Source organism: Lutra lutra, chromosome 9, assembly GCF_902655055.1.
Source record: "Lutra lutra chromosome 9, mLutLut1.2, whole genome shotgun sequence".
NCBI classification, from domain to species: Eukaryota; Metazoa; Chordata; class Mammalia; order Carnivora; family Mustelidae; genus Lutra; species Lutra lutra.
In genome coordinates, this window is record NC_062286.1 from 38,147,886 (window position 1) to 39,301,318 (window position 1,153,433).

At 43.7% G+C, this 1,153,433-nt stretch overlaps 5 protein-coding genes, 4 long non-coding RNA genes, 1 other non-coding gene, 6 pseudogenes and 8 gene segments (V, D, J or C); 10 read left to right on the forward strand and 14 right to left on the reverse strand.

The window, feature by feature from the left end:
- Positions 1–1,181: 1,181 nt before the first annotated feature.
- PAX8 (paired box 8) lies at positions 1,182–58,108 on the reverse strand. 11 transcript variants are annotated; one of them, XM_047744634.1, is made up of 13 exons: positions 58,012–58,108; positions 57,558–57,665; positions 37,625–37,690; positions 26,731–26,896; positions 24,581–24,778; positions 23,143–23,231; positions 22,745–22,870; positions 22,306–22,481; positions 18,088–18,211; positions 17,417–17,544; positions 10,654–10,755; positions 3,879–3,965; positions 1,182–2,384 (listed from the first exon to the last, which is right to left on the reverse strand). In XM_047744634.1, the coding sequence occupies exons 2-12, from the start codon at positions 57,580–57,582 to the stop codon at positions 3,879–3,881; spliced, it is 1,287 nt and encodes a 428-aa protein (XP_047600590.1). In that variant the 5' UTR covers positions 57,583–57,665; positions 58,012–58,108; the 3' UTR covers positions 1,182–2,384. The 11 variants fall into 11 exon arrangements, with proteins under 11 accessions (XP_047600590.1, XP_047600586.1, XP_047600585.1 ...); XM_047744630.1 differs by having other exon boundaries at positions 17,417–17,623; XM_047744629.1 differs by having other exon boundaries at positions 17,417–17,623; positions 24,581–24,781.
- A 13,575-nt stretch (positions 58,109–71,683) lies between these two features.
- Positions 71,684–71,789, reverse strand: LOC125110174 (uncharacterized; annotated as a pseudogene).
- Positions 71,790–116,925: 45,136 nt separating this feature from the next.
- Positions 116,926–122,415, forward strand: LOC125109275 (uncharacterized). The gene is made up of 3 exons (XR_007130171.1): positions 116,926–117,039; positions 117,556–117,644; positions 121,032–122,415. It is a non-coding gene; the product is annotated as an uncharacterized LOC125109275 (long non-coding RNA).
- Positions 122,416–213,890: 91,475 nt separating this feature from the next.
- Positions 213,891–877,906, forward strand: LOC125109330 (immunoglobulin kappa variable 2D-29-like). The segment is given in 4 exon segments: positions 213,891–213,954; positions 214,368–214,679; positions 873,123–873,158; positions 877,384–877,906. Coding segments are annotated over 4 exon segments (723 nt in total).
- On the reverse strand, positions 280,240–281,770 carry LOC125109335 (immunoglobulin kappa variable 3-11-like). The segment is given in 2 exon segments: positions 280,240–280,797; positions 281,494–281,770. Coding segments are annotated over 2 exon segments (384 nt in total).
- On the forward strand, positions 353,024–353,715 carry LOC125109341 (immunoglobulin kappa variable 1D-12-like). The segment is given in 2 exon segments: positions 353,024–353,105; positions 353,304–353,715. Coding segments are annotated over 2 exon segments (372 nt in total).
- LOC125109343 (uncharacterized) lies at positions 395,314–410,157 on the reverse strand. Its single transcript, XR_007130196.1, has 3 exons — positions 410,116–410,157; positions 409,813–409,912; positions 395,314–395,323 (listed from the first exon to the last, which is right to left on the reverse strand). It is a non-coding gene; the product is annotated as an uncharacterized LOC125109343 (long non-coding RNA).
- LOC125109333 (immunoglobulin kappa variable 3-15-like) lies at positions 477,324–490,901 on the reverse strand. The segment is given in 5 exon segments: positions 477,324–477,393; positions 480,276–480,281; positions 482,428–482,438; positions 490,121–490,422; positions 490,839–490,901. Coding segments are annotated over 5 exon segments (423 nt in total).
- LOC125109329 (tubulin beta chain-like) lies at positions 495,683–497,386 on the reverse strand (annotated as a pseudogene).
- On the forward strand, positions 497,888–498,524 carry LOC125109338 (immunoglobulin kappa variable 3-11-like; annotated as a pseudogene).
- LOC125109337 (immunoglobulin kappa variable 3-15-like) lies at positions 549,452–550,090 on the reverse strand. The segment is given in 2 exon segments: positions 549,452–549,795; positions 550,002–550,090. Coding segments are annotated over 2 exon segments (381 nt in total).
- LOC125109344 (uncharacterized) lies at positions 576,852–582,107 on the forward strand. Its single transcript, XR_007130197.1, has 3 exons — positions 576,852–576,862; positions 581,439–581,444; positions 581,996–582,107. It is a non-coding gene; the product is annotated as an uncharacterized LOC125109344 (long non-coding RNA).
- On the reverse strand, positions 592,384–598,395 carry LOC125109340 (immunoglobulin kappa variable 4-1-like). The segment is given in 3 exon segments: positions 592,384–592,417; positions 597,844–598,120; positions 598,326–598,395. Coding segments are annotated over 3 exon segments (333 nt in total).
- Positions 709,904–712,572, forward strand: LOC125109334 (immunoglobulin kappa variable 1D-12-like; annotated as a pseudogene).
- Positions 754,374–822,201, reverse strand: LOC125109339 (immunoglobulin kappa variable 3-20-like). The segment is given in 4 exon segments: positions 754,374–754,408; positions 761,141–761,146; positions 784,778–785,076; positions 822,121–822,201. Coding segments are annotated over 4 exon segments (375 nt in total).
- On the reverse strand, positions 810,283–816,371 carry LOC125109342 (uncharacterized). Its single transcript, XR_007130195.1, has 3 exons — positions 815,529–816,371; positions 813,464–814,252; positions 810,283–810,560 (listed from the first exon to the last, which is right to left on the reverse strand). It is a non-coding gene; the product is annotated as an uncharacterized LOC125109342 (long non-coding RNA).
- On the reverse strand, positions 820,562–844,934 carry LOC125109332 (immunoglobulin kappa variable 3-15-like). The segment is given in 5 exon segments: positions 820,562–820,685; positions 825,065–825,067; positions 826,585–826,594; positions 844,374–844,661; positions 844,868–844,934. Coding segments are annotated over 5 exon segments (444 nt in total).
- Positions 877,907–916,022: 38,116 nt separating the features above from the next.
- Positions 916,023–955,572, reverse strand: RPIA (ribose 5-phosphate isomerase A). The gene is given in 10 exon segments (XM_047745888.1): positions 916,023–916,918; positions 930,157–930,256; positions 931,962–932,047; positions 932,050–932,102; positions 932,832–932,900; positions 934,087–934,151; positions 936,265–936,324; positions 946,174–946,229; positions 948,049–948,105; positions 955,227–955,572. Coding segments are annotated over 10 exon segments (933 nt in total). The 5' UTR covers positions 955,516–955,572; the 3' UTR covers positions 916,023–916,820.
- Positions 955,573–987,061: 31,489 nt separating this feature from the next.
- LOC125109178 (eukaryotic translation initiation factor 4B-like) lies at positions 987,062–988,907 on the reverse strand (annotated as a pseudogene).
- Positions 988,908–998,454: 9,547 nt separating this feature from the next.
- Positions 998,455–1,062,056, forward strand: EIF2AK3 (eukaryotic translation initiation factor 2 alpha kinase 3). Its single transcript, XM_047745473.1, has 17 exons — positions 998,455–998,966; positions 1,010,452–1,010,581; positions 1,032,841–1,033,035; positions 1,034,521–1,034,651; positions 1,036,226–1,036,460; positions 1,037,814–1,037,976; positions 1,038,962–1,039,102; positions 1,040,340–1,040,462; positions 1,041,910–1,042,130; positions 1,042,473–1,042,585; positions 1,045,837–1,045,959; positions 1,048,043–1,048,192; positions 1,049,747–1,050,524; positions 1,054,115–1,054,282; positions 1,056,800–1,056,901; positions 1,059,514–1,059,576; positions 1,061,066–1,062,056. The coding sequence occupies exons 1-17, from the start codon at positions 998,656–998,658 to the stop codon at positions 1,061,243–1,061,245; spliced, it is 3,327 nt and encodes a 1,108-aa protein (XP_047601429.1). The 5' UTR covers positions 998,455–998,655; the 3' UTR covers positions 1,061,246–1,062,056.
- On the forward strand, positions 1,041,764–1,041,879 carry LOC125110104 (uncharacterized; annotated as a pseudogene).
- Positions 1,062,057–1,083,025: 20,969 nt separating the features above from the next.
- On the reverse strand, positions 1,083,026–1,087,322 carry TEX37 (testis expressed 37). Its single transcript, XM_047746609.1, has 4 exons — positions 1,087,218–1,087,322; positions 1,086,386–1,086,422; positions 1,085,538–1,085,630; positions 1,083,026–1,083,563 (listed from the first exon to the last, which is right to left on the reverse strand). Exons 2-4 carry the CDS (start codon positions 1,086,410–1,086,412, stop codon positions 1,083,135–1,083,137), a joined length of 549 nt encoding a protein of 182 aa, XP_047602565.1. The 5' UTR covers positions 1,086,413–1,086,422; positions 1,087,218–1,087,322; the 3' UTR covers positions 1,083,026–1,083,134.
- Positions 1,087,323–1,117,325: 30,003 nt separating this feature from the next.
- LOC125110129 (U6 spliceosomal RNA) lies at positions 1,117,326–1,117,432 on the forward strand. The gene has a single exon (XR_007130461.1). It is a non-coding gene; the product is annotated as a U6 spliceosomal RNA (small nuclear RNA).
- A 30,290-nt stretch (positions 1,117,433–1,147,722) lies between these two features.
- Positions 1,147,723–1,152,980, forward strand: FOXI3 (forkhead box I3). Its single transcript, XM_047745721.1, has 2 exons — positions 1,147,723–1,148,496; positions 1,151,238–1,152,980. The coding sequence occupies exons 1-2, from the start codon at positions 1,147,767–1,147,769 to the stop codon at positions 1,151,861–1,151,863; spliced, it is 1,356 nt and encodes a 451-aa protein (XP_047601677.1). The 5' UTR covers positions 1,147,723–1,147,766; the 3' UTR covers positions 1,151,864–1,152,980.
- Positions 1,152,981–1,153,433: the final 453 nt, after the last annotated feature.

Below are 1,153,433 nucleotides of genomic sequence, written 5' to 3' on the forward strand. Positions count from 1 at the left end.
TCCGTTGCTCCTCAGAACCAGGTGGGGGGCTGCCTTAGGGCACTCAGGGACTCAGAGGTTTGAGATGATGAGGAGCCTCACGTAGGATGGGATTCAGTCCTGTGGCTAAGCTTGTTGTAGAGGGAAGGGCTGTTACTGGAAAATGAGCCTCAATTCGGGTCCTTTCAGAGACGAGGCTGGTTTTCTCTGTGGGATGGTCCCACAGCTCTACTCTCACGCCATCCTTGGTGAGCATCCCCGACTTCTCTTTAGGGAACTGGAATGGGGGGAGCAGTAAGAACCCTATGTCTCTTCCTCAGCCCTCCTAGTCTTGGAGTCTGTGGTGGGTGAGGAGTTCTCTCTTCATCTGACTCAACCTGAGTTGTCTGCCCTGCTGTCAGCATTCAACAGGGCGCGTTGCCCCTCATTGCTGCTGCATCCCACATGGAGAAGGTGCCCGCAGGCCAAGCGTCCTGGTGGGGGCAGAGCCCTCACAGCCACCATTTTATATTGACCAGTGTTCTCCTGCATTTCTCAGACAGGGATTGTCTGAAGTCCCCACAGGCTCCCTCGGCCCTGCATGGCCCTGCACACCCAGGGCCTCCCATCACCCAGTCCTTCCAAGAGGACTTGATTGAACCCACCATTTCCCACCTTGAGCAAGTTATTTCATTTTGTCTGAGCTTCAGTTTCCTCAAATGTAAAATGGGGCTAATCCCAACTTATCTACTGGACGCCCTTCGCGCCGAGTCTGGCACACAGCACTGCCCAGGAGACGTCTTCTCCCCTCCTCATCTCCCGCTCCAGGAGGCGCAGGAGCTGTTATGTAGGCCCCAGGTTATTGTGTTTCCAGAACCTTCTCCAGTCCTCCCTGCAGCTTCTCTGGCTTCCTGTGAATAACAAGAGCGACTACCTGTGGGAAGTCTACGACTGGCCCCGGGCACCATGCCGTGTGCTCATTTTATCCTGGCGTTCACTCACAGTGGAAATCAAAGCTGAGGAGAAGTGGCTGCCCGGAGTTCAACGTCTAGCAACAGAGGGAGAGGGGGAATGCGAAGTCAGGGCTTCTGGGCAGCCCACGGTCCTTCAACTTCCCACCCCCCCACCCCACAGTGAGCTCATGGTCCATGGGGGCTCTGAGGTTCTCTGGAGAAAGCCCAGACCCAGGCTGCTTCCTTCCCCAGCCAACCCCAAAGCCTGAGACGAAGAGTAATGGTTTATTGAGTTATGTGGTAATGATGGGTTGTCTTTAAAAAAAAAAAAAAAGGAAAAAGAAAAGAAGCATCAAGGAGAGAAGCCCAACATGGCAGGGAGACAATTCACTGAGAGGCCGAAGTCTGGGGGTGGAAAGAGGGAAGCTTGACCCAAACAGAGCTTCATTTATAGTATTTACAGTCAGGCTTTGGCGGGGGCAAGGGCTGCGGTGGTGGGGGGGCGGAGAGGGCACCTCCATGCTGGCTTGGGGGGGTCGCCAGGGGGACTCTTGAGTTGCTGTGGGCTGCGGCTGCAGGGGGCGCACCTGGCGGGGCAGGGGCTGTCGGGAGAGGGAAGCGGGTCCCCAGCAGTTGGGCCTCGCTCTACCCCAGGGCTGCAGGTGACTCCCCAGGAGCCAGGGTTGGGGGTGGGGTGCCTTTGGGAATGGTTGTCTCCAGCTGGAGTGGGCTGATCTGGCTGCGAGGGGGTGATCCACTGGAGAACTGGGGCGTGCTCACAGGTTCTCAGCAGCAGGCGACAGGAAGGTCCCGGTGACCATCAGGAGGAGCTTCCAGCTTTGACCCAGCCCTCAGCCCCGGCCAGGAGGGAGGTGCGGAAATGCCAAGCAAGCTGAGCGGAGAAGGTGGACAGCTGGAGCCTCAGCTGTGGGGCAGGCGGGAGGCAGCTCTCCGAGGGGCCGTGACGGGAGCCTGGCTGCGCCTGGCTGCGGGGTGTGGGCCCCGCCTCCGAGAGCCTGTTGATGGAGGAGCCAGGGGGCCCCTGTGGAACCCTAAGCCCATCGTGGGCCCCTGCGCCGTCCACCTCAAGCTCCTCAACTGTTCCTTCTTCTCTCCACATTTCTCCTCCAATAGTGTCTCTTTTGGAACGGAACAGTTCTTACTTTCCCTGGGACCCCTGCCCCTTCTTATGGAGTCTTAGAGGACAGTGTGGCCTTCTCCAAAGTCATCCTGTCTTTCATGGTTCATTAAAACAACCACACAGGGAGTGCGCCGCCGTGCTGGACTTGCGGTTATTTTTCGTGTAATAAATAAAGTTTCCTTTGTGTGACTCTCTGAGGCCTGTCCCAGGCCAAGTCCTCCTGGTGCTCAGTTGCTCCCACTGTCCCCATAGCAACTACAGATGGTCAAAGGCCGTGGCGGTGGTGGGTGGCGCACTTGGCCTTGATGTGGAACTGTAATAATACGGGGAACCTGGACATGTTAAAAACAAAACAAAACAAAACAAAACAACAGCCACACCGCTGGTCAGAGGGGAACTTGCACCACACAGCCTCTCCTGCATCTGCTAACCTTGAAGACAACACAAGTTAATCATCTACTCCTCAGGCCTATCTGATCATCAAAGATTAACTCCTCTCCAGCCCTATTTCCTCCTTCTCCGGCCTCACCTCCAGGTTTCTGGCCAGAATGAGAACTGTGGCTTCTTGCCCCTGGGCCTCCCAGGATCGCCTTGACCTTCAACACCCTTGTTTCAGGGAAAGGGCAATTGGGAGCAGTTACATCTGGAACCCCGAAGAACCAAGCACACTGGGGGATTCCTGAGGCCGTCCCAATCCTTGCCCAAACAGTGAGAGGTCAGAGAATCTTCCTCCTAGGGCCCAGAAGGACTAGAATCCTGAGTGCCCAGGGGAAATGTGCCTTTGAGGGCCTCCCTGGGGAGACTCTTGTCCACCTGCAGGATGGGCAGCCCAGGTGGGGCTGGCAGGGAGGTGCCCTGCCCCCTGGCTCAGCTCAGCAGCCTCATCCTTTCTGGTAAAATCGAACAGAAAGGTGGCTTAGAGTTGAACCCATCTGGCAAACAGAGCCCAGGTGAGCCATCCTTCTGGTCGCTTCTGGAATGCCAGGAGGTCACGGCAGGAGAGGGGGCCTTGGCGATGGATGGTCCTGCCAGGCCGGTGACGGTGCCCATGGGGTGGGCCACACTGGCCTCATCGCTTTTCCTGGGCTCAGGTTTGCTCGGAGACCCTCAAGGTCATCGCTCGGGGAGACTCTAGCAGAATTCCTTGAGTTTCCATTTATGGGGCCTGGTTTCCTAAAAAGCTTCTGTATCCAGCCCATGGCCCCGGGGCAAGAGACGGGTGAAGGGGAACCCACGGCTCACTCTCTGGACCTTCCACAGAAGGGGGCATCTGCATGTCAAGCCCAATACTGGGAATGTGAACAAAGGATCCCGTGTAAGGGTTGTGGTCGGGGTTCGTGAGCCCCCTTGCGACACTGAGATGGTTTATGTGTACAGCGGGATGGCCTCGTTTGCCAACAGCGCGCTCCCAGGGGCCAGAGGGCAGCTGGCATCCTGCTGGGCGCCCGTGTCTCAGTGTCACCGTGGCTGGACGCAGGCTGCACTCTGAGCCCCTGAAGACGGGACGTCCACTCTGAGACTTTTTTTGAGTCCACCCTTGCCCTCCCAAGGCCTGAGCCCTGAATCTTACACCCGACACATGGCCTCAGGCGGCAGGAGGGAGCATGACAGGGAGAAAAAAGTCTCCCTCTTCTGTGCTTTCCCTCCAGATAACCAGGGGCTCTGGCTTCCCTCCACCTGCTTGGCCTGCCAAGAACACCTGTCTCCCCAGACCCTCCATCTCATCTGGGCCTCCCGGCTGCCTTTCAGATGGATTTTTGGCCCAGCCTTGTACCCCGACCCTACCCCATGCAGCAGAGGGCCTGGGTGGCCCCCAGCGGACTTACTCAGCAAGCTGGAGTTGGGGAAGCGCCAGGCCTCGCCGTAGGAGGAGTACGGGGTGTGGCTGTAGGCATTGCCAGAGTATTCACTTCCTGTTGGAGGCACACAGGTGAGAGGCCTGTGAGGTGGACACACCAACGTAGGCTTGGGGGTGGGGAGAAGGGTCTGCAGGGCTGCCATTGGGTGAGCCCTGGGGCACAGGGGGAGCGGAGCAGGACAAGGTGAGCTCAGAGGACCCAACTTTGGGGCCCCTAGTCTGCATCATTTTGGACAGAGCCCTTTATTGCCAGGTACCAGAGGCACTGCCCTGACAAGCTCAGTCCTCCCGGCTACCCCAGGAGGGAGGTGATATTTTAAGGCCCATTTTTCAGGTAAAAAAGCTGAGGCTTGGAGATCTGCAGAAGCACACGCGGCTGAAGGGCTTAGTGGTGTTTGGAAGCTGTGCTGGGACTCTAGGGCCCAGGTTGTAGCCGATTTTTCTGCTGCGTGGACCTCCGGCAGAAGGCCATTCCAGGAGGGGCCGAAAGGAGTGAGAGGGGTCAGAAAGAGCCACAGAAAGAATCCGCAGGTACACTTGTTAGCCTCCCTAGGTCTGAGTTTGTTAGGGGCGGGGGTGAGGCGGTGGCGGGGAGCAGAGGGGGGTCCTGAGTGAGGATTAGAGGAAAGAGCAGAGGGAGGAGCCCTGTAGGGAAATCTGTCCTGGAACTTGCTCTGAGGACCTCCCTGTCCCATTCCAAGTCTGTCCCTTGAAGCAAACTCAGTGCATGAATTGAAACAAAGTTAATCAGATCACCTCCTTCGGTGAGTGGATTCTTGGCTTTACCAAAGGACTGACTGACCAGAGAAATCGCAGAAGGATTCCCTTAGACAGCAGCAACAGACCCAAGCAGCCCTCTCCAATACCATCCATACTCCGCAGGGAGCTTAAAGACTGCAAAACGCTTTCCTACTCACTTGTCCCCTTTATCCTCACCAGCTAGCTCTGAAGCACCCGTTAATACCGCCAATTTATAGGGGAAGACGTTGGAGTGCCCCAGGATTAAGCAGTTTGCCTCAAATCCCACGTTGGCAAATGGCAGAGCAGAACTTGACTTTAGGGCTCTAACTCTGAATTCCAGATAATCCCTTTATGTGCTTCGGAGCCGATGCAACGCCAGGTTCCTGCCAACCCCGCCATCCCCTGTCAGTCCACACAGCCTTTCAAAACCTCACCTGCTGTTGGGATCTGAGGACCTTCTGTGGCTTCCCGTCTCTTTCACAGACTCTGGAAGGGAAGCTTGAAAGTGCAAGCTTTCCAGCTCCAGCTCCCCACCACCAGATCCGGAGCTGGCCTGCCTGGAGTCAAACCTCTGCTCCCCACTCCTCAGCTGTGTACCCTGGGCCAGTCACAGATGAGGCCTTGATTTCCTCATCTGTAACATGGGGTGAATTACTGTCCCTATCTCATGGGGTTTAGGGACGATTAAATTAGATAACATCCATTAAATGGTGAGCCCCACACTTGCTATATAAAAAGCACTCAAGACATGCTAACTTTGATTATTTTCCCATTAAGCAGGTGCTAGAATAAAGCTCAACAGAGGATCACGAATGAAGAAACCGCTCCCCAGAGAGGGAGAGACATTTACCCCAGGTCCCGTGTTCAGTTAGAGCCTGCACTAGAATCCCGGCCCCTCGCTCCTACTCCAGGGGTCTTCCTTGTGTCCCACAATGCTAACTTTTTTTACCCATTTACTGCTGGTGGACCCCAGAATGGCCTGGTATCAGAGCACCCTAGGGGGAAGCCAGGAGCCCAGTGCCTTTTCTTCCACCTGGTGCCAAACACTGCTGGCTCCGAAGCATGAGGAAGACATTGGTGGAAAATACATTGCTTCCTCTCTCATTTTGTCACTTACCCATGCGTTTCACTCACTCACACACTTACTTACTGAATACGTGTTCACCAAGTACCTATGTGCTTCGGTTACACGGAAGCTGGTGTAGGGCTGGGGGCTCAGGATGGGGTACACGCCTGGGAGCAGCTTCTCCCCGCCACCAGATCCGTCCACCTGCCCCAGCCACATGGATGAAATGCCACTACACCCACGAAAGGCCCACCTGTCCCCTTTGCTCTGCATCCCACCCCACTCACCCTTCCAAGGTCTTGGTCTTACAATCTATCCCTTCTTTTCTGCTCTATCAATCTCTCCTTCCTAATTACCACTTCCTCCAGCCAGCAAACACGCCCTGCCATCTTCTGCATCGTTTTTTTCTGCCCCAACACTGGCTACCAGCCCCTTTCTGTGCTTCCTTCCTGGTTTCTGCCCTTACCTCTCATTCCCGGCGGGAGTGCTGATCCCCGAAAAATCCCACAACTTCCACCCCGATCATTGCAATGGTCACTTCCCTGTCCTCTCCCAATCCCCTCCCCCAACCTCCTAGCTGACGTGATTCAGGTCATCGCTCCTTCTAATGCCTTTGGGTTTTGTGATGCCTCTGCTGCCGGATCCACTGTCCTCCCCCACTCACTCTCTTTGCTGGTTTCTTCTCTCCTCGAGCTCTAAATGCTGAAGGCCTGGTTTGTGAGCCTTCTGTGATTTTCCATCCACATTCTCTTTCTAGTGATCTTGTCTAATCCCTTGGCATTAAATAACAGCTCAGTACTATGGCTGAAATTTATGCCCTAGCCAGAATTCTTTCCTGACTTGAGACATATATCATGTGCTACTACCTTATTAAACTGGGTATTTGGAGGTGTCTCAATCCTCTTGGGGCCAATAGAACTCTTGATTTCCACGTGCCACACGCTCTACCTCCTTCTCTCCTGGTCTCCCACATTTTTACTTGCCACCACCACCAGTCATGCATTTTCCCAAGCCCCAAGCCTAGGAGTCATCCTTGTAGCCTCTGTTTGGGAACCCCTACAGCCAAATCACCAGTAAGTATTGTTGGCTGTACCACTAACATAGCCTCAGTGTCTCTTTTCTCCTCCTTCATTGCTACCTCCCCAGCCCAAGCCCCATCTGTCTTTTTTTTTTTAAAGATTTTATTTATTTATTTGAGAGAGAGAGAGAAAGAAAGCATGAACAGGGGCAGAGGGAGAGGGAGAAGCCACTCCCCGTTGAGCAGGGTGCCCCATGCGGGACTTGATCCCAGGACCCTGGGATCATGACCTGAACCGAAGGCAGATGCTTAATTGACTGAGCCACCCAGGTGCCTACGGTCATGTCTTGAGTGAACTATTGCAATTGTCCCTCCCCTAACTGGTCTCTGTGTTTCTGCTTTTGACTAGATACTGTTTTCCCAGCAGCCCGAGTAGTCTTAAAATTTGACCCAGCCACTCCCCAAATTCCCTCCTTTTGTAATGCTTTCCCCATTCACTTGCTGTTCTTAGATATACTCACCCCCTTTTCATGTGTGATCGCGCTAAACTGGTTCTTGCCTCGGGGCCTTTGCACTTGCTGTTCTTTTGGGCTGGGGATGGCCTGCTCCAGTTCATCACTTGGCTGACCACTTTGAACACCTTCTCAGAGAGGTCTCCCCTGTTCACCCAATCTAAAGTAGTTATCTCCTCTCCCTGTGGCTCTTTGTGACATCATTCTACTTTATTATCTTCACGGCACTTATCACTATCTGAAATTATCTTCTTTATTCATTCATTGACTTGTTTACTGTACTTTTCCCTCCACTATTAGGTCCTAAGCTCCATGAATAGAGGGACCTGCCTTGTTCACTGCTATAACCCCCCAGCATCCTATGCCATAGAGATTCAACCAGCATTTGTTAGGTGAAAAGGTGGTGAATGAATGGAAGGATGCAAGAATGGTTGAAAGGCTGGGTAATGGAGGATGGATGATAGGAAGATGGATAGATGAAGGGATGGATGTATGGAAGGATATATGGATGGATGGATGGATGGATGGGTGGATAGAAGGATGGATGGCTCACTGAAAGGATGAATGTAAGAAAGGATGGATAGATGAGTGCATAGAAGGAACAATGGATGGAAGGAAAGATGAATGGAAAGATGGAGGATGGAAGGATGGATGAATGAGGGTAAGAAGAAGCACGGATAGGTGGAAAATGTGTACAAAGACACACGGTGGAAAGCTGAGTGGATGGATGAATGGATCAATCTGTCTGGAGTTGCCAGTCAGCTCTAGAGCTGGTGTGAGGGTCATCAACTCTGTTAATGGGGCAGGAACAACAACAACCATGAGAAGGCAAAACAGAAGATGAATGGATAAGAGAAGTCTGTCCTGGTCCTGTTCTTGTGTTGCTTTCTTAGAATTTGTGTTGTTATTTCTGGTATTGTAGGAGGCAGTGCCATATAGTAGGAAGAACCCTAGATTTGAAATCAGAAGACCTGTGTTTGAACAACTCAACCACGTAGTGCGGTTCATGGAGACCCTGAGCACACTAAGCTTGTTTCCTTATCTATATTAAACTAGAATAATACCAGCCTCCTAGTCCTATGGTGAGGATTAAGCAAGAAAGTTGTATCTATGAATGACCAGGCACACAGATGTGCATAATAAATGATCTTCACCTTCCTTCCACAAGTGATTGAAGAAAGTCACTGGCATGCCTTGCATTAAGCACATGTTCTGCATCTAGCACACAGTAGATGCTTAGTGAAGGTTTATTTATTTTTTTTTTAAGATTTTATTTATTTATTTGACAGACAGAGATCGCAAGTAGGCAGAGAGGCAGGCAGAGAGAGAGAGAGCGGAGGATCAGTGAAGGTTTATTAATTTTAATGGAAAGCATCACCATTCAGCCTATTGGAAGGTTGTGGCTACTGGTAAGAGATGGACAAATAATATTTTATGGGGAAAAAAGCACAACCTTCCTTAAGAATTCATTTGTACAGGGAGCCTGGGTGGCTCAGTCCATTGAGTGTCTGCCTTCCGCTCAGGTCATGATTCCAGGGTTCTGGGATGGAGCCCCACATTGGGCTCTCTGCTCAGCAGGGAGCCTGCTTCTCCCTCTCCCTATACTGCTCCCCCTGCTTGTGCTCTCTCCTTCTCGATCAAATAAATTAAAAAAAAAAAAAGACTTCATTTGTACCGTGGCATTCCTAGGACCCAGATGATGCATTAAATAGTATTCCATTTTCTGGAAACTTATTTACACACAACTGATTGGGGAGCCCGTGCACCGTGCAAGACAAGGCCCACCCTTTTGCAATTCAATGGCAGTTCATCAACTGTATTGTGTTTTTTTCTTTTTTTTTCTTTTTTCTTTTTTCCCACCACACTCACTCAGGATGAGATCTTTCTTGAAACACCTGGGGGCCTTTGATGAGAGGCCCAAACCTTCCAGCTACCTCCCAGGTCAGACTCCAGGCTCCTGGACCCCCTTGCCCTGGGCCTGGCCCTGGGGAATGATTCATAATTAAGAGAAAAGCCCTGTGCTTTCTGTTCCCTCCTCCTCCTCTAAGCAGGCGGCCTGGAAGGTGGAGAGGTTGGGAGGGGGATGGGGGAGCCGACTGGAGCCTGGGATTTTGATTGAGAGGCCCCATTATCCACACTCTTAAAAAAATAACCGAATCTTTTCCTTTTTTATCTTGACCAATCTCATTTCACGCTCCAGAAGAGGAAGGGAGGGAGGGAGGGAGTCCAGGGCCAGGAGGGAGAGAGGAGTCAGTATTCTGTATTTTCAACGCTGCATTAAGCACATCGCCACGGTAACCAGGCCGGCAACAAGTGCCAGCTCAGCAGGTTCCCAGGGAGCTTGGAGCCTCCTTCCCTCCCTCGAGTCTCCCTCCCCGCCCTCGGCCCAGGAGATCCCAGCCCACCTGCCTCAGCAATGGGCACCCAGAGTGGGTGGCTGGCAAAGAACAGTCCCTGCCAGGGAGGGAGGGAGGGAAGCAGGCCTGGGTGTATCTGCTAAGAGTCTGGGGTCAGAGCCACAGAGGCTGGCATGGGGGTCACAGATGCCCTGATTCACAGCCTGTTCCAGAAGCTCCAGGTCCTAGGGCCTCTTGAGGCAGTAGAAATGGCTTGATTCTGCCCTATTCACCCTTGGGTCCCTCCCATAACTTCCCATAACTCCCTAACAGAGGGAGTGCGACTCGCTCCTTGTCTTCCTCCCTCGCCTAGACCCTGACACCCCGGGTCACTTTTGGGCAATGATCATGCTGGTAGATAAAGAAACCCAAAGGACTGGCAGACAGGAATCCAGGATGGTCCAAATGATGGTGGAGAAATCCTCCCAGCAAGTCTCCTGGCGTACCTTGGGAGTCCCTAGAACATAGGTCCCACCCATACAGGGTTGAGTGGGGGTGGGGTGTAAAGGAAGGTATATGTCAACCATCATCATCATCATCATCACCAACACCATTCACACTCAGACTGCAGAAAGGGCATATAGATTCACCGGAGGGAAATGCCTGCAAGACCATGGATGGTTCAAGGGCCAGGCTGGTGTTCAGCTCACATCGTTCTGTGGACCCCTAGAGCACTCTCCATCAGGGCTCTCCGTCAAGGCTCACTGAGTCAATGGAGGAAGTGGCAGAGCTTGGATTTGATCACTGGTCTGTCTCTGCCCTGCCCATTTCATCATGGGGAATCTGGGAGCATGTGGGAAGGAGGTGGTTGAGAAGGGGAGAGTTAAGGAGCCAGAACTAACATCTTGCCTCCAGGCATTTACAACATGTGCCCTTTGGTGGGTCCTTCCATGCCCTTTGGGAAGTCTGTGCATGAGACACACCCTCCCTCCTGTCCCCTTGTGCTCCGCCTCTGGCCCACACCTCCTGTTTGTAGAACTCCCCTCCTGCCCAGCCCCCTGCCTCCTTACCTGCCACCATGCCCGCGATGGCAGAAGAGGCATAGCTGCCCTGTCCACTGGTGGGGATGTGGGGTGGGTATCCGGGCAGTGTGGGTCCCACCATCTCTCTCCCTGGAAAAATACAGCGAGGAATCGTTAGCTTAGCTACTGTGGGCTCCGGCACTTCCTGTCTTGCTTCCCTGAGGCTCAGCAAGTCTTTCCTAGTGCCAAGGCCAGCTCTATCTAAAGCCACTCTCCAAACCTGCTTCCTCCTCCTCCCTTCTCCGAGTTCAGGCTTTCCCCGTTTGCCCAGGCCTCAGGGCACAGGCCGCACCGTGCAGGGAGCACCGGCCTAGTGCAGTCCTGTATTATCCAGTGATTTCACTTGTGTGAATCTTAATTCACCCACAAAAATCTCATGGTGTTGGAGGGAGGCTGGAGGCTATGTCTTCTGGGTCCTTGTTATCCCGCCAGCGTCAAGAACAGCAGTGGGTGCAGCCGTAAGTAATAGGTTAGAGGCCACTGGACTCAGACTCATGGTCTCCCAGCCCCAGCTCTGAGGCTCAGGAGCAAGGGATGGCACATGTGTGGCCTTTGGGCCACTACCTTCCACCACCCTTTTTCTGGACCCGAGGCAGACACTGCTAACAATCGTTGTACTGTTTTCCAGGGGGCCAGAGAGGGTCTTCTTGTCAGAGCTGTGAGGGACACAAAACCTACTGGTGATCCCTGACCTAGAAAGGAGATATGGGCTGGGAAATACTTAGCGTTTACATGTGAACATGAACTAGACAACTAGTAACCCCATTTCTGAGGGAGGGAAAACCCCACATTTTCAGTAAAACAGACACCCCCCTCTGTTTATAATGCCCTTGCCTCAGTGGCACTGGAGACCTGTCTGATTGCCCTGGCTTTACTTCTTCCTTATACCCAGAAGTCAAGCCTTCCCATTTTGGAGGCCCCCATCTGACTGGCTGTGTTTCTTCCTCAGCCACCATGTCCCACAGGCCTGGATCGAACTCTTCCCTCACCCAGGGATTCTTGGTAGCACATCCTGGCTTGCCCACTTCTGCCCAGGTTAGGACCCCCATGCCAGCATATGTATTAATAATGCCCATTTCACTCTCAAATGCCCAGTATGAGTGATGAATTATTTAGTCAACCCAGTTCTTGGTGATGGTTACAGGATTTCCTCAACTCCAGCACTCTTGACATTTGGTGCCATCTTTGTGTGGGGGCTGTTCCTTACATTGCAGGACGTTCAGCAGCACCCGTGGTATCTAACCAGAAGGTGTCGGTAGCAGCCCCGCCCCCTCCCCCGCCCCTGCAGTGTGACAACCCTAAATATCTCTAAATATTGCCCTATGTCCCCAGGGGGCAAAATCGTCCTGGGTTGAGAACCACTATGTTCGATTATGACCATTTCCCCCAAATGCCTCTGCCTCTTCCGCAAAGGGGCTGCTGCTTCTCCTAGGACTTGCATGGACTCCCTGTGAGTCTGTCAACCAACTTGCCAAGGTCATTCTCTCTATATCCCTGCTTGTCCAACTTTTTTTCCCCCCAAAGTTCCCCCCTCGCCCCAGGTCCTGCATGCTTCAAACTCTTCAACGGGTGGCCAGGAATGATGAGAGGGAAGGTACGTCCCATGGAACCTTATGAGTCATCGATACCAGAGGGACTAACTCTTACCTTGATTTCTAGGGATTTCCTGAAGACCGTTTGTGCATTCAGTAAAGATTTTTTGAGTAAGTATGATGTCTTAGGCACTTTTCTTAGTACTGGGGATATAGCAGTGAATAAGAATGCTAAATTAGCAGGGCCGCCATTAACTCAAGATGGGGCACAAGATTGGATGGGTGTGTGGAGGTAAGCCTGGGGGTCAGCAGACAAGACCCAGCCTTCTGGGCTTCTGCCCTTTCTCTGGAGGGAACGGTGTAGGAACCAGAGGACCTCAGTCCTTAGTCTGCTGCTACAGCTAATTTTCCAAGTGCCCTTAGACGAGCCACCTATGTGCCCAAGCTTGTGTCTTTGTGTGCAAAGTGGGAGGAAAACAGGAAGAGTAGTCTTATGCACCTTATTACTACTGCTACAGTATGACCAGCATAGCTCAGAGCCAGCATTCCATGCTACAGGTGGACACTGAGCAGGGCAATGGACACATTCAATAAATTGCTACATGTCATGGGAACCATTACAGAACAAATCTTATTTGAATGAGCCATCAGTGTTTATTATTTAAAGCTATGTGAATGTTTTCATACACCACCTCCTAATTTGTTTGACTTTAGTACAATGTCCTGCTGTGGTTGATGCTGGACCAAACAGGGAAGAATCTACTCAAATTCTACAGGTGGGTTCAGTTCACTTGACCCAGGGTCCAGACAGATGAGGGACTGGAAACCCAGGTGAGGCAAGGAAATTTCAGTATATTCAGAAGTAGAGGGAGAAATACGCAGGAGATATACCAAGGTAAAATCTGATCTCTCTTCCAAGAAGTGTGCAATACAATCAGCTATCAGACTCAGCCCTTTCAGCCCTCAGATGAAGCACCTGGCCAGGTATTGGAGCCTATGAGAGAAAGGGGTGACAAGAAGCCTGTGGGGGTGGCAGGGGTACAGAGGGTAGACAGGTGCATGCAAAGGAGAGTGATGGAAAAGGGTAGTGGCTAATTCAAGCCTGATGCCTTCTCTCTTTCCTCCTCCTGCTTCTAGATCCAAGCCAGACTGTGGGTGAGCGACAAACCCCTTAATTGCTCTGAATTACATCTTCCTGTCTGTCTCGTGAAGAGCTAGGTTAAATAAGAGATTGCAAATTAGGTTCAGCTTACCCCTAAATTCTTTGGTAGGGGCTCCCTGGTACACTGTGTTGAGCAGGATTCTGAGGCTATTTCTGTGTCTACCAACACCGTGGCTGGAGGTGAGGAGGTCAGTCTTGGCTCTTAGGCTACCTCTTTGCTGGTGCTGGCCTAGGTACTCTCCAGACCTCTTGTGGTCCCACATTCCCCTTTTTCCCACCCTCATCCAACCTGTCCCATCACCTGATCCTACTGCTTCTTGAGCTTTGCAGCTCCGTGACCCAGCCCTGGGGCACGGGCTCCCCTGAAGCCACAATTTAATTTAGCCGCAGTTGCCCTGTGGGACCCCATCCCATGAAACCAGCCCTTAGACTGCTCTTAGAAATACATTCATCAGCCTCACTCCCTTAAATTCTGAGATTTCATCTTCACCTCTTCTCAGTCCCCAAGTTTTCTCCCGGTGGGACAGAAGTTTCTGAATCAAATGCCAGAGCACATCCCAAAGGCTTCCAGGAAACTTGGCCCTCCTCGAAAGCCTAGCAAGACTTTCTATAGGATGGCTCTCACCCAGGCTGTGGCCCCTTTAACTTCCTTGTCAATCCCTCAAAACTCTGCTTCCGTTCCTTACATAAGTGCTTTCTTCCAAAAAGCCGCGAACCTTGCAAACTTCTCAGAAATGAAACCACAGAAACCATGAGTACATGAGTTCCAACGTGGCCTAACCATGAGCTTTAACTGACTTACTTATTTTTAAGGCTCTTCCTCATGAGTTTTTTTGATCTGTAAATCAGCACTCAAATATACTTCCAACACTGCCCTGTTTTTCAAAAGGTGATGTAGACACAGGCCCATGTCAGCTGGCTATGAAGTAGGGTTCTATAAGAAAACGCTAGCGCCCCAGAAATACTGGTAAAAGTTCTAAATATTGGTAGCATTCCTCCGAGGAATTCAGAGGGTAGAGGTGATTGCAGACAATATTATTTGTCCACTTTGATGTCTGCCCTCTATGTGACCCCTTTTCAATTCCTTATCTTGTTCTGATAGCAAAGAAAATTTATAGCAATCCAGAAATCTCTTTGGCAGGACTAAATATAATTTCGCACAAAAGAATGGAGGCGGGTAATGGACTCTTTGATGATAAAACCAAACTCAGAGCTTTCTGATCAGCTGAGCTGGAATCAGCCCCAGGACAGGCGGGACGGGGATGGCCTTGATATCACTCCTGCAAGTGTGTTGGGACCCAGACTGTGGCATCTGAAGGGAAACAACAGGAATATTAGGGGCAATCCTATTGTTCCCCAAACCCTGATGCTACTTTTTTGGCTAATTAGGGAGAAGCTGAGACCCAGAAGGACAGTCACCCTGGAAATCACACATTCAGAGCCACTGAGCGAGGAGAGGAGGTAAACCCAGGGGGAGATGGAGATGCAGCTGGGAGGATCCATAGGAAGCCACTCAGAGGAGGGGAGCCGGGCGGGCCACGCTGAATCTGGAAGGAAAACTCAGCTGGTCCTGCCCCTTCCTCCGGTCTGCAGCACTACCTCAGAATAATTCAGTCTGGGCTACCTTCCCTTCCTTTCAAGATCACCTCTTCCTCCCTTGGGTCAATTTCTAGGCCCCTGGACTCTTGAGATCGTTCCTCCTAGCCTTCCTTCTCCCTGGATCTCCTCACAGCCCGATCACCACGGCTCAGCCACAGGGTAGGCATTTAGGCCCATTCTTGACCAGAGGCCGCAGGTGGATGGTCTTCAAGAAGCTGAGGGTCAACACCCTGGGCTCTGCATGAACACGCTGATCCCTAGCTACAGAGCTGGCCCAACTCTGTGAACCGCAGCCCTGACTTGCTTCCTGCTCTTAGCAACCTGCCTGGACCCAGTCCCTCCAAATCTGGGCACCTCTTGCTTTTCTGAGCCCCTGCCTCTGGTGCCACGTCTTCTGGGCCTTGCAGCCCCCCACTGGCTCTCGCAGTGGCCACGCTCGGCACCCTGGCATCTTCCTTACCCCATGCGGTGGATAACCTTCCATTCCTGCAGTCGGTCTGGAGAGTGGGCATGGGCACTAGTCTAAGAACTGGCAAAGAGTGGAAGCGGCACCGGGTTTGACTGCATGTCGACAGGGGGTGCTTGAAGCCCTCACAGGGTGACGGGGAGGGGAGAAAGTGGGGGGGGGTCTGTGGGGGGAGCACTTTTCCCCGGGTTGTTCCAACTATACTTCATACGACTATCCAAGACCGCTTCCCGTGGCCACCTGCCCTTCCCTCTCCACTCAACCGGGCCTGCCAAGTCTCTGGGCGACTCACACAGTAACCAAAGTCCCGTTCCCCAGCATCACACGCTTCACCCACACCTCACCCCTTGCTGCCTTACCGCAGCCCTCCTGCTCTGGGCCTGCCACTCACAGGAAGCGGGTAGCCTCACCCACGATCGATCGGGCCTCTCCACCCTGCAGGGGATGTGAGTCCTTTTACTCCCTGGCTCGCCTCCCACCCTCCCTATCCCATTTTATCTGGCTGACATCATCCCACTCAGCTCATGGATTTTTCTCCTTTAATCACTTTGGTCAAAACAAATGACCCATCTCCGCTGACTTCACCCGCTTTTGAAATTTTGAACTCTGAGTCAACATTCGCTTCCTTGCTCCATACCCCAAAACACTGTCTCTCAGCCCACACACTGGACTTCCTTTGTTAACCCTTTACCTCTGTGCCCACTACTTCCAAGGGGACCTCCCACATCAGACGTGGGCATGCACAGAGAATAAAAATCCCGGGTGCCTGCCAGACAGAATATAGAGGCAGCTATCTGACAGGGTCTGTGAACGTGAATAAGACGAACTTGTGGTCCCGCTGGGCAGGCAGAGGTCTTGGTTTTCTAGTTTGGTGGTCCAAGGGCTTTCAGGGGCAGAGTCCCTGCTTCAAACAGAGTAGCTCTTCATTTGTCTGGTTTGGATACCTGGCTTCTGTAAAAGCTGTCACTTCGAGAGAGTGTTTTGAGGCCCAGAAAGTTGAAAACCACTGGCCCAGAAGGGCTGCTTCACTTCTGGCTTCCTCCATGGGTTCTAGTTCAATGCCTTGAGCCCATATCTTAAATAGTCCCATTGCTGGGGAAGCCCATCCGATATCTGGAGATGATAATGGGTCTCTGCTCCCTTTGCTTATTCCACTCCAGGCCTCCTGCCCAAGCCAGACACCCCAACTCTTTCAGCTACTGCCCAGGCCCTGGGTGGATGGGCTGATGTCCTTCTGCTGGGGAGACCCAGTTTGATTTATAACTTGGGGTGAATGCAGGTTGAGCCCTCACTCTGCCAGCTACCACATGCCTATTCAGGGACCTTAACCAGGCCCTTCTCCTTCCTGGGTCTGTTTCCCATCAGTGTAAGGAGAGATTTGTTGTAGATGCCCCTAAGTGCTTCCAGCTTTAAATGTTTTGAGCCAGTGAAGTTTCTGAAGGGAGGTCCCCCTGTTCTCCCATCTCTCAAGCTGGTGAGTAACTCTGCTTCAGTATTCTCCAAGGGTGACACTGCTAAGCTGGGTATAAGAAGAGATACACTATGGAGACCCAATGGGGACAGACCCTGTTGTCTTTAGAAATTTGGTCCATTCATTGGCTACAAAAGCCAATGACTTTTTCCCCTCCAAAGTTCTTTTTTCCTTCTTTTTTATTTCTCACCCTAACCAAGCGTTCACTGCTTTATACTGCCCAGCTCCTGACCTTAACGTCCCTGCTTGTCCATGGGGCTTTGGAGCAAGTTTCTAGAAATCAGCCAGGCACCCCTCTTCCTGGCATCGACTGCCCCTCCGGCCTCCTGATGTTGCCAGCACAGAGCACCGCATATGGGCATGTCCAAAAGTTGTGGGAAGATTTAGGGAATAGAGTGATGGCGGACAGAACTGAGGGCCAGAGAGGGGGCTGGACCCCAAAGCAGGGGACTGGTGGCCGGCCCTGAGATCCCCCCCGCTCCCACCCCCCGCGAGAGCTGCCCGGGACCTCCCTGCCGTACCTGAGAGGAGGGCCTGGCCCGTGAACTGCCCGTACACGGAGGCAGCATGGGGAAAGGCATTGAAGGGCGGGACCGAGGCACCGGCTGGGACCCCGGAGCCGACTTGCTGCAGATCCAAAAAGGCGGAGCTAGATAAAGAGGAAGGGGTGGAGCTAGAACTGGACACCTCGGGGGTTTCCTGCTTTATGGCGAAGGGTGAATGAGGATCTGCCGGAGGGAGGGAGACAACAAGGAGAGAGGGGTGTGAGATGATGGGGTGGGCACATGCACAAACCCAGCCATGAGATGTGGGGTTGGGGGAGAGCGGGCGGGGCGCTGGGGCAGGCGGCTCCTCTCTGAGTCTGGGGGTGACGGGAGGGGCTACGCGTGTTCCTCTGGGTGAGTGGGGGCTGGGGAGACAGAAGCTCTGCCTCCGTTGCTGTGCCTCTGAGGTGCGGAAGGACTTTGTGCGCCCCCCTCCCCTCCCCCACTGCGGTGGGGGAGCGCGGAGGAGGCGGTGGCCACCCGGAGGCCGGACCCTCTGTACCCACGGAGGCCCAGCCGGCACAGCCCACCTCTCCTCGGCAGGCCCAGGGCCCTAGCCCCCTCCGCCTCAGGGCCGTCCACGCTCTGCCTTCCAGCCCCTCTGCGCAGCTGGGCCCACGTGGCCCAGGACATTCCAGGCATCGTACCTGCCACCACCGGGTAGGTCTGGTGAGTTGAGAGGTTGCGCCCCAAGGGTGTGTTGGAAGGGGTCAGAGTGGCCTTGCCATCATCCAGGGCGGCGCTGTTGAGCAAGGGCAGCGGGTAGAGGCCCTGGGGAACAAAGAGAAGTCAGAGTGTGGGGGTCCCCTGGCGTCAGTCCTCACTAGGGGACCCTGAGACCTGATCTGCGCAGAAAGGCTCCTTTCCTTTCTTCCTTCTTTGCACTCCAGCTGGACTCCACTTAGCCTGTTCAATGGGTTCTTGGGTTTCTTATTCTCCCATTGGACTCGCGGCCCCACTGTTCTCCCAATCCCCGGCTCCCAGCTTCTGCTCCTGCAGCCCCGGGATTCAAAGACGCCTGGTGGCTCCACGGCTTGGCTGACCCCACAGGGCCTGGACCCTCAGAGAACAGGCTGCAGGGCAGGAGCTGTCTCTCTGTGGCGGGGTTCAGAGTGCTTCACCCATTTATTGGTTTATGCCTCTCCAGATGGGAAACACAGCCGCGGAGGCCACGAAACCCAGCAGGTTCCCCTATGGGGCAGAGGCAGGATGGAAACCTAGGGGTCCAGCTCTCCCGTCCGTGCTCCCCAACCTTGCACTCAACTGGATGACGTCATAACCACAGCCGTTTGCCAAGGGCGAGCATTAGAGCTTTGCCCACGTTATCCTGTCCGCCCACCCCCACAGCCCTGTGACGTGGGCAGGCAATAATGTGTCTGTTTTATAAGTGGAGAGCCTGAAGCCCAGAGAGGCAAGTCCCCAGGCAAGAGTGACGCAGGTGCTAAGCTGCCGCAGGTGCTCTTCCCTTCAGGGAAGCGGCAGATATAACACCCCCCCCAACCCCGCCGGCCACCCCCCCCCAACAGGTGGCTGTCTTCTTCCTCTCCTCTATATCCAAGTCAATTTAATTTGCTGCTTCCACTGGAAGGTGATCCTTGGGGTTAATTTTGTTTAAACAAAATAAAACAAACAAAAAACCTCTTTATTAAGTACCTGTGGGGTTTTCTTTCTCCCTTGTTCAGTTACAAGCAAGCGTGCACTACAAGGGGGGGGGGAACAGGACAGCACACACAAGCACACACCTGTCCTCCGCGTGTGGGTCACACACATCACAAACACACTCTGCGTGCAACGGTAAAAGCAAGGAACGCTCCGTGGTTACATAATGGGTCCACTTGAACGATTTCTGTGGAGCTGGGTTCTCCAAAGGGCCACGGCGCTTTCGGGTTGCCTGCCAGGCACTTCTGGAAGCTGCAGGCAATTCTAGAGGCCACCAGGGCACCATTGTCATGTGGCCATGATTACTGACTGAATGGTTCTCTGGTTCCATGGTTTTCTGAGGGGGGCCTGCTTCGAGGTAGGGGGAAGCTGCTTAGAGCCAGGCTTAATGAAATTGAGCAAAATACCTAATTTCTAGAGATTCTAAGAAAAGTTTAAAATGCCTTATGGTTGTGTTGATTTGATAACAAATACAAACTCAAAATCCCCAGCATTCCCAAATCCAGACAGTTCAGTGGGGAAATAAAATGTCCCCCAGTTCTCCCCAAAGTCCTCAGTCATCCCAGTGATGGCCGGATTTCTTCCTGGGATTGAACTTGAATCCGGGTGCACAGGGACATAATGCTCTAGCACGTGGGCCAGCTTGAGGCCTGGGTCTGCCGTGATCAGCCACTCATCCCTTTAACAGGGAAAATTGAATCTGCGTCACCAGGCGGATGTAAGGACTATATGAGATTTTTTTTATACCTACATTAAATGCTTAGCACAGAATGCCCAGGACATTGCTCTAAAAGGTATTATTATTTCTGAATGCTGTGCAGACTCATAAGCTGCAAAGTTCTCGGTCGCTGTCATAATATTCACATTCGGCTGATGTGTTCTTGTTGCACTCATAAAAGAGAGGACAAAGAACCGCTCCTCACTGTGACTCCTGGGTGTGCCCAGTGGTGAAACAGCAACCAGAACCAGGGGTGAGGCCACGCGGCGTTTCCGCTGAATGCTTTTCCCCTTGTCGATCTGATAGGGAAGATGGCTGTGCCTTCCCCCCATCCTGAGGTCGGGTGTGAGGACCTGTGCTTCTCTCTCTCAGCTCCCCAGGCCAGAGGGCCTTCCTGGGGCCAGGTGAGAGCGCACAGTGTCCTTGGATGACATAGTCCGAGTCACCAAGGGCAGCAGAGGCAGGGGCTCAGACACAGGGAGCCCTCGGCACAGGCGGGGCGCTCCCTGCCCCTTACCCCCCAGCCGGGTGAATTAATGAACGAGCAGATTGGCTGAGGGAGGAATGAATCGTGGATGGACACTGCCGAGCCTCCCACTTCCTTATCTATAGGACAAGAGGTTGGAGCAGTTCCATGGTTTTCAAACTCTTTCTCTAGCCTTCGAGTGAGAACTGATGTGGAAGCATTGTATCTAAAACAGGGAGCCGGCAGGCCAGTCAGAAGGAAACCAGGGCCGGCAGACCTGAGCTCCACAACTGTTCACTCGCCCAGGCTCTGTCTACCCTCCCCAGCCCTGGGTTATCGCCACACAAATGGAAGACTGGGCTCCGTGGACCCCAAGGTCCCTGTGGCTCCAGGACTCTCTAAGACCCTGATTCCCTACGTGCATGGGCCAGCTTGGTGCTGGTCTCGGTCTCCCTGTCATCATCAGGCGGGGCCCTCTGGGGGCTCAGCCGTGGAGCCAGGAGGTGGCTCTGGGACCCAGCAGGTGCCCAGTGTCTAGGCAGCAGGATTTCTGCAGGAAAACTGGTGCTTGCACTCAGAGTGAGCTCCCTGTGAGGGAGCCTAGAGCTGCAGCTCCTCGTCCCTCGGGGAGCCGTGTGCTGACTCTCAGATGAGCACTCGGGCCCTCTCCCCAGGTCTGCTGACGGCCAACTTTCTCTGCACCCCCTCGTGGTGGCCACAGCCCAGGCTGATAAAAATCGCTGACGCAGATTGCCTAGCCAGCTGCGGTGCTGGCATGGGCCCAATAGCCCAGACGGTCACTGGCCGTGGTTCAGCCCCTTATTGGCCTCGTCCACATTGTCCTGCTCAGACTTTCAAGGCGTAAGGCTTGCCTCACTCCCGGATCAAATGACAGCATGAGCAAAGTGGGGTGAGCAGACCCACCCTAAGGGAATTCCTCAGCTGGCTGACCTGGGGAAGGGGTATGGGGGTGGGGATGGGAGCCACTGCTACTGTGGACAGATACACGTGAACGGAGGGGCCAGTGGTCCTAGAAGTTCTGTCGGAGCTGTGGAGTCTCTGCTGGCATCAGCGGGGAGACCAGGGACATCTCTGTTAGCTTTTCCCAGAAGTGGACCCACTGTAAACCATTTTACCTGTCCTGAGCACTAGACATCAAAACTCCCCCGCAACCTGCAATTCATTGTTCTGGATTTCTCAGCTCACTCACTAATACCGCTTTACTGAGTGTCTCTTCTAAGAGGGGCACCACGTTGGAGCTGGAGATTAAAATAAAAAAAAAAAAATGCTTCCAGATGCTGCCCTGCCTTAGGAAACCCTCTGTCTACACCTCTGCCCCCTGGGCAATTAGAGTAGGCTGTGAGAAGTTACTAGGGTGGTGTGCTGGATGGACAGAAGCATGGACCAGGGAGACATGGAGCATGGCTGTGGGGCAGGGCTCGAATCGTGGGTAAGGAGTGCTTGAGCTGACTCGTGATGACAGCCAAGCAGTACTTTTCCAGGCAGGAAGGTGGAAGGCAAGGCGCTCCGCGGGGTGGGCATGCTGTGTGCCAGGGCAGAGAGGTGTGAACGGGAAGGACATGCTCGGGAGCGTGAGTAAAGCAGATCTTATGGTGTGCAGGTGTGAGTGGCCGGGGGTAGGCTGGCGGTGCTGGTCAAGGTCATGGTGTAGGGCTTTTAGCTGCCGCTTCCGAGCTGTGGGACCTGACCCTGCGCTCTGGGAAAGCCGCAGAGGACAGAGGGAAGGCGAAGCCTGGGTGTGTCGCTCTTTGGGAAAGGGCAGAGCTCGGAGGCTAAGAGTGAGGGAAGGTGAGGGGGCTGGGGGCAGAAGGAGGAAGGTAGCAGCATCTGGTAAAATAAAGGCTGACTCAGCAAGGAGCCGCAGGAAGCACGTGCCCTGGGCCCACTGGTGCAACTTCTGGTTGATCTGGTGACAAGTAGCAAGCAGATTAGGAGTCTTCCCGAGACCGTGCTGGGGAGGCCCCTGCCTGCCACTGCACCACCACTCACCTGGCTGCTCACCTGCTCGCCTTTGGTGTGGCTGGGGGAGGCATAGGCCTCTGGGTAGTGCTGCCGCTCGAAGGGGCACTCGAGAGGCTCCAGGTGGTGCTGGCTGAAGGCGTCCGTGCGCAGGTGCTTTCGGGGCCCGCTGCTGCTGCTCTGGGAGTCGATGCTCAGCCGGCAGCTGTCCTGGTCACCTGGCGTCCCCAGGCAGGGAGAAAGCACTCAGGGGACCCACATACCCATGCCCCAGGTGGGACTGGAGGGGCAGACTCTGGGCTGCAGAGGGATGGGGAGGACCCGGCTCCAGGCCGGGGGACTGTGGCCAGCTTAGGGACAGGCCATGTGCTGTAGGCGGGAGTCACCGGCCTCTGCAAAGTCTGGAGCTACCAGTCCCCTTGGAGCCTGAGCAGACCACCCTCCTGCACCCCAAGCTGCCCTCTGGTTCCCTGACACTCACTGTCATCCATTTTCCTCTTGCTGTCGCTGCCTGGCTGAGCGATCCCCAGGAGCCCGTTGATGGAGTAGGTGGAGCCCAGAGAGTCTGACTGGGGTGACTCTGGAGGGGTTACAGCCGAGCTGGGGACTGCAGTGGGATGAGAGGGAGAGGGTTAGCACATGGAGGGGGGACACCCCTCAGGGTCCCCTGTAGGAGGGGTTCTTGGAATGGAGGCTGCCTGAAATGTTGCCGCCCCTAAGTGTGTCAGTGCATCTTTCCCGGGACCCAGCGAAGCTTTGTCCTTGCAGAAGGGCTCAGTCCACGCCAGTGGGTGTGTCTGTGTGGGCGTGTGTGTGACTATGTGTTTGCACATGGGTGTGTGTGTGCAAGGTTGAGCGTGCCAGCACATCAGCACTCACTGAGCGTATGTCCTGGGCTCAGGGACTTGGTGGCCACGCAGCTGTCCATGGGGAGGTTGAACGGTTGCTGCACTTTGGTCCGGATGATTCTGTAAGGAAGACCAGAAAGGCCATTAGAGAGAAGAGGAGGAAACAGAACTCACAAGGCCTGGGATCCCGTGCCTTTCTGAGTTTTCTTGGGTATCTTAGAGATGCCTTAAGGACAGCATGTCTAAAACCAACCCCCTGACCTCACTCCTCACATCTGGTCCTTCCCAGTGTTCCTGTTTCATGATCAGTTCCACTGGGCACTCAAGATAGAAATACTGGTGGGGCTTCACCTCTGCCTCCCTCCCTCCTCTATCAAAGCCATCATGAAGTTCTTGGGTTCGACCTTCTAAACCTCTCCAGCTTTGACTCCTCTCTGCATGTCACTGTCAGCAAGTTAATTCAGGCCACCACCAGCTCTTTCCCTCAGGGATCCCTCACTGGCTCATCCCTACCTGCTCTTGACTTTTTCTGATCTGTTCTCCCTATTGTACCCAGAGTGGACATTTTGAAATGCAACTCAGCCTCCTGCTGACAGTCTGTCCCATTTCTTATGGATCACAGGCAAGAATATGTGGCATGGCCACCAGCCTCTAAAAGGCAGTCTTTGCTGATATTTCCACCTCAGCCTACCTTGTGCTCCCCTTCTGTCTGCTGGCTTCCCTTCAGCTTCTTGTCTAAGATCTGTGAACCACAGGGCCTTTGCGTGTGTTGTCTCAGAGCATCTCTGGCTTCCCTTTTTACCTAGTTAACTCTTACTCATTGTTTCTTTCTCAGGGACATCTTTTCTTTCCTTCCTAAACCAAGCACCCCATGCTACCTCACGTACCTCATGTTCCTCTTCCTAGGAGGACTGAGAGCTGCATTTTTACAATTGTGTGTGGGGGCACTCAGTACTTGATAGTATCTGTCTTCTCACTAGACTATAAGCTCCACAAGGACAAGGATTGTGTGTTCCCGGGGGCCTAGCACATAATGAGTGAATTACGTATATGGGAATGAATGAGTGAGTAAATGATTGATTGAGGCTATGAGTGAATAATTGAATGACCAAACAATTGAGTGAATGCTTGAATGAGGGCCAGGTTAGGGGTCGTGTGGCCCAGGAAAGGGTCACTTCAGGATTCTTTTATCGAATGAAAGAGGATATAGCATGTGAGGAAGGAAACTGGCAAAGTACAACTAGGGGTGGGGTGGGGTGGGGACAGGAGTGTCGCAGAGCAGTGGAGAGGTGTGGATCCTGCCCTGTAGCACCTGGGGTGCTTCCTGCTTAGTTTTTCAGCAGGAGGGCCCTTCCTAGGCTCTCTTCCACCCAAGCCAGCCCTCCTTTGGGTCTCTATCATGGTTCCCCCAAAGCCCAGGTGCCCTGACTCCTCCCTTCCCCTCAACCCGGCGGCTGTGTCCTTCTCACCTATTGATGGAGCTGACACTGGGCACAGTGTCATTGTCACAGACACCCTCCGCCAGGAGCCGGTCTCGGATCTCCCAGGCAAACATGGTGGGGTTCTGCCGCTTGTAGTCTCCAATCTTCTCCACCACCTTGGGGGTGGCCACCTTGGGCTTGGAGCCCCCTATCACTCCAGGCCGGATGCTGCCAGTCTCGTAGTACCTACTCCAATAGAGAACCCCAAAGAATTACCCAATAAGCAGGTGGGGTCTCCGGGCTGGGACTTAGCCAGAGACTCTTGTTCCTCCCCAAGGCTTCTGGGGGTAAGATGTACCCCCAGGGCTGGGCTCAGACACTTAATGTTCCTGGCACTGTCTGTTTCCCTTGCATGAGTAGGTTTATGCTACTGCCAAACCAGAGCCCCCAGCTCAAGACTTCGCCCTGGACACCTGGCTTCTCCCTTTTTCCCTCCTGCCAGTATCCCGCATCTGAGCTCCCACAAGAGCCTCCTATGGCATACAAACAATCTCCCTTCTGAGAAAGGAAGTTTTGCTGTGTATGTCTGTGCGTCCATAAAAGTTCACAGTAGTGGGTTTCTCTACGCAGCTTTCTGGGGTTAAAGCTTGACTGACCATTCTTGGCCATATCCTGGCTTTATGCCTCCCCAGGAGGCCAGCTTGGATCGTTGGGCCCTCGGCTCTGTCTTACTGGTTTACCTTTGCTCCCCTACCTTCTCCCCCCACCCCCACCACCACCCTGGTTGGCCACTGGCTTTCTACCAGATTACATAGTTCAGGTGGAAGCTGTTCTTCCCGGACTCTGGAATGCCGGCCTGGCCTGGATCTCCAACCACGTCCAGCCCCTCAAGCCAAGCCTGCTCTCCCAGGCTGTCCACTTTTCCTCTCCTTCGAGCCCCCAGACAGCTGCTTTGGTAGATCCGTGACTTAGATCAGGATAACTTTCCCCTCTTTGTGGTGGAAACTCTCTGGACTCTTCTGTCAGAGAATAAAGCTTGGTTCTTTAAGCTTGTCCACCATAGCCATTCCAGACTCATCTCTTGAGGATATTGCAGTCCATCCTAGGAGCCCCTCTTCTGACCTGAGCCGGAGGGGGTGGGGCAGTGCCCTTGTCCTTGGCAACTTCATTCAGGAAGCCAGAGCTCTCCACAGTTCAGCTACAGTCAGGTCCCTTTGGCTTTTTAAACCAGGACTGTTGCTGAATCCACCTATGAGCTGGGTGAGGGAGACAGGTACACCAAGCTGATGCAAAGCCTCAAGTCCCCCAGGGCAGGGGCATTTTGGGAGTGGCTCTCCAGGCTATGCTGTGTCAGCCCAGAAGCAGGGCTTTGCTGCTCCTGGTCCCTCCTGAAATTTTGGGCCAGTGGTCCTCAACTCTGGCTATCGAAAACTGGAATCCCTTGAAGGAGCCTTAACACCATACAAACACTTGGGCCTGTTCTCCTAAAGTTTTGCTTTAATAATGAGTGTGGGCTGGGGCCTAGACACACATACCTATTTTTTAATTAGGTTTCCCCAGGTGACTCCATCGTGCAGCCCTGGCAAGGAACCACTGCTCTGGCATGAGTGTTCCTAACTGGTCCCTGGTCATCCCCTAAAAATCACAACACCCAGGCCTGGCTCCTGGAGAAGATGCTGTGATTTATAAGTCGGTGTGGACCAGGCTTAGGGCTGTGCAGCTCATCAAGGAACCCTGGTGCTCCTTTGCAGATGCTCTGGGACTTAAGAGTTTGAGAAGCACACTCAAATATCCCTCATGCAGGGAGTGAGACCGCAGGAGCCACCTCTCCTCCTGTGTGTCCCCTTCCTGGCTGCTCCATTTCCCTTGGTCTCAGCCAGGGTGGGGGTGGGGTGCTTTGGGGAAAAGTCTCCAGCTTTAGGAGTGGGGAAGTCCCTAAAAATGAGAGCTGGGGCAAAGGAGCAAAGGGGGAGGGAGAAATGAAAGGAAGGAGAAATGGACAAAGAAAGAAGCAAGGACAAGAAAATTACAGAAGAGCAGTCGGTGGGGAGGCACCACCGGGAGGGAAGCTGGACGTGGGAGCTGACCTAGTGCCCCCAGAGGAAGGGGCGTGGCCGCGAGGTGGGCCTCCCAAGGCAAACCCTGCTCCGAAGGTGGCTTGTGGTGAATTTCGTGCTCATGGTGAATTTCGTGCTTACCTGCCGAGGATCTTGCTGACACAGCCATGGCTGACTCGGAGCTGGCGGGAGATGTCACAGGGCCGCACGCCCTGGTGGGCCAGGTCCACGATGCGTTGACGCACCACTTCCGGCAGGGGTCGGCCGTTCACAAAGGCCCCTCCCAGCTGGTTCAGCCCTCCGTGGCCTAAGAAGACAGTAGTCCCAGGAACAGCTGTCAAGGCCAGGCAGGGCAGGGCGGTGGGAATTAGCCCTTGAGTGTGGGTGCTGTGTGCACGTGCAAACTCCCACCATCATGCCCTCCAGTGCTCCCGCTAACGCCTCCTCTCTCCCGTTGCAGGGGGAGGCTAGTTCCCTTTGGGGAGGGTGGTGTATGCTGCAGGAGGGACACACGCCATCTGGGGACCTACTGGGCCTACTCAGTCTCCTCTCAGACCCTCAGCCCTTCACTCTGAATAACACCACCCCCCTTCCCTCCTTCTGACAAGTATCTACAGATTGGAGATGCCGGGTCTTCCTACTCTGATGCTGAGCTGTGTGATGCTGGAGAATGTTCCCTCTCCTCTCTGGCTCCCCTTTCTTTATCTGTACAATGAGGGCATAGACTAAATCAGTGGTCTTTACGTTTGTCTTTGTCTTTTTTCTTTTTAACACAGAGCCAGATTTTATCAGCACAAGTGCATCAAGAAACAGGAATGAACAAAAGCAGAGATTCTGTGGTCGAGCTGGGGCAGAGCGGTCCAGGCCTCATCTGTGGGCTCCTGGCCCTAGTGATCCCATGGCTTCTTCTCCCTCTAATGGGCCAGAGAGCTACAAGGCTGGGCAGAGATCTCCACAGCACGTGTTCGTGGGGGCTCCAGGGTCATGACATGCCGGGCTGCAGGCCATGATGCAGAATGTGGATGTGTGTATGTGTTTCCTTGGCTGTCTTGCTAACTTGCCCTCGGCCCTCTGGCCCCAGCCTGTGTTTCATTCTGAGCCCATCTACCTAGTCAAGCACATATGTATTGAGTGCCTACCATGTTCTGGGCACTGTACCAGGCCCTGCAGGTGCCTAGGTGAGTAAGCAGATGCGATCTCTGCTCTTGTTTCATGGCGTTTACTAAAGTGAGGGCCCAGACCAACAAACAGCCAATCACCAGACCACGTGACCACTGCTGGGACCAGGACCAGGCAGGGGGTTATGGGAACTACTGGAGGGAACCAAGCCCAGGTTTAGGGGACTCTAGAAGGGTTCCTGGAGAAGTCTACACTATAACTGAAGGTAAAGAGTTATTCGTCAAGGGAAGGAGAGAGGGAGAAAACTGTTCCAGGCAGTGCGAACAGCATGTGCAAAGGCTTAGAGGCAAGAAGGTGCTTGTCTGTTAGATTTACCAAACTTCTCAACTCTTGAAAATGCCAAGACCCACACTGGGCTCATTCTGGGGCTGAGATTACCCTTTCGCTGATGAAGACTGGGGCTTGGAGAGTGTGAGTAACCTGCTTTCCATGACTTATGTGATTCAGCGTATATGAGGAGCGCCCAGGCTCTAGCCAAGGATTAAGGCTCCCCTCAGTTCTTGGGTTGAGCCCTGTCCTATGGCCAGAACCAACCCTGGCAGCTTGGCATTGGTCCTGCAGTCTGTGCTGAAGGTGCCATGATCTGGGCATATAGGACATCATTTCACGCCAGGGGATGACTTGGTGATCTGGCTGGGATGGTAGAGCTCCAGGGGTAGGAGTCAGGGGAGGGGGAGCAGGCAGGCGAAGAGGAAGAGCCCACCCCAAGCCTTCTGTGGGAGCCCGTTAAGGACTATTTATGGGGAAGGGTGGGAAGTGCCTCCACTGGGCACACAGTGCCCATTACCACCCACTGACTTAGCACATTCAGAACTGCCTTGCAATGTCTCCTCAGGGGCCCAAGCTGGCTTCAGCAGAACAGTCAATTTCTCTTAAATGAAAAAAAAAAAGAGGCTATAAGTCTCTGGCCTGGGCGCTAAGTCAGGAGGAACAGGCCTGCTGGCCAAATACCCAGCAGGAGGGACACAGCGATCCATTTCCCCGGTAGAGGCAATTGGGTGAGCTTGGACACAATTTTCCACTGTACCCATACTAGGCAGCTTGTACCAGAGAGTGTTTTTCCACCAGGGCTGGGAGAACATCCCAGATGGCCCACTTCTGAACCCCTTCCACTGACTTTTCATGGCCACAGGCCGTCCTTGGACAATGGCTTAGTGCTTTGACCCACCCTCCATCCCTGTGGTCTTTTGGCTCTTTGGGTGCAGACACTGAACACAAGGGGGCGCCAGACAGCCACCCAAAGGCACACAAGACCTTGAGACAGTGCAGCTTTGTCCCCATTTTCCAGAACTTAGGCTTCTACCTCATCCACCAAGGCTCAGGTGTTTGTCCTAGGACTGCTCTGTCTGGAAGCAAGGTTTCCTACACGTGGAGTTCTTCACCAGTAGAAAGGTAACAGGTTTAAAAAACCAATTGCCATTTTTAAGGCACAATACCCAATACCTAAATTGGGTATTGTGACTTAAAAAAAAAAAAAACAAAAAACAAAACAACAAACCAAAAAAACCAAACCAAACAAAAAACTCCTGTCTGTCTCTCTATTGAAGAAACTATGTGGTCTATTGTCCTAAATCTTCCTGAAGGACTTATCAGGATCCTTAGAGACCCAAGCCCTCAGGAGCTCTCCTTGAAAGCTTATTTATTAGATCATCCAACATCAGTGTGAAGAGGAAGTTGTTCTCATACTTCTGGTCCTTAAATTATAAATTCTCAAGTGCTTTCTCTTATTTTACTGGCTTTTGAATGACTTTGTGTTGCTGTACAAAGAGCACTGGGCCAGATTCCTGCACGGACTCTGTCTGTTTTAATTTTATCATTTGAGAAAGTAGATTTCTTTTTTCCCAGCCTTACTGTTCTCATCCATTGAATGGGACTTCATGCTGTGTCTGCTGTTGACCTATAACAACAGTTATTAGAAGACGGGGAAACGAGGATGTAGGAGTGTTTGGTTTGCTGAAAATCTTGATTTTGTGCAAAATTTTTCTAATTTTTAATATTTACATGGTTGAATGTTATGACCCCAAGCTCGGCCTTAGGGTTGGAACAGTGGTTCTCAAATCTGAGCATGCATCAGAATCACTTGGGGGGGCTCTTTAAATCACAGGCTGATGAACCCAATGCCCTGAGTTTCTGAATTAGCAGTTCTGGGATGGAACCAAGTATTTGTTTCTAAGAAGTTCCCAGACACTGCTTGTCTGGGGCCACACGTTGCAAACCACTGGTTTAGGCTGGGTGATGGCTGGGAAAGAAAATCAAGAGAGGAACTAAATACTTGTACAGCTACCACCTTGTCCCCACCAGCTTCAAAGAATAATAATTCATACTGTTTGTATATCATAGTTTTCACTTCTTCATGTACGAGGTGCCTACCATGAAGGTGGAAACTATCTTGAAAAGGTCAAGAAATTGGCCCTCAAGGAATTTCAATCTTTGGGAGACGCAATCACACATATTAGGAATCACTGTGCTAAGGGAGAAGTTTCTGGAGAGAGGTTAAGTTCAGGTACTAGGGGAGGCCATAAGTGGTCAGTTGGAGGTTGCTGGGAGGGATGACTAGGAGATAACCAGGTAAAGAAGTTTCCACAGGAAAATAAATCCCTGCACAAGGTGTTGGTGCTCTCAAGACATTGGAAGACCTTTACTGTGGTGTAGGACAGGTGGAGTCTGGAAAGAGCCTGCTGGCGGAAGATGGAGATGGCCACTATGGTTTGAGGTTTTGAGCTGAGTCTTTGTAATGGAAGGACTTTTGTCCTTCCTGTGTCCGGTGTGGGGGAGTGGGCTCCTTTGGGTGAGTCACCACCAACTGCCCAGAGGTGGGTGCAGACTTCCTTCCTGCCCTGGGAAGGGCTGGGCCACCCACTGTGCTGACCACCTTTCCATGACGCTGTGGACGGGGTGGGCTTTGAGGCCGGAAGCCAGGAATGAGTGGGAGCCCCTGGTTGGGCTGGGGGGAAGGTGTGAACCAGAAAGAGGTTTGAAGCTTCCTAAGCAAACGTCCTCTGCGTGGTCTGGAGCATCGTGGGTGGGGAGGGGTGGGTAAGGAAGAGGAAGACAAGCCTGTCTGGCTGGACACGAGCAGGTTCTAAGTGTGAAGGCCCTCAGATAAAGGGATGCCAACTTTCCCAGGACCAGAGAGGACTGTTCTATAGTGAGGGGTCTGGAAGCCTGCAAAACCCACTGTCCAGCAAGGTATACTTTGAAGAAGTGACCATTTAGGGAAGCATTAGAACTTTCTTTGGTCATTTCTTTACCCCTTATACAGCTCTGAGGAGCAGGAACCGTGGAAGGAAAAGAGAGCGGCTCATCATGCAAAACTCCTGTTACAGGCACATCCTAATACCACATCCTTAAGGCCCACACAGAACTTTCCCGGGCTCCCCATAGTCCTCTATACAAGTCATCATCCTGGCACCGATTACAGTGATCAGTCTCTTTGTTTCTTCTCCTCAAGGGCAGAGGCCCTGTCTTTGTCCACCCGGCACCTGCCACAAAAGTCTAATTAATGCTTCCGTGTGCACATGCAACAGAAAAATGCTTTTCCAATGTGAGGGGCGGGTGGGCGGCCATTGTGATGGTTACTGCGCAGACTCCCTGCCGTAGGATTCCTAAATGGCGGACTCTACAACCGTCCCCATTCTTTCTGTCCGGTTCCTCACGCCTCTGCCCAGTTCCAGAGTGACACTGATTCAATGGGTTGTTTTGGGAAAATTTCCCCTTAACTACCTGGGGGTTTTGCTTTAGTTCCAAAGGGAGTCAAGGGGGCAGGCAGTGGCTGTTTGGGGATGTCCTTTAGACCCCGAGGTGCCTGCTCGCCTTCCACAAGGGAATGGCCTTGCTGATGCAGAGCAGGCCGTTCCCCAGCTCCCTCGCTTGCAGGCCCGTGGTATCCCCGGCAACCTTCCAGCGGCTCCCCTTGGCCCGGCGCCTTTCTGGAATAAAGGCCAGGGCCTGTGCCTCACTCCCGCTCCTAGAGAAGATGTTCCAGGACCACGCAAAACCTCGCGTTCCAACCTCCAGGACCACGGAAAACCTCGCGTTCTAACCTCTCGGCCCATCTACCCTCGCAAGTGCGCACCGCGGATGGTACCGGTGTCCGGCATCCGTGCGTCTCGCTCTAACACAAAAGACGCGTGCGCGCGGAGAAGCAGGTTTCCGCATCGGCTTCAGCCTGCTGCATGGCCTTGGCCTCTGTGCCTCGCACTTTACCCCCGCCCCCCCGCCCCCCAGGCTAACTAACTGGAGTGGCAGAGTCAGGAGCTGGCTAAAGCTGTGGCTTATACTTCCTTTCACGTTAACCCCCTCACCCTTCTACTGTTCTGGAATGCTACTCCATAAATGATCCTATTTCTTTTATGTTGTTTACGTCTTCCTTTCTACGCAGTCTTTCCCCTGGACCTACAAGGAAATTCATCTATGCTGCTTCCTCACCCCCTCCCCCTCTCCCCAATATTCTCCTCCTGACCATAAACTTTTTTCTTAGTATTGTTTTTGACGAGATCTCTCAAGAAGTAGTCCTACTTGCTGTTCCTATTTCTTTCCTTTCCCTCCTGGCTGCTCTGTTGCTTATCCTGCCATGGGCGTCAGGCTGAGTGGGTACTCAGACACTAAGTACTGGATGGAAGGGGGGTGGTGCTGGTACTACGTTCTCCTCCTTGAGGGTAGTTCTGTGATGTGCTGTCTCCTGGCTCCTCAGAACTTCAGACCTGCTATTGTTTCTCCCTACTGGGGTTCTCCTTCCTCCTTTGTTCCATTATAGGGGTATTTTTTTAAAAAGATTTTTATTTATTTATTTATTTGACAGACAGAGATCACAAGTAGGCAGAGAGAGAGAGAGAGAGAGAGAGAGAGGAGGAAGCAGGCTCCCTGCGGAGCAGAGAGCCCGATACGGGGCTTGATCCCAGGACCCCGGGACAATGACCTGAGCTGAAGGCAGAGGCTTTAACCCACTGAGCCACCCAGGCGCCCCTATATGTGTGTATTTTTCAGGCTTTTCTCAAACCCCAGGGCTCTGCCCACTCTAGACGGTCATCCTTGGTGATCATCCCCGCTCCCGCCGTTTTACCTACTACCCATGCCCTGGTGGTCCTGAGGGCTTCCCCGGGACCTCCAGAGCTTTCCCCCTTCTTCTACATTCAGTTTCCTGTTGGAAATCTCGTGTTGGGTCACAAAGAAGCTTCTCACTAGTGTCATCTTGGTTGGGAGCAAAGGAGCTGTGGTGCAAGCAGAGGACCTGCCCTTTGGCATCACCTAGGGCCCCCTTCACCACTCCACCCTGCACCCTAGTGGGCCTTCTGCATGACCCCAGAGCCAGCAGCGCGTCCTTCTCCCTTGAGGCTTTTGCATGTGCTGTTCCCTCTGCCTGAACTCTTGTCTTCACCTCTTTTTTTTTTCCCCATTACACAGAAATTTTTTTTAAATTAACATATAATGTATTATTTGTTTCAGGGGTACAGGTCTGTGATTCATCAGTCTTACACAATTCACAGCGTTCACTGTAGCACATACCCTCCCCAGTGTCCATCCCCCAGCCACCCCATTCCTCCCAACCCTCTCCACTCCTGCAACCCTCAGTTTGTTTCCTGAGATTAAGGGTCTCTTAGGGTTTGTCTCCCTCTCCGGTTTTGTCCCGTTCCATTTTTCCTCTCTTCCCACCATGATCTTCTGCCTTGTTTCTCAAATTCCACATATCAGCGTGATCGTATGATAATTTTCTTTCTCTGATTGACTTATTTCATTGTCTTCCCCTCTTATCTCATTAACTCGGACCTGTTCCTTACAGTTTAGTGCAAAGCCACTTGGGCCGGGTGGCTTTGCTGTCTCCTACAGAGAAGGTTAGGGCCTATGTTTAGATGTTCTCCACCAACTACCAAGGAGTAGCTTACCTTTCCTTTCCTGCCTGGCATTCATTCAAATTTTAATTTTATACTCATTGGCATGAATATACACCCGAGTAGCGACTGTCTTTGCTCACTAGGTTGAAAGCTCCATGAAGGGGACAGGACCATGTCTGTTTTGTTCGTTATTAAATTGGATTAGGTATTCAATTAATATATGCCCCGTGAATTAACTGAGCGCCTTTAGCTTCTTCCATTCTCCCCAGATGGAGGACTCACCAAACTACGGCATTTTTACCCCCTAAATGTTTACCTAACCGGTACCTTCCTAGCCATCCCTGTATTCACGCATCTGTGTATTTATGGATCCATCCAGTGTACATGTGCTGAGTACCCACCATGTGCGAAGCACTTTACTGGAACTGATCACAGAGAATGGACGCCTGACCTCAGGGAGCCTCCAGTCTAGAAATGGGTAGATATTTACAAAGTGAATACACAAATAATGTGTGAGTCCTGCTTGGATGGTGCTAAGGACACAGAAGGGTACAGTACTAAAGCATAATGGGGGGGGGGTGAGAGATAGAATTAGTTCCAGGTGACCCAAGAAAATCTCCTTAAGTGATGTATAATCTGGGACAAAGGTGTGTAGGAATTAACGAGGCACATGGACTCACCGGTCCCCGCACTCAGCGTGCACAAGTTACTTTTTCCTGCGGAGCTACACATCTAAAACCCAAGTATGGCCGTGTCCCTATTGAAGGAGACTGCTGGGGCACAGCCCCATCTCCTGCCTGGTGAGGTCAAAGCTACTAAACCTGGAGGACAGGATCCCCACGAGCTGAGCCAGTCTTACCTCTCCAGCCTCCATCCCTACCTGTCCGAGCCTTATTTCTGATGACTGAGCAAATCAGAATTGTTTGTTGGCCTTTCACAGTATCTGAATTCTCACCTGTAGCTTTGTTTCTGCTGCCCTCCATGCCCGCAGTGACCTTTCTTAACTAGCTCGGGGTAAATTTGTACTCATACCTTGAGTCACTTCGGGAAGCTACCTCCTACCGGAAGTCTTCCCTGCCCTTCCTTCCTGCTGTTTCTGGTCCTTTCTTTGAAACATGCCAGGACACAGTGTCTGCCACTACATGTATTAGAGAACGTGTCTGTTTATACTGGCTATGTCCCATGGCATCGACTATGGGCCCCTTGAGCATTGATGGGGCTTTTTTTTTTTTTTTTAAATCTCTTAAAAGCCTTGATATCTAGTATAATGCTTGGTGCATAGTAGGTATCCAATAAATGTTGGGTAATTATTGGAAGAAAGGAAGGAAGGAGAGATGGAAGGGAGGGAGGGAAGGGAGGGACAGAGAGAGAGAGGGAGGAAAGAAAGTAAACAGGCTTAAAACAAGCCTAGTGAAGCCCACACATTCTTTGCCCTATGCAGAATTGTGTCTTCCAAAGTCACATTCTCTTAGACATGAGCTTTTTAAAAAGGGTCCGGGAAAAGAGAAGTTTGTCCTCCTCCAGGAGCCATGGGATAAAGGCGGAGGCCTTCCTTTACATCCAGCCTTTGTCATCAGCATGAGATGTCTGAGCGCTTGTCATGAACTTACAGCCTGTTTGGTTCTGCAGGAGCTCTCTGTGGGAAAAGAGCTACTGTGCCATGTCACCGGCGTGAGGAAACTGTCATCAAGGTGGGTCTGCAGATTCTGAGGTGAGAAGCCTTTTCCTTCTAATCCTGGCCCGAGAGGGTCTTATGGAGAAAGACGAGGGGTGACCTATACAAGTTGACCCCCCCCCGGGGTTTATGGCTCTTTGGGGGAGACTTAAGTGTGTATCAAGGGAAAGAGCCACAAGAGACAGCTTGAATTAGGGATGACCATGGTGTAGTGTCAAAAGCTGCCCTTCCAGGGACTTGGACATCCCAGGGCCAGGGGCTCCCTTGAGGAGAAGTTTCTGACTTGGGGCTGTGGGGCAGGGCTGCCCTTTTATGTCTAACAGGATCCAGCTGGTCAAAATGAAACTGGTTTCCCAGGTCTCGCTGCCAAGAAGCTCAGCATTGTGCTCTGTGTTCAAGGCCGAGGGCACAGCCAAGCCAGTCCTGGAGTCCTGTTTCCTCAGACCTCCTCTGACATTAAGTGGCATGTCTGTCGGAGTCCAGTCAGAAACAAGAAGCCTGTTCTAGGCACTTCAGCAGGAGGCTTTGGTGTAGAAACTTGTTTCTCTGGGTGCTGGAGGGCTGTAAGAGCACAAAGGAGCCCTGAGGTACCCTGAGGTATCCTGAGATGGAGACTGCAGGAAGAAGCCACTGGTCCTAGTGGGGAGCAAAAGGAAGAGGCCCATTCCTGCCTGTTCATTGTCTTGCTCTTGTAAGGTTCTGGAATGCCCTGGAGCCCCTATCTAGGTGGTTCTTCGTTGATTCCTGGCCTTGTTCTTCTTGGTTTTTCCTCCTGGTCTGTTGGGCTCTGTTCCTCTTATGGGGCCTCCCTACACTTTAATGCAGCCTGAGGGGTCTCCAGGTTGAGGCCATGAGGTCAGGCTCAGCTCCCAACCTCTCTTACCTGGAGTTCTGGCAAATCCGAGGGTCCCTGGAGGCCCCTGGAACTATCGATAAGAAGTTCGGCTCCCTTGGAAGCTCTGCCTTCCTCTTTGCTCCTCAACAGGGAGAGAGGGCTGGGAGAGGCAGAGGGCGACAAAGGGTGGATAAAGAGATTTCTTCTGGATTAGTCTTTAGCTGGGAGAGAACCACATTTGGCGGGTCATTTTCCAATGTTGGACTTAAAGAAGAGGAAAGAGGGGAAGGAGGCAAGGAGCAAAGGCTATTTTCAGGATTCAGCCTCCTTCCCCCATGAGTCGATGCTTAGGGATACCATCGAAAGCCAGCATGGCAGGAGGTACTGGTTTCTGAGCCAGGCCGAACACTCTAAAAGCATCCTTTCGTTAGTCCTCCTGACAGCCCTCTGAGGTAGGTACCCTGTTGTCCCCATTTTACAGATGAGGAGCTGAGGAGCAGAGGCCATATGTAACTCGCCCAAGGCCATACCATTACAAAGGGGCAGAAGTGAGAGGTGGGCTTAGGGCCTTCAAGGTACTGCTCGGGTCCATGTCCTCACCAGGCACGGCTCCTGGCAGCAGGATAGTCGGCCCCTTCTCTTGGAGCAACTGTGCCTTTCTGTCACCTACCAAAGCCACTTCGGGGTCCTCCCCAGGTTTTCCTTTTCTTGAGGCCTAATCTTGCCTTTTCTATGGTTTTCTTTAGAGGACTCACTGAATTCAGTTCTCTTATACCTTCTTCCCCTGAATATTGGTTCATTCTCCTGCATTCTATTCCTCTCTGTTGCCTCCAACCCTCCTTTGTGCCCGGTCTGTCTCCAGTCCGGGTTTCATTCCTCTGCCCTCTCATCCCTTGTCCCTCCCCTCTTTGATTGCCTCCCTTGTCTCTATTTCCAGCCTTCACTCAGGGCTCCTGAGTCTCCCTGTTCTCAGTCCTCCCAGCCCCTTCTCTGCCCCAGTCCCTGGGTCCTGTCCAAGATGGCAGAGCCCGCCCATCTGGCCCACCTCTCGCCTACCTTCACCCCCAGCATTCTCTTCTCTCTGCCTCCCCGTGCCTTTGGCCGCCCCCCTCTCCACACCATCTTTATTGCCTGCATGACTGCTCAGGTTCTTTATCCCATCTTCCCCTCAAAGGCATTCGCAGCTCGGCTGTTATTCTTGTATTAGCATTGAACCCATTAAAGCTAATTTGTTTGCCCTAATCTCCATTTATTTTTCCCTAGTTGATATTAGATTTCCCTTTCTATTGCTCCAGCATGATTTTCTCTTTGTCTTCCTAATGGTCTACCCCCCTCTCTCTTCCTCTATTAATCTGGTTGGCTTCCCTGTGTGTTTCAAGGCCTTTCTCCGCCTCCCCCAGCCCTTAGATTAACCCTGTCACCTCCTTCCCAGGAAGGGCCCCAGTGCGTGGATTTCCAGGGATGGAGCTGCTGTAAATGGCAAAAAACCTCCAAGCTTCCTGGGAAATGTCCTACTGGATGTGAGGCGCGGCCCTGTCCTGAAGCCAGTCTGGACACCTGGAGAGACCAGGGGCTGGTGAGCTGGAGGCGAGGGGGAGAACATGGGCTCTTCTGAGTCCTGGAGGGCCGGCAAGCGCAAGGGTTCCATGGCTAGGTTCCCCTCTGGGGCTGCCTCACAGACTTCTGGAGGCCTCTGCAAGCTTCCTCAGGTCTATAAATGATATCAGTAAGCCAAACAGTTGGATGGGCCACTTTCTTCCTGTGATTAAGCTTGGGCACCGTTTCCCTTCCTTCCTTCATTCTCCGACTCAAGATACACTGCCTCTTCTTCCTGAAGGGGCACAGCCTTGGAGTGGCTAATCTGCACCTCACACTCTGGCCTTCGTGTTCCCCAAAATAGAAGCCCCCCTGGGCCAGCTCTCAGAGACATTTACTATCCCCTCCCCTATTGTCCCGTCCCTAGCCCTCCACCTGAGGCTCATTATTAAGGCCTTTCTCAGGGTCCATGCTTTGCCTGCCCCCTAGCTGCCTAGCTCCTGGAAGGCATCCTACCTGGCCACATAAGCTTGCTTTGCAGGGGGACAGCCGTGCTCCTGCCCTGACTGCATGCTGGGATCACCTGGGACCTTTGGAACTTTCTACCTCCAGTCAGTTCAACCAGAGTTTCTTGGCAAGGTGTCCCTGAATCTGTATTTTTTAACAGTTCCTCTGCAATTGCCCAGAGTTTATATCCACTCAGTAGATGGTCAATAGATATTTATTGAAAGCATTAATTAATTGATTAAAAAACTTCTGGTCAGAGGCTTTGGTGGATATTTCCAGGGCTGGTTGGAGGTTTCCCAGAGGACATTCTTCTCGGCTCCTTCCCACTGAGCTCAGAGACCTCTAGACTCCCGACACCACACCCCATGGGGGACGTGAGGGGGGTGATGCGGCAGAAAAGGCTTGAGCCTCTATCTCTCAGAGGAGGGAGGTGTGCGAGGTGGCGGCAAGGCCAGCAGCCCCTGGCCACATACTTAGAATCCCAGAAGCCCCACAAATCACTGTGCTACACCTTCCAGCACCCTCCCTGGGGTCAGAGGCTTTGCAGATATTAATGCTGTTTTTTAAAATATGGGTCTATATTAAAGCAATTTTCAGTTCGTTAGATTTCAATTCCATGAGTACCCGCTCTATGTCTAATAATATTCCAGGCTGGGTGTGTGTGGGGAGATGGTTTCTGAGCAGAAGACACAGTTCTTGCCCTTGAGAAACTTACAAGTTAATAATCCCTGACACATTATAGAACCTTAAAATTTTAAAATCCATTCCCATGTGCTGTCTCCTTCAGTTCTTTCGATGAGCCTGTGGAATACTTATGGTGATGGGGGGGTGGGGTGTGTGTGTGTGTGTGTGTGTGTGTTGGGGAATGAGGGTGAGTCATCAGAATTTGCGTCCTGATGTCGTATGTTATGGAACGTTCTGCCAGGTTCTATAGCTGAAAGTTATAATGTTATAAATGTGGGTTTTGGGGACGTTGATTTAAAAGTCACCCAGAGATGGGGAGGGGAGAGAGTGGGGAGGTAGCTGGAAGGGCCCCTCGAGGGGAAGGGAGAACAAGGAGGGGGAGAGGGAAGGAAGAAGCAGTCTGCCGTCCCTGAGAGGACACAGGCACTAGGCATCCTGAAGAGACGTGAAATCATGTGATGAAGAGAAGAGGGAAATCTTGCCTCACCTAGAAGGCTGAACTCAATGACCTCTGCTCAGAGATTCTCTCTAATTGGGATTCTGTGCTTCTGGATCTTAACTGAGATAAGAGGTGACTGACTAGCTCAGCACGGAGGTGGCTGCAAAGGGTGAGCTTTGGCCTGAACTTGAAGGTGAGCTTTGGCCTGAACTTAGAAAGGTTTTGTGTCTATGTGTATGTGTGAGTGTGTGTCTGTGTGTCTGTGTGTATGTGTGTGTGGGTGGGGGGGGGCAGAACCCTCGGGGCTGGGGTGGGAGGGGAAGAAAGGAGGTCTGGCCTTTCTGAGGAGTGAAACAGGTAGGAACAAATGAAGAGGAACCGCTTTTTTGAGCCTGACGCACCGAGCCAAATCTGTGACAAAATGGCATGTCTGTGGTTTCCACACCTGACAATGGCTGGTTCCTCAGAACCCGGCACTGTGGCTGAGTGGATTACATACTCTAGAAGCCGCACTTGCTGCTGCATAAGGAACCACCAGCAAGGCACAGATGGGGATAGACTCAGCCCGCAGGTTATGGTTTCAGGGGTGGGAACGGGGGTGCTGAGACCCAGGTTCCACCCACTCTGTGACCTTGCCTTTTTGTGCCTCAGCATCTTCATCTGGTCTGAAAGGACCGATGATCTTTACTGTCCTCCCGGTCCAATCGCCACAACTCCAGGACTGCCCTCAGACCCTCGGGTGCAGAGAGAGCTCTGTGGGGGGACCTTGGGCAACTTTTCCACACAGGAGACCTACCAGGGGTGGCCCTGAGGCCATTTGTAGGAATGAAGGAAAGTGGCCCCCTGGGGCGCCATGTGACCTGCATGATGGCAGAGTGAGACACTGTGGCTAAGTGAGTATGGAGGGGGCCATGTGCTGTATCCTGTTCAGCGACCGAGTGGTGGGCCCTTCTAGAGTGTCCTTGACCAGGAAGGGGGAGGCAACCTGCCTAGTGTCACCAACTCACTTCATGACCTCACCAAGGCTCACATTTTCTCACATAATTTTCTCACATTTTCTGACCTAATCCCTGTTCATTCCACATTCCAGGAGACCCTTTGGGACCTGATGGCTAGCGCCATCTTAGCGGACACGGGAGGAAGAAAATTGTAGGGATTGGGCAGAATGTGTTTTGAACCAAGGCACACTCTAAAGAGATTTCTGCTCCCCTTACCAGCTTGTTTGCTTGTCATTCTTATTTACTTACACCATGAACCCAGACAGGAGGCTCTGTTCTGTGGGTTCTGGGCTTGGGAAGCAGATTCCTTTCCTGTGTGGGAACACTGGGGTGGGCAAACAAGAAAGGCTCTACAGAACCCAGATTGGCTTCTCCTCCTCTTCTGTCAGTCCCAACAGAGGTTTCTACACTTGGTGCCATTTGGACCTAAAGCAGCTAAAGGTCCATTCAGAGCTGGGTGGGGGACTGACCCAGACTAACCACCCACAACACTCAGATTGTTATGCATCCAATCATGTCCCCTCAAAACTCGGACATTGAGTCCCAACCCACAAGACCTCAGAATGTGACCTTATTTGGAAATAGGGTCTTCATAAATGATCAAGATGAAGTCATTAGGGTGGGCCCTAATCCAACGTGACTGCGTCCTTAAGAAAAGGGAAATGTGGACACAGAGGGATGACACAGGGAGAATGTGATGCAAAGATTGGAGTTATGTTGCCACAAGCCAAGGAACATCAAAGATGGCCAGCAAACCACCAGAAGTTGGAGGAGGGGCATGGGAAACAGATTTCCCCTAAGAGCCCTCAGAAAGAACCAATCCTGCCAACACCTTAATCTCAGACTTCCAGCCTCCAGAGCTGTGAGACAGTAACTTTCTGTTATTTCAGCCTCCTGTACCCCTGCCCAGTTCGTGGTGCTTTGGTAGGGCAGCCCCAGCAAGTTAATGCACAGATCCATGGGGTTCTAGCTCTGAACTGGATCCAGAAGACTTGGGAGGACCCTGGGGGCTACTCTTCTGGGATATTCGGCTGTCCCTCCAAGTACTTTTCAGTCTAAGGCAGTCTCAGTCAAGCAGAGAGCGCTTTCTAACATCTGACCCTCTCTACGTGCACCTGCTCTCTTGACATCGCTGTCATTCCCATCTTGGTCTCCATTCCTGATACTTCTAACACGTGGCAAATTCTTCTTTAATGCAAGAATGTCAACACACACAGCAGTATAGCAAAGCCTTGTGTAGGTGCCAATCACTCTTGCCCGGCCAGGCGGGGTTCCCCCCAAGTTAACCAGGAGTTCCAGGCTTCTCCTCCTTTCAAGAACTTTCTAAATTTTCCTAAAGGTTGGTTATGGACTCACTTAACATTTGCAGAGCCCTTTTAAAGTGCTGGCAGGTAAGTGATTCTTGCATTTAAATAAATTCAACAAATATCAATGGGACCTTGATTGTACCAGGGATGGGTTTTCATAATTCTATGAGAGGTGGGGCTGGCATGTCAAGCCCATTTTCTAGATGAAGACACCGACTAGGAAGGTTAACTGACTTATGCACAACCAGTTAAGAGAAGACTTGAGACTGCATGAGCGTGAGATCCACTCTCGCCCACAGCCAGAGGGGAAATCTCTGAGAGGCGGGGGTTCCATACAGAAAGAAAGGTTGTCTCCCCAGCAAGTGTGGCGTGCGAGTCTCCACGTGTGAGAGACCCCTGGCGGGGCTTTGATTGGCAGACCCTAGATCTGGGGTTCTCAAATGCTAATCCACAGCAGAATCACTGGGCACTTGTGATGGGGACAGGCTCCAGGGCCTTACAACTGTTCGCAGAGCCCTGGAAGCTTCTGAAGCTGGAACAAAGCCTACACTTGAGAAACACTTGTATAAAGCAAATTTCAAAGTGGTGATTTCATTTAGCAAATATTTATTAAGCATCTAGCCTATATCTACAATGTGCCAGATGAGTTTGGGGAATTCAGATCTTGGGAAGCACTGGTCCTCACAGATAGCCCTGAATCTGGCCACCCACCCTGCCCAGCTGATGCCCAGCAACCATGAGGAAGGACACTGTTGGGTCAGTCTTGCCCAGCCTGCCAGTGTTTGCTAATCCCAGTGGTCTCTGCTGCCCAAACTCAACACCCCACATCTGGGCTTAGGCCAGCAAGGTGCTTTAGGACTGAGGAGGGGTCCCTGAGACCCAGAGGTCTCAGGCCTCCTCAGTGGCCGCATCAGGTTTCCCAAAAAAGCTACAATTCCTGGTCTCCTCAGTCCCATAGCGCCCCCTTATTATAAAGAAAATCAGACAGTGATTATAGCAATATCGTGTGAAAGGGCCAAGTGGGCTTCACGTGGGGAAGACCTCACTCGAAAAGCTCAAATGGACAAGTTAAGTCAACTAGCAAAACAATAAAACGTGCTATTGGAGATTTATGTCAAAAATCCCATCATGGGCCTTTGTGGAGCCCTCATCTGGTATAGGATTCTATGTTCCAGTGCTGGGGAGGTAGAGAGAACGAAGAGTTCTCCCTCTTGCCTAGCTCAGCAGGATTCAGATGGGGAATCAGACGGGGACGGTCGCAAAAGCTGAGGGGAGCGGAAAGGGCCTGATTAGGGAAATGGAACATGGGCAGGACTCTGCCAAAAGAGTGGGAGTAGGGATGACGGCCCCGGCTGCTGCCATTGCATGGGCAAAGGTGCAGAGGTGGGGCTGTACACAGTGTGTTTTGGAAACAGAGACCAGTTGGCTGGAACACAGGTTTGCATATGGAAGTGGTGGGAAACAGCGTCAGGGAGGTGGGATAGAATGTTCTCGAACTGTACACCAGCGGTTTGCCCACAAATGCCTGTTAATGATTGGACTAAAAGGAAGTGCAAACGGGACTCTGAGATGATTTTGGAAAATCACCAGGCTAAGATTCTCTGGAACAGGGCTGGGAAAGGAGAGAAATCAGAACATTTGAATAATGTGAGTCATCTAGCCATCCCGGATTACTGCCAAGCTGTTCCCCTTAATAAAAATACCACAAAGCTCAAAGAGGATAAAATAGGTATGTGGCTCTAGCTAGAGAGCGAAAGGGAAGATGAAGATCAACAAGGGAAGTGCGAAGTCAAGCCAGGCGAGGATGGAAGTTTTCATGCACAGTGAGTGAAACACTCCCAAACGCGTACATTGAGTGCACTTGACCCAGCCTTCCTGATGGCAGGGTTGGTATTGAAGCCTTCGTCTGGCCTCTCTGGTCAAAGACCCCTGTCGTTTGTGGGAGTCCCAACCTGACGTTCCATTGCTGCACCCTTTGCCTGGAGCCGACTCTGGTCCTAGGACCCCACATTTCTGCTCCCATTGGTCCCTCCTCCAGACCCTGCTAGAATCCTGCCCCTCCATCAGGGTAGGGTCCCACCCCTGCCCCTCCCATCATAGCCCTGTCCCCCTCCCTCTCCCACCAGCTCTGCATTTTATGTCTGTCTGAAAGGAATCTTTCCTTTCTCTCTTCGCTTGTGGCTAAAAGTCCAACTTGTTTCCATTCTCTCTAGAATGTTAGCGTGTCTCCTGAGTTCTGCAATCTGAGTCTAGCTCCACACCTGTCATGCTGAGGGGTTCTGTAGATGTTTACTTATTAAACTGAATGTTAGAATACGAATGTCCTTTGAAACAATTTGGAGTTAGAGCTCAAGGCATGTGTGGCCCGGGGAGGTGTGATTGGGTGAGAGAGTGAGAGTGTGTCCTAGGACCCTAGAGTAACTAAGCATGGGTGAGGGTGGGGTGAAGTCGGGTATGTGGAGAGTCAGGCAGAGAGCAGAGGGACCCCAGATGCTTCTTGAGGAGCTGGAGTAAAACCTCAGGGGATCCAGGCACAGGGACCCGGTGGGGTACCCATTTAGGAGAGAAATAGGTCAGAAAGAGAGGAGACAGGTCCGTCTCAGGACCGTAGAGGGCTGGGAACAGAAGCACCACTGGGTTAGCGGACCCAGTGGTCTGTGCACCTGAGGAGAAAAAGAAATGATATTTCTGTGGCTGGTGTCATGGGCTAGATGCTGGTGTCCCCCCAAATTCATATGTTGAAGCCCTAATACCCAGTATGATGGTATATGGGGGGGGGGGCTTTGGGAGGTAATTAGGGTTAGATGAGGTCATGAGGATGAGCCCTCATGATGGGGACAGTGCTTATCATTTGAGCTTATAATAATGCTATTCTTATAAGAAGAGACACCAGTTCTCTCTCCTCAGGCACCTGCATCAAGGAAAGGCCACGTGAGGACACAATGTGTAGGCCCCGCCTACAAGCCAGGAAGGGCACCCTCACCAGACTTGACCATGCTGGTACTCTGATCTCAGACTCTGACTCCAGAACAGTGAGGAATAAATGTCTGTGGTTTAAGCCACTGGTCGTGTGCCATTGTGGTTTTTTTTTTTTTTTTTTTAAGATTTTATTTGAGAGAGAGAGTGAGCGCGTGTAGGATGGGGAAAGGGGAGGGGGACAAGCAGACTCCGCACTGAGTGCAGAGCCCACTGCAGGGCTCGATCCCATGACCCTGAGATCATGACCGAGCCAAAGTCAAGAGTCAGAGGCTTAATGAATGGAGCCCCCAGGCACCCCTGGCATTGTGTTTTAATAGCCTGAGCTGAATAAGACAGGTGGCTGGGACAGAGAGTGTGGGGGGGTGCAGGCTCTTTGGAGGAAAGCTCCAGGAGAGGTGTCTTGGCCCTGAGTCTGCTCCAGAGCAGCTGAGAGCGAGACAGGGGAGCAACCTGCACAAGTCGTGTGGGCGAGTGTCCTTACTTGGCCACGATCACTGGTTCCCTTACATGACCGACACACGCATGCTAGGTACCACTTGCCTGGAAAGCAGGGGGCTTTTTGAGAAGGGAAAGGTGAGAGAGGTGGAGGCTTGGGAACGGGGCTCCTTCCTGGATGGTGGCAAATGCAAATTCTCCATGGTACCTTCTGATGCAGGCCTGCGCAGCTCATCATTTCACAGAATGGGGGTGCTACGCCCGCCAGGCAGACATCAGGCAGCCCTAGCCTCACATCAACACTATTATGACACTCCTCAGGAAGGCCACACATGCTTCCACCAAGAAGGCGACTGAACAGCAAGCTCCACATAGCGAAAAGTATAACGTGCTGCTCAATTGATCCTAGATCCTAAGGAATATATGAGGTAGTGGCCATTAAATAGAAAAAAAATTACACCTTGAACTCGAAGGTGGTTTGTCCACAAATGCACTTTCTCCTGCCACTGTCGCTCAGTTTCATTATTATCAATGAGCACCTCTGCCTGTTCTGCAGGGACACGTGGTTTGAGAATCACTGATTTATGAAGGTGATACAAATATTTGTGGATCCAATGTACAAAGCATTCATGATGCCACCGCATTGTTGGTAATAATCGGTCCGTGCAGGCGCTGCAGAACCCTCGTGCCTCCATGAGATTGCGGGGCACACTCCCGTGGTCCCTGAACGTTTCTATAATCAGGGGCCTGTACGCTCACATAGCCGCAAGCTGAGGACAGAGGGGCTCGCAGGGAGAGCTGCCAGGGAATTCTGAGCAGGGATGATAGATCGGACAGGATATTCTCATGGTCTGAGTGGAGGAAGGAGCCCACTGGTGACAACCCTCAGCCACCTGCCTTCAGTGTTGCCATTCTCAGGGCACCAAGAGGCCAGATTCTAGAATAAACAGGTCCCGCTGCTGTTGCTGCCTGCTTGGTAACAGTGTCCTCTTCTGGGAAGAGCCAGTATGAACCCCAGAGACAGAGTATTGCTAGTGATTCTGACACTGGTCTCATGAGTGGCCCAAGTGAATGGCCGTCTTTTGGTCTCATTTGAAACCCAGGTCTCTGCAGGGCCCTCATGATTCCTCTGTCCTAGAACTTAAATGGGATCCCCGGGAAGGAAGGCATGGCTAGACACTGAAGGTCCTCTGCCCACACCTCAAACCATAGGCTGCAAGAAAGGGGAGGTCACACGCCAGGGACCTCATGCTTGCATTGATCCGAATTGACCCACAACACACAGCAGATTCCCCGGATACCTTGGGCCTCTCTTCGTCTACCGTGTCTGTTACTGGTGCTTCTCAGCAATGTGGACTAGATTGGGACTTCGCAATGGCACCTGGGTTTTCCTGGCTGGATCTCTGGGGGTCTCTGAGAGCAGGGGATTCTTTGGCCTTTTTTTTTTTTTTTTTAATCACCCACAGACCTAGGACAGTGTTCCGCACCATAAAGGCTTCTTCCTAGTGTTTACACTTCCTAGTGAGACAGGGTAAGCATTGTCCATATGTGTGTGAGCATTTGTCACCCACATGTATATGAGTGTGGGTGTAACTGGCTATGTGAACATGTGTATCATGTCCAGGGAACTAGGGCAGGACACCCTGCACCCAGGGTACAGAATTTAAGGAGGCCCTCACTCTCGGGGCCAGCCTTCCCCTTGCATGAGCCTGAGAGTGAGCGCGTCCTTAAATCTTGCCCTCCTGGTGCCTCGCCCTAGTCCTAACTCTGGCTGGCTGTACCAGTGAGTGCGTAGGTGTATGGTTCTGTACGTTTGTGTGTATGAGAGTGTGCGTGTTGTGGATATGTGTGTCTGTGTGTGTTGGTGCCTCTGCCTAGGCTTCAGCAGTCCCTGTCAGCAGATATGGGAGGCCTCCCTCCTCGGTTCCCCGGGTCAGTGTTCACTTAGAACAGGCCGCAGCCAGCACTCCCTGGACTTGAGCCTGCCCTCACTCTACCCCAGCACATTCTGAAGGCAGCCCGGTGTCCCTGACCTGGCCCTGGTTGTAAGCATGGAGCCTCTGCTGTGCCACTAGGCCTGTGAGGTCTGGACCCAACTCTGGGTCCAGGTAGATATTTGGTGTCACATAACCCTAGGGAGCTCCTGGGTGAGGCCCACAGCCTCAAAGGTGTTCAGGTAGCCCAGATCTAGAAGGGCAAGAGCCACAGATAGAAATATTCCTTCACACAGTGGACTGCAAAACATGCCATAAAAATAAAATGCTAGGGGGCCCTGGGGAGTTGGAGAGGAGGGAAGGCTTTAGGGGAAGGTTGTATCTGAGCTGGGCCGGTGGGGGATCGCTGGATGGGGGAAGCACCCGACTAAGCTCTCCCCAAGCCTGAGGTCATCTAGTCCTCACAGCCACGCTGAGGCAGGAGCCGTGTGTCTATTTTTCTGCAGGTGTAAGTGGTTGAATTTACAAGACCCCCGAAGCCAGCCCCTTTGGCACTCCCTTTTGTCCTCCAGCCAGGGGAAAGAGAGGCTCGCCTGGCCTCAACAAGGGCACTATCTACATGAAGTGGATTGGCAAATGCACACCAGATTGTCTGCAAACAATAGAAGGCTGTGCACAATTGCGTCCTTGCTGTGGTACGGACAGTGACTTACAGGGGGTGGGGGCAGAGAGCAGTGTGGGCAGCGGCACGATGCGCTCCTGGCCTCAGATCTCCCGGGGAGATGGATGCCTTCCAGCCAACAGGAGCCAGCCAGCCAAGGACGAAGCTGTGAGAAAACCATCAGGACAGCCACCGTGTCACTGCCAGCAGGATTCTCGAGAGCAGGTCTCACCTGCAGAAGGGTGAGCCCCGAGGTCTGGGCCCACCTGTCACAGTTAGGGGCAGCTGTCCAGACAGCTCTGTGGCCAGCAGGAGAGGGGAAGCTCGTGGGGCATGAGGATATTCCCGGTGTGGGGCACTGTCATGTCATCACAGAATATGGGGACCGGAAGGACCTGCTCCTTGTCACACTGTCAAGGAGATGGGGGGGGCGGTCCAGAAGGGAAATCCTATGAAGTCTGCACGTCCCTGAAGGTGGGGGGAGGAGGGACGTGCATCAGAGGTGTCTGGCTAGGGTTTGATTTAGCAGATGTGGGCAGATCTCCATGGCATTTGTACCTACAGATTGGCAACATCTTGCCATGAGCCGGCCAGTCACCCCACTCCGGGGTCCCTGGTGTAGACCCCCACGGAGCCGGCTGAACCCACACAGGCTCCAATGCTGTCTCTCTAGAACAAGTGCTCCAAGGACCAACTAGACTCACGAAGGCCAGATGAGCTTTACATGTTGTCAGCAACGACGCGGTTGGGCCAGGGTGACTGATGGAGATAAATGAATGACCTTTGGTGTTCCCACTACCCAGGTTGTTAGTTTTCAGTCCTTGACTCGCCACTGAATTGTATGGTCTGATTATTTCCCTCCTCATCAAGGGGTCTGTCCCCTTGACAGGGAATCACAAGACTCCAGTGGCCCTGAGAAAGTGCCTCTCACCCTTGTCACCGGGTCAGCAAGTACCACCTCGCTGGCATGGCGCCCTGCACATGGTGAGTGGCCCACCATGAAGGCTTGTTACATTGAAGTAAACAGCTGATTCTCAGGGTCCTATCTTGACTCCAGTACCTCTCTTGCCCATCCTAACACTCTCCCTCCTGTCCTCATTCCTCGCTCCCACTTCCCACCTCCTGAGTCACAGCCAGATGTCCAAGGACCATTTTGACAGAACGATCTCAGGGTTGAGGTAGAAGACCAAAACAGAGCTGGGGTCAGTGATTTGGGGCTCAGCTCATTCTAAATGTCACCCAGGATTTTTGGCCAAGACAAAGCTGGATTATTATTATGCAAAGTAGGAAAATGTAAGAAGGGGCAGGGTGGAGGGAGGGAGAGGGAGAGAGAGATTAGTGAATTTTTAAAAACATAACCATATGGTTTTGTGTCAATTAAGAACAAGTACCAAGACGTGTCTTACTACACGCCCAGCAGAGCTCTACACCCACTTCCACACACCTCTCCTCTAAGACACTACATTTTACCAAAGCCCTAGAATGTTCTGGATTCCAACATAAAGCCCATGGATAGCCCATTCTAGTGTCTCCCCTATGACTGGCTTTTCTGGTAAAATGAAATAAGGACTCACTTTGCAGAGTGTGCTGCCATAGCAGCTGATAGTGGCCACGGGGGTCCGAGCCAGCCCTTCCCAAGAGTGCTTTCACTTAATCCAACACTCCTAGGCAGTACGCCTGAATTTTAACTGGGACAAAGTTTGGATGCTGGGTTGTAAGTTACTCCTGCAGAGTTTCACAGGAAATGCTGAGACGATGTAATTTTCTCTAGGGCATCTGCCCTAGAGAATTTTTGAAGACTCTCCTCCTTGTGACCAGTGGATGGAGCAGGACAAAACAAACAAACAAACAAACAAAAAACGAAAAAACCCAAACTCTTGAGTAGCAGCTATGTGCCAGGCGGCGATACTGGTCGTACTTCCAGTACTTCTAGAAGCCCTGCAACATTTTCGTATTCTACACACACACACGAGGAAATTCAAGCCCAGAGAGACAACTGACTTGCCCTAGGTCACACAGGGAGAAAACAGCAAGGTCAGCACAGGCAGAGCCTCCAAGGCAAAGCCCCTCCTGCTGCCTGTGGGGGTGGGGAGGCTCCCATGGCCCTGGCTTCCCAGGGGCTGCAAAATCCCTCGCCTCCTGACACCTCCTGGCCCCGGAGTTTATTCTAGGAATAATAGTTCTGCTGTCCTCCTAGAGAGGCTGAGGGATAAAAAATGCAACGCACACAGAGGACCCTGGGTGTGCAAACATGCAGTTCACACGATGACAGCAGATTAAGCTGTTTCTTAGATGCGTCACCCAACCAGCTCCCCGACCTCTCTGCTGTGCTGGTCTGACAGCGACAATATGTCCCAGGGGACTAATTAGCACTAACTACTCAGGTCACTCCAAGGCCACTTAGGAGAACAAGTGCAAAAGAAAAACTGATGAGCATTGTGGCTAAAGACAGGAGAAGAAAGACCAGAGTTAAAAGAAGTGAGAGAAAAAGAAATATATAAAATATTTAGGGTTTTTTTTCCTCTCTCTCTCTCACCCAGTCTCTCCGCTTAAACTACAGAAGGGTTTTCATCCGAGAAATGCAGCCAGCTACTCTAACAGCAAAGAGAGCAAACATTACCAGCTAATGTTATAAGTTGGACCACGGAGGTGTCTCTGAAGGAGGAGACGATTTGGTTTTGAAGCCCTGAGTGAGAGGAACTCTGCGGAAGCAGCAGAAGGAATGAGCCTAAACTCAGGGAAATGAGACTGGGCACCGGCGATGGCCCCTGACATCGTGGATGGGTCTTCCCAGTAACTCGGAAACTTCCATCATCCCCACTAACTCATTAGTCTCTGAACTGGATGCACGTAGGTAGGCCAAGGGCAGTTTGGAGCTGCCAAGGGACTGAGTTCCTTGCTGGCTTATGACAAATCAAGGTACCAGAGAATAGCTGTCCCCCTTTTTTGATGCAGGTGGAAGCATGGCAGCCTTGGGGGCAAGCATTAAAAGAAAGTACCCTAACTCTGCCTTTCCCAGTGGCTGATCACCTCTTTCTTCCTCACAGTGACCTCCAGGAGGGACATTGTCATGGGTGCCACTTCTCCCATTATGCAGACGGGAAGACCAAGGACTGCACTGAAAAGGGGTCTATTCTAAGGAGTGGGAGTGTTAGGGACCCTGATGAGGAGAACGAGCTGACAGACAGAAGGCCCTGCCTGTTGCTGTCACGACTGCTGTCCCTAGAGGCCCTCACACCCTCTCTCATTGAGGGTTCTGGCCCGAATTCCCAGCAAGAGTTGCAGGCGTGAACCATCCAGTGGTACAGGGAGTTTGCATGAGCTGGACTTTGGGAAAGAGCGGGAGTGGAAGAAAGAGGGGTTGGAGTCACATCAGCCTCTCTTAGCATCCATTGCCTTCTCTTCTGCAAAAATGTCAGAAAGAGTAGCTGTCTGGTTAGAGTCCTGGGAATTAAATTAGAAGCTGATGTGCCGTCTCCCAAGGAAAACCATCCCAAGAAGAGCCCGCCGAGATACTAAGCCAGCTTTCATTTACTGAGGGCTCACTAAGTGCCAAGGTGTGCTGAGCTCTTTCTTAACTCTAAAAGTGGCATCGGGAAAGCCAGCGTAGTGTGGGGCTGGCCGTGCCAAGCCTTAGCAAGACTTGGCATCTTGTTTGGCATTCGGGACTAGGGAGGGATCCTGAGGAATGAGCACAGAAACAGAACCCACCCCTCCCTGGGGGACCTCCTTAACCTCCCTGCCCTTGACCTTCGACTGGCCTCAAGGAAGGAGATGCTGGTTTCTCCCCAGCCCCATTCCTGGGGAAGGAGCCCCAGTCAGGGCAAAGCCTAGACTCAGTGACATGAATTGTGGGTTTAAAATAGAAAACTTCCTGGGAAGATTTTTCTGGCCCATGACCCATGGAAGAGACATTTGCTCACCGTGTCCCCACCTGGCCGAGGGAGAGACCTAGAGGGGCTTTCAAAAAATCCAAACAGGATTGTCAACCTTAACTCTGGACTTAAGGAAATAGTTATGACCCTCAAAGGTCCACTTACAAGTGCGCTGACCACAGGTAAATGAGGAAGAGTGGATGCCTCTGCCCATCCACCCTACCCAGAGACTCCATCATGGAGTCACTGATCACTGACTGAATGAACTGGGATTGGCCTGGGATAGTAGAGCTTTCAGGAACCAAGAGACCCCTGGATGGCTCTTCGCTCTTCCTTCCCCCAAAGAAGCAGGTGCAGTCCCTGCACATACTTCCTAGGAAGAATGTCTTCTAGCTCTTTCTCCAAAAGAACTCGGACTATAAAGTGTTCCATTCTGAACCCAGAAAAGAATCACTCCCCCAAGAACTCTGAGTATGGGGGTGCATTCTCCTCTTTTTATATGATGTTTTATATCCCCGTGTCCTATCTCCAAAGGGAGCGGGGGCTTGTGGGGGCCAGTGATTCAGCCGGTCCCCAAGTTTCAACTAAAACAAAAGCCAATTGGATAGGGGTGCATTCTCCTGTCCTCTCCTTTTAAAGCCATCTTTTTTTTTTTCTTAAACTAAATTGTTTCTTTTATCTTTTGGCTCCTTGTGTCCTCAGAACCCCAGAGCTCAAAGCTTTCTGAGCGCAACTGAGAGCTCGGCCCCTCTTGGACTGATAAATAGAGCAGCTTTAAAATGCTTAGAACTGAAGACAGACCAACTGTGGCGAGAGAAAGTAAACACATCCATGCACCAGTCAACCCTAGCAAGCTCCTCGCTGAGATTACAAACTGCAGTTCCTGCCTGAGCTGGCGAGGATGCTACAGCGGGCTGGCTGCGGAGGGTGGGGTGGGGAGGGGGGGAGGTGGGGGTGGGCAGAGCCACAAAGCAGGCTTCTCTGCCTCAGTTAGTCGTGCCCCAGAGGAGACAGGTCACCTGGGAGTCTGCTCAGTACCAGGCTTGGATGTTTCTGAGCATAACAGACCCTGCCAATGGGTTTCCCATTGGTTTCATACTTGGAAATGTCCCAAGAGAAGAGGGGACCAGCTTCATTCTGATTTAAAAGGACTCCTCTCCCTCAACCCGCATTCTTTATGGGCAGGTGAAATTCACCGGTGAGAAAACTGGGATTTTTCACAAAACACAATATGATCACTCCATAATTTGATAGGAATATTTGAGGCACTTTTCCTATGAAAAATAAATACTTTAAATATCCCCTCCCCGAAACACACACACAAATTGTTTTTTATGAGAACCAATTAATAAATGCTAATTCATTCAGGCATATCTCTACTAAATTACTGTTTCATTTAATTGCAGGGGAATTTTCCATTACTAAACTCTCCCTTGCTGATTTTTTTTTGCATTATTTATATATTTTTTCAGTTTCACTAATAGTGAGATTGGTATGTGATATTATCTGCTGTTTGTACGTCTTAAATTTCTTTTTTCATTTAGAATGTTTCCTCATTCTTGCAGTTCCACGTAATCTGGGAGAAACATCATTAAAAGCAGACAAGATTTTATACATAAATGAGAAAGGCACTGGCTGAAATTAACCTGGCAAGAGCGCATCTTGTCTGATCGTGCTTCTCTCATTTCAGGCACGCATGAGTGTGTGCAAGTATGTGTCTCCACTCTGGGTTTGTGTGCAAACGTTTTCCTGTCAGTGAGTTGCAAGTCTATCTGTGGAAAGATTGTGGGTGTACAGCTAGGAATGAAGATCCCAGGGGCTTTAATAATAAAAATAAACAGCACTCAAATCTCTTTACAAGTCCCCAGAGCACAATGCGTATTTTCTTGCTTCCTTTTTAGGGACACCACCAAATCAAGACCTTGATATCTAGACACCCAAGAGCCAGACCAGCTGGCTCCTGAAAATCCTGCCTCTTGTCATGCATAGAAAAGTGGGGAAGTTGCCTGTGGTGTTTAGGGGTTGCTTAGGGCTGTGGTAGAGATCTGTGTTCAAAAGGATGTGTTTTGAAGTAGAATTCCCATTTTAATATATTGAATGACAAAGGTCCTGTGCACCTGGCTACCTTTGCTTCTGCGATAAGTTCTTTCATTTTGATTCTCTCCAGCCACCTTCTCCCTCTCTCTCTCCCCTCCCCCTCCCCCATTGCCTCCTTTCAGGGTCTTTCTTTTGCTCTTTATTCTGTCCCTTCTTTCTCTTTCACAGTAACATATTCTGGAGGGTGTGAATGATTAAACTGTTTACTCCAAGGTTTAAGTATGAAAAGGCATGTCACCGAAGTAAAGTTTCACCTTCATACCCAACTCTATCAATAATTACAGAACAGGGATGATGATTAGTAAGTCTTTCTTACAATTAGCTCTTATGAAAATGATGCCATTTATTCTGAGCATATGGAGTTCTATCGATTTTACTTTTCCAAAAATTAATTACAAATTGTAGTAACCTCCAAAATGAAGTCAGCATATGAAGGGGTTGTGAGTAGATCCATCGAAAATATATACCCAATAAACAGGTACCCCCTTAAATTAGAGATTTGAAACCATAAATAGAAAGTTTTGATATATTATCGTATTAGCAGATGATCTCCTTTCAATAAAAATATAGCAATAATTAAAATTTCATGAGACTGATTTTTTGTTTTGTTTTTTTTTTTCTCCATTTCCTTTGTCCTCTTGAGCAAAATTAGGCAGAGTCTTTTTGGGTAGAGACTGATGAAATTAATTAACTTTCCTTCCACACCAAAAAAGTCCCAAATAAATGCTTCCAGTGGACATCAAAAAAGTGTCAATTAGAAATAATTACTTCTTATCAATCAGTGGGGCAATTAAAGTGACAAAGCTTGAAAAGATACTTATCTTAAAACTAATTCACAAGGTAGCTAAATTATCTCCTAATTAACTTGCATTGAGGAGGGTGGGAGGATGGACCCTCTTGAAACAAAGATGAATTGAGGAGCCCCGATACCTCTTTATGTTCCTTGAGACTGTTTCCCATCCAGAGACCTTGTTTTCAACCCAGGCAAGAAAACTGGGAAGAAAATAGATCTCTCCCAAATGCATTTGGTCCCCTTTCCTCCTTTCATAGACCAAGAGGAGGGAACAGGGCTTTGCATCTCAGATTTAGGAAGTTAGAGGCATGTTCCTTCTCCATCTTAAGTCTCATTTGACCCCTTGAATAATCTATTTTCAGTAGCTGGGGAAGAAGGTTGCCGGCAAGTTCTGGCACATAACTTTTAATGACAACCTGCTTGCTTTTACTAAACTCTCTCCCTTGCTGATACAGAATTATTTTCATTTTAATATTTATGTGGCATTTATCTTTAAACATTAAAAAAAGTGGTCTTGTGCTTTAAAGGATCTTTGTTCCCCGATGCTACAAAATTCCCAGCAGATTTTACAGAATGTTCAGCACATTGCTGACCAGCACAATCAAAATAATTCCCCGTGTGCTCTCCGCAGCCCTTCAGAATAAAGCTTGTAGGGAAAAATATATGTATAAGACCTTTCTTCAAAGCAAGATCAAACGACAGTGAGAGTGAACCAGACCAGGGTGAGCTGCTTCGGCTGGTCCGGTGGGCAGGGCCGCGCAGGAAACTTTTCTCGGGCTTCTTGGGTTTTTGGAAACGGTGGCTGCGCTCGGCGGCCTCGGTCCCGCGAAAAGCCCCGTGACCGCCTAGCCTGCGCACCCCGGGATTCTGCTCCAGAGGAAACTTACATGGAAGCTCTCCTGGCAAAAGAAAACTCAAGAATGGAAGGGCCTGGGGAAAAGAGGGAAGCGGCTAAAACCTGATAGAAATGGGCTTATAAAAACGGGAGTCAGTTTATGAGTTTATCTTTAAATATAGGCAACGGTGTTAAGAAAACTGATTAGATAGAGGGAGGTCTCTGGCTCAAGTTTTCGTTAAGAGAATTTAGAAAAGAAATGGGATAGCCTTGAAATGTTTGAGCTGTGTTTTACAGTTTTCTTCTGTTTTATTAGCATTAAATTAAACGAAAGGAGAAAGGCTCATTTTCCCTTCTTGCAGTTTTATTTCTTTATTTGTTGTAGGGGAAGGTTTAGAAGTAGACCCTCTGCCTTCCTTAAACGGAAAAATACCTCTGTCCTGGCCCTGCAGGGAGTGGACGGCTCTCTCCCCAAACCCAAGGACAATTTGCGTCTGAGCCAGTGGGGAATGACCTCTCATCTTCTGGGCCAGTTGCTGATTAAAAATAAAGTAAAAATAAATGGTGTCCCCCCCCCTTTCTTCTTTTATCCCCATTTATTCTGAGTGCTTCTAGAATGAAAATAGGTAGCGAAAACAAAATCAAGCCAACCCAAGAGATCGTGACCTCGTCTTATTTCTAGCAGAACAGAGGGAAAGGGGTCTGGTGCAGCACGGTAAATTCGAGGTCCCAGGACACCCAATCCTACCATCGCCTGAAAGGTCAGGGGAAGGTCGGGCTGCGGGCTGGGGGAGATGGAATAGGGAACCCAGAGGAATTGGCCGGAAGCAGGGGCACTAAGCTCGTCCTCGGAGACCATTCCGATCCCGAGGCAGGGACGACGTCCGGTATTGTACCCCTGTTTGGCTACTGACCGAGGGGCGAAAACCTGGTCCCGGCCTCAGAAAGTGGTCAAGGAGCGTGCGCGGCGCCGGAGTGCGGCGGGTAAGGGGAGCCAGGGAGATCCGCTCAATTCCCTGGCTCTCCGACCCCGCGGCTCCCGGGAAGGGCCGCGAGGTCTCTACTCCGCGCGCCCGAAAGCGGCCCCGCGCCCGCAGAGGCGGCCGGGACGGCTCGGGCCACGCTCTTCTAGGGGCACGGAGGTGGCGAGGCAGAGTACTGCTGACTCCATCTCCCACCTTAGAGCAAGCCAGAATGAGCAACCTTCCGGAGCCTCGCGGGGTTCCCCGCACCCCTCGTTGTGGAGCCTCGGCCCCCGGACCCGAGGCTGCGCGGCGAAGCTCGGACTCGTGGCGCTCTCGGCTAAATAGAGATCTCAGCCTCGCGCCTTGCCCGATGCGACCCTGCTTATTATAACAAATGTCCCGTTTGCCGAGCGGGACTTCATATTCGCCGAGAATTCATCTGAAATATTGATTTCCTCTCACTTCGCCGGCCCAAATCGATAGCATTGCGCCCTGGCCCCATAAATCGCTTTCTCCGCGGACCGCCCGGCTCCATCCATCACATGGGGCCGGGCAGTGTCTCTGCCCGCTGTCCACACTTGCTGCGCGCCGGGGCGGCCGTGCCCACCGCGCCCACCGTGCCCACCGCGCCCACCGCGCCCGCCGGCCCAGACCCTGGGGCTCTGTCTCCGTAACACCTCCCCACCCCCCTCCCCGCCCCCAACAAACCTGGCCTGGGCCAGGAGGCGGGGAAGAGCAGGCGCCACGGCCAGGGAGGGACCCCGAGCGCTTTGGGAGGCTCGGGGCCGGGTCACCGCTGGGGAGGGGGTTTTGGCTCCGCGGGCAGCCCGGTGCTCGCAGGCCGAACGCCCCGCGCGCCTCTCTCCGCCTGCCCCAGGCACGGCAAGGAGGAGTCCGAGAGCAGCTGAGGGCACTCAGAGGCCCCCCAGGCCCCGGACCACGGGCTTCTTTCCCGCCCGCTTGAGGGGTGCGCGGGGCTCACCTCCCACCAGGGCAGCCAGGAGCAAGAGCTGCGCGCACCCGCGCTCGAGGGCTTAGAGGTCGGGGGCGGCCCAGGGCCTGAGAGACGCAGGATGTCCTCCCCCATGGGACATGCAAGACGGGGGTGCGGCGCGAGGAACACCCCTCTGACCCGCACGGAGAGCTCCTCACCGCTCCGTGTGGACCGCAGAAACCAAGGCCTGGGGAGGGCGGCTCGCCGGGCCGAGATGGGGACCTCGGGGCCTGAGAACGGCGAGACGGCCGAAGCGGAAAGCTAGGCCAGCGGCGCCCCCGGCTGCGTCCCGGCGCAGGTGGGTCCCACGAGCCCGGAGCGTAAGCTCCCCAGCCCCACCGACCCGAGCGCACGCACGGACGCACGGCGACGCGGGGGCTCTGGGGTCCCGGCAGCGCCGCGTCCTTACCGGATCTGATGGAGTTGTGAGGCATCGCCGGGGAGTCACTCGCAGCCCGCCGAGGGCTCAGGGCTTCCTCACGCAGGTCCCCGCCGCGCCCGCCGCCACGCCACTGCCCTGCACAGACCCAGGGGAAGGGGCATGAGATTCGATGTCCCTGTCTTATGCCTTCTCCCTGGGCCCTATCCCTCAGGCTCTCATCACGTGGCTGGAGTCAGAGGATTTTTTAGGCGAAGGGTGGCCCACCTCGGCCTGGCTAACACACGTTTGCCGGGAGGATCAGGGATTGGGGGTCCTCTGAGGGAGCCCCAAACTCCAGCCCGGGGCCCTCTTCCTCTGTTGCCCCAGCCTTATCCAGTTTAACTTAGGAGGGGGAAACGCTGCCAGGCTCCCTGGGCCCCTCTCCCTTCTCGAATCACCGCTGTCCCCCAGTCACCTTTCAGCCAACCCCTGGGCAGCATACCTGGCCAGCCGGCCGCCGCAGGCCCTCACTGCCCGGGTCAGCCCGTGAGGGTGCCCTGGGCCCTGCGTCTCTCCTCGTTCTGAAGTTTGTTCCCATCCACCCGGCATCGCCTACCGGTTTTATCCCGCCAGGGCCCTGAGAGATGGGTCTGAAGAGACTCGCAGGCCGCGGATTGGCTGGCTGGGTGCAGGGGGGTGCGGGAAGGGGAGGATTTTGCAAGGGGGACATGGCTGAGTGGACTCAGGAGTTAGAAACATTCGCTGGAGCTTCTGTTTCCAGCGGAGAGAGGAGAGGGAGGCAGCTGAGCCTACCTCATCAGGCCTGGATATATTGGAGGAGTGGGAGATGGAGGCCTCAGAGCCTGAGGATGAGGGTTTCTGGGTCCTCCTGGGGTCACTGACTACCAGAAGTGAGAGACACAGTTTCTCTGTGACACCTTGCATCCCTTCTCTCACCTCCCCCCCCAACCCTGGGGAAGCTGTCTTTTCTTCTAGAGGAGGGAACTTTTGTTTTTAAGCCTGTTTCTTAAGGTAGAAGCCTGCAAATAGGGCTGGAGACAGGAAGGCAGGAAGGTCCGACCTTCTCACCACTGGTGTGGACTTCTTCCAAGGCAGAACCCTGAATAGCCCCAGAACCCATTGCATCCATCTCACTCAGACAAGAGCCACAAACTCACATTATTAGATTAATGAAAATGGTCCCATAACCTCATCAACAGGGCTTCTCCTCCTCCCAAACACACGCAGTCACCAACCCGCCCTCATTCTTGCCCTTTGTGGGTTTTGAACTTGGAAGAACAGCTCAGACGGCGGGCAGTAAGGGTCTAGATCTCACTTTAGCACGGAAGGGTGTCAGATGGGGACAGGACTGAGCTGACCTCTGGCCTAGTCTGGGGGAATCAGCAGCCTTGGGAGTTGGGGGTCCTAGGTGGGGAGAAGATGGGGTGTCTTGGGTAGGAATGAGCTGCCTTCTCTTTGATCATAGATTTTTCTCTTCTGTCCAGGAGGCTGGGTCCAGGGAAGATTGTGCGTGCGAACAAATATGTTGGAGCACCTTGCAGGCTGGAGGCAAGGGGTGGGGGGTGGGGGGGTGGGGCAGGGCTTGGATGCTCCCCAGTCTCAGACCAGATGGCCAAGCTCAGGAGCACAACTCCTTGGCCTGAAGGGACTGCTGCGGGATACAGAGGCCAGAGATAGCAGAGTGAGAGGGGAGTGAAGGGGCAAAGGGAATGGCTTATTCAGGAGGATGTGCATGTGTGTACACGTGTGTGTGCCTGTGTGTGTAAAAACACACAGTTTTTCTTAATGAAAAAACAAAGTTTTGGGGCACTTGGGTGGCTCAGTCATTAAGCATCTGCCTTTAGCTCACGTCATGGTCCCGGGATCCTAGGATCAAGCCCCACGTCAGGCTCCCTGCTCAGCGGGGAGCCTGCTTCTCCCTCTCCCACTCTGCCTGCTTGTATTCCCTCTCCCTCTGTCAAATAAATAAATAAAATATTTTTTAAAAAGAAGTTTTATCTTTCAGGTTAATCCACTTCTTCCTCTCTCCCAGGCTTTCTTGATTTCATAGAAATTAATCATTTTGTGAAAAGAAAGAGCAGAGAATATGCGTGTCCCCAAGTGGATCTTCCACATTTGTAACAATGGCCCTAAACAAAAACAATAGGGACCTTACTGTGTGAAAAGTTTCCCCAAAATTGTTATTTAAAATTGCTCTGTGGTTTTCAAATGTCCAGATCCTGTACTTCTCTGGTAAGACCACTGGAGAGGGAAGATCAAAGGGTGTTGGGATGGAAGTGGACCTCAGTGCAGGTCTGATGGATACCGCCATGGGCCAGCTGATCACTCTGGTGCCCACCCTGCTTCTGTTGGGGAGCTTTGGGGCAGTAGACATGAAGGCTGACTGTCCACTCAGGCTCGCTTCCACCAAGGAGGCAGTGCCCATGTGAGCCCGCCAAGCTCTGACCCAAACAGTTCTGCAAACCTCAAGTTCTTCCCAAGCCAAGGGACTGATAGGTACCAATCACCATGGAAACTCAGGCATCCATTCTTCCTTTTCTCCCACTCGACAAAATAAATCCACTCCCGCTCCCTTTTCTGGCAAACTATTCTCAAAGGACAAAAACAGCCACTTGTCAAAATATTCCTGTCTCATTTGTGAGCTCATTAAAAAAAAATCATTTAAATATGAAAACGAAAGGTGCAAAAAGCCCATTCACATGTCATGAGAGCACCCCTTTCCTGGACTACAGATGATAGCAGACGGCCAGGAGGAGACCTAGCAGAGTTCTAGAGCTAGCGAACAGTAAGAATATAGTAAGCCCTACTGAGGAGATAAACCCAGGCCTCGTGGTACTTTTTAATTACAGTCAGAAATCGGGCATGGGTAACTTACTGCTTCCTATTTTCCCACTACCAACGTCTGGAAAATGGAATTTTTAGAATTTTATTTTTAAAGATTTTTATTTAATTTTTTGACAGAGAGAGAGAGAGAGAGAAAGAGAGCACAAGCAGGGGGAGTGGCAGGCAGAGGGAGAGGGAGAAGCCATCTCCCTACTGAGCAAAGGAGACTGACTTGGGGCTGGATCCCAGCACCCAGGAATTATGACCTGGGCCAAAGGCAGATGAAAATAATTATTAATCAGGACTCCAACTCAGTCTCTTTGACATCACTCTCCGTCTCTGCAAAATGAGAGTTTGAAATACATATATTTCAATATTTAAGCTAAATACATTAAAATATATTTATATTATGTCTATTTAAATAAAAAATACGTGTTTGAAAAACTCATATCCATGAACATTTTAGTTACACATAAAAATCTTAAGCCTTCTTCTGATGTTACTTAATATTTCAAGATAATCTAGCATCACGAATGAGAGACTCCTGGATCAATGGGACATTTAGAACATACTTTTTAAAACCAACACCTCCTTCTCCAGCTTTTCTTAGATTTGGGGCCTATAAGGTTTTCATGCTGAGATGATCAACTGGAAACCTGTGGTTGAAACCCAGTTACAACTTTTTTGAACTCAGTGTTTTTCCAAGAAAATGTGATTAATTGCCGATATGAAATTAGAGAAGAAAGAGTAGCTCTGGCTTGCCTTTAAAAATTGGACAGATCTGGCCACAGATCTGAGTGTTTCTTTGTGGAAATGAATGTTCTTTCACGTTTAACATTCAAAGAGTCTGAAATACATGTCAGGTGTAGTTGCCTAAGTCCCAGGAGTATTCTGTGAATTTTTTTTTTTTTTTATTCTAAGTTGACCCGCTGAGCCTTCAAAACATGGTCTTTTTTCCCCCCAGGATTCAGCGGACATTGGCAGAGCCGGTGGTTGGGTTTGCCTAAGATGAGACAGAAAGCATTCCCTAGATGTGGGATTTTCGGTGCTAAAACCAAGCTGCCCTAGGCATACCAGGAGGAGTTGGCCCTCATAGCTGACAGCATTAGGAAGGATGGTGGTTTGGGGTTTCTATAAGCAGCTCAGAGTTTACACGGGCTCAGTAGCACAGGTGGAATCCTATCACCTTGTGGCTCAGGCTCCTTGGTCCCTTGGACTCCAGCATGGACCATGGGCCTTACTTCTTAATGGCAGGACAGGGAGGGAATCTGGGACCCCTCTCTCCCATTTTGACATGAAGCCTTGGAAGTTCCTCTGTGCAGACCACCCAGAGGCCAGCCTTGGGGGAAGATATCTGCCCCCCAAATGCTCCTTGCTTACCTGCCAATGCCCCCTTTGCCTGCATGGGAAACAATTCTGGGACTGAAATGCATTCCCTGGGAAGAAACCGGCAGCCCTCTGCTAAGAGGTAGAAGGTGGGCATTTCCGCCCTGGCTATGGGAAATAGGACCATCTCCTTTCTCTGAGCCTCACTTGCTTATTCAGTGGGATGTGGGTGCAGGTGGGGAGTGTGGAGGGTGAGACCGGCCTCATAGATTTGCTGCAGGGATGAAGGGAATTACGAACGTGGAAGCCCTTTGGAAACCACAGCTCTGCACAGAAGTTAATTATTGTTAGGCAACAGAGGCCGGCCAATACTTTCAAGAAGGGTAGAATTATAACTCCTCTGAAATTTTGCTGGAGAAGCCCATTCCTTTAATCCCCTTCCCAAAGTTTGCAACATGAGTTTTTCTAACAGCCCTGTGAACCACAGAGTAATGGACAGGTGAGCCGTGGGACAGGAAAGGGCCAGTGAGTCCGTGTGCTGTGTGTGTGGGGTGGGCTGCCGTGGGGGCGGAGGTGTCTGTGAGGGGAACAGTGCATGGTTTGACCCACCAAAAGGGGAGCAAAGCCAATGGCAGAAGGGGAGGGCCAGCACTAGGGCAGAGCCTCCAGACTCGCCGACTTCCCCTTCACAGAGGGCAGAAGTGTTGAGGGCACCTGCAGGTTGTGCTCTGCCTTTCCCCCTCCTAGGCTTGCCCCGTGAGGCTCCAGCCCTGTGGGATCTCTACCCTGTCCCCACACCTCAGGAAATGGCTGACAGCCCGCCCAGAGGCCTCCTGGTGGCCCTGCCAGAGAATCAATCATTAATGAGCCTCTGTTCCACCCCTCCCCCTCAGGCTGTCCAAACACAGAAACAGAAATACAGGTCCTGGCAGGTGAGAGGAAAGGCCCGTGTGTGCAAGGCAGTTTGGAAAAAGCCACCAACGGTGTGTTTGTCTGGTTGGTTTTGGGTTGGAGATACGTCCTGGGCATGTGTCTTTCAAGTTCTTTGCCTACTTGCAGCCTTTTGGTGACTGCACCCGGGGTATCTGGAGGACCCCTGTGTAGGAAAGAACATCACTGGGGAAGTGGAGTGGAAGGTGACAGAAGGAAAGGACAGGAATGAGGTATACAGGGATAACACTTCTACTTTTTTCTAGTTTTAATAGTTTTTTATTTCCAAAGCTACAAATAATTAGCAAGGTCCTTTTGCAACCCATTTTACAGATGAGAATACTGAGCCCCAGAGAAGGTAAGTAGAATATCCAAGGTTACCCAGCTGGTAGGTGGATGACTCAGTGACCAAATAAACACTAGCGATCCAAGTCCTGCCTTAAGTGTTGGAAATTCTGCTCACCCCATCCTACTTCCTCCCACTCCCTAGCACCTACCCACCCTCCACTCGGGAAGGAAGGTTCTGGAACCCAAGGAGTGGCCAGAGTGAGGTCAGACCCTCATGGCCCGAAAACTTTCCTGCCACAAGAGAGGAGAGCAGCTCACTCAGCAGGAATGCCCTCCCCTTGGCCAGGCTCCTGGTTCAGCCCTAAGCAGCAGGAGTCAGGGCCCAAGAATCTTCTCAGGCCAATGCCAAGGCACTGGAGTGGGCTGCCTTCCTGACAGCTGCTTTTGGGGAGGTGCCAAGGAAAAAACCCAGACCCAGGGCTCTTCGTCAGGCTCCAGGCTGGCTTTGTTCTCTGTGGCCTTGGACTGCCAGAGGTTCCTGCTGTTCATACAAACCACAGACCAGGGTATGGCCTCCCCTACCCCTTGGCAGTGCCCGGGGCCCTGATGAAAAGACCAAGGGACCTTGCTGGGTGGGAAGAAGGGTCAGGGTTGGGGGAGGTTGAGGGATAGAGAAAGTTCTGGAGATCTCAGATGCCTTTTGCCCCTAGCTTTCACTGCCTGGCCCCTGGAAGGCTGTCCATATTCTGAACAGAGCAATCCTGGGCGCTTTACCACACTTTGGGCTTTGGCTGGACTCAAGACTACTTGCATTCTGCTGTAAGCCCCTGGATTCCTTGCTTTTGGAGGAGGAGCTCTGAGGGTTTACCACTTTGGACCCTGATTTTTGTATCTCTCCTCCAGTGCCCCAGCAATATGTCCATCCTTGTTCTGTGGCCCCCACAAAAGGATAGACACACTCTCACCTTGAAGGGATGTGAAGCATAGGATTTCTTTCTAATAACAACCACCACTACTATTATTTACAAGGTATCATTAAATGCTAGGGGCTATTAAGTGCCTTACACACACCCAGTGAAGCTGAGTTTTGAGGTAGCTGGGGCATACAGGTTGCTCTGGGTCACCCCATTGCTGAGCAGCAGAGTCAGGATCTGAACCGAGGCTCATCGGAATTGAAAACCTGAGCCCGCATTCTCTCCGCCACCCCATGGAATGTTTCAAGGGCATAGACAGCTATGTAGCTTCCAGAAGGCTGTTGGACCAAACTTGAGAACAAACTGGAAAATGATTTTCGTTTGTCAGTTTCAGGGGCCCCCTATGGCCGATGGGCTTGACCCCCAGTGATGAGACAGAGGCTTCCTTGGCCCTCAGAGAGGCCAGGTAAATGGAAGAATAAAAAACAAAGCAAAGGTTGGGGTCACAATGCATTCCACCTCTCCCTCAAGGAATTCTCACACATTTGACAAAACACAGACACAGAACTCATTTGTGGCAAGAACGAGGGAATCATCCACCTATCCATTTTTCTTTTTTTTTTTTCCAGCTTTCTTGAGGTATAATTCACAAATAAAATTGTAGGACATTTCAGGTGAACATCATGGTGAATGTATGTATATATTGTGCAAGGGTCCCTACTATCTAGTTAATGAACACATCCATCACCCCTCATGTTCCTCTCTCTCTCTCTCTCTCCCTATCTCTTTTGGTGAGAACATTTACATTCTATTCCCTTAGCAAATGTTAACAATGCGTTCTCTAAGTAAGTGTTAACAATGGCAGTCTCAATGTTTTATGTTAGATCCGCAGACCTTAAACCTATGCAAGTTTCAAAACTGTTTTAAATTTCTTTTTTTTTTCTTTTTTAGGCATATCATCTTCATATAAGGTAACATTTCCTTTTATTTGTCTTAAGCTCTTCTCCTTTGAACCTCATATATTATGTGCTGTGGTCTTGCTGATTTCTGTTTATTTCCTCCCCATTCCCTGTCAGTTATAGACTTCAATCTTGTCTGCTGGGAGAGACTTCAGTCTTTCAAGTAGAATCACTTCCCCCGGGGCTCACTCCAGCACAGAGAGCCCAGAGTCTGGGAAGGGATCTTTTCCCACTTGGATCCTGATGCTGCCCTCCACAGTGCAGATGGTGTAGGAGTCATGACGGCAGGGCTGGGAGTCTGGCAGCCGAAGCTGAACCCTGGCACACTCCTGTAGGGGCTGTGTGATGGGTGCCAGTCACCCAATCAAATTTCTCTGAGCCCAAGTTTCCGAATCTGAGAAGCGGAACTATTAATGGTCCTTCTCTTTTATTATATTGCAGTGATTAAGTCAGATAAAGTGCTTGGAGCACAGTGGGTGCTCTGTGAATGTTGGCCACAGTGAAGATGATAGAGGCCACTGTTTCTGAGAATGGTATCACTGCCACGATACTCAACACCAGAAGACACGATACTCAACACCAAAGGTGGTCATCGAAGGAGGGGAGCGCAGAGAAGGAGGATGGAACATTCTGGGTCCTAGGACAGCTGGTCCTCCTGTGGCATACGTGAGCTCTTTCCTTTTCCCGGCCATCTGCAGATGTTCACTCACCCAGCATCCTGGCCCCTATCTTCTGAGTGTCCAGGACCACACTCATGGATCAGAACCCGCTCCATTGCCTGAGGAGCCTGCCAAGTTCTTCAGCCTGAGAACTCTCCTCCCAGAAAGTGTTCCTGGGGATCCAGAGAGTGGAATCTGGAATAGAAGAAAACACCATTCCTGGGAGGGCTGGCATGTGGCTTCCAGAGCTCTGCCTCTCCAGGCTGAGCTTCGTGGTGGGTGCCCGTCTGACCTAACTGCCACTTTCTTGAAAAGCTAGAGTCTTAGCTAGTTTCCTTCCTTCCTTCCTTCCTTCCTTCCTTCCTTCCTTCCTTCCTTTCTTCCTTCCTTCCTTCCATGCATAATATATCAAAAACAATTCAAACAGTAATGACAAATGGCTCCCATCCTCCAGTCCTTAGCCAGCGGTAACCCTGTTATCTATTTGATGTTTGTCCTTCCAGAACCTCGCTATTCATTCCTTATGTCTGTTATGGTAGAAATTATGACCTTTGTTTTAGGAGCGTGTGTTTCAGCAGACAGAGTAGCTGACTGTCTGTGAATTTTGCTCCGCAAGTTGCTTTTATTCACTTAGCCATGTCTTGAACATTTCTACATGTCAGTACATAGCTCTACCTTTGAACTTCTCAATCATAGTCCACAATATGGATTGACAGCAATCTAATTGTCCCCCTTTCCATGTATTTTTGCCTTCCACCTTTTTTCTTATCAAAATTGGTTTGCAACAAACTCTTTGTGCATGTGTGTGAATATTTTCCCGGCAAGATGGGAGACGAGAAATGGAATCGTGGGGGCACAGTCTGGGCACCTTTAAAATAGGCAGGACTAATTGGCTTCCTAGCAGTCTGGTTTGGCTTCTCTCTTCATTGCTCTTGAACATTCCTCTAAAGATGGAAGGTAAGCAGGTCAGGCAGAGTAAGAAGAGAGGTACTTGTGAGGGTTCCTAATCCAGGGTCATTGTCATCCTCCTGGCAGGGACGAAGGTGTACAGAAGTCAGGGTGGGCGTCCTGACCGGGAAATGCTCTTCTCCCTGAGAACATTCCTGACTGCTCAGAACTAATTAGGGAATGAAGAGAGGGTTCACTGCAACCTCTGGGATCCCAAGGCCACCTTCACAAATCAGACTGGGTGACTGAATTCACTATTATGGTCTTTCCTTCAGGAACTAAGAGGGAGCTAGCCCCTCATGCTTGAGACTCAGTCTCTCCATTCCAGAGCCTGACAAGTTGTGAGCTCAGAATCAGAGACGACTGGGTTTGTGAAACAGCCTTGCCCTGAGCTATGTGATCTTGGGAAAGTCACTTACTTACTCTGATTCTCAGGTTCCTCATACTTAGTAAAAAAAGAAAAAAAATGCATATCATATTCACATCCTGTCAGTAAGGTTCTGTGAAAGTGGTTTGTAAACTGTTAAGAAATGATGAATTTGAAGCAGTTATGATGATGAGTGTAATGTGAGGGTTACCTCACCAGGAAAGCCTTTCTCTTTCCTTCCCTCTCTCCTTCCCTTCCTTTCCATGAATTTAGTTGCACAGATGTTTATTGAGCCTCTACTTAGTGCTGGGCACTCTGCTAGGACCTGGGAACACAGTAATGACCCAAACAAGAATCATATCTTTATGGAACAAAGAGGCAGGCTCTTGCAGGGAGGTGTGCTAGGTACCGTGATGGGGCTGGAGTGGGGAGTGGGAGGTGTGGGGAGCACAGAGCAGGGCACCTCACAGAGCCGTAGCTGTTCAGAAGGGACCTCTAAGCAGACATTTGAAGAAAGAGGTGCAATCAACCAGGCAAATAGAGGAATGGGAGGAAATGGAGGTCGAATATTCTTGTATGGGCAGAAAGAAATCCACAATATGAAGGTCCAGAGGCCAGGGGGTGCCAGGCACATTTAGGGAACAGAACTCACTGTAGTGGGAAATAAAATACAATTACAGTGTGTGTGTGTGCATGTGTAGTATGGGCTGAGAGATGTGACTGAGAATTTGCGCAGGGTTAGCTCACTAATGTCCTGTAGGCATATTAAGGAATTTAGATTATTCTAAATATATTCTAAATGTTTAAATATATTTAAATGTATTTAAATTGCATATTTAGAATATTAAATATATTCTATTTAATATATATTTTGAATATTAAATATATTCTAAATTATATTCTAAATGTTTTAGAAAGTTCTTTCTCACTGCAACTTTAGAAAATTCTTCCTCACAGTGGGTTGGAGGCAGACAGGGGGCAGGCTGGAAGAGACTGTGTTCCCATGATTTCCCTTGGGGGCGGCGATGGGAACATTGGGACTGGAGAGAAGCAATGCTGGAGATGGGGTGGTGGAGATACTGTCATAGTCAGCTCTTGACTTTCAATTTCATCCTTGGTCTGGTGGTGACAGGCTATAGCCCTACAAAGACCAGACTGAATATAAGTGCTAGTCCTGGCTTATCTTCCTACGTCCTCTGGAGAGCTCCGATCTTGGGTCCCCCAAAATTGTAACTGCTGTAGGCAGATCTAGCTCTTCTCACCTCAAAACCTCCTAATGGCCAAGGGAAATCTCTGTCTGATGACAGATCAGACAAGAGAGGATGGAGATGTGGGTCCAGGACTCAGACTGTTATAGACTGCCTGACAGATGAGATAGGGAGGGGGCATGTGCCTCAAATTGCCCAGGGTTTTGGATTTCAAACCCCATCCGGACCAGTAGCCCCCCTATGGCTGAATGATATGGGATGAAGGAGGGGGTGGAAAGGTATACAAGGTGTGGGTGCCAGGCTTCGGACTGAAGCAGCAGGACCTCGGGAAGGTCATGCAGCTTCTTGGGCCTTCACGTCTCCATCTCCGTAAAGAATGTAGAAGCTGGAACATGTACCAGCTCCCAAGTAATAGCACAGGGAAGCATTTCCTAGAGTTGTGTCCTGAGCGAAAAACACTCACTGTCCCTACACCCCAGTTCTCTTGTTTTCAATACAAAGTGCTTTTAATCTCATTGGGTTGGCTCTTGGGAGCCACTGTGTGTTCAAGCATCTTGAAAACCCTTAGGTAGTAATAATACTGTAGCCTGATACACTATAGTGAATAAATGCTGTCATATCCATGATTTCATTTAATATGTTTGTCTATTCGTATGTCTATTACTATGTATTATTATGTATATCGGCTATATAATAATGGAGAATACTACATGTAATATATATCAAATATATTTATAATTTGTCACTATATATAATACTAGTATATGTGTCTATATACTATATTATGTATATATGCTGGCGTGAGATTCTAATATGTTCCAATGCATACTCAGCGGCTCCTTTGATCACTCAGAAAAAATGACAAAGCTCCCAAGTCCTCCTCCATCAGTGCACGCCACCCCATCACTTTCCTCGTACGTCTCCTTGCTTCTCCTATTTTATTCTGCTCCAGCTGCACTGGCCTCTTGACCTTCCTCAGACATGCTAGGCTTGTTCTCACTCACTGAGTCTGATGTTTGCCTCATCTCCAAGTCCTGGCCCCAATCACCTTCTCATGGAACCCCTCTCCAGTCCCCCTTATTGCAACCTTCTCCCTGACTCTTTATCTCTGTTCCTCTGCTTTATTTCTCTCTGCCACTGACATATTATATTGATCATGTATTTATTTGTTCGTCACCTTCCCCCTCTCCCCATCAGTAACAGATAAGTGGCATGAGGGCAGGGAGTGCTCGTCGGTCTCACTCACTTTTGTGTTCTCCATGCCTAGAAGAGTGCTTGGTGCATAGGAGGAGCTCAGTAAACATTTGGGCTTGCATGAGGGTTTGATGAAATGAATGGTAACAGCAAGGATAACAATGACTTTATTGTAACCGAGTGGTGCTAGGCACTGGACACACAGCAGTTAACAAGACAAACACTGGGCCAAAGTCTCAGCTATGAATACCCCTCATTGGTTCCTGGCAGCTGGTGGTAGAAGCAAAAACTTCATAGCCCTTCACTTTTTACCTGAGAAGCCTGTCTGCCCAAATCCTTCTTTGTTCCAGGCATCTGAGGATGCTTGGAGGAAAATCTAGGTGGAAGTTGGGCTCAGGTCCTGGCCATGGTCAATGAGAGGTGTATAGGGAGCTGTCTCTGCTAGGTTGCAAGGGCAGAGGGGGACAGCCAGGCCAACCTCCTCCTCTTTGGCATTCAGCCCTGACACCAAGGGCTCCAAATCTTTGGGCAAAGGTCACAGCACCTGCTGCCCACGGGACATGTGACCAGAGCGCTGCTGAGTTGGAACAAGCCACACAATCAGGTCATTGTGCTAAACATGCAGGTCCCCTTGCCAAGACACACCCCATTCCATCCCTGCCAGGCCTTTCTGGGGCCCTGAATTACAGGGGCTCCAAACTGGGGAGGGTGTTGTCTCAAAGGTCTTAGGGAAGGAGAGTCTCTTCTGGGAGACCCATTTGCTCTGGTCTGGTCCGAGAGCCAGGAAGAAGTATTTAAGTGAGAAGCATGCAGTGAGCCCATTTGGGTTTTAGACCCCACGAAGAATGGCAGACACTGGCAACATCACTACTGTTTGACTCTTGGCGACACTTTGACTTTAACCATTGTCTTCCAACATTTGCTTTGGGTGGTGAAGACTGCTGATCACTAACTTTGATATTTTAGAAATCCCCAAAGGTTTTCCTCCTGTCATGACTGGGTCCAGGGAGTCCCATGAAGTCCTCTCTTAGAAGGAGATCTTCTTTTGCAGAACCTGAGCACTCCACAAGACAAGGATTTGGGGCTATTGAACTGTGGGTGAACCTGCCAGACTAAAAAATATGGTGGGGAAAGTTTCTGGAGAGCCAGACCAAGCTGTCAGAGAGTACATCCCAGTTTCTCTGCTTTTAAGCTGCATGGTCTTAGGCAAGATACTTAACCTCCCTGAGACTTAGGTTCCTCACTTATAAAATGGGGATGATAATGCTTGTCATATATGATTGTAGATGATCTTAAGCAAAATGAGGTCTGTAAAATTTTGGCCTGTACCACAAGAATGTGTTTGTTACTATCGCTGGAGTAGTGAGGAGTTGGACAGGGCTTAGCACCTTTTGCGCACTCAGTCAAAGCTTACAGGTAGGTGTCACTCCACAGGCCATTCAGTAACTATAGGAGAGTCCCACCAAGCGTGGGTCGTTTACTTTTTTCCTTACAGGTGACCCTAATGGAGATAACACGATGTGGTAGCTTTCAGCTGGGTTGACACAAAAGCCTTGATTTTTAACAGACAGGAGAATAAGGAATTTCCTTACTACACTGCAAGATTCTTGAGCACCCAGTGTGTAGAGAGTAAAACAGAGGTGAATTTGCATTTGATCTTAGCCAAAAGTCTAAGAAGGGATAAGAGGTGAATTGGAGTCAGGGAGCTTGAGGTAAACCAGGACGACCGTGGGTCCGAGGTACTCCCTATGGGTTCAGAGGTGCCAGTTCTGCTTTGCTCCAGTTATCAGCACACCTTTCTATGAAGAAAGAGGGAAAGACAATAAACAGGACTCACCCTTTGCCATGTTACTTTGTGGGAAGATATTGTTCTATGAGCTGGGGTCCAGGCACCTGAGGGGCCCTTGGCCATAACCCTAGCTCTTGAGGCCCAGCAGGTGATTTTTGCATTCCAAATTTTATCTCTCCAGAGTCATTCTCCAGAGGAACTCTCCTCTTTCCTCACCGCCCCCCCCCCCCAAATATGAAGGAAGGTCTGGGCCAGGGAGGAGGAGCATTACAATTATTAGAGGTAATTTTTTTGGCATATGTGTGTCCATTCTCCCACATCATTTGAAGAATAGACTCCCTTTTGCCCCACTGAACTACTTTTGCCCTTTTGTCAAAAATCCACTGGACATACTTGTATGACTCCATTTTTTATTTCTCAAGACCCACTAATCCGTGTATCTCTCCATCTACCAATACTATACTGTCTTCATTACTGTAGCTTCATAGTAATTCTTAAAATCAAGTAATGGGAATCCTACAACATTTTTCTTTATACAAAATTATTTTGACTACTCAAGTTTTCTTTGCCTTCCCATATAAATCTTACTTTTAGTTTTACGATTCATTTAACAGCAAGTGGTAATCATCAAACTGGTCATGGTTATCCTCAAGTTATTACCCTAGCTGTGTTGTCATTTCTCAGGGTTGATCAGATAACCTAGGGTCAGACTTTGCTCACATAAGATGAATCATATGAATCAGAATCGGTTTGTCACCAGCATTTATAAAACCAGAGGTAGAAAAAGAACTAGGTCTGGGAGCACGTGCATGGTCTTAATATAGGAAATCTTTAGCCTGGAAGGAGCATTACAATTATTGAGCACCTACTTTGCAAGCACCAAGAAGGTGGTAGACGCTGTCCAAGGTGCTGCCCGTATGCCATGTCCGCCATTCTGGGAGCTCTTATTCCAAAAGAAAAGGGTCCCGAGACCTTGAATTTTGGAGTTGGATAGGCTTGGAGTCTCTGCTTTACCAATCAGTGGAGGGCCTTAACAAGTGACTTGGCCTCAATGACCTCCCCTGTGAGATGGGGCTAATTAGAACACCTGAGTTTTGAGGGTTGTTGAAGATTAACTGAGATGAGAGAAGTAAAGCACATGACACAAGGCTTGCTAAGCGCTTTGAAGCTTTTGGGGGTGATGATGATAATAAAATAGCACGCGCTCTGAAAGGCTCCCCCAGATGTTATCCTTGGCCTCAGGGCTACCTGGAATTTCCGGCTACGCAACAGAGAGGTCCTGAGGCTGGCAGTTCTGGGAGTACAACTCTATTTCCCACTTGCCTGGTCCTTTGGGGCCATTTATTTCCTCGAGACAATTTTGATTCTGGGGTCTGAGAGTTGGTCCCAGGGCGCTGGGCCAGCGGCGCAATGTCAGAGCTATTCCAAAGGACCGAAAGGCACCTCTTCTCCAGGCGCCCTCCTCTGCGCGGGGAGGTGGGCGGGGGCCCGGATGAGGGCGAGTCCGCGTAGGCCGACTCCCTCCCTGCCCTGCGGCGGTCGACTTGCTCTATTTAGTTCCCTCCTCCCACAGGCTGGGTCTCCAGGTGCCTTCCTTTAATTAAAAGTCTTTAGCCTTCCGCGACACCGGCCCTCATTTGCATGGGATCCCTCCCTTTATGCAGCCTCGGTATCAGAGCGAGTCAGGAGGTTGACGAAGCGTCCTCGCGCCGCGTCCCGGGACAGCCGGCTGAGCCGAGCGCCCCGTCCCCGCCGCGGCCCCCGGGGACTCCGCACGCCGCGGGGTGGGGAGCTGCGGGCTTTCCAGCGGCTCTGGCTCGCCTGGCTGGACGCAGGCGGGAGCGGAGACGCCCGAGGCTTCCCGGAGCCGGCCCGGGACCTGGCCCGGCCTCCCGCCTCTTCGTGCTTACAGCCCGCGTCCCCTTCGGTCCTCGCAGCCTGGGCGGGGTCCTCTGCGTCTCCGCAGCCTTCGGAGCTGCTCTGTACGCCTCTGAATCCGAGCGGAAGGCGGGTGTTTTCCAATCATCTGTGTTTGCCAGACACTGGTTCATGGGGTACTTGCAGGGCAAGTCATGATTCACGCCCCAAGGAGCCAAGAGCGGATCAGAAAATTGTATTGGAGATTACGCAAAGAACGGTGATATCAAGGCAGAAGGTGGTTAGAAACTGTAGGAAGGCTTCACCTCAAGGGGCACTGGAGCTCAGAGGAAAGCAGGAAGTGAACTGCTGGTTACTGCCAGCACCTTACATTTTAGGAGAAGGGGGAGGGTGGAAAGGAGGAAGAGGAGGAGGAGATTCTGATGTTTAGAAAAATCAGGCAAATTCACCAAGGTGGTATAGATGGTTTAAGCCCAGGCCAGCCCTCCTTCGGGGCCCATCTTTTCCCACTCAGAAGGAAAGGAGGCGTCCACCCTGGAGTGACCAGACTCCTTCCCCTCCAGGTGCTTGTGGACCTGGGAAACTCTAGGTCAAGGTCTTTGCTTCTGATCCCATAGTGGGCTCTACCTCATGGTTCTGGTTTCCTCAGCAGACTTAGAATTTTCTGTAGAACGTTCTCCAGTCTGTTCAGCGCCCCATCCACTGGAGTCACTCCATCACCAGCACCCCCGATGTCTCAAGACCAGGGAGGTAAAAGCAGTCAGCCCTTTTTGCGTAGCAGGCCCAATTCTTAGAGATAAGAGGAAGTGCAGTGAGTGCGGCTCTGTCTTTGCTTCTGTTTTTACTCCGTTTCTCACACTGATTCTGAAGACCTCCCTTCTCCCATTCTGTGAACGAGTATAAATCTTCCTTTTTAGGAATCCCATTTCCCTTTTTCATTGGACTTGGCAGACACCATGGGGTCCTGGAGTTACTGTGACTCTCTCCAAGCAGAGTGCCTGATACAGACCAGACAACCACGAAGGAGTGGATGAATGGGTTCAGGATCCGACACAGCCTTCCGTGTTCAAGACAGAGGAGGCAAGAGACATGGACCAGTGTGGGGCTGGTCAGAGCCCCTCATTCACTGGCTTGTTCCCCAACCACCCCGTAGTCATCTGGGGTATAGACACCAGGCTGTTGTGCCATCGACCCCTCCTACAATACTTCAGGAAAAGGTAGGCAGCATTCCCTCTCACTTGACCATGGGAAGCCTCTGGAACTGGGAGTCTGAAGGAGCCCTTTGCCTCCTGGAGCCAGCCCAGCCCAGCCCAGCCCAGCCCAGAAGATGGTCAGCTGACAGTACTCCAGGTCCAGGAGAGGGCAGGGTGAGCTCAAGACTTACTTTAGAGGTGTGTTTTTAAGGCATTTTCAGGAGGGCATTCCCCTTCCCTACTAGCTGGGGGAGCACATGATACAGAAGTCTTCCATTAGCATTTCTCAGCCCTCCACCCCAAAGAGCGGTGGGCTCTCCCTTCTCCCTTGCCGTGGGTGCTTAGGCAGATTGGGGGAGGTGGGAAGACTGCCGTGAGCAATGGCAGCAGTGAATACCTCCAGAACACCTTTCAAAAGCATTACGTCATATCATCCTGGTGAGCCATGGCTGATGTTGGTGTTGATCTGCCTCATGGGTGAGCCATATCCACGGTTGCCTAACTCCTGAGTGTTGGGGCCAGGATATGACCAGAGACTAGAGCGGTTGGGAAAAGCCATCTAGAAAGCAAGTGGGGCCTGGAAAGGACCCTCACCTCTCCAGGCTCTCCCGGGAAAGTGGAATCTTCTTGAACAGGACACTTGAAAGAACACCTTCCTTGAAATGGCCTCCAGGAGGTCTCTCCTCTAATTTGGACACTGCGACTGCAAAGATGTGTTAAAACACAAACATTTGTGATGAGAAGAGTGTGAAGTATGAATTGTAAGGCCCAACAGACTCCAGCAAGCACTGGGTCATTTGATAAGCTTGCTGTCACCTGGAAAGCAGAAAGCATGAACCTCAGGGGATGGCCCCACAACTTGAAAGAGCTGTGGGAGGACTGGAGATGAGGAGGGAAGGAAGACAAGGGTCTGAGCAGTGAGGCTTGTGCTCTGAAGCATTAAGGGAGGGGAGGTGAGGGCTGGAAAAAAGACCTCCATGGGCCAGATCCCGAGACTGCCTTGCTCCCTCTGTGTCCTCATTGCCTTGCATGACTTTGGGTACATGTAGGTTCTCAACAAATATTGCAAGTAGTAAGTATTGGGGCACCTGGATGTCTCAGTCAGTTGGGCACCTGCCTTTGGCTTGGGTCATGATCCCAGGGTGCTGGGATTGAGCCCCACATTGGGTTCCTTGCTTGGTGGGGAGCCTGCTTCTCCCTCTCCCTCTGTCTGGTGCTCCCCCTGCTTGTGCTCTCTCTCTCTGTCAAATAAATAAATAAAAATTATTTTTTAAAAAGAAGAAGTATTAAGTATTAAATGAGGATGGAGTCTATTTTCAGATTGGATCCTTGTGAGAGAGGATGTGGGGTGGGGTGTATGCTTGCCAATGTGCCTGGAAGCCCTCCTTTTCTCATAGTGCCTTGGCCACATGAAAAAGACATTTCCTAAAAGGTTTAAGAAAGTGTCATTGATTTTAATGGTGACTATACAATTAGGCTTGGCCTGAGTGTGGGTTCTGTGTGACTGGGTGCTGGCTTGGTAGAACATAGACAGTTCTTCACTGAGGAGGTGAAAGGAAAGGTCTGGGCAGGTCTAGAAGCTCAAGGAATGTTCTTCCTATAGGAGGGAGGCTTGTCTCCACCTAGTGAAGACCTAATAACATCAGCAGGGCCAACCCACGGTTTTCCTGGGTGATGTATCCATTAAACTCTTTAGTTGCAAGTAAAGGCAACTAATTTGGATCAGTTAGAAAGAATATTTTCACTGCCAAAGCAAGTAGAATTTCTTCTCCCTCCTTTCCCCCTCCTTTTTCCCCTCCCCCTTCTTCTCCCTCCTCTGTCCTACTGTCCTCCTTCTCCTTCCCCTTCCCTCCTCCTCCTCTCCCTCCCTACTTCTCCTCCTCTTCCCCCCTCCATAGTCCTCCTTCTTCTTTCTTGTAAATTGACTTCTTTGGGCTTTAAACCTGCCTCTAGCCCTAATATGTGGATTTGGTGATTTAACACATGAATTCATTCTTGGCATTTTAGGAGCAGCTGTGATCAAATCCTCAGAGGTGATGCTCCCAGCAGCTAGCATGGAGACATCTGGGATGCTCCTTTGAGTCCAGTAGATTCTTTATTCTGTTCTGGCTAGGCATTCCGGCTGAGAAAGGGGTCACATGGCCTTTTCTAGAGACAAGTCAGGAAAAATGGTGGAGGCGGTGGACAGTGGTTGAGGTTGGTGAGACTTACTTTTTGGAGTCAAAGAGAAAGAGAGAGAAGGCTTCCTCAGGCATGGAGTCTCTCTCCCTGCATTTCATATCTGCGTGTGCATGTACACGGGTGTTCTTTCCATTTGCCATCTTTGAAGTCTGCAAAGGGTTAGAGGTTGGCAGGACCAGCACTGGTCAAATTCACAAGTTTTGTTCCACTTTTAGCTCCTATTTCCTTCTGGGGAGTGGGGTGGGATACAGAACAGGCTGGGGGAGGGAGATGGGCAGCAAGCAGGACAAATCCCTGAGGACTAAGGCAAAGGGAAAAACAAGTCCATGAGAAGCTGGTCTGGATCTGTGAAGGTCTGAGCACTTCACATGTCCTTTTGGGATTCCCAGCCAGTGTCCTTGGTGGTTTCTTTCCATTGAGTAGACTGCCTGTAAATCAGGTAGGGGCCACCAGGTGGGGAAGTGTCTGGATTACAACCTTGGACTCACATGATTTCCCATGAGTGTGGGTAACTGAGAAGGTAACAGGGTTTAACTATCATGATTAAAACTGTTCCTAAACACACACACACATACACATACACCAAAATATTAATTATTGAGATAGGACTCCTCCATCAGCAAGTGTTGTAAATTTATGAAAGTTACTTAGTTACCACTAATCTTTGCGGGGACTTTGTTGCTAAGTCCCCTCTGAAATTCTAGGAGACCATAATACAAATTTCAAGATGGTTTATTGTACTTATCTTTGATTTTTCCTAGCTCTTTAGAAATGTGGGATCTCACTCCCCATTCCCCATCTCTTTCTTTCTCTCCCTCGCTTTCTTCCTTCTTTCCTTCCACTCTCTCTTCCTTCCATCTTTCCTTCCTTCCTTCCTTTCTTTTTCTTTCTTCCTTTCTTCCTTCCTCCTTCCCTTCCTTCTTTCCTTCCTTCCTTCCTTCCTTCCTTCCTTCCTTCCTTCCTTTTTAAGTCTTATTGATTTATTTGAGAAAGAGAGAGGAGGGAGGGGCAGAGGGAGAGGGAGAGAATCTCAAGCAGACTCCATGCTGAGCATGAAGCCCAACTTGGGGCTCGATCCCAGGGCCCTGAGATCACGACCTTAACTGACTGAGCCACCCAGGCACCCCTTCATCTCTTTCTTTCTTACAGGTTCCTTTGGCTCTGTCTCTTTTAGCATCGATAACCATTCCACATCAATTTCCTCAACTTCTTTCTGCTCTATTTAAAAGGTGTCTCTATCTCTCCACTCATCCATTCTCCCCTTTTCTCTGGTGTATTAGACACAAACTTGGTGTACTTTCTTGGATTCCTTCAACTGCCTCCTTTCTCTTGTTTGGAGCACATTCCATCCTCCTACTTCAAGACTTGATTACACTGTGAGATTTGTCATGTTGGTGGACGAAGATTGAATGTTGACAATCCAGATGTTCAGGGACATTTGTTTGCTATTGGGTAAGTCTTGATTGGTGGGAAATGAAACACTGGAGGAGGATGGTCACATGAATTCTCCCATCTCCTTTTAGTGGATACTCTACTGAAGGTATGGTTTAGTTCTTGCAACCCTTGCAACCAGCATGCTAAGTGAATGTGTTTGTGAGTGAGCTGCTGTGTGTCTTCCCAGTTTGTTGTCAAGTTTCCAGCAACACAGTCATGCATTTCAGCACAGTGCTTCACCCCTTCTCCTGCCTTACTTTCATCTCTTAATCCACACAGTCCTGGCCTTGCACCTTTCTGCCAGGTAAAGGATCACATCTTCAATCCTTGCCTCAGGCTCTGCTTTCTATAGGATCGAGGCTGAGATAGTTGGCGTTAGAAGACAGTGCCCCCCTTCCTTCTCAGGACAGTTCTCTCACTTGGGTTCTCATTTCAAATCTCTTTCTGCCTTCTCTGTGCTTCATTAACCATTCTTCAATTTCTTTTTTGAGATACAATCAACATATATATTTTTCCATTGTTTTGAGTTTCCTACTTCTTCCTCTTTATGGATTCCTTTCTCTTAGTCTCCAAATGTATTCAAGTATTTCCATGAAAGATAAACATTCCCTTTACTAAAAGTGCTTAATTGCATCTCTTCACGAACAGATTTCTTATGAAGTTGTACTTACTGCCTTTATTAGTTTTCTAGGGCTGCTATAACAATGTAGCACAAATTGGGTGGGCTTAAGGCAATAGAAAGGTGCTTTCTAATGGTCCTGGAAGCTAGAAGCCTGAAATCAAAGTGCTGGCAGGGCTATGCTTCCTCTGAAGCCTGGAGAGGAGGATTCTGCTTTGCCTCTTCCAGGTTCCTGTAGCTCCAGGCGATCCTTGGCTTATGGCAAAGTCACTCCAACATCTGCCTTAATCTGCAGGGGCTTGGGGCCCTGTGTGTTTCTTTGTCTTCACAGGGTGTTCTCCTCTCTCTTGTAAGGACATCAGTCATATGGGATTAAAGGCCTGTCCTAACGACCTCAACCTAATTACTTTCACAAATACCTTATTTCTTTAATAAGGACACATTCACAGATGCCAGGATCAGGATTTCAATATCTCTTGGGGGGGGGGGGGGGACACAATTGAACCCATAACACGGCCGGAAGGTCCTTACTACCAACACATTCCTTGGCTTCTATAACTGGGTTCCTCTCCATACTTTGTTACTTGTAAACCTTCCGGTAAAGGTCACCAGTGTCACATTCAATGGCTTTTCTCAGTCCCAATCCTTGTGACAGGCTTGTGGTTTTTTGTCTGGTTACCTTTTCCCTCCTCCCTGAAGCCCTCAGCTCACCTGACTTCTGGGTCGTTGTGCACATCTGGGGCTCCTTCTGTCTTCCATATTGTTCTGCATGCACCTTCTTCTCTGGTTTTTCCTTCTCACCCCCTCTCCTGTTCATGATGCATTTTAATGTTGGGGCCCTGGTCATATTCTCTTCTTTCAACACACTCTCTCCTCTGGCCTACTCCCAACCTTCACGCTTCAGTGCTCTCTTCTAAGTAGATAACAAATATATCTCTCTCGTCCAACTGTCTCCTGAGCTCAGGGTGAGCATTGCCGCTTGGAAATCATGGAAGGGCCTCAAAGGTAATATATCCCAAGCACAGCAGATTGCCTTTACACACACACACACACACACACACACACACACACACACACACCCCGATCAAAGAAACAACTCGTTTCTCTTCTTGGCTTCCCTTTTGCTCATAACACCGCCACACCCTCCCATTCTTTGTTTTCAGGTACCCATGTCCGTCTTTGTGAAATTGTTCTGAGACATCAAGGAAGACCATGACATTTTGAATGTGGACAGGCTCCCGCCTAAGTGGGCGGGAACTGTCCAGTGAGATGTGCCTTATTGCCACTACTGTGGACCCGGATTTAGACACAGGCTGTGGAGGCCTGGGGAGGTCTTGTGTGTACCTGATTCTGTAGGCTAAGATGCTCATGGCAACAATAGCTCAAGTATATGGAGCAGCTGGCTTGGGAATATGGATACTTCTGGGCCTGGTTTCAGACGTAGCCAGGCCCAGGGGCGCCTTCTCACTCATATGCTGTTGGTTTTGGAATGTATGACTTTCACATGAATTCTCCCTTTTTTCAGAGCCACTGGCGGGGAGTCTTACACATAGCTAGCTTCTCATAAATGTGGTTGAATAATGGAACTTGCCTGGTGCTTATCTCTGACACATCGAGGGACTTCCCCAGGGCCCCCTGTGTGGTCCCCTTGCAGGCCATCTGCATGATTTACTCTCTCCATAGGGCAGTGGCAGGCCGAAGGGTCTTCTCCCAGCTCACCTGCTTGCAGTGTGTTGGTGGGAGTGCAGTCCCCTGGCACATTTTTACCCAGCGACATCCACCCGCAGTACCGTGGAATGCTGCCTGGCAGCAGAGCATCTTGGGATAACTTAGGGATATTGTCCTGATGTGGGTGGATCCTTGGGTCTGGAAGGCTCAGCAGAGGGAGGAGAGAAGAGAAGGAGTGTTCAGAGGTAGTCCAAGTGCACGTTCTATTCTTCACCTGTTGGGACCTTATAGCCTCTTTCGATAAAGGAAGCCTTGCTGGTTAGCCGAGGACCGGTATCAGTCATGTATTTAATATCTCACTAGAGAGAGCCTGTTACTGTGCCTTGTCTTAATGTAGTAGTTTATACATTATAGGGCAGAACAGGAATGCAGGTTTTATCTTATGCTGACATTTAATTTAACTTATTTTACTCATAAGTGTGTGTGCGTTGGGGCGGCAGGGAGTGAGGATGTGGTGGGAGCCCGGACATGGCCTGAGGTCCAGGCTAGGTCCAGGCTAGGTCCAGGTTGCTGACGGCTCCAGAAGACACTGCATGGTTTGGGAAGGCCTTTGGAATCTGAGCTGTTTGTTTACAGAGCCCATGAAGGGGCTCCAGGCTGCAGGTCATGTCTAGGCAAGGGGGAGGCAGGTTGCAGACATTGCGGGGGGCTGGGGACCCCCATTTCCCTAACATTCAGGTCTCCCATGTCACACAAAGTCTTCTCAGCCTAGGTGTCCTGTTCTCTGACACTTGATACCACTGCAAACGGGCTCACTGGGCAATGGTCACTCAGGCTCTGGGGTCAGACAACAGAAGGAAATGGAGGTTTAGTGAGGAGTCAGCCACACAAAGTCCCAGGAGGATTGTAGTCACAGCAGAGGCAAGATAAACACAAGACTCCCTGAGCCCATGTCTGCCCAGTGGCTGCCTTGTCATTCCCCTTAGCCCACTGTTTCCCCATCCCGGAGAGCAGTGCCCATCTGCTGATCAGGCCCATTTCCTCTAGCTCTGTGCTGGAGATAAAGTAAGCAGTGAGTCTGCTCTATGCCAGACACCTGCTGGGCACTAACTCCTCTGATATCAAGGAGCCTTAGTTCAGTGAAGCTGCAGAGTGTCCTCGAGTCACCCAGCTACTTGCTGGCTGCTGGAGGACCCAAGGAGGGCCTCCCTGAGCACTGCCCCCCAACCCCCACCCTCTGCAACCCATCCCGAGCTAAGAGCTCCCTCCGTGCCAGCCCCTCCACCCTGACCAGCTCACCTGGGCAAGCGAGTGGGAACTGCACGGCTGGCGAGTGATACATGGCAATCGTGGCCTCCTGCCTGACAGGCAGAAGATAAACAGCTCCCCGTTAAATCTCACTTAATGCTGATATTTATAAATTTATTCAGCTTGTGTTTACTGAATCGAGAGAATGCCTAATAACATAACGTGCTTCATCTCACATGTTCCTACTAATGAGAATGCAAGTATTGCTTAATTTTTTTTTTAACATTTCATTTGCTTTCCATTCCCCCCCTCCCCACCCCCCTGCCTCCTCTTGTTGTTGTTGGTTCAGATTTTAAGCTGTTGCCAAACTCTGGAAAGTTCCGGCTTCTTGGATGCGAGTGAGGAGAGGGGCAAAGTAGGCCTGGGTCTGTAGTGGGAGCGAACTCTGTCCCCACCTGCACTTGGCCCAACAACATTGGTGTCCAGGGATTTTGGCGGGGGGGGGGGGTTGGTTGGGCAAAAGCAGGGGCCCCGTGGAGGACGAATGAACCTGCTGCAGTTTGGGGAGCTGAGTGCTTTGGGTCAGAATTGGTGGTGTTTTGAAGTTTCAGGACAGGGAGGTTAGGGCAGCGAGCAGTGGGTTAGTGCCCTTGGCTTTAGAGAGACAAGGAGGATGGCCAGAATGATCAGAGGAACATAGACAACATCTGTGGGATTGTGGTGCCGCTGTTGTGAATGTCTACATGTGGGCGAGTGTGTATGTGTAAGATGTATGTGCGTGTGAATATTGCGTGTACGGATGAGCCTGTGTGAATAGGAGAGAGGGAGAGAGGGAGACTCTGCGGTTACCTCGGACTGGTCTGCTCACTGTGGGTTTGTTAAGATGAAGGCCTTCCCGTGGCTGTTTATGACCCTCAGGTGAGCTGTGCTGGCCATTAGGGAGGGTGCCCAGGGCAGGGTAGGAGATGTGACAGGATAAGCAAAGGGTATTCAGAAATGCATTCTGCAGTCAAATGCATTCTGGCAGGGGGCCCAGGGTAACGAGAACTGGGCTGGGCTGGGCTTCCTTGGGGAGGGGCGGGTGGGAGAAAGGTGTGGGGTGGCAAGCTGCCAGGCCTGGGTGGCCTGGTAGACAGGGAGTCGAGAGGAGGGAGAACACCATGGAAAAGTCTGGAATCAGGGTGGGGTGTACTGAGAGCTGGAGCTGGGGAGGAGGAAGGTGAAGCTGTCCCCGGTGGGGGTGGGGGGAGGCCTGGAAGGGGCTATGGCTTATGTACAGAGACAGGGAGAGGGAGATGAGCCTGTTTCAGAGGAACAGAGACAAGATCTGGGATGAGGAAGTGGGGAATGGGGATGGGTGCAGGCCCCCCAGGGACCCCCGGCCCCTGTCATTCCCAACAGGTGGCTGCTGTCTTCTCCCAGCCCTGCGTGGAATCCTCACGCTGTCCAAACATGCTCCTTGTCTGTATAGAGTTTTCCTTCTCCTTCTCTTTTCTAAGCAACCATCCCTACCATGGAACTAAAACATCATTTCTAGTTTGAAAAATGTATCACCTTAAATATAAAAGTTGAGTGGCATAATTTATACTTTCCTTTCCAGACCCAGTTATAGATAACTGAAGACAATCTCTTATTCACCTAATGGCCCCCTGCCCCATCCCTGGGCACTAGCTGGAGGAGAGGCTGTCATGAAGGAGACCAGCACTCTGGCTCTGACCCTTGTGACCTTGGAGAAGCCACAGGCCTTCTTGAGCCTCATGACCTGAAGCTCCAGGCCCTCTGGTCCTATTCTGGGTGGCAGATTCTGGTCCGGCATCACGTTCTGCTGGGCCAGCAGAGCAGGAGATGGGCCTGCTATGGCCTGTAGCAGCTCTAGGAGAGTGTTTTCTGCTTTTTTGTTATTTGAGAGGCAGGACAAGGCTGTCTTCCCTGAGGCCTGGCCTCTTAGGGGTTCTCATGCCTTTGGGCATTATCCAGGAAGGGGGGACCACCACGGGAACCCATGGAAACCTGGGGTGAGGATGGAAGCCTCAGCTAAATGCCAAAAACCATTTCTCCCAGGGCAGGGCGTAGATAACACACCACGTTCCAGCTCTGCCCATCGCTGGCTTTGTACCCCACCCAGAGTCCTCTCCCATCTGTGTGTCAGTTTCCCCCTCCAATTAAAAGTAGGTTGTCATCAGATGACCAAGAAAATCTTTCCAGCTCTATCTGTGGCCTAATTCCACAGCCACCAGCCCTAAGCCACGGTGTCCTCACCTCTACCACCCAGACCCGCCGGCTGGGGACGGAGCAGCACATTCTCCACCTAGGTGACTTCCCTGAGGGTTGGGGGATGGGCAGGTGGCATGGCCATCAGAGGTCTTGGGTAGCACTATTTTTCGAGTGAGTGGAGAAGCCCCACGCCAGCCTATATCACTCCCTTCTGCTGCCGGTCCCCAATTCAATCCTTTCCACATGCAGCCTGTGTCCCTGTCTATGTCTACGCTCATATCTCTGAGGCCCCTACGGACAGTCAGCCATCCCAGGCTCCTCTCTGCTCCGCAACAACAGCGGGAACTTCCTCCTGAACCCCCACCCCCAATGCCTCCCTCTGGGCCCAGCTCTGTTTGGGGTTCCTTCAGGAGGAGGGGGAGGGGGACAGGGGCTCATCCCTCTCTTTTGTGCTGCCTCTCCCTCCCACTTCCGCTCCCCTTGCTGCCCCGGGTGACCTTTCACCCCTCCCTTGGATGTCCCTCAAAGGCAGCTCCTGTGGTTAATAACTTCGGCTGGCAGCCCCACACAAAGCCAGGGCCGGAAACCATTGTCCTGGGGACAATGGCCGAGCAGCCCAATAATGAGGCGGCCACAGTGTTGTCTGACATCCTACGTTGCCCTGGCAAAGGAGGAGGGGCAGTGGGGTTCGCCATGTCCACGCCTCCTGGAGTTGAATTATTCCCCTTTCGCATGGAGGTTCCTTTCTCTGAGGAGACACCAGGCACCTGTAGGCTCCAATCCGCAGCGTTTCCTGTGATTGCATGCTGGGTACTTGTCATCCAGAGACACCCCTCCCAGCCAATACACACAATCCCTGCTCTGGCTCTCTTTTCCACTCCCAAGTCCAGAGTCAGAACATCACATGGTTTAGCAATGGATTAGTTCTGGCAAATACATCAGGGAGCAAAGATGACAGCCCACGGCCTGATGGGGAGCATGGGGTACGATGTAGAGAGTGTGTGCTCTGGAGCCCATGCGGCTGTGGGTTCAAGGTTTCCCTCCTCCTGTGCTAGCTGTGTGACCTTTGGGAAGAGGTTTGACCTCTCTGAGTCTCTGCTCATTCATTTGCGAAAGCAGTGGTGGGATGGGAGCCAAGAGGAGGGCCCTGGAAAGTCAGCTCAGAGGTGAGTATGTGTGACCTCTGGCAGTAGCCTTGCCCTTGCTACTCTTGCGGGGGTGTGGTGGGGGTGGTTTGGAAGGGTTTGGACACCCCTACCCCCCACCCCTGCTGTGGGAGTAGCCCTGCCTCAGTTACAATTGTACTTCTTTTCATGTGATCCCCCATCTTGTGTTCCAAACCAGATTGTAAATTACTTGGGGATATAATGTGTCACATGCTGTTCCTCTGTCTCTCCCCCTTCGGCCCTCAGTGCAGGGCTGGGCACTGGGGTGAGGGTGGGGTGGCAGGGGTCCTGGTGAAGCCATGAGTATTGATTGCTGATACTTGCAGAAGGGGCTCAAGTGCTGGTCGGCTCAGCTGCCCACTACACTTACCTGGACAGGTAAGTGTACAAACTACCCAGGGATTCTGACCTAATTAGAGGGGATTATGGGGGGTTGTGTGCATGGCAGGTGGGAGAGGATTACCATACAGATACAGAAACACTGATTTGTATCCTCAGAGAACATGTCATCTCATGTTTACGACAGAGTACAATCTTTCTCTAAGGGGAGAAATTCTCTATGTTGGAAGACATTCTGGAATGCAGTGTTCTTTACTATGGCTTTACAGTAAGCAAATATGGATTAGAGCAAGGGATAGTTTTCTTTTTAATCAACTTTATTGGGATATAATTTGAATATACTAAAAGGCACCCACTGGAAGGGGACAGTTCCTGTGTTTTGACCAGTATGCACATCTTTCTAACCACCACCCCAGTCGAGATACAGAATAACCTGTCATCCCAGAAAGGTTCATCGAAGACTCAAGATTTTAAAGGCTTCCCAGGTGATTTTGTGGCTCAACAGCGTGTGAGAACTGTGGAGGCCTTCTTATACTTCTGCACACATGGCATCATCCGGGGACTGGCTAAAGGCTGACTCAGTCCCAGGGTTGGGCCTGGGACTCTGCATTGCTAACACGCTTCACCCACACTTTGAGACTCTGGCTCTAAGTCCCCCGTTTTGCAGATGGGGAACTGAGGCTCAGAAAATGCATGTGAGTGAGTTGCAAACCCCAGTTTTGAAGCTCCTGGCCTCGTGACTGTCATTCCCTATGGCCTCCAATCTTTCTCGTTTTTAGCTCAGCCCAAACCCTGAATCCCAGACAAGAGGCCTGAGCGTGATGACTTGCCCCTTCTCTTCTCCTCTGGGTGTGGTCTGTCCCTTGTCCTCTCCCACCTGCCCTGGGCCCACTTGTGTCACTCTCCCGGGAAAGACCTCCTTTGCTGCTTGCTTCTTCTGAATGGTCGACCCATTCCCAGCAACTCCGACCTTTCCCAGTCCATTCTCTTCCTCACGGTGCATCAATCCGACTTAATGAGCAAGTGTTTGTTAAGTAATAATAGCACTGGACCAGGCCTGATCATGCCCTTGAGGTGGAAGAGGAAAGCAGACGCTATGATTAAGTTAACCAAGAAGGCAATTGAATATCAGAATTATTCAACTCAGCTGGGAGAGCCTTACCGATCCCCTGTATTTCACAAAGAATGTTTACAGGAAGCCATCATGGAGGCTCCCAGAGTAGACCTGGCAGGTGAGGAGGGATTTGAGAAAGATCCTGGAGTTAGTGTTGCTGGGGCTGTGGGAAGTCAAGGCAGGGCATCCTGACTGAGGTCAGGAAGGAGATACCCTGATGGAGGGGTCCCCAGTTCTTAAGAGATTGGGAAGAGATCCTATGCCCAGGCTGCTAGGAACGTCATCGCTGCTGGGACATGAGTGGTGACAGTTGGGTTCCACTCTATCCAGGTCCCTTCTGAGCACCCTGTGGCCTCCCCCCCCCCACCTCCCCCAGTACAAATGAGGTGTGTTCCTGGGGTGGCCTGAGGATTAGGTCCTGTAAGCACTGGGACCTGGAAGTGTTTGGTCTGGGGGGCTTGGGGGCCATGTTTAAACATTAACCAGGCTTTAACACCAATGTCATTAGTGCTGTGGAATTTGAAAAGAGGTAGGATTCAGTTCACCCTTTGGAAGAGCTAGGTTCTAACATGAATCCCCCAAGACAGACTGTGTCATCTGAAGAGGAAGGGATTTTCAGGCCCTGAATGTAGACAGCTGAGAATGGGTAGGGACAGAGATGTCTGGCTTCTAAGCTTCCTCGTCTGCTCCCAGAAAGCCTATCTGGGAAGACAATCATCCTGGTGATTGACCATCTTTGTGTCTGGGGGGCAGCCTCCACTGCAATTCCCCTGTGACTACCTGGCTGAGACATATTTCTTCCCAGAGGGTGGTAGCCGTTTGCCTCCCAGTACATATCCCCACCCAGAATTGAATGTTTACAGGCAAGAGCACAGATGGCAGTGTGGGTTTAGGAAAGAGGGAGGCACTGGGGTTTTCCCAAGTTGCCTCTGAGGGAGCTTTAGCTATCTGAAAAAAAAAAGACCTGGAATTTAAATAAAAGGTTGGTATGCATGTGTAGAAATGAGGGTTAAAATAACAGAGTGAGGCTTGTCTAGGAATATCAGGAGGCTCCAGATGGCTATGGATTGGATGTCTTGTAGGGTTTTGGGGAGGAGAAAATGTGAGTGGAATTCGGCCGTGACCAGCTCTGGGAGTGGGTTCAGCCCTGCCCCGGCCAGCTGTGTGTCCTTGGGCATCCTGTGGGCAAGTTTCTCCTTCTGCATGAGAGTGAGATTGTCATCAAAAGATTTATGATTTCTTCCAGCTTAGATGCACTAGAATTCAGTGATTTTAAGATTTCATTCAGCTTTCCTGTCTAGGAGGGGAAATCAGGGGCCATGCTGGAGGGCCTCAAATGAATGGCAGGGTCAGGGTCCAGTAGGGCCAGCCAGGGTTACACTGGGAGGGTCTGGAGGGAGAGGGGCAGAGGTGGATGATAAGGACGATTTGAGATGGGAAAGGAACACTTGGCTGTCCTTGGTCCCCTCGGTCAAGCATTGCAGAAGCCGGCTTGCCTGCCAACTGTCTGCCAATCAGACTTGGAACGTCCCCACAGGACCTCACAGGGGTTGCCTGGTCCATGTTCCACAAAGCAGGAACAACTGCTGGTTAATTATGCAGATGGGAGGTGAGGAAGGCAGTTGTCTTTAGGGACGACTGATAAGAAGCTGTAACTTCTGCAATCGGCTCCTGGCCAAACGGAAGGGACAGGCTTCTCGAGTCCCTGAGGAATGGCTCCATGGGGTTGGTCCATCTCACGCCATGCCTGACCCTTGCTCTCTGCTGGGAGGGAGGTGCTCACTCCCTTGGCTAGCTCCACTCAAGCGGGAGGGAAGTGGCAGACGGTGTGGGCTCCCGAGCTTTGGTTCTCTGCTCAGATTGTGTGGTTCATCTCTCCAGCTTAGACCTGCACTCTGGAAAAAGAGCCCAGACCTCAGCATGAATGCAATCTTAGGAGGCCACGAACAGCGGGAGAATGCTTCTGATCAGTAGACCCAAAGGATGCTGGGATACAGCCTTCAAAATGGCAAAGCCAGGGTATCAAATACCCCTCTCTCTCTGGGATCCCAAGACAGTCTTTCCCACTGGTCCACGCTGACCTCAGAATATGTCTTAACCCAGTACTGCCATCAATGGGGTTGCCAAATTTGATGAACTCTTGACCTTCTCTAGACTAGAGGCTGAGTTCCAACACTAGATAATGCCTTTGATTGCCTTACAGGACCTCTGTCCTCTGGAAACTGCGGAGAATCATCTATAAATACCACCTTTGCTGGTGGACAGGGACAGGGCAGCTAACACAAAATCCCCGATGGTCCCCTTGTTATAATACCCACACCAAGGTAAAGCAACAAACCACTCTTTAGAAATTGATTATAAAAAGTTACTCATTATCACTTTTCTACTTAATTTCCTACACGAGCCATTCAAAATCACATAGGCATTCATACAGTTTTGGTTGACAGGCAAGGAAATTGCATGTAGTGGGTACTTAGACCAGGCACTTTTGAGGGAATGAGTACATGAATGAATAATGAATGAAATTAGAGCCCTTCTAGTTTTTGTTAACATCGTCAATATTCTGCATTTTTTCCTGAAAACTGGTTTTCATTTTTTGAAAAGCAGTGTCAAGGGGACGTGCTGGTGATGAGCTCTTAAGAGAAAAATTGTCCATCCCAGCCAGTTGCCCACCCTTTTTTTTCTGGAAAGTGTATGTCTCTCGGGGAGGGGTTTTGCAAGAAGGCTGTGCCTTCGTCTCAGGTCATGATCTCGGGCTCCTGGGATTGAGGCCCGCATTGGGCTCTCTGCTCTCTGCCTGCCTCTCTGCCTACTTGTGATCTCTCTCTGTCAAATAAATAAATAAAATCTTAAAAAAAAAAAAAAAAAGAAGAAGGCTGTGCCATACCCCGCTGCCCCCCACCCCCTGAAGTAGGAGGAAGAGGACAGCTGCTCCACATTCCTGTTGCCCCACATACCCTGAGTGAAATGTACTGGTCATTAACTTTGTAAACTGACTTTCTGAACAACTATGGTCTATTGGGTTTTGGTGTGCATTCACACAACTCTTTCCTGGTACGTTTTCTTTCCTTTGTGTTTGCTTTGACTTATTGTAAGATCAAGGTGCAGCTCCTGAGATGTTCTGTGGCAAAACAATCGGGTGTGTTGTGAGGTTTGAGGTCAGTGATTCACCAGCCGGCATGGGTGTGTGCTCTGACTGCTGGGTAGAGGTTTGGCATTAGGGGAGTAGCGTTCATATACCCAGTCAAAGAGAGCCACCGGCACTGGCTCATGGTTGCCCATGGCTTGCCTGTGACCCTGGTTTTAGTGGCAGGCTTCTCCCTCCCTTTCCTGCCATTCCTGGCTCCCAACTTGGGCCTCGAGGACATCATCCCCACCCCCAGGGTGGAAGGGTAGGGGAGACAGGCTGGTAGTCATGAGGGTGGGGTGGAGCGGGAAGAACTCTCCTTCTAGAAAGCACTAGATATCATAGAGTCTACAAGGCTGGGCTGGAAGCTGTACTATGGAGCATTGGGCCCAATATCCTAACTTCCAAAAAGAGAAGATTGGACCCTGAGGTGGAAGGGGCATGTCACATTGATAAAGCTCAGTTTTGAGAAAACCAGGACTGCCGTCCAGGTGTCCTGACACCCAAGCCCCTGCTTGTTCCAGCGTCCCACGCTGCCCTAGGAAGGAAGGCGAACGCCAGCTGGAGGTCCCCTGAGAGCATCACTGTCCCTTCTGAACCCCTGGAGTCTTGAGATGGGCTGCACAAACTGTGAAGAGGTTGAATTAGCCCTGGGGTTCTGGGAAAATCCCTTTTTATCATCCCATTTTTAAGGTTCTGGGTTCCAACGGAACTGGAAAATTTTGTGTGTTCAAAATAGTGTAAATATATTGATCATATTATTTAAGCCTTGAAAACAATCTTGGGGGCAGGGCTCTTATTTCCAATGTATAGTTGATAAAACCGAGGGCCAAAGGTGGTGAGTAACTTGTCAATGTCACACAGAGAGTAAGTGGCCAGGGGCGGGGTGGGTTGTACCGGCACTTGGAGCCATCACTTGTGCACTTGCCAGTTACATGAGACCTCCTACACAGATGGTCAGGGACAACTTCTCAGTGGGGGAAGAGAGTAAGAGTTATGGTCTGTTTTAAACCTGAAGACCTGATCTCATTTGGGCTTCTCATGGCCTGAAGTGGACATTCTGCTTTTTTCTGGGAGCTTTAGAGTTCAAGGACTGATGAGGGATGGGGTTCTTCTTATGTATTGAAAATAGTAGCGTTTTATGGTCATACTAAGTTGGGTCTGAGGCCACTCCTGTCACTTAAAGGCTGTGTGACCTGGGGAAAGTTACTTAGCCTCTCTGAGCCTCTATTTCTTCATATAGAGATGAGTGTGTGGAAAGGTTATTGTGGTATGCTTCTGGGCTCAGTGCCTGTGGAGGAAGGGAAGGAAGCAGGTTTGGGCAGAGGCAGAAGCCAAACTGGGATGTAGTACCTGCAGAGCTCTGGAGGTAGGATAGCCCTGCAGAGTTGTCCCAGGTTGACCACCCCTTTAAAGCCCCAGATTGACCACTCACTAGATGTGGGCTTTGACCTTGGGTGAGTTGACTCTTTTCAGCCAAGCGCAGTTCTGGAGAGGTCTGACAGCTGGCAGCTAAGTCCTTCAGTCTCAAAAGGGAGACGAGGGCAGCACAGGATAGTATCCACCACAGCCCTCTGTGTGTGTTCCCGGATTAAATGAAACGTCTGGAGTGTACACACAACGTCAGAACTAGAACAGAGACAGTGCCCACTGAAATCAGTTCCTTCCCCTGCCACCCCTCGTCATCCCAACTCTTGCTCTTGGTGAAGGAACCTTTCAGGTAGATCTACAGGGGGCAGAATCCATAGACCCCATGGACAGCTCCAAGCACCAGAGAGGAAAGACCTCCCTGGAGAACCTGCTTGCATTCTGGCTGACCGGTTGCAGGGCAGTGGGAGGGTGTTCGGGTCCCTGGATGTCTCTGCCAAATAACCAGGAAGCGCCCCAGGATAGGATCCACACCTGCTATTCCATTCTCACTTCCCGAATTGTTCCTTTGCTTGGTGTTGTAGGTCACCGTGAGTGTTGGCTTCAGCACATGCCATACATCATACGTGTTTGAGATAATGAAATTAACATATAGGGTGTGATAAGTAACCACAGTTATTATAAGCTTCAGTGCAACCAGACCTAGGTTAGAACCGTACAAACTGGGGACCTGAGTGGAGCCCCCCCATACACAGCCTCCGACTATCATGCAGCTTCTAGATCATTCTAGCATGGGGAGGCAGAAGGAAGAGCGTAGCGTGTAGAGGGGGACGGAGGCTTACACAGTGATAGTCACAGATACCTCATGCTAGCTACAATATGCTTGATTTTCTTCAATCCTGAGAGCCCCAGTGGTGGGTGCTGTTCTTATCTATCTCATACAGATTAGGGACTTGGGGGTCAGAGTGGGCAAGCCACAGACTAAGCTGACCCAGCTCCTCAGTGGCAGAGCTGCTCCCCCCAACTCCCACATCCAGGAGTCTGCCTCGGGCCAGCACTTGCTCCAATGCCTTGCTCTTCAGTGAGAGGTCTCCATATTGGGGGGAAAAGAAGGGGGATCTGGGCAACCTGGGCAAAAGGAAAAGCAGGATTGCAAAGAGGAAAAATGGCTTGCCGACCCAAAGAAGGACTCCAGGGGATGGCGACCCTCTCCTGAAGTGGGGGTGTAGGATGGGGGGCAGATGAGAAGTCTCAGACTCAGGTAACTTCAGGAGTTGAAATGAGTTTGTGAAGAAGGTTGTGGATCTTTTTCCCCAGAGACCCCTACAAATAGGCCACAGCAGCCATCAGAGGCGATAAGCAGTGGTTCGCTGCTCATCAGAAACCAGGGTGGACTCAGAAAATACAAGCCAGGGTCAGCTCAGCTGTCCCACTTCTGGAAGGCCTGCTCTGCCAGACACAGGCTTAGGAAGAGGGGGAGCGGGGGTGGCTGGTTATTGAGGCATCTCACACTGCTCTTTTCTTCGTCTTAGGGAACTGTAAAGAGGGAATCTCCCCAGGGCATTAAAAACCAGCCTCAGATCATTTACATAACGTCTTAGAGCCCCACCTACTGTACGCAGGCAGGTGTGGGCCTCCGCGCTCAGGAAGGGGCTGCTTCTTTTCTGGCAGGGTCTGTGTTATGTGGAGTCCCTGTTGCCCAGAATCTGTGACAAGCCTGGGTAGGTGTGGACCACCGGAACTCCGGCCTCTTTTTAGTCCATCCTGATTCTTCCACCTGGAGAGGCCTGTTCTTTACTCTCACTTTTTCCTGACTTGTGGCTCCAGGCCCACAACTCTGCTCCTTGGTTATGGCCTGTTACCCCTCTGACTGGACCCTGGGTACCTAGGACTCACCTTGGTTTTCCCTCTGTATGCATGCCAGACTTACCAGTTGGGGCTTGCCCACTCTGGACTCTGTGTGCAGTATGCCCTCAGATAAAGAATCCAGGCATGCACATGTCAGCCCCTGGACTGGGCTGGACAGCAGGTACAGGGGCTTAGAAGGAAGAAGGCTGCTGGCCATGCTCAGACCTCAGATACCTTACCCCCTCTCTGTTGTTCAGCTTGACTCTTCTCATATGCAAAGTGGCAATAGCCATTTCTACTTTTTTTAAAATTTAAATTCAATTAGCCAACATATCATTGGTTTGTACAGTTCAATAATTCATCAGTTGTGTATAACACTGAGTGCTCATCACATCGTGTGCCCTCTTTAATGCCCATCACCCAATTACTCCATCCCCCCTACCCATCTCCTCTCCAACAACCCTCAGTTCATTTCCTAGAGTTATGGTTTTTCTCCTTCTCTAATCAGATACTGAATACTTCCCATTTAGTTTTCCCTCCCTTCCCCTATGATCCTTATGATTCTTACGTTCCACATACGAAACCATATGATAATTGTCTTTTTTTGATTGACTTATTTCTCTCAGCATAATCCCTTCCAGTTCCATCCACATCAACATAAATGGTAAGTAGTCATCCTTTCTGATGGCTGAGTAATATTCCATTGTGTGTCTATATGGGCCCCATCTTCTTTATCCAGTCTTCTGTTGACGGACATCTGGGCTCTTTCCATAGTTTGCCTATTATGGACATTGCTGCTATAAAAATTGGGGTGCAGATGCCCCTTCAGGTCACTACATCTGTATCTTTGGGGTAAATACCCAGTAGTGAGATTGGTCGTAGGGTAGCTCTATTTTCAACTTTTTGAGAAACCTCCATACTGTTTTCTAGAGTGGTTGCGCCAGCTTGCATTCCCACCGACAGTGTAGGAGGGTTCCCCTTTCTCCGAATCCTCGCCAGCATCTGTCATTTCCTGACTTGTTAGTTTTAGCCATTCTGACTGGCGTGAGGTAGTAGCTCATTGTGGTTTTGGTCTGTATTTCCCTGATGCCGAGTGATGTTGATCATTTTTTCTTGGGTCTGTTGGCCATTTGGATGTCTCCTTTGGAGAAATGTCTGTTCATGTCTTCTGCCCATTTCTTGGCTGGATTATTTGTTTTTGGGGTGTTGAGTTTGATATCTTCTTTTTAGATCTTAGATACCAGCCCTTTGTTGGATTTGTCATTTGCAAATATCTTCTCTCAATCCATAGGTTGTCTTTTAGTTTTGCTGACTATTCCCTTTGCTGTTCAGGAGCTTTTTATCTGGATGGAGTCCCAGTAGTTCATTGTCATTTCTACCTTGTTATGGCTCTGTTTGTCAAGGGCGTGGCTCATGCTGTGGATATCCTCAGTGGAAAATGGCTTCCATAGTTGCATTGCACTGTGATTTCTATGAAGCTCTGACTGCATGCTCCTTTGAGAGCTGGATGATAAGGAGAGGTGGTGAGACAGGGAAAGCCAGCTGTCCCAGAGACAGGCAGACATGTGACCCAGGGACAGAGGTGGAAACAAGTTCTGGGACATACCACTACAGTTGCAGGCTTTGCAGACACTTCATTAGTCATCATGGGCCCCTGGGGCTTTGCTGCTGGGAGTTCACTCCAGGTCAGTTTGGGAGCTCCTTGTAGACTCCAGGCCAAAGAAAGACCTGATATTACCTTTTAAAATCTGAGGGGTCTTACCACCACCAAATCTCCATGATTACCAGTTTGTTTCCAACTTCTCTCAGAAGGGAGGACGAAAGTCAAAAAAGAGCCCTGTAGTGGGAACATTTTGCATAGAAATAATCTATAAATCCTTAGAATTCCCTCATCAGCCACTCCCAGTGTAGCTAAGATCCCGCACAACTACAACAAAAGGAACCATCATATCATACTGTTGCTATGTTAGTCATTAAACAATGCACCTAACAGTTGGATGTCCTGTGTTTGCATTTTCCCTGAATGTTGACCTCTTGAAGAAATAGAAATCGAGGGAAGCTGAAGGTGTAGACTTGTGGGGACTCTGGAGAAGGATGTGTGAATGTTCAAGGACTTTTGAGGTTGGAGGCTCTGTTTCTTTATGACATCTAATTCCACTCTCCCTCTCATTGATTCAGACGAATCACTTGAGCACTGCTCTTGCATTTATCAGTCATGGTTAAGGTCAATTTTTGGCTCACAAATAAAATTACTACAGGGAGAAGGAGGTAAGAGAGGGATGTATGATAAGGGAGAAAAGCAGATGTGAGGGGGAAGGGGAGCATACAGTTTTCTTTAAAGACCAAACAATAGCTGTCACCATAAATAAAACAATGATCTGAGCCTGGCAGTAAGGGACACTCTCATGGATAGGCCAGTGGTGGGCAGTGGGCAGCTGGCAGATGGAATGGAATATTGGTAAGGCCAGAATTTTATAATTTGAGATTATATGTTCCCAAAGGTAAGAGTCGTGTGCTGGGGGGTCGGGGGGAAGGCCTAGTGATGGAAGGAGTATGCTGTTCTTCTCTTAATCACTATTATTAGTAATAGCTGGGCATTATCTCACTTCATATCAATTGATTGATTAGTTTATTTCTTGGTCCAACACCTAGTAATTGAGCTCTCACTGTGTTCTAGGTCCTGGGGTACGGTGATGAGTTTAAACAGTCTCTCCTCTCAGGAGCGTATAGTCCAGTGGAGGAAATAAACACGAGTGAAATCATCACATGAATGCATGCAAATCTGCATTGGTGATAAATGTGGTGAAACATGGTCTATAATGGAAGGATCTGACCCAGTGGTTTCTGCAGTGAGACTTCTTAAGGAAATGATGCTTGAACCAAGATCCAAAGGACGACAGGAGCCAAGTGGGCTGAGAATTAAGAAAAAGTGAGCAGGGTAGAGTGGGTAGCAGGTGCAGAAGCCCAGAGGTGGGAGGGAGCCTGGTAGGGACGAGGCTCCCCAGAAGGTCAGTGCTGCTGGAACGAAGTGGAGAGAGACCAGGAGGAGGGAGGGGCTTGGGAGGTGGGCCCCGTTCAGGACTTACAGATGAGTAAAGTGAGACTCAGAGAGGGTAAGTGGTTTGAATGGTGTCACACAGCTCAAAAGAACAGTCCTCACAGCATGGGAAGCCTGTGACCCTTTAATGTTTCTCACATACTAGGTAGTTTGTTCAACATGAGTACTTGGGGAAGACCATCTCATTATCACTCATTAAACCACTAACAATATTATGTATTGCTAATCAAGCATCTAGAATACACATCTAACACTGTTACAGTGTCTTACACGAATATGAACCTTAATTACATATGTACACCATAACCAGTCATGACCTGGCTTAACTTCCAAATGTGTTTCTGGAATCTTTCCGGTTAACGATACCACAAGAGCAAAACCTGGAAGTCCTCTGTTAAGTTGAAAGCAGCCTGGCAGATTCTCACAGTGCAATCACCTGCAATGCTTTTTGTAGGTCATCATCACTCTACACAACAGACATGTTCTAGAAAACTCATCTCTAAGTTGGAATCGGGCAATGCAGACCTATAGGTAACCTAAAGAATCCCTTCTTCGAGAGCAAAGCTTGATGCGTTTACACATTTGTATAATGGGTTTCCCTAAAGCAGGTCTGCCTGTAATATTTGAGGGCTGACTTCTGAACGTTGCAGTAAGGGTCTGCTGCCTTCATGTGACAAGACGGTAGGTATATGGAATGTAGATCGACATGCATATATTTTTTCCCTTAACTTAATAGGGTCTCTCTCTGAAGTTTTATATATGTGTATGTATATATATACATACACATACACACACATACACACACACACATACTTTGGCTCTCTGTACTAGGCTGGAAGGCTTCTTGGCAGAGATGACACAAGATGATGGAAGCAGGACGGCTGACCTTTGAGACGTCCTCCTGTCCAGCTATGTGCATCATCCATAATGAACTTCCCTTTCCTTGGCAGGCTGTACCTTGTGATATAAGACTTCCTCCTGTCCAGCTATGTGCATCATCCATAATGAACTTCCCTTTCCTTGGCAGGCTGTACCTTGTGCTATAAGACTTCTCTTACTACAGGCCCCAGTGTCCTGCATTTGGTCTCTTGAGGTGCTTGCTCTCACCTGCGCTGCCTCTGGACCCTGACCTCCATGACCTCTAAACTCCTTGCCTGTCCCCTGTGGTTTCTGTCTGGGCCCTTTAGCTCATCCCTCAAATGCTTCTCGCAGCTTTTGAATTTGTTCTCATTACCATTTTGCCTCTCCTCTCAGACAAGGCAAAGTCATTGATAAAATACAATGCGAGTATCTCATCCTTTTTTGAGGGAGGGTGTCAAGGTAGACTGGGCCAGGCCACTAAGTGGGTGGAGGTCTCCATGATGGTGGAAGAGTTTTGGAAGCCAGCAGATCCAGGTTCGAATCCTGGCTCCACCAATGACCTGTATATGACCTTGGCAAGTTAATTTCAACTCTCTGAGCCTCAGTTTCCATAACTAAAAAATGGCAAGGAAAATTCTGATCTCAGAGGGTTGTAGTGAGGATTTACTACACAATCATCTAGTACACGGAAGGTGGTAACAAGAACACTCATTTTATTATGAACATGGTGGCACATAGTAGGAAAATCTTGAGGTTGAACTTAGGAGATCAGAAGATTTCTGTCAAGTCCAAGGGACAAGTGGGTAGACAGTGAGTCCCCAGTTGTAAGAAGTAAGGAGATACTGAGCAGATGAAGCTACTCGAGGAAGGGTGGGAGGTAGTTGTCAGATGAGGCTGGAAGGCAGACCCAGACCCTATTCACTGACCACAGGCTGCCTGGCCCCTGGTGGTTATGGCTGTGGTCTTATAAGGATGCAGAAACAGACGGGGACCTGTTCCTCTGACTGAGCAAGGCCTCTGGCTTCCTCTTCTGGTACCAGTCCCTGTGCCAGAAAGCCCCCTCCCCTCCATCTGATTGATCTGTGTTCTTCCAGTCCTGAGACCGTTTTATACGTCACTCTGTTTCTCCATGAGTGGTTCTTATTTTAGCCAAAATAACTTTGAGTCTATGTGACTTTGACTAATACGACTCTAGCGGTCACCAGCCAGCTCTTTTCGTTTCTAAGGCTGAGCTTCCACATGACACGGTAGTACTGGTCTCAGCAGGCCCCAAGTTTCATGCTATAAAACTGTGATGGTTTTATTGACCAATTAACATAGGTTAATGATGATTGTTTTTATGAAAGTTGGCGGGTGACCCTCTGGACAGCAGGTTGAGCAATGTCATCTGAGTCTTAATCATAGATCATAAAATGTTAGAGCTGGAAGGGTCTCCAAAGTCATGTAGTCCAGCCCTCTCATTTAACAGAGGAAGGAGCTAAGGCCTGGAGAGGTTAAGCTCTGGATTAAAAAGGCCAAGAGGATAGAGACAGGCGAGCACAAGGAAGGGCAGACATTTCTTCTAGATGGTGCGATAAACAGGCTCTGATCTCTTGCTTACAACCGTAGAATTTATGCCTTCCCAATGCTAGGCACAAGACGATGTTGGCATTGGATTTGTAAGGCCAGTATACGAAGATATTTGAACAGCTAGATGACCACTTGGATTTTGATGGACTCTGACATCCTAGGGCATTATTTTGTATGGAATGCACACCCTGTACACACAGTAATTTACCTGTTTGCTTACATTCTTTCTCCCATAAAGGAGCTTCTTAAAAGCACAGCGGTGCTGTTCATCTTTTTTTTTCTCCTGTAGCCTTTCTAATAGTATGTGCACAGTAGAAGATCTGTTGAATGAGTGAATGGGTGAAAATGCCTTCAAAGGGTGGGGCAAAAAATAGGTCTTGACACAGAGGGCAGAGTGAGTTTTACAGCAAACTAAATTCTCACATGGTGGGCAACCCTTGAGGAAAGTCCAGAAGCATATGGAGTGGGAGAGGAGGAATTAGTCTTGAATTGAAATAATGAAAGCTACAGCCTACAGTTTTTCTGAAAAAAGGAGATTTTTTCAAATCCCACTGAAGCTTCTTTGCTCAAGAAGAGAGTCTATAAAGACCAAAAAACGGAATACGAGGCCACCTTGACAGGGAAAATGTTTCAGAAATGAGGATCGGGTGGGAGGAACCAATGGTCCAAGGCCATGTCACCAGCTTGAGGCAGCTCTGGCACTAGAGTCCAGGACCTTTCCTGGGCTGGCCTGACCTTTGCATTCTGTGGCAAATTCCTCCTCTGCTAGGAAGAACCGAAATGGGAACTGTAGGTCCCGCATGTCTCAGAAAAAGAAAGAGAAATGCGGGAATACACTTTTGTTCGGGTCACCCTTCAGCAGACTCCATTTTTCCTCCACCGCCCCCCCACCTCCCGTTTTGGGCTCTAAGCCCCGGATGTTCCAGCCGTCACCACATGCCTGCCATCTGGAGGCCGTGTTCTCACCTGGAAGTTCCACATATATCTCAGCCAGATGACCCTGGCTGGCTGCTGGCTGTCCTGCTCTGCTTCAGCGACCTCCTGTTCCTAAAGGAGGGGCGGTGCTGATGGATTTCTTGTATCTTACTGGATCCAGCTCAAGGTTGTTGATCTGAGCAATCTTAATCATCCAAATGAGTTTGCAACTGTTTCTTCTCATCAGAAACACATACTTAGCGCTATCCATGAAGTGTTGGCTTCCACTCTGGGTGCTGAGGAGACAGGGGCCCTATCCCCAGGGCAGCAATAGAAAATTAAATCTGCTCCCCGGGCCCCTTTGTTGGGCCCTGGGAAGGAGAGGAACCCCACGTAGAGATGTGGAAGAGCCTCTGTGCATCATTTATAGTGTTTCCACCTGAGAGCATTTCCTTACCCTTCCCTTTCCTCCTCCTTCCCTCCACCCCTTCCTTCCTCCTCTCTCTTTCTCCCCCACTTCCCCTCTCCTCTCTCTTCTTTCTTCCTTTCTCTTGTTCCCTCTTCCTTTCTTTCCTTCAACGAGCACTAATTGAGTAACCTACTAAGTACCAGTATGAAGCTGGGGGTCGGGGGAATGTCGTGGAGGGGAGGAATATAAATGTTACTAGAGCCTGGCCTCTCTTTGGGAAGAATTTACACAGCCCAACTGCAGACAGGAGGCAAAGCTGTGCACAGATGTAATGGTCCACAACTTCCACGCAGAACCCACGAAGTGTCACAAGGCGGGCCCATGCAGAGTGGTATGTTTCCTTAGGGGAATGAGTTCAAACACATTTGGGGATCAGAGCAGCTCTGTTTTGGAGCATGGAGCTTGAGCTGATCCTCGAAGTGGGTGTTTTGAAGGTGAGCAGAATGGAAGATGATTTCTCCCTGAGTTCTCCTGGTCTTTTCCTTCTCTGATGTCCACAGTGCTCTATCTCCTCTCTCTGATGGTACCTGAGAAGCTCGACTCAGCTCCCTGGGTGCCTTTCCCTTCCTCAATGAGGCCGGCCTGGCCGCCCCCTCCCACTGGTGGCTTTCTGGCCTGATTCCCTGAGAATCACAGAGAACTGGGGTCTCTGCCTCCAGGGGTTCAAAATGGAATCAGACAGCGGTGTGGACTTCTATCTTCAGGAAAGAGACAAGACAGTATAGTTTTTAAAGCTGATTTAAAAGTGTTAGCCATATATATTATATCAACAAAGAGAGAAGTCCAATTTTAAAAAAGAGATAAAAGTGCCTCATGCATATAGAGTTTCCAGAGAGGAACAGTGCCATTTGCGAGGCTTTAGGAAGCAGCCTTCCATCAGTCTGTCAATCTTGGAGAGCTTTGTGGAGGAGGGTGGGCTTCAGCTTGAGCAGGAAGGCTGGGGTGGGAGACTGAATGGGTGTATAGGCACTCAGGATACTAGGGTTCCTTGAGGCAGAGACTGTGTTCAGAAGCTCCTGGGTCCTTGGTAGTGAATGTAAAGCCCAGCACAGGCACGGCTGAGCCAGCAGAGGAAGCTAAGAGCTGGGGTGAGTGATAAGGGCTGAGAAGGTGGGCTGGGACAAATCGGGGCCTCATGGGCAGCTTGTGGGCTTTGAGGAGGAGGGTGCTGCCAGTGGGAAGGCAGTCCTGGGCTGTGAGGCACTCAATGCCCCATCAGGGCTTTGGGTGGGGTTGATCCAAAGGAACAGCCCCAGGAGTCCAGGAGCCTGGAAGTCACACTGTTGGTAGCATCCCTATGACCTTGGACAAGTCATGTCTCCTCTCCCACCTTGCTCACCATCCCATGATTTTAAAGGGCTTCCATATTCACCTCCTCCTCTGTTGTCTGGCACTCTGGAAACCCAAGGTAGCTTTTCACCTTGGTCATGAGGCCAGACTAGAGCTGAGTGGGCAGTTCGGGGGCTGGGAGGAGAGGCTGGACCATTCACTGAAGGAGGGGACGGTAAGGATTCCAACCAGATTCTGGCCCTAGAAAAATTGAGAAAGAGGCGAGAAGCTACCAAGTTTGGCAACTGATTTCTTGTTTAGGAGTGGAGACAAAAATAAGGGGGCAAGAACAAAAGTAGCTATTTATTGGTAGTAATATGGGGCTATTGCTACGTACACATTATCTACCTTAGAAGATGGCTAGTGTCATTACTCTGCCATTTTATAGATGGGGAAGCTGTGGCTCAGAGAGGTAGCGTGCTCGTTCAAGGTTAACAGTGTTAATACATGGGAATGCTAGAATTTGAAAATCTGGCTTTTTAACTTTGCCAGAACACACAACTCTATTCTGCCTCCCCTGATTCACCCATGAGAGCTTCTCTGGGATTTTAAATGGTTTCTCACTGTGGTTCTTCATGAAGGGAAGACTGGGAGGCATCTGCAGGCCTTGGGGGGTCAGACCCTGGACTGATGATGATCACATGCACATCAGGCCAGGAAAGCAGGGACAGGAGGAGATAGAGTTGGGGATGTGGCCTCAGAAAAAGGCAGAGAATAGGAGAAAGTGGAGAATTTGTAAAGTGTTTCCCAGCTTTTGCCTTAATTGATCCTTGTGACAGCCCTGGGAGTTAGGCATGGATTTTTTTCAATCCCCATTTTCCAGTTGAAGAACCTGAGGTCTGGGGAGGCGAAAATAATTGCCCAGGGTCATATAACTGGTACATGGCAGGAGAGCAGAAACTGGCTCTCTCTCCCTGGGCTTTGCTCCTTCTTGGGTCAGACTTGGGATTCCTGCAGGATGCCCGCCTTGCCAGCGGGTCAGAGGGCAGGGGAGCAGAGCCAGTGGAGGGTCCTGATAGCTGAGGGGAGGCAGGTCCAAGGATGTGACCTCATCCTCAAAGCCCCAAGCAGGACAGAGGCCTAGGGGCTGAAGTTCTGCCTAAAGGTGGCATAGCCTAAAGTCCAGGGCTAGAAGGCAATGCCAGTGGCACAGAGCCCAGAAATGGAGAAGCTACCCCAAGTCCAGAGAGGAAGGAGAAGACAGGGCAGGAACTGTATTCACCTAGCCAGTTCCCTGCCTTGGACTTCAGGAGTCCCTAGAACAACACAGAGGATTGCGGAGGGATGCTGAAGGGCAAGGTGCTCAGCCCTGGGGTGCAGGGGGAGGGATGATTGCTCTGGATTTAAATCCCAGTCTTGCCACTTCCTGGCTGGGCGATTTTGTGTCTTAGTTGCCCTTTCTATAAAACAGAATAACAACAGCTTCTTTATATTTGTAAAGCATGAATGAGTGAATGCATATTCCTGACATTAAATGAATTTCACTCATGTTATGTGTCTGCTATGCGCCAGGGTTGTGCTATGTGCTGGGGATAGTTCTGTGCCCCCACACAACCTGGGTCCCCAAAAGTACTACTTCCTTCCTTCAACCTGGAAGTGACAGCGGGCTCCCTCCCAGCACTCAGGGACAAGGAGGGAGTGAATGGGAAGAAAGCAGAAACTCTGTCTTGTTTGGAGCCCACAGCCCTGCAGGAGCCAGAGGTCCTGAAGGTAGACCTGGGGGAGGGGATGAAGCAGAGGGTGGTACTGCGGTGCGCCTTATCAGGCTGACCTTGCACCAGAAGCTCAGAGAGCTTGACAATGATGACCTCAGTAGTGTTCCCTACTTCCTGGGGGAGACCAAAGGCAAAGCAGAAAGCACTGGAGTGTGCTTGCGTTGACAGCTGAAGGATCCGAGATCCTGGCTGGGGATCACAGGCTGCGGGGGTGGCCAAGCAGTGCACAGATTCTGAAGGCTCCTGGCCTGGGCCCCCAGGCCAAGTTCGCTGACCACAGACCCTCAAGGGAGGCCCCTTCTCCTGATCAACAGTCTGCCCTGTGCGCTAGATGCTTTTCCATATAGGTCACCCTTTTCAGGCTTTCTGGGTCTGGACACAGGGATTGTTGTTCTCATTCTCTAGTTTAGGAAACCAAGGCACACAGGAGTGCAGTGGCTTGCTTAAAGCCACACAGCTTCATCATAAAAGTTGGTAGGCAGCTTCCCCCTCTCCTGCTCTGTAACTGGCAACACCAAGAGCAGTCTCTGGAGACTTTCTAGGCTGGCAAACAGAGGGGACCATGATGACTGTTTGAGCTCCATCCTGCACAGGGGCAGAGGTGGGGACAAAGAGGACAAGATGTCAGGCCACAGGTCCCCCAACAACTGAGGGCCCAGAAGGTGGCAGCCGAGGAGGGCAGGGTGTGTCTCTGCCCACCATCAGCCCTGCCTCTTGACCAGACACATCTGTCTCCTCCTTCTGTTAGCACATTCGGATTCAATTTCTCTCTCCTTTCCCCTCAGGTCTCTCTGCGTCAGGATTCATCCCTGGCTATCTGTTTCATATTCCTTCTTCCCTATCTCCCCTTGTCACCACCAACCCCCGCCACCCCGCCCCTCTCTTCCCTTCCTCACTCCTCCCTTTCTCATACTCCCTCCTTTCTTCTTTGTCTCTGCGATCTCCTTCCCTCCTTTTCCTCCGGTTTCCTTCCCTGGCGCCCTCCCCGGCCTCCCCCTCCCCGCCTGGGCCTCCATCTGCGCCCGCAGCCTCCCCGCGCCGCGCGCCCCGCCCTGCCCGCTCCCTGCCTCTCCCCCTTCCCGCTCCGCTCTCGCTCTCGGTGATTTATTACTTGCCCTGCTGCTTCTGACAAACTATTTGTAGGAAAATGAGATTTGGTCCGCGCTGGATGGCTCCTCTGGGAGGCGGGCGTGGGGGTCGGGTGTCGGAGCCCCCGTGCGGGCCCCCCCCACAGGAGCCCACGGCGCTTACGGAGCTCTTTAAGATAAATGAGCAAAATTAAGAGACTCACTGGGGGGAGAAAACACTGGATGGCAGCGAGCGACAGCGGATGGTACATGGTTTCCTCCCAGAAATTCATCCACGTGCGCCCCACTGGGGCCTCCCCCATCTGCCGCCTACCGCCGGAACTCCGCCCCCGGGGAGAGGGGCTGCCAGCTCCGGGGCGCCTTTCTTTCTGTCCTGGGAACAGGAGCTGCAGAGGCCGGGGACCTTTCTGAGAGACACAAGCAACAGATTGGGAGTGGAAGGGCAGGTCCCTCTGGAGATGGCCAGGAAGGGGAGGGGACAGAAGAGCGCGAGTGGGTGGGTGTCTCACCCAGGGCAGCGGGACTGGCCGTGGTGGGTGGGCAGGTGTGTGCGAGCCGCTGGCCCCGGGGCCCCCTCGAAGTCCAGGTCTCTTCTGCCATCTCCAGAGCTCAGGGTGCTTCAACTAGTCAGGGGAAGCTCTTGGCAGGGGTTTAATCCCTCGGGGAGTCTGGGTAGCAGGCTGTAAGCGCCCTGAGAGCAGGCGGTGGGTCTGCAGTGTCTCAGGGAGAGTGCACCACGGGCCCTCGGGAGCCTTTGTGCAGGGAGTGAGGGCATGAACACAGAGGTGTCTTGCAAGCTCAGCGCTCCATTTAGAAACTCCAATGGGATGTGGATTGAAACCAGTTTTTCAGTCTATTTTTTACCCTCTATTTTAAAAGCAATACATTTATTTTTCTGTCAAACATTAAGGAAACTGTTTGCACAAACGAGAAAATAAAAATCAACTGTTATTCTATAGTTTGGTATTTGTCCTAATTTTTAATATATGTATATTTAAAAAAAAACCATTTTCCTGACCTTTTTTTTTCCAGTCAACATTATATTGTGCATACTTTTTAATGATATTAAGTATTCTTCTAAGATTTCATTTTATTATTTTTTTAAGATTTTATTTACTTATTTGAGAGAGAGAAAGAGAGCGTGAGCATGTGCAGGGAAGGGGGAGAGGGAGAAGCAGACTCACTGCTGAGCAGGGAGCCTAACTCTGGTTAGATTGCAGGATCCCAGGATCATGACCTGAGCCAAAGGCAGAAGTTTAGCGGACTGAGACACCCAGGCACCCTTATTTTATTTTATCTTATTTTATTTTATGACAGAGAGAGAGAGCATGAGCAGAGAGGGAAAGAGGAAGAAGGAGAGAGAATCTTAAGTAAGCTCTATGCCCAACCCAGATCCCCATCTCTGGGTTTGATCTTACCACCCTGAGATAGTGATCTGAGCTGAAATCAAGAGTCAGGTGCTCAACTGACTGAGCCACCAAGGCACTCCTAAGATATAATTGTAAATGGATACTGCGTTTTATTGAATGTTTGTATGTTCTGTGTATGATTTTTTTTAAAGCAAGGTACCTATTTTTGTTTATTTTGATTATTCCTAAATTTTTGTTATTATAAAGATGTGCTAACCTTATATTATCCAAATCATGCCTTTTTTTTTTTTTTTTTTAAATCCTAGTCAGTGATAAAAGCAGTGATTTCTGTTCCTTCCAGGCTAATTAAGAATAAAGTGTGATGGGGCGCCTGGGTGGCTCAGTGGGTTGAGCCTCTGCCTTCAGCTCAGATCATGATCTTGGGGTCCTGGGATCGAGTTCTGCATCAGGCTCTCTGCTGGGCATGGAGCCTTCTTCCTCCTCTCTCTCTCTGCCTGCCTCTCTGCCTACTTGTGATCTCTCTGTGCCAAATAAATAAATAAAATCGTTAAAAAAAAGAATAAAGTGTGATGTATTTTAAAAGCCGATACCTCCAAGGGCCTGGCCTCAGATCCCAGCCTGGATCAACCCTTCTAGGAACTTCACAGATTTTCAAAGACAACCTGACTCCGCAAACCAAGGTGATCTGAGAAAGTTCTGGAAACAAGAGAGGTAGATAAGACTTCAGCTTCTATAAGAACCCCGAAAGACACAGTATTTGAAGAAAAAGATTATTCAGCTTGAATGTTTATAAGACATTTTCAAATAAAATGTGAGCCAAATGATTATAACTATAGGAACGGGCCACGTTACCTCGATGGATGTTAAGTGTGTTATATGAGCATACTGATTTCAAAGAATACTAAAATGTAAAACTTGAAATTGGTTAGTCTAGTATGAAAAGTACCTACTAGCATATGAGTGATGGAGGAAGAAGAGATTTGAGGTATAAAGATGTCCGAGAAAAAAAATTCAATATTTAAGGACCCCGCATAGGTAACCCAAGTGACTGGACACTTCTGAGGTGGAGGGTCACCTCTCTCCTTTGAAAAATAAGGCTTTGCCCATCTGTATGTCTGTCTGTCTGTCAGTCTGGAGGGTTTGGGTCTCAGGAAGGCTGTAAGATAATGTGAAGAAATTTGATTACCTGCTGTTTGGGTTCGTGTTGTCCTCAACACTGTAACTACAAACAAATGCGAATGTCCGCATGTTGTACTGAGATCTCTCTGCGTGAGATCCTTCCACTCAATCTAGTACTTGGGACATTTGAGGATACCTTACACCACTTGTTATAAACTTCATGTCCTGAGTGTCTCTCTGAGGCAGCAATGGAAGAAGAGAGGAGTCCATGAACTATTTCCAATATTTGGAAAATACTCAGGTTACCTGCTAGAAAGTGTCTTGGGCTGATAAAATGTCAAGGGTTTTTTTTTGTTGTTGTTGTTGTTGCTTTCAGTTAATTTATACCAACTCGATTCGGGGGTATTTATTATCTCAAACAGATTGCCTTGATTGACATTTTCCTAGGTCTTTGATTCATCAATGAAAGAGAGAGCCAATTGTTTAATAAACACAGTCTGTTTTTTTCTAATCACGTAGGAGTTTATGGCTGGATGGGTAGGAAGGAAGGTTTTTGATGGAACGAGCTGGGGAAGTAGTGTATAATGTCTTCATAGTTCTCTACTGTCCAGCTGCCACTGAGGCAAACCCTGCACAAACTGGAGGGCTCTCTTGATTCTGAACTTGACACTATGGTGGAGACTGTCTAGGAAAATCCATCCAAATCTCCTTCTCACTCAGATCATGAAGAAGAGAGGTAACGTATTGAAGGTGGGGTGGGCGGAAGGCATCCAGTGATGACTGGGGCAGAGGCATGAATGTGACAAAAACAGGGATCTTGGCCAAAAAAGATGATTCATGGCTGAGCCAATCTGGAGCCCCCTCCCCCTTTCCTTTTATTAGTAAGAAAAGATTCAGTGGGGGGCGTGGGGTGGAGAGAAAAGAAATTAAAACACCATGATCCCTTTAATGCGATCCAAGATTTACTCTGCATAATCCAGCCATATTTTTGATAAGAAATTCATGGCTTCTCTGTCCCCAGTAACAGAACGGTGATCTTTATGGGGCCGGTGTGAGGAAGCTGGCGGGCACGGCCCCCGTCCCATTAAACTGTCTCAGTGAAGAGGCAATTTGTTTGATATTAAGAGTTATAAAAATATCAGCACAGAGCAGTTATGCTGGGGATATTGCACAAGCCAATCTGAATTTTAATGTAGTGTGAGCAATAAGCACCGCATTCCCCGTGCCCGTGCCACACTCCCTCTCTGCAAATATTTGAAGAGAAAAAAATAGAGGTTTAGAGTGTCTTGCTCTTTTTCACTTCTGCCTCATGCAAGCTCATTCGTCACTGGATGTGTGGGAGCAGGCAGGGGTTTCTGGGTGTCTGGGAGCCCAGAGCATCCTTGGCATGGTTAGGGAGAGAATTGGAAATGTGACTGCATGGGCGGGCTCCCTATCACCCTTGTTCGTGCCACTCACTCACTCACTCACTTACTCACTCACTCACTCACACAGGCAGCCGTCCTGATGCCACGCAGGACTCAGCCTCTCTGCCAACCAGTGTCTCTGGATTTTCATCTCAAGTGTCCTTTAGTTTCTTAATCCCCTTTAGTTTCTTAATCCCATGCAATGTCATTTCCCAAGCGTCTATACCCTCCCCCCCCAATCTCCCCTAGAATGCCCTTCTTATCTTCTTACCACACCCTGATCACAGCCCATCCCTTTATCTCTCTTTTGTGACCTATAGGTGCATACTCTGACCTCTGCTCTCCATCTCTTCTATCAGTTTTCTCTTTATTCCCACGTACCATCATTCCTCTTCCTTCACCTCCCAGTCACCTCTTCCTAGACTCTTCCCCCATAAATATCCATTCAACCTTACAGATAGATCTTCCTGAAATATGCTAACCAATTAATTTCACTTCCACAGGGTGTCTACTCTGTGTCAGGCATATGGCTGGTAGTGGAAGGAGACACAAACATGAATGAGCCCAGGGGTCGCTGCCTTCCAGGGACTCACCATGGTTGGGAGGGTCAGGGAGGGAGGGCGGTGCAAATGGCTGGGGTTGGAAGACAAGCACTCTCGTCATCCTCACTCAGGGTGGGGTAACAGATCCCCAAGAGAGGTACAGACAAAGGCAGCAAGAGCCCAAGGAGGAGTGATGAGCTTGTCTGAGGGGCACTCAGACATATATCAGAGAAGGGATGGCTTCAAGAAGGGATGAACCTGACAGGTGGCAGTTGGAGGACTGGGCAGAGACGAGTAGCTTGGTAGGAAGGACTCATGGGAAAAGTTTTAAGAAATAGTGAGTCACCCGACTTGGCTGAAAAGGCTCAGAGAAGTTCGGGATGTACCCAAGCTACTGAATGGTAGAGTCTGAGCTCGTACCTGGGTTGTCTGTTTCCCAGTCTGGGACACTTTTTATTAGCCGGAGTTCTCCAAGTGTAGTCCAGGACCCCCATACCCCTTGAGACCCTTAAAAGGGTCTGTGAAGTCATTTGCCTTTGCGTCTCTCATTCGCTCCTGAGTATAGAGTGGGGTTTTCTATCGTACGTTTGGAAGCTCTGCATACCACAAACATGAGCCAGCATTTTCCAAATAACCAATGCATGATGTTACAGACCGTACATGGGCAAAGCATCCACTCAGGGTGCAAGGCAGAGCAATGCATTTAAAGTAAGAGGGTCCCAAAACTTCACTGATAAGATTTCCTTTCCACATGTGGTGCCTGCGTGGCTCAGTGGGTTAAACCTCTGCCTTCGGTTCAGGTCATGATCTCGGGGTCCTGGGATCGAACCCTGCATCGGGTTCTCTGCTCAACGGGGAGCCTGCTTCCCCCTCTCTCTCTCTGCCTGCCTCTCTGCCTACTTGTGATCTCTCTCTATCAAATAGATAAATAAAATCTTAAAAAGATTTTCTTTCCACAGTGCAGCTCACCTTGAAGAAGCAACCATTTGTTGGGGGCACCTAGCTGGATTGGTTGGTGGAGTGCCCCACTCTTGATCTCAGGGTTGGGAGATTGAGCCCCATGTTGGGCATAGAGACTACTTAAAAATAAAATCTTTAAAGAAAGTAAAAAAGAAACTACCATTTGTTGAATTGTGAGGTAGTGTCAAAGAAGGATTCCCACAATGATCTGTAAAGGTGATTAATACACTTGTCCCTCTTCCAGCTACTTATTCGATTAAGTCCCAAGTTTGTCCTATAAACCTTCACCAGAACAACATATCACAATACTCTGAATGCAAAAGCAGGTACGGAATCCAACTGTCTTCTATTAAGCCAGACATTAAGGAGATGTGCAAATATATATAATAATGACACCCAGCTCACTATTTTTAAAAAATATAGCTATTTTCCATGAAAATACATGATCTATATTAACACCAGTGATTTTATTATTGTTACCTTAAAATGAATTAATAAATACAGGTTTTTAAAATGTCTCACTCTTGATCTATAATACAGCAAATATTATTACCTATAACCCACATAAATAAAGGCTCTTAGGCTGCTCACATTTTTTTAGAGAGTAAAAAGGTCCTGAGATCAAAATTCTGGAATGTGGAGAAATAATGATCCCACTGCTTGCCTCTGCCTCCCTCTGTCTCTGCCTCTCTGTCTCTGTCTTAGTCTCTGTCTCTCTTGCTTTCATATAGCCTCTGCCCCCCATTTACACCAACCTTATCCTTGAACCCCTGCCCTCCATCTGGAAGCTTCCTTCCTCTCCCTTCTACCCAACTTCCCTTTCATAACACCTTCAACCTTAATACCTCACTCCCTCGCTTTCCACAGATTCTAGATTCAAACCATGAAGTACATTCCTCCAGACGGCCTCCCTTTCTCCATCCACTCTTATCGGCCTCACCTCAAACTCCCTTTCTAATCTCCCATAATTCTTTCATGGACAAGCTGTCTGTTGCTTCTAGCATTTATGGGGCCACACATGCTCCTCATCTTTGCTCAACAACTTCTCAAAAAGTCTTTATTTGCCGCTACAATGAGACATGACTGTGTCTGTGCCCAGAATTGTGCTTCTTATTTTCCAAGGCATTCGAGGCTCTTCCAGACCCTCCTGACCCGGCCGAGGAGCCAGCCTCACCCAAGGGAGGAGGAAGTCATGGGTGCAATGGAACGAGCTTGGGCTCGGAGACAGGCACCTCTGGGTCAGATCCCAGCTTTGCCACACATTAACTAAAAGGCTGCTTCGAGCAGTGCACTCCATCTCTCTGAACTGCAGATCCCTCCTGTATAAAGCTCATGAGGATAATACTACTAACCCTATGGAGTTCTTATGGAAATTAAATCAGAATATGCATATATAGCAGAGAGTAAGCGCCCATGAAGATTCGCTGTTATCAGAGAGAAATAGAGGGCAATCAATAAATGTGAGTTTTTCCAAACCAGTTGATTATTGTCTCGAACATTATAAGTTAAGGTAAATGATAACCTAGATCATGAGTTCTCAGACTTTTCACATACAGTAGAATCACTAGGGCGGCTTATCAAATATAGGGAGGCCCCCAGAAATTCCTGCGTAGTAGTTTATGGGTGGGGTTTGCACACACATATTTTTAACTAACTCCGAAGCACACTAAACACTGGCTCAGATAGTTCCTGAATTTTCCTGACTCTCACAACATCCTATTAGTTTACGAGATTTCCCGGTTCTCAAAAACCTGCCCAATTTGTACTTGGCAATACTTAATATCACATATTTTCTTAAAAAAAAAAAGATTTTATTTATATATTTGAGAGGGAGAGAGTGAGTGAGTGGGTGGGGGATGAGCAGGGAGCCTGACATGGGGCTCAATCCCGGGACCTCAGGATCATGACCTGAGCCATAGGCAGCCCCTTAAGTGGCTGAGCCACCCAGGCGCCCCAATATCACACATTTCATATATATTATACGTATCAAGTGGCTGGCTTGCAGTGTTTTGCCAAGATGTCCCTGAGCTCCCCCCAACCTCCTTCCCGTTTAGCAGAGTGAGGAGTGCAGGGCTGCTGAGATAACTTGGGTCCGATGTAATGTTGCAGAACCTTTCCTTCTTTCTTTTTAAAGTGTGGACAGCCACGCTTCACGAGGCTGCTGTGGGACTCATGCAGGCTAATGTGTGTGAGAAACCGTCCAAATGCTACTTTTAATTATTTGCTTTTGTGAAAAGCCCAGTTGCCTATCCAAGAAAAAAAAGTCTCTCCTCTCCAAGGCTTCCTGTGTTTTGGAGGTAACTGTCCCAACTCTGAGGACACAGCTGGCTTAGGGTGGGCTGAGGGGACGCTAGTGACTGGCTTTCTGCCCCATGTTCCCTCTCATATCCAGCCTTGACCAAACTTAGCCTCTGCACAGGCACGGTCCCTACGCAGCCTTCTCAAATGTGCTCAGGGCTTTGGAAGCCAATCGTCTTGTTTTTCTTTTCTCTCTAGTTCATCCCCTGGACTTGCTTGATGTACCTTGACCTGGAGGATTCCTTATGTAATCTGGATGCTCCTTCACTTTGCCTCCCGTGGGTACAACGAGGTCACTGTGATCTGTGTGTCTGGTTCCTGGTACCGGAGGGATAGCTCGCTGCTGGGAACTTGAGGCCACTGTCCCCCTTCCTCCCTCCCCTTACCCGCATCGTGGGTCCTCCCATCCATCTCAGGCACTGCTTGGGGCTTGCAATGCTCTCAGGAATCTCTTTGCTTCTCTCATCTGCTGATGCTGCTTGCCTCTTGGCTGTGCCCCCATCATCTCTCTGCTCAGGCTGCCTCTCGGAGGGTGGCCTTCGTGGCTCGCTGGGCATGGGCAAGGCCATTAGCCGAGTATCTGCAAAATGGGAGAGGACAAGCCTCCTCTTCCTCTGTGACACCTGTACCCAGCTGCTTGAACCCCTAGCTCTTTAAATGGTGCATGTACATGGCCTTTTCTTTGCAGAAGCATCTAGGCCACTAAGAAGACTGGACCAAGGGAACCTCGTGTTAGCCTTGTTCTGTGCTGAACCATCTCTGCTGTGGCTCAACTCCTGTGTCTAGACTGATTCCAAAGGGTGCTGCATTTTCCCTTTGGGATCTAGACCCTGAAGTTTTACCACTGCAATCTGACCTCCTTGAAGACCCCATTAATGTCACCAGCTATGCCCATGTTTGTCCAAATCCCAACCTGTTTTCTCAGGAAGCTTCATAACGCTGCATAAACCAGTTGACACAGTTAGACTTTGAGCAGTAGGGGGTGCGGGGAACCCAAAGGCTCATCCCAGACATATGGTTATACCTAGAAAGCGGGCTATGTGGCAAGATCCTCTGTCCTACTCTTCGTGTGAGGAGCACATTTTGGTAGCTTCAAGGGTCGGAGTCGGCAGTGGGGGGTGGGTGGTAAGGAAAGTGATTTGGCCTTGCCTATGTGAGAAAAATTTATTCTTTCTTTCCTTCTTTGTTCTTTTCTTCCTTTCTTGTTATTTATCTATTTCTTTGGAAGATAGCCTCATAGGGTAAATGTTGAAGAGAGAGGGAAGCTTTGAAGCGTTCTCTAGACAGAGGTGAAGAAGGAAGCTGGGGGTGCATAGAAGCAGGAGAAGCCCCCTTACTGAGTGGATGGGCCCGGACCTTTTGTTCCCACAGGCAGGGTGTGAGCTGACCAACGATGGCCCGTCATGGCGCCTTCCCCAGATGTCATGTGGTGCCACTGAAGAGCAGTGGTCCAGGGGCAGGAGAAAGGGAGAGAGCGTGCATGGCGTGAGGGTGAAGAGAGGGAACCTGTTTCCAGATTGGTTTTGAGGATGAAACAAAGGAAGAATTAAGAAGAGCCTCCAGCCAGTCCTCAGAATTACTGTGTTAACCTCGGGCAGCTAGAACACAGGTGACCCTTCTCTGCGAGGAGAAGCCAGCAGAGGGCCATCCGTTCATTCCCTCATCCCACATAGGCCTCCAACACTCACTTGCCAGCCCATCTCTATCAAGGCACCGGCAATGGATATGCCCGGTTGGTGTCTGGGGTCAGTGCAAAGCTCGAAGGAAAAACCTCCCATCCCTCCCAGCACAGAGTATGTGTCTGGATCAGGAGCGGGCCATCAGATGGGAGGACAAGGGTCTGGGAGCCCATGCTGAGAAAAAACAGGTGGGAGCCAAAGAAGGAGGAGATGCCAAGAAAGGAGGGAAATGAAGAGCAATGACTGTGCGGTCCTGAGGCTAATTGCACAGCTAACAATGATCGGGACGGTGGGAAGGGGCCCTGGTTTGGAAGGAAAGATAACAAGCTCTGCTCTAGACAAGTTTGTGGCAGGGGTGGGAAGGTCAACCAAATAGAGATCTTCTGGACAGTAAGAAATATGAGCTAGGAGAGGGCCAAAGGGTCAGGGTTGGGGTTGGGGTTGGGTAGCCCCAGGATAATGGGAGCAAAGCGGGGCTGGGAAGATGGTTCATTCATTGAGTGCGTCCCACGTGCCAGGCAGAGCTGAGACCTGAAGATATTTACTGTGATGAATCTGGCAGAGAAGGCGTCCTGAGTGATTTGTGTGGAGGGAGAGAGTAAATGTCAAGTTAGGAGCTGGATCAGGGGAAGAGTGTGTGTGGGACTGTGGGGTCAGCCTGGGATCCAGGAGGCCAGGAGGGGGATGGATAGCATGAGCGATCGGGGAGGGCCTGAGCTAACCTGCATGGAACAGGGAATCCAAACAGCAGTGGCCCTCATCAAGCCGGGGTTTGTTAGGGTCTCACACAGTGAGGACCAAGGTTGCGACCGCCCAACCCTGGTGCGGGGGCTCTACCGAGTCACAGGATACCCAGGCAACCTGCCCTTCAGGCCACATTGGCAACTGCTGGAGTCATGCGAGCCAAGGGTCAAGCACAGTCCTCTGCCACCCAGTTCTGAACCCTGTGTCTCTTCCTCCTCTGGTTTAAAAGCTGTTTTTCAAAGAACATTCTGTGGAGCCCTAAGGAACCGTGGAAGTACCTCAGGGCCAGCTGAGGAGGTCACGGGGCAGGCCAAGGGGTCTGGTCCTCAGGGCACTTGGCCATATGTTAAACAAGGCATACGTTTTTATATATTATATATGACGATATATGTTTTAAACATCTCCTGAGAAAGCACCTGGAAAACAGGTGGTCCGAATAGCTCTTTCTTAGCACGAGCAGGGGTCATATGCTGAGACTGTCACTGTCAGATGGTGCTCTACCCAGGCTCCTAGCTGGTGTGTGTGTGTGTACATGTACACACGCGATAGCAAGCGTGTGACACACGTGTGAGTGTGAGCACTCACTCACCTGCCTGTCTCTTAGGACTAGGAACCTTTGTCCCCAAGTGACCAGAGCCCATCCCTCTTTAAAAGCTCAGCATCCTGTCACCCCCAAAGCATCCCCTCCCCATTTCAAATCTGGGGTCTTCTTTTAGATTTTCGGCCTGCAATGCGGTATCTGTTGAAAGTTCATTTAGGAACTGTAGCTGCAGGGGATGTGAGGTGGAGAGGGAGGGGGAGAAAGTAGCCCAGAGGAGAGGCTCAGCGTGCCAAGAAGGGCTTGCTTGCAGGGAAGAAAGCTGGTGGGACTGAGTGGGGTGGGAAGTTGGGGGTGAGGGGGTGGGAGGAGGTTCCACGTGTAAGACTGCGGTCCCCGCTGCTCATTAGTGCTGTCCCTTGGGAGAGAGAGGGGCAGGGCCCTCACGTTGTTGTTTAAAGAGTAATTTCTGTGTCTGATGCTGTTCCAGGGGCTTTTCTGTAACATTTGATCTCATTTTGCAGAGCCGGAGATCGTGCTCTGTTCACATATGAAGTCTGCGGCCAGAGCCAACAGAGAGCACCTGTAAGGTGCCTTACACACCGGAAGATGTTGTCCACGTGCATGGGTGGTTGTCCCTGGCTAGCTTTGGCTGACCAACGTCGAGCCCAAGAAAACTAGCTCACCTTCCTTCCGCACCCAGCATGCTGAGGAGAATGAGGGGGAGAAGGCCCAGCACCAAGTCTACCTTCCAAGCGAGTGATAAGATGCCCGGGTTGCAAAGGGAGCCTCCGGACAAGCAGTACAGAGAAATAAACAGACTTGGATTTAAATCTTGGAGGTGCTGTTGGACCTCAGGCTGGTTACTTAGTCTCTCCAAGCCTTAGTTTGTTCATCTGAATAATGGGTTCTATAACAGGACCCACCTCACGGGGTTGTCTTGAGGAGTAAGTAGGTGAATGGATGCAGAGAACTTGGCACTGTTTGTCTCATAGAATAGGCCTGGTAGCTCTTAGCTTTGGTTATTATGGTTTACAAGCAGGGAAACTGAGGCCCACTTCCCCAAATCCCCACCTGGGAGAGAAAATGAGAGTGAGCCTTTATGACCAGAGGAAGGTTTGGGATAGAGTTTCCCATCCCAGGTTTCACTTCCCAGTCAGGCAAGGTGGATTCAGCTTCCCTTTCCTCAGTGCCCCCTGCCATCCTCCCTTGGTGAAGGGCCTGTTTTCACTTTGGGCTGTGAGAATAGCAGCTAACAAACCCTTTCCATCCCAAATTTCCAATTTTAGTCATTTGTAATCATCTCAGAGTTTACCCCATAGGGATGAGGTTTCCCTTATTTTGTCACAGCTCGAACATATGATCTTTTAAAGTCTTTTTATCCTTAACTTTGAAAAAAAACCATCATATTATTTTTGCGGCAGGTCAGCCCAAATGAGTGGATATGGGGGGCACGTAAGTAGGTTTCTTTGCTGGTCGATGTACCTGGAACACTTAGACACTGGGTTTAAGACAATGTCCTGTGGCACTGGTGGCTGGTCCCAGTGTGGAGACACCCCCAACCCCCACTGGGGCAGTGAGCCTGACAGACGTACCAGGATAGAGTATGAGAGGTGTGGGGTAGGTGGGGTGCTGTCACTTAGGGGCATAGGTCTTTCAGCAGCATGATTATGGTACTTTCCACAGGACTGAAATATGGGGGGGGGGGGTCTCTGGAACCTTCCTAAGAGGATGGATTTGAGTGAAAAAAATCTCTTGCCATGTGACTTCAAAAGGCCCCAGGGAAATGTAACTTATTGACTCGCATTAATCATTAACATTCAGACCCAGAAGAGTTTATAGGACCCGTGGTGTTGGATTCTGGGATGGGCAGGAGGTGGTGGGGCCGAGGGAAGAGCTGGGCCTGAGCCTGGCAGGCCACGTTTGGGCCCACTGACACCCCGTTAATTTGGGGGAGAGGAACACCTAACAGAGGGGCATAGAAGCCATTGGATGGGCAGACTGTGTGTGGGCTTCACTTTCTCCTTGGCCCTGTCTAGTGTTTTCTAGGGGGAGGGCCTGGAGACAGAGGTAGGTTATATTGTGGAAGGGAGGAGAAGGGAGAGAAATTAGGATATTATATAAAGGGCCGTAGGTTAAAGGGAAAAATCTAGAAGACATAATCTGAAAGAATTTGATGGAAAAAACCAAGGGTTTCAGAAAATAGCACAAAGACAAGCAAGTACTGAGTGTGCTCAAGACGCAGGGAGAGGCACTAACCAGAGCTCTGGACAGGAGCGGCTGGGGACCAGGTGACTGCCTTCCTAGAGGTCCCTTGACATCTGTGTCTGATGTGGCTGAGGAGCTCCTAGGGGCCGGAAGAACCTTTCAGACGCACTTGAGGCCGGCTTTGAGCTCTGTCTCCCACACTCACCATCTCATCCCCAGGGCACTCGACTCCCAGGACGAAGGCCAGGACTTCCATGTGGAACATCTCATCTTTGGGGCGGGTGGGTGGGTCCCTGCCCCACACCCAGAGCCTGAACGCAGAGAACAAAGGGATGCTGTAGGCATCCTGGCTTGGATCAGCCAGGGTTCTTTCCTCTCTTCTCGGGTCTCCAACCATCACCCTCTGTATTTAAATAAGCTGACAAGGTAAAGCCACATGGACAGCAGCAACTAAATGCTTTAATCTCGGTGGCTTGAGTCTTACTAACGTGTGGGTTCAGGTGACGACTCCTTAATAATAGTTTAGATGTTGCCACTTTCCGGCTCCCCTCAACTCAGCCACTGACGCTCTTGGGAAGTGAGCCATTGTGGGCTCTGCACTCAGTGGAGGGAGATCTCAAAGCCAAGTCGCCTGTACTGCTGAAAGATCAGAATTTACCAGAATCCTTCTCTCAGTTTCCAAACACACAGACCATTTTTTTTTTCTCCTTGTATCCTCCGGAGAGCTAAGTTGGGACAAGTCCCCAAAGTAACAAAACTGCCACATAACCACACCACCGTGAACTCACTAACCCTTGGTACTGCCACTGAGTCTGACTCCCTTTGACTTTCTTCCCAAGGTGAATTATCTCATGAGGGCGCTGTCATTCTTTCTCACATACGGGCCTCCGTAAAGAACTACCAAACAGCTCACTAGACATGTCTGTTTATGTATAAACTCTTACAGACTCAGTTCAACATTTTTCTGAGGAGTATAGCACTCGGCTCTGAGAAAGGATCTGGATAGCTTCCTGGGAGACGGGTTATTTCTCAAGTCCAGCTACCAGATTATACCCGAGCATCTGCTCTGGCCCCGCTAGAACACCCTGCTGTTCCCATTAGCAGCATCAAAACTGGGCAGGAAGCCCAGGGCCGGAGCTTTCCTGAGGATCAACTCTGCTGAGAATGGGCATCAAGAAGAGTCATTCAGACTTATCTCGGTGCCCCTGTGAGGACCAGACCCTCTTCCTACTCCACAGCTGAGTAAACCAGTTCTGGGACAGCACATACTCCTAAGTCCCCACACCATGTTACCCTAGCCCATCACTCAGGATCTCCTGGCTTTGTGGAAACTCTCTCTTCTCGATTCTGCACAGGGGAATATCAGGGTCCTAGAAGGGAGGCAGATTTGCTTTAATGCAAGAAAGCTGTAACCACAGACCAACATGGGTGTTCCAGAGAAAAGGTAAACATCTTTTTTCAGATCCCTGAAGTCTCACAAAGTCTTTTCTTCCTTGATCGCTTCTTACCTGTGGGTCAGGCCTATGTCCCTCATTGGATCCTTGTCATCACACCTCTAATGGCTCATGCTTTTTCCTCTCTTTTCTTTCTTTCTTTCCCTCTACCCCTTCCTCCATCCTTCCCTCTCCTTCTGTCCCTTCCCTCTCTTTCCTTATTAATTAAATACTTACTATATGCCTCACACTCTGCTGGGTTCCAGAGGGATGAGAGATGGGTAAGACATTGTCCTTGCCCTTGAAGGGCAAGCACATCATACAGTGGGGAAGGCAGATGTGTACACAATTAACTATAATAAAATATGGTGAGCAGTATAATGGAGATCTGCCCAAAGTGTCATGGGAGCACAGAGGAGGGAGCGAAGGAGCTGCCTCAGAGGTCATGAGGAGAAGCTTCGCTGAGAAGGTGATTTCTGAGTTCCCTTTTGGAGAGCGAATAGGAATTTTCCAGATGAACAAAGATGGGAAGGGCACATTCCCAGCAGGGAATAATGGGAGTCTGATGGGGTCAGAGTGAAATTGTGGGTTGTTGTAAGGGATGCAGGAGGATTTTGAAAGGTGGCTCATGATCAGGATGCAATGGGACCTGAGTGTCAAACTCAGGGGCTGATATTTTATTCCCTATGTGTTGAAGAACCACACACAAAATCTTTCTTTAGATGACTTTTTTTGGGGGGGAGGGCGTCTGGCAAGGCTAACAAAGCGAGGCTTAAGGTGAGCAGGGTAAATATCTATGAAATAGTGTTTAATCGAAATCAACTGATCAAGGACTTGTTGACAGCTAGCGTGTGTGTGCCAAGGTCAGTGTTAGATGCTGAGACACTGAAGGAACATGGCGATTCTTTACAGGAGGCTGGGGTGATTCACACTTGGAGAACTTTGAGCGGGGGAGAGGGAGTACAGTACAGGATCATGTGTTTGGGTGGCTGTGAATCAAAGATGGGAGAGAGCAGAGGAAGCTGGCAGGCTTCCTGTAGGAGGCGGGTCTGAAGGATCAGTGAGAGCCCATTCTTTGTCGGGAAGCCACATGAGCAAAGAATTGCATTGAGCATGCGGGGACAGTGGAGATTCTGACCCACCTGGACAGAGCCTGGGATGCCGGGAAAGAAGGTGGATACAGAGGTGGGGCCAGATGAAGGAGGGCCTCTGAGGGTGGGGGAAGGTGGTATGGAAGAGAAATCTTAAAGCCCTTCTAGGAAAGCTCTTCCTCTGTAGCCCTTAGTGTGGATGTCTTTTATAACATCCTCACACATGACCATCAATCTTCGTTGGAACACATACAGAGACAGGAGCAGGTAATTTCATCTTCAAATGTCTCTGACCGTGCAAAGTTCTACCAAAATCTGGCTGATTATGTCTCGTGTCCACTGGTTCCAAAGTCCTCCTCTGTGTCCGTTAGTATTTCTCCTTTGGCTATAGAGTAGAGCACTTCAGATTTTCAAATTGAGCTTAAACTTTTAGCCTCCCTTCCTCCCTGTTGGAAACTCTCAATTTCTTCCACTGTCCTCCCACAGGAGGCTTTGCCTGGAGATTCCTGCCGGTTTTGACGGGTGCTAAATGGTACTCCCCTCAGCCTTGACTTTCCTTAGAAGTGGGGTCTGCTTAGTGTGAGGCCCTCTGGACACAACAGAGTGGGGGTGACCGGCTCCTGTGAAATGACTTAGTGGCAATGGGGTTTTGTGGAGATGAGTCAGACCTCCGGGTTCAGGATGGATGGGGATGGTTAGACTTGTGGCAGGTTAAACTTGACTCCTTGGCAAGACTCCAGGCACAAGAGCTAGATCACAGTGAAGTCAGGACAAGGGATGAGTAGGAAAGAGAGAATCCAGGGGACACGTGAAAACTTTGATAATGAAAAAAGAGACAATGATGACTCTTGTTTTCTGATCCAGGAAGCCTGAGCAAATGGCAGTTGCATGGGCAGAAATGGGTGCTAGGAAGGGCAGCTGACAAAAGGCAGTGATACTGAATGGGCCACAAGAGCAGGGTACCTATGCCGAGGTGCCCTGGAAGTGGCTTCAAATGTGCCCTCAGAGCCCAGGAGAGTGGTTAGACTAGAGAGATCGGCTTGGAGTCTCGAAAGCCAGGAACCTTTGTAGGGAGTGAAAATACACAGGGAAAGAATGAGCCATCAAGAAAGACACCCATGGAAAGTCTACTGTGTGCAGAGTGGAGGAACGAAAGGTACCCATGAGGGATACAGAGCAGTGAGCTGTCAGAAGTAGAGCAGTGTTGACGAAGCCAAAGGAGCAGAGGGTTTCCAGAAAGAGGGAGTGGTCAGTGACAGCAAATGCTCAGGAGAACGAAGAAAATGAGGCCACCCAGTTTGCCCACAGGGAGAGGGGGATCAGCTTTAGTGGGGTGGTGGGGGGCCAAAGAAACTTGGAGGAGATTCAGAAAGGACCGCGTGTCTGGTGACCCTCCCCACTGCCCATCCTGGAAGAGCCGAATTGCCCCCACTCCCCTCCACCCACCACTGGCCCCACCGGCTACCTTCCTACCTTGTTTCCCCATTGCCGGTGGCCGAGCCAGCCAGCCAGAGCCAGTGGTCTCTTCGAGTGGCATGGCTGGGTCACTTCCCCAGGGCAGGAGGCCAGGCAGGCTCACGGCAGGGTGCTGTCCCTCAGGGGAAGCCAGGCCGCCTCAGACCACCCAGCTCTCCTGGGAGAGCAGCAGGAGCCGACAAACACCAGCACAAGGGAAGGGTGAAGGTGTTGCTCTGGCAGTGACAGCCTCACAGGCCCCGGGGACACCGCTGAACGGCCCCCCATCTATTTTCCTTGACATCTGAATGCTGTGGTTTCCAGAGGGCAGAGGGCGAGCTCAGAGAAGCACCACCTCTTCCTGGTCAGCCCTTTCCTTACCAGGGCTCTTTGACTTGGCCCTGCCCCCTCCCACCTCCCCCCACGCCCCACACCCCCCACACCCCACACCTGGTGCCTCCCATGAATGCCCTACTCCTGCTCTCCTCAGCACTGAGTAGCCATGTCTCCCCTTGTCTGTCAGCTTCTCCCTTCCCAGGAGCTCATTCCGGGCTCCACCAGGGGCACACGCATCTGCTGAGGATAAGGGGCTCTTGTTGAGCTTTCTCAGCAGAGACCCCAGAGTTCTAGCAGCCGGGGAGGCAGGTTATGCCAACCCTGCTTCTCCCAAGATGCACCGGGAGCCTGGGAACCAGGAGGGAGGGAGGAGGCTCAGCTGAGGAGCTCAGGATTTAATTCTATGCATCATTAAGTAGTCCTCTGAAAGTAGTGTCCCTCTATACATCATCCATGCTTAGTAAACAGCACGCTGACATTACATTAGCGGCTGGAAATGAATTTTCTCTTTTATAGGGAAATTGAGAATCCGCCAAGAAGAAAGAAAGAAAGAAGAAAAAAAAAACCTCAAAACCAATTATCTAGGCATTTATGAGTTCCACCCTGGTCCCTCTCTCTCTCCTCTCTCACTCAGATGCAAAGAAGCATTTAATATTTAATATATTAAGAAAAGAAAGAAACTTTGATAAATTATGTGGAATCTGGCATTAATTCCGTCTGCCCCTCCTTACTTCCTCATTCTCCCCTCCTGAAAACCCACGCTTGGTTCTAGCTGACATTTAAATGGATTAAGGTGTTCAGGTTTCCTTAATAGTGTTGACATTTTGGAAATATTTCTGGCTTTTTTTCCCCCTCTCCTCGAAATAATAATAATAAATAAATATTGGAATGGATCTTCGCCTCTGCTCGACAGGCAGGCTCTGGCTCTGTCCTGCTCTCCAGCACAGACACAATTTATATCTTCCATTCCTGTTTACAAGATTAAGGACAGAGAGAAGTCAAAGTCTTCCTTGGAAGACAAGGGGCCAAGTGTGGGAGTGGGGGGATGGTGACAGGCCAGGGAGGAATTTTGCCGATCACTAAGTTACTTCCTGGGGCCTCCAACCCCTTCCCTTCTTCCTGGAACTTGGGGAGACTGTCTGCCTCTCTCCTGGCCCCTCTCTTTCCACCCCTGGCTCAATGGTCCTTCCTTTGTGTGGTCTTACTGTTCTTCCTCTAGGTAATGTGTGGCTTGCTTCATCTGTAGACCCGTCCTCGCATGCCAGACAGATGCACCTGAGAATGCTCTCCCATTTGAAAACATAGCCCTGTGGTCTGTTTGGAACACAGAGAGAAGGGATGGGATTCACTTCTGTCTTTCTACTCTTCTTTGGAATTATTTGAGCAGCCTCTCTTGCACTGTGCTGCCATTGTTCCCATGTCTAGACACCACCGTCCCTGAGTGTGGATCTTTGTCTGCCTTATCTCTGTATCCCACCTCCTAGCACAAAGCACATACATAGTAGGTATTTGGAAATGTTTATTTAGTAGAAAGCAGACAGAAAGGAAAGGGAGGAAAAGTGGAAGGGAAGGAAGAGGAAAAGTAAAGAAGAAGACTACCAGCATTTGGAAATCTTCCTTGGTTGACATCCTCAAAGCCCTGATGTTCTGTGTGGTCTCCAGATTAACTCAATCAGCAGACATATGGACCTGCGTGACACCCATCTCTGTGATCATTTTTGCCCACAGGTTTCCCACGGTCTAATGGCGGTTGTTTTTTGCCCTCATAGAAGGTAGAAATATTTGTAAAGAACCCAGTGTTCCTCAGAGATGTCTTTATGACTAGCAACTAGAAGGAGATTAAATCAGATGGCCCTAGAGATTAACCTCTGTATTAATAGTACAGGCTACTTTATCTCCCAAGACTCAGTTTTCTCATATAGAAAATGGGGCGATAATCCCCATCTGAGGGCACAATTATGACCATTATGAGCATACAAAGGCTCACGGATTAAGGCAGTGTTAGCATACAGTGAGTGGTCCACAAGTCTTAACTCCTGGGTTGTTGCTGCTGTTGCTACGCATTCATCCAGCAGCTGAAAACGGAGCGCTTTCACCAACCAGGATGAACTAGCCAAGATTTGAGACCAACCCAAAAAGGGAGATAGCATCAGAACCTGTTGTGAATTCTAGCCTGGTCTCTTCCCCAAGTTTTGCTTTCACTTTCGACTGCAAACAAGTATTTGACCTATAAACAAAATAAAACAATTTGAATGGATTTTTAGAAAAAGAGTTTCCGGCAGTAACTGTTAGAAGGATTTTAACTGAGTTCTGACCACTGCGTCGGAATTAACATAGGATCGATGCAGACAGGGCCCTGAGTGATGAGAAGCACGGTTAATTCCACCCAAGGTTCACACTTCCCCATGGATGACTTCCCCACCCTCCTCTTTCATCTCTCTGCATTTCTGTACCTCTTCCTGGCCGCGTCCTGCCTGTCTCTTCCATGAAGCATTGATGTATTTTCCAGGGATAAAGACCAGAGAAGAAAATGTCTTCTCGAATGTCCTATTTCCACAAAGCTGACTTTTATTTAATCTTCCAAAGATATCCCAGCCCAAAGTTTATGGAGCTGATTTCTCCCCCTGGGAGGCCCTCTAGGGGGCCTCAGCAAGGCTTCAGGCTCCGTTTCAATTGCTTTTTTACATCTTCACCATAGTCAGCCTAGAGCCTACTTTGTATTTTTGCCCTTTCTTCTGATTTTGAGATCCCTACTCTGCCAATCTATTCATACTCGAGTTTTGAAGTTGTTGACTTTAGATTCACTACTTTTAATAGTCTGCCTCTCAGTGTCTGTTTCAAAAGTGTGTGTCCAGCACCTGTGATCTACTAGCTGCTCTAGTAGGTGTAGGACGAACAGAAGAATAAAACACATTTCCCTTCATCAAAGGGCCCAGAGGGCATCAAGCTTGCAAATCAGCAAACAATATCCATAATCCAAGTGCCTCCTGGAGATTGAATCAGCTTTGACTGGGGAGGTGGGATCAGGGCAAGGCATAGGGGAATTGAGAAAGAAGAGATGATTCTCCAAGCTGATGGGGGGCAGGAGGGTTGTGTTGAATTAGTATACTCATAGTCCTCTTTCTTTATTTTTTTTCTTTTTAAACATTTATTTATTTATTTGAGAGAGAAAGAGAAAAAGAGAGCTTCTGAGAGGGGAAGGGGCAGAGGGAGAGGGAGAAAGAGAATCTCAGTCAGACGTTGCATTAAGTGTGGAGCCCAACACAGTGCTTGGTCCCATGACCTTGAGATCATGAGCTGAGTCCAATGCTTAACTGACTGAGCCATCCAGGCGCCCCAGTCCTCTTTCCTTTTTTAATAAAGAGAGGTTCAATTAGGTTTATGTTAAATCAGAGGATCCTAATTTCATCTGATTGAGTGCATTCAGGAGATAAGAGAAAGAAGGTTCTGGTTGCAGATCCCTTGTTTGCCTTCTGCTTCTTCCCTTAAATTGCCCCAGAGTCTTTATTACATTCCTTCGTCTTATGTAGGCTTTGAGTTGCCCACCTCATTCCATCATCCATCTGTCCAGCTACCCATCCCCCCAGTCGGTCCTACTCTATCCGTTCCCTCACCATGTTACTCTCATGCACCTGGAGGGTTCCAGCTGCTCTGCCAGGTGCTGGCCATACAGATATCAAGAAGAGGAGCTTAGAGCTAGTACTTAAAGCTGTGACCCAGAGAGCTCAAAGACTGGTCACTCTGAGCTGTAACTGTTACTTTTCCTTGTCTGGTTCCTCTACCAAACTCATACAACACAGCCTAGATGGCACTGGTAAGGTGTAAAGACTGATATCATGAACAGCAATAGAAAGACCACAATATCAGAGAGATAGAACCCACCCCCCAGCCCCCACACCTGTAGAACCATTAAAGGCCCAGGTGTCTTGCTCCCACCATAAACAACACCATCCCAAATCCTGGCCTCCATAGATCTTTTACTTTTCTTTACAGTTGGCCTCAAATTTATGTTCTGAACAATACATTGTCCATTATCTCATATTTTTGGATTTTATAGAAATGGTATCATGAAATACGTGTATCCTTGTGCAGTTTAGCTTTTTCTCATTTTGTTCAAGAATATGTTTGTGAGGTTCCCATGTGTTGATGTTCGCATCTCTACTTTCTTTCCATGGTTATATGCTATTCTAGTGTAGGACTCTACCAAGAGTTATTTATCCATTTTCCTGTTAATGAACATTTGTTTTATTGATTTGTTTCCGGTATATTTTTCTAGGGTAGTTGTTCCGCTATGGATATTCTTTCCAATATCTCTTGCTGCACAGGCCAAGAGTTTTTTCTTGTTTTTTTTTTTTTTTTTTTTTTTTCTGTGTGTGTGTGTGTGTGTGTGTTATAGTTTTGTTTATTTGTTTTGTGGTACATACTTAGGAGTATAACTTCAGGCTTGCAGGGTATGCATATCTTCAAATGTACTAGATGATGCTGAATGGTTTTCCAATGTGGCCATGTCAATTTACACTCCCACCAGCAGCGAGAGTTTACTTGGCCACTTCTTCACCAACACTTGGTATTATCAGACTTTTAAATGCTGGGGTGTAAAATTATTTCTCATTGTGATTTTAATTTTAATATTCCAATTACCTGTGACATCGAGTGAATTTTGTATGTTTATTGGCAACTTGTATTTTCCTTTCTGGGAAATGAGGACTCATGATTTCTTTGGACTATTTCTGTTAAATTGTCTTTTTCTCACTGATTTTCAGAAATTCTATTCTGAAAATCTATTGTTGATTGTGTGTTGCAAATATTTTCTCCCAGTTTGTGGCTTTTTTTTTTTCATTTTCTTTATAGTGTATTTTGATGAACCCTTGTTCCTAATTTCAAGAGAGTCAAAATTAACCATCTTTTCTTTATGAGCTTTATTTTTTATGTTGTGTTTTAAAATAAAAGTATTTCTTAGCCTGAGATCATAAAGGTATTCCCTCCAATTTTCTTCTAAAGTTTTACAGTTTACTCTTCACATTTAAATTATTAAGCAATTTTCAATTGATTTTGTGTATGCTGTGAAATAGAATTCCAATTTATTTTTTCTTTATGGTTGACCAGCTGTCCCAGCAAGATTTGTTGAATAGTCTATTATTTCCTTGTTGATCCGTAATGCTGGTTGTGTTCTAAATTAAGTGGTGTCCATATACATGTGGATCTGCCTCTGGGTTCCATAGTCCATTTCATGGGATAATTTGTCGTTCTCAGCCTTGCTGATGGACTAGAGGATTCTGTGAAGCTCTTGCATCAAAATACTGTGAGAAGGAGTCCTAAATAATTCATTTAGTTTACAGAGATTTTTTCCTTATAGGAGATTTGAAAAGAATGCAAAAATTGAAGAAAAGGGTTAAAATCCTCCCTCTGACTCTTATTTGTATGACTTTGGGCACATTCTTAATCTTTTCCTCTTGTCAGTTTCTTCATCTGTTAAGTGGGTATAGTCATTTCAACCCAGAAGCTGCATTGAGGATTGGATTACATTTTGTATTTGAAAGCATGGGAAAGTACCTGGCATTTAGAATGGGCCCAAGGGATGTGTTTTGTAGCTCTCCCAGATTAAGGCCACATGGATATTTTCTGATAGCTCCTGTCCCAAGTGAGTCAAGTCTTAGAATTACTTCATAAGAAAATGAGACATCGGCCCCCAAATGAATTATTAGCTTCAGTTCACCAAACACTCCTCTCCAAACCTACTGACTTAGTTCCAAATTTATTTCAGAGGGCATGGGGCTGTGAAGTTTCACTGCTAAAAATGATTGAGGATAACTGGCAAATGGAGACTTGCTATGTATTTTTTTTTAAAGATTTTATTTATTTATTGGACAGAGAGAGAAATCACAAGTAGGCAGAGAGGCAGGCAGAGAGAGAGGAGGAAGCAGTCTCCCCGCTGAGCAGAGAGCCCAATTCGGGGCTCAATCCTAGCACCCTGGGATCATGACCTGAGCTGAAGTCAGAGGCTTAACCCACTGAGCCACCCAGGTGCCCTGAGACTTGCTATGTATTACTGAGTTCAGAATGGTAGATGAAAAAGAATCTCAAGCAGAGAAAGTCATTGTCAAATGTTTAAACTCTAGGCTCTGAGTCTAACTTGAAGAAAGACTTCATTACCATTTCTTGGCATCATCATCATCATCATCACCATCATCATCATCATCATCATCATAAATATAGCACTTCATAATATGTAATGCTTTTATACCATATTGTCCATTTTAGTAGATTGGTTCATCTTATTCTTATAATACCATGAGGTGGTCTGGGATTGGAAGTTGACTCTGAAAGTCTGAAAGAGGCTCAAGTTCACAGAGCAAGTAAGTGAGGTTGCTGGGACTCAAACCCATGTTGGTCAACTCAAACTCTTTTATTACCACACAAATGGGACTCTAGCTGTATGTGCAGGAACAGTTTCAAAAATGTTGTCCTATTATCCTCATATGTACATTTGTAGGTCAGATCACATAGTTCAGTTGGGGTTCAAAGAACATTGTCACTGTCTGAGCCCAGATTTTTAGCAGAACTGGGTTGGGTATTCTTCCAAACAACTGTTAAACTCTCTCAACTCGTAAAAATGCAAGAGCTTTAAGTATTATTTGTACGCAGATGGAAATATGTTCTAATGGGTTTCCTCTCATACATTTGCTATAAAGTTCTAGTTAGAGCCACGGTCCTCCAGTGGCATACTGATTTGGGGACGATGGTGAAGCTAGTTAGATACCTGCTCGGAGGCGAAGGTTCAGTTTTTAGCAGCCTCAGAGTTATAGCCTGGGCCTCCAGGCACTTGGTCTTACCAAGTGTAGCACCTTGAGAGCAGTATTTTGAGAGCAAAGGGAGTTTGACAGATGTCTGAAAGAATTCCGAGTTTCTGAGGCTCTTCTTATTTTCTCTTAATGAATCTTAAGTAGCAACTTTAAGGGTTTTCTGAATCTTTATAATTTTTTTTTAGATTTTTATTTATTTATTTGACAGACAGATCACAAGTAGGCAGAGAAGCAGGCAGAGAGAGAGAGGAGGAAGCAGGCTCCCCACTGAGCAGAGAGCCCAATGCGGGGCTCGATCCCAGGACCCTGGGATCATGACCTGAGCCAAAGGCAAAGGCTTTAACCCCCTGAGCCACCCAGGTGCCCCTCTTTATAATTCCTTTAAGGAAAAGTATTCTCTGCTAGAAAAATTCAGAGTCCTTCCTCTTTTGGACTTCCTCTCCAACTCTAGACCTATCTTTCCTAGGCCATCCTTTGGACACACAGATATTACTCTCCCTGTCCCTAATCCCAGGTACTAACCCCAAGAACATGAGGGACCTCTGTATCTACGTTTTGATGTCTTCAGCCCCTTTCTCCAACAACTCCTATTATTATCACCCCCCTTTTAACTGAAATGCTTCTTCTGACACTCTAGAAGATAGCTCTGTGGCTCGTCATGCTCTCTTTGGTGTGACCTAAAACTCAGACCATGACTTCTCTTCTTCCCTCCCTTATAGTCCATACTCAAGCAGTCACAGAGTCACATGCCTCTTCCATGTAGATGAAATCTTCCTCACTTAGGCTCAACCATGGTCTGGAACTTCACTCTGCAACTCTAGATACCTATAAAAGGCTTCACTGTGATATCCCTGTGCTCTTTTAAGCTCCCTTCTCCTCATAAATTGTGACCCTTCCCATTTTTCTTTATTTAACAATTTAACAATTGCTACCATTTTACAACAATCAAGAGTCATCTTTGACCTCTTCTTTCTTCTTCATTCTTTCTTACTCAGTAATCAAATCTTATCCATTCTTCCTTTCATAACCTCTCTTCCCATAACCTCTTCTTTCTTCTTCATTCTTTCTTACTCAGTAATCAAATCTTATCCATTCTTCCTTTCATAACCTCTCTTCCCATCTTTATTGTCAGGATTCTGCTCTAGGCTTCCAGAATCATGTTCCAGTAGCCTCCTGACTTGATTTCTCATAGACAATTCCATTGCTCTGTTGACTGATCATGTCCCTTCTCCAAGTCAAAATGCTTCCTTTTGTAAGGAGATTGAAACAGTCATCAAAAATCTCCAAACAAACAAAAGCCCAGGGCCAGATGGCTTCCCGGGGGAATTCTACCAAACATTTAAAGAAGAACTAATTCCTATTCTCCTGAAACTGTTCCAAAAAATAGAAACAGAAGGAAAACTTCCAAACTCATTTTATGAGGCCAGCATCACCTTGATCCCAAAACCAGACAAAGATCCCATCAAAAAAGAGAACTACAGACCAATATCCTTGATGAACACAGATGCAAAAATTCTCGCCAAAATACTAGCCAATAGGATTCAACAGTACATTAAAAGGATTATTCACCACGACCAAGTGGGATTTATTACAGGGCTGCAACGTTGGTTCAACATCCGCAAATCAACCAATGTGATACAACACATTAATAAAAGAAAGAACAAGAATCATATGATACTCTCCATAGATGCTGAAAAAGCATTTGACAAAGTACAGCATCCCTTCCTGATCAAAACTCTTCAAAGTGTAGGGATAGACGGCACATACCTCAATATTATCAAAGCCATCTATGAAAAACCCACCGCAAATATCATTCTCAATGGAGAAAAACTGAAAGCTTTTCCGCTAAGGTCAGGAACACGGCAGGGATGTCCATTATCACCCCTGCTATTCAACATAGTACTAGAAGTCCTAGCCTCAGCAATCAGACAACAAAAGGAAATTAAAGGCATCCAAATTGGCAAAGAAGAAGTCAAACTATCACTCTTTGCAGATGATATGATACTGTATGTGGAAAACCCAAAAGACTCCACTCCAAAACTGCTAGAACTTGTACAGGAATTCAGTAAAGTGTCAGGATATAAAATCAATGCACAGAAATCAGTTGCATTTCTCTACACCAACAACAAGACAGAAGAAAGAGAAATTAAGGATTCCATCCCATTTACAATTGCACCCAAAACTATAAGATAGATACCTAGGAATAAACCTAACCAAAGAGACTAAGAATCTATACTCAGAAAACTATAAAGTACTCATGAAAGAAATTGAGGAAGACACAAAGAAATGGAAAAATGTTCCATGCTCCTGGATTGGAAGAATAAATATTGTGAAAATATCTAAGCTACCTAAAGCAATCTACACATTTAATGCAATTCCTATCAAAGTACCATCCATTTTTTTCAAAGAAATGGAACAAATAATCCTAAAATTCATATGGAACCAGAAAAGACCTCGAATAGCCAAAGGAATATTGAAAAAGAAAGCCAAAGTTGGTGGCATCACAATTCCGGACTTCAAGCTCTATTACAAAGCTGTCATCATCAAGACAGCATGGTACTGGCACAAAAACAGACACATAGATCAATGGAACAGAATAGAGAGCCCAGAAATAGACCCTCGACTCTATGGTCAACTCATCTTTGACAAAGCAGGAAAGAATGTCCAATGGAAAAAAGACAGCCTCTTCAATAAATGGTGTTGGGAAAATTGGACAGCCACATGCAGAAAAATGAAACTGGATCATTTCCTTACACCACACACGAAAATAGACTCAAAATGGATGAAGGATCTCAATGTGAGAAAGGAATCCATCAAAATCCTTGAGGAGAACACAGGCAGCAACCTCTTTGACCTCAGCCACAGCAACATCTTCCTAGGAACATCACCAAAGGCAAGGAAGCAAGGGCAAAAATGAACTATTGGGATTTTATCAAGATCAAAAGCTTTTGCACAGCAAAGGAAACAGTGAACAAAACCAAAAGACAACTGACAGAATGGGAGAAGATATTTGCAAATGACATATCAGATAAAGGGCTAGTGTCCAAAATCTATAAAGAACTTAGCAAACTCAACACCCAAAGAACAAATAATCCAATCAAGAAATGGGCAGAGGCCATGAACAGACATTTCTGCAAAGAAGACATCCAGATGGCCAACAGACACATGAAAAAGTGCTCCATATCACTCGGCATCAGGGAAATACAAATCAAAACCACCATGAGATATCACCTCACACCAGTCAGAATGGCTAAAATTAACAAGTCAGGAAATGACAGATGCTGGCGAGGATGCGGAGAAAGGGGAACCCTCCTACACTGTTGGTGGGAATGCAAGCTGGTGCAACCACTCTGGAAAACAGCATGGAGGTTCCTCAAAATGTTGAAAATAGAACTACCCTATGACCCAGCAATTGCACTGCTGGGTATTTACCCTAAAGATACAAACGTAGTGATCCGAAGGGGCACGTGCACCCGAATGTTTATAGCAGCAATGTCTACAATAGCCAAACTATGGAAAGAACCTAGATGTCCATCAACAGACGAATGGATAAAGAAGAGGTGGTATATATACACAATGGAATACTATGCAGCCATCAAAAGAAATGAAATCTTGCCATTTGCGACGACGTGGATGGAACTAGAGGGTATCATGCTTAGCGAAATAAGTCAATCGGAGAAAGACAACTATCATATGATCTCCCTGATATGAGGGAGAGGAGATGCAACATGGGGGGTTGAGGGGGTAGGAGAAGAATAAATGTAACAAGATGGGATTGGGAGGGAGACAAACCATAAGTGACTCTTAATCTCACAAAACAAACTGAGGGTTGATGGGGGGAGGGGGGTTGGGAGAGGGGTGTGGGGTTATGGACATTGGGGAGGGTATGTGCTATGGTGAGTGCTGTGAAGTGTGTAAACCTGGTGACTCGCAGACCTGTACCCCTGGGGATAAAAATACATGTTTATTAAAAATAAAATTAAAAAAAAAATGCTTCCTTTTCCAGCCCTTTTGTGGGGGAGGGTTCAGACCTAGTAAGAAGACTTGACTTTATCCAAAACATTCAACCTTAGTGTTTCTTAGTTCTGTAGCTACTTTCACCACCGGGTTTGCACGTGTATATATTTCTGGGTTCAACACTCTGCAGGGAACTGCTCAGACTACCCACTTCCATGGAGCCCCTTTTACCTGCAGGTTTCTATACATGCTCTTCACTCTTTGGTTGCTCATTCTGCCATGCATGGTCACTGGCCACTGTCCTGATTCATCATGTACATCTTGTACATTCTACCCATTCTCTGGCCATGCAAAATGTCCGCTCTGAGTCACCTCCTGCTTCTTTAACACAATGGCACTCAACTAGCTTAGAGAAGTTAACGCATGGATTATTGTTCTCAGACTATAAGAGAAAATTGGGCTCCCTTGGACCAGTATAAACTTAGACTGTCTTCCTTGATGCTTTGGATACTGCCAGATAAACTGTTTCTTCATTTCACATTGATTCCTTTTCTACAGTTGTGTGTTCAGTCTTCTCAGTCTCCTTATCCTTGAACTCTTCCCAACAACTCACTTCTCTTACTTCCCTTTTAGGGCACAGACTTGGTTTACACCTTGCTGAACTCCTTGGTGCACAGTGCAAAAGGCTGCAGGCAAAAGGTCGGGAAAAAGAGTCTAGAAGTCAGAAAACTTTATGCTTTTTTCAGCCTTGGGAAAGCTGTTTACCTTATCTGAACCTCTGTCGTCTTACATGTAAACTAGAAATAGTAGCATCTCCCTCCCAGGATTGGTAGGCAATGTAGCTAAATGATGAACATGGAAAACGCTGACACACCATGAAGCACCAAGAGTGGGTTCTCAGCCCCCTTCTCTGTACCTTCAGATTTTCTGACAGTTCTATCTCTACCCCCAAGTTGCTCTTGTACCTTCCACCTGGGTGGCTCCCTTCATCTTAAACTGTCTCCAACAACTTCAGTCTTGAGCTTCTCATTCACTCTTTCCTCTCTTTTGAAACACACCCCTGTCCCCATCTCCTGGGCATATAAACAATCTTCTCATTAACCTTGTTGCCTGCTCCACCTCCTGAGAGCCACTGTCCTCTTCCCTTTCCTTATGTAACAGGAAAGGGACAGTGTGCAATCACCCTACTTGCCCACCGCCTACTCCTCCATAACTCCCACATTTCTTCTCACCTGCTCTTGCACGCACGTCCCCAGATTCATCCATCTTTTAAGTTCTCATTCTCCTTAGCCCCTCTGCACAATCTCACCTTGCGAGCCACCTTCTTGCTTCTTCAAACTTCTTCTTCTCTTAGTTTTCGTGGTGCATCAAGCCTTTACTAGAATGTACCTTCCTAAGGCTTTACAAACTTCCTGTTTCCGGTCTCCTTCTCTGACTCAGTATCGCTCTTGTCTCCCTTTAACTGAATTTTCTGCAGGCTTAGTCGGCCTGTGGCTCCATCTCCACCAGGGAGCTATAACTTCCTTTTACTGTATTCTGGTTGAACCACACCTGAAAGATTGTGTTTACTTCTATGTTTCACTTTCTATGAGAATTATTGCAAACTTAAGGATGTTCAGTAGAGGGAGACCAAGTTGGTGAGGGAGCTAGATACAGCCCATCTTATGGAACTCTTGAGAGAATAGGTATATTTAACCTACAGAAAAGAAAATTCAGAGGAAAACATAATCATCACTGTCTTAATACATTTTAAAGGACATAAAAACAAAAAAAGAGATTCCATCTACTGACTTAGATTCCTCTTCATAATAGAATTATACAGAATTTACAAACCAGCAGGTATGTTATCACTAGCAAGAAACATCTTCCAGTCTTGGGAAGGCTTTAAGAGCACTGGTTCTGCAGTCAGATGACATGGGTTCAAATCTCAGTTTTGCCACTTTTTTTGCTATATGACCCTGAGCAAACTATTTCATTTTTCTGTGCTTTCATTTCACCATCTGTAAAATGAGAGTAGAGAATGGTAGGCATTTTAATAAAGATTCATTATTCCCTCTGCTGGATATTGTATAGGGTTATAGACACAATCATGCCTAATGATGACCCACAATGTGGTGGGAGAGTTAGATGCACACATGGGTAACTCGTGTACAAAGTAGATCATGGAGATAGAGGAACCAAATATGATGGGAGAGAGAAAGAGAAATGTGCCTGGGGGCACCAGGAAGGATTGCTCAGAGGAGGAAAAGCAATGTGAGTAAAGACCTGAGATAAGAGGAGGAAGGGCATGTTTGAAAATTGGCAAATGCCCCCCATCAAATTCTACCTCACTTGGAAGTCTTTGTTGTGAAGCCAACCTACAGTGCTTGTCCTTCTCTAAACTTCTACAGTGTATACTTCATGCTGGTTATCCTCTTTCTGTGTTAGGGGAGGGAATTTTTCAGCCTGCTCTGCAAATGAAGACATAACCCGAAAGGATCTGAGCCCAAGAGCCAAACATTTGATCCAAGGAGCAAAAGGTAGAAGCCCAGATTGTGGCCCAAAGAAAGGATGTTCAAGAATATGTCTACTGACCGGAAGTGAGCCAGAGGGAGGAGCAGGTCCAGAGGGGGGCAGGGGTGGTCTTACACCTGGGCAGCTGGAGTGTATGTTCACAGGTGTCCCCCTTCATATTCTTTGTCTAGGGCAGAGCCACATAGACAGTGGGGTCCAATGAATGAGTGAATGAATGAATAGATGAAAATATGGCACAAAATAGGTTGTCATGTATGTTACAGTATATTTTTATATATAATCTGAATCAATACAACGTACAGACATTTAAACAACCTGCGGTTCTCACTTGCTGTCTTCTGGTGAAGAGCTCAGCAATCCACATGCATTGTCAAATGTCTGAGAAAATAATTTCTTTGCATTCTGATGCTGTAAAATATTGTTTGGATTAAAAGGGCAGGAACAAATTGATGGATCTGAAATTTTTTTTCTTTTGGCTTGGAGATGACAGGGCAATCCATCAGACAACTTCCTTGATCCCTGTGACATTTCAAGCTCAAATGTTATAGCTTTCTTATTTTTTCTTTTCTCTCTTTTTTTTTTCACCCCCCTGGCTCTCTATTGAACTGTGCCTGTAGGAAATGCACCCTGTAGATGTGGCTTTTTTGACACTTGTCATATGGCGGGCACTCAGTTGAGGTCTGTTGACTGGTGGCTGGGAATACTGGGTCTAGCTTAGCAGCTTGTGCTAAAGTTGAGGAGATCCACCTGTGATGCTGCCTCCAGGTGTGTCCTAGAACATCTGACAAGGAGTTCTTGCAAAACAGAGCAGGCCCCGGAAAATGGATAAGAAGGCAGATATCCATATAATGTGATCTCAGTGGCTGGACTGTGGGCAAAGAGAAAATAGTAGCAGTAAGAATTTTGCTTGGTTTCTTCACCTGTTTCGGCTATCATGCAATAATGTGAACTTGGAAAAGCTACTTACACTTTCCCACCTGAAACTTCTCTACCTTTGAAGCAGAGAAATGAACCAAGTATCAGAACAAGATGAGTTAATGACTGTGGATACATTGTGAAAAGACAGAATAGGGGGCGCCTGGGTGGCTCAGTGGGTTAAGCCGCTGCCTTCGGCTTGGGTCATGATCTCAGGGTCCTGGGATCGAGCCCCGCATCGGGCTCTCTGCTCAGCGGGGAGCCTGCTTCCTCCTCTCTCTCTACCTGCCTCTCTGCCTGCTTGTGATCTCTCTCTGTCAAATAAATAAATAAAATCTTAAAAAAAAAAAAAGACAGAATAGGATTTGATGATACGTACCATCTGTATTAGTTATCCATTGCCATATAACAAATAAGCCCCACGCTTAGTGAATTCAGGTATCACCTATTTATTATCTCACTGTTTTTGCAGGTCGGGAGTGTGGGAGTGGCATCACTGGGAGGCTCTGACTCACAGCCTTCAACACATCGGCTGGGGCTACGTTATCTGAAGGCTTTACTGGGGCTGGAGGGCCTGCTTCCAAGATGGTTCATTCACATGGTTCTTGACATCTGTTCTTTGCTGGCTGTTGGCAGGAGGCTGCGATTCTTCACCACGTGGGTTTCTCCATTGGACCCCTTGAGTGTCCTTATGCCACAGAAGCTAGCTTTCTGCAGAGGGAGTGATCCAAGACAGGACATGTGCTTTATGACCTCAGTCACAGACTGCCATTTCCTCAACATCCTATTGGTTACACAGGTCAGCCCTCGTCTGTCTGGGAGGGGGACAATGCACGGGCAAGAATTCCAGGAGACCATCTTGCAGGCAGACATCCACATCTTCCCCCAGGTTATGTGGTTCCTGTGGGAAAGGAGGAATACAGCTGATTATCTCTAAGGTCTCTGGTCTGGAACCACATCACTGCTTGCTCCAGATCTCTCTCTGGCATGAATGCTAGGCCCTCTCCTCTCCCATCTAGCTTGAAATTCATGTTATCATCATTAACCCCTCGTTCCCTCCTAAAGATTCAGTTTCTGTCTCTCTGGGGTTGTGTGGAAACGGCTGTGTGTTGCCTCTGAGGGACATTTCTGGAGCTCTTCATGCTGGGTTGCACTGGTTTGTCACTTACAGATGTCAGCCACTGCAGTTCACTTAGTGTCACTGCATCCTCATTTGTGCAAGATGGAGCCCTCGCTCTGAGAGCCAGCGAGGAAGTGAGTGATGTGGGTGGGGAGGGAGAGGAGGGCCAAGGTCTCCAGCTCTGACGATCAACCCCCCATTTTATATTTTGCAAAATGTGTCTGTTTCTGGGCTCTCTCTTTGAGTCTGTCAACTCAGAGAGAGAGTGAGAGAGAGAATGGTAGTCACTGCAATCAAGATTCATTATTCCCTGTGCTAGATACTGTGTAGGGAGATAGACACAATCATGCCTACTGATGACTCACAATGTAGAGGAAGAGTAAGATGCACACATGGGTAATTCAAATACAAAGCAGATCACGGAACTGGAGGAACCAAAAAAGATGGGAGAGAGAAAGAAAAACGTGGCTGGGGGCATCAGGAAAGATTGCTCAGAGGAGGCAGAACCAGTGTGAGTAAAGACCTGAGGATCAGAGGAGGAAGGACGTGTTTCCGCCATTTTGTGGATTGAACAACAAGGCTCAGAAAGTCCAAACAGAGCCATTTGTTAGAATAAGGAACACAGGAGGGTAAGATACTGGGTGGTTAAAATGTGGAGTCTGGCTTGAAATGTCTTGAGCCTCAGGTGTCCGGGGCCTATTAAGTGAGATTAATATATGACTTTGAATAGAGCTTCCAAGATGATTAACTGGTCATGGAATAAGATCTAATATCCTGATTATTATAGTTTATCTGCATGTTTTTCCACTCTTTCCAGCTGTTGGGCTGTTTTCTGTGTTCTTGGTCCCAGATGCCCTGGGACCATCAAGGGCCTCAATATCTCAAGACCCTCCTCCTCAACCTCGACACCATGGCCGGGTTGCATGCAGCTTTAAGGCCCCAGGAGCTGACTGGAGTTCTGGAGTAGGGAGAGTTCTGACTGAGGGTTCCATGAGTCCCTGAGAAAAGAGAGAGAGGAGCTGCAACAGCGTGGGTTTTGCCAGCTTTTGACAGAAGCAGAGTAAAGCGTGGTCCATCCATCCAGATAGACCTCCATGTTCTATTTCTCTAACATCCCAGGGCCTCAATCTGCCTTTGCCCCTAGTTAGCTCTGAAGTAAGAATTATCAGTAAAGGCAGCTTGGGACTAACTCTCCCAGCTTTTTTTTGGAACCCCCCCCACCCCTCCAGCTTGTCCCATGGACCCAGGGGAACTCTCTTCCCCTCTCCATGTACTCCAAAGGATCATTAGGAGTGAGGTTCCCCAAGTCTGGGGCACCCCACAAACCCTCGGAGCAGCTGCTTCTCCAACCTTATCTTCCCTCTGCCTCCATAGAAACCTGAGAAAGACAGAAAGGGGGAAGTGGCTTGGTTTCCCAACACAAATAACCCCACAGAGCTTTCTCAGCAGTGACCCTTAGCCTGTTGTGTCAGCCTTAGGCTGAAGGAGGAAGGAAATAGACCTTCTATTGAGTATTTTTCTTCCCCTGTCAAGAAGATCAGAGGAGCTGAGACGAGAAAAGAAAAGGAGTCAAAAGCACCTTGTTGCCTCCTTCTGCAGGATTTGTGTTGCTTTTCCCCTCCCCTCCTGAGCTCTAAGTAAACAGACTCCCCAGCCGAGGAAGGCCCCAGGCCCAACTCGAGCAGGCCATAAATAAGGGCCCTTCAGCCTTTGGTTCTCAGTGAGTAGAGAGGGCACTTGTGAGTGGAACATTTGATCGCGGGGGAGCAGCGGGGGGAGGGTGCTCGTGTTAATTGAATCCCAATTTCCTTCTCCCAGGCCTGCTCTTATCTTTTTAATTATACAAGGCCTTTAATCTTCCTGAGGACTTGTCTCTGTCATTAATGCGTGATCCCTATTAGAGATAGGGGTCTGCTGGGGTAATGGGAGCCGCCAGCCGGGGCCTTTGGAAACTTTTTTTTGCTTTTTAAAACACTCGAGAGTTACCCAGGGCAAAGCCAGGTTGAGGCGGAGAGAGGTTCCCGGCTCCTCTCAGTCCTCACATGATGTTCTTTGGGCTGTCTGTACTTGAGGTGGGAGGCTCCGAGATGAGGGACACGGGCCTCAGCTGGCCAACACCTGTCGTTGTCACCCTCGAAGCCGAGGGGCAGACCAGCAACTTGCAAGGACATCCCCAGGTAATTTTCAGAGGAATATCAGGTCAACTATGCTCATAGGATGCTGGGCACCAATGTAGAAGCCCAGAAAGAATGGGATGTTCTGCATTTCCTAAAGGTTGGTGTACATCTTTGGTGTTGGTGAGCAGAGACATGTTCTCACGGGCTTTCCTCAGCCTCCTTGCAGAGATGCCAAACCTCCCGGTGACATCGCATGGGACACTCCCGGGTTACATTTCTCTTCCACTCCTGCCCTCCCAGCTGCCCTGTCAAATGGCTAATGAGTTGTAAACCAATACTTAGGGGTGCAAAGGACATGCCTTGGTGAAGGGAGTTGGCTCATTTTAAATGTTCCACAAAGGTTTGCTAAATAACGTTTTAAACATGGGCTCTGAAGTCCCTTCCGCTTAAAATGTGAATCCACAAGTACTTCTCAGGCAATGAAAGCTCCTCCTTCACGGATTTAAATTCTAGTGGAATTGATTTTTCTGAGCTGCTTGGTGGCCTTCAGGGTTCTGCTCCTGCCACACTCGCCCCTCAGCATCTGAAAAGGGTGAGGCCGAGTCCCCACAAGGTGCCTAGAGCTCAGCTGGGAGACAAGGTATATTTTATTAATCTGAAGAATATTTCCAAATATTTACAAATAAATATATGCGTAGATATAAGGCAATATATAGTATATATTCATACACTGTATATATACCTATACACTGTGTATTTGCACATGTAACACAACTACACATATGTGTATTTATATGATTCTGTGTATTTATATGTGTATGTATGTTTGTATATATATAGAGAGAGACTTATCTTCTGAGAAATCAGTTGTGATTTCAACTCAATCTATCTACCTACCTAGCTGCCTATTTACCTATCCACACAGGTGACTTTTTGGAAGACAGAAGTCAGCAGCTAACTCTGGATCCTGGGTGTGCCTTCATGAGCCTCTGTATGTGGCCCCATGTCTCCCCAGCTCCCACAACCACCTTCAAGGATTTGGAAGTGGCCTGGCTGTTCCCGACAAAGTCCACATCCCTAGAAGAATCAACAGGCAGGATTTCAGCGATGTTGTCCACGGGGCTTGACCTTCTACCTCTGAGCCCTGCAGCCAAAACTTCCCTCTTTGCTTAAAACCACAGTTTGCTCCCGAAAGTGGGTAGTTCTGGCCATTGGCTCCCATGGAACATAATGAACCTGGACATGGTCCAGAGAAGAGCAATTAAAACACTCCAGGGGAAGGAGAGGCTTCTGTTTAAGGCCAGGCTTTAAAAAAAAAAAAAAAAAAAAACCCAGAGGAAAGTCTGGAAAGAGGAAGGGTGAGCAGAGATGTGGTGGAAAGCTATGGTATAGTGGAAGGATGGAGAGGGAGGAGGCAAACGTACCTGCCAAGGGGCACTCACTGAAGCTTAGCAGCAGCAGCTTTAGGACAATGACAAGAAAGTTCTATTTAACACGTTCCATAAGTTTGCTGCCTGCTGAGTGATCCCAGTGGGTGGCACAGCCTGAAAATATAAATAGATTCCTGGCCTATGGAAGTATTGCTGTGAGCTCCCTACAGAATCCCCAGTTTCGCATTGTCTTACTCAACCTACCTCAGTTTCTAATGGTCTAGACCAGGAGTTGGCAAACCCTTCCTGTAAAAAAGCAAGTAGCAAACATTTTTGGTTTTGTGGACAACTCTGTCACAATTATTTGACTTTGCCATGGTAGATCAAAAGCAGCCCTAGATAAGACGTACAAACAGGAGTGACGATGTTCTTAATTTACAAAGATAGGCAGGAAGCTGAATTTGACCAGGACTTTGTAGTTTGCCAACGCTGGGTGCAGATCAATTCATTGTCAAGTTGAATTACACAACTTAAAACTGGAAGGTATTTGGCGATGATATCCTCACCCTATAAAGCAGGAAGGGAGACACCCAGAGATGCCAAATAAACTCCTCAAGACCATAAGATGAAGCCCTAAAGTGGGCAATGTATTAGGGTTGTTTGGCTATTCTGGGGGGAATAGTTCCACCCTCTGGAGGTGACATGATGGAAATTGGCAATGACATATTCTCCTGTTAGAGCAAATGGTCCAACTTAGCATTTCTGACTCACATAAATATGAACTGATGGTCAAAGACGGCCTTTTCTTAGAAAATGTTTCTGGTGTAGGAGGATTTGGAAATACAACTTACTTTAAGAAAACTAAAGCCTACTTTTCAATTGCCAGAGATCAGAAAACAAGGAATGTACTGCTCTGTCTACGCTCCCTCCCCACCCCCAGTTCTGAAATGGGAGAACATTTTATTTCTTGGTAGACTGTGCAAGTGACATAGACCCTCAGAGCTGAATCTCTTGACAGATTGGTGTCTGCAGAAGGAGATTGTACCTCTCCCTCCCTTGGGTCAACAGGGGTGCTCTCAGTGGGGCCTGGGCCCTGAGGGGACTCACTGATCATTTTCAGGCAAGACTTTCCTGAAAATAATCCCTGTTTTCTATACTCTGTTGGGTAGAGCCAGGAACTTCCCAAATTACTTGGCACTCAAAGACTTTATGGGGAGGATGCATGTATGTGAGTGTGTGTGTGTTCCTGTGTTCATGTGTGTAGCTGTTGCAAGGAGGATAACTCCGGATAAATCAGGAATGCTTCAGTGCTCAAAAAGGTCTAATAACTCTTAGCTTTGTGGCTTTTTTGTTTGTGAGACCCAATGAAGTTCCTTCAGGAAAATAAGAACTCACTTGCTCAAGTAACCTTCTATAAGCCCAAAGACTTATTGGTGGGAGATGGGCATATGATGGTTCCAGGTTTGGTGTCTGGACTTCTTGATGGTATCACAGTTCATCACGGGCCTCTCAGTCCCCTGACTCAGAATTGTCCCTCTGGGAAAGGGAGCTGGCTTAGATAATCTTTGACACCTTAACAAAATGGCATTAGATGAGCAAGATGGCAGGAGTGAGGGGGAGAAAACAGGATATTTTATACTTAGATGGCTGGTTTGCTTCTGAGGGTAGCATCAGCTTTAGGGAAAGAAAGGGACTCTGTTCTACAGACTGAGAAAAGGAGTCTATCAGCAGGATTTTTGATCCATAAAATAAGTGGCTCCCTAACATGTTTGGTGATGAGGGGACACTGGAGTCTGAGAAAACAGCTGTGTTCTAGCCGCTTCTTGGGTACCTCCACTCCTGGAAAGCTCTCCACCCTAATTCTTCACAAATCTGTCAGGAGACAAGTCTCTAACAAAATGCAAGGTTTCCTTCTTGTTCCTTGATCCCATGAAGTGACACAGGCTGGATAGTTGGGCCAAAGCGGGCCTGGCTCCTGCCAAGGGAGAAGGTTCTTCCAAACATGGGGTGAAGAGGCAGAAAGTCCTGACTTCAGATCCCAGCTCTGACTTAGCAACCCTAGGTCATTACAGGAGTTATGTCGACTCCAAGTCTCAGATCTGGAGCACACAGACTGAGCTACAGCAGGTCTTTGGTAAATGTTACTTCCCCTTTGTTCTACTGATTCTCACATGCAGTGCCTTTTTGTTCAACCTCCCCCCTGATGCAGGCTGGACCCCCAGTGTCAGGGCCCTCTGCCTCACTGGGAAGCTATCACTGAGCAGGTCCCCCTGTGGGTTCATCCCAGAATCTATCAGCTATCCCACACTCAACTGCTCTTCAAATATTTTTAGTGTTTCTTTTCTGATTATAAAAAGGATACCTAGGTATTGCAGAAAATTTGAAAAACATGCAAAAGTGAATGTAAAATAAATCATTGATAAATATAGACAAGTGGTGAGGAATGCTGTCAGCATTTTAGAGGCATTTCTTCCTGTTTGTGTACATGTGGCCATGTGCGTGTTTTACAAAATTAGAATCCTGTTGACGATAAGTGTTGAGCCCGGATCGTTGTTTTCACTGACATTGTGAACATTTCTCATATCACTAAATAGCCTTTGGAGCCATATTTTTAATGGTTGCCATATTTCCCGTAGTGCTGTATCACAACGTGTGGAACCATACCTTTACTTTTGGACACTTAGGTTGCCTCTCACTCTTCTGTATTGTAAATAACACAACAGTCAAAATCACTGTAGGGAAATCTTTACCACATTCTGAAGACTTCTTTGACATAAATGCCCAGCGGTAGAAGTCCTGGACCAAATCCACAGTGTGAGGAGTTTTAAAGGCCTTGATGTGGAAGAACATGGTGTCCCCCAGAAAGGCTGCCTCAATTTCTATGGTCCGTGTGTTTCTCAGCACGTCGATGTGACCCCCAGGTGGGAGCAAGTGTTCTCACATACAATCCCTCGATGCAACTCTGCATTCCTGCCTCCTTTTGGCCAAAGAGCCATTTCCATAAAAACTCTTCCAAGGCTACCTTCCAAGCTCCTCGCCATAACATTCTACTCTTTCAAGAATATTCTAATTTGGAATTATAGTCTTAAACATGTGCTACCAAAAATGGAACACAATACACCAAATATGGCTGGACTCGTTCCTGCCTCTTTTTCTTTGGGTCCTAAACTTCTGTTAACACAATTTCAGATCGCAGCAGTTTTTTGTTTTTGTTTTAGCCGTCTCTTGGCCCATTTCATTTTGTGGCACGCGGACCCTCTGAGGTCTCAATGATATGGTTCGTCGGGATCTCTCCCAACTGACACTTGTTCAGCTGATTTTTTGAACCCAAATCTAACACGTATATTGGATCCATAGTAGTTCAGTGTCCCAGCTTCTTAAGTTCTAGTGATGCCCACAGAAGACAGGTCCTTGGTGCCTCAGGCATGTTTCCACACCATATTGCGTAGTGGGCTCACCTGGGGGCATCTGTCTGGCCTGTCCTCATGCAGAGGTCACCAGAAGGTCATGAGGTTGTTGAGGCCTGGGCTGCCTGGCGCCGTCTTGGCCGGCAGGCCACTTATAAGCGTCCTCAAGAGTAACTGGGATCTTGGCTTGAAACAACTCTGGTGGAGAGTGTGGCTGGCCCCTCTGAGAAGGGCTCTTGAGTAACACTGGACAATTCCACCAGCAGGCGAGGGGCCTCCTCAGGGGCCACGGGGCTCTGCAAGCCTTGTACCCACTGGGCCAGGCACCTCTGGCCAGACCCAGGGGCAGGCCCTAAGATTTTGCCAGGACCCGAGCCTGCTTTGCTCTTTCTAGGCTCTTTCCCAACACAAATAGGATGTAATTCCTTTGTGAAGACAGAACTTAGCTCAGTTTATAGGTGAGTCGGAGGCCTGCCCTTCCTCCCAGCCCTGGCTTTGACCTGAACCTTGAGGGACGTGGCTCACAGATGTGTGGGCATCTGGGTGCCATTACAGCCCTCCCACAGCAGGCCCCCCAAGCTTTAGCATGGGCCCCAGGTCATGGTTAGCCTGCCAGCCTAGGCCCTCAGACTCCTCCCCTCATGGTTTAGGAGCCCAGGGCAAGGCCTTTGGTGTCATGCAGCCTTGGGCAGGGACCTTGGCTGTCCCAGGGTCTCAAGTGCTATTGCTCCTGGGCAAACCTCGTTCAGTCAGCCTTGCAGTCCCCATGGATCTCTGTGCTTTGGTGCATGGAAGGGCGCTGGGGTGGGGGATGGCTGGAAAGAGCTGCTGAACATGTGTAGACGGAAAACCAAAATGAGAGGAGCTCCGATCCGCATTTGAGGTGGTCTGCTGTATTCGTAAGGAAGAAACTTCCAGAATGCGGAACCAGTAGAGATGGTGGGGGAGACTTTGGCAGGGGGTCAGGGAGCCTGAGCTCTTTCTGGGACCTGGCCGCTGAATGTGTGGACCACAGGCCCCATTTTGGTCAGCTAGAGGTCAGGGTCGCAGGTATGGGAGACCAAGTGTCCATGTGGCCCCAGGTCCTCTCTCTGAGGCCCCTGAGCCCCTCCACGCTGGGCATGCCCACTGCCTGTCTATTTTGCACTCCTGGGGAGTGCTCCCTAGAGCTGCCCAGCCTTCCCTCAGGCACTCAGTCGGTGCTTGGTTACTCTGAGTGGAAATAATGCAACTCTTATTTAATTCAGATCAGTTCAATTCCACCTCATTCAACCCTCTCCCATAAACCGCACTCTTTTATCGCCACCGTAATTTGCTGTTTTGAAGGAGATAAAGCAGAAAATACGAACATACGCTAAAAATACCCCCCCCACCTTAGACTTCCTATTTTCAAAATGCTTTCCCATAAACTATTTCATTACAGACTCAAGCAGCTGGCGTCATAAAATATGGTGTCAGATGTAGAATTCAGTGAAAAGCAAATGAAAGAAACCCGAGAGCAGAAGGAAGGAGAGCGCAGGCTCCATCGGGCCGCTGCCCCATCCCAGCTGGGCCTGGGGGAGAACATGGCGCTGGTCCTGTCACAGCCAGGCCAGGTGTCTGGAAACTTCTCTGCTTCCTTCTTCTGAAATGCTCCATTATTTTAAAATCATTTCTTACCATGTACTTCCTTCCTGGAAACCAAATCCTAAGATCTCGGGACTGGAGGAGAAACTAGTGAACCTCACGTAGGCCATTGGTCCTCCAGGTGTGGCCCTGGTCCGGCAGCATCAACCCCTCGGAGAGCACCTGTTAGATATGTGGACTCAGGCCCCACCTTTGACCTGCTGAATCCCAAACTTGGAGTGTGTGTTTGTGTGTGTGTGCATGTGAGCACATAAGGGGCACTAGCCATCTGCTTAATAAGCCCTCTGAGTGACAATTCCAAGTTGGAGGCCGCTGATTGGGTCCAACTTCTAAGTTTCACACCAAGGCCCTGTGGGCGGAAGGTCCTGTTCCCTGTCTCGAAGGCTGTCACTTGGGGAGCCCAAATGAGAAGCCACTTCCCAGGCGTGGTGCTCCACACCTTCTCCTGCCCCCACACCCTCTGCTGACCCCTGGGTCACCACCTCCATGAGCAGTTCTGCCAGCCTGCTTCTCACACTGCCTCAGAGGGCACAGAAGAAGAGCCAGGCTGGTGCCAGAGGACCCAGGACAACAGACATTCATGCTTGTGGCCAGGATCTCAGCCTGCAACCCAATTGTCCTGGACAGCATGACTCGGGGGGTCCCAAGCTCTGAGGACACCTGATCGCTGACCCTCAGAATGTACCCTCCCACCTGCCTTGTCCCTCCATCGATCTTTTTTCTTCACTGTAAATCCTGGGGAATGAACCTGACCAGAATCCCGTGCACTCCTCCAGGAGGCTCCCGCTGTCACTGGCATATTATTATGGGGGTTGTGTAAGTCGGTGTCCCCTCTTCCACTCCTGCCCAGACACAGCTTCCAAAAGATGGCAGAGAGGTGAGCACGTGGGTTCTGGACACCAGCATTCTTGGGGTGGTTTTGAAAGCAATACAAAATATTTATTAAATGTCCACACAGGGCCCAAGTGAATTTACTGATGCTAGGCCTTGCTGCCCCCCTCAGGCCTCCTGGCCAGTCAGCAGGTGGGCACCGAGGCCCCCTTCTACCTGCACTGTGCCTCACATCCCTCCTCGCCTCCCTCTCCCTGTGTCTTCCCCCTCCTCCTCCATTGCTCTGCAGCTGGGCCATGTGGCCCATGACTTCTCCTCCTTGGCACAAAGAAAGGCACTCATCTCAGGGCACTTGACTTGCCAGACTACTCGAGAAGGAAGGCCGGGGTAGAATCAGGCCCTCCAGAAGCCTGAAGGAATTTTTTGATGGCTCAGGTGGGGAAAGTGCTCAGAATGGACACGAGATGATTAAAACTTTGCCCAACTGAGGACAGAGACATAAAAGCCATGATGGGACCCTTCAGCATAACCCAGAGTTCTGCCAGATGGACTTGATGTCCATCTGTGAGGCAAGAGGCTCCGGCAAGTCAGTGAGGACAGCTGTGGTGGAGCCAGGCTGGGGTCTGAGGATACGACTCAGGCCCAGAGGGCTGGGAGACAGGAGGCCCAGAGCAGGCAGGGAGACTGGGGAGGGTGGAGAGCAGTTGGGTGTCGTCAGTGAGCAGGGGAGGAGGAAGGCAAGGTGGCCAGAGATGGGGAGGTCCTGGTGTGAGGACATTGGACAGATGTCATTCCAGGGACAGAGTTGGAATGCACATTCCCATAAGAGATAAGAAGTGCAGCAGCAACGTGCACAGACCCCAGGGGCCGTGGTAACGCCTTGGCATGAATTTTCGCATGAAGGCTTTGTGGCCATTTTTTGGCACCTGTCACGCGCCAGGTGCTGCCGGAACTCCTTCCATGTTCCTACTGGCATTCGCCCCGTCTCATCCACCCCAGGAGCTGGGCGTGGAGACCCAGGCACAGAAATAACTCGTGACTTGCCAGCCACCCATGGCTAGCAGAGAGCTGGGCTGTTCTTAGACCCAGGGGTCTTCCCACTGAACAGCCACAGCTCTCTGATGGGGTCTCACCTGGCTCTTCTGTTCAGAGAAACTTGTGAGAGGGACAGAGAAACCTTAGGCAGGGTGCCCATGAGGGCCCAAATTTCTGATTTCCCTGAAGCCCATGAAGGAGGGAGGAGAAGGGAGCAAAGGGCTGACGCTTGCCCCGGGATGCACCAGGCAGCATTCTTCCCCCTTCTCCTGCACCCCTCCACCCCCTGGCATCATGGAAGGCTCCAGAATTTGTGCTCAGAAGCCCTCATGCTGCTGCTTACTCGCTAGATGTCTCCAGATGAGCCCAATGTGTGAACCGTGTGTGCCAAGGGACCGTCTCAAGCTGCCGTGAGGACGAAAGGAGAGAGGGGCCACCAGAGGGTGTGGCCAAGGTCAATTCTGGTGATGGCAACTTCCACAGGCTCACTGGACAGATATTCATGAGGTACCTGTCATGCCGTCGTATGGGAGCAGGGGTCAGGAAGACAAGTCAGAGGCAAGCCCCCAGTGACATTACAAGAACCAAAGAGTGGCGAGTGCCACAGCTCATGGCTTCTTAGGGACATTTTTACTCTAGCAGTCACCCCCTCCTCTTAGTCTAAGGCCCAGTTGCAGTTCCTGACCCCTGGCCCCTGAGGAAGTTTCTTGACAAATACTTCCTCGATGCTCTCAGTGAGCAGATCTCACGAAGGGTTGAAAAGAGGCCTGTAGGTAGGGGTCCCAGGGAGGTGCTCTTTTTCTGAAGCTCAGACCCTCCTGAGATGGTCCTTGGGCCAAGTCCTGGGGGCCCCCTGCCTTTGCTGCTGACACCCACAGACTCTAACCTCCTTCTAGAAGAAACTGCACATCTGCCCCCGTGTAATAAGACTTCCCAAAATTTAGATGACCCCAGAAGTACAAATCCAGCAGGGGGACATGTTTAAATCTTGCACAAGTTGACACCTTGAGGCAAATGGAGGAGACCTTGGCAGACATGCTCCTACCTAGTTCAAGGTAATGGTTCGGAGTGTTTTAATGTTTACCTAGCTGTTAGGCTCAGCTGGTTCTTGGTTTGGTTCTCATTCATCCTCTGATTTCCCAAGAAGAGTGCCCATTCCTGTCCCAGGTCCTCCTCCTCCTCAGGACATCTGGATCACTCGCTGGGATCCTGGGCAGAAGAGGAGCCGAACTTGATTAAAAGGATACACTGTGTACTGACCATGTGACCTTGAGCAAGACACTTAACTTCTCGAGCCCGAGTTTATTCAGCTGGGAAACAGGAATAAATATATTCACTGAGTCTGTGTTGGGACCAAATTACCATCCTCACCAAGCCTCCTACCCAAGTGAGCTCCTACAGTGTGCGATGTGGCGTGCGACGTGTTGTGCAACGTGGCATGCAACATGGCGTGTGTGGGAGCCGCTCTCTTTGCCTGATCTCCTTCACTCCTCGCCACCATTCATGGACATATGTGAGCTCACAGCTAGCGGGACTTTGACTTTACAGGTGAGGAAATGAATTACAAAACGCTTAAATAACTTGCCCAAAGCTACGCAGCTGGGAGTGAAGGGGCAGAAAATTGAATACACGCCAGGCTCTCTGCCCCTGAACTCTTGAGTCTCTACCTTTTTCAAGGTCTCTCTGCTGACTCCCAGTCGCCCTGAACCTTCTCTTTTTCTCTTACCGTTTTCCTCCTTCCATTTGATTGACTGCATTCCCCTCTGGTTAATACTTCCAGGGAGGAAGAGGAGTGGGGAGGCGTCTCTTCCACGCGCTGACGCTCACCCTTTCTCAGCAACTTGCTTTCATCTCCCGGGGCCCCCAGACACCCCCGGGCTCGCGTGCAACGTGGCCGATACCTGCCGTTTTGAGTATCAAATAGCTAGTGAGGGTCATGGCTGGGCCTGAGAACAGGAGAGAGAGGCTCATGAAATGAACTCAATTTGTGCACTTTCCCAGGGCACGGGGGAGGAAATGACAGTGACTTGTTGCTTGGGAAATGCTGATGGGTGGCCTGGTATCCTGGGAATGTGCTCGGATGATCAGGGGCTGCTTTTGCAGCCTCTCCCTCTCCTCCCCATTCTTGGGATGGTACTTTGGACTCATCGCCACAATTCCCAGGCCCCAAAGAGAAATCGGAGTCTGCTGTTTTCCCCATGCTCTGGGTGCTCCTTTAATAATAACCAAGCTCTATCTGTATATCCGCATGTGCCCGGTTTGATGCAAGGTATTTGATGCTAATTTATCCTCTACGGTTCTACGAGGTTTTAAGTGAAGAAACTGATTCAGAGATGTCAAGAAACTTCCCCAGGATCGTACAAGCAGAAATCATGAAACCAGGACCCAGATACAGGGTCTGGATTCTTTAATCACTGTGTAACCTTATTTTGACTCAGACTCACCTCAGGCGGTTCCCCTCCACAGAGTGGACCCACCCTTGCTGCTTTTGCATTGAACTTGACTACCTACGGTTCCACCACTTGGTTGGTCTGGAGCAGACCCTCCCTTTGCCCATGTGTGGTGCCACGGTATTTATAATGAGGCACTCATCTCACAGGGCGAAGGCGAGGACACATCAGAGGCAGGCGATGATATACACCTGCAACTCACCAGACATTTTACTCAGCTCCAACTACTTCCTGCTGCTTGAGTGGGAGGGACGCAGGTATAGACCCTGACCTTCAAGGATTGTAGAGTCGAGGGAACTAATAGCGTGAACTTAGTAGCTCAAACCCAAGGTGGGCTATCCTGCATGCAAACAAAATCCCTTGGAGATGAGGACGAGGAAAGAATTCCAACAGTGGGAAATATTTGGAGGAGGTGGTTTGAGCCAGGGCTCTGAGGTTCTTTGAGTCAGATGGAAGGATGGTAGGTGATTCCGGACAGGCTGAGAGACTGAGTACAGACAGCAACGGGGACACGAGGCATGGACGCATGGTATGTGTGCAGGCACAGCGAGTCTTTCTGTCTGAGGGTTGAGGAGGATAAAGTGGTGGCCAGTCTATGCAGGTTTTCCAGCTGTGATGAAGACCTCCACATATACTCTGTATGAAAGGAGAAACTCCTGCAGCCTTCGAACAGGGGCATGACATAATAGCCCCTCCCTGGGGAAGACCCTTTTGGGGGTGCTCAAGAGGGACTGGGGGTGTTGGAATAATCCAGGTACAAGGTAGTGAGGATCTGAGCAAGGGCTGTTACAGAGGCCATGGTGGGGAAAGGCAAATGCACTAAGCTTGGGCAGGGAGGAGGAAGGAAGGGATTTCTCGGACCATGGTATGGTTACCCTCTACCCCTGCTCCATGCACCCTGCTTCCCCGGAAGCCTGAAGGGAGCCTGGGAGGAAAGCCCTTGCTACTTCTCTGTGTTTGCTGGCCTTGTGACTGTGCTCAGAGCCATAGGTCCCTTCCTTCCTCTGCTTTTCTGCATTTGGATGATTTTCTTTATAATGATTGTCATAGTCATAACTATAATAATTATAGAGGCAACAATATGATTCTGAATGGATGGAGAGTCTTTCTTCTGAGGATGCTAATGTGTGTGAAGTGGGGGCGGAGAGGGTCCTACCAGAAATATGATTGGATCCAATTGGTAGAAAACAACTCTCAGCAGCGTGGAGAAGACCTAGTCACGAGGGGCGTGTTTCCGGTTTCTGATCCTGAATTAGGACACATGTTCCCTCTTAGTAAGGGCAAAATCTGCCTTGCTCCCTGGTGTGCACCTCCTGGATGCCCATTTGCTGGAAGTGGTGGAGACGTTGCTTTGGAAATTCATCTCGCCTCCCTATCTGGGACCAGCCTTCCCTGGGATCCACGGTGTGTACAGGGACCCCTCCATCCCTGCTTTAGCCTGTCTCATTGTTCGGCCATACATTTAGCTTTTAATAACAATACACAATATGTCATGGCATTTTATGAATTACAAAGCCTGTTTGAATTCATGTTCTCATTTAATCCCTGCTGTCACAGAGACTAGCATTATTTTATCGTTCCCACTTTACAAATGCATTCATTTATTCCGCAAGCCTGCGTGGGGCACCGGTCATGTGTGGGGCCCTGTGCTGGGCAATGAAACCCTAAGATTAAGTGACTGACACAAACCCAAACAGGATCTGAACTCAGGTCATCCTTCCCCAAGCCATGTCCTCTTTCCCCCTTCCATGCCACTGTGTTAATTTTTAACTCCATGAATTACTAAAGTTTAGCACTTTATCACATGAAACATGCATTCATTTTGTTTTTCCAAACACACGGGAACATTTTATCAAAAAAACAAAATAAAGGAACTTTCAATTGCAAATAATAATAACTATTAAAACCTATTTGTGGCAAGGAATGTGCAAGTTTGTTTTATATCCTCAGTTATGCTTGGCAAGACAGTTAGGCACGTAGGAGTTTTTCCATAAATATGAGTAAACTAGAAGGTCCTAAAACTCCAACCTTAGCTCACGTCCTCCGCAAACACTGGTCTCCTTCCTCAACTCCAAAAGTCTTCCCAACACTTTATTTCTGAAGCATTTGGAATCCTTCCTTTTAAGTTATTTTGCAGCCAGTTTTTAAATAATGTTACATATTTTAGAAGAATATTAATATGTTCATTATAAAGATAGAACAATTGAGGCTAAGTGCAGACAGTTTAAAGTCCCAGACTCCCTTTCAACGATTTGACAGCTGGTCTTCACTGCCTGTAGGTTCTTTATACAGATAGAGAAGGATGGAAAGTCAGAAGTGCTTAGGGGCTGACAATTTCCCCACACTCTGCATAGTCTCCGCGGGTAAGTAAACCTTCAGTTGACCGGGTGGGTGCTGCCACCGTGTGGTGGCACTTGATATCTGCTGCTCTTCCTCCATGTGCGCCTCCCGCTGGGGGGAAATGCTTCCTTCCACTGGGTACCTACCTACCTACCCAGCTGTTTGTTGAGCGAACCTCGGGCTCAAGGAGATATGGAGGGGAAAGAAAAGAAGGAATTATGGTCTTCTTGGGGCTTACGTTCTGGGGTGTGTATTGTGTCTAGGGGGAGATGGGCAATAAATACAGAGAAAAACAAGACAACGTTAGATGGTGCTAAGTGCTATGCTCGAAAACAAGGCAATGTGATGACATGACTGCAGAGGGGACCTACTTCCCCGGGTTGGGGGACAAGGAAGGCCCCTGGGAAGAAGAAATGTTTATTCCCAGAGCTGAAGGATGAGCGGGAGTCAGGCACGAGAAGGGACATTCCCAGACAGAGAGAGCAGGATGACATCAGTGGGCCGACTGGCAAGTGTGTGAGAGAAGTCCTCCCCGATGAGGTCAAGAGGCAAGAGGTCAAATCTCACAGAGCCTTCTAGACCATCCCATGTGCAATGGGAACCACCAAAGGCTTCTAGAAAAGGGGTGATGTGGTCTGTGATGCCATGTGAGTCTCTTTGTGTTTATGTCTGAACCAGGCATTCTTCCGAAGCCGGTAAAAAGAGCCACGCTGGGAGTCTTGCCAGAAACTGTGAGCAGACCCATACTATAGGGCTGCACCTTTAAGCTATCTGCTGAATTTTATGAACTCCTGATGCCTGGGTACAACACAGGGGCAATCCAATTGGAGGAGCTGAGGATGGGCCCAGGCTGGGTTCTCACCCAGCCCTTCCCAGGGCTCCTGTGCATCACTGGAGTTAACAACTGTCATGTGTTGGGGAACCTTGGTGAAGGGGGAGCCCTTAAAGTGAGGGCTCAGGAGGGTCTGTGGGAGTCCAGGGACCCTGCACTTGGCTGTGGGCTGACTCTCACTCTCATGGGCTGTGAAAAGAGAAGGAAAGGGGGAAGAAAACAGATGGCAGAGGCTTGGGTATTGATGAGAACGAGCTGGAGTGAGTCATGGCTGTGGGACTGAATTTATTACAGTGGGAGAAGAAGCAGCACAAAAAAGCACGGATTGGAGGGTGGTCAGAGCCAAGGCCTGGGCATGGGGGCCCTTGGCATGTTTGGAGGCACACTCTGGCTGCCACTTGTAAAGCCCCTCCTGTCCTCAGACAATCCACCCTGCCCTGTCTCCTAGATGCCCCTCCTCTCCCTGGAGACTTCCAGGAAGAGCAGCTGCTCCCAGAGCTGAGGCTGGGGACCAGACTCCCACATTCCTGGCAGCTGGCTTCACCTGGGTGTACTCTCTTGGGCACCAGTCTCCGATGGATGAATCATCAGTGCTCTTTTGGTGGCAAGTGACAGCAAACCCAACCCAGAGCTGCTAAAGCAAAGTGCGAATTTATAGGTTCAGGTGGCAGAGAGTTTAAGGATAGAACTTCAAAAGTAGCTTCGCCAATCCACGGCCAGGGAAGTGAAAGGCTCTGATTGATCTGGTGTGGGTCATGGTCCCATCCTGGGAGCAGGGGTGGACTCACTACCACCATCTGAAGAAAAGGGCTGGGAGTCAGGAGAGAACCATCCACTAGCAGAAAACCGTCAGGGGCTGTCACACCAGGCAACGGATGCTCTCATGCACCAAACCAGCCCATGTTCCCTGCAGAGGTCCACATGACGGGGGAAGAACGTGGAGTTTATAATCTGCCTTATCCCGTTGATCAGTTTGGGTAACTGCGGGCTGAGCTTGAAGACTTTGAGAAGTCCTGAGGATGTAACCTCATGATTACATGAGGTTACATGAGGATGGTTGAAGGATGGTAAAGTGTACTTGTCATTGAATGTAGCAGATGATTTCATTACTCTCCAGTAACAGACCCAGTGGATACTGAAGAATGATGGCTGTCTTGCTTGCTTTTCCCCATCCAAGCCCCAGATAGAGTAACTCCTTGGGGGAAAGATATGCCCATCCACGGTGACAAGGAGAAGGAGAAAAGGGACTCCCCTCCCCCAGGGTGGCCAGGTCATTTACTGGTACTTGTTATGTCATCCAACTAATGCCTAGTTGTAAACAGTAGTGGGTAGATGCTGCAGACATGGGGGCTCAACCCAGCCTGAGATCTCAGAGGCAGGACTGGGTGGTGGTGGTGGTGATAATCAGATAATCAGAGGAAGCAAGGCTCAGTTCGACACCAGCAAGTGGACTCATCAGACCGAAAGAACTAGCACAGGGCTATGTGCAAGGTGGCAGCAGTGGGGTCCCCACTGGGTGGGGTCTGAGTTAAGAAGGCAAGAACCATAGACATAGAGGTTAACACGCAGTCAGCACTCAAGCCTTCAGTACTGACACGTTTCTTATTCCTGGAATCCCTCTGAAATGCTCTTGATCCTGACCTGGTTGGAAGGGAAGTGCCTAAATTTCTCCTGCTGCTATCTATGCATCCAGAACTGTGATTCGAGATCAAGAAAGAAATTAACACTGAAAGATTTCCACTTGGACCTTGTGATGGTCCAAAGGAGCAGCCGAATCGCACAGCTTGGAAAACTCGCAGTTTTCCAGCTGAGTGTAATAGACAGAGTTAAAAAAAAAAAAAAAAAAAGACCGAGAGGGAGGGAGGAAAAGGAAGAATGAAAGGAGGGGGCAGGAAATCAAGCAAACAAGAAAGAAAGAAAGTGTCTTGGCACGATTCACAGTAGAAGAAGGTAGGAGGGCTCAGAAGGAAGCTTAGAGGACCCACATCCTCACTGTCGCATGCCCGCTTAGGGTCAAGCCTCCCATCCACCTGCTTGCCTGGGGAAGGACGAGATGCACAGGGAGGGGGCATCTCATCCCTAGCTACTCAGGGCATTTGCACTCTCACTTTTTTTGCCTAGAACCTCTAAAGAATTACTTTCTTGGTCGTGAAGGACGTGATCCAATTAAAACATCAGACACAAACTGAAAGTCATTAACAGCTGAATAAAGGTAACAGGGAACAGACTTACAGAATTAGGGAAAGAGACCAAGCAGAAAGCAGATAACTTAATTTCCATAATTCAGACAGCAGCGCAATTTAACAACCCTATTGACAGCCTCGAAAGTCCGTCAAGGAGAAATAACCCTCACGTTGCAAGAACTCCTAAAGAAAAGGAAAAGGGAAAGGACAACAAAATTATTTTGTTCTTGATACAAAAAGCCAATACGTTTTTCGAGATAATCAGATTTGTAAAGCCATTTGTCCTAGCCAGTTTGTCCCATGTGGCAGAGGAGTCCGATCATGCAGAGCCCCAGGAGTGGGACAGATGGATGCCAGTGCTTGGTTGGAAGCCTCCCTACACCACTCTTCCGGGTCATCCAGTGGGTCCTCTGGGGCTGCATTTTCCCACTCTCCTGCCACTGGCACCAACTGTGCCTGCCCCTCAGTCCCAGGTGTCAGAAAAGATCCCCCCTGCAGTTATAACTCCTGAGCCAACTTTGGATAGCCTGGCCAGGTGGCTCCCAGGACTCCCAGGGTTGCAAGGGACAGCAAAATGGGAGCTGGCCCCACCTCCAGAGATGGGACAAGGAACAGCCCCCTTACCACCTATTGAGAGTCCCTGCTGAGAATTCCTGCCAGCAGCAGCCTGGGGCAGTGTTTTTGCTGGTCTGCTTGTAGGTCTCAGATGTGGGCAGAGTTAAGTATCAGTTTTCAGGACAAAAAATAGGCAGACAAACAAGGAAAATGCACACTCCATAACTCCATAGTCACAAACAAAAAAGAATGAGACATTAAACAACCATCTGGAGATGATGAATGTAGCAGAGGTAAAGCCAGTGACCATACAGCACACAGGGAAAACAGTAGCAAGTGTAAAATATGTAGCAATAATCCGGACCTTAAAAAAATCCTTCTTAGAACACCTCAGCAAGTAATTAAAATAGTTAGAAATCAACAAATCAGTCAGCCCTTACAAAAAACTAATTGTAACAGTGAAAAAAAAAGTCAGAAAAAAAAAATGAAACCAAAGTACTATTAACCCAAGAATGGAAACCAAGATTTGATTCTTTATTTAAGAGTACGACTAGAATAGTCTGGCTTGACCAGCCAACAAAGAAGAGAAGGAATATTATGAGAATATTAACTCGTTTTAAAAAGGCAATTATCATCATTTAAAAAGGAAATTATCATCCTAGAAAAATCGTATTTTTCCCTAATGTGATATATCAGTTCATGTAACTGTAACTGCTGTGAACTACTATGCATATAGAATTATACTGCCTGAGAATATGATTTTCTAGATGAAAATCTAGAGCTCAGGTCCTAAGGGTCATTTGAGGTCTAAACTCAGATCCCTGGAGGAGCAAGGGACACCAGCGCCTGGTGGTGCTGGGGCTAACTACCCCCATCACTGCCATGCCCTCCCCTGCCACAGAGGGCGCTGTAGATCCCTGGCTCTCCTGTCTGCCCACTGCTGGGCTAAGACCCAGGACTGGCCAGGGGACATCTCTGGAGGGTAGGGCAGTGGTGACACCATTCCCACAGCATTAGTTTCCATCTGTGCTCTTCTCTAGGCTTCTGAAGGCTCGACTCCTCACACGCAGTCCTCCCTGACGTTCACCCACACTCCCTCCCACTTACCCCAATGCTGTGCCAACACTGTCCTCTTATTCTAACCCCCCAGAACCCCCCAGGCATTGTCCTTGTTCTTATTCTCCTTGTGTTCTCCACTCCCGAGCACCATGCTGAAGTTTTCCAAGCTGTTTCCAAGTTTCCTTCCTGAAGGGTGGCTGCTTAGTCACCATTTGTCTTAACCAGTTTGTGTTCAAGGGGTGTTCACCCACTGGTTTTTCATCCCCCTGACCCTTCCACACTAAGTTCATTAGTGAACTTAAGATGGAGTTTAAAAACACAAGTGACTTGTTCACTGACCCTTTGTTTATTGATCCTTTCATGGATATGGATTCCTTTGCCCGAGAGTAGACAGGATGACTCCATTTTCTTCTCCAATCGAATATAAGAACAGCAGGAAACACATGAAGTCCACTATCCTCAGCTTGGGAAGGGGGACTGTGTTTGTAGCATCTAGGATCCCCGGTTTCTGGCAGTTCACAGTATTGAAGAGGGTGTAAAATGTGTATGCAAACTACGACCATGCAAATGTAAGTCAAGGTAGCAGTCAGAACACAAGTTCCTTGGAAGTTCTAGGAAGATACTGGCGAGAGAAATCAATGAAGGACCCATGAAGGAAGGAACAGTTAGGCAGGGTCTTAGACCCAATTTTAGGATATGATGAAAATTTTGTAGAATTTATTTTTTTTCAAGATTTTATTTGTTTATTTGACAGAGAGCGATTACAAGTAGGCAGAGAGGCAGGCAGATAGAGAGAGAGAGAGAGAGAGTGAGAGAGAGAGAAGCAGGCTCCCTGCTGAGCAGAGAGCCTGACACGGGGCTTGATCCCAGGACCCCGAGATCATGACCTGAGCCGAAGGCAGAGGCTTAACCCACTGAGCCACCCAGGTGCCCCCAAAACTTTGTAGAATTTAAAGGAAAATGTAAACAGTTGGGGTTTCAGACGGATGCACAGGCAGGAGGCAGTTGTGCTAACAAGAGAGTACTGTAACTCTCCATATATATTTTCTAAAAGTGCCATTTCCCCCATTATCTTTAAAAAGTAACATGCTGGGGCAGCTGGGTGGCTTAGTCGGTTGAGTATCTGGCTTTGGCTCAGGTCATGATCCCAGGGTCTTGGGATAGAGCTCCGTGTCAGGTTCCCTGCTCAGCGGGGAGTTTGCTTCTCCCTCTTCCTCTGCCTGCTGCTCCCCCTGCTCGTTCTCTCTCCCTCAAGTAAATAAATAAAATCTTTGAAAAAAAAAAAGTAACATGCTGTGGTGAGGGTTTTTAATAATACAATAGAAGATGTTAGAGGAGACAGTACATCTATGTGTATATATATATATATATATATATATATATATATTTAAATATTTATTTATTTATTTACAAGAGAGAGCACCTGTGAGTAGGGGGAGGGGCAGAGGGAGAGAATCTACAGCAGACTCCCTGCTGAGATGAGCTTGGAGCCCAGCTTGGGGCTTGATCTCATGACCCGTGAGATCATGACCTGAGCCAAAACTAAGAGCCACCCAAGCATCCCAGCTTGGAGGCCGTATAAAACCAGTATTGTTTGACCTGTAGAGAATTCAGTCCAAGGGTAGCACATGTCTGGGCTCTTGTTCCATTACCGGTCAATGGTGCAGACTTGGTCTCCTGGCAGGGACCTTCCAGGTAACTTTTCTGTTCTCAGATCCTGATGCAGATGAGAAGGTGTGTGAGCAAACAAGTGGAAACTGAAAATGTGTGGAGTGTTTCTGAGGAATAGGGAGTAAGTAACTTTCTCTTTTTTAAAAATTGAGGTGTAATTGACATACCCTGTTCTATTAGTTTCCAGCATACAACACTGTGCCCCCTCTACCACTTTTTCCCATCCACGTGCCAGGGTCCCAGGTTTTCCCAACTTGCTTCTGACTGTAGCATAGCAGCCTTGTCTCCACTGAGCATTCAGTCTTTTTAGGATTTTAATTCCTGAGTTTGGTCTTCGGCAGCTTTTTCTGCTTTCCCACAAAGGGGGAAAAGGCCTTTTTCTAAACTGCTAAGGATGTCCTTGGGCCTTCATGCCTGCTTTTCCCCCCCCCCCCTAATTAATTTATTTGAAAGAGAGTGAGTGAGAGATAGAACATGAGCTGGGGAAGGGGGACAAGCAGCCTCCCCTGCTGAGCAGAGAGCCCAACGCAGGGGCTTGACCCCAGGACCCTGGGATCATGACCTGAGCCAAAGGCAGATGCTTAACCGATTGAGCACCCAGGTGCCCCTTCACACCTGCTTTTCAACTATTTAACTGTCCTCAGGCCCCTTTGGAGCCAATGCAGCCTGCCAGCCAGATGCTGATGTCACTTCCCTTGAATGCCTTACCCTTCCTCCCCAGATCCCTGAATCATTGCACCCACCAGCATCTCCCCTCCCCTGGCGTTTTCCCCCAAGTAACCTTCAGCACACTTTTAGCAACTGAGCCCCCATGGCCATGGATGGGCATCCTCATTACCTTCTGGGTACTGAGTGATCCTGTCCCCAAAACCCATCTTTACTGCCTGCTTTCCCAGCTCCTCCCTGGTACGAACTATATCCATTTGGATCCTTCAGGAAGCACGTGGTGACATGCAGTTGAGAGGGTAGGAGGTCCATTAGATGGGCGTATGTGTGAAAGATACAGGAAGAGGAAGGAGAACTGGATAAGGAGAACCCGGGCTGTGACAGAGTTTGGACAGTCTTAGTCAAGCCCATGGGAACCGCCACTCCCCACCCCCACCTGAGAGAAGGGCCCCTTCACCACCATTGCACAGAATTGGCCAGACCTAGCCCCTCTGCCATGCTCAGTCACTGGTTGGGAGGAACGTGGATTTGATTCCATGCTGTGGCAGGTCCTGAGGGGCGACCCCTGGAGACTGGCAGCCTAAGTATATCTCACAACTGAACAATTCTTTCCTACAGGGAGATTCACAAAATGCATCTCCATGACTGCCATGGAAACTTCTGGAAGCTGGGTCAGAGAGAGAAACTGCCTCATTCCAGGGCTTGCAGACTGCAGAGTTAGGGAAGCTTAGCTGGCTTGTTCCCTGGGCTGGGAGGCACCAAGAGGTTTTTGGGTCCAAGCTACCAGTTGTATTTTGAAAGTCTTTTTCTCGACAGAGGTCAATGAGCCTTTTTATTCAAAACCATTTGAATGTGATGTGAAGTTTAGACACGTGTAGGGGAAAGAAGATATCTGGGGAGTGGAAGCTAGAAGGAGGTCATGGAAAAGAGGGAGCATTTCAATAACTTTCTTTCTGTCTTTTTTTTTTTTTATTTTCAGCATAACAGTATTCATTGTTTTTGTACCACACCCAGTGCTCCATGCAGTCCGTGCCCTCTCTAATACCCACCACCTGGTTCCCCCAACCTCCCACCCCCCCCACCTCAAATGAGAGACTATGGACTCTGAAAAACAATCTGAAGGGAATAACTTTCTTTCATAAGTCCTATCTCTTAGTCCCTAGGGAACACAGGAACGGTATTTGCGGATCAAAGACTCTCTGTCCACTATGCATCTCGAATCTATCAGAGGGGCTGATCCTGTTTAACACCATTATCTAATCAGGACATTCCCAACAAACCATTAAGTATTGATTTAAAAGGAACGTTTTTTTTTTTTTTTTTTTTTTCCTCTCTAGTACAAACCCAACCAGTCCCATAAGAATGAGACTGCTGAGGGTTTTCTCACTGGAAAGGTAAAATTAATTACAACATTTTTCAAGCCCCTTGGCCTGGGTCACGCCCATGAGACAGGATGCATCCTCTGTTCAGAAGCTGGAAGCCCAGATCTGCACTCATCATTGCTTTGCGTGTTCCCCAAGCATGCACCCCCCAGCCCACGCCACTCAAGCCCTTATCAGTGGTTGGTGAGGACAGGATCCATGTCAGGCAGGGGCAGCCCATGGACACAGGGCTCTAGCCTCCTGGGTCGAGTGTTCAGGCTTGAGCTGAGAAAGGGAACGAGGAGCCATGGTGTGAAGGGTGTACATGTTCTGTGGGACTGGGATAGAGAGCACTGCTCAGCGGGCGAGGCCCTCCCAGTCCCCTTTGATCACCAGCGCCACTTTGCTGGCAAGACCATGGGGTGGGACATTGTCGATACTGGAAAATGTTTGTGTTTTGTTTCCATCTCCTATTCTAGTGGTGACACCGTGGGCAACCTTCCTCTTTGTGTCTCCAGGAGAGATAGTTTCTACCATCTGCCGGGAAGCAGCAGAAACCAGGGAAGCTTCCAAAGATCCACTGTGTGTTTCATCCATCTAGGTCCCAACTGCACCCCAACCCCTAGCTTGGCGCAGCTGCCACGGGGGCAGGCTCTGTGCTCAACAGTGATCAGTTGGTTGTCTTGCTGATGGTGCTGGTTATTCCTGTCAAAAATGATACTGTTCCCATGGCAAATGTCAGCTACAGCTATATAAACTTAAATTAGAATTAATTCAAATGAAAACTTAGTTACTTACTGTACTAAAAGATTAAGGGCTCAGTAGCCACATGTGGCTGATGGCCACCCCGTTGGATGGCACAAACACACACAATTTCAGCATCATCAGAAGTGCTGTTGGTTAGTCAAGGTCACTCATGGTGTCACAACGTCCTTGCTGGTGCCCCTCTTGTGGTCCTCAGAGCTGCTCTGGTGGGGCATCTGGTTAGGAGGAGGGAGGCTGGGGTGACTGAGCTAGACCAGAAGCCCTCTGCGCCCAACCCCACCCCCTGCAATTCTGCCTGCAGGTTCCCTCCCCACCCACCTGTCTTTTCCAAAACCCCATCTCTGGCATCTTGTGTGGATCACAGGACCTAGCCCTTAACCGTCTGGGAACCAGTGTCTTCTCTCAATTCCTGGTTACCTGTTAGTCTTATGTTCCCATCCCGTCAGATGGTTAATGGAGGAGAAGCATCATTTTGTGTTCCCTACTGAGTCTGGCCTAGGGATGGATGGAACAGTGTCAGCTTCATGAGTGTGAGAGAAAAGTCTCACTGTCAAGCTTCGCAGGAATTCAACCTCTGAATTCCTATAAGTTGCTATACCACAAAACAGCCACTAGATGGCAAACAAACTCCATAAAGAGAGTGCAGGGAGCTTAAAAACACGGGGACCGGTACAGAAGGACCGTGGCCCATTATCCATAGGGAAGCCCCGAAGGCTTGAACGAATTCTCCGGGTGTGAGTGGAAACACCTGGAAGGAGCCCCCTGTGCGCTGACCTGTTTTGCTGTGTGACTGGAAGCCTGGTCCTGCCCATTGGCTGGGGACTGAACTGTGTCCCCCTCAACTTTCCTGTGTTGAAGTTGCCTAATTCCCACTGAGGCTGTTCGTGGAGACAAGGCCTAGACTGAAGGTTAAATTAGGTCATAGGGTGGGTCCCCGTGTTGGTAGGGTTACTGTCCTTGTAAGGAGAGACACAATAGTGCTCACTTTCTTCCTCTGCAAGTGCCAAAAAAGGCCATTTGGGGACCTGTTGAGAAGGTGGCCTTGTGCTAAACAGGAAGAAGATGGTCACCAGAAAGTAAATCTTACTGGACCTTGATCTTGGACTTTCAAGCCTCTTGAACCGTATAAGCCACCCAACCTCTGGGATTTGGGTGGGGCAGCACGAGCAGACTAGTATCCCATCCCTGCCCTCTCTGGGCGGGAGACAATCAGAAGGCACTTTGCAAACATGGGGAGCTCTGCTCCTTTTCCTCCTGCTGTTCTGACTCTGGTAAGGAAGGAGGGCTCAGGCTTCATCCTCTGTTGTTTGCATTAAAGTCATTCATTTCCCTGAAGATGAAACTGTTAGCTTGGTTTCTGAGCAGAAATATATCAAGCTCAATGAGCTACGGGCTTGCTACTAATGTTTGGAGATGTCCATGGTGGCTTTCCCACTTAGATGCCAGTGGGGACACTGTGTGGGCAATATCCCTGTGTCCCTGGGGAGAGAGAGGGTCACCATCCCTTGTGGGGCCAGCCAGAGCATTAACATCCCTGTAGCCTGAAGTCAGCAGAAGGCAGGACAAGCTCCCAGGCTCCTGCTCATGCACACGGCCCCCAGACATGATGCGCCCGCCCGGTCAGGGGCAGCGGATCTGGACAGATGTTGCCCTCACCATCCAGCACCAAGATGCTTTCAGGAGCACAGGCCCCCTCCTCCTGTTACCTCTCCGGACACAAACCTCACCCCACCACTGTCCCTGTTCTGGGAGCCTTCCACGTGTTTGCACAGAATAAACTGACGGATTCTCCCTGACTTCACACGCAGGCCCTAGGTGCCTTCAGAGGGCGAGCCTTGTTCCCTCTTCCGGCCCCTGTTAAGCTGTGATTCTGACTCCGCTTCTGGGTCCTTTGGAAGGGTTGCTGTTGGTAAGTGGTGGTTCTTGGAAACCAGAGAGGAAACTATAAATGCTCAGAAGCCTGCCTGCGGGGACAGATACCCGCAACTGGGAACCCAGCCTGGAGACCACAAGTGGCAGTGAGAGCTGACCAGGTGGGTCACATCCCGCGGTGAGGCAGAGGGCAGATGTGAGGCTGGAATCAGGCCATAGAGTGGTTTTCTCCATGAACACACCCGCCCCTGAGGCCACCTGTGCTGTTTCTACTGCCGGGAGCGTGGGTGGAGCGTGGGTGTTGGGGGGAAAACGCAGACACACTGCCACCTACTGGACACTGGAGGGAAAATACCTCTTCTTCTCAAGGCCCAGACCCACTGCAAGTCTCCTCCAGCACCTGCTGCGTCATGGGGTCCCCAGACCCCCACTTTCCAGGTCACTCAGAGCCCTCAGCAATGGACAGGTCCGTGCTGAGCCTGGCAGGTCATGAAGGTGGAGTCCTGGGCTTCATAGTGCTCCTGCTCTGTAGTGGGGAAGGGGCCATGGGGCTGAGAACTCATGGCTGATTTTAAATGTTCATGCTCACATCCAAGTCTAAAATCATACATTATACCAACAATTAAAGTTGTGTCTATTAATACATAAGTATGCACATTATTTTTATAGTATGGATAAATATTACATTTAAATATGATTTATATAAAACATTTAATTTCAGATATAAAGTTTAAACATAGCATTTGCATATATCATATAAATGATACAATTGTTTGTTTATTTAACATATATTCCTAACATATATTTCTAACATATAACATAACATATATTTCTAACCAGAACAGAATCTGGCTGAATAAAGACTTGAGGGTGGGGACATTTGCTGGCCTCCCTCTTTGGGCTCCAGAGGGGTCAGAGCCACTGAGGACCAGGGAGAGCAGCTCTGAGAACAGCGAACCCCACACATTCCAGGCCTGGCTCTGAGGTCCAGGTCCCTCGCTGTCACCCCGGTTGCTGGGCTCTCAGTTGGTTCAGCACATCAATTTTAATAACTCCAAACTTTGGACTTCTTGTTATTGCTTGACTTACTGCTAACGTTTCTTTCATTTGCTTTTATAGTCATTCTGACCTATGCAGAAATGACAGGTAAGGGGAAGGGCTTGGCGAGGCCTTCCACCGGCCTTTCAATCCTCCTTTTGTGTGTGTGTTTGAGGGAGTCAGAGGCATAAAGACAGGAAGCCATAAATAGTGATGCCCTCCCTGGTGTCTTAATCACGCTGTGCTCATGGTTAGGGAAACCCAAACACTTAGAAGAGTTCACAAATTCTACTCTCTTCCTGTCTACGAGTCTCTTTCCATATTTTAAGCACCAAAGTAGCCTCATGTCCTCGATTTCACTGACCCAAGGGTTCTTAAAATAGAATTGTGGTCAAGAAAAGTCAGATACAACACAGAGAGTGGGATCCCATGGGTGTGTGTTTGCAGATTTCCTTCCTTCGTCAGGTGTTTTTGAAGGGGAGGGGCTCACTCAGCCAGCGGGCCTTCCCTCAGAGTGTGCATTTTGAGGATTTACGAAGAAATCCTTCCAGGCAGTTAGTGCTGGATTCCTGCGTTGCAAAGCAGGACGGTGGTTCTAGACCACCAGCATGGATGAGGCCAGAGGGTGTCCTGAGAGGCTGTGCATGTGAGAAGCTAGAACTTGACCCTCACATCTAGGACCACAGCCCTGGAGCCTGAGGGTGGGGACCTCTTATCAAAGAGCCATAGGCACCTGACTTGGGTTCTCATCAGGATGCCTGAGTTTACCCCCTCTTGGCATGCAGGTAGGGACCCACCTTCTCTGATGCCTCCACAAGGCCCCCAAAAGCAAGGGCTGTCAGGTCCCTCAGTGGAAGTGAGATGGACCCCACTGGAAGAAGCAGGCTTCATCCTGGGACATGTTGGGGGGTAGCCTACAGCAGAGACACCCTAGTCCCCATTCAGAAGGCAGATAGGCCCTGGAGGTGGGAAAGAAGCTTCTCCTAAAACTTGAGGCCCCTCCCACTTACTGACAGAAGTTCCCCTCTGCAGCTGTGGAAGTCTAGCCTCTGGAGTGGGTCGAGGCAGGCCATCAAGAAGAGTTTCATGGAGAGCTGTTTCTTGCTTTGACTCAAGGCAGGATCTTTTTCTTTTGTTCACTGTCAAGGGTAGAAGAGTTCCCTTCTTAAAATTTCTGATTTCTTAACAAGGATGTCTGCCCCCATCTCCGGTTAGAAAACCTTTAGGCCCATAAGACTACCCAGATTATTTCCCTGGAGCCTGTTTTTTGCATTCTCCCCCCAACCCCCTCTCATCTCCACCACACCACCCCCATGTGCCCACCCCCACCTCTCTCACTCCCTGGACTCTGAACATTCCCTGGCAGCATGTTCCTGGGGACTCAGGGGCAGGACCTCTGGAGCCTGGCTTTCTGGAGAGCAGGTCAGTGGGGACACCAGTTAGTAAATCCTCTCTCCCAAGTGGGGGTGGCTGCCATGCATGCAAGACCCCTGTTGTGCTCCATAAATGTCACTTTCCTCTTTTAGTCTTGAGCAGGGAGTGGAGCCATCATCCTGACCCAGAAGCCAGCCTCCCTGTCTGTGTCTCCAGGAAAGAGTCACCATTTCCTATCAAGCCACAGCCAATGGGCATGGAGAAACACCTTGGATCTGGATAAAACCTGGACAAAGACTTGAACTCCTTCTATCTCACAACCCTACATTGGCCCCCACCATCCCAGCCTGGCACAGCAGCAGGAGATGTGGAACGGACTAAACCTTCAGCATCAGCCCAGAACTGGGGTGTGCACTGCCTACTGGGTTTCTAGGGAAGCTGCTGGCTGCCAGCTAGCCAGGATCATGTTCCAGAGAGATGCAGGACATGTGGAGCCCCTGACTGAAAAGACATTTTTTTTTCTCTATGGATACTGGCAGCCTTCTACTTCAGTGCACCTCTGCTGACTTCCAGAGGCCCCTTCTGGGCCTCTCTGCTCTCCCTGCAGCTGGGGAAGGCAGCTCTGCCTGCCTGCAAGGGCCTCCAGTGGCCTGGAATGAGCACCCCCTAAGATGGCCCTTAATTGTGACTGATGGGAGCAAGTGGATAAAACACCCCAACTCCCTACCTCCCAGCTGGAATCACACAGACACATTTTCCCCTTGTCTCCATGTGGGGTTGAGATCCAGGCACCCTCACTCACAGCTGCCGTGCTGATGGGTAGTTTACTATCCATCTTCTCCCTGTCTTACTCCCCTCTTCCCTTCCAGCATCTCTTGTACCTCTGTAATATACTGCCTGCACAGGATGCCTGAGCATCTTAGAGAAGGTTCTGTATATGTCTGTTAGGTCCATTTGGTCTATAGCGTTGTTCAAATCAGCTGTATTGATTTTCTTTTTTTAAAACTGTTTATTAATTTTCTATATGGATGTTTTATCTACTATTGAAAGTGGGGGTGTGGAAGTCTCTTCTTTTGTTTCACTCAGTTTTTCCCTTTGTATCTGTTAATATTTGCTTTTCATGTTTATGTCTCTGATGTTATGTGCATATAAAGGCATTACTGTTATCTTCCTGTTGAATTGATCTTTCATCATAACAATTACCTTCTTTTCCTCTAGAGACAGTCTTTGGCTTAAAATCTATATTGTTCCATATAAGCATAGTCATCCCTGTTTTCTTTTGGTCACCTTTTGTATGGAATACCTCTTCCCATCCCTTTGCTTTCAGCCTGTGTGTGTCTTCAAGTGTAAAGTGAGTTTTTATAGACAGCATATCTCTGAATCTTGTTTTTAAAATTCCATTTGGCTACTCTATGCCTTTTGAGTGGGGGAGTTTAATCCATTTACATTTATAGTAATTACTGATAGATGAGAGCTTACTATTGCCATCCTGTTAATTGTTCTGTTGGTTTTGTATTTGCTTTGTTACTTTTCTGTCTTCCTTTGTTACTTGATTTTTTTTTTTTTGTAGTGATTTCCTTTGATTCTTTCCTCTTTTGTCTTTTGGATATCTATCACAAGTTTTTCTTTGTGATTGCATCAAGGTTTATATGAAATACTTGCAGTTATAACTATTATATGGATGATAACTACAATCACATATAAAAACCTTCCCTTGTACTACCCCCATATTTTATTCTCTTACTCTGAGTTTACTTTTTTAATATGAAGTTTAAACAATAGAAAGTTTTTTAAAATCTTTTTTAAGGTTCATTTTTATATTAGGGTTAAGGATATTTTATATACCACCAGCACACTGTTATGTTTTTGCCTATATATTGGCCATTTTCCAGTGAGATGTATGTTTTCATATGATTCACATTTCTGTTAGTTTCCTTTCATCCCTGGGGGGCTGGGGCCCAGGGTGTGGTATGGAGGCTCTGGCTGGGGTTCAGGCTCTGAGGCAGGCTCTGGGCAGCTCCATCAGACGCCATCCATACTGAGAAAGGTTGTGGGAGTCCTCAGCTATGAAGGCTGTGACATCCACAGTGGTGCTGATGGCCCCCCGCCACTGGGGAACGTTGCTGGTGTGCTCCACTCCTTTTCCTCCAAGAGGAGAAGTCATACTCAAAGGGGTTCCTCTTGGTGCTAAGTTGTGGTGGTCTGGAGGATGGGGTGACACAGGTAAAATGCTTCCCACACCTTCTAAGCAGCCATCCTCCATGTTTGTGCTCCCCTGGGTTCTTCCAGCTTCTTAATTGCATTGTGGAGCTCTCTCAGAGCAATTTTTGTCCCTGAGTGGCCATTAAATCATTGTTTATGCAAGAGGACAAAGGGTGGGACCTCCTCATCTACCATCTTGCTAATATCACATTCCATCATAAAAATAGTTCTCCAATTCATTTAGGGACAGCTTTAGAAAGTTAGCCAGGGAGGTTACAAACAACAATGCCTTTAGTATGGAGCTTCTTTGAGCCCCATTTGTATTCATTTCTTATGGCTACTGTAACAAGTTATCTAAATGGGGTGGCTTAAATAACAGTAATGTATTTTTTCACTGCTCTGCAGGCCAGAATTCTGGGCCAAGGTCAGGGTACGGCAGAGTCATGCTGAAGTCAGAAGTTGTAGGGGAGAATCCATGCCTTACCTCTTGTAGGTTCTTATGGCTGCTGGTATCCCCCAATCCCCACCCCATCTTCACTAGCCCTCTCCTCTGCTGTCTGTGTTTAACTCCCTCTGCCTCTCTCTTAATAGGTCGCTTGTAATTGCACTTAGGTTAATTAAACTTTTTCATATCAGGTAATGTTTTGGATTGCAGGATTAAGATCTGATACCTTTTGGGGGCCAAGACTGTAGCCTGTTCTACTGTTGCTGTATGAATTCTCTGTGAACACACACCTCTCTCTCTCCGTCTCTCTCTCATGTTCACAAGGCATTTCTCTAAGTATATCCAGCGCCAAGTATGTCCAGGCTCAGAGGGGCACACAAAGGAAGACCTTTCTCAGGATTTTTTAAAATGACCTGCTATGTCTTCCATTATCTTGCAGAAAAAAGACATTACCAGAGACAGCCTTTAACCATCTGAGGAGAAGCTGTCTCTACAGAGAAGGTCATGGGCTACTACCCTTTGGACATCTGATTGTATGTAGATGCTGTAGACCTCAGCTCTCATGGAGGGTATTTGTGGCCACGGTCTCAAATATGATCCATGTTTGTCTCCCTTTTTAATCCTTTTTTACTTACTGGGAACAGTGTACTTGATATTGGCTGAGTGACACACCTAAATCGCCCAAAGTATAGAAATGACTATAATCTGGCTATATTTTTCTTAAGCTCATGAGACATTTTGAAACCTTTTGCAAAGTCTGGGGTAAGAATCATTTTTCTGGACATATCTTGGCTCAAGAGATGGGAGAAAGCCCTCAATTAGGAATATAATATCTTACTGTTCCTCTGATTTGTGACACATAAATCAAGTTCTTACCTACCTGCCCCTTACCTGATCTCAGCTACTGATGAAAGCTATTAGTTAGAATGATCCACTTTCCCACCAAATTCATACATCTCTCCCATCCAGGACAGGCTGCAGGGATTTGGGGAAATGTCTTGTTATTGTATTACAGTGATGAATCAGGCCAGCGGTGGCCCATGGAGGCTCCATGTGACCCAGCCTCTCAAGTGCCTAGCCAAGAACTCAGGGCTCCTTGTAAAACATCATCTCTAAATCAGCTGATGCCCTGGGATCACATTGCCATGAGAGTACAGCCCCTCCAGGCTACACTCTCATGGAAGAGTTGGAAGAACCCCTTGCACCTGAGTGTCTTCCTCACCCTCACTCCTGCTCCAGGACCGGGGAAGAGAGGCACTGGAGAAAGATAGGAGCTTCTGGTGGGGACTTCCTTATGCAGGGCAGGGCTATTGGTCCTTGGCCCTAGAGATATGAATATTGAAATCTTTTGTTCCTACTTTCAAGGAAGCCACTGTCTATTAGAGAAGATGGACCCCTAGATACATAAATAATTATGTACTCATGAATACATACATGCTACAGCTTAACTGAGATGTGCCGTGGTTATAGTGAAGATGAGATGAGGGTGTGGAGGAAAGAGGGGCGCTGAATGGGGGAGTCAGGGAAACTGCACAGAGAGGAGAGATTTTTAAAGTGGAAGAGGGATTTTCAGGGGGACAAGGATGGGAGGAGAGGACTATCTTCTCCAGGCATAGGGTGAGGCAACACTCACTGCTGATGTTCTTTTTACCTTAGGGCACCACGGGACCTTTCTCCCCCTCCCCAAGAGCCAGGGGTGAGGGAGACTTACTTTTCTCTCCCAAGAACCATGGTGCTCTCCAAAGATCAGACCGAGATCCTTTCTGGATGCCTGACTTTTTTAGACTTTGCCCAACTATGGGGAAAGACTCACTCTTCTTTGGATGCTGAGGAGTTTCTAAATTTAGATGGCTAAGAATCTGTTTCCAGTGGACAGGGTATCTCCCATGAAGAAGAGGATGACTTTTCTTTCCTTTTCCTTTCCTTTCTTTTCTCTTTTTTTTCTTAAAGATTTTATTTATTTATTTGACAGAGAGAGAGAGATCACAAGGAGGCAGAGAGGCAGGCAGAGAGAGAGGGGGAAGCAGGCTCTCCGCTGAGATCAGGACCCTGAGATCATGACCTGAGCTGAAGGCAGAGGCTTAACCCACTGAGCCACTCAGGTGCCCCTCTTTTCTTTTCTTTTACTTTATTTAAGTAGGCTCCACACCCAGCATGGAGTTCAACATGGGGCTTAAACTCATGATCCTGAGATCAAGACCTGAACTGAGATCAAGAGTTGGACCCTTACTGACTAAGCCAGCCAGGCACCGCAAATAGGATGATTATTGAAGAGCTTTCATTAGGCCAGGGACACTCTGTGCAAATCCATCCTTCACCTTCCACTCCTGTCTCCCTCAGAGGCTGTCCCACTTGCCTGCGGGGCCAATGCTCTTAGAGCGGTGAGCTTGGACCTATCACATGTTAGCACAACACCCACACCCAGGTCCCACCAGCCCACATCAGCAGCTCTGGGTCTGGAGCTGGTCTCCTGCTGCCTCTAGCAGGTCTGCAGTAGGGGAAGGTGCATGCTCTCCCTGAGGGCAGTTTGCTGATGTCTCTCTCCACTCTGAGTCTTTGGCGCCTACACAGGGCTGCCATCTAGAAACCAGGGGGATATCCAGTGGTCACACAGCCCCATCTTCATCTCTAACCACATCAGTTTCCTTGCTCACATTCAATGCTCCTCAATATGTAGATTCTTCCCTGGTCACGAAAGATTCTTTTGTAGAGCCAACAAAAGTCTTTACTTCCAGTGAGGAGATAATAAGCTATTCCTGAATGTCTCCTTAAATTCCTGAGGGATTCTAAATGCCAGTAGCAGGATTGTTCATTCCTTTTGTTTTCCCAGAACTCAAATTTTCTAAACAGTGGTAGGTTCTAGAAGCAAAACAGTCAAGGTGACCACAGGGGACTTGCCTATTACCTCATTTCCCTGTGTTTTGTTTTCTTTAGCTAATTAGGTCTCCCTTAGGGAGGCTAATGACAAAGAGACAACCAGATAGACAAAAAGAAAGGGACCAGGTTGAACCATACCAGCATGTTCTGGGGAGGCGGCTAGAAGGACACTGAAAATATCTTCCCAACATCTCAGGAGGTCCCCTGGAAACTTCATCCCCATTGTTCTTTCTGGGTCCTGTCCATGAGACCTTGGAGTTACAACCTTGCCTTGGCAGGCTGAAGAAGTGTCCAGAAGATCCAACCTGAGATCCTGGGGTTTCTCCAGCTTCCAACACACAGGAGAGAAGGCAAAGGCCACCGGTGCGGTCTCCAGGGACAGGAGACACCATCCCTTCCCCTGACACATGGGTTAGACACAGTGTTTCATTGTTGGGTCAGCAACGTGTACCCAAATTCTCTCTGTGGGCATCTGGCTTCTCATATTAACTATTTTCTTCAATCCCAACTTACCTTTAATTTTAAGTACCAGTCTTTGTTGTGGTGTCTATTCAGAAATATACTCTCAGTGATAAAGCAATTTGGCTTGACTATTTTGTGTTATCTGTCTGGTCTGTGTTTCAATCAATGGTTAACTTGGCATCTAGTTAGAACTTGAAGCAGAACAAGCCCCATGTCTGTAACAGTAGATCCTGGAGTGATCACTCTGTAGGCAGCTGGCTGTCTCAGGAGAGGAGCCCTGTGAATGCCCAGCCTCCCTGGTCGCCCTCAGTCCAGCCTCAGCTCCTATGGGACCAGAGGCCCCTCCATCACCTCTACCACCTCCTATAGCTGCAGGAGAAGTGAGCCTGACAGCCCGGAGAGGCAGGACAGAAGAGCCCTGTCAGGCCTTCAGACATGCAAATTGACTCCATGCAGACCTGTGCTTCTTTTTTTTTTTTTAATTTAATTTTATTTTTTATAAACATATAATATATTTTTATCCCCAGGGGTACAGGTCTGTGAATCGCCAGGTTTACATACTTCACAGCACTCACCATAGCACATACCCTCCACAATGTCCATAACTCCACCCCCCCTCACCCAATCCCCTCCCCCCAGCAACCCTCAGTTTGTTTTGTGAGATTAAGAGTCACTTATGGTTTGTCTCCCTCCCAATCCCATCTTGTTTCACTTACTCTTCTCCTACCCCGTTAACCCCCCATGTTGCAGCTCCTCTCCCTCATATCAGGGAGATCATATGATCGTGGTCTTTCTCCGATTGACTTATTTCGCTAAGCATGATACCCTCTAGTTCCATCCACATCGTCACAAATGGCAAGATTTCATTTCTTTTGATGGCTGCATAGTATTCCATTGTGTATATACACCACATCTTCTTTATCCATTCATCTGTTGATGGACATCTAGGTTCTTTCCAAAGTTTGGCTATTGTAGACATTGCTGCTATAAACATTCAGGTGCACGTGCCCCTTTGGATCACTACGTTTGTATCTTTAGGGTAAATGCCCAGTAGTTCTGCAAAGAAGACATCCAGATGGCCAACAGACACATGAAAAAGCGCTCCATATCACTCGGCATCAGGGAAATACAAATCAAAACCACAATGAGATATCACCTCACACCAGTCAGAATGGCTAAAATTATCAAGTCAGGAAATGACAGATGCTGGCGAGGATGCGGAGAAAGGGGAACCCTCCTACATTGTTGGTGGGAATGCAAGCTGGTGCAACCACTCTGGAAAACAGCATGGAGGTTCCTCAAAATGCTGAAAACAGACCTGTGCTTCTTTAACCCTGAGGCAGGGGCCAATCCAGAGCAGCCCTAACCACTATCTACCTGCCCGGCCTCATCCTTCTTGCCCTTTGGTCCAGAAGCAGCAGATTCAGGGCACTTTCCAAGATGAGCCTCCAGGCCCAGCTCCTCTGTCTCCTGGTGATGGGCTTTCAGGGTAAGCATGTTTCCCACTGCTGAGGGGGAACTGGACCTTTAGCCTTTGACACAGAGACCATGTGCTCAAAAGGGGCTTTGGCAATTACAGTGGGTTATTTAGTGTGGTTTTGACTTAACTCTTAGTGGGAAATCCAGGCACAGAGCCCAAGGCTGACAATGAGGAAGGGGCATAAACAGCCTTGAATCTGCCCTTGGTCCCCTGAGGACCAAGGAGCACTCTGTCCATGTTCCCACCCCATGTCCACCCTGCCATTGGAGGCTCACTGTGGACCAGTTTAGGCTATAAGAGAGGGACATCCATCGGCCCCTTATGGAGGGGAGGGGCTGTGACCTGCTGGGTCACTTTTCACAGGTTGCCCTGGCCCAGAGGACACATTGACAGAGAACTGGGTGAATTCTTGGACACAGGCAAAGGTGGGGAGGCCCAGGGGCACTTGACTTTTAATTTCTATCAGGTTTAAGCCTGGCATGGTTCTTCTGAGGAATGATGTTTCCTTGAAGCCTTTGACTGAAGTAATACACTGGGTTGCCCAAATGGGGTGTCTTTGCAGGCTGCGGGGGGTGGCTCCTCCTGACTCAGATCCCAGAGACCCTGGCTGCAGCTCAGGACAGCTTCATCTCAATCACCTGTAGAAGTAGTGTGGAGGTAGGAACCTCCATGGCCTGGTACCAACAGAAACCCAAAGAGGCCCCTAGGCTGCTCATCTTTGAGGCTTCTCCCCGGGCGGCTGGAACCCCATCCCGGTTCCGGGGAAGTGGCTCTGGCTCTGACTTCTCCCTCAACATCCACGGAGTGGAGGCTGAAGATGTGGGAGGGTATTACTGCCAGCAGCACTTCCACTGGCCTCTTCTAGTGATAGGTCCCCAGACAAAAATACCCTTCTGGGCTGTGGATGCCAGTTGTTGAACCAAGACACCTGCTCCCTGCAGGTGGCCACAGCTTGAGAGGAGTGATGTACCCAGGTTTTAGATTCCAGCCTCTCAGAGTCTATGTCTTCTGACCTTGTGCAGCAGGGGCAGGTTGGAGAGTTACTGTCTCCCATTTAAACCAGATCTACATAGAGGAAAATGTGCATGTTGAGAGAGCCAAGCGGCCATCTAGACGGAAGCTTCAGATGGATTCATTTATTACTGTCCTGCTATCTATTACAGCCTAAAAGAGCACCCCAAAACTTAAAAACTTCAAAGAACAACAACTCATTACTTCTCATGATGCTGTGGATTGGTAGGGTGATTTCTCTGCTGGTTTGCCGGCCCTCACTCATGCATCTGCTGTCCGTTGGAAGATCAGCTAGACTGAAAGACTTCAGTTTGTCTCACCCCATGTCTGCCAGCTGGTGCTGTGGGCAGGGAGCCTCGGGTCTCCTCTGAGTCACAACAAGGGAAGGGGTGGTTAGAGACCTCCACCCCCAGGTGCAGGCTCTCAAGGGCTGAACGGACCATAGAAATTTATAAATTAATAATAATGCAAGTTTTATTATCACCCTCCTCTGGCAATTGTGAGTACTTCTCCCCACCTCGCATCCCCTGTCACACCACTGAATGCTCCGGCCAGCTCCCCATGATAAGGAACTTTCACGTTTACAACGGACAGCTATGTACTGTCATTACCCAGAGCCCATCTTGGTGCTATTTTTTGTCATGCATTTTACTTTTACATATGTTTTAAAACGCACGATATATTTTTCTTTTTTAAAGATTTTATTTATTTATTTATTTGATAGAGAGAGACACAGCCAGAGAGGGAATACAAGCAGGGGGAGTGGGAGAGGGAGAAGCAGGCTTCTGGCCATGCAGCGAGCCCAATGTGGGGCTTGATCCCAGGACCCTGGGTTCATGACCTGAGCTGACAGCAGACGCTTAACTATTGAACCACCCAGGCACCCCAAACTATGATAAATTCTTATTCATATTGCTTTCAAGAGTCGATTGTCTTTCAGGAAACTGCAGATCAGAAGACAAGTCTTTTATGTGGACCTATCATTTACCAGTTCTGGTGTTCTTCATTTCTTTTGTGTTTCCATCTGGTGAAATTTGTCTTCTGCCAGAACTTCCCTTTGTCTTTCTGTGGAGCAGGTCTGATGGTGACAAATTATCTGTTTTTCTTTCATCTTTATATGGCTTTATTTCACCTTTATTTTTGAAGGTTATATTTACCGGAAATATAATTCTAAATTAACATATTTTTCCTTCAGTTCTTCAAGATGCTGTCCTGTGGTCAGCTATGCCTGAGGTGGGCAGTCCTTTTTCTTGTTCCCCAATACCTTTTCCCTACCCTCTGTCCGGATTCTTTTAAGGTTTTCTCCTTATGCTCAGTTTTCATCAGTTTGACTAGGATGTGCCTAAGTGTGATTTTCTCTGTGTTCATCCTGTTCATGGGTTCTTGAACTTCTGGGATCTATGGGATGACTTTTTCATCTGCTTTGGAGAATATTCAGCCATTATTCAGCTCATAGTTCTATGGACTGTTGAGGGCTGGCTGGCTGTAGGCTGCTCTTAAATTGCTTTATCTTTGGCGGCTGGACTCTTGTCCACATGGTCTTTAATCTCCCAGCAGCCCTGTCAGGCCCTGTTCACAGGGAAGTTGTAGGGCTAAGAAAGTAAGGAGGAATTATGCAAGATCTCTTGAGCCTAGCCTTGGAGCTAGGACAACATCCTGTCTGCCACATTCTATTGACCAATGAAAGTCACAGGCTAGCCCAGAATCAAAGGCTGAGCATACAGCCTTTACCTCCTGATGGATGGAGCTGCAAAGGGCTGTGAAATCACAGGCGGAGAAATCACTGGGAGGAAGAATCCTTGAGGGCCCAAGACAACAGCACAGTAGCCACACTGTAGCCTGAAGAACCAGATTCACTCTGCGGGGAATGCAGTGGCTTCAGTATGGAGAACAGTCATGTTTACTCTCTGGGGCTAGAGGGGGTATCAAGCTGACCAAGTGTCCAGCCTCTGAGTCCATGACTCCAGGAGACATACTCACCATCATAGCCAGCCAGTGACTTGAGTTTACAAACCACAAAAAATGAGGAGAGGCTCCTATGTTTTTCATTTATGAAGTGATTGATCAATGTTCTGGAACCCTAGGCTAGTTCTGTAAAAGTCATAGATTCTGTGTAAAAACAGCAACTCGATGCCTTTGTGATACTGGAGATTTTGTCAAATACACAACTTGCTTTCACAACTTGACATCTGTGAACACAAACCTAATGAGCTCATGCTAGTCACCCAGGGACTGTGGTTCTAGCTGTTTCCTATTAGGCAAGGGGACTTCTTGGTGTCTCAACAGCTGATGAGCAGAAGGGGTTGCTGAGCTCATAGTAAAGGTGATCACTCTTTCTTTGATAAAATAATAATCTACAACCTTCAAGAGTAGTTAGTGTACAAGATGGTGGGCTTGTGGCTTCCTTCCTGCCTTATTTATTTTTTTTCATTCTTTTGGTTTTTTTTCCCCCTTTGTACATCTATTTTGATAACATTATTTTGAATGTTTAGAGCCTCTCAGAATAAGTTGAATTGTGATATTTTATAATTTATGTATCCAATTTCATGTACCATTTTGCCAAGTTTATAATTAGAAATGGTACCTTTAGATGCATCAATTAATTTTTATGTGAATTTTTGAGCCATTTAATTTCTATTAAACCAAAAGCATGTTTTATGTTTATTAAACATACAGACTCTATTTTTAAATTAAGAACATTATACATTATAAATTTACACAAGGATTTCCGAGTAATAGCAGATAAGCATGGGAGTTAAGGACTCCTTTTTTCCTATGGGACTAGAATGAGGAAAAAACACTTTGTGCCTTGAATGCTTGCCATGGTCAGGAGGAATGTGATAGGATGAAGGGAGTGGTTAACGGGCATCTTAAGACTTTAAATAAGAGAACTTATTTCAAAGATTAAAAAATCTGTACTAAAAGAGAGATGGAGTTGGGCTTTTCTCAGGAAAACAGATGCCCTCCTAGAATTTCCAAATAATTTGGTTTTAGTCCAGGGTATTATAGGGTTGAACACTGGGGAGTCTGAGGAGTAAAGGTCAAGGAAACCACTTCCAGAGTTCCTCAAATCAAGAAATTCCTGCATCATGGAAAATCTGCTACAAATAATTTCAGTAGCAGCTCCAAAGAAGATGAGTCCCCGAAGATATCTCAGAAGCCATGATAAACCTCAAGAGTTTCAAGAAACCCATCTGTGACCTGCATATGCTTTGGTCCACGATACTACTGGAGAAGAAATTTTTCCCATGCTATTGCAATTTTTAGATCTTACACAAGGACCTTCTATTAACCAAACAAAATCTTGAGTCATAGGGGAAAGAGATTGTGGGAAGTGATGATTGTGGGACTGTAGAAGGGCAAAGCAGTGATGCTAAGCAGTCATATAGGCAATCTGGTCCACTTCCTTGTCCTCCAACGTCTAGAACACTTATTTACCTGTGTTTGTGTTTCCAATTAAAGTCCACTGCCACTATGCATCTAGCTAATATGATGCCCTGATTCCAGTAAAACTCAAGACATGTTCTCCTTCTTCCCTGGAAGGAGATGCTTCTAGGTCAGTCACAGTCACTTTTATATTAGGCAATTTAAAGAATGAATTACCAGGTTGATCACTACAAATACCCCTTATTTAAAAAGTAAGGGAAAAAGAAGGGGATATAGCCACCAGGTGACTAGCTAGAACCCCCAGGCCCTGAAGCCATAGTGAGAGATCAGGTATCAGTATTGATCTCTTCCTTTGTCTTGCTGGACAGTTACCAAATGACAAAAAGCTGGATAAGTCTTGGTTAGGGGAAGTTCATATTGCAAAGCCCATGTATAGCCTTCATCCTTGACACCATGGCCACTTTATGCCTGAGCTCAATTAGCAGGAACTGGGGAGCCTGGGTAAGAGGCTATCTAATATCCCCAGAGTTGGTCATCTACTCTGCCTGATGACTGAGTGCTCCTTGTGCAGGTCATGTGTTGAAATGAGCATTTGCATAGGACATAAATATTCTGACAGCATGTGCCCAAGCCAGAGGTCTATTCATAAACTCTACTTTTGAGCTCATCATCAATCTCCCAGTTTTGTTTAATCCAGTGTTCTGATCATGTGATCACACTGTTAATCGCTGCCCCTGAATGAGTGAAGACTGACTTAGGTTATCTCTATGAGAGGTAAAGTGGATTGGAGAACCCAACTCTGAGTTCTGCCCACTAGATGAATTTCTCCCTCCATTTGCTTCCCTGACTATTCCTACTGTGGTCTTTAAACCTATAAAACTCTACTTTGGATTTTAATGTATGCATATCTTGCATACATTGCATCTGAATGGTTATTATTTTTCTTGGTCAACTGTCTACAGAGAACCCACATTAGGATTAGGATGAAGGAAAGGGCACACTTCAGCAAGTGTAGGTGCCGTGAGAGTATGAACAACTTACCTGTGTGCCTCGGGGACTACATTAAGGCCTAGACTGTATATCCCTCTTCTACGTGATGGCAGGGCATGCATATGTTATGGCTTATTGGATGTTACTACTCAGTTCATACAGATTCGGTCACATGGCTACTTGAGGATCTGTATACAATATGGAGTCTCTCTAGGACTTAACAGTAAGCCAGGACCTTATCTCAAAAAAAGAATTGTTCTCTGTGAAGAGATCATAGTACTATTCTAATACTCTAGATGTCCGTACTGTGCTTCTCCTGTTGGGGCTTTCTGGAGCCTCCAAATGCTCTCCCTATGTGTCCCAGACACTTTAAGCATCACTGTTCTGCTGGATCATAAAGTCCTCTATAGGTTGTCCTTGCTGCAGAGTGTTGTTCTTTTCTGGGTCTCACTCAAAGTAGAGAACCTTATAGGTTACTAAATAAATGCATATATACATGTTTCAAATCTAAAGAGGGCTTCATGGTGTGGAGTCTGTTTCTCAGTTACAGAAAATGTGGTTTTCTTTTTTTAAGTTTATTTATTTATATTAGTAACTTCTACACCCAACATTGGCCTGAAACTCACAACTCCAAAATCAAGAGTCATATGCTTTTCTAACTGAGCCAGCCAGACACCCCTGAAAATGTGTTTTCATTTTGGAGACAATTTTTTTTTTTACATTTCCCAGACAACTCAACTTCTAGAAACTTCTTTGCAATTACATCATGACTGTGGAGGAAGTTCTATGTGATCTGCCTTGCACTTCTATATTTAACCACCAAGTACTTGGTTTCAAGCAGACTCTGGATTTTTAATCGTGCAGTTCCTGATAATGATTTTTTTTTTAAAGATTTCTTAAATTTATTTATTCGACAGACAGAGATCAGAAGCAGGCAGAGAGAGAGAGAGGAAGGGAAGCAGGCTCCCCACTGAGCAGAGAGCCCGACGCGGGGGCTCGATCCCAGGACCCTGAGACCATGACCTGAGCCGAAGGCAGAGGTTTTAACCCACTGAGCCACCCAGGCACCCTTCTGATAATGATTTCTTAAAACTGAAAAAAAAAATGAGCCAATATTTTTTCCAAATGTTTCTTATACTTCCTCACTTTCTCATCTCAAGATTCCAATTACTCACATAACTGACTGCTTGAAGTTGTCACACAGTTCGCTGATTCACTCTCTGTTCATGTTTTTTAAGTATTTTTTTTTATCACAATACTACATTTTTGACAATTTCTAAAGCTAAAGCTGCTTATCTTTTTTTTTTTTTTCTGAAATATCAAATCTTGCCACTTGAATCTATCTGATGCACTCGGGTCTTGCTTTTAAGCTTTGTTAGGGGGGACTGGGACTCGGGTCTTGCTTTTAAGCTTTGTTAGGTGGGACTGGGTTAACATTTTATCCAGGGGTAATTTGCCTCACTCCCAAACTTCTTGAGTTCTCAACTGGATGCCCTGTGAACCATGAGGTTTTCTATTCTTACTGGTGCACACAGTAACTCTTTCTGGCGCTGTGTGAGCTCTGGCAAATTTTCCCTGTAAGACTCTCATGCAGTTATTTTCCTCAGCCTCAGTACATTCTTGACATGCATGTGTTGATCAGTACACTCTTGAATATTGAGAAGAACCATCTGTAGACATCCTGGGTTCTCTCTTATGCTGATAATTTATCACATCAAGGGCATCAGGACATCAGAGCAAAGAAGAAGATTCTCTGTCTTAAAAGATGTGTAAGCACCAAATGCAAAGACCTTGTAGAATTTCTTTGGATTTCTGGGCCTTTTTCATTCTGATTGTGTCCTGTGGCCATCACAGGTAGACATGTTCTCTGCAGACAATTTTGTGCAGGTCTGGCCTGGGACTCCTGGAGGACACTGCACTTGGATGTTGCTATTGTAAAAAGTTAGTCCTGCAGAGAAGCCCAGTCTTGACAGGAGCAAAGAAGATTATATCAATATTTATCTTGTGGTAAGTACTCAGAATTCTACCAATTCTTGATTTCTAGAATAAAAATATTTATGTAGGCAACAACCTTTGGCTGCCAAAACTGGTGTTAGAAGTTGTTTTATTTCTTTTTTCCATTTTTAAAAATGTAATAATCCCCCAGTGTTCAGCTTTGATCAGAGCAGCACAAATTTGCCTACAGAGGAGGTGTTTCTCCCTGGAGGCCATGGGACAGAACCTGTCTGTTGTTTTGTGGATAGAGAGTTCTTTTGGTCTCTTCAGGATTCATTACACACTTTTCTTACTGTGTCTCTAAGACAGTATCCATTAGATATTATACAATCCCAGACAATCTAAGATCTTGTACAGGTTCCTTTTATTTGGAGCTTGTGAATATTATCAATATGTGAATATTTCCTGCTATTCTTGGCATAATAAATCATCATCACTCCCATCCAGAGATGCAATGAGGTGGAAGAGTGATAAAGAAGTGTGGGTGTCATGGTGTGTAAGTGCCAAGATACTGAGAATCTGCCATTGTTAATCTGTTGTCTCCAGCTACTCCATTCTGAGTGCTCTGTCCCACTAGGCAACACAAGCGAAAAGCTTCCTGAGTGTGCTAAGTCTTCTAATACCAACCCGTAACCAGCAAGGAAACTGAAGTAGTAATCAAAAATCTCCCAACAAACAAGAGTTCAGGGCGGGATGGCTTCCCAGGGGGAATTCTACCAAATATTTAAAGAAGAATTAATATCTATTCTTCTGAAGCGGTTTCCAAAAACAGAAATGGGAGGGAACTTCCAAACTCCTTCTGTGAGGCCAGGATTACCATGATCCCAAAACCAGATAAAGACTCCCCCCGCAAAAAAAGGAGAATTGCAGACCAGTATCCCTGATGAACATGAATGCAAAAATTCTCACCAAAATACTAGCCAATAGGGTCCAACAGTACATTGAAAAGATTATTCACCACAACCAAGTGGGATTTATTCCTGGACTGCAAGAATGATTTAACATCACAAATCAATCAATGTGATACACTTAATAAACAAAAGAAAGAACAAGAACCATATGATCCTCTCAATAGATGCAGAAAAAGCTTTTGACAATGTACAGCATCCTTTCTTGATTAAAATTCTTCACAGGGATGGAGGGAACAAACCTCAATATCATAAAAGCCATCTTTGAAAAGCCCACAGCGAATATCATTCTCAATGGGGAGAAACTGAGAGCTTTTCCCCTAAGGTCAGGAACATGACAGGGCTGTCCACTGTCACCACTGCTATTCCACATAGTACTAGAAATCGTAGCCTCAGCAATGAGACAACAAAAAGAAATATAAGGCATCTGAATCAGCAAAGAAGAAGTCGAACTCTCATTCTTTGCAGATGACAGGATAGTCTATGTGGAAAACCCAGAAGACTCCACCCCCAAATTACTAGAACTCATACCGGAATTCAGCAAAGTGGCAGGATAGAAAATCAATGCACAGAAATCAGTTGTGTTTCTATACACTGACAGTGAGACAGGAGTAAGAGAAATTAAGAAGTCGATTCCATTTACAACTGCAACCAAAACCGTAAGATACCTAGGAATAAACCTAACCAAAGAGGTAAAGGATGTACTCTAGAAACTACAGAACACTGATGAAAGAAATTGAAGAGGACACAAAGAAAAGGAAAACCATTCCATGCCCATGGATTGCAAGAATAAACATTGTTAAAATGTCTCTGCTGCCCAGAGCAGAAGGGTTATTGCATCTGTACCATTACTGAGATAACTCAACCGTATGGCTGTGCCCAGTTATGCTCCATCCCCTGCTGATTTGCATATCACTGGAGCACAGCCCACTTCCCTGAACGCTGATTAACAGACTGGTCACACTGCATGCAGGACGCAGTCCCAGTCAGGAGATAGCGTGGACATGAAGGCCCCCACTCAGCTCCTGGGTCTCCTGCTGCTCTGGCTCCCAGGTAGGGAAGGAGAACCCTGGGCCAGCCTGGCCTTCCAGGGAAGACCTCTTATAACATGATTCATAGTGTGGCTATTTGTTTCTATGTTTCCAATCTCAGGAGCCAGTTCTGAAATCCAGATGACCCAGACCCCATCCTCGCTGTCTGCATCTCCAGGAGACAGAGTCACCATCACCTGCCGGGCCAGTCAGAATGCTAACAAGTGGTTAGTCTGGTATCAGCAGAAGCCAGGGAGAGCTCCTAAGCTCCTGATCTATGAAGCATCCAAGTTGGGAACTGGGGTCCCATCACGGTTCAGCGGTAGTGGGTCTGGGACAGACTTCACCCTCACTATCAGCAGCCTGGAGCCTGAAGATGCTGGGACCTATTACTGCCAACAGTACAACAGCTACCCGACCACAGCGTTACAGGTCAGAACATAAACCACCAGGGAAGCAGATGTGAGGGGCTGGGCTGTCCCCGCTGCTCCTCTGATGCCTGCACCTGCTCAGACAGTTTCTCAGAGGCAGCACCCCTTCGGAGGTCACTGGAGGCTTTGGGAGAAGGGCAAAGAGGCTCCTTGGCCCCCTGACTGACTCCTTTTCCCCCAGATCATTGCACCTGAGGATTGTGGGTGATGGCATCAGCCAGGGTCCTCAGAGCAAAAGAGAAGCCTCTCTAGGTATTCCAAGCAGGAATGTTTCAAATTCATAGAATTCCATCCTGAACCATAACCTTTTAAAATGCTTCAAAGTCTAGGGAGTATGACAATTAGGAAAACAGATGATAGAAATGGGCGACTCCCTGGTGCTCCCCCAGCAGCCAGAGCACATCGCCACTGAGAGTACAGGCTGCCGAACCATGTGGTCCTCGGGCCTGTCTGGAAAGCCCGAGAATGCTCTAGCCTCTGCAGCTCTCACCCGGTGGTTCTCCCGTCCTCACCTTGTTCACTTTGCCTGTAGCTGCTGACAGGGAGTATCAAATCCTCCTTTTCCAACCTCCAAATTCCAGTGAAGCTGCCTTATTGAACACCTCGAAAGAAGCTATAGAGAAAAAAAAAGGAAAGAGGTGCTTCCAGAAGGGATGGCAATGATGGATAGCTGACAGCAGGCAGCCCAGGATGGTCAGGACTTCACGACTCTCAGAGCCCTTCTGGCTAGAGGATGGACCCACAATACACTTGAATGTGCTTCCATGTATTATCAGCAAGTCTGGGATCGTAGCCTGAAATTTTATTGAGTTATGTGGTAAACAGAAAAGGAGGAAATACATTAAATATATAGTAATCCTTTGACAAATAAACGAAAAAGCGTTTTTGACACACAGAAACATTAAACATTAATGCCACATTCTTTCTCCTTAATATGAAAATGACTTGCCCCTCAACATTTTCCCACAAGCCTGCAGCATCATCTGCATCACTGAGAACTTATAAACACAGAAATGCAGGTCACCTTAGACCTTCAGATGGGGCTCTGCAGTTCAGCAGGTTACCAGGTTTAGAGGATATTTACTTCAACTAAAAAGATTTTCCCCAGAGCCCATTTCTGGTCTTCAGCATCCTCATGAAGAGGCTGCTCAGACATTCAGGGCAAAAGAGCCTCAGGCTGGGCCTCAGATGGAACATGGGAGTCCTGACCCAACTCCTCTGCCTTCTGCTGGCCTGCCTCCCAGGTGAGGAAGGGAGTGCAGGCGACATCCCCGAGATGGTGGGAGTCCTCTCCTCCTGACTGTGGGATCTCCCCAGGGATCCTCCCTGTGGATCCCTGACCCGAGGTCTCCCTTCCCCTCGAAACCCAGGTGCTCTCAGATTCTGGGACCAGGGCCGCCAGAATCTTCTGGGAGGAATGTGGAGTGGGACGTGGTAAACAATGGTGACTTTGTGTTTTGTTCTCTACCGAGCTGCCTGCGGGCACGTGGGGCTGACCCAGCCTCTGGCCTTCCTCTAGGTGTCCCTGAGAGAGGGCGTGTCCATCACCTGGGGTCAACGAGAGCGTCAGTGATTACTTGAGCTGGTATCAGCAGAAACCAGGTCAGGCTCCTCAGCTTCTCATCTATGATGCTACTAACCTCAAGTCTGGTGTCCCAGACCAGTTCTCTGCAATTCAATCGGACAGAGAATTCATTCTCAAAATCAGCGCAGTAGAGGCTGAGGATGCTGCCAGTTATTACTGCCAGCAGGATTATATCCTTCCTTCCACAGTGCTACAGCCCCAAGCAGAAACCGTCCTGGGCTGGGGTAGGGGGCACGGGGGTGGGGGTGCGGAAGACGGGGCTTGCGGTGGGTCCAGCAGCTGCTTTCAAAGTTTCCTTTGAAATCTTCCTTTCTGAACAACATAAAACAACCAAACCTTCAGTGAATCCTACCAAGGAGGCTTCTAGGTCAGGCTTGCAAAGGAATTTGTCTGCAGTATGGTCTTCGAATCCCTTCTCTGAGAAACACTCTGCGAGGTTTTTGCTTTGTTTTAAAACAGAGCACTAGGCAGAAAAAGGAGCCTATATCCAAGAAAATATTCCTACTAATATTATTAATAACAATAATAACAATAGTAATAATAACAATAATACTACTGATGACAGTAAACAACGATAGTAATGACCCTGCCAGTTGCCTTTGCTGAAGTCTTGGAGACATGCTCTGTGTTCAGTGCTGCACCAGGGCCTTACTCAGCCAGAGCAAATAGTCACACAATCATCCTCTAAAGATGAAAAATCAGGGGTTCTCAGAGCTCAGAGCTCAGGTTACTCAAGGCACCAGTGCTTCAGGGAAGAAGATGGGGGGGGTCTGGTTTTCAGACTCTGTAAGTCCTATTCATTAATTCATTCATTCATTTAAAAAGTAGATAATACTAAATGCAGCAAGGTGAATTTCCTGTATATAAAGTGAATTTAAATATGCACCTAGATCAACATATACATACACGTATCTTCCTCTAAATGCTACCGAGTCCAGAGAGCCGCTGTCTCCAACATACCAAAAGCTTCCCCACACTCCTTGCAGTCACAGCCACACTCCATGTTCCCCCAGAACCTGCAGCCACCAGGGCTCCATTTCCTGGTCTTAAACATCACACAAATGACATCATGCAGTATGTACTTTTCGGCTTCCTTTGACAACATGGTTTTTGAACTTCACTTGTGTTATTGATGTGGCCATAATTTATTCCTTTTTACCTCAGTAAAGTTCTCTAGTATATGAATCTATCACAATTCCCTTTTCAATCTATGAGTTCCTTCTAGATTGGAGACTGTTATTGATGAAGATTTTAGGAACATTTTTGCAAGGTCATTTGTGGACTTAGGCACTTCCTTTCCTTGGGTATCTTCCTCAGATTGCAAGTGCTGAATCCCCAGGTTTGGTTTCAGTAAACACTGCCGCTTTCTATTTCTGCGCCAGCAGCTGGGAGTTCAAGTTCCAGCGGCTGCAAATCCTGGCAATACTTGGTGTTGTCACACTTTATTGGTCGACCTTGAGGTGGTATTGTGGTTAAAATGTAGATTTTCTTGATGAGTAACGATGTTGAGTAACTTCTCATATGTTTTTCATTAACTATCTGGATATCTTGGGCAATATCTGTTTGGAACAGATATAGATAGATAGATAGATACAATGGTGAGAGAGAGAGAGGGATTATCTTTTGTTATATGTTCTGAAATGGAATCTTTTGTCAAAAACATGTATTGGAAAATCTTCCCTCATGTTTAGGAATGTCTATTAACTTTCTTGATGATATATTTGAAAATAAGCTTCCAGTCTTGATGCGGTCTAGTTTATCCATTTTTTTCTCCCTTAACTTAGTGTGTGTATTTGTGTGTTCTGTGTAATAAATATTTGCCCTACCTTTAGAGCCTGAAGTTATCCTCTTGGGCTTTGTTCTAGAAGCTTCATTATTTTAGCTCTCACATGTAGACTGTAATCCTCTAGGAGTTCTTCAGGGTTTTTCTTTCCACCACCCATTTCATTGCATTTCCATCTCCAGTGGCTCCTCACTGTTTATTGGAAAAGAAACACAATCCACTCCATTGTATGGAAAATGGCCATCTCAGGATCCCTTTTCATGTAGGCTGAAGTAAATTCCTTTCACAAAGTCCTTTATGACACAGCAGTTTGAAACAGAACCAACATCTGAAAAAAATAAGTAAAGGCAGTCTTTGGAAGTAAAGAGACTAGCAGTAAGCTAGAAACAGAATAATTTCTTCAATTTATATGAAAATTCAAGGGCAGAGAAACCCAAACAACTATGAAGGAAGTCAGAAGGACAGTTAGGGTGGTTGGGAACAGAGATGGACAGAAAAATACATGTGAGAGGCTTCTGGAAGATTTGCAATATTCGGTATTTTCATCGCAATAGTGACCATTTGTCACTGTTCACTTGTGCCCTGAAAATATGTGCCCTTTATTCTGTATGCATTTTATCTCATTTGAAATTAAAAAGGACAAAACCCAGAGCCTTTTGAACAAACATAAGAAAGAAACAAAAATCACCAAATATTTGTGGCAACTCAACTACACTAAAATGTAAATATGACTAGGAAATTTCTGGAAACCCAGAAAACTGGGATAGAAAATAAAAGGGGACACGTAACTGTGAACATCTACCCTTTAGGCAGCATAGATTTTATCTCTGTTGGTTTTCCTTCAAATGTAGAGACATTTGCTATTACTTTGCTCCAGGAGAGCTTCCCCAAGCCCTTTGCACTGGTTCTCTCCACACAGAGGATTTGCATGTTGTTCTCTAGGGAGGCCCTTCCCTTGCAAGTCTGAGATAAAAGGTCAGTTCTCATTTTGCTTATCAGGGCTCATCAGTTCAACCTCCCAAAATGACTTTCCCTGCTCAGCTCCTGGGGCTATTGATTCTTTGGATCACTGGTAAGGACAGAGGGAGGTTGAGAAAGGAATAGAGAGTGGGGACTGTGAGTGCTGGGGACACAACTGGTTATGATGTCCACATGTCAGAGGTACACAGCTTGCTTTCTAGGATAGGGCATGTTTAGATCCATGAGCCTGAGGAAAATTCGAGAAGGAACCAGGAAGGTTCTGTGCTCTGATGAAGACTGTGATACAGAAGGAGAGGGAAGGTGTAGGTGACTTCTTGAGGCCCCTTAGTTTGTTGCAAACTGTGGATTCTTTTTTGAAATTGGATATTTTAGGGTAGAAATCAAACATTTTAAAATGATTTAGCCTGAAAGAAATAACAAGAGAAAAATTCTGAAATGGCTCATAAAGTTTGTGTATAATCTTGCATTTCTCTCCCCTTACTTTAGGATCCAGTGGGGAAATCGTGATGACACAGACCCCGCTGTCACTGTCCCTCACCCCCCGGAGAGTTGGCCTCCATCTCCTGCAGGGCCAGTCAGAGCCTCCTACAGAGTGATGGAAACACCTATTTACATTGGTACCTGCAGAAGCCAGGCCAGTCCCCACAGCTCCTCATCTACTTGGTTTCCAACCGTTTCACTGGGGTCCCAGACAGGTTCAGTGGCACCGGGTCAGGGACAGATTTCATGCCGAGGATCAGCAGGGTGGAGGCTGATGATATGGGAGTTTATTACTGTGGGCAAAATCTACAGCCTCCTCCCACAGTGGTTCAGGCCCAAACACAAACCTCCTGCCTGGGATCCCGGCTGTCCCAGGGAGGAGCTTCTCTGGGGAACTCACAGGACGTTCTCTGAGTTTGTGTGAGAGGAAGGAGCTGGAGGCCACGGGGGAGCGGCTCGCAACTGGGCATCAGGCTTCACATGTGGAGGCCCCGACAGCATCCCAGCCTGGGATGGCAGAAGCAGCAGGGAATTTAGGGGGTCCTGTCCCATGAGGTGAAAGGAAGAGCTAACGAGGCCTCCTCCACCTTTTCCTCAGGCTGTGCTTGTGTTTCTCCCATAAGCATAGCCACTCTAGTAACCAGACAGGCGACATGGATCTGTGGCAGAAACTGAATGCCTATTGGAACGAACAATGTGGGCTGTATCTTCCACAGGATCATATTTGCTAATATGGGTAATATTGGTATTTTCTCACTTTACTTTTTTCTACTTCTCTACTACTTACACTGTCCTTTCCAGTAACATGTCCAAGGGAGCGATTTACACAAGCTGCCCTCAGGGAGAGTCTGGGTGAGAAAAATGAGTAGAAATTTTAATTCTGATCAATAAAAGAAACATTTACCAGTTTTTAGTAATTGTAAGATCCAATGCCAAGTGTCTTTGATTTCCCTCAATTATATCTTCCTGAGTGAAAAGGGGTTCTTGGAACTTCAAAAGTGGCTTGAATTTAAACAGCCAAAAATAAAGATTGGGACAAAAGTTACCTTTCTAGGTGACAAGAAAATCCTAAATATATGAGGTTTTCCTTTCTCTCCGAAATGGGAAGGATGTTAAGCATATGGAACCCAAACATTGCTTTAGGTGTGATGAATTTGGTGCTCTACCGCTGTTAGAAAAGGTTTTGAACAGTAAGTAGAAGCATTGTTTTCACAGAATGTGGTCATTAACTGAAAATGACTCTGAATAGGATATCTTTTGGAAATGTTAGAGAATTTACGTATTGACTAGATTCCATTGAAAAGAATGCTTCAGAGTGACACTTGACCTAGACGTTACTCATGTCTTAGGTCATCACACATATGATACAAATAAGACGGAATGAATTCACCAAATGCCCAACTTTGTTTGTAGACAACAAAATAAAATGTATTGTGGATGAGTGCCTGTTCCAAGGAGATGAATAGAATGGCAAGTACAGGTAAGTCTATTATGTCAGTAGCTTTGATAGTGTGTGGAAAAATGTATCCAGAAATCCAGCAGACTGAAGCCCACCAATCATGGAACTTATGATGCTAATCAATTATTCTATATAATTATTTTATATAATTAATAATTAAATGTATGATGAGATGGAAAGAGATTATGAAAGCGGTAGAAGGAAATGCAATGAGAGCAGGAAGACCCGAGCCTCAGCAAGGCCATAGTCATCTTGCTCCAACATGATTGACAGCGCGCTGTGATCAGGAAATTCTGCTTTGATGTCAGACAGGAGAGAAAGCCAAACTCCCTCATCATGTTGAGATAAGTAGTGGAATCCTACATGATGCTTCTATCCCAAAGATGTTTTACTCAACACAAAATAGTAAAAAATAAAAATGATGTCATAAAACTGAGAGGACACCAAGGAGAATGAGAAGATAATCAAATTGGTTGTACACAGAAATATCAAAATACGATTGATTGAATATGACAGGATTTCTCTGTCTCTCAGGTAACAGTCTTGAGGGTGGTAGGCTCCCCTGGTAAGGGAAGTAGTTCTGCTGCATCAAGTCACTCGGGTTCTCCCCAGCTGGTCACTGTGGGTAGAGATTAGCGACCTTGCTCCTAATTTCAGCAGTTGCTTTCAAATCCTATTTATTTATTTATGTATTTATGTATTTACAGATTTTTTTGTTTTTAAGTACTATCCACACCCATTGGGGGACTTAAGCTATAACCCCGAGATCAAGAGTCACATACTCTACTGATTGAGCCAGAAAGGTGCCCCAAAACCTTTTCCTTCTTGTGCTCATGGTCATGATATCAAAATATATAGCATGTCTGAAGGAGAGTCTCCAAAAGCTCCAGGATTTCATACCTAAGCAGATTATTTTGTGGGATGTAATATATCATAGGACTGATGAATGTCATAGTCATGAGTTTATTGTTATAGAGCTTCATGACAAAACAGGGTCCTTGTCCCGACCAATGCTTTTATTGATAAACTAAAACTCTGTAAATTCTTGGATGGTGATGGCAGCTGAGCCTCACTGGGTCAGGAAGGCTCAACTGTATCTGGAACACAACTAAACCCAGGTTTGATGCATCACACCTTCTCCAGGGGAACTGATGAGATGTACAAAATTAGGAATAAGTGGATGTTAGTATTAGTCCCTGCAGGTGGGAGCTCAGATACCCAGAGAAGATAATAAATATGTCTACCCCAGGGGAGATGGTGGTGGTGGGCGCATGCCATTGGATATGCATGGCCTCCACTCATGTGTCCATGGCTGTGTCCCTCATGAACATAGTGAGGAAATCCCACAGAACTTCAGACAAGGGCTGAGGACAGCTCATCTGCTCAGAGGTATAAGCTTGTTTCTTCAGCATCTCATCTGAGGTGATGCTCTGTTGAATTTTGACAAAACTCTGAGTTCCACTTCCAAAGACTATTTTCTGCTGTACATCCTCAGTCTTTTCTCCAGATCTCATAATCGGTGATCTTGCAATTTTTTCCTCCCGTGCCCTTGATTAATCAGACATCCGGAATCCATGCCAACCCTTATTTCGGGCCAGCTCCCTATCTGAGTTCTAAGTTCTATGTTTGTGTGTGTTTGTGTGAGTCAGAGGCATAAAGACGGGAACCCACAGTAAGTGATGCCCTAGGCATGTTAGTCATGCTGTGCCCTTGGCTACAGAAAGCCAAAGATTTGGAAGAGTCACAAATTCTACTTTCTTCCTGTCTTCATGTCTCTTTTCATATCCTAAGCATCAAAGCAGCCTCATGTTCTCCTAGATATGGTTAACCTCCAAGTTTCCCAAAAATAGAATTGTGGTCAAGAAAAGTCAGATACAACATAGAGGATGAGACTTGGGTCTCCTCACCCCAATGTGAGTTTGCAGGATTCCCTCCTTCTCAGGCAACGAAATTATTGTATGTCACTTTGTCTAGTCAGTCTAAGGGTGATTTCAAAGCAGCAGAAAGTTTCATGTTGCCAGAGAGTCAACCTTCATCTAGCACGATTCCCCACTTATTTTTATGGATCAGGTGTGATCTGTATCCAATATTTATATTTATACCAAGAAAGGAAACAAAAGTGAGTCAGACATTTGGATGCTGATTCATGTGAAGCAGAAGGGGAATGTGGCCTCGAAGGTCCAGAGCAGTCAGACAGGTAAGCACACCTGTTTCTCCCAGTGTTTCCAGAGACCATGCACACTCAGAGGGTAAACGTGTTCATAGAGTCTTTCCCGAGCTCCCTGCAACCAGAAAGCTTGTCCATGAGGTTCACCTTTTGTGCATGACCATTCTCAGTTATGTGTCCAAAGGAACTAGCCTCGGCCATAGGTGATTCAGGGCTCTGCAATCCACTCCAGCCCTCCTGCAGCTGGCGGAGCTTCTCTGCTGGGCTGGTTGATCTCACTCAAGAACGAATTCTCCTTTAATCAGAGAGGAACCTCTGTTTGGATCCAGGAGGTGAGCAGTCCTCCATGTGTCTAATCTCATCCAAAGCAGTGTGGGCCTGGCTGTGTGGGTTGACAAAGTCTAGAGAACACAGTGCCCAGAATTGGGGGATAGAGCACAGTTTCTGTCCCCCATAAAGGGGTTGCAGGATACCAGACTCAGACCCAAGGAGACAATCACAAGTCACACAGTCACACAGTCACACAGTGGCTTCCAGCTTTATGGAGCTCAAACCAACATCATCTGACAATAGAGACAAAGTACAATGAGACCACTTGCCTAAGTCCTTCCTCATTCACTGAATGATGGTCAAGTTTGGAGATTGCCAGCAGCTGATGTTCAGCTGGACTTCATGTTCCTTGTTCTTCCAACCTGTACAAAGTCTTATTTCAGGAGCAGTGGTAGCTTGCTGGTCATTTTTGTTCTTCAGGCCCCAGTATCCTCTGTTTATCTGTAAGAGACAGAAATTCTTCTTTAAAATTAGGAATTTGTGTCCTTTCTGCCTTCCTGAGATCATATTTATGAAAGGCCCAACACAATAAGACCACATCAAAATTAGCTATATGTCTCTCCAATGACTCTTTTAAAAATAACATCACATTCTGAAGTACTAGGGAATAAACTTAACATCATTTTTGTGGGACACAATTCAACCAATAATACTGAATAGAAACAATTCTTAGTATGTTTGAAAATAGTCTTACACAGGGGCGCCTGGGTGGCTCAGTGGGTTAAGCCGCTGCCTTCGGCTCGGGTCATGATCTCAGAGTCCTGGGATCGAGTCCCGCATCGGGCTCTCTGCTCAGCAGGGAGCCTGCTTCCTCCTGTCTCTCTGCCTGCCTCTCTGCCTGCTTGTGATCTCTCTCTGTCAAATAAATAAATAAAATCTTTAAAAAAAAAAAAAAGAAAATAGTCTTACACAATTAGCTTTACAATTTGTAGAGTCCCCTTTTTCTCCCTTTCTTCCCTTTCCTTCTCTTTTCTTTCCTTCCTTCCTTCCTTCCTTCCTTCTTTCCTTCCCTGACTTCCTTCCTTCTCTTTCTTTCTCTTTTTCTCTTTCTTTCTTTTCTCCTTCCTTCCTTCCTTCCCTCCTCCTTTTCTTCCTTTCCTTCCTCCTTCCTTCCCTCTTTCCTTCCCTCCTCTTTCCTTCCTTCCTTCCTTCCTTCCTTCCTTCCTTCCTTCCTTCCTTCCTTCTTTTGCTGCTTAATTTTCTGACATCTTACCTTGACATATTTAATTAGAAGTGCTGGAACTCTTTGGACACAAACAGCTACCTGCTAATAGAAACACGTATTTGTATAGATGTCATCAGAAGCCAGAAGTAAGACCTAGAGTCAGTCTCCTTGGAATCCTAAGAAAGGATCAGGCCAAGGAAACTGAAAACCTAAACTAATGTAGCAGAACTAAGAAAGCATACTGTCACTAGTGCAATGTAGAACATATGTATTCCAATCCACCCCACACCACAGTCTCTCTCAGCAACAAGGATTCTTGCCCCAGAGTTCAGAATTGAAAGCTCAACAAAATTCTGCTCAAGTAAGTTCTCAGCATTGTGAAAATGTTATTCTTAAGGGTTTCCCAGAATATATTCAGGGAAAATAGTCTTGAAGAATCTTACATATTACTGTCAGATGATACAATCTATTTTTTCATTTGCTTCCAAATATGACTTGCAGATAAAAGCAATTTGACCTAAGTACCATTTTCCAGGAGCTGTTCAATTCAACAGGACCCACACTAGGCTCACACGAGAAATAAAATCAGGTTATTTCCTTATTTGATAAAGGCTGGTGTGGGCAACCAACATCCCAGAGCATCTCTGACCCAGCACACTACTCCACAATGACTGTATTTAAACAAAACCCCAGGAATTTGTCGGTGATGGGTCCCACTTTCTGTACCTGTTTGGGACCCCAGAGTAAGAGTTGGAAACCTTATAGATCAGGCCCTGTGGAGACTGGCCTGGCTTCTGCTGGAACCAATTCAAATAGGGGGAAGAATGTGAGCAACATGGCATTCCCCATCCAGAGACGGACCCGGGACACACACGCCTGATCAGCTCTCTGACACTTGCTCAGAGTGGAGGAACAACACACACCGAGTCCTGGCTGAGATCACACGTTCACAGGGGCATTGCTCTTCCCACTTGCTGCAGGTAGCATGGACTTGACTTCATTCGGTTTCTCCCAAACACAGAAGACCTTTTATGTCACTTTGCTCAAAGCTAGGCCCTCCCACCTCCTCCCTGCCCCTTCTGCAGGGCTGCACCCAGCAGGGGATTTGCATAGTGTCCCCAAGGGAGCACCTTCCCTTGCAAGTCTGACATAAAAGGCCAGCTTGAATCTTGCTTTGACTTACCAGGACCCCTCAGTTCAGCTTCTCAGAATGAGGTTCCCTGCTCAGCTCCTTGGGCTGCTAATGCTTTGGATCCCTGGTAAGAACAGAGGGGTGAAGAAAGAAAACTAGTTTGAGTGCGGGGTAAGCTGGGGCACAGCTGCTTTCCAAGTGTATTCTGTGTGCCTGTAAGAGGTGTGTGACTTATTCTCCAGGGTGGGGCAGGAGATGTGTAGATCTGGGAGAATGAGGAAGATTCCAGAAGGAACAAGGACCTATGCTTTAGTGGGGACTGAGAAGTGGACAGAGAAGATGACCGAGAAGATGGAGATGGTGTGGGCAATATTCAGAGGAGTCTCATTACTTCAGGAATGTCTGGTTCATTCCTCAATATGCATATTTGAGCCTTTTTGAAGTCTGAAATAATGACAGTAATTTTTAAAAGGCAGTATTTTAGCTAAAAAAAGTAACAGAATGGAAACAATGAAAATATCTAAATATATTTGTATTGATCATGGCACTTTTCTCTCCTTACTTAGGATCCAGTGGGGAAATCGTGATGACACAGACCCCACTGTCCCTGCCCATCACCCCCGGAGAGTCAGCCTCCATCTCCTGCAGGGCCAGTCAGAGCCTCCTGCATAGTAATGGAAACACCTATTTGTATTGGTTCCGGCAGAAGCCAGGCCAGTCCCCACAGGACCTGATCTATAAGGTTTCGAACCGGTATTCCTGGGTCCCAGACAGGTTCAGTGGCAGTGGGTCAGGGACAGATTTTACCCTGAGAATCAGCAGGGTGGAGGCTGACGATGTGGGAGTTTATTACTGTGGACAAAATCTACAGTCTCCTCCCACAGTGGTTCAGGCCCAAACACAAACCTCCTGCCTGGGGTCCTGGCTGCCCCAGTGGGCAGTTTCTCTGGGGAACTGACAGGACGTTCTCTAAGTCTGTGTGACAGGAAGGAGCTGGAGGTGCCTGGTGCGCAGCTTGCAGCTTGGTGTCAGGCTTCACATGTTGAGGTCCCGACAGCATCCCAGCCTGGTGTGGCAGAAGCTTCAGGGAAGAGTGAGAGGCAAGATGGCGGAGGAGTAGCAGACTGAAATGACATCAGATCCCAGGATTTCAGCTAGATGGTTATCAAACCATTCCGAACACCTACAAACTCAACAGGACATAGAAGAGCAGAAGAGCAGCAATTCTAGGAACAGAAAATTGACCACTTTCTGGAAGGTAGGATGTGCTGAGAAGTGAATCTGAAGCAACTGGAAGATAGACCTTGGGGGGTAGGACCGGCTCCTGGCAAGTGGTTTTAGATTGGGGTTACCTTAAACTGTGATCCAAGGCACAGTTGGGCCACTGTTCTTCGAGCTGGGACCCCACAAGAGGAAAATCCAGAGAGATTCACCTTGTTTCCCTGGGAGGAGTGGCATGGGAGTGCATGGCAGGAATCCGGCTGGGTTTGAAGACTCCAAACAGGGCCATGCCTCAGAGATAGAAACTCTTGGTGACAGGCTGGGTGAGCTCAGAGTGTGTCCAGAGACCAGGGAGATGGGAGGGATTAACTACTTATCTCTGAGGTACACTGAGGAGTGGGACCCTGAGCTCTCAGCTCCTCTGGGCTGGAGATTGGGAAGCTGCCATTTTCATTCCCATCCTCCAAACTGGTATAGAAAGTGATCAGGGAACAAAAGGTCCTGAGAGTGAATCCAAGCAGATTACTTAGCTTGGTCCCTGGCAAGGGCAGTGCAATTCCACCTTGGGCAAAGACATTTGAGAATCACAGCAGCAGGCCCCTCCCAAAGAAGATCAGCAAGAACATCTAGCCAAGACCAAGCTCACCGGTCAAGGAGAACAGCAGAATTCCAGAGCTCGGGGAAAGCAATGCATGGAATTCATGGCCTTTTCCCCATGATCCTTTAGTCTTGCAAAATTAAATTTTTTTAAATTTTATTTTTTTCTTCTATTTTTTTAAACTTTTCCTCTTTCCTCTTCTAAGTTTTTTTAACTAGTTTATCTTAGCAATACCTTTCTAAAAAAATCTTTTTAAACCTTCATTGTTATAGTCATATTTCATCCCTTCACAGTATTTAACCTTATTTTTTGTATACATGTAGGTTTGTTTTTTCCTAAAAAATTTTGGGATAGAATTTCTTCTAATAGATGAAAATATACCCTAATCTAGCACATGGCTTTGTTTTATTCTCCACCCTGACCACATTCCCTCCTCTGTTTTTTTTTTTCTTTTTCCAACCAACTTATCAATTCCTTTTTTAGATTTTTAAAATTTTTTTCATCTTTACAGTCATATTCCACCCCTTCATCATGTTTACCCTTAATTTTGTATATATATATATATATATATAAATTTTTCTTTCTTTAAAATTTTGGGAGGTAGAGACCAAAATACACCCAAAATCAAGTGGGGTGGCTCTGTTCTATTCATCAGTCTAATATATATATACATATATGTATATATATATATTTAATTTTAATTTTTATTTCTTTTTTCCCCCCTTTCTGCTCCCCCCCAGTTTTGGATCTCTTCTGATTTGGTTAGCGTACATTTTTCTGGGGTCTTTGCCACACTTTTAGTATTTTATTCTCTCGTTAATATATTCTTATCTGGATAAAATGACAAGGCAGAAAAACTCACCACAAAAAAAGAACAAGAGGCAGTACTGATGGCTAGGGATCTAATCAATATGGACATTGGTAATATGTCAGAACTAGAGTTCAGAACAACAATTCTCAAGGTGCTAGCTGCGCTCTAAAAAAGCATGGAAGATATTAGAGAAAGCCTTTCTGGAGAAATAAAATCCCTTTCTGGAGAAATAAAAGAACTAAAATCTAACCAAGTTGAAATTAAAAAAGCTATTAAAGAGGTGCAATAAGAAAATGGAGGCTCTTACTGCTAGGATAAATGAGAAAGAAGAGAGAATTAGGAATATAGAAGACCAAATGATGGAGGATAAAGAAGCTGAGCTAAAGAGAGACATACAACTACTGGACAACGAGGGGAGAATTGAAGAGATAAGTGATACCATAAGATGAAACAATATTAGAATAATTGGGATTCCAGAAGAAGAAGAAACAGATAGAGGGGCAGAAGAAGACTCAAAATGGAGGAAAGACTTCAATGTGGGACAGGAATCCATCACAATTCTTGAGGAGAACACAGGCAGTGACCTCTTCCACCTCAGCCACAGCAACTTCTTCCTAGAAACATTGCCAAAGGCAAGGCAAGCAAGGGCAAAAATGAACTATTGGGATTTCATCAAGATCAAAAGCTTTTGCACAGCAAAGGAAACAGTCAACAAAACCAAAGACAACTGACAGAATGGGAGAAGATATTCACAAATGACATATCAGATAAAGGGCTAATATCCAAAATCTATAAAAAACTTATCAAACTCAACACCCAAAGGACAAATAATCCAATCAAGAAATGGGCAGAGTACATGACCAGACATTTCTGCAAAGAAGACATCCAGATGGCCAACAGACACATGAAAAAGTGCTCCACATCACTCAGCATCATGGAAATACAAATCAAAACCACAGTGAGATACCACACCTCACACCAGTCAGAATGGCTAAAATTAACAAGTCAGGAAACGACAGATGTTGGAGAGGATGCGGAGCAAGAGGAACCCTCTTACACTGTTGGTGGGAATGCAAGCTCTTGCAGCCACTCTGGAAAACAGCACGGAGGTTCCTCAAAAAGTTGAAAATAAAGCTACCCTATGACCCAGCAATCACACTACTGGGTATTTAACCTAATGATACAAATATAGTGATCTGAAGGGTCATGTGCACCTGAATGTTTATAACATCAATGTCCACAACAGCCAAACTATGAAAAGAACCTAGATGTCCATCAACAAATGAATGCATAAAGAAGATGTGGTATATATATATGGAATACTATGCAGCCTCAAAAGAAATGAAATCTTGCCACTTGCAACAATGTGAATGGAACTAGAGGGTATTATGCTGAGTGAAATAAGTCAATCAGAGAAAGACAATTATCATATATGATCTTCCTGATATGAGGAATTTGAGAGGCAGATGGGGGGTTTGGGGGGGTAGGGAAGAAAAAAAGAAAAAAGATGGGATTGGGAGGGAGACAAACCATAAGAGACTCTCAGTCTTACAAAACAAACTGAGGGTTACTGGCAGGAGGGAGCATATGGAAAGGGTGGTTGGGTTATGGACATTGGGGAGGGTATGTGATATGGTGAGTGCTGTGAAGTGTGTAAGCCTGACGATTCACAAACCTGTATCCTGGGGCAAATAATACATTATATGTTAATAAAAATAATTAATAAAAAATAAAAAATAAAAAGTAATTTCAAAAAAGAAGCAGCAAGGAATTTAGGGAGTCCTGTCCCATGAGGAATGGGTTAAGGTGAATGGAAGAGCTCCTGAGGGCTCCCCTTAATCCTCCTTGCTGTGCCTGTGTGTCTCAAATAAAAGTAGTCACTCTAGTAACTAGACAAGAGACATTGATCTGTGGCAGAAATTGAAAGCCTATTGGAATGAACAGTGTGGGCTGTATCTTCCACAGGATCATATTTGCTAATATGGGTAATATTGGTATTTTCTCACTTTACCTTTTTCTACTTCTCTACTACTTACACGTCCTCTCCAGTAACATGTTCAAGAGAGCGATTTACACAAGCTGCCCTCTTGTCTGGGTGAGAAAAATCGTTAGTAATTTTAATTCTGATCAATAAAAGAAACATTTACCAGTTTTTAGTAATTATAAGATTCCAATACCAAGTGTCTTTGATTTCCCTCAATTACATCTTCCTGAGTGAAAGGGGGTTCTCAGAACTTCAAAAGTGGCTTGAACTCAAATAGCCAAAAATAAAGATCAAGACAAAAGTTACCTTTCTAGGTGACAGGAAAATCCTAAATATATGAGGTTTTCCTTTCTCTCCGAAACGGGAAGGATGTTAAGCATATGGAACCCAAACACTGCTTTAGGTGTGATGAATTTGGTGCTCTACTGCTGTTAGAAAAGGTTTTGAACAATAAGTCGAAGCATTATTTTCACAGGATGTGGTCGTTAACTGAAAATAACTCTGAGTAGGATATCTTCCGGAAATGTTAGAAAATTTACATATTGACTAGATTCCATTGAAAAGAATGCTTCAGAGTGACCCTTGACCTAGAAATTGCTCATGCATTACATCATCACACATATGATACAAATTCACCAAATGCCTAACCTTGTTTGTAGACAGCAAGATAAAATGTATTGTGGATGAGTGCCTGTTCCAAGGAAATGAATAGAATGGCAAGTACAGGTAAGTCTATTATGTCAGTAGCTTTGATAGTGTGTGGAAAAATGTATCCAGAAATCCAGCAGACTGAAGCCCACCAATCATGGAACTTATGACACTTATCAATTATTTTAGAATAAATGCATGGTGAGATGGAAAGAGATTATGAAAGCGGTGGAAGGAAATGCAATGAGAGCAGGAAGACCCGAGGCTCAGCAGGGCCATAGTCATCTTGCTCCCACATGATTGACAGTGCTCTGTGATCTGGAAATTCTGCTTTGATGTCAAACAGGAGAGAAAGCCAAACTCCCTCATCATGTTGAGATAGGTAGAGGAATCCTCCATGATGCTTTTATCCCAAGGTGCTGCACTCAAAACAAAATAGTAAAAAACAAGTGATGTCATAAAATTTAGAGTAGACACCAAGGAGAATCAGAAGACAATCTAATTGGCTGTGACACAGAATTCTCAAAATACTTAAAAAGTTGAACGTATATAACAAGATTTCTCTGTCTCTAAGGTAACAGTCCTGAGGTGGGCAGGCTCCCTTGGTAAGGGAAGTGGTTCTGCTGCATTAGGTCCCTTGAATTTTCCCTAGTTTGTCACTGTCAGCAGTGATTAGAGTCCTTGCTCCTAATTTCAGCCATTGGTTTCAAATCCCCTTTGTCCCTCCCTCCCTTCCTCCCTCCCTCCCTCCCTCTCTCTTTCTCTCTCTCTCTCTTTCTTTCTTTCCTTCTTTGCAGATTTTTTTTTGTTTGTTTTTAGAAATGTCCACACCTATTGTGGGACTTAAATTATAACCCAAAGCTCAAGAGTCACATGCTCTAGTGAAAAAGCCAGCAAGGTGTCCCAAAACCCATTCTTTCTTGTGCTCACAGTCATGATATCAAAATACGTAGCATGTCTGAAGGAGAGTCTCTCAAGCCTACAGGATTTTATACCCAACAAGACCACTTTGACCACTTTGTGTGATGTCATGTATGATAGGATTAATGGATGCTGCAGTCATGAATCTATTGTTACATGAGTTTTATGGCAAAGTAGTTTCCTTGTCCCAACCAATATTCCAATTGGTAAATCAGAGACTCTGTGAACTGTTGGATGGTGACAACAGCTGAGCCTCACTGGTTCAGGAAGGCTTAACTGTATCTAGAACACACCTAATCCTAGGACTGATGTATCACATCCTCTCCAGGGGAACTGATAAGATGTACAAAATTAGTACTAGGTTGTTGGGGGAGTTATTCCCTGCTGGTGGCAGCTAAGATGCCCAGAGGTGACAATAATTATCTCTACCCCAGTGGAGATGGTGGACTCATGCCATTGGATATGCATGGCCTTCACCCATGTCACTGTGAATTTATTTCTCATGAACATAGTGAGCCAGTCCCATGGAACTTGAGACAAAGGTTGAGGACAGCTCATCTTCTCAGAGGTACAAGCTTGTTTGTTTGGTGTCTTACCTGTGGTGGGCACTCTGCTGAACTTTGACAAAATTCTGAGTTCCACTGACAAAGTCTACTGCCTCTTATATATCCACAGCCCTTTTCCCAGATCTTAAAATGGATGATCTTGTAATTTTCTCCTCACATGCCCTTGATTATTCAGATATCCAGGAATCCATGTCAACCTTATCTCAGGCCAGTTCCCTATCTGAGTTCTTTTTTTTTTTTTTTTCTATCTGAGTTCTAAGTTCTATATTTGTGTGTGTTTGTAGGAGTCAGAGGCATAAAGATGGGAACCCATAGTAAGTGATGCCCTGGTTGTCTTAGTCACACTGTGCCCTTGGCTAGAGAAAGCTGAAGAGTTGGTAGAGTCATGAATTCTACTCTCTGTCTTCACTTCTCTTTTCATGTCTTAAGCACCAAAGCAGCCTCATGTTCTCCTAGATATGGTTAACCTCCAAGTTTCCTTAAAATAGAAGTTGGCCAAGAAAATTGAGATACAACATAGAAGATGGGACTTGGGTCTCCTCATCCCAATGTGAGTTTGTAGGTTTCCCTCCCCAGGCAATGGAATTGTTGTGTATCAGTTTGCCTAGTTAGTCTGTGGGTGACTTCATATCAGCAGAGTTTCATGTTTATAGACAAGGAGCCTTCATCCAGCACCTGATCCCCACACATATCTTTATGGATCAGGTATGATCTCTATCTGATATTTATAGTTATAGCAAGAAAGGAAACAAAAGTGAGTCAGACATTTGGATGCTGATTCATGTGAAGAAGGGGAATGTAGCCTTGAGGGTCCAGAGCAGTCAGACAGGTAAATATACGTTTCTCCCAGTTTTTCCAGGGACCATGCACACTCAGAGGGTAAATGTGTTCATGGAGTCTTTCCTGAGCTCCCTGCAACCAGAAAGCTTGTCCATGTAGTTCACGTTTTGTGGGTGACTATTTGCTGTTATTTGTTCAAAGCAACCAGCTTCAGTCACAGGTGACTTAGGGCTCAGTGATCCACTCCAGCCCACCTGCAGCTGGGGGAGCTTCCCTACTGGGCGGGTTGATCTCACTCAAGAACAAACTCCCTTTTAATCAGAAAGAAGGACCTCCTTTTTGTTCAGGGAAGTGACCTGGCATCCATGTCTCTAATCTCATCCAAAGCAGTGTGGGCCTGGCTGCGTGGATTGACAAAGTTGAGAGAACACAGTGCGAGTCTCTATGCCACCAAAATTGACAGAATGATACCAGACTCAGACCCAACAAGACAGTCTTCCCAGGTCACACAGTCATATGCTGGCTTCAGCTTTATGCAGCTCAAATCAACAGCATCTGACAACAGAGACAAAGTACAGTGAGACCCACCTGCCCAAGTCCTTCCTCATTCAGTGGACAATGGTTGAGATTGGAGACTCCCAGAGACTGGTGCTGAGCTGGACCTCATGTTCCTTGTTCTTTCAACCTGTACAGAGTCTTGTTATTTCTAGGTGCAGTGGAGTGACTGGTGTTGGATGCTGGTTGGTTTTGTTGCCCAAGCCATAATGTACTTCATAAGTCTATGAAAGACAGAAGTTCTTTTTAGAATTAGGAGTATTGTACTTCCTGTTTATGAATAGTATCAGAACATTCCATAGCCCTTTTCTGACAAAGAGAGAATTTTAAAATATTTTATATTTTCTACATATTTTAGGATAACAAATTATGACATGAAATAACCAATAAAAATTGGAGACCTTTATGCCTGGAAGCCTGGATGTCTTGACCACCTTGGTCTAATTCCCTTACCCTCTGGTCCCTATCTCCAGTAACCACAAAACTGATTTTTTGGAGTTAATTTTGTTTTTGTTTGTTTCTTTAATTTAGAATCCACTTGTAAGTGAGATCATACACTATTTGTCTTTTTCTGTCTGATTTATTTCTCTTAGCATAAGGTCCTGGAGGTCCATTTAAGTTGTCACAAATGGTAGGTTTTCCTTCCTTTTTTTACGGCTGAATAATATTCCATTATATATATGATGTGGGAAAGAAAGGCAGAAGGAAATGTAGATAACATTAATATAACCTGCAGCCCACTGACAAATACTTGAGGGAGGCAGAGTACAATGTTCTTCCAGGACGTTCCCAACTGTCTTCATGTTAATGCTTTGCTAGAGGCAAAAATCCAGGCCTCCTGTTTCCTAGATGTCTTCTTTAGCATATAAATATCATTTTGAAACCTCCCTTATCTTTACTTCCCCCAATCCTAAAGTATGTAATCAGTTGCTACTCACAACCCCAGGGCAGTAAGTCTTTCTGTCCATAGGTCCTGTCCCCAGGCTTTAATAAAATCATCTTTTTGCACCAAAGATGTCTCAAGAATTCTTTCTTGGCCATCAACTGGGGACCTCACCAACATTCCAAAACTACAACAATTTCACAATAGCAGTAAGTTAAGTCACTGTGTTGTACAGCTTCAACTTACAAAGTGCTGGATGTCATTTCTATCTCATTAAAACTGAAAGTAAAAAAAAAAAAAGAATTTGGAGAACTTGAAAGGTTTTGTGCTAATTTCATCAAAATAGGCAATACTTCCTAACTCACGCATCTTTAAGACTTTTGTAAAAAGGAGTTTCTGAAAACTGGACCTGTCATAAAATCCAACCCAACAGGATTCTCACTATTACTCAATTTCCCCTAATCTACATTTTCATGTCAGATAGTGGGCACATCATTTCCTAGGACTTCCTTAACAAAGTACTGCAAACCTGGTGGCCTCAAACAACAGAAGCGTATTCTCTCACAGGTCTGGTAGCATGAAATCTGAAATCAAGGTGTTGGCCAGACCCTGCCTCTCTGAGCCCTGTGGGAGAGGATCCTCACTTGTTTCTTTACAGCCCTAGTGGCCACAGGCATTCCTTGACTTGGGGCAGCATAGGTCTGATGTCTGCCTCTGGCTTCACGTGGTCTGCTCTCTCTGTAGCTCTGTGCCTCTGTGTTCTTTCTCCTGCTCTTTTGATAACGCAACCTAGGAGCTATGTGCAGGCTACTGAAAATGTGCCACTTTGGTATATTAGTATTTTAAATAATCATTCCTTGAGGGACAGCCTGTGCAAGGAGGACACACTGTGTTCCCCTGAAAGCAGAAGATAAACCTCCCACATGGAAGGATTCTTCCCTGGACCAGTAGCTAAAAAGACATCCTTATTGTCATAGATAGGGAATGTAGAATCCAGAGGGCTGTAGAAACAGCCCTTGTTACTTTTCACTAAGTCACTACTACAGTCCAAATCTTGTTTAGAATTCCTTACTAACAGGAGCTCTCAAAGTTAACTTTTCTTTGGGATGTCAGTTCTTCATAGATTTGTTTCCTTTGTCTAAAAGGTATGAAAGCTCTCTGCCTTGGTCATTTCCTAGGGTCTGAGTGTTATTACTGGGCTCCTGCACACATGTGACAAAATGTTTTCTCCTGCTTTGTCCTGTTGTTTTTTTTTTCTCCTGTAAATCTGTGTCATGTAAATTTCTTTTTATTTTAAATTTTTTATTATGGTATGTTAGTCACCATACAGTACATCATTAGTTTTTGATGAGTGTTCCAAAATTCATTGTTTACATACAACACCCAGTGCTCCATGCCATACATGTCCTCCTCATGTAAATTTCTTAGTCTAGCTAGAAGAATCTTGGGCAGAGGAAAATTTCTTCTTCCCCTCTGCTACCAATCACATTCATGGAAGACCCAGCATACTACAGTATGATGCATCTAAATTAATTATACCTATAAGGCTTTTTTTTTCCCCCAATAATGCCACATTCTGGAGTACTAGGGGCTAAACCTTCAACATAGTTTTTGAGGGGACACAATTCAACCAATAACTGTGTGTAAATATAATTTTTAATTTAATACATTTTAAAAGAGTCCTATAAAACTTCCTTTAACATTTTTGATAAAAACTGCTTTTTGTTCGTTACTCTTTTTTTTCCTCTTTAGGTGCTTATCTTTCTGAGTTCTTTCATGGCACGATTAATTAAGAGATCTGGAATTTTTTTAGGACAGCAACCTGTTACTGATAAGTGTAATAGAGACACTTATTAATATTGGTATCTTCCCAAGGCAGGAGTACGACCCAGAATTGCGTTGTTCAACATCATAAGAGATGACCGGGTCAAAGAAACCAAAAAAGTTTATAATGGGAATAAAAAAAAACTGTAATTATCTTTTTAACTGGCAGAATATGGGACATGTAGAATTTTACATCTAACTCTTCAGCCAGGATTTATTTCAGCAAATGAGATTGATACCATAGAGTTCACATTTTAAAGGTCAACATAATTGTTGCTTCATTATCTTTTTCAGCATGTGTTTAAAACTTCTTTTTGTGGATCTCCCAGAAGACAGTGTCAACTTAAATAATGAGGTAAACTGAAGCAAGTTTGAAGGACTGGAAATTGAGTTGAAGTACAAGCTGTAGCGAGTCACAGGTGCGTCCGTTAAGGGTTTGGGGCAAGCTGTACTTATGGGCAAGGAATGCAAGGAAGGGAGGGTCCAGCCAGAGTCCAAGCAGTGAATTCACTGGCTTGAGGATGGGAAGTTATTCGTGGCAGATGTTCATTGGTCAGGAAAGAAATCTCCATCTTCTGTAAATCAGGCATTTAATGGAAATTAGTCTCTAGTTCTCAATTTCCATTCTTGCAAGGGTCCATATGTGAGATTTTCCATTTCGTATTTACTGGTTCTATTTTAAATGGAAATCCTTTCACAATATTCTGACCACATATTCTTGTAGAATCTTACCTGGACTTGTATTTGTTAATTTGTTTCCTTGGTCGTTCAGCCTGACTCTGAATTTAAATTACCCCAAATATAATAAGAAGCCCAAATATGCTTTTTTAATTGCTCCAGAATTTTGTTTGTCTGACAGAAGCAATTTGACACAGGCAGTGTTTGTCAGGAGGTGTTCCATTCAACATGACCTGCATCAGGCTGGCACATGAGGAGAAATTAGGTGAGTTCCCTCTTTCGTGAAGTCTGGTGAGATAGATGGTCACTCCAGGGTAGCTCTGACACATGGCCTTATTCCACAGTGCCCGTATTTAGTGAAAACCGAGGACTAGCTCAGTGATGGGCCCAGGGTGCCTTGAGATATTAAAATAATGGATGCAGTCATTGCTCTTCTCACACATGGACTCTGCTCGTGGATTGTAGGATCATAGCTATGGCTTCCCCACAGACAGGCCAGGTAGGAGCTTTAGGTTCTCACACAGTACTAATGAGAACCCAGAATATCCTGATAGAACCTTCTTCTGTTTGATGAAAAAGAGGCAGTATGGAAAGAGATTTCCAAGCACCTGTTAGAAAAAATTTATACATAAAATCGTTCCTTTCTTAATTAGTCCTATCATCCCAAGGGAATTATTCCCTTCAAAACCCTTTGATTGACCTGCTATGTACCTACATATGTGTGTGTACCCCAGATTATAGCACCTATAGTAGTTTCTAGGATGCATATTCACAGCCAGAAACATGGAAATCATTCACCTTTACTATGGTCTATGCTTGGCTCTAGGTTCTCTCTACCACAGACACATTATTTTTTCCTTGTCAACTTCTTCTGTCTTGGTTTCTGTATAAAATTTAATTCCATGAGCCTGAGGAAAAGACCATTTATACCTTGTGATTCTAACATTCCTAAAAGATTAACCTATAATGGTAGATACCAGAAAATTCTTGAAATAGCTCAACTCTATGCTGTTATTAGAAAATTCTGATGACCAGAACTTGTGGAGTGGGAGCCGTTTCCTTGTGCAGATGAGGTGGAAGAATGTGAACAAGCTGGCCATTCATCTCAGGAAGACTGACCCTGGACACACGAGTCTACATTTCAGGGTCTCAGATTCCTTCAGAGAGGGCAGAAGCACGTGGGCTGTGTCCTCACAGCAGATCCACGCTTTCACAGTGGGATTCCTCTTCCCACTGCTGCATGTAGGATGGACTTGAGTTTTGTTTTTTTCCCAACACAGAAGACCTTTTATGTCACTTTACTGAAAGCTAAGCCCCTCCCACCTCTTCCCTGCCCCTTCCCCACTGCTGCACCCAGCAGGGGATTTGCATAGTGTCCCCTAGGGAGGACCTTCCCTTGCAAGTGTGACATAAAAGGCCAGCTTGAATCTTGCTTGGACTTACCAGGACTCCTCAATCAACTTCTCAAAATGAGGTTCCCTGCTCAGCTCCTTGGGCTGCTTATGCTTTGGTTCCCTGGTAAGGACAGAGTGGGGTAAGGACGAGAATTAGTGGAGGTGGACAGGGAGCTGAGAGGGCACACTGCCCTCAAAATGTATTCTGTGTGCTGGTAGCAGGTGTGTGACTAGTCCTCCAGGGTGGGGCAGGGCATGTGTAGACCTGGGAGAGTGAGGAAGATTCCAGAAGGAACAAGGACTTGTGCTCTGATTGGGATTGTGACAGGGAAGGGGTGGATGTTGTTAGCAATGATGAGAGGCCTCTCTCCAATCTCAGGTTGATTAGTGTGATTGTGCATTTTCGGTGCACGCTTGGAGCCCCAAGTAATGGGAATAAAACAAAGTAGTGTTTTAGCTAAACTAAAAGAGATAGAAGCAATGGAAATCATTAAAAATGTTTGTATGTAACTTGGCACTTGTCTCTCTTCACTTTAGGATCCAGCGGGGAAATCGTGATGACACAGACCCCACTCTCCCTGCCCGTCACCCCCGGAGAGCCGGCCTCCATCTCCTGCAGGGCCAGTCAGAGCCTCCTGCACAGTGATGGAAAAACCTATTTGGGTTGGCTCCGGCAGAAGCCAGGCCAGTCTCCACAGGGCCTGATCTACTTGGTTTCCAACCGTTACTCCTGGGTCCCAGACAGGTTTAGTGGCAGCGGGTCAGGGACAGATTTCACCCTGACCATCAGCAGGGTGGAAGCTGACGATGTGGGAGTTTATTACTGTGCACAAAGCCTACAGTCTCCGCCCACAGTGGTTCAGGCCCGAACACAAACCTCCTGCCTGTGGTCCTGGCTGCCCCAGTGAGCAGCTTCTCTGGGGAACTCACAGGACGTTCTCGGAGTCTGTGTGACAGGAAGGAGCTGGAGGCCCTGGGGGAGCAGCTCGCAGCTCGTAGCTAGGCATCAGGCTCCACATGTGGAGTCTCTGACAATTGCCCACCTGGCGTGGCAGATGCAGCAGTGAATTTGGGGGTCCTGTCCCATGAGGACCCAGTTAGGGTGATTGGAGGAGCTCCTGAGGACTCCCCTAATCTTCTGTGCTGTGCCTGTGTTGCCAAATAAACTCAGCGGGCCTAGTGATCCAGGCATCTCCCCACAAGGATCCCGGTCCAGGGCCACAGCCTGAGCCCGTGCTCCTTGCATTGTCATACTTCTCTTCAGGAAAGACCCTGGTGTTTTAGTCCCCTATACTCCTCTGTCATAGGTGTGTCACAGGGGCACCTCAGGTGATTGATCAGGAATTTCTTTGGCAACGTGCATGTTTGTTGTTACCAATTCAGACCTATAAATTCAGCACAGTCCTGACTCCCAGAAAGTTTGCTATAAGGTATTTTCTTTCACCTCAAAAAACGTTCTAATTTTCCTTTTTTTCCCCTTTCTGACTGTACTTTTCTTTAATAATTTCTTACTTAATTTCCAAATATCTGGGCTTTTTGATATTGCTTTTGAATACAATTACTCTGTTTTCATAGAATACACTTTATGATTTGTATCCATTTAATTTTACTGACATACTTTGGGGCCCACAACATGCAACCTATCCTTGCAAATGTTTCAAGGGGAATATGTGTTTTATGATTCTTCAAAGAGGGGCCTAGGAGTGTCAATTATGTCCCAAGGGTTGATGTCATCGTTCCAGTCCTCTGTGTCTTCACTGGCCCCAAGGGCCTGGCCGCCCTCTCCTTGTCAGGACCTGCTGCAGCACCCTCTGCTGCTCTGGGCTCCACTCACAGCTACTGACTCCCCTGCTACCTGGTCCCAGGGCCAACCCAGCACTCCTAGAGCTGGATTGTCTGGTCCCAGAAGTCAGTGATGCCTGTCACCTGATTCCTTCTTTAAGGAAAAATCAACCATTAGCACAATGGAAGGAATGCACCCTCCCTCCACTCTTCATCCTGATGTAACTCTGTTAACATTGGGGGAATAGTATTTCCCATGATTTGGAATCATCTGTAGAGCAGAGTCCCCAGAAATATCATCAGGACCCCAATAGCCATTAGAGGAAATTAGCAACCAGACCACAACCAGAACGACACCAGCATGCCCAGAACGAGTTCCCAGAACATTTATAGAGAATACTGTTTCTCTTGACACAATTTCTGCTTCGTGGCTCTGCTCAGGAGGGTGTATAATGTGCAATTAGTATCTGTCCTTAAAATCCTGCTTTCATCTGGTCCTTACACCAATGGAACACCAGAGGGCGGCCAAGTCAAGTGTTGAATTCCTGTTGTTCTCTTGTGGTAGGTCCTGGTCCACAGCCCTTGGGATTGTCAGTGACTGGCAAATATTTGCTTTAACTTTTGGCGTAAAATCAGTAGGCTTCTCCTGTTTATTTTGCTTAAATAAATGATTTTGGTGCAGATTTCCCATTACAATAGATTAATATATGTTCTCATAATTGCTTTCACATCTCCCCCAGGGCTGCTGAATGTCCAGCATATAAGAGAGCACTCTCTGGGTTGAGGTTGTTCCTGATTTCCTAGGTGAAACATGGAAGATAGGAGGGAGCTGTGCCCATGGGAGTTTCTAACAAGTTGTCGTAACCTAGAGCTTCTTGTTCAGTTTTGTGATTTCCTCCTGTGTCCACTCCATGGGCTCGGAAACCAGTTTTTCCAGATTATTTTAATGTATTAACGATCCTTGCTCTCTACTTGGCCTTGTACATTCTCTAGAAAGGTCAACATACACATTTCTGGAAGCATAGAAAGCCTTGACAGGGGATGCTTCCAAGAATATTTGACCTTTGGGTTATCCTCGGCTCCTGGTCAACAGAGACTGAGGAGATGGGATGATCACCACCATGTGGCTCCTGCTCTCCTAAGGCAGAAAATCACCATTTCCTTTAAAGATGCGGAGACTGTATTTTTATTAACAAGACCAGGAATGGCCACTAACTCCCTCATTTGGCCCTGAGCTCTCTGCTGTTCTAAATATTCCATCTGTGTCAAGGGGCGATGTAAAGAAGTGGTGAAGGAGCCTTTCCATGGATTTCAGGAATCGGTTGGAGCCATTGAGTTTGATACGGATGGTAGAGGGTCTTAACACTTCCCTAGTGGAAATTCAAAGAAGAATTGTGTAGGTTCCTGAAGCTGATGAATAAGGAAAAAGCAGCATTGAACTTGAGAGTTCTCAGCTTATAATCTCCATTTTTACTCAGGTAGACTGTCTCTTATAATGAAAAATAAAAGTAATTCTTTTCTGGGGTCTTGGTGAAAAATTGGTGCTAATTCTCCTTCCACGGGCAGCTTCAACTAAAACTTAACTAGCTAGAATCCCTGAGTTGGCTTGAGAATGTTCCTGTCTTTTCCCATTCCCATTTCTGAGTCAGCCAGAACTTCATACAAGTTCAAAAGACAAGCCTCACCTGCAAAGAGAAGGAAAATATTATTAATTTCCAGACAGGCTGTGGTTTTGGAGAAAAAACTTCTTTTGAGGACAGATGCCCATTCCTTCAGAATTAATCCTTAAGTGGAATGCTGGAAATGAAGGACTCAGGAGGCAGAGGATGCTCAGGCAGACCATGGGCTTGTTGTGTTACTCTCTCTGGTTAGTCTATGGGTGACCTCGGATTACCAGGGAGTTTCGTGTTCACAGATAAGGAGCCTCCATCCAGCTCATGATCCCCACATGTATCTTTATGGATCAAGTGTGATCTCTATCCGATATTTATACTTACACCAAGAAAAGAAAGAAAAATGAGTCAGACATTTGGATGCTGATTCATGTGAAGCAGAAGGGGAATGTGACCTGGAGGGTCCAGAGCCGTCAGGCAGGTAAACACACTTATTTCTCCAGGTGTTTCCAGAAACCATGCACACTCAGAGGGTAAACGTGTTCATGGAGTCTTTCCTGAGTTCCCTGCCACCAGAAGCTTGTCCATGAAGTTCACTTTTTGTGGGTGACCATTCTCAGTTATTTGTCCAAAGCAACAAGCCTCAGTCACAAGTGACGCAGGGCTCTGCAATCCACTCCAGCCCCCCTGCAGCTGGGGGAGTTCCCCTGCTGGGCCTGTTGATCTCCCTCAAGGACAAACCAACTCCCATTTAATCAGAGAAAGGAACCTCCCTTTGGATCCAGGATGTGACCAGGCCTCCATGTCTGTAATCTCAGCCAAAGCAGTGGCTAACTTCCTTAAGCAGACTCCATAAGGGGGCTGTAGGATACCAGACTCAGACCCAATGAGGCAGTCCTCCCAAGTCACACAGTCACTCACTGGCTTCCAGCTTTATGGAGCTCAGACCAACAGCATCTGACAATAGAGACAAAGTACAATGAGACCCACCTGTCTAAGTCCTTCCTCATTCAGTGGACAATGGTTGAGACTGGAGATTCCCAGGGGCTGCTGAGCTGGACCTCATGTTCCTTGTTCTTTCAACCTGTACAAAGTCTTATTATTTCTAGGTGCTGTGGAGTGACTGGTGTTGGACACTGCTTCGTTTTGTTGTCCAGGCTATAGTACACTTTATAAGTCTGCGAGAGACAGAGGTTCTTTATAGAATTAGGGAGTATTGTACTTTCTGTCTATCAATAGTATAGAAACATTTCATAGCCTTTTTCTGACAGAGAATTTTATTTTATTTTATTTTTTTTTTAAAGATTTTATTTATTCATTTGACAGACAGAGATCACAAGTAGACAGAGAGGTAGGCAGAGACAGAGAGGGAAGCAGGCTCCCTGCTGAGCAGAGAGCCCGACACGGGACTCGATCCCAGGACCCTGAGATCACGACCTGAGCCGAAGGCAGCGGCTTAACCCACTGAGCCACCCAGGCGCCCCCTGACAGAGAATTTTAAAATATTTTACATTTTCTACATATCTTAGGATAACAGATTATGATATGAAACAACCAATAAGAATTAGAGACATTTATGTCTTGAAGTCTGGACATCTTGACCACCTTTGTCTAATTTCCCTACCTTCCATCCCCTATCTCCAGTAACCACAAATCTGATTTTTTTGGAGTTAATTTTGTTTTTATTTGTTTCTTTCATTTAGAATCCACTTGTAAGTGAGATCATACACTATTTGTCTTTTTCTGTCTGATTTATTTCTCTTAGCATAAGGTCCTGGGGGTCCATTTAAGTTGTCACAAATGGTAGGTTCTATCCTTTTTTATGGCTGAATAATATTCCATTATATATAGGATGTGGGACAGGAAGGCAGAAAGAAATGTGAATAACATTAACATAACCTGTAGTCCACTGACAAATACTTGAGAGAGGCAGAGCACAATGCTCTTCCAGGAAGTTCCCAACTGTCTTCATGTTAATGCCTTGCTAGAGGCAAAAACAAACTTGGTTTGACAAAGCGAGGCCTCCAGGTTCCTGTGAGTCTTCTGTTAAGCGTATAAATGTCCTTTGAAACCTCCCTTATCATTTCTTGCCCCAACCCCAAAGTATATAATCAGTTGCTCCTCACAACCCCAGGGCAGCAGGTCATTCTGCCCATGGTTCCTGTCCCCAGGCTTTAGTAAAATCACCTTTTTGCACCAAAGATGTCTCAAGCATTCTTTCTTGGCCATCAGCTGGGGACCTCACCAATATTCCAAAATTGCATAAATTGCTCAATAGTAGGAGGTCAAGTCACTATATTGTACACCTTCATCTTACAGAGTGCTGGATGTCATTTCTACCTCGTTAAAACTGAAAGGAAAAAAAGAATTTGGAGCACTTAAAGGTTTTGTGCTAATTTCACCAAAATAGCAATACGTCCTAATACACGCATCTTAAAGATTTTTGTAAAAAAGAGTTTCTGAAAACGGGGCCTGTTATAAAATCCAACCCAACAGGATTCTCACTATTACTCAATTTCCCCTAATCTGCGTTTCCATGTCAGATAGTGGGTGCCTCATTTCCTAGGACTGCCTTAACAAAGTACTGAAAACCTGGTGGCCTCATACAACAGAAGTGTACTCTTTCACAGGTCTGGAGGCTTGAAGTCTGAAATTAAGGTGTTGGGCAGACCTTGCCCTCTCTGAACCCTGTGGGACAGGATCCTTACTTGTTTCTTTCCAGCTGAGGCAAACTTAAAGGATCGGACATTGAGTAGAAGTGCATGCTATAGTAAGCCACAGGTGTGTCCATTGAGGGTTTGGGGCAAGCTGTACTTACGGGCAAGGAATGCAAAGAAGGGGAAGTCCAGCCAGAGTCCAAGCAGTGATTCACTGGCTTGAGGATGGGAAGTTATTCGTGGTAGATGTTCACTGGTCAGGACAGAAATCTCCATCTTCCATAAATCAGGCATTTAATGGAAATCAGTCTCCAGTTCTCAGTTACCATTCTTGCAAGGGTTCACATGTGAGATTTTCCATTTCGTATTTACTGGTTCTATTTTAAATTGAAATCCCTTTACAATATTCTGACCAGACATTCTTGTGGAATCTTACCTAGACTAGTATTTGTTAATTTGTTTCCTTGGTCAGTTCAGCCTGACTCTGAATTTAAATTAACCAAAATATAATAAAAAGGCAAAATATGGTATTTCAATTGCTCCAGAATTCTGTTTGTTGAACAGAAGCAATTTGACACAGGCACTGTTTGTCAGGAGGTGTTCCATTCAACGTGACCTGCATCAGGCTGGCACATGAGGAAAAACTGGGTGAGTTCCCTCTTTAGTGAAGGCTGGGGAGGTAGACGGTCACCCCAGGGCAGCTCTGACCCAGGTCCTTATTCCACAGTGCCCATATTTAAATGAAAACCCAGGACTAGATGAGTGATGGGCCCAGGGTGCCTTGAGATATTAAAATAATGGATGCAGCCATTGCTCTTCTCACACATGGACTCTGCTTGTGGATTGTAGGATCATAGCTATGGCTTCCCCACAGATGGCCAGGCAGGAACTTTAACGTCTCACAAAGTGGTAATAAAGAATATCCTGCTAGAACCTTCTATTTGTTGAAAAAGAGGCAGTATGGAAAGAGTTTTCCAAGCACCTCTTAGAAAAAAATTATATATAAAATCATTCTTTTCTTATGTAGTCCTATTATCCCAAGGGATTATACCCTTCAAAACCCTTTGATTGACCTTCTATGTACCTATATATGTGTGTGTGTACCCCAGATTATAACAAGTATAGTAGTTTCTAGGACTTTCATATTTACAGCCACAAACATGGAATTTGTTCACCCTTTACTATGGTTGGCTCTAGACTCTCTCTCTCGAGACACATTATTTTTTCCTTGTCAACTTCTTTTGTCTTGGTTGCTCTATAAAATTTAATTCCATGAGCCTGAGGAAAAGACCATTTACTCCTTGTGATTCTGACATTCTTTATTTTTTTTTAAACTTTATTTATTTGACAGACAGAGATCACAAGTAGGCAGAGAGGCAGGCAGAGAGAGGGAAGGGGAAGCAGGCTCCCGGTTGAGCAGAGAGCCCGATGGGGGGCTCGATCCCAGGACCCGGAGATCATGACCTGAGCCGAAGGCAGGGGCTTAACCCACTGAGCCACCCAGGCACCCAAAATTTGTCTATTTCCCAATCTGCTTCCTCTCTCATTTTGCTGACTTGTTCCATTCTCAACAGCATAACTATTTTTTTAAAGATTTTATTTATTTATTTGACAGAAAGAGATCACAAGTAGGCAGAGAGGCAGGCAGAGGGGGAAGGGGGAAGCAGGCCCCCTGCTGAGCATAGAGCCAGATTCGGGACTAGACGCCAGGATCCTGGGATCATGACCTGAGCTGAAGGCAGAGGCTTAACCCACTGAGCCACCCAGGCACCCCACTCTAACATTCTTAAATGATTAACTATAATAGTAGATACCTGAAAATTCTTGAAATAGCTCAACTCTATGCTGTTATTGGGGGAAAATTCTGATAACCAGAACTTGTGGAATGGGAGCTGTTTCTTTGTGTAGATGAGGTGGAAGAATGTGAGCAATCTGGCAGTTCGTCTCAGGAAGACTGACCCTGGACACACAAGTCTACATGTCAGGGACTCAGATTCCTTCAGAGAGGGCAGAAGCATGTGGGCTGTGTCCTTCCAGCAGATCCACGCTTTCACAGTGGGACTCCTCTTCCCACTGCTGTATGTAGGATGGACATGAGTTTTGTGATTTTTTTCCCAACACAGAAGACCTTTTATGTCACTTTGCTGAAAGCTAGGCCACTCCCAGCTCCTCCCTTTCCCTTCCCCACTGCTGTACCTAGCAGGGGATTTGCATAGTGTCCCCTAGGGAGGACCTTCCCTTGCAAGTGTGACATAAAAGGCCAGCTTGAATCTTGCTTGGACTTACCAAGACTCCTCAGTTCAACTTCTCAAAATGAGGTTCCCTGCTCAGCTCCTTGGGCTGCTTATGCTTTGGTTCCCTGGTAAGGACAGAATGGGGTGAGGAAGAGAATTATTGGAGGTGGAGGGGGAGCTGTGAGGGCACAGCTGCTTCCAAGTGTATTCCCTGTGCCTGTAGCAGGTGTGTGACTAGTCCTCCAGGGTTGGGCAGGGCATGTGTAGACCTGGGAGAGTGAGGAAGATTCGAGAAGGAACAAGGACATGTGTTCTGGTGGGGACTGTGACAGGGAAGGGGTGGATGTTGTTAGCAATGATGAGAGGCCTCTCTCCAATCTCAGGTTAATTAGTGTGATTGTGCATTTTTGGTGCACGCTTGGAGCCCCAAGTAATGGGAATAAAACAAAGTAGTGTTTTAGCTAAACTAAAAGAGACAGAAACAATGGAAATCATTAAAAATGTTTGTATGTAACTTGGCACTTGTCTCTCTTCACTTTAGGATCCAGTGGGGAAATCGTGATGACACAGACCCCACTCTCCCTGCCCGTCACCCCCGGAGAGCCGGCCTCCATCTCCTGCAGGGCCAGTCAGAGCCTCCTGCACAGTGATGGAAAAACCTATTTGAATTGGTTCCGGCAGAAGCCGGGCCAGTCTCCACAGTGCCTGATCTACTTGGTTTCCAACCGTCTCTCTGGGGTCCCAGACAGATTCAGTGGCAGCGGGTCAGGGACAGATTTCACCCTGACCATCAGCAGGGTGGAGGCTGATGATGTGGGAGTTTATTACTGTGCACAAAGTCTACAGTCTCCTCCCACAGTGGTTCAGGCCCGAACACAAACCTCCTGCCTGGGGTCCCGGCTGCCCCAGTGAGCAGCTTCTCTGGGGAACTCACAGGACGTTCTCGGAGTCTGTGTGAGAGGAAGGAGCTGGAGGCCCTGGGGGAGCAGCTCGCAGCTGGGCGTCAGGCTCCTCGTGTTGAGCTCCCACAGCCTCCCAGCCTGGCATGGTAGAAGTTGCACAGAAGTAAGGGGGTCCTGTCCCGTGAGGAGCCTGTTATGGTGAAGGGAGGAGCTCCCGTGGGCTCCTCTAATCCTCTGTGCTGTGCCCGTGTGTCTCAAATAAATGTAACCACTCCAGTAACCAGACAGGTGACATTGATCTGGGACATAACAGTGAACACTTATGGAACAAACAGCATATGTTCTATTTACCACAGGATCATTTGCTAATATTGGTAATATTGGTATTTTCTCACCATCTCCTTCCCTACTTCTCTACTACTTGCACTGTCTGTCTTTTAATATGTCCAGAGAACGATCTGCACAAGCTGCTCTCAAGGAGAGTCTGGATGGGAAAACTCAGTAGAAATATCTAATTCTGATAAAATCAAAATAAGCATTTCAAATCATTGGTTATTATAACATTCCAGTGCCAATTGTCTTTGATTTCCTTCAATTACATTTGTCTGAGTGAAAAGGGGGTTCTTCCAATTTCAAAATCAGGCTTTGAAAATAAACAGTAAACAGTTATAATAGAGACAAATATTACCTTTTCACAGGAAAAGCCAGAGTATATGGGATTTTTCCTTCTCTCCTAAATGGTAAGGGTGTTAAATACATTGAAGTTAAATGCTGCTGTAGATATGATGAATCTGATTCTCTAGTACAGTAAAAGAAGATTTTGAACAAAAAATAAATAAATTATTTTCAAATGATGTGAACACTAATCAAAAATGACCCCGAATGATAAATGTTTTAGAAATTTATAGAACATTTATGCATGGAATAGATTCCATTCAAGAGTGCAGCAATGTCATCCCTGACCTCACAATTGGTCATGTCGTTATGTCATCACACATATGATGGAAGTAAAGTCATGAAATTGAGAGAACAATGGATCCTAGTTCTAGTTGAGAAAATAAAGTGTATTAGAGATGATCATGTCTCCCAAGATAATGAATATCATGGCAAGGACAACTGAATGCAATGGTTCAATTCTGGAAGCTTTGATGGTGTGTGGAAAAATGCATCTACAAATCCAGCATTCTGGAGCCCACAGATCTTGGAGTTTATGACAGTTAATAAAGTAGACAATGAATTTCAGATCATTGATAAAAATTATATGAATTAAATTAGAAAACAAAATGTTATTTAGAATATTGATAAATGCATGATGAGATGGAGAGAGATTATGGAAGCACTGGGAGCAAACACAGTAAAGTAGGAAGACCTGAGGCTCAGCAGGGCCATAGTCATCTTGCTCCCACATGATTGATGGAACATTGTGATCTGGAATTTCTGCTTCGATGTCAGACAGGAGAGAAAGTCCAGCTCCCTCAGCATGTTGAGGTAGATAAAGGAATCCTACACGATGCTCGTATCTCAAAGGTGATGTACTCAAAACAAAATAGTAAAAAGTGATGTTATAAATGACATAAATGATGTCATAAAAGTGAGAGAGGACACCAAGGAGAATGAGAACACAATCAAATTGGCTGTGACACAAAAATCTCAAAATAGAGTTGACTGAATAGGACAAGATTTCTCTGTGTCTAAGGTAACAGTCCTGAGGTGGGAAGGCTCCCTTGGTTAGGGAAGTGGTTTTGCTGCATCAGGTCCTTTGGGTTTTCCTCAGCTGGTCACCGTGTGTAGAGATTTGAGACCCTGCTCTTAATTCCTGCCCTTGGTTTAAAAACTCATTCCTTCTTTTTTTTAATCATTTTTTAAAAATTTATTTTCAGCATAACAGTATTCATTGTTTTTGTACCACACCCAGTGCTCCATGCAATCCGTGTCCTCTCTAATACCCACCACCTGGTTCCCCCAACCTCCCCCCCCCCCCCCCCCCCCCCCCCCCCCGCCTCTTCAAACCCTTCAGATTCTCATTCCTTTTTTTATTTTGACAGATATTTAAACATTTTCTCCACACCCATCAAATTTACAGCCCCAAGATCAAGAGTCATATGCTCTCCTCACCAAGCCTGCAAGTGCCCCCAAACCCATTTATCTTGTGCTTATGGTCACTATATCAAAATGCATAGCACATTTGCAGGAGAGTCTCCAGAAGCTTCAGGATTTCATACCCCAGCAGACTCCCTTGAGTGATGTCATATATGGTAGGATTAATGGTTGCCATCATCATGAGTCTGTTATTACATGACCTTCTTCCCAACGTAGACTCCTCGTCCCAACCAGTACTCCCGTCAAAACTCTATGAAGTCTTGGGTGGTGATGGCAGCTGAGCCTCACTGGTCAGGAAGGCTTAACTTATCTTGAACACAATGTATCTCTGTCCTTCTGGGGCAGACTTGAGCTGTCCTCAGGGGAATCCTCCAGGAATACTATTCATTTTCTCCTTGTTTGCATAGTCATCATGAAATTTGTCACATGTTGCAGGAGTACAACATAGTCAGTCAACAATTCTACACATTATTCAATGCTAACCACATAAGTGTAGTCCCTGGGGGGCAGCGTTATTCCGTTATTACTGATTATATTTCCTACGCTGTACTTTTCATATCTCTGACTTTTTATTTTATAAGTGAAACCTTGTACCTCGTGACTCCCTTCACCTCTTTCACCCTTCCCCTCACCCCTCTTCCCCTGGCAACCATCAGTGGGTTCTCTGGAGTCGAGTGTGTTTCTGCTTCTTTGCTTATTGATTTGCTTTGTTTCTAGATTCCACAAGAAGTGAAATCCTGTAGTATTTGGTTCTGTCTTATTTCACTGAGCATAATACTCTCTAGCTCCATCCCTGTTGCTACAGATGGCAAGATCTCATTCTCTCTTATGACCGAGGATGATTGCATTGTGTACATATAGCACATCTTCATCAATTTCTCTGTGGTCGTACACGTGGGTGGCTTGCACATCTTGGCTATTGCCAATAATGCAGCAATGCACACAGGGCCACATGTATCTCTTGAATTAGTGTTTTGTGTTCTTTTTGTGTAAATACCTAGCAGTGGAATTACTGGATCCCATGGTCCTTCTATGTTTAGGTTGTTGAAGAACCTCCACAATGTTTCCACAGTGGCTGCACCAGTTTTCACTCCTACCAACAGAGCACAGGGTCTGTTTTCTCCTCATCCTTGCCAACATTTGGTATTCCTTGTCATTCTGATACTAGCCATTCTGACAGGTGTGAGATGTTATCTCATCATCGTCTTGATGTATTTCCCTGATGATGAATGATGTGGAGCATCTTTCCTGTGTGTCTTGGGATCTGTATGGAGTAATATCTGTTCATGTCTTCTGGAATACGGCATATAATTTTAGGTGCTCTCGTTCTTCTGGACTCGCTTCTTTATTTTTAAAATCCAGGTTTGGAAGTCAGAAAACTCTCCTTTGGTTTTAACATGCAGTGACAGAGACTGCTAGAAGATTTTGGCTCTAGGCAAAGCTCTACACCCAAACCAGCTCCTCTGTAACAGCAGCTGTAAGGTTTTACAGGTGAGATACACAGGATACCAGGCGAGATGGACACAAGGCAGGGTTTATTAAAGGCTCCCTTGGGCGAGGTTCTGTGACTCAAGAGAGGTGAATCGGAGAAGTCGCGCCTGGGAGGGGGTCAAGTGGGTCTTTTATTTGGATTAAGAGGGGGCATAGGTTTACAGCCATATAAGGTAAGGTTTTTGGTGATTGGAGGGTAGGGGGCAGTCCTGATGTTCCTGTTTCCTGCATAGGTATTGGTTTACTCATGGTGACATGTCCTTGGCATATGTCCTTCTGGCAAGAGAGTCATGGGTATAGGAAGAGGGTGGCCTGGAAGATGACGGCCCAGCGGCCATTTTTATTGTTCCTCCTACATTCCTGGGGCCGCCAACCTAACAGTGGCCACAATACACACAATTGAAACACTCATGTTGTCCCCAGGGTACAAGGAACCTGTGGGCACCCTGGTGCCACAAGGAGCTGTATCTTCTCTGCCCTCCTGTCTGTGAACATGGAAATGAGCCCTACTTGGAGGTTACATTTTTTCCACTTTCAAATGGCGCTCTAAGGATAAATGAGAGCAGCATCCAGGGGATAGCAGTGTGGGCTCTGGAGCTGGAATGCCCGAGTATAAACTCTGACTCTGAATGCTCCTGGGAGCTAGCAGTACGGCCTCAGACAACTGTGTCCATTTTCTCATCCATTAAGGAGGACATTAATCATCCTAATCATAGGATTGCTCTGAAGAGTAAATTAATTACTACAATACTTCCATCTGGATTTACCACATAATGCACCTACAAAAAATGTTCAAAAATGAAATTCTGTTTCTTCTTTCAGAAAGAAACTCAGGGAACAGAGAGAACCTAGACAGGATGTTCACCAGTTGCCCAAAGGTCTTTGTTCAAGTGTGTGGTAATCTCCTATAAACAATCAAACAGAAAATCTTCCTGCAAAAAAGGGGAAAGTGGTTTCTTTTAGCAAAGGGAACAGTCCACAAAAGAATGAGGCAGCCCATGAAAAGGGAGAAGATATTTGCAAATGACACTACAGATAAAGGATTGCTATCCAAGATCTATGAAGAATTTCTCAAACTCAACACCAAAAAAACCAAGTAATCAAGTCAAAGAATGGGCAGAAGACATGAACAGACACTTCTCCAAAGGAGATATATGAATGGCTGACAGACACATGAAAAAATGTTCAGCATCATTAGCTATCAGGGAAATTCAAATGAAAACCACATTGAATACCACTTTACAATGGTTAGAATGGCAAAAATCCTCAAGGCAAGAAACAGCAAATGTTGGAAAAGTTGTGGAGAAAGGGGAACCGCCTTACGATGGTGGTGGGAATGCAAGTTGGTACAGCCACTTTGGAAAACATCATAGAGTTTCCTCAAAAAGTTAAAAATAGAGCTACCCTATGACCCAGCAATTATACTACTGCTAAGATATAGATGTAGTGACAAGAAGGGGCACATGTACACCAATGTTCATAGCAGCAATACCCATGATAGCCCAACTGTGGAAAGAACTGAGATGCCCTTCAATAGACGAATGGATATAGAAGATGCAGTTCATAATTGACAGTGGAATATTATTCAGCCATCAGAAAGGATGAATACCCATCATTTACATTGACTTGGATGGAACTGGAGGGGACTATGTTAAGTGAAATAAGCCAAGCGGAGAAAGATAATTATCATGTGGTTTCAAGCATATGTAGAACATGAAGAATAGCACGGAAGACGTTAGGAGAGAGAAGGGAAAATGAAGGGGGGAAATTGGAGGAAGAGATGAAGTAAGAGAGACATGGACTCTGGGAAACAATCTGAGGTTTTTAGAGGGGAAGAGAGTGCGTTAACCTGTGATGGGAATTACGGAGGGCACGTATTGCAATGAGCATTTGGGTGTTATAAGCAATGAATCATGGAACCCTACATTGAAAACTAGTGAAGTACTGTATGGCGACTAACATATCATAATAAAAAAATTTTTTAAACAGTGGTTTCATTGAATTATCTGAATTATAGTTTCATAAGCTGTAAGGTCCTCCATTACGGGTTGAGCAGAGCACTCATTCAGTTTCAGACCAAACACTGGGAGACCTGCTGGACTAGCGGGAGTACTGGGATAGCACTGGGGTCGGGGACCAGCTGAGAGGTGAAGGGACACATGCAGAGGACACCCACAAGGCCCTAAACATGGCAGGCCCATCACCTTTGTGGAACTGGGGAGCAAAGCAGCAAATAAAGAGGCTACTCTCGGCCTTCAGACTCTATTCAATATAGATTCGGGAAAACATGTTGTGATTTCTGCATATATTGGTTTACACCTCCTTAAAATTGCCAGATATGATCAGTGTAAGACACAGAAGAGGGTGTCCCCTCCCTCTACAATCATTGGGCGGTCACCACCCTGCCCCCATTAAGATCGCTGAAAGGCGTGAAGGCGAGATCCACTCAGACTGAGAACTTGAAGACCAGTTTTCCTGTGCGGCCATCACTCTGTTTTCGCGGTACTTCCCAGGGGAGTGAGACAGCCAGCGGGAGTGTCTGGAGTCAGTCCCAGACAGCACACTGAGAGATCAAAATGAAATGCAATATATGCACAGAGGGACTGATTCTCGTGACTCTGCAGTCACTCCTTTCCTAAGCTGTGGAGCAGCCAAATCTGGGGTGGCCTCAGAGCTCTTTGGATCCCAAACATGATGGGGAAATCACAATTCAGAACTTAAAACTATGCATCACTACCTCATGTTGCCACACTCTTCCACAGAACCTCGAAAGCAATTATCATATGTTACAGGCCTCATAAATAATATATGTTTGAAAATGCACAAGAAAGAAGTTCACTTTATCCTAAGAAATGATATTGTCCAAGAACAGGAAAAAAAACCCCTCAGAATTAATCCCTCCACGTGGCCACGAGAGGGCGCACGGGTACCACGGCGAATCCCTGACTGACTTTGGCTGTGCCTGGCATTAACCACCAAGAGCCCAGTCTGATGTTAGAATGTTATTATTATTTCTTGTTACCACTTATGATTACATCTCAGAGATTCCCCTTTTCACCCAGGGATAATGTCACACCTCCTCCTGCCGCCCATGTTTCCATCAGATTCCATGGAGACAGGGAAAATAGCACTTACTGAAGGTTCCAAAATGTCATATTTGATTCAGCAGAAAACAAGTTCCCTCCATCAAATACTGTCCCGGGCAGAGTGTAACTCTGGGGAGATGACCCACACAGGAAACACATATGAGAAAGACTTGTGGTGAGAGGTCCCTCTGGCAAAGGAAAAGAGTGTGGAGTAGTCCCTGATGGGCCATCAGGACACCATGCAAGGTGCTCCTCCTAACCCAGGTCTGAGAAAGTGGGAAGCCTACAGGCTCTCACAGGCCCATGACCATGGCTTTGGGAACAGATTGACGAGACTCACACTTGTTTGCATCCGCAGTCACCACTGGTGTCAGAGAGAGAACTGGTGTAGACTGGTTTCCCCACACTTCAGAACTATGCACACAGCCTCTCAGTGAACAACAGGGTGACTGATGAAACAGTGGCTTTGGTTAGATTTAGACCAGTAGCTGCAACCAGCATGGAAAACTGGGCAGAATGGACATCTCTTAAGACCAAATCAAAAATCACCTTGTGACTTTTTCTCTTTTAATATTGATCCTCCATGACATGTGGGAACCCTCAGAGTGAGAAGGGAGACTCATATTATTCACCCCCAAAATGGGTCTGGCCAACTGACCCCACAGTTGGACTATCCCAGGCATCTGTATATTCTCTTTAGATAACCAGTGTTCAGGACAGCGTGGCTGAGGCTGCTCACAGATGGTTCCATGCTGACTCTCTTCCCCTTGGATCAGGCAGTGCTGATCCCTGAAGGAATGACCCCTGCTCTCCTTGGCACCAAGAGCACAGGTCTGCTCTGCCCTGATCTCACTGCCAAACTCCCAGCCTCATTGCACATTCACTGTGTTATAGGCAGTGCTGGGGCCCCAGGGAGAGTATTTTTTCCCAAAAGCCCAAGTCAGACTCACTATATCCAGTAAGTCTGATTGGCCCTGCTCTGCCATCCTCCTTGCCGTACACAACATCTGCAGCCTCTCCTCATTTCTACCTTGCACAACCATCAAAAGACACAATCTCACTGATCAGATCAGAAATGAAAGGTTGGAAAATCATCTCTTTATTGAAAAAAGTGCAGTAGAGGTATGATTACATAGTCTTCAGGGGAGATTGTCAGAACAGTGTCCTAACTCTGTAAATCCTGGTAGGGCACCAATCCTACCATGCAATTTGTGTCTCTATCTCCCTAGTAGGGAGTAGCTCAGTGAATTATGTAACTAGATTTTTTATTTTTTATTTCTGCAGCACATTAGGTGGTAGAAAACTCTTTTCACTTATATGAACAACACAATAACAGTCATACATTGGTGGGTATTTTAATAAGTCACCTTTTCATAAGTCCCATGTTTTCATCCATCCTATTCCTCTTTTCCTTTCTCCAAGCTATTAACATCCAAGTTGTCATTGACCATCAGAGAAACATTTGACATTTAAGAGTTAACGTAATTTATTTCTTCAATATTGTCTATTGGGTTGCATGTATAAATATGACTAAATCTGGAAAACAAATACACAGGTAGACTCAGACAGAAATAGACTCTTCCCAATAAATTCAACATATGACCAAATAAGGAGAATGTTTAATGTAGCTCCTTTGAATGTGTTTGTCCAGGGCTTCTTTACAAAAAGGTTTTCAATAGTCATCTTTATTTATTGTCCAGGTAATCAGAAATGTTGGCACAGATAACTCCTGGTTTGATGCACTGAGGCTATATTCCTTCTGCAATACTCTTGCAAAACTGAAAATCTTATTCCAACCAATAGAAAGCATCACACAAACCTGATGAGCAGGACAAACCAAAAAGAACTGTCCAGTACACTGCAAAGGTTTCAAGGTCATGAATACACAAAAAGGAGATAATCATCACAGATTGGAGGAAAGTAAGGAGACATGGAACTACATGTAGTGTGGCTCTTGGATTTTATCCTAGGACATAAAAAGGGCTTTAGTGGAAAAGTTAGTGAAACCAAAGAAGGACTATTAATTAATTAAACAATAGCATTGTATCAATGTTAATTTCTTGGCTAAGATAATTATAGTAAGGTTATGTAAGCTGTTCACATTAGGGAAAGCTGGAGAGAGAGCGGATGGAAACAATCTTAATAATTTTGAAATTTCTTTTAAGTGTAAAATGATGTCAAAATAAATGGAAATATGTAATAAAAAGTATTTACATAAGAGTACTAGTTCTTATTCCACTAGTCCATGACGTCAGTCTCTTTTCTCTCCTTTCTTATTTATGATTCCTCTTTATTTTCTTTTATTTACTTATGTTTTGAAGTCCAGTTGACATGCAATGTTACATCAGCATCAGGTGCCCACCACAGTCATTCAAGAACCTGTACATTACACTCTGCTCACCGCAGTGCAGTTCCCATATGTCATCAGAGGACACTATTGTAATACCATTGACCCTATTGCCTGGGCTGTACTTTCTTCCCCGTGACTTATTCTTTCCATTGCTGGAAGCTTGTATCTCCCTCACCCCTCATTCATCTTTCCTGTCTCCCCACCTCCTGCCTCTCTAGCAGCCATTAGTTTGTTCTCTGTATTTATCAGTCTGGGTTCTACATTTTGTTATTTTACCATTTTTTTTCTAGATTTGACATACAAATAAATCATATGGCATTTGGCTTTCTCTGTCTGACTTATTTCACTTTGCACACTATCCTCTAGGTCCATCTATGTGGTCACAGATGGCAAAATTTCATTGTCCCTTATGACTGAGTAATATTTTATTGTATGTATATACCACCTCTTCTTTATCCATTCATTTATTGATGGACACTTATGTTGTTTCCATATTAAGCTATTGTAAATAATACCACAATAAACATATAGTTGCATATTATCTTTTCAAACTAGTGTTTTCATTGTCTCTGGATAAATAGCAAGTAGTGGAATTACTGGATTGTATGGTATTCATATTTTTAATTTCTGGAGAATTTTAATTTCTGGTTCTGGAGGAAACTCCGTACTGTTTAAACTCCATACTGTTTTCCACAGTGGCTTCACCAATGTCCATTCCCACCAACATTGCACAGGGTTCCTTTTTCTCCACATCCCCACCAACACTTGTTAATTCTTTTCTTTTTGATACTAGCCATTCTGACAGGTGTAAGGGGATATCTCATTGTGGTTTTGATGTGCATTTCCCCGATGTGATGTTGAGGATCTGTCTGTTGGCCAACCCCAATCTTCATTGGAAAAATGTATATTCAGATTCTTTGTTTATTTTTAATCAGATTATTTGGGGATTTTTGGTGGTGAGTTGTAAAAGTACTTTATATATTTTGGATATTAGTACCTTACTGGACGTATCATTTGCAAATATCCTCTCCCATTTAGTAAGTTGCCTTTTCGTTTTGTTGATGGCTCCCTCTGCTGTGCAAAAGTTTTTCATTTGGTGAAGTCACAATATTTTATTTTTGCTTTTATTCTCTTTGTCTAAAAATATGTATTTAGAAAAATGTTACTAAGGCTTATGGTAAAGAGATTACTGCCTATGTTTTCTTGAAGGAATTTTATGGTTTCAAATCTTACACTTAGGTCTTCAATCCATTTTAAGTTTATTTTGGCCTATGGTGTAAGGGAGTGATCCAATTTCATTCCTTCGCATGTAGCTGTCATGTTTTCCCAACACCATTTATTGAACAGATGTCCTCATTGTGTACTCTTGCCTCCATTGTCATAGATTAATTCACTATATAAGCACAGGTTTATTTCTGGGCTCTCTATTCTGTTCTATTGACCTTTATTACTATTTTAATGCCAATACTATACTGATTTGTTTACTATAGCATTGTAGTATTGTTTGCAGGCTAAGATTGTGATACCTCCAGCTTTGTTCTTCTTTCTCAAGATTGCTGTGGCTACTCAGGGTTGGCCTTTTAAAATAGAAATGTAAAATGGGCCTGGAAAAAGCTGAAGAACTAGAAATGTAACAGGGAAACAGAAAGAAACATTTAAATATGTCCCTCCTACTGCTTAGGTAGCATAGATTACATCTCTATTAGTTTTGTTCCAAGCAAAGACAATCTTTTATGTCACTTTGCTCACATGAGAGGTCATACCCCTCTCTGGCTGGCTCTTTCCATTTGGCTGCACCCACAGGGGATTTGCATGTTGTCCCCTAGGGAGGACCCTCCATTGCCAGTCTAAGATAAAAGATCAACTCTCAACTTGTCTTGACCTACCAGGACTCATCCCTTTAACTTGCCAAAATGAGGTTCCCTGCTCAGCTCCTGGGGTTCCTCATGCTCTGGTTTCCAGGTAAGGACAGGTGCCCAAGGAGGAAGGAAAATGGGAGGGCAGGATGAACCCTGAGGGCACCGCTCTTTCCCACATTAATTCTGTTTCCATGTGAGATGGATATCTTCCTACTGGGATGGGGCTTGTGACTTTTAGATCTGTGGGAGATCAAGAGTCCTGAGGGAAAAGGACCCGTATGTACTCTGGTGACTTCATGGCACTGAAGACGGGGAGGGCTTAGGTGACTTCTAAGCTCCTGCTATGTCTTGCCAATCTCTGGTTCTTTTTTGATATTGGAAAGTTTTGAGTTCTGAATCAAGATCTCTTAAAAGGCCTTTTAGTCTGAAATAAAGAGCAAAAGGGAAATTATGGAAATTACCCACAATGTTTGAACTTAACCTTGCACTTCTCTCTTCTTACTTTAGGGTTCAGTGGGGAGGTTGTGATGACACAGACCCCACTCTTCCTGCCCGTCACCCCCGGAGAACCAGCCTCCATCTCCCGCAGGGCCAGTCAGAGCCTACTACACAGTGATGGAAACACTTATTTGTATTGGTACCTGCAAAAGCCAGGCCAGTCTCCACAGCTTCTGATCTATGGGGTTTCCTACCGTTTCCTTCGGGTTCCGGGCAGGTTCAGTGGCAGTGGGTCAGGGACAGATTTCACCCTGAGAATCAGCAGGGTGGAGGCTGACGATGTGGGAGTTTATTACTGCATGCAAGGTACACATGATCCTCTCACAGTGATTCAGCCCCAAACACAAACTCCCTGCTTGTTGTGGCCAGCTACCCACATGTGTTTGTCTGAGGAGCAGGCACAGCAGATTCTCTCAGTCAGTACAAGAAGACATTGGAGACCCCAGGGGACTGGGTTGAGGCTGCAGGCTCTGGACCATGAAGAAGGCTGCATTGCAGCACCATCCTTTATGGGTGTCACCTGAAACAACCTTGACATGACATGCTTGTCAGGGAGAATGGGTGAGCTCTAAGCCACCAGCCAGGACAGAAGGAGGAGCTGAATGAAAGTTCATCTGATCCTCCCTGCCTTGTGTCAGGCTAGAAGTTAAACTCAGTGGGAAAGCCAGAGAAGAGAGGCCATTCCTGGAAATGAAAGTGGAATTCTGTTGGTATTTGACAATTTTCATATTTGATTACTGAGTCATTCTCCAGCCAGTTATAGGTCTTTGCCTTTTTTCTATTTCTTCATTGTCAGTTCTTGTCAGCTTGTATATTTCTAGGAATTCGTTCATTTCATATGGAAAATTCAATGTGTAGATGTACAATGGTTCGTAATACCACCTTACTGTCCATTTATTTCTGTAAAATGTAGTAATGTCTGCACTTTCAAATTTGATTTCAGTAATTTGAGTCTTCCCTCTTCTTTCTTCAGCAAGCTAAATATTTGCCAATCTTACTTTTTAAAAAAATTTATTTATTTATTTATTTATTTATTTATTTATTTATTTATTTCACAGAGAGAGAGAGAGAGAGAGAGAGATCACAAGTAGGCAGAGAGGCAGGCAGAGAGAGAGGGGAAAGCAGGCTCCCTGCTGAGCAGAGAGCCCAATGCGAGGCTTGATCCCAGGACTCTGAGACCATGACCTGAGCTGAAGGCAGAGGCTTAACCCACTAAGCCACCCAGGTGCCCCCATCTTATTGTTTTTAAAGAACCAAACTGTAGTATGTTTTCTCCATATTTTAATTTTATTTTATTAATATATTTTCTAATATCTGTAATCTCCTCTCTCTGCTAACATTGGGTTTAGTTTGCTCTTCTTTCTCTAATTCCTTATAGTATACAACTACATGGTTGATCTTATAAAGAAATTTCAAAAATTGAATTCATTATATATTTACTAGAGAATAGTCAACTCCCTTTAGGGTTTTCATAAGATATTTTCAGTTAGAAAACAGTTGTGAACCTTTTGGCTTCCTTCCTTCATTTAAAAACCAGTGTCCACATTCTGCTAACTCTGTCCCCAGCTTTCATCTCTGCACCTTCAAGAGAAAATGTCATCATGCTGTGCTAGCTGAGGGACACCCTTCCACACTGCAATGAACACACAACCACAGGTGACTCCAGCAGCAACCAGAGCAACCTCCTCAACTCCTCTTCCATGAAATTGCAACCTGGACTCCTGGGATCCAGCCCATTTCAGTGATTATGGGTTTGGGACAGTTTCTTCTCCATAATCACTGGAATGGAAGCTTGAAATGCTCACACATACTCTTGTGAGTAAGACACCAAAGGACCCTGCAGTGTAAGAGGCTTGAACACAAACTTCCCAAGGAGGTTCAGCCTCTTAAGTTGGCAGGAGAATTGATGGACCATCTATCTGAAGGCAGGGTCAGGTGGAAATGGCTGTGGAGCCTTTGAGGTAGTGGTCATGGAGGCATCTGTCACAACCAGTAGGTCTCCTTTTGGTAAACAGGGGCCAGGACAATGGCAGGAGAGCCTCCCAGAGCCTCTTCCTCCCTCCCCACTGAGGGCAATTAGGCCCCACAGACCTTGAAGGTACTGACCACGATGACCTTCCTGGAGCATCCACTCTGGTTCCCTCTGACCTTATGCTGCTCAGACCCTAGTATGTCTGCACATCACCTACTGTCACTTATTCATTTCGAGGCACTGCTTAGTGCCTTTGTCCCATGATCATCATCCTCACTAATCATCAGAGAATGGAAAGCTGTCTGCACTGTGTCAGTTTTGGCTTTTGAGCAAGTCAGAGCTCACAGGAGACTCACATATGTACAGTGCCATAAGGATATTCTGTGATAACCCTATCATGACTTCCCTATCACTGAATTGTCTCTGAGCAGTTATAGAGTTTATCTCTTGACTCAGCCTTCTTCCTTTTGAAGCCTCTAATGAATGACTTTACTTCCAGATTGATAGGAGTTCAATGCTGCTAACCCAGACATGTTACACATTAAATCCCACATTTCTATAATGTAAATTTCCTATAGCAAAGGTCTCTTTGTTGTTGTTGTTTTCATTTCTGCTTCTTTGACTTGTGTCAAGGTAGAAACAGAGGTGAACAATAAATAAGTTTTGTAGATAACATAGCATTATAAATTCAGGACAAATTCTCACTCTTGTACTCACCAATTTTGATCTGCTATGCTTTCTTTATTTTTTTTATTTTTATTTTTTTTAAAGATTTTATTTATTTATTTGTCAGAGAGAGAGAGAGGGAGAGAGAGCAAGCACAGGCAGACAGAATGGCAGGCAGAGGCAGAGGGAGAAGCAGGCTCCCTGATGAGCAAGGAGCCCGATGTGGGACTCAATCCCAGGACGCTGGGATCATGACCTGAGCCGAAGGCAGCTGCTTAACCAACTGAGCCACCCAGGCGTCCCTGCTTTCTTTATTTTAAAATACTATCTGATTACCATTTTCATTTCTGCTTTGACCCAGGTTTTATTTTGTAGGGTGTCATTTTAGTTCCCATGTATTTGAAGATTTTTCTGTAGCTTCCTATTACTAATTTTTAGTACAAATCCCTTGGATTTAGAGAATATAGTTTGTATGATTTGAATTTATTTAAGCTTATTGAGTTATCTGATGCCCCAAGTATGATTTATCTCAGCAAATGTTTTGAAAAGAGTATGTATTCTCTTATTGCTTGGTGGAGTTTATCTTAAATGGTAAAGATATGAAAATGGTGGATAGTGTTGTTCAAGTCTTCTGTGTCCTCGTGGTCCAGGTGTCCCGGCTATTTGTACTGCAGGCTTGACCTACTGCAGAGCCCAGCCCAGGGCTTCTCTGGGCCACTCAAAGCTGCCTGTCACCTGGCCTGAGGACTACATCAGTATTCCTTGACTATGTCTTAGAAAATGTTGCCTCCAGAAGTTGAATGAACCTGTCAGTGTTTCTTCCTTTCAAGAAAAAGACACCTTTTAAACACAGGGGAATGCAATGGACAGTCTTCCCCCATCCTGTTTATTGAGCATTAATGAGAGGTTCCTCAAAAGTTAAAAACAAACTATCATACAATCCAGCAATTGTACTACTAGGTATTTAATCAAAGAATACAAATTACTAATTCAAAGGGATACATGAAACCCAATTTTTATAGCAGCATTATTTACAATAGCTAAGTTATGGAAATAGCCAAAGTGTCCATCAACTGATGAATGGATAAAGAAGTGGTGGTGGTATACATTTATATACAATGGAATATTTATACATATATATATAAATATATGTTGGAATATATACATATATAATCTATATATATAATGGAATATTATTGATCTATAAAGAAAAATAAATCGTGCCATTTGCAACAACAGGGATGAAGCTAGAGCGTATTATGCTAAGCAAAATAAGTCAGTCAGAGAAAGACAAATACCATATGATTTCACTTATATGTGGAATTGAAGAAACAAAACAAATGAACAAAGGGGAAAAAGAGAGAGAGGTGAAACAAGAAACAGACTCGAAATTATAAAGAACAATATGATGGTTATCAAAGGGCAGAGGGGTGGAGGGATGGGTGAAATAGTGATGGGGATCAAGGAGTACACTTGCTGTGATGAGCACCTGTTATTGTATGGATGTGTTGAATCACTATATTGTACACCTGAAACTAATATTACTATACTATATTGTACACCTGAAACTAATATTACTATACTATATTGTACACCTGAAACTAATATTACACTGTATGTTAACTGGAATTTAAAGAAAAACTTAAAAAAAAACATAAAATCTAATAGCGCTGAAAGGAAAAAAAATATTTTGATGAGAGGATATTTTCACACAGGAATTTTATCCCCTGCTTTTAAAAAAATGAAGAAAGATCCCTCCCTTCTCCAGGCAGGCAGCAACACATGAACCACAGCTTGCTGCCAGTGGGACTCTTGTTCTTCCCCATCGATCTTTTGGCCAAAATAGCCCTCCTCAATATCCTCTTAAACTGTAATTTAAAGTGATCTTCTCTTTGTCTCTTTGCACTTGCCTAGGATTTGTCATAGATTTCTTGTCCTCTCCTATTCCTGAATAATCTCATTATGTTGATAAAATAATTGGCAGTTCTACTTTTAAGTTTGCCATACCCCTAAGCCACATCTCCCCAAGTTTCCCACCTTACTCCTCCAGCACCTGACACATCATTTCACTCTGTTTTTTGAGTTTAGCTCCTTTAGATTCTACACATAGGCGATATCATTGAATAGTTGTCTTTCTCTGACTTCTCTCACTCATCATATGACCTCAAGGTCCATCCAATTTGTTGCAATGGCAGAACGTCATTCTTTCTCATGGCTGATAAGTACTGTGTACATATACCACAACCTCCTTATCCATTCATCCACTGATGGGCAATCATGTTGTTTCGTTTCCATATTTTTGGTAATGTGAAAAATGTTGCAATAAACATGGGAGTAAAGATATCTCTGGTAATCTGATTTCTTGTCTTTGGAGATACAGGCAGGCTTGTAATTGTTGGATCATATGGTAGTTCTCTTTTCAGTTTCTTGAGTAACCTTATATGCTTTCCTATAGTAGCTTCACCAATGTACATTCCTACCAACAAAGTACAAGTGTTCCCTTTTCTCCACATCCTCTCCAACACTTGTTATCTTTTGTCTTCTTGAAGATAACCATTCCAACAGGGGTAAGGTGGTATCTCATTGTGCTTTTCACTTATATTTTCTTGATGATTAGTAACACTGAGCATCTTTTCAGGTACTTGCTGACCATTGTAGTTCTTTTTTGAAAAATATCTATTCAGTTCCTCAGCCCATTTTTAAAATCAAAAGTTTTGTTTTTATTGTTCCTATTGAGTTTTTTATTTTTGAGTATTTGCTATTGAGAATTTTGTTTTTATTGTTGCTACTTATTGTATGATTTTTTAAATATATTTTGGGTATTCACATCTTACCTAATATATGCTTTGCAAATGTTTTCTCTCATTCTGTGGATTGCCTTTTCATTTTGTTGAATGTTTCTTTTGCTGTGCAGAAGATTTTAGACTAACGGAACCCACTTGTTGATTTTTCCATTGGTTTCTTTTGGCATCATATTCAAAAAACCATTTCCTAGACCGTGTTAAGAGTTTTTACATATGTGTTTTTTAATGAATTTTATGGTCTTTTGAAATTTAGGTCTTATCATAAATTCTTATTCAATCCAGAAGAGTATGGGTGAGCTTCCAAAATTTGATTCTACCCCCAGTGTATACCTGGTATTATTTGAGAAAAACGATCATTGACAAACCATGTAGACAAAGAGGACGGTGACCAGAGACAGAGCAAGGACTGGGAAGGTTGACAGGGGATGCCGTGGCAGGGGCCAAGGTTCATGTCGGAGACATAGGGACAATCAGTGCAGCATTATAGGGGGAAAATGTAGGGAACTGTGGAAGGTTTACTCTGTCTTTCTGACCTGGAGGCCCAGCCACATTTCTCATCTCAGACTCCAGCAGATATTCCCAGGAGAAATCCACCCTGGGGGTAAAATCTCAGTTCCTGGTTTATCTTTTAAAGCAGCTTCCTGCAGCTGCCCAAGCTCAGCTGTGTTCTCTTCCCCAGCAGAGCCCCCTGCCTGGGCCAAGCCACAGGTTATGCCCACATTCAGATTTTGCAAATTCCACGAGGGTATAAAATGACAGGAGAACACCTCACCATCTACAACACACTTTCTCTCTCTGGAATTGTAAATCATCTGGTCCTTATTTCTTCTATGGCTCTCTAATGTCATCATAAACATGACTTTTTTTTAAAATTTATTTATTTTCAGCCTAACAGTATTCATTGTTTTTGCACCATACCCAGTGCTCCATGCAATCTGTGTCCTCTCTAATACCCACCACCTGGTTCCCCCAACCTCCCACACCCCGCCGCTTCAAACCCCTCATGACTTTAACATTTTTTTTTTTGTTCTCCCCTGCATTTGTTGTAATGGTAGTGTAGTTCCTGTAAGATCTACTCCATCCTGGGGCGCCTGGGTGGCTCAGTGGGTTAAGCCGCTGCCTTCGGCTCAGGTCATGATCTCAGGGTCCTGGGATCAAGTCCCACATCGGGCTCTCTGCTCAGCAGGGAGCCTGCTTCCCTCTCTCTCTCTCTGCCTGCCTCTCCGTCTACTTCTAATCTCTCTCTGTCAAATAAATTAAAAAAAAAAAAAAGGATCTACTCCATCCTAACTGAACCTGGAAATGCCTTTTATTTCAAATTCAGGTATAATATGTGGGTAAAACTTTGTACATTGCAAAACACTGAAGCTAGATTAATCCATTAATGCACATGGCATGATCACACAAATGCTTCAAGGAAAGGGAAAAGAAATCCCTGAAGAAATGTTGGTCCTACCATCATCAAAATGACAATTGATGATTAATTTATTTCCAAATTCCAGGCACATTGCCTAGGTATATATGCCTTACAGATGGCCCATTGACTATAGTGCTCTAATATTTTTTTGATTAAATGGTATATTAGTTATAGAGTTATGGGGGATTTAAATGAAGGTTTGAATTCAAAAAATAAAACAATCCCATCTCTGCTTAAGGAAGTGAACGACATTGGAGGTGATTGCCTGCTTCCAGATACTAGATCCCATGGAACATGTGTTCTATGGATCCACCAGTTCCCTGGGCCTCAGGCACTCCCTGAGGACTGAACGCTTCTGCCTGTTGCCTCAGGCCTTCCTCTGCATCCCATTCCCACCTAGCATCTGGCTCAAACAGCACTTCATTGTGAAAGACATACTGAGTAGCATGAACACAATTTCCCTGCGGGAGTCAGCAGGGCATGGACCATCATCTGTCCATCCCATGAGTGAGCTGTGAGTATGCTGACACTACCTGCAATCCTCCAGCTGCTTTCTTGCCTTGCCCTTGAACTCCCTCACATTGCCACTATAGGACGGGCCTCCACAGCTTCCAATATGCTCACCTCAGTATTCGTTCTCTGACTTCACTCAAGCAGCTTGATGTTTGCAGAGTCACAGGAGTAATGCAGAAGCATTTTGTTCCTGCCAGGAAAAGTAGGGTGGCTACAGTGCGATGCAGCCTTTCCCTAAGTCTGCTCCCCTCCTGGACCTCAGGGTAGGTGTTTCTCCACCCCCGACAAATGCTTGTTACTTATTTGTGTTGTGTGCAGTGACCAGCTTTGATGGGGTCAGTTTTGTTGTCCAGGATGCAGTGTGCTTTGGAGACATGAGGGAGACAGGGATTCCAGCAAAGCATTTGGGAGCCTTCAGTGTACAGTTGGTATAGGAAAATTTCAAAGTCCTTCTCTGACCATAAAATAATTTCTGTGAGACTTTTCATTTCCTGGACATTTTAGGGCAAGAGATGATGAGATACACAACTAAGCACAGTGGAGACTTCTGAAGTTCTAATGTTGTGTTTCATAGGAAACGTAATACAAGACCCCATTATACATGTCCAAAATGATTCTGTAAAAGAAGAGATATTCTAAACGCCAGTCAAAAATACTAGAAAATTATTCCTTGTTTATTCTGCTCTATCCTCCCAAGGAAGTTCTTCCCTTAAGAAATGTTTTGAATTCACCCAGTACATATATAGTGAGGTAAGTATGATGGGATTTTCACCAGATGATAACAACTGGTTACCAGGAACTTCAGATTCATTGCCGAAGTATAAAATTCTTTCTCTTTTCCTCTTGTCTTAAACAGATTCTTTGCTCTGTCTCTGTTGGAATTTTTTCTCCTCCTTGTCTCCCTCTTTTAACTTGAATGGTTTCATGCAGTTTAATTCACTAGATCTCAAGGAAAGCCTGTGCCTAACACTTTCATCCAACATTCTTTAACTGTTAACCTGGTAAGAAGAGATACTGAACTACTTTGCAACCATTTCATTTCATTTCCATCCTGTGTTTGCAGACTCTGCCCATCAATACCAAAGTGGTGGAAGCTGTATCCTCCCCAAGATGAGCCTGGAAGGATCTAAGCAAGATGGTCATTCATACCGATCTGGATATTCAGAATCTGATCCTGATACCATTTGGCAACATGATGACTGCGTTCTTGGTTTTCAGCCAAAGAAAGAAGATATTTTATTTCACACTGCTCACAGGAGAGTCTCACCTTTCTCATGGCTCTGTCCACATGGTTCCACCCACCTGGGAATTTGCATACTTTCCCTTAGGGAGGATCCTTCATTGCAGGTCTGAGATAAAAAGTCAGCTCAAATATTGCTTGGACTTACCAAGCCTCATCTGTTCAACTGCTCAGAGTGAGGTTCCTGCTCAGCTTCTGGGACTGCACATGCTCTGGGTCCCAGGTCAGAGCAGAAGAGAGATGAGAAAGGAGAATGGGGTGGGAAAGAGGAGCTCTGGGAGCTCCATTGTTCTCCATGTTTAGATGGAAAGTACTGCTTGTTAGATATGATGTCTTTCCCTCAAGGATGGGGCATATAGTATTGAGATGTGTCAACGTAGAAAGAATCTGAAAGGAGCAAGAAGCTTGCTCTGGTGACCACCACAGTAAAGAAATGAGAGGATGGTCTAGGTGACTCCCAGAGGCCCTTTTGCACCTTACAAAATCTGTTCCTTCATAAAATTGAATAGTTGTGGGGATATTCTCAAATACACACACACACACACACACACACACACACACACACCACTGATCTCACATAAAGTAAATAACAGAAGGGCAAAATGAAAATGGCTCAGAATGTTTGAACTTTGTACTTCTTTTTTTTTAAATACTTTATTTTTTTAGAGCAGTTTTAGGTTTACAACAAAATTGAGAGGAAGGTACAGACATTTCCCATATACCAACATGTCCACACATGCATAGCCTCCCCATTATCAACATTACTCAAAACACACACACACCAGAATGGTACTTTTTTTGTTTTTGTTTTTGTCCACAATTTTTCTTAGGGTTCACTATTGGAGTTATATAACCATTAACATATCATTACAAAACCAAACAGATTATTTCCACTGCCCTAAAAGTCCTCTGTATTCCACCTATTAATTTTCTCTCTCTCTCTCCCCACTCTCACCTCTAGAAAGCACTGATCTCTTTACCATCACCATAGTTTTGCCTTTCCTGCAGTATCAGATAGCTGGAATTTTACAGTGTGTAGTCTTTTCATATAGGCTTCTTTCACTTAATATTACACATTTAAGGTTCCATTATGACTTTTCATAGCTTGTTAGCTTTTTTTTTTTTTTTTTTTGTACTTCTCTCTCCTTACCCTAGGATCCATGGGTTTATCGTGATGACGCTATACCTTCCATGTATAACACCCAGTATGAATAAAACTCTTTCAAAGCAATGGATATAAAGTTTCAGATATGAATAATTACAGGAATATGTAAGATTCTTCAGGACTGTTTGGATTGAAAGTCTTCTGGGAAATCCTTAAGGATAACATTTTCAAATGACGCTGAGAACTTATTTGAGCAAGAATTTTGTTGAGTTTTTGACTCTGAACTCTGGGGAAAGAATCATGGTTGCTGAGAGAAGCTGTGGTGTGGGGTGGATGGTCCCACATTTCACTAGTGACAGTATGTTTTATCCCTTCATTCTGCTACAGTAGTTTAGGTTTTTGGTTTCCTTGTCCTGATCATTTCTTTTTTTTTTTTTTTTAAGAGTTTATTTATCTATTGGACAGACAGAGATCACAAGTAGGCAGAGAGGTGGTGTGGAGGCAGCCTCCCCACTGAGCAGAAAGCCTGATGTGGAGCTTGATCCCTTAACCCAATGAGCCACCCAGGCACCCTGCCCTGATCATTTCTTATCATTATAAGAAGAATGACTCTAGGTCTCCCTTCTAGCTTCTGATGACACCTATACAAATACGTGTTTCTTTCTTTTCTTCCTTTAGGGTCAAGTTTACATGCATCTTTTTTTTTTCTCAATGTTCCAAGATTCGTTGTTTATACACCACACCCAGTGCTGCATGCAATACATACCCTCCTTAATACCCAACACCATGCTCACCCAACCCCCGACCCCCTTCACCTTCAAAACCCTCAGTTTGTTTCTCAGAGTCCACAGTCTCTCATGGTTTGTCTCCCCCTCCAATTTCCCCCAATTCACTTCTCCTTTCCATCTCAAATACTTGTTTCTATTAGCAGGTAGGAGTCTGTGTCCTTACAGTTCCAGCCTTCCTAATAAAATACACTGACAGTAGAAGTCAGAAAATGAACACCCAAAAGAAAAGAAGAGAAAAGAAATCTCTTATAAATTGAATTTATGAGTTCTGTAAAACTATTTTAAATGCATTAAGGATTGAGTTGGTTGAATTCTGGTTGAACCTGACAAGATATGTCCATTTGTGTTCTTCACAAATGAAGTCTGACCTTGGGGTGAACACTAACATATAATAGGATTAACATATAATAGGATGGCAAAATGTGTTTTTTGAATTGCTCCCAAATTTGATTTGCAGGACAAAAGCAACTAATTTGACATGAGTAGTAATGTTCTGGAGGTTTCTGTTCAACCTGACCTGCATCATGCAATATGCTTACATCAGAAATAAAATCAGGTTATTTCCCTATTTGATAAAAGCTGGTATGGTAGATAGACACCCCAGAGCAGCTTTGACCCAGCAGCCCATTCCATAGTGACCTTATTGAAACAAATTCCAGGAATTTGTCAGAGATGGGTCCATGTTCCCTGAGGTATTAAAATAATGGATGTAGTCTTTGCTCTTCTCACAAATGCAATCTCCCTTTGAACTGCAGACTCATGGCGGTGAATCCCCAACCTACAGGCCAAGTGAGAGCCTCAGGATCTCACACAGAGCTAACAAGAACTGGGGATATCCTCACAGGCCCTGGTTCTATTTGATAACAGAGTCAGTATGGGCAGAGTTCTTCTAAGCACCACTCAAATACAATTAATATAAAATCAGTTCTTCTTCCTTATTTCCCATCATCTCAAGGGGATTATTTCTCTGAGAAAACTTTTTGGATTAATTTTATCTCTGTATCTAGATGTGTATATGGAGTGAGATAAGCATGGCAGACCATGCACCATATTGTAACAGTTGGTTTCCCAGAATATCATGTTCTCATATTCACAGACTGAGATAGAATATTCTTTTACTTTTTCTCTTATCCCACACTAGGCTAGTGGGTTTCTGTGCAATAGACACACCATTTCCTCATTGTCAAGTTCCTTTTAGTGCATTTAGGAAATTTAATTCATAATTTTCAGGAAAAGATCATTTCTAACACCCAATTCTATCATTCTTAACACTTGACCAGATGACAGAGATTATGAGAAAACTCTTGAAGTAGCTCAATTCCGAACTTTTGGGGGAAATGCTACTGACCAGAACTAGTGGAGTGGGAGCTGTTTCTTTACCCAGATTAGGTGGAAGAATGTGGACAACATGGCATTCACTGTCCAGAGATGGACCCAGGACACACACGTTTGATCAGATCTCTGACACTTGCTCAGAGCAGAGGAACAATACACACGGAGTCCTGGCTGAGATCACACGTTCACAGGGGGATTTCTCTTCCCACTGCTGCAGGTAGCATGGACTTGACTTTACTGGATTTCTCCCAAACACAGAAGAACTTTTATTTCACTTTGCTCAAGGGTAGGCCCTTCTCTCCTCCTCCCTGTCCCTTCCCCACTGCTGTACCCAGCAGGGGATTTGCATAGTGTCCCCTAGGGAGGACCTCTGCTTGTAAGTCTGACATAAAAGACCAGCTTGAATCTTGCTTGGATTTAGCGGGACCCCTCAGTTCAGCTTCTCCGAATGAGGTTCCCTGCTCAGCTCCTTGGGTTGCTAATGCTTTGGATCCCTGGTAAGGACAGAGGGATAATGAGAAAGAGGTTGAGGTGAGGACAGTGAGCTGTGGGGGCACATACTCTGTGTGCCTATAGGAGGTGTGTGACTTGATTTCCAGGGTGGGGCGGGTGATGTGTAGATCTGGGAGAGTGAAGGACCTGTGCTCTAGTGAAGACTGTGATAGAGAAGGTGAGGGTGGGGTGGGCAGTGTTTAGAGGCTTCTCTCTATTTTAAGAATCTCAGGTTCATTATTGAATGTTTTGTTTTGTTTTTAACAGATTTTTTTTGTTTATTTTATTTATTTATAAGCAATGTCCACACCCAGCATGGGCTAACTTACAACCCAAAGAATAAGAGTCGCATACTCTACTGACTGAGCCAGCAAGGTGCCCCAACCTATTAATTCTTTCACTCATGGTCACTATAACAAAATACATTAACATGTCTGAAGGAGAGTGTGAGCCTACAGGATTTCATATCCGAACAGACCCCTTTGTGTGATGTCATATATGGTAGAAATAATGGATGCTGTAGTCACTAGTCTATTGTTACATGATCTTCTTCACAAAGTAGGTTCCTTTTCCAAACCAATTTTCTCACGGGTAAACCAGAAACTCTGTGAACTGTTGGATGATGATGGCAGCTAAGCCTCATTGGGTCAGGAAGGCTTAATTGTATCTGGAACACAACTAATCTCAGGATTGATGCATCACACCCTCTCCAGAGGAACTGAAAAGATGTACAAAATTAGTTCACTAATTCCCACTACAGAAAACCTCATGGAATAAGTGGATGGTGGTATTAGTCCCTGTTGCCGGGAGCTCAGATACCCAGAGGTGATAATAATTATGTCTACCCCATGGAGATGGTGGAAGTGGGCTCATGCCATTGGGCATATGCATGACCTCCACCCATGTCACTATGGCTGTGTCACTCATCAACATAGTGAGCAAATTTCATGGAACTTGAGACAAGTGTGGAGGTATAAGTTTGTGTGTGTGTGTGTATATATATGTCGGGGGGGGTTTCTTGTATTTTGTTTCTGTTTTTGTTTTTTTGGTGTCTTACCTGTGGTGGATGCTGTGCTGAAATTTGACAAAACATTGAGTTCTGCTGACAAAATGCCCTTCCTTCTGTACATCTACAGTACTTTTTTCCAGATCTCATAATTGGTGATCTTGCAATTTTCTCCTCTCAGACCCTTGATTAATCAGACATCCAGAATCCATATCTCAGGCTAGTTCCTTATCTAAGTTCTAAGTTCTACGTTTGTGTGTGTTTGTGGGAGTTGGAGGCATAAAGATGGGAAACCATAGTAAGTGATGCTCCCAGCATGTTAGTCACACGTGTCCATGGCCAGAGAAAGCTAAAGAGTTGGAAGAGTAAAGAATTCTACTCTCTTCCTGTCTTCACTTCTTTTTTCATATCCTAAGCACCAAAGCAGCCTCATGTCCTCTTATATATTGTTAACCTCCTAGTTTTCTTAAAATAGAATGTTGGTCAAGAAAAGTCAGATATAACATGGATCTCCTCACCCCAGTTTGTTGGTTTTTCTCCTTCTTGGATATTTTTGAGGGGAGGTGCTGACTCATCCACTTGGGTTATCTTCAGAGGGTACATGTTGAGGATTTACAAAGAAAGCCTTCTAAGCAGTTAATGCTGTATTTCTGCAGTGGAAAGCAGGACAATGGCTCTGGACCACCAGCATGGAGGAGGTGAGAGGGAGTCCTGAGAGGCTGTGTATGTGGGAAGCAAGAACTTGACCCTCAGACTGAAAGTCATAGCCTTGGAGCCTGAAAGTTGGGACCTCTCATCAGAGAGCCATAGTCCCCTGAGTTGGTTCTCATCAAGTTGCCCAGAGTTTATCATGGCCACCCCTGCCTGGCATACGGGGGGTACCCATCTTCAGTGATGTCTCTTCAGGGCCCCCAAAAGCAAGGGCTGTCAGTGTAGGTGAGATGGACCCCACTGGAAGAAGCAGGCTTCATCCTGGAATGTGCATGAGGGAGCCTGTAGGTGAGATACTATGATCCCTATTCAGAAGGCAGGGGCTTCTAGGAGACCTTTAGAGTAGGGACTCCCCTTTCTGCAAGGGCGAGCATGGAACAGGGTCTTGGAGGAGGTGAAAAACTTATCAGGCAAACAATGCCCAGGCTGGCAATGGAATTATTATCTTACTATGTCCAGGTAGTCTGTACACAGCAGAACTAACATTTAGAGACAAATGCCTTCATTTCCAGCACATAATTCTCTCATCTAATGGGTGAGTTGTATAACTCTATAAAATTTTTATATTTACCTCCAAAAAAGGGAAACAAAAATAAGTCAAATAGGGATGAAGATTTATATGAAGCAGATGAAAAATAAAGTCTTGAAAATTCAGAAAAAGCAGGGATGTAAACACACCTGTTTCTCCCTATGCTTTGAGACAATCTAGACACTGGGGAAAAGCACATTCATTGAGCTTTCCCAGACCTCCCTGGACTCTAGGAGTTGTCCTCTAATGAGTAAACAATTGTAGTTATTCTGAAAAGACAGAAAAATTTAGTCCCAGGGGCCTTGGGCACAGGAATCCCCTCTGGCTCACCCACTTGTCGGAGCTCCTCTGTTGGGTGGTTTGATCTCAGTTCTCTGACAAAGATGTAATGGGATCTTTAATCACAAAGAAACTCATTCCTGTCTGAGGCGGATGGAGACTCAGGGCTGCAGCCAGTTTCTGTCCCTGGCTTCCTTTGCTCCTGCTAAGGCCAAGAAAAGACCAAATAGCCATCCCATTTGACTAAGAAAAGATAATAAGTCATTGTTCCTGCTAAGGCAGAAGAAAAAGACCAGATGCTCCCTCCTGTTTGAACAAGAAAAGAAAGAGAAACAGTCCCCTAGGTTATTTAGCACTCTCCTGAGATACCTCCACATAGATTATACTTTGACATGAAAGGGCCTTTTGGCCTTGGGGAAGTGGGAAAGTGTCCTGACCTTAAGAGACCAAGAAAACACTCCGCTACCATCCCCTATTGCCTGTAACCATAAAAACTCACTCTTAGCCCTGTCAGGTGCTGTCTTTGGGTAGGATCCCACTGAGCTCACTGGCATTAATAAAGCTGTGTTCTCCCATCTCTCTGTGTGCTGTTTGGGTTTCCTCGGTCACCTCAGATTTTCCACAACATGTCCATTGAGGGAACAGGATGTTTTGTGTGTCTGAGCTTGTACAAAACAGTGTGGGTTTAGACTGTTTGGACTCACAAAGTCTACAGAACTCAGTGCCCAGAGTGTGTAAGAGTATCACACTCTCCTCTTGGCACACTCTGACTACAGAACAGACACCAAAGTTCCATCCTCAAGACTGGGGCACCTGGGTGGCTCAGTGGGTTAAAGCCTCTGCCTTTAGCTCAGGTCATGATCTCAGGGTCCTGGGATTGAGCCCCACATTGGGCTCTCTGCTCAGTGGGGAACCTGCTCCCTCCTCTCTCTCTCTGCCTGCCTCTCCATCTACTTGTGATCTCTCTCAAATAAATAAATAAAATCTTAAAAAAAAAAAAAAGGACTATCTCCCCCCTCACACAGACTTCGCACCAGCTTCCAGGTTCACTGAACCCAAACTAATATCCTCTGAAAACAGAGACAAAACTAGATCATTTTATTTGTGTCCAGGGAGGAGGGACTAATTAGGCTAGTGGGCAATTTTGCCATCCAGAGCCCAGACCAGGTTGTTAGAGCTGGGAGTATTACCCTTTCTGTCTGTAGGTAGTATCGGAAAAACACAAAGCCTGTTTGACCATTTCTATAAGATTTTACATGTGGTGTATATTTCAGGGCAACAGGTGAAGAGATAGATAAACTACCAGCCAGAATGGGAGACTCTTAAAGATTTTACATTAATTTCACGAAAAATAGCAAAACTCTCTGAAACTGAAACATCTTAAAGGCTGCTGTGTGAAAGCAGCCGTTTTAAAGACCTGATTGGTTAGCAAAAAAAAATCACATGTTTTTCACTGTTACTCTTTTTTCTCACAATTCAAGTCTCCATTTTGGGTGATGAGGTTCCCCTTAACAAAGTACCCCAAATTTGGTGGCCAAACACAACACACGTGTTGTCTAACAGCTGTGGAGGCAGGAAACCTGACAGAAATGTTCCTGAGCAGCTCAGACTCAGCACCCAATTCCACAGTGACCATCTGTGCTAAGAGCCCAGGAAAGCATACAGGAGACACTGAAGGGAAAAGGAGTAAATCCCGTTTCTCTTGTTCTAACACACAGACTCTCTTTTCAAGTTGGGTGCTAAGGGCTGTGGTTGCTTTTGACACATGAGAAGAAAGAGTACATGGGGGAAGGATTTTTCTATAATTATTCAGAAAAATAATTGAATACTATTTCTCGTTCATTTTGTTCTATCATATTTACTACTAGAGCCATAAAATTCTTTTGCCTTTCCTCTCATCTTAAACAGAACTATCAGCTTTCTAAACCAAATAGAGAGATTTAATTTTCTCTCCTGGTCACCTTCTTTGGAACTGAGTGCTGTAGGGAATTGGATTCAAAAGGTTTAGCACTTGGATCTACCATTCTTCAACAGTTAGGAGACACCAAACACTTTTGAACTGCTTTCAGTGGTCACACTCTGCCAAAGAACCAGGAAAGCAATTGTGATTTGCACAGGCATCAGAAAGAAATCGTGTTTGAAAATGTACAAGAAGGTTCACTTTAACGGAGAAAAGACATCAGAAAGACGAAAAAATAACACCCTCAGGTGTCTCCCTTGACGTGGCCACAAGAGGGCGCACAGGTACCACCAAGATCCCAGGAGGGGGCTCTGGCTGCCAAGAGCCCAGACTGATCTTAGATGTCATTATTATTTCTTCTAACCACTTAGGATTACATCTCAGAGATTCCCCTTTTCACCCAGGGTTAATGTCACATCTCCTCCTGCCGCCCATGTTTCCATCAGATTCCATGGAGACAGGGAAAATAGCACTTACTGAAGGTTCCAAAATGACATATTTGATTCAGCAGAAAACAAGTTCCCTCCATCAAATACTTTCCCCGGGCAGAGTGTAACTCTGGGGAAATGACCCACACAGGAAACACACGTGAGAAAGACTTGTGGTGAGAGGTCCCTCTGGCAAAGGAAAGGAGCATGGAGTAGTCACTGACGGGCCATCAGGACACCATGCAAGGTGCTCCTCACCCAGGTCTGAAAAAGTGGGACGCCTGCAGCCTTTCACGGGCCCATGGCCATGGCTTTGGGGACCTGTCGACCAGACCAGACTCACTTGCCCACATCCGCAGTCACCACTGGTGTCAGAGAGAGAACTGGTGTAGTCTGGTTTCCCCACACTTCAGAACTATGCACACAGCCTCTCAGTGCCAACAGGGTGACTGATGAAACAGGCAGATTTAGACCAGTAGCGGCAGTCAGCATGGAAAACTGGGCAGAAGGGACATCTCTCAAGACCAAATCAAAAATCACCTCATGACTTTTTTCTCTTCCAATACTGATCCTCCATGACATGTGGGAAACCTCAGGGTGGGAAGGGAGCCTCCTGTTACTCACCCCCAAACTGGGTCTGGCCAACTGACCCCACAGTTGGACCATCCCAGGCATCTGTAGATCTACTTTAGATTACTGGTGTCCAGGACAGTATGGCTGAGGCTGTTCGCAGATGGTTCCATGCTGACTCTCTTCCCCTCAGATCAGGCAATGCTGATCCCTGAAGGAATGACCGCTGCTCTCCTTGGCACCAAGAGCACAGATCTGCTCTGCCCTGATCTCACTGCCACACTCTCAGCCTCAGTGCATGTTCCACTAGGTCATAGATAGTGATGGGGTCCCAGGGAGAGTATTTTTTCCCAAAAGCCCAAGTCAGATTCACTATATCCAGTAAGTCTGAATAACCCTGCTCTGCCATCCTCCCTGGTGTACACAATGTCTGCACCCTTCCCTCATTTTTACCTTGCACAATCATCAAATGACACAATCTCATGATTAGATCAGAAATAAAATCCTGGGAAAATCATCTCATTATAGAAATAAGTGCAGGGTTACCTGGGTGGCTCAGTGGGTTAAAGCCTCTGCCTTCGGCTCAGGTCATGATCCCAGGGTCCTGGGATCGAGCCCCACATTGGGCTCTCTGCTCTGCAGGGAGCCTGCTTCCTCCTCTCTCTCTCTCTGCCTGCCTCTCTGCCTACTTGTGATCTCTGTCTGTCAAATAAATAAATAAAATATTAAAAAAAAAGAAATAAGTGCAATAGAGGTATGGTTACATAGTTTTCAGGTGAGATTGTCAGAATAATGTCCTAACTGTGAATCCTGATAGGGCATCAATCCTACCATGGGATTTGTGTCTCAATCTCCCTAACTGGGAGTAGCTCAGTGAATTATGTACCTGAATTTTTAATCTTTTATTTCTCCAGCATGTTAAGTGGTACAAAATTCTATTCATTAATCCAAATAATTGACACAATTGCAGCCATGCTCTGGTGCATGTTTTGATAAATCACGTTTTCCATAAGTCCTGTGTTTTCATCAATCCTGTTCCTCTTTTCCATTCTCTAGGCTGTTAATATCCATGTTGTAATTGACCATCAGAGAAACATTTGTCATCTAAGAGCGAACATAATTTATTTCTTCAATATTCTCTATTGGGTTGCAAGCTATAAAAATAACTAAAATCTTAAAAACAAGCACAAACACTGGTAAACTCAGGCAGAAATAGACTATCCCCAATAAATTTGGCATATGACCAAATAAGGAGAATGTTTAAATGAGCTCCTCTGAATATGGTTGTCCAGGAGTTTGTTACAAAAAAATATTTCATAGTCATATTTATTTATTGTTCCAGGAAATCAGAAATGTTGGCATAGATAACCCCTGGTATGATTCACTGAGGTTATATTCCTTCTGCAATATTCTTGCCAAAACTGAAAATCTTCTTCCAATCAACAGAAAACATCAAACAAATCTGATAAGCAGGACAAATTCCCAAAGAACTGTCCAGCACACTGAGAAAGTTTCAAGGTCATGAAGAATACGTAAAACTGAGATAATCGTCACAGATTGGAAGAAAGTAAGGAGACATGGCAACACATGCAATGTAGATTCTTGGATCTTAACCTAGGACATAAAGAGGACCTTAAGAGAAAAATAAGTGAATCCAATTATGGATTATTAATTAGTTAACAGCATTGTATCAATGTTAATTTCCTGGCTAAGATAACTACAGTAAGGTTATGTAAGCTGTTCACATTAGGGTAAGCAGGAGAGAGAGTGTAGGGAACTAACTTAATACTTTTGAGATTTTTTTTTACTTTTAGGTCTAAAGTGATTTAAAAATAAATTGAAATATGGAATCAGTATTTAAAATAAGAAAACAGTATGAGTTCTTATTGTGCTGCTCCACGGTGTCAATCTCTCTTCCTGCCTTTACCTATTTGGAATTCCTTTTTCTTTTCTTTTACTTACCCACGCTTTGAAGTCTAGTTGACATGCAGTGTTCCATCAGCTTCAGGTACACACAGAGTGATTCAAGAACCTGTATGTTACACTCTACTCACCACAGTGTCACTCCCATCTGTCACCATAGGACGCTGTTGTGATACCATTGACCCTGTTTCCTGGGCTGTACTTTTTTCCCCGTGATTTATTCATTCCACAACTGGAAGCCTGTACCTCCCATCCCTTCACCCATCTTTCCCATCTCCCCACCTCCTTCCTCTCGGGCAGACACTTATTTGTTCTCTGTATTTATCGGTCTGGGTTCTACATTTTGTTGCTTGTCTATTTGTTTTGTTTTCTAGATTTGAAATACAAGTAAATCATATGCCATTGGGCTTTCTCTCTCTAACTTATTTCACTTTGCAGACTATCCTTTAGGTCCATCCATGTGGTCACAGATGGCAAGATTCCATTGTTGCTTATGGCTGAATAATACTCCATTGTACGTACATAGGACCTCTCCTTTATGCATTCATTTATCAATGGACACTTAGGTTGCTTCCATATTTGGCTATCATAAATACTGCCGCAGTAAACATAGGATTGCATATTATCTTTTGAAACTGGTGTTTTTATTGTCTTTGGATAAATACCCAGCAGTGGAATTACTGGAGTGTACGATATTCCCATTTTTAATTTTTTGAGGAAACTCCATGATGTTTAAACACCATACTGTTTTCCACAGTGGTTGAACCAAAGTACATTCCCACCAACAGTGCATGGGACTCCTTTTTCTCCACATCCTCACCAACACGTATTCTTTCTTATCTTTTTGATACTAGACATTCTGATAGGTGGAAGGGGATATCTCATTGTGGTTTTGAATTGCATTTCCCTGATGATTCATGGTGTTGAGCATCTTTTCATGTGTCTGTTGCCCATCCCCAATCTTCTTTTGAAAAATGTGTATTCAGGTTTTCATCCACTTTCAATCCGATTATTTGGCTTTTGGTTGTAGAGTTATAATAGTACTTTATATATTTTGGATTTTAGCTCCTTATTGGATGTATCTTTTGCAAATATCTTCTCCCATTTAGTAGGTTGCCTTTTTGTTTTGTTGATGGTTCCCTCTGCTGTGCAAGTTTTTTAGTTGGTGTAGTCCCAACGGTTTATTTTTGATTTTATTTCCCTTGTCTAAAAAGACATATCTAGAAAAAGTTTCTAAGGCTAATGTCAAAGAGATTGCTGTTGACCTTTATGTCTATTTTCGTGCCCATACCTTATCAATTTGTTTACTCTAGCTGCCCAATACAGGTTGCAGTCTAGGATCGTGATACCTCCAGCTTTGTTCTTCTTTCTCAAGATTGCTATGGATACTCAGGATCAACCTTTTTTTTTTTTTAAGATTTTATTTATTTATTTGACAGACGGAGATCACAAGTAGGCAGAGGCAGGCAGAGAGAGAGAAGAGGAAGCAGGGTCCCTGCTGAGCAGAGAGCCCGATGTGGGGCTCGATCCCAGGACCCCAGGATCATGACCTGAGCCGAAGGCAGAAGCTTTAACCCACTGAGCCATCCAGGCACCCCAGGATCAACCTTTTAAAACAGAAAGTAAATGTGTCTGGAAAAGCTAAAGATATAGAAATCTAGCAGGAAAATAGAAGGAACATTTATTTAAATATGTCCCTCCTACTGCTTAGGCAGCATATATTGTATCTCTATTAGTTTTATTCAATCTTTTTTTTTTTTTTTATTTTTTTTTATTTTTTTTTTAAAGATTTTATTTATTTATTTGACAGAGAGAGATCACAAGTAGACGGAGAGGCAGGCAGAGAGAGAGAGAGAGAGGGAAGCAGGCTTCTTGCTGAGCAGAGAGCCTGATGCGGGACTCGATCCCAGGACCCTGAGATCATGACCTGAGCCGAAGGCAGCGGCTTAACCCACTGAGCCACCCAGGCGCCCCTGTTTTATTCAATCTTTAATGTCACTTTGCTCGCATGAGAGATCACACCCTTCTCCGGCTGGCTCTTTCCATTTGGCTGCACCCACAGGGGGTTTGCATGTTGTCCCCCATGGAGGACCTTCCCTTGCCAATCTGAGATAAAAGACCAAATCTCAACTGGTTTTGACCTATCAGGACTCGTCCTTTTAACTTGTCAAAGCTCAGCTCCTGGGGATCCTCATGCTCTGGTTTCCAGGTAAGGACAGAGTGCCCAAAGGGGAAGGGAAATGGGAGGGCAGGATGAACTCTGAGGACACCACAGTTTCCCACATAAATTCTGTTTGCCTGTGAGATGGATATGTCTTGCCCTCTGGGACGTGACATGTGACCTTTAGATCTGTGACAGAGGAAGAGTCCCAAAGGAAAAGGCACTCTGCGTACCCTGGTGACTACTGTAACACTGAAGATGGGGAGGGCTTAAATGACCTCCAGAGATGCCTTTATGTCTGCCAATATCTGGTTCATTTTTGAAATTGGAAAGTTTTGAGTTCTGAATCAAAATCCCTTAAATCCTCTGAATCAAAATCCCTAAAATGCTTAAAAAGCATTTTAGTCTGAAATAAAAAACAAATGGGAAATTGTGAAAATTTCTCACAATATTTGCACATGACCTTGCTTTCTCTCTTCCTACTTTAGGATCCAATGGGGATGTCATGATGATGTAGAACCCACTCTCACTTTAGGTCACCCCTGAATAGACAGCCTCCATCTCCTGCAGACCCATTCAGAGAGTCTCACAAAGTAATGGAAATGCCTATTTGCATTGGTTCCGGCAGAAGCCAGGTTAGTCTCCACAGAGCCTGATCAATTCAGTTTCCAACCATCACTCTGGGGTCCCAGACAGGTTCAGTGGCAGAAGATCAGGGACAGATTTCACCCTGGGTCAGGGACAGATTTCACCCTGACAATCAGCAATGTGGAGGCTGACGATGTGGGAGTTTATTACTGTGAGCAACATACATATGTTCCTCCCACAGTGGTTCAGCCCCAAACACAAACTCCCTGCTTGTCATGGCCCAGCTGCCCACACGTGTTGCTTGTCTGGGGAGCAGGCATAGCAAATTCTCCCTGTCAGTGTAAGAGGAAGATGATGGGGAGCTCAAGGAATAGTTGCTGTGGGTTCTGGACCCTGAGGACCTCAGCTGCATCCCAGCACCATCCTTTATGGACTTGTCAGCTAAAAAGTCTTGGGCATGACATGTCTGTCAGGAAGAATGGGTGATCTCTGAGCCACCAGCCAGGACAGAGGGAAGAGCTAAAGGAAAGTTCATCTGAACCTCCTGCCTTGTATACAGTTGGAAGTTAAACTCAGGAGGAAAGCCAGACAAGTGAGGCCATTCTTGGAATACAAGTGGAATCCATATTGCTGTTTGACAGTTTTGAGCACCTGGTATTGTATGGAAATGTGGAATTGCCATTTTGTACATCTGAAACCAATATTACACAGAATGTTGACTGGAACTTAAATGAAATATTTTAAAAAACAGTAAAATATGGGGTGCCTGGGTGGCTCAGTGGGTTGAGCCTCTGCCTTTGGTTCAGGTCATGATCTCAGGGTCAAGGGATCGAGCCCCTCATGGGGCTTCCTGCTCAGCAGGGAGCCTGCTTCCCTCTCTCTCTCTCTCTGCCTGGCTCTCTGCCTATTTGTGATTGATCTCTCTCTCTCTTTCTGTGTCAAATAAATGAATAAATAAAATCTTTAAAAAAAAACCCCAATATCCAAAAAAAAAGAAATAGAAGGAAAACTTCCAAACTCATTTTATGAGGCCAGCATCACCTTGATCCCAAAACCCGACAAGGATCCCAACAAAAGAGAGAACTACAGACCAATATCCTTGATGAACACAGATGCAAAAATTCTCGCCAAAATACTAGCCAATAGGATTCAACAGTACATTAAAAGGATTATTCACCACGACCAAGTGGGATTTATTCCAGGGCTGCAAGGTTGGTTCAACATCCGCAAATCAATCAATGTGATACAACACATTAATAAAAGAAAGAACAAGAACCATATGATACTCTCCATAGATGCTGAAAAAGCATTTGACAAAGTACAGCATCCCTTCCTGATCAAAACTCTTCAAAGTGTAGGGATAGACGGCACATACCTCAATATTATCAAAGCCGTCTATGAAAAACCCACCGCAAATATCATTCTCAATGGAGAAAAACTGAAAGCTTTTCCGCTAAGGTCAGGAACACGGCAGGGATGTCCGTTATCACCACTGCTATTCAACATAGTACTAGAAGTCCTAGCCTCAGCAATCAGAAAACAAAAGGAAATTAAAGGCATCCAAATCGGCAAAGAAGAAGTCAAACTATCACTCTTTGCAGATGATATGATACTATATGTGGAAAACCCAAAAGACTCCACTCTAAAACTGCTAGAACTTGTACAGGAATTCAGTAAAGTGTCAGGATATAAAATCAATGCACAGAAATCAGTTGCATTTCACTACACCAACAACAAGACAGAAGAAAGAGAAATTAAAGAGTCCATCCCATTTACAATTGCACCCAAAACTACAAGATACCTAGGAATAAACCTAACCAAAGAGACTAAGAATCTATACTCAGAAAACTATAAAGTACTCATGAAAGAAATTGAGGAAGACACAAAGAAATGGAAAAATGTTCCATGCTACTGGATTGGAAGAATAAATATTGTGAAAATGTCTATGCTACCTAAAGCAATCTACACATTTAATGCAATTCCTATCAAAGTACCATCCATTCTTTTCAAAGAAATGGAACAAATAATCCTAAAATTTATATGGAACCAGAAAAGACCTCGAATAGCCAAAGGAATATTGAAAAAGAAAGCCAAAGTTGGTGGCATCACAATTCCGGACTTCAAGCTCTATTACAAAGCTGTCTTCATCAAAACAGCATGGTACTGGCACAAAAACAGACACATAGATCAATGGAACAGAATAGAGAGCCCAGAAATGGACCCTCAACTCTATGGCCAACTCATATTCGACAAAGCAGGAAAGAATGTCCAATGGAAAAAAGACAGCCTCTTCAATAAATGGTGTTGGGAAAATTGGACAGCCACATGCAGAAAAATGAAATTGGATCATTTCCTTACACCACACACGAAAATAGACTCAAAATGGATGAAGGATCTCAATGTGAGAAAGGAATCCATCAAAATCCTCGAGGAGAACACAGGCAACAACCTCTTCGACCTCAGCCGCAGCAACATCTTCCTAGGAACATCACCAAAGGCAAGGGAAGCAAGGGCAAAAATGAACTATTGGGATTTTATCAAGATCAAAAGCTTTTGCACAGCAAAGGAAATAGTTAACAAAACCAAAAGACAACTGACAGAATGGGAGAAGAGATTTGCAAATGACATATCAGATAAAGGGCTCGTGTCCAAAATCTATAAAGAACTTAGCAAACTCAACACCCAAAGAACAAATAATCCAATCAAGAAATGGGCAGAGGACATGAACAGACATTTCTGCAAAGAAGACATCCAGATGGCCAACAGACACATGAAAAAGTGCTCCATATCACTCGGCATCAGGGAAATAGAAATCAAAACCACCATGAGATATCACCTCACACCAGTCAGAATGGCTAAAATTAACAAGTCAGGAAATGACAGATTCTGGCGAGGATGCGGAGATAGGGGGACCCTCCTACACTGTTGGTGGGAATGCAAGCTGGTGCAACCACTCTGGAAAACAGCATGGAGGTTCCTCAAAATGTTGAAAATAGAACTACCCTATGACCCAGCAATTGCACTGCTGGGTATTTACCCTAAAGATACAAACGTAGTGATCCGAAGGGGCACATGCACCCGAATGTTTATAGCAGCAATGTCTACAATAGCCAAACTATGGAAAGAACCTAGATGTCCATCTACAGACGAATGGATAAAGAAGAGGTGGTATATATACACAATGGAATACTATGCAGCCATCAAAAGAAATGAAATCTTGCCATTTGCAACGATGTGGATGGAACTAGAGGGTATCATGCTTAGCGAAATAAGTCAATCAGAGAAAGACAACTATCATATGATCTCCCTGATATGAGGGAGAGGAGATGCAACATGGGGGGTTGAGGGGGTAGGAGAAGAGTAATGAAACAAGATGGGATTGGGAGGGAGACAAACCATAAGTGACTTTTAATCTCACAAAACAAACTGAGGGTTGATGGGGGGAGGGGGTTGGGAGAGGGGGGAGGGGTTATGGATATTGGGGAGGGTATGTGCTATGGTGAGTGCTGTGAAGTGTGTAAACCTGGCGATTCACAGACCTGTACCCCTGGGGATAAAAATATATGTTTATAAAGCTGTAAAAAAATAAAAAAGAAAAAAGAAAGGATGAATACCCAGTTTTGTAGCAACATGGACGGGACTGGAAGAGATGATGCTGAGTGAAATAAGTCAAGCAGAGAGAGTCAATTATCATATGGTTTCACTTATTTGTGGAGCATAACAAATAGCATGGAGGACAAGGGGAGATGGAGAGGAGAAGGGAGTTGGGGGAAATTGGAAGGGGAGGTGAACCATGAGAGACTATGGACTCTGAAAAACGATCTGAGAATTTTGAAGGGGTGGGGGGTGGGAGGTTGGGGGCACCAGGTGGTGGGTATTGTAGAGGGCACGGATTGCATGGAGCACTGGGTGTGGTGCAAAAATAATGAATACTGTTATGCTGAAAAAATAAAAAAATTAAAAAAAAACCAATAAAATCTAATACAGCTGAAAGGAAATAAAAAGAATTATTTTGACAAGATAGAAAAATTTCACACAGGAATTTTATCCCCTGCTTTTAAAAAAAATGAAGGAAGGGGGAGGAGTCAAGATGGCGGAGAAGTAGCAGGCTGAGACTACTTCAGGTAGCAGGAGATCAGCTAGATAGCTTATCTAAAGATTGCAAACACCTACAAATCCAACGGGAGATTGAAGAGAAGAAGAACAGCAACTCTAGAAACAGAAAATCAACCACTTTCTGAAAGGTAGGTCTGGCGGAGAAGTGAATCCAAAGCGACGGGAAGATAGACCACGGGGGGAGGGGGCGGCTCCCGGCAAGCGGCCGAGCAACGGAGCACAAGAGCAGGACTTTTAAAAGTCTGTTCTGCTGAGGGATATTGCTCCAGAGGCTTAACTGGGGTGAAGCCCATGCGGGGTCAGCGTGGCCTCAGGTCCCGCAGGGTCACAGAAGGATCGGGGGTGTTTGAGTGTCACAGAGCTTACAGGTATTCGAACGGGGAAGCCGAGTACAGAGACAGAGCTGAGGAGTAAGCTCTAAGCTCAGGGTTACCTTGAACCGGTCACAGGCTCGGTCAGCTCGGAGCGCGGCTGGAGGCCAGAGTGACAGGAGTAATTGGGCGCTGTTCTCTAAGGGCCCACTGAGGAGTGGGGCCCCAGGCTCTCAGCTCCTCCGGGCTGGAGACAGGGAGGCCGCCATCTTCATTCCCGCCCTCCGGAACTCTACGGAAAGTGCTCAGGGAACAAAAGCTCCCGACAGCAAACCCGAGCGGATTACTCAGGCTGGCCCCTGGTAAGGGCGGTGCAACTCCACCTGGGGCAAAGACACTTGAGAATCACTACAACAGGCCCCTCCCCCAGAAGATCAACAAGAAACCCAGCCAGGACCAAGTTCACTTACCAAGGAGTGCAGTTTCAATACCAAGGAGAGCAGCAGAATTCCAGAGGAGGAGAAAGCAAAGCACGGAACTCATGGCTTTCTCCCCATGATTCTTTAGCCTTGCAGTTAATTTAATTTATTTTTTTTCTTTTTCAATTTTTTTTCTTCTGCTGCTAAATTTTTTTAACTTTTACCCTTTTCTTTTTTAACATTTTTTAACTAGTTTATCTAATATATATATATATTTTTCCTTTTTATACTTTTTCTTTATTGGTTTTCTTTTTTTAATTTTTTTTCTTTCTTTCTGAACCTCTTTTTATCCCCTTTCTCACCCCTCATGATTTGGGATCTCTTCTGATTTGGCTAAAGCATATTTTCCTGGGGTTGTTGCCACGCTTTTAGTATTTTACTTGCTCCTTCATATACTCTTATCTGGACAAAATGACAAGGCGGAAAAATTCACCACAAAAAAAAGAACAAGAGGCAGTACCAAAGGCTAGGGACCTAATCAATACAGACATTGGTAATATATCAGATCCAGAGTTCAGAATGACGATTCTCAAGGTTCTAGCCGGGCTCGAAAAAGGCATGGAAGATATTAGAGAAACCCTCTCAGGAGATATAAAAGCCCTTTCTGGAGAAATAAAAGAACTAAAATCTAACCAAGTTGAAATCAAAAAAGCTATTAATGAGGTGCAATCAAAAATGGAGGCTCTCACTGCTAGGATAAATGAGGCAGAAGAAAGAATTAGCGATATAGAAGACCAAATGACAGAGAATAAAGAAGCTGAGCAAAAGAGGGACAAACAGCTACTGGACCACGAGGGGAGAATTCGAGAGATAAGTGACACCATAAGACGAAACAAGATTAGAATAACTGGGATTCTAGAAGAAGAGGAAACAGAAAGGGGAGCAGAAGGTATATTGGAGAGAATTATTGGAGAGAATTTCCCCAATATGGCAAAGGGAACAAGCATCAAAATCCAGGAGGTTCAGAGAACCCCCCTCAAAATCAATAAGAATAGGTCGACACCCCGTCACCTAATAGTAAAATTGACAAGTCTTAGTGACAAAGAGAAGATCCTGAAAGCAGCCCGGGGAAAGAAGTCTGTAACGTACAATGGTAAAAATATTAGATTGGCAGCAGACTTATCCACAGAGACCTGGCAGGCCAGAAAGAGCTGGCATGATATATTCAGAGCACTAAACGAGAAAAACATGCAGCCAAGAATACTATATCCAGCTAGGCTATCATTGAAAATAGAAGGAGAGATTAAAAGCTTCCAGGACAAACAAAAACTGAAAGAATTTGCAAACACCAAACAGGAAATATTGAAAGGGGTCCTCTAAGCAAAGAGAGACCCTAAAAGTAGTAGATCAGAAGGAAACAGAGACAATATACAATAACAGTCACCTTACAGGCACAACAATGGCACCAAATTCATATCTCTCAATACTTACCCTGAATGTTAATGGGCTAAATGCCCCAATCAAAAGACACAGGGTATCAGAATGGATAAAAAAACAAAACCCATCTATATGTTGCCTACAAGAATCTCATCTTAAACCCGAAGACACCTCCAGGTTTAAAGTGAGGGGGTGGAAAAGAATTTACCATGCTAATGGACATCAGAAGAAAGCAGGAGTGGCAATCCTTATATCAGATCTATTAGATTTTAAGCCAAAGACTATAATAAGAGATGAAGAAGGACACTATATCATACTCAAAGGGTCTGTCCAACAAGAAGATCTAACGATTTTAAATATCTATGCCCCTAACGTGGGAGCAGCCAACAATATATACCAATTAGTAACAAAATCAAAGAAACACATTGACATTAATACAATAATAGTAGGGGACTTTAACACTCCCCTCACTGAAATGGACAGATCATCCAAGCAAAAGATCAACAAGGAAATAAAGGCCTTAAATGACACACTGGACCAGATGGACATCACAGATATATTCAGAACATTTCATCCCAAAGCAACAGAATACACATTCTTCTCGAGTGCACATGGAACATTCTCCAGAATAGATCACATTCTTGGTCCTAAATCAGGTCTCAACCATTATCAAAAGATTGGAATCATTCCCTGCATATTTTCAGACCACAATGCTCTGAAGCTAGAACTCAATAACAAGAGGAAATTTGGAAAGAACCCAAATACATGGAGACTAAACAGCATCCTTCTAAAGAATGAATGGGTTAACCAGGTAATTAAAGAAGAATTGAAAAAATTCATGGAAACAATGATAATGAAAACACAACGGTTCAGAATCTGTGGGACACAACAAAGGCAGTCCTGAGAGGAAAATATATAGCGGTACAAGCCTTTCTCAAGAAACAAGAAAGGTCTCAGGTACACAACCTCACCCTACACCTAAAGGAGCTGGAGAAAGAACAAGAAAGAAACCCTAAACCCAGCAGGAGAAGAGAAATCATAAAGATCAGAGCAGAAATCAATGAAATAGAAACCAAAAAAACAATAGAACAAATCGATGAAACTAGGAGCTGGTTCTCTGAAAGAATTAATAAGATTGATAAACCCCTGGCCAGACTTATCAAAAAGAAAAGAGAAAGGACCCAAATAAATAAAATCATGAATGAAAGAGGAGAGATCACAACGAACACCAAAGAAATACAGACAATTATAAGAACATATGATGAGCAACTCTACGCCAACAAATTTGACAATCTGGAAGAAATGGATGCATTCCTAGAAACATATAAACTACCACAACGGAACCAGGAAGAAATAGAAAGCCTGAACAGACCCATAACCAGTAAGGAGATTGAAACAGTCATCAAAAATCTCCAAACAAACAAAAGCCCAGGGCCAGATGGCTTCCCGGGGGAATTCTACCAAACATTTAAAGAAGAACTAATTCCTATTCTCCTGAAACTGTTCCAAAAAATAGCAATAGAAGGAAAACTTCCAAACTCATTTTATGAGGCCAGCATCACCTTGATCCCAAAACCCGACAAGGATCCCAACAAAAAAGAGAACTACAGACCAATATCCTTGATGAACACAGATGCAAAAATTCTCGCCAAAATACTAGCCAATAGGATTCAACAGTACATTAAAAGGATTATTCACCACGACCAAGTGGGATTTATTCCAGGGCTGCAAGGTTGGTTCATCCTCCGCAAATCAATCAATGTGATACAACACATTAATAAAAGAAAGAACAAGAACCATATGATACTCTCCATAGATGCTGAAAAAGCATTTGACAAAGTACAGCATCCCTTCCTGATCAAAACTCTTCAAAGTGTAGGGATAGACGGCACATACCTCAATATTATCAAAGCCGTCTATGAAAAACCCACCGCAAATATCATTCTCAATGGAGAAAAACTGAAAGCTTTTCCGCTAAGGTCAGGAACACGGCAGGGATGTCCGTTATCACCACTGCTATTCAACATAGTACTAGAAGTCCTAGCTTCAGCAATCAGACAACAAAAGGAAATTAAAGGCATCCAAATCGGCAAAGAAGAAGTCAAACTATCACTCTTTGCAGATGATATGATACTATATGTGGAAAACCCAAAAGACTCCACTCCAAAACTGCTAGAACTTGTACAGGAATTCAGTAAAGTGTCAGGATATAAAATCAATGCACAGAAATCAGTTGCATTTCTCTACACCAACAACAAGACAGAAGAAAGAGAAATTAAGGAGTCAATCCCATTTACAATTGCACCCAAATCTATAAGATACCTAGGAATAAACCTAACCAAAGAGACTAAGAATCTATACACAGAAAACTATAAAGTACTCATGAAAGAAATTGAGGAAGACACAAAGAAATGGAAAAATGTTCCATGCTCCTGGATTGGAAGAATAAATATTGTGAAAATGTCTATGCTACCTAAAGCGATCTACACCTTTAATGCTATTCCTATCAAAGTACCATCCATTTTTTTCAAAGAAATGGAACAAATAATCCTAAAATTTATATGGAACCAGAAAAGACCTCGAATAGCCAAAGGAATATTGAAAAAGATAGCCAAAGTTGGTGGCATCACAATTCCGGACTTCAAGCTCTATTACAAACTGTCATCATCAAGACAGCATGGTACTGGCACAAAAACAGACACATAGATCAATGGAACAGAATAGAGAGCCCAGAAATAGACCCTCAACTCTATGGCCAACTCATCTTCGACAAAGCAGGAAAGAATGTCCAATGGAAAAAAGACAGCCTCTTCAATAAATGGTGTTGGGAAAATTGGACAGCCACATGCAGAAAAATGAAATTGGATCATTTCCTTACACCACACACGAAAATAGACTCAAAATGGATGAAGGATCTCAATGTGAGAAAGGAATCCATCAAAATCCTTGAGGAGAACACAGGCAACAACCTCTTCGACCTCAGTCGCAGCAACATCTTCCTACACCATCATCAAAAGCAAGGGAAGCAAGGGCAAAAATGAACTATTGGGATTTTATCAAGATCAAAAGCTTTTGCAAGGCAAAGGAAACAGTTAACAAAACCAAAAGACAACTGACAGAATGGGAGAAGATATTTGCAAATGACATATCAGATAAAGGGCTCGTGTCCAAAATCTATAAAGAACTTAGCAAACTCAACACCCAAAGAACAAATAATCCAATCAAGAAATGGGCAGAGGACATGAACAGACATTTCTGCAAAGAAGACATCCAGATGGCCAACAGACACATGAAAAAGTGCTCCATATCACTCGGCATCAGGGAAATAGAAATCAAAACCACCATGAGATATCACCTCACACCAGTCAGAATGGCGAAAATTAACAAGTCAGGAAATGACAGATTCTGGCGAGGATGCGGAGATAGGGGGACCCTCCTACACTGTTGGTGGGATTGCAAGCTGGTGCAACCACTCTGGAAAACAGCATGGAAGTTTCCTCAAAATGTTGAAAATAGAACTACCCTATGACCCAGCAATTGCACTGCTGGGTATTTACCCTAAAGATACAAACGTAGTGATCCGAAGGGGCACGTGCATCCAAATGTTTATAGCAGCAATGTCTACAATAGCCAAATTATGGAAAGAACCTAGATGTCCATCAACAGACGAATGGGTAAAGAAGAGGTGGTATATATACACAATGGAATACTATGCAGCCATCAAAAGAAATGAAATCTTGCCATTTGCGACGATGTGGATGGAAATAGAGGGTATCATGCTTAGCGAAATAAGTGAATTGGAGAAAGACAACTATCACATGATCTCCCTGATATGAGGGAGAGGAGATGCAACATGGGGGGTCAAGGGGGTAGGAGAAGAGTAAATGAAACAAGATGGGATTGGGAGGGAGACAAACCATAAATGACTCTTAATCTCACAAAACAAACTGAGGGTTGATGGGGGGAGGGGGGTTGTGAGGGGGGGGGTGGGATTATGGACATTGGGGAGGGTATGTGCTATGGTGAGTGCTGTGAAGTGTGTAAACCTGGCAATTCACAGACCTGTACCCCTGGGGATAAAAATATATGTTTATAAAAAATAAAAATAAAAATAAAATTGCCTTTTCTATGAAAAAAAAAAAAAAAGAAGAAGGAAGATCCCTCCCTTCCTCCGGGTGGGCAACTGCATAGGAGGAACCACTGCTTGTAGCCAATGGGACTCTTGTTCTTCCCCAATGAGATTTTGGTCAAGAGAACCCTCCCCCACTTCCCCCTAAACCCTAATTAAAAATGACCTCTTTTCTCCTTTAACTTGCCTAATATTTGTCATAGGATTCTTATCGTCTCCTATTCCTGAGTAAATTCCTGAGTTGATAAAACCACTCGCCATTTTACTTTTAACTTGGTCATACTCTTAAACAACATTTCCCCAAGTTTCCCACCTTACTTTCCCAGTACCTGGACACACCATTCCACTCTGTTTTTTGAGTTCAGTTCTTTTAGTTTCTACATATAAGTGATATCATAGAATAGTTGTCTTACTCTTACTTCTCTCCCTTAGCATAATGACCTCAAGATCCATCCAATTGCTTGCAAATAGCAGGATGTCATTCTTTGTCATGGCTATATAATATTTCATATACCACAACTTCCTTATCCATTCATTCACTGATGGTTGTTTGAGTTGTTTCCATATCTTTGTTAGTATGAATAATGTTTCAGTAAACATGAGAGCGTAGATATCTATGACAACCGATTTCCTTCAGGGAACTTGGGAAGATAAGGTTTATTACTCACAGTACCTTGAGGGGCAGGTCTTGTATTTATCAGAGAATTATAATTATGATGGTCTTGTATTTATCAGATAATTATGATAATTATGATGGCCTGATGTCACATCACTGCTGTAGTCAAGGACATCTGGAAAGAATGGAAATCAATGCAGTAAGTGAACTCCAAGCATTACATGTGGTGTTCACTATTCAAAGGCAAGCAATTCAATTTCAGGGTTTCAGGGCTCCAGGAACAGGCCTGCAAGTCTTGTAAAAGACAAGTCTCTTTAGTCTTGTAAAAACTTTCTTGGCAACATGAAACCTGCCATTTGTTCTAAAATGAGATTCCTAGGTAGAGCCTGAAAAAGGTTTATCATTAGCATGGTCTTTGAATAGCTTCTATAGAGGAGGTGCTTATTAAAGGCTAAGAACTGGGTTAGAAAAAAAAAGACTCTGTAGTCAATGAAATAAAAACAACAGAACACCAATTATACTGCCATTTGCAATTTACAGAAATCTTGCGGACTTTACGATGTGTTAATAGTGTATTAAGGACTTAACCATTTAGTGCCACTATTCTCACAATTCTCCTGTAGAGATGAGAAATCAAAGGTTCTCAGAGCTCAGGTTGCTCAAGGGACCAGTGCCAACAGGGAAGAAGGTGGGAGAAGAATTGGATACTTTGACTCTCTAATTCCTACTCATTAACTAATCCATTCATATAAAACAAGTAGATAGATATAGACACAGTAATGTGTGTGGAAAGTGACTATGAAGTGTGTAAGTAGATAAACATAAACACAGACAGCTCCCCTATAGTCACTACGCACATGCAGATGGAGACTGTCTCCAACATCCCAGTCTCCTCATGCTTCTTCTGTCAAGTCTACATTTCTTCCACCACCACCAGAGGCCCCCACTGTTCTGTTTTCAACCAAAATGGATCTGATTTTCCTAGTTCTTGAACTTCATCACAAGTGGCCACACACTGTGTACTGTTTGTTGTCCCGCTTCTCTCCAGCAACACATTTTTGTGTGTCATCTACATCATTAGTGTGGCAGTAGTTTGTTCCTTTTTATTGCAGAATGATTCTTTTATACAAATAGATCACAATTTATTTGTTTTTAATTAAGACTTTGTTCTGTTTTTATCTTGTTGTTGTTTTTTAAAGATTAATTTATTTGAGAAAGAGAGAGAGAAAGTGAGTGCCCACGCACGTGCACGCACAGGTGGCAGGTAGGGGAGAAACAGAGGGACAGAACGAGAGAAACCTTAGTAGACTCTGCCTGAGCCAGGATCCCAAAATGGGGCTCAATCCCAGGACCCTGAGATCATGACCCGAGCCAAAACCAGGAGTCCAGCACTTAACCAACTCTGCCTCCCAGATGCCCCATCAGTTTTTATTAATAAAGTTTTATTGGAACGTTTGTGTATCTGTCAGTTGTGGATTTATGCACCTACCTCCCTTGGGTATATTCCTAGAAATGGAAGTCCTGAGTCACAGGGTTGGCATAGGCTTGGCTTTACTAAATACCTCTTTATCGAAATGGTGAACATGTATACATTCAACCAGCCATGTAATAAAAGTTTCAGTAGCTGTAAATCCTGTCCACTTACTGTCAGACTTTTTTTTTTTAAAGATTTTGTTTATTTATTTGACAAAGAGAGATCACAAGTAGGCAGAGAGGCAGGCAGAGAGAGAGAGGAGGAGGCAGGCTCCTTGCTGAGCAGGGAGCCCTATGTGGGGCTTGATCCCAGGACCCTGGGATCATGACCTGAGCTGAAGGCAGAGGCTTTAACCCACTGAGCCACCCAGGTACCCCTTATTGTCAGACTTAAAAAAAAAAAACTGTATTGATAGACACTTCTCCAAAGAAGACATACAAATAACTAACAGACACATTAAAAAATGTTCATCATCATCATTAGCCATCAGGGAAATTCAAATCAAAACCACATTGTGATACCACCTTAACACCAGTTAGAATGGAGAATGGCAAAAGTGGACAAGACAGGAAACAACAAGGGTTGGAGAGGATGTGGAGAAAGGGGAACCCTCTTACATGGTTGGTGGGAATGCAAGTTGAAGCAGACTCTTAAGAAAACAGTGTGGAGATTCCTTAATAAATTAAAAATAGAGCTTCCCTATGACCCTGCAATTGCACTACTGGGTATTTACCACAAAGATACAGACATAGTGAAAAGAAGGGGGACATGCACCCCAATGCTCATAGCAGCAATGTCCAAAATAGCCAAAATGTGGAAGGAGCTGAGATGCCATTCCACAGACGAATGGTCCATATATATGATGGTGTCTATTACTCAGTTATCAGAAAGGATGAATACTCACCATTTGCTTCAACATGGATGGAACTGGAGGGGATTATGCTAAGTGAAATAAGTCAAGCAGAGAAAGACAATTATCATAGAGTTTCACTTATATGTGGAACATAAGGAATAGCATGGAGGACCAAAGAGGAAGGAAGGGAAAAATGAAGGGGAGAGACCAGAAGGGGAGATGAACTGTGAGAGATTATGGACTCTGGGAAACAAGCTGAGAGTTTTAGAGGGGAGGGCATGGGAGGATGGGTGAGCCTGGTGATGGGTATTAAGGAGGACATGTATTGCAATGAGTACTGGGTGTTACAGGCAAACGATGAATCATGGAACCCTACATCAAAAACTGATGACGTACTGTATGGTGACTAACATAACATATAAAAATAATAAATAAATAAATAAAAGTTGATTTGTTATGTGAACTTCATCTCAATAATAAAAAAGGAAAGAAAAATTAAAAAATAAAACTATATTTTAGTGGTATCATCTTTCAAATTAGTATTTCCCTGTTGACCAATGCTATGGAGTAAGCTTTCCTGTGTTTACATATACATGTCCACATGTCCACATACATACATATGATTTGGAATTCTTGATTATAGAGTAGATTGATCAAATGTTAGTTTTCTATATTTATGTGTGTCCCATTCAATAAGTTTCTGCCTCTCTTTAGAGCCTAACAATATTCTTCTATAGTTTCGTCAGGCATCATTATTTTTATCTCTTGCTCATAGACAGTGGTCTACCTATAATTCATAATTTTGCCTGGTGTTAGATGGGTCAACACTTTTTTTGATTTCTCAGTTTATTCTTATTTCAATATCCAATAGCACCTTACCATTGTTTGCAACAACAACAATAAACAAACAAAACACAAAAAGCAAATTATACCTCACTTGAATGCCTATGTTAGAAATCAAGTCATTATGTATATGGAGTCTTTCTCTGGACTTTTTGTTCTCTTCCATATTTCTATTTGTCTATCTTTGTAACTACAGTAACTGTCTTAATCACTGTAGCTTTATAAGAAGTCTGGAAATCTGGTACTGTAAGTCTTCAGACTTTATTTTTCTCCTTTAAGATCTTTTTGACCATTCTAGGTCCTTTGAATTTCCATGTAAATTCTGGAATTGCCTTTTTCACTTTCTAGGAGATTTTAATTGGATTGCATTGAGTCTATATGTCAAATTGGGGGAGACGGAAATCTTAAAAATATCAAGTTTTCCATTCTTTGAGCATGGAAAAACTCTATTTAATTAAATCTCCTTTAATCCATAATAGATATTTATGTATTGACATTGTATGTGGACACCTGGTTAAATTATTTCTAGTGGTTTATTTGAAGGTTCTCCAAGAATTTATGTATGCATTTTGTTATCAACAAATAAAGATATTTTGCTTCTTCCTTTCTGTATTTTGTAACTTTGCCTTTCTTCTTCCTGTTTTATTTTTCCTTATTGCACTGTCTAGGACCTGTAGTATAATTTTGAACAGAAGTGATGAGAGTGGACATTTCAGTCTTTTTCACAATACAAGGAATAAAATGTTCAATAATTTTGCCACTGAGTATGATGTTTGTATAGGATATTATTGAATATTGAATATTGAATGTTGAATATATTGAATAGACACTTTATGAGAATAAGGTGTTTTTCCATTATTTGTGACTTGCTGAGAATATTGTTCAAAAACAGCCGTTGACTTATTTTCAAATGAATTTTCACTACTATTGAGATCACTTAGGAACAAAGAAAAGGTCCCTCTGCAAGATAAATATCTTTCTTTTTTAAGATTTTATTTATTTGTTTGAGAGAGAGAGAGCAAGCACAGCCTATGTAAGGCTCCATCCCAGAATCCTGGGATCACGACCTGAGCCAGAGGCAGATGCATAACCAACTGAGCCACCCAGGCATTCCTGGAAGATAAATTTCTGATCACCCCCTCAATCCAATCCAATCCAGTGATGCACTAAGACGTCCATGCACACTGAGAATGGAAAGAACATAGTAAGACCACCAGCCACTCTTTCGCTTTCGACATTCTTGCACCAAACACCATCTCGCTGAATCTAGGTGAATAATGGGCTGGGAGGACATAGGAATCAATGTTGTGAGCACAGGTCAGAAATTCTTCCCTTGGGCTGAGCTCTAGGCATCTTCTGTCATAACCACCTGGGGATGGGTGTTCAACTTCAGGGAAGAGGAAGTGAATGGTCTCTGCAGCTGGAAGCCCAGATGCCCCTCCCCACTTGCTTTGCAAAGATGGTGTAATAAGACAACAACATGGACAACAAAGGATTGGAAGGGAAGGATGAAAACTATCATAATTCAAAGATGAAAAGATTGTATGCTGACAAAATTCAAAATAATTTACAAAGAAACTACTAGAAACAATAGGAGAAATAAGTTATCACTGAATTCAAAGACAACATGCAAAGGACCATGTGATTTCTGTATAAAGGAAACAAATGCTTAAAATAAAATTAGAAAACCCATCATTTAGAGGTGCCTCAAAAACATCTAATATATTTAGGAAAAACAACAAAATAATTAGTAATAATTACTAACAGAATATTATTCAAAGAAAAAAAAATCTGGGTAAATAGAAAACCATATTATGTCCAAGGATTAAAAGTCTTGGTATTGGGAACATGTCCATTTTATCTTCCCTTCAGCCCAAATCTGTGTATTTGCTGGAAAATTTCATGCCCCAGCAAGGAAGCTTTCCCCCATCCCAGTCCCTAGCAATGATAAACACTCAGCATTCTGTCTCATGGAAGGTAACTTGCATAGCCTGCTCTCCCCAGGAGCCCCTTGTATGAGTAAAAACACCCTCTTGATTATTTTGGTACATGGAATCCGTCAGCCTCAAATTAATGCTTCTTAACTGGAAAAGGGGTCCGTCTCACCTCCATGGAAAAACCATAAAACATAATACTGAAGAAAACAAGAAAAGAAGGAAAGCCCATAAAGTTGAGGCCCACTTTTGCTCTTCCTTGACTCATGAGCAGAGTCGGGATTAGGAACAGGTCATTAGAAGCAGAGAGTCTGGGATAAAGGAAAGGCTGAGAAGTCTCAGTGCTGAACAAAGTTTCCAACAATATCACATGGTCAGAGATGAAAATTAATCCTTAAGGACAAAAGAGAAGGAAAGATTCTGGCAAAGTCTGAAGACTTCAGTTGGAATTGCAGCAGGGCTACACACTGGGGGGCTGGAAGAACTGGGAAGAACCAACAGGACATCACCAATGGTAACCCCAGACTCAGGGACAGTGCAATCCTGGATTGGATAGAGATCACACAGCATCCAGTAGCACTTCAGGCTGCCAGAATCAAATGTCATTTCTTTCTGCATGATAAAAATCATTCTTTTATTTTTATTTTTAAATTTATTTATTTGACACAAAGAGTGAGAGAGCGAGCGAGCACGCAGCAGGGAGAGTGGCAGGCATAGGGAGAGGGAGAAACAGGCTCCCCTCTGAGCAGGGAGCCCAATGCGAGACTTGATCCCAGGAGCCTGGGATCATGACTTGAGCCAAAGACAGATGCTTAACCAACTGAGCCACCCAAGTGTCCTGGTAAGAATCATTCTAGAGCCTAAAATCACCATTAAAATGTTTCTCAGCAAATATGTGTATGATTCTACATAAGTAGTCAGTGCATAGAACACCATCTGGTTTTCCATCAGTAAGTCCAGGAGGAAAATAAACAGGTAAGAGGAATAGACCTCACCCACAAAGTTGCAACTATTAGGTAAGAGGATGTTAGAGGCTTAATGCATTCACTGAAAGATTGAGAATTCTAACAGACAGCCTGAAATGTTAAAAATAACCAAACAGAAATTCAAAAATAATAATCCAAGTCGAGAACACAACAGAAGAGTTTAACAGTAGATTTATCAGAGCTGAAAAGAGAAACAGGAAGATGATACAGTGTAAGGTTGGAATATCAAATCAGTGGAAGACATACAAAAGGTCATAAAAGGCAAAATGGATACACCAGGGGGAAAAAGTCCAATGTATTTATAACTGAAGTTCACAACATAGAGAGGAGAGTATAGGCAGAGGCAAGATTCAAAGAGGTAGTGACTGAGGAACTTCTAAAACTGATCACAGATTGAAGGAATTCTGTGAACTCTTAATAAGGTAAATGTCCCTCCAAAATGATACCAAGGCCCATCTTATTACCGGTGTTGAGAAAATACATACAAGATGGGGGAAGAGATGAAAAACAGAGAGGGTAAATGTAATTCTTAGAAAATAAGGTAAATTATCTTTAAAAAAGGAACAATAAGAAAACCATATAGCTCTTAACATTAGATGGCAGGAGACAAAATAAAATAAAATAAATTTTGAAGGTGTAGGAAGAAAGTATCTGCCAATTTAGGATTCTATACAGGAATATACAATGGAAGACAAAATAAATACATTTTACAAAAACAAAAACATACAAATTGAATCATCAGAAGACCAACATGAATAGAAATCCTACAAGGACTTTTAGAGAGAAGAAAACAAAGTCCAGACATAAGTTCAGAGATTGAAAAGGAGCGAAGAATAGTACAAGGGGTAAATATGTGGATAAGTCTACAGTAATTTTGACTGTCTACAATAATAATATCTTGTGGTATTTACAATGATGTAGAATTAATTTATACATCCAAATGAAACATGGACACAAATGCTCAGAAGGTACCAGGTTTTGTACCTTTGTACTTCTAACTAATTTAAGTTAGAGTTTTGAAGATGCATGCATTTTCTGGAATGTGTTCAGGTACAAAGGCATATAAAGACAGGACAAGCCAAAAGCACATGCCGTTACTCTCTAGAATACTCACAGTGTACGAAAATAATAGAAAATTTAAAAATGTACTTAGGAAAAGAATGAACCAGTCCTGCAACCACACACCAAATCAAAGGCTACATGAATTGGTATGGAAAAGATTATATAATCAAAATTGCATGGCAAAATATTACACATTAAACCAAATGAAAAGACAACTGAAGACTACAGCAAACTATTTTTAATGTATTATATATAAATAAACATCAATATTCTCAACTATAAGAAATTTAAAAAATAATTATGGCAAAGAATCAAAACCTATGTAGAAACATGAAAAAAAAAGAACAGAGAATTCCAAAAAAGACATAAAAATAACCTTTAAGTATACATAGTATGTTCAATCTCACTGATTATTAGAAAATGAAAATCATAACTATTTTGAGATGGTTTTTCTCATCTATCAGATCTGAGAAAATTAAGAACACATGAAGCACATATTTAGACAAAGTTGTGGGGAAACACACACCTCATTTATAACTCCTGGGGATGGAAGCAAATATTGTATCTTCAGAGAAGAATATGACAATATTAACAAAATTACCTGTGTGTTAACCATTTGACCTATAATTCCATTTCTAGGAATTTCTGGAGATACACTTACAAATACGATGTACAAGGTTATTCCCTGCAGCACTGCTTGTAATTGTTTGCAAAAATACTGTCAAGAAACTAATCTCCCTCACATAAAAGTGTGGTTGAAAAAACTATGACCCATCCACACAATGGGGTACGTTTTATCTGTGAAAAAGAGGATTTCTATGAACTGATATGGAGTGACTTCCAGGATTTATTTTTAAATAAAAAAAGCAAAGTACAAACAATTCTCTGTATTATCCTACATTCCTTATAAGGTGAAAGAAAAGAAAAACAAAACAAACAACAAACAAAAAAAAATGTGTGAGGATAAACCAGAGTGAGATTGTTGCCTACAGGCATGGTATGGCAATGAAATAGAAGGGACTGGGACGTGACCTATCTCAGAACATAACCTTTCCTTTTGTGTATCTCTCACTTTGGGAATCACATTAACTTTACACACATTCAAAAACATAAATATATGTTATCAAACAGGATGAGGAATGTGCTGTCGTTTTCCTTGTTTTAGAGAGAAATTCAGAGATCAGAGAGAATGTGTGTGAGCATTGAGCTGCTCTAGCAAGTGATCTGGTGGAAGTTTCAACAAGCCAGGTGGAAATCTGTTATAAACAAGGAAAGAAAATCTTTCTAAGAAAAGAGTTGGATGGGCACTGATTTAAAAATACCAGATTGTTACTTCACGAATTGCAGGGAACATGATCATCAGATGGAAAGTAAGAGCACTCGTTCATTTTCAGGCATGCAGACTTCTTGCCTTTTGTGGAACCAGGGAGCAAATGAAGGCACAAAGGCGCGGTTCCCAGGCTTCCAAATGTATTACATTCAATACAGTTTGAAGAAATCATTTGACTCTCCCCATACTTTTTTACTTAATCCGCTACCAAAACCAGGATGTACTCAGTTTAGAGAAGATAGAGGAAGTTGTCCTCCACTCCATGACATCCCTGGGCACCATCTCCCATGAGATGACTAAACAAAGTGAAGCTAAGATCTAATCCAAACTGAGAACTTGAAGATGGGTTTTGTGGGTAGCCATCATTCTGTGCTCCCAGTACATCCCAGGTGTGTGAGTGAGGGGAGGCCAGTGGGACTGATAAGAAGGAAACCACAGAAGGAAAGGAAGGAAAGGAAGGAAACCAGAGAATATAACAGAAGTGTGATATAAGCTCAGACTGGCTGAGTCGCTGGGAACCCCAAACCTGATCACACCATAGTGACTCCATTGCTAATTAGAGAGTCTTGAGCACCGAAATATTGAATGGCCTTGAGTCCCAGACGTGGTGAGGAAAGACCAGTTCATAGAGCATTGACATCTAACTGAAAACTACATCTCAGTATATAATGCTCCCACTCTCTGGTATGGTACCTGGAAACTAATTATGATTTGTCACAGGCATCAGAAATAAAGCATGTTTGAAATTGTATAAGAAAAAGTACACTGTACCCTGGAAATGACACTCAATTAAACAGAAGTACCCCAGAGTGTCTCTCCACACATGGCCACAAGAGGGGACACCTGCACAACAGTGACCCCAGAGAGGAATCTGGTTTATCTGGTACTAATGGCAGAGAGTCCAGACTAATTTCGGTCACCGTCATCATCATCATCATCATCATCACTTTTTCATTCCATTTCAGAGTTTAGCCTTTTAATGAAACAATAGTTTTATAGTTCCTCCTATTGCCCATTATCCAGCTGACTCTATCTATGGCCCTATAGCTATTTCATATTTAGAAAGACTCAGAATGATCTAATCAAAGGGTAATTGGCACTAAAACTGGTTCCTTTTATGACAAAATGTTTCAAGCACAATGAAAGTCTGGAGAATTGACCCTCAAGAAATTAAAAATAGAGCTTCCCTATGACCCTGCAATTGCACTACTGGGTATTTACCCCAAAGATACAAATGTAGTGAAAAGAAGGGCCATCTGTACCCCAATGTTTATAGCAGCAATGGCCACGGTCGCCAAACTGTGGAAAGAACCAAGATGCCCTTCAACGGATGAATGGATAAGGAAGATGTGGCCCATATACACTATGGAGTATTATGCCTCCATCAGAAAGGATGAATACCCAATTTTTGTAGCAACATGGACGGGACTGGAAGAGATTATGCTGAGTGAAATAAGTCAAGCAGAGAGAGTCAATTATCATATGGTTTCACTTATTTGTGGAGCATTACAAATAACATGGAGGACAAGGGGAGTTAGAGAGGAGAAGGGAGTTGGGGGAAATTGGAAGGGGAGGTGAACCATGAGAGACTATGGACTCTGAAAAACAATCTGAGGGTTTTGAAGGGGCGGGGGGGGGGGGTGGGAGGTTGGGGGAACCAGATGGTGGGTATTAGAGAGGGCACGGATTGCATGGAGCACTGGGCATGGTGCAAAAACAATGAATACTGTTATGCTGAAAACTAAAAAAAAAAAAAAAAAGGAAATATGTATGAGGGGGAATAGTGAGTGGGAAGGTTTCTCCAATAAAAGAAAGAAGACTAGATCTCTGGAGTGTGGTCCAGTCAGTGATGAGCTTCCAGAGGACATAAATCAAGGCACCCCATTCAGGCAAGCATGACAAAGGTGCAAACCTGCAGCTGCTTCCCAGGCTGGTGCTCAAGGTTTTGGAGACCATTAGATCACACTCACATTTGCTCACATTGGCAGTCACCTCCTGAATGCAGACACAGAACGGGCGTGGTCTTGGCATCTCAGTTTCTCTGGAACTGTGGACCCAGACTGCCAATGACTAAAACAATGAGGAAGAATATTTTTGGTTAGATGTATAATGATAACTACACCTAGGAAATAAAAATGGGGAGAAGAAACATCTCTCCATACCTAATTAAAAAATCACAATCTTGTGACTCTTTTCCCTTCTCATACTAATCCTTAAGATTGTATCTGAAATTTCACAAAGTGAGCTTAGTCTCATCTATTTATCCCCAGTCCTTGGCTCTGCCCCACTTGAGCCCATGGTTGGACCATCTCCAGGCTTTTGGGAACAACCAGCCCCTGAGCCACGAGTTTTCTCTTGCAGGGGCCTTCAGCTCAAGTTTAGACTGCTGCCCGCATTGCGGAGTCCTTTGCAGAGAGACACACATGTGATCCTTAACAGCCTCTAAGATACAGACATGAATCTTTGTTCTGCTCCTGCTCACCCAGGCTGAAGACGTGCCTTCATGCGGTTCCCTGATCCAGGTCTTTCTGGGACAGACCTTCTACCCCTGGGGATCTGCATTCACTGTAGGGGATAATTTTTACAGTAAGTGATATTCAGGAAGAAACAGTCATGGCTATTCTCATCCAGTGCAGGAAACAATTAAGAACAAAGACTAACTGTGTTATTTCAGTCATTGATTCTGGGGAGGTGTTCAAAATTTTGACTAAAGACTATAAAATTATCTAACATTTGTGAAAAAATATGATTTTGGCACATCATTCCTTACTTCAAAATTATTACCTCATATTTGCATTTCCATGACAAGTTTCTTTCTTCTTCCAGTTTCCCATGGGCAGCTGTGCTACTCAGGCTCCATCCGTCTTGTCTGTGGCAATGGAAGGGGTGTCTGCGTTGCCTGAAAAGCAAGTCTCAGTCCCATCCCTGCATTGGACACACCCACCTGGACTGGTTCCTCAACTTGCACCAATCTCCTCAACCTGCAGGGTGTCCCACAGGGCTCCTAGGGACCCAGACCGTTTAGTGGTGGTGGGTCAGGGATAGAGTCCACACTCATAATCACCAGCATGGAGACTGGAGGCACTGCTCACACCTGGGTGAACAGCACACTCGCTGGGACCCTGCACATTGTAATGGCCCTAAACACAACCCTCCCATGTGGGGTCAGCCCTTCTGCTCAGCTGAATAGCTGCTTCCTCTGGGGAATCAGTCAGAGCAGCTGCTTCTCTCAGAGAACCAAGCTGGGGTGCAGTTAAAAGGGTGGGGGACCCTTGAAGGAGGTCAGGAAGATCCTCATGGTCTAGTCCCAAGTCCTGACCAGAGTTGCTTTCAGTGGATAAACAGTGTCCAGAACAATGTGGCTGAGGTGGCTCACTGATGGTTCCACACTGACTCTCCCCCTCAGCTCTTAGCCTGGCTGATCCCTAAGGAACGACCATCCGCCTCTTCCCCATCACACCAGGAACAGACCTCCCCTGGATTAGTGTAAAATTCAGAAATATCCAAATATAACTTTAGATTTGTTAATATCATAGTATTATCATTCATTTTGGGTTTGGAAAATTGTGCCATGGTTATGTGCAGTGATACTGTTAGGGAAAGCTAGGGCAAGAGCACACAGGAACTATCTGTTATAGTTGAGACTTTAGGTAAGTCTAAAATTATTTCAAAATAAATATGGCTAGAATGGAGGACAAGGGGAGATGGAGAGGAGAAGGGAGTTGAGGGAAATTGGAAGGGGAGGTGAACCATGAGAGACTATGGACTCTGAAAAACGATCTGAGAATTTTGAAGGGGTGGGGGGTGGGAGGTTGGGGGCACCAGGTGGTGGGTATTGTAGAGGGCACGGATTGCATGGAGCACTGGGTGTGGTGCAAAAATAATGAATACAGTTATGCTGAAAAAAAAATTAAAAAAAAATAAATAAATATGGCTAGAAATAAAAATAAAAATAATAAAAGAGCATAAGTGCTTACTTAAGGCTTCCACAAGTGTTACTCTATTTTTGCTTTATTCTCTGGGTGTAATTCCAGTGCCTCGTGGCGCCAACCTGGACTCTGATTGTCTACAGTGTGTTGACTTATTTGTCCATCCTGGAATACGCATAAGCTGTTAAAAAAATGGCTAGTGCCTACTTCTGAGCATAAGAATTCCAAGTGTTAGAATTCAATTTCTCTTAATTTCAGAGCTCGGGGTCCAAGTTTTCTATTTAAAAATTACTTCATTAGTTAGAGTTAACCCTTGAAGACCATGGGTTTGCCCACTCAAGTCCACTTACACATGGATGTTTTGTTTTGTTTTGTTTTGTTTTATAAACACAGTCCAGTACGATAGTGCATTTCCTCTTCCTTATGATATTCTTCATAACATATTCTCTTCTCTAGCTTTCTTTATTGTTTTAATGCTGTATATAATACATGTAACATACAAAGTAATTGTTAATCTACTGTCTATGTTATTGGTAAGGCTCCTGCTCAATACCAGGCTATCAGGAGTTACGTTTGGGGGGAGTCAAAAGTTAGACATGCTTTTTCAATGGCATGGGACAGGGGGTCAGCACCATTAACCCCTGGGTTGTTCAAGGGGCAAGTAGTTAGTCCACACCCTCATTCCCTCTTTCAGGGTGGCTGTGATAACTCTTTAAATCCAATTCTGAAGTCACTCCCAATTACACAATAATAAACCATTGAGTGAGTCCTTTCTGCAAAAACAAACAAGAAACAAGCACTGTACACAGCTGGAAAAATCATCAAAATCTATTTCAGTTCTTTATTTTAGGAAATTACCAAAGGAACAAAATAAATGGAGCAGTGCTCATTCTTGAAAAAGAACTAGAGCTTCAAGTAAGGACAGGAGAGTTTGTGTCTTTTTACCCATGAATGCTCACTTCTGTCCCCAGTTCAGTTGATCTGTCACTTAACAACATAAGGATGGAGACAAAAACAAACAGGTTACTGCCAGGAAAAACTGGACTTCAGGTGGGGTGTGGATTGGAGCAAGATCCTTCAGCAAATCCAGTAATTTAAACATAAAATATTAAAACACTGGCAGAATAGGAATGCCTGTGTGACTCAGTCGGTTAAGCAGCTGCCTTTAGCTCAGACCCTGAGGTTCTGGGATCCAGCCCCTCATCCATACTCAGCAACCTGCTTATTAGGGAGTCTGCTTCTCCATCCCCTTCTGCACCTCCCCCTGCTTGTGCTCTGTCTCTCTCTCCCTCTCTCAAATAAATAAACACAATATTTTTTAAAATATTGGCAGAATAATGGGGAAAACGTCACACATAATGGAACATATTAATCTATAGAACAAAGAAACTCAAGGAAATCTGTTCAAGAGAAACACAATGAGATTCACATTACACACAATAGAGTAAAAATGATCAAAGACAAAGAGAAAATCTTGAAAGTGACAAGAAAAAAAACACAACTCATTTTTTAAGGGAAACAATAATACATTGGCTATCTTTTCACCGGAACTGGTAGGGACTACAAACAGGGACAGATTTAAAGTGCTTCAAGAGAAAAGAGAAGTCCACAAAGAGTTTTATAACCACAAAACTATCCTTCAGAAATAAAGGAAAAGTAAAGATATCCCCTGAGAAGCAAAAATGAAGAGAAGTCATTACTGGCAGATATGCGAACAAGAACCATAAAAGGAAATCCTTCAGACTCAAAGAAGTGACAGAAGGAGCTAACTCAAATCCACAAGAAGGGGGAAGCACTCAAAAATAGTAAGGAAACTAGAAAGAGGATGGAAACAAAAGGATGTTATATGTAACTAATGAACCATTGAACAGTACATCAAAAACTAATTATTACTATACAGTGGCTAACTGAACATAATACATACATACATACATATGATAAAAATAAACTGAAAAAGAATAAAAAAAAAACCAAAATGATGCTTGCTGTGACTTATATGAAGTTGAAGTCCAAGAAAGTCCAAAGTATTGTGAAACATGTCAAAATAATAGTTACCTCAGTTGGGTTAGGGGGGAGTTGGTATGGACTCGGAGGAGAGAGGCATCTGGAGAATTTGAAATATTCTACACTTCAATATGGACTGTGAATTTATGTAAAACTTACTCAGATGCACAATTAAGATTTCTGCCCTTTCCTTGGCACTACTTTTACCACAATTTAAAACAAAAAGACAAACCTAGATTCATTTAAATAAATGTGAGAAAGATTAAGAGTCACCAACTATTTATGGAACTCAACCTTATTAAGAAGTATAAATGTGACTGGGAATATTCTAGAGACATAGAACACTGGTTGAGGAAAAGAAGGAAACATTGAACTGTGTGCCTTTACTCTTCAGGCAGCATAGATCTTAGCTCTCTGGGTTTTCCTTTGAACACAGACATTTTATATTACTCTGCTCCCCTGGGGGCCCCCACCCTCCCATTGGCTCTTACCCAGTGGCTGTAGTCACCAGGAGATTTGCATATTGTTCCCTAAGGGAGGACTAAGATACAAAGGCTCAGATAAAACCTTTGCAACTGAGGTAAAAGACCAGCTGTCATCTTGGTCAGGACTCATCAAACAAACTTCCCAAAATGAGGTTCCCTTGACAGCTCCTGGGGCTGCTGATGCTCTGGGTCCCAGGTAAGGACAGAGGGGAGATGAGAAAGCAGAGTGGGTCAGGGAGGTTCCCACTGCGGACACCCCTGCTCTCCATGTCTATTATGGCCAAGAACTAGAAGCCTACGTCTTACCTCTGGGAAGGGGCATGTGATTTTTAGATCCTGGAGAGCAAGGAACATTTCAGAAAGAACAAAGATCCGTTGTGGTAAGACTATGACATAGAGAAAAGGGGGTGAGGAAGGCAAATTTTAGACACGACTTGGTATGCTGCAAATCTTAGGTTCTTTTTTGAAATTGGATATTTGGGGTTATTAATAAATATCACAAAGTATGGTGTACCTGCATGGCGCAGTCAGTTAAGCTTCTGCCTTTGGCTCAGGTCATGATCTCAGGGTCCTGGGATGGAGCCCCAAATCAGGCTCTCTGTTCAGAGCTGAGTCTGCTGCTCCCTCTCCCTCTGCCACTGACCCCCACTCATGCTCTCTGTCATATAAATAAATAAAACCTTTTTAAAAAAGTTACAAGAAAGTGATGTAGCCTGAAATAATTACCAAGTAAAATTTTGAAAATGACTCATAATATTGGCATGTAATCTTACAATTCTCTCTTTACTTTAGGATCCAGCGGGGAGGTCATGCTGACTCAGACCCCACTCTTGCTGCTGGTCACCCCCGGAGAGCTGGCCTCCATCTCCTGCAGGGCCAGTCAGAGCCTCCTGCACAGCAATAGAAAATCCTATTTGAATTGGTTCCTGCAGAAGCCAAGGCCAGTCCCCACAGCCCCTGATCTATGAGGCTTCCAACCGTTTCACTGGGGTCCCAGACAGGTTCAGTGGCAGCGGGTCGGGGACAGATTTCACCCTGAGAATCAGCAGGGTGGAGGCTGACGATGTGGGGCTTTATTACTGCAGGCAAAGTATGTATGTTCCTTATCCTCTAGTGAGTACAGTTATTTAGGAAGGTTGACCAACTTGGGTCACAGGGGTCTCAGAGCTCAGGAAATTACTCCAGTGACCTGCAGTTGGGGAAGCTCATTCTGGCTGGATGGCTTGATCTCAGTACTCATGCAAGGAGAAAGTCTTCCTTCTAATTAGAGATAAGTTCCAGGTGGGCCCATCAAGGAACAGGCCTCTGTGTGTCTCCAGGATTGGCGGAAACAGTGTGGGTTAGATTCTGTGTGCTGATAAAGTCTACGGGTCAAAGTATAAGAGTATCACATTGTTGGGGCACCTCGGTGGCCCAGTCTGTTAAGCATCAGCTCTTGGTTCAGCTTAGTCATGATCTCAGGATTGTGATCTCAGGGTCATGACCTCAGGGTCATGAGGTCGAGCCCCACATAGAGCCTCTCTGCCCCTTCCACCCCACTCTCTCTGTCTCTCCCTCTCATAAACTCTGATTCCAGGAGAACAGATCAAATAGTTTCACCAAGACTATCTGGATCTCAGACAAATTACACACTAGCCTTCCATTTTACTGAACACAAACTAACATCCTCTGACAACTGAGGCAAATCTTCAGTAAAACCAACCTGCATAAGTCCTTCCTCATTCAGTGATGATGGTCAAATATAGAGACTCACAGAGACTGCTCTGTGACTTTTGCTCAGTCAGCACAATCATAAAAGCTCATTAAAGGGGCACCCGGGTGGCTCAGTCAGTTAAGCATCTGCCTTCATCTCAGGTCATGATCCCTGGACCCTGGGAGAGAGACCCAATTTGGGTTCCCTACTCAACGGAGAGCCTACTTGTTCCTCTCCCTCTCTCTCAGCCTTTCTCATCCACTCATGCTCTCTGTCTCAAATACAAAAGTAAAATCTTAAAAAAAAACTCAATATAGAACAATCATCCTAGCACTGTCAGGAAGATAACAGTTAAGATCCAGATTATAGGCATACCTTTCATGTTTCATTTCCAATCTCAGATACCACCAAAGAAATCATGAGGATGTAGTCTCCAGCTTCCCTTTCATTGTCTGCAGGTGAGAGGATAGCCCTTACCTGTAGAGTGAGTCAGTGTTGGTAACTAACTAGCCTGGTACCAATAGAAACCTGGGCAGACTTCCAGGGTCCTCATCCTTGGTGCAACCAGCCGGGCCATTGGCATCCCAGCCCAATTCAGTACCAGTGGATCTAAATAGACTTTACTCTTTCCATAGGCAGCCTGGAATGGAGGATGCTCCAGTTTGCTCTGGTCAGCAAGACTCCAGTGAGAACCACGGTGATCCAGTCTCCACCACAGACCTCACCGGCTTCATCTGCCTTCACTCAGAGAACAGCTGCTTCCTTCAGAAGCATGGACACCCATCTTTTGCAGCTTTCTCTGTTCCATTTACCACCTGAAAAAGGCGCTTGTTAGGATTAGCACCTTACTTCATTCAGGTCCTAGAGAATTGAGTGGGCTCTCAGACTCTCTTTTGCCTCCCCCCATGAAATGTCAGATATTAAAGAGAAGTGGAGGACACCATATACACTTGCATACAATTTACTAGGACGAAGCTGAGGCTCAGAAAGGGTCATAAATATCCCAAGTTCATGCAGAGAGTTAGTGGTGACTATATTGAGAGGAACCTCCTCTCCCAGGTTCCCCAGGTACTTCCCATTTGACCTGAACAAGTGATGGCCTCTTCTGTGAAGGCCCAGTCCCTGATAAGAAAGTTCCCGAAATTTTCTCCAGGTCCCCTCAGAAGATATTTTCTCTCAATCACAGGAACGAGGTCTGGAGCCTGAAAATCTATTTTTGGCTGAGTTCTTTCATAGGATAAACACACATTTCTCCTGAGAACACTTCTTAAAAACAATTCTGAGAATTTTGTGGTTTCAGAGCAAAAGAGATGCAAATCGTCTGAGTGTAGGTGAGGAGGTCCTATCTTATAAGTCCATATATGCCATCCACTTCTTTGTATAAGTCAAGTGGGTATAGGAAAGAGGAGATTCTCTGAGCTTTTACAAAGTATGCATACACCTGGCTCAAATATATGTCCCTGTCCAGACAGGCTTACTTTGAACTTGTTAGCAAGGAAAGCTCCATGGACCCGTTATGTGAAGTGAATTTCCTTAGCAATAAGAATATGTTAAGGAAGGAGTCACCTAATTTCTATCCGAAAATCCAAAACCCACAGATCCCCCTCCTCTTTTCTTGGCAGTTGCTCAACTGAGACCTTGCCCATCCAGTGAGCTCTCTTCAAACACCTCTGAACCCTCAAGACACTGGGAAAACTAGCTTCCCAGTGGGTGACCTGGAATCCAGATATCCTCAGTGTGGCTTTCCACATAAGACAGGCACTGGTTCCATCCAGAGAAGAGAACCCACCAGGAAGGTTCGACAAAATAGACCTTTCTCTCTGGTACTGAAGGACGCTTAGCTATTGGGTTATTAGCATAGCAAGTTATCCAGCCCTTAAACTCATTCTCTTTTTAAAAAGATCCTGGCACTGAGAAGCAAGAATGGGGCTCATTAAATAACTACAGATTAAGTAATGATCTTTTTAGTCACAAGATGAACAATATTCTACTGCTGGGATATTTAGCTAGAAGTCACATTTTTATCTGTGACTGTTAGAGAATAGTTTTCAAAAAGTTATATATCAATTATGAAAGAGTAAGTGAGAATACCAGAAGCAAGAGATTTTATGCAAGGATTTGGTCAAGGAAAAGTGCTGAAAGGTATTCTTTAGTCTCATAACAAAATTGAATCTATCCCTGTGTGCAGTGAGGAGATACCATGAAAGGACCATGAGGAACCATGGGTGGAAATATCTTCCCTGCTCCCCAAGGATGAGTAACAGCCTCACTGCTTGTCTCCTGAAACAATTCTCCCATTGTTGGTCATCGATTCATAAAGATCAGTAATAAAAATTCCTTAAGGTATTGGTGAATAAAGGTCCCGTGTCTAGAATGGGAGAAGATATTTGCAAATGACATATCAGATAAAGGGCTAGTGTCCAAAATCTATAAAGAACTTAGCAAACTCAACACCCAAAGAACAAATAATCCAATCAAGAAATGGGCAGAGGACATGAACAGACATTTCTGCAAAGAAGACATCCAGATGGCCAACAGACACATGAAAAAGTGCTCCATATCACTCGGCATCAGGGAAATACAAATCAAAACCACCATGAGATATCACCTCACACCAGTCAGAATGGCTAAAATTAACAAGTCAGGAAATGACAGATGCTGGCGAGGATGCGGAGAAAGGGGAACCCTCCTACACTGTTGGTGGGAATGCAAGCTGGTGCAACCACTCTGGAAAACAGCATGGAGGTTCCTCAAAATGTTGAAAATAGAACTACCCTATGACCCTGCAATTGCACTGCTGGGTATTTACCCTAAAGATACAAACATAGTGATCCGAAGGGGCACGTGCACCCGAATGTTTATAGCAGCAATGTCTACAATAGCCAAACTATGGAAAGAACCTAGATGTCCATCTACAGACGAATGGATAAAGAAGAGGTGGTATATATACACAATGGAATACTATGCAGCCATCAAAAGAAATGAAATCTTGCCATTTGCAACGACGTGGATGGAACTAGAGGGTATCATGCTTAGCGAAATAAGTCAATCGGAGAAAGACAACTATCATATGATCTCCCTGATATGAGGGAGAGGAGATGCAACATGGGGGGTTGAGGGGGTAGGAGAAGAGTAAATGAAACAAGATGGGATTGGGAGGGAGACAAACCATAAGTGACTCTTAATCTCACAAAACAAACTGAGGGTTGATGGGGGGAGGGGGTTGGGAGAGGGGGTGGCGTTATGGATATCGGGGAGGGTATGTGCTATGGTGAGTGTTGTGAAGTGTGTAAACCTGGCGATTCGCAGACCTGTACCCCTGGGGATAAAAATATATGTTTATAAAGCTGTAAAAAAAAAAAAAAAAAAAAAAAAAAAAAAAAGAAAGAAAGGATGAATCCCCAAGTTTTGTAGCAACATGGACGGGACTGGAAGAGATTATGCTGAGTGAAATAAGTCAAGCAGAGACAGTCAATTATCATATGGTTTCACTTATTTGTGGAGCATAACAAATAGCATGGAGGACAAGGGGAGATGGAGAGGAGAAGGGAGTTGAGGGAAATTGGAAGGGGAGGTGAACCATGAGAGACTATGGACTCTGAAAAACGATCTGAGAATTTTGAAGGGGTGGGGGGGTGGGAGGTTGGGGGCACCAGGTGGTGGGTATTGTAGAGGGCACGGATTGCATGGAGCACTGGGTGTGGTGCAAAAATAATGAATACTGTTATGCTGAAAAAAAATAAAAAAATTTAAAAAAAAAAAAAAAAAAAAGGTCCCGTGTCTAGAGATATGGATTTCCAAATGGTCTTGACTTTACATTAACTCTGGGAGGAGTTAATGCAAAGCTTTGCTGAGAAGTGAACTCTAGGTACGTGACTTCTTTTTTAGTCATTTCGAAGTTGTCCCATTGTCATTTCTTCCCCTTGTTTATGTTGAGGCTTTAACTAACCCTTCCTATTCCTGTTCCTTCAAAATGAGAGGATTTTCTTTAAAAAAAAAAAAGACACAAAGATAGAAAAATCTTCATCAAAAAATGAAAAGTAACTACATCACAATTCTTAAGTTGCTGAACAACTACAGAGATCTTTGGGTGAGCTCAAGCAAATAGGAGAAGTTAAAAATCCAAATTAGTGTGAGAAGATCAGGCTGTATCTGAAAGATAGAGAGCTGACAGTTCTGGCAGTTGAAGGCTGGTTTTTTTTTCATTGAAATGACTGAGCAGCCGCCTGGGGAGGTTTTTGTTTAGACCCAGAGCACCGTGGGAGGCATCTCCTTACTCTGCTGGCAGTAATAGTTGGCAGCATCGCCATCCTCCACGGGATCAATCGTGAGACTGAATTCAGTCCCAGACCCACCACCACTGAACCGGGCCGGGACCCCAGACGCTTGACTGGATGCTTTATAAATCAGCATTCTCGGACGCTGTCCTGATTTTTGTTGATACCATGTAATATAGTGGGTAATGCCCAAAATGTCACCGACTTTCTGACTGGTCTTGCAAGAGATGGTGGCCCTCTGCCCTGGAGACACGGTCAAAGAGGCTGGAGACTGGGTCAGCACAATGTCCCCAGTGCAGCCTGGAATGAGAAACACAACAAATTTTTTTTTCTCTATTTTTAATTTTTTATTGTGTTATGTTAGTCACCATACAATACATCATTAGTTTTTGATGTAGTGTCCCAAGATTCATTGTTTACATATAATACCTAGTACTCCGTGCAATATGTGCCCTCCTTAATACCCACCAGGCTCACCCATTCCCCCATCCCCTCCCCTCTAAAACCATCAGTTTGTTTCTTGGAGTCCACAGTCTCTTGTGGTTCATCTCTCCCTCCAATTTCTCCCCCTTCACTTTTCCTTTTCTTCTCCTACTGTCCTCCATGTTGTTCCTTATGTTCCACAAATAAGTGAAACCACATGATAATTGACTTTCTCTGCTTGACTTATTTCACTCAGCATAATCTCCTCCAGTCCTATCCATGTTGATGCAAAAGTTGGGTATTCATCCTTTCTGATGGCTGAGTAATATTCCATTGGAAACACAACAAATTTAACAAAGATACTGAGAGCATCCTAGTGGAGGCCCACAGCACTGATGACCTTGTAGTCAAAGTCATGGACAACACTCTGAGGAACCAGAAAACGGAAGGGAACTGGGCAACTGGAACCCCATGCCAAATGCTTGAATTCCAGCCACCAAAAACCCAGACACACTGAAAGCATCGAGGCCACATTGAGTTTAACCACCATTTCTCCGTGTGCCCCCCTCTCACCTGGAGCCCAGAGCAGCAGAATCCACAGGAGGGGAGTCCCGGACCCCATCTCAGAAAGCTGGACTAGAGGCTGCTCCTCGGGGGCCCTGACCAGCTGCCTTTAAGGATGTCGAGAGCAGCCTGGGGTTTTGTCTAATGACACAACATGCAAATCAGCTCAGAAGAGCTTGAGGTTGTGCCCAAAGCGGACACCTACTCTCAGAACACCCTGTGGGACTTTGGGTCACCAGAAATTTCCAAGTATAGCTCAAGCATGTCCCAAGGGATTTGGGGACCAGTTTCTTGAATCCTTGCCTTCTAGTCTGTCTGAGATGCCATGTGGGGGAGTGCCCTGGGCTCTTCTACTGTGAGGATATAGGTTATTTCAGGAACACTCTTAATCCCTAGAATTACCACAATAATGTATTTCAAGTTGTGATTATTGTCAGGAAGAGAAAGCTGCAGGATTATAAAAGAGTGAACCTGGGTGGCCTGGTTCCATGGGGAGAGGAAGTCGGCCCCACTGAGTAAAAGACCTTCATATGAAGTCCTGACATGTCCTTAGGACCTGGAAAGGGTGAGAGGTCTGGCACGGACCCTTGGTGAAGGCTGGGAACAGACACTAATCAAGGAACTTGCCTCAGTGTGGATAACCCCGGGACTCTATCTTCTCAGTCCTGGAAACCAATGTCATGTCCCCCTCAAAGCCCTCCCAGGTGGAGGGGTCACTCCACTGGCTCCCATTCACAGTGAACAGCCAGCATCTCACTTGCCACCATTAAAACTTTGTCACTGAAATCTCAAACTGAGGAACCTCTTGTTCTACTACAGCAAAAGTATCATGTCCCAAAGACACTGGGCAGGGTAATAGCATTGATATTAGATTTAGTCTACCTAGGAAGGGAAAAAAATGACCAATATCTCAAAATATTTCTTAGAGGTTAAAAGGGTACAAGAAATCAACTGAGAATAAACTGGTAAGATATTCTATTCTGAATAGTCAAGAACAAAAACTAATAACAGTCTTTTTAGGATTGTTTAAATATTGTATCCAGGAAAATTGTCCTTTGGGTTCAGTTGAAAAGACTTAATGGATTTATTGCCATATCCTTTTATTTAACTTATTTTCTTCATTCAAGATGATATTTCCTTTGCTGAGAAAACAAAACCTTTGACAGGATCTCTACATAGAGAAAGCCATCACCAACTCCAACAACAACAAAAGGGAAATTGACCACTTAACTTTGGAACTAACAGGAGCCAGGACTTGATTCAGGACACCTGTCAAGTAGCCTCCAATCCAGGGCCCCGTCCCAGGTGTGCACAGAGAATTGGAGGTCCTACACTGTCTACACACCAGCCATCAGTAATAGGCAGGTTAGCTCTGTTATTCTTTAGTGCTCTCTATAAAGTCACAGCCACTTCCCACACGGTCATAGCCCTGGACACAATCCCACAGACCAGCTGGGCAGGGAGGCTCTTTTGTGACAACTGATCCACTTTTCCATTGCATCTACACTGAAGGGAGCCACATTGGCTTACTTTAGTGAAAGTTGTGTAGAATACAAAGGAAGTTCACACATCTAAGCTTGCAGCTGTTTGTCTGCGAGAAAGGTCGTTGGCCCTGGTGCCCAACACAACATTAGTTACAACACGAAGGGCTGAGTAGGGGCAGTGCCATGCTTCACTCAAGCTACTGGGCTGCCACTTTCCCTCTAGCTCAGGGAGAGAGCTGCTCTAGTGTTTGGAAGATACAATAATGCATGATAAGACACACTTCAGTTGATGTTTGTGAGGTAACGTGCAATCAACCAAAATAGAGCAAGGGGACCTGTTTACCTAGAATCTACTGCCCCATGGAGGTTACTTAATAATAGAGAACCAAAGTTTAAATATCACATAGAATGTCAGTACAAGTAACAGGGTCAGAGAAATGGTAGATTTCAGAGTCTACTGAGTCAATGACTTAAAGTAAGATCAAACTGTTTCCACATCAGCTCTGCTGTCCTCGGTCTGTCAGTGATTTTCTTCATGATGGGTTGATGAGCCACTTTCTGTACAACCAACAGGAGAAAAATGCTATCTTTTCACTGAAACATCAAATGCAATTTTTGAGTCTTCTATTGAAGTCTTATTGAGTAATCTAGAACAACAATAATTGTACACACAGTTTCTTTTTATTCAATAGATTGGAGTTAAGCCAGTTTGCCATGAGGCCCAAGGAAAGGTTGAAGCTGAAGGCCTCAGATATTGAGATGTTTAAGAATGAAGCATGTCTGCATGCTCAGTAAGCATCCAATTCATCTTCCACACTTATGGATGGTTGAGATCTGTGTAGTGGGAATAGTTAAGTCTTCATAGCAGAGCCCAGGTTGTTGGGGAGGGGAGAAACATTCCAGATAATCTAGAAGAATATGCAAGTGTTTTCATAGTGCAGAAACAGGAAATGTAGGGTTATCCTCAAAGTCCCAGAACCTAAATCCAGTCCTACTCTCATAGACAGAACCATGAATTCTTCTCCACTGTGAGGTCTACACAGCTTCTATGACAACTCACATAACCGTGCCCCTTCTCAGTTGACCTCAAATGTTTTTGCAAGCCTTCAACTGGGATCCAGTGAGATATTATCTTTCTATTTACATTTTCCCTTTCTAATTGCCTCTGGCAATTAGAAAGAGGAGAAGCTGAGCAAAGGGCAGTCTTAAGAACACCACTGAGTAATCATGTCTTGAGGTGGCAAGTTATGCAGCTGACCAAAGGGTTACAGGGAATGCTGAAGTGTTATGTTACAGGGGAGCATTCTGCTCTGAAGCCCACTGATCCCTTCTCCGCAAGATGCGGCAAAAGCCATGATCATGTCAGTAATATAAACCCATCTATATGGACAATTCAGATTCAGGTGATCCAAAATATCTTGAACGGTGTAGACAAGAGCCCATGGCAAGTCATTACAGTCTTCACAGAATGACCTCCTGTTACAAGAGACATAGAAGAGGCTTATCCACTCAATCTTCCCTTAAGATTCATACATTCTTCTATGATTCACTCAAAGGCTTCTCCTACAACTTAGGGAGAAACAAGGCTGAGTGGGGAGGAAGCAGCTGGTTCAACAAAGCCTCCCTGACCCCATGGCCCTGGGGAGCAGGTTTGTGTTCGAGGCTGAAGCACTGTGGGCAGAGAGTTATAATACTGCTGGCAGTAATAGTCCCCCACATCTTCGGCCTGGAGGTTGCTGATGGTGAGGGTGAAGTCTGTCCCAGACCCACTGCCGATGAACCGGTCGGGGACCCCAGATGCCCGGGTGGATGCCCAGATGATGAGCAGCTTAGGAGCCTGCCCTGGTTTCTGCTGGTACCAAGCTAAGTAGTTCTTCTGGTTGGAGCTGTATAGAAGACTCTGGCTAGACTTGCAGTTCATGGCAATGCGCTCTCCTGGAGATCCGTTCAGGGAGGCTGGAGACTGGGTCATCACGATGTCCCCAGACACACCTGCAATCACAAATGGACAGTGGCCATACACTGTCTCACTAGTATACTAAAATATGTATCTAAAAATGTAGGTTTCCTTATTTTTCATAAGTACTCAAACTGTTTCAATGAAATGTTTATTCATACCACCTGGTAAAGTCATTTGCCAATTTTATAAAGATCTTTCTCCTCTCAGCCTCTCACCTGAGATGCCCAGCGCCAGGAGGAGGAGGAATTGGAGCTGTGACACCATCATGCTGCTGGTCACCCGTTTGATGCCCCTGGACCCCACCCCCAAGAAACCCTATTAATAGAGCTCTCAGCAGCCAACCCAAGACCCGAGAAGCCTATGCAAAGCATCAGAGAGCATGAAAGTGCCTGCTCAGTGAGCTGTGAATCAGAGAATGGAAAGAAAGAGACAAAAATATCAACACCCCAGGAAATGTGATTGTATGCTACAAGAGGCCCAGAAATCACCTTAAAACTATGATTCTCAGCAATATATAGCAAAATCCCCAAATGTAAACTCTTGTTAATATCCATTAACAAACAAACAGTTAATAAACTCTTGTTAACTGTCCAATTTCAAACCAGCTAAAGTCAACCTGAAAGCATAAATCACTTTTGTAGTAAAATATATGTATTTATGAGTATATAATTTCAGAACCTAACTGAAATGATATAAATATAGCGTGAGTGCATGGAATGTACTCATGTCACCAGAATGAGCATAGAGGGTACACATTTACATCTCTATCTCAGACTTTCCTCTGAATTTTAAACACATACTTGAAGTTGCTCTTGGGTAACTCAAAGGCGCCTCTATATGTCCAAAGCAGACCTCTGGTAGCTCCCTGTGCACAAACTCGATTTCAGAAAATGTGTCACCACATACTTAGGAATCACCCTTGTCCCTGCTCTTTAGGTCAACCAGGGTCTGAAGCAATAGCTCAAATCCTTCCCGCCTGTAGCATCACAGCTCCCCCTGGGGGCAGGAGGTGAAATAGCTTCAGCTCCAGGCCCTGCAGGGCAGTTCTTCATTTATCTTGACTCCAAATCAACAATCCTTTTAGAATTCCACAAAGAACAGCTTCGTAAACTCTCCTAGGCATAGAGAATTTAAAACAAATCAAACAGGGGTTCCTGGGTGGTTCAGTTGACTAAGTGTCTGACTCTTGATTTTGGCTCAGGTCATGATCTCAGGGTTGGGAGATGGAACACCGTATCAGGTTCTGTGCTGGGCTCAGAGCCTGTTTAAGATTTTCTTTTGGCCACCTGGGTAGCTCAGTGGGTTAAACCTCTGCCTTTGGCTCAGATCATGATCTCAGGGTCTTGGGATCAAGTCCTGCGTCAGGCTCCCTGCTGAGCAGGGAGGCTGCTTCCCCCTCTTCCTCTCCTGTTCCCCCTGCTTGTGCTCTCTCTCCTTCTCTCACTCTCTGTCTATCAAATACATAAATTCTTTAAAAAAAAAAAAAAGACTGTCTCGTTTCCAGAAACAAAACAAAAGCAAGAACAAAACAAAAATAAAAACAAACAAAAATGTTTTCTCTCTCCCTCTCCCTCTGCCTCTCCTCCCTCCACTTGCTCTCTAAAATAATTAATAAAACAAATCAAACAAAACCTCATAGCACTCTTCTTTCAGTGGGAAGGATGGATAAGAAAGAAACAAATAACATCTCTGCTGCTGTCACTCCTGTTCTCTGAGGTCCCCTCCCTGGGCGGTGTCACTCAGCATGAATGGGGCAGTGGATGTCCAGGTCCATTTAGTGTATCCTCATCCTTCAGCATGGACAGACAGAGGAAGAGAGAACATGTCTGTGTGGGTTTACACTTTTGTACTGGAAAAATAAAATCAACTGTAGTCTCATATATTGTCAAGTGTCCAAATCATCTCTTGATCACAGACAGTAGTCGTGCCATTCCTCACTTCCCTGCAGCATGAAACTGCCCAAGATGAAGATTGGTGACAAAAATCAATACTCTAACACTATATATAAAGATGAACTGGGCCCAATTTTATCAGAGCATTTTTGTATGTTTAATATTCCTTTCTGGTGAGGAAAACCATCTTTCATTTTACCTTTTTCCATTTTTTCTTGGAAAAAAAAAGAAGTTTATCAAATAAAAAAGGTAAGCACTGATTCTTCATGTGCCTCAGATTATAGTGACTTGTCCTTGAATCATTTACTATTTCCTCCTATAATCCTTAACTCAGAGCATCAGATACAGATGGAAGAGAGGATATATATATTATTTCCTCCAAACTATCCCATTTTTCCTTCCAAGGCTCTCAGTTACTGTTTGGTCAATTTGCTTTGGGTGCTCTGCTTCCAGCTTAATTCCAGGGATGAAATGCAGGACCCTGGATTCTCCATTCACCAAATTCCCCTCCTTGACTGGAGTGGCCTGTAGAAATATGTCAAGAATGGTCATTACTGAAGCTGGACCACATGGAGAGAATCTCAGAATTCCTGATAGAATGTGAGGAATGAATACCATGTATATGGAACATATATAATACAGGATCTGTTGGCATCCACGCTAAAGCTTCCCTTCATATGGAGCTAGTGCAATGGAAGTCAAAATGTAAGGTAGAAACTAGATCTTCGTGATATAATAGGTGACAGGATCCCTTTTCTTTAAACCTTTTTTTCATTATGTTAAGCAACCAGATTCCCTTTACTATTTAATGCAGTGCAAGCTGAGGTTTCTGGTAATTGCAACTAAAAATTTGCCAAAAGATTTTGTACCCTCTTACACTGTTGGTGGGAATGCAAGCTGGTGCAGCCACTCTGGAAAACAGGATGGAGGTTCCTAAAGACATTAAAAATAGAGCTACTCTTCAACTCAGCAATTGAACTACTGGTATTTACCACAAAGACACAGATGTAGTAAAAAGAAAGGGCAGGTGCACCTTATTGTTTGTTGTAGCAATGTCCATGATAGCCAGACTGTAGAAGGAGATGAGATGTCCTTCAACAGAAAAATGGATAAAGAAGATGTGGTTCATTTTTACAACAGAATATTACTCAGCCACCAGAAAGGATGAATACCTACCACTTGTATGAACATGGATAGAAATGGAAGGGATTATGCTAAGTGAAATAAGTTGAGCAAGAAAGACAATTATCATGTTTCACTTATATGCGGAGTATAAAGAATAGCACAGAGGACCGTAGAGGAAGGGAGGGAAAACTGAATGGGAAGTCATCAGAGAGGGAGAAAAACCATGAGACACTCTGGACTCTGGGAACAGAACTGAGGGGTACAGAAGGGAAGGGGGTCGGAGGTTGGGGTAACTGGGTGATGGGTATTAAGGAGGACATGTGTCATGATGAGCATCAGGTGTTATAAGCAACTAATGAATCATTGAACACTACATCAAAAACTAATGATGATGATGATGATAATGACAATGATAATAATAATAATAATAATAATAATAATAAATGAAAAGAAAACTCTTAGAATTGAAAAAAAAAAAGATTTTGTACTCGTTACCAACCTAACAAGTTCAACAAAATTGAAAATAACCCCATTTTATTTTTTGGCCTGCAGAGTCTCATCATAGAAAATATAAAAGAACCATTATTTAAAATGTTCTGTTTCTTACATGGAGAACCATGAAAAATGCAAGCCAATATGGTAATATCAACCTTTACCCAGGGAAAAGTTCACTATTTTCTTAAGATTGTCAAAAGCATTTTCTTAAATTTTAAGCCATTAAAAATCATATACTTCACATAAAGTAAAGGATTTCAATTCAATTATTTTTCAATTCAATTATTTTTTCAATTCAATTGCAATTTCAATTCAATTATTTTTCACTTCATTACTATCCTGAGAGAGAACATGATCTTCTTCAGGAATGAGTGCAGAAAATGGGAAGGATCACTAGGCACATACATATGCACACATACTACAAAAACATATCCACAAACCGTAATAAAAATATTTGTAGCCACTTGATTGCAGTGATGGTTTATACATCTGAACTAGCTGTATATGTTCACATGCCTTCCATAAACCATTCCTCATCATAAATTATACCATCTTTAAATCCGTAATCAAAAAACCTCCCCCAAACAAAAGTCCAGGACCAGACAGATCCACTGGTAAATTCTACCAAGTATTCAGAGATTTAATTTATCTATACATCTCAAACTTCCAAAAAAATTGAAGAGCAGAAATGCTTAAATTCATTTTAGAAGGCCAGCATCACCCTGATACCAAAGCCAAAAAGTGGTAACAAGAAAAATATTTACAGGCTGATATCCCGGATGAACATAGATGCAAAAATCCTCCACAAAATATTAGCAAACCAAATACAACAATACATTAAAAGGATCATACACCATGAGAAGTAGGATTTATTCCAGAGAAGCAGGGATGGTTCAATATCCATAAATCAATTAACATGATATATCACATTAACAAAATTAAGGGTAAAAATCATAATCGTTGTCTCAACAGATGAGAAAAAGTATTGATAAAATTCAGTATCTATTTATCAAAAAAAAACCCACAAACAAACAGAAATGCCAAGGGTTATAGAGGATATGGAGAAAGAGGATATGGAGAGGATAAGGTGAAACGCCCTCAGGTGTTGTCGTTGAGGATATAAATTGGTGCAGCCACTATGGAAAACAGTATGGCGTTTCCTCAGAAACAAAAAAATAGAACTACCCTTTATTCTAGCTCTTCCACTTCTGGGTATTTGAAAATATATATGCACCACTGCGTCCATTGCAACTTTATTTAAAACAGCCACGATATGGAAACAACCTAAGTGTCCATTGATGGATAAATGGATAAAGAAGCTGTGTTATACATGTGTACGCACACAATGAAATACTACTCAGCCATGGAAGGGAAGGGAATCTTGCCATTTGGGACAACATGGATGAAACTTGAAAGTAATATGCTAAGTGAAATAAGGAAGACAGAGAAAGATATTATGTATAATATCACTTCCATGTGGAATCTGAAAAAGCCAAATACATAGAAACAGAGAATAGATTGGTGGTTGCCAGGGGCTGGGTGGTGAGATAAATAGGGAAGATGTTGATCACAGGGTACAAACTTCTGCATATAAAATAATTTCTGGGGGTGCTTGGGTGGCTCAGTAGGTTAAAGCCTCCGCCTTTGGTTTGGGTCATGATCTCAGGGTCCTGGGATCAAGCCCCACATCAGGCTCTCTGCTCAGCAGGGAGCCTGCTTCCCCCTCTCTCTCTCTGCCTACTTGTGATCTCTGTCAGTCAAATAAATAAATAAATTCTTTAAAAAAAAATTAAATAATTTCTGATGGTCTCATGTATAGCATAGTGACTGTAATTAACAGTATTATATTGTACTGGGAGGTTACTAAGAGACTAGAACTTCAAAGTTCTCACCACAAAAAAGTAAATAAGTACAACAAAAAGGATAATTATGTGCAGTAAAGGTTAACTATCCTTATGTTGGTAACCATTTCACAATATAAACGTGGATCAAATTATCACATCGTTTAAAATGTAAACTTGCACAATGTTATATGTCATTTATATCTAGAAAACAAAAATGTTGACATCATTTCCTTCTGGCCCCATGGTTTCTGAATAGAAATCCTCTGTCATTCGAGGTGTTTTCCTCTCTGGGTAAGTGTGATTTTTCTCTTTCAGCCTATGATATTTTTTTCTTTTTTTTTTTTTTTTAGTGCTCAGAAATTTTAATACGATGGGTCTTGACATATATTCTTCAAGATTATGCTATTGGGGGTCTGCTAAATGTGAAAATTTTTGAGCAATTACTTGTTCAAAATATTTTTCATCTCCGTCCTCTCTCTGCACTCTTTCTAGGATTCCAGTGGCACAAATGTTAGATCTTTGGTTTGGTCCCATGTATCCCAGATACTGTGGGGTTTTGTTGTTGCTTTGTTTTGGGGGTTTTGCTTTGTTTTCTTTTTAACTAATTTTCTCATTTTGGTTTAGATTGGGTAATTTCTTGCCTCTGATCTTTCCTTCTTTATCCTTCCACTGTCCTCCTTCCAGACCTTTCCTAGCCAGCCACCCCATAGGGCATCCATGTCCTTACTTCAGGCCACTTCCCCAGCCACATTAAGTCAATGACCATTTGTGCTCTCTGAGTGTCTACTAACTAAACATCTTATTTCATTATGGTATGATATGGGAGCTGTCTAGTTTAACTTACAGCAACATAAGCTGTGAAACTGGGCAGAACCTGGAGTCCTTTCTCTGCTATTTGCTGGTTGGGAGTCCCTGTGTCTTTAATCAGATGTGGTAAGAAACAAAGACAGGAAAGCTTTATAATGCAGTGAGAGGTTTTTATTATATGCATAGTCCCCTGGGAACAGAACACACAGCATGCCACATGGCATGCCACAAAGGCAGTACTGAAGTGAGAAGAGCAGACAGAGGGAAGTACTGCTGGTCTGTATTTTTTTACTGTGTATTTCATGAGAAGTAATGGAGAAGCAAAGTCAACAAGCTACTTAGACATAAGATTGGAGAGTTTGAAAATTTCAGCAGGCTGCAGACTATAAGTGTGCCCCTTGTCCTCTGGTACCCAGGGGGTATTTGGGTAGAAGGAAATGTCACAGATTGCTGGTCTCACTGAAAGGAAGAGAGTAAGGATTTGGACTCAGGATTGTCTGGATTGCATCTCAAATGTATGCCTTTGGGCAAGTCTTTTACTGCCTCTGGGAATTAGCTAATTTTGGGAGAGGTGGTCCCTTCAGGGCTGGAGCAGCAAGAATGCAGAAACAAGAAAATGCATTAAATATAAAGCCTCATGAGACTGAAAATAGGAGATTGTGAAATGGTTTCTGGCAAGAGTGGTAATTATTGTGGAGATTTGAAACTCTTGTCCCATAAATTAAGAGTGCCTGCTGAATCTGCTTGGGTCCAATATTAAGAAAATACTTTCTCCTTCCTGAGTTGACTGATGCTGGGCTCTACCCAATTTTACAATCTGGTGTGTCTGACATTTCTGGTTTAGGATGAACAGCTCTGTCACACAGTTAATTGATGTGCTGTGGACAGGTCAACCAGGGCCTGTGCTATGCTGGGAACTACTCATTGAACACTGAATAGGTTGTTTTTGAGAAGGGCCAAGTCTTGCTGAAGAACCTGGAAGTCTATGCTATGAGTCTTCCTCTGGGCTTGCCATCGTGTCCACACCATCCTTCCCGGACACAGATGCACGTGCCACCCAACGACAGGAGAGGTCATAAGGCCCACATGATAGGACCACTTGCATCATGACCTAAACCTGACACAGGGTCTCTCCTGGCATCCAGCCATTGTAAACTAGTGACTCAAAATTCGCTGATAAACAGAATGGTGTAGCTTACCCCAGTGTGGAATGTGTTGTCTCAACACTCAACAAGGTAGTGTGCTTCAACCTTAGTGGTCGGAGGTACAAGATACAAGTATTTGTCCTTTACCTCGACAAGGATGTGCCTGCATTCCTCAGATATCTGGACCCCTGACATAGCCACCAGGGAGTGGGAGCTGCATGAAGTTTTGTGTGGTTTGCATCCCACTTTTTGAGCACATATATTTTTGTAAATTAGTGAAGTCCTCACCATTTCTTGCTCATCGTGTGCAATTAAAAGGATGTAATTGATAGAATATGACCTGGCTGGATGCTCTGGGGGATGTTTATACAACACACTGCAGCAGAGAGCAGGGAGTTAACGTAGCCCTGGGCTAAGACTGAAGATGTGACCCCCTCTTCACTGCAGCGAAAGGGAATTCCACCAGAGGACTGCATTAGATCATATGCCATGCCCCCTGCTGGCAGACCTTTTAGTTGGCCCAACATGGGGTAAGCACTTTCAAAACCTCCACCTGGACAGAAGAAGGAGACTGAACACACCCAGAGAAGAATATGTCTGGGTGGGAAGATTCTTCTAACAAACTTAATTTTTGAGTATTTAAGCAATATGAATGCCCCATAATTTGCATATCTTCTTCCTCTTAGATTTGAAGTGTTTCTGCCTTTCAGAGTCTTATACCGGAGTCTCTGGGTGTGTGGCATGAACATACTGAACCCATCGAAAGCAGCAAGATAGTGACTCCATCATAGCTTTTTGGCCTTCTGCTCCTCTGGGTTCCAGGTGAGAATATTTAGACAAAGGAGGTTAAAGTGGGGGTATGATTTTCCATCCCTGATTTTCTTTCTTCATTGGGAATTCATCCGCAGATGAAGTTGGCTTATTTTATAATAAGTAGTATTCTCTGTCCTACCTAAGTAGATACTAGTGACTTCCATGTACATATCCTGAGACTCTGCTGATGTTTCCTGTGTGGTTTCAGCCTCCCATGGCGAGATTGTCCTGACCCAGTCTCCTGCTGTCCTGTCCAAGGCTCTAAAAGAAGGATTCACCATCACCTGCCGGGCCAGTCAGAATATTAACAAGTGGTTAGCCTCCTATCAGCAGGAGCTAGGGAGAGCTCTTAAGCTCCTCATCTATGAAGCATCCAAGTTGGAAACTTGATCTAAAGTTCATTCATATATATTCATTCATATATATATGTGAATGTATGTCCATATGTATATATATGTATATATGTATAATATGCAAACATGTAGATACATATTTTTGATTTGTTTATACAATTATCTTATGAATTAAATGGATTAATATGACTTTAGTAATTCCCCATAAAAAACTGGTGTCCAGGACCAGATATGATATAGTACTAAGCTGGCTTGAGGAATTTTCTTTACAATCTTTGTTTCTATATCATAAACCAATTGGTATACTTATCTGAATATATGTTTTCTCACTAAGTGGAGGTCCAAAGGGTTTGAATGGAGTTATTTTTTCCTACAAACCATTACATCCCATGAAAGCCCCATTATCTCTATGTCCACATTCATGTGATGAATTCCAGGTATGAGATATTATCCAATCTTTTTTTTTCATTTTATGGTGAAATCTATTAATACTCTTATGACATAGGTCACAGTTCTTGTAATTTACAGAGAAAATAACAGCTAAATGAAACTACTAATTAACAAACATAAAACAGAATGATTGAGAAATGAATTCATGGGTAATACCATTTGTACTCAAGTGGATCATAAGGGACAGTACTCAACCTTCTGAAAGGAAGCATATCAGAATCTTGTTATCAAGATTTGATCATTTAACAATATGTGCTAAAATCTCAATTTCGTCCTATAAATATTAACATTTGTTTTATCAACAGTTGGCATGTCTCTAAAATATCAGTTGAATGATATCTCTGGCCTTGTTGGTGAATTAGAGGATAAAATTATAATTTAGAGATGCATAGTCAATGTGTTAAATATTTTAGACTGTTCCTTAGGTAACACCCCCCCATATTTTATACATAATTAACCCTGAAGAAACTTGGATGAAACGGGAACAATTTAACATGTTGTTCTGTAGCCAAAAGAAACCAAGGGTGAAACAAGTCAACCTATGTCCTAAGAACTTTTAACAGAGAACCCTAGTGCACAGACCACTGGGGTATATACGAACTACCTCATTTCCCACGTTCCCAGATAAGGTAAGCAACATGGAGACTTAGAAAGACACATTTATTACCAAGAATGATATATTGACTAGTCAGTTACCTAGAGATACAAAAACAAGAGCTTTCAATTCCAGATGAACCCAGATATTTCCATATTTTTATCAATTATCTCTGGAATTGAGGACAAATTTATGTCTGAATTTGGTCAGAGAATTTTACTGGTATGATGCCACTTTGCTGCTCTTCTCAAGGATGATTTTGAGAAAAGGGAATGAAAACAGTACATAAAATTCAAGGGTTATATATGATGAAAGTAGAAATAGTCAATTCACTGGCATAGACTACTGGTTTTGACAAACTATCAGACCTAGAAAAAAATAAGATCAAACGATTGGAGTCAAAGTCATTTTGGAAAGAGCTGAAAAATGGGACAAGATTGAAAATAATAGCTTCCCAGGGGATGCTGATCAAAGGGCCATTATCAAACAGAAGGGACATTATCAAACAGAAGGTTGTCCATAATTACATGGTCCTATAGGTAGATGTTGGTTCCTGGTATGGTCTGATGATCTGTTCCCCACAGATTCATATGTTGAAATCTTAATCCCCAAGGTGATCATATTATGCAGTTGGGCCTTTGGTAGGTGATTAGATCATGAGGATGGAGAACACATGAGGGGACTAGTGCTTTAAAAAAGACTCCACTGTGATCCCTGGTCCCTTCAACCTTGACCAGACACAGCAGGAAGGCACCATCTGGGAAGCAGAATGTGAGTCCTCACCACATACTGAATTGGTCAGCAAACTGATCATGGACTCCACAGTTTCCAGAACTGTGAGAAATATATTTCTGTTGTTTATAAGCTGCCCAGGCTAAGGTTCTTTCTGGTGTAACAACCCAAACAGATAAGGACAGTCATCTTTCCCAGCTTTCCCAGGAAGACTATTGAACAAACGTCATGACATCAGAGATGGAAGTCCTTGTGTAGGCTCAAGGATGTGGATTCATCTAACTGAAGGTGTTGGGATTACTAGCACATGTTCTGTGATTGAGTCATTTGATAAAAGAAGACATTATGGCTACTCAAGCAGAAAGGTATTTATTATCAAGAACTGGGTAAATCAAAAATGTGCAGAAAGACCAGATAAGCAGGCTCAGGCAACTCCCTGTTTCAGTCCCTCAAATACCCTAGTATTTTCTATGATCAGAAAAGCTATTGCTCTGGCAAAGGCCATCAGGCGAATCAGAGAGCTATGTGCTTCAGACTGTGCTGTCTGGACCCCATTCCAGAGAAGTGAGCCCCTCTGGCTGTATGTTTCTCCTACCCTCTCTCTGTGCCGAGAACCACTCTATAGGATCGCACTGGATAGTCAGAGTCCTAATGGCACCTGCAGGAAAGAGTGTCAAGGCAATGTAGTTTAGCCTTTCCAGAACCTTCCACACAAAGAGCCTTGAGGGAGCCCTGAGGACAGAAATACTAAAGATGCTTTTTCACAATAACTGCATAAATCAGGTGTACATTTATGATTGTTAAATAATTTCCCTTTCTCTACTCTTTCTTTTTAAAAAAATTGTTAAGCAAAAAAAAATTGTTTGTGACCAAAATGATGTCACTATGTTAAGGCTGTGTGTTAGCAAACCAAGACTTAACACCTCACCTAAATGCAATTCCACCCCCAGGAATGCGATCTTTAACCAGCGGAACTGGAATTTCCTGGTCAGAACTAGTAGCCAATCCACTGATAGACCCCTTTCATTCCTTTACAGAGGGCAACTTTCCCTAAAACAATGCATTCTTTGGTAGTAATTTTCTTTTTTCTGCTCTCTCTCTGCTTTTTATTTTTTATTTTTTTTTAAAGATTTTATTTATTTATTTGAGAGAGAGACAGTGAGAGAGAGCATGAGCGAGGAGAAGGTCAGAGAGAGAAGCAGACTCCCTGCGGAGCCGGGAGCCCGATGCGGGACTCAATCCTGGGACTCCAGGATCATGACCTGAGCCGAAGGCAGTTGTCCAACCAACTGAGCCACCCAGGCGTCCCTCTCTCTGCTTTTTAAAACCTTTCTTTTTCTGCAGAGCTCCCCTCTACCTGCTGGAGGAGATGCTGTACGATTCATGGATTGTTTAACAATGCCATTTAGATCTTCACATTTACCAGACTGAATTTCATTTTTTAACAAAATTTTTAAAGAATCTATTGGGGGGATTGTCATCTTTATAATTGAGACAATAGTTGGAATGACATTCAAATGGGTTTGTGACTCTTCCAGAAAGATCATGAATCCCTAGGAGGGGAGATAAACTGAAAGGAGTTGGATTCCCCCATCTTTTGGGTAGAGGTCAATGTGCTGTTATGTATAAAGGAAACACTTCCATTATATGAGATGATCATTTATGATGGAAAGCCCCAGGGAGGCCTGGGCCAGAAATAGCCCAGCAACCATGGAGCTGGGTGAGACAAACCAGAGGTCATAAATAGCAGGGAGATGGTTGCACATCAAAAGGCCAGATCTCCCAATCCCTGGTGGCAGTGCCCCAGTTCCTCTGAGACCCATAGTGAGACGGGGCTCTATCCAAGTTGTATCTGTATTTTGATTCTTGCATTATTTCTAGAGACTTTGCTTGGAGCCATTTCCTTCTCAACAGTTTGTGAACAATTCAGTACTGATAATAAATCCCTCTCTGCTTAGTGGCCTTGACATTTGCAACCATGAACAGTCATCAATCCCCACTGAATGGTTGTCATAGCCTCCCTGTCCCTGTGGCTGGAAGTGCAAGAAAATGAGCCCAAGGGAGCCATTCGACTTCTTACATCGCTGCACTGTTTCATGTACAAAAGGGAGGATGGTAACACTCCTAGGTCCACCAGGAAAGATGGATAAGAGGCACTTTCCACAATAGTTTTTCACCATAAGCCCTTTTAGAACCGAGCACATGATGGCAAGGAGACAGCTATGCAGAGCCGGCTATTATCCCTGCTGCGTTTACCAAGAGAAGCCAAACACAGAAGATCACTCACTCTGTAGAATGTCATCTTCTATGCAGGAAATAGAAGGCATTTTTAAGTTGACAGCTTTTTGTTGTTAAAAAAAAATTCAACTGAGTAAATTTGAAGACCTCACGGTCTTTATTAAAAGAATAGAGTATTTTCATCCAAATGTGTGTAGGAAAGTTGTTTCTGATTATCTACAAATGAATATACACCACCCCGGGACTCAGTACTTTTTTACTCTGATACACCCAACAGAACTGAGAGTGTACGTGCTCAAGGAATGTCACGACAGCATTGCTTATGACAACCCCAAACTGGAAACAACCAGTTACTGATCTAGAATGGAATGGCTGCTTAAATTATGGTATTTGCAAACATCTTTATCCCTTCTGTGCTTTATATCTTTTAACTGACAACTAAGCGGTAGGAATTCATGAAAACTCCTCAGGACAGAAGTTCCATCCCTCACAGGATACACTTTAGGGCTGGGGATGCAAATTGCTACATAGAGTGAAATATTTATTAAATAGAGGGATTAGAGGGGAGGAGTCAAGATGGCGGAGAAGTAGCAGGCTGAGACTACTTCGGGTAGCAGGAGATCAGCTAAATAGCTTATCTAAAGATTGCAAGCACCTACACATCCAACGGGAGATTGAAGAGAAGAAGAACAGCAATTCTAGAAACAGAAAATCAACCACTATCTGAAAGGTAGGACTGGCGGAAAAGTGAATCCAAAGCAACGGGAAGATAGACCACGGGGGGAGGGGCCGGCTCCCGGCGAGCGGTGGAGCAATGGAGCAAAATCAGGACTTTTAAAAGTCTGTTCCGCTGAGGGACATCGCTCCAGAGGCTTAACTGGAAGCCCAGGAGGGGTCAGCGCATCCTCAGGTCCCGCAGGGTCGCAGAAGGATCGGGGGTGTCTGAGTGTCGCAGAGCTTACCGGTATTAGAACGGGGAAGCCGGCTACAGAGACAGAGCCGAGGAGTGACTCTCAGCTTGGAGTTGCCTTGAACCGGTCGCAGGCTCGGTCAGCTCGGAGTGCAGCCGGAGGCCAGGGTGACGGGAGTCATTGGGTGCTGTTCTCTGAGGGCGCACTGAGGAGTGGGGCCCCGGGCTCTCGGCTCTGGGGCTGCGAGGACTAGTGCTCCATGTTCTGCGGGTGACATTCGTACATGAGTCAGATGCTGTATCATGCTCAACCTTCCCAAGAATTTCCTGCACAAATGCCAATGCTCTGTTAACTATTTTCATGTGATTTAAAATCAGAGAAAAAGAAAACCACCATTTTATTTATATCAACTTCCTAATGTTGAAGTATTTTTACATTTTTGCTAATTCCTAATAGTCTTGAAATTTACTATATACTACTATATTTTTATAATATAAGGGGAAGAAAATATTAAAATGTTATCTACATTTATGCATTTATGTTTATAGGTGACATTGATCTATTTATTCTTTTTCATGTTATCTTTTCATATGTTCATATCAACATTAACTTTTTGTAAAAAATGTAGAAAGATTATTCTCCATATGATCTAATCTAAAAGAAATTTTTCTTGGTATTCAAACATATTTGTGAAGCCTATGTATACCATAAGAAACATTTTTATTCATACTGTGATGCACTTAAGGGGAAAAAACTGTTTCAAAGAATAGGTAATACTTCCAGTTCTAAAATAAATAATTCATGGGGATGTAAGGTACAGCATAGAGAATATAGCCAATAATATTTAATAACCTTGTATGGTGACAGATGGTAACTCTTATCGTGATGAGCATTGCATAAGGTATAGAAAGATTCAATCACTACGTTGTATACCTGAAACTAATGTTGTATGTTAATCAGAAATAAATTATAAATAAATAAAATAGGTAATAGATTTTCGGCTGTTTTCCCAGAGACCGGGAGGCCGCCATCTTCATTCCCGTCCTCCGGAACTCTACGGAAAGTGCTCAGGGAAAAAAAGCTCCCGAAAGCAAACCCAAGCGGATTACTCAGCCGGGCCCCGGGTAAGGGCGGTGCAACTCCGCCTGGGGCAAAGACGCTTGAGAATCACTACAACAGGCCCCTCCCCCAGAAGATCAACGGGAAACCCAGCCAGGACCAAGTTCACCTACCAAGGAGAATGGCGGAATTCCAGAGGAGAAGAAAGCAAAGCACGGAACTCATGGCTTTCTCCCCATGATTTTTTAGCCTTGCAGTTAATTTAATTTTTTTTTCTTTTTCAATTTTTTTTTCTTTTTCTCTTCTTCTGCTAAATTTTTTTAACTTTTACCGTTTTCTTTTTTTAACGTTTTTTAAATAGTTTATCTAATATATATATATTTTTTCCTCTTTTTATATTTTTTCTTTATCGGCTTTCTTTTTAAAAATAGTTTCTTTTTCTTTTTTTTCTTTTTGAACCCCTTTTTATCCCCTTTCTCCCCCCTCACAATTTGGGATCTCTTCTGATTTAGCTAAAGCATATATTCCTGGGGTTGTTGCCACCCTTTTAGTATTTTACTTGCTCCTTCATAAACTCTTATCTGGACAAAATGACAAGGTGGAAAAATTCACAACAAAAAAAAGAACAAGAGGCAGTACCAAAGGCTAGGGACCTAATCAATACAGACATTGGTAATATGTCAGATCTAGAGTTCAGAATGACGATTCTCAAGGTTCTAGCCGGGCTTGAAAGAGGCATGGAAGATATTAAAGCAACCCTCTCGGGAGATATAAAAGCCCTTTCTGGAGAAATAAAAGAACTAAAATCTAACCAAGTTGAAATCAAAAAAGCTATTAATGAGGTGCAATCAAAAATGGAGGCTCTCACTGCTAGGATAAATGAGGCAGAAGAAAGAATTAGCGATATAGAAGACCAAATGACAGAGAATAAAGAAGCTGAGCAAAAGAGGGACAAACAGCTACTGGACCACGAGGGGAGAATTCGAGAGATAAGTGACACCATAAGACGAAACAACATTAGAATAATTGGGATTCCAGAAGAAGAGGAGATAGAGAGGGGAACAGAAGGTATGTTGGAGAGAATTATTGGAGAGAATTTCCCCAATATGGCAAAGGGAACAAGCATCAAAATTCAAGAGGTGCAGAGAACCCCCCTCAAAATCAATAAGAATAGGTCCACACCCCGTCACCTAATAGTAAAATTGACAAGTCTTAGTGACAAAGAAAAGATCCTGAAAGCAGCCCGGGAAAAGAAGTCTGTAACGTACAATGGTAAAAATATTAGATTGGCAGCAGACTTATCCACAGAGACCTGGCAGGCCAGAAAGAGCTGGCATGATATATTCAGAGTACTAAATGAGAAAAACATACAGCCAAGAATACTATATCCAGCTAGGCTATCATTGAAAATAGAAGGAGAGATTAAAAGCTTCCAGGACAAACAAAAACTGGAAGAATTTGCAAATACCAAACAGCTCTACAGGAAATATTGAAAGGGGTCCTCTAAGCAAAGAGAGACCCTAAAAGTAGTAGATCAGAAAGAAACAGAGACAATATACAATAACAGTCACCTTACAGGCAATACAATGGCACTAAATTCATATCTCTCAATACTTACCCTGAATGTTAATGGGCTAAATGCCCCAATCAAAAGACACAGGGTATCAGAATGGATAAAAAAACAAAAACCATCTATATGTTGCCTACAAGAAACTCATCTTACACCTGAAGACACCTCCAGGTTTAAAGTGAGGGGGTGGAAAAGAATTTACCATGCTAATGGACATCAGAAGAAAGCAGGAGTGGCAATCCTTATATCAGATCAATTAGATTTTAAGCCAAAGACTATAATAAGAGATGAGGAAGGACACTATATCATACTCAAAGGAACTGTCCAACAAGAAGATCTAACAATTTTAAATATCTATGCCCCTAACGTGGGAGCAGCCAACTATATAAACCAATTAATAACAAAATCAAAGAAACACATCGACAAGAATACAATAATAGTAGGGGATTTTAACACTCCCCTCACTGAAATGGACAGATCATCCAAGCAAAAGATCAACAAGGAAATCAAGGCCTTAAATGACACACTGGACCAGATGGACATCACAGATATATTCAGAACATTTCATCCCAAAGCAACAGAATACACATTCTTCTCTAGTGCACATGAACGTTCTCCAGAATAGATCACATTCTTGGTCCTAAATCAAGTCTCAACCGGTATCAAAAGATTGGGATCATTCCCTGCATATTTTCAGACCACAATGCTCTAAAGCTAGAACTCAATAACAAGAGGAAATTTGGAAAGAACCCAAATACATGGAGACTAAACAGCATCCTTCTAAAGAATGAATGGGTCAACCAGGAAATCAAAGAAGAATTGAAAAAATTTATGGAAACAAATGATAATGAAAACACAACGGTTCAGAATCTGTGGGACACAGCAAAGGCAGTCCTGAGAGGAAAATATATAGTGGTACAAGCCTTTCTCAAGAAACAAGAAAGGTCTCAGGTACACAACCTAACCCTACACCTAAAGGAGCTGGAGAAAGAACAAGAAAGAAACCCTAAACCCAGCAGGAGAAGAGAAATCATAAAGATTAGAGCAGAAATCAATGAAATAGAAACCAAAAAAACAATAGAACAAATCAACGAAACTAGGAGCTGGTTCTTTGAAAGAATTAATAAGATTGATAAACCCCTGGCCAGACTTATCAAAAAGAAAAGAGAGAGGACCCAAATAAATAAAATCATGAATGAAAGAGGAGAGATCACAACGAACACCAAAGAAATACAGACAATTATAAGAACATACTATGAGCAACTCTACGCCAACAAATTTGACAATCTGGAAGAAATGGATGCATTCCTAGAGACATATAAACTACCACAACTGAACCAGAAAGAAATAGAAAGCCTGAACAGACCCATAACCAGTAAGGAGATTGAAACAGTCATCAAAAATCTCCAAACAAACAAAAGCCCAGGGCCAGACGGCTTCCCGGGGGAATTCTACCAAACATTTAAAGAAGAACTAATTCCTATTCTCCTGAAACTGTTCCAAAAAATAGCAATAGAAGGAAAACTTCCAAACTCATTTTATGAGGCCAGCATCACCTTGATCCCAAAACCAGACAAGGATCCCAACAAAAAAGAGAACTACAGACCAATATCCTTGATGAACACGGATGCAAAAATTCTCACCAAAATACTAGCCAATAGGATTCAACAGTACGTTAAAAGGATTATTAACCACGACCAAGTGGGATTTATTCCAGGGCTGCAAGGCTGGTTCAACATCCGCAAATCAATCAATGTGATACAACACATTAATAAAAGAAAGAACAAGAACCATATGATACTCTCCATAGATGCTGAAAAAGCATTTGACAAAGTACAGCATCCCTTCCTGATCAAAACTCTTCAAAGTGTAGGGATAGACGGCACATACCTCAATATTATCAAAGCCATCTATGAAAAACCCACCGCAAATATCATTCTCAATGGAGAAAAACTGAAAGCTTTTCTGCTAAGGTCAGGAACACGGCAGGGATGTCCGTTATCACCACTGCTATTCAACATAGTACTAGAAGTCCTAGCCTCAGCAATCAGACAACAAAAGGAAATTAAAGGCATCCAAATCGGCAAAGAAGAAGTCAAACTATCACTCTTCGCAGATGATATGATACTCTATGTGGAAAACCCAAAAGACTCCACTCCAAAACTGCTAGAACTTGTACAGGAATTCAGTAAAGTGTCAGGATATAAAATCAATGCACAGAAATCAGTTGCACTTCTCTACACCAACAACAAGACAGAAGAAAGAGAAATTAAGGAGTCCATCCCATTTACAATTGCACCCAAAACTATAAGATACCTAGGAATAAACCTAACCAAAGAGACTAAGAATCTATACTCAGAAAACTATAAAGTACTCATGAAAGAAATTGAGGAAGACACAAAGAAATGGAAAAATGTTCCATGCTCCTGGATTGGAAGAATAAATATTCTGAAAATGTCTATGCTACCTAAAGCAATCTACACATTTAATGCAATTCCTATCAAAGTACCATCCATTTTTTTCAAAGAAATGGAACAAATAATCCTAAAATTTATATGGAACCAGAAAAGACCTCGAATAGCCAAAGGAATATTGAAAAAGAAAGCCAAAGTAGGTGGCATCACAATTCCGGACTTCAAGCTCTATTACAAAGCTGTCATCATCAAGACAGCATGGTACTGGCACAAAAACAGACACATAGATCAATGGAACAGAATAGAGAGCCCAGAAATGGACCCTCAACTCTATGGTCAACTCATCTTCGACAAAGCAGGAAAGAATGTCCAATGGAACAAAGACAGCCTCTTCAATAAATGGTGTTGGGAAAATTGGACAGCCACATGCAGAAAAATGAAATTGGATCATTTCCTTACACCACACACGAAAATAGACTCAAAATGGATGAAGGATCTCAACGTGAGAAAGGAATCCATCAAAATCCTCGAGGAGAACACAGGCAGCAACCTCTTCGACGTCAGTCGCAGCAACATCTTCCTAGGAACATCACCAAAGGCAAGGGAAGCAAGGGCAAAAATGAACTATTGGGATTTTATCAAGATCAAAAGCTTTTGCACAGCAAAGGAAACAGTGAACAAAACCAAAAGACAACTGACAGAATGGGAGAAGATATTTGCAAATGACATATCAGATAAAGGGCTAGTGTCCAAAATCTATAAAGAACTTAGCTAACTCAACACCCAAAGAACAAATAATCCAATCAAGAAATGGGCAGAGGACATGAACAGACATTTCTGCAAAGAAGACATCCAGATGGCCAACAGACACATGAAAAAGTGCTCCATATCACTCGGCATCAGGGAAATACAAATCAAAACCACCATGAGATATCACCTCACACCAGTCAGAATGGCTAAAATTAACAAGTCAGGAAATGACAGATGCTGGCGAGGATGCGGAGAAAGGGGAACCCTCCTACACTGTTGGTGGGAATGCAAGCTGGTGCAACCACTCTGGAAAACAGCATGGAGGTTCCTCAAAATGTTGAAAATAGAACTACCCTATGACCCTGCAATTGCACTGCTGGGTATTTACCCTAAAGATACAAACATAGTGATCCGAAGGGGCACATGCACCCGAATGTTTATAGCAGCAATGTCGACAATAGCCAAACTATGGAAAGAACCTAGATGTCCATCTACAGACGAATGGATAAAGAAGATGTGGTATATATACACAATGGAATACTATGCAGCCATCAAAAGAAATGAAATCTTGCCATTTGCGACGACGTGGATGGAACTAGAGGGTATCATGCTTAGCGAAATAAGTCAATCGGAGAAAGACAACTATCATATGATCTCCCTGATATGAGGGAGAGGAGATGCAACATGGGGGGTCGAGGGGGTAGGAGAAGAGTAAAGAAACTCATCTTAAACCCGAAGACACCTCCAGGTTTAAAGTGAGGGGGTGGAAAAGAATTTACCATGCTAATGGACATCAGAAGAAAGCAGGAGTGGCAATCCTTATAGCAGATCAATTAGATTTTAAGCCAAAGACTATAATAAGAGATGAGGAAGGACACTATATCATACTCAAAGGAACTGTCCAACAAGAATATCTAACAATTTTAAATATCTATGCCCCTAACGTGGGAGCAGCCAACTATGTAAACCAATTAATAACAAAATCAAAGAAACACATTGACAAGAATACAATAATAGTAGGGGATTTTAACACTGAAATGGACAGATCATCCAAGCAAAAGATCAACAAGGAAATCAAGGCCTTAAATGACACACTGGACCAGATGGACATCACAGATATATTCAGAACATTTCATCCCAAAGCAACAGAATACACATTCTTCTCTAGTGCACATGGAACATTCTCCAGAATAGATCACATTCTTGTTCCTAAATCAAGTCTCAACCGGTATCAAAAGATTGGGATCATTCCCTGCATATTTTCAGACTACAATGCTCTAAAGCTAGAACTCAATCACAAGAGGAAATTTGGAAAGAACCCAAATACATGGAGACTAAACAGCATCCTTCTAAAGAATGAATGGGTCAACCAGAAAATTAAAGAAGAATTGAAAAAATTTATGGAAACAAATGATAATGAAAACACAATGGTTCAGAATCTGTGGGACACAACAAAGGCAGTCCTGAGAGGAAAATATATAGCGGTACAAGCCTTTCTCAAGAAACAAGAAAGGTCTCAGGTACACAACCTAACTCTACACCTAAAGGAGCTGGAGAAAGAACAGGAAAGAAACCCTAAACCCAGCAGGAGAAGAGAAATCATAAAGATTAGAGCAGAAATCAATGAAATAGAAACCAAAAAAATAATAGAACAAATCAACGAAACTAGGAGCTGGTTCTTTGAAAGAATTAATAAGATTGATAAACCCCTGGCCAGACTTATCAAAAAGAAAAGAGAAAGGACCCAAATAAATAAAATCATGAATGAAAGAGGAGAGATCACAACGAACACCAAAGAAATACAGACAATTATAAGAACATACGATGAGCAACTCTACGCCAACAAATTTGACAATCTGGAAGAAATGGATGCATTCCTAGAGACATATAAACTACCACAACTGAACCAGGAAGAAATGGAAAGCCTGAACAGACCCATAACCAGTAAGGAGATTGAAACAGTCATCAAAAATCTCCAAACAAACAAAAGCCCAGGGCCAGACGGCATCCCGGGGGAATTCTACCAAACATTTAAAGAAGAACTAATGCCTATTCTCCTGAAACTGTTCCAAAAAATAGAAATAGAAGGAAAACTTCCAAACTCATTTTATGAGGCCAGCATCACCTTGATCCCAAAACCAGACAAGGATCCCAACAAAAAAGAGAACTACAGACCAATATCCTTGATGAACACAGATGCAAAAATTCTCGCCAAAATACTAGCCAATAGGATTCAACAGTACATTAAAAGGATTATTCACCACGACCAAGTGGGATTTATTCCAAGCCAGCAAGTTTGGTTCAACATCCGCAAATCAATCAATGTGATATAACACATTAATAAAAGAAAGAACAAGAACCATATGATACTCTCCATAGATGCTGAAAAAGCATTTGACAAAGTACAGCATCCCTTCCTGATCAAAACTCTTCAAAGTGTAGGGATAGAGGGCACATACCTCAATATTATCAAAGCCATCTATGAAAAACCCACCGTAAATATCATTCTCAATGGAGAAAAACTGAAAGCTTTTCCGCTAAGGTCAGGAACACGGCAGGGATGTCCGTTATCACCACTGCTATTCAACATAGTACTAGAAGTCCTAGCCTCAGCAATCAGAAAACAAAAGGAAATTAAAGGCATCCAAATCGGCAAAGAAGAAGTCAAACTATCACTCTTTGCAGATGATATGATACTCTATGTGGAAAACCCAAAAGACTCCACTCCAAAACTGCTAGAACTTGTACAGGAATTCAGTAAAGTGTCAGGATATAAAATCAATGCACAGAAATCGGTTGCATTTCTCTAACACCAACAACAAGACAGAAGAAAGAGAAATTAAGGAGTCCATCCCATTTACAATTGCACCCAAAACTATAAGATACCTAGGAATAAACCTAACCAAAGAGACTAAGAATCTATACACAGAAAACTATAAAGTACTCATGAAAGAAATTGAGGAAGACACAAAGAAATGGAAAAATGTTCCATGCTCCTGGATTGGAAGAATAAATATTGTGAAAATGTCTATGTTACCTAAAGCAATCTACACATTTAATGCAATTCCTATCAAAGTACCATCCATTTTTTTTCAAAGAAATGGAACAAATAATCCTAAAATTCATATGGAACCAGAAAAGACCTCGGAGCCAAAACAATATTGAAAAAGAAAGCCAAAGTTGGTGGCATCACAATTCCGGACTTCAAGCACTATTACAAAGCTGTCATCATCAAGACAGCATGGTACTGGCACAAAAACAGACACATAGATCAATGGAACAGAATAGAGAGCCCAGAAATAGACCCTCAACTCTATGGTCAACTCATCTTCGACAAAGCAGGAAAGAATGTCCAATGGAACAAAGACACCCTCTTCAATAAATGGTGTTGGGAAAATTGGACAGCCACATGCAGAAAAATGAAATTGGATCATTTCCTTACACCACACACGAAAATAGACTCAAAATGGATGAAGGATCTCAATGTGAGAAAGGAATCCATCAAAATCCTCGAGGAGAACACAGGCAGCAACCTCTTCGACGTCAGCCGCAGCAACATCTTCCTAGGAACATCACCAAAGGCAAGGGAAGCTAGGGCAAAAATGAACTATTGGGATTTTTTTTTTTTTTTTTCTAAAGATTTTATTTATTTATTTGACAGAGAGATCACAAGCAGGCAGAGAGGCAGGCAGAGAGAGGAGGAAGCAGGCTCCCTGCTGAGCAGAGAGCCCGATGCGGGGCTCGATCCCAGGACTCCGAGATCATGACCCGAGCCGAAGGCAGCGGCTTAACCCACTGAGCCACCCAGGTGCCCCAAACTATTGGGATTTTATCAAGATCAAAAGCTTTTGCACAGCAAAGGAAACAGTGAACAAAACCAAAAGACAACTGACAGAATGGGAGAAGATATTTGCAAATGACATATCAGATAAAGGGCTAGTGTCCAAAATCTATAGAGAACTTAGCAAACTCAACACCCAAAGAACAAATAATCCAATCAAGAAATGGGCAGAGGACATGAACAGACATTTCTGCAAAGAAGACATCCAGATGGCCAACAGACACATGAAAAAGTGCTCCATATCACTCGGCATCAGGGAAATACAAATCAAAACCACCATGAGATATCACCTCACACCAGTCAGAATGGCTAAAATTAACAAGTCAGGAAATGACAGATGCTGGCGAGGATGCGGAGAAAGGGGAACCCTCCTACACTGTTGGTGGGAATGCAAGCTGGTGCAACCACTCTGGAAAACAGCATGGAGGTTCCTCAAAATGTTGATAATAGAACAACCCTATGACCCAGCAATTGCACTGCTGGGTATTTACCCTAAAGATACAAACGTAGTGATCTGAAGGGGCACGTGCACCCGAATGTTTATAGCAGCAATGTCTACAATAGCCAAACTATGGAAAGAACCTAGATGTCCATCTACAGACGAATGGATAAAGAAGAGGTGGTATAGGGGGGAGGAGTCAAGATGGCGGAGAAGTAGCAGGCTGAGACTACTTCGGGTAGCGGGAGATCAGCTAAATAGCTTATCTAAAGATTGCAAACACCTACAAATCCAACGGGAGATTGAAGAGAAGAAGAACAGCAATTCCAGAAACAGAAAATCAACCACTTTCTGCAAGGTAGGACTGGCGGAGAAGTGAATCCAAAGCGATGGGAAGATAGACCGCGGGGGGAGGGGCCGGCTCCCGGCGAGTGGCGGAGCAACGGAGCAAAATCAGGACTTTTAAAAGTCTGTTCTGCTGAGGGACATCGCTCCAGAGGCTTAACTGGGGTGAAGCCCAGGCGGGGTAAGCGCGGCCTCAGGTCCCGCAGGGTCGCAGAAGGATCGGGGGTGTCTCAGTGTCGCAGAGCTTACCGGTATTAGAACGGGGAAGCCAGCTGCAGAGATAGAGCCGAGGAGTGACTCTCAGCTCAGGGTTGCCTTGAACCGGTCGCAGGCTCGGTCAGCTCGGAGCGCGGCCAGAGGCCAGGGTGACGAGAGTCATTTGGCACCGTTCTCTGAGGGCGCACTGAGGAGTGGGGCCCCGGGCTCTCGGCTCCTCCGGGCCGGAGACCGGGAGGCCGCCATCTTTATTCCTGTCCTCCGGACTCTACGGAAAGCGCTCAGGGAACAAAAGCTCCCGAAAGCGAACCCGAGCGGATGACTCAGTGCGGCCCCGGGTAAGGGCGGTGCAACTCCGCCTGGGGCAAAGACGCTTGAGAATCACTACAACGGGCCCCTCCCCCAGAAGATCTAAGGGAAACCCAGCCAGGACCAAGTTCACCTACCAAGGAGAATGGCGGAATTCCAGAGGAGAAGAAAGCAAAGCACGGAACTCATGGCTTTCTCCCCATGATTTTTTAGCCTTGCAGTTAATTTAATTTTTTTTTCTTTTTCAATTTTTTTTTCTTTTTCTCTTCTTCTGCTAAATTTTTTTTAACTTTTACCATTTTCTTTTTTTTAACGTTTATTAATAGTTTATCTAATATATATATATTTTTTCCTCTTTTTATATTTTTTTCTTTATCGGCTTTCTTTTTTTTAATAGTTTTTTTTTTCTTTCTTTCTTTCTGAACCCCTTTTTATCCCCTTTCTCCCCCCTCACAATTCAGGATCTCTTCTGATTTGGCTAAAGCATATTTTCCGGGGGTTGTTGCCACCCTTTTAGTATTTTACTTGCTCCTTCATAAACTCTTATCTGGACAAAATGACAAGGCGGAAAAATTCACAACAAAAAAAAGAACAAGAGGCAATACCAAAGGCTAGGGACCTAATCAATACAGACATTGGTAATATGTCAGATATAGAGTTCAGAATGATGATTCTCAAGGTTCTAGCCGGGCTTGAAAGAGGCATGGAAGATATTAAAGCAACCCTCTCGGGAGATATAAAAGCCCTTTCTGGAGAAATAAAAGAACTAAAATCTAACCAAGTTGAAATCAAAAAAGCTATTAATGAGGTGCAATCAAAAATGGAGGCTCTCACTGCTAGGATAAATGAGGCAGAAGAAAGAATTAGCGATATAGAAGACCAAATGACAGAGAATAAAGAAGCTGAGCAAAAGAGGGACAAACAGCTACTGGACCACGAGGGGAGAATTCGAGAGATAAGTCACACCATAAGACGAAACAACATTAGAATAATTGGGATTCCAGAAGAAGAGGAAACAGAGAGGGGAGCAGAAGGTATATTGGAGAGAATTATTGGAGAGAATTTCCCCAATATGGCAAAGGGAACAAGCATCAAAATCCAGGAGGTTCAGAGAACCCCCCTCAAAATCAATAAGAATAGGTCCACACCCCGTCACCTAATAGTAAAATTGACAAGTCTTAGTGACAAAGAAAAGATCCTGAAAGCAGCCCGGGAAAAGAAGTCTGTAACGTACAATGGTAAAAATATTAGATTGGCAGCAGACTTATCCACAGAGACCTGGCAGGCCAGAAAGAGCTGGCATGATATATTCAGAGTACTAAATGAGAAAAACATGCAGCCAAGAATACTATATCCAGCTAGGCTATCATTGAAAATAGAAGGAGAGATTAAAGCTTCCAGGACAAACAAAAACTGGAAGAATTTGCAAATACCAAACCAGCTCTACAGGAAATATTGAAAGGGGTCCTCTAAGCAAAGAGAGACCCTAAAAGTAATAGATCAGAAAGAAACAGAGACAATATACAATAACAGTCACCTTACAGGCAATACAATGGCACTAAATTCATATCTCTCAATACTTACCCTGAATGTTAATGGGCTAAATGCCCCAATCAAAAGACACAGGGTATCAGAATGGATAAAAAAACAAAACCCATCTATATGTTGCCTACAAGAAACTCATCTTACACCCGAAGACACCTCCAGGTTTAAAGTGAGGGGGTGGAAAAGAATTTACCATGCTAATGGACATCAGAAGAAAGCAGGAGTGGCAATCCTTATATCAGATCAATTAGATTTTAAGCCAAAGATTATAATAAGAGATGAGGAAGGACACTATATCATACTCAAAGGAACTGTCCAACAAGAAGATCTAACAATTTTAAATATCTATGCCCCTAAAGTGGGAGCAGCCAACTATATAAACCAATTAATAACAAAATCAAAGAAACACATCGACAAGAATACAATAATAGTAGGGGATTTTAACACTCCCCTCACTGAAATGGACAGATCATCCAAGCAAAAGATCAACAAGGAAATCAAGGCCTTAAATGACACACTGGACCAGATGGACATCACAGATATATTCAGAACATTTCATCCCAAAGCAACAGAATACACATTCTTCTCTAGTGCACATGGAACGTTCTCCAGAATAGATCACATTCTTGGTCCTAAATCAAGTCTCAACCGGTATCAAAAGATTGGGATCATTCCCTGCATATTTTCAGACCACAATGCTCTAAAGCTAGAACTCAATAACAAGAGGAAATTTGGAAAGAACCCAAATACATGGAGACTAAACAGCATCCTTCTAAAGAATGAATGGGTCAACCAGGAAATCAAAGAAGAATTGAAAAAAATTATGGAAACAAATGATAATGAAAACACAACGGTTCAGAATCTGTGGGACACAGCAAAGGCAGTCCTGAGAGGAAAATATATAGCGGTACAAGCCTTTCTCAAGAAACAAGAAAGGTCTCAGGTACACAACCTAACCCTACACCTAAAGGAGCTGGAGAAAGAACAAGAAAGAAACCCTAAACCCAGCAGGAGAAGAGAAATCATAAAGATCAGAGCAGAAATCAATGAAATAGAAACCAAAAAAACAATAGAACAAATCAACGAAACTAGGAGCTGGTTCTTTGAAAGAATTAATAAGATTGATAAACCCCTGGCCAGACTTATCAAAAAGAAAAGAGAGAGGACCCAAATAAATAAAATCATGAATGAAAGAGGAGAGATCACAACGAACACCAAAGAAATACAGACAATTATAAGAACATACTATGAGCAACTCTACGCCAACAAATTTGACAATCTGGAAGAAATGGATGCATTCCTAGAGACATATAAACTACCACAACTGAACCAGGAAGAAATAGAAAGCCTGAACAGACCCATAACCAGTAAGGAGATTGAAACAGTCATCAAAAATCTCCAAACAAACAAAAGCCCGGGGCAGACCGCTTCCCGGGGGAATTCTACCAAACATTTAAAGAAGAACTAATTCCTATTCTCCTGAAACTGTTCCAAAAAATAGCAATAGAAGGAAAACTTCCAAACTCATTTTATGAGGCCAGCATCACCTTGATCCCAAAACCAGACAAAGATCCCAACAAAAAAGAGAACTACAGACCAATATCCTTGATGAACCCAGATGCAAAAATTCTCGCCAAAATACTAGCCAATAGGATTCAACAGTACGTTAAAAGGATTATTCACCACGACCAAGTGGGATTTATTCCATGGCTGCAAGGCTGGTTCAACATCCGCAAATCAATCAATGTGATACAACACATTAATAAAAGAAAGAACAAGAACCATATGATACTCTCCATAGATGCTGAAAAAGCATTTGACAAAGTACAGCATCCCTTCCTGATCAAAACTCTTCAAAGTGTAGGGATAGACGGCACATACCTCAATATTATCAAAGCCATCTATGAAAATCCCACCGCAAATATCATTCTCAATGGAGAAAAACTGAAAGCTTTTCCGCTAAGGTCAGGAACACGGCAGGGATGTCCGTTATCACCACTGCTATTCAACATAGTACTAGAAGTCCTAGCCTCAGCAATCAGACAACAAAAGGAAATTAAAGGCATCCAAATCGGCAAAGAAGAAGTCAAACTATCACTCTTCGCAGATGATATGATACTCTATGTGGAAAACCCAAAAGACTCCACTCCAAAACTGCTAGATCTTGTACAGGAATTCAGTAAAGTGTCAGGATATAAAATCAATGCACAGAAATCAGTTGCATTTCTCTACACCAACAACAAGACAGAAGAAAGAGAAATTAAGGAGTCCATCCCATTTACAATTGCACCCAAAACTATAAGATACCTAGGAATAAACCTAACCAAAGAGACTAAGAATCTATACTCAGAAAACTATAAAGTACTCATGAAAGAAATTGAGGAAGACACAAAGAAATGGAAAAATGTTCCATGCTCCTGGATTGGAAGAATAAATATTGTGAAAATGTCTATGCTACCTAAAGCAATCTACACATTTAATGCAATTCCTATCAAAGTAACATCCATTTTTTTCAAAGAAATGGAACAAATAATCCTAAAATTTATATGGAACCAGAAAAGACCTCGAATAGCCAAAGGAATATTGAAAAAGAAAGCCAAATTTGGTGGCATCACAATTCCGGACTTCAAGCTCTATTACAAAGCTGTCATCATCAAGACAGCATGGTACTGGCACAAAAACAGACACATAGATCAATGGAACAGAATAGAGAGCCCAGAAATGGACCCTCAACTCTATGGTCAACTCATCTTCGACAAAGCAGGAAAGAATGTCCAATGGAAAAAAGACAGCCTCTTCAATAAATGGTGTTGGGAAAATTGGACAGCCACATGCAGAAAAATGAAATTGGATCATTTCCTTACACCACACACGAAAATAGACTCAAAATGGATGAAGGATCTCAATGTGAGAAAGGAATCCATCAAAATCCTCGAGGAGAACACAGGCAGCAACCTCTTCGACGTCAGCCGCAGCAACATCTTCCTAGGAACATCACCAAAGGCAAGGGAAGCAAGGGCAAAAATGAACTTTTGGGATTTTATCAAGATCAAAAGCTTTTGCACAGCAAAGGAAACAGTGAACAAAACCAAAAGACAACTGACAGAATGGGAGAAGATATTTGCAAATGACATATCAGATAAAGGGCTAGTGTCCAAAATCTATAAAGAACTTAGCAAACTCAACACCCAAAGAACAAATAATCCAATCAAGAAATGGGCAGAGGACATGAACAGACATTTCTGCAAAGAAGACATCCAGATGGCCAACAGACACATGAAAAAGTGCTCCATATCACTCGGCATCAGGGAAATACAAATCAAAACCACCATGAGATATCACCTCACACCAGTCAGAATGGCGAAAATTAACAAGTCAGGAAATGACAGATGCTGGCGAGGATGCGGAGAAAGGGGAACCCTCCTACACTGTTGGTGGGAATGCAAGCTGGTGCAACCACTCTGGAAAACAGCATGGAGGTTCCTCAAAATGTTGAAAATAGAACTACCCTATGACCCAGCAATTGCACTGCTGGGTATTTACCCTAAAGATACAAACATAGTGATCCGAAGGGGCACGTGCACCCGAATGTTTATAGCAGCAATGTCTACAATAGCCAAACTATGGAAAGAACCTAGATGTCCATCTACAGACGAATGGATAAAGAAGATGTGGTATATATACACAATGGAATACTATGCAGCCATCAAAAGAAATGAAATCTTGCCATTTGCGACGACGTGGATGGAACTAGAGGGTATCATGCTTAGCGAAATAAGTCAATCGGAGAAAGACAACTATCATATGATCTCCCTGATATGAGGGAGAGGAGATCTAACGTGGGGGGTCGAGGGGGTAGGAGAAGAGTAAATGAAACAAGATGGGATTGGGAGGGAGACAAACCATAAGTGACTCTTAATCTCACAAAACAAACTGAGGGTTGATGGGGGGAGGGGGTTGGGAGAGGGGGTGGGGTTATGGATATTGGGGAGGGTATGTGCTATGGTGAGTGTTGTGAAGTGTGTAAACCTGGCGATTCGCAGACCTGTACCCCTGGGGATAAAAATATATGTTTATAAAGCTGTAAAAAAAAAAAAAAAAAAAAAAAAAAAAAAAAAAAAAAAAAAGAAAGAAAGGATGAATCCCCAAGTTTTGTAGCAACATGGACGGGACTGGAAGAGATTATGCTGAGTGAAATAAGTCAAGCAGAGAGAGTCAATTATCATATGGTTTCACTTATTTGTGGAGCATAACAAATAGCATGGAGGACAAGGGGAGATATTGAGGAGAAGGGAGTTGAGGGAAATTGGAAGGGGATGTGAACCATGAGAGACTATGGACTCTGAAAAACGATCTGAGAATTTTGAAGGGGTGGGGGGTGGGAGGTTGGGGGCACCAGGTGGTGGGCATTGTAGAGGGCACGGATTGCATGGAGCACTGGGTGTGGTGCAAAAATAATGAATACTGTTATGCTGAAAAAAATAAAAAAATTAAAAAAAAATTAAAAAAAAAAAAAGAAGAGGTGGTATATATTCACAATGGAATACTATGCAGCCATCAAAAGAAATGAAATCTTGCCATTTGCGACGACGTGGATGGAACTAGAGGGTATCATGCTTAGCGAAATAAGTCAATCGGAGAAAGACAACTATCATATGATCTCCCTGATATGAGGGAGAGGAGATGCAACATGGGGGGTTGAGGGGGTAGGAGAAGAGTAAATGAAACAAGATGGGATTGGGAGGGAGATAAACCATAAGTGACTCTTAATCTCACAAAACAAACTGAGGGTTGATGGGGGGAGGGGGTTGGGAGAGGGAGGTGGGGTTATGGATATTGGGGAGGGTATGTGCTATGGTGATTGCTGTGAAGTGTGTAAACCTGGCGATTCGCAGACCTGTACCCCTGGGGATAAAAATATATGTTTATAAAGCTGTAAAAAAAAAAAAAAAAGAAAGAAAAAAAGAAAAAAGAAAGGATGAATACCTAAGTTTTGTAGCAACATGGACGGGACTGGAAGAGATTATGCTGAGTGAAATAAGTCAAGCAGAGAGAGTCAAGTATCATATGGTTTCACTTATTTGTGGAGCATAACAAATAGCATGGAGGACAAGGGGAGATGGAGAGGAGAAGGGAGTTGAGGGAAATTGGAAGGGGAGGTGAACCATGAGAGACTATGGACTCTGAAAAATGATCTGAGAATTTTGAAGGGGTGGGGGGTGGGAGGTTGGGGGCACCAGGTGGTGGGTATTGTAGAGGGTACGGATTGCATGGAGCACTGGGTGTGGTGCAAAAATAATGAATACTGTTATGCTGAAAAAATAAAAAATTAAAAAAAAAATAGAGGGATTATGAGGTAGCCTGTGGTCAAAGGGAACTTCTATCTCACTTTCCCAATTAGACTTGGGTTACTGGGGGCCATGCTGAAGGATTAGCATTAATACAGGAATAACCTACCCACACAACATAAGATATTGCTGCCATTTCCTCAAGGACTCACATGAATCTTAGCTCTAGAAAATTTATTTACTTATTCCAAAAAGTGCAAAGAAAAGAAATAACAATATTGGGAAGGAATTCAGATTACGAATATGGAGATCAAGGCTTGGAAATATCTAGATCTTTGAATCTTATAAATGACCTCCTCACATGGCCCTCTGAGGAATTAGGAACAGTCTTTCTTCAGTCTACAGGTAGCAGAGGAAAATATCAAAGCCTCCTCTGTCAAGAAAGAACTTTTAAGAGAAGGTTTTTCATTTTTTAGGTATTTCAAGGCAAGAAATTATGAGATAAACAACCAAACACAAAAGGAGACTTTTAACATTTTCATGTTAAGGTTTGTAGGAAATAGTAATATTTTTGAAGTCAAATGTTCTTAGGAATACATTATACAAAAAATAGTTTCAGAACCGATACACAGTAAATAAACACGATGGATGAATAATTTTCAGCCAAATTTGCACATATTGAGGTTTCACATATGATAATGGATAATGTGATTCTTATTTTTTAAATATATTTGACACAAAGTGTTAGATATTATGATTTTAATTTAACATGTGTAATGAATAGTTTCCAAACTCATCTTAAGATTTATAATATTATCTTATATTTTCCTTTTTGTTTTTTTCCTGTTCTCTCATTTCCAGTGGTTTAACTTTCTGAATCATTCACCAGCAGGATTCATTAGGAGGGCTGGGTGTTCAACTGTAAGATTCAGGATTGCATTGGCTAGCAATCTAAGAAAAGATCAAGGGAGAAAACACATGAAAGGGTAAATAAAATGACAGTTAGTAACATATGGAACATGGGCTATCAATCCTAGTTCTATCACAACTTGTCATCAGCACCCAAGTCCCTCCATAGAGTTCAGGGTTTACTTTCAACACCATTGTTACCTAATAATTCTTCCAACTCTGGTACAAAATTGCACTCTAGGAGGAGTTCCTAGAAGATATTCAGACCCAGATTTGTTGTGTAATCTTGCCTGGACTTGCATGTATTCAGTGACTCTTCAGTTCAGTATGACCTTGGATTTGAATTCCCTGAGATCTAACAGAACTACAAATTCTATTCCTTCAGTTTCTCCAGGATTTTGTTTGCCCGACAGTGACTTGAGTTGTCAGGTAATTTAAGGCTGACACAAATCGCACCAACAACTAACACCTACATCAGGCTGACACAGGCAGAATCATCAGGTTATGTCCCAACTTTAATGAAGGATGGTTGGCAAACTGATGTCCCAAGCAGCTCTGACCCTGTGCCCTCTTCCACGGTAACTGTGGTTCATGGAAGGCCCCAGAAAATGTCTGTCATGGGTACAGGTGACCTCAAATTATTAGAAGTTTTATCCCAGTCCTTGCTATTCTCACCTACAGAATCTCAATGTGAATTATAGACTCAGAGCTGCGGATGCTGAACAGAAAAGTCAAGTGAGAGACAACAACTTCTCACACAGAACTAACAAGGAACCAGACTCCCTGACAGAAACTGCTTACACGTGATGAGGAAGCCTCTGTATGGGAAGAGAAACATTGTTTTCTGGGAAATGGGAAACATTACTCATTTTGTCCATCCTCTTAGAACATGTTGACTTAAGAAATTTCTTTGTTTGATATGGGGTATGTGTGTGTGTTTACCCTATCTAATATGCACCATATGGTGTGTATGTGTCTATCAACTGTCTGTCTTGTCTGTCTATCTATCTATCCATCTATCTGTCTCTCTGGGAAGAGAGGGAGAAGTATGGCAGGATACACACCAGGTTGTAACAAACTGTTACCACAAACTTCATATTCACTGTCTGAAGAATAACATTTTGTCTTCTCCTATTCTCTGCCGCAGGACTAGGAGTTCTCCTCCTGTAAGTTTGAGATTCTTCTTTACCTGTCATGTTCTTTTCACGTTCATCTTCTCAAAGAGTAGATAATTCATGAGGTCCCAAGATGAGTTTAATTCATTAATAAATCACTAATTGTCTAAATCCATTAACCTGGAAACAGCAGATCCCAGAGACTCCTGAACCATCTCTAGTTCATTCTGGGATCTGGAGATCGCCGGCCAATCAGCTAGAGTAGGAGCGGGACCTGTTGTCTTCTGGACACTAGCTGACAGGAATCCAGGCAGGATGGCCATTCACCTGCCAGAAATGAACTCCGGACACTCATGCGTGTATCATCAGGGTCTCTGGAGTTTTCTCAGAAAGCAGGCTATGAGCACCGTGTCCTGAAACAGATCCCAGTTATCACAGGGAGATCCTGCATCCCACCCAGGCAGTAAGGAATTTGTCTCTGTTAGTTTCCCTGCAAACACAGAAAACATTTTAAGTTACTGCACTCCCAGGAGAGGGACCTGATCCCTGTCTTTGGCTCTTTTCACTCTGCCACACCCACAACAGGATTTGCATATTGTCCCTGGGGAGGACCTTCCCTTGGAAGTCTGACATAAAGGTTAGCTCTGAGCTTGTGTTTACTTACTAGGACTCATCAGTTCAGCTTCTCAAACTGAGGTTCCCTTCTCAGCTCCTGGGGCTGCTGATGCTCTGGGTACCAGGTAAGAGCAGAGGGAGAATGAGGAAGGAGATTGGGGGTGTGGAAGGTGAGCTGTCTAGGTGCTGTTAGTCCCTATGTGTGCTCTGTCTTGGGGTGAGATTGCCCTCAAATTGGGAAATTTAGTTTTGAGATAGTGAAAGCTATGAGGAAACTTAAGGGAATGAAGAACGGTGCTTTAGTGAGATGCTGAAAGTAAAAATGTGGCCACTCTGTGCCCTGCAATTCTTGGGTTATCCATGGATATTGGATATATTTAGAGCAAGAATCAAATCACGAAATATGATTTAGCCTAACATAAATGAAACCTAAAATCATAAAAATGGCTTATAATGTTTCTCCACAATCTGTCCTTATCTCTCATTAATTTAGGATCCAGGGGAGAGGATGTGATGACACAGACCCCACTCTTGCTGCCTGTCACCCCCAGAGAGCCAGCCTCCATCTCCTGCAGGGCCAGTCAGAGCCTCATAGACAGTAATGGAAACACCTATTTGAGTTGGTTCCAACAGAAACCAGGCCAGTTCCCATAGCTCCTGATCTTCAAGGTTTCCAACCTTTTCACTGGGGTCCCAGACAGATTCAGTGGCAGTGGGTCAGGGACAGATTTGACCCTGACAATCAGCAGGGTGGAGGCTGATGAGGTGGGAGTTTATTACTGCGGGCAATTTACAAAGATTCATCCCACAGTGGTTCAGGCCTGAACACAAACCTCTCTGTCTGCGGTCCCCACTGTGCACATGTGCTGCCTGAGAGGGGAGCGGGCACAGCAGAAGCTCTGAGCTGGTATCAGAGACTGGTGCTTGGGAGCCCAGGGCAGTAACATGCAGCTGAGTGCTCTGAACTGAGTCCTGGGCCCTTGGAGGCAACATCCTCAGCGGGGTATAACCAGCTCTGGAATGGATGTGATCAGCCTGTGGGCTGAGTGGTGAGCTGCCAGGGAGAGCCACCCTGAACCTCACCCTGTCCCTCCCGGCCTGAGTGCATGTGTCAGGGACAATTACTCAGTCTGAGTGTCAGAAACCTGAGCCATTTATGTGAAAGCACAACTACATACATTTGGAGCTAAACACGTTTGCCATATTGTTAGTAAGAGACTATTCAGTGTTGTTCGGAATTTATGATTTTTTATTTTCCCACTTTATGAGCCTCTAGATTCCCCATTAGACTAATGGCTCTGTTACAATGTTATCTAGATAGTATTCTATACACGCTATCCCCACAGGAATTTATACGTGAGAAAAATTAATAAAATTGTATGGTGGTCAAGCACCCAAATAGACTGTTGTAGTAAATTCATAGCAAATATAAGCTCCTCCTTCTGTTGAGAAGTAGGTGGCATATACATACATACATTGAAATACTACTCAGCCAAGGAAATGGTATTTTGTTATTTGCAACAACATGGCTGGACCTAGAAAGTGTAATGCTAAGCAAAACAGGTCAGATAGAGAAAGACAAATACCATATGTCTTCATTTATATGTAGAATCTACAAACAAAACAAAAAACTCACAAACACAAACTGACCCATGAATAAAGAGAACCTTGACAGGATACATTAACATTGTTCAATTGTGCACTCAATCAACTGTTACCTCTCTTATGCACAGAACAGACAATTTCAATAAGAATCAAAGATATTAGTGTTCCCTTTAGTTTTCTTTCCGCTCCATCTCTTAAGCGCATTAAACTTTCCACAGAGAGAAAGCAAACATATAAATAAATAATCAAGCTATCTCACATTTAAGCAGTGGAAGGATATTTTAACTGATAAGAAAGCTGTAGGAATTCATGAAAACTACTCAGGACAGAATTTCCATCCCTCACAGGAGACATTTTGGGGTTGGGGATGCAAATTTCTACACAAAATAGAGTTCATTACAATGGAGGCATTATGGGGCACCTGGGTGACTCAGTGGGTAAAGCCTCTGCCTTCAGCTCAGGTCATGATCTCAGGGTCCTGGGATCGAGCCCTACATCGGGATCTCTGCTAAGCAGGGAGCCTGCTTCCCCCTCTCTCTGCCTGCCTCTCTGTCTACTTGTGATCACTCTCTCTGTCTGTCAAATAAATAAATAAAACCTTAAAAAAAGTGGAGGGATTAAGAGGTGGCCTGTGGTCAAAGGGAACTTCTGTCTCACTTTTCCCAATCAGAATGGGATGACCCCAGCCCAAGGATTACAACTGATACAAGAATACCCTTCACAGTCAACAAAAGACATTGCTCCCATTTCTCCACAGGACTCAGCAGAATCTCAGACAGCTCTACAAAATATATTTACATGTATATTTATTCCAAGGAAAAACAAAGAAAAGAAATGGTGATATTGGGAAGGAATTCAGGTTAAACATATGGAGATCAGGGCTTTGAAGGATATAGATCATTGAAATTCAGAAACAACAGGTTCACATGGTTGAGAAGTAACTTAAAAAGTAAGAAGATCAACACATTCATATGTATTTGAGAGATGCCTGGCGCTGAAATTATTCTTTGTGAGTTCATCCTCTAGAGGGTGATAATCTGCAGTTCTTTAGAAAAGGGGACCCATTGGGGATCCTGGGTGGCTCAGTGGGTTAAGCCTCTGCCTTGACTCAGGGCATGATCTCAGGGACCTGGGATTGAGCCCCACGTTGGGCTCTCTGCTCAGCAGGGAGCCTGCTTCCCCTTTCTCTCTGCCTGCTTCTCTGCCTACATGTGATATCTGTCAAATAAATGAAATAAAAATATTAAAAAAAAAGTCAGAAGATCAACAAATTCATATGTATATGTGAGCCCCCGGCGCCAAAATTATTCTCTGTGAGTTCATCCTCTAGAGGGTGATAATTTGCAGTTGTTTGGAAAAGGGTACCCATTTCAGTCACAGGTCCCAAGAAGCTGCTCAAGAGACATCCCATTGGGCAAGCTCCCCCTGCTGGATGGCTTCATCTCAGTTCTCAGCAAAGGATAAGCTTATCTTTTTCCAGAGAGAACTTCCATTTGGGCTCAGTCAGGATACAGCTTTGTTGTCCATCAACTTGGCCAAAGCACTATGAGTTCGAGTTGTTTGGCTTGAGGAAATTTATAGATCAAGTCCTACAGAACATAAAACAGGATCACACTCCCCACCCACACACCCTGACCCCAGAATAATGGACTCACACAATAGAAGCATCAAGAGAACCGCCCCAAGGGACACATCTCACACCCTGGCTTACAGTTTTATGGATTCCAAATGGATGTCCCCCTGGCAAAGAGACAAAAGTGCAATAAAACCCACCTGTGTGAGTCCTTCCTCATTCAGGTGTCGGTGGTCAAGATTAGAGACTCCAGAGTCCTTTTCCCCACCTGGACCTCATGGATGTTCTTCTTACACCCCTTACAGATGCTGGTGATTTCTGTGTGGTGTACCCCGACCTGCTCAATAGAGTCCATTTTACTGTCCAGGATACAACCTAGTTTGTAAACATGAAGGACACAAACACTCCTGGTCAGAATTAGGAATGCTCTTCCCTCAGTCTACAGGGAGTACAGGAAAACTTCAAAGCCTTTAGACGAGAAAGAAATCTTTATAAGATTTTGCATTTTCTGGATATTTTAAGGCAAGGCATTATGAGATACATAACCAAACAGAAAAGGAGACTTATAAAATTTTCATGCCGTTTTGTAGGAAATAGTAATATTTTTGAAATTCAAGAATTCTTAGAAATACTTTTTTAAAAAAAGAAGAAGAAAACTTTCAACTGATACGCAGTAAATAAACATGACAGATGAATAATTTCTGGCCATATATTCACACATTGAGGTTTCACATACGATAAGGGGTAATGGGATTCTGATCCTTTTTTTTTTTTGTTTTTAGTGCACTTAACACACAGTGTTAGATAATGGAATTCTTACTTTAACATCTGTAATGAATAGTTTTTCAAACTCACCTTAAGATTTACAGTACTGTCTTGTATTTTCCATTTGTTTTTGTCCTGATTTTTTTCTTTTTCACTGGCTTATCTTTCTGAATTTACTCACCAGCAGGATTCATTAGGAAGGCTGGCATTCAGTTACTTAAAGTTGCTGTCCCTGGAAATTCTTCCCATTGGGGCCTCAAAGGGATCTTAAAAACTACCAAATTCATTCTAACCATTTCTCAGGATCCTCCCAGTCCCTGCCCTGTGTATCCCTTCATCTACCTCTTCGACTGGATCCTTTCTCATATCCCTTAGTAAACTGCTAAACACAAGTAGGTTATTCTCTGAGTTCTGTGAGCTGCTTTAGGAACCTAATCACACCTGAGGAAGGAATCATGGAACCCCGTGTCTACAGCTGGTCGAGGACAGGGGCTCCTTCTCTGCGCCCTTCACTCCCATTAGATGATGATACCCTTGATGGGCTAGTCCTTCTCAAGCTAAGGTCTCCATGCTGCCCTTTAGAGCCAGAGGCAGCTGCTCTGGAGGATGAAGTGTGGACATGAAGCCACTGAGAGCAGACCCAGAGTCAGGAGGCTGTGCCCCTGAGGAAACTGCATCTTGAAAGTGCTTGGTGTCCTCCACACAGCTGTTCAGGGACCACCACTTGGCTACTGTGCACTGGAGCTTCTCCATCCCTGGGTGGTTCCTTGTGCCCCGTGTCTGGGACAGTGGGGACACCTCCTCACAATGTGCAAGGACAGCAGTCTCCTTCCGAAACATACATATGGGATGGATATAGACCCAGATTGGAGGTCTTCCCTTAAGAAAGCTAAAGTCATTTTTCTTTCCTGTCACAAACTTTAAAAATTCCTTCAATAAAAATCAAAAGTCCCAGAGTGATGACAAAAATAATGTGATAGACACTCTATACATTCCATAAAGAATGTATGTGAAAATAAAAATAAAAATAAAATAAAAGTGAAAGTGAGGGAATCTGAGGAGAAAGGAGGAACCACTATGAAAAGACTGGCATCTCTGGCAGGTGCATCATGGGTTCATGATGGTACAGCAGGAGAAGAAGTGCTGATATCCTCGGGAAGGATCTAACCTGTGTGTTCCCAGTCAGGTCCACTCTGGAGGGCAACCACAGGGCTGCACCCCCCCCAGAGAGCTGGCATAGGCTTTTGTTCTACTGCATCCAAGTTCCACTCCACCTCTGCCCAATCCTGCCTTCTCTTTCCGGAGGTGGTGATGTCAGCAACATTCCCCAGCCAGTGTTGCACATGCTATATTCGATGTGAGTCTGCTTTCCAGGGAACAATGAGTGTGACCAGTGATGTCAGAGAGTAGCACAGACCACATGGTCAGAATAACCTGCATAGGCAGAAGCTGTCCATTTTCCAAAATGTACAGGGACAGAATGATGTCAGAAAGAGAGAATGTGGCAGTAGATAATTGAGCACATGTTATGAGAAATTAAGTCAATGTGCTGACCCTCAGAGTATTTTGTCTCTTGAACTGGCTAACTCTACTTAAGGGATGTTGAAGCCTAAAGTCACAGCTTCTGACTCAGTTCCTAGACCCAAGTCAGTTCCTACTCTCAAGCACATTGGCTCAGGGGAAGGCCAGTACTCAAAGGAAAGACCTTAAGGTTTTGCCATAGATGTATTGAAAATATCTGGCTTCCTTATTTTCCCTAAGGAACTCGGGACTCAGAATGTGTCCTCTCTGCCCCAATGAGAGAGCTCTCTGTTAGAAGGACACATGGAGGAAAGCAGTGCTCTGGTGGAGGAGACAAGGGAGCAAACCTTCCACAGGGAAAAAGCAAGTACACAAACAAAGAAACAATCCATCTCAAATTAAAGTAGTGGAAGAGTATTTGTTAACTGACAAGAAAGCTATAGGAGTCCATGAGAACTCCTCAGGACAGAAGTTCCATCCCTCACAGGAGACACTTTGGGGTTGGGGATGCAAATTACTACACAGAGTTAAAAGTTTATTAAGTAGAAGGATTATGAAGTGGCCTGTGATCAAAGGGAACTTCTGTCTCACTTTCCCTGATTAGAGGGTGGTGACTGGGGGCCCTGACCAAGGATTAGCATTGATACAAGTATAACCTTCACATCCGACATAAGACATTGCTCCCATTTCTTCAAAGGACTCACATGAATTTTGGTCCTACAAAAGTCATTTAGTTATTTACTTCTTCCAAAAGAACAAGGAAGATAAATGACAATATTGGGAAGGAATTCAGATTATGTATATGGAGACCAGGGCTTTGAAATATCTTGATCATTGAATCTCATAAATGACCTGCTTCACAAGGTTCAGAAATAACTTATAAAGTCAGAGATCAACACATTCACATATATATGTGAGCTGCCTGGAGCCAAAATTATTCTCTGTGCATTCATACTCTAGTGGGTATTTACAGTTATTTAGAAAATGTGACCCATTTCAGTCATAGGTTCCAAGAATCTACCCAACAGACCTCCTGTTGGAGACCCTCCCTCTGCTGGGTGGCAGAGAGAACCTCTGTTTAGGCTCAGTCAGGACACAGGTCTGTTGTCCATCAACTTGGCCAAAGCAATATAAGTTTGTGCTGTTTGGCTTGAGAAAATTTATAGATCAAGTTCTACAGAATGTATAACAGCATCACACTCTCCACCCACACACCCTGACCCCAGAAAAATGGACTCACATAAACAAAGTAGCAAGAGAATCGTCCCAAGGGACACAAATGACACATTGGCTTTCAGTTTTATGGATTCTAAAGGGACATCCCCTGGCAAAGAGACAAAAGTGCAACGAAACCCACCTGTGTAAGTCCTTGCTCACTGAGGTGATGGTGGTCAATATTAAAGACTCCTAGAGTCCTGTTCCCCACCTGGACCTCATGGAGGTTCTTCTTACATCCCTTACAAATGCCAATGATTTCTGTGTGGTGTGCAGTGACCAATGTTGATGAACTCGCTTTTATTGTCCAGGGTACAACAAATTTCCTACATACGCAGGGGATAAAGACTCCTTTTAGGAAATAGGAACAGTCTTTCTTCAGTCTACAGGTAGAAGAGGAAAGTTTCAAAGCCTTCTCTGTCAAGAAAGAAGCTGTAGAAGATTTTTGCATTTTTTAGGTATTTCAGGGCAAGAAATTATGAAATAAACAATCAATCACAAAAGGAGACTTTTAAAGTTTCATGTTAAGTTTTATAGGAAAAATTTTTGAAGTTCAAGCATTCTTAGGAATACTTTGTACAAAAAATAGTTTCAAAACTGATACACAGTAAATAAATATGATGGATGAATAATTTTCAGCCAAATTTGCACATATTGAGGTTTCACATATGGTAATGGGTAATTTGATTCTGATTTTTTTAGTATATTTGACACACAGTGTTAGATATTGTGTTTCTTAAATTAACATTTGTAATGAATAGTTTTCAAACTCATCTTAAGATTTATGATATTATCTTATATTTTTCTTTTTATTTTTTTCCTGATTTTATTCATTTCCACTGGTTTAACCTCCTGAATCATTCACCAGCAGGATTCATTAGGAGGGCTGGGTGTTCAAGAGTAAGATCAGGATTGCTTGGCTAGCAATCTCAGAAAAGATCAAGGGAGAAAACACATGAAAGGGTAAATAAAATGACAATTAGTTACATACGGGACATGGGCTATTAGTCCTACTTCTATCACAACTTGTCATCAGCACCCAAGTCCCTCCATAGAGTTCAGGGTTTACTTACAGTACCATTGTTACATAATAATTCCTCCAGCTCTGGTACAAAATCGCACTCTAGGCAGAGTTCCAAGAAGATATTCAGATGGAGATTTGTTGTGGAATCTTGCCTGGACTTGCATGTATTCAGTAACTCTTCAGTTCAGTATGACCTTGGATTTGAATTCCCTGAGATCTAACAGAACTACAAATTCTATTCCTTCAGTTTCTCCAGGATTTTGTTTGCCCGACAGTGACTTGAGTTGTCAGGTAATTTAAGGCTGACACAAATCGCACCAACAACTGACTAACACTTACATCAGGCTGACACAGGCAGAATCATCAGGTTATGTCCCAACTTTAATGAAGGATGGTTGGTAAACTGATGTCCCAAGCAGCGCTGACCCTGCACCCTATTCCACAGCGACTGTGGTTCACCAAAGACCTCAGAAAATGTCCATCAAAGGTAAGGGTGATGCCAAATTATTAGAAGTTTTATCCAAGTCCTTGCTATTCTCACCTACAGAATCTCAATGTGAACTATAGACTCAGAGCTGCGGATGCTGAACATAAAATCAAGTGAGAGACAATAACTTCTCACACAGAACTAACAAGGAACCAGACCCCCTAACAGAAATTGGTTACACATGATGAGGAAGCCTCTGTATGGGAAGGGGAAATATTATTTTCTCGGAAATGGGAAATATTTTTTATTCTGTCCATCTACTTAGACAATGTTGACTTAAGAAATCACTCTGTTTGATATGGTGTGTGTTTGTCTACCTTATCTAATAAGTACCATATGGTATGTATGCTCTATCATCTGTCTGTCTTGCCTACTATCCACCTATCCAACTATCAGTCTCTCTGGGTAGGGAGACAGAATTAGGACAGGATACACACCACATTGTAACAATTGGTTACCACAAACATCATACACTGCCTGAAGCATATAATTCTGTCTTCTTTCCTATTCTCTTCTGCAGGACTATGAGTTCTCCTTGTGTAAGTGAGAGATTCTTTTCTACCTGTCAAGTTCCTCTCACTTTCATCTTCTCAAAGAGTAGATAATTCACGAGGTCCTAGGGTGAGTTTAATTCATTAATAACTCATTAATAAATTGCCTAAACCATTAACCTGGAAACAGCAGATCCCAGAGACTCCTGATCTCTCTCCAGTTTATCCTGGGATCTGGAGATCGCCAGCCAATGAGCTGGAGTGGGACCTGTTGTCTCTTGGACATTAGCTGACAGGAATCCAGGCAGGATGGCCATTCACCTGCCAGAAATGGGCACTGGACACGCGTGCCTGTATCGTCAGGGTCTCTGGAGCTTTCTCAGAAGGCAGGTCTATGAGCACTGTGTCTTGCCACAGATCCTGATTATCACAGGGATTTCCTGCTTCCTACACAAGCAGTAGGGAATTTGTCTCTTTTAGTTTCCCTGCAAACACAGAAAACATTTTAAGTTACTGCACTCCCAGGAGAGGGCCCTGCACCCTGCCTTTGGCTCTTTCCACTCTGCCACAGAAACCACAGGATTTGCATATTGTTCCCTGGGGAGGACCTTGCCTTGGAAGTCTGACATAAAGGTTAGCTCTGAGCTTGTGTTTACTTACTAGGACTCAACAGTTCAGCTTCTCAAAATGAGGTTCCCTTCTCAGCTCCTGGGGCTGCTGATGCTCTGGGTCCCAGGTAAGAGCAGAGCTGGGAGGAGATCAGAGATTGGGGTGTGGAGGGTGAGCTGTCTGGGTGCTGTTAGTCTCTATGTGCACTCTGTCCAGGGGTGAGATTGCCCTCCAAGAGGGGAATTTAATTTTGAAATCCGAAAAAATTACGAGAAATTAAAGGGAACAAAGAACAGTGTTTTAGTGAGATGCTGGGAAAAAAAAAATGTGGCCACTCTGTGCCCTGCAATTTTGGATTATCCATGGAAACGGTATATATTTACAGTAGGAATCCAATTACAAAATAAGATTTAGCCTAATATAAATGAAATTTAAATTCATAATAATGGCTCATAATGTTTCTCCATAACCTGTACTTATCTCTCATTGTTATAGGATCCAGTGGGGAGGTCATGCTGACACAGACTCCACTCTCACTGTCAGTCACCCCCGGAGAGCCAGCCTCCATCTCCTGCAGGGCCAGTCAGAGTCTTGTACACAGTAATGGAAACACCTATCTGGACTGGTACCGGCAGAAACCAGGCCAGTCCCCACAGCTCCTGATCTATGAGGTTTCCAACCGTTTCACTGGGGTCCCAGACAGGTTCAGTGGCAGCGGGTCAGGGACAGATTTCACCCTGAGAATCAGCAGGGTAGAGGCTGACGATGTAGGAGTTTATTACTGTTATCAAGATACACATTCTCCTCCCACAGTGGTTCAAGCCCGAACACAAACCTCTATGTTCAGGGGTCCCCACTGGGCACATGTGTTGCCTGAGGGGGGAGCAGGCACAGCAGAGGCTCTGAGCTGGTGTCAGAGGCAGGTGCTGGGGAGCTCAGGGCAGTAACATGCAGCTGAGTGCTCTGGACCGAGTCCTGACCCCTGGGTGCCAACAGCCTCAGTGGGGCACAACCAGTTCTGGAAGGAACATGATCAGCCTGCGGTCTGAGGGGTGAGCTGCCAGGGAGGGCTGCCCTGAACCTCACTCTGACCCTTCCAGCCTATATGCTTGGGTCAGGGACAGATACCCAGCCTGAGCATCAGAAACCTGAGCCATTCATGGCACAATGAGAAGTTCCATACATTTTTGAGCTAACTAATTTTGAGATATTTTCAACAGGATAATATTTGGTATCATTCACAAATTAGTATGTTTTCTATTTCCACTCTCTCACCTTCTTCCTTTCCCAGTTACACTAACTGCTCATGTACAGTGTTCCCTATGCAAAAAGAATATCCATTTTCATACAACATACATAAGAAACATCATTCAAATAGGCTCCACTTTTAAACATAAAACTCCAAATCTTTAACCCTATACAAGAAAATACATAGCAGAATATATTGACATAGCAGTACGGGGTAGGAAGATCAGATCCAGGAAAGCATATCTGGTTTCCATTCCTAATTCTTCTTATCAAGAAAAGGGTCCTGAAAGCAGTAACTCTGAATCTCATCAATTATAGAGCTATTTGGGCACCATAAAATGAAACCAAAACCCATAGTCTTGAGGCCCCCACACTAGGACCTTACCAGTACCTTACTAGAGTAACCCCAGGGAAGGAGGTTCAGCAGCACCGGGCACATGTCTACCCCACACATGGCACCTTGGCCTCTCAAGGCTGACCCCAGTGTTCTTGTCTCAACACATGGAGGGGCTTGATGCTCATAATAACCTGTCTTTGTCCATTAAGGTAGGTCAACTGTACAAAAATTATAGCGTTCAAAGCAACATAACAAGATATTCTGTGGCTTTGGGGTGGGAGGGGGTAAGAAGGAAATAAATCTCAACCACAGATAATTCCATAAAAAATGGAGGAGAATTTGGGGATTGGGAAACAGTACTTAACTACAGTACTTCAGTTACTTAAAGTTGCTGTCCCTGGAAATTCTTCCCATTGGGGCCTCAAAGGGATCCTAAAAACTATCAAATTCATTCTCACCATTTCTCAGGATTCTCCCAGTCCTCGCCTTGTGTATCCCTTCATCTAGCTCTTCAACTGGATCCTTTCTCATATCCCTTAGTAAACTGCTAAACACAAGTAGGTGATTCTCTGAGTTCGGTGAGCTGCTTTAGGAACCTAATCACACCTGAGGAGGGAATCATGGAACCCTGTGTCTGCAGCTGGTCAATGACAGGGGCTCCTTCTCTGCACCCTTCACTCCCATTAGATGATGACACTCCTGATGGGCTAGACGTTCTCAAACTAGGGTCTCCATGCTACCCTGTAGAGCCACAGGCAGAGGCTCTGGAAGATGAAGTGTGGACATGAAACCACTGAGAGCAGACCCAGAGCCAGGAGGCTGTGCCCCTGAGAAAACTCCAACTTGAAAGTGCTTGGTGTCCTCTAAACAGCTGGTCAGGGACCACCACTTGGCTACTGTGCACTGGATCTTCTCCATCCCCGGGTGGTTCTTTGTGCCCACTGTCTGGGACAGTGGGGACACCTCCTCCACCATGTGCAAGGACAGCAGTCTCCTCCCTAAACATACACATGGGATGGATATAGACCCAGATTGGAGGTCTTCCCTTTAACAAAGATAAAGTCATTTTTCTTTCCTGTCACAAACTTTAAAAATTCCTTCAATAAAAATCCAAAGTCCCAGAGTGATGACAAAAATAATGTGATAGACTCTCTATACATTCCATAAAGAATGTATGTGAAAATAAAAATAAAAATAAAATAAAAGTGAAAGTGAGGGAATCCAAGGAGAAAGGAGGAACCACTATGAAAAGGCCTGTGCCTCTGGCAGGACAATCATGCGTGCATGATGGTACAGCAGGAGAGGAAGCGATGATATCCTCGGGAAGGACCTAACATGTGTGTCCCCAGTCAGGTCTCTCTAGTGGGCAAGCACAGGGCTGCACCCCGCCAAGGAGCTAGCTTAGGCTTTTGTTCTACTGCATCCAAGATCCACTTCGCCTCTGCCTAATCCTGCCTTCTCTTTCCGGAGGTGGTGATGTCAGGAACATTCCCCAGCCAGTGTCGCACATGCTATAGTCAATGCGAGTCTGCTCTCTGGGGAACAAGGCCTGTGAACACTGACATCAGAGTGTAGCACAGACCACATGGTCAGAATAACCTGCACTGGCTGAAGCTGTCCATTTTCCAAAATGCACAGGGACAGAATGATGTCAGAAAGAGAGAATGTGGCAGTAGATAATTGAGGACATCTTATTAGTAATTAAGTCAATGTGCTAACCCTCAGAGTATTTTGTCTCTCTAACTGGCAAACTCTAGTTCAGGGTTGCTGAAGCCTAGTCACAGCTTCTGACTCAGTTCCTAGACCCAAGTCAGTTCCTACTCTCAAGCACATTGACTCAGGGGAAGGCCAGTTCTCAAAGGAAAGACCTTAAGGTTTCGCCATAGATGTATTGAGAAAATCTTGCTTCTTTATTTTCCCTAAGGGACTTGGGACTCAGAATGTGTCCTCTCTGCCCTGATGATAGAGCTCTCTGTTAGAAGGACACATTGAGGAAAGCAGTGCTCTGGTGGAGGAGACAAGGGAGCAAACCTTCTACAGGGAAAAAGCAAACACACAACAAACAAACAGTCCATCTCAAATTAAAGCAGTGGAAGAGTATTTGTTAACTGACAAGAAAGCTGTAGGAGTCCATGAGAACTCCTCAGGACAGAAGTTCCATCCCTCACAGGAGACACTTTGGGGTTGGGGATGCAAATTGCTACACAGAGTTAAGAGTTTATTAAAATGAGGGATTATGAGGTGGCCTGTGGTCAAAGGGAACTTCTGTCTCACTTTCCCCAATTAGAGTGTGGTGACTGGGGGCCCTGCCCAAGGATTAGCATCAGTACAATGTGAATAACCTTCACATCCGACATAAGACATTGCTCCCATTTCTTCAAAGGACTCACATGAATTTCGGTCCTACAAAAGTCCTCTAGTTATTTACTTCTTCCAAAAGAACAAAAAAGAGAAATGAGAATATTGGGAAGGAATTCAGATGATATATATGGAGACCAGGGCTTTGAAATGTCTTGATCATTGAATCTCATAAGTGACCTGCTTCACAAGGTTCAGAAATAACTTAAAAAGTCAGAAGATCAATACATTCACATATATATGTGAGCTGTCTGGAGCCAAAATTATTCTCTGTGCGTTCATGCTCTAGTGGGTATTTGCAGTTATTTAGAAAAGGTGACCCATTTCAATTACAGGTCCCAAGAATCTACCCAACAGACCTCTTGTTGGAGACCCTCCCTCTGCTGTATGGCAGAGAGAACTTCCATTTGGGCTCAATCAGGACACAGGTCTGTTATCTCTCAACTTCAACAAAGCATTATAAGTTTCTGCTGTTTGGCTGAGAAAATGTATAGATTGAGTCCTACAGAATGTATAACAGCATCACACTCTCCACCCACACACCCTGACCCCAGAATAATGGACTCACATAAACAAAGTAGCAAGAGAATCGTCCCATGGGACACAAATGACATATTGGCTTCCAGTTTTATGAATTCCAAAGGGGTGTCCCCTGGCAAAGAGACAAAACTGCAACAAAACCCACCTGTGTAAGTCCTTGCTCCTTGAGGTGACATTGGTCAAGATTAGAGACTCCTAGAGTCCTGGACTCCACCTGGACCTCATGGGGGTTCTTCTTACAATCTTTACAGATGCCGATGATTTCTGTGTGGTGTGCAGTGACCAACGTTGATGAACTTGCTTTTATTGTCCAGGGTACAACAAAGTTCCTACATACGCAGGAGATAAAGACTCCTCTTAGGAAATAGGAACAGTCTTTCTTTAGTCTACAGGTAGCAGAGGAAAGTTTCAAAGCCTCCTCTGTCAAGAAAGAAGCTGTAGAAGGTTTTTGCATTTTTTAGGTATTTCAGGGCAAGAAATTATGAGATAAACAACCAAACACAGAAGGAGACTTTTAAAGTTTTCATGTTAAGTTTTGTAGGAAATATTTTTGAAGTTCAAGCATTTGTAGGAATAGATTGTATAGAAAATAGTTTCAAAACTGATACACAGTAAATAATCATGGTGGATGAATAATTTTCAGCCAAATTTCCACACACTGAGGTTTCACATATGGTGATGGGTAATGTGATTCTGACTTCCTTAGTATATTTGACACACAGTGTTAGATATTGTGATTCTTAATTTAGCATGTGTAATGAATAGTTTCCAAACTCATCTTAAGATTTATGATATTATCTTTTATTGTCCGTTTTGTTTTTTTCCTGACTTTATTCATTTCCACTGGTTTAACTTTCTGAATCATTCACCAGCAGGATTCATTAGGAGGGCTGGAATGTTCAAGAGTAAGATTCAGGATTGCTTGACTAGCACTCTAAGAAAAGATCAAGAGAGAAAACACGTGAAAGAGTAAACAACATGACAACTAGTAACATACAGGACGTGGGCTATTAGTCCTAGTTCTATCACAACCTGTCATCAGCACCCAAGTACCTCCATAGAGTTCAGGGTTTACTTAAAGAACCATTGTTACATAATTCTTCTAACTATGGTACAAAATCACACTCTAGGAGGATTTCCTAGAAGATATTCAGACCGAGATTTGTTGTGTAATCTTGCCTGGACTTGCATGTATTCAGTAACTCTTCAATTCAGTCTGACCTTGGATTTGAATTCCCTGAGATCTAACAGAACTACAAATTCTATTCCTTCAGTTTCTCCAGGATTTTATTTGCCAGACAGTGACTTGAGTTGTCAGGTAATTTGAGGTTGACACAACACTCACCAACACTTGACTAACAATTACATCAGGCTGACACACACAGAAACATCAGGTTATGTCCCAGCCTTAATGAAGGATGGTTGGCAAACTGATGCCCCAAGCAGCTTAGACAATGCATCCTGTTCCACAGTGAATGTGGTTCACCAAAGACCTCAGAAAATATCCATCATAGGTAAGGGTGACGCCAAATTATTAGAAGTTTTATCCCAGTCCTTGCTATTCTCACCTACAGAATCTCATTTTCAACTATAGACTCAGAGCTGTGGATGCTGAACATAAAATCAAGTGAGAGACAACAGCTCCTCACACAGAACTAACAAGGAACGAGACCCCCTAACAGAAATTGGTTACACATGATGAGGAAGCCTCTGTATGAGAAGGGGAAACATTATTTTCTGGGAAATGGGAAACATTGTTCATTCTGTCCATCCACTTAGACAATGTTGACTTAAGAAATCACTCCAGAGGAGGAGTCAAGATGGCGGAGAAGTAGCAGGCTGAGACTACTTCAGGTAGCGGGAGATCAGCTAAAGAGCCGATCTAAAGATTGCAAACACCTACAAATCCAATGGGAGATTGAAGAGAAGAAGAACAGCAATTCCAGAAACAGAAAATCAACCACTTTCTGCAAGGTAGGACTGGCGGAGAAGTGAATCCAAAGCGACGGGAAGATAGACCGTGGGGGGAGGGGCCGGCTCCCGGCGAGCGGCAGAGCAACGGAGCACAAAATCAGGACTTTTAAAAGTCTGTTCCGCTAAGGGACATCGCTTCAGAAGCTTAACTGGGGTGAAGCCCAAGAGGGGTCAGCGCGGCCTCAGGTCCCACAGGGTCACAGAAGGATCGGGGGAGTCGGAGTGTCGCAGAGCTTACAGGTTATAGAACAGGGAAGCTGGCTACAGAGACAGAGCCGAGGAGTGAGCTCTAAACTCGGGGTTACCTTGAACCGGTCGCAGGCTCGGTCAGCTCGGAGCGCAGCCGGAGGCCAGGGTGGCGGGAGTCATTCGGCGTGTTCTCAGAGAGCACACTGAGGAGTGGGGCCCCGGGCTCTCGGCTCCTCCGGTCCGGAGACCGGGAGGCCGCCATCTTCATCCCCGCCCTCCGGAACTCTATGGAAAGCGCTCAGGGAACAAAAGCTCCCGAAAGCAAACCCAGCAAACCCGAGCGGATTACTCAGCGCGCGGCCCTGGGGCCAGCGGTGCAACTCCGCCTGGGGCAAAGACGCTTGAGAATCACTACAACAGGCCCCTTCCCTAGAAGATCAACAAGAAACCCAGCCAGGACCAAGTTCACCTACCAAGGAGTGCAGTTTCAATACCAAGAAGAGCGGCAGAATTCCAGAGGAGAAGAAAGCAAAGCATGGAACTCATGGCTTTCTCCCCATGATTCTTTAGCCTTGCAGTTAATTTAATTTTTTTTTCTCTTTTTCCATTTTTTTTTCTCTTCTTCTGCTAAATTTTTTAAACTTTTATCGTTTTCTTTTTTTAACGTTTTAAAAATAGTTTATCGAATATATATATATATATATTTTTTTCCTTTTTATATTTTTTATCGGCTTTCTTTTTTTAATAGTTTTTTTTTTTCTTCTTCTGAACCCCTTTTTATCCCCTTTCTCTCCCTCACGATTTGGGATCTCTTCTGATTTGGCTAAAGCATATTTTCCTGGGGTTGTTGCCACCCTTTTAGTATTTTACTTGCTCCTTCATATACTCTTAACTGGACAAAATGACAAGACAGAAAAATTCACAACAAAAAAAAGAACAAGAAGCAGTACAAAAGGCTAAGGACCTAATCAATACAGACATTGGTAATATGTCAGATATAGAATTCAGAATGATGATGCTCAAGGTTCTAGCCGGGCTTGAAAAAGGCATGGAAGATATTAAAGCAACCCTCTGGGAGATATAAAAGCCCTTCTGGAGAAATAAAAGAACTAAAATCTAACCAAGTTGAAGTCAAAAAAGCTATTAATGAGGTGTAATCAAAAATGGAGGCTCTCACTGCTAGGATAAATGAGGCAGAAGAAAGAATTAGCGATATAGAAGACCAAATGACAGAGAATAAAGAAGCTGAGCAAAAGAGGGACAAACAGCTACTGGACCACGAGGGGAGAATTCGAGAGATAAGTGACACCATAAGACGAAACAACATTAGAATAATTGGGATTCCAGAAGAAGAGGAAACAGAGAGGGGAGCAGAAGGTATATTGGAGAGAATTATTGGAGAGAATTTCCCCAATATGGCAAAGGGAACAAGCATCAAAATCCAGGAGGTTCAGAGAACCCCCCTCAAAATCAATAAGAATAGGTCCACACCCCGTCACCTAATAGTAAAATTGACAAGTCTTAGTGACAAAGAAAAGATCCTGAAAGCAACCCGGGAAAAGAAGTCTGTAACGTACAATGGTAAAAATATTAGATTGGCAGCAGACTTATCCACAGAGACCTGGCAGGCCAGAAAGAGCTGGCATGATATATTCAGAGTACTAAATGAGAAAAACATGCAGCCAAGAATACTATATCCAGCTAGGCTATCATTGAAAATAGAAGGAGAGATTAAAAGCTTCCAGGACAAACAAAAACTGAAAGAATTTGCAAATACCAAACCAGCTCTACAGGAAATATTGAAAGGGGTCCTCTAAGCAAAGAGAGACCCTAAAAGTAGTAGATCAGAAAGAAACAGAGACAATATACAATAACAGTCACCTTACAGGCAATACAATGGCACTAAATTCATATCTCTCAATACTTACCCTGAATGTGAATGGGCTAAATGCCCCAATCAAAAGACACAGGGTATCAGAATGGATAAAAAAACAAAACCCATCTATATGTTGCCTACAAGAAACTCATCTTAAACCCAAAGACACCTCCAGGGTTAAAGTGAGGGGTGGAAAAGAATTTACCATGCTAATGGACATCAGAAGAAAGCAGGAGTGGCAATCCTTATAGCAGATCAATTAGATTTTAAGCCAAAGACTATAATAAGAGATGAGGAAGGACACTATATCATACTCAAAGGAACTGTCCAACAAGAATATCTAACAATTTTAAATATCTATGCCCCTAACGTGGGAGCAGCCAACTATGTAAACCAATTAATAACAAAATCAAAGAAACACATTGACAAGAATACAATAATAGTAGGGGATTTTAACACTGAAATGGACAGATCATCCAAGCAAAAGATCAACAAGGAAATCAAGGCCTTAAATGACACACGGGACCAGATGGACATCACAGATATATTCAGAACATTTCATCCCAAAGCAACAGAATACACATTCTTCTCTAGTGCACATGGAACATTCTCCAGAATAGATCACATTCTAGGTCCTAAGTCAAGTCTCAACCGTTATCAAAAGATTGGGATCATTCCCTGCATATTTTCAGACCACAATGCTCTAAAGCTAGAACTCAATAACAAGAGGAAATTTGGAAAGAACCCAAATACATGGAGACTAAACAGCATCCTTCTAAAGAATGAATGGGTCAATCAGGAAATTAAAGAAGAATTGAAAAAATTTATGGAAACAAATGATAATGAAAACACAATGGTTCAGAATCTGTGGGACACAACAAAGGCAGTCCTGAGAGGAAAATATATAGCGGTACAAGCCTTTCTCAAGAAACAAGAAAGGTCTCAGGTACACAACCTAACCCTACACCTAAAGGAGCTGAGAAAGAACAGGAAAGAAACCCTAAACCCAGCAGGAGAAGAGAAATCATAAAGATCAGAGCAGAAATCAATGAAATAGAAACCAAAAAAACAATAGAACAAATCAACGAAACTAGGAGCTGGTTCTCTGAAAGAATTAATAAGATTGATAAACCCCTGGCCAGACTTATCAAAAAGAAAAGAGAAAGGACCCAAATAAATAAAATCATGAATGAAAGAGGAGAGATCACAACGAACACCAAAGAAATACAGACAATTATAAGAACATACGATGAGCAACTCTACGCCAACAAATTTGACAATCTGGAAGAAATGGATGCATTCCTAGAGACATATAAACTACCACAACTGAACCAGGAAGAAATGGAAAGCCTGAACAGACCCATAACCAGTAAGGAGATTGAAACAGTCATCCAAAATCTCCAAACAAACAAAAGCCCAGGGCCAGATGGCTTCCCGGGGGAATTCTACCAAACATTTAAAGAAGAACTAATACCTATTCTCCTGAAACTGTTCCAAAAAATAGAAATAGAAGGAAAACTTCCAAACTCCTTTTATGAGGCCAGCATCACCTTGATCCCAAAACCAGACAAAGATCCCATCAAAAAAGAGAACTACAGACCAATATCCTTGATGAACACAGATGCAAAAATTCTCGCCAAAATACTAGCCAATAGGATTCAACAGTACATTAAGAGGATTATTCACCACGACCAAGTGGGATTTATTCCAGGGCTGCAAGGTTGGTTCAACATCTGCAAATCAATCAATGTGATACAACACATTAATAAAAGAAAGAACAAGAACCATATGATACTCTCCATAGATGCTGAAAAAGCATTTGACAAAGTACAGCATCCCTTCCTGATCAAAACTCTTCAAAGTGTAGGGATAGACGGCACATACCTCAATATTATCAAAGCCATCTATGAAAATCCCACCGCAAATATCATTCTCAATGGAGAAAAACTGAAAGCTTTTCCGCTAAGGTCAGGAACACGGCAGGGATGTCCGTTATCACCCCTGCTATTCAACATAGTACTAGAAGTCCTAGCCTCAGCAATCAGACAACAAAAGGAAATTAAAGGCATCCAAATCGGCAAAGAAGAAGTCAAACTATCACTCTTCGCAGATGATATGATACTCTATGTGGAAAACCCAAAAGACTCCACTCCAAAACTGCTAGAACTTGTACAGGAATTCAGTAAAGTGTCAGGATATAAAATCAATGCACAGAAATCAGTTGCATTTCTCCACACCAACAACAAGACAGAAGAAAGAGAAATTAAGGAGTCCATCCCATTTACAATTGCACCCAAAACTATAAGATACCTAGGAATAAACCTAACCAAAGAGACTAAGAATCTATACACAGAAAACTATAAAGTACTCATGAAAGAAATTGAGGAAGACACAAAGAAATGGAAAAATGTTCCATGCTCCTGGATTGGAAGAATAAATATTGTGAAAATGTCTATTCTAGCTAAAGCAATCTACACATTTAATGCAATTCCTATCAAAGTACCATCCATTTTTTTCAAAGAAATGGAACAAATAATCCTAAAATTCATATGGAACTAGAAAAGACCTCGAATAGCCAAAGGAATATTGAAAAAGAAAGCCAAAGTTGGTGGCATCACAATTCTGGACTTCAAGCTCTATTACAAAGCTGTCATCATCAAGACAGCATGGTACTGGCACAAAAACAGACACATAGATCAATGGAACAGAATAGAGAGCCCAGAAATAGACCCTCAACTCTATGGTCAACTCATCTTCGACAAAGCAGGAAAGAATGTCCAATGGAAAAAAGACAGCCTCTTCAATAAATGGTGTTGGGAAAATTGGACAGCCACATGCAGAAAAATGAAATTGGATCATTTCCTTACACCACACACGAAAATAGACTCAAAATGGATGAAGGATCTCAATGTGAGAAAGGAATCCATCAAAATCCTCGAGGAGAACACAGGCAGCAACCTCTTCGACGTCAGCCGCAGCAACATCTTCCTAGGAACATCACCAAAGGCAAGGGAAGCAAGGGCAAAAATGAACTTTTGGGATTTTATCAAGATCAAAAGCTTTTGCACAGCAAAGGAAACAGTGAACAAAACCAAAAGACAACTGACAGAATGGGAGAAGATATTTGCAAATGACATATCAGATAAAGGGCTAGTGTCCAAAATCTATAAAGAACTTAGCTAACTCAACACCCAAAGAACAAATAATCCAATCAAGAAATGGGTAGAGGACATGAACAGACATTTCTGCAAAGAAGACATCCAGATGGCCAACAGACACATGAAAAAGTGCTCCATATCACTCGGCATCAGGGAAATACAAATCAAAACCACCATGAGATATCACCTCACACCAGTCAGAATGGCTAAAATTAACAAGTCAGGAAATGACAGATGCTGGCGAGGATGCGGAGAAAGGGGAACCCTCCTACACTGTTGGTGGGAATGCAAGCTGGTGCAACCACTCTGGAAAACAGCATGGAGGTTCCTCAAAATGTTGAAAATAGAACTACCCTATGACCCAGCAATTGCACTGCTGGGTATTTACCCTAAAGATACAAACGTAGTGATCCGAAGGGGCACGTGCACCCGAATGTTTATAGCAGCAATGTCTACAATGGCCAACCTATGGAAAGAACCTAGATGTCCATTTACAGACGAATGGATAAAGAAGATGTGGTATATATACACAATGGAATACTATGCAGCCATCAAAAGAAGTGAAATCTTGCCATTTGCGACGACGTGGATGGAACTAGAGGGTATCATGCTTAGCGAAATAAGTCAATCGGAGAAGGACAACTATCATATGATCTCCCTGATATGAGGGAGAGGAGATGCAACATGGGGGGTTAAGTGGGTAGGAGAAGAATAAATGTAACAAGATGGGATTGGGAGGGAGACAAACCATAAGTGACTCTTAATCTTACAAAACAAACTGAAGGTTGATGGGGGGAGGGGGTATGGGAGGGGGGGTGGGGTTATGGATATTGGGGAGGGTATTGCTATGGTGAGTGCTGTGAAGTGTGTAAACCTGGCGATTCACAAACCTGTACCCCTGGGGATAAAAATATATGTTTATTAAAAAAAAAAAAATAGAAATCACTCCAATTGATATGGTGTGTGTTTGAGTGTGTCTACCTTATCTAATATGCACCAAATGGTATATATGTGTCTATCATCTGTCTGTTTTGCCTACTATCCACCTACCCATCTATCAGTCTCTCTGCGGAGGGAGACAGAATTATGACAGGATACACACCACATTGAAACAATCAGTTACGACAGACTTCATACACTGCCTGAAGCATATAATTCTGTCATCTTTCCTATTCTCTTCTGCAGGACTTGAGTTCTCCTTGTGTAAGTGAGAGATTCTTTTCTACCTGTCAAGTTTCTCTCACTTTCATCTTCTCAAAGATTAGATAATTCACGAGGTCCCAGGGTGAGTAATTCATTAATAACTCATTAATAAATTGCCTAAACCATTAACCTGGAAACAGCAGGTCCCAGAGACTCCTGATCTCTCTCCAGTTTATCCTGGAATCTGGAGATTGCTGGTCAATCAGTTGGAGTGGGATCTGTTTCCTCCTGGACATTAGCCAACAGGAATCCAGGCAGGATGGCCATTCACCTGCCAGAAATGGGCTCTGGACACATGTGCCTGTATTATCAGGGTCTCTGAAGCTTTCTCAGAAGGCAGGTCTATGAGCACTGTGTCTTGCCACAGAACCTGATTATCCCAGGGAGATCCTGCTTCCCACACAGGCAGTAAGGAATTTGTCGTTAGTTTCCCTGCAAACACAGAAGACATTTTAAGTTACTGCTCTCCCAGGAGAGGGATCTGAGCCCTGCCTTTGGTTCTTTCCTCTCTGCCACACCCACCACGAGATTTGCATGGTGGAGGACCTGGGGAGGACTTTCCCTTGGAAGTCTGACATGAAGGTCAGCTCTGAGCTTGTGTTTACTTACTAGAACTCATCAGTTCACCTTCTCAAAATGAGGTTCCCTTCTCAGCTCCTGGGGCTGCTAATGCTCTGGGTCCAAGGTAAGAGCAGAGGGGGGAGAAGATGGGAGATTGGGGTGGGGAGGGTGAGCTGTCTGGGTGCTGTTAGTCCCTATGTGTGCTCTGTCCAGGGGTGAGATTGCCCTCCAAAAGGGGAATTTAATTTTGAAATCCGTGAAAATTATGAGAAATTAAAGGGAACAAAGAACAGTGTTTTAGTGAGATGCTGAAAAAAAGTTGTGGCCACTCTGTGCCTTGCAATTCTTGGGTTATCCTTGGAAACTGGATATATTTACAGTAAGAATCCAATCACAAATATGATTTAGCCCAATATAAATGAAATTTTAATTCATAATGATGACTCATAATGTTTCTCCATAATCTGTACTTATCTCTCATTGTTATAGGATCCAGTGCGGAGGTTGTGATGACACAGACCCCACTCTCACTGTCCATCACCCCCAAAGTTGGCCTCCTTCTCTTGCAGGGCCAGTCAGAGCCTCATACACAGTATGGAAACACCTATTTGAGTTGGTTCTGGCAGAAGCCAGGCCAGTCCCCAAGGGCCTGATCTACAAGGTTTCCAACCGTTTCACTGGGGTCCCAGACAGGTTCAGTGGCAGCGGGTCAGGGACAAATTTCACACTGAGAATCAGCAGGCTAGATGCTGACGATGTGGGAGTTTATTACTATTATCAAGGTACACATGATCCTCCTACAGTGGTTCAGGCCCAAACACAAACCTCTCTGTCTGGTGGTCCCCACTGGGCATGTGTGTTGCCTGAGCGGGGAATAGGCACAGCAGAGGTCTGAGCTGGCGTCAGAGGCAGGTGCTGGGGAACTCAGGGCAGTAACATGCAGCTGAGTGCTCTGGACCAAGTCCTGGCCCCTTGGCAACAACAGCCTCAGTGGGGCACAACCAGCTCCAGAAGGGACATGACCAGCCTGTGGGCTGAGTAATGAGCTGACAGGCAGAGCTGCCATGAAACTCAACCTGACCCTCCTGGCCTCTGTGCTTGGGTCAGGGACAATTACTCAGCCTGAGCATCAGAAACCTGAGGCATATCTGTGGCAACACAATTACATACATTTTTGAGCTAAGAAGTTTTGTGATATTTTCAGTAGGATAATATTTTATATCGTTCCGTTCATAATTTATTATTGCTTATTTTCCCACTCTCTGAATCTCTTCTTTCCCAGTTAGACTGTCTTTGTGCTGTATTCTCTAGACAACATTCTATGCACATTACCTCACAGGAAATATGGCTGAGAAGGATTAGAAAAACTTTTTCTTCAAGCTCCCGAACAGACTTGTAAACCCATAGCAGATATAAGCTCCTAATCCTGGAAAGACAATGTCCATATATACAATGAAATTTTACTCAGCCATAAAAAAGAATGAAATCTAGCCATTTGGCACAACATGCATGGGCCAATAGGGTATTGTGAGGTGAAGTAAGTCCAGATGAAGGCAAACATCATATGATTTCATTTATATGTAGAACTATGTAGAAATCAGGTTCTAGATCGAGGTCCTGACTTTGCCATTCAAATTTTAATCCAGAGAAAAAAATCTCACGAAGGAGAAAACACTAGATCTCGGTCTATCCTTGTGCTGGAACCAATGTACATCATTTTTTTCCCAACATATTTTTAACATTAAAAAAAAAGACTTCTAGTACAAAACCAGGAGCAAAGAGCAGCCTGCTTTTGTCACTAGAAAACATTTTAAATTTGGAAAGAACAGCAAAACAGATTATAAGAGGGAGGCAAACAAAAAATATGGAAGACAGGAGAGATAAAGACTCACCACCTGGACACCTTCTCCCTCAACACTCGCACTCCAAACCACAGAGATACGCAGTAGCCTGCCTCTCTTCTAAAAGTGCCCTGAGTTTCTGTGTTTCCCTGGCAGCCTGTTCACAGACCTTCTGTTGCCCCCTTCTGCCTCTTCTAAACTTCTAAGCCTGCGTAGAAAGTAGAAGAACAGTGTTTGAAATCAAGATAGGTAGACTACACCACTCTAGGATCACTCCTTATTGCAGACAAACACCAGCCCCAAAGTCTCTCCTGGTTCCTGGAATATTTTAGCTCCCGCCTCCTAGAGCCTCTCACAGCCTGTCATAATTTCCGGTCGTTTCAGTGTACTCCAGTATATGACCTTCCATTACCTGCTCTCTCAGTTGTTTGGCTGATCGTCCTCCAATTGTCTCTTACCCACCCAGTCTTGATCAGTCACTCTCATGGCCATGCCTTAGGTGCACCATCAGAAAATCATGACCAGATCTCCAACATTACAATGCTGAGCATCTCGGGGTGCCTGGGTGGCTCAGTCGGTTGAGCCTCTGCCTTCAGCTCAGGCCATGATCCTGGGGTCCTGGGATGGAGCCCTGCTCAGTGGGGAGTCTGCTTCTCCTTCTCCTTTTACCACTCCCCTGCTCATGCCCTCAGGTGTTCTCCCTCCCCCTCTCTCTCAATAAATAAATAAATAAATGTTTTTTAAAAATGTTGAGTATCTCAGCCTTGACCCAATCTAAGAACTCTGCAGCTCAATCCACTGGGTATGCCACCGCCAATAATTTCTGGCTTTCATTACAGTAAGACCTGAAATCTATAGGAAAAATATATGTTGTGTTTCCATGGAAAATTTGGCATCTCTGTAATGTACTTTTCCAGGTTATCAGGGTCTAACCCTGGTCATTATCTTTGAGCTATCTTGCAACTCTTTATAAACTGTTGATAACTGATAGATGGATGATTCTGTACTGTCTGGTAGTGACTTAACTGATGTCTTAGCTCACCATGGAGAATCAGCTTGCCTCTCTCTGCAGATCATTCCTTTTGACTTTTCCTTTGACCCACTTACATCTTCCTAGTTCCCTCACAGCATGTGAGTAAAATAATTCAACACGTGTTCGTCATTACTATCTCTCAATGAGAGTCATAATTTTACTGTTTTCTGAAAATTAGCTTTTAGTAAATCTATTGACCTTCCTATATTTTCTTCTCTTTAATCCCTTCATAGTCTCATTTCCCTCCTTCCTCAGCTGAATTCCATGATCCTTCTTTATAACAACTCCCTATACAAAAGATCTTCCTCAGCCTTCTATTGTTTCATTTCATGTACAAAGCCCCAACCCTCCACCTGCCTGCTGGAGGAAAACACACAGCAATCCTGACTGCTCCAACTTTGATTCATGACCTCTCACCTCCTGAGGCCCTTCACCCTGCCGCATAGTCATACTTCACTTCCCTGGTCTCGTCAGTCTTCACTCTTTCTCTTTCTTCAGGTTCTAACAGCTCCTCCTCCATCCTCACTTAAAGCCAAGTATGCCATTTCCTATTTCCTAGGTCAAGATGGTCAGCAACCTTCCCAACAGAAATGTGAAAGAGAGGAAAGAAATGTGAGCCTTTCCATATCAGGAATATCCATTAACCTTCCTGGTTCAGCTAGCATTAAGCACACGAGCAAGCCAGCCAAGATCAAGCCTAGGCCCATATTAACAAAACTGCCCAGCCAACCAATAAACAACACAGCCACAAACATGCTACCATTTTAAGCCACTGTATTTTGTGGGTGATTTATCACATGACACTAGTAACTAATACATCATCTGATTTTAAGTTTCTGCTCACTCTTACTTGGCAAGCTTTTATTCCCTTCCTTCCATTACTTTTCTTTATAGCCCCTCCAACAAAATGTAGTAAATGTTTACTGATGTCATTGATTATCGCCTGGCTCTCCCAGCTGGGGCGAAAGCAGATGTCTTTGCTCTGAACACAGAGGAAGCCCTCAGAAAACATACCCATACCTTGGGTGAGAGAAATGGAGCCCTTAATAGCAATCCTTGAAGTAGGTTTCTAATTATTAAGAGAAGCTCTTTTGTAGGTAAAGACATTTGGAGCACACTGAGCAGGTTTGCTTCAGTCTTTCCCGAAGCTAAACTGCATCAACCCATGTATTTCAGAAGGAGTTGAGGAAATAATACTAAGATGCTCAGAATGTCTCCGTTTTCACACAGAATTGGACATGCTCATGAAATGTTCTCCAAGGGACTCAAGTTATGGCACACTTAGAGCCGTGATTTCCTTCAGTCACAAGATTAGACCTGAATGCCCAAGGTACGACTTTAAAGAAAAAGGTGACAAAGGTGAAAAAAGGTGCTGAGGCACAGCATCCCATGTTCCTAAAGTGACAGGGTTGAAGAGTGAGGGAATCAGAGTGCCTGGGTGGCTCAGTCTGTTGAGTGTCTGACTCATGGTTTCGGCTCAGGTCATGATCTCAGGCATGTGAGATGGAGCAGGCGACAGGTTCCCCACTCAGCATGGTGTCTGGGTGAGTCTCACCATCTCCCTCGGCCACTACCCCCCAGCAATAAATAGATAGATAAAATCTAAAAAAAAAAAAGAGAGAATTGCCTTTGTGAAAATGAGTAAGGCTGGGAGAAATGGAGAAGAGAGAGAAGGGAGATAGGAAAGGAGCTAGAGCAGAAATGAATGTCCAGGACACTGCCCAGGAAGGCTGGGAAACAGAGCCCATGGAAGGAAAAAGCAAGAGGGACACTACCTTCCACATGGGAGATTCTGAATAGGAGAGCTCAAAGGTTTCATCCTAGGAAGGTTCAGAGCGGGGGGCAGGGGTGGTAGAGGGTGAAGAAAAGAGAATGAGGAAATAAAAGAGAAATGTCCCAGAGTCCAAGAGGAGCAGGAAGGGAGAACTGATCCACAGGGTGTAACGTTCATGGCCCTTTGTCAGAGGCTAAAGACAGAACTTCCTGACTCACTCCTGCTGTGGTACCCTGGGATACATGCAACTTCTTGGGGCACAAAAACTCCCAAGAGCATCCCTAAGACATCTTCACAGCATTTGTCTTCACTAACCTCCCACAAAAAGGGAAGCAAGAGGGATGCCTGGGTGGCTAAGTTGGTTAAATGGCTGCTTTTAGTTCAGGTCATGATCCCAGCATCTTGATGGAGTCCTGCCTTGAGCTCCCTGCTCAGTGGGGAGCCTTCTTCTCCCTCTGTCTCCTTCTTCCCTTGCTTGTGCTCTCTCTCTCTCTCTGGCAAATTAATAATAAAATCTTTTTAATAAAAGGAGTGGGGGATGCAGAAAAGTCAGCTCTCTTCATTTTTGCTGTGCCTTACAAGCCCTCCAAGGAGTATGTCAGGAGACGTGACTTCTCGGGCAGATAGGGGAACGCACATGTTCAGGGCTGAGTAAAGAGGAAGCAGTGGTGCAGCAAAGCCTCCCTAACCGGAGGCCCTGGGGAGCAGGTTTTTGTTCAAGGCTGAAGCACTATGGATGGAGAGCTATAAACCTGCTGGCAGTAGTAGTTTCCCACATCTTCAGCCTGGAGGTTGCTGATGGTAGGGTGAAGTCTGTCCCAGACCCACTGCCGCTGAACCACTCTGGGATGCCCGTGGCCCTGTTGGATGCACCATAGATGAGGAGCCTGGGAGCCTGCCCACGTTTCTGCTGGTACCAGGCTAAGTAGTACCTAACACTCTGACTGGCTCTGCAGTTCATGGTGACCCGTTGACCTGGAGACTGAGTCATTGTGATGTCCCCATGGGCACCTGCAATCAGAAAATTGGTGTTACAGACACACTTTATGCCAGTCACACTGAAATATTTCATTACAAATGTGCTTCCTAATGGTACCACATGGCAGTACATCATTGGGTCTCTTTTGGAAAAAACAGTGTTTCATTATATATCTTAAAAAGTTGTTTAAAATGACACTACTCCAGAAGAATTGTGGCACTTTCAGCTTCTCACCTGAGACCCACAGCAACAAGGCTAGTAGGACCTGCCTCTGTGACGCCATCTTGCTGCCCCTGCCTGCCTGACACAGCTCAGCTCATGTAGCAAAGGCCCCTTTTATACAGCCTGAGCCTCTGGTCTGGGCCTGGAGGGGCCTATGCAAAGCAGTCAGGGAGAGCAGAAGGAAATCTCATAAGTAGTGGCTTGTGAAAGTACCCAGTGGAAATGTAAGGAGCCAAAAATAACTCCAAATAGAGCTGTATGACAGAAGCACACAGAAGTCAACTAAGAAGCTCTGAGAACAGTTTAGAAGTTCTAAAATGACAAACTGCTACAAGACTGAATGAAGAGCTTCCATTTTCAATTTAAAAATGCCTTTAAATGTGTTCAGTTTCCAGAAATGATGAGCTTGGCTCTTTATATCAATAACCCTGGTAAAATAACAAAATATGCTAGAAAACAAATAATGGAAGGCAGAGAGGGACAAAAGAATTGGAAGGCACAAAAAGAAAGTGGAGAACTTTGGGCCCAGCTTCTTATAAAACTTCTGACTGGAAAACATCAAGTTCTGAAGCCATTTATCTCCTGCAGATGGGTAAGGATGTGGCAAACACTTGAGCATGGGTCCCGGGGCTGTGCAAGATCCTGAGAGATAAGAGATGGAAGACAGGCCCAAAATTTCCTCACTTGGGGAGACATGTGGAACCCTCATTGGACCTAGGGGAAGACTGAATCCTGAAGTTTACTTATTCTATCTTTTCAGTTCAATATTTCTGTTTTGTGTTGATTTAACCAATGAATGAAATCTAGGTGCCTTCAAGAAAATTCAGTCCCCTCCAGGGGTTTGAGAAGTCAGCACAGGGTTTCTTGGGCACCATATAAACTTCCCTGCACTTGTTCCTCATCCTGCTGTTCCTTCTTAAGCAGAGGGAACAGAGTAAAGGTGGGATTCCCTTATGACACCAAGCAGGCCATCCCGGTGAGTAGGGCAGAGGCTGTGCAGGATTCAGGCACACTGCAAGTCCAACCACAACACTTCTGCCATCTTTCCTCTGAGTGGGGCAGATGCCTGAGTCTTCCTCTGTCAGGTGGCACCCTGGCTGTTCCATGGAACTCCCATGGCCGCTGCACTGCTTCGTTACATGAGCAATGTCTTAAACCCAGACAGAGCCTGTATCAAGTAGACTCTGCCTGGAGATCCATACCTCACTCTCACAAAGGGTCGATTCTCCCATCACTCTGCTCCTGAATTTGCTCTAAATGATGGTTAAATTTAGGGGTTAACAGAAGTAGGCTAGGGTGCCTAGTGGGGTGGTCAATGCCAGTTTAGATGTTGCTGCCAAGGTATTTTTAGTGTGATAAACATCTACAGCAGTAGCCCTTATCACAATTCAGGGTCCCCTCCCGTGCTGCACAGAAGATTCACCACAGCCTTGTTTCGCTTCATAAAGGAAAGAAAACTTTATTATTATTACAGAAACACTAATAGAAACAGAAGAGGAAAGGAATCTACATATACAGAAAGGGAATAGTAGGCAAGAAAAGAGAATAAAGCCACTTTACCTCATATCAGGTACTTACAACATCCCACCTCACCAGCTGGGGAAGCCCCATGGAGACAGACATGCTGGAGTCCCGACTGAGAGACCTGGGCAGAGCATTCTCCCCTCAGGGGGAACTTCCAGTGGACCATCCCCACAAGGGCCACATTTATAGGGCAAATAATAGGGTTTGAAATTAAACATTTTTTCACCTACGTGCAGTTTGGAACAAGCTACACATCCACATTGTCAAGTTTCTTTGTTTTCAAGGATCCCAAGCTATTTGTTTCTACCTCCCCTCCTGGATCCCATTCTGGGGGACCAGCCCTGCCTGGAGCAGGAGGGGATGGGAGACAAGGCTGTAGCTCTTGGCATCCAGAACAGAAGGGCCAGACCTGGAAGCCTGATATCGATTGATGAACATCAATGCAAAAATCCTCCACAAAATGCTAGCAAACCAAATTCAACAATACAGTAAAAGGATCATACACCATGATCAAGTAAGATTTACTCTAGAGACGCAAGGATGTTTCAATATCCATAAAACAATCAGCATGATATATCACATTAACAAAATTAAGGGTAAAAATCATAAGATTGTCTCAACAGATGAAGAAAAACTATTTGATAAAATTCAGTATCTAGTTACAAAAAAAAAAAAGGCAAGAAATACCAAGGGTTATAGAGGATATGGAGGAAAAGGATATGGAAAAGATAAGGAGAAATGCTCTCAGGTGGTGGTGTTAGGGATGGAAATTGGTGCAGCCACTATGGAAAACAGTACGGTGTTTCCTCAAAAACTTAACAATAGAACTACACTATGATCCAGCCATTCCACTTCTGGGTATTTGAAAATATATATGCACCACTGGGTCCATTACAGCATTATTAAGACATCCATGATACGGAAACAACCTAAGTGTCCACTGATGGATAAATGGATAAAGAAGCTTTGTTATACATGTGTACGCACACAATGAAATACTACTCAGCCATGAAAGGGAAGGGAATCTTGCCATTTGGGACAACATGGATGAAACTTGAAGGTAATATGCTAAGTGAGATAAGGAAGACAGAGAAAGATATTATGTATAATATCACTTCCATGTGGAATCTAAAAAAGCCAAATACATAGAAACAGAGAGAAGATTGGTGGTTGCCAGGGGCTGGGTGGTGAGATAAATAGGGGAGATGTTGATCACACGGTACAAACTACTGTATATAAAACAATTTCTGATGGTCTCATGTACAGCAAGGTGACTCTAGTTAACAGTATTATATTGTACTTGAAAGTTACTAAGAGACTAGACCTTTAGTGTTCTCACCACAAAAATGTAAATAAGTAAAACAAGAAGGATAATTATGTGAAAGGAAGGTTGCATTAACTATCCTTATGTTGGTAACCCTTCACAATATAAACATAGATCAAATTATCACATTGTTTAAAACTTAAACTTACACAATGTTATATGTCAATTATATCCAGAAAAAAAAATGTTGACATCATTTCCTTCTGGCCCCCATGGTTTCTGAATAGAAATCCTCTGTCATTCGAGGTGTTTTCCTCTCTGAGTAGGTGTGATTTTTCTCTTTCATCCTATGATATTTTTCCTTTTTCTTTAGTGCTCAGAAATGTTAATTCGATGTGTCTTGACATATATTTCTTTAGGATTATGTTGTTGGGGGTCTGTTAAATGTGGAAATTTTTGAGCAATTACTTGTTCAAAATATTTTTCATCTCCATCCTCTCTCCCCACTCTTTCTAGGATTCCAAGTAGCACAAATGTTAGATCTTCTGTTTGGTCCCATATATCTCAGACATGGTAGGGTTTTGCTGTTGTTGGTTTTGACTTTGGGGTTTTGTTTTGCTTTGATTTGTTTTTAGCTAAGTTTCTCATTTTGGTTTAGATTGGGTAATTTCTTGCTTCTGATCTTTCCTCCTTTATCCTTTCACTCTCCTCCTAACAGACCCTTCCCAGCCAGCCACCCCATAGAGCATCCATATCCTTACTTCAGGCCACTTTCCCGGCCACATTAAGTCAATGACCATTTGTGCTCTTTGAGCGTCTACTAAAAAAACATCCTATTTCATTACAGAATGGTATGGGAGCTGTCCAGTTTAACTTACATCAACATATCATGCAAACCTGGGCAGAACCTGGAGTCCTTTCTCTGCTATTAGCTGGTTGGCAGGCCCTGCATCTTTAATCAGATGTGGTAAGAAACAAAGACAGGAAAGCTATTACAATGCAGTATAAAGTTTTTTTTTAATGCATAGTGCCCTGGAAACAGAACACACAGCATGCCACACGGTGACACAGGAAGTACCAAGGTGAGAGGCACACGCGGAGAGAAGTACTGCTGGCCTGTATTTTTACTGTGTATTTCATGAGGAGTAATGGAGAAGCAAAGTCAATAAACTACTTAGACATAAGATTGGAGAGTTTGAAAATTTCAGCAGGCTGCAGACTATAGCTGTGCCCCTTGTCCTCTGGTACCCAGGGGGTATTGGGTAGAGGGAAATGTCACAGATTGCTGGTCTCATTAACAAAAAGGGAGTAAGGATTTGGACTCAGGATTGTCTGGCTTGCATATCAATCCTATGCCCCTGGGCAAGTCTTTTACTGCCTCTTGAGAATTAGCTAATGTTGGGAGAGGCAGTCCCTTCCTGGCTGGAGCAGCAGGAATGCAGAAATAAGAAAATGCATTAAATATAAAGCCTCATGAGGCTGAAAATAGGAGCTCGTGCAGTGGTGTTTGGGCAAGAGTAGGAAGTATTGTGGTGATCTGAAACTCTTGTCCCATAAATCGTGTGCCCACTGAATCTGCTTGGATCCAATACTAAAGAAAATACTATCTCCTTTCTGAGATTGTCTGCTGCTGGGCTCCACCCAATCTTAAAATCTGGTGTGTCAGGGACGCCTGGGTGGCTCAGTTGGTTGTCGACTGCCTTCGGCTCAGGTCATGATCCCGGAGTCCCAGGATTGAGTCCTGCATCAGGCTCCCAGATCCACGGGGAGTCTGCTTCTCTCTCTGACCTTCTCCTCACTCATGCTCTCTCTCACTGTCTCTCTCTCTCAAATAAATAAATAAAATCTTTTAAAAAAATCTGGTGTGTCAGACATTTCTGGTTTAGGATGAACAGCTCTGTCACACAGTTAATTGATGTGCTGTGGACAGGTCTACTGGGGCCTGTGCTATGCTGGGAACTACTTGTTGAACAGTGAATAGGTTATTTGTGAGAAGGACCAAGTCTTGCTGAAGAACCGGGAAGTCTATACTATGAGTATTCCTCTGGGCTTTCCAGAGTGTCCACAATGTCCTTCCTAGACACAGATGCATGTACCACCAAATGATAGGAGAGGTCATAGGGCCCACTCGCATTGAGACCTAAACCTGATACAGTCCCTCCTGGCTCTGCACCCACTCTACAATAGTGACTTCAAAATTAGCTCATAACCAAATGGTATAGCTTATCCAAGTGTGGAATGTGTTGTCCCAACACTCAACAAGGTAGTGTGCTTCAACCTCAGTGGTCAGAGGTACAAGATGCAAGCACTTGTCCTTTACTCCGGAGAGGATGTCCCCATATTCCTCAGATATCTGGACCCCTGACATAGCCACCAGGGTGGGGCCCCAGTGAATTTTTGTAGGGTTTGATTGCACTGTTGGAGCACATGTGTTTTTGCAAGTAGGTGAAGTCCTCACCACTTCTCGCTCATGGTGTGCAATTAACAGGATGTAATTGACAGAGTATGGCCTGGCGGGATGCTCTGGGGGATGTTTATACAACGCACTGCAGCAGAGAGCAGGGAGTTATCTTAGTCATGGGCCAAGACTGAAGATGTGACTAACTCTTCACTGCAGGTGACAGCAATGTCCACCTGAGGACTGCATTAGATCATATGCCATGCCCCCTGCTGGTAGACCTTGTATTTGGCCAAGCATGGGGTAAGCACTTTCAAAACCTCCACATGCCCAGAAGAGGGAGATAACATACCCAGAGGAGAATGGGTCCTGGTGGGGGGATTCTTCTGATAAATTTATTATTGAGTATTTTAAGCAATACAAATGCCCATAATTTGCATATATTCTTCCTCTTAGATCTGAAGTGTTTCTGCCTCTCAGAGTCTTATAACAGAATCTCTGGGGGGTGTGGCAGGAACACATTGGACCCATTGAAAGCAGCAAGATGGTGACTCCATCACAGCTTCTTGGCCTTCTGCTCCTCTGGGTTCCAGGTGAGAATATTTACACAAAGCAGATTAAAGTGGGGGTATGATTTTCATGCCTGATTTTCTTTCTTCATTGGGAATCCTTCCATAGATGAATTAGCATATTTTAAAAATAAGTAGTATCCTATGTCCCACCTAACTAGATACTGGTGACTTCCATGTACATATCCTGAAGCTCTGCCAATGTTCCCTGTGTGGTTTCAGCCTCTCATGGCAAGATTGTGGTGACCCAGTCTCCTGCCATCCTGTCCATGGCTCCAAAATAAGGAGTCACCATCACCTGCGGGGCCAGTCAAAACATTAACAAGTGGTTAGTCTGGTATCAGCAGGAGCCAGGGAGAGCTCCTAAGCTCCTGATCTATGCAACATCCAAGCTGGAAACTGGGGTCCTGTCGTGGATTAGCGGCAGTGGGTCTGGGACAGACTTCACCCTAAGAATCAGCAGCCTGGAGCCTGAAGATGCTGGGACCTACTATTGCCAACAGTCTAACAGCTACCCGCCCACAGTGTTACAGGTCAGAGCATAAACCACCAGGGAAGCAGATGTGAGGGGCTGGGCTGCCCCCGCTTCTCCTCTGATGCCTGCAACTGCTCAGACAGTTTCTCAGAGGCAGCCACAATTTGGAGATTATGGGAGCTTTGGGAGAATGGCAAGGAGGATCTCTGGTCTCCTGACTGACTCCCTTTCCCCCAGATCATTATACTTGAGGAGTGTGGGTGATGGCATCCTCCGGGGTTTGTACAGCAAAAGAGAAGCCACTCTAGGTATTCCAAGTAGGAATTGCTTCCTGTAGGGAAGCAATGTCTAAATATCACTCTTCAAAGGCCTGGGGATATAGTAATAAGGGAAGCAGACACTAGAAAACGGTGATTCATCAGTGATACCCCATAAGTCAGAGAATTTATACCATTGGAGATACAGGCTGCCTAGCCACGTGGTCCTCAGACCTAAGAGGGCCAGGGATGGAAGGGATGATGCCCTAACCTCAGCAGCCCCTCCCCAGGTGATTCTCCAGTCCCTCACTTATCACTCATCTGCCTGCAGGTACTGATTAAACGCATTGTTTTCTCCTCTTCTGACCTCCAGATCTAGGGTAAGGTGCCTCGTGAGCAACTCTCTAGGGAACCATAGAGGAAAGGAAGCTCAGGAAAATGTGCTTCCAGAAGTGACGGTGGTGATGGGGAGTTGACAGAAGTCAGCCTGGGATGGTCACTGTTTTTACATCTCTCAGAAGTTGGCCCATTAGGGGAAGGCCCCAGAATATGTTGAATATGCTTCTAGCTATCACATTAGGTCATAACAAGAAGATATTGTTAAGTGACTGAGGGAACAGATGGTTGAGGAAATTGTGTCATGTATATAGAAATAACCTGACAATGAAGGACTTTTGTGATTGAAAAAAAAAAAAAAACAACTAAATGTGGGTGAAGCAGTGTTTTTTCTTAATATAAGAATACCTTGTTGCTTAAAGTTCTCTATAAATGGGAGCATCATCAACAACCCTGAAAGTCTGTGACAAATGCGAAATAGCTGTCTCCACTTGATACCTACTCACATGGCTCTCCATTTTCACAAGATGGCAGGAGAGCTGTGTAAGGTTTAAGATGCTCTGTTATAGAGCAATTTTACTTCCCATAAACTTGTCTTTCTTTAATTTTCTATTTTCGTTTAAGACATTTCTATTAAAAGCAACCTGTTAAATTAAAGCCACATCTCAAAAATCCCTCCAAATTTACTTTCTAATTCATACAAAATTAAATTACAAGCCTCTTTAGACTGTATACTTGGAAAATATAATTATTTGGAAACAACATGATCACATAACCTAAACAATAAATATAATAATGATTTGTAGAAATTTAAAAGTTACAAAGACCAAATTATATACAATTCTGTCAGAATAACTGGACTTGGATTTGCTTGTTTTGTGGTTTCTGTACCCTCCTACAGCTTGCCATGAGAATGATGTGTCATGGGAGTCACCACACTCTGTCTTGGCCCCAGATCAACCACAATCCGTAGGCTAGAGAACCATTCATCTCCCTGCAGAAGAACCACATAGATGAGCCCTGTGTGCATTATTCAAATTATTGTCAACATGAACATCCATGACTATAGACACAAATGCTTAGTATGAGAAGCCACTGAATTTTTGAATGGTTTGTTAAAATTGTGTGTAAAATCTGACTAGTACAATTTTTATACATCTCCACATAGAAATTGACAGGTTTTATTAAACACGATGGCATAAAAAGGAATACTTGGAAATCCATTCATAAGAAGATACAAAACAAAGAAATGTTTTTAAAAATATTTGATTTAAAAGTGTAAATTTGCCCCACTGTAGAAACATCTAACTGAGATTACTTTGAGTAATAGTGACAAATTGTGTAGATCATTCAGACTTATTAAATGTGATTAAATCTAAAGTTCATTCATATATATTCATTCATATATATGTGAATGTATGTCCATATGCATATATATGTATAATATGCATACATGTAGATACAATTCTCCACAATCAACTGACTAACAACTCCACCAGGCTGACACACGCAGAATCATCAGGTTATGTCCCTGCACTTGGTAAAACTGATGCCCCAAGCAGCTCTGACCCTGCACTCTCTTCTACAGTGATTGTGGTTCGCTGAAAACCGCAGGAAAATGTCTGTCATAGGTGACCGTTAGACATTCAAACAGTTACCCAGTTCCTGCTATTCTCACCTACAGAATCTCTTCTTGAACTGCAGAGAGTCATGGCTGTGGATGCCAAGCATAAAACCAAGGGAGAGGACACAACTTCTCACACAGAGCTAACAAGGAACCCAGAACCCTGATAGCAACTGTTTACACATCATGAGGAAGCCTCTATATGAGAAGGGGTCTCTGAGCATCACAGGAAAAAGATAATGTAGAAGCAAACATTACAAAATGAAACATTATTGTTCTGTCCCATCCTCTTAGGAAGTGCTTCTTTAAGAAATTTCTTTATTGTTATGGAGTATGTATGTGTATCTATTCATCTGAATGTCTGTCTGTGTGTCTTTCTGGGAGAGAGAGAGAGAAGTATGACTGATACTCACCAAACTGTAACAAATGGTTACCACAAATGGCATCCTCACTTCGAGAAGCATAAATTCTGTCTTTGTCCCTATTCTCTTACCCAGGAATATGATTCTCTACTTGCGAGTGAGAGATTCGTTCCTACCCCTGTAGGTTTTTTACATTCATCTCACATAGAGTATAATACAGGAGGACCCAGGATAAGTTTCATTCATTTTAAATCATTACTGAATTATTTTAAACCATTAACCTAAAAGGCCAAACCCCAGAGACTCCTGAACCATCTCCAGATCATCCTGGGAACCGGAGATCGCTGGCCAGTCAGCTGGTGTGGGAGTGGGACCTGTTTCCTCCTGGACATTAGCTGACAGGAATCCAAACAGGATGACCATTCACCACCCATAAATGGAACCCTGGACATTCGTGTCTGTATCGTCAGGTTTCTGGAGCTTTCTCAGAAGGCAGGGCTATGGGCACTGTGTCCTGCCACAGATCCTGATTATCACAGGGAGGTCCTGCTTCCCACAAGGCAGTAGGGAATTTGTTTTCTGTTAGTTTTTCTCCAAACACAGAAGACATTTAAGTTACTGCTCTCCCAGGAGAGGGACCCGCACCCTGCCTTTTGCTCCTTCCACTCTGCCACACCCACCATGGGATTTGCATATTGTCCCCTGGGGAGGACCTTGCCTTGGAAGTCTGACATAAAGGTCAGCTCTGAGCTTGTGTTTACATTACTAGGACTCAACAGTTCAGCTTCTCAAAATGAGGTTCCCATCTCAGCTCCTGGGGCCACTGATGCTCATCCTCTAGAGGTGATAATTTGCAGTTCTTTAGAAAAGGGGACCCATTTCAATCACAGGTCCCAAGAAGCTACTCAACAGACCTCCTGTTGGAGAAACTCCCTCTGCTGGGGGGCTTCATCTCAGTTTTCATGCAAGGATAAACTCATCTCTTCTCAGAAAACTTCCATTTGGGCTCAGTCAGGACACAGGTCTGTTGTCCATCAACTTGGCCAAAGTGCTATGAGTTGAGCTGTTTTGCTTGAGAAAATTTATAGATCAAGTTCTACAGAATGTATAACAGAATCACACTCCCCACCGACACACCTGACCCCAGAATAATGGACTCACATAACCAAAGCAGCAAAAGCATCACCCCAAGGGACACAAATCACACCCTGGCTTCCAGTTTTATGGAATCCAATTAGACATCCCCTGGTAAAGAGACAAAAGTGCAATAAAACCCACCTGTATAAGTCCTTGCTCATTCAGGTGACAGTGGTCAAGATTAGTGAATCTAGAGTCCTTTTCCCCACCTGGACCTCATGGAGGTTCTTGTTACACTCCTTACAAACGCCGGTCATTTCTGTGTGGTGTGCCACGACCTGCTCAGTGGGGTCCATTTTACTGTAAAGGATACAACCTAGTTTGTAAACACGAAGGATACAAACACTCCTGTTTAGAATTAGGAATGCTCTTCCTTCAGTCTACGGGGAGTACAGGAAAACTTCAAAGCCTTTAGACAAGAAAGAAAGCTTACAAGATTTTAGATTTTCTACTTATTTTAAGGCAAGACATTATGAGATATGTAACTAAACAGAAAAGGAGACATGTAAAGTTTTCATGTAAAGTTTTGTAGGAAATAGTATAATTTTTGAAATTCAAGCATTCTTAGGAATACTTTGTAAAAAAAAAAAAGAAAGAAAAGAAAAGAAAACTTAAACTGATACACAGTAAATAAACATGACAGATGTATAATTTCCAACCATATATCCACATACTGAGGTTTCACATATCGTAATGGGTAATGCGATTCTGATCCTTTTTTTTAGTTACTTGACACACAGTGTTAGCTAATGTAATTATTAATTTAACATCTGTAATGAATAGTTTTTCAAACTCGCCTTATGATTTGCAATACTGTCTTGTATTTTCCATTTGTTTTTGTCCTGATTTTTTTCTTTTTCACTGGCTTATCTTCCTGAATTCCCTCACTAGCAGGATTCGTTAGGATGCTGCCATTTTCAAGAGTAAGATCCAGGATTGCACTGGCTAGCACAGAAATCACAGAAAAGGACAAATAAAATGCTAGCTAGTCCACTGTGGGACAAGGGCTCTACTACTTCTACTTCTTCCATGGTTTGTCTTCAACACCCAAGTCTCCATGCTGAGATCAGGCTTTGCTTTTGATACCATTTTTACACTAACTCTGTTAGATTTACACAAAATCTAACTCTTGGAGGATTTCCTAGAAGATATTCAGACTGAACTTTTCTGCTTATCATGCCTGAAATTTCAGTTATTTTTCAATTCAGTATGACTTTGGATTTAAATTACTGGAGATCCGATAGAAGTACAAACTCCATTCTTCTACACGATTTTGTTTGCAGAACAGTGACTTGAGTTGTGAGGTAATTTGAAGTTGACACAATTCTCACAAATGATTCGATATGACATAATGTCAACCTGACACGTGAAGAACCATCAGTATATGTCCCTTTTTTAGTGAAGGGTCTCACATATGTCATATGGTTTGTGTGCCACTAACTATCTGCTTACCTCTCTCTATCTCTGGGGACAGAGAGAGAAACATGACAGGATACCACCAGATTATAACAAATGGTTACCACAATCTTCATATGCACTAGCTGAAGCATAAAATTCTGTCTTCTTTCCAATCTCTTCTGCAAGACTATGAGTTCTCCTCCTGTAAGTGAGAGATTCCTTTCTACCTGTCAAGTTCTTCCTGCTTTCATCTTCTACTAGAGTAATATTCACAAAGCCCCAGGGTGAGTTTAATTCTTCATTAATCATTACTAAATTGTCTAAAACCATTAACCTGGAAACAGCAGATCCCAGAGACTCCTGAACCATCTCCAGTTCATCCTGGGATCAGGAGATCTCTGGTCAATCAGCTGGAGTGGGGAGTGGGACCTGTTGTCTCCTGGACATTAGCTGACAGGAATCCAGGAGGATGGCTATCACCTGCCAGACATGGACTCTGGACACTCATGCCTGTATCGTCAGGTTTCTGGAGCTTTCTCAGAAGGCAGGGCTATGGGCACTGTGTCCTGCCACAGATCCTGATTATCACAGGGAGGTCCTGCTTCCCACAAGCAGTAGGGAATTGTTTCTGTTAGTTTTTCTCCAAACACAGAAGACATTTTAAGTTACTGCTCTACCAGGAGAGGGACCCGCACCCTGCCTTTTGCTCCTTCCACTCTGCCACACCCACCATGGGATTGCATATTGTCCCCTGGGGAGGACCTTGCCTTGGAAGTCTGACATAAAGGTCAGCTCTGAGCTTGTGTTTACTTACTAGGACTCAACAGTTCAGCTTCTCACCAAAATGAGGTTCCCATCTCAGCTCCTGGGGCTTCTGATGCTCTGGGTCCCAGGTAAGAGCAGAGCCGGGAGGAGATGGGAGATTACAGTGAGGAGGGTGAGCTGTCTGGGTGCTGTTAGTCCCTATGTGTGTTCTCTCCAGGGGTGAGATTGCCCTCCAAAAAGGGGTATTAAATATTGAGGTCTGTGAAAATTATGAAGACGCTGCAAGGACCAAAGAACAGTGCTTTAGTGAGATGCTGAAGGAAAAAAATGTGGCCACTCTGTGCCCTGCAATTCTTGGGTTATCCATGGAATTCAGATATATTTAGAATAGGAATCTAATCACAAAATAATGATTTGGCCTAATATAATTGAAATTTAAATCATAAAAATGGATTACACTGTTATTCCATAATCTGTACTTAACTCTCATTGTTTTAGGATCCAGTGGGGAGGTCGTGCTGACTCAGACCCCACTCTTCCTGTCCGTCACCCCGGGAGAGCCGGCCTCCATATCCTGCAGGGCCAGTCAGAGCCTCGTACACAGTAATGGAAACACCTATTTGAGTTGGTACCTGCAGAAGCCAGGCCAGTCCCCACAGCTCCTGATCTATAAAGTTTCCTACCGTTTCACTGGAGTCCCAGACAGGTTCAGTGGCAGCGGGTCAGGGACAGATTTCACCCTGAGAATCAGCAGGGTAGAGGCTGACGATGTAGGAGTTTATTACTGTTATCAAGATACACATTCTCCTCCCACAGTGGTTCAGGCCCGAACACAAACCTCTATGTTCAGCGGTCCCCACTGGCACATGTGTTGCCTGAGGGGGGAGCAGGCACAGCAGAGGCTCTGAGCTGGTGTCAGAGGCAGGTGCTGGGGAGCTCAGGGCAGTAACATGCAGCTGAGTGCTCTGGACCGAGTCCCGACCCCTGGGTGCCAACAGCCTCAGTGGGGCACAACCAGTTCTGGAAGGAACATGATCAGCCTGCGGTCTGAGGGGTGAGCTGCCAGGGAGGGCTGCCCTGAACCTCACTCTGACCCTTCCAGCCTATATGCTTGGGTCAGGGACAGATACCCAGCCTGAGCATCAGAAACCTGAGCCATTCGTGGCACAATGAGAAGTTCCATACATTTTTGAGCTAACTAATTTTGAGATATTTTCAGCAGGATAATATTTGGTATCATTCACAAATTAGTATGTTTTCTATTTCCACTCTCTCACCTTCTTCCTTTCCCAGTTACACTAACTGCTCACGTACAGTGTTCCCTATGCAAAAAGAATATCCATTTCATACAAAATACATAAGAAACATCATTCAAATAGGCTCCACTTTTAAACATAAAACTCCAAATCTTAACCCTATACAAGAAAATACATAGCAGAATATATTGACATAGCAGTACGGGGTAGGAAGATCAGATCCAGGAAAGCATATCTGGTTTCCATTCCTAATTCTTCTTATCAGAAAAGGGTCCTGAAGCAGTAACTCTGAATCTCATCAATTATAGAGCTATTTGGGCACCATAAAATGAAGCCAAAACCCATAGTCTTGAGGCCCCCACACTAGGACCTTACCAGTACCTTACTAGAGTAACCCCAGGAAGGAGGTTCAGCAGCACCGGGCACATGTCTACCCCACACATGGCACCTTGGCCTCTCAAGGCTGACCCCAGTGTTCTTGTCTCAACACATGGAGGGGCTTGATGCTCATAATAACCTGTCTTTGTCCATTAAGGTAGGTCAACTGTACAAAAATTATAGCGTTCAAAGCAACATAACAAGATATTCTGTGGCTTTGGGGTGGGAGGGGGTAAGAAGGAAATAAATCTCAACCACAGATAATTCCATAAAAAAATGGAGGAGAATTTGGGGATGGGAAACAGTACTTAACTACAGTACTTCAGTTACTTAAAGTTGCTGTCCCTGAAATTCTTCCCATTGGGGCCTCAAAGGGATCCTAAAAACTATCAAATTCATTCTCACCATTTCTCAGGATTCTCCCAGTCCTCGCCTTGTGTATCCCTTCATCTAGCTCTTCAACTGGATCCTTTTCTCATATCCCTTAGTAAACTGCTAAACACAAGTAGGTGATTCTCTGAGTTTGGTGAGCTGCTTTAGGAACCTAATCACACCTGAGGAGGGAATCATGGAACCCGGTGTCTGCAGCTGGTCAATGACAGGGGCTCCTTCTCTGCACCCTTCACTCCCATTAGATGATGACACTCCTGAGGGGCTAGATGTTCTCAAACTAGGGTCTCCATGCTACCCTGTAGAGCCACAGGCAGAGGCTCTGGAAGATGAAGTGTGGACATGAAACCACTGAGAGCAGACCTCCAGAGCCAGGAGGCTGTGCCCCTGAGAAAACTCCAACTTGAAAGTGCTTGGTGTCCTCTAAACAGCTGGTCAGGGACCACCACTTGGCTACTGTGCACTGATCTTCTCCATCCCCGGGTGGTTCTTTGTGCCCACTGTCTGGGACAGTGGGGACACCTCCTCCACCATGTGCAAGGACAGCAGTCTCCTCCCTAAACATACACATAGGATGGATATAGACCAGATTGGAGGTCTTCCCTTAACAAAGATAAGTCATTTTTCTTTCCTGTCACAAACTTTAAAAATTCCTTCAATAAAAATCCAAAGTCCCAGAGTGATGACAAAAATAATGTGATAGACTCTCTATACATTCCATAAGAATGTATGTGAAAATAAAAATAAAATAAAATAAAAGTGAAAGTGAGGGAATCCGAGGAGAAGGAGGAACCACTATGAAAAGGCCTGTGCCTCTGGCAGGAGCATCATGCGTGCATGATGGTACAGCAGGAGAGGAAGCGATGATATCCTCGGGAAGGACCTAACATGTGGTGTCCCCAGTCAAGGTCTCTCTAGTGGGCAGCACAGGGCTGCACCCCGCCAAGGAGCTAGCTTAGGCTTTTGTTCTACTGCATCCAAGATCCACTTCGCCTCTGCCTAATCCTGCCTTCTCTTTCCGGAGGTGGTGATGTCAGGAACATTCCCCAGCCAGTGTCGCACATGCTATAGTCAATGCGAGTCTGCTCTCTGGGGAACAAGGCCTGTGAACACTGACATCAGAGTGTAGCACAGACCACATGGTCAGAATAACCTGCACTGGCTGAAGCTGTCCATTTTCCAAAATGCACAGGGACAGAATGATGTCAGAAAGAGAGAATGTGGCAGTAGATAATTGAGGACATCTTATTAGTAATTAAGTCAATGTGCTAACCCTCAGAGTATTTTGTCTCTCTAACTGGCAAACTCTAGTTCAGGGTTGCTGAAGCCTAGTCACAGCTTCTGACTCAGTTCCTAGACCCAAGTCAGTTCCTACTCTCAAGCACATTGACTCAGGGGAAGGCCAGTTCTCAAAGGAAAGACCTTAAGGTTTCGCCATAGATGTATTGAGAAAATCTTGCTTCTTATTTTCCCTAAGGGACTTGGGACTCAGAATGTGTCCTCTCTGCCCTGATGAGAGAGCTCTCTGTTAGAAGGACACATTGAGGAAAGCAGTGCTCTGGTGGAGGAGACAAGGGAGCAAACCTTCTACAGGGAAAAGCAAAACACACAACAAACAGTCCATCTCAAATTAAGCAGCGGAAGAGTATTTGTTAACTGACAAGAAAAGCTGTAGGAGTCCATGAGAACTCCTCAGAACAGAAGTTCCATCCCTCACAGGAGACACTTTGGGGTTGGGGATGCAAATTGCTACACAGAGTTAAGAGTTTATTAAAATGAGGGATTATGAGGTGGCCTGTGGTCAAAGGAACTTCTGTCTCACTTTCCCCAATTAGAGTGTGGTGACTGGGGCCCTGCCCAAGGATTAGCATCAGTACAATGTGAATAACCTTCACATCCGACATAAGACATTGCTCCCATTTCTTCAAAGGACTCACATGAATTTCGTCCTACAAAAGTCCTCTAGTTATTTACTTCTTCCAAAAGAACAAAAAAGAGAAATGAGAATATTGGGAAGGAATTCAGATGATATATATGGAGACCAGGGCTTTGAAATGTCTTGATCATTGAATCTCATAAGTGACCTGCTTCACAAGGTTCAGAAATAACTTAAAAAGTCAGAAAGATCAATACATTCACATATATGTGAGCTGTCTGGAGCCAAAATTATTCTCTGTGCGTTCATGCTCTAGTGGGTATTTGCAGTTATTAGAAAGGTGACCCATTTCAATTACAGGTCCCAAGAATCTACCCAACAGACCTCTGTTGGAGACCCTCCCTCTGCTGTATGGCAGAGAGAACTTCCATTTGGGCTCAATCAGGACACAGGTCTGTTATCTCTCAACTTCAACAAAGCATTATAAGTTTCTGCTGTTTGGCTGAGAAATGTATAGATTGAGTCCTACAGAATGTATAACAGCATCACACTCTCCACCCACACACCTGACCCCAGAATAATGGACTCACATAAACAAAGTAGCAAGAGAATCGTCCCATGGGACACAAATGACATATTGGCTTCCAGTTTTATGAATTCCCAAAGGGGTGTCCCCTGGCAAAGAGACAAAACTGCAACAAAACCCACCTGTGTAAGTCCTTGCTCCTTGAGGTGACATTGGTCAAGATTAGAGACTCCTAGAGTCCTGGACTCCACCTGGACCTCATGGGGGTTCTTCTTACAATCTTTACAGATGCGATGATTTCTGTGTGGTGTGCAGTGACCAACGTTGATGAACTTGCTTTTATTGTCCAGGGTACAACAAAGTTCCTACATACGCAGGAGATAAAGACTCCTCTTAGGAAATAGGAACAGTCTTCTTTAGTCTACAGGTAGCAGAGGAAAGTTTCAAAGCCTCCTCTGTCAAGAAAGAAGCTGTAGAAGGTTTTTGCATTTTTAGGTATTTCAGGGCAAGAAATTATGAGATAAACAACCAAACACAGAAGGAGACTTTTAAAGTTTTCATGTTAAGTTTTGTAGGAAATATTTTTGAAGTTCAAGCATTTGTAGGAATAGATTGTATAGAAAATAGTTTCAAAACTGATACACAGTAAATAATCATGGTGGATGAATAATTTTCAGCCAAATTTCCACACACTGAGGTTTCACATATGGTGATGGGTAATGTGATTCTGACTTCCTTAGTATATTTGACACACAGTGTTAGATATTGTGATTCTTAATTTAGCATGTGTAATGAATAGTTTCCAAACTCATCTTAAGATTTATGATATTATCTTTTATTGTCCGTTTTGTTTTTTTTTCCTGACTTTATTCATTTCCACTGGTTTTAACTTTCGGAATCATTCACCAGCAGGATTCATTAGGAGGGCCGGCATGTTCAAGAGTAAGATTCAGGATTGCTTGACTAGCACTCTAAGAAAAGATCAAGAGAGAAAACACGTGAAAGAGGTAAACAACATGACAACTAGTAACATACAGGACGTGGGCTATTAGTCCTAGTTCTATCACAACCTGTCATCAGCACCCAAGTACCTCCATAGAGTTCAGGGTTTACTTAAAGTAACCATTGTTACATAATTCTTCTAACTATGGTACAAAATCACACTCTAGGAGGATTTCCTAGAAGATATTCAGACCGAGATTTGTTGTGGAATCTTGCCTGGACTTGCATGTATTCAGTAACTCTCAATTCAGTCTGACCTTGGATTTGAATTCCCTGAGATCTAACAGAACTACAAATTCTATTCCTTCAGTTTCTCCAGGATTTTATTTGCCAGACAGTGACTTGAGTTGTCAGGTAATTTGAGGTTGACACAACACTCACCAACTTGACTAACAATTACATCAGGCTGACACACACAGAAACATCAGGTTATGTCCCAGCCTTAATGAAGGATGGTTGGCAAACTGATGCCCCAAGCAGCTTAGACAATGCATCCTGTTCCACAGTGAATGTGGTTCACCAAAGACCTCAGAAAATATCCATCATAGGTAAGGGTGACGCCAAATTATTAGAAGTTTTATCCCAGTCCTTGCTATTCTCACCTACAGAATCTCATTTTCAACTATAGACTCAGAGCTGTGGATGCTGAACATAAAATCAAGTGAGAGACAACAGCTCCTCACACAGAACTAACAAGGAACGAGACCCCCTAACAGAAATTGGTTACACATGATGAGGAAGCCTCTGTATGAGAAGGGGAAACATTATTTTCTGGGAAATGGGAAACATTGTTCATTCTGTCCATCCACTTAGACAATGTTGACTTAAGAAATCACTCCAGGAGGAGTCAAGATGGCGGAGAAGTAGCAGGCTGAGACTACTTCAGGTAGCGGGATCAGCTAAAGAGCCGATCTAAAGATTGCAAACACCTACAAATCCAATGGGAGATTGAAGAGAAGAAGAGCAATTCCAGAAACAGAAAATCAACCACTTTCTGCAAGGTAGGACTGGCGGAGAAGTGAATCCAAAGCGACGGGAAGATAGACCGTGGGGGGAGGGCCGGCTCCCGGCGAGCGGCAGAGCAACGGAGCACCAAATCAGGACTTTTAAAAGTCTGTTCCGCTAGGACATCGCTCAGAAGCTTAACTGGGGTGAAGCCCAGAGGGGTCAGCGCGGCCTCAGGTCCCCAGGGTCACAGAAGGACGGGGGAGTCGGAGTGTCGCAGAGCTTACAGGTATAATAGAACAGGGGAAGCTGGCTACAGAGACAGAGCCGAGGAGTGAGCTCTAAACTCGGGGTTACCTTGAACCGGTCGCAGGCTCGGTCAGCTCGGAGCGGCAGCCGGAGGCCAGGGTGGCGGGAGTCATTCGTGCGTGTTCTCAGGAGAGCCAACTGAGGAGTGGGCCCCGGGCTCTCGGCTACTCCGGTCCGGAGACCGGGAGGCCGCCATCTTCATCCCGCCCTCCGGAACTCTATGGAAAGCGCTCAGTAGAACAAAAGCTCCCGAAAGCAAACCCAGCAAACCGAGCGGATTACTCAGCCCGAGCCCTGGGGCCAGCGGTGCAACTCCGCCTGGGGCAAAGACGCTTGAGAATCACTACAACAGGCCCCTTCCCTAGAAGATCAACAAGAAACCCAGCCAGGACCAAGTTCACCTACCAAGGAGTGCAGTTTCAATACCAAGAAGAGCGGCAGAATTCCAGAGGAGAAGAAAGCAAGCATGGAACTCATGGCTTTCTCCCCATGATTCTTTAGCCTTGCAGTTAATTTAATTTTTTTTTCTCTTTTTCATTTTTTTTTCTCTTCTTCTGCTAAATTTTTTTAAACTTTTATCGTTTTCTTTTTTTAAACGTTTTAAAAATAGTTTATCGAATATATATATATATATTTTTTTTCCTTTTATATTTTTTATCGGCTTTCTTTTTTTAATAGTTTTTTTTTTTCTTCTTCTGAACCCCTTTTTATCCCCTTTCTCTCCCTCACGATTTGGGATCTCTTCTGATTTGGCTAAAGCATATTTTCCTGGGGTTGTTGCCACCCTTTTAGTATTTTACTTGCTCCTTCATATACTCTTACTGGACAAAATGACAAGACAGAAAAATTCACAACAAAAAAAAGAACAAGAAGCAGTACAAAAGGCTAAGGACCTAATCAATACAGACATTGGTAATATGTCAGATATAGAATTCAGAATGATGATGCTCAAGGTTCTAGCGGGCTTGAAAAAGGCATGGAAGATATTAAAGCACCCTCTGGGAGATATAAAAGCCCTTCTGGAGAAATAAAAGAACTAAAATCTAACCAAGTTGAAGTCAAAAAAGCTATTAATGAGGTGTAATCAAAAATGGAGGCTCTCACTGCTAGGATAAATGAGGCAGAAGAAAGAATTAGCGATATAGAAGACCAATGACAGAGAATAAAGAAGCTGAGCAAAAGAGGGACAAACAGCTACTGGACCACGAGGGGAGAATTCGAGAGATAAGTGACACCATAAGACGAAACAACATTAGAATAATTGGGATTCCAGAAGAAGAGGAAACAGAGAGGGGAGCAGAAGGTATATTGGAGAGAATTATTGGAGAGAATTTCCCCAATATGGCAAAGGGAACAAGCATCAAAATCCAGGAGGTTCAGAGAACCCCCCTCAAAATCAATAAGAATAGGTCCACACCCCGTCACCTACTAGTAAAATTGACAAGTCTTAGTGACAAAGAAAAGATCCTGAAAGCAACCCGGGAAAAGAAGTCTGTAACGTACAATGGTAAAAATATTAGATTGGCAGCAGACTTATCCACAGAGACCTGGCAGGCCAGAAAGAGCTGGCATGATATATTCAGAGTACTAAATGAGAAAAACATGCAGCCAAGAATACTATATCCAGCTAGGCTATCATTGAAAATAGAAGGAGAGATTAAAAGCTTCCAGGACAAACAAAACTGAAAGATTTGCAAATACCAAACCAGCTCTACAGGAATATTGAAAGGGGTCCTCTAAGCAAAGAGAGACCCTAAAAGTAGTAGATCAGAAGAAACAGAGACAATATACAATAACAGTCACCTTACAGGCAATACAATGGCACTAAATTCATATCTCTCAATACTTACCGCTGAATGTGAATGGGCTAAATGCCCCAATCAAAAGACACAGGGTATCAGAATGGATAAAAAACAAAACCCATCTATATGTTGCCTACAAGAAACTCATCTTAAACCCAAGACACCTCCAGGGTTAAAGTGAGGGGTGGAAAAGAATTTACCATGCTAATGGACATCAGAAGAAAGCAGGAGTGGCAATCCTTATAGCAGATCAATTAGATTTTAAGCCAAAGACTATAATAAGAGATGAGGAAGGACACTATATCATACTCAAAGGAACTGTCCAACAAGAATATCTAACAATTTTAAATATCTATGCCCCTAACGTGGGAGCAGCCAACTATGTAAACCAATTAATAACAAAATCAAAGAAACACATTGACAAGAATACAATAATAGTAGGGGATTTTAACACTGAAATGGACAGATCATCCAAGCAAAAGATCAACAAGGAAATCAAGGCCTTAAATGACACACGGGACCAGATGGACATCACAGATATATTCAGAACATTTCATCCCAAAGCAACAGAATACACATTCTTCTCTAGTGCACATGGAACATTCTCCAGAATAGATCACATTCTAGGTCCTAAGTCAAGTCTCAACCGTTATCAAAAGATTGGGATCATTCCCTGCATATTTTCAGACCACAATGCTCTAAAGCTAGAACTCAATACAAGAGGAAATTTGGAAAGAACCCAAATACATGGAGACTAAACAGCATCCTTCTAAAGAATGAATGGGTCAATCAGGAAATTAAAGAAGAATTGAAAAAATTTATGGAAACAAATGATAATGAAAACACAATGGTTCAGAATCTGTGGGACACAACAAAGGCAGTCCTGAGAGGAAAATATAGCGGTACAAGCCTTTCTCAAGAAACAAGAAAGGTCTCAGGTACACAACCTAACCCTACACCTAAAGGAGCTGAGAAAGAACAGAAAGAAACCCTAAACCCAGCAGGAGAAGAGAAATCATAAAGATCAGAGCAGAAATCAATGAAATAGAAACCAAAAAAACAATAGAACAAATCAACAAACTAGGAGCTGGTTCTCTGAAAGAATTAATAAGATTGATAAACCATGGCCAGACTTATCAAAAAGAAAAGAGAAAGGACCCAAATAAATAAAATCATGAATGAAAGAGGAGAGATCACAACGAACACCAAAGAAATACAGACAATTATAAGAACATACGATGAGCAACACTACGCCAACAAATTTGACAATCTGGAAGAAATGGATGCATTCCTAGAGACATATAAACTACCACAACTGAACCAGGAAGAAATAGAAAGCCTGAACAGACCCATAACCAGTAAGGAGATTGAAACAGTCATCCAAAATCTCCAAACAAACAAAAGCCCAGGGCCAGATGGCTTCCCGGGGGAATTCTACCAAACATTTAAAGAAGAACTAATACCTATTCTCCTGAAACTGTTCCAAAAAATAGAAATAGAAGGAAACTTCCAAACTCCTTTTATGAGGCCAGCATCACCTTGATCCCAAAACCAGACAAAGATCCCATCAAAAAGAGAACTACAGACCAATATCCTTGATGAACACAGATGCAAAAATTCTCGCCAAAACTAGCCAATAGGATTCAACAGTACATTAAGAGGATTATTCACCACGACCAAGTGGGATTTATTCCAGGGCTGCAAGGTTGGTTCAACATCTGCAAATCAATCAATGTGATACACATTAATAAAAGAAAGAACAAGAACCATATGATACTCTCCATAGATGCTGAAAAAGCATTTGACAAAGTACAGCATCCCTTCCTGATCAAAACTCTTCAAAGTGTAGGGATAGACGGCACATACCTCAATATTATCAAAGCCATCTATGAAAATCCCACCGCAAATATCATTCTCAATGGAGAAAAACTGAAAGCTTTTCCGCTAAGGTCAGGAACACGGCAGGGATGTCCGTTATCACCCCTGCTATTCAACATAGTACTAGAAGTCCTAGCCTCAGCAATCAGACAACAAAAGGAAATTAAAGGCATCCAAATCGGCAAAGAAGAAGTCAAACTATCACTCTTCGCAGATGATATGATACTCTATGTGGAAAACCCAAAAGACTCCACTCCAAAACTGCTAGAACTTGTACAGGAATTCAGTAAAGTGTCAGGATATAAAATCAATGCACAGAAATCAGTTGCATTTCTCCACACCAACAACAAGACAGAAGAAAGAGAAATTAAGGAGTCCATCATTTACAATTGCACCCAAAACTATAAGATACCTAGGAATAAACCTAACCAAAGAGACTAAGAATCTATACACAGAAAACTATAAAGTACTCATGAAAGAAATTGAGGAAGACACAAAGAAATGGAAAAATGTTCCATGCTCCTGGATTGGAAGAATAAATATTGTGAAAATGTCTATGCTAGCTAAAGCAATCTACACATTTAATGCAATTCCTATCAAAGTACCATCCATTTTTTTCAAAGAAATGGAACAATAATCTAAAATTCATATGGAACTAGAAAAGACCTCGAATAGCCAAAGGAATATTGAAAAAGAAAGCCAAAGTTGGTGGCATCACAATTCTGGACTTCAAGCTCTATTACAAAGCTGTCATCATCAGACAGCATGGTACTGGCACAAAAAACAGACACATAGATCAATGGAACAGAATAGAGAGCCCAGAAATAGACCCTCAACTCTATGGTCAACTCATCTTCGACAAAGCAGGAAAGAATGTCCAATGGAAAAAAGACAGCCTCTTCAATAAATGGTGTTGGGAAAATTGGACAGCCACATGCAGAAAAAATGAAATTGGATCATTTCCTTACACCACACACGAAAATAGACTCAAAATGGATGAAGGATCTCAATGTGAGAAAGGAATCCATCAAAATCCTCGAGGAGAACACAGGCAGCAACCTCTTCGACGTCAGCCGCAGCAACATCTTCCTAGGAACATCACCAAAGGCAAGGGAAGCAAGGGCAAAAATGAACTTTTGGGATTTTATCAAGATCAAAAGCTTTTGCACAGCAAAGGAAACAGTGAACAAAACCAAAAGACAACTGACAGAATGGGAGAAGATATTTGCAAATGACATATCAGATAAAGGGCTAGTGTCCAAAATCTATAAAGAACTTAGCTAACTCAACACCCAAAGAACAAATAATCCAATCAAGAAATGGGTAGAGGACATGAACAGACATTTCTGCAAAGAAGACATCCAGATGGCCAACAGACACATGAAAAAGTGCTCCATATCACTCGGCATCAGGGAAATACAATCAAAACCACCATGAGATATCACCTCACACCAGTCAGAATGGCTAAAATTAACAAGTCAGGAATGACAGATGCTGGCGAGGATGCGGAGAAAGGGGAACCCTCCTACACTGTTGGTGGGAATGCAAGCTGGTGCAACCACTCTGGAAAACAGCATGGAGGTTCCTCAAAATGTTGAAAATAGAACTACCCTATGACCCAGCAATTGCACTGCTGGGTATTTACCCTAAAGATACAAACGTAGTGATCCGAAGGGGCACGTGCACCCGAATGTTTATAGCAGCAATGTCTACAATGGCCAACCTATGGAAAGAACCTAGATGTCCATTTACAGACGAATGGATAAAGAAGATGTGGTATATATACACAATGGAATACTATGCAGCCATCAAAGAAGTGAAATCTTGCCATTTGCGACGACGTGGATGGAACTAGAGGGTATCATGCTTAGCGAAATAAGTCAATCGGAGAAGGACAACTATCATATGATCTCCCTGATATGAGGAGAGGAGATGCAACATGGGGGGTTAAGTGGGTAGGAGAAGAATAAATGTAACAAGATGGGATTGGGAGGGAGACAAACCATAAGTGACTCTTAATCTTACAAAACAAACTGAAGGTTGATGGGGGGAGGGGTATGGGAGGGGGGGTGGGGTTATGGATATTGGGGAGGGTATTGCTATGGTGAGTGCTGTGAAGTGTGTAAACCTGGCGATTCACAAACCTGTACCCCTGGGGATAAAAATATATGTTTATTAAAAAAAAAAATAGAAATCACTCCAATTGATATGGTGTGTGTTTGAGTGTGTCTACCTTATCTAATATGCACCAATGGTATATATGTGTCTATCATCTGTCTGTTTTGCCTACTATCCACCTACCCATCTATCAGTCTCTCTGCGGAGGGAGACAGAATTATGACAGGATACACACCACATTGAAACAATCAGTTACGACAGACTCATACACTGCCTGAAGCATATAATTCTGTCATCTTTCCTATTCTCTTCTGCAGGACTGAGTTTCTCCTTGTGTAAGTGAGAGATTCTTTTCTACCTGTCAAGTTTCTCTCACTTTCATCTTCTCAAGATTAGATAATTCACGAGGTCCCAGGGTGAGTAATTCATTAATAACTCATTAATAAATTGCCTAAACCATTAACCTGGAAACAGCAGGTCCCAGAGACTCCTGATCTCTCTCCAGTTTATCCTGGAATCTGGAGATTGTGGTCAATCAGTTGGAGTGGGATCTGTTCCTCCTGGACATTAGCCAACAGGACATCCAGGCAGGATGGCCATTCCACCTGCCAGAAATGGGCTCTGGACACATGTGCCTGTATTATCAGGGTCTCTGAAGCTTTCTCAGAAGGCAGGTCTATGAGCACTGTGTCTTGCCACAGAACTGATTATCCCAGGGAGACTCCTGCTTCCCCACACAGGCAGTAAGGAATTTGTCGTTAGTTTCCCTGCAAACACAGAAGACATTTTAAGTTACTGCTCTCCCAGGAGAGGGATCTGAGCCCTGCCTTTGGTTCTTTCCTCTCTGCCACACCCACCACGAGATTTGCATGGTGGAGGACCTGGGGAGGACTTTCCCTTGGAAGTCTGACATGAAGGTCAGCTCTGAGCTTGTGTTTACTTACTAGAACTCATCAGTTCACCTTCTCAAAATGAGGTTCCCTTCTCAGCTCCTGGGGCTGCTAATGCTCTGGGTCCAAGGTAAGAGCAGAGGGGGGAGAAGATGGGAGATTGGGTGGGGAGGGTGAGCTGTCTGGGTGCTGTTAGTCCCTATGTGTGCTCTGTCCAGGGGTGAGATTGCCCTCCAAAGGGGAATTTAATTTGAAATCCGTGAAAATTATGAGAATTAAAGGGAACAAAGAACAGTGTTTTAGTGAGATGCTGAAAAAAGTTGTGGCCACTCTGTGCCTTGCAATTCTTGGGTTATCCTTGGAAACTGGATATATTTACAGTAAGAATCCAATCACAAATATGATTAGCCCAATATAAATGAAATTTTAATTCATAATGATGACTCATAATGTTTCTCCATAATCTGTACTTATCTCTCATTGTTATAGGATCCAGTGCGGAGGTTGTGATGACACAGACCCCACTCTCACTGTCCATCACCCCCAAAGTTGGCCTCCTTCTCTTGCAGGGCCAGTCAGAGCCTCATACACAGTATGGAAACACCTATTTGAGTTGGTTCTGGCAGAAGCCAGGCCAGTCCCCAAGGGCCTGATCTACAAGGTTTCCAACCGTTTCACTGGGGTCCCAGACAGGTTCAGTGGCAGCGGGTCAGGGACAATTTCACACTGAGAATCAGCAGGCTAGATGCTGACGATGTGGGAGTTTATTACTATTATCAAGGTACACATGATCCTCCTACAGTGGTTCAGGCCCAAACACAAACCTCTCTGTCTGGTGGTCCCCACTGGGCATGTGTGTTGCCTGAGCGGGGAATAGGCACAGCAGAGGTCTGAGCTGGCGTCAGAGGCAGGTGCTGGGGAACTCAGGGCAGTAACATGCAGCTGAGTGCTCTGGACCAAGTCCTGGCCCCTTGGCAACAACAGCCTCAGTGGGGCACAACCAGCTCCAGAAGGGACATGACCAGCCTGTGGGCTGAGTAATGAGCTGACAGGCAGAGCTGCCATGAAACTCAACCTGACCCTCCTGGCCTCTGTGCTTGGGTCAGGGACAATTACTCAGCCTGAGCATCAGAAACCTGAGGCATATCTGTGGCAACACAATTACATACATTTTTGAGCTAAGAAGTTTTGTGATATTTTCAGTAGGATAATATTTTATATCGTTCCGTTCATAATTATTATTGCTTATTTTCCCACTCTCTGAATCTCTTCTTTCCCAGTTAGACTGTCTTTGTGCTGTATTCTCTAGACAACATTCTATGCACATTACCTCACAGGAAATATGGCTGAGAAGGATTAGAAAAACTTTTTCTTCAAGCTCCCGAACAGACTTGTAAACCCATAGCAGATATAAGCTCCTAATCCTGGAAAGACAATGTCCATATATACAATGAAATTTTACTCAGCCATAAAAAAGAATGAAATCTAGCCATTTGGCACAACATGCATGGGCCAATAGGGTATTGTGAGGTGAAGTAAGTCCAGATGAAGGCAAACATCATATGATTTCATTTATATGTAGAACTATGTAGAAATCAGGTTCTAGATCGAGGTCCTGACTTTGCCATTCAAATTTTAATCCAGAGAAAAAAATCTCACGAAGGAGAAAACACTAGATCTCGGTCTATCCTTGTGCTGGAACCAATGTACATCATTTTTTTCCCAACATATTTTAACATTAAAAAAAAGACTTCTAGTACAAAACCAGGAGCAAAGAGCAGCCTGCTTTGTCACTAGAAAACATTTTAAATTTGGAAAGAACAGCAAAACAGATTATAAGAGGGAGGCAAACAAAAAATATGGAAGACAGGAGAGATAAAGACTCACCACCTGGACACCTTCTCCCTCAACACTCGCACTCCAAACCACAGAGATACGCAGTAGCCTGCCTCTCTTCTAAAAGTGCCCTGAGTTTCTGTGTTTCCCTGGCAGCCTGTTCACAGACCTTCTGTTGCCCCCTTCTGCCTCTTCTAAACTTCTAAGCCTGCGTAGAAAGTAGAAGAACAGTGTTTGAAATCAAGATAGGTAGACTACACCACTCTAGGATCACTCCTTATTGCAGACAAACACCAGCCCCAAAGTCTCTCCTGGTTCCTGGAATATTTTAGCTCCCGCCTCCTAGAGCCTCTCACAGCCTGTCATAATTTCCGGTCGTTTCAGTGTACTCCAGTATATGACCTTCCATTACCTGCTCTCTCAGTTGTTTGGCTGATCGTCCTCCAATTGTCTCTTACCCACCCAGTCTTGATCAGTCACTCTCATGGCCATGCCTTAGGTGCACCATCAGAAAATCATGACCAGATCTCCAACATTACAATGCTGAGCATCTCGGGGTGCCTGGGTGGCTCAGTCGGTTGAGCCTCTGCCTTCAGCTCAGGCCATGATCCTGGGGTCCTGGGATGGAGCCCTGCTCAGTGGGGAGTCTGCTTCTCCTTCTCCTTTTACCACTCCCCTGCTCATGCCCTCAGGTGTTCTCCCTCCCCCTCTCTCTCAATAAATAAATAAATAAATGTTTTTTAAAATGTTGAGTATCTCAGCCTTGACCCAATCTAAGAACTCTGCAGCTCAATCCACTGGGTATGCCACCGCCAATAATTTCTGGCTTTCATTACAGTAAGACCTGAAATCTATAGGAAAAATATATGTTGTGTTTCCATGGAAAATTTGGCATCTCTGTAATGTACTTTTCCAGGTTATCAGGGTCTAACCTGGTCATTATCTTTGAGCTATCTTGCAACTCTTTATAAACTGTGATAACTGATAGATGGATGATTCTGTACTGTCTGGTAGTGACTTAACTGATGTCTTAGCTCACCATGGAGAATCAGCTTGCCTCTCTCTGCAGATCATTCCTTTTGACTTTTCCTTTGACCACTTACATCTTCCTAGTTCCCTCACAGCATGTGAGTAAAATAATTCAACACGTGTTCGTCATTACTATCTCTCAATGAGAGTCATAATTTTACTGTTTTCTGAAAATTAGCTTTTAGTAAATCTATTGACCTTCCTATATTTTCTTCTCTTTAATCCCTTCATAGTCTCATTTCCCTCCTTCCTCAGCTGAATTCCATGATCCTTCTTTATAACAACTCCCTATACAAAAGATCTTCCTCAGCCTTCTATTGTTTCATTTCATGTACAAAGCCCCAACCCTCCACCTGCCTGCTGGAGGAAAACACACAGCAATCCTGACTGCTCCAACTTTGATTCATGACCTCTCACCTCCTGAGGCCCTTCACCCTGCCGCATAGTCATACTTCACTTCCCTGGTCTCGTCAGTCTTCACTCTTTCTCTTTCTTCAGGTTCTAACAGCTCCTCCTCCATCCTCACTTAAAGCCAAGTATGCCATTTCCTATTTCCTAGGTCAAGATGGTCAGCAACCTTCCCAACAGAAATGTGAAAGAGAGGAAAGAAATGTGAGCCTTTCCATATCAGGAATATCCATTAACCTTCCTGGTTCAGCTAGCATTAAGCACACGAGCAAGCCAGCCAAGATCAAGCCTAGGCCCATATTAACAAAACTGCCCAGCCAACCAATAAACAACACAGCCACAAACATGCTACCATTTTAAGCCACTGTATTTTGTGGGTGATTTATCACATGACACTAGTAACTAATACATCATCTGATTTTAAGTTTCTGCTCACTCTTACTTGGCAAGCTTTTATTCCCTTCCTTCCATTACTTTTCTTTATAGCCCCTCCAACAAAATGTAGTAAATGTTTACTGATGTCATTGATTATCGCCTGGCTCTCCCAGCTGGGGCGAAAGCAGATGTCTTTGCTCTGAACACAGAGGAAGCCCTCAGAAAACATACCCATACCTTGGGTGAGAGAAATGGAGCCCTTAATAGCAATCCTTGAAGTAGGTTTCTAATTATTAAGAGAAGCTCTTTTGTAGGTAAAGACATTTGGAGCACACTGAGCAGGTTTGCTTCAGTCTTTCCCGAAGCTAAACTGCATCAACCATGTATTTCAGAAGGAGTTGAGGAAATAATACTAAGATGCTCAGAATGTCTCCGTTTTCACACAGAATTGGACATGCTCATGAAATGTTCTCCAAGGGACTCAAGTTATGGCACACTTAGAGCCGTGATTTCCTTCAGTCACAAGATTAGACCTGAATGCCCAAGGTACGACTTTAAAGAAAAAGGTGACAAAGGTGAAAAAAGGTGCTGAGGCACAGCATCCCATGTTCCTAAAGTGACAGGGTTGAAGAGTGAGGGAATCAGAGTGCCTGGGTGGCTCAGTCTGTTGAGTGTCTGACTCATGGTTTCGGCTCAGGTCATGATCTCAGGCATGTGAGATGGAGCAGGCGACAGGTTCCCCACTCAGCATGGTGTCTGGGTGAGTCTCACCATCTCCCTCGGCCACTACCCCCCAGCAATAAATAGATAGATAAAATCTAAAAAAAAAAAAGAGAGAATTGCCTTTGTGAAAATGAGTAAGGCTGGGAGAAATGGAGAAGAGAGAGAAGGGAGATAGGAAAGGAGCTAGAGCAGAAATGAATGTCCAGGACACTGCCCAGGAAGGCTGGGAAACAGAGCCCATGGAAGGAAAAAGCAAGAGGGACACTACCTTCCACATGGGAGATTCTGAATAGGAGAGCTCAAAGGTTTCATCCTAGGAAGGTTCAGAGCGGGGGGGCAGGGGTGGTAGAGGGTGAAGAAAAGAGAATGAGGAAATAAAAGAGAAATGTCCCAGAGTCCAAGAGGAGCAGGAAGGGAGAACTGATCCACAGGGTGTAACGTTCATGGCCCTTTGTCAGAGGCTAAAGACAGAACTTCCTGACTCACTCCTGCTGTGGTACCCTGGGATACATGCAACTTCTTGGGGCACAAAAACTCCCAAGAGCATCCCTAAGACATCTTCACAGCATTTGTCTTCACTAACCTCCCACAAAAAGGGAAGCAAGAGGGATGCCTGGGTGGCTAAGTTGGTTAAATGGCTGCTTTTAGTTCAGGTCATGATCCCAGCATCTTGATGGAGTCCTGCCTTGAGCTCCCTGCTCAGTGGGGAGCCTTCTTCTCCCTCTGTCTCCTTCTTCCCTTGCTTGTGCTCTCTCTCTCTCTCTGGCAAATTAATAATAAAATCTTTTTAATAAAAGGAGTGGGGGATGCAGAAAAGTCAGCTCTCTTCATTTTTGCTGTGCCTTACAAGCCCTCCAAGGAGTATGTCAGGAGACGTGACTTCTCGGGCAGATAGGGGAACGCACATGTTCAGGGCTGAGTAAAGAGGAAGCAGTGGTGCAGCAAAGCCTCCCTAACCGGAGGCCCTGGGGAGCAGGTTTTTGTTCAAGGCTGAAGCACTATGGATGGAGAGCTATAAACCTGCTGGCAGTAGTAGTTTCCCACATCTTCAGCCTGGAGGTTGCTGATGGTAGGGTGAAGTCTGTCCCAGACCCACTGCCGCTGAACCACTCTGGGATGCCCGTGGCCCTGTTGGATGCACCATAGATGAGGAGCCTGGGAGCCTGCCCACGTTTCTGCTGGTACCAGGCTAAGTAGTACCTAACACTCTGACTGGCTCTGCAGTTCATGGTGACCCGTTGACCTGGAGACTGAGTCATTGTGATGTCCCCATGGGCACCTGCAATCAGAAAATTGGTGTTACAGACACACTTTATGCCAGTCACACTGAAATATTTCATTACAAATGTGCTTCCTAATGGTACCACATGGCAGTACATCATTGGGTCTCTTTTGGAAAAAAACAGTGTTTCATTATATATCTTAAAAAGTTGTTTAAAATGACACTACTCCAGAAGAATTGTGGCACTTTCAGCTTCTCACCTGAGACCCACAGCAACAAGGCTAGTAGGACCTGCCTCTGTGACGCCATCTTGCTGCCCCTGCCTGCCTGACACAGCTCAGCTCATGTAGCAAAGGCCCCTTTTATACAGCCTGAGCCTCTGGTCTGGGCCTGGAGGGGCCTATGCAAAGCAGTCAGGGAGAGCAGAAGGAAATCTCATAAGTAGTGGCTTGTGAAAGTACCCAGTGGAAATGTAAGGAGCCAAAAATAACTCCAAATAGAGCTGTATGACAGAAGCACACAGAAGTCAACTAAGAAGCTCTGAGAACAGTTTAGAAGTTCTAAAATGACAAACTGCTACAAGACTGAATGAAGAGCTTCCATTTTCAATTTAAAAATGCCTTTAAATGTGTTCAGTTTCCAGAAATGATGAGCTTGGCTCTTTATATCAATAACCCTGGTAAAATAACAAAATATGCTAGAAAACAAATAATGGAAGGCAGAGAGGGACAAAAGAATTGGAAGGCACAAAAAGAAAGTGGAGAACTTTGGGCCCAGCTTCTTATAAAACTTCTGACTGGAAAACATCAAGTTCTGAAGCCATTTATCTCCTGCAGATGGGTAAGGATGTGGCAAACACTTGAGCATGGGTCCCGGGGCTGTGCAAGATCCTGAGAGATAAGAGATGGAAGACAGGCCCAAAATTTCCTCACTTGGGGAGACATGTGGAACCCTCATTGGACCTAGGGGAAGACTGAATCCTGAAGTTTACTTATTCTATCTTTTCAGTTCAATATTTCTGTTTTGTGTTGATTTAACCAATGAATGAAATCTAGGTGCCTTCAAGAAAATTCAGTCCCCTCCAGGGGTTTGAGAAGTCAGCACAGGGTTTCTTGGGCACCATATAAACTTCCCTGCACTTGTTCCTCATCCTGCTGTTCCTTCTTAAGCAGAGGGAACAGAGTAAAGGTGGGATTCCCTTATGACACCAAGCAGGCCATCCCGGTGAGTAGGGCAGAGGCTGTGCAGGATTCAGGCACACTGCAAGTCCAACCACAACACTTCTGCCATCTTTCCTCTGAGTGGGGCAGATGCCTGAGTCTTCCTCTGTCAGGTGGCACCCTGGCTGTTCCATGGAACTCCCATGGCCGCTGCACTGCTTCGTTACATGAGCAATGTCTTAAACCCAGACAGAGCCTGTATCAAGTAGACTCTGCCTGGAGATCCATACCTCACTCTCACAAAGGGTCGATTCTCCCATCACTCTGCTCCTGAATTTGCTCTAAATGATGGTTAAATTTAGGGGTTAACAGAAGTAGGCTAGGGTGCCTAGTGGGGTGGTCAATGCCAGTTTAGATGTTGCTGCCAAGGTATTTTTTAGTGTGATAAACATCTACAGCAGTAGCCCTTATCACAATTCAGGGTCCCCTCCCGTGCTGCACAGAAGATTCACCACAGCCTTGTTTCGCTTCATAAAGGAAAGAAAACTTTATTATTATTACAGAAACACTAATAGAAACAGAAGAGGAAAGGAATCTACATATACAGAAAGGGAATAGTAGGCAAGAAAAGAGAATAAAGCCACTTTACCTCATATCAGGTACTTACAACATCCCACCTCACCAGCTGGGGAAGCCCCATGGAGACAGACATGCTGGAGTCCCGACTGAGAGACCTGGGCAGAGCATTCTCCCCTCAGGGGGAACTTCCAGTGGACCATCCCCACAAGGGCCACATTTATAGGGCAAATAATAGGGTTTGAAATTAAACATTTTTTCACCTACGTGCAGTTTGGAACAAGCTACACATCCACATTGTCAAGTTTCTTTGTTTTCAAGGATCCCAAGCTATTTGTTTCTACCTCCCCTCCTGGATCCCATTCTGGGGGACCAGCCCTGCCTGGAGCAGGAGGGGATGGGAGACAAGGCTGTAGCTCTTGGCATCCAGAACAGAAGGGCCAGACCTGGAAGCTGATATCGATTGATGAACATCAATGCAAAAATCCTCCACAAAATGCTAGCAAACCAAATTCAACAATACAGTAAAAGGATCATACACCATGATCAAGTAAGATTTACTCTAGAGACGCAAGGATGTTTCAATATCCATAAAACAATCAGCATGATATATCACATTAACAAAATTAAGGGTAAAAATCATAAGATTGTCTCAACAGATGAAGAAAAACTATTTGATAAATTCAGTATCTAGTTACAAAAAAAAAAAAGGCAAGAAATACCAAGGGTTATAGAGGATATGGAGGAAAAGGATATGGAAAAGATAAGGAGAAATGCTCTCAGGTGGTGGTGTTAGGGATGGAAATTGGTGCAGCCACTATGGAAAACAGTACGGTGTTTCCTCAAAAACTTAACAATAGAACTACACTATGATCCAGCCATTCCACTTCTGGGTATTTGAAAATATATATGCACCACTGGGTCCATTACAGCATTATTAAGACATCCATGATACGGAAACAACCTAAGTGTCCACTGATGGATAAATGGATAAAGAAGCTTTGTTATACATGTGTACGCACACAATGAAATACTACTCAGCCATGAAAGGGAAGGGAATCTTGCCATTTGGGACAACATGGATGAAACTTGAAGGTAATATGCTAAGTGAGATAAGGAAGACAGAGAAAGATATTATGTATAATATCACTTCCATGTGGAATCTAAAAAAGCCAAATACATAGAAACAGAGAGAAGATTGGTGGTTGCCAGGGGCTGGGTGGTGAGATAAATAGGGGAGATGTTGATCACACGGTACAAACTACTGTATATAAAACAATTTCTGATGGTCTCATGTACAGCAAGGTGACTCTAGTTAACAGTATTATATTGTACTTGAAAGTTACTAAGAGACTAGACCTTTAGTGTTCTCACCACAAAAATGTAAATAAGTAAAACAAGAAGGATAATTATGTGAAAGGAAGGTTGCATTAACTATCCTTATGTTGGTAACCCTTCACAATATAAACATAGATCAAATTATCACATTGTTTAAAACTTAAACTTACACAATGTTATATGTCAATTATATCCAGAAAAAAAAATGTTGACATCATTTCCTTCTGGCCCCCATGGTTTCTGAATAGAAATCCTCTGTCATTCGAGGTGTTTTCCTCTCTGAGTAGGTGTGATTTTTCTCTTTCATCCTATGATATTTTTCCTTTTTCTTTAGTGCTCAGAAATGTTAATTCGATGTGTCTTGACATATATTTCTTTAGGATTATGTTGTTGGGGGTCTGTTAAATGTGGAAATTTTTGAGCAATTACTTGTTCAAAATATTTTTCATCTCCATCCTCTCTCCCCACTCTTTCTAGGATTCCAAGTAGCACAAATGTTAGATCTTCTGTTTGGTCCCATATATCTCAGACATGGTAGGGTTTTGCTGTTGTTGGTTTTGACTTTGGGGTTTTGTTTTGCTTTGATTTGTTTTTAGCTAAGTTTCTCATTTTGGTTTAGATTGGGTAATTTCTTGCTTCTGATCTTTCCTCCTTTATCCTTTCACTCTCCTCCTAACAGACCCTTCCCAGCCAGCCACCCCATAGAGCATCCATATCCTTACTTCAGGCCACTTTCCCGGCCACATTAAGTCAATGACCATTTGTGCTCTTTGAGCGTCTACTAAAAAAACATCCTATTTCATTACAGAATGGTATGGGAGCTGTCCAGTTTAACTTACATCAACATATCATGCAAACCTGGGCAGAACCTGGAGTCCTTTCTCTGCTATTAGCTGGTTGGCAGGCCCTGCATCTTTAATCAGATGTGGTAAGAAACAAAGACAGGAAAGCTATTACAATGCAGTATAAAGTTTTTTTTTAATGCATAGTGCCCTGGAAACAGAACACACAGCATGCCACACGGTGACACAGGAAGTACCAAGGTGAGAGGCACACGCGGAGAGAAGTACTGCTGGCCTGTATTTTTACTGTGTATTTCATGAGGAGTAATGGAGAAGCAAAGTCAATAAACTACTTAGACATAAGATTGGAGAGTTTGAAAATTTCAGCAGGCTGCAGACTATAGCTGTGCCCCTTGTCCTCTGGTACCCAGGGGGTATTTGGGTAGAGGGAAATGTCACAGATTGCTGGTCTCATTAACAAAAAGGGAGTAAGGATTTGGACTCAGGATTGTCTGGCTTGCATATCAATCCTATGCCCCTGGGCAAGTCTTTTACTGCCTCTTGAGAATTAGCTAATGTTGGGAGAGGCAGTCCCTTCCTGGCTGGAGCAGCAGGAATGCAGAAATAAGAAAATGCATTAAATATAAAGCCTCATGAGGCTGAAAATAGGAGCTCGTGCAGTGGTGTTTGGGCAAGAGTAGGAAGTATTGTGGTGATCTGAAACTCTTGTCCCATAAATCGTGTGCCCACTGAATCTGCTTGGATCCAATACTAAAGAAAATACTATCTCCTTTCTGAGATTGTCTGCTGCTGGGCTCCACCCAATCTTAAAATCTGGTGTGTCAGGGACGCCTGGGTGGCTCAGTTGGTTGTCGACTGCCTTCGGCTCAGGTCATGATCCCGGAGTCCCAGGATTGAGTCCTGCATCAGGCTCCCAGATCCACGGGGAGTCTGCTTCTCTCTCTGACCTTCTCCTCACTCATGCTCTCTCTCACTGTCTCTCTCTCTCAAATAAATAAATAAAATCTTTTAAAAAAATCTGGTGTGTCAGACATTTCTGGTTTAGGATGAACAGCTCTGTCACACAGTTAATTGATGTGCTGTGGACAGGTCTACTGGGGCCTGTGCTATGCTGGGAACTACTTGTTGAACAGTGAATAGGTTATTTGTGAGAAGGACCAAGTCTTGCTGAAGAACCGGGAAGTCTATACTATGAGTATTCCTCTGGGCTTTCCAGAGTGTCCACAATGTCCTTCCTAGACACAGATGCATGTACCACCAAATGATAGGAGAGGTCATAGGGCCCACTCGCATTGAGACCTAAACCTGATACAGTCCCTCCTGGCTCTGCACCCACTCTACAATAGTGACTTCAAAATTAGCTCATAACCAAAATGGTATAGCTTATCCAAGTGTGGAATGTGTTGTCCCAACACTCAACAAGGTAGTGTGCTTCAACCTCAGTGGTCAGAGGTACAAGATGCAAGCACTTGTCCTTTACTCCGGAGAGGATGTCCCCATATTCCTCAGATATCTGGACCCCTGACATAGCCACCAGGGTGGGGCCCCAGTGAATTTTTGTAGGGTTTGATTGCACTGTTGGAGCACATGTGTTTTTGCAAGTAGGTGAAGTCCTCACCACTTCTCGCTCATGGTGTGCAATTAACAGGATGTAATTGACAGAGTATGGCCTGGCGGGATGCTCTGGGGGATGTTTATACAACGCACTGCAGCAGAGAGCAGGGAGTTATCTTAGTCATGGGCCAAGACTGAAGATGTGACTAACTCTTCACTGCAGGTGACAGCAATGTCCACCTGAGGACTGCATTAGATCATATGCCATGCCCCCTGCTGGTAGACCTTGTATTTGGCCAAGCATGGGGTAAGCACTTTCAAAACCTCCACATGCCCAGAAGAGGGAGATAACATACCCAGAGGAGAATGGGTCCTGGTGGGGGGATTCTTCTGATAAATTTATTATTGAGTATTTTAAGCAATACAAATGCCCCATAATTTGCATATATTCTTCCTCTTAGATCTGAAGTGTTTCTGCCTCTCAGAGTCTTATAACAGAATCTCTGGGGGGTGTGGCAGGAACACATTGGACCCATTGAAAGCAGCAAGATGGTGACTCCATCACAGCTTCTTGGCCTTCTGCTCCTCTGGGTTCCAGGTGAGAATATTTACACAAAGCAGATTAAAGTGGGGGTATGATTTTCATGCCTGATTTTCTTTCTTCATTGGGAATCCTTCCATAGATGAATTTAGCATATTTTAAAAATAAGTAGTATCCTATGTCCCACCTAACTAGATACTGGTGACTTCCATGTACATATCCTGAAGCTCTGCCAATGTTCCCTGTGTGGTTTCAGCCTCTCATGGCAAGATTGTGGTGACCCAGTCTCCTGCCATCCTGTCCATGGCTCCAAAATAAGGAGTCACCATCACCTGCGGGGCCAGTCAAAACATTAACAAGTGGTTAGTCTGGTATCAGCAGGAGCCAGGGAGAGCTCCTAAGCTCCTGATCTATGCAACATCCAAGCTGGAAACTGGGGTCCTGTCGTGGATTAGCGGCAGTGGGTCTGGGACAGACTTCACCCTAAGAATCAGCAGCCTGGAGCCTGAAGATGCTGGGACCTACTATTGCCAACAGTCTAACAGCTACCCGCCCACAGTGTTACAGGTCAGAGCATAAACCACCAGGGAAGCAGATGTGAGGGGCTGGGCTGCCCCCGCTTCTCCTCTGATGCCTGCAACTGCTCAGACAGTTTCTCAGAGGCAGCCACAATTTGGAGATTATGGGAGCTTTGGGAGAATGGCAAGGAGGATCTCTGGTCTCCTGACTGACTCCCTTTCCCCCAGATCATTATACTTGAGGAGTGTGGGTGATGGCATCCTCCGGGGTTTGTACAGCAAAAGAGAAGCCACTCTAGGTATTCCAAGTAGGAATTGCTTCCTGTAGGGAAGCAATGTCTAAATATCACTCTTCAAAGGCCTGGGGATATAGTAATAAGGGAAGCAGACACTAGAAACGGTGATTCATCAGTGATACCCCATAAGTCAGAGAATTTATACCATTGGAGATACAGGCTGCCTAGCCACGTGGTCCTCAGACCTAAGAGGGCCAGGGATGGAAGGGATGATGCCCTAACCTCAGCAGCCCCTCCCCAGGTGATTCTCCAGTCCCTCACTTATCACTCATCTGCCTGCAGGTACTGATTAAACGCATTGTTTTCTCCTCTTCTGACCTCCAGATCTAGGGTAAGGTGCCTCGTGAGCAACTCTCTAGGGAACCATAGAGGAAAGGAAGCTCAGGAAAATGTGCTTCCAGAAGTGACGGTGGTGATGGGGAGTTGACAGAAGTCAGCCTGGGATGGTCACTGTTTTTACATCTCTCAGAAGTTGGCCCATTAGGGGAAGGCCCCAGAATATGTTTGAATATGCTTCTAGCTATCAACATTAGGTCATAACAAGAAGATATTGTTAAGTGACTGAGGGAACAGATGGTTGAGGAAATTGTGTCATGTATATAGAAATAACCTGACAATGAAGGACTTTTGTGATTGAAAAAAAAAAAAAACAACTAAATGTGGGTGAAGCAGTGTTTTTTCTTAATATAAGAATACCTTGTTGCTTAAAGTTCTCTATAAATGGGAGCATCATCAACAACCCTGAAAGTCTGTGACAAATGCGAAATAGCTGTCTCCACTTGATACCTACTCACATGGCTCTCCATTTTCACAAGATGGCAGGAGAGCTGTGTAAGGTTTAAGATGCTCTGTTATAGAGCAATTTTACTTCCCATAAACTTGTCTTTCTTTAATTTTCTATTTTCGTTTAAGACATTTCTATTAAAAGCAACCTGTTAAATTAAAGCCACATCTCAAAAATCCCTCCAAATTTACTTTCTAATTCATACAAAATTAAATTACAAGCCTCTTTAGACTGTATACTTGGAAAATATAATTATTTGGAAACAACATGATCACATAACCTAAACAATAAATATAATAATGATTTGTAGAAATTTAAAAGTTACAAAGACCAAATTATATACAATTCTGTCAGAATAACTGGACTTGGATTTGCTTGTTTTGTGGTTTCTGTACCCTCCTACAGCTTGCCATGAGAATGATGTGTCATGGGAGTCACCACACTCTGTCTTGGCCCCAGATCAACCACAATCCGTAGGCTAGAGAACCATTCATCTCCCTGCAGAAGAACCACATAGATGAGCCCTGTGTGCATTATTCAAATTATTGTCAACATGAACATCCATGACTATAGACACAAATGCTTAGTATGAGAAGCCACTGAATTTTTGAATGGTTTGTTAAAATTGTGTGTAAAATCTGACTAGTACAATTTTTATACATCTCCACATAGAAATTGACAGGTTTTATTAAACACGATGGCATAAAAAGGAATACTTGGAAATCCATTCATAAGAAGATACAAAACAAAGAAATGTTTTTAAAAATATTTGATTTAAAAGTGTAAAATTTGCCCCACTGTAGAAACATCTAACTGAGATTACTTTGAGTAATAGTGACAAATTGTGTAGATCATTCAGACTTATTAAATGTGATTAAATCTAAAGTTCATTCATATATATTCATTCATATATATGTGAATGTATGTCCATATGCATATATATGTATAATATGCATACATGTAGATACAATTCTCACAATCAACTGACTAACACCTCCACCAGGCTGACACACGCAGAATCATCAGGTTATGTCCCTGCACTTGGTAAACTGATGCCCCAAGCAGCTCTGACCCTGCACTCTCTTCTACAGTGATTGTGGTTCGCTGAAAACCGCAGAAAATGTCTGTCATAGGTGACCGTTAGACATTCAAACAGTTACCCAGTTCCTGCTATTCTCACCTACAGAATCTCTTCTTGAACTGCAGAGTCATGGCTGTGGATGCCAAGCATAAAACCCAAGGGAGAGACACAACTTCTCACACAGAGCTAACAAGGACCCAGAACCCCTGATAGCAACTGTTTACACATCATGAGGAAGCCTCTATATGAGAAGGGGTCTTCTGAGCATCACAGGAAAAAGATAATGTAGAAGCAAACATTACAAAATGAAACATTATTGTTCTGTCCCATCCTCTTAGGAAGTGCTTCTTTAAGAAATTTCTTTATTGTTATGGAGTATGTATGTGTATCTATTCATCTGAATGTCTGTCTGTGTGTCTTTCTGGGAGAGAGAGAGAGAAGTATGACTGATACTCACCAAACTGTAACAAATGGTTACCACAAATGGCATCCTCACTTCGAGAAGCATAAATTCTGTCTTTGTCCCTATTCTCTTACCCAGGAATATGATTCTCTACTTGCGAGTGAGAGATTCGTTCCTACCCCTGTAGGTTTTTTACATTCATCTTCACATAGAGTATAATACAGGAGGACCCAGGATAAGTTTCATTCATTTTAAATCATTACTGAATTATTTTAAACCATTAACCTAAAAGGCCAAACCCCAGAGACTCCTGAACCATCTCCAGATCATCCTGGGAACCGGAGATCGCTGGCCAGTCAGCTGGTGTGGGAGTGGGACCTGTTTCCTCCTGGACATTAGCTGACAGGAATCCAAACAGGATGACCATTCACCACCCATAAATGGACCCTGGACATTCGTGTCTGTATCGTCAGGTTTCTGGAGCTTTCTCAGAAGGCAGGGCTATGGGCACTGTGTCCTGCCACAGATCCTGATTATCACAGGGAGGTCCTGCTTCCCACAAGGCAGTAGGGAATTTGTTTCTGTTAGTTTTTCTCCAAACACAGAAGACATTTTAAGTTACTGCTCTCCCAGGAGAGGGACCCGCACCCTGCCTTTTGCTCCTTCCACTCTGCCACACCCACCATGGGATTTGCATATTGTCCCCTGGGGAGGACCTTGCCTTGGAAGTCTGACATAAAGGTCAGCTCTGAGCTTGTGTTTACTTACTAGGACTCAACAGTTCAGCTTCTCAAAATGAGGTTCCCATCTCAGCTCCTGGGGCCACTGATGCTCATCCTCTAGAGGGTGATAATTTGCAGTTCTTTAGAAAAGGGGACCCATTTCAATCACAGGTCCCAAGAAGCTACTCAACAGACCTCCTGTTGGAGAAACTCCCTCTGCTGGGGGGCTTCATCTCAGTTTTCATGCAAGGATAAACTCATCTCTTCTCAGAAAAACTTCCATTTGGGCTCAGTCAGGACACAGGTCTGTTGTCCATCAACTTGGCCAAAGTGCTATGAGTTTGAGCTGTTTTGCTTGAGAAAATTTATAGATCAAGTTCTACAGAATGTATAACAGAATCACACTCCCCACCGACACACCCTGACCCCAGAATAATGGACTCACATAACCAAAGCAGCAAAAGCATCACCCCAAGGGACACAAATCACACCCTGGCTTCCAGTTTTATGGAATCCAATTAGACATCCCCTGGTAAAGAGACAAAAGTGCAATAAAACCCACCTGTATAAGTCCTTGCTCATTCAGGTGACAGTGGTCAAGATTAGTGAATCTAGAGTCCTTTTCCCCACCTGGACCTCATGGAGGTTCTTGTTACACTCCTTACAAACGCCGGTCATTTCTGTGTGGTGTGCCACGACCTGCTCAGTGGGGTCCATTTTACTGTAAAGGATACAACCTAGTTTGTAAACACGAAGGATACAAACACTCCTGTTTAGAATTAGGAATGCTCTTCCTTCAGTCTACGGGGAGTACAGGAAAACTTCAAAGCCTTTAGACAAGAAAGAAAGCTTACAAGATTTTAGATTTTCTACTTATTTTAAGGCAAGACATTATGAGATATGTAACTAAACAGAAAAGGAGACATGTAAAGTTTTCATGTAAAGTTTTGTAGGAAATAGTATAATTTTTGAAATTCAAGCATTCTTAGGAATACTTTGTAAAAAAAAAAAAGAAAGAAAAGAAAAGAAAACTTTAAACTGATACACAGTAAATAAACATGACAGATGTATAATTTCCAACCATATATCCACATACTGAGGTTTCACATATCGTAATGGGTAATGCGATTCTGATCCTTTTTTTTAGTTACTTGACACACAGTGTTAGCTAATGTAATTATTAATTTAACATCTGTAATGAATAGTTTTTCAAACTCGCCTTATGATTTGCAATACTGTCTTGTATTTTCCATTTGTTTTTGTCCTGATTTTTTTCTTTTTCACTGGCTTATCTTCCTGAATTCCCTCACTAGCAGGATTCGTTAGGATGCTGCCATTTTCAAGAGTAAGATCCAGGATTGCACTGGCTAGCACAGAAATCACAGAAAAGGACAAATAAAATGCTAGCTAGTCCACTGTGGGACAAGGGCTCTACTACTTCTACTTCTTCCATGGTTTGTCTTCAACACCCAAGTCTCCATGCTGAGATCAGGCTTTGCTTTTGATACCATTTTTACACTAACTCTGTTAGATTTTACACAAAATCTAACTCTTGGAGGATTTCCTAGAAGATATTCAGACTGAACTTTTCTGCTTATCATGCCTGAAATTTCAGTTATTTTTCAATTCAGTATGACTTTGGATTTAAATTACTGGAGATCCGATAGAAGTACAAACTCCATTCTTCTACACGATTTTGTTTGCAGAACAGTGACTTGAGTTGTGAGGTAATTTGAAGTTGACACAATTCTCACAAATGATTCGATATGACATAATGTCAACCTGACACGTGAAGAACCATCAGTATATGTCCCTTTTTTAGTGAAGGGTCTCACATATGTCATATGGTTTGTGTGCCACTAACTATCTGCTTACCTCTCTCTATCTCTGGGGACAGAGAGAGAAACATGACAGGATACCACCAGATTATAACAAATGGTTACCACAATCTTCATATGCACTAGCTGAAGCATAAAATTCTGTCTTCTTTCCAATCTCTTCTGCAAGACTATGAGTTCTCCTCCTGTAAGTGAGAGATTCCTTTCTACCTGTCAAGTTCTTCCTGCTTTCATCTTCTACTAGAGTAATATTCACAAAGCCCCAGGGTGAGTTTAATTCTTCATTAATCATTACTAAATTGTCTAAAACCATTAACCTGGAAACAGCAGATCCCAGAGACTCCTGAACCATCTCCAGTTCATCCTGGGATCAGGAGATCTCTGGTCAATCAGCTGGAGTGGGAGTGGGACCTGTTGTCTCCTGGACATTAGCTGACAGGAATCCAGGAGGATGGCTATTCACCTGCCAGACATGGACTCTGGACACTCATGCCTGTATCGTCAGGTTTCTGGAGCTTTCTCAGAAGGCAGGGCTATGGGCACTGTGTCCTGCCACAGATCCTGATTATCACAGGGAGGTCCTGCTTCCCACAAGCAGTAGGGAATTTGTTTCTGTTAGTTTTTCTCCAAACACAGAAGACATTTTAAGTTACTGCTCTACCAGGAGAGGGACCCGCACCCTGCCTTTTGCTCCTTCCACTCTGCCACACCCACCATGGGATTTGCATATTGTCCCCTGGGGAGGACCTTGCCTTGGAAGTCTGACATAAAGGTCAGCTCTGAGCTTGTGTTTACTTACTAGGACTCAACAGTTCAGCTTCTCACCAAAATGAGGTTCCCATCTCAGCTCCTGGGGCTTCTGATGCTCTGGGTCCCAGGTAAGAGCAGAGCCGGGAGGAGATGGGAGATTACAGTGAGGAGGGTGAGCTGTCTGGGTGCTGTTAGTCCCTATGTGTGTTCTCTCCAGGGGTGAGATTGCCCTCCAAAAAGGGGTATTAAATATTGAGGTCTGTGAAAATTATGAAGACGCTGCAAGGACCAAAGAACAGTGCTTTAGTGAGATGCTGAAGGAAAAAAATGTGGCCACTCTGTGCCCTGCAATTCTTGGGTTATCCATGGAATTCAGATATATTTAGAATAGGAATCTAATCACAAAATAATGATTTGGCCTAATATAATTGAAATTTAAAATCATAAAAATGGATTACACTGTTATTCCATAATCTGTACTTAACTCTCATTGTTTTAGGATCCAGTGGGGAGGTCGTGCTGACTCAGACCCCACTCTTCCTGTCCGTCACCCCGGGAGAGCCGGCCTCCATATCCTGCAGGGCCAGTCAGAGCCTCGTACACAGTAATGGAAACACCTATTTGAGTTGGTACCTGCAGAAGCCAGGCCAGTCCCCACAGCTCCTGATCTATAAAGTTTCCTACCGTTTCACTGGAGTCCCAGACAGGTTCAGTGGCAGCGGGTCAGGGACAGATTTCACCCTGAGAATCAGCAGGGTAGAGGCTGACGATGTAGGAGTTTATTACTGTTATCAAGATACACATTCTCCTCCCACAGTGGTTCAGGCCCGAACACAAACCTCTATGTTCAGCGGTCCCCACTGGGCACATGTGTTGCCTGAGGGGGGAGCAGGCACAGCAGAGGCTCTGAGCTGGTGTCAGAGGCAGGTGCTGGGGAGCTCAGGGCAGTAACATGCAGCTGAGTGCTCTGGACCGAGTCCCGACCCCTGGGTGCCAACAGCCTCAGTGGGGCACAACCAGTTCTGGAAGGAACATGATCAGCCTGCGGTCTGAGGGGTGAGCTGCCAGGGAGGGCTGCCCTGAACCTCACTCTGACCCTTCCAGCCTATATGCTTGGGTCAGGGACAGATACCCAGCCTGAGCATCAGAAACCTGAGCCATTCGTGGCACAATGAGAAGTTCCATACATTTTTGAGCTAACTAATTTTGAGATATTTTCAGCAGGATAATATTTGGTATCATTCACAAATTAGTATGTTTTCTATTTCCACTCTCTCACCTTCTTCCTTTCCCAGTTACACTAACTGCTCACGTACAGTGTTCCCTATGCAAAAAGAATATCCATTTTCATACAAAATACATAAGAAACATCATTCAAATAGGCTCCACTTTTAAACATAAAACTCCAAATCTTTAACCCTATACAAGAAAATACATAGCAGAATATATTGACATAGCAGTACGGGGTAGGAAGATCAGATCCAGGAAAGCATATCTGGTTTCCATTCCTAATTCTTCTTATCAAGAAAAGGGTCCTGAAAGCAGTAACTCTGAATCTCATCAATTATAGAGCTATTTGGGCACCATAAAATGAAGCCAAAACCCATAGTCTTGAGGCCCCCACACTAGGACCTTACCAGTACCTTACTAGAGTAACCCCAGGGAAGGAGGTTCAGCAGCACCGGGCACATGTCTACCCCACACATGGCACCTTGGCCTCTCAAGGCTGACCCCAGTGTTCTTGTCTCAACACATGGAGGGGCTTGATGCTCATAATAACCTGTCTTTGTCCATTAAGGTAGGTCAACTGTACAAAAATTATAGCGTTCAAAGCAACATAACAAGATATTCTGTGGCTTTGGGGTGGGAGGGGGTAAGAAGGAAATAAATCTCAACCACAGATAATTCCATAAAAAAATGGAGGAGAATTTGGGGATTGGGAAACAGTACTTAACTACAGTACTTCAGTTACTTAAAGTTGCTGTCCCTGGAAATTCTTCCCATTGGGGCCTCAAAGGGATCCTAAAAACTATCAAATTCATTCTCACCATTTCTCAGGATTCTCCCAGTCCTCGCCTTGTGTATCCCTTCATCTAGCTCTTCAACTGGATCCTTTCTCATATCCCTTAGTAAACTGCTAAACACAAGTAGGTGATTCTCTGAGTTTGGTGAGCTGCTTTAGGAACCTAATCACACCTGAGGAGGGAATCATGGAACCCTGTGTCTGCAGCTGGTCAATGACAGGGGCTCCTTCTCTGCACCCTTCACTCCCATTAGATGATGACACTCCTGATGGGCTAGATGTTCTCAAACTAGGGTCTCCATGCTACCCTGTAGAGCCACAGGCAGAGGCTCTGGAAGATGAAGTGTGGACATGAAACCACTGAGAGCAGACCCAGAGCCAGGAGGCTGTGCCCCTGAGAAAACTCCAACTTGAAAGTGCTTGGTGTCCTCTAAACAGCTGGTCAGGGACCACCACTTGGCTACTGTGCACTGGATCTTCTCCATCCCCGGGTGGTTCTTTGTGCCCACTGTCTGGGACAGTGGGGACACCTCCTCCACCATGTGCAAGGACAGCAGTCTCCTCCCTAAACATACACATAGGATGGATATAGACCCAGATTGGAGGTCTTCCCTTTAACAAAGATAAAGTCATTTTTCTTTCCTGTCACAAACTTTAAAAATTCCTTCAATAAAAATCCAAAGTCCCAGAGTGATGACAAAAATAATGTGATAGACTCTCTATACATTCCATAAAGAATGTATGTGAAAATAAAAATAAAAATAAAATAAAAGTGAAAGTGAGGGAATCCGAGGAGAAAGGAGGAACCACTATGAAAAGGCCTGTGCCTCTGGCAGGAGCATCATGCGTGCATGATGGTACAGCAGGAGAGGAAGCGATGATATCCTCGGGAAGGACCTAACATGTGTGTCCCCAGTCAGGTCTCTCTAGTGGGCAAGCACAGGGCTGCACCCCGCCAAGGAGCTAGCTTAGGCTTTTGTTCTACTGCATCCAAGATCCACTTCGCCTCTGCCTAATCCTGCCTTCTCTTTCCGGAGGTGGTGATGTCAGGAACATTCCCCAGCCAGTGTCGCACATGCTATAGTCAATGCGAGTCTGCTCTCTGGGGAACAAGGCCTGTGAACACTGACATCAGAGTGTAGCACAGACCACATGGTCAGAATAACCTGCACTGGCTGAAGCTGTCCATTTTCCAAAATGCACAGGGACAGAATGATGTCAGAAAGAGAGAATGTGGCAGTAGATAATTGAGGACATCTTATTAGTAATTAAGTCAATGTGCTAACCCTCAGAGTATTTTGTCTCTCTAACTGGCAAACTCTAGTTCAGGGTTGCTGAAGCCTAGTCACAGCTTCTGACTCAGTTCCTAGACCCAAGTCAGTTCCTACTCTCAAGCACATTGACTCAGGGGAAGGCCAGTTCTCAAAGGAAAGACCTTAAGGTTTCGCCATAGATGTATTGAGAAAATCTTGCTTCTTTATTTTCCCTAAGGGACTTGGGACTCAGAATGTGTCCTCTCTGCCCTGATGAGAGAGCTCTCTGTTAGAAGGACACATTGAGGAAAGCAGTGCTCTGGTGGAGGAGACAAGGGAGCAAACCTTCTACAGGGAAAAAGCAAACACACAACAAACAGTCCATCTCAAATTAAAGCAGCGGAAGAGTATTTGTTAACTGACAAGAAAGCTGTAGGAGTCCATGAGAACTCCTCAGAACAGAAGTTCCATCCCTCACAGGAGACACTTTGGGGTTGGGGATGCAAATTGCTACACAGAGTTAAGAGTTTATTAAAATGAGGGATTATGAGGTGGCCTGTGGTCAAAGGGAACTTCTGTCTCACTTTCCCCAATTAGAGTGTGGTGACTGGGGGCCCTGCCCAAGGATTAGCATCAGTACAATGTGAATAACCTTCACATCCGACATAAGACATTGCTCCCATTTCTTCAAAGGACTCACATGAATTTCGGTCCTACAAAAGTCCTCTAGTTATTTACTTCTTCCAAAAGAACAAAAAAGAGAAATGAGAATATTGGGAAGGAATTCAGATGATATATGGAGACCAGGGCTTTGAAATGTCTTGATCATTGAATCTCATAAGTGACCTGCTTCACAAGGTTCAGAAATAACTTAAAAAGTCAGAAGATCAATACATTCACATATATATGTGAGCTGTCTGGAGCCAAAATTATTCTCTGTGCGTTCATGCTCTAGTGGGTATTTGCAGTTATTTAGAAAAGGTGACCCATTTCAATTACAGGTCCCAAGAATCTACCCAACAGACCTCTTGTTGGAGACCCTCCCTCTGCTGTATGGCAGAGAGAACTTCCATTTGGGCTCAATCAGGACACAGGTCTGTTATCTCTCAACTTCAACAAAGCATTATAAGTTTCTGCTGTTTGGCTGAGAAAATGTATAGATTGAGTCCTACAGAATGTATAACAGCATCACACTCTCCACCCACACACCCTGACCCCAGAATAATGGACTCACATAAACAAAGTAGCAAGAGAATCGTCCCATGGGACACAAATGACATATTGGCTTCCAGTTTTATGAATTCCAAAGGGGTGTCCCCTGGCAAAGAGACAAAACTGCAACAAAACCCACCTGTGTAAGTCCTTGCTCCTTGAGGTGACATTGGTCAAGATTAGAGACTCCTAGAGTCCTGGACTCCACCTGGACCTCATGGGGGTTCTTCTTACAATCTTTACAGATGCCGATGATTTCTGTGTGGTGTGCAGTGACCAACGTTGATGAACTTGCTTTTATTGTCCAGGGTACAACAAAGTTCCTACATACGCAGGAGATAAAGACTCCTCTTAGGAAATAGGAACAGTCTTTCTTTAGTCTACAGGTAGCAGAGGAAAGTTTCAAAGCCTCCTCTGTCAAGAAAGAAGCTGTAGAAGGTTTTTGCATTTTTTAGGTATTTCAGGGCAAGAAATTATGAGATAAACAACCAAACACAGAAGGAGACTTTTAAAGTTTTCATGTTAAGTTTTGTAGGAAATATTTTTGAAGTTCAAGCATTTGTAGGAATAGATTGTATAGAAAATAGTTTCAAAACTGATACACAGTAAATAATCATGGTGGATGAATAATTTTCAGCCAAATTTCCACACACTGAGGTTTCACATATGGTGATGGGTAATGTGATTCTGACTTCCTTAGTATATTTGACACACAGTGTTAGATATTGTGATTCTTAATTTAGCATGTGTAATGAATAGTTTCCAAACTCATCTTAAGATTTATGATATTATCTTTTATTGTCCGTTTTGTTTTTTTCCTGACTTTATTCATTTCCACTGGTTTAACTTTCTGAATCATTCACCAGCAGGATTCATTAGGAGGGCCGGCATGTTCAAGAGTAAGATTCAGGATTGCTTGACTAGCACTCTAAGAAAAGATCAAGAGAGAAAACACGTGAAAGAGTAAACAACATGACAACTAGTAACATACAGGACGTGGGCTATTAGTCCTAGTTCTATCACAACCTGTCATCAGCACCCAAGTACCTCCATAGAGTTCAGGGTTTACTTAAAGTACCATTGTTACATAATTCTTCTAACTATGGTACAAAATCACACTCTAGGAGGATTTCCTAGAAGATATTCAGACCGAGATTTGTTGTGGAATCTTGCCTGGACTTGCATGTATTCAGTAACTCTTCAATTCAGTCTGACCTTGGATTTGAATTCCCTGAGATCTAACAGAACTACAAATTCTATTCCTTCAGTTTCTCCAGGATTTTATTTGCCAGACAGTGACTTGAGTTGTCAGGTAATTTGAGGTTGACACAACACTCACCAACACTTGACTAACAATTACATCAGGCTGACACACACAGAAACATCAGGTTATGTCCCAGCCTTAATGAAGGATGGTTGGCAAACTGATGCCCCAAGCAGCTTAGACAATGCATCCTGTTCCACAGTGAATGTGGTTCACCAAAGACCTCAGAAAATATCCATCATAGGTAAGGGTGACGCCAAATTATTAGAAGTTTTATCCCAGTCCTTGCTATTCTCACCTACAGAATCTCATTTTCAACTATAGACTCAGAGCTGTGGATGCTGAACATAAAATCAAGTGAGAGACAACAGCTCCTCACACAGAACTAACAAGGAACGAGACCCCCTAACAGAAATTGGTTACACATGATGAGGAAGCCTCTGTATGAGAAGGGGAAACATTATTTTCTGGGAAATGGGAAACATTGTTCATTCTGTCCATCCACTTAGACAATGTTGACTTAAGAAATCACTCCAGAGGAGGAGTCAAGATGGCGGAGAAGTAGCAGGCTGAGACTACTTCAGGTAGCGGGAGATCAGCTAAAGAGCCGATCTAAAGATTGCAAACACCTACAAATCCAATGGGAGATTGAAGAGAAGAAGAACAGCAATTCCAGAAACAGAAAATCAACCACTTTCTGCAAGGTAGGACTGGCGGAGAAGTGAATCCAAAGCGACGGGAAGATAGACCGCGGGGGGAGGGGCCGGCTCCCGGCGAGCGGCGGAGCAACAGAGCACAAAATCAGGACTTTTAAAAGTCTGTTCCGCTGAGGGACATCGCTCCAGAAGCTTAAGTGGGGTGAAGCCCAGGCGGGGTCAGCGCGGCCTCAGGTCCCACAGGGTCACAGAAGGATCAGGGGAGTCGGAGTGTCACAGAGCTTACAGGTATTAGAATGGGGAAGCCGGCTACAGAGACAGAGCCGAGGAGTGAGCTCTAAACTCCGGGTTACCTTGAACCGGACGCAGGCTCGGTCAGTTCGGAGGGCGGCCGGAAGCCAGGGTGGCGGGAGTCATTCGGCGCTGTTCTCAGAGAGCACACTGAGGAGTGGGTCCCCAGGCTCTCGGCTCCTCCGGTCCGGAGACCGGGAGGCCGCCATCTTCATCCCCACCCTCCGGAACACTATGGAAAGCGCTCAGGGAACAAAAGCTCCCGAAAGCAAACCCAGCAAACCCGAGCGGATTACTCAGCCCAGCCCGGGTAAGGGCGGTGCAACTCCGCCTGGGGCAAAGACGCTTGAGAATCACTACAACAGGCCCCTCCCCCAGAAGATCAACGAGAAACCCAGCCAGGACCAAGTTCACCTACCAAGGAGTGCAGTTTCAATACCAAGGAGAGCGGCAGAATTCCAGAGGAGAAGAAAGCAAAGCATGGAACTCATGGCTTTCTCCCCATGATTCTTTAGCCTTGCAGTTAATTTAATTTTTTTTTCTCTTTTTCAATTTTTTTTCTCTTCTTCTGCTAAATTTTTTAAACTTTTACCGTTTTCTTTTTTTAACGTTTTTTAAATAGTTTATCTAATATATATATATATATATATTTTTCCTTTTTATATTTTTTATCGGCTTTCTTTTTTTAATAGTTTTTTTTTCTTCTTCTGAACCCCTTTTTATCCCCTTTCTCTCCCTCATGATTTGGGATCTCTTCTGATTTGGCTAAAGCATATTTTCCTGGGGTTGTTGCCACCCTTTTAGTATTTTACTTGCTCCTTCATATACTCTTATCTGGACAAAATGACGAGGCAGAAAAATTCACAACAAAAAAAAGAACAAGAAGCAGTACCAAAGGCTAAGGACCTAATCAATACAGACATTGGTAATATGTCAGATATAGAATTCAGAATGATGATTCTCAAGGTTCTAGTCGGGCTTGAAAAAGGCATGGAAGATATTAAAGCAACCCTCTCGGGAGATATAAAAACCCTTTCTGGAGAAATAAAAGAACTAAAATCTAACCAAGTTGAAATCAAAAAAGCTATTAATGAGGTGCAATCAAAAATGGAGGCTCTCACTGCTAGGATAAATGAGGCAGAAGAAAGAATTAGCGATATAGAAGACCAAATGACAGAGAATAAAGAAGCTGAGCAAAAGAGGGACAAACAGCTACTGGACCACGAGGGGAGAATTCGAGAGATAAGTGACACCATAAGACGAAACAACATTAGAATAATTGGGATTCCAGAAGAAGAGGAAACGGAGAGGGGAGCAGAAGGTATATTGGAGAGAATTATTGGAGAGAATTTCCCCAATATGGCAAAGGGAACAAGCATCAAAATCCAGGAGGTTCAGAGAACCCCCCTCAAAATCAATAAGAATAGGTCCACACCCCGTCACCTAATAGTAAAATTGACAAGTCTTAGTGACAAAGAAAAGATCCTGAAAGCAGCCCGGGAAAAGAAGTCTGTAACGTACAATGGTAAAATATTAGATTGGCAGCAGACTTATCCACAGAGACCTGGCAGGCCAGAAAGAGCTGGCATGATATATTCAGAGTACTAAATGAGAAAAACATGCAGCCAAGAATACTATATCCAGCTAGGCTATCATTGAAAATAGAAGGAGAGATTAAAAGCTTCCAGGACAAACAAACACTGAAAGAATTTGCAAATACCAAACCAGCTCTACAGGAAATATTGAAAGGGGTCCTCTAAGCAAAGAGAGACCCTAAAAGTAGTAGATCAGAAAGAAACAGAGACAATATACAATAACAGTCACCTTACAGGCAATACAATGGCACTAAATTCATATCTCTCAATACTTACCCTGAATGTGAATGGGCTAAATGCCCCAATCAAAAGACACAGGGTATCAGAATGGATAAAAAAACAAAACCCATCTATATGTTGCCTACAAGAAACTCATCTTAAACCCAAAGACACCTCCAGGGTTAAAGTGAGGGGTGGAAAAGAATTTACCATGCTAATGGACATCAGAAGAATGAAGGAGTGGCAATCCTTATAGCAGATCAATTAGATTTTAAGCCAAAGACTATAATAAGAGATGAGGAAGGACACTATATCATACTCAAAGGAACTGTCCAACAAGAAGATCTAACAATTTTAAATATCTATGCCCCTAACGTGGGAGCAGCCAACTATATAAACCAATTAATAACAAAATCAAAGAAACACATCGACAAGGATACAATAATAGTAGGGGATTTTAACACTCCCCTCACTGAAATGGACAGATCATCCAAGCAAAAGATCAACAAGGAAATCAAGGCCTTAAATGACACACTGGACCAGATGGACATCACAGATATATTCAGAACATTTCATCCCAAAGCAACAGAATACACATTCTTCTCTAGTGCACATGGAACATTCTCCAGAATAGATCACATTCTTGGTCCTAAATCAAGTCTCAACCAGTATCAAAAGATTGGGATCATTCCCTGCATATTTTCAGACCACAATGCTCTAAAGCTAGAACTCAATCACAAGAGGAAATTTGGAAAGAACCCAAATACATGGAGACTAAACAGCATCCTTCTAAAGAATGAATGGGTCAACCAGGAAATTAAAGAAGAATTGAAAAAATTTATGGAAACAAATGATAATGAAAACACAACGGTTCAGAATCTGTGGGACACAACAAAGGCAGTCCTGAGAGGAAAATATATAGCGGTACAAGCCTTTCTCAAGAAACAAGAAAGGTCTCAGGTACACAACCTAACCCTACACCTAAAGGAGCTGGAGAAAGAACAAGAAAGAAACCCTAAGCCCAGCAGGAGAAGAGAAATCATAAAGATCAGAGCAGAAATCAATAGAATAGAAACCAAAAAAAAAAAAAACAATAGAACAAATCAACAAAACTAGGAGCTGATTCTTTGAAAGAATTAATAAGATTGATAAACCCTGGCCAGACTTATCAAAAAGAAAAGAGAAAGGACCCAAATAAATAAAATCATGAATGAAAGAGGAGAGATCACAACGAACACCAAAGAAATATAGACAATTATAAGAACATACGATGAGCAACTCTATGCCAACAAATTTGACAATCTGGAAGAAATGGATGCATTCCTAGAGACATATAAACTACCACAACTGAACCAGGAAGAAATAGAAAGCCTGAACAGACCCATAACCAGTAAGGAGATTGAAACAGTCATCAAAAATCTCGAAACAAACAAAAGCCCAGGGCCAGATGGCTTCCTGGGGCAATTCTACCAAACATTTAAAGAAGAACTAATTCCTATTCTCCTGAAACTGTTCCAAAAAATAGAAACGGAAGGGAAACTTCCAAACTCATTTTATGAGGCTAGCATCACCTTGATCCCAAAACCAGACAAAGATCCCACCAAAAAAGAGAACTACAGACAAATATCCTTGATGAACACAGATGCAAAAATTCTTGCCAAATACTAGCCAATAGGATTCAACAGTACATTAAGAGGATTATTCACCACGACCAAGTGGGATTTATTCCAGGGCTGCAAGGTTGGTTCAACATCCGCAAATCAATCAATGTGATACAATACATTAATAAAAGAAAGAACAAGAATCATATGATACTCTCCATAGATGCTGAAAAAGCATTTGACAAAGTACAGCATCCCTTCCTGATCAAAACTCTTCAAAGTGTAGGGATAGAGGGCACATACCTCAATATTATCAAAGCCATCTATGAAAAACCCACCGCAAATATCATTCTCAATGGAGAAAAACTGAAAGCTTTTCCGCTAAGGTCAGGAACATGGCAGGGATGTCCGTTATCACCCCTGCTATTCAACATAGTACTAGAAGTCCTAGCTTCAGCAATCAGACAACAAAAGGAAATTAAAGGCATCCAAATCGGCAAAGAAGAAGTCAAACTATCACTCTTCGCAGATGATATGATACTATATGTGGAAAACCCAAAAGACTCCACTCCAAAACTGCTAGATCTTGTACAGGAATTCAGTAAAGTGTCAGGATATAAAATCAATGCACAAAAATCAGTTGCATTTCTCTACACCAACAACAAGACAGAAGAAAGAGAAATTAAGGAGTCCATCATTTACAACTACACCCAAAACTATAAGATACCTAGGAATAAACCTAACCAAAGAGACTAAGAATCTATACTCAGAAAACTATAAAGTACTCATGAAAGAAATTGAGGAAGACACAAAGAAATGGAAAAATGTTCCATGCTCCTGGATTGGAAGAATAAATATTGTGAAAATGTCTATGCTACCTAAAGCAATCTACACATTTAATGCAATTCCTATCAAAGTACCATCCATTTTTTTCAAAGAAATGGAACAAATAATCCTAAAATTTATATGGAACCAGAAAAGACCTCGAATAGCTAAAGTGATATTGAAAAAGAAAGCCAAAGTTGGTGGCATCACAACTCCGGACTTCAAGCTCTATTACAAAGCTGTCATCATCAAGACAGCATGGTACTGGCACAAAAACAGACACATAGATCAATGGAACAGAATAGAGAGCCCAGAAATGGACCCTCAACTCTATGGTCAACTCATCTTCGACAAAGCAGGAAAGAATGTCCAATGGAACAAAGACAGCCTCTTCAATAAATGGTGTTGGGAAAATTGGACAGCCACATGCAGAAAAATGAAATTGGATCATTTCCTTACACCACACACGAAAATAGACTCAAAATGGATGAAGGATCTCAATGTGAGAAAGGAATCCATCAAAATCCTTGAGGAGAAAACAGGCAGCTACCTCTTCGACCTCAGCCGCAGCAACATCTTCCTAGGAACATCACCAAAGGCAAGGGAAGCAAGGGCAAAAATGAACTATTGGGATTTTATCAAGATCAAAAGCTTTTGCACAGCAAAGGAAACAGTTAAAAAAACCAAAAGACAACTGACAGAATGGGAGAAGATATTTGCAAATGACATATCAGATAAAGGGCTAGTGTCCAAAATCTATAAAGAACTTAGCAAACTCAACACCCAAAGAACAAATAATCCAATCAAGAAATGGGCAGAGGACATGAACAGACATTTCTGCAAAGAAGACATCCAGATGGCCAACAGACACATGAAAAAGTGCTCCATATCACTCGGCATCAGGGAAATACAAATCAAAACCACCATGAGATATCACCTCACACCAGTCAGAATGGCTAAAATTAACAAGTCAGGAAATGACAGATGCTGGCGAGGATGCGGAGAAAGGGGAACCCTCCTACACTGTTGGTGGGAATGCAAGCTGGTGCAACCACTCTGGAAAACAGCATGGAGGTTCCTCAAAATGTTGAAAATAGAACTACCCTATGACCCTGCAATTGCACTGCTGGGTATTTACCCTAAAGATACAAACGTAGTGATCTGAAGGGGCACGTGCACCCGAATGTTTATAGCAGCAATGTCTACAATAGCCAAACTATGGAAAGAACCTAGATGTCCATCAAAAGACGAATGGATAAAGAAGAGGTGGTATATATACACAATGGAATTCTATGCAGCCATCAAAAGAAATGAAATCTTGCCATTTGCGACGACGTGGATGGAACTAGAGGGTATCATGCTTAGCGAAATAAGTCAATCGGAGAAAGACAACTATCATATGATCTCCCTGATATGAGGGAGAGGAGATGCAACATGGGGAGTTAAGTGGGTAGGAGAAGAATAAATGTAACAAGATGGGATTGGGAGGGAGATAAACCATAAGTGACTCTTAATCTCACAAAACAAACTGAGGGTTGATGGGGGGAGGGGGTATGGGAGGGGGGGTGGGGTTATGGATATTGGGGAGGGTATTGCTATGGTGAGTGCTGTGAAGTGTGTAAACCTGGCGATTCACAAACCTGTACCCCTGGGGATAAAAATATATGTTTATTAAAAATAAAAAAAAAAAGAAATCACTCCAATTGATATGGTGTGTGTTTGAGTGTGTCTACCTTATCTAATATGCACCAAATGGTATATATGTGTCTATCATCTGTCTGTTTTGCCTACTATCCACCTACCCATCTATCAGTCTCTCTGGGGAGGGAGACAGAATTAGGACAGGATACACACCACATTGAAACAATCAGTTACGACAAACTTCATACACTGCCTGAAGCATATAATTCTGTCTTCTTTCATATTCTCTTCTGCAGGACTATGAGTTCTCCTTGTGTAAGTGAGAGATTCTTTTCTACCTGTCAAGTTTCTCTCACTTTCATCTTCTCAAAGATTAGATAATTCACGAGGTCCCAGGGTGAATTTAATTCATTAATAACTCATTAATAAATTGCCTAAACCATTAACCTGGAAACAGCAGATCCCAGAGACTCCTGATCTCTCTCCAGTTTATCCTGGAATCTGGAGATTGCTGGTCAATCAGTTGGAGTGGGATCTGTTTCCTCCTGGACATTAGCTGACAGGAATCCAGGCAGGATGGCCATTCACCTGCCAGAAATGGGCTCTGGACACCTGTGCCTGTATTATCAGGGTCTCTGAAGCTTTCTCAGAAGGCAGGTCTATGAGCACTGTGTCTTGCCACAGAACCTGATTATCCCAGGGAGATCCTGCTTCCCACACAGGCAGTAAGGAATTTGTCGTTAGTTTCCCTGCAAACACAGAAGACATTTTAAGTTACTGCTCTCCCAGGAGAGGGATCTGAGCCCTGCCTTTGGTTCTTTCCTCTCTGCCACACCCACCACGAGATTTGCATGGTGGAGGACCTGGGGAGGACTTTCCCTTGGAAGTCTGACATGAAGGTCAGCTCTGAGCTTGTGTTTACTTACTAGAACTCATCAGTTCACCTTCTCAAAATGAGGTTCCCTTCTCAGCTCCTGGGGCTGCTAATGCTCTGGGTCCAAGGTAAGAGCAGAGGGGGGAGAAGATGGGAGATTGGGGTGGGGAGGGTGAGCTGTCTGGGTGCTGTTAGTCCCTATGTGTGCTCTGTCCAGGGGTGAGATTGCCCTCCAAGAGGGGAATTTAATTTTGAAATCCGTGAAAATTATGAGAAATTAAAGGGAACAAAGAACAGTGTTTTAGTGAGATGCTGAAAAAAAAGAAGTTGTGGCCACTCTGTGCCCTGCAATTCTTGGGTTATCCATGGAAACTGGATATATTTACAGTAAGAATCCAATCACAAATATGATTTAGCCCAATGTAAATGAAATTTTAATTCATAATGATGACTCATAATGTTTCTCCATAACCTGTACTTATCTCTCATTGTTATAGGATCCAGTGCGGAGGTTGTGATGACACAGACCCCACTCTCACTGTCCATCACCCGCAAAGTTGGCCTCCTTCTCTTGCAGGGCCAGTCAGAGCCTCATACACAGTATGGAAACACCTATTTGAGTTGGTTCTGGCAGAAGCCAGGCCAGTCCCCACAGGGCCTGTTCTACAAGGTTTCCAACCGTTTCACTGGGGTCCCAGACAGGTTCAGTGGCAGCGGGTCAGGGACAAATTTCACACTGAGAATCAGCAGGCTAGATGCTGACGATGTGGGAGTTTATTACTATTATCAAGGTACACATGATCCTCCTACAGTGGTTCAGGCCCAAACACAAACCTCTCTGTCTGGTGGTCCCCACTGGGCATGTGTGTTGCCTGAGCGGGGAATAGGCACAGCAGAGGCTCTGAGCTGGCGTCAGAGGCAGGTGCTGGGGAACTCAGGGCAGTAACATGCGGCTGAGTGCTCTGGACCAAGTCCTGGCCCCTTGGCAACAACAGCCTCAGTGGGGCACAACCAGCTCCAGAAGGGACATGACCAGCCTGTGGGCTAAGCAATGAGCTGACAGGCAGAGCTGCCATGAAACTCAACCTGACCCTCCTGGCCTCTGTGCTTGGGTCAGGGACAATTACTCAGCCTGAGCATCAGAAACCTGAGGCATATCTGTGGCAACACAATTACATACATTTTTGAGCTAAGAAGTTTTGTGATATTTTCAGTAGGATAATATTTTATATCGTTCCGTTCATAATTTATTATTGCTTATTTTCCCACTCTCTGAATCTCTTCTTTCCCAGTTACACTGTCTTTGTGCTGTATTCTCTAGACAACATTCTATGCACATTAACCTCACAGGAAATATGGCTGAGAAGGATTAGAAAAACTTTTTCTTCAAGCTCCCGAACAGACTTGTAAACCCATAGCAGATATAAGCTCCTAATCCTGGAAAGACAATGTCCATATATACAATGAAATTTTACTCAGCCATAAAAAAGAATGAAATCTAGCCATTTGGCACAACAGGCATGGGCCAATAGGGTATTGTGAGGTGAAGTAAGTCCAGATGAAGGCAAACATCATATGATTTCATTTATATGTAGAACTATGTAGAAATCAGGTTCTAGATCGAGGTCCTGACTTTGCCATTCAAATTTTAATCCAGAGAAAAAAATCTCACGAAGGAGAAAACACTAGATCTCGGTCTATCCTTGTGCTGGAACCAATGTACATCATTTTTTTCCCAACATATTTTTAACATTAAAAAAAAAGACTTCTAGTACAAAACCAGGAGCAAAGAGCAGCCTGCTTTTGTCACTAGAAAACATTTTAAATTTGGAAAGAACAGCAAAACAGATTATAAGAGGGAGGCAAACAAAAAATATGGAAGACAGGAGAGATAAAGACTCACCACCTGGACACCTTCTCCCTCAACACTCGCACTCCAAACCACAGAGATACGCAGTAGCCTGCCTCTCTTCTAAAAGTGCCCTGAGTTTCTGTGTTTCCCTGGCAGCCTGTTCACAGACCTTCTGTTGCCCCCTTCTGCCTCTTCTAAACTTCTAAGCCTGCGTAGAAAGTAGAAGAACAGTGTTTGAAATCAAGATAGGTAGACTACACCACTCTAGGATCACTCCTTATTGCAGACAAACACCAGCCCCAAAGTCTCTCCTGGTTCCTGGAATATTTTAGCTCCCGCCTCCTAGAGCCTCTCACAGCCTGTCATAATTTCCGGTGGTTTCAGTGTATCCAGTATATGACCTTCCATTACCTGCTCTCTCAGTTGTTTGGCTGATCGTCCTCCAATTGTCTCTTACCCACCCAGTCTTGATCAGTCACTCTCATGGCCATGCCTTAGGTGCACCATCAGAAAATCATGACCAGATCTCCAACATTACAATGCTGAGCATCTCGGGGTGCCTGGGTGGCTCAGTCGGTTGAGCCACTGCCTTCAGCTCAGGCCATGATCCTGGGGTCCTGGGATGGAGCCCTGCTCAGTGGGGAGTCTGCTTCTCCTTCTCCTTTTACCACTCCCCTGCTCATGCCCTCAGGTGTTCTCCCTCCCTCTCTCTCTCAATAAATAAATAAATAAATGTTTTTTAAAAATGTTGAGTATCTCAGCCTTGACCCAATCTAAGAACTCTGCAGCTCAATCCACTGGGTATGCCACCGCCAATAATTTCTGGCTTTCATTACAGTAAGACCTGAAATCTATAGGAAAAATATATGTAGTGTTTCCATGGAAAATTTGGCATCTCTGTAATGTACTTTTCCAGGTTATTAGGGTCTAACCCTGGTCATTATCTTTGAGCTATCTTGCAACTCTTTATAAACTGTTGATAACTGATAGATGGATGATTCTGTACTGTCTGGTAGTGACTTAACTGATGTCTTAGCTCACCATGGAGAATCAGCTTGCCTCTCTCTGCAGATCATTCCTTTTGACTTTTCCTTTGACCCACTTACATCTTCCTAGTTCCCTCACAGCATGTGAGTAAAATAATTCAACACGTGTTCGTCATTACTATCTCTCAATGAGAGTCATAATTTTACTGTTTTCTGAAAATTAGCTTTTAGTAAATCTATTGACCTTCCTATATTTTCTTCTCTTTAATCCCTTCATAGTCTCATTTCCCTCCTTCCTCAGCTGAATTCCATGATCCTTCTTTATAACAACTCCCTATACAAAAGATCTTCCTCAGCCTTCTATTGTTTCATTTCATGTACAAAGCCCCAACCCTCCACCTGCCTGCTGGAGGAAAACACACAGCAATCCTGACTGCTCCAACTTTGATTCATGACCTCTCACCTCCTGAGGCCCTTCATCCTGCCCCATAGTCATACTTCACTTCCCTGGTCTCATCAGTCTTCACTCTTTCTCTTTCTTTCTTCAGGTTCTAACAGCTCCTCCTCCATCCTCACTTAAAGCCAAGTATGCCATTTCCTATTTCCTAGGTCAAGATGGTCAGCAACCTTCCCAACAGAAATGTGAAAGAGAGGAAAGAAATGTGAGCCTTTCCATATCAGGAATATCCATTAACCTTCCTGATTCAGCTAGCATTAAGCACATGAGCAAGCCAGCCAAGATCAAGCGTAGGCCCATATTAACAAAACTGCCCAGCCAACCAATAAACAAGACAGCCACAAACATGCTACCATTTTAAGCCACTGTATTTTGTGGGTGATTTATCACATGACACTAGTAACTAATACATCATCTGATTTTAAGTTTCTGCTCACTCTTACTTGGCAAGCTTTTATTCCCTTCCTTCCATTACTTTTCTTTATAGCCCCTCCAACAAAATGTAGTAAATGTTTACTGATGTCATTGATTATCGCCTGGCTTTCCCAGCTGGGGCGAAAGCAGATGTCTTTGCTCTGAACACAGAGGAAGCCCTCAGAAAACATACCTTGGGTGAGAGAAATGGAGCCCTTAATAGCAATCCTTGAAGTAGGTTTCTAATTATTAAGAGAAGCTCTTTTGTAGGTAAAGACATTTGGAGCACACTGAGCAGGTTTGCTTCAGTCTTTCCCGAAGCTAAACTGCATCAACCCATGTATTTCAGAAGGAGTTGAGGAAATAATACTAAGATGCTCAGAATGTCTCCGTTTTCACACAGAATTGGACATGCTCATGAAATGTTCTCCAAGGGACTCAAGTTATGGCACACTTAGAGCCGTAATTTCCTTCAGTCACAAGATTAGACCTGAATGCCCAAGGTACAACTTTAAAGAAAAAGGTGACAAAGGTGAAAAAAGGTGCTGAGGCACAGCATCCCATTTTCCTAAAGTGACAGGGTTGAAGAGTGAGGGAATCAGAGTGCCTGGGTGGCTCAGTCTGTTGAGTGTCTGACTCATGGTTTCGGCTCAGGTCATGATCTCAGGCATGTGAGATGGAGCAGGCGACAGGTTCCCCACTCAGCATGGTGTCTGGGTGAGTCTCACCATCTCCCTCAGCCACTACCCCCCAGCAATAAATAGATAGATAAAATCTTAAAAAAAAAAAAAAAAGAGAGAGAATTGCCTTTGTGAAAATGAGTAAGGCTGGGAGAAATGGAGAAGAGAGAAAAGGGAGGTAGGAAAGGAGCTAGAGCAGAAATGAATGTCCAGGACACTGCCCAGGAAGGCTGGGAAACAGGGCCCATGGAAGGAAAAAGCAAGAGGGACACTACCTTCCACATGGGAGATTCTGAATAGGAGAGCTCAAAGGTTTCATCCTGGGAAGGTTCAGAGCGGGGGGCGGGGGTGGTAGAGGGTGAAGAAAAGAGAATGAGGAAATAAAAGAGAAATGTCCCAGAGTCCAAGAGGAGCAGGAAGGGAGAACTGATCCACAGGGTGTAACGTTCATGGCCCTTTGTCAGAGGCTAAAGACAGAACTTCCTGACTCACTCCTGCTGTGGTACCCTGGGATACATGCAACTTCTTGGGGCACAAAAACTCCCAAGAGCATCCCTAAGACATCTTCACAGCATTTGTCTTCACTAACCTCCCACAAAAAGGGAAGCAAGAGGGATGCCTGGGTGGCTAAGTTGGTTAAATGGCTGCTTTCAGTTCAGGTCATGATCCCAGCATCTTGATGGAGTCCTGCCTTGAGCTCCCTGCTCAGTGGGGAGCCTTCTTCTCCCTCTGTCTCCTTCTTCCCTTGCTTGTGCTCTCTCTCTCTCTCTGGAAAATTAATAATAAAATCTTTTTAATAAAAGGGGTGGGGGATGCAGAAAAGTCAGCTCTCTTCATTTTTGCTGTGCCTTACAAGCCCTCCAAGGAGTATGTCAGGAGACGTGACTTCTCGGGCAGATAGGGGAACGCACATGTTCAGGGCTGAGTAAAGAGGAAGCAGTGGTGCAGCAAAGCCTCCCTAACCCGAGGCCCTGGGGAGCAGGTTTTTGTTCAAGGCTGAAGCACTGTGGATGGAGAGCTATAAACCTGCTGGCAGTAGTAGTTTCCCACATCTTCAGCCTGGAGGTTGCTGATGGTGAGGGTGAAGTCTGTCCCATACCCACTGCTGCTGAACCGCTCTGGGATGCCCGTGGCCCTGTTGGATGCACCATAGATGAGGAGCCTGGGAGCCTGCCCACGTTTCTGCTGGTACCAGGCTAAGTAGTACCTAACACTCTGACTGGCTCTGCAGTTCATGGTGACCCGTTGACCTGGAGACACAGCCAGGGAGCCTGGAGACTGAGTCATCGTGATGTCCCCATGGGCACCTGCAATCAGAAAATTGGTGTTACAGACACACTTTATGCCAGTCACACTGAAATATTTCATTACAAATGTGCTTCCTAATGGTACCACATGGCAGTACATCATTGGGTCTCTTTTGGAAAAAAACAGTGTTTCATTATATATCTTAAAAAGTTGTTTAAAATGACACTACTCCAGAAGAATTGTGGCACTTTCAGCTTCTCACCTGAGACCCACAGCAACAAGGCTAGTAGGACCTGCCTCTGTGATGCCATCTTGCTGCCCCTGCCTGCCTGACACAGCTCAGCTCATGTAGCAAAGGCCCCTTTTATACAGCCTGAGCCGCTGGTCTGGGCCTGGAGGGGCCTATGCAAAGCAGTCAGGGAGAGCAGAAGGAAATCTCATAAGTAGTGGCTTGTGAAAGTACCCAGTGGAAATGTAAGGAGCCAAAAATAACTCCAAATAGAGCTGTATGACAGAAGCACACAGAAGTCAACTAAGAAGCTCTGAGAACAGTTTAGAAGTTCTAAAATGACAAACTCCTACAAGACTGAATGAAGAGCTTCCATTTTCAATTTAAAAATGCCTTTAAATGTGTTCAGTTTCCGGAAATGATGAGCTTGGCTCTTCATATCAACAACCCTAGTAAAATAACAAAATATGCTAGAAAACAAATAATGGAAGGCAGAGAGGGACAAAAGAATTGGAAAGCACAAAAAGAAAGTGGAGAACTTTGGGCCCAGCTTCTTATAAAACTTCTGACTGGAAAACATCAAGTTCTGAAGCCATTTATCTCCTGCAGATGGGTAAGGATGTGACAAACACTTGAGCATGGGTCCGGGGCTGTGCAAGATCCTGAGAGATGAGAGATGGAAGACAGGCCCAAAATTTCCTCACTTGGGGAGACATGTGGAACCCTCATTGGACCTAGGGGAAGACTGAATCCTGAAGTTTACTTATTCTATCTTTTCAGTTCAATATTTCTGTTTTGTGTTGATTTAACCAATGAATGAAATCTAGGTGCCTTCAAGAAAATTCAGTCCCCTCCAGGGGTTTGAGAAGTCAGCGCAGGGTTTCTTGGGCACCATATAAACTTCCCTGCACTTGTTCCTCATCCTGCTGTTCCTTCTTAAGCAGAGGGAACAGAGTAAAGGTGGGATTCCCTTATGACACCAAGCAGGCCATCCCCGTGAGTAGGGCAGAGGCTGTGCAGGATTCAGGCACACTGCAAGTCCAACCACAACACTTCTGCCATCTTTCCTCTGAGTGGGGCAGATGCCTGAGTCTTCCTCTGTCAGGTGGCACCCTGGCTGTTCCATGGACTCCCATGGCCGCTGCACTGCTTCGTTACATGAGCAATGTCTTAAACCCAGACAGAGCCTGTATCAAGTAGACTCTGCCTGGGGATCCATACCTCACCCTCACAAAGGGTCGATTCTCCCATCACTCTGCTCCTGAATTTGCTCTAAATGATGGTTAATTTTAGGGGTTAACAGAAGTAGGCTAGGGTGCCTAGTGGGGTGGTCAATGCCAGTTTAGATGTTGCTGCCAAGGTATTTTTTAGTGTGATAAACATCTACAGCAGTAGCCCTTATCACAATTCAGGGTCCCCTCCCGTGCTGCACAGAAGATTCACCACAGCCTTGTTTCGCTTCATAAAGGAAAGAAAACTTTATTATTATTACAGAAACACTAATAGAAACAGAAGAGGAAAGGAATCTACATATACAGAAAGGGAATAGTAGGCAAGAAAAGAGAATAAAGCCACTTTACCTCATATCAGGTACTTACAACATCCCACCTCACCAGCTGGGGAAGCCCCATGGAGACAGACATGCTGGAGTCCCGACTGAGAGACCTGGGCAGAGCATTCTCCCCTCAGGGGGAACTTCCAGTGGACCATCCCCACAAGGGCCACATTTATAGGGCAAATAATAGGGTTTGAAATTAAACATTTTTTCACCTATGTGCAGTTTGGAATAAGCTACACATCCACATTGTCAAGTTTCTTTGTTTTCAAGGATCCCAAGCTATTTGTTTCTACCTCCCCTCCTGGATCCCATTCTGGGGGACCAGCCCTGCCTGGAGCAGGAGGGGATGGGAGACAAGGCTGTAGCTCTTGGCATCCAGAACAGAAGGGCCAGACCTGGAAGCCCATATCGATTGATGAACATCAATGCAAAAATCCTCCACAAAATGCTAGCAAACCAAATTCAACAATACAGTAAAAGGATCATACACCATGATCAAGTAAGATTTACTCTAGAGATGCAAGGATGTTTCAATATCCATAAAACAATCAGCATGATATATCACATTAACAAAATTAAGGGTAAAAATCATAAGATTGTCTCAACAGATGAAGAAAAACTATTTGATAAAATTCAGTATCTAGTTAAAAAAAAAAAAGCAAGAAATACCAAGGGTTATAGAGGATATGGAGGAAAAGGATATGGAAAAGATAAGGAGAAATCCTCTCAGGTGGTGGTGTTAGGGATGGAAATTGGTGCAGCCACTATGGAAAACAGTACGGTGTTTCCTCAAAAACTTAACAATAGAACTACACTATGATCCAGCCATTCCACTTCTGGGTATTTGAAAATATATATGCACCACTGGGTCCATTACAGCATTATTAAGACAGCCATGATATGGAAACAACCTAAGTGTCCACTGATGGATAAATGGATAAAGAAGCTGTGTTATACATGTGTACGCACACAATGAAAACTACTCAGCCATGAAAGGGAAGGGAATCTTGCCATTTGGGACAACATGGATGAAACTTGAATGTAATATGCTAAGTGAGATAAGGAAGACAGAGAAAGATATTATGTATAATATCACTTCCATGTGGATCTAAAAAAGCCAAATACATAGAAACAGAGAGAAGATTGGTGGTTGCCAGGGGCTGGGTGGTGAGATAAATAGGGGAGATGTTGATCACACGGTACAAACTACTGTATATAAAACAATTTCTGATGGTCTCATGTACAGCAAGGTGACTCTAGTTAACAGTATTATATTGTACTTGAAAGTTACTAAGAGACTAGACCTTCAGTGTTCTCACCACAAAAATGTAAATAAGTAAAACAAGAAGGATAATTATGTGAAGGGAAGGTTGCATTAACTATCCTTATGTTGGTAACCCTTTCACAATATAAACATAGATCAAATTATCACATTGTTTAAAACTTAAACTTACACAATGTTATATGTCAATTATATCCAGAAAAAAGAAATGTTGACATCATTTCCTTCTGGCCCCCATGGTTTCTGAATAGAAATCCTCTGTCATTCGAGGTGTTTTCCTCTCTGAGTAGGTGTGATTTTTCTCTTTCATCCTATGATATTTTTCCTTTTTCTTTAGTGCTCAGAAATGTTAATTCGATGTGTCTTGACATATATTTCTTTAGGATTATGTTGTTGGGGGTCTGTTAAATGTGGAAATTTTTGAGCAATTACTTGTTCAAAATATTTTTCATCTCCATCCTCTCTCCCCACTCTTTCTAGGATTCCAAGTAGCACAAATGTTAGATCTTCTGTTTGGTCCCATATATCTCAGACATGGTAGGGTTTTGCTGTTGTTGGTTTTGACTTTGGGGTTTTGTTTTGCTTTGATTTGTTTTTAGCTAAGTTTCTCATTTTGGTTTAGATTGGGTAATTTCTTGCTTCTGATCTTTCCTCCTTTATCCTTTCACTCTCCTCCTAACAGACCCTTCCCAGCCAGCCACCCCATAGAGCATCCATATCCTTACTTCAGGCCACTTTCCTGGCCACATTAAGTCAATGACCATTTGTGCTCTTTGAGCGTCTACTAAAAAAACATCCTATTTCATTACAGAATGGTATGGGAGTTGTCCAGTTTAACTTACATCAACATATCATGCAAACCTGGGCAGAACATGGAGTGCTTATTCTGCTATTAGCTGGTTGGCAGGCCCTGTTGTTTTTAATCAGATGTGGTAAGAAACAAAGACAGGAAAGCTATTACAATGCAGTATAAAGTTTTTTTTTTAATGCATAGTGCCCTGGAAACAGAACACACAGCATGCCACACGGTGACACAGGAAGTACCGAGGTGAGAGGCACACGCGGAGAGAAGTACTGCTGGCCTGTATTTTTACTGTGTATTTCATGAGGAGTAATGGAGAAGCAAGGTCAATAAACTACTTAGACATAAGATTGGAGAGTTTGAAAATTTCAGCAGGCTGCAGACTATAGCTGTGCCCCTTGTCCTCTGGTACCCAGGGGGATTTGGGTAGAGGGAAATGTCACAGATTGCTGGCCTCATTGACAGAAAGAGGGTAAGGATTTGGACTCAGGATTGTCTGTCTTGCATATCAATCCTATGCCCTTGGGCAAGTCTTTTACTGCCTCTGAGAATTAGCTAATTTTGGGAGAGGCGGTCCCTTCCTGGCTGGAGCAGCAGGAATGCAGAAATAAGAAAATACATTAAATATAAATTCTCTTGAGGCTGAAAACAGGAGCTCGTGCAGGGGTGTTTGGGCAAGAGTGGTAAGTATTGTGGTGATCTGAAACTCTTGTCCCATAAATCCTGTGCCCACTGAATCTGCTTGGATCCAATACTAAAGAAAATACTATCTCCTTTCTGAGATTGTCTGCTGCTGGGCTCCACCCAATCTTAAAATTTGATATGTCTGACATTTCTTGTTTAAGACGAACAGCTCTGTCACACGGTTAATTGATGTGCTGTGGACAGGTCTACTGGGGCCTTTGCTATGCTGGGAACTACTTGCTGAACAGTGAATAAGTTGTTTTTCAGAAGAGCCAAGTCTTGCTGAAGAACCGGGAAGTCTGTGCTATCGATGAGTCTTCATCTGGGCTTGCCAGAGTGTCCACAACATCCTTCCTGGACACAGATGCATGTACCACCAAATGATAGGAGAGGTCATAGGGCCTACTTGCATCAAGACCTAAACCTGATACAGAGTCCCTCTTGGCTCTGCACCCACTCTACACTAGTGACTTCAAAATAAGCTGATAACAGGAATGGTGTAGCTTATCCAAATGTGGAATGTGTTGTACCAACACTCAACACTCAACAAGGTAGTGTGCTTCAACCTCAGTGATGGGAGATACAAGATGCAAGCACTTGTCCTCTACCTTGGAGAAGATGTGCCCACATTCCTTGAATATCTGGACCCCTGACATAGCCACCAGGGAGGGTGCCCAAGTGAATTTTTGTAGGGTTTGATCCCATTGTTGGAGCATGTGTGTTTTTGCAAGTAGGTGAAGTCCTCACCACTTCTCACTCATGGTGTGCAATTAACAGGATGTAATTGACAGAGTATGGCCTGGCAGGATGTTCTGGGGGATGTTTATACAATGCACTGTAGCAGAGAGGAGTGAGTTAACATAGCCATGGGCCAAGACTGAAGATGTGACCAGCTATTCATTGCAGGTGAAAGCAATGTCCACCAGAGGACTGCATTAGATCATATGCCATGCCCCCTACTGGTAGTCCTTGTATTTGGCTAAGCATGGGGTAAGACTTTCAAAACCTCCACATGGCCAGAAAAGGGAGATAACACACCCAGAGGAGAATGGGGCCTGGTGGGGGATTCTTCTGATAAACTTAATTATTGAGTATTTTAAACAATACAATTGCCCCATAATGTGCATATCTTCTTCTTCTTAGATCTGAAGTGTTTCTGCCTCTTAGAGTCTTATAACAGAGTCTCTGGGAATGTGGCAGGAACCACACTGGATCCATTGAAAGCAGCAAGATGGTGACTCCATCACAGCTTCCTGGCCTTCTGCTCCTCTGGGTTCCAGGTGAGACTATTTACACAAAGCAGATTAAAATGGTGGTATGATTTTCTGTGCCTGATTTTCTTTCTTCATTGTGACTCCTTCCACAGATGAATTTAGCATATTTTAAAAATAAGTAGTATCCTCTGTCCCACTGAACTAGATACTGGTGACTTCCAAGTACATATCTTGAGGTTCTGCTAATGTTTCCTGTGTGGTTTCAGCCTCCCATGGAGAGATTGTGGTGACCCAGTCTCCTGCCGTCCTGTCCATGGTTCCATAAGAAGGAGTCACCATCACCTGTTGGACCAGTCAGAACATTAACCGGTGGTTAGCCTGATATCAGCAGGAGCCAGGGAGAGCTTCTAAGCTCCTGATCTATGAAGCATCCAAACTAGAAACTGGGGTCCCAACGCGGATTAGCGGCAGTGGGTCTGGGACAGACTTCACCCTCACCATCAGCAGCCTGGAGCCTGAAGATGCTGGGACCTACTACTGCCGACACTATAGTAGCTACCCGTCCACAGTGTTACAGGTCAGAGCATAAACCACCAGGGAAGCAGGAGTGAGGGGCTGGGCTTCCCTGCCTTTCCTCTGATGCCTGCACCTGCTCAGACAGTTTCTCAGAGGCAGCCACAATTTGGAGGTCATGGGTACGTTGGGAGAATGGCAAGGAGGATCCCCGGTCTCCTGTCTTACTCCCTTTCCCCCAGATCATTACACCTGAGGAGTGTCCGTGATGGCATCTGCTGGGGTTTGTACAGCAAAAGAGAAGCCACTCTAGGTATTCCAAGCAGGAATTGCTTCCTCTAGGGAGGAATTGTCTAAATGTCACTCATTCAAAGGCCTGGGGATATAGTAATAAGGGAAGCAGACACTAGAAACAGTGATTCCTCAATGATCCCCCATAAGTCAGAGAATTTATACCACTGGAGATGCAGGCTGCCTAACCACGTGGTCCTCAGGCCTGTCTAGGAGGGCCAGGAATGGAGGTGCTGATGCTCAAGCCACCGCAGACCCTCCCCAGGTGATTCTCTGGTCCCTCACTTATCACTCATCTGCCTCTAGGTGCTGATGGAAGGCATTGAATCCTCCTCTTCTGACCTCCAGATCTAGGGTAAGGTGCCTTGTGAGCACCTCTGTAGGAATCATAGAGGAAAGGGGGCTCTGGGAAATGTGCTTCCAGAAGTGACAGTGGTGATGGGGAGTTGACAGAAGTCAGCCTGGGACGGTCACTGTTTTTACATCTCTCAGAAGTTGGCCCATTAGGGGAAGGCCCCAGAATATGTTTGAATATGCTTCTAGCTATCAACATTAGGTCAACACAAGAAGATATTGTTAAGTGACTGAGGGAACAGATGGTTGAGGAAATTGTGTCATGTATATAGAAATAACTTGACAATGAAGGACTTTTGTGATTAAAAAAAACAAATGTGGATGAAGCAGTGTTTTTTCTTAATATAGGAATACCTTGTTGCTTAAAATTCTCTATAAAGGAGAGCATCATCAACAACCCTGAAAGTTTGTGCCAAATTCGAAATAGCTGTCTCCACCTGATAACTACTCACATGGCTCTCCATTTTAACAAGATGGCAGGAGAGCTGTATAAGGTTTAAGATGCTCTGTTATAGAGCATTTTAAATTCCCCTAGTCTTTCTTTAATTTTTTATTTTCATTTAAGACATTTCTATTAAAAGCCACCTGTTGAATTAAAGCCACATGTCGAAAAACCCTCCAAATTTACTTTCAAATTCATACAAAATTAAATTACAAACCTCTTTAGACTGTATATTTGGAAAAATATAATTATTTGGAAACAACAGCATCACATAACCTAAAATAATAAATAGAGTAATGATTTGTAGAAATTTAAAGAATTACAAAGACCACAGTAATAATGAATCAAGATTATATGCAATTCTGTCAGGATAACTGGAGTTAGATTTGTTTGTTTCATGGCTTCTGTACCCTCCTACAGCTTGCCATGACAATGATGTGCCATAGGTAGTCACCACACTCTCACTTGGCCCCAGGTCAACCACTGTCCACAGGTTGGAGAACCATTCATCTCCCTGCAGAAGAACCACACAGCTGAGCCCTGAGTGCACTATCCAAATTATTGTCAACATGAACATCCATGACTATAGACAAAAATGCTTAGTATGACAAGCCACTGAGTATTTGAGTGGTTTCTTGAAATGCTGTGTAAAATCTGAGTAATACAGTTTTTACACATCTTTGCATAGAAATTGATAGGTTTTATTAAACAAAATGGCATAAAAAGGAATACTTGGAAATCCATTCATAAGAAGATACAAAACAAAAAAAAGTTTTTAAAAATATTTGAATTAAAAGTGTAAAATTCACCCCATTGTAGAAACATCTAACTATGATTACTTAGAGTAATGGTAACAAATTCTGTAGATAATTCAGACTAAGTAAATGTCATTAAATCTGAAGTAAATAAATAGAATTATATATGTGAATGTATGTCCATATGCATATATATGTATATATGTATAATATGCATACATGTAGATATATTTTGTGATGTGTTTTTACAATTCTTATGAATTAAATGGATTAATAGGACTCCAGTAACTCCCCATAAAAAACTAGATTCCAGGACCAGCTATAGTACTAACCTGGCTTGAGGAATTTTCTTTACAATCTTTGTTTCTAAATCAGACACCAATTGGTAAACTGATCTGAATGTACATTTTCTCATTCAGTGGAGGTCCTAAGGGTTTGAATGGAGTTATTTCTTCCTACAAACCATTACATCCCATGAAAGTCCCATTATCTCTATGCCCACATTCATGTCATGAATTCCAGGTATAAGATATTATCCAATTGGTTTTTTTTTTCATTTTATGGTGAAATCTATTAATACTCTCATGACATAGGTCACAGCTCTTTTAATTTCCAGAGAAAATAACAACTAAATGAAACTACCAATCAACAAACATAAAACAGACTGACTGAAAAATGAATTCATGGGTAATACCCTTGTCCTCAAGTGGGACATAAAGGACAATACTCAGCCTTCTGAGAGGAAGCATATCATTTCAGCCCTATTAATTCCCTTAGCTGGGCACATTTGTGCAGTGCACAAACTGTGCTACTCTACAGAGCACTGCTGAGTCCCTAGCCTCTGCTTCTTAACAAATATCTCTTGATTTTATCCCTATTGCTCCAAGCCCTCAAATATGAGCCCTGCTCATGATCTCCATTGAAGATTAACTTCAAACAAAAAAAGGGAGAGAGAAATATGATATCTCCTAATCATGACAAAGACGATATTCTATATTCAGGTTTTCCATGTGACTCTGTAAAGAGGTGACATGGCAACAAGGACAGGGCAATGAGAACGGTAATGCCCTGATGCCATTGAGAAGAACACAGCTATTATGTGCTTGTTAACAGGAGGGTGCTACCAACAGTAGTCATAGATGCACCTGCCCTGTCGTTACTCTCCTTGACAAACAATACTGACTTTGTTGGATAAAAAAGAGTAAAGGAAACCTCATCTAAGCTGGGAAGTTTTCCTACACATACCATTCAATGGATAGAGTCTGCATAACCAATGGGAAGAAGAAATGTAAGAATTATCTCGACAAGGGAGGACGTTTTTCACGTAGGAATTCACTTCTTGGTTTTAAGAAAAAAGAAGGATGAACTCTCCCTGCAAGCAACAACCACCGCTAGCAGCCAATGAGAAACCACCACAAACTCAAACTGTCCTTCTCCAGTGATCATTTTTTCAAAACAATCCTGCCCGATCTCTTCCTAATGCATAATAAAAGCGGACCTTCCTTTTGCCTCTTCAGACTCAGCAGTGGTTTGCCATAGTCTGCTTTGATCAGAAATGTAATTCTTCTCCTTTTTTCAAGTGAGCTTATTTTGCTAGTAAAATAACTGGCTAATTTTTTGTTTAAGGTTGACAAGTGCACTAGTAGAATTATTAATTCAGAATAATGATAAAATTAAAAATTCTTGGTGGGGGGGTCAAAGAGAAGGGCAGAGGGAGAGGGGGAGAGAGAATCTCAAGCAGTCTCTGAACTCCACGCAGAGCCCTATGCAGAGCTTGAAATCACGTGCCTGAGATTCTGACCTGAGCTGAAATCAAGAGTCTGATGTTGAACTGACTGAGCCACCCAGGTGCCCCATCACTGCTGATTTTTAATGTCAACACATCAGTAAAGCAAACTCCCCAGGGCCCTGGTCAAGGATATGAATCTACCATTGTATGACATCTATAAGGAAGGGGGCCTGGTTTAGCTCCTTGGTTCCTAAAGCCCTGTACAATTTCATAGATAATCAGTATCATAGAAAACAAAGAGAAAGACAAAAAACTGTCTTTGATGGAGACATATCATTCATTTTTTTAAATTTTCTTAACCTATTAGGAACAAGTTGATTTTAAAACTTTTATGGAAGTTTAATGGACAAATAAAAGTAAAGACAACATTTAAGAACAAAGTTGTAGAACTACAGCAGCCACAGAATAAGCAAAAATCTATTACCTAATTTATTTATTTATTATTTATTTATGGTTAACATACAACATTAGTTTCAGGTATACGACGTAGTGATTGAACATTCTATACCTTATGCAATGCTCACCATGATAAGAGTTACCATCTGTCACCATACAAAGTTATTAAATATCATTGGCTATATCCTCTATGCTGTACCTTACATCCCCATGAATTATTTATTTTAGAACCGGAAGTATTACCTATTGTTTGATATAGTTTTTTTCCCCATAAGTGCATCACAGTATGAATAAAAATGTTTCTGTAAGGTAAACATTGGCTTTACAAATATGTTTGGATCCCCCAAACTCTTTCTTTTAGGTTAGATCATATGGAGAATAATCTTTCAGCATTTTTTATAAAAACTTAAGGTTGATATGAAAAGATAACATAAAAAAGAATAAATAGATCAATGTCACCTATAAACATAAATGCATGAATGTAGATAAAATTTTAATATTTTCTTCCCCTTATAAGAATATGGTGGCAGGATATAGTAAATTTTAAGAATATTAGGAATTAGAAGAAGGTAAAAATACTTCAACATTAAGTAGTTTATATGAATAAAATGAAGTTTTCTTTTTGTCTGATTTTAAATCACATGGAAATAGTTAAAGGAGCTTGGCATTTGTACAGGGAATTCTTGGGAAGGTTGAACATGATACAGCCTCTGACTCATGTGCGAAATGCACCCGCAGAACAGAGAGCACTGTTCCTCTCGGTCCCAGAGCCGCTGAGAGGGAGGACAGATTTCCCTGACGTTCTGAGGTCAGGAGTGTAAAGGTTCATCTCCAAGGTTGAGTGCTATGATGGAAATTCACCTTCAGGGCTGTGGCTGGACACAGGGACATGGACCGCCAACCTCTAAGCAACTGTATGGCAGCAACTGTGGGTCCTGAGAGTGGGAGAGGGGACATATGAGATGCTGTGGAACTTCACCTAAAAAAAATCGGACAAACAGACCCCTCTCACTCCAAAGAATCCTGCAGGCTTACAATGTAAAGCTCAAATAAAAAATCACAAGGTACTCGGGATTGAAGGTGATTCACAATAGCCCGCTTCCCACCTGGGCAACCCTGTAGAAGTCTTCTGGGAAGAGCAGCTCTGGGACATTTTATGTTGAACCAAGCGGGTGATGATCCTGGGAACCACAGTGAGCCCTGATGATCTACTGATGTAATCATAATATAATGGGTTCCGAATAAAACCTTTTCAATCACAAAGGTAGATGAGATGAAGGTAGTAACACACTTTTACACACATTTCTAATTTTCAAGTAAGAACAGTTAATAGACTAAGAATGGAGTCAGCATATAGGTTTCACCAATACATTTCACCCAAACTTATGAGAATTTCACCCAAATTTATGAGAATTTAAAAAAAATGGTATTAAGGATAACACTGGATCTGTATGAGGGTGAGGGGGTTGCTTCCCAGGCATCAGGTCTTTCCCGCTTCTCCCGTAGGGCTCACGGCATCTATTCGAGGTAAGGTATGAAGATGGAGCCTTACAGGCCTTTCTAGAGCATGATGTCCCAGAAAACCCACAGTCAAAAGTGTGTATTCATAGGAAAGGTTAGGTCTTAGGGAGTCATCTTCTTTTCATTTCTCATTCTTAGGAGGAACACTCCCTGTTCTAATCACAAACTCTTAGACTCTGAGGACAAACAGGGTCACAAAATACAGAGATGTTTTTTTTCTGACAAACACAGCTCGGAGAAGCTCCTCTAGGACAGGACATGAACCCTGCGTCTGTGTGATCCCCCAAGAGGCACTGGTTCTGCACCTGCCGCGGACCTGCCCAACCCTTCAGTGATTTGCATGTTTCCCCCAGAGCCCATTTCTGCTCTTCAGCATCTTCATGAAGAGGCTGCTCAGACATTCGGGGCAAAAAAGAGCCTCAGGGTGGGTCTTGGATCGAACATGGGAGTCCTGACCCAACTCCTCTGCCTTCTGCTGGCCTGCCTCCCAGGTGAGGAGGGGAGTGCAGGGGACATCCCCGAGATGGTGGGCGTCCTCTCCTCCTGACTGTGGGTTCTCCCCAGGGATCCTCCCTTTGAATCCCTGACCTGGGGTCCCCCCTCCCCTCGGAACTCCAGTATCTCAGATTAGGGGACCAGGGCAACCAGAATCTTCTGGGAGGAACATGGAGTGGGACCAGGTAAACAATGGTGACTTTGTGTTTTGCTCTCTACTGAGCTGCCCGTGGGCACACGGAGCTGACTCAGTCTCTGGCCTTCCTCTCCGCATCCCCAAGAGAGGGCGTGTCCATCACCTGCAGGGCCAACAATAGCTTCAGCAATTATGTGAGCTGGTATCAGCAGAATCCAGGTCAGTCTCCTCAGCTTCTCATCTATGATGCTGATAACCTCAAGTCTGGTGTCCCAGACCAGTTCTCTGCAATTCAGTTGGACAGAGAATTCATCCTCAAAATCAGTGCAGCAGAGGCTGAGGATGCTGCCAGTTATTACTGCCAACAGGATTATATCCTTCCTCCCAAGGTGCTACCAACCCAAACCCTGGGCTGGGTGGGGACGGTGGAGGGAGCAGTGGGCTGTGCTCAGGATGGTTCCAGCAGCTGCGTTTTCTCTGTGGTCTCTACATCCGAGCAGGAGCTGCTTTGGGGAAGGGCTAGCAGGGCTCAAGGATCAAGGTATTTTGTCCATTGAAAATTTCCTTTCTTGATGACACAAATCCCAAACCTCAGGAATTCTAAAATGAAATTTCTCTTGCAGGCCTGCGACAGAATTCATCCACGGGATGGACCTTGAATCCTATCTCTGATAAATACTCTGTGAAGCAGGCAAAAATTGGGAACCCACATTCAAGCAAACACTACTAATACTACTAATACTGCTATGACTAACACTAGTATCGCAAATACTAGTACTACGAACGTTAGTACTAATACTTCAGGCACTACTACTGTAATGCTACTACCACTAATAAAACTAATAAACATCAACAACTAAACTCTCAGCTGCCATTGAGTGAAATCTTGAGAACTTACTATGTATTGAATACTGTACGAAGGACTCATTCATCTAGCACAATTCATCCCACAATTAACCTCTAGAGATGAAACATCACGGGTTCTCAGAGTTTACGTTACTCAACATGCCAGTGCTTGTAAAGGAAGAAGACGGAAAAAGAATCTATTGTTTTGACTCCTTAATTTCTACTCATTATTTAAGAACATTCATTAAAAAAAATTAGTACAACTAAAAACAGGTCAAGACAGACACTGTCTCTAGCATCCCAAAAGCTCCTCAGTCTCCTTCCCTATCAATTCCATGCCTACCCCCCATACACATACCACGAGAGGACACCCGTCTTCTGTTTTCTATCCACATTGAGCAGATATTCTCTGTTTTTGAACTTCATATAAGTGGAATTATACAGTATATACTTTTTTGATGTCTTGCTTCTTTGGATCAACGTGTTCTTTGAACTTCATCTCTGTTGTTGGTGTGGCCATAATTAATTCTTTTCCTGCTGAATAGTTCACTATTACATAAATACATCACAACTAATTATTTCACTCATAGGGATAGTACGGAAGTCTCGTGACATAATAGGAAAAGTGGGCAAGCCTCAGTGTATTTCAGGCATTTCTTAAGACAGTGTCCCTTTTATTTTTGGATCATCTTTGCACACATTACACAATATGTGTCTAATAGAGAAAATATCCATGAAGCTATTCTTATCATCAATGCATACAACTTACTTTTGTTTTGTATGTTATTATATTATACTCTGTTTTAATCTATTAGTTTAGCTTTTATTATTAAAACATACAATCATGATACTAATTCCTTAGCCCATGAACAGATAAAAATCTTCATTTTATAAAATATTGCCCTGGGAGATATTTCTCAGTGTGACATTTTATAAAGGCCTGAGACCCAGAAACCTGAGAGTATCCTACAGCAGGTCCCCCAATGTGATGCGGGTAATTTTTCCTTCCTGTGAGTCATGGGTCAAGTATTAAAGAACTACAGAAAAGAAGAAAAAGACAATATAAGGATTATGAAAGAAAGAAGAACAACCCATGATGTTTTAACCTTTTTTGGGTGAGGTTTTGATACTGGGTGGTAAAAAGAAACACAATGAACAGGTCTGGTAGGATTGATGGAACTCCTGAGCAATTAATGTAGATCAAGACAAAATAATTCTATGTTAGGAATTGTGAGTTGGTTGCTGAAAAACAGTCCTAGATCTTAATGTGGCTGTGGATGAGACATACTTGGATTAGTTCTAAGTTTGTCTTCCGTGTGTCTCTCTACGAGTACACCTATGATGACCATGATTATGGGAACACCGAACACAGTAGTGATAATAATAAAATAAAAAATAAAATATGTTATGTATTTGATAGAGTGCCAAATACCTTACTTCATTCAAACTGCAAACAGAACCATTGTTGTCACAGTTTCAAAGACCTGGAAACTGAGACAAAGGGAAGTTAAGTGAATGGGATCAATATCACACTTCCATAAGCAATGCAGCTTTGTCCCCAGCCCAAATAGGGTGACTTCAGGGACTTCTGTGATAATATCAGTACCTTTGGATGAATAATGTCTGACTGTCAGTAAGCTCTAACTCCTGATGTGATGACCATTTATGTGGAAGTTGGAGTAGCAATGATAAAACTGCTTCCTTGAAATGTACAAGAAGGTTGGGAAAGAGAGAGTTGAATGGCTTCCATTTTCTGCTCAACGGGCTTGTGCCGAACACCATCTGGAGGAGTTTAAGTGATAGGTAAGGCAGGAGGACACAGGAGAGAAACCCTTTCCTCAGGCTGAGCCCTCGGCATCTTCTGCCATGACCACCTGGGGATGGGTTGCTCAAGGGCAGAGAAGAGGAAGTGAATGGTGTCAGGAGCTGGAAGACCAGATGGCCCTTTGCAGCCCACCCTGCTGTCCAGAGCCCATGTCAATGCCTGAGCCAGTGCTCTGGAGGGAGATCTGCCTCAGTTAGGACACAGAACGAATCATGGAAGCCCCAGATACCTGCAACACATACAATAATCAAATAGCTTCTAATAAGCCTAGAAAAATAACTAGTACAAGTAAGGGGGGAAAAAGAACCACAATGAGCAATTCTTTGTGCAAAGATGCTAAGTAATTACATACAAAGGGGGTAAATTTGATCAGTAATGCAGGAACTGCCCATGAAAATCTCACTGTGTTGTTGCTATGGCACAACCAAATGGGCTAATGTTAAGCAAACTGCCAAGATTAAGTTGTGGTGAGGCTGAAGAGCCAGTGAACATTAAACATGCTGTTGCTGAAATGTGTATTGGCACATTCGTGTCAGAAAGTTGTTTGTGATTATCTACAAATGAGGAATATACGCACACCCCAGGACTCAGGTTTTGCCATAGATGTGTTGAGAAAATCTTGCTTCCTTATTTTCCCTGAGGAACTCAGGGCTTAAGGCTTGAGCTCAGAATGTGTTCTCTCTGCCCTGTTGAGAAAGCTCTCTGTTAGAAGGACACATGGGGGAAGGCAGTGCTCTAGTGGAGGAGACAAGGAACAAGCTGTCCACAGAGAAAAAGCAAACAAACAAGGAAACAATCCATCTCAAATTAAAGCAGTGGAAGAATATTTTTTAACTGACAAGAAAGCTGTAGGACTTCTTGAGAATCCTCAGAAGTTCTATTCCCTCACAGGAGACATTTTGGGGTTGGGGATGCAAACTGCTACAAGGAGTTAAGAGTTTATTAAAATGAGGTATTATGAGGTGGCCTGTGGTCAAAGGGAACTTCTCTCTCACTTTCCCCGATTAGAGTGTGGTGACTCGGCCCTGCCCAAGGATTAGCATTGATATAGGAATAACCTTCACAGTCGACATCAGACATTGCTCCCATTTCTTCACAGGACTCACATGAATCTCAGCTCTAGAAAATTTATTTCCCTCTTAATTATTCCAAAAAGTGCAAAGAAAAGAAATGACAATATTGGGAAGGAATTCAGATTACGTATACAGAGATCAGGGCTTTCAAATAACTTATAAAGTCAGAAGATTAACATATCCACATATATATGGGAGCCACCTGGAGCCAAAATTATTCTCTCTCAGTTCATCCTCTAGTGGGTGAATATTTGCAGTTATTTAGAAAAGGTGACCCATTTCAGTCACAGGTTCCAAAAATCTACTCAGCAAACTCTTGGGGGCACTCCCTCTGCTGGGTGTCAGAGAGAACTTCCATTTGGGCTCAGGACACAGGTCTGTTGTCTCTCAACTTCACCACAGCATTATAAGTTTGAGCTGCTTGCCTTGAGAAAATTTATAGATCAAGTTCTACAGAATGTATAACAGCATCACACTCCCCACCCACAAACCCTGACCCCAGAGTAATGGACTCACATAACCAAAGCAGCAAAAGAATCATCCCAAGGGACACAAATGACACATTGGCTTCCCGTTTTATGGATTCCAAAGCGACGTCCCCTGGCAAAGAGAAAAAAAGTGCAATGAAACCCACCTCTGTAAGTCCTTCCTCCTTGAGGTGATGGTGGTCAAGATTAAAGACTCCTAGAGTCCTGTTCCCTACCTGGACCTCATAAAGGTTATTTTTACATCCCTTACAGACGCCAGTGATTTCTGTGTGGTGTGCAGTGACCAACGCTGATGAAGTCACTTTTATTGTCCAGGGTACAACAAAGTTCCTACAGACACAGGAGATAACGACTCCTCTGAGGAATGAGGAAGTCTTTCTTCAGTCTACAGGTAGCAGAGGAAAATTTCAAAGCCTTTTTTATCAAGAAAGAACTTTCAAAAAGTTTTACATTTTTTAGGTATTTCAGGGCAAGAAATGAGATAAACAACCAAACTCAAAAGGAGACTTTTAAAATTTTCATGTTATGCTTTGTAAGAAATAGCAATATTTTTGAAGTTCAAGCATTCTTAGAAATACATTATAAAAAACATAGTTTCAAAACTGATGCACAGTAAATAAACATGATGGATGAATAAATTTCATCCAAATTTCCACACATTGAGGTTTCGCATATGATATTGGGTAATGTGATTCTGATTTTCTTTAGTATATTTGACACACAGAGTTAGATATTGTGATTCTTAATTTAAATGTGTAATGAATAGTTTTCAAACTCATTTTTAGATTTATAATATCATCTTATATTTTTCCTTTTTGTTTTTTTCCTGATTTTTTTTCATTTCCAATGGTTTAACTTTCTGAATCACTCCAGCATTTTCAAGAGTAAGATTCAGGATTTCTTGGCTAGTACTCTAAGAAAAGATAAAGAGATAAAACACATGGGGACACCTGGGTGGCTCAGTGGGTTAAAGCCTCTGCCTTCGGCTCAGGTCATGATCCCAGGACCCTGGGATCGAGCCCCACATTGGGCTCTCTGCTCAGCAGGGAGCCTGCTTCCTCCTCTCTCTCTCTTGCCTGCCTTTCTGCCTCCTTGTGATTTCTGTCTGTCAAATAAATAAATAAAATCTTTTAAAAAAGAGAGAGATAAAACACATGAAAGATTAAATAAAATGACAACTAGTACCATATAGGACATGGGCTATTAGTCCTAGTTCTATCACAACTTGTCATCAGCACCCAAGTCCCTCCATAGAGTTCAGGGTTTACTAACGCTACCATTGTTACATAATCATTCTTCCAACTATGGTACAAAATTGCACTCTAGGAAGATATCCTGGAAGATATTCAGACCGAGATTTGTTGTGTAATCTTGCCTTGCCTTGCATGTATTCAGTAATTCTTCAATTCAGTATGAACTTAGACTTGAATTACCTGAGATCTAACAGAACTACAAATTCTATTCCTTCAGTTTCTCCAGGATTTTGTTTGCCTGATAGTGACTTGAGTTGTCATGTACTTTGAGGTTGACACAATTCTCACCAACCATTGACTAAATCCTACATCAGACTGACACAGGCAGAATCATCAGGTTATGTCCCAACCTTAAAGAAGGATGGTTGGTAAACTGATGCCCCAAGCAACTCTGACCCCGGACCCCCTTCCACAGTGACTGTGGTTCACCTGAGACATCAGAAAATGTCTGTCATAGGTACAGGTGACCTCAAATTAATAGAAGTTTTATCCCAGTCCTTGCTATTCTCACCTACAGAATCTCATTGTGAACTATGGACTCAGAGCTGCGCATGCTGAACATAAAAGCCAAGTGAGAGACAACAACTTCTCACATAGAACTAACAAGGAACCGGACCCCTGACAGAAACTGCTTACACATGATGAGGAAGCCTCTGAATGGGAAGGGGAAACATTGCTTTCTGGGATATGGAAACATTATTTATTCTGTCCTTCCTCTTAGAACATGTTGACTTAAGAAATCTCTTTTTTGATATGGGGTGTGTGTGTGTGTGTCTACCTTATCTAATATGCACCAAATGGTAGGTATGTGTCTATCATCTGTCGGTCTTGTTTATCTATCTATCCATCTATCTGTCTCTCTGGGAAGAGAGAGAGAAGTATGGCAGGATACACACCAGGTTGTAACAAACTGTTAACACAAACTTCATACTTACTGCCTGAAGCATAACATTTTGTCTTCTCTCCTATGCTCTGCTGCAGGACTAGGAGTTCTCCTCCTGTAAGTTTGAGATTATTCTCTACCTGTCACGTTCTTCTCAGCTTCAGCTTCTCAAAGAGTAGATAAGTCACAAGGTCCCAGGGTGAGTTTATTTCATTTTAAATCATTCTTAAATTGTCTTAAACCATTAACCTGGAAATAGCAGATCCCAGAGACTCTAGTTCATCCTGGAATTTGGAGATTGCTGGCCAATCAGCTGGAGTTTGAATGGGACCAGTTTCCTCCTGGACATTAGCTGACAGGAATCCAAACAGGATGGCCATTCACCTACCAGAAATGGACTCTGGACACACATGCCTCTATCATCAGGGTCTCTGGAGCTTTCTCAGAAGGCAGGGCTATGAGCACTGTGTCCTGTCACAGATCCTGATTACCACAGGGAGATCTTGCTTCCCACACAGGCTGTAGGGAATTTGTCTCTGTTAGTTTTCCTCCAAACACAGAAGCCATTTTAAGTTACCGCACTCCCAAGTGAGGTACCTGCACCCTGCCTTTGGCTCTTTCCACTCTGCCACAGACACCATGGGATTTGCATATTGTCCCCTGGGGAGGACCTTGCCTTAGAATTCTGACATAAAGGTCAGCTCTGAGCCTGTCTTTACTTACTAGGATTCAGCAGTTCAGCTTCTCAAAATGAGGTTCCCTTCTCAGCTCCTGGGGCTGCTGATGCTCTGGATCCCAGGTAATAGCATAGAGGGGAGAGGAGATGGGATATTGGGGTGGGGAGGGTGAGCTATCTGGGTGCTCTTCCTTCCTATGTGTGATCTGGCTAGCAGTGAGATTGCCCTCCATGAGGGGAATTTAATTTTGAGATCTGTGAAAATTATGAGGAAATTAAAAAGAACAAAAAACAATGTTTTAGTGAGATACTGAAAAAAAAAATGTGGTTACTCTGTGCTCTGCAGTTCTTGGGTTATCCATGGAAATTGGATATATTTAGAGTAGGAATCCAATCACAAAATATGATTTAGCCTAATGTAAATGAAACTTAAAATCATAAAAATGGCTTATAATGTGTCAAAGTAACCTGTACTTATCTCTCATTATTTTAGGATCCACTGCGGATATTGTGCTGACACAGACCCCACTGTCCCTGTCCGTTGCCCCCAGAGAGCCGGCCTCCATCTCCTGTAGGGCCAGTAAAAGCCTCCTATACAGAGATGGAAACACCTATTTGTATTGGTACCTGCAGAAACAAGGCCAGTCCCCACAGCTCCTCATCTATGAGGTTTCCATCTGTAAATCTGGGGTCCCGGACAGGTTCAGTGGCAGTGGGTCAGGGACAGATTTCACCTTGAGAATCAGCAGGGTGTAGGCTGATGATGTGGGAGTTTATTACTGCCAGCAAGGTACACATGTTCCTCCCCCAGTGGTTCAGGCCCGGACACAAACCTCTCTGTTTGGTGGTCCCCACTGGGCATGTGTGTTGCCTGAGCAGGGAGCCAGCACAGCAGAGGCTCTGAGCTGGCGTCAGAGGCAGGTGCTGGGAAACTCAGGGCAGTAACATGCAGCTGAGTACTTTGGACTGAGTACCCGCCCTTGGACAGCAACAGCCTCAGCGGGGCACAACCAGTTCCAGAAGGGACATGATCACATAAGGGTTCAGCAGTGAACTACCAGGGACAAACACCCTGAACCTCACCCTGACCCTCCTGCCCTGTGTATGGCTCAGGGATGGTGACTCAGCCTGAGCGTCAGAAACCTGAGCCATTTATGTGAAAACACAATTACATACATTTGGAGCTAAATATGTTTCCTATATTTTCATTAAGAGGCTATCTGGTATCATTCAGAATTTATATTTTTTATCTTCCCACTTTATGACATCTGCTTTCCCAGTTAAACTAACGGCTCTGTTACAATATGGTCTGGATGTCATTCTATACATGCTTTCCCCATAAGAAAAACACGTGAGAAAAATTAGTAAAATTGTTTGGTGGTCAAGCACCCAAATAAACTGTTGTAAATTCATAGCAAATATAAGCTCCGAATTCTTTAAAGAATAGGTGGCATATACATATATATATATTGAAATACTACTCAACCAAGGAAATTATATCTTGTTATTTGCAACAATATGGATGGACCTAGAAACTATAATGCTAAGCAAAACAATTCAGACAGAGAAAGACAAATACTATATGTCTTCATTTTTATGTAGAATCTACAAACAAAACAAACAAATAAAAACCCCACAAACATGAACTGACCCATGAATAAATAGAACATGGACACGATATATTAACATTGTGCAAATGTGCACCTAACTCATACCTCTCTTATGTACAGAACAGACAAAAGGATCATACATTTTCATGTCCCCTTTAGTCTTCTTTCCTCTCCATCTCTCACGTGCATCAAAGTTCCACAGAGAAAAAGCAAACACATAAATAAATAATCAAGCTATCTCACATTTAAGCAGTGGAAGGATATTTTAACTGATGAGAAAGCTGTAGGACTTCATGAGAAATCCTCAGGACAGAAGTTCCATCTCTCACAGGAGACACTTTGGGGTTGGGGATGCAAATTGCTACACAAAGGAAAGAGTTCATTACAATGGAGGGATTATGAGGTGGCCTGTGGTCAGAGGGAACTTCTGTCTCACTTTCCATGATTAGACAGGGGTGATTAGGGGTCCTTCCCAAGGATTACAACTGCTACAAGAATACCCTTCACAGTCAACATAAGACATTGCTCCCATTTCTCCACAGGACTCAGCAGAATCACAGACAGCTCTACAAAATGTATTTTACATATACATTTATTCAAGGAAAAACAAAGAAAAGAAATGATGATATTGGGAAGGAATTCAAATTACACATATGAAGATCAGGACTTTGAAGGACCTAGATCATTGAAGCTCAGAAATGACCTGCTTCATATGGTTGAGAAATAACTTTTAAAGTCAGAAGATCAACCCATTCATATGTATACGTGAGCCGCCTGGCACCAAAATTATTCTCTGTGAGACCATCCTCTAGAGGGTGATCATTTGCAGTGCTTTAGAAAAGGGGACCCATTTCAGTCACAGGTCCCAAGAAGCTACTCAACAGACCTCATGTTGGGGAAGCTCCCTCTGCTGGATGGCTTCATCTCAATTCTCAGGCAAGGATAAGCTCATCTTTTCTCAGAAAGAACCTCATTTGGGCTCAGTCAGGATACAGGTCAGTTGTTCATCAACTTGGCCAAAGCACTATGAGTTTGAGTGGTTTGGCTTGAGGAAATTTATAGATCAAGTTCTACAGAACGTATAAGAGGATCACACACCACACCCACACACCCTGACCCATGAATAATGGACTCACATAACGGAAGAAGAAAGAGAACCACCCAAGGGATACCAATCACACACTGGCTTCCACTCTGATGAATTCCAAAGAGACATCCCCTGGCACAGAGACAGAAGTGCAATAAAACCCACCTGTATAATTTCTTGCTCATTCAGTTGACCGTGGTCAAGATTAGAGACTCTAGAGTCCTTTTTCCCACGTAGACCTCATGGAGGATCTTCTTACACTCCTTACAGATGCTGGTGATTTCTGTGTGGTGTGCCATGACCTGCTTGATGGGGTCTGTTTTACTGTCCAGGTTACAACATAGTTTGTAAACATGAAGGACTTAAACACTACTGGTTAGAATTAGGAATGCTCTTCCTTCAGCCTACAGGGAGTACAGAAAAACTCCAAAGCCTTTAGATGAGAAAGAATTCTTCATAAGATTTTGCATTTTCTAGATATTTTAGGGTAAGACAGTATGAGATACGTAACCAAACAGAAAAAGAGACTTGTAAAGTTTTCATGCCATGTTTTGTAGGAAATAGTTATATGTTTGAAATTTAAGCATTCTTAAGAATACTTTGTAGGAAAAAAAAAACTTTCAACAGATATACAGAAAATAAACATGACAGATGAATAATTTCTGGCCATATATCCACATATTGAGGTTTTACATACCATAATGGGTAATGTGATTCTGATTCTTTTTTTAGTGTACTTGATACACAGTGGTAGATAATGTAATTATTTTTTTTAAAGTTTTATTTATTTATTTGACAGATAGAGATCACAAGTAGGCAGAGAGTCAGGCAGAGAGAGAGAGAGAGGAGGAAGCAGGCTCCCTGCTGAGCAGAGAGCCGATGTGGGGCTCGATCCCAGGGTCCTGGGATCATGACCTGAGCCGAAGGCAGAGGCTTTAACCCACTGAGCCACCCAGGCACCCCAATAATGTAATTCTTAACTTAACATCTGTAATGAATAGTTTTCCAAACTCACCTTAAGATTTAAGTACTGTCTTGTATTTCCCATTTGCTTTTGTCGTGCCTTTTTCATTTTCACTGGCTTATCTTTCTGAATTCATTCACTAGCAGGATTCATTAGGAAGGCTGGCATTTTCAAGAGTAGGATTCAGGATTGCACTGGCTAGCACAGAAATCACAAAAAAGGCAAATAAAATGCTAGCTAGTCAACTATGAGACATGGGCTCTTCTACTTCTACTTCTTCCATGGTTTGTCTTCAACACCCAAGTCTCCTTGCTGAGATCAGGCTTTGCTTTCGATACCATTTTTACACAACAGCTCATTTAGATTTTACACAAAATCTAACTCTTGGTGGATTTCCTAGAAAATATTCAGACTGAGCTTTATTGTTAATCAAGCCTGAAACTGTATGTATTCAGTTATTTTTCAGTTCAGTATGACTTCGGATTTAAATTACGGTTGATCTAATAGAAGTACAAACTGTATTCTTTAGTTTCTCTAGGATTTTGTTTGCAGAACAGTGACTTGAGTCTGAGGTAATTTGAACTTGATGCGATTCTCACAAATGATTCAATATGACATAACGTCAAGCTGTCACCAAAAAAACCATCAGTTTATGTCCCTATTTTAGTGAAGGGTCTCACATATGCCATATGGTGTGTATGTCCCTAACTATCTGCCTACTTCTCTATCTATCTCTCTCTCTCTTTAGGGAGAGAGAGAAACATGAAAGGATACAAACCAGGTTGTAACAAATGGTTACCACACTCCTACTCACTGCCTGAAGCATAAAATTTTGTCTGCTTTCCTACTCTTTTCTGCTGGACTATGAGTTCTCCTGTGAGAGATTCTTTTGATCCTCATTTTCTTCTCACATTCATCTTCTAATAGAGTATAATTCACAAAGCCCCAGGGTGAGATTAATTCTTTATTAAATCATTACTAAATTGTGTAAAACCAAAACCTGGAAACAGCTGATCCCAGAGACTCCTGATCTATTTCAAGTTCATCCTGAGATCTGGAGATCGCCGGTCAATCATCTGGAGTGGAAGTGGAACCTGTTTCCTTCTGGACATTAGCTGACAGGAATCCAGGCAGGATGGCCATTCACCTGCCAGTAATGGATTCTGGACATGCATGTCTTTATCGTCAGGGTCTCTGGAGGTTTCTCAGAAGGCAGGGCTCTGAACACTGTGTCCTGCCATAGATCCTGATTACCACAGGGAGATCCTGCTTCCCACACAGGCAGAAAGAAATTTGTCTCTGTTAGTATCCCTCCAAACACAGAAAACATTTTAAGTTACTGCTCTCCTAGGAGAGGGACCTGCACCCTGCCTTTGGCTTTTTCCTCTCTGCCACACCCACCATGGGATTTGCATATTGTCCCCTGGGGAGGACCTTGCCTTGGAAGTCTGACATAAAGGTCAGCTCTGAGCTTGTGTTTACTTACTAGGACTCATCAGTTCAGCTTCTCAAAATGAGGTTCCCTTCTCAGCCCCTGGGGCTGCTGATGCTCTGGGTCCCAGGTAAGAGCAGAGGGAGGTGGAGATGAGAGATTGGGGTGGGGAGGGTGAGCTGTCCGGATGCTGTTACTCCCTATGTGTGCTCTGTCCAGGGGTGAGATTCCCCTCCAGCAAGAAGTATTTAATTTTGAGATCTGTGAAAACCATGAAGAAACTGCTAGGAACAAAGAACTGTGCTTTAGTGAGATGCTGAAAAAAAAAATGAGGTCACTCTGCAATTCATAGGTTATCCATGGAAATTGGGTATGTTTAGAGTAGGAATCCAAACATGAAATATGATTTAGCCTAATACAATTGAAATATGAAATCATAAAAATGGCTTATTCTTTTGCTCTATAACCTGTACTTATTTCTCATTATTTTAGGATCCAGTGGGGAGGCCGTGCTGACACAATACCCACTCACCCTGTCTGTCTCCCCCAGAGACTCGGCCTCCATCTCCTGCAGGGCCAGTCAGAGCCTCGTACACAGTAATGGAAACACCTATCTGCATTGGTACCTGCAGAAGCCAGACCAGTCCCCACAGGGCCTGATCTACAGGGTTTCCAACCGTTTCATTGGGATCCCAGACAGGTTCACTGGCAGCTAATCAGGGACAGATTTCACCCTGAGAATCAGCAGGGTGGAGGCTGATGATATGGGAGTTTATTACTGTGGGCAAGGTACTACATAAAATTCTCCCACAGTGGTTCATCCCTAAACACGAACCTCTCTGTTTGGTGGTCCCCACTGGGCATATGTGTTGCCTGAGTGGGGAGCTGGCCCAGCAGAGGCTCTGAGCTGGTGTCAGAGGGAGGTGCTGGGGAACTCAGGGCAGTAACATGCAGCTGAGTGCTCTGGACCGAGTCCAGGCCCCTGGGCACCAACAGCCTCAGTAGGGCACAACCAACCAAAAGGGACATAATCAGCCTGTGGGCTCAGCAGTGAGCTGCCAGGGAGAGCAGCCCTGAACCTCACCCTGCCCCTCCTGGCCTGTGTGTGGGGATCAGGGACAGTTACTCAGCCTGAGAGTCAGAACCCTGAGGCATACTGGTGAAAATGCAAATGAAATGCAATTTGGAACAAAATTTTGCTGTATTTTCAATAAGAGAATATTTGGTATCATTCAGAATTTATTATTTGCTATTGTCCCACTTTCTGAACCTCCTTTCCAAGTTAGACTAATTGTTCTGTTATCATGTTCCTTGGATAGCATTCTATATTTCCTCTCACCACAGGAAATATGACTGAGAATGATTAATAAAATTGTTTGGTGGTCAAACACCCAAACAGACCTTTGCAAATTCTTAGAACATATAAACTCCTAATTCCATAAAGAAATAAAATAGTGTACATTCAGTATACATAGATATACACACATACTGAATTATTATACTGACAAAGAAATGAGGATATCTTATTTTTTACAAAAATGTGGATGGACCTAGAAACTATAATGCTAAGTGAAATAAATCACACAGAGCAAGACAAATATGCAGTGATATCATGTATATGTGGAATCTACAAACAAAACAAACAATCACAAAAGAAAACAGAAACAAAGAGATCCATGAATACAGAAAATACACAAGTGATGGCTGAAGGGGAAGGGGACAGGGAAGAATGGGAAAATGGGGGAAGAGAGTGGGAAGTACAGGGTTTCAGGTATAGAATGAATAAATCACAGGGTTGAAATGTCCAGTGGAGGGAAGATTGTCAATGGTATTGTAATAGTTACATGAGCACAGATGTAGCTACACTTGGTGAGAGCAGGCATAACATATACACATGGCAAATTTCCAGGTTGCACACTTGAAGCCAATGTTACATTATGTACTAACTATACTTCAAAAAAGCAACAGCAACAACACACACAGAGAGACACATGAAAGAAGGTAATCCTAAAAGTTTTATGTTTGCCTCCATTACCTTTTTCTACAAGAGGAAGGCAGTTCTTGGAATGTCGAAGTGGGTTCTGAGAAGACAACACAATCTGAAAGCTGTAGAGCATAGTATGCTCTTCACACACCACAGCTAGACACCGATGGTATGAACTTCTTCACAAAGGTAACCTCTTATACCATTTGGCTTAAATATATTTGGGAGATGACAATTCTGGTACTACATTGCCAAAAAGCTTTCAAGGTTCAATAGACAAATTCGTTATTGTTACAGAACATGATCTTGCCTGAAAAGGAAGCCAAATTGTACATTCCGTTGAAATGCATAGAAATTATAGGCTTTGAGGACATCTCAATTCAAATAGTGACCCCAAATTACAGATGGCTTAATTGGAGTCATGTCAATTACCTGTCATAGCATGGTGTGAAAGAAGTAAAAGAGTGATTGAATCCACACAACAATGTGATCCTGTTTCTGGCTGAGTAAATAAGTTTATTTATAGCCTATACGTGCCTAGTCCAAGATATTGGATTCCATGGTACATGTTATCAAAATTCAGATAATTCCATATACCCCCACCTCCTCATATGCACAGCCCCCGCCATCATCAACATCCCTTTCCAGAGTGATACATTTGTCCCAATTAGTGAACCCACACTGACCCATCATTTCCACCCCAAATGTACAGTTTACAGGACAGTTCACTCCTGCTGTGGATACATCTGTGGGTTTGGACAAACCTACCAAGTGCAACCATGAGAGTATCATACAGAATACTCTCACTGTCCAAAACACCGCAGTGCTCTGCCTATTCACCCCTCCCTCCTCTCTAACCCCTAGCAACCATTCAACTTTTTACCATCTCCATGGACAGTGGATTATGCCTTTTTGAGCTAAATAATATATCATAGTCTGGATGCACCACAGTTTATTTAGCCATTTACCTTGGGAAGGGCATCGGTTAAATACAAGTTTTGCAATGTATGAGTCAATCTCCTACATACTTTGCTGCGTAGGTTTTCCTGTGGACATAAGTTTTCAACTCCTTTGAGCAAATACCAAAAAGTATGATCACTGAATGAGATGGTAAGATTTAGCTTAGTTCCATACGAAACTGCCAAAAATGTTTCCCAAAACGGCTACTCCCTTTTTTCATCTCTACCTGCAGTGAATGCTAGTTCTGTTCCTCCGCATCCTCGCCAGCATTTGGCACTGTCTGTGTTCTAGATTTTGGCCACAACAATGGGTATGTAGTGTCATTTCTGATTTGCATTTCCTTAATGAACTATAATGTTGAACATCTTTCCGATGCCTGTTTGATACCTGTCTTATCTTTGTTGATGAGGTGTCGGTTCAGATCATTTGCCCATTTTTTAATTGCATCGTTTCCTGCTGTTAAGTTTGAAATGTTCTTTGTTAGACTTGTTTTTGCAAATATTTTCTCCTGGTCTGTGATTTGTCTCCTTGTACGCCGGATAATGTCTGCCACAGAGTACTTTTATTTTTTTGCCACTGCATCTTGTTATTTCATATATTAATAAAGAGTATATTACTGTATCACTGTATCACTGATTTTTAAAATACATTGATATATGTATATAAATATAATTAAGTTCCTTATTATGCTTATGTTTCTTCATTTTTTGTTTTAAAAAACCTTTTTGTGAAAAGGCACCATAGATTCATTGGACCACCCAGAGGTCTGAGCATAAAGAGATTAGAAACCCTTAGTTGGAGTAAGGACCTGGGAAACTTCCCCACCACACCTCCACCTCCCATTTCCCTACCCCACCGACCCTGAAAGATGTCATTTGTGATATAAATTCTTTCTGTCTGTCTGACAGAGGGAGATCCAACCAGTCCCTTTCCTTCCAGGTTTGGGGTTCAGGTTGTGGGGGCACACAGAGGGTTCTGCTGTCAGTTTACACAGTGAGATCTTACACCATATTAACTCTAAAGCCTGCACAGGAGACTATCTGCCAAAATGGTGGGGAGACATGAAAAATCAGGGGCATTTGATCTTTTGTTTTTTATGTGTTTGATCAACTAAGTCTTTTATTTGCAAAAACATTGTATAGTTGACTTCCTCATCATTTCTCCCATCCTTTCTTGGTACATTTTTATCATTATCCTCCCTTAGGACCACCCCACAGTCAAGCCTGAGTAGCTCAGAGCATGTGATCGATGGATCTCTGAGAACTTAGTTGCTGAGATAAGAATGGAAGAGAGAGCTTGGACTGTGAATGGTCTAAGATGTTCAAATTTGTCTCCATGTTCTTTACTAGAATCCACCCAAGGATCAGTCACCTAGATTGCCTAATAAAAAGCAAATTCTTTCCCCCAGTCACCTGCCCTCTGCCTCCCATCTCTGCTTATTTGCCTCCCTCATCCAGCCTTGGAGAACAGAGCAAAGCTTAGGCACTCTTCCAGCCTGGTCTTGACCACAAAGAACTAGAGCTTCAGGTGGGAATGTACCAGCACTTTTCCCCTGGCCTCTCTGCTCCTCTGAAATCTTTTTTCTTTAGAACCAGCTTGAATTCTTAGAGCTGTCTCCTCCCATAGGGATGCATTAATAGCCACTCAGCAAGATGAGAACTCTGTGGAAAGCAGATTCACTTAGAGCAGAAACTGCATGGTCAGTGGGCTGACGTGTTCTTTCTGCTTCTTCCATATCAGCCATAGCATTGGATATGGTTAAAGACATGTGTAGTCATTCCCTGCACGGTGACAACCTTGGCCATGTTGACCAGGACATGGACAGGATGGCCCCTCCCCGCACCATTCTAGCTGCTCCAAATGAATCCAGGGCTGTCCCAGGGGGGAGACTGGAATAATCCTGGAGAAATGAGAACACGATATACCAGAAATGTATGAAAAGAGGTGTCAGAATTGAAGATGCAAGCAGCAATCTGGTGCCCTGTTCCTCATTTTCATGAAACTAGAGTGTAAAGCATGAGTGAAAGAGTGTGAGTCTCACACTGCTGGGTTCTTTCTTTGCTACATGTCTTGGAGGGCTCTGAGGGGATGGGGGGAGGCTGTATTTCTCTGAGGCACACTAGAGCCGGTTTGTGGTCCCAAATTCTTTCACCATCCAAGGTTATCTCAGTTATGGGTCTTCTGTTGAACTATATATTCTAATGATTTTGCATTCAGAACTCTCTCTCATTCCCTCCTTTCTGATTTTGTCAATAAATGACCTACGCTTGTATCACGAAAGGGAGTCCACACTGACCACGTCTGATTCCAAATTGAAAACAGGACACTGGGATCCTTTTCAACTCTGTTGGATTACAGCTCCCTCATTAATAAAAGGAAATTCACATTGACCTTTTGATACTGTGGACATGCTAAATACCGAGAGTTATTAGGAAATTCGTCCAATCTGCCCTCAGTTAGAAATACTGCATGAAATACTGGACCATCAGAAAAACATGGATCTAGGCATTTCTCATAAAGAAGCTAAGTCACTACAGGGGTAGCTAGATTTTCTCATGACTAGCAAAACCACAAACAATAAACAAACAAAAAACAACACAAAATCAACCAACCATAAATTTACAAATATAACTGCTGGGGTCCCTCTTTCACAAACTGGATTCACAGAGTTTTCTGAGCTCCAGGCATGAATCTATGACACTCACCTCTCTTTTCTGTGTCAGCAGTGCAGGGAAGGGTGCATTCCTGCACACACACAGCACATCTCCCTGCTGAGGCTACTCCTAGTGTCCTTGTCTCAGCACAAGGTAGAGCCTTGAGACTCACAACAACCCCTCCTTGTCCTTAAATGTAGGTCAAAGGTAGACAATTTGAAGATGTCAAAACAAGGTGACAAGACGTTCTGTGGTCCTGTGGTGGGAGTGGGAAAGAAGGAGGACATAGCCATCACACACTAATCGAGAAATTGGAGAAAAATTTTGGGCTGGGATATAGGACTTTAGTACAGTATTAAGGTACCTAAAGTGCTGTCCCTTGAAATTCATGGTCTCCCCATGGGGGGCTCAAAGCGACCCTAGAAACTACCAACATCATTGTCCTTACTTAAGCAGGGAAAAATATATCTAGGGTTCAGAAAGTAGACTGTCATGGGTCACTTGGGAAGGCAACAGAAATTGTACTACAAGAGACAAAATTTTCTAAATGATTCTTGCTGTTTTCACCTGATGCCTATAAAATGAAAACTCCATGTAAAGTTTCTCTGCTTTCTCACAGAAGATGACATATAAATGATATTGATCATCCCTTTTCTTTTTCTTTACTGCACTTTGGAAGCAGAAGTCTATTTCAAAGGAAAAAGGGATTTGAGCAGGTTTCTCATCCAAGAAAAACTTCCTTATTTCCTACAAAACCCTGTATAATCCAATTAATAATCTTCACTTAGATGTAATCTTCATATTCTCTACTTTATCTTCTCTTAGTAAGTAAATCCATTATATGGCCAAAAAGCACTAAGAATGAGGAGGGGCCTAGGATATCCCTGTCCCTCCCAGACAGCCCGAAAGGAAGGAGGGCTACAGATGCCAAAGTCCTGCTCTCTGTTCTAAAAACTTCCCCCAATAGCTTGCACATCAGTTCAGCTGAGTGTCCTTTAAAACAGGCACTGCTTGGAGCTCTGGAGTCTGTGGGTAGAGGATGGGCTCCCTCCCAGCATGAACACCAGAACCCCCGCCTCTATAAGGATGCTGGTTGCCAGAATTCCTGATTTATGCCTGTGAGATAATAGAAAATATATATATTCATCTCAGTCCAAAGTTCCTGGCCCAGGGCCAAAACCCTTGTCATCTCCTAGGACATAAAAGCACTAGGAGCATCTTTTATTCTGTGAAGAGGACCCCAAGTGGGCTCTTGGATGGCCACTGGGTCCCAGAAAGACAAAGCCATGATTACAAGGCTGGAACTTGCAGCCACATCACCTATTTTCTAGAGAAAGTAAAGGGGCTAAAACAGAGGTAATAATTGATCATGTCTACATGACGAAGTCTCCACTATATCCCTACAGAGCAGGGTTCAGACAGCTCCCATATTGGTGAGCACATCCAGCTGGGAATGACACAACCCAACACCATGGGGACAGAAACCATTGATCCTCCCAGTCTTGGCCCTGTGAATCTCTCCATCTAGCTCTTATCTGATCCTTTCTCATATCCCTTAGTAAACTAGTAAACACAAGTAGGTGATTCTCTGAGTTCTGTGAGCTACTCTGGAAAATTTTTCACACCTGAGGACAGGCTCATGGGTACCACCCACCACCACAACTGCTCAAGGGCAGGGGATCCTTCTTGAGCCCTTCACTCCCATTAGATGATGTGACTCTTGATGGGCTAGTCCTTCTCTGGCTGGGGCCTCGACATCACCCTTAGAGCCATGGCCAGCTGATCTGGAGGATGAAGTGTGGGCCTGAAGCCACTGAGAGCAGACCCAAAGCCAGGAGGCTGTGCCTCTAAGGAAACTCCATCTTGAAAGTGCTTGGTGTCCTCCACAAAACTGGTCAGGGTCTGCCACCTGCCAAAAATATTCAGATCAAGCATTTTGTGTGATCATGACTAGAATTGCATATATTCAGGGATTTTTTTTCAATTCCATGCAATATCAGGTTTAAATTACCCGAGATGTAATAAAGCTACAAACTCTATTGTTTTAGTTTCTCCAACATTTCATTGCCTGACAGTGACTTGAGTTGTGAGGTAATATGAGGTTGACACAATTCATACCAACACCTGACTGACACCTACATCAGGCTGACACATGCAGAATCATCAGGTTATGTCCGTACTTTAATGCATGATGATTGGTAAACTCATGCTCTGAGCATCTCTGACCCTACACCCTGTTCCACAGTGACTATGTGTCACCGAAGACCCAGGAAAATGTCTGTCATAGGTACAAGTGGTCACTACACATTCAAATGGTTACCCAGTTCTTGCTATTCTCACCTACAGAATCTCTTCTTGAACTGCAGAGTCATGGCTGTGGATGCCAAGCATAAACCCATGGGAGACACAACTTCTCACACAGAGCTAACAAGGAACCAGAACCCCTGATAGCAACTGTTTACACATCATGAGGAAGCCTCTATATGGGAAGGAGTCTTCTGAGCATCCTAAGAAAAAGATAATGTAGAAGGAAACATTACAAAATGAAACAGTATTCTTCTGCCCCATCCTCATAGGAAGTGCTTCTCTTAAGAGATTTCTTTACTGTTATGGGGTGGGTGTGTATCCATCTGTCTGTCTCTGTGTGTGTCTATCTATCTGGGGAGAGAGAGAGAAGTATGACCTGCACTCACCAGGTTGTAACAAATCGTTACCACAAATGGCATCCTCACTGCCTGAAGCATAAATTCTGTCTTTGTCCTTATTCTCTTCCCCAGGACTATGACTTCTCTACTTGCGAGTGAGAGATTCTTTCCTACCCCTGTAGGTGTTTTACATTCATCTTCACATAGAGTATAATACACGAGGTCCCAGCTTGAATTTAATCCATTATTAAATTATTATTAAATTATCTAAAACTATTAACCTGGAAATAGCAGATCCCAGAGACTCCTGAACCATCTCCAGTTCATCCTGGGATCTGGACATTGCTGGCCAATCAGCTGGAGTGGGAATGGGACCTGTTTCCTCCTGGACATTAGCTGGCAGGAATCCAAGCAGGATGGCCTTTCACCTGACAGATATGGACTCTGGACACTCATGTCTGTATTGTCAGGGTCTCTGGAGCTTTCTCAGAAAGCAGGTCTATGAGCACTGCTTCCTGCCACAGATCCTGATTACCACAGGGAGATCCTGCTTCCCATGCAGGCAGTACGGAATTTGTCTCTGTTATGTTTCCTCCAAACACAGAAGACATTTTAAGTTACTACACTCCCAGGAGAACTACCTGCACCCTGCTTTTGGCTATTTCCACTCTGCCACACCCACCATGGGATTTGCATATTGTCCCCTGGGGAGGACCTTGCCTTGGAAGTCTGAGATAAAGGTCAGCTCTAAGCTTGTGCTTACTTACTAGCACTCATCAGGTCAGCTTCTCAAAATGAGGTTCCCTTCTCAGCTCCTGGGGCTGCTGATGCTCTGGGTCCCAGGTAAGTGTAGAGGGGGGATGATATAAGAGATTGGGGTAGGGTGGGTAAGCTCACCAGGTGCTAATGCTTCCCATGTGTATTCTGTCCAGGGGTTGGAATGTCCCTCATCTAGGGGAATTTAATTTTTAGACCTAATAAGAAACTGAAAGAAACTGAGAAAAGTGATCTAGTGAGATCCTAAAAAAAGAAACAAACAAAAAAAGGCCACTCTGTGCCCTCCAATGTTGGGTTATTTGTGAATATTAGATATTTTTGGAGTATGAATCAAATCAAGAATAATACTATAAAAGCTTAAAATAATAAAAATCCCTCATAATATTTCTAATTAACCTGTACTTATTTCTCATTATTTTAGGATCCAGTGGGGAGGCCATGCTGACACAGTCCCCACTCACCCTGTCTGTCATCCCCCGGAGAGTCGGCCTCCATCTCCTGCAGGGCCAGTCAGAGCCTCGTACACAGTAATGGAAACACCTATTTAAATTGTTACCTGCAGAAGCCAGGTCAGTCACCACAGATCCTGATCTATAAGGTGTCCACCCGTGTCTCTGGAGTCCCAGACACGTTCAGTGGTAGTGGGTCAGGGACAGATTTCACCCTATCAGCAGGGTCGAGGCTGACGATGTGGGAGTTATTACTGTCAGCAAGATACACATGATCCTCCCACAGTGTTTCAACGCCGAGCACAAACCTCTCTGGTGGTCTCCACTGGGCATGCATGTTGCCTGAGCAGGGAGAGGGCATAGTAGAAGCTCTGAGCTGGCATCAGAGGCAGGTGCTTGGGAACTCAGGGCAATAATGCGCAGCTGAGTGCTCTGGACCAAGGCCTGGCTGCTGGGTGCAAACAGCCTCAGTGGGACACAACCAGCTCCATAAGGGACATGATTAGCTTGTGGGATGATCGGTGAGCTGCCAGAGACAACTGCCCTGAACCTCACCCTGACCCTCCTGGCATATGTGTAGAGGTCAGGAACTGACTCGGCCTGAGTGTCAGAAACCTGAGCCACTTATGGGACAACTACAAGTTCCATACATTTTGGAGCTAACAGATTTTGCTATATTTTCAATAGGATAATATTTAGTATCATACAGAAATTATATGTTTTCTATTTCCACTCTCTCACCTTCTTCTTTCCCAGTTACACTAACTGCTCATGTACGATATTCTCTATGGAAAAAAGGATATCCTTTTTCTTACAACAGACATAAAAACCATTGTTCAAATAGGTTCCACTTTTAAACATAAAACCCCAAATCTTTAACCCTATGCAAGAAAATACATAGCAGAATATATTGAGATAGGAGTACAGGGTAGGAAGATCAGATCCAGGAAAGTATGTCTGGTTCTCATTCCCATTTCTTCTGGTCAAGGAAAGGGTCCTGAAAGCAGTAACTTCCAATCTCATCAATTATAGTTATTTAGGCACCAGAAAACGGAACCAAAACTCACAGTCTTGAGACCCCACACTCGAACCTTATAATGACCAGAGAGTAAGCCCAGGGAAGGAGGCTCAGCAGCACCAGGCACATTCCTACACCATACACAGCACCTTGGTCTCTCAAGGCTGACCCCAGTGTTCTTGTCTCAACACAAGGAGGGGCATGATGCTCATAATAACTTCTCCTTGTCCTTTAAGGTAGGTCAACTGTACAAAAATTATAGCTATCAAAGCAATGCGACAAGATATTCTGTGGTCTTAGGGTACGAGTGGGTAAGAAGGACATAAATCTCAACCATAGAAAAGAGGAAATGGAGGGGAATTTGGGGATTGGGATACAGTACCTAACTACAGTACTTCAGTTACATAAAGTTGCTGTCCATGGAAATTCATGTTTTCCCATTGGGGCCTCAAAGGGATCCTAGAAACTAGAAAATTCCTTCTCACCATTTCTCAAGGGAAAAAGATCTCCAGGGTTCAGAAGGTGCCTTACCAGGGGTCATTCAGTAAAGCAATGAGAATTGTAGTTTGAGAGACAAAATCTAAACGATTCCACTTTGCACTTGATTCCTATAAAATTAAAACCTTCATGTAACGTTTCTCTACTTTCTCCCAGAAGACAACATACAAGTGACTTTGATCATTTTTTATCTTAATTGAACTTTATAAGCAGAAGTTTATTTTGAGAGAAAAGGGGACATAGCTCGGTTCGCTTCCAAGCAGAACTCACTCATTTTCCAGAAGAACCTATAGAGTTTACTTAATATTCTTTAATTTAGATATAATGGTCATATTCCCTGTTTTATTTTTCTTAAGTAGGCAAATATGTTAATACTACCACAGAGTCCTCAGAGTGAGGAAGGGGCCTAGGACAGCCTTGTTTCTCCTAGGCAGTCAGAAAGGAAGGATGGCTACAGATGCCAAAGTCCAGTTCTCTTCTCTAAAAACTTCTCCAACAGCTCCCTCTTCCGCTCAGCTGAGTGTCCTTTACAAAATGCACATTTTGTGGAGGGTAGTGCCTGGTGGCTCAGTTGGCTAAGCCTCTGCCTTTGGCTGAGGACATGATCTTGGGTCCTGGGTTCAGGCTTCCTGCTCAGTCAGAGTCTACATCTCTGTCTCTCCTTCTGCCCCTTCCCCTTCACGTGCACACTCATGCTCACCCACCCTCTATCCTTCTCTCAAATAAATAAATTCTTAAGATCAAAGAAACAAACTAATTAATTAATTAAAAAAAAACAGGCACTGCTTGGAGCCCTAGAGTCTGTGGTAGAGGACGGGCTCCCTTCCAGCAGGAACACCAGGCCCTCCAGCCTGTATAAGGATGCTGGTTCCCAGAATTCCTGATTTATGCCGGTGAGATAATAGAAAATATATATATTCATCTCTGTCCAAAGTTCCTGGCCCACGGCTCCCAAAAACCTTGTCATCTCCTAGGACATAAAAGCACTAGGAGCTTCTTTCATTCTGTGATGAGGACCCTGAGTGGGCTCCTGGGTGGGCACTGGGCACCAGAAAGACCAAGCTGTGATTACAAGATTGGAACTTGCAGCCACATCACTCATCCTCTAGAGAAAGAAGAGGGTCTAAACCGGAGTTAATAATTGATCATGTCTATGTGAGGAAGACTCCATTATAACCCCACAGAGCAGGATTCAGACAGCTCCCATATTGGTGAGCACTTCCAGCTGGGGGGTGACACAGCCCAACGCCATAGGGACAGAAACCATTGATCCTCCCAGTCTTGGCCCTGTGAATCTCTCCATCTAGCTCTTCATCTGATCCTTTCTCATATCCCTTAGTAAACTAGTAAACACAAGTAGGTGATTCTCTGAGTTCTGTGAGCTGCTCTGGAAAATGTATCACACCTGAGAACTCATTCATGGGAACCCTGACCCACCACTGGTCAAGGGCAGGGGCTCCTTCTCTGCACCCTTCACTCCCATTAGATGATGAGACTCCTGATGGGCTAGTCCTTCTCAGGCGGGGCCTCCACACTGCCCTGTAGAGCCATGGGCAGCTGCTGTGGAAGATGAAGTGTGGACATGAAACCACTGAGAGCAGACCCAGAGCCAGGAGACTGTGGCCCTAAGGAAACTCCATCATGAAAGTGCTTGGTGTCCTCCCCACAGCTGGTCAGGGACCGCCACCTGCAAAAGATATTCAGATCAAGCATTTTGTGAATCATGCCTAAAATTGCATATATTCAGGTTTTTTTTTAAAAATTATGTGTGATCTGATTTAAATTACCTAAGATCTAACAGAACTACAATCTCTATTCATTCAGTTTCTCCAGGGTTTTGATTGCCTGACAGTGACTTGAGTTGTGAAGTAATTTGAGGTTGACATAATTCTCACCAACAACTAACACCTGCATCAGGCTGACACATGCAGAAGCATCAGGTTATGTCCCTACTTTAATACAGGATGGTTGGTAAACTGATGCTCCAAGCAGCTCTGACCCCACACCCCCTTCCATGGTGACTGTGGTTCACCGAAGACCTCTGAAATTGTCCGTCATAGGTACAGGTGACACCAAATTATTAAAAGTTTTATCTCAGTCCTTGCTATTCTCACCTACAGAATCTCATTTTCAACTATAGACTCAGATATATGGATGCTGAACATAAAAGCCAAGTGAAAGACACAGCTTCTCACATAGAGCTAACAAGGAACCAGTCCCCCTAACAGAAATTGGTTACTCATGATGAGGAAGCCTCTGTGTGGGAAGGGAAAACATTGTTTTCTGGGAAATGGGAAACATTATTCACTCTGTCCATCCTCTTAGACACTGTTGACTTGAGAAATCTCTTTGTTTGATATGGTGTGTGTGTGTGTGAGTGTGTACCTTATCTAATATGCACCATATGGTATGTATGTGTCTATCATCGGTCTGTCTTGCCTACTATCCACCTATCCATCTAACAGTCTCTCTGGGGAGAGAGACAGATGTATGACAGGATACACACCACATTGTAACAATCAGTTGCCACACACATCATACTCACTGTCTGAAGCATACAATTCTGTCTTCTCTCCTATTCTCTTCTCCAGGATTATGAGTTCTCTTTGTGTAAGAGATTCTTTTCTATCTGCCAAGTTCCTCTCGCTTTCATCTTTCCAAAGAGTAGATAATTCACAAGGTTCTAGCATGAGTTTAATTCATTTTAAATCATTATTAAATTGTCTAAAACCATTAACCTGGAAACAGCAGATCCCAGAGACTTTAGTTCATCCTGGGATCTGGAAATCGCTGGACAATCAGCTGGAGAGGGAGTGGGACCTGTTTCCTCCTGGACATTAGCTGACAGGAATCCAGGCAGGATGGCCTTTCGCCTGCCAAAAATGGACTCTGGAAACGTGTGCCTGTATCTTCAGGGTCTCTGGAGCTTTCTCAGAAGGTAGGCCTAGGAGCACTGTGTCCTGCCACAGATCCTGATTATCACAGGGAGATCCTGCTTCCCATGCACGCAGTAAGGAATTTGTCTCTGTTAGTTTCCCTCCAAACACAGAAGACATTTTAAGTTACTGCACTCCCAGGAGAGGGACCTGCACCCTGCCTTTGGCCCTTTCCACTCTGCCACACCCACCAAGGGATTTGCATATTGTCCCCTGGGGAGGACCTTGCCTTGGAAGTCTGATATAAAGGTCAGTTCTGAGCTTGTGTTTACTTACTAGGACTCATCAGGTCAGCTTCTCAAAATGAGGTTCCCTTCTCAGCTCCTGGGGCTGCTGATGCTCTGGGTCCCAGGTAAGAGCAGAAGGAGGATGAGGAAGGAGATTGTAGTGGGGAGGGTGAGCTGTCTGGGTGCTGTTAGTCCCTATGTGTGCTCTGTCCAGGAGTGAGGTTGACCTCCAATAGGGGAATTTAATTTTGAGATCAGTGAAAATTATGAGGAAACTAAAGGGAATAAAGAACTGTGCTTTAGTGAGAAACTGAAAAAAAAAAAAAGGGTCACTCTGTGTCCAGCAAATATTGGGTTATCCATGGAGATTGGAAATATTTAGAGTAGGAATCAACTCACAGAATATTATTTAGCCTATCATCAATGAAATTTAAAATCATAAAAAAGGCTTATAAAGTTTTCCACAACCTATACTTATCTCTCAATATTTTAGGATCCAGCGGGGTTATCATGCTGACACAGACCCCACTGTCCCTGTCCGTCACCCCCGGAGAGCTGGCCTCCATCTCCTGCAGGGCCAGTCAGAGCCTCGTACACGATAATGGAAACACCTGTTTGCATTGGTTCCAGCAGAAGCCAGGCCAGTCCCCACAGCTCCTCATCTATAAGGTTTCCAACCATTTCACTGGGTCCCAGACAGGTTCAGTGGCAGTGGGTCAGGGACAGATTTCACCCTGACAATCAGCAGGGTGGGAGCTGACGATGTGGGAGTTTATTACTGTCAGCAAAGTATACAGTATCCTCTCACAGTGGTTCAGGCCCAAACACAAACCTCTCAGTTTGGCGGTCCCCACTGGGCATGTGTGTTGCCTGAGCAGGGAGCCCAGCAGAGGCTCTGAGCTGGCATCAGAGGCAGGTGCTGGGGAACTCAGGGCAGTAACGTGCAGCTGAGTGCTCTGCACTGAGTCCGGACCCCTGGGAGAAAACTGCCTCAGCGGGGCACAACCAGCTCCAGAAGGGACATGATCAGCCCGTCCGCTGAGCGGTGAGCTGCCAGCGACAGCCACCGGAAAACTTACCCTGACCCTCCTGGCTTGTGTGCATGGGTTAGGGACAATTACTCAGCCTGAGGGTCAGAAACCGGAGGCATATTTGTGGCAACACAATTACATACATTTTAAAAATTTTTTTTTAATTTATTTTCAGCGTAACAGTATTCATTGTTTTTTGGACCACACCCAGTGCTCCATTTTTGAGCTAAGAAATTCTGTGATATTTTCAGTAGGATAACATTTGATATCATTCAAAATTTATTATTGCTTATTTTCCCACTCTCTGAATTTCTTCTTTCCCCGTTACAGTGTTTTTGTGCTATATTCTCTAAATAACATTCTATACACACTAATCCCACAGGAAATATGGCTGAGAACCATTAGTATACCTTTTTCTTCAAGCTCCCAAACAGACTTGTAAACCCACAGCACGTATAAGCTCCTAATCCTGTACAGACGATGTCCATATATACAATGAAATTTTACTCAGCCATAAAAAGAATGAAATCTAGCCATTTGGGACAACATGGACGGACCAGTAGGGTATGATGTGAGGTGAAGTAAGTCCAGAGAAAGGCAAACATCATATGATTTCATTTATATATGGAATCTAATACAGAAAGCAAAACAAACAAACAAACAAAAAAGCATAAAGACCCATGAATACAGAGACCAAACTGGTGGTTGCCTGAGGGGAAGGGAACAGGCAGGAGGGGAAGAATGTATGAAGGAGATTGGGAGGAATGCGTTTCCAGTTATGGAATGAGTAAGTCACAGGGATGAAAAGTACAAGAAAGGGAATATAGTCTATGAGATTGCTACAGTGTTGTGTGGAGAGAGACGGTAGCTACACTTGAAATGAGCAGAGCATAGCATACCGATGTGTCAAAAAAGAATTAGGAGAAGTCTTCAGGGAATTTAGGATCTCGTTTTGAAAACTGCTACAGCTATGTAAGCTAAGTAGCCACAGTCCTAGCAGTAAATGTTAAATTTAAATATTGTCACATTTGATGAAGAGCACTATTTTATATGAAGCTTTGTACTAAACAATCTTTAATAAGACAATTTTAAGATTAGTTGTAATTGAAGAGACAGGTAGAATGTAATAAACAGGTGTTTTGAAGTATATGAAATTATGGAGCTACTGTCAGTTTCGTGTTATTTATCTAAATACTGTGAGAAATGTCAGAAGAAATATTAAGATATCATTGTATAGATTTTATGAAGTTCAGGAATGTTCCCTCTATCCCTATACTTTGAAGAGTTTTAATCAGGAATGGATGCTGGATTTTTTCAAATGCTTTTTCTGCATCAATTGAGAGGACCATGTGGTTCTTCTCTCTTCTCTTATTGGTTTGTTCTATCACATTGATTCATTTGCGAAGATATGGACCTTCAACTCTATGGTCAAATAATCTTCGACGAAGCAGGAAAAAATATACAGTGGAAAAAAGACAGTCTCTTTAATAAATGGTGCTGGGAAAATTGGACAGCTATATGTAGAAGAATGAAACTCGACCATTCTCTTACAAAGTACACAAAGATAAACTTGAAATAGATAAAAGACCTCAACGTGAGACAAGAATCCATCAGAATCCTAGAGGAGAACATAGGCAGTAACCTCTTTGATATCAGTCACAGCAACTTCTTTCAAGATATGTCTCCAAAGGCAAAGGAAACAAAAGCAAAAATGAACTTTTGGGACTTCAGCAAGATCAAAAGCTTCTGCACAGCAAAGGAAACAGTCAACAAAACAAAGAGGCAACCCACGGAATGGGAGAAGATATTTGCAAATGACAGTGCAGACAAAAGGCTGATATCCAGGATCTATAAAGAACTTCTCAAACTCAACACACACAAAACAGATAATCATGTCAAAAAAATGGGCAGAAGACATGAACAGACACTTCCCCAATGAAGACATACAAATGGCTACTAGACACATGAAAAAATGTTCATCATCACTAGCCATCAGGGAGATTCAAATTAAAACCACATTGAGATACAACCTAACACCAGTTAGAATGGCAAAAATTAGCAAGACAGGAAACAACACGTGTTAGAGAGGATGTGGAGAAAGGGGAACCCTCTTACACTGTTGGTGGGAATGCAAGTTGGTGCAGCCACTTTGGAGAGCAGTGTGGAGATTCCTTAAGAAATTAAAAATAGAGCTTCCCTATGACCTTGCAATTGCACTACTGGGTATTTACCCCAAAGATACAGATGTAGTGAAAAGAAGGGCCATCTGTACCCCAATGTTCATAGCAGCAATGGCCATGGTCACCAAACTGTAGAAGGAACCAAAATGCCCTTCAACGGACAAATGCATAAGGAAGTTGTGGTCCATATACACTATGGAGTATTATGCCTCCATCAGAAAGGATGAATACCCAACTTTTGTAGCAACATGGACAGGACTGGAAGAGATTATGCTGAAGTCAAGCAGAGAGAGTCAATTATCATATGGTTTCACTTTTTTGTGGAGCATAAGAAATAACAGGGAGGACATGGGGAGATGGAGAGGAGTAGGGCGTTGAGGGAAATTGGAGGGGGAGATGAACCATGAGAGACTATGGACTCTGAAAAATAATCCGAGGGTTTTGAAGGGGCAGGGGTGAGAGTTTGGGGGAGCCAGGTGGTGGGTATTATGGAGGGCATGTATTCCATGGAGCACTGAGTGTCGAGCATAAACAATGAGTTCTGTTACACTGAAAAGAAGTTAAATAAAATTTTAAAAAAGATATCATTATATACATTTGTATCTAACATTAAATCAGATTTACACAAAACTACTTTTGCGAAGAGTTAAGTCATTTTTTTTTAGAAATGGTCCATCATGTTTAGATACTTTAAAATTTATAGTTTAATTACTTAATCAGAAAGGCATTATAATGTTGTCACAGACTATAAAATATTCCAAACAATTCAAGGATTTTTTTTCTTTTCCATCAGAAAAAACGTTTTCAAAATTAAAAATTATAGAAAAATATTTGAGATCTTGTATTTGCCAAAAGACAGTGTTATTTTCAAATACATATGGAAATTGAGTTTGCTAAAAGTACAAATTTTGATGCCATAAGAAATGAAATTGCCAGAAAGCAATCCAGAAAAATCTTATATTCAGTCAAAATATCAAATTAATAAAGTCTTACCATCTATTATACATATTTATTGTATTATTTAAAATTATAATACACAAATACTATTCTTGCAAGTTCATCTGTTTGTAAGCTTATCGCAAGCTTATTGTAATATTTGCAAGTTTATTGCCAGTATTACTTTGCCAGTTCTAACACACAAATATTATTTCTGCAAATAGTTATTTGTCTCTATTTGCTCAGCCCTGTGGGTCCGAGAACTTTTTTTTTTAATCTCTGACAGATAAATAAATAAAAATCTTAAACAAACAAACAAAAACAAAAACAAGAGTAATGTTCTGAAAGAATGGCATCACATGTGCACCTTTTCCTTCACGACCCAGGCTGCTGCCAAAACGGAGCCCACTGAGAACCAACTCATTCTCCAGACCCTGTTCTCCTCTCCCCTCTGAAAGCCAAGTGTCTTCAAGAGTCAGCCAAGCCCAGGTACCACAGAGGGCAATGATGAGGTCTCCCAGACTCAGAAGCAGAGACCATGACCTTCAGGGTATCCAAGGGAGCACAGCTGGGGCCACAGCTGGAATTTTTGAAGCTGTCTCTAACACTGTAGGTGGGTGGCTGCCCCCTGCTGGCAACAGTAGTGGGCTGCACCTTTGGCCTCCAGGCCACTGATGGTGAGACAGTTAAGAGTTCCCACCCATAGGTCCCCACTCAACAGGGTGTCTGCCTGAGAGTCTCGCCATCTCCCTCGGCCACTACCCCCAGCAATAAATAGATAGATAAAATCTTTAAAAAAAAATGAGAGAATTGCCTTTGTGAGAATGAGTACGCCTCAGAGAAATGGAGAGTAGAGAGAAGGGTGGAAGGAAAGGAGCTGGAGCAAAAATGAATGTCCAGGACACTGCCCAGGAAGGCTGGGAAACAGGGCCCATGGAAGGAAAAAGCTAGAGGGACACTACCTTCCACGTGGGAGATTCTGAATAGGAGAGCTCAAAGGTTTCATCCTGGGAAGGTTCAGATGGGAGGGTGATGGAGGGTGAAGAAAAGAGAATAAGGAAATAAAAGAGAAATGTCCCAGAGTCCAAGAGGAGCAGGAAGGGAGAACTGACCCGCAGGGTGTAAAGTTCACAGCCCTTTGTCATAGGCTAAAGACAGACCTTCCTGGCTCACTCCTGTCATGGGACCCTGGGAATCACGCAGCTTCCTGGGGCACAAAAACTCCCAATAGCATCCCTAAGACATCTTCACAGCATTTGTCTTCATTAACCTCCTACAAGAAGGATGCAGGTGGGATGCTTGGGTGGCTCAGTCGGTTAAGTGGCTGCCTTCAGCTCAGGTCATGATCCCAACATCCTGGGATGGAGTCCCGCATTGGTCTCCCTGCTCAGAAGGGAGCCTGCTTCTCCCTCTGCCTCCTGCTACCCCCGCTGTGCTCTCTCTCTCTCTCTGGCAAATGAATAAATAAAATCTTTTTTTAAAAAGGGATGGGGGATGCAGGAAAAGTCCGACCCCTTCATTGTCTGCTGGGCCTTACAAGCCCTTCAAGGAGTAAGTCAGGAGAAGTGACTTCTCAGGCAGATAGCGGAACACACATGTTCAGGGCTGAGCGAAGAGGAAGCAGCTGGTGCAGCAAAGCCTCCCTGACCCTCAGCCCCGGGGAGCAGGTTTGTGTTCGAGGCTGAAGCACTGTGGGTGGATAGCTACCATACTGCTGACAGTAATAGTTTCCCACATCTTCGGCCTGGAGGTTGCTGATGCTGAGGCTGAAGTCTGTCCCAGACCCACTGCCGCTGAACCGCTCTGGGATGCCTGTGGCCCTGCTGGATGCACCATAGATGAGGAGCCTGGGAGCCTGCCCAGGTTTCTGCTGGTACCAGGCTACATAGTTGCTAACACTCTGACTGGCTCTGCAGTTCATGGTGACCCGTTGACCTGGAGACACAGCCAGGGAGCCTGGAGACTGAGTCATCGTGATGTCCCCATGGGCACCTGCAATCAGAAAAATGGTGATACAGACACAATTTATCCCAGTCACGCTGAAATATGTCATTGTAAACGTGCTTCCTAATGGTACCACATGGTAGTACATCATTGGGTCTATTTTGGAAATAACCAGTGTTTCTTATTATGTATCCTAAAAAGTTGTTTAAAATGACACTACTCCAGAAGGACTATGGCACTTTTCAGCTTCTCACCTGAGACCCACAGCAACAAGGATAGGAGGACCTGCCTCTGTGACGCCATCTTGCTGCCCCTGCCTGCCCGACGCAGCTCAGCTCAAGTAGCAAAGGCCCCTTTTATACAGCCTGAGCCGCTGGTCTGAGCCTGAAGGGGCCTATGCAAAGCAGTCAGGGAGAACAGAAGCAAATCTCACAAGCAGTGGGTTGTGAAAGTACCGGTGGAAATTTAAGGAGCCAAAAATAACTCCAAAATAGAGTTGTATGAAGGAACACACAAAAGACTACTTAGAAGCTCTGAAAACAACTAAGAAGTTCTAAAATGACAAACTGCTACAAGGTCAAATGAAGAGCTTCCATTTTCTATTTAAAAATGTCTTTAGGGGCGCCTGGGTGGCTCAGTGGGTTAAGCTGCTGCCTTCGGCTCAGGTCATGATCCCAGGTCCTGGGTTCAAGCCCCGCATCGGGCTTTCTGCTCAGCGGGGAGCCTGCTTCCTCCTCTCTCTCTGCCTGCCTCTCTGCCTGCTTGTGATTTCTCTCTCAAATAAATAAATAAAATCTTAAAAAAAAAAAAAAAAAGAGCTGTCAAACCTTATAAAAAAAATAAAAAAAAATAAAAATGTCTTTAAATTGGTTTAGTTTCCAGAAATGATGAGGTTCACCGTTCATACCAATAACCCTGGTAAAATAACAAAACATGCTGGGAAACAAATAAAAGGGAGGCAGGGAAGGGCAAAAGAATTGGAAGCCACAAAAATAAAGTGGAGAACTTTGGGCCCAACTTTTTATAAAACCTTTGACTGGAAAACATTAAGCTCTGAAGCCATTTTTCTCCTGCATATGGGTAAGGATGAGGCAAACACTTGACCTCAGGTCCCGGGCCTGTGCAAGGACCAGAGAAATGAGAGATGGAAGACAGGCACAGAATTTCCTCACTTGGGGAGATAAGTGGGACCTTATTGGACCTAAGGGAAGACTGAATCTTGAATTTTCGTTATTCCATCTTTACAGCTCAATATTTCTGTTTTGTGTTGAATTAACCAATGAATGAAATCTAGGTGCTTTCAAGAAAATTCAGTTCCCTCCATTGGTTTGAGAAGTCAGCACAGTGTTGCTTGGGCACCATATAAACATCCCTGCACTTGTTCCTCATCCTGCTGTTCCTTCTTAAACAGAGGGAAGGGGGCAGGGGTGGGATTCCTTTAAGACAACAAGCACACAGTCCCAGTGAGGAGGACAGAGGTTGTGGAGGCCTCCGGAGCACTGCAAGTCCAACCACAACACTTCTGCCATCTTTCCTCTGAGTGGGGTAGATGCCTGAGTCTTCTTCTGGCAGGTGGCACCCTGGCTGTTCCATGGCTTGCCATGGCCGCTGCACCGTTTCGTGACATGAGCCATTTCCTAAACCCAGATAGAACCTGCATCAAGTAGACCCTACCTGGGGATCCACACCTCACTCTCAGAAAGTGTCGATTTGCCCATCGTTCCACCCCTCAATTTGCCTCTGATAATGGTTAATTTTTATGTGTCAACTTAAGTAGGCTAGGGCGCCCAGTGGAGTGGTCAATGCCCATTTAGATGTTGACGCCAAGGTATTTTTTTTAGTGTGATGAGCATCTACATCAGTAGCCCTTATCACAACACAGAGTCCCCTCCCATGCTACACAAAAAAATTCACCACAGCCCTATTTTGGCTTCAAAAAGGAAAGAAAACTTTATTATTATTATAGAAAAACCAATGGAAACAGAAGAGGAAAGGAATCTACACATACAGGAAGGGAATACTAGGCAAGCAATGAGACTAAGGCCACTTTACCTCATAATGGGTACTTACAACACCTCACCTCAGCAGCTGGGAAGCCATGTGAAGACAGCCAGGCTGGAGTCCCGAGTGAGAGACCTGGGTAGAGCATCCTCCCCTCAGGGGACACTTCCAGTGGACCATCCCCACAAGGGCCATATTTATAGGGCAAATAATAGGGTTTGAAATTAAACATTGTTCACCTACGTGCAGTTTGGAGCAAGCCGCATGTCCACATTGGCATTTTCTGTATTTTCAAGGACCCGAGCTATGTGCGCCTGCCTCCCCTTCTGGATCCCATTCCAGGGGGCCAGCCTCGCCTGGAGAAGGAGGGGATGGGAGACAAGGCTGTAGCTCTTGGCGTCCAGAACAGAAGGGCCATATTCCTGATGAACATAGATGCAAAAATCCTCCACAAAATATTGGCAAACCAAATTCAACAATACGTTAAAAGGATCAGATACCATGATCAAGTAGGATTTATTCCAGAGATGCAAGGATTGTTCAATATCCATAAATCAATCAGCATGATATATCACATTAACAAAATTAAGGGTAAAAATCATAAGATTTTCTTAACAGATGCAGAAAAACTATTTGATAAAATTCAGTATGTATTGACCAAAAAAAAAAAAAAAACCCAAGAAATACAAAGTATTATAGAGGATAAGAGAAAGAGGATATGGAGAGGATAAGGAGAAATACCCTCAGGTATTGTTGGGGATGAAAATTGGTGCAGTCACTATGGAAAACAGTATGGATTTTCCTCAGAAACTTAACAATAGAACTACCCTATGATCCAGCTATTCCACTTCTTGGTATTTGAAAATATATATGCACTACTGAGTCCATTGCAGCATTATTAAAATAGTCACGATATGGAAACAAACTAAATGTTCACTGATAGATAAATAGATAAAGAAGATGTGTTATACATGTGTCCCACACAATGAAATACTACTCAGCCATGAAAGGGAAGGGAATCTTGCCATTTGGGATGACATGGATGAAACTTGAATGTAATATGCTAAGTGAAATAATGAAGACAGAGAAAGATACTTTGTATAATATCACTTCCATGTGGAATCTAAAAAAGCCAAATATATAGAAACAGAGAATAGATTGGGTGGTTGCCAGGGGCTGGGTGGTGAGATAAATAGGGGAGAAGTTGATCACAGGGTACAAACTCTGCATATAAAATAATTTCTGATGGTCTCATGTACAGCATGGTGACTGTAGTTAACAGTATTATATTGTACTTGAAGGTTACTAAGAGACTAGACATTCAGTGTTCTCACCACTAAAAAGTAAATAAGTAAAACAAGAAGGATAATTATGTGAAAGTGAAGGTTGCATTAACTATCCTTATGTTGGTAATCATTTCACAATATAAACGTAGATCAAATTATCACATTGTATAAAACTTAAACTTACACAATGTTATACCTCAATTCTATCTAGAAAAAAAATGTTGACATCATTTTCTTCTGGCCCCCATGGTTTCTGAATAGAAATCCTCTGTCATTCGAGGTGTTTTCCTCTCTGGGTTAAGTATGATTTTTCTCTTTCAACCTATGATATTTTTTGTCCTTTTCCTTTAGTGCTCAGAAATTTTAGTACGATGTGTCTTGACATATATTTCTTTAGGTTTATGCTGTTGGGGGTCTGCAAAATGTGAAAAATTTTCAGCAATTACTTGTTCAAAATGGTTTTCATCTCCATCCTCTCTCCCTACTCTTTCTAGGATTCCAGTGGCACAAATGTTAGATCTTTTGTTTGGTCCCATGTATCCGAGATACTGTGGGGTTTTGTTTTTGTTGGTTTGAATTGCAGGTTTTGTTTGTTTTGTTTTGTTTTTAGCTTACTTTCTCTTTTTGGCTTAGACTGGGTAATTTATTGCCTCCTATCTTTCCTCCTTTATCCTTCCACTCCCCTCCATCCAGACCCTTCCTAGCCAGGCACCCTGTAGGACATTCTTGTCCTTACTTCAGGCCACCTCCCCAGCCTCATTAAGTCAATGACCATTTGGGCTCTTTGAGCAACTACTAACCAAACATCTTATTTCATTACGGGATAATATGGGAGCTGTCCAGTTTAACTTACATCAACATATCATGCAAACCTGGGCAGAACCTGGAGTCCTTTCTCTGCTATTAGCTGGTTAGCAGGCCCTGTGTCTTTAATCAGATGTTGTAAGAAACAAAGACAGGAAAGCTATTACAATGTAGTAACAAGTTTTTATGATACACATAGCCCTATGGAAACAGAACACACAGCATACCACCCAGCAACACAGGTAGTACCGAGGTGAAAAGAGCATACAGAGAAGTACTGCTGGCCTGTATTTTTTACTGCATTTTTCATGAGAAGTAATGGAGAAGGAAAGTCAACAAGTTACTTAGACGTAAGTTTGGAGAGTTTGAAAATTTCAGCAGGCTGCAGATTATAGGCGTGTCCCTTGTTCTCTGGTACCCAGGGAAGATTTGGGTAGAGGGAAATGTCACAAATTGCTGGTCTTATTGAAAGGAAGAGAGTAAGGATTGGGGCTCAGGATTGTGTCTTGCATATCAAATGTATGCCCTTGGGCAAGTCTTTTACTGCCTCTGGGAATTAACTAATTTTGGAAGAGGCAGTACCTTCCTGGCTGGAGCAACAAGAATGCAGAAATAAGAAGATAAGAAATAAGAAAATGCATTAAATATAAAGTCTCATGAGGCTAGAAATAGGAACTCATGCAGGGGTGTTTCAGCACGAGTGGTGAGTATTGTGGTGATCTGAAACTCTTGTCCCATAAATTAAGTGTGCCTGCTATATCTGCTTGGGTCCAATACAAGAGAAAATACTTTCTCCTTTCTGAGGTTGACTGCTGCTGGGCTCCACCCAATCTTACAATCTGGTGTGACATTTCTGGTTTAAAAGGAACAGCTCTGTCACACAGTTAATTGATGTGCCGTGGACAGGTCTACCAGGGCCTGTGCTATGCTGGGAACTACTTGTTGAATAGTGAATAGGTTGTTTTTGAGAAGGGCCAAGTCTTGCCAAAGAACCTGGAAGTCTGGGGCGCCTGGGTGGCTCAGTGGGTTGGGTCGCTGCCTTCGGCTCGGGTCATGATCTCAGGGTCCTGGGATCGAGTCCCACATCGGGCTCTCTGCTCAGCGGGAAGCCTGCTTCCCTCTCTCTCTCTCTCTCTCTCTCTGCCTTCCTCTCTGTCTACTTGTGATCTCTCTCTGTCAAATAAATAAATAAAATCTTTAAAAAAAAAAAAAAAAGAACCTGGAAGTCTATGCTAGGAGTTTTCATCTGGGCTTGCCAGAGTGTCCACACCATCCTTCCCAGACACAGATGGACATAAAACCAGCAATAGGAGAGGTCTTAGGGCCCACGTGATAGGGCCACTTGCATCGTGATCTAAACCTGATACAGAGTCCCTCCTGGCTCTGCACCCAGTCTACACTAGTGACTTCAAAAGTGGCTAAAAACAGAATGATGTAGCTTTTCTAAGTGTGGATTACGTTGTCTCAATACTCAACACTTAACAGGGTGCTGTGTTTCAACCTCAGTGGTCAGAGGTACAAGATACAAGTACTTGTCCTTTACCTCGGAGAGGATGTGCCTGCATTCCTCAGATATCTAGACCCCCGACATAGCCACCAGGGAAGGAGGCCACATGAATTTGCATTCCACTGTTGGAACACATGTGTTTTTGCAAGTTAGGAAAGTCCTCACTATCTCACTCATGGTGTGCAATTAACAGAATGCAATTGATAGAGTATGGCCTGGTGGGATGCTCTGGAGGATGTTTATACAATGCACTGTAGCAGAAAGCAGGGAGTTAATATAGCCCTGGGCCGAGTCTCAGGATGTGACCCCCTCTTCACTGCAGCAAAAGGGAATTCTGCCAGAGGACGCATTAGATCATATGCCATGCCCCTTGCTGGTAGACTTTGTAGTTGGCCCAGCATGGGGTAAGTGCTTTCAAAACCTCCACATGGCCAGAAGAGGGAGACTTAACACAGCTAGCAAAGAATGGGGCTCCGTGGGGGAATTTTTTTGACAAACTTAATTTTTGAGTGCGTAAGCAATACGAATGTCCCATAATTTGCATATCGTCTTCCTCTTAGATCTGAAGTGTTTCTGCCATTCAAAGTCTTATACCAGAGTCTCTGGGTGTGTGGCATGAATACACTGGACCCATTGAAAGCAGCAAGATGGTGACTCCATCACAGTTCCTGGCCTTCTGCTCTTCTGGGTTCCAGGTGAGAATACTTGAACAAAGCAGTTAAAGTGGGGTATGATGTTCCATCCCTGATTTTCTTTCTTTATTGGGAATCCTTCCACAGATGAATTTGGCTTATTTTAAAAATAAGTAAAATAAGTAGTATTGGGGCACCTGGGTGGCTTAGTGGGTTAAAGCCTCTGCCTTTGGCTCAGGTCATGATCCCAGGGTCCTGGGATCGAGGCACACATTGGGCTCTCTGCTCAGCAGGAAGCCTGCTTCCTTCTCTCTCTCTCTGCCTGCCTCTCTGCCTACTTGGTGATCTCTGTCTGTCAAATAAATAAATAAAATCTTTAAAAAAAAATAAGTAGTATTCTCTCCTACCTAATTAGATGCTGGTGACTTCCATGTACATATATCCTGAGACTCTGCTAATGTTTCCTGTGTGGTTTCAGCCTCCCATGGTGAGATTGTGCTGACCCAGTCTCCTGCCATCCTGTCCATGGCTCCAAAAGAAGGAGTCACCATCACCTGCCGGGCCAGTCAGAACATTAACAAGCGGTTAGCCTGGTATCATTAGGAGCCAGGGAGAGCTCTTAAGCTCCTGATCTGTGCAGCATCCAAGTTGGAAACTGGGGTCCTGTCGTGGTTCAGTGGCAGTGGGTCTGGGACAAACTTCACCGTCACCACCAGCAGCCTGGAGCCTGAAGATGCTGGGACCTACTACTGCCTGCACTCTAAAAGCTACCTGCCCACAGTGTTACAGATCAGAACATAAACCACCAGGGAAGCAGGTCTGAGGGGCTGGGCTGCCCCTGCTGCTCCTCTGATGCCTGTACCCGCTCAGACAGTTTCTCAGAGGCAGCCCCACTTTGGTCATCACTGGGGGCTTTGGGAGAAGAGCAAGGAGGCTCTTCAGCCCCCTGACTGACTCCCTTTCACCCAGATCATTACACCTGAGGAGTGTGGGTTATGGCATCTGCCAGGGTTTATACAGCAAAAGAGAAGCCACTCTAGGTATTCCAAGCAGAATTGCTTCCTATAAGGAAGTAATGTCTCCTTCAAAGGCCTGGGGATACAATAAGGGAGATAGACACTAAAAACATCGATTCCTTGGTGAGTCCCTGTAAGTCAGAGAATTTATACCATTGGAGATACAAGCTGCCTAACCACATGGTCCTCAGGCCTGTCTAGGAGGGCCAGGGATGGAAGGGCTGATGCTCTAGCCACCGCAGACCATCCCCAGGTGATTCTCTGGTCCTTCAATTATCACTCATCTGCCTCTAGGTGCTGATGGAAGGCATTGAATCCTCCTCTTCTGACCTCCAGATCTAGGGTAAGGTGCCTTGTGAGCAACTCCATAGGGAACCATAGAGGAAAGGGAGCTCTGGGAATATGCTTCCAGAAGTGACGGTGGTGACGGGGAGCTGACAGAAGACAGCCTGGGATGGTCACTGTTTTTACATCTCTCAGAAGTTGGCCAGTTAGGGGAAGGCCACAGCATATGTTTGAATATGCTTCTAGCTCCCATGATTAGTTCTGAATTCATAACAAGGAGATTTTGTTAAGTGACTAAGGAAACAGAAGAATGAGGAAATTGTGCCACATATATAGAAATAACGTGACAGTGACGGACTTCTGAGATTAAAAGAAACTAAATGTGGGTGAAGCAGTGTTTTTTCTTAATATAAGAATACCTTGTTGCTTAAAATTCTCTATAAGTCAGAGCATCATCGACAACCCTGAAACCTTGTGACACATGCAAAATAGCTGTCTCCACCTGATACCTACTCACATGGCTCTCCATTTTCACAAGATGTCAGGAGAGCTGTGTAAACTTTAAGATGCTCTGTTGTACAGCATTTTTACTTATCCTCAAGTAGGCGCTCTTTAATTTTCTATTTTTATTTAAGACATTTCTATTGAAAGCCACCCGTTGAATTAAAGCCACAGGTGGAAAACCCCTCCAATTTAACTTTCTACCTCATACAAAATTAATTACAAACTTCTTTGTAGACTGAAAATATTAAAAAATATAATTATTTGGAAAAAACAAGACCACCTGTCTTAAAAATTAAATAGAATAATGATTTGTAGAAATTTAAAGAATTACAAAGAGCATAGTAAGAATAAATGAAAGTTATATGCAATTCTGTCAGAATAACTGGACTTAGATTTGCTTGTTTTGTAGCTTCTGTACCCTCCTACAGCCTGCCATGAGAATGATGTGCCATGGGTAGTCACCACACTCTGTGTTGGCCCCAGATCAACCACAATCCATAGGTTGGAGAACCGTTCATCTCCCTGAACAAGAACCATGCAGCTGAGCCCTGTGTGCATTATCCAAATTATTGTCAACATGAACATCCATGACTATAGAAATAAATGCTTAGTATGACAAGTCACTGAGTATTTGACTGGTTTATTAAAATAATGTGCAAAATCTGACTAATGCAATTTTTACACATCTTCACATAGTAATTGACAGCTTTTATTAAATCCAATGGCATAAAAAGGAGTACTTGGAAATCCATTACAACAAGATGCAAAACAAAGAAATCTTTTTAAAAATATTTGAATTAAAAGTGTAAAATTCGCCCCACTGTAGAAACATCTAACTGGGATTACTTTGAGTAATAGTGAAAAATTGTGTAGATCATTCAGACTTATTAAATGTGATTAAATCTAATGTTCATTCATATATATGTGAAAGTATGTCTATATGCATATATATGTATGATATACATACATGTAGATAAAATTCTCACAACTAACCCCTCCATCAGGCCGACACATGTAGAATCGTCAGGTTATGTCTCAGCTGTAATGAAGGATGGTTGATAAACTGATGCCCCAAGCAGCTCTGACCCCACACCCTCTTCCATAGGACTGTGGTTCACTGAAGACCCCAGAAAATGTCTGTCATAAGTATCATAAGTATAGGTGACCGTTAGACATTCAAACGGTTACCCAGCTCTTGCTATTCTCACCTACAGAATCTCTTCTTGAACTGCAGAGTCACGGCTGTGGATGCCAAGCATAAAAGCCAAGGGAGAGACACAACTTCTCACAGAGCTAACAAGGAACCAGAACTCCTGATAGCAACTGTTTACACATCATGAGGAAACCTCTATATGGGAAGGGGTCTTCTGAGCATCATAGGAAAAAGATAATTGAGAGGAAACATTACAAAATGAAACATTTTTCTTCTGTCCCATCCTCTTAGGAAGTGCTTCTCTAAGGAATTTCTTTATTGTTATGGAGTATGTGTGTGTATCTATTCGTCTGAATGTCTGTCTGGGTGTTTTTGTGGGGAGAAAGAGAGAAATATGACTGATACTCACCAGATTGTAACAAATGGTTACCACAAAGAGCATCCTCACTGCCAGAAGCATAAATTCTGTCCTTGTCCCTATTCTCTTCCCCAGGACTATGAGTTCTCTACTTGCGAGTGAGAGATTTGTTCCTACCCCTGTAGGCTTTTTACATTCATCTTCACATAGTGTATAATACAGGAGGTCCCAGGATAAGTTTGATTCATTTTAAATCAGTACTGAATTGTTTTAAACCATTAACCTGAAAGCACCAAATCCCAGAGAATCTTGAACCATCTCCAGTTCCTCCTGGGATCTGGAGATGGCCAGTCAATCAGCTGGAGAGGGACTGGGACCTGTTTCCTCCCGGACATTAGCTGACAGGAATCCAGGCAGGATGGCTATTCACCTCCAAGAATGGACTCTGGACATGTGTGCCTGTATCATCAGGGTCTCTGGAGCTTTCTCAGAAGGCAGGGCTATGAGCACTGTGTCCTGCCACAGATCCTGATTATGGCAGGGAGATACTGCTTCCCACAAAGGCAGTAGGGCATTTGTCTCTGTTAGTTTCCCTCCAAACACAGAAGTTACTGCACTCCCAGGAGAGGGACCTGAGCCCAGCCTTTGGCTCTTTCCTCTCTGCCACAGCCACCACAGGATTTGCATATTGTTCCCTAGGGAGGACCTTGCCTTGGAAGTCTGACATAAAGGTCAGCTCTGAGCTTGTGTTTACTAGGACTCATCAGTTCAGCTTCTCAAAATGAGGTTCCCTTCTCAGGTCCTGGGGCTACTGATGCTCTGGGTCCCAGGTAAAGGCAGAGGCGGGGTTGGGGGGAAGGAGATAGGAGATTGTGGTGGGGATGGTAAGCAGTCTGGGTGTTTTTAGTCCCTATGTGTGTTCTATCTGGGGGTGAGATTGCCCTCCTATAGGTGAATTTAGTTTTGAGATAGTGAAAGCTATGAATAAACTAAAGGGAATGAAGAACAGTGCTTTAGTGAGATGCTGAAGAAAAAAAAAAGAAAGAAAGAAATGAGACCACTCTTTGTCCTGCAATTCTTGGATTATCCATGGAAATTGGATATATTTAGAGTAGGAATTCAATCACAAAATATGATTTAGCCTATATAATTGAAATTTAAAATCATAAAAATGGCTTATAATGTTTCTCCACAACCTGTACTTATTATTATTAATTTTAGGATCCAGGGGGGAGGTTGTGATGACACATACCCCACTCTTGCTGGCTGTCACCCCTGGAGAACCGGCCTCCATCTCCTGCAGGGCCAGTCAGAGCCTCAGACACCATAATGGAAACACCTATTGGCACTGGTACCTGCAGAAGCCAGGCCAGTCCCCACAGCTCCTCATCTATGAGGTTTCCAAACATTTCACTGCAGTCCCAGACAGGTTCAGTGGCAGTGGGTCAGGGACAGATTTCACCCTGACAATCAGCGGGTGGAGGCTGACGATGTGGGGGTTTATTACTGCGGGCGATTTACACATGATCCTCCCACAGTGGTTCAGGCCCAAACATAAACCTCTCGGTTTGGCAGTCCCCACTGGGCACATGTGTTGCCTGAGCAGGGAGCAGGCACAGCAGAAGGTCTGAGCTGGCGTCAGAGGTAGGTGCTGGGGAACTCAGGAGAGTAACATGCAGCTGAGTGCTCTGGACTGAGTCCTGACCTCTGGGCACCAAAAGCCTCAGCAGGGCACAACAAGGTCCAGATGGAGATGATCATCCTGAGTGCAGAACAGTGAACTACCCGGGAAAGGCACCCTGAACCTCACCCTGACCCTCATGGCTTGTGTGTCTGGTCAGGGACAATTACTCAGCCTAAGCGTCAGAAACATGAAACATATTTGTGGCAACACAATTCCATACATTTCTGAGCTAAGAAATTCTGTGATATTTTCAGTAGGATAATATTTAATATCCTTCAGAATTTATTATTGCTTATTTTCCCACTCTCTGAATTTCTTCTTTCCCAGTAACACTAACTGTTTTTGTGCTGTATTCTCTAGACAACATTCTATACACACTAATCACACAGGAAATATGTCTGAGAATGATTAGTGAACCTTTTTATTCAAGCTCCCAAAAAGACTTGAAAACCCATGGCAGATAGAAGCTCCTAATCCTGTAAAGATGATGTCCATATATACAATGAAATTTTACTCAGCTATAAGAAGAATGAAATCTAGCCATTTGGGGCAACAGGAATGGACCAGTAGGGTATTATGTGAGGTGAAATAAGTCCAGAGGAAGACAAATATCATATGATTTCATTTATATGTAGAATCTAAAACGGAAAGCAAAACAAACAAACAAAAAAAGCAGAAAGACCCGTGAATACAGAGACTAAACTGGTGATTGCATGAGGAGAAGGGAACAGGTAGGAGGAGAACAATGTGTGAAGGAGATTGGGAGGAACCAGCTCCCAGTTATGGAATGAGTAGGTCACAGGGATGGAAGTTACAAGGAAGGGAATATAGTCTATGATATTGCAAGAGTGTTGTATGAAGAGAGACGGTAGCTACACTTGCAATGAGCAAGCATAGCATACAGATATGTCAAAAAAGAATTAAGAGGGGTGCAGGAGTCAAGATGGCGGAGAAGCAGCAGGCTGAGACTACTTCAAGTAGCGGGAGATCAGCTAGATAGCTTATCTAAAGATTGCAAACACCTACAAATACAACGGGAGATCGAAGAGAAGAAGAAAGCGACTCTAGAAACAGAAAATCAACCACTTTCTGCAAGGTAGGACTGGCGGAGAAGTGAATCCAAAGCGACGGGAAGATAGACCACGGGGGGAGGGGCCAGCTCACAGCGAGCGGCAGAGCAACGGAGCACAAAATCAGGACTTTTAAAAGTCTGTTCCGCTGAGGGACATCGCTCCAGAGGCTTAACCGGGTGAAGCCCAGGCGGGGTTAGAGTGGGCCTCAGGTCCCGCAGGGTCACAGAAGGATTGGGGGTGTCTGAGTGTCGCAGAGCTTACCGGTATTAGAACGGGGAAGCCGGCTACAGAGACAGAGCTGAGGAGTGAGCTCTAAGCTTGGGGTTACCTTGAACCAGTCGCAGGCTCGGTCAGCTCGGAGCGCGGCTGGAGGCCAGGGTGACGGGAGTGATTGGGTGCTGTTCTCTGAGGGCACACGGAGGAGTAGGGCCCTGGGCTCTCGGCTCCTCCGGGCCGGAGACCGGGAGGCCGCCATCTTCATTCTCCCCCTCCGGAACTCTACGGAAAGCGCTCAGGGAACAAAAGCTCCCGAAAGCAAACCTGAGCGATTATGCAGCCCGGCCCCTGGTAAGGGCGATGCAACTCTGCCTGGGGCAAAGACACTTGAGAATCACTACAACAGGCCCCTCCCCCAGAAGATCAACAAGAAACCCAGGCAGGACCAAGTTCACCTACCAAGGAGTGCAGTTTCAATACCAAGGAGAGAAGCAGAATTCCAGAGGAGGAGAAAGCAAAGCACGGAACTCATGGCTTTCTCCCCATGATTCTTTAGCTTTGCAGTTAATTTAATTTTTTTCTTTTTCAATTTTTTTTCTCTTCTTCTGCTAAATTTTTTTAACTTTTACCATTTTCTTTTTAACGTTTTTTAAATAGTTTATCTAATATATATATATATATTTTTTTCCTTTTTATATTTTTTCTTTATCGGTTTTCTTTTTTTAATTGTTTCTTTTTTTTTTTTTTTTTCTTTCTGAACCTCCTTTTATCCCCTTTCTCCCCCCTCACGATTTGGGATTTCTTCTGATTTGGCTAAAGCATATTTTCCGGGGGTTGTTGCCACCCTTTTAGTATTTTACTTGCTCCTTCATATACTCTTATCTGGACAAAATGACAAGGCGGAAAAATTCACCACAAAAAAAGAACAAGAGCCAGTACCAAAGGCTAGGGACCTAATCAATACAGACATTGGTAATATGTCAGATCTAGAGTTCAGAAGGACGATTCTCAAGGTTCTAGCCAGGCTTGAAAAAGGCATGGAAGATATTAAAGCAACCCTCTCCGGAGATATAAAAGCCCTTTCTGGAGAAATAAAAGAACTAAAATCTAACCAAGTTGAAGTCAAAAAAGCTATTAATGAGGTGCAATCAAAAATGGAGGCTCTCACTGCTAGGATAAATGAGGCAGAAGAAAGAATTAGCGATATAGAAGACCAAATGACAGAGAATAAGAAGCTGAGCAAAAGAGGGACAAACAGCTACTGGACAACGAGGGGAGAATTCGAGAGATAAGTGACATCATAAGACGAAACAACATTAGAATAATTGGGATTCCAGAAGAAGAGGAAACAGAGAGGGGAGCAGAAGGTATGTTGGAGAGAATTATTGGGGAGAATTTCCCCAATATGGCAAAGGGAACAAGCATCAAAATCCAGGAGGTTCAGAGAACCCCCCTCAAAATCAATAAGAATAGGTTCACACCCCGTCACCTAAGAGTAAAATTGACAAGTCTTAGTGACAAAGAGAAGATCCTGAAAGCAGCCCGGGAAAAGAAGTCTGTAACGTACAATGGTAAAAATATTAGATTGGCAGCAGACTTATCCACAGAGACCTGGCAGGCCAGAAAGAGCTGGCATGATATATTCAAGGTACTAAATGAGAAAAACATGCAGCCAAGAATACTATATCCAGCTAGGCTATCATTGAAAATAGAAGGAGAGATTAAAAGCTTCCAGGACAAACAAAAACTGAAAGAATTTGCAAATACCCAAACCAGCTCTACAGGAAATATTGAAAGGGGTCCACCTAAGCAAAGAGAGACCCTAAAAGTAGTAGATCAGAAAGAAACAGAGACAATATACAATAACAGTCACCTTACAGGCAATACAATGGCACTAAATTCATATCTCTCAATACTTACCCTGAATGTGAATGGGCTAAATGCCCCAATCAAAAGACACAGGGTATCAGAATGGATAAAAAAACAAAACCCATCTATATGTTGCCTACAAGAAACTCATCTTAAACCCGAAGACACCTCCAGGGTTAAAGTGAGGGGGTGGAAAAGAATTTACCATGCTCATGGACATCAGAAGAAAGCAGGAGTGGCAATCCTTATATCAGATCAATTAGACTTTAAGCAAAGACTATAATAGAGATGAGGAAGGACACTATATCATACTCAAAGGAACTGTCCAACAAGAAGATCTAACAATTTTAAATATCTATGCCCCTAACGTGGGAGCAGCCAACTATTAAACCAATTAATAACAAAATCAAAGAAACACATCGACAAGAATACAATAATAGTAGGGGATTTTAACACTCCCCTCACTGAAATGGACAGATCAAGCAAAAGATCAACCAGGAAATCAAGGCCTTAAATGACACACTGGACCAGATGGACATCACAGATATATTCAGAACATTTCATCCCAAAGCAACAGAATACACATTCTTCTCTAGTGTACATGGAACATTCTCCAGAATAGATCACATCCTGGGTCACAAATCAGGTCTCAACCGTTATCAAAAGATTGGGATCATTCCCTGCATATTTTCAGACCACAATGCTCTGAAGCTAGAACTCAATCACAAGAGGAAATTGGGAAAGAACCCAAATACATGGGGACTAAACAGCATCCTTCTAAAGAATGAATGGGTCAACCAGGAAATTAAAGAAGAATTGAAAAAATTCATGGAAACAAATGATAATGAAAACACAAACGGTTCAGAATCTGTGGGACACAACAAAGGCAGTCCTGAGAGGAATATATATAGAGGTACAAGCCGTTCTCAAGAAACAAGAAAGGTCTCAGGTACACAACCTCACCCTACACCTAAAGGAGCTGGAGAAAGAACAAGAAAGAAATGCTAAACCCAGCAGGAGAAGAGAAATCATAAAGATCAGAGCAGAAATCAATGAAATAGAAACCAAAAAAACAATAGAACAAATCAATGAACGAGGAGCTGGTTCTTTGAAAGAATTAATAAGATTGATAAACCCTGGCCAGACTTATCAAAAAGAAAAGAGAAAGGACCCAAATAAATAAAATCATGAATGAAAGAGGAGAGATCACAACGAACACCAAAGAAATACAGACAATTATAAGAACATGCGATGAGCAACCCTACGCCAACAAATTTGACAATCTGGAAGAAATGGATGCATTCCTAGAGACATATAACTACCACAACTGAACCAGGAAGAAATAGAAAGCCTGAACAGACCCATAACCAGTAAGGAGATTGAAACAGTCATCAAAAATCTCCAAACAAACAAAAGCCCAGGGCCAGACGGCTTCCGGGGGAATTCTACCAAACATTTAAAGAAGAACTAATTCCTATTCTCCTGAAACTGTTCCAAAAAATAGAAATGGAAGGAAAACTTCCAACCTCATTTTATGAGGCCAGCATCACCTTGATCCCAAAACCAGACAAGGATCCCATCAAAAAAGAGAACTACAGACCAATATCCTTGATGAACACAGATGCAAAAATTCTTGCCAAAATACTAGCCAATATTATTCAACAGTACATTAAAAGGATTATTCACCATGACCAAGCGGGATTTATTCCAGGGCTGCAAGGTTGGTTCAACACCCACAAATCAATCAATGTGATACAACACATTAATAAAAGAAAGAACAAGAACCATATGATACTCTCCATAGATGCTGAAAAAGCATTTGACAAAGTACATCATCCATTCCTGATCAAAACTCTTCAAAGTGTAGGAATAGAGGGCACATACCTCAATATTATCAAAGCCATCTATGAAAAACCCACCGCAAATATCATTCTCAATGGAGAAAAACTGAAAGCTTTTCTGCTAAGGTCAGGAACATGGCAGGGATGTCCGTTATCACCACTGCTATTCAACATAGTACTAGAAGTCCTAGCTTCAGCAATCAGACAACAAAGGGAAATTAAAGGCATCCAAATCAGCAAAGAAGAAGTCAAATTATCACTCTTTGCAGATGATATGATACTCTATGTGGAAAACCCAAAAGACTCCACTCCAAAACTGCTAGAACTTGTACAGGAATTCAGTAAAGTGTCAGGATATAAAATCAATGCACAGAAATCAGTTGCATTTCTTTACACCAACAACAAGACAGAAGAAAGAGAAATTAAGGAGTCCATCCCATTTACAATTGCACCCAAAACTATAAGATACCTAGGAATAAACCTAACCAAAGAGACTAAGAATCTATACACAGAAAACTATAAAGTACTCATGAAAGAAATTGAGGAAGACACAAAGAAATGGAAAAATATTCCATGCTCCTGGATTGGAAGAATAAATATTGTGAAAATGTCTATGCTACCTAAAGCAATCTACACATTTAATGCAATTCCTATCAATGTACCATCCATTTTTTTCAAAGAAATGGAACAAATAATCCTAAAATTCATATGGAACCAGAAAAGACCTCGGATAGCCAAAACAAAATTGAAAAAGAAAGCCAAAGTCGGTGGCATCACAATTCCGGACTTCAAGCTCTATTACAAAGCTGTCATCATCAAGACAGCATGGTACTGGCACAAAAAACAGACACATAGATCAATGGAACGAATAGAGAGCCCAGAAATGGACCCTCAACTCTATGGTCAACTCATCTTCGACAAAGCAGGAAAGAATGTCCAATGGAAAAAGACAGCTCTCTTCAATAAATGGTGCTGGGAAAATTGGACAGCCACATGCAGGAAAAATGAAATTGGATCATTTCCTTACAGCACACACGAAAATAGACTCAAAATGGATGAAGGATCTCAATGTGAGAAAGGAATCCATCAAAATCCTCGAGGAGAACACAGGCAGCAACCTCTTCAACCTCAGCCGCAGCAACATCTTCCTAGGAACCTCACCAAAGGCAAGGGAAGCAAGGGCAAAAATGAACTATTGGGATTTTATCAAGATCAAAAGCTTTTGCACAGCAAAGGAAACAGTGAACAAAACCAAAAGACAACTGACAGAATGGGAGAAGATATTTGCAAATGACATAGCAGATAAAGGGCTAGTATCCAAAATCTATAAAGAACTTAGCAAACTCAACACCCAAAGAACAAATAATCCAATCAAGAAATGGGCAGAGGACATGAACAGACATTTCTGCAAAGAAGACATCCAGTTGGCCAACAGATACATGAAAAAGTGCTCCATATCACTCGGCATCAGGGAAATACAAATCAAAACCACAATGAGATATCACCTCCACCAGTCAGAATGGCTAAAATTAACAAGTCAGGAAATGACAGATGCTGGCGAGGATGTGGAGAAAGGGGAACCCTCCTACACTGTTGGTGGGAATGCAGCTGGTGCAACCACTCTGGAAAACAGCATGGAGGTTCCTCAAAATGTTGAAAATAGAACTACCCTATGACCCAGCAATTGCACTGCTGGGTATTTACCCTAAGATACAAACGTAGTGATCCGAAGGAGCACATGCACCCGAATGTTTATAGCAGCAATGTCTACAATAGCCAAACTATGGAAAGAACCTAGATGTCCGTCAACAGACGAATGGATAAAGAAGAGGTGGTATATATACACAATGGAATACTATGCAGCCATCAAAAGAAATGAAATCTTTCCATTTGCGACGACGTGGATGGAACTAGAGGGTATCATGCTTAGCGAAATAAGTCAATCGGAGAAAGACAACTATCATATGATCTCCCTGATATGAGGGAGAGGAGATGCAACATGGGGGGTTAAGTGGGTAGGAGAAGAATAAATGAAACAAGATGGGATTGGGAGGGAGACAAACTATAAGTGACTCTTAATCTCACAAAACAAACTGAGGGTTGATGTTGGGAGGGGGGGTGGGAGAGGGGAGGTGGATTGGGGAGGGTATGTGCTATGGTGATTGCTGTGAAGTGTTGTAACCTGGCGATTCACAGACCTGTACCCCTGGGGATAAAAATATATTATATGTTTATAAAAATAAAATTAAAAAAAAAAGAATTTTGAGAATGCTTCAGGGAATTTAGGATCTTGGTTTTCAAAATTGCTATGGCAATGTAAACTAAATAGCCACAGTCCTAGAAGTAAATGTTAAATTTAAATATTGTCACATTTGATGAAGAGCACTATCTTATATGAAGTTTCATACTGAACAATCTTTAATAGGACAATTTTAGGATTAGTTATAATTGAAGGGATAGAGGTGGAATGTAATAAACAGGTGTTTTGAAGTGCATGCAAATTATGGAGCTACTTTCAGTTCATGTTTATATCTACATATTGCAAGAAATGTCAGAAGAAACATTAAGATATCATTGTATACATTTATATTTAATATTAAATCAGATTTACACAAAACTAATTTGTGTGAAGAGCTAAGTCATTTTTTTTAGAAATGGTTCATCATGTCTAGACATATTAAATTTATAGTTCAAATAATTAGTCAGAAAGGCATCGTAATGTCATCATAGACTATAAAATATTCCGAACAACTCCGGGATTTTTCTTTTACATCAGAAAAAAACCTTTTCACAATTAAAAATTATCGAAAAATATTTCAGGTCTTGTATTTGACAAAAACAGTGTTATTTGCAATTATATATGGAAACTGAGTTTGCTAAAAGTACAAATTTTGATGCCATAATAAATGAAATTGCAGTAAAGCAATCCAGAAAAATCTTATACTCACTCAATATATCAAATCAATAAAGTCTTATCATCTATTATACATATTTATTGTATTATTTTAAATTATAATACACAAATATTATTCTTTTTTTTTAAGATTTTTATTTATTTATTTGACAGAGAGATCACAAGCAGGCAGAGAGGCAGGCAGAGAGAGAGGAGGAAGCAGGCTCCCTGCTGAGCAGAGAGCCCGATGCTGGGCTCAATCCCAGGACTCTGAGACCATGACCTGAGCCGAAGGCAGCGGCCTGACCCACTGAGCCACCCAGGCACCCCCACAAATATTATTCTTGCAAGTTCATCTGCCTGGAAGTTTATCGCAAGCTTATGGTAATATTTGCAAGTTTATTGCCAGTATTATTTTGCAGTTCTAACACACACGTATTATTTCTGCAAATACTTATTGTCTCTATTTGTTCTAGCCCTGCGGTCCGAGAATTTCAGCCCTGCTGGCCAACAAAACCAGGTGGTCAGGGGGTTCCAGGGCACTAGACAAGTGCACCAGCTCTTTCCAGGAAGACACCAGGGACCTGGAGCTGGACAGACAGAGAATGCAGAGTGCAAACACAGGCTTTCCCAATTTCCAGGGAGGAATGCAGTCTGTCCATAGATGTGTTCTGAATTGGAAGCCTAACTGTCAGGCAGCAGCCTTTAAGATCTGAAAATAGGCTTCTTTGAGCTTAAGACTGGGAGGTGGGCAGTTCCGTCTGCTCCCTGTTTCTTTGTTTACTGTTGTCTTGGGGGTTCTCCATGCACCGTCCCCCTGGCTTCCAGATCGAGGTGTTTTGGGGCCAATCCTCAGGTGGAAGTTTTGTAAGTTGGCCACTAGAAGTTGGGTCCAACCCTTTGCTCTTCAGGGAGAAGCCGGGAGTTACAAGATCCCTTCCAATGGTATATGGTTCTGTTGGAAGTGGAGTTCATGGCAAGAATGTGTCCCAGCTTTGTGCACGTGCTTCAATGTGGGTATGGCCTCTTTGACCCAATGTGTAGGAGTCCCTCGGCTAGTTTCTGGATGTCTCACAGTGGGAATGTCCCATGTGTAGTTGTAGGTTCCACATATCCATGGGAGGAGGGGTATTCAGAAGCCTCCTGGAACACCGATGCCAAACAAGAACTTCTTTTTATTTGGATTCCTATGGAAGATGTTTGGATCAAGGATTTAAAATATTTCCTCCTTTTTTGTTTTAGCATCATTAACACATAGGGCTATCCTATTTCAGCTGTACAACATAGTGATTCAACAAGTTTGTACATTATTCTATGGCCATATCTGTTACTATATAGTACTATTACAATACCATTGACTTGATTCCTTATGCTGTAAAAATATTAAATAAATAAATAAGTATATCTTCTTTCTGAACTTTTATTTTTCTGGACAGCTGGTTGTCCCACATTGACTAGCACAATAATGGTGCGATGTAGGCTATCACTGTTTTGTCATGGTTCCCTTTTTTCCTGTTTCTATCACTACTTTATTTCTACCTAAAAGATTTTTAATCCTAATGATGTCCCAATAGTTCATTTTTTGCCTTTGTTTCCCTGGCCTTTGGAGAAACATTCAGCAAGAAGTTGCTGTGGCCGAGGTCACAGAGGTTGCTGCCTGTGTTCTCCTCTAGGATTTTGATGGATTTCTGTCTCACACTAAGGTCTTTCATCCATTTTGAGTCTATTTTTGTGTGCAGTCTAAGAAACTGGTCCAGTTTCATTCTTCTGTATGTGGCTGTCCAATTTTCCCAACATCTTTCAATGAAGAGATTTTCATTTTTTCCACTGGGTATTCTTTCATGCTTTGTCGATGATTACTTGACCATAGAGTTGAGGGTCCATTTCTGGTTTCTCTATTCTGTTCCATGGGTCTGTGTCTGATTTTGTGCCAGTACCATACTGTCTTGATGATGACAGCTTTGTAATAGAGCTTGAAGTCTGGAATTGTGATGCCGCCAGCTTTGCTTTTCTTTTACAGCATTCCTTTGGCTATTGGGGATCCTTTCTGGTTCCATATAAATTTTTGGATTATTTGTTCCAGAGGAAGATACAAATCAGCAGGGTGTGAGTGAGGAGATCCTGGCTTATAAGTCTCTGTGGTCTTTCCATTTGTGTACATTAGGCGGGCATAGGAGAGGGAAGGTTCTCAGTGCTTTTGTAACGTGTGTGTACATCTGGTCCAGGGCATTATTTATGGGTTCCTGTCCAGACAGTTTTAATCCAATCCCATTAACAAAGAAAGCCTTACGGGGCAGTGCAGAAAGTAACTTTGTTATAAGAATGACCTAAGTAGGGGGCAGGCACCTGGGTGGTTCAGTCAGCTAAGTGTCCACTTTCAACTCAGGTCATGATCCCAGGGTCCTAGGATCAAGCACCATGTCAGGCTCTCTGCTCAGTGGGGAGCCTGCTTCTCCCTCTGCCTGCCCCTCTGCCTACTTGTGCTCTCTCTCTGGCAGATAAATAAGTAAAAATCTTAAACAAATAAAAACAAAAAAAGAGTAATGTTCTGGAGGAATGGCATCACACCTGCACCTTTCCCTTCACGACCCAGGCTGCCGCCAAAACGGAGCCCTTTGAGAACCAACCCATTACCCAGACCCTGCTCCTCCTCTTCCCTCTGAAATCCAAGTGTCTTCTACAGTCAGCCAAGCCCAGGCACCACAGATAGCCATGGTGAGGTCTCCCAGACTCAGAAGCAGAGACCATGACCTTCAGGGTATCAGAGGGAGCACAGCTGGGCCCACAGCTGGAGTTTTTGTTGCTGTCTCCAACACTGTGGGTGGGTGGTTGCCCCCTGCTGGCAACAGTAATGGGCTGCACCTTAGGTCTCCAGAGCCTCTGAGGGTGAGACAGTTAAGAGTTCCCACCCACATCCAATTCCAAGGGTTTTGTGGTTGCAGAGGAAGAAGCAAATCAGCAGCTTGTGGGTGAGGGGGTCCTGGCTTAGAAGTCCCTGGGGTCCTTCCACCTGTAGAAGCTAGGCAGGCAGAGGAGAGGGAAGGTTTTCAGGGCTTTGGGGAGGTGTGTGGACCTCTGGACAATGGCATCACTTCCACGTACCTGTCCAGACAGCTTAATTCAACCCCATTACCAAAGAAAGGGGCAGTGTGGGAGGTGAATTTCCTCTGTGGTAAGAATTTGCTGTACATAATTTCCATCAGCAAATTCCATTCCCCACAGGTATGCCTCCTCTTTCCCTGGACGCTGTTGAACTGAGCCCTTGTCCATATATTAAGGTCTCTGTAAAGACCTCTGAACCCCCAAAGCATAGGGAAACTAGAACCTCAGTGTGTGATCTGGAGTCTAGATATATGCAAGGATGTTCCATGAATGACAGGCACTGGCTTACTCTACAGAAGAGAACCTGCCCCCTCCCACCCGAAAACTGAGCCAAAACATTTACCTTTCCCTCTGAAACTGAACTATACATAGCCCTTGGCTCATTAGCATGACAATACATTTAGGTCTCTACCCCATGCTGGTTTTAAAAGGATCCTAAGTTTTGAGGGGCTAAAATATATATTCCATTGATTTCCACTCTAATTTTTGTATTTCCTTCATTCTACCTGCTTGGATTTTGTTTCCTCTTTACTTTCTAGGTTCTTAGGGTAGGAACTTAGGTCATTCATATGAGATGGTTCCTTCTTTCCTAATTCAGGCATTTTTCAAATTAGATGTCTAATATTATCTCTTTAACAATTTATTAAAAATTTAACACAAAGTTGAGAGAAATATTGGCTATTTCTTCAGTTGGGAAGCAACAGGAGAAATATGAGAAGCTAGAAGGGAAACATGGCCCTGAGGGGTGGGTCTGATGCTATTCATGATCCATTACCTGGGGAGATTTTGTATTTTATGTCCTCAGCATTGGAGACTCTTTTGAGAAAGGAAATGGAAATAAACAAACAAAAATGCCTTATGTAAGTTCAACAGTTGTAGCAGACAGACCGTGGTGGAGAGGGGGTGAGGGAGCGGGGATGGCGGCATGACAACTCCATGGTCTCCCATTCAGTGTGGGCAGAGCCTGTGACTTCCTTCCAGACCATGCAATCTTGCAGAGGGGAAGGGATTTGGCAGATGTAACTACCACCCCAAATCAGTTGATTCTGAGTTAATTAAAATGGAGATTATGTGGGTGGACCTCACTAAATCCGGCCAAAACCTTAAGGGAGGAACTAAGATCTCTCTCTTGAGGATGGATTTCCCCTTGCTGCTATGATTAGTAAGGATCTCACATGTCAGGAACTTTGAGTGGCCTCTAGACATTGAGGTGACCTCCGTCCTGCAGCCACCAAAGGTCAGGACCCTTAGTCAGATAATCACAAAGAAAAGAATTCTTCTCACAACCTGAAATGACCTTGGAAACAGATTCTTCAAGCCTCTGGATGAGAAGGGACCAGGCCGGGACCCCAGACACTCAACTGGATGCTTTATAAATCAGGATTCTCGGACGCTGTCCTGATTTTTGTTGATACCATATAACAAAGTGGGTAATGCCCAAAATATCACCAACTTTCTGACTGGTCTTGCAGGAGATGATGGCCCTCTGCCCTGGAGACACGGTCAAAGAGGCTGGACACCGAATCAGCACAATGTCCCCAGTGCAGCCTAGAATGAGAAACACAAAAATTTGACAGAGGTACTGAGAGAATCTCAGTGGAGGCCCAAGCACTGATGACCTTGTAGTTAGGGTCATGGACAACACTCTGAGGAACCAGAAAATGAAACGTAACTGGGCAACTGGAACCGCACACCAATGACTTGAATTCCAGCCACCAAGAACTCAGGGACACGGAAAGCATTGAGGCCACAGTGAGTTTGCCCACCACTTCTCTGTGTGTCCCCCTCTCACCAGAAGCCCAGAGCAGCATGATCCATAGCAGGGGAGCCACAGACCCCATCTTGGAGAGCTGGACTAGAGGCTGCTCCTCAGGGGCCTTGATAGCTGCCTTTAAGGATGTTGAGACCAGCCTAGGGTTTTGTCTAATGACACAACATGCAAATCAGCTCAGAAGAAGTTCAGGTTGTGCCCAAAGAGCCATGTGCTCTAAGAACACCCTGTGGGAATTGAGGTCGCAAGAAATTTCCATGTGTAGCTCAAGCATGGCCCAAGGGATTGGGGGACCAGTTTCTTAAAACTTTGCAGCCTCTTTGGAGAACAGTGTGGAGATTCCTCAAGAAATTAAAAATGGGGGGCAGGAGTCAAGATGGCGGAGAAGTAGCAGGCTGAGACTACTTCGGGTAGCGGGAGATCAGCTAAATAGCTTATCTAAAGATTGCAAACACCTACAAATCCAACGGGAGATTGAAGAGAAGAAGAACAGCAATTCTAGAAACAGAAAATCAACCACTATCTGAAAGGTAGGACTGGCAGAGAAGTGAATCCAAAGCGATGGGAAGATAGACCACGGGGGGAGGGGCCGGCTCCCGGCGAGCAGCGGAGCAATGGAGCAAAATCAGGACATTTAAAAGTCTGTTCCGCTGAGGGACATCGCTCCAGAGGCTTAACTGGGGTGAAGCCCAGGCGGGGTCAGCGCGGCCTCAGGTCCCGCAGGGTCACAGAAGGATCGGGGGTGTCTGAGTGTCGCAGAGCTTACCGGTATTAGAACGGGGAAGCCAGCTACAGAGACAGAGCCGAGGAGTGACTCTCAGCTTGCGGTTGCCTTGAACCGGTCGCAGGCTCAGTCAGCTCAGAGCGCGGCCTGAGGCCAGGGTGACGGGAGTGATTGGGTGCTGTTCTCTGAGGGCGCACTGAGGAGTGGGGCCCCGGGCTCTCGGCTCCTCCGGGCCGGAGACTGGGAGGCCGCCATCTTCATTCCCGTCCTCCAGAACTCTACGGAAAGCGCTCAGGGAACAAAAGCTCCCGAAAGCAAACCCAAGCGGATTACTCAGCTACTCAGCGCGGCCCGGGTAAGGGCAGTGCAACTCCGCCTGGGGCAAAGACGCTTGAGAATCACTACAACAGGCCCCTCCCCCAGAAGATCAACGGGAAACCCAGCCAGGACCAAGTTCACCTACCGAGGAGTGCAGTTTCAATACCAAGGAGAGCGGCGGAATTCCAGAGGAGAAGAAAGCAAAGCACGGAACTCATGGCTTTCTCCCCATGATTTTTTAGCCTTGCAGTTAATTTAATTTTTTTTTCTTTTTCAATTTTTTTTTCTTTTTCTCTTCTTCTGCTAATTTTTTTTAACTTTTACCGTTTTCTTTTTTAACGTTTTTTAAATAGTTTATCTAATATATATATATTTTTTTCCTCTTTTTATATTTTTTCTTTATCGGCTTTCTTTTTTTAAATAGTTTCTTTTTTTTTTCTTTCTGAACCCCTTTTTATCCCCTTTCTCCCCCCTCACAATTCAGGATCTCTTCTGATTTGGCTAAAGCATATTTTCCTGGGGTTGTTGCCACCCTTTTAGTATTTTACTTGCTCCTTCATAAACTCTTATCTGGACAAAATGACAAGGCGGAAAAATTCACAACAAAAAAAAAGAACAAGAGGCAGTACCAAAGGCTAGGGACCTAATCAATACAGACATTGGTAATATGTCAGATCCAGAGTTCAGAATGACGATTCTCAAGGTTCTAGCCGGGCTTGAATAAGGCATGGAAGATATTAAAGCAACCCTCTCCGGAGATATAAAAGCCCTTTCTGGAGAAATAAAAGAACTAAAATCTAACCAAGTTGAAATCAAAAAAGCTATTAATGAGGTGCAATCAAAAATGGAGGCTCTCACTGCTAGGATAAATGAGGCAGAAGAAAGAATTAGCAATATAGAAGACCAAATGACAGAGAATAAAGAAGCTGAGCAAAAGAGGGACAAACAGCTACTGGACCACGAGGGGAGAATTCGAGAGATAAGTGACACCATAAGATGAAACAACATTAGAATAATTGGGATTCCAGAAGAAGAGGAAACAGAGAGGGGAGCAGAAGGTATGTTGGAGAGAATTATTGGGGAGAATTTCCCCAATATGGCAAAGGGAACAAGCATCAAAATCCAGGAGGTTCAGAGAACCCCCCTCAAAATCAATAAGAATAGGTCCACACCCCGTCACCTAATAGTAAAATTTACAAGTCTTAGTGACAAAGAAAAGATTCTGAAAGCAGCCCGGGAAAAGAAGTCTGTAACGTACAATGGTAAAAATATTAGATTGGCAGCAGACTTATCCACAGAGACCTGGCAGGCCAGAAAGAGCTGGCATGATATATTCAGAGTACTAAACGAGAAGAACATGCAGCCAAGAATACTATATCCAGCTAGGCTATCATTGGAAATAGAAGGAGAGATTAAAAGCTTCCAGGACAAACAAAAACTGAAAGAATTTGCAAACACCAAACCAGCTCTACAGGAAATATTGAAAGGGGTCCTCTAAGCAAAGAGAGACCCTAAAAGTAGTAGATCAGAAAGAAACAGAGACAATATACAATAACAGTCACCTTACAGGCAATACAATGGCACTAAATTCATATCTCTCAATACTTACCCTGTATGTGAATGGGCTAAATGCCCCAATCAAAAGACACAGGGTATCAGAATGGATAAAAAAACAAAACCCATCTATATGTTGCCTACAAGAAACTCATCTTAAACCCGAAGACACCTCCAGGTTTAAAGTGAGAGGGTGGAAAACAATTTACCATGCTCATGGACATCAGAAGAAAGCAGGAGTGGCAATCCTTATAGCAGATCAATTAGATTTTAAGCCAAAGATTATAATAAGAGATGAGGAAGGACACTATATCATACTCAAAGGAACTGTCCAACAAGAAGATCTAACAATTTTAAATATCTATGCCCCTAACGTGGGAGCAGCCAACTATATAAACCAATTAATAACAAAATCAAAGAAACACATCGACAAGAATACAATAATAGTAGGGGATTTTAACACTCCCCTCACTGAAATGGACAGATCATCCAAGCAAAAGATCAACAAGGAAATCAAGGCCTTAAATGACACACTGGACCAGATGGACATCACAGATATATTCAGAACATTTCATCCCAAAGCAACAGAATACACATTCTTCTCTAGTGCACATGGAACATTCTCCAGAATAGATCACATTCTTGGTCCTAAATCAAGTCTCAACCGGTATCAAAAGATTGGGATCATTCCCTGCATATTTTCAGACCACAATGCTCTAAAGCTAGAACTCAATAACAAGAGGAAATTTGGAAAGAACCCAAATACATGGAGACTAAACAGCATCCTCCTAAAGAATGAATGGGTCAACCAGGAAATCAAAGAAGAATTGAAAAAATTTATGGAAACAAATGATAATGAAAACACAACAGTTCAGAATCTGTGGGACACAACAAAGGCAGTCCTGAGAGGAAAATATATAGCAGTACAAGCCTTTCTCAAGAAACAAGAAAGGTCTCAGGTACACAACCTAACCCTACACCTAAAGGAGCTGGAGAAAGAACAAGAAAGAAACCCTAAACCCAGCAGGAGAAGAGAAATCATAAAGATTAGAGCAGAAATCAATGAAATAGAAACCAAAAAAACAATAGAACAAATCAACGAAACTAGGAGCTGGTTCTTTGAAAGAATTAATAAGATTGATAAACCCCTGGCCAGACTTATCAAAAAGAAAAGAGAAAGGACCCAAATAAATAAAATCATGAATGAAAGAGGAGAGATCACAACGAACACCAAAGAAATACAGACAATTATAAGAACATACTATGAGCAACTCTACGCCAACAAATTTGACAATCTGGAAGAAATGGATGCATTCCTAGAGACATATAAACTACCACAACTGAACCAGGAAGAAATAGAAAGCCTGAACAGACCCATAACCAGTAAGGAGATTGAAACAGTCATCCAAAATCTCCAAACAAACAAAAGCCCAAGGCCAGACGGCTTCCCGGGGCAATTCTACCAAACATTTAAAGAAGAACTAATTCCTATTCTCCTGAAACTGTTCCAAAAAATAGAAATAGAAGGAAAACTTCCAAACTCATTTTATGAGGCCAGTATCACCTTGATCCCAAAACCAGACAAGGATCCCAACAAAAAAGAGAACTACAGACCAATATCCTTGATGAACACAGATGCAAAACTTCTCGCCAAAATACTAGCCAATAGGATTCAACAGTACATTAAAAGGATTATTCACCACGATCAAGTGGGATTTATTCCAAGGCTGCAAGGTTGGTTCAACATCCGCAAATCAATCAATGTGATATAACACATTAATAAAAGAAAGAACAAGAACCATATGATACTCTCCATAGATGCTGAAAAAGCATTTGACAAAGTACAGCATCCCTTCCTGATCAAAACTCTTCAAAGTGTAGGGATAGACGGCACATACCTCAATATTATCAAAGCCATCTATGAAAAACCCACCGCAAATATCATTCTCAATGGAGAAAAACTGAAAGCTTTTCCGCTAAGGTCAGGAACACGGCAGGGATGTCCGTTATCACCACTGCTATTCAACATAGTACTAGAAGTCCTAGCCTCAGCAATCAGACAACAAAAGGAAATTAAAGGCATCCAAATCGGCAAAGAAGAAGTCAAACTATCACTCTTTGCAGATGATATGATACTATATGTGGAAAACCCAAAAGACTCCACTCCAAAACTGCTAGAACTTGTACAGGAATTCAGTAAAGTGTCAGGATATAAAATCAATGCACAGAAATCGGTTGCATTTCTCTACACCAACAACAAGACAGAAGAAAGAGAAATTAAGGAGTCCATCCCATTTACAATTGCACCCAAAACTATAAGATACCTAGGAATAAACCTAACCAAAGAGACTAAGAATCTATACACAGAAAACTATAAAGTACTCATGAAAGAAATTGAGGAAGACACAAAGAAATGGAAAAATGTTCCATGCTCCTGGATTGGAAGAATAAATATTGTGAAAATGTCTATGTTACCTAAAGCAATCTACACATTTAATGCAATTCCTATCAAAGTACCATCCATTTTTTTTCAAAGAAATGGAACAAATAATCCTAAAATTCATATGGAACCAGAAAAGACCTCGGAGCCAAAACAATATTGAAAAAGAAAGCCAAAGTTGGTGGCATCACAATTCCGGACTTCAAGCACTATTACAAAGCTGTCATCATCAAGACAGCATGGTACTGGCACAAAAACAGACACATAGATCAATGGAACAGAATAGAGAGCCCAGAAATGGACCCTCAACTCTATGGTCAACTCATCTTCGACAAAGCAGGAAAGAATGTCCAATGGAACAAAGACAGCCTCTTCAATAAATGGTGTTGGGAAAATTGGACAGCCACATGCAGAAAAATGAAATTGGGTCATTTCCTTACACCACACACGAAAATAGACTCAAAATGGATGAAGGATCTCAATGTGAGAAAGGAATCCATCAAAATCCTCGAGGAGAACACAGGCAACAACCTCTTCGACGTCAGCCACAGCAACATCTTCCTAGGAACATCACCAAAGGCAAGGGAAGCAAGGGCAAAAATGAACTTTTGGGATTTTATCAAGATCAAAAGCTTTTGCACAGCCAAGGAAACAGTTAATAAAACCAAAAGACAACTGACAGAATGGGAGAAGAGATTTGCAAATGACATATCAGATAAAGAGCTAGTGTCCAAAATCTATAAAGAACTTAGCAAACTCAACACCCAAAGAACAAATAATCCAATCAAGAAACGGGCAGAGGACATGAACAGACATTTCTGCAAAGAAGACATCCAGATGGCCAACAGACACATGAAAAAGTGCTCCATATCACTCGGCATCAGGGAAATACAAATCAAAACCACCATGAGATATCACCTCACACCAGTCAGAATGGCTAAAATTAACAAGTCAGGAAATGACAGATGCTGGCGAGGATGCGGAGAAAGGGGAACCCTCCTACACTGTTGGTGGGAATGCAAGCTGGTGCAACCACTCTGGAAAACAGCATGGAGGTTCCTCAAAATGTTGAAAATAGAACTACCCTATGACCCAGCAATTGCACTGCTGGGTATGTACCCTAAAGATACAAACGTAGTGATCCGAAGGGGCACGTGCACCCGAATGTTTATAGCAGCAATGTCTACAATAGCCAAACTATGGAAAGAACCTAGATGTCCATCAACAGACGAATGGATAAAGAAGAGGTGGTATATATACACATGGAATACTATGCAGCCGTCAAAAGAAATGAAATCTTGCCATTTGCGACGATGTGGATGGAACTAGAGGGTATCATGCTTAGCGAAATAAGTCAATCGGAGAAAGACAACTATCATATGATCTCCCTGATATGAGGGAGAGGGGATGCAACATGGGGGGTTGAGGGGGTAGGAGAAGAGTAAATGAAACAAGATGGGATTGGGAGGGAGACAAACCATAAGTGACTCTTAATCTCACAAAACAAACTGAGGGTTGATGGGGGGAGGGGGTTGGGAGAGGGGGGTGGGGTTATGGATATTGGGGACGGTATGTGCTATGGTGAGTCTGTGAAGTGTGTAAACCTGGCGATTCGCAGACCTGTACCCCTGGGGATAAAAATATATGTTTATAAAGCTGTAAAAAAAAAAGAAAAAGAAAAAAGAAAGGATGAATACCCAAGTTTTGTAGCAACATGGACAGGACTGGAAGAGATTATGCTGAGTGAAATAAGTCAAGCAGAGAGAGTCAATTATCATATGGTTTCACTTATTTGTGGAGCATAACAAATAGCATGGAGGACAAGGGGAGATGGAGAGGAGAAGGGAGTTGAGGGAAATTGGAAGGGGAGGTGAACCATGAGAGACTATGGACTCTGAAAAATGATCTGAGAATTTTGAAGGGGTGGGGGGTGGGAGGTTGGGGGCACCAGGTGGTGGGTATTGTAGAGGGCACGGATTGCATGGAGCACTGGGTGTGGTGCAAAAATAATGAATACTGTTATGCTGAAAATAAAAAAAATTAAAAAAAATGCAGCAAGGATACAAGAGAGAAAATAAGACAAATAAATGAGAAAAAAAAAAGAAATTAAAAATAGAACTTCCCTATGACCCTGCCATTGCACTACTGGGTATTTACCCCAAAGATACAGATGTAGTGAGAAGAAGGGCCATCTGTACCCCAATGTTTATAGCAGCAATGGCCACGGTTGCCAAACTGTGGAAAGAACCAAGATGCCCTTCAACGGACGAATGGATAAGGAAGATGTGGTCCATATACACTATGGAGTATTATGCCTCCATCAGAAAGGATGAATACCCAACTTTTGTAGCAACATGGAAGGGACTGAAAGAGATTATGCTGAGTGAAATAAGTCAAGCAGAGAGAGTCAATTATCATATGGTTTCACTTATTTGTGGAGCACAACAAATAGCATAGAGGACATGGGGAGTTAGGAGAAGGGAGTTGGGGGAAATTGGAAGGGGAGGTGAACAATGAGAGACTGTGGACTCTGAAAAACAATCTGAAGGGTTTGAAGAGGTGGGGGGGGGGAGGTTGGGGGAACCAGGTGGTGGTATTAGAGAGGGCACCGACTGCATGGAGCACTGGGTGTGGTACAAAAACAATGAATACTGTTATGCTGAAAATAAATAAATTAAAAAAGATTAAAAAAAAAGAAAACAAACTTTGCCTCCTAGTCTGAGATGCCACTTGGGGGTGTGCCCTGGGCTGTCCTACTTCAAGGATATAGGTTATTTCAGGAACACTTTTAATCACTAGAATTACCACAGTAATGTATTTCAAGTTGTTATTATTGTCAGGAAGAGAAAGCTGTGGGATTATAAAAGAGTGAACTAGGGTGGCCTGGTTCTGATGGGGAGAGGAAGTCGGCCCCCCTGAGTAAAATACCTTCAATGAAGTCCTGACTGTCCTCAGGACCTAGACAGGGTGAGAGGGCTGAGCATGGAACCTTGGTGAAGGCTGGGAACAGACACTAATCAAGGAACTTGCCTCAGTGTGGATAAGCATGGGGCTCTATCTGCTCAGTCCTAGAAACCAATGTCCTGTCTTCCTGAAGCCCTTCCCAGGCAGAGCAGTCACTCCTGCTCAGAGTGGAAAACCCCCCTGTGCCCAACTTCACATTCAAACTGCCTCTAACATTGACGTGTCATGTGCAGTACCATGACAAAGCCCAGAAGACAAACCCATGTGAATCCCAGCTCCCAGGACAAGAGCACATCCTCTATCACCTCAACACTTTCTCATGAACTAATTCTTCATCTTCTACAAAATGCCCTCCCAAGTAGCTCCCAGTGACTTTTCCCAGACAGGAGCAGACTGAGCCATATGGGACTTACCATCGCCTAACTGATCATTCTAGTTGTTTGTCACCTGTCAGGGAAAGGCCCAGGCAATGGCAGGGGGCTCAGGCTAGTGCCCGGCAGGCAGCGCCACCAGGTATCACCACGATGCTGGACTCTGCCAGCTCTGCATTTGTCCTCCATGGGGATTTGCATCAACCCCCCACCCTTATTGCCTCCACCACAGGCCTGATGCTGCACTGGGTCTTTTCCATGGAGAAGGTATGAGCAGCCTTGAGAGAATGAGAGGCAGCCTAATGGTGCCAGACCCTCAGGCTCCTGCTCTTATGGTCCAGGTGAGAGAATGTCCCCAAGTTAAGAGTTCTCTCAGGGGAGACCCTCATGCTTCCTGGAAGAGTGGTATTGGGAGGGGACAGGAAATGAATGCCACCAACCATACAGGCTTGCTTAGGGCCTGGCCTCAGCTTGGGAGGCCCACTCTGGCTCTACTAGAATCACAGCATCTCCGCATCAGCCCAGTATGCCTCTGATGGCAGCTTCCAGTAGGCACATGACACTCTCCCAAGCTGCCAGGTCCCTGGCCATTCCCCAGGGAGAGAGTCTCCATCAGCTGCAGGGCCACTGAGAGGACCCTCCACATGGCCAGGAAGCACTGCTTAGCCTGCACCAGCACGGGCCAAAGGCCCTTATTTACCTCCTTTCCACCTGAGTTAATGGGGTGCCTGCCCGTTCAGAGGCAGAGGCTCTAGGAGAGACTTGACTCATAACATCCACAGCCTGCAAGCTAAAGACAATATGGCTGACTTCGTTCTTACAACATAAGGAAGTACTGCCACAATGAGAGGACCCCACATCAGACTTCAGCCCTCTCTCTGGGTCTCCTGCTAGTCACAACAGCCCCAGTCTGGCCCTCTCCACTCACATCCCTTCCTCCCTTCCCATTGCCTCCAACAGCCGTCCCCATGCAGAACCTCCTCTCTACCAGATGTTTGTAGTCTCCTTCTGCTGAGCACTCCTATTTCCTGGCTTTGCCATTCAAATTTTAATCCATCAAAAAACATCTTAGGAAGGAGAAAACACTAGATCTCAGTCTATCCTTGTGCTGGAACCAATGCACATTATTCTTTTCCCAACATAATTTTAACATTAAAAAAAAAAAGTCGTCTAGTGCAAAACCAGGAGCAAAGAGCAGGCTACTGTTGTCACTAGAAAACATTTTAAATTTGGAAAGAACAGCAAAGGCAGATTATACGAGGGTGGCAAAGAAAAAATATGGAAGACAGGAGAGATAAAGGACTCACCACCTGGACACCTTCTGCCCTGATGCTTACCCACCAAACCACTGAGATGCGCAGTAGCCCATGTCTCTTCTAAAAGCACCCTGAGCTTTTGTGTTTCCCCAACAGCCTGCTCACCGAGCTTCTGTCACCCCTTCAGCCACTTCTAGACTTCTAGGCCTGCCTAGAAAGTGGAAGAACAATGTTTGAAATCAAGATAGGTAGACTACACCACTCTAATATCACTCCTTATTGCAGACAAACACCAGCCCCAAGGTCTCTCCTAGTTTCTGGAATATTTTAGTTCCTGCCTCCTTGAGCCTCTCACAGTCTGTCACATTCCTGGTGGTTTCAGTGTACTCAGTATATGACCTTCTATTATCTGCTCTCTCAGTTCTTTGGCTGATCCTCCTCCAATCGTCTCTTACCCACCCAATCTTGAAGAGTCACTCTTATGGCCATGCCTTAGGTGCACCATCAGAAAATCATGACAAGTTCTCCACCATTACAATGCTGAGAATCTCAGCGGCACCTGGGTGGTTCTGTTGTTTGAGCCTCTGCCTTCAGCTCAGGCCATGGTCCTGGGGTCCTGGACCTGAATGCCCAAGGGATGACTTTAAAGAAAAATGTGACAAGTGGTGAAAAAGGGTGCTGAGGCACAGTGTCCCATGTTCCTGAAGTGATAGGGTTGAAGAGTGAGGGAATCAGAGTGCCTGGGTGGCTCAGTCTCTTGAGCATCCAACTCTTGGTTTCGGCTCAGGTCATGATCTCAGGAGTGTGAGATGGAGCGGGTGTCAGGTCCCCACTCAACAGGGTGTCTGCCTGAGAGTCTCACCATCTCCCTCAGCCCCTCCTCACCAGCAATAAATAGAGAGATAAAATCTTTTTAAAAAAATGAGAGAATTACCTTTGTGAGAATGAGTACGTCTGGGAGAAATGGAGAAGAGAGAAAAGGGAGGTAGGAAAGGAGCTGGAGCAGAAATGAATGTGCAGGATACTGCCCAGGAAGGCTGGGAAACAGGGCTCATGGTAGGAAAAAGCAAGAGGGACACTACCTTCCACGTGGGAGATTCTGAATAGGAGAGCTCAAAGGTTTCATCCTGGGAAGTTTCAGAGTAGGAGGGTGATGGAGGTTGAAGAAAAGGGAATAAGAAAATAAAAGAGAAATGTCCCAGAGTCCAAGAGGAGCAGGAAGGGAGAACTGACCCGCAGGGTGTAAAGTTCACAGCCCTTTGTCAGAGGCTAACGACAGACCTTCCTGACTCACTTCTGCCGTGTGACCCTGGAAAACATGAAGCTTCCTGGGGCACAAAAACTCCTGGCGGCATCCCTAAGACATCTTCACAGCATTCGCCTTCACTAACCTCCCACAAAAATGGATGCAGGTGGGATGCTTGGGTGGCTCAGTTGGTTAAGTGGCTGCCTTCAGCTCAGGTCATGATCCAAGCATGCTGGGATGGAGTCCAGCATTGGTCTCCCTGCTCAGAAGGGAGCCTGCTTCTCCCTCTGCCTCCTGCTTCCCCTGCTTGTGCTCTCTCTCTCTCTGGCAAATGAATAAATAAAATCTTTTTTTAAAAAGGGATGGGGGATGCAGGGAAAGTCCGGTCTCTTCATTTTCTGCTGGGTCTTACAAGATCAAGAAGTAAGTCAGGAGATGTGACTTCTCAGGCAGATAGGGGAATGCACATGTTCAGGGCTGAGCGAAGAGGAAGCAGCTGGTGCAGCAAAGCCTCCATGACCCGCGGCCCCGGGGAGCAGGTTTCTGTTCGAGGCTGAAGCACTGTGGGCGGATAGTTATTATCCTGCTGGCAGTAATAGTTTCCCACATCTTCGGCCTGGAGGTTGCTGATGGTGAGGATGAAGTCTGTCCCAGACCCACTGCCACTGAACCGCTCTGGGATGCCTGTGGCCCTGCTGGATGCACCATAGATGAGGAGCCTGGGAGCCTGCCCAGGTTTCTGCTGGTACCAGGCTACATTGCTGTAAACACTCTGACTGGCTCTGCAGTTCATGGTGACCCGTTGACCTGGAGATACAGCCAGCGAGCCTGGAGACTGAGTCATCGTGATGTCCCCATGGGTACCTGCAATCAGGAAAATGGTGATACAGACACACTTTATCCCAGTCATGCTGAAATATGTCATTGCAAACGTGCTTCCTAATGGTACCACACAGCAGTACATCATTGGGTCTATTTTGGAAATAACCAGTGTTTCTCATTATGTATCTTAAAAAGTTGTTTAAAATGACACTACTCCAGGGGCGCCTGGGTGGCTCAGTGGGTTGGGCTGCTGCCTTCGGCTCAGGTCATGATCTCTAGGTCCTGGGATCGAGCCCCGCATCGGGCTCTCTGCTCGGCAGGGAGCCTGCCTCCTCCTCTCTCTCTCTGCCTGCCTCTCTGCCTGCTTGTGATCTCTGTCTGTCAAATAAATAAATAAAATCTTAAAAAAAAAAAATGACACTACTCCAGAGGGATTATGGCACTTTTCAACTTCTCACCTGAGACCCACAGCAACAAGCAGAGAAGGACCTGCCTCTGTGACGCCATCTTGCTGTCCCTGCCTACCCAAAGCAGCTCAGCTCACGTAGCAAAGGCCCCTTTAATACAGCCTGAGCCGCTGGTCTAAGCCTGGAGGAGCTTATGCAAAGCAGTCAGGGGGAACAGAAGCAAATCTCATAAGCAGTGGGTTGTGAAAGTATCCAGTGGAAATGTAAGGAGCCAAAAATAACTCCAAAATAGAGCTGTATGACAGGAACACCCAAAAGTCAACTCAGATACTCTGAGAACAACCTAGAAGTTCTAAAATGACAAACTGCTACAAGATCGAATGAAGAGCTTCCATTTTCAATTTAAAAATAACTTTAAGTGGGTTCAGTTTCCAGAAATGATGAGCGTGGCTCTTCATACCAGTAACAGTGGTAAAATCCCAATATATGCTGGGAAACAAATAATGGGAGGCAGGGAGGGTCAAAAGAATTGGAAGGCACAAAAAGAAAGTGGAGAACGGGGAACATCGAATTCTGAAGCCATTTTCTCCTGCCGATGGGTAAGGTTGAGGTAAAAACTTGAGCTTGGGTCCCAGAGCTGTGCAAGGGCCAGAGAGATGGAAGAGATGGAAGACAGGCCCAGAATTTCCTCACTCAGGGAAACACATGGGACCCTCCTTGGACCTAGGGGAAGTCTGAATCCTGATTTTCAGTTATTCCATCTTTTCAGTTCAATATTTCTGTTTTGTGTTGATTTAAGCAAGAAATGAAATCTAGGTGCCTTCAAGAAAATTCATTACCCACCAGGGGTTTGAGAAGTCAGCGCAGGTACCATATAAACTTCCCTGCACCTGTTCTTGTTCTGCTGTTCCTTCTTAAACAGAGGGAAGGGGGCAGGGGTGGGGTTCCCTTAAGACCCTGATCATGCAGGCCTGGTGTGGAGGGCAGAGGCTGTGGAGGCTTCAGGCGCACTGCAAGTACAGCTACAACACTTCTGCCATCTTTCCTGTGAGTGGGGCAGATGCCTACGGCTTCGTCTGTCAGGGGTCACCCTGGGTATTCCTTGGGTGCCCCTGGCCACTGCACTGCTTCATGACATGAGCCATTTCCTAAACCCAGACGGAGCCTGTATCAATAGACCCTGCCTGGGGATCCACACCTCACCCTCACAAAGGGTCGATTGTACCATCACTCCGCCCCTCAATTTCCCCCTTTGATGGTTAATTTTATGTGTCAAGGGAAGTAGGCTAGGGTGCCCAGTGGAGTGGTCAATGCCAGTTTAGATGTTGCTGCCAAGGTATTATTAAGTATGATGAACATCTACATCAGTAGCCTTATCTCCTGTGCTGCACAAAAGATTCACCACAGCCCTGTTTTTATTTCAAAAGGAAAGAAAACTTTATTATTTTTATAGGAAAACTAATAGAAACAGAAGAGGAAAGGAATATGCACATACAGGAAGGGAATAGTAGGCAAGAAATGAGAATAAGGCCACTTTACCTTGTAGCAGGTACTTAAAACACCCCACCTCAGCAGCTGGGGAAGCCCTGTAGGTACAGCCAGGCTGGAGTCCCAACTGAGAGGCCAGGGTGGAGTGTCCTCCCCTCAGGGGACACTTTTAATGAACCATCCCCACAAGGGCCATATTTATAGGGCAAATAACAGGGTTTGAAATTTAACATTTGTTCACTACGTGCACTTTGGAGCAAGCTGCATGTCCACATTATCATGTTTCTGTATTTTCAGGGAACCCAAGCTATGTGCATCTGCCTCCCCTCCCAGATCCCATTCTGGGGGGGCAGCCCTGCCTGGAGCAGGAGGGAATGGGAGACAAGGGTGTAGCTCTTGGCGTCCAGATCAGAAGGGCTGTACCTGAAGGCCAATATCCCTAATGAACATAGATGCAAAAATCCTCCACAAAATATTAGCAAACCAAATTCAACAATACATTAAAAGGACCAGATACCATGATCAAGTAGGGTTTATTCCAGAAATGCAAGGATGGTTCAGTATCCTTAAATCAATCAACATAATATGTCACATTAACAAAATTAAGGGTAAAAATCATAAGATTGTCTCAACAGATGCAGAAAAAGTATTTGATAAAACTCAGTGTCTAATTGTCCCAAATAAATAAATAAATAAATAAATAAATAAATAAACCCAAGAAATACCAAAGGTTATAGAGGATATGGAGAAAGGGGACATGGATAGGATAAGAAGAAATGCCCTCAGTTGTTGTTGTTGGGGATGTAAATTGGTACAGCCACTATGGATAACAATATGGAGTTTCCCCAAAAACTTACCAATAGAACTACCCTATGATCCAGCTATTCCACTTCTGGGTATTTGAAAATATATATGCACCACTGCGTCATTGCAGCATTATTTAAAACAGCCATGATATGGAAACAACCTAATGTTCACTGATGGATAAATAGATAAAGAAGATGTGTTATACATGTGTATGTACACAATGAAATACTACTCAGCCATGAAAGGGAAGGTAATCTTGCCATTTGGGACAACATGGATGAAACGTGAAAGTAATATGCTAAGTGAAATAAGGAAGACAGAGAAAGATATTATGTATAATATCACTTCCATGTGGAATCTGAAAAAGCCAAATACATGGAAACAGAGAGTAAATTGGTGGTTGCCAGGGACTGTGTGGTGAGATAAATAGGGGAAATATTGATCACAGGGTACAAACTTCTGTATATAAAATAATTTCTTTTTTTTTTAAAGATTTTATTTATTTATTTGACAGAGAGAGATCACAAGTAGATGGAGAGGCAGGCAGAGAGAGAGAGAGAGAGGGAAGCAGGCTCCCTGCTGAGCAGAGAGCCCAATGCGGGCCTCGATCCCAGGACCCTGAGATCATGACCTGAGCCGAAGGCAGCGGCTTAACCCACTGAGCCACCCAGGCGCCCTATAAAATAATTTCTGATGGTCTCATGTACAGCATGGAGACTGTAGTTAACAGTATTATATTGTACTTGAAGGTTACTAAGAGATTAGACCTTCAATGTTCTCAGCACAAAAAAGTAAATAAGTAAAAAAAAAAAAAAACGGATAATTATGTGCAGTGAAGGTTGCATTAACTATTCTTATGTTGGTAAGCATTTCACAATATATATGTAGATCAAATATTCACATTGTGTAAAACTTAACCTTACACAATGTGATATGTCAATTATATCTAGAAAAAAAAAGTGTTGACATCATTTCCTTTTGGCCCCCATGGTTTCTGTATAGAAATCCTCCGTTGTTCAAGATGTTTTCCTCTCTGGGTAAGTGTGATTTTTCTCTTTCATCTTTTGATGTTTTTTTCCTTTTTCTTTAGTGCTCAGAAATTTTAATACGCTGTGTCTTGACATGTATTTCTTCAGGTTTATGTTGTTGGTTGTCTGATAAATGTGAAAATCAAACTATTTTTCGTCTCCATCCTTTCTCCCCACTCTTTCTAGGATTCCCGTGGCACAAATGTTAGATCTTTTGTTTTGTCCCATGTATCCCAGATACTGTGGGGTTTTGTTGTTGTTGTTTCAATTTGGGGGTTTTGTTTTGTTTTGTTTTTAGCTTACTTTCTCTTTTTGGTTTAGACTGGGTAATTTCTTGCCTCTGATCTTTCCTCCTTTATCCTTCCACTCTCCTCCTTCCAGACCTTTCCTAGCCAGCCACCCCATAGGGCATCCATGTCTATACTACAAGCCACTTCCCCAGCCACATTAAGTCAATGACCATTTGTGCTCTTTGAGCATCTACTTACCAAACATCTTATTTCATTACGGTATGGTATGGGAGCTGTCCAGTTTAACTTATATCAACATATGATGGAAACGGGGCAGAACCTACAGTCCTTTTCTGCTGTTAGCTGGTTGGCAGGCCCTGTGACTTAAATCAAATGTGCTAAGACACGAGGACAGAAAGCTATTACAATGCAGTAAGAAGTTTTTATTATACGCATAGTCCCCTGGAAACAGAACACACAGCATGTGGGTTTTTTTTTTTTCAGTTATTTATTTTTGGCTCTTGGGGCAATGTTATCTTTTCAATATGAAAAAAAGCAAGTTCAACACAAAATAGAAATTTGAAGTGTAGGACAGGAGGAAGCCAAGGGCAGGGGAGGGAATAGCAAAAGGAAAAAATGAGATGTTGCCAAAGATGGGAGGGTCTCCTTGTCCCCTCTCTGGAAGAATGATTCAAAAGATTTAGGTGGCAGTACAAACCTTTCTGTATATATACAGCAGAGCTGGGTGTTTGCTAAGAAAGGGTGGGGATGGGGAGGGTCTTTCTGGAGGCTAGTCCCTCTTCCCCTTCTTGACCCCCTTCTCCAACCAGGGGAAAAGGAAGGAATCCAACATATGAAGGTGGTTATGTAGGAAAAGGGAAGGATCCTGCTTTAACAGGGTGGGGCAGACCCCTGCAAAAGAAACAGTTCAGGACACAGCTTGGAAGACGGAAAAAGAGATAATACTGTCAACACCTCTCCTGAAGCTGAGAGGAGCAGGGAAATTCCTGGAAATTAGGACTCAAGAGCCTGGATATCCCTCTCCAAAACTGCTCTAGAATAGAAAACCCCACCCCTTCCTTATAGGTACCTCTACTGCTATGAGGTAGCTTTGTTTCCTTTCCCTGGGGCTACCACATGGGCTTAGGATGGTGGCCATCTACTGGGTTTTAAGCACTTGGTTTTAGATGGGATCTGATGAGACCCAGCTTCTTGGAGAATTATCTTATAAAACAAAGGGAAATACCAACTGGATAGATGGGAGAAGGGGACACCGAAAGAAAATACAGGGTTACTGAGAATGGCAGAAATCTAGGTTTCCCAGAGTGGAAGAGAGGAGACATTCAACAAACAACAAGTATTTATTGAGCACCTATTATGTGCCAGGCACTGTGTTCTAGGACCATCCCCCTCCAAAAAAGGAAAAAAAAGAGACAGAGGCAGAAAATGTAATTCTGAGGGAGAGGACAGGGCCAACTGAGGAAGAAGGCTGAGGGAATGGAGAAGCCTGAGGTGATGGTGCTCTGTCTTAGGCCTCCTCTTCAGCCTCCTCCTCACCGAAATCCTCCTCTTCTTCTGCGGTGGCATCCTGGTACTGCTGGTACTCGGAGACAAGGTCATTCATGTTGCTCTCAGCTTCAGTGAATTCCATCTCGTCCAGGCCCTCACCTGTGTACCAGTGGAGGAAGGCCTTGCGCCGGAACATGGTCGTGAACTGCTCTGAGATGCGCTTGAAGAGCTCCTAGATGGCTGTACTATTTCCAATGAAGGTGACTGCCATCTTGAGTCCACGAGGTGGGATATCGCAGACTGCTGTCTTGACATTGTTGGAGATCCACTCCACGAAGTAGCTGCTATTCTTGTTCTGCACGTTGAGCATCTGCTCATCTACCTCCTTCATGGACATCCGCCCATGGAAGACAGCAGCCACAGTGAGGTAACGGCCATGGTGGGGGTCACAGGCAGCCATCATGTTCTTGGCATCAAAGACCTGCTGGGTGAGTTCAGGCACAGTGAGGGCCCGATACTGCTGGCTTCCATGGCTGGTCAGAGGTGCAAAGCCAGGCATGAAGAAGTGGAGCCGTGGGAAGGGCAACATGTTGACAGCTAGCTTCCGGAGGTCAGCATTGAGCTGACCAGGGAAGCGGAGGCAGGTGGTGACACCACTCATGGTGGCTGAGACGAGGTGGTTCAGGTCTCCGTAGGTTCGTGTGGTCAGCTTGAGAGTGCGGAAGCAGATGTCATAAAGGGCCTCGTTGTCAATGCAGTAGGTCTCATCTGTGTTCTCTACCAACTGATGGATGGAGAGGGTGGCATTGTAGGGCTCGACCACAGTGTCAGACACTTTGAGTGAGGGTACCATACTGAAGGTGTTCATGATGCGGTCAGGATACTCTTCTCAGATCTTGCTGATGAGCAAGGTGCCCATTCCAGAGCCTGTGCCCCCACCCAGTGAGTGGGTCAGCTGGAAGCCCTGTAGGCAGTCATAGCTCTCTGCCTCCTTCCTCACCACATCCAGGACTGAGTCAACCAGCTCAGCCCCCTCTGTGTAGTGGCCTTTGGCCCAGTTGTTGCCTGCCCCAGACTGACCAAAAACAAAGTTGTCTGGTCTGAATATCTGCCCAAAAGGACCTGAGCGAACAGAGTCCATGGTCCTGGGTTCTAGATCCACCAAGATACCACGAGGAACATATTTGCCACCTGTAACTTCATTGTAGTACACGGAGATGTGATCCAGCTGCAGGTCGCTGTCACCATGGTAGGTTCCAGTGCGGTCGATGCCGTGTTCATCACTGAGTACCTCCCAGAACTTGGCAACGATCTGGTTGCCACACTGACCAGCCTGGATGTGCACGATTTCCCTCATTGTTAAAATTATTTTAATTTTTTTGCTCGCCTCAAGGTGTGTACGGGGCAAGAAATGATATGGAATTTTTTTTTCTATACTGCTAGTCTCAGGCTGGAAGGATGGGACGTGTCCTGGAGGCTGGAGCAGCGAGGTCCGAACGCAGCCACAGGAAGGTTCTGAGAGAGAGAAAAGAGAGGGGAGGGCAAAAGAGGGAAGGCCCACACAGCATGTGTTTTTGCAAGATAGCAAAGTCCTCACCGTTTCTCGCTCATGGTGTGCAATTAAGAGATGTGTAATTGATAGAGTATGGTCTGGCGGGATGCTCTGGGGGATGTTTATACAGCGCACTGTAGCAGAGAGCAGGGAGTTAAGGTAGCTCTGGGCCAGGACTGAAGATGTGACCCAATCTTCACTGCTAGTGAAAGCAAAGTCCACCAGATGACTGCATTACATCATATGCCATGCCCCCTGCTGGTAGACCTTGTATTTGGCCAAGCATGGGGTAAACACTTTCAAAACCTCCACATGGCCAGAAGAGGGAGACTTAACACACCCAGAGAAGAATGGCGCCTGGTGGGGGATTCTTCTGACAAACTTAATTTTTGAGTATTTAAGCAATACGAATGCCCCACAGTTTGCATATCTTCTTCCTCTTAGATCTGAAGTGTTTCTGCCTCTCAGAGTCTTAGAGTTTCTAAGTGTGTGGCATGAACACACTGGACCCATTGAAAGCAGCAAGATGGTGACTCCATCACAGCTTCTTGGCCTTCTGCTCCTCTGGGTTCCAGGTGAGAATATTTGGACAAAGGAGGTTAAAGTGGGGGTACGATTTTCCATCCCTGATTTTCTTTCTCATTGGGAATATTCCACATATGAATTTGGCTTACTGATTAAGTGTGAAATTTTAAAAATAAGTAGTATTCTCTGTCCTACCTAACTAGATACTGGTGACTTCCATATACATATCCTGAGTTGCTGCTGATGTTTCCTGTGTGGTTTCAGCCTCCCTTGGAGAGATTGTGCTGACCCAGTCTCCTGCCGTCCTGTCCATGACTCCAAAAGAAAGAGTCACCATCACCTGCCGGGCCAGTCAGAGCATTAACAAGTGGTTAGCCTGGTATCAGCAGGAGCCAGGGAGAGCTCCTAAGCTCCTTATCTATGAAGCATGCAAGTTGGGAACTGCGGTTCCATCACGGTTCAGCTGCTGAACCGTGATGGAACCTCAGCAGTGGGTCTGGGAAAGACTATACCCTCACCATCAGCAGCCTGGATCCTGAAGAAGCTGGGACTTACTACTGCCAGCACTTATAGTAGCTACCTGCCCACAGTGTTATAGGTCAGAACATAAACTACCAGGGAAGCAGACGTGAGGGCTGGGCTGCCCCCACTGCTCCTCTGATGCCTGCACCCGCTCAGAAGGTTTCTCAGAGGCAGCCCCACTTTGGACATCACTGGGGGCTTAGGGAGAAGGGCAAGGAGGCTCCTCAGCCCCCTGACTGACTCCCTTTTCCCCAGATCATTACACCTGAGGACTGGGGGTGATGGCATCCGCTGGGGTTTATACAGCAAAAGAGAAGCCACTCTAGGTATTCCAAGCAGGAATTGCTTCCTCTAGGGAAGTAATGTCTAAATGTCACTCATTAAAAGGCCTGGGGATATAATAATAAGGGAAGCAGACACTAGAAACAGGTGATTCCTTGGTGATTCCCCATAGGTCACAGAATTTATACCATTGGAAATACAGGCTGCCTAACCACGTGGTCCTCAGGCCTGTCTAGGAGGGCCAGGGATGGAGGAGCTGATGCTCCAGCCTCTGCAGACCCTCCCCAGGTGATTCTCCGGTCTCTCACTGATCACTCACCTGCCTGCAGGTGCTGATGGAAGGCATAGAATCCTCCTCTTCTGACCTCCAGATCTAGGGTAAGGTGCCTCATGAGCAACTCCATAGGGAACCATAGAGGAAAGGGGACTCTGGGAAATGTGCTTCCAGAAGTGATGGTGGTGACTGGGAGCTGACAGAAGACAGCCTGGGATGGTCACTGTTTTTACATCTCTCAGAAGTTGGCCCAGTTAGGGGAGGCCCCAGAATATGTTTGAATATACTTCTAGCTATCATCATTAGGTCATAGCAAGGAGATCTTGTTAAGCAACTGAGGGAACAGAAGAATGAGGAAATTGTGTCATGTATATAGAAATAACTTGACAATGAAGGACTTTCCTGATTAAAAACACTAAATTTTGGATGAAGCATTGTTTTTTCTTAGTATAAAAATACCTTGTTGCTTAAAATTCTCTATTAACGAGAGCATCAATGACAACCCTGAAGCTTGTGACAAATCTGAAATAGTTGTCTCCCCCTGATGCTTACTCACATGGCTCTCCATTTTTACCAAGATAGCAGGAGAGCTGTGTATGATAAGATGCTCTGTTATAGAGCATTTTTACTTCCACTAAAGTAGTCTTTCTTTAATTTTCTATTTTCATTTAAGAAATTTCTATGGGGGGCGCCTGGGTGGATCAGTGGGTTAAAGCCTCTGCCTTTGGCTCAGGTCATGATCCCAGGGTCCTGGGATCGAGCCCCGCATCGGGCTCTCTGCTCAGCAGGGAGACTGCTTCCCTTCCTCTCTCTGCCTACCTGTGATCTCTGTCTGTCAAATAAATAAATAAAATCTTAAAAAAAAAAAAAGAAATTTCTATGGAAGCCACCTGTTGAATTAAAGCCACATGTTGAAAACGCCTCCAATTTTGCTTTCTCATTCATACAAAATTAAATTAAAAACTTCTTTTTAGACTGGAAAGATTGAAAAATATAATTATTTGGAAACTATATGACCATGTATCTTAAAAATTAAATAGAATAATGACTTGAAATTTAAAGAATTACAAAGACCACAGTAAGAATAAATCAAAATTATATGCGATTCTATCAGAATAACTGGAGTTATTTTGTGGCTTCTGTACCCTCCTACAGCTTGCCATGAGAATGATGTGCCATGGGTAGTCACCACACTCTGTCTTGGTCCCAGATCAACCACAATCCTTCAGCTGGAGAACCATTCATCTCCCTGCAGAAGAAGTACACAGCTAAGCCCTGTGTGCATTATCCAAATTATTGTCAACATGAACATCCATGACTATAGAGACAAATGCTTAGTATGACAAGCCACTGAGTTTTTGACTGGTTTGTTAAAATAGTGTGTAAAATCTGACTAATACACTTTTTACACATCTCTGCATAGAAATTGACAGGTTTTTATTAAACATGATGGCATAAAAAGGAATACTTGGAAATCCATTCATAAAAAGATACAAAATAAGAGATGTTTTTAAAAATAGTTGAAAGAAAGTGTAAAATACAGCTTATTGTAGAAAAATCTAATTAAGATTATTTAGAGTAATGCTGACACATTCTGTAGATAATTCAGACTTATTAAATGTGATTAAATCTAAAGTACATAAATAAAATTATATATGTGAATATACATCCATATGCATATATATGAATAATATATATACATGTAGATACATTTCTGATGTGTTTATACAGTTATCTTATGAGTTAAGTGGATTAATATGAGTTCAGTAACTCCCCATAAATAACTGGTGTCCCAGACCAGATACAGTACTAACCTAACTTGAGAAGTTTTCTTTACAATCTTTGTTTCTAAGTCATACACCAATTGGTATACCTATCTGAATCTATGCTTTCTCACACAGTGGAGGTCCTAAGGGTTTGAATGGTGTTATTTTTTGCTACAAACCATTACAGCCCATGAAAGCCCCATTATCTCTATGTCCACATTCATGTGATGAATTCCAGGTATGAGATATTATCCAATCTTTTTTTTTTCATTTTATGGTGACATCTATTAATACTCTCATGACATAGGTCACAGCTCTTGTAATTTACAGAGAAAATAACAACTAAATGAAACTACCAATCAACAAACATAAAACAGACTGACTGAAAAATGAATTCATGGGTAAAACCACTTGTCTTCAAGTGGGTCATAAGGGACAGTACTTAGCCTTCTGAGAGGAAGCATATCAGAATCTAGGGGAGGGGCAGTTATCAAATTTGATCATTTAACAATATGTGCTACAATCTCATTTTCATCCTACAAATATTAACATTTGTTTTATCAACAATTGGCATGTCTCTAAAATATCGATTGAATGATTTCTCTGGCCTTGTTGGTGAATTAGAGGATAAAATTTACAATTTAGAGATGCATAGTCAATGTGTTAAATATTTTAGACTGCTCCTTAGGTAATAATTCCCCCATATTTTATACATAATTAACCCTGAAGAAACTTGGATGAAATTGGAAAAATTTAACAGGTTGTTCTGTAGCCAAAAGAAACCAAGGGGGAAACAAGTCAACCTATTTCCTAAGAACTTTCAACAGAGAACCCAGCGCATGGACCATTGGGGTAAATATCAACTACCTCATTTCCCACTTTCCCAGGTAAGGAAAGAGCATGGAGACTTAGAAAGAAACATTTATTACCAGGAGTGAAATACTGACTAGTCAGTTACCTAGAGATACAAAACAAGTGCTTTCAATTCCAGGTGAACCCAGATACTTCCTCTTTTTTTATGAATTATTTTCGGAATTGGGGACAAATTTATGCCTGAGGTTTTGTCAGAGAATTTTACTGATATGATGCCACTTTGCTGCTCCTCTCAAGGATGATTTTTGAGAAAAGGGAATCACAACAGTGCATAAAATTCAAGGGTTATATATGATGAAAGGAGAAATAGTCAATTCACTGACATAGGACTACTGGTTTTGACAAACTATCAGACCTAGAAAAAAACAAGATCAAAGATTGGAGTCAAAGTCATTTTGGAAAGAAAAAAAATGAGCCAAGATTGAAATAATAGTTTCCCAGTGGATGCTGATCAAAGAGGCCATTATCAAAGAGAAGGCGGTCAATAATTACATGGTCTATAGGTCGATGTTGGTTCCTGGTATGGTCTGATCATCTGTTCATATGTTGAAATCTTAAACCCCAAGGTGATCATATTATGCAGTTGGGCCTTTGGTAGGTGATTAGGTCATGAGGATGGAGCACACAGGATAGGACTAGTGCTTTAAAAAGAGACCCCACTGAGCTCCCTGGTCCCTTCAACCATGTCAAGACACAGCAGGAAGGCACCATCTCAGAAGCAGAATGTGAGTCCTCACCACATACTAAATGGGCCAGCAACCTGATCGTGGACTCCACAGCCTCCAGAACTGTGAGAAATATAATTCTGTTGTTTATAAGCTGCCCAGTCTAGGGTTCTTTCTGGTGTAACAACCCAAACAGACTAGGACAGTCACCTCTCCCAGCTTTCCCGGGAAGCCTAATGAACAAATGTCATGACATCAGAGATAGAAGTCCATGTGTAGGCTCAAGGATACAGATTCATCTAACTGAAGGTGGCGGGATTACTAGCATATATTCTGTGATTGAGCCATTTGATATAAGGAGACATTAGGGCTAATTCAAACAGAAAACAGAAAAGTATTTATTATCATGAATTGGGTAAATCAAAAATGTGTAGAAAGACCAGATAAGCAGGCTCAGGCAACTCCCTATTTCAGTCCCTCAAATACCCTAGTATTTTCTATGATCAGGAAAGCTATTGCTCTGGCAAAGGCCATCTGGTGAATCAGAAAGCTATGTGCTTCAGACAGTGCTGCCTGGACCCTACTCCAGAGAAGTGAGCCCTTCTGGCTGTGTGTTTTTCCTCCCCTCTCTCTGTGATGAGAACTACTCTATAGGAATTCATTGGATAGTCAGAGTCTTAATCGCACCAGCAGCGAAGAATGCCAAGGCAATGTGGTTTAGCCTTTCCAGAATCTTCCACACAAAAAGCCTTGAGGGAACCTTGAGGACAAAGATACTAAGGAAGCTTTTTCACAATAACTACACGAATCAGGCGCACATTTATGTCTGTTAAATAATTTTGCTTTCTCTACTCTTTCTTTAAAAAAAAAAAATTGTTAAGCAAAACAAAAACAAAAGAAAAAAAAAAAACACATAATGGTGTCATTTATGTTAAGCCTCTGTGTTAGCAAACCAAGACTTAACACCTCATATAAGTGCAATATCACGCCCAGGAATGTGATCTTTAACCAGCTGAACTGGAATTTCCCCATCTGAACTAGTAGCCAATCCACTGATAAACCCCTTTCATTCCTTTTCGGAGGGCAACCTTCCCTAAAACAATGCATTCTTTGCTAATAATTTTCTTTTTTCTGCTCTTTCTCTGCCTTTCAAATATCTTTGTAATGTCTTTGTAAATATCTTGCACACACATGGTAATTGGTACTACCAAATACTGATACCAGTTCACATGATAGTAATTGAGAACATGCATTGCTTGGAAGTCATGTACGGAATCTTTTTTAAAGATTTATTTATTTGACAGAGAGAGAGCTCAAGCAGGTAGAGTGGCAGGCAGAGGGAGAGGGAGAAGTAGGCTCTCTACCAATCAGGAAGATTGATGCAGGGCTTGATTCCAGGACCTGGGTTCATGACCTGAGCTGAAGGCAGACGCTTAACCAACTAAGCCACTCTGGTGCCTCATATACAGAATTTGGGAAAGTCTTGTTGAGATGAGCATTTTGGCTTATTATTTTGTTAAGGCTTTATTTATTTATTAGAGACAAAAAGAGCAAAAGAGAGCATGAGCAGGAGAGAGAGGGAGAAGCAGGCTCCCCACTGAGCAGGGGGCCTGATGTGGGGCTCGATCCCAAGATCCTAGGTTCATAATGTGAGCTGAAGGAAGACTCTTTTAGCTTATTATTATTACATTGAGAATTAATTCATTTCCATTGAATATTACATGGAAGCTCCTCAATTGTACAGAATTTTGGAAAATGGCAAGTTTGTTCTCATTTGCCTCAAGTTCCAACAAACTATATATTCCCTGCAAATTTATGGTAAAACAAGATCTCACTTCTTGCTTTAACTTTTGATGGATTAGCAAATGTGACTAGCCGCTAGATGGCAATGACCACATCCCCGTCTTCCCCTTAAGGAACTTCCACACTTTAGAACCTGGTGTCTGAGAGTAGACACACCTTTGTGTTACAAAAGTAGTCTTAGTTGATACTAATGTGAAAAAGTATAACTGTATATACCTATAAGACCCTGATTTTGAATTTCACCTACTTTTCTTGTGGCACATAAAATTAATCTGCTTTTGATTTTTCTCAACCATTTGAATGAAAAAGCAATTTTTAGCATACAAGACCCTCAAAAGCGGTCAGTGGGCCTGATGGAGCCCATGAACCATAGTTTGCCGACTTCGGATCTTGCTTTTCTAGCCAGGCTGAATTCAGAGTCTCAGCTATGAGTCTCCCAGGAATTATGACTTCATCTACCAATCAGAGATTCAGAACTAGCACAATACTGGGACTGGCTTCCTATCTGATATGCTGTACGTGATTCTCCAGCTAGAATTCAGATGCCCTGCATCTAAAGGTCGAGTTTCCTGCCACTGTGATAGGACCATGAAGTGCTTCTTTCTGTTTTAAAGACAGAGTTTGAAGACTAGCGGGCTTCCTTCTGTCCCATTGTCCCCCTCAGATCTCATCTTGAGTTGTACAAGGCTGAGGGGAGAATGGTGTTGAGCAATAGTGAATATGCTATCACAAGAGGACAATTCAGTGCTTTGAGAATGACATCTATCCAATTGCACAGGCTCACCAAGAGAAGAACTGTCCATGTACTAATGAACCATATGGATGCACATCATACCAACAAAATTCTATTCACAAGGTTCAGCAAACAAATATGCAGAGCTACCTTTCAGCCCTATTAACTCCCTTTAGTTGGGCTCATTTGTGCAGTGCACAAACCGAGCTACTCCAAGAGCACTCCTGAGTCCCCAGCCTCTTCTTCTTAACAAATATCTCTTGATTTTATCCCTATTGCTCAGAGCCCTCAAATAGGAGCTCTGCTCATGACCTCCATTGAAGAATAGCTTCAAACAAAAAAAGGGAGGGATAAATATGATATATCCTAATCATAACAAAGATGTTATTCTATATTCAGGTTTTCCACGTGACTCTGTAAAGAGGTGACATGGCACCAAGCACAGGGCAATGAGAACGGCAAAGCCCTGAAGCCATTGAGAAGAACACAGCTATTACGTGTTTGTTAACAGGTAGGTGCTACTAACAGTAGTCATAGACATACCTACCCTGTGGTTATTCTCCTTGACAAACAATATTGACTTTGCTGGATTAAAAAAGAGTAAAGGAAACCTCATCTAAGCTGGGAAGTTCTCCTACACATACCATTCCATGGTTAGAGTCTGCATAACCAACGGGCAGAAGAAATGTAAGAATTCTCTTGACAAGGGAGGACATTTTTCATGTAGGAATTCACTTCCCGCTTTTAAGGAAAAAAAGGATGATCTCTCCCTGCAAGCAATAAACACTACTTGCAGCCAGGGAGAAACCACCACAACCTCAAATTGTCCTTCTCCAGTAAGCATTTTTTCAAAACAATCCTCCCCAATCTCCTCCTAATGCATAATAAAAGCGGACCTTCCTTTTGCCTCTTCAGACTAGGCGGAGGTTTGCCATAGTTTGCTTTGTCCCGAATTGCAATTCTTCTTTTTTCAAGTAAGTTTATTTGCTAGTAAATAACTGGCTATTTTTTGTTTAAGATTGACAAGTGCACTAATAGAATTATTAATTCAGAATAATGATAAAATTAAAAATTCTTAGTAGGGGGCCAGGGAGAAGGGCAGAGGGAGAGGGGGAGAGAGAATCTTAAGCGGTCTCCACACTCCATGCAGAGCCCAATGCAGAGCTTGATGTCACGTCCCTGAGATCGTGACCTGAGCTGAAATCAAGAGTCTGATGCTGAACTGACTGAGCCACCCAGGCGCCCCATCACTCCTGATTTTTAATGTCAACACATAAGTAAAGCAATCTCTCCAGGGCCCTGGTCAGGGATATGAATCGACCATTGTATGACATCTATAAGGAAGGGCCTCTGATTTAGTTCCTTGGTTCCTAAAGCTCTGTACAATTCCATAGGTTTTCAGTATCATAGAAAGCAAAGAGAAAGACAAAATACTGTCTTTGATGGGGACATAATTTGGTCACTCATTTTTTTAATTTTCTTAACCTATTGGGAACAAGTTGATTTTAAAACTTTTCTGTAAGTTTAATGGACAAATAATGGTAAAGACAACATTTAAGAACAAAGTTGTAGAACTACAACAGCCACAGAATGAGCAAAAATCTATTACCTATATTATTTATTTATTATTTATTTATGGTTAACATACAATGTTAGTTTCATGTATACAACGTAGTGATTGAACATTTCTATACCTTATGAAATGATCACCACGATAACCACCATGTGTCACCATACAAAGTTATTAAATATCATTGGCTATATTCTCTATACTGTACCTTACATCCCCTTGAATTATTTATTTTACAACTGGAAGTATTATCTACTCTTTGATACAGCTTTTTCCCCTTAAGTGCATCACAGTTATGAATAAAATGTTCTGTGTGGTATACATTTGCTTTACAAATATGTTTGAACCCCATGAACTATTTCTTTTAGATTAGATCATATGGAGAATAATCTTTCAACATTTTTTATAAAAAGTTAATGTTGATATGAAGACACAAAAAGATAACATGAAAAATAAATAGATCATTGTCACCTATAAACATAAAAGCACAAACGTAGATAACATTTTAATATTTTCTTCCCCTTATATTATAAAAATATGGTGACAATATAGAGTAAATTTCAAGAATATTAGGAATTAGCAAGAAGGTAAAAATAACTTCAACATTAGGTAGTATATATGAATAAAATGATGGTTTTCTTTTTGCCTGATTTTAAATCATATGGACATAGTTAAGAGAGATTGGTATTTGTGCAGGGAATTCTTGGGAAGGTTGAGAACAATACAGCCTCTGACTCGTGAGCGAAATGCAGCTGCAGAACACAGAGCATTGGTCCTCTCGGCCCCAGAGCTGCTGAGAGGGAGGACAGATTTCCCTGACCTTCTGAGGTCAGGAGTGTAAAGGTTCATCCCCAAATGCTGGTTGTGTGCTATGATGGAAATTCACCCTCAGGGCTGTGGCTGGACACAGGGACATGGACAGCCACCCTTTGAGCAACCGTATGGGAGCAACTGTGGTTCCTGAGAGGCAGCCAGTGGGAGAGGGGACATCTGAGGTGCTGTGGATCTTGACCTAAGAAAAAATTAGACAAACAGACCCCTCTCACTGCAAAGAATCCCACAGGCTTACAATTTTACAGCTCAAATAAAAAATTACAAGGTACTCGGGATTGAAGGTGATTTACAATAACCAGCTTCCTACCTGAGCAACCCTGTAGAAGTCTTCTGGGAAGAGCAGATCTGGGACATTTTATGTTGAACCAAGCGGGTGATGATCCTGGGAGCCCCAGTTAGTCCAGATGATGCACTATTGTAATGGTGATATAAGGGGTTCCAAATAAAACCTTTCAATCACAAAGGCAGATGAAATAAAGATATGTAACACACTTTTACACACATTTCTAATTTTCAAGTAAGAACAGTTCATCGACTAAGAATGGAGTTAGAATCTAGTTTCCACCATATACATTTCAGCCAAATGTAGGGTCATTTATGAGAATAAAAAAGGAATGGTGTTAAGGAACTGTATGGGGGTGGGGAGGTTTGCTTCCCAAACATCAGCTCTTCCCCTCTTCTCCCCCAGGGCTCATGGCATCGATCCGAGGTAAGGTAAAAAGATGGAGCCTCACTGGCCTTTCTAGAGCATGATGTCCTGGGTAACCCACAGCCAAAATGTGTATTCAGGGGCACCTGGAAGGCTCAGTGGGTTAAAGCCTCTGCCTTTGGCTCAGGTCATGATCTTAGGGTCCTGGGACCGAGGCCTGCATCAGGCTCTGTGCTCACAGGGAGCCTGCTTCCCTTCCTCTCTCTCTGCCAGCCTCTCTGCCTACTTGTGATTTCTGTCTGTTAAATAAATAAATAAATAGTTTTTTTTTTTAAATGTGTATTCATAGGAAAGTTTAGCTCATAGAGAGTCATCTACTTTTCTCTCCTCATTCTTAGGAGGAAGACCCCCTGTTCTAATCACAAATTCTTGGACTCTGAGGACAAACAGGAGCACAAAATACAGAGATGGTGTTTTTCTGACAAACAGCTCAGAGAAGCTCCTCGGGGTCAGGACACGAGCCCTGCGTCAGTGTGATCTCCCAAGAGGCACTGGTTCTGCACCTGTCTCAGACCTGCCCAACTCCTCCGAGATTTGTATATTTCCCCCAGAGCCCATTTCTGCTCTTCAGCATCTTCATGAAGAGGCTGCTCAGACATTCGGGGCAAAAAAGAGCCTCAGGGTGGGCCTCGGATCGAACATGGGAGTCCTGACCCAACTCCTCTGCCTTCTACTGGCCTGCCTTCCAGGTGAGGAGGGGAGTGCAGGGGACATCCCCAAGATGGTCAGAGTCCTCTCCTCCTGACTGTGGGATCTCCCCAGGGATCCTCCCTGTGGATCCCTGACTCAGGGTCTCCCCTTCCCTCAGAAACACAGGTGCTCTCAGATTAGGGGACCAGGGCCGCTAGACTCTTCCTGGAGGAACATGGTGTGGGACCTGGTAAACAATGTTGACTTTGTGTTTGCTTCCTACCCAGCTGTCAGCCAGCAGGTGGGGCTGGCCCAGTCTCTGGCCTTCCTCTCCGTGTCCCTGAGGGAGGGCATGTCCATCACCTGCAGGGCCAATGACAGCGTCAGCATTACTTGAGCTGGTATCAGCAGAATCCAGGTCAGGCTCCTCAGCTTCTCATCTATGATGCTGATAACCTCAAGTCTAGTGTCCCAGACCAGTTCTCTGCGATTCAGTTGGACAGAGAATTCATCCTCAAAATCAGCACAGTAGAGGCTGAGGATGCTGCCAGTTATTACTTCCAGCAGGATTATACCCTTCCTCCCACAATGGCATAGCCCCTCACAGAAACTGTCCCCGGCATGGGTGGTGATGGTGAGGGGAGCAGTGGGCTATGCTCACCGCGGTTCCAGCAGCTACGTTCTGCTCTGGGTCTGATCATCCCAGCAGGAGCTGCTTTGGGGAAGGGCTAGCAGGGCTCAAAGTTCAAGGGACTTTGTCCTTCGAAAGCTTCCTTTCCTGATGACACAAATCCCAAACCTCAGGAATTCTAAAAATGAAATTTCTCTTGCAGGCCTGCAATGGAATTCATCCATGGAATGGACCTTGAATCCTATCTCTGATAAACACTTTGTGAAGTAGGCAAAAAAAGGGAAATCATATCCAAGCAAACACTACTAATACTACTAATACTGCTATGACTAATACTAGTATTGCAAAATCTAGTACTACTAATGTTAGTACTAATACTTTGGGCACTACTACTGTAATGATCCTACCACTAATAAAACTAATAAACATCAACAACTACACTGTCAACTGCTATTGAGTGAAATCTTGAGGACTTACTGTGTATTGAATACCGTACGAAGGACTCATTCATCTACCGCAATTCATCACACAATAATCCTCTAGAGATGAGAAGTCAGAGGTTCTCAGAGTTTACATTTACTCAACATGCCAGTGGTTGTAAAGGAAGTAGACGGAAAAAGAATCTGTTATTTTTTTTTTTTTTAATTTTTTTATTTTTTTTTCAGCATAACAGTATTCATTATTTTTGCACCACACCCAGTGCTCCATGCAATCCGTGCCCTCTACAATACCCACCACCTGGTGCCCCCAACCTCCCACCCCCCACCCCTTCAAAATTCTCAGATCGTTTTTCAGAGTCCATAGTCTCTCATGGTTCACCTCCCCTTCCAATTTCCCTCAACTCCCTTCTCCTCTCCATCTCCCCTTGTCCTCCATGCTATTTGTTATGCTCCACAAATAAGTGAAACCATATGATAATTGACTCTCTCTGCTTGACTTATTTCACTCAGCATAATCTCTTCCAGTCCCGTCCATGTTGCTACAAAACTTGGGGATTCATCCTTTCTTTCCTTTTTTTTTTTTTTTTTTTTTTTTTTTTTTACAGCTTTATAAACATATATTTTTATCCCCAGGGGTACAGGTCTGCGAATCGCCAGGTTTACACACTTCACAACACTCACCATAGCACATACCCTCCCCGATATCCATAACCCCACCCCCTCTCCTACCCCCTCCCCCCATCAACCCTCAGTTTGTTTTGTGAGATTAAGAGTCACTTATGGTTTGTCTCCCTCCCAATCCCATCTTGTTTCATTTACTCTTCTCCTACCCCCTCGACCCCCCATGTTGCATCTCCTCTCCCTCATATCAGGGAGATCATATGATAGTTGTCTTTCTCCGATTGACTTATTTCGCTAAGCATGATACCCTCTAGTTCCATCCACGTCGTCGCAAAAGGCAAGATTTCATTTCTTTTGATGGCTGCATAGTATTCCATTGTGTATATATACCACATCTTCTTTATCCATTCGTCTGTAGATGGACATCTAGGTTCTTTCCATAGTTTGGCTATTGTAGACATTGCTGCTATAAACATTCGGGTGCATGTGCCCCTTCGGATCACTATGTTTGTATCTTTAGGGTAAATACCCAGCAGTGCAATTGCAGGGTCATAGGGTAGTTCTATTTTCAACATTTTGAGGAACCTCCATGCTGTTTTCCAGAGTGGTTGCACCAGCTTGCATTCCCACCAACAGTGTAGGAGGGTTCCCCTTTCTCCGCATCCTCGCCAGCATCTGTCATTTCCTGACTTGTTAATTTTAGCCATTCTGACTGGTGTGAGGTGATATCTCATGGTGGTTTTGATTTGTATTTCCCTGATGCCGAGTGATATGGAGCACTTTTTCATGTGTATGTTGGCCATCTGGATGTCTTCTTTGCAGAAATGTCTGTTCATGTCCTCTGCCCATTTCTTGATTGGATTATTTGTTCTTTGGGTGTTGAGTTTGCTAAGTTCTTTATAGATTTTGGACACTAGCCCTTTATCTGATATGTCATTTGCAAATATCTTCTCCCATTCTGTCAGTTGTCTTTTGGTTTTTTTAACTGTTTCCTTTGCTGTGCAAAAGCTTTTGATCTTGATAAAATCCCAAAAGTTCATTTTTGCCCTTGCTTCCCTTGCCTTTGGTGATGTTCCTAGGAAGATGTTGCTGCGGCTGACGTCAAAGAGGTTGCTGCCTGTGTTCTCCTCGAGGATTTTGATGGATTCCTTTCTCACATTGAGATCCTTCATCCATTTTGAGTCTATTTTCGTGTGTGGTGTAAGGAAATGATCCAATTTCATTTTTCTGCATGTGGCTGTCCAATTTTCCCAACACCATTTATTGAAGAGGCTGTCTTTTTTCCATTGAACATTCTTTCCTGCTTTGTCGAAGATGAGTTGACCATAGAGTTGAGGGTCCATTTCTGGGCTCTCTATTCTGTTCCATTGATCTATGTGTCTGTTTTTGTGCCAGTACCATGCTGTCTTGAGGATGACAGCTTTGTAATAGAGCTTGAAGTCCGGAATTGTGATGCCACCAACTTTGGCTTTCTTTTTCAATATTCCTTTGGCTATTCGAGGTCTTTTCTGGTTCCATATAAATTTTAGGATTATTTGTTCCATTTCTTTGAAAAAATGGATGGTACTTTGATAGGAATTGCATTAAATGTGTAGATTGCTTTAGGTAGCATAGACATTTTCACAATATTTATTCTTCCAATCCAGGAGCATGGAACATTTTTCCATTTCTTTGTGTCTTCCTCAATTTCTTTCATGAGTACTTTATAGTTTTCTGAGTATAGATTCTTAGTCTCTTTGGTTAGGTTTATTCCTAGGTATCTTATAGTTTTGGGTGCAATTGTAAATGGGATGGACTCCTTAATTTCTCTTTCTTCTGTCTTGTTGTTGGTGTAGAGAAATGCAACTGATTTCTGTGCATTGATTTTATATCCTGACACTTTACTGAATTCCTGTACAAGTTCTAGCAGTTTTGGAGTGGAGTCTTTTGGGTTTTCCACATAGAGTATCATATCATCTGCGAAGAGTGATAGTTTGACTTCTTCTTTGCCGATTTGGATGCCTTTAATTTCCTTTTGTTGTCTGATTGCTGAGGCTAGGACTTCTAGTACTATGTTGAATAGCAGTGGTGATAACGGACATCCCTGCCGTGTTCCTGACCTTAGCGGAAAAGCTTTCAGTTTTTCTCCATTGAGAATGATATTTGCGGTGGGTTTTTCATAGATGGCTTTGATAATATTGAGGTATGTGCCGTCTATCCCTACACTTTGAAGAGTTTTGATCAGGAAGGGATGCTGTACTTTGTCAAATGCTTTTTCAGCATCTATGGAGAGTATCATATGGTTCTTGTTCTTTCTTTTATTAATGTGTTGTATCACATTGATTGATTTGCGGATGTTGAACCAGCCTTGCAGCCCTGGAATAAATCCCACTTGGTCGTGGTGAATAATCCTTTTAACGTACTGTTGAATCCTATTGGCTAGTATTTTGGCGAGAATTTTTGCATCTGTGTTCATCAAGGATATTGGTCTGTAGTTCTCTTTTTTGTTGGGATCCTTGTCTGGTTTTGGGATCAAGGTGATGCTGGCCTCATAAAATGAGTTTGGAAGTTTTCCTTCTATTGCTATTTTTTGGAACAGTTTCAGGAGAATAGGAATTAGTTCTTCTTTAAATGTTTGGTAGAATTCCCCCGGGAAGCCGTCTGGCCCCGGGCTTTTGTTTGTTTGGAGTTTTTTGATGACTGTTTCAATCTCCTTACTGGTTATGGGTCTGTTCAGGCTTTCTATTTCTTCCTGGTTCAGTTGTGGTAGTTTATATGTCTCTAGGAATGCATCCATTTCTTCCAGATTGTCAAATTTGTTGGCGTAGAGTTGCTCATAGTATGTTCTTATAATTGTCTGTATTTCTTTGGTGTTCGTTGTGATCTCTCCTCTTTCATTCATGATTTTATTTATTTGGGTCCTCTCTCTTTTCTTTTTGATAAGTCTGGCCAGGGGTTTATCAATCTTATTAATTCTTTCAAAGAACCAGCTCCTAGTTTCGTTGATTTGTTCTATTGTTTTTTTGGTTTCTATTTCATTGATTTCTGCTCTGATCTTTATGATTTCTCTTCTCCTGCTGGGTTTAGGGTTTCTTTCTTGTTCTTTCTCCAGCTCCTTTAGGTGTAGGGTTAGGTTGTGTACCTGAGACCTTTCTTGTTTCTTGAGAAAGGCTTGTACCGCTATATATTTTCCTCTCAGGACTGCCTTTGTTGTGTCCCACAGATTCTGAACTGTTGTGTTTTCATTGTCATTTGTTTCCATAAATTTTTTCAATTCTTCTTTGATTTCCTGGTTGACCCATTCATTCTTTAGAAGGATGCTGTTTAGTCTCCATGTATTTGGGTTCTTTCCAAATTTCCTCTTGTTATTGAGTTCTAGCTTTAGAGCATTGTGGTCTGAAAATATGCAGGGAATGATCCCAATCTTTTGATACCGGTTGAGACTTGATTTAGGACCAAGAATGTGATCTATTCTGGAGAACGTTCCATGTGCACTAGAGAAGAATGTGTATTCTGTTGCTTTGGGATGAAATGTTCTGAATATATCTGTGATGTCCATCTGGTCCAGTGTGTCATTTAAGGCCTTGATTTCCTTGTTGATCTTTTGCTTGGATGATCTGTCCATTTCAGTGAGGGGAGTGTTAAAATCCCCTACTATGATTGTATTCTTGTCGATGTGTTTCTTTGATTTTGTTATTAATTGGTTTATATAGTTGGCTGCTCCCACGTTAGGGGCATAGATATTTAAAATTGTTAAATCTTCTTGTTGGACAGTTCCTTTGAGTATGATATAGTGTCCTTCCTCATCTCTTATTATAATCTTTGGCTTAAAATCTAATTGATCTGATATAAGGATTGCCACTCCTGCTTCTTCTGATGTCCATTAGCATGGTAAATTCTTTTCCACCCCCTCACTTTAAACCTGGAGGTGTCTTCGGGTGTAAGATGAGTTTCTTGTAGGCAACATATAGATGGGTTTTGTTTTTTTATCCATTCTGATACCCTGTGTCTTTTGATTGGGGCATTTAGCCCATTAACATTCAGGGTAAGTATTGAGAGATATGAATTTAGTGCCATTGTATTGCCTGTAAGGTGATTGTTATTGTATATTGTCTCTGTTTCTTTCTGATCTACTACTTTGAGGGTCTCTCTTTGCTTAGAGGACCCCTTTCAATATTTCCTGTAGAGCTGGTTTGGTATTTGCAAATTCTTTCAGTTTTTGTTTGTCCTGGAAGCTTTTAATCTCTCCGTCTATTTTCAATGATAGCCTAGCTGGATATAGTATTCTTGGCTGCATGTTTTTCTCATTTAGTACTCTGAATATATCATGCCAGCTCTTTCTGGCCTGCCAGGTCTCTGTGGATAAGTCTGCTGCCAATCTAATATTTTTACCATTGTACATTACAGACTTCTTTTCCCGGGCTGCTTTCAGGATCTTTTCTTTGTCACTAAGACTTGTCAATTTTACTATTAGGTGACGGGGTGTAGACCTATTCTTATTGATTTTGAGGGGGGTTCTCTGAACCTCCTGGATTTGATGCTTGTTCCCTTTGCCATATTGGGGAAATTCTCTCCAATAATTCTCTCCAATATACCTTCTGCTCCCCTCTCTGTTTCCTCTTCTTCTGGAATCCCAATTATTCTAATGTTGTTTCGTCTTATGGTGTCACTTATCTCTCGAATTCTCCCCTCGTGGTCCAGTAGCTGTTTGTCCCTCTTTTGCTCATCTTCTTTATTCTCTGTCATTTGGTCTTCTATATCGCTAATTCTTTCTTCTGCCTCATTTATCCTAGCAGTGAGAGCCTCCATTTTTGATTGCACCTCATTAATAGCTTTTTTGATTTCAACTTGGTTAGATTTTAGTTCTTTTATTTCTCCAGAAAGGGCTTTTATATCTCCCGAGAGGGTTGCTTTAATATCTTCCATGCCTTTTTCAAGCCCGGCTAGAACCTTGAGAATCATCATTCTGAACTCTATATCTGACATATTACCAATGTCTGTATTGATTAGGTCCCTAGCCTTTGGTATTGCCTCTTGTTCTTTTTTTTGTTGTGAATTTTTCCGCCTTGTCATTTTGTCCAGATAAGAGTTTATGAAGGAGCAAATAAAATACTAAAAGGGTGGCAACAACCCCAGGAAAATATGCTTTAGCCAAATCAGAAGAGATCCTGAATTGTGAGGGGGGAGAAAGGGGATAAAAAGGGGTTCAGAAAGAATGAAAAAAAAAAACTATTAAAAAAAAGAAAGCTGATAAAGAAAAAATATAAAAAGAGGAAAAAATATATATATATTAGATAAACTATTTAAAAAACGTTAAAAAAAAAGAAAACGGTAAAAGTTAAAAAAAATTTAGCAGAAGAAGAGAAAAAGAAAAAAAAAATTGAAAAAGAAAAAAAAAATTAAATTAACTGCAAGGCTAAAAAATCATGGGGAAAAAGCCATGAGTTCCGTGCTTTGCTTTCTTCTCCTCTGGAATTCCGCCGCTCTCCTTGGTAGGTGAACTTGGTCCTGGCTGGGTTTCCCGTAGATCTTCTGGGGGAGGGGCCCGTTGTAGTGATTCTCAAGCGTCTCTGCCCCAGGCGGAGTTGCACCGCCCTTACCCGGGGCCGCGCTGAGTCATCTGCTCGGGTTCGCTTTCGGGAGCTTTTGTTCCCTGAGCGCTTTCCGTAGAGTCCGGAGGACGGGAATAAAGATGGCGGCCTCCCGGTCTCCGGCCCGGAGGAGCCGAGAGCCCGGGGCCCCACTCCTCAGTGCGCCCTCAGAGAACAGTGCCAAATGACTCTCGTCACCCTGGCCTCCGGCCACGCTCCGAGCTGACCGAGCCTGCGACCGGTTCAAGGCAACCCTGAGCTGAGAGTCACTCCTCGGCTCTGTCTCTGCAGCCGGCTTCCCCGTTCTAATACCGGTAAGCTCTGCGACACTGAGACACCCCCGATCCTTCTGCGACCCTGCGGGACCTGAGGCTGCGCTGACCCTGCCTGGGCTTCACCCCAGTTAAGCCTCTGGAGCGATGTCCCTCAGCGGAACAGACTTTTAAAAGTCCTGATTTTGCTCTGTTGCTCCGCCGCTCTCCGGGAGCCGGCCCCTCCCCCCGCGGTCTATCTTCCCGTCGCTTTGGAATCACTTCTCCGCCAGTCCTACCTTGCAGAAAGTGGTTGATTTTCTGTTTCTGGAATTGCTGTTCTTCTTCTCTTCAATCTCCCATTGGATTTGTAGGTGTTTGCAATCCTTAGATAAGCTATTTAGCTGATCTCCCGCTACCCGAAGTAGTCTCAGCCTGCTACTTCTCCGCCATCTTGACTCCTCCTCCAAGAATCTGTTATTTTGACTCCATAATTTCTACTCATTATTTAACTACATTCATTTAAAAAAAATTAGTACAACTAAAAACAGGTCAAGACAGAGACTGTCTCTAGCATCCCAAAAGCTCCCTCAGTCTCCTTCCCTGTCAATTCCATGCCCACCCCCCATGCACATACCAGTACTCAGTACTTTTTTACTGTGATACACCCAACAGAATTGACAGTGTACGTGCTCAAGGAATGTCATGACAGCGTTGCTTATGACAACCCTAAACTGGAAACAACCAGTTACTAATCTAGAATGGAATGGCTGCTTCAATTATGGTATTTGCAAACATCTTTATCCCTTCTGTGCTTTAGCTGAGTGGTAGTTTTGAAACCTGTGATAATTTCGATGCTGCCCAACTTACCAATCTTTCATATGGAGTACCCTTCATGTCTTATCTGAAAAGCCATTTTATACCTCAAAGTGATGAATATATTACTACTTACTATTTTTCTAAGCTTTATCACTGTACTTTAGTTTTATAATCTAGCTGCATTGGTTTCTTGGACATGATACAGAGTAGGGGATCAGATTTCATTTCTCTTTCAGTATGAAGGTCCACTTGAACCATCCCACTATATTAGAAAGAACATTCCTTTGTTAATTGTCCTAGGAATCATGTGTCACAAATTAAGCATCCCCATAGATATATGTCTATTTGTGGACTATGTTTCATTCCCCTGGTCTCTCTTATATCTTTGTGGCATACTACAGTGCCCTAATCACTGTGACTATAAATAAGTCTTTTCAAAAAGAGATTTCATTTATTTATTTGAGAGTGAGTAAACATGAGCTGGCAGGGGAGGAGCAAAGGGAGAGGGAGAAGCAGACTCCCCACTGAGCAGGGAGCCAGACCCAATTCTCCTTCCCAGGACCTGAGCAAAAAGGCAGATGCTTAACCAACTGAGCCACCCAGGAGCCCTATGTGTATTTAATAAGTCTTAATAGTCAATAGGGTATTCTCTCAACATTGTTGCTTTTCAGAATTTTCTTATTCTTTTTAGCTCAGAATTTCCCATACATTTTACAATGTGCAAAAAAAGTAACTGGGTTTTTATTGGAAGTACATTGAAACTAAGGATCAATGTGTTGAGATAGACATATTGAGTCTTTGGATGCATGAAAATGTAATATTTCTCCATTTATTCAGGTTTCCTTTAGTTTCTCTTAGCAAAGTTTTATTATCCTTAGGTCTGTATGGTGTGTGGCCCCTGGTAGGTAATAATGCATGTCCTCTCATATGTACGTTCAGCTTAAAATTTATTTGTAATTGCCAAGACAATAAATTATCCTTGAAAAATGTTTGCTCTATGTCTGTCTCCATTACTAAAATTCAATTTTCCATTTGGACAATCTGAGATTGCATTAGCCATGCAAAACTCAATACAAATACAGGACTTAATTTAATCCACACAAATGTGTACATGTATTTGGATGTTCAGAGGAGGTACTTTGGGATGAAGGATCAGTTTCTTGGAGAAAGATTCTCTCAGGCACATGTCTAACGTCATGAGACCCTCTGTGACTCCCAATCCCAGCTTCCATGGCAAGGACACTCGGAGAATCATTTCCTTCCACCTTCCTCTTCTCAGGTGGGGCACAGAGGAGCAGAAAGCACAACAGTAGAGACAGAGATCCCATCTTGCTCTGAGACATGACGTGCCCCACCTCACCAGTCCGCTCTGGCCGGGACACATGAAGAGCCGCTCAGCAAGTTGAGGACCAAAGCAGAGCAGAAACTGCACAGTCCAGACACAGACATGTTCTTCCTCCTTCTTCCATGTCATCCATAGGATTGGATATGCTTGAAGACACATGTAGACATTTCCTGCACAGTGACACCTCAGCCAAGCTGACTGGGACATGGACAGGATGGCCCCTCCCTGCACCATTCTATCGGCTACAAATGAAGCTGGGGCCCTCCTAGAAGCAAGGCTGGGAAAATCCTAGAGGCACGAGATTACTGCAAACCAGAAATGTATTTAAAGAGGTGCCAAAATATAAGATTTCAATCTCCTGCCGTTATTCCTTATCACAAAGAAATTAGAGTGTAAAGCCTGAATGAAGAAGTGTAAAGGTCATTATTTGAATACAAACAAAGCCTACTTCTTTCTTTGGCACAGCCTCCATAACATCTCAGTAGAGCAGGGTACAGAGAGCTCGCAGTTTGGTAAACACATCCACACTAGGTGGGTGACACATCCTAGCACCATGGGGACAGAAGCTGCTGCACTCAGGATCTTCCCAGTCCCTGCTGTGTATCTCTCCATCTAGCTCTTCCTCTGGACCTTTACCATATTTTTTCATAACCTGGGAATCATAAGTAGGTGTATCTCGAAGTGATTTGAGCTGCTCTAGCAAACTAATCACACCTGAGGAAGGAATCATGGAACCCCATGTGTATGGTTGGTCAGATACAGAGGTCCCTTCTTCACTCCTATTAGATGATGACACTCCCAATGGGCTAGTCCTTCAAGTGGGAGTCTGCATGCCATCCTGCAGAGCCATGGGGAGCTGCTCTGGAGGATGACATGTGGACATGAAGCTGCTGAGAACAGACCCAGGGACAGGAGGCTGTGCCCCTGAGGAAACTCCATCTTGAAAGTGCTTGGTGTCCTCCACACAGCTGGTCATGGACTGCCATCTGGGTTCTGTGCACTGAAGCTTCTCCAGCCCCAGGTGGTTCCTTGTGCACAGGGTCTGTGACAGCTCTGACATCTTCTACAGGGACACCAGTCTCCTCCCTAAACATACACATGAGATGGATATAGACCTAGATTTCACCTAGACCTGAACAAAGCTAAAGTCGTTTTTCTTTCCTGTCACAAACTTAAAAATTCCTCTAATAAAAAAACAAAATCCAAAAGTGATAACAAAAATCATGTGATAGACTCTCCATACATTCCATAAAGAACAAAAATAAAAGTGAAAGTGAGGGAATCTGAGGAGAAAGGAGGAACCACTATGAAAAGGCCTGGTTCTCTGGCAGGAGCATCACACGTGCATGATGGTACAGCAGGAGAGGAAGTGATGATATCCCGGGTAAAGATCTGACCTGTGTGTTCCCAGTCAGGTCCACTCTGGAGAGCGACCACAGGGCTGCATGCTCCAGGGGGCTGGCTTAGACTTTTGTTCTGTTGCATCCCAGCTCCACTCCCCTCTGCCAATCCTGCATTCTCTTTCCGGAGGTGGTAATGTCAAGAACATTCCCCACCCAGTGTCCCACATGCTATACTCGATGTGAGTCTGCTTTCTGGGAAACAACGCCTGTGACCAGCGGCATCAGAGAGTAGCACAGACCACATGGTCAGAATAACCCACATAGGTAGAAGCTGTCCATTTTCTCCATCTTCCAAAATGGACAGGGACAGAATGATGTCAGAAAGAGAGAATGTGGCAGTGGAAAATTGAGCACATGTTATGAGAAATTGACTCAAAGTGCTGACCCTTTAGAGTATTCTGTCTCTCTCACTGGAAAACTCTAGCTCAGTCACAGCTTCTGACTCAGTTCCTAGACATAAGTCAGTTCCTACTCTCAAGCACATTGACTCAGGGGAAGGACAGGTCTCAAAGGAAAAACCCTAAGGTTTCGCCATAGATGTATTGAGAAAATCTTGCTTCCTTCTTCTCCCTACAGAACTTGGGGCTTAGGGCTTGAGCTCAGAATGTGTCCTCTCTGCCCTGATGAGAAAGCTCTATGTTAGAAGGAAACATGGGGGACGGCAGTGCTCTGGTGGAGGAGACAAGGGAACAAGCTCTTCACAGAGAAAAAGCAACACACACAAAATAGAAACAATCCATCTCAAATTAAAGCAGTGGAAGAGTATTTGTTAACTGACAAGAAAGCTGTACGAGTTCATGAGACCTCCTCAGGACAGATGTCCACCCTTACTGGAAACACTTCGGAACTGGAGATGCAAAGTGCTACATAGAGTGAAATTTTTATTAAATAGAGGCATTATGAGGTGGCCTGTGGTCAAAGGGAACTTCTGTCTAACTTTCCCCAGTTAGAGGGTGGTGACTGGGGGCCTTGCCCAAGAATTACCATCGATACAGGAATATCCTTCACATTTGACATAAGACAATGCTCCCATTTCTTCACAGGACTCACATGAATCTCAGCTCTAGAAAATTTATTTACTTATTTACTTATTCCAAAAAGTGCAAAGAAAAGAAATGACAATATTGGGAAGGAATTCAGATTACATATACAGAGATCAGGGCTTTCATATAACTTATAAAGTCAGAAGATCAACAGATTCACATATATATGGGAGCTGCCTCGAGCCAAAACTATTCTCTGTGATCTCATCCACTAGTGGGTGAATATTTGCAGTTCTTTAGAAAAGGTGACCCATTTCAGTCACAGGTCCCAAGAATCTACCCAACAGACCTCCTGTTGGAGACCCTGCCTCTGCTGGGAGGCAGAGAGAACTTCCATTTGGGCTCAGTCAGGACACAGGTCTGTTGTCTCTCAACTACACCAAAGCATTATAAGTTTGTGTTGTTTGGTTTGAGAAAATGTATAGATCAAGACCTACAGAACATATAACAGCATCACACTCCCCACCCACACACCCTGACCCCAGAATAATGGACTCACATAACCAAAGCAGCAACAGAATATTCCCAAGGGACACAAATGACACACTGGCTTCCAGTTCTATGTATTTCAAAGGGATGTTCCCTGGCAAAGAGACAAAAGTGCAACGAAAACCACCTGTGTTAGTCCTTGCTGGTTGAGGTGATGGTGGTCAAGATTAGAGACTGCTAGAGACCTGGACCTCATGGAGGTTCTTCTTACATCCCTTACAGATGCCGATGATTTTTGTGTGGTATACAGTGACCAACTTTGATGAACTCACTTTTATTGCCCAGGGTACAACAAAGTTCCTACATACACAGGAGATAACGACTCCTCTGAGGAATTAGGAACAGTCTTCAGTCTACAGGTAGAAGAGGAAAATTTCGAAGCCTTTACTGTCAAGAAAGAACTTTTAGAAGGTTTTGCATTTTTAGGTATTTCAGGGCCAGAAATTATGAGATAAACAACCAAAGACAAAGGAAGACTTTTAAAGTTTTCATGTTAAGTTTTCTATGAAATGTTAGTATTTTTGAAATCAAAGATTTCAAAACTGATACATAGTAAATAAACATAACAGATGAATAATTTTCAGCCAAATTTCCACACATTCAGGTATCACACAAGATAATGGATAAAGTGATTCTGATTTTCTTTACTATATTTGACAGTGTTAGATATTGTGATTCTTTTTTTTTTTACCTTGAAAATTGAAAATTACCTTGAAAATACCTTTTTTTTCCTTAAATTTTATTTTTTATAAACATATATTTTTATCCCCAGGGGTACAGGTCTGCGAATCGCCAGGCTTACACACTTCACAGCACTCACCATAGCACATACCCTCCCCAATATCCATAACCCCACCCCTCTCTCCCAACCCCCCTCCCATCAACCCTCAGTTTGTTTTGTGAGATTAAGAGTCACTTATGGATTGTCTCCCTCCCAATCCCATCTTGTTTCATTTACTCTTCTCCTACCCCCTCAACCCCCCATGTTGCATCTCCTCTCCCTCATATCAGGGAGATCATATGATAGTTGTCTTTCTCCGATTGACTTATTTCGCTAAGCATGATACCCTCTAGTTCCATCCACGTCATCGCCAATGGCAAGATTTCATTTCTTTTGATGGCTGCATAGTATTCCATTGTGTATATATACCACCTCTTTTTATCCATTCGTCTGTAGATGGACATCTAGGTTCTTTCCATAGTTTGGCTATTGTAGACATTGCTGCTATAAACATTCGGGTGCACGTGCCCCTTCGGATCACTACGTTTGTATCTTTAGGGTACAAACCCAGCAGTGCAATTGCTGGGTCATAGGGTAGTTCTATTTTCAACATTTTGAGGAACCTCCATGCTGTTTTCCAGAGTGGTTGCACCAGCTTGCATTCCCACCAACAGTGTAGGAGGGTTTCCCTTTCTCCGCATCCTCTCCAGCATCTGTCATTTCCTGACTTGTTAATTTTAGCCATTCTGACTGGTGTGAGGTGATATCTCATGGTGGTTTTGATTTGTACTTCCCTGATGCCGAGTGATATGAAGCACTTTTTCATGTGTCTGTTGGCCATTTGGATGTCTTCTTTGCAGAAATGTCTGTTCATGTCCTCTGCCTATTTCTTGATTGGATTATTTGTTCTTTGGGTGTTGAGTTTGCTAAGTTCTTTATAGATTTTGGACACTAGCCCTTTATCTGATATGTCATTTGCAAATATCTTCTCCCATTCTGTCAGTTGTCTTTTGGTTTTATTAACTGTTTCCTTTGCTGTGCAAAAGCTTTTGATCTTGATAAAATCCCAATAGTTCATTTTTGCCCTAGCTTCCCTTGCCTTTGGTGATGTTCCTAGGAAGATGTTGCTGCGGCTGACGTCGAAGAGGTTACTGCCTGTGTTCTCCTCAAGGATTTTGATGGATACCTTTCTCACATTGAGATCCTTCATCCATTTTGAGTCTATTTTCATGTGTGGTGTAAGGAAATGATCCAATTTCATTTTTCTGCATGTGGCTGTCCATTTTCCCAACACCATTTATTGAAGAGGCTGTCTTTTTTCGAGTGGACATTCTTTCCTGCTTTGTCGAAGATGAGTTGACCATAGAGTTGAGGGTCTATTTCTGGGCTCTCTATTCTGTTCCATTGATCTATGTGTCTGTTTTTGTGCCAGTACCATGCTGTCTTGATGATGACAGCTTTATAATAGAGCTTGAAGTCCGGAATTGTGATGCCACCAACTTTGGCTTTCTTTCTCAATATTCCTTTGGCTATTTGAGGTCTTTTCTGGTTCCATATAAATTTTAGGATTATTTGTTCCATTTCTTTGAAAAAAATGGATGGTACTTTGATAGGAATTGCATTAAATGTGTAGATTGCTTTAGGTAGCATAGACATTTTCACAATATTTATTCTTCCAATCCAGGAGCATGGAACATTTTTCCATTTCTTTGTGTCTTCCTCAATTTCTTTCATGAGTACTTTATAGTTTTCTGAGTATAGATTCTTAGTCTCTTTGGTTAGGTTTATTCCTAGGTATCTTATAGTTTTGGGTGCAGTTGTAGATGGGATGGACTCCTTAATTTCTCTTTCTTCTGTCTTGTTGTTGGTGTAGAGAAATGCAACTGATTTCTGTGCATTGATTTTATATCCTGACACTTTACTGAATTCCTGTACAAGTTCTAGCAGTTTTGGAGTGGAGTCTTTTGGGTTTTCCACATACAGTATCATATCATCTGCAAAGAGTGATAGTTTGACTTCTTCTTTGCCGATTTGGATGCCTTTAATTTCCTTTTGTTGTCTGATTGCTGAGGCTAGGACTTCTAGTACTATGTTGAATAGCAGTGGTGATAACGGACATCCCTGCCGTGTTCCTGACCTTAGCGGAAAAGCTTTCAGTTTTTCTCCATTGAGAATGATATTTGCAGTGGGTTTTTCATAGATGGCTTTGATAATATTGAGGTATGTGCCGTCTATCCCGACACTTTGAAGAGTTTTGATCAGGAAGGGATGCTGTACTTTGTCAAATGCTTTTTCAGCATCTATGGAGAGTATCATATGGTTCTTGTTCTTTCTTTTACTAATGTGTTGTATCACATTGATTGATTTGCGGATGTTGAACCAACCTTGCAGCCCTGGAATAAATCCCACTTGGTCGTGGTGAATAATCCTTTTAATGTACTGTTGAATCCTATTGGCTAGTATTTTGGCGAGAATTTTTGCATCTGTGTTCATCAAGGATATTGGTCTGTAGTTCTCTTTTTTGTTGGGATCCTTGTCTGGTTTTGGGATCAAGGTGATGCTGGCCTCATAAAATGAGGTTGGAAGTTTTCCTTCCATTTCTATTTTTTGGAACAGTTTCAGGAGAATAGGAATTAGTTCTTCTTTAAATGTTTGGTAGAATTGCCCCAGGAAGCCATCGGGCCCTGGGCTTTTGTTTGTTTGGAGATTTTTGATGACTGACTGTTTCAATCTCCTTACTGGTTATGGGTCTGTTCAGGCTTTCTATTTCTTCCTGGTTCAGTTGTGGTAGTTTATATGTCTCTAGGAATGCATCCATTTCTTCCAGATTGTCAAATTTTTGGCGTAGGGTTGCTCATCGTATGTTCCTATAATTGTCTGTATTTCTTTGGTGTTCGTTGTGATCTCTCCTCTTTCATTCATGATTTTATTTATTTGGGTCCTTTCTCTTTTCTTTTTCATAAGTCTGGCCAGGGTTTATCGATCTTATTAATTCTTTCAAAGAACCAGCTCCTAGTTTCGTTGATTTGTTCTATTGTTTTTTTGGTTTCTATTTCATTGATTTCTGCTCTGATCTTTATGATTTCTTTTCTCCTGCTGGGTTTAGGGTTTCTTTCTTGTTCTTTCTCCAGCTCCTTTAGGTGTAGGGTTAGGTTGTGTACCTGAGACCTTTCTTGTTTCTTGAGAAAGGCTTGTACCGCTATATATTTTCCTCTCAGGACTGCCTTTGTTGTGTCCCACAGATTCTGAACCATTGTGTTTTCATTATCATTTGTTTCCATGAATTTTTTCAATTCTTCTTTAATTTCCTGGTTGACCCATTCATTCTTTAGAAGGATGCTGTTTAGTCTCCATGTATTTGGGTTCTTTCCCAATTTCCTCTTCTGATTGAGTTCTAGCTTCAGAGCATTGTGGTCTGAAAATATGCAGGGAATGATCCCAATCTTTTGATAACGGTTGAGACCTGATTTGTGACCCAGGATGTGATCTATTCTGGAGAATGTTCCATGTGCACTAGAGAAGAATGTGTATTCTGTTGCTTTGGGATGAAATGTTCTGAATATATCTGTGATGTCCATCTGGTCCAGTGTGTCATTTAAGGCCTTGATTTCCTTGTTGATCTTTTGCTTGGATGATCTGTCCATTTCAGTGAGGGGAGTGTTAAAGTCCCCTACTATTATTGTATTCTTGTCAATGTGTTTCTTTGATTTTGTTACTAATTGGTTTATATAGTTGGCTGCTCCCATGTTAGGGGCATAGATATTTAAAATTGTTAGATCTTCTTGTTGGACAGTTCCTTTGAGTATGATATAGTGTCCTTCCTCATCTCTTATTATAGTCTTTGGCTTAAAGTCTAATTGATCTGATATAAGGATTGCCACTCCTGCTTTCTTCTGATTTCCATTAGCATGGTAAATTCTTTTCCACCCCCTCACTTTAACCCTGGAGGTGTCTTCGGGTTTCAGATGAGTTTCTTGTAGGCAACATATAAATGGGTTTTGTTTTTTTATCCATTCTGATACCCTGTGTCTTTTGATTGGGGCATTTAGCCCATTCACATTCAGGGTAAGTATTGAGAGATATGAATTTAGTGCCATTGTATTGCCTGTAAGGTGACTGTTATTGTATATTGTCTCTGTTTCTTTCTGATCTACTACTTTTAGGGTCTCTCTTTGCTTAGAGGACCCCTTTCAATATTTCCTGTAGAGCTGGTTTGGTATTTGCAAATTCTATCAGTTTTTGTTTGTCCTGGAAGCTTTTAATCTCTCCTTCTATTTTCAATGATAGCCTAGCTGGATATAGTATTCTTGGCTGCATGTTTTTCTCGTTTAGTACTCTGAATATATCATGCCAGCTCTTTCTGGCCTGCCAGGTCTCTGTGGATAAGTCTGCTGCCAATCTAATATTTTTACCATTGTACGTTACAGACTTCTTTTCCCGGGCTGCTTTCAGGATCTTTTCTTTGTCACTAAGACTTGTCAATTTTACTATTAGGTGACGGGGTGTGGACCTCTTCTTATTGATTTTGAGGGGGCTTCTCTGAACCTCCTGGATTTTGATGCTTGTTCCCTTTGCCATATTGGGGAAATTCTCTCCAATAATTCTCTCCAATATACCTTCTGCTCCCCTCTCTGTTTCCTCTTCTTCTGGAATCCCAATTATTCTAATGTTGTTTCGTCTTATGGTGTCACTTATCTCTCGAATTCTCCCCTCGTGGTCCAGTAGCTGTTTGTCCCTCTTTTGCTCAGCTTCTTTATTCTCTGTCATTTGGTCTTCTATATCGCTAATTCTTTCTTCTGCCTCATTTATGCTAGCAGTGAGAGCCTCCATTTTTGATTGCACCTCATTAATAGCTTTTTTGATTTCAACTTGGTTAGATTTTAGTTCTTTTATTTCTCCAGAAAGGGCTTTTATATCTCCTGAGAGGGTTGCTTTAATATCTTCCATGCCTTTTTCAAGCCCGGCTAGAACCTTGAGAATCATCATTCTGAACTCTATATCTGACATATTACCAATGTCTGTATTGATTAGGTCCCTAGCCTTTTGTACTGCTTCTTGTTCTTTTTTGTTGTTGTGAATTTTTCCGCCTTGTCATTTTATCCAGATAAGAGTATATGAAGGAGCAAGTAAAATACTAAAAGGGTGGCAACAACCCCAGGAAAATATGCTTTAGCCCAATCAGAAGAGATCCCAAATCGTGAGGAGGGAGAAAGGGGATAAAAAGGGGGTCAGAAAGAAAAAAAAAAAGAAACTATTAAAAAAAGAAAGCCGATAAAAAATATAAAAAGGAAAAAATATATATATATATTAGATAAACTATTTAAAAAACGTTAAAAAAGAAAATGGTAAAAGTTAAAAAATTTAGCAGAAGAAGAGAAAAAAAATTGAAAAAGAAAAAAAAATTAAATTAACTGCAAGGCTAAAGAATCATGGGGAGAAAGCCATGGGTTCCGTGCTTTGCTTTCTTCTCCTCTGGAATTCCGCCGCTCTCCTTGGTATTGAAACTGCACTCCTGGGTAGGTGAACTTGGTCCTGGCTGGGTTTCTCGTTGATTTTCTGGGGGAGGGGCCTGTTGTAGTGATTCTCAAGCGTCTTTGCCCCCGGCGGAGCTGCACCGCACTTACCCGGGGCCGGGCTGAGTAATCCACTCGGGTTTGCTAGGTTTGCTTTCAGGAGCTTTTGTTCCCTGAGCACTTTCCGTAGAGTTCTGGAAGACGGGAATGAAGATGGCGGCCTCCCGGTCTCTGGCCCAGAGGAGCCGAGAGCCCAGGGCCCCACTCCTCAGTGCGCCCTCAGAGAACAGGGCCCAATTACTCCCGTCACCCTGACCTCCGGCCGCGCTCCGAGCTGACCGAGCCTGCGACCGGTTCAAGGTAACCCCGAGCTTAGAGCTCACTCCTTGGCTCTGTCTCTGTAGCTGGCTTCCCTGTCCTAATACCGGTAAGCTCTGTGACAATCAGACACCCCTGATCCTTCTGTGACCCTGTGGGACCTGAGGCCGCGCTGACCCCGCCTGGGCTTCACCCCGGTTAAGCCTCTGGAGGATGTCCCTCAGCGGAACAGACTTTTAAAAGTCCTGATTTTGTGCTCCGTTGCTCCGCCGCTCGCCGGGAGCCGGCCCCTCCCCCACACGGTCTATCTTCCAATCGCTTTGGATTCACTTCTCCGCCAGTCCTACCTTGCAGAAAGTGGTTGATTTTCTGTTTCTAGAATTGCTGTTCTTCTTCTCTTCAATCTCCCGTTGGATTTGTAGGTGTTTGCAATCTTTAGATAATCTATTTAGCTGATCTCCCGCTACCTGAAGTAGTCTCAGCCTGCTACATCTCCGCCATCTTGACTCCTCCCCCTCAGATATTGTGATTCTTAATTTAACATGTGAAATGAATAGTTTTCAAACCCATCTTAAGATTTAAAATATTATCTTATATTTTTCTTTTTGTTTATTCCCTGATTTTTTTCATTTCCAGTGGTTTAACTTTCTGAATCATTCACCAGCAGGATTCTTTAGGAGGGCCAGCATCTTCAAAATAAGAGTCAGGATTGCATTGGCTAGCAATCTATGAAAAGATCAAGGGGAAAACCACGCAAAAGAGTAAATAAAAGGACAACTAGTAACATATGGGACATGGGCTATTAGTCTTACTTCTATCCCACCTTGTCATCAGCACCCAAGTCCCTCCACAGAGTTCAGGGTTTACTTACAGTAACATTGTTACATAATAATTCTTCCTACTATGATACAAAATCGCACTCTAGGAGGATATCCTAGAAGATATTCAGACCGAGATTTGTTGTGTAATCTTGCCTGGCCTTGCATGTATTCAGTAATTCTTCAATTCGGTGTGACCTTGGATTTGATTTACCTGAGATATAACAGAACTACAAATTCTATTCCTTCAGTTTCTCCAGGATTTTGTTTGCATGACAGTGATTTGGGTTGTCAGTTACTTTGAGGTTGACAGAAATTTCACCAACAATTAACTAACACCTACAACAGGCTGACACAGGCAGAATCATCAGGTTATGTCCCAACTTTAATGAAGGATGTTTGGTAAACTGATGCCCCAACCAGCTCTGACCCCACACTCCCTTCCATGGTGACTGTGGTTCACCAGAGACCCCAGGAAATGTCCGTAATAGGTACAGGTGACCTCAAATTATTAGAAGTTTTATCCCAGTCCTTGCTATTCTCACCTACAGAATCTCATTGTGAACCATAGACTCAGAGCTGCAGATGCTGAACATAAAATCCAAGTGAGAGACACAACTTCTCACACAGAACTAACAAGGAACCGGAACCCTGACAGAAACTGCTTTCACATGATGAGAAAGCCTCTGTATGGGAAGGGGAAACATTGCTTTCTGGGATATGGGAAACATTATCTATTCTGTCCAACCTCTTAGAACATGTTGACTTAAGAAATCTCTTTCTTTGATATGGTGTTGTGTGTGTGTGTGTGTGTTTACCTTATCTAATATGCACCATATGGTGTGTATGTGTCAATCATCTGTCTGTCTTATCTGTCTATGTATCTATCTATCTATCTGTCTCTCTGGGAAGAGAGAGAGAAGTATGGCAGGATACACACCAGGTTGTAACAAACTGTTACCACAAACTTCATATTCACTGTAGGAAGCATAACATTTTGTCTTCTCTCCTATTCTCTGCTACAGAACTAGGATTTCTCCTCCTGTAAGTTAGAGATTGTTCTCTACCTGTCCTGTTCTTCTCAGCTTCAACTTCTCAAAGAGTAGATAACTCACAAGGTCCCAGGGTGAGTTTAATTCATTTTAAATCATTATTAAATTGTCTAAAACCATTAACCTGGAAACAGCAAATCCCAGAGACTCTAGTTCATCCTGGGATTTGGAGATCACCAGCCAATCAGCTAGAGTGAGAATGGGACCTGTTTCCTCCTGGACATTAGCTGACAGGAATCCAAACAGGATGGCGATTCACCTGCCAGAAATGGGCTCTGGACACACATGCCTGTATCCTCAGGGTCTCTGGAGCTTTCTCAGAAGGCAGGGCTATGAGCGCTGTGTCCTACCACAGATCCTAATAACCACAGGGAGATCTTGCTTCCCACACAGGCAGTAGGGTATTTGTCTCTGTTAGTTTTCCACCAAACTCAAAAGCCATTTTAAGTTACTGCACTCCCAGGAGAGGGACCTGCACCCTGCCTTTGGCTCTTTCCACTCTGCCACACCCACCAAGGGATTTGCATATTGTCCCCTGGGGAGGACCTTACCTTGGAAGTCTGAGATAAAGGTCAGCTCTGAGTTTGTGTTTACTTACTAGGACTCATCAGGTCAGGTTCTCAAAATGAGGTTCCCTTCTCAACTCCTGGGGCTACTGATGCTCTGGGTCCCAGGTAATAGCATAGAGTGGGGAGGAGACGGGAGATTGGCGTGGGGAGGGTGAGCTATCTGGGTGCTCTTCCTTCTTATGTGTGATCTGTCCAGGGGAGAGATTGCCCTCCACGAGGGAAATTTAATTTTGAGATCTGTGAAAATTATGAGGAAATTAAAGGGAACAAAGAACAGTGTTCTAGTGAGATGCTGAAAAAATATGTGGCTACTCTGTGCTCTGCAGTTCTTGGGTTATCCATGGAGATTGGATATATTTAGAGTAGGAATCAAATCACAAAATATGATTTAGCCTAATGTAAGTGACATTTAAAATCATAAAAATGGCTTATAATGTGTCAAATTAACCTGTACTTATCTCTCATTATTTTAGGATCCAGCAGGGATATTGTGCTGACACAGACCCCACTGTCCCTGTCTGTTGCCCCTGGAGAGTCGGCCTCCATCTCCTGCAGGGCCAGTCAGAGCCTCCTGCAAAGAGATGGAAACACCTATTTGTATTGGTACCTAGAGAAACCAGGCTACTCCCCACAGCTCTTCATCTATGAGGTTTCCATCCATAAATCTGGGGTCCCAGACAAGTTCAGTGGCAGTGGCTCAGGGACAGATTTCATCCTGAGAATCAGCAGGGTGGAGGATGATGATGTGGGAGTTTATTACTGCGAGCAAGGTACACATGTTCCTCCACAGTGGTTCAGGCCCGAACACAAACCTCTCTGTTTGGTGGTCCCCACTGGGCACGTATATTGCCTGAGCAGGGAGCCAGCACAGCAGAGGCTCTGAGCTGGCATCAAAGGCAGGTGCTGGGGATGTCAGTGCAGTAACATGCAGCTGAGTACTCTGGACTGAGTCCTGACCCTGGGCAGCAACAGCCTCAGCGGGGCACAACCAGCTCCAGAAGGGACATGATCACCTATGGGCTGAGCAGTGAGCTGCCAGGGACAACCGCCCTGAACCTCACCCTGACCCTCCTGCCCTGTGTATGGCTCAGGGATGGTGACTTAGCCTGAGCGTCAGAAACCTGAGCCATTTATTTGAAAACACAATTACATACATTTGCGGCAAAACATGTTTCCTATATTTTCATTAAGAGGCTATATGGTATCATTCAGAATTTATTATTTTTTATTTTCCCACTTTTTGACATCTGCTTTCCCAGTTAAACTAACGGCTCTATCACAATGTAATCTGGATATCATTCTACACATGCTTTCCCCATAAGAAAAACACGTGAGAAAAATTAGTAAATTTGTTTGGTGGTCAAGCACCCAAATAAACTGTTGTTGTAAATTCATAGCAAATATAAGCTCCGGATTCTTTAAAGAATAGGCGGCATATACATATATATATATAGAAGTACTACTCAACCAAGGAAATTATATCTTGTTATTTGCAAAAACATGGATGGACCTAGAAACTATAATGCTAAGCAAAACAATTCAGACAGAGAAAGACAAATACTATATGTCTTTATTTTTATGTAGAATCTACAAACAAAACAAACAAATAAAAACCCCACAAACATGAACTGACCCATGAATAAAGAGAACATGGACACGATATATTAACATTGTGCAAATGTGCACCTAACTCATACCTCTCTTATGTACAGAACAGACAAAAGGATCATACATTTTCATGTCCCCTTTAGTCTTCTTTCCTCTCCATCTCTCACGTGCATCAAAGTTCCACAGAGAAAAAGCAAACACATAAATAAATAATCAAGCTATCTCACATTTAAGCAGTGGAAGGATATTTTAACTGATGAGAAAGCTGTAGGACTTCATGAGAAATCCTCAGGACAGAAGTTCCATCTCTCACAGGAGACACTTTGGGGTTGGGGATGCAAATTGCTACACAAAGGAAAGAGTTCATTACAATGGAGGGATTATGAGGTGGCCTGTGGTCAGAGGGAACTTCTGTCTCACTTTCCATGATTAGACAGGGGTGATTAGGGGTCCTTCCCAAGGTTTACAACTGCTACAAGAATACCCTTCACAGTCAACATAAGACATTGCTCCCATTTCTCCACAGGACTCAGCAGAATCACAGACAGCTCTACAAAATGTATTTTACATATACATTTATTCAAGGAAAAACAAAGAAAAGAAATGATGATATTGGGAAGGAATTCAAATTACACATATGAAGATCAGGACTTTGAAGGACCTAGATCATTGAAGCTCAGAAATGACCTGCTTCATATGGTTGAGAAATAACTTTTAAAGTCAGAAGATCAACACATTCATATGTATACGTGAGCCGCCTGGCACCAAAATTATTCTCTGTGAGACCATCCTCTAGAGGGTGATCATTTGCAGTGCTTTAGAAAAGGGGACCCATTTCAGTCACAGGTCCCAAGAAGCTACTCAACAGACCTCATGTTGGGGAAGCTCCCTCTGCTGGATGGCTTCATCTCAATTCTCAGGCAAGGATAGGCTCATCTTTTCTCAGAAAGAACCTCATTTGGGCTCAGTCAGGATACAGGTCAGTTGTTCATCAACTTGGCCAAAGCACTATGAGTTCGAGTGGTTTGGCTTGAGAAAATTTATAGATCAATTTCTACAGTATGTACAAAAGGGTCACACTCCCCACCCACATACCCTGACCCAAGAATAATGGACTCACATAACTGAAGCAGCAAGAGCATCACCCCAAGGGACACAACTCACACCCTGGCTTCCACTTTGATGGATTCCAAAGAGACATCCCCTGGCACAGAGACATAAGTGCAATAAAACCCACCAGTATAAGTCCTTGCTCATTCAGGCACCTTGGTCAAGATTAGAGACTCTAGAGTCCTTTTCCCCACCTCATGGATGAGAACCTCATGGATGTTCTTCTTACACCCATTACAGATGCTGGTGATTTCTGTGTGTTGTACCCCGACCTGCTTGATGGGGTCTATTTTACTGTCCAGGATACAACATAGTTTGTAAACATGAAGGACACAACTTCTGGTTAGAACTAGGAATGCTCTTCCTTCAGTCTACAGGGAGTACAGAAAAACTTCAAAGCCTTTAGATGAGAAAAAATTCTTTATAAGATCTTTCATTTTCTATATATTTTAGGGTAAGACAGTATGAGATACATAACCAAACAGAAAAGTAGACTTGTAGCATTTTCATGTCATGTTCTGTAGGAAATAGTTATAAGTTTGAAATTCAAGTATTCTTTTTTTTATTTTTATTTTTTTTATTTTTTTTTAAAGATTTTATTTATTTATTTGACAGAGAGAAATCACAAGTAGGCAGAGAGGCAGGCAGAGAGAGAGGAGGAAGCAGGCTCCCTGCTGAGCAGAAAGCCCGATGTGGGGCTCGAACCCAGGACCTGGGATCATGACCTGAGCCGAAGGCAGCGGCTTAACCCACTGAGCCACCCAGGCGCCCCGTATTCTTTTTTTTAAAGATTTTATTTATTCATTTGACAGAGAGAGAGAGAGAGCAATCACAAGTAGACAGAGATGCAGGCAGAGAGAGAGGGGGAAGCAGGTTCCCCGCTGAGCAGAGATTCCCGACTCGGGTCTCGGTCCCAGCACCCTGGGATCATGACCTGAACTGAAGGCAGAGGCTTAACCCACTGAGCCACCCAGGTGCCCTGAAATTCAAGCATTCTTAAGAATACTTTGTGGGAGAAAAAAAAACCTTTCAACTGATACGCAGAAAATAAACATGACAGATGAAAAATTTCTGGCCATATATCCACACATTGAGGTTTCACATACCATAATGGGTAATGTTATTCTGATTCCTTTTTTTACTGTACTTGACACACAGTGGTAGATAATGTAATTGTTAATTAGCATCTGTAATGAATAGTTTTTCCAAATTCACGTTAAGATTTACAATACTGTCTTGTATTTTCCATTTGCTTTTGTCGTGCTTTTTTCATTTTCACTGGCTTATCTTTCTGAATTCATTCACTAGCAGGATTCATTAGGAAGGCTGGCATTTTCAAGAGTAAGATTCAGGATTGCGCTGGCTAGCACAGAAATCACAAAAGGGCAAATAAAATGCTAGCTAGTCAACTATGGGACATGGGCTCTTCTACTTCTACTTCTTCCATGGTTTGTCTTCAACACCCAAGTCTCCATGCTGAGATGAGGCTTTGCTTTAGATACCATTTTTACACAATAGCTCGTTTAGATTTTACACAAAATCTAACTCTTGGAAGATTTCCTGGAAGATATTCAGACTGAGCTTTATTGTTAATCAAGCCTGAAACTATGTATTCAGTTATTTTTCAGGTCGGTATGACTTCGGATTTAAATTACGGTTGATCTAATAGAAGTACAAACTGTATTCTTTAGTTTCTCTAGGATTTTGTTTGCAGAATGGTGACTTGAGTTCTGAGGTAATTTGAACTTGATACAATTCTCACAAATGATTCAATATAACACAAGGTCAAGCTGACACATGAAGAACCATCAGTTTATGTCCCCATTTTAGTGAAGGGTCTAACATATGCCATTTGGTGTGTGTGTCCTTATCTGCCTACCTCTATCTCTCTCTCTCGAGAGAGAGAAACAGTACAGGATATACACCAGGTTGTAACAAATGGTTACCACATTCCTACTCACTGCCTGAAGCATAAAATTCTGTCTTCTCTCCTACTCTTTTCTGCCAGACTATGAGTTCTTCTCCTGTGAGAGATTCTTTTGATCCTCTCAAGTTCTTCTCACATTCATCTTCTAATAGAGTATAATTCACAAAACCCCAGGGTGAGATGAATTCTTTATTAAATCATTACTAAATTGTCCAAGACCATTAACCTGGAAACAGCAGATCCCAGAGACTCCTGATCTATCTCCAGTTCATCCTGAGATCTGGAGATAGCCGGAAAATCAGCTGGAGTGCGAGTGGGACCTGTTTCCTCCTGGTCATTAGCTGACAGGAATTTAGGCAGGATGGCCATTCACCTGCCAGAAATGGATTATGGACATGTGTGTCTTTATTGTCAGGGTCTCTGGAGCTCTCTAAGAAGGCAGGGCTATGGGCGCTGTGTTCTGCCACAGATCCTGATTATTGCAGGGAGATCTTGCTCCCACCAAGGCAGAAAAGAATTTTTCTCTGTTAGTTTCCCTCCAAACACAGAAGCCACTTTAAGTTACTGCTCTCCCAGTAGAGGGACTTGCACCCTGTCTTTGGCTCTTTCCACTCTGCCACACCCACCACGGGATTTGCATATCGTCTCCTGGGGAGGACCTTGCCTTGGAAGTCTAACATAAAGGTCAGCTCTGAGTTTGTGTTTACTTACTAGGACTCATCAGTTCAGCTTCTCAAAATGAGGTTCCCTTCTCAGCTCCTGGGGCTGCTGATGCTCTGGGTCCCAGGTAAGAGCAGAGGGTGGATAAGGAAGGAGATTGGCATGGGGAGGGTGAGCTGTCTGGGTGCTGTTACTCCCTATGGGTGCTCTGTCCAGGGGTGAGATTGCCCTCCAGCAAGAGGTATTTAATTTTGAGATCTGTGGAAACCATGAAGAAACTGCTAGGAACAAAAAACAGTTCTTTAATGAGATGCTGAAAAAAAAATTGTGGCCACTCTGTGCCCTGAAATTCTTGGGTTATCCATGGAATTCGGATATATTTAGAGTAGGAATCCATTCACAAAATGTGATTTAGCCTAATATACATGAAATTTAAAATCATAATAATGGTTTATAATGTTTCTTCACAACCTTTACCTATCTCTCATATTTTAGGATCCAATGGGGAGGTTGTGATGACACAGACCCCTCTCTTGCTGCCTGTCACCCCCGGAGAGCCAGCCTCCATCTCCTGCAAAGCCAGTCAGAGCCTCGTACACAGTAATGGAAACACCTATTTGCATTGGTACCTGCAGAAGTCAGGCCAGTCCCCACAGCTCCTCATCTATGAGGTTTCCAAACGTTTCACTGGAGTCCCAGACAGGTTCAGTGGCAGTGGGTCAGGGACAGATTTCACTCTGAGAATCAGCAGGGTGGAGGCTGATGATGTGGGAGTTTATTACTGTGAACAAGGTACCCACACTCCTCCCACAGTGGTTCAGGCCCTACACAAATCTCTCTGTCTGGCGGTCCCTTCTGGCCACGTGTGTTGCCTTAGCAGGGAGCAGGCTCAGCAAAGGCTTTGAGCTAATGTCAGAGGCAGGTGCTGGGGAAGTCAGGGCAGTAACATGCAGCTGAGTGCTCTGGACCAAGTCCTGACCTCTGGGCACCAACAGCCTCAGCGGGGCACAACCAGCTACAGAGGGAGATGATCATCCTGAGGGCTTAGCGGTGAACTCCATGGAGAGCCGCCTTGAAACTCACCCTGACCCTCCTGGCTTGTGTGCGTGGGTCAGGGACAATTACTCAGCCTGAATGTCAGAAACCTGAGGCATATTTTGTGGCAACAAATTACATACATTTTTGAGCTAACAAAGTTTGTGATATTTTTAGTGGGATAATATTTGATATCCTTCATAATTTATTATTGCTTATTTTTCCCACTCTCTGAATTTCTTCTTTCCCAGTTATACTAACTGTTCTTGTACTATTTTCTCTAGGCAACATTCTATACACACTAACTCCACAGGAAATATGGCTGAGAACGATTAGTAAACCTTTTTCTTCAAGCTCCCAAACAGACTTGGAAACCCATAGCAGATATAAGCTCCTAATCCTATAAAGATGATGTCCATATATACAATGAAATTTTACAAAGCCATAAAAAGAATGAAATATAGCCATTTGGGACAACATGGATGGACCAGTAGGGTATTATGGGAGGTGAAGTTGAGAGAAAGGCAAACATCATATGATTTCATTTATATGTAGAATCTAAAACAGAAAACAAAACAAACAAAAGCAGAAAGACCCCTGAATACAGAGACCAAACTGGTGGTTGCCTGAGGGGAAGGGAACAGGCAGGAGGGGAAGAATGTGTGAAGGAGTTGGGAGGAACCAGCTTCCAGTTATGGAATGAGTAAGTCACAGGGATGAAGGTACAAGGAAGGGAGTATAGTCTATGATATTGCAACAGTGTTGTGCAAAGAGAGACAGTCGCTACACTTGCAATGAGCAAGCATAGCATACCGATATGTCAAAAAAAGAATTATGAGAATTCTTCAGGGAATTTAGGATCTCGGTTTTGAAAATAGCTACAGCGATGTAAACTAAGTAGCCACAGTCCTAGAAGTAAATGGTAAATTTAAATATTGTCACATTTGATGAAGAGCATTATTTTATATGAAGCTTCATATGAAACAATCTAATAAGACAATTTTAAGATTAATTGTAATTGAAGGAACAGAGATAGGTAGTAAACAGGTGTTTTGAAGTGTATGCAAATTATGGAGCTATTGTCAGTTTCATGTTTTATATCTACATATTGCAAGAAATGTCAGAAGAAATATTAAGATATTGTATACATTTGTATCTAACATTAAATCAGATTTACAGAAAACTAATTTGTGTGAAGAGTTGTCTTTTTTTTAGAAATGGTTCATCATATCTAGACATATCAAAATTTATAGTTGAAAATAATTAATCAGAAGGCATCATAATGTCATCACATCGACATTATAAATAAAATATTCCGAACTCAGGGTTTTATCTTCCTTTCAGTCAGAAAAAAAATTTTCAAAATTAGAAATTTTGGAAAAATATTTGAGGTCTTGTATTTGCCAAAAGACACTGTTATTTTCAATTATGTATGGAAATTGAGTTTGCTAAAAGTACAAATTTTGATGCCATAATAAATGAAATTGCAGAAAAGCAATCCAGAAAAATCTTATATTCAGTCAATATATCAAACCAATAAAGTCTTACCATCTATTACACATATTTATTGTATTATTTAAAATTATAATACACAAATATTATTCTTATAAGTTCATCTGTGTGGAGATTTATCGTGAGCTTATTGTAATATTTGCAAGTTTATTGCCAGTATTACTTTGCCAGTTTTAACACACAAGTATTATTTCTGCAAATACTTATTTGTCTCTATTTGCTCTAGCCCTGTGGGCCTGAGAACTTCAGCCCTGCTGGCCAACAGAGCCAGGTGGTCAAGGGGGCCCGGGGCACCAGACAAGTGCACAAGCTCTTTCCAGGGAGACACCAGGGACCTGGAGCTGGGCAGAGAGAGAATGTAGAGAGCAAACACAGGCTTCCCTGATTTCCAGGGAGGGATGCAGTCAGCCCACAGATGTGTTCTGAATTGGAAGCCTTCAGGCAGCAGCCTTTAAGATCTGAAAATAGGTCTCTTTGAGCGTAAGACTGGGAGGTGGGTGGTTCTGTCTGCTCCTTGTTTCTTTGTTTACTGTTCTCTTGGGGAGTCTCCATGCACTGCCCTGCTGGCTTCCAGATCGAGGTGTTCTGGGGCCAGTTCCTCAGGTGGAAGTTTTGCAAGTTGGGAACTTGAAGTTGGGTCCAAACCCTTCGCTCTTCAGGAAGAAGGCAGAAGTTACAAGTTCCCTTCCAATGGTATACTGTTCTGTTGGAGGTAGACTTTATAGCAAGAATTGTCCCAGCTTTGTGCACGTGTTGCAATGTGGGTATGACCTCTTTAACCCAATGTGTAGGAGTCCCTTGGCTAGTTTCTGGATGTCTCACAGTGGGAGTTGTCCCATGTGTAGCTGTAGGTTCCACGTGTCCATGGGAGGAGGTGAATTCAGAAGCATCCTCGAACACCGGCCCGGAACAAGAACTTCTTTTTCTTTGGATTCCTATGGAAGATATTTGACCATAGATTTTAAATATTTCCTCTTTTTTTGTTTTAGCATCTGTAAGGGCCTATTCTGCCAGAGCGGCCCCACCCTGGTTGAACTGCCATTTTGTTGTAAAACTTAAATTGACTTTGCCCCCCCCCCCCCCCCCCCCCGGGAGCTTATTTAAAAGCAAGTCCGGGAAACCAGTCCTAGGTAACAAAGTCCAAATACAAGGGTGGGTCAGGCCAGGTGGAGGTATTCAACCAGTGGGGGTGCACAATATCTCCTAGCTACCAAGGAGTATGGGCCCCCACCTTTTGGGAGCCTTTTGGCGCCAATCCTAACTGAGGTGTGATAGGCTGGTTCAAATGTATACTAGGGTAAATTGTAATTCATTTGGTCACCTAGCATCACTGTGGAGTTTCCTGTGTGTGTTACAATCTCATTGGCCACCTGTGTGTGGCCAGGCCCAACCACATGGTCTTTGCTCGATAAAAGTTAGTCTGGAAAGCAGGGAGGGGTTGTCCTCTCTGTAGGGGCGGCCCCGACTGGTCTGTTTGCTGGTCGGTCTGGTTCCTGATGCTTGGCGGGAAATAAAGCTTTGCTTGACCTTCACTTTGTATCAGTCTCACTCCCTTAATCACGGACCCATTATTGGGGTACCCAATTTTTGGGGGACCCAACATTGGGGGCTCGTCTGGGATTAAACGACGAGAACTGAGCCAGCATCGGAATTTCTGGGTCTGAATCTGTCTGGTTGCAGAGCTCCAGGTAGGGCCCACTGGGGAGAAGCTGGACACAGCCATGCTCCCCAGGGCTGGAGTGGATGCGGGGACACCTCATCACTCTTCTGGTAGAACGTCTAGGGGCCCAAGTCTCCCCTAGGCGGTCATCTGGGTCTGTAAGGGGCTGGATAACCCCCATCTGTAGGGGGCTGGGTAACCCCCACCAGTGGGTGAGAGCCACTGGGTCTGGTTCTGGTCTGTGGCTCCTCTCTGCGAGCATCTGTGGCTCATCGCGGTGAGCATCTGTGGCTTGTCCCAGCGAGCGTCTGTAGGGGACCGAGAAGTCCCCACTGGCGAGCGTCTATAGGGGGCCAAAAAAACCCCCACCCATGGCTGGCTCTGGGTGAGGGCCGCTGGGTTTGTGGTTATCTTTGTCTTGTCTTTTTGTTGTCTGTTGTGGTGTTTGTTGTGTTTGAAGGAATGGGGCAAGCAGAGTAAGGAGACTCTGACTTTCATCTCTCCGTTCCTCCTAATAGATGTGGGGCTTCTCCCTTACTCATTTCGTGTGTTTAGGTCTATAACTGGAGCAAACTGGGGTTAGTCTAACTCGAGACAGAGACTTTAAGGAATATTCCCAAGTAGCTGCCAAAACAAACTTTGTTTTGGGGACATTCCTTGCCCTCTCTGGCAGGATGGAGACTGCCTAGCCCTCCCCCTTGCAGGCGGGAATGCAGGGCGTCTGCTCCTCTCTTAGAGCTGATGAGCTCTAAAACTGGGAACCCTTTCTCTGCCTCCTGGTGGCACTTTGTTCTGTTCTTCACTGTCAGAAAACAAGAAGAGAGCCCCCTGGACCTAACACCCCCCACTCCAGATCTTCCCACCCGTGGTCTCAGGTAAATATTCGAAAGGGAATGGGCCCAGGTGGAACGTAAATCAGTATTTGAACTAAGTTAAGCTTGTTGGATTAATTAGGATGAACATGTCTTTTGAGTTAACAGTGGTAAATGTGAAACTTCAGAGTTTTTACTTAAAGTCAAATAAGCTCGTGTTATTTGTTAAAATCTGTGTTAAAATCTGTTGGGTTAAAATCTGTTAGCAAAGAGATGACTAAACTGATGGTTAATTGTCTGTCTCAAAGTTTTAATGGGTAATTGTTAAAGTAGCTTTCAAAGTCTTTGCTAACCTGAAACCTAAAACCAAATGGGATAAAATGCTGGAGTGCTGGTCACTGGAACTAGGTTTGTGCTTTTGAAATCTGTTGGTAAACATCTTTTGTGCTTAACTAAATTCTGTTGTAACAGCCCCGGGGCCACTGTCTGAGCTAGATCTGTTAGTAAAGAATGGAAGGGGAGACTGATCACCTCCCATTAGCCAGGGATACCCAAAGGGGAGGGTGTCCAACCTGTTTGAATCTAAAGAGTGCCTGACTGTGTGAATGTGTCTGTATGGCTCCGCTTCAGCTACGGAGTCTGAATGGACTGGACCCTGCGTCTCACAGGGCATCATATGGCATAACGGTCATCTACTCCACGTAGAGTAGCCTGGTCGGAGTTTATATGGACATACCTTAGCTAAGACGTTCCTAAGTTTCCGCGAGGGACGCGAGCAGGACAGCATCTGAAAGATCCCCCTCCCTTTGTCTGCAACATCATTTCCAATGGGAGGGAAACCCTGAAACCTCACTGTCTTAGGAAGAAAAAAGAGGAAAGACAGTGGTATAGAAAAGCTGGTTTTCTCTGTTTAAAAGGGTAAAGTTTTCGTAGGTTAGTTGATCTGTAAATGGTTTTCTCTTTGCCTGCCCAGAGATGTAAATGAGGTCTCTATGACTCAAGGCTTTTTCTTGATATGCAAAGTTACTCAGTACTGCTAAACCAAGGATAAATCTTGAGTTACATTTGGGTAACCACCCTAAAGGAAAGCAAATGGGAGATGTTCTGGACAAATATAGGTCTTTGATACATTAAAATCCTGGGAACTGAAATGGGTGAGAATTTCCAGAAGTAAAAGCTGCATTCGGACTAAACCAGAATTAATAAAATGGGACTAGATGAACTGAAGGATTTGAAAGGAAGAATCTGACTGAGTTAGTGGGAATAGTGGAAATAGCCGCTGAGGACTATGGGTCATGCTTGCAGGGGATGAGAGCTCTCTTACAGACTCTGCAGGAAAAGGGTATCAGGTGTCAGCAACGAAAGCACAGCTTTTTCAGAGCCACGCCACTTATTTAGGCTTTGATCTCCAAGAGGGAGTTTCTTGGGACGGTGGGCTACTGCAGGCTGTGGTTACCATGGTTCACGGAGATGGTGTGACCTCTCTATGACCTGACTAAGTAAGGGAGTTTTGACTCAGACTCTGGGGCCTTGGCAAAGGCCAGTAGCCTATCTTAGCAAGAAACTAGATCCAGTAGTGGCTGGGTTCCCCCCTTGCCTCAGCATAATTGCTGCCACGGCCCTCCTGGTCAAGGATGCAAGCAAATTGACTTTGGGTCAAAATCCCATCTTGACCACCACCCACGCTATCCAGGGCCTTCTCCGGACTCCACCAGACCGGTGGATAACAAATGCCCAAGTGACGGGGTATCAGGCCCTCCTCCTCAATGAACCAAAAGTGACCTTCTGGCCCCGGTGGTGCTAAATCCAGCCACGTTGCTACCAGAGGTGCTGGCTGAGCACCCACATGACTTTGGGAAGGTCCTAACCCAGGTCATGGAATAAGGCCGGATCTCAGAGACACCCCCCTCCTGTATGTGGAAATGACTCTGTTCACAGACAGGAGTAGCTACATGATCGATGGAAAGAGGTATGCAGGGGCTGTGCTGGTTTCTCCTGAGCAGGGACTCTGGACAACAGCCCTGCCACATGGAACTTTGGCACAAAAAGCTGATTGCACTCACCAAGGCACTACAGATGGCCAAGGGTAAGACCGCCAACATCTATATGGATGGTAGGCTGGGTAGAGGCTTTTTCTGCCAAACATGAGATGGCAGGAGTGGTAGCTAAAAAGGCTACTAGAGGTTTGGGTTACCTCTCGCGATTGGGTCAGACCATGGCCCTGCATTTGTGAGTTCAGTCTCACAGGCATTGGCCAAGGCAGTGGGCACTAATTGGAAACTACATTGTGCCTACTGGCCCCAGAGCTCTGGGCAAGGAGAGAGAATGAACTGGACTCTCAAAGAGACCTTGGCAGAGCTAATTCTGGAGGCTGGTGGTGGGTGGATCTCCTTCCCTTCGCTCTCCTCAGGGCGCGATGTACACCCTGCTTAAACAAGGCATTGCAGTCTGTCTTGGAAGGAGCCACATCCTCGCCAACCCAGGGACTTGGTTTGGATGTGCTGCCGCCAAGTGGGAAACTTGGAGCCAAGGATGAGGACGCCCCCCAGAGGTGAATGTTGCTGCCAATGGACCCTGCAGATCCTGGACTAAAGCTAAGACTTGGAAACAATGAGTTCATTGCATTCATTGTTGCTTCTACTGTTAAAGTATAGGTGGGAAATATAGACAATAAGGGCTTGATATACTATTTGTAAAAGGAGGGGCTCTGCATAGCCCTCAGAGAGGAATACTGTTTTGGGTAAATCACACTGGAGTCATTAAAACAGTCTGGAAGCTGTTAAAAAAGGGACATAGAACTGGCTGAAAAGTCAAAGATTTGACTAATCTCCAAAGAAAAGGGGGGAATGTAAGGGCCTATTCAGCCAGAGCGGCTCCACCCTGGTTGAACTGCCATTTTGTTGTAAAACTTAAATTGACTTGCCCACCCCCCCAGGGGAACTTATTTAAAAGCAAGTCTGGGAAACCAGTCCCAGGTAACAAAGTCCAAATACAAGGGTGGGTCAGGCCAAGTGGAGGTATTCAATCAGTGGGGGCACACAATGTATCCTAGCTACCAAGGAGAATGGGCCCCCACCTTTTGGGAGCCTTTTGGCGCCAATCCTAACAGAGGTGTGATAGGCTGGTTCAAATGTCTACTAGGGTAAATTATAATTCAATTGGTCACCTAGCATCACTGTGGAGGTTCCTGTGTGTGTTACAATCTCATTGGCCACCTGTGTGTGGCCAAGCCCAACCACATGGCCTTTGCTCTATAAAAGTTAGTCTGGAAAGCAGGGAGGGGTTGTCCTCTCTGTAGGGGCGGCCCCGACTGGTCTGTTTGATGGTCGGTCTGATTCCTGATGCTTGGCGGGAAATAAAGCTTTGCTTGACCTTCGCTTTGTATCAGTCTCACTCCCTTAATCACGGACCCATTATTGGGGTACCCAATTTTTGGGGGACCCAACACATCATTGACACATAGGGCTATCCTTTTTCAGCTGTACAACATAGTGATTCAACAAGTTTATACATTATTCTATGGCCACATCTGTCACCATACAATACTATTACAATACCATTGACTCAATTCCTTATGCTGTAAAAATATCAAATAAATAAATAAATAAATATTTCTTCTTTCTGAACTTTCATTTTCTGGAGAGCTGGTTGTCTGACACTGACAATACAATAATGGTGCAATGTAGGCTATCAGTGTTTTGTCATGGTTCCCTTTTTTCTATTTCTACCACTACTTTATTTCTACCAAAAAGATTTTTAATCCCGATGAAGTCCCAGTAGTTCATTTTTTGCCTTTGTTTCCCTGGCCTTTGGAGAAACATTCAGCAAGAAGTTGCTGTGGCCGAGGTCACAGAGGTTGCTGCCTGTGTTCTCCTCTAGGATTTTGATGGATTCCTGTCTCACACTGAGGCGAAGGTAGGGGTGGTGACAGATGTGAAACTGACTCAGCACACTCAGGCTTCTTCTGGAGTTCACTCTACCTGTAATGTTCTACAAAACAAAAAAAGAAGACAAGAGAAGACCTTGGCCAGATGCATGATGGGTATCATAGAAAAAGGACATAAAAATCAGACAAGGAGAAAAGGACAAGTAAATATATCTAGGACAGAAGAAGTCGTTTTTGAGAAAGACACAGAGATGGAGAAACCTGAATCAAAGGAGCACAGACAACTACATCCAGTTCTTAGTTTCTGAACAACATGGGGAGGTGACTATGTGAGCCCCATAATCAAATGATCATTAAATTATAAAACAGGTTATGTGGAAAACACAAACACACAGACACATGTCAGCCTGAGATCCTCCTCTCTCATAGCCTTACCCTTTTACCCAAACCACCCAAAGACCCTGGGTCATGAGGAGAAACACCTAAGGGAGTTGAGCATCAAGGAGCAGCTGCCTGGGGAGGATTTTGTTTACACCCAGAGCACTGTGGGAGGAGTCTCCTTGCTCTGCTGGAAGTATAACTGGCAGCATCGCCATCCTCCACGGGATCAATCATGAGACTGAATTCAGTTCCAGATCCACCGCCTCTGAATCAGGCCGGGACCCCAGACACTCAACTGGATGCTTTATAAGTCAGGATTCTCGGACGCTGTCCTGATTTTTGTTGATACCATATAATAAAGTGGGTAATGCCCAAAATGTCACCGACTTTCTGACTGGTCTTGCAAGAGATGGTGGCCCTCTGCCTTGGAGACACGGTCAAAGAGGCTGGAGACTGGGTCAGCACAATGTCCCCAGTGCAGCCTAGAATGAGAAACTCAACAAAGTTGACAGAGGTACTGAGAGCATCTCAGTGGAGGCCCACAGCACTGATGACCTTATAGTCAGGGTCATGGACAACACTCTGAGGAGCCAGAAAATGGAAGGGAAGTGGGCAACTGGAACCCCATGCCAAATGCTTGAATTCCAGCCACCAAGAACCCAGAGACACCAAAAGCATCGAAGCCACAGTGAGTTTTCCCACCATTTCTCCCTGTGCCCCCATCTCACCAGAGCCCAGAACAGAGGATCCACAGCAGGGGAACCCCGAACCCCATCTTGGAGAGCTGGACTAGGGCCTGCTCCTTGAGGGTCCTAACGGCTGCCTTTAAGGATGTTGAGAGCAGCCTGGGGTTTTTTCTAATGACACAACATGCAAATCAGCTCAGAAGACCTTGAGGTTGTGCCCAAAGGGGCATGTGCTCTCAGAACACCCTGTGGGACTTGGGGTCACAAGAAATTTCCAAGTATAGCTCAAGCATGTCCCAAGGGATTGGGGGACCTGTTTCTTAAAACTTTGCCTTCTGGTCTGATGCCACGTTGGGGAGTACCCTGGGCTGTCCTACTGTGAGGATATAGGTTATTTCAGGAACACATTTAATCCCTACAATTACCACAGTAATGTATTTCTAATTGTGATTATTGTCAGGAAAAGAAAGTTGTGGGATTATAAAAGAGTGAACTAGGGTGGCCTGGCTCCGATGGGGAGAGGAAGTCGGCCCCACTGAGTAAAAGGCCTTCAAATGAAGTCCTGACATGTCCTCAGGACCTGGAAAGGGTGAGAAGGCTGAGCATGGAACCTTCGTGAAGGCTGAGAACAGACACTAATCAAGGAACTTGCCTCGGTGTGGATAAGCCCAGGACTCTATCTGCTCAGTTCTGGAAACCAATGTCCTGTCTTCCTGAAGCCCTCCCAGGCAGAGCAGTCACTCCTGCTCAGAGTGGAGAACGCCCTGTGCCCAACTCACATTCACCCTGCCTCCAACATTGACGTGTGGTGTGAAGGCACCATGACAAAGCCCAGAAGACAAACCCGTGTGAATCCCAGCTTGCAAGGTAGAGCACATCCTTTATCACCTCAACAATTTCTCATGAACTAATTCTTCATCTTCTACAAAATGCCCTCCCAAGTGGCTCCCAGTGACTTTTCCCAGACAGAAGCAGGCTGAGCCACATGTGACTTACCATCGCCTAACCGATCATTCTAGTTTTTTGTCATCTGTTAGGGCGAGGGCCAGGCAATGGCAGGGGACCCAGGGGAGTGGCCGGCAGGCAGCCACCACCAGGTACAACCACGACCTTGGACTCTGCCAGCTCTGCCTTCGTCCTCCATGGGGATTTGCATCAACCTCCCACCCCTATTGCCTCCACCACAGGCCTGATGCTGCTCACTGGGTCTTTTCCACGGAGGTCTGAGCAGCCTTGGGAGGGCAAGAGGCAGCCTGATGGTGCCAGTTCCTCAGGTTCCTGTTCTTATGATGCAGGAGAAAAAATGTCCCCAAGTTGAGAGCTCCCTCAGAGGAGACCCTTGTGCTCCCTGAGAAGAGTGGTATTGGGAGGGGACAGGAAATGAATACCACCAAACACACAGGCTTGTTTAGGGCCTGGCCTCACCTTGGGAGGCCCACTCTGGCTCTAACAGAAACACTGCATCTCTGCATCAGCCCAGTGTGCTTCTGATGGCAGCTTCAGTGGGCTCATGACACTCTCCCAAGCTGCCAGGTCCCTGGCAGTTCCCCAAGAGAGAGTCTCCGTCAGCTGTAGGGCCAGTGAGAGCCCCCTCCACCCAGCCAGGAAGCACTGCTTGGCCTGCACCAGCACGGGCCAAAGGCCCTCATTTACCTCCCTTCCACCTGAGTTAATGGGGTGCCCGCCCGGTCAGAGGCAGCGGCTCTAGGACAGACTTGACTCATACCATCCGCAGCCTACAAGCTAACGACAATATGGATGACTTCGGTCTTATAACATCAGGATGTACTGTCATAATGACAGGACCCACATCAGACTTCAGCCCTCATGCTAGTCATGACAGCCGCAGTCTGGCCCTCTCCACTCAGGTTCCTACCTCACTTCCCAATGCCTCCAACAGCCGCCGCCATGCAGAACCTCCTCTCTCCCGGATGTTTGTAGTCTCTGTCTGCTAAGCATTCCTATTTCCTGACTTTGCCATTCAAATTTTATCCAGAAAAAAACATCTCAGAAAGGAGAAAACACTAGATCTCAGTCTATCCTTGTGCTGGAACCAATGCACATTATTCTTTTCCCAACATATTTTTAACATTAAAAAAAATAATCTTCTAGTGCAAAACCAGGAGCAAAGAGCAGGCTCCTTTTGTCACTAGAAAACATTTTAAATTTGGTAAGAACAGCAAAGGCAAATTATACGAGGGAGGCAAACAAAAAATATGGAAGACAGGAGAGATAAAGGACTCACTACCTGGATACTTTCTCTCCCCACGCTTACCCACCAAACCACTGACATGCGCAGTAGCCCCCACCCCGTCTCTTCTAAAATCACCCGGAGCTCTTGTGTTTCCCCAACAGCCTGCTCGTGGAGTTTCTTTTGCCCCCTTCAGCCACTTCTCGACTTCTAGGCCTGCCTAGAAAGTGGAAGAACAGTGTTTGAAATCAAGATAGGTAGACTATGCCATGCTAGTATCATTCCTTATTGCAGACAAACACCAGCCCCAAAGTTTCTCCTGGTTTCTAGAATATTTTAGCTCCCACCTCCTACAGCCTCTCACAGCCTGTCAGAATTCCTGGTGGTTTCAGTATATTCAGTATGTGAACTTCCATTACCTGCTCTCTCAGTTGTTTGGCTGTTCCTCCTCCAATTGTCTCTTTCCCACCCAATCTTGATCAGTCACTCTCATGGCCATGCCTTAGGTGTGCCATCAGAAAATCATGACAAGTTCTCCATCATTACAATGCTGAGCATCTCAGGGGCGCCTGGGTGGCTCAGTTGGTTGAGCCTCTGCCTTCAGCTCGGGCCATGGTCCTGGGGTCCTGGACGTGAATGCCCAAGAGACGACTTTAAAGGAAAAGGTGACAAGTGGTGAAAAATGTGCTCAAGCACAGTGTCCTGTGTTCCTAAAGTGACAGGGTTGAAGAGTGAGGGCATCAGAGTGGCTGGGTGTATCAGTCTGTTGAGCGTCTAACTCTTGGTTTCGGCTCAGGTCATGATCTCAGGCGTGTGAGACAGAGCAGGCGTCAGGTCCCCACTCAACAGGGTGTCTGACTGAAAGTCTTGCCATCTCCCTCAGCCCCTCCTCACCAGCAATAAAGAGATAGATAAAATCAAAAAGAAAAAAAAATAATGAGAGAATTGCCTTTATGATAATGAGTACACCTGGGAGAAATGAAGAAGAGAGAGAAGGGAGGTAGGAAAGGAGCTGGAGCAGAAATGAATGTGCAGGACACTGCCCAGGAAGGCTGGGAAACAGAGCCCATGGAAGGAAAAAGCTAGAGGGACACTACCTTCCATGTAGGAGATTCTGAATAGGAGAGCTCAAAGGTTTCATCCTGGGAAGGTTCAGAGTGGGAGGGTGAAGGAGGGTGAAGAAAAGAGAATGAGGAAATAAAAGAGAAATGTCCCAGAGTCCAAGAGGAACAGGAAGGGAAAACTGACCCGCAGGGTGTAACGTTCACAGCCCTTTGTCAAGGGCTAAAGCCAGACCTTCCTGGCTCACTTCTGCCGTGTGGCCCTGGGAAACATGCAGCTTCCTGGGGCACAAAAACTCCCAGCAGTATCCCTAAGACATCTTCACAGCATTTGTCTTGATTAACCTCCCACAAAAAGGGATGCAGGAGGGATGCCTGGGTGGCTCAGTCGGTTAAGTGGCTGCCTTCAACTCAGTCATGATCCCTGCATCGTGGGATGGAGCCTCACATTGGGCTCCCTGCTCAGAAGGGAGCCTGCTTCTCCCTCTGCCTCCTGCTCCCCCTGCTTGTGCTCCCTCCTTCTCTTTGGCAAATGAATAAATAAAATCTTTAAAAAAAGGGGGGGTGGTGGGTGGAGATGCAGGAGAAGTCCACTCCCTTCATTTTCTGCTGGGATCTTACAAGCCCTGCAAGGAGTATGTCAGGAGAAGTGACTTCTCAGGCAGATCGGGGAACACACATGTTCAGGGCTGACCGAAGAGGAAGCAGCTGCTGCAGCAAAGCCTCACTGACCCTCAGCCCTGGTCAGCAGGTTTGTGTTCGAGGCTGAAGCACTGTGGGTGGATAGTTATTATACTGCTGGCAGTAATAGTGCCCCACATCTTCGGCCTGAAGGTTGCTGATGGTGAGGGTGAAGTCTGTCCCAGACCCACTGCCACTGAACCGGTCTGGGATGCCCATGGCCCTGCTGGATGCACCATAGATGAGGAGCCTGGGAGCCTGCCCAGGTTTCTGCTGGTACCAGGCTACATAGTTGCTAACACTCTGACTGGCTCTGCAGTTCATGGTGACCCGCTGACCTGGAGACACAGCCAGGGAGCCTGGAGACTGAGTCATCGTGACGTCCCCACAGGCACCTGCAATCAGAAAAACAGTGATACAGACACACTTTATCCCAGTCACGCTGAAATATGTCATTGCAAACGTGCTTCCTAATGGTACCACATGGCAGTACATCTTTGGGTCTGTTTTGGAAATAACCAGTGTTTCTCATTATCTATCGTAAAAATTTATTTAAAATGACACTAGTCCAGAGGGATTATGGCACTTTTCAGCTTCTCACCTGAGACCCACAGCAACAAGGATAGGAGGACCTGCCTCTGTGATGCCATCTTACTGCCCCTGCCTGCCCGACACAGCTCAGCTCACATAGCAAAGGCCCCTTTTATACAGCCTGATCTGCTGGTCTGGGCCTGGAGGGGCTTATGCAAAGCAGTCAGGGAGAACAGAAGCAAATCTCATAAGCAGTGGGTTGTGAAAGTACCCAGTGGAAATGTAAGGAGCCAAAAATAACTCCAAAATAGACTTGTATGACAGGAACACACAAAAGTCAACTTAGAAGCTCTGAGAATAACTTAGTTCTAAAGTGACAAACTGCGACAAGATCAAATGAGGAGCTTCCATTCTCAATTTAAAATGTCTTTAAATGGGTTCAGTGTCCAGAAATGATGAGCTTGGCTCATCATATCAATAACCATGGTAAAATAACAAAATATGCTGGGAAACAAATAATGGGAGGCAGGGAGGGGCAAAAGAATTGAAAGCCACAAAAGGAAAGTGGAGAACTTTGGGCCCAGCTTTTTATAAAACCTCTGACTGGAAAACATCAAGCTCTGAAGCCATTTTTCTCCTGCAGATGGGTAAAGACGTGGCAAACAGTTGAGCTCAGGTCCTGGAGCTGTGCAAGGCCAGAGAGATGGAAGAGATGGAAGACAGGCAAAGAATTTCCTCACTCGGGGGGACATGTGGGACCCTCATTGGACCTAGGGGAAATCTGAATCCTGAATTTCAGTTATTCTATCTTTTCAGTTCAATATTTTTGTTTTGTGTTGAATTAACCAATGAATGAAATCTAGGTGCCCTCAGGAAAATTCAGTTTCCTCCAGTGGTGTGAGAAGTCAGAGCAGGGTTGCTTGGGTACCATATAAACTTCCTGCAACTGTTCCTCCTCCTGCTGTTCCTTCTTAAGCAGAGGGAAGGGGGCAGGGGAGGGATTCCCTTAAGACTCGGAGCAGGCAGTCCCAGTGAGGAGGGCAGAGGCTGTGGAGGCTTCCGGCACACTGCAAGTCCAACCACAACACTTCTGCCATCTCTACTCTGAGTGGGGCACATGCCTGAGGCTTCCTCTGTCAGGTGGCACCCTGGCTGTTCCGTGGGACCCCGTGACCACTGCACCTCTTTGTGACATGAGCCATTTCCTAAACCCAGATAGAGCCTGTATCAAGTAGACCCTACCTGGGGATCCACATCTTACCCTCACAATGTGTCGATTCGCCCATTGTTCCGCCCCTCAATTTGCCTCTGATGATGGTTAATTTTAGGTGTCAACAGAAGTAGACTAGGGCGCCCAGTGGGGTGGTCACTGCCATTTTCGATGTTGCTGCCAAGGTATTTTTTAATGTGATGAACATCTACATCGGTAGCTCTTATCATGACACAGAGTCCCCGCCCATGCTGCACAAAAGATTCACCACAACCGTGTTTCAGCTTCAAAACGGAAATAAAATTTTATTATTATTATTATAGCAAAACCAATAGAAACAGAAGAGGAAAGGAATCTACATATATAGGAAGGGAGTAGTAGGCAAGAAATGAGAATAAGGCCACTTTACCTCATAACAGGTATTTACAACACCCCACCTCAGCTGCTGGGAAGCCCAGTGGAGACAGACAGGATGGAGTCCCAACTGAGAGGCCTGGGTGGAGCGTCCTCTCCTCAGGATACACTTGCCGGGGACCATCCCCACAAGGGCCGTATTTATAGAGTAAATAATAAGGTTTGAAATTAAACATTTGTTCACCTACATGCAGTTTGGAGCAAGCCGCATGTCCACATTGGCATTTTCTGTATTTTCAAGGAGCCCGAGCTATGTGCGTCTGCCTCCCCTCCTGGATCCCATTCTAGGGGGCCAGCCCTGCCTAGAGGAGGAGGAGATGGGAGACAAGGCTGTAGCTCTTGGCGTCCAGAACAGAAGGGCCATATTCCTCATGAACATAGATACAAAAATCCTCCACAAAATATTAGCAAACCAAATTCAGTAATACATTAAAAGGATCATACACCATGATCAAGTAGGATTTATACCAGAGATGAAAGTATGGTTCAATATCCATAAATCATTCAGCATGATATGTCACATCAACAAAATTAAGGGTAAAAATCGTAAGATTTTCTCAACAGATGCGGAAAAACTATTTGATAAAATTCAGGATCTATTTACCAAACAAAAACAAAAACAAAAACAAAAACACCAAAATTATAGAGGATATGGAGAAAGAGGATATGGACAGGATAAGGAGAAACGCCCTCAGGTATTGTTGTTGGGGATGTAAATTGGTGCAGCCACTATAGAAAACAGTATGGAGTTTCCTCAAAAACTTAAAAATAGAACTACCTTATGATCCGGCTATTCCACTTCTGGGTATTTGAAAATATATATGCACCACTGGATCCATTACAGCATTATTAAAACAGCCATGATTTGGAAACAACCTAAGTGTCCACTGATGGATCAATGGATAAAGAAGATGTGTTATACATGTGTACGCACACAATGAAATACTACTCAGCCATGAAAGGGAAGGGAATCTTGCCATTTGGGACAACATGGATGAAACTTGAAAGGAATGTGCTAGGTGAAATAAGGAAGACTGAGAAAGATATTATGTGTAATATCACTTGCATGTGGTATCTAAAAAACCTAAATACATAGAAACAGAATAGATTGGTGGTTGCCAGGGGTTTGGTAGTGAGATAAATAGGGGAGATGTTGATCACAGGGTATTAACTTCTGTATGTAAAATAATTTCTGATGGTCTCATGTACAGCAAGTTGACTGTAGTTAACAGTATTATATTGTACTTGAAGGTTACTAAGAGATTAGACCTTCAATGTTCTCACCACAAAAAGTAAATAAGTAAAACAAGAAGGAAAATTATGCACAGTGAATGTTGCATTAACTATCCTTATGTTGGTAACCATTTCACAATATAAACATAGATCAAATTATCGTATCATGTAAAACTTAAACTTACACAATGTTATATGTCAATTATATCTAGAAAAAAAATGTTGACATCATTTCTTTCTGGCCCCCATGGTTTCTGAATAGAAATCCTCTGTCATTCGAGGTGTTTTCCTCTCTGGGTAAGGGTGATTTTTCTCTTTCAGCCTATGATATTTTTTTCCTTTTCCTTTAGAGCTCATAAATTTTAGTACAATGTGTCTTGACATATATTTCTTCAGGTTTATGCTGTTGGTGGTCTGCTAAATGTGAAATTTTTCAGCAATTAACTTGTTCAAAATATTTTTCATCTTCATCCTCTCTCTCCACTCTTTCTACATTCCAGTGGCACAAATGTCAGATTTTTTGTTGGGTCCTATGTATCCCAGGTACGGTGGGGTTTTGTTGTTGTTGGTTTTGAATTGGGGATTTTTTCTGTTTTGTTTTGTTTTTAGCTTAGTTTCTCTTTTTGGTTTAGATTGGGTTATTTCTTGCCTCTGGTCTTTCCTCCTTTACCCTTCTCTCTTCTCATTCCAGACCCTTCCTAACCAGGCACCCCACAGGGCATCCTTGTCATTACTTCAGGCCACTTCCCCAGCCACATTAAGTCAATGACCATTTGGGCTTTTTGAGCGTCTACTAACTAAACATCTTATTTCATTGCAGGATGCTATGGGAGCTGTCCAGTTTAACTTACATTGACATATGATGCGAACCTGGGCAGAACCTGGAGTCCATTCTCTTCTATTAGCTGGTTGGCAGGCCCTGTGTCTTTAATCATATGTGGTAAGAAACAAAGACAGGAAAGCATTACAATGCAGTAAGAAGTTTTTATTATATGCATAGTTCCCTGGAAACAGAACACACAGCATGCCACCCGGTGACACAGGTAGTACCAAGGTGAAAAGAGCATACAGAGAGAAGTACTGCTGACTTCTATTTTTTACTGTGTATTTCATGAGAAGTAATGGAGAAGCAAAGTCAACAAGCTACTTAGACATAAGATTGGAGAGTTTGAAAATTTCAGCAGGCTGCAGACTGTAAGTGTGCCTCTTGTCCTCTGGTACCCAGGGGGATTTGGGTAGAGGGAAATGTCACAGATTGTTGGTCTCATTGAAAGGAAGAGAGTAAGGATTGGGGCTCAGGATTGTCTGGCTTGCATATCAAACCTATGCCCTTGGGCAAGTCTTTTACTGCCTCTGGGAATTAGCTAATTTTGGAAGAGGCAGTCCCTTCCTGGCTGGAGCAACAAGAATGCAGAAATAAGAAGATAAGAAATAAGAAAATGCATTAAATATAAAGTCTCATGAGGCTAGAAATAGAGCTCATGCAGGGGTGTTTGGGCAAGAGTGGTGAGTATTGTGGTGATCTGAAATTCTTGTCCCATAAATTAAGTGTGCCCGCTGAATCTGCTTGGGTCCAATACTAAAGAAAATACTTTCTCCTTTCTGAGGTTGACTGCTGCTGGGCTCCACCCAATCTTACAATCTGGTGTGACACTTCTGGTTTAGGAGGAACAGCTCTGTCACACAATTAATTAATGTGGTGTGGACAGGTCTACCAGGGCCTGTGCTATGCTGGGAACTACTTGTTGAACAGTGAATAGGTTGTTTTTGAGAAGGGCCGAGTCTTGCAAATAACCCAGAAGTCTATGCTATGAGTCTTCATCTGGGCTTGCCAGAGTGTCCACACCATCCTTCTGGACACAGATGCAAGTAAAACCAACAATAGGAGAGGTCTCAGGGCCCAGGTGATAGAGCCACTTGCATCATGATCTAAACCCGATACAGAGTTCCTCCTGACTCTGCACCCACTCTACATAGTGACCTCAAAAGTAGCTGAAAAACAGAATGGTGTAGCTTGTCCAAGTGGGGATTGTGTTGTCTCAACACTCAACACTCAACAAGGTGCTGTGTTTCAACCTCACTGGTCAGAGGTGCAAGTTACAAGTACTTGTCCTTTACCTCAGAGACGATGTGCCCGCATTCCTCAGATACCTGGACCCCTGACATAGACACCAGGGAAGGGGGCCAGATGAATTTTTGTAGGGTTTGCATCCCAATGTTGGAGCACATGTGTTTTTGCAAGTTAGCGAAGTCCTCAATATTTCTCACTCATTGTGTGCAATTAACAGGATGTAATTGATAGAGGATGGCCTGGCAGGATGCTCTGAAGATGTTTATAAAACGCACTGCAGCAGAGAGCACGGAGTTAATGTAGCCCTGGGCCGAGACTGATAATGTGACCAGCTCTTCACTGCCTTGAAAGGGAATTCCATCAGAGGACTGCACTAGATCATATGCCATGCCCCCTGCTGTAGACCTTGTAGTTGGCCCAGCATGGGGTAAATACTTTCAAAACCTCCACATGGCCAGAAGAGGGAGACTTAACACACACAGGAAAGAATGGGGCCCAGTGAGGGGATTCTTTTGACAAAATTAATTTTTGAGTACTTAAGCAATAGGAATGCCGCATAATTTGCATATATTTTTCCTCTTAGATCTGAAGTGTTTCTGCCTCTCAGAGTCTAATAACAGAGTCTCTGGGTGTGTGGCATGAACACACTGGATCCATTGAAAGCAGCAAAATCGTGACTCCATCACAGTTCTTGGCCTTCTGCTCCTCTGGGTTCCAGTGAGAATATTTGGACAAAGCAGATTTTCCATCCCTGATTTTCTTTCTTCATTGGAAACCCTTCCATAGATGAATTTGGCTTATTTTAAAAATAAATAGTATTCTCTGTCCTACCTAACTAGATACTGGTGACTTCCATGTACATATCCTGAGACTCTGCTGATGTTTCCTGTGTGGTTTCAACCTTCCATGGTGAGACTGTGCTGACCCAGTCTCCTGCCATCCTGTCCATGGCTGCAAAAGAAGGAGTCACCAACACCTGCCGGGCCAGTCAGAACATTAACAAGTGGTTAGCCTGGTATCAGCAGGAGCCAAGGAGAGCTCCTAAGCTCCAGATCTATGCAGCATCCAAGATGGAAAATGGGGTCCCATCGTGGTTCAGCAGCAGTGGGTCTGGGACAGACATCACTCTCACCAACAGCAGCCTGGAGCCTGAAGATGCTGGGACCTACTACTACTGCAGGTAGCTACTACTAACAGCGACCCACCCACAGTGTTACAGGTCAGAGCATAAACCACCAGGGAGGCAGATGTGAGGGGCTGGGCTTTCCCTGCTGCTCCTCTAATGCCTGCACCTGCTCAGAAAGTTTCTCAGAGGCAGCCCCACTTTGGAGGTCATGGGAGCTTTGGGAGAAGGGCAAGGAGGCTCCTCAGCCTCCTGACTGACTCCCCTTCCCCCGGATCATTACACCCAAGGAGTGTGGGTCAAGGCATCTGTCGGGGTTTATGCAGCAAAAGAGAAACCACTCTAGGTATTCCAAGTAGGAATTGCTTCCGTTAAGTACGTAATGTTTAAACATCACTCTTTCAAAGGCCTGGGGATATAATAAGGGAAGCAGACACTAGAAACAGTGATCCTTGATGATCCACCATAAATCAGAGAATTTATACCATTGGAGATACAGGCTGCTTAACCACATGGTCCTCAGGCCTGTCTAGGAGGGCCAGGGATGGAGGTGCTGGTGCTCTAGCCACTGCAACCCCTCCCCAGGTGATTCTCTGGTCCCTCACTTACCACTCACCTGCCTGCTAGTGCTCATGGAAGGCATTGAATCCTCCTCTTCTGACCTCCAGATCTAGGGTAAGGTGCCTTGTGAGCAACTCCATAGGGAACCATAGAGGAAAGGGGGCTCTGGGAATGTGCTTCCAGAAGTGATGGTGGTGATGGGTAGCTGACAGAAGACAGCCTGAGATGGTCACTGTTTTTCACATCTCTCAGAAGTTGGCCAGTTTGGGGACGGCCCCAGAATATGTTTGAATATGTTTCTAGCTATCATCATTAGTTCTGAATTCATAACAAGAAGATTTTGTTAAGTGACTGAGGGAACAGAAGTTGAGGAAATTGTGTCATGTATATAGAAATAACTTGACAATGATGGACTTCCATGATTAAAAAAAAACTAAATGTGGATGAAGCATTGTTTTTTCTTAATATAAGTATACCTTGCTGCTTAAAATTCTCATAAGTCAGAGCATCATTGACAAGCCTGAAAGCTTGTGACAAATGCAAAATAGCTGTCTCCACCTGACACCTGCTCACATGGCTCTCCATTTTAACAAGATGGCAGGAGAGCTGTGTGAGCTTTAAGATGCTCTGTTGTACAGCATTTTTACTTATCCTAAAGTAGTCTCTCTTTAATTATCTATTTTCGTTTAAGACATTTCTGTTGAAAGCCACCTGTTGAATTAAAGCCACAGGATGAAAACCCCTCCAATTTAACTTTCTAATTCATACAAAATTAAATTACAAACTTCTTTGTAGTCTGAAAATATTGAAAAATATTATTATTTGGAAAAAACAAGACCACTTATCTTAAAAATTAAATAGAATAATGATTTGTAGAAATTTAAAGAATTACAAACACCACAGTAAAAATATATCAAAATTATATGCAATTCTGTCAGAATAACTGGACATAGATTTGTTCATTTTGTGGTTTCTGTACCCTCCTACAGCTTGCCATGAGAATGATGTGCCATGGGTAGTCACCACACTCTGTCTTGGACCCAGATCAACCACAATCCATAGGCTGGAGACCATTCATCTCCCTGCACAAAAAACACACAGCTGAGCCCTGTGTGCACCATCCATATTATTGTCAACATGAACATCTGTGATTATAGAAACAAATGCTTACTATGACAAGCCACTGAGTAATTGACTGGTTTGTTAAAATAGTGTGTAAAATCTGACTAATGCAGTTTTTACACATCTTCACATAGAAATTGACAGCTTTTATTAAACCCAATGGCATAAAAAGGAACACTTGGAAATCCATTATAAGAAGATACAAAACAAAGAAATTTTTAAAAAAATATTTGAATTAAAAGTGTAAAATTCACCCTATTGTAGAAACATCTAACTACAATTACTTTGAGTAATGGTGACCAATTCTGCAGATAATTCAGACTTATTAAATGTGATTAAGTCTAAAGTAAATAAATAAAATTATATATGTGAATGTATGTCCATATGCATATATATGTATAATATACATACATGCAGATACAATTCTCACAAACAACTGACTAACACCTCCATCAGGCTGACACATTCAGAATCGTCAGGTTATGTCCCAGCTTTAATGAAGGATGGTTGGTAAACTGATGCCCCAAGCAGTTCCGACCCCGCACCCTCTTCCACAGTGACTGTGGTTCACCGAAACCCCAGAAAATGTCTGTCATAGGTACAGGTGACCACTAGACATTCAAAGAGTTACCCAGTTCTTGCTATTCTCACCTACACAATGTCTTCTTGAACTGCACCGTCATGGCTGTGGATGCCAAGCATAAAAGCCAAGGGAGAGACACAACTTCTCACAGAGCTAACAAGGAACCAGAACCCCTGATAGCAACTGTTTACACATCAAGAGGAAACCTCTATATGGGAAGGGGTCTTCTGAGCATCATAGGAAAAAGATAATTGAGAGGAAACATTACAAAATGAAGCATTATTCTTCTGTCCCATCCTCTTAGGAAGTGCTTCTCTAAGGAATTTCTTTATTGTTATGGAGTATGTGTGTGTATCTATTCGTCTGAATGTCTGTCTGTGTGTCTTTGTGGGGAGAGAGAGAGAAGTATGATTGATACTCACCTTATTATAACAAATGATGAGGACAAAGGGCATCCTCACTGCCAGAAGCATAAATTCTGTCTTTGTCCCTATTCTCTTCCCCAGGACTGATTCTCTACTTGCGAATGAGAGATTCTTTCCTACCCCTGTAGGTTTTTTACATTCATCTTCACATAGAGAATAATACAGGAGGACCCAGGATGAGTTTAATTCATTTTATATCATTATTGAATTGTTTTAAGCCATTAACCTGAAAGCACCAAATCCCAGAGACTCCTAAACCATCTCCATTTCATCCTGGGATCTGGAGATCGCCGGTTAATCAGCTGGAGAGGGACTGGGACCTGTTTCCTCCTGGTCATTAGCTGACAGGAATCCAAGCAGGATGGCCATTCACCTCCCAGAATGGACTCTGGACACGTACATGTGCTTGTATCATCAGGGTCTCTGGAGCTTTCTCAGGAGGCAGGTCTATGAGCACTGTGTTCTGCCACAGATCCCAATTATCACAGGGAGATCCTGCCTCCCACAAAGGCAGTAGGGAATTTGTCTCTGTTAGTTTCCCTCCAAACACAGAAGTTTCTGCACTCCCAGGAGAGGGACCTGACCACTGCCTTCAGCTCTTTCCACTCTGCCACACCCACCGCTGGATTTGCATATTGTCCTCTAGGGAGGACCTTGCCTTGGAAGTCTGACATAAAGGTCAGCCCTGAGCTTGTGTTTACTTACTAGGACTCATCAGTTCAGCTTCTCAAAATGAGGTTCCCTTCTCAGCTCCTGGGGCTGCTGATGCTCTGGGTCCCAGGTAAGAGCAGAAGGAGGATGAGGAAGGAAATTGGGGTGGGGAGGGTGAGCTGTCTGGGTGCTGTTAGTCCCTATGTGTGCTCTGTTCAAGGGTGAGATTGCCCTCAAATAGGGGAATTAGTTTTGAGATAGTGAAAGCTATGAGGAAACTAAAGGGAATGAAGAACAGTGCTTTAGTGAGATGCTGAAAGAAAAAATGTGGCCTATCTGTGCCCTGCAATTCTTGGGTTCTCCATGGAATTTGGACATATTTAGAGTATGAATCAAATCACAAAATATGATTTAGCCTATTATAAATGAAATTTAAATTCCTAATAATGGCTCATAATGTTTCTCCATAACATGTACTTATCTCTCATTATTTTAGGATCCAGCGGGGAGGTCGTGCTGACACAGACCCCGCTCTCACTGCCTGTCACCCCCGGAGAGTCGGCTTCCATCTCCTGCAGGGCCAGTCAGAGCCTCGTACACAGTAATGGAAACACGTATTTGAGCTGGTTCCGGCAGAAGCCAGGCCAGTCCCCACAGGGCCTGATATACGGGGTTTCCAACCGTTTCACTGGGGTCCCAGACAGGTTCAGTGGCAGCGGGTCAGGGACAGATTTCACCCTGAGAATCAGCAGAGTGGAGGCTGACGATGTTGGAGTTTATTACTGTAGTCAAAGTACACACAATCCGCCCACAGTGGTTCAGGCCCGAACACAAACCTCTCTGTTTGGCGGTCCCCACCGGTCACATGTGTTGCCTGAGCAGGGAGCCGGCACAGCAGAGGCTCTGAGCTGGCATCAGAGGCAGGTGCTGGGGAAGTCAGGGCAGTAACATGCAGCTGAGTGCTCTGGACCGAGTCCTGGGCCCTGTGGGGCAACATCCTCAGTGGGGTATAACCAGCTCTAGAAAAGACATGAGCAGCCTGTGGGCTGAGCGGTGACCTGCCAGGGAGAGCCGCCCTGAACCTCACCATGGCCCTCCTGCCTGTGTACATGTGCCAGGGACGGTGACTCAGGCTGAGTGTCAGAAACCTGAGCCATTTATGTGAAAGCACAACTATATACATTTGGAGCTAAACACGTTTGCCATATTGTCAGTGAGAGACTATTCAGTATTCTTCGGAATTTATTATTTTTTATTTTCCCACTTTATGAACCTCCACTTTCCCAGTTAGACTAATGGCTCTGTTACGATGTTATCTAGATAGTATTCTATACACACTATCCCTACATTAAATATGCATGAGAAAACTTAGTAAAATTGTTTGGTGGTCAAGCACCCAAATAGACTATTGTAGTAAACTCATAGCAAATATAAACTCCTCCTTCTGTTGAGACGCAGTTGGCATATACATACATACATTGAAATACTACTCAGCCAAGGAAATGGTATTTTGTTATTTGCAATAACATGGATGGACCTAGAAACTATAAGTAAAACAAGTCATACAGAGAAAGGCAAATACCATATGTCTTTATTTATATGTAGAATCTACAAACAAAACAAACAAATAAAAAACCCACAAATACAACTGACCCATGAATAAATAGAACCTTGACACGATACATTAACATTTTTCAAATGTGCACTCAACTATTACCTCTCTCATGCACAGAACAGACAATTTCAATAAGGATCAAAGATATTAGTATTCCCTTTAGTTTTCTTTCCTCTTCATCTCTCATGTGCATCAAATTTTCCAGAGAAAAAGCAAACATATAAATCAGTAAACAATCAAGCTATCTCACATTTAAGCAGTGGAAGGATATTTTAACTGATGAGAAAGCTGTAGGACTTCATGAGAAATCCTCAGGACAGAAGTTCCATCCCTCACAGGAGACACTTTGGGGTTTGGGATGCAAATTTCTACACAAAGTAAGGAGTTCATTACAATGGAGGGATTATGAGGTGGCCTGTGGTCAAAGGGAACTTCTATCTCACTTTTCCCAGTCAGACTGGGATGACTGGGGCCCCAGCCCAAGGATTACAACTGATACAAGAATACCCTTCACAGTCAACATAAGACATTGCTCCCATTTCTCCCCAGTGCTCAACAGAATCTCAGACAGCTCTACAAAATGTATTTACATATATATTTATTCCAAGGATAAACAAAGAAAAGAAATGATATTGGGAAGGAATTCAGATTACGCATATGGAGATCAGGGCTTTGAAGATCTAGATCATTGAAGTTCAGAAATGACCCACTTCACATCGTTGAGAAGTAACTTATAAAGTCAGAAGATCAACACATTCATATGTATTTGTGAGCTGCCTGGTGCCGAAATTATTCTCTGTGAGCTCATCCTCTAGAGGGTGATAATTTCCAGTTCTTTAGAAAAGGGGACCCATTGGGGCACCTGGGTAGCTCAGTGGGTTAAGCCTCTGCTTTCAGCTCAGGTCATGATCTCAGGGTCCTGGGATTGAGCCCCACTTTTGGCTCTCTGCTTAGCAGAGAGCCTGCTTCCCCTTTCTCTCTGCCTGCCTCTCTGCCTACATGTGATCTCTGTTTGTTAAATAAATAAAATAAAAATCTTAAAAAAAAAAAAAAAGAAAGAAAGACACAAAGAAAAGGTGACCCATTTCAGTTACACGTCCAAAGAAGCTACTCAACAGACCTCCCATTGGGGAAGCTTTCTCTGCTGGATGGCTTCATCTCAATTCTCAGCAAAGGATAAGCTCATCTTTTTCAGAAAGAACTTCCATTTGGGCTCAGTCAGGATACAGGTTGTCCATCATCTTGGCCAAAGCACAATGATTTCGAGCTATTTGGCTTGAGAAAATTTATAGATCAAGTCCTACAGAATGTGTAACAGGATCACACTCCCCACCCACACACCCTGACCCCAGAATAATGGACTCACACAACAGAAGCATCAAAAGAACTGCCCCAAGGGACACAAATCACACCCTGGCTTCCAGTTTTATGGATTCCAAACGGGTGTCCCCCTGGCAAAGAGACGAAAGTGCAATAAAACCCACCTGTGTGAGTCCTTGCTCATTCAGGTGACAGTGGTCAAGATTAGAGACTCCAGAGTCCTTTTCCCCACCTGGACTTCATGGATGTTCTTCTTACACCCCTTACAGATGCCAGTGATTTCTGTGTGGTGTACCCCGACCTGCTCGATAGGGTCCATTTTACTGTCCAGGATACAACCTGGTTTGTAAACATGAAGGACACAAACACTCCTAGTCAGAATTAGGAATGCTCTTCCTTTAGTCTACAGGGAGTACAGAAAAACTTCAAAGCCTTTAGACGAGAAAGAAATATTTATAAGATTTTGCATTTCCTGGATGTTTTAAGGCAAGACATTATGAGATATGTAACCAAACAGAAAAGGAGACTTATAAAGTTTTCATGTTATTTTGTAGGAAATAGTAATATTTTTGAAATTCAAGAATTCTTAGGAATACCTGTAAAAAAAAAAAAGAAGAGGAAAACTTTCAACTGATACACAGTAAATAAACATCACAGATGAATAATTTCTGGCCATATATTCACACATTGAGGTTTCACATTTGATAAGGGGAAATGGGATTCTGATTCTTTTTTCTTAGTGTACTTGACACACAGTGATAGATAATGGAATTCTTACTTTAACATCTGTAATGAATAGTTTTTCAAACTCACCTTAAGATTTACAGTACTGTCTTGTATTTTCCATTTGTTTTTGTCCTGTTTTTTTTTTTTTCTTTTTCACTGACTTATCTTTCTGAATTCACTCACTAGAAGGATTCATTAGGAAGGCTGGCATTCAGTTACTTAAAGTTGCTGTCCCTGGAAATTCTTCCCATTGGCGGCTCAAAGGGATCCTAAAAACTACCAAACTCCTTCTCACCATTTCTCAGGATCCTCCCAGTCCTCACCCTGTGTATCCCTCCATCTAGCTCTTCTACTGGATCCTTTCTCATATCCCTTAGTAAACTGCTAAACACAAGTAGGTGATTCTCTGAGTTCTGTGAGCTGCTTTAGGAACCTAATCACACCTGAGGAGGGAATCATGGAACCCCGTGTCTGCAGCTGGTCGAGGAAAGGGGCTCCTTCTCTGCCCCCTTCACTCCCATTAGATGATGACACTCCTGATGGGCTAGTCCTTCTCAAGCTAGGGTCTCCATGCCACCCTGTAGAGCCACAGGCAGCTGCTCTGGAGGATGAAGTCTGGACACGAAGCCACTGAGAGGAGACCCAGAGCAAGGAGGCTGTGCCCCTGAGGAAACTCCATCTTGAAAGTACTTGGTGTCCTCCACACAGCTGGTCAGGGACCACCACTTGGCTACTGTGCACTGGAGCTTCTCCATCCCTGGGTGGTTCCTTGTGCCCAGTGTCTGGGACAGTGGGGACACCTTCTCCACAATGTGCAAGGACAGCAGTCTCCTCCCTAAACATACACATGGGATGGATATAGACCCAGATTGGAGGCCTTCCCTTAACAAAGCTAAAGTCATTTTTCTTTCTTGTCACAAGCGTTAAACATTCCTTCAAATTCCCGGAGTGATGACAAAAATAATGTGACAAACTTTCTATACATTCCATAAGAATGTATGTGAAAATAAAAATAAAAATAAAATAAAAGTGAAAGTGAGGGAATCTGAGAAGAAAGAAGGAACCACTTTGAAAAGACTGGCATCTCTGGCAGGTGCATCACATGTGCATGATGGTACAGCAGGAGAGGAAGTGATGATATCCCGGGTAAGGATCTGACCCATGTGTCCTAGTCAGGTCCACTCTGGAGGGTGACCACAGGGCTGCACCCCCCAGGGAGCTGGCTTAGGCTTTTGTTCTACTGCATCCAAGTTCCACTCCGCATCTGGCCAATCCTGCCTTCTCTTTCAGGAGGTGGTGATGTCAGGAACATTCCCCAGCCAGTGCTGCACATGCTATATTTGATGTGAGTCTGCTTTCCAGGGAACAATGCCTGTGAACAGTGACGTCAGAGAGTAGCACAGAACACATGGTCATAATAACCTGCATAGGCAGAAGCTGTCCATTTTCCAAAATGGACAGGGACAGAATGATGTCAGAAAGAGAGAATGTGGCAGTAGATAATTGAGCACATGTTATGAGAAATTAAGTCAATGTGCTGCCCCTCAGAGTATGTTGTCTCTCTAACTGGCAAACTCTAGCACATTGACTCAAGGGAAGGCCAGGTCTCAAAGGAAAGACCTTAAGGTTTTGCCATATATATATTGAGAAAATCTGGATTCCTTATTTTCCCTAAGGAACAGGGGTCTTAGGGCTTGAGCTCAGAATGTGTCCTCTCTGCCCTGATGAGAGAGCTCTCTGTTAGAAGGACACATGGGGGAAAGCAGTACTCTGGCATAGGAGACAAGGGAGCAAACCTTCCACAGGGAAAAAGCAAACACACAACAAACAAACAGTCCATCTCAAATTAAAGCAGTGGAAGAGTATTTGTTAACTGACAAGAAAGCTGTAGGAGTTCATGAGAATTCCTCAGGACAGAAGTTCCATTCCTTACAGGAGACAATTTGGGGTTGGGGATGCAAATTGCTACAAAGAGTTAAGTGTTTATTAAATAGAGGGATTATGAGGTGGCCTGTGGTGAAAGGGAACTTCTGTCTCACTTTCCCTGATTAGAGTGTGGGGACTGGGGGCCCTGACCAAGGATTAGCATCGATACAAGAATAACCTTCACATGCGACATAAGACATTGCTCCCATTTCTTCAAAGGACTCACATGAATCTCGGTTCTACAAAAGTCATTTAGTTATTTACTTCTTCCAAAAGAACAAAGAAGAGAAATGACAATATTGGGAAGGAATTCAGATTACGTATATGGAGATCAGGGCTTTGAAATATCTAGATCTTTGAATCTCATAAATAACCTGCTTCACATGGTTCAGAAATAACTTATAAAGTCAGAAGATCAACACAATCACATATATATGCGAGCTGCCTGGAGCCAAAACTATGCTCTGTGCGTCCATCCTCTAGTGGGTGAGTGCTTGCAGTTATTTAGAAAAGGGGACCCATTTCAGTCACAGGTCCCAAGAATCTACCCAACAGACCTCCTGTTGGGGGCACGCCCTCTGCTGGGTGGCAGAGAGAACTTCCATTTGGGCTCAGGCAGGATACAGGACTGTTGTCTCTCAACTTCACCAAAGCATTTTAAGTTTGTGCTGTTTGGCTGAGAAAATGTATAGATCAAATCCTACAGAATGTATAACAGCATCACACTCCCCACCCACACACCCTGACCACAGAATAATGGACTCACATAAACAAAATAGCAAGAGAATCGTTCCAAGGGACACAAATGACACACTGGCTTCCAGTTTTATACTTTCCAGAGGGACGTCCCCTGGCAAAGAGACAAAAGTGCAATGAAACCTACCTGTGTAAGTCCTTGCTCCTTGAGGTGACGTTGGTCAAGATTAGAGACTCCTAGAGTCCTGTTCCCCACCTGGACCTCATGGAGGTTCTCCTTACATCCCTTACAGATGCTGATGATTTTTGTGTGGTGTGCAGTGACCAACGTTGATGAAGTCACTTTTATTGTCCAGGGTACAACAAATTTCCTACATACACAGGAGATAAAGACTCCTCTTAGGAATTAGGAACAGTCTTTCTTCAGTCTACAGGCAGCAGAGGAAAATTGCAAAGTCTTCTCTATAAAGAAAGAAGCTGTAGAAGGTTTTTGCATTTTTTAGGTATTCCATGGCATGAAATTCTGAGATGAACAACCAAACACAAAAGGAGACTTTTAACGTTTTCACGTTAAGTTTTGTAGGAAGTAGTAATATTTTTGAAGTTCAAGCATTCGTAGGAAAACATTGTACAAAAAAATAGTTTCAAAACTGATACACAGTAAATAAACATGATGGATGAATAATTTTCAGCCAAATTTCCACACATTGAGGTTTCACATATGGTGATGGGTAATGTGATTCTGATTTCCTTAGTATATTTGACACACAGTATTAGATATTGTGATTCTTAATTTAACATGTGTAATGAGTAGTTTTCAAACTCATCTTAAGATTTATGATATTATTTTATATTGACCTATTTGGTTTTTTCCTGATTTTATTCATTTCCACTGGTTTAACTTTCTGAATCATTCGCCAGCAGGATTCGTTAGGAGAGCCGGCATGTTCAAGAGTAAGATTCAAGATTGCTTGGCTAGCACTCTAAGAAAAGACCAAGGGAGAAAACGCATGAAAGAATAAATAAAATGACAACTAGTAACATACAGGACATGGGCTATTAGTCCTAGTTCTATCACAACTTGTCATCAGCAACCAAGTCCCTCCATAGAGTTCAGGGTTTACTAACACTACCATTGTTACATAATAATTCTTCCAACTATGGTACAAAATTGCACTCTAGGTCTCAACAGTTCAGCTTCTCAAAATGAGGTTCCCTTCTCAGCTCCTGGGGCTGCTGATGCTCTGGGTCCCAGGAAAGAGCAGAGGGGGAATGAGATGGGAGATTGCGGTGGGGAGGGTGAGCTGTCTGGGTGCTGTTACTCCCTATGTGCGTTCTGTCCAGGGGTGAGATTGTGCTCCAAGAGGGGAATTTAATTTTGCAATCCATGAAAATAATGAGAAATAAAAGGGAACAAAGAATAGTGCTTTAGGGGCGCCTGGGTGGCTCAGTGGGTTAAGCCGCTGCCTTCGGCTCAGGTCATGATCTCGGAGTCCTGGGATCGAGCCCCGCATCGGGCTCTCTGCTCAGCAGGGAGCCTGCTTCCTCCTCTCTCTCTGCCTGCCTCTCTGCCTGCATGTGATCTCTCTGTCAAATAAATAAATAAAATCTTTAAAAAAAAAAAAAAAGAATAGTGCTTTAGTGAGATGCTAAAAAAAAAAAAAACAAAACTGTGGCCAATCTGTGCCCTGCAATTCTTGGGTTATCCATGGAAACTGGATATATTTACAGTAAGAATCCAATCACAAAATATGATTTAGGCTAATATAAATGAAATTCAAATTCATAATAATGGCTCATAATGTTTTTCCATAACCTGTACTTATCTCTCATTGTTGTAGGATCCAGGGGAGAGGTCATGCTGACAGAATCCACTCTGTCAGTCACCCTGAAGAGCTGGCCTCCATCTCCCATAGGGCCAGTCAGAGCCTCCTACACAGTAATGGAAACACATATTTGGGTTGGTTCCGGGAGAAGCCAGGCCAGTCCCCACAGGGCCTGATCTACGAGGTTTCCAACAGTTTCACTGGAGCCCCAGACAGGTTCAGGGGCAGCGGGTCAGGGACCGATTTCACCCTGACCATCAGCAGGGTGGAGGCTGACAATGTGGGAGTTTACTACTTCGAGCAAGGTACACATGAGCCTCCCATAGTGATTCAGGCCCGGACACAAACCTCTCTGTTTGGCGGTCCCCACTGGGCATGTGTGTTGCCTGAGCAGGGAGCGGGCACAGCAGAGGCTCTCAGCTGGCGTCAGAGCAGGTGCTGGGGAACTCAGGGCAATAACATGCAGGGGAATGCTCTAGACAGAATCCTGGCCCCTTGGCAACAACAGCCTCAGCGGGGCACAACCAGCTCCAGAAGGGACATGATCAGCCTGCGGGCAAACAAAAAATATGGAAGATGGGAAAGAAAAAGGACTCACCACCTGGATGCTTTCTCCCTCAACCCTCGCCCTCAGAACCACAGAGATAGGCAGTAGCCTGTCTCTCTTCTAAAAGTGCCCTGAGCTTCTGTTTTTCCCTGGCAGCCTGCTCAGGGACCTTCTGTTGCTCCTTTCTGCCTCTTCGAAACTTCTAGGCCTGCCTAGAAAGTGGAAGAACAGTGTTTGAAATCAAGATATGTAGACTACGCCACTCTAGGATCACTCCTTATTATAGACAAACACCAGCTCCAAAGTCTCTCCTGGTTTCTGGAATATTTTAGTTTCTGCCTCCTACAGCCTCTCAGCCTGTCACAATTCTTGGTGGTTTCAGTGTATTCAGTATATGACCCTTCCATTACCTGCTCTCTCAGTTGTTTGGCTGACCCTCCTCCAATTGTCTCTTCCCCACCTAATCTTGATCAGTCACTCTCATGGCCATGTCTCAGGTGCGCCATCAGAAAACCATGACAAGTTCTTCAACATTACAATGCTGAGCATCTCAGGGGCACCTGGGTGGCTCAGTCAGCTAAGCTTCTGCCTTCAGCTCAGGCTATGATCCTGGGGTCCTGGGATGGAGCCCTGCTCAGTGGGGAGTCTGCTTCTCCTTCTCCCTTTGCCACTACCCTGCTGATGCCCTCAGGTGTTCTCTCTCTCTCTCTCTCAAATAAATAAATAAATAAAATTTTTTTTTTAAATACTTTAGTCTGTCAGCCTTGACCCATTCTAAGAACTCTGAAGTTCAATCCACTGGGTATGCCACCGCCAATAATCTCTGGCTTTCATTACAGTAAGACCTGAAATCTATAGGAAAAATGTATGCTGTGTTTCCATGGAAAATTTGGCATCTCTGTAGCATAACTTTCCAGGTTATCAGGGTCCAACCCTGGTCATTATCTTTGAGCTATCTTTCAACTCTTTATAAACTGTTGGTAACTGATAGATGGATGATTCTGTACTGTCTGGTAGTGACTTAAGTGATGTCTTACCTCACCTTGGAGAACCAGCTTGCCTCTCTCAGCAGTTCATTCCTTTACTACAAATATACCTGTGTGTTTTGACTTTTCCTTTGACCCACTTACATCTTCCCTCACAGCATAGAGTAAAATAATTCAATACGTGTATGTCATTATTATCTCTCGTGAGAGCCATAATTTTACTGTGTTCTGAAAATTAGCTTTTAGAATCTATTGACCTTTCCATATTTTCTTGTCTTTAAGCCCTTCATAATCTCTTTTCCCTCCTTCCTCAGCTGATATTCCATGATCTTTCTTTATAAGAACTCCCTATATGCCAGATCTTCCTCAGCCTTCCATTGTTTCATTTCATGTACAAAATCCCAACCTTCCACATACCTGCTAGAGGAAAACACACAGCAATCCTGACTTCTGCAACTTTGAGACATGACCACTCACCTCCTGAGGCCCTTCACCCTGCCCCACAATCATACTTCACTTCCCTGGTCTCATCAGTCTTCACTCTTTCTCTTTCCTTCTTCAGGTTCTAACAGCTCCTCCTCCATCCTCACTTAAAGGCAAGTATGCCGTTTCCTATTTCCTAGGTCAAGATGGTCAGCACCCACCCCCCCAACAGAAATGTGAAAGAGAGGAAAGAAATGTGAGCCTTTCTACATCAGGAGCATCCGTTGACCTTCCTGGTTCAGCCAACTTTAAGCACACAAGCAAGCCAGCCAAGATCAATCAAGCCTGGGCCCATATTAAGAGAACTGCCCAGCCAACCAATAAACAAGACAGCCATGAACATGCTACCATTTTAAGCCACTGTATTTTGTGGGTGATTTATCACAGGACACTAGCTAACTAATACATCATCTGATTTTAAGTTTCTGCTCACTCTTACTTGGCAAGCTTTTATTCCCTTCCTTCCATTACTTTTCTTTATAGCCCCTCCAACAGAACGTAGTAAATGCTTACTGATGTCGTTATTTTCGCCTGGCTCTCCCAGCTGGGGCGAAAGCAGATGTCTTTGCTCTGAAAACAGAGGAAGCACTCAGAAAACATACCTTCAATGAGAGAAATGGATCCCTTAATAGCAATCTTTTAAGTAGGTTTCTAATTATTAAGAGAAGCTGTTTTATAGGCAAACGCATTTGGAGCACACTGATCAGGTTTGCTTCAGTCTTTCCCGAAGCTCAACTGCATCAACCCATGCATTTCAGAAGGAGTTGAGGAAATAATACTAAGATGCTCAGAATTTCTCCATTTTCACACAGAATTGGACATGCTCATGAAATGTTTTCCAAGCGACTCAAGTTATGGCACACTTAGAGCCGTGATTTCCTTCAGTTACAAGATTAGACCTGAATGCCCAAGGGATGACTTTAAAGAAATAGGTGACAAGTGGTGAAAAAAAGTGCTGAGACACAGTATCCCATGTTCCTAAAATGACAGGGTTGAAGAGTGAGGGAATCAAAGCACCTGGGTGGCTCAGTCTGTTGAGTGTCCGACTCTTGGTTTCGGCTCATATCATGATCTCAGGCATGTGAGATAGAATGGGCGTCAGGTTCCCCACTCAACAAGGTGTCTGCCTAAGAGTCTCGCCATCTCCCTGGGCCACACCTCCCCAGAAATAAATAGATAGATAAAATCTTAATAAAAAATAATGAGAGAATTCCCTTTGTGAGAATGAATACACCTGGGAGAAATGGAGAAGAGAGAAGGGAGGTAGGAAAGGAGCCAGAGCAGAAATGAATGTGCAGGACACTGCCCAGGAAGGCTGGGAAACAGGGCCCATGGAAGGAAAAAGCGAGAGGGACACTATCTTCTACATGGCGATTCTGAATAGGAGAGCTCAAAGGCTTTATCCTGGGAAGGTTCAGAGTGGGAGGGTGAAGGAGGGTGAAGAAAAGAGAATAAGGAAATAAAAGAGAAATGTCCCAGAGTCCAAGAGGACCAGGAAGGGAGAACTGACCTGCAGGGTGTAACGTTCACAGCCCTTTGTCAAGGGCTAAAGCCAGACCTTCCTGGCTCACTCCTGCCATGGGACCCCGGTAAACACACAGCTTCCTGGGGCACAAAAACTGCCAAAAGCATCCCTAAGACATCTTCACAGCATTTGTCTTCATTAGCCTCCCACAAAAGGGGATGCAGGAGGGATGCCTGGGTGGCTCAGTTGTTAAAGTGGCTGCCTTCAGCTCAGGTCATGATCCCAGCATCTTGGGATGGAGCCTCCATTGGGCTCCCTGCTCAGACGGGAGCCTACTTCTCCCTCTGCCTCCTGTTCCCCCTCCTTGTGCTCTCCCTCTCTCTGGCAAATGAAAAAATAAAACCTTTTAAAAAGGTTGGAGGGTGCAGGAAAAGTCAGCTCTCTTCATTCTCTGCTGTGCCTTATAAGCCCTGGAAGGAGTAAGTCAGTAGAAGTGACTTCTGAGGCAGATAGCAGAATGCACATGTTCAGGGGAGGAAGCAGCTGGTGCAGCAAAGCCTTCCTGACCCACAGCCCGGGGAACAGGTTTGTGTTCGAGGCTGAAGCACTGTGGGTGGATAGCTATCATACTGCTGGCAGTAATAGTTTCCCACATCTTCCACCTGGAGGTTGCTGATGCTGAGGGTGAAGTCTGTCCCAGACCCACTGCCACTGAACCGGTCTGGGATGCCCGTGGCCCTGTTGGATGCACGATAGATAAGGAGCCTGGGAGCCTGCCCAGGTTTCTGCTGGTACCAGGCTACATAGTTGCTAACACTCTGACTGGCTCTGCAGTTCATGGTGACCCGTTGACCTGGAGACACAGCCAGGGAGCCTGGAGACTGAGTCATCGTGATGTCCCCATGGGCACCTGCAATCAGAAAAATGGTGATACAGACACACTTTATCCCAGTCACGCTGAAATATGTCATTGCAAATGTGCCTCCTAATGGTACCACATGACAGTACATCATTGGGTCTATTTTGGAAATATCAGTGTTTCTCAGTATATATCGTAAAAAGTTGTTTAAAATGACACTACTCTAGAAGGACTATGGCACTTTTCAGCTTCTCACCTGAGACCCACAGCAACAAGGATAGGAGGACCTGCCTCTGTGATGCCATCTTGCTGCCCCTGCCTGCCCGACGCAGCTCACCTCACACAGCAAAGGCCCCTTTTATACAGCCTGATCTGCTGGTCTGGGCCTGGAGGGGCTTATGCAAAGCAGTCAGGGGGAACAGAAGCAAATCTCATAAGCAGTGGGTTGTGAAAGTACCCAGTGGAAATGTAAGGAGCCAAAAATAAATCCAAAATAGAGTTGTATGACAGGAACACACAAATGTCAGCTTAGAAGCTCTGAGAACAACTTAGAAGTTCTAAAATGACAAACTGCTACAAGATCGAATGAAGAGCTTCCATTTTCAATTTAAAAATGTCTTTAAATGGGTCCAGTTACCAGAAAAGATGAAATTGGCTCTTCATTTCAATAACCCTGGCAAAATAACAAAACATGCTGGGAAACAAATAATGGGAGGCAGGGAGGGGCAAAAGAATTGGAAAGCACAAAAAGAAAGTGGAGAACTTTGGGCCCAACTTTTTATAAAACCTCTGACTGGAAAACATCAAAGCCATTTTTCTCCTGCAGATGGGTAAGGATGCGGCAAACACTTGAGCTCAGGTCCCGGGGCTTTGCAAGGGCCAGAGAGATGAGAGATGGAAGACAGGCCCAGAATTTCCTCACTCGGGAGACATGTGGGACTCTCATTGGACTTAGAGGAATTCCGAATCCTGATTTTCAGTTATTCTATCTTTTCAGCTCAATATTTCTGTTTTGTGTTGAATTAACCAATGAATGAAATCTAGGTGCCTTCAAGAATATTCAGTTCCCTCCAGTGGTTTGAGAAGTCAGCACAGTGTGGCTTGGGTATGATATACACTTCCCTGCACCTGTTCCTCGTCCTGCTGTCCCTTCTTAAGCAGAAAGAGGAAGAGGGCAGGGGTAGGATTCCCTTAAGATGCCGAACATGCGGTCCTAGTGAGGAGGGCAGAGACTGTGGAGGCTTAGGGCCCACTGCAACACTTTCTCCATCTTTTCTGAGTGGGGCAGGTGCTTGAGGCCTCCTCTGTCAGGTAGCACCCTGGCTGTTCCATGGGTCCCCTTGGACGCTGCATCTCTTCGTGATATGAGCCATTTCCTAAACCCAGACAGAGCCTGTATCAAGTAGAACCTGCCTGGGGATCCACACCTCACCCTCACAAAGGGTCAATTCTCCCATCACTCCGCTCCTGAATTTGCTCTAGATGATGGTTAATTTTATGTGTCAACGGAAGTAGGCTCGGGCACCTAGTGGGGTGGTCAATGCCAGTTTAGATGTTGCTGCCAAGGTATTATTAAGTGTAGTGAACATCTACATCAGTAGCCCTCATCTCCCATGCTGCACAGATTCACCACAGCCCTGTTTCAACTTCAAAAAGGAAAGAAAACTTTATTATTATTATAGAAGAACTAATAGAAAGAGAAGAGGAAAGGAATATGCACATACAGAAAGGGAATAGTAGGTGAGAAATGAGAATAAGGTCACTTCACCTCCTATCAGGTACTTACAACACCCCACCTCACCAGCTGGGGAAGCCCCGTGGAGACAGCCAGGCTAGAGTCCCAACTGAGAGGCCTAGGCAGAGCATTCTCCCCTCAGGGGACACTTCCAGTGGAATCCCCATAAGGGCCATGTTTATAGGGCAAATAACAGGGTTTGAAATGAAACATTTGTTCACCTACTTGCAGTTTGGAACAAGTTGTATGTCCACGTTGTCATGTGTCTGTATTTTCAAGTAGCCCAAGCTATATACATCTCTCTCCCCTCCCGGATCCCATTCTGGGGGGCCAGCCCTGCCTGGAGCAAGAGGAGACAAGGCTGTAACTCTTGGCATCCAGAACAGAAAGGCTGTATCTGGAGGCTGAAATCCCTGATGAATATAGATGCAAAAATTCTCCACCAAATATTAGCAAACCAAATTCAACAATACATTAAAAGGATCATACGCCATGATCAAGTAGGATTTATTCCAGAGATGCAAGGATCCTTCAATATTCATAAATCAATCAGCATGAATGTCACATGAACAAACTTAAGGGTAAAAATCATAGGATTGTCTCAACAGATGCAGAAAAAGTATTTGATAAAATTCAGTATCTATTTATCAGAAAAAAAACAAAAAAAAAAACAAAAAAAACAAAACCAATAAATACCAAAGGTTATAAAGGATATGGAGAAAGAGGATATGGAGTGGATAATTTCTTGCCTCTGATCTTTCCTCCTTTATCCTTCCACTCTCTTCCTTCCAGGCCTTTCCTAGCCAGCCACCCCGTAGGGCACCCGTGTCCTTACTTCAGGTCACTTCCTCAGCCACATTAAGTCAATGACAATTTGTGGTCTTTGAGCGCCTACTAAAAAAAATCTTATTTCATTACAGAATGGTATGGGAGCTACTCAGTTTAACTTTCATCAAGAGATGATTCGAACCAGGGCTGATCCTGGAGTCCTTTCTTTCTATTTGCTGGTTGGGAGGCCCTGTGTCTTTAATGAGTTGTTGTAAGAAACAAAGACAGGAGAGCTATTACAATGCAGTAAGAAGTTTTTATTATATGCATAGTCCCCTGGGAACAGAACACACAGCATGCCCCACAGTGACACAGGCAGTACCGAGGTGAGACACACAGGCAAAGAGAAGTACTGCTGGCCTGTATTATTACTGCATATTTCATGAGAAGTAATGGAGAAGCAAAGTCAACAAGCTACTCACACATAAGATTGGAGAGTTTGAAAATTTCAGCAGGCTGCAGACTATAGGTGTGCCCCTTGTCCTCTGGTACCCAGGGGGATTTGGATAGAGGGAAATGTCACAGATTGCACCTCTCATTGAAAGGAAAAGAGTAGGATCTGGACTCAGGATTGTCTGGCTTGCATATCAAATGGGGAAGCTGGGCATATAAAAGACTTGGGCAAGTCTTTTATTGCCTCTGGGAATTAGCTAGTTTTGGGAGAGGAGGTCCTTTTGTGGCTGGGGCAGCAAGAATACAGAAATAAGAGCCTCATGAGGCTGAAAATAAGAGCTCCTGCAGGGGTGTTTGGGCAAGAGTGGTAAGTATTGTGGTGATCTGAAACTCTTGTCCCATAAATTGTGTGCCCGCTGAATCTGCTTGGGTCCAATACTAACGATAATACTATGTCCTTTCTGATATTGTCTGCTGGTGGGCTCCACCCAATCTTACAGTCTGATGTGTCTGACATGTCTGGTTTAGGATGAATAGCTCTGTCACACAGTTAATTGATGTGCCGTGGACAGGTTTACCTGGGCCTGTACTATGCTGGGAACTACTCATTGAACAGTGAATAGGTTGTTCTTGAGAAGGGCCAAGTCTTGCTGAAGAACCGGGAAGCCTGGGCTGTGAGTCTTCATCTGGACTTGCCAGAGTGTCCACAACATCCTTCCTGGACACAGATGCATGTACCACCAAATGATAGGAGAGGTCGTAGGGCCCACATGATAGGGCCACTTGCATGGAGACCCAAACCTGACACAGAGTCCCTCCTGGCTCTGCGTCCACTCTACACTAGTGAAAGGGCCTACTTAGCCAGAGTGAGCCATTTTGTTGTTTATGCAGTAAACTTAGATTGAACCTGCCCTTTCCCCCAAGAGGAAAGCGCTTAGAAACAGGATTGGTGAAATATGGCCAGCTAGTGAAATATGGCCAAATAACCCCAATAACGGTGCGCAGATACCAGGAAATGTAAGGCTGAGCAGAGATAACGGAGCCCAAATACAAGGACATGTTCGGCCAGGTGGAGACGTCCAATCAAGTAAAAGCACACGTATTACCTGCCAAGAAGTGTGAGCCCCCGCCATTTGGGTGCCAGACAAAGGCGCCAATTCTAGCCAAGGACATAGGCTGAATTAGATGACTATCATGGGGTAGAATGTAATTCAATTGGCCACCTGTGTGTGGCCAGGCTCAACCACATGGCCTTTACTCTATAAAAGTTAGTCTGTGAGGCTGGGAGCGGTCGCCCCCTTGCAAGAGACGGCCCTGGCTGGTCAGTTTGATTCTCGATGCTTGTCACAAAATAAAGCTTTGCTTGACCTTCGCTTTGTATCAGTCTCGTCCTTTTGTCCACGGACCCTTCACTAGTGACTTCAAAATTAGCTGATAAATGGAATGGTGTAGTTTATCCAAGTGTGGAATGTTTTGTCTCAACACTCAACACTCAACAAGATACTGTGCTTCAAGCTCAGTGGTTGGAGGTACAAGATGCAACCACTTGTCCTGAACCTCGGAGAGGATGTGCCTGCATTCCTCAGATATCTAGACCCCCGTCTTAGCTACCAGGGTGGGGGGCCGCATGAATTTTTGTAGGGTTTGCATCCCACTGTTGGAGCACATGTATTATTGCAAGTTAGCGAAGTACTCAATATTTCTCGCTCATCGTGTGCAATTAAAAGGATGTAATTGATAGAGTATGGCCTGGCGGGATGATCTGGGGATGTTTATATAGCGGACTGTGGCAGAGAGCAGGGAGTTAAAACATAGCCCTGGCCACAACTGAGGATATGACCGGCTTTTCACTGCCAGTGAAAGCGAACTCCACCAGAGGACTGCATTACATCATATGCCATGCCCCCTGCTGGTAGACTTTGTAGTTGGCCCAGCATGGGGTAAGTACTTTCAAAACCTCCACTTGGCCAGAAGAGGGAGACTTAACACACCCAGCAAAGAATGGGGCCCAGTGGGAAGATTCTTTTGACAAACTTAATTTTTGAGTACTTAAGCAATAGGAATGCCCCATAATTTGCAAATCTTCTTCCTTTTAGATCTGAAGTGTTTCTGCCTCTCAGAATCTAATCGGGTGTGTGGCATGAACACACTGGACCTATTGAAAGCAGCAAGATGGTGACTCCAACAGAGTTCTGGGCCTTCTGCTCCTCTGGGTTCCAGGTGAGATTATTTGGACAAAGCAGGTCAAAGTAAGGGTATGATTTTCCATCCTGATTTTCTTTCTTCATTGGGAATCTTTCCACAGATTAATATGGCTTATTTTAAAAGTAAGTAGTATTCTCTGTCCTACCTAACTAAATACTGGTGACTTCCATGTACATATCCTGAGACTCTGCTGATGTTTCCTGTGTGGTTTCAGCCTCCCATGGAGAGAATGTGCTGACCCAGTCTCCCGCCATCCTGTCCATGGCTCCAAAAGAAGGAGTCACCATCACCTGCTGGGCCAGTCAGAACATTAACAAGTGGTTAGCCTGGTATCAGCAGGAGCCAGGGAGAGCCCCCAAGCTCCTCATCTATGAAGCATCCAAGTTGTAAACTGGGGTCCCATCGTGGTTCAGCGGCAATGGATGGGACAGACTTCACTTTACCATCAGCAACCTAGAGTCTGAAGATGCTGGGACCTACTAATGCCAACAGTATAATAGCTACCCGCCCACAGTGTTACAGGTCAGAGCATAAACCACCAGGGAAGCAGATCCTCTGATGCCTGCACCTGCTCAGACAGTGTCTCAGAGGCAGATGCAATTTGGAGGTCATGGGGCCTTTGAGAGAAGGGCAAGGAGGATCCTCGACCCCCTGACTGACTCCCTTTCCTCCAGACAATTACACCTGATGAGTGTGGGTGATGGCCTTGTGGGGTTTATACAGAAAAAGAGAAGCCACTCTAGGTATTCCAAGCAGCAATTGCTTCCTATAGGGAAGTAATGTCTGAACATCACTCTTTCAAAGGCCTGGGGATATAATAAGGAAAATAAACTCTAGAAACACTGATTCTTCGGTGAGTCCTTATAAGTCAGAGAATTTATACCGTTGGAGAAACAGGCTGCCTAACCATGTGGTCCTCAGGCCTGTCTAGGAGGGTCAGGGATGGAGGTGCTGATGCTCTAGCCACCGCAGACCCTCCCTAGGTGATTCTCTGGTCCCCGGCTTACCACTCACCTGCCTGTAGGTGCTGATGGAAGGCATTGAATCCTCCTCTTCTGACCTCCACGAGGTGCCTCATGAGCAACTCTGTAGAGAACTGTAGAGGAAAGGGGGCTCTGTGATATGTGCTTCCAGAAGTGATGGTGGTGATGGGGAGCTGACAGAAGACAGCCTGTGATGGTCACTGTTTTTACATTTCTAAGAAGTTGGCCAGTTAGGGGAAGGCCCCAGAACATGTTTGAATATACTTCTAGCTATCATCATTAGGTCATAACAAGGATATTTTCTTAAGTGACTGAGAGAAGAGAAGAATGAGGAAATTGTGTCATGTATATAGAAATAACTAGACAATGAAGGACTTTTGTGATTAAAAAAAAAAACTAAATGTGGATGAAGCACTTTTTTCTTAATATAAAAATATCTTGTTGCTTAAAATTCTCTATACACCAGAGCATCACCAACAACCCTGAAAGCTTGTCCAAATGCTAAATAGCTGTCTCCACCTTATACCTACTCACAACACTCTCCATTTTAACAAGATAGCAGGAGAGCTGTTTAAGATAAGATGCTCTGTTGTAGAGCATTTTTACTTCCTCTAAAGTAGTCTTTCTTTAATTTTCTATTTTCATTTAAGACATTTCTATTGAAATCCACCTGTTGAATTAAAGCCACAGGTCAAAATGCCTCCAATCAAGGAACCTGCCTCAGTGTGGATAAGCCCAGGATTCTCCGACAGCTCCATCCTAGAAACCAATGTCCTGTCTTCCTGAAGCCCTCCCAGGCAGAGCAGTCACTCCTGCTCAGAGTGGAGAACCCCCTGTGCCCAACTTCACCTTCACCCTGCCTCTAACATTGACGTGTGGTGTATAGGCACCATATAAAACCCAGAAGACAAACCCGTGTGAATCCCAGCTCACAGGGCAAGAGCACATCCTCTATCACCTCAACACTTTCTCATGAACTAATTCTTCATCTTCTACAAAATGCCCTCCCAAGTGGCTCCCAGAGACTTTTCTCAGACAGGAGCAGGCTGAGCCACATGTGACCTATCATCACCTAAACAATCATTCTAGTTGTTTGTCATCTGTCAGGGGGAGGACAAGGCAAGAGTAGGCGGCCCAGGAGAGTGGTCGGCATGCAGCACCACCAGGTACCACCATGACTGTGGAGTCTGCCAGCTCTGCCTTTGTCCTCCATGGGGATTTGCATCAAAATTCCACCCTTATTGCCTCCACCCTAGGCCTGATGCTGCTCACTGGGTCTTTTCCATGGACAGGGTCTGAGCAGCCTTGAGAGGGCGAGAGGCAGCCTGATGGTGCAAATCCTCAGGCTCCTGCTCTTATGGTCCAGGTGAGAGAATGTTCCCAAGTTGAGAGTTCTCTCAGGGGCGGCCCTCATGCTTCCTGAGAAGAGTGGTATTGGGAGGGGAAAGGAAATGAATGTCACCAACCGCACAAGCTTGCTTAGGGCCTGGCCTCATGTTGGGAGGCCCACTTTGGCCCTAACAGAAATTCAGCACCTCTGCATCAGCCCAGTGTGCCACTGATGGCAGTTTCTGGTGGGCACATGACACTCTTCTGTGATTTTGCAACCCTGGCCATTCCCCAGGAGAGAGTCTCCATCAGCTGCAGGGCCAGTGAGAGGCCCCTCCACATGGCCAGGAAGCACTGCTTAGCCTGCACCAGCATGGACTGAAGGCCCTCATTTACCTCCCTTCCACCTGAGTTAATGGGGTGCTCACCCATTCAGACACAGCGGCTCTAGGGCAGACTTGACTCATACCATCCGCAGCCTACAAGCTAATGACAATATGGCTGACTTTAGTCTTACAATATCAGGATGTACTGTCATAGTTACAGGACCCCACATCAGACTTCAGCCCTCTCTCTGGGTCTCCTGCTAGTCATGACAGCCCCAGTCTGGCTCTCTCCACTCACGTCCCTACCTCGCTTCCCATTGCCTCCAACAGCCACCCACACACACAGAAACTCCTCTCTGCTGGCATTCCTATTTCCTGACTTTGCCATTCAAATTTTAATCCAGAGAAAACATCTCACGAAGGAGAAAACACTAGATCTTGGTCTATCCTTGTGCTGGAACCAATGCACATTATTCTTTTCCCAACATATTTTTAAAATTAAAAAAAAAAAAAAGACTTCTAGTACAAAACCGGGAGCAAAGAGCAAGCTCTTTTTCTCACTAAAAAATGTTTTAAATTTGGAAAGAACAGCAAAGCAGATTATACGAGGTGGCAAACAAAAAATATGGAAGACAGGAGAGATAAAGGACTCACCACCTGAACACTTTCTCCCCCAATGCTCCCCACCAAACCACTGAATTGCGCAGTAGCTCACCTCTCTTCTGAAAGCGCCCTGAGCTAATGTGTTTCCCCAGCAGCCTGCTCACTGAGCATCTATCGCCCCCTTCAGCCACTTCTAGACTTCTAGACCTGCCTAAAAGTGGAAGAACAATGTTAATTTGAAATCAAGATACGTAGACTACCCCACTCTAGGATCATTCCTTATTGCCAATACCAGCCCCAAAGTCTCTCCTGGTTTCTGGAATATTTTAGCTCCCACCTCCTAGAGCCTCTCACAGCCTGTCACAATTCCTGGTGGTTTCAGTGTATTCAGTATATGACCTTCCATTACCTGCTCTCTCAGTTGTTTGTCTGACCCTCCTCCAATTGTCTCTTTCCCACCCAATCTCGATCAGTCACTCTCATAGCCACGACTTAGGTGTGCCTACAGAAAATTATGACAAGTTCTCCATCATTAAAATGCAGAGTACCTCAGGGATGCCTGGGTGGCTCAGTCAATTCAGCCTCTGCCTTCAGGTCAGGACATGCTCCTGGATTCCTGGTCCTGAATGCCCAAGGCATGACTTTAAAGAAAAAGGTGACAAGTGGTGAAAAAAGATGCTGAGGCACAGTATCCCGTGTTCCTAAAGTGACGGGGTTAAAATGAGTGAGGGAATCAGAGCACCTGCGTGGCTCAGTTGGTTGAGCGTCTGACTCTTGGTTTCTGCTCAGGTCACGGTCTCAAGCATGTGAAATGGAATGGGCATCAGGTCCCCACTCAACAGGCTGTCTGCCTGAAAGTCTCGCGATATCCCGCGGCCCCTCCCCCCCAGCAATAAATAGATAGCTAAATCTTAAAAAAAAAAAATAGAATGAGAGAATAGCCTTTGTGAGAAGGAGTAAGCCTGGGAGAAATGGAGAAGAGAGAGAAGGGAGGTAGGAAAGGAGCTGGAGCAGAAATGAATGTCCAGGACACTGCCCAGGAAGGCTGGGAAACAGGTCCCATGGAAGGAAAAAGCGAGAGGGACACTACCTTCCACATGGGAGATTCTGAATAGGAGAGCTCAAAGGTTTCATCCTGGGAAGGTTCAGAGTGGGAGGGTGAAAGAGGGTGAAGAAAAGAGAATAAGGAAATAAAAGAGAAATGTCCCAGAGTCCAAGAGGAGCAGGAAGGGAGAACTGACCCGCAGGGTGTAACGTTCACAGCCCTTTGTCAAGGGCTAAAGCCAGACCTTCCTGGCTCACTTCTGTCGTGGGACCCTGGGAAACACGCAGCTTCCTGGGGCACAAAAACTCCCAGCAGCATCCCTAAGACATCTTCACAGCATTTGTCTTCATTAACCTCCCGCAAAAAGGGATACAGGAAGGATGCCTGGGTGGCTCAGTCGATTAAATGGCTGCCTTCAGCTCAGGTCATGATCCCAGCATCCTGGGATCGAGTTCCTCATCCGGCTCCCTTCTCAGTGGGGAGCCTGCTTCTCCCTCTGCCTCCTGCTCCCCCTCCTTGTGCTCTCTCTCTCTCTCTCTCTCTCTGGCAAATTAATAAATAAAATCTTTTTTTTAAAAAGGGGTGGGGGGTGCAGGAAAAGTCCAACCCCTTCGTTTTCTGCTGGGCCTTACAAGCCCTGCAAGGAATAAGTCAGGAGAAGTGACTTCTCAGGCAGTTAGGGGAACACACATGTTCAGGGCTGACCGAAGAGGAAGCAGCTGCTGCAGCAAAGCCTCCCTGACCCCTTGCCCAGGGGAGCAGGTTTGTGTTCGAGGCTGAAGCACTGTGGGTGGATAGCTACCATACTGCTGACAGTAATAGCTTCCCACATCTTCGGCCTGGAGGTTGCTGATGTTGAGGGTGAAGTCTGTCCCAGACCCACTGCCACTGAACCGGTCTGGGATGCCTGTGGCCCTGTTCGATGCACCATAGATGAGGAGCCTGGGAGACTGCCCAGGTTTCTGCTGGTACCAGGCTATGTCATTGCTAACACTCTGACTGGCTCTGCAGTTCATGGTGACCTGATGACCTGGAGACCCAGCCAGGGAGCCTGGAGACGGAGTCATCGTGACGTCCCCATGGGCACCTGCAATCAGAAAAACGGTGATACAGACACACTTTATCCCAGTCACGCTGAAATATGTCATTGCAAACGTGCTTCCTAATGGTACCACATGGCAGTACATCATTGGGTCTATTTTGGAAATATCAGTGTTTCTCAGTATATAATGTAAAAAGTTGTTTAAAATGACACTACTCTAGAAGGACTATGGCACTTTTCAGCTTCTCACCTGAGACCCACAGCAACAAGGATAGGAGGACCTGCCTCTGTGATGCCATCTTGCTGCCCCTGCCGGCCCGACACAGCTCAGCTCATGTAGCAAAGGCCCCTTTTATACAGCCTGAGACTCTGGTCAGGACCTGGAGGGGGTTATGCAAAGCAGTCAGGGGGAACAGAAGCAAATCTCATAAGCAGTGGGTTGTGAAAGTACCCAGTGGAAATGTAAGGAGCCAAAAATAAATCCAAAATAGAGTTGTATGACAGGAACACACAAAAGTCAACTTAGAAGCTCTGAGAACAACTTAGAAGTTCTAAAATGACAAACTGCTACAAGATCGAATGAAGAGCTTCCATTTTCAATTTAACAATGTCTTTAAATGGGTTCAGTGTCCAGAAATGATGATCTTGGCTCTTCATATCAATAACCCTGGTAAAATAACAAAACATGCCAGGAAACAAATAATGAGAGGCATGGAGGGGCAAAAGAATTGGAAGGCACAAAAAGAAAGTGGTGAACTTTGGTCCCAACTTTTTATAAAACCTCTGACTGGTTGTCATTGAGCTCTGAAGCAATTTCTTCCTGCAGATGGGTAAGGATGTGGTGAACACTTGACCTCAGGTCCTGGAATTGTACAAGGGCCAGAGAGATGGAAGAGATGGAAGACAGGCCAAGAATTTCCTCACTCGGGGAGACATGTGGGACCCTCATTGGACCTAGGTGAACTCTGAATCCTGAATTTTAGTTTTTCTATCTTTTCTGCTAAATATTTCTGTTTTGTGTTGAATTAACCAATGAATGAAATCTAGGTGCCTTCAAGAAAATTCTGTTCCCTCCAGTGGTTTGAGAAATCAGGGCAGGATTGCCTGGGTATGATATAAACTCCCTGCAACTGTTCCTCATCCTGCTGTTTCTTCTTCAGCAGAGAGAAGGGAGCAAGGGTGGGATTCCCTTAAGATGCCAAGCAGGCAGTCCAGTGAGGAGGGCAGAGGTTGTGGAGGCTTCGGGTGCACTGCAAGTCCAACCACAACACTTCCGCCATCTTTCCTCTGAGTAGGGCAGATGCACGAGGCTTCCTCTGTCAGGTGGCACCCTGATAGTTCCATGGGTCCCCGTGGCTGCTGCACCACTTCTTGACATGAGCCATTTCCTGAGACCCAGACAGAGCCTGTGTCAAGCAGACCCTACCTGGGATCCACACCTCACCGTGACAAAGGGTCAATTCTCCTATCACTCATCCCCTCAATTTGCCCCTGATGGTGGTTAATTTTCTGTGTCAACTTAAGTTGGCTAGGGTGTTCAGCGGAGTGGTCCATGCCTGTCTAGATGTTGCTGCCAAGGTATTTTTTAGTGTGGAACTTCTACATCAGTAGAAGTAGAACTTATAACAACACAGAGTCCCCTCCCATACTACACAAAAGATTCACCACAGCCCTGTTTAAGCTTCAAAAAGGAAAGAAAACTTTGTTATTATGATAAGAAAACTAATAAAAACAGAAGAGGAAAGGAATCTATACATACAGGAAGGGAATAGTAGGCAAGAAATGAGAATAAGGCCACTTTACCTCATATCAAGTACTTACAACACCCCGCCTCACCAGCAGGGAAAGCCCCATGGAGACAGCCAGACCAGAGTCCTAAGAGGCAAGGGTGGAGCATCCTCCCCTCAGCGGACACCTCCATTGGACCATCCCCACAAGGGCCATATTTATAGGGCAAATAATAGGGTTTGAAATTAAACATTTGTTCACATGCGTGCAGTTTAGAGCAAGCTGCATGTCCACATTGTCATGTTTCTGTATTTTCAAGGAGCCCAAGCTATGTGCATCTGCCTCCCCTCCTGGATCCCATTCTAGGGGGCCAGCCCTGCCTGGAGCAGGAGGGGATGGGACTTAAGGTTCTAGCTCTTGGCATCCAGAACAGAAGGGCCAGACCTGGAAGCCAATATTCTTGATGAACACAGATGCAAAAATCCTCCACAAAATATTAGCAAACCAAATTCAACAATACATTAAAAGGATCATACACCACAATCAAGTAAGTTTTATTCCAGAGATGCAAGGACAGTTCAATATCCATAAATCAATCAGCATGATATATTGCATTAGCAAAATTAAGTGTAAAAATCATAAGATTGTCTCAACAGATGCAGAAAAAATATTTGATAAAATTCAGTAACTATTTATCAAAAAAAAAAAAAAGGCAAGAAATACCAACGGTTATAGAAGATATGGCAAAAGAGGATATGGAGAGGATATAGAGAAACATCCTCAGGTATTGTTGTTGGGGATGAAAACTGGTGCAACCACTATGGAAAGCATTATGGAGTTTCCTCAAAAACTTAAAAATAGAACTACCCTATTATTCCACCTCTGGGTATTTGAAAATTCATATGCACCACTGGGTCAAGCAGCATTATTTAAACAGCCATGATATGGAAACAACCTAAGTGTCCACTGATGGATAAATGTATAAAGAAGATGTGCTATACTCATGAAAGAAATCAAAGAAGACACAAAAATATGGAAGATCATTCCATGCTCCTGGGTCAGAAGAAAAACATTGTTTAAATGTCTATACTGCCTAGAGTAATCTATACTTTCATGGCCACTCCAATCAAAATTCCACCAGCATTTTTCAAAGAGCTGGAGCAAACAATCCTAAAATTTGTATGGAATCAGAAGAGACCCTGAATTGCTAAGGAAATGTTGAAAAAGAAAAACAAAACTAGTGGCATCATGTCACCTGATTTCAAGCTTTACTACAAAGCTGTGATCACCAAGACAGCATGGTACTGGCATAAAAACAGACACATAGACCAGTGGAACAGAGTAGGGAGCCCAGATATGGACCCTCAACTCTATGGGCAAATAATCTTCAACAAAACAGGAAAAAATATACAGTGGAAAAAAGACAGTCTCTTCAATAAATGGTGCTGAGAAAATTGGACAGCTATATGTAGAAGAGTGAAACTCAACCATTCTCTTACACCATACACAAAGATAAACTCAAAATGGATAAAAGACCTCGGTGTGAGATAGGAATCCATCAGAATCCTAGAGGAGAACATAGGCAGTAACCTCTACGATATCAGCCACAGCAACTTCTTTCAAGATATGTCTCCAAAGGCAAAGGACACAAGAGTGAAAATGAATTTTTGGAGCTTCATCAAGATAAAAAGCTTCTGCACAGCAAAAGAAACAGTCAACAAAACAAAGAGGCAACCCACTGAATGGGAGAAGATATTTGCAAATGACACTACAAAGAAAGCGCTGATATCCATGATGTATAAACAATTTATCAAATCCAACACACATAAAACAGATAATCATGTCAAAAAATGGGCAGAAGATATGAACAGACACTTCTCCAATGAAGACATACAAATAGCTACCAGACATGAAAAAATGTTCATCACTAGCCATCAGGGAGATTCAAATCAAAAACACATTGAGATACCACCTTACACCAGTTAGAATGGCCAAAATTAACAAGACAGTAAACAACATGTGTTGGAGAAGATGTGGAGAATGGGGAACCCTCTTACACTGTTGGTGGGAATGCAAGTTGGTGCAGCCACTTTGGAGAACAGTGTGGAGATTCCTTAAGAAATTAAAAATAGAGCTTCCCTATGACCCTGCAATTGCACTACTGGGTATTTACCCCGAAGATACAGATGTAGTGGAAAGAAGGGCCATCTGTACCCCAATGTTTATAGCAGCAATGACCACGGTTGCCAAACTGTGGAAAGAACCAAGATGCCCTTCAATGGACGAATGGATAAGGAAGATGTGGTCCATATACACTATGGAGTATTATGCCTCCATCAGAAAGGATGAATACCCAACTTTTGTAGCAACATGGACGGGACTGGATGAGATTATGCTGAGTGAAATAAGTCAAGCAGAGAGAGTCAATTATCATATGGTTTCACTTATTTGTGGAGCATAACAAATAGCATGGAGGACATGGGGAGTTAGGAGAAGGGAGTTGGGGGAAATTGGAGGGGGAGTGAACAATGAGAGACTGTGGACTCTGAAAAACATTCTGAAGGGTTTGAAGAGGTGGGGGGTGGGAGGTTGGGGGAACCAGGTGGTGGGTATTAGAGAGGGCACGGTTTGCATGGAGCACAAAAACAATGAATACTGTTATGCTCAAAATAAATTAAAAAAATGTTTATTAAAAAAAAAAAGAAAAGAAAAGAGGTGTTATACATGTGTACGCACACAAGGAAATACTACTCAGCCATGAGAGGGAAGGTAATCTTGCCATTTGGGATGACAAGGATGAAACTTGAAAGTAATATGCTAAGTGAAATAAGGAAGAAAGAGAAAGATATTATGTATAATATCACTTACATGGCAATCTAAAAATGCCAAACACATGGAAACAGAGAGTAGATTGGTGGTTGCCAGGGGCTGGGTAGTGAGATAAATAGGGGAGATATTGATCACAGGGTACAAATTTCTGTATATAAAATAATTTCTGATGGTCTCATGTACAGCAAGGTGACTGTAGTTAACAGTATTATATTGTACTGGAAGGTTACTAAGAGACTAGACCTTCAATGTTCTCACCACAAAAAAATAGTAAATAAGTAAAAGGAAAAGGATAATTATGTGAAGTGGAGGTTGCATTTACTATCCTTATGTTGGTAACCATTTCACAATATAAACATAGATCAAATTATCACATTGGATAAAACTTAAACTTACACAATGTTATATGTCAATTCTAACTAGAAAAAACAAAATGTTGACATCATTTCCTTCTGGCCCCCATGGTTTCTGAATAGAAATCCTCTGTCGTTAGAGATGTTTTCCTCTCTGAGTAGGTGTGATTTTTCTCTTTCATCCTATGATATTCTTCCCTTTTCTTTAGTGCTCAGAAATGATAATTTGATGTGTCTTGACATATATTTCTTCAGGATTATGCTGTTGGGGTTCTGTTAAATGTGTAAATTTTTGAGCAATTAATTGTTCAAAATATTTTTCATCTCCATCCTCTCTCCCCACTCTTTCTAGGATTCCAGTGGCACAAATGTTAGATCTTTTGTTTGGTCCCATGTATCCCAGATACTGTGGGATTTTATTGTTGTTGGTTTTGGTCTGGGGGTTTTGTTTTGCTTGGATTTGTTTTTAGCTTAGTTTATCATTTTGGTTTAGATTGATTGGGCAATTTCTTGCTTCTGATCTTTCCTCCTTTATCCTTTCACTCTCTTCCTTCCAGTCCCTTCCTAGCCAGCCACCCCATAGGGCATCCATATCCTTACTTCAGACCACTTTCCCAGCCACATTGAGTCAATGACCATTTGTGTTCTTTGAGTGTCTACTGAAAAAACATCTTATTTCATTATGGAATGGTATGGGAGCTGTCCAGTTTAAGTTACATCAACATATGATGTGAAACTGGGCAGACCCTGGAGTCCTCTCTATGCTATAAGCTGGTTGGGAGGCCCTGTGTCTTTAATCAGATGTGGTAATAAACAAAGACAGGAAAGCTATTACAATGCAGTAAGAAGTTTTTATTGTATGCATAGTCCCCTAAAAACAGAAACACAGCATGCCATGCGATGACACAGGCTGTACCGAGGTGAGAGACACAGGCAGAGAGAGGTACTGCTGGCCTGTATTTTTTACTGTGTATTTCATGAGGAGTAATGGAGAAGCAAAGTCAATAAACTACTTAGACATAAGATTGGAGAGTTTGAAAATTACAGCAGGCTGCAGACTATAGCTGTGCCCCATGTCCTCTGGTACCCAGGGGGATTTGGATAGAGGGAAATGTCACAGATTGCACCTCTCATTGACAGGAAGAGAGTAAGGATTTGGACTCAGGATTCTCTGTCTTGCATATCAAACGTATGCTTTTGGGCAAGTCTTTTACTGCCTCTGAGAATTAGCTAATTTTGGGAGAGGAGGTCCCTTCCTGGCTGGTGCAGCAGGAATACAGAAATAAGAAAATGCATTAAATATAAAATCTCATGAGGCTGAAAATAGGAGTTCATGCAGGGGTATTTGGGCAAGAGTGGTGAGTATTGTGGTGATCTGAAACTCTTGTCCCATAAATTGTGTGTCCACTGAATCTGCTTGGGTCCAATACTAACGATAATACTATGTCCTTTCTGATATTGTCTGCTGGTGGGCTCCACCCAATCTTACAGACTGATGTGTCTGACATGTCTGGTTTAGGATGAATAGCTCTGTCACACAGTTAATTGATGTGCCGTGGACAGGTATACCCAGGCCTGTACTATGCTGGGAACTACTTGTTGAACAGTGAATAGGTTGTTCTTGAGAAGGGCCAAGTCTTGTTGAAGAACCAGGAAGTCTGTGCTATGAGTCTTCATCTGGACTTGCCAGAGTGTTCACAACGTCCTTCCTGGACACAGATGCATGTACCACCAAATGATAGGAGAAGTCGTAGGGCCCACATGATAGGGCCACTTGCATGGAGACCTAAACCTAACACAGAGTCCCTCCTGGCTCTGCGTCCACTCTACAATAGTGACTTCAAAATTAGCTGATAAATGGAATGGTGTAGTTTATCCAAGTGTGGAATGTGTTGTCTCAACACTCAACACTCGACACTCAACAAGATACTGTGCTTCAACCTCCGTAGTTGGAGGTACAAGGAGGTACAAGATGCAAATTCTTGTCCTTTATCTCGGAGAGAATGTGGCCGCATTACTCAGATATCTAGACCCCCAACATAGCCACCAGGGTGGGGGGCCACATGAATTTTTGTAGGGTTTGCATTCCACTGTTGGAGCACACGTGTTTTTGCAAGTTAGCGAAGTCCTCACCATTTCTCGCTCATTGTGTGCAATTAACAGATGTAATTGATAGATTATGGCTTGGCAGGATGCTCTGGGAGAAGTTTATACAATGCACTGTAGGAAGGAATCAGCATATCCCTCCGCTGAGACTAAAGATGTGACCTGCTCCTCATTGCAGGTGAAAGCAATGTCCACCAGAGTACTGCAGTAGATCATATGCCATGTCCCCTGATGGTAGACCTTGTATTTGGCCAAGCATGGGGTAAGCACTTTCAAAACCTCCACATGGCCAAAGGGGGAGACTTAACACACCCAGAAAAGAATATCCTGGTGGGGAGATTCTTTTGACAAACTTAATTTTTGAGTACTTAAGCAATAGGAATGCCCCATAATTTTCATATCTTCTTCCTTTTAGATCTGAAGTGTTTCTGCCTCTCAGAATCTAATAACAGAGTTTCTAGTGTGTGGCATGAACACACTGGACCCATCGAAAGCAGCAAGATGGTGACTCCATCACAGCTTCTTGGCCTTCTGCTCCCCTGGGTTCCAGGTGAGAATACTTGGACAAAGTAGGTTAAAGTGGGGGTATGATTTTCCACCCCTGATTTTCTTTCTTCATTGGGAATCTTTCCACAGATGAATTTGGCTTATTTTAAAAGTAAGTAGTATTCTCTGTCCTACCTAACTAGATACTGGTGGCTTCCATGTACATATCTTAAGACACTGTTAATGTTTCCTGTGTGGTTTCAGCCTCCCATGGTGAGATTGTGCTGAGCCAGTCTCCTGCCATCCTGTCCATGGCTCCAAAAGAAGGAGTCACCATCCCCTGCTGGGCCAGTCAGAACATTACCAAGTGGTTAACCTGGTATCAGCAGGAGCCAGAGAGAGATCCCAAGCTCCTGATCTTTGCAGTATCCAAGTTGGAAACTTCTTTTAATCCCCTTTCTCCCCCCCACAACTTGGGGGTCGCTTCTAATTTGGTTAAAGCACATTTTCCTGGGGTCTTTGCCACCCTTTTAGTATTTTATTTGCTCCCTCATATATTCTTATCCAGACGAAATGACAAGGTGGAAAAACTCACCACAAAAAAAAAAAAAAAAAAAAAAAAAAAAAAAAAAAAAGAACAAGTGGCAGTACCAAAGGCTAGAGACCTAATCAATACAGATATTGGTAACATGTCAGATCTAGAGCTCAGAATGATGACTCTCAAGTTTCTAGCTGGGCTCAAAAAAGGCATGGGAGATATTAGAGATATGAGAAGATATTAGAGAAAGCCTCTCTGGAGAAATAAGAGCCGTTTCTGGAGAAATAAAAGAACCAATATCTAACCAAGTTGAAATCAAAAAAGCTATTCATGGAGTGCATTAAAAAATGGAGGCTCTTACTGCTAGGATAAATGAGACAGAAGAAAGAATTAGTGATACAGAAGACCAGAGAATAAAGAAGCTGAGCAAAAGAGAGACAAATACTGGACCACGAGGGGAGAATTTGAGAGATAAGTGACACCATAAGATGAAACAACATTAGAATAATTGGGATTCCAGAAGAACGAAGAGAGAGAGGCTCAGAAGGCATATTGAAGAGAATTAATATAGAGAATTTCCCTAATATGGCAAAGAGAACAAGCATTAAAATCCAGGAGGTGCAGAGAAGCCACCTCAAAATCAATAAGAATAGGCCCACACCCCGTCACATAAGAGTAAAATTTACAAGTCTTAGCGACAAAGAGAAAATTCTGAAAGCAGCCTGGGACAAGAAGTATGTAACATACAATGGTAAAATATTTGATCGGCAGTGGACTTATCCACAGAGACCTGGCAGGCCAGAGAGAACTGGCATGATATATTCAGAGCACTAAACGAGAAAAACATGCAGCCAAGAATACTATATCCGGCTAGGCTATCATTGAAAATAGAAGGAGAGATAAAAAGCTTACAGGACAAACAAAAGCTGAAAGAATTTCAAACACCAAACCAGCTCTACAGGAAATATTGAAAGGGGTCCTCTAAGCAAAGAGAGACCTAAAAGTAGTAGATCAGAAAGGAACAGAGACAATATACAGTAACAGTCACCTTACAGGCAATACAATGGCACTAAATTCATATCTCTCAATAGTTACCCTGAATGTTAATGGGCTAAATGCCCCAATCAAAGGAAACAGGGTATCAGAATGGATTAAAAAAAAAAAAAACATCCATATGTTGCCTACAAGAAACTCATTTTAGACCCGAAGACACCTCCAGATTTAAAGTGAGGGAGTGGAAAAGAATTTACCATGCTAATGGAAATCAGAAGAAAGCAGGAGTGGCAATCCTTATATCTGATCAATTAGATCTTAAGCCAAAGAATATACTAAGAGATGAGGAAGGACACTATATCATACTCAAAGGGTCTGTCCAACAAGTAGATCTAACAATTTTAAATATCTATGCCCCTAACGTGGGAGCAGCCAACTATATAAACCAATTAATAACAAAATCAAAGAAACATGTCGTCAATAATACAATAATAGTAGGGGACTTTAACACTCCCCTCACTGAAATGGACAGATCATCCAAGCAAAAGATCAACAAGGAAATAAAGGCCTTAAATGACACACTGGACCAGATGGACATCACAGATATATTCAGAACATTTCATCCCAAAGCAACAGAATACACATTCTTCTCTAGTGCACATGGAACATTCTCCAGAATAGATCACATTCTGGGTCACAAATCAGGTCTGAACTGGTATCAAAAGATTGGGATCATTCCCTGTATATTTTCAGACCACAATGCTCTGAAGCTAGAACTCAATCACAAGAGGAAATTGGGAAAGAACCCAAATACATGGGTGCCGCGGACTGTCAGCGGTGAGTCTGCGGGGGGATCCTTGGATAAGCAGGTATGGGGTGGATTCGGCGTGACAGACAGAGAGGCACACTCAAGGCATGTATCAGCTGCTGCGATTTATTGCGGTGAATATCAATTTTTATATGCATTGTACATGGAACATTGGCACAGGATCAAATATGATGTTTCGTACTCAGAATAGCCTAACATTTGGTTACGTATTAGCCTAAAGTTAGCCTAAACAATAGCTATTCAGCCTGAGGTTATACTTGCTGGACATGCGGTTTTGACTAGTTTCCTATTGCCTATTTAGTCCCTTCAGCGGGGCGAACCGACCTAACGGATATTGATTAATTGTACCTTTGTCCATCTATTTAGGGAACTATATTTTACTTTCCTTCCCTTATGAGTAACCCACCGCGTGAGGCTTGAATCATATATTCCTGTGTAAGGAATTAGTGCATTAGTGGGTTGCAATTTATAAGGACCTGTATACGTGCCAGGCGTCCACCATTTTCCCCCAATCTCTACTTGCAATGTGTGATTTCCCCGACGTACTTTTAATCCTAAATGTTTATAATAATCTTCATCCTTATCGTGTTTACTTTTAGTCTCACTTTGTGTGGATCTTTTATTCCTATTTCTTGTACGTCTTCCTAGTTCTAACTTTTGTAAGGCGTCTAAAATTTTCCCAAAAGACCCCGAAGAATTCTTAAGCATAATGATTAAAGCTTGACCTAGATCAGAGTCTTTATTTGTAACAGTTCTGTTGTTTGAGAGCGATTGCCAAGAAACAATAAGCCTAAAGCAATGGTGATAAGAAACACCCAGGTGCTAAATGCGGCCCAGCAGGTCCCCAGGAGTGGAACACAGCTTCTTGGGAGCTTCTGCAACCCAATACCAGAGGGCTTAGCCACTTCAGGCACGTACCCCTGGACTAGCAGCCATTGAAGCGATTTGCTTGCCATGCTGCACAGTCGCTGGTGCGGGTGCGGCACATGGGGACTAAACAGCATCCTTCTAAAGAATGAATGGGTCAACCAGGAAATTAAAGAAGAATTGAAAAAATTCATGGAAACGAATGAAAATGAAAACACAATAGTTCAAAATCTGTGGGACACAACAAAGGCAGTCCTGAGAGGAAAATATATAGCGGTACAAGCCTTTCTCAAGAAACAAGAAATGTCTCAAGTACACAACCTCACCCTACACCTAAAGGAGCTGGAGAAAGAACAAGAAAGAAACGCTAAACCCAGCAGGAGAAGAGAAATCATAAATATCAGAGCAGAAATCAATGAAATAGAAACCAAAAAAACAGTAGAACAAATCAATGAAACTAGGAGCTGGTTCTTTGAAAGAATTAATAAGATTGATAAACCCTGGCCAGACTTTTCAAAAAGAAAAGAGAAAGGACCCAAATAAAGAAAATCATGAATGAAAGAGGAGAGATCACAACGAACACCAAAGAAATACAGACAATTATAAGACATACGATGAGCAACCCTACGCCAACAAATTTGACAATCTGGAAGAAATGGATGCATTCCTAGAGACATATAAACTACCACAACTGAACCAGGAAGAAATAGAAAGCCTGAACAGACCCATAACCAGTAAGGAGATTGAAACAGTCATCAAAAATCTCCAAACAAACAAAAGCCCAGGGCCAGACGGCTTCCCGGGGGAATTCTATCAAACATTTAAAGAAGAACTATTTCCTATTCTCCTGAAACTGTTCCAAAAAACAGAAATGGAAGGAAAACTTCCAAACTCATTTTATGAGGTCAGCATCACCTTGATCCCAAAACCAGACAAGGATCCCATCAAAAAAGAGAACTACAGACCAATATCCTTGATGAACACAGATGCAAAAATTCTCACCAAAATACTAGCCAATAGGATTCAACAGTACATTAAAAGGATTATTCACCACGACCAAGTGGGATTTATTCCAGGGCTGCGAGGTTGGTTCAACATCCGCAAAACAATCAATGTGATACAACACATTAATAAAAGAAAGAACAAGAACCATATGATACTCTCAATAGTTGCTGAAAAAGCATTTGACAAAGTACAGCATCCCTTCCTGATCAAACCTCTTCAAAGTGTAGGGATAGAGGGCACATACCTCAATATTATCAAAGCCATCTATGAAAAACCCACCGCAAATATCATTCTCAATGGAGAAAAACTGAAAGCTTTTCCGCTAAGGTCAGGAACACGGCAGGGATGTCCGTTATCACCACTGCTATTCAACATAGTACTAGAAGTCCTAGCCTCAGCAATCAGACAACAAAAGGAAATTAAAGGCATCCAAATCGGCAAAGAAGAAGTCAAACTATCACTCTTTGCAGATGATATGATACTCTATGTGGAAAACCCAAAAGACTCCACTCCAAAACTGCTAGAACTTGTACAGGAATTCAGTAAAGTGTCAGGATATAAAATCAATGCACAGAAATCAGTTGCATTTCTCTACACCAACAACAAGACAGAAGTAAGAGAAATTAAGGAGTCAATCCCATTTACAATTGCACCCAAAACTATAAGATACCTGGGAATAAACCTAACCAAAGAGACTAAGAATCTATACTCAGAAAACTATAAAGTACTCATGAAAGAAATTGAGGAAGACACAAAGAAATGGAAAAATATTCCATGCTCCTGGATTGGAAGAATAAATATTGTGAAAATGTCTATGCTACCTAAAGCAATCTACACATTTAATGCAATTCCTATCAAAGTACCATCCATTTTTTTTCAAAGAAATGGAACAAATAATCCTGAAATTTATATGGAACCAGAAAAGACCTCGAATAGCCAAAGGAATATTGAGAAAGAAAGCCAAAGTTGGTGGCATCACAATTCCGGACTTCAAGCTCTATTACAAAGCTGTCATCATCAAGACAGCATGGTACTGGCACAAAAACACACACATAGATCAGTGGAACAGAATAGAGAACCGAGAAAGAGACCCTCAACTCTCTGGTCAACTAATCTTTGACAAAGCAGGAAAGAATGTCCAATGGAAAAAAGACAGCCTCTTCAATAAATGGTGTTGGGAAAATTGGACAGCCACATGCAGAAAAATGAAATTGGATCATTTCCTTACACCACACACGAAAATAGACTCAACATGGATGAAGGACCTCAGTGTGAGAAAGGAATACATCAAATTCCTTGAGGAGAACACAGGAAGTAACCTCTTCAAACTCAGCCACAGCAACATCTTCCTAGGAACATCGCCAAAAGCAAGGGAAGCAAGGGCAAAAATGAACTTTTGGGATTTTATCAAGATCAAAAGCTTTTGCACAGCAAAGGAAACAGTTAACAAAACCAAAAGACAACTGACAGAATGGGAGAAGAGATTTGCAAACGACATATCAGATAGGGCTAGTATCCAAAATCTATAAAGAACTTAGCAAACTCAACACCCAAAGAACAAATAATCCAATCAAGAAATGGGCAGAAGACATGAACAGATATTTCTGCAAAGAAGACATCCAGATGGCCAACAGACACATGAAAAAATGCTTCATATCACTCGGCATCAGGGAAATACAAATCAAAACCACCATGAGATATCACCTCACACCAGTCAGAATGGCTAAAATTAACAAGTCAGGAAATGACAGATGCTGGCGAGGATGCGGAGAAAGGGGAACCCTCCTACACTGTTGGTGGGAATGCAAGCTGGTGCAACCACTCTGGAAAACAGCATGGAGGTTCCTCAAAATGTTGAAAATAGAACTACCCTATGACCCAGCAATTGCACTGCTGGGTATTTACCCTAAAGATACAAACGTAGTGATCCGAAGGGGCACGTGCACCCGAATGCTTATAGCAGCAATGTCTACAATAGCCAAACTATGGAAAGAACCTAGATGTCCATCAACAGACGAATGGATAAAGAAGAGGTGGTATATATACACAATGGAATACTATGCAGCCATCCAAAGAAATGAAATTTTGCCATTGGCGACGACGTGGATGGAACTAGAGGGTATCATGCTTAGCGAAATAAGTCAATCGGAGAAAGACAACTATCATAGGATCTCCCTGATATGAGGGAGAAGAGATGCAACATGGGGGGCTGAGGGGGTAGGAGAAGAGTAAATGAAACAAGATGGGATTGGGAGGGAGACAAACCATAAGTGACTCTTAATCTCACAAAACAAACTGAGGGTTGATGGGGGGAGGGGGGAGGGAGAGAGAGGGTGAGGTTATGGACATTGGGGAGGGTATGTGCTATGGTGAGTGCTGTGACGTGTGTAAACCTGGCGATTCACAGACCTGGGGATAAAAATATATTATATGTTTATAAAAGATTAAATTAAATTAAATTAAAAAAAACAAAAGAATGGCATCACACGTGCACCTTTCCCTGCATGACCCAGGCTGCCGCCAAAACGGAGCCCATTGAGAACCGACTCATTCTCCAGACCCTGTTCCTCCTCTTCCCTCTGAAAGCCAAGCGTCTTCAACAGTCAGCCAAGCCCAGGCACCACAGAGGGCCATGGTGACGTCTCCCAGATTCAGAAGAAGAGCCCATGACCTTCCGGGTATCCTAGGGAGCACAGCTGGGCCCACAGCTGGAGTTTTTGTTGCTGTCTCTAATACTGTATGTGGGTGGCTGCCCCCTGTTGGCGACAGTAATGGGCCACACCTTTGGCCTCCAGGCCACTGATGGTGAGATAGTTCCCACCCACAGGTCCCCAATCAACAGGGTGTCTGCCTGAGAGTCTCGCCATCTCCCTCGGCCACTACCCCCAGCAATAAATAGATAGATAAAATCTTAAAAAAAAAAAAAAAGAATGAAAGAATTGCCTTTGTGAGAATGAGTACTCCTGGGAGAAATGGAGAAGAGAGAGAAGGGAGGTAGGAAAGGAGCTGGAGCAGAAATGAATGTGCAGGACACTGCCCAGGAAGGCTGGGAAACAGAGCCCATGGAAGGAAAAAGCGAGAGGGACACTACTTTCCACGTAGGAGATTCTGAATAGGAGAGCTCAACGGTTTCATCCTGGGAAGGTTCAGAGTGGGAGGGTGATGGAGGGTGAAGAAAAGGGAATAAGGAAATAAAAGAGAAATGTACCAGAGTCCAAGAGGAGCAGAAAGGGAGAACTGATCCGCAGGGTGGAAAGTTCATGGCCCTTTGTCATAGGCTAAAGACAGACCTTCCTGGCTCACTCCTGTCATGGGACCCTGGGAATCACGCAGCTTCTTGGGGCACAAAAACTCCCAATAGCATCCCTAAGACATCTTCACAGCATTTGTCTTCATTAACCTGCCACAAAAAGGGATGCAGGAGGGATGCTTGTGTGGCTCAGTCAGTTAAATGGCTGCCATCAGCTCAGGTCATGATCCCAGCATCTTGATGGAGTCTCGCATTGGGCTCCCTGCTCAGAAGGGAGCCTGCTTCTCCCTCTGCCTCCTGGTCCCCCTGCTTGTGCACTCTCTCTCTCTCTCTCTCACTCTGGCAAATGAATAAATAAAATCTTTTTTAAAAAAGGGGTGGTGGATGCAGGAAAAGTCCGATCCCTTCATTTTCTGCTGAGCCTTACAAGCCCTTCAAGGAGTAAGTCAGGAGAAGTGACCTCTCAGGCAGATAGGGGAACACACACGTTCAGGGCTGACCGAAGAGGAAGCAGCTGGTGCAGCAAAGCCTCTCAGCCCCGGTGAACAGGTTTTTGTTCAAGGCTGAAGCACTGTGGGCGTATAGCTATAATACCACTGACAGTAATAGCTTCCCACATCTTCGGCCTGGAGGTTGCTGATGGTGAGAGTGAAGTCTGTCCCAGACCCACTGCCACTGAACCGGTCTGGGATGCCCGTGGCCCTGCTGGATGCATAATAGATGAGGAGCCTGGGAGCCTGCCCAGGTTTCTGCTGGTACCAGGCTACATAGTTGCTAACACTCTGACTGGCTCTGCAGTTCATGGTGACCCGTTGACCTGGAGACACAGCCAAAGAGCCTGGAGATTGAGTCATCGTGATGTCCCCATGGACACCTGCAATCAGAAAAATGGTGATACAGACACACTTTATCCCAGTCACGCTGAAATATGTCATTGCAAACATGCTTCCTAATGGTACCACATGGCAGTACATCATTGGGTCTATTTTGGAAATAACCAGTGTTTCTCATCATATATCTTAAAAAGTTGTTTAAAATGACACTACTCCAGAAGGACTATGGCACTTTCAGCTTCTCACCTGAGACCCACAGCAACAAGGATAGGAGGACCTGCCACCGTGACGCCATCTTGCTGCCCCTGCCTGCCCGACGTAGCTCACCTCACATAGCAAATTTCCCTTTTGTACAGCCTGAGCCGCTGGTGTGGGACTGGAGGGGCTTATGCAAAGCAGTCAGGGAGAACAGAAGCAAATCTCATAAGCAGTGGGTTGTGAAATTACCCAGTGGAAATGTAAGGAGCCAAAAAAAAACTCCAAAATAGGGTTGTATGACAGGAACACACAAAAGTCAACTTAGAAGCTCTGAGAACAACTTAGAAGTTCTAAAATGACAAACTGCTACAAGATCGAATGAAGAGCTTCCATTTTCAAATTAAAAATGTCTTTAAATGGGTTCAGTGTCCAGAAATTATGATCTTGGCTCTTCATATCAATAACCCTGGTAAAATAACAAAACATGCTGGGAAAAAAATAATGAGAGGCAGGGAAGGGCAAAAGAATTGGAAGTCACAAAAAGAAATTGGAGAACTTTTGGCCCAACTTTTTATAAAACCTCTGACTGGAAAACATCAAGCTCTGAAGCCATTTTTCTCCTGCAGATTGGTTAGGATGAGGTAAAAACTTGAGCTTGGGTCCCGGAGCTGTGCAAGGGCCAGAGAGATGGAAGAGATGGAAGATAGGCCCAGAATTTCCTCACACGGGGAGATATGTGGGTCCCTCCTTGGACCCAGGGGAAGTCTGAATCCTGATTTTCAGTTATTCTATCTTTTCAGCTCAATATTTCTGTCTTGTGTTGAATTAACCAATGAATGAAATCTAGGTGCCTTCAAGAAAATTCAGTTCCCTCCAGGGGTTTGAGAAGTCAGGGCAGGGTTGCTTGGGCACCATATAAACTTCCTGCACCTGTTCCTCATTCTGCTGTTCCTTCTTAAACAGAGGGAAGGGGGCAGGGTTGGGGTTCACTTAAGACAACGAGCATGCAGTGCCAGTGTGGAGGGCAGAGGCTGTAGAAGCTTTGGGCACACCGCAAGTCCAACCACAACATTTCTGCTGTCTTTCCTCTGAGTGGGGCAGATGCCTGAGTCTTCCTCTGGCAGGTGGCACCCTGGCTGTCCATGGGTCCCCGTAGCTGCTGCACTGCTTCGTGACATGAGTCATTTCCTAAACCCAGACAAAACCTGTATCAAGTAGACCCTGCCTGGTCATCCACACCTCACCCTCACAAAGGGTCGATTCTCCCATCGCTCTGCTCCTGAATTTGCTCTAGGTGATGGTTAATTTTATGTGTCAAGGGAAGTAGGCTCACGCGTCTAGTGTGGTGGTCAATGCCAGTTTAGATGTTGCTGCCAAGGTATTTTTTAGTGCGATGAACATCTACATCAATAGCCCTTATCTCCCGTGCTGCACAAAAGATTCACCACAGCCCTGTTTTGACTTCAAAAAGGAAAGAAAACTTTATTATTATTATTATTATTATTATTATAGAAAAACTAATAGAAACAGAAGAGGAAAGGAATATGCACATACAGGAAGGGAATAGTTGGCAAGAAATGAGAAGAAGGCCACTGTACCTCATATCGGGTACTTACAACACCCCACCTCACCAGCTGGGGAAGCCCCATGGAGACAGCCAGGCTGGAGTCCCGACTGAGAGGCCTGGGAAGAGTGTCCTCCCCTCAGGGGACACTTCCAATGGACCATCCCCACAAGGGCTATATTTATAGGGCAAATAACAGGGTTTGAAATGAAACATTTGTTCTCCTACGTGCAGTTTGGAACAAACTGTATGTCCACATTGTCATGTGTCTGTATTTTCAAGGAGCCCGAGATATATGCGTCTGCCTCCCCTCCCAGATCCCATTCTGGGGGGCCAGCCCTGCCTGGAGCAGGAGGGGATGAGAGACAAGGCTGTAGCTCTTGGCATGCAGAACAGAAAGGCTGTATCTGGAGGCTGAAATCCCTGATGAACATAGATGCAAAAATTCTCCACCAAATATTAGCAAACCAAATTCAACAATACATTAAAAGGATCATACACCATGATCAAGTAGGATTTATTCCAGAGATGCAAGGATCCTTCAATATTCATAAATCAATCAGCATGAATGTCACATTAACAAACTTAAGGGTAAAAATCATAGAATTGTCTCAACAGAAGCAGAAAAAGTATTTGATAAAATTCAGTATCTATTTATCAAAAAAAAAAAAAAAAACAAGAAATATCAAATGTTGGGGCGCCTGGGTGGCTCAGTGAGTTAAACCGCTGCCTTCGGCTCAGGTCATGATCTCAGAGTCCTGGGATCAAGCCCCGCATCGGGCTCTCTGCTCGCAGGGAGCCTGCTTCCTCCTCTCTCTCTGCCTGCCTCTCTGCCTGCTTGTGATCTCTCTGTCAAATAAATAAATAAAATCTTTAAAAAAAAAAGAAATATCAAAACTTATAAAGGATATGGAGAAAGAGGATATGGAGTGGATAATTTCTTGCCTCTGATCTTTCCTTCTTTATCCTTCCACTCTCTTCCTTCCAGACATTTCCTAGCCAGCCACTCTGTAGGGCATCCGTGCCTTACTTCAGGCCACTTCCCCAGCCACATTAAGTCAATGACCATTTGTGCTATTTGAGCGCCTACTAAAAAAACATCTTATTTTTGGGATGGTATGGGAGCTGTTCAGTTTAACTTACATCAACATATGATTTGAGCCAGGGCTGATCCTGGAGTCCTTTCTCTGCTATTGGCTGGTTGGCAGGTCCTGTGTCTTTAATGAGTTGTGCTAAGAAACAAAGACAGGAGAGCTATTACAATGCAGTAAAAAGTTTTTATTATATGCATAGTCCCCTGGGAACAGAACACACAGCAAGCCCCACAGTGACACAGGCAGTACTGAGGTGAGACGCACAGGCAGAGAGAAGTACTGCTGGCCTGTATTTTTTACTGCATATTTCATGAGAAGTAATGGAGAAGCAAAGTCAACAAGCTACTCAACATAAGATTGGAGAATTTGAAAATTTCAGCAGACTGCAGACTATAGGTGTGCCCCTTGTCCTCTGGTACCCAGGGGGATTTGGGTAGAGGGAGATCTCACAGATTGCACCTCTCTTTGAAAGGAAAAGAGTAGGATTTGGACTCAGGATTGTCTGGCTTGCGTATCAAATGTATGCCCTTGTGCAAGCCTTTTACTGCCTTGGGAATTAGTTAGCTTTGGGAGAGGAGGTCCCTTCATGGCTGGGGCAGCAAGAATGCAGAAATAAGAAAATGGATTAAGTATAAAGCCTCATGAGGCTGAAAATAGGAGCTCATGCAGGGGTGTTTGGGCAAGGGTGGTGAGTATTGTGGTGATCTGAATCTCTTGTCCCATAAATTGTGTGCCCGCTGAATCTGCTTGGGTCCAATACTAAAGAAAACACTTTCTCCTTTCTGCTATTGTCTGCTGCTGGGCTCCACCCAATCTTAAAATCTGGTGTGTCTGACATTTCTGATTTAGGACAAACAGCTCTGTCACACAGTTAATTGATGTTCCGTGCACAGGTCTACCGGGGCCTGTGCTATGCTGGGAAATACTTGCTGAACAGTGAATAGGTTGTTTGTGAGAAGGGCCAAGTCTTGCTGAAGAACCAGGAAGTCTGTGCTATGAGTTTTCATCTGGGCTTACCAGAGTGTCCACAACGTCCTTCCTGGACACAGATGCACGTACCACCAAATGATAAGAGAGGTCATAGGGCCCACATGATAGGGCCACTTGCATCGAGACCTAAGCCTGATACAGAATCCCTCGTGACTCTGCATCCACTCTACACTGGTGACTTCAAACTTAGCTGATAAATGGAATGGTGTAGCTTATCCAGGTGTGGAATGTGTTGTCTCAACACTCAACACTCGACACTCAACAAGATACTGTGCTTCAACCTCAGTGGTTGGAGGTACAAGATGCAAACACTTGTCCTTTACCTCAGAGAGGATGTGCCTGCATTCCTCAGATATCTGGACCCCCTACATAGCCACCAGGGTGGGGGGCCGCATGAATTTTTGTAGGGTTTGCATCCCACTGTTGGAGCACATGTATTATTGCAAGTTAGCGAAGTACTCAATATTTCTTGCTCGTCGTGTGCAATTAACAGGATGTAATTGATGGAATATGGCCTGGCCGGATGCTCTGGGGGATATTTATACAACACACTGGAGCAGAGAACAGGGAGATAACATAGCCCTGGGCCATGACTGAGGATGTGCCCTGCTCTTCACTGCCAGTGAAAGTGAACTCCACCAGAGGACTGCATTACATCATATGCCATGCCCCCTGCTGGTAGATTTTGTAGTTGGCCCAGCATGGGGTAAGCACTTTCAAAACCTCCACAAGGCCAGAAGAGGGAAAATTAACACACCCAGCAAAGAATGGGGCCCGTTGGGGGGATTCTTTTGACAAACTTAATTTTTGAGTACTTAAGCAATAGGAATGCCCCATAATTTGCATATCATCTTCCTCTTAGATCTGAAGTGTTTCTGCCTCTCAGAGTCTTATACCAGAGTCTCTGGGTGTGTGGCATGAACACACTGGACCCATCAAAAGAAGCAAGACAGTGACTCCATCACAGTTCTTGGCCTTCTGCTCCTCTGGGTTCCAGGTGAGAATATTTGGACAAAGCAGGTTAAAATGGGGATATGATTTTCCATCCCTGATTTTCTTTCCTCATTGGGAATACATCCACAGATGAATTTTGCTTTTTTTAAAAGTGAGTAGTATTCTCTGTCCTACCTAACTAGATACTGGTGACTTCCATATACATATCCTGAGACTCTGCTGATGTTTCCTGTGTGGTTTCAGCCTCCCATGGAGAGATTGTGCTGACCCAGTCTCCTGCCGTCCTGTCCATGACTCCAAAAGGAGTCAGCCTCACCTGCCCGGACAGTCAGAACATTACCAAGTGGTTAGCCTGGTATCAGCAGGAGCCAGGAAGAGCTCCTAAACTCCTGATCTATGAAGCATCCAAGTTGCAAACTGGGGTCCTGTCGCCGTTCAGCAGCAGTGGGTCTGGGATAGACATCACCCTCACGATCAGCAGCCTGGAGCCTGAAAATGCTGGGACCTACTACTGCGAACGTCTAACAGCTACCCGTTCATGGTAGACGTCAGAGCATAAACCACCAAGGAAGCAGAAGTGAGGGGCTGGGCTGCCCCCGCTGCTGCTCTGATGCCTGCACCTGCTCAGACAGTTTCTCAGAGGCAGCCCCACTTTGGAGGTCATGGGGACTTTGGGAGAAGGGCAAGGAGGCTCCTTGGCCCCTGACTGACTCCCTTTCCCCCAGATCATTACACCTGAGGAGTCTGGGTGATGGCATCCGCCAGGTTTTGTACAGCAAAAGAGAAGCCACTCTAGGTATTCCAAGCTGAAATTGCTTCCTATAAGGAAGTAATGATTAAACATCACCCTTTCAAAGTCCTGGGGATATAATAAGGGAAGCAGACACTAGAAACAGTGATTCCTTCATGATCCACCATAAGTCAGAGAATTTATACCATTGGAGATACAGGCTGCCTAACCACATGGTCCACAGGCCTGTCTAGGAGGGCCAGGGATGGAGGTGCTGATGCTCTAGCTGCTGCAGCCTCTCCCCAGGTGATTCTCTAGTCCCCCAGTTACCACTCACCTGCCTGCAGGTGCTGATGGAAGGCCTTGAATCCTCGTCTTCTGACCTCCAGATCTAGGATAAGGTGCCTCGTGAGCAACTCCCTAGGGAGCCATAGAGGAAAGGGGGCTCTGGGAAATGTGCTTCCAGAAGTGATGGTGGTGACGGGGAGCTGACAGAAGACAGCCTGTGATGGTCACTGTTTTTACACATCTCAGAAGTTGGCCAGTTAGGAGAAGGCCCCAGAACATGTTTGAATATGACCCATCATTAGGTCATAACAAGGAGATTTTGTTAAGCGATTGAGGGAATAGAAGAATGAGGTAATTGTGTCATGTATATAGAAATAACTAGACAATGAAGGACTTTCATGATTAAAAAAAAAGTAAATGTGGATGAAGCAATTTTTCTTAAAATAAAAAATCCTTCTTCTTAAAATTCTCTGTAAGCCAGAGCATCATCAACAGCCCTGAAATCTTGTGCCAAATGTGAAATAGCTGTCTCCACCTGATACCTACTCACATGGCTCGCCATTTTAACAAGACAGCAGGAGCTGTGTAAGAGTTAAGATACTCTATTGTAGAGCATATTTACTTCCCCTAAAGTAGCCTTTCTTTAATTTTCTATTTTCATTGAACACATTTCAATTGAAAGCCATCTGTTGAATTAAAGCCACAGGTCGAAAACGCTTCCAATTTTACATTCTAATTCATACAAATTCATAAAAATTCTTTTTAGACTGTAAATATGGAAAAATATAATTATTCAGGAATAACATGATCATGTATCTTAAACATTAAAAAGAATAATGATTTGTAGAAATTTAAAGAATTATGAAGACCACGGTAAGAATAAAACAAAATTATATGTAATTCTGTTAGAATAACTGGACTTAGATTTGCTTGTTTTGTGGTTTCTCTGCACTCCTACAGCTTGCCATGAGAATGATGTGCCATGGGGAGTCACCACACTCTGTCTTGGCCCCAGATCAAAAATAATCCCTAGACTGGAGAACCATTCAATTCCCTGCAAAAGAACCACACAGCTGAGTCCTGTGTGCATTATCCAAATTATTGTCAACCTGAATATCCATGAATATAGAAACAAATGCTTAGTATGACAAGCCACAGAGTTTTTGACTGGTTTGTTAAAATAGTGTGTAAAATCTGACTAATACAGATTTTACACATCTTCCCATAGAAATTGACAGGTTTTATTAAACATGATGGCATAAAAAAAGGAATGCTTGGGAATCCATTCATAAGAAGATATAAAACAAAGAAATGTTAAGAAAAATATTTGAATTAGAAGTGTAAAATTCACCCCATTGTAGAAACATCTAAGATTACTTTGATTAATGATGACAAATTCTGTAGATCATTCTGACTTATTAAGTGTGATTAAATCTAAAGTACCTAAATAAAATTGTATACGTGAAGGTATGTCCATAGGCATATATATATGCATGTATGTATAATATATGTACATGTAGATACATTTTTTGATGTTTATACAATTATCTTATACATTAAATGGATTAATATGAGTCCAGTAACTACCCATAAATAACTAACTGGTGTCCAGGACCAGATATAGTACTAACCTGGCTTGAGGAATTTTCCTTAATATCTTTGTTTCTAAATCATGTACCAATTAGTATACTTATCTGAATATACGTTTTCTCACTCAATGGAGGTCCTAATGGTTTGAATGGAGTTATTTCTTCCTACAAACCATTATAGCCCATGAAAGCCCTATTATCTCTATGTCCACATTCATGTGATGAATTCCAGGTATGAGATATTATCCAATCTTTTTTTTTCATTTTATGGTGAAATCTATTAACACTCTCATAACATATGTCACAGCTCTTGCAATTTACAGAGAAAATAACGACTAAATGAAACTACCAACATTAAACATTAAACAGACTGACTGAAAAATGAATTCATGGGTAATATCACTTGTCCTCAAGTGGGGCATAAGGGACAGAACTCAGCCTTCGGAGAGGAAGCATATCAGAATCTTGGGAAAGGGAAGTTATCAAGTTTGATTCTTTAACAATATGTGTTACCATCTCAATTTCATCCTACAAATATTAATATTTGTTTTATCAACAGTTGGCATGTCTCTAAAATATCAGTTGAATGATTTCTCTGGCCTTGTTGGTGAATTTGAGGATAAAATTACAATTTAGAGATGCATAGTCAATGTGTTAAAAATTTTAGACTGTTCCTTAGGTAATGATCCCCCTTTATTTTATACATAATTAACACTGAAGAAACTTGGATGAAATTGGAACAATTTAACAGGTTGTTCTGTAGCCAGAAGAAAACAAGGGGGAAACAAGTCAACCTATGTCCTAAGAACTTTTAACAGAGAACCCCAGTGCACAGACCATCGGGGCATATATGAACTACCTCATTTCCCACTTTCCCAAGTAAGGAAAGAGACATGGAGACAGAATGAAACATTTATTACCAGGAGTGAAATACTGACTAGTCAGTTACTAGAGATACAAAAACAAGAGCTTTCAGTTCCAGATGAACCCAGATATTTCCTTTTTTTTATGAATTGTTTCTGGAATTGGGGACAAATTTATGCCAGAGGTTTGTCAGAGAATTTTGCTGCTATGATGCCACTTTGCTGCTCTTCCCAAGGATGATTTTGAGAAAAGGAAATCACAACAGTACATTAAATTCAAAGGTTATATATGGTGACAGCAGAAATAGTCAATTCACTGACATAGACTACTGGTTTTGACAAATTATCAGACCTGGAAAAAAATAAGATCAAAAGATTGGAGTCAAAGTCATTTTGGAAAGAGCTGAAAAATGGGCCAAGATTGAAAATAATAGCTTCCCAGTGAATGCTGATCAAAGGGCCATTATCAAAGAGAAGGCTGTCAATAATTACATGATCCTATAGGTCGATGTTGGATCCTGGTATGGTGTGATGATCTGTTCCCCACAGATTCATATGTTGAAATCTTAAACTACAAGGTGATCATATTATGCAATTGGACCTTTGGTAGGTGATTAGGTCATGAGGATGGAGCATACATGATGGGACTAGTGCCTTAAAAAGAGACCCCACTGAGCTCCTTGGTTCATTCAACCATGTCCAGACACAGCAGGAAGGCACAATCTGGGAAGCAGAATGTGAGTCCTCACCATTACTAAATTAGCCAGCAACTTGATCTTGGACTCCACAGCCTCCAGAACTGTGAGAAATATATTTCTGTTGTTTACGAGCTGCCCAGGCTAAGGTTCTTTCTGGTGTAACAACCCAAACAGACTAGGAGAGTCACCCTTCCCAGCTTTCCCAGGAAGCCTAATGAACAAACATCATGACATCATAGATGGAAGTCCATGTGTAGGCTCAAGGATATGGATTCATCTAACTGAAGGTGGCGGGATTACTAGCACATGTTCTGTGATTGAGCCATTTCATAAAAGAAGACATTAGGGCTAATTCAAGCAGAAAGGTATTTATTATCATGAATTGGGTAAATCAAAAATGTGTAGGGGCGCCTGGGTGGCTCAGTGGGTTAAAGCCTCTGCCTTCGGCTCAGGTCATGATCCCAGGTCCTGGGATCTGGCCCCACATTGGGCTCTCTGCTCAGCGGGGAGCCTGCTTCCTCCCTCCCTCTCTGCCTGCCTCTCTGCCTATTTGTGATCTCTGTCAAATAAATAAATAAAATCTTTAAAAAAAAAATGTGTAGAGAGACCAGATGAGCAGGCTCAGGCAACTCCCTCTTTCAGTCCCTAAAATACCCTAGTATTTTCTATGATCAGAGAAGCTATGGCTCTGGCAAAGGCCATCTGGCAAATCAGAAAGCTATGTGCTTCAGACTGTGCTGCCTGGTCCCCACTGCAGAGAAGTGAGCCCCTCTGGCCATATGTTTCTCCTCCCCTCTTTCTGTGAGAACCATTCTACAGGAATGCATTGGATAATCAGAGTCTTAATGGCACCTGCAGTGAAGAGTACCAAGGCAATATGGTTTAGCCTTTCCAGAACCTTCCACACAAAAAGACCTGAGGGAACCCTGAGGACAGAAATACTAAGGAAGCTTTTTCACAATAAGTACACAAGTCAGGCGTCCATTTATATCTCTTAAATAATTTCCCTTTCTCTAATCCTTCTTTTTAAAAAAATTGTTAAGCAAAACAAAAACAAAACAAAACAACCCCATAAGATCAAAATGGTGTCACTTATGTTAAGGCTCTGTGTTAGAAAACCAAGATTTAACACCTCAACTAAATGCAATTTCACCCCCAGGAATGCAATCGTTAACCAGCCGAACTGGAATTTCCCGGTCAAAACTAGTAGCCAATCTACTGATAGACCCCTTTCATTCCTTTTCGGAGGGCAAATTTCCCTAAAACAATGAGTTCTTTGCTAATACTTTTCTTTTTTCTGCTCTCTCTCTGCCTTCCAAATATCTTTGTAAATATCTTTTGACACAGATAGGTACTGCCAAATACTGATACCAGTTCACATGATGGTACTTGAGCACATGCATCACTTGGAAGTCATGTACAGAATCTTTTTTTAAAGATTTTATTTATTTGACAGCAATAGAGCACAAACAGGTAGAGTGGCAGGCAGAGGAAGAGGGAGAAGCAGGCTCTCCACCAAGCAGGAAGCTGGATGCAAGGCTTGATCACAGGACTCTGGGATCATGATCTGAGCTTAAGGCAGACACTTAACCAACTAAGCCACTCCAGGGCCTCATATATAGAATTTGGGAAAGTCTTGCTGAGATGTGTATTTTAGCTTATTATTTTGTTAAGGCTTTATTTATTTATTAGAGACAAAAAGAGCAAAAGAGAGCACCAGCAGGGGAGAGAGGGAGAAGCAGGCTCCCCACTGAGCAGGGAGCCTAATGGGGCTCTATCCCAGGACCCAGGGTTCATGAAGTGAGCCGAAGGAAGACTCTTTTAGCTTATTATTACATTGAGAATTAATTCATTTCCATTGACTCTTATGTGGAAGCTCCTCAATTGTCCAGAATTTTGGAAAATGGCAAATTTGTTCTCATTTGCCTCAAGTTCCAACAGACTATATATTCCCTGCAAATTTATGGGAGAATAAGATCTCAATTCCTGCTTTAACTTTTGAGAATTGGCAAATGTGACTAGCAGCTAGATGGCAATGCCCACGTCCCTGTCTTCTCCTTAAGGTACTTTCCACACTTTAGAACCTGGTGTCTGAGAGTCAATGCACCTTTGTATTACAAAAGTAGTCTTAGTCAATACTAATGTGAAAGAGAATAACTGTTTCTACCCATAAGGCCCTGAATTTGAATTTCACCTGCTTTTCTTTTGTCACATAATATTAATCTGCTTTTCACTTTTCTCAACCATTTAAATGAAAAAGCAATTTTTAACATACAAGTCCCTCAAAAGCGGGCAGTGGGCCTGATGGAGTCCATGAACCATAGTTTGCCGATTCCTGATCTTGCTTTTCTACGGAGGCTGAATTCAGATTCTCAGCTATGAGACAATCAGAGATTCAGAACAAACACAATACTGGGACTTCCTATCTGATACGCTGTATGTGATTCTCCAACTAGAATTCAGATGCCCTGCTTCTAAATGTCGAGTTTCCTGCTACTGTGATAGAACAATGAGCTGCTTCTTTCTGTTTTAAAGACAGAGTTTGAAGGCTAATGGGCTTCCTTCTGTCCATTGTCCCCCTCAAATCTTGTCTTGAGTTTTATAAGCCTGAGGGGAGAATGGTGCCGAGCTATAGTGAATATGCTATCACAAGAGAATGACTCAGTGTTTTGAGGATGACATCTGTCCGATTCCACAAGCTCATCAAGAGAAGAACTGTCCATGTACTAATGAACCATATGGACGCATATCCTACTAACAAAATTCTATTCACATGGCTCAGCAAAAATGTGCAGAGCTACATTTCAGCCCTATTAATTCCCTTTAGCTGGGCACATTTCTGCAGTGCACAAACTGTGCTCCTCTACAGAGCACTCCTGAGTCCCCAGCCTCTGCTTCTAAACAAGTATCTCTTGATTTCATCCCTATTATTCAGCGCCCTCAAATAGGAGCTCTGCTCATGACCTCCATTGAAGAATAGCTTCAAACAAAAAAAGGGAGGAAGAAATATGGTATCTCCTAATCATGACAAAGAAGATACTTTATATTCAGGTTTTCCACGTGACTCTGTAAAGAGGTGACATGGCAACAAGCCAGAGCAATGAGAACGGTAATGCCCTGCTGTCATTGAGAAGAACACAGCTATTACATGTTTGTTAACAGGAGGGTGCTACCAAGAGTAGTCATAGATGCACCTGCCCTGTCATTATTCTCCTTGACAAACAATACTGACTTTGTTGCATAAAAAAGAGTAAAGGAAACCTCATCTAAGCTGGGAAGTTCTCCTACACATACCATTCCATGGTTAGAGTCTGTGTAACCAACGGTAAGAAGAAATGTAAGAATTATCTCGACAAGGGAGGACATTTTTCATGTAGGAATTCACTTCCTGCTTGTAAGAAAAAGAAGGATGATCTCTCCCTGCAAGCAGCAACCACTGCTTGCAGCCAATGAGAAACCACCACAACCTCCAACTGTCCTTCTCCAGTGAGCATTTTTTCAAAACAATCCTCCCCAATCTCCTCCTAATGCATAATAAAAGTGGACCTTCCTTTTCCCTCTTCAGACTCAGCAGCAGTTTGCCATAGTTTGCTTTGATCCAAATTGCAATGCTTCTTCTTTTCTGAAGTAAGATTCTTTTGCTAGTAAAATAACTGGCTACTTGTTGTTTAAGGATGACAAGTGCACTAATAGAATTATCATTTCAGAATATGATAAAATTAAATGTTTGTAGTAGGGGGCCAGGGAGAAGGGCAGAAGGAGATGGGGAGAGAGAATCTTAAGCAGTGTCCACACTCCACACAGAGCCCAATGCAGAGCTTGATGTCATGTCCCTGAGATCGTGACCTGAGCTGAAATTAAGAGTCTGATGCTGAACTGACTGAGACACCCAGGTGTCTCATCACTGCTGATTTTTAATGTCAACACATAAGTAAAGCAACCTCTCTAGGGCCCTGGTCAGGGATATGAATCGACCATTGTATGACATCTAGTAGGAAGGGGGCCTGGTTTAGCTCCTTGGTTCCTAAACTCCTGTACAAATCCATAGGTTTTCAGTATCATAGAAAGCAAAGAGAAAGACAAAACACTGTCTTTGATGGAGACATACTTTGGTCATTCATTTTTTAATTTTCTTAACCTATTAGGAACAAGTCGATTTTAAAACTTTTATGGAAGTTTAATGAACAAATAAAAATAAAGACAACATTTAAGAACAAAGTGGTAGAACTACAACAGCCAGAGAATGAACGAAAAATCTATTACCTATTTTATTTATTTATTATTTATTTATGGTTAACACACAACGTTAGTTTCAGGTATACAATGTAGTGATTGAACATTTCTATACCTTATGCAAAGCTCACCATGGTAAGAGTTACCATCTGTCGCCATCCAAAGTTATGAAATATCATTGGCTATATTCTCTATGCTGTACCGTACATCCCCATGACTTATTTATTTTAGAACGGGAAGTATTACCTATTCTTTGAAACCATTTTTTCCCTGTAAGTGCATCACAGTATGAATAAAAATGTTTCTGTATGGTATACATTGGCTTTACAAATGTGTTTGAATCCAACGAACTATTTCTTTTAGATTCGATCCTATAGAGAAAAATCTTTCAACATTTTTTATAAAAAGTTAATGTTGATATGAAGATATGAAAAGATAATATGAAAAAGAACAAGTAGATCAATGTCATCTATAAACATAAATGCATAAATGTAGATAAAATTTTAATATTTTCTTCCCCTTATATTATAAAAATATGGTGACAAGATATAGTAAATTTCAAGAATATTAGGAATTAGAAAGAACGTAAAAATACTTCAACATTAGGAAGTTCATATGAATAAAATGGTGGTTTTCATTTTGTCTGATTTAAAATCATATGGAAATAGTTAAGAGAGCTTGGCATGTGTGCAGGGAATTCTTGGGAAGGTTGAGCATGATGTATGTATTTGGATTTTCAGAGGAAGTACTTCGGGATGAAGGATCAGTTTCTTGGAGAAAGATTCTCTCAGGCACATGTCTAACATCATGAGACCCTCTGTGACTCCCAATCCCAGCTTCCATGGCAAGGACACTCAGAGTATCATTTCCCTTCCACCTTCCTTTTTTCAGGCAGGGCACAGAGCAGCAGAAGGCACAACAGCAGAGACAGAGATCCCAACTTGCTCTGAGACCCAACCTGGGCCACCTCACCAGTCCGCTCTGGCTGGGAGGCATGAAAAGTCGCTCAGCAAGGTAAGGACCAAAGCAGATTCACTTAGAGCAGAGACTGCATGGTCCAGACACAAACGTGTTCTTCCTCCTTCTTCCATGTCAGCCATAAGATTGGATATGCTGAAGACACATGTAGTCATGTCCTGAGCAGTGACAACCTCAGCCAAGCTGAGCGGGACACGGACAGGATGGTCCCTCCCCACACCATTTGAGTGGCTGGGCATGAAGCTGGGGCCATCTTAGAAGGAAGGCTGGGAAAATCCTAGAGGCATGAGAATACTGCAAACCAGAAATGTATTTAAAGAGGTGCCAAAATATAAGATTTCAATCTCCTGCTGTTATTCCTTATCACAAAGGAATTAGAATGTAAAGGCTGAGTGAAGAAGTGTGACGGTCATTATTTGAATATAAACAAAGCCTACTTCTTTCTTTGGCACAGCCTCCCTAAGGTCTCATTAGAGCAGGGTTCAGAGAGCTCCCAGGCTGGTGAACACATCCACACTGGGAGGGTGACACATCCCAGCTACATGGGGACAAAAGCTGCTGCATTCAGGATCCTCCCAATCCCCCTGTGTATCTCTCCATCTAGCTCTTCATCTGGATCTTTATATTATTTTTTAATAACCTGGGAAACATAAGTAGGTGTATCGCGAAGTGATGTGAGCTACCCTCACTAACTAATCACATCTGAGGAGGGAATCATGGAACCCCATGTCTACAGCTGGTCAGAGACAGAGGACCCTTCTTCACTCCCATTAGAGGATGACACTCCCAATGGGCTAGTCCTTCTCAATTGGGGGGTCTCTATGCCACCCTGCAGAACCACGAGCAGCTGCTCTGGAGGATGAAGTGTGGACACGAAGCCACTGAGAGCAGACCCAGAGCCAAGAGGCTGTGCCCTGAGTAAAGACCCTCTTGAAAGTGCTTGGTGTCCTCCACACAGCTGGTCAGGGACCGCCACCTGGATTCTGTGCACTGGAGCTTCTCCACCCCTGGGTGGGTCCTTGTGCCCAGGGGTCTGGGAGAGTGGAGATACCTTCTCCACAATGTGCGGGGACATCAGTCTCCTCCCAAAACATACACATGGGATGGATATAGACCCAGATTTGAGGTCTTCCCTGAACAAAGCTAAAGTCCTTTTTCTTTCCTGTCACAAATTTAAAAAATTCCTTCAATAAAAATCCAAAGTCCCAGAGCGATGACAAAAATAATGTGATAGACTCTCCATACATTCCATAAAGGACAAAAATAAAAGTGAAAGTGAGGGAATCTGAGGAGAAAGGAGGAACCACTATGAAAAGGCCTGTGCCTCTGGCAGGTGCATCACGTGTGCATGAAGGTACAGCAGGAGAGGAAGCAATGATATCCTGGGTAAGAATCTGAACCCTGTGTCCCCAGTCAAGTCCACTCTGGAGGGCAACCACAGAGCTGCATCCCCCGGGGGGCTGGCTTAGACTTTTGTTCTACTGCATTCCAGCTCCACTCCCCCTTTGCCCAATCCTGCATTCTCCTTCCACAGATAGTGATGTCAAGAATATTCCCCAGCCAGTGTCAGACATGCTAAACTCCATGTGAGTCTGCTTTCTGGAAAGAAATGCCTCTGACCAGTGACTTCAGAGAATAGCACAGACCACATGGTCAGAATAATCTGCATAGGCAGAAGCTGTCCATTTTCCAAAATGGACAGGGACAGAATGATGTCAGAAAGAGAGAATGTGGCAGTAGACAGTTGAGCACATGTTATGAGAAATTAAGTCAATGTGCTGACCCTCAGAGTATTTTGTCTCTCTAATTGGAAAACTCTAGCTCAGGGTTCCTCAAGCCTAAAGTCACAGTTTCTGACTCAGTTCTTAGACCTAAGTCAGTTCCTACTCTCAAGCACATTGACTCATGGGAAGGCTGGGTCTCAAAGGAAAGACCTTAAGGTTTTGCCATAGATGTATGGAGAAAATCTTGCTTTTTATTTTCCCTAAGGAACTCGAGGCTTAAGGCTTGAGCTCAGAATGTGTCCTCTCTGCCCTGATAAGAAAGCTTTCTGTTAGAAGGACACATGGGCGAAGGCCGTGCTCTAGTGGAGGAGACAAGGAACAAGCTGTCCACAGAGAAAAAGCAAACACACAAACAAACAATCCATTTTAAATTGAAGCAGTGGAAGAATATTTGTTAACTGATGAGAAAGCTGTAGGAGTTCATGAGAACTCCTCAGGACAGAAGTTCCATCCCTCACAGGAGACACTTTGGAGTTGGGGATACAAACTGCTACACAGAATTAAGAGTTTATTAAATAGAGGGATTATGAGGTGGCCTGTGTTCAGAGGGAACTTCTGAACTTCTGTCTCTCCTTCCCCAATTAGAGTGTGGTGACTGGGGGCCCTGCCCAAAGATTAGCATCAATACAGCAATACCCTTTGCAGCCAAAATAACAATGCTCCCATTTCTTCACAGGACTCACATGAATCTCAGCTCTAGAAAATTTATTTATGTATTTACTTATTCTAAAAAGTGCAAAGAAAAGAAATAACAATATTGGGAAGGAATTCAGATTACGTATACAGAGATCAGGGCTTTCAAATAACTTATGAAGTCAGAAGATCAACACATTCACATAAATATGGGAGTCGCCTGGAGCCAAAACTACTCTCTGTGAGTTCTTCTGCTAGTGGGTGAATATTTGCAGTTCTTTAGAAAAGGTGACCCATTTCAGTCACAGGTCCCAAGAATCTACCCAAAACATCCTGTTGGGGACACTCCCTCTGCTGGGTGGCAGAGAGAGCCTCCGTTTGGAGTTCAGTCTGGACACAACTCAGTTGTCTATCAACTTGGACAAAGCAATATAAGTTTGTGCTGTTTGGCTTGAGAAAATGTATAGATCAAGTCCTACAGAATGTATAACAGCATCACACTCTCACCCACACACCCTGAACCCAGAATAATGGACTCACATAACCAAAACAGAAAGAGAACCACCCCAAGGGACACAAATCACACACTGGCTTCCAGTTTTATGGATTCCAAAGGGACGTCCCCTGGCAAAGAGACAAAAGTGCAACAAAACCCGCCTGCATAAGTCCTTGCTCATTGAGGTGACAGTGGTCAAGATTAGAGACTCTTAGAGTCCTGGTCCCCACCTGGACCTCATGGAGGTTCTTCTTACATCCCTTACAGATGCCGATGATTTCCGTGTAGTGTACAGTGACCAACGGTGATGAAGTCACTTTTTTTGTCCAGGGTACAACAATGTTCCTACATACACAGGAGATAATGACTCCTCTTAGGAATTAGGAACAGTCTTTCTTCAGTCTACAGGTAGCAGAGGAAAATTTCAAAGCCTTCTGTGTCAAGAAAGAAGCTGTAGAAGGTTTTTGCATTTTTTAGGTATTTCGGGGCAAGAAATTATGAGATAAACAACCAAACACAGAAGGAGACTTTTTAAGTTTTCATGTTAAGCTTTGTAGGAAATAGTAATATTTTTGAAGTTCAAGCATTCTTAGGAATACATTATATAAAAAATAGTTTCAAAACTGATACACAGTAAATAAACATGATGGATGAATAATTTCCAGCCAAATTTCCACACATTGAGGTTTCACATGTGATAATGGGTAATGTGATTCTGATTTTTTTTAGTATATTTAACACATAGTGTTAGATATTGTGATTCTTAATTTAACATGTGTAATGAACAGTTTTCAATCTCATCTTAAATTCGTAATATTATCGTATATTTTTCTTTTTGTTTTTTTCTTGATTTTTTTCATTTTCAGTGGTTTAGCTTTCTGAATCATTCTGCAGCAGGATTCATTAGGAGGGCTGGCATCTTCAAGAGTGAGATTCAGGACTGCATGGCTAGCACTCTAAGAAAAGGTCAAGGGAGAAAACACAGGAAAGAGTAAATAAAATGACATGACAGCTGGTAACATACGGGACATGGGCTATTAGTCCTAGTTCTATCACAGTTGTCCTCAGCACCCAAGTCCCTCCACAGAGTTCAGGGTTTACTTTCAGTACCATTGTTACATAATAATTCTTCCAACTATGGTACAAAATTGCACTCTAGGAGGATTTCCTAGAAGATATTCAGACTGAGATTTGTTGTGTAATCTTGCCTGGATTTGCATGTATTCAGTAACTCTTCAAATCAGTCTGACCTTGGATTTGATTTACCTGAGATCTAACAGAAGTACAAATTATATTCCTTCAGTTTCTCCAGGATTCCAAACAACTCAGGGTCTTTTTTCTTTTGCACCAGAAAAAACCTTTTCAAAATTAAAAATTATCGAAAAAAATTTCAGGTCTTGTATTTGACAAAAGACAGTGTTATTTGCAATTATATAAGGAAACTGAGTTTGCTAAAAGTACAAATTTTGATGCCATAATAAATGGAATTGCAGAAAAACAATCCAGAAAAATCTTATACTCAGTCAAAATATCAAATTAATAAAATCTCACCATATATTATACATATTTATTGTATTATTTAAAATTATAATACACAAATATTATTCTTGCAAGTTCATCTGTCTGGAAGTTTATCGCAAGCCTATGGTAATATTTGCAAGTTTATTGCCACTATTATTTTGCCAGTTCTAACACACAAGTATTAATCTGCAAATACTTATTTGTCTCTATTTGCTCTAGCCCTGTGGGTCCGAGAACTTCATCCCTGCTGGCCAACAGAGCCAGGTGGTCAAGGGCTGCCGGGGCACCAGACAAGTGCACAAGCTCTTTCCGGGAAGAACCAGGGACCTGGAGCTGGGCAGACAGAGAATGCAGAGCGCAAACACAGGCTTCCCTGATTTCCAGGGAGGAATGCAGTCAGCCCGTAGAGGTGTTCTGAATTGGAAGCCTAACTGTCAGCCTTTAAGATCTGAAAATAGGCTTCTTTGAACTTAAGACTGGGAGGTGGGCGGTTTCGACTGCTCCCTGCTTCTTTGTTTACTGTTGTCTTAGGGGGTCTCCATACACTGCCCCGCTGGCTTCCAGATTGACATGTTTTGGGGCTGGTTCCTCAGGTGGAAGTTTTGCAAGTAGGGGCTCAAGAAGTTGGGTCCAAACCCTTTGCTCTTCAGGGAGAAGCCGGGAGTTACAAGATCCCTTCCAATGGTATATGGTTCTGTTGGAGGTGGAGTTCATGGCAAGAATGTGTCCCAGCTGTGTGCACGTGTTTCAATGGGGGTATGACCTCTTTAACCCAATGTGTAGGAGTCCCTCAGCTAGTTTCTGGATGTCTCACAGTGGGAGTTGTCCCATGTGTAGCTATAGGTTCCACGTGTCCATGGGAGGAGGTGAATTCAGAAGCCTCCTGGAACATCGACACTGAACCAGAACTTCTTTTTCTTTGGATTCCTATGGAAGATGTTTGGATCAAGGATTTTAAAAATTTCCTCGATTTTGTTTTAGCATCATGAACACATAGGGCTATCCTTTTTCAGCTGTACAACATAGTGATTCAACAAGTTTATACATTATTCTATGGCCACATCTGTCACCATACACTACTATTACAATATCATTGACTTGATTCCTTATACTGTAAAAATATTAAATAAATAATAAATAAATAAATAAATAAATAAATATTTTCTCTTTCTGAACTTTCATTTTTCTGGAGAGCTGGTTGTCCAACCTTGACTAGCACAATAATGGTGCAATGTAGGCTATCACTGTTTTGTCATGGTTCCCTTTTTTCTATTTCTACCACTACTCTATTTCTACCAAAAAGCTTTTTAATCCCAATGAAATCCCAATAGTTTATTTTTTGCCTTTGTTTCCCTGGCATTTGGAGAGACATTCAGCAAGAAGTTGCTGTGGCCAAGGTCACAGAGGTTGCTACCTGTGTTCTCCTCTAGGATTTTGATGGATTCCTGTCTCACATTGAGGTCTTTCATCCACTTTGAGTCTATTTTAGTATACAGCCTAAGAAACTGGTCCAGTTTCATTATTCTGCATGTGGCTGTCCAATTTCCCAACATCATTTGTTGAGATTTTCATTTTTTCCATTGGGTATTCTTTCATGCTTTGTCGAAGATTACTTGACCATAGAGTTGAGGGGTCCATTTCTGGTTTCTCTATTCTGTTCCATGGGTCTATGTGTCTGTTTTTGTGCCAGTACCGTACTGCCTTGATGATGACAGCTTTGTAATAGAACTTGAAGTCTGGAATTGTGATGGTGCCAGCTTTGCTTTTCTTTTACAACATTGCTTTGGCTATTGGGGGTCTGTTCTGGTTCCATTTAAATTTTAGGATTATTTATTCCAGAGGAAGATACAAATCAGCAGGGTGTGAGTGAGGAGGTCCTGGCTTATAAGTCTCTGCGGTCCTTCCATTTGTGTAAGGCAGGCGGGCATAGGAGAGGGAAGGTTCTCAGTGCTTTTGTGAGGTGTGTGTACATCTGGTCCGGGGTATTATTTATGGGTTCCTGTCCAAACAGGTTTAATTCAATCCCATTAGCAAAGAAAGCCTTACGGGGCAGTGCAGAAAGTAACTTTGTTTTAAGAATGACCTAAGAGGGGGGTGGGCACCTGGGTGGTTCAGTCAGTTAAGTGTTCGCTTTCAACTTAGATCATGATCCCAGGGTCCTAGGATCAAGCCCCATGACTGGCTCTCTGCTCAGTGGGGAGCCTGCATCTCCCTCTGCCTGCCCCTATGCCTACTTGTGCTCTCTCTCTCTGATAGATAAATAAATAAAAAATCTTAAACAAACAAACAAAAACAAAACAAGAGTAATGCTCTGGAGGAATGGCATCACAGCTGCACCTTTCCCTTCACGACCCAGACTGCCACCAAAACGGAGCCCACTGAGAACCGACTCCTTCCCCAGATGCTGTTCCTCTCCTTCCCTCTGAAAGCCAAGCATCTTCTACAGTCAGCCAAGCCCAGACACCACAGAAGGCCACGGTGAGGTCTCCCAGCCTCAGAAGCAGAAACCATGACCTTCAGGGTATCCCTTGGAGCATCTGGGCCCACAGCTGGAGTTTTTGTTGCTGTCTCTAACACTTTAGGAGGGTGGCTGCCACCTGCTGCCAATAGTAACGGGCTGCACCTTAGTCTCCAGAGCCTCTGATGGTGAGACAGTTAAGGGTTCCCACCCACATCCAAATCCCAGGGTTTTGTGGTTTCAGAGGAAGAAGCAAATCAGCAGCCAGTGGGTGAGGAGGTCCTGGCTTAGAAGTCCGTGTGGTCCTTCCATCTTAGAAGCTAGGCGGGCAGAGGAGAGGGAAGGTTCTCAGGGCTTTTGGGAGTTGTGTGGACCTCTGGACCAGGGCATCACTTATACATCCCTGTCCAGACAGCTTAATTCAACCCTATTACCAAAGGAAGGGGCAGTGTGGGAGGTGAATTTCCTCTGGTAAGAATCTGCTGTACATAATTTCCATCAGCAAATCCCATTCCTCCAGGTGCACTTCCTCCTTCCCTGGCCGCACTGAACTGAGCACTTATCCATACATTAAGGTCTTTGTAAAGACCTCTGAACCCCCAAAGCATAGGGAATCTAGAACCCCAGTGTGTGATCGGGAGCCTAGATATATGCAAGGATGTACCAGAAATGACAGGCCCTGGCTCCCTCTAGAGAAGAGAACCCTCCCCCACCCACCTACAAAACTGAGCCAAAACATTTACCTTTCTCTCTGAAACTGAATGATACACAGCCCTTGGCTCATTAGCACGACAATGCATTTAGCTCTCTACTCCATGCTGGTTTTAAAAGGATCCTAAGTTTTGAGGGGCTAGAATATATATTCCATTGATTTCCACTCTAGTTTTTATATTTCCTTCATTCTACCTGCTTGGATTTTGTTTGCTCTTTATTTTCTAGGTTCCTGGGGAAGGAGTTTAAGCCATTCCTATGAGATGGTTCTTTCTTTCCTAATTCAGGCATTTTTCAAGTTAGATGTCTAATATTATTTGTTTTTTTTTTAATTTTTTATTTTTTCAGCGTAACAGTATTCATTATTTTTGCACCACCCCCAGTGCTCCATGCAATATTATTTGTTTATTAATTTATTACAAATTTAACACAAAGCCATGAGAAACATTAGCTATTTCTTCAGTTGAGAAGCAACAGGAGAAATATGAGAAGCTAGAAGGGAAACATGGTCCTGAGGGGTGGGTCTGATGCAATTCATGATCCATTACCTGGGGAGATTTTGTATTTGATGTCCTCAGCACTGGAGACTCTTGGGAGAAAGAATTTGGAAATAAACAAACAAAATAGCCTTATGTAACTGCCACAGTTGTAGCAGACAGACCGGGGTTGGGGGGTCGGGCATGACAACTACATGCCCTCCCATTCAGTGTGGGCAGAGTCTGTGACTTCCTCCTAGTCCATGCAATATTGCAGAGGAGAAGAGAATTGGCAGATGTAACTACCATCCCAAATGAGTTGATTCTGAGATAATTAAAATGGAGTTTATGCTGGCTGGACCTCACTAAATCAAGATGAAGCCCTTAAAGAAGGAACTAAGATCTCTCCCTTGTGGATGAATTTCCCCTTGCTGCTATGATTAGTAAGGATCTCACATGTCAGGAACTTTGAGTGGCCTCTAGGACATTGACGTGACCACTGGCTGCAAAGTTCAGGACCTTTAGTCAGATAGTCACAAAGAAAAGAATCCTTCCCACACCTTGAAATGACCTTGGAAACAGATTCTCCAAGCCTCTGGATGAGAAGAGAGTCAGGCCAACACCTTGTCTCATCCTGGAAGACCCCAAGAAGAGAACCCAACTAAACCCTACCACAGAAGCCTGACTCCTAGAAACTATGTGATGATCAATGTGTGTTTTAGCCACTACTTTGTGCTAAATTTTTGCGGGGCAATATAAAAGGAATAGGACAGTAAAATTCCTTAATGGTGACACACTGTTACAAGCTTAGAAACTAATGGGAATCTGAGGACACTGACATGTTACAGGTCACTATTTGTCAGTTTCCCCAGTTCCCCCTGGGGAGGATACAGAAGCCCAAGGGAGGCCAGGGTAGGGGTGGAGTCAGATGTGAAAACTGACACTTTCATCCTTGTCACTGTGCATACTAAGGCATCTTCTGGAGTTCACTCTACCTGTAATGTTCTAGAAGGCGGAAAAAGAAGACAAGAGAAAACCTTGGCCAGATACATGATGGGTATCATAGAAAAAGGACATAAAAATTGGACAAGGAGAAAAGGAGAAGCAAATATATCTAGGACAGAAGAAGTCATTTTTGAGAAAGACACAGAGATGGAAAAACCTGAATCAAAGGAGCACAGACAACTACATCCAGTTCTTAGTTTCTAAACAACATGGGAAGGTGACTATGTAACCCCTGTAGTCATAGGATCATTAAATTATAAAACAGGTTACATGGAAAACACAAACAGAGATCCATGTCAGTCTGTGATCTTCCTTTCTCATACTCTGACCCTTTTACCCATACCATCTAGAGACCCTGAGTCATGAGGAGGAACACCTGAGGGATGGAGCCTCACTGAGCAGCCACCTGGGGAGGGTTTTGTTTACACCCAGAGCACCATGGGAGGATTCTCCTTACTCTGCTGGCAGTAATAACTGGCAGCATCCCCATCCTTCACGGAATCAAGCGTGAGACTGAATTCAGTCCCAGACCCACCACCACTGAACCGGGCCAGGACCCCAGACACTCAACTGGATGCTTTCTAAATCAGGATTCTTGGATGCTGTCCTGATTTTTGTTGATACCATATAATAAAGTGGGTAATGCCCAAAATGTCACTGACTTTCTGACTGGTCTTGCAAGAGATGGTGGCCCTCTGCCCTGGAGACACTATCAAAGAGGCTGGAGACTGGGTCAGCACAATGTCCCCAGTGCAGCCTAGAATGAGAAACACAACAAATTTGACAGAGGTACTGAGAGCATCCCAGTGGAGGCTCACAGCACTGATGACCTTGTAGTCAAAGTCATGGACAACACTCTGAGGAACCAGAAAACAGAAGGTAACTGGTTAACGGAACTCCACACCAAATGCTTGAATTCCAGCCACCAAGAACCCAGAGACACCAAAATCATTGTGGCCACAGTGCGTTTGTCCACCATTTCTCCATGTGCCCCCCTCTCACCTGGAGCAGGATCCACAGCAGGGGAGCCCTGCACGCCATCTCAGAGAGCTGGACCAGAGGCTGCTACTCCAGGGCCCAGACCAACTGTCTTTAGGGTTGCTGAGAGCAGCCTCTGGTTTTGTCTAATGACACAACATGCAAAACTGCTCAGAAGAGCTTCAGGTTGTGCCCAAAGGGGACCCTTGCTCTCAGAACACCCTGTGGGACTTTGGGTCACCAGAAATTTCTAAATGTAGCTCAAGCATGTCCCAAGGGATTTGGGGACCATTTTCTTAAATCTTTGCCTTCTAGTCTGAGATGCCACGTGGGGGAGTGCCCTGGGCTCTCTTACTGTGAGGATATAGGTTATTTCAGGAACACTCATAATCCCTAAAATTACCACAATAATGTATTTCAAGTTGTGATTATTGTCTGGAACAGAAAGCCATGAGATTATAAAAGAGTGAACCAGGGTGGCCTGGTTCCTATGGGGAGAGGAAGTCGGCCCCACTAGTTAAAGACCCTCAAATGAAGTCCTGACATGTCCTTAGGACCTGGAAAGGGTGAGAGGGCTGAGCATGGAACCTTGGTGAAGGCTGGGAACAGACACTAATCAAGGAACTTGCCTCGGTGTGGAGAAGCCCGGGACTATATCTGCTCAGTCCTGGAAACCAATGTCATGTCCCCCTCGAAGCCCTTCCAGGCAGAGCAGTCATTCCTACTCAGAGTGGAGAACCCCCTGTGCCTAACTTCACATTTACCCTGCCTCTAACATTGAGTGTCATGTGCAGGCACCGTGACAAAGCCCAGAAGACAAACCCGAGTAAATTCCAGCTTCCAGGACAAGAGCACATCCTCTATCACCTCAACACTTTCTCATGAACTAATTCTTCATCTTCTACAAAGTGCCCTTCCAAGTGGCTCCCAGTGACTTTTCCCAGACAGGAGCAGACTGAGCCACATGTGATTTACCATCGCCTAACCAATCATTCTAATTGTTTGTCATCTGTCAGGGGGAGGGCCAGGCAAGGGCAGGCGGCCCAGGGGAGTGGCTGGTGGCAGCATCACCTGGTATCAACACGACCTTGGACCTTGGACCTTGGACAGTTCTGCCTTCATCCTCCATGGGGATTTGCATCAACCTCCCACCCCTATTGCTTCCACCACAGGCCTGATGCTGCTCACTGGGTCTTTTCCACGGACAGGGTCTGAGCAGCCTTGGGAATGCTAGAGGAAGCCTGATGGTGCCAGATCCTCAGACTCCTGCTTTTATGGTCCAGGTGAGAGAATGGCCTCAAGTTGAGAGTTCCCTCAGGGGGGACCCTCATGCTCCTGAGAAGAGTGGTATTGGGAGGGGAAAGGAAATGAATGTCACCAAACACACAGGCTTGCTTAGGGCCTGGCCTCATGTTGGGAGGCCCACTCCAGCTCTAACAGAAACATAGCATCTCCACCTCAGCCCAGCGTGCCTCTGATGGCAGCTTCCGGTGGGCACATGACACTCTCCCATGCTCCTGTGTCCCTGGCCATTCCCCAAGAGAGAGTCTCCATCAGCTGCAGGGCCAGTGAGAGGCCCCTCCACACAGCCAGGAAACACTGCTTAGCCTGCACTAGCACGGACAGAAGGCCCTCACTTACTTCCCTTCCACCTGAGTTAATGGGGTGCCCACCCATTCAGAGTGGCAGCTCTAGGACAGACTAGACTCATACCATCCACAGCCTGCAAGCTAATGACAATATGGCTGACTTCTGTCCTACAACATCAGGATGTACCATCATAATGACAGGACCCCACATCAGACTCCAGTCCTCTCTCTGGGTCTCATGCTAGTCATAACAGCCCTAGTCTGGCCCTCTCCACTCAGGTCCTTATGATGTTTCCCATTGCCTCCAACAGCCGTCCCCAGGCAGAACCTCCTATCTACTGGAAGTTTGTAGTCACCATCTGCTGAGCATTCCTATTTCCTGACTTTGCCATTCAAATTTTAATCCAGAACAAACATCTCACAAAGGAGAAAACACTAAATCAGGTCTATCCTTGTGCTAGAACCAATGCCCATCATTTTTTTTCCCAACATATTTTTAACATTAAAAGAAAAGACTTCTAGTGCAAAACCAGGAGCAAGAGCAGGCTCCTTTTGTCACTAGAAAATGTTTTAAATTTGGAAAGAACAGCAAAACAGATTTTAAGAGGGTGGCAAACAAAAAATATGGAAGGCGGGAGAGAAAAAGGACTCACCACCTGAACACATTCTCCCCCGACGCTCCCTACGAAACCACTGAGATGCACAGTAGCCCCCATCTCTTCTAAAAGTGCCCTGAATTTCTGTGTTTCCCCGGCAGCCTGCTCACAGAGCTTCTATCGCCCCCTTCAGCCACTTCTAGAGACTTCTAGGCCTGCCTAGAAACTGGAAGTTTGTTTGAAATCAGGATAGGTAGACAATGCCACTCTAGTATCACTCCTTATTGCTGATAAACACAAGCCCCATGGTCTCTCCTGGTTTCGGGAATACTTTAGCTCCTGCCTCCTACAGCCTCTCACAGCCTGTCACAATTCCTGGTGGTTTCACTGTATTCAGTATATGACCCTTCCATTGTTTGGCTGACCCTCCTCCAATTGTCTCTTCCCCACCCAATTTCAATCAGTAACTCCCATGGCCATGCCTTAGGTGCGCCACCAGAAAATCATGACAAGTTCTCCCTCATTACAATGCAGAGCATCTCAGGGGTGCCTGGGTGGCTCAGTCAATTGAGCTTCTGCCTTCAGCTCAGGTCATGGTCCTGGGGTCCTGGACCTGAATGCCCAAGGCATGACTTTAAAGAAAAACGTGACAAGTGGTGAAAAAAGGTGCTGAGGCACAGTATCCTGTGTTCCTAAAGTGACGGGTTTAAAATGAGTGAGGGAATCAGAACACCTGCGTGGCTCAGTCTTTTGAGCAGCCGACTCTTGGTTTCTGCTCAGGCCATGAACTCAGGCATGTAAGATGGAGCGGGCATCAGGTCCCCCACTCAACAGGGTGTCTGCCTGAGAGTCTCACCATCTCCCTCTGCCCCTCCCCAGCAGCAATAAATAGATAGATAAAATCTTAAAAAAAAAAAAAAGAAGAAGAAGAAAAAGAATGAGAGAATTGCTTTTGTGAGAATGAGTACTCCTGGGAGAAATGGAGAAGAGAGAGAAGGGAGGTAGGAAAGGAGCTGGAGCAGAAATGAATGTGCAGGACACTGCCCAGGAAGGCTGGGAAACAGAGCCCATGGAAGGAAAAAGCGAGAGGGACACTACTTTCCACTTTGTAGATTCTGAATAGGAAAGCTCAAAGGTTTCATCCTGGGAAGGTTCAGAGTGGGAAGGTGATGGAGGGTGAAGAAAAGTGAATAAGGAAATAGAAGAGAAATGTCCCAGAGTCCAAGAGGAAAAGGAAGGGATAACTGATCCACAGGGTGGAAAGTTCATGGCCCTTTGTCAGGACTAAAGTCAGACCTTCCTGGCTCACTTCTGCCGTGGGATCCTGGGAATCATATAGTTTCCTGGGTCACAAAAACTCCTGACAGAATCACTAAAACATCTTCACAGCATTTGTCTTCATAACGTCCCACAAAAAGGGATGCTTGGATGCCTCAGCCTGTTAAGTGGCTGCCTTCAGCTCAGGTCATGATCCCAGCATCCTGGAATCGAGTACCCATCGGGCTCCCTGCTCAGTGGGGAGCCTGCTTCTCCCTCTGCCTCCTGCTAACCCTCTTGTGCTCTCTCTCTCACTCTCTCTCTCTCTGGCAAATGAATAAATAAAATCTTTTTTTAAAAAGGGGTGGAGGATGCAGGAAAAATCCAATACCTTCATTTTCTGCTGGGCCTTACAAGCCCTTCAAGGAGTAAGTCAGGAGAAGTGAATTCTCAGGCAAATAGCGGAACACACATATTCAGGGCTTAGCGAAGAGGAAACAGCTGCTTCAGCAAAACCTCCATGACCTGCCGCCCTGGGGAGCAGGTTTGTGTTCGAGGCTGAAGCACTGTGGGTGGATAGTTATTATACTGCTGGCAGTAATAGTGCCCCACATCCTCGGCCTGGAGGTTGCTGATGGTGAGGGTGAAGTCTGTTCCAGACCCACTGCCACTGAACCGGTCTGGGATGCCCGTGGCCCTGCTGGATGCATCATAGATGAGGAGCCTGGGAGCCTGCCCAGGTTTCTGCTGGTACCAGGCTACATAGTTGCTAACACTCTGACTGGCTCTGCAGTTCATGGTGACCCGTTGACCTGGAGACACAGCCAGGGAGCCTGGAGACTGAGTCATTGTGATGTCCCCACGAGCACCTGCAATCAGAAAAATGGTGATACAGACACACTTTATCCCAGTCATGCTGAAATATGTTATTGAAAACGTGCTTCCTAATGCTACCACATGGCAGTACATCATTGGGTCTATTTTGGAAATAACCAGTGTTTCTCATTATATATCCTAAAATGTCATTTAAAATGACACTACTCCAGAAAGATTATGGCACTTTTCAGCTTCTCACCTGAGACCCACAGCAACAAGGATAGGAGGACCTGCCTCTGTGACGCCATCTTGCTGCCCCTGCCTGCCCGACGCAGCTCAGCTCACATAGCAAAGGCCCCTTTTATACATCCTGAGCCTCTGGTCTGGGCCTGGAGGGCCTTATGCAAAGAGGTCAGGGAGAACAGAAGCAAATCTCATAAGCACTAGGTTGTGAAAGTACCCAGTGGAAATCTAAGAGCCAAAAATAACTCCAAATTAGAGTTGTATGACAGGAACACACAAAAAACAACTTAGAAGCTCTGAGAATAACTTAGTTCTAAAATGACAAACTGCTACAAGATCAAATGAAGAGCTTCCATTCTCAATTTAAAAATGTCTTTAAATGGGTTCAGTTTCCAGAAATGATGAGCTTCACTGTTCATACCAATAACCCTGGTAAAATAACAAAACATGCTGGGAAACAAATAATGGGAGGCAGGGAGGGGCAAAAGAATTGGAAAGCACAAAAAGAAAGTGGAGAACTTTGGGCCCAGCTTTTTACAAAACCTCTGACTGGAAAACATCAAGCTCTGAAACAATTTTTATCCTGCAGATGGGTAAGGATGAGGTAAACACTTGACCTCGGTTCCCAGGACTGTGCAAGTACCAGAGAGATGAGAAAAGGAAGACAGGCCCAGAATTTCCTCACTTGGGGAGACATGTGGGACCCTCACTGGACCTAAGGGAAGACTGAATCTTGAATTTTCATTATTCTACTTTACAGCTCAATAGTTCTGTTTTGTGTTGAATTAACCAATGAATGAAATCTAGGTGCTTTCAAGAAAATTCAATTCCCTCCAGGGGTTTGAGAAGTCAGCGCAGTGTTACTTGGGCACCATATAAATGTCCCTGCACCTGTTTCTCGTCCTGCTGTTCCGTCTTAAACAGAATGAAGGGGACAGGAGTGGAATTCCCTTAAGACACCAAGCATGCAGTCCCGGTGAGGAGGGCAGAGGCTGTGGAGACTTTGGGAGCACCGCAAGTCAAACCACAACACTTCTGCCATCTTTCCTCTGAGTGGAGCAGATGCCTGAGTCTTCCTCTGGCAGGTGGCACCCTGGCTGTTCCATGGGTCCCCGTGGCCGCTGCACCTCTTCGTGACATGAGCCATTTCCTAAACCCAGATAGAGTCTGTATCAAGCAGACCCTACTTGGGGATCCACACCTCACCGTCAAAAAGTGTCGATTCACCCATTGTTCCACCCCTCAATTTGCCTCTGATGATGGTTAATTTTATGTGTCAACTTAAGTAGGCTAGGATGCCCATTTCGATGTTGCTGCCAAGGTATTTTTTAGTGTGATGAACATCTACATCAGTAGCCCTTGTGATATCACAGAGTCTCCTCCCGTGCTGCACAAAAGATTCACCACAGCCCTGTTTCAACTTCAAAAAGGAAAGAAAACTTTATTATTATGATAGAAAAACTAATAGAAACAGAAGAGGAAAGGAATCTACACATACAGGAAGGGACTAGTAGGCAAGAAATGAGAAGAAGGCCACTTTACCTCATATCCGGTACTTACAACACCCCACCTCACCAGCGGGGGAAGCCCTGTGGAGACAAGCTGGAGTCCTCACTGAGAGTCCTGGGCAGAGCATCCTCCCCTCAGGGGACACTTCCAGTGGACCATCCCCACAAAGGCCATATTTATAGGACAAATAATAGGGTTTGAAATTAAACATTTGTTCACTTAGTGCAGTTTGGAACAGCCGCATGTCCACATTATCATGTTTCTGTATTTTCAAGGAGCCTGAGCTATGTTTGTCGTTAACGAGAAGCCCTGTGTCTTTAATGAAATGTGGTAAGAAACAAAGACAGAAAAGCTATTACAAAGCAGTAAGAAGTTTTTATGATACGCAAGTGCCCTGGAAACAGAACAACACACAGCATGCCACGCAGTGACACAGTCCAAGGTGGCATCCAAGGTGAGAAGAGCATACAGAGAGAAGTACTGCTGGCCTCTATTTTTTATGTGTATTTCATGAGGAGTAATGGAGAAGCAAAGTCAACAAGCTACTCACAGATAAGATTGGAGAGTTTGAAAATTTCAGCAGGCTGCAGACTGTAGCTGTGGCCCTTGTCCTCTGGTACCCACGGGAGTTTTGGGTAGAGAGAAATGTCACAGATTGTTGGTCTCATTGACAGGAAGAGAGTAAGGATTTGGACTCAGGATTATCTGGCTTGCATATCAAACCTATGCCCTTGGGCAGGTCTTTTACTGCCTCTGGGAATTAGCTAATTTGGGGAGAGGTGGTCCCTTCCTGGCTGGAGCAGCAAGAATGCAGTAATAAGAAAATCCATTAAATATAAAGCCTCATGAGGCAGAAAATAGGAGCTCATGCAGGGGTGTTTGGGCAAGAGTAGGAAGTATTGTGGTGATCTGAAACTCTTGTCCCATAAATCGTGTGCCCGCTGAATCTGCTTGGGTCCAATACTGAAGAAACTACTATCTCCTTTCTGAGATTGTCTGCTGCTGGGCTCCACCCAATCTGGTGTGTCTGACATTTCTGGTTTAGGACAAACAGCTCTGTCACACAGTTAATTGATGTGTTGTGGACAGGTCTACTGGGACCTGTGCTATACTAGGAACTACTTGTTGAACAGTGAATAGGTTTTTTTTGTTTGTTTTTTTTTTGTTTTGTTTTTTCGTTTTTTTTTTAATTTTATTTTTTATAAACATATAATATATTTTTATCCCCAGGGGTGCAGGTCTGTGAATCGCCAGGTTTACACACTTCACAGCACTCACCATAGCACATACCCTCCCCAATGTCCATAATCCCACCCCCCCCAACCCCCCTCCCCCCAGCAACCCTCAGTTTGTTTTGTGAAATTGAGTCACTTATGGTTTTTCTCCCTCCCAATCCCATCTTGTTTCATTTACTCTTCTCCTACCCCCTTAACCCCCCATGTTGCATCATGAATAGGTTGTTTTTGAGAAGGGCCAAGTCTTGCCAAAGAACTGGGAAGTCTGTGCTATAATGAGTCTTCATCTGGGCTTGCCAGAGTGTCCACAACGTCCTTCCTGGACACAGATGCTTGTACCACCAAATGATAGGAGAGGTCGTAGGGCCCACTTGCTTCGAGACCTAAACCTGATACAGAGTCCCTCCTGGCTCTGCGTCCACTCTACACTAGTGACTTCAAAATTAGCTAATAAATTGAATGGTGTAGCTTATCCAAGTGTGGAATGTGTTGTCTCAACACTCAACACTCAACAAGGTAGTGTGCTTCAACCTCAGTGGTTAGAGGTACAAGATGCAAGCACTTGTCCTTTACTTCGGAGAGGATGTGCCTGCAATCCTCAGATTTCTGGAACCCTGACATAGCCACCAGGGAGGAGGCCCAAATGAATTTTTGTAGGGTTTGATCCCACTGTTGGAGCTCATGTGTTTTTGCAAGTTAGTGAAGTCCTCACCACTTCTCACTCATCATGTGCAATTAACAGGATGTAATCGATAGAGTATGGCCGGGCGGAATGCTCTGAGGATGTTTATACAACACACTGGAGCAGAGAGCAGGGAGTTAACATAGCCCTGGGCTGAGACTGAGGATGTGACCCACTTTTCACTGCAGGTGAAATCAATGTCCACCAGAGGACTGCATTACACCATATGCCATGCCCCCTGCTGGTAGACCTTGTAGTTGGCCAAGATGGGATAAGCACTTTCAAAATCTCCACATGGCCAGAAGAGGGAGACAACATACTCAGAGAAGAATGGGACCCAGTGGGGGGATTCTTCTGATAAACTTAATTATTGAGTATTTTAAGCAATACAAATGCCCCAAAATGTGCATATCTTCTTCCTCTTAGACCTGAAGTACTTCTGCCACTCAGAGGCTAATAACAGAGTCTTTGGGTGTGTGGCAGGAACACACTGGACCCATTGAAAGCAGCAAGGTGGTGACTCCATCACAGCTTCCTGGCCTTCTGCTCCTCTGAGTTCCAGGTGAGAATATTTGGACAAAGCAGATTAAAGTGCGGTATGATTTTCCGTGCCTGATTTTCTTTCTTCATTGGGAATCCTTCCATAGATGAATTTAGCTTATTTTAAAAATAAGTAGTATTCTGTCAAATCTAACTAGATACTGGTGATTTCCATGTATATATCCTGAGGTTCTGCTAATGTTTCCTGTGTGGTTTCAGCCTCCCATAAAGAGATTGTGCTGACCCAGTCTCCTGCCATCCTGTCCATGGCTCCATAAGAAGGAGTCACCATCACCTGCCGGGCCAGTCAGAACATTAACAAGTGGTTAGCCTGGTATCAATAGGAGCCAGGGAGAGCTCCTAAGCTCCTAATCTATGAAGCATCCACGTTGGAAGCTGGGGTCCCATCGTGGTTCAGCAGCAATGGGTCTGGGACAGACTTTACTCTCACCACCAGCAACCTGGAGCTAGAAGATGCTGGGATCTACTACTGCCTGTGGTCTAACAGCTACCTGCCCACAGTGTTACAGGTCAGAGCATAAACCACCAGGGAAGCAGACATGAGGGACTTGGCTGCCCCCACTGCTCCTCTGATTCCTGCACCTGCTCAGACAGTTTCTCAGAAGCAGCAGCTATGTGGAGGTCACGGGGGTTTTGGGAGAAGGGCAAGGAGGATCCTCGGCCTCCTGACAGACTCCCTTTCCCCCAGATCATTACACCTTAGGAGTGTGGGTGATGGCATCCATCGGGGTTTATACAGCAAAAGAGAAGCCACTCTAGGTATTCCAAGCAGGAATTGCTTTCCCTAGGGAAGTAGTCTAAATGTCACTCTTTCAAAGGCCTGGGGATGTAGTAATAAGGGAAGCAGACACTAGAAACAGTGATTCCTCAGTGATCCCCTGTAAGTCGGAGAATTTATACCATTGGAGATACAGGCTGCTAACCACGTGATCCTCAGGCCTGTCTAGGAGGGCTGGGAATGGAGGCACAGATACTCTAACCAAGAAAGAACCAAGGGGCGCCTGGGTGGCTCAGTGGGTTAAGCCGCTGCCTTCGGCTCAGGTCATGATCTCAGGGTCCTGGGATCGAGTCCCGCATTGGGCTCTCTGCTCGACAGGGAGCCTGCTTCCCTCTCTCTCTCTCTCTCTCTCTCTGCCTGCCTGCCTCTCTGTCTACTTGTGATCTCTCTCTCTGTCAAATAAATAATAAATAAAATCTTTAAAAAAAAAAAAAGAAAAAAGAAAGAACCAAGATGCCCTTCAATGGACGAATGGATAAGGAAGATGTGGTCCGTATACACTATGGAGTATTATGCCTCCATCAGAAAGGATGAATACCCAACTTTTGTAGCAACATGGATGGCACTGGAAGAGATTATGCTGAGTGAAATAAGTCAAGCAGAGACAATCAATTATCATATGGTTTCACTTATTTGTGGAGCATAACAAATAGCATGGAGGACAAGGGGAGATGGAGAGGAGAAGGGAGTTGAGGGAAATTGGAAGGGGAGGTGAACCATGAGAGACTATGGACTCTGAAAAACAATCTGAGGTTTTTGAAGGGGCAGGGCGGGTGGGATGTTGGGGGAACCAGGTGGTGGGTATTAGGGAGGGCACGTATTGTATGGAGCACTGGGTGTGGTGCAAAAACAATGAATACTGTTACGCTGAAAAGAAATTTTTTAAAAAAGAAGAAATTTAAGGAATTACAAAGACCACAGTAAGAATAAATGAAAATTATATGCAATTCTGTCAGAATAACTGGACTTAGATTTGTTTGGTTCGTGGCTTCTGTACCCTCCTATAGCTTGCTGTGAGAATGATGTGCCATGGGTAGTCACCACACTGTGTCTTGGCCCCAGATCAAACACAGCCCATAGACTGGAGAACCATTCATCTTCCTGATGAAGAACCACACAGCAGAGCCCTGAGTACATTATCCAAATTATTGTCAGCATGAACATCCATGACTATAGAAACAAATGCTTAGTATGACAAGCCACTGTGTATTTGTCTGGTTTGTTAAAATAGTGGGTAAAATCTAACTAGTACAGTTTTTACACATCTCAGCATAGAAATTGACAGGTTTTATTAAACACGATGGCATAAAAATGAATACTTGGAAATCCATTCATAAGAAGATACAAAACAGGGGGAGGAGTCAAGATGGCGGAGAAGTAGCAGGCTGAGACTACTTCAGGTAGCAGGAAATCAGCTAGATAGCTTATCTAAAGATTGCAAACACCTACAAATCCAACGGGAGATCTAAGAGAAGAAGAACAGCAACTCTAGAAACAGAAAATCAACCACTTTCTGAAAGGTAGGACTGGCAGAGAAGTGAATCCAAAGCGACGGGAAGATATACCACAGGGGGAGGAGCCGGGTCCCGGTAAGCGGCGGAGCAACGGAGCACAAAATCAGGACTATTAAAAGTCTGTTCCGCTGAGGGACATCGCTCCAGAGGCTTAACCGGGATGAAGCCCACCAAGGTTCAGTGTCGCCTGAGTTCCCGCAGGGTCACAGAAAGATCGGGGGTGTCTGAGTGTCGCAGAGCTTACAGGTATTAGAACGGGGAAGCCGGCTACAGAGACAGAGCCGAGGAGTAACTCTAATCTCGGGGTTACATTGAACCGGTCGGAGGCTCGGTCAGCTCAGAGTGTGGCCGGAGGCCAGGGTGATGGGAGTAATTGGGCGCTGTTCTCTGAGGGCGCACTGAGGAGTGGGGCCCCGAGCTCTCGGCTCCTCCATGCTGGAAACCGGGAGGCCGCCACCTTCATTCCTGTCCTCCGGAACTCTACAGAAAGTGCTCAGGGAACAAAAGCTCCCGAAAGCAAACCCGATCGGATTACTCAGACTGGCCCCGGGTAAGGGCGGTGCAAATCTGCCTGGGGCAAAGACACTTGAGAATCACTACAACAGTCCCCTCCCCCAGAAGAGCAACAAGAAACCCAGCCAGGACCAAGTTCACCTACCAAGGAGTGTAGTTTCAATACCAAGGAGAGCAGCGAAATTCCAGAGGAGGAGAAAGCAAAGCATGGAACTCATGGCTTTCTCCCCATGATTCTTTAGCCTTGCAGTTAATTTAATTTTTTTTTCTTTTTCAATTTTTTTTTCTTCTTCTGCTAAATTTTTTTAACTTTTACCCTTTTCTTTTTTAAGGTTTTTTAACTAGTTTATCTAATATATATATATTTCCTTTTTATATTTTTTCTTTATTGGTTTTCATTTTTTAATTGTTTCTTTCTTTTTTTTCTTTCTGAACCTCTTTTTATCCCCTTTCTCCCCCCTCACAATTTGGGATCTCTTCTGATTGGGCTAAAGCATATTTTCCTGGGGTTGTTGCCACCCTTTTAGTATTTTACTTGCTCCTTTATATACTCTTATCTGGACAAATGACAAGTGGGAAAATTCACCACAAAAAAAAAAGAACAAGAGGCAGTACCAAAGGCTAGGGACCTAATCAATAGAGACATTGGTATTATGTCAGATCTAGAGTTCAGAATGACGATTCTCAAGGTTCTAGCCAGGCTCGAAAAAGGCATGGAAGATATTAGAGAAATCCTCTTGGGAGATATAAAAGCTCTTTCTGGAGAAATAAAAGAACTAAAATCTAACCAAGTTGAAATCAAAAAAGCTATTAATGAGGTGCAATCAAAAATGGAGGCTCTGACTGCTAGGATAAATGAGGCAGAAGAAAGAATTAGCGATATAGAAGACCAAATGACAGAGAATAAAGAAGCTGAGCAAAAGAGGGACAAACAGCTACTGGACCACGAGGGGAGAATTCGAGAGATAAGTGACACCATAAGACGAAACAACATTAGAATGATTGGGATTCCAGAAGAAGAGGAAACAGAGAGGGGAGCAGAAGGTATATTGGAGAGAATTATTGGGGAGAATTTCCCCAATATGGCAAAGGGAACAAGCATCAAAATCCAGGAGGTTCAGAGAACCCCCCTCAAAATCAATAAGAATAGGTCCATGCCCCGTCACCTAATAGTAAAATTTACAAGTCTAAGTGACAAAGAGAAGATCCTGAAAGCAACCCGGGAAAAGAAGTCTGTAACGTACAATGGTAAAAATATTAGATTGGCAGCAGACTTATCCACAGAGACCTGGCAGGCCAGAAAGAGCTGGCATGATATATTCAGAGTACTAAACGAGAAAAACATGCAGCCAAGAATACTATATCCACCTAGGCTATCATTGAAAATAGAAGGAGAGATTAAAAGCTTCTGGGACAAACAAAAACTGAAAGAATTTGCAAATACCAAACCAGCTCTACAGGAAATATTGAAAGGGGTCCTCTAAGCAAAGAGAGACCCTAAAAGTAGTAGATCAGAAAGAAACAGAGACAATATACAATAACAGTCACCTTACAGGCAATACAATGGCACTAACTTCATATCTCTCAATACTTACCCTGAATGTTAATGGGCTAACTGCCCAAATCAAAAGACACAGCGTATCAGAATGGACAAAAAAACAAAACCCATCTATATGTTGCCTACAAGAAACTCATCTTAAACCCGAAGACACCTCCAGGTTTAAAGTGAGGGGGTGGAAAAGAATTTACCATGCTAATGGACATCAGAAAAAAGCAGGAGTGGCAATCCTTATATCAGATCAATTAGATTTTAAGCCAAAGACTATAATAAGAGATGAGGAAGGACACTATATCATACTAAAAGGAACTATCCAACAAGAAGATCTAACAATTTTAAATATCTATGCCCCTAACGTGGGAGCAGCCAACTATATAAACCAATTAATAACAAAATCAAAGAAACACATCGACAATAATACAATAATAGGAGGGGACTTTAACACTCCCCTCACTGAAATGGACAGATCATCCAAGCAAAAGATCAACCAGGAAATAAAGGCCTTAAATGACACACTGGACCAGATGGACATCACAGATATATTCAGAACATTTCATCCCAACGCAACAGAACACACATTCTTCTCTAGTGCACATGGAACATTCTCCAGAATAGATCATATTCTTGGTCCTAAATCAGGTCTCAACCGTTATCAAAAGATTGGAATCATTCCCTGCATATTTTCAGACCACAATGCTCTGAAGCTAGAACTCAATCACAAGAGGAAATTGGGAAAGAACCCAAATACATGGAGACTAAACAGCATCCTTCTAAAGAATGAATGGGTCAACCAGGAAATTAAAGAAGAATTGAAAAAATTCATGGAAACAAATGATAATGAAAACACAACAGTTCAGAATCTGTGGGACACAACAAAGGCAGTCCTGAGAGGAAAATATATAGCAGTACAAGCCTTTCTCAAGAAACAAGAAAGGTCTCAGGTACACAACCTAACCCTACACCTAAAGGAGCTGGAGAAAGAACAAGAAAGAAACCCTAAACCCACCAGGAGAAGAGAAATCATAAAGATCAGAGCAGAAATCAATGAAATAGAAACCAAAAAAAAACAATAGAACAAATCAACGAAACTAGGAGCTGGTTCTTTGAAAGAATTAATAAGATTGATAAACCCTGGCCAGACTTATCAAAAAGAAAAGAGAGAGGACCCAAATAAAGAAAATCATGAATGAAAGAGGAGAGATCACAACGAACACCAAAGAAATACAGACAATTATAAGAACATACTATGAGCAACGCTACGCCAACAAATTTGACAATCTGGAAGAAATGGATGCATTCCTAGAGACATATAAACTATCACAACTGAACCAGGAAGAAATAGAAAGCCTGAACAGACCCATAAGCAGTAAGGAGATTGAAACAGTCATCAAAAATCTCCAAACAAAAGCCCAGGGCCAGATGGCTTCCTGGGGGAATTCTACCAAATATTTAAAGAAGAACTAATTCCTTTTCTCCTGAAACTTTTCCAAAAAAATAGAAATGGACGGAAAACTTCCAAACTCATTTTATGAGGTCAGCATCACCTTGATCCCAAAACCAGACAAGGATCCCATCAAAAAAGAGAACTACAGACCAATATCCTTGATGAACACAGATGCAAAAATTCTCACCAAAATACTAGCCAAAAGGATTCAACAGTAAATTAAAAGGATTCTTCACCACGACCAAGTGGGATTTATTCCAGGGCTGCAAGGTTGGTTCAACATCTGCAAATCAATCAATGTGATACAACACATTAACAAAAGAAAAAACAAGAACAATATGATACTCTCCATAGATGCTGAAAAAGCATTTGACAAAGTACAGCATCCCTTCCTGATCAAAACTCTTCAAAGTGTAGGGATAGATGGCACATACCTCAATATTATCAAAGCCATCTATGAAAAACCCACCGCAAATATCATTCTCAATGGAGAAAAACTGAAAGCTTTTCCGCTAAGGTCAGGAACACGGCAGGGATGTCCGTTATCACCACTGCTATTCAACATAGTACTAGAAGTCCTAGCCTCAGCAATCAGACAACAAAAGGAAATTAAAGGCATCCAAATCGGCAAAGAAGAAGTCAAACTATCACTCTTCGCAGATGATATGATACTCTATGTGGAAAACCCAAAAGACTCCACTCCAAAACTGCTAGAACTTGTACAGGAATTCAGTAAAGTGTCAGGATATAAAATCAATGCACAGAAATCAGTTGCATTTCTCTACACCAACAACAAGACAGAAGAAAGAGAAATTAAGGAGTCCATCCCATTTACAATTGCACCCAAAACTATAAGATACCTAGGAATAAACCTAACCAAAGAGACTAAGAATCTATACTCAGAAAACTATAAAGTACTCATGAAAGAAATTGAGGAAGACACAAAGAAATGGAAAAATGTTCCATGCTCCTGGATTGGAAGAATAAATATTGTGAAAACGTCTATGCTACCTAAAGCAATCTACACATTTAATGCAATTCGTATCAAAGTACCATCCATTTTTTTCAAAGAAATGGAACAAATAATCCTAAAATTTATATGGAACCAGAAAAGACCTCGAATAGCCAAAGGAATATTGAAAAAGAAAGCCAAAGTTGGTGGCATCACAATTCCGGACTTCAAGCTCTATTACAAAGCTGTCATCATCAAGACAGCATGGTACTGGCACAAAAACAGACACATAGATCAATGGAACAGAATAGAGAGCCCAGAAATGGACCCTCAACTCTATGGTCAACTCATCTTCGACAAAGCAGGAAAGAATGTCCAATGGAACAAAGACAGCCTCTTCAATAAATGGTGTTGGGAAAATTGGACAGCCACATGCATAAAAATGAAATTGGATCATTTCCTTACACCACACACGAAAATAGACTCAAAATGGATGAAGGATCTCAATGTGAGAAAGGAATCCATCAAAATCTCGAGGAGAACACAGGCAGCAACCTCTTCGACGTCAGCCGCAGCAACATCTTCCTAGGAACATCACCAAAGGCAAGGGAAGCAAGGGCAAAAATGAACTTTTGGGATTTTATCAAGATCAAAAGCTTTTGCACAGCAAAGGAAACAGTGAACAAAACCAAAAGACAACTGACAGAATGGGAGAAGATATTTGCAAATGACATATCAGATAAAGGGCTAGTGTCCAAAATCTATAAAGAACTTAGCAAACTCAACACCCAAAGAACAAATAATCCAATCAAGAAATGGGCAGAGGACATGAACAGACATTTCTGCAAAGAAGACATCCAGATGGCCAACAGACACATGAAAAAGTGCTCCATATCACTCGGCATCAGGGAAATACAAATCAAAACCACCATGAGATATCACCTCACACCAGTCAGAATGGCTAAAATTAACAAGTCAGGAAATGACAGATGCTGGCGGGATGCGGAGAAAGGGGAACCCTCCTACACTGTTGGTGGGAATGCAAGCTGGTGCAACCACTCTGGAAAACAGCATGGAGGTTCCTCAAAATGTTGAAAATAGAACTACCCTATGACCCTGCAATTGTACTGCTGGGTATTTACCCTAAAGATACAAACGTAGTGATCCGAAGGGGCACGTGCACCCGAATGTTTATAGCAGCAATGTCTACAATAGCCAAACTATGGAAAGAACCTAGATGTCCATCAACAGACGAATGGATAAAGAAGAGGTGGTATATATACACAATGGAATACTATGCAGCCATCCAAAGAAATGAAATCTTGCCATTGGCGACGACGTGGATGGAACTAGAGGGTATCATGCTTAGCGAAATAAGTCAATCGGAGAAAGACAACTATCATATGATCTCCCTGATATGAGGGAGAGGAGATGCAACATGGGGGGTTGAGGGGGTAGGAGAAGAGTAAATGAAACAAGATGGGATTGGGAGGGAGACAAACCATAAGTGACTCTTAATCTCACAAAACAAACTGAGGGTTGATGGGGGGAGGGGGTTGGGAGGGGGGGGTGGGGTTATGGATATTGGGGAGGGTATGTGCTATGGTGAGTGCTGTGAAGTGTGTAAACCTGGCGATTCGCAGACCTGTACCCCTGGGGATAAAAATATATGTTTATAAAGCTGTAAAAAAAAAAAAAAAAGAAAAGAAAGGATGAATACCCAAGTTTTGTAGCAACATGGAGGGGACTGGAAGAGATTATGCTGAGTGAAATAAGTCAAGCAGAGAGAGTCAATTATCATATGGTTTCACTTATTTGTGGAGCATAACAAATAGCATGGAGGACAAGGGGAGATGGAGAGGAGAAGGGAGTTGAGGGAAATTGGAAGGGGAGGTGAACCATGAGAGACTATGGACTCTGAAAAACGATCTGAGAATTTTGAAGGGGTGGGGGGTGGGAGGTTGGGGGCACCAGGTGGTGGGTATTGTAGAGGGCACGGATTGCATGGAGCACTGGGTGTGGTGCAAAAATAATGAATACTGTTATGCTGAAAAAATAAAAAAATTTAAAAAATAAATAAATAAATAAATAAATAAAATCCTTAAAAAAATAAAATAAAATAAAATAAAAAATAATATATGTTATATATTTGATACAGTGCTAAATACCTTACTTTTGTTTAAACTGCAAACAGAACCATTGTTGTCAGAGTTTCAAAGACACAGAAACTGAGACAATGGGAAGTTAGTGAACGGGATCAATATCACACTTCCATAAGCAATGCAGCTTTGTCCCCAACCCTAATAGGGTGACTTCAGGGACATCTCTGATAATATCAGGACCTTTGGATGGGTAATGTGTGACTGACAGTAAGCTCTAACTCCTGATGTGATGACCATTTATGTTGGAGTAGCAGTGATAAAACTGCCTCCTTGATATGTACAAAAAAGGTTGGGAAAGCGAGAGTTGAATAGCTTGCGTTTTCTTCTCAATGGGCTTGTGCCAAACACCATCTGGAGGGTTTAAGTGATAGCTAAGGCAGGAGGACACAGGAGAGAAATCCCCCCCTCAGGCTGAGCCTTCGGTATCCTCTGCCATCACGACCTGGGGATAGGTTCCTCAAGGGCAAAGAAGAGGATGGAAATGGTCTCGGGAGCTGGAAGCCCAGATGGCCCTTTGCAGCCCACCCTGCTGTCCAGAGCCCATGTCAATGCCTGGGTCAGTGCTCTGGGGGGAGATCTGCCTCAGTTAGGACACAGATCGAATCATGGAAGCCCCAGATATCTACAACACGTATAATCATCAAATAGCTTCTGATAAGCCTAGAGAAATAACTAGTACAAGTAAGGGGGAAAAAAGAGCCACAATAAAGAATTATTTGTGCAAAGATGGTAAGTAATTGCATACAAAGGGGGTAAATTTGATCAGTAATGCAGGAACTGCCCATGAAAATCTCACTGTGTTGTTGCTACGGCACAACCAGATGGGATAATGTTGAGCAAACTGCCAAGGTTAAGTTGCGGTGAGGCTGAAGAGCTAGTGGACATTTCACGTGCTGCTGCTGAAATGTGTATTGGCACATTCATGGCGGAAAGTTGTTTGTGATTATCTACAAATGAGGAATATATGCACACCCTGGGGCTCAGTACTTTTTACTCTGATATACACAACAGAATTGACAGTGTACGTGCTCAAGGAATGTCATGACAGTGTTGCTGTCAAACTGGAAACAACCAGTTACTGATCTAGAATGGAATGGCTGCTTCAATTATGGTATTTGCAAACATCTTTATCTACTCTGTGCTTTATCTGACTGGTAGTTTTGAAACCTGTGACAATTTCGATGCCGCCCAAATTACCAATCTTTCATACGGAGTACTCTTCATGTCTTATCTGAAAAGCCATTTCATAGCTCAGATTGATGAATATATTACTACTTATTATTTTTCTAAGCTTTATCACTGGAATTTAGTTCTATAATCTAGCTGGATTGGGTTCTTGGACATGACACAGAGTAGGGGATCAGATTTCATTTCTCTTTCGGTAGGAATACCCACTTGAACCATCCCACTGTATTAGAAAGAACATTCCTTTGTTAATTGTCCTAGGAGTCACGTGTCACAAATTAAGCATCCCCATAGATATATGTCTGTTCGTGGACTATGTTTCATTCCCCTGCTCTCTCTTACATCTTTGTTGCATGCTACAGTGCCCTAATTACTGTGACTATAAATAAGTCTTTTCAAAAAAAGATTTCATTTATTTATTTGAGAGTGAGTGAACATGAGCTGGCGGGGGAGGGGCAGAGGGCAAGGGAGAAGCAGACTCCCCACTGAGCCAGGAGCCAGACCCAGTTCTCCTTCCCAGGACCTGAGCAAAAAGGCAGATGCTTAACCAACTGAGCCACCCAGGAGCCCCATGTGTATTTAAATAAGTCTTGGTAATCAATGGGGTATTCTCTCAAAATTGTTCTTTTTCAGAATTGTCTTGGTTCTTTTTAGCTCAGAATTCCTTATACATTTTATAATGTGCAAAAAAGGTAACTGGGTGTTTATTGGAAGTACATTGAAACTAAGGATCAATGTGTTGAGATAGACATATTGAGTCTTCGGATGCATGAAAATGTCATATTGCTCCATTTATTCAGGTCTCCTTTACTTTCTCTTCACAAAGATTTATTATCTTTGGGTCTGTATGGTGCGTAGACCCAGGTAGTTAACAATGCATGTCCTCTCTTATGCACGTTCAGCTTACACTTTATTTCTAATTGCCAATGCAATAAATTATCCTAGAAAAATGTTTGCTCTGTTTCTGTCTCCATTACTAAAATTCAATTTCCCATTTGGACAATCTGCGATTGCATTAGCCAGGCAAAAGTCAACACAATACAGGACATAATGTAATCCACACGAATGTGTGTATGTATTTGGATTTTCAGAGGTGGTACTTTGGGATGAAGGATCAGTTTCTCGGAGAAAGATTCTCTCAGGCACATGTCTAACGTCATGAGACCCTCTGTGACTCCCAATCCCAGCTTCCATGGCAAGGACACTCGGAGTATCATTTCCTTCCACCTTCCTCTTCTCAGGTGGAGCACAGAGCAGCAGAAAGCACGAGAGTAGACACAGAGATGCCAACTTGCTCTGAGACCCGACCTGCCCCACCTCACCAGTCCGCTCTGGCCAGGACGCATGAAGAGCTGCTCAGCAAGGTGAGGACCAAAGCAGATTCAGTTAGAGCAGAAACTGCACAGTCCAGACACAGACATGTTCTTCCTCCTTCTTCCATGTCAGCCATAAGATTGGATATGCTGAAGACACATGTAGTCGTTTCCTGCACAGTGACAACCTCAGCCAAGCTGACCGGGACATGGACAGGATAGTCCCTCCCTACACCATTCTAGTGGCTGCGAATGAAGCTGAGGCCATCCTAGAAGCAAGGCTGGGAAAATTCTAGAGACATGAGAATACTGCAAAACAGACATATATTTAAGGAGTTGATTAAAAAAAATAGATTTGAATCTCCTGCCATTATTCTTTATCACAAAGAAATTAGAGTGTAAAGCCTGGTGAAGAAGTGTGAAGGTCATTATTTGAATATAAACAAAGCCTACTTCTTTCTTTGGCACAGCCTCCATAAGATCCCAATAGAGCAGGGTTCAGAGAGATCCCAGGCTGGTGAACACATTGACAAATGGAGGGTGACACATCCCAACGTCATGGGGACAGAAACTGCTCACTCAGGATCCTCCCAGTCCCCACTGTGTATCTCTCCATCTAGCTCTTCATCTGAACCTTTATCATATTTTTTAATAACCTGGGAAACATAAGTAGGTGTATCTCAAAGTGATGTGAGCTGCTCTAGCAAACTAATCACACCTGAGGACAGAATCATGGACCCCTTGTCTACAGCTGGTCAGAGACAGAGGTCCCTTCTTCACTCCCATTAGACGATGACACTCCTGATGGCCTAGTCCTTCTCAAGTGGGGGTCTCCATGCCATCCTGCAGAGCCACAGGCAGCTGCTCTGCAGGATGAAGTGTGGACACGAAGCCACTCAGAGCAGACCCAAAGCTAGGAGGCTGTGCCCCTGAGGAAACTCCATCTTGAAAGTGTTTAGTGTTCTCCACACAGCTGGTCAGGGACCGCCACCTGGCTTCTGCGCACTGGAGCTTCTCCACCCCCGGGTGGTTCCTTGTGCCCAGGGACAGTGGGAACACCTTCTCCACAATATGCAGGGACACCAGTTTCCTCCTGAAACAGACTTGGAAAGGACATAGATATAAATTAATAGACTCCTGAAACAAAGCTAAATTCATTTTTCTTTCCTGTCACAAACTGCACGGATTGCATGGAGCACTGGGTGTGGTGCAAAAACAATGAATACTGTTATGCTGAATATAAAAAAAAAATTTTAAAAATAAATAAAATATTTTTAAAAATTCCTCTAATAAAAAACCAAAGTCCCAGAGTGATGACAAAAATAATGTGATGGAAAAAAATAATAATAATGTGATGGACTCTCCATACATTCCTAAAGATCAAAAATAAAGATGAAAGTGAGGGAATCTGAGGAGAAAGGATGGATAGTGGATGAACCACTATGAAAAGGCCCGCACCTCTGGCAGGTGCATCACACGTGTACAGCAGGAGAGGAAGCGACGATATCCCCGGTAAGGATCTCACCCATGTGCCCCAGTCAGGTCCACTCTGGAGAGCGACCACATGGCTGCACCCACTGGGGGGCTGGCTTAGACTTTTGTTCTACTGCATCCGAGCTCCACTCCCCCTCTGCCCAATCCTGCATTCTCCTTCAGCAGATGGTAACGTCAAGAACATTCCCCAGCCAGTGTCAGACATGCTAAACTCGATGTGAGTCTGCTTTCTGGAAAGAAATGCCTCTGACCAGTGACTTCGGAGAGTAGCACAGACCACATGGTCAGAATAAACTGCATAGGCAGAAGCTATCCATTTTCTAAAATTCACAGGGACAGAATGATGTCAGAAAGAGAGAATGTGGCAGTAGATAATTGAGCACATGTTATGAGAAATTAAGTCAATGTGCTGACCCTCAGAGTATTTTGTCTCTCAAACTGGCAAACTCTAGCTCAGGGTTGCTGAAGCCTAACGTCGCGGCTTCTGACTCAGTTCCTAGACCTAAGTCAGTTCCTACTCTCAAGCACATTGACTCATGGGAAGGCCAGTTCTCAAAGGAAAGACCTTAAGGTTTTGCCATAAATATATTGAGAAAATCTGGCTTCTTTATTTTCCCTAAGGAACAGGGGGCTTAGGGCTTGAGCTCAGAATGTGTCCTCTCTGCCCTGAGGACACATGGGAGAAAGTAGTGCTCTGGCATAGGAGACAAGGGAGCAAACTTTCCACAGAGAAAAAGCAAACACACAAAGAAACAATCCATCTCAAATTAAAGCAGTGGAAGAGTATTTGTTAACTGACGAGAAAGCTGTAAGAGTTCATGAGAATTCCTCAGGACAGAAGTTCCATCCATCACAGGAGACACTTTGGGGTTGGGGAAGCAAACTGCTACACAGACTTAAAAGTTTATTAAATAGAGGGATTATGAAGTGGCCTGTGGTCAAAGGGAACTTCTGTCTCATTTTCCCCGATTAGAGTGTGGGGACTGGGGGCCCTGACCAAGGATTAACATCAATACAAGAATAACCTTCACATCTGACATAAGACATTTCTCCCATTTCTTCAAAGGGCTCACAAGAATCTCAGTCCTACAAAAGTCATTTAGTTATTTACTTATTCCAAAAGAACAAAGAAGAGAAATTACAATATTGGGAAGGAATTCAGATTATGTATATGGAGACCAGGGCTTTGGAATATCTAGATCACTGAATCTCATAAATGACCTTCTTCACATGGTTCAGAAATAACTTTTGAAGTCAGAGGATCAACAGATTCACGTATATATGTGAGCTGCTGGAGCCAAAATTATTCTCTGTGAGTTCATCCTCTAGTGGGTGAGTATTTGCAGTTATTTAGAAAAGGTGACCCATTTCAGTCACAGGTCCCAAGAATCTACCCAACAGACCTCCTGTTGGGAGACCCTCCCTCTGCTGGGTGGCAGAGAGAACTTCCATTTGGGCTCAGTCAGGACACAAGTCTGTTGTCTCTCAACTTCACCAAAGCATTATAAGTTTGTGCTGTTTCGCTGAGAAAATGTATACATCGAGTTCTACACAATGTATGACAGCATTACACTCCCCACCCACACACCCTGACCACAGAATAATGGTCTCACATAAACTAAGTAGCAAGAGAACTGACCCAAGGGACACAAATTACACACTGGTTTCCAGTTTTATAGATTGCAAAGAGACGTCCCCTGGCGAAGAGACAAAAGTGCAACGAAACCCACCTGTGTAAATCCTTGCTGGTTGAGGTGATGGTGGTCAAGATTAGAGGCTCCTAGAGTCCTGGTCCCCACCTGGACCTCATGGTGGTTCTTCTTACATCCCTTACAGATGTCAATGATTTCTGTGTGTTGTGCAATGACCAATGTTGATGAAGTCACTTTTATTGTCCAGGGTACAACAAAGTTCCTACATACACAGGAGATAAAGGCTCCTCTTAGGAATTAGGAACAGTCTTTCTTCGGTCTACAGTTAGCAGGGGAAAATTTCAAAACCTTCTCTGTGAAGGAGGAAGCTGTAGAAGGTTTTTGCAGTTTTTAGGTATTTCAGGGCAAGAAATTATGAGATAAACAACCAAACACAAAAGGAGACTTTTAAAGTTTTCATGTTACGTTTTGTAGGAAATATTGTTGAAGTTCAAGCATTTGTAGGAAAACGTTGTACAAAAAATAGTTTCAAAACTGATACACAGCAAATAAACATGGTGGATGAATAATTTTCAGCCAAATTTCCACACATTGAGGTTTCACATATGGTGATGGGTAATGTGATTCTGATTTCCTTAGTATATTTGACACACAGTGTTAGATATTGTGATTCTTAATTTAACAGGTGTAATGAATAGTTTCCAAACTCATCTTAAGATTTATGATATTTTCTTATATTGTCCTTTTTGGTTTTTTCCTGATTTTATTCATTTCCACTGGTTTAACTTTCTGAATCATTCACCAGCAGGATTCATTAGGTGGGCCGGCATGTTCAAGAGTAAGATTCAGGATTGCTTGGCTAGCACTCTAAGAAAAGATCAAGGGAGAAAACACATGAAAGAGTAAACAAAATGACAACTAGTAATATACAGGACATGGGCTATTAGTCCTATTAGTCCTAGTTCTGTCACAACCTGTCATCAGCACCCAAGTCCCTCCATAGAGTTCAGGGTTTACTTACAGTACCATTGTTACATAATAGTTCTTCTAACTATGGTACAAAATCGCATTCTAGGAGGATTTCCTAGAAGATATTCAGACCGAGATTTGTTGTGGAATCTTGCCTGGACTTGCATGTATTCAGTAATTCTTTAATTCAGTATGACCTTGGATTTGATTTACCTGAGTCTAACAGAACTACAAATTCTATTCCTTCAGTTTCTCCAGGATTTTGTTTGTCTGATAGTGACTTGAGTTGTCAGGTAATTTGAGGTTGACACAACACTCACCAACCCCTGACTAACACCTACATCAGGCTGACACACACAGAAGCATCAGGTTATGTCCCAGCCTTAATGAAGGATGGTTGGTAAACTGAAGCCCCAAGCAGCTTAGACCACGCACCCTGTCCCACGGTGATTGTGGTTCACCAAAGACCTCAGAAAATGTCCGTCATAGGTAAGGGTGATGCCAAATTATTAGAAGTTTTATCCCAGTCCTTGCTATTCTCACCTACAGAATCTCATTTTCAACTATAGACTCAGAGCTGTGGATGCTGAACATAAAATCAAGTGAGAGACAACAGCTCCTCACACAGAACTACCAAGGAACCAGACCCCCTAACAGAAATCTGTTACACATGATGAGGGAGCCTCTGTATGGGAAGGGGAAACATTATTTTCTGGGAAATGGGAAACATTCTTCATTCTGTCCATCCATTTAGAAAATATTGACTTAAGAAATCACTCTGCTTTATACGGTGTGTGTGTGTGTGTGTGTGTGTGTGTGTGTAGCTTATCTAATATGTACCATATGGTATGTATGTTCTATCATCTGTCTATCTTGCCTACTATCCACCTATCCATCTATCAGTCTCTCTGGGGAGGGACACACAACTATGACAGGATACACACCACATTGTAACAATCGGTTACCACAAACTTCATACACTGCCTGAAGCATATAATTCTGTCTTCTTTCCTATTCTCTTCTGCAGGACTATGAGTTCTCCTTGTGTAAGTGAGAGATTCTTTTCTACCTGTCAAGTTCCTCTCACTTTCATCTTCTCAAAGAGTAGATAATTCACGAGGTCTCAGGGTGAGTTTAATTCATTAATAAATCATTAATAAATTATGTAAACCATTAACCTGGAAACAGCAGATCCCAGAGACTCCTGATCTCTCTCCAGTTTATCCTGGGATCTGGAGATTGCTGGCTAATCAGCTGGAGTGGGATCTGTTTCCTCCTGGACATTAGCTGACAGGAATACAGGCAGGATGGCCATTCACCTGCCAGAAATGGCCTCTGGACATGCGTGCCTGTATAGTCAGGGTCTCTGGAGCTTTCTCAGAAGGCAGGTCTATGAGCACTGTGTCCTGCCACAGATCCTGATTATCACAGAGAGATCCTGCTTCCCGCACAGGCAGTAGGGAATTTGTCTCTGTTAGTTTCCCTGCAAAGACAAAAGCCATTTTAAGTTACTGCACTCCCAGGAGAGGGACCTGAGCCCTGCCTTTGGCTCTTTCCTCTCAGCCACACCCACCACAAGATTTGCATATTGTCCCCTGGGGAGGACCTTACCTTGGAAGTCTGACATAAAGGTCAGCTCTGACCTTGTGTCTACTTACTAGGACTCATCAGTTCAGCATCTCAAAATGAGGTTCCCTTCTCAGCTACTGGGGCTGCTGATGCTCTGGGTCCCAGGTAAGAGCAGAGTGGGGAGGAGATGGGAGATTGGGGTGGGGAGAGTGAGCTGTCTGGGTGCTGTTACTCCCTATCCGTGCCCTGTCCAGGGGTGAGATTGCCCTCTAAGAGGGGAATTTAATTTTGAAATCTGTGAAAATTATGAGAAATTAAAGGGAACAAAGAACAGTGTTTTAGTGAGATGCTGAAAAAAAAAAATTGTGGCCACTTGGTGCCCTGCAATTCTTGGGTTATCCATGGAAACTGGATATATTTACAGTAGGAATCCAATCACAAATTGTGATTTAGCCTAATATAAATGAAATTTTAATTCATAATAATGGCTCATAATGTTTCTCCATAACCTGTACTTATCTCTCATTGTTGTAGGATCCAGTGGAGAGGTCACGCTGACACAGACTCCACTCTCACTGTCAGTCACCCCCGGAGAACCGGCCTCCATCTCCTGCAGGGCCAGTCAGAGCCTCGTACACAGTAATGGAAACACGTACTTGAATTGGTTCCGGCAGAAGCCAGGCCAGTCCCCACAGGGCTTGATCTACAAGGTTTCCAACCGTTACACTGGGGTCCCAGACAGGTTCAGTGGCAGCGGGTCAGGGACAGATTTCACCCTGAGAATCAGCAGGGTGGAGGCTGACGATGTGGGAGTTTATTACTGTGGGCAAAGTACACATTTTCCTCCCACAGTGGTTCAGCCCCGAACACAAACCTCTTGGTTCAGCGGTCCCCACTGGGCATGTGTGTTGCCTGAGTGAGGAGCCGACACAGCAGAGGCTCTGAGCTGACGTAAGAGGCAGGTGCTGGGGAACTCAGGGCAGCAACATGCAGCTGAGTGCTCTGGACTGAGTCCTGGCCCCTTGGCAACAATAGTCTCAATGGGGCACAACCAGCTGTGGAAGGGACATGACCAGCCTGTGGGCTGAGCAGTGAGCTGGCAGGCAGAGCTGCCATGAACCTCAACCTGACACTCCTGGCTTCTGTGTAGGGGTCAGGAACAGGTACTCAGCCTGAGCATCAGAAACCTGAGGCATATGTGTGGCAACACAATTTACATGCATTTTTGAGCTAACAAATTTTGTGATATTTTCAGTAGGATAATATTTGATATTGTTCATAACTTATTATTGCTTATTTTCCCACTCTCTGAATTTCTTCTTTCCCAGTTACACTAACTGTCTTTGTGCTGTATTCTCTAGACAACATTCTATACGCACTAACCTCACGGGAAATATGGCTGAGAAGGATTAGTAAAACTTTTTCTTCAAGCTCCCAGACTTGTAAACCCATAGCAGATATAAGTTCCTAATCTTGTAAAGACGATGTCCATATATACAATGAAATATTACTCTGCCATAAAAAGAATGAAAACTAGCCATTTGGCACAACATGGATGGACCAATAGAGTATTGTGAGGTGAAGCAAGTCCAGAGAAAGGCAAACATCATATGATTTCATTTATATGTAGAAAGATGTAGAAATATGTAGAAATCTGGCTTCCAGATCAAAGTCCAGACTTTGCTATTCAAATTTTAATCCAGAGGAAAAAATCTTATGAAGGAGAAAACACTAGATCTCGGTCTGTCCTTGTGCTGGAACCAATGCACATCATTTTTTCCCCAACATATTTTTAACATTAAAAAAAAAAAAAGACTTCTAGTGCAAAACCAGGAGCAAAGAGCAGGCTGCTTTTGTCACTAGAAAACATTTTAAATTTGGAAAAAACAGCAAAACAGATTATAAGAGAGAGGCAAACAAAAAATATGGAACACAGGAGAGATAAAGACTCACCACCTGGACACCTTCTCCCTCAACACTCGCCCTCCAAACCACTGAGATGCCCAGTAGACTGTGTCTCTTCTAAAAGTGCCCTGAGCTTCTGTTTCCCTGGCAGCCGGCTCACAGACCTCCTGTCGCCCCCTTCTGCCTCTTCTAGATTTCTCGGCCTGCCTAAAAACGAAGAACAGTGTTTGAAACCAAGATAGGTAGAACACAACTCTAGGGTTACCCCTTATGACAGACAAACACCAGCCCCAAAGTCTCTCCTGGTTTCTGGAATATTTTAGCTCCCACCTCCTAGAGCCTCTCATACCCTGTCACAATTCCTGGTGGTTTCAGTGTACTCAGTATATGACCTTCCATTACCTGATCTCTCAGTTGTTTGGCTGATCCTCCTCCAATTGTCTCTTCCCCACCCAATCTTGATCAGTCACTCTCGTGGCCATGCCTTAGGTGCACCATCAGAAAATCATGACAAGTTCTCCATCATTACAATGCTGAGCATCTCAAGGGTGCCTGTGTGGTTCAGTCAGTTGAGCCTCTGCCTTCAGCTCAGGCCATGATCCTGGGGTCCTGGGATGGAGCCCTGCTCAGCGGGGAGTCTGCTTCTCTCTCTCTCCCTTTGCATCTACCCCTGCTCATGAGCTCAGGTATGCTCGCTCACTCTCTCTCTCTCTCCCGCTCTCTCAAATAAATAAATAAATAAATAAATAAAGGTTTGGTTTTGTTTTTTTTTAATGTTGAGTATCTCAGCCTTGACCCACTCTAAGAACTCTGCAGCTCAATCCACTGGGTATGCCACCGCCAATATTTTCTGGCTTTCATTACAGTAAGACCTGAAATCTATAGGAAAAATGTATGTTGTGTTTCCATAGAAATTTTGGCATCTCCGTAGCATAACTTTCCAGGTAATCAGGGTCCAACCCTGGTCATTGTCTTTGAGCTATCTTGCAACTCTTATTAAACTGTTGTTAACAGATAGATGGATGATTCTGTGCTATCTGATAGTGAGTTAACTGACATCTTACCTCACCTTGGAGAACCAGCTTGCCTTTCTTTGCAGTTCATTCCTTTATGCCATATATATCTGTGTCTTTGACTTTTCCTTTGAACCAGTTACATCTTCCTAGTTCCCTCATAGCATATGAGTAAAATAATTCAACCCATGTTCGTCATTACTATCTCTCGAAGAGAGTCATAATTTTACTGTTTTCTGAAAATTAACTTTTAGAGAATATTGGCCTTCCTATATTTTCTTGTCTTTAAGCCCTTCATAGTCTCATTTCCCTCCCTCCTCAGCTGAATTCCATGATCCTTCTTTAAAACAACTCCCTATATGCAAGCTCTTCCTCAGCTCTTCCATTGTTTCATTTCATGTACAAAATCCCAAACCTCCACATGCCTGCTGGAGGAAAACACACAGGAAACCCGACGGCTCCAACTTTGATTCATGACCACTCACCTCCTGAGGCCCTTCACCCTGCCCCACAATCATACTTCACTTCCCTGGTCTCGTCAGTCTTCACTCTTTCTCTCTCCTTCTTCAGGTTCTAACAGCTCCTCCTCCATCCTCACTTAAAGTCAAGTATGCCATTTCCTATTTCCTAGGTCAAGATGGTTAGCACCCCTAACAGAAATGTGAAAGAGAGGAAAGAAATGTGAGCCTTTCTACATCAGGAGCACCAGCCCGACAACTTTAAGCACACGAGCAAGCCAGCCAAGATCAATCAAGATCAATGAAGCCTGGGCTCATATTAACAGAACTGTGCAGCCAACCAATAAACCTGAGAGCAACAAACATGTTACCATTTTAAGCCACTGTATTTTGTGGGTGATTTATCACATGACACTAGCTAATGAATACATCATCTGATTTTAAGTTTCTGGACACCCTTACCCGGCAAGGTTTTATTCCCTTTCTTTCTTTACTTTTCTTTATAACCCCTCCAACAAAACATAGTAAAAGTCTACTGATGCCATTGATTATCACCTGGTTCTCCCAGCTGGGATGAAACCACATGTCTTTGCTCTGGACACAGAGGAAGCCCTCAGAAAACATACCATGGGGTGCCTGGGTGGCTCAGTGTGTTAAAGCCTCTGCCTTCAGCTCAGGTCATGATCTCAGGGTCCTGGGATCAAGGCCCGCATCGGGCTCTCTGCTCAGCGGGGAGCCTGCTTCCTCCTCTCTCTGCCTACTTGTGATCTCTCTCTCTCTCTCTCTCTGTCAAATAAATAAATAAAATCTTTAAAAAAAAAAAAGAAAAAGAAAACATACCTTGGATGAGAAAAATAGATCCGTTAATAGCAATCCTTGAAGTAGATTTCTAATTATTAAGAGAAGCTGTTTTGTACGTAAAGGCGTTTGGAGCACACTGACCAGGTTGCTGCGGTCTTTCCTGAAGCTAAAGTGCATCAACCCATGCATTTCAGAAGAAGGTGAGGGAATAATAAGATGCTCAGAAATTCTCCATTTCCACACAGAATTGGACATGTTCATGAAATGTTTTCCAAGGGACTCAAGTTATGTCACACTTAGAGCCGTGATTTCCTTCAGTCCCAAGATTACACCTGAATGCCCAAAGGATGACTTTAAAGAAAAAGGTGACAAGGTTGGAAAAAGGTGCTGAGGTACAGTATCCCGTGTTCCTAGAGTGACAGGATTGAAGATGAAGGCATCAGAGCTCCTGGGTGGCTCAGTCTGTTGAGGGTCCGACACTTGGTTTCGGCTCAGGTCATGATCTCAGGCATGTGAGATGGAGCGGTGACAGGTTCCCAACTCAACAGGGTGTCTGCCTGAGATTCTCTCCATCTCCCTAGGCCACTCCTCCCCAGAAATAAATACATAGATAAAATCTTAATTAAAAAATGAGAGAATTGCCTTTGTGAGAATGAGTACACCCGGGAGAAAGGGAGAAGAGAGAAAAGGGAGGTCGGAAAGGAGCTGGAGCAGAAATGAATGTGCAGGACACTGCCCAGGAAGGCTGGGAAACAGGGCCCATGGAAGGAAAAAGCGAGAGGGACACTACCTTCCACGTGGGAGATTCTGAATAGGCGAGTTCAAAGGTTTCATCCTGGAAAGGTTCAGAGTGGGAGGGTGATGGAGGGTGAAGAAAAGAGAATAAGGAAATAAAAGAGAAATGTCCCAGAGTCCAAGAGGAGCAGGAAGGGAGAACTGATCTGCCAGGTGGAAAGTTCACAGCCCGTTGTCAGAGGCTAAAGACAGACCTTCCTGGCTCACTCCGGCCATGGGATCCTGGGGAAAACGCAGCTTCCTGGGGCAGAAAAACTCCCAACAGCATCCCTAAGACATCTTCACAGCATTTGTCTTCACTAACCTCCCACAAAAAAGGATGCAGGAGGGATGCCTGCGTGGCTCAGTGGGTTAGGTGGCTGCCTTCAGCTCAGGTCATGAAGCACTGTGGGTGGAAAACTATTATGCTTCATGCAGTAATAGTTTCCCACATCTTCCACCTGGATATTGCTGATGGTGAGGGTGAAGTCTGTCCCAGACCCACTGCCTCTGAACCGGTCTGGGATGCCCGTGGCCCTGTTGGATGCACGATAGATGAGGAGCCTGGGAGCCTGCCCAGGTTTCTGCTGGTACCAGGCTACATAGTTGCTAACACTCTGACTGGCTCTGCAGTTCATGGTGACCCGTTGACCTGGAGACACAGCCAGCGAGCCTGGAGACTGAGTCATCGTGATGTCCCCATGGGCACCTGCAATCAGGAAAATGGTGATATAGACACACTTTATCCCAGTCACGCTGAAATATGTCATTGCAAACGTGCTTCCTAATGGTACCACATGGCAGTACATCATTGGGTCTGTTTTGGAAATAACCAGTGTTTCTCATTATGTATCTTAGAAAGTTGTTTAAAATGACACTACTCCAGAAAGATTATGGCACTTTTCAGCTTCTCACCTGAGACCCACAGCAACAAGAAGAGGAGGACCTGCCTCTGTGACGCCATCTTGCTGCCCCTGCCTGCCCAACGCAGCTCAGCTCACATAGCAACGGCCCCTTTTATACAGCCTGATCTGCTGGTCTGGGCCTAGAGGGGCTTATGCAAAGCAGTCAGGGAGAACAGAAGCAAATCTCATAAGCAGTGGGTTGTGAAAGTACCAAGTGGAAATGTAAGGAGCCAAAAACAACTCCAAAATAGAGTCGTATGACAGGAACACACAAAAGTCGACTCAGAAGCTCTGGGAACATCTTAGAAGTTCTAAAATGACAAAGTGCTACAAGATCAAATGAAAAGCTTCCATTTTCAATTTAAAAATGTCTTTAGTAAATGAAACAAGATGGGATTGGGAGGGAGACAAACCAGAAGTGACTCTTAATCTCATAAAACAAACTGAGGGTTGATGGGGAGGACGGGGGTTGGGGGGGTTATGGACATTGGGGAGAGTATGTGCTATGGGGAGTGCTGTGAAATGTGTAAACCTGGCAATTCACAGACCTGTACCCCTGGGGATAAAAATATATGTTTATAAAAAACAGAAAAATAAATAAATAAATAATATAAAATTTAAAAAAAAAATGTCTTTAAATGGGTTCAGTTTCCAGAAAAGATGTACTTGACTCTTCATATCAATAACCGTGGTAAAATAACAAAATATGCTGGGAAATAAATAATGGGAGGCAGGGAGGGGAAAAAGAATTGGAAGTCACAAAAAGGAAGTGGAGAACTTTGGGCCCAGCTTTTTATAAAACCTCTGACTGGAGAACATCGAGCTCTGAAGCCATTTTCTCCTGCAGATGGGTAAGGATGTGGCAAACACTTGACCTCGGGTCCCGAATTTGTGCAAGGGCCAGAGAGATGGAATAGATGGAATATAGGCCCAGAATTTTCTCACTCAGGGAGACATGTGGGACCCTCATTGGACCTAGGGGAAGTCTGAATCCTGATTTTCAGTTATTCTATCTTTTCAGTTTAATATTTCTGTTTTGTATTGAATTAACCAATGAATGAAATATAGGTGCCTTCAAGAAAATTCAGTTCCCTCCAGGGGTTTGAGGAAGTCAGCACAGGGTTGCTTGGGCACCATATAAACTTCCTGCACCTGTTCCTCATTCTGCTGTTCCTTCTTAAACAGAGGGAAGGGGGCAGGGTTGGGATTCTCTAAAACAATGAGCATGCAGTCCCAGTGAGGAGGGCAGAGTCTGTGGAGGCTTTGGGCACACTGCAAGTCCAACCACAACACTTCAGCCATCTTTCCTCTGACTGGGGCACATGCCTGAGTCTTCCTCTGACAGGTGACACTCTGGCTGTTCCATGGGTCCCATGGCTGCTGCACTGCTTCATGACATGAGCCATTTCCTAAACCCAGACAGAGCCTGTATCAAGTACCCCTGCTTGGGGATCCACACCTCACCCTCACAAAGGGTCGATTCTCCCATCGCTCTGCTCCTGAATTTGCTCTACATGATGGTTAATTCTATGTGCTAAGGGAAGTAGGCTCGGGCGTCTAGTGGGGTGGTCAATGCCAGTTTAGATGTTGCTGCCAAGGTATTTTTTAGTGTGATGAACATCTACATCAATAGCCCTCATCTCCCATGCTGCACAAAAGATTCACCACAGCCCTGTTTTGACTTCAGGAAGGAAAGAAAACTTTATTATTATTATAGAAAAACTAATAGAAACAGAAGAGGAATGGGATATGCACATACAGGAAGGGAATAGTAGGCAAGAAATGAGAATAAGGACACTTTACCTCATATCTGGTACTTACAACACCCCACCTCACCAGCTGGGGAAGCCCCGGAGACAGACAGGCTGGAGTCCCCACTGAGAGGGTAGAGTGTCCTCCCCTCAGGGGACACTTCCAGTGGAATCCCCACAAAGGCCATACTTATAGGGCAAATAACAGGGTTTGAAATGAAACATTTGTTCACCTACGTGCCGTTTGGAACAAGCTGCATGTCCACATTATATGTTTCTGTATATTCAAGGAGCCCGAGCTATGTGCATCTGCCTCCCCTCCCAGATCCCATTCTGGGGGCCAGGCCTGCCTGGAGCAGGAGGGGATGGTAGACAAGGCTGTAGCTCTTGGTGTCAGGAAGAGAAGGGCCATATTCCTGATGAACATAGATGCAAAAATCCTCCACCAAATATTAGCAAACCAAATTCAACAATACATTAAAAGGATCATACACCATGATCAAGTAGGATTTATTCCAGAGATGCAAGGATCCTTTAATATCAATAAATCAATCAGCATGAAAGTCACATTAACAAACTTAAGGGTAAAAATCATAGGATTGTCTCAACAGATGCAGAAAAATATTTAATAAAATTCAGTATCTATTTAAAAAAAAAAAAAAAGAAATACCAAAGGTTATAAAGGATATGGAGGAAGAGGATATGGAGTGGATAATTTCTTTCCTTTATCCTTCCACTCTCTTCCTTCCAGACCTTTCTTAGCCAGCCACGCCGTAGGGCATCCATGTCCTTACTTCAGGCCACTTCCCCAGCCACATTAAGTCAATGACCATTTGTGTTCTTTGAGCGCCTACTAAAAAAAATCTTATTTCATTACAGAATGGTATGGGAGCTGTTCAGTTTAACTTGCATCAACATATGATTGGAACCTGGGCTGATCCTGGAGTCCTTTCTCTGCTATTGGCTGGTTGGCAGGTCCTGTGTCTTTAATGAGTTGTGCTAAGAAACAAAGACAGGAGAGCTATTACAATGCAGTAAGAAGTTTTTATTATATGCATAGTCCCCTGGGAACAGAACACACAGCATGCCCCACGGTGACACAGGCAGTACCAAGGTGAGACGCACAGGCAGAGAGAAGTACTGCTGGCTTGTATTTTTTACTGCATATTTCATGAGAAGTAATGGAGAAGCAAAGTCAACAAGCTACTCACACATAGGATTGGAGAGTTTGAAAATTTCAGCAGGCTGCACACTAGAGGTGTGCCACTTGTCCTCTGGTACCCAGGGGGATTTGGGTAGAGGGAAATATCACAGATTGCGCCTCTCATCCAGAGGAAAAGAGTAGGATTTGGACTCAGGATTGTCTCGCTTGCATATCAAATGTATGCCCTTGGGCAAGTCTTTTACTGCCTCTGGGAATTAGTTAATTTGGGGAGAGAAGGCCCCTTTGTGGCTGGGGCAGCAGGAATGCAGAAATAAGAAAATGGATTAAGTATAAAGCCTCATGAGGCTGAAAATAGGAGCTCATGCAGGAGTGTTTGGGCAAGAGTGGTGAGTATTGTGGTGATCTGAAACTCTCGTCCCATAAATTAAGTGTGCCCACAGAATCTGCTTGGGTCCAATACTAAAGAAAATACTATTTCCTTTCTGAGATCGTCTGCTGCTGGGCTCCACCCAATCTGGTGTGTCTGACATTTCTGGTTTAGGACAAATAGCTCTGTCACACAGTTAATTGTTGTTCCGTGCACAAGTCTACCGGGGCCTGTGCTATGCTGGGAACTACTTGTTGAACAGTGAATAGGTTGCTCTTGAGAAGGGCCAAGTCTTGTCAAAGAACTGGGAAGTCTGTGCTTTGAGTCTTCATCTGGGCTTGCCAGAGTGTCCACAACGTCCTTCTGGACACAGATGCACATACCACCAAATAATAGGAGGAGTCCTAGGCCCCACATGATAGAGCCACTTGCATCGAGACCCAAGCCTGATACAGAGTCCCTCCAGACTCTGCATCCGCTCTATACTGGTGACTTCAAAATTAGCTGATAAACAGAATGGTAGCTTACCTAAGTGTGGAATGTGTTGTCTCAACACTCAACACTCGACGCTCAACAAGATACTGTGCTTCAAGCTCAGTGGTTGGAGGTACAAGATGCAAGCACGTGTCCTTTACCTCGGAGAGGATGTGCCCGCATTCCTCAGATATCTGGACCCCCTACATAGCCACCAGGGTGGGGGGCCGCATGAATTTTTGTAGGGTTTGCATCCCACTATTGGAGCAAATGTGTTTTTGCAAGTTGGTGAAGTCCTCACCATTTCTCACTCATCGTGTGCAATTAACAGGATGTAATCGATAGAGTATGGCCTGGCGGGATGCGCTAGGGATATTTATACAACAAACTGGAGCAGAGAGCAGGGAGTTAAGGTAGCTCTGGGCCATGACTGAGGATGTGACCTGCTCTTCACTGCCAGTGAAAGCAAAGTCCACCAGAGGACTGCATTACATCATATGCCATGCCCCCTGCTGGTAGACCTTGTAGTTGGCCCAGCATGGGGTAAACACTTTCAAAACCTCCACATGGCCAAAAAAAAAAAAAACCTCCACATGGCCAGAAGAGAGAGACTTAACACACCCAGCAAAGAATGGGGCCCAGTGGGGGATTCTTCTGACAAACTTAATTTTTGAGTATTTAAGCAATACGAATGCCCCACAGTTTGCATATCTTCTTCCTCTTAGATCTGAAGTGTTTCTGCCTCTCAGAGTCTTATAACAGAGTCTCTGGGTATGTGGCATGAACACACTGGACCCATTGAAAGCAGCAAGATGGTGACTCCATCACAGTCCTTGGCCTTCTGCTCCTCTGGGTTCCAGGTGAGAATATTTGGACAAAGCAGGTCAAAGTAGGGATATGATTTTCCATCCTGATTTTCTTTCTTCATTGGGAATCTTTCCACAGATGAATTTGGCTTTTTTAAAAAGTGAGTAGTGTTCTCTCTCCTACCTAACTAGATACTGGTAACTTCCATGTGCATATCCTGAGACTCTGCTGATGTTTCCTGTGTGGTTTCAGCCTCCCATGGAGACAATGTGCTGACCCAGTCTCCTGCCGTCCTGTCCATGGCTCCAAAAGAAGGAGTCATCATCACCTGCCGGACCAGTCAGAACATTAACAAGTGGACTCGGGGAGACGAGATGGCGGGGAAGTAGGAGGGGGCGCCGTTTCAACCTGTACCCTAAAGTGAGCTTATTACCTACCAAAGAACTCCGATCACCCATGAAATCAGCCTGAGATCAGAATTATACACGTCTGGATCTCTACAGGGGCAGAAGACACTAATGGGCAGGTAAAGTGAAGTGGGAACCTCGGACTGATATTGGAAGATAAGCAAAAGGGGGAGGGAGCCATCAGAGCGACCGATTGGAAAGTAATACCCCAATACGAGAGTGCCCTGCATCTGGGGACCAGCATTAACTTGGAGACTGGTTGAAAGCACTCAAAAAGAGCAAAGGATCGCCAGGGGAGGGCAGGGAAATTGTGGGAATCGGGGCAGCTGGGGACAGGGGCTTAAGTCCCTGGACCCAGGACAGCCTCCCCTGGCACTGAGCCAGAGAGAGTGTGGCGGAGAAACCAGGTCTTGGTCCCTGAGCCTCCAGCATGCCCAAGAACACATGGGGTCCAGCTCCTGTGAGGGGCTGGGAGCTTCACCAGAGGGCAGAACACTGAGCCACGCTACAGAGCCTGAGATGCTCATGCCCCTCACCCTCCCCCGAGAGAGCTGTGCGAAGGCCCAGCCTGGTGCTCTCGGACCCACACCCTGCTATCAGAGCTGGAAACTCACGCACGACCCAAACCCTCCCCTGAGAGAGGTGCCCACAAGCCCGGTGCTCTTAGACCCAGAAAGACCAGGGACTCCCAGCCCGGGCCAGAGGGAAAATCTCAGTGTGCAATCGCTGCTTGGAACCTCTCTGGCGGTCGTGGTTTTGGGTACAAACAGAAGATCCTGCATCCCCCGGGACAGAAACTCGGAACCTTCTCTGCCAGAGGCCAAGGGGGAATTTATATGGGCTCTGCAGCACCCACAGGGGACCAAACGGAGGCTTCTCTCTGAGAGGGAGGTCAGGGTGAGTTTGCTTTCCTCTAAACCTACAAAAACCATCAAAACTGGCGAGGGCAAGAGAAAAAAAAGTGAACAAACATAAAAACCTCCAGAGAACAAAAGCCTGAAAAAACCGGTATCCTCAGAGCCCACCACCCTGAGGAGGGAGGGAGGGCTTAACTCAGGGAACATCGACTGAAAACCCACATGGCAGGCCCCTCCCCCAGAAAACCAACCAGGAAAGAAAAAAAAAAAAAAGACTATAAGAGAACAACCACCACTACTTCATAGGACAACTTTTATTTTTAACTCGTTCCCACCATTCTGGTTCATTTTTTTAATATATAGATAATTTATTAACCTATTTACCATCACAGTGAGATGTCCAGTACATCAAATTCCATAATAACCTTCTAACCTGAACTTTTTGATACATACACCTGTGTTTTTCTTTTGCTTTTCTATTTTTTAATTTTTTTTAATTTTATTTTAGTTTAGTCTAGTTTATTCCTTTTTTATTTTTATTTTCTAATATTCATATAGAGTTAAACTTCAAGGTAATCCCCTTTCCCCAAGCAATGCTACCCCTATAGGTAAACCAATTTTTAATCCCCCTTTATCTTAGGGAAGTTGAATCCTTTAACAAAGATATCAAGATACATCCAGGAAGAATCAAAACAATCTTCCTCACCCACACTGAGAATTTATAACCACTCTCCCATCTTTTTCTTCCAGCAGTGTTTCTGTGTTTTTGTGTTTGTCCTGATAGTATATAAATCTTATACTTGGGGTTCTTTTTGACGAGGTTCTTCCTTTATTTGCTTATATATATATTTTTTTCTCTTGTCATATACTTTTATTAGTCTTTTTCTTTGTCTGTTTTTGTTTGTATACTTCATAAATCTTACCTTGGGGCCAATTTGGGCTGAACCTTCTCTTTTATCTTCCCTTTTTTTCCTGTCTCTCTCTCTCTCTCTCTCTCTCTCTCTCTCTCTCTCTTTTTTTTCCTTTTTCTTTTCTTTTTTCTCTCATTTGGGGGGGGAATCCTGATTGCTCAGAAGCGTTCCAGGGTGCACCTTGACTGCACCATGGTCGATACATCCAGCTACATCTGTTCAGTCATCTCTGACCAAATGACTAGGAGGAGGAATGCCCAAGAGAAGAAAAATACAGAGGATGGGCCTTCTGCAACAGAGCTAACAGCTATCAACATAGACAATATATCAGAAAGAGAATTCAAGCTAACAATTATCCGGGCAATAGCTAGGTTGGAGAAAGCCATGGATGACCAAATGGAATTGATTTCGGCAGAACTGAAAGCCACCAGGGATGAGGTTCACAATGTTCTCAATGAGTTCAAATCTAATCTAAATTCTCTCAAAGCTAGGGTAACTGAGACAGAAGATAGAATTAGTGATCTGGAGGACAAACAGATAGAGAGAAAGGATCAGGAGGAAGCCTGGAACAAACAGCTTAGAAGCCACCAAAACAGAATCAGGGAAATAAATGATGCCATGAAACATTCGAACGTCAGAATTATTGGAATCCCTGAAGGGGAGGAGAAAGAAAGAAGTCTAGAAGATATAGTGGAACAAGTGCTTCATGAAAATTTTCCCAATCTCGCGAATGGAACCAGCGTTCATGTACTAGAGGCCGAATGGTCTCCACCAAGGTTAGATTCCAAAAAAAATCAAGGCACCTGATAGTCAAATTGAGGAATCATAATTGTAGATACAATCTCTTGAAAGCCACTAGGACAAAGAGGCTCCTTACTTACAGAGGAAAGCCCATCAGCATAACCTCAGACCTGTCCACAGAGACCTGGCAAGCCAGAAAAGGATGGCAAGATATATTCAGGGCACTAAATGAGAAGAACATGATGCCAAGAATACTTTATCCAGCAAGACTGACATTCAAAATGGATGGAGAGATAAAGAGTTTCCAAGACCGGCAAGGCTTAAAAGACTATGCAACCACCAAGCCGACACTGCAGGAAATATTAAGGGGGGTTCTATAAAAGAGGAAAAATCCTAAGATTAGCGTTGAACAGAAATATAGAGACAATCTACAGAAAGAAAGACTTCAAAGGTAACACGATGTCAATAAAAACGTATCTATCAATAATCACTCTCAATGTGAATGGCCTAAATGCTCCCATAAAATGACACAGGGTTGCAGATTGGATAAAACGACAGGACCCATCCATATGTTGTCTACAAGAGACCCATTTTGAACCTAAAGATACACCCAGACTGAAAGTAAAGGGATGGAGTAGCATCTTTCATGCCAATGGGCCTCAAAAGAAGGCCGGGGTAGCAATTCTCATATCAGACAAATTAGATTTTAAATTAAAGACTGTAGTCAGAGATACAGAAGGACCCTACATAATTCTTAAAGGGACTATCCACCAAGATGATCTAACAATTATAAATATCTATGCCCCCAATATGGGAGCAGCCAATTATATAAGGAAAACTGTTAATCAAGATAAAGAGTCATATTGAGATGAATACATTAATAATAGGAGACTTTAATACACCTCTCTCAGAAACTGACAGATCATCAAATCAGAAAATCAATAAAGAAACAAGAGCATTGAATGACACATTGGACCAGATGGACCTCATATATATATACAGAACATTCCACCCTAAAACAACAAAACACTCATTCTTCTCAAGTGCACGTGGAAGCTTCTCCAGAATAGACCACATACTGGGTCACAAATCAGGACTCAACCGATACCAAAAGACAGAGATTATTCCCTGCATATTCTCAGATCACAATGCTTTGAAACTGGAGCTCAATCACAAGGAAAAGTTTGGAAGGAACTCAAACACCTGGAAGCTAAAGACCACCTTGCTTAAGAATGCTTGGATCAACCAGGAGATCAAAGAAGAGCTTGAACAATTCATGGAAACCAATGAGAATGAAGACACTTCGGTCCAAAACCTATGGGATACAGCAAAGGCAGTCCTAAAGGGGAAATACATAGCCATCCAAGCCTTCCTCAAAAAAATTGAAAAATCCAGAATACACCAGCTGTCTCTACACCTTAAAGAACTGGAGAATCAACAACAAATCAAACCAACTCCACACATAAGAAGGGAAATAATCAAGATTAGAGCAGAGATCAATGAGATAGAAACCAGAGATACAGTAGAACATATCAATGAAATTAGAAGCTGTTTTTTTGAAAGAATCAATAAGATTATAAACCATTGGCCACACTAATCCAAAAGAAAAGAAAGAAAGCCCAAATTAATAAAATTATGAATGAAAAAGGAGAGATCACAACTAACACCAAGGAAGTAGAAACAATCATCAGAAGTTATTATCAACAGCTATATGCCAATAAGCTAAGCAACCTAGATGAAATGGATGCATTCCTGGAAAACTATAACTCCCAAAATTGAACCAGGAAGAAATTGACAACCTGAATAGACTGATATCCAATATCTAGTAACAAGATTGAAGCAGTGATCAAAAACCTCCCAAAAAACAAGAGCCCAGGACCTGATGGATTCCCTAGGGAATTCTACCAAACATTCAAAGAAGAAATAACCCCTATTCTCCTAAAGCTGTTTCAAAAAATTGAAGCAGAAGGAAAACTTCCAGACTCTTTTTATGAAGCCAGCATTACACTGATCCCCAAACCAGGCAAAGACCCTACCAAAAAGGAGAGTTTCAGACCAATATCACTGATAAATATGGATGCTAAGATTCTCAACAAGATCCTTGCAAATAGGATCCAACAGCACATTACAAAGATTATCCACCATGACCAGGTGAGATTCATCCCTGGGTTATAAGGATGGTTCAACGTTCGCAAATCAATCAATGTGATAGAACAAATTAATAAGAGAAGAGAGAAGAACCGCATGGTCCTCTCGATTGATGCAGAAAAAGCATTTGACTAAATCCAGCATCCGTTCCTAATTAAAATGCTTCAAACTATAGGGATAGAGGGAACATTCCTGAACTTCATCAAATCTCTCTATGAAAGACCCACAGCAAATATCATCCTCGATGGGGAAAAGCTTGCAGCCTTCCCGTTGAGATCAGGAACACGACAAGGATGTCCACTCTCACCACCCTTGTTCAACATAGTATTAGAAGTCCTAGCAACAGCAATCAGACAACAAAGAGAAATAAAATGTATTCAAATTGGCAATGAAGAAGTCAAACTCTCTTTCTTCACAGAAGACATGATACTTTATATGGAAAACCCAAAAGACTCCACCCCCAAACTACTAGAACTCATACAGCAATTCAGTAATGTGGCAGGATACAAAGTCAATGTACAGAAATCAGTGGCTTTCTTATACACTAACAATGAAAATACAGAAAGGGAAATTAGAGAATCAATTCCATTTACTATAGCACCCAGAATCATAAGATACCTGGGAATAAACCTAACCAAAGAGGTAAAGGATCTATACTGGAGGAACTACAGAACACTCATGAAAGAAATTGAAGAAGACACAAAAAGATGGAAGACCATCCCATGCTCTTGGATCAGAAGAATAAACATTGTTAAAATGTCTATACTGCCTAGAGCAATCTATACTTTTAATGCCATTCTGATCAAAATTCCACTGATATTGTTCAAAGAGCTGGAGCAAATAATCCTAAAGTTTGTATGGAATCAGAAGAGACCACAAATCGCTAAGGAAAAGTTGAAAAACAAAAATAAAACTGGGGGCACCACGTTACTTGATTTTAAGCTTTACTACAAAGCTGTGATCACCAAGACAGCATGGTACTGGCATAAAAACAGACACATAGACCAGTGGAACAGAGTAGAGAGCCCAGATATGGACCCTCAACTCTATGGGCAAATAATCTTTGACAAAACAGGAAAAAATATACGGTGGAAAAAAGACAGTCTCTTCAATAAATGATGCTGGGAAAACTGGGCCGCTATATGTAGAAGAATGAAACTCGACCATTCTCTTACACTGTACACAAAGATAAACTCAAAATGGATAAAAGACCTCAACGTGAGACAGGAATCCATCAGAATCCTAGAGGAAAACATATGCAGTAACTTCTTCCATATCAGCCACAGCAACTTCTTTCAAGATATGTCTCCAAAGGCAAAAAAAGTGAAAATGAATTTTTGTAGCTTCATCAAGATCAAAAGCTTCTGCACAGCAAAGGAAACAATCAACAAAACAAAGAGGCAACCCACAGAATGGGAGAAGATATTTGCAAATGACAGTACAGACAAAAGGTTGATATCCAGGATCTATAAAGAATTCCTCAAACTCAACACACACAAAACAGACAATCATATTTAAAAAATGGGCAGAAGATATGAACAGACACTTCTCCAATGAAGACCTACAAATGGCTATCAGACACATGAAAAAATGTTCATCATCACTAGCCATCAGGGAGATTCAAATTAAAACCACATTGAGATACCACCTTACACCAGTTAGAATGGCCAAAATTAGCAAGACAGGAAACAACCCATATTGGAGAGGATGTGGAGAAAGGGGAACCCTCTTACACTGTTGCTGGGAATGCAAGTTGGTGCAGCCACTTTGGAGAACAGTGTGGAGATTCCTATGACCCTGCAACTGCACTACTGGGTATTTACCCCAAAGATAGAGATGTAGTGAAAAGAAGGGCCATCTGTACCCCCAATGTTTATAGCAGCAATGGCCATGGTCGCCAAACTGTGGAAACAACCAAGATGCCGTTCAATGGATGAATGGATAAGGAAGATATGGTCCATATACACTATGGAGTATTATGCCTCCATCAGAAAGGATGAATACCCAACTTTTGTAGCAACATGGACGGGACTGGAAGAGATTATGCTGAGTGGAAATAAGTCAAGCAGAGAGAGTCAATTATCATATGGTTTCACTTATTTGTGGAGCATAACAAATAGCATGGAGGACAAGGGGAGATGGAGAGGAGAAGGGAGTTGAGGGAAATTGGAAGGGGAGGTGAACCATGAGAGACTATGGACTCTGAAAAACAATCTGAGGGTTTTAAAGGGGTGGGGGGTGGGAGGTTGGGGGAACCAGGTGGTGGGTATTAGAGAGGGCACGGATTGAATGGAACACTGGGTGCGGTGCAAAAACAATGAATACTGTTACGCTGAAAAGAAATAAAAATTTAAAAAAAAAAGAAATTAAAGGGAACAAAGAACAATGTTTTAGTGAGATGCTGAAAAAAAAAAAATGTGGCCACTCTGTGCCTTGCAATTCTCGGGTTATCCATGGAAACTGGATATATTTACAGTAGGAATCCAATCACAAAATATGATTTAGCCTAATATATTTTTTTGTTTTTTTTTCTTTCTTTTTTTTTAAAGTATGGAAGCTTTTTTCCCAGTTTCTGTTTATTTATTTTTTGGGGTTTTTTTTCTTTCTTTTTTTTTTTTAAGTATGGAAGCTTTATTCCCAGTTTCTATTTATTTATATTTTTGTGTTTTTTTCTTTCTTTTTTTTTTTAAGTATAGCCTAATATAAATGAAATTTAAATTCATAATAATGGCACATAATGTTTCTCCATAACCTGTACTTATCTCTCATTGTTGTAGGATCCAGTGGAGAGGTCATGCTGACACAGACTCCACTGTCCCTGTCTGTCAGCCCCAGAGAGCCAGCCTCCATCTCCATCAGGGCCAGTCAGAGCCTCATACAAAGTAATGGAAACACCTATTTGTATTGGTACCTGCAGAAACCAGGCCAGTCCTCACAGCTCCTGATCTACAAGGTTTCCAACCGTTTCACTGGGGTCCCAGACAGGTTCAGTGGCAGCGGGTCAGGGACAGATTTCACCCTGATAATCAGCAGGGGGGCGCTGACGATGTGGGAGTTTATTACTATGGGCAAGGTACACATTTTCCTCCTATAGTGGTTCAGCCCCAAACACAAACCTCTCTGTTCGGCGGTCCCCACTGGGCATGTGTGTTGCCTGAGTGGGGAGCGGGCACGGCAGAGTTTCTGAGCTGGCATCAGAGGCAGGTGCTGGGGAACTCAGGGCAGTAACATGCAACTGAGTGCTCTGGACTGAGTCCTGGCCCCTTGGCAGCGATAGTCTCAGCGGGGCACAACCAGCTGTGGAAGGGACATGACCAGCCTGTGGGCTGAGCAGTGAGCTGGCAGGCAGAGCTGCTCACGAAGGAGAAAACACTAGATCTCAGTCTATCCTTGTGCTGGAACCAATGCACATCATTTTTTCCCAACATATTTTTAACATTTGAAAAAAAAGACTTCTAGTGCAAAACCAGGAGCAAGAGCAGGCTGCTTTTGTCACTAGAAAACATTTTAAGTTTGGAAAGAACAGCAAAACAGATAATAAGAGAGAGGCAAACAAAAAATATGGAACACAGGAGAGAGGAGGACTCACCACCTGGACGCCTTCTCCCTCAACACTCACCCTCCAAACCACTGAGATGTGCAGTAGACTGTGTCTCTTCTAAAAGTGCCCTGAGCTTCTGTGTTTCCTGGGCAGCCTGCTCACCGAGCTTCTATAGCCCCCTTCAGCCTCTTCTAGACTTCTAGGCCTGCCCATAAAGTGGAAGAACACTGTTTGAAATCAAGATAAATAGACTACGCCACTCTAGGATCACTCCTATGGCAGACAAACACCAGCCCCAAAGTCTCTCCTGGTTTCTGGAATATTTTAGCTCCCGCCTCCTAGAGCCTCTCACAGCCTGTCACAATTCCTGGTGGATTCAGTGTACTCAGTATATGACCTTCCATTACCTGATCTCTCAGTTGTTTGGCTGTTCCTCCTCCAATTGTCTTTTCCCCACCCAATCTTGATCAGTCACTCTCATGGCCATGCCTTAGGTGCGCCATCAGAAAATCATGACAAGTTCTCCACCATTACAATGCTGAGCATATCAGGGGTGCCTAGGTGGCTCAGTCAGTTGAGCCTCTGCCTTCAGCTCAGGCCATGATCCTGGGGTCCTGGGAAGGAGTCCTGCTCAGCGGGGAGTCTGCTTCTCTCTCTCCCTTTGCCGCTCCCCCTGCGCATGAGCACAGGTATGCTTGCTCTCTCTCTCTCTCTCTCAAATAAATAAGTAAATAAAGGTTTTTTTAAAAATGTTGAGTATCTCAGCCTTGACCCATTCTAAGAACTCTGCAGCTCAATCCACTGGGTACGCCACCACCAATAATTTCTGGCTTTCATTACAGTAAGACCTGAAATCTATAGGAAAAATATATGTTGTGTTTCCATGGAAAATTTGGCATCTCTGCAGTGTACCTTTCCAGGTTATCAGGGTCCAACCCAGGTCATTTTCTTTGAGCTATCTTGCAACTTTATAAACTGTTGATAACTGATAGGTGGATGATTCTGTACTGTCTGGTAGTGACTTAGTTGATGCCTTACCTCACCTTGGAGAACCAGCTTGCCTTTCTCTGCAGTTCATTCCTGTACGCCATATATATCTGTGTCTTTGACTTTTCCTTTGAACCAGTTACATCTTCCTAGTTCCCTCATAGCATATGAGTAAAATAATTCAACCCATGTTCATCATTACTATCTCTCCATGAGAGTCATAATTTTACTGTTTTCTGAAAATTAACTTTTAGTGAATCTATTGGCCTTCCTATATTTTCTTGTCTTTAAGCCCTCATTTCCCTCCTTCCTCAGCTGAATTCCATGATCCTTCTTTATAACAACTCCCTATACGCAAGCTCTTCCTCAGCCTTCCATTGTTTCATTTCATGTAGCAAAGTCCCAAACCTCCACATGCCTGCTGGAGGAACACACAGGAAACCCGACGGCTCCAACTTTGATTCATGACCACTCACCTCCTGAGGCCCTTCACCCTGCCCCACAATCATACTTCACTTCCCTGGTCTCATCAATCTTCACTTTTTCTCTTTCCTTCTTCAGGTTCTAACAACTTCTCCTCCATCCTCACTTAAAGCCAAGTATGCCATTTCCTATTTCCTAGGTCAAGATGGTCAGCCCCCCCAACACACACACACAGAAATGTGAAAGAGAGAAAGGAAATCTGAGCCTTTCTACATCAGAGGCACCAGCCCGACAACTTTAAGTACACAAGCAAGCCAGCCAAGATCAATCAAGATCAATCAAGCCTGGGCCCATATTAGCAGAACTGCACAGCCAACCAATAAACTTGAGAGCTACAAATATGCTACCATTTTAAGCCACTGTATTTTGTGGGTGATTTATCAAATGATGCTAGCTAACTAATACATCATCTGATTCTAAGTGTCTGCTCACACTTACTCGGCAAGCTTTTATTCCCTTTCTTCCTTCACTTTTCTTTATAGCCCCTCCAACAGAACGCAGTAAATGTTTACTGATGTCGTTGATTATCTCCTGGCTCTCGCAGCTGGGGCAAAAGCAGATGTCTTTGCTCTGGACTCAGAGGAAGCCCTCAGAAAACATACCTTGAATGAGAGAAATGGATCCCTTAATAGCGATCCTTGAAGTAGATTTCTAATTATTAAGAGAAGCTGTTTTGTACGTAAAGGCGTCTGGAGCACACTGACCAGGTTTGCTGCGGTCTTTCCTGAAGCTAAAGTGCATCAACCCATGCATGTCAGAAGAAGGTGAGGAAATAATACTAAGATGCTCAGAATGTCTCCGTTTTCACACAGACTTGGACATGCTCATGAACTGTTTTACAAGGGACTCAAGTTATGGCACACGTAGAGCCCTGATTTCCTTCAGTCACAAGATTAGTCCTGAATGCCCAAGGGAAGACTTTAAAGATAAAGGTGACAAGTGGTATAAAAAGGTGCTGAGGCACAGCATCCCGTGCTCCTAAAGTGACAGGGTTGAAGAGTGAGGGAATCAGAGTGCCTGGGTGGCTCAGTCTGTTGATCGTCCCACTCTTGATTTCAACTCAGGTCATGATCTCAGGCATGTGAGACGGAGCAGGCATCGGTCCCCACACATCAGGGTGTCTGACTGAGATTCTCTCCATCTCCCTCAGCCCCTCCACCCAGCAATAAATAGATAAAATCTTAAAAAAAAAAAAAGAATCAAAGAATTGCCTTTGTAAGAATGAGTATACCTGGCAGAAATGGAGAAGAGAGAGAAGGGAGGTAGGAAAGGAGCTGAAGCAGAAATGAATGTGCAGGACACTGCCCAGGAAGGCTGGGAAACAGGGCCCATGGAAGGAAAAAGCTAGAGGGACACTACCTTCCACGTGGGAGATTCTGAATAGGAGAGCTCAAAGATTTCACCCTGAGAAGGTTCAGAATGGGAAGGTGATGGAGGGTAAGGAAAAGAGAATGAGGAAATAAAAGAGAAATGTCCCAGAGTCCAAGAGGAGCAGGAAGGGAGAACTGATTTGCCAGGTGGAAAGTTCACAGCCCTTTGTCAGGGGCAAAAGAGAGACCTTCCTGGCTTACTCCTGCCATGGGTTCCTGGGAAACACACAGCTTCCTGGGGCACAAAAACTCCCAACAGCATCCCTAAGACATCTTCACAACATTTGTCTTCATTAACCTCCCACAAAAAGGGATGCAGAAGGGATGCCTGGGTGGCTCAGTGGGTTAAGTGGCTGCCTTCAGCTCAGGTCATGATCCCAGCATCCTGGGATGGAGTCCTGCTTGGGCTCCCTCCTCAGTGGTGAGCCTGCTTCTCCTTCTGCTTCCTGCTCCCCCTAATTCAGCTCTCTCACTCTCTTGGGCAAAAGAAAAAATATAATATTTTTTTTAAAGGGTCAGAGAATGCAGGAAAAGTCCGCTCCCTTCATTTTCTGCTGGGCCTTATAAGCCCTCCAAGGAGTAAGTCAGGAGAAGTGACTTCTCAGGCAGATAGGGGAACAGAGAGATTCAGGGCTAAGTGGGAAAGAAGCAGCTGGTGCAGCAGAGCCTCCCTGACCCGCGGCCCCGGGGAGCAGTTTGTGTTCGAGGCTGAAGCACTGTGTGTAGATAGTTTTTATACTGCTGGCAATAATAGCTTCCCACATCTTCGGCCTGGAGGTTGCTGATGGTGAGGGTGAAGTCTGTCCCAGACCCACTGCCACTGAACCGGTCTGGGATGCCCGTGGCCCTGCTGGATGCATCATAGATGAGGAGCCTGGGAGCCTGCCCAGGTTTCTGCTGGTACCAGGCTACATAGTTGCTAACACTCTGACTGGCTCTGCAGTTCATGGTGACCTGTTGACCTGGAGACACAGCCAGGGAGCCTGGAGACTGAGCCATCGAGATATCCCCACAGGCACCTGCAATCAGAAAAATGTGATACAGACACACTTTATCCCAGTCACGCTGAAATATGTCATTGCAAACGTGCTTCCTAATGGTACCACATGGTAGTACATCATTGGGTCTATTTTGGAAATAACCAGTGTTTCTCATTATATATCTTAAAAACTTGTTTAAAATGACACTACTCCAGAAGGACTATGGCACTTTTCAGCTTCTCACCTGAGACCCACAGCAACAAGCAGAGGAGGACCTGCCTCTGTGACGCCATCTTGCTGCCCCTGCCTGCCCGACACAGCTCAGCTCACATAGCAAAGGCCCTTTTATACAGCCTGAGCCACTGGTCTGGGCCTGGAGGGCCTTATGCAAAGCAGTCAGGGAGAACAGAAGCAAATCTCATAAGCAGTGGGTTGTGAAAGTACCCAGTGGAAAATAAGGAGCCAAAAATAACTCCAAAATAGAGTTGTATAACAGGAACACACAAAAGTCAACTTAGAAGCTCTGAGAAAAACTTAGTTCTAAAATGACAAACTGCTACAAGATCGAATGAAGAGCTTCCATTATCAATTTAAAAATGTCTTTAAATGGGTTCAGTTTCCAGAAATGATGACATTGGCTCTTCATATCAAAAACTGTGGTAAGGAGCGCCTGGGTGGCCAGTGGGTTAAAGCTCTGCCTTCGGCTCAGATCATGATCTCAGCGTCCTGGGATGGAGCCCCGCATCGGGCTCTCTGCTCAGTGGGGAGCCTGCTTCCCCCGCTCTCTCTGCCTGCCTCTCTGCCTACTTGTGATCTCTGTCAAATAAATTAATTAATTTAAAAAAAAACATGGTAAAATAACAAAATATGCTGGGAAACAAATAATGGGAGGCAGGGAGGGGGGCAAAAGAATTGGAAGGCACAAAAAGAAAGTGGAGAAGTTTGGGTCCAACTTTTTATAAAACCTCTGACTGGAAAACATCGAGCTCTGAAGCCATTTTTCTCCTGCAGATGGGTAAGGATGAGGTAAAAACTTGAGCTGGGGTCCCGGAGCTGTGCAAAGCCAGAAAGATGGAATAGATGGAAGACAGGCCCAGAATTTCCTCACTCGGGTAGACATGTAGGACCCTCATTGGACCTAGGGGAATTCTGAACCCTGATTTTCAGTTATTCTATCTTTTCAGTTCAATATTTCTGTTTTGTGTTGAATTAACTAATGAATGAAATCTCGTTGCCTTCAAGAAATTTCAGTTCCCTCCAGTGGTTTGAGAAGTCAGCGCAGGGTTGCTTGGGTACCATATAAACTTCCCTGCACCTGTTCCTCGTCCTGCTGTTTCTTCTTAAACAGAGGGAAGGGGGCAGGGTTTGGATTCCCTTAAGACACAGAGCATGTAGTCCCCATGAGGAGGGCAGAGGCTGTGGAAGCTTCGGGCGCACTGCAAGTCCAGCTACAAAATTTCCACCATCTTTCCTCTGAGGCTTCCTCTGTCAGGTGGCACCCTGGCTGTTCCGTGTGTCGCTGTGGCTGCTGCACCGCTTCATGACATGAGCCATTTCCTAAGACCCAGGTAGAGCCTGTATCATGTAGACCCTACCTGGGGAGCCACACCTCACCCTCACAAAGGGTAGATTCTCCCAAAACTCCACCCCTCAATTTGCCCCTGTTGAAGGTTAATTTTATGGGTCAATGGAAGTAGGCTAGGGCGCCCAGTGGAGTGGTCAATGTCCGTTTAGATGTTGCTGCCAAAGTATTTTTTAGTGCGATGAATATCTACATCAGTAGCCCTTATCACAACACAGAGTCCCCACCTGTGCTGCACAAAAGATTGACCACAGGTCTGTTTCGGCTTCAAAAAGGAAAGAAAACTTTCCTTTCCACTGCGTCCATTGCACCACTGCGTCCATTGCAACTTTATTTAAAACAGCCACAATATGGAAACAAACTAAGTGTCCATTGACGGATAAATGGATAAAGCAGCTGTGTTATACATGTATACGCACACAATGAAATACTTACTACTCAGCCATGGAAGGGAAGGGAATCTTGCCGTTTGGGACAACATGGATGAAACTTGAAAGTAATATGCTAAGTGAAATAAGGAAGACAGAGGAAGATATTATGTATAATATCACTTCCATGTGGAATCTAAAAAAGCCAAATACATAGAAACAGAGAATAGATTGGTGGTTGCCAGGGTTGGGTGGTGAGATAAATAGGGGAGATGTTGATCACAGGGTACAAACTTTCATATATAAAATAATTTCTGATGGTCTCATGTACAGCATGGAGACTGTAGTTAACAGTATTATATTGTACTTGAAGGTTACTAAGAGACTAGACTTTCAATACTCTCACCACAAAAAGTAAATAAGTAAAACAAGAAGGAAAATTATGTGAAGCGAAGGTGGCATTAACTATCTTAATGTTGGTAACCATTTCACAATATAAACATAGATCAACTTATCACATTGTGTAAAACTTAAACTTATACAATGTTATATGTCAATTATATCTAGAAAAAAAAATGGTGACATCATTGCCTTCTGGCCCCCGTGGTTTCTGAATAGAAATCCTCTGTCATTCAAGGTGTTTTCCTCTCGGGGTAAGTGTGATTTTTCTCTTTCAGCCTATGATATTTTTTCCTTTTTCCTTAGTGCTCAGAAATTTTCAGATGCTGTGTCTTGACATGTATTTCTTCAGGTTTATGCTGTTGGGGGTCTGCTAAATGTGAAAATTCTTCAGCAATTACTTATTCAAAATATTTTTCATCTCCATCCTCTCTCTGCACTCTTTCTAGGATTCCAGTGGCACAAATATTAGATCTTTTGTTTGGTCCCATGTATCCCAGATACTGTAGGGTTTTGTTGGTGGTGGTTTTGATTTGGTAGTTTTCTTATGTTTTGTTTTTAGCTTAGTTTCTCTTTTTGGTTTGCACTGGGTAATTTCTTGCCTCTGATCTTTCCTCCTTTATCCTTTCACTCTCCTCCTTCAGACCCTTCCTAGCCAGCCCCCGATATGGCATCCGTGCCCCTATGTCAGGCCACTTCCCCAGCCACATTAAGTCAATGACCACTTGTGCTCCTTGAGTGTCTACTAACTAAACATCTCATTTCATTAAGGTATGGTATGGGAGCTGTCCAGTTTAACTTACATCAACATATCATGCAAACCTGGGTAGAACCTGGAGTTCTTTCTCTATTAGTGGTTGGCAGGACCTGTGTCTTTAATCAGATGTGGTAAGAAACAAAGACAAGAAAGCTATTACAACGCAGTAAGAAGTTTTTATTATACGCATAGTCTCCTGGAAACAGAACATACAGAATGCCACACGGCGACACAGGCAGTACCAAGGTGAGAAGAGCAGACAAAGAGAAGTACTGCTGGCTTGTATTTTTTACTGTGTATTTCATGAGAAGTATGGAGAAGCAAAGTAAACAAACTACTTAGACATAAGATTGGAGAGTTTGAAAATTTCAGCAGCCTGCACACTAGAGGTGTGCCCCTTCTCCTCTGGTACCCAGGAGGATCTGGATAGAGAGAATTGTCACAAATTGTGCCTCTCATTGAAAGGAAGAGAGTAGGATTGGGGCTCAGGATTGTCTGGCTTGCATATCAAATGTATGCCCTTGGGCAAGTCTTTTACTGCCTCTGGGAATTAGCTAATTTGGGGAGATGTAGACCCTTTGCTGCTGGAGCAGGAAGAATGCAGAAATAAGAAAATGCATTAAATATAAAGCCTCATGAGGCTGAAAATAGGAGCTCGTGCAGGGGTGTCTGGGCAAGAGTGGTGAGTATTGTCGAGATCCGAAACTCTTGTCCCATAAATTAAGTGTGCCTGCTGAATCTGCTTGGTTCCAATGCTAAAGAAAATACTTTCTCCTTCCTGAGTTGACTGATGCTGGGCTCCACCCAATCTTACAATTTGTTGTGTCCGACATGTCTGGTTTAGGACGAACAGTTCTGCACACAGTTAATTGATATGGGGTACACAAGTCTATCGGGGTCTGTGCTACACTAGAAACTACTTGCTGAACAGTGAATAGGTTGTATTTGAGAAGGGCCAAGTCTTGCCAAAGAACCCGGAAGTCTATGCTATGAGTCTTCACCTGGGCTTGCCATAGTGTCCACACCCTCCTTCCTGGACACGGATGCACATACCACCCAATGACACAAGAGGTCATAGGGCCCACATGATAGGGCCACTTGCATTGTGACCTAAACCTGATACAGAGTCCCTCCTGGCTCTGCACCCACTCTAAACTAGGGACTTCAAAATTAGCTGATAAACTAATTTATCAGGAATGGTGTAGCTTATCCAAGTGTGGAATGTGTTGTCTCAACATTCAACACTCAAAAAGATACTGGCTTCAACCTCAGTGTTCAGAGGTACAAGTTACAAATACTTGTCCTTTTCCTCAGAGAGGATGTGCCTGCATCCTCAGATGTCCGGACCCCTGAAATAGCCACCAGGAAGGGGGGCCGCAGGAATTTTTGTAGGGTTTGCATCCCACTGTTGGAGCACATGTGTTTTTGCAAGTTAGCGAAGTCCTCACCATTTCTCACTCATTGTTTGCAATTAACAGGATGTAATTGATAGAGTATGGCCTGGTGGGAGGCTCAGGGGGATGTTTATACAATGCACTGTGGCTGAGAGTAGGGATTTAACATAGCCCGGGGCTGAGACTGAGGATGTGACCCACTCTTCACTGCCAGTGAAAGCAAAGTCCACCAGAGGACTGCATTATGTCATATGCCATGCCCCCTGCTGGTAGACCTTGTAGTTGGCCCAGCATGGGGTAAGCACTTTCAAAACCTCCACAAGGCCAGAAGAGGGAGACTTAACACACCCAGAGAGGTATGGGGCCCAGTGAGAGATTCTTCTGACAAACTTAATTTTTAAATACTTAAGCAATACAAATGCCTCATAATTTGCATATCTTCATCCTCTTAGATCTGAAGTGTTTCTGTCTCCCAGAGTCTTATAACAGAGTCTCTGGGTGTGTGGCATGAACACACTGGACCCATCAAAAGCAGCAAGATGGTTACTCCATCACAGCTTCTTGACCCTCTCTGCTCCTCTGGATTCTAGGTGAGAATACTTGGACAAAGGAGGTTAAAGTGGGGGTATGGTTTTCCTTCCCTGATTTTCTTTCTTCATTGGGAATCCTTCCACAGATGAATTTGGCTTATTTTAAAAATAAATAGTATTCTCTGTCCTACCTAACTAGATACTGGTGACTTCCATGTACATATCCTGAGACTCTGCTGATGTTTCCTGTGTGGTTTCAACCTTCCATGGTGAGATTGTGCTGACCCAGTCTCCTGCCATCCTGTCCATGGCTCCAAAAGAAGGAGTCGCCATCACCTGCCGGGCCAGTCAGAACATTAACAAGTGGTTAGCCTGGTATCAGCAGGAGCCAGGGAGAGCTCCTAAGCTCCTGATCTATGCAGCATCCAAGTTGGAAACTGGGGTCCCTTCGCCGTTCAGCAGCAGTGGGTCTGGGACAGACATCACTCTCAACATCAGCAGCCTGGAGCCTGAAGATGCTGGGACCTACTACTGCCTGCAGTCTAACAGCTACCTGCCCACAGTGTTACAGGTCAGAGCATAAACCACCAGAGAGGCAGATGTGAGGGGCTGGGTTGTCCCCCACTGCCCCCACTCCTCTGATGCCTGCAACTTCTCAGACAGTTTCTCAGAGGCAGCCCCTCTAATGAGGTCAGTGGGGGCTTTGGGAGAAGGGCAAGGAGGCTCCTCAGCCCCCTGACTGACTCCCTTTCCCCCAGATCATTACACCTTAGGAGTGTGGGTGATGGCATCCGCCAGGGTTTGTACAGCAAAAGAGAAGCCACTCTAGGTATTCCAAGCAGGAATTGCTTCCTATAAGGAAGTAATGTCTGAATGTCACTCTTTCAAAGGTCTTGGGATATAATAAGGGAAATAGACACTAGAAACAGTGATTCCTCAGTGATCCCCCATAAGTCAGAAAATTTATACCATTGGAGATACAGGCTGCCTAACCATGTGGTCCTCAGGCCTGTCTAGGAGGGCCAGGGATGGAGGCGCTGATACTCTAGCCCCTGCAGACCCTCCCCAGGTGATTCTCTGGTCCCTCACTTATCACTCACCTGCTTGCAGTTGCTGATGGAAGACATTGAATCCTCCTCTTCTGACCTCCAGATCTAGGGTAAGGTGCCTCGTAAGCAACTCCCTAGGGAACCATAGAGGAAAGGGGGCTCTGGGAAATGTGCTTCCAGAAGTGACGGTGGTGTTGGGGAGTTGAGAGAAGACAGCCTGGGATGGTCACTGTTTTTACATCTCTCAGAAGTTGGCCAGTTAGGGGCAGTCCCCAGAATATGTTTGAATATGCTTCTAGCTACCATCATTAGATCATAACAAGAAGATTTTGTTAAGTGACTGAGGGAATAGAAGAATGAGGAAATTGTGTCATGTATATAGAAATAACTTGACAATGAAGGACTTTTGTGATTTAAAAAAAAACTAAATGTAGATGAAGCATTGTTTTTTCTTAATATAAGAATACCTTGTTGTTGGGGCACCTGGGTGGCTCAGTGGGTTAAAGCCTCTGCCTTCGGCTCAGGTCATGATCTCAGGGTCCTGGGATTGAGCCCCGCATCAGGCTCTCTGCTTGGTGGGGAGCCTGCTTCCTCCTCTTTCTGGGTCTGCCTCTCTGACTACTTGTAATCTCTGTCTATCAAATAAATAAATAAAATCTTTAAAAAAAAAAAAAGAATACCCTGTTGCTTTAAATTCTTTATAAACGAGAGCATCATCAACAACCCTGAAAACATGTGACACATGTGAAATAGCTGTCTCCACCTGATACCTACTCACATGGCTCTCCATTTTAACAAGATGGCAGGAGAGCTTTGTAAGGTTTAAGATGCTCTGTTGTACAGCATTTTTACTTCCCCTAAACTAGTATTTCTTTAATTTTCTTTTTTCATTTAAGACATTTCTATTGAAAGCCACCTGTTCAATTAAAGCCACAAGTCAAAAAACACTCCAAATTTACTTTCTAATTCATACAGATATGATTACAAACTTCTTTTTAGACTGTAAATATGGAAAAATATAATTATTTGGAAATAACATGACCACATAACCTAAAAAATAAATAGAATAATGATTTGTACAAATTTAAAGAATTACAAAGGCCACAGTAAGAATAAATCAAAATTATATGCAATTCTGTCAGAATAACTGGACTTGGATTTGTTTGTTTTGTGGCTTCTATCACCCTGCTACAGCTTGCCATAAGAATGATGTGCTATGGGTAGTCTCCACACTCTCACTAGCCCCAGATCAACCACAGTCCATAGACTGGAGAACCATTCATCTCCCTGCAGAAGAACCACACAGCTGAGAACTGTGTGCATTATCCAAATTATTGTCAACATAAACATCCATGACTATAGGAACAAATGCTTAGCATGGCAAGCCACTGAGTTCTTGACTGGTTTGTTAAAACAGTGTGTAAAATCTGACTAATGCAGTTTTTACACATCCTTGCATAGAAATTGACAGGTCTTATTAAACACAATGGCATAAAAAGGAATACTTGGAAATCCATTCATAAGAAGATACAAAACAAAGAAATGTTTAAAAAAATATTTGAATTAAAAGTGTAAAATTCGCGCCATTGTAGAAACATCTAACTAAGATTACTTAGGGTAATGGTGACAAATTCTGTAGATAATTCAGACTTATTAAATGTCATTAAATCTAAAGTAAATAAATAAAATTATATATGTGAATGTATGCCCATATGCATATATATGTATATATGTATAATATGCATACATGTAGATATATTTTTGATGTGTTTATACAATTATCTTATGAATTAAATAGATTAATATGGCTCCAGTAACTCTGCATAAAAAACTAGTGTCCAGGACCAGATACAGTACTAACCTGGCTTGAGCAATTTTCCTTACAATCTTTGTTTCTATATAATTGGTATACTTATCTGAATATACGTTTTCTCACTCAGTGGAGGTTTAAATGGAGTAATTTTTTCCTACAAGCCATTACATCCCACAAAACCCCATTATCTCTATGTCCACATTCATGTCATGAATTCCAGGTCTAAGACATTATCCGATCTTTTTTTTTTTAAATTTTATGGTGAAATCTATTAATACTCTCATGACATAGGTCACAGCTCTTGTAATTTACAGAGAAAATAACAACTGAATGAAACTACAACAAACATAAAACAGACTGACTGAAAAATGAATTCATGGGTAATACCACTTGTCCTCAAGTGGGACATAAAGGACAATACTCAGCCTTCTGAGAGGAAACATATCATTTCAGCCCTATTAATTTCATTAGCTTGGCACATTTGTGCAGTGCACAAACCCAGCTACTGTACAGAGCACTCCTGAGTCCCCAGCCTCTGCTTCTTAACACATATCTCTTGATTTCATCCCTATTGCTCAGAGCCCTCAAATAGGAACTCTGATCATGACCTTCATGAAGAATAGCTTCAAACAAAAAAAGGGAGGGAGAAATATGATATCTCCTAATCATGACATAGATGATATTCTATATTCAGGTTTCCATGTGACTCTGTAAAGAAGTGACATGGCAACAAGCACAGGGCTTGTACCATAAGAATGGTAATACCCTGCTGCCATGGAGAAGAACACAGCTATTATGTGTTTGTTAACAGAAGGGTGCTACCAATGGTAGTCATAGACGCACCTGCCCTGTCATTATTATCCTTGACAAACAATATTGACTTTGTTGGATAAAAAAGAGTAAAGGAAACCTCATCTAAGCTGGGAAGTTCTACACATACCATACCATGGTTAGAGTCTGCATAACCAATGGGAAGAAGAAATGTAAGAATGATCTCAACAAGGGAGGACATTTTTCACATAGGAATTCACTTCCTGCTTTTAAGAAAAAGAAGGATGATCTCTCCCCGCAAACAACAACCACTGCTTGCAGCCAATGAGAAACTACCACAACCTCAAACTGTTTTTATCCAGTGAGCATTTTTTCAAAACAATCCTCCCCAATCTCCTATTAATGCATAATAAAAGCGGACCTTCCTTTTGCCTCTTCAGACTAGGCAGCAGTTTGCCATAGTTTACTTTGTCCAGAATTGCAATTCTTCTCCTTTTCTCAAGTAAGCTTATTTTGCTAGTAAAATAACTGGTTATTCTTTGTTTAAGGTTGACAAGTGCACTAATAGAATTATTAATTCAGGTTAATGATAAAATTAAAAATTCTGGTGGGGGGCCAGGGAGAAGGGCAGAGGGAGTGAAGGAGAGAGAATCTTAAGCAGTCTCCACACTCCATGCAGAGCCCAATGCAGAGTTTGATGTCACGTCCCTGAGATCATGACCTGAGCTGAAATCAAGAGTCTGACACTTAACTGACCGAGTCACTGAGGTACACCATCACTGCTGATTTTTAATATCAACACATCAGTAAAGCAACCTCCCCAGGGCCCTGATCAGGGATATGAATCTAGCATTGTATGATATCTATAAGGAAGGGGCCCTGATTTAGATCCTTGGTTCCTAAAGCCCTGTACAATTCCATAGGTTTTCAGTATCATAGAAAGCAAAGAGAAAGACAAAATACTGTCTTTGATGGAGACATAATTTGGTCATTCATTTGTCTAATTTTCTTAACCTATTAGGAACAAGTTGATTTTAAAGTTGATTTTAAAACTTTTACGGAAGCTTAATGGACAAATAAAAGTAAAAGCAACATTTAAGAACAAAGTTGTAGAACTGCAACAGCCACAGAAAGAGCAGAAATCTATTACCTATTTCATATATTTATTATTTATTTATGGTTAACATACAACATTAGTTTCAGGTATACAATGCAGTGATTGAATATTTCTATACCTTAGGCAATGCTCACCATGTTAAGAATTACCATTTGTCACCATACAAACTTATTAAATATCATTGGCTATATTCTCTATGCTGTACCTTACATCCCTATGACTTAGACTTATTTATTTTAGAACTGGAAGTATTACCTATTCTTTGATACAGTTTTTTCCCCTCAAGTGCATCACAGGATGAATAAGAATGGTTCTGTATGGTATACATTGGCTTTACAAATATGTTTGAATCCCATGAACTATTTCTTTTAGATTAGATCATATGGAGAATAACCTTTCAACATTTTTTATAAAAAGTTGATGTTGATATGAAGATATGAAAAGATAACATGAAAAAGAATAAATAGATCAATGTCACTTATAAACATAAATGCATAAATGTAGATAACATTTTAATATTTTCTTCCCCTTATATTATAATAATACGGTGACAAGATATAGTAAATTTCAAGAATATTAGGAATTACCAAGAAGGTAAAAATACTTCAACATTAGGTAGTTTATATGAATGAAATGGTGGTTTTCTTTTTGCCTGGTTTAAATCACGTGGAGAGAGTTAAGAGAGCTTGGCATTTGTGCAGGGAATTCTTGGTAAGGTTGAGCACGATACAGCCTCTGACTCGTGTGCAAAAGGCACCCGCAGAACACAGAGCACTGGTCCTCTCGGCCACAGAACCACTGAGAGGGAGATTTCCCAGACGTTCTGAGGTCTGGAGTGTAAAGGTTCATCCCCCAGTGCTGGTTGTGTGCTATGATGGGAATTCACCTTCAGGGCTGAGTCTGGACACAGGGTCATGGACAACAACCATTTGAGCAATGTACGGGAGCAACTGTGGGTCCTGAGAGGCTGCCAGTGGGAGAGGAGACATCTGAGGTGCTGTGGATCTTGACCTAAGAAAAAAACGGACAAACAGACCCCTCTCACTCCAAGGAATCCCACAGGCTTACAATGTAAAGCTCAAATAAAAAATCACAAGGTACTCGGGATTGAATGTGATTCACAATAACCTGCTTCCCACCTGGGCAACTCTGTACATGTCTTCTGGGAAGAGCAGTTCTGGGGCATTTTATGTTGAACCAAGCGGGTGATGATCCTGGGAGGCCCCGTGAGCCCAGATGGTCTACTGATGTAATCGTAATATCATGGGTTCTGAATAAAACCTTTTCAATCACAAAGGTAGATGAGATAAAGATATGTAATACACTTTTACACACATTTCTAATTTTCAAGTAAGAACAGTTCATAGACTAAGAATGGAATCAGAATATAGGCTCCACCACATACATTTCACACAACTTAGGGTCATTTATGAGAATAAAAAAGTAATAGCATTAAGGATAACACTGGATCTGTATGGGGGTGAGGGGTTTGCTTCCCAGACATCAGATCTTTCGCTCTTCTCCCCCGGGGCTCACAGCATCTATCCGAGGTAAGATATGAAGATGGAGCCTTCCAGGCCTTTCTACAGCATGATGTCCTAGGTAACCCACAGTCAAAAATGTGTACTCATAGGAAAGGTTAGGTCTTAGAGAATCATCGTCTTTTCTTTCCTCATTCTTAGGAGGAAGACCCCCTGTTATAATCACAAACTCTTAGACTCTGAGGACAAACAAGGATCACAAAATACAGAGACGATTTTTTCCTGACAAACAGCGTGGAGAAGCTCCTCTGGGACAAGATGTGAACCCTGCGTCTGTGTGATCCCCCAAGAGGCACTGGTTCTGCACCTGCCACAGACCTGCCCAACCCCTAAGTGATTTGCATGTTTCCCCCAGAGCTCATCTCTGCTCTTCAGCATCTTCATGAAAAGGCTGCTCAGACATTTGGGGCAAAAAAAGAGCCTCAGGTTGGGCTTCGGATCAAACATGGGAGTCCTGACCCAGCTCCTCTGCCTTCTGCTGGCCTGCCTCCCAGGTGAGGAGGGGAATACAGCAGACATCCCCAAGATGGTGGGAGTCCTGCCCTCCTGACTGTGGGATCTTCCCAGGGATTCTCCCTGTGGATCCCTGACCCGGGATCTCCCCTCCCCTCAGAATCCCAGGAGTTCTCAGATTAGGGGACCAGGGCTGCCAGAATCTTCTGGGAGGAACATGTAGTGGGACCTGGTAAACAATGGTGACTTTGTGTTTTGCTTCCAACCCAGCTGTCCAAGGGCACATGGGGCTGACCCAGTCTCCGGCCTTCCTCTCCGTGTCCCTGAGACAGGACGTGTCCATCACCCGCAGGGCCAACGAAAGTGTCAGCAATTATCTGAGCTGGTATCAGCAGAAACCAGACCAGGCTCCTCAGCTTCTCATCTATGATGCTGATAACCTCAACTCTGTTGTCCCAGACCGGTTCTCTGTGATTCAGCCGGACAGAGAATTCATCCTCAAAATCAGCACAGTAGAGGCTGAGGATGCTGCCAGTTATTACTGCCAGCAGGATCATATGCTTCCTCCCACCATGTTACAGCACTGAGCAGAAACTGTCCCCAGGCTGGGTGGGGATGGTGAGGGGAGCAGTGGCCAGTGCTCCCGGTAGTTACAGCAGCTATGTTCTGCTCTGGGTCTGATCATCCTGGCAGGAGCTGCTTTGGGGAAAGGCTTGCAGGGCTCAAGGATCAAGGGACTTTGTCCTCCTAAAGCTTCCTTTCTTGATGACACAAATCCCAAACCTCAGGAATTCTAAAATGAAATCACTCTTGCAGGCCTGCAACGGAATTCATCCATGGAATAGACCTTGATCCTATCTCTGAAAAACACTCTGAGAAGTAGGCAAAAAAAGGGAAAAGCATCCAAGCAAACACTACTACTACTACTAATACTGCTATGACTAATACTAGTATTGCAAATACTAGTACTACGAACGTTAGTACTAATACTTCGGACACTACTACTATAATGCTGCTATTACTAATAAAACTAATAAACATCAACAACTACACTGTCAACTGCCATTGAGTGAAATCTTGAGGACTTACTGTGTATTGAATACTGTACGAAGGACTCATTCATCTAGCGCAATTCATCTCACAATAATCCTCTAGAGATGAGAGATCAGGAGTTCTCAGAGTTTATGTTATTTGACATGCCAGTGGTTATAAAGGAAGAAAATGGAAAAAGAATCTGTTATTTTGACTCCATAATTTCTACTCATTATTTAACTATATTCATTAAAAAAAATTAGTACAACTAAAAGCAGGTCAAGACAGAGAATGTCTCTAGCATCCCAAAATCTCCCTCAGTCACCTTCCCTGTCAATTCCATGCCCACTCCCCACACACATACCACGAGAGGCCACCCATCTTCTGTTTTCTATCCACACTGAGCAGATATTCTCTGTTTTTGAACTTCATATAAGTGGAATTATACAGGATATACTTCTTTGATGTCTTGCTTCTTTGGATCAACGTGTTCTTTGAACTTCATCTCTGTTGTTGGTGTGGCCATCATTCATTCTTTTCTTGCTGAATAGTTCACTATTACATAAATACATCACAATTAATTTTTCACTCATAGGAATAGTACGGAAGTCTTGTGACATCATAGGAAAAGTGGGCAAGACTCCGTGTATTTCAGGTATTTCTTAAGACAGTGTCCCTTTTATTTTTGGATCATCTTTGCACACATTACACAGCACGTGTCTAACAGAGAAAATATCCATGAATTTATTCTTACCATCAATGGATGCAACATACTTTTGTTTTCTATTTTATTATAATATACTCTGTTTTAGTCTATTAGTCAAGCTTTTATTATTTAAACATACTATCATGACACTCATTCCTTAGCCCATGAACAGATAAAATCCTTCATTTTATAAAACACTGCCCTGGGGGATACTTCTCAGTGTGACATTTTATAGAGGCCTGAGGCCCAAAAACCTGAAAGTATCCTACAGCAGGTCCCCCAAATTGATGGGGATAATTTTCCTTCCTGTGAATCATAGGTCAAGTATTAAAGAACTAGAGAAAAGAAGAAAAAGACTATATAAGGATTATGTAAGAAAGAAGAACAACCCATGATGTTTTAACCTTTTTTGGGTGAGGTTTTGATACTCGGTGGTAAAAAGAAACACAATGAACAGGTCTGGTACGCTTGATGGAACCCCTGAACAATTAGTATAGATCAAGTCAAAATAATTCTACGTTTAGGAATTGTGAGTTGGTTGCTGAAAAACAGCCCTAGATCTTCATGTGGTTGTGGATGAGACATACTTGGATTAGTTCTAAGTTTGTCTTCCACGTGTCCCTTTATTAGGTTCCTCAGTACACCTATGGTGACCATGATTATGGGAACACTGAACACAGTAGTGATAATAATAAAATAAAAACTAATATATGTTATATGTTTGATACAGTGCCAAATACCTTACTTTTGTTTCAACTGCAAACAGAGCCATTGTTGTCACAGTTTCAAAGACACAGAAACTGAGACAAAGGGAAGTTAAGTGAATGGGATCAATTTCACACTTCCATAGGCAATGTAGCTTTGTCCCCAGCCCTAATGGGGTGACTTTAGGGAATTCTCTGATAATATCAGGACCTTTGGGTGTATAATGTCTGACTGTCAGTAAGCTCTAACTCCTGATGTGATGACCGTTTATGTGGAAGTTGGAGTAGCAATGATAAAACTGCTTCCTTGAAATGTACATAAAGGTTGGGAAAGTGAGAGTTGAATGGCTTCTGTTTTCTTCTCAATGGGCTTGTTCCATACACCATCTGGAGGAGCTTAAGTGATAGGTAAGGCAGGAGGACACAGGAGAGAAATCCTTCTCTCAGGCTGAGCCTTCGGCATCCTCTGCCATCACCACCTGGGGATGGGTTGTCAAGGGCAGAGAAGAGGAAGTGAATGGTCTCTAGAACTGGAAGCCCAGATGGCCCTTTGCAGCCCACCCTGCTGTCTAGAGTCTATGTCAGTGCCTGGGTCAGTGCTCTGGGGGAAGATCTGCCTCAGTTAGGACACAGATCGAACTAGGGAAGCCCTAGATATCTGCAACATATATAATCATCAAATAGCTTTTAATAAGCCTATAATGAGCCAAGTAAGGGGGGAAAAAGAGCCACAATATGGAATTATTTGTGCAAAGATGGTAAGTAATTGAATACAAAGGGGGTAAATTTGATCAGTAATGCAGGAACTGCCCATGAAAATCTCACTGTGTTGTTGCTATGCCACAACCACATGGGCTAATGTTGCGCTAACCGCCAAGGATAAGTTGTGGTGAGGCTGAAGAGCCAGTGGACATTTCACGTGCTGCTGCTGAAATGTGTATTGGCACATTCATGTCAGAAAGTTGTTTGTGATCATCTACAAATGAGGAATATATGCACACCCCGGGACTCAGTACTTTTTAACTCTGGTATAACCAACAGAATTGAGAGTGTACGTGCTCAGGGAATGTCATGACAGTGTTGCTTATGACAACTCCAAACTGGAAACAACCAGTTACTGATCTAGAATGGAATGGATGCTTCAATTATGGTATTTGCAAACATCTTTATCCTCTCTCTGCTTTATCTGAGTGGTAGTTTTGAAACCTGTGATCATTTTGACGCTGCCCAAATTACCAATCTTTCATACGGAGTACCCTTCATGCCTTATCTGAAAAGCCATTTCATACCTCAAATTGATGAATATATTACTACTTACTATTTTTGTAAGCTTTATCACTGTACTTTAGTTCTATAATCTAGCTGTATTGGGTTCTTGGACATGATGCAGAGTAGGGGAGCAGATTTCATTTCTCTTTCAGTATGAATGTCCACTTGAACCATCCCACTATACTAGAAGAAACATTCCTTTGTTAATTGTCCTATGAGTCACGTGTCACAAATTAAGCGTCCCCAAAGATATATGTCTATATATGACTATGTTTCATTCCCCTGGTCTCTCTTATATCTTTGTGGCATACTACAGTGCCCTAATTACTGTGACTATAAATACATCCTTTAAAAAGAGATTTCACTTATTTATTTGAGAGTGAGTGAACATGAGCTGGTGGGGAAGGGGCAGAGGGAGAAGTAGACTCCCCACTGAGCAGGGAGCCAGACCCAGTTCTCCTTCCCAGGACCTGAGCAAAAAGGCAGATGCATAACCAACTGAGCCACCCAGGAGCCCATGTGTATTTAAATAAGTCTTATTAGTCAATAGGGTGTTCTCTCAACATTGTTCTTTTTCAGAATTGTCTTGGTTCTTTTTAGCTCAGAATTCCCTATACATTTTATAATGTGCAAAAAAGTAACTGGGTGTTTACTGGAAGTACATTGAAACTAAGGATCAATTTCTTGAGACAGACATATTGAGTCTTTGGATGCATGAAAGCGTAATATTTCTCCATTTATTTGGGTCTCCTTTGTTTTCTCTTAGCAAAGTTTTACTATCGTTGGGTGTGTATGGTGCGTGGACCCTGGTAGGTAACAATGCATGTCCTCTCATATGCACGTTCAGCTTACCATTTATTTCTAATTGACAACACAATAAATTTTCCTTAAAAAATGTTTGCTCTGTGTCTGTCTCCATTACTAAAATTCAATTTCCCATTTGGACAATCTGCGATTTCACTAGCTATGCAAAAGTCAGCACAAATACAGGAATTAATATAATCCACACGAATGTGTGTATGTATTTGGATTTTCAGGGGAGGTAGTTTGGGATGAAGGATCAGTTTCTTGGAGAAAGATTCTCTCAGGCACATGTCTAACGTCATGAGACCCTCTGTGACTCCCAATCCCAGCTTCCATGGCAAGGACACTTGGAGAATCATTTCCCTTCCACCTTCCTCTTCTCAGGTGGAGCACAGAGCAGCAGAAAGCACAACAGCAGAGACAGAGATCCCAACTTGCTCTGAGACCCGGCCTGCCCCACCTCACCAGTCCGCTCTGGACGGGATGCATGAAGAGCTGCTTAGCAAGGTGAGGACCAAAGCAGATTCACTTAGAGCATAAACTGCACAGTCCAGACACAGATGTGTTCTTCCCCCTTCTTCCATATCAGCCACAGGATTTGATATGCTTGAAGACACATGTACAGGGAAACCTTGGCCAAGATGACTGGGACACGGACAGGATAGTCCCTTCCCCACACCATTCTGGCGGCTGCGAATGAAGCTGGGGCCGTCCTAGAAGCAAGGCTGGGAAAATCCTAGAGGCACAAGAACATTTTTGCAAACCAGAAATGTATTTAAAGAGTTGCCCAAATATAAGATTTGAATCTCCTGCCATTATTCCTTATCGGAAAGAAATTAAGGTATAAAGCCTGAATAACGAAGTGTGAAGGTCATAATAACAAAACAAACATAACATAAACAAAGCCTACTTCTTTCTTTGGTACAGCCTCCATAAGATCTAAATAGAGCAGGGTTCAGAGAGCTCCCAGGTTGGTGAACACATCAACAAACAGAGGGTGATACATCCCAATGCCCTGGGGACAGAAGCTGCTACACTCAGGATCCTCCCAATCCCCGCTGTGTATCTCTCCATCTAGCTCTTCATCTGAGTCTTTATCATATTTTTTAATAACCTGGGAAACATAAGTAGATGTATCTCTAAGTGATGCGAGCTGCTCTAGCAAACTAATCACACCTGAGGAGGGAATCATGGAACCCCATGTCTACAGCTGGTCAGAGACAGAGGTCCTGTCTTCACTCCCATTAGATGATGACACTCCCAATGGGCTAGTCCTTATCAAGCAGGGTTCTCCATGCCACCCTGCAGAGCCACAGGCAGCTGCTCTGGATGATGAAGTGTGGACTCGAAGCCACTGAGAGCAGACCAAGAGCCAGGAGGCGGTGCCCCTGAGGAAACTCCATCTTGAAAGTGTTTGGTGTTCTCCACACAGCTGGACAGGGACCGCCACCTGGATTCTGTGCACTGGAGCTTCTCCACCCCCAGGTGGTTCCTTGTGCTCAGGGTCTGCGACAGTGGGGACACCTTCTCCACAATGTGCGGGGACATCAGTCTCCTCCCGAAACATACACATGGGATGAATATAGACCCAGATTTGAGGTCTTCCCTGAACAAAGCTAAAGTCCTTTTTCATTCCTGTCACAAACTTAAAAAACTCCTCTAATAAAAAACCAAAGTCCCAGAGTGATGACAAAAATAGTCTGATAGACTCTCCATACATTCCATAAAGAACAAAAATAAAGGTGAAAGTGAGGGAATCTGAGGAGAAAGGAGGAACCACGATGAAAAGGCCTGCTCCTCTGCAGGTGCATCACAACTGCATGAAGGTACAGCAGGAGAGGAAGCAATGATATCCCGGGTAAGGATCTGACCCGTGTGTCCCCAGTCAGGTCCACTCTGGAGGGCGACCACAGGGCTTCACCCCTTGGGGGGCTGGCTTAGGCTTTTGTCCTACTGCATCCGAGCTCCACTCCCCCTCTGCCCAATCCTGCATTCTCCTTCCGCAGATGGTGATGTCGAGAACATTCCCCAGCCAGGGTCACACATGCTATACTCGATGTGAGTCTGCTTTCCAGGGAACAATGCCTGTGACCAGTGACGTTAGAGAATAGCACATACCACATGGCCAGAATAACCTGCATGGGCAGAAGCTGTCCATTTTCCAAAATGCACAGGGACAGAATGATGTCAGAAAGAGAGATTGTGGCAGTAGATAATTGAGCACATGTTATGAGAAATTAAATCAATGTGCTGACCCCTCAGATATTTTGTCTCTCTAACTGGAAAACTCTAGCTCAGGGTTGCTGAAGCCTAAAGTCACAGCTTCTGACTCAGTTCCTAGACCTAAGTCAGTTCCTATTCTCAAGCACATTGACTCAGGAGAAGGCCAGATCTCAAAGGAAAGACCTTAAGGTTTTCCCATGGATGTATGGAGAAAATCTTGCTTCTTATTTTCCCTAAGGAACTCGGGGCTTAAGGCTTGAGCTCAGAATGTGTCCTCTCTGCCCTGATGAGAGAGCTCTCTGTTAGAAGGACACAGGGGAAGGCAGTGCTCTGGTGGAGGAGACAAGGGAACAAGTTGTCCACAGAGAAAAAGAAAACACACGAACAAACAATCCATCTCAAATTAAAGCAGTGGAAGAATACTTTTTAACTAACAAGAAAGCTGTAGGACTCCTTGAGAATCCTCAGTTCAGAAATTTCATCCCTCACAGGAGACACTTTGAGTTGGGGATGCAAACTGCTACACACAGTTAAGAGTTTATTAAAATGAAGGTTTATGAGGTGGCCTGTAGTCAAAGGGAACTTCTGTCTCACTTCCCTGATTAGAGTGTAGTGACTGGGCCCTGCCCAAGGATTAGCATCGATATAGGAATAATCTTCCCAGCCGACATAAGACATTGCTCCCATTTCTTCACAGGACTGACATGAATCTCAGCTCTAGAAAATTTATTTCTCTATTAGTTATTCCAAAAAGTGCAAAGAAAAGAAATGACAATATTGGGAAGGAATTCAGATTATGTATACAGAGATCAGGGCTTTCAAATAACTTATAAAGTCAGAAGATCAACACATTCACATATACATGGGAGCCTCCTGGAGCCAAAACTATTCTCTGTAAGTTCATCCTCTAGTGGGTGAATATTTGCAGTTATTTAGAAAAGGTGACCCATTTCAGTCACAGGTCCCAAAAATCTACCCAACACCTCCTGTTGGGGACACTCCCTCTGCTGGGTGGCAGAGAGAGTCTCCATTTGGATTCAGTCTGGACACAACTCAGTTGTCTATCAACTTGGACAAAGCAATATAAGTTTGTGCTGTTTGGCTTGAGAAAATGTATAGATCAAGTCCTACAGAATGTATAACAGCATCACACTCACACCCACACACCCTGACCACAGAATAATGGACTCACATAACCAAAGCAGAAAGAGAACCACCCCAAGGGACACAAATGACACACTGGCTTCCACTTTTATGGATTCCAAAGGGACATCCCCTGGCCAAGAGACAAAAGTGCAATAAAATCCACCTGCATAAGTCCTTGCTCATTGAGGTGATGGTGGTCAGGATTAGAGATTCCCAGAGTCCTGTTCCCCACCTGGACCTCATGGGGGTTCTTCTTACATCCCTTACAGATGCCAATGATTTCTGTGTGGTGTGCAGTGACCAACACTGATGAAGTCATTTTATTGTCCAGGGTACAACAAAGTTCCTACAGACACAGGAGATATAGACTCCTCTTAGGAAATACAAACAGTCTTTTCTTCAGTCTACAGGTAGCAGAGGAAAATTTCAAAGCCTTCTCTGTCAAAAAAGAACTTTTAGAAGGTTTTGCATTTTTTCAGTATTTTGGGGCAAGAAATTATGAGATAAACAACCAAACACAAAAGGAGACTTAAAGTTTTCATGTTAAGTTTTGTAGGAAATAGTAATGTTTTTGAAGTTCAAGCACTCTTAGGAATACATTGTACAAAAAATAGTTTCAAAACTGATACACAGTGGGGCGCCTGGGTGGCTCAGTGGGTTAAGCCTCTGCCTTCAGCTCAGGTCATGATCTCAGGGTCCTGGGATCGAGCCCCGCGTCAGGCTCTCTGCTCAGCGGGGAACCTGCTTCCTCCTCTCTCTCTGCCTGCCTCTCTGCCTGCTTGTGATCTCTCTCTGTCAACTAAATAAATAAAATCTTTAAAAAAAAAACTGATACACAGTAAATAAACATGATGGATGAATAATTTTCAGCCAAATTTCCACACATTGAGGTTTCACACATGATAATGGCTAATGTGATTCTGGCCTTTTTTATTATATTTGACACATAGTGTTAGATATTGTGATTCTTAATTTAACATGTGTAATTAATGGTTTTCAAACTCATCTTAAGATTTATAATATTATCTTATATTTTCCTTTTTGTTTTTTCCTGATTTTTCTTGTATCAGTGGGTAAGCTTTCTTAATCACTCACCAGCACAGGATTCATGAGGTGGGCCGGCATGTTCAAGAGTAAGATTCAGGATTGCATTGGCTAGCACTCTAAGAAAAGATCAAGGGAGAAAACACATAGAAGAATAAATAAAATGACAGCTAGTAGCATAGGAGACATGGGCTATTAGTCCTAGTTCTATCACAACTTGTCATCAGCACCCAAGTCCCTCCATAGAGTTCAGGGTTTACTTTCAGTACCATTTTTACATAATAATTCTTCCAACTATGGTACAAAATCGCACTCTAGGGGGATTTCCTAGAAGATACTCAGACCGAGATTTGTTGTGTAACCTTGCCTGGACTTGCATGTATTCAGTAACTCTTCAATTCAGTATGACCTTGGATTTGAATTACCTGAGATCTAACAGAACTACAAATTCTATTCTTTCAGTTTCTCCAGGAATTTTTTCCTGACAGTGACTTGAGTTGTGAAGTACTTTGAGGTTGACACAATTCTCACCAACGATTGACTAACACCTACATCAGGCTGACACAGGCAGAATCATCAGGTTATGTCCCCACTTTAATGAAGGATGGTTGGTAAACTGATGCCCCGGGCAGCTCTGACCCTGCACTGTGTTTCACAGTGACTGTGGTTCACCGAAGACCTCAGAAAATATCCATCATAGGTATGGGTGATGCCAAATTATTAGAAGTTTTATCCCAGTCCCTGTTACTCTCACCTACAGAATCTCATTTTCAACTATAGATTCAGAGCTGTGGATGCTGAACATAAAAGCCAAGTGAGAGACAACAACTTCTCACATAGAGCTAACAAGGAACCAGACCCCCTGACAGAAACTGAATACACATGATGAGGAAGCCTCTGTGTGGGAAGGGAAAACATTGTTTTCTGGGAAAGGGGAAACATTACTCATTCTGTCCATCCTCTTAGGCAATGTTGACTTAAGAAATCTCTTTGTTTGATATGGTATGTGTGTGAGTGTGTCTACCTTATCTAATATGCATCATATGGTGAGTATGTGTCTATCATCTGTCTGTCTTGCCTACTATCCATCTATCCATCTATCATTCTCTCTGGGTAGGGAGACAGAAGTATGACAGGATACACACCACATTGTAACAAACGGTTGCCACAAATTTCATACTCACTGCCTGAAGCATAAAATTCTGTCTTCTCTCCTATTCTCTTCTACAGACTATGAGCTCTCCTCCTGTAAGTGAGAGATTCCTTTCTACCTGTCAAGTCCCTCTCACTTTCATCTTCTCAAAGAGTAGATAATTCACCTGGTCCTGGGTTACCTTAATTCACTTAAAATCATTATTAAATTGTCTAAAGCCATTAACCTGGAAACAGCACATCCCAGAGACTATAGTTCATCCTGGGGTCTGGAGATCACCAGCCAGTCAGCTGGAGTGGGAGTGGGACCTGTTTCCTTCTGGACATTAGCTGACAGGAATCCAGGCAGGATGGCCATTCACCTGCCAGACATGGACTCTGGACATGCCTGCCTGTGTCATCAGGGTCTCTGGATCTGTCTCAGAAGGCAGGGCTATGAGCACTGTGTCCTGCCACAGATCCTGATTATCACAGGGAGATGCTGCTTCCCACGTAGGCAGTACGGAATTTGTCTCCGTTACGTTTCCTCCAAACACAGAAGACATTTTAAGTTACTGCTCTCCCAGGAGAGGGACCTGTACCCTGACTTTGGCTCTTTCCACTCTGCCACACCCACCACGGGATTTGCATATTGTCCCCTGGGGAAGACCTTGCCTTGGAAGTCTGACATAAAGGTCAGCTCTCAGCTTGTATTTACTTACTAGGACTCATTAGTTCAGCTTCTCAAAATGAGATTCCCTTCTCAGCTCCTGGGGCTGCTGATGCTCTGGGTCCCAGGGTAAGAGCAGAGGGAGGAGGAGATGGGAGATTGGGGTGGGGAGGGTGAGCTGTCTGGGTGCTGGTAGTCCCTATTTGGCTCTGTCCAGAGGTGAGATTGCCCTCCAGCAAGGAGTATTTAATTTTGTGATCCGTGAAAACCATGAAGAAAGCTAGGAACAAAGAACAGTGCTTTAGTGAGATGCTGAAAAAAAAACAAAAAAAAACAAAAAAACTTATGGCCACTCTGTGCCCTGAAATTCTTGAATTATCCATGGAATTCAGATATATTTAGAGTAGGAATCCAATCACAAAATGTGATTTAGCCTCATATAAATGAAATTTAAAATCATAAAAATGGCTTATAATGTTGCTCCATAATCTGTACTTGTCTCTCATTATTTTAGGAACCGGTAGGGAGGTCGTGCTGACTCAGATCCAACTCTCACTGTCCGTCACCCCCGGAGAGCCGGCCTCCATCTCCTGCAGGGCCAGTCAGAGCCTCGTACACAGTAATGGAAACACCTATTTGAGTTGGTACCTGCAGAAACCAGGCCAGTCCGCACAGGATCTGATCTACAGAGTTTCCAACAGATACTCTGGGGTCCTAGACAGGTTCAGTGGCAGCGGGTCAGGGACAGATTTCACCCTGACAATCAGCAGGGTGGAGGCTGACAATGTGGGAGTTTATTACTGCGAGCAAGGTACACACGATCCTCCCACAGTGGTTCAGGCCTGAACACAAACCTCTCTGTCTAGTGGTTCCCCCCTGGGCACGTGTGTTGCCTGAGCAGGGAGCCGGCACAGCAGAGGCTCTGAGCTTGCATCAGAGGCAGGTGCTGGGGAACTCAGGACAATAACGTGCAGCTCAGTGCTTTGGACCGAGTCCTGATCTCTGGGAGCCAACAGCCTCAGCGTGGCACAGCCAGCTCGAGAAGGGATGTGATCATCCTGTTGGGCTGAGCAGTGAACTGCCAGGACAGCCACCCTGAACCTCACCCTGACCCTCCAGGCCTGTATATGTGGTCAGGGACAATTACTCAACCTGAGGGTCAGAAACCTGAGGCATATTTGTGGCAACACAATTACATACATTTTTGAGCTAAAAAAGTTTGTGATATTTTCAGTAGGATAATATTTGATATCCTTCAGAATTTATTATTGCTTATTTTCCCACTCTCTGCATTTCTTCTTTCCCAGTTACACTAACTGTTCTTGTACTATGTTCACTAGATAACATGCTATACACACTAACCCCACAGGAAATATGGCTGAGAACGATTAGTACAACTTTTTCTTCAAACTCCCAGAAGGACTTGAAAGACCATAGCAGATATAAGCTCCTAATCCTGTAAAGAGAATGTCCATATATACAATGAAATTTTACTCAGCCATAAAAAGGATGAAATCTAGCCATATGGGACAACATGGACGGACCAGTAGGGTATGATGTGAGGTGAAGTAAGTCCAGAGAAAGTCAAATATCATATGATTTCATTTATATGTGGAATCTAAAACAAAGCAAAACAAAGATAAAACAAAAGCAGAAAGACCCATAAATAAGAAGACCAAACTGGTGGTTGCCTGAGGGGAAGGGAACAGGCAGGAGGGGAAGAATGTGTGAAGGAGATTGGGAGAAACGGGCTTCCAGTTATGGAATGAGTATGTCACAGGGATGAAAGTTACAAGGAAAGGAATATAGTCTATGATATTGCAACAGTGTTGTGCGGAGGGAGATGGTAGCTACACTTGAAATGAGCATAGTATAGCATACCTATATGTCAAAAATGAATTATGAGAATACTTTAGGGAATTTAGGATCTCGGTTTTTTTGTTTGTTTGTTTGTTTGTTTGTTTTTAAAGTAGGCAGAGAGGCAGGCAGAGAGAGGGGGGAAGTGGCTCCCCGCTGAACAGAGAGCCCAATGTGGGGCTCGATCCCAGGACCCTGGGACCACGACCTGAGCCGAAGACAGAGGCTTTAACCCACTGAGCCACCCAGGTGCCCCTAGGATCTCGGTTTTGAAAACTGCTACGGCAATGTAAACTAAGTAGCCACAGTGCTAGAAATAAATATTTAATTTAAATGTCGTGACATTTGATGAAGAGCACTATTTTATATAAAGCTTCATATTGAACAATCTTTAACAAGACAATTTTAGGATTAGTTGTAATTGAAGGCATAGAGGTAGAATGTAATAAACAGGTGTTTTTAAATGTATGCAAATTATGGAGCTACATTCAGTTTCATGTTTTATATCTACATATTGCAAGAAATACCGGCAGAAACATTAAGATATCATTGTATACATTTGTATCTAACATTAAATCAGACTTACACAAAACTAATTTGTGTGAAGAGTTAAGTCATTTTTTTAGAAATGTTTCATGATGTCTAGACATATTAAAATTTATAGTTCAAATAATTAATCAGAAAGTCACTGTAATGTCATAGCAGACTATAAAATATTCCGAACAACTCAGGGTTTTTTTTTCTTTTGCATCAGAAAAAAAACCCTTTCAAAATTAAAAATTATCAAAAAATATTTGAGATCTAAAAAAAAAAAATATTTGAGATCTTATATTTGCCAGAAGACAGTGTTAATTTCAATTACATATGGAAACTGAGTTTGCTAAAAGTACAAATTTTAACACCATAATAAATGAAAGTGCAGAAAAGCAATCCAGAAAAATCTTATACTCAATCAAAATATCAAATTAATAGTCTTACCATCAATTACACATATTTATTGTATTATTTAAGATTATAATACATAAATATTATTCTTGCAAATTCATCTGTCTGGAAGTTTATCACGAGCTTATGGTAATATTTGCAAGTTTATTGCTAGTATGATTTTTCAGTTCTAAGACACAAGTATTATTTCTGAAAATACTTATTTGTCTCTATTTGCTCAAGCCCTGTGAGAACTTCAGCCCTGCTGGCCAATACAGCCAGGTGGTCAAGGGCTGCCAGGGCACCAGACAAGTGCACAAGCTCTTTCCAGGAAGAATCAGGGACCTGGAGCTGGGCAGAGAGAGAATGCAGAGCGCAGACACAGGCTTCCCTGATTTCCAGGGAGGAATGCAGTTAGCCTGTAGATGTGTTCTGAATTGGAAGCCTAACTGTCAGGCAACAGCATTTAAGATCTGAAAGTAGCCTTCTTTGAGAGTAAGACTGGGAGGTGGGTGGTTCCTTCTGCTCCCTGTTTCTTTGTTTACTGTTGTCTTGTGGGGGTCTCCATGCACTGCCCCACTGGCTTCCAGATTGACGTGTTTTGGGGCAGGTTCCTCAGGTGGAAGTTTTGCAAGGAGGGGCACTAGAAGTTGGGTCCAAACCCTTTGCTCTTCAGGGAGAAACCAGGAGTTACAAGATCCCTTCCAATGGTATATGGTTCAGTTGGAGGTGGAGTTCATGGCAAGAATGTGTCCCAGCTTTGTGCATGTGTTTCAATGTGGGTATGACTTCTTTAACCCAATGTGTAGGATTCTCTTGCCTACTTTCTGGATGTCTCACAGGGGGAGTTGTCCCATGGGTAGCTATAGGTTCCACGTGTCCATGGGAGGAGGTGAATTCAGAAGCCTCCTAGAACACCGACCCTGAACAAGAACTTCTTTTTCTTTGAATTCCTATAGAAGATGTTTGGATCAAGGATTTAAAATATTTCCTCTTTTTTTTTGTTTTAGCATCATTGACACATAGGGCTATCCCTTTTCAGCTGTGCAACATAGTTATTCAACAAGTTTATACATTATTTTATGGCCACATCTGTCACCATACAGTACTATTACAACACCATTGACTCGATTCCTTATGCTGTAAAAATATCAAATAAATAAATAAATAAATATTTCTTCTTTCTGAACTTTCATTTTCTGGAGATCTAGTAGTCCGACAATGACAACACAATAATGGTGCAATGTAGGCTATCACTGTTTTGTCATGGTTCCCTTTTTTCTATTTCTACCACTACTTTATTTCTACCAAAAAGCTTTTTAATCCCAATGAAGTCCCAATAGTTCATTTTTTGCCTTTGCTTCCCTGGCCTTTGGAGAAACATTCAGCAAGAAGTTGCTGTGGCCGAGGTCACAGAGGTTGCTGCCTGTGTTCTCCTCTAGGATTTTGATGGATTCCTGTCTCACGTTGAGTTCTTTCATCCATTTTGAGTCTATTTTTGTGTACGGTCTAAGAAACTGGTCCAGTTTCATTCTTCTGCATGTGGCTGTCCAATTTGCCGAACATCATTCGTTGAAGAGATTTTCATTTTTTCCATTGGGTATTCTTTCATGCTTTGTCGAAGATTATTTGACCATAGAGTTGAGGGTCCATTTCTGCTTTCTCTATTATGTTCCATGGATCTATGGGTCTGTTTTTGTGCCGGTACCATACTGACTTGATGATGACAGCTTTGTAATAAAGCTTAGAGTCTGCAATTGTGATGCTGCCAGCCTTGCTTTTCTTTTACAACATTCCTTTCGCTATTGGGGATCTTTTCTGGTTCCATATAAATTTTAGGATTATTTATTCCAGAGGAAGATACAAATCAGCAGGGTGTGAGTGAGGAGGTCCTGGCTTATAAGTCTCTGCAGTCCTTCCATTTGTGTAAGGTAGGCGGGCATAGGAGAAGGAAGGTGCTCCATGCTTTTGTGAGGCGTGTGTACATCTGGTCCAGGGCATTATTTATGTGTTCCTGTCCAGACAGGTTTAATTCAATCCCATTAACAAAGAAAGCCTTACAGGGCAGTGCAGAAAGTAAGTTTGTTTTAAGAATGACCTAAGTCGGGGGTGGGGGAGGCACCTGGGTGGTTCAGTCAGTTAAATGTCCGCTTTCAGCTCAGGTCATGATCCCAGGGTCCTAGGATCAAGCCCCATGTCTGGCTCTGCTCAGCAGGGAGCCTGCTTCTCCCTCTGCCTGCCCCTCTGCCTACTTCTGCTCTGTCTCTCTGACAGATAAATAAATAAAAATCTTAAACAAACAAAAACAAAACAAGAGTAATGCTCTGGAGGAATAGCATCACACCTACACCTTTCTCTTCACCACCTAGTCTGCCATCAAAACGGAGCCCATTGAGAACCGACTCATTCCCCAGACCCTGTTCCTCCTCTTCCCTCTGAAGGCCAAGCGTCTTCTACAGTCAGCCAAGCCCAGGCACTACAGAGGGCCACGGTGAGGTCCCCCAGACTCAGAAGCAGAGCCCGTGACCTTCAGGGTATTTGAGGGAGCACAGCTGGGCCCTCAGCTCCAGCTTTTGTTGCTGTGTCTAACACTGTGGATGGGTGGCTGCCCCCTGCTGGCAACAGTAATGGGCTGCACCTTAGGCCTCCAGGGCCTCTGATGGTGAGACAGTGAAGAGTTCCCAACCACATCCAATTCAGAGGGTTTTGTGGTTGCAGAGGAAGAAGCAATTCAACAGTGGGTGGGTGAGGGTGTCCTGGCTTAGAAGTCCCTGTGGTTCTTCCACCTGTAGAAGCTATGCGGGTAGAGGAGAGGGAAGGATCTCAGGGCTTTTAGGAGGCATGTGGACCTCCGGACCAGGGCATCACCTACTCGTTCCTGTCCAGACAGCTTAATTCAACCCCATTACCAAAGAAAGGGGCAGTGTGGGAGGTGAATTTCCTCTGTGGTAAGAATCTGCTGTACATAATTTCCAGCAGCAAATCCCAACCCCCACAGGGGTGCCCTCTCTTTCCCTGGCCGCTGCTGAACTGAGCCCTTGTCCATACATTAAAGTCTCTGTAAAGACCTCTGAACCCGCAAAGTGTAGGGAAACTAGAACCCCAGTGTGTGATCTGGAGCCTAGATATATGCAGGGATGTTACATGATGACAGGCCCTGGCTCCCTCTAGAGAAGAGAACCTGTCCCCACCCAACTATCAGACTGAGACAAAACAGACTTTTTTTTTTTTTTTTTTGAGCCAAAACATTTACCTTTAAGTCTGAAACTGAATGATAAGCAGCCATTCGCTCATTAGCATGAAAATACATTCAGCTCTCTACCTCATGATGGTTTTAAAAGGATCCTAAGTTTTGAGGGGCTAGAATATATATTCCATTGATTTCCACTCTAATTTTTATATTTCCTTCATTCTACCTGCTTGGATTTTGTTTGCTCTTTATTTTCTAGGTTCTTAGGGTAGGAGCTTAGGTCATTCATATGAGATGGTTCTTTCTTTCCTAATTCAGGCATTTTTCAAACTACATGTCTAATGTTATTTGTTTATCAATTTATTATAAATTTAACACAAAGCCAAGGGAAACATTGGCTATTTCTTCAGTTGGGAAGCAACAGGAGAAATATGAGAAGCTAGAAGGGAAACATGGCCCTGAGGGGTGGGATCATGGTGTTCATGATCCACTACCTGGGGAGATTTTGTATTTGATGTCCTAGGCACCAGAGACTCTTGGGAGAGAGAGAATGGAAATAAGCAAACAAAAAAGCATTATGTAAGTGGGACAGTTGTAGCAGACAGACCTTTGTTGGGGGGGGCCATGACACCTACAGCCCAGGGTATATGTCCTCCTATTCAGTGTGGGCAGATCCTGTGACCTCCTTCGAGCCCATGCAGTCTTGCAGAGGGGAAGGGAATTGGTAGATGTAACCACCATCCGAAATCAGTTGAATCTCAGTTAATTAAAATGAAGATTATTCTGGGTGGACCTCACTAAATCAGGACAAAGCCCTTAAGGGAGGAAGTAAGCTCTCTCTCTTCTGGATGGATTTCCCCTTGCTAGGATGATTACTAAGGATCTCACATGTCAGGAACTTTGAGTGGCCTCTAGGACATTGATGTGACCTCCAGCCTGCAGCCACCAAAAGTCAGGACCTTTAGTCAGATAGTCACAAAGAAAAGAATTCTTCCCACAACCTGAAATGACCTTGGAAACAGATTCTTCAAGCCTCTTGGTGAGAAGGGTGTCTGGCCAGCACCTTGTTTCATCCTGGAAGACCATAAGAAGAGAACCCAGTAAACCCTGCCAGAAGCCTGACTCCTAGAAACTGTGTGATGATCAATTGTGTTTTAGCCACTAACTTTGTGCTAAATTTTTGCGGGGCAATAAAAAAGGAATAGGACAGTAAAATTCCTAAATGGTGACACACTGTTACAAGCTTAGAAACTAATGGGAATCTAAGGACACTGACATGTTACAGGGCACTATTTGTCAGTTTCCCCAGCTCCCCTTGGGGAGGATACAGAAGCCCAAGGGAGGCAAAGCTACGGGTAGAGTTAGATGTGAAAACTGACCCTTTCATCCGTGACACTGTGCAAACTCAGGCTTCTGGAGTTCACTCTACCTGTAATGTTCAAGAAAATAGAAAAAGACAAGAGAAGACCTTGGCCAGATACATGATAGGTATCATAGAAAAAGGACATCAAAATTGGTCAAGGAGAAAAGGACAAGTAAATATATCTAGGACAGAAGAAGTCATTTTTGAGAAAGACACAGAGATGGAGAAACCTGAATCAAAGGAGCACAGACAACTACATCCAGCTCTTAGTTTCTAAACAACATGGGGAGGTGACTATGTGACCCCTGTAGTCATATGATCGTTAAATTATAAAACAGGTTATGTGGAAAACACACACACACAGACACATGGCAGTTGGAGATCCTCCTCTCTCATAGTCTGACCCTTTTACCCAAACCACCCAGAACACTGGGTCATGAGGAGGAACACCTAAGGGATGGAGCCTCACTGAGCAGCCGCCTGGGGAGGGTTTTGCTTACACCCAGAGCACTGTGGGAGGAGTCTCCTTGCTCTGCTGACAGTAATAACTGGCAGCATCGCCATCCTTCACAGGATCAATCATGAGACTGAATTCAGTCCCAGACCCACCACCACTGAACCGGGACGGGATGCCAGACACTCGCCTGTATGCTTTATAAATCAGGATTCTTGGACGTTGTCCTGATTTTTGTTGATACCATATAGTAAAGTGTGTAATGCCCAAAATTTCACTGGCTTTCTGACTGGTCTTGCAAGAGATGGTGGCCTTGTGCCCTGGAGACACAGTCAAAGAGGCTGGAGACTGGTTCAGCACAATGTCCCCAGTGTAGCCTGGAATGAGAAACACAACAAATGTGACACAGGTACTGAGAGCATCCCAGTGGAGGCCCACAGCACTGATGACCTTGTAGTCAGAGTCATGGACAACACTCTGAGGGACCAGAAAATGGAAGGGAAGTGGGCAACTGGAACCCCACGCCAAATGCTTGAATTCCAGCCACCAGAACCCAAAGACACCTCAAGCATCATGGCAACAGTGAGTTTACCCACCAGTTCTCTGTGTGCCCCCCTCTCACCTGGAGCCCAGAGCAGAAGGATCCACAGCAGGGAATCTCCAGACCCCATCTCTGAGAGCTGGACCAGAGGCTGCTCGTTGTGGGGCCTGACCAGCTGCCTTTAAGGATGTTGAGAGCAGCCTTTGGTTTTATTAATGACACAACATGCAAATCAGCTCAGAAGAGCTTGAGGTTGTAGCCAAAGGGGACACCTGCTCTCAGAAAACCCTGTGGGACTTAGGGTCACAAGAAATTTCCATGTATAGCTCAAGCATGTCCCAAGGGATTTGGAAACCAGTTTCTTAAAACTTTGCCTTATAGTCTGAGATGCCACGTGAGGGAGTGCCCTGGGTAGTCCTACTGTGGGGATATGGGTTATTTCAGGAACACTTTTAATCCCTAGAATCACCACAGTAATGTATTTCAAGTTGTGATTATTGTCAGGAAAAGAAAGTCGTGGGATTATAAAAGAGTGAACTGGGGTGGCCCGGTTCCAATGGAGAGAGGAAGTTGGCCCCACTGAGTAAAACACCTTCAAATGAAGTCCTGACATGTCCTCAGGACCTGGAAAGGGTGAGAGGGCTGATCATGGAACCTTGGTGAAGGCTGGGAACAGACACTAATCAAGGAACTTGCCTCAGTGTGGATAAGCCCAGGACTGTATCTGCTCAGTCCTGGAAACCAATGTCCTGTCTTCCTGAAGTCCTCTCAGGCAGAGCAGTCACTCCTGCTCAGAGGAGAACCCCCTGTGCCCAACTTCACGTTCACCCTGCCTCTAACATTGACGTGCTCTTAGGATCTAGGTGAGAGTATATCCCCAAGTTGAGAGTTCCCTCAGGGGCGACCCACGTGCTTCCTGAGAAGAGTGATATTGGGAGGGTACAGGAAATGAATGCCACCAACTTCATAGGCCTGTTTAGGGCCTGGCCTCACCTTGAGAGGCCCACTCTGGCTCTAACAGAAACACAGCATCTCCGCATCAGCCCAGTGTGCCTCTGATGGCAGCTTCCGGTGGGCTCATGACACTCTCACAAGCTGCCAGGTCCCTGGACGTTCCCCAGGAGAGAGTCTCCATCAGCTGCAGGGCCAGTGAGAGCCTCCTCCACACAGCCAGGAAGCACTGTTTAGCCTCCACCAGCATGGGCCGAAGGCCTTCATTTACCTCCCTTCCACCTGAGTTAATGTGGTGCCCTTCATTCAGAGGCAACAGCTCTAGGACAGACTTGACTCATACCATCCGCAGCCTGCAAGCTAACGACAATATGACTTCGGTCTTACAACATCAGGATGTACTGTCACAATGACAGGACCGCACATCAGACTTCAGCCCTCTCTCTGGGTCTCCTGCTAGTCATGACAGCCCCAGTCTGGCCCTCTCCACTCACGTCCCTACCTCGTTTCCCATTGCCTCCAACAGCCGTCCCCACACAGAACCTCCTCTCTACCAGAAGTTTGTAGTCTCCATCTGCTGAGTACTTCTATTTCCTGACTTTGCCATTCAAATTTTAATCCATCAAAAAACATCTTACGAAGGAGAAAACACTAGATGTGGGTCTATCCTTGTGCTGGAACCAATGCACATTACTCTTTTCCCAACATATTTTTAACATTAAAAAAAAAAAAAAGAAGTCTTCTAGTGCAAAACCAGGAGCAAAGAACAGGCCTCTTTTGTCACTAGAAAACGTTTTAAATTTGGAAAGAACAGCGAAGGCAGAGGGTGGCAAAGGAAAAATTATGGAAGATGGAGAGATAAAGGACTCACCACCTGGACAACTTCTTCCCCAATGCTTACCCACCAAACCACTGAGATGCACAGTAGCCCCCACCCCGTCTCTTCTCAAAGCACCCTGAGCTTCTGTGTATCCTCAGGAGCCTGTTCACCGAGCTTCTGTTGCACCCTTCAGCCACTTCTAGACTTCTAGGCCTGCCTAGACAGTGGAAGAAGAGTGTTTGAAATCAAGATAGGTAGAATATGCTACTCCAGGATCACTCCTTATTGCAGACTAACACCAGCCCCAAAGTCTCTCCTGGTTTCTGGAAAATTTTAGTTCCAGCCTCCTAGAGGCTCTCTCAGCCTGTCACAATTCCTGGTGGTTTCAGTGTATTCATTTTATGACCTTCCATTACCTGCTCTCTCAGTTGTTTGGCTGATCCTCCTCCAATTGTCTCTTCCCCACCCAGTCTTGATCAATCACTCTCATGGCCATGCCTTAGGTGCTCCATCAGAAAATCATGACAAGTTCTCCATCATTACAATGCTGAGAATCTCAGGGGTGCCTGGGTGGCGCAGTTGATTGAGTCTCTGCCTTTAGTTCGGGCCATAGTCCTGGGTCCCTGGACCTGAATGCCCAAGGGATGACTTTAAAGAAAAAGGTGACAAGTGGTGAAAAAAGGTGCTGGGGCACAGTATCCCATGTTTCTAAAGTGACAGGGTTGAAGAGTGAGGGAATCAGAGTGCCTGGGTGGATCAGTCTGTTGAGCGTTCGAGTCTTGGTTGTGGCTCAGGTCATGATCTCAGGCGTTTGAGACAGAGTGGGCGTCAAACAACTCAACAGGGTGGCCCCACTCAACAGGGTGTCTGCCTGAAAGTCTTGCCATCTCCCTCAGCCCATCCTCACCAGCAATAAGTAGATAGATAAAATCAAAAAGAAAAAAATAATGAGAGAATTGCCTTTGTGAGAATGAGTACACCTGGGAGAAATGGAGAAGAGAGAGAAGGGAGGTAGGAAAGGAGCTGGAGCAGAAATGAATGTCCAGGACACTGCCAGGAAGGCTGGGAAACAGGGTCCATGGAAGGGAAAAGTGAGAGGGACACTACCTTCCACGTGGGAGATTCTGAATAGGAGAGCTCAAAGGTTTCATCCTGGGAAGGTTTAGAGTGGGAGGGTGATGGAGGGTGAGGAAAAGAGAATGAAGAAATAAAAGAGAAATGTCCCAGAGTCCAAGAGGATCAGGAAGGGAGAACTGACCCACAGGGTGTGAAGTTCATGGCCCTTGGTCAGAGGCCAAAGACAGACCTTCCTGGCTCATTCCTGCCTTGGGACCCTGGGAAACATCCAGCCACCTAGGGCACAAAAACTCCCGGCAGCATCCCTAAGACATCTTCACAGCATTTGTCTTCATTAACCTCCCACAAAAGGGATGCAGGTGGGATGCTTGGGTGTCTTAGTCAGTTAAGTGGATGCTTTCAGCTCAGGCATGATCCCAGCATCCTGGGATAGAGTCCCGCATTAGACTCCCTGCTCAGAAGGGACCCTGCTTCTCCCTCTGCCTCCTTCTTCCCCTGCTGTGCTCTTTCTCTCTCTGGCAAATAAATAAGTAAAGTAAAATCTTTTTTAAAAAAGGGGTGGAGGATGCAGGAAAAGTCCGCTCCCTTCATTTTCTACTGGGCCTTACAAGCCCTGCAAGGAGTAAGTCAGGAGAAGTGACTTCTCAGGCAGATAGGGGAACGCACATGTTCATGGCTAAGTGAAGAGGAAAGAGCTGGTGCAGCAAAGCCTCCCTGACCCGCGTCTCCGGGGAGCAGGTTTTTGTTCAAGGCTTAAGCACTGTGGGCAAATAGTTATAATACTGATGGCAGTAATAGTGCCCCACATCTTCGGCCTGGAGGTTGCTGATGCTGAGGGTGAAGTCTGTCCCAGACCCACTGCCGCTGAACCGCTCTGGGATGCCTGTGTCCCTGCTGGATGCATCATAGATGAGGAGCCTGGGAGCCTGCCCAGGTTTCTGCTGGTACCAGGCTACGTAGTTGCTAACACCCTGACTGGCTCTGCAGTTCATGGTGACCCGTTGACCTGGAGACACAGCCAGGGAGCCTGGAGACTGAGTCATTGTGATGTCCCCATGGGCACCTGCAATCAGAAAAATGGTGATACAGACACACTTTATCCCAGTCACACTGAAATATGTCATTGCAAACATGCTTCCTAATGGTACCACATGGCAGTACATCATTGGGTCTATTTTGGAAATAACCAGTGTTTCTTATTATATATCTTAAAAACTTGTTTAAAATGACACTACTCCAGAAGGATTATGGCACTTTTCAGCTTCTCACCTGAGACCCACAGCAACAAGGATAGGAGCACCTGCCACTGTGATGCCATCTTGCTGCCCCTGCCTGCCCGACGCGGCTCAGCTCACATAGCAAAGGCCCCTTTTATACAGCCTGAACTGCTGGTCTGGGTCTGGAGGGGGTTATGCAAAGCAGTCAGGAAGAACAGAAGAAAATCTCATAAGCAGTGGGTTGTGAAAGTACCCAGTGGAAATGTAAGGAACCAAAAATAACTCCAAAATAGAGTTGTATGACAGGAACACACAAAGTTAACTCAGAAGCTCTGAGAACAACCTAGAAGTCTAAAATGACAAACTGCTATTAGACCAAATGAAGAGCTTCCATTTTCAATTTAAAAATGTGTTTAAATGGGTTTCAGTGTCCAGAAATGATGAACTTGGCTCTTCATATTAATAACCATGGTAAATTCCAAAATATGCTGAGAAATAAATAATGGGAGACAGGAAGAGGCAAAAGAATTGGAAGGCACAAAAAGAAAGTGGAGAATGGGAAACATCAAGCTCTGAAGCCATTTTCTCCCGCAGATGGGTAAGAATGAGGTAAAAACTTGAGCTCGGGTCCTGGAGCTGTGCAAGGGCTGAGAGATGAGAGATGGAAGAGATGGAAGACAGGCCCAGAATTTCCTCACTTGGAGGGACACGTGGGATTCTCATTGGACCTAGGGGAAGTCTGAATCCTGATTTTCAGTTATTCTATCTTTTCATTTCAATATTTCTGTTTTGTGTTGATTTAAGCAATAAATGAAATCTAGGTGCCCTCAGGAAAATTCAGTTCCCTCCAGGGTTTTGAGAAGTGAGGGCAGGGTTGCTTGGGTACCATATAAATTTCCCTGCACCTCTTCCTCATCCTGCTGTTTCTTCTTAAACAGAGGGAAGGGGGCAGGTGTAGGGTTCCCTTAAGACAACGAGCATGCAGTCCCAGTGAGGAAGGCAGAGGCTGTGGAGGCTTCAGGCACACTGCAAGTCCAGCTACAACACTTCTGCCATCTTTCCTCTGAGTGGGGCAGATGCCTGAGTCTTCGTCTGTCAGGTGGCACCCTGGCTGTTCTGTGGGTCTCTGTGGCTGCTGCACCACTTCATGAAATTAGCCATTTCCTAAGACCCAGATAGAGCCTGTATCAAGTAGGCCCTGCCAGGGGATCCATACCTCACCCTCACAAAGGGTGGATTCTCCCATCACTCTGCCCTCAATTTCCCCCATTAATGGTTAACTTTATGTGTCAATGGAAGTAGGCAAGGGTGCCCAGTGGAGTGGTCAATGCCCGTTTAGATGCTGCCAAGGTATTATTAAGTGTGATGAACATCTACATCAGTAGCTCTTATCACAACACAGAGTCCCCACCTGTGCTGCACAAAAGATTCACCACAGCCCTGTTTCAACTTCAAAAAGGAAAGAAAACTTTATTATTATTATTATTATTATTATTATTATTATTATTATTATAGAAAACCTAATAGAACAGAAGAGGAAAGGAATATGCACATACAGGAAGGGAATAGTAGGCAAGAAATGAGAATAAGGCCACTTTACCTTGTAGCGGGTACTTAAAACACCCCACCTCAGCAGCTGGGGAAGCCCCATGGATACAGCCAGACTGGAGTCCTGACTGAGAATCCAGGGTGGAGTGTCTTCCGCTCAGGGGACACTTTTAATGGACCATCCCCACAAGGGCCATATTTATAGGGCAAATAACAGGCTTTTAAATTAAACATTTGTTCACCTACATGCAGTTTGGAACAAGCTGCATGTCCACATTATCATGTTTCTGTATTTTCAGGGAGCCTGAGCTATGTGCATCTGCGTCCCCTCCTGGATCCCATTCTGGGGGGCCAGCTCTTCCTGGAGCAGGACGGAATGGGAGACAAGGCTGTAGCTCTTGGCATCCGGAACAGAAGGGCTCTACCTGGAGGCTGATATCCCTATGAACATAGATGCAAAAATCCTCTACAAATATTAGCAAACCAAATTCAATAATACATTAAAAGGATCAGATACCATGATCAAGTAGGATTTATTCAAGGGATGCAAGGATGGTTCAATACCCTTAAATCAGTCAGCATGATATGTCACATAAACAAAATTAAGGGTAAAAATCATAAGATTGTCTCAGCAGACGCAGAAAAAGTATTTGATAAAACTCAGTGTCTATTTATTTAAAAAAAAAAAGAGAGAGAGAGAGAGAAATACCAAAGATTATATCGGATACGGACAAAGAGGATGTGTAGAGGATAGGGTGAAACGCCCTCAGGTGTTGTTGTTGGGGATGTAAATTGGTGCAGCCACTATGGATAACAGTATGGAGTTTCCTCAGAAAGTTAACAATAGAACTACCCTATGATCCAGGTGTTCTACTTCTGGGCATTTGAAAAATTATATGCACCACTGAGTCCATTGCATCATTATTTAAAACAGTCATGATATGGAAATAACCTAAGTGTCCATTGATGGATAAATGGATAAAGAAGATGTGTTATACATGTGTACACACAAAAGGATTTATGACTCAGCCATGAAAGGGAAGGGAATCTTGCCATTTGGGACAACATGGATGAAACTTGAAAGTAATATGCTAAGTGAAATAAGGAAGATGGAGAAAGATGTTATGTATAATATCACTTCCATGTGGAATCTAAAAAAGCCAAATACATAGAACAGAGAATAGATTGGTGGTTGCCAGGGGTTGGGTGGTGAGATAAATAGAGAAGATGTTGATCACAGGGTATTAACTTCTGTATATAAAATAATTTCTGATGGTCTCTTGTACAGCATGGAGACTGTAGTTAACAGTATTATATTGTACTTGAAGGTTACTAAGAGACTAGACCTTCAATGTTCTCACCACAAAAAAGTAAATAAGTAAAGCAAGAAGGATAATTATGTGAAGTGAAGGTTGCATTAACTATCCTTATGTTGGTAACCATTTCATAATATAAACATAGATCAAATTATCACATTGTGTAAAACTTAGAATTACACAATATTAGATGTCAATTACATCTAGAAAAAAAAATGTTGACTCCATTTCCTTCTGGCCCCCATGGTTTCTGAATAGAAATCCTCTGTCATTCGAGGTGTTTTCCCTCTCTGGATAAATGTTGATTTTTATCTTTCAGCCTATGATACTTTTTCCTTTTTCTTTAGTGCTCAGAAATTTTAATACAATGTGTCTGGACATATATTTCTTCAGGATTATGCTGTTGGGGGTCTGGTAAATGTGAAAATTTTTCAGCAATCGCTTGTTCAAAATATTTTTCATCCCCATCCTTTCTCCCCCTTCTTTCTACGATTCCAGTGGCACAAATGTTAGATCTTTTGTTTGGTCCCATGTATCCCAGATACTGTGGGGTTTTTTTGTTGTTGGTTTTGAATTGGGGGTTTTGTTTTGTTTTGTTTTGTTTTTAGCTTACTTTCTCTTTTTGATTTAGACTGGGTAATTTATTGTGTCTGATCTTTCCTCCTTTATCCTTCCACTCTCCTCCTTCCAGACCCTTCCTAGCCAGCCACCCCATAGGGCATCCATATCCTTACTTCAGGCCACTTCCCCAGCCACATTACAATGACCATTTGGGCTCTTTGAGTGTCTACTAGCCAAACATCTTATTTCATTGTGGGATGGTGTGGGAGCTGTCCAGTTTAACTTACATCAACATCTGATGTGAAACTGGGCACAACCTGGAGTCCTTTCTCTGTTATTAGCTGGTTGGCAGGCCCTGCGTCTTTAATCAGATGTGGTAAGAAACAAAGACATGAAAGCTATTACAATGCAGTAAAAAGTTTTTATTGTATGCATAGTCCCCTGGAAACAGAACACACAGCACTCCACCCGGCGACACAGGTAGTACCAAGTTGAAAAGAGCATACAGAGAGAAGTACTGCTGGCCTGTATTTTTTTACTGCGTATTTCATGAGAAGTAATGGAGAAACAAAGTCAACAAGCTACTTAGACATAAGATTGGAGAGTTTGAAATTTTCAGCAGGCTGCAGACTATAGCTGTGCCCCTTGTCCTCTGGTACCCAGGGGGGATTTGGGTAGAGGGAAATGTCACAGATTGCTGGTCTCATTGAAAAGAAGAGAGAAAGGATTGGGGCTCAGGATTGTCTGTCTTGCATATCAAATGTATGCCTTTGGGCAAGTCTTTTACTGCCTCTGGGAATTAGCTAATTTTGGGAGAGGCAGTCGCTTCCTGGCTGGAGCAGCAAGAATGCAGAAATAAGAAAATGCATTAAATATAAAGTCTCATGAGACTGAAAATAGAAGCTCGTGCAGGGGTGTTTGGGCAAAAGTGGTGAGTATTGTGGTGATCTGAAACTCTTGTCCCATAAATTAAGTGTGCCCGCTGAATCTGCTTGTTTCCACTAGTAAAGAAAATACTTTCTCCTTCCTGAGTTGACTGCTGCTGGGCTCCACCCAATCTTACAATCTGGTTTGTCTGACAGGTATGCTTTAGGATGAACAGCACTGTTACATAATTAATTGATGTGCTGTGGACAGGTCTACTGGGGTCTGTGCTACGATGGAAACTACTTGTTGAACAGTGAATAGGTTGTTTTTGAGAAGGGCCAAGTCTTGCCAAAGAACCCAGAAGGCTATGGTAGGAGTCTTCATCTGGGCTTGCCAGAGTGTCCGACCTTTCCCGACACAGATCCACATACCATCCAATGACTGGAGAGTTCATAGGGCCCACGTGATAAGGCCACTTGCATTGTGACCTAAACCTGATACAGAGTCCCTCCTGACTCTGCACCCACTCTACACTAGTGACTTCAGAATTATCTGAAAAATGGAATGGTATAGTTTATCCAAGTGTGGATTGTGTTGTCTCAACACTCAACACTCAACAGGATACTGTGCTTCAACCTCAGTGGTCAGAGGTACAAGATGCAAATACTTGTAATTTATCTTAGAGAGGATGTGCCCGCATTCCTCAGATATCTGGACCCCTGACATAGCCACCAGGGAGGGGTGCTGCATGAATTTTTGTAGGGTTTGCATTCCACTGTTGGAGCCCATGTGTTTTTGCAAGTTAGTGAAGTCCTCACCATTTCTTGCTCATCGTGTGCAATTAACAGATGTGTAATTGATACAGTATGGCCTAGCAGGATGCTCTGTGGGATGTTCATACAACGCACAGTAGCAGAGAACAGGGAGTCAACATAATCCTGGGCCTAGACTGAGGATGTGACCCGCTCTTCACTGTGGGTGAACGCGAAGTCCACCAGAGGACTGCATTAGATCATATGCCATGCCCCCTGCTGGTAGACCTTGTAGTTGGCCAAGCATGGGGTAAGCACTTTCAAAACCTCCACATGGCCAGAAGACGGAGACTTAACACACCCAGAGAAGAATAGGGTCCTGTGGGGGGATTTTTCTGACAAACTTAATTTTTCAGTTTTAAGCAATATGAATGCCCCATAATCTGCATATCTTCTTCCTTTTAGATCTGAAGTGTTTCTGCCTCTCAGAGTCTTATAACAGAGTCTCTGGGTGTGTGTCATGAACATACTGGACCCATCGAAAGCAGCAAGATGGTGACTCCATCACAGCTTCTTGGCCTTCTGCTCCTCTGGGTTCCAGGTGAGAATATTTGGACAAAGCAGGTTAAAGTGGGGATATGATTTTCCGTCCCTGATTTTCTTTCTTCATCAGAAATCTTTCCAAAGATAAATTTCACTTATTTTATAAATAAGTAGTATTCTCTGTCCTACCTAACTAGACACTGGTGACTTACATGTACATATCCTGAGACTCTGATAATGTTTCCTGTGTGGTTTCAGCCTCCCATGGTGAGATTGTGCTGACCCAGTCTCCTGCCGTCCTGTCCATGGCTCCAAAAGAAAGAGTCACCATCACCTGCTGGGCCAGTCAGAACATTAACAAGTAGTTAGCCTGGTATCAGCAGGAGCCAGGGAGAGCTCCTAAGCTCCTGATCTATGCAGCATCCAAGTTGGAAACTGGGGTCCCATCATGGTTCAGCAGCAGTGTGTCTGGGACAGACTTCATTCTCACCATCTCACTGGAGCCTGAAGATGCTGGGACCTACTACTGCCTGCAGTCAAACAGCTACCTGCCCACAGTGTTACAGGTCAGAGCATAAACCACCAGGGAAGCAGATGTGAGGGGCTGGGCTGCCCCCACTGCTCCTCTGATGCCTACACCTGCTCAGTTTCTCAGAGGCAGCCCCACTTTGGACATCACTGGGGGCTTTGGAAGAAGGTCAAGGAGGCTCCTCAGCCCCCTGACTGACTTCCTTTCCCTCAGATCATTATACCTAAGGAGTGTGGATCAAGGCATCTGCTGAAGTTTATGCAGCAAAAGAGAAGCCACTCTAGGTATTCCAAGCAGGAATTGCTTCCTATAAGGAAGTAATGTCTAACGTCACTCTTTCATATGCCTGGGGATAGAATATGGGAAGCAGACACTAGAAACAGTGATTCCTCAGTGATCCCCCGTAAGTCAGAGAATTTATACCATTGGAGATACAGGCTGCTTAACCACAGTCCTCAGGCCTGTCTAGGAGGGCCAGGGATGGAGGCACTGATACTCTAGCCGCTGCAGACCCTCCCCAGGTGATTCTCTGGTCCCTCACTTATCACTCACCTGCCTGCAGGTGCTGATGGAAGGCATTGAATCCTCCTTTTCTGACCTCCTGATCTAGGGTAAGGTGCCTCGTGATCAACACCATAGGGAACCATAGAGGAAAGGGGGCTCTGGGAAATGTGCTTCCAGAAGTGATGGTGGTGATGGGGATTTGACAGAAGACAGCCTGGGATGGTCACTGCTTTTACATCTCTCAAAAGTTGGCCAGTTAGAGGAAGGCCCCAGAACATGTTTGAATATGCTTCTAGCTATCATCATTAAGTCATAACAAGGAGATTTTGTTAAGCATATGATGGAACATAAGAATGAGGAAATTGTGTCATGTATACAGAAATAACTTGACAATGAAGGACTTTTGTGATTTAAAAAAAAACTAAATGTGGATGAAGCATTGTTTTTTCTTAATATATGAATACCTTGTTGCTTAAAATTCACTATAGGCTAGAGCATCACTGACAACCCTGAAAGCTTGTGACAATTGTGATATAGCTGTCTCCACCTGATACCAACTCACATGGCTCTCCATTTTAACAAGATGGCAGGAGAGCTGTGTAAGATAAGATGCTCTGTTGTAGAGCATTTTTTCTTCCCCTAACGTGGTCTTTCTTTACTTTTCTATTTTCATTTAAGACATTTCTATTGAAAGCCAGCTGTTGAATTAAAGCCACATGTTGAAAACGCCTCCAATTTTACTTTTGATTTCATACAAAATTAAATTACAAACTTCTTTTTAGACTGTAAAGATTGAAAAATATAATTATTTGGAAACAACATGACCATGTATCTTAAAAATTAAATAGAGTAATGATCTGCAGTAATTTGAAGAATTATGAAGACAACAGTAAGAATAAATCAAAATTATATGCAATTCTGTCAGAGTAACTGGACATAGATTTGTTTGTTTTGTGGTTTCTGTACCCTCCTACAGCTTGCCATGAGAATGATGTGCCATGGGTAGTCACCACACTCTGTCTTGGCCCCAGATCAACCACAATCCATAGGATGGAGAACCGTGCATCTCCCTGCAGAATAACCACACAGCTGAGCCTGTGTGCATTATCCAAATAATTGTCAACATGAACATCTATGACTATAGACACAAATGCTTAGTATGAGAAGCCACTGAGTTTTTGACTGGTTTGTTAAAATAGTGTGTAAAATCTGACTAATACAGTTTTCACATATCTTCACATAGAAATTGACAGGTTTTATTAAACACAATGGCATAAAAAGGAATACTTGGAAATCCATTCATATGGAGATACAAAACAGAGAAATGTTTAAAAAAATTTTTGAATTAAAAGTGTAAAATTCACCCCATTGTAGAAACATCTAACTACGATTACTTAGAGTAATGGTGACAAATTGTGTAGATCATTCAGACCTATTAAATGTGATTAAATTTAAAGTTCATTCATATATATTCATTCGTATATATGTGAATATATGTCCATATGCATATATGTATAATATATGTATATGTAGATACATTTTTATGTGTTTATACAATTATCTTATGAATTAAATGGATTAATATGACTCCAGCAACTTCCCATTAATAACTGGTGTCCAGGACCAGATATAGTACTAACTGGCTTGAGGAATTTTCTTTATAATCTTTGTTTTTAAATCAGACACAAATTGGTATACTTATCTGAGTATATATTTTCTCATGCAGTGGAGGTCCTAAGGGTTTGAATGGAGTTATTTTTCCTATAAACCATTACACCCCATGAAAGCACCATTATCTCTATGGCCACATTCATGTGATGAATTCCAGATATGAGATATTATCCAATCTTTTTTTTTTATTTTATGGTGAAATCTATTAATACTCTCATGACACAGGTCACAGCTCTTGTAATTTACAGAGAAAATAACAACTAAATGAAACTACCAACATTAAACACTAAACAGACTGACTGAAAAATGAATTCATGGGTAGTACCACTTGTCCTCAAGTGGGACATAAGGGACAATACTCAGCCTTCTGAGAGGAAGCATATCAGAATCCAGGGGAGGGGCAGTTATCAAGTTTGATCATTTAACAATATATGCTCAAATCTCAGTTTCCTCCTACAAATATTAACATTTGTTTTATAAACAGTTGGTATGTCTCTAAAATATGCGTTGAATAATTTATCTGGCCTTGTTGGTAAATTAGAGGATAAAATTACAATTTAGAGATGCATAGTCAATGTGTTAAATATTTTAGATTGTTCCTTGGGTAATCATTCCCTCATATTTTTTACATAATTAACACTGAAGTAACTTGGATGAAATTGGAACAATTTAACAAGTTGTTCTGTAGCCAGAAGAAACCAAGAGTGAAACAAGTCAACTTATGTCCTAAGAACTTTCAACAGAGAACCCCAGTGCATGGACCATTGGGGTAAATATGAGCTATCTCATTTCCCACTTTCCCAGGTATGGAAAGAGACGTGGAGATTTGAAAGAAACATTTATTACCAGGAATGAAATGTTGGCTAGTCAGTTACCTAGAAATATAAAAACAAGAGTTTTCAATTCCAGGTGAACCCAGATATTTCCTAATATTTATGAATTATTTCTAGAACAGGGGACAAATTTATTCCGGAGTTTTGTCAGAGAATTTTACTTGTATGATGCCACTTTGCTGCTCTTCTCAAGGATGATATTGAGAAAAGGGAATCCCAACAGTACATAAAAAAATTCAAGAGTTATATATGAAAAAAGGAGAAATAGTCAATTCACTGGCATAGACTACTGATTTTGACAAATTATCAGACCTGGAAAAAAATGAGATCAAAAGATTGGAGTCAAAGTCATTTTGGAAAGAAAAAAATGGGCCAAGACTGAAAATAATAGCTTCATAGTGAGTGCTGATTGAAGGACCATTATCAAACAGAAGGCTGTCAATAATTACATGATCGTATAGGTAGGTGTTGGTTCCTGGTATGGTCTGATCATCTGTTCCCCACAGATTCATATGTTGAAATCTTAAACCCCAAGGTGATCTTATTATGCAGATGGGCTTTTAGTAGGTGATTAGGTCAGTGAGGATGAAGCACACATGATGGGACTAGTGCTTTAAAAAGAGACCCCACTGAGCTCCCTGGTCCCTTCAACCACGTCCAGACACAGCAGGAAGGCACCATCTGAGAAGCAGAATGTGAGTCCTCACCACATACTAAACTGGCCAGCAGCCTGATCTTGGACTCCATAGTCTCCAGAACTGTGAGAAATATATTTCTGTTGCTTATAAGCTGCCCAGGCTAAGTTTCTTTCTGGTGTAACAACCCAAACAGACTAGGACAGTCACCTCTCCCAGCTTTCCCAGGAAGCCTAAAGAACAAATGTCATGATGTCAGAGATGGAAGTCCATGTGTAGATTCAAGGATATGGATTCATCTAACTGAAGGTGGCAGCTTACTAGCACATGTTCTGGGATTGAGCCATTTGATAAAAGAAGACATTATGGCTGATTCAAGCGGAAAGGTATTTATTACCATGAATTAGGTAAATCAAAACTGTGTAGAAAGACCAGATGAGCAGGCTCAGGCAACTCCCTGTTTCAGTCTCTCAAATACCCTAGTATTTTCTGTGATCTGAAAAGCTATTCTTCTGGCAAAGGCCATCTGGCAAATCAGAAAGCTATGTGCTTCAGACAGTGCTGCCTGGACCCCACTATAGAGAAGTGAGCCCCTCTGGCCATATGTTGCTCCTCCCTCTCTCTGTGCCAAGAACCACTCTACAGGAATGCATCAGATAGTCAGAGTCTTAATGGCACCTGTAGCGAAGAGTGCCAAGGCAATGTGGTTTAGGCTTTCCAGAACCTTCCACACAAAAAGACCTGAGGGAACCCTGAGGACAAAAATACTAAGGAAGCTTTTTCACAATAACTACACAAGTCAGGCATACATTTATGTCTCTTAGATAATTTTGTTTTCTCTATTCTTTCTTTTTTAAGAAATTGTTAAACAAAACAACAACAACAACAACAACAGAAAACCCACAGGACCAAAGTGGTATCACTTATGTTAAGGCTCTGTGTTAGCAAACCAAGACTTAACACCTCACCTAAATGCAATTTCACCCCCAGGAATGCGATGTCTTTAACCAGCAGAACTGGAATTTCCTGGTCAGAACTAGTAGCCTATCCACTGATAGACCCCTTTCATTCCTTTTTGGAGGGCAACTTTCCCTAAAACAATGCGTTCTTTGCTAATAATTTTCTTTTTTCTGCTCTCTCTCTGCCTTTCAAATATCTTTGTAAATATCTTTTGCACAGAGATAGGCACTGCCAAATACTGATACCAGTTCACATGATAGTAAAAGCACATGCATCACTTGGAAGTCATGTACAGAATCTCTTTTAAAGATTTTGTTTATTTGATGAAGAGAGAGCACAAGCAGGTAGAGCAGCAGGCAGAGGGAGAGGGAGAAGCAGGCTCTCCACCAAGCAGGAAGCTTGATGCAGGGCTTGATTCCAGGACCCTGGGATCATGACCTGAGCTGAAGGCAGACGCTTAACCAACTAAGCCACTCCGGTGCCTCATATATAGAACTTGGGAAAGTCTTGTTGAGATGTGTATTTTAGCTTATTATTTTTTAAAGCTTTTTATTTATTTATTAGAGACAAAAAGAGTAAAAGAGAGCATGAGCAGGGGACAGAGGGAGAAGCAGGCTCCCCACTGAGCAGGGAGCCTGACATGGGGCTCAATCCCAGGCCCCTGGGTTAATGACGTGAGCCCAAGGAAGACTCTTTTAGCTTCTTATTACATTGAGGATTAATTCATTTCCATTGACTATTACGTGGAAGCTCCTCAATTGCACAGAATTTTGGAAAATGGCAAGTTCGTTCTCATTTGCTTCAAGTTCCAGCCGACTATATATTTCCTGCAAATTTATGGGAGAATAAGATCTCACTTCCTGCTTTAACTTTTGAGAATTGGCAAATGTGACCAGCAGCTAGATGGCAATGCCCACGTCCCCATCATCCCTTTAAGGAACTTCCACACTTTAGAACCTGGTGTCTGAGAGTAGGCGCATCTTTGCATTACAAAAGTAGTCTTAGTCGATACTAATGTGAAAGAGTATAACTGTATATGCCTATAAGGCCCTGATTTCGAATTTCACCTACTTTTCTTGTGTCACATAAAATTAATATGCTTTTGATTTTTCTCAACCATTTAAATGAAAAAGCAACTTTTAGTATATAATCCCTCAAAAGCGGGCAGTGGGCCTGATGGAGCACATGAACCATAGTTTGCCAACTTCTGATCTATAATATTGCTTTTCTAGCCAGGCTGACACAATTCCGAGTCTCAACTATGAGTCTGGCAGGAATTATGACTTCATCTGCCAATCAGAGATTCAGAACAAGCACAATACTGGGGACTGGCTTCCTATCTGATACGCTGTACATGATTCTCCAGCTAGAATCCAGATGCCCTGCATCTAAATGTCAAGTTTCCTGCCACTGTGATAGCACTATGAAGTGCTTCTTTCTGTTTTAAAGACACAGTTTGAAGGTGAACAGACTTCCTTCTGTCCAGTTGACCCCTCTCAAATCTAGGCTTCAGTTGTACAAGGCTGAGGGGAGAATGGTGCCAAGCTATAGTGAATATGCTATCAAAAGAGAATGAGTCAGTGCTTTGAGGATGACATCTGTCCAATTCCACAGGCTCACCAAGAGAAGAACTGTCCATGTACTAATGAACCATATGGATGCACATCCTACTAACAAAATTCTATTCACATGGTTCAGCAAACAAATATCAGAGCTACATTTCAGCCCTATTAATTCCCTTTAGCTGGGTATGTTTGTGTAGTGTACCAACCAAGCTACTCTACAGAGCACTCCTGAGTCCCCAGCCTCTGTTTCTTAACAAATACCTCTTGATTTCATTTCTATTGCTCAGAGCCCTCAAATAGGAACTCTTCTCATGACCTCCATTGAAGAATAGCTTCAAACAAAAAAGGGGAGGGAGAAATATGGTATCTCCTAATCATGACAAAGAAGATATTCTATATTCAGGTTTTCCACGTGACTCTGTAAAGAGGTGACATGGCAATAAGGACAGAGCAATGAGAATGGTAATGCCCTGCTGCCATGGAGAAGAACACAGTTATTACGTGTTTGTTAACAGGAGGGTGCTACCAATGGTAGTCATAGATGCACCTGCCCTCTCATTATTCTCCTTGACAAACAATACTGACTTTGTTGGATAAAAAAGAGTAAAGGAAAACTCATCTAAGCTGGGAAGTTCTCTTACACATACCATTCCATGGTTAGAGTCTGAGTAACCAACAGGAAGAAGAAATGTAAGAATTCTCTCAACAAGGGAAGACATTTTTCACATAGGAATTCACTTCCTGCTTGTAAGAAAGAGAAGGATGAACTCTCACTGCAAGCAACAACCACTCCTTGCAGCCAATGAGAAACTACCACAACCTCAAACTGTTTTTATCCAGTGAGCATTTTTTCAAAACAATTCTCCCCAGTCTCCTCCTAATGCATAATAAAAGCAGACCTTCCTTTTGCCACTTCAGACTCAGCAGCAGTTTGCCATAGTTTGCTTTGACCTGAATTGCAATTCTTCTCCTTTTCTCAAGTAAGCTTATTTTGCTAGTAAAATAACTGGCTATTTTTTGTTTAAGGTTGACAAGTGCACTAGTAGAATAATTAATTCAGAATAATGATAAAATTAAAAATTCCTGGTGGGGGGCCAAGGAGAAGGGCAGAGGGAGAGGGGGAGAGAGAATCTTAAGCAGTCTCTGCAATCCACGCTCAGGCCGGTGTAGAGCTTGGTGTCACATCCCTGAGATCATGACCTGAGCTGAAATCAAGAGTCTGACGCTTAACTGACCGAGTCACCCAGGTGGCCCATCACTGCTGGTTTTTAATGTCAACATGTCAGTAAAGCAACCTCTCCAGGGCCCTGGTCAGGGATATGAATCGACCATTGTAGGACATCTATAAGGAAGGGGGCCTGGTTTAGCTCCTTGGTTCCTAAAGCCCTGTACAATTCCACAGGTTTTCAGTATCAGAGAAAGCAAAGAGAAAGACAAAATACTGTCTTTGGTGGAGATATAATTTGGTCATTCATTTTTTTAATTTTCTTAGCCTATTAGGAACAAGTTGATTTTAAAACTTTTATGGAAGTTTAATGGACAAATAAAAGTAAAAGCAACATTTTTTTAAAAAGTTGTAGAACTACAACAGCCACAGAATGAGCAAATATCTATTACCTATTTTATATATGTATTATTTATTTATGGTTAACATACAGCGTTAGTTTCAGGTATACAACATACTGATTGAACATTTCTATAGCTTATGCAATGCTCACCACGGTAAGAGTTACCATCTGTCACCATACAAAGTTATTAAATATCATGGGCTATATTCTCTGTGCTGTACCTTATATCCCCATGAATTATTTATTTTATTTTATTTTATTTTTATTTTATTTTTAAAAGATTCTTAAATCTCTGCTCAGCAGAGAGCCCGATGCGGGGCTCGATCCCAGGACCCTGGGACCATGACCTGAGCCGAAGGCAGAGGCTTTAACCCACTGATCCACCCAGGCACCCCGAATTATTTATTTTAGAACAGGAAGTATTACCTATTCTTTGATGCAGTTTTTTCCCCTTAAGTGCATCACAGTATGAATAAAATGTTCTGTGTGGTATACATTTGCTTCACAAATATGTTTGAATCCCATGAACTATTTCTTTTAGATTAGATCATATGGAGAATAACTTTTCAACATTTTTTATAAAAAGTTAATGTTGATATGAAGATATGAAAAGATAACATGAAAAAGAATAAATAGATCAATGTCACCTATAAACATAAATGCATAAATGTAGATAACATTTTAATATTTTCTTCCCTTATATTATAAAATATGGTGACAAGATATAGTAAATTTCAAGAATATTAGGAATTACCAAGGATGTAAAAATACTTCAACATTAGGTAGTTTATATGAATGAAATGGTGGTTTTCTTTTTGTCTGATTTTAAATCATGGAAATAGTTTAGAGAGCTTGGCATTTGTGCAGGGAATTCTTGGGAAGGTTGAGCACGATACAGCCTCCGACTCATAATGCGAAAGGCACTCTCAGAACACAGAGCACTGGTCCTCTCGGCCCCAGAGCCGCTGAGAGGGAGGACAGATTTCCCTGACGATCTGAGGTCAGGAGTATAAAGGTTTATCTCCATGTGCCGGTTGTGCGCTATGTTGGGAATTCAACTTCAGGGCTGTGTCTGGACACAGGGTCATGGACAGCCACCCTCTGAGCAACCGTATGGGAACAACTGTGGGTCCTGAGAAGTTGCCAGTGGGAGAGGGAACATCTGAGGTGCTGTGGATCTTGACCTAAGTAAAAAAAAAGGACAAACAGATGCCTCTCACTCCAAAGAATCCAGAAGGCTTATAATGTAAAGCTCAAATAAAAAAAAAAAATTCACAAGGTACTCGGGATTGAGGGTGATTCACAATAATCCACTTCCCACCTGGGCAATCCTGATGAAGTCTTCTGGGAAGAGCAGCTCTGGGGCATTTTATGTTGAACCAAGCGGGTGATGATCCTGGGAGCCCCAGTGAGCCCAGATGATCCACTGATGTAATCATAACATAATGGGTTCTGAATAAAACCTTTTCAATCCCAAAGGTAGATGAGATAAAAGTAAGTAACACACTTTTACACACATTTCTAATTTTCAAGTAAGAACAGTTCATAGACGAAGAATGGAGTCAGCATCGAGGTTTCACCACATACATTCCACCCACATTTAGGGTCATTTATGAGAATAAAAAAATAATGGTATTAATCATACCACTGGATCTGTATGAGGGTGGGGAGCTTGCTTCCCAGGCATCAGCTCCTTCCCTCTTCTCCCCTGGGGCTCACGGCGTCTATCCCAGGTAAGGTATGAAGATGGAGCCGTACAGGCCTTTCTAGAGCATAATGTTCCAGAAAACCCACAGTCAAAAGTATGTATTCATAGGAAATGTTAGGTCTTAGGGAGTCATCTTCTTTTCCTTTCTCATTCTTAGGAAGAAGACCCCCTGTTCTAATCACAAACTTGTAGACTATGAGGACAAACACGGATCACAAAATATAGAAACTTTTCTTTCTTACAAAGAGCGGGGTGAAGCTCCCCCGGGATGAGACCTGAACCCTGTGTCTGTGTGATCCCCCAAAAGGCACTGGTTCTGCACCTGCCATGGACCTTCCTAACTCCTCAGTGATTTGCTTGTTTCCCCCAGAGCCCATCTCTGCTCTTCAGCATCTTCATGAAGAGGCTGCTCAGACATTCGGGGCAAAAAAGAGCCTCAGGTTGGGTCTTGGATCGAACATGGGAGTCCTGACCCAAGTCCTCTGCCTTCTGCTGGCCTGCCTCCCAGGTGAGGAGGGGAGTGTAGGAGACATCCTGAGATGGTGGGAGTCCTCTCCTCCTGATGTGGGATCTCCCCAGGGATCCTCCCTGTGGATCCCTGACCCCGGGTCTCCCCTCCCCTTGGAAACCCAGGTGCTCTCAGATTAGGGGACCAGGGCTGCCAGATCCTCTGGGAGGAATGTGGAGTGGGACCTGGTAAACAATGGTGACTTTGTGTTTTCTCTCTACCAAGCTGCCTGCTGACACACGGGGCTGACCCAGTCTCTGGCTTTCCTCACCCTCTCCCTGAGAGAGGGCATGTTCATCACCTGCAGGGCCAACAAGAGCGACAGAATCCAGGTCAGGCTCCTCAGCATCGCATCTATGATGCTGATAACCTCAAGTCTGGTGTCCCAGACTGGTTCTGTGCCATTCAGCAGGACAGAGAATTCATCCTCAAAATCAGAGCAGTAGAGGCTGAAGATGCTGCCAGTTATTACTGCCAGCAGGATTATAACCTTCCTTCCACGGTGTTACAGCCCCAACCCCGGGGCTGGGTGGGGACGGCAAGGGGAGCAGTGGGCTGTGCTCATGGTGGTTCCAGCAGCTGTGTTCTGCTCTGTGGTCTGTTCATCCGGGCAGGAGCTGCTTTGGGGAAGGGCTAGCAGGGCTCAAGGATCAAGGGACTTTGTCCTTCGAAAGCTTCCTTTCTTGATGACACAAATCCCAAACCTCAGGAATTCTAAAATTAAATTTCTTTTGCAGGCCTGCAATGGAATTCATCCATGGAATGGACCTTGAATCCTATCTCTGATAAACACTCTGTGAAGTAGGCCAAAAAAGGGAACCCACATCCAAGCAAACACTACTAATACTAATAAGACTGCTACAACTAATACTAGTATTGCAAATACTAGTACTACGAATGTTAGTACTAATACTTCAGGCACTACTGTCATGCTACTACTAATAATAAAACTAATAAACATCAACAACTACACTGTCAGCTGCCATCAAGTGAAATCTTGAGGACTTACTATGTATCGAATAATGTATGAAGGACTCATTCATCTAGTGCAATTCATCTCACAATAATCCTCTAGAGATGAGAAATCATGGGTTCTCAGAGTTCATGTTACTCAACATGCCAGTGGTTGTAAAGGAAGTAGATGGAAGAAGAATCTGTTATTTTGACTCCATAATTTCTACTCATTATTTAACTACATTCATTAAAAAAAATTAGTACAACTAAAAACAGCAAGACAGAGACTGTCTCTAGCATCCCAAAAGCTCCCACAGTCTCCTTCCCTGTCAATTCCATGCCCACCCCCCACACATGTACCACAAGAGGCCACCCCTCTTCTGTTCTCTATCCACATTGAGCAGATATTCTCTGTTTTTGAACTTCATATAAGTGGAATTATACAGCATGTACTTTTTTGATGTCTTGCTTCTTTGGATCATCGTGTTCTTTGAACTTCATGTCTGTTGTTGGTGTGGCCATAATTCGTTCTTTTCTGGCTGAATAGTTAACTATTACATAAACACATCACAACTAATTTTTTCACTCATAGAAATAGTATGGAAGTCTTGTGGCATATTAGGAAAAGTGGGCAAGCCTCAGTGTATTTCAGACATTTCTTAAGACAGTGTCCCTTTTATTTTTGGATCATCTTTGCACACATTACACAGCACGTGTCTAACAGAGAAAATATCCATGAATTTATTCTTACCATCAATCCAGACCACAGACTTTTGTTTTCTAGTTTATTATATTGTACTCTGTTTTAATCTATTAGTCTAGCGTTTATTATTAAAACATGATCATGACACTAATTCCTTAGCCGAAAAACAGATACAATCCTTCATTTTATAACATACTGCCCTGGGAGATATTTCTCAGTGTGTCATTTTTTTAGAGAACTGAGGCCCAGAAATCTGAATGTATCCTACAGCAGACCCCCCCCCCAATGTGATGGGGGTAATTTTTCCTTCCTGTAAGTCATGGTCAAGTACCAAAGAACTAGAAAAAAGATGAAAAAGAAAATATAAGGATTATGTAAGAAAGAAGAACAACCCATGATGTTTTAACCTCTTTTGGGTGAGGTTTTGATACTGGGTAGTAAAAAGAAGCATAATGAACAGGTCTGAGAGGCTTGATGGAACCCCTGAGCAATTAGTATAGATCAAGACAATATAATTCTGTGTTTAGGAATAGTGAGCTGGTTGCTGAAAAACAGCCCTAGATCTTAATGTGGTTGTGGATGAGACATACTTGGATTAGTTCTAAGTTTGTCTTCCACGAGTCTCTCTATGATGTTCCTCAGTATACCTATGATGACCATGATTATGGGAACACAGAACACAGTAGTGATAATAATAAAATAAAAAATAATATACGTTATGTGTTTGATACACTGCCAAATACCTTACTTTTGTTTCAACTGCAAACAGAACCATTGTTGTCAGAGTTTCAAAGACAGGGAAACTGAGACAAAGGGAAGTTAAGTGAATGGGATCAATATCACACTTCCATAAGCAATGCAGCTTTGTCCCCAGCCCTAATGGGGTGACTTCAGGGACATCTCTGATAATATCAGGACCTTTGGACGGGTAATGTGTGACTGACAGTAAGCTCTAACTCCTGAAGTGATGACCATTTGTGTGGAAGTTGGAGTAGCATTGATAAAACTGCTTCCTTGAAATGTACAAAAAGGTTGGGAAAGCGAGAGTTGACTAGCTTGCGTTTTCTTCTCAATGGGCTTGTGCCAAACACCATCTGGAGGAGTTTAAGTGATAGGTAAGGCAGGAGGACACAGGAGAGAAATCCTCCCCTCAGGCTGAGCCTTCGGCATGCTCTGCCATCACCACCTGGGGATGGGTTGCTCAAGGGCAGAGAAGAAGTGAATACTCTCGGGAGCTGGAAACCCAGATGGCCCTTTGCAACCCACCCTGCTGTCCAGAGCCCATGTCAATGCCTGGGTCAGTGCTCTGGGGGGAGATCTGCCTCAGTTAAGACACAGATTGAACCATGGAAGCCCCAGATATCTGCAACACATATAATCATCAAATACCTTCTAATAAGCCTAGAAAAATAACTAGTACAAGTAAGGGGGAAAAAAGAGCCACAATAAGCAATTATTTGTTCTAAGATGGTAATTACATACAAAGGGAATAAATTTGATCAGTAATGAAGGAACTGCCCATGAAAATCTCACTGTGTTGTTGCTACGGCACAACGAGGTGGGCTAATGTTGAGCAAACTGCCAAGGTTAAGTTGTGGTGAGGCTCAAGAGCTAGTGGACATTTCACATGCTGCTGTTGAAATGTGTATTAGCACATTAATGTCAGAAAGTTGTTTGTGATTATCTACAAATGAAGAATATATGCACACCCTGGGACTCAGTACTTTTTTAGTCTGATATACACAACAGAATTGAGAGTGTACGTGCTCAAGGAATGTCATGACAGTGTTGCTTATGACAACCCCAAACTGGAAACAACCAGTTACTGATCTCGAATGGAATGGCTGCTTCAGTTATGGTATTTGCAAACATCTTTATCCCCACTGTGCTTTATCTGAGTGGGAGTTTTGAAACATGTGATAATTTCGATGCCGCCCAAATTACCAATCTTTCATACGGAGTACCCTTCATGTCTTATCTGAAAAGCCATTTCATAGCTCAAATTGATGAATATATTACTACTTATTATTTTTCTAAGCTTTATCACTGTACTTTAGTTCTATAATCTAGCTGAATTGGGTTCTTGGACATGATACAGAGTAGGGGATCAGATTTCATTTTCTTTCAATAGGAATGTCCACTTGAACCATCCCATATATTAGAAAGAACATTCCTTTGTTAATTGTCTTAAGAACCACGTGTCACAAATTAAGCATCCCCATAGATATATGTCTATAGATATATGTCTGTTTGTGGACTATGTTTCATTCCCCTGGTCTCTCTTACATCTTTGTGGCATACTACAGTGCCCTAATTACTGTGACTATAAATAAGTCTTTTCAAAAAGAGCTTTCATTTATTTATTTGAGAGTGAGTGAACATGAGATGGAGGGGCAGAGGGCAATGGAGAATCAGACTCCCCATTGAGCAGGGAGCCAGACCCAGGTCTCCTTCCCAGGACCTGAGCACAAAGGCAAATGCTTAACCAACTGAGCCACCCAAGAGCCCCAGGTGTATTTAAATAAGTTTTATTAGTCAATAGAGTATTCTCTCAACATTGTTCTTTTTCAGAATTGTCTTGGTTCTTTTTAGCTCAGAATTCCCTATACGTTTTATAATGTGCAAAAAAAGTAACTGGGTGTTTATTGGAAGTATATTGAAACTAAGGATCAATTTGTTGAGATAGACATATTGAGTCTTTGGATGCATGAAAGCGTAATATTTCTCCATTAATCCAGGTCTCTTTTACTTTCTCTTAGCAAAGTTTTATTATCTTTGGGTCTGTATGGTGCGTGGACCCTGGTAGGTAACAATGCATGTCCTCTCATTTATACGTTCAGGTTACAATTTATTTGTAATTGCCAACACAATAAATTATCCTTAAAAAATGTTTGCTCTATGTCTGTCTCCATTACTGAAATTCAATTTCCCATTTGGACAATCTATGATGGCATTAGCTATGCAGAAGTCAACACAAATATGGGACTTAATGTAATCCACACGAATGTGTGTATGTATTTGGATTTTCAGAGGAGGTACTTTGGGAGGAAGGATCAGTTTCTCAGAGAAAGATTCTCTCAGGCACATGTCTAACATCATGAGACCCTCTGTGACTCCCAATCCCAGCTTCCATGGCAAGGACACTCGGAGAATCATTTCCCTTCCACCTTCCTCTTCTCAGGTGGGGCACAGAGCAGCAGAAAGCACAGCAGCAGAGACAGAGATCCCAACTTGCTCTGAGACCTGACCTGCCCCACCTCACCAGTTTGCTCTGGCCGGGACGCATGAAGAGCCGCTCAGCAAGGTGAGGACCAAAGCAGATTCAGTTAGAGCAGAAACTGCACAGTCCAGACACAGACGTTTTCTTCCTTCTTCTTCCATGTCAGCCATAGGATTGAATATGCTGAAGATACATGTAGTCATTTCCTGCACAGTGACTACCTCGGCCAAGCTGACCGGGACCCGGACAGGATGGTCCCTCCCCACACCATTCTAGCAGCTGTGAATGAAGCTGGAGCCATCCTAGAATCAAGGCTGGGAAAATCCTAGAGGCACGAGAATACCGCAAACCAGAAATGTACTTAAAAAGGTGCCACAATATAAGATTTCAATCTCCTACCATTATTCCTTATCACAAAGAAGTTATCATAAAGCCTGAGTGAAGAAGTATAAAGGTCATTATTTGAATATAAACAAAGCCTACTTCATTTGGCACAGACTCCATAAGATCTCAATAAAGCAGGGTTCAGAGAGCTCCCAGGTTGGTGAACACATGCACACTGGGAGGGTGACACATCCCAGCTCCATGGGGACAGAAGTTGCTGCACTCAGAATCATCCCAGTCCCCGCTGTGTATGTCTCCATCTAGCTCTTCATCTGGATCTTTATCATATTTTTTAATAACCTGGGAAACATAAGTAGGTGTATCTCAAAGTGATGTGAGCTGCTCTAGCAAAGTAATCACACCTGAGAAGGGAATCATGGAACACCGTGCCTACAGCTGGTCAGAGACAGAGGTCCCTTCTTCACTCCCATTAGACGATGAGACTCCTGATGGATAGTCCTTCTCAAGCGGGGGTATCCATAACACCCTGCAGAGCCACAGGCAGATGCTCTAGAGGATGAAGTGTGGACACGAAGCCACTGAGAGCAACCCAGAGCCAGGAGGCTGTGCCCCTGAGGAAACTCCCTCTTGAAAGTGCTTGGTGTCCTCCACACAGCTGGTCAAGGACCGCCAACTGGCTTCTGTGCACTGGAGCTTCTCCACCCCCGGGTGGTTCCTTGTACCTAGGGGTCTGGGAGAGTGGGGACACCTTCTCCACAATATGCAGGGACATCAGTCTCCTCTCTAAACATACACAGGAGATGGATATAGACCCAGATTTATGGACTTCCCTGAAACAAAGCTAAAGTCATTTTTTTCTTTCCTGTCACAACCTTAAAAATTCCTCTAATAAAAAACCAAAACCCAAGAGTGATGACAAAACTAATGTGATGGACTCTCCATACATTCCCTAAAGAACAAAAATAAAGGTGAAAGTGAGTTGAGGGAAATTGGAAGGGGAGGTGAACCATGAGAGACTATGGACTCTGAAAAAGAATCTGAGGGCTTTGAAGGGGCAGGGGGTGGGAGGTTGGGGGAACCAGGTGGTGGGTATTGGAGAGGGCACAGATTGCATGGAGCACTGGGTGTGGTGCAAAAACAATGAATACTGTTACGCTGAAAATAAATTTAAAAATTTTTAAAAAATAAAAAAAAATAAAGGTGAAAGTGAGGGAATCTGAGGAGAAAGGAGGAACCACTATGAAAAGGCCTACACCTCTGCAGGTACATCACATGTGCATGAAGGTACAGCAGGAGAGGAAGTGATGATATCCCAGGTAAGGATCTGACACATGTGCCCCAATCAGGTCCACTCTGGAGGGCAACCACAGGGCTGCAATGCCCCCCTCCCCATGGGGCTGGCTTAGGTTTTTGTTCTACTGCATCCCAGCTCCACTCCCCCTCTGCCCAACCCTGCATTTTCTTTCCAGATGGTGATGTCAAGAACATTCCCCAGCCAGTGTCCAACATGCTATAGGCGATGTAGTCTGCTTTCTGTGGAACAACGTGTGTGACCACTGACGTCAGAGAGTAGCACAGACCAGATGGTCAGAATAACCTTCATAGGCAGAAGCTGTCCATTTTCCAAATGCACAGGGAATGAATGATGTCAGAAAGAGAGATTGTGGCAGTAGACAATTGAGCACGTTATGAAAAATTAAGCCAATGTGCTGACCCTCAGAGTATGTTGTCTAACTGGCAAACTCTACCTCAGGATTACTGAAGCCTAAAGTCACAGCTTCTGACTCAGTTCCTAGACCTAAGTCAATTCCTACTCTCAAGCACATTGTCTCATGGGAAGGCCAGGTCTTAAAGGAAAGACCTTAAGGTTTTGCCATAGATGTATTGAGAAAATCTTGCTTCTTTATTTTCCCTATGGAACTTGGGGCTTAAGGCTTGATCTCAGAATGTGTCCTCTCTGCCCTGATGAGAAAGCTCTCTGTTAGAAGGACACACAGGGGAAGGCAGTGTTCTGGTGGAGGAGACAAGGAAACAAGCTTTGCACAGAGAAAAAGCAAACAAACAAACAAACGAACGAACAATCCATCTCAAATTAAAGCAGTGGAAGAATATTTGTTAACTGACAAGAAAGCTGTAGGAGTTCATGGGAACTCCTCAGGACAGAAGTTCCAATCCCTCACAGGAGACACTTTGGGGCTAAGATACAAATTGCTACATAGAGCTAAAAGTTTACTAAATAGAGGGATTATGAAGTGGCCTGTGATGAGAGGGAACTTCTGTCTCATTTTCCTGATTAGACTGGGGTTAATGGGGTTCTGCCCAAGGATTAGCATCGATACAGGAATAACCTACCCAGCCAACATAAGACATTGCTACCATTTCTTCAAGGACTCACATGAATCTCACCTCTAAAAAATTTATTTACTTATTTACTTATTCCAAAAAGTGCAAAGAAAAGAAATGATAATATTGGGAAGGAATTCAGATTATGTATATGGAGATCAGGGCTTTGAAATATCTAGATCATTGAATCTTATAAATGACCTCCTCACATGGTTCAAAAATAACTTAAAAGTCAGAAGATCAACACATTCCCATATATATGTGAGCTGCCTGGAGCCAAAATTATTCCCTTAAGTTCAACCTCTAGTGGGTGAATATTTGCAGTTATTTAGAAAAGGTGACCCATGGGCGCCTGGGTGGCTCAGTGGGTTAAGCCTCTGCCTTCGGCTCAGGTCATGATCCCAGGGTCCTGGGATCAAGCCCCGCATTGGGCTCTCTGCTCAGCAGGGAGCATGCTTCCCCCTCTCTCTCTGCCTGCCTCTCTGCCTACTTGTGATCTATCTCTCTTTGTCAAATAAACAAATAAAATCTTAAAAAAGAAAAGAAAGAAAAGAAAAGGTGACCCATTTCAGTCACAGGTCCCAAAAATCTACCCAACACCTCCTGTTGGGGACCCTCCCTCTGCTGGGTGGCAGAGAGAACTTCCATTTGGGCTCAGTCAGGACACAGGTCGGTTGTCCATCAACTTGGCCAAAGCATTATAGGTTTGTGCTGTTTGTCTTGAGAAAATGTATAGATCAAGTTCTACAGAATGTATAACAGCAACACACTCCCCACCCACACACTCTGACCCCAGAATAATGGACTCACATAAACAAAGCAGCAACAGAATCACCCCAAGGGACAGAAAAGACACACTGGCTTCCAGTTTTATGGATTCTAAAGGGACTTCCCCTGGCAAAGAGACAAAAGTGCGACAAAACCCACCTGTGTAAATCCTTGCTCATTCTGGTGACGGTGGTCAAGATTAGAGAATCTAGAGTCCTGATCCCCACCTGGACTTCATGGAAGTTCTTCTTACATCCCTTACAGATGCCGGTGATTTCTGTGTGGTGTGCAGTGACCAAGGTAGATGAACTCACTTTTATTGTCCAGGGTACAACAAAGTTCCTACATACACAGGAGATAAAGACTCCTTTTAGGAAATAGGAACAGTCTTTCTTCAGTCTACAGGTAGCAAAGGAAAATTTCAAAGCCTTCTCTGTCAAGAAAGAACTTTTAGAAGGTTTTGCATTTTTTAGGTATTTCAGCGTAAGAAATTACGAGATAAACAACCAAACACAGAAGGAGACTTTTAAAGTTTTCATGTTAAGCTTTGTAGAAAATAGTAATATTTTTGAAATCAAAGGTTCTTAGGAATATGTTATACAAAAAACTGTTTCAAAACTGATACACAGTAAATAAACATGATGGATGAATAATTTTCAGCCAAATTTGCACATATTGAGGTTTTGCATATGGTAATGGGTAATGTTATTCTGATATTTTTAGTATATTTGACACAGTATTAGATATTGTGATTCTTAATTTAACATGTGTAATGAATAGATTTCAAACTCATCTTGAGATATAATATTATCTTATATTTTTCTTTTTGTTTTTTTTCCTGATTTTTTTCATTTTCAGTGGTTTAGCTTTCTGTATCATTCACCAGCAGGATTCATTAGGAGGGCCGGCATTTTCAAGAATAAGATTCAGGATTGCATTGGCTAGCACTCTAAGAAAAGATCAAGGGAGAATAACATACAGGACATGGGCTATTAGTCCTAATTCTATCACAACTTGTCATCAGCACCCAAGTCCCTCCATAGAGTTCAGGGTTTACTTTCAGTACATTGTTACATAATAATTCTTCCAACTATGGTACAAAATCACACTCTAGGAGGATTTCTTAGAAGATATTCAGACTGAGATTTGTTGTGTAATCTTGTCTGGATTTGCATGTGTTTATTAATTCATCAATTCAGTATGACCTTGTATTTGAATTACCTGAGATCTAACAAAACACAAATTCTATTCCTTAGGTCTCTCCAGGATTTTGTTTGCCCGGCAGTGACTTGAGTTGTGAGGTAATTTGAGGTTGACACAATTCACACCAAGACCTGACTAATACCTACATCAGGCAGACACAGGCAGAATCATCAGGTTATGTCCCGACTTTAGAAGGATGGTTGGTAAACTGATGCCCCCAGGCAGCTCTGACCCTGCACCCTCTTCCACCATGACTGTGGTTCACCTGAGACCCCAGAAAATGTCCGTCATAGGTACAGGTGACCTCAAATTGTTAGAAGTTTTATCCCAGTCCTTGCTATTCTCACCTACAGAATCTCATTGTGAACTACAGACTCAGAGCTCCAGATGCTGAGTAGAAAAGCCAAGTGAGAGACAACAACTTCTCATACAGAACTAACAAGGGACCAGACCCCTGACAGAAACTGCTTACACATGATGGGGAATCATCTGTATGGGAAGGGAAACATTGTTTTCTGGGAAATGGGAAACATTATCATTCTGTCCATCCTCTTAGAACATGTTGACTTAAGAAATCTCTTTGTTTGATATGGTGTGTGTGTGTGTCTGTGTGTGTGTACCTTAACTAATATGCACCATATGGTGTGTATGTGTCTATCATCTGTCTGTCTTGCCTGTCTATCTATCTATCCATTTATCTGTCTGTCTGGGAGGAGAGAGAGAAGTATGACAGGATACACACCTGGTTGTAAGAAACAGTTACCACAAACTTCATACTCACTGCCTCAAGCATAAAATTCTGTCTTCTCTCCTATTCTCTTCTGCAGGACTATGAGTTCTCCTCCTGTAAGTGAGAGATTCTTCTCTACCTGTCATGTTATTCTCACATTGATCTTGTCAAAGAGTAGATAATTCATGAGTCCTAGGGTGAGTTTAATTCATTAACAAATCACTAATAAATTGTCTAAAACCATTAACATGGAAATAGCAGATATCAGAGACCCCTGAACCACTCCTGTTCATCCTGGGATCCGGAGATTGCCAGCCAATCAGCTGGAGTGGGAGTAGGACGTGTATCATCCTGGACATTAGTTGATAGGAATCCAAGCAGGATGGCCATTCACCTGCCAGAAATTGACTCTGGACATTCATGCGTGTATCATCAGGGTCTCTAGAGCTTTCTCAGAAGGCAAGGCTATGAGCACTATGTCCTGCCACAGATCCTGTTTATCCCAGGGAGATCCTGCTTCCCACACAGGCAGTAGGGAATTTATCTCTGTAGTTTTCCTCCAAACAAGAAGTCATTTTAAGTTACTGCACTCCCAGGAGAGGGACCTGCACCTTGCCTTTGGCTCTTTCCTCTCTGCCACACCCACCTTGGGATTTGCATATTGTCCCCTGGAGACAACCTTCCCTTGGAAGTCTGACATAAAGGACAGCTCTAAGCTGTGTTTACTTACTAGGACTCATCAGTTCAGCTTCTCAAAATGAGGTTCCCTTCTCAGCTTCTAGGGCTGCTGATGCTATGGGTCCCAGGTAAGAGCAGAGGGGGTATGAGGAAGGAGACTGGGGTGGGGAGGGTGAGCTGTCTAGGTGCTGTTACTCCCTATGTGTGCTCTGTCCAGGGCTGAGATTGCCCTCCAGCAAGGGGTATTAAATATTGAGATCTGCGAAAATTATGAAGATGCTATAAGGAACAAAGAAGAGTGTTTCAGTGAGATGCTGAAAGAAAAAAAATGTGGCCACTCTGTGCCCTGCAATTCTTGGGTTATCCATAGAAATTAGCTGTATTTAGACTAGGAATCCAATCACAAAATATGAGTTAGCCTAATATAAGTGAAATGTAAAATCATAATAATGGCTTATATTGTGTTTCCATAATCTGTACTTATCTCTCATTATTTTAGGATCCAGTGGGGAGGTTGTGATGACACAGACTCCACTCTCGCAGTCCGTCACCCCCAGAGAGCTGGCCTCCATCTCCGGCAGAGCCAGTCAGAGCATCATACACAGTGATGAAAACACCTATTTGAGTTTGTTCCGGCAGAAACCAGACCAGTCCCCACAGGGCCTGATCTACAGAGTTTCCAACAGTTACTCTGGGGTCCCAGACAGGCTCAATGGCAGCAGGTCAGGGACAGATTTCACCCTGACAATCAGCAGGGTGGAGGCTGACGATTTGGGAGTTTATTACTGTCAGCAAAGTACACAGTATCCTCTCATAGTGGTTCAGGCCGGAACACAAACCTCTCTGTTTGGCCATCCCCACTGGGCATATATGTTGCCTGAGCAGGGAGTGAGCACAGCAGAGGCTCTGAGCTGGCATCAGAGGCAGGTGCTGAGGAACTCAGGGCAGTAACATGCAGCTGAGTGATCTGTAACAAGGCCTGGGCCCTGGGAGGCAAAATCCTCAAGGGGATATAACCAGCTCTGGAATGGATGTGATCAACCAGTGGGCTGAGCGGTGAGCTGTCAGGGAGAGCTGCCCTGAACCTCACCATGTCCCTCCCCACCTGTGTGCATGTGTCAGGGACAGTTACTCGGGCTGAGCATCAGAAACCTGAGCTATTTATGTGAAAGCACAACTACATACATTTGGAGCTAAACACGTTTGCCATATTGTCAGTAAGAGACTATTCAGTATTGTTTGGAATTTATTATTTTTTATTTTCCCACTTTATGAATCTCCACTTTCCCAGTTAGACTAATGGCTCTGGTAAGATGTTATCTAGATAGTATTCTATACACGCTATCCCCACAGGAAATATGCATGAGAAAAATTAGTAAAATTGTTTGGTGGTCAAGCACCCAAATAGACTATTGTAGTAAATTCATAGCAAATATAAGCTCCTAATTCTTTAAAGAATAGGTGGCCTGTACATATATATATTGAAATACTACTCAGCCAAGGAAATGGTATCTTGTAATGTGCAACAACACAGTGGACCTAGAAAGTATAATGCTAAGCAAAACAAGTCAGACAGAGAAAGACAAATACCATATGTCTTCATTTATATGTAGAATCTACAAACAAAACAAACAAATAAAAAAGCCAGAAACACAAACTGACGCATGAAAAAAGAGAACCTTGACATGATACGTTAACATTGTTCAAATGTGCACTCAACTGTTACCTCTCTTACATACAGAACAGACAATATCAATAAGGATCAAAGATATTAGTGTTCCCTTTAGTTTTCTTTCCTCTCCATCTCTCATGTGCATCAAACTTTCCACAGAGAAAAAGCAAATACATAAATAAATAAACAATCAAGCTATCTCACATTCAAACAGTGGAAGGATATTTTTTAACTGAACAGAAAGCTGTAAGATTTCAGGTGAACTACTCAGGACAGAAGTTCCATCCCTCACAGGACACACGTTGGGGTTGGGGATGCAAATTGCTGCACAAAATAAAGAGTTCATTACAATAGAGGGATTATGAGGTGACCTGTGTTCAAAGTAAAAACTTCTGTCTCACTTTCCCCAATCAGACTGGGATGACTGGGGACCCTCCCCAAGGATTACAACTGATACAAGAATAACATTCACAGTCAGCATAAGACATTGCTCCCATTTCTCCACAGGACTCAGAAGAATCTCAGACAGCTCTACAAAATGTATTTATATATATATTTATTCCAAGGAAAAACGAAGAAAAGAAATGATGATATTGGGAAGGAATTCAGATTACACATATGGAGATCAGGGCTTTGAAGATCTAGATCATTGAAGCTCAGAAATGACCTGCTTCACATTGTTGAGAATTAACTTATAAAGTCAGAAGATCAACACATTCATGTGTATTTGTGAGCCGCCAGGTGCCGAAATTATTCTCTGTGACTTCGACCTCTAGAGGGTGATAATTTGCAGTTCTTTAGAAAAGGGGACTCATTGGGGCTCCTGGGTGGCTCAGTGGGTTAAGCCTCTGCCTTCAGCTCAGGTCATGATCTCAGGGTCCTGGGATTGAGCCCCACGTTGGGTTCTCTGCTCAGCAGGGAGCCTGCTTCCCCCTTTGTCTCTGCCTGCCTCTCTGCCTACATGTGATTTCTGTTTGTCAAATAAATAAAATAAAAATCTTTTAAAAAGAAAGAAAAAATAAAAGGAAGAAAGAAAAAGAAAAGGTGACCCATTTCAGTCACAGGTCCCAAGAAGCTACTCAACAGACCTCATGTTGGGGAAGCTCCCTCTTCTGGTTGCCTTCATCTCAGTTCTCAGGCAAGGATAAGCTTATGTTTTCTCAGAAAGAACTTCCATTTGGGCTCAGTCAGGACACAGGTCAGCTGTCCATCAACTTGGCTAAAGCACTTTGAGCTTGAGATATTTGGCTTGAGAAAATTTATAGATCAAGTTCTACAGAATGTGTAACAGCATCACACTCCCCACCCACACACCCTCACCCCAGAATAATGGACTCACACAACAGAAGCAGCAAGAGAACCACCCCAAGGGACACCAATCACACCCTGGCTTCCACTTTGATGGATTCCAAATGGGCGTCACCCTGGCAAAGAGACAAAAATACAATTAAACCCACCTGTGTAAGTCCTTCCTCACTCAGGTGATGATGGTCAAGATTAGAGACTCTAGAGCTTTTTCCTGACCTGGACCTCATACAGGTTCCTCTTACACTCTTTAGAGACACCAGTTATTTCTGTGTGGTGTGACTGGACCTGCTTGTTGGAGTCCATTTTACTGTCCAGGATACAACATAGTTTGTAAACATGAAGGACACAAACACTCCTGTTCAGAATTAGGAATGCTCTTCCCTCAGTCTACAGGGAGTACAGAAAAACTTCAAAGCCTTTAGACAGAAAGAATTCTTATAAGATTTTACATTTTCTAGATATTTTAGGGTAAGACAGTATGAGATATGTAACCAAACAGAAAAGGAGACTTGTAACGTTTTCATGTTAAGTTTGTAGGAAATAGTAATATTTTTGAAATTCAAACACTCTTAGGAATACTTTGTAAAAAAAAAAAAAAGAAGAAGAAAAGAAAACTTTTAACTGATATACAGCAAATAAACATGACAGATGAATAATTTCTGGCCATATATCCACACAATGAGTTTTCACATACCATAATGGGTAATGTGATTCTGATTCTTTTTCTTAGTGTACTTGACACACAGTGGTAGATAATGTAATTCTTACTTTAACATCTGTAATAATTGTTTCTTCAAACTCACCTTAAGATTTACAATGTTGTCTTGTATTTTTCATTTGCTTTTGCTGTGCTTTTTTTCATTTTCACTGGCTTATATTTCTAAATTCACTCATTAGCAGGATTCATTAGGAAGGTTGGCATTTTCAAGAGTAAAATTCCAGATTGCGCTGGCTAGCACAGAAATCACAAAAAAGGGCAAATAAAATGCTAGCTAGTCAACTATGGGACATGGGCTCTTCTACTTCTACTTCTTCCATTGTTTTTTCAACACCCAAGTCTCCATCCTGAGATCAGTCTTGGCTTTCGATACCATTTTTACACAATAGCTCGTTTAGATTTTACAAAAAATCTAACTCTTGGAGAATTTCCTAGAAGATATTCAGACTGAGCTTTACTGCTAATCAAGCCTGAAACTGTATGTATTCAGTTATTTTTCAGTTCAGTATGACTTCGGATTCAAATTACAGTTGATCTAATAGAAGTACAAACTGTATTCTTGAGTTTCTCTAGGATTTTGTTTGCAGAACGGTGGCTTGAGTTCTGAGGTAGTTTGAACTTGATACAATTCTCACAAATGATTCAATATGACATAACGTCAAGCTGACACATGAAAAAACATCACTTTATGTCCCTATTTTAGTGAAGGGAATCACATATGCTATATGGTGTGTGTGTCCCTAACTATCAGCCTACCTCTCTATGTATCTCTTTCTGGGAAGAGAGAGAGAAACATAACAGGATACACACCAGGTTGTAAAAAATGGTTTCCACACTCTCCTACTCACTGCCTGAAGCACACAGTTCTGTCTTCCCTCCTATTCTTCTATTCTTTTCTACAGGACTCTGAGTTCTCCTGTAAGTGAGAGATTCTTTCCATCCTATCAAGTTCTTCTCACTTTCATCTTCTAAATGACACTAATTCACAAAGTCCCAGGGTGAGATGAATTCTTTATTAAATCATTACTAAAGTGTCTAAAACCATTAACCTGGAAACAGCAGATCCCAGAGACTCCTATACCATCTCCAGTTCATCATTCATCGCCGGTCAATCAGCAGGAGTGGGAGTGGGTCCTTTTTCCTCCTGGACATTAGCTGACAGGAATCCAAGCACTATGGCCATGCACCTGCCAGAAATGGACTCTGGACATGTGTGTCTTTATCGTCAGGGTCTCTGGAGCTTTCTAGAAGGCAGGGCTATGAGCACTGTGTCCTGCCACAGATGCTGATTACCACAGGGAGATCCTGCTTCCCACACAGGCAGTTGGGAATTTGTCTCTGTTAGTTTCACTGCAAACACAAAAGCCATTTTAAGTTACTGCACTCCCAGGAGAGGGACCTGAGCCCTGCCTTTGGCTCTTTCCACTCTGTCACACCCACCATGGGATTTCCCTTGGAAGTCTGACATAAAGGTCAGCTCTGAGCTTGTGTTTACTTACTCATCAGTTCAGCATCTCAAAAGGAGGTTCCCTTCTCAGCTCCTGGGGCTGCTGATGCTCTGGGTTCCAGGTAAGAGCAGAGGGGTGGGGGAGATGGGAGGCTGCACTGGGGAGGGTGAGCTGTCTGGGTGCTGTTACACCCTATGTGTGTTCTGTCCAGGGATGAGATTGCCCTCCAGCAAGGGGAATTTAATTTTGATATCTGTGAAAATTATGAGGAAACTAAAGGGGGAAAAAAAAAAGATTGCCTTAGTAAGATGCTGGGGAAAAAAATTGTGGGCACTCTATGCCCTGCAATTCCTGGGTTATCCATGGAAATTAGATACATAGAGAGTAGGCCTTAAATTCCAAAATATGATTTAGCCTAACATAAATGAAATTTAAAATCATAATAATGGTTCATAATGTTTCTCCATAATCTGTACTTATCTCTCATTATTTTAGGATCCAGTCGGGAGGTGGTGCTGACACAGACTTCACTTTCACTGTCCGTCACCCCCGGAGAGCCAGCCTTCATCCCCTGCAGGGCCAGTCAGAGTCTCATACACAGTAATGGAAACACCTATTTAAATTGGTATCTGCAGAAGCCAGGCTAGTCCCCACAGCTCCTGATCTATAAGGTTTCCAACCGATCCTCTGGGGTCCTAGACAGGTTCAGTGGCAGCGGGTCAGGGACAGATTTCACCCTGAGAATCAGCAGGGTGGATGCTGACGATATGGGAGTTTTTTACTGTCAGCAAAATACACAGTATCCTCTCATAGTGGTTCAGGCTTGAGCACAAACCTCTGTTTGGCGGTCCCCACTGGGCACGTGTGTTGCTAGAGCAGGGAGCCAGCATAGCAGAGGCTTTGAGCTGTTGTTAGAGGCAGGTGCTGGGGAACTCAGGGCAGTGACCTGCAGCTGGGTGCTCTGGACCGAGTCCCGACCCTGGGCGCCAACAGGCTCAGCGGGGCACAACCAGCTCCACGAGGGACATGATCAGCCTGTGAGCTAAGCGGTGAGCTGCCAGGGACAATGGCCTGAACCTCACCCTGACCCTCCTGGCCTGTGTGTGTGTCAGGAACAGTTACTTAGCCTGAGCGTCAGAAACTTGAGCCATTTATGTGAAAACACAATTACATACATTAAGAGCTAAACCTGTTTGCTATATTTTCATTAAAGACAATTTGGTATCATTTGAAATTTATTTTTCCCCCACTATATGAACTTCTGCTTCCCAGTTATAATAATCGCTCTGTTACAATGTTGTCTGTGTATCATTCTATACACGCTATCCCAACAGAAAATATATGTGAGAAAAATTAGTAAAATTGATTGGTGGTCAATCACCCAAATAGACTGTTGTAAATGCATAGCAAATATAAGCTCCTAATTCTGTAAAGAATAGGAGGCCTATACATATATATATATTGAAATACTACTCAGCCAAGGAAATGATATCTTGTTATGTGAAACAACACAGTGGACCTAGAAAGTATAATGCTAAGCAAAACAAGTCAGAGAAAGACAAATACCATATATCTTCATTTATATGTAGAATCTACAAACAAAACAAACAAATAAAGCCACAAACACAAATTGACCCATGAATAAAGAGAACCTTGACATGATACGTTAACGTTGTTGAAATGTGCACTCAACTGTTTCCTCTCTTACGTACAGAACAGACAATTTCAATATGGACCAAAGATATTCGTGTCCCCTTTAGTTTTCTTTCCTCTCCATCTCTCATGTGCATCAAACTTTCCACAGAGAAAAAGCAAACACATAAATAAATAATCAAGCTATCTCACGTTCAAGCACTGGAAGGATATTTTAACTGATGAGAAAGCTGTAGGAGTTCATAGGAACTCCTCAGGACAGAAGTTCCATCCCTCACAGAAGACACTTTGGGGTTGGGGAGGCAAATTTCTACACAAAGTAAAGAGTTCATTACAATTGAGATATTATGAGGTGGCCTGTGGTCAGAGGGAATTTCTGTCTCACGTTCCACGATTAGACTGGGGTGACTGGAGCCCCTGCCCAAGGATTACAATTGATACAAGAATAACCTCCACAGTCAACATAAGACATTGTTCCCATTTCTCCACAGGACTCAGCAGAATCTCAGACAACTCTAAAAAATGTATTTGCATATATATTTATTCCAAGGAAAAACAAAAAAAGAAATGATGATATTGGGAAGGAATTCAGATTACACATATGGAATCAGGGCTTTGAAGGATCTAGATCATTGAAACTCAGAAATGACCTGCTTCACATGGTTGAGAAGTAACTTATAAAGTCAGAAGATCAACACATTCAGATGTATATGTGAGCTTCCTGGAGCCAAAATTATTCTCTGTGAGCTCATCCTCTAGTGGGTGATAATTTGCAGTTCTTTAGAAAAGGGAACCCATTTCAATCACAGGTCCTAAGAAGCTTCACAACAGACCTCTTGTTGGGGAAACTCCCTTTGCTGGATGGCTTCATCTCAGTTCTCAGGCAAGGTGAAACTCATTTTTATTTTTCAGAGAGAACTTCCATTTAGGCTCAGTCATTACACAGGTCTGTTGTCCATCAACTTGGCCAAAACACTATGAGTTTGAGCTGTTTGGCTTGAGAAAATTTATAGATCAAATTCTACAGAATGTATAACAGCATCACACTCCCCACCCACACACCCTGACCCCAGAAAAATGGACTCACATAACCAAAGTAGCAAGAGAACTACCTCAAGGGACACAAATCACACCTTGGCTTCCAGTTTTATGAATTCCAAACAGATGGCCCCTGGCAAAGAGACAAAAATGCAATAAAACCCACCTGTGTAAGTCCTTCCTCATTCAAGTGATTGTGGTCAAGATTAGAGACTCTAGAGTCCTTTTCCCCACCTGAACCATGGAGATTCATCGTGCACTCCTTACAAATGCTTGTGATTTCTGTGTGGTGTGCCACGACCTGCTCACTGCGGGTCCATTTTACTGTCCAGGATACAACCTAGTTTGTAAACATGAAGGGCACAAACACTCCTGGTCAGAATTAGGAATATTCTTCCTTCAGTCTACAGGGAGTACAGGAAAATGTCAAAGCCTTTAGACAAAAAAGAAATCTTTATAAGATTTTGCATTTTCTAGATATTTTAGGGCAAGGCATTATGAGATATGTAACCAAACAGAAAATGAGACTTGTAACACTTTCATGTCAAGTTTGAAGGAAATAGTAATATTTTTGAAATTCAAGCATTATTAAGAATACTTTGTGGGGGGGGGGGGGCGCCTGGGTGGCCAATTGGTTAAGCAGCTGCCTTCGGCTCAGGTCATGATCCCAGCGTCCTGGGATCGAGTCCCACATCGGGCTCCTTGCTTGGCGGGGAGCCTGCTTCTCCCTCTGCCTCTGCCTGCCATTCTGTCTGCCTGTGCTCGCTCGCTCTCTTCTCTCTCTGACAAATAAATAAAATCTAAAAAAAAAAAAAAAGAATACTTTGTGGGGGGAAAAAAACTTTCAACTCATACATAGTACATAAACATGACAGATGAATAATTTCTGCCTATATATCCACACATTGAGGTTTCACATACGATAAGGGGTAATGTGATTCTGATTCTTTTTTTTTAGTGTACTTGACACACAGTGATAGATAATGTAATTCTTAATTTAACATTTGTAATGAATTGTTTTTCAAACTCACCTTAAGATTTACAATGCTGTCTTGTATTTTTCATTTGCTTTTGTCGTGCTTTTTTTCATTTTCACTGACTTATATTTCTGAATTCACTCACTAGCAAGACTCATTAGGAAGGCTGGCATTTTCAAGAGTAAGATTCAGGATTGCATTGGCTAGCACAGAAATCACAAAAAAGGGCAAATAAAATGCTAGCTAGTCAACTATGGGACATGGGCTCTTCTACTTCTACTTCTTCCATGGTTTTCTTCAACACCCAAGTCTCCATCCTGAGATCGGGCTTGGCTTTCGATACCATTTTTACACAATAGCTCATTTAGATTTTACAAAAAATCTAACTCTTGGAGGATTTCCTAGAAGATATTCAGACTGAGCTCTATTGTTAATCAAGCCTGAAACTGTATGTATTTAGTTATTTTTCAGTTCGGTATGACTTTGGATTTAAATCACTGGAGATCTAGTGGAAATGAAATGTGGGGAGTTTGTGGGGTAGGAAAAGAATAAATGAAACAAGATGGGATTGGGAGGGAGACAAACCATAAGAGACTCTTAATCTAACAAAACAAACTGAGGGTTGCCGGGGGGAGGGGGATAGGGAGAGGGTGGTGGGGTTATGGACATTGGGGAGGGTTTGTGCTATGGTGAGTGCTGTGAAGTGTTTAAGCCTGACGATTCACAGACCTGTATCCCTGGGGCTGATAATACATTATATGTTTATTAAAAAATAAAAAAAATTATTAAAAAAAGAAAGTAAAAAATAATAATAATAAATTGCCGGAGATCTAATATAAGCACAAACTCTATTCTTCAGTTTCTCTAGGATTTTGTTTGCAGAAGGGTGACTTGAGTTGTGACATAATTTGAAGGGCATACAATTCTCTCAAGTGATTCAGTATGACATAATGTCAAGCTGACATATGAAAAACCATCATTTTATGTCCCTATTTTAGTAAAGGGAATCACATATGCTATATGCTGCATGTGTCCCTAACTATCTGCCTATTGCTCTCTCTCTCTCAACCTATCTTTCTATCTCTGGGGAGAGAGAGAGAAACAGTACAGGATGCACAGCAGGTTGTAACAGATGGTTACCACTCAGTCCTACTCACTGCCTGAAGCGTACAATTCTGTCTTCTCTCCTATTCTTTTCTGCAGGACTATGAGTTCTCCTCCTGTAAGTGAGACATTCCTTTCATCCTGTCAAGTTCTTCTCACAGTCATTTTCTTTTTTTTTTTATTTTATTTCTTTTCAGCTTAACAGTATTCATTGTTTTTGCACCACACCCAGTGCTCCATGCAATACGTGCCCTCCCCAATACCTACCACCTGGTTCCCCAACCTCCCACCCCCTGCCCATTCAAAACCCTCAGTTTGTTTTTCAGTGTCCATAGTCTCTCATGGTTCACCTCCCCTTCCAATTTCCCTCAACTCCCTTCTCCTCTTCATCTCCCCATGTCCTCCATGTTATTTGTTATGCTCCACAAATAAGTGATCCATATGATAACTGACTGTCTCTGCTTGACTTATTTCACTCAGCATAATCTCTTCCAGTCCTGTCCATGTTGATACAAAACTTGGGTATTCATCCATCCTTTCTGATGGAGGCATAATACTCCATAATGTATATAGACCACATCTTCCTTATCCATTCGACTGTGGAAGAGCATCTTGGTTCTTTCCATAGTTTGGCGACCGTGGCCATTGCTGCTATGAACTTTGGGGTACTACAGATGGCCCTTCTTTTCACTACATCTCTATCTTTGGGGTAAATACCCAGTAGTGCAATTGCAGGATCATAGGGAAGCTCTATTTTTAATTTCTTGAGGAATCTCCACACTGTTCTCCAAAGTGGCTGCACCAATTTGCATTCCCACCAACAGTGTAAGAGGGTTCCCCTTTCTCCACATCCTCTCCAACACACGTTGCTTCCTGTCTTACTAATTTTGGCCATTCTAACTGGTGTAAGGTGGTATCTCAATGTGGTTTTAATTTGAATCTCCCTGATGGCTAGTAATGATGAACATTTTTTCATGTGTCTGATAGCCATTTGTATGTCTTCATTGGAGAAGTGTCTGTTCATATCTTCTGCTCATTTTTTGATATGATTATCAGTTTTGTGTGTGTTGAGTTTGAGAATTTCTTTATAGATCCTGGATATCAACCTTTTGTCTGTACTCTCATTTGCAAATATCTTCTCCCATTCCGTGGGTTGCCTCTTTGTTTTGTTGACTGTTTCCTTTGCTGTGCAGAAGCTTTTGATCTTGATGAAGTCCCAAAAGTTCATTTTCGCTTTTGTTTCCTTTGCCTTTGGAGACATATCTTGAAAGATGTTGCTGTGGCTGATATCAAAGAGGTTACTGCCTATGTTCTCCTCTAGGATTCTGATGGATTCCTGTCTCACATTGAGGTCTTTTATCCATTTTGAGTGTATCTTTGTGTACAGTGTAAGGGAATGGTCGAGTTTCATTCTTCTACATATAGCTGTCCAATTTTCCCAGCACCATTTATTGAAGAGACTGTCTTTTTTCCACTGTATATTTTTTACTGCTTTGTCGAAGATTATTTAACCATAGAGTTGAGGGTCCATATATGGACTCTCTAATCTGTTCCACTGGTCTATGTGTCTGTTTTTATGCCAGTACCATGCTGTCTTGGTGATCACAGCTTTATAGTAAAGCTTGAAATCAGGTAACGTGATGCCGCCAGTTTTATTTTTGTTTTTCAACATTTCCTTAGCGATTCGGGGTCTCTTCTGATTCCATACAAATCTTAGGATTATTTGCTCCAGCTCTTTGAAAAATACCGGTGGAATTTTGATCAGAATGGCATTAAAAGTATAGATTTCACTTATTTGTGGAGCATAACAAATAACATGGAGGACAAGGGGAGTAGGAGAGGAGAAGGGAGTTGGGGGAAATTGGAAGGGGAGGTGAACCATGAGAGACTATGGGCTCTGAAAAACAATCTGAGGGGTTTGAAGTGGAGGGGGGTGGGAGGTTGGGGGAACCAGGTGGTGGGTATTAGAGAGGGCACGTATTGCATGGAGCACTGGGTGTGGTGCAAAAACAAGGAATACTGTTATGCTGAAAATAAAAAAAAATTTTTTAAAGTATAGATTGCTCTAGGCAGTATAGACATTTTAACAATATTTATTCTTCTGATCCAAGAGCATGGAATGGTCTTCCATCTTTTTGTGTCTTCTTCAATTTCTTTCATGAGTGCTCTGTAGTTCCTCATGTACAGATCCTTTACCTCTTTGGTTAGGTTTATTCCCGTGTATCTTGTGATTCTTGGTGCTATAGTAAATGGAATCGATTCTCTAATTTCCCTTTCGTATTTTCATTCTTGTTCTGTAATCATGTTCCTTGGATAGCATTCAATATGTCCTCTCCCCACAGGAAATATGGCTGAAAATGATTAGTGGTGGTCAAACACCCAAACAGACCTTTGTAAATTCATAGAACATATGAACTCCTAATTCCATAAAGAAATAAAATAGTGTACATTCAGTATACATAGATATACACACATACTGAAAAATTATATTGACAAAGAAATGAGGATATCTTATTTTTTATAACGATGTAGATGGACCTAGAAACTATAATGCTAAGCAAAATAAGTTACACAGAGAAGGACAAATATATGGTGATATCATGTATATGTGGAATCTACAAACAAAACAATCACACAAGAAAAGAGAAACAAACACAAAGAGACCCATGAATACAGAAAACACATAAGGTAATGGTTGGAGGGGAAGGGAGCAGGGAGGCATGGGAAAATGGGGGAAGGGAGTGGGAAGTACAGGGTTTCAAGTACAGAATGAATAAATCTCAGGGTTGAAATGTCCAGCAGAGGAAAGATAGTCAATGGTGTTGTAATAGTTGCGTGAGCACAGATATAGCTACACTTGTGGAGAGCAGTCATAAAGTATACACATGGCAAATTTACAGGTTGCACACCTGAAGCCAATGTTACATTATGTACCAACTGTACATCAGAAAAGCAACAGCAACAACACACACAGAGAGACACATGAAAGAAGGTAATCCTAAAAGTTTTACGTTTGCCTCCATTACCTTTTTCTGCAAGAAGAAGGCAGTTCTTGGGAATGTGAAAGTGGGTTCTGAGAAGACAACACAATCTGAAAGCTGTAGACCATAGAATGTCCTTCACACACCACAGCTAGGACACCATTTGGCCATTCTAATACCATTTGGCCTAATACCATCCAAATATATTTGGGAGATGACAATTCTGGTACTACATTGCCAAAAAGCTTTCAAGGTTCAATAGACAAATTCATTATTGTTACAGAACATGATCTTGCCTGAAAAGGAAGCCGAATTGTACATTCCGTTGAGATGCATGGAAATTATAGGCTTTGAGAACATCTCAATTCAAATAGTGCCCCCAAATTACAGATGGCCTAATTTGAGATCATGTCGATTACCTGTCATAACACGGTGTGAAGGAAGTAAAAGAGTGATTGAACCCACACAACAATGCGATCCTGTTTCTGGCTGAGTAAATAAGTTTATTTATAGCCTATACGTGCCTAGTCCAAGATATTGGATTCCATGGTATATGTAATCAAAATTCAGATAATTCCATATACCCCCACCTCCTCATATGCACAACCCCGCCATCATCAACATTCCTTTCCAGAGTGATACATTTGTCGCAATCAGTGAACCCACACTGACCCATCATTATCACCCCAAGTGTACAGTTTACAGGAGAGTTTGCGCCTGCTGTGGATAAATCTGTAGTTTTGGACAAATCTGCCAAGTTGTGCAACCATTAGAGTATCATACAGAATACTCTCACTGTCCAAAACCCCGCGATGCTCTGCCTATTCATCCCTTCCCCCCATCAAACCCTGGCAACCATTCAACATTTTAGCATCTCCATGGACAGTGGGTTATGCCTTTTTGAGCTGAATAATATTTCATCGTCTGGATGCACTACAGTTTATTTAGCCATTTGTCTTGGGAAGGGCATCTGGTTAAATACAAGTTTTGCAATGTATGAGTCAATCTTCTATATACATTGGTGTGCAGGTTTTCCTGTGGACATAAGTTTTCAACTCCTTTGGGCAAATTCCAAAAAGTATGATCACTGAATGATACGGTAAGAGTAAGCTTAGGTCCATATGAAACTGCTAAAAGTGTTTGCCCAAATGGCTACTCCCTTTTTGCATTTCTACCAGCAGTGAATGCTAGTTCTGTTCCTCCACATCCTCACCAGCATTTGGCACTGTGTTCTGGATTTTGGCCACTACAACGGGTATGTAGTGTCATCTCTGATTTGCATTTCCTTAATGACCTATAAAGTTGAACATCTTTCCTAGGCCTGTTTGGTACCTGTCTTATCTTAGCTGATAAGGTGTCTGTTCGGATCCTTTGCCCATTTTTGAATTGCATCATTTCCTGTTGTTGAGTTTGAAATGTTCTTTGTTAGATGTGTTTTTGCAAATATTTTCTCTTAGTCTGTGATTTGTCTCCTTATACCCCGGATAATGTCTGTCACAGATTACTTTTCTTTTTTTGCCACTGCATCTTGTTATTTCATATATTAATAAAAAGTATATTACTGTATCACTGATTTTTAAAATACTTTGATATATGTATATAAATATAATTAAGTTCCTTACTATGCTTGTGCTTCTTCATTTTTTGTTTTTAAAAACTTTTTTGTGAGAAGGCACCATAGATTCCATTGGACCACCCAAAGGTCTGAGCACAAAGAGATTAGAAACGCTTAGCTGGAGTAGGACCTGGGAGACTTCCCCCCCACACCTCCACCTCCCATTACCCTACCCCACTGACCCTAAAGATGCTATTTGTGATATAAATTCTTTCTGTCTGTCTGACAGAGGGAGATCCAACCAGTCCCTTTCCTTCTGTGTTTGGGGTTCAGGTTGTGGGGGCACACAGAGGGTTCTGCTGTCTTTACACAGTGAGATCTTACACCATATTAACTCTAAAGCCTGCACAGGAGACACTGCCAAAATGGTGGGGAGACATGGAAAATCAGGGGCATGTGATCTTTTATTTTTTATGTGTTTGATCAACTAAGTCTTTTATTTGCAAAAACATTGTATAGTTGAGTTCCTTGTCATTTCTCCCAGTCTTTCTGGGTACATTTTATCATTATCGTCCCTTAGGACCATCCCACAATCAAGCCTGAGTAGCTCATAGCATGTGATTGTGGATCCCTGAGAACTTAGTTGCTGAGATAAGAGTGGAAGAGAGAGCTTGGGCTGTGAATGGTCTAAGATGTTCAAATTTGTCTCCATGTTCTTTATTAGAATCCATCCAAGGATCAGTCACCTAGATTGCCTAATAAAAAGCAAATTCTTTGCCCAGTCACCTGCCCTCTGCCTCCCACCTCTGCTTATTTGCCTCCCTCATCCAGCCTTGGAGAACAGAGCAAAGCTTAGGCACTCTTCCAGCCTGGTCTTGGCCACAAAGAACTAGAGCTCCAGGTGGAAATGTACCAGCACTTTTCTCCTGGCCTGTCTGCCCTTCTGAATTTTTTTTTCTTTAGAACCAGCTTGAATTCTTAGAGCTGTCTCCTCCTGCAGGGATGCATTAATAGCCACTCAGCAAGATGAGAACTCTGTGGAAAGCAGATTCACTTAGAGCAGAGACTGCATGGTCAGTGGGCAGACGTGTTCTTTCTGCTTCTTTCATGTCAGCCATAGGATTGCATATGGTTGAAGATACATGTAGTCATTTCCTGCACGGTGACAACCTCAGCCAGGCTGACCGGGACACGGACAGAATGGCCCCTCCCCGCACCATTCTAGCTGCTGAAAATGAAGCCAGGGATGTCCCAGGGGGCAGACTGAAATAATCCTGGAGATGTGAGAACACGATATACCAGAAATGTATGAAAAGAGGTGTCAGAATTGAAGATTCAAGCAGCAGTCTGGTGCCCCATTCCTCATTTTCATGAAACTAGAGTGTAAAGCATGAGTGAAAGAGTGTGAACTCATACTGCTGGATTCTTTCTTTGCTACCTTTTTTGGAGGGCACTGAAGAGGGGGAGAGGCTGTCTTTCTCTGAGGCACAATAGAGCCGGTTTGTGGTCCCAAATTCTTTCTCCATCCAAAGTTATCTCAGTTATGAGTCTCTGTTGAACTATATATTCTAATGATTTTGCATTCAGAACTCTTTCTCATTCCCTCATTTCTGATTTTGTCAATAAATGACCTAGGCTTGTATCACGAAAGGGAGTCACACACTGACCACATCTGATTCCAAATTGAAAAAAGGACACTGGGATCCTTTTCAACTCTGTTGGTTTACAGCTTCCTCATTAATAAAAGGAAATTCACGTTGACCTTTTGATATTGTGGACATGATAAATACCGAGAGTTGTCTGGAAATTTTCCAATCTACCCTGAGTTAGAAACACTGCATGAAATACTGGACCATCAGAGAAACGTGGATCTAGGCATTTCTCATAAAGAAGCTAAGGTCACTACAGGGGTAGCTGGATTTTCTCATGACAAGCAAAAACACAAACAAAAAACAACACAAAATCAACCAGCCGTCAATTGTAGAAATATAACTGCTGGGGTCCCTCTTCCACAAGCTGGATTCACAGAGTTTTCTGAGCTCCAGACATGAATCTATGATACTCACCTCCCTTTTCTGTGTCAGCAGGGCAGGGAAGGGCACATTCCTGCACCACACACAGCACATCTCCCTGCTGAGGCTACTCCTAGAGTCCTTGTCTCAGCACAAGGTCGGGCCTTGAGACTCACAACAACCCATCCTTGCCCTTAAAGGTAGGTCAAAGGTGGACAATTTCAAGATGTCAAAACGAAGTGACAAGACGTTCTGTGGTCCTGTGGTGGGAGTGGGAAAGACGCAGGACATAGCCATCACACACTGAACAAAAAATTGGAGAAGAATTTTGGACTGGGATATAGTACTTTAGTACAGTATTTAAGGTACCTAAAGTGGTTGTCTCTTGAAATTCATGGTCTCCCCCAGGGGGCACAAAGGGATCCTAGAAACTACCAACTTCATTGTCCTTACTTAAGCAGGGAAAAATATATCTAGGTTTCAGAAAGTAGACTGTCATGGGTCACTTGGGAAGGCAACAGAAATTATACTACAGGAGACAAAATTTTCTAAATGATTCTTGCTGTTTTCACCTGATGCCTATAAAATGAAAACTCCATGTAAAGTTTCTCTGCTTTCTCAAGGAAGATGACATACAAATGATATTGATCATCCCTTTTCTTTTTCTGTACTGCACTTTGGAAGCAGAAGTCTATTTCAAAGGAAAAAGGGATTTGAGCATGTTTCTCATCCAAGAAAAACTTCCTTATTTCCTACAAAAACCTGTATATTTCAATTAATATTCTTCACTTAGATGTAATCTTTGTGTTCTCTACTTTATCTTCTCTTAGTAGGTAAATCCATTTTTATGGCCAAAAAGCACTCAGAGTGAGGAGGGGCCTAGGACAGCCCTGTCTCTCCCAGGTAGCCCGAAAGGAAGGATGCCAAAGTCCTGCTCTTGTTCTAAAAACTTCCCCCAATAGCTTGCACATCAGCTAAGCTGAGTGTCCTTTAAAACAGGCACTACTTGGAGTCCTGGAGTCTGTGGTAGAGGATGGGTTCCCTCTTAGCAGGAACACCAGACCTCCTGGTCTCTATAAGGATGCTGGTTCCCAGAATTCCTGATTTATGCCTGTGAGATAATAGAAAATATATATATTCATCTCTGTCCAAAGTTCCTGGCTTACGGCTCCCAAAACCCTTGTATCTCCTAGGACATAAAAGCACTAGGAGAATCTTTTGCTCTGTGAAGAGGACCCTGAGTGGGCTCCTGGGTGGCCACTGGGCACCAAAAAGACCAAGCCATGATTACAAGGTTGGAACTTGCAGCCACATCACCTATCCTCTAGAGAAAGGAAAGGGGCTAAAATGGAGGTAATAATTGATCATGTCTACATAAGGAAGCCTCCGTTATATCCCTACAGAGCAGGGTTCAGACAGCTCCCATATTGGTGAGCACACCCAGCTTGGGGGTGACACACCCCAATGCCATGGGGACAGAAACCATTGATCCTCCCAGTCTTGGCCCTGTGAATCTCTCCATCGCTCTTCATCTGATCCTTTCTCATATCCCTGAGTAAACTAGTAAACACAAGTAGGTGATTCTCTGATTTCTGTGAGCTACTCTGGAAAATGTATCACACCAGAGGACAGGTCCATGGGAACCCCTACCAACAACTGCTCAAGGGCAGGGGCTCCTTCTCTGTGCCCTTCACTCCCATTAGATGATGAGACTCCTGATGGGCTAGTCCTTCTCTGGCGGGGCCTCCACACTGCCCTGTAGAGCCACGAGCAGCTGCTTTGGAGGATGAACTGTGGACACGAATCTACAGAGAGCAGACCCAGAGCCAGGACGTTGTGCCCCTGTGGAAACCATCTTCAAAGGGCTTGGTGTTCTCCACATAGCTTGTCAGGGGCTGCCACCTGCCAAAGATATTCAGATCAAGCATTTTGTGTAATCATGCCTAGAATTGCATATATTCAGGGGGTTTTTTCCAATTCCATGTGATATCAGGTTTAAATTACCCGAGATCTAATAGAACTACAAACTCTATTGTTTTAGCTTCTCCAGCATTTGATTGCCTGACAGTGACTTGAGTTGTGAGGTAACTTGAGGTTGACACAATTCTCACCAACACCTGACTAACACCTACATCAGGCTGGCACACGCGGAATTATCAGGTTATGCCCCTACTTTAATGCGTGATGGTTGGTATACTGATGCCCCGAGCAGCTCTGACCCCACACCCTGATCCACAGTGACTGTGGTTCACTGAAGACCCAGGAAAATGTCCGTCATAGGTACAAGTGGCCACTACACATTCAAACAGTTACCCAGTTCTTGATATTCTCACCTACAGAATCTCTTCTTGAACTGCAGAGTCATGGCTGTGGATGCCAAACATAAAAGCCAAGGGAGAGACACAACTTCTCACACAGAGCCAACAAGGAACCAGAACCCCTGATAGCAACTGTTTACACATCATGAAGAAGCCTCTATATGGGAAGGAGTCTTCTGAGCATCATAAGAGAAAGATAATGTAGAAGGAAACATTACAAAATGATTCTGTAATTACAAAAATTACAAAACATTACAAAATTCTTCTGCCCCATCCTCATACGAAGTGCTTCTCTTCAGAGATTTCTTTATTGTTATGGGGTGTGTGTGTATCTATCTGTCTGTCTGTCTATGTGTCTATCTATCTGGGGAGACAGAGAGAAGCATGACCGACACTCACCAGATTGTAACAAATGGTTACCACAAATGTCATCCTCAATGCCAGAAGTGTAAATTCTTTCTTTGTCCCTAATCTTTTCCCCAGGACTATGAGTTCTCTATTTGTGAGTGAGAGATTCTTTCCTACCCTTGTAGGTGTTTTACATTCATCTTCACATAGAGTATAATACACGAGGTCCCAGCTTGAATTTAATCCATTATTAAATTATTATTAAATTATCTAGGGGTGCCTGGGTGGCTCAGTGGGTTAAAGCCTCTGCCTTTGGCTCAGGTCATGATCCCAGGGTCCTGGGGTCAAGCCCCACATCGGGATCTCTGCTCAGCAGGGAGCCTGCTTCCCCCTCTCTCTCTGCCTGCCTTTCTTCCTACTTGTGATCTCTGTCTGCCAAATAAATAAATAAATAAATCTTTTAAAAAAATAAATTATCTAAAACTATTAACCTGGAAATAGCAGAACCCACAGACTCCTGAACCATCTCCAGTTCATTCTGGGATACGGAGATTGCCAACAATCAGCTGGAGTGGGAGTGGGACCTGTTTCCTCGTGGACATTAGCTGGCAGGAATCCAAACAGGATGGTCATTCACCTGGCAGTTATGGACTCTGGACTCTCATGTCTGTATTGTCAGGGTCTCTGGAGCTGGGCTATGAGCACTGTGTCCTGCCACAGATTCTGATTACCACAGGGAGATCCTGCTTCCCACGAAGGCAGTAAGGAATTTGTCTCTGTTAGGTTTCCTACAAACATAGAAGACATTTTAAAATGTCCTCTCTGAGGAGAGGGAATTCCACCCTGCTTTTGGCTACTTCCACTGCCACACCCACCATGGGATTTGCATATTGTCCCCTGGGGAGGACCTGCCTTGGAAGTCTGACATAAAGGTCAGCTCTGAGCTTGTGTCTACTTACTAGGACTCATCAGTTCAGCTTCTCAAAATGAGATTCCCTTCTCAGCTCCTGGGGCTGCTAATGCTCTGGGTCCCAGGTAAGAGTAGAGGGAGGATGATATGAGATATTGAGGTAAGGTGGGTAAGCTCGCCAGGTGCTAATGCTTCCCATGTGTATTCTGTCCAGGGGTTGCAATGTGTCTCATCTAGGGGAATTTAATTTTTAGACCTATGAAAATTAATAAGAAACTGAAAGAAACTAAGAACAGTGCTCTAGTGAAATCCTAAAAAAAGAAACAAAGAAAAAAAGGCCACTCTGTGCCCTCCAATGTTGGGTTATTTGTGAATATTAGATATTTTTGGAGTATGAATCAAATCAAGAATAATACTACAAAAAGCTTAAAATCATAAAAATGGCTCGTAATGTTTCTAATTAACCTGTATTTATCTCTCATTATTTTAGGATCCAGTGGGGAGGCCGTGCTGACACAGTCCCCACTCACCCTGTCTGTCACCCCCGGAGAGTCAGCCTCCATCTCCTGCAGGGCCAGTCAGAGCCTCGTACACAGTAATGGAAATACCTATTTAAATTGGTACCTGCAGAAGCCAGGCCAGTCGCCACAGATCCTGATCTATAAGGTGTCCACCCGAGTCTCTGGAGTCCCAGACAGGTTCAGTGGCAGCGGGTCAGGGACAGATTTCACCCTGACAATCAGCAGGGTGGAGGCTGATGATGTGGGAGTTTATTACTGTCAGCAAGATACACATGATCCTCCCACAGTGTTTCAGTCCCGAGCACAAACCTCTCTGGTGGTCCCCACTGGGCACATGTGTTGCCTGAGTAGGGAGCAGGCACAGTAGAAGCTCTGAGCTGGCATCAGAGGCAGGTGCTGGGAAATGCAGGGCAGTAACTTGCAGCTGAGTGCTCTGGACCGAGTCCTGGCTGCTGGGTGCAAACAGCCTCAGTGGGGCACAACCAGCTCCAGAAGGGACATGATCAACCTGCGGGATGATCGGTGAGCTGCCAGAGACAACTGCCCTGAACCTCACCCTGACCCTCCTGGCATGTGTGTAGGGGTCAGGAACCATTACTCAGCCTGAGCATCAGAAACCTGAGCCACTTATGCGACAACTACAAGTACCATACATTTTGGAGCTAACAGATTTTGCTATATTTTCTATAGGATAATATTTGATATCATGCAGAAATTATGTGTTTTCTATTTCCACTCTCTCACCTTCTTCTTTCCCAGTTACACTAACTGCTCATGTACGATGTTCTCCATGGAAAAAAGGATATCCTTTTTCTTACAACAGAAATAAAAACCATTGTTCAAATAGGTTCCACTTTTAAACATAAAACCCCAAATCTTTAACCCTATACAAGAAAATATATAGCAGAATACATGGAGATAGGAGTACAGGGTAGGAAGATCAGATCCAGGAAAGCATATCTGGTTTCCATTCCTAATTCTTCTGGTCAAGGAAAGGGTCCTAAAAGCAGTAACTTCCAATCCCAACGACTATAGAGTTATTCAGGCACCAGAAAACGGAACAAAAACCCACAGTCTTGAGACCCCACACTAGTACCTTATAATCACCAGAGAGTAAGCCCAGGGAAGGAGGCTCAGCAGCACCGGGCACATTCCTATATCACACACAGCACCTTGGTCTCTCAAGGCTGACCCCAGTGTTCTTGTCTCAACACAAGGAGGGGCTTGATGCTCATAATAACCTCTCCTTGTCCTTTAAGGTAGGTCAACTGTATAAAAATTATAGCTATCAAAGCAATGTGACAAGATATTCTGTGGTCTTAGGGTACGAGTGGGTAAGAAGGACATAAATCTCAACCATAGAAAATTCCACAGAAAATGGAGGGGAATTTGGGGATCAGGATACAGTACCTTACTACAGTAATTCAGTTACTTAAAGTTGCTGTCCATGGAAATTCATGTTTTCCCATTGGGGCCTCAAAGGGATCCTAGAAACTAGCAAATTCCTTCTCACCATTTCTCAAGGGAAAAAGATCTCCAGGGTTCAGAAAGTGCCTTACCAGGGATCATTCAGTAAAGCAATGAGAATTGTAGTTTGAGAGACAAAATCTAAATGATTCCACTTTGCACTTGATTCCTATAAAATTAAAACCTTCATGTAACGTTTCTCTACTTTCTCCCAGAAGACAACATACAAGTGACTTTGATCATTTCTTTCCTTTATCTTAATTGAACTTTATAAGCAGAAGTTTATTTTGAGAGAAAAGAGGACGTAGCTCGCTTCCAAGCAGAACTCACTCATTTTCCAGAAGAACCTATAGAGTTCACTTAATATTCTTTAATTTAGATATAATGGTCATATTCCCTGTTTTATTTTTCTTAAGTAGGCAAATATGTTAATACTACCACAGAGTCCTCAGAGTGAGGAAGGAGATGAGGATAGCCTTGTCCCTCCCAGGCAGTCAGAAAGGAAGGATGGCTACAGATGCCAAAGTCCAGCTTTCATCTCCAAAAATTCTCCAACAGCTCCCTCTTCCACTCAGCTGAGTGTCCTTTACAAAATGCACATTTTGGGGAGGGTAGTGCCTGGGTGACTCAGTTGGCTAAGCCTCTGCCTTTGGCTGAGGACATGATCTTGGGTCCTGGGGTCAGGTTTCCTGCTCAACCAGAGTCTACATCTCTCTCTCTCTCCTTCTGCCCCTTCCCCCTCGCATGCACACTCACGCTCACCGACCCTCTTTCCCTCTCTCAAATAAATAAATTCTTAAGATCAAAAAAACAATTAATTAAAAAAAAAAAAGACAGGCACTGCTTGGAGCCCTGGAGTCTGTGGTAGAGGACGGGCTCCCTTCCAGTGGGAACACCAGGCCCTCCAGCCTGTATAAGGATGCTGGTTCCCAGAATTCCTGATTTATGCCTGTGAGATAATAGAAAATATATATAGTCATCTCCGTCCAAAGTTCCTGGCCCAGGGCTCTCAAAACCCTTGTCATCTCCTAGGACATAAAAGCACTAGGAGCTTCTTTTATTCTGTGAAGAGGACCCCGAGTGGGCTCCTGGGTGGGCACTAGGCACCAGAAAGACAAAGCCATGATTACAAATTTGGAACTTGCAGCCACATCACCCATCCTCTAGAGAGGGGAAAGGGGCTAAAACGGAATTAATAATTGATCATGTCTATGTAAGGAAGCCTCCATTATAACCCCACAGAGCAGGGTTCAGACAGCTCCCATATTTTTGAGCACATCCAGCTGGGGGGTGACACACCCCAACGCCATGGGGACAGAAACCATTGCACTCAGGATCCTCCCAGTCCTTGCCCTGTGAATCTCTCCATCTAGCTCTTCATCTGATCCTTTCTCATATCCCTTAGTAAACTAGTAAACACAAGTATGTGATTCTCTGAGTTCTGGAAAATGTATCACACCTGAGGATGGGTCAATGGGAACCCCCCACCCAAAAGTGGTCAAGGGCAGGGGCTCCTTCTTGAGCCCTTCACTCCCATTAGACGATGAGACTCCTGATGGGCTAGTCCTTCTCAGGCGGGGCCTCCACACTGCTCTGTAGAGCCATAGGCAGCTGCTCTGGAGGATGAAGTGTGGACACAAAGCCACTGAGAGCAGACCCAGAGCCAGGAGGCATGCCCCTGAGGAAACTCCATCATGAAAGTGCTTGGTGTCCTCCATACAGCTGGTCAGGGACTGCCACCTGCCAAAGATATTCAGATCAAGCATTTTGTGAATCATGCCTAGAATTGCATATATTCACGTTTTTTTTTTTAATTCTGTATGATATCTGCTTTAAATAACCTGAGATCTAACAGAAATACAAACTCTATTCGTTCAGTTTCCCCAGGGTTTTGATTGCCCGACAGTGACTTGAGTTTTGAGGTAATTTGAGGTTGACATAATTCTCACCAACAACTGACTAACACCTACATCAGGCTGACAAATGCAGAATCATCAGGTTATGTCCCTACTTTAATGAAGGATGGTTGGTAAACTGATGCCCCAAGCAGCTCTGAACCTGCACCCTGTTCCGCAGTAACTGTGGTTCACCGAAGGCCTCTGAAATTGTCCGTCATAGGTACAGGTGACACCAAATTATTAAAAGTTTTATCCCAGTCCTTGCTATTCTCACCTACAGAATCTCATTTTCAACTACAGACTCAGATATATGGATGCTGAACATAAAAGCCAAGTGAGAGACACAGCTTCTCACATAGAGCTAACAAAGAACCAGTTCCCCCAACATAAATTGGTTACAAATGATGAGGAAGCCTCTGTGTGGGAAAGGAAAACATTATTTCCTGGGAAATGGGAAATATTGTTCATTCTGTCCATCCTCTTAGACAATGTTGACTTGAGAAATATCTTCATATGATATGGTGTGTGTGTGAGTGTGTCTACCTTATCTAATATGTACCATATGGTATGTATGTGTCTATCATCTGTCTGTCTTGCCTACTATCCTCCTATCTAACAGTCTCTCTGGGGAGAGAGACAGAAGTATGACAGGATACACATCACATTGTAACAATCAATTGCCACATACATCATACTCGCTGTCTGAAGCATACAATTCTGCCTTCACTCCTATTCTCTTCTCCAGGACTATGAATTCTCCTTGTGTAAGAGAGAGATCTTTTCTACCTGTCATGTTCCTCTCACTTTCATCTTTTCAAAGAGTAGATAACTCACAAGGATCTAGCATGAGTTTAATCCATTTTAAATCATTATTAAATTGTCTAAAACCATTAACCTGGAAACAGCAGATCCCAGAGACTCTAGTTCATCCTGGGATCTGGAAATCACCAGACAATGAGCTGGAGTGGGAGTGGGACCTGTTTTCTCCTGGACATTAGATGACAGGAATCCAGGCAGGATGGCCTTTCACCTGCCAGAAATGGACTCTGGACACACATGCCTGTATCATCAGGGTCTCTGGAGCTTTCTCAGAAGGCAGGGCTATGAGCACTGTGTTCTGCCACAGATCCTGATTATCCCAGGGAGATCCTGCTTCCCCCGAAGGCAGTAGGGAATTTGTCTCTGTTAGTTTCCCTCCAAACACAGAAGACATTTTAAGTTACTACACTCCCAGGAGAGGAACCTGCACTCTGCCTTTGGCTCTTTCCACTCTACCACAGGCACCACGGGATTTGCATTTTGTCCCTTGGGGAGGACCTTGCCTTGGAAGTCTGACATAAAGGTCAGTTCTGAGCTTGTGTTTACTTACTAGGACTCATCAGTTCAGCTTCTCAAAATGAGTTTCCCTTCTCAGCTCCTGGGGCTGCTGATGCTCTGGGTCCCAGGTAAGAGCAGAAGGAGGATGAGTAAGGAGACTGTGGTGAGGAGGGTGAGCTGTCTGGGTGTTGTTAGTCCCTATGTGTGCTCTGTCCAGGAGTGAGGTTGACCTCCAATAGGGGAATTTGGTTTTGAGATCAGTGAAAATTATGAGGAAACTACAGTGCTTTAGCGAAATGCTGAAAAAAAAAAAAAATGAGGTCACTCTGTGCCCTGCAATTCTTGGGTTATCCATGGAGATTGGAAATACTTAGAGTAGGAATCAACTCACAAAATAATACTTAGCCTATCATCAATGAAATTTAAAATCATAAAAATGGCTTATAATGTTTCTCCACAACCTATACTTATCTCTCAATATTTTAGGATCCAGCAGGGTTATCGTGCTGACACAGATCCCGCTGTTTCTGTCTGTCACCCCCGGAGAGCTGGCCTCCATCTCCTGCAGGGCCAGTCAGAGCTTCGTATACAGTAATGGAAACACCTCTTTGCATTGGTTCCGGCAGAAGCCAGTCCCCACAGCTCCTCATCTATAAGGTTTCCAATCATTTCACTGGGGTCATGGACAGGTTCAGTGGCAGCAGGTCAGTGACAGATTTCACCCTGACAATCAGCACGGTGGAGGCTGACAATGTGGGAGTTTATTACTGTCAGCAAAGTATACAGTATCCTCTCAGTGGTTCAGGCCTGAACACAAACCTCTCAGTTTGGCGGTCCCCACTGGGCACGTGTGTTGGATGAGCAGGTAGCGGGCCCAGCAGAGACTCTGAGCTGGTATCAGAGGCAGGTGCTGGTGAACCCAGGGCAGTAACGTGCAGATGAGTGCTCTGCACTGAGTCTGGACCCCTGGGAGAAAACTGCCTCAGCGGGGCACAACCAGCTCCAGAAGGGACATGATCAGCCCGTCCGCTGAGCAGTGAGCTGCCAGCGACAGCCACCGGAAACCTTACCCTGACCCTCCTGGCTTGTGTGCATGGGTCAGGGACAATTACTCAGCCTGAGGGTCAGAAACCTGAGGCATATTTGTGGCAAGACAATTACATACATTTTTGAGCTAAGAAATTCTGTGATATTTTCACTAGGATAATATTTGATATCCTTCAGAATTTATTATTGCTTATTTTCCCACTCTCTGAATTTCTTCTTTCCCTGTTACACTGTTTTTGTGCTATATTCTCTAAATAACATTCTATACACACTAACCCCACAGGAAATATGGCTGAGAATCATTAGTATACCTTTCTCTTCAAGCTCCCGAACAGACTTGGAAACCCATAGCAGATATAAGCTCCTAATCCTGTAGAGACGATGTCCATATATACAATGAAATTTTACTCAGCCATAAAAAGAATGAAGTCGAGCCATTTGGGACAACATGGATGGACCAGTAGGGTATTATGTGAGATGAAGTAAGTCCAGAGAAAGACAAACATTATATGATTTCATTTATATGTGGAATCTAAAACAGAAAGCAAAACAAACAAACAAACCCCAAAGCATAAAGACCCATGAATACAGAGACCAAACTGGTGGTTGCCTGAGGGAAAGGAACAGGCGGGAGGGGATGAACATGTGAAGGAGATTGGGAGGAGCGGACTTCCAGTTATGGAATGAGTAAGTCACAGGGATGAAAGGAACAAGGAAGGGAATATAGTCTATGATACTGCAACAGTGTTGTGCAGAGAGAGACGGTAGCTACACTTGAAATGAGCTGAGCAGAGCATACCGATGTGTCAAAAGAGAATTATGAGAATTCTTCAGGGAATTTAGGATCTCGGTTTTGAAAACTGCTACAGCAACATAAGCTAAGTAGCCACAGTCCTAGAAGTAAATGTTAAATTTAAATATTGTCACATTTGATGAAGAGCACTATTTTATATAAAACTTCATACTAAACAATCTTTAATAAGACAATTTTAAGATTAGTTGTAATTAAAGGGACAGGTAGAATGTAATAAACAGGTGTTTTGAAGTGTATGAAATTATGGAGCTACTGTCAGTTTCATGTTTTTTATCTACATACTGCAAGAAATGTCAGAAGAAACATTAAGATATCATTGTATAGATTTTATGAAGTTCAGGAATGTTCCCTCTCTCCCTATATTTTGAAGCATTTTAATCAGGAACAGATGCTGGATTTTTTCAAATGCTTTTTCTGCATCATTGAGAGGACCATGATGTTCTTCTCTCTTCTCTTATTGATTTGTTCTATCACATTGATTGATTTGCAAAGATATGGACCCTCAACTCTATGGTCAAATAATTTTCGACCAAGCAGGAAAAAATATATAGTGGAAAAAGACAGTCTCTTCAATAAATGGTGCTGGAAAATTCTACAGTTATATGAAGAAGAATGAAAAGCGACCATTCTCTTACACCGTACACAAAGATAAACTTGAAATGGATAAAAGACCTCAATGTGAGACAAGAATCCATCAGAATCCTAGAGGAGAACATAGGCAGTAACCTCTTCGATATCAGCCACAGCAACTTCTTTCAAAGGCAAAGGACACAAGAGCGAAAATGAATTTTTGGGACTTCATCAAGATCAAAAGCTTCTGCACAGCAAAGGAAACAGTCAACAAAACAAAGAGGCAACCCACGGAATGGGAGAAGATATTTGCAAATGACAGTGCAGACAAAAGGCTAATATCCAGGTCTATAAAGAAATTCTCAAACTCAACACACACAAAACAGATAATCATGTCAAAAAATGGGCAGAAGACATGAACAGACACTTTCCCAATGAAGACATACAAATGGCTACTAGACACATGAAAAAATGTTCATCATCACTAGCCATCAGGGAGATTCAAATTAAAACCACATTGAGATACCACCTAACACCAGTTAGAATGGCCAAAATTAGCAAGACAGGAAACAAGATGTGTTGGAGAGGATGTGGAGAAAGGGGAACCCTCTTACACTGTTGGTGGGAATGAAAGTTGGTGCAGCCAATTTGGAGAACAGTGTGGAGATTCCTTAAGAAATTAAAAATAGAGCTTCCCTAAAGATGGCGGCCTCCCGGTCTCCGGCCCGGAGGAGCCGAGAGCCCGGGGCCCCACTCCTCAGTGCGCCCTCAGAGAACAGCGCCAAATGACTCCCGTCACCCTGGCCTCTGGCCGCGCTCCGAGCTGACCGAGCCTGCGACCGGTTCAAGGCAACCCTGAGCTGAGAGTCACTCCTCGGCTCTGTCTCTGCAGCCGGCTTCCCCGTTCTAATACCGGTAAGCTCTGCGACACTGAGACACCCCCGATCCTTCTGCGACCCTGCGGGACCTGAGGCCGCGCTTACCCCGCCTGGGCTTCACCCCAGTTAAGCCTCTGGAGCGATGTCCCTCAGCGGAACAGACTTTTAAAAGTCTTGATTTTGCTCTGTTGCTCCGCCGCTCTCGGGAGACGGCCCCTCCCCCCGCGGTCTATCTTCCCGTCGCTTTGGATTCACTTCTCCGCCAGTCCTACCTTGCAGAAAGTGGTTGATTTTCTGTTTCTGGAATTGCTGTTCTTCTCTTCAATCTCCCGTTGGATTTGTAGGTGTTTGCAATCTTTAGATAAGCTATTTAGCTGATCTCCCGCTACCCGAAGTAGTCTCAGCCTGCTACTTCTCCGCCATCTTGACTCCTCCCCCCAATTTTACATTCTAATTCATACAAAATAGAATTACAAAATTCTTTTTAGACTGTAAATACGGAAAAATATAATTATTCAGAAATAACATGATCATGTATCTTAAACATTAAAAAGAATAATGATTTGTAGAAATTTAAAGAATTATGAAGACCACAGTAAGAATAAAACAAAATTATATGTAATTCTGTCAGAATAACTGGACTTAGATTTGCTTGTTTTGTGGTTTCTCTGCACTCCTACAGCTTGCCATGACAATGATGTGCCATGGGGAGTCACCATACTCTGTCTTGGCCCCAGATCAAAAACAATCCCTAGACTGGAGAACCATTCAATTCCCTGCAGAAGAACCACACAGCTGAGTCCTGTGTGCATTATCCAAATTATTGTCAACCTGAACATCCCATGAATATAGAAACAAATGCTTAGTATGGCAAGCCACTGAGTTTTTGACTGGTTTGTTAATACAGTGTGTAAAATCTGGCTAATACAGATTTTACGCATCTTCCCATAGAAATTGACAGGTTTTATTAAACATGATGGCATAAAAAAAGGAATCTTGGGAATCCATTCATAAGAAGATATAAAACAAAGAAATGTTTAAAAAAATATTTGAATTAAAAGTGTAAAATTCACCCCATTGTAGAAACATCTAAGATTACTTTGATTAATGATGACAAATTCTGTAGATCATTCTGACTTATTAAGTGTGATTAAATCTAAAGTACCTAAATAAAATTGTATATGTGAATGTATGTCCATAGGCATATATATATGCATGTATGTATAATATATGTACATGTAGATACATTTTTTTTATGTTTGTACAATTATCTTATACATTAAATGGATTAATATGAGTCCAGTAACTCCCCATAAATAACTAACTGGTGTCCAGGACCAGATATATAACTAACCTGGCTTGAAGAATTTTCCTTAATATCTTTGTTTCTAAATCATATACCAATTAGTATACTTATCTGAATATACGTTTTCTCACTCAATGGAGGTCCTAATGGTTTGAATGGAGTTATTTCTTCCTACAAACCATTATAGCCCATGAAAGCCCTATTATCTCTAAGTCCACATTCATGTGATGAATTCCAGGTATGAGATATTATCCAATCTTTTTTTTTCATTTAATGGTGAAATCTATTAACACTCTGATAACATAGGTCACAGCTCTTGCAATTTACAGAGAAAATAACGACTAAATGAAACTACCAACATTAAACATTAAACAGACTGACTGAAAAATGAATTCATGGGTAATATCACTTGTCCTCAAGTGGGGCATAAGGGACAGAACTCAGCCTTCGGAGAGGAAGCATATCAGAATCTTGGGAAAGGGAAGTTATCAAGTTTGATTCTTTAACAATATGTGTTACCATCTCAATTTCATCCTACAAATATTAATATTTGTTTTATCAACAGTTGGCATGTCTCTAAAATATCAGTTGAATGATTTCTCTGGCCTTGTTGGTGAATTTGAGGATAAAATTACAATTTGGAGATGCATAGTCAATGTGTTAAATATTTTAGACTGTTCCTTAGGTAATGATCCCCCCTTATTTTATACATAATTAACACTGAAGAAACTTGGATGAAATTGGAACAATTTAACAGGTTGTTCTGTAGCCAAAAGAAACCAAGGGGGAAACAAGTCAACCTATGTCCTAAGAACTTTTAACAGAGAACCCCAGTGCACAGACCATCGGGGCATATATGAACTACCTCATTTCCCACTTTCCCAAGTAAGAAAAGAGACATGAAGACAGAATGAAACATTTATTACCAGGAGTGAAATACTGACTAGTCAGTTACTAGAGATACAAAAACAAGAGCTTTCAGTTCCAGATGAACCCAGATATTTCCTTTTTTTATGAATTGTTTCTGTAAATGGGGACAAATTTATGCCTGAGGTTTGTCAGAGAATTTTGCTGCTATGATGCCACTTTGCTGCTCTTCCCAAGGATGATTTTGAGAAAAGGAAATCACAACAGTACATTAAATTCAAAGGTTATATATGATGACAGCAGAAATAGTCAATTCACTGACACAGACTACTGGTTTTGACAAATTATCAGACCTGGAAAAAAATAAGATCAAAAGATTGGAGTCAAAGTCATTTTGGAAAGAGCTGAAAAATGGGCCAAGATTGAAAATAATAGCTTCCCATTGGTCCCAAAGGGCCATTATCAAACAGAAGGCTGTCAATAATTACATGATCCAGGGCGCCTGGGTGGCTCAGTGGGTTAAGCCGCTGCCTTCGGCTCAGGTCATGATCCCAGGTCCTGGGTTCAAGCCCCGCATCGGGCTTTCTGCTCAGCAGGGAGCCTTTAATTAAAAAAAATAAATAATAATTACATGATCCTATAGGTCAATGTTGGATCCCACTATGGTGTGATGATCTGTTCCCCACAGATTCATATGTTGAAATCTTAAACTACAAGGTGATCATATTATGCAATTGGGCCTTTGGTAGGTGATTGGGCCATGAGGATGGAGCACACATGATGGGACTTGTGCCTTAAAAAGAGACCCCACTGAGCTCCTTGGTTCATTCAACCATGTCCAGACACAGCAGGAAGGAACCATCTGGGAAGCAGAATGTGAGTCCTCACCATTACTAAATTAGCCAGCAACTTGATCTTGGACTCCACAGCCTCCAGAACTGTGAGAAATATATTTCTGTTGTTTACACGCTGCCCAGGCTAAGGTTCTTTCCAGTGTAACAACCCAAACAGACTAGGAGAGTCACCTTTCCCAGCTTTCCCAGGAAGCCTAATGAACAAACATCATGACATCATAGATGGAAGTCCATGTGTAGGCTCAAGGATATGGATTCATCTAACTGAAGGTAGCAGGATTACTAGCACATGTTCTGTGATTGAGCCATTTCATAAAAGAAGACATTAGGGCTAATTCAAGCAGAAAGGTATTTATTATCATGAATTGGGTAAATCAAAAATGTGTAGAGAGACCAGATGAGCAGGCTCAGGCAACTCCCTGTTTCAGTCTCTCAAATACCCTAGTATTTTCTATGATCAGAAAAGCTATGGCTCTGGCAAAGGCCATCTGGCAAATCAGAAAGCTATGTGCTTCAGACTGTGCTGCCTGGTTCCCACTGCAGAGAAGTGAGCCCCTCTGGCCATGTTTCTCCTCCCCTCTCTCTGTGAGAACCATTCTACAGGAATGCATCGGATAATCAGAGTCTTAATGGCACCTGCAGTGAAGAGTACCAAGGCAATATGGTTTAGCCTTTCCAGAACCTTCCACACAAAAAGACCTGAGGGAACCCTGAGGACAGAAATACTAAGGAAGCTTTTTCACAATAACTACACAAGTCAGGCGTCCATTTATGTCTCCTAAATAATTTCCCTTTCTCTAATCCTTCTTTTTAAAAAAATTGTTAAGCAAAACAAAAACAAAATGAAACAACCCCACAGGATCAAAATGGTGTCACTTAAGTTAAGGCTCTGTGTTAGAAAACCAAGATTTAACACCTCAACTAAATGCAATTTCACCCCCAGGAATGCAATCGTTAACCAGCTGAACTGGAATTTCCCGGTCAAAACTAGTAGCCTACCCATTGATAGACCCCTTTCATTCCTTTTTGGAGGGCAACTTTCCCTAAAACAATGCGTTCTTTGCTAATAATTTTCTTTTTTCTGCTCTCTCTCTGCCTTCCAAATATCTTTGTAAATATCTTTTGCACACAGATAGGTACTGCCAAATACTGATACCAGTTCACATGATGGTAATTGAGCACATGCATCATTTGGAAGTCATGTACAGAATCTTTTTTTAAAGATTTTATTTATTTGACAGCAATAGAGCACAAACAGGTAGAGCGGCAGGCAGAGGAAGAGGGAGAAACAGGCTCTCCACCAAGCAGGAAGCTTGATGCAAGGCTTGATCACAGGACTCTGGGATCATGATCTGAGCTTAAGGCAGACACTTAACCAACTAAGCCACTCCAGGGCCTCATATATAGAATTTGGGAAAGTCTTGCTGAGATGTGTATTTTAGCTTATTATTTTGTTAAGGCTTTATTTATTTATTAGAGACAAAAAGAGCAAAAGAGAGCACCAGCAGGGAAGAGAGGGAGAAGCAGCCTCCCCCCTGAGCAGGAAGCCTGATGGGGCTCAATCCCAGGACCCAGGGTTCATGAAGTGAGCCAAAGAAAGACTCTTTTAGCTTATTATTACATTGAGGATTAATTCATTTCCATTGAATATTACGTGGAAGCTCCTCAATTGTACAGAATTTTGGAAAATGGCAAATTTGTTCTCATTTGCCTCAAGTTCCAACAGACTATATATTCCCTGCAAATTTATGGGAGAATAAGATCTCACTTCCTGCTTTAACTTTTGAGAATTGGCAAATGTGACTAGCAGCTAGATGGCAATGCCCACGTCCCTGTCTTCTCCTTAAGGTACTTTCCACACTTTAGAACCTGGTGTCTGAGAGTCAATGCACCTTTGTATTACAAAAGTAGTCTTAATCAATACTAATGTGAAAGAGAATAACTGTATCTACCCATAAGGCCCTGAATTTGAATTTCACCTACTTTTCTTGTGTCACATAATATTAATCTGCTTTTCACTTTTCTCAACCATTTAAATGAAAAAGCAATTTTTAGCATACAAGTCCCTCAAAAGCGGGCAGTGGGCCTGATGGAGTCCATGAACCATAGTTTGCCAATTCCTGATCTTGCTTTTCTACCGAGGCTGAATTCAGATTCTCAGCTATGAGACTTCTTCTTACAATCAGAGATTCAGAACAAACACAATACTGGGACTTCCTATCTGATATGCTGTACGTGATTCTCCAACTAGAATTCAGATGCCCTGCTTCTAAAAGTCGAGTTTCCTGGTGCTGTGATAGAACAATGAACTGCTTCTTTCTGTTTTAAAGACAGAGTTTGAAGACTAATGGACTTCCTTCTGTCCGTTGTCCCCCTCAAATCCTGTCTTGAGTTTTATAAGCCTGAGGGGAGAATGGTGCCGAGCTATAGTGAACATGCTATCACAAGAGAATGAGTCCGTGCTTTGAGGATGACATCTGTCCAATTCCACAAGCTCATCAAGAGAAGAACTGTCCATGTACTAATGAACCATATGGACGCATATCCTACTAACAAAATTCTATTCACATGGCTCAGCAAACAAATGTGCAGAGCTACATTTCAGCCCTATTAATTCCCTTTAGCTGGGCACATTTCTGCAGTGCACAAACTGTGCTCCTCTACAGAGCACTCCTGAGTCCCCAGCCTCTGCTTCTAAACAAATATCTCTTGATTTCATCCCTATTGTTCAGCGCCCTCAAATAGGAGCTCTGCTCATGACCTCCATTGAAGAATAGCTTCAAACAAAAAAAGGGAGGAAGAAATATGGTATCTCCTAATCATGACAAAGAAGATACTCTATATTCAGGTTTTCCACGTGACTCTGTAAAGAGGTGACATGGCAACAAGCCAGAGCAATGAGAACGGTAATGCCCTGCTGTCATTGAGAAGAACACAGCTATTACATGTTTGTTAACAGGAGGGTGCTACCAAGAGTAGTCATAGATGCACCTGCCCTGTCGTTATTCTCCTTGACAAACAATACTGACTTTGTTGGATAAAAAAGAGTAAAGGAAACCTCATCTAAGCTGGGAAGTTCTCCTACACATACCATTCCATGGTTAGAGTCTGTGTAACCAACGGTAAGAAGAAGTGTAAGAATTATCTCGACAAGGGAGGACATTTTTCATGTAGGAATTCACTTCCTGCTTGTAAGAAAAAGAAGGATGATCTCTCCCTGCAAGCAGCAACAACTGCTTGCAGCCAATGAGAAACCACCACAACCTCCAACTGTCCTTCTCCAGTGAGCATTTTTTCAAAACAACCCTCCCCAATCTCCTCCTAATGCATAATAAAAGTGGACCTTCCTTTTCCCTCTTCAGACTCAGCAGCAGTTTGCCATAGTTTGCTTCGATCCAAATTGCAATGCTTCTCCTTTTCTGAAGTAAGATTCTTTTGCTAGTAAAATAACTGGCTACTTGTTGTTTAAGGATGACAAGTGCACTAATAGAATTATTATATCAGAATATGATAACATTAAATATTCGTAGTAGGGGGCCAGGGAGAAGGGCAGAAGGAGATGGAGAGAGAGAATCTTAAGCAGTCTCCACACTCCACACAGAGCCCAATACAGAGCTTGATGTCACGTCCCTGAGATCGTGACCTGAGCTGAAATTAAGAGTCTGAAGCTGAACTGACTGGGCCACCCAGGTGCCTCATCATTGCTGATTTTTAATGTCAACACATAAGTAAAGCTCTCCAGGGCCCTGGTTAGGGATATGAATCGACCATTGTATGACATCTATTAGGAAGGGGGCCTGGTTTAGCTCCTTGGTTCCTAAATTCCTGTACAAATCCATAGGTTTTCAGTATCATAGAAAGCAAAGAGAAAGATAAAACACTGTCTTCGATGGAGACATACTTTGGTCATTCATTTTTTAATTTTCTTAACCTATTAGGAACAAGTTGATTTTAAAACTTTTATGGGGGCACCTGGGTGGCTCAGTGGGTTAAGCCGCTGCCTTCGGCTCAGGTCATGATCTCAGGGTCCTGGGATCGAGTCCCGCATCGGGCTCTCTGCTCAGCGGGGAGCCTGCTTCCCTTCCTCTCTCTCTGCCTACCTCTCTGTCTACTTGTGATCTCTGTCTGTCAAATAAATAAATAAAAATCTTTAAAAAAATTTTAAAAAACTTTTATGGAAGTTTAATGAACAAATAAAAATAAAGACAACATTTAAGAACAAAGTGGTAGAACAGCCAGAGAATGAACGAAAATCTATTACCTATTTTATTTATTTATTATTTATTTATGGTTAACATACAACGTTAGTTTCAGGTATACAATGTAGTGATTGAACATTTCTATACCTTATGCAAAGCTCACCATGGTAAGAGTTACCGTCTGTCACCATCCAAAGTTATGAAATATCATTGGCTATATTCTCTATGCTGTACCATACATCCCCATGACTTATTTATTTTAGAACGGGAAGTATTACCTATTCTTTGAAACCATTTTTTCCCTGTAAGTGCATCACAGTATGAATAAAAATGTTTCTGTATGGTATACATTGGCTTTACAAATGTGTTTGAATCCAACGAACTATTTCTTTTAGATTCAATCCTATGGAGAAAAATCTTTCAACATTTTTAATAAAAAGTTAATGTTGATAAGAAGATATGAAAAGATAACATGAAAAAGAATAAGTAGATCGATATCACCTATAAACATAAATGCATAAATGTAGATAAAATTTTAATATTTTCTTCCCCTTATATTATAAAAATATGGTGACAAGATATAGTAAATTTCAAGAATATTAGGAATTAGAAAGAACGTAAAAATACTTCAACATTAGGAAGTTCATATGAATAAAATGGTGGTTTTCATTTTGTCTGATTTAAAATCATATGGAAATAGTTAAGAGAGCTTGGCATGTGTGCAGGGAATTCTTGGGAAGGTTGAGCATGATGTATGTATTTGGATTTTCAGAGGAAGTACTTCGGGATGAAGGATCAGTTTCTTGGAGAAAGATTCTCTCAGGCACATGTCGAACATCATGAGACCCTCTGTGACTCCCAATCCCAGCTTCCATGGCAAGGACCCTCAGAGTATCATTTCCTTCCACCTTCCTCTTCTCAGGCAGGGCACAGAGCAGCAGAAGGCACAACAGCAGAGACAGAGATCCCAATTTGCTCTGAGACCCAACCTGGGCCACCTCACCAGTCCGCTCTGGCCGGAATGCATGAAAAGCGGCTCAGCAAGGTGAGGACCAAAGCAGATTCACTTAGAGCAGAGACTGCATGGTCCAGACACAAACGTGTTCTTCCTCCTTCTTCCATGTCAGCCATAAGATTGGATATGCTGAAGACACATCTAGTAGTCATGTCCTGAGCAGTGACAACCTCAGCCAAGCTGAGCGGGACACAGACACGATGGTCTCTCCCCACACCATTCGAGTGGCTTGGCATGAAGCTGGGGCCATCTTAGAAGGAAGGCTGGGAAAATCCTAGAGGCATGAGAATACTGCAAACCAGAAATGTATTTAAAGAGGTGCCAAAATATAAGATTTCAATCTCCTGCCGTTATTCCTTATCACAAAGGAATTAGAATGTAAAGCCTGAGTGAAGAAGTGTGAAGGTCATTATTTGAGTATAAACAAAGCCTACTTCTGTCTTTGGCACAGCCTCCATAAGATCTCAATAGAGCAGGGTTCAGAGAGCTCCCAGTCTGGTGAACACATCCACACTGGGAGGGTGACACATCCCAGCTACATGGGGACAAAAGCTGCTGAAATCAGGATCCTCACAATCCCCCTGTGTATCTCTCCATCTAACTCTTCATCTGGATCTTTATATTATTTTTTAATAACCTGGGAAACATAAGTAGGTGTATCTCGAAGTGATGTGAGCTACCCTCACTAACTAATCACATCTGAGGAGGGAATCATGGAACCCCATGTCTACAGCTGGTCAGAGACAGAGGTCCCTTCTTCACTCCCATTAGACGATGACACTCCCAATGGGCTAGTCCTTCTCAATTGGGGGGTCTCCATGCCACCCTGCAGAACCACGAGCAGCTGCTCTGGAGGATGAAGTGTGGACACAAAGCCACTGAGAGCAGACCCAGAGCCAGGAGGCTGTGCCCTGAGTAAAGACCCTCTTGAAAGTGCTTGGTGTCCTCCACAGAGCTGGTCAGGGACCGCCACCTGGATTCTGTGCACTGGAGCTTCTCCACCCCTGGGTGGGTCCTTGTGCCCAGGGGTCTGGGAGAGTGGAGATACCTTCTCCACAATGTGCAGGGACATCAGTCTCCTCCCAAAACATACACATGGAATGGATATTGACCCAGATTTGAGGTCTTCCCTGAACAAAGCTAAAGTCCTTTTTCTTTCCTGTCACAAACATAAAAAATTCCTTCAATAAAAATCCAAAGTCCCAGAGCGATGACAAAAATAATGTGATAGACTCTCCATACATTCCATAAAGGACAAAAATAAAAGTGAAAGTGAGGGAATCTGAGGAGAAAGGAGGAACCACTATGAAAAGGCCTACACCTCTGGCAGGTGCATCACATGTGCATGAAGGTACAGCAGGAGAGGAAGCAATGATATCCTGGGTAAGAATTTGAACCATGTGTCGCCAGTCAGGTCCACTCTGGAGGGTGACCACAGGGCTTCACCCCCTGGGGGGCTGGCTTAGGCTTTTGTTCTACTGCATCCCAGCTCCATTCCCCCTCTGCCGAATCCTGCATTCTCCTTCCGCAGATAGTGATGTCAAGAACATTCCCCAGCCAGTGTCAGACATGCTAAACTCGATGTGAGTCTGCTTTCCAGGGAACAATGCCTGTGACCAGTGACGTCAGAGAGTAGCACATACCACATGGTCAGAATAACCTGCATAGGCAGAAGCTGTCCATTTTCCAAATGCACAGGGAATGAATGATGTCAGAAAGACAAAATGTGGCAGTAGATAACTGAGCACATGTTATGAGAAATTAAGTCAATGTGTTGACCCTCAGAGTATTTTGTCTCTCTAATTGGAAAACTCTAGCTCAGGGTTCCTCAAGCCTAAAGTCACAGCTTCTGACTCAGTTCCTAGACCTAAGTCAGTTCCTACTCTCAAGCACATTGACTCATGGGAAGGCCAGGTCTTAAAGGAAAGACCTTAAGGTTTTGCCATAGATGTATGGAGAAAATCTTGCTTCTTATTTTCCCTAAGGAACTTGAGGCTTAAGGCTTGAGCTCAGAATGTGTCCTCTCTGCCCTGATGAGAATGCTCTCTGTTAGAAGGACACATGGGCGAAGGCCGTGCTCTAATGGAAGAGACAAGAAACAAGCTGTCCACAGAGAAAAAGCAAACACACAAACAAACAATCCATTTTAAATTAAAGCAATGGAAGAATATTTGTTAACTGATGAGAAAGCTGTAGGAGTTCATGAGAACTCCTCAGGACAGAAGTTCCATCCCTCACAGGAGACACTTTGGAGTTGGGGATGCAAACTGCTACACAGAATTAAGAGTTTATTAAATAGAGGGATTATGAGGTGGCCTGTGTTCAGAGGGAACTTCTGAACTTCTGTCTCTCCTTCCCCAATTAGAGTGTGGTGACTGGGGGCCCTGCCCAAGGATTAGCATCAATACAGCAATACCCTCTGCAGCCAAAATAACAATGCTCCCATTTCTTCACAGGACTCACATGAATCTCAGCTCTAGAAAATTTATTTATGTATTTACTTATTCTAAAACGTGCAAAGAAAAGAAATAACAATATTGGGATGGAATTCAGATTACGTATACAGAGATCAGGGCTTTCAAATAACTTATGAAGTCAGAAGATCAACACATTCACATAAATATGGGAGTCGCTTGGAGCCAAAACTACTCTCTGTGAGTTCATCCTCTAGTGGGTGAATATTTGCAGTTCTTTAGAAAAGGTGACGCATTTCAGTCACAGGTCCCAAGAATCTCCCCAACACTTCCTGTTGGGGACACTCCCTCTGCTGGGTGGCAGAGAGAGCCTCCGTTTGCATTCAGTCTGGACACAACTCAGTTGTCTATCAACTTGGACAAAGCAATATAAGTTTGTGCTGTTTGGCTTGAGAAAATGTATAGATCAAGTCCTACAGAATATATAACAGCATCACACTCGTACCCACACACCCTGAAACCAGAATAATGGACTCACATAACCAAAGCAAAAAGAGAACCACCCCAAGGGACACAAATCACACACTGGCTTCCAGTTTTATGGATTCCAAAGGGACATCCCCTGGCAAAGAGACAAAAGTGCAACAAAACCCGCCTGCATAAGTTCTTGCTCATTGAGGTGACAGTGGTCAAGATTAGAGACTCTTAGACTCCTAGTCCCCACCTGGACCTCATGGAGGTTCTTCTTACATCCCTTACAGATGCCGATGATTTCTGTGTGGTGTACAGTGACCAACGGTGATGAAGTCCCTTTTTTTTGTCCAGGGTACAACAAAGTTCCTACATACACAGGAGATAATGACTCCTCTTAGGAATTAGGAACAGTCTTTCTTCAGTCTACAGGTAGCAGAGGAAAATTTCAAAGCCTTCTGTGTCAAGAATGAAGCTGTAGAAGGTTTTTTTTTGCATTTTTTAGGTATTTCAGGGCAAGAAATTATGAGATAAACATCCAAACACAGAAGGAGACATTTTAAGTTTTCATGTTAAGCTTTGTAGGAAATAGTAATATTTTTGAAGTTCAAGGATTCTTAGGAATACGTTATACAAAATATAGTTTCAAAACTGATACACAGGGGGAGGAGTCAAGATGGCAGAGAAGTAGCAGGCTGAGACTACTTCAGGTAGCGGGAGATCAGCTAGATAGCTTATCTAAAGATTGCAAACACCTACAAATCCAATGGGAGATCGAAGAGAAGAAGAACAGCAACTCTAGAAACAGAAAATCAACCACTTTCTGAAAGGTAGGACTGGTGGAGAAGTGAATCCAAAGCAATGGGAAGATAGACCGCGGGGGGAGGGGCCGGCTCCCGGCAAGCGGTGGAGCAACGGAGCACAAAATCAGGACTTTTAAAAGTCTGTTCCGCTGAGGGACATCGCTCCAGAGGCTTAACCAGGGTGAAGCCCACGCGGGGTCAGCGTGGCCTCGGGTCCCACAGGGTCACAGAAGGATCGGGGGTGTCTGAGTGTCGCAGAGCTTACAAGTATTAGAATGGGGAAGCCGGCTACAGAGACAGAGCCAAGGAGTGAGCTCTAAGTTCGGGGTTACCTTGAACCGGTCGCAGGCTCGGTCAGCTCGGAGCGCGGCCAGAGGCCAGGGTGACGGGAGTAATTGGGCACTGTTCCCTGGGGGCGCACTGAGGAGTGGGGCCCCGGGCACTCGGGTCCTCCGGGCCGGAGACCGGGAGGCCGCCATCTTCATTCCCGTCCTCTGGAACTCTACGGAAAGCGCTCAGGGAACAAAAGCTCCCGAAAGCAAACCCGAGCTCATTACTCAGACCGGCCCCGGGTAAGGGCGGTACAACTCCGCCTGGGGCAAAGACACTTGAAAATCACTACAACAGGCCCCTCGCCCAGAAGATCAACAAGAAACCCAGCCAGAATCAAGTTCACCTACCAAGGAGTGTAGTTTCAATACCAAGGAGAGCAGCGCAATTCCAGAGGAGGAGAAGGCAAAGCATGGAACTCATGGCTTTCTCCCCATGATTCTTTAGCCTTGCAGTTAGTTTAATTTTTTTTTCTTTTTCAATTTTTTTTTCTCTTCTTCTGCTAAATTTTTTTAACTTATACCCTTTTCTTTTTTAACGTTTTTAACTAGTTTATCTAATATATATATTTTTTTTTCCTTTTCATATTTTTTCTTTATTGGTTTTCTTCTTTTATGTGTTTCTTTTTTTTGTTTTTTTCTTTCTGAACCTCTTTTTATCCCCCTTTCCCCCCCTCACGATTTGGGATCTCTTCTGATTTGTCTAAAGCATATTTTCCTGGGGTTGTTGCCACCCTTTTAGTATTTTACTTGCTCCTTCATATACTCTTATCTGGACAAAATGACAAGGCATAAAAATTCACCACAAAAAAAAAAAGAACAAGAGGCAGTACCAAAGGCTAGGGCCCTAATCAATACAGACATTGGTAATATGTCAGATCTAGAGTTCAGAATGACGATTCTCAAGGTTCTAGCCAGGCTCGAAAAAGGCATGGAAGATATTAGAAAAACCCTCTCGGGAGATATAAAAGCCCTTTCTGGAGAAATAAAAGAACTAAAATCTAACCAAGTTGAAATAAAAAAAGCTATTAATGAGGTGCAATCAAAAATGGAGGCTCTCACTGCTAGGATAAATGAGGCAGAAGAAAGAATTAGCGATATAGAAGACCAAATAACAGAGAACAAAGAAGCTGAGCAAAAGAGGGACAAACAGCTACTGGACCACGAGGGGAGAATTCGAGAGATAAGTGACACCATAAGACGAAACAACATTAGAATAATTGGGATTCCAGAAGAAGAGGAAACAGAGATGGGAACAGAAGGTATATTGGAGAGAATTATTGGGGAGAATTTCCCCAATATGGCAAAGGGAACAAGCATCAAAATCTAGGAGGTTCAGAGAACCCCCCTCAAAATCAATAAGAATAGGTCCACGCCCCGTCACCTAATAGTAAAAGTTACAAGTCTTAGTGACAAAGAGAAGATGCTGAAAGCAGCCCGGGAAAAGAAGTCTGTAACGTACAATGGTAAAAATATTAGATTGGCAGCAGACTTATCCACAGAGACCTGGCAGGCCAGAAAGAGCTGGCATGATATATTCAGAGTACTAAACAAGAAAAACATGCAGCCAAGAATACTATATCCAGCTAGGCTATCATTGAAAATAGAAGGAGAGATTAAAAGCTTCCAGGACAAACAAAAACTGAATTTGCAAACACCAAACCAGCTCTACAGGAAATATTGAAAGGGGTCCTCCAAGCAAAGAGAGACCCTAAAAGTAGTAGATCAGAAAGAAACAGAGACAATATACAATAACAGTCACCTTACAGGCAATACAATGGCACTAAATTCATTTCTCTCAATACTTACCCAGAATGTGAATGGGTTAAATGCCCCAATCAAAAGAAACAGGGTATCAGAATGGATAAAAAAAACAAAACCAATCTATATGTTGCCTACAAGAAACTCATTTTAAACCCGAAGACACCTCCAGGTTTAAAGTGAGGGGGTGGAAAAGAATTTACCATGCTAATGGACATCAGAAGAAAGCAGGAGTGGCAATAATATAATAATATAATAATAGTAGGGGACTTTAACACTCCACTCACTGAAATGGACAGATCATCCAAGCCAAAGATCAACAAGGAAAGAAAGGCCTTAAATGACACACTGGACCAGATGGACATCACAGATATATTCAGAACATTCCATCCCAAAGCAACAGAATACACATTCTTCTCTAGTGCACATGGAACATTCTCCAGAAATGATCACATTCTCGGTCCTAAATCAGGTCTCAACTGTTATCAAAAGATTGGAATCATTCCCTGCATATTTTCAGACCACAATGCTCTGAAGCTAGAACTCAATCACAAGAGGAAATTTGGAAAAAACCCAAATACATGGAGACTAAACAGCATCCTTCTAAAGAATGAATGGGTCAACCAGGAAATTAAAGAAGAATTGAAAAAATTCATGGAAACAAATGATAATGAAAACACAACGGTTCAGAATCTGTGGGACACAACAAAGGCAGTCCTGAGAGGAAAATATATAGCGGTAAGCCTTTCTCAAGAAACAAGAAAGGTCTCAGGTACACAACCTAACGCTACACCTAAAGGAGCTGGAGAAAGAACAAGAAAGAAACCCTAAACCCACCAGGAGAAGAGAAATCATAAAGATTAGAGCAGAAATCAATGAAATAGAAACCTAAAAAACAATAGAACAAATCAACGAAACGAGGAGCTGGTTCTTTGAAAGAATTAATAAGATTGATAAACCCCTGGCCAGACTTATCAAAAAGAAAAGAGAGAGGACCCAAATAAATAAAATCATGAATGAAAGAGGAGAGATCACAACGAACACCAAAGAAATACAGACAATTATAAGAACATACTATGAGCAACGCTACGCCAACAAATTTGACAATCTGGAAGAAATGGATGCATTCCTAGAGACATATAAACTACCACAACTGAAACAGGAAGAAATAGAAAGCCTGAACAGACCCATAACCAGTAAGGAGATTGAAACAGTCATCAAAAATCTCCAAACAAACAAAAGCCCAGGGCCAGATGGCTTCCCCAGGGAATTCTACCAAACATTTAAAGAAGAACTAATTCCTATTCGCCTGAAACTGTTCCAAAAAATAGAAATAGAAGGAAAACTTCCAAGCTCATTTTATGAGGCCAGCATCACCTTGATCCCAAAACCAGACAAGGATCCCAACAAAAAAGAGAACTACAGACCAATATCCTTGATGAACAAAGATGCAAAAATTCTCACCAAAATACTAGCCAATAGGATTCAACAGTACATTAAAAGGATTATTCACCACGACCAAGTGGGATTTATTCCAGGGCTGCAAGGTTGGTTCAACATCTGCAAATCAATCAATGTGATACAACACATTAATAAAAGAAAGAACAAGAACCATATGATACTCTCCATAGATGCTGAAAAAGCATTTGACAAAGTACAGCATCCCTTCCTGATCAAAACTCTTCAAAGTGTAGGGATAGAGGGCACATACCTCAATATTATCAAAGCCATCTATGAAAAACCCACTGCAAATATCATTCTCAATGGAGAAAAACTGAAAGCTAAGGTCAGGAACACGGCAGGGATATCCGTTATCACCACTGCTATTCAACATAGTACTAGAAGTCCTAGCCTCAGCAATCAGACAACAAAAGGAAATTAAAGGCATCCAAATCGGCGAAGAAGTTGTCAAACTATCACTCTTCGCAGATGATATGATACTATAAGTGGAAAACCCAAAAGACTCCACTCCAAAACTGCTAGAACTTGTACAGGAATTCAGTAAAGTGTCGGGATATAAAATCAATGCACAGAAATCAGTTGCATTTCTCTACACCAACAAGAAGACAGAAGAAAGAGAAATTAAGGAGTAAATCCCATTTACAACTGCACCCAAAACTATAAGATACCTAGGAATAAACCTAACCAAAGAGGCAAAGAATCTATACTCAGAAAACTATAAAGTACTCATGAAAGAAATTGAGGAAGACACAAGGAAATGGAAAAATCTTCCATGCTCTGGGATTGGAAGAATAAATATTGTGAAAATGTCTATGCTACCTAAAGCAATCTACACATTTAATGCAATTCCTATCAAAGTACCATCCATTTTTTTCAAAGAAATGGAACAAATAATCCTGAAATTTATATGGAACCAGAAAAGACCTCGAATAGCCAAAGGAATATTGAAAAAGAAAGCCAAAGTTGGTGGCATCACAATTCCGGACTTCAAGCTCTATTACAAAGCTGTCTTCATCAAAACAGCATTGTACTGGCACAAAAACAGACACATAGATCAATGGAACAGAATAGAGAGCCCAGAAATAGACCCTCAACTCTATGGTCAACTAATTTTCGACAAAGCAGGAAAGCATGTCCAATGGAAAAAGACAGCCTCTTCAATAAATGGTGTTGGGAAATTTGGACAGCCACATGCAGAAAAATGAAATTGGATCATTTCCTTACACCACACACGAAAACAGACTCAAAATGGATGAAGGACCTCAATGTGAGAAAGGAATCCATCAAAATCCTTGAGGAGAACGCAGGCAGCAATCTCTTCGACCTCAGCTGCAGCAACATCTTCCTAGGAACATCCCCAAAGACAAGGGAAGCAAGGGCAAAAATGAACTATTGGGATTTTATCAAGATCAAAAGCTTTTGCACAGCAAAGGAAACAGTGAACAAAACCAAAAGACAACTGACGGAATGGGAGAAGATATTTGCAAATGACATATCAGATAAAGGGCTAGTATCCAAAATCTATAAAGAACTTAGCAAACTCAACACCCAAAAAACAAATAATCCAATCAAGAAATGGGCAGAAGACATGAACAGACATTTCTGCAAAGAAGACATCCTTATGGCCAACAGACACATGAAAAAGTGCTCCATATCACTCGGCAACAGGGAAATCAAAACCACAATGAGATATCACCTCACGCCAGTCAGAATGGCTAAAATTAACAAGTCAGGAAATGACAGATGCTGGCGAGGATGTGGAGAAAGGGGAACCCTCCTACTCTTGGTGGGAATGCAAGCTGGTGCAACCACTCTGGAAAACAGCATGGAGGTTCCTCAAAATGTTGAAAATAGAACTACCCTATGACCCAGCAATTGCACTGCTGGGTATTTACCCTAAAGATACAAACGTAGTGACCCCATGCTGGTTTTAAAAGGATCCTAAGTTTTGAGGGGCTAGAATATATATTCCATTGATTTCCACTCTAATTTTTATATTTCCTTCATTCTATCTGCTTCGTTTTTGTTTGCTCTTTATTTTCTAGGTTCCTAGGGAAGGAGCTTAAGCCATTGCTATGAGATGGTTCTTTCTTTCCTAATTCAGGCATTTTTCAAGTTAGATGTCTAATATTATTTGTTTATCAATTTATTACAAATTTAACACAAAACCGTGAGAAACATTAGCTATTTCTTCAGTTGAGAAGCAACAGGAGAAATATGAGAAGCTAGAAGGGAAACATGGTCCTGAGGGGTGGGTCTGATGCAATTCATGATCCATTACCTGGGGAGATTTTGTATTTGATGTCCTCAGCACTGGAGACTCTTGGGAGAAAGAATTTGGAAATAAACAAACAAAAAAGCCTTATGTAAGTGCCACAGTTGTAGCAGACATTCCGGGGGGGGGGGGGAGGGGGGCATGACAACTACATGCCCTGCCATTCAGTGTGGGCAGAATCTGTGACTTCCTCCTAGTCCATGCAATATTGCAGAAGGGAAGAGAATTGGCAGTGTAACTACCATCCCAAATCAGTTGATTCTGAGATAATTAAAATGGAGATTATGCTGGCTGGACCTCACTAAATCAAGATGAAGCCCTTAAGGAAGGAACTAAGATCTCTCCCTTGTGGATGAATTTCCCCTTGCTGCTATGATTAGTAAGGATCTCACATATCAGGAAATTTAAGTGGCCTCTAGGACATTGACGTGACCACCGGCCTGCAGCCACCAAAGTTCAGGACCTTTAGTCAGATAGTCACAAAGAAAAGAATCCTTCCCACACCTTGAAATGACCTTGGAAACAGATTCTCCAAGCCTCTGGATGAGAAGAGAGTCAGGCCAACACCTTGTCTCATCCTGGAAGACCCCAAGAAGAGAACCCAACTAAACCCTGCCCAGAAGCCTGACTCCTAGAAACTATGTGATGATCAATGTGTGTTTTAGCCACTAACTTTGTGCTAAATTTTTGCGGGGCAATATAAAAGGAATAGGACAGTAAAATTCCTATATGGTGATACAGTGTTACAAGCTTAGAAACTAGTAGAATTCTGAGGACACTGACATGTTACAGGGCACTATTTGTCAGTTTTCCCAGGTCCCCTTGGGGAGGATACAGAAGCCCAAGGGAGGCCAAGGTAGGGGTGGAGACGGATGTGAAAACTGACCCTTTCATCCCTGACACTGTGCACACTCAGGCTTCTGGAGTTCACTCTACCTGTAATGTTCAAGAAAACAGAAAAAGAAGACAAGAGAAGATCTTGGCCAGATACATGATAGGTATCATAGAAAAAGGACATAAAAATTGGACAAGGAGAAAAGGAGAAGCAAATATATCTAGGACATAAGAAGTCATTTTTGAGAAAGACACAGAGATAGAATAACCTGAATCAAAGGAGCACAGACAACTACATCCAGTTCTTAGTTTCTAAACAACATGGGGAGGTGACTATGTGACCCCTGTAGTCATAGGATCGTTAAATTATAAAACAGGTTACGTGGAAAACACAAACACACAGACACATGTCAGTCTGTGATTGTCCTTTCTCATACTCTGACCCTTTTACCCATACCACCTAGAGACCCTGAGTCATAAGGAGGAACACCTGAGGGATGGAGCCTCACTGAGCAGCCACCTGGGGAAGATTTTGTTTACACCCAGAGCACCATGGGAGGATTCTCCTTACTGTCCTGGCAGTAATAACTGGCAGCATCCCCATCCTCCATGGAATCAAGCGTGAGACTGAATTCAGTCCCAGACCCACCACCACTGAACCGGGCCAGGACCCCAGACACTCAACTGGATGCTTTCTAAATCAGGATTCTTGGATGCTGTCTTGATTTTTGTTGATACCATATAATAAAGTGGGTAATGCCCAAAATGTCACCAACTTTCTGACTGGTCTTGCAAGAGATGGTGGCCCTCTGTCCTGGAGACACAGTCAAAGAGGCTGGAGACTGGGTCAGCACAATGTCCCCAGTGCAGCCTGGAATAGAAACACAACAAATTTGACAGAGGTACTGAGAGCATCCCAGTGGAGGCCACAGCACTGATGACCTTGTAGTCAAAGTCATGGACAACACTCTGAGGAACCAGAAAACAGAAGGTAACTGGTTAACGGAACCCCACGCCAAATGCTTGAATTCCAGCCACCAAGAACCCAGAGACACCAAAATCATTGTGGCCACAGTGCGTTTGCCCACCATTTCTCTGTGTGCCCCCCTCTCACCTGGAGCAGGATCCACAGCAAGGGAGGCCTGCACGCCATCTCGGAGAGCTGGACCGGAGGCTGCTACTCCATGGCCCAGACCAACTGTCTTTAGGGATGCTGAGTGCAGGCTGTGGTTTTGTCTAATGACACAACATGCAAAACTGCTTAGAAGAGCTTCAGGTTGTGCCCAAAGGGGACCCCTGCTCTCATAACACCCTGTGGGACTTGGGTCACCAGAAATTTCCAAATATAGCTCAAGCATGTCCCAAGGGATTTGAGGACCATTTTCTTAAATCTTTGCCTTCTAGTCTGAGATGCCACGTGGGGGAGTGCCCTGGGCTCTCTTACTGTGAAGATATAGGTTATTTCAGGAACACTCATAATCCCTAGAATTACCACAATAATGTATTTCAAATTGTGATTATTGTCTGGAACATAAAGCCATGAGATTATAAAAGAGTGAACCAGGGTTGCCTGGTTCCTATGGGGAGAAGAAGTCGGCCCCACTGAATAAAGACCCTCAAATGAAGTCCTGACATGCCCTCAGGACCTGGAAAGGGTGAGAGGACTGAGCATGGAACCTTGGTGAAGGCTGGGAACAGACACTAATCAAGGAACTTGCCTCGGTATGGAGAAGCCCGGGACTGTATCTGCTCAGTCCTGGAAACCAATGTCATGTTCCCCTCGAAGCCCTTCCAGGCAGAGCAGTCACTCCTACTCAGAGTGGAGAACCCCTGTGCCTAACTTCACATTCACCCTGCCTCTAACATTGAAGTGTAATGTGCAGGCACCGTGACAAAGCCCAGAAGACAAACCCGTGTGAATTCCATGTGATTTACCATCACCTAACCAATCATTCTACTTGTTTGTCATCTATCAGGGGGAGGGCCAGGCAAGGGCAGGCGGCCCAGGGGAGTGGCTGATGGCAGCATCAACTGGTATCAACACCACCTTGGACCTTGGACCTTGGACAGTTCTGCCTTCATCCTCCTTGGGGATTTGCATCAACCTCCCACCCCTATTGCTTCCACCACAGGCCTGATGCTGCTCACTGGGTCTTTTCCACGGACAGGGTCTGAGCAGCCTTGGGAATGCTAGCGGAAGCCTGATGGTGCCAGATCCTCAGACTCCTGCTTTTATAGTCCAGGTGAGAGAATGGCCCCAAGTTGAGAGTTCCCTCAGAGGGGACCCTCATGCTCCTGAGAAGAGTGGTATTGGGAGGGGAAAGGAAATGAATGCCACCAAACACACAGGCTTGCTTAGGGCCTGGCCTCATGTTGGGAGGCCCACTCCAGCTCTAACAGAAGCACAGCATCTCCGCCTCAGCCCAGTGTGCCTCTGATGGCAGCTTCCGGTGGGCACATGACACTCTCCCATGCTCCTGTGTCCCTGGCCATTCCCCAAGAGAGAGTCTCCATCAGCTGCAGGGCCAGTGAGAGGCCCCTCCACCCAGCCAGGAAGCACTGCTTAGCCTGCACTAGCACGGACAGAAGGCCCTCACTTACTTCCCTTCCATCTGAGTTAATGGGGTGCCCACCCATTCAGAGCAGCAGCTCTAGGACAGATTAGACTCATACCATCCACAGCCTGCAAGCTAACGACAATATGGCTGACTTCTGTCCTACAACACCAGGATGTACCATCATAATGACAGGACCCCACATCAGACTTCAATCCTCTCTCTGGGTCTCATGCTAGTCATAACAGCCCTAGGCTGGCCCTCTCCACTCAGGTCCTTATGATGTTTTCCATTGCCTCCAACAGCCGTCCCCACACAGAACCTCCTATCTACTGGAAGTTTGTAGTCACCATCTGCTGAGCATTCCTATTTCCTGACTTTGCCATTCAAATTTTAATCCAGAACAAACATCTCACAAAGGAGAAAACACTAAATCTCGGTCTATCCTTGTGCTAGAACCAATGCACATCATTTTTTTCCCAACATATTTTTAACATTAAAAGAAAAGACTTCTAGTGCAAAACCAGGAGCAAGAGCAGGCTCCTTTTGTCACTAGAAAATGTTTTAAATTTGGAAAGAACAGCAAAACAGATTTTAAGAGGGTGGCAAACAAAAAATATGGAAGGCGGGAGAGAAAAAGGACTCACCACCTGAACACATTCTCCCCCGACGCTCCCCACCAAACCACTGAGATGCGCAGTAGCCCCCTGTCTCTTCTAAAAGTGCCCTGAGATTCTGTGTTTCCCCGGCAGCCTGCTCACAGAGCTTCTATCGCCCCCTTCAGCCACTTCTAGAGACTTCTAGGCCTGCCTAGAAACTGGAAGTTTGTTTGAAATCAGGATAGGTAGACAATGCCACTCTAGTATCACTCCTTATTGCTGATAAACACAAGCCCCATGGTCTCTCCTGGTTTCTGGAATATTTTAGCTCCTGCCTCCTACAGCCTCTCACAGCCTGTCACAATTCCTGGTGGTTTCACTGTATTCAGTATATGACCCTTCCATTGTTTGGCTGACCCTCCTCCAATTGTCTCTTCCCCACCCAATCTCGATCAGTAACTCCCATGGCCATGCCTTAGGTGCACCACCAGAAAATCATGACAAGTTCTCCCTCATTACAATGCAGAGCATCTCAGGGATGCCTGGGTGGCTCAGTCAATTGAGCTTCTGCCTTCAGCTCAGGTCATGGTCCTGGGGTCCTGGACCTGAATGCCCAAAGGATGACTTTAAAGAAAAACGTGACAAGTGGTGAAAAAAGGTGCTGAGGCACAGTATCCTGTGTTCCTAAAGTGACGGGTTTAAAATGAGTGAGGGAATCAGAACACCTGTGTGGCTCAGTCTTTTGAGCAGCCGACTCTTGGTTTCTGCTCAGGCCATGAACTCAGGCATGTAAGATGGAGCAGGCATCAGGTCCCCACTCAACAGGGTGTCTGCCTGAGAGTCTCACCATCTCCCTCTGCCCCTCCCCAGCAGCAATAAATAGATAGATAAAATCTTAAAAAAAAAAAAAAGAAGAAGAAGAAGAAGAATGAGAGAATTGCTTTTGTGAGAATGAGTACTCCTGGGAGAAATGGAGAAGAGAGAGAAGGGAGGTAGGAAAGGAGCTGGAGCAGAAATGAATGTGCAGGACACTGCCCAGGAAGGCTGGGAAACAGAGCCCATGGAAGGAAAAAGCGAGAGGGACACTACTTTCCACTTTGTAGATTCTGAATAGGAAAGCTCAAAGGTTTCATCCTGGGAAGGTTCAGAGTGGGAAGGTGATGGAGGGTGAAGAAAAGTGAATAAGGAAATAGAAGAGAAATGTCCCAGAGTCCAAGAGGAAAAGGAAGGGATAACTGATCCACAGGGTGGAAAGTTCATGGCCCTTTGTCAGGACTAAAGTCAGACCTTCCTGGCTCACTTCTGCCGTGGGATCCTGGGAATCACATAGTTTCCTGGGTCACAAAAACTCCTGACAGAATCACTAAAACATCTTCACAGCATTTGTCTTCATAACGTCCCACAAAAAGGGATGCTTGAATGCCTCAGTCTGTTAAGTGGCTGCCTTCAGCTCAGGTCATGATCCCAGCATCCTGGGATCGAGTACCCATCGGGCTCCCTGCTCAGTGGGGAGCCTGCTTCTCCCTCTGCCTCCTGCTAACCCTCTTGTGCTCTCTCTCTCACTCTCTCTCTCTCTGGCAAATGAATAAATAAAATCTTTTTTTAAAAAGGGGTGGAGGATGCAGGAAAAATCCAATACCTTCATTTTCTGCTGGGCCTTACAAGCCCTTCAAGGAGTAAGTCAGGAGAAGTGAATTCTCAGGCAAATAGCGGAACACACATATTCAGGGCTTAGCGAAGAGGAAACAGCTGCTTCAGCAAAACCTCCATGACCTGCCGCCCTGGGGAGCAGGTTTGTGTTCGAGGCTGAAGCACTGTGGGTGGATAGTTATACTGCTGGCAGTAATAGTGCCCCACATCTTCGGCCTGGAGGTTGCTGATGGTGAGGGTGAAGTCTGTTCCAGACCCACTGCCACTGAACCGGTCTGGGATGCCCGTGGCCCTGCTGGATGCATGATAGATGAGGAGCCTGGGAGCCTGCCCAGGTTTCTGCTGGTACCAGGCTACATAGTTGCTAACACTCTGACTGGCTCTGCAGTTCATGGTGACCCGTTGACCTGGAGACACAGCCAGGGAGCCTGGAGACTGAGTCATTGTGATGTCCCCACGAGCACCTGCAATCAGAAAAATGGTGATACAGACACACTTTATCCCAGTCATGCTGAAATATGTTATTGAAAACGTGCTTCCTAATGGTACCACATGGCAGTACATCATTGGGTCTATTTTGGAAATAACCAGTGTTTCTCATTATATATCCTAAAATGTCATTTAAAATGACACTACTCCAGAAAGATTATGGCACTTTTCAGCTTCTCACCTGAGACCCACAGCAACAAGGATAGGAGGACCTGCCTCTGTGACGCCATCTTGCTGCCCCTGCCTGCCCGACGCAGCTCAGCTCACATAGCAAAGGCCCCTTTTATACAGCCTGAGCCTCTGGTCTGGGCCTGGAGGGCCTTATGCAAAGCAGTCAGGGAGAACAGAAGCAAATCTCATAAGCACTGGGTTGTGAAAGTACCCAGTGGAAATCTAAGAGCCAAAAATAACTCCAAATTAGAGTTGTATGACAGGAACACACAAAAGACAACTTAGAAGCTCTGAGAATAACTTAGTTCTAAAATGACAAACTGCTACAAGATCAAATGAAGAGCTTCCATTCTCAATTTAAAAATGTCTTTAAATGGGTTCAGTTTCCAGAAATGATGAGCTTCACTGTTCATACCAATAACCCTGGTAAAATAACAAAACATGCTGGGAAACAAATAATGGGAGGCAGGGAGGGGCAAAAGAATTGGAAAGCACAAAAAGAAAGTGGAGAACTTTGGGCCCAGCTTTTTACAAAACCTCTGACTGGAAAACATCAAGCTCTGAAACAATTTTTATCCTGCAGATGGGTAAGGATGAGGTAAACACTTGACCTCGGTTCCCAGGACTGTGCAAGTACCAGAGAGATGAGAAAAGGAAGACAGGCCCAGAATTTCCTCACTTGGGGAGACATGTGGGACCCTCACTGGACCTAAGGGAAGACTGAATCTTGAATTTTCATTATTCTACTTTACAGCTCAATAGTTCTGTTTTGTGTTGAATTAACCAATGAATGAAATCTAGGTGCTTTCAAGAAAATTCAATTCCCTCCAGGGGTTTGAGAAGTCAGCGCAGTGTTACTTGGGCACCATATAAATGTCCCTGCACCTGTTTCTCGTCCTGCTGTTCCGTCTTAAACAGAGGGAAGGGGACAGGAGTGGAATTCCCTTAAGACACCAAGCATGCAGTCCCGGTGAGGAGGGCAGAGGCTGTGGAGACTTTGGGAGCACCGCAAGTCAAACCACAACACTTCTGCCATCTTTCCTCTTAGTGGAGCAGATGCCTGAGTCTTCCTCTGGCAGGTGGCACCCTGGCTGTTCCATGGGTCCCCGTGGCCGCTGCACCTCTTCGTGACATGAGCCATTTCCTAAACCCAGATAGAGTCTGTATCAAGCAGACCCTACTTGGGGATCCACACCTCACCGTCAAAAAGTGTCGATGCACCCATTGTTCCACCCCTCAATTTGCCTCTGATGATGGTTAATTTTATGTGTCAACTTAAGTAGGCTAGGATGCCCATTTCGATGTTGCTGCCAAGGTATTTTTTAGTGTGATGAACATCTACATCAGTAGCCCTTGTGATATCACAGAGTCTCCTCCCGTGCTGCACAAAAGATTCACCACAGCCCTGTTTCAACTTCAAAAAGGAAAGAAAACTTTATTATTATGATAGAAAAACTAATAGAAACAGAAGAGGAAAGGAATCTACACATACAGGAAGGGACTAGTAGGCAAGAAATGAGAAGAAGGCCACTTTACCTCATATCCGGTACTTACAACACCCCACCTCACCAGCGGTGGAAGCCCTGTGGAGACAAGCTGGAGTCCTCACTGAGAGTCCTGGGCAGAGCATCCTCCCCTCAGGGGACACTTCCAGTGGACCATCCCCACAAAGGCCATATTTATAGGACAAATAATAGGGTTTGAAATTAAACATTTGTTCACTTAGTGCAGTTTGGAACAGCCGCATGTCGACATTATCATGTTTCTGTATTTTCAAGGAGCCTGAGCTATGTTTGTCGTTAATGAAAAGACCTGTGTCTTTAATGAAATGTGGTAAGAAACAAAGACAGAAAAGCTATTACAAAGCAGTAAGAAGTTTTTATGATACGCAAGTGCCCTGGAAACAGAACAACACACAGCATGCCACGCAGTGACACAGTCCAAGGTGGCATCCAAGGTGAGAAGAGCATACAGAGAGAAGTACTGCTGGCCTCTATTTTTTATGTGTATTTCATGAGGAGTAATGGAGAAGCAAAGTCAACAAGCTACTCACAGATAAGATTGGAGAGTTTGAAAATTTCAGCAGGCTGCAGACTGTAGCTATGGCCCTTGTCCTCTGGTACCCACGGGAGTTTTGGGTAGAGAGAAATGTCACAGATTGTTGGTCTCATTGACAGGAAGAGAGTAAGGATTTGGACTCAGGATTATCTGGCTTGCATATCAAACCTATGCCCTTGGGCAGGTCTTTTACTGCCTCTGGGAATTAGCTAATTTGGGGAGAGGTGGTCCCTTCCTGGCTGGAGCAGCAAGAATGCAGTAATAAGAAAATCCATTAAATATAAAGCCTCATGAGGCAGAAAATAGGAGCTCATGCAGGGGTGTTTGGGCAAGAGTAGGAATTATTGTGGTGATCTGAAACTCTTGTCCCATAAATCGTGTGCCCGCTGAATCTGCTTGGGTCCAATACTGAAGAAACTACTATCTCCTTTCTGAGATTGTCTGCTGCTGGGCTCCACCCAATCTGGTGTGTCTGACATTTCTGGTTTAGGACAAACAGCTCTGTCACACAGTTAATTGATGTGTTGTGGACAGGTCTACTGGGACCTGTGCTATACTAGGAACTACTTGTTGAACAGTGAATAGGTTATTTTTTTTGTTTTTTTTTTTGTTTTGTTTTTTGGGTTTTTTTTAATTTTATTTTTTATAAACATATAATATATTTTTATCCCCAGGGGTGCAGGTCTGTGAATCGCCAGGTTTACACACTTCACAGCACTCACCATAGCACATACCCTCCCCAATGTCCATAATCCCACCCCCCCAACCCTCCTCCCCCCAGCAACCCTCAGTTTGTTTTGTGAAATTAAGAGTCACTTATGGTTTTTCTCCCTCCCAATCCCATCTTGTTTCATTTACTCTTCTCCTACCCCCTTAACCCCCCATGTTGCATCATGAATAGGTTGTTTTTGAGAAGGGCCAAGTCTTGCCAAAGAACTGGGAAGTCTGTGCTATAATGAGTCTTCATCTGGGCTTGCCAGAGTGTCCACAACGTCCTTCCTGGACACAGATGCTTGTACCACCAAATGATAGGAGAGGTCGTAGGGCCCACTTGCTTCGAGACCTAAACCTGATACAGAGTCCCTCCTGGCTCTGCGTCCACTCTACACTAGTGACTTCAAAATTAGCTAATAAATTGAATGGTGTAGCTTATCCAAGTGTGGAATGTGTTGTCTCAACACTCAACACTCAACAAGGTAGTGTGCTTCAACCTCAGTGGTTAGAGGTACAAGATGCAAGCACTTGTCCTTTACTTCGGAGAGGATGTGCCTGCAATCCTCAGATTTCTGGAACCCTGACATAGCCACCAGGGAGGAGGCCCAAATGAATTTTTGTAGGGTTTGATCCCACTGTTGGAGCTCATGTGTTTTTGCAAGTTAGTGAAGTCCTCACCACTTCTCACTCATCATGTGCAATTAACAGGATGTAATCGATAGAGTATGGCCAGGCGGAATGCTCTGAGGATGTTTATACAACACACTGGAGCAGAGAGCAGGGAGTTAACATAGCCCTGGGCTGAGACTGAGGATGTGACCCACTTTTCACTGCAGGTGAAATCAATGTCCACCAGAGGACTCCATTACACCATATGCCATGCCCCCTGCTGGTAGACCTTGTAGTTGGCCAAGATGGGATAAGCACTTTCAAAATCTCCACATGGCCAGAAGAGGGAGACAACATACTCAGAGAAGAATGGGACCCAGTGGGGGGATTCTTCTGATAAACTTAATTATTGAGTATTTTAAGCAATACAAATGCCCCAAAATGTGCATATCTTCTTCCTCTTAGACCTGAAGTACTTCTGCCACTCAGAGGCTAATAACAGAGTCTTTGGGTGTGTGGCAGGAACACACTGGACCCATTGAAAGCAGCAAGGTGGTGACTCCATCACAGCTTCCTGGCCTTCTGCTCCTCTGGGTTCCAGGTGAGAATATTTGGACAAAGCAGATTAAAGTGCGGTATGATTTTCCGTGCCTGATTTTCTTTCTTCGTTGGGAATCCTTCCATAGATGAATTTAGCTTATTTTAAAAATAAGTAGTATTCTGTCAAATCTAACTAGATACTGGTGATTTCCATGTATATATCCTGAGGTTCTGCTAATGTTTCCTGTGTGGTTTCAGCCTCCCATAAAGAGATTGTGCTGACCCAGTCTCCTGCCGTCCTGTCCATGGCTCCATAAGAAGGAGTCACCATCACCTGCCGGGCCAGTCAGAACATTAACAAGTGGTTAGCCTGGTATCAATAGGAGCCAGGGAGAGCTCCTAAGCTCCTAATCTATGAAGCATCCACGTTGGAAGCTGGGGTCCCATCGTGGTTCAGCAGCAATGGGTCTGGGACAGACTTTACTCTCACCATCAGCAACCTGGAGCCAGAAGATGCTGGGATCTACTACTGCCTGTGGTCTAACAGCTACCTGCCCACAGTGTTACAGGTCAGAGCATAAACCACCAGGGAAGCAGACATGAGGGACTTGGCTGCCCCCACTGCTCCTCTGATTCCTGCACCTGCTCAGACAGTTTCTCAGAAGCAGCAGCTATGTGGAGGTCACGGGGGTTTTGGGAGAAGGGCAAGGAGGATCCTCGGCCTCCTGACAGACTCCCTTTCCCCCAGATCATTACACCTTAGGAGTGTGGGTGATGGCATCCATCGGGGTTTATACAGCAAAAGAGAAGCCACTCTAGGTATTCCAAGCAGGAATTGCTTTCCCTAGGGAAGTAGTCTAAATGTCACTCTTTCGAAGGCCTGGGGATGTAGTAATAAGGGAAGCAGACACTAGAAACAGTGATTCCTCAGTGATCCCCTGTAAGTCAGAGAATTTATACCATTGGAGATACAGGCTGCTAACCACGTGATCCTCAGGCCTGTCTAGGAGGGCTGGGAATGGAGGCACAGATACTCTAACCAAGAAAGAACCAAGGGGCGCCTGGGTGGCTCAGTGGGTTAAGCCGCTGCCTTCGGCTCAGGTCATGATCTCAGGGTCCTGGGATCGAGTCCCGCATTGGGCTCTCTGCTCGACAGGGAGCCTGCTTCCCTCTCTCTCTCTCTCTCTCTCTCTGCCTGCCTGCCTCTCTGTCTACTTGTGATCTCTCTCTGTCAAATAAATAAAATCTTTAAAAAAAAAAAAAAAGCAGTAAGAAGTTTTTATTATAGGCAAGTGCCTGGAAACAGAACAACACACAGCATGCCACGCGGCAACACAGGCAGTCCAAGGTGAGAAGAGCACACAGAGAGAAGTACTGCTGGCGTGTATTTTTTATGCATATTTCATGAGAAGTAATGGAGAAGCAAAGTCAACAAGCTACTCACACATAAGATTGGAGAGTTTGAAAATTTCAGCAGGCTGCAGACTCTAGCTGTGGCCCTTGTCCGCTGGTACCCACGGGGGATTTGGGTAGAGGGAAATGTCACAGATTGTTGGTCTCATTGACAGGAAGAGAGTAAGGATTTGGACTCAGGATTGTGTCTTGCATATCAAACCTATGCCCTTGGGCAAGTCTTTTACTGCCTCTGAGAATTAGCTAATTTGGGGAGAGGCGGTCCCTTCCTGGCTGGAGCAGCAAGAATGCAGAAATAAGAAAATCCATTAAATATAAAGCCTCATGAGGCAGAAAATAGGAGCTCATGCAGGGGTGTTTGGGCAAGAGTAGGAAGTATTGTGGTGATCTGAAACTCTTGTCCCATAAATCGTGTGCCCGCTGAATCTGCTCGGGTCCAATACTGAAGAAACTACTATCTCCTTTCTGAGATTGTCTGCTGCTGGGCTCCACCCAATCTGGTGTGTCTGACATTTCTGGTTTAGGACGAACAGCTCTGTCACACAGTTAATTGATGTGTCATGGACAGGTCTACTGGGGCCTGTGCTATGCTAGGAACTTCTTGTTGAACAGTGAATAGGTTGTTTTTGAGAAGGGCCAAGACTTGCCAAAGAACTGGGAAGTCTGTGCTATAATGAGTCTTCATCTGGGCTTGCCAGAGAGTCCACAATGTCCTTCCTGGACACAGATGCTTGTACCACCAAATGATAGGAGAGGTCATAGGGCCCACTTGCATCGAGACCTAAACCTGATACAGAGTCTCTCCTGGTTCTGCATCCACTCTACACTAGTGACTTCAAAATTAGCTAATAAATGGAATGGTGTAGCTTATCCAAGTGTGGAATGTGTTGTCTCAACACTCAACACTCAACAAGGTAGTGTGCCTTGTGCCTCAGTGGTTAGAGGTACAAGATGCAAGCACTTGTCCTTTACTTCGGAGAGGATGTGCCTGCACTCCTCAGATTTCTGGAACCCTGACATAGCCACCAGGGAGGAGGCCCAAATGAATTTTTGTAGGGTTTGATCCCACTGTTGGAGCTCATGTGTTTTTGCAAGTTAGTGAAGTCCTCACCACTTCTCACTCATCATGTGCAATTAACAGGATGTAATCGATAGAGTATGGCCGGGCGGGATGCTCTGAGGATGTTTATACAACACACTGGAGCAGAGAGCAGGGAGTTAACATAGCCCTGGGCTGAGACTGAGGATGTGACCCACTCTTCACTGCAGGTGAAAGCAATGTCCACCAGAGGACTGCATTACACCATATGCCATGCCCCCTGCTGGTAGACCTTGTAGTTGGCCAAGATGGGATAAGCACTTTCAAAATCTCCACATGGCCAGAAGAGGGAGACAACATACTCAGAGAAGAATGGGGCCCATTGGGGAATTCTTCTGATAAACTTAATTATTGAGTATTTTAAGCCATACAAATGCCCCATAATGTGCATATCTTCTTCCTCTTAGACCTGAAGTACTTCTGCCACTCAAAGTCTAATAACAGAGACTTTGGGTGTGTGGCAGGAACACACTGGACCCATTGAAAGCAGAAAGATGGTGACTCCATCACAGCTTCCTGGCCTTCTGCTCCTCTGGGTTCTAGGTGAGAATATTTGGTCAAAGCAGATTAAAGTGCGGTATGATTTTCCGTGCCTGATTTTCTTTCTTCGTTGGGAATCCTTCCATAGATGAATTTAGCTTATTTTAAAAATAAGTAGTATTCTGTCAAATCTAACTAGATACTGGTGATTTCCATGTACATATCCTGAGGTTCTGCTAATGTTTCCTGTGTGGTTTCAGCCTCCCATGGAGAGATTGTGCTGACCCAGTCTCCTGCCGTCCTGTCCATGGCTCCAAAAGAAGGAGTCACCATCACCTGCCGGGCCAGTCAGAACATTAACAAGTGGTTAGCCTGGTATCAATAGGAACCAGGGAGAGCTCCTAAGCTTCTAATCTATGAAGCATCCAAGTTGGAAGCTGGGGTCCTGTCGTGGTTCAGCAGCAGTGGGTCTTCACTCTCACCATCAGCAACCTGGAGCCAGAAGATGCTGAGATCTACTACTGCCTGTGATCTAACAGCTACCCACCCACAGTGTTACAGGTCAGAGCATAAACCACCAGGGAAGCAGACATGAGGGGCTTGGCTGCCCCCACTGCTCCTCTGATTCCTGCACCTGCTCAGACAGTTTCTCAGAGGCAGCAGCTATATGGAGGTCACGGGGATTTTGGGAGAAGGGCAAGGAGGATCCTCGGCCTCCTGACAGACTCCCTTTCCCCCAGATCATTACACATTAGGAGTGTGGGTGATGGCATCCATCGGGGTTTATACAGCAAAAGAGAAGCCACTCTAGGTATTCCAAGCAGGAATTGTTTCCCCTAGGGAAGTAGTCTAAATGTCACTCTTTCAAAGGCCTGGGGATGTAGTAATAAGGGAAGCAGACACTAGAAACAGTGATTCCTCAGTGATCCCGGGTAAGTCGGAGAATTTATACCATTGGAGATACAGGCTGCCTAACCACACGATCCTCAGGCCTGTCTAGGAGGGCTGGGAATGGAGGCACAGATACTCTAACCAAGAAAGAACCAAGATGCCCTTCAACGGACGAATGGATAAGAAAGATGTGGTCCATATACACTATGGAGTATTATGCCTCCATCAGAAAGGATGAATACCCAACTTTTGTAGCAATATGGACGGGACTGGAAGAGATGATGCTGAGTGAAACAAGTCAAGCAGAGACAGTCAATTATCATATGGTTTCACTTATGTGTGGAGCATAACAAATAGCATGGAGGACAAGGGGGAGATGGAGAGGAGAAGGGAGTTGAGGGAAATTGGAAGGGGAGGTGAACCATGAGAGACTATGGACTCTGAAAAACAATCTGAGGGTTTTGAAGGGGCGGGGGGTGGGAGGTTGGGGGAACCAGGTGGTGGGTATTAGGGAGGGCACATATTGTATGGAGCACTGGGTGTGGTGCAAAAACAATGAATACTGTTATGCTGAAAAGAAATTTAAAAAAAACTAAGCAATTTAAGGAATTACAAAGACCACAGTAAGAATAAATCAAAATTATATGCAATTCTGTCAGAATAACTGGACTTAGATTTGTTTCGTGACTTCTGTACCCTCCTGCAGCTTGCCATGAGAATGATGTGCCATGGGTAGTCACCACACTGTGTCTTGGCCCCAGATCAAACACAGTCCATAGACTGGAGAACCATTCATCTCCCTGATGAAGAACCACACAGCTGAGCCCTGAGTACATTATCCAAATTATTGTCAACATGAACATCCATGACTATAGAAACAAATGCTTAGTATGACAAGCCACTGAGTTTTTGTCTGGTTTGTTAAAATAGTGGGTAACATCTAACTAGTACAGTTTTTACACATCTCAGCATAGAAATTGACAGGTTTTATTAAACACGATGGCATAAAAATGAATACTTGGAAATCCATTCATAAGAAGATACAAAACAAAGAAATGTTTTTAAACAAATTGGAATTAAAAGTGTAAAATTCACCCCATTGTAGAAACATCTAACTACAATTACTTAGAGTAATGGTGATCAATTCTGTAGATAATTCTGACTTATTACATGTGATTAAATCTAAAGTAAATAAATGAAATTATATATATGAATGAATGTCCATATGCATATATATGTATATATGTATAATATGCATACATGCAGATACATTTTTGATGTGTTTATACAATTATGAATTAAATGGATTAATATGATTCCAGTAACTCCCCATAAAAAACTAGTGTCCAGGACCGGATAAAGTACTAACCAGGTTTAAGGAATTTTCTTTACAATCTTTGTTTCTATATCATACACCAACTGGTATACTTATCTGAATATATGTTTTCTCACTCACTGGAGGTCTAAGGGTTTGAATGGAGTTATTTCTTCCTACAAATCATTACATCCAGTGAAAGCCCCATTATCTCTATGTCCACATTCATGTCATGAATTCCAAGTATAAGATATTATCCAATCTTTTTTTTTACTTTATGGTGGAATCTATTAATATTTTCATGGCATAGGTCACAGCTCTTACAATTTACAGAAAAAATAACAACTAAATGAAACTATGAATCAACAAACATAAAACAGACTGACTGAAAAATGAAATCATGGGTAATACCATTTGTCCTCAAGTGGGACACAGAGGACAATACTCAGTTGTCTGAGAGGAAGCATATCATTTCAGCCCTATTAATTCTCTTTAGCTGGGCACATTTGTGCAGTGCACCAACCAAGCTACTCTATGGAGCACTCCTGAGTCCCCAGCCTCTGCTTCTTAACACATATCACTTGATTTCATCCCTATTGCTCAGAGCCCTCAAATAGGAACTCTGATAATGACCTCCATTGAAGAATAGCTTCAAACAAAAAAAGGGAGGGAGAAATATGATATCTCCTAATCATGACAAAGATCATATTCTATATTCAGATTTTCACATGACTCTGTAAAGAGGTGATGTGGCAACAAGGACAGGGCAATGAGAATGGTAATGCCCTGCTGTCATTGAGAAGAACACAGCTATTACGTGTTTGTTAACAGAAGGGTGCTACCAACGGTAGTCATAGATGCAACTGCCCTTCCTTATCCTCCTTGACAAACAATACTGACTTTGTTGGATAGAAAAGAGTAAAGGAAACCTCATTTAAGCTGGGAAGTCCTCCTACACATACCATTCCATGGTTAGAGTCTGCATAACCAACAGGAAGAAAATGTAAGAATTCTTTCGACAAGGGAGGACATTTTTCATGTAGGAATTCACTTCCTGCTTTTAAGAAAAAGAAGGATGATCTCTCGCAGCAAGTAACAATCACTGCTTGCAGCCAATGAGAAACCACCACAACCTCCAACTGTCCTCCAGTGAGCATTTGTACAAAACAATCCGCCCCAATCTTCTCCTAATGCATAATAAAAGCGGACCTTCCTTTTGCCTCTTCAGACTCAGCAGCAGTTTGCCATAGTTTGCTTTGACCCAAATTGCAATTCTTCTTCTTTTCTCAAGTAATCTTATTTTTGCTAGTAAAATAACTGGCTATTTTTTTCTTTAAGGTTGAAAAGTGGACTAGTAGAATTATTAATTCAGAATAATGATAAAATTAAAAATTCTTGGTGGGGGGCCAGGGAGAAGGGCAGAGCGAGAGGGGGAAAAAGAATCTTAAGCAGTCTCCGAACTCCACACAGAGCCCGATGCAGAGCTTTGTGTCACGTCCCTGAGATCGTGACCTGAGCTGAAATCAAGAGTCTGATGCTAAACTGACTGAGCTGCCCAGGTGCCCCATCACTGCTGATTTTTAATGTCAACACATAAGTAAAGCAACCTCTCCAGGGCCCTGGTCAGGGATATGAATTGACAATTGTATGACATCTATTAGGAAGGGGGCCTGGTTTAGCAGCTTGGTTTCTAAATTCCTGTACAAATCCATAGGTTTTCAGTATCATAGAAAGCAAAGAGAAACACAAAACACTGTCTTTGATGGAGACATAATTTGGTCATTCATTTTTCTAATTTTCTTAACCTATTAGGAACAAGTTGATTTTAAAACTTTTATGAATTTTAATGGACAAATAAAAGCAAAAGCAACTTTTAAGAACAAAGTTGTAGAACTGCAATAGCCACAGAATGAGCAAAAATCAATTACCTACTTTATTTATTTTTTACTTATTTATGGTTAACATACAATATTGGTTTCAGGTATACAACATAGTGATTGAACATTTCTATACCTTATGCAATGCTCACCACGATAAGAGTTACCATGTGTCACCATACAAAGTTATGAAATATCATTGGCTATTTTCTCTATGCTGTACCTTACATCCCATGAATTATTTATTTTAGAACTGGAAGTATTACCTATTCTTTGGTACAGTTTTTTCCCCTTAAATGCATCACAGTATGAATAAAAATGTTTCTGTATGGTATACATTGGCTTTACAAATGTGTTTGAATTCCCCCAAACTATTTCTTTTATTTTTTTAAAGATTTTATTTATTTATTTGACAGACAGAGATCACAAGTAGGCAGAGAGGCAGGCAGAGAGAGAGAAGGAAGCAGGCTCCCCGCTGAGCAGAGAGCCCAACGTGGGGCTCGATTCCAGGACCCTGGAATCATGACCTGGGCCGAAGGCAGAGGCTTTAACCCACTGAGCCACCCAGGCACCCCACAAACTATTTCTTTTATATTAGATCATATAGAGAATAATCTTTCTACATTTTTTATAAAAAGTTAATGCTAATATAAAGATATGAAAAGATAACATGACAAAGAATAAATAGATCAATGTCACCCACACACATAAATCCATAAATGTAGATAACATTTTAATATTTTCTTCCCCTTATATTATAAAAATATGGTGGCAGGATATAGTAAATTTCAAGAATATTAGGAATTAGCAAGAAGGTAAAAATACTTCAACATTAGGAAGTTTATATGAATAAAATGGTGGTTTTCTTTTTGCCTGATTTTAAATCACGTGGAAATAGTTAAGAGAGCTTGGCATTTGTGCAGGGAATTTTTGGGAAGGTTGAGCACGATACAGCCTCTAACTCGTGTGCAAAAGGCACCCGCAGAACACAGAGCACTGGTCCTCTCGGCCACAGAGCCGCTAAGAGGACAGATTTCCCTGATGTTCTGAGGTCAGGAGTTTAAAGGTTCGTCTGCAAGTGCTGGTTGTGTGCTATGATGGGAATTCACCTTCAGGGCTGTGGCTGGACACAGGGATATAGACAACTACCCTCTGAGCCACCATATGGGAGCAACTGTGGGTCCTGAGAGTCTGCCAGCGGGAGAGGGGACATCTGAGATGCTGTGGATCTTGACCTGAGAAAAAATTGGACAAACAGACCCCTCTCACTTCAAAGAATCCCACAGGCTTGCAATGAAAACTCAAATTAAAAAATCACAAGGTACTCGGGATTGAGGGTGATTCACAATAACCCGCTTCCCACCTGAGCAGCCCTGTCGATGTCTTCTGGGAAGAGCAGCTCTGGGGCATTTTATGTTGAACCAAGCGGGTGATGATCCTGGGAGCCCCAGTGAGCCCAGATGATCTACTGATGTAATCATATTATAATGGGTTCTGAATAAAACCTTTTCAATCACAAAGGTAGATGAGATAAAGGTACTTAACACCCTTTTACACACATTTCTAATTTTCATGTAAAAACAGTTAATAGACTAAGAATGGAGTCAGCATCTAGGTTTCACCAAATACATTTCACCCAAATTTAGGGTCATTTATGAGAATTAAAAAATAATGGTATTAATCATATCACTGGATCTGTATGAGGGTGGGGGGGCTTGTTTCCCAGGCATCAGCTCCTTCCCTCTTCTCCCCTGGGGCTCACGGCATCCATCCAAGGTAAGGTATGAAGATGGAGGCTTCCAGGCCTTTCTAGAGCATAATGTCCTGGAAAACCCACAGACAAAAGTGTATATTCATAGGAAAGGTTAGGTCTTAGGGAGTCATCTTCTTTTCATTTCTCATTCTTAGGAGGAAGACCCCCTGTTCTAATCACAAACTCTTGGACTCTGAGGAAAAACAAAGATCACAAAATATAGAGACTTTTTTTCTGACAAACAGCGGGGTGAAGATCCCCCGGGATGAGATGCGAACCCAGTGTCTGTGTGATCCCCCAAAAGGCACCGGTTCTGCACCTGCCACGGACCTGCCCAACCGCTCAGTGATTTGCATGTTTCCCCCAGAGCCCATTTCTGCTCTTCAGCATCTTCATGAAGAGGCTGCTCAGACATTTGAGGCAAAAAGAGCCTCAGGCTTGGCTGTGGATGGAACATGGGAGTCCTGACCCAGCTCCTCTGCCTTCTGCTGGCCTGCCTCCCAGGTGAGGAAGGGAGTGCAGGGGACATCCTGGAAATGGTGGGAGTCCTCTCCTCCTGGCTGTGGGATCTCCCCAGGGATCCTCCCTCTGATTCCCTGACCCCGGGTCTCCTCTCCCTTTGTAAACCCAGGTGCTCTCAGATTAGGGGACCAGGGCTGCCAGAATCTTCTGGGAGGAACATGGAGTGGGACCTGGTAAACAATGGTGACTTTGTGTTTTGCTCTCTACGGAGCTGCCCGTGGGCATGCGGGGCTGACCCAGTCTCTGGCCTTCCTCTCCTTGTCCCTGGGAGAGGGCGTGTACAACACCTGCAGGGCCAAGGAGAGCATCAACGATTACTTGAGCTGGTATCAGCAGAAACCAGGCCAGGCTCCTCAGCATCTCATCTATGATGCTGATAACCTCAAGTCTGTTGTCCCAGACTTGTTCTCTGCCATTCAGTCAGACAGAGAATTCATCCTCAAAATCAGCGTGGTAGAGGCTGAGGATGCTGCTAGTTATTACTGCCAGCGGGATTATATCCTTCCTCCCAGGGTGCTACAGCCCTAACCTCCGGGCTGGGTCTGGACGGGAAAGGGAGCAGTGGGCTGTGCTCGCGGTGGTTCCAGCAGCTGCGTTTTGCTCTGTAGCCTGTTCATCCGAGCAGGAGATGCTTTGGGGAAGGGCTAGCAGGGCTCAAGGATCAAGGGACTTTGTCCTTCAAAAGCTTCCTTTCTTGATAACACAAATCCCAAACCTCAGGAATTCTAAAATGGAATTTCTCTTGCAGGCCTGCAACAGAATTCATCCACAGGATGGACCTTGAACTATATCTCTGATAAACACTCTGTGAAGTAGGCAAAAAAAGGGAAACGCATCCAAGCAAACACTACTACTACTACTAATACTGCTACGACCAATACTAGTATTGCAAATACTAGTACTACGAATGTTAGTACTACTACTTCAGGCACTACTACTGTAATGCTACTACCACTAATACAAATAATAAACATCAACAACTACACTGTCAGCTGCCATCGAGTGAAATCTTGAGGACTTACTATGTATTGAATATTGCACGAAGGACTCATTCATCTAGTGCAATTCATCTCATAATAATCCTCTAGAGATGAGAAATCAGGGGTTCTCAGAGTTTACATTACTCAACATACCAGTCGTTGTAAAGGAAGTAGATGGAAAAAGTATCGGTTGTTTTGTCTCCATAATTTCTACTCATTATTTAACTACATTCATTAAAAAAAAAAAAAATAGTACAGGGCGCCTGGGTGGCTCAGTGGGTTAAGCCGCTGCCTTCGGCTCAGGTCATGATCTCAGGGTCCTGGGATCGAGGCCCACATCGGGCTCTCTGCTCGCAGGGAGCCTTCTTCCCTCTCTCTCTCTCTCTGCCTGCCTCTCTGTCTACTTGTGATCTCTCTCTGTCAAATAAATAAATAAAATCTTTAAAAAAAAATAGTACAACTAAACACAGATCAAGGCAGAGACTGTCTCTAACATCCCAAAAGCTCCATCAGGCTCCTTCCCTGTCAATTCCATGCCCACCCCCCACACACATACCATGAGAGGCCACCCCTCTTCTGTTTTCTATCCACATTGAGCAGATATTCTCTGACATTGAACATCATATAAGTGGAATTATACAGTACATACTTTTTTAATGTCTTGCTTCGTTGGATCAACATGTTCTTTGAACTTCAGCTCTGTTGTTGGTGTGGCCATCATTCATTCTTTTCCTGTTGAACAGTTCACTATTACATAAATACATCACAATTTTTCATTCACAAGAATACTACAGAAGTCTTATAACTTATAGGAAAAGTGGGCAAGCCTCAGTGTATTTCAGACATTTCTTAAGACAGTGTCCCTTTTATTTTTGGATCATCTTTGCATACATTACACAGCATGTGTCTAATAGAAAAAATATCCATGAAGTTATTCTTACCATCAATGCATACAACATACTTTTGTTTTCTATTTCAATCTATTTATCTATTAGTCAAGCTTTTATTATTAAAACATATGATCATAACACTAACTCCTTAGTCCTAGAAAACAGCCCTAGATCTTAATGTGGTTGTCGATGAGACATACTTGGATTAGTTCTAAGTTTGTCTTCCACATGTCCCTTTATTAGTTTCCTCAGTACACCTAAGATGACCATGATTATGGGAACACTGAACACAGTAGTGATAATAATAAAATAAAAAATAAAAAAAAATCCTTGGGGAGGAGTCAAGATGGCGGAGAAGTAGCAGGCTGAGACTACTTCGGGTAGCGGGAGATCAGCTAAATAGCTTATCTAAAGATTGCAAACACCTACAAATCCAACGGGAGATTGAAGAGAAGAAGAACAGCAATTCTAGAAACAGAAAATCAACCACTATCTGAAAGGTAGGACTGGCGGAGAAGTGAATCCAAAGCGACGGGAAGATAGACCGCGGGGGGAGGGGCCGGCTCCCGGCGAGCGGTGGAGCAACGGAGCAAAATCAGGACTTTTAAAAGTCTGTTCCGCTGAGGGACATCACTCCAGAGGCTTAACTGGGGTGAAGCCCAGGCGGGATCAGCACGGCCTCAGGTCCCGCAGGGTCGCAGAAGGATCGGGGGTGTCTCAGTGTCGCAGAGCTTACCGGTATTAGAACGGGGAAGCCGGCTACAGAGACAGAGCCGAGGAGTGACTCTCAGCTCGGGGTTGCCTTGAACCGGTCGCAGGCTCGGTCAGCTCAGAGCGCGGCCGGAGGCCAGGCTGACGGGAGTCATTGGGCGCTGTTCTCTGAGGGCGCACTGAGGAGTGGGGCCCCGGGCTCTCGGCTCCTCCGGGCCGGAGACCGGGAGGCCGCCATCTTCATTCCCGTCCTCCGGACTCTACGGAAAGTGCTCAGGGAACAAAAGCTCCCGAAAGCAAACCCCAGCGGATTACTCAGCGCGGCCCCGGGTAAGGGCGGTGCAACTCCGCCTGGGGCAAAGACGCTTGAGAATCACTACAACAGGCCCCTCCCCCAGAAGATCAACAGGAAACCCAGCCAGGACCAAGTTCACCTACCCAGGAGTGCAGTTTCAATACCAAGGAGAGCGGTGGAATTCCGGAAGAGGAGAAAGCAAAGCATGGAGCTCATGGCTTTCTCCCCATAATTATTTTAGCCTTGCAGTTAATTTAATTTTTTTTCTTTTTCAATTTTTTTTTCTTTTTCTCTTCTTCTGCTAAATTTTTTTAACTTTTATCATTTTCTATTTTAACGTTTTTTAAATAGTTTATCTAATATATATATTTTTTTCCTCTTTTTATATTTTTTCTTTATTGGCTTTCTTTTTTTTAATACTTTCTTTTTTTTTTTTTCTTTCTGAACCCCTTTTTATCCCCTTTCTCCCCCCTCACAATTTGGGATCTCTTCTGATTTGGCTAAAGCATATTTTCCTGGGGTTGTTGCCACCCTTTTACTATTTTACTTGCTCCTTCATAAACTCTTATCTGGACAAAATGACAAGGCGGAAAAATTCACAACAAAAAAAAGAACAAGAGGCAATACCAAAGGCTAGGGACCTAATCAATACAGACATTGGTAATATGTCAGATATAGAGTTCAGAATGATGATTCTCAAGGTTCTAGCAGGGCTTGAAAAAGGCATGGAAGATATTAAAGCAACCCTCTCGGGAGATATAAAAGCCCTTTCTGGAGAAATAAAAGAACTAAAATCTAACCAAGTTGAAATAAAAAAAGCTATTAATGAGGTGCAATCAAAAATGGAGGCTCTCACTGCTAGGATAAATGAGGCAGAAGAAAGAATTAGCGATATAGAAGACCAAATGACAGAGAATAAAGAAGCTGAGCAAAAGAGGGACAAACAGCTACTGGACCACGAGGGGAGAATTCGAGAGATAAGTGACACCATAAGACGAAACAACATTAGAATAATTGGGATTCCAGAAGAAGAGGAAATAGAGAGGGGAGCAGAAGGTATATTGGAGAGAATTATTGGAGAGAATTTCCCCAATATGGCAAAGGGAACAAGCATCAAAATCCAGGAGGTTCAGAGAACCCCCCTCAAAATCAATAAGAATAGGTCCACACCCCGTCACCTAATAGTAAAATTGACAAGTCTTAGTGACAAAGAAAAGATCCTGAAAGCAGCCCGGGAAAAGAAGTCTGTAACGTACAATGGTAAAAATATTAGATTGGCAGCAGACTTATCCACAGAGACCTGGCAGGCCAGAAAGAGCTGGCATGATATATTCAGAGTACTAACCGAGAAAAACATGCAGCCAAGAATACTATATCCAGCTAGGCTATCATTGAAAATAGAAGGAGAGATTAAAAGCTTCCAGGACAAACCAAAACTGAAAGAATTTGCAAATACCAAACCAGCTCTACAGGAAATATTGAAAGGGGTCCTCTAAGCAAAGAGAGACCCTAAAAGTAGTAGATCAGAAAGAAACAGAGACAATATACAATAACAGTCACCTTACAGGCAATACAATGGCACTAAATTCATATCTCTCAATAGTTAGCCTGAATGTGAATGGGCTAAATGCCCCAATCAAAAGACACAGGGTATCAGAATGGATAAAAAAACAAAACCCATCTATATGTTGCCTACAAGAAACTCATCATAAACGCGAAGACACCTCCAGGTTTAAAGTGAGGGGGTGGAAAAGAATTTACCATGCTAATGGACATCAGAAGAAAGCAGGAGTAGCAATCCTTATATCAGATCAATTAGATTTTAAGCCAAAGACTATAATAAGAGATGAGGAAGGACACTATATCATACTCAAAGGAACTGTCCAACAAGAAGATCTAACAATTTTAAATATCTATGCCCCTAACGTGGGAGCAGCCAACTATATAAACCAATTAATAACAAAATCAAAGAAACACATCGACAATAATATAATAATAGTAGGGGACTTTAACACTCCCCTCACTGAAATGGACAGATCATCCAAGCAAAAGATCAACAAGGAAAGAAAGGCCTTAAATGACACACTGGACCAGATGGACATCACAGATATATCAGAACATTCCATCCCAAAGCAACAGAATACACATTCTTCTCTAGTGCACATGGAACATTCTCCAGAATAGATCACATTCTTGGTCCTAAATCAAGTCTCAACCGGTATCAAAAGATTGGGATCATCCCCTGCATATTTTCAGACCACAATGCTCTAAAGCTAGAACTCAATAACAAGTGGAAATTTGGAAAGAACCCAAATACATGGGGACTAAACAGCATCCTTCTAAAGAATGAATGGGTCAACCAGGAAATTAAAGAAGAATTGAAAAAATTTATGGAAACATGGGGCGCCTGGGTGGCTCAGTGGGTTAAGCCGCTGCCTTCGGCTCAGGTCATGATCCCAGGTCCTGGGTTCGAGCCCCACATCGGGCTTTCTGCTCAGCAGGGAGCCTGCTTCCTCCTCTCTCTCTGCCTGCCTCTCTGCTTACTTGTGATTTCTCTCTGTCAAATAAATAAATAAAATCTTTAAAAAAAAATTAATGGAAACAAATGATAATGAAAACACAACGGTTCAGAATCTGTCGGTCACAACAAAGGCAGTCCTGAGAGGAAAATATATAGCGGTACAAGCCTTTCTCAAGAAACAAGAAAGGTCTCAGGTACACAAACTAACCCTACACCTAAAGGAGCTGGAGAAAGAACAAGAAAGAAACCCTAAACCCAGCAGGAGAAGAGAAATCACAAAGATTAGAGCAGAAATCAATGAAATAGAAACCAAAAAAACAATAGAACAAATCAACGAAACGAGGAGCTGGTTCTTTGAAAGAATTAATAAGATTGATAAACCCCTGGCCAGACTTATCAAAAAGAAAAGAGAAAGGACCCAAATAAATAAAATCATGAATGAAAGAGGAGAGATCACAACGAACACCAAAGAAATACAGACAATTATAAGAACATACTATGAGCAACTCTATGCCAACAAATTTGACAATCTGTAAGAAATGGATGCCTTCCTAGAGACATATAAACTACCACAACTGAACCAGAAAGAAATAGAAAGCCTGAACAGACCCATAACCAGTAAGGAGATTGAAATAGTCATCAAAAATCTCCAAACAAACAAAAGCCCAGGGCCAGACGGCTTCCCGGGGGAATTCTACCAAACATTTAAAGAAGAACTAATTCCTATTCGCCTGAAACTGTTCCAAAAAATAGAAATAGAAGGAAAACTTCCAAGCTCATTTTATGAGGCCAGCATCACCTTGATCCCAAAACCAGACAAGGATCCCAACAAAAAAGAGAACTACAGACCAATATCCTTGATGAACACAGATGCAAAAATTCTCGCCAAAATACTAGCCAATAGGATTCAACAGTACATTAAAAGGATTATTCACCACGACCAAGTGGGATTTATTCCAGGGCTGCAAGGTTGGTTCAACATCCGCAAATCAATCAATGTGATACAATACATTAATAAAAGAAAGAACAAGAACCATATGATACTCTCCATAGATGCTGAAAAGGCATTTGACAAAGTACAGCATCCCTTCCTGATCAAAACTCTTCAAAGTGTAGGGATAGACGGCACATACCTCAATATTATCAAAGCCATCTATGAAAAACCCATCGCAAATATCATTCTCAATGGAGAAAACCTGAAAGCTTTTCCGCTAAGGTCAGGAACACGGCAGGGATGTCCGTTATCACCACTGCTATTCAACATAGTACTAGAAGTCCTAGCCTCAGCGATCAGACAACAAAAGGAAATTAAAGGCATCCAAATCGGCAAAGAAGAAGTCAAACTATCACTCTTCGCAGATGATATGATATTATATGTGGAAAACCCAAAAGACTCCACTCCAAAACTGCTAGAACTTGTACAGGAATTCAGTAAAGTGTCAGGATATAAAATCAATGCACAGAAATCAGTTGCATTTCTCTACACCAACAACAAGACAGAAGAAAGAGAAATTAAGGAGTCCATCCCATTTACAATTGCACCCAAAACTATAAGATACCTAGGAATAAACCTAACCAAAGAGACTAAGAATCTATACTCAGAAAACTATAAAGTACTCATGAAAGAAATTGAGGAAGACACAAAGAAATGGAAAAATGTTCCATGCTCCTGGATTGGAAGAATAAATATTGTGAAAACGTCTATGCAACCTAAAGCAATCTACACATTTAATGCAATTCCTATCAAAGTACCATCCATTTTTTTCAAAGAAATGGAACAAATAATCCTAAAATTTATATGGAACCAGAAAAGACCTCAAATAGCCAAAGGAATATTGAAAAAGAAAGCCAAAGTTGGTGGCATCACAATTCCGGACTTCAAGCTCTATTACAAAGCTGTCATCATCAAGACAGCATGGTACTGGCACAAAAACAGACACATAGATCAATGGAACAGAATAGAGAGCCCAGAAATGGACCCTCAAGTCTATGGTCAACTCATCTTCGACAAAGCAGGAAAGAATGTCCAATGGAACAAAGACAGCCCCTTCAATAAATAGTGTTGGGAAAATTGGACAGCCACATGCAGAAAAATGAAATTGGATCATTTCCTTACACCACACACGAAAATAGACTCAAAATGGATGAAGGATCTCAATGTGAGAAAGGAATCCATCAAAATCCTCGAGGAGAACACAGGCAGCAACCTCTTCGACCTCAGCCACAGCAACATCTTCCTAGGAACATCACCAAAGGCAAGGGAAGCAAGGGCAAAAATGAACTATTGGGATTTTATCAAGATCAAAAGCTTTTGCACAGCAAAGGAAACAGTGAACAAAACCAAAAGACAACTGACAGAATGGGAGAAGATATTTGCAAATGACATATCAGATAAAGGGCTAGTGTCCAAAATCTATAAAGAACTTAGCAAACTCAATACCCAAAGAACAAATAATCCAATCAAGAAATGGGCAGAGGCCATGAACAGACATTTCTGCAAAGAAGACATCCAGATGGCCAACAGACACATGAAAAAGTGCTCCATATCACTCGGCATCAGGGAAATACAAATCAAAACCACCATGAGATATGACCTCACACCAGTCAGAATGGCTAAAATTAACAAGTCAGGAAATGACAGATACTGGCGAGGATGCGGAGAAAGGGGAACCCTCCTACACTGTTGGTGGGAATGCAAGCTGGTGCAACCACTCTGGAAAACAGCATGGAGGTTCCTCAAAATGTTGAAAATAGAACTACCCTATGACCCAGCAATTGCACTGCTGGGTATTTACCCTAAAGATACAAACGTAGTGATCCGAAGGGGCACGTGCACCCGAATGCTTATAGCAGCAATGTCTAAAATAGCGAAACTATGGAAAGAACCTAGATGTCCATCAACAGACGAATGGATAAAGAAGATGTGGTATATATACACAATGGAATACTATGCAGCCATCAAAAGAAATGAAATCTTGCCATTTGCGACGACGTGGATGGAACTAGAGGGTATCATGCTTAGCGAAATAAGTCAATCGGAGAAAGACAACTATCATATGATCTCCCTGATATGAGGGAGAGGAGATGCAACATGGGGGGTTAAGGGGGTAGGAGAAGAGTAATGAAACAAGACGGGATTGGGAGGGAGACAAACCATAAGTGACTCTTAATCTCACAAAACAAACTGAGGGTTGATGGGGGGAGGGGGTTGGGAGAGGGGGGTGGGGTTATGGATATTGGGGAGGGTATGTGCTATGGTGAGTGCTGTGAAGTGTGTAAATTGGCGATTCGCAGACCTGTACCCCTGGGGATAAAAATATATGTTTATAAAGCTGTAAAAAAAAAAAAAAAAAAAGAAAGAAAGGATAAATACCCAAGTTTTGTAGCAACATGAACGGGACTGGAAGAGATTATGCTGAGTGAAATAAGTCAAGCAGAGAGAGTCAATTATCATATGGTTTCACTTATTTGTGGAGCATAACAAATAGCATGGAGGACAAGGGGAGATGGAGAGGAGAAGGGAGTTGAGGGAAATTGGAAGGGGAGGTGAACCATGAGAGACTATGGACTCTGAAAAACGATCTGAGAATTTTGAAGGGGTGGGGGGTGGGAGGTTGGGGGCACCAGGTGGTGGGTATTGTAGAGGGCACGGATTGCATGGAGCACTGGGTGTGGTGCAAAAATAATGAATACTGTTATGCTGAAAAAATAAAAAAATTTAAAAAATAAATAAATAAATAAAATCCTTAAAAAAATAAAATAAAATAAAATAAAAAATAATATATGTTATATATTTGATACAGTGCTAAATACCTTACTTTTGTTTAAACTGCAAACAGAACCATTGTTGTCAGAGTTTCAAAGACACAGAAACTGAGACAATGGGAAGTTAGTGAACGGGATCAATATCACACTTCCATAAGCAATGCAGCTTTGTCCCCAGCCCTAATGGGGTGACTTCAGGGACATCTCTGATAATATCAGGACCTTTGGATGGGTAATGTGTGACTGACAGTAAGCTCTAACTCCTGATGTGATGACCATTTATTTGGAAGTTGGAGTAGCAGTGATAAAACTGCCTCCTTGATATGTACAAAAAAGGTTGGGAAAGCGAGAGTTGAATAGCTTGCGTTTTCTTCTCAATGGGCTTGTGCCAAACACCATCTGGAGGAGTTTAAGTGATAGCTAAGGCAGGAGGACACAGGAGAGAAATCCTCCCCTCAGGCTGAGCCTTCGGCATCCTCTGCCATCACGACCTGGGGATAGGTTCCTCAAGGGCAAAGAAGAGGAAGGAAATGGTCTTGGGAGCTGGAAGCCCAGATGGCCTTTTGCAGCCCACCCTGCTGTCCAGAGCCCATGTCAATGCCTGGGTCAGTGCTCTGGGGGGAGATCTGCCTCAGTTAGGACACAGATCGAATCATGGAAGCCCCAGATATCTACAACACGTATAATCATCAAATAGCTTCTGATAAGCCTAGAGAAATAACTAGTACAAGTAAGGGGGAAAAAAGAGCCACAATAAAGAATTATTTGTGCAAAGATGGTAAGTAATTGCATACAAAGGGGGTAAATTTGATCAGTAATGCAGGAACTGCCCATGAAAATCTCACTGTGTTGTTGCTACGGCACAACCAGATGGGATAATGTTGAGCAAACTGCCAAGGTTAAGTTGCGGTGAGGCTGAAGAGCTAGTGGACATTTCACGTGCTGCTGCTGAAATGTGTATTGGCACATTCATGGCGGAAAGTTGTTTGTGATTATCTACAAATGAGGAATATATGCACACCCTGGGGCTCAGTACTTTTTACTCTGATATACACAACAGAATTGACAGTGTACGTGCTCAAGGAATGTCATGACAGTGTTGCTGTCAAACTGGAAACAACCAGTTACTGATCTAGAATGGAATGGCTGCTTCAATTATGGTATTTGCAAACATCTTTATCTACTCTGTGCTTTATCTGACTGGTAGTTTTGAAACCTGTGACAATTTCGATGCCGCCCAAATTACCAATCTTTCATACGGAGTACTCTTCATGTCTTATCTGAAAAGCCATTTCATAGCTCAGATTGATGAATACATTACTACTTATTATTTTTCTAAGCTTTATCACTGGAATTTAGTTCTATAATCTAGCTGGATTGGGTTCTTGGACATGACACAGAGTAGGGGATCAGATTTCATTTCTCTTTCGGTAGGAATACCCACTTGAACCATCCCACTGTATTAGAAAGAACATTCCTTTGTTAATTGTCCTAGGAGTCACGTGTCACAAATTAAGCATCCCCATAGATATATGTCTGTTCGTGGACTATGTTTCATTCCCCTGCTCTCTCTTACATCTTTGTTGCATGCTACAGTGCCCTAATTACTGTGACTATAAATAAGTCTTTTCAAAAAAAGATTTCATTTATTTATTTGAGAGTGAGTGAACATGAGCTGGCGGGGGAGGGGCAGAGGGCAAGGGAGAAGCAGACTCCCCACTGAGCCAGGAGCCAGACCCAGTTCTCCTTCCCAGGACCTGAGCAAAAAGGCAGATGCTTAACCAACTGAGCCACCCAGGAGCCCCATGTGTATTTAAATAAGTCTTGGTAATCAATGGGGTATTCTCTCAAAATTGTTCTTTTTCAGAATTGTCTTGGTTCTTTTTAGCTCAGAATTCCTTATACATTTTATAATGTGCAAAAAAGGTAACTGGGTGTTTATTGGAAGTACATTGAAACTAAGGATCAATTTCTTGAGACAGACATATTGAGTCTTCGGATGCATGAAAATGTCATATTGCTCCATTTATTCAGGTCTCCTTTACTTTCTCTTCACAAAGATTTATTATCTTTGGGTCTGTATGGTGCGTAGACCCAGGTAGTTAACAATGCATGTCCTCTCTTATGCACGTTCAGCTTACACTTTATTTCTAATTGCCAATGCAATAAATTATCCTAGAAAAATGTTTGCTCTGTTTCTGTCTCCATTACTAAAATTCAATTTCCCATTTGGACAATCTGCGATTGCATTAGCCAGGCAAAAGTCAACACAATACAGGACATAATGTAATCCACACGAATATGTGTATGTATTTGGATTTTCAGAGGTGGTACTTTGGGATGAAGGATCAGTTTCTCGGAGAAAGATTCTCTCAGGCACATGTCTAACGTCATGAGACCCTCTGTGACTCCCAATCCCAGCTTCCATGGCAAGGACACTCGGAGTATCATTTCCTTCCACCTTCCTCTTCTCAGGTGGAGCACAGAGCAGCAGAAAGCACGAAAGTAGACACAGAGATGCCAACTTGCTCTGAGACCCGACCTGCCCCACCTCACCAGTCCGCTCTGGCCGGACGCATGAAGAGCTGCTCAGCAAGGTGAGGACCAAAGCAGATTCAGTTAGAGCAGAAACTGCACAGTCCAGACACAGACATGTTCTTCCTCCTTCTTCCATGTCAGCCATAGGATTGGATATGCTGAAGACACATGTAGTCGTTTCCTGCACAGTGACAACCTCAGCCAAGCTGACCGGGACATGGACAGGATAGTCCCTCCCTACACCATTCTAGTGGCTGCGAATGAAGCTGAGGCCATCCTAGAAGCAAGGCTGGGAAAATTCTAGAGACATGAGAATACTGCAAAACAGACATATATTTAAGGAGTTGATAAAAAAAAATAGATTTGAATCTCCTGCCATTATTCTTTATCACAAAGAAATTAGAGTGTAAAGCCTGGTGAAGAAGTGTGAAGGTCATTATTTGAATATAAACAAAGCCTACTTCTTTCTTTGGCACAGCCTCCATAAGATCCCAATAGAGCAGGGTTCAGAGAGATCCCAGGCTGGTGAACACATTGACAAATGGAGGGTGACACATCCCAACGTCATGGGGACAGAAACTATTCACTCAGGATCCTCCCAGTCCCCACTGTGTATCTCTCCATCTAGCTCTTCATCTGAACCTTTATCATATTTTTTAATAACCTTGGAAACATAAGTAGATGTATCTCAAAGTGATGTGAGCTGCTCTAGCAAACTAATCACACCTGAGGACAGAATCATGGACCCCTTGTCTACAGCTGGTCAGAGACAGAGGTCCCTTCTTCACTCCCATTAGACGATGACACTCCTGATGGCCTAGTCCATCTCAAGTGGGGGTCTCCATGCCATCCTGCAGAGCCACAGGCAGCTGCTCTGCAGGATGAAGTGTGGACACGAAGCCACTCAGAGCAGACCCAAAGCCAGGAGGCTGTGCCCCTGAGGAAACTCCATCTTGAAAGTGTTTAGTGTTCTCCACACAGCTGGTCAGGGACCGCCACCTGGCTTCTGCGCACTGGAGCTTCTCCACCCCCGGGTGGTTCCTTGTGCCCAGGGACAGTGGGAACACCTTCTCCACAATATGCAGGGACACCAGTTTCCTCCTGAAACAGACATGGAAAGGACATAGATATAGATTAATAGACTCCTGAAACAAAGCTAAATTCATTTTTCTTTCCTGTCACAAACTGCACGGATTGCATGGAGCACTGGGTGTGGTGCAAAAACAATGAATACTGTTATGCTGAATATAAAAAAAAATTTTTAAAAATAAATAAAATATTTTTAAAAATTCCTCTAATAAAAAACCAAAGTCCCAGAGTGATGACAAAAATAATGTGATGGAAAAAAATAATAATAATGTGATGGACTCTCCATACATTCCTAAAGAACAAAAATAAAGGTGAAAGTGAGGGAATCTGAGGAGAAAGGATGAACCACTATGAAAAGGCCCGCACCTCTGGCAGGTGCATCACACGTGTACAGCAGGAGAGGAAGCGACGATATCCCCGGTAAGGATCTCACCCATGTGCCCCAGTCAGGTCCACTCTGGAGAGCGACCACATGGCTGCACCCACTGGGGGGCTGGCTTAGACTTTTGTTCTACTGCATCCGAGCTCCACTCCCCCTCTGCCCAATCCTGCATTCTCCTTCAGCAGATGGTGACGTCAAGAACATTCCCCAGCCAGTGTCAGACATGCTAAACTCGATGTGAGTCTGCTTTCTGGAAAGAAATGCCTCTGACCAGTGACTTCGGAGAGTAGCACAGAACACATGGTCAGAATAAACTGCATAGGCAGAAGCTATCCATTTTCTAAAATTCACAGGGACAGAATGATGTCAGAAAGAGAGAATGTGGCAGTAGATAATTGAGCACATGTTATGAGTAATTAAGTCAATGTGCTGACCCTCAGAGTATTTTGTCTCTCAAACTGGCAAACTCTAGCTCAGGGTTGCTGAAGCCTAACGTCGCGGCTTCTGACTCAGTTCCTAGACCTAAGTCAGTTCCTACTCTCAAGCACATTGAGTCGGGGGAAGGCCAGTTCTCAAAGGAAAGACCTTAAGGTTTTGCCATAAATATATTGAGAAAATCTGGCTTCTTTATTTTCCCTAAGGAACAGGGGGCTTAGGGCTTGAGCTCAGAATGTGTCCTCTCTGCCCTGAGGACACATGGGAGAAAGTAGTGCTCTGGCATAGGAGACAAGGGAGCAAACTTTCCACAGAGAAAAAGCAAACACACAAAGAAACAATCCATCTCAAATTAAAGCAGTGGAAGAGTATTTGTTAACTGACGAGAAAGCTGTAAGAGTTCATGAGAATTCCTCAGGACAGAAGTTCCATCCATCACAGGAGACACTTTGGGGTTGGGGAAGCAAACTGCTACACAGACTTAAAAGTTTATTAAATAGAGGGATTATGAAGTGGCCTGTGGTCAAAGGGAACTTCTGTCTCATTTTCCCCGATTAGAGTGTGGGGACTGGGGGCCCTGACCAAGGATTAACATCAATACAAGAATAACCTTCACATCTGACATAAGACATTTCTCCCATTTCTTCAAAGGGCTCACAAGAATCTCAGTCCTACAAAAGTCATTTAGTTATTTACTTATTCCAAAAGAACAAAGAAGAGAAATTACAATATTGGGAAGGAATTCAGATTATGTATATGGAGACCAGGGCTTTGGAATATCTAGGTCACTGAATCTCATAAATGACCTTCTTCACATGGTTCAGAAATAACTTTTGAAGTCAGAGGATCAACAGATTCACGTATATATGTGAGCTGCTGGAGCCAAAATTATTCTCTGTGAGTTCATCCTCTAGTGGGTGAGTATTTGCAGTTTTTTAGAAAAGGTGACCCATTTCAGTCACAGGTCCCAAGAATCTACCCAACAGACCTCCTGTTGGAGACCCTCCCTCTGCTGGGTGGCAGAGAGAACTTCCATTTGGGCTCAGTCAGGACACAAGTCTGTTGTCTCTCAACTTCACCAAAGCATTATAAGTTTGTGCTGTTTCGCTGAGAAAATGTATACATCGAGTTCTACACAATGTATGACAGCATTACACTCCCCACCCACACACCCTGACCACAGAATAATGGTCTCACATAAACTAAGTAGCAAGAGAACTGACCCAAGGGACACAAATTACACACTGGTTTCCAGTTTTATAGATTCCAAAGAGACGTCCCCTGGCGAAGAGACAAAAGTGCAACGAAACCCACCTGTGTAAGTCCTTGCTGGTTGAGGTGATGGTGGTCAAGATTAGAGGCTCCTAGAGTCCTGGTCCCCACCTGGACCTCATGGTGGTTCTTCTTACATCCCTTACAGATGTCAATGATTTCTGTGTGTTGTGCAATGACCAATGTTGATGAAGTCACTTTTATTATCCAGGGTACAACAAAGTTCCTACATACACAGGAGATAAAGACTCCTCTTAGGAATTAGGAACAGTCTTTCTTCGGTCTACAGTTAGCAGGGGAAAATTTCAAAACCTTCTCTGTCAAGGAGGAAGCTGTAGAAGGTTTTTGCATTTTTTAGGTATTTCAGGGCAAGAAATTATGAGATAAACAACCAAACACAAAAGGAGACTTTTAAAGTTTTCATGTTACGTTTTGTAGGAAATATTGTTGAAGTTCAAGCATTTGTAGGAAAACGTTGTACAAAAAATAGTTTCAAAACTGATACACAGCAAATAAACATGGTGGATGAATAATTTTCAGCCAAATTTCCACACATTGAGGTTTCACATATGGTGATGGGTAATGTGATTCTGATTTCCTTAGTATATTTGACACACAGTGTTAGATATTGTGATTCTTAATTTAACATGTGTAATGAATAGTTTCTAAACTCATCTTAAGATTTATGATATTTTCTTATATTGTCCTTTTTGGTTTTTTCCTGATTTTATTCATTTCCACTGGTTTAACTTTCTGAATCATTCACCAGCAGGATTCATTAGGTGGGCTGGCATGTTCAAGAGTAAGATTCAGGATTGCTTGGCTAGCACTCTAAGAAAAGATCAAGGGAGAAAACACATGAAAGAGTAAACAAAATGACAACTAGTAATATACAGGACATGGGCTATTAGTCCTATTAGTCCTAGTTCTGTCACAACCTGTCATCAGCACCCAAGTCCCTCCATAGAGTTCAGGGTTTACTTACAGTACCATTGTTACATAATAGTTCTTCTAACTATGGTACAAAATCGCATTCTAGGAGGATTTCCTAGAAGATATTCAGACCGAGATTTGTTGTGGAATCTTGCCTGGACTTGCATGTATTCAGTAATTCTTTAATTCAGTATGACCTTGGATTTGATTTACCCTACAAATTCTATTCCTTCAGTTTCTCCAGGATTTTGTTTGTCTGATAGTGACTTGAGTTGTCAGGTAATTTGAGGTTGACACAACACTCACCAACACCTGACTAACACCTACATCAGGCTGACACACACAGAAGCATCAGGTTATGTCCCAGCCTTAATGAAGGATGGTTGGTAAACTGAAGCCCCAAGCAGCTTAGACCACGCACCCTGTCCCACGGTGATTGTGGTTCACCAAAGACCTCAGAAAATGTCCGTCATAGGCAAGGGTGATGCCAAATTATTAGAAGTTTTATCCCAGTCCTTGCTATTCTCACCTACAGAATCTCATTTTCAACTATAGACTCAGAGCTGTGGATGCTGAACATAAAATCAAGTGAGAGACAACAGCTTCTCACACAGAACTACCAAGGAACCAGACCCCCTAACAGAAATCTGTTACACATGATGAGGGAGCCTCTGTATGGGAAGGGGAAACATTATTTTCTGGGAAATGGGAAACATTCTTCATTCTGTCCATCCATTTAGAAAATATTGACTTAAGAAATCACTCTGCTTTATACGGTGTGTGTGTGTGTGTGTGTGTGTGTGTGTGTGTGTGTGTCTAGCTTATCTAATATGTACCATATGGTATGTATGTTCTATCATCTGTCTATCTTGCCTACTATCCACCTATCCATCTATCAGTCTCTCTGGGGAGAGACACACAACTATGACAGGATACACACCACATTGTAACAATCGGTTACCACAAACTTCATACACTGCCTGAAGCATATAATTCTGTCTTCTTTCCTATTCTCTTCTGCAGGACTATGAGTTCTCCTTGTGTAAGTGAGAGATTCTTTTCTACCTGTCAAGTTCCTCTCACTTTCATCTTCTCAAAGAGTAGATAATTCACGAGGTCTCAGGGTGAGTTTAATTCATTAATAAATCATTAATAAATTATGTAAACCATTAACCTGGAAACAGCAGATCCCAGAGACTCCTGATCTCTCTCCAGTTTATCCTGGGATCTGGAGATTGCTGGCTAATCAGCTGGAGTGGGATCTGTTTCCTCCTGGACATTAGCTGACAGGAATACAGGCAGGATGGCCATTCACCTGCCAGAAATGGCCTCTGGACATGCGTGCCTGTATAGTCAGGGTCTCTGGAGCTTTCTCAGAAGGCAGGTCTATGAGCACTGTGTCCTGCCACAGATCCTGATTATCACAGAGAGATCCTGCTTCCCGCACAGGCAGTAGGGAATTTGTCTCTGTTAGTTTCCCTGCAAAGACAAAAGCCATTTTAAGTTACTGCACTCCCAGAAGAGGGACCTGAGCCCTGCCTTTGGCTCTTTCCTCTCAGCCACACCCACCACAAGATTTGCATATTGTCCCCTGGGGAGGACCTTACCTTGGAAGTCTGACATAAAGGTCAGCTCTGACCTTGTGTCTACTTACTAGGACTCATCAGTTCAGCATCTCAAAATGAGGTTCCCTTCTCAGCTACTGGGGCTGCTGATGCTCTGGGTCCCAGGTAAGAGCAGAGGGGGGAGGAGATGGGAGATTGGGGTGGGGAGAGTGAGCTGTCTGGGTGCTGTTACTCCCTATCCGTGCCCTGTCCAGGGGTGAGATTGCCCTCTAAGAGGGGAATTTAATTTTGAAATCTGTGAAAATTATGAGAAATTAAAGGGAACAAAGAACAGTGTTTTAGTGAGATGCTGAAAAAAAAAAAAATTGTGGCCACTTGGTGCCCTGCAATTCTTGGGTTATCCATGGAAACTGGATATATTTACAGTAGGAATCCAATCACAAATTATGATTTAGCCTAATATAAATGAAATTTTAATTCATAAAATGGCTCATAATGTTTCTCCATAACCTGTACTTATCTCTCATTGTTGTAGGATCCAGTGGAGAGGTCACGCTGACACAGACTCCACTCTCACTGTCAGTCACCCCCGGAGAACCGGCCTCCATCTCCTGCAGGGCCAGCCAGAGCCTCGTACACAGTAATGGAAACACGTACTTGAATTGGTTCCGGCAGAAGCCAGGCCAGTCCCCACAGGGCTTGATCTACAAGGTTTCCAACCGTTACACTGGGGTCCCAGACAGGTTCAGTGGCAGCGGGTCAGGGACAGATTTCACCCTGAGAATCAGCAGGGTGGAGGCTGACGATGTGGGAGTTTATTACTGTGAGCAAGGTACACATTTTCCTCCCACAGTGGTTCAGCCCCGAACACAAACCTCTTGGTTTGGCGGTCCCCACTAGGCACATGTGTTGCCTGAACGAGGAGCGGGCACAGCAGAGGCTCTGAGCTGATGTCAGAGGCAGGTGCTGGGGAACTCAGGGCAGTAACATGCAGCTGAGTGCTCTGGACTGAGTCCTGGCCCCTTGGCAACAATAGTCTCAATGGGGCACAACCAGCTGTGGAAGGGACATGACCAGCCTGTGGGCTGAGCAGTGAGCTGGCAGGCAGAGCTGCCATGAACCTCAACCTGACACTCCTGGCTTCTGTGTAGGGGTCAGGAACAGGTACTCAGCCTGAGCATCAGAAACCTGAGGCATATGTGTGGCAACACAATTTACATGCATTTTTGAGCTAACAAATTTTGTGATATTTTCAGTAGGATAATATTTTATATTGTTCATAACTTATTATTGCTTATTTTCCCACTCTCCGAATTTCTTCTTTCCCAGTTACACTAACTGTCTTTGTGCTGTATTCTCTAGACAACATTCTATACGCACTAACCTCACGGGAAATATGGCTGAGAAGGATTAGTAAAACTTTTTCTTCAAGCTCCCAGACTTGTAAACCCATAGCAGATATAAGTTCCTAATCTTGTAAAGACGATGTCCATATATACAATGAAATATTACTCTGCCATAAAAAGAATGAAAACTAGCCATTTGGCACAACATGGATGGACCAATAGAGTATTGTGAGGTGAAGCAAGTCCAGAGAAAGGCAAACATCATATGATTTCCTTTATATGTAGAAAGATGTAGAAATATGTAGAAATCTGGCTTCCAGATCAAAGTCCAGACTTTGCTATTCAAATTTTAATCCAGAGGAAAAAATCTCATGAAGGAGAAAACACTAGATCTCGGTCTGTCCTTGTGCTGGAACCAATGCACATCATTTTTTCCCCAACATATTTTTAACATTTAAAAAAAAAAAAAAGACTTCTAGTGCAAAACCAGGAGCAAAGAGCAGGCTGCTTTTGTCACTAGAAAACATTTTAAATTTGGAAAAAACAGCAAAACAGATTATAAGAGAGAGGCAAACAAAAAATATGGAACACAGGAGAGATAAAGACTCACCACCTGGACACCTTCTCCCTCAACACTCGCTCTCCAAACCACTGAGATGCCCAGTAGACTGTGTCTCTTCTAAAAGTGCCCTGAGCTTCTGTTTCCCTGGCAGCCAGCTCACAGACCTCCTGTCGCCCCCTTCTGCCTCTTCTAGATTTCTCGGCCTGCCTAAAAACTGGAAGAACAGTGTTTGAAACCAAGATAGGTAGAACACAACTCTAGGGTCACCCCTTATGACAGACAAACACCAGCCCCAAAGTCTCTCCTGGTTTCTGGAATATTTTAGCTCCCACCTCTAGAGCCTCTCATACCCTGTCACAATTCCTGGTGGTTTCAGTGTATTCAGTATATGACCTTCCATTACCTGATCTCTCAGTTGTTTGGCTGATCCTCCTCCAATTGTCTCTTCCCCACCCAATCTCTCGTGGCCATGCCTTAGGTGCACCATCAGAAAATCATGACAAGTTCTCCATCATTATAATGCTGAGCATCTCAGGGGTGCCTGGGTGGTTCAGTCAGTTGAGCCTCTGCCTTCAGCTCAGGCCATGATCCTGGGGTCCTGGGATGGAGCCCTGCTCAGCGGGGAGTCTGCTTCTCTCTCTCTCCCTTTGCATCTACCCCTGCTCATGAGCTCAGGTATGCTCGCTCACTCTCTCTCTCTCTCCCGCTCTCTCAAATAAATAAATAAATAAATAAATGAAGGTTTGTTTTGTTTTTTTTTAAATGTTGAGTATCTCAGCCTTGACCCATTCTAAGAACTCTGCAGCTCAATCCACTGGGTATGCCACCACCAATATTTTCTGGCTTTCATTACAGTAAGACCTGAAATCTATAGGAAAAATGTATGTTGTGTTTCCATAGAAATTTTGGCATCTCCGTAGCATAACTTTCCAGGTAATCAGGGTCCAACCCTGGTCATTGTCTTTGAGCTATCTTGCAACTTTTATTAAACTGTTGGTAACAGATAGATGGATGATTTTGTGCTATCTGATAGTGACTTAACTGACATCTTACCTCACCTTGGAGAACCAGCTTGCCTTTCTCTGCAGTTCATTCCTTTACGCCATATATATCTGTGTCTTTGACTTTTCCTTTGAACCAGTTACATCTTCCTAGTTCCCTCATAGCATATGAGTAAAATAATTCAACCCATGTTCATCATTACTATCTCTCGATGAGAGTCATAATTTTACTGTTTTCTGAAAATTAACTTTTAGAGAATCTTATAAATTTTTTTTAAGATTTTTATTTATTTGTCAGAGAGAGAGGAAAAGAGAGCGAGCACAGGCAAACAGAATGGCAGGCAGAGGCAGAGGGAGAAGCAGGCTCCTGCTGAGCAAGGAGCCTGATGCGGAACTCGATCCCAGGACGCTGGGATCATGACCTGACCCGAAGGCAGCTGCTTAACCAACTGAGCCACCCAGGCGTCCCAACTTTTAGAGAATCTATAGGCCTTCCCATATTTTCTTGTCTTTAAGCCCTTCATAGTCTCATTTCCCTCCTTCCTCAGCTGAATTCCATGATCCTTCTTTATAACAACTCCCTATACGCAAGCTCTTCCTCAGCTCTTCCATTGTTTCATTTCATGTACAAAATCCCAAACCTCCACATGCCTGCTGGAGGAAAACACACAGGAAACCCGACAGCTCCAACTTTGATTCATGATCACTCACCTCCTGAAGCCCTTCACCCTGCCCCACAATCATACTTCACTTCCCTGGTCTCGTCAGTCTTCACTCTTTCTCTCTCCTTCTTCAGGTTCTAACAGCTCCTCCTCCATCCTCACTTAAAGTCAAGTATGCCATTTCCTATTTCCTAGGTCAAGATGGTTAGCACCCCTAACAGAAATGTGAAAGAGAGGAAAGAAATGTGAGCCTTTCTACATCAGGAGCATCAGCCCGACAACTTTAAGCACACAAGCAAGCCAGCCAAGATCAATCAAGATCAATGAAGCCTGGGCTCATATTAACAGAACTGTGCAGCCAACCAATAAACCTGAGAGCAACAAACATGTTACCATTTTAAGCCACTGTATTTTGTGGGTGATTTATCACATGACACTAGCTAACGAATACATCATCTGATTTTAAGTTTCTGGACACCCTTACCCGGCAAGGTTTTATTCCCTTTCTTTCTTTACTTTTCTTTATAACCCCTCCAACAAAACATAGTAAAAGTTTACTGATGCCATTGATTATCGCCTGGTTCTCCCAGCTGGGATGAAACCACATGTCTTTGCTCTGGACACAGAGGAAGCCCTCAGAAAACATACTTTGGATGAGAAAAATAGATCCCTTAATAGCAATTCTTGAAGTAGATTTCTAATTATTAAGAGAAGCTGTTTTGTACGTAAAGGCATTTGGAGCACACTGACCAGGTTTGCTGCAGTCTTTCCTGAAGCTAAAGTGCATCAACCCATACATGTCAGAAGAAGGTGAGGGAATAATAAGATGCTCAGAAATTCTCCATTTCCACACAGAATTGGACATGTTCATGAAATGTTTTCCAAGGGACTCAAGTTATGTCACACTTAGAGCCGTGATTTCCTTCAGTCCCAAGATTACACCTGAATGACCAAAGGATGACTTTAAAGAAAAAGGTGACAAGGTTGGAAAAAGGTGCTGAGGTACAGTATCCCGTGTTCCTAAAGTGACAGGATTGAAGACGAAGGCATCAGAGCTCCTGGGTGGCTCAGTCTGTTGAGGGTCCGACACTTGGTTTCGGCTCAGGTCATGATCTCAGGCATGTGAGATGGAGCGGTGACAGGTTCCCAACTCAACAGGGTGTCTGCCTGAGATTCTCTCCATCTCCCTGGGCCACTCCTCCCCAGAAATAAATACATAGATAAAATCTTAATAAAAAAATAATGAGAGAATTGCCTTTGTGAGAATGAGTACACCCGGGAGAAAGGGAGAAGAGAGAAAAGGGAGGTCGGAAAGGAGCTGGAGCAGAAATGAATGTGCAGGACACTGCCCAAGAAGGCTGGGAAACAGGGCGCATGGAAGGAAAAAGCGAGAGAGACACTACCTTCCACGTGGGAGATTCTGAATAGGCGAGTTCAAAGGTTTCATCCTGGAAAGATTCAGATGGGAGAGTGATGGAGGGTGAAGAAAAGAGAATGAGGAAATAAAAGAGAAATGTCCCAGAGTCCAAGAGGAGCAGGAAGGGAGAACTGATCTGCCAGGTGGAAAGTTCACAGCCCGTTGTCAGAGGCTAAAGACAGACCTTCCTGGCTCACTCCTGCCATGGGATCCTGGGAAAAACGCAGCTTCCTGGGGCAGAAAAACTCCCAACAGCATCCCTAAGACATCTTCACAGCATTTGTCTTCACTAACCTCCCACAAAAAAGGATGCAGGAGGGATGCCTGGGTGGCTCAGTGGGTTAAGTGGCTGCCTTCAGCTCAGGTCATGATCCCAGCATCCTGGGAAAGAGTCCTGCATTGGGCTCCCTGCTCAGAAGGGAGCCTGCTTCTCCCTCTGCTTCCTGCTCTCCCCGCTTGTGTTCTCCCTCTCTCTGGAAAATGAATAAATAAAATCTTTTTTAAAAGGTTGGAGGATGCAAGAAAAGTCAGCTCGTTTCATTTTCTGCTGTGCCTTACAAGCCCTGCAAGGAGTATGTCAGAAGTGACTTCTCAGGCAGATAGGGGAATGCACATGTTCAGGGCTGAGCAGGGAGGAAGCAGCTGGTGCAGTGAAACCTCCCTGACCCGCAGCCCCGGGGAGCAGGTTTGTGATCGAGGCTGAAGCACTGTGGGTGGAAAACTATTATGCTTCATGCAGTAATAGTTTCCCACATCTTCCACCTGGAGGTTGCTGATGGTGAGGGTGAAGTCTGTCCCAGACCCACTGCCGCTGAACCGGTCTGGGATGCCCGTGGCCCTGTTGGATGCACCATAGATGAGGAGCCTGGGAACCTGCCCAGGTTTCTGCTGGTACCAGCTTACATAGTTGCTAACACTCTGACTGGCTCTGCAGTTCATGGTGACCCGTTGACCTGGAGACACAGCCAGGGAGCCTGGAGACTGAGTCATCGTGATGTCCCCACGGGCAGCTGCAATCAGAAAAGTGATACAGACACACTTTATCCCAGTCACACTGAAATATGTCATTGCAAACGTGCTTCCTAATGGTACCACATGGCAGTACATCATTGGGTCTATTTTGGAAATAACCAGTGTTTCTCATTATGTATCTTAGAAAGTTGTTTAAAATGACACTACTCCAGAAGGACTATGGCACTTTTCAGCTTCTCACCTGAGACCCACAGCAACAAGAAGAGGAGGACCTGCCTCTGTGACGCCATCTTGCTGCCCCTGCCTGCCCGACACAGCTCAGCTCACATAGCAATGGCCCCTTTTATACAGCCTGAGCCGCTGGTCTGGGCCTGGAGGGGCTTATGCAAAGCAGTCAGAGAGAACAGAAGCAAATCTCATAAGCAGTGGGTTGTGAAAGTACCAAGTGGAAATGTAAGGAGCCAAAAACAACTCCAAAATAGAGTTGTATGACAGGAACACACAAAAGTCAACTCAGAAGCTCTGGGAACATCTTAGAAGTTCTAAAATGACAAAGTGCTACAAGATCAAATGAAAAGCTTCCATTTTCAATTTAAAAATGTCTTTAGTAAATGAAACAAGATGGAATTGGGAGGGAGACAAGTGAAGATAAGTGACTCTTAATCTCATAAAACAAACTGAGGGTTGATGGGGAGGAGGGGGGTTGGGGGGGTATGGACATTGGGGAGGGTATGTGCTATGGTGAGTGCTGTGAAATGTGTAAACCTGGCGATTCACAGACCTGTACCCCTGGGGATAAAAATATATGTTTATAAAAAACAAAAAAATAAATAAATAAATAAATAAAATTTTTTAAAAAATGTCTTTAAATGGGTTCAGTTTCCAGAAAAGATGTACTTGACTCTTCATATCAATAACCGTGGTAAAATAACAAAATATACTGGGAAATAAATAATGGGAGGCAGGGAGGGGAAAAAGAATTGTAAGGCACAAAAAGAAAATGGAGAACTTTGGGCCCAGCTTTTTATAAAACCTCTGACTGGAGAACATTGAGCTCTGAAGCCATTTTCTCCTGCAGATGGGTAAGGATGTGGCAAACACTTGACCTCGGGTCCGGAATTTGTGCAAGGGCCAGAGAGATGGAATAGATGGAATATAGGCCCAGAATTTTCTCACTCAGGGAGACATGTGGGACCCTCATTGGACCTAGGGGAAGTCTGAATCCTGATATTCAGTTATTCTATCTTTTCAGTTCAATATTTCTGTTTTGTGTTGAATTAACCAATGAACGAAATCTAGGTGCCTTCAAGAAAATTCAGTTCCCTCCAGGGGTTTGAGAAGTCAGCACAGGGTTGCTTGGGCACCATATAAACTTCCTGCACCTGTTCCTCATTCTGCTGTTCCTTCTTAAACAGAGGGAAGGGGGCAAGGTTGGGATTCTCTAAAACAACGAGCATGCAGTCCCGGTGAGGAGGGCAGAGTCTGTGGAGGCTTTGGGCGCACTGCAAGTCCAACCACAACACTTCAGCCATCTTTCCTCTGACTGGGGCACATGCCTGAGTCTTCCTCTGACAGGTGACACTCTGGCTGTTCCATGGGTCCCATGGCTGCTGCACTGCTTCATGACATGAGCCATTTCCTAAACCCAGACAGAGCCTGTATCAAGTACCCCTGCTTGGGGATCCACACCTCACCCTCACAAAGGGTCGATTCTCCCATCGCTCTGCTCCTGAATTTGCTCTAGATGATGGTTAATTCTATGTGTTAAGGGAAGTAGGCTCGGGCGTCTAGTGGGGTGGTCAATGCCAGTTTAGATGTTGCTGCCAAGGTATTTTTTAGTGTGATGAACATCTACATCAATAGCCCTCATCTCCCATGCTGCACAAAAGATTCACCACAGCCCTGTTTCGACTTCAAAAAGGAAAGAAAACTTTATTATTATTATAGAAAAACTAATAGAAACAGAAGAGGAATGGGGTATGCACATACAGGAAGGGAATAGTAGGCAAGAAATGAGAATAAGGACACTTTACCTCATATCGGGTACTTACAACACCCCACCTCACCAGCTGGGGAAGCCCCGGAGACAGACAGGCTGGAGTCCCCACTGAGAGGCCTGGGTGGAGTGTCCTCCCCTCAGGGGACACTTCCAGTGGAATCCCCACAAAGGCCATACTTATAGGGCAAATAACAGGGTTTGAAATGAAACATTTGTTCACCTACGTGCCGTTTGGAACAAGCTGCATGTCCACATTATCATGTTTCTGTATATTCAAGGAGCCCGAGCTATGTGCATCTGCCTCCCCTACCAGATCCCATTCTGGGGGGCCAGGCCTGCCTGGAGCAGGAGGGCATGGTAGACAAGGCTGTAGCTCTTGGTGTCAGGAAGAGAAGGGCCATATTCCTGATGAACATAGATGCAAAAATCCTCCACCAAATATTAGCAAACCAAATTCAACAGTACATTAAAAGGATCATACACCATGATCAAGTAGGATTTATTCCAGAGATGCAAGGATCCTTTAATATCAATAAATCAATTAGCATGAAAGTCACATTAACAAACTTAAGGGTAAAAATCATAGGATTGTCTCAACAGATGCAGAAAAATATTTAATAAAATTCAGTATCTATTTAAAAAAAAAAAAGAAGTACCAAAGGTTATAAAGGATATGGAGGAAGAGGATATGGAGTGGATAATTTCTTTCCTTTATCCTTCCACTCTCTTCCTTCCAGACCTTTCTTAGCCAGCCATGCCGTAGGGCATCCATGTCCTTACTTCAGGCCACTTCCCCAGCCACATTAAGTCAATGACCATTTGTGCTCTTTGAGCGCCTACTAAAAAAAATCTTATTTCATTACAGAATGGTATGGGAGCTGTTCAGTTTAACTTACATCAACATATGATTCGAACCTGGGCTGATCCTGGAGTCCTTTCTCTGCTATTTGCTGGTTGGCAGGTCCTGTGTCTTTAATGAGTTGTGCTAAGAAACAAAGACAGGAGAGCTATTACAATGCAGTAAGAAGTTTTTATTATATGCATAGTCCCCTGGGAACAGAACACACAGCATGCGCCACGGCGACACAGGCAGTACCAAGGTGAGACGCACAGGCAGAGAGAAGTACTGCTGGCCTGTATTTTTTACTGCATATTTCATGAGAAGTAATGGAGAAGCAAAGTCAACAAGCTACTCACACATAGGATTGGAGAGTTTAAAAATTTCAGCAGGCTGCACACTAGAGGTGTGCCACTTATCCTCTGGTAGCCAGGGGGATTTGGGTAGACGGAAATGTCACAGATTGTACCTCTCATTGAGAGGAAAAGAGTAGGATTTGGACTCAGGATTTTCTGGCTTGCATATCAAATGTATGCCCTTGGGCAAGTCTTTTACTGCCTCTGGAAATTAGTTAATTTTGGGAGAGAAGGCCCCTTTGTGGCTGGGGCAGCAGGAATGCAGAAATAAGAAAATGGATTAAGTATAAGGCCTCATGAGGCTGAAAATAGGAGCTCATGCAGGAGTGTTTGGGCAAGAGTGGTGAGTATTGTGGTGATCTGAAACTCTTGTCCCATAAATTAAGTGTGCCCGCTGTATCTGCTTGGGTCCAATACTAAAGAAAATACTATCTCCTTTCTGAGATTGTCTGCTGCTGGGCTCCACCCAATCTGGTGTGTCTGACATTTCTGGTTTAGGACAAACAGCTCTGTTACACAGTTAACTGATGTTCCGTGGACAGGTCTACCAGGGCCTGTGCTATGCTGGGAACTACTTGTTGAAAAGTGAATAGGTTTTTCTTGAGAAGGGCCAAGTCTTGCCAAAGATATGGGAAGTCTGTGCTTTGAGTCTTCATCTGGGCTTACCAGAGTGTCCACAACGTCCTTCTGGACACAGATGCACATACCACCAAATAATAGGAGAAGTCCTAGGGCCCACATAATAGGGCCACTTGCATCGAGACCTAAGCCTGATACAGAATCCCTCCAGACTCTGCATCCACTCTATACTGATGACTTCAAAATTAGCTGATAAACAGAATGGTAGGTTACCCAAGTGTGGAATGTGTTGTCTCAACACTCAGCACTCGACACTCAACAAGATACTGTGCTTCAACCTCCGTGGTTGGAGGTACAAGATGCAAGCACTTGTCCTTTACCTCGGAGAGGATGTGCCCGCATTCCTAAGATATTGGACCCCCTACATAGCCACCAGGGTGGGGGGCCGCATGAATTTTTGTAGGGTTTGCATCCCACTATTGGAGCAAATATGTTTTTGCAAGTTAGCGAAGTCCTCACCATTTCTCACTCATCATGTGCAATTAACAGGATGTAATCGATAGAGTATGGCCTGGTGGGATGCTCTGGGGATGTTTATACAACACACTGGAGCAGAGAGCAGGGAGTTAAGGTAGCTCTGGGCCACGACTGAGGATGTGACCCGCTCTTCACTGCCAGTGAAAGCGAAGCCCACCAGAGGACTGCATTACATCATATGCCATGCCCCCTGCTGGTAGACCTTGTAGTTGGCCCAGCATGGGGTAAGCACTTTCAAAACCTCCACATGCCCAGAAGAGGGAGACTTAACACACCCCGCAAAGAAAGGGGCCCAGTGGGGGATTCTTCTGACAAACTTAATTTTTGAGTATTTAAGCAATACGAATGCCCCACAGTTTGCATATCTTCTTCCTCTTAGATCTGAAGTGTTTCTGCCTCTCAGAGTCTTATAACAGAGTGTCTGGGTGTGTGGCATGAACACACTGGACCCATTGAAAGCAGCAAGATGGTGACTCCATCACAGTCCTTGGCCTTCTGCTCCTCTGGGTTCCAGGTGAGAATATTTGGACAAAGCAGGTCAAAGTGGGGGTATGATTTTCCATCCTGACTTTCTTTCTTCATTGGGAATCTTTCCACAGATGAATTTGGCTTATTTTTAAAAAAAGTAGTATTCTCTGTCCTACCTAACTAGATACTGGCGACTTCCATGTACATATCCTGAGACTCTGCTAATGTTTCCTGTGTGGTTTCAGCCTCCCATGGAGACAATGTGCTGACCCAGTCTCCTGCCGTCCTGTCCATGGCTCCAAAAGAAGGAGTCATCATCACCTGCCGGACCAGTCAGAACATTAACAATTGGACTCAGGGACACAAGATGGCGGGGAAGTAGGAGGGGGCGCCGTTTCAACCTGTACCCTAAAGTGAGCTTATTACCTACCAAAGAACTCCAATCACCCGTGAAAACAGCCTGAGATCAGAATTATACACGTCCGGATCGCTACAGGGGCAGAAGACACCAGTGGGCAGGTAAAGTGGAGTGGGAACGTTGGACTGATATTGGAAGATAAAAAAAAGGGGGAGGGAGCCACCAGAGGCGACCGATTGGAAAGTAATACCCCAATAAGAGAGTGCCCTACATCTGGGGACCAGCATTAACTTGGAGACTGGTTGAAAGCATTCAAAAAGAGCAAAGGATCGCCGGGGGAGGGCGGGGAAATTGTGGGAATCAGGGCGGCTAGGGACAAGGGCTTAAGTCCCCAGACCCAGGACAGCCTCCCCTGGTGCTGAGCCAGAGAGAGTGCAGCGGAAAAACCAGGTCTTGGTCCCTGAGCCTCCAGCACGCCCGAGAACGCGTGGGGTCCAGCTCCTGTGAGGGGCTGGGAGCCTCGCTGGATGGCAGAACACTGAGCCCTGCTACAGAGCCTGAGATGCGCGCTCCCCTCACCCTCCCCTGAGAGAGCTGTGCGAAGGTCCAGCCTGGTGCTCTCGGACCCACGCCCTGCTATCAGAGCCGGAGACGTGTCCAAGACCCAAACCCACCCCTGAGAGAGGTGCCCACAAGCCCGGCGCTCATAGACCCAGAAAGACCAGGCACTCCCAGCCCGGGCCCGCGGGAAAATCTCAGTGTGTGATCGCTGCTTGGAACCTCTCTGGCAGTCGTGGTTTTGGGTACAAGCAGAAGATCCTGCATCCCCCAGGACCGAAACTCGGAACCTGCTCTGCCAGCGGCCAAGGGGGAATTTATATGGGCTCTGCAGCACCCACAGGGGACCAGACTGAGGTTTCTTTCTGAGAGGCAGGTCAGGGTGCAGTTTGCTTTCCTCTAAACCTACAAAAACCATCAAAACTGGTCAGGGCGAGAGAAAAAAAAAAGTGAACAAACATAAAAACCTCCAGAGAACAAAAGCCTGAAAAAACCGGTTTCCTCAGAGCCCACCACCCTGAGGGGGGAGGGAGGGCTTAACTCAGCAAACATCATTGACTGAAAACCCACGTGGCAGGCCCCTCCCCCAGAAAACCAACCAGGAAAGACAAAAAAAAAAAAAAAAAGACTATAAGAGAACAACCACCACTACCTCATAGGACAACTTTTATTTTTAACTCGTTCCCACCATTCTGGTTCATTTTTTTATATATATAGATAATTTATTAACCTATTTACCATCACAGTGAGATGTCCCGTACATCAAATTCCATAATAACCTTCTAACCTGAACTTTTTGATACATATACCTGTGTTTTTCTTTTGCATTTCTATTTTTTTAATTTTGTTTTAAATTTTGGTTTAGTTTAGTCTAGTTTATTCCTTTTTTATTTGTATTTTCTAATATTCATATAGAGTTAAACTTCAAGGTAATCCCCTTTCCCCAAACAATGCTACCCTTATAGGTAAACCAATTTTTAATCACCCTTTATCTTAGGAAAGTTGAATCCTTTAACAAAGATATCAAGATACATCCAGGAAGAATCAAAACAACCTTCCTCGCCCACACTGAGAATTTATAACCACTCTCCCATCTTTTTCTTCCGCCAGTGTTTCTGTGTTTTTGTGTTTGTCCTGATAGTATATAAATCTTATACTTGGGGTTCTTTTTGACGAGGTTCTTCCTTTATTTGCTTGTATATATATATATTTTTTTTCTCTTGTCATATACTTTTATCAGTCTTTTTCTTTGTCTGTTTTTGTTTGTATACTTCATAAATCTTACCTTGGGGCCAATTTGGGCTGAACCTTCTCTTTTATCTTCCTTTTTTTTCCTGTCTCTCTCTCTCTCTCTCTTTTTCTTTTTCTTTTCTTTTTTCTCTCATTTGGGTGTGGAATCCTGATTGCTCAGAAGCATTCCAGGGTGCACCTTGACTGCACCAAGGTCGATACATCCAGCTACATCTGTTCAGTCATCTCTGACCAAATGACTAGGAGGAGGAATGCCCAACAGAAGAAAAATACAGAGGATGGGCTTTCTGCAACAGAGCTAATGGCTATCAACATAAACAATATGTCAGAAAGAGAATTCAAGCTAACAATTATCCAGGCAATGGCTAGGTTGGAGAAAGCCATGGATGACCAAACGGAATTGATTAGGGTAGAACTGAAAGCCACCAGGGATGAGGTTCACAATGCTCTCAATGAGTTCAAATCTAATCTAAATTCTCTAAAAGCTAGGGTAACTGAGACAGAAGATAGAATTAGTGATCTGGAGGACAAACAGATAGAGAGAAAGGATCAGGAGGAAGCCTGGAACAAACAGCTTAGAAGCCACCAAAACAGAATCAGGGAAATAAATGATGCCATGAAACATTCCAACGTCAGAATTATTGGAATCCCTGAAGGGGAGGAGAAAGAAAGAAGTCTAGAAGAACAAGTGCTTCATGAAAATTTTCCCAATCTCGCGAATGGAACCAATGTTCATGTACTAGAGGTCGAACGGTCTCCACCAAGGTTAGATTCCAAAAAAACATCAAGGCACCTGATAGTCAAATTGAGGAATCATAATTGTAGATATAATCTCTTGAAAGCCACTAGGACAAAGAGGCTCCTAACTTACAGAGGAAAGCCCATCAGCATAACCTCAGACCTGTCCACAGAGACCTGGCAAGCCAGAAAGGGCTGGCAAGATATATTCAGGGCACTAAATGAGAAGAACATGAAGCCAAGAATACTTTATGCAGCAAGACTGACATTCAAAATGGATGGAGAGATAAAGAGTTTCCAAGACCGGCAAGGCTTAAAAGACTATGCAACCACCAAGCCGACACTGCAAAAAATATTAAGGGGGGTTCTATAAAAGAGGAAAAATCCTAAGATTAGCATTGAACAGAAATATAGAGACAATCTACAGAAAGAAAGATTTCAAAGGTAACACAATGTCAATAAAAACGTATCTATCAATAATCACTCTCAATGTGAATGGCCTAAATGCTCCCATAAAATGACACAGGGTTGCAGATTGGATAAAACGACAGGACCCATCCATATGTTGTCTACAAGAGACCCATTTTGAACCTAAAGATACACCCAGACTGAAAGTGAAGGGATGGAGAAGCATCTTTCATGCCAACGGGCCTCAAAAGGCGGCCAGGGTAGCAATTCTCATATCAGATAAATTAGATTTTAAACTAAAGACTGTAGTCAGAGATACAGAAGGACACTACATAATTCTTAAAGGGACTATCCACCAAGATGATCTAACAATTGTAAATATCTATGCCCCCAATATGGGAGCAGCCAATTACATAAGAGAACTATTAATCAAGATAAAGAGTCATAATGATATGAATACATTAATAATAGACTTTAATACGCCTCTCTCAGAAATAGACAGATCATCAAAGCAGAAAATCAATAAAGAAACAAGAGCATTGAATGACACATTGGACCAGATGGACCTCATAGTAATATACAGAACATTCCACCCTAAAACAACAGAATACTCATTCTTCTCAAGTGCTCGTGGAACCTTCTCCAGAATAGACCACATACTGGGTCATAAATCAGGGCTCAACTGAGATAATTAAAATAAAAGACTGAGATAATTCCCTGGATATTCCCTGGATATTCCCTGGATATTCCCTGGATATTCTCAGATCACAATGCTTTGAAACTGGAGCTCAATCACAAGGAAAAGTTTGGAAGGAACTCAAACATCTGGAAGCTAAAGACCACCTTGCTTAAGAATGCCTGGATCAACCAGGAGATCAAAGAAGAACTGAAACAATTCATGGAAACCAATGAGAATGAAGACACTTCAGTCCAAAACCTATGGGATACAGCAAAGGCGGTCCTAAGGGGGAAATGCATAGCCATCCAAGCCTTCCTCAAAAAAATTGAAAAATCCAGAATACACCAGCTGTCTCCACACCTTAAAGAACTGGAGAATCAACAACAAATTAAGCCAACTCCACACACAAGAAGGGAAATAATCAATATTAGAGCAGAGATCAATGAGATAGAAACTAGAGATACAGTAGAACTTATCAATGAAACTAGAAGCTGGTTTTTTTGAAAGAATCAATAAGATGGATAAACCATTGGCCACACTAATCCAAAAGAGAAGAGAGAAAGCTCAAATCAATAAAATTATGAATGAAAGGGAGAGATCACAACTAACACCAAGGAAATAGAAACAATCATCAGAAGTTATTATCAACAGTTATATGCCAATAAGTTAAGCAACCTAGATGAAATGGATGCATTCCTGGAAAACCACAAACTCCCAAAATTGAACCAGGAAGAAATTGACAACCTGAATAGACCGATATCTAGTAATGAGATTGAAGCAGTGATCAAAAACCTCCCAAAAGACTGGAAGAGATTATGCTGAGTGAAATAAGTCAAGCAGAGAGAGTCAATTATCATATGGTTTCACTTATTTGTGGAGCATAACAAATAGCATGGAGGACAAGGGGAGATGGAGAGGAGAAGGGAGTTGAGGGAAATTGGAAGGGGAGGTGAACCATGAGAGACTATGGACTCTGAAAAACGATCTGAGAATTTTGAAGGGGTGGGGGGTGGGAGGTTGGGGGCACCAGGTGGTGGGTATTGTAGAGGGCACAGATTGCATGGAGCACTGGGTGTGGTGCAAAAATAATGAATACTGTTATGCTGAAAAAATAAAAAAATCTCCCAAAAAACAAGAGCCCAAGACCTGACAGATTCCCTGGGGAATTCTACCAAACTTTAAAGGAGGAATAACACCTATTCTTATGAAGCTGTTTCAAAAAATTGAAGCAGAAGGAAAACTTCCAGACTCTTTTTATGAAGCCAGCATTACACTGATCCCCAAACCAGGCAAAGACCACACCAAAAAGGAGAATTTCAGACCAATAACACTGATGAATATGGATGCTAAGATTCTCAACAAGATCCTAGCAAATAGGATCCAACAGCATATTAAAAAGATTATCCACCATGACCAGGTAGGATTCATCCCTGGGCTACAAGGATGGTTCAACATTCGCAAATCAATCAATGAGATAGAACAAATCAATAAAAGAAGAGAGAAGAACCACATGGTCCTCTCAATTAATGCAGAAAAAGCATTTGACAAAATCCAGCATCCATTCCTGATTAAAACACTTCAAAGTATAGGGATAGAGGGAACATTCCTGAATTTCATAAAATCTATCTATGAAAAACCCACAACAAATATCATTCTCAATGGGAAAAAGCTCACAGCCTTCCCGTTGAGGTCAGGAACATGACAAGGATGCCCACTCTCACCACTCTTGTTCAACATAGTATTAGAAGTCCTAGAAACAGCAATCAGACAACAAAGATAAATAAAAGGTATTCAAATTGGCAATGAAGAAGTCAAACTCTCTCTCTTCACAGATGACATAATACTTTATATGGAAAACCCAAAAGACTCCACCCCCAAAACTACTAGAACTCATACAGCAATTCAGTAATGTGGCAGGATACAAAGTCAATGTACAGAAATCAGTGGCTTTCTTATACACTAACAATGAAAATACAGAAAGGGAAATTAGAGAATTAATTCCATTTACTATAGCACCAAGAATCATAATATACCTGGGAATAAACCTAACAAAAGAAGTAAAGAATCTGTACTCGAGGAACTACAGAGCACTCATGAAAGAAATTGAAGAAGACACAAAAAGATGGAAGACCATTCCATGCTCTTGGATCAGAAGAGCATGTTAAATGTCTATACTGCCTAGAGCAATCTATACTTTTAATGCCATTCTGACCAAAACTCCACCGGTATTGTTCAAAGAGCTGAAGCAAATAATCCTAAAGTTTGTATAGAATCAGAAGAGACCTAAAATTGCTAAGGAAATGTTGAAAAATAAAAACAAAACTGGGGGCATCACGTTACCTGATTTCAAGCTTTACTACAAAGCTGTGATCACCAAGACAGCATGGTACTGGGCATAAAAACAGGCACATAGACCAGTGGAACAGAGTAGAGAGCCCAGATATGGACCCTCAACTCTATGGTCAAATAATCTTCGACAGGAAAAAATATACAGTGGAAATATACAGTGGAAATATATAGTGGAAAAAAGACAGTCTCTTCAATAAATGGTGCTGGAAAAATTGGACAGCTTGCTATATGTAGAAGAATGAAACTTGACCATTCTCTTACACCATACACAAAGATACACTCGAAATGGATAAAAGACCTCAACGTGAGACAGGAATCCCTCAGAATCCTAGAGAACATAGGCAGTAATCTCTTCAATATCAGCCACAGCAACTTCTTTCAAGATATGTCTCCAAAGGCAAAGGAAACAAAAGCGAAAATGAACTTTTGGGACTTCATCAAGATCAAAAGCTTCTGCACAGCAAAGGAAACAGTCAACAAAACAAAGAGGCAACTCACGGAATGGGAGAAGATATTTGCAAATGACAGTACAGACAAAAGGCTGATATCCAGGATCTATAAAGAACTTCTCAAACTCAACACACACAAAACAGATAATCATGTCAAAAAATGGGCAGAAGACATGAACAGACACTTCTCCAATGAAGACATACACATGGCTATCAGACACAAAAAAATGTTCATCATCACTAGCCATCAGGGAGATTCAAATTAAAACCACATTGAGATACCACCTTACACCAGTTAGAATGGCCAAAATTAGCAAGACAGGAAACAACGTGTGTTGGAAAGGATGTGGAGAAAGGGGAACCCTCTTACACTGTTGGTGGGAATGCAAGTTGGTGCAGCCACTTTGGAGAACAGTGTGGAGATTCCTTAAGAAATTAAAAATAGAGCTTCCCTATGACCCTGCAATTACACTACTGGGTATTTACCCCAAAGATACAGATGTAGTGAAAAGAAGGGCCATCTGTACCCCAATGTTTATAGCAGCAATGGCCATGGTCACCAAACTGTGGAAAGAACCAAGATGCCCTTCAACGGATGAATGGATAAGGAAGATGTGGTCCATATACACTATGGAGTATTATGCCTCCATAAGAAAGGATGAATAACCAACTTTTGTACCAACATGGACAGGACTGGAAGAGATTATGCTGAGTGAAATAAGTCAAGCAGAGAGAGTCAATTATCATATGGTTTCACTTATTTGTGGAGCATAACAAATAACATGGAGGACATAGGGAGATGGAGAGGAGAAGGAGTTGAGGGAAATTGGAAGGGGAGATGAACCATGAGAGACTATGGACTCTGAAAAACAAACAGAGGGTTTTGAAGGGGCAGGGGTGGGAGGTTGGGGGAGCCAGGTGGTGGGTATTATGGAGGGCACATATTGCATGGAGCACTGGGTGTGGTGCATAAACAATGAATTCTGTTATGCTGAAAAGAATTTTAAAAATTATCGAATATTATTTGAGGTCTTGTATTTGCCAAAAGACAGTGTTATTTTCAAATACATGAGGAAATTGATTTTGCAAAAAGTACAGATTTTGATGCCATAATAAATGAAATTGCAGAAAAGCAATCCAGAAAAATCTTATACTCAGTCAAGATATCAAATTAACAAAGTCTTACCATTTATTATACATATTTATTGTATTATTTTAAATTATAATACACAAATATTATTCTTGCAAGTTCATCTGTTTGGAAGTTTATCATGAGCTTATTGTAATATTTGCAAGTGTACTGCCAGTATTACTTTGCCAGTTCTAATACGCAAGTGTTATTTCTGCAAATACTTATTTGTCTCTATTTGCTCTAGCCCTGTGGGTCCGAGAACTTCAGCCCTGCTGGCCAACAGAGCCAGGTGGTCAAGGGCTGCCAGGGCACCAGACAAGTGCACAGGCTCTTTCCAGGAAGAACCAGGGACCTGGAGCTGGGCAGAGAGAGAATGCAGAGTGCAAACACAGGCTTCCCCCATTTCCAGGGAGGAATGCAGTCATTCCATAGATGTGTTCTGAATTGGAAGCCTAACTGTTAGGCAGGAGTCTTTAAGATCTGAAAATAAGCTTCTTTGAGGGAAAGACTGGGAGGTGGGCAGTTCTGTCTGCTCCCTGTTACTTTGTTTAGTATTGTCTTGGGGACTCAGTGCATGTACCGCTGGCTTCCAGATCAAGGTGTTTTGGGGCCGGTTCCTCAGGTGGAAGTCTTGCAAGTTGGGGCACTTGAAGTTGAGTCCAAACCCTTTGCTATTCAGGGAGAAACCGGGGGTTACAAGTTTCCTTCCAATGGTATACTGTTCTGCTGGAGGTGGACTTTATGGCAAGAATGTGTCCCAACATTGTGCACGTGTTTCAGTGTGGGTATGACTTCTTTAACCCAATGTGTAGGAGTCCCTCAGCTAGTTTCTGGATGTCCCACAATAGGAATTGTCCCATGTGTAGGTGTAGGTTCCACATGTCCAAAGGAGGAGGTGAATTCAGAAGCCTCCTGGAACACTGACCATGAACCAGAACTTCTTTTTCTTTGGATTCCTATGGAAGATATTTGGATCACAGATTTTAAGTGTTTCCTCATTTTTTGTTTTAGCCTCATTGGCACACAGGGCTATACTATTTCATCTATACAATATAGTGATTCAACAAGTTTATACATTATTCTATGGCCACATCTGTCACCATACAGTACTATTAAAATATCACTGACTCAAATCCTTATACTTTAAAAAATATTAAATAAATAAATAAATAAATATTTCTTCTTTCTGAACTTATTTTTCTGGATAGCTGGTTGTCCGACGTTGACTAGCACAATAATGGTGCAATGTAGGCTGTAACTGTTTTCTCATGGTTCCCTATTTTGTATTTCTACCACCACTTTTTTCTACCAAAAAGTTTTTAATCCCAATGAAGTCCCAATAGTTCATTTTTTGTCTTTGTTTCCCTGGCCTTTGGAGAAACATTCAGCAAGAAGTTGCTGTGGCCTAGGTCACAAAGGTTGCTGCCTGTGTTCTCCTCTAGGATTTTGATGGATTCCTTTCTCACATTGAGGTCTTTCATCCACTTTGAGTCTATTTTAGTGTACAGTCTAAGAAACTGGCCCAGTTTCATTCTTCTGCATGAAAATGTCCAATTTTCCCAACATCATTCATTGAAGAGATTTACATTTTTTCCATTGGGTATTCTTTCATACTTTGTCGAAGATTAGTTAACCATAGAGTTGAGGGGTCCATTTCTGCTTTCTCTGTTCTGTTCCATGGGTCTATGTGTCTGTTTTTGTGCCAGTACCATTCTGTCTTGATGATGACAGCTTTGTAATAGAGCTGTAAGTCTAGAATTGTGATGCCACCAGCTTTGCTTTTCTTTTACAACATTCCTTTGGTTATTGGGGGTCTTTTCTGGTTCCATATAAATTTTTGGATTATTTGTTCCAGAGGAAGATACAAATCAGCAGGGTGTGAGTGAGGAGGTCCTAGCTTATAAGTCTCTGTGGTCCTTCCATTTGTATAAGGTAGGCGGGCATAGGAGAAGGAAGGTTCTCAGTGCTTTTGTGAGGTGTGCGTACATCTGATCCAGGGCATTATTTATAGGTACCTGTCCAGACAGGTTTAATCCAATCCTGTTAGTGAAGAAAGCCTTGCGGGGCAGTGCAGAAAGTAACTTTGTTATAAGAATGACCTAAGTGGGGGGTGGACACCTGGGTGGTTCAGTCAGTTAAGTGTTCGCTTTCAACTCAGGTCATGATCCCAGGGTCCTAGAATGGAGCCCCATGTCTGGCTCTCTGCTCAGTGGGGAGCCTGCTTCTCCCTCTGCCTGCCCTTCTGCCTACTTGTGCTCTCTCTCTGACAGATGAATAAATAAAAATCTTAAACAAACAAACAAAAACAAAACAAGAGTAATGCTCTGGAAGAATGGCATCACACCTGCACCTTTCCCTTCACGACCCAGACTGCCACCAAAACGGAGCCCACTGAGAATCGACTCATTCCCCAGACCCTGTTCCTCCCCTTCCCTCTGAAAGCCAAGCATCTTCTACAGTCGGCCAAGCCCAGACACCACAGATAGCCACGGTGAGATCTCCCAGCCTCAGAAGCAGAAACCATGACCTTCAGGATATCCCAGGGAGCATCTGGGCCCACAGCTGGAGCTTTTGTTGCTATTTCCAACACTGTGGGAGGGTGGCTGCCAGCTGCTGCCAGTAGTAATGGGTTGCACCTTACGTCTCCAGAGCCTCTGATGGTGAGACAGTTAAGAGTTCCCACCCACATCCAAATCCCAGGGTTTTGTGGTTTCAGAGGAAGAAGCAAATCAGCAGCCAGTGGGTTAGGAGGACGTGGCTTAGAAGTCCGTGTGGTCCTTCCACCTTAGAAGCTAGGCGGGCAGAGGAGAGGGAAGCTTCTCAAGGGCTTTTGGGAGTTGTGTGGACCTCTGGACCAGGGTATCACTTACATGTTCCTGTCCAGACAGCTTAATTCAACCCCATTACCAAAGAAAGGGGCAGTGTGGGAGGTGAATTTCCTCTGTGGTAAGAATCTGCTGTACATAATTTCCATCAGCAAATCCCAACCCCCACAGGGGTGCCCTCTCTTTCCCTGGCCGCTGCTGAACTGAACCCTTGTCCATACATTAAGGTCTCTGTAAAGACCTCTGAACCCCAAAGCATAGGGAAACTAGAACCCCAGTGTATGATCTGGTACCTAGATATGTGCAAGGATGTTCAGCGAATGACAGACCCTGGCTCCCTCTAGAGAAGAGAACCAGCCTCCACCCACCTATAAGGCTGAGAGCTAAAACATTTACCTTTCCCTCTGAAACTGAATGATACACAGCCCTTGGCTCATTAGCACAACAATACATTTAGCTCCCTACCCCATGCTGGTTTTAAAAGGATCCTAAGTTTTGAGGGGCTAGAATATATATTCCATTGATTTCCACTCTAATTTTTATATTTCCTTCATTCTACCTGCTTCGTTTTTGTTTGCTTTTTATTTTCTAGGTTCCTAGGGAAGGAGCTTAAGCCATTGCTATGAGATGGTTCTTTCTTTCCTAATTCAGGCATTTTTCAAGTTAGATGTCTAATATTATTTGTTTATCAATTTATTACAAATTTAACACAAAGCCGTGAGAAATATTAGCTATTTCTTCAGTTGAGAAGCAACAGGAGAAATATGAGAAGCTAGAAGGGAAACATGGTCCTGAGGGGTGGGTCTGATGCAATTCATGATCCATTACCTGGGGAGATTTTGTATTTGATGTCCTCAGCACTGGAGACTCTTGGGAGAAAGAATTTGGAAATAAACAAACAAAAAAGCCTTATGTAAGTGCCACAGTTGTAGCAGACATTCCAGGGTGGGGGGGGGCATGACAACTACATGCCCTGCCATTCAGTGTGGGCAGAATCTGTGACTTCCTCCTAGTCCATGCAATATTGCAGAAGGGAAGAGAATTGGCAGTGTAACTACCATCCCAAATCAGTTGATTCTGAGATAATTAAAATGGAGATTATGCTGGCTGGACCTCACTAAATCAAGATGAAGCCCTTAAGGAAGGAACTAAGATCTCTCCCTTGTGGATGAATTTCCCCTTGCTGCTATGATTAGTAAGGATCTCACATGTCAGGAAATTTAAGTGGCCTCTAGGACATTGACGTGACCACTGGCCTGCAGCCACCAAAGTTCAGGACCTTTAGTCAGATAGTCACAAAGAAAAGAATCCTTCCCACACCTTGAAATGACCTTGGAAACAGATTCTCCAAGCCTCTGGATGAGAAGAGAGTCAGGCCAACACCTTGTCTCATCCTGGAAGACCCCAAGAAGAGAACCCAACTAAACCCTGCCCAGAAGCCTGACTCCTAGAAACTATGTGATGATCAATGTGTGTTTTAGCCACTAACTTTGTGCTAAATTTTTGCGGGGCAATATAAAAGGAATAGGACAGTAAAATTCCTATATGGTGATACAGTGTTACAAGCTTAGAAACTAGTAGAATTCTGAGGACACTGACATGTTACAGGGCACTATTTGTCAGTTTTCCCAGGTCCCCTTGGGGAGGATACAGAAGCCCAAGGGAGGCCAAGGTAGGGGTGGAGACGGATGTGAAAACTGACCCTTTCATCCCTGACACTGTGCACACTCAGGCTTCTGGAGTTCACTCTACCTGTAATGTTCAAGAAAACAGAAAAAGAAGACAAGAGAAGATCTTGGCCAGATACATGATGGGTCTCATAGAAAAAGGACATGATAATCGGACAAGGAGAAAAGGACAAGTAAATATATCTAGGACAGAAGAAGTCATTTTGAGAAAGACGCAGAGATGGAGAAACCTGAATCAAAGGAGCACAGACAACTACATCCAGTTCTTAGTTTCTGAACAACATGGAGGGTGATTATGTGAGCCCTGTAGTCATATGATTGTTAAATTATAAAACAGGTTATGTGGAAAACACAAACACACAGACACATGTCAGTCAGAGATTCTCCTCTCTCATGGTCTGACCCTTTTACCCAAACCACCCAGAGACCCTGGGTCATGAGGAGGAACACCTGAGGGATGGAGCCTCACTGAGCAGCCGCCTGGGGAGGGTTTTGTTTACACCCAGAGCACTGTAGGAGGAGTCTCCTTGCTCTGCTGGCAGTAATAGTTGGCAGCATCGCCATCCTCCACGGGATCAGTCGTGAGACCAAATGCAGTCCTAGACCCACCGTCATTGAACCTGGCCGGGACCACACACACTCGACTGGATGCTTTATAAATCAGGATTCTCAGATGCTGTCCTGATTTTTGTTGATACCATATAATAAAGTGGGTAATGCCCAAAATATCACTGACTTTCTGACTGGTCTTGCAAGAGATGGTGGCCCTCTGTCCTGGAGACACAGTCAAAGAGGCTGGAGACTGGGTCAGCACAATGTCCCCAGTGCAGCCTAGAATGAGAAACTCAACCAAGTTGACAGAGGTACTGAGAGCATCTCAGTGGAGGCCCACAGAACTGATGACCTTGTAGTCAGGATGATGGACAAAACTCTGAGGAGCCAGAAAACAGAAGGGAAGTGGGCAACTGGAACTCCACGCCAAATGCTTGAATTCCAGCCACCAAAAACCCAGAGACACCAAAAGCATCGAAGCCACAGTGAGTTTGCCCACCATTTCTCCCTGTGCTCCGGTCTCACCAGAGCCCAGAGCAGAGGATCCACAGCAGGGGAGCCCCGGACCCCATCTTGGAGAGCTGGACTAGGGCCTGCTTCTCGGGTGCCTTTAAGGATGTTGAGAGCAGCCTGGGGTTTTTTCTAATGACACAACATGCAAATCAGCTCAGAAGACCTTGAGGTTGTGCCCAAAGGGGCATGTGCTCTCAGAACACCCTGTGGGACTTGGGGTCACAAGAAATTTCCAAGTATAGCTCAAGCATGTCCCAAGGGACTGGGGCACCAGTTTCTTAAAACTTTGCCTTCTAGTCTGATGCCATGTTGGGGAGTGCCCTGGGCTGTCCTACTGTGAGGATATAGGTTATTTCAGGAACACTTTTAATCCCTACAATTACCACAGTAATTTATTTCAAATTGTGATTATGGTCAGGAAGAGAAAACTGTGGGATTATAAAAGAGTGAACTAGGGTAGCCTGGCTCCGATAGGGAGAGGAAGTCAGCCCCACTGAGTAAAAGGCCTTCAAATGAAGTCCTGACATGTCCTCAAGACCTGGAAAGGGTGAGAGGGCTGAGCATGGAACCTTGGCGAAGGCTGGGAACAGACACTAATCAAGGAACTTGCCTCGGTGTGGATAAGCCCAAGACTCTATCTGCTCAGTCCTGGAAACCAATGTCCTGTCTTCCTGAAGCCCTCCCAGGCAGAGCAGTAACTCCTGCTCAGAGTGGAGAACCCCCTGTGCCCAACTCACATTCACCCTGCCTCCAACATTGACATGGTGTGAAAGCACCATGACAAAGCCCAGAAGACAAACCCGTGTGAATCCCAACTTGCAAGGTAGAGCACATCCTGTATCACCTCAACAATTTCTCATGAACTAATTCTTTGTCTTCTACAAAATGCCCTCCCAAGTGGCTCCCAGTGACTTTTCCCAGACAGAAGCAGGCTGAGCCCCATGTGACTTACCATGGCCTAACTGATCATTCTAGTTGTTTGTCATCTGTCAGGGCGAGGGCCAGGCAATGGCAGAGGGTCCAGGGCAGTGGCCAGCAGGCAGCCACCACCAGATACCACCACGACCTTGGAATCTGCCAGCTCTGCCTTCGTCCTCCATGGGGATTTGCATCAACCTCCCACCCCTATTGCCTCCACCACAGGCCTGATGCTGCTCACTGGGTCTTTTCCATGGAGGTCTGAGTAGCCTTGGGAGGGCAAGAGGCAGCCTGACGGTGCCAGTTCCTCAGGCTCCTGCTCTTATGATGCAGGCAAGAAAATGTCCCCAAGTTGAGAGTTCCCTCAGGGGAGACTCTCGTGCTCCCTGAGAAGAGTGATATTGGGAGGGAACAGGAAATGAATGCCACCAACCGCACAGGTTTGTTCAAGGCCTGGCCTCACCTTGGGAGGCCCACTCTGGCTCTAACAGAAACACAGCATCTCCGCATCAGCCCAGTGTGCCTCTGATGGCAGCTTCCGGTGGGCTCATGACATTGTCCCAAGCTGCCAGGTCCCTGGCAGTTCCCCAGGAGAGAGTCTCCATCAGCTGCAGGGCCAGTGAGAGCCCCCTCCACCCAGCCAGGAAGCACTACTTGGCCTGCACCAGCACAGGCCAAAGGCCCTCATTTACCTCCCTTCCACCTGAGTTAATGGGGTGCCCACCCATTCAGACGCAGCGGCTCTAGGGCAGACTTGACTCATACCATCCACAGCCTACAAGCTAATGACAATATGGCTGACTTCGGTCTTACAACATCAGGATGTACCATCACAATGACAGGACCGCACATCAGACTTCAGCCCTCTCTCTGGGTCTCCTGCTAGTCATGATAGCCCCAATCTGGCCCTCTCCACTCAGGTCCCTACCTCCCTTCCCATTGCCTCCAACAGCCGTCCCCACATAGAACCTCCTCTCTACCAGATGTTTGTAGTCTCTGTCTGCTGAGCATTCCTATTTCCTGACTTTGCCATTCAAATTTTTCCAGAAAAAAAACATCTCACAACGGAGAAAACACTACATCTCAGTCTATCCATGTGCTGGAACCAATGCACATTATTCTTTTCCCAACATATTTTTAACATTAAAAAAAAAAAAGTCTTCTAGCGCAAAACCAGGAGCAAAGAGCAGGCTCCTTTTGTCCCTAGAAAACATTTTAAATTTGGAAGGAACAGCAAAGGCAGATTATACGATGGTGCAGACAAAAAATATGGAACACAGGAGAGATAAAGGACTCACCACCTGGACACCTTCTCCCCCGATGCTCCCCACCAAACCACTGACATGCACAGTAGCCCCCACCCCCGGTCTCTTCTAAAAATGCCCTGAGCCTCTGTTTTTCCCGCGCAGCCTGCTCACCGAGCTTCTGTCGCTCCCTTCAGCCACTTCTAGAGACTTCTAGGCCTGCCTAGAAAGTGGAAGAACAGTGTTTGTTTGAAATCAAGATAGGTAGACTATACCACTCTAGTATCATTCCTTATTGCAGACTAACACCAGCCCCAAAGTCTCTCCTGGTTTCTGGAATATTTTAGTTCCCTCCTCCTACAGCCTCTCACAGCCTGTCACAATTCCTGGTGGTTTCAGTGTATTCAGTATATGACCTTCCATTACCTGCTCTCTCAGTTGTTTGCCTTTTCCTCCTCCAATTGTCTCTTCCCCACCCAATCTCGATCAGTCACTCCCATGGCCATGTCTTAGGTGCTCCATCAAAAATCATGACAAGTTCTCCACCATTACAATGCTGAGCATCTCAGGGGTGCCTGGGTGGCTCAGTCGGTTGAACCTCTGCCTTCAGCTCAGGCCATGGTCCTGGGGTCCTGGACCCGAATGCCCAAGAGACGACTTTAAAGGAAAGGTGACAAGTGGTGAAAAAAGGTGCTGAGGCACAGCATCCCGTGTTCCTAAAGTGATAGGGTTGAAGAGTGAGGGCATCAGAGCGCCTGGGTGGCTCAGTCTGTTGAGCATCTGACTCTTGGTTTCGGCTCAGGTCATGATCTCAGGCATGTGAGACCGAGTGGGCCCAGGTCCCCACTCAACAGGGTGTCTGCCTGAGAGACTCACCATCTCCCTCAGCCACTCCCCACCAGCAATAAATAGATAGATAAAGTCTTAATTTAAAAAAAAAAAAAGAGGGCGCCTGGGTGGTTCAGTGGGTTAAAGCCTCTGCTTTCGGCTCAGGTCATGATCTCAGGGTCCTGGGATCGAGTCCCACATCGGGCTCTCTGCTCAGCAGGGAGCCTGCATCATCCTCTCTCTCTGCCTGCCTCTCTGCCTAATTGTGATCTCTGCCTGTCAAATAAATAAATAAAATCTTTAAAAAAAAAAAAAAGAATGAGAGAATTGCCTTTGTGAGAATGAGTACACCTGGGAGAAATGGAGAAGAGAGAGAAGGGAGGTAGGAAAGGAGCTGGAGCAGAAATGAATGTGCAGGACACTGCCCAGGAAGGCTGGGAAACAGGGCCCATGGAAGGAAAAAGCGAGAGGGACACTACCTTCCATGTGGGAGATTCTGAATAGGAGAGCTCAAAGGTTTCATCCTGGGAAGGTTCAGAGTGGGAGGGTGAAGGAGGGTGAAGAAAAGAGAATAAGGAAATAGAAGAGAAATGTCCCAGAGTCCAAGAGGAGCAGGAAGGGAGAACTGATCCGTAGGGTGTAAAGTTCACGGCCCATTTTCAGAGGCTAAAGACAGACCTTCCTGACTCACTCCTGCTGTGGGACCCTGGGAAACACGCAGCTTCCTGGGGCACAAAAACTCCCGACAGTATCCCTAAGACATCTTCACAGCATTTGTCTTCACTAACCTCCCACAACAAGGGATGCAGGAGGGACGCCTGGGTGGCTCAGTCAGTTAAATGGCTGCCTTCAGCTCAGGTCATGATCCCAGCATCCTGGGATAGAGTCCCACATCAGGCTCCTTGCTCAGTGGGGAGCCTGCTTCTCCCTCTGCCTCCTGGTCCCCCTGCTTGTGCCTCTCTCTGACAAATTAATAAATAAAATCTTTAAAAAAAAAAAAAAAGGTGGTGGGTGGAGATGCAGGAAAAGTCCAACCCCTTCATTGTCTGCTGAGCCTTACAAGTCCTCCAAGGAGTAAGTCAGGAGACGTGACTTCTCAGGCAGATAGGGGAACACACATGTTCAGGGCTGAGTGTGGAGGAAGCAGCTGGTGCAGCAAAGCCTCCCTGACCCTCGGCCCCGGGGAGCAGGTTTGTGTTCGAGGCTGAAGCACTGTGGGTGGAAAACTATTATGCTGCTGACAGTAATAGTTTCCCACATCTTCCACCTGGAGGTTGCTGATGGTGAGGGTGAAGTCTGTCCCAGACCCACTGCCGCTGAACCGGTCTGGGATGCCCGTGGCCCTGCTGGATGCATAATAGATGAGGAGCCTGGGAGCCTGCCCAGGTTTCTGCTGGTACCAGCTTACATAGTTGCTAACACTCTGACTGGCTCTGCAGTTCATGGTGACCCGTTGACCTGGAGACACAGCCAGGGAGCCTGGAGACTGAGTCATCGTGATGTCCCCACGGGCACCTGCAATCAGAAAAATGGTGATACAGACACACTTTATCCCAGTCACGCTGAAATATGTCATTGTAAACGTGCTTCCTAATGGTACCACATGGCAGTACATCATTGGGTCTATTTTGGAAATAACCAGTGTTTCTTATTATGTATCCTAAAAAGTTGTTTAAAATGACACTACTCCAGAAGGACTATGGCACTTTTCAGCTTCTCACCTGAGACCCACAGCAACAAGAAGAGGAGGACCTGCCTCTGTGACGCCATCTTGCTGCCCCTGCCTGCCCGACGCAGCTCAGCTTAGCAAAGGCCCCTTTTATACAGCCTGAGCCACTGGTCTGAGCCTGGAGGGGCTTATGCAAAGCAGTCAGGGGGAACAGAAGCAAATCTCACAAGCAGTGACTTGTGAAAGTATCCAGTGGAAATGTAAGGAGCCAAAAAAAACTCCAAAATAGAGTTGTATGACAGGAACACACAAAAGTCAACTTAGAAGCTCTGAGAACAACTTAGTTCTAAAATGACAAACTGCTACAAGATCAAATGAGGAGCTTCCATTCTCAATTTAAAAATGTCTTTAAATGGGTTCAGTTTCCAGAAATGATGAGCTTCACTGTTCATACCAATAACCCTGGTAAAATAACAAAATATGCTGGGAAATAAATAAGGGAAGGCAGGGAGGGGGGCAAAAGGATTGCAAGGGCACAAAAAGAAAGTGGAGAACTTTGGGCCCAACTTTTTATAAAACCTCTTACTGGAAAACATCAAGTCTGCAGCTTTTTTTCTCCTGCAAATGGGTAAGGACGTGGCAAACATGTGAGCGTGGGTCCTGGAGCTGTGCAAGGTCCAAAGAGATGAGAGATGGAAGACAGGCCCAGAATTTCCTCACTCGGGGAGACATGTGGGACCCTCCTTGGACCTACGGGAAGACTGAATCCTGATTTTCAGTTATTCTATCTTTTCAGTTCAATATTTCTGTTTTGTGTTGAATTACACAATAAATGAAATCTAGGTGCCTTCAAGAAAATTCAGTTCCCTCCAGTGGTTTGAGAAGTCAGCACAGGGTTGCTTGGGTACCATATAAACTTCCTGCACCTAGTCCTGTTGTTCCTTCTTAAACAGAGGGAAGGGGGCAGGGCGGGGTTCCCTTAAGACCCTGAGCATGCAGTCCCGGTGAGGAGGGCAGAGGCTGTGGAGGCTTCAGGCACAGTGCAGGTCCAGCTACAACATTTCCACCATCTTTCCTCTGAGTAGAACAGATGCATGAGGCTTCCTCTGGCAGGTGGCACGCTGGCTGTTCCATGGGTCTCCGTGGCCACTGCACCGATTCGTGACATAAGCCATTTCCTAAACCCAGATAGAGCCTATGTCATGTAGACCCTACCTGGGGAGCCACACCTCACCCTCAAAAAGGGTCGATTCTCCCATCACTCTGCCCCTCAATTTGCCCCTGATGATGGTTAATTTTATGTGTCAATGGAAGTAGGCTCGGGCACCCAGTGGAGTGGTCAATGCCCATTTAGATGTTGCTGCCAAGGTATTTTTTAGTGTGACGAACATCTACATCAGTAGCCCTTATCTCCCGTCCTGCACAAAAGATTCACCACAGCCCTGTTTCGGCTTCAAAAAGGAAAGAAAACTTTATTATTATTATTATAGAAGAATTAATAGAAACAGAACAGGAAAGGAATCTACACATACAGGAAGAGAACAGTAGGCAAGAAATGAGAATAAGGCCACTTCACTTCATATGAGGTACTTGCAACACCCCACCTCACCAGCTGGGGAAGCCCTGTGGAGACAGACAGGCCAGAGTCCCGAGTGAGAGGCCTGGGCCGGAGCGCCCTCCCCTCAGGGGACACTTCCAATGGACCATCCCCACAAGGGCCATATTTATAGGGCAAATAATAGGCTTTGAAATTAAACATTTGTCCACCTATGTGCAGTTTGAAGCAAGCTGCATGTCCACATTATCATGTTTCTGTATTTTCAAGGAGCCCCAGCTATGTGTGTCTGCCTCCCCTCCCGGATCCCATTCTGGGGGGCCAGCCCTGCCTGGAGCAGGAGGGGATGGGAGACAAGGCTGTAGCTCTTGGCGTCCAGAACAGAAGGGCTGGATCTGGAGGCCAGGCAATATATTTTAAACAGTTGGCTCCCAAGGTCATTCACACAGCACCAGTCTCACAAATAATGTTCCTTAGCCCACCTATGTATATGCAGGCCTAGGTGGTCAGTGATGCGGGACAAATCCCAAAAACATTTATCTATACCGAACACCTCCATAATGTGTGTGTGCGGGGGTCTCATCCAATCAGCTGAAGGCTTTAAGAACCAAAATTGAGGTTTCCCAAAGGAGAAGCAATTCCTCCTCAAGAGCAACATAGAAATTGGGCCCAAGCTGTCAACATACAGATTTCGACCTCCAGACTGCAATATGAACCCTAACCTGAATTTCCAGCCTGCCCACCAATTTTGGATTTGCCAGTCCTCACACACCCAATTCTCAAAATTTCTCTCTCCATGCGTACTTACTAGTTCTGTTTCTCTGGAGGACACGGACTGATAACACTCTTCATGCAACTCATGTCCCACCACTTAAGACTGTAAAAATTCCAAACATGACACTCATTTCTATCTCCCCCCATGTCCTCTCAATGGACCATTCTTACTATTTCTCTTCCCTTCTCAAAGCTCTCTATGGGTCACAGAGAACTGATTGTCTTCACTTCCGTCTCTTTCTCCTTCCCTGAACCTCAGCCTCCCCACAAGAGCACAGAGTCGTACAAAGACCAAGTGTCCCGGTTTTCACAGAACTTTCTCGAATTTAATACTGAAATCCCAGCCCCTGAGAAACCCTCATTCTTAGGAAAACTGGAATAGTTAACCCCAGTGGAAAAGGAATCATGCCAACCCATCGAATTGGCTCTTTTTAATATTGCTTGAAATCCTCTCCACCTATGGCCTCTCCACGAGGCTTTTAATCTCTGAAGTCAATAATCTGGCAGATTTGGGTCCCCGATGACTCTCCCACCCAATGGAGATGCCCTGTCTCCCTTCTGCATTGAGGGAGGGGGGGATGCAGAAGAAGTTTACCTACTACACGATGTCCCAGCATATTAATTGGTCACCAATCAATTTTATACGTGATGCTGTGAGTATTCTTTGATAATCTTTTTTTTAAAGATTTTTATTTATTTATTTGACAGACAGATCACACGTAGGCAGAGAGGCAGGCAGAGAGAGGAGGAAGCAGGCTCCCCGCTGAGCAGAGAGCCCAATGTGGGGCTCAGTCCCAGGACACTGGGATCATGACCTGAGCCAAAGGCAGAGGTTTTAACTCACTGAGCCACCCAGGCGCCCCTCTTTGATAATCTTCTGAATAATTTATGAATCCTCAGAAGTAATGGGTCTGGCCTGGATTACCAAAGAAGGCATAGACTCAAACTATGACTAGAACTAGCACAGTGGCTCTTTTAGAACGAGCGAATGTATTTTAGTGCAGATTTCAAATCAAAATTTCTATATGTGTAATACAAATGTTTTACTTCGAAGATCTTAGAGTCTAGGACACTCACTATTATCTTCGTTGATTTGGTAAAAAACAAGAAGTGGGGAAAATCGTACCAGCAGTCCACAAAATTCCACAGTCACATCCAGGACATATGGGCACATAGATCGAGCTTGCCAAGGGGAGAAGCATGAGACCCCAGATAAACAGGCCTTTCAGCAGCCACCTCAGCATGCCCAAAGTAGCAAGGTCAGGGAAAGAAGGTGAGAACAGCAGAAGCAGTTGGATTCCATGGGTATATGAAGCAATTCAGAGTCAGGGAATGTAAGAAACTCACCCACTTGATACTTACCGTATTATTATAGACCTCTGGGGCATCTTACAAAGCAAATGCCAAAAAAGTCCGATTTTAACATCCTTTTATACTTGCATCCAGCCCAGGACATGTCCACCTTCTTGGTAATCTAGTCAGGAGACCCTGGCATGGCCATAGGAAGAGTGGTTAGATTCTGCTCATATTGTAACTGTCGAACAAATAAATACATTTTGATGACAAACGGGATGTGACATGTGACAGAAAAATGAAAGACCTGAGCAACAAGAAATTTGAAATGTCATTTACTGAGGTTGGGAAAGGTGAGGAAAAGCAACTTTGGGGGAGGAGACAGAAATCAGGACTTTGATTTGGACATATTGGATTTTGTGCTGTTAGCACTCCAGTTTGCAATGTGCCTTGGGCAGATGGAGATGAGAGTCTGGAGCTCAGGGAACCAGTCAGGGATATGGATGCAAATTCAGACCCAGTGTGAGGTCACAAGGCCATGAGTGTAAGTAGAGGAACAGGGACCAGGCCCTGTCAGGTAATGTGGAGAGGTGGAGGGAGATGAGCAGGAACTGACAAGAGACAGAGAAAGAGTGGCCAGTGAGACAGGAGCCAAACCAAGAGAGAGTGAAATCCCAGAGCCAAGAAAATGTCTTAAAAATGTCTTTTTACTTTGCAGATGTAAAAACAAAACAAAACTTAAAAAAAGAAAAGGAGAATCTCTTTCAGGACTGGCTCTTTTTTTTTCCAAAGATTTTATTTATTTATTTGACAGACAGAGATCACAAGTAGGCAGAAAAGCAGGCAGAGAGAGTTGGGGAGGCAGGCTCCCCGCTGAGCAGAGAGCCCAGTGTGGGGCTCCATCCCGGGACCCCAAGACCATGAACTGAGATGAAGGCAGAGGCTTTAACCCACTGAGCCACCCAGGTGATGATTTGAACACAGTGTCCCTTATAGGACCACAACTCCTCCCTGGGCCAGTGGAAAGTTTGGAAGATTACAACTTTAAAAAAAAACTAGGCAAGGCAGAGGGTGGTGGAGAGTTGCGGGCATTGCTGCCCTCTGCTGGTCATATTCATGAATTACATATTAGAGGAAGATTGCTCAGGAGCCTTTGTCCTTCAAAATATCTCAGAATTTTTTTTTTTTTAAGGGATTGAGAGAGAGAAAGAGAGATCATGAGTGGCGAGGGAGGGGCAGAGATAGGGAGAAGGAGAGAGAAGCTCAAGCAGGCTACGCACTGAGTGGGAAGTCCAACGCAGGGCTTGATCTCCAGACCCTAAGATTATGACCTGAGCCGAAATCAGAATTACTGAAGGGTTTTCTTTTTTTTTTTTTTGGTACCTCCTTAAATTTTGTGCCTGAAGCCAATGCCTCACCTGCCTTACTCTGGTCCTGATCCTGCATAAAGGGCTCCAAAGAGCTAGATGAATTTTGAATACCACGGACTTACACATCCTCACTGCGAAGACCAGATTAGCCCTGTGACTATTATGATTGATATCTAATGATGCATAAGTTTCCAAGTGCAACCAGTGACAGAAGATTCTAACTGTTCAACTCCCAGCCCTCCAAAGTCCCAGATTCCTGATATAAAAGAGGATGCCATGTTCTGACCTAACAGATGGAATCTGGGGTTGGCATGGAAGGGCTGGTAGCATCTGGCTCAGTGAGGAAGCACTAGGTCCTCCTGAGGGAGAAAGAACTCAACACACAGATCAGAAAGGAAACCTGATGGTTGGAGAGGAAGGGGGAGGAGGCGCGGGAAGACAGGCGGTTAGACAGTAGAGAGGGGTCAGATCATACTGCACTGGAATCACCTAGAGAGTTCAAGAAAGTCCTGATGCCCAGTTACCACCCAGACCAATTTATCAGCATCTCTCAGGGTGAAAAACAGGCATCAGTAGTTTTTAAAGTTCCCCAGGAGATTCCGACCCTGGTGGCCAAAAATGAGAACACCAGTATAGGCCTAGGAGAACATGCAGTTAGAAACCACAATGTGAAATCTTTGAAGAGTTTTAAATAGGAATAATTACATCTAGTTACCCCCCCCCCATTTTTAAAGATTACTCTATTTACAAAGGAGAATAATGCAGAAGACCTATTGCTTAGCCACCTATCTGCAAATTTGCTGGAAGTGAGGCTAAGCAGTGAAAATCAGTATGTGTGGGGCACCTGGGTGGCTCAGTGGGTTGAGGCCTCTGCCTTCAGCTCAGGTCATGGTCCCAGTGTCTTGGGATTGAGCCCCATATTGGGCCCTCTGCTTGGCAGGGGGCCTGCTTCCCCCTCTCTCTGTCTCTGCCTGCCTACTTGTGATCTCTGTCAAATAAATAAATTAATTAATTAAAAAATTTTTTTAAAAAAGAAAATCAGTATGTGCTAAGAACTTATTACATGCCCAGGCACTATGCTGAGTAATTCATATATACTATTTTATTTACTCCTCACAGCACTTTTTAAACGAGAGGTATTATTCCTACATTTCAGAAGTCTAAGGCTTACCCAGGATCACACTCAGCTCAGAAAATACAGTGTTCTCATCTAATCTCTGTGTTGATATGCCAGCAACAATTCACCATGCCTCCTCCTGCTGGGAACGAGCGTGTTGGCCAGAGGACGTCACCATCCGGTTTACTGGAGGGTTAGGCTTTTGGTCATAAATGAATAAATTGGCCTTTGGGCTGGCATGAGGATGAATCCATCCTGGGCTGAAACAACAGCAGGAGATTATAAGCAAGCAAGGCTAAGGGGTGGCCCCTTGGCTCTGGGGCATTCACCAAAGAAAAATCCCTCTAATGTCCCTGGGCAAAGAGTGCACTGGATTCCTAGGCCACACACCAACCTTACCACCTCATGTCCTCTATCCACAGTCAACAGCTGTACAGGAAATAGTCATATGCATTCCACTTTTGTAATTCCTATGAAGTTATTTATTTATTTATTTATTTATTTATTTATTTATTTTTCTATGGAGTTATTTAGAATATTATCCCATGCGCAACTCCTATGCTATGTCACCAAGAGAGAAATTGTCTTCGACTTTGATATTAGGAACACATTGAGTCACACAGAGAACTGGAACTTTGTCTTGTAGATAGAAGCATGTAAGTTGGACCATTTCCTTCTTTTTTATTGGCTTCCAAGAAGCTCAGCGTCAGATTTTTATGCACAAGCATGCATATTTTAATGGCGTTTACCGACATGCAGTTTACATACAGTAGAACTAGACACCTTTTTTAGTGCATGGTTCTGTGAATTTTGGCAAGTGCACAGCTATGTAACCACAACCATGTTCAAGACAGAGAACAGACCGATTGCCCTTAAAAGTTCCTCTGAGTCCCTCTGTAGTCAACCCACCCTCTCCCCAGCCTCAGTCAACTGCTGATCTGTTTTCTGGTCATCTAGTTTACCGCTTCCTGAATGTCACGGAAGCAGGACCATATGGGGCACAGGCTTTCGAGTCTGGTTTCTTTCACTTAGTAGAAAGCACTGAGATTCCCCCGGCTTGTCATGTGTCATCAGTAGGATATGCTCTTTACTGCTGCGTAAAATTCCACTACAGCTGCACCACAGTTTGCCTATCCAGCTACCAATTTAGAGACATTGAGCTGTTTCCTTGTTTACTCCTACGAATGAAGTTGCTGTAGATATTTGGGTCCAGGTTTCCATGTGAACCTAGGACTGCATTTTGCTTAGAGAGCCAGTAACAGACTGCAGTCACAAGGTGGGTATAGACTTAAACTTATAGGAAACTGCCCAGAAGTTTTGGTCCAGCTTTTGTTAGAGCGTTTGTTTTCTTACTGTTGACCATGATAGTTCTTTGTACATTCTGCATACAATTTCTCTCTCACATTTATGGTTAATGACTAGTTTCTCAGCGGGCAGCTTATCTTCTCATTTCCATACCTGTGTCTTTAGAAGAGCAGAACTGTACTTTTAATGAAATCCAATCTTTTTTCCTTGTCTTTTTGGATCATTAAACACCTGTTTTATCTTTATGGTTATCTCAATGTGGTTTCTGCCCTTTTTGTTCTTATTTTTCTAACTTCATTACAAATTTTTAATTAAACCCAAATATTTTGGGGAGAAGGAGTAAGGTATAAATAGAGTAACTTGTGCACAGATTCTAGAGTCATCTTGACCTGCTGAAAAAGGAAACTAGCTTTTTTACATCGACAGTCTTATTTTAGATTTTATTACTTCACAAAAGTGCTCATATTACAAGAATTTTTAAAATAACAAAATTGGAGCTCAAAAAAAAAAAGGAATTTGTCCATAATCACTTAAGAAAGGATTCTAACCCAAGTTGGCCTAGTGACAGGGACTGTGTTATTTCTATACTTCATATTCTACAGCATCTCCTTAAAACAATTTTAGATAACTTAAGTCAATTTAAGTTAGAATACAATGGTATTGGTTGAAGAACACAGCTTATTGTTAGAGTCAAAAAATCTCTTAACCTTTCTATAGATAGAACTATACCAACTATAATGATGGTCTTTTTGATATACTTTTCTAAAATCAAGGTCCAAAAGCAGCACCTGGGTCACACAGTTGGTAAAGCATCTGACTCTTGGTTTTGACTCAGGTCATGATCTCAGGGTCTTGAGATAGAGCCCACCGTCTGGCTCTGTGCTGAGCACAGAGCCTGCTTGAGATTCTCTCCCTCTCCCTCTGCCCCTTCTGCTTGTGCTCTCTCTCTCCCTCTCTCTCTCTCTCTCTCTAAAATAAAGAGAACTTAAAAATATCAAACCCAAAAGCACATTGGTAAAATTGCATATATAAAAATGTTTATATATTTTTTATATATAATACATATAATACAATTATGCTAAGTAAAAAATACGTATGTTAAAAATACAGATAGGTAGATGAGATGGAGAAATAGAGGTGGAAGTAGAGAGAAGGAAAGAGAGAGACAGAGAGACCAAATGTTTATATAGGGGTAATATGTTTAGAGGGGAGTTTATTTTATTGTTCTACCTAAATTCTCTGTAAGACTTCTAAATACTTATAAATCACATATTTTAAAAAATCATTTATGATTGTTCTATACCTGATTTTTTTTTTGCTTTTCTAATATTTCCATGACTTTTTGTCTAAAAGCAATAAAATCTGGCCTGGTTTTTAATACTAGAAATACTTCCTACCTAGAAACCTCAGTGATCCCTGAAAGACCCATTAGATCAATGTAGGCTTGTTGGCTTACACAACACTGCCACCTACTGGCAGAACTTCACCACTGCACCCTGGCTTTGGTGAGTCAGTCCGCAACGTGACACAGTTCCTTTCTATTTTCATTTTTAATGTCTATTGAAATGGCCAACCATATAAAAAGATAGATCACATACACCCCCGCATGCACACACACCCGTGCACGCGGGTGCATGCATACACACACACACACTGGAGTATTTCAAAGTCAAGAATTTTAGTACATTGCTAACTGATAAAGACTTTTTAAATAACTACTATGCTACTATGGTACAAAACTAAAAGTAAGTCTAATATTACCTGATTGTCAGTTTTTATTCAAACTTCCTTGGTTGTCTCCAAACACTGCCATTACAGTAACTCTGCTTAAATCAAGGTCCAGATCCAGATAAATGTATGGTTAATTAAGTTTTGCCAAAACCTAAAACAAACAAACAAACAAACCCTCTGTATTTTAAAAAACGTACCCAGGAAATAGTAAAAGAGGGCAAACCACCATTATTTAGAAATATAAAGCATGTCATGAGACTAGGATACTCTTGAAACCAAAATCAAAGACTCAACATAAAGAAAGGTAGAGATGAACTCACTTATAATCCTCAATGCAAGGAAAATATTAGAAAGTTAATTAAAAGTAGAGCTACCCTATGACCTGGCAATTGCCCTGCTGAGTATTTTCCCCAAAGATACAGACATAGTGAAAAGAAGGGCCATCTGTACCCTGTACATACATACATCTGCTATGTATGTACATAGCAGCAATGTCCACAGTAGTCAAACTATGGAAAGAGCCAAGATGCCCTTCAACAGACAAATGGATAAAGAAGATGTGGTCCATATATACAATGGAGTATTATGCCTCCATCAGAAAGGATGAATACCCAACTTTTGTATCAACATGGATAGGACTGGAGGAGATTATGGTGAGTGAGATAAGTCAAGCAGAGAAAGTTAATTATCATTATGGTTTCACTTACTTGTGGAGCATAAGGAATAACACGGAGGACATTAGGAGAAGGAAAGGAAAAATGAAGGGGGAGAAATCAGAGGGGGAGAAGAACCATGAGAGACTGTGGACTCCAAGAAACAAACTGAGGGTTTTAGAGGGGAGGGGGTGGGGGATGGGTGAGCCTAGTGGTGGGTATTAAGGAGGGTACCTATTGCACGGAGCACTGGGTGTGGTGCATAAACAATGAATCTTGGAACACTGCATCAAAAACTAATTTTTATGGTGACTATGTATTTTATGGTGACTAACATAACACAATTTTAAAAAAAAAGAAAAGAAAATTAAATCTCTAAAAAAAAAAAAAATAGAAAGTTGTAACAACTGAAATTTCATCTGACCACCCATGGTTGGAATCTAACCAGAGAAGCCTGATGACATGAGGGAGTGTTTTTTTTCCACACAGAACCCAGAGCAGGGGTTCAGGGATGGAACTGCTGCCCCAGGACTCAGGTTCCTCTCCATCCCCTTCCTCACCCCACAAATTCTTATGTTGAAAACCTAATGCCTATTTGGAGGTGAGGCCTTTGGGTGTGATTACATCATAAGGGCAGAGCCCCCAAGAATGGGATTAGTGCCCTTATAAGAGAAAAATCAGAGAGCTCCCATCCCTTTTCCACCACATGAGGGCACAGCGAAACCACAGCCATGGAAGAAGTAGGATCTCATCAGACACTGAATCTGCCAGGACCTTGATCTTAGACTTCCAAGCCTCCAGAACTGTGAGAACTACATTTCTGTTATTCATAAACTGTCTGCCTTGGGACGCCTGGCTGGCTCAGCCAATTAGGTGTCTGCCTTCAGCTCAGGTCATGATCCCAGGCTGGGGATCCAGTCCTGGATCAGGCTCCCTGCTCAGCGGGGAGCCTGCTGCTTTCTCTCCCTCTGCACGCTGCTCCCCCTGCTTGTGCTCGCACTCTCTCTCTCTCTCTCTTTCTGACAAATAAATAAATGAAATTTTTGAAAAAAATAGAAATAAAATAAATCACCTGCCCCATCTATGGTATTGTGTTAGAGCAGCTCAAGGAAGAATGGACTAACACAAAGGGGGAGGAGTGCCTTGTTGAGGCTCCAACGCCCCCCACCCCTCCATGTGCTTTCTGCTCACACTGGGGCATGGACATCCTTGCTGCCTCACCACATAGGAGGGAGGAAAGTCCTGGAAGAAATGTCCAGGATCAGATGGATTCTGATCTAAGACCTCTCAGACACACCACCCCCACAGGCGATCGGGCACCCCCTTTCGGCCTGGTAAGAGTAGCCAGCTAGGCTCCCCAGTGGCCTTTACTGGCACAGGCAAAGGTGGCACTACAGTCCTTTCTGTGACATTTGGCTGACTCTGCGGTCATTGCCTAAATGTCTTATGTTTCTAGGTTGCCCCTCTCCTAGCTCTTCTGTTGAGAGAGTTGGCAGCCATCTATTTCCATCTGTGTTTCTGGTTTGCAAACTGCTCCAGCACCTGGTCTGTGGTTTACAAGACAAAAAGAAAAGCCAGGCAGTTTTCTGTCATTCTTCAGGTCCCACGGCCTCCTCATGGTCTCGCCACCAGGATGAGTGTCCCAGGGTTTTCATAACAAGTGCCACATACTGGCTGACTCAAACACCAGAAAGGTATCCTCTCATAGTTCTGGATTTTATTGATTCGTCTTGATGTGACTATAAATGAGACCATTCTCTCAATTTCTCTTTCTGATAGATCATTATGAATGTATAGAAACACAACTGGAAAAAAAAAAAAAGGAAACACAACTTATTTTTGTATATTGACTTTGTTTCCAGCAACTTTACTGAATTCGTTTATTAGTTCTAAGAGTATTTGGGTGGAGTATTCAGGGTTTTCTTGTCTAAGACCATGTCATCTGCAAATAGAGACAATTTTACTCTTTCTTTTCCAAGCAAGAAACTGGAATAAATCCCATATGACCATGGTGCATGATGCTTTTTATATATTGTGAAATTCGGTTTACTAATAGGTTGTTGAGGATTTCCCTATCTGTATTCATCAGGGATATGGCCTGTAATTTCCTTTTCTTGCAGTGTTTGTCTGGTTTTCGTATTATGGCATTGCTGGCCTCATAAAATGAGTTTGAAAATAGTCCCTCCTATTTTTTCAAAGAGTCGGGAAAGGCTGGGTATCCATTCTTCTTTAATTATGTGGTCGAACTCACCAGTGAATCCATCTGATCCTGGACATTTCTTCGTCAGTTCCATATGGTTTCTGACTTAAGGAGTAAATGCACTCTTCTTCCCAGTCTATGCATCCAAGAGCCTATTGCCATTTCCGTATAGATTATCCTTTGTGTTGATCTCCAGAGGAAAGTGCTGGATTGAAAGTGCTGATCTCCAGCACTTTCCTCCCTCTGCTTGAGCAGGGATAACCTCACTGGAGCATGTGGCTCATACAGCCACATGCAGCACCTGCACAACAGCTGGATGACCCCCTTTACTCTGATCATCTGTCCCAAAGCCAACACTATGAGGAGTCAAGTCCAAGTTGTGTGGGAAGACTTATAATACTCAGCAGTAATCTCTCAGGCTAGAATAGAAAAGATCCATCTAGAATGAAGGACTTTCTGTATTTATCATCTTTCTGTGTGATTATTCCATGTAAGTCTCAATACTACAACTTGTCTCCCACCTTAGTCACTGTCCTACTGCTCTGGGATATATAAATGGGCTGTGGCACCTTTTGGAATGAAGTTCATATGACACTGAGCAGGAGAGACTCCAAATCCATCTGGAAAATATCTCACCAGGTATCTGATTCTCCACCTTCTTCAGGGATCGACACATATTGTCATAACTTTTCTCATATCTCATGTGCTCATATTACGTTACTGCCATCAGCATAACACTGAACAGCTGATACCAGCCTGGAGTTTTTTTTTAAAAGGAAGAGAGGGAGGGAGGGAGGAAAAGAGAGAAAAAGGGAGGAAGGAAGGGCTGAAGAAAGGAAGGAAAAGACATTTGTTGATAAATCCATTAAAATTTTTCATTTTTTCCTAATTAAATTCTTCAATGGATATATTCTCAAATACACACATTTATCAAATTCAATTCAAAGAGCAATCACTGAATACTCAGTATTAAAGCACAATGGAGATACCAAACCACCTGGCTGAGGTCACTTGCCTGAAGAGGTCACTTGCTTGAAGTTGTTCATTCTCTAGCAGACAGATTAGAATCTGATCATGAAATCCCACGAAACAACGCAGGATGTGGGAAGTATGGTAAACACCACATTAGCAAAGTAATTGTGTGACCCACTCGGAAAGTCTGTGTTCACTTGATTTTCACCCTTTCCTTAAATGGCCATCAACTCCTTGGTGGCAAAGGAGAACTTTATTATGTATAAAGCTCCTCATCCCCCAAGCTTCCACATCAGTCTGGATCCAGCCCAATTCAGTGACAGTGACTCTGAGATTGATTTTTCTTTCGTAATCTGTAGTCTTGCAACTCACAATGGAAACCTTAGGCTGAAGATGGTCTTTGTCAGCCTGGGTCTCTAAGGGACAGCATGAAAGTGAACCCTACCTTCTGCTGTCAGAACTTTATGCAAGGGAAAAAGAAATTTCTAATACATTAAATTGCTCAAGCTTGTGACCATATCCATTAGAGTATCTATTATTGCCCTTAATTAATACACTTACCATCCTAATGATTATTCTCATACCAACTGGAAGCATTCTGCAGTCTGGCTGAATCAGCCCCATTTAGCAAAAATCACTGAACTTGTTCTTGGAAGGCAAAGGTTTAGACCTTGACTGTATGCCTGCAACTTTGGTATCATTAAGGCACCTTGGTTTCCTTAGTTATAAAAGTCAAATAGTTAAGAGCTCTTTCCAGCTTTAAAAATTATGTTTGGTATCCTGACTGACCCCTAGAGCAGCTGTCATGCTGAAAAAAGAAACCTACATTCGTGTTGCAAAAGAGGTCATTTTTCATTCTTTCACTGGATTTCAGAAAATGGATTAAAAAGTCCCCTCCGACTTGGACCAGATGGCAACCATGCAGAGAATTTTCCTGGTCTGCAAATATTTTGTCAAGCGCCTCAGGAAATGTAAGGGAGGTGCTTTAATTGGGAGGCAAGACATCTTGTTCTTCCCCCTCCCAATCCTTCCCTACCTATGTAAGCCCTGAGTGAATCTCTTCCTCTCTTAGAGACCCACTTTTCTCCTGTTATGAATGGAACTAGACGTAGTTTGTCTCTTCCAGTTCCAACAGTCCATGACCTACAAAACCCCTCCAAGGAAGCACCAAGTCTATTTTCTATTCATTCTTTTTTTTCTTAATTTTTTTTTTTAGATTTCTTTTCAGTGCTCCAGAATTCATTGTTTATGCACCATACCCAGTGTTCCATGCCATATGTGCCCTCCACAATACCCACCACCAGGCTCACCCAACCTCCCATCCCCTACCCCTTCAAAACCCTCAGTTTGTTTTTCAGAGTCCACGGTCTCTCATGGCTCATCTCCCCCTCCAATTTCCCTCAACTCCCTTCTCTTCTCTATCTCCCCATGTCCTCTGTGTTCTTCTTTATGCTCCACAAATAAGTGAAACCATATGATAATTGACTCTCTCTCCTTGACTTATTTCACTCAGCATAATCTCTTCCAGTCCCGCCCATGTTGATACAAAAGTTGGATATTCATCCTTTCTGATGGAGGCATAATACTCCATTCTAACAGGGTTTTGGGGTCAGATGTCATGAAGACAATCCCAGTTTGAGGCACCACCATCAGTTTCCAAGGTTTCAGAAACTACCAAGGGCTAGAGGTCACCAAAGCAAAGAGAAAACTCCCCTGACTCCTGAACAATCTTGTTCATTTCACTCATTTATTCCATAGGTATGTAAATGTGTCTGGATGCCAGACATATTTGTTAGTCACTGAAAGCACAATGGTGAGTAAGAACTCATCTATAATAAAAGTACTGTAATTCACCAGCTTTAGGTTCAAAATACATAGAAGGAACAAAGAACAATGGACATTCCCTTTCCTAACTGCATTCCCACCTTTTCTAAGAGCACATGGACCTCCCCTCTTGAGGAATTTCTCCTTTCTGACTGGATACAGTCAGGTGAGAATGTCATGACGCCTCCCTTTCCTAGCCCAGGTGTGAGACCCTCACCCAAGCTAGGCTCAACAAACTTCCCTGTTTGCTGAATCTTGAGGAAATGGACACAGACTGAAAGCATTTCATTCCCTTTAATAACAGCAACCTGACCAGACTGTTCTTACTAGATGAACACTCATAAGTGAGTGTGAGCATAATTAGAAGTTTGGAGGCACAGCCCTTCCAGTGACATCCATGATGTCAGGTATGATCTCACCCTCCCCACCTCTCCAACTACCACCACCACCAGAGCCTCTCTCTCAGCCCCTACTGATCCGAGTCCCCAGGGACAGGCCCTCCTTGAGTCCCAAGACCCACCCATCTCCTCTGCTTAGGCAAACTGACAGTCACCATACCCACCTCCTTGACCCCATGACTCCCAGAAGATATTCACAAAAACAAATCAATCTGATGCAAATACATTTTCACAGTCTGGGATCTTTGGTCATATCATTGATCATTTTTTAAGTATCACTTACCAAGTTTAATTTTGTCCCTGAAAGTGCTCTTTCCTCTAATTCAGTGTTTCTTTCTTTTTTTTTTTTTAAGATTTTATTTATTTATTTAACACAGAGAGAGAGATCACAAGTAGGCAGAGAGGCAGGCAGAGGGAGAGGGGGAAGCAGTCTCCCCACTGAGCAGAAAGCCCAACGTGGAGCTCGATCCCAGGACCCTGAGATCATGACCTGAGCCAAAGGCAGAGGCTTAACCCACTGAGCCAGCCAGGCGCCCCTAATTCAGTATCACATATTTATCCTCCTTCTGTCAGCACTTGTCCGACACATCTTCCTCTTTTGCATTTGTTGCTCCAATCATTTTATGTATTTGTTTGAGCTCCATCTCAGGTAAGCAGCATATGGCTGGATTTGCATGTTTTAGTCACTCTTCTTTGACTTTCTATTGTGAAATTTTTCCATTTATATTTTTAAGGTATAAGTTTTTTTTAAAAATTAAGATAGTTTTCATGCATATATATTATGAACATGAATCAAAGATTCACTTAACTTATTAATGACAAAACCAGATGATAAAGCTGGCTCAAAGGAAGACATGTCTAGTCTACACACACACACACACACACACACACGTCCCTTTCAATGACAGAATAAGATCACTAAATAAGTTGCAAAACTGGTTAATGTCTTACACAGCAGTAAGACTGTAAGCATTAGTGCTCTCAGACAAAAATAATTTATCATTTTCATGCCATCCATTTTCTCTGATCCAACCTTTTGAGATCTAATTTTTAATCAGTTGTAATTAATCAGTTGTATTTAGAAAAGTAAAAAAACTTTATTTCCCTAGCAAGTCAAATAACCCTGAAAGGATACATAGTGTTAAAGAACAATTACTCAAGACATGAGTTGAAGAAAAGGCAGACCTAGTAGGATCATAGGATAGAGTGGGTGGACCCACGCAATGAGGTTCTGCAGTGGAAAGGAGAGATTAGACCTCCCTCCAACACAAGGAGAAGTGGGAATTCATAGCCAGGGAGCAATGTGGGGGTCAGTGGATAGAAAATGACTAAGAGAAAACACCCATTTTAAGTGAGGATCTGGTTAAACTGACCTAACGGGATTCTTGCTGAAAGCAAGCCAGGGTGATCAGACGTCACCTGGGGACAGGGAAGGTTGAGGAAGCCTGTCAGATGTTGACTGAGATCAGATATCAACAAGGGGGATTCTAGTTAAACTGACTTAGCAGGATTCTTGCTAAAATTGGACCATGCAAAGATGAACACAAAATTCTGAGCCCACTTGAGAAGAGAGCTCAGAGGAGCCCGAGCAGAGTCTGGTCAAGGAGAGAAACTTTGTCAATAGTCATCTTTTCACCTCATTTACAAATTCTGCATAACTTAGCATTTATTATAGTCTGTGACTGTTCTATTTGGACTTAGTCTTTCCAGGGGGAGGAGTCAAGATGGAGGAGAAGTAGCAGGCTGAGACTACTTCAGGTAGCAGGAGATCAGCTAGATAGCTTATCTAAAGATTGCAAACACCTACAAATCCAACGGGAGATTGAAGAGAAGAACAATAACAATTCTAGAAACAGAAAATCAGCCACTTTCTGAAAGGTAGGACTCGGTGAAGTGAATCCAAAGCGACGGGAAGATAGACCACAGGGGGAGGGGCCGGCTCCTGGCAAGCAGAGGAGCAACGGAGCACAAAAGCAGGACTTTTAAAAGTCTGTTCCGCTGAGGGACATCACTCCAGTGGCTTAACCGGGGTGAAGCCCATGCGGGGTCAGCGTGTCCTCAGGTCCCGCAGGATCACAGAAGGATTGGGGTGTCTGAGAGTCACAGAGCTTACAGGTATTAGAACGGGGAAGCCGGCTACAGAGACAGAGCCAAGGAGTGAGCTCTCAGCTCGGGGTTACCTTGAACCAGTCGCAGCCTCGGTCAGCTCAGAGCGCGGCCAGAGGCAGGGTGACGGGAGTAATCGGGCGCTGTTCTCTGAGGGCGCACTGAGGAGTGGGGCCCCAGGCTCTCGGCTCCTCCGGGCCGGAGACCGGGAGGCTGCCATCTTCATTCCCGCCCTCGGGAACTCTACGGAAAGCGCTCAGGGAACAAAAGCTCCCGAAAGCAAACCTGAGCGGATTACTCAGACCGCCCGGGGTAAGGGCAGTGTAATTCCGCCTGGGGCAAAGACACTTGAGAATCACTACAACAGGCCCCTCCCCGAGAAGATCAACAAGAAATCCAGCCACGACCAACTTCACCTACCAAGGAGTGCAGTTTCAATACCAAGGAGAGCGGCAGAATTCCAGAGGAGAAGAAAGCAAAACATGGAACTCATGGCTTTCTCCCCATGATTCTTTAGCCTCACGCTTAATTTAATATTTTTTCTTTTTCAATTTTTTTTTCTCTTCTTCTGCTAAATTTTTTTAACTTTTACCCTTTTCTTTTTTTAACGTTTTTTAACAAGTTTATCTAATATATATATTTTTTCTTTTTTATATTTTTCTTTATTTGTTTTCTTTTTAATTGTTTCTTTCTTTTTTTTTTTTTTTCTTTCTGAACCTCTTTTTATCCCCTTCCTCCCTCCTCACAATTTGGGATCTCTTCTGATTTGGCTAAAGCATATTTTCCTGGGGTTCTTGCCACCCTTTTAGTATTTTACTTGCTCTTTCATATACTTTTATCTGGACAAAATGACAAGGTGGAAAAATTCACCGCAAAAAAAAGAACAAGAGGCAGTACCAAAGGCTAGGGACCTAATCAATACAGACATTGGTAATATGTCAGATCTAGAGTTCAGAATGACGATTCTCAAGGTTCTAGCCGGGCTCAAAAAAGGCATGGAAGATATTAGAGAAAGCCTCTCAGGAGATATAAAAGCCCTTTCTGGAGAACTGAAAGAACTAAAATCTAACCAAGTTGAAATCAAAAAAGCTATTAATGAGGTGCAATCAAAAATGGAGGCTCTCACTGTTAGGATAAATGAGGCAGAAGAAAGACTTAGTGATATAGAAGACCAAATGACAGAGAATAAAGAAGCTGAGCAAAAGAGGGACAAACAGCTACTGGACCACGAGGGGAGAATTCGAGAGATAAGTGACACCATAAGACGAAACAACATTAGAATCATTGGGATTCCAGAAGAAGAGGAAACAGAGAGGGGAGCAGAAGGTATATTGGAGAGAATTATTGGAGAGAATTTCCCCAATATGGCAAAGGGAACAAGCATCAGAATCCAGGAGGTTCAGAGAACCCCCCTCAAAATCAATAAGAATAGGTCCATACCCCGTCACTAATAGTAAAATTCACAAGTCTTAGTGACAAAGAGAAAATCCTGAAAGCAGCCCGGGAAAAGAAGTCTGAAACATACAATGGTAAAAATATTAGATTGGCAGCAGAATTATCCACAGAGACCTGGCAGGCCAGAAAGAGCTGGCATGATATATTCAGAGCACTAAACAAGAAAAACATGCAGCCAAGAATACTATATCCAGCTAGGCTATCATTGAAAATAGAAGGAGAGATTAAAAGCTTCCAGGACAAACAAAAACAGAAAGAATTTGCAAACACCAAACCAGCTCTACAGGAAATATTGAAAACGGTCCTCTAAGCAAAGAGAGACCCTAAAAGTAGTAGATCAGAAAGGAACAGAGACAATATACAATAACAGTCACCTTACAGACAATACAATGGCACTAAATTCATATCTCTCAATAGTTAGCCTGAATTTTAATGGGCTAAATGCCCCAATCAAAAGACACGGCAGGGGGGGTGTGCCTGGGTGGCTCAGTGGGCTAAAGCCTCTGCCTTTGGCTCAGGTCATGATCCCAGAGTCCTGAGATCGAGCCGCACATCGCGCTCTCTGCTCAGCAGGGAGCCTGCTTCCTCCTCTCTCTCTCTCTCTCTCTCTCTGCCTGCCTCTCTGCCTACTTGTGATCTCTGTCAAATAAATAAATAAAAATCTTTAAAAAAAAGACACAGGGTATCAGAATGGATAAAAAAACAAAACCCATCTATATGTTGCCTACAAGAAACTCATTTTAAACCCGAAGACACCTCCAGATTTAAAGTGAGGGGGTGGAAAACAATTTACCATGCTAATGGATATCAGAAGAAAGCAGGATGGCAATCCTTTTATCAGATCAATTAGATTTTTTTTTAAGATTTTTATTTATTTATTTGACAGAGAGAAATCACAAGTAGGCAGAGAGGCAGGCAGAGAGAGAGGAGGAAGCAGGCTCCCTGCTGAGCAGAAAGCCCGATGTGGGGCTTGAACCCAGGACCTGGGATCATGACCTGAGCCAAAGGCAGTGGCTTAACCCACTGAGCCACCCAGGCGCCCCAGATCAATTAGATTTTAAGCCAAAGACTATAATAAGAGATGAGGAAGGACACTATATCATACTCAAGGGATCTCTCCAACAAGAAGATCTAAAAATTTTAAATATCTATGCCCCTAACATGGGAGCAGTCAACTATATAAACCAATTAATAACAAAATCAAAGAAACACGTCAACAATAATACAATAATAGTAGGGGACTTTAACACTCCCCTCACTGAAATGGATAGATCATCCAAGCAAAAGATCAACAAGGAATTAAAGGCCTTAAATGACACACTGGACCAGATGGACATCACAGATATATTCAGAACATTTCATCCCAAAGCAACAGAATACACATTCTTCTCTAGTGCACAATGGAACATTCTCCAGAATAGATCACATCCTCGGTCCTAAATCAGGTCTCAACCAGTATCAAAAGATTGGGATCATTCCCTGCATATTTTCAGACCACAATGCTCTGAAGCTAGAACTCAATAACAAGAGGAAATTTGGAAAGAACCCAAATACATGGAGACTAAACAGCATCCTTCTAAAGAATGAATGGGTCAACCAGGAAATTAAAGAAGAATTGAAAAAGTCCATGGAAACAAATGATAATGAAAACACAACGGTTCAGAATCTGTGGGTCACAACAAAGGCAGTCCTGAGAGGAAAATATATAGCAGTACAAGCCTTTCTCAAGAAACAAGAAAGGTCTCAAGTACACAACCTAACCCTACACCTAAAGGAGCTGGAGAAAGAACAAGAAAGAAACCCTAAACCCAGCAGGAGAAGAGAAATCATAAAGATCAGAGCAGAAATCAATGAAATAGAAACCAAAAAAAACAATAGAACAAATCAACAAAACTAGGAGCTGATTCTTTGAAAGAATTAATAAGATTGATAATCCGCTGGCCAGATTTATCAAAAAGAAAAGAGAAAGGACACTAATAAATGAAATCATGAATGAAGGAGGAAAGATCACAACCAACACCAAAGAAATACAGACAATTATAAGAACATACTATGAGCAACGCTACGCCAACAAATTTGACAATCTGGAAGAAATGGATGCATTCCTAGAGACATATAAACTACCACAACTGAACCAGGAAGAAATAGAAAGCCTCAACAGACCCATAACCAGTAAGGAGATTGAAACAGTCATCAAAAATCTCCAAACAAACAAAAGCCCAGGGCCAGACGGCTTCCCGGGGGAATTCTACCAAACATTTAAAGAAGAACTAATTCCTATTCTCCTGAAACTGTTCCAAAAAACAGAAATGGAAGGAAAACTTCCAAACTCATTTTATGAGGTCAGCATCACCTTGATCCCAAAACCAGACAAGGATCCCATCAAAAAAGAGAACTACAGACCAATATCCTTGATGAACACAGATGCAAAAATCTCACCAAAATACTAGCCAATAGGATTCAACAGTACATTAAAAGGATTATTCACCACGACCAAGTGGGATTTATTCCAGGGCTGCGAGGTTGGTTCAACATCCGCAAATCAATCAATGTGATACAACACATTAATAAAAGAAAGAACAAGAACCATATGATACTCTCAATAGATGCTGAAAAAGCATTTGACAAAGTACAGCATCCCTTCCTGATCAAACCTCTTCAAAGTGTAGGGATAGAGGGCACATACCTCAATATTATCAAAGCCATCTATGAAAAACCCACCACAAATATCATTCTCAATGGAGAAAAACTGAAAGCTTTTCCGCTAAGGTCAGGAACACGGCAGGGATGTCCATTATCACTACTGCTATTCAACATAGTACTAGAAGTCCTAGCCTCAGCAATCAGACAACAAAAGGAAATTAAAGGCATCCAAATCGGCAAAGAAGAAGTCAAACTATCACTCTTTGCAGATGATATGATACTATATGTGGAAAACCCAAAAGACTCCACTCCAAAACTGCTAGAACTTGTACAGGAATTCAGTAAAGTGTCAGGATATAAAATCAATGCACAGAAATCAGTTGCATTTCTCTACACCAACAACAAGACAGAAGAAAGAGAAATTAAGGAGTCAGTCCCATTTACAATTGCACCCAAAACTATAAGATACCTAGGAATAAACCTAACCAAAGAGGCTAAGAATCTATACACAGAAAACTATAAAGTACTCATGAAAGAAATTGAGGAAGACACAAAGAAATGGAAAAATGTTCTATCCTCCTGGATTGGAAGAATAAATATTGTGAAAATGTCTATGCTACCTAAAGCAATCTACACATTTAATGCAATTCCTATCAAAGTACCATCCATTTTTTTCAAAGAAATGGAACAAATAATCCTAAAATTTATATGGAACCAGAAAAGACCTCGAATAGCCAAAGGAATATTGAAAAAGAAAGCCAAAGTTGGTGGCATCACAATTCCAGACTCCAAGCTCTATTACAAAGCTGTCATCATCAAGACAGCATGGTACTGGCACAAAAACAGACACATAGATCAATGGAACAGAATAGAGAGCCCGGAAATAGACCCTCAACTCTATGGCCAACTAATCTTCGACAAAGCAGAAAAGCATGTCCAATGGAAAAAGACAGCCTCTTCAATAAATTGTGTTGGGGAAATTGGACAGCCACATGCAGAAAAATGAAACTGGACCATTTCCTTACACCACACACAAAAATGGACTTAGTCTTTCCATCTTATTTTATTTTTTTTAAGATTTTATTTATTTATTTGACAGATATCACAAGTAGGCAGAGAGGCAGGCAGAGAGAGAGGAGGAAGCAGGCTCCCCACTGAGCAGAGAGCCCGATGGGGGGCTCGATCCCAGTACCCTGAGATCATGACCTGAGCCAAAGGCAGAGACTTTAACCCACTGAGCCACCCAGGCACCCCACCATCTTATTCTATATTTCTATTTATCGAATACTTTCCTCTTGATTTTTTTATTTGCTTTTCCTGATGTCCATTTCTCTTTTTCCTCTAGTGACCTGGAAGATTTCTTTTATCCCATTGCTTTGGAGTACCCGTAACTTTACCCTCTTTTATTTCCATCACTATCCCCATGGCCTGAAAGGTGAGTGCAAGCAAGCTCAGTGGAGGCAGCCCAGGTGTTAGTCCCCCTTGGGTGGTATACCCATCCCACCCCCAGACCCAGGCCCTGATAACTCAGAAGTATGCATTTTCCGGGGCTTTGTGAGGAAGACTAGTACTGGCTGTGTCAAGGACCCCTCCTATTTTTGCAATGGAATGGAAGATACTAGATTTCAGTTTCTGCATCAATTCAATCTCAAAATTTAAATCTTTAAAAAAAATTTAAATATTTGTGATTTTCCACAAATGTCTTTTTTTCTAATAGTCCCCTTCATGATTCTGCAACCACAAAATAAATTTATTCTCATTTTTATATTTCTTCTGTCATTACAAGGGGGATTTTGAGTGAGTGGTGGACAGATGCATTATATTTAGTTTAAAGTCCAATTATTGGGGCACCTGAGTGGCTCAGTTGGTTAAACAACTGCTCAGGTCACGATCCTGGAGTCCCAGGACCGAGTCCCGCATCGGTCCCTGCTGAGCAGGGAATAAATAAATAAATAAATAAATAAATAAATAAATAAGTCCAATTATTCCTTGTTACAATCAGTTGGGTTTCCATGTTGATATTTGTGTGTATTTGTTTTGCTGTAGGCCTGCCTTCTTCCCACCCTTCTGTCTTGTTTGGAATTCTAGGTATCAGCCAGGATAGTCAGGACACTGGGGTCAGGAGGAAGAGGGAGGACAATGGAGAAGGGAGTGATCTGTGCTTCCTCTTTTACCAGCACCAGACTAATATCCCTTAAATGTATATGCTGATTAGGATGGGAGGGAGAGTCAAGAGCCAGCCTAGTTTAATCCCATTTATTTTTTTTTATTTTTTGTTTAAATTCAATTTAATTAACATATATTGTATTATTAGTTTCAGAGGTAGAACTGAGTGATTCATCAGTTGCATACCACACCACATCCTGAGCCACAAGGGAGAAGAACAGACTGCCCATGAGGAACCTGAAGATTCAACAACAGAGAAGAAAAAAAAAAGTATGAAGCACATAATGAATTCAAGCCTGAATTCATCAATTTCACAACTGCATCCAGAGCTAACCCATTCACAGTAGTTTTCCAGGATGCATTTCTCAGTGGCAGGATGAGAGAGGACACGGGACTGGGGTCAAGGGGACAAACAAAGGGGGACAGGAAACTCCAGAGCAGAGTTCAAGGACTCATCACTTGTGTATAATCAACCAGAAACCACAACATTCGATATGTAAATCTGGGTGGCTGAGCCTCTCCAAGGGTAATACACCCCAGCACTGTTATTGATGTTTTCTCTTTCACTCTAGGAAGTCAGAGAATATCTGTAGCCTGAATGCCTTCTTGAAAACACGAGCACCTACATTTTCCAGAGCAGGTCCAAAATCTTGGGTCATGTTTATGGCACAAACACGTGCGCATATTTGGGCAAGGGACTTTGCTTCTCTCAGCTCCTCTTTCTTCAGAGATGAGTGGAAACAGACACAGCTCCAAAGCTGCAAGGAAGAAGCAATTTCTCAAGTGACCTCCTCTGCCTCCCTCCCTCTTGGCTATGGGGACAGCTTTACCCCTTAGGAATTCAGGACAGATGTTTGTCTGTGGTACTCTCGCTGGAAGACTGGCAATCGATCAAGTTCTAGCACCACTGAATGTGGACTCCGGAATTTTGTCTTCATCTTGTGGGATATCAGCATAAATCAAGTACAAATGACAGCCATTACAACCTACGGAGGAGTCAAGCTGAAGTAAAAAGAATCACCTGCCTTGGACCCTACTGTGACTGATGAGCTAGAAAAAAATATTGAACCACAGACTTCAAGATGGATTATCAGACATAAATATTCCAGAGCCAGGTAAGGAAGCCACCATCCCTTAATTAAGTCTTGCAAAGAGCAAAATTATGCCATGTGTCCCTGACAAGCTAGTTGACTTACTATACGTTGCTGCTTCAAGTAAGGTAGACCACTCCAAATAGGCTGGCTAATTATGCCAAATGAAAAAGCAAAAATGGTGCTTCTTGAAATGTCAGATGTGAAGAACACTGATAAGATAGTTCACCAATAGTTTTCAGGATGACTTACAGGTGGGCATTTGGTGTCTCTCTCGTTCTCACTCTCTCTCCCCTCCTCTCTCTCTCTCCCACAAGCAGTTTAGAATTTATTCTAAGAATCTAACTTTCTTGGGAGCCAAATGGGGAATAGCTTCATTGATGAGTTTGTCGGAATACTGCCCCCAAATTTCTATTTCTATCACTGTCATATACAAACCCAAGAACTTCTCAGATTAGTTTATTGGCACTTTGCCTTTCCTCAGTAAAATCAGTATTGTCAAGGTCCATCATGGACATTTTGTAGAACTGTAGATACTGACAGAAACTCACAGATGCTTCGAAGACAAGCTTTGCCTTCATAATGAACCATACACATATCGAGGATCTCAACCATTTCTCAGTGATCCCTGTTATGCTCCAACATCACAACAGCCATTCTTATCAATCACTACTGTATGTGATCAATAAAATAGTTTTTGCCACAATGGTTCTTATAAGCACTTTCTATTAGTAGCAAATACTCCCTTAGTACATTCAGTTGTACTCTTCACACTGAATCCCAATTTCACATTCAATACCAATTTCACATTATTCATTGAGGAACATAATTCCTTGTAGAGCCATGTCATCTTTATCATTCCCATTTTCCAGCCCCTATGTCACCCATATATGCCTCTTATGTTTGTAAGAATATCTCCTACAGAGAACCAGGAAAACAACCTTTTTTGCATTCTCAATCTAAAGATTATAGGAAAAAGTGTAATTGACAATTAGCAATTAGGTTCTGCAGTGGAATATCATTTAATGTGTGTATATCACTTAAAATCATATTTATACATTGTACATGAATACTGAGAATTCTAGTAGGCAAAGTCAGTTTATTCTTTATCAAAATTGATAGTCTTTCTGCATCAAAAAAACAAAAAAACACAAAATTTAATTAAAAGCATCTGCATCCTGAAAAACCACAAAATTAATGTATTCACCTAATTACTAAAAACAAGATAATCTACAATATTCAAAAGGGGAGAAAGTGTCACTGCTCTCCTCTTCCCGAACAACACACCTCTGTAAGCCCAGCAGATAACTACTGAGTATGGCTCATTGTATTTCCTTCAGGAATTACCCTGTATTTCTATCCATATATATATAACCATTAAAACAGAATCAGAATATCATACAAAATAAACCATTCCATGGCCCATATTTTCATGAACACCTTCCTTGTGACCATATAGAAACCTACTTCATCCTCTTTGGTTGTTTAGTGTCCCATCACAAAGCTCTAACATAATTAGTTTAATTAAATTCTCATTGATGAAGATTTCAGTTATTTTCCATTTCTTCAACTTTTAACCAACATTTCAATGAGCAGTCATGTATACACATTTGAGCACACTCATCTACTCATTTCCAACCTAAGACAGGCTATGGAGTTTTTTTTTCCTTCCCCCACCCCAAGGTTTTCTGCCATCCATGCTGCTTGCATTGGGTGTTTCTACTCCCAGGGTCAATGAAGTGCATGAGCTCTGATATCAAAGCCCAGCTCTACCACTCACTGCTATGGTGAAGTTACTTAAAATCTCTGCACTCAACGTTCCTCATCTACAGAATAGGGAAAATATCAGTTTTGAATTCCTAGATTTGGGGGCATAATTAAACGTGATGATTCATGTACAATGTCGGACACTTTCTAAACACTCCATAAATGTCAAGTACAATGACTGGTATTGCTTGTATCTCTGCAGAGAGTATCACTCTATCTTCTTTAGGATCTATGTTGACTATGTCCTCAGTCAACTATTTTGCACACTAAATGTCCACTTGCCAGTTACTCTCCTCTCTACCTCCAAGAGTCCTCTCCTTCCTCATCATCTGGAGAGATCTGCTGCTAATTTTGCTATTAAAGACAATAGCAAAGCTCTCAGTGACAGAATCAAGGAAACCTAGGATTTCTCTTGTAAAACTCAGTGTTGCAATGGTCAGTATTAGTCCTTGATCTATTATAATTTATTAGCTCTGGTCCATTATTGATTTTCAGCTATTCATTGTTAGGTGTTTTTTTCCTCCTTCATTCTGCAGATGTTTGTTGAACATTTGCCAAGTAAAGATACGGACTGGGTCTTCCTAATACAAGAAAATGAAACATCAATTTACAAATCCAGTAAGGTAGAAAGAATCTGAGAGCAGACAAGTACAATTAGGTCTTCTAGTTCTGCCTCTGTGCTCTGCTAGAAGATAATCCAAGAGGAGGTCTCTTGAGTTGAGTTTTGAAGGAATTCATTGTTCACAAGCTAATGCAGATGAGCAAAGGTGTTTCCAAGCAGAGAGAGAGTTTTATAAGTGCTGGAAGCCACAGAAGAACTGTGAGGAATTGAAGATGGTAAGAGACATGTATGCTGAGGTGGGGATGAAAGGTTAAGAGGGAAACAAGACTACAACAAGTAGAGCTGCACTTCAAACAAAATGAGATCTTCAGTGTCCTTGATGGGGTTACTATGGAAACACCATGGCATTGCATGATTCCCTGGAAGCTCCAAAGACAGTAAGCACTTGGTTCAGCTCATTGAACATGGTGAACAACAGATGACCAACTAAGTAAAGTTCACTTTCTACTCTATTTATCTTTGTTTTAGGGGTACCTGGGTGGCTCAGTCAGTTGGGTGTCTGGCTCTTGATTTCAGCTCAGGGCTTGGTCTCAGGGTCTCGAGGTCACCGGATCAAGCCCCATACCAGGCTCCACACACCAAGCTCAGCAAGAAGTCTTCCGTCTCCCGGCACCTCTGCCCTTCTCCTCTCTCCCCACCCCCAGCTCGTACTCTTACCCTAAAATAAATGAAATCTCTATTAATCTTTGTTTTAGTTTCATGGGTCATCTATAGCTTAATACCAAAATACCTTTAAATCATGGGCCTTGATCTGATATACATTTAGTCTGCCTTTTTTGAAACAACATCATGGCAAAGGAGAGGTTCAAATAGGAAAACATTCTTTAATTATTCTTAACTGAGAGAAATTAGAATCCCATAATTACATTGTATGAGGTTTATCATCTGCAACAGCTCCCTCACCCCCAGGAGAAGGTGGAAAAGAGTTCAATTTTTAAAACTCGCTTTTTTCTTTGTAATTTCCATTCAGCCTACTTTCCGATAGATGATAGATAGATAGATAGATAGATAAATAGATAGATAAGAAACAGTCCAGCTTTGGTATATTGCTAAAGAAAGGGACCATCAGGCCACAGACATAAGTAAATATATCCTTTTCTAGGATTTTAGATCTCACCTAAGGAAACACTCTCTGTCAGGGAAGCCCTAGGCTTTCCACAACTGCTGGGAAAAGCGTGAAGCTTCAGCAGCTGACCGAGGGCTCGGTTCCCCCTCAGTGAGAAGGGTTTTTGTACAGTGACACCATGGGGAGCTATCACTGTGGTGGACGTTCGGCGCAGGGACCAAGGTGGAAATCAAACGTGAGTAAAATCCAAACCTTCTTTCCTCAATTGTCTGTATCTTGCGGTCCTCATGCCTGGGAAGGGATCTATAGAAGCTGACTCTTTGAAACCAGGCCCTGACATCCTCTGGGGCAAAGATAAAATCTGTAAACAAACTGGAAAATTGGTTGCGTGTTTTTCTATGAAGAACAAAATTCAGTGAGTGAGTAAGAATAACTCATCTAAGTGATAGTTTCAGAAATTTATTGGCAAGCACAATTACATCTTCTAAAGAGAGCCTTGCATGATCGTCAGAAAAGGAAACTCAGTTTTTGTATAGGAGGGAAGTTAGGAGGAATTACTGTGTGTACACGTTCAGCCAGGGGACCAAGCTGGAGATAAAACGTAAGTATTTTTTTCAACCCGTTCTTCACTGTTTCTAATTGGTTTGTTGCCTTTTTTTTTTTTCCTTTTCATGTGTTTTAGTTAGTTACAAGTCAGGGATAAAACAAATTTCATTCCCAGATTAGGTACAGGGGAGGGAAAATTGTTCCACTGGAGGCTAGTTGAGGACTCATTTTTAAGAATTCCAAATCAAAATAAGGTAACGGGGGAGAGAGGCTTGCTACCTTTTCATGGCGGGTTTTTGTACAGAGGAAGGTTAAGGGAAATCACTGTGGTTCACTTTCGGCCAAGGAACCAGACTAGACATCAAACGTAAGTACATTTTTCCTCAATTCTTTGTGAGATTTTTGTCCTGTTGCATCATTTGTTCAAGTTTGTGACATTTTGGTAAAATGAGCTGTTCCTGGTGACCCAAAAGTAAAATAGCAGAAAACAAGAAAATAGCCAACTTTTCAGCCAAGCAAACTGTTGAGATTGTGATGAAAATTGGTTTTGCGGGGGAGAATGGGAGAGAAAGAGCTGGATTTTTTTCTGCATTGGCCTTTCTTCTATGATGGGTGTCAGAAGGAGGTTTTTGATAAGGGGTAAGCGTCAGAGCCCTCACTGTGGCTCACGTTCGGCCAGGGGACCAAGGTGGAGCTCAAACGTAAGTACACTTTTCTAGTCCTTTTTCTTGTTGAGTTGTGAAATCTGGGGGTTTTCATGTGTGGGGTGTGAGTTGAGGCCAATTCCGAAGAGAGTGGGATTCTTCCAAAAATCAGATGTGTAAGGTACTGAAAATCAGTTTGTCTCAACAAAGAGCGAGGAGCTAGTTAGTTGACATGGCATCTAAATTGCCAGATTTTTGCTCTATCCATTAACCTAATGAGAAGCAAATAGAGGTTTTTGCTGAGGGGAAAGTAATTAAACGAATACAGTGGGACAGCTTTGGCCCAGGGACACGTCTGGAGATTAAACGTAAGTAATTTTTCTCTATTGCTTTTTGAAATTTAGGTCTAAATGCTAGTACTGACTTTTAGAGGCTTAAGGTTGAATTTTGTGTAGATGAGTACACGAGACCATTTCAAATTTATCATCAATTTCCAAAGTTAAGCTCGGCTGCAGAAATGGATTTGTAGACAAAAAGATTAATTTAATCTAAATTGCAAGATTCAAAAGGGAAAAAATTAGCATAGTAAGAAAAAGAATCTTTGGCACCCAAGAGAAAAAGCAAACAAATTTTTGTTGAGTTTTACCAAATGTTATGTTGATTTTTGCTCGTTATGTGTAATACAGAAGAGCAATTTCTTAGTCTATTTTCTCTCCTCTGATAAGTTATTTTATAAGATAACAATTAAATCAATAGAATGCGTGGAAAGGCAGTAAGAAGTTAGAAAAGTACACTTGTTTGCTGTGTAGAAGATACATACAGTTTGAGGACACTGTTAAGCAGCAGTGTCCTCTTAAGAGTCTAAAATGAGTGATAAACTGCCAATATTCAGAAATTCTACAGAGATTCTATATCTTGAGAGATACCGCCTTTTTAAAAATCCAATTTCTACCTTAGACTAACACTGAAATGATTTCTTATCATATATGGTGAAAAGATGGTGGTTGCCAAAATCGGTTTTTAAGAAATTCATTTAAATGAAGGAAAATAAAATAATTGCATGTTTTAAATGCCCATGGACTTGTAGAAAAATACTAAATAGTTTTTAGTATTTTTTTATTATCTTTTATTTCCCTCGTTACTACCTGGCCATCTTTTAATACCACCAAAGAGGCCACGGCATGGCTTGCGTGGTCTGTAGGCATCGTGGCGGTCTTCTGTCATGACTGAATGACTTTTGTGACCTGGCCACAGAGCCCATGTGGCAGTGCGCCTACAGGCTAAGTGCCACAGCCTCTTCCACTCCACTGTGGTGGCTTTCCCGACACAGTGATACAAGTCAAGGCGCTAACAGAAGAGAATAGAAACGTGGTGGGCTCTGAACTCACGTAGAAAAAATAGGGAGAAATCTGATTTATCAGAGATTTCAGAACCAAAATTCACATTCATTACTATATCCTTCATAATAAAAATTTTTTGTAAAAAACTTAAAGCTACTATTTTTTTCAACGACATGTAACCATTTCAATCTCCTCTCATCAAATGTATTTAAATAACAAAAGTGCAATCTAAAAGAAAGAAATATATGTAACTCCTTCAGGGCAAAATCCCTACCAGCAAAAATTTAACTTAAGGCCATCTGGCCACTCTGGATTTGACCTATCAACTTTTTACTGAGTTCACATTAAACCACCATTAGAGAAAAGATAAATTTGTGACATGTTTTTAATTTTCAAAAGTGTAATAACTTGGGAAGGATTATATTTTCATTGTACAAAATATCTAATCATACACAAATGCCACTAATAAAAACTTAATATAAACATATTTCCTAATACCTTCCTTCTGTGATAGAAAATTAATCTGGGTATTTTAATCCCATATCTTCTAAAAAGTTTAGTTATTGTTGTTTAGTAATTTAGTAATTGTTGTTTACTTCAGCTGATTTCAGAAGTGATGCATAAGAAAGATTATTTTTGGTCTGCTACAATTAAATAGGACATTTTAGGGCTGTTTTAAAACTCTGAAAACTCCTTTAGAACTATTTAAACTATGTAAGTATTTGAAACTGTTTTAAAACTGTCTTAGAGCCTTTTTAAAAACTCTTTTACAAATTTTAAATTCCATGGAAAGCAAATAAAATGTCTTATTAGAATTTCCATGCCAATTGTACTAATTGTTTAATATTTAAATGCAGGATGGATATTTTCAAGGTGTCAAGGATTCACCCAGATAGGAGTATTTTCATAGAATATGTCCCTCCTTTTTTTCTAGAATGCATATTATTTTGCTGCCAATGCTATTTTATAAAATTCTCTGAAAAAAAAAATCAGTAATGAAGGTTAAAAGAGAAAAAAAATCAAAATATAAAAAGTTTAGAATCTTATGTTGAAGTGCTTGGTTAATGAAGGTTAACTTTACACAAAGCTGCTCACACTTATCGGCAGAGTTCTTCCACCGAAGCTTTTGGATGTGTTACTGTAGCTCTTGCTCTCCAACTAGAGGGCCTGAGCGCCCACAGTGGGGATTTCCAGGAGGCCATCTGGCAGCTGCTCACGGTCAGAACTGAAGCTAGATGGTTCCTTGTAGGCAGGTGGCCAAAGTTACCGTTGACCCCCCTGGTCTAGTCTGTTATCTCCCCACATGATGACAGCCTTCAGCCCAGGGCTCTGCCTTCCTTCAAGGCCTCTGTGAGAGGCAGGAGAGTTGCCGGCCTCATCACAGAGGGCGACGGGGCTGCACCCCGACCCAGTCACAGACTCAGGGTTTGGAGCCACTCTACAGGGTGGGTCTGGCCCTAACACCCTCAGAGAAAAACCAAGGAGGGACGTGGCAGCTTGCTCTCACTGCACACTTCTGGGAGCGGTGTGGGGGAAATGATCTGTGTCAGGGGGTGTCCAAGACCTGTTCTCACTTCTCAACTCTGAGGGGCTCAGATGAAATGGCCTTTGTGTCTCTACCTGAACCATTCGTGTTTACTGCAGGAGGCAATAAGGTGAAGTCAGAAAGGTGAGGTCAAAAAAGCAAAAAGTCCTCAAAATGGCTGCAAAGATTCAAACAAAACAATTTAAAACTTTCTTAAGAGGCAGCAGCTAGAGAAAAACTGAAGATGGTGGAGATGATATGTCTGCTTCCTGGTGTCCCTCATGGCTACCCAGGATAAGCTGCTCCGTCTGTCCCTTCCGGGCTCTGGGACTGCCCACTAACAACAGACACAAGTGGATAACTTCCCTGTTACTCAGAGACCATTCTCTGTGCTTCCTTCATTAGGGAATGATGCCCAGCCATCCGTCTTTTTGTTCCAACCATCTCCGGACCAGTTAAATACCGGCAGTGCCTCTGTCGTGTGCTTGCTGAATGGCTTCTACCCCAGAGAAGTCAGTGTCAAATGGAAGGTTGATGATGTTACCAAAAACACAGGCATCCTGGAAAGTGTCACAGAACAGAACAGCAAGGACAGCACCTACAGCCTCAGCAGCACCTTGACGATGCCCAGTACGGAGTACCTAAGTCATGAGAAGTACTCCTGTGAGGTCACTCACAAGAGCCTGTCTTCCCCTCTTGTCAAGAGTTTCCAAAGGAGCGAGTGCCAATGAGTGGCCTAGCAGTCCCCACCACCTATCCCTCAGTCCCAGCCTCTGTGCCTCCCCCGTCAGGCCTCTGGTCCTTTCCATCAGAGACCCACCCCTGTTGCAGACCCCTCTCCCCACCTTACTACCTCCCCTTTTGGCTTTAATCATGCTAATAATATTTGGGGGGAACGAAAAAATAAAGTGAATCTTTGCACCTGTGATTTCCCTGTTCTTCCTGATTTAATGGTTGTTATACATTGGTGTTTTTTTTTCCCAATTACCCAGTTTATCTTCTAAGAAACTAAATATTGAGTTGCTATAAAATACGGCGTCATTTATAAAAGTCCTCATCCCCCATTCTACCCTACCCTACAGCCTTTGACAAGACACTCCTCTGTGAAAGCTATAAGCCACCTGTCTTCACATCCCACTCCCCTGGGCCATGGTATAAACGGCCTGCTTTCTCATTTTACCCTTCTCCAGAGGCCCTCTGCGGCCTTCGAAGGGTGACAGTCCTTACAGTAACATATTTTTTGATCCAGCTGAACTCACCAGGAGAATTTACCAAAAGCAAATTTTTCAAAAGAAAGAAACATGTCTCAAGAGTCATTCACTGTTTACATAAAGTCATACACTGATTACATAAAATCACAAGACCATGAAAATGGTCTAAATGAACAAGCAATAAGGAAATGTTAAATTCCATTATGGCCCTTCAACTTAATGGAATATGTCTCTATCAGCTAAAGACCACACTGAGCACTTTATACAAACCTAATTTAAGTCTCACTACACTGCAAAGTTAAAAATGTTCATTAAAATGTTGGGCAAGTTCTAGAAGGCTGAGAGAGTTCCATACAGTATAACTAGCCATCCCACTCCTAGGTGACTGTGTCTCTGTCCACCAAAAAAACCCATGCAAAAACTTCCAGAGCAGCCTCATTAATAAAAGAAATAATCCACATGCTGACCAATAATAGAATGGGTCACTAAGCTGTAGTGTGTTTACACACTGAAATACTATTACAGAGGGAGATTTTTTAAATTATAACTATACCCACTGGCATAGATGAGTCCCACAAACCATGACAATAAGCAAAAGAATAGAGCGGAGGACTACAGGGGAAGGGAGGTAAACCTGAATGGGAAGAAATCAGAGAGGAAGACAAACCATGGGAGACTCTGGACTCTAGGAAACAAACTGAGGGTTACAGAGGGAGGGGGTGGGGGGATGGGGCAACCAGGTGATGGATATTAAGGAGGGCATGTGTTGGGATGAGCACTGGGTGTTACATGCAACTAATGAATCACTGAACACTACATCAAAACCTTATGATGTACTATATAATGTCTAACTGAACATAATAAAAAATAATAATAATCGGGGCGCCTGGGTGGCTCAGTGGGTTAAGCCGCTGCCTTTGGCTCAGGTCATGATCCCAGGTCCTGGGTTCAAGCCCCGCATCGGGCTTTCTGCTCAGCAGGGAGCCTGCTTCCTCCTCTCTCTCTGCCTGCCTCTCTGCCTACTTGTGATTTCTCTCTGTCAAATAAATAAATAAAATCTTTAAAAAAAAAAAAATAAAAAAAAAAAAAAAAAAAATAATAATAATAAATAAGCAAAAGAAACCAAACACAGAAGATATATTCTATATATTTTCATTTATATAAATTTCAAAAACCTTTAAAAATACAATTAGAAATTGGGATGGGGATTACGTTTGTGTGTGGGTTGAGGTAGTGCCTAGCAGGAGACTGGACTAGAAGGGGCTGCTGGAGCTTGGTTAAGTAAGAGCCAAAGTGTGCCACTTTGTGGAAATCTGTCAGGCTGTACAATTATATTACAATCTGTGCACTGTTCTGTACATATATATTCTGAATATTTTATATATTATATGTTATACTTCAAAATAAGTTTACATCAAGAAATAAATTATACCCAATTTACAGAGAAGAGAGGCTCCTGGCAAGTCCCACAGTGGGTCAGTGGTGAGTCTGGGAACAAATCCCCACCTCCCCAACTCTGCTCTCTGGAAACCTATACAATTCTGCCTTCCAGTCTTCATGGCGCTGCCCAGAAAAAAGGTTCAAACACGCCATCTTCCTGAGGTCTCTTCTCTTTTTGTCTTCCCAGAAGGTGCTATTCAGCCTAGGAAACTCTGCTGGGGTGGATAGGGAGGAGGAAGAGGGTTGTTATAAAAGTGAACAAGGTGGGACCTAATGTTTTAGTGAACTAAATGGGTGGTCAGAGTGGCCACTGGAGGACCTGAGGCCATCTCAAGGACAGAAGCCAGCGGCTCCACACTCTCTCCTCACGGGGCGAGCACAGGTGAGTTAGCACTAGGGCCCAAGTCAGCCATCACCACGAGTCTGGCCAGATGCAATGGACAAATTATTATGCTATTTTCCCACAGCATCGTTCATCTATAATCTCCTGGGAAAACATGCTCACAAGTCATAACAGAAAGTTACTTGACTTTTGTGCCTCAGTTTTCTCATCTGAAGGTCTTAGTTGTAAGACTTATAAAAATTAAATGAAATAATTCAAATGAAGTGCTAAACACCCAGGCTAGTGTATACCAAGGGCGGTGCAAGCATTAGTCACCATCATAAGAGTACCTCCATTTGGCTACCATTTGATTTCTTTCAAGGGGCTCCTTCAACTTATTCTCCAGTCATAATTATTTTAACCTCAAAGACTTCCCTTCCCCTAGTTGGAGTGCTTTGCTACCTTTGTTGAAAATCAATTGACCACAAAGTTGGGTCTATTTCTAAGATTTCAACTCCATTCCATGACCTACTGTCCATCCATCCTTATACCAGTAGACACTGCTTGACTACAGAAGCTTTGGAAGCTCCATTTTGGAGGGGCTAAGTCTGAGATGCATATCAGACAACCAAGCAGAGATGACAGGTGGACAACTGGGTATAAGACCCTGTAATGTAGGGGTGCCTGGGTAGCTCAGTGGGTTAAGCCACTGCCTTCAGCTCAGGTCATGATCTCAGGGTCCTGGGATCGAGCCCCATGTTGGGCTCTCTGCTCAGCAGGGAGCCTGCTTCCCCCTTTGTCTCTGCCTGCCTCTCTGCCTACTTGTGATCTCTGTCTGTCAAATTAATTAATTAATTAATTTTTTTTAAAGACCCTGTAATGCGGGAGAGAGAAGTCAGTACTTGAGGCATAAATGTAGGATCATCACCATACAGATGGTGTTAAAGGCCATCAGACTGTGAAAGAATACCTGGCAAGCAAGGGGTTAGAGAAATCCAAGCACTGAGCTGGGAGGCTCTCTAACATTAAGAACTTGGTGAGATTAGAGTGCTGGAGTCAAGATGGCGGAGAAGTAGCAGGCTGAGACTACTTCGGGTAGCGGGAGATCAGCTAAATAGCTTATCTAAAGATTGCAAACACCTACAAATCCAACGGGAGATTGAAGAGAAGAAGAACAGCAATTCTAGAAACAGAAAATCAACCACTATCTGAAAGGTAGGACTGGCGGAGAAGTGAATCCAAAGCGACAGGAAGATAGACCGCGGGGGGAAGGGCCGGCTCCCGGCGAGCGGCGGAGCAACGGAGCAAAATCAGGACTTTTAAAAGTCTGTTCCGCTGAGGGACATCGCTCCAGAGGCTTAACTGGAAGCCCAGGCGGGGTCAGCGCGGCCTCAGGTCCCGCAGGGTTGCAGAAGGATCGGGGGTGTCTGAGTGTCGCAGAGCTTACCGGTATTAGAATGGGGAAGCCGGCTGCAGAGACAGAGCTGAGGAGTGACTCTCAGCTCGGGGTTGCCTTGAACTGGTCGCAGGCTCGGTCAGCTCGGAGCGCGGCCGGAGGCCAGGGTGACGGGAGTCATTGGGCACTGTTCTCTGAGGGGGCACTGAGGAGTGGGGCCCCGGGCTATCGGCTCCTCCGGGCCGGAGACCGGGAGGCCGCCATCTTCATTCCCATCCTCCGGAACTCTACGGAAAGCGCTCAGGGAACAAAAGCTCCCGAAAGCAAACCCGAGCGGATTACTCAGCTACTCAGCGCGGCCCGGGTAAGGGCGGTGCAACTCTGCCTGGGGCAAAGACGCTTGAGAATCACTACAACAGGCCCCTCCCCAGAAGATCAACGGGAAACCCAGCCAGGACCAAGTTCATCTACCGAGGACTGCTGTTTCAATACCAAGGAGAGCGGCAGAATTCCAGAGGAGAAGAAAGCAAAGCACGGAACTCATGGCTTTCTCCCCATGATATTTTAGCCTTGCAGTTAATTTAATTTTTTTTTCTTTTTCAATTTTTTTTTCTTTTTCTCTTCTTCTGCTAAATTTTTTTAACTTTTACCGTTTTCTTTTTTAACGTTTTTTAAATAGTTTATCTAATATATATATATTTTTTCCTCTTTTTATATTTTTTCTTTATCGGCTTTCTTTTTTTAAATAGTTTCTTTTTTTTTTTCCTTTTGAACCCCTTTTTATCCCCTTTCTCCCCCCTAACGATTTGGGATCTCTTCTGATTTGGCTAAAGCATATTTTCCTGGGGTTCTTGCCACCCTTTTACTATTTTACTTGCTCCTTCATAAACTCTTATCTGGACAAAATGACAAGGCGGAAAAATTCACAACAAAAAAAAGAACAAGAGGCAGTACCAAAGGCTAGGGACCTAATCAATACAGACATTGGTAATATGTCAGATCTAGAGTTCAGAATGACGATTCTCAAGGTTCTAGCCAGGCTTGAAAAAGGCATGGAAGATATTAAAGCAACCCTCTCGGGAGATATAAAAGCCCTTTCTGGAGAAATAAAAGAACTAAAATCTAACCAAGTTGAAATAAAAAAAGCTATTAATGAGGTGCAATCAAAAATGGAGGCTCTCACTGCTAGGATAAATGAGGCAGAAGAAAGAATTAGCGATATAGAAGACCAAATGACAGAGAATAAAGAAGCTGAGCAAAAGAGGGACAAACAGCTACTGTACCACGAGGGGAGAATTCGAGAAATAAGTGACACCATAAGACGAAACAACATTAGAACAATTGGGATTCCAGAAGAAGAGGAAACAGAGAGGGGAGCAGAAGGTATATTGGAGAGAATTATTGGAGAGAATTTCCCCAATATGGCAAAGGGGACAAGCATCAAAATTCAAGAGGTTCAGAGAACCCACCTCAAAATCAATAAGAATAGGTCCACACCCCATCACCTAATAGTAAAATTGACAAGTCTTAGTGACAAAGAAAAGATCCTGAAAGCAGCCCGGGAAAAGAAGTCTGTAACGTACAATGGTAAAAATATTAGATTGGCAGCAAACTTATCCACAGAGACCTGGCAGGCCAGAAAGAGCTGGCATGATATATTCAGAGTACTAAATGAGAAAAACATGCATCCAAGAATACTATATCCAGCGAGGCTATCATTGAAAATAGAAGGAGAGATTAAAAGCTTCCAGGACAAACCAAAACTGAAAGAATTTGCAAATACTTGGGGCGCCTGGGTGGCTCAGTGGGTTAAGCCACTGCCTTCGGCTCAGGTCATGATCTCGGGGTCCTGGGATCGAGCCCCGCATCGGGCTCTCTGCTCAGCAGGCAGCCTGCTTCCTCCTCTCTCTCTACCTGCCTCTCTGCCTGCTTGTGATCTCTCTCTGTCAAATAAATAAATAAAATCTTAAAAAAAAAAAAAAAAGAATTTGCAAATACCAAACCAGCTCTACAGGAAATATTGAAAGGGGTCCTCTAAGCAAAGAGAGACCCTAAAAGTAGTAGATCAGAAAGAAACAGAGACAATATACAATAACAGTCACCTTACAGGCAATACAATGGCACTAAATTCATATCTCTCAATAGTTAGCTTGAATGTGAATGGGCTAAATGCCCCAATCAAAAGACACAGGGTATCAGAATGGATAAAAAAACAAAACCCGGGGCGCCTGGGTGGCTCAGTGGGTTAAGCCGCTGCCTTCGGCTCAGGTCATGATCCCAGGTCCTGGGTTCGAGCCCCACATCGGGCTTTCTGCTCAGCAGGGAGCCTGCTTCCTCCTCTCTCTCTCTGCCTGCCTCTCTGCCTACTTGTGATTTCTCTCTGTCAAATAAATAAATAAAATCTTAAAAAAAAAAAAAAACATCTATATGTTGCCTACAAGAAACTCATCTTAAACCCGAAGACACCTCCAGGTTTAAAGTGAGGGGGTGGAAAAGAATGTACCATGCTAATGGACATCAGAAGAAAGCAGGAGTGGCAATCCTTATAGCAGATCAATTAGATTTTAAGCCAAAGACTATAATAAGAGATGAGGAAGGACACTATATCATACTCAAAGGAACTGTCCAACAAGAAGATCTAACAATTTTAAATATCTATGCCCCTAACGTGGGAGCAGCCAACTATATAAACCAATTAATAACAAAATCAAAGAAACACATCGACAAGAATACAATAATAGTAGGGGATTTTAACACTCCCCTCACTGAAATGAACAGATCATCCAAGCAAAAGATCAACAAGGAAATCAAGGCCTTAAATGACACACTGGACCAGATGGACATCACAGATATATTCAGAACATTTCATCCCAAAGAAATACACATTCTTCTCTAGTGCACATGGAACATTCTCCAGAATAGATCACATTCTTGGTCCTAAATCAAGTCTCAACCAGTATCAAAAGATTGGGATCATTCCCTGCATATTTTCAGACCACAATGCTCTAAAGCTAGAACTCAATCACAAGAGGAAATTTGGAAAGAACCCAAATACATGGAGACTAAACCGCATCCTTCTAAAGAATGAATGGGTCAACCAGGAAATTAAAGAAGAATTGAAAAATTTTATGGAAACAAATGATAATGAAAACACAACGGTTCAGAATCTGTGGGACACAACAAAGGCAGTCTTGAGAGGAAAATATATAGCGGTACAAGCCTTTCTCAAGAAACAAGAAAGGTCTCAGGTACACAACCTAACCCTACACCTAAAGGAGCTGGAGAAAGAACAAGAAAGAAACCCTAAACCCAGCAGGAGAAGAGAAATCATAAAGATTAGAGCAGAAATCAATGAAATAGAAACCAAAAAAACAATAGAACAAATCAACGAAACGAGGAGCTGGTTCTTTGAAAGAATTAATAAGATTGATAAACCCCTGGCCAGACTTATCAAAAAGAAAAGAGAGAGGACCCAAATAAATAAAATCATGAATGAAAGAGGAGAGATCACAACGAACACCAAAGAAATACAGACAATTATAAGAACATACGATGAGCAACTCTACGCCAACAAATTTGACAATCTGGAAGAAATGGATGCATTCCTAGAGACATATAAACTACCACAACTGAACCAGGAAGAAATGGAAAGCCTGAACAGACCCATAACCAGTAAGGAGATTGAAACAGTCATCAAAAATCTCCAAACAAACAAAAGCCCAGGGCCAGACGGCTTCCCGGGGGAATTCTACCAAACATTTAAAGAAGAACTAATTCCTATTCTCCTGAAACTGTTCCAAAAAATAGAAATAGAAGGAAAACTTCCAAACTCATTTTATGAGGCCAGCATCACCTTGATCCCAAAACCAGACAAGGATCCCAACAAAAAAGAGAACTACAGACCAATATCCTTGATGAACACAGATGCAAAAATTCTCGCCAAAATACTAGCCAATAGGATTCAACAGTACATTAAAAGGATTATTCACCACGACCAAGTGGGATTTATTCCAGGGCTGCAAGGTTGGTTCAACATCCGCAAATCAATCAATGTGATACAACACATTAATAAAAGAAAGAACAAGAACCATATGATACTCTCCATAGATGCTGAAAAGCATTTGACAAAGTACAGCATCCCTTCCTGATCAAAACTCTTCAAAGTGTAGGGATAGAGGGCACATACCTCAATATTATCAAAGCCATCTATGAAAAACCCACCGCAAATATCATTCTCAATGGAGAAAAACTGAAAGCTTTTCCGCTAAGGTCAGGAACACGGCAGGGATGTCCGTTATCACCACTGCTATTCAACATAGTACTAGAAGTCCTAGCCTCAGCAATCAGACAACAAAAGGAAATTAAAGGCATCCAAATCAGCAAAGAAGAAGTCAAACTATCACTCTTTGCAGATGATATGATACTATATGTGGAAAACCCAAAAGACTCCACTCCAAAACTGCTAGAACTTGTACAGGAATTCAGTAAAGTGTCAGGATATAAAATCAATGCACAGAAATCAGTTGCATTTCTCTACACCAACAACAAGACAGAAGAAAGAGAAATTAAGGAGTCCATCCCATTTACAATTGCACCCAAAACTATCAGATACCTAGGAATAAACCTAACCAAAGAGACTAAGAATCTATACTCAGAAAACTATAAAGTACTCATGAAAGAAATTGAGGAAGACACAAAGAAATGGAAAAATGTTCCATGCTCCTGGATTGGAAGAATAAATATTGTGAAAATGTCTATGCTACCTAAAGCAATCTACACATTCAATGCAATTCCTATCAAAGTACCATCCATTTTTTTCAAAGAAATGGAACAAATAATCCTAAAATTTATATGGAACCAGAAAATACCTTGAATAGCCAGAGGAATATTTAAAAAGAAGCCAAAGTTAGTGGCATCACAATTCCGAACTTCAAGCTCTATTACAAAGCTGTCATCATCAAGACAGCATGGTACTGGCACAAAAACAGACACATAGATCAATGGAATAGAATAGAGAGCCCAGAAATAGACCCTCAACTCTATGGTCAACTCATCTTCGACAAAGCAGGAAAGAATGTCCAATGGAACAAAGACAGCCTCTTCAATAAATGGTGTTGGGAAAATTGGACAGCCACATGCAGAAAAATGAAATTGGATCATTTCCTTACACCACACACGAAAATAGACTCAAAATGGATGAAGGATCTCAATGTGAGAAAGGAATCCGTCAAAATCCTCGAGGAGAACACAGGCAGCAACCTCTTCGACCTCAGCCACAGCAACATCTTCCTAGGAACATCACCAAAGGCAAGGGAAGCAAGGGCAAAAATGAACTTTTGGGATTTTATCAAGATCAAAAGCTTTTGCACAGCAAAGGAAACAGTTAACAAAACCAAAAGACAACTGACAGAATGGGAGAAGATATTTGCAAATGACATATCAGATAAAGGGCTAGTGTCCAAAATCTATAAAGAACTTAGCAAACTCAACACCCAAAGAACAAATAATCCAATCAAGAAATGGGCAGAGGACATGAACAGACATTTCTGCAAAGAAGACATCCAGATGGCCAACAGACACATGAAAAAGTGCTCCATATCACTCGGCATCAGGGAAATACAAATCAAAACCACCATGAGATATCACCTCACACCAGTCAGAATGGCTAAAATGAACAAGTCAGGAAATGACAGATGCTGGCGAGGATGCGGAGAAAGGGGAACCCTCCTACACTGTTGGTGGGAATGCAAGCTGGTGCAACCACTCTGGAAAACAGCATGGAGGTTCCTCAAAACGTTGAAAATAGAACTACCCTATGACCCAGCAATTGCACTGCTGGGTATTTACCCTAAAGATACAAACGTAGTGATCCGAAGGGGCACGTGCACCCGAATGTTTATAGCAGCAATGTCTACAATAGCCAAACTATGGAAAGAACCTAGATGTCCATCTACAGACGAATGGATAAAGAAGAGGTGGTATATATACACAATGGAATACTATGCAGCCATCAAAAGAAATGAAATCTTGCCATTTGCGACGACGTGGATGGAACTAGAGGGTATCATGCTTAGCGAAATAAGTCAATCAGAGAAAGACAACTATCATATGATCTCCCTGATATGAGGAAGTGGAGATGCAACATGGGGGGTTGAGGGGGTTGGAGAAGAATAAATGAAACAAGATGGGATTGGGAGGGAGACAAACCATAAGTGACTCTTAATCTCACAAAACAAACTGAGGGTTGATGGGGGGAGGAGGTTGGGAGAGGGGGGTGGGGTTATGGATATTGGGGAGGGTATGTGCTATGGTGAGTGCTGTGAAGTGTGTAAACCTGGCGATTCGCAGACCTGTACCCCTGGGGATAAAAATATATGTTTATAAAGCTGTAAAAAAAAAAAAAGAAAAACAAAAAAAAAAAACAAAACAAAACAAAACAAAAAAAAGAACTTGGTGAGATTAGGAAGAACCAGGAAAGAAGACTGAAAAGGACTGGCCAGAGAAGGAGGAAAATCAGGAGAGAAGTGTTGTCCTGGAATCCAAGAGAGGTTAACATTACAAGGAGGAGTCAACTGTGTCAACTGGAACAAAAATGGACCTTTGGATTTAGGGACGTGGGAATCGTTAGCGAACTCAATAAAAGCAACATCTATAGAACAGGAAAGGCAAAAGTCACATCAGAATGGGTTCAAAGGAAAATGGGAGGGAAGAAATCGGAAACAGTGTGCATGGCTAATTCTTTGGAGGAAAGAGTTGGAAAAAGGCAGTGTCTGGAAGGGGAAGAGAAATGACAGCCTGTTTGAATGCTAATGAGCAGAGAGGAAAAATCTCCGTGTCTGGAAGGGGAAGAGAAATGACAGCCTGTTTGAATGCTAATGAGCAGAGAGGAAAAATCTCGTGCTGCTAGAGAAATAAGAGAAAAATGCTGGAGCAATGTCCTTGAGTAGGTGAGACGGGGTGGGTGGAGCACAGGCGGAGGTGCTGCCCCTTGCTGGGAACAGGGATGGTTCACCCAGGGACAGAAGAGAAGGGTGTGTCCATGCACACTAACCAGAGAGGTCCTCAATCATGCTGAGAATTGTTCATGACTTCTCCAATAAATGTGTAGAATTTAGATTGTGGAGGTTTAGCAATTCAGGAAGACTTTGTAGACCGAAGTACACAAGTAAAGGCTCTGGGCAGAGGAAGCTAAGAGAAGATGGAGAAGAGTTAAGTTCACAAGGGAGTCTGCTTACCATCTGCCACTTCCTCTCCCCTAGGCTCCACATGCCAACTCCTTCCCCGAATTCTTAGTCATGTTGGCATGGGAAAGACCCCCACAGACCCATCCTGTCTCTCCCCTTAGCTCCTCTCAGCCTTTTTATCCTTCCATTTACCTACCAATCTCTTCTCAGGATTTGAATAGCTCTTACTATCCCTACTATGTGGTTACTTGTCTCTTAAGAGAAGGTTCTACCTCCTAACTCTGGAATCTTCTGTATCCCTGAAGCCAGCAACATTCTCTGCAGAGAGGAAGAAACGGGATGATGGTGAGGACAGGGGCAATGGAGCAGAGGAAGCAGAGGAGAGGAGGGTACTGCCATTTGCTAGGGTACTGTCATCTGTATGATGACCTTGATTCTCACCCCACGCACTGAGGTATTTTTTTAACCTTGCCTCATGGATAAGGAAAGAGCCTAAGAAAGATTATGTAGCATGCTTAAAATTACAGAGCTCATAAGAGGTAGAACCATAACTTAAACCAGGGTTATCACGCCCAAGCCACCACATCTTTTTCATAGTTTACACATGGCGGGTTCTGTCTAGGTTTTCAATAATACTGATTTGTCACAGTAATAGGCCTCAATCAACTCTAAAACTAACAAAAAGATTGGACTGGATGGTGAATGAAGGTCTTTGGTCTCTGTGAGTCTTTCTCAAGAAAATATACAAGCTTTTATTTTTCCCATGGGCTCAAAAGAACAGTTAAGGAACAGCCTCCAACCTACAACACCATAATAAAATATGGATGGTCAAAATGGGAAACAGTAACTACAAAGAGAAGACCTTCTGGAATACTCCTTTTGGCTCAACACATGCCAACTTGTATCTTGCTTTTACTCTATAATAATAGCAATGCATACAATGTGTCTACACTTACAGAGTTCATGTCACTGAATCCTCCAACAACCCCGCAGCTAGTCTACATTATAAGGAAACTAAGACTAAATGTAAATACTGTGTCCAAGGTCACACAATCAGTAAATACCAAAAATCAGGACTTAAACTTAGGCAGCCTGATCAAAAGCCCTGTAAACACAGTGTGGTCCCTTCATAATTGCTATTCTCAAGGGCGAAGAGTCTCTAAGTGAGGAAAGAACTCAGAAGTCAGGTCAGGAGACTGAAGAGCAGAGGTTGGATTGCATGGCCTGGTCACCTGGAGACAGACTGAGATTCTAGTCCAGAGTTCTTCCCATCTGTTATCAGATGCAACAATGAGCTAATATGGACATTTCAGGAGACAAATCCATGACGCTCAGTAAAAATGGAGAGTCTGCCAAGCCTAAGACAACTGGGAGTATTGGTCTAGTTTGGAAAAATAACTCATTAACCAAAGGTCCTTCCTTCTTAGTACCCCAGCATCTTCGACCATCACAGTGCTCAGGCCCCAGCCATGCCCCCCTGCCCATCCCCACCCCAGGTGGGTTAGTATCGAGTTTCATGGTGACTGGCCTAAGAAGATTAAAAAAGTAATGCCACCTTTTGAGGGAGAGTCCCAGGGACCAAGATAGCAACTGTCATAGCAACGGTCACACTGCTTTGGTCAAGGAGAAGACCTTTTGGGGAACTGAAATTAGAACTTTGAGCACATCTGTTGGTTTCACTCCCATCCTCCTCCAACAGGCTGGGTGGTGCCCTCCACACCCTTCCAGTAGTTCCTACAGCCTGCTGCACCTGGATCCTTACAGCACCTGGCCAAGTCTGTGTCCAGCACAGGGCTGGAAGTAACAATGACCCTAACTTTGCTTGATATCTTCCCACCTAAACCCACTGCCCCATCTCTAGTCCTAGGATTCTCCCCTGGGAAAACCTCAACCCAGAATAAGCAGCACCCTCTCAGAGGTCTGACATGGTGATAGGACCCACACAAGCTGCATTTAAGAGAGATATTGTGAGCAACCAGGTTCTTTATGAGGCCCACAGAAGTCCTGGAAGTGTTTGAGGGCAGCAAGAAAGATTCATGTTGAACAGTTTGGGCATCTAAGGGATAGGAGGCCTGGAAAAAATAGGGATGAGTCATAGCAACATTTCAGAACACATTTCAATAAACTTCCTGGCACCCATGGCAGAAGCACTCTTTTCTACCAGATCCCCCTTCTACCCACGCATATACCCATCTACACATCCATTACCCATCCACTGGTCTTTACGCAAGTGACAGTGTTAGTCATTCACCCTCTACACCATGCAACCCTAACTACTACAGAAAAAACTTGTTTATCTGATTGGATATATGGATGCCCACCTTCATTCATTCACAGATACTGATTAGCATCTTCATGTACCTGGCTCTGTACTATGTTCTGCAGATAACACACTGAATAAGAGAGAGCCCTCAGCATCAAGGAGCTCCCAGCCCAAGTTAGCAGAAATTACAACACAGAGCAATGGATGGATTGTGGGGTGTCTCAGAGCTTTATGGAACCACAGAGGAAGCACACATAACACATGCTGGAGGTCAGGGAAGGTTTATACCTTCACCCCCTGCCCAAATATTAGCCAACCTTGTACTTACTGACACCAAGGGTGTCCTCATAAATCACTCCATTGCTCCAGCCCTCTACCTGGGAAGCCACAGCTTGCATCAGTGAGCTCTGACATGGGGACTCATCATATATAACTTATGTTGGAAGTAAGACCCTCTCAGTCTCTTGTTCTTTATAATAAAGTAACAGTAGTAAAACCTCTGTCTCAGCATCACTGTGAATATTAAATGAAACACTGTCCCAGGCACCTGAGTGGCTCAGTTGGTTAAACGAAACACTATCCATAACTCACTTAGCACAATGCATGCCACAGAGTATTGAGCAGAGTACATGCTCAATCTGACCTCTTTTTCTTCTCAATTATTAATAGATTATTGGATTCTATGGCTGAGCTCAATGGATTTTCTCCCTGCAGTCATTCCACAAGGAAGCCTTTTTCAATTTGGCCTGAAACCTTCATTTCCTCCAGTTTTGCAATAATACATCACAATCCTTCTGTTACTCTTTACTTATTTGACATGTCAAGGCAAGGAAAATCTCTCCATCTGAAAGACAGAGGAACTAAGGCACAAAGTGAAGGAACTATTTGTTGATACAGTATCGCACCCACAGGCTGAAGGATCAAGTTCAGTTCAGTGTATTTCCCCCAAGCTTGCCTAGTACCATAGTGGAATGCTGAAGTTTTGTAGGATTCGGGTGGGAGGTGCAATTCCCAAAGACCAATGTTCCACACTGAAAGAGAGGAAATGTGCTCTCCAGTTGTCAGCATGAAATTTCAAGGGAACAAATCATTCAGCAGTCTTCCCAGCTGCAAGAAGAGTAAGCTGAGCATGTGTCTCATATCCTTATGGGAAAGAAATCTCTGGGATCTGAGACATCATAAACTCTTCTTGGACTACATGCCAACTGAGACCTGCCTTCTTACCCACTTGGTTCAAGAGCAGGCAGGTGACAGCTCATTTACTGAACTCCTCTACTATCTGGAACTGGTTTGTTGCCCTTTACTGTGCAAAAAGACAAATATCAAAGAAAAAACTATAAATAGAGGAGAATAAGAAAACACATAGATAAATAACTTGGGAATCAGAATATATTTGACCCAGTCTCTTGCAACTTCTGATCCCACAGGTATTCAGGGATTCTTTCATTCTATAGACATTTGTGAGCACCTGGTCTGTGTGCTGGGGACTGGAGGTGGATGGTGGAAGGTACACAGGGAAGAGGAGAACACAGAAGTCCCTGTCCCCTGGGGCAGCAGCATGACTTACAAACACTCACGTTGAGAACTTCAAGAGCCTCAGTCCCCAAACAGATGCTCAGATCTGTTCCCTGGGCCTGGATAATATGAGAGGAACCTCCTATCTACTCCCATCCAATTTTCACTGTACTCTCCACAGACTCAAAGCTCCACATATGGGTTTCCAATATATATTTTCTTTTGTTGTCCACCAAAGACAATAATGTAGACATGAGGAAATTCTGGATTGACGATCACTGATCCAAAAAAATAGATTTGACACTTGAACAACGTGAAGGGCTAGGGGCACCAACACCCACGGAGTCAAAAATCTACTCAAAAAAGTCTAACTTTTAACTCCTAGAAAACTTAACTACTAATAGGCTACTGTTGACCAGAAGTCTTACTGATAACACAAACAGCTTATTAACACCTCTTTTGTATACTATATGTATTATATACTGTATTCTTAAGAAAAGCACAAGTGAAAATACATTTACAGCACTGTACTGTATTCATCCCCAAAAATCTGCATATAAGTGGACCACACAGTTTGAACCCATGTTGTTCAAAGGTCAACTGTAATCTGCTCTGGACTTCTACATTTTGGAGAGATTTTTTTTTTTTAATTCTCTGTCTTCTCTTTTTTCAAGAAATAGAAAATACTCTGTGTGTGTGTGTGTGTGTGTGTGTGCACGTGCATGTGCAACATTTTATTTAGCAAATCAATGTTTGTGATTTAATGCCATAGTGTGTTTAATGAAAGTACATTTACAAGAAGGTTAGAGGGAAAAGGATAATAAAGAGAGCTGGAAGAAAGACAAAAGATAATAGAGATGGAAAAAATAAGAAATACAAATAAATAAATAAAAAGATAATAGATATGGAAATAACAAGAAAGAGGAAGAAGACGGAAATAGAGAAATGGGGTAGACTTTGTAGAGATCTAATCAGAGGTCTTGCTCCTAAGGCCTGGGGCCATGGGCTCCTGAGAACTGCTGTGTGTTGAGAGACTGCTCAGCAGGTCTGCACTCAGCGGGTCTGCACTCATTGCTAGATGATATCATTCCGATGAGTCTCCACTGAGTATACTACCCAGAGCAGCCACCTAAAGATGGAATGCTTTCCTCGGACAGCAACCCTAGTGAAGAGAGCCACATCAGTCACAGGGCTGGATGGGTCCAAGACCTCCTGCCCTCATGTTAGCTTGTCTTCTCCCTCTTACACTTTCCCCGCTCTTCTAAGACTGTAAATGCCTTAAGACACAGACAGTGTCCCCTAAACTGATGGTGAGAAAAAGACAAACTTCTCAGAACAGGAGAAGCTAAATAGACATGTGTGGAAAATGACACAACCCAACCCTCACTGCCCTCGCCCCAACACACACCTGCCCCCAGATACACACTTTGGTCTATAGTGTCTCTCACCCCTGCCACTGGCTCTCTCCACCCTCAACCTCAACTTGGTTTTTAATATGCATCATTGCCTAAAAATAAAGTAACCCCTAATAATTAATGTAAGAAAGAGGAATATACTTTTCTCAATTACTGTATTCTGTAGTAAGAGTTTATAAGTAAAATTGAACAAGTTTCAAAAGTTTATGTTTTTACCACACCTACCTGATATGACAGCTGCAAATAACTTTTCATCCATGTTGTCAGATTCACGACATACTCCAAAATAATGAGTCACATGTTAAATGTAAGATCAACAAATTCATTAATTGCGTAACTGTTGTTAGCTATGTATCTGAAGGTATGTCTGAAAATTAATGAAATTGGTTCTATTTCCAGCTGATCTAAAGAAATTCCACCTCCTCTGAAAGACCATCTGTGAATAATGAGGTAATCTGATGATTTCACACAGAGTATGTACCATCTATCATTTATGTGTTTGATTTGTGTAAACTCCCAAGTATTTCTGTCTTTATTTCCCATCAAAAGTTAAGCTCCTAAAAGGCAGGGCCTTTTGTGCATTATAAAGAAACTAACAATGTTTTACTTGGAAACTGTGCACCAAACAACATTTGAGAATCATAATAGCAGCTGGAAGACATGTACAAAATCACTCTTTATTTCCATGCTTCAGTTTATGATTCATATACTATTTACTGAGGACGTGAACTAGAATTTTTACACCATGGTCTTTATACAATTGCTTATCTGTTGCAGTGTTTAGCACAAAGAACCGTGCTGTGGTTATTCAAGCATTTGTTGTGAAAGGAAGTGAGCAAATGAATAGTGAATTGTTGATGATTGATATACATCTATAGAACTATTATAGGGGTTATTTTCCTGTGTATCTGGTTGTTTTTGTTTATTTGGGTACGCCAACTCACAGAGTGTGACATTACTACCCCAATTTACAGATGAAGAAACAGGACCAGAAAGAATGAGAAACTTGCCCAAGTGGAAAAGCCAACTCTTCCTTATCAGCCCTCTGATTTCAAGCGCACTGCTCTTTTTCCTCTACATAACCATCTGCCTGGAACCACACTGGACAATGATGATCCAGGTCTTCCTGAAAGGTCCTACGGTGCTTTTGATCCACTTTCCAACCATGATTTTCAAGGATGGTCCTCTTATTCTTTTGGTGTCCTTGTACAGCATGCCTGCTCTACATTGCCTTCAGTCCCAAAAATGTTGCATGTCAGTATAGGAGACTGCACCTTCTGAGGCCAGCCAGCTACAAATGAAGTTTCATTTCTTATGATCCCAGATAATCTAATCCAATTGCACCAACACCATTCCCTACCCAGCACCACGGCCATTCTCACTTCTGTGATGGCTGCTAATAATGGGCGCTTCCACTTAGAGTGGAAAGGATAAGTCCACTTTTGGGTACAGTGCTCTGACCAGAGGCAAGAAGTCACTGAGCTGAAGAAAAGAACTGCTTATTTGGACTGAATGACTTAGAATGATTGCTCTTCTTTCATAACAGTAAAGGATTATTCTGTGTTTCTGTCCAGACACATTTATCAAACAACCTCATTTAGTTAAAAGAATACATTTTTTTAAGATTTTACTTATTTATTTGATAGACCAAGAACACAAGTAGACAGAGAGGCAGGCAGAGAGAGAGAGTGGGGGGGAAGCAGGCTCCCCACTGAGCAGAGAGCCTGAAGCAGGGCTCGATCCCAGGACCCCGAGATCATGACCGAGCCAAAGGCAGAGGTCCAACCCACTGAGCCACCCAGGTGCCCAAGAATACATCTTTTAAAGAAATGTGTGTATGTGAAATTATTTCCAACATTAACTCTAAAAAGAAATCCATAAAACTTCTAGAATGTATTTTAAATTTTGATAACTTCTTACTTTTGGCTTAGGAATGTGTTACAGACATGAGAAAGACCCTAAAAGAAATGAGAGAATAACCAAGAAGATACTGTTTCAACAATGGTTCCAAGAGTTCGAGTCACCATGAGGAGATACAAGGATATGAATACCACAAACCCTGTCATCAAGAACTCTATAGAAAAAAACATAATCCTTGTGCCCCAAAAATGAGTCCAAATAAAGAAAAATTAGAATAGCACCAAATTGGACACTGATGCTCTGAGAAGTTCCAACTAAAAGTATCAGAGTGGATGGAATTTGGTTTGAATTAACCAAGAAGTTTGGATAAAAGAACTGAAGGTGAATTCATGGGATACAAGAACTAGAAAAAGTACCAGAAAAGTCAGACTACCCTCTTTATTTTAATAAGTTAGGAGATTAAGTCTTTGAGAGGTTGACTGACATACTCAATGTTGTTAGTAGTTGAAGTTGAGACAAGACTAGAAGCCAGGTGTTGAGGCTCACTGTCCAGTTCCCTTCCTCCAGCCTACATTCTCAACCAAACGTAGGCATGGGGAACTTGAGAAGTTGGCACACGAAGTGAGTGGGAAAGGGCCCCAGGCTTCACTGTGGTGACAAGAAAGACTAGAAGGACAATCTAAACCATGCCACTTTGTTAACTTCTAATTTGGGGCAGTGTTGGCAGGGAGGTAGATGACGATCCTTAGATTCACTGACACAAACACCAACATGCTTTCTGGACTGGTTAGATTGGACTAGCTCACCCTGGGTTGGTTTGCACAGGGTTGAAATGATGTGACCTAAATTGAATTGAAAGCTGGAAGACCACTGAAGGTCAGAGCTGTGTTGTATCTCCTCAGATTCTTCCCCTTCACAAGAAGAACCCACTCACTCATTCTATGGAAGAGCCAGCCTAAGTATACACACTATCTACAGGGTAAGTCACTGCATAAAATCAATGTGTTCCTGAAAAGTCAATACATTTTTGAGGGGCATTCATGTAGAGTTCTTTTGAAAATGAAGGGTCCATCTGCCAAAATAAAATGTAAATCCCTACCTGAATTACCCAATTGCCAAGTTGACTGTTGGTATACTGGTTTATCTTGAAGGGACATGTGCCTCTAATAAGGCTGGCTGATGCTTGGGAAAACCAGGTATTTTGTAGAGAAATAGCAGACCAAATGGCTGAAGCTCAAAATCAGAGATCCCAAGTCCTTTCCCTTCCTTTGAGTTCAATATCAAGTTTCAGGGAATTCGAGAAGGAAGATCTACAGAAATGTAAATGGAAGAGGACTCCATGATCTACTGGATTTGTTGTACTTTTTTCTCTTTAAAAAAAATCAAACTACTCAAGACAGAGATCACAATGAATATCACAGAGGAAGTCCTGCTCCAGAGAAGGATGGAAACTTCACCCAGGGACTGGTATGATATTCAATCCAAAACATTATTCAGAAGGAAATTATTCAAAATAGCTGGTCTGTGTCAACTGTTAAAAGTGAAATCCTTACTAAAAGGAATGTTTTTGAAATTCATCCATAAATCCATAATCCTAACACATCTATTATTTTGATTCCTCACATTATATTCTTGTCTAATATTTATGTATCTTCATACAAAGCTATGGAGTAATCCACACCATCACAACAATTTTGTGTCTAACTTCTCTTGCTCGCTATTTCACAGCACTTCTCTTTTCTACTTATATGTCATGTTGATCGCTTTGTTTTTTTTTTTAATATGATCATTTATTTCCCTGTCATGTAAAAGCCCAGAGATGAGTGGCCCAGAACTGGGATGGCACTCCATAGTGACAGGAATCCAGGCTTTTTCTTATTGTTCTGCTGTGAGTGATTTCCTTTCCTCAAGTCACCTCATAGGCCAAGATGGCTACCCCAGCCCCAGCCATCAGCTACATTTTCCAGCCACAGAGAAGAAACAAGGGGAAAAGAGAAATTAAACCCATGGCTTCTGCTTATAACTAACTGGACAAAATTTAGTCAGATGGCCACATCTAGCTGAAAAAGAGACTGAGAAAAAGATTTTATGCAGAGTGGCTATGCATCTAATTAAAAATCAGAGGTCTTAAAAGGATGGGAAATGGATCCCGGGAGTGGAGGGCAACTTGCAATCTGTGCCACACCATTCTCCTGTCAACAGACTTTTGGGCTATTTCCACAATTTTTAAAAGTAGACTCTATGACCAGTGTGGGGCTTGAACCCAACAACTCTGAGATCAAGAGTCACATGCTCTACCAACTGAACCACCCAGGCACCCCTCCATATTTCTATTGTTCCATAATTTCGGCAGTGAACAATCTTATGACTTCCTTATGGAATATGATCGAGTAGGATTGCTAAGTCATAAAGAATGTGTATTGTTCACCAAATATTGCCAAATCATCCTCTAATGTGGCTGTTCTGATTTACATTCTCACCAGAAGTACAGTTGACCCTTGAACAACACAGGTTTGAAATATGCAGATCCGCATATATGTGAATTTTTTTTATATAAATATAGTACGGTACTACAAATGTATGTTCTCTTCCTTATGACTTTCTTGGTTTTTAATACAAATTTTAGTTAGTTAACACACAGTGCAATATTGGTCACAGTGATCACGTTGAATGATATGCATCATTCTCTCTCATTGACAATATATAATTTTCTTAGCCTTTTCCCCATTGTTGGACCCCATAACCTTTGGTCATGACTCTTCCTTAGGATGGCCAGCTGTACTGGTACACACTTTCCTTGAAAATTGGACTCACAGACCATCACTGAGAGAATATGACTACCCTGCTAGGGACACCTTGTCCCTAGGTACCGTGTCCCCGGGCAGCAATTGGTCATGTCTTGACTCGAGATGTTCTCTAATTGTGTTATACGTATTTGTTTTGTCTCATTAAAACACGGCTAGCTCCTTGAGATCAGAGGGCCGACTTTTCAGCCTCAAGGCTAATCAGTAGCTAGCACTCATGAACAGGAAAAAAGAACTCATGATCCTGGGTGAACAAACATTTTCTGAGTGCCTAGTATGTGTGAGATGCTTGCCAAGCAGTGCCCCATCCTTTGGTCAGCTAATTCTCACAAACCCATGAAGGAGATATTATTCCTACTTTACAAAAAAAAAAAAAAAACACACACACACACACAAAAAAAAACTGAGACTCAAGGATTGGTTTGACTTTCAGAAAAAAACCAGAGGAGTTTTATAAATACCAATTTCTTAAAATTTAGTCTCTTAAGATTTAGAACTTTGAGAGGAATCTTTAATTCTTAACCCAAAAAGGAAGAACAGCTACCATGAAAATAAACTTCCCTGATGTTAAATCAAATCTCCCACTGTTTCCTGTGATCCCAGATACATACATGGAAACCTATTCAAGCTCTTAAGTGGTATGTGACACCTCTTTAGAGAGGGTTGCTGATAGAAAGTAAATGGATTGTCAAGATGGTAAGATGATATATTTTAACCATCAAGAATCATTTTTAGGCCCAGCTACTCATGCTAGAATAATATTGTTGGGAGAACAAAATAAGACAGAAATGGTGAATTCAAAGACCTGAGCCCTAATCAGAAACATGAATACAGAATATCAAAGCTTCAGAAGGGCACTAGTTGAGGTGACCAAGAATAAGTCCTGTATTTTCCAAGTAAAGAAACTAGAGAGGTCAACTGACAAATGAAAGGTCCCACAGAAGTCTGGCAGATGCCATGATGAGGGGACAGATCTTCATCATGTCATCAATCTGAACAACAGGTGAAGAAGCAAGGGGGCTTCCATAGTGCCACGTCACATGGAACACAGGCTTCTATTTTAAGAACCCACCCCTGCACCTGCTCTATCCAGATGGGCTTGGCAAAAGAAGAAATGAAAACAGGGTTTTCTCACTACGGGGCTGGCAGGAGAGTCCACGTCACAGGTTGCTTCAGCCACAGTGGAGGAACCAAATGTTGTTGATGCATACCCCGTAGAGGTGGGGGGCCTCTCCTCCTAAGATTCCCAGTTCAATTACTACAGAGTTGTCCTCATAACACCAAGTGGAAAAATAAGGCAAAGTTGGTGACAGGGAATGTTTAATACTCTGACTCACTGAATTCCTCCACCGCCACCTGTGTGCTAATTAAGCAGGAGGAATAGAAAGGAAGAAAAGGTCCAGTCCAGCCATAGGTTAGAGGCAGAAGAGTTAAAAGCCCACACTCCCTACTCAGCATGTCCAAAAAAAGAAAATCATTTGATTTGGAATCAATTGACAAGAAAAGCAGAAAAAAATTAGTCATAGCTTCTTGAGTATAATAAAAGTACAAAGGAAAGATTATGGACTTCAGAGCTAAGTAGACATGACTTTGAATCCACCTCTGCCACTTAGTTGACTGGCCTGGAGACTAACACTATCAAAACCTCAATCTCTTCATCTGAAATTTTCAGATAACATAGCACCTCTTTGGAGGTTATTGTAAGGACCATGACGATGTGAAAGCACCAGTAAGGGCCTAAGTAAAGGTAACTACTCTTGTTATTTTTATCCAACTATATGCAAGCATTGCTTTAACTAATTTTTCAAAACCCTCCACTGCCAGTTCTTCATTCTGGAACATGAGCAATCATTCCTGTCCTTGGAGCCCCAGTGAGGATACAGAGGCCACTCTCTAGTACCCTCCTCTCACCAAGAACCTGCCATTCAAGTGCAAAGGATGCTGTGAGTTTTAGTTTAAACCATGTCATCAGGCCACCTTGCTCTATCACTACTTGATGATTTAAAATCTGTTGTGTGCAGTTATCAAAATCCACAAAATGGGATGCCTGGGTGGTTCAGTTGGTTGAGCATCTGCCTTTGGCTCAGGGTCATGGGATCCAGTCCCACATGGGGCTCTCTGCTTATTGGGGAGCCTGCTTCTCCCTCTCCCTCTGCCATTACCCCTGCTTGTGCTCGCTTGCTCTCTCTGTCAAATAAATAAATACAATCTTTTTTAAAAACCACAAAACACATTTCTTTAGCAAAAGATAAAATAAAAATACCAACGGTTAGGGAAATTGCCAAAATTTGTTGTGACCTCAGAAAATTCCCTGTTAACTGCCCCACTTATGGAATGGGTTATTCTAATTAAAATAAGTGGAATAGATTTTAAAAGGTTATGGCTCGAGTAGAATAAAACCAGTAGATCTGGTTTCCTTTCCTTAGCAATTTTCTTTCTTTAATGATTCAGAAGTTACTTCAGAACCTCATGGCAAGTTACTGAAGTATGAAAAGGGGGCAAACTGTTGGCAAATTAAGAATATATTTCATAAAATGTCAACTAAATTTCATTTTATGTTTTCATACTTCTGCATCTATAAGAGCTTTATAAACTACAAAGGACTTTACAATTATAGGGGGCTCTGTAGTTATTATTTGCCTCTGATTTCTGACCTAGAGCATTTTTCCTTTTGTCTGCTCCCCTTTTGTAGAAGAGCAAACATCTGATGTTTGCTGTGCAGTCTTTGAAAGCAGTAGACTGGAGTCCCTCTTAGGCCATCACCTTGCTAACAATCTTGAGCATGTCACCAGGTCTCAGTCTCCCAGTCTGTAAGATGAGGGGTTGCACTGAGTGATTGAGAAGGTCCCTTCCAGATCTAAAATGCTATGATTTCTACATGGCAATACAAAGAATTTTTAAGATCCTTTCTTTGACTCTTACTTGCTATCCACAATGTGGAAATAGCCACTTTAATATGAAAAGAGGCCGGCAAAATTCATTTGAGAACACTATTAAAGTTTCACCAAATGAAAAGGCATATAAAGAGATACCCTAAAGAAGATGACTGGCCAAAGAAAAATTAAGATCATACTCTGCCAGAGACTGGACCCACCGTGTAGATTAACCTATGACTCCCCAGATGTGTGCACCCTGTGCCAGGCCTCCACAGACCTTTAGGAGCTTATCGCTAAAACATGTGCTCACCCACACAGATGCTAAGAATACACCAGCAGAATCCAAGAGCAAGATTAGAAGATTATCCAGATTATACAAACAATACAGTCCGAAGAAAGCACAAATTAAATCTAGAAATCCCTAAGTATTCTAGTTTGAGTGACAACACTGGACAAAATCACCAAGGAAACTGATCTAGTCTATCCTTCATCTGTGCTGCGGATTCTAATTGGGAGACAGACGTCTAACCACTAATGGCATGTTTTAAAATAGTCAAGTGACTTGGGGCGCCTGGGTGGCTCAGTTGGTTGGATGTCTGACTTCAGCTTAGATCATGATCTCAGGTCCTAGGATCAAGCCCTGCATCAGGCTCCCCATTCAGCTGGAGTCTGCTTATCTCTCTCCCTCTGCCTCTGCCCCTATCCCCGCTCGTGCTTGCTCACCCTCTTTCTCTAATTAATTAAAATAAACAAAATAAAACAAAAGACTCAAGTGGTCTAGAATGGAAATAAAACCTAGTAAAATGACATTGGATTTGAAAGCAGACTTACACTTGGCTCTGGCTCTGCTCCTACGTGATGCTGAGTCATTTCTCCCATCTAAAATGAGTCTCTCCAGTCTAAAATCAAATGGAGGATTAAAAACACCTGCTTATGCTCTACACCATGTTGAGCAGTGGTCACACAACTTTCAAGGAAACTCTTGGGAAACTTACTGTATGCAACCTTCTGAACAACTTCCAGGGCTACAAGCAGAATTTCATTTCATGAAAAGCAACATGGGACACCTTTTTGCCCTCATCAGCGATGTGAAATGAAACTGTTTTGTCTGCATGCAATGGGCTCACAGGGCTACTCTCCTTACTGACTCCATGTTGGGTAACTAGACTGGTGCCAGCAATTTCCCTCAACTCCCTCATTCTAGACAGACACCTGCAATCACAGTCAGAAACAGAAAGTCAAAGTTTCCATTTTACTCTGCAGGGTTTGTGACAAAAACTTAACACAGGCTACCAAAGAGGAACTAATGCCAGACTTGAGGCCTGGAGCTAAGCGGGTTGTTTCTGTATTTCTCAATGAGATAATACTGTAGAATTTAGTATGTGAAGCTTAGTCATTCACAGTAAACATACACGTATGCATATATGTATGTATTTCCTCCCTCACCTTGATACTCTCTTTTTGGCTGGCTGGGTAGGGGAGGGATACAGAGGTGTGGAAATAAACTGTAAAACAACCCTCCCACGGTTGAAAAATAACACTTGTGAAACCCCTCGACTAGCACTGTAAATTGGTATAACCTTTTGAAGAGGAATTTAGTAACACATAGCAAAAGCCACAGAAATTCCACTCCTTTTAACTCAATAATTGTAAGTCTAAAAATCAAACATTGGAAAAATCCCACATGCTCAACAATAGGAGAAATGGCCAAGGAAATAATGGAAAGCCAACCCAATGAACTAAATTATACTCATTTGAGAGGAGGCTTCTCAGGTCTGTGTGGCAACATGGAAAACTCAATGAGGCATTTGTCAAGCGATTCCACACACCCTACAATTAGCTTTATGTAAAAAACTACATGCTTATGAACAAAGATGGAGGGGGACAACAAAAATGCTAAGGCTACAGTATTAAAGTGCAAGACCTGAATTCTCTTCTTTGGAAATTTTTTTTAGAATATCATTTTTTTCCCAGAAGTAATATTCAGGAACAAAAAAAAAGGCAGGGAACAACTTGCCAACAACTTGCTGCGTGGACGAAGTCAGAATTAAACCATTGTCTTATTTTCAGATTCAGATTCAACCAACCCCTCCCAAGTGCCGGCTGTGCGCCATACCCTGGTCAGATCATTCCGCAGCAGTGGAGACCCTCCCCAACACCCAAAATAAAGTTCTGTTGCTTAGCCAGACGAATATTAAAAACTAACCACTTCCCAACAGTGTGAACAGATCGCAAAGGTAAAATTTTTTTTAAAGATTTTTTTTTAATTTATTTATCTGACAGAGAGAAATCACAAGTAGGCAGAGAGGCAGGCAGAGAGCGAGGCGGAAGCAGGCTCCCTGCTGAGCAGAGAGCCCAACATGGGGCTCGATCCCAGGACCCTGAGATCATGACCTGAGCCGAAGGCAGCGGCTTAACCCACTGAGCCACCCAGGCGCCCCTGCAAAGGTAAAATTTTACCACTTATAGCAAATACTTCTCAGAATCTTAAATTATCTTTTATTGCCAACTGACATGTGAACCATTGAAATACATTTGTTTTGCTGTTCTGGACTGAGGACCAGCTGTCTTAAATAAATTCACAGGGGCATATTTGGGGACAGATCCATGCTTTAGCTAATCAAGGTGCTTTTCTCCAATTGCTCACATCCATTTGTCCGGTTCCATTCTTGAAAGTATTTAAAAGGGGAAGAGTTACAGTAATGAAAACACTAGAGTGGATCAAAATATTTTACTGCCTTGATTGCTGAAAGCTTTTCCATTTTATTTTTGGAACAGTAATAGGTGTACTTGGTAAAACCTTCAAATAATATGAGAAATAATCATAGGAAGTAATTCTCTCTTTACCACTCCATATCCCCTAGATTAAGAAATTCTTAATCAAGTATTTTAGCTTTAATGTAGGTTTTTTAATAAAAATGGACTGAAACCAAAAGCCGGTATGTTAGAAAAGATATAACAAGCTAGACATGGTACAAACTCTCCTTGTAGAGAAAAATAATTCTTGAATTACTATTTTTAAAAGATTTTATTTATTTATTTGACACAGAGAGAGAGAGATCACAAGTAGGCAGAGAGGCAGGCAGAGAGAGAGAGAAGGAAGCAGGCTCCCCGCTGAGCAGAGAGCCTGATGTGGGGCTCAATCCCAGGACTCTGGGATCATGACCTGAGCCAAAGGCAGAGGCTTTAACCCACTGAGCCACCCAGGCGTCCCTTGAATTACTTCTAAAACAAAAAATCTGAGGATTCATTTGAAATTATCCTTACTATTAAGTAAATAAATAAATAAATAAATAAATAAATATTGTCCTTACTATAAAATTCATATTATAAAAGCATAGGTTATTTTAATTATAGAAATTATACAGAAAAATAAGCTCTAGAATCCAGTCTTTTATTAGGATAAATATTTTGGATCATTTACTCTCTGCCATTACTTTACACTCTGATATACACTGAGAATTAGACATGATCCAGTGGGGTTCCTACAGAAAGGAAAACACAAAAAATGTATTTTGCCTCATGAAATGAATTTATAAATACTGAGTACTTGCCACATGGGTACAATTAAACACAAAATCTATAAGGTTACTTAGAAAAAGGATTCCTCTTCTCTCCCCAAAATGTTTAAACAGAAATATAAAACTCACTACACTCACATCTTATAAAATAGTGATCTATTTTAGAAACAAGAATGCACTGTGGTGACTTTTACTGTATGTAAATTGTAGCTCAATAAAAAATAAGAAAGCATTAAATAAAACCCAAGAAAACTGTACTTAGTAGAAAGGAGCTGATCTGAGCCATCAACCCAGAGAGCACAACTCTCGGCTCTGCAAAGTACCTTGAGAATTTCCAAGATCAACACTTGCAAACATTATCAGCTTACATTGATACTTAATCAGAGACTCAATTTTTCATGCCTGAAACAATTTACATTGATGAAAATATGCTCATTTTCACAACTGAAATCACATCCATTACCCTGTCTTACCCCTCGTATCTGTGTTTTTCTTACATACTCTCTTTATTTACATTTCACCAAAGCAATCTTTTCCTTTAAGAGGTTTTATCTCATTTCCCAAAACAGAAAAGCATAAAGTTATAAAGCGTTCTGTAGTTATGGGAGGGAGGTTAAATAAATAAAAGCATATGCTCTCAGAGAAGGAGGGAAGGAAAGGACACACTATCCAGAATTACATGGAATTATTCTTCCACTTCAACAGACCTCTCTTGGATTTTCCAACAATACACCACACACACACACACACACACCAAACTGTGATGGGTACACAACCCAGAACCCATTGCAGTCCTGGGGGCACTTCAGGACCCAGCTCTTACCCCACAGTTTCTGCACAAGCAGCATGTTGAAAGCATTCACTGTGGGGACCCTAGTGACAAGGGACCAGGACAGCTGCTCACGGGGCTCTAGGCACCTTATCAGAGCCCCATGACATTTTTGCAATGTCCACGACTCAAAGTCAGACCCATTTTTCCCTGGGAAAGCTTCCCCATTCCCTCAAATTATCTCCCGTGACTGTTGAAGGCTGTGCATAGATGTCCAGCAAAAACTATGGGCCTAAAAAAATTCTGAAGGAAGCTCAGGGAGGCAGGAATTCCAGCCCTGCTCAGCCTGCACTTTCAGTGCTGGGAAACCTAAGTGTACCCAGGACAGCAGACAAAGAAGAGAGAGCAGAAGTACCCAACAGTGGGGACACATAACCTAACTGCAAAGAAATGTCCTGAAAAATGCAACTTTCACGACTCCTGGCATTTTGCTGGTTAAGTGGCCCAGACTGATCTCTGAGAGTGGATCACGTTAGGCAAGACGGCTTGCAGAAACAGCAGAAACTGTAAAATGTGGAGTCTTGCACTCATGAATTTGAGGCACTCAGGAAAAAGCCAACATGGTTTCATAGTGCATTTAATTATATACGACACTTAGGGCTGAGAGCTCTACCCAGTGAACCCCTGGTTCCTCCGTGTAATCATAACCAGTACAGCAAGGCTCAAGGTTCAATGGACACACATGGAACACTCCAAAGGGACAGGAAGGATTCACGAGTTCTGGTCGTGGCTGGCTTTCTCACAAGTCCTCCCAATAGCCTTTAATGGGAAGAAGAGGGAGCTCTGAGACAGACTGGCAGAGGCAAATTTCCAGGGGCCCTGGCCAGCCAACAGGGCGATGGTACCCTTAGCAATGTCGTGGAAATCCCAGTTTGCCAGTCTCAGCCAGGGAGGCCTTGTTGTGCTGGGGTGGAGCGCCCCCTGCTGGCCCTCGCCGAGGGAGACCACCCAACCCTTGGAAGGACCCGACAAAAGTCTGGAGCTTAATGAGAGACCCAATGTCTACAATTCTGTTGTTTGTATCAGACCCATACTTACATACTTTTTATTTTCATAAAAATGTTATTTGGCGGAGCGCCTGGGTAGCTCAGTGGGTTAAGCCTCTGCCTTCGGCTCAGGTCATGATCTCAGGGTCCTGGGATCAAGCCCCATGTAGGGCTCTCTGCTCAGCGGGGAGCCTGCTCCCCGGCCCCCTGCCCTCGCCAACCCCCTGCTTGCCTCTCTGCCTATTTGTGACCTGTCAAATAAATAAAATAAAATCTTTTTTAAAAAATGTTATTTGGCATCTCCCCCACACACACTTGCCATTTTTTATTAATATTGCTTGGGTTCTTTAGAATATACAGAAGAACATATGAAAATAAATCCTATGTAATCCCATCAGCAAAAATAACTACTTTTAACAACATATAATACACACAATTTGTATCTGGTCGAGATCATGCTGTGTGGCAGTCATTGCCCATCTACCCTCTGATCCATTCGCTGTCCTTGGCTCCATTGCCCACCACCTTCTGGCTAGACTTGGCTAATAGGAGGCACTGGTAAAAGACTGGAAAATGAGAAGAAGGCATAAGCCAAGATATCTGTCCCTCCCTCTGGTTTGAGGAGGAACTTTCCACTAGGTGCTGCATCTCCTCTATGGTTCCACCAACTGCCCAACTTCTGGCAACACCAGCCCTGGGGGTGAGGTGACCTCCTGCTGTTGCTCATTCTGGTTGCTTCTACATAATGACTGGTTTCTCTGCCTTTCCATCACCTGTGAAGCATTTCCTCTAACAAATTCTTTTTGTTTGAAATACTGACTGGTTTACTTTCTCAGTTAGATCCTGACTGTTATATATCACATCAATAATTTTGGGCTAAGGAGCACCTGGGTGGCTCAGTGTGTTAAAGCCTCTGCCTTCAGCCCAGATCATGATCTCAGGGTCCTGGGATCGAGCCTCACGTCGGGTTCTCTGCTCAGCAGAGAGCCTGCTTCCCTCTCTCTCTCTGCCTGCCTCTCTGCCTACTTGTGGTCTCTCTCTGTCTCTCTGTCAAATAAACAAATAAAATCTCTAAAAAAATAATAATTTGGGGTTAGTTTATCACCCAGTATTATTCTAAAGAAGTTCTACTGTATCTTTAGTTCTTTACAAACTTTTCTTAATGGCTGCATAATATATTACATCACACCAGAGTGGACTTGCATCATTTGAGTTTTCACTGTCTGCTAAAATGTAACATTGTATGGAAATCCTTAGGCAACATTTATATCTACATTTCTAAGTGTTTGCTTTCACTAGATTCTTGGAGGATTTAAAAGGAATGATTCATTTAAAGATTCTTGATAAATATTGCCCAAAAAATCCCCAGGAAGAAAAGTTACAGGTCTAAAAGAGGGAAAAGCTAGAGGTCTAAAAGAGTTAATCTCACTATGCCCTTGGCAAATCTGATCACATTTATTTTATTTTAAAGATTTTATTTATTTGACAGAGAGAGACATAGTGAGAGAGGGAACACAAGCAGGGGGAGTGAGAAAGGGAGGAACAGGCTTCCCGCTGAGCAGGGAGCCTGATGTGGGGCTCAATCCCAGGAACCTGGGATCATGACCTGAGCCGAAGGCAGATGCTTAATGACTGAGCCACCCAGACACATCTGATCACATTAACTTTATTTGTTAATTTCCTAGATTAAAAATAAAAGTCATCTTGTTATTGTTTTACTTTAGATGTGTTTTTATTGTTAATGAGGCAGAACATTTTTCAGGTGTTTATTAATTGTGTGTATTTCCTCTTCTGTAAATATCTGTTTTACTACAGAGTTCTTAGTGATTCTCTTATCGACTAGGGCGTTAGTCAGTGTTCTTAGATGCTAACAACAGGAGTTGGCTCTGACTAAAGTAAGCAGAAATTGGGTTTATTGAAAGTATATCATGTGGCTACAAAATGGATGGGAAGGCTAGAAAATTAGGTTCAAAAAATAGAAGCAAGGGAACTTCGTAAGCTGGAAATACAACCAAGAACCTATCCTAAAATAGTCTGAATACATGCCAGTGTTGATGCTGCTATCCTGAGTGTTGTTCTTGGCACTACTGCCACCCACCACGAATTCCAGATGCTACCAGCAGAATGAACATTTACCTGTTCTGCTATCTTTGTCATTCCCTGTGACAACTTGCAAACTCTGCATCAATTCCTTCCCTCTTCAAGAAGTGGAATCTATTTCTCCACCTCTTTGAATCTGGGCTGGCATTTAGACTCGCTCTAGGCAATAAAAGTGAGACTGACATTGTACAATTTCTGAGGAAGGCTTGCAGCTTCCACAAGAATGCCCCTTTCAAGAATCCAGCCACCATGTTGTAAGGAGCCCAAGAGGGCCCATGGAGAGTGAGAGGCCCGGGCATTCCCCAGACAGTTCAGCTTCAGTCAAACTGCCCCAGCTAAAGCCGCGTGCAGCAGAGATGGGTCATCTCCACCAACCTGTAATCAACTTAAAGGATTGTGTGCAAATGAATGGTGGTGGTTTTTTAAGTAGCTGAGTTTTGTGGTAGTTTGTTATGCAGTGATATATAACGGAGACGCTGTCTTTACATGCAAACCCTGGGCAGGAACAGCCCATTAGCGAGGTCTAGGTCCATGCCCTGGCTGCCAGGGAGCGGGAAGAATGGACATTTCCACTTCGGGGGGGGGGGGTAGAGATATGTCCACAGCAAGTTTCAACGGTGAGGAATTCCCCAAATAGAAATAGGGGGTTCAGATGATAGGAAATTCCAAAAAAATCTGTTAAACTCTGTATCTGCCTTTTTTATTTGCTTTTAAATACTGATTTTTCTCCACAGATATTGATAATTGTGTCTCCTTCCAAAGAATTTATATTCCTTACTTCCATTTTATATCTTATGGTATTTGTAGGATTCTTAAACAATGGATCACTTTAATGGAAACACTTTCAGGTTAACTGGATTTAGGAAGTTTCAAAGTTCCTGCCCTCAGGTAACTACGTACACTGCCTAATGCCTGGGACAAAATGCCCACAGGAGAGAATGCTTCCTGGCAGTGGAAGTATCTCTCCAAACCCAGACTTGCTGTGCCCTGACACTGGAAAGAAAACATTTCATCAGCCTTAAGGAAAATCTTCCAGTCAACTGGGAAACTCCCCAGAACAACTTCTTATAGACTCATAACTGATATCCCTGGCCCGGGACTCTTCCTCGTCCATCCCACCTTCCTCTCTGAAGCCAACAAGGACTCTTATCTCCACTACCTAAAAACCCCCACTGTAGGATTAAGGCCCAAGTCCTTAGCTGTGGTGAACATGGCCCATCAGTTTGTGTCCCCTGACTCCCATTCTTCTCTCAACACTTCCCTGGAGGTAGCATTCCTGGTGAGCCACACACAGCTCCTGGAAGTTATCTGTACCCACCAGGTCCTTGATAACCTTTGTCTTCCCACATTCTGTTCCCACTTCATAGGATGCCTCCTTCCATCTCACTCTTCCCCTGGCCACCACTTGTAGCCTGCTGGGCTTCTGGCTCTTCCTTCAAGATTCTGCAACTAGAACAACCACTGAGAAAGTCAGTAAACTCTATACAGTAAAAGAAACAAACAAAAGGAGACCAGAGGAATTTTTAAAATTATGTTAAAATTATCTATTTAAATCAAAAGAAGATAGTAAAGGAGGACCAAAACAACAGTAAAAAGACAGAAGACAATGAAAATGTCCATACAGAAACCTGAATGATTCTTCACAGCAGCATTTGGTGAATGGATAAATAAAATGTGATCTAGCCATACAGTGGAACATCATTCAGCAATAAAAGAATGAAGTAGTGATCCATGCTACAATATGGGTGAACCTTGAAAACATTATGCTAAATAAAAGCAGCAAGATACAAGATCATGTAAGATTCCATTTACATGAAATATCCAGAAGAGTGGGAATCAATAGAGACAGAAGTGAATTCATGGTTGCCTAGGGTTGGGAGCGGGAGTGGGAGGTACGGGAGGGAAAATTGGGAGTACCTGCTAATGGACACAGGATTTCTCTTTGGTGATAAAAATGTTGTAGAATTGGTTGTGATGGCTACACAACTGTGAATATACTAAAAACCACTGACTTGTGCACTTTAAATGGGTATTTATAAATGGAACTTCTATCTCACTAAGGCTGAAAAAAATTTTTAACTTAAAAAAATTTTTTAAAGATTCAGCTAAATGACCACCTACTGTACCAGTGTTTCCCTGACTTTCCAAACAGAACACACACATATACACTTATCTCAAGTGAACATATATGGCATTTCATTGGGGCATATAGAATTTTTGCAACAATTTTTTTTTTTCCAGCAAACTCCAGGACAAAAGTTGGCAAGCCATTTTAAGAAAAAATGTGGGGTGCCTGGGTGGCTCGGTGGGTTAAAGCCTCTGCCTTCGGCTTGGGTCATGATTCCAGGGTCCTGGGATCGAGGCCCGAATTAGGCTCTCTGCTCAGCAGGGAGCCTCCTTCCTCCTCTCTCTGCCTGCCTCTCTGCCTATTTGTGATCTTTGTCTGTCAAATATATAAATAAATAAATCTTTTTTTTTAAAAATAAGAGAAAAATGTTATGGAAAATAGCATACATATAAAAGTAGAAAGTAGTGAACCTCCATGTACTTGTGATCTAGCTCATAGTTTTCCCAACCACTGTGCCCCCACCACATTATTTTTGGCAAGGAACCTAGAAATATTAAATCCACAGTAGTCTAACAGCAATTTGACATTTATTAAGTGTGTTATGGACCTATAACTGTTCTAAACACTTGGCATGAATTAGCTCTTTTAATCCTCAAAACAATCCTAAGTGATAACATTATTATGCCCATTTTACTCTGAGGAAATCAAGGCTGAGAGGTAAAATAACTTCTCCAAAAGCTAGTAAGTGGCAGACTGAAATTCTAAAAAATTGGTGAGTATCTCAGAAAAAGTAGTACAACACAACTAAAATAATCATTTAACTTAGAAGCTGAAAGAATGGTGTTCTCTTTCCTGGAGTTAAGGCCGCTGACAAAGTCAAGAAGCATAGACGAAGTACAGATGGTCTCAGTTCAAACTGGGGCTCCCTCCCTGGGGAGACCTCCATGTGACTCAACTCTGTGGGCTCTAAGAAATCTCCAAGGCCACAGGAGGTTCTCAGCTTGTTCCAAGAAATCAAAGGAGGCTTCAGAAAGCCAGAACAAGGACAACACCAGAGTTGTCTGTAGTTCTAGGACCGTGCTCACCAACAGTTAAGTCATTTACCAGTGCGGCCATGGAACACTTGAAAAGTGACTAGTCCAAAATGAGATGTGAAGTAAAATGCATACTGTATTTTGAAGACTTGGAACAAAATGTCAAATATTGATTACATGTTGAAACAGTAATATTTTAGATACATTGGGTCAAATAAAGGATTTTACTGAAATTAATCTCATCTCTTTGTACCTCTTTAGTGTCGCTAGTAGAACGTTTAAAATTCCATATGTGGCTCACATTTCCATTGGGCAGTGGTGTTCCTGACTGTAACATCTATGCTGCCCCAGATGCCAGTTCCCTGTGGGCCCTGACCTTGTGAACACCTGATGCAGATTCACCAAGAAATTGGGGGCAGCACCACTGGCACAGAAGAACATGAGCCAAATGCAGCGAAAATCAGATCAGAGCTCTAGAACCTTCACAACTCATCAGTGACTGCAGCCTGGCCCAACCCACAACAGCTTCCGAAATAAAACAAGGATGAATGCAACTCTGAACTGGGATACACCGGAACCTGGGATCTCCCTCAAATGTAGTTCTGTCACCAGGGAGACACTAAGTGGTCTTACTGCCACTGGGCCAAAGCTGACAGAGATGCCTCCAGGGCTCCACTTCCCAGAGATGGAGCTGTATCCTCTCCTGCTACTGCGAGAGATGCTTCTCAGCGACCCGACTTAGGGAATGGACTTCAGTGCTAAATTTATTCCGTTCATCAGTGTGCATACTGTGCTGTCCACAGAACACGGGAACTGCCTTTCTAGGGAAGAACTCTCTGTCCCGCTCTGGATCCACCCCCTCCCCCCCGACTGCCCGCATTCACACACACTTCCCCCTTCTCAAAGTACCATCACAGATGTTTACCTGCAGAGTCAACCTGGGCACATTTGAATGCTAGGCTATATTGGAGTGTTTTGCTGTCCTGTGATACAAAGTGGTTACTAAAAAAGCAAAGCAAAGGCACTGAACCTATGTCAAAAACATCATCTGATTAGCGGGTTAGTGGAGAGTGAAGGCTGACGCAACCGGAAATAGGTCCGCCTCAGCTGCTAGGTATGAGAGGAAGCGAGCAAACTCAGGCTTTTGAGAAGAGTTCTAAGTGGTTGTCATGGCACCAGTGAGGTCTTTGAAGGCTGGAGCTACATCATGGGTATCTGGAGGCCTGACTCCTTGGTCCCAGTGTCCAATACACACAGCAAGTGCTTAATACTTTTTGATCAAAGAGAAAACAGTTGGTTATAGAATGCACAGGCCTCCTGGGTCCTGGGGTGAGCATATCCTAAGAAAGAGAAGTGTAGCCCTGTACTAGCTATAGTCAGGACTCAGTGTAGCTATGAGCTGGCCTGGCACCCACCCTGTGACTGGGGTGTTCTCCTGTGGGACATCAACAATTTCACACAACTCCATTGGACATGGGCACTCTGGGACTGTAGCGGATGAAGACAAAAAACCAGATGATTCCATGATTACATCCCAACACAGACAAAACGTTAGCAGCATCCAAATCAAAAAAAGGACCAGACATCCCCATATTCTGGCTGAGTGATTGTGGCTTCTTTACAAAGCCGATTTAGCCTCACTCTATTCTTCTTTTTTTTTTTTTTAATTTTTTTTTTAAGATTTTTATTTATTTATTTGACAGACAGAGATCACAGGTAGGCAGAGAGGCAGGCAGAGAGAGGAAGGGAAGCAGGCTCCCTGCTGAGCAGAGAGCCCGATGTGGGGCTCAATCCCAGGACCCTGGGATCATGACCTGAGCCAAAGGCAGAGGCTTTAACCCGCTGAGCCACCCAGGCGCCCCTCACTCCATTCTTCTTACCTTCTTGGCAAAAATACCCAATCACAGAATTCTCCTGCTTCCAATTCAGTCCAATCCAGAGCAGAGCCCTGCTTCCCTGGCCCTTCCTCCAAAGCACCAGACACAAGCCCAAATCCCCTAAGCCTTAACACCCTCTGACTGAGACACCCCACAGCCACACACAGCATGTGACTTCCCTCATGCAATGGGTCAATAAAACCAACTCTGTTCAATTATGCATTCCTGAAGAGTCTTTCTGGCTAAAGGGAATTCACAGTTCTTACCCAAGAGCAGCACCCATTCCCAAGTGAGCCATGCCTCAGGTTGCCACTGTGCCTACCTACGTCCCCAGGCCTGGGAAGGAGAAAAGGAAACAAGTACCAGGGAAGAGGTCAGTCATGGCAGAAGAGGATGACATCTCCAAAGTGCCCTTTCCCATGGCTCACCCTAGGTTGGTGCATTTTGTTGCTGCCATTAAAGCTAGTTCATCCAAAACCAGAATTTAGTATTATAGGATTACCTATAAGCCTACACAGACAGAAAGACACACACACACGCGCGCGCACACACACACAATTTCATTATCTTCAGTAATTTAACAAGTTGCAAATGATGGACATAAGAATTAAGGAATGTGAACTATCTAGAATCCTGATAGTAAGGAGTAAGGCCCAGAGCCAGTTAAGCCTGGCCTCCTTCCCAGTGTCTGACCTGAACAAGTTACTTAAACTGAACTTGTTTCTCACTCTGCAGATTAAGAGAACAAACACCGTAAGTGGCTGTAAGATATGAAGGCAAAGGCCCAGAATAACACGGGTACAAGTGCTATAACAGGCAGGAGGCTGTCGCCGGTTACCTAACCACTTTTCCCACCTGCTGGCCCACCTCTTCCCCACTATGCTGACAATTCCTCCACATCACTGCTCCACGCCACCATTCCTGTCAACCTGTCTCATCCACCACAGTGGAAGCATCTAGAGCACGAGAGGGATGTTAAGCACCTGTCCCCTCCCTCCCACTAGCGCCCACTAGAATTGACATGTGATGGGAACTCAGAGAAAGGCTGATAAATGAATCAAAACTTTGAGCTCTAGCAGAAAACAAAATTGAGTCGATCTTATTCAAATGCAAGTGATTTTCCCCCTTTGATGCCTCCCAGAAGCGTGACTGTTTAACTCTGCCATAACCTTTCACAAACGCCAGATGGGCAGCAGCCTGCCCTGTGCCCGATCCACTATGTGCCTACAAATTTTTTCCATCTATCGCCTGCAAGATCACATTTGGTAACAATTTCATTGAAGAACCTTCAATCAGAATTTACCTCTAGAATAAACGTCTGTATGTGTTTCTCAAGCATAGCAGGGGTTTTTTTCGTGAGAAGGAAAACCTCAACGTCAGCACTCACGGGGCTGCATTCTGGCCATAGGTGTGAACGCCCCTGAAAGCCACTGAGAATGTCCACGTGATGTGGAGTGTGCAGGTGTTTTTCAGAAACCCAGTTTAGCTTTGTTGTTTATCTTTATCCCTGAACTTAAACCCACACCACAAGAGCTTGAGAGGATTTCAAATATCAGTTCTATCAAGTTCTCTTGGCTAGGATCTAGCACCCGTTTCGTGCAGAGCTTACCTATCATCTAGACTAGAAGAGGCTCGAAAACAAAGTGCTCCTAACAACAGTTTTCCTAACACAGTGTGAGGCAACATTTTTAAAAAGTACTTGAAAGCGGAGAAAAAGAAAAGGAACTTGGCAAGGAACAGAGAGCCTCCTTAAAGCCAGTGCTGTTACCTTTCATTCGGCCCCCTGGCTTAGCAGGGACCAAGGCTACAATCCAAGGCTGCGCCCCAGGGCCCGCTGACCGCAAGGACTGCCCGGAGTCTCGTGCAGGCCGGAACAGGGGATATGAAGGCTCTCAGCATGAACTCCAGTCCCATCCAGAATGACCACCAGGCTGATGACAGCCTTCCCTCTCCCCATCTCTGAGGCCTTCTGGACGGCACAATGCCCACTGGGCACACAATCTGGAGATTAGTGAGAATAAAGAGGGAATACAAGGAACCTGCTTAATGCTCACTAGCTTCAGGGACTAAGGGTCAGACTAATACACCTCTTGGGGATAACTGGTGACTTGTTCAGCTGAGTTATCTTCCGTTAACAAAGAAAATACATTTTGTTTGACAAAAGTCTCTGGAATAAAACCGACATTAAGCCAGCTCTATTATAAAGGAAATATTTATGTAGTCTTTGGCTCAAGATTTCTCGAGTAAGTTCCACTCCTTGTCAATGATCCAGTGTAAACTGGTGTGCAAAACTGATCCCTATTTTACTGCAAAACTATTGCAAACAGTAAAGACTCAGAGTCAAAACGGCACCATACTGTTTTATTTCAACTCTCAAACAATGTAAGGAAATGACGACTTCTGACGATGAACCATGCAAGTAATAACAAAGGAACAGGAAAAATATTAACAACAAAAACAATTATTTAAAAGTATTTCACATTTCACAGCAGTGCTTTGGCAGTACTGGCAAGTGTTTCTGGCCAACTGCTTCCCACAACAGGGGTCTGGAAGAACCCCATCTTCACCCTGACAGTTTACACTCTGAGTCACTATACACCACACTGCTCCACTCGCCAGACTTTTGTAAACCTCATCTTAAAATATGTATCTGAGGATTGTGCGTTATCACAACAAAAACTAACGACAAAACAGTGTGGCAGAAAAGTAAACTCTAACATTTCCAGTAAGGCATCAGGGAATCACTGCTGGCTGGGCCCTTCATTTTACCAGTTTAAAGAAAAGTTTTGATTTACATTTCTCAGCAAACCCAATATTCAGAAGCTTAACCAGCAGACTCAAGTTGAAAGTTTAAAAGATAGTCCCTTTCCTTTTTTTTTTTTTTTTTTTTTGGTAAATATTTCATATAAAACATGAAATCAAGTTCTACTTTAATAAAAAAAAACTGAGTATTTTTAATAGTAAAAATATATATATTTATAACTCTCTTTTTAAAAAGACATTAAATAACAATACTTCAGAAGACTGGAGTTAACCACCCAACACCCCCCCCACCAGCTCTCCCTCTGGCACAGATACATTAAGGCAAAGGCTCCTGGATAGGCATGTCCACCAAGGTGAACACACTCTGCTCCTGCAGGGTCAACAGAAAGGCTTCTCCCTCATGTTCACAGAGCCGTCCTGCATCCCGAAGTAGACTCTCTCAGCCATGTTAATGAAAAGGCCTGTGTCCACCACACCTGCAGGATGAAGGATGGATAAAAGCATTAAGTTTCAGCTTCCCAGCTCCAGAGAGTCAAGGATCATATGCAACTACTATGAGCAGTACTGGACAAATGACAGGTCTGAAGTCTTTCCTCTCTCAGAGCAATGAAGAGAGATTCAGATTATTTTTATTTCTTCCTACAATCCCTTTCTCCCCTGCCATCTTTGCTTTCTACTATACCCAAATGTGCCAACTTTTTTCCTGCCTCAGGGCCTTTGCTCATGCTCTTCTGCTTGCTGGTCTACATCTTAGAGCACGTCCAAGGAGATGGTTCTTCTCTGTCCTTCAGATATCAGATGACAAGTCATCTCTTCAGAGACTCCAGAACTATTCTAAGTAACCCCCTCTCCCAGTTATTTTCCTTTTTTCTTTAAATTGAAGTACAGTACCACACCGTGGTAAATGCAGTTTCCATCTGTCACCATATAAAGTTGTTACAATATAACTGACTGTATTTCCTATTCCATACTTTTCATCTCCATGATGTACTTATTTTTTAACTGTAACTTTAGACCTCTAAAACCCCTTCTCCTATTTTGCCTATCCCCCACCCCTTCCCTCAGGCAACGAACAGTCTGTTTCTGGTTGTTTTGTTTGTTCATTTGTCTTATTTTATAGATCCCACATGTAAGCGAAATTATATGGTATCTGTCTTTCCATGACTTACTTCACTTAGCATAATACCCTCTAGGTCCATCCACATTATTGAAAATGGCTTGACCTCATTCTTTTTTATGGCTGAGTAAAATCCCATTGCACATATGTACCAAATCTTTATCCATTCATCTGTCAACAGACACTTATGCTGCTCCCCATCTTGGTTATTGCAAATAATGCTCCAATAAACACAGGTGCATACATCTTTTCAAATTACTGTTTTCATTTTCTTTGGGTAAAATACCTAGCAGTGGAATTACTGGATCATACAATACTTTTTAATCTTTTGAGGAACCTCCATATGGTTTTCCACAGTAGTTACACCAATTTCCCTTCCCACCAACAGAAAATAAGGGTTCTCTTTTCCCCACATTCTCACCAACATTTCCTTTTGGATTTTTTTTTTAACAATTGTTATTTCTTATCTTTTTGATTCTAGTCATTCTGAGAGGTATAAAGTGGTATCTCTTTGTGGTTTTAAAATTGCTTTTCCCTGATGATTAGTGATGCTGACCAGCTTGTGATTATTAGCCATCATTATGTCTTTTCTGGAAAAAATGTCTATGGAGGTCCCCTACCCAGTTTTTAATTATGTTATTGGTTTTTTGTGTTGAGTTGTAAGAGTTCTTTATATATTTTACATTTTAAGTCCTTATTGGATATAGCATTTGCAGATATGCTCTCCCATTCAGGAGGCTGCTTTTTCATTTTGTTGATGATTTCCTTCACTGTACAAAATCTTTTCAGTTTGATACAGTCCCAGTAGTTTATTTTTGCTGTTCTTTCCCTTGCCTGGGGAGAAAGATCCAGAAAAAAATGTTGCTAAAGCCAATGTCCTTACTGCCTATTTTCTTTTAGGAGTTTCATGGCTTCAGGTCTCACATTTAACCCATTTTGAGTTTACTTTTGTGTGGTGTAAGAAAAGTGGTCCAGTTTCAGTAAAGAATTAGAAGATGGCGGAGAAGTAGCAGGCTGAGACTACATCGGTAGTAGGAAATGAGCTAGATAGCTTATCAATCCATTGCGAACATCTACAAATCCAACAGGAGACCTAAGAGAAGAACAGCAACAATTCTAGAAACAGAAAATCGATCACTTTCTGAAAGGTAGGACTGGTGGAGAAGTGAATCCAAAGTGACGGGAAGATAGACCGCAGGGGGGAGGGGCCGTCTCCCAGCAAGTGGCAGAGCAACGGAGCACAAAATCAGGACTTTTAAAAGTCTGCTCCATTGAGGGACATCGCTCCAGAGGCTAAACTGGGGTGAAGCCAACGCAGGGTAAGCGTGGCCCCAGGTCCCGCGGGGTCACAGAAGGATGGGGGATGTCTGAGTGTCGCAGAGCTCGCACGTATTAGAGCGGGGAAGCCAGCTACAGAGACAGAGCCGAGGCATGACCTCTCAGCTCAGGGTTACCTTGAACAGGTCGCAGGCTGGGGGAGCTCAGAGCGCAGCCAGACGCCAGGGATACAGGAGTAATTGAGTGCTCTCCTCTTAGGGCGCACTGCGGAGTGGGGCCCCGAGCTCTCGGCTCCTCCAGGCCGGAGACTGGGAGGCCGCCATTTTCATTCCCGTCCTCCGGAACTCTACGGAAAGCGCTCAGGGAACAAAAGCTCCCGAAAGCGAACCCGTCGGATTACTTAGCAGGGCCCAGGGTAAGGGCAGTGCAATTCCACCTGGGGCAAAGACACTTGAGAATCACTACAACAGGCCCCTCCCCCAGAAGATCAACAAGAAATCCAGCCAAGACCAAGTTCACATACCAAGGAGAACAGCAGAATCCCAGAGGAGGAGAAAGCAAAGCACGGAACTCATGGCTTTCTCCCCATGATTACTTAATCTTGCAGTTAATTTAATTTTTTTTTTAAGATTTTATTTATTTATTTGTTAGAAAGAGAGAGAGAGAGAGAGAGCAAGCATGAGCACAGGCAGACAGAGTGGTGTAGAGGCAGAGGGAGAAGCAGGTTCCCCGCTGAGCAAGGAGCCCGATGTGGGACTCGATCCCAGGACGCTGGGATCATGACCTGAGCCGAAGGCAGCCGCTTAACCAACTGAGCCACCCAGGCGTCCCTAATTTAATTTTTTTTAATTTTATTCTTTTTTCTTCTTCTAAATTTTTTTTAACGTTTACCCTTTCCTCTTTAAACGTTTTTTAACAGTTTAACAATACCTTTCATAAAAATTAATAATAATAATCTTTTTTGAACCTTCATTATTATAGTCATATTTTATCCTTCATTGTATCTAACTTTATTTTTTGTATACACATAGGGTTTTTTCTTCTAAAAATTTGGGGTACAACTTCTTCTAATAGATCAAAATATGCCCTAAATCTAGCTCCGGGCTTGTTCTAGTCTCCAGCCCAAGCAAAATCTCTCCACTTTCTTTTTCTTTATTCTCCCAACCAACTTACTTTATCAACTCCTTTTTTAGAAATTAAAAAAAAAAAAATTTTTTTTTTTCATCTTTATAGGCATATTCCATACCTTCATTGTGTTTACCATTATATATGTTTTTCATTCTTTAAAACTTTGGGAGGTAGTTTCTTCTAGAGACCAAAATACTCCAAAAATTAAATGGGTGACCCTGTTCTAGTCACCAGTCTAATATATATATTTTTTTCTTTTTTATATTTTTTTTAAATTTGTGTTTTTTTATTTTTTTCTGAACTTTTTTTTATCCCCTTTCTCCCCTCCCCCCCCATGATTTGGGTTCTCTTCTGATTTGGCTAAAGTGCATTTTCCTGGGGTCTTTGCCACCCTTTTAGTATTTTATTTGCTCCTTCATATATTCTTATCTGGACAAAATGACAAGGTGGAAAAACTCACCACAAAAAAAAAAAAAAAAAAAAAAAAAAAAGAACAAGAGGCAATACCAATGGCTAGGGACGTAGTCAATATGGACATTGGTAATATGTCAGATCTAGAGTTCAGAATGACAATTCTCAAGATTCTAGCTGGGCTCGAAAAAGGCATGGAAGATATTAGAGAAACCCTCTCTGGAGAGATAAAAGCCCTTCTAGAGAAATAAAAGACTAAAATCTAACCAGAGTTGAAATAAAAAAAAAACTATTAATTGAGGTGCAATCAAAAATGGAGGCTCTTACTGCTAGGATAAATGAGGCAGAAGAAAGAATTAGTGATAATAGAAGACCAAAGACAGAGAATAAAGAAGCTGAGCAAAAGAGAGACAAACAATACTGGACCACGAGGGGAGAATTCAAGAGTTAGTGACACCATAAGATGAAACACATTAGAATAATTGGGATTCCAGAAGAAGAAGAAAGAGAGAGGGGCGCAGAAGGTATATTGGAGAGAATTATTGGGGAGGAATTTCCCTAATATGGCAAAGGGAACAAGAATCAAATCCAGGAGGTGCAGAGTACCCCCCTCAAAATCAATAAGAATAGGTCCACACCCCCGTCACCTAATACTAAAATTTACAAGTCTTAGTGACAAAGAGAAAATCCTGAAAGCAGCCCGGGAAAAGAAGTCTGTAACATACAATGGTAAAAATATTAGATTGGCAGACTTATCCACAGAGACATGGCACCTAAAAAGAGCTGGCATGATATATTCAGAGAACTAAACGAGAAAAACATGCAGCCAAGAATGCTCTATCCAGCGAGGCTATCATTGAAAATAGAAGGACAGATAAAAAGCTTCCAGGACAAACAAAAACTGAAAGAATTTGCAAACACCAAACCAGCTCTACAGGAAATATTGAAAGGGGTCCTCTAAGCAAAGAAAGACCCTAAAAGTGATAGATCAGAAGGAACAGACAATATACAGTAACAGTCACCTTACAGGCAATACAATGGCACTAAACTCATATCTCTCAATAGTTACCCTGAATGTTAATGAGCTAAATGCCCCAATCAAAAGACACAGGGTATCAGAATGGATAAAAAAACAAAACCCATCAATATGCTGCCTACAAGAAACTCATTTTAGAACCGAAGGCACCTCCAGATTTAAAGTGAGAGGGTGGAAAACAATTTACCATGCTAATGGACATCAGAAGAAGGCTGGGGTGGCAATCCTTATATCAGATCAATTAGACTTTAAGGCAAAGACTATAACAAGAGATGAGGAAGGACACTATATCATACTCAAAGAGTCTGTCCAACAAGAAGATCTAACAATTGTAAATATCTATGCCCCTAACATGGGAGCAGCCAACTATATAAACCAATTAATAACAAAATCAAAGAAACACGTCGACAATAATACAATAATAGTAGGGGACTTTAACACTCCCCTCACTGAAATGGACAGATCATCCAAGCAAAAGATCAACAAGGAAATAAAGGCCTTAAATGACACACTGGACCAGATGGACATCACAGATATATTCAGAACATTTCATCCCAAAGCAACAGAATACACATTCTTCTCTAGTGCACATAGAACATTCTCCAGAACAGATCACATCCTGGGTCACAAATCAGGTCTCAACTGGTATCAAAAGATTGGGATCATTCCCTGCATATTTTCAGACCACAATGCTCTGAAGTAGAACTCAATCACAAGAGGAAATTGGGAAAGAACCCAAATACATGGAGACTAAACAGCATCCTTCTAAAGAATGAATGGGTCAACCAAGAAATTAAGGAAGAACTGAAAAAAATCCATGGAAACAAATGATAATGAAAACACAACTGTTCAAAATCTTTAGGACACAGCAAAGGCAATCCTGAGAGGAAAATATATAGCGGTACAAGCCTTTCTCAAGAAACAAGAAAGGTCTCAAATACACAACTAACCCTACACCTAAAGGAGCTGGAGAAAGAACAACAAAGAAAGCCTAAACCCAGCAGGGGAAAACAAATCATAAAGATCAGAGCAGAAATCAATGAAATAGAAACCAAAAAGCAATAGAACAAATCAACGAAACTAGGAGCTGGTTCTTTGAAAGAACTAATAAGATTGATAAACCCCTGGCCAGATTTATCAAAAAGAAAAGAGAAAGGACCCAAATAAATAAAATCATGAATGAAAGAGGAAAGATCACAACCAACACCAAAGAAATACAAACAATTATAAGAACATATTATGAACAACTCTATGGCAACAAATTTGACAATCTGGAAGAAATGGATGCATTCCTAGAGACATATAAACTACCACAACTGAACCAGGAAGAAATAGAAAGCCTGAACAGACCCATAACCAGTAAGGAGATTGAAACAGTCATCAAAAATCTCCAAACAAACAAAAGCCCAGGGCCAGACGGCTTCCCAGGGGAATTCTACCAAACATTTAAAGAAGAACTAATTCCTATTCCCCTGAAACTGTTCCAAAAAATAGAAATGGAAGGAAAACTTCCAAACTCATTTTATGAGGCCAGCATCACCTTGATCCCAAAACCAGACAAGATTCCCCTCAAAAAAGAGAACTACAGACCAATATCTTTGATGAACACAGATGCAAAAATTCTCACCAAAATACTAGCCAATAGGATTCAACAGTACATTAAAAGGATTATTCACCACGACCAAGTGGGATTTATTCCAGGGCTGCGAGGTTGGTTCAACATCCGCAAAACAATCAGTGTGATACAACACATTAATAAAAGAAAGAACAAGAACCATATGATACTCTCCATAGATGCTGAAAAAGCATTTGACAAAGTACAGCATCCCTTCCTGAACAAAACTCTGCAAAGTGTAGGGACAGAGGGCACATACCTCAGTATCATCAAAGCCATCTATGAAAACCCCACCGCAAATATCATTCTCAATGGAGAAAAACTGAAAGCTTTTCCGCTAAGGTCAGGAACACGGCAGGGATGTCCATTATCACTACTGCTATTCAACATAGTACTAGAAGTCCTAGCTTCAGCAATCAGACAACAAAAAGAAATTAAAGGCATCCAAATCGGCAAAGAAGTCGTCAAACTATCACTTTTTGCAGAGGATATGATACTATATGTGGAAAACCCAAAAGGCTCCACTCCAAAACTGCTAGAACTTGTACAGGAATTCAGTAAAGTGTCAGGATATAAAATCAATGCACAGAAATCAGTTGCATTTCTCTACACCAACAACAAGACAGAAGAAAGAGAAATTAAGGAGTCCATCCCATTTACAGTTGCACCCAAAACCCTAAGATACCTAGGAATAAACCTAACCAAAGAGGCAAAGAATCTATACTCAGAAAACTATAAAGTACTCATGAAAGAAACTGAGGAAGACACAAGGAAATGGAAAAATATTCCATGCTCCTGGATTGGAAGAATAAATATTGTGAAAATGTCTATGCTACCTAAAGCAATCTACACATTTAATGCAATCCCTATCAAAATCCCATCCATTTTTTTTTTCAAAGAAATGGAACAAATAATCCTAAAATTTATATGGAACCAGAAAAGACCTCGAATAGCCAAAGGAATATTGAAAAAGAAAGCCAAAGTTGGTGGCATCACAATTCCAGACTCCAAGCTCTATTACAAAGCTGTCATCATCAAGACAGTATGGTACTGGCACAAAAACAAACACATAGATCAATGGAACAGAATAGAGAGCCCAGAAATAGACCCTCAACTCTATGGTCAACTAATCTTCGACAAAGCAGGAAAGAATGTCCAATGGAAAAAAGTCTCTTCAACAAATGGTGCTGGGAAAATTGGACAGCCACATGCAGAAAAATGAAATTGGACCATTTCCTTACACCACACACGAAAACAGACTCAAAATGGTGGAAAGACCTCAATGTGAGAAAGGAATCCATCAAAATCCTTGAGGAGAACACAAGCAGCAACCTCTTCGACCTCAGCTGCAGCAACTTCTTCCTGGGAACATCGCCAAAGGCAAGGGAAGCAAGGGCAAAAATGAGCTATTGGGATTTCATCAAGATCAAAAGCTTTTGCACAGCAAAGGAAACAGTTAACAAAACCAAAAGACAACTGACAGAATGGGAGAAGATATTTGCAAACGACATATTAGATAAAGGGCTAGTATCCAAAATCTATAAAGAACTTAGCAAACTCAACACCCAAAGAACAAATAATCCAATCAAGAAATGGGCAGAGGACATGAACAGACATTTCTGCAAAGAAGACATCCAGATGGCCAACAGACACATGAAAAAGTGCTCCACATCACTCGGCATCAGGGAAATACAAATCAAAACCACCATGAGATATCACCTCACACCAGTCAGAATGGCTAAAATTAACAAGTCAGGAAATGACAGATGCTGGCGAGGATGCGGAGAAAGGGGAACCCTCCTACACTATTGGTGGGAATGCAAGCTGGTGCAACCACTCTGGAAAACAGCATGGAGGTTCCTCAAAATGTTGAAAATAGAGCTACCCTATGACCCAGCAATTGCACTACTGGGTATTTACTCTGAAGATACAAACGTAGTGATCCAAAGGGGCACGTGCACCCGAATGTTTATAGCAGCAATGTCCACAATAGCCAAACTATGGAAAGAACCTAGATGTCCATCAACAGATGAATGGATAAAGAAGAGGTGGTATATATACACAATGGAATACTATGCAGCCATCAAAAGAAATGAAATCTTGCCATTTGCGACGATGTGGATGGAACTAGAGGGTATTATGCTTAGCGAAATAAGTCAATCAGAGAAAGACAATTATCCTATGATCTCCCTGATATAAGGAAGTGGAAATGCAATGTGGGGTGTTTGGGGGGTAGGAAACGAATAAATTAAACAAGATGGGATTGGGAGGGAGACAAACCATAAGTGACTCTTAATCTCACAAAACAAACTGAGGGTTGCTGGGGGAAGGGGGGCTGGGAGAGGGGGGTGGGATTATGGACATTGGGGAGGGTATGTGCTATGGTGAGTGCTGGGAAGTGTGTAAACCTGGTGATTCACAGACCTGTACCCCTAGGGATAAAAATACATTATATGGGGGCGCCTGGGTGGCTCAGTGGGTTAAGCCGCTGCCTTCAGCTCGGGTCATGATCTCAGGGTCCTGGGATGGAGCCCCGCATCAGGCTCTCTGCTCAGCAGGGAGCCTGCTTCCTCCTCTCTCTCTGCCTGCCTCTCTGCCTGCTTGTGATCTCTGTCTGTCAAATAAATAAATAAATAAAATCTTTAAAAAAAAATACATTATATGTTTATAAAAAATTTAAAAATTTTAAATTAAAAAAAAAAGTGGTCCAGTTTCATTCTTTTGCATGTAGCTGTCTAGTCATTCCAACACCATTTTTTTTAATTTAATTTTATTTTTTTATGTCCAACACCATTTTTGAAAGGACTATCTTTTCTCCATTATATATTCTTGCCTTCTTAGTCATAGGTTAATTGACCATAGATGCATGAGTTTATTTCTAAACTTTCTTTTCTCTTCCACTGATTAATGTGCCCAATTCTGTGACAGTACCATCCTGGTTTGATTATTACAACTTTGTTGCATACCTTGAAATCTGGGATCGTGCTACCGTCAGCCTTGTTCTTCTTTCTCAAGACTGCTTTGGCAATTTGCACACCTAGTTATCCTCAATCACAGGACTGGCCTTAGAACTTTTCCCCACAGAGTGTAAGAAGACATTTGCAATGCATAAATCCAACAGAAGACTTGCATCTTGCAAGTTTGCAAAATTTGAATTTTGCAAAAAAGAATTTTGCAAAAAAGATTGCAAAATTCTCCAAATCAGTAAGATAGACAACCTAGCAGAAAAATGGACCAAAAACTTAAGAAGGTACTTACAAAAGAGGCCATGTAAAATGGCCAATAAACATTAGAACTGGTGCTCAGACTAATTAGTGAAAAGAGAATGCAAATGAAAATGACAAGACACCACTACACACTCACCAGAATGAACACATAACGAAATCTGACCAAAGTACAAAGACACTCCCACTCAGATAGTAGTACACACTAGCAAAACCACTTTGGCAAAACCATCTGTTAGTACATCTTCTAAAGCTGAACAAATTCATACTGAACAATCCAGCAATTCTACTCCTAGGTATATATGCAAAAGGCAGGCACACATTTGGTCATCAAAGACACGTATACAAGAATGTTCATAGCAGCACTTTTCCTAACAGCTAAAAACTGGCAAAACCCCAATGCCCATCAAGAGTAAATGGCTATACGAACATCTTTCCTCAGACACGTAAATATGATGGAATACTATCCAGTGATGCAAATTAACCACAACTGTAAGCAACATTTACTGAAAATATTTATATACACATAATACCACAATGATATAATACTGTTCAACTATCAGGAAAACAAGTCTGATGGTTAAGTATGTAGGGAAAATTGTTAGTAGAGGGGTAAACTGGTGCAATCAACGCAGGACAACTTAGCACCATCTGACAGGGGGAAAGGTGGGGGGAAGAAGAGACTTTTCGCCCTTTACTCTTGTAATACTGAACAATGTCAATTAAAAAGAATTTTAAGGGATGCCTGGGTGGCTCAGTCGGTTGAGCATCTGCTCACGTCATGATCCAGGGCCCTGGGATCAAGTCCGCATCAGGATCCCTGCTCAGCTGGAGTCTTGTTTTCTTCTCCTTCTACCCCTCCCTTCTGCTCGTGATCTCTCTCTCATGCTCACTCTCAAATAAATAAATCTTTAAAACAAAATTTTTAATTGAAACTTCGAAGATGGCTCCCAATATATAAAGAAATACAATCATCTATCACTGAGGGAAAGCCATGAAGCAGAGAGAAAGGAGCTGCTGAAACGTAAGTCCCCAGCACGTCACTGCAGCTTCCCAAAGGAAGCACAGAGGCCACGAAAGACCCATCCTTTCCAACAGCTCTGTAATACGAGGTGACAGCTCCCCCTGATCCAAGGGAAGTCAAATCAGGTCAGAAAAGGCTCAGAAAAAAGAGCAAAGATGAAAGGCAAGAGCCGAAGGTCTTATCTTAGAGCACCCCTCTTTAGGTTGCTGACCACCACCAGTAGTGGAAAGGGCAGAGGTGGCTCACTGTGAGCATGGGGCCCAGAATCCATGAGCTTTGGCCCTCCTACAGACGCCCTGTGCTCTGGGTGGAACCCAATGGAACATCTGAGGAAGGAGTGACCAGCCAGGCACCAGTCCAGCTGTCTCTAAGTGTCCTCACATACATAAATATATGTGGGTCAAGGACAGGGCGACAGGGACAGACAGATATCTTCCCTTCCCTGGATTTTGGCCAGCAGTACCATAACAGACCAAATCAGGGAAAGAAGAGAGAAAACAGGAGAGGCAATGAATACTTCTTTCTGGTTAGCATGATTTAACATTTAGCCTTTCTTTTTTCATTTTCTTTGATTTAAATTCCTGAGATTCTGAACTTCTTCTAGGCTGTAGCTTCCACTTACTGAGGCTGAGGGCAAATATAGGTGTGAAACTTCCTCATAAGGGACCGCTCAATGACTCGAAAAGCCAAGAAGGTCTAAGCAGGAGCAACAGAGCTACCTAGTGGGCACTGCAAGAAATCCACCTACAGAGGAACGGCGCCCCAAACTGCATGAGCTGCTTCCTTTTTTTTTTTTTTTTTTTTTTTTTTTTAAGGTTTCACTGGTGAATTTTGTACAGTCCTAAAGAAGAAATGATGCCTATTTTTACACAAATGCTTCCAGGAAATTGAAGGAGGTCAATATTACCCTATATCAAAAAACAGATATTACAGGAAAGGAAATGAGAGACACATATTCCTCATGAAATACAGATGCACATACTGTCTGTAATAAAATTTTAATCATCAAATTCAGCATTGTCTAAAATTATAATATTTAACAACTATTATGGTTAATTTTACATGTCAACTTAACTGGGCTGCTTCCTATACAATCCCCTGGATTTATCTGCATTATCATCAGGGGCAAATGCTCCCATTTTGCTAAGAGTGACCTCTACATCTTCTCTTCTTCTTGCCTTCTTGGTTCATTACTTCTTCCATTAAGTGAGAACACTAAATGAGAGAAAAAGCATAATTCAACTCCTCTTTTTTGCTTAAAGCTTCTGCTATGAGACTGTCAGTCGAAGACTAAAACAGGAGACTAAAGGAAGGCTAGAAGAATTAGCTCCTTATTACAGGGCATATAGTCACACCTTTTTCATTCCCAAATAGCACAGATAACTTACAATCTAGCACATTTAATTAATGGTGACAATACTATCCTTTCTTCCCGGGGATTTATTCATTCAACAAACAATACTATCCTTTCTTCCCAGGGATTTATTCATTCAACAAACAATACTATCCTTTCTTCCTAGGGATTTATTCATTCAACAAACACTCCTTTATGCGCTAGGCATAAATTTAATCCAACGATCCTATGAAGTAGGCACTAGTATTAGCTTCTTTTACAGAGGAAGAAAGTGAGTCACGGAGACATTAACTAACTGCACGAAGTTCACACTGACAGACTGAGGCTGGGTCAGGAACCTCACCCAGGCAGTCTGCTCCTGAACCTACTCTCAGCCACTACAATCTGCTCAACTGACCTTACCTGCCCCATTAGCCAGTCAGTCAGTTCTGTACCCAATATTCTATGCCATGGAATCTTCCCAGTCAGAATCTTGGTCTCTCAATACCATAAGACTGATGATGTCTCTCACAACTGCTTCCTCCATCTGACCCTCTGGTATGGGCTTTCAGTACCTCCTCTGGTCTGGATGCGTAACTCACCTCCGCACTGCCCAAGCCTTACCCATGGCCCCAGATCCCTGCTACATGCATTAGAGGCTCTCCCACCCCAGTTGTTCATGCCATACCACCACCCCTCCTCAACCTGGCACCCGAAGAAGGGCTGAAGGTTCAAAGTCTAGAGGCAGACAACTCAGGGCTCCCCTCTTGGCAACGTAGCCCTTGGGCAAGTTGTTGCTCTATAACTATCTCATCCAACTGGAGAATCAAACGAGACATTTTTAAACATTTAGTCAGCGTCTAGATTACACTGTGCTAAGGCACAGGTCAAAAGCCACCTCTCCTCCATGAACTTTCCCACATTCCCCAAAGAAAGCAACCTAAGTGCACTGTAGACTCTTGGTACTTCTCTAGCAAATTCAGCACACTCCATTTTCTCTGTAGGCATGGCTCTAAGCACAGCTTCCCCAGGGTACACGTGAACTCTCCCTGAGGCTGCTTCCATGCTCTAGGGTGGGAGCTTTCCCCGTTAACATGTGGGGCAGTACCTGTAGGGCAGCACCTGTGGTACATACCTGATGAGTATGGGCAAATGGAGTCATTTTTCCCCACTACTCAAGAAGAGAGCCCACAAAAATGAAAGAGCTAAGTCAAGTTTCTGGAAGGGAAGGCTGTATGCAGAGAGGGTGAGCTTTTTCAAGGCAAACCCCTCTGACACTCCATCAGCTCCAGGCCTATCCCAAATGAAGTGACTTGTGAAATGCATAACCAACAAGCCCGCTAGGTAAGCAGTAACTATGGGGGTGGGAGGAAAACGATGCAGGAAGCAAAGGCACAATGTCAGAAACTCCAAGCATGGTACAAAGGAAATTTTTCTTTCCAACCAAGTTTTATAAAACCCACACCCATCATGCCTCCTATGGTCAGAGGCAGGGGACAGTTACAAGGTGCTTGGGTGTCTACACTCAACGAACCCCACTCACATCACCTGGGATCATTTTGATAGCTGTGTTCACTTCACTCCATTTGTGCACCCGATCAAACTTCCAGTCCAGGATAAAATTCCCATTATCCGTCACCACAGGACCCTAGAAGGTAAAATTTTCCACATTTACAGAGGATGTAGATACAGGCAGGCAGGAAAGTGAAGGGGAGACCCAAAGACAAGTATCTTAATTGACCTGCTCTAGCCAGTACCCCTGCCTCATGCTTTCTAGAAGGCAGTGCCATGAAGAAGTAATGAGGCAGAAGCTTGGCGTCAGAATTTGAGTCTTGAAGCCACATGCGTACAGAGGAGGCGCAGAGAAGCCATTAACCCCTGTGAGCCTCAGATTCCTCAACTCCACGAAGGGGTAAGGATTCATACTTGAAAGGCAGCTTGCATATAAACCGTATGGGTAAGCATTTACCACAGTGAGGACTCGCAGGAAGGGTTCGACAGTTCTTAGCTGCTGTTAGAATGAAAAATGACAGCAACAGAAGCCAACTTTCCACGTGGTGCAAGTCTCACCGCCTCTCACTGGGTGCCCGATAACGCAAAACAAGGCAGTGCTACTGTACCCATCACTGAGCAGACACTCCCACCGAAAGAGGAAGCAGAGATGTGTTCTGGGGTCCAAAAAGAAAAATGGCAGGGGGTAGTTTTAGATAATTAATCCAAAATTCCTAGAGCAGAAGGCATTTGGGACCACAAATGTTGATAGAACACTATAGTCACAGGCAAGGAAACTAGGCCACTCCCACAGGCTGGAGGCAACAGGGTGGGAGTTCAGTGAAGGGCCCCAGGAAGGCAGGAAGCTGGAGGTCTCATGTGGAGTCGCCCCGGTCTCAAGAGGGAACCTCCCCCTCCAACAGTCTCAAGGCTTTTCAGCTACAGAGGGGACCAGACTCAGAGCTCTGTACAACCACAAGGATTAGAACTGATTTTTCAAACATCAGAGAAACACCAGGAAAAAAAACAAAACAAAAAAAAAAAAAACATCAATATAAAAATGCATCAGGGTAGAGTTACAGATCATTTGTTTGTCTTCTGTATCTTCCAAACTTATTATACAGTTTTATCTAAAATTACACTTAGTTTTTAGGTTATTACTTTTGCTAGTTTGTTTATTTAAGTGTAGGAGGGGAGGAAAAGCTGAAGAAAACATTTCCACTAAGTCTCTGGAGTGTATTCCTAAGGAGGGGCTCACATCCCCCAGGAAATTCTATTTCTTGTCCCATTCAATAAAAGAACGAAGTAAGAGGAGAAACGGGAAATTATACCATGGAACTTGGAAAACTTCCTGCCCCGGGGCACTTCCCAAAGCCCATTTTTAGCTGCTGTGAAGCCTGCCAGTCCAGGGACCCAGAGAAAGAATCAATCCCCCCAACGTCTACAGAGAACATGCATTGCATTAAGTGTAGTAATAGCTATATGAGTTTGAATATAGAAACTAATAAGCTGGGGCACCTGGGTGGCTCAGTTGTTAAAGCCTCTGCCGTCAGCTCAGGTTGTGATCCCAGGGTCCTGGGATCAAGCCCCTCGTCAGGCTCTCTGCTCGGCAGGGAGCCTGCTTCCCTTCCTCTCTCTCTGCCTACTTGTGATCTCTGTCAAATAATAAAAAATAAAATCTTTAGGGGAAAAAAACAAAAAAGAAATAAAGCTAGTACTCTAAAAATGAACCAATAACCTGATTAAAAATAATAAATAAAAGCTGACTACCCAGCTACATAGAGAGGACCCTACTGAGGCAAAGAGGAGGACACTACACCGAGAACCTGGACCACCCTTGAGAAACCTCCCTGGCCACTTACTGCCTTGTTGACGGCCATTCGAAGTTCAATCACGCCCCCAAACTTCTGGGTCACAGCTCGGCTCACTGGGACATAGGCCATTGGATGACCTCAATGGGGATTCCCTTGTGCCACTGATCCCCAAGGTTCTTTGAATCTTTCCTGGGAAAAAAGTCAAAAAAATAAAATAAATAAGCTATTTTACATCTAGATAAACACCAAATTCAGACATCACAAGCAGGCAAGGGCAGAGAACAGGGACAAACACACAGGGCTTCAAACATTTTCACTATGTTTTACTATTTAAGAAATAAGGTATTTGAAGCAAATACGACAAAAATGTTAAAACTGGGTATGACTGGCTTGTGGGTATACAGGTGTTTGTTATTTATGTCCTTTCTACAACTATAATATCTCATACGTAAATACAAATTTTTTTTTTTTTTTTTTAAATTCACAGGCTCAGCTCAAGCGCCTTCTACCAAACTCCTTGAAGGAGGATCTGAGAGCCTGGTCAAAGACCACACACAACACAGGTCATGTGTGAGGCCAGAGGAAGCAGGACATGCTGAGTCACTGCCTGTGGGCAGGGCCTATCCTTCCTCTCCAGCTCCCTCTAAGGATCAAATGAGGGATATATGAGGACATGCTCTTGTCACCAGACTGAAAAGCTGTCTCCTCCTCCTGCCAATGGACACATAACATAGCAGTTTGTACCTGCAGCAGGATAACAGAACAAAATCCTCAGAGACACTGCTCTCAGTCCTAGCCATCAGTCTTGGAGAGTCAGACAGCCCCTCCCTTTCTCTATTTCCTCCTCTATAAAACAGGGATGAGGCTGGGGTCTGATCTACCTCCCCAATGGACAGCTCAGGACACTCAACACTGTACCTGAAGTCGGCGATTACGATGAAGCGGCTGGCATAGCCAGCCACAATTTTCTCCTGGGTCAGGCAGCCTCTGGGGATAGGAAGAGGCAAATCAACACAGGCAGGACACAAACTCAATTTGAAAACTAAGGTCAGAGACAGTAAACCCAAATCCACTTAATGAGAAATTTAATCTGTACTTCTTAAAGGAGATCTCCAGTTCCACCATGCTGTGCAATGGACTAAACTGCGGCCCTCCCAAACTTTTTATCAAAGCCCTAACTCCCAATGTGCTCTTGGAAAATGAGGCCTCTGAGGAAGTAATTATGGTTAAATGCAGCTGTAAGGGGGTCCCTGGTCTGACAGGATCAGTGTCCTTAGAAGAAAAAAGACACCAGAGAGCTCACTTGCTCTCTCTCCACCCTGAGGGCACAGTGACAAGGCAGCCAACTGGAGCAGGAGTCTCCAGAACCACTGAGAAACTGCTGCTGAAGCCACCCAGTCTACAGCATTTTGTTAAGGTAGCCTGAGCTAAGACACTTTGCTTCTAGTCATGGACTATGAAACATGAGCCTGAGTCTAGGAAAAATGGTTCCCAGTCAGGCCAGGTACACTCCTATCGAAGATGCATCTATGTTCAGGGAAGGTCAATTGAGCATGGTATGAATGGAGGGGTCTATAACAGGAGGAGGACAAGCCTTGAACAACCTGTCCTGTCACTATTTGACAGATGGAACACACAATGACATTCAAACATATATTGTGTCGTTACAGTCTGCTGGATATGAGAACCAGCAGAGCAGGACTTTACTCTCCTTCAACTCACATCCTATCCACCAATCAACATTTAAGAAATACCCAATGTTCTCCAAATGAATGAATGAATATATAACTAACTGCTCACAGAGGGTAAGAGCGGCTTTAAGGCAAAGATCACACACGAATGCCCCAAACACCTAATACACTCGCCCCAACAATGTATTTGGTCTGAGTCACACCGTTTTTTAAAATTTGAATCAGCAAAGGAAATCAGATATAGAGAAACCATTAAGATGAGTAATCTCACCAAAGAGGGCCCCAGGTTCCCGGTCAGCAGACTGCTACTCATGACTAGAAACACCAAGCTGGCTTCTACAGCCATCGGCTATCTACTTCCTAGTAGAACAGACAAGCTCACATAGGGCACAGTGGCCATTTGTTTATTCTGCCTTCCACTCTGCTTGCTGAGGATTAACCAGCAGTTAGTCCTTTACCAAGAAAGTCCCCATGACACTCACCCACCGCCCTTGATGAGATTGAGATCGGCATCTACTTCATCAGCACCATCGATTGCGAGGTCAATCTGTGTTGGAGTTGGGGGAGGGGGAGGAAAGGTACAGAAACTATTAAGGCCTCTGTGTAAAGCTTGAACATGTAATGACTCATCAGATGCTTAGCAGCCCTATTAGCTAGGTATAGTTATTCCCATTTAAGCAGTAAAAAAAAAAAAAAAAAAGGGGGGCTCTGAGAGGTTAAGCTATTCCACTAAGGTCACCAGGAAAGAAATATGGGGTCTGGAAACCACACCTGGGTCCAGCTCTTACCCATAACATTACACTCCCTTTTCTCACTGATGGTCTTCTCTGTGGAGGAGCTAGAATTATTGAGTACACAATCCCAATGCGTGTGACATCACCCCCAAGTACAGAAAAGATACACAGTACATGTATGGTATTAAAATTTCACTGAGGGGAAGGCAACAGAAAAAAGGCTAAGAAAACTGATTCAGAAGTCTCCATACTGATATGGCAAAAAGAAAGGCAGTTTTTGTTTTTTTAAAGATTTTATTTATTTGACAGAGAAACAGCGAGAGAGAGAGAAAACACAGGCAGGGGGAGTGGGAGAAGCAGGCCTCCCGCCAAGCAGGGAGCCCAATGCGGGGCTCAATCCTAGGACCCTGGGATCACGACCTGAGCCAAAGGCAGACACTTAATGACTGAGCACCAAGGGGCCCCAGAAAGGAGTTCTGAGCAGAGAGAGAAAACCCAATGAAGAGTTATAAAGCTGACACACATTTGATGTGCTCTGCAATTGGAAAGTATCTGAGGCACCCTCACTATGACCCCCCCCCAAAGCATCTGTCTGGGCTCACCACAGCACTGTTAGAAAATTCTACCACCAACCCCAAGAGCAGTCAGGAGCAACTGGGTTCATGCATCTTTCAAGATCCAAAAATCAAGGAAGCCCAAACTCTGCATGGACAATGTGGGAGCCTTAAGTATGGTTATTGAAAACAGCAGTATGAAAAAACCTCAGGGCACAAATCAGTTCAAGTTGTTTGACATGGCACAGGTGTAAATAAAGTGTACCAAGCTTCAGCTTCTCTGTGCTTCCATCCTTTGACAGATCCTGCCGTTTGTCTGAAGAGAAAGACTGCACTGCTTCCCCCCACCCTGCACTAACCCCCAGGCCAGGCTACGGATGCCATGGCAACTCTCTGAGGCCTGGAAGGCTGCAACCTTCTTTGTGTGAGCTCCAGGCCCACCTTCGGCCCAAACCATGCTCCTTCCAGTGCTCAGCACTGCCTCACTCTGCGCTGGCTCTGCCCACAGAAATCCCCCAACAAGCCCCCCATGGTTCTTACTCACCCCTGGAGGCCCGCATGTTCCAGGACGACACAGGTGAGTGGACCAGGTTAGTACCGTCTCTAGAATGCTCTCTCCTGGCCTGGCCAGCCTGCCTTCACAGCTCTGCTCCAACTTTACCTCTCCCCACAAAACCCTTCTAAGCAGCACTACTCCAGCGCCAGAGGCATCTGAATTCATATTCAGGCTCTACCAGTTACAGGGAGCGTGGCTTTGGCAAATGGCTTGCCCCCTCTGTCTGTTTCACACCTGTAAAATGGGATGCTGATGGTGTACGTCCTCAAGACTACTGGAGATTAAGTGGCTGACCACAGACCTAGCACCCAGCATAACACATGGCATATAGGAAGGGCTCCGTAGATACCAGCTAGGAGTACACTGCTCACCCTCATCCCCTCCAGTCTCCTCCCAATTACCCATGTGTCCAGCTGTCTTTGCAGTAACGTCACTGTAATCTGTTTTCAAATGTCCATGGCTGCCTCACACGATTACTTCTCATCTCCACTTAGTTGGTAAGCTCCATGGGCTGGCTCACTCTTCTACTTCTATACAAGGACCACAGGAAGTTCTAAATCCACCCCTAGGTTTGTCCAATCCCCCTTCACGGCGCTCATACTGAGCCCTCAGGATTAAATCACAGAGAATGTACTGGAAACTAACAACCTCTCCTCTCGTGACCTTAATCAAATTTAATATTCAAAATCCCAGGAGAAATGGGATGTATGACTCACTGACCTTTCTCCTAGATTCAACAAGATATCCCAGAGCCCACACACAAGTGACAGCCATGAAAAAGGAGACATAAGACACAGCAGCCCCTCTCTCGCTTACCTCTGGGTGTCGGTCCAGGTCACTGAGAGTTAAGCCATACTGCAAAATAAGCTGACGGGCCTGTTGAGACCAAGAAAAAAAACGCCCATAATCATTTACTCTGAGCACGTGGCAAAGATTCTCAGCATTCTTTTGGATCTAAGTGTTTGACCCGGAGTCCTGACCAAGGCTCCCTCCCAAATCCAACTAGAATCACTAAGAGGTAGGAGCTATAGCTCCGTGAATGGCAAACTAAGTTAATTCATCCTGGGAACCAGAAGGAGGCAAAGAGCACAGAGTGAGACTTCCAGTGCCAGGCTAAGAATTCCTTCTCCGTGACCTGTTATTTAAGATAATGCCATGGACTCCTAAAGCTAATGGTAATAAAGTATTAAAAAAAAAAAAAAAATCAAAAGCAAAACATTCCTAAAATAAAAACTGAATTGATACAGAGGTGATTCCAGGCTATCATGAAGAAAAATAAGCAAAAGAATCTATACAGAGGCAGAGATATCAAAGGCAGGATGTCCAGAGCAGCTAAGGAAGGAACAGCAAATTGCGAACACCACACTCGAAAGACTTAGGATTTACTTTAGAGCCATGCCTCATACATTAACCTTTCAAAGGAGCTGACAAAATGGGAGAAGTGGTGTGGTTACCAACACCACGTGGCCCTGAGAGGACTGACAGCTGGAATAATAAATATACCTTGGACCAACCAATCCAAGTTGATAAGGAACTAGATTCATGTCACTGCCTACAAAACGCAGAGGACTCAAGGATGGAAAACTTTCTTTCAAAGGAACGTCTTTTTTTTTTTTTTTTTCAAGATTTTATTTAGTTGTCAGAGAGAGGAGAAGGAGAGCAAGCGGGCACAAGTAGGGAGAGCAGCAGGTTGAGGGAGAAGGAGTATCCCCGCTGAGCAAGGAGCCCCCATGCAGCAGGACCCCAGGATCATGACCTGGGCTGAAGGAAGATGCTTAATGGACTGAGCCATTTAAGTGTCCCCCAAAGGTTGTTCTTAAAATATTTTCTGTCATCTATAAAAAATGCAGATGAATGAAAGGGTCAATGAAGATGACCAATGTTGATCTTCAAATCCCAAATCCTAAGATTCTAAGGAAAAAAACCACAAATATCCTGGAATTTGCAATATATGGGCGTTGCTGTGATCCAGATTCAAACTATAAAAAACACTTTAAAGGATAAGACAACAGGGGAAATTTGAACCATGGTTTCATTTGTTTTTATGTTACCAAAGATTATTAAATTTTTGGTATTATTGAGATATTTAAAAACCTCCCTATTTTTCAAAGAGACATAATGAAATACGTATAATCCAAATATAACTGGGATTTGTTCAAAATAACTGAGATAGAGGACAATGGGATACAGATGGAAACAAAATAGGCCATGAACTGATGGTTACTGAAACTGGGTGATGGGTACATGAAAGTTCATTATGTTATTCTTCATCCTTTCTGAACTGTGAAAATTTCCATATAAAAAGTTAAAATAAAATGTTGACTAAAAATAGAAATTTTTTTTAAAATGTGATTTTATCCTTACTAAAGAGAAATATACAATGAAGGGGAAAAACAGTAAAAATGGTATTACGGGGTGCCTGGATGGCTCAGTTGGTTAAGCGTCTACCCTAAGCTCAGGTCATGATCCCGGGATCCTGGGATGGAGCCCCTCATGGCATCACCACCATCATCAGGCTCCCTGCTCACCGGGGATTCTACTTCTCCCCCCCCCCCCCCCACCCCCCATTCATGCATGCACCTGTGTGTGCTCACTCTCCCTCTCTCTTCAAACAAATAAATCCTTTAAAAAAAAATGGCAGGGATGCCTGGGTGGCTCAGTTGGTTGAGCAGCTGCCTTCGGCTCAGGTCATGATCCCGGCGTCCTGGGATCGAGTCCCACATCGGGCTCCTTGCTCATCGGGGAGCCTGCTTCTCCCTCTGCCTCTGCCTGCCATTCTGTCTGCCTGTGCTTGCTCTCTCTCCCTCTCTCTGACAATAAATAAATAAAATCTTTTAAAAAAAAAATGGCATTTCAGATTACGTCTCGGTTCCTAGATTTCCTCAAAAGTAGTACTAGAGAAACCATCCTAATTCCATACCAAACAATGGGAATATCTGGAAGGCAGCCTCTAACATGACCTTCCCACCTCTTGGTATTCATGCCTTTGGATAATCCCTGTCCACAAAGCCCCAGGATTGCTGTGTGTAACCAATGGCACACAGCAGAGGTGATACAAGATACTTCTGAGATTACTTTATAAAGAAGGCCATGGGGTAGGTAAGGGTGGCATGTTCTAACAAGATCCTTCACTCCTACCCTCCCTCTTCCCTCTGCCTCTTTTCTTATCACATGCCAGGGGAAACTAGCGGCCATGTCCCGGAGACACCCACAGAGCTCCCTACCAAACAGCCTATGAAAAATGAAGGCCTGCAAGACCCACGTGATTGAGCTTGGAAGTGACTCCTTGAACCACAGCTGGATCTTGAGATGACCACAGACCTGGCCAACAGCTTAACTGTGACCTCCGCAGAGACCCACCCAGCTAAACCCACTCCAGATTCCTGACCCTTGGAAACTATGAGATAATAAACATTGCTTGTTTTAAGCTGCTAAATTTGGGGGTAATGTGTTCCATAGCAACACATACCGAATACAGATGGTGTCAGAAAAATGATACTAACTGCACACAGTTCAATGAGCGAGTCTACCACACAAATAAAACTGTGTGATGTACCACAATTTCCAATTAATTTAATGTACTTTAAAACAACACTAATCGCATTCAGATATATTACATAAAAACTGATATCAGCATTCCTAAGGAAAATATCCTGTGTAAAACTGACCATTTAATTTTACACCTCCTAAGGTCAAAGACTGCCTGCACCACTGGACAGTGTTACTGTTTCATGAGGATGTCTCATTTGTCCATCTAGACCGTAATCAGAGTAGGAGAGAGCACACTTTATAAACTTGTTACCTTACAACAGTCAACTCATTTGAGGCAACAGTTGGGTAAATAACCTATCGTTGATGAATCAATTCTATAAAGAGTCACCTAGTGCAAACTACTGTTTAAAGAACAAATGGACACTCAGAGAGGTCACAGCAGTTTAAGTTAGCCACAGAGTGAAGACCAGAATATAGTCTCCTGCCTTCCTGTCCTGTCTAGGGGCTAAGAAGGAATTAGAAGAAAAGGAAAACAGAGGGACTGGTCAAAGGACAAGAAGCAGAGGAAGACAGGCCCATTAATAATGGAACTGAAGTCATCTTATATAATAACACATTATTACAGCAGCAATTTTAAAAGGAGTTCTTGAGGTCTTCGCATTCCTCTCTACCTGAAATAGAGTGCCTTCTCCCAAACCCCTGCCCACATGTCCAACTCAAACGTCATCCTTTCCAGGAAGCCCTCCCCAATTCCCTGGGCAGGGAGGTAGGCTTTCCTTCCTCAAAAAGGCATATTATCTAGGGGCACCTGGGTGGCTCAGTGGGTTAAAGCCTCTGCCTTCAGCTCAGGTCATGATCTCAGGGTCCTGGGATGGAGCCCCGCATCAGGCTCTCTGCTGGCAGGGGAGCCTGCTTCCTCCTCTTCCCTCCTCCTGCTGCCTCTTCCGCCTACTTATGATTCTGTCAAATAAATAATGAAATTAAAAATAAAAAAATTTTAAGAAGGAATATTATCTCTTACTTTTCTACCATATATTTGTAATAGACACATATAAGTGTATGTCTTATTTACATTAATTAATTATTTACATTAATTCATAATTCATTATGTATTATGATAATCATAAAGCATTAATTCATCCCACAAACACACACAGAGTGCCTAAGAGCCAGATACCACACTGGACACTGGAGATGAATGAATAACACCTGCCATGCACAGGACGGACCCTCATAGCCCCATAATTAATAGTCAGTATACCTCAATGATCACTATGTCCAACTGAATTCTGCCTCCTCACCAGCACCACGAGCCAACCCATCCCATTTCCCATCCAAAGCCTGGCACATGCAAAAAGCCCAGTAGGTAAGTGCTGTCTATGTTGTATAGCTGGGAGGCCCTGCCCCAACTTCTGCGAGCCCTGGGGCTGTCATCTTCCCAGACAATAAGCAATACCACAAGGACATGGGGTGCCTGGGTGGCTCAGATGGCCAAGCATCTACCTTCAGCTCAGGTCATAATCTCCAAGTCCTGGGATTGAGTCCCATGTCAGACTCCCAGCTCAGCTAACAGGGTGGGGGGTGGGGGGCAATGCGTGCACAGGACAGATGGGGTCTGCTTCTCCCCCTGCCCCTCCCCCCACTCATGCTTGCTCTGTCTCAGTCTCAAATGAATAAATCTTAAAAAAAAAAAAAAAAAAAAAAAAAAAAAAAAACACAAGGGCAGCATCTGCCCTTGCCTTAAACAGTCTGCATTCTCATCCACAATGTGAAGAACCCTGACATTGACCTCAAGATCAATCAGGGTAGGACTCTTTAACCTTTAACCAGACTCCCCACAGGACCCCGGTGAGTGGCCCCGCACACACAGAGAAGCCAGAGTCACAAACGGCACAAGCTTCATTTTTCCTGTTATGGGTTGAACTGTATTCAAAAAACAAACAAAACAGGTTGGAGTCCTAACTCCCAGTACTTCAGAATATGACCTTTTTTGGAGACAGGGTCTTCACAGATGTAATCAAGTTAAAACAAAGTAATTGCTGGGCCCTAATCCAGTATGACCCGTGTCTGGAGAAGGAGCAATCTGGACCAGACAGACAACACAGGAAGGCTGTATGGACATGAAGGGAAAGGAAAAAAAAGGAAAAGGCACCTACAAGTCAAGCAATGCCAAAGACAGCCAGGAAACCACCAGAAGCCAAGAGAAAGGCACACCACAGAGTCCCCTTCATCTTGCACTTGAGCTCAGACTCCTTTATCTCGGGACTGCTGGCCTTCAGAACTGAGAGACAGTAAATTTCTGGTTTTTAAGCCACATTCAGTCTGTGGTACCTTGTTATGGCAGTGCTAGGAAACCAATATGCTAACTTCAACACAACAGTCCAATTGTGGGGGGTATCAAGCCAAACCGGCTCAGTGAGCACAAATGCAGACACAACGGTGCTTAACGAAGATTACCATCTGCTGGATACCAAACACTCTTGAGCTTATAAGGTTAGAGGTGTCCTGAGGGTGCACAGCAAACACCCCTGTCTGCCTCTCCCAGCTCTTGAAAGTACAGGGAGCAGTAAGCTAATGACTAGCTTGTGCTCTTAGAAAGAGACAGGAACCAGTGCCTTGTCATTGCAATCCCACAGCTGGACCCCCAGAAGCCTCTGGTGACTAAGGACAGCGGCATGTGACAGACTAGCAGTCCTGTTATTCATACAATTCACATAAAACCCAAAAGCTTGTCTCTTCTCTTCTATCGCCTAAACTGAGGTGCACTCTACAGGCTGACCATGAAAAAAAACAACTGTTTTTGGCTTTCAGACCAGACCAGATCTGGCTTTTAAATATGTTTTTTTAACTGTCCTTTTTCAAAAACTTTCAACTTTAAAGGAAAATCTACCAAAAAAATCCTTTAAATCCCTATAAGGTTTACTTGTCTAAAAGGTAGAGCCTCAAATATTTTGACTTCTCCAATCATTTCAGGAGCTTGCATCTGGCTAAATTTAACACAAAATAAGTTTGGGTATGTGGGGAAAACACACACAACAAAACAGTAACTCTGAACAAGTGAATTTTAAAAACCCTTTGAACTGTGAATGACTTCTCCACTCAATCTACTGAACTGGCCAGCACTTTCCAGTCTGGGTACATTGCTTTCACTTACCACCATAAAAATGCAGGTGGGCTAGGAGGATGTTATTTTAAAAAACACAGAACTAAAAATAGCAATGTGAATACCTGTCTTTGGCTCAGCTCTTTCCCAAAACCTAAAACCGTACTAAAGGAAATTTTCCAAAACACATAAACAAAAGAGGAGAAAATTATAGCAAACTTTTAAAAGCAGACCTGATGAACAATGGTAACTGGCAAAATGAGAGAGACAAATCCAAAGGCAGTACTGCAGGAAGCTAAGAAGACACCAAAAAAGAAGCACAGAAGAAGCTCCCGAAAGATTCAGGGCCACGTGGCGCTGGGAACTCCAGGAAGCAGACGCGACAGTACAAGTAAAGGAGGGCACACGGTTGAAAGGGTACTGAGGAACCTGCTCTCCATCTTTCTCCACTACTCCTAAAGCAGCACGCTGAATCCTGGAGAAGGTGCAACAGCAGGGCTCAGGACTGGCTACAGGCACAGCTGAACACACAGTACCCAGCAGCGAGCTCTCGCCGCAGAGCAGCCGCTCCAAAACTCGGAGGCTTCCAAGAGCGCATATCGAACAGGCATTCGGACAGCCAACAGACACAAGAAAAGAGGCCCACCATCACTCATCATCAGACAAATGCAATCAAACTACAATGAGATATCACCCTACACCTGTCAGAATGGCTAAATCAAAAACACAAGAAACACAAAGTACTGCTGAGGATGTGGATGAAAAGGAACCTCGTGCACTGTCGGTGGGAATACAAACTGGTGCAGCCACTGTGGAAAACTGTACAGAGGTTCCTCAAAAAATTAAAAATAGAACTAACGTATGATCCAGTAATTCCACTAATGGATATTTATCCAAAGAATATGAAAACATTGGGGCGCCTGGGTGGCTCAGTGGGTTAAAGCCTCTGCCTTCGACTCGGGTCATGGTCTCAGGGTCCTGGGATCGAGCCCCGCATCCGGCTCTCTGCTCAGCAGGGAGCCTGCTTCCGCCTCTCTCTCTGCCTGCCTCTCTGCCTACTTGTAATCTCTGTCAAAAAAATAAATAAAATCTTTAAAAAAAAGAAGAATATGAAAACATTAATTTGAAAAGATATATGCGCCCATACATTTAGTGCAGCATTATTTACAACAGCCAACTTACAGAAGCAGCCCAGGTGTCATCAACAGATAACAAAAAAGAGAAAGAAGATGCACACGCCCGCGCACACACACACGAATATTATTCAGCCATAAAAAAGAATGAAAGCTTCCCATTTGCAGCAACATGGATGGATCTAGAGGGTATGATGCTAAGAAAAACAAGTCAGTCAGAGAAAGACAAATACCATATGATTTCACTCATACGTGAAATTTAGGAAACAAAACAAACAAAGAAAAAAAAGAGACAACCAAAAAAACAGATTCTTACTATAGAGAACCTGGCACTTAACAGAGGAGAGATGGGAGGCAGGATGGGTAAAATAGGTAGGGGATTAACATGCACTTATAGTTATGAGCAATGAATAATACATAGAATTGATCAATCACTATCATGTACACCTGAAAGTAATATAAAACTGTTATGTTAACTAACTGGAATTAAATTTTTAAAAAAAAATTTTAATTATTTAAAAAAAAAAAGAGAGAGAGCAACTACGTATTAATTGTCATGATTCTACGGACTGACTGGGAAATCTCTGGAGTGGGCTGGCAGGTGGAGGTTGACTTGCCTCACATTCCTGGAGCTGCTTGACCTCTCATCCTCCAGGACAGCAGCCTGGGCGTGTTCACATGGTAGAGTAATGGTTTCAGCAGCAAGATGGGCCAACCCCACCACAAAAGCACTTTTCAATTCTCTGTTGGCATTCCATCTGGTCACATCCCATTGGTAAAACAAGTCAAAATCAAGCCCAGAGCCAAAGAGATATTACAAAATGTCATAGACACTTCTGTCCCAACACTCACAAGTATTTCACTGAAAACTCAGATCCAGCATAATGACAGATACCTTCTAGCCCTTTTTTGCCTACTTGGATCCCAGGACACAGGCAGTCATATATACCACTCCCAAAGGGACACTGCCAGACTTCTCTGAGAAATCCAAGCAGCCAGAAGACAGACAAATAATCTGACATCAGAAGTTCCCCAACAAGAGGGCTTGTCAGACAAGCCTGGAGCAAAGACCATCTTCATCCTATGAGCTAGTCTCCAATCAGCTTCTCAGCCTACCAGTTTTCAAAATGAGCAGAGAGCAAAGGAAGGGCCAGAATAAGAGATGACTGAAGCAATCTAACAATACTTGACTGTGTTGGTTGGTTTATCAAAACTATGAATTATATGCAAAAAAGAGCAAAATTTACTGTACATAAATTATAATTCCAACAAACTGTAAAGAAAAAAAACTTTGAGGAAACATATTTAAGGAGAAAAAAAAAAATCTTAAAACAAAAACAAGTTTATCATTAACAACTTCCCGGAGACAAGGGAAGAAATCAAAAAGTTGAATCCATTAAACAAAAGAAGTCTCAGAAAACAAAAAGACCTTATTTGAAATTAAACATGAGAGTAAATAAGCTCAACAGAAGGTTAGAAAAGACAAAGCTAAGAAGATAATAGGACAAAACAGGCCACAAGCACCAAGTATGCAACAAGCATCCTAAAAAGAAAGGCCAGAGAAACAAGGGCAAGAAAATTAAAGGAGTAATGGAAAAAATTCCCCAAATCAGAGTGTGAGTTTCCAGGATGAAATGTCCCAGAAAGTGCCCAGAAGAATGGACGAAACAAATGCACATTAGACACAGCATGATGAAATTTCAGAACACTGGATATGAAGAAAAGATAACATAAACATATAAAGGTTCAGAGAGGGAAAAAAACAGGTTTTAGGGGCGCCTGGATGGCTCAGTCAGTTAAGTGTCCCTCCCACTCAATCTCAGCTCAAGTCTTGACCTCAGGGTTGCTGAGTTGAAGCCCCATATTAGGGCTTTAAAAAACAAATAAATAAAATTTAAAAATAGGTTTCATACAAAAGATCAAGAATCAGAATGGCATCAAGCTCCTCAACAGCCAAGTGAAAATTAGAAGACAACAGAGACAATAGAGAAATGCCTTCAGAATTCCACAGAAATGATTTTACATATAATTCTCTAAGTCAAAGAGCCAACGTAAAGAAAGGCTAAAATAAAGACATTTTCAGATATCCAAAGTGTCCACAAATTTGTATCCCAGGCACTTGGATGGCTACCTAAGGGATGTGTTTCACCAAAACTGAAGGAAACAAAACAAAAGGGGGTGGGGGTGAGGAAAAACAGGACCAAGAAACAGGACGATCCAAAAGAGAAGAGAAGGAAGGTTCTTGACTGCAAAAGGAGACCCCAAACAACAGTCAAGTGCACCTGCCACAGCATTCTAAACCCCAACAACCCAGACAGACTTGGCCAAGATGAAAAAGGTGGTGCGGAATAGCCAGAAAGAAGCGTCAAAAGGAAGTGAGATTTCCCATCTGGGTAGAGTCTGGGGTTCGATTAGTAAGGAGTACACAGGCAACCAAGCAAATGAAAAACAACAAAGGCAACATTTACTAAACTTTCAGGAAACAGAAGAAACAGGCAGGTAAGGAAGCGTAATCACAGCACACTATAGCTGGGCCAGAGTTTGGCTGATCGCAATTCAGTAGGCACTGAGTGATGCCCCCGTCAGAGAAGGCTGTGTGTGAACTGGGAGAGTAAGAGGTAAAAACTAAGCAAACACCCATCTCTCCATTCATCCATTCAGTGGAGAATTATATATACCGAGTTGAAAAGAATATTTAAGTAGCAAGAAAAGTATGTATTTCCAGATACTAGAGCAATGTCTAACCAGCTAAGAGTTAAAATTCCCCATACACTACACTGTGCCTAACACAGAACACACTGAATAGTCACTGAGGGAATAAATGAATGCATCTAAAGCACACTTCTGAGGGCAATCCTCCGTAAATAAACTGCTCTGCTGCTCCTGGCTCTCTCACCTAGAACAACGCTGGTGCACAACCCAAAGCCACGCCTCGTCCTCAGGGACCCAGGAGATTCCGCAGCGAGTGCAAAGATGCAGAATGGAAAGCAGACATACCTGGAAGGACGTGGGGATGCAGACAAGGTTCAGATTCTCTTGTTTCACTCTTTCAGCTGTGGGAGACAAAAGCCGTGTTGGTGGTTTTTCCACTCTCCTCACTTTATTTCTTGTCCGCATGCACATTTGCTCAAATCCAACAGGAAAGGAAAGGCTATCCCCTGCTGACAGCTGCCTTCCATTCTGTGTCCCCAACCTCTGTGAAAACACTTATGAACGGGGGGCACATGGGTGGCTCAGTGGGTTAAGCCTCTGCCTTCGGCTCAGGTCATGATCTCAGGGTCCTGGGATCAAGTCCCTCATCCAGCTCTCTCTCAGCAGGGAGCCTGCTTCCCTTCCTCTCTCTCGCCTGCCTCTCTGCCTGCTTGTGATCTCTGTCAAATAAATAAATAAAATCTTAAAAAAAAAAACAAAAGCTCATGAACATACATCGCAGACAGGGATACTAGAAAGCTCAAGGAGTAAACACTAACTACAAAAAGAGCAATGTCACATGTTTGCTACTATTAGATGCCTGGCAGTGTTCAAAGACCTCTGTACATGCCAACTGTTTTAATTGTAACAATTAGAATTAAAAGGTGAGTTGCAATTATTATTCCCATTTTACAGATGAGGAAACTGAGGAACGGAAAGGTTAAAATCACCATGTAGTTGTATCGCTAACAGGGGGCAGAGTGAGCTATGATCCCATGCTGTCTAGCTCCAGTCTTAAAACTACTTCCTTAGGGGAGACCTGGGTGGCTCAGTGGCTTAAAGCCTCTGCCTTCGGCTCGGGTCTTGGTCCCAGGGTCCTGGGATCGAGCCCCGCATCTAGCTCCCTGCTCAGCGAGGAGCCTGCTTCCTCCTCCTCTCTCTCTCTGCCTGCCTCTCTGCCTACTTGTAATCTGTCAAACAAATAAATAAAAATCTTAAAAAAAAAAAAAAAACTCCTTATACTGCCTTTCACAGAAAAAAATAGAACTTTACTTTTGCATCTAGTAAAAAATATCATTTGTAGGCCCCAGAGGGTAGTTAAAGAAGGTTTACTTACTCATTTTGGATTTGTACCTTTCTGGAGGGAAAAAAAGTCTTAAGGAAACAACTATCTTATTAAAACTTCAAGTCATTTTACAATCATTGGGTCTGCACATGGGAGGTTGGTTCAAAAGGCACTATTCTGAACCCCACAGTAATCCCTGTACCCTAAAATCCTCCACACACCCAATGCTAAGGGAGAAAGTATGTAATACTAAAGCCTGGGTTAAGCCAATGAGAAGGATTCCAGAAACCCTCAGGCCAGCACCACAACCACTCTTTTAAAGATACAGTGTTCCTGGACTTTGTCTCCTGAGCACTGCCCCTTGGCACCTAGAAGCAATAAGCAGTCAGGCAAGCCTCTCCTCTGAGCTTTGTTTTAACAAACAAAAGTAGGGCAGTAAAACCTGTTGAACAGCCACAGGGGCTGATAATTCCTATGCCTTTCCTAAGACACCCTAATCAGAACAAAGTCCACACCTGCAGGAACCAGCCACCAACTTCAGGGGCCTCAAATCCACTCCAGGGTCATGGACAGGGTAAGCCTGCTCTGAGCTCAGCATATCTGTCTGAGATTGCCTGAGGAAACCAGGGCCCCTGGAGCCACATACAGGACCACTGATGAGAACTAAAATTCTGCTGAGACCTCATCTTCAATCAGCTCCTACCCTCAAGACGAGCAGAGTAAACAAAGCCAGGCATCCCCCGGAGTTGTTTGAAGAGGCCCAAAAATACCTCTCAAAGAAGAGCAGAGTTGGGCAGGTAACAAACCTGTGCCCCCACCCTCTCCCCCTCCTCTCCATCCCCCACAACCACCACCCCACACAGAGCATCCAGGAGCCAGCCCAAGAACATACATACCTATTCGCTGCACAGCATGAACAATCGTAGAGCCACTTCCAATTCCTAGCACTTGGTATTCTGGAAAAAAAAAAAAAAAAAAAAGAAAAGTGGGGGACAAAACTCATTAATATCATATTTTACTCCCTCTTTAGCCCGTTTCTCTCCATCAATTCACCAACATGAATGCAAGGCAGGTACTGTGCCCATTTCATAGACACGTCAGCCCTGAACAGAACCCCGTCAGAGCTATACATTATCCTAGTGCCCATAGCCATTTATCAGCAGCACCCTCCTCCCTTCATGTCTGACCCTAACATCACCGCTTCCTCCTGTTACAAAGATAAACTGAGGCACATTAATAATTTTAAGAGTTTATTTGAGCAAGTCAGGCAGCAGCTAATCTTGCAGACAGAAAGGAGCTCTAAAGAGCTATAAGAAAGGAAAGACTTTTAGAGCCAGAGGAAGTGTGAACAAGGAAGTCCTAGCAGGCAAAAAGGCAGACTGGTTATTGTCAGGTTCCTTTTCTTAAGGGATGGCAGGAGTCTCTGAGGCAGATTACCTAAATACTGCCGATCAAACCATTCCTGACTGACTAATGTAACATTCCATTTCTGGGAGAGTTGAAACAGTAATTAAGTCTCCTTTTTGGTGACATGAGCTTAATGCAAGTTACTCAATTTGGGGCCTGTTGTCTTGTTTATAACAAAAGAAAATCTCACTATGGGCTTTCCCTTGCCAAATGAGTCGTTAACAGGTTGCTGGAACTCTTAAGAAATTCTTAAGAACTTCCTAATGTTGCTTATTCAAAGTGAGGTTCTGTAGGGGGCAAATGATACTGTTAAATGAGGAGTTTTAAAAAAAAAAAAAAAGTAAAATCACAATACTGTTACAACCTGTCCACAGGAAAAAACCAAGAACCATAAATTCATATGCAGTCAAGAAATGTTCAGATCTTAAGGGCAATAATCAGTTAAATCTCATAAAACAATTAATGTGCATTTCTACGGACAGACGTTATTTGCATTGCTAAGAGTGTTCTACAAGGTGCGCCTGGGTGGCTCAGTCGTTAAGGCTGCCTTCACCTCAGGTCAGGATCTCAGGGTCCTGCTCAGCAGGGAGTCCACTTCTCCTTCTCCTTCTTCCCCTTTCCCTTCCCTCCCCTCCCCACTCCCTTACCCCAGCTTGGGCACAGACACGTGAGCGCTCTCTCTCTAATAAATAAAATCTTTAAAGTGGGGATAATTGGTCTTGAGGTCACAAGGGGCTGTCGTGAGATCTGACTGAAATTATCATTTATAAATCTTCTCAGTAGGTGCTGAATAAAATGGTAGCTGCTGCTTTGGTTTCTAGCTCTTTTGCCTTAGACTGGCAGGAAGTTGCTTAGGAACTGAGTGAGCTCCACATTAGTTCCTAATGCAGCACCCTCACCCTGTTCTGCTGTTTGTGGTCTAACTGACCTTGGCTGGGTCCTTAGTGGGCCCTTAGGGACTTTTCCCCCTTTCTTAAAATGGCAGGCTCAGTAGTGTGAGGCCTGGTTCCTGTCTTTTATACTCACAAGTACTCTATCTCTTACACCGTGTCCCTACTGCAGATAAAGACTCTCTCTCAGAATTCTAACTAAGCCTCACCCTCTTCCCATATTGTGAGGCAGGCTTGTGCAAAACAGGGACTTCCTGTCATCAAATGGTCAGTTGTTGATGTGGTTTGGTATTTCAAAACCTCTGCCAACCCCCTTGAGACAGGGAAACTGAAGAGACCCCATGAAAAGAAAATTGCTTTTTTGCCCCTTTTCCTGCATCTATTCTTACTAGGACCTGCACCCCCACCCTAAACACACTCTACAAACGATTAAGTATGACCTTCTTGTAAAGGTTAAGGAGTTAATGATATCTTTACAATCTTGCAGCACAACAGATAACATCTAAGGAGTGACTAGGTGGGGTCATTCCCAAACTGTTTTCCAAGACCACTAACTCCAGACTCCTTGATGCCAATGCCCCTGGCTCTAGGGCCTAAGTGTCTTACCCACGACCCCTAAGCATTCGACCTCGTTTTGACCAGTTCCTGGCACATACACCAGGCCACCGTCCTCAATTTAAAAACCTAGCCCACAAGCAAAGACAAGACTCTCCTTTCCTTCCTGAGTCTCCAGACACTCCATCTGCTATACTCTATCACTCACGCTATTCAAAACACTCTGCTCTCACTTCCTACCAGCTCGAGTTTGATTTCGATCCTGTGTAAAGCCAACGGCCCTCATGCCTGGTCCTGTGGGACCCCCTCTGGTTCCTTCGACCTGGCCGGCCTACATCACCCTAAAGAAAAGGTAACTTTCAAGGCTACTTCAGGCTCTCCCCCTTCTGCTGACTTCAGGGAGGCTGTAGATGGTGGGCTTGATGTCTCCCCAGAGGTTTCCCTTGGTGATGCCACGAGCCTGAAGGTGCCTGTGGCCAGTCCCCTGCATTCTAGATATTAAGCTTAGATAAAAAGTCACTGAAGCTAGAAAACTCTGCTTTCACTCTTAGGCTGTACCCAGGTTCTGTGTTTTTCGTGGGGTTTTTCCTTTCTGACTGTCCCTGGGGTTGGCAAGGAATCTTTTAGTACTCACCTACAGATCATTTTTGTAAAGCCAACTTAAACTATACATTGTAGGCAAGCCTAATCTTTTGCCTGATATGAAGCAGGAAGTGTTTAAAAAAACAAAACAAAAAGCCCCAGATGGAGTTACTTATGTCCAGTCTTAGGTCACCAAACCAAGACTTGACTTAATTACAGTTTCGGCTCCCCCCAAAAATGGAATCTTAAGCCAGTCAATCAGGAATTGTCTGATCAACACTAGCCAGGTGAAGTGCCTGAGAGACCCCTGTCATCCCCATAAGGGAAGTGACCTTATAATAGCCAACCTGCTCTTATGCCTAGTACAACTTCTTAGTTCCTGTCCCCTCTGGCTATAAAAGTCTTTCATATAAAAATATGGCTCTTTGAAGCTCCTTTCCGTGTGCTAGGCTGGATGCTGCCTGATTGATGTATCATTGCCAACAGATCTTTAAAATTTACTCAGTTGAATTTTGTTTTTTAATGTTTTCTGGGAGGAAGAAAAATCCTGGGGGCAACTCAGGACAAACTGAGAACTATAGCCAACACACCTCACTACACATAGGACAGAGGCACAGGAATACCTAATACCACCCCCTAGGCCCCTATCTGGTATCATCCTTCTCAAAGTAAGATGATATCTTACTCAAACTATAAAGAATGACTAACAAGCAGAGGGAGCTACAAAAAAGAAATCAAATGCTAATACTCCAGCAACTAACACACTTCTAGCTGGGCCTCCCCCACCTCCAGAGAGCTTTCACCCATCAGCCTGTGTGTGAAAGCTCTGGAAATCACTTTGACTAGCTCATAGTTCCCAAGTCACCAAACAGTCCAGGGGCCCTAGAGCAGCCTGTGTTCTAGGTCAGAATACCACCTTGCAGTCAATCGATGCACTCAAGCAGCCAATGCATCCAACAGTCATTTAGCTACATAGGCAAACCTTAACAGCAAGGTCTTCCAGACAAGTGAATGGTATGTCAAAACGTTCAAAATAGCTGAATATCTGAATATGTAAAAATCTTCATGTAATGAGAAAAGTACTTCATTTACTAATGGCTAGGTAGGCTCAACCTGACTCACACACCTAACCTGAAGCCCACAGCTCTAGCTATATGATAAGCTAACTGCCAGAATCCTCATTACCACACACCCATGTCACTCTCATGCTTCCAGCAGGCAAGAGGCACACAGATGAACTTTGGTGAGTCAGACAAGCTCTATGCAAGGCTCTTCCCTTGACTTCTGGAGGAGGCCAGGAAATTGCAGGGACCTGCCAGGCCCACAGCTCTTCAACCACATAGTCCTCCTACCTTGGGATCAAATGACTGGCTCAGGAATCAGGTGTCCTAGCCAAAGCAAATCAGAGCTAGCCAAAGGCTGCCTGTGAGGTGCCCCAGTAAGCAGACCCTGCCAAGCAAGCTCTGCTGGGGAAGCACGCCCCTTCTGGTGGGCAACACTAAATCACATGTCACACATGGAACGTCAGAACTTCACTCACTCTGTTGAGTAGGTTAACTTGGAAATACTTTTGCTGACCAACTGGAGTCACTACGTACCAACTTCTTCAAGCTAAGCCAGTCAAAAAACAAAAGTAGGCTCCAAAGAGAACAAAGGGAGCTACAGACCTTCAGGAGAACACAGCCCTGCATGGTAACCCATCCTGGGTGGCTCTACTCCCAGAAACAGATCTGAGTTCAGAGTGGCTCCCCAAGGGACTCCGCTGCAAACTCACGAAGTTTTCCATCCATCCAGATGTGGAAGTGATCATTACAATGGAACACTAACAGGCTAAACAACTGGAAACCCTACAGTACAGGGAGCCTAAGCAAAGGGCTACCAATAACTTTACAACCTCCATATTTGTGTCCACACAAAATACAACTCAAACATTTGCCAGGCAAGCCCCACTGTGACCAAGACTGAGTGAAGATAAGGTTAACTATCCACTAGGACTTTACTCTTTAGGGGAATAGGAGAGATAAACATATACATGATGAGAACAAAAGACACCATAAAGCACCTAAGAGGTATGAAGTGCTACAAAATCAAAGAGATCTCCCCCAACTTAGGAGGCTAAGGAAAAACTGAAAGGAGAAAAGAGTCTTTGAACCAAACCCTAAAAGACACATGATTTTAACCGGCAGGGTCAGAGGACAAGAAAGAACATTTAGAGTAGAGTATAGTGATCTTAAATGCAAACTATACGTCAGTATATATCTTCCAATGTTCTGGTACATGAAGGACAGAATAATGTGGGCCTAAGGAGGAGAACCACAGCCTCTCATCTATGTATCCTCTCCATCTGGCCCAGTACCTGGCTTTCAACAGATACTTCAGATATTCCATGTGGACATTAACATGAGGGCACCTGAGGGCCACTGTGGCAAGAACAGATGAGAGTTTCAAAAGATGAAAATGCATCACTTGGCAGAAGGGACAGGATAAGGGCAACTGTAGCCCTCTGCCCACGCAGAGAGCCTCAACTAGGAAAGGTGACAGGTCAAAAGGAAGGGTTAGGTCTAACAACATTCCAAAGGTGGAACCAAGAAAACCTTGCTCATGACCATCTCAATAAACTTACACAAGTGAGTAAACAATTTCAAGACACAAAGTGCTAGATGAAAACATGGCTTAGATGGGGCAAAGGATACCACTCTGGAGAGGGAAGCTAGCTAGCAAAGCCTTAACAATTAGGTACATGACTTTGTTCAATAAATGTATAGATTTGAAATAATTATCCCATTTGCAGAGTTGTCCAGGACCTGATTTTTCCCTCTCCCTGCGGCCACATTTCTCACCACCACACTAACTCCCTAACACATATTAGGCCCCCAAATATCTGGTAAATGAATGAAATGAATAAACCAATGTTTAAGAGTAGCAAACACAAAATTCAGGTAATGTTAGCATCTTAGGAAGAAGTCTGGTAGGGAAAGCAAGTGCAACTGCGAGTGGGGTAAGGTGCCCCCAAAAGGACGATGAAAATCTCCCCATGACTGCCTGGTAATTTCACAGAATGATGTAGCTGGAATCCAGTGTTTTGTAACTCTTGCCTGAGGTGGAGGCTTTAAGAATTTTTTTTTTTTTTTAATTTGACAGACAAGGAGCAAAATCAAAGGGAGTGGCAGGCAGAGGGAGAAGCAGACTCCCTGCCCAGCAGGGAGCCTGATGCCGGGCTCCATCCCATGTGACCTGAGCCTAAGGCAGATGCTTAACCGACTGAGCCACCCAGGCGCCCCGGGCTTGAAGACTTTTAGGTAAGCAAATACTTAAGACAAAGGTCAGAAAGACTTATGCCACCAAACATTAATAGGTTAACAGGAATACTAAGATATGGGGCTTCTCTAACTGTACAGATTTAATTCACTCAGCTACTAATTATTCACTTCATACAGGCATTTTAAAATTCCAGCTTACTGTCCCAATTTTGTAGCTCAGGCACTGAATCCTAGAAGTAGAATCAGACTATACATTCTGCACTGTCTCTGCGAATTCCCACAGAAAACTCCACTGCTAACCAGACCTGAAACCAAACTACACTGGAACAGAGCAGCTATGGAACTGGTGAAAGGGCACTGGAACAGGAGTCACTCAGTTTGGGTTCTGGAGGATCCTCCGCCATTCCTGCTACAGAACATGCTGATCCACAGGTTACCACACTGGTCCCTCCAGCTTAGTCAAAAGCTATTTGAGGATCAAACACCATGGCAGCAAAGTACTCTATACATCCAAGCATTAACAAATGTAAAGAACTATCATGAGAGAAAAAAGGGAATCTGAAACCACTTTCGAAGAAATAGGAGAGACAAAAGGCCAACAAAGTCAAGGAAACTCCACCAAAGATCAGAAATACTCCACTTGACTGGGAGGAAGTACCGTAATTAACTCTATAATTAACCTGACTGATGTTAATTAATTCGACTGACGACATCAAATCCACTCAGGTTAAGAGACTCCACTGAACCACCAGCACCACACCCGCCACTTAACTGGGGCCACGACCTCACCCGTAACAGCTAAACCTTATCTCTGCGCCCCAACCTTAAAGAGCTTCCTCCAGAATCCAAGTATCCACCCAGCCCTGTCAAAGGCAAGAGTTATTAAAACCCTCTCTGGCTGACTCTCTTTCACTAGCGAGTATACTCAGGACCCGACGGGCGCCCAGCTGAGAACCTCCTTGGAGTGACATTTCAAAGCGATTTTCAGACCAGCTCTCCACCCGCGTCCCAGCATAGTAAAGAGAAGTGAAGATCTCCTGGCAGCCCCAGAACTCACCATTTTCCACTTGTTAATAAGCCGCACACCAAGTCCCTTCCAGCGCCACTCAAAACACCTCAGACACCACCACACTCTACTTTTACTCTACTGTTACCCGGCCAAACAAGGAGTGTTTAGAAAACTCAACTTTTAGGAAACTCGCCCCCAATCGATCCCACATCTAAAAGACCTTTAAGAAGCAAGGAAGGGGGGGATCTAAACCCGGGTACAGTGTACACGCTCTTCCCGCTCACGCAGCCCCCGCCCCGGCTCCGGCAGTACCCGGAACACGCAACAGGAGCCCATCACGCTGACGACCGGAGCCCCACGCCCGGAGCTGCTCACCCTCACGTGGTTCTCCACGGCCGCGCGGCCCGCTAGTTTCTTGGCTTCCTCGGCCTTAGACATCGTGGAGGGGGCCGGGCAGGCGCTGCTGGCCTCCCCGCCGTAGGTACCTGTGCTGCCCACGCCGGCGCGGGTCCCGGATTGCGTGCGGCCGGGAGGCTGCACGTGGGAACCCAAGACTCCCCAGCTGTTCCCGCCTCCGCCAGAGGCCGCGCCCCCGGCCCGCCCGGGCAGCGGGGCCAAGACCCGCCCGTAGAGGGTGCTGAAGGGCCCGGGGCGCTGCATCCCGACGCCAAGCTCCAGCCTCCGCCACGGTCCCGCCCCCGGCTTGTCCGGAAGTCTGGTGGCTGACGCAAACTGTCCGCGCCGGCGGCTGCGAAGGTCTTTGCTGGGAAGTGTAGTTCTATGGCTTTGGCAGCCTGAACCCGCGCACCAGCCGGGACTACCAGTCCCACAATACTGAGCGACTGTTTCGCAAATAGCCCGCGACGGCCTTGGGCGCGCCTTCCCGTGAGGACTGAGCCAAGAACCGAACCTGATAGTGACGCCCGGCAGGGGTGTTTACGGTGCCCTTGGGTGGGTTCCATGGTTACTTCTGTCTGCCCTCGAAAGCGGGAAGGGGATGGTAGAGCTGAACCTGTCGTTTTTCCCAGAAGTAAGAGGACCGTGGACGAGTCCTTAGGCCAGTCGCTCCTCTGGAGACGTCGCCCCCTTTTGAGAATGACTTCCATAGACACTCCCCAGCGAAATGCACATGCGGTTTGGCGGGCTTGTTATTGGACAGAAAACGGGTTCTGAACTCAAGTTCAGCTGCTCCCCGCTGGAAAAGCAACATTCGGGAGACAAGTCATGGTGGGAAAAGAAAGTTTACTTTATTAAGGATGCTGGCAACCTGGGAGGATGGTAGACTAATGTCTCAAAGACCATCTTCCACGATCAGGCGAAGCCACAGTTTTAAAGGGGAAGGCATGGAAAAAGCAAAGGGGGCTGCGTGCAGAGAAGCCGGTGCCCAGGCTGCTAGTTGTATGTGGCCATGACCAGAAACAGACTTGCTGGCGTCAGTGGCAGCTGTTTAGAATGTAGTCAGGCCTTGTCTTCTGGGCCTTCATTCCTCAAGGCCAGTGGTCTGCAAAGGAAAGCAGGCTGGTTCTGCTATAGATCTAACGACTTAGATTAGCAAGCAAATAGTGCATAAGCATGAAGCAAATTAAACCTAGCCAGTTGGAGTGCTGTTATACGCTGAAATCTTATCATTAGAGCTGAAAGCCCAGGACTAAAGTTTTAAACTCCCAGACTTAGACGTTGTTCTGCACCAGACAGTTTTGGATGGCTTACCATCCCACGATGGAGCCTGGCCCCACATAAAAGTATGTCTGCGGAGACCTGGCAATCCTTGCTGACTAATGAAGGAATTCAGAATAGGTGTCTCCAAAATGTGCCACTTTGTCAGGTGGACTGTTTTGACCTGAAAGCAATCCAGACCCTGAGGACTCAAAAGAAACTGCTCCCCCCTTAACTGCCTAGAAGTATCTAAATTGGGGGTCTTTCCTAGAATAAGAGTTACTCAATGATAAATTTTATCTGACACATCTGTATAGCAGAGCAAACATCTAAGTATCCATCATCTGCTCCCTTATTGCCTATAAATTGCCTATCCCATTCCTTAGCTCAGAATGGGATATATATATATATATATATATATATATATATGCCAAGAATTTGTCTCTGTGAAGCCTTGAGCAGAGCAAGTCTGATCTACCAAGTACCCAGCCCCAAAGAAGGGATGGACTTGTGTCTCACTTCAAGAAAGAGGCAAGAAAGGAAGAAAACAATCTGTTTTGCCACTTTAGTATACAAATGAGTTCTCCAGAAAGGGCAGAGAGGCCCTTTCTAAGGCTGGACTGCACCTTTTAGCCAGGGACCCTCACAGCTGACTTCCTCACCTCATCTAGGTCCCTGCCTGCTCAGTCATCTTCCCTGCTCACTTAATAAAGCACCCCGGCCCCAATCCTCAGCCCCCCAGTCCCCATCTCAGGCCCATCACATCATCCTATTCTGCTCAAACATCATCCTGTCAAGTAATCTGGCTTTTTGTTTGTTTGTTTATTGCCTATATTTCCCCCTTCTAGAATAGAAGCAGAAAACTTAACTTTCTTCACTAATGGATGCCCACATTTACAGAATGAATGAATACGGGGAACCAGCCCTTGGCTCCTCCTTCCCCTCATCCTCCAACTGCCCACAGTCAACTCTATGCCACCTCAGGCATGGTACAGAAAAATTCCCCTCATTATTAGCTTATAAGCAGTTTAGAGAGTTTAGTAAATAATTTTGCTAAGAAACAGTGATAAAACAACAGACCAAACGAATTCCATTAAGAGTTTTTCCTGTAACTCTGAGGCTGTTGGCTAAGTATGAAGCACATCGCAGGCATCAAATCCTGACCTCTTTTACACTAACTGTTTCCTTGCTGAGTTCCTTGATTCAAGGTTCAACCAGCGCTTAGAGAGGAAAGACTTCTGGCAGAGGCTGCTGGGTCTGGTGTCACCACATGGGCAGCGTGGAAGCATGAGAGGAAAAGACCTGAGGTCAGGTTTGCTGACCTTTTGCTCTCCTCCACCACTAGAGAAGCAGGATATATCTTGAATACCATTTAAGTGACCTGACATAAAGTTCTACTAATGGAAAAAGAAGCTGAAGGAAATAAGCATTGCTTTTATTATTACAGAGACGATAAAAGCAAAACAAGTTGCTAACTTTCTCAGCATGTTTTTCTTAAATTGGTTTAAGTTGTTAAGTCCAGGCTCTCCCAGGCTTCATTTTTTTTTTCTAAATTGTAATCTAAGTATTGGTTTTATGGCTCAGATGTTTTGATTATAATATTTTAATAGACTTCACTTTTTAAAACAGTCTCACATTCATAGCAAAATTGAGCAGAAGTTACAAAGATTTCATGTATACGCTCTGCCCCCACATATGCTTAGCTTTCCCCATTCTCAAACATCCCCCACCAGAGTGATACATTTGTTACAGTTGATGAACCTACACTGACATATCACCCAGAGTCCACCGCTTGCATTATGAACCGCTGTTGTTGTTGGACAGTCTATGGATTCCAACAAATGCATAGTTTAACATGTATCCATAGTAACACATGTGATGAAGTACCACACAGAGTAGTTTCACTGCCCTGAAAATCCTGTGCTCTGCTTGTTCATCTCTCGCTCCTCCTTAATCCCTGGAAAACACTGATCTTTTTACTGTCTCCATAGTTTTGCCTTTTTCAGAATATCAGATGGTTGCAATTGTATACATGCAGCCTTTTCAGATTGGCTTCTTTCATTTACTAGTATGCACTTAAATTTCCTCCATGTCTTTTCATGGTTTGACGGCTCACTTCTTTTTAACACTGAATAATATTCCAGTATCTAGATGTACCACAGTTTATCCATTCACCTACCGAAGAACATCTTATTTGCTTCCAGGTTTTGGCAGTTATGAATAAAACTGTCATAAGCAGTGTGCAGGGTTCTTCTGTGGACACATTTTCAGCTCCTTTTTGTATACCAAGGAGTATAATTGCTGGATCATATGATAAGAGGAGGTTTAATTTTGTAAGAAACTGCCAAACTGTCTTCCAAAGTAGCTGTACCGTTTTGCATTCCTGTCACCAATGAGTGATAATTTCTTGTTGCTCCACATCCTCACCAGCATTTGGTGTTATCAGTGTCCGGATTTAGACCATTCTAATCAGTATATAGTGGTAACTAATGGTTGTTTTTTTGTTTTGTTTTGTTTTGTTTTTTAAGATTTTATTTATTTTGTCAGAGAGAGAGGAGAGCGAGCGAGCACAGGCAGACAGAATGGCAGGCAGAGGCAGAGGGAGAAGCAGGCTCCCCGCCAAGCAAGGAGCCCGATGTGGGACTCGATCCCAGGACACTGGGATCATGACCTGAGCCGAAGGCAGCCGCTTAACCAACTGAGCCACCCAGGCGTCCCTTTTTGTTTTGTTTTTTAAAGATTTTTTTTTTTAATTTATTCATCTGACAGACAGAGATCACAAGTAGGCAGAGAGGCAGGCAGAGAGAGAGGAGGAAGCAGGCTCCCCGCCGAGCAGAGAGCCCGATGCGGGGCTCGATCCCAGGACCCCGGGATCATGACCTGAGCCGAAGGCAGCGGCCTTAACCCACTGAGCCACTCAGGCGTCCCCTTGTTTTGTTTTTTAAAAGATGGTATTTATTTATTTGACAGAGACCACAGTTAGGCAGAGAGGCAGGCAGAGAGAGAGGGAGAAAGCAGGATTCCTGCTGAGCAGAGAGCCCAATGTAGGGCTCGATCCCAGCATCCCAGGACCCTGGGATCATGACCTGAGCTGAATGCAGAGGCATTTACCCACTGAGCCACCCAGGTGCCCCTCTCATGGTTGTTTTAATTTGCATTTCCCCATCGACATATGACGTGGAATATCTTTTCATATGCTTATTTGCCATGTGTAGCTCTTCTTTGGTGAGGTGTCTCTTGGGGTATTTGGCCCATTTTTTAATTGGATTGTTTGTGTTCTTATTGTTGAGTTCTAAGAGTTCTTTGTATGTTTAATCAATGATCCTGTATGTGACATGTCTTTCACAATATGTTTTCCCAGTCTGTGGCTTGTCTCCTAATTCTCTTGGCAGCATCTTTCATAGAGCAGAACATTTTAATTTTCATGAAATCCAGCTTATCACTTCTTTCTTTCATGGATCGTGCTCTTGGTGTTGCATTTAAAGAATCACTGCCAAAGCCACAGCCCTCCAGATTTTCTCCTATATTATCTCCTAGTTTTATGGTTTTGCATTTTACATTTAGGTCTATGGTCCATTTTGATTTAATTTTTGTGAAGGGTATAAGTTCTTTGTCTAGGTTAATTTTCGCATGTTCCAGAACCATTTGTAACAACTTCCCTTAGAGCTCAGTTCCCAAGAAATCTTTGTGTACTTCTCCTGGTTAACAGGAGAACTTCCTGCTATTAGACAATAAGAGCTATCATCAGATTACTCAGAAGCTCAGACCTTTCACTTTTCAGTAGTGGAACACAGCTAGTAGATTTAAATAAGGGTTTCCTACTTTATGTATGTTTCCTATTGTCATTAGTATGTTTGAGGTTACCTTGTATTGTTCCCTTATATATTCACCCGGGATCAAAAATATAGGCAGTGCTGCACCTTACCTATCTTATGAATGCCTTTAATTTTTACCGCAAGAAGCTTTTGAAATAAATATACTTATTCCCAAAGCCACACTATCCAGTAAGGAGAGGAGTCACCGCCTGTTCTTGGAAATTATGCTCAACTACCTAGACTGGATCATGAATTATGCACCAAACAAAATAGCCACCGGCAATGTAAGGGGTCCCAAATGTGGTAGCACCCTAAGAAATTTAACACAAATGTCTTCCCGTTATCAGTTTCCCCCTCTCCTTAAAGAAATCTCCCCTTCTTTGTTCCCACAGAGAACATGTCTTCTCTCTCCCTTTTTCTTCTCACTCTACTCACCCTAAGCAGAAGATGTCCCTTCAGTTGTGGACAAGCCATTTATGGAGCATTACCAAATGCTGGGGGCTGCTCTAGGCACCAGGAATACAGCAATGGGCCGCACAGACAAGCACCTTTGTTCTGAAGCTCCCATGGGAATCCAGGTTCCTGCCTCCATTGCTGAGACCAGAGCATCTTCCAATGGAAGTGCTTGCATTCCCTTAATTCCTCAAAGGCAGATGATGCCATTAAGAGAATTCTTTAAAAAAAAAAAAAAGAAAGAAAGAAAGAAAAAGTAAAGTAGGGGTGCCTGGGTGGCTCAGTGGGTTAAGCCTCTGCCTTTGGCTCAGGTCATGATCTCAGGGTCCTGGGATGGAGCCCCGCATCAGGCTCTCTGCTCAGCGGGGGGCCTGCTTCCCCCTTCTCTCTCTTCCTGCCTCTCTACCTACTTGTGATCTCTCTCTGTCAAATAAATAAATAACACCTTTAAAAAAAAGGTAATGTATGACTCTTATAAAGGTTAAAATGAATGCATTGTTCTACTGTCATGAAAGAGGAAACTGGTGATGTGTTACAACCAGTTTAAAGGAAAAGTAAACCCCCCAAATTACAAATTTACACGGAGTTGGGATGTTGAACTGAACATGCCAATGGGGGCAAAATGAACTTATTCCACAGTGGGACAGGGACATCAGTTGAACTCCTGCTGGGCAAAGCAGACTTTGCATGTCTATAGAGAAGAATGACTATAGACAAGGATGACTTTGAATTGCTGTTGGTTTATCTATAGTTTACAGACCTGGATCAGATAACCTGGAGGATTGTCCTCTACAGTCTAGACAATGCAGTTTTCCACCGAAGCACAGAATTTTCCCTGCAATGCCAACTTCAAAGCTCCCACAGATGCTATCTCTCTCAAGCTCCAAGGAATTGGCACAGGATTTCTCGGACTCAGCACTATGGACATTTTGAAGCACACAATTCTTTGTTGTAAGGAACAGCAGCATCCCTGGCCTTTGTTCACTAGATGCCAATAGCATTCCCACACCCCGCAGTTGTGACCAACAGTGTCTCCAGACTCTCCTACCCTCTAAGCAAAAGCCCTCAGCTTTACTTTAATTAGACTGATTTAGGGAATATGCCCACTCAGAACCAACAGGGGCAGATGTGGGAAGTGGGGAGGGTTTGTTTAGTTTGAGTCCCAAATTCTTTAGAAGCTAGAGTCACCTTGGCCCAAGGACTAGGGGAAAGAGGGGTGGAATAAAAATTAGGGTACTGTTCCTGGGTAGGAGAAAAAAAAATGGACACTAGGAAGTTGAAAAGGGACATGGCCACTTGTGCATGGGAGTACCAAGACTATCTCAATTTTTTGCTTTGTATCTATTGTGTTCACCCTTACTGTGTTTGTGACTCAAATTAGACTGTTCCAAATTCTTTCTGGAAACACACAGAGTTATAAATACATTAATCAATAGAGTATTAAGATGAGTTGTCATCTACCCGATACAACCACCCTCTGCTAATGTCAGGAACACAGTCTATGAATGAGCAATGTGGTAAAGGAAAAAAAGACCTGGAATTAAAATATTTTTGCCGGCAATTTCCACTCTAGATATTTTACACACAACAAGGGAAAGTTGATTTACAATGCTATTCTACTGAATTACTGTCATAACCAACACCAGATCATTGGAAATGTCTCTATTTCCCTGCAGATGATATATTTAGGCAACCAACAAACAAGAACCATTGTAACGAATGAATAAGCAAATTCCATGTCAGGGTTTTAGGAACAGTCCCCCTTTCACTATATCCAACTAATCATTTTCTACCTATATGTCCTACCTCCCTTGTAACCATTAGACCCTGACCCTGTCTTTATGTCCAACAGTCGTGCCCCCGTTCAGGCACTTGTCAAGTCTAGATTACCACAGCAACCTCATAACTTCTCTCCCTTTCCCCGTTTTCAACTCTCTTCCACAAACATCAGAGCAATTTTTTAAAAAAACCAAATCTGATTGCACTATCTCTGCCTAAATCTCACAATGGCCCCTCATTGTGTTCAGAATAAGTCCCAAATCTCCTAACAAGATATGCGGGGGCTTTCCGTGAGTGGACCCCTGCCTTTTCCTTCAGGGTTCTTCTCCCTCTCTAAAACCTTCAGGGATCAAGCATCAGTCATAGCCAGCCGGCAAGGCTTCCCCAGCGCACCATGTTCTGCCTTCACACCTCTCTAAGAGCCTGTGCTTCTGCCTACAGTGTCCTCTCCACAACCCTGCCATCCCCCCCAGCCTTCACTGTCATCTGACTCCCTCCTACCTCATCCTCTAAGACCCAGCTCAGGCCTCGCTCACTCGCTCACTCACTGAACAAACAGCACATTTTCGCAGATACACACTGTATGCCTATGCCTACTTTTGCCCACTAGAGGGCAAGCTCTCTGATTCAGAGCCTGGAGCCTACCTTTCTTGTGTTCAAATCCTCAGGGCTTTACCCAGGCACCAGAGAAACACTCAGTATGTGGTTTTTGGATGGGCGAATGGATGAATGGGTGGATGATGAATGGACAAAATCAGCATGTTAAAATTTCAGTACAACCAAGAAACTGTATAATTGCTTATAGTTTATCAAAATATGATTTAACATATATAATGTATACGATTAACATATAAAATCATACCCAACTATATGATGTAATGGAAAGGAAAAAAGAATTGAGTTAGAAGAACTAATATTTTGTCCTGTCTTTGTACTCACTGGCAAAGACTGCCTGCATATCCTGGCTTATGATTCCTTCCTACATCACTCCAACATCTTGGTCTACCCGTCACATCTCCTACTGCTCACTCTGATCTCCTGCTTCCCTTTTGTTAGAAGCCTTGTGGATACACCTGGCCTACATGGATAATCCAGTATAATCACCCCCTCTCAAGAACCTTAACTTAATCACATCTACAAAATCCCTCTTGCCATAGAAGGTAACATCACAGGTTCCAGTTATTAGGATTTGGACTGCCTTCAGGAGCCATTATTCATCCTACCACAAATAACACTAGGCAAACAAACAAACAGCAACAACAAAAAGGACAAAAACAAAAACTATCCACCTAACCCTCATACTTTGTTGTGTTTTTTTTTTTTAATTTAATTTTTATTTATTTGAGAAAGAGAGAGAGAGAGCACAAGCACCAGTGGTGTGGAGGGGCAGAGGGAGAGGGAGAAGCAGACTCTCCATTGAGCAGGGAGCCTGATGTGGGACTCAGTCCTAAGAGCCTGACATCATGACCTGAGCCAAAGGCAGATACTTAACCAACTGAGCCACCCAGATGCCACTAACCCTCATACTTTGTATGAAAAATTAATTCACAATAGTTCATAGATTTAAATGTAAAATATACAACTAAAATTTTTCAGAAGATCACTACAAGGAAAATTCCTTCCTCCTCTCTGCTCTACTGCTGGTCTCAATACTTTTGACACCAGATGTATGGGTGTTTCCCCACTCTGACCAGTTCTCTGACTTATGCAGACATCAACTGGGTGTCCTATAATACAGCTCAGTTCCAACACAATCTACCTGGAGTAAGCACAGATCCCAAAAGTGAAGGGCACAGTCCCACAAGACAGCCCTCACTTCAAGGCCAATCACAAGGCCCAGTCTGTCACCTGGGCTTCTTATTCACTGGCTATAAATTAGAGGTTCCCACAACCCCCCTCTTTAGGCTCAGTAATATGCTAGAACAACTCACAGAACTCACAGCAACAGTTTACTAAGTAGATTATCGGTTTTTTTTTAAAGGATACAATTTCAGAAGAGCCAGAAGGAAGAGATGTATAGGGCAAGGTATGTGGGAAAAGGCTCAGAGCTTCCATGCCCTCTCCAAGGGCACCCCTCTCCCAGCACCTGCACCTGTTCACCAACCTGGAAGTTCTCCAAACCCCTTATTTTAGAGATTTTTATGGAGCCTTCATCACGTAGGCATGATTCATTGAATCATTGGCCACTGGTAATCAAACTCAAGTCTCCAGCCCCTCACCCCTCCCCTAAGGTGAGAGTCAGGCTGAAAGTTCCAACCCTCTAATCACATGATTGGTTCCCTTAGCAACCAGCTTCTTCCCTCCCTCCTTAGCAACCCCCCCCCCCCCCCGCATTTTTAGGGACTTTCTAAAAGTCACCTTATTAACCTGACCTCATGTATGGATGAAAGGGGATTGTAATGAATAACAAAATATTCCTCTCACCTTTACATTCTCCAGCTATCTCAGGAGCTGGGAACAAAAACTAAATACTATAACAAAAGATGCTCTAATTGTTCTTTATTGCTTAGGAAATTGCAAGGGTTTTAGCAGTTGTGTCCCAATGGATAAAGTATAGTTCCTGTCATATCACAATGCCGCCATTACATAGGGGAACATTTTCAGGACCTAGGACTTGGTAAAGAGTTCTTAAACATGACACCACAAATATGATCCACAAACAGTGGGTGCCTCCTGAATGGTTTCTCCATTTCCCCTCCCTCAACCCCAATAAAGGGTTGTACCGTAGCATACTTGTGGTGAGCATAGCGTAACATAGAAGTTGAATTATACTGTAACATTGTGTCAACTGAAACAAAAAAAAAGTTTAATTCTTTGTCAGGTTTCTCTATTTTACTTGTTAGAAATATAGTCATAAATAGGGACTCTCCCTGCTCTTACCGTCTATGATTCTGTGCCCAAGTCATTAAGTCAACACGGAAATTCATGGTGGTTTACCAGGGCGCAATGCTAAGAATAACCGCAAGGTGGCAGACCATCCTCTCTCTTGAAGGACCCATTGGGTGCCGGGAGGCGATGGTAACCAGCTATATTTAGATTATGAAGTCTTTCTCTGTTTCCTGCTGTGAAGAATTTCTGAAACAGCCCAATTTCCCCAGATTTTCGGGCCCTGGGGTTTTGAATGTGATACAATAATGTACTCAGTTAAACTTGGCCCAGTGGTTTATCAAATATTTATCCAGGCTCATATGACAGATATGAGCAAAGGGCTGGGGACCAGAGCCATAGTAAGGGTTCAGGCTATATGGCTAGATTGTGTGTGTATACTTACTGCAGGATGTTTTCCGATTAAATCCTTCTATAAAGTCGTACAAGGTGGCCTGCTGACCAGGGCACCATGTCTAGCTATTTGGTAGACCTAAAGCTACACTTTGGATCCTTGGGACAGAGTCCACAAGCAAATCTGAGACAGCAAAGCCTAGGTAAATGCAATAAGGCCAGAAGAAGGCCAATCTGAGGAAGGAGCATTTGGGCTGAGCCCTGAATGAAGAGAAGGAGATGCTACCTGAAGTCCTTCGGAGGGACACCTGGTTGGATCTGTTGCTTAAGCTTCTGCCTTTGGCTCAGGTCATGATCCCAGGAGTCTGGGATCCTTGTAGAGCAGGGAGCCTGCTTCTCCCTCTGCCTGCTGCCCCCCTGCTTGTGCACTTGTTCTCTCTCTCTCTCTCTCTATCTCAAATAAATAAATAAAATCATTAAAGTCCTGGAGAAAAACATTACAGACACTGGGTCAAGACCCTGAGTGCCAAAGGCCCTGAGAAAGAAAGAAATTTCAAGTATTGGTGCAGCCAAAATCCTCTCAGTGTGGCTGGAGCAGAGTGAAAAGGGGAGGGGAATAAGAACCGAGGTTGTCACGGTAGGCAGGGGCTAGTTCAGGCATGGTCTTGTGGGCCTTGGGAAGGAGTTTGGATATTGTTCTTGGTAAAGTGAAATCATTGGAGAGTCTTGACAGGAGGAAGGACATGACGCAATTTGTGTTGTAAAAGACCACCCTGGCTACTGTGGGAAGGCTGGACGGTGAGGGTAGCTGGAGGGGAAATGGAGAAACCATTAAGGAGGCACACACTGTTTGAATCAAACTCACACTGTCAGACTGGGAAGAACCCCCTTGTCACCATCTGAGGCACAGAGTATGGTACAAGGACAGAGGACCACCACCAAGAACGGCTCCTGACCCAGAATCTCACCCTGGCGTCCCACAGCCTACTTTTTGGCTTAAAAGCAGCTGAGTCACCCAGCCCAAGACCTCACAAAGAGTCTGTGGACCCAGGATGACTTCCCCAAAGATAGATGCCTAGCACATAGAACATTACTTTCCACACTACCTCACCTGAAAGCAGGAAGAAAAGAGATGAGTGAGATTTGGTAGAAAAATGAAAGAAACAGGAAAGCAACGAACTCTTAATCCTGAAATGCACATTTGCTGCCCAACCACATCAGCTTGTCCCCTTCCATCCAGCCTGATGCAGGACCTGACCAGAAAACCAGTGGAAAATTCGTAGAATCTCAGGATGCAACTGCTATAACCTTTAAATAAATGGGGGTGGGCAGTCAAGAACAGACAGCCTTCCCCAGCATGGCGGATGCACATCCCCAAAGTCCCAAGTCATTGGGAGTGGTCAGGGTCTAGAGAGGAATGGAGCCTATGGTGCATCCCCAGCTCCAGGGTAGTGGTAAGAATTTTGATAGCTAAGGCAAGAGCTCTAAGAGAGAGAGTCAACTTTAGTAGTCCCCCCTCCCCAAAACGGCCATGCTGTCTGCTTTTCCAGAAACCCCATTTCACATTTGGACTGGGCGTAGGCATACAGACAGCAATTCAGAAATGAAACAGAGGCAATGAACCAGTCAGCCTGTGCTAATGAAAACACCCAACTATACATCATCAGTCTTCAGCAATACCCCCAGCTCCCACCCCCTGAGGCCAAGGAGCATGTGAATTACACACCTCTGCATTTTTTAATGTTTACTGTATTAAACTGGATATGCTATTTATTATATCTACTTATTTCTTAGAGAGAGAGAGCAAGTAAGAGGGGCAGAAGGAGAGGAGAAAGAGAAAAATATCCCAAGCAGGCTCCACGCCCAGCCCAGAGCCCAACCCGGGGCTTCATCCCACAACCCTGAGCCCAAGACCTCATTCAGATGCTTAATGACTGAGCCACCTATGCACCCCCACCCCCATGGCTAAGGAGGGTTAAGAGCAGCCATCAAATAAATGTTTAAAATAAGTTAGGAGGATTGTACAAGGGTATCACCTGGGTTAAGAAAGCTGTCACCTGAATAAGCACTGCTGGGAACAAAGAGGGACAGTGGGGCAGAGGAATAGGGACTTGGGCCCCAGCACGGAGCCCAGCCAGTTGCATGGTACATAGCCTATAAATCAATAATGGATATGCTGTACTGACTGTGCCAAGTTTTCAAGGTCAACAAGGCTCAGGGCTCCATGGCTAATTGCCTCCGTGGCCAGTATGTTTGATCTGGCAAGACCAAGGTGGGAGCAGAAACAAACATCCCATGATAATGACTCATAGCTATGCCAGTGACAGTGCCTGAGAATGGGGCCACCTGGGAATGGCAGCAATCAGGGAGGGCAGGTGAGCTTGGGGGACACGTCAACCTAGTCTGGGCTAATCACAAGGCATTGTTGGCTAGTATGGTTTTCTTCCAACCTCAGTGGGGGTAGAGTTAGGCTCTGAGAGAACAGATAGATGTCTATAAAGATAAGCTTTCACTTGTTTACTCTTGGGCTAGTCTGAGATGAAATTTGTATAAAATGAAGGATAAAGGAGTGAATCTTTCTCTGTGTTTCTAGGCCACCATCACTTTCAGCATGGTCCTGACTGAAAACACCCCATTCTGCTGCTTCTACCGTTGTATTTGGTTGCCCATATATTTGCATGTCTCCCTCACTCAGCTGTGAGCTTCCTAAGGGTAGGGCTGGAATCAAACATCCCCAGAGCCTAGTGCTTTACTTGGCATATAGTTGATAATCAAGATTATTGAATGAGTGAAGAACTGGATTCTGGTCCAGAATTTTCTGGGTTCTTTCACCTTTATGCTGCTACCACGGACTGCTTCCAAGTGGGATTTCTCTCCCACCTTGACCCTGAATCAAAGACTGGGGTCTTCTTAAGAAGAACAAAACAGAGCCTCCAGTAGACCAAGAATCTCTACATAAGGTGCAGGCAGCTGGGCTATGACATTGTACCTTTGTTCAGACCCTTCGGTCTTTCTCCTCTGCTTGCTCAGCTGTGAACAAACTCTTCATATTATATCTGTATCACAGCTGGAACATCCAATCTCCTCTTCATTAAGGACTGGCCAATGAAACCCACCTTTTGAGTATGAGTGCTCTCTTTTTCACTTATGTAAGAAAACATCCTGTAGACCCCTACCAGCTAGTTGTTGTTATTCTAGTATTTGTTGACCTAACAAAACTCAAATTAAAAATCTACTGTAAATTCTCCAATGATTTTAAATATATCTGTATTTTATTAATCATGTCATTTCTATATTTATTAGATTATCATATACCTGTGTGTGACATTGATTATTCAGCCTACGGCCAAAGACTTAGTGATTGTGTGGGTTTTTCAGAAGCCTTGCAATCATTCCTTGGTCCCTAAGGTTAGGACTCAACACACTACAAAAGAGAAGGTAGCTTGACCACGAGGTACAGCTTGACCCCAAACTCAGGAGACTCCCATTCTATAGGCTCCTAGGAAAACAAGGGAGCTTCCCTTTCTTAACCTCTCAACTCTTCCTTCAATGTCAGCTCTGAGTCCCCCAAACCTTCTAGAAAGACATTCTTTCAAAATCCTCCAAATAAACATTTAATAATTCTAGTAGTTCTTAGGGGTTGGATGCCAGTTTAAAGGTCTTTAGCTTTGACTACCAAAAAACAAAACAAAACATGGGGGACTTTCACATAAAGGAAATTCCGTGTCCTTAAAAGAATCCTGGATGCCATCAGACGTGTCCATGAGAATTTTTTGCCTCTATCCCACTTCTCTCTTTGTAAGCTGCATCTGTTTTCACCCCAGCTTTTTTTTTTTCTTTTTTTTTTTTTTTTTTTGTATTATAGATGTTACTGTTGGTCCATTCAATGTTACTAACTTGCTATCTCTTAATCTAAATACTTGGTGTGTTGGCCAAGGTTTAGTTCCAAAGAACTCATCCTAGCTAGCTTATGCAGAAGGGATCTAATTCAGAATATTTAAAAATTTACAGGGGGCGCCTGGGTGGCTCAGTGGGTTAAGCCGCTGCCTTCGGCTCAGGTCACGATCCCAGGTCCTGGGTTCAAGCCCCACATCGGGCTTTCTGCTCAGCAGGGAGCCTGCTTCCTCCTCTCTCTCTGCCTGCCTCTCTGCCTACTTGTGATTTCTCTCTGCCAAATAAATAAATAAAAATCTTTAAAAAAAAAATCAATACTATCCTTGAAGCCCCATCAAGTCTCCATTTACTTCACATTAAACTGTAATCTGAGGCATTCTAAAACAAACAAACAAACAGAAAGAAAAAAATTAAAAATTTACAGCCTTGTGGGATGGCTTGAAGACTCAGAATCTGGAAGATTGAGCATTCAGGAACAATTCCCAGATCCACATGGAGGAAATGGGCCACCAGGAGCTCTACTGCCCTGGGAGGCTGCCACCCCACCCCAGCTCTAGAATGTTTGCTACAATCCACAGAGCAAGATGGGGACCTTTTATCCTGCCACCTTCCCCACTGAGTTCTGAATTCAAGTATCACCTGAGTGTTTGCCATTGGTGGGATGGGACTCAGATTCATAGCCCTAGATCAATGGGAAATGAGGTGTTTAGATTTCTTGCTTCTACAGTGCAGGAAGGCACATTAGAAGAGGCTGGAACAGATAGGGAGGGACACAGTCCTCAGCACCCATTGCATCTGCTCTCACTTCCTCTTGACTCTACCCATAGTGGAAATCTTAGCATCCTACCCAGATTTTCTGGTACCTTGATAATCCAGTGAGCTGTGGACCAAGAGCAACAGCACCACTTGGGAGCTTTTAGAAATGCAGAATCTCACACCTTATTCCTATTTAATGAGAATCTGACTTTTAACAAAATCCCTATGTAATTTTTATGAATATTAAAGCTTGAGAAGTACTGGCGAGACCCTGGCTGACAAACTTGGCTGTACAGTGGAATCACTGGGCGGGATTTAAAAATCACTGATGCCAGCTTCCCACTCCCCATGGTTCTGATTTTGTTGGTCTGGGATATAGCCTGAGCATCAGAACTTTAAAAATCTAATATGTGGTGAAGTCAGAAAACTACTAACCTGGGAAAAGAGAAACACTTTGTGTTTTGGCCATAGTGCTGAGCATTTGCACTGGTCTCACAGATTAGATGCTAACACCCGCTCTCTAAGCCCTGCTCAGGGTCTCAAGCAATCCACAGAGCTATGTTACTATTCCAAGGACTCACTATTTAGTTAGAGAGACCATGAAAATCACAATGGTACTGAATACTAAAGTACTCATGTTATCAGGAGAAGTACAATCCAAGACAAGGTGCAGATTGGACTACACCCTTTCCTTAGAGTCTCCTGCTTAGATATTTAACACAATTGCCACCACATTACACATGTCCCTAAAGTAGCCTCGGCAATGAATTGGATATTGATGACATGCTGTTTCCTCATGACTACAAATGATTTCAGACTGGTCATGTTCCTAAGAATATGCATTGTACATGTAAATGTACCCTTGGATTAGAACAATTTTCATTATGATGATGACTCTTGGACTCCATGTCTTGGGGCCTAGTGTGGTCCACTATATTCCACAGCAGCCAACCCCTTGGTTTAGATCCAAGATAGACCCATGCTATAACAAAAAATTTTAAACATTATGGCACTCAAAAACACGTGGTGTTGTTTTACAGGATATAAATATCAATATAGCGTCTTACCTAGGCTATTTGCTCAAAGATATTTTCTGGCTTCAGGTGCATTTGTTTTTTTCATTCAAAGATAGTTACATCCCACCTACAAAGACTGGAAGTAGAGCTACAGAGGTGAACAGTGCTGTTCACTTCCCAGAGTCTGTATGCACTCTCCCTTCACCTTTCTGGCCTTCACGTTGCCATGGCCTCTATAGTCCATAATGAGGCCGGTTTGGATTAGATAAACCTTTTTATTTTTTTAAAGATTTTATTTATTTATTTGACAGATAGGGATCACAAGTAAACAGAGAGGCAGGCAGAGAGAGGAGGAAGCAGGCTCCCTGCTGAGCAGAGAGCCCGATGAGGGACTTGATCCCAGGACCCTGAGATCATGACCTGAGCCGAAGGCAGAGGCTTTAACCCACTGAGCCACCCAGGCGCCACAAAGCTTTTGATTTTTGACAAGACATAAGTGCCCCCAACCCCCTCTTATACGTTGTTAGTAGCCAGAATTAGAAAAGTTAACATTTCACCATGGACTGTGATGCTGGGGCTAGTTTATTGTGTCAAATGAACAAATAGTATCAAAATCCATTTGGATGGCTAAACATCAGGTACTATTTAATAACAGAGGCCTGGTTTCCAAAAGTTGTAGCACTGGCATCTCTAAAGAGGAAAGATGGGAAGAAAAAAAAAAAGGCAAGGGTGAAATTTCAGAATGGGAAGAGAGAAGTGAAATTTAGAGGATCTTTAGTAGGTAAAACCATAAAATAGCAGAAGAAGAAGAAGAAGAAGAAGGGGGGGGAGGAGAAGGAGAAGATGAAGAGGAGGAGGGAGGAGGAGAAGGAGAAGAAAGAAAAAGAAGAAAAGAAAGGAAAGGAAAAAAAGGAAAGAAAAGAAGTCTCAATGAATCTGAGGCTGAGAGTCTAGGCAGGCCTAACCAAATCACTACGGCTACAGATATTTCCTGCTTTTCTCTGGACCCACAGAGCATGACGCAGATTCCCTGACTGTGTACAACCCATCCTGCCCCATGGCACACCGACATCTGCAAATCTCCTCTTGTGCTCTGAATTCAGTCTTCTGAACATCAGGGTATTGGATGGTGTGATTGCCTTTGCTGTTGTCTGGTAGCTAGCTGCTCACTTTCCAGTTCCACACTGTCATTCTATTTAGTGTTTAGATAACTGAACTTAGAGCTTTTAGTGTTTGAAGAATGAAGAAGCTCTTTGGAAGAGGGACTTTAATGACCAAACTACAGAATGCCATGTAAACTAAAGCTGGTTTGATGCACTTAAGAGAAGGGCTCTGTCCACTTGAACACATCGCCGTGGCTATAGTGTAGACCCAGATTGCAGAGCGGGACAAGCAGTCTAAAAGGAAAGTCACTGCAAGTGATCCAGGAGCCTGTCAGAGTGGGCCTAAATTTATAGCACACCTGGGTGTGATGGTTAATATCATGTGTCAACATGACTATACCATTGTACCCACTTTTTTTGTCAAACACCGGTCTAGATGTCATGGGGAGATAAATTTTAGATGAGATTAATATCTGAAGCAATAGACTTTGAGTAAAATAGATTATCCTTCATAGTGTGGGGGGGTCTCATCCAATCAGTTGAAGGCCGCACGAGAAAAGACTGAGTGAGGTGGTCTCCCCAGGAAGAAGGAATTCTGCCTCTAAACTGTCTTGTGACTGCAACATCAACTCTTCCCTGAGTTTCCCACCTGTCAGCCTACCCTAAAAATTTCAGACTGGCCAGGCCCTACAACACACGAGCCAGTTCCTTAAAATAGGTTTCTCTCTCTCACTCTCTCTGTCTCTACATATATACACACACACTCACATCCTACTGGTTCTGTTTCTCTGGAGAACACTGGCTAATATAGGAAGTGACTTTTCCACCAGGTCCGATTTTGCCCATCACACACATCCAGCATGCTGGTGGGTTTTATATTGTGAGAAAAGGAGAAGTGTGACATTAAGGGGAAAAGTGTGACCCAGAGGCCCTGCAACTCTCCTAGGAGCAATCCCACTGAAATGAGTTTTCTTGTTGGCCAGAGGGGAGGCAAACATGATGAAGAGTCTTGCGAAGGTCTCCATGAATGTGAGCAGGCAATGAGTGGGCCATGGAGAGAAGCAGGAGCTGGTGGAGAGGACCATGAGAACAGGGGGAGGGTCTGAGCAAGGCAGGGATTGTCCCTCTAGCCCTTTAGTTCTTCATACCAGAGAGGAAAAGAAACTTAACTAGAACTACGAACTGGCCAAGCCCAGGGGGCATTGGGACTATACTTATGAGCATACCAGGAATATTTGAACAAGACTTTGTGTTAGAAGCACTGAGCGTTGAGTCTTGTAACATTACCATCACTGGAACTTGACTCTGAGGTCATTTGCTAGTGGGGTTTCGACATGCAAGTTATATTTGCCTGGCACTAAGTTGATTGACAGTATCCTGGTACAAAGAAGCTGCTTACAAATTCTTTGTTGTGAGATTGGCTAGAAAAATGGAACCAGGTTCTCTGCAATACACTCTTCCCCTGAGTTAAGCCAAGTCAAGTCAGTCTCTTGTGACTTCTCAGAGACTTTAAGACAATGTGCTTTATGAACCTTCAGGAGATTCCAGGCCTAGAGTGGATTGGCTTTCCTAAACTCCTTTGTCTCCATTTTCAAGAAGCATTGTTTGGAATTAGTGTTTCATAGAACCCATGAAATAATTGTAAAGATATCTTTTTTTGAAGATGCTTTTCCTGTTACTTCCCAGCTTTCTGCTTCTTTTGCTTACAGAACAAATCCCTCAGTCTGATGTGAAAAGCTCTATTCTTTGCGATCTAGCCCCTTCCTCTCTAGACACGTTTCCCATACTTGCTGCGCAGTGATGGGCTTCTGTAGCCAAACTCACCATTGCTGGAACCCATCAAGGCGCAGCCCATCTTTCAGTCACTAAAGAAGACTTCATTGGGTTGTTGGGACAATAAAGACCTATGCCCACAGGTCCTGTCCTAGCACGTGTGCACAAAGGGCCTTCTGGATTTAAATAAGAAATATGGAGAACTACTAGGTTCTTTGAGGCCCTTACATCTCTGAGAAACTAAATCTGAACTAAGAGCTAGTTGTAAGAGCTGGAATTTATATTGAAAGGATTTTTCTGAACGTTTCCCTCTTTGTATTTTTGGTTATTTCTATGCTTTGGTTATACAGAGGACCAATTATAGTTTCCTCCTTCAGCCGCACAGCAAAGCAAAACAAAACAAAAAAGGAGTGTCTGGTATCTTTCTAGGCTGAGAAATACACCCAAAGGCCTGTGCAGAACGGTACCAAGTTGGTACGACAGTACTAAGGTTCAAAAGTTTCCTTTCAGGGGCGCCTGGGTGGCTCAGTGGGTTAAGCTGCTGCCTTCGGCTCAGGTCATGATCCCAGGTCCTGGGTTCGAGCCCCACATCGGGCTTTCTGCTCAGCAGGGAGCCTGCTTCCTCCTCTCTCTCTGCCTGCCTCTCTGCTTACTTGTGATTTCTCTCTGTCAAATAAAAAAAATAAAAAAAAAAAGTTTCCTTTCAGAGAGAGCATTCTCTCTCTGCCATCCTCTAGGAACCCTTAGTTGGGGGTTGTCTCTGCTCCTCCCTGCTGAGCTAAGCTGAGCTGCTTAAGGCACCAGTTAGTTACATTTTCAAGTTCATGGTGTGCTTGGCCTTTAAGATTTCTTTTCCACTTACTTATTTGACAGAGGGAGAGACAGTGAGAACAGGAACACAAGCAGGGGGAGTGGGAGAGGGAGAAGCAGGCTTCCCACAGAACAGGAAGCCAGATGCAGGGCTCTATCCCAGGACCTTGGGATCATGACCTGAGCCGAAGGCAGACACTTAACGGCTGAGCCACCCAGGCACCCCTGTGCTTGGCCTTTAAACTTAAAAAAACAGTTCAGAGGAATGTGGAAGGCCAGAGCCATGTATCGAAACTGCCCTTCTTTGTACCTTCTTTCAGAACGAAGATCAAGGTTTTTTCTATTAACCAACACTTCTCCTCTCTAATTTAGCCAAGAGGGAGAAGGGCATCAGGGAAGTGGCCGAAGGCACACTGCTTCACCTCACAGTCTGGCTTTGCCAGGCACTGTCAGTTCGCCCAGAATAAACTGGTAAAGAAAGGCCCAGTTCCTCCAGGCCCCACCCACCAGCGGCCAGGCCACCGCCACATCTGCCTTCAGAAAAGCAGATACAGATCAGAGTCACTCTTGGCCTCTCCGAGGACAGCCGGGGCTGGACTCTGGGGTCAGGTGATTGTCACCCTACTGAAAACACAATCACCAAGCCAACAAGAAGAGTTTATTACAAGCACACACCACCTGCTTCTGGAATTCAGGCCCTACAAGAAGCTGCTTTCAAAGCAAAAGGAGGAAGCTACAAAGCGTTGGCAGAGGGCGAGTACAGAAACACCTTTTTACCTTAAAGTGCAGCCAAAGAAGAGGAAGCCTGTGTTCCTACAACAGAACAGAGGGGCCGACGTGGCGGGCTGATAGCGACCCACGTCATAATCCATGTGGTTGTCGGAGGCAGGGTGAGGTGTGGGATGGCGTTGGCCTTTATTCTGTGTCTCTTTTCCCTCGTCATCCTCCAAACTCCACACTCAGAGGAGGGCAGAGGTCCCCACGGTCTCAGCTGGAGAACAAGTCCAGGCAAACACTGCTCCTTCAAGTCACCACTTGTCCCTTATCCGGTACTTATCCAGAGCCTACCACGCGCCTGGCTGGGCACAGGTGCTGAGGAGACGGCAGTTGGCCAGAGGGCCCACACCCTGGCTGGGACAGCATCACCCACTGAGCTACAGGAGCCTGGACAGGATATTGCCAAGAGTCAACATGCAAGAAGAGTTAGCCACCCAAAGAGATGAAAATGGAGAGCCAAATGACCTTTGGGTGGGAGGGGACTGTCAAGATTATCTCTTGACTTGTTCATTTTCTGACTACCAGTGCTGTTTCTCTTACACCCAGGGAAATGGCACTGACTGGCTCGTGATGGAGAGTGTGAACACTGAATTATTTTTCTAGTTCTGGATCAGCACTGATTCAGATCCTTTTTATCAGCCCAATCTATGGCTGACTGCATTCATTTTAAAGAAAATTAATGCAAATTATTCTATAACCATAAAAAAGAGGTAGGGGGGATAAGAGTTTCTTTTTCCTGCTGTGCACATTCAAAGATAACCAAGAATTAAATAATGTCCCTGATACCACTAGTGCCTTGGCTGGAACAAAGGAATTGTACAAGTGATAGGAAGAGAAAGGGTAATGAAGAAGAGGAAAAAGAAATGGAGCTTCCTAAGAAAGAAGTCAGGAGCTAGCCAGAGTGATTCAGTGTGACTGTGGATAAAGCAGGATTAGAATTTATTAATGCTGTCTCTTGGGCCTCTCATAACCACTGTGCCAAAGGTTATATATCTTTCTGAAAACTGATGAGTGAAGATAACAGTCACTTGTTCTCCAAATCTAAGCAACCAAGCTTCAGAATGTGGAAGCTAGGAATTATGCAACATGCCCAAAGAGGCATCAAACTTACAATTGAAAGATACATTATATTTTCTATTTTTACATTTTGGATCTTGAGGAAATAAAAAGCCTTAGAATTGTAGGCGCCCAGAACAGCCATCTTGAAATTGACATTTAGCTAGAAATTTATTTTATTGTGTATTTCAAGATATCCTAGGAAGGAAATGCCACAGCTTCCTGGATAAATCACTTCACTGTTCAATAACCTCCTTAACTTTCCCTAAGTCCGCTCTCCTGAGTTTATTTATATGCTCTGGTTTTGTGACCAGGAGCACTACATTCTTTATGTTCACAATTCAACATCATGGTGCGACATCCCTCAGTGTCAGCCCAGGCCTCTCAAGCAGTGGGATTTGCCAGAGTAGGTGCTGTGGGGGAACTGGGGAGGGACTGAACACAATGCTGGCTAACTGGGCCAATGAATGGAACCGTCTTTGATAACAGCACGTAGCAGATCTCTTGCCTTGAGCTACAGCAAGCCCTCCTGTTCAAGAATCTTTTGCGTAATTTCTCCTCTTTCATTCATATGCACTATATTTTTAAAAAAATATTTTATTTATTTATTTGAGAGAGAGAGAGAGTGAGCATGAGCAGGGGGAGAGGGAAAAGGGAGAGGGAGAAGCACTCCCCACTGAGCAGGGATCTGACACAGGGCTCCATCCCAGGACCCTGAAATCATGACCTGAGCTGAATGCAGTTACTTAATCCACTGAGCTACCCAGGCGCCCCTGCACTATATTTTTTTAATGTCCAGAGTGTTTTAAAATCTCTGTTGAACAGGAAAGGGCAGGACAGTCATAGGTCATCTGTTTCTCTAGTGCAGCCCTTTGGTCTCAGGCTACACCAGCAAAAAGAAAATCAATGGCCCAGGTTATAGCCAAAGAAATGGACCTGCTAAAGCCCACCCAATCTTCCTGGAGCTCCAGCTCCACAATTGGCCATGCTAAGGCCCTGCCCCAGAGTTCCTCCTCTCCTCAGTATTACACATTTGTTGTTTTGTTTGCCCAGAATCCATCCCCCATCAGCTATAGAGGAACTCTGATTTCCCATAGGAATGCACTCCTCCCCCACCCACTGAATGCTGTCTTGAAAGGTCTCTTGACCAGAGGGGCCTTGCCCTTCTCTAGCTGAGAATGGACTGATAATGCAAGCTAGGTCAAAGATCCCTCTCTCTAGAGAAAATAAAGTTTGATGGTGTGACACCAGGAAAAAACAATGATAGAGGTGGTTCTGTCCTGATGACTTATCTCTAAGAGATTATCCGTGGGGACAGCTTTCTAGATTCCCCCAAAGCTGCTGCAGTTCCTGTACTTTCAGAGACTTGGCTGCTCAGCTTTTTCCTTTAATTCTGTGAGCTATTCAATATCCAACATCCTTCCAACAACAATATACCTTTTAGAAATCTCTCCTAAAGTGGTTAGAGTTGGTTTCTGTGGCTTGCCACAGAAGAATCTTGATTAATATATTCTCCCAAAGCCTTGGGATCAGTTACCCTAAGACAGCACACACCATGGAATCTGGAGACCCTGGAGAGACAGACCTGTTGTCCTCTGGCCATACGATTCCCCTCTAGTTTCTCAAAGACCTGGAGACCCTGCCAGGATAGTGTTACAGACTCACATTTGCCCCACTCCAGATTCTTGATAGTTTCTGAATGTTTCTAAACCCTGGGTCTCCTGTGGGAACAACATTCACTCTCTACCACACTGCTTGTCTTTGTTCACATTGCCTCCAGTAGGATGTCCTCTAGGAATCACTGCATCTTTTCACCTGGTATGGAACGGCTGACACTACAGTTCTTTCAGGGTAATGGTTATGTCTTTTGGGGGATTTGGGACAAGCCTCTATGAGCTCAGCTGAGAAGCAATTGTAAGAGACCTTGCATGTGACATGAGGGTCATGTCCTAAAGCCAGTGGCAAGGCAAATCGCATAGAACTGGGACCACCCTATATAGTGGGATATTCTGCATCAGTGGGGGAAAAAAAAAAAAAAAAACCCAAAAGACAAAAAAAAACAAAGAAGTTATCTTTAAGCTGAAATTTTAAAAACTCTAAAATATATTTTTAAAAAACTTTTTATGCACAAAATTTCAAACATATACACAGGTCGACAAAAATAGCACAATGAAGTCCCAGAGACACACATTCCAGCTTCAACAGCCTTTAATTCATGGCCAATCTTTTTCCATCTATACCTTTACCCTCTTCCAAGCCTTCCTTCCAGATTATTTTGAAGCAAATCTCATACTTCATATTATTCCATCCACAAATATTTCAATATATGTGCATATCTCTTAAACAGAACTATGATACTATTATGGTATCTAAAAACTAATTCCTCAGGATCATTATATTGGGTCCAAATTTCCCTGATTTCTCATCCCCCCCCTTTTGTTCGTATGTTTTATCAAGATCCAAATAAGGTATGGTGTCTAGCGTCCCCAAGACAACTCCTGGGTTCAGTGATTCATTAGGAGGACTCACGGGACTCAGCATATGGTCATACTCATAGCTATGATTTATTACAGAGAAAGGGCAGAAAGCAAAATCAGCAAGGGGAAAAGGCACATGGAGGGAAGTCTAGAGGAAATAAGAAGGAAGCTTCCAAAAATCCTTTCCCAAAGGAATCACACACAACGCACTTCATTTAGCATCAAATTGTGACAATACATGTGAAATGCTGTCTGCCAGGGAAGCTCACTAGAGACTCCATACCCCTGGTTTTTACTCAGGACTGATCATATAGGCACCTAGTGCCTAGCATATACCAAAATTCCAGACTCCCAGTAAGAAAGCAGGTATTTAGCACAGATTACATTGTTTTTATAGTTTATGCACAGTGAGCCATTCTTATTAGTTAGGGAATGGTGAGAACCCTCCCCAATCTTACCCTCCCCAGATGCCAGTCAAGGGCCATCCTTCTAAGAAGGCCTTTGTAAGGGTAGCACACTTGGGCCTGCTGAGTTAACTCTTTCCTCCACAGTTGTATAATTGCAACTAGTTGATATCTCTTAAATCTCTTTTAATCTATAGGATCCCCTCCACCTCTTTTTACCCCTTGTAATTTTTTTTTAAGATTTTATTTATTTATTTGACAGGGACAGATCACAAGTAGGCAGAGAGGCAGGCAGAGAGAGAGAGAGAGGGAAGCAGGCTCCCTGCTGAGCAGAGCTCCCGACGCAGGACTCGATCCCAGGACCCTGAGATCATGACCTGAGCCTAAGGCAGCGGCTTAACCCACTGAGCCACCCAGGTGCCCCTACCCCTTGTAATTTATTTGTTGTTTCCTATCATCTGGATTTTGCTACTTGCATTCCTGTGGAATTATTTGAAATAGTCCTCTGTCCCTTGTCTTTCCCACGAACTGGTAGTTATAGCTATAGGTTTGGTCCAATTTAGTTTGATTTTTAACATATCTTTGGTAGCAGGGTGACTTGATAAGTAGTCCTGTGTACTTTTATCAGGTGGTATATTATATCTGGGTGTTTATCTATTGTGATGTCATTGCCTTGGCTCTAGGCTCTATACCCATTAATTCATCACAGGTACAAAATTGCAGAGTTTGAGTTCTACCATTACTTCCTCATTAGTAGACTACTTCTATAAAGAGAAGCCTCCCTTATCATGTTTGTACTGAAATGGTATAGTTTGTACTAAAATGCTTGATTCACTCTCCCACTTTTTGCAGTTTTAAACTAAGGTTCTTTAAAATCCTCCAACAGTGACACATTTTTGGAATATCTTTTGCAATTATGGGTTTAAATACGTTTGATGATTTTAATCCTGTTGATGTTCTTCTTGTACCGTCTTTTCCCAGAGGTAACCTCTGTGTCCTCTACTGGTCTTTGAGAGCTATCTTATTTTCTTATAAAACAAAATATTTTAAAATCATCTTGCACATATCTTACCCAAATCTGGAACGAGTTGTTTTTTTCAAGAATGCCTGATTCCTTTAAGTGAAAATTGATATTTAAAGATGTAGGTGCAAGGATACCAAAATATTCTTTTTCTTTGAAAAAAGTTTTTAATTTATTTGACATAGTGAGACATGGTAAGAGACAGATCACAAGCAGGGGAGTGGGAGAGGGAGAAGCAGGCTCCCCGCTGAGCAGGGAGCCTGATGCAGGGCTCGATCCCAGGGCCCTGGGATCATGACCCGAGCAAAAGGCAGACTCTTAATGACTGAGCCACCCAGGCATCCCACTAAAATATTCTTTTTTTTTTAAGATTTTATTTATTTATTTGACAGACAGAGATCACAAGTAGGCAGAGAGAGAGGAAGGGAGGCAGGCTCCCTGCCGAGCAGAGAGCCCGACGCGGGGCTCGATCCCAGGACCCTGGGATCATGACCCGAGCAGAAGGCAGAGGCTTTTAACCCACTGAGCCACCCAGGCGCCCCCCACCAAAATATTCTTAAATTTAAAATAAAGATGCAGGGGCACCTGGGTGGCTCAGTCCATTAAGCATCTGATTCTTAGGTCATGATCTCGGAGGGTCCTGGATAAAGCCCCACATCCAGCTCCATGCTTCGTGGGGAGTCTGCTTGAAGATTCTCTCCCTGCTCCTTTGCCCCCCCCCACTTGCTGTCTCTCCCTCTCTCTAGAAAATGACTAAATAAATCTCTTTAAAAAAAATGCAGGGGTGCCTGAATGACTCAGTTGGTTAAGTATCTGCCTTCAGCTCAGGTCATGATCAAGCCCCGCATCAGGCTCCCTAAACAGCAAGAAGTCAGCTTCTCCCTCTCCCTCCACTCCCGCTCATGCTCACTCTCTCTAAAACAAATAAAATCTTTTTTTAAAAGGTGCAAAATAGAGAGACCATGGTATTTTTTAAAAGCAGGGATAATAATAAACATTTGCATTAGCTGAATTTGCATAATCAAGTTCAGAAGAATTCATAAGGAACTAATAAAAGTGGTACCTTTGAGGCATTAAAGGAGGAGGTAATGGGCAATTTTTTAAAAATCACACTTGAAACCCTTTAAATACCCCAAAGAAGAGAATACAGATGTATAAACTCTAATAAGTCAGACATAGTCAACACTGGAACAGGTTAATTTTTCCTCTGGAAAACACCAGATGAAATTATAGGCTTTAATTGGGGGGGTCATTCTGAGTGACAAATACATGTCTTTAAATACTAAATCAGACTCAACACAGCATGAAGTCCCAGCTAAGAGCAGTGATTAGGAATCAAGACCAACCCCAGAGATTCTCAATGCTGGCTGCACAGTAAAATTCTTGAGGAAGAAGTAAAATGATCTCTGTTTGCAGATGATATGATCTTATAAGGAGAAAACCCTTAAGATTATACACACACATACACACACAAACTTGTTAGAACTAAATAAATCAAAGTAGCAAGATATAAAGTCAACACACAAAAATCTGTCACATTTCTATAGACTCACAATAAACAATCTGAAAAGAAAATTCAAAAAATTTCCATTTATGGGGCACCTGGGTGGCTCAGTTGGTTGAGCACCTGCCTTTGGCTCAGGTCATGATTCCTGGGTCCTGAGACATGGAGCCCAATGTCCAGCTTCCTACTCAGCAGGGAGTCTCCCTATCCCTCTCCTTCTACCTGCCACTCCCCTGCTTGTGCTCTCTCCCTTCCTCCCAAATAAGTTAAAAAAAAAAAAAGTTCCACTTACAATAGCATAAAAAGAATACAATATTTAGGAATTGAGTAAAAACTTGTATAAAAAACTATAAAACATTACTGAAAGAAAGTAAAGAAGACAGAAACACATCTGTGTTCATGGGTTGGAAGACTTAAAATGTTAAGACATCAATACTACCCAAAGCGACCCACAAATTCAATGTAATCTCTAACAAAGTTCCAGTGACATTTTGTGCAGAAAAAGAAAAACCCATCCTAAAATTCATATGGAATCTCAAGCAACAGTGAAGAGTCAGAAGGGTCTTGAGAAAGAAGTCCAAAGCTGGATTACTCACTCTTCTTGATTTCAAAATTTACTACAAAGCTACAGTAATCAAAAACAATGTGGTACTAGAATAAAGACAGACATACAGACCAATGGAATAGAAAAGGCAGCCCAGAAATAAACTCTCACATATATGGTTAAATGGTTTCTGGCAAGGGTGCGAGGACCATTCAGCAGGGAAAGGACAATCTTTTCAGCAAATGGTGTTGGGAAAACTGGATATCCACATGCAAAAGAATGAAGTTGGACGCTTACCTAACACCACCTACAACACTTAACTCACAATGGATCAAAGACCTAGATGTAAGACCTAAAACTATAGAACTCTTAAGAGAAAACATAAGGCAGACGCTTCATGGTGTTCAACTTAGCAATGATTTCTTAGATAGGACCTCAAATGTGCAGGCAACAAAAGAAAAGATAGACAAATTGGACTTCATGAAAGAAATTTTAAATTTATGCATCAAAACATAGCATCAACAGAATAAAAAGATAACCAACAGGGTGGGAGAAACGATGGGTAAATCCCATATCTGATAAAGGGTTAATATCCAGAATATATTGAGACGTTCTAAGACTCAACGGCCAAAAAACAAACAACCTGATTCAAAATGAATAAAGGACTTGAATAGATATCTTTCCTAAAACAATATATTAATGCCCAATAAGCACATCAAAAGATGCTTGACGTGACTATCACTAGAGAAATGCAAACTAAAACTATAACAGGATATCACCTCATGCTCATTAGTATGGCTACTACCAAAACCCCAGAAAATAACATGTGTCAATAAGGTTGAGGAGAAATTAGAACCCTTACGCACTGTTAGTGGAAAGATACATTGGTGCAGCCATTATGGAAAACAGTTTGGAGTTTCCTCCAAAAATTAAAATAGAATTACCATATGATCCAGCAATTCCACTTCTGGCTATCTTCATGGAAGAACTGAAATCAGGATCTCAAAGAGATATTTGTGCACCCGTGTTCATAGAAATGTTATTCACAATGGCTAAAATATGAAAGCAACCCAAGTGTCTAATGACACATGAATGGATAAGCAAAATATGTTATATACATACAATGGAGCATTATTCAGACTTAAGAAGAAAGGGGATTCTGACACATGCTAATGACATGGATGAACCATGAGGATAGTATGGTAATTGAAATAATCCAGACCAAAAAGACAAGTACCGCATGATTCTACTTATATGATGTAGTTGGGAAAAAAAATCATAGAGACAGAAAGTAAGATAATGGTTTCCTGGGGCTGGGGTGAGAGGTGGGAGTTGTTATTTCATGGGTATAGAGTTTTGGTCTTATAGATGAAAAGAGTTCTGGAGATGGATGGTTGTCATGGTTGCACAGCATTATGAATATATTTACTATCACTGAACTATAGCCTTAAAATGGTTAAGATGATAAATTTTATGTCATATGTATTTTACCACAATTTTTTTAATTGGGAAAAAAATCACTGTGGAGCTCTTAACCTGAAGCCCAGGCTGTGCCTCTGACTAATTAATTACATCAGGCATCTATATATGTTTTTTTAAGCTCCCCTGGTATTCCAAGGGGTCAAGCTAAATCCCTGCTCACTAAAGGTAAAATAGAAGTCACTTCTCCCTTCTCAAACTCCTCAGGAACAACACTATGTGAAATGTTCTGTAGGATCACCTATACATTAAAAAAATTAAAAACCTGTATTATTGGGACACTTGGGTGGCTCAGTAGGTTAAGTGTCCAACTCTTGATTTTTGGCTCAGGTCATGATCTCCAGGGTCCTGGGATCAGGCCTCATGTTGGGCTCTGTGCTTAGTGGAGAATCAGCTTTAGTATTTCTCTCCCTCTCCCTCTGCTCCCCCCATTCCCCTGCACTCACTCTCTCTCAAATAAATAAATAAATCTTTTTTAAAAACCTGTATTATTTAAATGATTATTTCTCTTGTATCTTTTTTTCTCACCCTCCCCCATTTTGTACTTTCCCTCTTCCTCCCTTCCTTTCTGCCAAGTATACCTGATTGAATCTATGCAAGTTCAGTGTTTGTTTGATGCTCCGCTTGTCCTCCATCAGTTTGTCTTCCAAAGCAGAGATTCATGCCTTCCTGGCCTTTCCAGTTCCAAATCTGTATCTTGTCTCAAGATCTAGTTCCAGGGGCACCTGGCTGGCTCAGTCCTTAAGTGTTTGCCTTTGGAAACCCAGGATTGAGCCCCACATAGAGCCTGCTTTCCCCTCTTCCTCTCCCATTGCTTGTGTTCCCTCTCTTGCTGTGTCTCTGTCAAATACATAAAATCTTTAAAAAAAATCAAGATCTAGTTCTAGTCCATAACTCACCATCCCCTTTCCTTTCTTTACCTTTCATTCTGTAGGTATGAACATATGAATGAATATAGCTCTCACCTAAATTACATGCCTGAGTTGCTACCTTTAACTTCTAGCATTCCTGAGATGGTGTGCCCATCAAGTCTGTCTGGAATCCTCATTTTCTCCTATTCATTGCACATGGTTGTGTACTCGGGGCTTAGTAAGACATGTTAGCCAATTGAAGAGGAGAAGTCTTTGGGCTCTTTGAGATTAGGTGTGGGGTTGTTGACTGAGTTGGGTGTGAAAAGCAGGACACTTAGGGGAAGTAGAAATATGAAAGCTTCTGTGCACCAGTCTCCATGCAAAACCCCAGAGATCCAGTTATGAAAGGCACAGTACCTGCCCTGAGGAAATCACTGTCTAAAGGGGACCTAGGTAATTAAACAGGTGATTAAAATACCTTATAGTAAATGCTGCGCTAGAGGTGAGTATAGGTTCCATGGAAACTAAAGGAACCAAAACTACCATGGGAAGGTGAAGGAGGAGTCAAGGAAGGATTCTTGTAGGAGGTCTTAAGTTCTAACTTATTTTTAACTTAAAAAATACACAGGTAGGGACATCTGGGTGGCCCAGTTGGTTAAGTGTCCGATTCTTGGTTTCAGCTCAGGTCATGATCTCAGGGTTATGAGATCAAGCCCCAAGTTGGGCTCTGTGCTGGGAGTGGAGCCTATGTGAGATTCTCTCTCTCTCTCTCCCTTTCCCTCTGCCCCCCACCCAACCTCTCTCTCTCTAGAAAAACAAAAAACAAAAACAAACATACAATAACAGCAACAAAAAACCCACAGGTAACATAGATTCACTATAGCAAATTAGAGTGAATTAAGAAAGAACATTGAAGATGAACATAAACACCTTTTGAAAACTCTCTAACTTGTGCCAAGTTGGAGGGAGTTAAGAGACCAAATGTATGATCACTGGTTGCACATGTGCTATCCATGTTTGGTAACAAGAACCTGAAAATGCTGATAGAGTGCTATTCTGAAATCAATGCTCTGCGAAAGGCAGGTCCCTGGAGATGCAAGAGAGGGTAAACATGGAACCCAGAGAGCTTCCGTCCATTCTCTGATTGCTGGCACAAAAGTTACCCAACCAATGTTTTTGTTAAAACATTGAGGGGTCCTTCCATTTGGGGTATGCCTTATGCCCTATTTTATTTTTTCATTGCATGGATCCCATAAGCACCAAATGTGTGTCCCCAACTACTGAGGGCTGCAGAATGCAAAAGGGGATACATACAGTTGGAGTTCCTCCAACTCCATAGGGATACCAATTTTCCTAGGAACACATAAAATGAACATTGTATGCTTCTGAGTACAAGATTATTTTCTGAGTATGCAGTCTCAGTGCTTATGGGGCTGGTGACAGCCTAAGAATTTAAATTATGTGGGGTGCCTGGGTGGCTCAGTGGGTTAAAGACTCTGCCTTCGGCTCAGGTCGTGATCCCAGGGTCCTGGGATCGAGCTCCGCTTAGTTTGACACCTAGACTCCCTGGTCTTTTATGACTATAAATGGTGGCAAACATATCCCAGTGTGCACAGGACTTCCTGTTTTAAAACAAAAGTTCCAGAAAATCTCCCAGTCCCAGAACTATTAAATCATCCTAGTAGATTGATAGCCTTTATTTTTTTTTTCTCCCCAGGAGATGGTGAATTTTATTTTATCTTTTCTAGACAGAGGTTTGATTTGCTCTTGAATGTTCCAGGGTGGTGAGAGACTAGGAGGAAGCACAGGATGTAGAGACCTATTCCATGTAACCTTCTCCCTCATTCCTATCTCCATTATCAACTGAGAGAGCGGCATGCCTGCTTGCAGACCTGGACTTGGAACTGAAGGCCATATTTGGAGGCCATATTTTCTTCAGGTTCTTTGTCTCAGGTTCAGATTGGAGGACTTGACCTCTTTTGCCATATTTCCTATGTGACTCCTTCCAGTGGTCTTTCTTCCCTCATCTCCTGAACCACAGCTGAGTTCCCACTTTGACCTTTTGTACATTCATCCCACATACTTAATTTTCATTTTTCCATGCTGGTCCTTTCTCAGATGGTTGAGCAGGAACTACCTCACCCTTGCAGGGGGTTGCTGCTCTGTGTCTGAGCTCTGAGATCCAACAGGATGGCTAGAACTTCACTGTACCCAAGTATTCTACTTTGGTGGAGGGGCTGGCATTACCTTTAGAGGCTGTTCAGGTTTGGGAGGTTTAAAAGTTGGATAGTGACAGTCTTCTTCTTAATTGAGTGTTTCCTTTTTAGAGACTTCTCACCTTCTCTCCTTGGTGCACTTCTGCCAGCTGGGGCTGAGGTCCCAGCCTGTAATGATTCACTTCCTGTCCTCAACCATTCCCTTACTTGAGTTTCTTTACCTTGCCAGCTTGGAATCTCTTCTGAGGCTGACATTCTAGCTTTGCTTCATCCAGCTGACACCCCTCTGTTTCTTCTTCCCCCTGTCCCTTCTGTAGCTACTCTTCTACTCTCCTGCTCTAGCACCTGTGTCAACAGGCTTTGCCTCTCCATAGACAGGCTATTTGAATGGGCTGTGAGGTGCTAGCAGAAGAACCATCCTCCTTGGAAGTACTCTAAGGCTTTAGACTCAGTTTGTTGGGGGCACCTTTATCATCATGCCTATAATCATTCTGAGAATAATCATTTCTGGAGCTCCATGACCAATCATTTCTTCTGTCATATCTGTTTTCATAGTGGTCTCTTCTTCCTCTATAGACATTATCCCTACGGTACCTGCTACCAACGCTCTTCTGCCACTGCGTATCCTGGAATCACAGCCTCTGTCTTAGTCTCCACTACTTCAGTCATCACAGTGATCCCAGCTCCCATACCAATCCATATTCTGGTATGGGCCATCATGGTACCACATCTCAATGCCCATCAGGATATTGGCCAGAATCATAACAATCTTGAACTTGTCTCCAAAGCTATCATTACCTCTTCTAGGAAGGCAGTCATCAAAGCTGTATGTAGCAGGATGGGCCCTCCAGTGTGTATCTGTTTTGTCAGAATCCTGATTTCTATCTCCACCAAAAGAATGATCATTCCTGCTTTCAGCCTCTGTCTGAGGAACAAGGTCCACTCAGATTCTCCTGTTGCCTAGAGACTCTTCATTTGAGGCTCAGGGCACTGAGCAAGGAAATCCAACTCAGGTCCTCAAACTTAGCATAACCCAAATCTTTCAGCCTCTCTGGGTTGCTGGGTTCACATGGCAAATGTATTGCACTGATATATAACCTTCCAAAGAATTCCTTAACAGAGTCTTCTGTCACAGCACAAGGCACGTTCCCTAGAAAAGCAGTGAGGGTGGCAATTTGGGAAGATAGGTGTCCTCAATATTGGGTTCCTGAGCAGCCCATGGAACAGTGGGCAGGATAGAATGGTCAATTGGAGGAATCCTACACCCATGGTCATTGGTACTGTGCCAAGTGGCTGAAACATCTCTTTCCAGGTTATCTGTTTCATCAACCCAGTCTACTGGTTTAGGGACCTAGGTTCTTCCTCCACCAGTTCCGCATCCTCAACCAAAAAGTCTGTTAGGTAGATAGTCTTCCCATTCTTATTCTTGTTTTTCACTGGGGCTGCCATGTTGGGAGAGAAAGCGTGCACTTTGACCCACGTATGATTAAAAAATGTCCCCCTGTATTTCTAGAAATCTTTCTTACCTTAAAGTTGACTTTACCACAGACTGGGAGAAAATAGTTGCAAAAGACATATCTGATAAAGGACTGTTATCCTAAATATACAAAGAAGTCTTAAAACTCAACAATTAAAATAAAGAACAACTTACTAATAAAAAAACAGGCAAAAGACCTGAACAAACACCCATTTGCTATATATAGAAAGCAAATAAGCAAAGAAAAACATGCTCAAATTATGTGTCCTTAGGCAAATGCAAATTAAAATGAGATACCATTACACATCTATTACTGCAGCTAAAGTCCAAAGCACTGACAATACCAAAGTCTGGTAAGGATGTGGAACAACAGAAATGCTGGGTCATTGCTGGTGGGAATGCAACATGATATAGCCTCTTAGGAAGACAGTTTGCTGGTTTCTTACAAAACTAAATAAACTCTTACCTTTTCCCCAATGGAGTTCAAAACCTGTGTCTACTCAAGAACTTGCACATGGGTGTGAATAGCAGCTGTATTCATGATTGCCAAAACCAGGAAGCAACCAAGATGTCCTGCAGTGGTTGAATGGATAAACAAACTGGAGTCCATCCAGACATTTGGAATATTAGCCAGTGCTAAAAAAGAAATGAACTACTTACAACCACAAAATGACATGGAAGAAGCAATGTGCTTAGTATATTAATTATTTTATAGCCTGTGTCTGATATCGTCAATATCTCAGTTTCCTGTGGATCTGATCTATTTCTGTGTTTTCCTTCTGAATATCTGTCACTTGGTTCTATTTACTGACATAACTTTTAGATTTTTGTTCAAATGCTAAACACTGTGTATGACTAATTGTAGCAGCTCTATATAATGTTTTCTTTCTCCAGAGATAATTTCACTTTCTTCTGGCAGAAAGAGTAAGGGCAGGTCACCCTCATCCAATTAGGGAATACAGTATTTTTTTTTAAGATTTTATTTATTTATTTGACAGACAGAGATCACAAGTAGGCAGAGAGGCAGGCAGAGAGAGAGGAGGAAGCAGGCTCTCTGCCGAGCAGAGAGCCCGATGCGGGGCTCGATCCCAGGACTCTGGGATCATGACCTGAGCTGAAGGCAGAGGCTTTAGCCCACTGAGCCACCCAGGCGCCCAGGGAATACAGTATTTTAAGGCTGGTTTTTTAAGGCAAATTTATTTCTACTTTGTCCTCATTTCACTTCATAGTGTGTCTAGAGACTCACCTGGAAATGTTTTTCGGAGCTCCAACTCCCTGCTGGGTCTTGACTTCTACTTTTTGACTCTCCAGCCCAATGAGATGGTTTCATTTATCAGCCTGTTACCTGCTTCTTTCTGCTTGGGTTCCTGATCTCTCCTCTGCATGGTGCGTGGCTAAGGAATCAGCAGATACCTTGGTGGGGAAAGGAGTTGGAACATCAGCTCACTTTTTAATAATTCTCTTTTCTCTGGGGTGGGAACACTTCCAATCCTGGCTCTCTTGCTAGCCTTAAACTCCACATTTTGTTCTGGTAGCCCAGAGACTCCTCGAAGCTCCCTGAGAAGCACCTCTCTGCTTGGGTTCTAGGCCCTGCACTCTTTGCTTATAATTCAGCAAATGTCTCAGGCAGGGAATGATAGAGAATGTTACCCCAATCTCATTACATTTTCTTTCTTTCCTATTCTTAGCCCTTTGAATCCTAAATGCCTTGGTTGCTTTCCGATACCTTCAAAGTTTGTTTTTTGTTTTTTTTTTTTTTAATCGAATTTATCATCATTTTCAGTGAGATATTTGGTCTAAAAGCAGCTCTTACATCAGAGCTGGAAGCAGTTACTCAAATATTGACAGCTAAGATACAGTTTTCAGTCTGGTTGCCTCATAAAATTATGTGTAGTGTGAGGATCTGATTCTCCCACCACTTTTCTTTATTTGAACCATGTAGAACACTTACTCTCAGAGGAACCATGTCTTTTGTTTTTTGGTAGGAATGAATCTTTCATATATAAAGTGCAGCTTATTTTTTTTCTCTGTTGCTTATGAGAATTAAAATTCGTGCTAATTCAATAAACACAGATGCAAACTTGGGCCTGAAATGTCAAAAAGGTTTAGCCAGATGAGACAATAATTGTATTTAATTTTTATTTAAAAAATTATCATCCAGGGGCACCTGGGTGACACGGTCGGTTAAGCATCCAGCTCTTGGGTTCAGCTCAGGTTATGATCTCCGGGTCTTGAGATTGCCTGTCTCCATCTGTCCTTCCCCCTACCCCAAAATAAATAAAATAAATCTTCAAAAAAATTATCACTCAAATAGAAACACGAAATTTAAAATATTTTCTTCTGTACTTGCTGACCATTAAGAATATATTGGTGGGCCCATGAGAGAAATAATTTTAGCTATGACTAGTGATATAAAGAGATACTTGCATTTGTCTTTACTTATTGTTACCCAGTTGTTTAGATTTTCTTAAAGATTTCTTTATTTGAGAGAGAGAAAGAGAGAGAGCATAAGCAGGGGGAGCGGGAGAGGAAGAAGGCACCCCACTTAGCAAGGAGCCCAATGTGGGGCTGGATCCCAGGATCCCGGGATCATGACCTGAGCTGAAGGCAGATGCTTAACGACTGAGCCACTCAGGCGTCCCTATATATATTTTTTTTACATGTAATGTTATATAAATATTCTCTATAGAAAAAAGAGGCATAACATTATAGAAAAATGAAACCAAGTGACCAAAGAGAGTCCCTGGTGTAAGGGACCAAAGAAAGCCCCTGGGACAATTAACAGAAGAGCATCTGGGACAAATGACCGCAGAAGACACTGAGATTCGGGAAAAAGCAGATTGTCCCAGAGAACACAGCAAGTTACTTGGCATTCCAAAATTAGTGCTGATTAATGTCTCTATTTTGCCTTAGATTGGAAGAATTACATACAACTGGGAGACTAAAACTACCCTCTCCCTTTCCTTCAGATAGAAAATAAAGGCAACGAAGCCCTTGAGTAAGAATTTTCCAGTGCAACGGTCTTCATGCATTTAAGGAAATGCTGGCTGCTTTCCTGTTCTTGGCAGACCCACAGGGATTTGATCACGAAAAGGTAAGATTGAAGAAAAGGCACTGATATTACTCAGCATAATGTAAAATCTTAATATCATTATGAAATAGGATTCTTTGCAATTTATGGAACAGTTAGGAAAAAGTCCTTTTTCTACTTAAGAGTTTAGCCTCTGAAAATCTCTGAGATTCAACTTCTTTTGAAGGAAAGCCACATATAATTGGACATGTACACACACACACGTAGCACATGTGTGGGTATATATGTAGGGATTTGTTCCTGCATTTATGCATACATGCCTGCAGATCCCACTTTTAGAGAGATCTCCATGGGTACCAGAAAGGATCATCTATATCCATCCAAGACTAGACCCAACTGTGTAAATTCCGAAGTTGATAATCATCAGTTACCATCCTGATGGTATCCTGAGGTGAAGCCTCAAGGCACTTCTGTAGACTCAGTCACCCAGATAAGGGAACAAGTACACATCATAGGTGTGGTCGACTGAAGTCTGGTCTTCTCTCTCCTGTGGTAGTAATACACATGCCCACTATAGCCATGGACTCTTCCTGTGATGGCTCTGCTTCCTGCCCTTCCACTTTAGACGTGGTTGTGTGGCATACTTTGGCTACAGGGATATTATCAGACATATAAAAGCAGGGGTTTGAAATATGTATGTGTGATGCTCTTCTTTATTGCTAAGTAGTTTTCCATCACAAGGGTGTCCATCCATTTGCTTCTCCATTCACTAGTTGACATTAGTGTTTCCAGTTTGGGCAATTACGGGGAAAGCTGTTATATAAATTCACATATAGGTCTTTGTGGGAACATATGCTTTCTTTTTTTTTTTTTAAGATTTTATTTATTTATTTGACAGAGACCACAAGTAGACGGAGAGGCAGGCAGAGAGAGAGAGAGAGAAAGGGAAGCAGGCTTCCTGCTGAGCAGAGAGCCCAATGCGGGACTCGATCCCAGAACCCTGAGATCATGACCTGAGCCTAAGGCAGAGGCTTTAACCCGCTGAGCCACCCAGGCGCCCGGAACATATGCTTTCATTTCTCTTGGGTAAAAACCTAGGAATGGGACTGTGAGGTCATACGGTAAGTGTATGTCTAATTGTGTAAAAAGCAGCCAAAGTGTTTTCAAAACAATTTTACCATTTTACATCCAGACCAACAATGTATGAGAGTTCCAACTGCTCTATGTCCTCACCAGCCCTTGCTCCTTTTTTCTCCAAGAGCTGTTCTAAAAGCCATGGAGTGATCTCATTGTATATATTGCTTTGAAGCGAATTGTTCATGCTAGACTCAGGCACAGATATAATTGATTACTCTCATAGCACTTGGGCTCGATTGGAATTTTGCTCTCTGAAATCCTATACCCATGACCTTTGTCATGTGATTTTGCAATTTCTCTCACTAGTGGCAAGACATATTTTCCTGCTTCGTTGATATTGGGCCTGGTCATATGTTCACCTTAGCCAGTGGAATCTGAACAGAAGTGGCAATACTGCAGTTCGGACTCCAGTTTTTAGAGGCGCTATAAACTTCCACTCATCTTTCTTGTGTTTCTGCCATTGCCATATGACAGATGTGTTCTGTGGGTGCCTGGGTAGCTCAGGTGGTTAAGTGTCCAATTCTTGGTTTTGGCTCAGGTCATCTCAGGGTCATGGGATTAAGCCCCCGGTCAGGCTTGCTCCAAGTGTAGAGCCTGCTTGAGACTCTCTCTCCCTCTTTTCCTGGCCCCTCCTCCTGCTTGCTCTCTAAATAAATAATTAAATAAAATCTTTTTAAAAAAAATTCTCTCTCCCTTTGCCCTGCCCCCAATGCTCGCTCTCTCTCTCTCTCTCTCTCTTAAAAAAAAAAAAAAAAAAAAGACGTGTTTTGGCTAGACCAACCCCCACCCCCCAAGTGAAGGGTATGAGTTCTATATAAATATAAATGTTACAAAAGCACATCAAAGGAAGGTCAAAATCATTAGTCATCGCGGAAATACAAACCAAAACCACAGTGAAATACCTCCACATACTCACTAGAAAAGCAAAAATGAAAAGACTAACAATATTAAATTTATTGAGGATGTGAAACAACTAGAACTTTCAGACACCACTGGCAGGGGTGTCTTTAAATCACTTTAGAACACAGTTTGCCTTGTTGGAGAGTTACATCTCTTTTTTAGGTATGATTGCAATTCAAAGCATTTACAAAGGAAAGAATTTATATGGGTAGGCACCCAACAGTTTGGCACACAGTGAAACATACAGTGCTTTATCAGTTGACTATTGTCTTAATAATGCTGTGTAAGAAAGCATCCCCAGGGCGCCTGGGTGGCTCAGTGGGTTAAGCCTCTGCCTTTGGCTCAGGTCATGATCTCAGGGTCCTGGAATAGAGCCCTGCATCGGGCTCTCTGCCCCACCCCCAGCCCCACCTGCCTCTCTGCCTACTTGTGATCTCTCTCTCTCTCTGTCAAATAAATAAATAAAATCTTAAAAAAGAAAGAAAGAAAGAAAGAAAGGAAGAAAGAAAGAAAGAAACCATCCCCAAATGCAAGGCTTAAAACAACAGAAATTTATACTCTCACCCCCTTCACATGGGGATTGACTGATCTAGGCAGAGCACAAATACTGCTTGACAGATTCATATAAAGCTAACATACATCAACCACATGAGCCAATAATTCCACTTTACTCAAGAGAAATAAAAATCTACACCCACATAGAGACTTGAACATGCAGGTTCATAGAAGCTTTACCTTCGACAGTCCCAAATTGGAAATATCCCAATGTATACCAACCGGCAATGGAATACAATTCAGAAATAAAAATGAAGAAAGTGTTGTTACATGTAAGAACATGAACGATTTTTAAAACATTATATAAAGTGAAAGAAACCAGACACAAAGTGTATAACTGTACAATTACATTAAAAATTCTAGAAAATCTATTGTGACAGAAGACAGATCAGTAACTACCTGGGGTCTGGGTTGGAAGAAGGACCTGTGAGGAGATGCAAGGAAGCTCTCAAGCATGGTGGGAATGTTCTGTTACCTTGTCTGGTGTGTACCTCTGTTGAAACTTATTCAGGCAGGCACTTTCTACAAGTACATGTATTAAACTGCAATAGTGTGGATTACAAATTCTTTCCCTCATCCTCACCAGCAGAACCCTAGTTTTGTTCAGAGTGGCAGTATGCTTCCTTTTTAGCTCCAGATGACTATTTGACATGGTCTTGGCCTGTGAAAGGTAAGCAGAAGTCCCTTACTGGGGCTTTGAGGAAAGCTCTTGACAGAGAGCAAATTCAGACAGCACCAGGTATAGATTTTCTCTGCTAATAGACTGAGTCTTATGATTTGAAATCACTGACCTCTTTTGCTTACTTCCAGACCATGCTCAGTTTTAGAATCTCAATTCTAACCGTGGCAACGCTGGCTCAGATACCTAAGCACCAACTTCTTTTCCTGGCTCAGGCTCATTGATCAGCTATCCTACCTGGTTCCAACTACTCCTAAATTTCCCTGAGGAACTCACACTCATAGTCCATGGCTCCCATGCAGCCACCATGACTCTCCATGTTGTCCCCAAACTGGCAGGTTCTCTCTTCCCCCCTTCAAGTTATTTTCCTAGTCAGCTGACCATGACTCATGATTATGACTCTTCTTTTTCCAAAATGGAAATAGTCTCATGTTTTTTTCAGAGTATAAACCTTGATTGTCCTTACTAGCATTTTCTACCACCGAACTCTTCTGCCTGTGCCTTTTCCTCATGGCATTTATTTTGTTTTCATAATATAAATACGTATGTAATTATTAAAACAGTGTCAGTCTCCTTAACTAGAGGAAATGTTAAGCTCCAGAAGGGCAGGGGCCATGCCTCTTTTGTTAAGATCCTTATTTATATGGTACTTGCTAAGTGGTAATGAATAAATAAATGAACACAACTTCCACATCAACTGCAGGTGACAAGCAGGCTCCTAATTCGTTAGTTCAGATTACTGTTCATGCCATGACCACTTTTTGAAAAAGTTAAAAAAACATGAAGACTAGGTTCACTAACATATACACACTAGCTAATTTCAAATGGACCATTACAAATAGTCAATAATCATTTTTCGGCTCCTGTTAATTTTTTTGACACCTTTCTTATATTATCCATTAAATATCACTTTGGCAGGAAATCTTATTTTCTGTTTTATTGAGTAAATCATGATCAGCTAGTTTGAACTCTCTTATCTATATTTTCTTTCAAAGTAAGTTATTCTTGGGACGCCTGGGTGGCTCAGTTGGTTGGGTGTTTGCCTTCGGCTTGGGTCATGATCCCAGGGTCCGGGAGTCCCCCATCTGGCTCCTTGCTCAGCCGGGAGCCTGCTTCTCCCTCCGCTTGCCTCTTCCTCTGCCTGTTGCTCCCCCCTACTTGCACTTTCTCTCTCCCTGACAAATAAGTAAATAAAATCTTTAAAAAAAAAAAAAAGTAAGTTATTCTTTAGGGGTACTTCTTCAACTTTCAACATGGAAGACTTGCCTCTGTTTCCCCTGATACTCTGGAATCTTGCTTCCTTAATCATCTCCTTCGATCTACAGCAACTACAATCTTCCCTTCCATTTGTCTCTTTCCCCTCTGTCCTGTTGAATGAATTAAGAAGTGACATGTAGGACATGTTTCAGTTTTAAAAAGGGTAGTCAGGGGGCGCCTGGGTGGCTCAGTGGGTTAAAGCCTCTGTCTTCAGCTCAGGTCATGATTTCAGGGTCCTGGGATCAAGTCCCTCATCGGGCTCTCTGTCCAGCAGGGAGCCTGCTTCCCCCTCTCTCTGTGCCTGCCTCTCTGCCTACTTGTGATCTCTGTCAAATAAATAAATAAAATCTTAAAAAAAAAAAAAAGGTAGTCAGGAGAGGCTTCACTGGGAATGTAACAGAACCTTGAAAGAAGTGAAAATATCTGGTTGTTAGAGGCTGAACTGAATACCCTCCCCATTTCCAAAGTCCTATGAAGTCCTTAACACCCCCCCATGTTACATCCAGTACCTCTGGATGTAACTGTATTTGTAGATAACCTTTAAGGTAATTCAGTTAAAATGATGCCTAACGAAGGTTATGACCTGGCCCATGGGGCAGGAAAACCAGGGAAATGTATTTTCGCAGGGAACACTGAGTTACTGGGTTAAATATAGCTGAAAAGATGACAACAGAATTGTCTTTTCAGCAATGGTGGCCTCAGTGAGAGCAGTTTTGGTGGAATTGTGAGCTTGAAAGCCCGACTGTAGCGTGCTTGAGAGGGAGAGAAGAGGAATCGACGACAGTGAGTTTAGAACACTGGAGAGTTTTGCTGTTCTGAAGAGAAGGGAGATGTGGTAGGATGTGCAGGAGAAAGTGGGGCTTTTTGTTTGTTTTGCTTTCGGAGGAGGAGATCAGAGCCTGTTTGTACGTCAGTGTCTTCTAAAAAAAAATCTTCAGTTTTGATGAGGCAGTGGCCTCCCAGCTAGCTTCCTCATCTTTGGTGTTATTCTTTTGAACACATTGCCAATGGACGCATTTTGCCGTTTCATTCATCTCAAAAATTTTCAGAGTCTCTGACTGCTGTATGAAAAGTTCCAATGCCTTAGCTGAACATTCAAATTTTCTGCAGTTTGGCCTTGCCTTCGTCAGAGCCCTATGGTGAGGCGCAAAGCACGCCAGACTAGGGTCGGAAGGGTTGGATAAAGTCGGGGAGCCAGAAGCACTAGGCGTGTGACTTTACACAAGGGAGGGCAATGCACTGGGCCCGGGCTCCTTCCCCTTTGTAACGAGGAAGGGGGCGTGTCAGGTACACTGCATCCTCCGTGGGTCCCCGACATCTCTAGCAGGCTGCAATTTCAGCCCCAGCGTGAGCCCACACTGTCTCTTCCACTTCTGGGGACCACACCTCCCGGACCGTCACTTATTTTTCCTGCTTCGCTTTTGCCTTTCCAAACAGAACAGGCTTTAGAAGAACCACAGTGGCAGCTCCTTTAAGGTCGGCCGCCTCCCTGCCACCAGGGACTCGCCTCCTACCCCTGCTTTCATTTGGGACCATACACTTCCACAGTCAGAATCGGCCACGTATTAAGTGCCGCTTCCAACCAATCAAGAAGAAGTTACTTCAGAACTTTGGAGGGGCATCCACTTCTACCAATGATCTTCGAGTCTTCTCTAGCGCCTCATTTTTTAGGGGTGAGGCCAACCGCAGCGATGACCAATCTGCTCCGGGGAAATGTAATTCGGGTTTCGGAGCCTACCAATCAGGAGAGCGGATTGAGGGGAGGGGCGATTCTCATTGGTAACCGCGTCCGGAAGAGGGCCGAGCCTCGGGAGACGGCAATACGATTTGATTGGCAGGCGTGATGTTGACATCCGGGGAAAGCCCACCTTCTCCAAGAGGACCAGCCTAGGAATCCAGAGTGACGGTGGCCGTGGCCAATCACCAGGGAGACGCGCGGAAAGTTTGTTCAATGGGCGATGACTGAGGGAGACTGTCACTCAGGTGGCGGTGGCGGAGGCCGGGCTAAGACGTGGCCGGTGGAGCTCCGCTCAGCTGTCCAGGACGTCGGGGCGGCGGCGGGGTGCCCAGCGCGTCCTTGTCCTGGTCAGGCGCTTCCAGCAGCGAGAGGGGCAGGCGCGGGCTGCTGCACCTCCATGCCCGCACGCGGGGCGGGACGCTGATGGAGCGCGCCACCCGCCCGGGGACGCTCGCGCGGGCGCTGCTGCTGCTGCTGCTGCTGCTGCTGGGACTGGCTGCGGGCGCGGTGGCCGCGGGGCGCGCCCCCGACCTACCCGCGCCGAAGGCGGAGACGGTGTTCGGCCTGGGGGCAGCGGCCGCCCCCACTTCTGCAGCGCGGGTGCCGGCGGCCGGGGCCGTGGCTACGGCCGAAGTGACGGTGGAGGACGCGGAAGCTGTGCCGGCGGCCGCTGTGGAGCAGGAGCCGCTGGACCCGGAACCCGACGACGAGGCCGAGCTACGACCGCGCGGCAGGTGAGGGGTGCAGGCTGAGAGCCGGGGCCGTCTTCCCGGGAAGCCACTTGTTTATGGCACGTGTGCCGCGGAGGATCCGGGGTTCGGGGTCCCCCTTCTGCTGTGGTCTCTCTCAGAGGATGGACAGCTGGTGACCCAGGAGCAAGCGCGGGGCCGCGTTCCCATCCCCCGGGCCAGCGACGGGCCTTTTCCCCCCGTCCTTGCTCGCAGGCAAAAGCAGCATCATCAAAGGTGTCTGGAGGATGGATGCTCAGAGAATGGAAAGCAAGGGTGGGAAAAAAACGTCACTTTCCCTCTTTTTTGGTTTTCGAACTTTATTCGTGTTGCAAGGACTCCCTCCCCTTTTCCTTTCTTCCATGAGTCATTCCGTATCTCTGCTGGGTTGACATCAGTTTGGGAAAGGGACTTTACTATGACATTTCTACATTTCCATTTCAACCTTTCAACCCTGTAGTGGCCCCTGGACCGGGGGTGAGGCCAGTATTTATCAAACTGAGATCTGCAGAACATCTGCATCAGAATCGCCTTGGGGTGCTGGTTAACTGTACACTGTTTTAGGCCCCACCCCAGTGGTACTGAATTAGACTTTCTTGGGGCAAGAACCTGGAATCTGCAAGTTTAACAAGCACTCCAGGCAGTTCTTGAACACACTGAAGTTTAAGAGCTGCTGGTAGGTCTTGAATTTTGGCAGTTCTTTGATATTTAGAGGGTTTAAGGTACCTAGACATTTAAAATAGGGTTGTCTTGGTTAATTTGCTTAGCCTCCTTAAAATGTTACTGCAGGGTACGTGTTTTTAAACACTTTTCAAAATCTGGACACAAATGTAAGGTATGCTTAATGCTAAAGTATTTTGCAGGCAGTTGATCTCAGCACAACTGGGGAGAAAGTGATGTCCCATCTAACAAATGGGGGGGATAGAAGGAGCATTCCGTAAATTAAACCAGAGAGGGCTAGAATCTGGATTAGAACGTATTGTAAGCTTATAATGTAGCAATTGCTAGATCCCAACAAGTTAGATTTGATTTTCAGTTAAATATCAGAACCTTGATCAATATACCTGGAGACTACTAAAATTGGGTAAGTACCAAAATTTTCTAGGCACTGTATGAATGCTTATGTGTAGATTTTTTTTTCCTTTAAGTAGCACATATTTGACAATATTTTCATAGATTTTGCTAAGGGATTAACTTTCCTGGAAGAGTGTTTTTGTTTATCTTAAGTGTCTGAAGCCCCTGCTCGAAGTAAGTTACATGAAGTAAAGTGAGATGTTTCATTTTTCTTGGAGTACAAACCCACCCGCCACTGGAGCTTACTGGCACGTACAACCCACAAGATGCCCCAGGGTTAAAGGTTAGGCAGACCGTCCCTGCCTTCCAGGAGGAGGGTGTTGCCTAGCAGTGAGGATTGACTGAAGAGACCCATAAAGACTGGACAGAGCAGAAGTAATGCAAATGAAGTGCCCTGACTGTCCCAAGGTTTTTGTGGTGTTCCATGGGTGGGGTCTGCGGTAAAGTAGGTAAAAAGGTAAGAGAAGGCTGTGGCAGAGTGAGTTGGTTTGTGAAATGTGAGTAGGATCATAATGAGCAGACACTGGACTTGAAGAAACAGCAAGAGAGGCACAGAAGCTGGAAAGTATGTTTAGGGAACATTTTTGTTTGTATTCCTCTGTGTGTGCGTGCGTGTGTGTGCTCTGTGTATGTGAGGGAGATACAGACATGCACATGTGTGCTGGGCAGGGAGTTGTGTAAGATGAAACTAGAACAATAGGTTAGGACCAGATCGTATGTGTCGAGTCTTAACACCAGTAGTATCGTCATCACCAGGGACATGTTAGAAATCAGAAGCCAGCACCCCCCAGACCCACTGAAGGAGTATATGCATTTTGACAGGATTACCAGATGATTCCCAGGCACGTGACAGTTTGAGAGTTATTGTTTGAGAAGTGTTGTGTAGTGTATCTTGAATGCGAGGTCTGATTACAGTTTGTTGTTAAGTGGGTCTAGAACAGACAGGAGAGATTTGAAAGATCTGAGGCAGAATCTTGGTTCTTGGCAAATGAACTGATTCCTCCTCGGTGACGCCCCCATCCACAGATTGAGATGGGATGGTCAGAAGATGGGAGCACACATGGGAAAGTGGGGAGATTGAGGAGAGCAGGAAAGAAAAGGTCAAGGTCTCGTTGTTGGACATGATGACTTGAAAGTACAGGCAGGCCATCCAGAGGGAGAGATTTGGGAGGCAGGTAGAAGAGACCGACTGTAGTTGGAGGGGGATCAGGGTAAAGAGGTGAACGTGTGAGAAAGAGGAGGCTCATGATGAAACCTTAATGAATGCCTTAAATTTTAGAGAAGATGAGCCATCAGAGGAGACAGAAATCCAGCTGGCTGGATTGGAGGTGTTGGGTGAGGGCTGAGAAGAATGAGGAGGGATTTGGAGGTGAGCATACGTAAGAATTCAAGTCAAGCAGCAGAGAGCCCTCAGATTGTAAGACGGTAAGGATTCTTCCTTCTAAAGCCCCACTTCCTCCTTCCGGCCCTATTCAGCCTGACAGCAGATAAGTGTATACATTGAGAGGAAGGAGCCTGCATAGACACGTTGAAAAAGAAAAGAATGGAGGAGGGAGTGGAGGTAGTTGAAGAGGATCTCCTTGGCAAGCAGGAGGACCACTTCCTCTTCAGAAATGAGAGTGAAAATAGAAGAGTTGGGCCTGGCAGAGCGTAAATGATCTTCTGCTAACAGAATTCTCTAAGAAGAGATAGGCCCATGTTTAGGGTTGTGCCTGGTAGCTTGAGATAGTGTGGAAAGTTTGAGAAGCCTTGGATAAGTAAATTGATAGTATCAACAAAAGATCAATATGAAAAGTTTATAAAACTTCTTCCTATGTGCTCTTTAAAAAAGTGAAAACCCAGAGACTGTCAGTGTTCCATAATAACAGACCAATATCCTGTTTGTTTAAAGGAAGAGGATTAGGGTAACAGACATGAATTAACCAAGCATTTTTCACAAACAGCTGTGAAGAACTATGGTACTTGCAAAACTGTGTTAAAAAGAGGGAGGTGGGGAATTAAAGTCGCTCTGTTTGCATGTTGTCTCTTGATGCCCAGGAAGCAATATAGACTTTCTGGTTCATTTTTCTTCCCTTGATGGAGTTTTCATTGGTTTTATCGTAACTTTTCTCTACATCTCAAGAGCATGGGAATGAGTGAATAAACATTTTTTTCTTTAAAAAGTAGCTAAAATAAACTTGTTTTTTCTGATAGCGGCCTTGTCAGTGCTTCTGTTAAACGTTACATTTAGTTGAAATTTAAATGGGATGCTCCCTAAGGAAAGCTGGGAAGAAAGTTGCAGTCTCCCCTCACTGCTAGATTTTATGCACATTGGCATAGTTACGAATTCCCTGTTTCCTGACTCCAACGCAGACTGGCAAATTGCTAAGTGTTACTTGGGGTTTTGGGGATGGGATGGGCATCTTGGTAGTGACTGCCTCTGATGACCTCAGGAGTTGTAAAGAACTAATTTTATCTTAACTGTCACACTAATGTGTAACCTATTTCTACCTCCCTCCACCCCCCCTTCTAATTCCCCTCTAACAACAGTATTACTAAATTTAATGTTAATCTGTGGTGTTTCTTTAATTTGTCATCTGTGAACTGAATTCTTTGTATTTAATGAGATAACATGAAAATGTTTTGCAAATGTTAAGATGATTTCATTTATTTCTCTCTCCTGTCTATCCTTTCACAAACTGATTGGCTGTGAGTCGTGGTACGGAATCTGGACATCCTCAGATTTTCAGATTCATAATTAGGCTTTTTTTTTTTTAAGCTAATATACCCATTGAATAATAGAGTCTCTGCATACAGTGTTGAAAGAGAACTCAGTCATCTGGTCCCAGTACTGCTCACTTTTCTGACCCCGACTTTTAAAGTTAACTAGAAATCACATTTAAAGAAGAATCAAGGGGCGCCTGGGTGACTCAGTGGGTTAAGCCTCTGCCTTTGGCTCAGGTCATGATCAGGGTCCTGGGATCAAGCCCCACATCAGTATCATTGGGCTCTCTGCTCAGCAGGGAGCTTGCTTCCCCCTCCAACCCCTGCTCCGCCTGCCTCTCTGCCTACTTGTGATCTCTGTCAAATAAATAAGTAAAATCTTTCAAAAAATTAATTTTAAAAAAAGAAGAACTTATGCATAACTTTCAAGGCAATTTGTAAGCCAAAATAAACATTGAGGCAAGTAATGAATTATCCTTCCTGTCTACAGTTGTCTTTTTAGCTTTATTGACACCTGGGCTCTAGATACGATATGTGAGAGGACTGAGGAGACTCCCTTCTTTATTTGAACTCTGAAGCCTTTACACACCTAGGCATTTTGCAGAAAGGGACTTGGTCTTCATCAGCTGCTGTGAGCTCCAGCACACCTCTTTACTTCTTACATACTGCCTGAGAACTCCCATCTGATTTTTTCCTCTTTTTGTGAGAGAGAAGCTACTGAATATTTTTGCAACAAAATATTTTAAAATACAGAGAGGAGAACTTGTAAGTTACAGAACTAAATGTGTGTGGGGGTTAACTTTGTTTTTTATTTTTTCACACTGTTCTGTTTGTAAATGACCATTTTTTTTTTAAAGATTTTATTTATTTATTTATTTGACAGAGATCACAAACAGGCAGAGAGGCAGGCAGAGAGAGAGGAGGAAGCAGGCTCCCTGCTGAGCAGAGAGCCCGATGCGGGGCTCGATCCCAGGACCCTGAGATCATGACCTGAGCCGAAGGCAGCGGCTTAACCCACTGAGCCACCCAGGCGCCCCGTAAATGACCATTTTGATTAAAAATCTTTCCTAGAACAAAGTTGAAAATGTGTGTCCAAAATTGTTTTAATCTGATAGAGAAAGAATATATGTCGTTCAGGTTGTCTATAACATTGAAAACTTAAATGGTATTTCTTTAAGGTATAGCTGATATGTCAAAGTTACACAGTCTATTTGGTAGTATTTGACATGTTTGTTTTGATTTGGGGCAGGGCTAGTCTTGTGATATGTTTAAATAAAGGAAGTTTGATTTGAAGATTTACTTAGTAGGTGAGGACTGAGAAGTACAGTCCAATTAGTACTAGTTTGTTTTTGAACAAGAACATATGCTTTCTTGACTAACAGCATGTGTTTTGATGGAGGATTCTTGGCTACATCTATCAAAAAGCAGGTTTAACCAAATCACATTTTTAATTTTCTAGAGCTTTTTTCCCTCTCCTCCTCTCTCCAAAGAAAGAAAATGTGCAATTTAAAAATAAGCAGTTATTAATGTAGAAACTATTCACTCACTGTAATGTTCTCCTGTCACCTGCTTCTCTTTCACATGGGAAATTTTTACAAGTAGTAAGCCTCCTTTAGAATTATTGTATCAAAGAATTCAGCATCTACTTCTCAGACTCTGATAAACTTAATTGTAAATAGGCAGGTATTCTGGGTGACTTAAGTCAGAGCAAACAGTTTTTTTAAAATAGGATCTTCATTGGCATAAGGTCATTTCTGCTCGGTTGAGGGTAAATCAGAGCAGTAGCAGGATAAATGGCTTCTTGATGAGAATGAATAAAAGCTGCACATTATAATATAGTAGTCGCTACTTAATAAAAACTTACTGTTAACAGAATGATAGAGGTTTAAAAACCTAAATTCATGCTTCTGTCTAAAACCTCTTATTTGGTGCATGACTTGAGGCAAATCACATCTTTTCACATCTTTCTCAGCTTCTGTTTTGTTTTTGTTTTATGTGTATCATAGTGTCTGCCCTACTAAGATGTTTCGTTTTCATTCAACAAACATTTATTGCACTTCATTTAGGGACTAGGCACTGTTTGGTGCCCTAAGTAGATAAATGGGCCGCTGAGCTAGCCCTTGAGCCCTAAGTCTGACAGGGAAATCATTGTGTTAAAGAATTAACTACACGAGAATGGATAGTGAGTGACACAGGAGTAGTTTGAGAGTAAAGACAATGGAAGTATCAAGTGAGTGAGTCCTTGAATGTCAAGTGTCAAGGCCAGTCTAGGCAGCAGAGCCCAGAGCAGTGATTTCCAAGCCAGGGCTCCTGGTATCTGTGGATCTGCAAAGGTACAAATGGGGATCTATGAGATTGTCAGTATTTTTAAATAACTGAACTGAATTGGATAACCAGTGAGGAGAAGGCTAATTAAACAGTCAAGTTTCTTGGCTTTGAGCTAGAATTGTATTAAACTTAATATAGTAATCTTAGCTATGTCCTCTCAGAAATTTTCAGTATTTTGATTGGTACTTAAATATTTCCTCTAGAAATGGGGGAGTTCATTAGAAATAATGTTTATTGGTCAAAATGAAATTGTTTAAGATGTGAGATAAAGGATAAATTAAAAAGGAACTTTGTTGAAAATTTAAGAAACGTGTGTGTGGCGGGGGGCAGTGGGATAGGAGATTTTGCCTGATTATGAAAGGCTCTATGTGGTATACCAAGCAGTGTGGCCTTTATTCTGTGAGCACAGGAAGCTTCAGAAGTTTATCAGATTTCTATTATAGAAACAAAACTGTTGGAACTACAGAGGGGACAGAGACCTGAGGCAGGAAGAGATGCCAGAAAGGCTTTTGAAGGTGTTCTGATGAGAAGCGAGAATCAGTTCTAGGGCAAAGGCAGTGGTAATGAAGAAGAAGGACAAGATTCAAAAGCTTCAGAAATAGAATCAATAGTAGCTAACTGTTGGTTAAATGTAGAGCATGAGGGAGAAGGTAGACTTGTTGTCTGATGTAAATGTTAAGTGACAGTACATGGAGAACTATGTAGGAGAGGAGATTTATCTGAACACATTGTGGGGTAACAAGCATGCCCTGCTGAAAATGCAGAACTAGGGTGGGGAGAGAGTCGGTGGACAATAAACACCATATAGTTTTGGGAGCTGTCATGTTACAGGTGAAGTCAAAGCTGTGGGCAATGGCCTAAAGCCAGAATTCCATGGCCTGCTTCCTGGAGTTTGAGAGTGCTAGGAATGATGGGATGAAGGGAAGTGGCCTTGTAGAAGCCGGAGTAAGGAGAAGGTCTAGAATAAGGAGCCCAGCACTTTTTCAGCTGCTGCTGCAGACAGATTTGATGAGGAGAATGGATCTGGCAGGAGGAGTTTGTTGAAAACCTTGAGAATAGCTTCGAAGAATTGGGTCATGCGTAAGAGAACAGTGCTTGCTGTTGAATTACCCAAACAAATGCCTTTGTAAACTAGAGCAAGGTGTGAGGGAGAGATAGAAGTTTCTAAAGAGTTTATTGGCAGAGTTGGCCAATAGGCCTTCTTCATCCAGGTAATAGATTATTTTTTTACTCTAAGGAAACAGCCCTTTGAGGTAAGTCAGTATCGGCCAAGCTGGTCTTATTGTAAGACAGCTTGGGTACTTGTCAAGCTCTGGCTTCCAAGCCCCGTCTAGGGATGGGACCCAGGAATGTTTACTGGCTTTTAACAAGCACCCCAGATAATTTTTATGATCGGGCCAGTTTGAGTTATGCTGAGCCAGGGAAGTAGTCAGATCTTACCTCTGAGAAAGCAGGTGGAATGAAGCTGTGAGCAGAACAAGTGCATAGTCATGGGGATGTGAGCACTGGTCTGATTTCAGAGCTCCGGTTCTCTCCACAGGAAATGCTGCCTCTGCAGTCCCATCAATTCTTGAATATGTTAAGGGCTTTTATCTTGTTCATAGAAACCTGAAAACCGAGCAAATGGATTGTGGGGATATAAAATGGCCTTATATTCTCCCTATTTGGGGAGAGGGGTTCATTTTTCTTCTCTGATTGATGTTTGTTTTGAACACTCACTGCTATCCTCTGTTTATCCCTGCATTCAGCATTGTCTGTCTACTTGATGCTTTTCTCAGTCGGTAATATGTCCGTGAGCATCTCTATCTTAGAATGTGATTAGACGTAATAGTCTAAATCGTAGCATCTTTTACACCCTGTCATGCTGCTCAATTTCAGCCACAGCAGAAGGGGTACTTCCTTCCAGAGACATGCTTGGGAAGGAGCCCACAGTGAATATTATGGCTAGCTTGGAGCAGACGAGAAAGTGAAGGGGTTTTTGTTTGTTTGTTTGTTTGTTTTAATGCCTGACGGAGTTGTAGGGGATTTACTCTTATTCCCATTAAGAGGGTTAAAAGAATTAAGGGTACCCCATTCACATCTAAGAACCAGATTACATTAAGTATAGAAAGCAGTTAAGAGAATAATATACTTAATTGTTCCTGCCCCCATGTTTGTATTTCTTTTGTTACTCAAATTTACACTTATTCTCTAGATATAGTACAAAATCTAAAACTAGCTTGTTTAAAAAAACAGAACTCTTGACTCAAATGCAGTAAGTTGTCAGTGAAAGAATCGTTAGATGTTAAACTCCAAGTGGCTTATTAAAGTGTAGTTTTTATATACACAGACACATATGCGTATTTTATTGTTGGATTTTTCTTTCTTCTGAAGATGAGACCTAGAATTTTACCATTCTCTGCTCAGAAAAATTAAAGGGTTTTGTTGTTGTTGTTGTTGTTGTTGTTATAAGTAGAATGGCTAGGGTGATAAACAATGTTCATTCTGAATTTAAAACAAAAAATAGTATCTAAAGTGTTGCAGTGATCTAAATTTTTCATGGGTTAACACTGCTTATACTAAGTTTTATTTCAATTAGAGTGGTTTTCATTCAGCCATTTATTTGTGGTTAATGGTTACTGAACAGAATAATTAGACATTTCTGCAGTGGTACTAGGAAAGAGTTAACTTGGCTCTGAACCTTGGATCACTAACTTAATTAGATTCCGTTGCATTTATTTGTAAATTGGCACATCTAAGGTATGAATTTTTTATGCCCTTCATTATAAAATAATTTTCTTCCTCATAGTATCCGTCTTCCCCCCTAGTTCCTGCTATCTCTCTTTAGAAAGCAGGGTAATGTGTGAGAAGGGTAGTTGAGTTGTTCCTTTTATTTTGGTTAGTTATCTAAAATTACTAGAGTTTGTAATGTGTCAAAAATCTTTATTTTCACAAATTAGACTTAGAGTTACCATTTGAAAAATTCAGAATGAGAATTAGTATATAGTTTGGGAAGTAAATTAACAATTTTATTTATTCACTTGATAAATTTATTCATTTAATAAACAATTAAGTTCTTTGAAAGGTTTCAAATGAGTTTATTGAACTGTTTTGTCTTGGTCAAGTTATAGCTTCACTTTGAATTTGTATACATTGTATTTCAAGTGAAATAGAAAAGATGAAAGTTGTATTTTTAATCCTAAAGTGGAACATAAATGTATTTGGAATTTGTATGGCCTTTGAAGCAGACAAGTATACCTAACAAATTCCTAGAACAACTATATAACACATTATTTCATTCAACAGATATTTTGGGTGGGCTTGTTATATATCTAGGATATATATCTAGGAGGATATGTTCCAGGCAGAAAGAACAGTAGCTGCAAAGGCCTTGAGGGAAAATCATGGGTGTTTGAGGAATTAGAGAAGTCATTCTGGAGAAGCCATTCTACCATATAAGTCTGGTAGGCAGTTAGGTATGTAAGTCCAGAGTTCAGGGAGAGATACAAATTTGAGAGTTGCCAGCATATAGATGGTATTTTAAGCTATGAGACTGGATGAGGCCATCAAAAAAAGTACATGTGGGTAGAGAATACTTTGAGAGATAGAAGCAGTGAGGAAGAACCAGAAAATAGAACTGACAAAGAGTAGCCTACAACTAAGAAACAAAAATCAGGATAGTACAGTGTCCTGGAAGCCACACAAAGAGTATGTCGCATGAAAGGCAGGAGATGTTGCTGGTCAGGTGCTGCTAGAACAGGTTAAGTAAACTGAGACCTGACCATGGGATTTTTCAGGATGAAGGTCATCTCAATGACCCCAACAAGAACCTTTCAAGTGAAGTGGCAGAAGCAAAATCTTGATTAGAAATAGTTCAAGACAGAAGAAGGGGAGAGGATTTGGAGACAGAAAGTCTATGAACTCTTTTAAGGAGTTTTGTTCCAGAGGCGAAATGGAGTGTGGTTTGGAAGCTTAGAGGTGGGAGAATGGCTCATTTTGTTTAACTGGTTTGGTTTTTAGGTTGGGGAAAATAATAGCAGGTGTGAACACTGAGAGGAATGCTCTGGTAGAGGGGAAATAATTGATATAAGAGCATGAGGAGAGATGTGAAGACTGGCAAATAGGGATCTGCTGTCTGGGCAGAAGTGTGGGTAGTGCATGGGACCATGAACAATTCACCCGCAGTAATTGGAGGAAAGGTAGAATTCATGGGTCCAGGTAGTATAAAGAAAGACTTGATGGTGGAATTTCTTTTGATTATTGCTGAGATGAATGAGCTTGGAAGAGCTAGTGTTGGAAATTCAAGAGAAAGGAGAAATAACATAGTTTAACCTAGGCCATTGGTTGAGTAGATAGACCAAGGTAGTACGCTGTGATGGTGGGGCAGCATTAATAGCCCTTCTCACATTGGTGGCCATGATTAAAGTGAGTCCAGTCAGCATGATTATGTTTTACTTTGGCCACATTCAACTGCACGGAAGCAAGAGTGAGAAAATGCAGATCATTGAATTTAACCAGGGTTGGAGTTCTGCTAAGTGTGATGAGTGAGGGGGCCAGGAAGTGGTCAAAATGAAGGACTGTGGGATTTAAACTCAGTAAAAAAAGAAGTGAGGGCCTAATGGTGGTGAAGCTTAGGGTAAAAGTGTCAGATTGATGGCTTGTATGCTCTGGTGGGTCAGAGATTAGTGGGAAGCAGAGGAAATGAGCTGGAAAGGCATTGGTGGCAGGGGCTGGAATGCTTGAAATTTCAGTGGGGCAGGGGAGTTGTGGCATTTGGTAATGCCAAGGGCTAGGACCTTGCCATGGCAGTGGATGAGGCAGGGTTAACAGATAATGAAAACTCAAAGGATGTGTTAATAGTTACAGTTAAAACCAGGAGCTGAAATCCTCAAGGAGGGAGGCTAGTGACCCAAGGATCAGTAGACAGTTACTGGAGTAGTGGCTGGAGCAATCAGATCCTGAGGATCTGTAGAGAGGAGAGAAAGAAGGTGGTCTGAAAAGTGATCTCTTTGCTTTGGAAGTGACGTTCTCAGGAAGATCCAGGTTTCTACTCAAGCAAAAGGCAAGTGAACGGTTTCCGGTTTCAGGGATTGGGGAAAGGAAGAAGAGGACAGCACTGGGAATATTGAATTCCATGTGGGGATTACAGTGTGAGAACAAGTGGTGACGCAGGAGTCTGGGGCTTTTCATAAGTGACATAAACAGATAAAGGCCGTATTGCAGTGGTCTTGGTGGGCTTTAGACCAACAGTGATAGCAAGACTGTAAGTATTGTGAGGAGGTGGCGCCTCTCCCCCAGCAGCCAGAGGTCTGGGGATGGCCTGGTTTTCTTTCTCCAGTGTATACTGTAAGTGCTTGATACCATAAATACCTTTTAAACTTTGTCTTATTAATTTTTAAATTTATAGATCATTAGTGATTATCAGCACTTTAGATGGGCGAATTGCTGCCTTGGATCCTGAGAATCATGGTAAAAAACAGTGGGATTTGGACGTGGGATCCGGTTCCTTGGTTTCATCCAGCCTCAGCAAACCAGAGGTAAGAATTTCCTATTAAACGTTGGTTCAAAAAAGCTATAATGAGCAATTGCTCATACTCGTAGTATGTATTTGCTGGTACAGCTGGGGCTCAGGGCCCGATGGCCTAGGTGTGAGGCCAGTCTGCCTTTTATGAACTGTATCACCTTCTGGCAACTACTTAACTTTTCTGTTCCTCAGTTCCCCTTCTTTAAAATGAGCGGCTGATATCATCTACTTCTTAGGATGGTTTTGAATATTAAATGAGTTAATCATATACACTAGTGACTGAGAATACTACCTGTTATATCAATCAGTTTAGCTCATTATCTGAGTTGTAATATGATCATCATTTCTTCCCCCTTATTATCGTAAGGTGCCTAGGAATAACAAAACAAATATAAGTAACTTTAGTAACTGCATCTTAATAGTTAGAAATGCATACTGCAAAATCCCATAAATTATTCCCTGCGTTTTGCCTTAAGCATACATCCTAATTTTAAGCATGAAATTTTCTAAGAATGTTATATTAGACAAATTTGATTATTTGCAAAAACAAAAGGAGAGCTGGTGCTTCTAAAAACTCCACTGACACATGACTTCAAGACTTGGACAGCAACTTAGCTCCTCAGAGCTTTAGTGTCCTCATCAATAAGTAAGGACACTGCCTACTTTGTTGAGGTTCAGGATGGGTTAAATGAGAGTTTATTTTTCTCACCTTTTATCTTGACTCTGATAGATGAAGTTTCTATCCTCTTCTAGAGCCTTATTCTCTAGTTTAAGTCATTAAACTAAGTAAGTCCCTCTTTTGAGTTGTAATTGCTAACATGGAAGCTGTCACCTCTATTTTCCAGAATACCCTCAGCCTTCTATCTAACCAGTCTGTTCCTCTGGGACACTCTCTCTGGGTGTTCTTTTTTTTTTTTTTTTTTTTTTTTTCTTTCATCATCAGTTGTTCCCTTTCAGAAAGTTTTCTAGGGGCCCCTGGGTGGCTTAGTCAGAGAAGCATCCAACTCTTTATCTCAGCTCAGGTCTTGATCGCAGGGTCATGAGTTCAAGCCCTGCATTGGGCTCCATGCTGGGTATGGAGCCTACTTAAAAACAAAACTAAACTAAAAGCTTTCCGGTTGGTATCAACTTTGAAAAAGACAAAACCTAACATGAGGGACTTAAGAATCACCTGATTAGTGGTGATGGAATTTTCTGATGGGAATACTGCTACCAGTACCCCATCTGCTCTTCTGTAAACTCAGCCTGGATGCTTTCCTAGAGCACCCAGGCAGGTTCTTAGGGAAACAGCACTGCCCACCTCTGTGTATGCTAAGCCCTGACAAGGCTTTCAAAGTACTTACTATTTATCAAACCATACAGTTTGCTGAAAATATCTGTGAAGAATACTGAACTTCTGTTGTATTGTGAATTATTAATATAAATTAATATAAATAGCAATTTTATTGTAAATTACATTAATAAATTTGAATCAGGTATAATATTCAGATGAATTGCCATTTAAGCTAAACATTCATTGATTTGTGTTCTGCTGGGATTATGCTTGGGTATGCATGTTTTACTTTATTTTTTAAACTAGATAAAAAAGATGATCAACAAAATCAGAAGATTATAAGCTGTTTACATATGAGGTAATATTATGGTGTGTCTTAGTGGTACAAAGCATGTGTGTGTTTGCAAAGTAAAATAGACACATGAACAAAAGATAAATTGCATGGTTTGACAAAGTAGATGCAAATAGTTGTAATATCTTGAGTGCTATTGAGTGTGTTTAAAATATGTTAGCCATTTTTTTAAGTACAGTTCAACTTTCTCATTGTTCCTAGTCCATACCATTTTCTGTGGTTTATTAGGGCTCTCTTGTTTTAAGTGCCCTCCTTTCCACCCACTGCAAACCCCAGATCCATTGGCTAGAACACTTGTGAAATGTTGAATCTCAAGTATATTCGTGAAGTTTCAATGTGTCACTCTTACACAATAAATGAAAAGCTCACTGGCCACCTTCCATGCAGGAGAAGAATCCTGAGGCCTCTTTGCATTATCTGGATTTTCATTTTCTATTTTATGGGAAAAAAATAGAAAATCTAAAGATACTGACCCTCTGGGGTAACATGACAGGTTTACTAGACTTTACTGCTGCCCCAGGTTCTTGAGACCATTTCTTGAAACAACACTGTTTTCGGAGTTATAAGATACACCTTATGTACTTTATACACAGTATAATCCTCGTAAAGATCCTCCTGAGGTTGATGTGTTGGTATCATTTTGTAGAAGAGGAAACAGAAGCTCAGAGACATTATCTGTTTGAAATTGTAGACCGGCTGGATGATAAAGCTGCAGTTGAACCCAGGCTTGCCTGACTGCTCCATTCTGCCTGCTCTGGGGCCATCTCCCCATTGTGGGTACACCTCCGCATTACAAACTCAGACTGCTCATCTAGTAGAGCAGGGCTCAGACTGTTATGTCCCAGGACCCTTTCCATTCTTAAAAATTGTGGAGAGTTCCAAAGAGCTTTTTCTATAGGTTATGTCTATCTAGACTTAAATCATGTTGGAGATTAAAAAAGAAATTTTAAAGACTTGTTATTAAATCATTTTAAAAAATGAACCCATTGATGATAGCATAAAAACATATTTTTATGAAGAATTTTTTCTCGTTTAAAAATATTTTAGTGAGAAGAGTGGTGGCATTGTTTTATACTTTTATAAAGCTCTTTAGTTTCTAGTTTAATAGAAGACGGTTTTCATACCTGCTTCTGCATTCAGTGCGTTGCGTTGTTGTTTTGGTTGAACTATATGAAGAAGAAAATCCAGGCACATGCATATATGTAGTTAGAAAAGGAAGATGTATTTTAGAAGCCTTTTCAGAATGATTGGATCATTCTTTTTGATACTATACCAAAACAAGTGGAAATTTCTTAAAGGTTAGTTGCACTGTTGGATCTGAAACCATATCAATGAACATTCTGTACTCTGTTACATCAACATCCATATGTCTGTCTTGCCTTTTACTCATGCATGATGTTCTAACATCATTTGATAAATGTTGATTCAACAAGTTATACAGATCTTCCAGATGTTGACCTATTTCTTGGTAGAATATTTTAAAAATCAAATTTGCTATTATTACCACTGATCTAAGTCAGAGAAGTCTATAAATCTTGGGAAAGTGTTGAGCTCACGCTGGTAGGGAGAGGTTTTCCCAAATTCTAATTTTCACTTGAAACCTTGAATTTTATCACAAATATAATCTGTTGTTTTCCTTCAAGTGAGAGGGTGACTTTGTGTAATTTTGAAAAAATACCTGACAGATACCCAAGTCTCATAAACATCTTTTTCCCCTCAGTTTTTTTAAGTAGAAACAGAGCTCTGTGAACAGACAGTTCACAACTTGACCACACAAGATGTGTTTCATTCGGTATGTGGCAGGGTGCTGGTGCGTACTTCCTCTGTGGCCATACCAGAAGAGTAAAAAGATGTGTGCTCAGGTCCCGAAAGAATGAAATTCATACTTTCTATTGCTTCATCAGAACATTCTTAAGGGAAACTTTTCTCTTTCCCTTTTTCTTTTTTTTTTTTCTTCTTGCTGTGAGTATATACCAGTGAAAAGTACAGTCACTGCTAGTTTGGTGCTTGATTCTCTTGATTTTTGTGCTAAGGTACCAGCAGTTTTAGTCACCATTGCTTTTTCTTTTTCTTTTCTTTTCATTTTTTTAAAGTAGGGCATGGAGCCCAGCCCTGGGGCTTTAACTCATGACCCTGAGATCAAGACCTGAGCTGAGATCAGGAGTCAGACGCTTAACCGCCTGAGCCACCCAGGCGCCCCTAGTCACCATTGCTTTTATATCCTCAGTGCAAATATCACTGCAGTAAGAAAGCAAATAACACCTTAGTAGCAAAGCTTCTTGACTCTCTGCACCTCTAAAAGCATATGAAGACCCCAGTTTGAGAATTGCTGATCTAGTATGGGATAGAAATATTATAAGAATATTTGTGTAAGATGAACAGGAATGTATTGTGAGCTTGAGTCATCTGTTCCTCAGCAAGGTGTGTGTTGCTCAGCATCTACAACTTGTGTTCAGAAGTTGGACAAAATACTACAAAAAGGACGTGTGGGTGGCTCAGTCGGTTATGTGTCTGCCTTCAGCTCAGGTCACGATCCCAAGTCCTGGGATGGAGCACCAAGTTGGGTTCCCTGCTCAGCAGAGAGTTTGTTTCTCCCTCTCCCTCTGCCCCTCCTCCCTGCTCATTCTCTCACTCTCTCTCTCACTCTCTCAAATAAATAAATAAAATCTTAAAATACCACAGAAAGAAGATCAAAAATTGCTATTTGAAATGCCCTAAATATGATGCATATATTACCTTTTTAAATGCATCTGATCTGGTATTTTATGAAGGTCCCTACTTTTTGTGAGAAATAGTTAATTTTCTCTGTCTGAAGCCCAGTGTTTGGTACAGAGATAAAGGCAAAACCACCCAGATGACAGTAGGTAGATCCATGGCTCCGCGTGGGGACCTCTGTATTAGAATATTGCTCTTTCCATGCTTTCATCAGGAGTGCTATGAAGATGAAACAGATAAAACCTAGAAGGTCAGGGAAGATATATTCCCTGTGTAACAATTAGTAAAGCCACTTATTAATCTAATGAAAAGGATTAGATAGACTGTGTAATAATTTTTTAAACTTTTATTTATTGAGTAATCTCCACCCCCCCCATGGGGTTTGAATCACAACCCCAAGATCAAGAGTTGCGTGCTCTTTCAACTGATCCAGCCAGGTACCCCAACTGTATAAAAATTTTTAAGTTACTGGGGCACTTGGGTGGCTCAGTTAATTGGGCATCTGCCTTTGGCTCAGATCATGATCCCAGGGTCCTGGGGGTCCAGTCCTGGTTTAGGCTCCCTGCTCAGTGGGGAACCTGCTTCTCCCTCTCCCTCTCCCCTGCCCCTGCTCATACTTTCTCTCGCTATCTTTCTTTTTCTCTCAAATAAATAAATAAATTCTTTTTAAAAAATTTAAGTTATTAATGATAGAGCAATTGCTGATGAATCACATGTACTTTTGCTGAAATAATAAAATAAAGCCACCAGGAACTTCTAACACTGTGTAGGATTGTGGAGGAGGAGCTGGGATTCAGGGTCTTGAGTTCTAGAATGATAGGGTTCTTCCATTAACTGACTAGATGGCCCAGCTAAATCCTTCAGTTCAATAGAGCTTTAATTTCCTTCTCTGTAAAATTATGGGATTGTACTAAATTTTAAAGATTGTTGCAACTTCAGGGATCAAGTACCATCAGATACATGATACATGTAAGTAAATTATCTAGAGGGAGTTTTCAACTCCCCCTCCTTTTTTTTAAACTACATTTAAGGATTCTTTTAAAAAATGAAGCACTCAATTCATTAGAAATTACCATTAGGTGCATATGTTATTGCCTCCTGGCCTGTTCTGATACGATCTTTAACCTTCTCTGATCCAAAAGGCATATATAATAGTGTATTATGTTGCTTTAGTGGTGTTTTGATTATGTCAATGAAAAAATAAATTCCTAGAGGATAAGAGAGATTGATGGTTTCATTAAACAAGCATTTTACATTATATTTAGAACAGTTTGATGTTGGAAGGTTGAGGTGTCTTGGGACACAGATCTGATTTGCCACTCTTTCCTTTTGATTAGGTATTTACAAACTTCCTCAAAAGAATAATGATAATAGCGGCGCCTGGGTGGCTCAGTGGGTTAAAGCCTCTGCCTTCGACTCAGGTCATGATCCCAGGGTCTCGGGATCGAGCCCCACATCGGGCTCTCTGCTCAGTAGGGAGCCTGCTTTCTCCTCTCTCTCTCTCTGCCTGCCTCTCTGCCTACTTGTGATCTCTGTCTGTCAAATAAATAAATAAAACCTTAAAAAAAAAAAACCTTAAAAAAAAAAAGAATAATGATAATAAACCAAGCTAAAACGCTGTGTGTGTGTGTGTGTGTGTGTGTGTGTGTGTAAGTTTACTCCATTAGCTGTAACAGATGTGCCCTAGGTTTTAAGCCTAATACTTACATAATAGTAGCTAAGTATTTTGTTTTTAATTTTTGAAAAGACCACCTGAGGTGAAATCTGATTTGCTTTCCTCTGGTAATTTATATGCAGATTAAGCCTAGAAAAAGCATTGAGGAGGTTTGGCTGTGGTTCTTAATTGGTTCTTATTTTAAGATTTTATTTATTTATTTGAGAGAGAGAGAGAGATTTTATTTATTTATTTGAGGGAAAGAGAGAGAGCGAGTATGTGTGTGTGTTTGTATCAGCAGGGGGAGGGGCAGAGGGAGAAGCAGACTCCCCATTGAGCAGGAAGCCTGGTGTGGGGCTTGAACCCAGGACCCCAGAATCGAAACCTGAGACAAAAGCAGACACTTAACCAACTGAGCCACCCAGGCGCCTCTCCTTGGTTGTCTTAAAATTTTGTTTTGTAACATATTGGCATAGTTTTTCTTTGGGGTCTGTGGGTGACATTTGGATCACACTTCAAATCTAAGTAGATATAATATTCTTGAACTATCCACTTTTTGTGTTTGGAGCACATTCATAAACACACTGAGACCTTCCTTATCTTTATTTAGAATGCATGTTATAATTATATACATGTAAATAGTTTGTCCTTAGATAATACCTATACCTTTAGAGATACCATATCTGTTTTTTGTTTCAGTTTTCTGTTAAAATGCCTTTTTCTTCCCCCTCTTAAAAAGAACAAACAACTCTATTATAAGTCTATAGTTAGAGTTTGGGGTTTTGTTTTATTTTCGGCATGTTTCTCCCCTAGGGACACCGCCTTTCTGTTTCAGACAGGTGCAGAAACAGACAACTATGATGCTAGAGCTTTCCAACCTCTTCCTCACCCCTCATCAGACTGCATTCATTGAGAAGGGGCTTCATAGGTGGGGGTGAGGAGAGCCTTTGAAAAGGGTATACTCTTAATGGTTAACTTGATTTGCTCACAAAGAATTCATTAGTAGATGGTTAGGGTAGTGCTTTTATTAAGAGAAGATCCGTAATCTCTTTTAAAGATTCTCTAATTTACACTGAAAGGTGTCTGGTCATTTTGTATTTTTTCATTTGTACATAAACCAGCACATTTTGGGCTTGGATCTATCCTTGAAGATTGCGATATATTTGGAAAAGTCACTCTCAATTTAGTCATGTAGCAATGCAATATGTAAATAATTGCTTAGATTAATTGCTTTTCTTTTAATTATAGAAATGAAACAGTGCTTTGATTTAATTTTGTTTTTTAATCCCTTAGCATGGGTGAAAGCATTGCTGTGAACTAAACCAGTTTACTCTAGCTTGCATATTGCTAAATGAGAAATTGATTTGACCTTATTTTTTAGGAAATTGACTTCGCATGCATATTATCTACTTCACGAATGTATAATGATCTAAATGAAGGGAGAGGAAGTTACTAAAATCGGTGTTTTTCATTGTGAATGTGAAAAGTATGCCTAAAACTTTTACCTCAATACTCCTTGAGGTATTTTGTTCTATAGATTGATTGTAGTTTGAGAAAAGAAAGAATGAAATAGGGGCGCCTGGGTGGCTCAGGGGTGCCTGGGTGGCTCAGTCGTTAATCATCTGCCGTGGGCTCAGGTCATGATCCCAGGGTTCTGGGATCAAGCCACACATCGGGCTCCCTACTCTGCGGGAAGCCTGCTTCTGTCTCTCCCACTCCCCCTGCTTGTGTTCCCTCTCAGTCTCTCTCTCTCTCTCTCAATCTCTCTCTAATAAATAAATAAATAAAATCTTTGATTTAAAAAAAAAAAAGGAATGAATGAAATAGTCATTATCTCCTTGGCATCTCACTGCTCTGGGTATTAATTCACAATCTTTGGTGACAAGAAATAACCAAAAGGCTTCAGGATTTGTTTTTTCTTCAGCATTTCCTTTTTAAGAAAAAAAAAAAAAGTTTACATTTCCTCTTAAGCACATCACGTGGGATGCCTTCTCTAATACCCAGATCTACTGAAAGACCTCATAATCCCTCACATTCAATCATCTAGTAGTAGATAACCGTGCCCCCTTCCTTAGTTTATGAGGTATGATTCCCAGGAACACTTTACTTTCAGCAGAAAAGCTTTCTTTATTCTCCCTATCATGATAATTTCAAGGTTTTCTGGGAAATAAAAAAAGTATTTCCTTAGCACAGTGCTAGAACATTTTTTTTCCTCTTAAAGTCACAAGAAGTCAATTCTGGCATCTAGTCATCTAGTCACTTACTGGTTTTTGTTTATTAAAAGTTAACCATTTTATATGGAATACACAGCGTATCATTTTTAAGGAAACAAAATATACAAAAATATGCCTGTTAACTTTAATATTGTTCATCTTTGTGATAAATAAAATAGTTTACATCCTTTAGAACTTCTACGTGATAAAGGAGCATTTTAGGATTGATAGAGATTTCTGGTAAATCAAGACTGGTACAGTTTGGTGTATTTAATTCTTACATTGAATTCATCTTTATTTACCTCTGAGGCTTTGTGTTTAAAGGGGTGTTGTAAATCCAGGGTTGGGAAAGAAATAATTGATATGGCAGAGTTAAGCTTTCTGCTTTCTCCTTAAATTTACTTTTGGAGAAGCCATTTAAATGCTAAAAGCTTTTTTGCAATTTTTGAAATTTGGTGTTCATGAACCATAGTTACTTTCTGAAGTTACCTTGTAGAGAATAAAGGAAGGTTCATGATGAATTCATAACTACTCAAATGAAGAGTTTATATTTTTGTTTTAAACATTTTTTTCTTTAATAAGTATACATATATACGCATATACACATGAATTATGTTAGAGATTCAGAGTAGCATTACGTATACATAACAACTTTTGTTTGATTATTATTTTATAGTGCATAAAGTGATACCAAAGCCATTCTTATTTAATCTTTACATAACCTTGTAAAATATTCTTTTTAAATGTTATTTTAGAGAGAGCGTGCATGTGAAGAGGGGTTGCGGATCCTAAGCAAGCTCCACACCCTGTGTGGAGCCCAACTCAGGGCTTAATCTCAAGACTCAGATCATGACCTGAGTTGAAATCAAGAGTCAGACACTTAATCTACTGAGCCACCCAGGTGCCCAATAAAATAAATATTCTTATTAGATCCTGTTTTTCAGATGACAAAATTAGGGCTCAAAATGGGTCAGAGATCTGTCTGATATGATAAAGCCAAGACTCAAACCTAGATCTTTGGACAAGTCCTTGTCCTCTTTCTGATGCTTCATGCTTTTTTTTTTTTTTTGCATAGTCTTAAAAAATCTCCCATCATCCAAATATTTATTCTTTCGAAGGGAAAAAAGGAATTGTACAGTGGGGAAACCCAGCAGATACCAGACATCTCCTTAACCACGTGATCAAGGTTAACATCAACGAAAAGAAAACTTATCATCCTTAGGAGCCTCCTGATACAATGCATTGAGAAGGGTACAACATCACTCCTGTAGTTTTCTTGCCAAAAATGCATAACTTCAATCTAATCATGAAAAACCATTGGGCAAAATCACATTTAGAGACATTCTATAAAACACCTAACTGGTGCTCTGCAAAAGCCTTAAAGTCTGCAAAGCCTTAAGGCTTTGAACAACAGCAGGACTAAGGAACTGTCACAGATTGTCGGAAACAGAAAAATATGAAAATACAATATGTAACCCTAGACTGGATCCTGGACCAGAAAAAGGACATTAGTGAAAATACTTGTGAAATTTAAATACAGTCTATAATTTATTAATGGCATTCTTCCACTTTCTAAATTTCAAGATGGTAACATTAGGGGAAGCTAGATGAAAGGTTTATAGAAACTCTCTGTACTAATTTGCAACTTTTCTCTCAATCTAAAATTATTTCAAATTATAATTAAAAAGAAATCCATACATTGGGGGGAAATTCCCAGGAGTTCCTTTTCTGGCAGTCTTTCCTAAAAAAAGAATCTGGAATATAAAAGATGTTCATCATAGCGTTATTCATAATTTTAAAATTTAGAAACAACTTGTATGTTCCTTAAAAGGTTGTTGGTTATAGGTTGTTTTTTAAATTCTAAATCATGAATAACACTATGATGAACATTTTTTGTATTTCAAAAGGATACTGGTTAATAAATTATGATCTCTCGGCTCTTGGATTTAAATAGAACCTGTGTGCTGTTGACACCCCAGATACATCTCTGCTGATAGAGCTGATAGCTGACTTCACATCTCTATGTAGAGGGAGGTTTAAAAGTCACATCAAATCAGTATCTGCAACCTCAATCTCAGTCTTCCCTGTGGCTTGGGTGAAACCTACAAGTCATCCTTGAGTTCCTTTCATTCATTTCATTGTCTTCCAGACTTGCTCCATTAACAAGTCCCTTTGCTCTCCCTCCAAAACACACCATCGATCCATTTACTCTCTTCAGCACCATTGCTCCTCATGATGCAAGCCCCCACCACCTCCCTTGGACCACTGCACAGGCTCCCAATTGCTCCCTTATTTCCTCTGTTGTCTGCTATCATCAGTCTCCATGCTGCCATCTGAATGATGTTAAAAGACTACATCAACCTGTTTCTCCTCTGCCTAAAGCCCCCCCAGTGGTTCCCTATTACATTTAAAATAAGGTCCAACTTGCTTACCATTCCCTGCTGGGTCCTTCCGGAGCTGGCCAGACTTTGAGCTCTGGGCCTGTCCCTCGTCCTCTCTTCTCCTCTCTCATGTGTTCTGCCCAGAGTGGCTTCATTCAGTATCTTGAACAATAGTGCTTCATGCTTTTTGAAATACTTCAGTACTTATGTATTTGCATTTTCTATAATAATAGTTATAATTCTTAATGTGCTTTACCCAGATTTGCTGAAAGATGTCATGTATATAGCAGACTTAGCATGCTGCTTAGCATATCGTGAGCACTTAATGCCTCTTAGACATCCCTAGTGGGGGGGTCAAAGGTACCTGAACTTAACACATCCCAAATGGAACCCCTCTTTAGTGGGGTGGGAGTCTGACAGGACTGTGCACTGTACAGCCTTGCCCAGGACACATGCAATCCTTGCCCTCGTGGAACTCGCGTGGCATCATGTGGAGCCAGCTTGAATAATTACAATGTAAATAATGTAGTTGTAGAAACGGCCACATGCATGGGTGGAATGAAGAGACTTAGCAAGGAGGCCTGGCCTATGTAGATAGGAGGCCAGAGAAGCCTTCTCAGAAGAGACAGTGTTTACAACCGAGATCCCATGAGGAGAAGGAGCTGCCCAGGCAAGAGATGGGCAGAGCAGCAGGGAAAGACTGCTCTGGGAGAGGATATGGCCTGTGTGGAGGCCTTGGTGGTGAGAATTACCGGGGGATGGCAACAAGTGTGCAGGCTGGGGGATGGTAGGAGAGATGAGCCTGTTGAGGGAGGCCAGGACCAGCTAATAACAGGGCCTAGGAAGCTGTGTTGAGTATTTTGGATTTTATCCTGAGCCATTGTAAACCATTGAAAGATTTTAAGTGGGAGAGATTCCTCCACATTCAAAATGGAAAGGGTTTCTTGACATTCTTTTCTGCTTTGAGACTTTCCATGAGACTGTGATGAATCAGATGGTTTCCTTGTGAGGTATTTGTATTACAAGCCAGTTATCTCTAACTGTGGAAGTATTTATATTTACAAACCTTTGCAAAGTATTCACACCAACTAGCAGTTGGGGCAACCTGGAAGAAAATAAGAAAGTTCCTAAAATTCTACTAAAACCAATCACTTGAAGCACTTTTTTTTCTCTGACTCATCATTCTGCCAGAATTTTTAAATTTTAGAATTCTAGAAGTTTGGGTATAGGTCACCTTCTCACCCTATTCTCTTTCAAGGAGATTGTGTCTCTGTTCCTATGACAGCAGCAATTCTTATTTTTCTCTTCAGCCCAGACCTTTCCTCTGAGCTGCAGACCTGTACAGGCAAATGCCTCCTTAACGTCTCTGCCTGAGAGCTCTCTCAGTCACTCAGAACTCACTCATGTAAACATACTCCTGTACTTCCTTTCTGTACCTGTTCTTAAGTCACTCCTAAATCCTCCTTTGGTCTTAATTTAATTCCAGAGAATGTCAAAATCCCTTTCTGTTCTGACCTTGGAGGAATTGGGACAACAGGGATAGGAGTGGAGAAAAGCAGGAGGTCTATGGATCCCCAGAGAGGTAGAAACATCAACTGTCTGGGGACCAAAAGACACACCTTTTAAAATAGCCTTGGAGGGGCAGCTGGATGGCTCAGTCCCCTAAGTGTCTGACTTTGGCTCAGGTCCTGATCTCAAGGTCCTGGAATTGAGCCCCGTGTTCGGTTCCATGCTCAGCAGGGAGTCTGGTTCTCCCTTTCCCTCTGCCCTTCTCTCCCCTTGTGCTCGCTCACTCTCTCTGTTTCAAATAAATAAATAAAATCTTAAAAAAAAATAGCCATGGAGACTGAATTTGAGGATCAAGTACAGTAAGTTAATGTGGGGAGGTTTTTTGTTTTTAAGATTTTATTTATTTATTTGACAGAGATCACAAGTAGGCAGAGAGAGAGAATGGAGGAAGCAGGCTTCCTGCTGAACAGAGAGCCTGATGCGGGGCTCGATCCCAGGGTCCTGGGATCATGACCTGAGCCGAAGGCAGAGGCTTTAACCCACTGAGCCACCCAGGCGCCCCAGTGTGGGGAGTTTTATAAAACAGTGTAGTGTTGGTTTTGTCCAAGATCACACAGCAAGTGGCATGCAGAGTCAGGGACCCAGAAATGAAGCTGGATGAGGTGTGCTCATTACCATGTGCACACAGCTCCATTTCATTTGTTGGATGCCTGCTGTGGCCCCATGTTAGCAAAACAGCTAGCATGGCCAGGAAAGTAATTGTTCAGGGAAAAGGGGATTTCCATCTAATAAAAAAGTCAACAATTTAACACTTCCAGTGGAATGTTTTTCTTGTACTTTACATCTTCCCAGTCTTCGTGAATTTTATCTTTTTATTCCTTGAGATCATCATTGGAAGCATCAACTCTTGTGTTATTCTAGAGATGCTTAGAGTTCTTGAGGTGGGACAAGTTCTTGAGATGTGCCCCTTTAGTGAATATTCTAGAATAGTTTTTTCCTGTCCTTTCTCATAGCCTTTGTTCCTTCTTCCTTATCTGTACTCTTGACAAGTCTGAGTCTTACCACATGCTGTTTATGACCCCTTTTGTTCACCTTCTCTTCCCTTTTAACTTTATTGCTTCTTAGCTTGTACTTGGGACTTGGCTTTTGTATCTCTCAGGACCAGCGTATTCTTTTTCCCTCTCTCCTGGTCAGGGAACACTGGATGCAACTCTTTAGATTTGAAAGGATTTAACGTCTGAATCACCCCTTGAGAAAATAATAGTGTATATAAATCTAGCTTCCAAGGCTACAGGAGAGAAATTTCTTGTTTATAGAAAAACTCTCACTAATAAATGCAGGAAGATATAGAATTAGATGTCATGGTTTTGTTCCTTAACTGAAATAGTAGGTCATCAACTGATAGTCAGGTGGCGAAAAGGTAATGGAACACTTTAAAATGGAGAGATCAGGCTGACTTCCCCAAATCTACTGATTAATAGTAACAAATATGACATAACTCAGAGGTTGGCAAGCTTTTTCTGTAAAGGGCTAGACAGTGAGTATCTTGGGCTTTGTGGGCCTGATGGTCTATGTAGTTGTGGGGGAAAGCAGTCAGACAATACATAAGTAAATGGGTATGACTGTGGCCCTATAAGGCTTTACTTACAAAAACAGGCAGTGGGTCAGGTTTGGATTCTAAGCTGTAGCTTGCTGGCCTTTGACATAACAGAAAGTGTGTAGTGCCACCTATGAAGTAGTCTTTTTTGGGGGGGGTGGGGGGTCAGAGAGAGAGCACAGCAGGGGGAGTGGCAGGCAGAGCAGGCAGAGGGAGAAGCAGGCTCCTGGCTGAGCAAGGAACCCAATGTGGGACTCGATCCCAGGATCCTGGGATCATGACCTGAGTTGAAGGCAGACGCTCAACCGACTGAACCACCCAGGTGTCCCACCTATGAAGTAACCTTGTAAGAAAACCAAACCTGCATCAGATCAAAGTTCCAGGTTTAAAAACACACTTTCAAGAAAATACAGGGGATAAAGGAACAAGTTAAATGACATGCAAAAGCCAGACTCTGGGACAGTCTGCGGATAAATAATATTCTGGTTTCTCAAGCAAATCAGTGCATAAAAGAGGGAGTTAGAGGGGCTCCTACAAGGGCATAAAAGAATCAAATTTAATACATGGAGTTTGAATTCCTTGTTGGAGCAAACCAATTGTATATGCTTGAGACAATCAGGGAAATTTAAATATTAGATGATTTGAAGGAATTACTCTCGGTTCTGTTAGATGTGATATTGACATGGTAGTTACTTCTCAGCAATGAATCCTGAAGTATTTATAGGTGAAATGGCATGATGTCTGGGATTTACTTTAAAACATTCTAGTAAATGGGTGCCTGGGTGGCTCAGTTGGTTGAGCAACTGCCTTCGGCTCAGGTCATGATCCCAGAATCCTGGGATCGAGTCCCACATGGGGGTCCCTGCTCCTTGGAGAGTCTGCTTCTCCCTCTGACTTTCTCCCCTCTCATGCTCTCTCTCACTGTCTCTCTCTCAAATAAATAAATAAAATCTAAAAAAAAAAAAAAATTCTAGTAAACAAATATATGTCCTGGGTGGATGGAGAACAGATGAAACAATTGGCAAAATTTGCTACTTGTTGAAACTGAGTGATAGATGCATGAGGGATTGTCTCTTTATACTTTGTATGTTTCAGAATGTTCAGAATAAGTTAAAGTTGGATATACCCCCAGAAGTACATGTGCCCATGATGAGGGGTGGGGGTACATAGAAAAAGAAGGAAGAACCAAATTTTAAAAATGTATTTTTCTTTCTTTTTTTTTAAGACTCTATTTATTTATTTGACAGATAGAGATTACAGTAGGCAGAGAGAGAGAGAGGAGGAAGCAGGCTCCCTGCCGAGCAGAGAGCCCGATTCGGGGCTCGATCCCAGAACCCTGAGACCACGACCTAGAGCCGAAGGCAGAGGCTCAACCCACTGAGCCACCCAGGTGCCCTTAAAAATGTATTTTATACAGTTATAAGAATTTGTGTTTTTATTGCTGGTTATATTCATTTTAGTAGTAGCACATCCTACATTTTTCTCAGTTGAAGTTCCTTCTGTCACTTAGCAATAGAATTTTTATTTTCACACTCTAATTTCAAATAGTGCTCCCTGATTACATGTGCCGCTGGTATTCATTATGCCATTTAGGTTTTGTTCAGAAATAGAAATTGAATTATTTTACCAGACTGCTTTGCGATTGCAGGGATAAAGATCTTGATTGGCTCTTTGGCACTGAGTTTGCCAACGAATGTGACAACCTTTTATTTTAAAATTATGAACAGGAAAAAACAAATGGAAGGGGGGGGAAGCCCATAAAATAACAAGAATTTATATTTTTAAAAAAATGACTGCTAGAGGAAGCAAGTCACGCAATTATCCTGAGAGGCAGAACAGCGAATCCCAGCAAACAGCTACTCACAGAGACGAATCAGTGGAATGTGAAAATGCATCACTTCACCGTAACCTACATTTTTTTCTACCAAGAGATTTGCAGCTGACTCTCCGAGTGACTCATTCCGGTGCTGGGAGGGTGAGGTAATGCTTTGGTGAGGACTGATGTCATCTCACTACCTGAACGGCGTGCATATAGCATTTCTTGTGGCTGTCAAGGAAAAGCACCATCTGCTTTCACATATGCAGCCTGAAAGACGTCACCAGGATTGGTGCAAAGGTTAGCAGCCGTGGGGATGACTCATCAGCAGCCAATTAGCAAAGAGCAGCTATTTCAAAGTGAGCTTTTAAAATCATCATCCAGAAATATGACATGATAATTAAGTATTAAATCAGAAGGCTTTTTTATTGCCTTGGGTTTTGCACTTTTCTCACTGAGTTGATGCTGCTGAAGATTTCACTTTTATAAACAAGGCAGCTTTTCTCAGTATGGTCCATCATGTCAAATTTTCTTGGTTGTTTAAACCACATATCTTTATATATGTATGTACGTGTATAATTTTTTTTTTTAAGTATATGTGTGGCCAAAGTGAGCACTAAACCTTACCTTTAATTGTGGAAAATTTTGTTTTCTTTTACATTTGGAGGCATGTAAATCCATCTTATAGCAGAGATGAATTGTAGTCTGTACTAGTTTGACAGTTTTTTTGTTTGTTTTTTAGTTTTGGGGGGGTTTTGCAGCACTTAATTATGTTTCTTAAGGATCTGTTACTGCTTTAGGAGAAAAGAGGTGGTTAATAGAAGAGGAAACAAGTAAAAATAAATTTTATCTGTTTCCTACAGACCCTCTGACTCCTCTTCCTCTTTCTTTTAGTGATGCACACCTGCTTTCCTTGTTTGTACTTAACTAGAACTAGTGTTGATATGAGCAGACGACTGAAATACCTATTTTTTAACTGTATCATAATTTGAATTTACTGTTCTAGTGAATAAAATAAAGAATAACTAACATAAGATGAAGGGTAGGAAGCAGTAAATACTTGATTTTCTAACTGATAGGTAACTCAAAATGGGAGATCATATTGGCTACATACTGTTTTCATAGGGTATGTATACTAATGACCTAACTCGGTTCTTTTTTTTTTTTTTAAAGATTTTATTTATTTATTTGACAGAGAGAGTGAGCAGAGGCAGATAGAGTGGCAGGCAGAGGCAGAGGGAGAAGCAGGCTCCCTGCTGAGCAAGGAGCCCGATGTGGGACTCGATCCCAGGAGGCTGGGATCACGACCTGAGCCGAAGGCAGCTGCTTAACCAACTGAGCCACCCAGGCGTCCCCTAACTCGGTTCTTAATGACAGCTTCAAGATGGACATTCTACAAAAGATGAAAAGTTTTAATTTTTAAAAAACAAAGTAAGAAAGCAAAGAATAAGATAGTAATGTGAAAACTGTATGAGGCAGTATACTGATCCCATTTGAGAGTTCATTAAAAATCAGATTTTTTTTTTAAGATTTTTATTTTGTTTATTTGACAGACAGAGATCACAAGTAGGCAGAAAGGCAGAGAGAGAGGAAGGGAAGCAGGCTCCCTGCCGAGCGGAGAGCCCGATGCGGGTCTCGATCCCAGGATCCTGGGATCATGAACTGAGCTGAAGGCAGAGGCTTTAACCCACTGAGCCACCCAGGCGTCCACAGATGTTTTTTTCAGTAAAGAGCAATAGTGACCTTTAAATACCCAGAATTACGAGGAACGTTTGTTTTCATGATATAGCCTTCTGAGTTTAATTACAGAGCTCTTGTAAGGTTCTTGAGTACCGTCCTTTTCTTTTCAACCTTTTATTTGGAAATAATTTCAAACTACAAAAAGTTACATAAGTAAAAATGATACCCCCCCAAAAAGGGACCAGTCATTATATACTGAGGTTTACCTACCCCAAACTTTGTTTGCTTTATCTTTTGAGTTGTCTCTCTTTCTTACTTTTTCTTTCTCCCAACCTCTCCTACACATTTTTTTTTCCCTAAAACATTTGGAGATAAATCAGCTATCCATCCATTGGGGCCCTTTACTCTCAAATACTTCAGTATCTATTCCTAACGGAGATATTCTTTTTTTTTTTTAATATTTTATTTATTTGACAGACAGAGATCACAAGTAGGCAGAGAGGCAGGCAGAGAAAGAGGGGGAAGCAGGCTCCTCACTGAGCAGAGAGCCCAATGTGGGGCTCCATCCCAGGACCCTGAGATCATGACCTGAGCTGAAGGCAGAGGATTAACCCACTGAGCCCCCCAGGCGCCCCCTAACAGAGATATTCTTTTAACATAATCACAGCATAATTGTCAACTTCATAAATTTATATTGATACTTTAATCTGCCATCCATGTTGCAGTTTTGTGAGTTGACCTCATACAGGCATACCTCGTCTTACTATATTTTGCAGATACTGCATTTTTACAGATTGAGGGTTTGTGACAACCCTGCATCGAGCAAGTCTGTCAGCACCATTTTTCCAACAGCATTTGCTCACTTCACGTCTGTGTGTCACCACCAGTAATTCTCACAGTATTTCAGACTTTTTCATTGTATTTGTTAAGGTGATCTGTGATCAGTGATTGTGACTAACTGAAAGCTCAAATGATGGTTGGCATTTTTTTTTAACAAAAAAGTATTTTTTAATTCAGCTGTGTACATGATTTGGTAGACAGAATGCTAGTGCATGCTTAATAGGCTACAGTATAGCATAAATGTAACCTTTACAGGCACTGAGAAACCAAAAATTCATTTGACTCATTTTATTGAGGTGGAACCAAACCCACAATATCCCCAAAGGACGCCGTAATATCTTTTATAGTGTCCTTTACTTCCAGTACACCTTCTGGTCTGGGGTCAGGTAGTACATTTATTTGTCTTGTTAGACTCTTTTAATCTAGGTTTACCCACAGACTTTGTCTTTATGATATTGACATTCTGAAGAATACAGTCTCTCTACTCTTTTATTAAAAAGAAAAGGAAATTTCTTCATTTCGGTGTACTTGGGTGACTCAAGAGATTAAGTGTCCAACTCTTGCTTTCAGCTCAGGTCATGATCTCAGGGTCGTGAGTTCAAGCCCCATGACAGGCTCAGAGCTGGGCATGGAGTCTACTGAAGAGTATCTCCCTTTCCCTCTCCCTCTGCCCACGGCCTCCCTGCCCCCGCCCCTGCACGTATGCATGCACATTCCCACATGCACTCCCTCTCTCAAAAAAAAAAAAAAAAAAAAAGAAAAGAAAGAAATTTCATTGTGTGCTTGTCCAGTGTTCCTTGTGATTAGATCTAGGTTGTTAATTCTTAGCTTAGAATCCTACACAGGGGAAGTACCCTCTGTCAGGGTGTCACGTCTGTCACTCTTTGATGATGTTGATTTTGAGCATCTGGTCAGGGTATTATCTGAATTCTCCACTGTATAATTACTAGGTTTTTTTGTTGTTTGTTTCTGTTTTTAGTTTCTTGTAACTAATAAGCAGTCCATGGGCAGATGCTTTAAGACCATGCAGCTATCCTACTCCTCATCAAAATTTCCACCTTCCTAGATTTAACACCATTGCTGATTTTTACTTGCAGTCTTTACTACAATGTTTGCAAAATTTTGATTTTTCCAACTTCGTCCCTCCCTTCATATTTAAAGGCATTTAATTACAATAAGAGCCCTCCCTTCTCCTCCATGTTTTGTTTATCAATTTATTATCAGTAGGCCTCATGAATTCTTTTTTTTTTTCCTTTAGTACTTTATAATTCAGTACTTTATTATTTTGGTACTTAAGTTGTTCCAGATTTGGTCAGTGGTATACTTCTTTTTTTTTTTAAAGATTTTATTTATTTATTTGAGAGAGAGACAGTGAGAGAGAACATGAGCAAGGAGAAGGTCAGAGGGAGAAGCAGACTCCCCTTGGAGCTGGGAGCCCGATGTGGGACTCGATCCCGGAACTCCAGGATCATGACCTGAGCCAAAGGCAGTCGTCCAACCAACTGAGCCACCCAGGCGTCCCTCTATCTTTTTTTTTTTTTGTAAGATTTTATTTTTTCTTTTCCTTTTTTCTTTTTTTTTTATTTTTTGAAGATTTTATTTATTTATTTGACAGAGAGAGCTCACAAGTAGGCAGAGAGGCAGGCAGAGAGAAAGGGGGAAGCAGGCTCCCTACTGAGCAGAAAGCTCAGATGTCGGGCTCAATCCCAGGACTGAGATCATTAGCCAAAGGCAGAGGCTTAACCCACTGAGCCACCCAGGTGCCCCTATTTATTTATTTTTCAGAGAGAGAGCACAAGCTGGGGTAGTGGCAGGCAGAGGGTGAAGCAGGCTGTCCGCTGAGCAAGGAACCTGATGTGGGACTCGATCCCAGGCTCCTGAGATCCTGACCTGAGCTAAAGGCAGACGTTTAATCAACTGAGCCACCCAGGTGTCCCTGTACTTCTTTTTTGTGCACATCCTTACTCTCTGGAATAATAAGATGTTGAAGTCTCATCTTTTCCCTCCCATGCCCCAGCCCTGGAATCAGACATTTCTGTGAGGAAGCCTTGATTCCTTCAGTGGGCAGTGGAATTGGAAAACAAAATTTGGGCACTAAGTTTGGGTGCATTGCTTTTATAGCCACAGTATAAAAACTGTAGAAAGGCACTGTAGAGGCACAGTAAACAATTTTTGAGAACGTAATGCTATCTCAGTTTATAGTTACAGCAATAAGTACAGTGTTAAGGAACTGGGAGATCTTTGTCAGCAACCTTACGCTGCTAAAAATTTTCTTGGACTTGAAAGCAAAAGTGTAAGTGAGGCTTTTGAAGGCCAGCTGGGATTTCAGTGGGCAGTGTTGGTACCAGAGGGTGTTCCAGGGAGAAGAGGTGACCTTGACAATGACATCACTGAACAATAACAGTAATATTATATTAAATATCACGCCTAAGAGGTGAGACCTGATTTCTGCCCATGTGGGGAAAAGTGGAAGACAAGGAGGAAGAGGTTGTTTGAGGTCATGTTTAGAGGACTTTGAAAATGTCATGTTTAGAGGACTTTGAAAATGTCAGACTTGGGATTTGGGGTCTTTAATAAGAAGATAATGGAGAATTGTTGAAGTCTTTTGAATAGTCCTAACAAGCTTAACTCTGACTCAGAGATTAATCTAGAAGATACCGTAGAGTTTAGATTGAGGAAACTGCCAGTTTAGAACTGTAAAGAGGCTATTACAATATTTCAGGCAGAAGGTACAGGGCTTTGAACTAGAAGATGAAAGAAGTGGATGAGAAGAGTGATTTTTTGCCAGCCCTTGAGAATCCCGAGGTGTGGGGCCAAGCTAGAGGGAAGGGAGGATGTATAAGCACTTGTAGTGACTATATGGGCATTTTCAGGTAAGTATCCCTTTGAGATAGGATTCTACTTGAGAAACAAAGAAGTACATAGAGAAATTTTACTGTAAAAAAAAGTTAAGATCATTTTTGGACTTTTTCTTTTTAACATTTATTTATTTGGGGGGGGGGTACGCAGAAAGTGAGGGAGATAATCTCAAGCAGACTCCCTGCTGAGCCCAGAGCTGGACACAGGGCTCGATCTCACAACCCTGACATCATGACCTGAGCCGAAATCAAGAGTCAGACATTTAACTGACTGAGCACCCAGGTGCCCCTTGTTGTGGGGGAGGGGGGTTGTTTGTTTGTTTATTAAACTCATACTTCTTTATATTCCTTTTTCCCAAAGTTCTGAGCCTGGTCAGGGAAATAGTTGTGTCATTAGCTGAAGTGAATCAAGACGCATATATTTTTAAACGCCAAAAGGTCAATGTTACAAAGCCATGTACTAATAACTCTTTCTCAAGAAACAAGATGTTCGGGGGCACCTGGGTGGCTCAGTGGGTTAAGCCTCTGCCTTCAGCTCAGGTCATGATCTCAGGGTTCTGGGATCGAGCCCCGCATCGGGCTCTCTGCTCAGCGGGAAGCCTGCTTCTCCCTCTCTCTCTCTTCCTGCCTTTCTACCTACTTGTGATCTCTCTCTCTCTGTCAAATAAATAAAATATTTTAAATTAAAAAAAAAAAGAAAAAAAAAGAAACAAGATGTTCGTGGCCAAAAACTTTAGAGTTATCCTGAACTCTGTGCTTTTGCTTATACTATACAGGAACTCCTCCATGACATCCTGTTGGCTTTGCCTTCCTGTTATATCCCAAATCTGACTGCCTGCAACACCTCCAGTGCTATCGCCTGAATTGGAGCCATCATCATCTCTTGCTCTCCATGCCTCCACCCTTGCCCCATAGCCTTGTTCCCGCTCCTTGTGCTTCCTCCAACGTGAAGGACTGTCTTGCACCTTAAGGTCTTTACAGAGGCTCTTCCCCAGATATGGTTAACTCCCCCAAGTTAAGGTTTTGCTCAGATGTTACTTTCTCCGCAGGACCTAACCAACTGAGCCACTCAGGTGCCCCGTACATTAGCATCTTAACTGCTGCAAGAACTCCTATAATAACCCCTTCTTGAACTCACTTGATTATAAAACTTCCTTTTGGCAGCTCGCTTAGCATTATGGGACACCCATAGCAAGCAGTTTGAGAATGCTAGAGTATTATATGTAGGCCCCGGGAGCGACTGGCCATTGTTTCAAATTGTGTTTTGGTTGATGAACCACCCCAACTCGCATACTGTTGAAGGAGACCAGAGAAAGTCAGGCTCAAGACTCCAGCTCTTAGTTACTAAAGTTATTATGCCTTTAAAAGTTAGCTTTTGTTTTAGGTATTTGGGAATAAGATGATCATTCCTTCTCTGGATGGAGACCTCTTCCAATGGGACCGGGACCGTGAGAGCATGGAAACAGTTCCTTTTACAGTTGAATCACTTCTTGAATCTTCTTATAAATTTGGAGATGATGTTGTTTTGGTTGGAGGAAAGTCTCTCACGACATATGGACTCAGCGCATACAGTGGAAAGGTGAGTGAAAATGTTGAATTATTTGGGGAGAAATCAGATAAATAGGGATAGAAAAAATAATGTATTAAGCTATGCTATTACTGGTTGAGGTTTATTATTATTTGTTCCCCAAGGATATCATTTGTTTTAATAAAAACACTGCAAAGTAGAAAGAGCAAAATATTATTAAGGAAACTAAATGTATCCAAGACAACAGAATGAACAGCAGAGCCAGGAATAGCAGGAGGAAGAGAATTAATAAATAATGTCTAGTGTATTTCAGTTGCATTTTACATACATTATCTTGAAATCTTTACAATATTCTTAAAGGTCATACATTTTTGTCTCCGTTTGGACAGATGAGGACTTCTCCAAATATTAATGATCCTGATAAGAATAATGGCTACCAATTTATTTATCTAGTTTGATCCTGTAATCCAAGAAGAAAGTTGTACTCATTTTACAGATGAGAAAACTGAGACTAAAAAGTTCAGAAATGTCTGAGGTTAAATTTGACTTAGGTCTGTCTGATGATAAAGTTATACTATTAAGACCTAGATTTTCTCTAATGTTAGTTTTTAGGATACAATCATAATCTGCTTCTAAGATTGGGTCTTATACTATAGATCTCTTATTAGGAATAACTAAAAACATCCTTTGAAGAAAAGTAAAAATCTTTTTTTAATCCCTTACCCTTGATATGTGAGTATTTTATATATAGACTTAAGACTAAAGCAGGGAAGAATAGAAAAATGACTTTTGACCCTTGAGTTTTTCGAACATTAGTGATTCCTTATCTAAGTGTTAGGCCCATAGCCCCTCCTTGCTCTTGCTGATGCTTTTCTGCCTTCCCCACTTCCCACATCAGCATTGTACTGAGGAGGCCTTGGGATCCTCTGTTGCCTTCAGTATTCTCATTTGTAAAACAGTGGGATTGAACCCAATCATCTGGTTCTCTGATTTGATGTGCTGCTACAAATTTCTGGTAGTCTAGCAGGTATGCTGTTTTCTGGGAGGATTTTAGTTCAGATCATGTGAAGATTCCTTTTTATTTCTAATGAAGATTTGAAGGAGGCATTTTTTTTTTTTTTTGAAGGAGGCACTTTTAAATATAGTATCTGTTTGGTAAGGTTTAAGTCTTTAAACAACCTAGTACTTCCATCAAATGGAAACTCTGAGGCTGATTTTTTTAAACTCACCTGGAATTTTATTAATATTATTGCTAGGAGATCACAACTGGTTCTGTTCTTTTCATGTATTCCATAGAAATGCCCCAAATAAAACTAAAATTATCTAAATCCTTAAAATTATTCCCTGAACTAAATATTTCTTGTTTCCTTTATGGTTCTAAGTAACTCATTTTAGGAGTTGGTAGTCTAACTGATGCTTCTTAATACTTGGGTATTTCTTAGAGATCACAATTTTTTACAAATTATCTTGATTCTTTTAATGTCTCTGATCTCCTGTAACTTATATTCTTCACAAAATTTATTTCTGTCTTTTCAGGTGAGGTACATCTGTTCAGCTTTGGGTTGTCGCCAATGGGATAATGATGATATGGAACAAGAAGACATCCTTCTTCTGCAACGCTCCCAGAAAACTGTCAGAGCTGTCGGACCTCGCAGTGGCAATGAGAAGTATGTGTTCAGAGAACGTTCCTGTTGATAATTACAAGTTCAGCAAACCCCAAATTTATCTGATTTTCCTTTATGTAGATTTCCTGAACTCTGTTCATGTCCTTAAAACATACAACTCTTTTAAGAGAAATGTAGGCCCTAAATTAAAAATGGTCTCATGATTTTTAACAGATTCTGAGTTGAAACTCACCCTAGGCTCTGGAGGCAGTAACCAGGTGAGGCCCATACAGTGACAACCTCACTGATTAAAGTTCTTTGAATGCAGAGCACTCTTAAGACAAAGTTAATGTGCTTTATTTCAACGTGGGTCTCTAACTCTGTAGTTCTGTCTAGTAAGTAGTTTCACAGTGTGTTTGACAACCCCATTTTTAGAACACATTTCATTTTGGTCAAGTGGCTTTTTGTTTCCCTTTTCAAGTAATGAATTCTTTATGTAATTTTTACATTTAAATATGTGATTAAAAAGTAATATGATTTGATTAGATAACAAGTGCTGGTCCTAAATCACATGCTGGATTTTTTTTTTAAACTTCTTTAAATTTTAACTTGCTGTAGTAAAAATCATTTGAGATCTCATCTTTCTATCTTTTGAAAGTGAACCAAACTTTCAGATTTTGTCTAATCTGATGCAATATAATTCAGTTTCCTTTCCTGTTTTCTCAAACTCAGTTAAGAAAATATTTCTATGTTCACTGGACTGTGAATAGGGCTTTGCATCTGCTGGCAACCTGACCTTCTTTATCCTGATGGGATTTTGTTTCCTTAAGTATTTGCTAGGTGTCCAGCCACCAATAGAAACAGATGTCCAGCTTAACAGAATTTTGAATCACCAGAATGGGAAGAGTCTGGGGTCTAAGATCAGTGTTCCTTAAGTATATTTTTTTAATAGATGTCAGGATTATTAAGCCATTTTATATCTAAATGACAAGTTTTTATATTGTCAATAGTTAAGTGATTTTTCTGTATATTGATTATAGTGGAAACATTATTACTGCCACTTTATGAATGAGGACACTGAAACACAAGAAAGGTTCGATGACTTGCCAGATCTCAGGGGAGATCTCAGATTGGAACTGAGGTGGTATGACCTTCAGGCTTGGTGCACTGGGTGATATTGCCTTTCAGGGCTATGTTTTCATATAAATACAAAATTGATGCATTCAACTTGCTGTGTAATTGGTTTATTGGAATGTATTAATTTCTTTGCACTTGAATGAAATGTGTGCAGACTTTAGTAAAGAAAGCAGACTGCTGCTACCCTCATTTTAAGGTGACTTTGGTGTGTCTGGAAAAAATCACTCTGATTTGGAAATGTGATTTGTTAATTTTTGAGGGAAAATCTGTCCCACAGCCATTGTTGGTTTATAACTTAGAAACATTGTTTCTAAAGGATCAGAACGAAGTGATGCCCTCTTGTGGCAAAAACCAGCAGAGCACTTCAGAAAATGCTGTTGAGTTTTTCTTTTTCTCATCGCAACATTTTAGCGTTTGCTTCTTGAACGTACAACTGTTCTGTATTATTTGGTCCATTTACTTAAGTGTAAATTTCTAAAATAAACCTTTGTAAATTTAAGGTGGAATTTCAGTGTTGGCCACTTTGAACTTCGGTATATTCCAGACATGGAAACTAGAGCCGGATTTATTGAAAGCACCCTAAAGCCCAGTGGGAACAAAGAAGGGTCTAAAATTATTTCAGATGTGGAAGACCAGGAAGCTGCCATGATGGATACAGTGATAAAGGTCTCAGTTGCTGACTGGAAGGTTATGGCGTTTAGCAAGAAGGGAGGACATCTGGAATGGGAATACCAGGTACTAGAGACCACTGAACATTTGTAAATACATTTTTTCCTTTTCCGGTTTGTCCAGACTTTTTGGGTAGAGGGAAAAAACTGTCATTTTGGATTGTTAGCCCGTTCTCTATGCTTTAAGAAGTGCTTTAAAAAAGACACACCTATTAGAATGACTCTTCTGAAAAAGACCACAGAAAACAAGTGCTGGTGAGCATGTTTGTATCTCTGTGCCCTGGTGCTGGGGGTGTGAAGTGGTGCAGCCACTGGGGAGAAGAGTATGGAGGTGCTTTCAAAAAATTGAAAAGAGAACTACCCTATGATCCAGCCATCCCGTTTCTGGGAAGATAGTCAAAGGGAGTCAAATCAGTATGTTAAGGAGATATCTGTACTGCCATGTTCAGTGCTTTGTTGTTTACAATAGCCAAGATAATGGAAGGAGCCCAAGTGTCCATCAGTAAATGAATGGATAAAGAAAATGGGGTGTGTATATGTACGCAGTGGAATATTATCCAGCCTGGAAGAGGGAAATGCTGTCATTTGCAAAAACATGGATGAACCTGGAGGACATTATGCTAAATGAAATAAGCCAGGCATAGAAGGATAAATAGTGCATGATCTTACTTACTCATGGAATTTTAAAAAGTTGAACTCACAGAACAGAGAGTGGAATGGTAGTTGCCAAGAGCTGGCGGGGGGGTGATAGGAGAAATGGAGAGATGTTGGTCAAAGGGTACAAGATTTCAGTTATGCACGATGAATTAAGTTCTGGAGATGTAATGTACAGTGTGGTGACTATAGTTAATAATACTATATTATATATTTGAAATTTGCTTAGAGTAGATCTCAATGCAGGGCTTGAACTCACAATTCCAAGATCAGGACCTAAGCTGAGATCAAGAGTCGGACAGACACTTAAACCAACTGAGGTGTATAGCATGAGAATTTGATATGCATATACATTGTGAAATGAAGAGGGTAGATTTTTTTTTAAGATTTTATTTGACAGAGAGAGAGAGAGAGCACAAGTAGGCAGAGAGGCAGACAGAGGGAGAGGGAGAAGCAGGCTCCCTGCTGAGCAAGGAGCCCAATGCGAGGCTCAATCCCAGGACCCTGGGATTATGATGTGAGCCAAAGGCAGATGCTTAACTGACTGAGCCACCTAGGTGCTTGATTGTGCTAATCATTTCATAATGTATACATACGTCAAAATATGGCATTGTATACTGTAAATTTATACATTTTTATTTATCAGTTATACATGGAAAATCCGGAAAAAATTTTAAAATTTGTGGTTTTTAAATGCCATTTTAGGAGTTGAATTACATAAATACTGCTTGAAATATTGTAAAATTTCTTTTCTATTTTTGTTTAGTTTTGTACTCCCATTGCATCTGCTTGGTTGGTTAAGGACGGAAAAGTCATTCCCATCAGTCTTTTTGATGATACAAGTTATGCATCTAACAATGAAGTTTTAGAAGATGAAGAAGACATTGTAGAAGCTGCTCGAGGAGCCACAGAAAACAGTGTTTACCTGGGTGAGTAGATGTCTCTTATGTAGTGATAGGACTTAATGACATTTAGGTTTTACTCCTGCATTGTTCTTTTCTACCTCAAGTATGCCTATAGCAGTTTTAATTCCTAAATACATTCCCTGACTTAGATTGCCCTTAAGATTTATACTTTGATTTCCATTCCTGCTGGGTTTTTTCCATTTATCCAATTCTGAAACTTTGAATTACTCTGATATATTCTTTTCCTCTGAGACCCTATTAGAAAGTCTTAGAAATGTTTCCATGATACAACATGCTATGAATTACTCATATATCCTCAGATTCTAAAACTTTCTACATTTGTATTTACATCTACATCAATTTGCCCCCCCTTAAAGATTATGGTTTTTTTTCTATGTATCTTTATAACTTATCTGAAAAATAGTAACAAAATTCTTGTGTGCCTGAGCAATTGGAGGCTTTTACAAAATAAAATGTGCAAACCTTTGAGGCTCATTATTTGCACTAGTGTTGGTGGTCAGATACTCATAAAATTCTTTTAAGCTCTGACAGTGTGCTACCCACTCCTCAGTCTCAATGAAATACAAGCATTTGGAAGAATAACATGTCACACATGTATCGTGATAGTATTTAACTGATGTGTTAGCAGTACCTCTGGAATTGCAGGTGTTTTGGTTTCCTTAAAAAGAAAGTTACTTCATCTAGGCTGTTAGTTTTATAAGTGTCCAGTGATTTATTTGAACTTCCTTACTGGAAGTGTTCCAGTAACTATTGACAATTACTATTTAGTGAGAAACATTGTAACTTGTGTATAACTTTCCTTTCCTATTTTTGTTAAATAACCTTTGAGTTGCATTCGAGTATTTGAGGCCTGATTCTTCTTTGAAAAGAGTTAAGAAGCACATGAAGAAATAATGAATGAATCTAACTGTACTAAATGAAAATGAACCTTTTTGAAAAAATTGGTGCTTGATTCTAAATATAATTGACAATGTCCTCGTTGATTCAGGAATGTTCCGAGGTCAGCTGTATCTACAGTCATCAGTCAGAATTTCAGAAAAGTTTCCTACAAGTCCCAAGGCCTTGGAATCTGTCAATAATGAGTATGCAATTATGCCTTTGCCAACAATCAAATGGAAACCCTTAATTCGTAAGTGAATCATGAACTTTTGTAGTATTATTGAGGTGTTCAGAGGTCTTATCATGACTGTCTTTGTCCTAGTATTGAGTACCACAGAGATTAGAACTGTTACATACTCTTTATTTTCTGACACACTAGGAAGGTATTTCAGATGTCAGGGAATTTGAATTATCTTTTACAAATTGATTTCATTAAAACAGCAGCTGCTTCTAAAGAAATCAGTGTTAATAAAGTATTTCTCTAGACAACATAGAAACACTCTTAACCATTCGCTGACTATGACTGAGTATCACTTAGCTCTTAACATAATAAGAATATTTATGGGTCTCAGGATCCTGGGATAGAGCCCTGCATTGGGGGGGGGGGGGTCTCTGCTCAGCAGGGAGCCTGCTTCCTCCTCTCTCTCTCTCTGCCTGCCTCTCTGCCTACTTGTGAGCTCTCTCTCTCTCTCTGTCAAATAAATAAATAAAATCTTAAAAAAAAAGAATATTTATGAAACAAAGGCACATGTTTCGTGTTTATGAAGCAAAGGCACTGGGGGCTCAGTTGGTTGAGTTTCCAACTCTTGATTTTGGCTTGGGTCATGATCTCAGAGTTCTGGGATTGAGCCCACTTTGGGATCTGTGCTGGGCATGGAGCCTGCCTGAGATTCTCTCGCTCCCTTTCCCTCTCCCCACCCACTGTGCTCGCTCACATGCTCTCTCTCTCTCTGTTATTCAATAAAAAAATTGTTTAAGAATATTTATGAAACATTATCTGGTTATTACATCATATGCTTTGAGACATTTAAATGAGTTGAAGTCAAACAGTAAGCCACATATTTCCTTCAGTTATCTTTCTGTAGCTTGCATATGGTTTTTATCGCACATGTCGCATCCTATTTTAATTACTTATTTAAATGACTCATCTCTACAAGACTGCTTTTTTTTTTATAAAGATTTTATTTATTTATTTGACAGAGATCACAAGTAGGCAGAGAGACAGGCAGAGAGAGAGGGGCAAGCAGGCTCTCTGCTCAGCAAGGAGCCTGATGCAGGGCTCCAACCCAAAACCCTGGGATCATGACCTGAGCCAAAGGCAGAGGCTTTAACCCACTAAAAGACTGCTTTTCAAGGGGAAGGAACCTTGAGCCATTTACTTAACATATTTGAACAGAACTGTGGTTGAAAACCTGTTTTTTTGAATGAATGAAGTACATGCATTTTCACTGAAGTTTTAACATTAAGATTTTACCATTTTCTTTTAGATTCTCCTTCCAGAACTCCTGTCTTGGTAGGGTCTGATGAATTTGACAAATGTCTTAGTAACGATAAGTTTTCTCATGAAGAGTACAGTAATGGCGCACTTTCAATCTTGCAGTACCCATATGGTAAGTGTGATGAAGCTTGCATTGAAAATGCTGAGTTTCATTTTTCCTCTTAGTTTATTTATTAATTTGAAATTAATTAGTAGAATTCAAATGAACGGTAGTCATTTGGAAGGTCAAAAATATCCTCGGAGAAATAGTATGAATGGTGGCCAAAGGTGTGAGTTCCAGAGTTAGATTTCCAGGGTTCAAATCCCAGTTTTGCCACATACTAGGCTGGGCACACCTAACTTAACTGCGTCGTGGTTCCTTCATCTGTAAAGCAAGGATAGTAATCCTGATATTTACTTATTGGATTCTTATAACTTCTAAATGAGATAATGTACGTATAATCTTAACTAGCACTGTGTCTGGCAAATAGTAAGTGTTCAGTAAGCATTAATTCTTGTGATTAGCTTTCATTTAGTTATCAGCCTGTTTAACGTAATCTGTAAAATATCAGCCTGAGTAATGAAGAAAATAGGTGTTTCCTATAATGCTAAACGAAAACACTATAAAATGAGGGGATTCTAATTTTGTCCTCCAACAAGAGAAATTAGTGCAAAAGTCGAGAGTAGGTGAAATTTGACCGGAAATACATTCCAGGGTATTTAAAGTTAGGATACATTCAGCCATGGAAGGACTTTGAATAGTTAGATATAAAAAAAAAAAAATTGTCAGTCTGCATTAGACAAAAAGAGACTCCTTAAGGGTTCACCTTAGATGCCAGTAATGGGAAGTTATTGTAAAATTTAAATTGACAAAAACACAGGACTCTGACCTAGAAGCAACAGTCTTTATCTGATGCTGATCCAAATACAAGATAAGAGAGAATTATGTAGTCTGTCCACGTACTACAAAATAGAAGCCAAACAGGCCACTTTCTAGGACAGCCTCCTTTTGACAGCTTGAAATGAACCAAGGAGACTGTTAGAGCAGTTTTCTTCTGAGTTTGCAAAGAATAATTTATGGTAAAATTTGTATATCACTGATGCCAAATGAGAGTAAAGCTTAAAAACCTTGAAGGAAGATTGAGTTCTGTCTAATTCTTTCTTGCATTTAAAGAACTGGATTATTAATGAGGTAACAAATAAGGTGGCCCTTAAGGTTTTTTGCTAGTCTTATTATTCAGTACAAAAAAAAAAAAAAACCAAAAAACAAAAACTATGATGCTATGGAATAAAGGAAAATATGTTTGTGTAGGAAAAAAGAAAAAGTAGGGTAATGAGGCTATTGAAAAGTGCTAAGGAAGAGATGAAACTTTAATAAAAGGAATTAGTAATAGAAGTCACAGGAAAATAGATAATTTTTAACAACTAAAGGAGAGCTTTGCGCAGTGGCAGTATCGTAGCCAATGAGGTTTATCCGAGGCGCGATTATTGCTAATTGAAAACAACTAAAGGAGACTGTATTGTTTTATTTTTTTGTTTGTTTTTTGTTTTTATGTGTATTTTTATGTTTGTTTTTGAAGATAATGGTTATTATCTACCATATTACAAGAGGGAGAGGAGCAAACGGAGCACACAGATCACAGTCCGATTCCTCGATAACCCAAATTACAGCAAGAACATTCGCAAAAAGGATCCTGTCCTCCTCTTACACTGGTGGAAAGAAATAGTTGGAACTATTCTGTTTTGTATCATAGCAACAACTTTTATTGTGCGTAGACTTTTCCATCCTCATCCTCACAGAGTAAGACATTTTTCAGAATCTATTGTATTTCAGATTGTTGGGAATATAGTGTGGGTGGTGGGGGCTAAGGGGACATTTACTTAAGTTTCACCATGAAGTCAGTGTTACCCATCCTCTCATCTCTCCTGACTTACCACCCCCTTCACTTCTCAACCTGTTCCCATCTGGCCTTCACCCCTCCCATTTCACTTCTCATTGACGAGGGAAATGCTGTATTCTGTGTTCTAATAATACTTTTCTTTTTGTCCCTGTTATTTATTTTTTAAGTGTTATTTTATAGTTTAAGATTGTTAGCTAACTGCAGTTCAGCTTTGATAGTGATTTTTTCCCCCACCTTATTAGCAAAGGAAGGAATCTGAAACTCAGTGCCAGACTGAAAGTAAATATGATTCTGTCAATGGAGAAGCTAAGGACAGTAGCTGGAATGACATAAAAAATTCTGGATATGTATCACGGTAAGAGTCTTGTCATATATAAAGTATGTACGTGTTTACTACAGCTTCTAGTGACAGCTGTTTGAATCAAGGAAGAAATGACCTCTTGATCATTAAGATCTTGTTTAACTTTTCCTTTAATGTGTCAATATCCAGGGAAGTAAAACATAGACTTAGCCCTGAAGTAACTTAAATTTATTCACAGTGATATGTACCCTAAGAGGTATAAAAATAGTGTTACAGAAGTTCAAAATTAAGTTCTTATTCAGATAACTTTATTATCAAAGGTGTATTGTGTACTGGGCTTAGTATGAACAGAACCAAATTATTACTGTGTTATTAGAGTATGATTAAATCTCTATTTATTACTTAATCTTCAATTATTTATTTAGTCTTTATTCTGTCTAGATAAGAAGTAGAAAAATGGGAGGAAATACACCAGTAGGTCATTTTTAAATTAGAAGAGGGAGGTGAGTCACATAAAAAGTAGGCAATTCAAATAATTTGAAGGTAAAATAAAAGTAGAGAATCTGTTAGCATTGGTCAGGCATACTGGTTTTCATGCTTTGTGGTACAGGAAGTGGAGCTGTGTTTCCCTTTTCATATTACATGGATTATTCCTACATTTTCCCTTTGTTTTGATACATTTTCCCTTTGTTTTGGTATCATACTTAGTGCTTGGTGATATGGGGACAAGGAAGAGATACAGAACCTTACTGCTTAATATATAGGGTAATGGTTTTATGACAGAAAAGATTGAAAATTACAGTGAAAAAATGTGTGGTACTTAGATGATGTATAGACATAATTTATCTAAGGTGCATTCATACTGTATTACCACAAGCTGAGAATTGACTGTAATGCATTTGTTTTGGCTACAAGTTTCCCAGAGCAGAATTTACCAGGTGACTAAGAAATGGCAAAGGCTTTAGTCCCCTTTCTGATAAAGATGCTGACTAATTATGTCAGTGGCTGGCAATAGCAGCAGGCAGAGAGAGGGAGAAACTAGGGACCTGACAGCTCTCATGAGGTAATCCGCCACCGAAGCCATTCCCGGGTCATTCAGCATTTTATTCAGCATTTACTCTGAACATCCGAGCACAGGACATTTATTTCTGGCTTTGGGAGAAATAAAAAGACTGGGCCTGTGCCAGAGGGGCTTAAAGTCTATGAGGGAAGATAATACTGGACTAAACAAACAGCTAAGAAGAAAGAGGCAAACTAAGTGACTTAGTCACTGGTTGTAATGATTCAAGAGGGCATCATATACGAGGTCACATTTTCATTGAACCTTAAATTGTGAGTAAGGAAGAGTTAGGGAAAGACAGGGAGGAGTAGGTGGAGTGAATAAACTTACATCTATAAGGCTCTTGTGAGGAGAACTGGAATAATGTACTCTGCAATTGAATTCGATTTAGTTTTCCTTTTACTTTATTCAATGTGGTGAGTACAGCTGATTGTTTTTCAAATCCAGGTGGCTCTATGCTAATGCCTAATGTTTATTGAATGCCTGCTATATGGTGGGCATCATGAAGAACCTGAGCTCTGGGTTCAGTCATGAATTCAAGTCTTAACTTGGTCATCCTGAGTTGGGACCTTTGGCAAGATGATACTTTCATTTTATAGAGTCTATAATCATATATATAAGATGTCTCTCTTTTCAGAAGGCGTATTCATTTTCTTTATTATAAGACAATAATGCAATTGGGCCTGCAGGAGTAGGATGTGAATTTCATGAGCTTTGTAGTTGGGGAGATGGATCTGTACCGAAGTTCCCTGACTAGCTATTTTTAGGGACACAGATTATCGTTCTTCATTCTCTGTGAAGGTAATTGGCCCACAGAGGATTGGGATCGATTGCTTCTCCTCAGCTCTGTGCTGTAACCAGCTGAGCCAACTACTAAATGAATATGAGTGTGCAAATCCTAAAGTAATAAACTTAGCCTTTTGAGAGACAGTAAAGATAATTGAATTCAACTCTCCCCCATATGGCTAGAAGAGCAATTTCTAGAGTGTGCATGCGTTCATTTATTTTTTCATATATTATCTGACTGAGATTTGTTAGACCTTCCACTTGACAGGTAAGGCCAAGCTCTGGAAATACAAAAAGAAGCACGAATGCCTTCCTGCACTCAAGGCCCCCACAATACAGAGGCAGCGGGGAGAGCGAGCTATGTACAAAGAGCTGCAAGCTATTGAGATTATGTTTAAATAGTTCAAAAAACTATGTGCAAAGTGCTGTGAGAACATTGAGACAGGTCTAGGAAGGTTCCACAATGAAGGGAAAATAGAGGTTCATTAAGTACAAAGAAATAGGCCATCTCAGTAGAGCATCTCAGAAGCAAAAGCCCCAAAGCTGGGAGAGAGCCTGGTGCAGTGGGCTGGAATCTGGAGCGCCGAGTGAAGAAGTCAGGCGCGGAAGGGAGACGAGGCTACAATGTGTGTGTCAGCCTGTAAGTCACAGATGCGGAGTTAGCTTCTGTCTGAATTCCTCTGGTGGTGAGCACACTGACTCATGAAGCCACCCAGCGGGTTTCACACAGCTTTGGTTCCTAGAAAGATTTCTGGCTAAAAGAAAAAAAAATACTTAATAGGATTGATTACATTTTTTCTATAAAATTTGTAGAGACTGACATAAAATTAAGCTGTGCTTTTTCTTTTCTTTTTTTTTTAAGATTTATTTATTTATTTGAGAAAGAGTGTGCATGCAACAGACGGCAATGAGAAGTGGGGGGACAGACAGAGGGAGAGAAAGAGGGAGTCCTCAAGCAGGTTCCCTACTGAATGCAAAGCCTGACATGAGCTTGATCCCAGGATCCTGAGATCAGCACCTGAGCCGAAGCCAAGAGCAGGATTCTTAACTGACTGAGCCATCCAGATGCCCCTCAGCTGTGTTTTTCTAATTGAGTGCAGAATGCAACAGAAGGCAGAAGTTTAGAGAATGAAGGATAGAATATTTTGATAGGTGATGGAAAATGCTGGACAGGTTAGAACAGTAGTACAGTTGCTATAAAAACAAGTGATTAATAAGCAATTCCCAATAAACAGTAGCTTTTTTATTTTTTATAAATTTCCTAGAAAGAAGTTAGAATGGGTTTGCTTCATTTATTTAAACAGAAGAACAAAGAATGCTAGTAGTAGAATTTAAACTACAATCTATTCAAATAAGTTTTATGAGGCTTACTGAGTCTATGTACTCTTTATATATCTATCATAAAGTAAGATTGAACTATTACCTTATGAAATTTCCTTTTTTTTTTTTTCTTTTTAAGCTATCTAACAGATTTTGAACCAGTTCAGTGCATGGGTCGTGGTGGATTTGGAGTCGTCTTTGAAGCCAGAAACAAAGTAGATGACTGCAATTATGCTATCAAGAGAATCCGCCTCCCCAACAGGTAAGGAGGGTGTTGTTAGTGGGCTTGGAACTTGCGCCATATTGCTCATCTCATAGGCAATATGTCCCTCTTGCTATAGTCTGTACATCCTATAGAAAACATCGTTTCTGACCTTCTGAACCTTAGCTTCTAAGCGCCACCAGGTGACCAGCCTTTGAAAAGGGGTGATGTATTTAGATTGCTTTGCCTCGACTTAAAAAAATATGCCCTTGTTTTTGATTCTTAAACACTCAGGACTTTTCCAAAGTGGATTATGATGACTCTCATATTTACTATGTAGCACCATTTAAAAATAACCCATGTATTGTGGAAAATAGGGAAAAGTATTAAAAATCATCTGTGTCTTCTCTTTCTAGTAATGCTATTACCATTTTTGGGTATTTCCTTTTATTTTTTTCTGATCATAAATTTATAGTTAGTAGCATAGTTAACAATACAGTACAGCTTAATCTGTTGCTTCCTTTATTGTATCCTTGGCAATTTCCATGCCAATGATAGGCTAAGAGTATACATGCTAAAATAAACTGAAAGTATTTTATGGCTGGATAAATAGTCCAGTTGATATCTGGGAAATATTTTGTTTAACTCTTTCTTGTTAAATATTTGGGTTTCAAATTTGTTGCAGTTAAAAACAACTTTGTAGTGTCCATCTTTTATATAAATTTTTGACCACATCTGTTTTCATAGGATAGATTCCTAGAAGTAGCATTTCTAACTCAGAACAGTTTCATGCTTAAGATGATGGGCTTTGAGTAATGCATTCTCCATCTATTTTAGAAAGCTCCTATTGATTTTTTAAAAAGATTTTTTATTTATTCATTTGAGAGAGAGTGAGGGAGAGAGAGCAAGAGCAAGGAGAAGGGGCAGAGGGAGAGGGAGAAGCATACTCCCCACTAAGCAGGGAACCTGATATGGGGCTCAATCTCAGGACCCTGATCATGACCTGAGCCGAAGGCAAATGCTTAACTGACTGAGCCACCCAGGCGCCCGTTAAGTTCCTATTGATTCTTGATTATATGTGCACTGATTGCTTTGTTGCCTTTGTAACTGGTAGTTAATCAGTCTGTCAGACAGGGACACAAGACTGGGAGGATTTTATGTACTAATTCTCCTTGGGACTAATTCTTTTCCTTGGTATATAATTTTTGAGTACTTTAAGTATTCATATATGCAGGCACCACATAGGAAATTAAGCAAAGCTATTGCTTCCAAGAACGAATGACTCTTTGAGGCTTTTGGATATATACGCAAATAACTGCAGTGCAACAATGGTTGTGACCTGGGGGCTTAGGATAGTAAATAGCTTCTCTTGAAAAAGTGCAGATGTAACTGAAATTGAAGAAGGCACGCTTTTTGGAGGTAGTGACATTTGTGCTGGGTATTCAAGAGTAGGCTGTCACTCACTTGACAGAGTGTAGCAGAGGGATGGCACTACACAAAATGACCTGACAAAGGCTCAAGGAAAAGCACTTGAAGGGGATATAGAGAAGAGTTAGTGGGATCCCTAGAAATGTGAGATTAGATCCACCAGAAAAACTATCAAAGCAGAAAATCAGATCTGGGTGCTTTTCTAACTAGACTTCATTGCCTGTGATATTCAGTATTTGAGGCTTGCTTTGAACAAATAAACATGCTAATACAGGTTTTTTGGATGGCAATATGCACCAGTTACATATGTACCAAGTATGGTCATTCTCCATCCTCCTGAGCTGTCCTCCTGAGCTCTCGTTTTTGAATAGTTCACTTATACCTATTCATCTGCCTATTGAATTGACAAACATTAAGTGGTCTTTATATCTTTAATGGTCTGTAGTCGTTCATTTTTAGTCATCCAGGAAAGTTTTTTTTTGAATGAGGCAATGTGTTCATAGCACTTATTTCTAAAAGAAGAAAAAAAAAATCCTAAAATACAAGTTTTTAAAACTTACTGTATGGCTTTTTAGAATTGTGCCACTAGGGCTAAGTCATCTGTTTCTAGTTTTAGATTCAAGAGAGAATTTTATTTTCTTATTTCTCACCAAAAATATGATTACTTTTTCCAGTAAGAGTGACCTTCGGTGTTGTCTTTTTCTCTGTATTTCAGGGAGTTGGCTCGGGAAAAGGTAATGCGGGAAGTTAAAGCCTTAGCCAAGCTTGACCATCCAGGGATTGTTAGGTATTTCAATGCTTGGTTGGAAGCCCCACCAGAAAAGTGGCAAGAAAAAATGGATGAAATTTGGCTGAAAGATGAAAGGTAACTTGGTTAGACATAGACTTAAAGTCTAGTACTTTTTCTTAAGCTAGTTTTTTTGCTTATGTGAACAAAATATCATCTCTATAACTAGAGATGAGTTTTGCTTATTTGTTTTAAGAAAAAAATGTTCTCTGTCATGTTTTGGAACATTCTTTTTTTTTTTTTTTTTTTTAAGATTTTATTTATTTATTTGACAGAGAGAAATCACAAGTAAGCAGAGAGGCAGGCAGAGAGAGAGGAGGAAGCAGGCTCCCTGCTGAGTAGAAAGCCCGATGCGGGGCTCGAACCCAGGACCTGGGATCATGACCTGAGCCGAAGGCAGCGGCTTAACCCACTGAGCCACCCAGGCGCCCCTGTTTTGGAACATTCTAGAGCCACTTGTTAATTGAAAAGTTTACTTAAAATCAAGAAAAGTTTATATTTTAGACTATGAATTTTAAAAATTATTCGTAGATAGGGCTGTATGAATTGTAAATTGCTAAGGGATTTACAGTGGCTTTTCTCTTTAAGAGGTTCTGTCTGCCTTTTTTTTTTTTTTTTTTTTTAAAGATTTTATTTATTTATTTGACAGAGAGGTCACAAGCAGGCAGAGAGGCAGGCAGAGAGAGAGGAGGAAGCAGGCTCCCCGCTGAGCAGAGAGCCCGATGCGGGGCTCGATCCCAGGACTCTGAGATCATGACCTGAGCCGAAGGCAGCGGCTTAACCCACTGAGCCACCCAGGCGCCCCTTCTGTCTGCTTTTGTCACCATTTTTTTATTTCCAATTTTCAGTTTCTCAGTAGTTACCAGTTTACAACTCCTTTAAAACTATTAAACTAATTTAAAGCAAACCATCTTGAAACACTGCATCAAAAACTAATGATATATTTTACGGTGACTACCTTGACACAATTAAAAAAAAAAACTAGCTTAAAGCTATTTGCAGCTAAAAATACTTAAACTTGGGCCACCTACAGATAATGCCCGTATTAAGTATGCTCCGCTATAGGAAGGAAGGCTCTTTTAAAAATGAGTAAGTGAGAACAGAGAGGAAGCAGGCTGCATATAGGCTGTTTACCAAATAATTGGCAGTAAAATTCCTCCTAAAATACTGAACACAGCCCTAGACCCACATGTAGTAACTTGTCCAGATGACATTTACAGACACAGTCAGTAGCCAAGCCACGGAAGATCCAAGTGAGGTGGCCCCATGGCCCTGGTCACTGCTGCCCTAATTCAGACAAGGGCTTCGGAACTGTGGCCCCTGAGGAGTCCTGTCCTTGGCTGTCTCTCAGGGCTCTGTCTTTTGCATAAAGGCTCTGGCTGCTCCGGCATGACAGTCCCACGTAACTGTTTCAAGTCTAAAATTAAGCTTTCCAGTTGAAATTTTCCAGAAGCAATGAAAGGCATATAATGTTCTTTGTCTCCCATAGTATGTTTTTTATTTCTTCTGTGTGTTGTATGTCATTTGGTACTGCCTTTCTTATAGATAAAGCTTTTGGAATAAAGATTGCGGTTCAGATCATTTAATCAGCACATATGCCCTCTCTTCCCTTTGTGTCTGTCCCACCTTCAGCACAGACTGGCCACTCAGCTCTCCTAGTCCAATGGACGCCCCATCAGTTAAGATATGTCGAATGGATCCTTTCTCTACAAAGGAGCATATTGAAATCATAGCTCCTTCTTCACAAAGGAGGTCTTTTTCAGTAGGGATTTCCTGTGGCCAGACGAGTTCTTCCGAGAGCCAGTTCTCTCCGCTGGAATTTTTAGGAACGGACCACGGGGACAGCAGTGAGTCCGCGGACGCCGCGTGCAACCTCCGGGACAGCTGCCTTACGGACTGCGACGCGGGAGATGGTACTCTGGACGGCCATGACGAGGGTCACTCCTTCGAACTGTGTCCTTCTGGAACTTCTCCTTATGAAAGGTCAAGGGAGAGAACATCCTCTTCTATAGTATTTGAAGATTCTGGCTGTGATAACGCGTCCAGTAAAGAAGAGCTCAGAACGAAGCAACTGCATCTGGGCAACCACTGCACTAATAAACTAACTGCCCTCCAGCCTTCCAGTAGCCAGTCTTCTTCTGAACCTACGTTCTCTGTTTCTCCTCCCAGACCCACCACTTTAAGTTTAGATCTCACTAAAAACACCACGGAAAAACTCCAGCCCAGTTCCCCGAAGGTGTATCTTTACATTCAGATGCAACTCTGCAGAAAGGAAAACCTCAAAGACTGGCTGAACAGCCGGTGCACCCTAGAGGAGAGGGAGAGGAACGCGTGTCTGCTCATCTTCCTGCAGATCGCGGAGGCCGTGGAGTTTCTGCACAGTAAAGGGCTCATGCACAGGGACCTCAAGGTCTGTACTCGTGGAACATCACCCGAGGGGTTCGGTCTGACCCTCTGTGATTGAGAGCAGTACTTTCGGTAGTTGTCAGATTTTAACCGAAGGGCCCTGAAGAGCAAAGGAGAGGAAGGGTATCAGAGAGGGGAGCAGAGGCCCGGGGAATTGGCCCGAGGAACCTTCTGCAGAAGGAAGTCTCGTGGTTTGAAAACTTGAGGCAGAGCATGTCTTCTCTCCTGTGATGGGTTCATGTTCATTTTATCATAAGTATTCCCCGTCCTCCAGCTAAAAAAGACAAAGCCACCATGAGCAGCAGATAGACTCTGTTTTTCCTAGGGCTTTGGGTAACCCTGATGTAAGTTCCTGAGGGCCCCAAGGTAGAGTGGTGAAGGGGACCCAAGTGGAAACAGACACATAGTTTCCTTCAGTAGCCAGCTCTGAACTGGGGCAAATCGCCAGGCTTTTTGCTCCTATTCTTGAACTATTTAGGCCGTGGGGAAGGGCATGCAAAGCTGGATGGAGAAAGAAAGCAAATAGCCAGGTTACTGTTTGCAGCTCTAAAGCCTTTGATTCTGTTTTCAGTATATACAATATTGAATATTGTGGCAATGTGATGCTAAATTATATAAGATTCTTACTAAAATACTCAATATTTCCTGGGTATGTGTTTCTGAAACAATTGTATGGAACTCTGACTTGACTAATTTCTCCCGTATTTCGTATGCTCATAGTGATCATCAGTAAATGTACAGTGAATATATAAGTACCTTTCTGATGGAAGTAGCTTAAATTATTGAAGTATTTTCAGTTTTGTTTCATGTAACCAAAAACTTTTGTTTCAGGCACCAAAGTAGCTACTTGGACATTGTTTTCTCATATCAGCTGTATATCTTCTAATCCTTGCGTTTGGAATAAGGGGGACAAGAATTAGAATTAGTTCCTATTTTCCAGAGTAATTGTTATTGAATTATTACATAATCACTGTGCTTCCGTGATTTTGATGTGGGCCTAAACTGACTGACAGGTATTATTCTGCACTGAAGGAAAGGTTCAGAGATGATTTCTTTTGGTTGGAAAAGAGAAAACAACTAACTTCCAGAAAGCCAGATACTAGCATGAGAGGGTGCTAGCTATATGACTATAGTAAACATTTATCATTTGGTGAGAACCTATTAACTGATTTACACATTCATTTTGCACTTAGCCCTTACTATACATACAAAATGCCAAGTTGGAAGACAATGTAATTATATTTTCACTGATAATGAGTATCCTTCTGCTGATTTTATCATGTTAATGAGCTATTAGTGAATACTTGTCAAATGCTACAACATTGTCTATACAGATCTTTTTCTGTGTTTGTCTCTGTACCAAAAAAATTCTAGGAAGAAAATTAATTTTCCCCTAGTTTTTCTAGAAACCAAAAAGTTTGATTCCTTTTTAAAGATACATTATTTTTAACAAATTCTAGGGTATCAGAAAAATTACCTCTAAGATTTCTGTTCCCAGTTTGAATAGCTCTGCATTCTCTTCGCTCTGACCCAAGTCTCTGAGCTCCATGTTAAACCTTCTGGCCCTCCCCCTTTTGTACCTTGTTCAGTCGTTGTCATTGGCACTCTCCAGCCTCTGATTCTCCAGACTTCCTTCCAGTCTCTCCCCTTCACTCTAGCTGGGCTTCACGCTGGGCCTTTCACAGTTCCTTAAGTACGTTGAGTCCTCATAGAGCCTGGTATTTCTTATTTAAATTCTCATCACACTTGTATTATTTACCCTTCAGTTCTGTGTTTCTGTGTTTATTTTGTTCCCCTGTTACATTCCTGTCAAAATGCCTGACATAGTCTATATACCCATATCATTTTATTTGAATAATCTTTTGCTTGCAGCCCAAAGGAAATTTATTGGTCCATATAACTCATCTGTCCAGGATCCTTTATCTAGGATCAAGTGATGTAGACGGAAGCTGTCCCCTGCCCCATCACTGTCTCTTATTTCCATTTTCAGGCATGCTCTCCCTTCACTGGCCTAGGATAGCTGCCAGCAATTCTCAGGGCTACACATTATAAGTCTCTAGAGGTGGTTGGGTAGATAGGTATGGAGAGAAAAGGGCATGGGAAAAAAGTATCTCTCTCCCCCAGTATCAATCAGAAGTCCTGGGTTTCCTTCTAACTGCTAAGCCAAGGACATATACCCACCTCTAAATCAGTCTCCTGGCCAGGGGATGGAATCGTGCTGATGGACTTCTCTAACCTCTGGATGTAACCTCGGGATAACGTCCAGCTGAAGCATGAGGTTGCTGCACAGTTGGGGAAAAGGGAGTTCTCAAAATCAAGTCAGGGTATTTCTGGTGGAAGCACAGGGGGTAGATGCTGGAGAACCCCCCACACCCCAAAAAATCTATTACGGTGTTTAGTAACTAACAACTGACACCAGAAGGTAGGGGAGAGGAGGGAATGTGAAATTTAAGGCATCACAGTCTTGTGTTTTCTCTCACATAAGATCATCTATGGGAGAGCAGGTTATTACTATAGATTTTGGTTATATGCAATAACTTAATTGCTTCAAAGCCAGCACTGTAGAATCGTATTTTGGAGTTTGGGAATAAAATGGTTTTTGTCTGGCAATATTTGAAGCCAGATGAAATTCCGTTTCATGAGCCGAATGGCTCTCTTTTTCTTTATTTTAAGGGCTCTGGATGGTGGTTATGTTAGCCACAGTTAGAGTAGGTGCTGAAGGAAAGATGATCTATTTCATGCAGGGAGGTTTGAGGGCCCATGAGAAATCTGGCTGGATATGTCATATAAACAGTTACATATGAGAGTGTAGAACTCAGGATATACAGGTATAAAAAGCATACAGGTATAAAAGAGTCAGCACAAGGTTGTAGTGAGGAGCTCTTATTCCCCTTGGTAACCTACTTCCCACCCTCAGACACAAACAAAAGGCCAGTTTGTTTCATTCATTCATCAAATAGAAGTGATGAGCTACCGTAGGGCAAGGACTTCACTGAATGCTGGTTCTGTGGCAGTGAACCAGAAGTCTTTTTCTTCTGGAGCCAGACCACTTGGGTTTGAATCCTGCTCTACCACTTGCTAGGTGGATACCCTTGGGCACTTAACTTCTCTGGGCCTCAGTTTTCACAGCTGTAAAATGAGGGTCTAAGAGACTAATAGGGTTGTAAGTATTACATGAATTAATGGTAGTAAACTGCTTAAAACAGCTCGTGGCACATGACCAGTGCTCTGTGTGCATTTACTATTATTACTACTATTATATCATGGCTTCGGTTATAAACATAAAAAGCTTGCCAAAGGAGAGTATAAAGAATACTGAGATTGAGGACTGGGCCCTAGAGAATGTGAATCTGTAAGAGTTTAAATAGATGTTCAATAAATGTGCATTTCCTCTGCTACCCTTCCCTTTTCCTTACTCTAACAATACTTACTCAGCATTGAAGGCTTGCTTTTATTTTCCAATTAGTCTGTTTAATGCTTGAGAACATCTGGTTTCTTGTATTTCTCTTCTGTAGTTATTTCAATTATTCTCTTCACTTCCTCTCCTTCTCCATGCACACCTATCATGCTTTTGTCTGTCTTATTTTTTTCCAGCCTTCCAATATATTCTTTACAGTGGACAATGTGGTCAAGGTTGGAGACTTTGGATTAGTGACCGAAATGGACCAGGACGAGGAAGAGCAGATGGTTCTGACCCCGATGCCAGCATATGCCAGACACACAGGACAAGTGGGGACCAAGCTGTATATGAGCCCAGAGCAGGCAAGTTTTTTCTTTTCCTTCTGAATTAACAATGGATCTTCGGTTAGCGTGGCTCCAAGCTAGATGTGCCCCGTAAATCTCCATCCACATCCACATTTTTCTTAAAATACCCAGTAAGATAAAATCTGAAAATTATGAAAACTGGTAGTAGGGTTCACAAGTAGCACAGCTAGGGTGCAATTTCTAGATCCTGAACTGGGGATGGATTAAGAAAAACACAGTGCATAAAACATGCACTCACCCCTGAACCAGAACCTGACAGCAACCCGAATTTAGAAAAAGACTTTGAATGCCTCTCTCCCAAATTTAACACCAATTCTTCTTGTGTAAACTATGTAGAAAAGAGCCAGCTAGAGCCAGAGGTCCTGTACTGAGCTGCTCGTTCTAATAATCACAAGCAACTTCTAGAATGTACCATGGCAGGAAATAGAGGTAGATGGGCTGGGATATGTTGCCTTGTGGGGATGCTTAGTCTCCAAAGGAAAAGTGCTGTGAACAGGACAGAGCCTGGAAGAGTGGTGGGAGCAGGGCATCCTGGGAGCATCAGAGAAGCATGCCCAGCCCAGCTAATGATGCTCACAAGCTTATGTATGTTTCTATATTAGCAGTTCTCAAACTTTTTGGTCTCCATACCTGTTTATACTTGTAAACATGATTGGGAACCCAAGAGTTTTTCATATGGGATTTCATCTATTACTATTTGCTCTAGGGGCGCCTGGGTGGCTCAATGGGTTAAGCCTCTGCCTTCGGCTCAGGTCATGATCCCAGGGTCCTGGGATGGAGTCCTGCATTGCATCACCTGGCTTTCTGCTCAGCAGGGAGCCTGCTTCCCCCACCTCTCTGCCTCCCTCTCTGCCTACTTGTGATCTCTCTCAGTCAAATAAATAAATAAAATCTTTTAAAATAAAATACTTCTTCTCACTATATATAATCTATTCTCTATGTAGGGAATATAGGAATGTGTAAGGAAAAAAAGAAAAATCCCTTACTTAAAAACATCTCTAAAGCATTACCAGTCATCATTATTTCCTTCTAGTATATGTATACACATCTTACAACATGTGTTTACACATACCTTATTTCGGAAAACAAAATTGGGATTCTAGTCCTGAAAACTTTGGATAAAATATTAAAATCAAGCCTTTCCTACATTATATCATGTTTTTAGAGAATAGTTTTTGGTGTGCAGTATTCTCTCTTTTGAGGAATGTATTCAACATTTGATTTGGACATTTTTAGTTACTTATAAACTTTGCCCTTAAGAGTATCACCTAAATAACTCTCCCTATGTACTAATCTCTATCCCCTTTTCCACTACCTTTGGGCAGATGAGATTAAATAGGACTATTAAATGGAAGTCAGCGTTTATTGCCAAGTTGCTTTTCATGAAGGTGTGCTAGTTTAGATTTTCCAAATACTGTATGAGGGTGTGCTTTTCACCGTACCTCTGTAAGCTCTGTCTTTGAGCATACTTCCTTAGAATATTTCTCAAACCCCAAGGACAAGAGGTAAGGAAAGGAGGGGAAGGTCATGCCGTTGATGTGGTCATTGAAACTTTGGATCTGATACTCTGTGCACACAGAGGTGGGCTGGCTGGCAGAAGGAGCCAAGGAGACGGGTGTCAACTACCCTTTAGACAGGAGGTGGTGGAGGTAGGTGGTGGAGGAGGGCTTGGAGTCCCCCCATTAAGAAATGCCTCTTTGGAGTGGTTTCAAAGTGACGCCCTTCTCTAACGTTTGCCAAATATGAAGTTCTGTGCCTAGGGTAATTTTCACAAATAAAAGAGTTCTTCTAAGTCCCAGGAGGTCACTTTTAATCTGAATGAGGCTTTGTTTAATAGAGTAGTTGGGCTGTAATTCTTCTGTTCATTTTAACAAGTAAGTTTTTATTGAGGGCCTTCTCTATACTTAGCCCAGTGCGGGATGATGGGAACACAAAAGAGGCATTTCCTTCCCTCCAGGACTTTATAATCTGGTTGTGAACAATAAGAAATAGACACATGTAAAATACAACTAAGAATGCAAAGTAGTCCATAATTAAGTGTGTTAATGAGGGCTAACCGCAGTTGATGAGTGGTTTGGAGTAATGAAGATTTTCTCATAAAAATGGGTGAGGTCTAAGATGATTAGAAATGAGAGATCTGCTTTAGATAGTGTTGGCTTTGAAAATCTTCACCTCCGGGGCAGTGGAGCCGCTTTTACTGGCTCCCACAAACTTTTTTAGCATTGCAAGGCTCCAGGTTTCTGCGGGGCCTATTTTACTGATGCATATCTCTGAGCAGTACCTGGGCTTTCCTTCTGTAATGCTGAGTAGTTTAATTACTCTTGCTGTAGTGAGTTAAAGAAAAGAGGCTGCAGAGATCATTAACTCTTTACTAACGTTTTTTTACCTGAACAGTTACATCTAAACCCAGGAAGTAACTAGGTCAAACTTTGGGTTTCACTAATGCAGTGTTACCATATTTGTATGATCTCTCTTAATTTTTTTCTAATATTTCCTCTTTGTGTGGTATTTCAGATTCATGGAAACAACTACTCTCATAAAGTGGACATCTTTTCTTTAGGCCTCATTCTGTTTGAATTGCTGTACCCATTCGGCACTCAGATGGAGAGAGTCAGGGTAAGTTCCATCCCCCCATTCAAACAGGTAGAAAAAGAAAATATTCTTAAATTTACAAAAGAAAGCATTTTAAAAGAAGAGTTAGTCATTCTTAATACCAGCAGAGTAGTTCACTGCAAGTGGAAGAGTTCATGTGAGCATTATAGGGAGGGTTTGTAGACTGTTTGCTTCCATTTCAAGCTCAGTCTTCAAAAATTACTTGTTCCTTGTTGTCACTTCATACAATATCCTGCACTCAGTAAATTTGTAATAAGTGCAAAGCGAGGGGAACCTCAGGGTAATGGAGCTGGAGAGGAAGTGACATGGTAGTCATTGGTCAGAAAAGAATTTTCTAGAAGGCAAGTGATCATACACTCATACACTTAAAAACTGACAAACTAAACATAATTAGTTGGGGTTTTTTTCTCTCAAAATAAACCATGACCATGGCTTTTGAGGAAGACTCCTGAAAGTCTTTGAAAAGGAGGTCAGTCACATTTTCCCCATTGTTCATAGGTGGTCACTCTCAACATTTCTAACCATTGTCCCAGGTATATACCTCCAATATTTTCAAAGTTTATGCCCTTATCACCATTTCTGTATCAATTTTACTTCTTATCTGTTGACTCCTGTCCATAGCAGAAGAGGATGTAGTTTTCATATAGGACCGAAGGGTTCATATGTTCTAACCAAAGGGATCTACCAGGTGCTCCATCCAATAAATGGGAAAAAAAAAGAAGAAAATTTTAAAACCAGAATGACTAAATATCAGAATATTCTAAAAGCTTCTAGAAGGATATGAAACGGGTCCTATATATGTAAAGAATCAGAATCATACAGCATCAAAATTTATGTAGCTACAAGTGCATCAAAGAACCCTATCAAGAAAATAAAAATACAACATACAGAATGGGAAAAAGCATTCGTGAACCACATACCTGATAAAGCCTAGTAATCCAGAACATAAAAAGAACTATTATGACTCAACAAAAAGACAAACAACCCAATTAAAAAATGATCAAAGGACTTGACTAGACATTTCTCCAAAGAAGATACACAAATGGCCAGTAAGCACAACATCATTATTCATTAGGGAAATACAAATCAAAACCACAATGAGATGCTACTTCACGGCGTTTAGGACAGCTGTAACGAAACAAAACAGAAAAGAAGTGGTGTTGGCAAGGACATAGAAAATTGGAAGCCCCATACATTGCCGGTACGAATGTAAAATGGTACAGCTGCTATGGAAGCAGTCCAACTGTTACTTAGAATGTCAAACATAGAGGGGCCCTTGGGTGGCTCAGTCAGTTAAGCATCTGCCTTCAACTCACGCCATAATCTCAGGGCCCTGGGATCGAGCTCCGCATTGGGTTCCCTGCCCAGCGTGGAGTCTGATTGTCCCTCTGCCTCTGCCCCTCCCCTAAACTCATGCTGTTGAAGAGCTGGTGCCTCATTCTTTGACATGAGATCTTTGGAACTGTTTTGTTTTCCCTTCTGGAAGCTCTTAGGTCTCTCCCTTTATCAGTGCCATTATTACATTTAGTCCTTTCATTGGTCTCCCCCCTTCCCATTTATTGTACTTAAACAGGTAGGTCCCTTCAGGTAGAAGATGTGACTCTCGGTTCTAATAAATTTCTTGTGTTAGTTTTTGATAAATTCTTCTCCACTTTTTCTGTTTTATTTTTCTGGAACCCTGACTTAATCCTATAAATGCCTAATCTTTTTTTCTCCTACTTCCCATCTGTTTGTCTCTCTGTGTACTGTTCTTTGCAAGAGTTCCTTAATGTATTCCAATTTCCTAATTTTGTATTTTAACAATCCAGTTTTAATGCCCAAGATTGTTCCTTTTTATAACATTTCATTCTTTTTACATGGATTCAGTATTTTCTCTGAGAATCTCAGTTATGTGTATTTATATGCTTTAAGTATTGTCTCTTTCATCTGGAACATAAAGAGATTGATAATATATATGAAGATTTCCTAATGAACTTTCAAAAGCTTAGTTTTATACTCAGTAATTAGCACAATTGATTTGAGGGGTGTGTGTGTCTCTGTCTGTGTCTATGTGTGTGTGTGTTTAACTCAAAAAAGAAGAAGAGGAAAAAGAGGGGTGCCTGGCTGGTTCAGTCAGAAGAACATGTGAGTCTTGATCTTAGGATCATGAGTTTGAGTTCCATGTTGGGCAGAGAGATTATTTAAAAAAAGAGAGAGAGAGAGAAAAAGGGGAAGAAAGCATATATTCTTTCATATACAATACAAAGAGGCTAGATACTAATAGAAAAAATTACTCACTTAAGGGCACAAATTGTATACTCATGAATAAGTTATTTTTTTTTACACAAATCAGTCCATTCTCAGTTAAAATCCAGGCATCAGTATAATATGTACAATTCAAGCATAAGTATATCTGAATTGTTTTCTGGATTTTGATGATTTGGTGGCATGTAGATCTGTGCTCAGGAAACACTGTGTGTAGATTATGAGGTCAGGAAAAGCTGTTGATAAGTTTTCCATCTGTTTAATATTCAACCTTTCTTCTTCATCATTCCATTAGAGTATCAAAAAATACTTTTAAATAAATGGATCCACATACCAAAACATTTAAAAATAACACTTTTCTTTCTTTGTAGATCTTAACTGATGTAAGAAATCTCAAATTTCCACCACTATTTACTCAGAAATATCCTCGTGAGGTTTGTATGATTCTAATCTTTTATTTTCTTGAGAATCAAATTTAGAACTTCAAGGATTCTTAGCAGTTAATTCATCAGTTTCCCATTTTACAGATGAGGAAGCCAGAGGTGTAGGGAGGAGAGGGACCTGATCCCAAGAGCACGCAACTTGCTAAAATCACAGATGGGAATCTGGGCCCAGGGTCCTTGGCAGGCTCCTTGTCGGGGTGCTCTGTGGTCCCATCTGGGTGATGTGTAGGTTGTAGTATCCTTTTGCTTCAGTAGGTTGAACTCCTAGCACATTCAGGGGAATCGAGCCGCTGCTGTGGCTATGCCACTGATTTCTCTATTTTAGTGAATTTGGGAAGGATCTTAAAAACGGGCTTCTTTCTTTACAAAGGAGGGGTTTTCACTACTGTCCATTGACTGGAGTTAAAGCGCTCGGAATGACGCAGTAAAATGGCTCAGAAGAGTAAATTGAACTGGTCTTGATGGCAAAAATTGTGTATAATGAGCTTTTGAAGTTTGTTTTTGTTACTTTTGTCATTTTTATTCCATAATATATTTGGTCCACAAACACATCATTTTATAATTTACACATAAATCCATCTTGAATTTTCTTAAATAATTAAATTGAAGTAAGTTAGACTGCCTGTTAATTATCAAGTTGGGAACAGTCTAAATCTTTCAGGATTATAAGTATAATAAAGGATTGCATTAGAAAAATGAACTTTATAGGGGCTCTTGGTTGGCTCAGTCAGTAGAGTGAGCAACTCTTGATCTCAGGGTTGTGAGTTTAAGCCCTCATTGGGTGTGGAGTCTACTTAAAAAAAAGTAAAATATTTTTTAAAAAAAGTACTTTATAATACAGAGGTACGCTAAGCTAAGATGAAATATGTTTTACTAAAAATTACTTTGTTACATATTTTGCAAAACTGATGACTCAGTTTCCAGGGAGGCTTATAAGAATATATGTTACATTAAGAAGGGCTCAAAAAAAAAAAAAAAAATCAAGGCAAGAGGTTAAGTACTGATCTCTGGTATGATTATTTTTAATTAAAATTTTTATTGAGATAATTGTACATTCACATGATTATAGATTTGTTTTAAGTTATATAACACAGTTATAAGATGGAATTATTTTTAAAGTCAGATTATGTCTGTGTTAAAAGGACATGATTTAAGACCGTTATATGTTAGAAAAAACAGCCAATTACCACAAAATGGTCTATGTTTATTTGGAGCAGGGGTTGACAAACTATGTCCCACAGGCCAAATGCAGCCTGTTGTCTAATTATATAATAAAGTTTCATTGGGGCACAGCCGTACCCATTTGTTTACTTATTTTCTATGGCTGCTTTTGTACTTTAATGGCAAAGTTGAGAAGCTACATCAGAAACTGGCCCGCAAACTTAATACATTTAGAGAAAAACTATCTGACTCCTGATTTAGCGGACTATTTCATGGTCTAAACCTGGCCTTTCATTTCAAAACGCTTATTATATTTCAGTATGTGATGGTTCAAGACATGCTCTCTCCATCCCCCATGGAACGGCCAGAAGCTACCACCATCATTGAAAATGCTGTATTTGAAGACTTGGAGCTTCCAGGAAAAACAGTACTCAGACAGAGGTCTCGCTCCATGAGTTCATCAGGAACAAAACATTCAAGACAGTCCAGCAGCTCCTAGAGCCCTTTGCCAAGCAATTAGCCTTAACTTACGCTCGCACCCCTAGCAGATGACACAGAATACTTTCCGGGGAATGTGGCTCTCCAAAATTGTGAACTTGAAAATTTTGTTCTTTGCTCAATTTTATTTTGGACTGCTTTTTCTAAGTCATATTTAAATTGGATTTGGGGGCATGACCTAATTTGAGCCAACTTTGAACTGCTGAACTCCAAGGGAGGGCTATCCGTAAATCATATGTGGTCCTTTTTCTTCAATGGTCTCTTGAAACTGGCTGGCCAAGCTTGATAGCCCTGACCTTTGCCTGGGGAGGTAGAAACAATCCCTGAAACAAAAAAGAGAATTAAAAGGGAAATATTTTTATAGCACAGAAGAAAGTTCCTACATGTGGTAACTACATTGTTCTAGAAATATGCTTTCTAGAGGCAAGATGATGATTTTGAAATCATCTTTTTGAAATCATGATTTTGAAACTAATTTCCAAAAAAGCTGACTCCATTTTTGTCCTGGTGTGTAAAGGAAGAAAGAATCCGCACTATTTTGGAGGACGAGTAGCACAAATTGTATAATGGTTTATGTCCATAGCTAGTTTTATAGTGATATTTGCAGCATTAAATAGCTTTATTCCTTAGATGGTTCTAGGGAGAATTGAAGACCTTTTTTGTACTTTTACCTCCAATAAAGGGAAAATGAAGCTTTTTGTGTAAATTGGCCAAAAGTTCTGGTTTGGGGAAGTAAAAAGCCGTAATAAGACATGAATCATATATTACAACTAACTTCTTCAATTATGAACTTTTTAAACCTAATGAAATCTTAAATGTTTATGTGTAATCCTGTAGGTAGTTACTTTCCCAAAACTGATCATAGATAACAGTTTCATCCTCTAACTTGCTAACATGTTTTTATTTTTCACTGTAAATATGTTTATTTTTTATTTATAAAAATTCTGAACTCAATCCATTTGGGTTGGTGGTGTACAGAGCACACTTAAGTGCATTAAGTATTGTGACTTCTTTCAAGTCTAAATGATTTAATAAAACTTTAAAAAAATATTTATAGTTGATGCTTATTTTGGGGAATTAGCCCCAAGTGGTAGTTTTTCAAATTTACAAAACGGGATCACGGGTCTCAGAAGGGTCATAGCCCTACTTTCAAGAAAACTTTTCCTCACCTATTCCAAGCAGATGTGTCTTCTCTGTTCTTTCCCAAAGACTTTTTCAAAAGTCACTGGACTCATAACCAGGAGATGTTTGCTTGGTGCCTACTCTATGCCCCGAACTGGGGACAGAAAGAGGACCCCGCCCCGAAGGGAGACCTTGCAGAGACCAGGGCTGGGACAATGCCAGCCGTGCTGACATCACAGCATGTCTGGCACATCCCCCGTGGAGGCATGTGGCCTGATGGGCCGGCGAGGCACTCACCAGCCCGACACAACTTTCGAGATGAAAATGCACGATTACTACCATTTTACACACAAGTCATGCCTGCCCCGCAAAGGTCATGAGCAGTGTGTAAGCTGGAAAAATACGTCACAGGTGTCTGTGCCCTCTACTCAGACCCTGCTTTGCAGGTACAGCTTGGATGTGGTCTTCCTGCCGGGGTTCCACTTGGCTCCTGGCCGGCCCATCTCCCTCTCTCTTCTTCATCTCATGGTCAGCCTCAGGTCCCATTACCCCTTTCCTCTTCACTCTGGGAAGGGATCCAATCACTCTCTTCCCGGCCTGCCACTCGGTCCCAGCTGCAGACTCTCTCAGTCACAACCCTGAAGCTGGCCATGGCAGGTGTCATTATTACCCTTCTGGTGAAACTCAGGTCCCAGAAAGGATGCTACGATGTGCCCAGGACCACAAAGCCAGAGCGGAACTGGGACCCAAACACAGATATTCCAGTTTCCAGTCAGGGTTTTGCCTACTCTCTTGTACCAAGCTGTCTAAGGATTTGCAAATTTCTTTTATGACAAAATCTGCCCCCCCCCACCTTTTTTAAGATTTATTTATTTATTTTATTTTCTAGAGAATGTGAGCAGGGGGAGGGGCAGAGGAAGAAGGAGAGAGAGAATCTCAAGGAAACCCCCGCTGAGCCTGGAGCCCAAGGCAGGACGCCATTTCACGACCTGAGCCAAAAGCTACTAAAGTCAGCCGCTTCACCTCAACTTGACAGAGCCACCCAGGCACCCCAGGCCTTCTTTCACTTTCATTCTGTGTGCACCTTTGCTGGCTACCAGCAGGAAAGCAGGCATGGGAAATGGAGGGGCTGGGCCAGCGGGCCCTAGCAGGTCCTCAGCATAGCCAGGACAGAGTCCCCTGCATTCTCCCCCAGAACCCTGTCTCCTGACTCCACACCTTTCGGGTTGTTGCTTTTCAGGTACTTTTCCGAGCCCCCTTGCCTCCACGTTTGCCTCTCCTAGCACATTGTGCTTAATAACACTTACCATCAGTCAGCTGCAGATGATCCTGTCCTCTGGTGCCGATCAGCCTTCTTACTAGCAAAGGCCCTGGAGGGTAGGGGCGCACCTTCTGTCACCCTGACATGTAGCCTAAAGCTTGGTTGCCTGATGATAAAGCCTGGGGGCTGAATTCGGAGAACATCAGCCGCAGCCCTCGGAAAGTGGCCAGATGAGGAGGGAAAGAAATGAACCGGTCACTGCAATAAAGATTTGGCAAAAATGGGGGAAAAGAGAGTTGAACAATCCTAATGCTAAAAACAGAAGTCTCACACCCTGGAAGTTTCCTAAAGGAATGAAGCCTTAGACTTTAATTTAAATGAGAGGAACAACAGCCTGGGACACTTGGCACAATGGGGCTCTGCCTGATAGGGGGCCCCCTTTGTCTCGTTCCTCAGCTGTCACTGTGGGGCTTGGCATCCAGCACCTCCAGCCAGGTCCACAGGGGGTGGAATGCGGTGGGAGAGCCCCGCAGGCCTACTGACAGGGTGCCAGGAGAAAAAGCCGGCACAGCTTCCAGTTTCCAGGCTCCGCCTTCGTGGAAGGAGACAGTACTGAAGAGAGTGCTGGTCCCAAGGTCGGGAGGACCGTGAGAACTTTGAAAGCCAGCTACCCACTCTGCCCTCTGCCTCCCAGAGGTAGGCTGAAAAGCAGACATTTACGATGCTGGGGGTGGTTTTCTTTTTCCATATTGTTTCTCACACATAACTTTTCTCTAGATGCGTTTGCACCAAAAGCAATTCTATTTCTACAAGAACGTGGACATGGAACAAGTTTCCAATCTAACCACGGGCCATAGAGGTACTTGGTCCTACTCCTGGAAAAGTCAAGGACTAAGCAGAAAATGCTGGATGTTTTCTGGTCCACCTCTGGGGACAATTTGCTCCTTCCATAGCTAAATTTATGAGGCACTGCTTAAGGACACTTCCTTATCCAGATTCTACCCGTGCAACGACGACGGTGGCTGCCCCCAGGGGACTCCTCTTCACACCATCCCCCCCCAAATAGGTGGGGTCTGGGATAAACAAACATTCTTTCACCTGTAAAGGTATTCCCCTCCTCCAGACAGACAACACATTATGAAAACAACACAACGTGTATCCACAGGTGACTGACAAAAACCTACCAAATACGATAAAATTCAACCACATTATTGGGACGCCTGGGTGGCTCAGTTGGTTAAGCAGCTGCCTTCGGCTCAGGTCGTGATCCCAGCGTCCTGGGATCGAGTCCCACATTGGGCTCCTTGCTCGGCGGGGAGCCTGCTTCTCCCTCTGCCTCTGCCTGCCATTCTGTCTGCCTGTGCTTGCTCTCTCTCCCTCTCTCTCTGACAAATAAATAAATTTAAAAAAAAAAAAAAATCTTTAAAAAAAAATAAAAATTCAACCACATTACGTCTCATGATGCTTTTGCCATAAGCGGGTTTTAAATTCAAGTGGACAACTGACTTAAAACAATAAACATGGGGCAATATGTGCCCGACTGCTTCCAACAAGTCCTGGCATCCCTAAGCCCTCCCTGAGCACACCCCCCCCCTTTTTGGGAAGCAGTAGAGGCTCATTAAGAAAAGATGAGGGAAGGCAGCAGGAACAGCCCAGGGGGGAAAGGTCTGTGAGGAAGGGGAGGAAGGGAGAAGAGAGCTCTCCATAGTGGGAGTGGAGAGAATAGATGATTTTGAGGATCATTTTTGAGGCAGAAAAGCCAGGACCCCGGCAGTAACTGAACACAGGTGAAGGAGAAGCTGGCTCCCCGATTTCGGGTGCAAGACCTTGGATAGAATCCAGAAGAACGAGGATGGGCACAGAGGTGCCCTTTGAAATATGACGAGTTTCCCAGGACTCCATGGTAAAAAGCTGGGGCTTTATTCTGGAGGAAACCGGAAGTCATTGCAAGTTGCTGAGCTGAAAAAGGACATCATGATAATTGGAAGATTGCCAGTATTACTGTGGCAATGAGGAAGAGGATTGACTGGAGGGAGAATTAGCTGGAGATCGAGAACCAGTGAGAGTAAGAGGCCCCGGAGCCAGGTCAGTGGGAGCCGGGAGATGTCCTTTGTCCAGCCATACCCGTGGCACTGGCCCCCAACAGCCCAAAGGAGGATACTTTGCCACTGCTCTGAAATATTGCATCCTGAAGGATTTCTCCAAAGGGGGTTCTTCAGGGCATGGCTCCCCATCTGCCTCCATCTGAAAGGACATGCACTTTTAAAAAGCACCCAGAGAACATTGTCAGGACAGCAGCAACTTTGGGATCGGTTCCTGTCCTGCTAGGAGCAAGAATGCAGGCGGGAAGAGGAGAAAGAACAGTGTCATTCGCTGGCACAGGGCTCAGGGGCCTCCAGGAGGACTCTGGGAAAATGTTCACTATCCAGAAAGGTCACACAGCTGCCCAGAGGCAGGGAGAGAGTTTGATACAGAGAAGAAATGAAGCGGAAAAGATGTTCTCTGTCTCCATTTGAAGAAATACTCAGGATCATGGCTACCTAAGTAAGGATATGATACATTCATACTATAGACATATGCTGACGAGTCAGCAGCATAAGTGGAATTATGAACTATCTATTAAGCAGATGAATGACAAATCTGCAGGTGGCAGAGAGGTGGGAGTGGCAGGAGTGCTACCAAATGTAACAGCCTCTGTATCAGAGTAAAGAAGTATTTCCATAGGCGTAAAGTTTAGAAGTATCCGCACCTTCCGCAATGCCACCCTGGTTAATTCAGAAGGTGGGGGTTGGAGGAGGGGGGAGGGGAGATTATTCACTTCAATTAACTTCATAACAGTATTGTTTTTCTTCCAACGGATGCACTACGTTCAGGACTAATAATATCAAATGAACAAGACAAGAAAAAGGAAACCAATAGGCAGCATTTACAGTATATTCATTGATCTCATCGTTGTACCCCGCTCTATAATCTAGAAGGATTTAACATGGTCTCACTTAATTCTGCTAGGACCTCTGCAACTCAGATCTTTACGTTGCTGTTTTGCATGTGAGGAAGGAACACAATTATCAAAATAACTAGAGTAACAGCGGGGAGCTCGTAATAAGGCCCTCATCATCCCACCACCTTCTTAGCATAACAATTCCACCTCCCCGAGTTCCCTTCAATCCAGAGGGCATATGGAGGAGTGGCAGGTGACAAGACCTCACCCGGTTTTGGCATCGCTGCTGGCCACATGCCTATTTACTTGTTTACAATTTCCCTTGCACTGTTTCAACAGCAAATAACAAGTGGTGAAGATTCAGGTAAGAGATATAATAAGGTTTAGCGCAGAACCTGGGAAGTAGTAAGCACTCAGTAAATAGATAAATCACGACCTCGGTGTCCTGAACTCCAAAATGGGCTTAATTGGGCAAGACTTACGGTGAGGACCGGATGACAGAAGTATGGGTTAGAGTCACGCAGATACGTGCCTATATGCAATTCGATGATTATAAGACCCGAGGGAAAGATACAGAGAGAAACGCTGGCTAATTACTGTTGGGTACTCAGGGAGCAGAAAGGAAGGAAACAGGAGGTCAAGAAGGAAAGATAAACCGTTGCACAGAAATGTAGATACTGAATATGCTGGGACAAGGACTAGAGAGGCTGGCATTTGATCACGTGGGGATACCGTGTTATGCAGATGTGAAAGTCTGGTTATTATTAAAGCAACCAAGGAGCGTCCTTTGTTAACCTAAGGAGTCTGGGACTGCCTGTGGGGCCGGGTTTGCTAACTCCTGCCTTCTTCAGGACTTTGACCCCAAGGGGCCGATCAACCGGGCAGCCTGCGAGTCTGCCCTCGATTGCCTCCGCAGGGAGCCGGGGCGCAGCGTGGCCAGAGGGTCTGGAGATCAAAGACGTGTGGACGCGCCCGGGATTCTCCGGGCTGGGCCGGGGACGTCTGGCTCGCGCGCAGGCGGGAGCGGCGCCAGGAAATGTCGGGGCGCAACGGGCCCCGGGAGGAAGAGGCGCTCACACTGGCCACGCGGGGGCGACAAGACACCGAGGGAAGGCTGGGGCTCCCGGTTCCCCCTCTAGGGCTCGGGGTTTGGGGTCCCTTCGTGCGGCCGCGGCCGGAGCGCGGGCTGGGCAGCGAGCGCGGTGGCGGGGCGGGGGGGGGGGCGGCGTGCGGCGGGGGAAGAGGCTGCGCGGGAGCCCGAGGAGGTGGCGGGAGCCGCGGGTCTCCCGACCTGGGACCTCTGCCCGCCGCCGCCCCCCAGCGGAGCAGCTGCGGCCCGGGACTGCGGCCGCCGGCATAGCGGGAGCACCGGCCCCTGGTGGCTTTCCAAGGCACGCGTTTCTGGGCCGCCTGCCTCGTACCCAGTTCTGTAGCGGGCACTGCGCATTCATGAAATCGCACCTAAGCCTCACAGCGACCTTGGGAGATGTGACCGCCCCCGTTTTATACGGGAGGAAACTGGGAGTTACTAAGTCTAAGGAGTTACCCCCGTTGAGTTTAATCAGGCAAATCAGAGGTGAGTCATAAGTAGGTTTAAATGAATGAATGAATGAATGAATGAAAAGAATTCAACGTAGCTACTCATCAGCAAAATACAAATGAAAACCACAACGGGATCTCGTTTTCTCCAACACTAGATGGAAAAAAGATTTACCTGGGATGCATTTCAATGACTTTTTTGGTCGGTGTCTGCCTTCATCTGAGCTGGTTCTTCTTCATGCAGCAATTTTACTTCTGGGATCTGTTTACAGAAATAATCACACCGATCTGTTAACCTTAGTGGGAAAGACAAGTAAGGGGATTATTTCTTTAAATGTGGTTTACTCCTTGTTGCCCTGCGGCTGTAGGAGCCTGGGGTCCCATGGGGCGCTTGCTAATTTTGAGAATCAGCACCCCTCACACCTCTTCTTGTGAATCACTGCCATCAGGCATCCTCATTGGTGGGGGGCGAGCGGGGAGCAGGGGAAGGGGGTCGGTGCTGGGAGCTTCCAAGTGTAAGTATCATTCACCTGCCAGGGGTATCTCCAGGATCCCTTACCCTAAAATCTACATTTTTAAAAAGCTCCCTAGGTGATTCTAAAGCACCTCTTCTCAATCTTGATAGCAATTTTTAAAAACTGGATCCTCTTTTAAAAAATGCCAACAGCCAGGCTACACTCCAGCCCTAGAACTCAACTACTGGGTGAGGGGCCCAGGTACTGGGAGTTGTTAAAGCTCCCAGGTGGCTCCCCAGTGCAGTCAAGGCTGAGAAGAGCAGGCCTTGTGTGGCTGCTGGGCTGGGAACATCAGCAGAAATGCAGAGTCTCAGGTTCCACCGCAGACCTGCTGGGTCAGAATCCACATTCCAGAATCCAGGAGCCCCAAGTTGTCCATATGCACATTAATATTTGTGATAGAGATTGTGCGTGGTTTTAGATATACTTCAGCTTTCTTCCTGTAGCCTACAGCTCAAGCCTGACTGCTGAGAGAACATGCTGGAACTCTGTGCTGCACCAACAGGACAAAAAGCGGTAGGGCCATTCTGCTAATCTCTCTAGAGCAACTCCTGAGGGGAATGGGCTGTTCTAGAGGAAGCTATAACCCTCCTCCAGATCCCTAAAATCTGGGCCAACGCAGGTTGCGGGAGAACCAAGCTGGAAACAGTATAAGGGCATTCACTCAGAACACTAGGATGATTAAAGCTTAAAGTAAATTGACAATGTGAGGCCTCTGGCAAAACTTCAGACCCAAGTAGGTTGCATTCTCCTTTCACTATATATCTCCTTTCACTGGACCTCAGAACTGCTCCCCATCTCAATTTTCACACTGATGGGACAGAATGTTTTATAGCACAAATCTGGCCATGCGATTTATTTCCTGCTTACTCTCCTCTGAAGGTTCCTGGTCATCCTTAGTTTAAAATTGGAATTCATGAGCTGGGCATACAAGGCCCTCCACCAGCTGACCAGCCAAGCCTTAACCCTGAATAACCACCCTGTGATCACCCTGCTCGGGAATAATGATGGGTCCCCTCGCCTTCCCTCGGGCTGCCCAGCTCCCCAGCTTCTCTGCTCATCACCTCTTCTCTCCTCCCTCTGTGCACACGAACCCTCCCCTCCTCCAAAACCCCTGCTTCCTAGATTAGATATCAGGATTACGGTGTCTGACTCTCCTCCTGATCAGCCCTCAGCCCAGTGAAGGGCGAATAAGATGACTTTAGGGGGAGGCGTGTCACCTGACTTCAGATTTCAAGAACCATCCAGCAAAAGCAATGTGACTGTCCCCTGGGCACAGGTGTTGTTTTTTTTTTTTTTTAAAGATTTATTTATTTATTTATTTGACAGAGAAAGAGAGAGAGAGAGAAATCACAAGTAGGCAGAGAGGCAGGCAGAGAGAGAGGAGGAAGCAGGCTCCCTGCTGAGCAGCGAGCCCAATGTGGGGCTCTATCCCAGGACCCTGAGGTCGTGAACTGAGCCCAAGGCAGAGGCTTAACTCACTGAGCCACCCAGGTGTCCCTGGGCACAGGTGTTTAAGAGCCCAAATTCATCCAAGGGGCGCCTGGGTGGCTCAGTCATTGAGTGTCGGCTTTCGGCTCATGTCATGATCTCAGGGTCCTGGGGTCAAGCCCCACATCTGGCTCCCTGCTCAGCAGGAAGCCTGCTTCTCTCTCCCATTCCCCCTGCTTGTGCTCCCTCTCTTGCTGTCTCTCTTCTCTGGCAAATAAATAAAATCTAAAAAAAAAAAAAAAAAAAAGAGCCCAAACCCATCCGAGCTGGGATTAGTTAGGATGCAGGTGCAGGTTTAGGTGTTATAAACCATCGGTTCTCAACCGTGGCTGGGAACTTTTAAAAATATCTAATGCTCAAGCCATACCTCAGGCTGATTAAATCAGGAGTTGAGGAAGAGGGAACAGGCAATCAATATTTTTTTTTAAAGCTCCTCTAGGTGAGTCTAATGTTCAGTCAGGGTTGAGTGGTGGTTTGTTTTTCTCCCGTGAGACTTTCCAGAGCTGATGGAACTGCCATGTACCACAGGTATCCAAACTCCTTCTCTCTTGTCTTCCCACCCACAAAGTTCATCTGGCTCACGATCTGCCTAAGCTCCAGGATGGAGGAGGAGAAGATGCACACATCACTTCTGCTTAGGGCCCCTTGGCTGAAACTTAGGTGGCTTCATTTTATGCCATGGAAGCTGGGAAATGCAGTCTTTTGCCCAGGTGGCCATGGCCCCACTGAAAAGACTTAGGGGTTCTCTTAATACAGAAGAGAAAAATGGCTGTTGGGGGAAATCAGCGAAGCTCAGCCCAAGGAAGAATTTCCGAAAGAACAGCACTGCCACCTCAAGAGTGCTCACACCAGGAGAGGAATGCTGCTTTAAGGTGATCAGATGTTCCCTCAGTCTGTCCTTCTCGCTGGGCCCTGGCCTGCTTCTGTCCCGTGAGCACACCCAGCCATCTTCTACATCAGACAGCCTCGTGTTTGCCACTGAGTCTCTCAGCCCGCGGAGCTTCTACTGTCTATCAGGTCGTGGGGAGGTCTGCTTCAACCACCACGCCAGACGTGCTCTTCCACGCTGTCTGAATCCTTTTCTTTTTCTTTTCATCATGTTTATAGCCTTAAGAGCTAGACTGCTGGGTCCAAATCCGAGCTTAGCCATTCACTTCCTTGTGACTTTTCTGCGCCTCTGTTTTCTCATCTGTAAAATGGGGATAGGAATAGTGCCTGCCCTCCTAGGGTTGTTAAGGGCTTTAGTTATCTTCTGTAAGACAGTTCGTGCAAACTGTTACATTGTTTTGTCAAGGGTCTCTTCTTACTGATAGGGATGCTCCCCAGGATCCTCTTGCCTGACTGTTCTCAGTGGGGAAACCAACCCCCAGAGCAGCGTTTGACCCTTGTAGGCCCTCAGTTTCTCTGGGGAACTGTACACGGCGGTGAGCACAGTGCCCACAGCATGCCTGTGTTTCAGAATGGCCTCGGGAGCTATTTTCCATGTCACCCGATGGGGCCACGATATGCGACTCTGCACATCACCTCTGCATCTTCACAGTGCTGAGGTGATTCTGATGCCGGCTGACCATGAACTTAGGCTGTGGGAACCCCTGGGTTAGGTCACCTGAAAGTCCCCTCTGACTCTGCACGATATGACCTCAATGTAGAAGTTTTTATTTTAAAGTGAATTCTTTTTTTAAAAAAATATTTTATTTATTTATTTGACAGAGAGATCACAAGTAGGCAGAGAGGCAGGCAGAGAAAGAGGGGGAGAAGCAGGCTCCCCGAGGAGCAGAGAGCCCGTTGCAGGGCTCGATCCCAGGACCCTGAGATCATGACCTGAGCCGAAGGCAGAGGCCTAACCCACTGAGCCACCCAGGCACCCCTAAAGTGAATTCTTAACACAACACATGTTCATGGGCAAAATTTCCAATAGTGCAAAAGGATAGAATGTAAACTATGTCTCCACCTTTGAACCCTAGTCCGCCCTTCCAGGGTCACCCCTGTTTTCTTGTGTGTGTGCCTAGAAGTCTCTCAGACTCACACAGGCATGTATGTAGGTACCCCCTTTCATCACAAACCAGAGATCATATGCCCTTGCTTTCCTTGTTTGCTGGTCCAGAACGATCCTGCCTTATCTACATAAAGAGGCTTGTGTTCCATTTATGGCTGCACCATGGGGCTTGGTGATGGACATCTGGATTTCTTCCAGGGTTTTATTATAAATGTTATAAATAATAATGTGAATATACCTGTACAAAGTCACTGAATATCTGTGGGACTTTATGCATTGGGACATTCCAAGGAGTAGAATTAAGGAGTGGAGCGTAAGTACCTTTTTTTTTTTTTTTAAGATTTATTCATTTATTTATTTATTTCACAGACAGAGATCACAAGTAGGCAGAGAGGCAGGCAGAGAGAGAGGAGGAAGCAGTCTCCCTGCTGAGCAGAGAGCCCAATGTGGGGCTTGATTCCAGGACCCTGGGATCACAACCTGAGCCAAAGGCAGAAGTTTTTACCCACTGAGCCACCCAGGCACCCCCGTAAGTACATTTTTGCCAACCAGTAAGGCTGTGCCAATTTCAAGTCCTAAAACAAGGGATGATGGTTGGCTTCTCTGCCCTTCCAACAATATAGTATCAACTTTTAACTTCCCCTAATCTAATAAGTATAAAATGACATATCTCTGGTTATTTGATTTTGAAGTACAGCATCTTTCTATGTGCTTAGAAGCTACATGTATTTCTTTGTCTGTGAACTTTCCATGTCTTTGCCCATTTTTCTGCTCCCCTCCCCCCACCACCCTTTACCGCAAGGCTTTTCAACAGTTCTCTACACTCAGTGCTTCCAATTCTTCTGTCTCGTTCTCTCTTGCCAGCCTTCTTCCCTCACCCAGGGTTCTTGCCAGTTCATCCATACCCTCCCAGCATCCAGCAGGAATCCTCGGAGGTCTTGCCTCCTGGCCTTGGAGCAGCGGCTGACCCCATGGATCCTATGATGGCTCCCTCCTCCCTGACACTTCTCTTCACTTGGTTTCCAGAACACCACATTGCTCTAGACTTCCTCCCTCCTCGAAGCTCTTCCCCACCCCCCTGACTTCTCAATCTTGACCTGCTCCAGACTCAGTACTTGGACCACTTCCACACCTTGGCAATGATGTCAGGTCTCCTGGTTTTCAATATCACCCATAAGCTCTTAACTGCCAAGTTTCTATCTCCAGCTGGTCCTGACCTCTTCCATGTAGCTGATTGCCTCCTCAAATCTACACTTGGATGTCCTAGAGGCATTGCTAACTTAATGTGGCGGAATCCAAACTGATCTTCCCCCAAACCCATTTCAACTATTATCATCTCCAGTTCAAAGAAAAGCAGCTCACCTTTCCACTTTGCCCAAGTCCAAAACACAGAGTCCTCTTGATGCTTCTCTTTCTTTCATGTGCCCCCCAGCCAATCTGTTAATAAATTCCGTTGGCTGTCCCTTCAAAGGCATCCCCAAACCAACCACTTATTATCTCCACAGCTGATGCTCTGGTCCCAATGACCAGCACCTCCTGCCTCAATTATCCTAATCCATTTCTCTGCCTCTGCCTTTGTCCCTCTCAGTCTTTCAGTAATCCAGTGGCCAAAGTCTCTCTCTAAACCTAAAAACTGGGGGGCACCTGGGTGGGTCATTCGGTTAAGTGTCTGCCTTTGGCTCAGGTCTTGATCTCGGGGTCCTGGGATGGAGCTCCAGGAGGGACTCCCTGCTAAGCGGGGAGTCTGCATCTCCCTCTCTCTCTGAATCTCTCCCCAACTCCCCCCTCTCAAATATGTAAATAAAAATCTTTGGAAAAAAAAACAACAACAACGAAAAATTGCGTTATGTCATCCCTTTCCTCATTCCCTGCTCCTGCCTCCCATCCCATGTGAAAGAAGACCCTAAGAGCCTTTGCACCCACTCCCCCATCTGTAGACAATTGTGCGGGAGCCTTTGACTTCCCAGACCTCATTCTGCTGCCCTGACGGCCTCCCAGGCCTGACCCTTCGGGGTCTTTCCTGGTCATTTGGCCCCACTCATCACCGTGAGAAGATTTCTCTCCCCCTCGGGGCTTTGCTCAAATATCACCTTCACAGTGAGACCGGCTCTGACGAGCCACTTAACTTATGCCCTGCGGCACAGCTCTCTTACCCTCCACGCCCCGCCCGCTCTCCTTTTCTCCGTATCACTCATTCTTTTCCAACATATTACATACTTTCCTGGGTTAGTTGATTGTCATTCCCCCCAACTGGTATTGAATCTCCTCATCTTAATATTATGTTTGTATGTTTGTTTGTTGCTGCATTCCCATCACTTAGAATTGTGTAGGGTGCGTATGTGTTAAACAAATATTTGCTAAAAGAGCAAATGATTGAATTAAAAAGTAATTTTTTTTTCTTCTGCATTGTTGGTTTTTTTCTTCTCGGTAGACAAGGAATTCAGATGCTTTTGTCATTTGTATTGCAAATATTTTCCCAGTTTGTTCTTTGCCTTTTGATTTTGTGTATGGTAATTTTTCCATGCAGAAATTCTGGTTATTATGTAGGCAATGTATTGATTTCTTTAAGTTTATAGTTTCCAGGTTTGGGGTCATACTTAGAGAAGTTCCCTTTTGTACGTGTATATATATTTTTTTGTGATAAATTATACACATAACATAAAATTTACCATTTCACCCCATTTTTTAAAGATTTTATTTATTTATTGGACAGAAAGCGAGAACACAAGCAGGGGTTGGCAGAGAGAGGGAGAGGAAGAAGCAGGCTCCCCACTGAGCAGGGACCCCAATGGCAGGACTCGATCTCAGGACCCTGGGATCATGACCTGAGCCACCTAGGTGTCCCTATTCCACCCATTTTTTTAAAGATTTTATTTATTTATTTGACAGACAGAGAGATCACAAGTAAGCAGAGAGGCAGGCAGAGAGAGAGAGAGAAGGAAGCGGGCTCCTAGCCGAGCAGGGAGCCTGATTCGAGGCTAGATCCCAGGACCCTGGGATCATGACCTGAGCCGAAGGCAGAGGCTTTAACCCACTGAGCCATCCAGGCGCCCCTATTTCACCCATTTTTAAGTGTATAACCAGTAGCAGTAAGTACATTCACTTTGTTGTGCCTCCCACTCCCTCTCCAGCCGTGGGCAACCTTGTACTCTCCGTCTCTGTTTTGACTACTTGAGGTACTTCACATAAGTAGAATATATATATTTATATATTTTAATGTTTGGAAATTAATAAACACATTCTGGCATGGTACTTGGCCCAGACATTCTTGAGATATTTCAACCTGTGCACCTGCTCTGATCTACCCCGAGCCCCACACACCAACCCCTCCCACACCCACTCCTAGTTCTGTTGATCGCCCGCAGCAATTTACTGGTGTCTGCCTGAAGACTTCCAAGAATTCCCCATCCTCTTCTGCCACTTCTCAAAGTGTGATACACAGAGCACCAGCGACCCAACCTCCACGTGAACTGGGTAAAAATACAGATTCTTGGAGTTTCCGCCAGACCCAGTGAGCCTCCCACCCCCGCCCCATCCAAACCTGGTGGAGCCAAGGAATCAGCATTTTACCAAAGCGCTCCAACGCAAGGCAGTCTTTCAGAGCTAGTGATCTGTGGTACATGGCTGCTTGATCTAGAAAAGGCACCGTGCAGTGCGAGCCTGGGGTCTGCCTCCCCACTCAGCCTTAGCTACTTGTCCCCTCTGTGAAATGGGGGTAAGATTTCCTGTGTCACGAGATGAAATGAGATTGCTGGGAGATACCATCTATGGCTGTGTTTTGTCAACGCTGAAGAATATACACATGTGAGGGCCGCCAGCATTATCTTGGAGCCTCCCAATCCTGTTTCTGCAGCCTCAGACTCAGGAATCAGGGCTCCTCCCCAGGCTAAGGAATGACAAAAACATCCCTTCAGGTTGACTTCAGGCTGGGGTGGGGCACGGTGCTGGGGTGGGGGCAAATCCACAAGCAAGTGCTGCAAAACAGGTGTGAACTCCTTGTCTTCTATGTGAATAATTGAAAGGTGCACTTTGTTAACCTTAAAGCAATTTTTAAAAAATCTACTCGTGCACGTTCTAGTTTGTGCCGTGTGAGACGATCATAATTACCCTCTTTCTACAGATGATAAAATGGAAGGTTTTTATGGAAGTGAGATTTCATGAATGAAGAAGCCTAGCTCCAAATCCTGTGACATTCATTCAGGGGAATCACCTGAGCCCTCATTCTCTTCAGCTATAAAATGGGGTCGACAGATGTATTAACTCCATGTTTGTGGTAGGTTTTTAGTAAGAAAAGGTCTGTGCTGAGCCAGACACAGGCTGGGACTCCCCATGGGACCAGGGGTCCACACTACAGCACTTGCTCCAAAGTCTGTGCTTTCTCCCTCATGTTGAGATGTTTCAGGTACCCTAAAAAATGCAAGAGGAGGGGTGCCTGGGTGCCTCAGTTGGTTAAGCAACTACCTTCGACTCAGGTCATGATCCCAGGGTCCTGGGATCAAGCCCCGCATTGGGCTCCCTGCTCAGTGGGGAGCCTGCTTCTCCCTCTCCCTCTGTTGCTCTGCTTACTTGTGTCTCTTGTTCTTTCTGCCAAATAAATCTTTTTTAAAAAATTGCAAGAGGAGTGAAGATAGATGGCGTGGCTCTTGGCATGCAGCCATGTTCTGCCCCAGGAATAAACTGGACAAGGAGCTAGGAATCTTCTTCTGAGAATATTACAATGCCCACTGACCAAAGCAGGCTTCTCCTGAATCCACTGATTAAACACATTTATTGGGGGGCACCTGGGTGGCTTAGTCGGTTAAGCAACTGCCTTCAGCTCAGGTTCTGATCCCGGGGTCCTGGGATCGAGTACCGTATGGGGTTCCCTTAGCCTGCTTTTCCCTCTGCCTGCCTCTCCCCTTGCTTGTGCTTGCTCACGCTCTCTCTCTCTCTCTCTCTCTCTCTCCCTCTTTCTCTCAAATAAATAAATAAAATATTTTAAAAATCTTTTTAAATAAATAAACACATTTATTGCACTAGGCCAGAGTTGGGACTGGGAACATACAGGGGGTGGCCCAAACCCAAATTTGGAGTTTCCACTGACCGGCAGTCTTCCCAAAGATGACTCCATCTGGTTAAGAGAAGAATTCAATGGGCAAAGCTGTGGGCCACCTTCAGGAATGTCACTGAGGTAACTTCACCTGACATCACTGGGTACTGAGAGCTTCCCCTGGTGGGCACACACCCTGCAGGGAGCCGGAAGCTGCCTGGGGTGAGAGCCAGGAGAGCTGCTACAGAAAATGCCAGGAGGTCAAGCCTGGGGCCTCCTGATTGCTGGGCTTCCCCTTGGAAAGCCCTTCCTCTGGTACCCCCTTCATTCCTTCAATATTTATTGAGCCTCTACTGTATGCCAGGTTCCAGGAGCAGCAAAGATAACTAAGACACTCTCTGAGAGAAATAAAACCGGATTCATTTTAAAGACAATAAAAGTGAAAATGAAAAACTTCGAGCAAGAGTTGAGCTTCTCTGCCAGGCCCGAAGTGGAGGGTCCGGTAATCCCTACAGCACCCCTCTGAGAGATGTAGGTATGACAGGACCTGGGGACTCCCGGGAATGGCAAATTTAGGGACAAGCTGAAAGTCCGGACAGGCTTTGCCAAGGAGACAGTAATTCCGCTGGGGCAAAGATGAAGAAAGGGTTTTCTAGCGGACAGGAAGAACCAGCAAGTGCACAGGGGCAGACGTGGGCGATGAGTGTGCGCGGGGAGCCGGCTCGGAAAGGCCCGGCGTCCAGAAGGGCCCCAGAGCCGGTTACGCAGGCGATGAGGAATGATGAATCATGCGCTCTCGGATTCCTCGGGGACGGGAGGGGGGGGCAGATATGAGGAGAACCTTCAGGGGGCGCTCCTGGATGCCGACAGAGGAGGCAGGCTGCAGCGGGGACTGGTGGAGGGCCCAGCCCCAGAAAGATTTCGGAGGCGGGCTCTCTGGACCTCAGTGACTCTAGCCCAGACACAGCTCAGGGTCACCTTGAGCCTTTCTGTGGACAGGGTGGCCAGCGTCTGGAGGGCGGCGTGTCGGGGTCTCCACTCATTCTCGTGGCTGGAGCCAGTCCCTCCCAGTGCTCTGCCCCAAGGGGCCAAGATTCCAGCTAGCCTTCCTGCTGCGTCCCTTGGCTCCCATGGAGCCATGGGACCTGTGTGCCCCATTTCAGATCTTAACCCAGGCCGGTCGCAACCCTTGTAAGTCTGTGATGGGGTCTGTGACCTCCTGAACACCTCGGATTCAGAATCTAGAGGGAGCTCTGAATCTGCCCATCTTCTAGGTTGGGCCATTGTCTCCACCCCCCACCCCCGCCAAAGCCATGATTAATCCAGGAAACTTGGACAGGAGGGAGCAAGACACCTATCATATGAAAGGGCTGTCCATGATTTATGTAGAACAAAAATGGCATGCAACATTCTAAAAATGACTGAGCCATTGGGGCTAGGACCAGATAAATCTGGGATTCACATTCTGGCTTTGCCATGTGTGGCTTTGAGAGGGTACTTAACTTCCCTGACCCTCTGTTTCTTCATCAGTGTGTGAGGACGAAATAATGTGTGTGATGTATGCCGCAGAGCCTGGCCTCGGGTGAGTGCTCTATAAAGAGTGGGTATTGTTAGGAATGTTTTTACCTCAACTAAATCATTTTGTGGAAATAACTATGATCCACATGACCCAGCACTGCAAAAAAATGTCATTTGTCAACAAACATTTGAAAAGTAGTGAACTTTCAGTCATAGACACTCTTACAGACGTTGTGGAAGACATGGATAAAACAGATTCACTAAGGGTTGTAACATGTAAGGGAGAAGGGACCGCACACTAGTAAGAAAGCATTTTACAAGCGATGAAGAGATAAGAATCATTTGTGAAATTATTCAGACTCATCAGGGACCAGAGACTATACTATGCAACTAACAGACTTTCTTTTTCTGCCTCCATCCCTCCCTTCCTCCTTTCCCTCCTTCCTCCCTCCCTATATCCATACCCTTCCACTTTTAATCCTTCCCCCCTCCCCTTCTTTCCTTCCTCCATCCCTCCCTCCCTCCCTCCTTCTCTCCCTTCCCTTCTTCCCTCCCTCCCTCCCCCTTCCTCTTTTAACCCTTCCCTCCTCCCTCCTTCCTCCTCCCTTCCTTCCTTCCTCTTTCCTTCCTTCCTTCTTTTTCTTTCTCACTGAGAGTAGCAAGGGTGACAAGGATAGTAAAAATTAAACATCTTATAAATAGCTAGCATTTCTCTAAAGGGATGCATTTCTCTTTTTTCCTCCTTTCCTTCCTGCTTTAATGTCTATGATGGGAAATTTCAAACATACACCAAAGTGGAGTGAGTAGAATAATGGACTTCTATGCACCCATCATCAACTACAGCTTTTATTTTGTCACTGATCTTATTTTATTTATTCCCGTGTTCTAATAACACTGTTTTTGCTACATCATTTTATTTATTTATTTATTTAGTACAAATTTTATTTATTTGACAGAGAGAGCACAAGCAGGAAGAGCTGCAGGCAGAGGGAGAAGGAGAAGCAGGCTCCCTCCTGAGCAGGGAGCCTGATGTAGGCCTCGCTCCCAGGACTCTGGGATCATGACCTGAGCCAGAGAGATGCTTAACTGACTGAGCCACCCAGGCGCCTCTTGCTACAGCATTTTATTTTATTTTAAAGATTTTATTTATTTATTTGACAGACAGATCACAAGTAGGCAGAGAGGCAGAGAGAGAGGGGGAAGCCAGCTCCTGGCCAAGCAGAGAGCCCAATGCGGGGCTGGATCCCAGGATCCTGGGATCATGACCTGAGCCGAAGACAGAGGCTTTAACCCACTGAGCCATGCAGGCGCCACTTGCTACAGCATTTTAAGGTAAATTTCAGACATCATCTCTCCTGTAAATATTTCAAAATGAAGTCTCTCTGACATAACCAAAATGCCATCATAACACCTAAGAAAGGTGTTTACTTAAATAGTAAAGATAACGCCTGTTTAGAAAGCGAGTTGGTAATACTCATTGAGACTATACCCATACACTTGGACGCAGTAACCTTGCTTCTTTTTCCACCTAAGTACAGAAAAAAAGTTTATTCTGTAGCCTAATTTGTAAGAGAAAAATACATAATTGGCAACAACCTGAATGTCTAACAACAGTAATTATGGTACCTTTGTGCAAGGATATTTATAAAGTTTTGAGGTTGAGTGGCAATGTTTACAGTTAGTGCCACAAAGACCAAGCAGGATTTGAAATTACATATTCAGTACGAGATCTTTAACAATGCCTATGAAAGGTCTCCCTGAACACTGAGCGTATCTCAGATGCTGTGCAAACAGGGTCCACTCAAAAGGGAGGACTGTTACTAGTGCTTCTGCTGAGGAGGACATGGTTGATCAGAGACATGAAATAACTTTCTAGAATACCCCTCAGCTGCTGAGATGTAAACTCGGGCATGGGTGGAATCCCACCTTTGTCTGGCTCAGCAGCCCAAAGATCTGACTGTTAACTGGCACCCTGGGCATCAAAAGATTAACAGTGGGGGCGCCTGGGTGGCTCAGTGGGTTAAGCCGCTGCCTTCGGCTCAGGTCATGATCCCAGGTCCTGGGTTCAAGCCCCACATCCGGCTTTCTGCTCAGCAGAGAGCCTGCTTCCTCCTCTCTCTCTGCCTGCCTCTCTGCCTACTTGTGATTTCTCTCTGTCAGATAAATAAATAAAATCTTTAAAAAAAAAAAAAAAGATTAACAGTGGCCTTCACTGACTGAGTGGGTTTAGGGGTGGTTTCTTTTTCATCTTCACACCTTTCTTTTTTTTTTTTTTTTAAGATTTTTCTTTATTTATTCCACAGACAGGGATCACAAGTAGGCAAAGAGGCAGGCAGAGAGAGAGGGGGAAGCAGGCTCCCTGCTGAGCAGAGAGCCCCAATGCGGGCTCTATCCCAGAACCCTGGGATAATGACTGGAGCCCAAGGCAGAGGCTTAACCCACTGAGCCACCCAGACACCCCTCTTCACACCTTTCTTCACTACGCATCATTTGCTACTGAAAGTATTAATTTTATGTTATAACAAAATATGTTCAAATTACATATTTTAAATCATGTATTTAAAAGTTAAGACAGAACATGTTTGGAACACGTGCTAGATAAAGAGCTAACAGGACCATATGAAAAAAATTCCTATAAATTGGTAAGACAAAAGATAATTCAGGGCCAAAAATGTGACTCAAAAACCCAGTGGCTAATTAGATAAAATAGATCCTGTGTCTCACTAGCGGCCAAGTAATCGCAGATCGAAGCCATGATGAGGTACCATTTCCAATTCATGAAACTGACAAAAACCAAAAAGATTGTTAATATCCATGCGCTGGTGAGGAGATGGGAAGGAGGAAGGGGGCTGTTCTGGTGTTATCCATGAGCACCAAGCATCTACCCCGTTTAACCCAGCACTTGGAAGACTCTGACTTACAGAAATAAAAGCATCGCTTGTAAGGATATATGCTCACAAATTGTTATTGCTGCCTAATTTGCAGGAAAGAAATTGGAAAAGCATGACTGCCTCCTCCCAGTAAGGAAATAGTTTCATAAATCGAGATCCATCAGTTCAATGGAAAAGACCAACTGACTCAGAACCTGCATTTTAACAAGATCTCCTAGGGGAGCCCTGGTGTGTAGGGTGATTCCCACGGAAAAAGCCTTTTCATGTGTTGTGGCAAAAAATGGAGAGTCTTCCATCTGAATAATCCTCTCCTTCTATTCTACAAACTTCTCATTTTTTGCTGCACCCGTGGCTTAAAGGCAAGTTTAACAGCCTTCCTTGCAGTTTGTTGGGACCAGGTGCTGCACTCTAGCCAAGAGGACAGGACTGAAAGTGAGGAATATCATGTCTGTCTTGCACCCCTAAAAGGGAATCCCCCTGTATTCGTCTGGGTGTTTCTTGCTTTCTGCTCACAGGAAAATGTCGATAACTGAATGAGTCACTATCTTAGCTTGGACTACCGTAACAAAATATCACAGGCTGGCGGCTTCAACAACTGGAATTTATTTTCTCACAGTTCTGGAGGCTGGAAGTCCACGATCAAGGTCTGGCCGAGGCTGGTCTCTGGTGAGGCTTCTCTTCCCTCTTCCTGGCTTGCAGATGGCTGCCTTCCCTGCTGTGCCCTCATTTGGCTGTTCCTGTGTGTGTGTGTGTGTGTGTGTGTGTGTGGCCACCAATCCTATCAGAACAGGGTCCCACCCTTTTGACCTCATTGGACCTTAATTACCTCCTAAAAGCTCTATCTCCAAATACAGTCACATCGGGGGTCAAGGCTTCAACCAATGAATTTTGGGGAGGAGGGACACAATTTAGCTTATGGTAGCCGCCAGGGACACAGAGATGGGAGCCACAGCAGTGGTGCCCCACCCCCTCGGCTGCCTACCTCTGAACTGTTAGATGGGGAAGAAACTAGGGTGTGGTTCAAGCCACTGCACCCAGGTTCCTTGCTTCCGCAGCTCCACCGGCTCCCTAACTCACGCATATGTGGATATGTTGATCAAAGCTCCGCTGATCAAGAAGGAAAGTATAAAAGGTGCCCTCGAGACGGTTATTGCTGATTGCTACAAGGTGGGTGTGGTGAGCCAACAAAACACACGAGGGAAGCTCCCCAACAGCATTCACTCAACTTGAGACAACTGTGGGAAACTGCATTTGTCCCATTTTGTAAGTAAATGCCCAAAACAACAAGAATCTTTCCAGGACTCTTCGGTGTCATGAGATATCCCACAAATTCCAGCCTCCCTACACACCAGTTTTCCTCCCTCCCCGCTTCCACAACCCCCATCCGCCCCTCCCCTCTGCAGGTGGTGGGAAGGGGTGGATGCTGTCCCAGCGCAGGCCAGGGAACCAGGTAGAACAAGCACCCTCAGTGCTGTCTTTCCAGGGTTTTATTTTCAGCCCTCCTGTCTAGTCTCCAAGTGCCGTGCAAGGATTGCCTTTGTGAGAGGGAGGCTGTCCCTAGGGCCCCTGAGGGCGATCTCACCCTTCCTACTGGTAAAATGGCATCAAGGGCCCCCATCGGTTCAAGACGGGGAACTTGACTTTATGGTGATACGGACATAGGCAGCCAGGCAGTAGAAAGTAGCCCTTGCCCTCCTCCGGCGCAGGCTGGAGCTCCGGCTCCAGGAGGCACGGAAAGCCGGCACTTTGGCGGACCCGGTTAGGGGTACCCCGGGCCAGATACAGGGCATGGGAAACGGGGTACATGGAATGGCAGATACTGGTGAACCTGCACTCGTCCTCCGCTGTGGCCACGTGGTCCTGGTCCTGCCGGGGGAAGAAGCCGGGCTGTCCCAGGTCTTTGGCAGTCATGTGGAGTCTTCTGAAGGCGGGGTATCCATCCTCTAGCTTGGGTTTAGAGCTGGGGATGGCCCTATAAAATTCTTTCTCCCGGAGTTGGGCATCCAGCTTCGCTTGCTGTGGAAATAAATCACACAGGAATGAATAGCTGAGATAGGGAAAGGCGAAGATTCCTTGGCCTCATCCAGGACAGAGCACACTTCTCTTTCATTAATAAGTTTAAACTGGTTTTTGAATGGTGGTATGTATGACCCAGGGAAATACTGAAATAATAGAAAAGGGTTTCTCGTGAAAAGTTTGTCTCTTTCCCACTTCTCATTCTCCCTTGATTCCCATCTCCAGACATATTCACTGAGGTAAGAGTTTTTTCCTATCTTTCTAGACACAGTTTATGTTCATATAAACATATAATAGAGGGGCACCTGGGTGGCTCAGTGGGTTAAGCCTCTGCCTTCGGTTCGGGTCATGATCTCAGGGTCCTGGGATCGAGTCCCGCATCGGGCTCTCTGCTTGTCGGGGAGCCTGCTTCCTCCTCTCTCTCTGCCTGCCTCTCTGCCTACTTGTGATCTCTCTCTCTGTCAAATAAATAAATAAAATCTTTTAAAAAAACCATATAATGGAGTTTTATACCCCCTGGCTTGTCCTCAATAGATGCATATTATGACCCCACTCTGCATTTTGCTTCCACTAAATACTATATCCCAGAAATTGTTCCTTGTTTGTACAGATCTTCTTTTTATTTTTAGTGGAGCTACCTGGAGATGGGAAAGGATTTCTTGAACAAGACTTTAAAAGGGCAAATGATAAAGGGAAAGACTGCTAATCCAACTATATTAAAGTAAAAATTTCTATTCGCTGAAAGGGAGGGAAAAGACAAACCACAGCCCGTGAAGAGTGTTGCCATTTCTATAACTGACAAATGAAACATGTCTAGAATATCTACAGAACTCCCACAAATTAAGAAGAAAAAAGACAAGCATCTCACTAACAGGGACCAAAGACATGACAGACATCTCCCAGAATAATGAATGTCCATAAACATATGAAAAGATGCTAAACCAGAGCACAAGAAGATATTATTTCAAACCCACCAAATTAGCCAAAATCGGAAAGTCTTTCAACACCAAGTTGATGGCAAGGTTGGAGAGCCAAAGAAGGGACCGTCGCCCGCTCCAGTGACACAGCCACTTTGGCAAGTAACGATGTTCCCTGGGACAAGCAATTCCCCTCCTGGGGCAGCAGACTCCTGAACCTTAGGCTGTGGAATCCTCATTGCAATACGGGGCAGTGGGAGCACCAGCCCAGTAAAAACCTAGATGTCCAACAGGAGAGGGGACAAGTATATGGTGGCACGTTCATGCAATGTAAAAAGACACAGCAGAAAATGAATAACATACTATAAGTAACATAATATTCAGCAAAAAGCAAAAGCCACAGAAGAGTACAAATAGAATGATCCAGTGTGTAACAGAGCTCAAAAAGGCAAACCTCAACAGTTTATAGGGATACATACCTATAGAGCACAATTGTCTTTAAAAGACACCAAGGGAATGATTAACCCCAAATTCAGAATAGTAGCTACCTCTTAAGGGGGAGGGAGGGGGGGCTCCAGGGTACTTCTAATGTGCTATGTTTTCATTCTGGGGACTGATAATGGGCACACTGGTGTTTGTTTCATCAATGCTATTTAAACCGTGAATGTGTATCATTTATACTCTTGTGTTCATGACTTAGGGTTGATGTACATTTTTTTTTTTAAGATTTTACTTATTTGACAGAGAGAGACACAGCAAGAGAGAGAACACAAGCAGGGGGAGTGGGAGAGGGAGAAGCAGCCTTCCTGCCGAGCAGGACGCTGGGATCATGACCCAAGCTGAAGGCAGACGCTTAAAGACGAGCCACCCAGGCATCCCGGGTTGATGTATATTTTAAAACATACACACAACGCACACACATAAAAGATTTCTTCAGATCTCCCGGCATCAGATACTGTTCTAAAGAAGTGCCCCCAATATCCACACATAATAAAGATGGAATGAAGGTGATTTTCATGGGCCATTGAACAGAAGACAAGACTGAGTAACTTCTTACCTCTTGTGGTGTGACTCTGGAGTACTTGTGCTTCCCGTAGGGTTGGTAGTCAACCATGTAGGAGCTCTTGTATATGTCTAAATCCAAAGGGGCCTGGAGGGCAAGGGAGATTACAAAACAAGAGATCCCATCTTGCCATTCTTCCACCTAAAGGCATTCAACGGCTTCTCATTGTCCATAGGACCCAGACCAACTTTTGGGCCCGGCATTTGGAGCCCCTCATGATCTGGTTTCTACTGACCTTTGCCAGCTCACCCCGCTTGACACCCCTCCATGCCCTCTGCACTCCAGCCTCACAAAACTCAACTTTTCACAGACACACGTGCTCTTATCTCCTGCTGGAAACACTAGGGGTACTCCTCCCGGACTGACAAACTCCTACACATCCTCTAAAACCCAGGTGAATTTCTTCCCCCCAACAGCTATCCCATCCTTTTATTCCTCACCTCCCCCAAATTACACTCTTTCTCCTCTTGTTTCATAGCACATTTTGCCTCCCTTGTTACAGCACTTAGCAGGGGGATTGTATTGATTGAATGAAGTATACTAGATCAGGACCTAACCTTTGGCATCTCTACAGCCTTGAAGCCCAGCACAGGGCTGAGGGTGCCTTATAAATGCATGCTGGATAAATGAATGAAATAAATAATAAATAGTAATAAATAATAAATAAATGAACTCCCAGAAAATTGTATATCCTTGCTTTCCTCTTTGCCTATTAACACCCCCCCACACACACACCCCATTCCAGAATGAGGACCAGAGGGACCCCCATGGCACCTGGGCCTGTTTGCTAAAGCTGCTCGACCTTGAGGTGGTCACAGGGGACAGACACCCACAACACTCACCTGTCTGGGGTACACCACACCTGCCATAGCAGACAACCTAGACACAGACAAGCTGGTTAGATCTGCTTCCTCCGACCAGGCCAGGGGAAGCAGCCGTTGTCCCCAAAGCCATGTCAAGCAAGCAAACTGCCCCAGTCCTCTTAACGCCCCATGCACGTTACTCAGTCAGCCAGGGCTTGAAGGCAGCCAAATGGATCAATGGGCAGGTGCGCAGGGGTCCTGGGACCAAGGGGCAGGAGCGGGTCCCAGAAGGAATCAGAACTGAGGAGAACAGCAGATTCACCTCTCAAACAAGGTGGGTAGTGTGCTAATAAATCTTTAACAACAGCCTTTTTGAGGCAAATAATCAACAGTGGTTGGTAGCATCTATCGAGCGGACTCGAACTCTCAGGTGCCCCTGAACCAGGGCTCTGAGCTGCCCTGAGGAAGCAGGCAGCAGGCCTAGGACTTAGTGGCACCCTGGGTCAGAAGCACAAACCGTGTTTTCTAGTGGGGTTGGGGGCATCTAGGGGGGAAAATTTTGTGAGGCTCTGCGTTCCCAGCTAAGCAATAGCAGCAGATACATCCAATCCTGTCCCTTACTCCCTAGCCCTGAAGTGTTAGTGGGGAGCTTTACAGCTGGCCCCTGGGGAGCAATCTGAGCTCCCAGTTCTGGTCCGGTCCTCCACTTCATTCCCACGGACCACTGCCCTGAACGTCACTCCATTCCATGTGCTGTGGCCCAGCACGGCCGCTGCCAAACCTCAAATTGTCCCTGTGTCCCCTCCGTTTTGTGCATGGACAGCTCCCCTCCTGGGGCTGGGGGCCGGCTTCAGTGAAAAACAGCACCTACCCCTCCTGCTACCAAGAGGATGACGATGGTCCTGCCCTTCCCACTCCAGGTGCCGCCACTGCATGAAGAAGCCACTGCTGTGTCCCATTGCCACACCTGTCCTGGAGATGAACCCACACCTACGTGACCCAGGCTGCTTTGGTCACAGTCCCTGGTCATTGTGATGGGGTGACTGGCTCACCTCCTGTGTGGCAGTCCCCTGGTCCCGGGCTCACCTTCTCATGGCAAGCTGCTGGCGTTTCAGAACATCTGAGCCAACATGAACTCCAGCAGCGGCATTGGAAGGTTTTAGGGAGGCGGGCGCTAGCCAATACTCTACAGAATCCGTCGTTTCCAGGAGACGGAGGGCAACAGAACCCCACATGGATTTTTTTTTTTTAAGATTTTTTGTTTATTTATTTGACAGAGATCACAAGTAGGCAGAGAGGCAGGCAGAGAGAGAGAGGAAGGGAAGCAGGCTCCCCACTGAGCAGAGAGCCCGATGCAGGGCTCGATCCCAGGACTCTGGAATCATGACCTGAGCCAAAGGCAGAGGCTTTAAACTACCAAGCCACCCAGGTGCTCCAACCCCACATGGATTTTGACATCAGACAGTGGGTGACTCAATTCACTGCACACCACAACCAGCCCCCGCCCCTCCCCCACCACCGCCGGGGTCTTTGTTGCCTGAAAGGCTGGCTTGTCCCTCCTCCGTCAGAATTTCACCCTCTTCCACACCCTTGAGGCTGGTTGTGATCCAAAAAATGAAAAATAAAATAAGTACTGATGAGGATATGGAGAAATTGGAGCCCTCCTGTGCTGCTGTTGGGAATGTAAATTGGTACAGCCACCGTGGAAAACAGTATGGTGGTTGCTCAGAAAATTAAACGTCAACATAGAATTGCCATATGATCCTGCAATTCCTCCTTTGAGTGCGTGCCCCAGAGAAGTGAAAGCAGGGGTTCGAACACGCACCTGTGCGACCATGTTCATAGCAGCAGCATTCACAGTGGCCAAGGGATAGAAACAACCTCAATATTCGTCAACTGGTGAGTGAATAAACAAAATGTGGTGTTTACATATGATGAAATACTCTTCTGTTTTGTTTTTTAAGACTTTATTGTATTTGACATAGAGAAAGAGACGAGAGAGGGAACACAAGCAGGGAGAGTGGGAGATGGAGAAGCAGGCTCCCCGCTGAGCAGGAAGCCTGATACGGGGCTCAATTCCAGGACCCTGGGATCATGACCTGGCCAAGGCAGACACTTAACCAACTGAGCCACCCACGTGTCCATTATTCTGTTTTTAAAAAAGTTTAAAAGATGTCTAATTCCAGTATGGTTGACATGTGGTGCTAGATTAGTTTCAGGTGGACAATCTACATTTCTCAGCGCTCCTCACTGGCAAGTGCCCTCCTTAATCCCCATCACCTAGGTCCCCCACCCCCGATCTGCCGCCCCTCTGATAATCAGCTGTTTGTTCCCTATTGTTAAAAGTCTGTTTTTTTGGTCTTTTTTTTTTCCTTTGTTCAAATATTATTCTGTTTTAAAAGAAATTTAGCACATGCTACAACATGAAGGAACCTTGCAAACATGGTAAGTAAAATAAACAAGACCCTATATTCCACTTATATGAGGTGCCTAAGCTCCTCAAGTTCATAGAGACAGGAAGTAGAGCCGTGGTTGCCAGGGGACTGGGAGGAAAGGGTAGAGTTTTAAGAAGATAAAAACTTTTGGGAAAAGAATAGGGGTGATGATGATTGCACAACATTGTTAATGTATTTATTTTTTTTTTTAAGATTTTATTTATTTATTTGACAGACAGAGATCAGAAGCAGGGAGAGAGAGAGAGAGGAGGAAGCAGGCTCCCTGCTGAGCAGAGAGCCCGATGCGGGGCTTGATCCCAGAACCCTGGGATCATGACCTGAGCTGAAGGCAGAGGCTTTAACCCACTGAGCTACCCAAGCACCCCTGTTGATGTATTTAAAGCACTAATTTGTTATGCTTTGATAAAATGGATAAAATGGTAAATTTTTATGTTATATATATTTACCACAATAAAAATCATTCACTTACTTTAAGGGCCCCCTCTTCCATGAAGCTCTCCTTGGTCTCTCACTGGGTGCCACCACAGATGCCTTTCATTTATGCAACTAATATTTATTGAGCACTGTTTCGTGTTGGGTGCTGTTCTTAATGTTGCAGAATTCAACAAGTGAACCAGATAGATGGGAATCCCCCTGACTGCAGAGTTTACATTCCGATGAGAGCAAAACACAGAGTAAACAAGTAATAATTGCTTAACTGCTCTATTAGATCCAGCAAATAAACAAAGTGAAGTCTGAGGGAATGACTGAGTGGCACTTTAGGGGAGTCCGAGAAGGCCTCTCAGAAAGGGTGGCATTACAGCGGAGGTCTGAAGTGTCAGAAGCAGTCATGGAATGATCTGGAAGATAGGGCTTCTCAGCACATGTCAGCAAGTGCAAAGCCTGTAAGATAGGAACAAAGGGGAGTGAGGGGGGCCCAGGAAAGGAGTGGGAAAGGGCAAGAGGCCAAGAGCGAGGGGGTTGTGAATCTCTGACTTTTGCCTTTCTGTAGTGGCATGCCAGTTTCCCTTTGGAGAACAATTTCTCTCCCCTGTGGGGATGATGTGATTTGTGTGGTACTGACCCTCCTCCAGGTCTAAACGGATGTATTGTCTCTAGAATAGTCTGTCCCCCAGGCCACCCAATTGATGCAAGGAGAGGCTCATGACTGGAGGTGGGCTGATAAGTGTCACCCTCAGCACCTGGCACAGTCTCTCTCTTTCTAAGATAGTAGTCACTAAGAACTGTGGGAGCCTGGAGCTATATGAAGCCTGGCCATGAATAAAATCAGCAAAGGAAAGAAGACCCAGGAGATGAAGACAGAGAGTGACTGCATCATGAGGATACTAACTAAGCCCCTGGATACAACCATGCCTGAAGCTTAACTACATCCGGACCTTGTGGTTTATGCGTGCCAATACATTCCTTTTCCTGCTGAAGCCGGTTTTAGTTGAGTTTATGTAAGTTACAGCTGAAGTAGTTCCAACAAATTCAAGGTTGGAGAGCTAAAGTAGTTCCTTCTCCTAACCAACTGTGGTATCCTTCAGGTAAAGAACTTGGTTTTAGTCACCTTTTTATCCCAGTGCACTGTCACTTACATGTAGGGATTTAAGAAGTGCTTTTGAATATAATAATCCTGGAAATGACAAAGAACGGGTAAAGAACAGAATGGCCGCAGAGATGAAAGTAGAGGGACAGCTGGGCCATAACAAGTGATTTTTTTGTGCCTTAAGAATATATTTTCAGGAAAACATTACCAAGTAGCTTTTGGAGTCCTGACTTTAAATCCTGATATTTGCTATCTTCTTGCCCTTGGATAAAACATGCAAGTTCAATAGAAGTCAGTGTGATCACCTGCTATAAAATGGGTACGTGATATCCACGGGAAGTGGATGCAGAAAGTCAAACGGATATGTCTGTGATTGTCCTTGGTGTTCTTCAGGCCAGGGTTCACTCGCATTTTCTGACTTTCTGCTCCTTGCCATACATGGTACAGGGCCCTGTAATCAGGGTAGCAAAGAAATCCCGGAGTGGCCTCTGCCTTCATGAAGTTACAGGGTGATGACAGGTAAATATCTTGCACAAGTGAGTCTTTAATTACAGCTGTGACAATGTCATGGAAGAGAAATGGGGTGCGAGGATCTGATCCGGTCCTGGAGGGAAGACTTGCATCAAGTAGTGACATCATCCCTCAGTGCTGGGGAGGCAGGAGGATGCTCTGGCCTGTGTGACCGCTGTAGGGCCAAAAGGAGCCTGGTCTTGTGTGGAAGACAGAGGCTGTTCTGTTAGTGCAGAACAAGAGGGACACATGTGGCTCCAGGTGAGTCTGGGGGTGGGGGTGGTTTGTCCAGCGGGATACAGGAGGATCGGTGGGTTTTATCCTGGAAATAATGGGAAATATCAGGGAGTTTAAGCAGGATAAAGCAACATACCAGAGATCACTGGTGGGGCGCCTGGGTGGCTCAGTCAGTTAACCGTCTGCCTTTGGCTCAGGTCATGATCCCAGGGTCATGGGATCAAGCCCTGCATCAGGCTCCCTGCTCAGTGGAGAGTCTGCTTCTCCCTCTTCCTCTGCCTGCTGCTCTGCCTATTTGTGCTATATCTTTGTCAAATAAATAAAATCTTAAAAAGAAAAAAAAAGATCACTGGTGGACAATGGCCTGGGGGGAGGACGAAGCAGGATCCCAGCAGTCGGGCCACTGGCTGATGATGATGGTGGCTGGGACAGGCTGGAGGAGATGGCAGCGACAAGGAGGGAGAAGCCTGGGTGGATTCAAGGAGGTGTTTTGGAAGTAAACCCTACAGACTAATCATTATCAGGAATCAGCAGGGGCAAGGGAGAGACAGAGGCGTGACAGAGAGATGATTCCCAGATTTTTGGAATGAGCTGCTGGGGATTGGTCGCCCTTTGGTGAGGTAGGAAATGGGGGCGGAGGAGCCAGCTTGAGGAGTAAGACCACCATACTGCCTTTGCGCGGCCTGGCTTCCAGGTGGAGAAGCCGGGTACACACCTGGGTAGGAGGATCTATAGCCCCGGGGAAGAAAGCTCCGGACACTCTGGAATTGCTGGTGATATAGGGGATATTTGAAGCTAACAGAGAGAGTCTGCCGTATTCGGGGAGCATAGCCTCCCTCCAACACGGCCACGCAGTGCGAGGCTGTCCTGAGAACTTTCTGCTGCCTCCCTAAAAGGGTGTTCAAGGGCAGCAGGAAGGGAAATCAGGTCACAGGAGGGAAAGAGTGAAGGGGTCTACCTACACTGCCTTCTTTCTGGTTTCCGGTGCTTGTCGATTTCACCGCGGTCACGTTTCTGCACCATCTCAGAGTGAATGCAGCGGCGTCCACGCAACAGCCTGCAGGAGCCGGGAGGGACCTCAGATGGGCCACCTGTGGCCACACGTCGTGGGCAGGTCCACTGGGCGAGCCTCAGTGCCCTCCTTTCCTCCTGAGAAATGAAACGTGGAGACTTCCTCCATCCACACTAAAGCACCGTTAGGAACTTTTTTTTTCTTTTAAAAATACTCTTTAATGTTCCTAGGATATTCTTTTTTTTTTTTAATTAACATTTATGTATTATTTGTTTCAGGGGTACAGGTCTGTGATTCATCAGTCTTGTTAGGAACTTTTGTAAGCTCACCCCAAAGCATGGCAAAACCCCCATGTACCAACGTTTACCTTTTCGTGGTGTGATCCATGTTCTTTTTCTGAAGCAACACAGCTATGTTTCTCATGGTTCTCGCAGTCTCCTTTAGCAGCATGCAAGGGGAATCTTTTCAACATTTGTCAGGGTTGAAAAATAAACCAGAAAGCAAATCCTGTTTGTTTCTTTTTAAGCCTAAATACACGCATTGGGTTCAAATTGTGTAGGGAAAGACAAACTATATTCATTGCACAATAAAAACTGGTAGGAGTGTATTTCTAAAAGCATGGTTAGGGGGAGGTATATGTTTAAAAGCACACACAGAAAACATCGTGTGGACAGCGATCCATGAACGGTATATACAAAGCACAGGGCACACCAACGGCTCTCACCGAGATCCTTGTCCCCTTCCTCTGGTGAGAATAATCACCCCTCTAGCTTCATTTCCTTAGTGACAAAATACATGTGGACAGGGTTGGAAGCCAAAACTAAAGGAGAAAAATATGTACAATGCCTTGGCATCGGGTCTGGTATGCTGTAGGAGCTTAATTATTGCAACATTCATTCATCTGAGAGAGAATCTGCTGGTCTCTTTCTGGAGGGAAAGCTGGGCCCCAAGCTTCTGTCTATGCAAATTCAGCATGTTAATATTGTTAAATCACAGGAGGAAATTCTTTTCCCAAACCAGAAGCCTTCGAGTTCCTCCAGGCTTATATTAAAGGGATTACAATCCATTTCCTTCCTAATACGGCTAATGCGCTATGGGAAGCCCTCAGGCCAGGGATTAAAGCATTTACGCCTTTAATTAGGAGCAAACCTTCCCTTAGAGCCCGAAACACAAACAGCAAGTCGACACTACAAAGGCCTCCTCCCAGAGCAATGGGGATACCAATCCCTCTCCAGGAGCCAGGAGCCTCCAAAGGGCTTAGCAAACGCTGCCTTTCCCAAACAGGGTGCCTTAGCTGGGAGGGCCCTGCGCAGAAATGGACATCCCTTCACATGGAGAACAAACAAACAAACAAAAACAGATCCGTGGACTTAATCAGAATCAGCCCCTGCCCTATAGCTCAGGGGGGCAAGAGGGCCGAGCGGAAGAATCTCATCTTGGAGAGGGATGCCGGATGCTAGATTGTCCTGCAGGTTCCTCTTCTAGATTTCCCCTGGGGACTCACACAACCGGGTTGTTAGCTTTCAAGTGGACGACTCTGAAAATTAAGACCTGTTTGTGTTTTGGAGGGGTCTGTCCTCACACAGATGCCTTCATTGGCCCCAAACACGGGGCCTGTCAACTTCTTCCATTCTAGCTTCATAGCCATAGCTGGGTCACCTTGTGCAGCCCAGGGAGCACCTGCTTCAGAGTCCCCCGGATACATATGAAAACCTAGATTTCTGGGGCATCTGGGTGGGTCAGCGGTTAAGCGTCTGCCTTCAGCTCAGGTCATGATCCTGGGGTCCTGGGATCGAGCCCCATGTCGGGCTCCCTGCTCGGTGGGAATCATGCTCCTTCCCCTCCCACTCCCCCTGCTTGTGTTTCCACTCTCGCTGTGTCTCTCTCTGCCAAATAAATAAATAAAATCTTTAAAAATAAAATAAAATAAAACCTAGATTTCTGCCGCTACCTTCTGTGTCAGAAGCTCTGGGAGGAGGAGCCAAGCCCAGAATCTGCCTTTAGACAAGCTTCCCTGGAGATTCTCATGGTTCTTACACTTGCCTACAAGAAAACTATAGCCGGGCCATCCGTAGCTCTTTATAGAGGAGGGAGGTGAGGACCAGAGCCTTCCAGGGACTTGTACCAGCACAGAGAGCCAATCAGGCCCCGGCATGGGGCGCACGTGGGTGGTCGGTGTGCTCAGTATTCGAGAACTGATACCAGAAAAGCTTGTGAAATTGTGAACCTGGGATAAGAATGTAGGGTCTTCTGCTTCATTTGTTCAACAGGCAACTGTCGGTGGCCTTAGGTGAGCAAGGCATGGCGTTCGATGCTGCATGTGTCCCCGGGTGCGGAGGGAAGAAGGGGACATTGTCAGGGTGATAATACAAGATGGAAAACACGGGGTTCCTGCCATCTAGAACTTAGCAGACTGGTGAGGGGGAGGAGGGAGGAAGCACCCAAAGAGAGAGTGAGCAAGCTCAGGTAGGGGTTCCAGAATTGAGGGCCATCAGGCGTAAGAGGGGACTAGACATGTGGCAGAGATGACGTGATGAAATCAAGTCTTAAATGAAGAGCCTCCTTTTGTCCAAATCTGGCCCAACTCTGAAAGTTCAGGCAACCCTCGACCTCTGGTGGGAACCACTTCCTGCCCACTCATGGTCACCCACATCCCTTCTCTCTGAATATTTATGACACTCCCACAGAGCTATATTTCTTAATGGATCCCATTTCCATGTCTGTCTTTAGGTATGCGTTTTCTTTACTTCTCCGAAAGTCTTAAACTGCCTTTGGCCTCTCCTGAGCCTGCCAGACTAGGCTGATAAATGTTAGACCCTCCAATCGTGTTCTTGGCTTGTTTGGGGGCTTTCTAAAGGTCCGGCGGGGGCCGCACACCGAAAACCTTCCATGAGGGTGTAAGGAGTATGGATGCTCAGAGGGCAGGCCGAGTACAGACCCCAAGACTTTGAGAGTCTGATGAGTTTGCACTTGAACCCAGCTCTGCCACTTACCAACCAGGTGTCCTTGTGTAAGTTCCTTATATTATCTCCTCAGTTTCCTTCTCAAGTGGTAAAATGGGGATTTAAAAACACCTGCTTGGCAGGAGAATGGACTACAATCCTGTAAATGCCGGTCTCAGCCTGGCCCCTGGCCCCTAGCCCACCGTCAATAAATAAGAGTGAGTGTGGAGATTCTCTCTCCACAGGACATGATGAAAGGGACTTTTTTTTTTTTTTTTAAAGAAGACCAGTGTCGGGGAAGGGCACAGCACAGACAGGGAGGAGGAGGGCACAAAAGAAATGACAGCCACTGGAGGCTCCTACCACTGGCCAGGCACTGGAGAACTGACTGGATGTTTGGTGATAGCGTTAACGACTGGACACATCCTCTGTCCTGGGGTTTGTCCCGACAGCTTCGCCAAAACCCTACCCTATAGATGCTCCCTACGCTCTTCATCTGGTAAATGAGGCACAGAAAGGATTAGCAACTTGCTTACGGTTCCACACAGGTATTAAGTGACAGAGGCAGGATTTCAGCCCCAGCTGCCTGCGGCCGGAGTTCATGTTTTCAATCACTGGGCCATATGGCTTGGAACCCCTGGAGAGAAAGAGGATGGGGTTCTAAAGAAGGCAAGTTATATGCCGGAATGAAAAGTGGCTCCTGAACCAGAGGCTCGCTCTCACTTTGAGGGCATGGTGCTCTCTGGTCGAAATAAAGCCTTTCACACAATGCCATGTTGGACAAGACCACGGAGATCACAATGGGTCATGTGAAAAACAAGACAGCTGGATAATTATGTTTGAACACACACAAACCAGGAGCACTGTCCTAGACCCAAAAATGACCAAACACTGCCCTACACCAGCTAATGAGCCTCCGCTTCTTCTGAGGCCGGAACACATTCCTCCTGCCTGATAGACAGGAATTCTTAAGATAGCCCATTACAGAGTCATCTGCTTCCTGAAAATGTCCAATCTAAAGGAAACCCCCGCTTCCTTGAGCCCACCCTCAGATCACCTAATACAGACCCAAATCCTATAATAAATAATTTTTTGAAAGCATATGGGAAAGATGGCGGTGTAGTAGGGGAACCCTAAGCTGGTCTTATCCCTTGAACACAACTAGGTAACAACAAATCATGCTAAATACCCTAGAAATAAAGACTTTTTGGATACCTTATTCTTCTAACAGCTTCCTGTTAGAAGTTCCCTCTTTGCAACTAGACAGAACCCCAACTTGTTCAAGTCCCTGCAGATTCCTGATGGTCTTTGGATGGAAGTCATTGACGTCTCTCTGGAAATCCTGATGTTTTAGCACACAAGCCATTTCCCAGACTACCTCTCCCAGTCAGAAGCCAAAAATTTGTCAGGTCAGGGAAAATGTCACTGTCCTCATCTTTGGCTCCTTTGTTTTTGTTTCTCTATCTCTCCCATAGAAAGGGGCATGAATTCTCTCCTGAAGTAAGGATGAGAATCTTACCAACATGGAAGAATTGTTAAGAAGAGTCAATGCTAAGATACAAGGCCACGTCCAGCCTGGTGACCAGTGGAGAGAGCTCAAATTACAATTCTTCTTCTTCTTCTTCTTCTTCTTCTTCTTCTTCTTCTTCTTCTTCTTCTTCTTCTTCTTCTTCTTCTTCTTCTTCTTTTTTAAAGATTTGTATTTATTTATTTGACAGAGATCACAATTTGGCAGAGGCAGGCAGAGAGAGAGGAAGGGAAGCAGGCACCCTGCTGAGCAGAGAGCCCGATGCGGGACTTGATCCCAGCACCCTGGGATCATGACCTGAGCCGAAGGCAGAGACTTTAACCCACTGAGCCACCCAGGTGCCCCGCAAACTACAATTCTTAATTTGTTTTATTTTATTGTTATTTCAGTCATGCTCAAAAACATTAAAAAAAAAATCCATCCAGATTATCAGCTTCTCTCTATTTTATTACAATAAGACTTAAAATATGTGATGTAAGAGAGGGGTGAGGTACTCAGCGGCCACATAGTCTCAATAAATGAAGCCTTCTATTTTTTAAATGACGCATTTCCAAAAAATTAGCTTGTTTAATAATTTAAAAATTTTTCATGTTTAATAGAAGAGCAGGCATTTCTCCAAATTGAAATACACAAACGACCCATAAACACATCATCGGAATCAAATCAAAAGGAATGCAAACAAACATATGCAATTTTCCATCTACCAGAGTGCCAAAAAAAAGCTTTCAATATAATTTCCAGTCCTGGTGTGAGGAAAACTGGCACTTCCTCACACATTCTTGTTATGGGTATAAGCAGCCATAATCTTTCTGAAGGCTATCAGAGGTATCTGCCAAAAATTAAAAAATGGCTGTACTTTTTGACCTTTGGCAATTATGTCTTAATTTTTTTTAAGACTTTATTTATCTATTTGACAGAGAGATCACAAGCAGGCAGAGAGAGTTGGGGAAGCAGGCTCCCTGCTGAGCAGCTGGATGCAGGGCTCAATCCCAGGACTCGGAGATCAGAACCTGAGCTAAAGGCAGAGGCTTAATCCACTGAGCCACCCAGGTATCCCGGCAATTGTGTGTTTAGATGTTGCCCTTACATCAATGATCGCTCACATTTGCAAAGACAGGCATGACACGTTCACCATGGCATCGCTTCGAGTAACAAATACGGGCAACAAGCCAACTCTATTATCAGTAGGAACTGATTAAATACCCACACTGTGAAATACTAGTAAGTATTTAAAGAAAAATAGATACATCTTCAGATGAACTGAAATGGAAGGCTGAGAAACCATTTCTGTGACGATACTGAAGAATGATTTGTTACCCTAGGAGAGAGCTGGATAAAATGCTTTGCCCAAGAGCAAATGGAATGGAAATGGAATGGAAATAATGGAAATTTATAACCTCCAGGGTCTCTCTGGGTGCTCAATAACTATTGATTATTGTGATTGTTGATGATGATGATGAAGATGAAGATGGTAATGGGGAAGATTCTCTGCCCGAGAGAATTAGAAGATTGTTCCTTAGAGACCTTACTCTGCCAACAGTTACCGACACATATTAACAGCCCTTATTTTATCTTCTTGGACCTCTGTCAACTTTTCTAAGTTCTTTCAAATGCCTTTTGGGCTGTGAGTCTGGGGTCAGTGGTGGGTCGGGCCATTTAGATGTTGAAAGGGCAAGGTGACCAGTAAGTCACACCTCTGTCCCTCGCTGCCTGACCTGGCACCGGCCGTGTAATCTGCGAGGGGATCTCCCTTCATGCCATCACGTTGGAATGAAGTGCCGAGAGGAACATCTTTCCTAGGAATCGCGCTGACAGATGGGCCAGTCAATCTGAGGTCAGCCCCTTCACACCTCATACGGCAACCTGGCAGTGGGAGGTTGAGAAAGACTTTTCTGGTTACAAACACTTTCTAGATGACTTAGTGGATCTTAAAGTGTGGTCCTTGGACCTCCCGAAGTGATTGCTAAGAAAAAGACCTCACCGCGTATCTTCCAAATCAGAATTTGTTGGGGGAATGGGGTCAGGCGTGGGGATCAGCATGTGAAACTCACTCTCAGGGAATTATTTTGTGCCCTGAAGTTTGGGGACAACTGAGGAAGACCTTAGTGATATTTTGCCCATAGGCAAATATTTCAGGATCCCATTATGACTGATTATGTCTTTTTGTGAAGCATTTTTGCAAGCAGTCAAGTGACCCTATATCCATTCCATTCCCCTGGTGTAGAGAATAATTAAAAAACAGATGAATCTTGATTTAAGTGGGCACCTCTGTTATATTCCAGCGATCTCAGACATAACACCAGAAACAACAACATTTAGGACAAGAAATAAGAAGACTTCGAGGCATTTTGTGTAGAATACATGCCATTTACTGATACACTTAATTATCAAACATGAGACAGTGAAACAGCTCAGAGCTATATACAAGAATTTGTTTAAAAAAAGTTTTAAAACTAGGGCGCCTGGGTGGCTCAGTGGGTTAGGCTGCTGCCTTCGGCTCGAGTCATGATCTCAGGGTCCTGGGATCGAGTCCCGCATCGGGCTCTCTGCTCAGCAGGGAGCCTGCTTCCCTCTCTCTCTCTCTCTGCCTGCCTCTCCATCTACTTGTGATCTCTCTGTCAAATAAATAAATAAAATCTTTAAAAAATAAAAATAAAAAAAAATAAAAATAAAAAAGTTTTAAAACTTGATGGAAAAAAAAGAACTTATCTTCAGTTCCCAGAAATTTTCTGTTTGCATTCATTTGTAACATGTAGTACATAACAGATAGAATTTTGTTTTCCCTACTCTTTCTACCAGAACCTTGAGCATGACTGCTTCACTGGTTAAAACCGATTCGTCACCTATGGTGTAACAACACCCAGAACCTTCACCATTTCCTCCCTCCTTCTCTTCATTCTTTCCTTTCTACAAAAATTTATTGAGCACCTGATATATGCCTGGCATTGGGCATGTATTAGTGAACAAAGGACACACTCTACCCTTTCTACTTTCTGGTATGGGTTTTATAGATATAACTAATCACATAAGTATAACCACAGAAATGATTAGCAATAACTCATGAACACACTTGACCCAGAGTAGGCCCTGGTGATGGCTGTGGTTTGGGGAAGCAGCATGACTCCCTGCATGGAATGCAGATTTAGGATCAGCTCAGCCTCCTACCCTGTCTGCATGTGATTCCCAGGCAGGCTCTTGAGCTCTGCAACCTCTTGCAGATAAGAATGTCTGCCTCAACTGGTGCAGCCACTCTGGAAAGCAGCATGGAGGCTCCTCAAAAAGTTAAAAGAGCTACCTTATGACCCAGCAATTACACTACTAGGTATTTATCCAAAGGATATAAACATAGTAATTTCAAGGGGCACATGCACCCCAATGTTTAAAGAAGCAGTGTCCACAATAGCCAAATTATGGAAAGAGCCTGGACGTCCATCAACAGATGGATGAATGGATAAAGAAGATACAGTATACATACACAATGGAATATTACTCAGCCCTCAAAAAGAATGAACCCTTGCCATTTGCAAGGACATGGATAGAACTAGAGGGTATTATGCTAAGTGAAATAAGTCAGTCAGAGAAAGACAAATCCCATATCATTTCCCTCATATGTGGAATTTAAGAACTAAAACAGATGAACATAAGGAAGGAGAAGGAAAAATAAAAGAAGACAAAAGCAGAGAGGGAGACAAACCCTAAGAGACTCTTTTTTTTTTTTTTAAAGATTTTATTTATTTATTTGACAGAGAGAGATCACAAGTAGACGGAGAGGCAGGCAGAGAGAGAGAGAGAGAGGGAAGCAGGCTTCTTGCTGAGCAGAGAGCCCGATGTGGGACTCGATCCCAGGACCCTGAGATCATGACCTGAGCCGAAGGCAGCGGCTTAACCCACTGAGCCACCCAGGCGCCCCCCTAAGAGACTCTTAACTAGGAAACAAACAGGGTTGCTGGAGAGGAGGTGGGTGGGGGATGGGAGAACTGGGCAGTGGGCATTAAGGAAGGCATGTGATGTAATGAGCACTGGGTGTTATATACAACTGATGAATCACTAAATTCTACTCTGGAACTACTAATACACTACATGTTAATTAAATTAAATTTTAATAAAGAATTTTAAAAAAAAAGAATGCCTGCCTTATAGAGTAACTGAATGCATTAGAAATATATCTTTATTTCTATATATAGAAATATATATATATATATTTCTATCTGGTACACAGTAAAAGCACAACAACAGATAGTCATATCCCCCCAAAAAAACTCCAAACCTATTTTTTTAAAAAACTATATTGGGGGCTCCCGGGTGGCTCAGTAGGTTAAAGCCTCTGCCTTCAGCTCAGGTCATGATCCCAGGGTCCTGGGATCAAGCCCTGCATCAGGGTTTCTGATCAGCAGGGAGCCTACTTCCTCCTCTCTCTCTCTCTGCCTGACTCTCTGCCTACTTGTAATCTCTGTCTGTCAAATAAATAAATAAAAATCTTAAAAAACAAAACAAAACTATATATTTTGGGGGTGCCTGAGCCATTAAGGGTGTGCCTTTGGCACAGGTCAAGATCTCAGGGTCGTGGGATTGAGCCCCTGCTCAGTGGGAAGCCTGCTTCTCCCTCTCCCACTCCCTCTCTGCTTGTGTTCCCTCTCTTGCTGTATCTCTCTCTCTGTCAAATAAATAAATAAAATATTTTTTTAAATAAAAATAATTTTAAAAAATAAATATTTTTTAAAACTACATATTTTTGAGGGAGGCAAGATGGTGGAAGAGTAGGAGACCTTATTTCATCTGGTCTCTTGAGTTTAGCTAAATAACTATCAAATCATTCGGAACACCTATGAATTCAACCTGACATGTAAGAAAAGAATTGCTGGAATTCTGCAAATAGACAAGCCACCATTTTCTGCCAGGTAGGAGGTGCAGAGACTTGAATCTGAGGGGAGGGGATATATGGGAAGGTAATTGGGAGGGAGGCTGGGAGCCTCCATAAGCCGGATACCAGAAAGTGATCTATCCTGGAGTGCAAAATCGGGACTTCTAGAAGTCTACTCTAGGGAAATACATCCCTACCTGAAAGGTGCTCAGGTGGTGAAGTGGAGGCAGAATCCTGGATGGGACAGTGTGGTCTCAGGATCCCTAGGGTCACAGAAAGAATGGGGGTGCCTGAGCTGTCAGAGTTCCCAGGCATCAGATAGTGAAACTGGCTATGGTTAGCAAGCCCTCGAGTGGGCTTTCAGCTCAGTTTGCCATAAACCACAAACTGTAGCACAATCAGGTGTTCCTACTGCATGTGGGTGTCCTGCAAAGGGCAGAAACACAGTGACTCTCCACTTTCCCCTGGGGGGAATCAGTGCAGGCGTGCACTGCAGGAGTCTGCAGAGTTTGGCACACACAAAAGTGAAGACTGTTCTTCTCTGAGGGTTTACCAAAAGAGAGGGGGGCTGTGATCTTTCAGCTCCAGAGCTGGAGACTGGGGTGCAGCCATTTTTGCTTTCCTCCTCTAAAGTGGCATGGAAAACCTTCAGGGAACAAAAGCAACCAGAACAACCAGAAGCAACTTGCACTGAGCCCGGCTCCCTAGCAAGGGGCAGTGCAACTCCACCCAAGCAAAGACACCTGAGAATCAGGGTAACAGGCCCCTCCTCTAGAAAACCAGCTGGACCATCAAGGGAATACCAACTTTATGGAGCACCTAGAAATGCAAAACTCCAGCACTAGAGGAAAATAGTTTATAAAATTCAAGGTTTTTTTCTCATGACTCTTTTATCTATCAGTTTAAAATTTTCCTTTTTTTTTTCTTTTTCATTCTTTTCAACTGGTTTCTTATTTTATCAGCTCTTTGCTTTTAAACCTTTTTTTAAGCTTTCATTTTTACATATACAATTTACAGATTATATTATATTCTTCACTTTTGGCTTCCTTCCACTGTAATCAATTTTATTTTTGTATATATATAAGTTTTGCTTCCTTTACAATTTCGGGATTTAGTGTCTTCTAACAAACAGACCAAAATACACCCAGGACCAAGGGGATCACCCTGTTTTGTCCACCTGGGAGGTTATATTCTCTCTTTTTCCCCCTTTTCCTTTCTTTTTCTTTACTGTTTTGGATTCTGACCTCTTTGGATTTGTCTAGTGCATATTTTGCTTGGGTCATGTTGATATTTTTTAGTTTGCTCTCTCATTAATCCATTCTTCCCTGGGCAAAATGACTAGAAGGAAGAATTCACAACAAAGGAAAGAACCAGAGGTAATACTCTGCCACAGATTGAATCAACATGGATATAAGTAAAATATCAGAGCTGGAATTCAGGATAATGATTATAAAGTTACTGGCTGGGCTTGAAAAAAGTATAAAAGACACTAGAGAATCTCTTACTGCAGAAATAAAGTCTAATCATACTGAGATTAAAAATGCCTTAACTGAGATTCAGTCTAAGTTGGATGCTCTAACAGTGTAAATGAGGCAGAAGAGAGAGTCAGTGACATAGAAGACAAGATGGTGGAAAGGAAGGAAGCTCACAAAAAGAGAGAAAAACAACAAATGGCCATGAAGGGAAGCTTTGAGGAATCAGTGATACCATAAAGTGAAACAATATTAGAATTATTGGGATCCCAGAGGAAGAAGAAGGAGAGAGGGACAGAAGCTATATTTGAGTAAATCATAATGAGAACTTCCCTAATCTGGGGAAGGAGACAGATATTCAGGTGAAAGAGGTAGAGAGAACACCCCCTCAAAATCAGTAAAAGTAGATCAGTACCCCAACATATAATAGTGAAGCTTGCAAATTTCAGAGATAAAGAGAAAATCCTGAAAGCAGGATGTGATGAGCACTGGGTGTTATATGCAACTGATGAATTATTGAAACCTACATTTGAAACTAATGATGTACTTACTATATTTTGGCTAATTGAATTTTTTAAAATCTACATATTTTGCTCTTGTTTCCCTTGCCAGAGGAGACATATCTAGAAAAATATTTCTATGGCAATATCAAAGAAATTCCTGCCTATGTTTTCTTCTAGGACTTTTACGATTTCGTGTTTCACATTTAGGTCTTTAATCCATTTGAGTTTATTTTTATGTATGGTGTAAGAAAGTGGTCTAGTCTCATTCTTTTGCATGTTGCTGTCCAGTTTTCCCAGAAGCATTTTTTGAAGAGATTTTCCCCACTGCATATTCTTGCCTGCTTTGTAGAAGACTGATTGAATATAATCTGGGTTCATTTCTGGGTTATATATTCTGTTCCATTGATCTATGTATCTACTTTTGTGCCGGTACCAGCTTTGTAGTATACCTTGAAATCTGGGATTGTGATACCTGCAGCTTTGTTCTTTTTCAAGATTGCTTTGGCTATTCAGGGCCTCCTGGGGTTCCATTCGAATGTTAAGATTACTTGTTCTGGTTCTGTTAAAAAAAATGCTGTTGGTATTTTGATAGAGATTGCATTAAATCTGTAGATTGCTTTGGGTAGTATGGACATTCTAACAACATTGATTTTTCTAATCCATGAGAATAAAATATCTTCCCATTTGTTTGTTTCATCTTCAACTTTTTTCACTACAGATATCTGCAAATGAATATATGATACAGGATTAATATATAAAATATATAAAGACAAATAATCTGATTAAAAATGGACAGAAGACCTCAACAGCCATTTTCCCAAAGAAGACATGCAGATGGTCAAAAGACTCATGAAAAAATGTTTAGCATCACTCACCACCAGGGAGATGCAAAGTAAAATCATGATGAGATATCACTTTACACCTGTCAGAATGGCTAAAATCAAAATCATGATAAAGAAAAAGTGTTGGCAAGGATGTGGAGAAAAAGGAACCCTCCCGTACTGTTGGTAGGAATGCAACTCAGCACAGTCACTGTGGAAAAGTGTGTACGTCCCTCAAAAAATTAAAAATAAAATCACCATATGATCTAGCAATTCCACTACTGGGTATTTACCCAAAGAAAATAAAAACACTAATTCAAAAAGGTATATGTTCCCCAAGGTTTATTGCAGCATTTTTTTACAATAGCCAAGGTAGCCAAAATAGGACCAAGTGTCCACCCATAGATGAGTGGACAAAGAAGAGATGGTATATTTGTACAATGGAATATTATGCAGTCATAAAAGGAATGAAATCTTGCCATTTGCAACAACATGGATAGGTCTAGATGCTCTAAAGCTCTAAATATAGATGCTCTAGAGCTCTAAATGCTAAGTGAAATAAGTCAGTCAGAGAAAGACAAAGACAAATGATTTCATTCATGTGTGGAATTTAAAAACAAAACAAAACAAATGAACAAAGGAAAAAGAGACAAAAAACCTAGCTCTTTTTTTTTTTAAACATCTATTTATTTATTTGACAGAGAGAGAGAGATCACAAGTAGGCAGAGAGGCAGGCAGAGAGAGAGGAGGAAGCAGGCTCCCCGCCGAGCAGAGAGCCTGATGCGGAGCTCCATCCCAGGACCCTGAGACCATGACCTGAGCCGAAGGCAGAGGCTTTAACCCACTGAGGCACCCAGGTGACCCAAAAAACCTAGCTCTTAAATGTACAGAACAAACTGGGGGTTGCCAGAGAGGGGTGGGTGGGGGATGGGTAAAACAGATGAAGGGGATGAAGACTACACTTACCATGGTGAGCACTGAGAAATGTAGAGAATTGTTGAGTCATTATATTGTGCACCTGGAACTAATAAAACACTGTATGTTAATTATACTGAATAATAATAATAATAAAAACCCTACATATACAATTCATTGAAATGCTTAGTAAATCTATCAGGTCAAAAACTGAGCTTCACTCCCCCAAAACTTCTCTTTCTCATCTTTGGGAAGAAGGTCACACATTAGACAAGCCAGACAATCAACAGCCACCCAGTTAATCACCAAGTCCTCAAGTTTTTCTCCATACCCTTTTTCCAGCCACTGTCATTTTTATAGAGATGGACCCCTGCCTGTAAGGGTTTCGAATTAGCTTTTCTGCTTTTGCTCAATTCTCTATGTTGCAAACGAGATCATCTTTTTAAAGAACTTGTCCCAAGTATTCATCCCTTGGGGTTAGAACTCCCTGTGTTCCCTACTATCTATAGGATAAAACTGAACCTCTTCATTTGGTCCCCAGGGTCCTTCTAGGTGTTGCCTCTGCCCACCTCCCTGTCACCCCTCCTTGCCTCCTACCTCCAACATCACAGGGAAGCCAGTCCCTCAGGCATGGCAAGCCATCTCTGGTCTCCAGGCCTCTGCACACTCTTCCTCCTCCTCTTTACCTAGCTAGCAAGCTCCTCTCCAGCTTGCCACTTCTTTCAGGAAGCCCTCTGTGACCCCTCCCCTACTAGAGCATGTCAGGTGCCTCTCCTGTGCTCCTAACACACCTGAACTTCCTGGGTCGCAATATTTGTCATGTGTCGTGGCAGGTGGAGATTTATTAGCACATGGTCTGAAACTCCAGCCCTGATATTTTGCTATGAAGCCTTAAATAGTTCTACTTACCTGCACGGGACCTCAGTTTCCTCAACTGTCACAGATAATGATAGTACCTACCTCACTGGTGGTTGTGAGTGAGGTTGTGGTGAGGATCAAATGAGATTGTGCACATACGGTACTATAATAAATATTCAGTAAAAGCTGGCTACCATGGTAGTTGTAACCACTAAAGGTAAGGCCACTGGGGTTGCCGCCCCATGACCCTTCTGTCCTTCTGCCACTACATAACGGATAATGCAGTCTGGGTAAGATAGCCTCCATCCCCAGCTCCCCAGGTGTGATCTGATACTTCCGAGCACCATTCTTGAACCTCTGCGTGCGTCACGATTACCTAGAGGGCTTGTGAAGTGTAGACTGCTGGACCACCCCCAATTACAGATACACACAGCACCATGAATCGATCTCCAAGGGTGAAAAAGAAAAAGCCAATGTCAAAGGTGACATACTGCATGATTCCATGTGTACGACATTCTCAAAAAGAATTCTAGAGATGGAGAAGAATCGTGGTTGCCACGGCTTAGGCACAAGGTGAAGGGGCCGAAGCCTGGCCGGGACTGTAGGGGAAAGCATGGGGAAGATGTCTGTGGTGACGGGTCAGTTCTGTATCTTGACTGCGGTGTGGTTACACGGTTACATGAATCTACCCTCGTAATACAGTTACATAGAGACCCACCGGCCCACTCACACACGCACACTCCACACACAGATGAGAGCAAATAAGACTGGTAAAATTCAGGGGTGCCTGGGTGGCTCAGTTGCATAAGTGTCTGCCTTGGCTCATGTCATGATCCTGGGGTCCTGGGATCGAGTCCCACATGGGGGCTCCATGCTCGGCACAGAGCCTGCTTCTCCCTCTGCCTGCTGTTCCCCCTTCTTGTGTTCTCTCACTCTCTCTGTCAAATAAATAAATAAAATCTTTAAAAAAAAGATTTTATTTATTTATTTGACAGAGAAAGAGACTGCAAGAGAGGGAACACAAGCAGGGAGAGTGGGAGAGGGAGAAGCAGGCTCCCACCAAGCAAGGAGCCTGACACAGGGGTTGAACCCAGGATACTGGGATCATGACCCGAGCTAAAGGCAGACACTTAAAGACTGGGCCACCCAGGCACCCCCAAACAAATAAAATCTTAAAAGAAATAAAAAGACTGGTAAAATCCAAACAAGCCCCGTGGATTATACCCATACCATCTTCCTGGTGTTGACGGTACAATGTAGTTAGAGAAGACATTAACACGTGAGACCTCTCTCCACTGTTTACAACTTCCTATGAATCTATAATCATTTTAAATGGAAGGTATTTTTAGAAGTTCAATGTCTGTATGGGAAGAAAGAGTGGATGAGAAAACCCAGCTATTCACGCAAGACTTGGCGGAATTGGACAGGTGGGAGCAGGGGAGGTGCTGAGGACGGGAGCTAGGATAGAGAACTTTCTGGGCTGCTGATGGGATGGACGGAGGTATCAAAGGAAAGGCAAGGAAACAGAGTCAAAAATAATGTTCAGGCCTTAGGTCTTCAACAGTGCTGCCAAGGATTACTGAAACGGTAGAGAGCGGAGGGAGGCTTAGGCTTGTGTGGGTAGTATCTTCCTTTTTTGGTCATTGTAAAAAAGTCCACATAAGAAAAATGCTTAAAAGATACACATACCGGGGGGCCTGGGTGGCTCAGTGGGTTAAAGCCTCTGCTTTTGGCTCAGGTCATGATCTCAGGGTCCTGGGATCGAGCCCCCCATTGGACTCTCTGCTCAGCGGGGAGCTGGCTTCCTCCTCTCTCTCTGCCTGCCTCTCTGCCTACTTGTGATCTCTCTCTGTGTGTCAAATAAATAAATAAAATCTTAAAAAAAAAAAAGAGAGAGATACACATACCATTTAATGAATTATTTTAATATGGCTATATCCTCTACCCAGGTCAAGAAATAGAACCCTGCAAATCACCCAGTCTTCCAAGTTTCTTCCTAATCCCCACCCAGGTAGCTGATACCCTTATTTTATTTTATTATTTTAATTTATACCTGATTTTAGCATATTGCCTCCTTGAATTTCTCTCTAGTTGATTCCCCAAGCATGCATTGGCCATAGTCAGTCTGAGGGGCATGACACCTCCAAGTGAACGTTTGAATTCAAAGATTTCTCAAGTTCCTTCTAACACCTTAGGCAGCTTTTGAATACAGCCCATTCTTCACATCCTTTTTTTTTTTTAATATTTATTTATTTGACACAGAGAGAGAAGCAGGCAGAGGGAGAAGCAGGCAGAGGGAGAAGCAGGCTCCCCACTGAACAGGGAGCCCGATGCGGGACTCTATCCCAGGACCCTGGGACCATGACCCGAGCTGAAGGCAGACGCTTAACGACTGAGCCACCCAGGTGCCCTCTTCACATCCTTTAAAGCCAATCCCGCCCTGAGGCTGGAGGGAGAGACATCCAGGACACCCTTATGTACACTTCAATATTACAAATATTTGCACAAGACTTTACCACCGTCTTGCCTCACTGACAGCCTTTCCGCTTTGCTATTCCCTTTGCTTAGTTGGACCCTTATAAAGTCTGAAATATCAAGTTTATTTCCATATGTATTTCCAGAAAAATAACTTGAATGCGATTCAAGCCATCAGTGGGTGTGCAGGACACCTCATTTCTGCTCGTAAGACCGGGAGGTGTGAACAGCTAAGATGGAATGCTGTTACAACGCTGGCTGTCCTGGACAGCCGGTCTCCAGCTCCCAGTGCCTTGAGCTCATTAAAATGACAAGGCCCACCCGTGTGGTCAAATGAAGGGCTCCAGCGAGGGAAGAAGGCATTTACTCTGATACCGCCACTAATAGCCGGATAGATAGGATTGTTGGGCTGGGGAGGGTCACAAAGGCCATGCCCCCTACTGTTAACTCAAAGGACACTGATTGGGCCAACAAAGAAAGCAGAGCCTCGGTGGCTGCGGCTGCAGAACAGGGTGGGGAGTCATCTTGCAATTATGAGGCAACTTCTTTAAAACTTCCTTCAGATCCTGCCTTAGGCAAACCAGACCTTGAAGTGAGGCCCGCCCCTCCAGCGGCAGGTGATCCTTTTTCTCTGAGTGCTCAGACCCTCTCAACAGCATCCCCCCACCACGGCTTAAAGCAGTGCTTTCCTCCAGGTTCCTCCAACAGACAAAGACCGTATGCACAGATTTTTTATCCCCGTGTATAGAAGATGCTGGACAAACCCAAGACGTCTCTGTTTTGTGTCCATTTGGTACATTTTGTGGGATCTGAGTGACCTAAGGACCTAAGTTTTCTGGGCCAAGTGATTTGCTCGCCATCCGCCTTTCCCACCACCACGAGTGTGGAGGGACTTGGGAGCTCAAGGCCAGTGGCAGGCGCAGAGGACTCCAGATCTAACAAAGACCTGGCCCAGAGGGCAGTGGGTACAGTGGGGATCCTTGGAGATGAATCTGCCTTCTTGCTTCTCTAGCTGCTTGGTCTTGGGCCGCTTTCTCAAACACTTTGTGCCCAGATTCCTCATCTATAAAATAGGAATATTACTAGCACTTATTTCAGAAATACTTTAAAAGAGCTAATTCAGATTTAAAAATTCAGTATCTTTGGGGTGACTGGGTGGCTCAGCCATTGAGTGTCTGCCTTCAGCTCAGGTCAAGATCTCAGGGTCCTGGGATTGAGTTCCACATCGAGGGCTTCCTGCTAGAAGGAAAGCCTGCTTCTCCCTCTCCTGCTCCCTCTGCTGTGTTCCCTCTCTCATTGTGTCTCTCTCTGTCAATTAAATAAATAAGATCTTTAAAAAAAAAAAAAATCAGCATCGGGCCAGGCATGCAGTAAGTGCTTTTTTAACCTCACACAACTTAATATTTACTATGTGGTAGGTGCCAGACACTGTGCAAAACGCCCTGGAAGGCTTATCTCCTTTCACCCTTGTGAGAGCACTAAGCGGGAGAGGTCCCACTATCACACCCATCCTACAGATGAGGACATCGAGGCCCAGAGAGTTTAAAGAGTTGCCGTAAGTCACAAAGGTAATGAAGTGCCACACCAAGTGTCAAACTTGGTTGACTTTCCTCTGCTTCATGGCCTACCACACCACTCCGGCGGAATTCAGTTCAGTGATGGGGTTCTGCTAGCTGGCGTTCATAAGCAGCTCCCAGCTCCGTGCTGGCTGGTTTTCCTGGTCCGGAGCCGGAGGAACTCAGCTATGAGGCATATTTCCAGGACTCCTCATGGGGGTACCCACGCCAGAGGGGACATTTCTATTTTACATACCACTTAGTGAATTTTATTTGTTTGACCTAAAACAATTTATAATGCCCAGCTTCACAGACCCGGATGCTCACGGGAGATATTAAGGGGAAAATAACCCTGTTGTTTCTCCGGGAGATGTCCTGCCTGAGGTTTTCCTATCTGATGCTTTGTAGGACCACAGCAGACAACCTCGAGTATTTCCTCTGAGCCCAAAACTGTTCTAAGAATCCAAATGCATGCCTGTTTAATCCTCACAGTGTTCTCCCGGGAGAACCAGCAATCCTGATCCTAGCAAGGTCAAGTCACTGTCCAGAATCACACAACAGTAACAGAGGCAGGGCTTAATCTCGGTGTGGTCTTGATCCCTCACCCTACCACTCCCTGAGAAAAGCAGGTCTGTTCTGCAAATAGCATCTTACAGATGACCAGCAGTAACAGAAACCATTATGACCTTACTTTTGTTATTTTTCTCTTTTTCACTTACAATATTATATCCAATGGGTGGTTCAAATTTGATATGAAATCACAACTCACATGGTTTCCCAATTCCCTTGACTTGCATTTAAAATTAAGGTGTTCATTGATGAACCATAATACGAGGGCTATTTACAGTCAGTGTTAACATTTCCCATGAATAGGTAACAAAACTCACTTGAAATGTTTTTAAAAATTTCAATATTGAGGGACACCTGATTGGCTCAGTTGGTAGAGCGTGTGACACTTGCCCTGGTTTGTAGATCTCAGGGTTGTGAGTTCAAGCTCCATATTGGGTATAGAGATTACTTAAAAAAATTTTTTTAACTTTAAAAACATTAAATATAAAATAAAGTTTCAATATTAAAGCAACCATTACTGCCTACCCTCCCCATTTCTTTATTATTATTTTTTTGTAATAATCAGATTAAAGCCATAGACACTTTCTCCAGAAACATGGATATTTACATGCAAAAACTCATACCTACACCTCTAAGGAGTTTCGAGAGTCCTAGAGGCCCATCTACGGACTCCAGTGATAAATCACTTTTTGGAGAATCCTTTGTGAAGCACATGTTCCTCCTCTGATTTGTATTTTTTTTTTTTAAGATTTTATTTATTTGATAGACAGAGATCACAAGTAGGCAGAGAGGCAGGCAGAGAGAGAGGAGGAAGCAGGCTCCTTGCCGAGCAGAGAGCCCATGCAGGGCTCGATTCCAGGACCTGGAGATCATGTCCTGAGCCGAAGGCAGAGGCTTAACCCACTGAGCCACCCAGGCGCCCCTGATTTGTATTTTTTTTTTTTTAAGATTTTATTTATTTATTTGAAACAGAGAGAGAGATCACAAGTATGCAGAGAGGCAGGCATTGAGAGAGAGAGGAGAAAGCAGGCTCCCCGCTGAGCAGAGAGCCCGATGTGGGCCTCGATCCCAGGACCCTGAGATCATGACTTGAGCCGAAGGCAGAGGCTTAACCCACTGAGCCACCCAGGCGCCCTGATTTGTATTTTATAACTAATGCTCTCTCTGGCTCTCCCTGCCCCCACACACATATCATGGTATATTGTCTTGTGAGCTGGCACCGTTGCCTTTTTGTTTTTTTAATCACAGAGCAGTTTTCAATTCTTTATATTTTGCGTTTCAAACAAATGTTACTATAACAAACCCTTGGATCTCACAAAACATAAACAAAACTTTAGCTACATCACTTGGCTAAACTGATACCGCAGCTGATGTAAAGACCTTTAATTTTTAATTTAAACTTGCCTTTGACCTGGCTTGTAGATTTCCTGCAGTATGCGTTCAGTATTGCTACAGTTCCAGAGCTATAAAAAGCAGATGCATTGCAGGGGGCAGTTGGGATGGGTTCCACACCTGTTCTTCTAAGAGAAATACAAATGGTTGATCATGGAGTTGTTTCTTCTGGTTACTATTTTCAGGAGACTCTGGATTTAAAAGTGCCTCACACACACTTTACTTCCGGCATAATATCTCATTGGTAGGTCAAAATTTGATGTGATAGCACAACTCTTGTGATTCCCAAATTTACCAGGCCTGCATTTTAAAATCAGGGCACTAATTGGTGAACCATAATATGGTATAATATGATACAACTTTAATATGCTGTTGTTATAATCTTTACTCAAGTTCACTTAGAAAGTGATCATGTGCTTCCTACTCCATGTGTATTAACATTAATACTCACAACAACCCCAGAATATATCAGAACACCAATTTTACAGATAAGGAAATTGAAACCCAAGATCACACAGGTAGAAAGGAGCCTGTCCACTCTTTTTCAGCTATCACATTGCCTCCTTGGCCTCAATCTGGACTTGGACCCATGTTTATAAAGCATCTTCCCACCCTTTGCAAGTGGAAATGTTCACTTTATCCTTGAACAGGGCTGCCTTTACTAAAATTCCTCATGTTCCTAAAACTTGAAGTTAACCCAGGGAAAGGGGATGTTCAAACAGAACTCGCAGAGAACATTCTAGTTTCATGTTGTAGTAAGTAAGGAATTTGACCAATTTAATTGTAGACCTTTTTTTTAATTCTTTTTTTTAAAAGATTTTATTTATTTATCTGATAGAGATCACAAGTAGGCAGAGAGGCAGGCAGGGAAAGAGAGAGGAGGAAGCAGGCTCCCTGCTAAGCAGAGAGTCCGATGCGGGGCTTGATCCCAGGGATCATGACCTGAGCCAAAGGCAGGGGCTTTAACCCACTGAGCCACCCAGGTGCCCCAATTGTAGACCTTTTTTAAAAAAACCTACATATGCAGTTAGCATCTTTTTTTTTTTTGTCTCAGTAAATTTTTTTAACTCAAGTATAATTAACATAATGTTATATTAGTTTCAGGTGCACGATATAATGACTCAACAATTCTCTACATTTCTCAGTGCTCACCATGGTTAAGTGTACTCTTCATCCCCTTCATCTGTTTCACCTATCCCCACCCACCCCCTCTCTGGCAACCCCCAGTTTGTTCTGTATATTTAAAAGTTTGGTTTTTTGTTTGTCTTTTGTTTGTTTGTTCATTTGTTTTATTATTTAAATTCTACACATGAATGAAATCGTATGGTGTTTGTCTTTCTCTGACTGACTTATCTCACTTAGCATTATACCCTCTAGATCTATCCATGTTGTTGCAAATGGCAAGATTTCATTCTTTTAATGACTGCATAATATTCCATCATACAACTATACCATTTCTTCTTTATCCACTCGTCTATGGATGGACACTTGCTTGGTCCTATCTTGGCTATCTTGGCTCTTGTAAATAATGCTGCAATAAAACTTGGGGTGCATATTACCTTTTGGAAATAGTGTTTTTATTTTCTTTGGGTAAATATCCAGTAGTGGAATTACTGGATCATATGGTAACTTTATTTTTAATTTTTTGAGGGACCTCCATACTGTTTTCCACAGCAGCTGCACCAAGCTACATTACTACCAACAGTGCAGGAGGGTTCCTTTCTCTCCACATCCTCGCCAACATTTGTTATTTATTGTGTTTTTTATTTTATTTTATTTTATTTTTTAAGATTTTATTTATTTTTTATTTGACAGACAGAAACCACAAGTAGGCAGAGAGGCAGGCAGAGAGAGAGAGAGGGAGAAGCAGGCTTCCCGCTGAGCAGAGAGCCCGATGTGGGGCTCGATCCCAGGACCCCGGGACCATGACCCGAGCCGAAGGCAGAGGCCTCAACCCACTGAGCCACCCAGGCGTCCTTGGGTTTTTTATTTTAGCCATTCTGATATCTCATTGGGTTTTACTTTGCATCTCCCTGATGATAAGTGACGTTGAGCATTTTTTCATGTGTCTGTTGGCTATCTGCATGTCTTCTTTAGAAAAATGTCTGTTCAGGTCCTCAGATCTAGCCCCATGGCAGGCTCTCTGCTCAGCTGGGAGCCTGCTTCTCCCTCTCCTTCTGCCTGCCACTCCACCTGCTTGTGCTCTCCTTCTCTGTCTCTATTTCACTGTCAAATAATAAGTAAAATCTTTAAGTGTAATGCTTACGTTTCATATGCTTAAAAATATTTTATTGGTTCCGAAATGAGTCATGAATTCAATCCTCCCAAAATGTATAATTAAGTCCAAGATTTTCTATCACTGGCCTGCTTTTGTGCTGTTAGGTAACATAAGCCTCTCCCGGAAAATAAATGCCACGGTCCTAACCAACCACCTGCCTACCTTGACAGACAAGCAAAGCAAGACCCAGCCTTTTGCATCAAGAGATAATTAAACAACTGGATGGTTTCAGTTTGTGTCAAGAGTCACCGTCTGCCTTTGATCTGTACTTCAGCTAAGGTACATCAAGCGTCTTAGGGGTCATGGGAGAAGAGGGGTAGGGCAAGAGAGAAATTTCAGTCCACCTTGAAGTGTGAAGTGTTTGCTTTTCCCCAGACATCCCGTCTCACTTCCTCTCTCCTGAAAATCTACCCTCTGTGTTCCTTAATGAGCCTGCCTTGGAATTAGTGGGCTCTTTCCAAGGCTTGAAGAGGCTCAAAATGAAGTCAGCACTTTCTGAAATACCATGAGATTTGTGTGCTCTGGAGCATACTGTGGGGTTTTTTGAGACTTCTCTGATTTTTTTTTTTTTAAAGTGTGGTTCAATCTTTTCATACCAGAATCTACATGCAATGTCTCCATACTACTGAAAATAATCATCATAATATTAATTAAAAGGAATGGCCTTTTGTGTAACCCTTCAGTTACAGCCCGCTGCTCCTTTGTCCATTCTTCCATGAATATGACCACAAATTGAAGATCCTACAGATAAGCACAGTTATGCAAAAGAGGGCTTTTTCTCTGGCTTGGGAGGCTGAGGGAAAGGCTCATGAAGATCTCCAATGATTTTTCTCCTCTGAAGATGAGATAAGCTTTATCTTTTTGTTTGTTTCCCTCCTATGACTTCATACCATTCATTGGCAAGGCAGTAAAATGTGAAATTCTCCCTTTGTGCATCTTTATGCCACCCCCCAACTGCAAGTCCCCCAAACCCCACTAATTTCAAAGTGATTAGCCAGAGCGAAGATAAAACACTGTGGAACCAGAGCGGCTATGCCAGGAAACTTTTCCCCAGTTTGGCTAAGCCCGGAATACTTTTAACCTGATTTTATACATCAGACATCGTGGAAATGAGCAGAGGTGTCACTACTATCCTTCAGAAGCAGGTGCCTGTAGACAAAAACACTAGCTCTCTAGAACTTGAGGTTTCTGTTTCTTATCCTGTGGAATTGGGAAATAAAATATTTGCCATTGTGATTTGAAGGTGACACTGATTAGCTTTTCACTGTGGACGTAGCTGACTAAGATGTGGAGATAGTGCTCTTTGATTTGTAGATACAGGTTTTTTTGGGAACCTGATAGGGTGACAGGTACCTTCTCCAGCCTGCCAACAGTGCAAGCCCTTGACTCAAAGAGATGAGGCCATTTCTTTTTTTTCAAGAATAGCAAGGACTGTTTGAATCCTGGCTTCAGCCTTCTCTGGGTTGTGGGCTCGCAGGCATTCCTGGAGCTCTCTGGATTTCAGGTGTCATTCATTAAGTGCAAGTGATATTATTCATGTCCAGAGTAGCTGGGGGGAGAAGTAAAGTTGATGACTTCTCGCTGGGCTGCATTGTCTCCACGCAGTTCCCTCTTCACGTTGTCTCCACGCAGTTCCCTCTTCACGACAAGCAACAAGGTTCCCCTGAAGGCAGTTTGCTTCCCGCTAAGACATCCTTCTGCCACTCACTTTATCCAGAAGCTGAAGGAAGTTCACCTGAAGGGACAATTCGGTCCTGCCCTTCAGCATGTAATCCTATTATATCCTGGAGCATTAACCACATACTAATTTTTTTTTAATTGAAAATATTCATTTGTCTTCCAGACTTGGTCATTGTCCCTGTCCTCACGCAAATCCTCTTGTCAACTAGGCTTTGACTAATGAACATGTCCGAATTCCAGTGCTTGTGAGCTTTGACTCAGCACACCTTCTTGGTTTTCATACCCAGCTATCTGGAGAATTGGGTAGTTTTTAACTTAGCTTGAGCCTGACACTGTGCAGACCACAGAAGAAGGGTTCAATGTTGATTAAGGAAATAATGGCCTAAATTCATTTTTGTCTTAAGGCTTTGGGTGGCAAAATGTTTCTACTGGCCTACCTAGAAGTTCGATGACATTAGGCTAAGCGCGTTTCTCTCATTTAAAAAGTAATTCTCAGGGGCGCCTGGGTGGCTCAGTGGGTTAGGCCGCTGCCTTCAGCTCAGGTCATGATCTCAGGGTCCTGGGATCGAGCCCTGCATCGGGCTCTCTGCTCAGCAGGGAGCCTGCTTCCTCCTCTCTCTCTGACTGCCTCTCTGCCTGCTTGTGATCTCTCTCTGTCAAATAAATAAATAAAATCTTTAAAAAAATAATAAAAATAAAAATAAATAAAAAGTAATTCTCAGGAATTCTAGGGGCTCCCTTGACACTTTTGACGGAAGCTTATTTTCTTATTTAAGAAAGATGTCAAAACTGTGTGTTAAAAGAAGTCTGAAGAATGGGAGAAGATATCAGATAAAGGGCTACTGTCCAAAATCTATAAAGAATTTATCAAACTCAACACCCAAAGAACAAATAATCCAATCAAGAAATGGGCAGAGGACATGAACAGATATTTCTGCAAAGAAGACATCCAGATGGCCAACAGACACATGAAAAAGTGCTCCACATCACTCGGCATCAGGGAAATACAAATCAAAACCACAATTAGATACCACCTCACACCAGTCAGAATGGCTAAAATTAAAAAAGTCAGGAAACAACAGGTGTTGGTGAGGATGCGGTGAAAGGGGAACCCTCCTACACTGTTGGTGGGAATGCAAGCTGGTGCAGCCACTCTGGAAAACAGCATGGAGGTTCCTCAAAAAGTTGAAAATAGAACTACCCTACAATCCAGCAATTGCACTACTGGGTATTTACCCTAAAGATACAAATGTAGTGATCCTAAGGGGCATGTGAACCCTAATGTTTATAGCAGCAATGTCCACAATAGCCAAACTATGGAAAGAGCCTAGATGTCCATCAACAGGTGAATGGATAAAGAAGAGGTGATATACATATACCATGGAGTGCTCGCTTCGGCAGCACATATACTAAAATTGGAACGATACAGAGAAGATTAGCATGGCCCCTGCACAAGGATGACACGCAAATACATATACCATGGAATACCATGCAGCCATCAAAAGAAATAAAATCTTGCATTTGCAATGATGTGGATGGACCTAGAGGGTATTATACTGAGTGGAAAAGTCAATCAGAGAAAGACAATTATCATAGGATCTCTCTGATATGAGGAATTTGAGGGGCAGGGCAGGGGAACTCTGGGGGGTATGGAAGGAAAAAATGAAACAAGACGGGATCAGGAGGGAGACAAACCATAAGAGACTCTTAATCTCACAAAACAAACTGAGGATTGCTGGGGGGCGGGGGTTAGGGATAGTGTGGCTGGGTGATGGACATTGGGGAGGGTATGTGCTATGGTGAGTGCTGTGAAGTGTGTAAGCCTGATGATTCACAGACCTGTACCCCTGGGGCAAATAATACACTATATGTTAATAAAAATAATGTTTTTAAAAGTCTGAAAGGAAATCAGCAAATGCTAACAACAGATGTATTAGATTGGTGCAACTACATATTCTTTCTTTTCTTTCAACATTTGAGGGTTTCCTGAGTTTTCTGTATTGTACTTGTGTTAGTTTATAATACTTCATTGTGTAAACTTTATTTTGAAAGAAACAATTCAGGGGCGCCTAGCTGGCTCAGTTGGTAGAGCATGCAATTCTTGATCTCGGAATCATGAGTTCGAGCCCCATCTTGGGCATAATAATAAGAGAAACAACTCACTCATCATCTGAGCCAATGTTTAAAACATACATCCATTCTGTCTAGTATTGTCTTCCAGAGTCTTTCTTATTTTATATTTTCATGAGAAGCACCCTAATATCAGGAATAGATTCAAACCACCACCACAAGAAGTCCTTTACTATTGAACATTGAGCAGCTATATTATTTGTAAGACAAAGGAATTACATGAGGACAAAAAGGGACTCAGGCATAGTTTTAGATGGCAGCTGGGGTGACACCACAGAGAGATCATTTTCGATAGCACATAAACATGTGCAGAAAGCAACCCTTGGAAAAGATCTCTGCACTGGGGTCATTCCCGTAGAATATGGAGCCATCACAGGCTGCAGAAACACGGCCACAGAAAGACCAAAGTTGAGGGAGGTAAGGAAAGCATTTGCCAGTTTGACTGTTGCCTATTCTACCTGACATTTTGCCGGTGTCTCCTTTTCCATCACGGCGAGTTGTCAAGGTGTTTGTGGGTAAACAGAGCCCCTTCTCTGGGTGATCTATCTTCTTGCGGTGATTGGTTTGTGCACGGATCACTGCCCATCATTGGGGAGACGGCCTAGAAACCTCGATGAGCATTAAAACAACCGCAACCAAAATCAACTGCAAATTGAATTGCTGTCCAATGCAAGAGATTGTGTCTGTGTCCCTGCACCGCTCCGCTGAGGCCCTGGATGAGTTGAAGAGGTCCCACTGTCATCCTGAAAGATCCTGGCTTATGACTTTCAAACTTCTGACATCTATGGCCCTTCTTGGTCCGGTACCAGCCCAACCTCCTGCCTTTGCAACCTCATCTTCCGCTTCCACCATCCCCATAAAAATCCCCATCAGAAATGCCTGTTCTTCTTCTAGAGGCCACCCTACTCCTATGAGATCTTTCCCAGAAGCCTCCTCTGGGTGCCCCCAGATTTTCACTGCAAGGGCTGCTCATGTGCCTGACTCTTGTGCCAAACTGGCCGAGACTGCGTGAGAGACCTCCCAGTATGGGAGAGACTGAATGATTTTTTTGCGGCTAGAATGTTAAATACAAGCGAATTGAATTTATTTACATACACGTTTACTCGCACAAGGAAGAAAATTTCTTCTACTCTAGTGCCCTGCATTTGGTGGGACTCTCTCCTCCGACCTGCTGCTCCTTCTCAGCACCTGCTCTCATCCATCCTAGCATCCAGGGAACCAATACTCACTTTCCCTAATTTATGGGCCCAGGTCGTCATTTCTTCTCCTCATTTGACATCTGGCTTCCGAAGTGGAATTGTTGTCAAGTCATGGACCCAGCAGACCAAGTGACTGAAAATCAATTTACCAAATGACCAATCTGCATAATCAATTCTAGCTTTACAGTAAGTCTGAGAAGCAGAATTGTAGGAAAGGACTTATTGGAGCTGGCCCTGAAGATTGGGCAAGATTCAGGTGAGCCATGATAGGGGAGAGGTGGGAAGGAACACTCCAGAGGGGAAAATCTGCCTGAGCAAAAAAACTCTAACACCCCTACCCCCAGCAACAGCAACAACAACAAGTTTCAAAATGGCAAATGCGGGATACTCTTCCATGATACATATGCTCTTATTGTTGCAATTAAATAAATCATCAATACCTTTTGTCTTCATATAACTCGGATTTCATTTGAGTAGCTGCCTTCTTCTCTTCCATTTCTCAGTAACACAGATTCTGCCAAAGGATGGAGATCTAGCCTTGAAGAATAAATTTGCTTCCCTAAAGGGCTCAACTTATGTCCATGGAAATTGGCTTGAGTTAAAAGGAAACTGGCTCACTCTGTGCCACAGCTGGGAATGGGAAGGCAAACTCCAATATAATCAATCACTCACTATTTTTGATAACCCCCTCAAAGAAAAATGGTACATTCAGTGAGCCTGGCTGCTTTCCATGCAGTATTCCTCTAGTTGTGATGCGAGCTTCCTGCATTGGTGGTGTTACCACAGTGACGGCAGGTGGGGTGGGGGGTCAGTTTGGGTCATGAAGCACAGGCTCCAGGACCAGACCTGGATCAGACTCATTGGGAGTGGGTCCCAGGAACCTAAATTTGAAAACCTGGTGGCCGGGGCACCTGGGTGGCTCACTTGGTTTAGTGACTGCCTTTGGTTTAGATCATGACCCCAGGGTTCTGGGATCGAGCCCCACATCGGACTCCTTGCTCAGTGGGGAGTCTGCTTCTCCCTCTCTTTCCCTCTGTTTCTCCCCCTGCTTCCGCATGTGCTTCTCCCCTCTCCCCCTCAAATAAATAAATAAATAAATAAATAAAATCTTCAAAAAAACAAACAGACATAGTTTTGGGTTGATTTAACTTTAAGAACAAATGCAAGGAAATAAATACATCAAGAATGAAATGTGGGTCTTGAAAACATTTTACTTATTTTTTTTATAGCCCTTAAGGCCAGCCCTTCTGCTCCATGTATGGTATATTGGTATTCCTTCTTTCCGGCAAAAGAGCTACTTTAAATGTCTGACATGTAAATATGGGAAAACTCTTAAACATCACAATTAAAAGTCAGAGACTTTCAGACCAAATAAAAGGCAACTAGATGTTGCCTATAAGAAACCCATTTTAAAATTTTAAACCCATTTTTAACCTATTTAAATAAATATGCAATAAATTAAAAGTATGGAAAAATATACACCATGCTAACACTAAAAAGAAAAGGTTGAGGGGCACCTGGTTGCCCAGTCAGTTTAAGCATCTGACTCTTGGTTTCAGCTCAAGTCATGATCTCAGGGTTTGTGAGATCAAGCTCCATGTTGGGCTCTGTGCTCAGGGCAGAGTCTGCTTAAGATTCTCTGCCTCTCCTCTTCCTCTGCCCCTCCCGCTGAGCGTGCACACTCTTTCTCTCTCAAATAAATAAGTAAATTTTTTTAAAAGATTTTATTTATTTATTTGACAGAGAGAGATCACAAGTAGGCAGAGAGAGAGAGAGAGGAGGAAGCAGGCTCCCCACGGAGCAGAGAGCCCGATGCGGGACTCGATCCCAGGACCCCAGGATCATGTCCTGAGCCAAAGGCAGAGGCCCAACCCACTGGGCCACCCAGGCACCCCGCAAGTAAATAAGTAAATTAAAAAAAATTTTTTTTTAAAGTTAGTATGGTTATATTAATATTAGACAATGAAGATTCTAGATTCCAAGAGAATCATGTCATAATGATGAAATGGTCAATTCATCAAGAAGACAGGACAATCCTAAGTGTTTATTCATCTAATTTCAGAGCTTCAAAACAGAAACAAAAATCGAGAGAACTACAAGGAGAAAGAGATGACTCTGCAGTTAAAGTTGGAGATTTCAGTATGCCTCTAAACATATTCAACAGAACAAGTAGACTGAAAATCAGTAAGAAGACTTGGTCAGTATGATCCACCAACTTGACCAACTGACATTTTAGAACACTCCAACCAATGATAGTAGAATGTGTTTTCTTTTCAAATCCATGTGAACCATTTACCATGGTGGACTATATTTTGGGCCATAAACGAGTTTCAATAATTTTAAAAGGATTAAAATCAGGCAAAGCTTGTACTCTGACCACAGTGGAATTAAAATAGAAATCAAGTCAAATATCTCTAGTAAATCTCCCAATATTTGAAAACTAAATAACATACTTTTAAATAACTGAAGATGAAATAAAAAGGGAAATTAAAAAGGACTTTAAACTAAATGAAAATGAAAAGATCACATCGAAATTTGTGTGATGCAGATCAAGCTTAGAGAGAAAGTTATAACATTAAATACTTATATATTAGAAATGAAGAAAGGTCTTAAGATAGGGTTGCCAGACTTAGCAAATAAAAATACAGCATAAAGACTAGACCTTCAGGGGTCACTTCTATCGTTTGTTACTAAAAATACAGGACATTTGGCTGACTTTGAAGTTCAAATCAACGCTGAAATTTTATTTAGTAGAGACATGCCCCATGAAATGTTTGAGATATGCTTACACTTAAAAAAAGTATTTATCTGAAATTAAAAATTTAACAACGCATCTTATTTGCCATCATGCCACCTATCTGAATCAATGATACCAGCTTCTGCCTTAAGAAACTAGAAGATGGGGGCGCCTGGGTGGCTCAGTGGGTTAAGCCGCTGCCTTCGGCTCAGGTCATGATCTCAGGGTCCTGGGATCGAGTCCCACATCGGGCTCTCTGCTCAGCAAGAAGCCTGCTTCCCTCTCTCTCTCTCTCTGCCTGCCTCTCCGTCTACTTGTGATCTCTCTCTGTCAAATAAATAAATAAAAATAAAAATCTAAAAAAAAAAAAAAAGAAAAAAAAAAAAGAAACTAGAAGATGGTGAAAAACAAGAAACCAGTAAGGGTTTAAGACATGTGGAATAGATGTTGGAGAAGAGAGGATTGAATGGACATCAGGTGTGAGAAACAGAGAAGAAAGATACAGATTCAAGAGAATAAAGACAGGGGCTGCCACCTGTGGCTCTTCATTTGGCCTCATCAACGCTGCAGGGGTGGGGGCAGAAGTCTGGTCAGCAGTGACCACGGAGGGGGACTCAGAACACACCTGGGGACAGAAGCCTGGTGGAGGGCTCAGCAGGTACTGAGTGGGACACATTACCATTTCATTGGGTTGTAATGGGAAGAACACCGGACCAATCATGGCCCATCCGGGAGTGAGCTATACAGTGTGACCGAGTGTGACTGATGAAGTGACATGAGCCCCAGCTGTAACATCTGTCCTGAAGGTTTGGAATGCCTGATCTCAAAAGTCTCTTCTTCCTCCAGTGACCTCTTGGTGACAGAACTTATACCTTAAAATGAGTCCTGCTGGAGTAGGTGCTTACAAAGTCTTTATAGTGGACAAAGCATTTTTAGCACCGGCATCATTCACCCCTTGAGTCCGTGACAAGTGTATGTGGTTATTTCCCTTTGATACATGCGGAAACTGCACTCAGAGAGGTTAAATGGTCTTGAGTATAGCCCTACCAAGTCCAATGTCCTTTTACCCTGCCCCCCGCACAAAACAGCCATGACCCTGTTGCAGAAAACAAGCTCTCTCCTGGAGTGGTGCTCCCAGGGTGTGTCCACAGCTCTTCATCAGCATCTGGGCGATCCTTCTGGAAGCCCAACTTCCAGCCTCCTGGTTTGGAAATACTTGTGGAAGTGGGTGTGGTAGGTTGGATAATGCCCCTTCAAAGATGCCTGGGGTTCTAATCCCCCGAATTTGGGAATATGCTACTTACAGGGTAAAGGGGGATTTGCAGGTGTGATTAAGTTAAGGCTCTTGAGATTCGAGATTATCTCGGATTATTTGGGTGGGCCCAGAGGAATCACAGGGTGCCTGGAAGGGGGACGGGAGGAGGATCAGAGTCAGAAAAAGCAGCGAGGATAGAAGCAGAGGTTGGAGTGACATGCTTAGAACTCGGAGGGAAGGGATCGGGAGCCTAGGAAAGCAGGTGACCACTAGAAGCTGGGGAAGGCAAGGAAACGGATTCTCCCCCTGAAAACTCTGGAAGGAACATAGCCCTGATGACACCTTGATTTCAGATTTCTGACTCCCAGCACTATAAGAAAATAAATTTATATTACTCTACATCACTAAGTTTGTAGCAACTTATTATAGCAGCAATAGGAAAACAATACAGCAGAGAAGGAGAGCATTGATATTTTGGAATTAGAGGTATTCCTAACATTTAAAGCCTAAGACTCTTTTTTTAAAAAAATCGTTGTTAAGATTCTGTTTATTTATTTGACAGAGATCTAGAGAGAGCAAGTACAAGCAGGGGGAGTGGCAGAGATACAGGGAGAAGCAGGCCCCCCACTGAGCAGGGAGCCTGATGTGGGGCTCGATCCCAGGACCCTGAGATCATGACATAAGCCGAAGGCAGCCGCTCAATCAACTGAGCCACCTAGGCACTCCCCAAAGTAACTCTTTAATCATTTTCATACATTTAAAGCGAAATGTGAACAGGTATACATGAAGGCAAATCTCTTCATCACTTCATCAATATAGTCCATCTATCCTATAACAAAATGGGCCTAAGTTTGCTGTGGTTAGCAGATACCATTTACACAAAGAAATTGTTACATGGTTTACCCTAGGATCCCAAATAAACTCGGAACAAAGAAAACCCTTTTGTAACCAGAACTGTGCTCAAATAAACAGATGCTAGGGATAACGTTTATTAATGCAAACTCATTCCAAGGTTCAAATGGAGAAAAATAAGTGTTTTAAAATTCATTTGGAGGTTTTGATCAGTATGCCTGTAATTCTCTGCTCCAGTTTCAAATTTGCCCCCTTTATCTCCATAAATACATAGCAATTTCCCAGGTGCAGATTTTTGATTCAGAAAAACCACTCTCCGTTCTCTGAAAAGAAGTATTGCAATATCGTAGGAGCTTACAAAAAGGCCCATGGGAATGAAGCTTCTTTTTTATTTTGAAAATTCGTCAAACATTTGTTTTAACCCAGCTCTGGCTTCGAGAGTGATCTGTTCTGTTGCCCTAAGCCAGAGTTTAGCGATCATTCCAGTATGTGTTAACAGACAGTGACATCATCTGGAAGCAGAAATGGCTCTCAGGTTACCATATAAATTGACTTAAGCTTTGGAAAGGATTACAGGGCAGACCTTGGCTAAGTGTGGAGATGCCATTACAGCTAAATCAAAGGTAACTGTGAGGTCCGGCAGGCACCTGTCAACAGGTAAGGGAAGGAGGAGCCCACAAAGGAGACTTGAGTCGGGATTACATTCTCCAAGCTTTATTTTTATTTCAGGTTAAAGGGTCAGACAGAAAAGCCATTCGCGGTGATCTTTATTTATGGTTCTCAGAGGTCCGGTTGGTGAAGTGTCCAGAAGAAGAAGGATGGCTCAGGTGGGACCCCAGTTTCCCAGCCTGGCTGATGACAGACTGAAGGCCTCATGCTTTGTGAAAGCCCAGCTTTTTATGAATGTGTGTTCGTGTTTGCAGGCACAACATGGGAGCCCTTCCTATCTGTTACCTCCTGCTCAGAGAGGGGTGTGTTTCCCCTCCCTCCTCCCTCCTTGACCATCTGAAAAGACTAGTTTCCACCACCTGCCATTGGCGTTTGAAGGACGGGCAAGGAGATACAAGCATTCTTGGCTGGCCAGCTTGGGTGGGAGAGATTCCCACACACTTCTCAAAGGCTTGAAGATGAGCAAAATGTTTTATTCGAGCCTTCTCTTGGGGCAAGAGTAAGTCTCCACCCTTTGGAGAGGTGCCGTGCTTCGGGAAGGTGACCAAAGAGCAGCAGAGAAGCGAGGAGACCCCTACTTTCAGCCCCATCCTGTTCCTCAGGGCCACCTCTACTTCCTTCTTGTCCTTTACCATTCAACTTGGGTCTGTTTCCCTCTCCAATCGGACTTCATGGTCCCCTGCTGTTTCACGGCCAGCTGACACGGGGATGGGAGACAGAGAATGGCTAGGGTGGAGGGGGAGAGAGTGGGGTTGAAAATCTATTTTGCCAGCGAAAAATCTATTTCGTCATCCTCTAAGGATCGGCCTCCTCCCCTGCAGAGCAGGACTGATAATGCCTGCCCCCTGCGCAGTGTGGTTGGAAATACTTGTTCTCCATCTCATAGCCTGGCTGTCTCATTCTCATCCCCAAGAGAGGACTGCCCTCGCTCATTCTATCGAAGGGAGCCCCCACTTTACCTCCCTCCTCCCCTAGCCAAAGTGAAGGGACCTCGTCTTTCTTGTTCCGTGAAAGTGGCGCACAGAAGCAGCTTGAGAAATACTTGTTGACTGATGCAGACTCAGCCACCCTACCGGGACGTGTCATCCCAAACAACTGGGGGCACAGAGCACGGCCATGTAATCCTTCCATGCCACGGATTTTACTACGCAATGAGAAGTTGCCTTCATTTTCAATTAATGACACCAAAGGGGTAGAGTCGAGGAAGGGCAATCAGCTCTTACTGGGATAGACCAAGTTTGGCAGAAATAGGAGGAACAAAAGTATAAGGAACCGTGTTTCAAGCATCCCCCTACTTTTCTCAAGAGATCGAGAGCTCCCCAGGAGGCAGCTGATAGCTTATTCTCGCTCTATTCCCGCCTCTGGCACAGTATCTGCTTCCAGGTGGTGGCAAGCAAAATGATGGGTGGATACATGATTCAAATGTCTTTGCAAGTACAGAGAAAAGAAACATTGTCCTCTTTGTTGCCTCCGCTGGAGGGAGAGCTGAGTGCTTTCCCTACCATTTCATTTCTCAGCCACTCTGAAGACTCCTTCCCACCGCACATCATTGGCCTTTGAAGGACAGGTGAGTAGGTACAAGCATCTTTGACCATCTTGGCCATCTTGGACCTGGGAGGTTCTCACATGCTACCAGGCAGCTAAACTCTAATGAGGGATTAACTGATAACTGATGTGTTCATTAATAATAAAGTGTAGCCATTTCAAGGAGTGACTAGCATTTAGTCTGATGATTCTTGAAGAGGTTTTAGCTTGCAGAACAACAAAGGTATCATCGTCAAATGAGTAGATCAAATGAGTATAATAATCAAATGATCAAACTGGAACAGTGAATGACCCTGAAAATCCAGGGGAAAGCATTTTCATTTCCCCCAAAGAAACCCCTATCCATTAGCGGTCGTTCCCCATCCCCCCCCCCCGCCGCCCCAATAAATGGAATCCTACAATATGTCGTCATTGCAACTGTCTCGTGAGCATCATGCTTTTTTTTTTTTTTTTAAGATTTTATTTACTTGAGAGAGAGAGTGGAAGAGGACAAGCAGGGGGAGCAGCAAAGGGAGGAGAAGCAGGCCCCCTGCCAAGCAGGGAGCCAGATGCAGTACTCGCTACCAGGACCCTGGAATCATGACCTGAACAAAAGGCAGATGCTTAACCATCTGAGCCACCCAGGTGCCCCTGAGCATCATGCTTGCAAGGCTCATCCACGTTGAAGCATGTAACTGCTTCATTCCTTTTTACTGCCAAACAAGGTACCCTTGTAGCCCTATACCATTTTGATTTATCCATTCATCAGTGAATGGGTCCTTGGCTTGTTTCTCCTTTTTCTGACTATCCCTGTGAATTTTGAAGACACTTCTATGGATCTCCCTCTACTGACCAGTTATTACTGCAGTCTGATAAAATCCTTTGTGTGTGACTTCTAACTTTTATTCTATTAGCTTTCAGAATATTACTCATTTATATTATTAATATAATTAATATATTTGTTTATATAATATATATTTATATATAATATATTATGTATAATATATTATATATTCTAATATATATTCTAATATTATATATTAATGTTATATTTATATTATTAATATTATTTCTATTCCTAATGCTAAAATTCTGTGATGGTGTGCCCTGGTGGGCCATTTATTGTCCAATGTCCTGGCTGCTCAAGTGACCCTTGTCATTTAGATCGCTGAGGCTTCAAAACTGGGACATATTTCTTTATTCCTTCCTTCCTCCCATTTTCCTGACAATTTTTGGAATTCATATTATTGGATGTTAGACTTCTTTCTTACTACTCTAATTTTCTTATCCTCTCCTATTTTTCATTTTGTATTTTTGTTCTAGTTTCTGGGAAGTTCATTCCACTTCACTTTCTAACCTTTCTGGTAAACTGGTGTGTGTGTTTATATGTGTGAGTGTGTATGTGTGTGTGTGTGTATTTCCAGATTAAAATGGTCATCAATCATGAACGGTTGTCTGGAAGTGCAAATGGGATAGCAAAATGTTCCTCTTCTGTAAAAACCCATATAAATGTTTGCAGCAACAGGGACAGCAGTAGATACTGTTACTGGTCCTATGATGTGAACCAGTGGACTCAAGCTTCCCCAAACAAAGCTTTGTGATGACAGAGGATGGGTTTCATCCCGAGTCCCCCAACCATCTGTACAGTGATTCTGCATCTACGCTTTTTGGAAATTATTTAAACTACTTCCACCCTCAAGCTGGGGCCGTTTGCACTGCTCCGACGGAATGGGCCACGTTTTAGCTTGTACTGCATGGAGATGGCTTTGACCACTGATACGCAGATATTACTATCATTTCACGGGAATCCATGGCACATTTGGACACAAACTCCCACAGGAAGAAAAAAGTAAATAAACTATGTTTTAGTATTCTCTGTTGCTTGCTCTTGAGGTGTGGTTAGTCCAGAATTGCCTGTTACGTTTATCCATGTTTCGGATTTGCCTTTAGGACTGTGAGTTTTATTTACCTTTTTTTCATTATTGTTTTTATTAACACAAGGTGTGATATATTAATGCATTTTCATAGTAAAAGACATACCCTACGTCAAGCCCAAGTCTGCTCCCAGTCTGCTAACACAGCCCATAAAAATACTAAAATACTGGCCACATGTCATGCTCAGGGAGAAGGTGTTCCTATGTCCCCTGTAAGAGATTCCTCATCCTCATTTTTTTCTCCTCTATTCACATTTTTTTTTAAGTAGGCTCCACACCCAACACGGGTATCAAACCCGAGATCAAGACCTGAACTGAGATAAGAGTTGGACGCTTAACCGACTGAGTCACCCAGGTGCCCCACCCCATCATCATTTTTAAGAGAGGAACATTTCTACTGAAGGATGACTGATCCCATAACTGTTTCTGCATTACTTTTGAGTTTTCTTTTGCATTTTTCTGCAGGGGTGACCTCTTGGAGAACGTTGGACCTTACCCCATCTAACACTGTTAATTTACTCAGTTTGCTTCCTTTTTTTTTTTTCCTTTTGTGATTTAGAGATGGTGCTTCACTAAGTTGGTTGTTCCTTCAGACATCTCTAGGGAAATGCTGTTCCCCGTACAGAGCAAGCTGGCTTGCTTCCCTCTCTTGCCCTCCCGCTCTGTGCTGTTAGAGCTGCCCAGGGACAGGTGGCAGGACCATGTTAGAGCTCTTGCTTAGGCTTTGCATAAATAATGAGTTGGTGTTTACCTATAACTCCTCCCTGAATTTGTCTGTAGTCTGGAGATACTGGGTCAGTTGAAATATACCGGCAAGGGGTGCCTGGGTGGCTCAGTTGGTTAAGCTCTGCTATTGGCTCAGGTCATGATCCAGGGTCATGGGATCGAGTCCTGCATCAGGCTCTTTTTCCTGCTGCTCCCCGTGCTTGTGCTCTTTCCCTCTCTCTCTTTCTGTCAAATGAATAAATAAAATCTTTAAAAAGAGAGAAAAAGAGAAATACAGTTGACCCTTGAATAATGTGGGGTGCCGACCCTCCTGAACAGTCAAAATCCATGAATAATTTTGACTCCCCCCAATTGTAACTACTAAGAGCTTACAGTTGATTAGCCTTACCAGTAACATACATAATCAACACATACTGTCTGTTACATGCATTATATACTGTATTCTTACAATAAAGAAAGCGACAGAGAAGAAAATGTTATTATGGAAATCATAAGAAGGAATAAATATATTTACTGGGAAAAATCCTCATGTAAGTGGACCTGCACAGTTCAAAGCCATATTGCTCAAGGGTCAGCTATACTCTCATTATCTCTGCTTGGTAAGAGAGAAACACTGGATTGCGTGTTACTATTTTTTTTTTCTGGCAATGACTTTTCACCTTCCAAGTAGTTGTTTTTCCAATTCAATTAACAATTGGATTTGAATTCTGTAACACTACTGCATCCAGTTCCTAGGATCTCAGGGTTCCAAACGTAAACCATGGCAAAGCCCTGCAGTATTTAGTCTTCAATTATTTCTTCCCATGCATTTTATTTTTTAAAGATTTTATTTATTTGAGAGAGACAAAGTGTGTGGGGAGGGACAGAGGGAGAGAGAGACTCTCAGGCAGACTCTGAGCTGAGCTCAGAGCCCAACGTAGAGCTCAATCTCAAGATCCTGAGATCCTGACCTGAGCCGAAATCAAGGGTCAGACTCTTAACCAGCTGAGCCTGAGCTACCCAGGTGCCCCTTTCTTATGCATTTTAAAATTTACTACCTAGGATTAATCTCATTTGTGCAGTGGAATATATTACAAAGTAGTGAGTTAAATGAGTACAGCTGATTTATTTTACTGAAAATATGTATTTCGAAATCTGCTTTAAAATGCAAACCTGGAATGATCTGGCTGAAAAATGGTTTCAATTTTCCCCATTTTTTGTAAAAATCTTACAGCAAAAGAGACACAGGATTTATAGGGGAGGATCAGGAGGGTAGAAATGGCTGAGAATATGCAATTTCCCCACACATCTGAACATGCCTATTTCCTACAGAAAGCCCACGACCTGCCACTGTGCAGGCCATCATCCAATAAGCCATCATGCATATTTCATAGGGGAAAATAGCAGAATAGAGGCAAATTGCCACCTTCAGTGCCATCATCAATTACAGATTCCTTCAAGGATAAGCTCAAGATTAGAAATAAATACACCTTACCTTTCCCAAAAGCAGATTTTTAGGAAGCTAAATGAACACAGTTTCGGGGGTACGGTGTCATCTAGCCCTCTCCCCCGATTAATCACAAGGCACACCGGGCAGACTTTACTCAGCAAGTGGTCAACGTGCGAGGCTCCATGTCAGAGCAGGGGACACAGCAGTTGTGATCCAGGCCCCGGTAACCTGCTAATTGTGGAGGGAAGGGGCTGCCCCCAGGGGAGCGCCCATGCCTGCTGCCTTGGGCACTGCACATGTTGGGACTCCAAAGCTTCATGAGCCGCGGAGCACCAGGCTTTTTTGCACTCGGTGGACAGAGTAGAGCTGACCAGTCCGGGGTTGTCTTGCTGCTTTTCCTTCTCTCTGGAGCAGGGCTGATTCCTTACATGCTACTACTTACAGAACCATTTTTGTTTCTGAGAAGCTTGAAGTGTTTTTAGGCAGCTTTCGGTCTCAGAGCATCCCTGTTGGCAGCTACGATTTCTTAGGGCTTAGAGAGAAGGCAGCTGTACAGGAGATTTATTTTAGTGCCTAGCCTGCTGACCCCAAATGGAAAGGGGAGAAATTCCTGAAATTTAAAAATTTAAAATGCTGCTTGTGGAGCACGGTAATCTGGCTCTCGGGGCTTCTAGGGGAATGAATCAACCAACAAAAAGTGTGGCCAGGTGCAGTTGGAGAAGCCAGCTTCTGTTCTCTGTATTTCTAGAGGGCTTTTCTCTGAGGACTCAAAGGGGTTGATAAATAATCATATCAAGACCAGAGGTCTCCCGGGGCGCCTGGGTGGCTCAGTGGGTTAAAGCCTCTGCCTTTGGCTCAGGTCGGGTCCTGGGATGGAGCCCCGCATTGGGCTCTCCGCTCAGCAGGGAGCCTGCTTCCTCCTCTCTCTCTCTCTCTGCCTGCCTCTCTGCCTACTTGTGATGTCTGTCAAATCAATAACTAAAATCTTAAAAAACTAAAAAGAAAAAAAAAAAAAAGACCAGAGGTCTCCTAACTTCCCAGAAGCCTGAGATCTGCATTTGCATAAATATTTACATAAACATTTGCATGAACTGCCGTCCTGGGCACTATGAGAGGCTAGGCACACATCATTTTGAAAATCCAACTCTTCCTCTTGCCTGGAAGCTCTGCGGTTGGGATGGAGGGCGGCAGAGCTTCCCCGTTCACATACATAGAGGAAACCAGATCCCTCTTTGCAGCACTGGTGAGTGTGGGGCTCCTTTTATTCCCAAAATCCAAAGAGCAAGGCTTTGCAGGCTGGAGGCAGAGCAGCATGAAGGAAAGGGAGGGGCGAGGAGGGGGTTTTGAGGAAGCAGAAGTCAGCTGTTTTAAAGTATGGATTACACACACACTCCAGGTGTTTGGAAACAAGCTTCCCAAAGCACTCAGCAGTCTGCATTCCTTCCCACAGCTCTCTAAGAAAAGTGTCTCTTCTGGCTTAGGAAGAGTCATGAAAAAATTGCCACTCCAACCCCCTCATCTTAATCCCTCGCCATTTGGGGAACAATAGAGAAAGTGCACCTGACAAAGGTGTTGGGCTCCCGCCAGGTTCTTCTGAGCTTTGTGAAAAGCATAGAGCGGACTTCATCTCCCCTTCCTTCAAGTCTAGAGGTGTGGATCCAGCCAAGTCTCTGATGTGAGTTTCTTCTGAAAATGCATTAAGCTGCTCACGGAAAGACAACTTTTGTGTGTCAGTCGTCGGAGGCTGGGGCTTCTAGCCCTCGTCCTCCTGCTCTGCCCCGTCGCTTTCTTTAAACTTGAAATTATTTCTCTCTTCTTCAGATCTAACTCTTTGGCCACGTGAGACTTGAAGACATAGTGACACCGAGATGCGTCCTCACATGCTTGGAAGGAGGGATGCTGCTTCTTTTGAAGCAGCTGCAATTCAAATGTTGTGAGGCACTTACAACCCCACAGAGGGTACAAAAGCGTCCTCGGATGAATCAGGCTGATGTTACCAATCTCCTTTTCACCTTTCCTCCAAGTACTCCTCGTAAATAATGTCAGCGGTAAAAATGAACTGATTCCGGGCAATAAAACCGAGTAGATGTGTTCATATGGGGAAGTTAGAGTCACATCTTCATCTTCTAATAATTTCTGCAGGAACCAAGGGCGCCTTGATTATGTAGTGGAACGGAGTGAGGGTTGGAGGAACCGATGACCCATCCATTCCAGCTTTTTTGTTTCTTCGCCTCCTTGAAGCTGAAATCATCTGACAGGAGAAGCCTAGGCAGCAGGCAGGGAGGCTGTGGAGTGCTTTCATGTTCCAAATGGAATTAAGTGCAAACATTCTAATTAAAAAAAATAAATAAAAGTCGACCAAAGGCGCATTTTTGCTCCCTCCCTGAGATTCCATCCTGTAAGTGACTCAGTGTCAACTGCCTTTTCCGCATGCTTTCCAAACTGGGTTTTTTTTTTTTTTTCCCCCCTGTTATCTTTGCTTTTGGTTGACTTACCATTCCTACAAAAGAGGTAGAAATTTTGACCAATCTAGGTTATAAAAAAAGAGAGGTTGATGAAGGCAATATAGATAATGTAGCCCATACCTGTCCAAGATGAAACAGGGGCTCTGCAGTTTAATTTGATGGTCAGTACGCTATATACCCTCCTGGTTAGGACACTTGTCAATGTCACTCTTAACGTCCAAAAGTGCACCGACAAGAGGAAAGGATGAAATCCCCATTACTTTTGTTTTACCCCCACTCCTGATACAGATCTTCCTCAAGTGTCAGTATCGCTTTCAGATTGAAACGCAAATTGTTTAAGTAGGTGTCCGACAGAGGATCGAACTTCACTCCAGAAAAATGAATGAAGTTACGGAACATGTAATTTTATTTCACGGAAAAGGCAGGGAAATTCCAACACGTAACATTTCATTAATTCAACGATCAGCTCTTAAAGGCGGGTATCTCTTTTAAAGGGTCAGAGGCCAAAACCCCTGCACCAGAGTTGAGCAGGTATTTCTCGCCCCCCACCACCCTGCCCTGCAAAGGCTTTCATCTTCTCAATCCTTGATATAGACAGCTTCTGATGTCTGTCTGTCAGGCCGATCCTGGCTCCGCCTGCCCCTTCCCCAGGTGCAGCTCCTCCACTCTGACTGGCCACTGCCGATAGGCTAAGGTAGATACCACCATCTCCGCCGGCCTCCTCCCTTTCTTTTGGAATCCATCTGCCTTCCTCTCAACATTGGGTCATTCATCCAGCAAACATTTATTGAGCATCTATTCTGTGCCTGGTCCTAGGCTCTGTCCTGGAGGTGACCCCCTGCCTCCTGCAAAGCCACAGTCCCTGGCCACCAGGGCCCTGTCTACCGAACAGTCACGGTAAAGCATCCTACTTACCAACCGTGAAAAAACTGTGAATACAAAGTAATAGGAGCCGATTATAAAGAAACCCTCATCTATTTGGTGAGGGAGTGAAGAGAAGGATCCAGGGCCCCTTTTGGGAGGATGGGGCCGTGAGCTGGCATCTGAAGAGCAGGTAGCAATTAACTGGCTGAAAGACTGGAAAGTGGTCCAGACCCAGGAAGGAGAATTTGCCAAGACCCTCAGGAGGCAAGGAGTTTATTTCTCTTTTCTTAACTCAGAGTTACTTCTTATAATTATCCCCAACAAAAAGAGCTTGGGGAAAAAAAAAAAAAAAACGACAAAAAACCCCCAAAACTGCATCCACAAGAACTGAAATTCTTTACTGAGCCAAAGTTATCCAGAAGTAAGTTCAGGAAGGCAGGAATTTCCCATATGAGGCCATCAGGTTTGGGGAGGTGGGCTACGGACAGTGGCTTGTACTCGGGCACTGTCTCCTGGCTTTTTGTACAAAAGCCCTGCCCCTGCCCACTGCACCCCTTGTTACTGGGGAGCTCAGGCCACCCAGCTGAGACTACATTTTCTAGTTTCCTCCCATGCCAGGTGTGTCCACCTAAATTCCAATGGGATTTAACTGGAAATGAAGACAGCTTCCTTTAAGGGAGATGCCATGTTTTCCAGTTCCTCTCCCTATCCCCTTCCTATGTTCTGTTCTAAGTGCCCAGAAAGCACCCAGGTGGCTGGGACCTGGGAAGCCTGGGCTGCAGAGCCATGTCCCATATCAGGACTGGTCCATGGCTGAGAAGGCAAATGCCATCTTGTATTGGGGGCTCTAAGTTAGCCTGTCCCCTCACATGTCCCACTCACATGAGTGGTTGTCTTACCCAATTATTTTGTCCTTATAATGCCAACCAAAACAAAAGGCATAACCAAAATCATACTTAAACAATAAGTCTGATCTTATAAAAATGTTGGTTAGCAGACACCACAAGCCAAATTCAATGTTTTCAATGGAAAACAGTATCTACAACATGTGACAGGACAAAGGCTAACATTACACATACTTTAGCGGCTGTTTACCACTTGTCAGGTACTGTGCTGACTGCTTTATGAGACTGCTGATCAATAGTAACTATAACCTTGGGAGGTAGGAGCAGGGATTAATCACGGGGTTCCAAATTCCCTGCTGACTCGCTGTGTGGCTTTGGGGAAGTTAACTGAAATAAGGATAATGGTACCTTCTTCCTAGGATTATTTATGAAAATTAGATGAGACAGTGTTGCTCAGAAGAGTTGGCCAGGCTGAGCCAGCACAGGGAAGAGCTGCCTTTGCTTACTGGCACAAAGGTGCCCTATGAACTAGGGGCCCTGACCTGAGCTGATGCTTACTTAGCAAAGTACCTGACATAGGTGCCCAGTCCAGTAGTTATCATTCACATCAGCATTACTGCTTCCCTTCTCCAGATGAGAAAACACGCTTGGAGAGGCTGTGATTTGTCTAAGATGGGATTAGTGCAAAGATTCTAAAAAATAACAAAAAATCACACAATCCAACAAAATTTGCAAGGTACACTGTACGCCCCACCCCCCAAAAGAATACACATATGAAAAAACAGACAAACTTACTCCTAATTAAAGAAGTGAATGTGAAAACAATAAAGGAGCTAACTTTCATCGATGACAATAGTACACTTTGGTTATATTGAATCTTGAATAAGGGTGAGAGGAAAGAGTCTCTCACACTGTTGATGGGACTGCTAACTAGCATGAGGCTTCTTCTGACCCTGAAGTTCAGAACTAATCATTGAATTCCAAAAAAAAATGTTTTACATACTCAGGGTTTCTGATGTAGGATAACTGCAGTCGTGTGAATGACTAGCCAGCTGGTCCTGGATGGACATGCCATCTGGCCAGACACTGGCTCGTCACTCCAGAGAGGCTTTCTCTGAGGTTTTCATATTTATTTTAACTTTACTTACCAACTTATTTATCTTGGCTAGTGGGAGATAAGATGCAAACTTTTGAAATTATTGCTTTAAGGAATAACCACAAAAAATGTTAATACGAGTGCTTAAAAGTATGCCATAAAAAGCATTCACTCCCCTTGCCTCTTAACAAAGACTACCCAACGTAATTTAATCTTTTGTTAAAGACTCAGGGGTTGTTAGTTTAAAAAATTATTTTGTTTTATTTTATATTTCTATTTTTTAAGAGATTTTATTTATTTATTAGTCAGAGTGAGAGAGAAAGAGAGCACAGGCAGGCAGAGTGGCAGGCAGAGGCAGAGGGAGAAGCAGGCTCCCCTCAGAGCAAGGAGCCCGATGCGGGACTCGATCCCAGGATACTGGGATCATGACCTGAGCCGAAGGTAGCCGCTTAAAGGACTGAGCCACCCAGGTGTCCCTATATATCTATTTTTAAGATTTTATTTATTTATTTGAGAGAACACGCACAAGCAGGAGAAGAGGAAGAGGGAGAGGAAGAAGCACATTATTATTAAATACCAATGACTCTTTCATCTCAGAATGCAACATCAGATTGTTTTATATTATCTACGAACCCATATAAATTAAGGAGACCATTCACTAAATGATGTTGGGATATCCAGGTGACCTTCTGGAGAAAATCAAGTTGGATCTTCATCTCTCATCCAGATAATGAAAATAGGTCAAAGTTTTGAATATAAAAAATGGAATTGTTAAAGTACTAGTAGAAAACATGAGGGATGCCTGCGTGACTCTGTCAGTGACCTTCAACTCAGTTCATGATCCCAGGGTCCTAAGATCCAGTCCCACATCGGGCTCCGTGCTCAGCGGGGAGTCTGCTTCTGCCTCTTCCTCTGCCCCTCCCCTTGCTCATGCTCTCTCTCTCTCTCTCTCTCTCTGGCAAATAAATAAAATCTTAAAAATAAATAAAATAAAATAAAACACGGGAGAATTATTTTATAATCTCAGAACTGGAAGGCCTGACAGCTATGACACAAAATCTAGAAGCTCTTAAAGAAGATACTAATATTTGCTGGGATGACAATGATACCCTCATGATAAAACAAAACAAAACAAAACACTGAAACAAAGTCAAAGAAAGAGTATCGGGGTGGGAGGGGGAATACTGTAACTCATATTAGAGACAAAAGCCTCAATCTCCCCATAATGGATGGAACTCCTAGAAACTGATGAGAAAATTACTAATATCTTAAAAGACAAAATTGTTACAACTCCCACAGAAGCTACTTCCAGCCTAACTACTTTCCTTTTTTGTTCTTCTGTAGCTGGGGGCAACTTGAGGGCAGAAACTCTCTTTTCTCCAGGGTCTGGCCCATCGTTGGCACTTCATTAATTTTTTGCCAAATTAAGAAGTTTTGTATGTTATATACTGAAATGTCTGATGTTTCATTTGCAACCATTCTGCCAAATGCTCTCGTACAATAAGATTGGTCCAAACAATGCTCTACGGGGGAAATCACATATTTTAATTTTTTTTTTTTAGCAAGAAAGTGTCTGTTTATCTTCATCTTGTGTTTCTGACCTGTGAGTTATCCATGAACAAAGGCAATACACTTCATTTCCAGGTTTATCCATTCCTAAGATAAAAGCCATCATTTACAGAATGCTTAGTGCTTTACACACATTGTCATATTTAATCCTTCAAACAATTTAGGTATTGCCGTCCATATTTCATACATGAGAAAAATCAAGATTCAGAGATTCAAATAGTATTTAGCTGGTGGTACTACTTCCTCAGCTTAATACACAGCAAAGCTGGAATGGGAGCCCAGGTCTCTCTGACCACGGAAACCAGAGAACTGAATCATTCTGCTCCATTGCCAAAAACGCTTCTGAGGCCTTCTGTCAGAGGTTTGCGGGAAGTTCTGCCTTAGAAGGGCAGAACTAAGTAGCACCCCACAATGATGTGTGCTCTCTGAATTCAAGTTCATTCCATTTTCATCTCCCAAGTCTCCATTTAAGATAGACTTCCCTTCCCCCTCAAACTAGGTAGTTACCTACCTACCGGATAGGTAACGTGTTCATGTGAAGTGTTCCTTGATTTTTCCAGAACTGGTATATTCTTTGCTCCTTAGCGTGGCTCCCAACTGCCCCGGCTGCCTTTCCACTCCTGAAGGATGCTACAGGCGCATCCCTGCTGGTCCTGGCTCTCCATGTCATCTCCAAATGAGACAAGGGCAGGACTCCTATTATTTCAACAAGACTGATGGATTCTGTTACCTCTCACTGATCTCTCCAACTTGTGAATCGTTGCTTTACCATTTATGTGTACCTACACAACAGCATTTTTCCTCATTTTTAAAGTTCCGGATAGGTAATTATGCTCCCAAACTCAAACATCAAGATCACTGAGAATGGAGATCAAAAAGCACAGGGCCTGCAGGCACCCTGCCCTAGGGGTTCAGACTCCATGTGGGCGGAGCCAAGGAATCTGCATTTTAACAAGCTGTCTAGGGGACTTGGATGCAGGACTTGGAAGCACTGGTTAGAAAATTAGGTAAGTCCCGCTTCTCCAATCTCAGACCTGACTGGGTGGGGTCAACCCAAAAAGATTCAGGAGCAGCCACAGGGTGAAGGTTATCATAACATCAACCTCATCATCATCATCATCACCATCAAAAACTATCTACAGAGTGCTTCTTATATGAAAGGCCAACACAGGTTGAAAATTAAGACCATGGTTGCATCTTGACCTGTGACACATGTGACAAAGAGAACTGGTTTTTAAACTTATTGGTTCATTCATGGCAAACCAAGACAGGCTTAGGAGCAATGCATTGGGCAAACAATGAGAGGGTGCTAGGGCCATGCTCCTTCGAAAGGAGAATGGACTCCTTTCGCTCAGGCTGGAGAGCCAAGACTATCTATTGTTGTGTGCATTGGAGAGAGCTTGATCACAGAACATAGGCAGGATATTCCAGGAGGCACTTAAAATTATTAATTTTGTTAGGGGCGCCTGCATGGCTCAATGGGTTAAGCCTCTGCCTGCAGCTAAGGTCATGATCTCAGGGTCCTGGGATAGAGCCCTACATTGGGCTCTCTGCTCGGCAGGGGGCCTGCTTCCCCCTCCCCCTCTGCCTGCCTCTCTGCCTACTTGTGATCTCTCTCTGTCAAATAAATAAATAAAATCTTTTTAAAAAAAATTATTAATTAGTTAAACATAGGTCACTGAATTCTCAACCATTTCAATTTTATAAAATGTTGGGCAGTGACAACTGCTTCATACTTTTGCTCCACAGTTGTCTTTTCTTTTCCTTTTTTTTTTTTTTTTTATCATTTTTTAAAAAGACTGTAGTTATTTGAGAGACAGAGAGAGGTGGCGAAGGAGAGCATGAGCTGGAGGAGAGACTGAAGCAGTCTCCCCACTGAGCAAGGGGCCTGGTTCCGGACTCGATCCCAGAACTCTGGGATCATGACCTGCGCCCAAGGTAGATGCTTAGGGACTGAGCCACCCAGGTGCCCCCACAGCTGACCTTTCAAGATAAGAGAAGAATTAAGTCCTCCTAGAAGAGCCCTTCTATCTTCCTAGACATCATATGCATGGTTGGGCGAGGGTTGACGAATTAGCATATCTTATAGATAAGTTTTGCTCACTTGAAAGCCTAATTTATCCTTAAAAGACATGCTTATTTCAGTATTTCAAGGCAAGATAAAGTGACCTTGAGAACTGTAAGCTTGTAGCCCCGGTCTTCTGGGTTCCTTAGTCCTCTGGGTCATACAGAGTGGGCACTTTCCACTCTCTGACACTGTGTGGGTGCAAGGATTCATGATGTATCCTGTCTGGAGCCAGAGCCAGGGTCTGTCACGCCCAATATATATTTCTGGAACTCATAAATGAACCTCGTTACAAATTAACCTGAAATACTCGCTGAAAGTATTTTGCAGGGCATGAAAAAAGCACTTGGACAAGGTTGATAAAAATACTTCGTAACATTGTCCAGTGACAGTAATCATGGCACAAGAAATCCTTTCTCTGTTCCTTTTTGGATATTATCTTGGCTAATACCTTCCTAAATTTACAATAGATCCTAAGGATTATTTCAGATGCTTTCCTGAATCAAACATTTTAAAATAAAAGTTGGCCAAACCTATCACATGGAGCAATTTAATACCTTTTTCCAATCCCATGTAAACACATGTAAGCTGCAATTCTTTATGTTGGTTAAAAAAAGTTCAAAAACATATTTATTTATTAATTTTTTATTTTTTTATTTGACAGAGAGAGATCCCAAGTAGGCAGAGAGGCAGGCAGAGAGAGAGGAAGGGAAGCAGGCTCCCTGCTGAGCAGACAGCCTGCCCTGGGGCTCGATCCCAGGACCCTGGGATTATGACCAGAGCAGAAGGCAGAGGCTTTTAACCCGCTGAGCCAACCAGGTGCCCCCCCAAAACATATTTTTTTAAATAATGTAGAACTTTGTGTTAATCTTGATTTAAAAAAAAAATTATTAAACTGAACATCACTTTGTTACTAAACTGATTATAAGCAGTGATGTTCTTATTGAGGAATTTATTTTCAGATTTAGGTTTATGTTAATGAAATTATATTTACCCTTACTTATATTACTTTATTTATGTTCTTTTAAGTTTATTTATTTATTTATTTATTTATTTTAGTACTCTCTACACCCAGTGTGCGGTTGGAACTCATTACCCCTGAGATCAAGAGTCCCCACCCTGTTCTGACTGAGCCAGCCAGGTGGCCCTACATTGTTTATATTTTTATTTAAAATTTTCTTAAAATTTATCACCATTACTTAAGGGACCAATTTTATTAGTAATATTAATGATCCATTTAAATTGTTTACCTTCTGTATACGACCGAGATTCTCTCTCTCTCTCTCTCTGTATAATATTAAAATTTAGAATATAATTTCTACAGCAGTGCTATATGGTTGCCTTTTCAAATGGTGGAATTTAATTAATTAATTAATTTGTGTTCCAGGACACTTAACCTGCAATGTCAGATTCGTTTCAGGTGTAAATACAGTGATTCATTTCTGTACTATCACCAGGTGCTCATCAGGACAAGAGCATTCCTTAATTCCCATTACCTATTTTACCCTCCCCCACCCACCTTCTCTATTGGAATTTAATTTCAAAAGTTGAATCAATTAAGAGAAAACTGCAGGGGCGCCTGGGTGGCTCAGTGGGTTAAAGCCTCTGCCTTCGACTCAGGTCGTGATCCCAGAGTCCTGGGATCGAGCCCTACATCGGGCTCTCTGCTCAGCGGGGAGCCTGCTTCTCCCTCTCCCTACCTGCCTCTCTGCCTACGTGTGATCTCTGTCTGTCAAATAAATAAATAAATAAAATCTTTAAAAAAAAATAAAAAGAAAACGTTAAGGAGTCGAGCATACGTGATACAGAGAAACATGAAGAAGATATCAGAATGACCGGATTTGGGGGGTCACTGAGCTTTCTTAGAAGAGAGATCAGAGCGAGCATGGAGGGTAGACGAGGGAGACAGGCTGGCTAACAATGGGAGTTACCTCTCCTCGGATCACATCTGCCATTCTATGGAGCTTGGATCCTAAGAGCAGTAGAGTTGAAAGCAGGGGAGTGTCATGACTGGATTTGCCATTTTTAAAAAATCATTAAGAGGGGGATGTGGAGGGAGAATTGGAAAGCGACAAAAGGAACTCGGGAGATCAGTGAGGAGCCAACTGCAATAATCAGGAGAGGGAAAATGGTGGTTTAACCCTTGGTGTTGCCACCAGGACAGAGTCAAGAGTGACCATGGCAAGTTTCAGTCAATGAGGCAGAGGAACCTCTGGTTTCTGGTTGAGGTAATAGGTCAATGGGGTAGAGGGCATCACAGAGATATGGAATACAGAGGAAGTAGATTTTAGGAGAATTGGGATGTCCTGCTTAGATGTTGGATTTGAGGTGACTTATAAAAAAATGAAGAGGACGGGTCCAGTAGGAGTTGATCACTGGACGAGGAGCTCATATGAGAAATTAGCAAATCACCAGCAATAACTTTTTTTTAAAAGATTTTACTTATTTATTTGACAGACAGAGATCACAAGTAGGCAGAGAGGCAGGCAGAGAGGGAGAAGCAGGCTCCCCACTGAGCAGAGAGCCTGATGCAGGGCTCGATCCCAGGACCCCAAGATCATGACCTGAGCCAAAGGCAGAGGTTTTAATCCACTGAGCCACCCATGTGCCCCACCAGCACTTACTTTTTTTTTTTCCCAGCAATTACTTTTGAAAGGGATTAAAAACTCACCTGTATCAGTTGCTAGGGCAGCCAAAACAAAATACTACAGACTGAGTGGCTTAACTACCAGAAACTTCTTTCCTCATAGTTCTGGAGGTTAGAAGTCTAAGATGAAGGTATCAGCAGGGTTGGTTTCCTCTGAGGGCCTCTCTTCTGGGCTTGTAGATGATCATTTTCTTCCAGTGTCTTCACATGGTCTGTCCTCTGTGTATACATGTCTGTGTCCTAAACGCCCCTCTTCTGTAAAGACACTAAATATGTTGGATTAAGGTCCACCTTAATGACCTCTTTGAAGACCCTATCTCCAGTCACATTCTGAGGTACCAGAGGTTAGAATATCAACATAATAATTTGGGGGGAACACAATTCAGCCTATAACACCATCTTAACTTGCTGAATCTACAAGAAAATCTGTTGGCTAAAGAAACCAAGGGGATGACGGAGGATCCCGGGTAAAGGGATTCAAATCTTGGATCCAGGATGAGTCTTTCCTTTCTGTCACTCAGGTTTACTTGGTGTCACCTACATTCTCAGGCAAAGTCTCCCTTATAATATCAAAGATAGCCATTTCAGGATTATAGCAACCAATCCATGTGAAGAAAGGAGCTTCTTCCTGATAATCCCAGTAGAAGTTCTAAGAAAGTCTTAAATGACTTACCTCAAATCACTCACCCACCTCAAACAAATCATTAGTGTAGGAAAAAAATAATGTTGGCGAGGACTACGTCTGAGTTTCCAGCCCAACGGCCCACCCCTGCCCAATAGTCCATCCCATGCAAACCTCAAGGCCCCTCAAGTAATGGAGGGGTGTTTTTTTAATAGAGTTGCCAAACAGGCAATAACAGCTACAACATGTCTACCCCAGTGATTAAAGCCATGGGATTAGATGTGACAACCCATGAAGGATGTATAGAGGAAAAGAAGAGGGCCAAGGTTCGGAATCTGAGGGAACAAAAAACCATATTCAAAGAATGAGATGAGAAACTTGTCCTTTTGGTAGATACAGAAGAGAAAGAAAGAAAACCAGGACAATGTGTTATGGCATACACCGAGAGAAGAGCTAGTTTTAACGAAGAAATGTTTTGCAACACCTTGGAGTAAAAAGGGTTCATGTCCTTAATTGCAAGGAGCTCAGAAACATTCACTTTTTAAAAATGTAGAAACATGGGTGAAAGATCACGACAGGCAATTCATATAAAAGAAATTAAAGGGGCACCTGCGTGGCTCAGTCGGTTAAGCATCTATCTTCCACTCGGGTCATGATCTGGGGGTCCTGGGCTTGAGTCCCACACCTGACTCCCTGCTCAGCAGGGAGCCTGCTTCTCTCTCTGCCTCGGTCCCTCCCTTTGGCTCTTGCTTGCTCACTCTCTCAAATAAATAAAACCTTAAAAAGAAAAAATAAAATGACTAGGTACTTAAATTCATTCATAAGGGAAAAAAAACATTTTTTTCAAAATATGTCTCTGTGCTTTTTAAGATTGGCAAAAATCAAAAGAACTGAACAAATCCAGCCTTAGCCAAGGTGAAAGGAAGTAGGCATCCGTGGGGAACCTAGGGCTGGTATAAACTGGGCCACCTTGTGGCAGAGCAATTTGTCAGAATCAAACATTTAAAGGTACATATCCTGTGACCCAGCAAATCCCAGCAAGGAATTTACTATCACAAGTAAATTAAGTCATCTTTTTTTTTTTTTTTTAAAGGTAATAATCCTGAGGCACCTGGCTGGCTCAGTCAGTAGAGTATATAACTTTTAATTTCGGGGTTCTGAATTCAAGCCCCATGTTGGGTGCAGAGCTTACTTAAAAAAAAGAAGAAATAATCCAGAGATCCATCAAAAGTAGGTTACTTTCAATATATTGCCTAACAGGTCCAGAGGGGCACCCCCAATTTAGAACAGACACAGGCTAGAAACCTTCTACACAGCCATACTGGTGGGTCCCCACTGAATATCCTAGGAAAGGGAACACCAAATGAACAAAACGAGGTAGACATATGGAAATATGGGCTGTTTTTGAAGGTTCTTCAAAATATATTAATGCAAGGAGAAAGTGCAGAGCCAAGTGAGTAACACAGATTCCATTCTTGGACATTTTTAAATGCATACAGAGCTGGACCAGTAAGTACCTCGAAATGTTTTCTGGAGGAGAGCATAAGACACTGCTGGCAAGTGGTTGCCTTTGATGAGAGAGCCCCTGTAAAGAGAGAGGGTAAGAGGTGGCACCATTTAATGTTCCAGGGATTACACCACCTATGGTGTATAGAGCTGATACCATCTAACGGTTTTTAACTCTTCAATTTATTCAAGCAGCACACGATAATTGAGCATGCCCCAAAGTCAGGCACTGGACCAGGCTCTGGGGAAATAATGCAGGAGGCAGTTACGTTGAGCGCGATTCTCAGAGGGCCCCTCAGCTGCACTCTTAGAAGCTGGGAGACCACAGGTAAATTACTTAACTTTTCTCTCTGTGGCTTCAACCATAAAATATGGTTTCTTTCTTATTTCACAGGATGGCTATGAGAATTCAGTGAGATGTTGCAGGTAAGGGGCTTAACACAAAGTTAGGTATTTGGTCCGTGTTCCTTAATTGTTAGAACTGGAAGAAAGGGAGCAGGGAATAACACAGTCCCTATCCTCCAGAATACCCAGGAGAGTGGGTGACAGATTTGGGGAGCAGGAGTTGGGTGATTGGAAATGAGGGGGCAAAGGGTGGGATGAGCCACCTGCTAATGTGTGAGAGCAGGGACTGAACACCCCCTGAGCCCCCAGGAAGGAAGTGTGGGGGGGTGTGCAGCTTTCATTTGAGAAGGCCTCAGGGAGCCCTATGATGTGGGGCTCAATCCCAGGATCCTAAAATCATGACCTGAACTGAAGGCAGACTCTTAACTGACTGAGCCACCCAGATGCCCCTCAACATCCTTTCTTAAATCACCAAAATAATAAATGCACTAATTAATCTTCTATATTTTGGCTTATGTGGTAGTATTATCCTCTCTCCATGATTCCCAAAACTATATTCTCTAGTTACAATTTGAGTTTTCTTGAGTTCTTTGCTCACCTCCTCTGTTTCCTTTTTCATCTCCACTGGCACCAGAGTTTACCTCTTATCATATTTTCCCCAAGCATTTTATTTGCCAGTGATGGAAACATGTGATCACCTCCCTATTTCACCTTGGCAAAGAAGCATTAATCAATAGCCTTGACTCATCTTTTTGTGAAAAGGCAATGTGACAAAGTCTTATTATGGGGAGCTTGCATTTCAAGCACATTTTTTATCCTGTTGATTTTTTTTTAAGTACACTAAATGTTTAAAATTTAATTTAAAAAAATTGGGATTGGGGCACGTGGGTGGCTCAGTTGGTTAAGCCTCGGACTCCTGTTTTCGGCTCAGGTCATGATCTCTAGGGTCATGGGATTGAATCCAGAGTCGGATTCTCACTCAGTGGGCAACTGCTTGAGATTCTCCCTCTCCCTTGCCCCTCCCCCACTCTCTCTCAAATAAATAAATCCTTTTTTAAAAAATAGAGATTAAAAATTATTTTAACTTTGACATTGAAAAGCCCCAGGCTATTGACCAATAATAGTTTTAAGCTTATCTAATTAAGACGTGATTGAAAACAGAAAAGTAAAACTTCCAAACCCTAGAGGGGGTGTCCACCTTACAAATCCTTGCCAGATGTCTGCTGTAACAGAGGCAAAGAGCCGCTAGGTGGCTCTGTCATTTTTAAGTAAAACTAAAGTCCGCTAAAGATAATACTGTAGTTAAGAAACAAAAATAACTAGTAGTTAGAACCTTTAATCAAAGCAAAAAACAATAATCTGCAATCATGGCCTCTTACTCAGAATAATTTGGAGCTACTGGGTTAAGAATTAGACAAACAACAAAACAACAATCCTCAAAAACTGCAAAGTATGTATACACAAGCAATTTGTTAAAAAATAAGGGAAGGTGTGATAGGCGTAATGATATCAGTATATGAAATAAATTAGAAATTTTTTCTAATTTATTGCCATCTCGGTTCCTAGCTTTTCTTTTGGACTTTCTCTTTTATATTTAGACCTTTAAACTTAAGAACAAACGTTAAATTGGGGCATTATAACTTATTAAAAAATTGCTTTCAAATTTCATGGGTTATAGTTGTCATCATTATTAACATCCTAAGAGAAGTCACAAAACCACCTTGTTTGAGACTATTTGGGAAGGAGGGGGAAAAAAGTCCACAACACCGTGCTTATCTACATAAAGAAAATTTAGACCCTTAAACAAACACTATTCCATTCTATAGCATTTGCCAAGAGATTGAAAGAAACAGCGCCCTAAATTTTGAGGTGAGAATAATTCTTTTCTGGTTCCAGAAAAGATAAGAAAAATAGTTACATTTGAACCGTGGTTTGCATTTTAGGTATCACGATTTACTAGTTAAATATCTCTAGATGTCATTTTTTAAGGAATGAGGTAACAGAAGATAATAGTTTTCTGTAAAGTACATAACTAAATTTATAACACGAAAATAAATGCGGAGTGGGGGGGTGGATTTCCGAATTAGTAAATATTCTTAACTCTCCGTCTGCAGTTGGCAAACAGAAAAGCGCTTTCCCCCCTTCTCTTCTCGCTTAAGTGAAATTCTCAGACTTGTCACCTGTTAAGAACACATTTAGGAATAATTTTAAACTGTAAGAGAAACAATTTTCTTATTATTGTTCGGAGAGAATAAATAACGATTGCGGGGCACGTGGGGTCGCCACAGTATTTTACCTGTTTCGCTTGTTTTTCCAGGGAGGAACCGCATTTCAAAACTTAGAAAAGTAGAAAGCAAGTCCTGTGCCATAATTCGTTGAGACCATTTTTGTAAATGAGCCCTTCTGGCACAGTTTAAATTACAGTTGGCTTTAAAATGCTAATTCCGAACCCACTTATTTAAATGTCTCTGAAAACACACGCCCTTCTGTTTTTGAAGAAAACAAATCACACCAAAGGACTGCACAAACCGGACTTAAAACGAACAAATACTTGCCGAATGTGAACGAACGTATAGTTATGTGTTTAGAGACACGGTTAGAAAAATTAAAAACCGATTTCAGTCCCTCCCGTCACAGAATCCCCTAGGGAGAAGGGGACACTCCTAGGATGCCCGGTAATAAAATCTACCGTATACCCCAGAGAGTTGGTAATTGCTTCTATTATTTTGGGCTAGAAGACGATCTGTTGGGACTGGCCGGGAATCCAGTAACTCAATGGCAAAAGGTGCAGAAGCTTGAGGTAGAAAATCGCAGGGGGCCAGGCAGGTGGTCTGTGCGGCCACCCAAACTCCTCTGGGGGACTTTTTGGAAAACAGTTGTACCGTTTGGGTTCTCTTCTCTGGGTTTCAACATTCGTTTTTTCCTTTCTTCTCCTGAGCGAAGAACGCGTCGGCTGGGAATGAGGTGCCTTTCGCCTTCAACCTGGAGGCGCCGGCCTCCCCCCGGCTCCCGGGCTCCCTGCGCCGGCCGAGAAGGGGCTCCGGGGGCGGGGCGGGGGACTCCGGGGGAGGAGCGGGGGGGCTCCGGGGGCGAGCGGGCGGCGCGAGGGCTGGGGCGCGCTCCGCCGGGCTGCGCGGGCAGGTGGGGCGTGGCGGGGGCGTGGAGAGCCCCAGCCCGCGGGCCGCCGCCCAGCCCCGGGCCCGCCCGGGAGGAGCCGCGCTGCAGACGGTTATAAGAAGCCGAACCGCAGGCGTTCCGCGCGCCGCCGCCGACCCCCCCACCCCCACCCCGAGCACCGGTCGCCCTGCGAGGGCCGAGGCGGGGCCGTGGGGTGGGCCCCCAAAGGGATGCTCTCGCCCGAGCGGCGAGACCTGCCCCGCTCCCCTCTCGCCGCCGCCGCCGCGCCGCACCCGCCGACGGCCACCGACATGGCTCTCTACTGCGGCGACAACTTCAGTGTCTACTCGCAGCCCGGCCTGCCCCCCCCTGCCGCCGCCGCCGCCGCCGCCCAGGGCGCCCCTCCGGCCGCCAGGGCGCCCTACGGGCTGGCAGACTACGCCGCGCCGCCCGCCGCCGCCGCCAACCCCTACCTGTGGCTCAACGGGCCGGGTGTGGGCGGCCCGCCCGCCGCCGCCGCTGCCGCCGCCGCCGCGGCGTACCTGGGCGCCCCGCCGCCGCCTCCCCCGCCCCCCGGGGGCGCCGCCGGGCCCTTCCTGCAGCCGCCCCCCGCCGCCGGCACCTTCGGCTGCGCGCAGCGGGCCTTCGCTCAACCCGCGCCCGCCGCGCCCGCCTCTCCCGCGGGGCCCGCGGCGCCCGGGGAGCTGGGCTGGCTGTCCATGGCCAGCCGCGAGGACCTGATGAAGATGGTGCGGCCGCCCTACTCGTACTCGGCGCTCATCGCCATGGCCATTCAGAGCGCGCCCGAGCGCAAGCTCACGCTCAGCCACATCTATCAGTTCGTGGCCGACAGCTTCCCCTTCTACCAGCGCAGCAAGGCCGGCTGGCAGAACTCCATCCGCCACAACCTGTCGCTCAACGACTGCTTCAAGAAGGTGCCCCGCGACGAGGACGACCCAGGTGAGGGCGCCGGACAGGTGCTGCCCGGCCCAGGAGTGGGGGGCAGCGGCGCGCGGGCAAGGGTCGCGTTGGCGTGGGGCTTGACTTGAAGCTCCACGCAGAGTCCTCTCTAACTGGGGATGGGAGCCGGGGTGGGGAACCACCACCCGAACCTCCGACCTCGTCTGGCCGGGGTGAGGGCAAGCCGGAGGACAAAGGGAACCATCAGAGGGTCCTCAGAGCGGGGAGCCGGTGGGGGTGGAGCTCGCCCCTTACACCTACAGCCCCCCCACACACATACACGCTCTCACATACACACACGCGCGCGAGCGCGGAGGCTGGCCAGTTAGAGAAGAAGGAAAAAGACCGTATCTTCAGACGGGAAGCCACCCCTGGGTGATGTTCATCATGCCTATTGAAGGGACGGTCCAAGGCACAGGGAGGTAGGTTAGCAATAAGAACCCGCGTGCGATCTTAGATAAGGGACAACTGTAAAGGGATTCAGGTGAGCTGAGAATCACATCCCATTGCACGGAAGAGGTGGTGAGAGACCGAGCAACAGCAGGCCTTTCAGGCTGTCCCTGGATGCCCTTCATCCTGCCCCAGGTTCCTAAGACTTGATCAGCGGTGTCCTTCATGAAACAAGCGCCTACCTTGTGAGAAATGTTATGAGGGTAGTGACACAGGCATTGGGACAGAGGGCCAAGAGGAATCAGAGAGCTTTAGCTGGGGTCCTGCAAATTGTGGTTTTGGTGCCTTACCGTTTCCAAATGTAAAAATGAAAACCCCAAATTTGCTGCGTTCTGATCAAAGCCCTCTGCTGGGGAGGGCTGGGTTACAGTGGAGTGCTGTGAGTGGTTTTCTTCTACCTGAGAAGGAGTGGGGTGGACCCAAAAAGAAGGGAAACACGATTATACTTGAGGTTTTCAGAAGGCTCTGGCAACCAGGTAGGGGACAGAGGTGTGATGGGCAAAAGAGAAATGAAATGGTTTCAGTTGCATGCTACAGAGATCCAGGATTTTGTGTAAAATGCTCTGGAGTGTTCCCTCCCCCCTCCCCCCCCCCCCGCCCCCAATGTATTCTAGAGGGGAGCTTTCCAGTGGAAATACATTATAAATCACGTGTGATGGCAAATTTTCTGGTAGCCACATTTAAAAAGGTAAAAAGAAACTGATGAAATTATTTTTACTATTTTTAAATCACCCAAACTACTGTTTCAACATAAACCAAATATAAAAATTTTTACTGAGATGCCTTTTTTTTTTTTTGTATTAAGTATTCAGAAACCTGTGTGTGTTTAATTACACTTGGCATTTTGGACTACCCACTTTTCAAGTGCCCGACAGCCATGTGTGGCAAGTGGTTACTGTATTGGACAGGACGTACAGTTCTGGAAGGTGCAGCTTCCCAGTCTGGCCTCTGAATCACCCGAGATTATCACATTGTCATGTATATTCTTTTAGACTTTCTAAAAAGTTGGTGTCTTTAGCTAGTGTCTTGTCAAACAAAGCCTTTGGGACTTAGGGGCCCAATATCAGATATCCTTATAGGTGCAGGTATTACTATCTAGATGGTAGTTGTATGAATAAGAATTTTTTCTTTTTGCAACTATTTGCAAAAAATGTGTTAATGAAGTTAATGGGCTTGGAGGGGTGTGCTGGTTTGTGCAGGCAACCTAACACTGTGGTTAGGTAAGAATGCTGAGTCTAGAGTCAGCCTGCTTAAATCCCTTAAATCCCCATTGCCAACTGGGAATACTGCAGGTTACTAACCCGTCTGCCCCTCAGTTTCACCATCTGAAAAATGGAGGCACTGATAGTGCCTCCACAGAGCTGTGAGGGGCAGCAGAAGTTGTCCATGTAAAAGCACTTGATGGGATAAGTGCTGAGCAGTGCTTTCACATGTCAAAGATTCTATTTACTGGAAATGATAAAAGTTACTGAGAGAAAATCCTCCAAGTGACAGGTCTTTTTTTACCTCAGTTGTACTAGGTAGTGGGGGAAGTTTTTTAAGCAGAAGACTGGCTCTGCATGCATTACCTGAGCCTCTGATCTGAGGTCTGCAGGGTGAGGGATACAGGGCCTCTGTTGCTCAAGGTGGGGGAGTGAGGCATGTAGACTGCAGGAGCTTCCTGTACCATGAACAATGTTACCCAAGTTGTTAAAAAGAGTGATAGCTCAGTGGTAACTTTTGTAATTTTTGTTTGGCAAGACAAATGATTGGGCATTTGAGGTTGCTTTTTCCAGTGGGAGTGTGTGTGTGTTTTGTTTGTCTTAGGGACAAATAGTGTACCTTTCAGCCAATAACAATGATAACAGATAGTGATTTTCACTGCTAACTGTGTACCAGCTTCTCTGTGGAGACAGCACTTAACCCTCGCATTAGTTTATGAAATGGGCATTATCCTTATGCCTACTTCTATAAATAAAGAAATGTAGGTTCAAATTTAAGCAGCGCCAAGATTTTGCAAGGGTACAGCGTATGGATCCAGAGGGGAAGGCGTTGGGTAATTAAAAGTGTCTTGGGCCTAGAATTAGGTCTTAAGATTTAGGTAGCAGACACTGCCGGGGAGGTGGAAATGGCCAGAGCACCTTTGTTCTGGATTTCTTGTAGAAGGTGAGGAGCAAGGTCTCCCCGAAAGGATAATCTTCATCTTGGTCCAAATTTATGAGAGTCTGTGCTGCTCCTTGCAGAACTGAAGCTGACTGCATGGGCCTGAGCTGGGCGCTTCTCTGACTTGCGTGCCTTTCTCCTCTCCACAGGGAAAGGGAATTACTGGACCCTGGATCCGAACTGTGAGAAAATGTTTGACAATGGGAACTTCCGTCGGAAGCGCAAGCGCCGCTCCGAAGCCAGCAGCACCTCCACGATGGCCGCAGGGACCGCAAAATCGGAAGAAGGGCTCTCCTCGGGACTGGGGTCCGGCTTGGGTGGGAAGCCCGAAGGAGACAGCCCCCCTGCATTGCTAAGGCCGCCCCAGTCCCCAGAGTCCCCCGAGGGCACCAAGAGTACTGCCTCCTCCCCTGGAGGGTCCCTGCTCTCCTCCGCCCCTTGCCTCAACACCTTCTTCAGCAGCCTGAGCACCCTGAGCGTCAGCAGCAGCGGGAGCACCCCGCGGGCGGTCCCCACCGGCCGCCACCTAGGGATCCAGGGGGGCCCCTTGGCCTCCAGCAGCACATTCCCCGCCAGCTCTGTCCCGGAAGCCCCACCAGACAGCTTGCCACTGAGCAACGGTGCCAGCAACGGCAGCAGCAGCCAGAGGTCCTCCTACTACAGCCCCTTCCCTGCCAGCAGCGGCGGGGGTCAGAGCAGCCCGTTCAGCAGCTCCTTCTACAACTTCAGCATGGTCAACAGCCTCATCTACCCCCGCGAGGGCTCCGAGGTCTAGGACAGCCTGGGACAGCCGCCCTCCGGACTTGAATATGCACACCCGAGGTCTCGTGACATGCAGATTTCATGAGACAGGAAGTGGGCTTCTGCATTCCTCTGGAGGCCCAGGTGCTCCTGTGGCCCGATGGGAGCAGTAGATAACTCTTCCCGCAGCCCCGTGCGCTTTTACAGGTTTCTCTGGAGAGAAAGCCACCTCACTCTATTCGGGACAGGGCAGGGACCATGTCTGTTCTCTTTGTCAATGTAGCGCAGGGTTATGAGCTCAGATGTGTCCAAGGGCCGGCCAAAGAGCAAAAGAATGAAGCTGATCCAGTAGGAAGGAGGTAGCAGTTGGTCCCTTGAAGCAGGTAAGGGGTGCTCCGGCGGACCAGCAAAAGGCTGCTGTGGGCCGTTTGTTACTTTCCTGCCTGGCAGCGTCCTCATTTGTCTAGAGAAGTCAGATATCTGGATGTTTATAGGAAACCTCCATTTGCAGTTTTTGGCCACGAATTAAAGTTTAAATCCTGTGCTGGGTCCTACCGCAGCACAGGTCCTCTGAGCTCTATCCAGCTCAGGTGTCACCTCCACTTCTGCTCCGTGCCTGGGCCCCAGTAGATACTAACTAATAGCCGGGAAGCTGCCCCCGAGAGCCGTGGGTGCCCAGCGCTGTTTCAGATGGACACTCGAGGTTGTATTAGGTCATTTAATCCTCACAACAACCTTGGGAGCTAGGTATGGTTACTACCCCTCACGTTCAGATGTCAGGTGACTCCCCCAAGGTCACACAGTAAGTTGTGGAGCCGGATCCGGTCCAGGCAGTCTGGCTCCAGAGCTAGTACTGGAGGGTCTGTTCTGGTTCTAAAAAAAAGAAGGTGCCATTGTCCATAGGCAGACATAGCGTCTAGGGGTAGGAATGAACTAGGTCTCATTTAACCAAAGATTTCTGGTTGAAATAAGTATCACTTGAGCTGAGCAGCAAGGATAGGCACCACCTCTGCCTTCCACCATGTGCCTGAGGTCCAGGGTGACCATGGTCCTCATTAACTTGATGTCTTAGCCCTTTTAGCATGTGTCCTGGATTTCTCATTTTTAAAACAAAATATTAGAATTTTACTAAAAGTAGTATTTTAAGTGGCATTTTTATAGTTTCTTAATAAAACATTTGTTGTCGAAAAATTATTAATATAATTTATTTTTGGCACTCCCTTTTATTTCTCAAGAGGTATCTTCATTTGAATGGTGTTCATGGTCACCCTCCCAGGGCCCAGCCAGAGCTCAGCCATTGTTTGAACTTATCTAAGAGGTGCTAATTAAAATGGGGATGATTGTTGATTTATTGGAACAGCCTCCATTAAGATTAATAGAATGTCCTGAATTGCCTTTGTACCATGTTGTTGGGTCTTTGATAGGAACATTGTTGCTTTGGGGATTTTTTTTTTTTTTTTTTTTTTTTTATTTAGAAAAAGGACCACACGTACATTGTAAAAAAAATTTCAACTTTTCCCTGTGTATTCTTTTCTGAGACTCACAGCATTATTCTTAAATTTTTATTTTGAAATACACAATACAAAAATTATTTTTTAAACAGT

Bases quoted from the DNA above. Each gene is read 5' to 3' on its own strand.
- PAX8 (XM_047744627.1), bottom strand. From the start codon at position 37,757: ATGGAACCCTTGCGCTTGCCGGCCCTCCAGGACTCAGAAGAGCCCATG. The intron at 22,871-23,142 runs GTGAGTGCTGAT...ATCCCACTGCAG, and splicing joins GAGCCCAGGACATACGCTCA to TCCCCAGCTCGGCTGTAACC. The intron at 22,482-22,744 runs GTGAGTGTCAGG...TGGGGACGCCAG, and splicing joins CAAGAGGAAAATGGATGACA to GTGACCAGGACAGCTGCCGG.
- EIF2AK3 (XM_047745473.1), top strand. From the start codon at position 998,656: ATGGAGCGCGCCACCCGCCCGGGGACGCTCGCGCGGGCGCTGCTGCTG. The intron at 998,967-1,010,451 runs GTGAGGGGTGCA...TTAAATTTATAG, and splicing joins GAGCTACGACCGCGCGGCAG to ATCATTAGTGATTATCAGCA. The intron at 1,039,103-1,040,339 runs GTAAGTGAATCA...ATTTTCTTTTAG, and splicing joins CAAATGGAAACCCTTAATTC to ATTCTCCTTCCAGAACTCCT.
- TEX37 (XM_047746609.1), bottom strand. From the start codon at position 1,086,412: ATGGCAGGTGTGGTGTACCCCAGACAG. The intron at 1,085,631-1,086,385 runs GTGAGTGTTGTG...CTTGCCCTCCAG, and splicing joins GTGTGGTGTACCCCAGACAG to GCCCCTTTGGATTTAGACAT. The intron at 1,083,564-1,085,537 runs GTAAGAAGTTAC...TTATTTCCACAG, and splicing joins CCAGAGTCACACCACAAGAG to CAAGCGAAGCTGGATGCCCA.
- FOXI3 (XM_047745721.1), top strand. From the start codon at position 1,147,767: ATGCTCTCGCCCGAGCGGCGAGACCTGCCCCGCTCCCCTCTCGCCGCC. The intron at 1,148,497-1,151,237 runs GTGAGGGCGCCG...TCCTCTCCACAG, and splicing joins CCGCGACGAGGACGACCCAG to GGAAAGGGAATTACTGGACC.